General features: G+C 36.4%; 49 protein-coding genes and 11 long non-coding RNA genes across 192 annotated transcripts; 38 read left to right on the forward strand and 22 right to left on the reverse strand.

The window, feature by feature from the left end:
• The first annotated feature begins 1,797 nt into the window (after positions 1–1,797).
• Positions 1,798–5,110, forward strand: LOC100646373 (inositol oxygenase). Its single transcript, XM_003393629.4, has 6 exons — positions 1,798–1,945; positions 2,402–2,585; positions 3,025–3,233; positions 3,374–3,510; positions 3,584–3,814; positions 4,089–5,110. The coding sequence occupies exons 1-6, from the start codon at positions 1,928–1,930 to the stop codon at positions 4,195–4,197; spliced, it is 888 nt and encodes a 295-aa protein (XP_003393677.1). The 5' UTR covers positions 1,798–1,927; the 3' UTR covers positions 4,198–5,110.
• On the reverse strand, positions 3,164–17,491 carry LOC110120228. 2 transcript variants are annotated; one of them, XR_007226854.1, is made up of 5 exons: positions 16,926–17,491; positions 15,593–15,736; positions 15,262–15,363; positions 14,246–14,372; positions 3,164–3,271 (listed from the first exon to the last, which is right to left on the reverse strand). It is a non-coding gene; the product is annotated as an uncharacterized LOC110120228 (long non-coding RNA). The 2 variants fall into 2 exon arrangements; XR_002308876.2 differs by lacking the exon at positions 3,164–3,271 and adding an exon at positions 10,495–12,323.
• LOC100643641 (bone morphogenetic protein 2-A) lies at positions 5,255–20,641 on the forward strand. Its single transcript, XM_003393687.4, has 3 exons — positions 5,255–10,149; positions 15,319–15,439; positions 18,309–20,641. The coding sequence occupies exons 1-3, from the start codon at positions 9,217–9,219 to the stop codon at positions 19,139–19,141; spliced, it is 1,887 nt and encodes a 628-aa protein (XP_003393735.2). The 5' UTR covers positions 5,255–9,216; the 3' UTR covers positions 19,142–20,641.
• LOC100646576 (nucleolar GTP-binding protein 1) lies at positions 20,154–23,909 on the reverse strand. Its single transcript, XM_012317279.3, has 9 exons — positions 23,773–23,909; positions 23,590–23,681; positions 23,228–23,502; positions 22,917–23,154; positions 22,587–22,829; positions 22,262–22,513; positions 21,885–22,163; positions 21,526–21,804; positions 20,154–21,414 (listed from the first exon to the last, which is right to left on the reverse strand). Exons 2-9 carry the CDS (start codon positions 23,635–23,637, stop codon positions 21,115–21,117), a joined length of 1,914 nt encoding a protein of 637 aa, XP_012172669.1. The 5' UTR covers positions 23,638–23,681; positions 23,773–23,909; the 3' UTR covers positions 20,154–21,114.
• A 33-nt stretch (positions 23,910–23,942) lies between these two features.
• On the forward strand, positions 23,943–28,880 carry LOC100646816. Of its 6 annotated transcripts, XM_048413386.1 has the most exons (9): positions 23,943–24,075; positions 25,001–25,099; positions 25,286–25,449; positions 25,897–26,176; positions 26,302–26,442; positions 26,533–26,730; positions 26,820–26,993; positions 27,075–27,603; positions 27,725–28,880. In XM_048413386.1, the coding sequence occupies exons 4-9, from the start codon at positions 25,973–25,975 to the stop codon at positions 28,399–28,401; spliced, it is 1,923 nt and encodes a 640-aa protein (XP_048269343.1). In that variant the 5' UTR covers positions 23,943–24,075; positions 25,001–25,099; positions 25,286–25,449; positions 25,897–25,972; the 3' UTR covers positions 28,402–28,880. The 6 variants fall into 6 exon arrangements, with proteins under 6 accessions (XP_048269343.1, XP_048269346.1, XP_012172632.2 ...); XM_048413389.1 differs by lacking the exon at positions 25,286–25,449; XM_012317254.3 differs by lacking the exon at positions 23,943–24,075 and having other exon boundaries at positions 24,607–25,191.
• LOC100646696 (GPI transamidase component PIG-T) lies at positions 28,707–31,626 on the reverse strand. Of its 3 annotated transcripts, none has more exons than XM_048413402.1 (9): positions 31,492–31,626; positions 30,992–31,227; positions 30,746–30,923; positions 30,421–30,652; positions 30,183–30,350; positions 29,819–30,116; positions 29,592–29,744; positions 29,205–29,451; positions 28,707–29,115 (listed from the first exon to the last, which is right to left on the reverse strand). In XM_048413402.1, the coding sequence occupies exons 2-9, from the start codon at positions 31,167–31,169 to the stop codon at positions 28,860–28,862; spliced, it is 1,710 nt and encodes a 569-aa protein (XP_048269359.1). In that variant the 5' UTR covers positions 31,170–31,227; positions 31,492–31,626; the 3' UTR covers positions 28,707–28,859. The 3 variants fall into 3 exon arrangements, with proteins under 3 accessions (XP_048269359.1, XP_003393679.1, XP_048269363.1); XM_003393631.4 differs by lacking the exon at positions 31,492–31,626 and adding an exon at positions 31,453–31,478; XM_048413406.1 differs by lacking the exon at positions 31,492–31,626 and having other exon boundaries at positions 30,746–30,898; positions 30,992–31,172.
• A 54-nt stretch (positions 31,627–31,680) lies between these two features.
• LOC100646938 (BLOC-1-related complex subunit 6) lies at positions 31,681–33,508 on the forward strand. Of its 2 annotated transcripts, none has more exons than XM_012317177.3 (4): positions 31,681–31,908; positions 32,016–32,540; positions 32,640–32,800; positions 32,890–33,508. In XM_012317177.3, exons 1-4 carry the CDS (start codon positions 31,819–31,821, stop codon positions 32,939–32,941), a joined length of 828 nt encoding a protein of 275 aa, XP_012172567.1. In that variant the 5' UTR covers positions 31,681–31,818; the 3' UTR covers positions 32,942–33,508. The 2 variants fall into 2 exon arrangements, with proteins under 2 accessions (XP_012172567.1, XP_012172576.1); XM_012317186.3 differs by having other exon boundaries at positions 31,768–31,913.
• A 3,618-nt stretch (positions 33,509–37,126) lies between these two features.
• LOC100643754 (PDZ domain-containing RING finger protein 4) lies at positions 37,127–96,868 on the forward strand. Its single transcript, XM_012317376.3, has 6 exons — positions 37,127–37,911; positions 91,437–91,826; positions 92,612–92,782; positions 93,291–93,389; positions 93,838–95,286; positions 95,397–96,868. The coding sequence occupies exons 1-6, from the start codon at positions 37,891–37,893 to the stop codon at positions 95,775–95,777; spliced, it is 2,511 nt and encodes an 836-aa protein (XP_012172766.1). The 5' UTR covers positions 37,127–37,890; the 3' UTR covers positions 95,778–96,868.
• On the reverse strand, positions 96,487–101,737 carry LOC100647055 (importin-9). Of its 10 annotated transcripts, none has more exons than XM_048413322.1 (15): positions 101,670–101,737; positions 101,502–101,564; positions 100,939–101,034; positions 100,488–100,869; positions 100,173–100,406; positions 99,729–100,098; positions 99,408–99,652; positions 99,039–99,300; positions 98,635–98,954; positions 98,343–98,562; positions 97,980–98,251; positions 97,448–97,856; positions 97,075–97,223; positions 96,929–96,995; positions 96,487–96,803 (listed from the first exon to the last, which is right to left on the reverse strand). In XM_048413322.1, exons 4-15 carry the CDS (start codon positions 100,812–100,814, stop codon positions 96,589–96,591), a joined length of 3,090 nt encoding a protein of 1,029 aa, XP_048269279.1. In that variant the 5' UTR covers positions 100,815–100,869; positions 100,939–101,034; positions 101,502–101,564; positions 101,670–101,737; the 3' UTR covers positions 96,487–96,588. The 10 variants fall into 10 exon arrangements, with proteins under 10 accessions (XP_048269279.1, XP_012172759.1, XP_048269293.1 ...); XM_012317369.3 differs by having other exon boundaries at positions 100,488–100,872; XM_048413336.1 differs by having other exon boundaries at positions 101,381–101,564.
• An 82-nt stretch (positions 101,738–101,819) lies between these two features.
• Positions 101,820–102,540, forward strand: LOC110120239. Its single transcript, XR_002308890.2, has 2 exons — positions 101,820–102,257; positions 102,394–102,540. It is a non-coding gene; the product is annotated as an uncharacterized LOC110120239 (long non-coding RNA).
• A 544-nt stretch (positions 102,541–103,084) lies between these two features.
• LOC100647174 (tetratricopeptide repeat protein 39B) lies at positions 103,085–107,972 on the reverse strand. Of its 3 annotated transcripts, XM_012317348.3 has the most exons (14): positions 107,711–107,972; positions 107,260–107,268; positions 107,057–107,177; positions 106,595–106,801; positions 106,437–106,506; positions 106,326–106,354; positions 106,074–106,254; positions 105,867–105,999; positions 105,285–105,417; positions 105,099–105,198; positions 104,966–105,031; positions 104,162–104,883; positions 103,846–104,079; positions 103,085–103,771 (listed from the first exon to the last, which is right to left on the reverse strand). In XM_012317348.3, the coding sequence occupies exons 5-14, from the start codon at positions 106,458–106,460 to the stop codon at positions 103,669–103,671; spliced, it is 1,725 nt and encodes a 574-aa protein (XP_012172738.1). In that variant the 5' UTR covers positions 106,461–106,506; positions 106,595–106,801; positions 107,057–107,177; positions 107,260–107,268; positions 107,711–107,972; the 3' UTR covers positions 103,085–103,668. The 3 variants fall into 3 exon arrangements, with proteins under 3 accessions (XP_012172738.1, XP_012172730.1, XP_048269486.1); XM_012317340.3 differs by lacking the exon at positions 107,260–107,268; XM_048413529.1 differs by lacking the exons at positions 106,595–106,801; positions 107,260–107,268.
• Positions 107,973–108,893: 921 nt separating this feature from the next.
• Positions 108,894–113,077, forward strand: LOC100647408 (TBC1 domain family member 22B). 3 transcript variants are annotated; one of them, XM_012317328.2, is made up of 8 exons: positions 108,894–109,029; positions 109,842–110,015; positions 110,130–110,689; positions 110,763–110,893; positions 110,983–111,237; positions 111,328–111,577; positions 111,670–111,893; positions 111,997–113,077. In XM_012317328.2, exons 2-8 carry the CDS (start codon positions 109,933–109,935, stop codon positions 112,135–112,137), a joined length of 1,644 nt encoding a protein of 547 aa, XP_012172718.1. In that variant the 5' UTR covers positions 108,894–109,029; positions 109,842–109,932; the 3' UTR covers positions 112,138–113,077. The 3 variants fall into 3 exon arrangements, with proteins under 3 accessions (XP_012172718.1, XP_003393685.1, XP_048269491.1); XM_003393637.4 differs by having other exon boundaries at positions 108,979–109,086; XM_048413534.1 differs by lacking the exon at positions 108,894–109,029 and adding an exon at positions 109,103–109,305.
• Positions 112,629–131,204, reverse strand: LOC100647287. Its single transcript, XM_003393636.4, has 23 exons — positions 130,927–131,204; positions 130,437–130,699; positions 130,091–130,135; positions 128,873–130,007; positions 128,103–128,466; positions 127,565–127,874; positions 126,987–127,489; positions 126,564–126,859; positions 125,936–126,443; positions 125,644–125,785; positions 125,401–125,574; positions 124,775–125,320; positions 123,624–124,551; positions 120,029–122,975; positions 119,428–119,777; positions 117,907–119,294; positions 117,600–117,784; positions 117,334–117,488; positions 115,890–117,061; positions 115,597–115,808; positions 114,456–115,484; positions 113,894–114,337; positions 112,629–113,811 (listed from the first exon to the last, which is right to left on the reverse strand). The coding sequence occupies exons 2-23, from the start codon at positions 130,522–130,524 to the stop codon at positions 113,728–113,730; spliced, it is 13,005 nt and encodes a 4,334-aa protein (XP_003393684.2). The 5' UTR covers positions 130,525–130,699; positions 130,927–131,204; the 3' UTR covers positions 112,629–113,727.
• Positions 131,205–132,234: 1,030 nt separating this feature from the next.
• On the forward strand, positions 132,235–135,264 carry LOC100647529 (RING finger protein 11). 2 transcript variants are annotated; one of them, XM_012317393.3, is made up of 3 exons: positions 132,235–132,896; positions 133,209–133,599; positions 133,821–135,264. In XM_012317393.3, the coding sequence occupies exons 1-2, from the start codon at positions 132,765–132,767 to the stop codon at positions 133,560–133,562; spliced, it is 486 nt and encodes a 161-aa protein (XP_012172783.1). In that variant the 5' UTR covers positions 132,235–132,764; the 3' UTR covers positions 133,563–133,599; positions 133,821–135,264. The 2 variants fall into 2 exon arrangements, with proteins under 2 accessions (XP_012172783.1, XP_003393686.1); XM_003393638.4 differs by having other exon boundaries at positions 133,209–135,264.
• A 498-nt stretch (positions 135,265–135,762) lies between these two features.
• On the forward strand, positions 135,763–143,103 carry LOC100648078 (leucine-rich repeats and immunoglobulin-like domains protein 3). Its single transcript, XM_048413430.1, has 14 exons — positions 135,763–136,305; positions 137,431–137,502; positions 137,618–137,761; positions 137,850–137,987; positions 138,084–138,224; positions 138,310–138,597; positions 138,710–138,853; positions 138,935–139,173; positions 139,277–139,423; positions 139,498–139,812; positions 139,896–140,177; positions 140,262–140,537; positions 140,617–140,919; positions 141,020–143,103. Exons 1-14 carry the CDS (start codon positions 136,010–136,012, stop codon positions 141,145–141,147), a joined length of 2,913 nt encoding a protein of 970 aa, XP_048269387.1. The 5' UTR covers positions 135,763–136,009; the 3' UTR covers positions 141,148–143,103.
• Positions 143,104–144,184: 1,081 nt separating this feature from the next.
• LOC100648008 (trehalase) lies at positions 144,185–188,970 on the reverse strand. Of its 17 annotated transcripts, none has more exons than XM_012317483.3 (14): positions 188,762–188,970; positions 188,315–188,400; positions 187,944–188,222; positions 187,719–187,860; positions 187,168–187,617; positions 186,895–187,096; positions 186,043–186,812; positions 185,932–185,979; positions 185,490–185,665; positions 185,200–185,402; positions 184,921–184,968; positions 184,437–184,620; positions 182,658–184,328; positions 158,143–158,749 (listed from the first exon to the last, which is right to left on the reverse strand). In XM_012317483.3, the coding sequence occupies exons 1-13, from the start codon at positions 188,857–188,859 to the stop codon at positions 184,249–184,251; spliced, it is 2,766 nt and encodes a 921-aa protein (XP_012172873.2). In that variant the 5' UTR covers positions 188,860–188,970; the 3' UTR covers positions 158,143–158,749; positions 182,658–184,248. The 17 variants fall into 17 exon arrangements, with proteins under 17 accessions (XP_048269404.1, XP_048269401.1, XP_012172824.1 ...); XM_003393644.4 differs by having other exon boundaries at positions 185,490–185,674; XM_003393643.4 differs by having other exon boundaries at positions 185,490–185,698.
• Positions 147,419–150,671, forward strand: LOC105666601. The gene is made up of 2 exons (XR_001099405.3): positions 147,419–147,559; positions 147,635–150,671. It is a non-coding gene; the product is annotated as an uncharacterized LOC105666601 (long non-coding RNA).
• Positions 163,967–168,591, forward strand: LOC125386601. Of its 2 annotated transcripts, none has more exons than XR_007226934.1 (3): positions 163,967–164,249; positions 164,587–164,811; positions 167,641–168,591. It is a non-coding gene; the product is annotated as an uncharacterized LOC125386601 (long non-coding RNA). The 2 variants fall into 2 exon arrangements; XR_007226933.1 differs by having other exon boundaries at positions 164,062–164,249; positions 164,587–166,679; positions 167,641–167,871.
• LOC125386602 lies at positions 174,944–176,391 on the reverse strand. Its single transcript, XR_007226937.1, has 2 exons — positions 176,200–176,391; positions 174,944–176,132 (listed from the first exon to the last, which is right to left on the reverse strand). It is a non-coding gene; the product is annotated as an uncharacterized LOC125386602 (long non-coding RNA).
• A 123-nt stretch (positions 188,971–189,093) lies between the features above and the next one.
• On the forward strand, positions 189,094–193,125 carry LOC100648388 (polynucleotide 5'-hydroxyl-kinase NOL9). 3 transcript variants are annotated; one of them, XM_003393646.4, is made up of 7 exons: positions 189,094–189,327; positions 189,436–189,659; positions 189,789–191,365; positions 191,446–191,648; positions 192,141–192,191; positions 192,278–192,471; positions 192,558–193,125. In XM_003393646.4, the coding sequence occupies exons 1-7, from the start codon at positions 189,260–189,262 to the stop codon at positions 192,788–192,790; spliced, it is 2,550 nt and encodes an 849-aa protein (XP_003393694.2). In that variant the 5' UTR covers positions 189,094–189,259; the 3' UTR covers positions 192,791–193,125. The 3 variants fall into 3 exon arrangements, with proteins under 3 accessions (XP_003393694.2, XP_012172911.1, XP_012172919.1); XM_012317521.3 differs by having other exon boundaries at positions 189,448–189,659; XM_012317529.3 differs by lacking the exon at positions 189,094–189,327 and having other exon boundaries at positions 189,517–189,728; positions 189,812–191,365.
• LOC100648272 (DNA (cytosine-5)-methyltransferase 3B) lies at positions 192,791–253,338 on the reverse strand. Of its 4 annotated transcripts, XM_020866576.2 has the most exons (19): positions 253,128–253,338; positions 231,095–231,138; positions 199,202–200,435; positions 198,819–198,907; positions 198,330–198,434; positions 198,173–198,254; positions 197,693–197,803; positions 197,463–197,606; positions 197,004–197,095; positions 196,805–196,915; positions 196,479–196,701; positions 195,812–195,939; positions 195,661–195,708; positions 195,098–195,162; positions 194,739–195,010; positions 194,404–194,640; positions 193,867–194,008; positions 193,580–193,794; positions 192,791–193,492 (listed from the first exon to the last, which is right to left on the reverse strand). In XM_020866576.2, the coding sequence occupies exons 2-19, from the start codon at positions 231,134–231,136 to the stop codon at positions 193,266–193,268; spliced, it is 3,567 nt and encodes a 1,188-aa protein (XP_020722235.2). In that variant the 5' UTR covers positions 231,137–231,138; positions 253,128–253,338; the 3' UTR covers positions 192,791–193,265.
• On the forward strand, positions 205,763–258,914 carry LOC100648503 (probable serine/threonine-protein kinase yakA). The gene is made up of 10 exons (XM_003393647.4): positions 205,763–207,172; positions 207,470–207,810; positions 231,348–231,415; positions 233,355–233,572; positions 236,231–236,532; positions 238,158–238,299; positions 241,033–241,102; positions 250,654–250,803; positions 253,723–253,865; positions 253,949–258,914. Exons 2-10 carry the CDS (start codon positions 207,623–207,625, stop codon positions 255,953–255,955), a joined length of 3,288 nt encoding a protein of 1,095 aa, XP_003393695.1. The 5' UTR covers positions 205,763–207,172; positions 207,470–207,622; the 3' UTR covers positions 255,956–258,914.
• Positions 258,915–261,752: 2,838 nt separating this feature from the next.
• Positions 261,753–263,552, forward strand: LOC100648619 (26S proteasome non-ATPase regulatory subunit 6). The gene is made up of 5 exons (XM_012317553.3): positions 261,753–261,983; positions 262,274–262,625; positions 262,689–263,017; positions 263,097–263,265; positions 263,337–263,552. Exons 1-5 carry the CDS (start codon positions 261,839–261,841, stop codon positions 263,509–263,511), a joined length of 1,170 nt encoding a protein of 389 aa, XP_012172943.1. The 5' UTR covers positions 261,753–261,838; the 3' UTR covers positions 263,512–263,552.
• A 107-nt stretch (positions 263,553–263,659) lies between these two features.
• LOC105666607 (transcription elongation factor 1 homolog) lies at positions 263,660–264,602 on the forward strand. 2 transcript variants are annotated; one of them, XM_012317537.3, is made up of 3 exons: positions 263,660–263,940; positions 264,051–264,200; positions 264,276–264,602. In XM_012317537.3, the coding sequence occupies exons 2-3, from the start codon at positions 264,085–264,087 to the stop codon at positions 264,406–264,408; spliced, it is 249 nt and encodes an 82-aa protein (XP_012172927.1). In that variant the 5' UTR covers positions 263,660–263,940; positions 264,051–264,084; the 3' UTR covers positions 264,409–264,602. The 2 variants fall into 2 exon arrangements, with proteins under 2 accessions (XP_012172927.1, XP_012172935.1); XM_012317545.3 differs by having other exon boundaries at positions 264,054–264,200.
• Positions 264,603–264,839: 237 nt separating this feature from the next.
• On the forward strand, positions 264,840–266,895 carry LOC100648966 (PRA1 family protein 3). Its single transcript, XM_003393651.4, has 4 exons — positions 264,840–265,417; positions 265,499–265,716; positions 265,843–265,956; positions 266,671–266,895. Exons 1-4 carry the CDS (start codon positions 265,218–265,220, stop codon positions 266,727–266,729), a joined length of 591 nt encoding a protein of 196 aa, XP_003393699.1. The 5' UTR covers positions 264,840–265,217; the 3' UTR covers positions 266,730–266,895.
• LOC100648735 (UBX domain-containing protein 7) lies at positions 266,670–270,430 on the reverse strand. The gene is made up of 10 exons (XM_012317614.2): positions 269,859–270,430; positions 269,460–269,705; positions 269,098–269,372; positions 268,752–269,018; positions 268,604–268,667; positions 268,358–268,506; positions 268,244–268,289; positions 268,081–268,166; positions 267,830–268,002; positions 266,670–267,757 (listed from the first exon to the last, which is right to left on the reverse strand). Exons 1-9 carry the CDS (start codon positions 269,896–269,898, stop codon positions 267,844–267,846), a joined length of 1,332 nt encoding a protein of 443 aa, XP_012173004.1. The 5' UTR covers positions 269,899–270,430; the 3' UTR covers positions 266,670–267,757; positions 267,830–267,843.
• Positions 270,431–270,625: 195 nt separating this feature from the next.
• Positions 270,626–273,079, forward strand: LOC100648850. Its single transcript, XM_012317607.3, has 6 exons — positions 270,626–271,212; positions 271,295–271,714; positions 271,790–271,988; positions 272,057–272,287; positions 272,360–272,569; positions 272,650–273,079. The coding sequence occupies exons 1-6, from the start codon at positions 271,045–271,047 to the stop codon at positions 272,979–272,981; spliced, it is 1,560 nt and encodes a 519-aa protein (XP_012172997.1). The 5' UTR covers positions 270,626–271,044; the 3' UTR covers positions 272,982–273,079.
• Positions 273,080–273,610: 531 nt separating this feature from the next.
• On the reverse strand, positions 273,611–350,660 carry LOC100644118 (twitchin). Of its 31 annotated transcripts, XM_048414528.1 has the most exons (126): positions 350,272–350,660; positions 345,172–345,693; positions 344,864–344,885; positions 342,538–342,700; positions 342,210–342,351; positions 340,065–340,200; positions 339,227–339,430; positions 338,392–338,693; positions 337,238–337,455; positions 336,667–337,072; positions 335,809–335,981; positions 335,573–335,743; positions 335,390–335,469; positions 335,141–335,306; positions 334,706–334,849; positions 334,272–334,445; positions 333,777–333,821; positions 333,250–333,267; positions 332,446–332,490; positions 332,326–332,361; positions 332,189–332,236; positions 331,971–332,027; positions 331,790–331,837; positions 331,572–331,640; positions 330,871–330,927; positions 330,721–330,777; positions 330,587–330,643; positions 330,445–330,510; positions 330,313–330,369; positions 330,196–330,252; positions 330,044–330,112; positions 329,880–329,936; positions 329,750–329,806; positions 329,491–329,547; positions 329,344–329,400; positions 329,152–329,205; positions 329,016–329,069; positions 328,801–328,899; positions 328,663–328,716; positions 328,260–328,313; positions 328,106–328,162; positions 327,926–327,982; positions 327,738–327,788; positions 327,576–327,614; positions 327,435–327,488; positions 327,279–327,344; positions 327,123–327,179; positions 326,884–326,940; positions 326,695–326,751; positions 326,093–326,137; positions 325,762–325,803; positions 325,447–325,605; positions 324,376–324,561; positions 324,220–324,234; positions 322,598–322,777; positions 320,489–320,533; positions 318,020–318,058; positions 314,519–314,666; positions 313,687–313,923; positions 313,351–313,487; positions 309,195–309,320; positions 308,645–308,789; positions 308,203–308,342; positions 307,960–308,104; positions 307,721–307,862; positions 307,230–307,354; positions 306,796–307,149; positions 306,271–306,477; positions 305,591–305,899; positions 304,524–305,114; positions 303,957–304,262; positions 303,335–303,637; positions 302,952–303,236; positions 302,456–302,767; positions 301,849–302,151; positions 301,478–301,759; positions 300,783–301,082; positions 300,265–300,567; positions 299,569–300,156; positions 299,104–299,406; positions 298,542–298,843; positions 297,614–298,199; positions 297,184–297,458; positions 296,754–297,060; positions 295,721–296,602; positions 295,200–295,499; positions 294,721–295,002; positions 294,288–294,587; positions 293,861–294,163; positions 293,068–293,526; positions 292,744–292,866; positions 291,774–292,661; positions 290,699–291,001; positions 289,736–290,617; positions 289,335–289,590; positions 288,847–289,172; positions 288,346–288,648; positions 287,741–288,125; positions 287,449–287,654; positions 286,879–287,339; positions 286,249–286,783; positions 285,752–285,946; positions 285,155–285,638; positions 284,744–284,996; positions 284,174–284,508; positions 283,968–284,083; positions 283,518–283,802; positions 283,192–283,331; positions 282,776–283,039; positions 281,891–282,507; positions 279,470–281,794; positions 279,236–279,369; positions 278,847–279,054; positions 278,433–278,585; positions 278,099–278,325; positions 277,707–277,997; positions 277,155–277,526; positions 276,631–276,687; positions 275,544–275,707; positions 275,343–275,442; positions 275,111–275,253; positions 274,761–274,917; positions 274,364–274,681; positions 274,141–274,254; positions 273,796–274,032; positions 273,611–273,644 (listed from the first exon to the last, which is right to left on the reverse strand). In XM_048414528.1, exons 2-125 carry the CDS (start codon positions 345,482–345,484, stop codon positions 273,839–273,841), a joined length of 27,750 nt encoding a protein of 9,249 aa, XP_048270485.1. In that variant the 5' UTR covers positions 345,485–345,693; positions 350,272–350,660; the 3' UTR covers positions 273,611–273,644; positions 273,796–273,838. The 31 variants fall into 31 exon arrangements, with proteins under 31 accessions (XP_048270485.1, XP_048270489.1, XP_048270490.1 ...); XM_048414532.1 differs by lacking the exon at positions 331,790–331,837; XM_048414533.1 differs by lacking the exon at positions 326,884–326,940.
• On the forward strand, positions 296,566–313,357 carry LOC105666612. Its single transcript, XR_001099419.2, has 3 exons — positions 296,566–296,663; positions 307,662–310,194; positions 313,110–313,357. It is a non-coding gene; the product is annotated as an uncharacterized LOC105666612 (long non-coding RNA).
• A 64-nt stretch (positions 350,661–350,724) lies between the features above and the next one.
• LOC125387187 lies at positions 350,725–357,180 on the forward strand. Its single transcript, XR_007227754.1, has 3 exons — positions 350,725–350,902; positions 356,523–356,576; positions 356,635–357,180. It is a non-coding gene; the product is annotated as an uncharacterized LOC125387187 (long non-coding RNA).
• A 145-nt stretch (positions 357,181–357,325) lies between these two features.
• On the forward strand, positions 357,326–365,133 carry LOC125387188. Its single transcript, XR_007227755.1, has 3 exons — positions 357,326–358,073; positions 364,811–364,868; positions 364,958–365,133. It is a non-coding gene; the product is annotated as an uncharacterized LOC125387188 (long non-coding RNA).
• Positions 358,898–368,476, reverse strand: LOC100649320 (Na(+)/H(+) exchange regulatory cofactor NHE-RF1). The gene is made up of 2 exons (XM_003393654.4): positions 367,497–368,476; positions 358,898–361,668 (listed from the first exon to the last, which is right to left on the reverse strand). The coding sequence occupies exons 1-2, from the start codon at positions 367,920–367,922 to the stop codon at positions 361,324–361,326; spliced, it is 771 nt and encodes a 256-aa protein (XP_003393702.1). The 5' UTR covers positions 367,923–368,476; the 3' UTR covers positions 358,898–361,323.
• Positions 368,477–370,544: 2,068 nt separating this feature from the next.
• On the forward strand, positions 370,545–377,111 carry LOC100649080 (rab11 family-interacting protein 2). Its single transcript, XM_003393652.4, has 7 exons — positions 370,545–370,851; positions 373,598–373,636; positions 374,590–374,836; positions 374,987–375,365; positions 375,442–375,716; positions 375,795–376,239; positions 376,352–377,111. The coding sequence occupies exons 1-7, from the start codon at positions 370,821–370,823 to the stop codon at positions 376,526–376,528; spliced, it is 1,593 nt and encodes a 530-aa protein (XP_003393700.1). The 5' UTR covers positions 370,545–370,820; the 3' UTR covers positions 376,529–377,111.
• A 235-nt stretch (positions 377,112–377,346) lies between these two features.
• Positions 377,347–380,413, forward strand: LOC100649201 (dnaJ homolog subfamily C member 2). 2 transcript variants are annotated; one of them, XM_003393653.4, is made up of 5 exons: positions 377,347–377,529; positions 377,898–378,167; positions 378,285–378,669; positions 378,750–379,854; positions 379,933–380,413. In XM_003393653.4, the coding sequence occupies exons 1-5, from the start codon at positions 377,478–377,480 to the stop codon at positions 379,981–379,983; spliced, it is 1,863 nt and encodes a 620-aa protein (XP_003393701.1). In that variant the 5' UTR covers positions 377,347–377,477; the 3' UTR covers positions 379,984–380,413. The 2 variants fall into 2 exon arrangements, with proteins under 2 accessions (XP_003393701.1, XP_012173029.1); XM_012317639.2 differs by lacking the exon at positions 377,347–377,529 and having other exon boundaries at positions 378,025–378,206.
• A 772-nt stretch (positions 380,414–381,185) lies between these two features.
• LOC100649439 (muscle calcium channel subunit alpha-1) lies at positions 381,186–439,796 on the reverse strand. Of its 19 annotated transcripts, none has more exons than XM_048414565.1 (44): positions 439,100–439,796; positions 422,663–423,292; positions 421,210–421,315; positions 418,633–418,772; positions 416,610–416,716; positions 416,345–416,497; positions 414,628–414,824; positions 414,440–414,543; positions 412,224–412,387; positions 411,643–411,745; positions 411,360–411,505; positions 411,161–411,234; positions 410,939–411,090; positions 410,722–410,839; positions 410,541–410,633; positions 410,330–410,450; positions 410,051–410,142; positions 406,226–406,398; positions 406,042–406,148; positions 405,820–405,940; positions 405,577–405,706; positions 405,349–405,515; positions 404,938–405,025; positions 404,208–404,315; positions 399,651–399,758; positions 396,041–396,093; positions 395,687–395,833; positions 395,213–395,414; positions 394,480–394,749; positions 394,297–394,380; positions 394,013–394,201; positions 393,611–393,713; positions 393,114–393,268; positions 392,793–393,017; positions 392,512–392,716; positions 392,304–392,437; positions 392,038–392,139; positions 391,856–391,954; positions 391,579–391,697; positions 391,330–391,476; positions 390,251–390,516; positions 389,120–389,626; positions 387,783–387,910; positions 381,186–387,531 (listed from the first exon to the last, which is right to left on the reverse strand). In XM_048414565.1, the coding sequence occupies exons 2-44, from the start codon at positions 422,971–422,973 to the stop codon at positions 387,166–387,168; spliced, it is 6,684 nt and encodes a 2,227-aa protein (XP_048270522.1). In that variant the 5' UTR covers positions 422,974–423,292; positions 439,100–439,796; the 3' UTR covers positions 381,186–387,165. The 19 variants fall into 19 exon arrangements, 18 of the variants coding, with proteins under 18 accessions (XP_048270522.1, XP_048270521.1, XP_048270520.1 ...); XM_048414564.1 differs by having other exon boundaries at positions 390,251–390,519; XM_048414563.1 differs by having other exon boundaries at positions 387,783–387,871; positions 390,251–390,579.
• Positions 439,797–441,455: 1,659 nt separating this feature from the next.
• Positions 441,456–445,325, forward strand: LOC100649563 (RNA-binding protein squid). Its single transcript, XM_012317691.3, has 2 exons — positions 441,456–442,669; positions 442,777–445,325. Exons 1-2 carry the CDS (start codon positions 442,298–442,300, stop codon positions 443,281–443,283), a joined length of 879 nt encoding a protein of 292 aa, XP_012173081.1. The 5' UTR covers positions 441,456–442,297; the 3' UTR covers positions 443,284–445,325.
• Positions 445,326–445,912: 587 nt separating this feature from the next.
• On the forward strand, positions 445,913–453,313 carry LOC100649684 (E3 ubiquitin-protein ligase SIAH1). Of its 3 annotated transcripts, XR_007227753.1 has the most exons (7): positions 445,913–446,464; positions 447,667–448,018; positions 448,113–448,352; positions 448,426–448,618; positions 448,710–448,907; positions 449,842–452,233; positions 453,059–453,313. XR_007227753.1 is itself a non-coding variant. In XM_012317706.3 (6 exons), the coding sequence occupies exons 3-6, from the start codon at positions 447,790–447,792 to the stop codon at positions 448,885–448,887; spliced, it is 840 nt and encodes a 279-aa protein (XP_012173096.1). In that variant the 5' UTR covers positions 445,914–446,464; positions 447,448–447,559; positions 447,667–447,789; the 3' UTR covers positions 448,888–449,626. The 3 variants fall into 3 exon arrangements, 2 of the variants coding, with proteins under 2 accessions (XP_012173096.1, XP_003393704.1); XM_012317706.3 differs by lacking the exons at positions 449,842–452,233; positions 453,059–453,313 and adding an exon at positions 447,448–447,559 and having other exon boundaries at positions 445,914–446,464; positions 448,710–449,626; XM_003393656.4 differs by lacking the exons at positions 449,842–452,233; positions 453,059–453,313 and having other exon boundaries at positions 445,914–446,464; positions 448,710–449,626.
• Positions 452,100–457,409, forward strand: LOC100649799 (transketolase). Of its 2 annotated transcripts, none has more exons than XM_003393658.4 (8): positions 452,100–452,233; positions 454,608–454,753; positions 454,842–455,031; positions 455,158–455,392; positions 455,477–455,620; positions 455,700–455,873; positions 455,958–456,173; positions 456,238–457,409. In XM_003393658.4, exons 1-8 carry the CDS (start codon positions 452,127–452,129, stop codon positions 456,907–456,909), a joined length of 1,884 nt encoding a protein of 627 aa, XP_003393706.1. In that variant the 5' UTR covers positions 452,100–452,126; the 3' UTR covers positions 456,910–457,409. The 2 variants fall into 2 exon arrangements, with proteins under 2 accessions (XP_003393706.1, XP_003393705.1); XM_003393657.3 differs by lacking the exon at positions 452,100–452,233 and adding an exon at positions 453,626–453,797.
• A 325-nt stretch (positions 457,410–457,734) lies between these two features.
• On the forward strand, positions 457,735–516,307 carry LOC100650069 (serine-rich adhesin for platelets). Of its 6 annotated transcripts, none has more exons than XM_048414560.1 (8): positions 457,735–459,071; positions 502,442–502,584; positions 502,797–503,014; positions 503,692–503,918; positions 504,123–504,449; positions 504,558–510,270; positions 510,957–512,467; positions 512,569–512,698. In XM_048414560.1, exons 1-8 carry the CDS (start codon positions 458,970–458,972, stop codon positions 512,569–512,571), a joined length of 8,244 nt encoding a protein of 2,747 aa, XP_048270517.1. In that variant the 5' UTR covers positions 457,735–458,969; the 3' UTR covers positions 512,572–512,698. The 6 variants fall into 6 exon arrangements, with proteins under 6 accessions (XP_048270517.1, XP_012173145.2, XP_012173159.2 ...); XM_012317755.3 differs by adding an exon at positions 497,374–498,004 and having other exon boundaries at positions 457,736–459,071; positions 510,957–516,307; XM_012317769.3 differs by adding an exon at positions 497,374–497,992 and having other exon boundaries at positions 457,736–459,071; positions 510,957–516,307.
• On the forward strand, positions 463,132–464,600 carry LOC125387189. The gene is made up of 2 exons (XR_007227756.1): positions 463,132–464,270; positions 464,347–464,600. It is a non-coding gene; the product is annotated as an uncharacterized LOC125387189 (long non-coding RNA).
• A 1,631-nt stretch (positions 516,308–517,938) lies between the features above and the next one.
• Positions 517,939–519,915, reverse strand: LOC100650190 (cell division cycle protein 123 homolog). Of its 3 annotated transcripts, none has more exons than XM_012317805.2 (8): positions 519,790–519,915; positions 519,518–519,578; positions 519,212–519,431; positions 519,050–519,157; positions 518,767–518,989; positions 518,560–518,682; positions 518,202–518,461; positions 517,939–518,101 (listed from the first exon to the last, which is right to left on the reverse strand). In XM_012317805.2, exons 3-8 carry the CDS (start codon positions 519,416–519,418, stop codon positions 518,039–518,041), a joined length of 984 nt encoding a protein of 327 aa, XP_012173195.1. In that variant the 5' UTR covers positions 519,419–519,431; positions 519,518–519,578; positions 519,790–519,915; the 3' UTR covers positions 517,939–518,038. The 3 variants fall into 3 exon arrangements, with proteins under 3 accessions (XP_012173195.1, XP_012173205.1, XP_048270536.1); XM_012317815.2 differs by having other exon boundaries at positions 519,212–519,446; XM_048414579.1 differs by lacking the exon at positions 519,790–519,915 and adding an exon at positions 519,753–519,771.
• Positions 519,916–520,017: 102 nt separating this feature from the next.
• On the forward strand, positions 520,018–523,198 carry LOC100644240. The gene is made up of 4 exons (XM_003393692.4): positions 520,018–520,291; positions 520,392–520,672; positions 520,762–521,068; positions 521,143–523,198. Exons 1-4 carry the CDS (start codon positions 520,288–520,290, stop codon positions 522,780–522,782), a joined length of 2,232 nt encoding a protein of 743 aa, XP_003393740.2. The 5' UTR covers positions 520,018–520,287; the 3' UTR covers positions 522,783–523,198.
• A 2,071-nt stretch (positions 523,199–525,269) lies between these two features.
• LOC100650312 (probable E3 ubiquitin-protein ligase makorin-1) lies at positions 525,270–531,272 on the reverse strand. 2 transcript variants are annotated; one of them, XM_012317832.3, is made up of 7 exons: positions 530,816–531,272; positions 530,194–530,336; positions 530,049–530,109; positions 529,514–529,838; positions 529,110–529,432; positions 528,896–529,049; positions 525,270–528,800 (listed from the first exon to the last, which is right to left on the reverse strand). In XM_012317832.3, exons 1-7 carry the CDS (start codon positions 530,848–530,850, stop codon positions 528,666–528,668), a joined length of 1,176 nt encoding a protein of 391 aa, XP_012173222.1. In that variant the 5' UTR covers positions 530,851–531,272; the 3' UTR covers positions 525,270–528,665. The 2 variants fall into 2 exon arrangements, with proteins under 2 accessions (XP_012173222.1, XP_003393709.1); XM_003393661.4 differs by having other exon boundaries at positions 525,525–528,800; positions 530,049–530,336; positions 530,816–531,271.
• A 631-nt stretch (positions 531,273–531,903) lies between these two features.
• Positions 531,904–539,721, forward strand: LOC100650430 (zinc finger MYM-type protein 3). Of its 3 annotated transcripts, XM_012317856.3 has the most exons (13): positions 531,904–532,058; positions 532,771–533,132; positions 533,193–534,988; positions 535,073–535,426; positions 535,509–536,344; positions 536,412–536,635; positions 536,711–536,946; positions 537,029–537,215; positions 537,285–537,410; positions 537,481–537,602; positions 537,680–537,827; positions 539,180–539,279; positions 539,370–539,721. In XM_012317856.3, the coding sequence occupies exons 2-13, from the start codon at positions 532,793–532,795 to the stop codon at positions 539,542–539,544; spliced, it is 4,644 nt and encodes a 1,547-aa protein (XP_012173246.2). In that variant the 5' UTR covers positions 531,904–532,058; positions 532,771–532,792; the 3' UTR covers positions 539,545–539,721. The 3 variants fall into 3 exon arrangements, with proteins under 3 accessions (XP_012173246.2, XP_012173237.2, XP_020723359.2); XM_012317847.3 differs by having other exon boundaries at positions 532,771–534,988; XM_020867700.2 differs by having other exon boundaries at positions 532,771–534,988; positions 539,183–539,279.
• A 166-nt stretch (positions 539,722–539,887) lies between these two features.
• Positions 539,888–541,276, reverse strand: LOC100650552 (39S ribosomal protein L19, mitochondrial). The gene is made up of 4 exons (XM_003393663.4): positions 541,071–541,276; positions 540,469–540,910; positions 540,132–540,407; positions 539,888–540,057 (listed from the first exon to the last, which is right to left on the reverse strand). Exons 1-4 carry the CDS (start codon positions 541,135–541,137, stop codon positions 539,928–539,930), a joined length of 915 nt encoding a protein of 304 aa, XP_003393711.1. The 5' UTR covers positions 541,138–541,276; the 3' UTR covers positions 539,888–539,927.
• Positions 541,277–541,330: 54 nt separating this feature from the next.
• On the forward strand, positions 541,331–543,252 carry LOC100644357. Of its 2 annotated transcripts, none has more exons than XM_012317902.2 (3): positions 541,331–541,468; positions 541,739–541,836; positions 541,915–543,252. In XM_012317902.2, the coding sequence occupies exon 3, from the start codon at positions 542,065–542,067 to the stop codon at positions 543,172–543,174; it is 1,110 nt and encodes a 369-aa protein (XP_012173292.1). In that variant the 5' UTR covers positions 541,331–541,468; positions 541,739–541,836; positions 541,915–542,064; the 3' UTR covers positions 543,175–543,252. The 2 variants fall into 2 exon arrangements, with proteins under 2 accessions (XP_012173292.1, XP_003393741.1); XM_003393693.3 differs by lacking the exon at positions 541,331–541,468 and adding an exon at positions 541,480–541,634.
• Positions 543,253–544,039: 787 nt separating this feature from the next.
• On the reverse strand, positions 544,040–548,975 carry LOC100650675 (oxysterol-binding protein-related protein 9). 3 transcript variants are annotated; one of them, XM_012317876.3, is made up of 13 exons: positions 548,823–548,975; positions 548,072–548,287; positions 547,768–547,998; positions 547,581–547,656; positions 547,425–547,514; positions 547,161–547,281; positions 546,985–547,085; positions 545,971–546,000; positions 545,735–545,897; positions 545,381–545,646; positions 544,909–545,303; positions 544,604–544,831; positions 544,040–544,534 (listed from the first exon to the last, which is right to left on the reverse strand). In XM_012317876.3, exons 1-13 carry the CDS (start codon positions 548,973–548,975, stop codon positions 544,442–544,444), a joined length of 2,163 nt encoding a protein of 720 aa, XP_012173266.1. In that variant the 3' UTR covers positions 544,040–544,441. The 3 variants fall into 3 exon arrangements, with proteins under 3 accessions (XP_012173266.1, XP_003393712.1, XP_012173272.1); XM_003393664.4 differs by having other exon boundaries at positions 546,985–547,088; XM_012317882.3 differs by lacking the exons at positions 546,985–547,085; positions 547,161–547,281; positions 547,425–547,514; ... (2 more) ...; positions 548,072–548,287; positions 548,823–548,975 and adding an exon at positions 546,260–546,683.
• LOC125386495 lies at positions 546,390–547,601 on the forward strand. The gene is made up of 2 exons (XR_007226705.1): positions 546,390–546,500; positions 547,186–547,601. It is a non-coding gene; the product is annotated as an uncharacterized LOC125386495 (long non-coding RNA).
• A 336-nt stretch (positions 548,976–549,311) lies between the features above and the next one.
• On the forward strand, positions 549,312–553,152 carry LOC100650801 (protein sarah). Its single transcript, XM_048413094.1, has 6 exons — positions 549,312–549,565; positions 550,347–550,616; positions 550,689–550,878; positions 550,963–551,115; positions 551,850–552,174; positions 552,242–553,152. The coding sequence occupies exons 2-5, from the start codon at positions 550,359–550,361 to the stop codon at positions 551,975–551,977; spliced, it is 729 nt and encodes a 242-aa protein (XP_048269051.1). The 5' UTR covers positions 549,312–549,565; positions 550,347–550,358; the 3' UTR covers positions 551,978–552,174; positions 552,242–553,152.
• Positions 553,153–553,346: 194 nt separating this feature from the next.
• On the reverse strand, positions 553,347–558,503 carry LOC100650915 (cullin-5). 2 transcript variants are annotated; one of them, XM_048413053.1, is made up of 11 exons: positions 558,418–558,503; positions 557,467–557,676; positions 557,210–557,389; positions 557,001–557,142; positions 556,606–556,920; positions 556,058–556,530; positions 555,703–555,966; positions 555,464–555,619; positions 554,909–555,189; positions 554,703–554,826; positions 553,347–554,612 (listed from the first exon to the last, which is right to left on the reverse strand). In XM_048413053.1, exons 1-11 carry the CDS (start codon positions 558,418–558,420, stop codon positions 554,418–554,420), a joined length of 2,343 nt encoding a protein of 780 aa, XP_048269010.1. In that variant the 5' UTR covers positions 558,421–558,503; the 3' UTR covers positions 553,347–554,417. The 2 variants fall into 2 exon arrangements, with proteins under 2 accessions (XP_048269010.1, XP_003393714.2); XM_003393666.4 differs by lacking the exon at positions 558,418–558,503 and adding an exon at positions 558,187–558,344.
• Positions 558,504–559,411: 908 nt separating this feature from the next.
• Positions 559,412–563,659, forward strand: LOC100651030 (ero1-like protein). Of its 6 annotated transcripts, none has more exons than XM_012317929.3 (9): positions 559,412–559,518; positions 560,000–560,261; positions 560,434–560,637; positions 560,744–560,901; positions 560,986–561,171; positions 561,257–561,303; positions 561,387–561,735; positions 561,820–562,113; positions 562,272–563,659. In XM_012317929.3, exons 2-9 carry the CDS (start codon positions 560,136–560,138, stop codon positions 562,321–562,323), a joined length of 1,416 nt encoding a protein of 471 aa, XP_012173319.1. In that variant the 5' UTR covers positions 559,412–559,518; positions 560,000–560,135; the 3' UTR covers positions 562,324–563,659. The 6 variants fall into 6 exon arrangements, with proteins under 6 accessions (XP_012173319.1, XP_012173329.1, XP_003393715.1 ...); XM_012317939.3 differs by having other exon boundaries at positions 559,413–559,518; positions 560,000–560,059; XM_003393667.4 differs by lacking the exon at positions 559,412–559,518 and adding an exon at positions 559,684–559,899.
• Positions 563,660–564,609: 950 nt separating this feature from the next.
• On the forward strand, positions 564,610–567,247 carry LOC105666640 (D-aspartate oxidase). Its single transcript, XM_012317947.3, has 7 exons — positions 564,610–565,576; positions 565,980–566,192; positions 566,267–566,492; positions 566,557–566,624; positions 566,719–566,836; positions 566,914–567,015; positions 567,092–567,247. The coding sequence occupies exons 1-7, from the start codon at positions 565,392–565,394 to the stop codon at positions 567,200–567,202; spliced, it is 1,023 nt and encodes a 340-aa protein (XP_012173337.2). The 5' UTR covers positions 564,610–565,391; the 3' UTR covers positions 567,203–567,247.
• LOC100651151 (tubulin polyglutamylase TTLL13) lies at positions 567,248–572,408 on the forward strand. Of its 8 annotated transcripts, XR_007226729.1 has the most exons (15): positions 567,248–567,639; positions 567,711–568,110; positions 568,172–568,253; positions 568,344–568,634; positions 568,715–568,871; positions 568,939–569,039; positions 569,190–569,318; positions 569,390–569,615; positions 569,719–569,900; positions 569,978–570,209; positions 570,302–570,463; positions 570,538–570,703; positions 570,795–570,883; positions 570,964–571,028; positions 571,090–572,408. XR_007226729.1 is itself a non-coding variant. In XM_048413137.1 (14 exons), exons 2-13 carry the CDS (start codon positions 567,834–567,836, stop codon positions 570,875–570,877), a joined length of 2,088 nt encoding a protein of 695 aa, XP_048269094.1. In that variant the 5' UTR covers positions 567,248–567,639; positions 567,711–567,833; the 3' UTR covers positions 570,878–570,883; positions 570,964–572,408. The 8 variants fall into 8 exon arrangements, 5 of the variants coding, with proteins under 5 accessions (XP_048269094.1, XP_048269091.1, XP_020723416.2 ...); XM_048413137.1 differs by having other exon boundaries at positions 570,964–572,408; XR_007226723.1 differs by having other exon boundaries at positions 567,250–567,639; positions 570,538–570,883.
• Positions 572,409–572,829: 421 nt separating this feature from the next.
• On the reverse strand, positions 572,830–578,842 carry LOC100651275 (protein pygopus). 3 transcript variants are annotated; one of them, XM_012317972.3, is made up of 5 exons: positions 578,525–578,842; positions 577,532–577,764; positions 576,427–577,446; positions 576,198–576,343; positions 572,830–576,119 (listed from the first exon to the last, which is right to left on the reverse strand). In XM_012317972.3, exons 2-5 carry the CDS (start codon positions 577,745–577,747, stop codon positions 575,999–576,001), a joined length of 1,503 nt encoding a protein of 500 aa, XP_012173362.1. In that variant the 5' UTR covers positions 577,748–577,764; positions 578,525–578,842; the 3' UTR covers positions 572,830–575,998. The 3 variants fall into 3 exon arrangements, with proteins under 3 accessions (XP_012173362.1, XP_012173357.1, XP_003393717.1); XM_012317967.3 differs by having other exon boundaries at positions 577,532–577,779; positions 578,525–578,841; XM_003393669.4 differs by having other exon boundaries at positions 577,532–577,829; positions 578,525–578,841.
• Positions 578,843–585,149: 6,307 nt separating this feature from the next.
• LOC100651396 (allergen Tha p 1) lies at positions 585,150–590,923 on the forward strand. Its single transcript, XM_003393670.4, has 3 exons — positions 585,150–585,461; positions 589,835–590,024; positions 590,441–590,923. Exons 1-3 carry the CDS (start codon positions 585,444–585,446, stop codon positions 590,584–590,586), a joined length of 354 nt encoding a protein of 117 aa, XP_003393718.1. The 5' UTR covers positions 585,150–585,443; the 3' UTR covers positions 590,587–590,923.
• Positions 590,924–603,015: 12,092 nt separating this feature from the next.
• LOC100644475 (lachesin) lies at positions 603,016–643,125 on the forward strand. Of its 5 annotated transcripts, none has more exons than XM_048414483.1 (9): positions 603,016–603,036; positions 610,505–610,632; positions 628,074–628,171; positions 636,714–636,960; positions 638,111–638,284; positions 639,605–639,742; positions 640,069–640,204; positions 640,364–640,521; positions 640,892–643,125. In XM_048414483.1, exons 2-9 carry the CDS (start codon positions 610,506–610,508, stop codon positions 641,224–641,226), a joined length of 1,413 nt encoding a protein of 470 aa, XP_048270440.1. In that variant the 5' UTR covers positions 603,016–603,036; position 610,505; the 3' UTR covers positions 641,227–643,125. The 5 variants fall into 5 exon arrangements, with proteins under 5 accessions (XP_048270440.1, XP_048270438.1, XP_012173392.1 ...); XM_048414481.1 differs by lacking the exon at positions 603,016–603,036 and adding an exon at positions 606,952–607,191; XM_012318002.3 differs by lacking the exon at positions 603,016–603,036 and adding an exon at positions 606,954–607,191 and having other exon boundaries at positions 639,614–639,742.
• LOC125387182 lies at positions 615,081–627,225 on the reverse strand. Its single transcript, XR_007227742.1, has 4 exons — positions 626,841–627,225; positions 626,283–626,656; positions 616,582–626,198; positions 615,081–616,504 (listed from the first exon to the last, which is right to left on the reverse strand). It is a non-coding gene; the product is annotated as an uncharacterized LOC125387182 (long non-coding RNA).
• LOC100651632 (protein kish-A) lies at positions 643,120–643,884 on the reverse strand. The gene is made up of 3 exons (XM_012317992.3): positions 643,728–643,884; positions 643,451–643,566; positions 643,120–643,372 (listed from the first exon to the last, which is right to left on the reverse strand). Exons 1-3 carry the CDS (start codon positions 643,728–643,730, stop codon positions 643,267–643,269), a joined length of 225 nt encoding a protein of 74 aa, XP_012173382.1. The 5' UTR covers positions 643,731–643,884; the 3' UTR covers positions 643,120–643,266.
• A 206-nt stretch (positions 643,885–644,090) lies between these two features.
• LOC100651514 (ras GTPase-activating protein 1) lies at positions 644,091–649,334 on the forward strand. 2 transcript variants are annotated; one of them, XM_003393671.4, is made up of 15 exons: positions 644,092–644,494; positions 645,010–645,191; positions 645,301–645,482; positions 645,558–645,955; positions 646,025–646,170; positions 646,236–646,569; positions 646,777–647,120; positions 647,190–647,381; positions 647,447–647,596; positions 647,680–647,728; positions 647,795–648,013; positions 648,117–648,349; positions 648,430–648,571; positions 648,645–648,785; positions 648,877–649,334. In XM_003393671.4, exons 1-15 carry the CDS (start codon positions 644,447–644,449, stop codon positions 648,952–648,954), a joined length of 2,838 nt encoding a protein of 945 aa, XP_003393719.1. In that variant the 5' UTR covers positions 644,092–644,446; the 3' UTR covers positions 648,955–649,334. The 2 variants fall into 2 exon arrangements, with proteins under 2 accessions (XP_020721437.1, XP_003393719.1); XM_020865778.2 differs by lacking the exons at positions 648,645–648,785; positions 648,877–649,334 and having other exon boundaries at positions 644,091–644,494; positions 648,117–648,354.
• Positions 649,335–649,763: 429 nt separating this feature from the next.
• Positions 649,764–653,650, reverse strand: LOC100644593 (ras-like protein 1). Of its 2 annotated transcripts, none has more exons than XM_012318024.3 (5): positions 653,496–653,650; positions 652,602–652,792; positions 652,385–652,528; positions 652,093–652,299; positions 649,764–651,960 (listed from the first exon to the last, which is right to left on the reverse strand). In XM_012318024.3, the coding sequence occupies exons 2-5, from the start codon at positions 652,728–652,730 to the stop codon at positions 651,856–651,858; spliced, it is 585 nt and encodes a 194-aa protein (XP_012173414.1). In that variant the 5' UTR covers positions 652,731–652,792; positions 653,496–653,650; the 3' UTR covers positions 649,764–651,855. The 2 variants fall into 2 exon arrangements, with proteins under 2 accessions (XP_012173414.1, XP_012173420.1); XM_012318030.3 differs by lacking the exon at positions 653,496–653,650 and adding an exon at positions 653,055–653,483.
• Between the last annotated feature and the right edge of the window lie 342,430 nt (positions 653,651–996,080).

Raw genomic sequence — 996,080 nt, forward strand, 5'->3', positions numbered from 1 at the left:
GTCGTTGAACGTTTCTATCGGCTAAATAAGTAAGCCAGTCGTTCTTCCTCGATAATTTGTGATATGAAAATAGCATCGATTTGTTATGCATTTAACACCGATCGCATATAAACTGCCCCGAGGATTTATTTCCTTTTGCGCCAAATCAATCGTCGTCTAATTGAGTTTAATAAATCGAGAACGCGTCGCTTGAACTACGTCCGCAGAAGGCACGTGTGCCGTCGGAACAAACAAAGAATAAAATACCAACAAACACCTGTTTAAAGGTTTCCGTCGCATAACTGTACCAAATGGAATCGTACAAAATGCAATTTTCGTTGAATTTTCTCCAAAAGTCAACAACGTAGTGCGAGAGCAACAACGTTATTACTTGTAATCCTGCTGCGGCTCTCGAACTTTTATATTTCAATTTCGATTTCAACAAATTACAGACTTTCGATATTTTAAGAAAATGTTTAACAGGAAATCACGTATCGGTAACGACTTTCTTCGTATTTTCTTCGAATCTGAGATATTTTCCAATGTTAGAAAAATACGAGTGTATCGAAAATGACTGAAAGTACCTCCTGATAGTTCGTAGACGCACAAATTCGATCGAAAGTAGAAACGCGTACCATGAGATGAATCGTTCAGTACTAATTTGTAATAGAAAAGCGTGAAGCGTCAATTTCCTTTCTTCAATTTCCAGTCAAAAGAATTCAGGGTCTATAACATTACAGGCTAACAGAGTAACCTCTGTTTTTCTCCTCTTCTTCCTCCTCTTCATTCTCTTTCTCTTCCTTCTGGTCCTCCTTCTCATCCTTGTAATTTCAAGAAAGACTTAATCGTTGATGAAATAGACTGTCTTTTCACTAGCCAATAGAAAAATACCGTTACGCGAATCTTTTTCATACCGTCCCTGGTACAGTTTGAAACATCTTTTTCATAATATAAAGAATGCCATTCATGAGCCCGCACGATATCTTTATGCGTCGCTTTTCACGCGATTACGTCCAATTGTATGCTTTGTTAATTATATAACGTTATGGATCGATTCAAATTGCGAAATACATTTTTATTTTCGTCCAAAATAAATAATGCTTCTTTCATAAGAAAACCGTTAATAAAAAGAGAGGGAAAAGTATATCAAAGCAAAATAGTGTAAGAAAATAGCGTCCCTTTGATAAAAAAGACTTGCTTACGGAAGAAAGGAGGGAAGTGAATTAAAAGAAGAAAAGAAAAATGCAAATGTTTGTTTTCATCCAAAATAATATCTCTTTGGTAACAAGAACTCGAACGAAAAAGAGAGAATAATGGGATAAAAGAAATGAAACTATACTTTTATTTTCATCCGAATTAGTATCTTTAGTTTCATCGCGAAACGAGTTCCAGCAAAAAGGGAAAGATACGGGTAAAAGGGGAAGAAGAACGTTAAGAAAAAATGACGACAAAAAATCGGTTGATCCAATGAATCGAATATCAATGGCACCAGAATATTACGTGAGCGAAGTTAAAAACTTTCCAACTTGGAACACTGACGATGAAAGAACAGTAAAAGAAAATATTATTCGCAAGGCATGAAGAGGAGAAGAAGGGAGAGAGAGACAGACAGAAAGATAGGTTGGTACTGTGAACGGTACGGAAGAGATGGATACATTGATTGGACGAAGAGTTCGAAATGGGGAGATCCGTAGAATGCGCTACTGCTAAATTGTTAAATTCCACAAAGTGCTTTTTACTTTGTGGGTTCGTCTGTTTAGAAACATATACGAATGTATTGGATCGAGATAACATTATCGCTTACCGAACATTATGCACGTGACCATACTTTGATGAGACAGAGGTCAAGGGTTGAATTGCCTCAGATTTATAAGTTAACTCGGTCGCATGGGACTAGTTAGTCAGTGTTGCATACTCAATACCAGTTGGAATATAGTCGCATAGACAGATGTCGGCCAAAACGCTCGTAAGTATTAACAGGAGACGATGAATCGAGTAGTAGCGATGATCGTTAGCTTCTTCGATCGAATTTGCCTCGATGATCGATCGTCTTGATCTTTAATCGTCGCCACGGTAATCGAACGCAATTTTCCATTTCTCTTTTTCCGAGACGTCTCCTTTTTTTTGACTTCCGCGTCGTTCGTTGCGGTACAACATTTTTCGGTTGTCGATGTACGGTGTACGGTGCGCAAACCCTACGAAAAAAAAGACGATGTCGATAAACACGAATCACGATCGACTTTCACGAAATTTGGAGGCAAACGTGTCTCTCCTTTGCTCTAAATTTGAATTATGAGTCCTCCGACATCCATCGGAACGTGGACAACGGCCTCGGTGTTTAGTGTTTTTGAAATCACAGGACAAATAGGAAGAAGCGAGGGAAAAAGAAAAAATAATAAGTGTGATTGATATGTGACGACAGACACAGCCGCAAAGGCAAACCATCCTGGATCCTTCGGACAAGTATCGACCAGAGACTGTTTACGCGGGAAAACTGGAGGGCGAGTTCAGAGATTTCTCTGAGGATCCGACCGACCCGGTGAAAGAGCGGGTTCGAAAGACCTACGAAAAGATGCACGCTAATCAAACCGTCGAGTTTGTAAAATGTGAGTAATACATCGTAATGCACATGTATGTACGTGCACTGACGTAAATATCAGGACACCTATTCGTTACGTACAATGGAAAATCCTATACAGTTTTACTTTATCTTATTTTGTTTAGCATTTTAGACTATAAAGTACACGCGATAAACGAATGAAATAATGGATTTATAATAAAATAAACGTAGTAGGTAATTTAATTACTAAGCAAAAGATACTTGTACGTTAACAGGTGTCCTAATATTTATAATCGGTATCGTAAGTGCACCTAAGTTTTGCATTCACGTCGCGTGTTTCCCCATTAAGTTTTCAATTGCGAGCTATTCCGAAATAAATAGCGAGTAGATAACGAACGAGTAATTTTGAATAACGGGAACGAAAAGAAGGGAATAATAATCATCCGGTGAATCGTATTCGTAATCTTACGGCTCTTACATTTCAGCTCGCATGAAAGAATGGCTGCGATTCGACAAGGCCAAGATGACTATAAAGGAATCGTTGATCAAGTTGAACGACTTGGTGGACGAGAGCGATCCGGACACCAGTTTGCCAAATATCGTTCACGCTTTCCAAACTGCAGAATCTATCAGAAAGGAACATCCTGACATGGATTGGTACCACTTGACCGGCTTGATTCACGACTTGGGCAAGGTAACGTATCTTGGAGCTTCTCTAGATTAGAAACCATCCTAAAAAAAAAATGGCAAGAAATTATTTATTTCGTACTTGAGACCGTATTCTTTAAATAAAATACTTCTCTCTTAAGTAAATGCTAAATTCCTCTGATCCAGATAATGGCGTTTTACGGAGAACCACAATGGGCAGTTGTGGGTGACACGTTTCCCGTGGGATGCGCCTGGGCTGATTCTATCGTCTACAGGGCAACTAGCTTCGAAGATAATCCGGACGGTAAAGACGCCCGATACAAGTAAGTATCAAAGAGAACTGGTTCATTCCTCGAAGAAAGATCGTGGTAAAACATTTTTCACGTTTCGCTTCAGCACGAAATACGGTATGTACAAACCAAAGTGCGGCATCGACAAGTTACTGATGTCCTGGGGTCACGACGAATACCTGTACCGTGTCCTGGTGCACAACAAAACCAAACTACCAAACCAAGCTTTAGCTATGATTCGTTATCATTCGTTTTATCCATGGCACGCGGGTGGCGACTACATGCACTTTTGCACCAACGAAGATATGGAGATGCTGAAGTGGATCAACGACTTTAAGCAAGTATCCATATTCAATCACCGCGTTTCTCTTCTTTCTTCAAAAATGACTAAAACTAATGAAAAAAAAAGAAACAAAAAACAAAAGAAATAAGAAGGAAAAAATGGTAGAATATAATATACGCGGAATGTTAATATCAGTTTCTCGAATAATTTAGTGTCTTTGATAAATACGTATCAGGCAACCGTCGATTTTATCGTCTTCCAAAATATATATAAAAAGAAGAAAGATGAACGATACGCTCTGACTAACCGTTTGACTATTACGTTTCAGTAAATACGATCTGTACACCAAGAGCGCCGAAGTCCCGGACATCGAGAAATTGTGGCCCTATTACGAGAAATTGATCGATAAGTACATCCCAGGTGTACTAGAATGGTGAAAATGGAAATCGTAGATTTTAATCGTCCGTGTGCGTAACGCATGGACAAACGATTAATCCGTGACCGATTACCGGTTATCGTTTACCTGCTTCCGACCATCGGGCATCGTGCGATCGACGAGCTTTCCTATCTGCGATAACGATAGTACAATGGATCGGACGATACTGTACTTATCCTTTAGTCGCTAGCTTGATACGCAATCCGTTTCGCTTTTGTCCGTTCCCGACGAAACTCGACTGGAAGAAGGCGCGATGAAAGAGAAGTAGTCGATGTCGAGTCGAGTGAAAGAGAACGAGATCGGTTAAGCAAAGCGGTGAAAGAACGGAGAAAATTGTAGCGTGCAGAAGCGAATGAATAACGGGGAATAACGATGAGCGACGTGTTCGCGTTTCGTTCCTTTTCATCGATTATACGACTCGTGACTTTCAAGTTTCGAATTTCGAAGAAAGTTCGCGGTATAATCGATAGGATCAGGGATCGGCGCGAAAGTAGGACTAATGTTGATTGAATAGAAAATCCAGCGACCGTGAGTTCCGAGAAAAGAGCTGACTAAGACAGGGAAAAAGAGGGAAAAGTTGGGACAAGCTGGAAATTGTCGTATCGACCGGAACAGTCATAAAATTCTTGCGTTTACTACGCTTTTCTTTCCTTTCTTTCGTTTTTCTTTCCTTTTGCTCGATTTCTAGCACGCGCCCTCGTTTTACCCTTAGCTCTCGCCGCGTATATGTTTAGCCATTTCTTTGCATCGATTCGCTCGATCGAGTACCACTCTTTACCATTTCGTATTCCAAAGGAACGCAGAGTCGTCAGCGCGAGGCTCGGTGGTCGATATAATGTAATAATTTATGCATTCTTCGCGACTAGTCTTTGTTTAATATTCGCCGAATAAAGAATTCTTGTTATACAATCATAGAATCTCTCTGTTTGCTTTACGATCTTGGCAGATACTACTATCAGCGATAACGAATTAACCCTTTATGCTCGATACATTTATCGGCCCTTTTACGTCATAGCCTGATACTCTAACACACAATACCCATTGAAGTTTTAAACATTACGCTATTGATTTCTAAATAGAACGTTCGAAATACCGTTCTGAAGAAATTCCAGAGTGAATAACGATACTTTACAAAGCAAAGATTTCGAGTTGAGGGAGAATTCCTTGATGCACCCCGTGCTGCGATGAGCCGTATCCTTAGTGCACGAAAGATAGTATGGGAAGCTCTAGAAACCACGGGTATGCGTGGTAATCGAAAACGCATCGACTTTCGAGAAGACCCATCGTGCACCATCAAACGGTGGTATTCGCTTAACCCGCCCGTTGCGTTCTTTCGTTCCCACGTGGTGCGATTAGCCTTCGCTAACTTGCTGCACTTTTCAAACATTCACATGTTTCCCGCAACTGAACGTCAGATTGAAACGATTCGATTCGAAGATTCGGTCGAAGATTGGACCAGGAGAAGAGGGAGAGACAGAGGGAGAGAAAGGAAGGGAGAGAGAGAGAGAGAGAGAGAGAAAGAGCCGGTTAAAATGAGAGAGATCGTTAAAACGGATTCCTACGTCTTTTACACGCTACGATGACATAGCGGCAAAGAATTTGGTTGATAAAAATCCGGAAGTACGGTTTCGAAGGTTATTCGCGGGACATTCGCTCGTTTGATCTTGGGAACGGTTGGTGTCTCGAGCCGCGTCGTCTCTCAAGTTCGTTGGACGCGAACGGGAAACACCAGTATGGGGCTTCTTTATTTTTAACGCACGATTCATCGGCGCTCTTGTGTCGGCTGAGGATATCCGAGCGGAGGCGGTAACGTTCGTGTTGGTATCGGTGCCAATGCCAATGCCATTGTCGATTCTGATGTCAATATCGATATCAATGACATCAACACCGACGATAATCACGACAGTGATCAAGTACGATAACATCTGGAAGGATTTGTCAATGACGAAGAATGAACAACATTCCAGGCGACTCGTAACGAATAGCGCGTAACGGTGCGGAGAATCGGCGTTATGTAGTTCAGGATTTCCCATCGGCAGAGATTCCTCGAAAATAGCGCGAATCCTTCGTAACTTGCAACGATATGCGTTACAGCGATGGTGCGCGTAGGTTGCCTGTTGTCGAAGGAACTTTGCTCGCGAAATTGGCTTAGTCATCGACGTATTACGGGATATTACGGGGTATTAGCGGGAACAGCCGCAACGACCGGCAACGACCACGACTTTCTAGGCGGACGTGCACGAGGGGCGTGCAGGAAGGACTGGCCGTCCCCGGTATTCGTGAATCATGCTCTACCTTGCAAGTCCGCCGGTCGCCGTTTCCAAGAACAAACAACGCGACGCGATGTGACGCGAGGTAAACCGAAGAGGTAGGAGCATTTAGCGAGTCGCAACGAGGCAAGGCGGGGTAAGACTAAGCAAGCGTACCGCACCATGCGAGGTAGAACGAAGCGAAACACGAAGCGACGTGACGGAGCGAGGCGCGGCATCGTGCGACGCGGTGCGATATGTCGCGTTAAACAGGACAAACTAAATACCATTCTCGTACAAACTATATATGTAGTTACGTATCGCTCGTCCTTTCTCTCCCTCTCCCTTTCTTTATGCAGTGTCTCGTGAAAGTATTTCAACTTATCGTATATCGTGAGTATTGTATGAAATGTTTTAAAATTTCATTTCAGCGTTGTGGCGACATCTGACTATCGCGGTAGCGTTGATAAAGTCGAGGCTGGTCCAATAGGAGTTTGGGAAAGCGTGCGTACATTCGCGTGTAATTTTATCTCTTTTTCTGTTTCTTCTTCGTTCGGCCGCGGAAACTTTCTCTCGCGTTGGATCGTCGATTTGGATCGACGGAGGGCTGAAACGTTGTTCCGAGATCCCTCGGATGACGCGTCGACTGCCACGAAAATGCGACGCGGTCGTTGCGTCGCGGTCACGCGAACTTTTCATTCCACGAAAAAACGTGCGAGCCCGGGGGACACGAACGCGCGCCTCTAGCGCGAATTCGTTTCACCGATCAATCGATTCCCCGAAATCGAGCAGCGTTTAACTCTCCGAAGGGTAGTCTCCCGTACTTTTGAGGTCGCGTGCGTAACCGGTTAGCAGTTGCGTCAATGTTGCGAATCGCAGTTCCGTCTGCAAACCGTTCCCTGCATCGAGATGCGTATTTCGTCGATTGGATGGCTTGAAAAAAGGATATCAACCGTTTCGCGACCGAATATCTCGCGTCACAAAAACGAACAGGCACTCGTCGTTTCAAGGCGACTTTTGACCTCGCGAGCGATTATTCCAATCTCTTGGCTGACCGTCTCTCGATTTCCTCGTTGACGTTGTCCTATTTAACGGTCCTTCCGGTGATAAAGAAGCACGGACTAGGCGCCGCCTTTGCTTCCGTCACACGGACGCATTTGTCGCGTAAAACTTTGATGGTTACCGACAAGAGCCACCACTCGACAGGAATTCCTGTATTCTTCGTATAATCCTGTTCGTCCTAATTCCACGCAATTTGTAGAAACTCCATTCTGGCGAATACATATAGCGTACAGCGTTGATATATTCGCGCGTAACATCGAAACGAGACTCCATGTAAGATACGATCGACAATGTCTGGAAATAAAGTACCTCCGTATCTCTGTTACTTTTAAGCTGTTCTACCCTTTATTCACGCGGTATACCAATTTTTCACTAAAGAAAGATTTCCAACGAATATTTTTTGATTTGTATACCTATGCATGTTCGCATTAGTTTCGAATATGATCGAGTAATCGAGTAATCGTTAGGGTCGCGTCTCTTTACAGCGCTAACGATACCTTAAAACGTTTTACGTGACATGTGCAACGTATACATGAAAGATTTCAACGATAAGAATCGGGAAACTTTGGTGAACCACCGCGTGCCTCATTTTGTCAGATTCGATCGAGGAAAGATCGGTGCTTGGAAACGATAGACGACGAACACGAGACAATGTGGTCAACGGGGGCTACGACGACAGCAAGGATAGCAGCAGCAGCGGTGGTTACGACGTCGAACTGGACGCCGAGAGATTGGAAGCGCGATCAGCCGGCCGGCGCGCCGGCGGGGAGTAGTAAACGGGATATATACGCGAGTGCGTGTTGCCGAGTACGGTATTCGGCAGTCGACGCGCGACGTCCGAACGGAGCGGGTCGTATTTTCTCGTCCCGTTCCGTCTCAATCTGCCGTGTCCAATAAGAAGTTCCTCGTGTCATTCGATATTTAATATTTCCGACGAGTCAACGAAGAAGAGGGAGACAGAGAGCAAAGGGCGCCTAGAATCATTGAAAATCAGTCGACAATCGTAAATGTTCGACCGGCCTGTGTTTTAAGATGACCGCCTCGGCACTGTCTCCTTTACCTTCCTCTCGCTTTCTTCGATCCTTCTCCGCGTTCGGTTCTATTCCGTCCACGTCAACGTCGTCGTCGTCGTTGTCATCGTCGTCGTCGTTGTCATCGTCGTCGTCGTCGTCGTGGTCGTTGTCGCAGTCACCGTTACCGTCGCGTAGGAAGAAGAAACCAAACGAGCGGACGATCCATCGTGGTCGGCATTGTTTGGCATTACGCGTTAAGAGGAGCGGATGAATCGTCGCGTGGCAGAGCAACAGTGGAAGAAAGTGAAAGAATCGAATACGGTTCGAATAGCGGTCGGACACTGTAGAAGTAGTTTTTGGAAATCTCGCAGACCTTTGCGTACTCGTTTCCAAGTCGATCGCCAAACACCGTCTTAACCGATTCGTTGAGATTCGCGCGAGTCTCGGCTGACATGTTGGTCGACGCGTTTAATGGTTGACAAAAGAGTAAAAGTTAAAGGTAAGAAAAGCGACGTAAAGAAGATAATAACGAGATAGAGACGAGAAAGATAGAAAGAAAGAAGGAAAGGAAAAAAGGTGAAAGAAGAGAGGTGTAGGAAATTAGATATAGAATCGGTGCACGATAGCGACGAGGTGCTTCCCAGGGAGGAGGTGCCCCGGTGGATCGTGCTTAAACTCGTGGATCAGGAGCCGGCTATGGGAAAGCTGGCAACGGCTGGTCGACTCGTGACCCGTGACAACGAGCAGCAAGAGGCATCGGTGTGGTTGCTCGAGCGAAGCGGCGCCAGTTCCGGCCGCGCTCTCGTCGCGGTCCCTATCGGCGGGGTCGCAGTCTGTGGCGTGATCGTCCCGCAAGTTGAATCGGAAGCACCGATCCAGGTGACCGGCCGAAACGCGTTTACCGGCACTGCGTCGAGTTGCTTGGAGAACGGTGCTCGAAAGGGGAAGGAGGATCGCCGAACAATAGCCCTGGTTGGAATTTGTCGGACCAGACACCAGGCGCTGATCGACGATCCAGACTCTCGATACTTTGTCGAGACGGCAACCGGCGGCGACGACGGTGCCGGAAGAGATGACGCGGTGGTTCGCCTCGAAGGTTCGTCGTTCGAGTCTTCTCTAGGTCGGAAATCCGGATGGTGGTTCGACGATATCGTCAAGCAGAATACAAAGGAGAAGAGAAGAGACGTCGTTCAGGAATACCGTCCGAGAATTTCCAATGAATGGCGACAAGTGGCGCGTAAAGAATCGTTAAATCGGCGAACGATCGTCGAGGGAAGGAGATGCGAACGATGTCGTCGACGTCGGTGGCTGAACGGAAGCAACGAATCTTCTCGTCTGTTTGGAATAGCGACGACGATCGTGGCGGTTGTGGTGGCAGTAGCGGCGGCGGCGCTTTGCGTGCCGGCCGCGTCGGCCGTGCCGATGCTGCCGCGGGAGAGTCCGCTCTCTCGAACCGGTCCTCGACACGACCTCGACCGCTCGACCGGTCTCGAGGACGTCTACGAGGACGCTTTCCGAGAAGAGGATCGACCGACGACGAGGACCGTTCTCGACGAGACTGAGCTGGATATTATCAGAAGGAGCATCGCGCGAGGTCTTGGCCTCAAGAGGATACCCGACCCTTCCAAGGTGAGTAGTCTTTCGCTTCTCCCTCTTCCCTTTTTCCTCCCTTTCTTAGTTCGCTTTTGCTTCTTTCGTCTCTCGTTCTGTTCCACTCGATATCGATGCGGATACGGAAATGGCCACAGATATGCATATCCATGTCGATGTTTCACGTGACAACGTCACACGTCCGTTAGAACACGTTAGTTACGCGATCCATTTCGAGTTTTGTCGTTTAGGGAGTCAATTTTTGGTCTGTAAAAAATTCACATAGCAACGTAATGTCAACGAGAAAGTTGCTTGAGCGAAGAAAATCGTTACTATTATTATTGTTGTTGTTATTATGAGATTCTATTTATTTAACAGGCGAGATAAGCGAGAAGAGCTCGCGTTTCCTTTTATATATTTTATACCAAACTTTTATACACTAATGGAAATGTATTCCCGTCTATGGTATGAATAATAACAATGATAATAATAAATAGCACGAGAAAAATGGGAAAAGCAGTTGGAAAGTGAAAAGAAAAAGTGAAGGGAAGCCGGAACTCTACGTGGAAATAGAAGAATGCTCGACGTAGAGAAGGCAGAGAGTAGCGATGGTGGCGGTGGCGGTAATGGCGGCAGTCGAGTTTCGCAGAGGGTAACGAACAATGAACGAAAAGGAAGAAAGGACTAAAAAGATAGAGAGGGTACAGAGAAGGGGAACAGATGGCGAGAGAAGGGAATGCAAGAGAAAGGAAAGAAAGGGAACGGAAGGGAATCGAATCGAAAGGAGCAACTCGACGGCGAAAGGGTATTATGTGTATACCGTAGAAATCGCGGGAACGACATGGTGCAAGCGGCAAGTAGTACGTAAACAACGGCGAGTCGAAGACGAGGAACGTGGGTGGTCTGCGTTGCCCCACTTTCGCTACGTATGCACGAGCACGTGCGCATTCCTGCTGGTATGCAGAACCGGCTGTCCACGTGCGTACGACGACAACGCCGCTGCTGCCATGCTCTGTTCTTTTCTACTCTATTCAACTCTTCTTCTCCCCTCGTTCCTCTTCGCCTTTTTTCATTTGGTCCCTCGCTTTCTGCTACTAATGAAGATGCAGCACGTTGCCTATGATGAAACTGCCGGACCTGCCGGGGTCGTTGGACTATCGATACGATCGAGGCAGGTTACATCGCATCGAATCGACTAATTCGTGTCGCGAAAGCAAACGACGTCTCGTTTGGATCAAACGAGTTACACGAATTCGAATTAAGTAATTCGACCAACAAAAATAAGTATAAGTTCGGATATAAAAGCTCCATGGCCGTGGGATGATTTAATTAGAATCGAGATCGATGGAGGTTTAGCACGAGATGCAGAGTGATTTTAGACGCACGCGTTTCCATCTAAATTCGGAGCGTTACGTGAACGTTGGCATCGATCGTTCGGAAATTCCCAAGCGATCCGAGACGATCGGTGAAATCGGAGGAACTTGGACTGAGGATTTCGGTAGGAAAGTGGAAGGAAGGTAGGAACGGCGATTTAGTCGATGACGATGATCGAAAGAGGTCTCGTTCCGGATCTTGAAAAGGACAAGAGCGGGAGAAGAGGTGGCGGGAGCGACATCGCAAAAGAACACCTGTTGTCGCAGCCTCTATAGCCGGTAGGTTCGCCGTTATGCGCGCACGCGATAACGAACGTCGATTCTTGGCCGTCCTCGAAACTCGAGGACATCCTCGACAAGTGTGAGAGAGAGTACGTGTGTCTCGAACGCAAGCACCTACATATATACATACATGTAGGTATGTAGCTCTAATGCCAAAGGGAAGATAGAACCAGTTATCTTTCTGGTTTTCTAGTTTTCAGGTCTTCTGGTTGCGTGCGCGCGCAGACATACATTCTTCTTTTACCTCGTTCGATGATCCGCCGCACTTAACGCGTACCCACCCGTCCATCGTCGACATTTATATCCAGCTTCGTTGGTTTTTAACAAGACGAAAGAGTCGATCCGAGACGAGAAGAGACGAGGAGACGACGATGGGACGACGGGACGACGAGACAAGAACCGGCGGCGTCGAGAACATAGAATATGTCCAATTAACTTTCTTTCGCATTCGTCGCAATCGATTTGCAAGCACTTCGTCGTAGTGATCAGAGATAGTTTGAACACGATTGTAAGCAAACGACGTCGCAGATTACATATTGCGCTGTCCGCTGATCGCTTCTGTAATGTCGCAAATATATAACATTGTATTAGACTTATCCTTCGGTTCTAGTAACGTGAATTTCTATTTTATACTCTTATGATTTCTATGTACACTTTATACTTTTTGTACACTGATGACAGATAATTCGGTATACGAAGGAAACGTTAATTCCGTTTGCAAACGAAAGTAACGAGCTACGAAGCAGAAAAGTGGCGATCGTCTAAATTTATCCAATCGACTCGGATGATTCGCGATTCACAACGATCATTCTACTCGATGAACAATGAAATTGAGCGAACTTAACGATCTGGAAAGATGAAAATCGCAAATAGATATTTGTTTGCTTACCTTCCCGCGACTTTCACCGCGTTAGACCATCTCGACCTCGAGAAAGAATGATACAGCGAGATTCATGGTCGTTATGGTTGATACTGAAGAGAAAGCTATGGGAGAAGAGCGTGATGGCGTTGGCTCGCGATCGAACGTGTTACAAACGCGCACCCGACATCGAACGAAATCGAGTTCGATGAGAAACGTTCGAATCTCAAACACGATGACGCGCATTCCCGCCGCGTGTTTCGTCGAGCCCTCGAGCCTCGAGGCAGAGGGGCGAGGGTTACGCGAAGAATGCGGCCTGACTCGTCCGTCGATACACCTAGACGCGATGTGCGTTGCTTGCGAAAGATCTTTCTTCGAGACGTAGGCGTGGGAGGCAAACGAGCGTACGTGGTTGCGCGAACGTTTCTTCAAGGTCGTCCGCATTCGCTACAACGTCACCTATGCCCTCGTTGCGCGCTTACATACACTTGTTTCCAGATTTCTCTCCCCAAATACGTTATATCTCGTGAACGGATCGCGCAGTCGTTCGGTCATCGCACCGACCACGCGATTACACCCATTCGCTAATATCGAAGTTACGTCGAAGATTCTATTTTCAAAGTGAATCGCTAAAACCAAGAATGACAAAGTTGCGTCGGATACTTCATTTTCTCGGAAACGAACTCTGATTTTCAGTCGTCCTAACTCTATTTGTACTACAAATTTAGGCCCACGGCGTACAGAAGATAAGTTCGGTCGACCTTCTACATCGAAAAAGAACGTTAAGATTCATAATTCATGCAATATCTTACAACGAATCTGGTCCATACCGTTTCTCATAAAGCTTGCATAGGCCTATCTTATTTGCTTACGCCACGGTGTATTTTTCCAAGAAAATAATACAAGACTATCGATGAAAGTGATACGCGACGTGGTTGCGTTTAGATTCTGTTCCTTTTGAATCCCGGCGCACGGTCAACGCTCGTTGGAGCAACATGTACATACGTACATACTATGTATCGGGATCTTTCTACAATTTCGTTCGTGTTCGAAGTTCGCGCAGTCATACCATGTCTACATCTTCTTACCCCTCCTCGCACATCCTCTCTTTACCCCATTCCCTCTCCTCTCCTCTCCTCTCCTCTTTTCCTTACATTCTCCTACCTCTTTGCAAGTAGAAACATCTTCGAGTTTCGTGATAGCCATTGAGCAAGCGTGCGCCAGTCGAGTCTAGCTACAAACCAAGACGAAAGACCAACGAACGCGACATCGATGACCGACACTGACCGACCTTTCGAACCAGTCAAGCGGTTGCACACGAGTCAACTCGCTTGGGGTCGGCAAACGACGTCTCGGTTTCAATCCGCAACGAGCGAAAACGCGTGTCTCAATCGATTTACGATTCGCCACACGAGTCCTTCTGACGGACTAACGATCTTGTGTCGTACATTCCGGTCGACGAGGGTTATCTTTCCCTCGAAGTATGCAACTTCGAAACCTTGGCGAATACTTGACGCACGAATGACGCGACGGACCACCGTCTCGACAAACCGGAACTCGCTCGAATCCACTAACTAGCCGACTTTAAAGAAAACAGCCAGTTAAACGAGTCCATACTTACTCGACGTATTGCGGAGGCGTCCGTGTGTCTCCGTTTCACACGGCTCACGGCTCTGATAGCTCGCTGAGTCATCCTTAACGACACGATCCTTCAGTACTCGTGTCCTCCTTCCTTTCAACCTCACGATCTGTGAAATTCATTTCATTTATTAAACGTCTTTTCACTTATTAATCGTTGCGTTGCGTTATGTTGGTCGACTCGTGCGTTATCCCGCGTACCGCGGCTAGCTAGAGCCGCGCGAACCGGCTAATTTTACCGGAAACGTCTAGCGTGTCTGGACTTTCTCACCATGGAAATTATATACCAACACGAGTGACGGCGAGGGTAAAGTAGCGAGGGACGTGTTTCGAGTGGATCTCGAAAATTGCAACGATGCTCGAGAACGACAAAGGGATTTGAAGAATAGGGAAAAAAGTACAAAGGGGGACCGGCGAGCAACGGCGAAAGAAGGCGAATGACGAGTGACGAGGAAAGAAAGAGGCAAAGCGAAGAAAGGTTGTTGAGCCGCGACGTTGGGAAGATGGCAGACACTATATCAGTGCCTCGCCCGCAAACTAATTATCCCGCTTGAAGATCGATTTCAGTGAAACGTAAAAGCGTACGATTCGGTGAATTTTTCCATAGGTCACCGGAATTTTGCTTTACGTGTCCAACAGAGATTCTATCGCGCTTTTCACGCAATCTCTCCGATATTCAACAACTTCATTTCCCTTTCCAAATTGATTAATGGAAGAACGCTGTCCACAACTCCTTAAACTAATTATGTAACTCTTGCGTGTTAATAAGACCTTTGAGATCCTCATAACCATTTCTCCTATATCCTTATTTTCCAGTAAAACGATATTGTATCAAGTTCTACGTTCTGTTTTCATAGCTTCAAATTTTTGTAGAATTTCCATTCCACGTAATATGACTTTCGCTACGCTTACACATCTTTTTATGCATTTTACGCTAATTTCTTCTATGCTAATAAAATTTTATCCTGCGTATGAAATAAATAAAACCATCATACCTACCACTGTGCGTTCGTTAGCTGGTCAATAAGTCATCCTCACATATTTCCTTTTTTTCAGGCAAACGTCAGTCAAGCCGAATACGAAAGAGCTCACAGAGAGTACCTGATGAGAATGCAGTCGTCATTCGACGAGCGAACTTTTGAAAGCAAGAAGTTTCTACATGTGTTTCCCGCTACAGGTAACCAACGATAATTGATCATGATTGATTGATCGCGTATTGAGACATTCTTCTTCGTTCTCGAATCGCTGATAATTTAGTATCGGTTCAACAGAACCGGCGATCTTTGGAAACGCGAAATATCTTACGATCTTTCTGAAAAAATATACATACCCACGCTATAATTACTACTTGTGTAAACATCGAGCATCCTAGTTTCCGCCAGTTCGGCAACGTCGACGAGATTTTACCAGGCGTATCTGGAATCGATGCGTATCGAACGAACCGCGATTATCGATCTTTCGCATAACCTGTAAACTGAGAAAGATAAGTCAATTTCTTACTTTGATTGTTAATATCATGATAATTTTTCTTATTTACGCATTTTCTGTTTTTTTACATGTCGTTTCACGTTTGTTTAAAATAAATTTAAAAAACGTAAAAGCAAAGTTACTTAATCTTGAAAATTTCATCGTAATTGCGAATAAATAATGTATCATCTGCTTTCCCCTAAATATTTAACTATTTCACTTTCTTCGTCCTTTTTTATTCTGTTACCACTTTAAGATTCGCTATTTTGTTAAATTTCTTATAGCTTGTTTATTTTACAACTACATTGTTGTTTAGATCCTGTAGTGATCAAAATAAACGAACATCTATCGGTACTAAGTTTAGAGGATAGAGCGAATAACGCAACAATTTCCAATTATATCATTTTAAATAGTTTATCCAATGTTTTTTATGCGTGCTACTAATCATTCTCATAGTAAAACAAACCTATTTTTTGATTCATTGGTATTGATCTTTTTTATATTGATGTTATTTGCGATCGTTATAATAATTAATTATAAATTTCAGTAGCTACGTATTTACCGTTTCAGTTTATCGTAGAAATTCAAAATGCAAAGCATGACTGATGTTACTTATGGAATGACACGATATAAAGCGAATGAGTTTACAAATAAAACGCTTCGTTTCGCTTAACGTAATTCCACTTCGGTTTATCTCGATTCGATCAGATTCCATCAACTCGTATCTTCGCTCTATTTTCTCCTTTTCCGTTTTCGCGTTATTCCGCTTGAGAGGCCTCGCCAGAAGCATCTGCGTTATTATGAAAGAGAAATTCCGATCGCCACGGAATGCCGAGTAACGAGTTTCCGAATGCAATAAGAACGAATCGTCGAGAAAGATCAATTTGTCGACGACTCTCACGCGTGACTCTCGACAATCGATTGCAGATCGCCGGTAATTTATACCATACCGACCCTTACTGTTTTTCGTCACGAGCCCAGACTCTAGACTCTAGACGAATGGAGGCGTACCGATTCTACGAAAACTAAGCCAAAAATATCGTAAAATACTATTTATAAAAGATATACCCACAGACTAAAATATTTTAGATAGCAGTGGTGCAAGGTAAGCTATAATTGGTGCGAGTCAAATATTCAGAGAAACCGTTGAATTTCCATTCAGTGACGGAAGCATATAGGCTTGCTCGATTACTTACACAAACTGAAATATCGAAATATCACCAATTCCTGAATTTCACTTCGTTTCCAGTTACTTCACAGTTTGAATTTTCATGATTGATTTCTGTTATTGATATATATTTACCACGATAATCGTGGCGAGACCATTTCTTTAGCAATAAATCGACTCACAGATCTTTTCAAACATTCCAAGAAAAATAGAAACATTACCGAATATATCTCGAATCGTTTGTTATACATATACATAATATGGACTGTTTCGAGACACCGAGTCGAGATAACGTTCGAGTCGAACCGTTGCGCGTTGTATATCGTTGCCGACATACGACGCATACCCAGATAACTTTCTCAATCTGTTTCGTCGTATTTTTACGATTATTCCTGACAGATTTATTTCCTAGGATCCGTAACGCGAGCTTCGTATTACACGATGTTTTACGACTGCTACCGAACGAGCCGATCTAAGTGACGCGACGCTAATCCGTCGGTGTTGTGTTACAAGAATGCCACCGTGTTTTCTCTTACCAAACCCAACATCTATTTTCCAATTGGAGAGATCGAATATAGATCGAATATATCGAAATAATCTAACGAATAAGTTACATCGTAACTATAGGTATCAATTTTCTTCTATGAGATCGTTGCGTACTTCAATATGAAGATGACTGCGTACAATCAATAATATTCTCAATATTGTTTATTACTTATCCACGAAAATTTAAATATGTAAATACGATACAACACAACTTAGAACTTATTATATATTGATAATAATTAAATATTGATGCTAATATTGAATCATCCTATAAGTAATGCAGTTTTTCTGAAAGTGAAGTTCAAAACAAAAGACAAGTTGTTACTATCGGACTTCTATAAAATTGCAAAAGAAAGTGTAATATATCGTGAACGATATTGATTACGCGAAAAGAGATCGAAGATTCGATACGCCCGCGAAGCGAAGAAAAAGCGAACAGGGACTCGTACGTACGTGTACCAACGAATTACCCCGGAATTTAATAATTCCACTAATTAACCGATGAAAATGGAACGGACGAGAGTTGCCGTTCTCGTGATCTCTAGCCGGATACGCGTGAACACGTCCATTCTCATAGGTCATAGGCGGTTCTAACGATATTTTCGCATCCGCTGTCAAATCTCTTAACGTACGTGTGGTTAAGTTGATAATCGCGACGGGAAAATTGAGAAGGTGAAAGATAAAAGACAGGTAGTTGAGAATGCAGAAATCGTGGATTCCATTTAGCGTCGACATACCAACAGGCGAGAGAACGAGGAGGGAATGTAGCGATAAAAGATCGAAGATAATTCAAGGTTTTCACTTACGTAACGTTACGCGTTACGCGTATCAATTGTTCATGTTTATTCGTTCGTGATTGTTACAGCGTATCCTGGAAACGAATCGAGTCGACTAGATGGAACGAGCGAAAAGGAAAAACCCTATCGTCACTGGTTGTTCTTTCCCGTGGAAATTCCTCAGAAGGATCTGGATCAAACGTCGGTAGATCACGCGACGCTGCGACTGCTGCTTCACGGTCCGACGACAGATTACTACACCGAACGTTCCGAGCTGGAGGTGTTATTCTATCTCCGAATTTCGTCATTTCGTCGCTCGAGAAAGTTAATCGGTCGTAGAAAAATTCAGCTGCAGGACTCCCGAAATCCAAGATGGCTCGAACTCGACGTGACTCAGGCCGCTTCCTCGTGGATCGAGACGCCGCTCGAGAACCTAGGAGTCGAACTGGAATTTATGGTAGACAGCGAACCGGTGACACGTACCTTTTCCTTGCCGGTTCTCAACGTGTTCACCACGACGTATTCGGGCAGTGCCAGAGTAAAACGTTCTTCACCCAAAGATGTGATGTCTCTGCACAAAGGTCGTAGGACAAAGTGCAAAGGCGAGAGTAAAAAGTGTTGCAGACACGAGCTTACCGTCATGTTTAAAGACTTGAAAGGTTTCGAATTTATCGTTTACCCGAAAACCTTCGACGCTGGATACTGTAAAGGACGATGCCCGCCTAGATACAATCCAGCTCATCATCACGCCCTTCTGCAAAGTCTGCTGTGGAAGGAAGATAGAAAAAAAGTGCCTAAACCATGCTGCGCGCCGAGTAAGCTCGACGAGTTGATGATCGTTTATTTCGACGAGAACGATGCTACTCAGTTGAAAAACTCGTACTGGAAGAACATTCAAGTACTGGAATGCGCTTGTTCCTAAAAATACTTTGTCCTTTCTTCCCGAATGGACGAATCGGCTAAATGACCGACTGAGCAACAGAGCTAACTAAGGTCATGTTTATAGTGGATGCTTATTCGAACGAACTTGAGTTCTAACGAACGAAACATCTGAAGACTGCAATGCATATAAATATACTCGTAAAAATCTATATACATATTTGATTAGGCGGATGTATCTTCGTCAGAACGTCAGTTTGTTCGAATACCCATCCACTGTAACCACAGTCTAATTCAATCAACTAATTAGTATATGTACATGTGAACGAACAACGAACGAGCGAACGAACAAACGAGTGAATGGGAGCGAACGATAGAATATATATGTATACGTTCGATCGAAACGACACGATGATACGGACCAGTAAATGCTGCGATTGAAAACGTTGGTTACAGAATGACGAAAGGACAAGGGTTTTCATAGTCGCAGACGACTCACCAAAGAATCGTCCGAATACTGTTCGGTTGTGTCACTTTTTCGTCGTTACTCGCGACATACCGAAAACACTTGCTGTTAACGTATCACGCGAAACTTTCCTTTTCCGCTTGACCCCTTGTCCGCTTGGCATATGCATTTGCGAACGTTTCGATCGATAAAAGTTATTCCGTAAAACGAATGACGAAAGATTTAATCGTATCGCTGATAAACGTTCGATTCGGTTCGACTCGAGGCATCATCGAAAGTCCAGGCTCCCGATCCAGGCTTTCGCATTGACTGTGATACTAAAAGATATCTGGCGTTTCTGCTTGTAGTAATCGTATTTCACACTTTCATCCTCTTTTGCCTTATTTCCTCTTCTCTATCTTATTTTCTCGACTATTTTCTATATTCTCTCCTCCTCTTTCTTTTCTTCTTCTCTTTGTTTTTCTATTTTGATATTGAAAAACCATTAAGTGTATAGAGTTATTGACAACGAGAAGAAAGAAATACCGCGACAGTAATGTTTCGTTTATTTGGTTAGTGTCACTATTAAATGAAGTCTTAACCGGAACAATTTAATTGCTTATAATTTATTGTTCGATCAAATATCGAACGATGGAAACTGTTACATCTTTTTACATATTAAAATATTATCGAACGAATCTTTGAAAGATTGTGCATTTTTTTACCAATGAAATTATGTTAACGTTGTACAGAGGATTTGATCGAAACTTGGTAGCATAACCGAAGTTTGTGCACGGCGGAAATCTCGCGAATGCTCCTGCAACTATATATATGTATAACATTTATGGACTATCACCCAGAAGACTCCCCTGTTTCGCCTTCGTTGTAAATGTACAAACGCATAACCGAAATTATAATGCTTCCGCTGCACCTCGATCAAAAGTTTAAATGCGTTCTCATGTCGTGATGCAAACATGTATCGTTCGCTGAGTCAATTTCGATCACGCACCATAATCGTAACCTCGCGTTACATGTATTTGTCTAATCGACTACTATCGATGATGTAAAATAAAATTTTATTCCTTATTTATAACCAAATAATCCATAACTGATCTTGATTGAACAAAATGTTTTATCCAACAACCGGCATAAAGAGTTACTTGATTTTCTAACGCAACAATGATATGAAGCGACAGTAAGCATTGCACAACATGACACATTCGATATAGGTTACACAGGAAGAAATACGAATCTACGAATAAGGCAAACTTTTCAATACCGCAGCATGTAAAAGGTTATCAACATACGACAGTAATAAACTTTCGCTGAATGCGATGTTTCTTACCCTACGTACGAAGCCAAAGGTCGGTTTACTGGCACTAAATTATGCAATCTAAGACAATTCATTCACATTGTTGCACATTATCTTTCAGCGAGTTTAACTAACCTTTTACGGATACTATCGTAATTACGAAGCAACGTCGATTTATTCACGCAATACATGGGAAATGAATCATCGATTCAATGAAAATTTGGAAAAGATTTTCGAAAATAACAATTTCGAAATACCACTATCTCCTGTCTGTTTTTCCAACACCTCGTTTTCCCGAAAACAAATGTTTTGGCATTTTCGTGCCGATGAATCGATCTGCTTCTCCTTTCAATCCCTTCTTCGCGATCTTTTTCTTCAAAGCTTTATGCGCAATGTTCTTTAATTTAGTCTTCATCGTCGAATCCTTTACACCCATTTCGTCGCGAGCAGGTTTTGAACTACTTCGAGCTCTTGATTGAGACTCGGATTGCAGTCGCATACGTTTCCTAGCTGGTTGCGATAGAGACCTTGCACGTCCTCTAGTCTTGGTAAAGTGCGCCTATTGGAATTTAAACAAATAATCATATACGCGAATCTTATACACATTTTGTTCCGTTACATATCGTTATTCTTGGTATTTATTTTGATTATATTTCGATGCGTTACTCACATTTTCTGTGTCTTCCATATCGATACCCAAGTCTTCCATTTGTTCTTTCAATTTCGATACCGATCTGTCTCGAAGTTTCGCCGCTGCTGTGCGCGGCATTACAGGCTTTGTAGAAGCCTTCAGTATTCGGGCTTCGTCTTTCATAATAGCCTTCTTATCTCGAATTTGCTTAGCCATTTGTACAATTTCTTGCATCGTTTCGGACAACTCAGCCACTTTATAATCGTACATTCCCGCCTCTTCGCGAAGCTGCTCCTCTTTTTCCAGGTCATTTAATTTCTACCGTAGAGGATAAAAATAAAGTACTATCCAAGCAAAATGTAATACGCGTATTTAAAATGAATAAATGTTGTACAAACATTAAATATTTCTGGATCGATGTAATCAGCGATATTGTGTCCTTCCCAAATTTCTGGAATAACATCATATTTTTGATCGCCCTCGATGTCATAATTCTTCTTCAAATCAAGTACATAATCGTCTCCCATTTCTTCCTCTATTTCTCGCTCTAATTTTCGTTTTATCTTTAATCCTTCCTTCCTCTTTCTTAAAACGCTCTCAGGAATACAAGGAGCGCGAATTTTATCGTCTCTCGGCACAGGTTGTGCAACGTGTAAACGATTAAGCAGTCCCTCTACCTGCATTCATAAACATTCAAGAACTTGAACCAGTGTTTTAACGCCTTTTACATTACTATAAAGTAACACAAAAGGTGTTTAAAAAGTATTTATCTTACCTTTTTCGTTCTTATCTTCTGATCAACACGGAAAGCTAACAAACGTTCACACGCTTGTATTTTCACGTCCATTACACCAAAATCAGTAATTGTACTCATTTCCAACACTGGGACATCTTTATCCTCTAACGACTTTAAAAGAGCTTGTTTTTCGGGCGAAAGTTCATCCAGACGCAAAATATCCGATTTATTTGCCACAACTGTCAAAGGTTTGTTAGCAAACAGAGGTTTAATCGATTCAAATAGTTTCACCTAGAAGGTAAAACTGTTGAATCATATTTGAATAAAATGTATACTTTGGTTAGCTACGAAACCAATACTTTACCTGCTCGTCTAAACTATGACCACATTGTTCCGATATATCGCAAAAGTAAAGTACAGCTGCTCGTAAATGCGCGAGTGCAGTTATTGCCTGCATTTCTATTACGTTTCTTTCTTCAAGTGGATGATCTAGAATTCCAGGTGTATCAACCACTTGCCATCTTAAATATTTGTAATCCGTATGACCAACGTATAATGACTTTGTTGTAAATGCATATGGTTGAACTTCAACATCAGCGCGAGTTATCTAAATAGAACAATTAACACAGTTCATAATGTTCCCTGTGCATAAAATGCATAAATAATCTGTTAATAGTTATTAAAATTAAATTACCTTGTTAATGAAACTGCTTTTACCAACATTTGGGAAGCCACATATTATTATAGTGCGCGTATAAGGATCTATACTAGGTAATCGGGCTAAATGCTGACGAACTTGCTCTAAATATGCCAGATTTGCTGCTTGCCTCTTCATAATTGTTGCCATACGTCCTAAAGCAGCTTTTTTCAATTGTTTACAACGGTATAGAGAGTCTCCATATTTCATCAAACGGACATAATCCTTGGCTACACTATTTTGACAATATATGTGAATTTCATTGAAAAACAGTGATATTTGAAAAAATACTATTTCAATATACTTACTTATCGATTAAATGTCTCGCTATATTTATTTGACCAAGAGCTAATTTGTAATGATCTTTGTCATAAAGGACGTTCATTAAATCAGCATAAAATGGATGAACATCATTTAGCTTAGGAAATTCCTGTATAATTTGAGATAATCTGTCATGAAAGTTTTGTTGCGTAAACCTCACTTTACGCAAATAAAATGCACGTATCCTCGCAATTTTATAATTTTTGTGTATAACGGTTGGAGTTTTGCGTTGAGTTTTTGATAAAATTATATCAATAAAGTCCTAGACAAAAGGAAATATTTATTAAATGAAATTTGAATTACAATTGAATTAATTACCAAATAGAAAATTAAAAACAAAGTTGCTAACCTTTGCGGTAGGTACAACCGCGATTTTCTTGAAATTGTATAACGCCATTATTGAGTTGTTCTTTCAACTTATCGTTTTATCAAAATCTTACACTTGAAAAGTTTGTAAAAACTGTTTAATGACCAAGTTTAAGAGTAAAATAAATAAAAAATTCACAAAGCGTATACAACCACGTGTACATACCGAAATTTTACATCATTCGTCATATGAACACAACTTTAGTTGCGATATCAGCGCTCTGGCGGCAAACGTAAGAGACTAATGGTACTGTCAGGTACTGGTTACATGTTACATCAAGTTACACCAGAAAGGTTACATTTACACCAAGTATTTGTTAAATCACTAGTTCCTCACTAACATAATCTAAAGATCTGAATGTAAAATTAATATTGAATTTCTTGGTTCTTCTTTGGGCTTGCGTAAAAGATAGTATATAATTTTTCAATTTACTGCGCTCTTTGAAACATACGTGTACATAATGTATAGGTATGAGACTCACTTACATATATATTAAAAACATACTTATTTATATACGTACATCTTAAATATTTAACATAAAATTTATTCAGCTAATAATTTTTATTAAAGAGAAAAGTTGAAAAATACTGTTATTTTCCTTGTATATTATTCGTTAATTTTGTTTAGATATAGAATACTGTACAATTAAATAAATAACATAAATTTTGAATTTACGAATCGTTCGAGTAGCTCATTGAATGATTGTGGAAAAATACTTGACGAGTTTATTATTAACAAATATTTAGAATTAGCTGGAATGACCGTAGCCGAAACCACGGTCACATAAATAGGTCTGAACATTTCTATACCGAAAGCATTGACGAAACTGTCTGCCTTTTGAGTCGAAAAAAGTCAAGGTGGAGGGTAAGAAAAGGTCTCGTTCTGTGTATATGCCACATGTATATACATACATGCATACATACCTACGTGTACATATATAAATTCTATGAATGCTCAGACAGAGACAGAGACACTCCACTCATTTTATCTGTCTTGCAGAACGAAACCTTCTCGTGCCTTCCATCTTGAACATTCACTCAAAAGACGGACGGTTTTCCCTAGCGAAAGTGACTGCCTATATGATCATGACCAGAAACGATAGAGAGGAAGAACAACCACCGATGAATGGGGAATTTCAATAATTTCAAAATTTTCCTAAATCAGTTATCGGTATTTTTGTATTAAGTAAGAAAAAATTGTACATGTTGATGTGGCATTATTAGTAAAAAGAAAAAGCGAAATAACAAGAAAGTAAAATAAAACCTAAAAAGGAATACATCATGTGAGAAGTAAAATAATTTACGAATGATTATTAGCCACCGCGAATTAAGCTGATTCGTTCCGCCATCTTGAATTATACCGTGCTTTATCGTGGCAAAATATTCTGTTCAAGGAGGGAACCACGGAGGGAACTGTCAGTACATGTATACATACATCTGTAAATTCGTAATACGACGCGTGCCTTTCCACTTTCGAACCTCAATCGAACGAGGTACAGACTAGTTTTATAATTCAGATGTCGTTTTTACCACTTACACCACATCTGCCAATTTAAATAGTAAATTAACTTTTACAAAAGTACACGTAGGTTGCACATTTAAATCCGTATTCGTCTTAAGCTTTTTTCAAATTTTAACAAATATTACAAAGATAATGCGAAGATGTATCTTCATTATAGCAGTTTTATCTTAAAATTATTCGATAATCTGGCTATTGTGCAACTTATATATTAGATTGCATACAAACTGTAACTTACAAATCAGTGATTAGGAAGATTTTTAATCGTGTGGAATATCAGTCTGAAAATACGGAGGAAGAAAGATCTTTCGATCGTCTGAAAAGGTATACGATTGCTAGTTGCAAATTTGTATTTTTTGTTTAAAAAACTAATTAATTTTTTATATCTCTTACCATGTATATTGTATTCATTTTGTTCGGTTTTCATTCTAATGATATATTTCATTAAAATCTAACTTTCATCTATATTTGATTATAATTAGATATTAATAAAATATAAACGAGACTGGTTGATTCATGTAATGCTTCATGTCATTTATTTTCTAGTTTTCACAATTTCTAATTGTCAGAAGTACGCATACAAAATTGTTCAGTGCTTTATGTATGAACAAAATTATGAACAGTACATATAAATACATTGATTTGTTTTTTGATTTTGTGAATAGATCTTAATTATAAATAAGAGTGTTTTATGTTTATCACTTTTTTCCATTGCTATTTTAATATACAAAATAACATCTGTAGCCTTCAAGACAATATTTTTGTATGCAGAATAAGCAGAAATGGAAAACAGCTTTATAAAGGAAAATGTACCTTAAGTGAAAATAATGCAAATAGCTTTGAAAACATGAAATACTCAATGTTGCAAGAACAAGAATACGGGGTAGGTTTACCTCAAAATCTGGTGTCCAGTGAAATGAACGAATGTGTGATGGTCGATACAGATCCTATGGAAATAGAAAGCAGTTCTTTGGAGGAAGCTTCTGTGGTATCTAATCTTCCGCTTTTATTTGCCAATGGACATCCAACGTCATTGGAAAAAATTACTGTGGTAAAAATATTACTTTTTATACTTATACATTTAAAATGAATTTTAAGTTATCATGTGGTAATGAAATTTATATTTTGTAGTAAAGTATTAGTAGTGTAGGTATCATAAAAAGTGTTTGATTTTAGACACAATTAGAACGTTTTGTTACATTCATGGTTAAATGCTCCTTGGGTCATGATACTAACGAAGTGATCAGTGAACCAAGGTGGTGGCCAAAAGAAGTTAAATTTTCAAATCCTTTAACAAGACCTAAAAGAGTAAACGATGTAAGTTAATTATCTCAGTAAAAATATAATGATATAATTGTTTCCTCAATGGTAAAGTATTTAACTTTTAAAATGTATATTATATTTTAGAACTGGATGGCCAATTTAAAAAAATTAGTATTCAGATGTTATACATACCATAGAAGTGAATATCTCTTACGTTTTTGCTCATATCTTGCACGGTACTCGCAAGAAGATCTACAATATGTTAATAATTGGGACTCTACAACAAGTTTGTATCACAAAAGTACTGGCAAGCTATTAGTGACATTTCGCAATGAAAATATGGTTTGTTCTTGTATTCACATCTTACTTTGCTTTGTAGAATACTAAAAATTTTATAAAAAATAAATAAAAAAATTTTATTTTAATTACAGAATTATGATAGAACTTGTGAAAGTCCACGGAAGAAGTTGTTATCTTGTAGAGGAGTAATTTCTTCCTATACGAAACAGCAACAGCATTCCGTTATGATGAATCATACACCAACAGGAGATATTTATCTATGTGATAATTGTGATGCGGAATTTATAGGCCTAGAGAAAATGAAGGTACACACATCAAATGTGTGTGTTTATATGAATTCTAATAAAAAATATAAATGAAATTAATAGTAATTTTGTATATTATAGGAACATGAAAGGGTATGTTATGAACAAGAACATAACGGAAGTAATTCTCGATCTACAACTCCGGACTTGTCGATTGTAAAGCCTGAATTAAGGCAAAACCAGTTCTTGGAATATTTTCACTTGTGTTCAGTGAAATCGGAATCAGAAGCGAAAGCGGAATCGAAATCAGTTGAAATTGACAATGATGCTACAGTTAATAATAGCAATAATATCATTAGCCGAACTTCCCGCCGTGTTCGAGGGTTTGTAAATTTTACAAGATGTCCGACTATTCCTTTTTCTTCTCCTGCTGGTATATTATTAGCTAAAAAATCCAAGGCAATGACAGAAGAAACGCAACAAGAAAGGCTAGAAAGAATAGAAAGACACCTCATTGCTCCTGTCTTAAACAGCTCGTCTAAACCAAAGTGGTTGGAAGCGGACGTTGATAACGATAAATGGAGTGTTACATATAAACCAAATCGAGATAAACTGGCATGCGATTATGTGCACCAATATAAATTTGTAAATTCAGTTAAAAAGAAACCAAGTAAGTGCTTAATCTTTGGGGGAGTTTCATAGGGTTTCGTTTTCCTTATTTCTACGTTTTTTAAATGTTATTATAATATGTTTTCTATGATACATATAAGAACTGTTCTTTTCCTTTTTAGTATTGAGCATACAATCACAGTTATTGTATGTTATTTGCCGACCTGTTTTTGTTATTCTAAATCGACTGACCCAGGAACAAATACATGATTTTAAACAAAATCAGCCAAAATATCAATGTCTTATTCAAAATGTTTCTATCGTAAGCAAGAAAATGATAACCCATAATGAAGGAAAAACAAGACCAAACGTTCCTTCAAAACGTAAAGCTCCAAGTGATGAAAGTGACATAAACACGATGAAAGAAAACGTAGAAAAGGTAGTTGGCAATGAAATTATCAATGTAGAATTAATTGATTTTGGAGGTAAAAGTTTTTCTGGCGAAAATAATACGACTACCATTCATTCAATTAAAGAGATCGCATCGTGTATAAGACCGTCGGAAGCGATTGCAGTAATCGATCTATGCTCTTCGGATGAGGAAGAAAATACATGTACTCCTGCATCTTCAAATGAAAATAAAGATTCAATGAGTTGTTTATCTCACAATGTCAAAGATGTAACAGAATCATTCTTAGAAAAATTTTCTTCAACTAAATTTCAGTTAAAACATGAAAAATGCGAGTGGCTATCGGATAATATTTTAAATAACGATGTTGAAAATTATACAGACAAGTACCATAGTACAATGTTAAATACATTTACAAATTTATCCCCAATCCTTAGACCAGCACCATAAAATAATGATTATTTAGTATATAGCATTCATTGTATGCGTGTTACATTTATTACAATATTTATTATTTCACTTTTATATGATTTTAAAATGCGTAAAATAATGTTACATCATAATGTTTTATTATTAGCAGTAAATTGTTAATCATTACAAGAAATTCTCAATTGTAAAATAACAAACTCGGTATTTTCATTAAAGGGGAATGTCAAATAATATTTGCTATATAATAAAAGATAAGCCTACGCATTTTTATATATTATATACTTATAGAGAAAGAGAAGTTAAGGAAAAGATAAATAAAATTGAGATGAATTGTTAATTTTCTTTATGATCAACTTCGTTAATGTACCTCATTGCAAGATGATTGTATTTGTATTTCGTTTCCATTTATATTTTAACAAAAATTTTTATCTTATTTAAAAATGCATACATATTTAAAACCAAATAATAAATTACACTTTTCATTCTTGTTTCTTTTTTGATTTAAAGATCTTTTTCATTAAAGACGATAATAACCTTTCCTTCCAATCCATTTCAACACGTTTCAAAACTAATCTTTTAGTTGAAATGTTATGAAGTGGACCAAATGCTAGGGCAACTGCTGTACAGGCTAAACAAATTACGTTGTACGGCATACTAAAATCAGGCGTCGGTAAACTAATTAGTAAAGATTCAGTTTTTAGCTGTACTAGATAGACATCCCTTGAAGCATTGAAACTGAAAATTCAATTATGCTTTAGCAAAACTTGAGTGTTAAATATTATACATATGTTGTAATATTAATTACTAATGTAGACATTTTTAACCTTGATGTTATGGTACTTCCATCGAATTGTATTGCAGTATAATTTCTTGCAATTGGTAGTAATGTAGTGATTATAGAAGGACCTATGTAAAACCCATGATTTGCATCTGGCGGGTATTCTTGCCACTTAAGAAATGAATAATCCATTTCTATAGAAAATTTAGTTACTGATTGTGGTGGTAAACTTAAAATAAGTTCCAAATAGTAAGGATTTTTTCGTTCCTTGCCTGGTAGATAACGCTGTATCACTATATACAAAATTTCAACAGATTAAGACAACAAAAAAAAAAGCTCATAGAAACAAAAAAGATACAAATAATTACAATGAATATATCACTGCCTATGATGAATACAATGATATATGATATATATGAATACAACTACTTACATGGTATAATATTTTCTGTCCCACAAGTTATTTTGACAGAATGTAAATATACTGGCAAATACCATGGAATACTTTCTAATAAAATAATATTGAGTGTTTGCCAGTAATTATTGTAAATTTTTGTTACTAAACTACCTCTTTCTTGTCCATATCCTGCAGAAAAGAATTTTTATTTTGCTATTTCTCCCCACATATGTACCTACTATAATTTAAGTAGTATTACAAACCAATGACATATCTATTTGCATATAGAATTGGAGGATAATTTAAACCAGCTGTATGAGCAGTATTATATAGAACTTCAATATTAAATATTCCTTTTGAAGAAAGCGATCTAATATCATAAACAGCTATTTCATTTAATTGTCCTCCTCGAAGACTAACAATCTTCGCACTTGGAGGAGGCATTAACTCATAAACTTGATTAGTATTATTATTAGATATGTCAATATATACATTGCTTAATGTAGCAAGAGGGCATGCTCCTCTAATACCCATTCCAAAAAATTTTCTAACTGACCAATTCTGAAGGAAAATTCATATGAGTACTACAAATTTCTTATAACATACAAAATTTTGTTAAAAATTTACCTGTGATACATCGGTTATTGTGTCATATATCAATGAAACAGATTGACGTAACTCTAATGATGTTTTAGTACAGAACATGCTTGAGCATGTAACTCGAAAATGTACTCCAATGGAATGATAGTTTGTGTTGTGAATATAAGCAGAGTTTAATAAGGTTGCCAAGCCTTTCTATTAAAACATCATATATATCAGTATCTGTTACACAAAATAAATAAAAGTCTCTATTTTTTACATATACCTTAGAATTACATGGCAATAATTTTTTAAATGGTGTTAAATTTTCAGTGCAAACTATTTCTTTTGGTAATGATGAATAGCGTAAATAACTAGAATTGATACTGCGATCTAATACCCCTGTAGGAAGGAATGTAAATTCTGGAGACACACTGTTTGCAGGATTAACAAAATTCAAGGAAGCACAAAATAAGCCAGCTAGTGCATTTGTTAAACCTTTCCACTCATCATCAACACTATAACAATAACAAATAATTTTGTTATTAATATCATTCATACAATTTTTAGAGTAATACATTGTGTTTATTAAGTTCAAAGTGATACTCTACTTATTAACATCTTCGTGGAACCATGAATATATTTCAGCACCAGGACCAGCATCATGATAAGGATATCCCCATTTTTGATAATTCCATAATCCTTTGGTTAATGTAAGATGTAATTCATTTACATTGTGACGACTTATAATTTCACCAAGTCCTCTTGGAAATAAATGAGAATGTTGAACTGAAATATTAACTTCTATTTGCATAAAAAAGAATTTTATATTTGGTAACTTATGTCTTGTAACTTACATGTTGTTATGTCTTTTGTGGTTTCCCATAAAGTAGTAAATTGAAAATGTGCATAGACATGACCGCTTGGTAATGGTTTTAACATTAGTTCTTCATGAAAGAAATCATTTTGTGGAAACACGAATTTCATAAGGGTGATAAGAATAAAAAATGATGGTATTTTAAAATGCATCATCATCAAATGATTTTGATATAGTTCAATTTAATATTGCTTTAACTATAAAGCAATTTTATATCTGTTATAACAGAGAAAAATAAAGATTTAGATCAATAAACAATATCTGCCTTTTAGTACGTTGAATAAATCATATTTAATTCACTTATGGGTAAATGTGAAAATGATATAAACATGAGATAATATATTATGGTACATTATACCAAATACTATTAAATCTTTCTTAATTTTCAGTCAATTAATCGGTTAATTGGTTTCAGTCAAATATCGATTGTTCAAAACTTACAAATGACAACAGAGAGCATATAGCTATGAATTAACTAACCTGAAAATTCGTATTTATATCAATATGATATCAACGAATATGTTTTCGTTTAAAGGCGAGTTTTCATTATTACAGAGGATTGAGATAATATACCGTAACTCTAATGAAACGTTTTTGAAACAGTTGTATAATTATTTCTTTACTTAAATTTATTTCTTAAATTTTAAGAGAAATTTGTTTCAGGAGAACTATCGTTTTAGTAGAAACGTCCTTTAAGGATCGATAATTGTGACAGTATTATTCCATTATATCAGTTGTGACGTACGTCAAATAAAAGGGACGTTTGTTTTATTATAAAGGACTGGAAAAATAAATTGTTTCTTAAATATGGAATCAGAGGAAGGGGAAACATATCCGAAACAAGGAACGACAATACGTAGTGAAAAGAATGCAGTTATCGACTACGATGAAGACAGAGTAAGGTTAGAGTTAATGAATCCTGTGTAAAATGCTGTTATTTATATTTGCAAAATGTGATTGATCGAAAAGGGCAATACTAGGGACATTAACTATAATTATTTCAGCTACATGAGATGACAGCATCATATTCGGAAATATCATTCGATTCACAATCATCTCCACCCGTTTCGGAGTTAAGATCGCTGATCGATTCACCAGATATTGATGGAACAAAATTTTTAGATGGTAGCCTAGAGAAAATGAACGGAATTGGTAGACCAGACCAGCTAAATTTAAGGAATAGAGAATCTAGTCCAATAGAGGACGACGATATAGATCCCCCAAGTTATCACAAAGCCATGGGATATTTGCAACTTGAGGGGACAGTAATGCAAGATGGTGATATGGTACTGTTTGTTGCGGAAGATTTAGAAAACAAAATTAAACTGTCAAGTCCTGTAACAAAAAAGGGAGAAACTCCATCCTTTCCGGGTTCTCGCAGTTCTACTCCCTGTTTGTATAGGCAAGCCTTAACACCTCAGGTGCCTCTCCTTGATCATAATGTGTTAAATGAATTAGAGATGGAAGCGAGAAAAGTGGCCACCTCTGTTGATGCACTAACAGAAAATTTGGCAGCCATTTTGCATAGTGTAAATTATCTTTTTCTATTATATTTCTTCTTTTTTGCTTTGTGAAAATTTGTTGTTTCATTAAGTTTTCAAAGGGTTTTGCATCAAAGTTACTTTTAGGCATCTGCACTCACCGTAGGCTGCTTAGAAACATATAGGGATGCTGTTTGTAAAACGTGCGATGCAGTGGATCATAATATTAAATCGATGTATCAGTTAATGGCAAAATGCGAAGAATTATCGAAATCAATGGGACCTGTATATAAGCTAGCAGAACAAATGTGAGTATTAGAGTATCTGTCTTTACATTTGTATTATGTATTCCATTTCTGTAATCATACTAACATTTATCCATTTTCTTAACTTTCAGTAAAGAGATGAAAAGGATGTTGGAGCTATTTGAGAGTGCAATGAATCTGTAATTTATAAATGGAAAAGATTTTAAGCTTTTACTCTAATATGTTTATGCGATTAGAGCTCTTGTCTGTTATAGATCATTTTGGAAGTTGTCTCAATTTCGAAATTGTTTAGTTTGAAAAAACATATATTTGCTGAAATTCAACATTTGTTTCCTTTACACAAATATTATTACGTTGAATATATCGTCACAAATGGAACGCAGGGGTATTTATTTGATACAAATAAAAGGCTAGACAAATATGTTTATTTAATTATGATTTCAAGTGCCAGAGGCGTCTTTGATAACCTCCATTATCTACAATTGATACTTGAGTAACTATGAGAATCAACAACATGGTCCTGACTGCCTGCCAAATTTCTTGTGATTTTCAAATTATCTTGCATCTCATTTTAACCTTGATCAAATGCCGAGGATTCCGAATGACACGATTTCATCGACATTGTATAAATCATAAAAAGACTTAAAATCATATCGTATGATATCCTTTCTTTGAATAAGTGATTTTAGAGAAAATTACTTCTGGGAAGTGAATGATGCGAATGTTTCCTAACAATCTTTTCACTCGATACACTCGTCGAAAAATAAGAAAATAAATTCCCTTGTATCATAATCGTAAAAGATATATAGTTCTTATTTTGAAGAGAAATACTGACTTTCAACAATAATATTTTTCATAATCTTGCATGTGTCATAAAAATATTTATTGCAACGGATTTTATTATCTTAATGTACATAATTTAATTAAATGTTAGCAATGTTAATCAACCCTTTAAAACGTGTATTTTTTAACCTTTAAATATTAATTGATATTTCGAATATGATATGCGCATAGTAGTCTTACAATTATCACATAGTACGAGATCGCAGTGATATAGTATCCGATAATGGTCCGAAAAGTAATATCCAGTGTTTTGCTTTTATGCTTTATACGTATTCAGTGAGCGCTTCTTCTCTTTCAATGTGACGAATAAAATTTACTACCACACGTCGCATTTTATATCTCTTTTATTTCTTAATGGTATATACAATGTAGGGAGGAAGTAATTCGCGTGGATTGCGAGGTTCAGTGGCGATCTATTGTAAATCACAGCTGTAAATAACATTATCAAAAAGCAACAGTGGTAAATACGTCGCGACGCGCGCCTCATTTAACGTATTCGGTCGGTATAATTATTAAAGACAGGATGATTTTAATCCGGCTTGGAAAAAGAGTGGTGATAGCGGACAAACACCTCGTTAATTTATTCTCCTGGCCCGACGCCTATTGAGATCGCGGATAGGTGTGTATGTGTATCACTCTCGTACCACTCTCTACAAACGTGCTCACGCGTTCGCTCTTTTGCACGTTTTGAATTCCCGTCGATGAACACCGATTCCTCCTCCTTCTCCTCCTCCTCTTCCTTTTCCTCTTTCTCAATCCTCTTCCCTATTTCACATTTCCACACGGCCTCAATGAAAGGGAGCACGTTCCTTAGACTATAAACGAAACGCTTGAATTACTAGTATATTTTCGATGTCATTACATGCCGTCGCGTATCAGTCACAGGTATTGCATTGTCGGTTTCCTTTTCTTTCAAAGAAGAAAGGAGACCCAGATCATATATCGTGCATTGATCATTAATATATCTCGATCATTAAAGAAAAAGATATTACATATTTCGTTGCGTCGATCGTATATCGTGATTGCGACGATTTAAAGTTATTTCATTTGTATTTACATCTACATATCTGTATATTAATATAATTTACGTTATATTATATACACAAATAACTTATTTTCATGCTCTCAAGTATTGTTTCGATAGAATTATGTATTCTTTATCGAGAATGCAGTTCGATTTGTTTATCGTGGTTAGGTTGGATATTTTCGTTGACGTTGTATACTATGTATCTAATTGTAAGATTAGATACATAACCAATTATATTTCATCCTTCTTTTGTCTCTTTCTTAAGAAAAAAGAACTAAATGAGAAATTGATATTTGAAAATGTGGCATATCTAAGGAGTGGGTGCGCGAAGTGTGATCGACTCGCAATCAGTCGAGTACGAAATTGAGGAAGGAGAAAAAGAATGAAGAAAAGGAGAAAGGAGAAGAAAGAGGAAGAATAGGGAAGGGTGAACAAGGAAAGCAAAAATGCTTGGCAGATCACAGACAGCCTAATTAAAAGGCTCGCCGTCACGCAGAATTTTCTTTCTTTCGTTTCAACGAGAGCAGCTAACGGTAAAATTTCAGGAAGCCGACATCTCTCCTCCCTTTTGTCCTGTCTTTAACCCTGTCTCGCATACGTATCTATGAACATCCGTTCGTGGTTGCTTGGTAATGAGTCGGAGGTATCTTCTTTCGAAACGTTGTTGCCCTTTCTTACAGAAATGAAGATAAAACTAGACATACGTATTCTACACTCATATGTACGTATGTATATTATATGTATACTAATGCGCAAAAGTATGCACATTGCATACACAATATATAGATTGGAGATGCTTCGATATTTGCCTACATATGCATCGCGCTGTTTGTTTTAACTATTATATCTATGCTGTAACTATCTATGTTGTTCGGCTATTCTTTTTGTTACAGGCTGGTAACCAATTTTTAACAATTCCCTTTCTTCTTGGAAACTAACTTTTCTTTCATGAAAAAGTATTTTTTTCCCTATGTTTTATAGCATTTGCTTTCAATCATATAAATCGGTTTGTTCGTTTACGCAACCACTGTGTTGTTTTCGGGAATGAACTGAACCGAACCATCGTAAAATCCTATTCCGTGAAAGACAAAGTTTAAAGAACCTTCAAGAACTGGCCAATTAAATTGCGATTCGCAAATTAACTTTGGTAATTATGAGTGGGCTTCGAGAGCAGTGCGGTGAGGAAGGGTTGGAGAGTTGGGATTACAAACGAGACGGCGCCGCGGGAACTTGGTAACTTTTCAGTCGCTTTTTATACAACTTTTCTTGTTAAGATCGTGATTATGAATTTTCTATTTGATCACCTCTTCATAAGCTAGCGACGTATTTATTTTGTAGTCTCTTGGCAAGACTACGCGCGAATTTGTGATTGACCAAAAACGTGACAATATTACAGATTAGAGAGGGGAGAATAGAGAGCGCACAGAATTATACCACTGAAGTATATTTATCGTACGAACAGTAAACGAATGAACAAAAATTAATAAAAGTAAAATTAAAAATACGTTATGAGGGATTTTGTTTTTATTTATATTTTTTAAATGGAATGTATTAGCGCGGAAATTTATATTTTTGTGAATGCAAAGATATAGAATCTACTCAAAGATTTGTTGCGTTCATTAAATATCACGAGCAGTATCGTATTTCGAACATTTTACTATTTTTATATCTTCCTTACATTTTGTGCATTTTTGCATTTAAAATTTTTTTTTATAAATGCATAAACACCCATTAAATATAATACGACGATGATTTTGATCACGTAACTTTTATGTATCCACAAGATCGTTTATCGAGGTTCTGTGTTTCCAGTTGCAACTAATCAAAAAGAGTTGCATTGAAAAAATTGAAACGGAAATTGATTAAACAAAAGAAACATTAGTACGAATCGTGATAAGTCGATTGTAAGATTCGATGGAATGGAACGGAAACATAAGAAGAAACACGAAGCACACGATAGGTATCGTTAAAGGGAAGAGCTATCGGTGTCTGTGCATACCTACGCTATCGCAACGGTAGCGTTGCAAACGGTAGTTTTGGATAATCAGCATTTGTGTAACTCTCTTTTGCTCTTTGTGTCATTCGTCCGTTTTCACGAGTCGAGGTATGTATGTATCTCATTCCATTCCATTCCGTTCCGTTCAATCCCGTCGCGTCCGTTTCTCCTGAAACCATTTCTCTCCTTTTCTCTTCACTCCATTTCGCCGCGCTCCGCTCTGCTCCACTCCACTTCACTCCACTCCACTCCACTCCTCTGCACGCCGTTCAACTCCCTCTAACAGTTGCAACCAGTGTGACTATGGTCTCCGACGGCCGGTCGCGGCGGTCGCTCATCCTTTTACCCGTCTCTGTCTAACGCAATGAAAACTATTCTCCTCTCTGCCTCGCACTTTCTTCATCCCTTCTCCGTCGCGATAGTATCCTCGGTCTCTTTTCATCGTACACTCGAGACACGCCTCCCACTCGTGGCGCGCGACTGCCGTTGAATTCAGTCGACGCCAAGCCGGCACGCGTGTTGGCTGAATATTTTTCTTGCGTGTTACAACGTTGCACCGCGCCGTTTGCCTTCTTTTACCTCGCCTCGTCTCGCCGCGTCTCGTCGTACCTCATTTCATCTCGTCTCATCTCGTCTTGTCTCGTCTCGTCTCGTCTTGTCTCGTCTCGTCTCGTCTCGTCTCATCTCGTCTCGTCTCGCCTCGTTTCGCTTCGTCTCGCTTTGCCTTGCCTTGCCTCGCCTCGCCTCGTCGCTTTTCGTTTTTTCTCGCGTCCAGTTGTGAGTTCTCGAGAGTCTGTCTGTCTGTCTGTCTGTCTCTGTCCCTCTTTCTGTCTCTCTCTCTCTCTCACATTCTTTTTTTTTTGTCAACACATAAATGCAAAAGTTGCATTCGATGCAATGCGAGTAATCGTTCCGTTTGCATTTGTGGCGTGGAATCGCGAGGAGGCGTGCTACGACGATGCTAGATCATCGAAGTAAGGACGATCTAGCCGCCTCGTGCCGCGTGTGAGTGCTAACGTCGATATTCCTCGTTGTTTCTAACAAGTGGAAAGAAGTGTCGAGTGGGAGGTTCGCCACCGTAATTGCTTTCGTTCGGTTTCCGTTTGATTCTATCTGATCCTTCTTTCGAGCTCTTCGTTGTTCATCTCCGGTACATCAAACCAAACACATCCTGACCAATCTTGGCTTCAACGTTCGCATCTGCCATCGCTTTTCTTTGTAAAACGTCATTAGCACGCCTCGTCATCAACTCCAGTCCTGTGAAACATGGATTTTGTCATTTTAAAGGTAAGCACAATTTTCTGTGATCCATTTCCTCTATTTTTTGTTGTTTATATGTTCGATTTTAAGATTCGCGGTACAATACACATTTGGCGAGTTTCATAGGGGTGATTTACAACGTTGCGTCCAAAGGACGTATACACACTTAGTTAATTCGAAATTATTACACTGAGGTATACTCCATTCGAGTATGGTTTCAAAAACGGCGCACGTCAGTAAGTAATGGCAAATATGGTACAGCGATTGTTAGCGAATAATAATAATAAACTTTCATAATTGTCGTTGAGGAAAGATGATTTATTGCGAATAAGATAATACAAACTATCGGCTTGAGAAATTGAAAAAGGGGAGATAGAGAAGAGTGGAATTCATAGAATAAGATGATTTAGCATTCGGGAATAAAAGATCAACTCCACGTATTATTTTCTCTTTTATTTTATATTGCGTGCGTGAGTATACTATCGAGTGTGCTTTCATGGATAATTGCTGTTGTCGAGCGACACAGTTATTGAATGTATGTGTATATTTCGAACCTCTCTGTACAGTAACATAGTATACATCGTAGTATCGAATTTTAATGCTTTGGATTATTTTATCGATCGAGTAACATGTTTTTATCGTTGGAAAATTTCCAAACATTTAAAAACTCAAAAATCAGTTACAAAAATTGTAACGCGAGAAAGAATTGTTATTGACAATATTTGGTTGATTTTTTTCTTGTTTGAATCCTATACTAAAGATTTTCGTAAAATATTAAGAGACTATTTTTCGATTGGAACTAAACAGAGATATGAAGAATTCTATGACCTTATCAGAGTTAAGCGAAGACAATCGACGAAGATAACGATAATTTTTATTCCCATATTTTTGATAATGTGGCATTTTACAATTGGCAAGGGTTATGGGAGAGAATACATACCAAGGTGTCTGAAAAGTATTATTACGTAATTGTAGTTTCAGTTATTGTTTTAGTATTAAAAAGAATGTACGTTATGTTATGACGTACAAACACGGAGGAATGTAAGATAAAATAGAAGCACAATTGTTGATCCTCTGACGAAGTGTATCTTTGGTCATACCTGGACGCGCTTACCTTTTATTCTTATCGTATTCGAACTAGTGAAGCAAGTACGCTTTAAATAAACACGACGATAAAGAAATTTCCAAGAAACACAGTGGCCCGAGGTGTGTTTACCAACGTTCGTCGTTTATCGAAGTTGCTAGCCCTGCCGTACATATACGTTTGTATGCGTTCCGTTTAATTTTAGCGCTCACGTTGCGATCTAGGGGATGCTGTATTATTTTTCTTCTTTCTTTCGTTCTTGCGTTCCTCTCTGTTACACGTAATTTCGAATGATCCAAGTTACAAACGTTCTATCGAATCGGTTTTACAGATTCGATAAAACGATAAATACGTCGTTGAACGATGGTTAGATCGTTATCGTTACGAGCGTTGAACATTCTGCCTTATAGCCATAACGCGAAGAACTGAATAAAAGGGCATCTTATTTCTATCGTATCTGATTTCTCATTTCAATTCTACGTCTAAAGATTCTCCGAGAATATCGAGCCTTCTTTTTTACTCGTTAAAGTAAAGACAAGATTGAAATATAAAAATTTAAGAATTGCAACAGAGTTAGCTGCAGGCGTTGCTTTCTGTACTCGATAAAGCGAGAATTGGAGCTCTCACCTTTCCGGATGTATGGATTTGATCGGCGAAGGAAACGGGCGTATCGCGCTTTAATATCGGAACTTAAATTAAATGCATATCGTGCGACACGATGCAACTTCTGCATGCTTCTCTCTCGTCTACCTAGTCGGGAGAATGGACGTATTATCAGACGAGAATAGCCTCTCTGTAAAAGGATGAAAAGGATCACGCTTTGTCTTTCGATTTTGCAAGATATTTTGAAAATTTTACTTTACCCTTCAATGTTATCGGCAATGAAGTATCCTAGACGGGAGCTTCTATTACTTGTAAAAGTTTTACCTTTCGTATGGATCTAACTATATATAGCACTTATTGTTAGAAGGGTTCGATCTTTTCTTTCGCTTGAATGCGTTTGCGAACTTCGTTAATGTTCAAAGTTGTTACGTAAGTGGGTATGAGTGATTGGCGAGGATTCGTGTGTTCGGCACACGAATTTTAGGATAAAATTACTTGCAAAAGTATTCAGGCAGTGATGATTAAGGCGATATAATAACGTATCTGGGTTAAGCGAAGGACGTAGGGAAAAGATCCAACAAGTATATACATTTTCTTAGTAAAAAAAAAAATAGCGTAATTAAAAACAAAAAGAGAAAAGGGGGCGTGGCAGCCGTTTCTACTCTAACATTTTGTTCCAATTTCAATCAAAAAGGAAACGTAGCTTGTTTCAGTCACGTGAATCACTCTTTACAGTTAAATCTTGTTATAGTCGTTGTTAGCATATAGTTAGTAAGTTATTGGACTAAGTACTTCTCGGAGTAACTGTAAGTAATCGGCGTATGGAAAAGGGAAGAGAAATTGTCTCGTTGTGGAACGGTGTCGCGAGACTCGCAAGATTTCCAATTAGTTTGCTAGTAGACGCATGTTATAACGACCCGATTGCGTCGATGAAACGCGTAAAGTGTTCGTTACAGAATAGCGATGAGGAGTGACGAGTAGAGGGGAACGGAGAGTAGAGGATGAAATTGCAAAAATTACTTGACAGCTGGGAACGGTGGAAATATTTTAATTCTTTCCTTCGAACACTCCTCGTACTCCAGATAATTGCCATTTGCGCCAATAAAGTCGGAATCTCGGCAGTTCCTCCTACCTACTCCTCGCGCTCGTCACAGTTGTTTTCTCCCCTTTACCCCTTCTTCTCCCTACCTCTCACCCCCACACTGTTTCTATTCCTCGCTTTCGTTCTTTCATTCGTTTCTTACTCTGTGTACGTGTGCGAGAGCGTGCGTATGGTAACGAACAAGGGACACAAAGGAAGAAAAATTTAATCTTATTAACGGAAGATATTTTCATTATAATGATTTCTTTATTTACTTGAGATGTTGCTAATGTCTGTCTATCCTAATTCAAAATATCCAACGAGGTAATAATTCTTCGAGGTTAGTAATTTCTTAATAATATTTGAAGTTATTTGAGGTTAATTTCGTTCTCCATCGCGATACTTACGATCGATGGTGAACATCGACTACTTTTAGTTTCACATTGATCGAGATATTCAGATAAAAAGCTGTCCAATAGTCGCGTGTATCGAAAAGGGTCGAAACAGAGGACGAAACAACGAACGCCGAATTATCGCTGGCGATCAAGTATTGGCTCGTCGTGGCATTGTTTACAGCATGCATGAAAACATAGTCGTTATTCGATATATCGATACTGCATGCAGTTCGATCGTGCGTGTATTTTTATCGATCTGTTGGACACTGGACACACGTGCGGTGCATGTTGGTACCGTAATAACACCGTTACCACCGTAAGTTCGTCGGGACATTTTAATTAAACGCCCACCAGTATTGGTAACAGTGCTATCGTCGATATAACCAATACAACCACAACCTTCACCACTGGCAACAGCGACAGCAGCAGCTTCCTATCACGATTATTAGTCGCGAAATTTTGAAATTGCCGATGAATATCGAATTGGATACGGAAGTGACGATTTAAAGCGGCACGCTTCCTCGTTGTTTCTCTCCGTTTCCTTTTATTCTGGAATTTTTCCTCTTTCTCTAGCCGCGTCAATCCCATTTCCGGGCATTTTAACATCGACTCGTCGGACAATCGAGCGGTATAGCAAGCACAATCGATATACTGCAATTTTAAAGTTAGAACTTGTTCTATCCATTACATTTTTTCGAAACATTCGAGACGCAGAAGTGTCTTTCATTTTCTTTCCGTAATCTTTGTTCCTTCTTCGTTCGATTAAAAGTATTCAGTCGTTATTTTACAATAGCCTATCGAGGATCTTAAAAAAGTAAAATCTGTTTCTTTTAGCGGGAGACAAATTTCTGTAAATATACCGCGAAGCAGGGACCGGTTCTAAATTTCCAATATATTCACGAACTTTAATTATTGAACGAATTTACATGCTTACTGTATCGTTCTCGCCTACTATACGGCAAAATTATTGGTATGATGCACCTTATCGATCCAGTCGCTTTCGATGCTGTCGCACATGGAACAATCGCTTGACTAAGGTCGACGTTGATTAGATCTCGAAGCGTTAGCGCGATAAAGGGTGAGTGATGCACAGTTAGAACCAAACAGACAGACAGACAGCCAGGCAGACAGACGGATAGGATAGATAGATAAAGGCGGACACAAGCTTCGAAGGACAAAGGGTTGCAGATGACCGAAGAAGTAGCGAAACAGCAGCGAAAATCTGCTACTAGTTGAATACTGTATTTCAGAGTAATCGATAACTAGGTGAGATTTTCTGCACGCATGTCAACGAAGTCTTGTACCATCGTGTACGATCATCGAAGAAAAGCACCGTGAACGTGTCGGAGATAGTAGGAAATGGTGTTTTTATTGGAAAAGTTTGACAAAGGGACGGCGCGACGTATACGCACAAAGTGTCTCGTAACTGGCGATAACGAACAGAAAGAGGATGATTCTACGTGGAAATGTAAATTAAAGACAAAGAACAGAATATTTTCGTACGAATCCAGTCCTGCTTTCGAGAAAACTTCCGTTCGGTATATTTGTTTAGCGTCCTTGGATCTTTTCTTGCGCAATTGAGCTAATGTCTGGAGTGGAATTTTATGAGCCGCGAGTGAAATTACGGATAATAGACGAGCGATAAATATTCTTGTAGCAACTTTGGTAAAAACAATTAAATGAGATTATTCGATTATCCTATTCGGAAAATTGGGAAATTATGAAAGAGGATGCGTAAGCTATGACCTGTAACGGAGGGAATTTAATTCCATAGATATTTAATAGGAAGAGAAGAATCAAGCATCTATTTGGCAGAATATGAAGCGTTTCATATAATTTCTGCCGTGATTATATCCATTCTTGCGAAATTTCCGGTTTCGTTGCATATTCTCCGGTATACAATACGCAAACACGGTAGAGGTGTTAGTTTAACATTAGTTAACATTCGCTCTCGTAAAGTATTTAACATCTCTTTCCTTCGACTTATTAATTAACAAGAGAATTTATGAGAGAAAATTTACATTTGTTACGATTAAAAGATTTGCCGATCGTCCGGGTCTGTATCGTTATCCTTCTAAGTATTTAATGTTTCACCATTTCCTCCGGAAACCTGATGCTTCAAAGATTTACATAGGCTGATCATGCGCGAATATTTTTAATAGGATACGTTTAAAATAAGAAGGCAGATATAAGGAAATATCTTTGAAAGTTTGTACCTAATACGTAATAAAATTAAACCTGTAGTAAGATGCATATTCGTGACATCGAGAATTCGCAGTTAACTTTTTCTAAAACGGAACTTAAGCCGCGTAAGAAAATGTTACTTTACGTTTTTAACTTCCTTCTTTACGATCGCACCGTTCTTTTTTTCCTATTTTTCCTGTTAGTAACATATGTAGGTACATATTAGGTCGTCTGAAAAGTTTCTTTCGTTTTATAAAGAAATAATGGATGCACAACATTTTTCGTTTTATATTATTTTATCGAATTAAGTATGATCCATTTTGTTCTATCGAAATAAAGATCGCAACGTTCGACAGATCAGGTTTCATGTTTGTATAAATATGCATCGTTGTAAAAGACGTGTTTGTAAAAGAAAGACTTTTTCGATAACCTAATACTTAACTACACATGTACCGAGACTCTAGAATCAATCTAGAATCGACGGAAGAACGGTGCAGTGTCGAACGATTTTCGTTCTGCTTCTCGGATTACGTGGATACTCTCCGAAATATGGGCTGCGTGCAGCTGGCAAAACCGAGAGAGTCGAGAGCGTGGAGAGTGAGCCGATATCAGCACTAGAGAAATAGAAGGGAAACTTTTCGACCGAAAGAGTGTATCGTATGTCCATGGATCTGTGTATAAACCTACGTTTACCCCGGGCTCGTCGTTACTTTCCCGCATCTCGGATTTCATCCCATGGAACCGAGTGTGCGTACTTTTCCAACTCACCGTCGTGTTTTCCAATTTCCGAAGGTTAATGTGCGCGCAATATCCACCGTATGCTAATGTTTGCATCGTTGACACCTACCATCAGCTTTCTCCTAGTCATCCTCTCACAATGCGTTATCGACTCTACCGACATTGCCACGTCCCTTCTTTGTGCTTCCCTCTCCACTTCCCCTTTCCCTTTCCTTTTTGCCTCGCTCTCTGTCAGTCGTCGGTGCAGCAGCATATTTGTACATATGTAGTTTACAGCAGACTGCAACCGGATATTTTTGGGGCTGCACCTCCCGTGTCGAAGGTCCATGATTTTTGGGGGGACAGATTGACGGCTCTGCGAGACAACAGGAGGTGTCTTTTAACCTCGCTGCGGTTCTCAAATTTGTATGCTTCAATCGAATTTCTGTTTCGAGTTCTTTGGTTTAGAATGTCACTGTTTAGATGTTTTTCTAGGAAGTCACGACTTCTTTTCGTCCTTCTTCTTCACGTATATATTACACATGGATACTTGGCAATCGATGCCAACAAATTTAGCGGAAACGTAGGTCATCGACAACCATGGTGGCAGGGTTTAATTTCGCCTTCGGTTGAAGTCGAGCTTTATTTCTCCGAGCAGGAGCACTTGACGATACAAAGGATAGAGTACGTAACCTGTTTTGAGTCAAACGACGGACGGTAGTCGAGCGAGTAGTCTAATTTTGAATCTAATAGCGGGAAAAAGTGTGAGTGAGATTACTCATTTATTCGTTTTTACAGGCTAAGACGAGCGAAACGTTGAACTACTCGTTGCGATTCGCTCCGCTCCGATCCTACGTACGATTAATTACTTTTCTCGAGCTTCTCGATCGTTCGACGAGAGACATCATTAACCGGATATCGATCTTGCGAGCAGCAGCGTTCAGTGTTTATCGAAAGTGGATTCGTCGTGGTTGGAGCTCGTTAGCGTGCTAAAACTCGTTTAGTAGCGATAATAATGCGTGTCAAGCAGCGCAAAAAATCGTTGGCGTAAAAAAAAAAAAGAAAAGAATGAAATAGGTGAGAGACGAAGAACGGAGAAAAAAAGAAGAGAGGATCTCGCATGTATTTCCGAGAATCGGCTCTATTCGACTCGGAATCGATCTAACGATCGTTCTTCGTTCACTGGTCTGCTCGTTCGTTCGTTCGTTCGTTCGTTCGCCCGTTCCTCCGACAATTCAGGTATAAATGACGCGTTTAGCAACGAAAAGGACGAATGAAAATGAAGAATAAAAAATGCAAAAGAGAAAATAACTCGATGGTCAGTTTAATCGCGTGGAATAGAACCCGGACTCGGTGTTTCGTATCGTGGTACAATTTTTATTCTTAGCACGTAAAGTTCTATAAGTAAGTTAAAATCCTGTAGCGAAAATTCAATAGAAACCTGTGGTGTTTCGTTAATTTAGAATCAAACAGGGGTAAGAAGCATATACAAAGTTGTATCTGTACGCGTCTCGCTTACTACCAATAAGCTATTTTTAAAAGACTCGTACCATTGAATCTAAGGCCGTGATTATACAAAGAACGTCGAGGGGGTAAACGATAGGCGGAAAAATTGGCATTTCCAGCAGTGGTATTAGCCGTGCCATCACTCGATTTGCCTATTTTGCCTATCACTTGTATCGCCCATTTTGTATAAATCTACGAGTTTGATTTATTTTCTGCCGCTTGTTCCTCTCCGCGTAATCACGACCAAACGGGTCGTCTTCCTTTTCAATTATGTCACATTAAAATTCTCCCGTTTAATCGCAAAGTGACGTAAAAACCAGAAGATCGATAAAAACGTATTTATCGGACTTTTCTTCTGCGATCTTCGGTTTATTGTTCTTTTCTTTTTCTTTACTAGTCTCGTTACGTTCTCGCCGTACCGCGTGCATCGTGTTGTATTTAATAATAAAACCGACGGACTACCTTGCGGCGATAGATCTTTTTTCTTCTTTTTAAGCGCCTCTCCCTTTCTCCCTTTTGTTTTCCTTTTTAACGAAGAATCGAACGATCCGCAGGGAGAAATAGGTCGATTCAATTGCTAAAACGAGACGTCTAGCCGACGGCGAAAGAGCGAACGAGATAACGGACAGAACACGAGCGTTTGCGCGCGCAGATGCATTTATCGTCTTTATTACGAGCGTCGAGAATCACGAGTAAGCGGTTATTCAGTAACTATATTCGAACACGAAATCATTAAATAAAGTGGGCTTAACGAATGCACAAGTGCATAATCGTTGCGCCACCCGCGCTACATTTGCACGCGTTTTCTCGTTTACTTCCCCCGCGTGACAGCCTCGAATCTCGCCAAATTAATTTCGTCGACCGTCTCTGCCTTCCATTATCGCGTATATTCCCACGGAACTAGAGAACGCGCGAGCGAACAAGAGAACCGGCAGAAAGCTATTCCCCGAGCCATTTTCACTCCTCGATTACATCTCACGCATCAACGATCTTTGTTACTCTTTCCGATCGTTCTCTGTCCTCTGTTTCTTCTTTCTTATTCCTAGTTGCCCATTTTTCATCTGCAAGCCTTCGCAATCTGCTGCGATCGATTTGTCGGATCATTTTTTACAGCCTCGCTTCTATCATGTCACGCACGTACAGCCGAAGAATCGTAAAATTTGACGCGGATCGTTTTTCTTACGAACCCTTCGACTTTCTATCCGATCGAATTGTCCTGCAAGCAGACCGCTTCCTCGTCCGTTTTAGTAAAATTGAGGTGTAAACGACTATTCTTTGGAAAATCGTAGAAAATCGCAGATGCCCGAAAAGCAGCTTTTTTGAACGTCGTAAATGAGATTACGAACTCGTGATTGCTCGATGACCGTTTACGCTAAGCGAACACGACCGAGAACCCTTTTGCCCTCGCTCTGTGTTCTTTTGTTCTAAACTTTCCTGAAAGTGTATCGTCGTGCGTTGGAAAAGTTGTATAACTCGCGGGGTTAATCGACTCGACGACCCAGTTCAACGCGTGAGACGAATCAACGTAATGAACGAATCCTCTTTCTTTCTCGAGATGCGCGGTGAAGCATCGTTGAAACTCGTCAGAGATATTAGGAAATGCCGGTTTAATGGCAACCAGGAAACAGGTGTACGTGGAAAGAAGAAACACGCCGAGGAATATGAAGAGGTCGACTAATCGGATCACGGGACGGTGTACGCGACGTTTCGAGTACGCGACGCTGCTCGAAACTTGGAAAGTACTTGGACGCCTGCCTCGAGAGCATAATTTACGTACATAGTTTGCAAATCGCTTTGTAATCGCGTTAACGTTCCGGACCGTGTTTCCACGTATTTCGGCATGACGCCTAAAGCGATCTCCAAAGTACGTATCAAATTTTTAGTATCGGGCAAGGTACAGTCCGACGTATCTCCAGCACTGTGGCTATACATGTTTCCATCAGAGATCAAACGACCCTCGATATTCTTCGAATTCTTCCTCGAGTTCTTTTTCGAGGTCTTCTCCGTGTTCTTCTTCGAGGACGCGGCTTAGACCTCGATTTAAAAGATTTTGCGACTATACTAAACAATGTGCAAATTTCTGACGCTCAAAATGTCTTTCACTCGGTATATCCATTCGCGGGAATTTTAACATGTTGAATGCCACGGGGCTCACCGGTGACTAGCTTGTCGGTAGCACCGTAGGAGCCACAGGTAATCGGCGTGCTAAGATTGGTAGCAATACGTAATTTGAACAAATGTAAATAGTTAAAAATTTTTCATTATTACTGTTGTTATTTCTGTATTTAGAGGTAGGATCATAATAATTATTAGTTTATTCTTTGGATAAATCTATCACACCGTTCTGAGCCGAAAAACCTTTATTGAACTTTCTTACATGGACTAGGGATAAAAACAAAAGATCTTAAACCTATCGACTAAATCTATCGATTGTATCTAGAACTATCTTCTAGTTACTATTTATTGTAACTAGCGCATCTGCATATAGATGGCGAGCGCGAGCTCACATTGTCATTTTCAACAATTACATCGTTCTACAATGTGTGACGAAGTTTAATGTGTGACGCAGTATAAATCATCATGGCACCACGGGCAATCCCTGTAAAACTAGCATGGCTTTCAACGTGTTAAACAAGGAGGGATAATTTTGGGCAGGCGAATAGAGTGGATAGTTGGTTACGAGCTCGAGAAACGCGAAACGACGATGATGCACAGGCATTGTTGGAGGAACCGTAGAAAAAGAAACTAGGCTGAAGTTTGTAGCAGGTGGAAAGAATATAGCAAGGAGAGCGTAGGTTGTAAATGAAAGCTGTAAGAAGGAACCCACGTTAATGAAGCTGCATCCAGGACCGTGCGGGTTTTCTCAAGGCAATTAAAATCTCGTACTGTAGAAATTATTGGCACGTTTATGTTCTCTAATCTTTTATCACGCGTATATGATTTTAAGTCCGTGTCTTGTCCTCTTAAATAACAATTGTCGTATCTGTGAAGATTAACTGGTAGTCGTTAAAGATTAGGTCTCGTATTCTCGAAAGAGGCAGAAAGAAAATTTTAACTGGACGTCGTTCGATCTTGAAAACCCTTGAAAACCCGAAACCCTTGTCCCTCCAAATGGGTTTCCAATTACGTATTAATACCTTTCGCCTGAAACGCGTAAACTTTAGCTGTCCGTGGATTTCGCGTACGATATGTGGATCGTATCGATGTAAAAAGGACAAAAATAAATGTTCTCGAGGCTAAAGAAGGTAAAACTGTATTTTCGATTGATCATTAACGATTAACCGAGTGAAACGATTAAAAGACGACGCGACGACGTAATTTATTCTGCTCGTCGCTGGTAGTTGGCAGATCGAAGATAGGCGTCTGATTGTAAGGTATAGACGAAAGGCTGGATATACTCGCGAGAGCTTGAGCTGTAGCTTTACGCCGACTGTCCGCTGGCGCGTTGAATGTGATGCATTCATAGAGGAAAGGTTCGTGGGTCTGCGGAGGCCAAGCAAGAAAAACGAGAAGATAGCATCGCTGTTTGAAACGGTTTAAAAGCAAGCAAGAAACGACACGTCGCTCTCTACCCTTCTCGCACGCGAGATCGTGTTCGATATGTTTGACGCGTGGCGTGAAATTAATCCAAATTTTCGATCCGTTTCACGCCGTTTGTTCGTCCCTCTGTGTCCAACCGCACCTACCGTTCTCCCTTTTCGCTCGCAATAACGCAACCGATGATCGGTCGAGCGTGTAAAATATTCATCACGATTGCAGATTGATCGTTACAATGGTAAACGCAATTGGTATAATTAAAATAAATTCAAAGCGCGGAATAGCCGACAAATATTTGCTCTTTCTCTTTCTTTGTCTATCTCTTCCTTCTGACGTTTATTTGATAATTCTTTACCGGTTAACAACAGCACGCGATTGCGCTACGCGTCTATCGATCGTCCGGTACGACCGATGGTCGAATCTCGCGAATTATCGTCCTTTTGGCTTTTCGATCGACGCCGAAACGTATTAGCCTTTGATCTCGCCGGTATAATTGGAAGAATAAGATTAAAAGGAAAACGAAGTTGTTGCAGTACGTCCACGTGTACATCGCAGCGCGATTGATGACAGAAAAGTTTTTTCCGTTCCACCTTGGTTAAGGCGTCCTATCTGCCATTTCAGGACAAGAAAAAAAAAAAAATAAAAGAAAAGGAAACCAGACTAACCTCTTGCGTCACTTTCTTCGCGGTACCTTTGTTTCCCTTCGTTCGATGGAAATTAGATATTTTTGTATCTTTATTTTTATATTCGTTAGAAAGAAAAGAACGAGACTTTCCTTTGTACGATTGTTTCGATAAAAACCGCCCATGCTGTGGTGACACGACTCTGGTACGTGTTGTACGCGACTCTTAATCTTTCCAACGAAATGCGTCCAATGAGCGCGTATCGAATAAAATACGCGAGACCGAGCAGTGTTTCGCGGTTTATGCGTTTCGTAGCGGTGGGACGCAACCGCGGTGAGCTGGACTGACGTTGTAAAGCGGTTCGGTGATTTCGGTGAATAGGGAAAGAGGGAAAAACAAGGGGTCAAACTGGCCGAACAGAGGACACAGGGAATACGGGATCTGGTTTGAATTAAACGAATAGCCTGTCGACGCGTTAGCGGACCAAGCGACATTCACAGGGCAATTCGCGCGCAGTCGATTAAAAGGTGCATCCCTTTTTCATTGCACGCGCATGTTACCCCCTAATGTCAACTTAGAATACGAGCTATCGAGCGCTTTTTGTCGCTTTTCGTTTTTATCCCTTTTCCTTTTCCGTCGTATTGCTTTCAAAGTTACGAGGTACGTTGAGCATCGTTCGATCGCAATTATCAGGAAAATAGTTGTCCCGTTTGGTAACGATCGAGTTTAATTTTCCGATGTCCTCTGTTCTGTGCTTCTTAGCGCTTCCGTCTTCCAAGCTCGCTTTCTCTTTATTCTCCGCTGTACTTTGTCCGCTGTTCTCTCATTTATCGACTCGAATCGTCAACGATCCTGTTTGTTGTAACTCCGCAGCTACGAATCACTTTTACAAACGGAAATTTATAATCAAAATCGAGCTACGTACGCTCTGATTAACTCAGCTACGTGGAAACCTGACAGATATTCGTACCATTTGTTACGTCCGGTGACTATGTTCGAGGCGACCACCAGCTGTGCACATAGAATTAAGCGGATCGCAATAATCCTAAGGAACTGTCATAAAACGAGGCTTTTTGATTTGCCGTTAAGACCGTCAATTGGCATGAAACATCTTCGAGTCAAGAGGTTCCTTATAATTATTGCTCCATGAGGTAAAAATTGGGGAAACGTAGGTTTTCCAATGTTTCCCGGGATTCCACCCGCACGCGATCCCCACCCAGCAAGAGTTTTCCTTTGCAACAGCATCGTCACCGGACTTCACTGGTTCATCATCTTTAGAACAGTCAACATCTCTTACCGGGTTTCCTCCCTTCAATCATTCACCTACTTAACGTATACCTTACGCACCAGCGTAACTATCTTTTTTACAAAATTATTGGAAATATATAATATCCTTGAACTGTTAATCAAGTATTTGTAGCGGCACTCGACACCAACTAGTGTCGGATGACGGCAGCGCAGTGGTTAGCGCCTTAGGTTACGGACGTTCGGGACCCGAATTCAAATCCCGGCAACTGTAGTCCGATTTTTCTTCCGCGACATCTAAATGAGAAGAAATGCAGCAGTACCATCTACACCAGCGCCATCTACACCAACAGTAGCACTATCATCACAACTATACAACTATCAAACTACTAACACTACACCTCATATTCTACTCATTAAACCACCTCTATTATCCTAATCGAAATAGATGATCGATCAATTTGTGGCGTCGATTGTAAAATCGTAACAGGAATTTACGACTCCCGTTGACGCGCTTCCCCATGATCGCGAACGGTCGAAAAAACACATTTACTTGCTAGAATATTCTGGATCGTGAGAGTTACGGTTGTACTCGCCCTTTAAAATTTGTCATTTACGTCGCGATAGCCATAAATCACGCGTACTAAGTGCTGTTAAGCGAAACGACGTTAAACGCAAAGTAGCGAGCGAACGAAGATTCGGCTGTGCAGCCGAACGAGACACCGTCATGCGCGTTCGGTGGCCAAAGCGATGGTCGAGTATTCCTAGTACGTAGCTACGAATCTGTTAAAGCGACAATTGCGACGGTATACGCGAAGCGAGGGGTGTTCGGTTTTAGAGTAGGCTGGCGACAACCGGGATAGAGAGGAACCGCCTGGAGAAGAGAACGTTTGACTCTGCGAATGCGTATTATAGGTATACAAATACAGTCTCGGGAGACCAGTTCAAAACATAGCGTATATCCCACTGGCCACGCTATTCTACGCGTACAAAGCGCCCTCAGTGCCGCTTCGTTCAGTCCCATTCCGTTACATTCTCTGTCTCTTGACTAGCTTGCATTTGCATACGCGCGCGAGTCGCTGCCTCTCGTCGCTGTTTCCATTTCCATGCGAAATCGTTGATACATTTGTCATTTTATCGCCAAAGTATATCTGTATAAGTACACAGTCTTCATATGCTTTATCTCGATCCAGTGTCCAGCCCTCCTTTCTTTTTTGTCTCGAGACGTCACACTGCGCTTTGTCTCGTTTCTCGACTTCGTACACGAAACATTTTTCATATCGTTCGATCTTCGCACGTTCTACCATGGGAAGGAAGAATATATCAGGTCGCTCAAAAGTTTCTTTCGTTTTATAAGGAAATAATGGACGTACAACATTTTCCGTTTTATATTATTTTATCGAATTACGTATGATCTATTTTGTTCTATCAAAATAAAAATCACAACGTTCGACAGATTAGGTTTCATGTTTGTATAAAGATGCGATATTGTAAAAGACGTGTCTGTAAAAGAAAGACACTTTTCTGACAACCTAATACATTCGGCTAATTCTTGAACGGTGTTTCGACGTTTTCTTAAAAAGTATTTACCTCGGCTAAACCTAACAGAGGATCGAAAGAACTATACACGGCGTCCGTAGAACCGTAATTTTTTAAAGGCAGCAAGTTGATTACGTCAAGCGTAACAGGATATCAGACGGTCGTTGGCGATTCGAGTCGAGTCGCGTTCGCAGATCGCAAGCTGGACGAAAGAAAAAGGACGACGATGTCTAAACAGAGACGATGGTCTCTCTTGTGTGTTGTCGTGACAAAGGAAAACGCGCGAAAGAATATCGAGGTCGTTCTATTCCCTGTAGAAGGAGCAACCTCTTTTTGTGTAAAGTTGGACAATCGCGACGTTCTGTAGAATATAACGCGACAGCGTGCAAAGATTTCTTTTCCTCGAACGGAAGAAAGACACCTCGGTTAAAAGTAAGAATCTCGGTCGAGTTACTTGGATTGAAAAAATGTATACTCGTAGCGCACTTATGACAGGGCATTTACTCGAAACGTGTATTCGCTGGAACAATTATATATCGCGATTTCTGCTGATTCTTGCAACAGAAACAAAGACGCGTTTTGATATAGACATCGATAACGGATGACGAGCTTTGCCAAGAGACGAAGAGAGGGCAAGTATGGTAGTACAGAGAGAAAGTGGAGCATATTGCAACGATGGTTGCATCCATTGTCCGTCGTAGTCAGGAGAATCAGACCCCTTTTCCTCGTTCTCTCGTCCTCGGTTTCTTGTTGCTTCCTCTCATTGCGATTTCGACTCGCTTTGCACTAGTATCTCAACGTTCCTCGCGCTCCCTCCTTTTCCGTCTCGATCCACGCGTCTCTCGCGTTCTTTTCTCCTTCGCTTTTCCTATTTATCTCTAGTTTGCTCTAGACGTTCTTGTCGCTACCGGCGACTACACCATCGTTCAAAATTCCCGCGCCTGCTTATTTCTCACACGATGTATCTTCATCGTAAAATTGCGGAACAAGTACGAGAGGAAAGAAGCTTCGACAATTTTGAACGCGTAACAGAAGGAGAAACGTTTTGATTTATTTGATTGTTAAAATCGCCAAAACGCTTTCATTTATTCCCTGACCAATTCGAAATGATACCACGAGCGCATGGCGATAAATCGATAGAAATAACAGGCAGTTTCTCGAACAGCGGTGTAAAAATGGTACGAAACGAAGCGGAAGATAAACTGGTAATTCGCTGATAGCAATAAATTCAAAATCTGACGATTTTGTATGGGCTTCGTATATTTGTGAAACATGATGTACATCGACGCCTACACCGAAGAACCGCGTCCCCTAACTTTTAAACACGGATGGCTCGATCTCTCGTTCTCATTTTCGTAGTTGCTTTTCTCCCGTTGACCCATTCGGGCTTTTTTTTCTTCCGCCTTCGAGCGAGAACTTTGCAGCAAAGACACTAGCAGTTTTCAATTACTGTTGCAACTGCGCGCCGGTGGATTTGTACGCAACTGTGTCGCTGAGAATGACCGACAGGCCTACGGCGATGATGAGACGAGAACGAATGGATGGATTCGAAACACGTATTTGGGTTACTGCGAACAACCATCTCCGAAAGCTTCTACGCTGCTTCGAGTCCGCGATATTACTTCGCGATAGTCGAATCGGAAGCTGGACCGGTGCTCCATTTCCGACCTTTCATTCCGTCGAGGAAAAATCGGTTACGTATTTCCTCCCAATGGTATTGGATTCGATGGTTGTGGAATCTTCTTGCTACGTTCGTTTTCATCGAATTCCGATGCTTTTCCTTCGTTCACTTTTCCGAGCGGACGCGTTCCTTACGCTGTTATTTCGCTTCGCCGATTCTCTTCGCGGACCTTTGCATAATTTTTCTGACACGTTCCTGTCACAAATCGTAGATGTGCTCGATATTTGTGAATTTCGCTGTTCGGATTTTGCGCCGATAAAGATTCTACAACTGCTATATACGCTCTTAACTTTGCAATTTGCTTCGAAATTTTCCAATTCGATCTCCATACTCGCATCTCGCTAATGAAATGTCAAAAGTTTCGCACGGTACATTCGTAAGAATTGTCCACGGTGAGCGTTGAAATACTTTCGCGAATGAATGAGCGTACCTTGGCATAAACGCGACGTAATAAACATAGGTCGTAGGCAAATACGGCGCCAGTTAAATACTGTTGAAGGTACAAACATAAATACATGTGGTTTGATCGATCGTGTTTAAGCTGCGTACCTTACGTATTGTCAGATCTTTGCTTTCGCTTGGAATCGCGTCTGGTCACGAACGAACAGAGCTTCGATATCCGGAAATGCAATTAAGAAAGTTTCGTGGCATATTAAAGCCTAATTTTTCCCTTCTACAGGGAAGAGAGGCGCGGTTGGGTATTCTCTGGTTTTATACAGCCGTTGCCGCATTCAACCCTTGTCCACTGGCAATGCACATTGTTCGGGCGATACGAATCCGCGTCTATTGACGTTGCCGTTTGTCGAATGCTCCGCCAGTCTCTTTCCCTCCCTCCCTCTCTCTCTCTCTCTCTCTCTTTTTCTCTCTCTTCCTCTCTGTACGTGTCTTTTTTTCGTTTCTCTTTTATAACGTAACGTTCCTTCCTACCACTTACTCTGTCTCCCTCTTTCTTTCTCTGCTTCTATGCGGCGGGTGAACGCGTAGCCCCGCGCACTGCCAGCACCCTTCCTCACCCTATTCTATTTCTCTGTCTCCTTTTAGCGTCGTAACACGGCAGCAAGCGCGACTTTATTAGAATTTTATTGGATCGCTGTGGCCGCTTTCATTAAGCTGGATGTAGCTAATTGAGTCGAGGCTTTACTTCCGCTACTCTTTCTCTCAGTGTCCCACGAACCACTCCATCTCGTCGACGTAGGTCGATACAAAACTCGTTGTAGCTTACAGCTCGACGAAGCACCGGAACTCGAACGGTTTCTACGAACCGCCGTCGCATCGCGTCGCGTCGCGTCGTCTCGATTCCGCCCCCGTCTATCTATTTCCTTTTTATCCTTCCACCCCGACTCTACCCCAACCCCGTGCCACGCAACACAATCACCCTCCTCTCCGCTCCTTTCTGCCGCTCGCCGTGAAATTTTTTTTTTCGTTTCTTTCGTTTCTTTCGTTCCCTTCATTTCTTTCTTTCCTTTCGCTTCGTTCTCTGTCTCCAGTCTGGACAAGAACGCGGGGGCGCGGGCGTTTAACCTTCGGGAAAGATGAATGCGTCGGATGACTGGCACGAAGCTCGCAAAAGGGCACACCCTTTATGTCGACGATAATCCTCGCGACCGCTCGCGCTCCTTGTTTCGCGCCCCATCTCGTCCCGCGTTGTCTCCACGCATTCACCACCGTTTCCATCCTCTCACCGTCGCGCCTTTCTTACCGAGACCAGTTCCTCTTCCTTCCGCCGAGCAAACTACCACTACCCTACTTCGTTCTGTACCCTCTTCGTCCCAGTGTCTTTCTAATATCCGCGCGGTTTTCCATCGACGCGTAAACTACAAGACGTTCCTGCCTCGCGTTATTCCATTTCCCGCGATTTTCCACCAGACACGCACGTTTCCGTTCGCAAATATCAGAACACGGAACTTACGTATGCGCGTTCGATATCGCGATAAGCGTACGACGCAGTTAAATTTCCGATTCGGCGAACGATCGCCAAACTTTCGTTTATACATTTTTCGTAAAATCAGGGAAGGACGACCATATGCGTTCGCTTGGTCGAAACGCACTGTTAATCCCTTCGCTTCGAGCTTATCACGTTGACTGCCACGCGTGTTTTCACTGAAATCTCCGTCAGGCCACTCGTGCCGCAGTACCAAGCGTTCTCCGCTAGGTACTCGATATTTTAGTAATGCGAGGTAATGGTTTTTAATAAACCATTTTCGTATTACTTTTATAACAATTCAATAGTTTTATTATTTCCACTGGAATATCTTTTCAAATACCTGCGACGATCCTTTGCAAGTAGTCAAATAAGCGCTATCCGAATACGGGTGACGCAGCCCTACCGGAAACTTTGCTGTCACCCGTATTCGGATGGCGCTTATTTGACTACTTGCGAAGGATCGTCGTAGGTATTTGAAAAGGTATTCCATAATTATAAAATTGCTGAATTGTTATAAAAGTAATACGAAAATGGTTTATTAAAAAATTATTTAGAATGTGAAACTTTAAAGCATTCTATACATGACTGAGGTTGGTCAGTACAATTTGGACAATAAGTTGCTGTTTTCTTTAAATTCTTTCGTGCCTTTGTTCGGTCCATTCGACGTCTTTTATTTGCATAATAAAGACAAGACAAGGATTTTTTGAATTTTCAGACAACCCTAATAATTGTCTAAATATTCCAATATTTATATTCTTCCTTGTTGCAATTTCGTAAACCGTCGAAGCGTTTACAACAGAAATTCCCAGAAGGAGTTGAATGCCAAGTTTTCTGTACCATTTGATTCCTTTTCTAATAGTGGCATAAAAAACCATTTGGTCGGAATAATCTATACCACACTATCCTTAGTTATATTCAACAACAGCTACTGGTTTTAATGTTGCGAACAAACGAAACGTGAGATCATTCTTGAGACCACCACACGAGTGACTCGCATTACTAAAATATCGATGGGAGCACCTAGCAGAAAACGCTTGGTATTGCTGCACGCGTGGTCTGACGGAGAATTCTTTGAAAACACGCGTGGCAGTCAACGTGTTAAAGGCGGCGCCCGCGAGATGACCTGTAGGAACAACCGCCGTATATTGGTGGCAACCACGCGACAAATCCTAAGTCCAGCATCTCATATATGCGGCATCCAAATGATGTATATGTAGAAAATTTGTAGAGGATCGGTAGTTAGACTAACGAAAACTTGCTGTTGCAACCCGTCAAATATATCTAAATTAAATAAATAAATAAATAAATATAAATATTGTGACGTTCGTACAAACGTATTCGCTAAGACAGTGTATAATCGCTGATTAGATCGCTGATAGATACTCCGTTAAATCTCGTATAACTGATTCGCTTGCGATCGCGTCCGTTTATTTATACTGATCGGGGGAGAGCCGGAAAATTCAAGTTCGTCTTTGTTGCACGTAGTGGCGACATTGTTTTGTTCGGAGTTTATTTATTTTTATTTTATTTGCGTGTATCGTAACTCCGAGATAAAACAACAACATGATTTGAATTATCCTCTAATTCATGTGCCGCTACATATATACAAGTGCTATCTGTAGTCAATAATATATTTTTTCGTTATCGGCGGAACATTTTCTGTTGATTTTACTGACCTCTTGGACCAATCACTTCTTAAAGTTACTCATTGTTGAAACATCAAAACGTTTCGCGTTATATATTTCAAACATCCAAACGATCGTACACTGTTTCATGCTAAAAAATCTATTAAATCCATTGACAGTGAAACGATATTTCATATACGGTTCTTACAAGAATTATTGTTATTTAAGACTTAGGTATAATAGGTAGGTGTATACAGCAATCACGCGCACTGTGCGTATTTCTGGCGCGCGTTTCCGTTCAGTGACAGTACTTCGGTGGACTGGACTGCCGAAGCGAAAGGGTTAAGGGTCCAAGGACAAAGAAAGTTCTCCGCTCTTGGTGAAGATTCCGTTAGGGGGAGTAAGTATCTTTGATCGTATTACGCATCTTGCTACATCCGATGTTAGTAGGACAGTGCGTGTACCGAGGGTTGGAACATGACGTTCCCCGGTTTGTGTACCATCGATGGTACACGATCGGCAGTAGAATCGGCCACGCGTGCCTCTATCGGCAGAAAGTACATATGTAAGTACGAAGCAGCAGGTCTCCTCCGCGATAAGATCTTCGTACAACGAATCTAACGACTTCCTTGAAAATCGCCCGGCAAATATTAGCTCAGCTATTGTTGCGCTCGAGCATTCTACCGGATAACGGTCGAGTCGATCGCAAACCGATTGCAAGAGGTTTTTCTGACTTTATGAAATTGCGAATCGCATTCGGTGTACCCAGCGTTCTTTCTATTTGCAAATGTAACTGCTTAGAAAGGATCGACATCGATTTCTTTCGTCTCGCGATCTTTTTTACAGGATATAGCTAAGTAGTTGATCGTATTTCTTCTTCTACCTTCTTTCCTGTATGTTATTGTAGCGGCACTCCACAACAAATACCGCTACACGACACTAACTAAGCAACGGACACGGTAGCGAAGTCCCCCCACCCCTCCCAATCCATCCCCTCTCATCCCCTCCCTAATAGGCTAGCGAACTGTCCTGTTTTTGCGTCCAGGCTTTCAGGACATAAATTAAAATATCGTACATAAGCACAGCGCAACAGCGGCTTAAATTTAAGGCACAATAATAATCTTAAAAAAAAAAAAAAAAAAAAAAAATGTAATAATGCATGGCTACGTCGTACCGTCGCGCATCGGTACTTTTACCTGTACCACCCTACAATTAGAATTCAGCGTTTATTCTGGAAAAAAAATCATGTAAAAAAATATGTAAAAAACCTGGAATTAATAAACAAAGATAAAAAAAAACACGGTAGCGAAGGTTTCGAACGGTCGGGAGCCGGGTTCGATTCCCGGCGCCCGTGATCCTATTTTTCTGCCACGCAACAAAATAAAAGGATAATTAGCAGTGCCCCAGCAAGCGGCATCTACAGCCGGCAACTACTACTATCACCGACGACAACATAACGCCACACACACCACATTTCTACATTATCAAAACTTGGGATTTAGCGCGGGATCTATGTAACATAGATAGAGCGTACTAAATTGATCAATGTACGATAATAAAACTAATTTATCAAAGCTTTTAAGGCTTCGTGTAAGCGAATAAAAATTAATCGTACGAGCGAATAAGAATTAATGTACATACGAGTGCCACAGTTTCATCATCTTTGATCTATAGCGACTATTTAATTTGTCGAGTATAGTGTTAGTTTGTATCATGGAGCACGCCCGTATTCTCGTAATCGGGCAACTAGGCTAATTAGAGTGTCGTTGAAAATCTTTTTTATTATCACCGTAGCGGCACATGAGTCAACAGAAGATTTGAATCAGCAGAGAGACTCATACTATTGTGCCTTGGAATTCCAACGTTGTTTTGGTTTGCTAGGTTCAAAGGTAAACGAACTCCAGACAAAATATTATCGTCGTTATTTCTAATCATCAACCGGAGTTACATTTGGACTTTTTATAATAACACCGGTCGATACAAATAGACGAACGTACTCTCCAGAACAAAGTCAGTATAACAGAGTCAGTATAACGAATCATACGGTCGAATAGCGACGATTACGACCGGCATACGCTATCTTTGTATGTTACGTCCGGTGACTACGTTCGAGGCGGCCACCAGCTGCACACATAGAATTAAGCGGACCGCAATAATCCTAAGGGACTGTCATAAAACGAGGCTTTTTGATTTACCGTTAAAACCGTCAATTCACATGAAACATCTTCGAGTCAAAGGGTTCCTTATGGTTATTGCTCCGTCAGATAAAAATTGGGGAAACGTAGGTTTTCCCATGTTTCCCGGGATTCCACCCGCAAGCGACCAGTGGTGGGGCGATCATCACCGAGTAAGAGTTTTCCTTTGCAACAGCATCGTCACCGGACTCCACTCGTTCATCATCTTTAGATCAGTCAACATATCTTTCCCGGGTTTTCACCCTTCAATCATTCGCTTACTTAACTTACACCTTACGCAACAACGTAACTATCTTTTCTACAAAGTTGTTGGAAATATATAACACCTTTGAACTGTTGATCAAGTGTTATACCAATTAAACCACCTCTATTATCCTAATCGAAATATCCTAATCGATTGACAAATCGTAACGGGAATTTACGACTCCCGTTGACGCGCTTCCTAGCGATCGCGTGTCTGCGCGACTGATCGAAAAAACACTGTACTTGTACTGACAATGATTTTAATATCCCTTTGAGTGCCGACTACTCGCGGCGCGCGTCTAGCGCTGACGATCGCTGTGGACGGAATACTTGTTCGTTAGACTGAACTCTGTTGATTGACTATTCAAAGCGCAAATCGTAATAAGTTATAGTAATTCTTTTGCACGAGATTAAATGATTCAAGAGCGTTATTTTTTAGTTATTTTTAATTATTTATTATAAACATTGAAATTTACAGTTAACTAGAATTTGGGTAATAAACTAGAAAACAATAAACTAGAAAACTAAATTTAGTAAATATAACACAAGTTAATAATTTAGTTGTGTGTGAAAAATTCAGTGCTTGAGAAAACTAAAAAAACCAGATGTAGAGTTTTCTTACAAGTGACCACTTCAACAATAACGAGGCACTATTGGCATTTGTTTACTGCCGTAAGGAATGCATTTATATTTATTTCACACAAACGTATTAGTATTACTTCTGCGTAGGTGTTCGGAAAAATTGAAAAACCCATACACGCGTCCTTAGCCCATGCCGGGCACTTACAGAAAGCGTATATATATGTCCTTAGTCCACACCGATAGCTTTCGCCAGACACCTATATGCGCCCACAGCACTCAAAGGGATATACACTGACTATTACAATTTTATCACTCGTCTCTTTAATAAACGAACCAACGCCTCATTACGCATTATACCTCGTTACGTTCGGTTATTTCGGAAACAAAAATTCAGAATGTTCGAAAACATATGGAAATAACGAGCGCGTGTTAACAAGGTCGTAAATCATAAAGAATCCAATTCTGGGAAGAGAAATTATTAACATGTACGGGTTTATAAATGTAATCGATGGATGGAACATGCTATCGGAATTTGCTCTGTCAATTTGACTAGAAACGCGAAAAGTACGGAAACGTTTCAACGATCCTAACTCGATGAACTTTGGTATTGTACGTCGGATAGGAAATCCGAATTCCAAGGAGGATAAAATTGGTGCACGGATACGAGAACGTGATTTCGACCTGTGGTAGTTTGCATTGGAGGAAGAAAGGGACGAGGCTTGAGGGAGCGAAGACGAAGTTGAAAGAAACCGACGAAGAAGATCGTGGTCGTGAACGCGGATGAAACCGATCGTAAATTATTCCGCGCGTTTAGGGGGTTAAGCGACTCGCGTCCCTTTCAGCCACTAGCAGTCTCGTTGCTTTTGGTCGAGAAACCCACCCATTGACCATCCTTTTCCAACCTAGCTCGCGAAGAAATGCGAATGCAAGAGGTAAATGGAGGGTAGAAATCTATGGCGCCATCAGTACGATCCTTCCTTTCCATTTTTACCTATTCCATTTCTCAAATTTTCCGTTTGTCCAGTTATTTCCAGACTGTCGTATACAACCGCGGTAGCTCGCCAAAGTATTAGAAATCTTAAATTTTCGTTCGGGTACCAAAGCGTTTTCCGCTTGGCTATAGACGCGCATACGACGAAAGCGATTGTGGTGGACGGTGTGCGTGTTGTTGGTTAAATCAATAATGAGACGTGTTAATTTAATTAACTATATTTACAGATATTTTAAAATGTAGAATACAAAGTTCTGAAAATGACAACGTGAGTTCGCGTTCGCCATCCATATGCAGAGCGCCAGTTACAATAAATAGTAACTAAAAGATAATTCTAGATACAATCCCTAGTCCATCTAAAAAAGTGCAATAAAGGTTTTTCGGCTCAGAACGGTGTGATAGATTTATCCAACGAATAAAATAATAGCTAATATGATCCTACCTCTGAATACAGAAATAACAACAACAAAGTTAATCGCAAGCGTTGCTTGCTTGATGGTATTCGTTATAAGATTGCGCGATACTGCGGTACTGATACTAATTGTTATGCTGATTCGTTAGATTGATTCGTTATACTTATTGGCACTACTACTGACTGTGTCTGGAGGACATGGTCGTCTATTTATACTGGTCGAGGGGAGGTACCGAAAGGTTTGAACTTGTCGCCGGTTGTAGGTTGCGCGTAGCAGCGGAATTGCTTTGTCCAGAGTTTGTTTGTTACATTATGTGCGTCGTACAGTGTTAATCCTCTGTGACAAAACAACTATGCGTATCGCAACGTCCTAAGACGCATATGCCGCTACACAATGTTACTGCACAGATTGTATATAACAACGTTTCGATGTGGCCAACCAGAACGCTGATTCCCGTGTTGCTAATTTGCTTACGGGGCGTATCTATCCACGTGACGTTGATCAACGTACTCAAAAGTTTGCAACGCGCATCCAGACGTCGTCGCTGGCGACTACGTTACTGGAAACCAACTTTTCTCCCTTTTTCTACCTTTCTCCTTCTGCCCCTTCCAACCTTTCTCTTTTATTCGCGGATCACTGGCACTTAATCGTCGCGCTTGTATCCTTTTCCTCGAGCAATTAGATCCACTGGACCTGTTTGAAAAAAGCGCGTAGTCCAGCGAAAGCTGCGAGGCACGGTAAACGCGTTTTCATGAAAGCGTAACCGGTAGTCGAGGTTGCTTTCATTTAAAACTACTGCTTCAAGACTTTGACTCGGCCGAGAAGTAGTACCTCATTATCCTACATACTGACTCGTTTATGCTTCATGTTTTCAAGCTCGTACTTCAGCTTTTACTCCGAATCTGTCTAACGTTTCTTTCACTCCCTCTCATTCTCTCTGCTCCTTTCCCATTGTCCTTGCTTTCCCCCCTTATCTTCTAATTTGTCTTTACTTTACTTCTCGTAGTAACTCGTGCAAATTCAATTGAAAACGTTTGCGCGGCGTTTCCGCTGTTCAAATAAAAATCTCCCGTTTGGCGATGTTCGATAGTCAACACTGGCGATGTTTGGTCGTGTTTCAGACAATTTTCTGTGTTTAGTTTACTCTTCGAGGTTTGAAAGAACATAGAAAGGGAAGAAAAGGGAAAGAAAGCTAATACAAGTAGGACAAAGGTAGTTATAAAAGAACTGGAACGGTAAGTGGAATCGTTGGAAACGATGGACCCGGGCCAAGATATAACGAAGTCGTGGAACGAGTCAAAGTAATCACGTTGCATGTATCGGAACAATGGGATTATAACAGAGAAATATGGCGATTTAGTGACCCGAAACGAACCCTCAGCCAGAGCTCCACGTACGAAGAAATATTTAGTCCAGTATCCCGGCTTGTTCAGTTATATTCCGGATTCTCAACCCGTGAATCGTAAGCTCTAGGAAGTCTTCAAGTATCTTCCACGCTCTAAAGAATCCTGCTTATTAACACTAGAACTACCACACCAGTCAAATCGACTGGTTTTACAATTGTGTTATATTTTTCTTCCGCAATGATGTAACGACTTTCGCAACGATAACTAAAAGAATAATATAACGAATTTTGTTTTGCTTTTTATGTATTCAAACTGAAAATAGTTTTGTATCAAGGCTACTTATACCAATAGCAGTCAAAACGACTGGTACTTGTCAGAGTGTAAAAGGATCCTGCAATCTGTTTATCGAACCCCAATTAACCAGTTACCTCGTTTCATACAACTTCCCACATGTTTTTCAAATTTTTACCGCGTATCAGTCGATATGACGATATCAGTTATCAGGAAAATTCCGGATCGATCGCTAGATCGCTAGATGCTAACGCTAGAAATACCACAGCAGTCAAAATGACTTATTCTACAATTTTATGTGTGTCAACCCTCGTTTAGGGACGATGGTCCCAGATGGATTAATAATACCAAAAATGTACTACATAACACGGAATTGCTTCTGTAAGAAAGTAATAAATCGATAAATATAAAAATATTTTATTATTACGTATTTTTAAAGACCAGTCATTTTGACTGGTTTTGGTAGAAATAGCTTCGTGTTAACCATCGGTAGTTCTAGGGTTAAAGATTTCTATTTAATCTGTTCAATGTAATACAGCTACGTAGTATCGCTTTCTCGATAATCTAAATTAACCGGCACGTTTCCTGCGAAATCGGTAGATGTTGCGATACTGTTAGGGAAGTGTACGGGTTTAACCGTGAGAGGGTTGATACAGAATACGACGAATTAGGCTGTTCGAAAAGTTTCTTTCGTTTTATAAGGAAATGATATTCTTGTTTTATATTAGTTCATTGAATTATGCACGAACATAATAATAGAAATACAACGAAATGGATGATACCTAATTCAATAAAATAATATAAAACAGGAATTGTTGTTCACCTGTTGTCACCTCATGAAACGAAAGAAACTTTTCGGACAACCTAATACAATCCAAAACGTGGTCGCACAAATCGATGTCAATTCTGAAAGATCACATAAACCGATTACTAAAATTCTGCGGCACACCAACAGTATATTATACTTGGTCCGAGACAGGACATTCGCACTGAACAATTGTCCTTGTCTTTGTTCGACGATCCGTGAGAAAGGAGGTCAGTTCTGTCGACTAATTACTCAGGTGAAAAAGTTCTCGCGGTTGAAAATCGCCGGTCTGAACTATTGGCTTGGCAACTAAGTGATTGTTGATCACAAAATCCGCAATTACTTAATTGCCAACCCAATATAAGATCGTTCGTCGATATCGGCGAGCAAAATCGCTGCCTTTCAAAGTATCGCATTTCGTTGGGGGGGCGAACGTTGCGCGCTGCGAGTTGTTGACGCTTTCCAACGCGCGATCGTGAGTCGCAAACGAGTTGGAAAATGAGAGAAAGGGCGAATCGGGATCGAATCGAAGTTTGCTCGCGGGGCGAACGAGACGAAACGAATCGCAGCAAAACGGGACGGTACGGTACGGAATGGGACGAGTTACTTTTGTCGAGGTTTGCAGGTACGATGGAAGCTTAGCACTCGGTACTTGGTCGTAAAAGCTTTCGCAGACAGTGTCGGGGAGGAGGTCAACCGATCCCGATGCACGTACGCCTAAGTGCTCTGCCGTTGTATGCGTTCGCCATAGCGCGTTTTGTCTCGCCGCGACGCGACGAACATTTTCACGACGCGCGTTGTGCCGCGCCTTGTCACCGCGTTACGTTATACGATTACCGGCAATGAATCTGCAATTTGCAAATTTTACCGAGTTGCAAGAAGAGAAGGAAAACAGCAGCCAAGTTTGTAAGCAACGGAATACTGGTTTTTAGCCGCGAGAGATTCTTTGGAACAAGTTTCGTTCGAGCAGCGAACAACTAACTTTCGGGATTTACGTCGGACGAACGACGCGACTGTCTCCCTTGACGATATTTCTTATTGTCGAAGTACGCGGGCTACATCGCTCTGATTACTTTGCTTGTAGCAGTTTGCATGAATTTTTGTTGTTCGACGCCGTCGAAAGTTCGTGTACGATATGGTTTTGTGGGAGAGCTCGCCTCTGATCGAAACATGATCGCAGGATACGATAGGTTTTACAGCTAGTTAATTATACAGAGAAGCGCGATACGGGCAGAATTAAAATGTTCATTAACATCGAATTGAATTACGCAAAGCGGAAGATACGGTGATTCACGCGGCTGATTTGAATATTTATAGGAACTTGCTGCGAATTTATTAGGAAATTCCGAGAATCCGCATTATAAGATCGTTCACAGCGTGTGTGGGATCGCATAATGCAAAGATATAGTTAATAATTAAATCGCGGATGCTTACGGATTTATGAAAGAACGTTAAGGATGTACGTAATTTACCAGAGTAGTTGTAAAAAAAAAAATATTCAAAGTAGAGTGATTCTTGTAATATTTACGAAGTAAAACAAACCTCGATTTAGTTTCGATCTTTTCAGTTACGTTCGTAGAACAACGAATTTGCAAGAACATCCACGATGTAATAATAATCGCGCGAATATTTAAATCGATCGAGGTAATGATTTTTCAATGTGTCCGATCATTTCTAAAAGGCGTACTCGCGACGAAAAGTAAGAAAAAAGTAGAAATTCGCCTAGTTTCTTCCCGAACCCACCCAACGATCGATCGAATAAATTTCCCAGGTTTTTCGAAGCAACCGCATCATGCGGCTAGGGTCAATGTCGTCATTGATACCGCGTTCACATCTCATCCAATTGTACGTTGTCGCGATCCAATCTCAATTCCAATCTCGATTCGGGAGCTAGTCTCGGGAACTCGCTTTACAGTCCCTATTCGTGATATTTCCTTCCCTCGACCAACCGCTTTTTTCTCCCTTTTTCCCCCTTTTCCCTTCTTCCTTTTTTCCCTCTCGAAGATACACGCGAATCCGGGCGCGGTCCGGGCGTGGGCGCTTTTCTTTTTTCTCTTCCACCTCGGTGTCTTCGTCTTTCTTTTTCCGCTTCTGTCATCTGGAATATCCGCGAGTAATCGACGGTTCTCGCATCGTCCATGCTGTTTACCATGGTCGCAATTCCTCTCCATACTTCGTTTTCGAATTTCGTGATCCTGAAACTTCCCGAAACTCTTTCCAGTTTATCGAAAATGGAAAATAAACTCTGTTTTTTTCCTTTTTTTTTCTTAAAGGAAGAGTAACTTATTCGTCGGATTAACACGTTGACCGTCACTTACGCGTACATCTTGCTGCCGCGATACTTCGAAGTATACTTCGCCATAACGTTTAATCTTGGCAAAATATCACACGATATTCACGTACATCCTTCCGACGATGTTTGTCCAAATTGCTCGCATCGTTGAAAATTGATTAGTCGAGGAACTCGATCTTCTCTCGATCGTTCTAAATGAATTGTAAAACGTCCTTTGGTACGATCATCGCGGACGATCGACGTGTTAACCGATCCGCGTACAAATAAGACCACTAGGCATCAGGTGACGGTAAACGAGCTACGATGACACTCCTCTTCCACCTATACTCTGCCGAATGACATATTCCGATCGACGAACAGCACACACTCGCTTGTTCGGTCACTGCAGCCTTCGATATCGCGCGATGCTTTTTACTTTTCTCGAATCGATGCGACGTCGCGTTGATACCGACGCCACGGTGTATACACCGCGGCGCGCCGCGGCGTTCGCGCACAAAAGAGAAGGAGAAAAAGCGTCTGAGTGCTGTTGATGGCCGATAAGCTGGAAAAAATACCTCGTTAATTCGCACCCTCGATGAAGATGGAGGGGAAGCGATAAATCGACGCAGGCGAAAGATGCTTAGGGAGACGGATAATGTTTCTCAGAGCGTGTTCGTTAATTGCGCCAATGTCGCGGACCGCTGCGTTAATTGCTCGAGAATTATTCGGCGACGTTTGCCCTTCGCCAAGAAGAAGACGCAAGGGAGGTCGCGATCGATAGTTCGGTCGATCTTTCGATCGACGCTTTGCCTCGGGTAGCGAGCTTTTATTCCTGAAATCCGATCGGAACTATGGAAAGGGAAGGTGGAACGCGAGGAAATTAGTTTATCCCCCGATGGCTACCGATCGAATTGTCAGATATATCCGAGGGTTTCGCTTCGTGGAACGGTCCTTTAATCGAATTCTCGATACAAAGACGGGACGTCGATACGTCGTCGCCTCGTGAGTGCAAAGCGATCGATCCGCGAGGCTCTTGCGAAAAGTATGCGATGGCCAGGTTGTAAAATCAATCGACTTTCGGACTACGTATATGAGTTTTAATCGGCGGAATAAAAAATTGCATCTGTCGTGTCGCAGATGGGTCCTTTCGTGATGTATCTTTTACTTAGCTCTGGGACTCTTCTCGCACGGTACTCTTCTTACGCGATTTTTAAACACGCTTTATCGTTTCAACGCGAACGACATATTTCCAGCGTCGTACGCGAGTTCAAAGGGACTTGAGTTTGTTTGTACAAATTTTACGCAAATATTTCTCTCTTTTTCTTAGGAAGAAAGTATACCTCGTCGCGATTCATACAAGACGATCGAACGAAGGACATTTCGCGCGATGAAAATCGATTTTGGAAAAGAAATACTTTTTTGATCTTCCTTTATGTATGGCGTTTTTTCTTTCTTTTTTTTTTTGTCATTATCGAAATGTCATTATCGAATTCGCTTCTATATTTTAAATTACTTTTTCCTATCGTTCGCTTCAGTTTAGCGCAAGTTTTATACTTTGCTGCGAATCGATTTTCTCGCAGTTCTTTTTTTGCTTGGCTTTTTTTTAAACGCTACTCATCGACCGTGTAAAAAGAGTGCCGCGTGTATTTTTAATCTGTAGATTAATCCCACAGAGCATGTACGTGCATTTACGAAACACGCTGTATATCGTGTATACATGTACGCAGTTAACGTGATCGTTGCTAATAGCCGCAAAGTTGACGCGGCTTTCTGATAAATAAATAAATAAATAGATAAATAAATAACAAAGCAACGATGAGAGCTTTGCCCGCGAGTGTTTTCGTTCCGATACAGCGACGCGACAGCAACAGCGGTCTACTAGGCGAGTTCTCTCTCTCTCTTTCGCTCTCTCATTTGCATCTGCATTTGCATCTACATCTGCATCTGCATTTGCATTTGAACGGGAAGGTTTGGATCGTGGAAGCGGTTTCGAAAGTGCGAGGAGATAACGGCGGAAGCGTGGAATCGGTCGTGGCACGCCGCGCTCGCTGAAAGAGTCAGTCTGTAGCTTGGTGGAATGGTGGTTTCGCGCGTACACCTTGAAACGTTCGCGGGTTTCACGATGGTTTAGATCCCTAGAGCGCGATAATATTGTGTGTCGAAGCCAGTATTTGCCGAGGGGACCGTCCGAGCTCGGTCAACCGTGCTCAGAGTTCTCCTCGTGGTCGGTATCACTAGTAAGAACCTTTAGAAACACGGAAACTTGTTTCATTGCTGCCACTCTCTCTCTCTCTCTTTAGGTTGCTCCTCTTTTTCTCGACGCGAGATCATCCTCGCACTCTTCTTTCAGCGAAGTAGAAATTCCACGCTTCGAGTTCCTATCCAATTCGTTCTACGTCTTGCGTTTCTGATTTTCTTGCGATTCGCAGCTACGATCGATCCTGTCGATCTTACTTTTCTCCGATTCGTTCGCCTTTACTCTACTTCCCTTAACGAATCGATCTTACGAAGGAAGCTTGAAATTTTCGAAGAAGAAGAAAACGATTTTTAAAACGAGATCGTGGCATTTACGACTACACACGGTTCGAGATTGGAGAAGATAATTGAGAAATAAACGCATCGTGTTTCTCGCGTAACGTCGATGCTGCGATGACGACGCTGGTGACTTCACTCCGCTGAATAACTGTTTCAAAGTCGTGCAAATCCATCGATGAATACGAAAAGTGATTCGCGATTGATACGCGATACGCCGAATATACCGAAAGAGATGTTTCGCGACCGATTGAACGCGATCGTAAAACGCTAAATGGAATCAAAGTAGAAACTCGATCGACGTTTCATTGGATATCCGGTCGAATAAATAGGCAGCGGCAAAAGCGATGAGGTAAACGTCATTCGGTGATTAAACTGCCTATTGCGAATAGCACCGTATATCGAATTAGATACCATGTTGCAATACGTATCGCTGCGCGTCCATCTATTTCACGGCGTTTACTGTCTCTTTCTAGCGAGGTCGTAAAATGGAACGTCAAGTAAAGTTATCGATCGATCGATGTAGTCGTTGCTATAATAGAGGGAGCTACGGTAGATCGAGGCGTTGGATTCTGGTTGACGAAACCAGTTGCAACGCTGTACACACAGTCGTTAGAAGTAGTTTTATTCGAGAAACGAGCGTGTTTGATGTGTCGAGAGTCGCGGAAGTTACGACGTCTTATATTTTCTATGATTTTTACGATTTACGTAGGACGTAAGTTTGGCAAAATAACGGTCTATTTTTCGACATTGCTCTTTGCGTTACTTGTTCGTTTCTCTGTCCGTTGGTCCAGTGGAACGAAAATTTTCACTGCAGAATTTCCAGCCGATATTCAGCCCCATGATGGAACGATGTATGTTATATCGGGCGTGTTTGGTGTGTCGAGAGTCGCGGAAGAAACATCTTGTATTTTCTATAGTTTTTGTGATTGGTATATACATACATATGACGTAGTTTGGCAAAATAACGGTCAATTTTTCGACTTTGTTCTTTGCGTTTCTACCAAGCGTTATTCGTCCGTTTCCATGTCCACTGATCCAGTGGACTGAAAATTTTCACTGCAGAATTTCCAGCCGATATTCAGCCCCATGATGGAACGATGTATGTTATATCAGGCGCGTTATCCCGATATCGACCAAGGGCCGGTAGCCTACCGCATCACCGCAACGTAATGAACCGCCAGGTATTCGCAATCGGTAGGACCGGTAATTACAGAGCTATTAGACAGGACCTTTGCGGACATCGTCGCGCGCTTCTATCAGCCCTCCATACGAGAATCGAATTCGAATTAATTTACAGAATCCGCTGCAAATCTAGTGAAACGTTCGGCTTTGAAAATTTTTTCTTCATACAAGCTTACATAGGATTAATATAGGCTGATATAGGAAATTTGCGCGTTAACGGCTTTTTAGCGCGTTACATGAAAATGATTCACAGGGGGAAAAGCTCGAATAGCGGTCAGACTGTGTACGAAGAAAATTGAAAACGGCCGTGTACGGACGCATCGTGCGGATACGTTGAATCGGGGCAGGTCAAGCTAGGTCAGCATAGGCATTCTGCGTGAAATTCGCCGAAAATATGAACGACAAAGAGAGAGAGAGAGAGAGAGAGAGAGAGAGAGAGAGGTTGTCTGGGGAGGATAATATAGAGACGTAGGAAGAGACGGTGGCAAAGTCTGAGGATCGATGGGTCGGCCAGATCGCTCCATTATACAAGGATTTGCTCTCGGCGACGTTGATGGGATTTAGGGAGAAGGACCTCGTTCGTCCGGCTGGTAACGCTTTAACTACGACCATGATTACGGAGACCAGATCGTGACGCGAGCTTTGGATCCACGGGGTCTTTCGAAAATCAGCAGATAAGCCGATATGTATATATTATATATTTTTCTTTTCTTTTCTTTGACACGGCCACGAATTTTCAGTTACTTACGATATTCATTCGTAACGCGTCACAGATCTGCAACTATCGAGTCTGTTCTTTTCGATCGTCGGTACGATCGTATCGCTTTTTTACCTTCTAACCGATTGATCGCGACTTCGTTATTGCCGGCTTGTAAACATCGCGAAACGACACTGGGAAATTCACAGATCGAAAGGAACGACGGTGTCGACACTGATCGACGAGACCGAACTACACGGCGGAAACCCTAGCTTGGCAGTGAAATTCTCACATGGCCGATCATTTCGGCTAGCAACGCTCGAATTCCTGCTCGACGTCGTCGTTTACGTGTCGACGATTACCTTCCGCGTTCGCTCGATCGAAATCCTCTCTCAAGCGTGAAAACCGAGGGATTAACGGTTACTGTCGTGGAACAAGTTAAACGGGTGTCGTTTGCCTTTGGACTCTACTCGAACATTCTGGAATTTGTACCGCGCGATTCTTCGCTCCGGACGAGCCGCGTGCGTCGTGGCGATGAGTAATTTCTAAGCGAAACCGAAACTGCCGAAGAAAATTCGATCATTACGTAGAATGTGCTACATCTCGCGGTTTCAATGGTTTCGAAATGTACTTCTGTATTAATTACGAGATATATTTGAAATATATTTTCCTGTATGAAATATAGTTGGAATATATCAACATCGTTAGAAATTTATGGGAAATTTCAAGCTGCAACAACGCACTATAAAAATGTATAAAATATCGATATCGTAGCACTCGATAAAACTGTGAATTTGCATAAATATCTGTTTGCAAGGATCGACAGATATCCGACTGAATCTAAATTCTGACCGACGTTCATTCACGCCGCTATGATTTTCAGCCCGCCACATAATTGTCGAAGGTTGATCGAACGCGCCGTGTCGCGTCGCATTCGAGCAGACGTTCGTCTTCCGAATGCGAGGAAAATGTGGCTTCCGCTTGCTTCCGTGGAAAAACTTTTCTCGGTTGTCGAAGAAGCGGGAAGACTCGGAGAAGGCAAAGAAGGGAAATAATTGCGAGAGAGGGTAGTTTCGACGAGTTCTCGGTCGAGCTAATTCGCAATCTCCCTGCGACAACGCAATGGTAGTATCCTTAGCCCATGGCCCTCGAATCTTTCGTTCTTTCCACCGAATCCAAATTCAAACTTTTCTCCCTTGAGAAAATTATTAGGAAGTCGCTTTCGCGACAAGGTCGGCCGATCTTCGGAAAGTCGCGAGTAGCTCCCCACCGAATAACTCTTTCCACCATTCACGTTCCTTCAACGCTATCTATACGCCGTGAGCCTAAATTCGTGGTACAAGCGAAGTCAGGAAGATCTTATCGCTGGAAACAAGAACGACGAAATTGCTTTGGAAGCTCTGTTTTCGATGGAAACCGAGCTTGTCAACTTGTCAAGATGTTTATCCCATCGATCGAATAAATCCTGTACGTGCCTTCTGGTTGTAAAGAAAACTCAACGTTTCGTTCATTTAGACAGATGGCACAGATGAAAGCCAAGGAACCGTTAACTAATGTTTATCGACACATGTGTTTTTCTCTGTAGAGAAGACGTTCTGACATCTCCCGTTTCTTTGTCTTCCAGCATTATATTAATAACTATTTCGAAAGAGAGATGGCACTTAAATTCTATATCGCGGTATCCTCTCATCGATACGTAGAACGTTTTCCAATAGAAATGTTGAAAATGACAATGTGAGTTCGCGCTCGCCATCTATATGCAGATACGCTAATTACAATAAATAGTAACTAGAAGATAATTCTAGATACAATCGATAGATTTAATCGATAGGTTTAAGATGTTCTTTTGGTTTTATCCCTAGTCCATATAAAAAAGTGTAATAAAAATTTTTCGGCTCAGAACGATGTGATAGATTTATCCAAAGAATAAAATAATAGCTATTGTGATCCCACGTCTGAATGCAGAAATAACAACAAGAAAGTTGAAATCTTTCAATTTTCTACTGACAGCGTGTTTCTTCGATCGTTCGCGAGAAGACGCATTCTCAAGGAAGTACGTCAACGGGAGTCGTAAATTCCCGTTACGATTTTATAATCGACTCCACGGAACTGATCGATCCGCTATTTCGTTTAAGATAATAGAGATAGCTGAATTAATTATAACGCTGAGGTAACAGGTTATAATGTATTCTTTATTCCAACAACAATTGTAGACAATATGATTAAGCTCGTTGCGTCTATACATATGTTAACTAGATATATGTTAATTAGATATATGTTAACTAGATATATGTTAACTAGATGTATGTTAACTAAATATATGTTGACTGAGTTAAAGTAGTGAACCCAGTGCAGAGATGTTGACTAATCTGTAGTCGTAGATCTAGTAAAGTTCGGTGACGATGCTATCACAGAGAAAAACTTTTGCTGGGTGTTGGTCGCCCCACCTCCGGTCGCTTGCGGGTGAAAATCCCGGGAAACATGGGAAAATCCACGTTTCCCCACTTTTTAACCTTAACTTTGGAGCAACAATCATAAGGAACATTTTGACTCGAAGGTGCTTTATATCACTTAACGGTCTTAACGGTCAAATCGAATTGCTTAGTTTTGCGACAGTTCCTTATGATTATTACGATCCAATTAATTATGTTGACGTAGCGAGTGGCAGCCTCGACCTAGGGATAGACATCGGACAAAACACAGCGTTTTTTACGAGCGCTCTTCGATTCTCGATCAAATAGAAGCGAATATTTATTTTATTTTATTTGTTTTCGATAAAATCGTACGAAAATTTTAGTAGGTTTTACAGAATCGTCTGAAAGAAAAAGAGAAAGAAAGAAAAACGACGATTCTTCTGATGAATTCGTGATCGTGATACCACAGGAGCTTCATCGTCGTCGGATATTCGTTAATTATTAAAGACTATTTTCTCTCTCGCCCTTTTGATTTTTTTGTCACCAGGCAGGAGAAAGCGGAAAGCGTAGCGGCAGCAAAGAGGCGACTGAAAAGACGCGACGATTCGAATTAATCCGATTTCGCGTTCACGACTGGAACGAAACGTGGAGAGACGCGTTGTTGCGATTCGCGGCAGTGCTTCGACGCGTGAAATTCGTGTGGCTCGCGCGCCATGATTTCCACTCCCTCACACCTTTGTCCAATTTATTCCTCGCCATATCGAATTAGGATCGCTCAAAGCTTTCCACGCTCGCCACTGTTTTAATGAAATTTATAGCTTTCACGGATTCTAATAGCAGAGATTATTAATCATTCAGCTATTACACGCGCGATACACGGGCTGTCTGCCGAATGTTTCAAGTTTGATGATCTTCCGAACGTATCTTCGTTCTTTAACACTCTTCCGACCGGCAGCCTATTAATCGGTTTTTGTCACCGATGCTTACCGACCGATAGTCTATTAATCGGCTTTTTATTGCCGACAATCTTTCTTATTATTTGAGCAGTAATTTTTTATTAAATACTAAGATACCTTGCTCAGTTGCGTCAATTGCGTTGCTTTGTAAGCTCCTCATAGTTTTATACCAATTTGAAAAACTTACCGTTCGCGATGAACAAAAAGAGTGGTATTGGAGAGTCTAAACCGAAACAGAGCCGGCGTGAGGGAGAATCTGCGCTTGAGCTACCGGTCAGACGTGCGTATGCTGTCGAACCGCTAGCGGTCGGTAAAATGTTAAAATCGCGATGGCTGCGAATCTTTGAACAAACTCGTCGCATCCTTAAAAAGAGAGGCATCGAAAGTTTCGCAAAGATTTCCTATTTCCGTGTAAAATTCTTATACGAAATCGCAGAAACGGGTTTCTAAAAGGTTTTTGACTATCGCGTTCGTATGGGGCACCGCACGTGTCTGACGCGTTTATAGGAAATTCCACGTTCTCGCAATTTTATTTTATTCGCAAAACTCTCTTAATTTAAGCGGCGTGCTGATTTCCGGTTCACTAGGTCCATACCTTTTGCTCTCTTCATGCTGCACCGTGTGGAAATGGAATTGGAACAAGTTTGCGAAGCCCGGCGTATCCGCGCGAGGAAAAAAATAAAATTTCTCGTAGAGAAATTCACTCGTTTGACGTAGAGAGCACGAAAGGTGGCGAACGGCAGACGTCGGATGACGGCAGCGGTACAACGTTCGGTTCGAAGCGTAGATCGATCGGTTAAGTTGGCGCTAATTACGGTTTCGTTGTGCAAAGGTTTCAATGGCGATCGACGAAGAAAGGAAGAAACGAGAAGCTACAAAAGCTACGAGCGGGAAAGAGTTGGCCAAAGACGATGTCGGTACGGAATTTGCGATGCAATGGTGGAATGGCGAGGGTGGGTGAATGCGACCAAACACGGGACAATGGTCGCGAGCCTTTGTCTCCGCCACTTACGCGTCTTCCCCGCTTCTTGGCCAACGACGGTTATCGTCGGACGAATATCGCGTTATATGGAAACCGTGAGGCGCGAGGAGAAATCGATTCCAGTGTTTTCATGCTGAACGTTCCCCGCGAACGAGCAAAGGCTTGGAAAAAAGAAAACGTCGCGTCTCGTGGGTCATAAAGTTGGTCGGTCGACAAAGTTACCGGCTCGCCGAGAGACGAACGCACACCAGTCGCCGTGTTCCAACGGATTAGTCGCTCTCGTTTTTTCAAAATTTAAAATCTAGACAAAGTTTCGCTGCTCATCGTACAGTTAAGGATCACGGCAATCCTCTCTGCATCGTCTCTCCGCAAATAACGAGAACGTATAGGTACGAGACTCTTAAAAGTTACGTACGAGAAGCTCTTTTTCCGATGGTCGGTTTACTCGCGTGCAGATTGCACACGGAGTCCTCTGGACCGATCCGCGCGTTCAGAAACATCCGCTTGCGTCGCTACGTAAAACTGCCACGGAGCTCCTGCTCGCCACAGAACTATCGCATCGTCGGCGTATTCTGAGAAATATTTTACTAACCGCAACATGGTGGAAATCGATATTAGGAAAAACGATCCGCGTATATCTTCGCTTATCTCGATAAAAATAAAATTTAGAATTTTTAATTACAAAACTTCCCTTTCGAAATTTGACAACAGTTACGCTCGCGAGAATTACGTTATCCGGTGAGTATTTCTGTTAGAAAGACAGAGACGTGTTAAAGGAAAACTAAAGACGCCAGAGCATCCTTTTGCTTCGTTTGTATCGCAAGCTGTTTTATCGACCTTTTTAACGTTTGCCTTGCAAACTGCAGCAGATTCTTCGGAACCGCAGAAACGATAAGAGTGTATTCCAAAAACCATACCGAACCCGATGTATTCGTTGCCGATTGAGAGCGGTGCAGTGGCGCGGTCGGACGAAAAGCGCGGACACGCTTCCGGCGTTTCAATGGATTTTCGAAAGGAGCGCGAACAATGGTGGGTAGCGCAAAACGATCGGGACGGCCCCTCTCGTTTCGACGAAATTGGATCGCGTCTGAATACTCGGCCGATAAAAAGCGAATCGCTTGCACACCGGACATTCGAAGAGAAAACAGCAACAAGGGGAGTCGCTGGCATTCGTAAAAAGGATGACTCGCGTCCGTCCAACGATCCTTCCGCTTTTTGTCTGTTTGCCTTCTCATTCTCGCCTCCTTTCTCCTCTCCCTTCCTCTCCTTCTCTCCCCCTTTATCCTCCATCGCTATAGCAGGAAAATTGGCCGGACGCTTTGTCGACGCGTAGTTTCGCCCGGCGTTTGATTCGTTTCCGTTTGCGCTTCTTTCGTACAACGATCTCGCTATCCGACGTGCGCACCTACGCAATCGATCGTAAGTAGACTGGCGAATATTTATCGGATCTTTTCTAAAAGCTCGCATTATTTCAATCGATGCTAACTCAGCGTAGCCTGCTTTTTTTTAACTTTCTACGAATCGCTGGCTTTATCTGTCGGCAATGAAAAAGCCATTGGCAAACGTCGAGAAAGCTAAATTTCCTTCAGCTTGGACGATTATTCGTAACCAGTGGAGGAACAAGTTGACCGATCGGTACTTCGTTGCGCGCACGATTTTCCTGGGTGAAACGATGGGGGAGAAAGGCGAAGGTGACCAAGCGGAGGGAAAAGAAGGGTGGCACAGGGAAAGAAGTAGCGAGAGGGGAAAAAGGGAAGAATCGGTCGCCGCAGGGGACGTAAAGCATAAGCCGTGGATTCTCCCGACTGCTTGCTAAACGAGAATGTTTACGCAAAGTGGCACTAACAACGCTATCATTAAGAAAATCTTGCTCTTCTCCCTTCGAAACAAACTCCGTGCACACGCTTAAGCTTACCACTTTTCTTCCCTGCTTCTTCTCTTCTTTTCCTTCCCTCTCGCGTCACCGTACATGGTTTTAACAGCTGTTTTCACCTCTCGACTGGTATTCGTTTCGCGTTCCTCGAAAAGGCAGCGATGGTGGTTTCGCGAGAAACACGAAACCTTCCTGGCCATGGTATATCGTTCAACTATCCGTGAATCCGTATAGTAATAGATGGAAACGGTACAGCGTAGTTAGCAACTGTTGAAGTAATTACTTCAAGAAAAACTCTACATTTTTATTTATGTATATTCCATTTGCCTGATGGCGCTATTTAAGAGAACGGTTGAAGACATTACTCTAAGATCCTTAATAGATGCACCTTGGTATATTACCAACGAAACAATACATCGCGACCTTAAGATACCTACAGTTAAAGAAGAAATATCCAAATTCAGTAACAGATATAATATAAGACTTGACAACCACCAAAACCCATTAGTTACCCAATTACTTGACACGACGGATCAGATCCGCAGGCTATAGAGACATTACCCTTTAGATTTAAACATTAGATTCAGATAGAATCAAACATACTATAAATACTTATAATCCAAGTTACAATAACACGCCAAAATAATTTACTTATAATTCTCAATGAGAATTGATTGTAAAAATTCTACCAAATAAAAAAAAAAGTTGAAGGCATCAGCGGCGTTCAATTGACGACTAATCCCTATCACCGCGCGCGGTCGGTCGTAGGTGCAGTAAATGACATCCGAATTCTTCATGGAGCTTATCAAAAATTTACTGTTCAAACATCGCATCTTACACTCTTCATAACAGAGGAAAAAGGTAAAAATTATTTATTTAAAAAAAAATTATTTAGATTAAAATGGAAATTAAAAAAGGCAGTCGCAGCATTGCAACACTATGAGAGTTAAGATCTGGCTCAGCATAAACTTATACATTATACTTATACTTATACCTTTATTTCAATATATTTTTCTATTACAAATTCATCCACTCGTTCTTCTATCAGTCAACTTCAATAGAAACTAAAGCTTTAGGAAGAAACATCCGTTGATGCAACCATATCCAGAACGATACACTATCGCCTGTAATTATCTGGACATTTCCAAAGTATCGGGTATACACAAAACGCGTTTGGAACGTTTTCGAGAATGCTTTTGCACGCGGTTTCGTGGTCAATCGGGTCACGCACCTCGTCAGTTGGTTGTTTATGCGCTTGAATTGTAACACTATATCCGACAGAGATAGAAACATTGCTCGAGGAATCGGTGTTTGCGTTCACTCAAACTAATATCAAAGAGAATCTATTGGGTAGTCCGAAAAGTTTCTTTCGTTTTATGAGGAAATAACGGATGCACATTTTCCGTTTTATATCATTTTTGTAATTACGTATGATCCATTTCGTTCTATCAAAATAAAGACCACAACGTTCGACAGATTAGGTTTCATGTTTGTATAAAGATGCATCGTTGTAAAAGACGTGTCTGTAAAAGAAACACTTTTCGGACAACCCAATACATCATGAACGAGACATCTGTTCGTCGTCGATACCGAGCACGAGTCACGTCGAACAGTCTAGGCGATTCTATCGTCGATCGAGTAGCGTTCCTCGTGAGACACTTCGCGCGTGGTCGATCCCTGAGAAATTTGCTCGGCGGAAGGAAACTGCAAAGCGGAACGAACAGGGCTCCATTGGTTTCCTCGAATGGACACCGTCGAACCGTAGGTAGGTGGTTTATCGACCAACTACGCTTCGTTAAATCGCCGTGTCGTCGGAATGAATTTTTCACGCGGAGATTGGCAGAAGTTTCGGCGAGCAATCGGCAGCGGCAATTAGGTGGGTTCGAGCGGTTCGAAGAGCAACAACCGGAGGTTAATGGACTGTGATAGAGGGCTTAATCGCATTTAAGTTCGCGCACAGAATTAGTCGCGCGCACTGGAAACAGCAATCGCGGAAACGCGTTATCGAACTGGTAGACTCGTATCGGATTAGAGGCGTTCGACCTTCAGAGGGTTGTACCGTTGATATCGTCGTTGGCCAACTACCCTTCTATTAGCAGTGATTCGCTTTCACGGCGTGTGGCGCGTGATTTTGGCTACTAGCGATTATATCGGTGTCACGAAGTAGCGGCACGAAGATTATCGCAAAATGGAACAGGAGTTTGAGCAACGTTGCGCAACGTCGAGTAAAAGTAGAAATATGAATTTAAGGAAACGTAAGACAGTTCCACGGCTGCAATAAGACGATTTTATATACGTTATATCGATCGTGCGGAGAAGCCTGGGAAGTAAGACGACCTTAGACATTTAAGCCCTTAGCCGCGGTATAATTCACTCGGAACTAAGCCGAGTAAGTCCCTAAGCTGCGTCGCTTACCTGCTTAAGCGTTTATGAATCATAGCTAAGAGCGAGGTATTAGTCATCCAACGATTCGTCGCCCTGGTTCCTAACTATCCCATCTGTATCTTTTAAAGACACTTAATCGACCGATTCACGCGTGTTATAATAATTGCCTTGGTATAGACAGAAATTTGCTATAGGCAGCAAACGCTCCGTTGCTTTAGGTCCCATAACTGCATTTTCTCAGGTCACAGACTGGCAGAGGCAGAACAAACAGCGACGAACTGCAGCGGCCAATCGTCCAAGACGTAAGATCTTCCGGGAAATTTGAACGACCGCAAATATCAACCCGCTGTATCAACGAAAATCGATTGGATGCGTTTCTGCGAAATCAAATAATCCAGATGCGAAAGTAGTTGTACGTCACATCGCGAAATACATTATGCAGCGTGCTGGTTTTTTTATTTTTGTAAAAACCAGATGCGCAGTAACGGAACGAGGGAAATTAAAATTCCGCTTACGGCCGTTGGTTGGGTGGCGCACTGGCGTGTAAAGCACGGGTCTCGAACAGTATCACGACCTTTTCGTTCTCTCTACAGGCCGACAACGAACCAGAGGAGAGAAAGGGAAGATCGTAAAAACCATCCGATGCAAACTCACTCACCGATAAAAGGCTCGATGTAGCTTTGTCGCGCGAACGTTTCACGCGCGTTTTAACAGTACATTGGATTACACATGGAAAAATACGTACGTACGGCCGTGTAAGCCGCGATGTCTCTCGCGTTCATAACGGATAAAAAATTGACGCGCGTCTACGATTCCCTACATTTCTCTACATCGCACGGTTTATCGCCAATAACGAATCGAATAATCCGCTTTCGAACGCGCGTCCTTTAAAAATCGTTCGCAAGCGAATTCCTCGAGTTACCAGAGAAATTACTCGACTGGTTGTCGACGAGTGACTCTGCGTTACCCTACGCGTTAGCGCAACGCGCGCCACACTTACGCGCGAGAAAACACGTTCGTCTGTATCGAGCCCGAGCGCGTAGAGTCAGGTTTTCGAGACAAAGGAAAACGTAGAAGCGAGAACAGCGGCTGGCGACGTAATCCGGGATGACGTGTTCCGTGACCGGTCGTTAGACTGTCACGTCGCGAGTCTAACGGCTCGCGGGTCGCGGTCCTTTCCTTTCCTCGTCACGGTGTCTGCACGCGGAGCGCGTATACGTTTGGTGGGTTTGGAACGCGCTGGAGAATAGCGTGGAAGACGATAGCGGGTACCGGGACGAGGAAGCGAATCCAGAGAGGGAGAGTACGCGCGCTCCAGACGGAATAAATTAATCGAGAACGAAGAGCTGGCAGACCTCCAGTTAGTCGCGTTTCCGTGGGAGTCGGCGACCGTCTCTGTCCCTCGACCGTGACGCATCGCGGTCACCGGTTGTTTCGAACGAGGCGCACGTTCCTTGGACGCGAACGAAAATACCGAGACGCGACGACCATCGCGATCACGATCGCTGGAAGGTCGGCGAAGCGAAGCGGAGCTCGTCCACGCGTGCCGCCGGCCGTTGCGCAGTGCAGCGACGAGGTCGAGCAACGTCGAACAGACCGGCACGCGCGTTACTCGTCTGCGATCGCGCTCGATTGCTCTCGCACGGATGATCGAGCGGAAAAGCATAGTTATCCGCTCGGAGAAGCTGCGAGACACGGCGAACGAAACCGCGATCGTTGAAACGCGTTCGTCGCTGCAGAAACTCTACAGGGAGTCGCAAAATAAGCGGCGAATATTTAGGGACAGCCAGAAACCAATCGCGCGAGTCTTAACACTGGAATTACCGATAGTTAACACGAAGCTATTTTTACCAAAACCAGTCAAAATGGCTTGTTTTTAAAAATACGTAATAATAAAATATTTTTATATTTATTGATTTATTACTTTCTTACAGAAGCAATTCCGTGTTATGTAGCACATTTTTGGTATTATTAATCCATCTGGGACCATCGTCCCTAAACGAGGGTTGACACACATAAAATTGTAGAATAAGTCATTTTGACTGCTGTGGTATTTCTAGCGTTAGCATCTAGCGATCTAGCGATCGATCCGGAATTTTCCTGATAACTGATATCGTCATATCGACTGATACGCGGTAAAAATTTGAAAAACATGTGGGAAGTTGTATGAAACGAGGAAACTGGTTAATTGGGGTTCGATAAACAGATTGCAGGATCCTTTTACACTCTGACAAGTGCCAGTCGTTTTGACTGCTATTGGTATAAGTAGCCTTGATACAAAACTATTTTCAGTTTGAATACATAAAAAGCAAAATAAAGTTCGTTATATTATTCTTTTAGTTATCGTTGCGAAAGTCGTTACATCATCGCGGAAAAAAATATAACACGAAGTAGGAATTTTAAAATAAAATTGTAAAACCAGACAATTTGACTGGTGTGGTGGTTCTAGTGTTAACCTGCCCGCTTCGTTAAGAAGACTTTGGTGAAGTTCGGTTTTATAATATCGTTATGATACGATCGCGTTATAAAGATCGTATTATAACAACTAAATTGCATATGTTATACGAATTGCCTTTAGCGAAAAGTGGTTTACGCCGATTGACATTTGGACCCTAATATCGAAACGATACTAAAGGTTGACAAAGAAAAGCGTCGTTTGACGCTGTATATAGAAATGCGAATTAATAGGACAGAAAGGAAACATCGGTAAGTGCATAAGTTACGACGCCCGTCTTTGTAAAACTCGCGTACTCGCTTTTGACTCTCACTGTACGCTCGCACGCTCGCGCATCCCTCTTCTTTATAAAGCGTGGTCAGATACGCGATCTTCTCCTTTAAATTATAGGTTTTCCGTTTGATTATGAGCAAAGACCACACGCAGGGAACGCGATCGGTGTGCAAAGGGGACGGCCGAGGTGTCCACTTGGACGACGTAATCCGTTCGTCCTTTGCTCTTCACCTCATTTCGTTCCACCCTTGTCTCGTACGCCTTTCCACCCTAGATCGCGCAGAAGCGGAGAATCGCGAGGGTTGTCTCGCGTCGTGTCCGCTGAGAAGCAACGATGCACGGACCACGTATCGACAGCCTGGGACAGCTGCAGACTTTCTCGATGAATTCGACAAAAAGCGAGTACAAATCACGCGTAGCAGTACGTCGATTCTGTTTCTTATCGTCCAACAGACGGCTGAACTGAAAAAGAGCAACGGTCGATCGTTGGAAGAGTTAAAAAGGAAAGAAAGTGCGAGATACGCCGAGGCAAAGCCAGCAGTGTGCAGTTCCTTAAATCGTCGATCAGCAACGGTATCGGTAGATTTTTGCGCATTTTTCTGCTTTTATGAGAAATCTGCGGATACACGAATCCGCGTAACGTGCAGAGATATATGAAACATTTAAGATGAAACAAATCTCTAGAGTCTGATTCCATTTTTACTCTTTTTTTTTCTTTTTTAGTTATATTCGTAAAAATACGAAATCGCATAAAAATCCGCGTTGCAGCGACGAGACGAGTTTTCGTCCAGAGACGACTGCTTCGAAGTTGCGCGTCCGCGTAACTCCGGCCAGTTCTTTCGCAAACCGAAAAATCCCCTGTGTCGTTTTCGTTTTCTCAACGGGCCGTTTTTAAATACGGAACAGAACGATGGGAAGAAGGATGAGCGAGACGAAGCGAGGCGAGGCGAACCGAGGCGAGACTGGATGAGAGACGAAGGGTCGTTGGACGGTCTCGTCTCGCGCGACGCTTCTCTCGTCTGTCTGTTCTCGGCCTATTCTATCGGCTACGGAACGTCGAACGTCGATTCCCTCGGCGATACCGTCCAAAATACGTGGAATCTCGTTACCGTTTGCCCTGGGGGTTTCTCGGCTCGGCTCCTCCCCGCGTCGATTTTACGATCTGCGGTTATCGCGAGAAAGCGATCGAGAAAATTTGATAACGACAGAAATTCGAAATAGCACCTTCCGGGATAGATCGCTGCTGGATTTTAGACTTTAGTCGCAGGGGATTCGGCGAGAAGATCGTTGGAATCTCCGTGTGACGGCGCAGTGGGAACACCGTTTGTTGATTTTGACAACGAAGTTTGCAGTTGTATCGTACAGTATCGTTTGCACAGCGATCGGCTGACTTTCGGCTTCGATGAACTTGTTCGAACCTCTCGAATGCAAACCCGATTAAAAAATCTCACTTTTCCCCGATATCTTAGCTTCGTTAAGCGATCAGTTAGTTAGCGAACGAGCGAATCACTTGTCTTCGTAAATTTGTTCGTCTTGTCGCGACGATACGAGCAACGGTGGACTTAAAACGCAACGTTTCTTAACGTCGTCGGTTTTCTGTATTTCTCGATATACAAAGTCGATGGATAGACTTTTGAACGGTTTGTACATACGTACAGAAGGTAAGAGCGTCGTCGTAGAAAGGGTAGGATAGGAACGCATCGCAAAAGAGATAGCGATTCGAGGATCGTAAGCAATTAAAATATCTCGCCGAGTTTCTTGTTAAGTTGAAACGATCCGACTGGTTCGAACGAGGCGTTAGTCACCGAAGGAACTTTGAGAGAAGCAAAGATCGGCTGACGAAGGGATAGAAACGAAATAGGTTGGCACGGAACGAGACGAAGCTAGGACGATAACGGTAAAAGCGGTAAAAGTTTAAGGTTCGAAGGAGAACAGGGTGTAGGTAACGAGCCCTTCCGAAGAAGAGGCACTTGGCTCGTCACAGCGGAAAGGGAGCGACTTAAAACGTTTCGCTTGCGTACCGAACTACGCTCTTCTTCTCGCTCGGCACTTGTTATTATTTGCCGAGCAGAAAAGAAAGAGAACGAGGAAAATCAAACCGGCGTTGTCTCCTTCGCACCGAAGCTGTGCTTTTTCCCTCGGCTTGCCTGGCGAGGATATAAGGGATGAGAGGGAAGGTAGATGAAAAGTAGGAGAAAGAGGCAAGGGGAGAAGGAGGAAAAGAGAGAAGAGCGGAAACAGGGGTTTTCCCGTTAATCCGAGTCTAGAGTCGGGTCGGCGTATAGACGAGCGCGAGATCTGCCGACGTTTTCATGGCTCTCGGCCTATGCCAGCACGCATTTTCCCTGTTCGTTCAATTTTCTCACTCGCGTTTCGCTGTGGGCGCGGTTATTTTCGTCGTCCCTCTCTATCCATATCGGTGGCTATCGGCGAAATTATCGACGTCTTTCTCTCCCAAGAATCGACGTATCGAAGTATCGATCGTAAAAGCCCACTGAACTGTTCATCTAGCCGTGTACTAATAAGCGTGTATTACCGTAAAATAAAAAAAGAAAAACCAGAGAAACGAAGAGAAGGGAAGAGGTAAAGTGAACGAGAGGGAGAAAGTAATTACGAGAAACAAGGACAAAAAACGACGGCAGAGAGAAGAAGGATGATACGGGGACTCGAGATCGGGAGGCTCGAGTATCGTGCTTTTACGGTTTTTACTTACGGGGATAAACGCGAAATACGGTTTTTATACGCCGATACACGATTCCGTACAGGTTTGTCAACGTAGAATTAGCCTTGCGTTTTCACAAATCTACCTACGCGTTGCGAACGTCTCGTAAACGCATTCGAAAAACGCGCGCGTTCAGCGATTTTCAATGCGCTGTCCGAGCTACGGGAAACACAGTGGCGATATCAGCGAAGAGAAAAATGTACGCCCTTTTCTGTATCTTCCTCTGTGAGGTCCGATTAGGGGCCGAAATCTCGTGGTCGTAATTACGCCGCTGGTCGAGCACCTTGGCAAGCGTCTATGGAGAACGGCGAAAAACAGCGCAGCCCCTTCTTTTTCTCGTTGATCCGCCGTTGCGTGATTCGGTTCGGACGGTTTCGAGCAACGGAACGAATCGAAACGTTTCCTCGCGCGACGTTGCTCGCTCGGAATTGCGCGCAGACAGGAAATTAAAGAGGGAAGCTCGAGCGAGGAGAGCAAATAGCGATAACGTTGCCTTTACGCGGCAACGATCGATATCGAGGCTTTCCACGTACCAATTAAAAACGCACCCCGCCGCCCACACCGCGGCCGTCCGCTCCAATCGAACTCACAATCGATCGCTGTGATCCGTTCTTGCACCTTTTCATCGCTAGTTGCCAAATATCAGTGACTCTGAAGGAGAGAAATTCAAGTTCGCAACAGTCGCTTCGTAGCTTTGTCGGTTTGTATTTTACGCGAGTACCTCTCGTTGAATGGCCAACCACTTTTATCGACCTTTCTGTTCGACCCAACCTGCTGCTGCACATTCTGCGCCGAAATAGTCTATTTTCGTGAAGTTCCAAGGGTAGAGTTGGTCCGAGCTGGTCATCGACTACTCCTTTTCTTCTCTACGCTTTCGAAGCTCGCGAACAAAGATCGTAGAGAAATTGACGACGCGAGTGTCAGAATCGAGCGCACAGATTTTTATCGCAATATCGAGTCACAGTTTCATCGTTTTAACCGGTAGAGTCGCAGTGATCGCGCTGTTTAGATTTTGCGTCGAAAAGTTCCAGTACGTTCGAACGCTACGGACGGTATTTTGTATTTCATTGTTATGAGGTGGTTGTTATTGGTGAAGGTGTCAACAAGAAATACTCTTGATGTTCAACAAAAAAGGTATATTAAACTATTAACAATCAACAGTCAACGATCAACGATCAAAGAACAACAATTAACAATCAAGAGTTAACAATCACGTATGTCGAATGTGTTTGCTTCGTCATGACGCTAGACCTTTCGCACTTCACAGCTCGCGGCAGAATGAATCTTTTGTTCGAAACCAAGCGGATTCTTTTCTTTGTTGCCCCTCGATATCCCCACTACGCACGCGTTTGTTAGATATCCGCGACAGTTGCTACGTATGCATTCTTCCGAATATTCGGCGAAAGAACCGTAGGGATATCGATGGGGTACATTAGGCATGTCGGCCTCACGCTTTGAAGGTATAGCGCTTTGTGTCGCGAAGCCATAGGAAAGTTCCATGGTCGAGTGTCGCCACACTTATCTTTTCAATAATGTTTATCGGACAAAACTTGAAATATTTATAAACTAATAGTACTCATATATAATAATACAGATGTATTTCATAAAATAACAAATATGAGGAGCGAAATATAAGCGCCGCTTGTTTCTCTTCGCCATCGCGCTGTTCAGCATTTTTCAACCTTGTTTTTTCAAAGCTCCTGAGACTCAAACGGTTAACACTTTACCAACCGATAGCCTATTAATCGGCTTTTTGTTGCCAATACTTACCGACCGATAGTCTGTTAATCGACTTTTTGTCGCCGACAATCTTTCTCATTATTTGAACAGTAATTTGTTATTTAGTACTAAGATACCTTGCTCAGTTGCGTCAGTTGCGTTGCTTCGTAAGCAGCCACAGTTTTATATCAATTTGAAAAACACCGTTCGCGATGAACGAAAAGAATGGTATCGGAAAGTCTAAACCGAAACAGAGTTATTGAATCGCTAGCGGTCAGTAAAGTGTTAAGACTCCGTAGCTTCTGAATAAACCAACAGATGGCCATGAATCTCTGCGCGAAATTAGCCTAAAGATCGCGAGGCACAGTCCCAACGTCGTTTCGTCTGAAAATTTGATTCGCGGTTTAGAGAAGCGGGTGAACGAGACCAAGAAGGAAAGTTGCTTCCACGGCGTATAAATAACGATTCGGAGGATCAAGGGAACCGCGAAGAAACGAAGGGCGAAAATGAAGAACTGTAGGACGGGTGCGAGGATAAGTGTCGCCGAGATAAGGCGGAAACACGATTTTAAATTATCCCTCGTCCGTCTCTGTCCGCGTCCGGTTAGCGGCGTCTGATCGCGATTATCGCGTTTCCTCTGCGAAACCTCCCCTTCATCCTGTTTACGCCAACTCCATCGAATCCATGGAAACGAAACAACTTTTACCGACGCGAAAACGCGAAATCGCGCAAGTTGCAAAGTTCGTTCCGCAACGGCACCGATCAGCGTCACCGCGATTTACGATTTATTTCCGTCTTAACGCGAATTCTTATCGACGTTAAAATCCCGGTAGGTGCGTCGAGATCGACGGACGAAGCTAATTATCTTCGCCTAATTTAGACAGTGTGCTCCTGCGCGTTCCAAACGTACGACTCTGAATACGATTCGCGGAGCCTGCACAAATATTAAGTAATAATAAATATTAAGCTGCGTACGCAACGACGAACGAAATTATCGATACAGAGTGAACTTTCCCCTAAGATATTTGTAGAAATCCGTGGAGATATAGGTAGGATTCTTTGCAAGACGTAACGTTAAGAGACGTGGCGTAGGTTCGCGGTAATCCGTAATTTTCCGAGACGAAAGCGAGTAGACGTAGCTCGTATTTCCCATAAGCGTCAGAGATCCGCGTCTGTACGCGTTCGGTGCAACACAACCACAGAGATTTGCTATCGATGTTAGATGCTTCGCTGCAATACGTGTGCGACATCTTCCGCTACGAAACACGCTTTCAAATGGTTTTCAGCTGTTGCGTTCGCGTGAAACGTACGCGTCCCACGCAAATACACGGAACCTCACCTTAACGTATTTAAGCGTAGCAGCTCGGTTGCTACTTCGTCGGTCGGTGAGTCAGTGACTCGTAGTCGTCCGACGTGCAAGAGCTACAAAAACCTTACCCTCGACGATGTCGATGAACAAGGGTGGGACCGAGTCGACGCGATATCACGAAGAAGGAGAAGGTTCAAATTTACGATTCCTATTAATACTTTGGAAGATTTCGGGGCGATGTTGGCGCGTGCCATGCCGCCACGCCAGCCAAAACGAAACAGAACGCGTAGTCGCTGGTCGGCCGGTTTTGTATATTACGACCGCTTGAAACGAGGAAAACGCGCGATACAGAAAAAGCTTAAATTTAAACGAGTACGAATTTTCCAGTGATTTCGACTACGGTAATTGCGATCGTCTTGAACGTTTGTCGTGGTCGTAGCGGTCGTCGTCGTCGTCGTCGTCGTCGTCACCGTTCGGTAGTCGTCGGTGTTCAAAGCCCGACTACTTCAGACTTCCGTGTTTACGGAACGCCAGCGACAGCTTGACGGCTCCCTTTTTTCTTCCTTGTACGCGATTCCTTCACCCTGCACTTCCCTCACCACCTGCCTCACAATCCGCGCTTTGCCGACAGAAATGCCAGCTTGTTCGCCTCTTCCCGCGCCTTGGTGCTCGCCCCCTGCTTTACCTTCTCTTACGCCCTTACCTTTGCCCTCTGTCGCTTCTCTCTTCTCTCAATCTCCTTTTTTCTCTCCTTCCGTACCTTTGCCGCCTCGTCCCTTTTCGCTTTTCCCATTCCTGTTTCCGATCCCATTCTTTCTCTCTCTCTCTCTCTCCTTTTTCCTTTCCCCGGTTTCCCCCTCGCTTTCGTCATCTCGCTCTAATCACCTCGCGAGCACGAACGATATTTTTTTCGCGCGGGACATATCGCGCGAAATATATTTCGCGAGTTTGAAATACTCGCTCGTTGTTTGCGTGTTAAGAAGTGAGAGAAAGAGAGAAAGGGGAGAAAGTAACGACCAACGGGGAACGCGGCGCATCGTGATAAGTCTGTTTGCGGGACAGCGACGTAGCTCGTTCCAAGAGGGAAGATTTACGCAATTCGCGAACGTTTGCTCTGCGTTTTAGCCGCGCGAAAGCGTTCCTCTTGCTTGGATAGGATTGTTTCCCTGGGGCGCGTGGAAATTCTTGATTTTTCACCGACAAACGTTCCAAAGTATTTGGCCGTTTTTTGCTTTTTTCGCGGATTTCAGGTATTAGAATCGAGCGGAACGCTTTCAACATTCGACGACGAGGTTCGTTCGAACAAGTACGTTGCGAGGTTCTACGATTATTTGAGTTCTGTATCCGAGTGGGCGTCGAGTAAAGTAGGAAGTTTCGAATTACTTTAATATTTTCATAATCTCTCTCTCTCTCTCCCTCTCTCTCTCTCTCTCTTTGTTATGGTTCTTGGCACACATATTCTTTCTTCTCGTCGAATAAAGCTAAAAGAAAATTGCTATTCCGATTCCGCACGCGGGAATAGGAACGTCGATTTCAACGACCGATCGTCTTTCGATTTGGATCGCTTTCGGATAGAATTACCGTGACCAAGACGCGGTTAACGACGCGTCTCTGGTAACGATTCGACGAAACGCAGACGCGTCGATCGTTTCCTCGACGAAGAATAAAAACGGCGGGGGGGGGGCTCTCGAGTGTTCTCCGTAAAACGGTCGAAAGCATCCTTCGGTCGTGACTAATGGAACGAAAGGACGAGCGACTGGGTAGTCGAGTGAACCAACGAACGAACAAGCGAGTAAACTATCGATCGAGAAATTACAAAGACTGACTTCTTGGCGTCGAAACGACTCCGTCCCCCGTCCGTTTTTCCTTTGCTTTTCTCTGGCAATTATTCGCCGATTAGGAGGTATTATTATCCGTGACGACTGCCGCTGTTGCCCTCTACTCCAGAGAAAAATCTATCGTTCGAATCGGTCCGAGGATCCATGTTTTGTATCGATTTTACCGTCAGAGTAGTCTGTAGCTTAACGCGTGTCTTCCGTTTTAACACTTTACCGACCGATAGCTTATTAATCGGCTTTTTGTCGCTGACAATCTTTCTCATTATTTGAGCTGTAATTTGTTATTTGGTATGAAGGTACCTTGCTCAGTTGTGTCAGTTACGTTGCTTCGTAAGCTCCCACAGTTTTATACCAATTTGAAAAACGTACCGTTCGCGATGAACGAGAACAATGGTATTGGAGAGTCTAAAGCGAAACAGAGCCGGTGCCAGGGAGAATCTGCGCCTGAGCTAGCGGTCGGTAAGGTGTTAAGACAAGTTATTGGCAACGATACGTCAAACCGCAACGACTATGACAAACGACGCTGTACCACTATGTCGGAGAAACGAGGAAACTCGCGTTCTCCGGCGAGAATATAGATGGTTTCGTAATCGATGGTACAACCGGGGAGGGGATGATGCTACGTGAGGAAATATAAGGCGGAAAGGAATTATAGAGCAACGAATTACGGACGATTCTTTCGTATGCAGCTCTGTTTGCGAAAAAATGAATCGTTAACGTTGCCTGGTATACGTTGTCTGTGTATATCTCGGCCGAAAGAGCCTGCTTATAGACGGCGACATCGTTGTACAGATACTCGCGATTTGGGACAAGCGAACGAAGAAAAGAACTTGACTTGAACTTAAGAAAAAGAGACAACGGAAACGAAGACGAAATTTCATGAAATAGCGAATAACGAGAAACCGGAGACCTCTTGATTTCGCGTAAAGCCGCTCACTGGGTCACCGCTGAAATCCTCAAGCACCGTGACGGCTCTCGTTGCCAACCGGAAGAGATAAAAACGCGATGAATATCCGTAATTCCGTTAATGAATCGTACAGAAAATTCGTCCTCGAACGTCGTTATAAAGGACCGTGCGCCGTGCTGCACCGTCATCCTCCTCTGTCTCGCATTTAAACGACTCTGAAGAAGCTCTTTCCACTCCACTCTCTCTCCGCTCTCTTGCCAATTGACCTCGTCGCGCCTATTGATATTTGCCAACCGTAAAGACAACCCGGTTCCTCCTCTACCGCGTTACTCTTCTCGATATTCGCGATCAAACGCAGACCCGATTTAGCACGCGGGATAAAGTTAGTTCCAGTTAATATGCAGTTTGCTCGCTTTGTTGCAGGTAAATGGTCAAGATGTATCGAACTCGAGTCACGAAGACGCGGTGCGTTGCTTTCAATCGGCCCAAGAACCGATCATCGTCGAGGTATTGCGACGACAACCGACTCAACAGCAACAACAGCAACAGCAGCAACAGCATAGTCAGCGAATCGGATGGAAGGAACAAGAGAGTCGAAGCACAGAACCGGAGAAAGAATGGGAGAGAACGGCCGAAGGTGGCAATAAACGCGATCAACACGCGATCAACACCTGTCCGAATCTGGTGTCGACCGCGGTACAGACCGACTGGACCGGACTTCTCGAGACCGAGGAAGAAGAACTGCTGCCGGTCGTCGACGAGCAGCCAAACGACAGTTTCGAGGACTTTCTCGCGCACGACATCGATTTCGAGGTACGTTAGGTGGAAATGATACGCGCTATCGGACGACAGCAACTATTCGAACGACATGGAGGTCAATGGACGTTTCTTAAATAATTTTAATTTAACGCGTGTATATCTCCGTTCCCAAGTACGCAGTCACCGTGAACATTCTGACCGATTCTTGTCAACAACGGCCGATCGTTACTAGCGATATTACGAATCGACGAATCTTTCTACTTGTAATTTTACGAGACGAGTAAGAGTCCGTAAATTTTCGAGCAGGTGGTGTACGTATCGATTAACACTTTACCGACCGATAGTCGATAATCGGTCTTTTGTCACCGACGCTTACCGACCGATAGTCTATTAATCGGGTTTTTGTCGACAACAATCTTTCTTATTATTTGAGCAGTAATTTGTTATTTAATACTAATGTACTTTGCTCAGTTGCGTTGCTTCGTAAGCCCCCACAGTTTTATACCAATTTAAAAAACGTACCGTTCGCGATGAACAAAAATAATGGTATTGGAGAGTCTAAAGCGAAACAGAGCTGGCGCTAGGGAGAATCTGCGCCTGTGATGCCGGTCGGACGTGCGTATGCTGTTGAATTGCTGGCGGTCGGTAAAGTGTTAATTTGTTACGACTAATTAAATTTCTCATCGTTCGATTACGGAAATGAAACGTATGTAGAATCGAATAAAGAGAAAAAGAAAAAAAAAGACTGTCGATCGGAGAAGAAGAGTACATGGAAATATTTTTTCTTTTCAACGTTCGAGATTTGATGACGAGAATTTGTAACGAAAGCACAATTACAGGAGGTGACGTTGCGGAAGGCGGGCAGCGCTGAGAAGCTAGGACTCACGGTGTGTTACAGTTCCGGATCCGGCAGCGAAGACGCCGACACCGAGGTCTACATCTCGGAAATAGTTCCTGAAAGTCTGGCAGCGCGCGATGGCCGATTGCGAGAAGGCGACCAAATCTTGAGGGTAAATCGCGAAGACCGCGGACTACGACGAATCGAAGCGGTTGATTCGATTACGGGAGAACCAGCCGGACGAGCTCATCGCGTTTTCTCCTCGCGATTTCCTTCCAATCTGCTACCCTTCTAATCTCGTTAAGCGGATCGTAATCGCGGAACAAAGACTTTGCGCTTCGCTCGAGGGAAATCGGATGGAAGAACGACCCACCGTGTCACGGATTTCTTCCCTCGATTTTCCACGTTTCCGCGAATCCGTCGAGCAACGTCGTTGCGGCAGAAAAATTCTCTTACAGTTCGCGAGGCTGCAGAAGAACCAGGCCACGATCGCGCTGAATACGAAATTTCCGCGAACAACCAAACGAACGAATTCTAATTATTCCGCCGTTCTTCGTCGAAATTTCTTCGTTCTTATACATCGACGAGCAATCAAACTCGTTTCAACAGCGACGAAACTTCGCCACGAAAACACGTTGCGGCCACCGTTTCCGCACCAAACCACGTTACTCGTGTTACAGGTGAACGGAAAGGACGTGGCGAACAAAGAACAAACGGAGAACCTGTTCGCCGAAACGAAAAACGCCGTGACCATTCTCGTCAGTCGATGTCTTTATCAGGTAAGATCTCTTTGTGGGCTACTAAAATACGAGGCTAAGAAAATCAAAGTATGGTAAAGTATGCTACAACGAACGCCTTCAAAACGAACCCAAAGAGACGAACATCGTAACGAGCAATTTTTGCCAGTAAAGTCAAATTGCTGCGTCAGATACGAAAAAATATTCATAGAAGATGCCTTCTTCTTTTCTAACGCGGTTTACGATCGATATAGTTGCAAGTTGAAAGGAACCAACCAGCCTCGTACGTAATTCGTTCTAACGTACTCCACCGGGTAGCCGATCCTTTTATCAGACTTTGATCTTTCGAAAACCGTTTCTTTCCTCTTTTCCTCTCGTAGGAGGACGATTACAAGGAGAGGCGCGTGTACCCTCGGGTGAATAGGGACGATCGTCCTCCGTACTTGCGATACTCGTTACGAATTCATAGATCCCGCTGGTTTCTGTGCAGGGCTCGCCGCTGCTTTCGCCGGACCATCTACCTTCGTACCAGAACAGCCTGATCGAGCAGCTGATTCGGCAACAGCAACAGCAGACGGAGGAACGGACCAAAGGCACGGAAGAGGACGGTTCGACGTTGAGGCCACCGCCGCCACCGCCTCCACCGGTGCCCTGTCACACTCTTGGACACCAAGCAAATAATAACACCCCTTCTTCGAGCTGTTCTTCCCAAACGTCGCAAAAATCTTCCGGTAGAAACGCTGCGTCGCCTGCGCGACACGCGGATCACGATCGCAAACAGTGGATGCAGGAGACGTTGAAGGATTGCTCGAAGAAGATGGAGGGTCTCTGTGTGCGCGGTCAATCGCAAACAGGTTGCGGAGGCGGAGGCGGAGGAGGAGGAACGATCGCGGTTAGGTTGGCAGACGCTTACTCAAATCACGTGTGGAGCGAAACAGAACACATCTACGAGACTATACCGGAGTCTGACAGCGAACCGATCTACTCGTCACCGTATGAACATCACAGACATTGGCATCATGCGAATCATACTTCTAGCGTCGTCGCTACTGCGCAGCCAACCATTACCACCGTCCCTCCGCCACCGACGACCATCGTCTCTACCATCGCGATCGCCATCACGACTACTGCAAATACCACCACGTCGAACACGGTGATTCAATACTCGCAGAACCAAGCGAACCAGAGTGGAAGATGGTACTGTTCGTCGAAGAGCAACAGCTCGGGCGAGGAGAAGGATAGCTCGAGCGCGTACAACACCGGAGAATCCTGCAACAGCAATCCGCTCACGTTAGAATTGCAACGCGGTGAAAGGGATCATCACAAGAGTACATTGGTGCTTTGTCCCCCGAAAGCGTTGGCTGTACAGCAACAACAGCAGCAGCAACAACAGAGGCTCGGTTGCACGTGCCCCGCGTTCACCAACAGACAGACAAGGAGCCAATCGAACAAAAGAGGCTCGAGTTCTCATTATTACAGAGATCGTGCGACGGATCCAACCAACTTGCCCGCGGATACTATGTACACGAACATGGCTAACCTTCAGCAAACGATGCTTCTGCAGCAGCAGCTGTTCAAGCAGGCTCTCGACCGGAGAAACTCGACCATCGGTGGATCTAGAGAGAGCAGCAGCGTTACCGCGGTCGCTGCCGGTGGCACTGCCAAAAAGTCCAGGTCTCATGGTAATTTTCAAGCACCGAATTTGACTCGGTACCAGTTTGTCGGCAGTCAACAGGTGTGCGCGTCCAGTTCCTGGATACCCCCGGAGGACAAAGCGAACGACGTGCAGATGGAGTGGAAAGTGAAGAGGAGAGCGGATGGAACCAGGTACATCGCTCGGAGGCCAGTCAGGAATCGCATTCTGAGAAATAGGGCGATCAAAATATCGGAAGAGAGAGCCGGTCACAGCACGGAAGACGACACCATGTCGGAAGTGAAGGTGACAGCATCGAATTCAGGCCAACCTTTTATCTCTCTTCTCTCTTCCTCTCTTTTCCATAAACACGTACACGCACCGCTGTAATTCTTATCTGTTCGTTCGTATTTTAGGTTGGTAGATACTGGACCAAGGAGGAACGTAAGAGACAGCTGGAACGTGCTCGCGAACGCAAACAGAGACAACAAGAACTTCAGCTGCAGCAACAGCAACAGCAACAACTTCAACAGCAGCAGCAGCAACAGCAACAACAGCTTCAAATGCAGCAGACCAACGAATTGTTGTCGTGCGAGCATGGCGAACACGAGAAGCTTCCGAAGAAACCGTTGAATATCGTGGAACTGAGTCACAAAAAAATGGCTCGTAAAAAGAACACCCTGGACGATTTCACTACCGTTCAGGAGATGTTGGTTCATGGAAACAGAATCGGTAGCGCGGGAGGTCCCGGTACCGGCGGCAAACTGATGGGTCTTCTTTCGGTAACGACCGTTTGAACCGTATGACGCGCGATATCCAAGGAAACGACGAAAAGCAATTTTTTCCTTGTTCCTGCGTGTTTCCTTTTGTCGCGTTATATTTGTCTTGCCACGGATGATCTCGTCACTGTTCGATCGTTTTTCAGGTTCCGTAATTATAATCAAACTTGTAATTACATATTTGATCCACGCGTTATCCTATCACCGCTCCACGAGTTTCCATTCCTCTTTCTTTGCGCGTCGTTTCATTTTCGTGTTATAGGGCTACGAAAACCATGACCGAGCTTTATCTCGTTTTCAATTGGCAGCAACTGAAGCGAGTCGTGTAATGCTCGTGTCGTCGAAGTAGCGTAAATACGAATAAGGTTGTACATATTTTTCGTATAACGATATAATAAATGTATGTAGATTATTTTACACGAGCTGAAACTTTTGCAGACAAAGAAAATAGAACGAGTACGCTTTTGTAGATATGTACAATAAACGTAACGATGGTATGAATAAATCGCGGGTGAAAATCGTGAATCATGGCCCTGCGACCTACTGTGAGAAAAGGATAAAAGGAAAAGAATGTTTGCATCGCTTCGTGCCATCTTTCTTTGCACGCGAGTCGTCGATCAGACGATACGAAACGTCGAGTTGCCACGCGAACAATGTAAAACAGGTAAAATGTGCCGTAACAAAAATATATATAATATATATACGTATATATATACATACACATATATATACGAAGAATCACATATTTTATTACGAAATTCGAAACTCGTCATTATCGACATATGTATCTCTTCATGCGTCTATTTAACCATCTTATTTATCCATCTATCTATTGCATGAACGATGCGTTGATGTTTAAGCCGCTTAAAACCTTTCGTTCCGGAATATTTAGATGCTGAATGTATACCGGAAAACAATGGTGAGTCGAAAAATTTAATAGAAAGTCTTGCAAATATTGACTCAGATTCAAGTGATAGATGGAATCTTGCAGCATATCCGGATCGTCCTCGTCTTCCTCAGTTTTAGGCATATTTCCTCCAAGTACTAATTCATAAAACGATAATTTGTCGTGTGTTAAATAACGAAAATATATTATAATGTTAACGTTAGCGAGAAAGATTAATGAATCAAGATGTGCCGAAAACACCACGGAATCGTACCCCACTTACTTATCATATTTTCGTAGCCCGGATCTAAGTAGTCGTCATCTTCATCGTCCTCGTTGTATGATGAATTCTGCGCGTTAAAGACTGATTAATTCGACCCGCGAAACAAAGATAAAATATCAAAAATATTATTCTTTATTATCACTAACGTCCGTGTCATGACCAGCGGCGACCGCTTCGATGTCGTTCGACAACTCGTTGATTATCAGCTTGAATATTTTCACCAAAACAGTTATAGTGGTCCACTGATAAGGCTGTGATTCGGCTTTACTCCTAGTCCTCACGCCTTCTTCGTTTCCTACGTATTCTCGAATTTTAATTAGTCAGTCGCTCTTTTGGGATAAATATTTTATCGACATCTTGTACTAATTAATGAAATTAATGAATTGAAAATAAACATTCGAAAGGATTAACAAAGAAAAAAACAACAATCAAAATGTTTTCCCTGTGTACGCTCGTAACGCGTTTAATTCGTCCGAACGTTTCCGTTATCAAATTCTCTACGATGCTTCAAATACGAACCTGAGAATATTTGGTCTCCCCTGACTAGGATCTCGTTCAATCGACTATCGTCGTGAGTAACGCCGTACTCCAATATCTTGCAAAGCGCGACCGTTGCTACCTTTCGGTCGTATTTACCGAAAAACAGTTGTTGCCTTGTGACCCATTCGGAGAGCACGAAAGTGAGAGCGCTTTGTCCTGTCGGACCGGGTACGGTTGACAGAAAATTTAGGACAGCGTCAAACTCTGTGTTTATGAGATGAGCGTATACCATGAGCAAACTCTGTACCACAGCCAACGTCTGAGCTCGCTGCATTTTGCTCAATACAGCCTTCAATAACAGATCGAGATTTTCGCCCAATGTGTTTCCCGCTTTCCTAATCAACGTCGTCACCAATCGTCCGACAAAAGTCGCTGTAAACTCGCTCGACTACAAATGCCACGCGCCTCGTTAAAAAATTAATTCGTTTATAATATAGATTATGTGTCGATCATTTGGCGGAATAAATTAACAGAGGCGGATCTAACCGTTGAATCAGGATTGTCAAGTTACCTGCGGGTTCAATAGCTGAGCAATGATCTGCAGTATGTATTGTAAACCCGTTTGACCGTCATTGTCACGATGCACTGTCACCTGCCGAGCCGCGACCGATAGGTAAGCTCGTATCACTTCCCCGCCACTTTGCAACGTTTCGTTGTCTTCCGAATTCAGAATACAGTGGCACGCAGCAGGAAACGCAGTTTCGACTAACGCGCTGCTCAGTGGTTTAGGAGAGTACTGCACCAATACTTGCAAAATATCTAGAGCTACGTTCCGACATCTCTCTATTGTACAAACAATCAGAACGAATAATTACAATTTTCATGTCATGTTACTGCCTGTATCCAAGAATGTCTAATTTTTAATAAGACTTACCGTCTTTTAATTTATCCATAGGCGATACGGCCATCATACTGGTTAACGTTGGTATCAAACGTGTTTGTAATGGTCCTATGCAGTCAGGATTTTGTGTCAGACTTTTGAATATGTCTTGACACAAGTTCAAAATTTCATGATCGCTATAGAACTTCAAAAATGCAGCGATAGTTAAGGGGCAAATCTTATTTTCCACTGAAGCGGTAAATGCTCTGTCCAACTGTAAAAACAAGCAAAACCTGATGAAACGAAGATGGACAAAGGCAAAGAAAGATGATAACTCGAACATTACCGGAACCAACACTTGAAAAGTTTCCATTACTAGTGTAAAAATTTCCATGGATGTTTGATTAGCTAGATTGAAAAGTCCTTGAAATATGTTCGGCAAATGCGATCGTATAATATTGCTGAGAGTACTGTTATTCTCCGCCAGTGAAGCCTTGCAAAACCAGTAAATAGCTTTTACTGCACTGATGCGGATACACGAAGGCTGATTCTCCTGTAAACCATTAACAGTTGCCTCCAGGAAACGTGAACTCATTTCTGGTGGCATTATTTCAGCGTATTTGCCACCAGTACACAAACAACGGCCAAGAAGTAACGGCGGTGAACCTAAAAATTGCCGGCACGACACAAAACGACAAACGAATGAATACCAAAGTAGAAACAATTGTCATTTTATTGAATATCGGATACCTGAATCCTTTAAAGTAGCTAAAACGATCGTATCTAAAAATCTAATAATATCGAATTGAAGTATTCCAGTTTTCTGCCTCTCCACAACGACATCTTTTACATTACTTAAGGCTAAAATAGACGATTCCTGTAATTTCCAACACGTTTCACTGTTTCCGCTTCCATCATTTGCAGTCTGTAATCTACTAGTTGCTTCGATGTGACGCATTACAACCTCGAAAAGTGCATTCACCGCTTTTTCCTCAGAATAATTTACTAAAGTCTGCATTCGAATAAATTAATTACAAAGAAAAGAATTTCAGTTTAAACGTTCTATTATTATCAACAAAATTAACTAATCCAATTGTTCCCTAGAAAACATATATTTACCGTTAAGAGCTCTTGCGCCGAAATACGAACGTTGTAAGTCAGTACGTCGTCTTCCTCCACAAACTGATTGGGGTTAGTTGTCCATAATTCGATTTGTTCGTCGGTTATTTGCATAAAAATTATTAAATAATACATTACTTCTTGCAAGAAACTATCCAAAAGATTTGAGAACCGTTTACGATCTACAATAGAATGAACAAACTCGAATATGGCAATGATCAAATTATTAAAATTAATTATTTCACCTGCAAAAGTCAAAGCGAATTAAAAACAGATTAATCTTCAACAATTACAAATTAAGACTGCAAAAGCAAAGTTCACCATCTGAATCGACTTCCTTCTCGTTTGTATCTCCCTCGCCATTTACAGATCCTTCCTGATAAAGTTTCGCGCTTTGCACTAAAGTTTCCCAAAAGGGCGGTAGCATTTGAGGTAAAAAGGTTGCGACGTATTTAGGTAATCTGGTAACTAGGCAATTTATAGCTTTGATAACATCAGTTTTAAGACCACTATCGCAAGTTGAACCATCAGGCAGTCGTAAACAGTGAACGAATTTTTCACAAAACATGGGTATAACGGGCTGTAAATATCGCCCCGCAAATCCTTTTTCGAACAGTTCCGTAACAGCAACTAATGACGCAATCGTCGTAAAAATTTCAACGGCACGACCACGAATTCTAATAGAATATTGCTAAAGACACAAATAATCATCGCCATTATTATTATTCTTGTCAGAACCAATGCTTGATAAAATAATCAACTTACATTTTCACTTTGAAATATTCTATACATTTCTTGGAGGATTACTGGTCCCACATTAGGCAATTGATTATCAGTAAGGTCTGAAGTAAATTCTGTTAAAACACGCATGGCTCCGTGAACAGCATACTCGTTTTCCCCGCTTAAACAGCTGACAAGTATATCAAACAAACCGGGCCAATTTTCTGGCCAGTCCCAGTGTGCAATCGCTGATATCGCATAAGCTACTGCTGCACGTACCTGAAATAAGTAATGAAATAAAACATTTTTACATGTAATGTGTACAGCGTATATACATATACATAATTATAAATGGATTACCTTACTAATGGATTCACGGAGTCCTATTGGCAGTAATTCTTTGATTTTTTCCTTTGTTGTATACTTTATTTCAGGAGCCCGAAATTTCTCAGCCATGGAAGACCAATGAGTTTCAACATATTGCTTTAACAATATAGAAGCTAACTGTCTAATAGGTAAATGCCCATTTGGATCTATTACAAATTCCGTTAAATGTATACCAAATTCTTCTGTCACTTCTAATGCTTGAATTCTCTGTTCTGCTGCTTGACGAGCCTCTGTATGAGGAGACAAAATACCACTTAAAGTTTCATATAAAGCTTCTCTCAGTGAACCTTGAACGTCCATCGTAATTGTGCTTCTTGTAAAAATTTCTGCTTCCTTATTTTTTATTCCTTAAATGCTTCTTTTTACAATACGATTAGAATCTATTTTTTTAATTTTACATTCAATTTATATGATATTCATTTACCTGAGCACATATCCTTGGTAAATTGTTATTGTTCTATTATTAGTACAAGTGCTTCTTAACATTACCAATCATCTTAATCTCTCAAAAATAGTTTCTCTGCAAATAATAGAATAACTATTATAGATATGACAAAAAGGTAAACGAAATTTCATATGAAGATAAGTAAGAAATCAAATGACAAAAGTAAGTACATTGTTGCTAATTAATAGTTACACAACCTAAAAGAGATCAACGTGTATATAATTTGTGTTAAAGCAAACCACTTGTACCTAATGAAACGAATCACTTTTAAAATACATAAATTTGGAAAGAAATTTAGATGACAAATAATTTACTTTATTTTCCGTATGCTGACTTGCAGACAAAGCCGGCTTAATCGAATGACACAAAAGGTTAAATCATATCTGAGATAATACAAAGATAAAAAATAAATGCTTCTCACTCTTAATATTATGTGAACAAAACGTTTATACGTGTAATTTATTTAATTTGAAATTCCTTTGTAACGGTAAATGCGTATTATTCACAACTTTATAAGTTTCTATAATTGAAATCATACGTACGCGATTGAAGTATAACAGTACAAAACGACATATCGAACATCAATGTATTTGTGCACGCACGTCCTGCAATTCAGAAATTAATTCTTACCAGAATATGTACATATCCAGTGGATATTACGTATACATATACATGATAACTCAACTAAATGGGATCATTTAAATACCTACCTTGTTTATTATTGTATGAAAAAATTTTTCCGAACAAAGTTATACGACTATTGTATAAAATGTCATATATATATATATATATATATATATATATATATATATATATATATATATATATATCCATATGATGGTGGATATAGCTTTCTTCCATGATCATCTTTTTTACGAAATTTCTAAGTTCTCAGTATTTTTTTTAAATAAAATCGTAAATTTATTTTCCGATATGGTTTGTAGAACGTGAAAAATCAAATTTACCCGCCTTAATAACCATATCGTTCTCATTATTTAATTTTCAGATATTTATCTGGTAATATAAGTAAATTATATTCAATTGATAAGTAGCAAAATTAAAAAATTCAAATTTTTCGGCTCCTGGGTAGGGTTTCGTAACTTTCGGGGCTCAAATGAAAATTTAGAATCAAAAAATTATTTAAAATTTGTTTTGTCTAAATATTCCCCCAGTTTCTTAGTAATAAGATGTTATAAATTTAAAAAGTTGTCCAATAACCACCTAGTGGTGAAATAGTGGAACTAATATTTTCATGAAGAAATTGAAAAGTAAAATTTTGTCTGTAGGGCGATTTCCAGGTCAGTTCAGGAATCAAATCAAAGTTTTAACTCTCAGAAATTGTTTCTGTATAATATTATTCAGATTTTTTCCTAATTAATTAATTACATACCATTAATGGGTATCCTGTTTTTGACATAGTGGTGCCATTTGCAGGTGATTCCATGAAACTTAATAAGAAGCAACATTTTTGAATGGTGCTCAACTGTAACTGTATAAATAAAATCAGTAACCATTTTTGAAACAGTGCCACCTTCTGCAAGATTATATTTTCCTGGTACAAAATCAAGATTTTGACGAAAATTTTCTTCGAAAACTCGAAAACTCCAAAACTCCAAATTCGAAAAATTCCCGGAATATGAATGATGCCATTTCCAAGAATTGCTGGAGTCATGCCACTTCCTGATACAAAATTGTAAAACCGACCGAAATATTTCTCGAGGAGCAAAAAATTTCGGGGTTTCGAGAAATTCTTGGAGTTGCATGACATTTACAAAAATCGCTGGAAGTGTGTAATTTTTTCCGTTATCATGTTCTCGTAATCCGAAACTGCAAAACCGACCGAGAAGTTTCTTGTTCGTATGGTAAATTTTTCGCTCCCGGATTTCCTAAAAAATGACATCTCCACGAATTTTCAAAAGTTTCAAATACCTCTTACTCTCTTGAAATCTTATTCTCTTGATACTCAGTAATACTTACCAATATTTTTGGACCCTTTCGTCGTTTTTTGCAATATAATCTGTTATCTGTCAAATTAAAATTATTATATGACAACCAGGAAAAATATGTTAAACAAAATAATGCAAAAGGCAGAATTACAAGTCAATCACTTTTGTAACAAGTCCAATCAGCAATAAATTACTTTTATTTCCATTTCGCCCCCTTCTTATATTCTGTTTGATTTACAATTTATTAAACACTGCAAATACAACATGTGTAATGAAGAACGTATACATATAAACAATAGTGACTTCTATTCCCAACAATTAAACTGTCGCATTATACTATCGATACAAATTCGCTAATATCTTTTACAATTAAAATAACTGAAATTTAAAAAAATCATTCAATCTTTAAATCTTTCTTTAGATCTTTTGAATGAATTATGATATATGCACTAGATACTTAATAAATATCATCGTCAAAGATGGTACTTTTTAATCAATATCATTAAAGATATTCGTTGATATGTAAAAATCAGCAAAAAATATACACGATATAAATATTCTATACATTAGAAAAAAAAACCGATAACATTAGACATGAATTTTAGAAGTTATTAGTTCCAAAATAAGCATTAAAGATCATTAATAACTTATTACATAAAAATAAATCTTTAACAAAAAATTAATAGTGCCCGAATCTGCAATAGTGTGATGCTATTGGTAGTAATGAATTCTTTCTCGCAGAAAACTTATCTTTCAGGTACTATTATACTAAAATATCTTCGGCCTTCTTTCCAGTCAATTTCATTAAATCGGAATGGATCCTAAACTGTAATCTGGATTCCAACAGATATCCAGCGAATGTTTTTCTGCAACGAATAAGAGTTAACAACTGAATAACAAATGTTATGTGAACGTCTAAAATAAATCATATAGAAATTACTTGACGTCCTCTAAATATCCAATAGCGAGTTGAATATTTCCTTGATCTTGTGCCAGCAAAGCTAATTCTACTGTTGCATAAGGAAGTAAATAGGTATCCTCTTTGATCGATTTGTCCAACTCGAGAACGCGTTTTAAACAATTTTCAGCTAACAAAGGATGTTTCATTTGTCGTAAGCAAGCACCCTTTAGAAGCAATAAGAGTGCTTCATTATCCGTGTGATATTCTGTTTTCCTGTAAAATATTTGAAATTTTTGTATGCTACCAGATAAATATTCTAAATCAGATTAGGAATGAAATCGATCGAAAGACTTACGAAGCTTTCGCAAGTTCCTTTTCAGCTTCTTCGATTACTTTAAACATGTTTAGCGTCAAATCTTGTCGTTTGCCTACTATGCGAAACAAATTCCACACATACATAAGTTCAAATATAGGAAGGACCAGGTTTTTTTTTTGAGCAAAGTACCGTTCAGTTTTTTTTACTATAAATTTTTCCATTGGTAATGACTTCCCTGCAATACGTTGTTTATACGTAGACGCTTGCATCATTAAAGTATCTATCATTTGCTTCTCTTCGCTTTGTACTGGTGGTTTCCGCATCATAAGTATCGCAGCTCTTTGATACAAATAAATTGTACGTGACCAATGTGATTCTTTGGCTAAAGCATCTGCAAACGTTGCAGCTTCATCCCATTGCTGCAGTGAACAATGTGCCCACATTAATTCCCAGAAACAAATATGATGAAAGTGAGGCCATAGATCTTGACTTTTCCAAGACTTTGTATACCATTCTAAAGATTTCTCAAAATTTCCTCTCGTTAGTTCTAGTCTGCCTTTAAAAAACAAAAACCATATACCGTTTGGATAAAGACTCAGTTCTTCTTCCAAAACTTTTTCACACCAGTATAGATCACCGTCTGTATGACTCAGAACAAATGATATTATTAAATTGTAAGATAAAAGAAACATCGCGCACAACACGTGCCTTAATCCTCTTCTTTCTCCGTATCCCGCTTCTAATTCCGATAAACCATATTCCTATTGATGAAAATAATATGTTGTCATCATAAGATGGAAAGATTTATACAAAGATTTTTTATAGTAAAAGATATTTTAGTACCTTATCACCCGAAAATCCAATAAACTCTAACAGTTTGATAATTTTCGCTGGTAATAGGGAAATCATCTAAAAAATTCTCAAAAATAGTTATTGCTACTTATTTTGTACAGTAAATATTGTTAATACCACATACCAAATTAAATGCACCAATACCAGTGCGGACACCGCTCTCAAAATGTATTTTATGAGCATTATTTTCCCATTTACGATTATTTAAAATTGATAAACATTCTCTGGAAAAAATAATGTACATAAATAATATACTATTTTTTAATCGACGTAACATCTACATAAATAATTCACACTATGATTCGTTTACTTATATGACAGAAAGCAGGTACGAATTTTCAATCCAGCTTTAACAAAGCTGACCAAAGTCTCGTCCTCCACAAACGTGAGCATCGATTTTAAAAAAAGTGACTCGGCATAACAGAGTTCCGCATGCACTTCCTCTGCAATAGTAATTCGATATCATTCCTTACATGCTTGATGATTTAGTAATATCAGTGCCACAACATGTTATAATATGTGGGTAATTTAATTATTAAAAATGGAAAACTTGTTTGTTAGTAAATAAATTCGTACATCAAAATACTTTGCATTAGATAATGAACTATGACTATTGAATTGTCTAGATTGATATATATATATATAACAAATATAACAAAATGTCCTGACAATATTCCATAATTTTGCTACAAAGAGGAGATTTAAATATCTAAATTAGTACAAGTTACTGGTAGTGAAATGTTATCTGTTAATTTAAAAACCGACTTACATATAAAGTATTACATGCTTTCCAGGAAATTTTGTGTTGACAATGCATTATAGACAAAAATAATATAACTAGCTTGATAAGACATGATGGCACAGATCAATCTGGTATAAGTGTATACATTACCAATTGTATAAGCATCGTAGTTAGTCTTCTTCACCATTTTGCCAATATTTTGTGTTAGTGTAACATGTTTACGTTGTTTCAAGCACACAGTCATGCATTGTTTTACAGCTCCAACCGCCTTTTCAATGCATTTCTAAGCAATACACATTACAATATATTATTGAAAGACATATTTTCCGAATATCACAATTTACTGTGGTTTAATACTTGTTCAGATGTAAGAATAGCCTCGAGGAATGCAAATATACTTGTTCCTAAAGAATGATACATGCTACTGCCTGCCCAGGGCTCCATAATCTTTCTTGCTTCTTCAAAATCATTATTAAAAAAATAGTGTATGGCTTTTTTTGCCTCCATTATTGCTGTATCCAAATCCATAGAAGTAGGCCTTGAAACAAAATATAATTAATTTAAAACATATAATGTACATATATACAGGTATATTAATATAATACTTACTGTGGTAAAGATTCTTGAGCATCTTGAAACTAAAATCGTGGAAATGAAAATTTAAATAAGATACTGCCAATTATCACTAATAATGAAACAATCTTACTTATGCATACATACCTCATCTTCTTCGATGTCTGACATCTTGAATTAATATTTGAATATATTTGATAATATTTGAATTAATATGCTAAAGAGATAAAATATTGTATATTACTATTTAATTTATTGACACTTAATTTATATGTGGGATTTGTATAAAAATAAAATAGTCTCACATTGAATAAATATACAGCATAGAGATCTTATATTTTGTAAGATGATCCTTTTATGCATCAGATATGTTAATTATTAGAGATGAAAGATATATTCCTTAAGACAGATTTCTCAATTGTGCTTTTATCTTTAATTTTAGGTCGTTAGTTCTCTTGTTCCATCATAAAAATTACATTTTGTAATTTGTAAATATAACTATTAAAAATAAACTACAACAAAAAAATAAAAGCAATTTCTTACTATAACATATCCTTACTTTTATAATTTATCTATGTATTGTGATATACAAAATTGATTATGATAATCATACAAATATCAAACAGGTTTATAGATTAACATATATTGATAGAAAAGATATATTGATGATAAGATAAAATATATTTTTCAGAGGAAAATTATCATCTCTTTAAATATCGTATTGATAAAAACGACATAATTTTTAAAGAACAGTGTCAAATATTTACCTTCAATGATATAGATATATACTTTTATCATGGAAATTTCTTGTTATTACATTCCTAGCTTTGCAGAGAAGATGTTTTCTTCAGATATATCCAGGTGGAAGGTGATAGTAGAGTGATAATGCTAGAAATAAAAATTATAGATAGTAAATATACATATAGACAATATATACATGTATATATAGAAACAAAAACCAATTACTTACTGATTCTTTCTGATATGTGCGAATTATATGTAATTTAAATATGTATTTAATTTGAATTTAAAATATTGTAAAGTGAAGAAGATATTATCATATTAAATAAACATAATACATATCGTAATCATAACTGTTATTAAAAGTGTAAAAACCTCAATCGCAACCTTATTACTAGAATTCTTTCTGTTCTATAAAATAAACTGGCAACTACGAGACATGAACCCGGAAGCGATCTAAAGTAGAATGTTACAAAGAAAGTAGTATAACTGAATTACCGCGGTGGTACCGATAGACCTACATCGCTCATATAAATTCACGATGAAATCATGGCAATCGATAAATTGAATACATTACAATTAATCAATGCCTATAAATTAACAAAATCTGATCCTTTTATAATCTATAACTTCTAACAATAATATAAATTACTGTATGTAAACGTTTCAACGTAACTTACCATGAATCCATAAAATGTCAAAACGTAGCAGATTCGATTCACAAGGAAAATAAGGAAACTAATACTTATTTAATAACATTTCTAAGTTAATATAATCAGATTCTAATACGTGTATATGTTACAATGTAAAAAATTATAAGTAGACGTTTTTACATTTTTGTTCAAGATTTGCAAGAATTCTTGTAATACGCCGCTACAAACATAACGGTGTAAAACATACGCGACCGACTGACAGTGCACTGATTATGTTGGTATCGGCCAGATCACATACGATGCAACTGTACACGTGACACTAACTCTACACAGTATAATGGTGCTCAATATGTGTGTGTGTGTGTGTGTATATATACACATCGAAATCACGGTTTTTAAATGGAAGATTTGTTAGGAATTTCTTTCGAGATCATCAACATATAATCAGCACGATGATAATTTTGTTTAATGCTTGTTCTTCATAAAAAATAATCAATTGTATTTTTATAAAGATGACAAATTTAATTATTAAAAATTTCAAGAGTCACTGATAGTCACGTGTAATCTTTTTAGATTTCGAATCTATGAAATTCTGTACCTTAATTATACATTTATATTAATATTTATGTAATCTATCACATATCTAATCCTTCTCAAGGACTAAGAAATAACAACATAAGTATTAGAATGGTATACACAACTTAAAGAAATATTTTCAATTAAAACATTTCTTCTAATTCGTAGGTTCATAGGATAGAAAATAATAAATATTACACCAACATTTTTATGTGACATATTTATTTTATAAGAACATATACAAATGATTCTATATAGATTTTATTTTCAAATGAGATTTTAAAGTTTTATATTTCATTAAACCAAATGTTTAAAGTTTAAGTTATATAAAGAAAATTGATATATGTATTGATGTACACTAAACTTTTCTAAATATTGAAAATCGCTGATTTCCTAGCAGACTGCTTTCTCTACCGCGAAATTTCATTTAGTCGAGAAACTGTTACTGTTTTATATTTATTTATTGTTTGCTATTATTAAAAACCATTTTTCATAACACTATTGTGCTTTATAACATTAATGTTTTTATTTATAAGTTTCGTGTTAGTTTAATTGATATCAAGAGAAGGATATTTTTTCAGACAAGAGGTTTTAAAATTACTAGTACAGTCTTAACAAGTAAAGAATATTGTACTTACGTATATAGTATGTGAAAAGGTGATGTAGTGCAACGAATAGTATTGTACATATGCTGATATACCTATGCAAAATTTAATTTAGCCATTTCTTTGATGGCAGCACCAGCAAAGACGTGTCATACGTCAAAAGCAGTGAGTGTATATGCATCAAACAAAATTTTGTATCATATCCTATTTCTTGTACATTTGGTAAATTTTTAAAAAGTCATTTAATGTTATATAGTTTATAGTGCACTTGTTTTAACATCTTGATTGAAATGTTGAATGCACTAAAACAAGAAATCAAAACTAATTCGCCTTATACGCACAGTGTCCCATACCTTAAACCCTACTTAATGTTAAATGCTTTTTTAGTTTGTTCATTGTTGACGTGACTACGCTATTGCATAAATATTTTTAGATATAATGGTATTATCTCCATTTTTCCTAGTCACTCGCTGCGATCAAAATATTTGTACAGTGTAACCTAACCTGTTCATAATTAAAAATAATATGAAGATTTGATGTTACAGTATTTTTGTTTTTCTATATCTTTTAGAGATAGTTTGTTATTATTACTTATAATTTTTAATATAATTTATATATATACCAAATAAATGTTTTTTTTATCCTATATAAAATAACTGTATATTATTCTTAACTATTGATATATTTATCATAAGATGAACAATAAGTTGGATAAACTTATGTATTAAAATTTATATAATATAAAGCAACATGAGTTAGAAGAAGATGATAATTACATAAGTTCACTAGTGTCTGTTATTTTTGGCACTTGTATATGAAATGATATGATCTTTGTAATTTTATATATTAGTATATATTCAGTATATATTCATAATATATTCAGTATAACGATGATAATAACCCAAAGACTATAATAAGACTGTGTAAGACAGTGTAACAATAATAATAACAAACACTATCATCAAAATTTGTTTCAGTAAACTTTTCTAAGGGAATGAGGACTTTGTACCATTTTTTTAATTATTTTGGAAAGGTGACAGGTGCTAGTTAACATAATTTCTAATAATTATGGAAAATCAGAGTCACCAAGGCGAAGCTTACCAAACGTATCAATCTTTTTGGAAAAAGAATACTCGTGCTGTTCCAGGCAGGTATGTATAATAACATTATGCTTCTAATAATGGTAAAAATAAAGTTATAATTAATCTTTAGTATTGATTATTGAGAATAATATAATTTTTTATATTTTACATGCATGATAAAAGACCAAGTCCCAAACAAGATGGTAAGCTTGGTAAAATAGGTAGTACTACACTGATGTCTGGCAGTTCAGCTAATATAATATCTACAAGTGGTGGAGTTATATCAGGAAGTAGTGGAGGCTCTACATCATTTCAAGATTTTCAAGAGAGTGTAGATGATGCGTGGGATTCGGGAGATGATGAGTTTTGCACAGTCTCAGATGTAAAAATATCAAAACGAGTTAGCCAATCTGCTGCTATCAGTGTCATTAATAGTCATAGGTCAGGAAAAACATGCATAGATTCAGGGACAAATGTAAAATCTACGCATCGCGTTCAAGAAATTATTCCGGAGGAAAAACGGGCGGAAGCTCTCCAAAGACTAGCCGTGCAACCGTTGCATTTGCGAAATGCTAATTTGTCTATACATTCTCAAGTGAATAACAGTCAACATTCCACAGAAGATGTGGGTGTAAAGTACGGTGTTTCCCCGCAACATAAACCAACGCAATTCCCAGGCAGGCCGCAACCGCTAAGACAAACAACCGCGCCTGCTAAATTTTTTGTACCTTCTAAAGAACAAGGTGCTTATGGAACAATTTTTTACATTCATTTATCTTTAATATATCCTTAGTTTTGATTTGTTAATAATTGTAGATGGGGAAAGTAAAGTAGATAAATTTCAGTCCCTTCTGGAAGCTTCTGTATTAAACTTAGACGAACTGAGGCAGTTGTCGTGGTCGGGTGTGCCTGCAAGACTGCGTTCTGTTACATGGAGGTTATTGTCTGTAAGTAATAAAGGTAAACTATGTCATATGTTTTATGCATAATGATAAAATTTCGTAAAAAATTTTTAATTTTGTTTTTTGTCATCCAGGAGTATTTACCAGCTAATTTGGAGCGAAGGCAACACGTATTAGAACGAAAACGATTGGATTATTGGAATTTAGTGAAACAGTATTACGATACTGAAAGAGATGAAGGATTCCAAGATACATATCGTCAAATACACATTGACATTCCAAGAATGTCACCGCTTATTTCGTTGTTTCAACAAACAACAGTGCAATTCATCTTTGAAAGAATACTCTATATTTGGGCGATTCGACATCCCGCCTCTGGTTACGTTCAAGTATGTTTACGCCGTTATTCTACCTTTAATTGTCATCTTCAAATTGTTTTTATTTTCATTTCTTTTCCATGTAATTTTCTTTGTTTTTAGGGAATGAATGATCTAGTGACACCTTTCTTTCTCGTGTTCTTGCAAGAAGCAGTGCCTGTGTCAGCGTGGCAAGATTTAGAAAATTATGATGTTGCATCATTGCAAAAAGAACAACGAGATATTATAGAAGCAGATAGCTTTTGGTGTTTGTCCAAGTTTCTCGATGGTATTCAAGATAATTATATCTTTGCTCAATTAGGCATCCAGCACAAAGTAAATCAGTTGAAGGAACTGATACAAAGAATTGATGGTTTGTAAATCAGTCATTTGGAACATTCTGTTTTTCTTTCTTTCCATTATACCTTGTTTTTGGATAATCACAGATATAATTCATTTCCTTAGTACCTTTGCATCAGCATCTACACCAACATGGCGTGGATTATTTACAGTTTTCTTTCCGATGGATGAATAATCTATTAACAAGAGAAATCCCTTTACATTGTACCATTCGTCTATGGGACACTTATTTAGCAGAATCTGATCGATTTGCTTCGTTTCAACTTTATGTATGCGCCGCGTTTCTTCTTCGTTGGAGACGTCATCTTTTATTGCAGCCTGATTTTCAAGTAAGTTTAGACCATAGCACTAGCGCAAACTATAATTCGATGTAAAGCTTTCTTTCAGTTATTAAGTAAAGAAAGATGGAGATAGTTTATTATTACTGTTTAGGGGCTAATGTTAATGCTACAAAACCTGCCTACTCAAAATTGGACAGATTCAGAAATAGGAATATTAGTAGCAGAAGCATACAAATTAAAATTCACATTCGCAGATGCTCCCAATCACTTGCAAGCTCACGATACCAGGTGACCACTTTGCAATGTGTTTAGATAACGATATGAGAATTGCGGCCACGAACATTGACACAAATGATTTTGTGCTAAAATGATACGCCTGTTTTTATAGTCATCGCTTATATTATATAATATATCGATGACTCTCAGGACCAGTTTAAATTGTTTTCTAATTGATTCAAGTTATTAATTTTAAGTCGCTTTGTTCTGTAGTTCAAAAAGGAAGCTTTGTTTTCGTTATGTTTTTCAAAGACTCAAAGTCTTTACAAATTTTATTACTATATTATATGATATATTTTATTATTATTATTATTATTATTATTATTATTATTATTACCATTACCATTTCTATCATTATTACTAATAATATTGTAGCAATTATTTTTAGAGTTACTGGACGATAATCTATGAACAATAAGTTTGCTCGCCATTTCTCAATTTGTGAAAAATATATTTAGATGCATCCTGAAATACGAAGATGTAATGCGGATTGACCGCCACTCATGGTTCGTGTTACATTTGTATAATATATTTAAAATTATTATATACATCGGTAACAAATAAGCGAAAGATTTTATAAACCAGTTGCAATTATATGATTGCTATTTTACGTAGCGATTACAAGTTTTCTTCTACTCGTATAAATTTTCAGTTTGTGCCCGATTTCATTTAAACAAGTTAGTATATGTAATTTACAATATACAAAACACGTAAAAAGAGTAGCACATGTATTATGATAATATTTATTTCCATTTCTGTCAGTTTTTCTTACTTCAGAATACCTTTAAAAAGAGAACAGGCTATTGTTCGGAATTTAGAATCTCGTGTCAGGAGATTTCGAAGCAAATGTTTGCCATGTTTATGCATTGCCATAATACAAATATTACAGAGAGAGCTTCTATCTTTAAATTATCTGTACGTTATTCTTAGTTATCTATAAACATCTTACAAAATAATTAGAATGTATGATATTTTGTCCTTGGTCAGTGATTCAGTTGACTTTCGAACGAATGACATTGCGTTTATATACACACAAGAGTTTAATAGAACGTAAAAGTATCGAAAGATACTTGCCTGATAATTTGCATGTTGAGAAAGACTAATCGAAAATTGTATAAAAAGGAAAAAGATATAAAAAATGCGTATTTCATAAGATGAATTGTACTCTTAGCATATGGCACGTATTATTATTATTTACTCGATATTGTTATGTTCTTTGTCGATTAAATTTAAAATAGCGTGATGTTTTTTGATTCTTCGATTCCAATTTTTTGATCGAAAACTTGTACACACAAAGCGTGTAGCGTCGTCGATTAATAAACGAGACTGTCTCTTTCTTACTTATGTATCTATATAAATATAATATTCCTTTCAAAGTATCTCGAAGTAAAAGTCGGACTGAATATTACTTTATAAATACATGAAATTATTTACTAAACGTATGGTATCATTATGATATTCTTAAGTTCAGAATACGTCTTGAATACTCATTGTCGAAAGATGTATGGCATATACATTGGTAAAAGTTTTTCGTTCGAGCGAAATTAACAATACCTATAAAATAAGTAAGAAAAAGGAGGGACGTGGGTGCCCATTTAGTGCTTCTTCAGCTGTCATCGATATCGATTTGATCATAATCGATGTTCAGTGACTGTAGAGATGCCAAAGAATCGTTCAGATTAAACGTTTCCTGTAAAAGAAAGAAACCTCATTATATTCTTACGTTAATATAAAAACAGAAATACAGATGGAAATGGCAAGAAGAAACTTACGTAATCAACAGAAACCAGAGTTGGATAGATGCAAGGTATACATTCCATACGTGTGACGCCATTATTATCAGCGGTGCATTCGCAGTTTTGGCAAGGATTAGGTTGCGCCGTTAAAGCTACCCTCTTGGAGAAAACACTGGCGAATTTTTTGATCGAAGTCAGCTTATCGAAACGTAATTTGTTACCGCTAAATATTGTTCCATTAATCTCCAGAGACAAAGGCGTGCAATAACCTAACGCACTTTTTGAAAGTTTCACTTGTCTTCGTAGGTCGATATCACCGATCAACGTTCTGGAATCTTTTTTCGTATACGATTTTGTCGCGTCCAGACCATAGAAGATCTTATTCAGTTTCTCTTTTTCGAATTCGAAATCACCATCCATCAATATGTGAAGCGTAATATCGTGTTCCAATAATACCTCGTGTACCACCGCGTAGTCAAGCTAAGAGAGGAAATTTGTTTAAGAAAATTAAGGAAACCGATTGATTGAACGATTCGAATCGAATTGTAGTTCTGAAAAGCACAAGTGTCATTCAGAAGAATAACGTCGAATCACTTACCGTCTGATTTTCCGGCTCGCAATGCGAGCATGGCATTAAGATGAAAGTTTTTGATACGCCGGTTCTGAACACGAGTTTCGAGGCAAACGCGATTGCCGCGAAAATATCGCCGCTTCCATCGCCGATAGGCACGTGATCGAAGTAATCGACAAATCGCGCCACGTTCTTAGTAAAGATTTGTCCATCGAAGACGACGCTTCTCGGATGATCAAACACTCCGTTCGCTCCAAAGGTAACCAGAGACCAACGATTATCCGTCAGACCTTGATCGTTCAGCTCCTTGTTTAATTGAGTGACTAACTGTTCGATGCTACGATTTTCTTTCACACCGTGGTTACATTCTTTCCCCTCGACGATAAACACTACGTCGGTCGAACATGGTACTCGATCACCTTCTAATTTAATGAACTGGCCTTCCGCAACTTGACTACCGTCTATCATACTGCAACTACTACATACGTCCGGTATTCTGAGATATGTATCATGGAACATACAAATCTGCATATAGGATAACGCCACGGTGCAGGCTTCCGATCTGCTCTCGCTCGCAGTACATATTTTCGAGTATTCTTCCGGCTCTATTACGTGGAAGCAGCTAAGGAATTCGGAACTTTTGTTCACGAACAAATCATTACAGAATTCTATGACCACCGAATCCGCTTTTGATTTTATTCTTGGATCGGAATTATTTGTCGGACACTTATCTTCGGTTTCTTGTTCGACCGACCAACTTTCGGCAAATATCCTCACGTTTTTTGTTACCATACCATTCGATGCGATGGTATCATCCATTGGCTCGTAGTTCATCGTTCCGAGAATACCGGCGGTTTTGCCGTGATACCAACCGGATAATTCTAATGTACACAGATTGAATTTCAAATTGCATTCGAGTCGGAACTGATTTTGCTTGCGCTCCACGGTAACCACGCTTTCTGCCTGATAGACATACGTCGTTCCATTCTCGAGTTCGATCGGAAGCACGAGATTGCTTGCTGTACTCGACGATTGTCCGGAGATGAGCTTAATACTCTGCGCAAAGATAAACGTATCATTAATCGATTGCTATTTTACAAGGGAAAAATATTTGAGCATATCGCTAATTCTTGCTATTGTTCTTATTATTATTGTTATCGTTACTAACATCGTTGAAGAAGTTGAGTTCGAGAGCATCCTTTCCAAGTAACACGATAATCTTGTGCGTAACTCGATTGGATTGTTGCTGATACTCAAGGAGAATGGCAAAGGTGTCATGCACGAAATCGCGTGCTAACAGGTACGTACAAGAACCGATGAACTCTATGTGTCTTCCATCGAAGGTAATAAAGTCTTGCAAACCAACGATCATCGCTTGTGCTGAAATTAGATCGATCGAAGTTAGATCGCCGCGAAACTAACAAAATGAAAGAGACACAAAAGACTGGATCATGTGATTACCTCTGAACGGTGGAAGCCAATTAGACGGATCCATGTACGGCCTGTACCGGTATAAACTCCAGAAAGTCACGTCTGAGGACGCGAAATAGGAACTTGCGTCAGAAATGGCCCTGATTTCAGGTATCTCGTGAAATTCTGGCGTTTGATTGAACGAGTGCCAAGACATGGGAAGCTTTTGCTCCAAACACATCAAGCCCTGTCTAGGATCGAAGATGAATTTCGTTTTGGCTACCCGGTATTTACTTTCAGCCTGGAGAGCTGTCTGACTTATATCGATTAATTTCAAGTGAATTAATCGTATGGCACTTTCTATTTTCGCTTGTATCTCGAAGTAATCGTAAGCATAGCACACCCTATCGTACACTTGTTGCATCTTCTCTAAAGCGTAACGTATAGACGGCAACTTTTGCAATTCCTTTAGCTCGTTCACGATCTCGTCGATGACGTCCTTCAATTCTTTTCCAAATGGTACGAAGGCGAAGTATCTATCTTTCAAGAATTGTATAATCAAACTCGAGTATTTCTGAATGTTGGTGATGATATCGTTGCCCTTGATGTCTCGGTAAAACTTGTCGATATCTTGAGTGAAATTGGAGAAATGATCGAAATAAGGAGAAGAAATGAGGTCGTTTCTTCGATCGTAGAGGAAGTCAAGGAATTCTTTGCTCGTCTTCCAGACCACAGTTTCCAAATAGTGAATGAAACGGATGAACATCGGCTCTATAAACAGTAAAAATCGATTCCATTGCTGCGAGATCGACTGAGAAATCTGTCCCCACAAATTTCCTATGTACTTGATGAACGACACGTGAAGATCTTTCATGAACTTGTCGTATTTTTCGAGCAGCTGATCGATTGTGCTTGCCACTTGAGTAATCATGTCACCCCTTAGAATCGCTGCAGTGATCTCGGGGATTTTGTTTAACGCGCTCTTTATCGTTTCAATGATCCAGAGTAACGAGTTTCTGATCGCTTCCCCAGATTCGCCCATTATTTCCCATATTTCGTTCAGGATATTTGGCAGGGATTCTATGTGACTTCGTAACGATAGCTCATCTATTATATATCCACCGTAAAGAACGATATCTTTAATGTAAAAATCGTTTGCGTTGTAAGAATCGTTTAAATAGTTCTTCAACTCCTCTAGGTCTGTCTGCACTTCCTTCAGATTGCTATAACATAAACAAGCGATGACATGACTATGAATATCGTGGCTATCGTTTGAATAGTCAAATACTAGAAAGATTAAAATCATCGCAGTCTGATTTGTTCGTAATTTTATAATTACAGAACATCTTGTCAAGAATAAGTGTCCGAATACTTCTGAGCGATAATGTACATAAAATAGATTTTGCTATTTTAGTGGTAATTTATACAAATATAAATTTACATAGATATCTGCAGTCTATTGATACTAAACGGTAAAACGATGAAAGTTACTCACTTCCAGTCATCGATAAATTCTCGAAGATCTAATTGAGCGTCATCCCAAACATCCGAAATTACGTTCACGGTTTCGATTTTAATATATTGTTTCCAATAATATATATCGTTGTTTATACCATCGTATGCATCCATTGCCGTATTTTTCAAAAGAGCCTGAAATTAAGAGCACATATATTTATTTTCTTTCTTCGTCTTCTTCGAAAACTCGTCTATTTTGAAGTGAAATTTGAATGAGAAAGGATAGTGTGAGAAATGGTTGCGTACAATAATATCGGCCTTGAGCTCGGGTCTCCAGCGCAGGGTGGAAGTAATCAGTCGGGAATGATTGAGCTTTAAGTAAAAAGAGACGTCTGACACGGTAAAATCTTCCTCGTAAGTTCTCCAAATATCGAACACCGCATTCCGTGCGTCAGGAATTCTACCATACATTCGTAAACTCTCCACAGCATCTGTTAAAGAATTTTTGTTAAATTTGTTAAATTCATTAAGATAAATTCACATTAGAAAGAAGCAAGATTCAAATCTAAATAATTATTGAAACAATATTTTTCTTTCTAGCTCGTGCGCTAACCTGGAGTATAGTTGACCATCATCCACGTCAATTTTTCAGTCGGATCGAGGAAGAAGTAACCAGTAGCATTTAGATTCGGTGTATTTATTATACTACCGTTCAAGACGTATTTGCGGTCAAACGCATAATACCGAGCGTTTAAAAATTTGATCGCATCGTTATACTCTCGCTGGTAAAATATCTCGTTGTGAATGAGATCCAATCGTGCATTTAATTTTCCAGTATCTCGGGTTATGAATCCACGTTTGTAATGTCCGTTGTTCGCCATTCCGAACAACCTGCTATTCTGTTCGTATACGAATCCTTCGGCGCCTAGGTCGAATTTCGTACTTGGATGCTTACCCACTATTTGATAAGAATATTTTTTAGAAGTCGGTGGCTCACTTTCATTTCTAAACGACGCTGAAAACTCTAACCACTTGCTCGGATCGATAGAGTAATTAGCGACGAGAAGAATATTCATGGAGTCTCTGGAATTGCTACGTTTCACTTCGCCTATCAGAGCGGCTTGTTTCAGGAAACTCGGATGAATCAAAGCGAAGGTTGCTCGGTGATGCATGCCAGCTTTATCCTCCGAAGAAAGTTTCGTCCAGTTGAACAATGCTCCTATGGTTCTAGGTTTCGTCGTTTTTTGATCCCAAGCGAGTTTCACCGCAGACCTCAACTCTTCGCTGCTGATCCAGTAAGAGCCGTCGAGGCTGAAATTTCTACGAGGATAAGAGACGTTCAGGACTAAGAATTGATTATCCACTTCCTCGGTAGTTTTGTTCAAAATGTTGATACTGTAAGATGCCCAAACGTCGTCGCCCAAACTGAGCCAGCTGGTTTGCTCGAATTCGCCTGGTAAAACTTGATAATCGGTTTTCAATTGCACAGTCTTGTTCAAATGTATCGCCTTCAAATGGATGTCCTGGCCTGTGTGCGACGTTTTAATCCTAGATTCGCCGACTACGTTGAATGCCGTCTTGTTATCCAATCGGTACAAATTAACTTGTTTAAATTCGACAGTCGGATAGTTGGTCCCTTCGTTTCCTGCGCTGTACTCGAATTGGTTTATGTAAAGAATACCTATCGGCTTATATACGTTCTCAATCGTGATTTGAGTGTGATCTTTCTCGAAGCCAGCTCTCGACTCGCTCTTCGAATTATATTGACCGTGAAGAACTTGCTGACCGTTGTACGTCAGTTTGGAGTAACCGCTGGTCATTTGTGGTCGTTTCTTGTAACCGTAAGTCAAGTGGCCGATGTGACGTGTATTCAGAGGAACTTCAGCGTGCAGAATTCCTTCCAGATCCGAATTCAATTTCTCGCTCCGGTAATTGTAATCTGAATCCACGATCGCGGTGTTTTGTGGCCAGTAAAATTTCACGTATCTCTTGTTTCGTTGCCTGTAACAGTTACCATTCGTTGTACTAACCCAGATGTACCTTCGACGTAACTTAATCGAAAAGAAATATGACCTACTATGTGTAAAGACAAAGGTATAGATCTGTGAACGCATAAATGACGCTATTTACTTACAAAGTAGTGAGAACTGTGAACTGACATCCTAACGACGAGATATTCGCCATAGGTAAGATGGTGTTGATGGTTCCGTTCACGTTCTCCAGACTTTCGAAGGATACATTTGCCGAAGCTAATCGCGTGTTAGCTGGATAATAAATTTCTGCGTCTATGGAGCCTTGCGTAGCGCCGTAATCAAGCAAGAAAACTAACGTTTCTTGTTGCTGAAACTTTGGACTGTATAGCGAGTATTTCAGTTTGAACTCTTCGTCGATGCTTATGTTCAGGAGATTATTCACGGATTGAACTGGTAGCGTTCCCCAGGAGCCGCGAAGATGTCCGTTGATGTCTTTCTCGTCTATGTGTATCTGTGGTAAAACCAAAATGAATTTTTCATTTTACAGACTGTTTTGCTTGCCTTGTATTCGTTAATACGTTTGTAGTCTTGCCGATAGAAAATATTATGTCAGGGCAAAGTTAGTCGATTGGGAACGATGAAGAGATTTGCAACGGGTGTCTAGGTTTTCGACGATAACGTGTATAGGCAACGACAGTAAAAATATTGAAATAAAAGCTAAATATTTAAGAATACAAGATAAAAAAATGTGGGAAGACAAACCGAGCCATCGGAAGCGTAATTAGTTTTCGCACGCAGACAGTTGTATCCGATCACGTAAGTTACGTCCTTGAAGCCTCCGTTGGCGTGATAACTAATAAGAAGACGATGATCATCGTTATCAGGAGGTGGTAGCCTAACGCTAAACACTCCATCGATGTTCTCATGGTTGCGGAATCCAATAGTAGCGTTCGCCGCAAATTTCCATTTTTCACGATCCACGTCCAAATCGAAACCTACGTCAACGTTTTTGAACGCTTTACGAGGATTCTTGAAGAATAGCCGGGTATCGACAAGCCTGTTGTCAAGATCGGTTGGTCCTTCATATCCGATCAAAACCCTTCCGAACATGTCTGCCATATAGATCAACTTCCATTGAAGAATCGCATATCGGGTGTAATCGTTCAGCCAACCATTTGCTCGAATATCACCGCTATCGTTGGACATCAGCATACTTCCGGTAAAAGTGACGATACGAATATCCGGTAACGGTGTTATCGCATGAACATACAGCGTCGTGTTACCGTTCACTTGAACATTCATAAACGTGATAAGTTGCACCTGACTTTCCACGGTCGATATTTTGTCAAAATTTGCAAGCGCTCTCACATCCCAGTTCAAAGGGTTAACGAAATTCACGTCCAACGATCCGTTTATCGGGTGACCAATTAACGCAACGTTTAATCCATACTTCTCCTTCTTCAGTTTCAGAACTAAACTGTCGTTTTGACCGATTTCGGCTTCCTTTGGCTGGATCGTTACCTCGACAGTGTGTAAAGAGCCATTCTGCATCAGCTCGATGGTACCGAAAACAGTAGACACCTTCGAAGTCATGTGATTTCGTAACTCGCCGTTCAATTTGTGTATAAAATCGCTTTCTTTCATCGTGTTGCCGTGAAACTGGAGATGCGGTTTCCCGTTCGAGGCAGGCGTATAGAACTCAGACTCGATCGTGTCACCGCTATAATTGCCCAATAGTTTGTATTGTTGGTCGAGTAGTTTCGCTAAAACTTCTAGATTCGCGGTACCGTTGTTCGTGGTCGTGTTTGGATGATACGAGATATGAACTTTGATGTTCTTTAACGATTCTATCCAAGAGTTGAAGAGAACGAAAGCTTTAATTTCATCCTTCGTCGCGTGCCAGCTCGACATAAGGGAAAGTCCGACAGGTTCGGCAACGTTACAACTTATCTGCGCATACCTTTTCTCCACGGTAAATTCTCGTTTCGCGGTAATAGTAGATTTCGGTATCTTCAGCAATGGTGTATCGACCTTGATAACGATCAACGTGTCCATCAACGATTCTTTCGTTTCCAGAAGTCCGTTCACATCGATGACACTGTCCGGTGCACGAACACTGAACTTAGGCCTGTAAAGGCTGCCAGAGACGCGCAGGCTGCTGTTAATGTTAATGAATTTCAGAGACTCTATCGGAGTTTTTATGTTCAACTCTAGCACTTGCTCTTCGCTTTCTCGATAGGTGTAAATAGCGAGTACTCCGGTTTCGTACCAAGTCACATTTTTTTTAACTTCCACATTTGCCTCCATCCTGTAGATGAGTTTTTCTAGGTCCACGATAAACGCATTCGAGCAAACGATCTCATTGACGGAACCGAACGGAACGACCAAGTTCAATTTGTTCCGCATATTGAAAAGATCCTCCATCCAAAATGTATCGTGCAACAGGATTTTCTTGTCGTCGAAACTGCTTAGAACAGCGGCGACCTTGTAAGTCGGTCCTTCGTTGTCTATATCTAGTTCTCCTACGATAGGTTCGATGATTATAAGACACACTTCGAATTCACCATGCCAATGAAGGCTACTTTGCTCCTCGTAATCCTCGAACTGATCCAGCTCGTCTTTCTCGATGTCATCCTCGTTCTCTGTCAACTCCTTGCTACCGTCGTTCTTCACTTCCCCGATGTTCGTCTGGTTACCCGTGATAATAATCGGTATAGTAATCGGCGCAGGTTTCGGACCGGCTTTAGCTCTGACACCGATCTTCACGTCTGCGTATTTTTTGTCAGACATTCTTATGGTGAATTCCGTATCGATGTCGACAGACTCGTTCTTATCGCGTGCGACGATTAACTTGGCAACGATTCCGTTCTCCTCGAAACCTTCGACAGGCGTGAACAGTACATAACTGTAATGAAAATCAGTAATATTGCGATAATGCCAAATACCCTGGAAGCCAGCGAGTATACGGTTGTAGCCAACACGGAAGTCGGCCTCTCGATTGTTCAACTTAGCGACCAAAAGTAGCCTTTGAAGTATTTCCAATGGCGTCGCGAGTGACAATCGAACGTTGAAGTTGTAAATCGGCGTAATGAACTGACAGAGTATCTCGAAACCGATAACACTAGTTGGAGTGGCCACTTCAGCGACGATGTGTCTATTGCTTTCCGACAGACCGAATCTTCCACGAACCAAAGAAAACTTTTCTAACGGAGTGGTAACGTTGAATTCCACCATGGATTCCTTCAAACGATGAAGATCACCGATCAGTTTGCCAGTATAGGTTTTCACATCCAAATCCAAGTTAGCCGCCCCTAAGAATTTCCAGTTTGGTAATACTTGCAGCTGACATTTCATGTCGCTCACTTTGTAGCGAGTCACCGGCGACTCGAGATGCAGATTACCGGTTAGATTGAAAACGTCATCGGACTTCTTGTCCAAGTGCCAAATACTCCAAGCATTGATCACCTTATCCGGGTGATATTTAACTAGTAAACGAGTGTTCGCGGTTTCCCAACCGATAACCTTATGAGTAACATTGACGGTGGTCGACAAAATGTCATGAATGGAGCTACTTATTCCACAGTTGGCTCTCCATTCTTTAACGTTATCGTGCTCTTCCGTGCTGCCGTCCAATTCCGCCATCAATCGTTGCGAATCCTTCCAGTGAACATTACCGTTCAATTTTATCTTGTTTTGTTCCTGCTCGTACCTGTAACCCAATTCGAACGAACGAATTAATCAAGCCAAATTGACTTATACGTTACTGTATTAGACTTATACAGGGTGGTTGGTAATTGGTGGTACAAGCGGAAAGGGGGTGATTCTACGCGAAAAAAGAAGTCGAAAATATAGAATAAAAATTTTTCGTTCGAGGCTTTGTTTTCGAGAAAATCGACTTAGAAAGTGTTCATAGAAATTTAATTAGAAGAGTAGAAGTATGTGTTCGGCAGAATGGGCAACATTTTCGGCAATTTTTGTAATAATAAACTTTATGATTATTTCATATTATTTCATTATATATTCCTAATTTTCCGTTACGGCAAAAACAAACTTAAACTGCGATAATATCCATCGAGACAACGGTCTACAGTGAGATCCGTTATAATGAGACGTGATAAAGTGCACGCGTACCCAGCGAAAATTCAAAGTCGATTTTCTCTAAAACAAAGCCTCGAACGAAAAATTTGTATTCTATATTTTCGACTTCTTTTTTCGCGTAGAATCACTCCCTTTCCGCTTGTACCACCAGTTACCAACCACCCTGTATATTACTTAAATTAAAGGATACGTTATTCTATCTGTATAGACGTTGTTTCAAGATAATTTAAGGATAACCGAAAGAATTTTCGTTACTTGCCTGACGCCTAAGGCCGTTTTCCTCCAATTTTCAAATGGCATGAGCAACCGAGTATCCAGGCTGATCGATTTTATCAACGGTTTTACGTTATATTCAGTCGCGATGAACAATTTTATCGCTTCTTCTGGATTCCAATCGATCGAAGCATCCACGATGTAATTGTAGTATCCCCGCGCGGTCACGTGGCAGGAACAGGCTAGTAAGCGACCAGGATAGGTCAAAGTGACCATTGTGCTAATATTTCGTTCGGTTAATTGTTCCTCCGCGCTGGAAAGTGCGGGCAATTGAGCCTTTTGACAATCTAATGAGAAAAACAACGCTAGCTTCAACGCAGGATCTCGATTTGCGTCCCATTTCACTTCCGCCCCGAATCTCTTTTCATTTTCCTCGTTCATGCTAATAAACGCTAAATGAACGTCTCGCCATTTGTCCAAGTGTATCTGCATTCGAATCTCTCGTTGCGTGTCAACTTCTGTCATCACCGAATACACGTTTCCTTTGTATCTTCCCTCCACGTACGATATAATGTTTGTCGGTGATGCTACCGTGTGATTTAAGATGAAAGCGTATCTATCCTGATCCAGCTGCTCTACGTGCAGAGCGATTCTAACGTCGCTGTAATTTCGATACACCTTGCAATTCACCAGGAAGTCGTTGACGAAGCTCGGAGATTTCAAAATCAGCTTCAAGCTGTGACTAAATACGGTCGCCACGGATCTGTCCGAGTAAGTGCCACGTGCTGTTATGTTGTGGCCGCTGAACCAAGTTCCAGCAAGATCCAAATCGTACGTTCGCTTCATTCTCTCTTTGATTCGTAGGTTGACCAGCATCGAATTAAAGTTCGGAATTGTCAAGTTTACGCGACTCTCCATGATGAACGCCAAGCCGCGAGGCATTATCAAGTTCACTATTAGGTTAATCTCTTTTCCTAAACACAAAGAAATTGAGATTAGAAGATGAGGTAAGGGTTTTATTCTACGTCAGGAATTGAATTATTATATACGAGGCTGATTCAATATCACAACTGGAAATAGTTGAATTTTGCGTTAGAAGAACATCGGAGGAAGATTTCAGGGACTAGGGATGAGAAAGTTCATTTGACCATTGTTTTCCAGAGCGTTTTTTTCCAACATTGTGCGTTTAATTCTAACCTGGAGCGTATCTTATCAACAAGTCCGTCTTCGATTCTGGTCCCATAGCATAGTGAATAATTCCAACTTTGATGTCCAAGTTCTGAATGGGTTTTGTTATGGCGAACAACGCGTTTACTTTCGTATCTTGATTTTGAAAATACATTTTCGAATAAAAGATGCTCAATAACGCTGTAAGCTTGTGACGATCGTCCTTAAGATGTGGACTCGAATTCACTTCCGCGCGTAACTCCAACTGACCGAGCGCTTGTTTATACGATCCTTTGATCTCCGTGTTCAATTGTGGATATGCGCTAGATTGTAACTTTAAATCGACCGTCTTGTGCGTCACAGGTTTCAACGAACGATTGTAAGCTGACAGCTCGAATATGAGACTTTCCTTCTTGGGCATCTTTTGTATCTGATACTCCAATTGGAAGGCGCTGGTCAAGCTTACGTTTCTTCGAACGATGTATCCCGTGAATTTGCTCCATACCCTTTTCGTTTGGAAAGTCAGGTCTATATCGCACTGAGAAACATTGCTTTTCCAAACGTTTCGGATTTTACCTTTAATAAAATCGAAGCTTTGGTTAAACAAATCGAACTAAACCAAGTAATTGATGATAGGCGAATCGATAGAGTTAAACCTGAAAGAGCCGCAACCCGTTCGTTGTTCACGATTAAATGCATTTGTGGGCTGAACGTGTATCCATAGGGAAACTTTTTGATCGCGTAACCTAAGCTTGCGTCCAAGTGTTTGGTACCATTTATGTCGAAACCAATGTCCACGAATGTCTCGTTTTCCGTGCTTTTGTAGGTACCTGAAAGAAATGAAGTTAATGACGAACGTCGATGAGTCTACTCATAGTTTTGCTAACGTACGAGCTCACCTTCAGCCACCAGAGAATTTCCAGCAGACTTTAATAAAACCGTTACGTTGTGAGTCTTCGTATCGAACGCTACCATTGCGCTTAACTCTCTATTAACCAACGATCCAGGTGTATCGAATGCGACTCTAAAAATATTTCTCTCCTAAAATGAGACAAACGAAAATACTGGATACTAATATACGCTACGTCTCTCATAATTACAAAATCATCGTAAAATCTTTTATTCTTATACAGATGCGAAGCACGTGTAAATTTAGCGGTTTTTATAAAACGAAAATAAAGGAGACGATACCATTGTCTTCTCCCATGTATATTTCAGCAAGTAGTTCTTGGCGGTCGGATCAGCTTTGATCAAAGAGATTTTGAAAAGCGTGGGTCCGTTCAAAATGAAGTAAGGCGCGTTCGGATCTTTCGTTGCGTTGGATAGCTGATAATTAACGCACATCTTTAAACCAATCAATCTATCGAGTGCGGCCCAAGTGCAGCTCGTGTTGCTAATCACATTTTTCGGGATTGGTATCAAAGCCCGATCGTTGCTATTTTGGCCAGCGATTAAAATACCTAGTGGCCTTTCTACTAATTCGGCGCCGTTGCCTCTTGTTAGAAGGATGTCCGTGCCAACGGAAAATACCTCCATTTGTTTATTCGGCAGGCCCAAACTCAATTTGACCGACTGTACTCCTTTTACCTCCAGATGAATTTGAACTGCTCCGGAGGAGTACACGTTCGTTCGTAATTTAGTTCCAGCAGTCTTATAAAAGGCGTCTACGGTCATGCTACCGATCAAGTCGGCGCTCATGCTGTTCACACATATAGATATTAGTTTCATACATCATAATTTGATAATGCCGAAGAAAGAAAAGACAACAAGAGAAATAAAACAAGGAAGATGAGAAAAGAGACGATGCATTTAATTATACCTAGGTGCAATATTACTGATGAGTTCGATCTCTTTCTTAGAAATCCTCTTAGTGTCCAATAACCCTGACATTTTGAAATTGCAAGCCGCTGAGCCAGCAAAATCCAAGCGTACAGGTAGCCCCGATGTCATCGGGGCTACATAAGTGGAATCCAAGAACATTATTGCATTTTCGTAGCGTATCTCCTTTCCAGAAGCAATTTCATTAAACTTCTCCCATGGATTGATACGCGTTAAGGCTTCTCTAATTTCGCGATCGCTGTTATACATAGAATACTTCAAGTCGCTTCCAAAGATCTGCAAACGAAGCGAGAAACCATCGTTTCGTACAACGCGCAAATAGACGAATAACGAACATCGAAATAAAGTTTACAGGAATTCATCGCTATGCGTGATCATTAACTGGTCACGTTCTCTATCTCACCTTATAACTAAAGCTGATTCTGGGTTCGTTGAAATTATTCTCGATAACATTCGGTAGCCTTTTCACGCGTTTCCAATAGTCTTCTTCTTGTTCCGGAGCTGCTCTGAAGTTTCTGAATAAATGTTTGAAGAATCCCGACACTTTCTCGTTACTGTACGGTCCATTAGGACCAAAGAACTTCTCCGCATAATATTCGAAGCCTTCGAGCCTGGTGGTTATTTCAAAAACATTCACAGATTCGCCGAACAGGTCGAAGGTCAAATTGAACGTAGCGGTTCTAGGTATGTACGATTTAGGAGAAAAAATTAAATTTCCTTGGTAATTTCCACCGAAATTATATTCCTCCGAGAAAAAGGATCCGTCGTAGTTTCGTGAGAATTTTCTTCTGTCTTTGTTGAACTTGTCGTCGAGGTCGCGATCCGTCAAAAGACTTTGAACTTCGATTCTGGTCGGCGAGGCGGAATTATAGAGATTGGTCAAGTGGCTCCAAACGAAGGTCCCGACTGTGAACGAAATTTCAGAAAATTAAATCCGATTCTATTTCACGCGAAGATCATAGAAGAGAATTCGACGAGTACCTTGGTTAATTTCTTCCGATTTTAACGTGTGCTTAATTGTTTTAACGACGTTGTAATCGGGGCAACGCATTACTTGCAGATAAGATGCGATACGTAATTCCGTATCCAAGCTAAAGTTCCGGTAGTAGTTGAGGAAGTAGAGATCTCGCGTTTTCTCGCAAGACGGCATTCTACGATGAGCGTCGATACTTGCTACGCGAACCTCCATGGATAAAAATCCTCCTACGTCATCTATGCATTCTTTCAATAGTTTTGATAGCTTCTCGGTTTCCAAGCCCATGTTTCCGATCGCTTTTAACGCCTCTAATGTCTGTAAAAGCAAGGAAGAATTAGGTAAAGCCAATCACTTCGCAGCATCTTTCGAATTTCCGCTCATAGATCAGTCGATCCAAAATTTTTGTTCCAGCTTAAAATTTTTGAACCAGCAAGACACTCGAGAACCAAATTGATTGTTTACAGACTCTAATGTATTCTAGTAATTTTTACAAAGATTAAAGGGTTTAAATAACTCGCCAAAATACCTCGATATTTAACGTACCTCTTTGGTCGTAGAAAGTGAATGCGTTCGAGGTGCACATCCCTTTTCGATCTTTTGCTCGAGGTATGAAAGGAATCGTGTCACCTGTTCGACATTGGTGCAACTTATGTCGTGAGTGGAACAGAAGCCATAAATCGTCGTGGAGTAGCTCAAAATGAACTGAGTCTCTGGAATTTGTTGATGAAAATCGAGAAGGGGTGACAGAGCCCTGATCGTATCTCGATTTGGCCGAGGAACTAAAGCAAACGCGATCACCCACTTTTCGATCGTTGAATGATTGACGTATCGTTTTATTATCAGATCTTTCATTACGTTCAAGGCTGCGTTACTGCCAATGAATGGCAACGAGTCGACAATGTGTTTCCTATGGAATTAATAAAAAATAAATTCGTGTATTCCGAGGAATCGTGGATTATGTGCCGTATTCCTCCAAATGGGATCGGTAACCAATCGAAGTGAAATTTGATATCGTGGAAAGATACGATGGCTTTGAGACACAAGTACAGTCTATTGGAACAAACTAACGTTATAAATTTAAATTCACAGATGTACAATTTTTGACTTAATTCAGCTGTGCTTTCACGTACAGGGAACGATGCCTCGCGTATAGCGATTTGCATCATTCAGACGCACGAATCGTCGAAACTGAGATTTCATATTTCAAGTTCACAGTTTCTCCCCATAATACGTAACAGATTTCATCTCGATCGGTGTCTTTCGGAAGTACAATCTCGCATTCGATCTTTCCTTTTAAATTTAACGCTACTCACTTGCCAGTTTTGCAAATACCGTGGGCTCTGACGAATAATTGCGACAAGGATGAATAATCGAGGAGTCGCGCCGACTGAATGAACGCAGTGAATGTCTCGGGAAATCGTTGCTGCAACTCATCCGTACTCACTCCTAGTCTGCACATTGTCTTCAGCAAATCTCTGGCACTCCTCAACTCGCCGTGAATGGTCCTCGGTGTTTTCGAGTAATCGTACAACAAATTGGTTCTTCTCGCGCGACTGTGTCTGTCCTTTTCATATTTTTCCTGTTCCTCCTCGTCTTCCTCTTGGTCGGCCCCGTAATTGTCGCTTTGTTCGTACTCGTTGCCGTAACTATAATCGTCTTTCAATTCTTTGGTCAATCGAAGGGTAGTCGTCGATTCGGTTCTCGCGCCTGTGCTGCCACTCGACAGCGGCACCAGCACATGAAACTCGTTGCATACGATCTTCTCGTAGACGTTGTGATCAATCGTTAACTCGCAATCGCTTCGGGACTCGAGAAGAGGATGACGAGGACCGTGAGCGCCCGATCGGGGACTCTTGTAAGCGTTTGAACGAATAACAGAGAAATGTTTTGGCCCGTGCATGCAGTTTGATAGATTTTTCGTTTTCTTCACGACCAGACTGGTCTGTCTCGCCTCGTGGAATCGATAACTCGTCTCGCAGATGCCATTCACGTCTAACTCTTCAGCGCGATAATCCACGTCAAGTCTGTGCATGCTGTTTTGCAGCGTAGACAACACGCCTCTCTTCAAGTTCAAGGCCCAGACTGGGTCGCGTTTGTCCGGACATAGCTCGCCTATCCGACCATCGTCGTAGGCGAACTTTAACGCGAAACGTTCCAGGTTCTTCTTGAACTCCGAGCCGGCACGGTCGGGAAATTCTGGATTGTATTTCCGGGGATCGTGACTTAGACTCACGTTGTGGAATTTCAAGCTTCCCTCGCAAGGGTTGTTGAAGCGAATCACCAAATCCGCATCCAATCGTAAGGTGGACTCGTTCGCAAGGAAATCCGATGACGGCGGCATCGAAAACGACGTCGACGATACATTGCCCAGATTGGTGCTCACGTCTACCGAATATCTGTACCAGTATGACACATTCTCTTCGTATTTGAATTTCTTCGTCGCTGTCACTGTAAACATCGATCGACATCAATTATCCGCCTCTTCACTTTCTCTATACGGCTACAAGAGCTTTAAAAATCGTATCAATTACCTTTGCATTTCGCTCGGCCACACGATGTAGGATCTTTGACGAATTCTGTAATGAAAGTTTCGTAATCAAATTAATCCACGCTCCGTTTCGTGATTCTTAGAAATACGTTCTATGCTTTTCACGCTATTGATAACGGTAGCCACCGATACCCGCGAATCGAGTACTCGACGTAAATTCTTGGAAGGAAACGTTAAACAATAAGCGCCACCGATAACCAGCCGACGAAAAAAGATTGACGCGAAACCGATAAACTATCCTATAAATGAATTTCATTCTGTTCAAGCTTGATCTTACGTCGATCGAAAATCGTCAATTGATCTTTCGATTGCTGAAAACTTGGATTTACCTGACTGCGCTGTACCGAGGACGAGACAGATCGCAACGAGAAGAAAAATAGTAGCGCGTCCCCGCGACCGTTCCTTGTTCCAAATCATATTGCTGGTTACGATAACAGGGCTGAATATCTGCTTATTTCATCTATACGCTCGCTCCTTCATCCCCTTGCGTTCCTCATGGATAGACTTCTTGCAGCTTTTAAATTGAACGAGATGACCCGCGGTTTAGCACTAGCGCATTCCTACCGGAACACGATCAGATACTCGAACCCTCCTGCAACATTTCGATCTCGTTACCTCTCTCCTTCTCGTTCTTTCTCTCTCTCTCTCTTTCCCTCCCTCCCTCCCTCCCCCTCTCTTTCTCCTTCTCTCTTTTTCTGACTGGTCCATCGCCTTTTGAACTTTGCTTTTCCCACGAAACGATTTAAAGGATTCGATCGGCGAATAGAGAAATGATAGAGACTTAAGACACTACATGAAAGAATATAATGTAGCTCGTACCGTGTCGAAGATATCCAAAGATTGCGTTAAGAAATCACTGATCGAGGGGAATGATCGCACTAAGAACAGGATTGGGGTGCAAAGCAGGTTGCGGTCGTACACGCTTGATGGGAAGCACGGATACACGATAGATCGGTTAAGTAAGTGCTTCCTGCCCCGACTATGTTCGCTGACCGAATGGCCAACGACATCGAATCAACTACGACACTGCTACTCTTTTCAAGGGGGAGAGGATCAGTATCAAAGGTCTTCTTGCTTTTCGTGCTTATTGGAGGTTACAGGTCATAACTAGATAAGATAACAACAAAAAAGATTATTCTCGGCCACCTAAGATTTTTACATTAAGTTGCAACAATATAGTTCATATTCTCATCACTGACCATACGTACTTATAGCATATTTTCTTTCTATTTCGTTCAGAAACGTTAACGAAGTATCGGTACATCAGTACTGCATCGGTACATTATAACATTTTTGTCTGCTATAATGCGTTAACGATACTTTTCGTTAGGATTACATCGTTGCTTTTCTCTTGTTGTTTTTTAAATTTAACGTGCCCCTTGCTTCGAAATAGATTCGGTTTGATAAACCGTACTTATTTTATAAAATTATCGATCGACGCATCGACGCCGCGCTGTTATCGTCGTTGAAGTCTAACTAAAGATTTCACAATGAAGAGCAAAGAAATCATATTTGCTGAAATGAATGCTTATTTGGTATAGTTTTGAATATTACATATTCCCGCATATCATCGAAAGAAACGAAGATCCACGAATCGTTCAAGATCAATAGGACAAGGTCATAAAGGTCAGAAATACATAATAAAATGCATAGTATGATAAATTCTCGTATAAACATCGAGTGTTTTTGCAACTTCCGCGTTCTTCTTTAAATTGGAGGAATATCGATATAACGTCAATTTACACAGAAAATATCGCGAATAAAGAAACAGTAACAAAAATGAACGAAAATAAATGAACAATATCAATTAAACAGCATTTGTACATATGTATTTGATCTCATGCAATCCATACGCGGGAACATACCACAGTCATTCTATCGATAAATTATTTTTTCAAATTCATTATTCACGTTTACCGATCCATTCTTATTATAATAACCCCATCTTTTGAAAGTATTTTGAAAAATGGGAAACAAATCGAATGGAAAAGCATGTTTATCGACATTTTTCGCAAATTGCTTCGAATCCAAAGATTTAAATTAAAGGCACAATATAAACACGTTATTTCACGATATGTCGGCGTTGGTTTCGAACCAATCGCACGTCAGTTGCCGAGTGTCTTTTGAACGGAACGTAGTAATCTTGTGCAAAGTCTTTGTATCACACGGAATCGTTTTTCGGTGATTGGAGGTTGGAAAATGCGACACGGTTGTAACGACGAATCACAGCGAGGTATTTTCTACGCAGTAAGATGAAAGCGGTGGTGTGTACTAAACGTTTGAAGAACGTCGCGTGGGGGATGTGAAAAGTGTTTTTTTCACAACCTGTGACTAACTGGCCCGTTTTTTTTTTCTCGTCACGTTTCGTTGGATACGTCGGGCGCTCAGCTGTGGTACGGGTATGTGACGGCTGAAGATGTTTTGATAGTAAAGATTCGTACGTGAAATTTTCAACCGAGACACGAAGTGTCATCTGTTCAAAGGCCGAAACGGGCTTTGTTAAGTGTATCGGCGGAAAAACAAGCAATTTATGATGGGGACAAGTTTCGGAATATCCCACGTCGAAGTTATCGCGATCGTTTAATCACGACGTTGGGATTAACGAACCGAACCACGTTGCCCGAGAAACGTAAAGCTAGAGCTGACGTTCCTTCAAAATGGGGAATTGTTTGAAACGAGCTGGAAGTGGCCACCAGGATAATACCACTTTGCTGAGTAACAATACTGATCCTCCTACGTTAACTAGCGGTTCTTTGCAAGAAGGCCTTGGACCTCCAGTACCTAACAATGTAATTTCATTTCTTCCTATATTTCGACCAACCGTGATTCCACTATCCAAATGGTGTTTATTGTCGCATTAATCGTAACTACTGTGTCTCTACTCCATCTCTTTGATTTCATTTGTGTATTTTTAACGATAAAAATATTTTTTGTAAAAATGCTATCAAGATATACGAACGATTATAATAATAATCTACTTTTGTCAAATAAGACGATATCCAGCTAAATTTTCGTTTTTTAAGAAGTTAATAAGATATATCAATGCTAAAAAAATTTGATTAGTATACTCTAATGAAACTTACTAATGCTTGATTCTGTAGGAGGCAGTTACCTTTTCCTATGCACCAGTTTTCACAAGAGAACTTCATCTTCAACAAATTGGCATCGGTGTTAATCTAGGATCAGGTAACGAAGAAGAACAACAAGTTAGAATAGCAAAGCGTATTGGACTTATCCAACACTTGCCTATGAGAGAATATGACGGAGCTAAAAAAGGAGAATGCGTGATATGTATGATGGAGCTTCAAGTGGGAGAGGAAGTGCGTTATTTACCCTGTATGCACACTTATCATGCTGTGTGTATCGACGACTGGTTGTTACGTTCCTTGACTTGTCCATCGTGCATGGAACCAGTAGATGCAGCACTGATTAGTTCGTACCATCCAACCACTTAACACCATGAAGATGGGAAATGGAATAAATAGCTAATCGGTAATCAAACAATATTATTGCTGAACAGAAAAATTGAAAGAAGAACCATTAATTTTATTACCACGTATAATGGCTTCTAATTAGCAAAGGGACCTTTTCTTGTTAATGGTCGATCATATTTGCCATTGTATCCACCATACCTGCTCGTATGCTAAGTAATAATAATACTTGTATTATAAAAAGTTTCAAATGTCTTCTACATAGGTCATTCCCTCTTACAGGGTAATGTTCTACACATGGATCATTGATAAGAAGTAAAGTGTATTTACGATCAGAAAGCAATTGCCATAGTTGTTAATTTTCTGCTAAATCTAAAGAATAGCTTTTCTTTCATATGGCTGCAAAAGATACACTATCTAATGCTCGAATTTATGGAGCAACCGAAGATGTGAGATCTTGTTAAAAATACTTTCAGTTGAAGGAAGAGTAGCATCTACTTGACTTTGGTGATTTGGTCGAGTAGTTATAGCCAATTGTATGCATTGTGAATATCATAAGTAATATTATGTATCACAAAAAATATCGCACTATGTATATTTTCAACCATATTTGCGATGGTTTCATGTTTCCAAATACTAAAAACCTATTTTCGGAATATATCTTGTGGCATATAAAGTTAATCTTATTGTTTCTAAATATAATGCCTCTTATTTCAATGTGACCTGGCCTTAGATTATGAATAATCTTTCTTCTGAAAATAGTACACATTGTAATCGAAGAAATTGTAAAGCAAAGGTATTGGTATTCCGTGTCTCTTATTTATATTCCAAATTATTTCACACAAGGAAACGGGCTGGTTGAATTTTATATTTATATTAGTATCTATCGAGTATCATTTATATGTCCTTTTTATATACGCATAGTTACACTGCATTCAAATTATTTAAAAGTTTAGATTTATTAACCCTAATGGCCTTATCGGCAAAATTTTTATACGACCGTAACGACCATTATACGTATTGTTACGTTGGTGCTTTCGTCATAAGCAGTAGCAACGCAATTATCAAAGTCTCATTCAATGCAGTAATTAAACACGTCTTACTTGAATATTTTTCCGTTGCGTTTTCTTACTGATAGTAACAATAATCGTGTATCGCAGTAGGTATCTACGTATAAGAAACTCATTCTTTATTTTTATAAAAGTATTCATAAAGAATATACAATTTGGGAGATTTTGTTGAATAACATTATAAAATTCAAAATACAATTTCGATTTTAAATGGAGGAACGTAGTTCGTATAACAGTTTAAACTCAATCTATTCCAGTTCGATATAATCGTAACTTAAACAAAAGGCTGCACGATTTAACTTAGATTTCTACGTGGACTTAAAGCCCATAAATAAAATTTTCATAAGAATAAAAAAACTGCAACAGTTATGATGGTTTTCCAACCCATAACGTTAATAGAAATTGAACGAATCGGTCGATTTCATACATAGAATATAAATGTATATATTCTTTTAAGAATACATATACGTACATATAGTATATATACATACGTTTCCTACTTGGACGAAAATATTTTAATGTTTTATGGAAGCTTCATGTGTAATGTTAATGATTTGTTTGGAAGAAAAGTAAGCGATGCTGTGAAATAGTGATTTACTGACAAGATATAAATATTCAGATAGAAATTGAATAATAATAATATAAATATTTAGTAACAGCTGACGATTTTTTCAACAATACCTATCCTTACTTTACATAGATATGCTATTTTGATAATAACTCAGAAATTCATTCTACTAGAATTTTCATATTAGTTAAAATGTAGTGAATAAAACACTAAAATAAATGAACCAAAGATTCAGAATATGTTTATGCTGAAAATAAATAAATTCTTACGTTTCATATATCTTACTATTAAATATTTAAATAGTTTCTAAAAATTTGCTTTGATGGCGCTAGAAGTGTTAAATACATTCTTTCATGAAATGAAAGAGCATAGACTGTCAACAATTTATTTTCATAACATTTGTGGTACCGTTCGCATACAGTAAGAGCTCCATTAATGAAAAACGTAAAAGTAAATTTTCATTCCTACTTCTTGATACATACTCTTAAATCTGCATCTGTATGTATATATGTACATATATACTGTCCGATGCTATTAAACATAGAATATGTTACTAGCTAGGAACTAAAATTCTAGTGATATAAAGGTTGGAACGTTGCAAAGAAGTAGATGAATACACGAAGGAGAAAGAGAGAGAATGGCATCGCGCAATCAGTGAGGGAGTCTCGCATCGGTCCGTGGGCGTCATCATGGTGTGTGGGTTGAAGCGTTTTTGAGAGACAAGTTTGTTTTTAATCGATAGGACGTAGGCATTTTTATTATTACGGTGATGGTTTTACGGGAAATGTCATTATTATTCCGCAAACCGCTATGGAGAAAATCATTGACGCGCGATGTACAATTACGAAATAAATTTTAAGCGGAACGATACAACGGTGCATACGATGTCGAATTCGGAACAAGTTTTTCTTCAACATCGACTTGTGTGGAGATACAAATGGATGGTTGTTACATTGTCGGTGTTACTCATAATTCCATCGAACTTTACAAAAGCCGACAGGATATCATACGATAGTACCAAGGGTAATCAGTGTCCCGTTGAGTGTTCGTGCCTTGGGAATGTAGTGGACTGCAGTAGCTTACAATTGATCGGAGCACCCAGCGGGCTACCACCATGGACAGAGATCTTGTAAGTAAATAATCGCTCGTTATTCTATCAAGAAGAACGTGCATCATCATGACGCCACGCTGTCTTGTCTTTCACGGATTATTTCACTTGATTCGATTCCGAAAATTCACCGAGATGCTATTATGTTCCACCTCTTCATCTTAACGCTGATTGTCATTTAGAAATCATATAAGTTCATTTTTCTTAATTTTATTCTGTTCCAATCGTTATAGCGTCACGTTATAACAATTATCGCCAAAATTTAAACGGAAAACTACATATATCCAGTGTAACATGATCTAACCAGATAAGATAGCATACTATGAATTTCTAACAAAAACGTTAATGTACACAATAATAACATTGACTTCATTAACTAAACGAAAATAAATACTTTTCATGACATTTTGTTAATTTGTTGTTTTTTCAAATATTTTCATTACTCTTATTGTATTTTTATATATCATATTCTTTATATTCTTATGAACTTACGCGTAACATAAATAAATCTAAAAATATAATATATAGTATAATAATATATAGTATAGATATAGTATATGATTCCATTCTTTAATAAGATTCTGTTCAGAATAGTTCATTAAGTAAGGTAAGACAGGCTAGTAATAATAAGAAATAACTAATTTTGTATTTAAGTAGTTATTTTAGTTTAATATTTGTTAAACAATTAATTTATATTAGAGTATTTTAATATTTATCAAAATAGTCTTTATTCTTCAAATTATAAGTTAATCAAAATAGTACAGACAAGACATATGTGTAATTGTATTCCAAACATAGGAAGATGTTACATTGAAAGCAGGTTTTTGTTCCCAAATATGCTGGCAAGGATTTTTAACTATATATGGCAGTATGTACTGACATAAATCGTTTGAGACTACATGGTGTTTAGAGTCAAGGAGATCAAGATCGAAGTGGAAAAATCCTTATCTTACATTGTCTTAAGACCACTTATATTATCTGCTACGTATAATTGTATTTATAGATATTACGCTTGACATTATGAAGAATAAAAGATAATACATACATACATATATATATATTAATTATAAAATATTTTCTATTAGAAGTAAAATAAAAAAAAGTGAAGGAAGAAATTAAAATCAAGATTATTGTTTTCCTTTGTAGAGAGTTAAAAGAGAACAACATAGCTAGCTTGGAGCCTGATGTATTGTTACATTTAACTAAATTAAAGGAATTGTAAGTAACTTTTATAAGTACCTTTAATTTAAAATATTATTTCAATCACAAATATATTTTGAAACACGAATGTTTTATTAATTGCAATTGATATTTTGTTTGATAATTATTTTAGAGACCTTAGCGCCAACAAATTTGGAGACAATTTTACGATCATTCTACCAGAAGATACACATTTGCAAGGGCTTAAAATAAATAAAAATCAATTAACAGAGGTACCAGATATGTTTTTTGTTAAAAACATAACACACCTTGCCTTGTGAGTATATCAACTAGATACTATTGTATAGTGTATACATAAAATTATTATTTTTAACACAGAAGAAAATAATATTCTGTTTTTGTAGGGCTCATAATTCCATTACTGATATAAATGGAACTGCATTACTTACTCTGCAGCTACTTCAAAATTTGGATATGAGTGGAAATAAAATAAGTGTTATTCGGAATGGGTCCTTTCTTGCTCCTAATTGCCTTACACATTTGTATGTATTGGTTACTATTTATTTGTGTAACTTATGATACGTTGTTGTTTCATAACGATAATCACGAAAACTTTTGTATTTTTTATTTTCTTACAGAAATTTGAACATGAATCAAATAAGGATAATTGAAAACGGAAGTTTAGATAATCTAACTTCGTTGGAAGAATTACGTTTGAATAAAAATCACTTGACGCAGCTGAAAGATCTCTTTACGAATTTGAAAAAATTGCGTATATTGTAAGAAATTTTTTCGTATGATCTTTTATCGTTTATTATTACTTGTGTTTAGGATGATGATAAAAGTACGATATTCCTTTTGTAGAGAAATAAATAAAAACGAATTACAAACGATCCAAGGACTTAGTCTAACAGGTTTAAAAAATTTGAAAGAATTACGTTTGAAGAGAAACAAGATTGAAACGTTACATGATGGTGCATTCTGGCCACTCGAAAATTTGACGATCCTGCAACTTGACTTTAACATGTTAACAGTGGTGAGAAAAGGAGGCCTTTTCGGATTAGAGCATTTACAAAAGTTAACGTTGTCGCACAATCGAATAAGCACCATTGAAATACAAGCATGGGATAGATGCAAAGAAATTGTAGAGTTGTTAGTAATATTTTCATCCCGTAATACATATAATATACAATAAGACATTCTGGAATTTATAATGTTAATTAACACACAGTATATTCGATTATAATCGAGAATTTGATTGCAGGGATCTATCGCATAACGAAATGAAGAGCATTGAACGAGACACTTTTGAATTTTTGGAAAAATTAGAAAAGCTCAAACTGGATCACAATCAAATTACCTATATTTCGGATGGTGCATTTGCTTCAACTCCTAATTTGCAGATATTGTACGTATAGTATAGTATAACATAATACACTGTAATGATATAAAACCTTGTGAAACTTTCAATAACTATCCTTTATTAAAGGGAACTAAACTTCAATAAAATTTCGTACATGGTGGAAGATATCAACGGTGCCTTTGATCCACTTGGACAACTATGGAAACTAGGATTGGCGCACAATAGAATAAAGTCGGTAAACAAAAATGCATTTACCGGACTAAGTAGCGTAACTGAACTGGATTTAAGCGGAAACAATGTAACGAGTATTCAGGAAAATGCATTCGTTTCAATGACTAGCCTAACGAAACTGAGAATGAATACAAGTAAGTACGAATGTGAAACGTGTTCTTTTATGATACGATTTAAATCGAAACGAGGTACTCTAAGTATTCGCACGCAATTATCATGTTTTCTTTACATGCACAGGAGCTTTAGTTTGTGACTGTGGGCTGCAATGGTTAAGTATGTGGTTACGTGAGCACAGTTACAGTGACGCGGAAGTTTATTGCGGGTTTCCACATTGGCTACAAGGAATGTCGTTGACTCAGCTTCATCATAAGAATTTTACATGCGGTTGGTATATTAGAATTCATACGTAACTTTACCATAAACTAGTAACTATTAACGAGATTTTGTGTGATATTTAGATGAATATCCAAAGCCAAGGATTATTGAAGAACCTAAAAGTCAAATGGGCATTAAAGGAGATAACGTGACGCTAGTTTGCCGAGCAACGAGTACTGCCAGTGCGCCACTACATTTTACCTGGAAGCATGATAACGTTGAAATGGATGATGTTAATCTGCAAATAAACACCGATTCTGTAGAAAACGGTGTAACACAGGCATCTTCCATTTTACATTTTACTAATGTTACACACGCGAATGCTGGGAAATATCAGTGTATGGTAACTAACACATACGGAACGACATATTCCACAAAAGCAAAAATAAGCATTTTAAGTAAGTTTTCATTTTAAATAAGTTAAGTAAGTTCCTAATATGAAACTGTCAAATGTAAGTATAAAATGTTATCCTCGTTGTAGTTTATCCATCTTTTTCGAAAATTCCGCACGATATACGTGTAATCGCTGGAAGCACTGCTCGACTGGAGTGTTCCGCGGATGGGCATCCATCGCCGCAAATAGCGTGGCAAAAAGATGGTGGTAACGACTTTCCAGCGGCAAGAGAGAGAAGAATGCACATGATGCCTACTGACGATGTACTATTCATCGTCGACGTGAAAACGGCGGATAGTGGCATTTACTCGTGCACTGCGCAAAATCTTGCTGGTTTAATCGTCGCGAATGCTACTCTTACGATACTGGGTAAGTGGCATGTGCTTTTACACAATACAGTTACAATTACTTAATGTAGGCGAAATTATGATATCTAATTTTTTCTTCCGAAAGAAACGCCATCATTCGTAAAACCAATGGAAAACAAAGAAGTGACAATGGGTAGTTCGATCGTATTGGAGTGCATGGCAAGCGGTATGCCCAGACCAAAGTTATCATGGCGTAAGAATGGAAATCCTCTGCAGGCGACCGAGCGACATTTCTTTACAGCTGAAGACCAACTACTGATAATCGTCGACACTAAAATTAGCGACGCTGGCAGTTATGAATGTGAAATGAGCAATTCGTTGGGTAGTGTCGTTGGTGCATCTATCCTTACAGTGAAACCAGGTAAGAGATCTTCAGTGAATTACATCTTTCTTTCAAATTTGGAATAAAATCTAATAAAAAAATATTTTACGTGTTGCAGCTCCGGCATCAACTCCTAATCCGTCGGTAAACGAGGATGATATACTAGGTTTGATAATAATCACCGTTGTATGTTGCGCTGTTGGTACATCGGTAGTATGGGTGGTTATAATCTATCAAACTAGAAGACAGTTGAATGCTGTTGCTCAGACTAGAAATTCACAACCGTCGTCAGCTATAGCAGCTACGGTAGCGGACACGCAAACACATATATATCTGGAAACGAGTTCTCAGCATAGTAAAGACAGTGGTACAGGAGACAGTACCAACCCTAGTAACGATCAGTTACAATTATGTTTACCCGGTACGCACAAATATTTTTGTCACTCGTTCCGTTTCACCTTTCATTTTATTCTCGTCTTCTGTTCCTTTTTATCTTGAAATTTGACTATTTCTATTTGTAGAAGAGATCGTTACATGTTCAGTGAACAATGAGGAAGAAACAAGTGCAGTGGTGAATGTAGGAGCACCGTTGTTACGATACACGAATCATGAACGACAGGTCCTGGAGAACAAAGACTGCGCCGTTTAAAAAACAGAAATTTCAAATATGTTTTCATCGTGATCGGTTCGTCGCAGTCCGTGCATAAACGTTCTTCTTTACCATGTGCAAAAGAACGATTGAAAAATCGCAAGCGATCGAACGTTGTTTCAACCGTTTGATAACAAACTATTTGCTACAGCAAATGTGCAATTCGTCAATCCTCGTGTGTCATGAACATTAATGTCGTGGTGTACGATAGGGGTATAAGCGACAAGGATCCCGATCATTGTCGTATTTATTATAAAAACGTTTGTCAAAAGAACGATACGTAAACTAGAAAGTACTAATGACGTAAAATTTGTAAATATTTAAGAGTAAGGACTCATCGTAATTAGTGTGTAACTGAGTGCCGTCAAGGAAAGGGTAAAATAATAAGAGTATGTTGACACTGGGAATTACCGTAACCCGCAAAAGCCACTTATATCATAAACCAGTCTTTTGTGATAGATATTTATTTTTAGGATTACTTAATTACTATTAGATAATGTTTGTATTTATAGTGCCCCATGACGTCAGTTTGTCTTAAACGAAAAAGAAGAAAAAGAAAAAAAACAGATGAGATGAGAAAGAGAAACGTACATACGTACACAAGTCCACGCACACGTATTTTACATATACAACAAACGCGTTAATTGTGTATACATATATACGTACGAGCGAACGGGTATGCGTGTACAATTGTTACGCACCAAAGTGCTGATATGTAGACACTTCATGATTTGTCTTCCTCTTTATTTTTTATTCATAGCTAATGGTTACGTCGCACCTAGATAAACACTTTGATACAATTTAATCCGATAACGATTGCTCATCACTGATAGATATCAATACCAGTTTTCTAGTATCTGCCTGTGTATTATCATCGCTTAAAGTCAACGATTTTCCTTTAGTATTTAATTTACTAAAATTTATAGCGTCTAAACATGCAAAGAATACTATATTTATTATAGTAATTTCATGAAAGTTCGCAAACGTTGTCACGATTGCGTTTTATCGTCGTTTTGATCGAGGAGAAATTAACAGGAGAAAACACTTTCTTCCTTAGTTTTTCTTCTATCAATAATTTGTTTCTTGTGTATTCGTGCGTTTTAATAGAAAATCTAAACGTAAGATAAGTAGAATTGTAATTAGTTGAGCGATCAAGCGACAAGACGACGGTAGCTGTGTAGAAAAACTCCAGTGGATATTATAGTTTTTGTGAATTTGAAGTTCATTTGTGATATTACCGTGCTGCGCACATGCAATTTAAAATGACCGTGAACATACATGGTATAAGATATCAAACAGGAAAACGTAAATCTTTGGTAAAAGCCGATGCTTGCAAAAATTATGATTGTGATACTTCATCGTTTCGCTATCATGTCGCGGTTAAAAATACATCCTTCATAATCATCTATATTTTTTTAAATCATATAATTCGGGAAAACGAAAGAGAAAAAGAAGGTTAAGCGAATATTGTCATTCTTGGTTGACGCGATACAACGCATTATATCGCGTAGTAACGTATCACGAGCGATAGATGGTTGTTCGGTCTACGATCAAGTTCGTTCATTAGTTCCTTTCCCTTTTCGTCATCAATGACATGCAGCATGCGTCGTTTTTCATTCTACGGAAGATTTTTATGAAATATACAGTTATTTTGTTCTGCGAAAGAGAAGAGAATGAAAATTCAATGTATCGTCGCCGGTGGATTCAGGGATGAGTCGCGAACGATTGCGAATTAAGATTGCGTCCAGCAGGCCAGCAGATCCAGTGGGATCGTGCAAACTTACCACTGACAAGTATTAAACCGTATTTTGCCAATAAACAAGAGAATCTGTCGCGAAAACGTTGATTGACTTGTGCCTGTGTGTGATACACCGAATAAGGTGTCCTCGTTTAATTCAGTATTTTTCCTTGTTGTTACGTGGTATATTATAAACAAATACAAGTAATCTATCAGAATAATGTTATATAATCAGTCAGCAAACAAACTCCCTCATCTTTCCTCTCTATTAACATTTCGTTTCTTTTCTTTTCTCTTGAGCTTTATTTACCAAACGAGCATACTTTGTTAAAATATACAATTGCTGATACATGTACATGTACATTCATAGGAGAAAGAAAGAAAAAAGCAGACGGATTCGGCAATTTTCTTAGAAACATTGAAACGATACGCCAGCGTATCATAACCATATGCTTTTTTTTCCTTTCTTTCTTTTCTTTCTTCCTTTCTTTTTATATTCTTTTTTCCTTTTTCTTTTCTGCTATCAATGAACATATCTGTGCGGGTGTACATATTTTGCGCGGTTGCAGCCATTTCGAATATTCCTGTTTACACTACATCGGTGATCATGAAAACACGCATCACACACATATACAAGTATTCCCACGAGATATTAGTTCTCTAAGGGTTAAAAAATACTAGATTCGCATTCAGATGAATTCAGAATTGATTTTTTATCATCAATCTGATGGCGTTGATGTCAGTCATGAACGATCGATAGGAACGAAACCCCTTCGATGATTTTGTTACGCATTCGCGATTAGAATCGTTCGAAGAAAATAAAAGGACGCGATGTCCGATTCGTTTAAGAATTAAGATCTTAAGAGAAAACATGATAAGTACTTTTTTCTTGATTTTTCGATATTAATATCGTATTAAAACCGGAAAGGAATATTTTAATATAAAATAATTAGAACTGGAAAGAATCTGACAGATATGGATAGCCAGAAGTATGATTGTTAAGATAAAGAAAATTTTAATATGTTCAATACTTTAATGACTTCAAGCAGTGTTTTCCAAACTATGAATAAAATGGAAAAATATATGTTTAGAATAAATATTAAATAAAAGAACAATTTTGATAACGCAAGATTAATTAATAGCGTAGTGAATTTTAAAACTACAGCATGATAGAAAAGAGATGGAAATTACGTCTTATCGTGTTTTTCCTCTATACATAGTTTTCAAACGCGAACGAAAGAAACAAGAAGTTTGAGGCGGGGAAAAGAGAATTAAGATGTAAGAAACATAATACATATATAACGGCACGTGGGTAGTTACTTATTTCCAAGTATCACAATGATCAAAGTATCGTACATATACACAGCGTGTGTCAAAATTGTCGTTCGATTCGTTGTCGCAAGAACTGATCGTTGTTGATACCCAGGTTGCGAATATTTATGCATTTATGGAAAATAAAAGAGAAAAATATATAAAATATTCAGAGTAAAGCACAATTTATAGCATTTAATAATTGAAAGAAATCTATATTTACGTTTCAGTTTGATAAATATTTGTGTAAACATTCGCAATCTGTTGATAACGTTCATTTCATGCGATGGTAAAGTAGAATCGTGCTTTTCTGCGACGCGATTAAACAATAAAAGAAAACGCGTGGGTTATGACGCTTTAAAGGACGAACAATATATAAATAAATAAGAAGAAAATAGTTTAGTTAAGTAAAATACATCGTGTGGTTCCTTTTAAATTGGGAACAGTAACATCTTTGATGGTAAAAAGCCACGATATCTCTTGCGAAAGATCTCTTGAAGTTTGTTGTCGTTAATGGAAGGAATTTACTAACAAATTAGACTGTTCGGGAAATTCGTAATGTGAGTTAAGAAAGATCTAAATTAAAAATTTGTCGTCTTTTTCATCACTAAACTTCGCATAGCTTTTACAGGCTTCTAAAGTATTTTTTATTTCATGTTTGACTTTCGACTAAATTTTGTAAAGATCACAATAAATAATAACGAGGCCGATAGAGACAAACATTCTAAATACGATTCAAAATTTGAATGTGTAACGTTTAACATTGTCCCACTGAAAAAGAGAAATATATTTTATTAATAAATTTTGGATACTTCTTCCTAATTTTCTTTAATATCCAACCAAGAGCAGTATAGTTGTTTAAACATTTCATTATTTGATAGATAGAATTTGTAATAAAAATGCTACGAACTTTTCGAACAATCCAATAAAAGGCGTTGAAAATTGTGATATTCGCAGGAAAAGGAATCGTTCGATTCTTGCCGGTTCCGTTTTATCTGCAAATCGCAAATATAGTTTCTTAATATCCTGCTTGTTAAACATGATGCGCATCCTGACTCGGCGCATCCTGAACGAACCAGGTGATTCGTCTATGTCGTTAAACGGTAACGCGAAAATAACAGATTTATTTCACCGCAAAATATGTACAGGTTTCGAGCGAATTTTCGTCGGTAAGACGGCGCGCGATGGTTTCAGAATAGGCATGCGCGTGCGCGAAACAGTCGCAGCTAACGATCGAGTCCATCCGACCGCGTCGTCATCCTTCGTGATGCGGTAAATTTCCTCATAGGATCAACCGCGATCATTCTTCGTCGGCTCTCGACCGATTTTTCGTTCACTCGCAAACACAAAATTCTCTATCTATCTACCTAACTATCTATCTATCTATATATATATATCTGTATATATATAATATTCGCGTCGCTCACAATAAAACTAACAGTGTCAAAAATCATTAAGACGCGGTGCTCGTTGGTCGATGCTCGTCGGCCGGCGATCGATCGCGATTAGCGGAAGATGCAGATATCGCGGTAACGTTCTTCAGTCTCGAACCAGTCGATTTTCGATTCGTCGGTTGACGCGCTTCGACGACGGTTCGTCAATAACTCGTTCCGTGGCCGTGCAAAATTTTGTTCGTTCGAGCTTTTTGATACGTAAATCTGTCTATAAACAACGATTATAGTAGAAGTTATAGAACAGTTCAAATTGTCTTATGCGTTTGGCCAATTACGTTCCGCGTATCGACGTTCCAAATCGTCGAACAACGAAAACACGTATTACTATTTACAAGAAAAGTTGAGCGAGCATAGAGTTCGGATTAGAAACGACGTCTCTTGTTTCGATTCGGTCGTCACAAACGAACGAGGATAGCTCGATGCATCTTTTACAATTAGACGGATACAAAGCACGAAGACCGGTTCTTGCGAAATCTCGTCGTCGGTAATTGATCGTTCATCTCGTCACCGTTTCCGGATAGCAATGCGCACCTTGCGGCAACTTTGCGCGACTCGTTTATACAAGTCGATAATAACGTTCAAGCGAATTATCCCGGATGGTAAATAGCAATAAGAACACGACTTTCACTAAACGTACAAGCTGCTCTTTATACAAAAATATCCTCAAAGATACGACATTTTTATCTACAGAATCGATTATCTAAACTCACCTATAAACAATGAACGTGGAAGTACGTGCCACAAAGCTTGGTCGCAAAGTTGCACATTCTTCATCCGAGCTTCAACGCACGCACGTTGTTGCTCGTTCCGATCCTTGCACAGCTCTTCACACCATCATTCGTGTTCAATTTTGCGAGTTTCGCTCGTCGCCAGTGTGTTTCGAAATTATAAGGTAATTCGAGAAGGATAAGCGCGTGCTTGCAATGAAGATAACTGTCGTGTAATTAGGCCGAGCGCGTAGTGGAAGGGAAGGGTTAAAGTGGGGGAGCCCACGACGCGAGCGGACACCCGTCGAAGTCGCGGCGAAGCTTGGCGAGCGAGACGCACGGTTTCCAGCGGTTTTTAGTGCCGTGCTGTGTCGCGTTCCAAATCGTTCCGCACTGCCGTCTCTTCTCGAACGTTTTCCTTCGGAGAAGTCGAATTTTCGCGCTTTAGTCTATCAGCGACAGAGTTGTCCTACAAAGAGTCGTTAACGTGTCACCGTGCTACCGTATCACCTTCCCCGCGAATGTAGCGCGCGCGATCCACTTACCGAACTGAAAACCGAGAAAGAGAAAAAGAACTTGAGACGGACGTGATCACGCACGACCAACGTGCGAACTTTTGTTACGAATATCCGACCGTAAAAACGTTCGAGTCGGAAGATTCACCGCGATAGATGCGTGCGCGAATCAACGGCGATGATGTTCGCGTAGTCGAATCGTGCCAGGACGATCTGAAACCGCACACGAATTGTTACCAAGCTTTCTAGCCTTTGGCGAGAAAATCGAAAGCGACGATCTTCGTTGGTTGGTTCACAGTCGATCTTGATCGCGATCAGTCAGTAATCGACGGTTTCTGGTTTCTAGTTGGTGTCCTTTTTGCGTCTGCGCTCCTTTTATCCTATCCCCGGTCTTCTTGTGCTCTCGTTGCGCTTTAAGAGTCTCTTTAAACGAATCGGCTTTCTAAAAGAGCAACGGTCGTCAATCATTGTTCATGTCCTTCAATTCAGTGTAGGCGATCCTCTTTCGATAAACGTTTCCGGTCGGTGAGATCACTTTTCTCTTGTTTGGCATCGTCGATGGTCCAGGAACATAGTAGTGTCGCCTTTTGTAAACCACCATTCTGTAAATGTAGCAAACGATTCGATTAGTCGATTGTCAATCGCGATTCCTAATTCCTATTCCATCGATTTGTATCGTTATGCGAGGTATTTAAGAATCGTCCACCATTTGCTATCGACTTTCACGAGGGAATAGCGTAATATCGTTCTGTAATATTTCAGGAAGAAACGAAGCGCAATTGGCGATATACGTTTTAAAGAGGATACACCATCTTGAAGATCGATTCTGTGAGAACTGGTGTCAAGTGCTTCGATGATGCGTTCCCGTCACGTCCGTATGAACACGTGTACGTACAGTGATGAGAAAAGTATTTGACTCGCAGAAGTATTTAAACGTTTCTCGTAGAAAGTTTTTCTAAATATATTACGCATATACCTACAACATACGAAACTTTTCGAAATTTTATAACGAATCACAAGTATCGTAATCACGGTGATAGAATTTGAAAGCAGTCTAAAAATTTACATAGGAGTTACAAGATATTTACTGTAAGCATATAGTTTGTAAAAATATAATATAATTTAAATACATTAAAAATGATAATAATAATATAGTAGATACGTGGCTGTTTAAATAATAGCTTTAGCGAAACGCATATTTGCAAGAAATATCTCGTAACTTTTTCAAACTCGTTTCAAACTTTATCGATGATCTCGTGTCATGCAAAATCTTTTCCATAACATACATAACATATTCCAACAGTTTCTACGAGTGTTCGAATACTTTCATGAGTCATCGTATGTGAGTGTATGTATGTTAATGTTAGGTCCATGGGATTCACACGACTCTACGCGACCAACGCTTGAAACGTATCCTTGTTCTATCGATAAACGATCAAACGACTAATAAACTTTCTCGTTCGGTGTTCTCAGATCGAACAAATTGTTTTCATTATCCGTTTGCTAATAAAATACAACGATAAATTATGTAGATCGTGTAGAATCGAAGTGTCGCGACGAGAAAATGTTGTTTCGCGTTGGTTTACCGATCGCGGTTACGTCGGCGCGATATAGCGAACGTGTGTTACGTGTCGCGACTTCCGGTGTTCCGTGCGTCGCCATGAAATTGGCGTAACCGTCAGACAGTCAATGTCGATTGTCTCGACAATACGATCGAGTTCTAACATTGTCATTCCACGTTCTCGAAATGAGTCCATTTTATGTGTTTAACGATAACAAAGACAAACAGAGAAAAGAGATAAAAGAGAAATGTTATGCGAGAAATCGTCACGTTCACTTTTATGCGTCGTTTTTCAGCACGATCAACCGGGACAGTGGCGCGAATAAATAGCTGTAGTTGCAAAAATGCGAGTTTATTTAAATGGATATGCGAAATGGATTTGGATTTGTTCAAAGGAATAAATTTTGAGGATCGGAGAGACGATAGACTGCGTCCTCGCTGAAGCAACACCGAGCAGCTTTTTTGTTGCCTGTCGTTGCTGCATGTTCCGAACGGAACTCAACAAATATCGAATCGTAAAATTAATCACTTGGAGTTCTCTTTTTTTATTTCAAAGCGAAAATTGTTTTCAATAAGTTGTTTGCACCCAAATGCTTTGTAAAACAGTTGACAAACTGTACACGCTGAAGGAACGTTTGTTTCTGTTGCAACGCGTTGCTGCGTGTTTCTTACTTTTAGCCTCGGTCTTCGGCATTACGGAAACAGGCAAGAAGCACCAAGCTTCGTCATCAACGACAGAAACGCGAAGGAACATGAAAAAACACCGAGCAACGACCCGTAACTTTTTCATACGGTATGCAACTTGAGTAAGAAGATCCTCGTTGTTCAATCGCTTCAATGAGGACGAAACTTTAGAGGAACAGGTTAGGTAAATTTTCTGATTAATATATACTCTTTATTTAAAAATCAGCACACACGCAGGTAAACCTAGGTAAGAGGAAGCATGCCGATATCGTTGACCGGAAACAATCGAAGACGGTCTCCGTTTACCTTTTTCATACGAGCGACGTTTCTTTTACTCTGTCTCGTTTGTCGTTCCTACTTTGTTTCGTCGTCCTGCAACCATCCCATCCTGCTTTACGGATCGATCAACGACCCGTTAGGACGCGTGGAACGAGCGTATTTACTAATAAACTTTATTTATTCGAACGATTCAACTACTATCACGAAATAGTTAGTCTAATTGTAAGCGTCGAGCGTTACCAGCGAACGCTATACTCTGTTACGTTAACTCGATACCCTTTAAATAAATATATTGAAAACTAAGACGACAAATCCTGACGTATTGCTAATGCAACGTGTCGATACTTAAAAGCGAACTTACACGCTATATTACCCGATACTTGGAGATCCCGTAAATCTAATAGTAGCGATTATTCCAATAAAGAATCATCATTGCTAGCCGCGAAACGTAGAAAAATAAATACTTCTCGAGGAATAGCATGGTTCGGAGATGGGTTGTTGATAAGGCCTCTTTGGTACACGCACGATGTAGCACGGTGGTCGGATTGACTAGACAAGATCTACTACAAGGCGCTACTATCCTCGCTCTCGATTCTTTCACCATAGTATATGCAACAGATGTTTTTCAACATTTGTCTACAACATTTAGACGCGGCGCGCCTAATTCAAAAATTCTTCCCAGAATACTCCGCGTACTTTGCCGGTGCTATACATACTTTACGTAAGCTTTCGTAGCTATACGTGCTTTATATAAGCTCCTCCTCCCACCCTTTCCTACAAGATTTCCTTACACCGTTGTTATTCAAATTCATGCGCGTGGTTCGCTTTTCAGCTGGATACCTTGGTGGCGACGCAAAGCTATACAACTCAATTAATACTGAAAGTTATGGCGAAATCCCTCGTTCGGCTATTCCTCTACGCGAATTAACGTACACGTTAATGCACACGTGGTCTGATCCGCGAGCCAACCGAGTTGAACCGAAAGATCGTTATCGTAGAAGCGCGTCCTCGACCAGCGAAGAGGCGTTACGAAAATCACAGAATATTGCACGCGACACGATGCGGAGACACGGGATGGAATAGAGAAATATGTTGTAGCTTGTCACGATACCGCGCTCGAAAGGAATATCGTCGATAATCTCGAGCGACGTTCGTTTAAGATAATTGCTAAAATTAGCGGCAACAGGGAAACGTTACGTCTTTGGATAAACCGTTTATAACCGTAACAATAGCCAAGATAAGTCTCGGCTTTTCCCTTGAACGTCGAGCTGTTAACGCAAAGGGAAAAAACGATCGATAGCAAACAGGGATAATTGTTGGATCTATGCGTTTACGATCGATTAATACTACTACATAATAACGATAAAAGACGCCTTGATTTCGCAAAGATTCCCCTACAGATCGACAGATAGACGGATAGATGCGAGAGACCGCGCACGTAAGGATATCTGAAACATAAAGCAAAGAGAAGAGACGAGTGACGTATTATTCAGCGATAGAAAGGCCATAGCTAATTCCACACGTGTACCGTGATACGTGTACGAGATACGTGTCTAGGAGAAAAATACCCACGTGATACAATATTTAATTGTAATAGAATGGCTCTGGGTGTCGATTATTTGTTTCTTGGGAAACTAGAGAGAGAAAGAGATATCGATGCGAATGGAATAATTTGTTACGATTTCTAGGTATCCTGAAATTTCTGTTTCGCCGATGTAAACGTGAATCTGATTAATTTTCCACCTTTTTTATTCTTTCCAACGGTGATAAGTATCATCGACACACGTATCCCCGTACGGAATTAAGCTAAGGCTGCAGCTAAAAGACGAGAGGGGAACGAGACTCACCTCACCCGATGAATCCCGCGGCCAACGATATTACGAGGGCGAGAATACCGGTCATCACTTGACCGGCGGTCGAAACGACGACCGCTGGAGGGGCCAAGCTCTGCACTATTACGAAACGATCTTCTGCTGTCAGTCTATCTCCGTACTTGTTCAGCAAGTCCATGATGATCCCGTTGCTCCAACCGAAACCTAGTTGCACCTCGTACTCACCGCCACCTCCGTGACCGCCTGATACCGTGGCGTCATACTGTGAAACGAACATGTCACAGACGGTCTATTCGTTTACAGTTACATAAGTTTACCTAGATCCCATGGAATTTTGCGTTACCTTCTCGAACATGCTGTGCGTCTCGTTGAACGCCTTCCAGTTGCTGCGAACCCATCGTTGGCTGATCTCGTAGGCGAGCCTCTGCGCCCACGGGTCTCCGGTGTTATTCAACGACATGATGACAAAGTATTGCAAGGGCGGCCAGGCATTCGGGTAATCCCATTGTTCACCAGAGTGTTCGAGGGTAGTCGGTATACCGCCCAAATTTAACATTATTTGATTTTTCTCTAGATACTTGAGCACCTTCGCTATGTATTCCTCTCTCTTTGCGATGTCGTAACAATCGGTCCAAAGCGGCAGAACGTTCGTCGGATAAAAATAATCTCTTTTGATGTCGTTCAGTAAGTCGTAGTCGAGCCAAGCACCGACTTCATCGTGCCACAGTACGGCCGTGACCGCTCTTTTCCAGTCCTCCGCTCTTTTCCGGTAATACGCGGCCTTGGTCTCGTTGCCCATCCTTTGATTGTACTGTTCTAGCAGCTGCGCGTTTCGATATATTATCGAATTCAAGTCCACGGGGACAATGTATCTCGTTTTCAAGTTCGTCAGGTTACCTAAACAAGAAGTTCGTAGAGTGGCTGCGTTGCTATTCATCGTGAATGGGACACGGCTACGCTACAGGATACGATACGATACGATACGCTCGACACGGATGTGGCTACGAGAAGTATTTGCATATATCTTGTCTTCCGATGAAAAGTTTTATCGAGCTCCGCGTTTCGTGATTGTAGCATTAATTCTTTGTATTCTAATGAAATTACCCACGTACTACCGAGCGATACGAGAATCTGATACGAAGTAACTAAACACCTCTAACCTCGCTGTTCTCCTCGTCTTCTTTACGCTTATATCCCTTCGGACGTCTTTTTTCCGAGAATCTACCTTCCTTCTCGAAAATTACGCATCATCTCGTTGAAAATACGCGTTGCGATATAATTTGCGTGTTCGATCGCAAAGAGCCGCGCGGAGAACAGCAATGACGCGAGCGAAACAGCGACTACTAATCGTCAACGGGACGAATCTAAGGAATCGTTTTATCTTCGAATTCGCAAACTTGGACTCGCTTTCGAGATAACGCGAGAAAACAATGCGCGACTGCTTTACCTTTGTTCGTGCCGTCTAGTATGAACCATCGACTAGAAAAGTCCCAGCCGGACTCGGCCGCGGTCTTCAATTCCGCGTAATAGTTGTCCTTCTCTTCGTTCGTGCGAAAACTTTGGCTGGTCAGGTAATCCTCTCTGGTCGGTAGAAATGTGCTCGTTAGAACGCGTTACGAGATTCGGTCGCGACGAAGGATCGGCGACGAAAGCGCCGAAGAAGGAAGAGAAGGGCAGAGGTGAGAACGAAGAGGACGAGACAGGACTGCGTAGGGAAAATCGAGAATCCACTCTTCTCCTAGGACATTCTGGTCAACTTACTTACTTGTAGGATTCTGGTCGAGGTCCCGAAGACTCCTCGAAGAATCTGGCTAAAGTGTACTTCACTCCATCCACTTCAACGTCCACCGTCCTATTGGTCATCCAAAATTCAAACTCCTTCTCTAGAAGGTGAAGGTTATCCTCCAGCCATGTGTAGTCGTTGGTCACTTTTAGATACTCTTCGACCATAGGAATCAACATGGGAGGCTGAGATCTCCTAGCGTAGTAGATTCTGCCTCCGTTCGGGATGAAACCGATCTTGTCCACCAGAGAGACGAAATTGGTTAACATTCCTTTGACGGTGGTGTACATCTCCGAAAGCAGCAGCCCTTTCACGATCCAGTACGAGTCCCAGTAGTAGAACTCGCGGAATCGGCCGCCGGGCACGATCACCGGATTCGGCACGTAGATGATGGAATATCGATCCTCGTTGACCCGCACGTCGTCTTTCATCTTTCGTCCCAACATTTTCCAAATTTGGTTCAAATCAGAGGCAAATTTGCGAAGATCGTGATCGTGGATTTTGTTAAGAAACTTCGGTTGGCTGGTCCAGTCCACTGGGTTCCATTCCTCGAACTCGGATCCTTCTTGGTCGAACGTGTTGTTGATGAATTGTTCGATCTGGTTCCTGGTCGGTGTTTGATTCACGCTTTCCATGAATTCGCGAAATAGGAGCAGCGTCTCGTTCGGCGAGAATTTCATCTTCATGTCGACGAACGTCTTCGAGTCCTTGTAGATCGAGGCCATCTGTATCGTATGCAGCAGCTCGCCATGGCAGTAAATATCGCTGCAAGCCACAGAAACGCACGCGTATGTCCCATCAGTACGCTGATTTTCCGATTCATCCACGTTCGATAGAATCAGACGACAAATTCCAGTCGAAACGAGCTAGAATTCGCTAGCTGTGTATCTCGATAACTTTGCGTCTCGTTCCTACCAGCCCTTGCGTCTTGTGGTCCGACGCAGACGAGCGACATTTCTTTCGCCAATTTTACGCGCGTTTCGTCAGTTAGATAACGCGAGAAACAAGTAAACATACTTATGATTGCAAACGACAGTTTTATTGCTTTGTGTTCGCTCTAGGAATATCAACTTAATCGAGCGACGATATTCTGTTCGATGTTATATCGTACGTAGTTATGGCGATTGTAAAAGATAAGATCGTAGCAAAACCATTTACCCGTACTTTTCTAATTGAAATAAATCTTCTCAAGAAATACGCGTCGCTCGTCTACGCCGAATCCGTATCGTAGAAATCTTCAGAGTCTCGCGGATTTCCCCGAACTCGTCGTATTCTTCTCGTTAACGAGGCACCGTCGAACGTCACGAGCAATTTCCGACCACACGAGTCTCAGGATTTGGTCAAGGATTTACCATACTCTTTCATGTAAGCGTAGAACAAAAATTCCCCGCGATATCGACCTCCACACGTGTCACGCAAATATCCGAACGACGAACCGTCTTTCGAACGTTGCATCGTTTGAAACGTACGCGCGGGACAACAAATGGCAATAAAAAGAAAAGTTTACGAGTATTTGCAAGTTATAGAATCTGCACGGAAGCAGCGTCGACCGAATTCATGGAATTTCTTTTCTCCCTTTGTAACGTTAAAAAGTAGACCGAAAAGAAACTAAATCGATGGCGCAAAGTTGTAAATGATACGTCGCGTTAACGCAACGTGATCCCTCGATAGGTCGATATTCGTCGTGACCAATCTTTTTATAGACCAATCAATTAGCCCGGTGGCTCTTATTTTAATGAAGGTCACGTGTAAATAATTCGAAGCTGGAGCGCTTCGTCCAATTTCATTTTGTTTCGTTCAATTTCATCGCCATCGTGATAATCAAATTTTTCTGCGGCCGCGTGTTATAGGAACGCACGATGTATCGCGTCGTGCGAATCGAACTAACCACGTGTGCTTTGGTTATCGCGCATCTCGTCGACAAACGAGAGTCTTTGTAAAACGCGAAACTGTGATCTCGCTACGATAACGTGGCTAATCCATTATCTCGTTCGTAGCTGATATTTACTACCTTTATGATAAGCTATCGTACGCGGCTGAAACGCAACGCCTCGTTCGGATCAATTCGAGTAACTTGAAACCGTTCTATTTACTTGGCGTGAAATATTCTTTCCCAGTTTCTGCTCTCGTCCTCGTTCATCACGTCAATAAAATTCAAGCGCTTGAAGAACGTTATTGCAAAGCTCGTTTTAAAAGACGTTGATACAAACCCGTTGTTTTACTTAGATTCCGCTCGTCTCATTAGAAATCCGCTTTCTAGCTTCAAGCGAGGATGCGGTGATTTCTTGGAAGAAACAGCGATCGCCAAGCTATTGTATAACGTTATTTTCAGTTTCGTACTTGCTAATATTAGTTTTGAAAACCAAGCCGATTTTTCCTTGGCTCTGTCAGCCAGGTCTATTCTTATTCCGTTCAGATTGTAATCAAGCTCGTAATTAACATTTTGCGGATATTCCTGTCCAGAAGCATAGGCATTTAGTCGATTCTAAGTTATAGCAATGACTCGCGAAAGCATTCGAACGTTTATCGTAAACAAATTTTACGTATGCAACTTCGCAACGCTACGTGTAAGACACGCACACGTGTTCGTAAAAACTATGTACGACTCCTCCGATGCTTACTACGAGCGTTACAATGGTTTACTATACGATCATCATGTTACGTGTTACCTGGTGTTTATTTCTTATTTTCTATTAAAAATACCCGACAGAACTGAAAAACACGGGTTTCGCGTAATTCGACTAATCCGAACGAAGAAACGTTCAGCGAAACATCATCAGCCTCGCTAGCCGAGCCGAGCCGAGTAGGGACGAGCGAATGCAAGAGAAATCGCTCGTAAACCTCGCAAATACGGTGCTCGGTTCGTTCGACGTATCGCGCGTTAAGGTCACGTTCATTGTACTTGCGGAACACGCTAATTTAGGCGAGGCACGCGCAGTTTCGTTCGGCCAAGTTCATTGTTAAGGCCGTTTCTCGCTGGCTGCAACTTCACCACGATCTCGTAATTCGCGACGATTCCGCGATTCGCCGAGGAAGCTGAGAAAACGTGCGACGAACGAACCAATTTCGTTGGCATTCTCCTCGACGATGAATCAGCGAGAGTCGTGCGTTCGCAAATAATATCAACTTGCAGACGATCGAGCATCTATTTCCGGTTGATAAGATTAGTACGGCTTGCGAACGAAAGAATCGCGACTAATTTTGTCGAAAGTCACGCGATGAGATCGCGCGTGTCGATCATCGGATCGCCTTTTGCGCGCTGCCACGAGTGACGACAATGCCGGACACGAGAATTCCTCGTTTCAATGGCCGGGACTCGCGAGTCATCCGGTTACGCAACGAGCGCGTGAAATGCTAGCTTCGCGCAGACGATACACGGTGGTCTCGGATGCGCTATTTCGTCGCCAAAATTACAAACATATTTATACCGATGTATTCTGTCCGCGAGAGAAGCAACATCTAAATTTATTAGAGTTGACACCGATGGTACGAGCCAGAGAGAATATACGATCGATCGATTTGTATGCACGTTAAGCCGTATAAAACAAATAAAAGGAATAAAATTACAGATAAAATAAAAGAAAAGCTTCTTTTAGCGCAAATCGTTCGTTCATACTTGGACGGAGTTACGGTGGCGATTGCAGAAAGTATTTTGTCACGCCATCGTATTTCTTAAAATATTTACGTGCTAATCGGTTAGGCCCGGGTATATTAAATTTCGTACTGTGAAAATGAAATGTATAGAACGCGATGAAAAACGCTTCACGATGGTAAATAAGGGTGTGCGCCAATATTGTTTGCAGTCACTGTCCTTATGGTGTATAATATCAAGAAAGATGTCTGCTTAGAAATGAACGATCACCAATTGGTGTCGATCGCGTTTCTCGTTACATCTTGCCAGGCCTCGCAAGGGTACGTTCGGTATTGGCTTCTCGAATAGCAATTTTTAGTCAACCAATAGCTTTTACGGAGTGACGTTAAAAGTAACGTGTATGCCAATACGCGAAAACTAATGGATCAGGCGAACGATGCTATTCGAGAAGCCACAGCGAACGTATCTCTCGAAACCTGGCAAAATGAAAGAAGAAACGCGGTCGACAGGCAATGACTTTGTTCGGCGATGAAAGGCGGCCATTTATCTTTATGCAATAGATAGCACGCATTAACGTCCAGGTACTAATCTAAGCGATTTGTGCAAAAAAGAAATACGTTCGACCATTTTGATTAAACAGCGTTTAGTTCTAACGATAAAGCCTAGCGATGGTGAAGAAGCGGGCGAAAAATTCTTTTGTCGTCGGAGTTTGTTTCGACCAAAGTACGAATTCCTACGCCATAATTTCAGAAATTTGGTAACGTGAAAAATTGCTCGGACGTCCGTTTCTCGGGGGTTTGCGAAGATTAAAAATTTGCTGGAAGTAAAATTTACACGCTCGTGTAAGTCAACGTCGGTGTAAACATTCGTATAAAAAAGTCCGACGCCCATTACTACCAATTATCTTTTTATACATCTTCTCAAGGTTCAAATTACAATAAAGCTTGCGCTCTTTGCACGCACGTAAATAACAAAACGTTCATAACACGCACAAGTATGTAAATAACTGTGCTCGCGAGATATATCTGTATCCGCGTATTTACACAAATATCCGCAGTCTGGTTACGAGACGCGGCAGTTGTAAGAGATTCTTGCTACGAATATCCAGTTTCAAAAGTTTGATTTTGGCCGCGAAAGGACGCTTCTGAGGCCGTTCTGCGCGATACGGTAGATTCGATGGCAAAACAAGACGTTGATTAATCGCGCGTACCAACGGAACCGCGCGAGGAAAACGGGACGAAAGGACGCGTGGCAGGGCACGAGGCGAAAAGAGGAGAGAAAGGTGGAGAAAACGCGACAGCGAAGAGCGGTTCTCGGCTCGAGATACGAGCATCGCGGACACGGCTACCTCGGCGACTTTTACGCGTTAGCTTCTAGATGGTGTACTTACCTCTGACACGGAGGCGGTTTCACGTAGCTTGCCTTCTCTGTGCTAGCATAACACGGAGCAACGACGAGAAGCGCGAGGAACGCAGCACTCAGCAGCATATTCGTCGAACCGCAGCGCGTGCAGCTCCAAGCCATTTTTTTCTCCACCGGTCGACCCTTTCACACAATCCCTCTTCTTTTCTCGGTCGACTGTCTCTTCCTTTTCCTTGTCTCCTTTACTTCCCTTCTTTTAACAAGTTCCTCCTTTGCTTCGAATTCGGAAGATAACGATGCGGCAGTAAGCGCGCCACTCGAACCAACTTTCTTAAATTCTTCGTTCGATCGTCTGTTTACCGCTGCAACATACCCTGTATAGTTTCGACGACCTATACACGGTCTCAGTTCGAAAGCATTCGTTTCTTCGTCCTTCCTATTTTAGTCTCTGCTCCTCCTTCTTCTTCTTAGCTCTGGTTACCACCTGTGCTCTCTGTCCGCTTCTTTCTGTCGCCTCCTTTCACCCTTTCTCTCTCTCTCTCCCCCCTCTCGCACGCTTAAGCTCTGCTTTTTTTGTATTCGCTCTTTTTTTTTTGTAACGCTTTGTTCTATCGTTTCGTTTCTGATACTCGAGTTGTTTGCGAGTACGCTAGCAACGTGGAAAGGTCGAGACGCGAGACGATATTAGAGCTTTTCTTACTTTTTGGAGATCGGTTGTGGTACCGGACCTTCCGTCTGACGCAGTCTGCGGGGCGGTCTCAGCTCCAGGGCCTCATCATCCTCCCTGAAACAGAAAATTCGTGCTTCGATTAATCTTTAACACGCTCACTGTCGCGCTTCGTTTATGCGATTTGCCTGTGGCACGGGACATTTCACTTTTGCTAAATATCGTACTACGATGAAGACCTATTAAGCATCGAATAACACGTTTTCCACTATACGGCGTGTGTTATCTAGTTATTCGCGTTATTTAACACTTTTTAGTCAACGATACTCATCCTACTTTAATCCATCCACTGTTTACTACGAGATATCTCGTACTTTGCGTTGTAGTTGAGTTGAGAATTATTAGAAAGGATGAAAGAAAATTGTATGTAATAATATTTACATAATAATATACAGATTTTGTGAAATTCCATGTATTCTTTAAAAGCTAATCAACGTTCAGAAATTTCCATGCTGTAAAGCTCCATTTACATGAACGAAATTTCGCTTAATACCAATTTATCTGTTTATTAGCCGAGCTCTTATTGTTTTAAAAAATTTCCAAACTCCGGTCGTACGAACGTGTAAATTGTAAGAAACAGAATCATAACTTTGCTTGGCGATTTTATTATTCGCACTTTTTCCGATCACAAAGGAGATAACGTTATGTACAAGAAACTGGAAATCCGAGTAACAAGCCAACTCGTTTTTCCTTGTTAACTCATTGACATGCACATTAACCGCCAGGAAATCTGAATCATCGCGGCCGTCTCTTGTTAATTGCCACAATAAGAAGACTGCTCCATTTCCCAATATTTTGAATAAATAAATGAAAGACCTTATAAATTTATAATCGACTGATATTCATGCAGTAATTATGTAGTGAACTTTCTTTCCCTTCCGATAAATACAATTTAAGTATAGAAACCATCTCCTTGTTCATGCAAATTATCCTATCGTCACTCCCTCTCTCTAAATGAAACCTCACAGAGAACTAAATCTTAAATAAAAAAAATATTACTCTAATTGCGAGCTGTCTGAACCAAAATTTCAATGTACAATTCCACTCTCTCTTATTCGGAATCGACCGAGCCAACGAATAAAAAAATTATTTGAAAATCAAACGGAACCGAGAGGCGGGCGACAAAGCTCGATCACTCACGGAATTTATACAACAGTCGGAGAAATGGCCGCAACGAGAGTCGGCACGAGCAAAGAGGCAAGGGGACAAATCGCGCCATTCTATTCGCGTCTTTGAATAGAAGGCGAAAGAGCTTTTGACGGTATGGCCGCTTAAAAATAACGTGCCGGTTACCAACCATCACTGACGCCTAATCGTAAACGCGTGTTCCTTCCGCTCGTCGGTTGGACCGATGTTGAAGATTCGCCGAGTGGAAGGAGGAGCCCATTATCTCGTCAACGTGTATACCCATCTGGATCGACTCGCATTTTCGCTGGCTTTGCGTCAAAATCGTTTGTCAGGGAGATAAACGACGCTATCGACAAGCGCAAAATCGACCAACGATCTTGCTGGCGATACGCGCGATCGCATTAGGCCGATTAGGGAAATTTCCATGAGAAACGAACAAGCAAGGTCGAATACGCATCGCGAATCGCTTGAAGGATTTATCGCGGCGCCGTTTCACCAGCAATCTCGTTAATTGGAGGCCGTCGGTGAAACGACGAAAGAAACCGCTGCGAAATGTTGCATAAAGAGTGGCGAACGACAGAGTTGGCACGTGTAATCCTCCACAGACAGATGATTTTATTCACCTGTGAAAATTATGTGTATTTAGATGTCTCGTTATCTGAATTTCGACCAATCAGAAATATATGTTAGGCTTTTATCTTTCAAACAAATCGAAGATTTCATTTCTTAAGACACGACGTAATCGAAAATATGCAATAGAATTCTGTTTCTCAATTTATAATAGAGACAAGGTGTATAATCTCGATTGAAAGTTCACGACTTTGAAATAGACGGCGCAGCTGGCGAGAATGAAAAAACAGGTGGGAATTAAAAAAACGAATGACGTTCACGAGCACAATATACCGCGAACACGTCCAAGTCATGACGATTGCAATTACTGTAATCCGAACGAAGACGGTAACGACAATGGTGGCGATAACAGCGACAACTCGATTCGACTGCTTGAAACAGACCAACCGCTAATTACAGCTGGAATATACCTATGTACGTTTAAATTTAAAGCAACACCCATTAAACACAAGGTATTTAGCCGCGATCGCAATAACATTCACGCGTTTACTATCACGCGGACAAAACGTGTATCGACCAACCGTTTCATTTCCACGAATAATATTTTTTTAAACCTGTCTCTCGTTCCAGCTGACTTCCTGACGCAAGTACACGTGGTCATAGTATCGCATCTCGCCATTCCAACGACGATTTCATTTGATTCGCGATTTTCAATTCGATTCTCTAGTCGAGAGAATGGACAGAATCGCCACGAGAACTGATCAGCCGAGTGGATCGTTTACGCGACGCGGACACACGATATCGTAAAACTATACAATTTCGAGCGCAGAAAGGTCATCGCTGCAACGTAATACCTACGCGCCTAACGATTCCTCGATCTCTGTTAACGACACTGCTGTCGTCTGCTTCCTTCCTTACGATGTCTCGATCGATCGTTCGATACTTACGACTCGACGATAGTTTGCTGGCACAAACGCCAAAGTTTTGCTTTTCCGGAATCCTTGGCCAATTTACAACGATAGCTGTTGCAGATCGTTGCTTGAGTCGAGGATATAACGAAAAACAATTTTAATTGACCGCGACTTAACGAGCAGTATGTAGTCACAAGTTGGGAAAGAAGGATTAGTCGAATATAAATAGGCCCGATTTCGAGGAATTTTGGATGATGAAAGGTCGGTGGTGCTCGTGCGGGGAAGGTGCACGGTGTACGGTGCACGATGCACGCTACGCGGCAATAGGTACGGTACGCGACTAAATCGGCCGAGAAGGTACGCGGCTTCTTTATGAGCTCGTGATAGGCCGTGCGCGAGGAATGCCCGAGGAATGCGCAAGGAACGCTACAGCCGAGCCCCCGGTATCGCGGTCCCGATTGGTCCCGATCGGCCCATGTCGCACCACCATCGTCCCGCGCCTCGTCGACATGATCACAGATTCGAATCTACTCTCTTTCCCCTCTGACAACAACTTTTCGTTACTCTCAACGATTCTAGCCACGATTCTAACCTCATCTAACCTCTTATACTCAACCATCTATGTGCTAAATTCGACCGGTCAAGGACGCGACGATGGTAGCTAGAAGCTAGTAGCTACCACATTTGCCAGATGTCGTCCACATATATATCTGGAAACAATATATTTTAATCTAACCTGTTTCTAAGCGTTGTTGTATTTCAGAACGAAAGACATAATTTATGTTTATATTTTGATCTATTGATATTTAACCTAACCTAACATTATCGTATTCGAAAACGAAAGCCAACATTCATTTTCATATTCTAACCTAATCTAACGTTATTGTATTTGAAAATGAAACACAAAATTAATATATACGTTCTAACTTAACTTAACGTTACCGTATTTGAAAACAAAAAAGCATAATGTATATTCATATTCTAATCTGACGTTATGATATTTGAAAACAAAAGCAAGGTTCGCTTGTTATTCGTCGAAAGTGATACAGTAATACTAGGATGTATTTGTTTCAAGGTCTGTCGGTCAAAAAAGAAAAAAGGAAGAATAAAATAGAGAAAAAAGAAAAAAGGTGGCACGTTCGTGTCGCTTTCTTTCGTGGTTTATAATTGCCAGTAAAAAAAGAAACATGGCCGTGAAAGGAACAGTCACACAAGTGAAAGCGAGTTTGAGAGAATAAGCACGAAGTACGGGAAGACTAGTGGGTTGGATAGAGGTGACAAGGTGTGATAGATCTGGTTCAAGTTAAAAGTATCTGATTCGCGTGCGTGCGGCGGCCAGCGATGTTGCGCGTATCTCGTTGCTTATTATTCGCTGTTGGCAGCGAAGTGGGGACAGCAACGCGCACGTTGCTTTCGCGGCGAAAGACTCCTGGTTAAAGGAGTTGACTAAAAGAAGAACGAGGAAGGCAAAGCAAAGGGAGAGAAGAGTGTCAATTGCGCGTAAAAAGTCTTCAAGTTTAATAGCGATACGCGGCGACCGAATGAACGTTGCTCTAACGACAATCATTCTATTGGCTATTTTTAGCTGGAAATAGGTCGGAGTGGAGGGCTCGCGGTTTCGAGAGGGCACAATAACGGTGACAACTATAACAACCAGAAAGAAACGAAAAATAATCTGTAGCGCGCTCTTTAAAATTCTCGTTCAGTCGAATTACAAGGTACGAGAATATGTTTGATGTGAAATACCACAAAGTAGAAGGTCACGATATGACAATAAGTCGTATAATTGTCGATCGTTGTGTAGTATACGAAAAATAACGACAAATTAATTGCCATTCGTGTAATAAAACTGCTATTATTTGATAATTCACGAACGTGCGTTTTATTCAAAGGTTGCGACACAGCTGCACACCTGTACTCTGTAACGCGTTGCGACAATCAACAATGGCCGAATATTCTTCCCTTCCTTTCCTTTCACGATTCGATCTATATGTATGACGATGAACGTGACCCAAACGATCAACGTTCGCGAATATTCGTCCCTGACGAATATTTACACAGAATAAATATGCTAAATAATTCGCGACGATTACGCTGCGAAAGATTAACGAATTTAAAGGTATGTCAAGTAATTATTATCACTGAATTGAACACGTGTCCTTGAATGTCAACGAAAAGCAGAAGAATGCGAGATAACTTTTGTAAATACATAAAAATCAAAATTATTTTACGAATCTGTTGCAAAAATTTGCTCATTGGTAATGATGATTTAAGCTTAAATACTGAAAAAAATAATGTTGATGTTATGCTGATCAAGCCATGTGTCGATTATGCACGAACTGATTAAAAAGGAACGTGTCAACTCACGAAACAAAATTGATCACTTCTATGTATTTTTCTCCTTTTTATCTAGCTAACCGTAATTAACTGAATAAATTTCGTTATGTAAAATTGTTTTTTGAATCGTTTTGTGAAATCGTTGAATTTAAAAAATGTACGCGTGACACGATACGAATTACTCTACGCTTAATTCGGTTACAAGTCCTCCAAACTCTCAAAAGACGAAAAAATCGCTAAGAACGTTGGTGCTCCCATCTTTTGAGGAGATAACGTAACAAAATGTACAAGTCGCTAATAGTGTTGATAGTAGGCAATAGCGGTTGTGGTCGATAATGCGAATGCTAAACATCTGTTGGTAATGTAAAGCTTTTGGTATACGAAACAAAAGGACACGTTTACGCAATAAAAGACGAATGTCTCAATTATGGATCAACGAGCCAAATCCAGTCAGTTCAACTGGTCCAAGCAGCAGCGTATGTTGCGCGTAACGGAATCTGTGTGGCGAGAACAGCGATTCGTTTACTTAAAATTTAAAGTGATCACGGGATACAGCGACGTGGCGTGTGCATCGGCACGTATACCGAAATGTGCGCTGGTCTATGTAACAGGTAAAGCGTGCGTCGAGTCGCGTCTCGCGTCCTATAGCGTCCAGATGAGCGAAGGCCTACGTGATATGTAGATACCATGAGATGATGCAACATCGTTTCAATCTATGTATTCATCATTTTTTCTGCTTTTCCGTAAAACCAAATTAACTCGGTTAAAATCAGAGAATTCACACATTTTCTTCTATCTGTTTAGTCGATGAATATGAAGAAAAATCGCTTTATTCTTTTGAATAATTTCGGATTGAATCTATTTTGAAACATCTAACGTGGAAAAATTTCGTCGTTATTGCGACTCGTTCGCCGATAACGTCTAATCACGATAATTCTGATTTACCAGGGCTGATTTGCAAGGAAGGAACAAAATAATAAAGCGCAATTGCGCGAGCCCTCGATTATTTCATTGCACGTTGACGTCAAGTTATACACCGACCAATCATCGAGCTCGCGCATCGACGAGCCCCCAGTGAAGATCGACGAACACGCGTACAATTTCCTCACGATTTTAATGATCAAGTCTCATGGAAGCTCGATATTTGACCTTCCCTCTTTCAATGACACGCTAGTTAGTCAAATAAAATTCATTGTTTCAAGTATCTTTTTATATTATATCGTTTGCTAATTTGTTGACCGCTTTCGAATCGATCGGTAACTTTCTTTTTGAAGATCGAATTCGTGAATCCATAAGTGGACTGCGGATTCATATTTTCGATGGAAATTCATATTTTTATATATACAAATGAAAAGATGGTATCTAGATAGAGACTTATATTCCATTCCTCATATATTATAAAGATGCAATATATTATATTTTTATACGTATGCGTACATGTAAAATAAAATTAACAACGGCTTATAATATTTATTTATAAAACGAGATATATATCACTAGAAGCATTCTTCGAACGTGCGTCTTATTTAACGATTTCACGAAGAAACTTTATATTAAATTTACGTATACTTTTACAATATTTTATATATTTCTCCGTATTATGCATACTTTCTGTATTTCTATACATTTCGACTTCCTATAAATGTATAAGCATATGTTAGTTTATCGATAACTCGCAAAATCGTTAACTCATCTAATGAAAACAAATGTAATCAATTTGTTTTTCCAATTAAGTTTTTATCATTGTCTATGAGGAGAAAGTTGCATTTAAACAATGATCAAAAAAGACGAGAGTAAGCCGGAATTTAGGCCAGTGACAAAACGAAACGAAGGTACAGCTGCCAACTTTTACTCGAATCTCATCTTCTCGGTCGAGGTTCTCTACTACCTACGCGACTATCCGACATTCGACCCATGACGTTGCAACGTGACGTTCTTCCCGCGCTTCTTGCGTGTTTCATGCAACATTCGAATTATTGCTGTTTCACGGTTTTGAAATTTTGAAGCTTATCGTTCATTTCTCAGGATTTTATAATCTCGAAAGATCATACTAATACTGTTGCGATAAACAGCGGGCTGAAAATCACACCAATATAAGTCATGATTCTGAAAATGTAGATCTAGTCACATATTTCAATTTCGAAAAGAGTCGTTCTTTTTGTTTCATAATTAATTAAATATTATAATCAGAATGCGAATGTTTATGCATTTATAGGAAATTATAATATACAAAAATGTACAAAATAATATAACAGGAGCTTTAAGATGCGTAAATTCATTAAACCAATTTCATATAAACTTCATATAACCGCAGTTCAACAAAAAGGCTCTCCCGTAGTCTACGAAATTAAAGTCTTCTAATTTTCTAACCAGACAATCTCCGTAGTAGCAGGATTACTTGCCAATTTCTTGGTCTTTTTTTAACTTCTACGAAGATTTTTTCCTCAATACTATCGACTATACGAATTGAAGTTGCCGCGACTGAAATTGCATCGTCAGTTAGCACACATCTCATCGTACGAGATTGTACAAAGTCTCCTAGCGCTTCTCATTACGTCACAAGAGTTAAAATAACCTGCTCATTGGTAGTAGACGATCGAACATTCGTCACGACCATGGTATCGCTCAAATAAAACCACCATCGAAACACGCGAGAACAGTAAAACCTGCAGATACTCGATAGTATGACCTTTTGAACTTGGCATCGATACTCCAATCATCGTGATACGTATACATACTTACATATGTGTAAAAGCAATGTATGAATCGAATAGTGCAAGATTGGAATAAGAAAAGTTCGAAGATCTCCAAAAGGATTAGGATATATTTAGATTCTTTGTATAACTACGTCAAATCTTGGGGGAGAATCGTAGTTGTTAATTAAAGATGCAAAAGCACAAATGAAAAGGAAGGAGAAGGTGGAGGAATGAGAATCGCTGAGGATCGAGCCCCCTTGGTTGAACCAATCGCAAGACGCCTCGAAACCAACGCCTACCAATTCGACCAATCGGAGATTAAGACTTCCGAAGGCGCGACCGCGCGTATGTATCCGCTTTCTCTGGTCGTAGAGGGTCACAAACATCGTTGATGATTGACGGAGCAACGCGTGACCGAATTAATTTTACGATCATTCCTATCATTTCGATTTATATTGGTACAATATAAATGCATTCTATCACGTGATGTATGCGCTTGCTTTGGTCAATTAACTCGTCTGCTGTCATAATTGAACACGTTGAAAATGAGAAGCTGTGAATCTTTCCCATACGACAGTTCACAATACTACAATATGAAATCTAATAATACCATTAGGTCGACCCTCTAACTTACTTTGAAATCAATTCTGGCAACTTCTCAATTGTGACATTGCCATACCATTGCCATACTAACATTACTTAAGACAATTTTCATTGAATCATTAAGCGGATATTGTTTGGACGGTCTCGTTAACTTCATCATAAAAAAATTGTAATTTGGAAAGAAAATAGCATTTTAACACGTTCCTATGTTCATCGAAAGAGTATCATTTTTCTTTTTCTTTTCTTGTTTTTGTTTTCTATTATCTATTCGATAAGTTGCAAGACTGCCGAAACATTCCAATGTGATCATGTCAGTAAACACTAGCGTAAAATGCGAAATACCAAATTCAAGGTTATTTTTCCTTCTTATTTTCTGTGCAAAAGTTGTACAACATATACGAGTATGTGCGTGTTAGCACCGATTGGTCTAACAACTATAATCACGTGTAAAATGTTCTTTGTCTGAACACTTGTATATACGTATAAAAATTCGATCTTCTGAACTACACTCAAACTTGCAAAAATTTACGTTCTATTAAAGATAAGAAAAGTACATTATGTAAGACGTTCTAAAAAAAAATTGAATTTCCGTCCAATAGGAATCGAGTTAGCGGTGGCGAACGTCAGAACACGTGTTTCTGAATGATATCGAGAAACAGTCGAAACGCGATAGATCGGTAAAATTGTGTTTTTTTTTTAACAGGAGGCAAACATACCTTTGTCCATACTATCGGCGAACCAGATGGAAGAAAGAGGAAAAATTAGCACGTAACAAACCCACTCACACCCCCGGTTAACCACTCTTAAGATCGGAGCAAACGAATCGCACAATCTTGAAAGCGGAAACACACGCGATATAAATAGCTATCAACGAAATGCTACAGATATTAAACACGCAGTAGATACCGTTGATGACGAAATCAAATTAATCGATTCGTTACAGAAAAAAGTATTCACTATTCACTGTTCCGCGTTGCGTATGTGACTGACCGAGAGTATCCAAGTGAACCTCCACCGTTCAGACTCAGACGCTCTTTCGCTCTCGTCCCCTCTTTCTCCTTTCCTGTCCGTCTCCCTCTTTCAGTCTCTCTCGCTTCATCCCACCCGCTCCTTCTTTCTTTGACGTTCATTCGTTTTATCGCCCTTACTGATTGTCAGTCTTTCTTCCCCCTCTCCTTTTTACATTTGCCAAATCCTCGTTCTCTTGATAAAGAGGTAGGCATGCCCATCATGTGTCTACAGTGTCTCAGAAAAAAGCAATCAAATTTTTTTTCTATAAATTATAATAACAGCATTGCGTAGATTTAAAGAGATGACAGAGTAATGAAGTATATCAAAGGGAAACAAATGAAACATTATCTGGAAGAACTTTCTTTTTTTAATCTTTCCACTTACATTCAAACTCGGTCTATACTCATGGACAACCCGGTATGAACTGGTTTGCATCGATGTGTATGTGTGCATCGTGGCGTCTAGCCAGACATCGAGTTTACGCGAGGATCAGCGAAAACAACCGAAGGCGAACCACGTGTCCACGATGCGAATCATTCACTAATTTTATCTCAACCATAAACGAGCAAAATTTTTGTTTTTATCATTATAGATTTATGTACTAATTCAGTTAATATATTATGGGAAAAAAGTTTATGAAATACTATCGAAATATAGTCATTTCTATCCACATACTGTATATACTGATATTTTTCCATTATGCGAACAGTAATTGCGAGAATGTAATCTATACGAATTTTTTTCTTGTGACCTCTCACCAACTTTTTGCACGATAGATTAGACAGATTCGCCAGAAAGGGAGAATACAAAGTCGTTCTCAATATCATTTAATTTTTCTTTTTTTTTTCGTAATAAGATAATTTTTTAAAGGCTCGCATTCCACCCATAGTTTGATTTTTGCAAATAGATTTTAAACGTACGAGGGCTACCGAATCGATACGAAAGGAACCGAAGATACCACGTGTTGTTTGAACACGTTACCACGGCGTACATTTACAACGCAAGTGTCCTCTCTTTGATCGCGATAATTGATGCTGCATAAAGACACGCCGAATTAATCTGAGTTTTTTAAAGAATGGATTTTGTGTCGATAATTTATCTTATCTTAGTAGTTACACAAATCATATAGTAACTCATTTGAATAACTCAACTCGACAACGATAACGATCGATCCTCTCCCGTTAGAGAAACGCGTGACTCCAAGAATCGATTCACTTAATTGCAATGTTATCTTTGAATTGGCAATAAAATAAATCGTACAAGCAGAATAACGGTATTTGTAAAATCGCACAAACATAAAAAAAGAAAGAAGAATAATAAATATTTACAACAATCCGCCTTTTTACGAATATTTATTTTGATTGAAAAGAACGGTTACTTGTTTTTCGATAGATGATGAAAGATATTATATACATACCGTTCGAAATGACCTCAGACTCTTTTTTGATGCGTCCTTAACCTCGACACTATTTCGTCAAAGAAAAATTCCTTGCAGAAATCGAGGTGCAATAAGCAGAATAAACATTAACTTTGAGTCACTTGAATGATTCTCATCGGCAATGTATTTCGTTCCAAGTTATTTGCACTATGTAATTTTAGATCGTAAACATGTGGTAAGAAAGAATCGCGTGCACGCTAAACATCACACTCTTCCAATACACGTGACTTTTTGCCTATGACAGTGTTGAATATCTCTTGTCAGCAAGCTAATATCGTTAGAGGTTAGGTACCAGTTCTATCTGTTTCACGACTATTCCTAACACGATTGTATGGATTAAATAATCGGCCAAAGGAAACAAACACGAAATAACACATGCACGGTAATGATGTCGCGTTTAAACGAGAGAAAATTGTTATTCGAAGAATTAAAATAACGGAAACGATATGAACACACCACGACGAATCTTATACGGCACTGGTAACGAAAGAGCGTAACCTTCGAGAGATACGAACGCTCCGGCGTCCAATTGCTCACTGACGCACTGGCGTGAATCGGGAGAACTTTTATAGAGTTACCCCTCGTATCGATATGTTTCGCCGGTAAAAATTATGTATCTGCTGCTGTAATCTATTATAGTGGACTCTTTTCTGATATTCCCCTCAACGTTTCATTTTCTAGAATCTATTACTTACATACTGCGTCCCAATCATTTATTAACGAATAATATTAGTGACTTGATAAATTACAAATTATAGGTTCTAGACTTTTCCACAATTTTATAATTTTACGTGAAATGGGATATCCAGATATCTTTGACTTATAAAATTTACTTGTAAAAAATGTCGTCTGTTTTATCATCAAACTTGTTATTATGATGCAAGAGAATTTATTAGTAATAATAACTTGTAACTCGTGACTCGTAGAGTTTCGTTTTAATAGTATTAGTTCAATTATGCAAGAAGTAACTTATAGGTATTCTTTGAGAAATTTTCTCCTTTTTGTTAATTAAAATTAAATTATATATGCCAAGATTAAAGAAAACAGTACAAAAGCTTATTCCATTTATACACAAAATTTGTGGCAATTTGTAGTGGTATTTTATATAAGTTATATTTTATTAAATTATATCATATAACGTGATTAGCGAGCCATCATTTCAAGTCGCCTCCTGTCCCTATAACGCAACAAATCAAAAACATTCAACAATAATAATTTCAATTAACCTCGAATCTCCTAATTGCCATTGTTCAATTGATTTTGTCTGGTGGGCCAAGAAGAATAAATTGGCACATAAAGAACAGTAGACTTAAATGACAGATTTTTAACGTCAGTGATTCTGCGTGACCGTGTAGTCGGCTGATTTTCCTAATGTCACGCGATTACGATTTCGTCACGTGATCTAAATTCGCGCGCATCAAGTAGCCTGTTTTATCGATACATTCGATTTGGTTTACTTATATGTCATTTCATCTTCCATTAACGATCCAGTGAATAATAACAAAATAATGGCGAGTGTTTAACGACGAATGAACGGAATTATTTTCCAACGTTAAATACAATTCGAATGTATGTAAAAGCTGATCGAGAAGGTAATCGTGTCGCGAGTCAAAGCGAGCCGTGATGTGATAGTCGTTGCACAGTTGTACAGCAAATGATTCAAAGTCACTCTATAACTGTTCGTATTTATATTTTTCTGGTAAAGTCATCGAGTCTACACGTGCTTGAAATTATCATGAATGTTTGTAGCAATGTTTTTAGCGGCCGACATGAAATTTTTCCACGATTAAACGATTCGATCAATTGGTCAGGTCAATAAGAGCGGAGGATTACTCGGGTCTCCAAGTACGTTGACACAATGTCCAGAGTTCTTTGCGCATATGTGTTTGTGCGTGTATGCGTGACCATATACATATGTATACCCGTATACGTAATACATACTGAAATGTGATTTACTAGCTCTGGCGTTCAATTAATTTGAATGCCGTAATAAGGCACTTACGTGCATTGAACCTTGGACTACGAGATAAAGTTATTCTCGTAAGTCCACTATCCATCAGCCTTTGGGTAATTAATTTGCCTTGAGGAGTCTGATTGGACGAAATGTATAGAGAATGTATCGGCTCCGGGGGAACGATAAATAGGGAGAAAAAAAAATTACTGAAACGCAAACAAATCTTCGAATATTCGAATTATATAAAACTCGTGAGAACCCAGACACGGAAGATTATCTCGGTCGTTAAATGTTTAACCGTTTTATCCTTGTAGTGAGAAGAGAGAAGAGAGAGGGTACGATCACACGAATCGAACGAGAGATTAGGTTGGTTCGATAAAATACGCGACTAACAAATTTGCACACCTATCAATTACGATTTGTTTTCACAGACGACTTACCGGGTACCGAGTTGATATCGATCGAGTTTATCACCAATTGATCCACGATGACGACGCAGTTGGTAGCCTTGATGGGTGCGCTGCCCGCTGCAACTCAGGCAACGGCGAGCTCCTTGCCAAACCAGCATCACTAGACAATCAAACGAACGACCCTCAGCTTCTTTATCTCAACTTTCCAATCAACTTTGCGCTACACATATAAAATATGCGTACACGTACGCAAGCGCGGTAATGCGAAAAGATAGCAGCTCGGAATCGGAAGATCGTATTACGAAATGAGAAATAATATATCATTTCTTTTTTTGTTTCTATAGATTAAATTATGCAGTGGCATATTAAATCAAAGTATTTCATACGCTGAACAATTATCAAGCAATTTGTGGTTCCATTCGAATTAATTGGGCAAACTCCAACGTAACCTTGTATTAAAATGTTCCATTATTCGATATTTATTCGAGATATTGGTTTTTACTGTGTGGAAAAATTTCTTTGGAAATTTTATTACACAACTTTTTAATTTTTCGTACAATTTTATGTTGATTTGCAATTTTACCGATTAGATATGCTGCCATCAAAATTCAAAATTATAGCGCGAATTTTAAATTTAAGTTTAATATTCACATTATTTCACTATTCAGTTCTTAATGGGTTAAATAACGTATTACACATCATATATGGATATAATGTACATCGTATACAATGTAAGTAATGTCGTCAAACCCTACGTGGTCCCATACCTGACGATTTTTATATACTGTTAGATGATACTCTTTCCATTTTCCGGCGTTCAGAAAATCTAACTATTGTATTCGCCAAAACTCTGAGTTCGTCATTTAGAACTGAAAAAATCAACTCAAGCTCAAGAGCCTCTGCTCCATAAAGTATCCCCTTCCCGACCAACTGAACTTTCACTTAAGACCTAAAACAACCACTCCCTCTCTCACAATAGATTTTTCCACCGAGTTACCGTGACCGTTGCCAACCACCATGAAATCGTTTCCGAATCCGCATATTCGAAAGCACAAATCGACAAATAAAGGTCATCAATGTTTAATTCTTTACTCGTCTCCATCTCCTAACCAATAATTGTTTTCTCCTTTGTTGTTCGCGACAATATATTCTTAGGATTTGTAATCGATACTCTAAAACAATTATCCAATTATTTCTTATCATTTCTTAATTCTATTATTAGTTATTCACACAAATTCTTGCTGGCGCAATTATTATCCATGTTGCAACATGGTTTGCCCGAATCTATAAGAAACAACATATGTATTGTCTGTAAGTCGTCTCAGTTCATTTAGGTTCAAGTTTGTTTAATCACAATCATAGCTATTACCGTAAACGATATAACGCAATTGTTTTTTATGCATCACCGATAAGAAATGCGAAGATACACGAAATATATGTTATGTGGCTCTTGTATGATGCTGGAAACGCATTGTTGTTACTAGCAATACATTTTCACTAAGATATAATAAGTACTGAAGTAACATTTTTGATAAACTTTACAAGCGACAAGTTACATGACTATCCCATCAGCTAATGTGTAACAAAGAAATCTATAACTGAAGCTACAACTCGTAACTTGTCAATCTATTATTATCGAAATTATTAGTCAATAAATTATCGTACGATAGGTTCCTGATGAGATCAGGTAAATGGAGTTCTATTGCATACACGACAGGCTTACGTATTTAAGTTCTACTTGTGAGCTGTTCGAGAGCTCCAGTGAGAGATAGTGAGATTATAATATCTTTAATGCAACGTTGTATAAACAAGTAAAATAATCGGATTATACAATTAATAAATAATTGTTGAATAGTCATACTTGCTTAGAATAGAATTAAGAAAATTTATCAATTATCGATATACGTATCACATAGGTTGTAAGATTCTTAAATAAAATGTAGATGTAAATGTAAACGAAGATGTAATCGCGAGTGACCGAAAGCCAAAAGTCATGAATAAAATAAATATATTAATAATATATATATATATCATGGCACATAGTATGAGAAGTTTACCACAATATTCTCAAACGTATACCATTACAGATGTTGCAAATTAATTTATAAAATTTCCTTTCTTGTAGACGTTCCTCCACTTCTAGCTTTGCTCACACCAGTAACTTTTTCCATTCGTTAATACTGGTCAATCTGAATTTTCTTTCCATTCTTTAACACTAATCAGTCTGAGCTTTGGCTGCTTTGTAGCTACGTACTAATATTTTAAACAAACGATAATAATATTAATATACTCGTTCATTATCGTTTATATAAGACTACGTAGACTGTAGACACTTGATTTTATTAACAGACTGTAATTTACTTGTAAAATTAAAGCGGAAAGATTCGGGACAACCTTGATCTTTATTAAAGTGGCATGATAAATATCTCTAACGAATTAACAAAAATTAGTATTAGTGAATATCAAATATTTTGGAGTAGCTTCGTTGAGTAGCTTTTGTAAAAGAAGCTATTGTTATTCTGAGCACATTTAACAGATAAGTTGTACAAGTTTCCTTAGAATCGATAGCGAGGCTAACAAATATACAATAAGTCTCTCTGTTAATCGGTTTCAATCACGATAGCCACGATTCAGTCACGATAGCTATCAAATTCAAAATGGCTTGTTCAACTTATCTGTTAAGTATTTCATTTTAATGTAGTATTGATAAGATTTTTAAGTAAACAATTTAAATTCCATATAATAGATCTATATCTGTATATTCTACAGAAAGACAGTAAGTATCGCATTTGATTAACAGTTTGCATAAATCAAAACATTTATCACTATAGCAAATTGACGAAAACAATTTTACGATAAAAATATAAGAATTAATAAATTGTAGGATATCGTAATAGAAAAGCAGTTGTTTGTGTCAACGACGATGACTGTACAAATGTGGCGATTATTGTCCATATTGAGAGTTGATTTGCTATCTTGATTCTGTGTCAAGCAAAATGAAAATTTAACCCATTAAGAACCAAGGAGTAAAATGAATGCATAAACTTTACGTAAACCTATATTGCTGAAAAACTTAAATAAATAAATTACATATTACCTAGTTTGTTAAGCTACAAAAAGGGTATATTAAAATAATACACGAGGTTAGAGAGATTCTATGTGTAGGAAAGTAATTAAAACGAGTTCAAGAAAATCGCGTTTACAGTACATTCTGTATATTCAAACTTTACGTTTTCTTACATGTGACAATAAGATGAATAATAAATCAAAATAAGATGAAAATGAGGAGTAACAAAGTTGCGTTGGAGGCTGCAGTTTTTAGAAAATCAAATTTGAAAACTTGTCAAGTATGCGTATGGGAAATGAAAAATAAAGAAAGATGTTAGAAAATGGCCATTTTTTGACTTCCTTGGGTACGACAAATTCTAACAGAACATTTAAGAGCATCTTTCAAGAAACTAATCCACGCGTTACACTTAATCTTCACCTTTTCCACATACTGAACCATCTAGGAAATGATTTTTTCGCAATTCTGCTGGTAAATCAATCGAAGCTTGGAATCGAGCCAGTCCAGAGCATCACAGGATCGTTGTTAAGTTCATCAACTTTGCACCCGCATGCCTGTGCTACAATGTCTTCCAATCCGGTTTTATCTGTGTCAATTAATAGGTAAACAAAGTATTTTTAACTATTCGACTGCCTTATTCCAATGCAATTATTCGGTTCTATTTCAATTTGATATTTTTGATAGTGAATGGAATCGAATGCTAATTGCAATCTGGAATTCAAAGTCCCCGTTTCGAACATCGAAACTGACAGATGCAATGGGGAAAGGTCTTATCTGTTTACGTCTTCAAGCTAGTATCTGAGAGTGACTCTGGCTGATTTTTCGCACTTCATAATTACTTCAAAGTGTTTACATTAATTCTGTTTTTAGACCGAGTGTAATTCGTTGCTGGCATACAAAACATATATATGCGGATACAAAGTCAGCGAGCGTATCGTTCATCATTGTTCTCACGTAGCAACCATCTAGTGATATTACAGCAGAATTTCTGAGATATTACGATGTCGATATGGACGAGAAATTATCCTATAAATGAACAAGAATATGAAGAAAATGAAGATTAAGTGTAACACACGAGTAAGTTTGCCAATTTTTCATCTTCGCACTCATTTTTTTTTTTAACTTTCCCATCGCTTTTCGGATAAATGGTAATAACATGCTTGTTCGTCGAAAGATGCTCTTAAATGTCCTGTAAGAATTTATCGTTCGCAAGGAGATCTAAAAATGGCCATTTTTCAACATCCTTCTTTTCCGTCCCAAGTGTCTGACAGTCGTGGCTGAACGTGTTCAAACTCTATTCGTTGGAAAATGTGACCTTAAACAGAAGAATTTTATTTTACATTACCGGCTTATATTCGCTGGTAGAATATGTAACTTCTTACAGATTGTTTACTCCTGTCTAATTGGAAATTAGCCAAATTCGTGTAGACTTGAATTTCCAAATTTTATTTTCGTTTGTGTGTGCAATTCTGCTGTGTTTCATTTTTGTCTCATTTGGTGTCATAGAATATTTCAATGGTATCACGCAATTGTTTGCTAAACTATTTATTACAGAAAAATATATCTCAAGCAATACGTACTTTGTTTGGAGGAGGATATCTTACGATGACCAATAGATCTGTCAAGGAGTTTAAGACCTCAATTTGTTTTTATAAATTGCATATGTTTTCATTTAGCTAGGTTTATAACCCAGTTCGAGGCGAATTCAAATTTTCTTTTCTTGAGAAATCCAAGATGATTTCGTTCTTCGTAGCACGTCGTCGATACAGTTGTATTGTTATTTCTCTTTACAAACAGATATTTTCCAGAACATTCTCAGTTCCTGTTACAATCTCGTGGAATCGGTATTAAAAATCAATATTATTGTGTCTGGCAGTGCGTGTTTCTTGTATCGGTATCAATTCAGTTTACGATGGCTCATTTCGTTCGGAATCATATTTCAAGTAATTTCATTAAGTATGCAATGAACTATCGTAAATTGATTTGATACCTTTGATTTGAGCCACGGATGGCCCACGCTGAACTTCTCGTTCAGGTCATTTGGATAATTACATATAAGAAGAAACATTATCGCGAAATGTTTCATAATAATATTAATTGGTACATAATTGTCATGTTTAATAGGATTATCATACTGTAAGCCATCGGTAGGTCATGCGGCATGATGATGCGTCTTTGGATCGCACGATGGCGCTGCTGATTTGTTCAAATCCTTTTTCTTTCATTTTATTTGTCATTTATTATTGTTCGGCGAGAGTCTTAAGTCGTAATTCAACTAGGCAGGACATAAGCATAAAATTGTAGCAGCCCATGGCCGTATAGAATGTTCCAGGGTTGAAGCATATATGTTGGCCGCATAGCCCGCGAAACGACTTCCGAAGACAGGACGTCGTAAAAGAACAAATCCTGGCACTTATTAAAATACCTGTGAGCCTTCGAAGAAAAAATTTATTGTTTTATTGCCTACGGGTTTCTTCATCCCCACCTCTGAAGAAAACTTTCTCCTCCGAGCGCCTCGCTACCCTATAAAAAGCGAAACGAGGAAAAGTTCGTGATGGTAGTTGATGGTAGTCGATGGTAGTCACACGGTTAGTCAGTCAGACAGATAGTCACGGTTAGTTGTATCGAGTTTGTATGAATTTTGTATTGAGCCTGTATGGAGGCGCTATCGAGACAGTAGCAGTTTAGTTCAGTAATCATCAGAACTGTATCGTCATCGCTCGAGCTCGACATGCGTCACGATACGATCTAAAAACGACGCGCACTCGACATCGAAATTAACACTGTTGAAGTGAAACATCGGAGTACTATAACACCCAACATGTGCTCCATCTCAAATTGGTTGCCCCGACGTGATCTGAACGAAAGAGGTGAACGTGTTTGGGCCGCATAAACATTCTACCGTAAATCAAGAGTGTTTATAATGGCAAATGGCAACAAGAAAGGGGGCGCAATGAACGCCACGGACAGCGCAGACACAATAAGTCAACTTATTCCGTGTATCTCCACTACGGCCTCAAAGAATAGTGATGTAGTTCGCCATGTTGCAAGCGCAGTTCGAGGTGGCGCGCATCACGAGTGACAAATCGAAATTTACCGCTCACGTCACGAATTTCGGCGATCAATATTTAGATCAAATCGAGGACATAGTGCTAGATCCGCCAGCGACGGAACGATACGAAAAGCTCAAAAGTGAACTCATCAAAAGACTGGCCGATTCGGACGGCACGAGAGTGCAGCTATTGTTCGAAGGTCAAGAAATGGAAGACAGGACACCGTACCAGTTCTACAGGGACCTGAAGAAGCTGGCTGTCCCATCGATCTCCAGACGACTTCGTTCTGACGCTTTGGAAGATCCTTCTTCAGTGAATACGCAACAGGTCCTGGCCAAACAAGTGCAGAAGTCCTGACCACGGTGGCAGACAGGATCCACGCCCCGTACCCGGACAAATAGCAGCGGTCAGCGAGCAATCGAACCGCACCCCAAACACGGTGCATGACCGGGTAAGTCGATTGGAAGCGCAGATTAGCGCGCTGCTCCTCGACAGTCGCCACCGACCAGAATCACGCTCGCGACGTCGCAGATCGCGTTCGAGAAAAAGACTGCAGTAGCCCGGCATATGCAACTACGACAGAACTTTCCGTGATGGCGCGAATAAGTCCCATTTCCCATGTAGCTGGAACCAGGGAAATGCGAACAGCCGTCCGTGAACGCGGCGTACGGCGACGGCTTATGATTTCGCTCGCGCCGAATTTACATTTCGCGGGGTTAATTACCACACCATAATCGTTTAACCGTTCGAACAATGTACGCAGGTGTTCGCGGTGTTGCTGCTCGTCTTTCGAGCATCGTCGTCTGATGGGACAGCCAGCTTCTTCAGGTCCCTGTAGAACTGAGACGGTGTCCTGTCTCCTATTTCTTGACCTTCGAACAACAGCTGCACTCTCGTGCCGTCCGAATCGACCAGTCTTTTGATGAGTTCACTTTTGAGCTTCTCGTATCGTCCCATCGCCTGCGGATCTAGCACTATGTCCTCGATTTGATCTAAATATTGATCGCCGAGGTTCGCGACGTGGGCGGTAAATTTCGATTTGTCACTTGTGATGCGCGCTACCTTGATCTGCGCTTGCAACATGACAAACTACATCGCTATTCTTTGAGGCCGTAGTGGAGGTACGCGGAATAAGTTGACTTATAGTGTCTGCGTTGTCCGTGGTGTTCGTTGCGCGTCCTTCCTCGTTCGCCATTTGCCATTATGAACAGCCATGATTTACGGTAGGATGTTTATGCGGCCCAAACACGTTCACCTCTTTCGTTCAGATCACGTCGGGGTAACCAATTTGAGATGGATCGTAACGTGACAGACATCACACTCCATATAGAAATAAACATTGTTGAAGATAAACACCGCAGTATTTCAATAACACCCAACACATCCTCCACCTTAAAAGTATAAAGCGAATAAAAATTAGATTCGTCTGATTCCAAAATATAAATAAAAAGTTTATATAAATTATCCTCAACGATCAACATGGAATTAAGACGAAGATTTTTCGAGCGATATATCTGGACCGTCATGAAATGCAGTAAGAAGAAAGCAAAGCGTCAACTGAATGTTATATAAACAATGTTCAAAAATTTGCTGGCAAACAAGCAAGAGGATGTACTGTGAGAATAGTAACATTTTGTGACGACTGTCCGAATAAATCTCACTTTTATTTACGTGTATTTTAACGCTAAACATCGTTTTATGCAAGCTTTTTTTATTACGGCTCATTAAAATATTTCGAAAATTGTTGGTAGTATAATTTTTGTTTTGTGCTATTATTTCTTCATGGCTCACTGTCACAGCGAGTTGATTCCTTGCATATAAACGAAGCGTGCGTTAATGACTGCGGCCGGCTCGCAACAGTTGCTACACGCCTTGTGCTCATTAAATGCGGGCATAATGTATGAAAATCGCTTTTAGACTAAACAAAAGTCTATCACCGACCATTGTATCGCTACAGCTGTTAATATCTTTCCTCGCCAGGGTTACCGGAGGGGTTCCTTAAGTGAGGAAAGGTTACCCCTACTTCCACTGCCATACTCAATACAATCAAAAAGATAAACTCGCGTATTGGCCGAAAAGTCACATATACAAATAAGATCTTACTGCTGTAGGCACAGCGGTAGTGGTAGGAAGTTCCTCACTCTCTCTTACACACTTCTTCAAACTTCGTTCAAAATGTCCTGTTCCGCGCTGCAGTTAGTGTTGCGCGTTCTACTCGTTTCTGTGGTTGCTGTGAATGTTTCAAAGTTTTTCTGTTGATTTAATTGTGTTGGTTTAATTGGAATCTTAATTTAATACGCGAGTACATTAATCGAAGGGAAGAAAAACTGTTCCATACAGAACACTAGAATTATTGACATGTTGGCAATTAAAAAAAATTGTTCAGCCGATTTAATAATTTGATACTGTTTAGGATTACACGCGTATGTAGTACACAGTGCGCCGGGTGTAAAATCTACGAACCGTCACTGATTTCATATCTCTTTAATTATATCTTACTCAAATAAATATGTGCATTGTTTTTATAGTGCATATCATATATATTATCCTTTTTTTTCCTCCTACTAATTATTTTTGTAGTTTTATAAATGTCAACTCATATTTTATAAGCATTTCCAATGAATGTAATCACGCGAGTAATCCGTGGTACACGTGACCTCATCAGAGAACGACACTCGTCTATAACGTGACTATGCCGCAGTACTCGATGTGTTAATATTGATTTCAAAAGATCTAGTTAAACTTCGTCTTAGAGCACCACTTGTTTTACGATGGTTTTCGAATAATCTGATAGCAATCGCAGTCGATTTTATTAATTTATTTAAATATCGATATCTCATCCACCTCACCGATTTCGATGATTTTTAGATATGTTGTCGGTGCCACGATACTGAACAACTTTTTCCTTTACATACAGTCGTCACTTAACCTTAGTTTCCGCGATATTTGCAAAAACTCGGTAGCATTATAATCAATTCTAACTATACCCGCCTACTATATATAATATACTATATATAGTATAATATTGTAATCGCAAAAAATAACGACAACAAATGCTAACGCACACGCTGTCATGAATGTACAATTATAGTCAGAATTCACTATAGTACTACCAATAGTTTTTTGTTCCTTACCAGTAGAATATCTGGGAAACTAAGGTCGAACGAGGGTTATATGTATAGGAAAAAGTTGTACAATATCGGTTTCTACACATATTCAAAAACCATCGAAATCAATGAGGTAGTAGTACTTGTAAATAATTTCCTCAAACTGTAATAACGCGCAACTTTTGAACCAATGAATTGCGACACTGAAAGCCGTTGTAAATATTTCGTTTTATTCATCGATTACTATCAGATTATGTAATAAAAAATTAAAAACAAAAGTGGTAGGAAACTTCTGTTTGTAAACAGAAGTAACGATAATGCATATTATTAGTGTGACTTTGAGTTATGTTTACAACCGTATCGATAAAATATTGCGAAGAACGAGATCTTGCTATGTTCAACGAAAGTAGGTTTTGAACAACAGGAAATGACCTTGAAACACCAACACATTTAGGTTAATGAAATTCATCTTGTAGTAGGCTACAAACTTGACTAAATGAAAACATATAGTTCCATTTAAAAAAAAACAAAGATCACCTTAAGATTTCGAACACGCCTCCACCTGGATAAATCTGATAGTCATTACAAGATGTTCCCCACGGAACAAGGTAAGTTTTACTTGAAACATATTTTTCTGTAACAGATAGTTTAGGTTTAGGAAATAATTACGTGCTTTATTTCAAATGGGACACCCTGTATATAGACGTAATAAGCATAAAAAATGAGACATTTTTTAATTTCACATTTAAGTAAAACCAAAATCTGTTTAATTAAAGAAAGACTTTTGTATAGACATCTACTCTTGTTGAATCTCGATTAATTGATACCTTTTCATATCGTACATAGTATCGTAATCTTACTGTGCTTTGAATCGGTCATAAACAGAGTGTAAAGTCCTTAGGCCATATGACATAAAGATGCGTTGCGTATGAAGTCTATTCTGTTATCTTGCCTATGATTACGTATAATGTACAATATATCGACTATTAATTTACAGTATTACTTTTGTTGATTTATGATTATATAACATTTTTGTAAGAGAATATACTTTTTCTTATAATTCGGTGTAAGTGATCATCAAAGCGATTTGACAACTCTTTTTGCAATGATTGAAAAATCACTGTGCTAAATTTACAAAACTATGTAAATAGGTAGTATGAATACTAACCAACTTACTTGATATTTGTTCTCTACGAAACGTTATTTGTTTATGTCTTCACATTATCGTCTAATAATAATTTTGCGTAATACAGTTTCAGAGTTAAATTTCATGCCATTTGAACATGCCAAAAGATACGAATCCTCGTGATGAATCTATTTTAAGTTCGAAGTAATACTGATATATACAGAAGTATTACTGCAGAGGCGGAAGTCTCCCCATATGTTTGTTAATGCTAACTGCTATTTAGGAAATAAACGATTTCATTAACAATACTTAAATAAGACATTACTGGGATAAAATGGAAGGTCTAAAATGGAAAATCCTCAATAATTCTCTTCTTAATTCATATTCGTCTAGTTCACGATAAACGACTAAAAGATTGCATTGCACGTTTTGATTAGCGAACTGTACCGAACACTAAAATAGAAGTATTTAATTAGATTTCCTGTGTATGGATAAGGCAAGATGTATGTTTTAATCTGACAATGTTTCATTTGGAAGTCATACATTTCACTTACCTTGTGAACGTCAAATACACACGATAGCGTCTTGAATATTCCACGCGGTCGAAAGGAAACAATTTCACGTCCCAGTCGGTATTATCGCATATTACAATGAATTTCCCTTTTACTATTGATTCACTGGCTCACGATCGTTTCACAATTTGTATGCTATACGTAAGTTCTATACGTATATACATACACTACGTGTTGAAACACCATAAATTTTAGAAGAAAATTTTTCGAAGAAAAGACACGAGCAATTGACACTGATTAGAAAACAGATATTGAATACGATTAAATCGTTGAAATACACACTCGCCGATATAATTAGCGACGGACACAGAGAACGAACAGTCGATAGACTTTTTCGCGAAGACACATCAAATCAACGAGAAATTTTACAAAACGGTCAGCATCAATCAAGGTACTACTGAATACTGCTGAGTACAGATAATTACACGCATGCGCTCACACTCCTTTGCACTCTATATTCAGCGGGAAGTATGAAATCCATACATCACATCTCGCATTTATAAACGTCGCAACGAATATATAGTATGTATTGTAATTATAAAAGAAATATATTGTATACATTACTGTGAAAATTATATTATCGGTGTCACCTTTCAATTAATAATAATACATACAAATCAGTGATTATAAATGAAAAATTGCGTCACCTTTTAATTAGTGTCGTCTTTCAATTAAAAATTATATATATAAATCAGTGGTTACAAGTGAGAAATTGTGTCATTGATAATGAAACTGATAATAAATGAAGACAGACAGCTGTAATTTATATGTGTATATGTGTGCAATGTTTGTATTCCTTTGACATATGAGCATGCTCAATTACAAGATATTAATAGATATACAAAAAGGATTACATTAGTTTATAAAAATGAAAATGAATCATGCTCTATAATATGTTTAACGTGTGTTCAAATGTATAGATCATAGGTGATAGAATAAATTATTAAATATTATAATATATCAAAGTGAATATAACTTGATATAAACCGAAGATAGAAGTAAGTACAAGACGTAAATGTAACGAAAAGCACATGATCGAGACCAAAAGTTCTAAGTAAATCTATACAGAACACAGTATCGATTATCCCACTGTTTTTCGTTGTCGTGGAGCTATTATGCCATACAAAATTTGTTACTACTATTATATAGCGAATTGAGAAAGATTTAATATACTACAGCCTCTTTACAATTAGATGGACAATGTTGTTCTTTCTTAGTTATAAACGAATAATGCTTTAAAATAAAATTGTACATTTAGGAAAAGCTTCAGCAAGTGTTCGCTACAACATAAATAATCTCTTACTGAAGTAGTCAAGTATCAAAACATACAATATATACATATGTATGTATATATATCTTAAAATTAAATACTGCGATAATAAATATAAATATCTCGTTAAAAAACGATCGTAATTTTAAAAACTAGATTCTTAAGATAGATATACTACCTTAATGATTTCAACATATTTACATAGCAATGTACATCTATTACATATGTAGTTTTTGTACATAAATCGAGAGTGTAATGTGATGTATAGTCCGTTACGTTCATGATTTTTTGCTATTTTTTAACCTAGTGCATCATTTTGTGAAGTTTCAAAATTTTTCCTAAGCGTTGCTTCGCCGTTTTCATTCCTTTCTTTGGTTTTCGTTCTGAAAATTAAGTAAAAATAGTATAACAATAGTATTTTGATAAGACAGAAAAATGATTTTAATAAAATACCAGAAGAAAAAATGTTCTGAAATAAGGAAGTATCTTACCAACTGGAACCGGGGCGGCTAATTTCGCTTTAACATCCTTGAGCCTATTAGGACTCGTTAATATCGAACCGAATCCGATGCTTGTTTTTGCGGTATTTTCCGAAGAGGTGGTCGATGTACCAGTTGCCGAAGTTACAGATGAATTCCTTTGCTTCTTTTTATTATACGTCCGCTTAGTTGTGCTCTATTATGTTATACAAATTAAAGGTAAATCAGTTTCACCTTAAATACCGTTCAACGAAATAGAAAGTAATATAATCAGAAATATAATTTATCAAAGTATATCATAAGTATGTTATAAAAGAAGTATAATTTGCAATCAAATATTCAATAAAATCAATAGTAATATCTGTGTGCCATAGAGTTATATGTATGTATATACATCAAATATATAACATATTACTTTTGCTGATATTATGATATCGTATTCAAGATACATGCAACACATGTTATGAAACGAAGAGTGAAACCGTAATATGCCTACCAATTTCTTCTTGGAGCCCTTATCCATGTTGTTATCCAGATAATCGTCCTATGCGATATGAGTATGCAAGAAAGAAATAATCATGGAAATACAAATGAATGTAAACATAGGATCGCACATAGAATGATAAATGAGTTAATTTGTGTTATAAAGAGGAACCTATATTATCTATTGAGTTAAGAACTTATTTGATTATTAATTAACGTGATAATCAGTATAATAATGAGAATAACAATAACAAAAACATCAACAAAGGGATAAAAGCAAATTTGTACATACCGATTGTTTTGCACGTTTCGCTGCCGCTGCTTCGAGCCCTTTTTCGACAGATGTTTTCTTGACACCTTCTCGAGCTGGACGATTCGTTTTTGGCAAGAGAGGTCCTACTCTGGCTTTTGGATTCCATGCCTCGTCTATCTGACTTTTCGCTTTAGGTTTAAAAATAAAATCTTCATCGTCTGAAGCGTCTAGAGTCGGGTAAACTATATCGAAAATATATATATAATAATGTTAATTATCAATGCAAACGCACTCGCATGAAGAAGTAATCTTTTTATAGTTTCACATACTAAAATCATCGTCCTGGTGAACTTTATCGATATTTTCTATAGACTGATCGTCATCCTCGTTAGTTTGAACTTTCGTAATTTTTGTAGATTTCGATGTACTATTTGACGTAGTTGAATAACATTGTTCACTGAAGGATAGCATCCCGGCAATTGCTTCCCGAGTCGAAGGAGATGCCCTACCAGAACTGGTTGTTTTCAATTTATAAATACTAGGACACCAAAAACGTAAAACATAACAATACTACACTATTAAAAAATAATACACTCACGCGCAAGTGCGCACATTTACATATTCACGCACGCATACATACACTTCTGTTTGTTCTTTTAATAAAAAGAGAAAGAAAAAGAAAAGGAAAGGACAGATGAAATAATAAAGTAATGTTAAACATGCGTTTTCAAATAAATTCCTCAAGCATGCTAACTTTTCATATTATCTTACCCAGTAGGTGGTGGCATAGGTTGACTATATTGCGATATCATTGATGTCCTATAATTACCAAACGTTGTAATACATGAAAATGTTTCAATTTGTTAAACAATTAATACGTACGTTACATCCAATCTTTGAGTCCCGTTTCCTAAGGTATAAGCCGAAGCTTTTAATAATTCTTCGATTCCATTTTTAGGTACATCATTTAAAACGTCAACATCTCCATCGTAATCGCGTTTTAAACGCTTTTGCGTATTAGTTTTGGGTGTTCTCTTTCGTTTTGGCGATTCGTCAATAGTAAATCGACCATAATCGCTTTCATTGCTGCCGTCGTGAAAATCGTATATAGAAGTTTGTTTCCAAGTTAATTCTTTCGAAGTCCCAAGGGGATGGTCAGAATGTAAATTATTATAAGTATTTATGTCATCATGTGTACTCCTAACCACCTCGTTATTGCCGAGCTTAAATCTAATTACGGTTGGACTTTGTTTACCCGGTTTTGACGGTCTTCTATTACTAACAGGGGAAACATTTTTCTCTTCTAATGTTGGACTTTGAGTTTTGGCATAGGGATACATGATGGGTTTCGGTAATGTAAGTTTTAACGGTGGTCTACCGGATGACGGTGACTCCGCGATCGCAGAATTCGCTTTACTCGTCTCTTTTAACGTTGCTTTGAACGGATTATCAGGCATTCTATCGGCAACATCATAATCTACGAAATCTTTATTCAATGGTTTCTTTTTCTTGCGTTTACTCTCTCGCTCTGGTTTCGGGGGATTTAAAGATATTAAGTATCGTTCAGCATGTCGAATTTCCTTACTGAAATCTTTTAACAATTTTTGACTATTTATTGTTTCTGGTATTTGACCTCTACTGGTCATATTATACTAAAATAGAAGCAATTCAGAAATATTAATGAGATACATAAGCTATGATAAAATGATTTTACCATGGAAAAAATGAACTCACGTCCTTATCTGTGTTCCACTGTTTTAGAATACTGAGTAATGCTTTAACACCCTGTAAAAGATACGCTGGACATTTCTTTCCTTCATTGTTTAATTCTTTCAATTCTTTCAGCAATTTCTTTGCTGCAAACCAATTGATTGTCTCAAAACCAGGATATTGAAATTTGGCAGGAGTCTTCATTTTTTTTTCTAATTCGTATATTCTATAAAGTTTGGAGATTAAGTGAAACATCTGAAATGATCTTTAAATCAATGATCACTGTCATGTACTCACTGTAGTTGCATTGGAATGTTAAGGCTATGTACAAAATTTCCACCAAAGACCAAAGAATCAACTGGAGTTAATACAGCATGTATCCAACCTGTTGGAATCATCATAGTTTGGCCTTGTTTTATAACGCATTTGTAACACGCATCAGCTTGATCTCCAAAAAATGTTTCACTCTGCGTTGAGCTGCACATCCAATGTTGATACAGTTGTAAATTAGCAGGGGTAGGCCTGATCAGATAAAACACTTTCTCTCCGCGTAGCACGTGATACCACACAGATGTACCACCAAAATCAATGTGGAAATCTGTGAAACTGTCTTTGACCCCCATTAGGCAATACTTTTGCACTTCGGGGCGTTTTATGTCACTATCCTCAAGCCAATCACGCGGCCAAACAGAATTAACCCAGTCGAGTTTACGCGCGATGTATGGTGCCTCGACCATTGGTGAAAGACTGCAACGTTTATTTGTCAATTTATATATTATATATATATACATATATTTCCTAGAAACATTTAAAGCCAATATGTGGCAAGGCAATTAATATTGGTATACCCAGTGTTTGTAAATTCAAGACTAATCACATTAAGAACCCTTGTTCTGCAAGGGGAATTGTAATATTCAACAAAGTCTCTTAATTTCATTCTGATATTACTTTGTCTTGTAACGTCGATTACATCCATGTCTCGATCTCCACCTGAAAAAAAATCAGTTCTATCTAGCACACACTTTTAATGCATAAGAGTAACATAAATATTCATATATACAAAGAATTAATACCTATGTAACTTTCTACATCATAAACGCTGAAGTTTGGTGGTGGAACGGTCATATCAAGTCCATCCTTCCCATCAATTATAATAGGACTTTCAAAGCCATTAGCTTGTAAATATTGAAGGGTCAATTGCTGTCCTCTAACATGTTTAACAACTTCATCAGCTTTTGGGAAATGTCTGGATTTTAATTCCCTTATAAATACTGGTGTGCCAGTTTGAACTGGTTTTGTATCAGCATCGGGCTCGGTATAATCATGTCTATGCCAATTCAATTTTGTTTTCACTGAAATAGAATCAACATTTGAATAATAAAAGAGCTGTAGATTTTTTTATATAAATAGTACAGTAAGAGAAAATTAATTTCTATGTGCTCACTAAGCGATGGCCCGCACATTGCTTCACAATGTGGACAATGGTATTTGTCAAGATCTATGGACATATATTCTTTTACAGAAACACACCTATAGAGAGAAAAATATAAAAATTATTTTAAATGTTATGGATACATCTTGTTACATGTAGAGGATATTCATAAAATATAAAATCTGGCCGCATAATTTACTTTTGCATCAAAAATTTTCGCGTCATTAGGATAGGTTATGCGAGTATCAACAAAACCTAATTCTTTTGCTGCAAAAGCTGTAACCATTATTTTCAGAAAAGATATCATGAAAAGGAAATCATGAAAGAGTAGCTAAATTATTTAATGGGTTTTGTAGAATAGGTGACGAAACGTGTTTATATTCGTTCCCGGAAAGCATAATTTAATCATAGTGTTTGGAGAGACCGTTGTTTTTAATTATCAATATTTCAAACACTTACCCTCCATGATACCATTCTTTACAAACATCACATTGTATCATAAATTGTTCGAAATCGTAAGAACGGCCACATAAACAATATGTAACTGGTAACTCCATTTTTCGTGAATATTAACGCCCAATACACTTTCGCGATTCTGTATCGTTAACATTGGATGGTAACTATAGTAGCCGTGATGCGTCGCTAAAGAGCCGCCCTGTTATCCTTCTTTGAATGCATACTAAAGGAGCATTTCTATTTTTCGAATGGAGATTTAATGGAAAGGTACTCTAATTGAAAACCGGGTTTACTTTTGTGTGAATATGTATATATATATATAATTATATACATACACTTACAGCACTTATGCGTCATATAGCTTTTCTTTGAATAAATACACAAAACATTTCTGTAAGAAGGAATCATAATATTGGTTTATTTCGAGGTTAATTATCGAAAGTGCGTCATTCTGAGATTTGAATCTTCTTATTTCATAATCAAATTTCATAAAAGATAAAAATGAAATCGTCACAAACAAAGAAGCTAAAAACGAAAATTTTGAAAATTGGTATAAAGCAAACCAAAGCGTGAGTAAATGTCGAACAATTAGAATGCTTCTTAACAATTTTATCTGATATGATTAATGTGTTGGTAAATTTGTTAAAACACGTATTGTATTGATTCAAAAACTTCAGTTTTAAATTTAGGCAATTACCACAATATAAAGCACAAAACAAGCTCGTTCAGGGAAAAAGAAAATCTTTTCTTAAATGTTTAAATATGAATTCTTTGGGCAAAAAGAATAAAAGTGCTCAAAACAGTGTGTTGCCTGAAAATTCATTAAACAGAAAACAAATACTCTTACAATGTAATTTAAAACGTAAAAAGAAAAAGTGCACCAATATAAAAGGAATACAACGTAAGGAATTTATTATTCACAAATTGGGATAAATACTGCACGCTATTTATAGGTTGAAGATAAAATATGGTATAGTATCTTTATTGAAGTAAAGAACATCATTATGGAAACAGGTTGCTTAAATTTCAGATTCTGTGGATCTTTCCTTCCAGAACGATGACTCATTAGGAGTACAGTTAACCAGAGACAGAAATGACCAGCAGTATTGCAACATTTCAGAGCAAAAAACCATAGGTTCACCAGTAATAGTAGAAGCTCTGTCGAATAATCTATCCTTGCTAAGCATACCTGATGTACTTAAACAAAAAGAACAAAAGAAAATGAAGGGCGATGATTTTGACAATAATCCATTACATATGCAAAGTATGAGGAACGAGGCCTGTGTCATTATTGGTGAATCGTTAAATCCAAATGATAGTTTATCTGATGGAGCAAAGGATACTAAAATCGTATCACCATCCAAGAGTAACTGCAAACCACGTAAGGATAAAAAGCAGTTACAAAATAGCAGTTCAAATACTACTCCTAGTAATTCAGCAAAAGCTAAGAGATCTTCTGACATATGCTACACTGGAAGTAGCATCCATAATAATAGAAAATGCGATACATTGGAAACAGTAACTTCAAGTAATAATGATACTGTTCTCATTGATCAGCACTTGGTACGATTTTATTGTCTTAAGAACAAAGTAGTCGCAGTTATGTCGAAAAATACACGATTTTGCTTTACTGGAAAGTTAATTGTACAAGTAGTATATGGGGCTATAGAAGCTTACGGATACGTCATTACCACACAGAACAGTCCAATCGAAATTTATTCACCAAGAGGATATAGTAACGTTTTGATCGAAACGAGTGAAAAATTTTCACAAAATTTGGAATCAAATATATGGGTATCTTTGTCCACAGAAGGCATTGATCAAAACCAAGAGAACAAACTAATTGCAGACATCAAAGAAATACAACCCGGCATGGCAGTTGTTTTGTTATCAAATTTGGAAAACAAATTGACTAGGTTTTTACATGTTTTTTATCCATTTAAGCTATTTCCAGAAATAAGAAATGTACCTTATCATTCTTGGACTAACCCTAAGAGAGCTGAAAGAATATTACAGTCGAATCTTTATATTGATAATTATGCGTGTAAGGAAATAAATATTGATCAACGTATTACGCAAGAAGTTACTGACAAAATGTTGAAACGTTGCCGTGAGAACGAATGGTCTTGCACCTTAATAGCCGGTGGAAAAGACGTCGGGAAATCAACTACAATGCGATGCTTGATAAATACTCTACTACCTGTTTCCAAAATGGTGGTTCTTGTAGATGTTGACCCAGGACAAGCAGAATGCACACCAGCTGAATGTATATCGTACAGTTTAATTACACAGCCCTTATTGGGACCAAACTTTACGCATTTAAAGACTCCGGCTTTTCAATTATATATCGGAGATGTGAACGTGTCAAAATGCATTACACGATACATCGAGGGTATTAAAATGTTGATTAATAAATTGTCAAGTTGCCCAGTTTTGTCACGCCTACCTATCGTTGTAAACACGATGGGTTTTTCACAAGGTATTGGTTGGGATATCATCTTGTTTACGATCAAATTGATTCGACCTTCTTTCGTTGTACAGATTATGTCTGAGAAGCCAAAGAATAACTATATCGAATACTTAAGTAAAGAAGTAATAAATCGACAGGTAATTGTAACTATTTTACCATTCTATACATTTGAATAGTTTTGCAAACAGATACGTCGGAAGAAACGCATTGTTTGTAGCAATTATCCTGGTCGAGTTGGTATACGAATGTTATTGACTGGAGTCGACCATGCGATCACGAATTATTCGTGATACATTCAAATGCAGAACGTAAAGGTACTCCAGGACACGACAATTGGAACATGGAGCCGTATCAAAAACGAGAACTTGTAATGATCTCCTACTTGAGTGAAATTGACCAACAAGACTCTTGGAATTCCGCGTAAGATATATGAATTTAACATATAATATTGTGGTGGATATTAAACGTGTTGCTTTAAATGACGACACGAGTGAATACTTGTGATAGTCAGATATATTTAAAATCGTTCTAAGTACAGAATACAGAGTTAGTATAATACGTCTTAATTGTCGTTCGCTCAATGCTATTCAATATAAGGATACTAAGTAATAAATGTCCTAGAGAGCATGTTCGCTTATTTATCCTGGTCGGGGGAGTACCGGAAAGGTTGAACTCCGGTTGACGGTTGCACGTAGCGGCGATATTGTTTTGCCCAGAGTTTGTTTACTTTTAAATCTCGTACATCGTAACAGTGTCAATATCCCGAAGCAAAACAGCAACACGAGTCACTCTCGATTCGAATCGTCCTATGACTCATGTGCCGCTACAATATCAATATTATTTGATAGTCATTTTAATATATTCACAATTGTTTGATCTATGTTAATGGTGTGAATTCTATTATTTCTTTAGGAGACGCTATGACCCTTTATCGTTCAGCATCAACGAAGCTGTTCCATATGTGTTAGTATCATCTTTCCGCACGCGTCGAGTGAAAGGTATCAAATTATTAAATTACTTTAATATATAGAAAATGTCTTTACTTACAGAACATCTTTTGCATCGTTGTACATTTCAATTCCACGAACGTCAGTACCTCCGTCGCATGCATTAAACGTAGTGAATGGTAATATAGTAGCATTATGTGGAATCGATATGAATAACAATGAATGGCAAAAAGGTGGAAGTATGGCTGGTCCACGTATATTAAACAGATCACCTCTTTGCCAATGTTATGGGTTTGGTAAGCATATCAACGTACATATATTTTTCTCTGTTTGTATTTACTTTATAATTTGAAGTTAATGCGTGACATTGCTTTGTGTGTAGGTATCATCAGAGGAGTTGATATGGAGCGACAAGAGATATTTATAAACACACCATTACCAGTTTCTACAATGCGGTACGTGAATTGTTTGATGGGATGTATACAGGTACCTATTACGCTACTACAAAGTAATCAACACAAGAACGTACCTTATATCGGTGGAAATGATGTTTTACCAATGTCACGAGAACATCGCAGGGGGTATTTCCGTATGAGGTATCAAAACAACGCTTGATACAATAACGATAAATTTTTATAATATATTTTTATGTATATCAAAAAAGGGTTGTATATGTATCATCTATTTGGTTCCATTTTTTAAGAATACGCATTTGTAATATTGTTTTTCTTTTTTCTTCTTTCGTTTCCTTATTTTTTTCATCGTACCAAACAAAAAGAAAAATGTATAAAATGTATGATGTGTGTTTGAGGCGTGTATGAAGTATACATTTCAGAGAGAAAGACAAAGATACAATTTTAATAGAAAAGACAGAAACGGTAGAAAATACTGCGAGGTATTTGTTTTATCTTGATTGTAATAAAATTCAAAATAAATTGGAAAAAACTTGATGAAATGCTTAAAATATTCGCTATATCCTCCTTTTGGACTAGACGAAGCGAGATCTGGTTCACGTTTGATCGTTTTGTCTTTGCTTAAACACTATGTTCGCTATGTTTAAACATTTTCGATTTTTCTAAACGTGTCACGATTAGTTCGTTTCAATCGTATTACACTCGAAAAAAGGACAAAGAGATCTAAAAATGGCAGTTAGTGTTTGAACGCTCCAAGACTTTCCTATTAACCTTTGTCTTTTTGACGCCGATAAATTCTTCACGTCCGTGTAGTGACGCGGGAATCCGAATATCTCTTCGAGTTCGGTTATCCACAAGGAATCACTTTCGTCTTTCATAAGAATTGGTTTCAAAGCCAATTTGCCTACGAATGTAAAGAAATCATTAATAATTAAAACGCGATTAATACGATGAACGGAGAGTAGCATTTTTAAGGATTAAGAATATGTACCTTGTTTTAGCGAGTTTACTTTCGTAGTAACAGTCCGAATCTTTTTAACAAGCGAATAACGTTGACAATGCGGTGTAAGTATATCCTGAACGTCTTGTTCTCGTTGTGTAGACAATGAGTGTATTTCTATCGGTAAATTATGCCAGTATAACCTCAACCTATGCTGAGGAGAAAAATCTGCCGAGTCTATCGTGTCAGGTTCTTGTCCTAAATGTCTGTGACACAACGAGGTTTCAATGTTCTCGATGTAAGAATTCTGTAAAACTTTCAACTCGGTTTCAACTTACCTGTTAATTTCCAACCTATATTCGGTCGGCATCGAAGCGACATTTTCATATAACCAAAACAAATGGCATGCATTGTTGACTTTCTTTAGCAGATCCTTGATACGACAGTACTCGAAGAATAGGATACCAGTTCCTTTTGGATCTGAAGCGAAAAATCCGTGAAAAACAGTAAAACGCTTACGCGTTCTTACGTACACCCTCCTAGTTTACAAGTATTGTATTTTCTGCTCTCCTATGGAGATTAATCCTTATCTCAGATTACCAGAATTCTGTTCGTCTAAGAACAGAATGCAATACGTACTTCCATGACAAAATGTAATAATATTAGGTTGGTAACTAAACGATTGCGGCTTTTGTCATTACCACCTAATTACCACTTAGTTGCCAACCTAATAGTTGAACGAAATTAACGAGTTAACAGCATGGAAGAAAATAATGGCTTTCAAAAACGGGTACTATTAACCATTATTCTAATATGTACTTATAAACGAGGGTGTACATACATATGCTATTGTGTTTAAAAGTAACTAATCGAACCATAGAGGCCGAGTCGCATTGGATTAGCCAAGCTGAGATCATTGCACGGTGATCCACCGATTAATAAATCGATAGGCGCTATTTCTTGAATCTTTTCCTTCGTGATATCTTTTACGTTACCCAAATGAACGATTCGATCACCAAAATGCGCAGCGGTCACCATTAACGCATCCGGGTCGATCTCGCTCGCGTAATACGTGTCCACGGTTAAACCTAACTTGAGAAGTACTAGTAAACCTGAAAACATCTATCTTTAGGAAAAATCGGTAAATTACGACTGGACCAAATGCCAAGCTTCTTGGCAGAGAAAAAAGAGTAGAATCTCAACGCAGCACCTGTACCGAGGCCATCGAATAAGGACAGCACGCGTATCTTTTTCTTCTCCCAATTATGTTTCATTAACTCTTGCGGATTAGATTTGCAATTCGTACGGAACATATTGATTATCTTGTCTTTCCAATTTGCTCGTGGCTTGATGATCGAATCGGAGGACGGTCGAGGCTTATTGTTAGTTGCGCAGAGGAAACACTCCCAAGGATCTTCCTGAAGAACTTGTTCATAGGTCGTTGGGCATAACAGGTGTTTCATGCAGGCAGTACAATACACTCTGAAGAAATAAGAAACAGAGAAAAGCACAATTTATCAATGTTCATACGTTTGGAAATTATACTTGCAAAGACGAAGAAAAGTTCACCTTGGGCAATCCTCTTTGTCGCATATGATCATCATGCCAGAGGCTGCGCACACCGTGCAGTGAAACTGATCAACAACCAATGAATGAATTGGACGATTATTTCGGCTAAGTGAAATATTGTACAGTATATTGACAGTCCCAGGGTCTAACAACCAAAGCTTGTCGGTATATTCTATAGGTATATTAGTGAAGCAAGAAACGTGTAGCTTCTTAGAAATTTCTAAACATTTGTAACTTCCTTTTAGTTAATTTACATGGTATTTATGAAAAGAAATTTGTTCCATATTTCTTTCCAAATTTGTTCCACATTCTTAATTCTATGAATCTCAATTTTATGAATGATAGACTATTATAAATTATGATGATTTATGACCAACTATTTTTTAAAAACATATTCTTCTTGTACCTGCCATTTGTGTAATGGGCATATATAGTGTATCTATTATTCTAATATATTTCTTTTAACTTTTCAAAAACCGATAACCTGCTTTGTTTGCATTTCATAACTAACTTCCGAACCCTGGGACTTTTTATAGCATGTACATCGAAACAGGAATACTTACGCACTTGGCGTCATTGCCGAAAAGGAACATGCAGGGCTTATAGTGATCCTAGAACAGTTCAATTTCCAAGCATGAACAACGATTTGCCTTTGCAAAATTATAGTACGAGGTCTCTGTGACGTTATCGATGCGTTAACTAGCGTTATCTTACCGAGCAACTTTTGCACAAAGATCCCTCGAAGAATGGATGAATTTCCGTCTTACCCTCAGCAACTCGTAGACACTTTAGGCATAACGATTCGAACGCGATGTTTCCGTTCATCGCAGAACGTAAGTCATCTAGATCGAAACAGATACTTATGTTTTACAAGTGATATTTTTCCATAACGTATATGGTGTGCTGAGATTGATAGCGGTGTAAGCGAATCAAGATTTTGAGAATTCAAAGTTTGTCACGTATCTCGACTCTTAACACTTTACTTGACCGCTAGCAGTTCAACAGCATACGCACGTCCGATCAGCAGCTCGGCCGCAGATTCTCCCTGGCGTTGGCTCTGTTTTGGTTTAGACTCTCCAATACCATTCTTTTTGTTCATCGCGAACGGTATCTTTTCCAAATTGGTATAAAACTGTGGGAGCTTACGAAGCAACTGAGCAAGGTACCTTAGTACTAAATAACAAATTACTGCTCAAATAATGAGAAAGATCGTCGACGATAAAAACCGATTAATCGGCTATCGGTCGGTAAAGTTAAAAAATATCGTCCCTTTAATTTCATTAAGAAGATGATATAAGAGAGCTTACACGCTGTCGCTACAAATGTTTCAACGTTTCCGCGTACTCACAGCGCGACATTGTATCCATTCGGCCGAACTTACCACTGTTCTTTATGTCATTCGTCCGGCCATCGTCTACATTTGCATTGTTCTTCAACTCGTTCAATTTCTTGGCTATGCAAGCTGAATATTTATCGTATATTTTGACGGAATCTTCTTTTCTTTGAGCGCACGATCTTTTGGAATCTTCCTTCCTTGCGAAATATTTCAACGCGTCGTTTACAGTCCAGTTCTCGGTTTTGAATCCCAGACGAGAGCAATAATCCTAAAAAAAAAAAGAAAAAAAAAAGAATTGGAAAGTAACGGCTCAAACGGAATTTTGTGGATTACGAAAGACGGTGAAAACGACACAACACGCGGATAAATACCTTGGAGGCTTGGAGAACCCCAAAGAGGTATATGTGCTTTTTCGTATTATTTATGTAGTCGCGCATTTTTTCCATGCCCTTGTCGAATCTCATGAACAACTGATGGTGCACCTGTCGCGCAATAAAAATCGTGTAACAGTCTACGCGTATATTCCGCTCCATTTCGATGGAACGTTTAGTAACGTTCGATAATTTTTACCTCTGAGAGCTGGTAATCACCGTACCACATAATCCACTGGCAACCAAAGCTTGGTTCACGCATGCAACAGTCACGATAATCGATAATCATCGCTGCAACGTAAAGGGAGCGTGTTTGGGAAACGTGCGAAAGGATGTTTAAAACGTGAATTTGTAATATTCGAAAGACGCTTGAAATATTCGAGGAGTCTTGAAATTGTATTTACTCGCGAACAACATTGTCGTTCGTAGTTCTACGCGACGATAGTACGTAACACTTCCCACCGTTAATTTCTCATTGTTCGCGTATTTTTAGTAATATTCGTGTTAACAAAGTGGTCGCATACGTACGAACGACAGTGTACAGGTGGAATTTCATCCTATCGATATTCGTAATAAAGATCGAAACGATTGAAAACTGTAGGAGAGAACGCGTAATCCGCGAGCAGCCTCGTAAAAGAAGGAACTTAAAGCGCATTACCTGGCCACCAATTGTGTCCGGCGATTTTAGCCCACGTTATAATCCCCGGATTCTGTTCTTTCAACGGCAAATGCGTTAAATCTACGTTGCCTCGTTGCAGCGAATCTTTCGCTTTTTCAGCCAACTTTTTCCCTTGACTTTCGCCTATCGAAAGAAATCCAGCAATTGATATTCGCATCGGAGGAGAGACAGAGGAGGAAAATAAAAGAACGAAGAAAGCAACAACATACGTTTTTGGTCTAGCAAGTATTTCTTCGTAATTTTTGCGTTCTTCTCCCTAAGTCCGTTTAATCTCTGTTGTATCTTGTCTGGATATGGGTAGAACTTGATTTCGTCTAACGCTATGTACGAAAAATACGATCAAATTGATGTGACCGTTTTACCGGTTCGTGCGCTAAAGCAATACTCTCCTATTTCTTTCTTTTTTATTTTTTTCTTTTTTTTTGGAGTCGCGACCTCCTGTTATTATTTCGCAATCGTAGTTCAACCGGATGGAATCCGATTACGCGCATAAAAATAAGTCGAAAGTGTAGTACCAAAGTCTGTCATATCGTAGGTTTCGCTATCGTTCTAAAAGGAGCGAGATATGAAAATTTTTGATCGAAAGAAATGCCTTCTTCTCGCGTGCTTTCCGTTTCGTTAGCGCGAAAAATCTATCAGCTAAGAATAATTGGTTGCAGGAGTCGCGACCCACGTATTCGATCACTTACTTTCGATCGCGCATTGTAAATTGTTCTCGATCCAGGTGAAGTAAGGCTTGGTTAAAGTGCCGCCCAATAATCTCCGCAACATCTGAAGCGAAACTCGTATCTAAGTAATAAAATATGAGAGAGAAAAAAATGGGAGAAAAAGATGGAAAAAGAAAACCTGCATAGTTGCGTCGATGACACGCATTCGCGCTTCGTTCGAATTCTGCGTTAGTCGGCTCTTGAGGTTGTACGAGAACGGTTCGATCTGTGTCTTTTCACTCAACTAAAACGAAACGCCGATATGTCAGTTGGCAATTTTGAAAAATCAGTCGCTCGCGGAGAGCGTTACCCCTTAACTGTCCAGTTTCTGACAGTCTCAGACTCGTACGTCTCGTTCGGTCACGTTGCAATTGATACCTTGCGTTTCATCGAACTACACCGGGTTATTCGGCAAGTTCATAACGTTTGTATCCCGGCCACTTACTCGTTACAAGCACATGGAGTAATTGAATATTCGATTAATTTCTCGACAAAGTACAACCAACGAGTCTTTGGTAGGGTTTGACCAAAATTTTCTGGACCGTTAAGGGAGTAAGAAGAACGAAGAGAAAGAGAGAGAAAGAGAGAAAAAAAAAGAAAAAATAAATAAATTGAAAGATATATTCACTAATGATATACGAGCTTCTCCAATCCAGTAAACCCATGATTTGCCTGCTTCGGACAACATTCCTACATGGTCGGCATCGATAATTAACGCTGTAATATCACATAGAAACGTTTACTTAGGACATAGCTGCAACATCGATTGCGTTCGTCTCGTCGCGTCACGTTGCGTCACGTCGCGTCACATCGCGTCACATCGCGTCACGCGCATTCCCGTGATCCTATTCCAGCTTTATACACGCGTTTAAACTTTCGATCGGGTAAGCCGATCGCTAGGTTCCAGTCTGCCGCTAATCGATCGAGTAGCAAACTCGCGAGGTACGAAGTCCGAATACGAGCTTCCGAACGAAAGTACATGTTAGAAAGAAATAGTTTTGAAATTCTCGCCTGGCCACCATCCAGAACAACAGCCCCACACCAGCTTGCCGACGAAAAGATCCTTGCTGATTTTTATCGATCCTCGCGTAACCCTTCTGACCTCGTGATATTCTTCGCCCCACCTGGATCCTTTGTTTCGCAGCTCGTTGTTTCTCGCCGCTTTTTTCACGGGCTTGGTCGTTTCGTTGTTTCGTTCGCCTTCGCTGGACGCTCGACTTTCGGACGAGATTCTTTTCGCCAGAGGAAGCGTATCCGTATCGTCGAAACTCGTCGATTCGACTTGGTCGAACCGTTCAAGGGCAATGTCGCTCCCCGATGGTTGCTCCGACGAATCCTCAGTTTCCATTCGATCGGCCATCGACGCGTTATCTTCGACGCTGTTGTTCGTCGACGAGGTACCCTCGCTGTTACATTCTTCTTTCGAGCAACGACGTGCAACGACGTCCTCGTCGTTGTCGACCAACATTTGCTCCTTCTGCTCGTCGAAGGTGGGCGCTGAGATCTGAAAAGCGTCGAGTTCGTTGGTTTCCAAGATCTCCGTCGTGATCACACAGAGATCGCTTTCCTCCGTGCGATTACAGTCGCGTGAAACGAAGTTAGCCACGTCGTTTTCGTAAGACATCTGCTGATCAGATGCACGTGTCTGCGGAACGTCAATTTGCATGTCGAGGCTGTTTGCCGCGTGATTTGATCCATTCGCCAAATTATCGTTGTCGTCTACGATGGACTCTCGATGGTGGTGTTGTTTTCGAGCCCCGTCAGGAAGAAAATGTTCCGAACTTTCGGACTCTTGGTTCGTTCGTTTCTTCGATCTGTCAAGACCCGCCTTTCGCGACCTCCAAAACTTATCTACGGTGTTGGAGTGGTTCGCGGTGGCCGAATCATCTCCTCTATCTTTGCGTGAGCTCTTCTTTACCGCTTTCCCGATGGACGAGTATTTGGATTTGGATCTAGATGGAAATTTGCACTTTTGTTTCCTCTTGGTGGACGATCTCAAACGAGTACTCTTCGTGGTCTTACTTGCGGCATCGATGCAGTCATTTGCCAAGGGCAACGAGGGCTTTGAAACGGTGGCGTTAGTCTGGACGAGCGATCGTTCATCCGACACCGTGTGGAACGGCGCGTTGTTTCGGGAAACGTCTGATACCAAGCCCAGTTCCATGGCGCATACCATGGACCAAACGCTGTTCCCCGCCCATCGTTGCAACTCATCCTTCCTGGGTAGATTCGTTCGCTCAAAGACCTGTAACACGCGTACAATTCGAACTAGAAAGCGCAACTTTCATCGGGGGTAACAACTGGGAATGTTTTAGTCGCGTTCGATCATCGTTCTCGTGGATTTCCAGGGTCTCCGTTTCGAAATTTCGTTGGAGGATCGCGTGAGATCGATCGCGGCAACGCGTTCCCTCGAAGGACGACGCATTTCGGCTCAGGTATAATAGAAAGCAGGATGGATGGAGCGCGCGAGTCGGCGCCCGAGATTCACGGCGATGGCACGGAGAAGATAGCGCGATGAAACGAGCTGGAAAGATTGAAATCGCGTTTGAAACAGCACCGCGGAGGGTTGGTAACAAAAAAGAAAGAGAGAGAGAGGGGGAGGGGGTGGGTAGGGTAGAGGGTTAGGGAGGGGTATGCGATCCACGTGGCGCCTCGAAAGGCATTTCTCGAGGTCGCGGCATGCTTTGCTGGGGTCGACCTGATGAATGGAAACGTCGGTATTATTGTGTTTACACGCGGGACACACGGGGGCCTCTCTCGCTCTCTCGCCACACTTGGCGTGGAAACATTCATTCATAAAGCGTTCCGCGCGTTCCTCTCACCACCGCTGTCCCTCCTGCCTAGCCCCGTGCGCGCCTCTCACCCCATGTTCTCCTCTCCTCTCCTCTCCGATCCTCTGCTCTCCGCACTCTCTTTCTCTCTTTCTTTCTCTCTCTCTCTCTCTCTCTCTCTCTCTCTCTCTCTCCCTCGTCGTCTCTCTGTGCGCCGCTCCACGCCACCCTCCCGCCGCCATTATCCCCCTCTACGCGAGGGTACACGACCCTCTGTCGAGTGTAGAGGGGTAGTACTAGTGACGTAGCCAGAATTACGACAACGACCTGCTGATTCGCTTATTTTATTGTCCGCCATGTCGTGTCCACTCGCAGTCGGCTCGTTGGAGGCCGCGTTCTCGATTCTTTAACGGGCCTCTCGGCCTCCTTAACCGACATTGTCGCCTACCTCCCACCCTTCCTCCTCTGCCAGTCTATTCGACGACTCCGACTCGAAGTTGAACCCCGAGTTTTCGACTACGATTCTCCGATCGTGGGTTGGATGGCGCGCAAACATTTCACAACGCGAAACTCTACACAGGTCTGTCTCGTAACGCAAACAGACGGCGACTAGAGCGACAATGTGAGAAGCTGGAACTAAAATTGGTTAGCTCGCCAGTGAGAGCGAACAGAAAGCGAACGATTCTCGAGGGAGAGCGAGATAGAATATGGTCGGCTGGGTTCTCGACTCGCGTCGTTCACTGTTCGCCGTTCACCGTGCCGTGACGATTAAGCGTATCGTTAGGTGTTTTCAAAGATACTCGAAGCTTGGGAATCTCGCGCACGCGATCCTGCGTAGCGTTCTTAGCCGCACGGTATCCTCGATGTCGCGTGACTGGATCCGCGTAGCGATCTCACGCGAGAGGTTTTTTCGCTCGGACAGCACGAAACGGCGACTAACGCGCCAAGGATACGATCCCAAGGTTTCTCGACAAATTTTGTTCGACGCGATGGAGAAGGGATTTCGATCGGCACAGCGAACAGCGTGACAGAAAATACAGAGCGGTTCGACGAACCGCTCGTACGCGATCACGGACCAAGAACGATACGGTAACGTTTACGTGCACTCAGCTGATATGAATGGACTAGGAACGCGAGCGAGTGTACGTATTTGTAGATTCGGTCATGACGACTTTCAGTATAAATTGAAACTTCTCGAGGGTGTCTCGTCGGCGGTGGGAGAATGTCAAGGGGCGAAGGACAGAGAGAGAGGCCTCGTACACCGGCAATACCGGACAAAGATGAAAAGAAGCAGCGAAAGAGAGGGGAGAGAGCGAGCGAGCGAGCGAGGGATCGGCTGACTGGCAGAGAAAAAGAGACAGACGGATCAACGAAGGGTACAAAGCCACGAAGCTGGGTCAGTTCCGTTTAGTACGAGGTAGGCTACGATTCCGTTTGGATCGTAGAAGGTGCACACGGATCGAGATCCATGCACCGCGCAATCGTTCGCCCAACCAACTTCCACTCTCTCTATGCGGCCTTCTATCCTTCCACTCTCCATCGAAACCCCTCCGCGTTGCTGTCTACGCTGCGCGTTTCTATCGTTTTCGAATGACTTGCTCCATTCCCACTTGTACTACATTTATATCAAATTTGCATTACTCAGTTCGCCTTGTTTATTTACATCGTATCTACGTTATTACTATCATAACTGTTATATAACTGTACGAAAAGTACTTTTCGCCAAACTAAAGAAAAATCTACAGGACAACGTCTCTATGAACGTCTCGTTTCCAAAAACGGTGGAAAAATGCGGACCAGAGACAGAGCGAGAGAGAGAGAGAGAGAGACAGGGAAGGTTTCATACGGGTAATGCGCAACTCGGTGCAAACTCACGGTAGAGCGGACAGTTTGGTCGATCTGAGATTCGTGTCGATCGCACACGTGCGGCTGGCTCCGTCAGCTGCTTTTTCTCTGTTCGCGATTTTTTCAGGCAAACCGTTTATCTTGGTTGTTGGGTCGGACGCAGAGCATCGCCAAGCGTTTCGTGTTTGCGTGGTGGACGCGACCGGCGAGTAGTAAGCGAGTACAAACAGAGAACCGCGGAGGCGAAAGGAAGAAGGGAAACAGAGGGAAGGAAGGAAGCACGGAAGGAAGGCAAGCAGGCAAGAAGGAAGAAGGGAGGGACGAAAGGAAGGAAGGAAGGAAGGAAGGAAGGAAGGAAGGAAGGAAGAGAATAGAAGGGAGCTGTAAAGAGAAGGAAGAACGAGGAAGAGAGGGCTCCACTCGCCTAGCGCAGCGTGGGCTTTTCTTGTATTCTATTGATTTTTCCGAAAGTTCGCGTGGTGGGAGTCTGGCAGGCAGCGGTGTGCGAGCTCGGCCAGGAGCGTGTTTGCGTGAGCTTCGACGACGGTATCGTCTTTTCCTTCCCTCCTGCTCTCTGCCCCTCTCTTTTACTCTCTCTTCGTCGCTCCTTCTACACGAAGGATGGGTTGATCGCAGCAGGCGTTGCGCTCTCTCTCTGTCTATCGCGCGCGTGAGAGCCTCCTTTCGTTTCCCCAGCGGTAGTTCTCTTTCTGTTTCGAGGATCGGTCTGTACGAGCGTTTCCCGCTTGGTCGCGATCTGCTCGTCTCTCGCTTCATCGAGTGGCGCGCAATGAGTTCCCTCTCGCTCGCTCGGCTTTGCGTGAAATCCACCCTCGACCCCGCTGCTTTCGCTTGGTCGCGCTCGCGCTCACGCTGCGACCTGCTGGTATCTATATACGTACGATTGGCCATCGCACGCGCGCACACACACATGAAGCGGCTACTCGAAACAGGAGCGTGTTAAGGAGTTTGACTTTGACATTATTTTTACCGCGACGATCGACGAAAGAGATGGCGCGCGCCACACGTGCGATATCGGCGCGCGATCGAACTATCGTCGCCTATCGTATCTACCAAGCGAAACGAGCGTTCGTTTCGTTTCCATTCGCAAACCGGTACGATCGTCTGTCTACCTTCTCTCTACTACCTGTTACTACGCGTCTCGTTAAATATTCGTTTGCTTGCCCTCTCTCCAAGAAACAACAGTAAAACTCGATTCTCGCCTCGATGCCAATCGTTTAAACGACGAATCGAGCAACGGTGTTTCGAGTTTGCGCGAAATCACGCGACTTTCGATCGGAGCGTGCGCCACTTGCCCCGAATCGAAAACGGTTCACCATGGATCGGCGTACGAATCGTTGGATCATCTCGCTTCGCATCGTTCGAAGCGATCGAAATGCAAATTTCAGGACGTCTCGAATCGAGACGCGAGCGAACAAATTCGTTGAAAGATATAGGTTCTCGAGGGGCCGAGAGAGACGTCGACACAGGGTTTCTCGGTACAGCCCTGGCATCCCATCCACCTACATCGCGGCAGGGTCACCGCATACACCACTACCGCCATGGCAGTCGGTCGTGCATACGTGTACGCGTACGTGCCCTTATATACGTCGAAGCTATCTCGGTTTCTCCAACGTTCAGTCTCTCTGTCTCGCAGTCAGCCTCTCGGCGATATACGCTGGTTCGCGCGCGCTCTCTCACCCACACGGGTTCGCGTACAGTCGCGCTCGCGCTCGCCTTCCCACTCCGATCTACACCCTCACGGCGGACTCGGTCGAATGGATTGCACGCGTTACACGGACACGCGTGCACCGAGCCGCGTTTCGACGCGTGCATGCAGCTACGGTGAAACGCTGGGAGCGCAAGCCGCGCGCACGGCTCGCCGCCGCCGCCGCCGCCGCGGCCAGGCTCTTGGCCAGCGAGCCAGTTAGACTGGCAGGAAATCGGCCAACCAACGCAACGGCCGGTCGAGCCGCGCGACCTTTCGATCGATAACGCCGATCGATTTTCTCCGCGGAATCTACGAGACTCGCGGTAACTGCGTAGCGGGTCGACGCGTCTCTTTCGAGATTCGAGGTCGCGATTCCTTGAAAACTCGAACGGTTTCGCGCCATCGTCTCTGTTCGATGCGTCTGACGATTTCTTCGAGTTCGAAGGCGAATTCGGAGGTCGCTTTAGCGAGATAGCTGTGGCAGGTCGCGGTCAATTAGCACGACTGGTTCGATGGTACGCGGCAGTTTCGAAAGGCCGTTGCTTTCCGTCGAAAGGAGTCGCGCCCATCGGTGCGTCGAGAAAAGGATACGAGCTGGCGAGTTACTCGTCTCGAAGGATTCGGTTACGACATTCCAGCAATCGCGATGTTGTCGCGTAATTTGTATAATGCCGTTGGTATCGGAACACACGCAGATTCGACCAAATATGTTCTTTCTCTTGGCTACGTCTGTACGATGAAACCGCGAACCGTTGGAAATTCAGTAAGGCAAATAATTGCACCGAGAGCCAAGGATCGATTCCTCTTGACCAATCAAAGTCGCGTGACTCGATTTATCGTCGATCGTCGAATATCGATTAGCGTTGGTTAACGCGGACACGAACGCGAACGCGTCTATTACACCTGACAGAGAGAAACGATCGACAGAGGGGAGAGAGGCGAGAAGAGGACGAGACAAATGTAGAAATTTTACAGATGTTGCTAGCAACGATCGTAATCGTCGTAATCGTATCCGTCGTCGATGGCACAGATATCGCCGTTGATATCGTTACTGGTACCAGCAACGTAGTCGTCGTTGCCGTCTTTGTCGTCTTCGTCGTCGTTGTCGTCGTCGTCGTTGTCGTCGTCTTCGTCGTCGTCGTCTTCATAGTCGTCGTAGTCGTCGTCGTCGTCGTCATTGCCGTCGTCGTCGTCGTCGTCGTCGTCGCCGCCGCCGCCGCCGCCGACGCGGTCGGCGGGAGGCTCTGAAACCGAGCGAGACCGAACGTAGTCGATGGAGGTCGGAAACGCACGAACCTCGCGGCTCGAGCGACCGAACCAGCGACACGGCCAAGCAGTGCGGTGCCGACTCTTGCTGCCGCGGTTTCAACATCCGTGGTGTGCGTGGACGAGTGTTTACGCGACAGTAGACTTCTCGTCGAAACGAATACGGAGCAAGGCGTATACAGCGAAGGATAGAGAAAGGAGACAGAAACGGGATAGAGTCGGACACCGAAGACAAAGGAGAGAAGAGAGACGAAGAGAAGGCGCGTTTGCGGTGGAGTGTCGTATCGTGGAGCAGCGTACCGAGGTTTAGGAGCGGTATACGTCGTTGCGTTATCGAGAGCGAAATAACGCGACGAGTCGTCCGGTTGGCGAGACGACCGAACGAACCATCGACGCTCGTCCAGTGAAACGGAGAAAGAAGCAAGAGAGGGAGAAAAAGAGCGAGCGAGCGAGCGAGAGAGAAAGGCGGAAGACAGGAAAAAAAGAGAAAACATTGTGCCGTCTTTATCGTCCGGGGCGTGGGTGCAGCGAACGCGAATCCCTCGGACGAGACCGCTTTGCCGCGAGCGAACGAGCAAGAGAAGCGAGAGCGAGGAAACGGACGAGGAGTGAAAGAGATGGTGGAGGACGGAACGGATCCGTCGCGAGAATCGAGTCGAGTAGCCTTTTCTTTGGTCGGCGCGTCTTGAGGAGGCCGAGCAACGCAAACCGTGCAGTGGCATTGCAAGCGAAGAAACGAGAGTCGAAGACGACGAGACCGAACGAAAAACGAGAGGAGACGCGAGAGGGACGATCGAGAACCGGCAACGCGGAACAGGAGAAACTCGAAGAGAAGAAAGTTTTCGGCCGAGAGGGATATTCGGCTGGTTGAACCATCGCAGTTGTGGTGGTCACGTGTAGCAGCGTGCGGGTGAAAACCGCGAGAGAGCAGCGTTTCTCGAAAAGGTCTGCAGCCGAAAGTATCGACACAGCTGGACACCGTGGGTCCGGCTAACAACAGCGGTTGGTTTTTGCCTCTCTCTTTCTCGTCCTCGCGACACCTCGGCTTTGGATACATCGAGCCGACATCAACAGCTGCCCGACGGAGGATCGAGGCGCTCCCGAGACCGACCGTCGGATATCCTGGAGGACGATGACGATGGTGGTAAGGAGGATCACGAGCGGTAACCGGAGGACGAGCAGCACGAGAGGACTCGATTGAATCTCGATCGAATCCGCTCGAATACGCGGCAATCGCCGCCGCCATCGCCACCGCCGGATCCGTCGTCGTCCGTCTCGCCTCTTTGCCGGCGACCGTCGTCGGCGACCGACCGGGCTCGCCGTCGGTCCCGTCGTCGCGACGGTACGACAGTTTACGTTCAACGCAGGGTGACACACAGTGCCGTAGTAGTGAGTGTTGGTGCGAGCATATTAGTCACGCGGGATCGCGCGCGTTCTTTCTACTCGCGTTACCCTGCCGACGGCTCGCGTTCTCTCCGCGAAGCCGTCGGGGAGAGCGGTCCTGTCTGTCAGTTTGCTTGCTCGCTTGCTTGCTCGCTTGCTTGCCTGTCTGCCTGTACCTGCCTGCCCGCATACCCGTCCGCCACCCGACTGCCTGCCTACCTGTCTACCTGTCCGTCTATCGACCCTTCCGATCTTTCTCTCGAACCTCGCGATCCCGAGTATCCCGACGTTCTTCCACGCCAGGAAGCGTGCTGCTCTCAAAGACTGGCAAAACCGTCGGCAACCACTATCGGTGATACCGTGCAAGTGGTATCGGATCTCGCAAGGACGTGACTCGTTCGCGGACGGACAAATACGCGGTTATTCGCTCGGAAACGCGGCCGATAACCAGCCAGGATGCAGGTGGCAACGCTATTTAGGGAGAGCGCCACCCTGTTGGGTGCCTCTAGCCTGGATCCCCCGCAGACACATCATCACCAGGCTATGCACCCGCAACAACAACAGCAGCAACAGCAGCAGCAGCAACTTCAACAACATCCTGCCGACCTGCATTTGGCTCATCACATGCAGCACCATTACAAACTGTAAGTTTCCTATATACGCGAAATCTTTCGCTGTCTTTACTTCTGTTACGCTCGCCTATCGTTTTAACCGCGAAACGCTTCAACCACGCGTCTAGAACACTTTCGCATCGAGCTCCGTTGATAATCGGACGCCGTATCCGCGTTGCGACGGTGCCGACACAGCGACACAGATCAGCGTTCCCCGTTTCCACGTGAAATTCCACTTTTTGTCTTCGGAGTAACGCGTATCGCGAGCAACGATAGCGCGAGCAAAAGCGCTACAGGAGCAAACAAGTCGAAAGATGCACGGTCGCCGTCGGAACGTGGATCGCCAACGAGAAGTTGGAGTTGGAGCCGAGACGATCGAAGGATCGTGGCTCGAAAATCTTGGATTCCTTGACAACGACTTGGTCTCTGTCGCACCGTGCGAATCCTTCAATTTCGTCACAGCCTTTCCCACGAACGCGTTATCGCGTTGTCGTCGATAGGAGCGTCTCCTCTCTCTCTCTCCGTCTTTGTCTCTCCGTCTCATGGCCGCGGTTCCACCCTTGGTTCCCGACCTCTCAGGCTTTTTATGAATTTCGTCACGCGCCACGAAGGGACAGGGTAGCATTTGTATTCGTTGCGCAAGGTCCGGTCGTGCCCTCGTTCCTTAAACCGTACAATTTGTTTGAGGTATCTCGTCGTTGAAGTTCCCACCACGGTCCGCGTACCGTGATCGATGTCGCGGCGATAACCGAGTAGAAGGTAACGCGCGAGTCGAGCGAGCGTTTTCCTCGATCGGGGAAAAAAAAAAAAAAAAGAAAAAGAAAAGGAAAAAAGACGAAACGCGTGGCTAAATCCGTCGGTGATCGCATCGTGTGAACATAGTCGCCGATAGTCGTGCGGTTTCTTTTTTCCTTGCGAGGAAGAAGTTTCTTGTAGCGGCTGTGTCCGGCCCGGAAGCGGACACCGATAAACGCGTTTGATGCGGCTTCTGCAGAATCAAACCGAATCGAATCGAACAGGAGCGAAGCGAAACCGCGAGAAGTTTGGACCAGACGCGAGGCCGCCAATAGGTCAAGGCTACTAGATTCTCTGCTTCGACCGGTATCTGCTATCTGTAGCCGTTTCCCGGCAAATTCCTCGCCAACTTTCCTCGCCTCTCCATCGCGCTATTCTTCGATGCGGTCGCGAGTCGCCGATATCCATTTAATCCCTTCGCTTCGTCCGATGCACGAAGACGCGCGTCGCCTCCAACGAAACGACGCGCGAATACGTTTAACGAAACCCATCGAACACCGAATTCTCTGGCAAGCAGCGTGTTTATGAATTTTGATGCTTCTAGAAACAAAACTTTGAGAGTTTGTAGATGTATAAAAACTTTGTAGGTGTGAAACTTTTAGCAATACGCGTGTTTTTTATTATTGCATCGAGTTTATGATAAACGACCAATCGGATCTGCATTCCTTTCGAGTGCCTTCCAAGCGACCAACGGTATAGTATCGAACGCTACTACGTGCAGTGGAAAACAGGACTAGGAACGACGAGGCAGAGGTAAAAGGAATATTCCGTTTGCTTCGCTCACGCAAATACAATCGCGTATCAGTTAACGATTAAGTGACGAATTTCTTTTGTCCTAAATTCCTATTTTCTCGAACATTTCTAAAGAGATAATCCAAATAGAGAAACTTCCTCTAGAAGTTTTATAGAGGACAGTTTGCTTCCGGTCTGTACCTGTATGATTATTTCCATACGTTTCTAGCCCCGCTGTTTCTTTTCCACTCTGCCTAGCTACATACGATCCGATATCAACGGATATTATTAAGATACGGATAATTTCCAAATACCCGTGCGGTGTAAGTATCGGATAGAAACTCGATAAAGAAGCGAGAAGAGCAGCAGGATTTCTCCCGTAAACGTAAATCAACCGATAACCGCAATCTACTAATAGCGTTCATACTACAGCGGAAAACGCGCGTGAGATCAAAGTCCGTGTGTCTAACCCAGTAGAGTCGATCGGACTTGCACTCGTTGCTGCGAGGTTCGCGTAACGTAGATCTGACAGATTATCGTTGTTCGTATCTACGGAGGATCGAAGGGAAGGAACGACGAGGAAATTGCGAGTCGGTGGTGCGAACGCGCGATCGCGGTCGTGGTCGCGGTCGCGGTCTCGGCACAGCAACAATCGAAAGATACGAAGGTAAACGAAGCCACGTGGCCGAAGGACGTGTTTTGGCGTGGATAACGCGAGAAAGATATGGTAAACGATTTCATCGCTGCCACCTACGCTCCTTGGACGCGAGCAACAAGAGTAAAGAGAACGCGAACGCGGTCACGTGTCGCGGATAAATCGTGTTTCACCGATAAAAATCGACCTTATCGATAAGATCGAGCCTCCTTCTTGGATCAGCAGTCTGCCCTCTCTTTCTTCGTTGTCCGCTCACTTCCTTCGACTCGCTGCCGGTCGCTCTCGTCCAAGTTATTCATGTATTCCATAAGTTCGGAATACATGAATGGCCTACGAGAGCCAGGTATCCGAGAATCGGCTTCGACAAAGCCGTATTCTTTGCCACGGTAATTTAACACCGTTTAACGTTTCTCTTAGAAAAAAAGCGTAGCGTTCTCCTCCCCCGAGTGTAACGAACGATTGGAACGTGCCAACCAAGGACGAACTTTACACGGACACGTTCGGTCAAAGCTTGCTCGTGCACCGCGTTCAGGGTAGCGCCGCGATAAAGATACGCGACGAAGGTTGTCGCATTCACGCGTGATCGGAGGTTCGAAGAGTCGGCTGGAGGTGGAGAACGAATAAGGCTGGAATCGTGAACGACGAACAGGAGACGGTCGACGCGTTCTATGTAAATAGCGTAAATACGTGACGCGTGACGAGTCAGAGTTTAAAGTTCTACGGAGAGTTTGACCACTTTGGACTTGGCGTCGCAACTTCGATGACTGTACAACGTCGCTAACAGAGACTTGCCGATCCTCGATTCGCTGTTGCCTCGATTCGGCGTTTGACCAGCGGAACTGTAGTTTGATTCTTTCGCGTATTCTTTCGAGTAGCGTGCATTTTGATTTTGGAATCGGTCGGAACGTCCGCTGTTACAACTCGCAGTCCAGTCTTGGCTAACCCGATCGCTAGCTAGCATCGAGGCTAGCGCAATCATGACAATTATTCTTCGACGGACTAGGATTCTAATTACCTGGGAGCGTTATTACACGAACGACGCAGCAGTCGTGATCGACGCGGCTGATTGTCGCGCGCGTCTGTCGAGAATTCGCGATTTCGGGAAATCGCGATGGAATGGCGAGTACGTCTCGTTCACGGCCGAGTTTCTGATATTCGCGGCACGTAGTCGAAACGCGGAAAAACACTCGGCATGCGTTTTGAAAGAAGAGGAGAGCGTGGCGGCCGATCGGTTAGATCGTTTCCCGCCTAGTGGACCAGAATAAAAGGACAAGCGGAGGAAGAGGAAAGGGGGGAAAAAAGGAACGTAAGGACGAGACGTGCATGACTTTTAGAGTTAACGCGCGTAAATCGCATTCCGAGCGACGCGAAACCCTAACCCCGTGTCTCGACTGGTTCTCCTCTGCTTCCTCGCGCGTCCGTTGCTCCTTTTTTTCTTTTCTTTTTTCTTTTCTTTTTTCTTCCTCGCCTCGCGCTTCTTCTGTTCGTTCTTCTTCCTTCGAGTACGTTCGGTTGGTCCGCGTTACCTTCCTCTCCAGCCCCGTCGTCTCTTCCTTCCCTTCGCGCCGATCATTTTACTCTCCGCTCCTTCGCGCCTTTACACTCTGTCCGTTCTTTCTTTTCTTCTCCGTACGTGTACGCGTTCGGCCGTTCCTCTCTCTCTCCCTCCCTCTTCCTTGTTCCGTCACTCTTCTCCTTTCTCTCGCGTCTCGCACACGGTTATCTCCCTCGCGTTTTTATTTTAGCCCGAAGCAAACGTCGAGGTGGAAACGGCGAGCCGGAGGTAGGAAGGAGGGTAGGAGACGGAAAGGAGAGAAGCGAGTAACGCGGCAAAAGAGGAAGAAAGAGGCGGAGAGGGAATAAACGAGCGAGAGAAGGAAAAGTAGGAAGGTGGATGCGAAAGACGGGAAGGAGGGAAGGAGGTGAGGGAACGGAAGAAGAGACGGCCGAGGAGGACGCGGGGCACAAGGGGACGGGTGGCGGGGGCGGCAGGAGGGAAGGTAGGAGGAGGAAGAGGAGAACGAGGAGGCGGCGGCGGTGGCGGCGGCGGCGGTGGCGGCGGCGGAGGAGGACGAGGAGGAGGAGGAGGATAGAACACAAACGGCCGCACGAAGAGAGCTCGTCGAACGGGCTCTGCTCTCCTCTTCTCCTCCTTCGGTTCTCGCAGGCTATGGTTTCGTAACACGCGTCTTTCCCGCTCTCCGCCTCTCTCCTCTTCCACCGGTTGTTCGTTCGTGCAACGCGTTCCACAACGTTCGTGATACGCGTCTTTTCAAAAGTCGAGGACCCGTTCGAGTGACTCGTTCCGTAGAACGGAAGATAGAACGACGACGACGACAGCGATGTCGCCGCGGTGGCCGGTCCTCCGCTCGAAAAAGCATCGCGTCGTACGATCGATGATAAGGGTAACCGCGTCGCCAAGAAGATCGAGCAAAGACAGACCTCGAGGATCGATTTTGCGTCCGTTTGGGAAGTCGTACGAAACATGTTCGATCGGAGCGTTCGCTTTGCGATAGCTTTGAAAGCGGCGAACACACGGAACGCGAATAGCCGTTGTCTGTTGCAGCAGGTTTTCGGCTATTCGCTGTGACGCGGATGTTCCGACCGTTCGGAGGAAAAACGACTTGTCCGGGATCGGAACGCACCACGCATCGAGTGCCACGCACAACGCATAACGCGCTACGTATCGGTCTCGCTACGCCAAACAGCACCTAAGACACCGACCATACGGATCTCTAGGGAGCTCCGTGATTATTCCGGGCGCAAATTTATTTTTATCAAGCTGTACCGGTCTGTTCTCGCTCGGAGGCCAGCGTTGCCGGATTAGAACTTTTTCTCTCGAGTCCTGCAAAATCGACCAACTTGAGCGATGCACGAGGTCCGTATCGGCGATGGTTGCGAAAAAAGAAAGAAGAAGGAGGAAAAAGAAATATCGTGGGACTCGTTAAAAAAAGACGGGTCGCGGACTCGGTCGACAGGAACATTTCTCGGGGCGATACGTGTCTTTGGTATTTTCGTTCAACGGCAGCAGCGCGTATCGACGAGAAAGCTCGGAGAACAAGAACCGTTCCGTCTCCGTTTTCTTGACACGGTGCGGGCACAACGTAACGAACGAGCGAGAAATTCGAACGATCCGGCGATTTTGTTGGCAACCGAGTTACGCGTTGTACGCGACTTCGCCGCAACCTTGGCATCGTCAACGAAAAGCGCGTAACGACGTGCGTGAATTTTACGAGCAACCTTCGCGAACTCGAGAATCGCAAAAACTCGAGCGGCGATTACGCATTCAATGCTCGAAAGGAAGTGGAATCGAAAGAGAATCCGCGGATTCGCCGACGCTCTATACGTCGAAGCTTCTTCCGTTACATAATTTCGTTAACGCGTTCGGTCGACGGCTTGGAAATCGCGAATCGAATGCCGAACAAATTTTTACAATTTTAAGATTTTAGCAAAATTTTATCGCCATTTCAGTGTCTACGAAATGGTTTTACCGTGTGACGAATCACACGAACAGTACGAAAAGCACGATCGAACCTGCCACGATCCTCGAATTTGTTACGTCTCGGTCGAATTTTCTACATTTTAGAGGAATAATCGGCATGTAAACCGAGACATTCGTAGTTAAACCGCGGATATTTACGTTCCGTTACGATTATACCTAAAATAAAAGCCATTCTCTTATTGCTTTCTCGAAGATAGTCTAATCTTGGATACGACTGATTTCGTCACGAGTTCGTCGATCGAAACGAGAAGTCTCTCTTATCAATAACGATTCTGCCGTGTTCGACTTGGAAAAATGTCTACCCATGAGAAACTAACGATTTGGTGGAAAATGATCGGGAAGGATGCAGCTAGGGTTAATTGCAAGGGTGTCCAAAGAACACGATTCTGGAACACGGAGAATAAAGTAAAGGGATGAAAATTTGCCAGAGCCACGGAATTTTCGGATTTGCGATCCGGTGACCAGCGCGAACACCTTGGTTCTTCCATCGGAGCAGACCGAGACCGCTCGTAAATAGCTGCCGCACTAGAAGCGGTCGTAAGGGTTTCCCTTATCTGCGTCAGCGTTTCTGCTCGCTCGATTACCTACGGTTTCCTTCGCGTACCAACCCGCCGAACAGTTTCTTTTTTTCCTTACTTCTTCTTCTTCTTCTTCTACTTCTACTACTACCAGTACAACTACTACTACTACTACTACTAGTACAACTATTACTGTTACTACTACTACCACTATTTCCCCTTCTTCTCTTCTTTCGATAATCATCCACGCATAGGTGCAGCTCGCTGATGTCGAAGCAGAGAATACGTCGTGCGCGTTCGCCGCGTTTCGGGCTTCTCCGGCTTCTCCACGGTTTTCGCTCTTTCGACCTTTTCGTCTCGACAAAGTCGATGTAAGCAACGCGGGTCGCAACATTTGAGAAATGCTCGTAAACACCGAGAACTCGCAGTGCCTTCACGGTGCCTGACACATCCCTCGTCTCGTCCTTCTTCTTTTCCGTTTTTACATACGATAGCACATCGATTAAAGAAATTACGGTTATGCGCAAACGTATTTCCGCACTCGTGCAAACTCGTTACGAATACGCACGATGATCTCTAAAATATTTTGAAATTTTCATTAACACGGTAAACAGAAAGAAATGGTATAGTAGTTTGAACCGAAGCTATAGAAGATATTTGGCGCAAGTATAAATTTTCTAGAAGAAGTGATAAAGCTGTTTAAACAGCCAATTATATTCATTATATTAATAAGCTTCGATATTCACTGCAACTACTTTTAAGGCCCATTATATACTTTAGATAGCCGTTCATGTCGCATACTAAATTTCTGCTAAATAATACGTTTCCAGTTCAACGTCTCGTATACGTTGGAGGTTCGAAGAAGGAGCGTTTAAAGGATCCGAGTCGCACTGTACCGGTAAACCGTCTTCTTTACGCGTAAACTTGTCAAACTTTCTAACGCGACGAATAATATCCGTGGAAAAGCTCGTCGTCGACACATCGGCCAAACGAAACTCAAACAACTACGGGGATACGTGTAGCTTCGCCGATTATCGTTAGCCAATTTCTCCAAACTGTCCGTTCTCAGCGGATCGCTGTATCCTCGTAATTTCAGGAGAAAATGTTAAAAAGCAAAGAAAAAAAAGCGAAACGTAGGAAAGCGGCATTTTCCAGCGTTAATGAGAAACGTATCGGGCTCCATTTGGCAAGGAACGCGATAACGAGCGTTCGATGAGTCATCCTGCTTATCGAACGCGAAACAAATTGCGAAAAGGTATTTACAACGGAAATGTTTAACCGTTGCATACGTTCGGGTGTACCGTTCGTTCGAGTTATCCTCTGTTTAGACGATCGCCTTATCTGTTAACGCTGCGATACAGCGCACGAAATAAGAAACGTTGGCGATATAAATATGCTCGATGAACCGGTTTCGGTACGGACCGAGCAAGGACATGGCGTGTTTCGGCCACTACGAACGTGGAAAAATGAATTCTTGCTGTACGCTCGCCGCTTTTGAAAATACGATAGCAAAAGAGAAGAGAAGAGAAGAGAAGAGTAGAGAGGTGGAAATCACGCGGAAGACAGTAGCAGACTCGGTCTTATTAAGACCGCAATTAGGCCGTATTACCGAATTACGTTACAATTGAGAATAACGAACATACGCGGTAATAAATTACAACGGTTCGCGTAATCATTACCTCGAAGTTTCGTGTAACAGCGTCCCTATCAGTTTACATTTGACTTTAATTGCATCGCGGTACGACGGCGCTGCTTTTTGGAGTAGATTCGCCTGCCACCGGTCAGAGAGTTATAACGATCTGAATAATTAAACACACTTTTTATAAATTAATACAATAATACAGCACCGGTTTGCCAGATATTACGCAACGTTCGTTTAATTACGCTCGTCACTGAATTTTAAGATTCGTCCCATAACTTTCTTCCTCGCCACTTGTTTCGCCGCGAAACGTAAATTAAACGCATGGCCGTGAAAGCGAAAAAATTTGGAACTTCTCCACCGAGACTCTTTCGTATTCCATCTTCCTCTTCGCGAACGATAGGAACGGAAAAACGCGAAGGACAACGACGATAGAAACAGAGCAACGCGAAAAATACGACAAACCTGCCAAAATTACGACACGCGATCTTCTTTTCTTTGTCCAACGACGAACAATGAGAGAAAGAAAGGCAGTGCGTGGTTAGCGTGTAATGACGCGCGTCGCTTCACGCGATGACACGCATACGCGTACAGCGACACGGGGAAAACGTGCATCGAACGCGCAAATAGCACTTGCATGTACGTTTCGTCTGTACGCACGAAGGTGCGCGAATGCGCACTGCTTGCAACGTGTGTAACGTCTGTCCGTGCCTGTACAAAGGACGATCGCAGCCTGTGTTTCGATTTTATACTATACGAGCCAACATTAAAGAACGGGTCATTTTTTAATCAGACTTGCCGCAAGCCAGCGAGTTCCGTTTTTTCGCCTGTGTGTTCCGCACGCGTTTTAACAGTCCATTGGCTTGTATGGAAAAATACACACGAGCACGCTCGTATCTTCACACCTAAAAAAGTTGAACGTTAACGTTCGAACGAGGTTTGAACGAAGATCGTTGTATAATATGGCGTATTTATAGAAAATACAAAGTACAACTTAACGTCGTATATCCTAAAATCAACGATGAAAATGAAAATTCTGCGAATTTATATTCGCTCACGTATTTTTCCATTATTCCAAGGGTCGTGCGGTTTCGGTTTTATGGTTGATCAAGTTATGGCTAAAACGCGGATCTTGTGAGAAACTCGACTGTACGCAAACTTACGAGATACGTGTAACGTACAAGGACGAACAAAAACAAATCTCTACTTGGAATCTAATGCCTTGGTTGCGTTTCTAAGAACTCGAATAAACATCTACAGTTTATTTATAATGTTACTCTACAAACTCAGCCGAAACTACGTAAAAAATTCATTATCGTTGTATGTTCTCATGACTGATGAAATATTATGTATAATGAATTTTTTAGCCATAATACCAGGCTCTCATGAATAATACCAATGAATCGACACGCGCTATTCCGATCCTCGAACAGCCGATAATTCAACGAACGTTGAATTCGTTCGTTTCTGTTGCGAACGAAACGTGTCCAACCGAGATCGACTTGCCCTCGCTACCTTTGATTCCACGATTATACGAGTTTGTCGTCCAGGAACTGCACGGTTAACGACTTAACGCGTTGATTGCAGAGTCGAAGTGGCGTGGCCGTTCAACGCGACAGAAATTGCTATTTTCTTGACACGTTGAACAACGCCGAAAGAAATACGCGATTACGAAGAACATTAGAATTCGGTGTTCGTCGTCCAGCGTCTTCCTCGATCGCAGGTCGGTTCTTGATCGACGAAAATCGTCGTCAGTCGACGCGAGATCACGCGTACCCTCGATAACGCGTAATGGCGGCATTTACGATTAGCAGAGCCGGTTGTTACGGACGAGTGGGAGCGTAAACGCGCTGCGTTTCTCGTAAATCTATCGTACGTTGAAAGCGCGAAGCGTGCGAACCCGCAAAATCTCGCCGTTGCGTTGGCTGAAAACGATCGACGTCCGATCGCTTGCAATTTTGTTCGCTCGTACGGATTCAGCGGATACAGCGTTTCGACGGACGACGCAGCGTCGGACGCGAATCTCGACGCGGACTCGTCTCCGTTGTTCTCCGCCAGCAACGTTTCCACCGCGCCTATGCGAATTTACGACGCGCTTTTACGACGCGTGCTCGTAAAAAGCTAACGCGAGTGTAATCGTTCGAATCGATTGGAGAAGGTTTGACGAAAGTTTCCAGCTCGCTATCTCTCGTTGCAAGCTCGTAGCAAGCGGGGATTTGGTTGGTGCCGCGTGAGAGCGCTAACAAGAGGCGAAACTTTCCGGAATTCGGCGAGAAACTGGCAAGTTTGAAACACGCGGCTCGCGCGCAACCCCTCTCGCGCCCCTTTAACGAAGAATTTTCGGCTGGTTGTTGACAAGTTTGGGAAAGTCGCCCATGAATATCTTCGACCGGTCGTCGCGTGTGCACGTCCGAGCGAAACTTTGATCGGTAGATACCCCCAGGCATCTTAGCTATGTTCTCTCTGGCCATCCAGCATATCGGACGTACGCGTGGCCTTCGTGTTTACGCGCCCGGGGCATGTCTCGTCTTTTCAGTTCGGCCACCCATCTTCGTTTTTCGCCACGTTACCGCGATCGTCTATCGTCCTCGCGTTTTACTTTCTACGATATATCTCGTGGACAGTGGCGTCCTGATAACAGGTGCGTCGACGGCTAACAGGTATACGAGCGGTATCGATCGATCAATCCGTACAACGACATACAAATTTTCCCTCTTCTCCTTTGCTTCGCGTTGCCCTTATTTTCTCGGTTTTTTTCCGTCAGCGGAGGACGACGTAGCTTGCTCGTGGTTTGTCGGTTGTTTCTTGGACGGAAAGAACGAAAGGCAACGGGAGGGCGCGCGAGAATCGCGAAGCGTGACTGGCGAACTTTTGGCACCGACCACGGTAAATGGTTTACTGTCGGCTATGCGAGAAATTACGAGGCGATACGGGGCAACGGAGGAGGTCGTCTGGGAGGGCGGCGCGCTCCTCTTCGCTCTCGCTTTTCCTTACTCTCGCTTACCCTCTCCGTTTCTCTCTTCTGCTTCCCGCACCCTCCAACGGCCCCACCAGCTGCGCCGCCCTCACCCTCTCGTCCTCGCGTCGCTGTAGCAGTCGCTTCAAAACTCGGTCAAAGTCTCGTCGCCGTGGCGTCTCGCTTTGGGGATTCGAAGGAAGGGTCGTTTCTCTTTCTCTTGATCTCCTTTTTCCCCCGCCCCCCCCGTCTTCGCCCAAACTCGTTCCACGTTTCTTTTCCTTTCGCCAGTTCTCCTCTTTCTTTCTCTATTACTCTGCCTCGTCACCTTCTCTTTCCGTTTCCTTTCTTCCGTTCGCGAGGCGCTGTTTTCTCGCGCGTTCGCACGCGAACGCAAATATCCGCGTTGGCAGAGCCGCGAATCGTAACCAGACGCGGCGCTACCTCTGGCTTCTGCTTTTGGATTTTCGTTCTCTGCTCGGCCGAAAGTTTTCAGGTCATACGGACGACCTCGTTTCTCTCCGCGAAACGTCTTACCGCCCGACCGGAGGAGATTTGGAGCGTGGAAGATTTTCGGGGGAGGAACCGTCGGATCGAGACTGCAAATTTCACCCGGCTGCCGGCTAAACGTTTTCCGAGAACGCCGAGACTCGTTCCAGTCGTTTAAGCTCGCCAATAGCATCGCCGACGTCGCCGTCGACGCCGTTGTCGTTGGCATCGTCGGCGACGAAACTCCCACCGACCGGAGAATTCTCCGTTAATTTAAAGCAGCGGAGAATAAATTTGAAAATCGCGAGCCTGTTCGACGCCACGGTTAACGAAAACCGGTTAATTCGTTAACTTGTAACTGGCACGGTGGTCGTTTCGTCACACGCTTACGGACGTTCGGTAATTTGCAAAAGCTATCGTTAGCCTAACGTACGTACGATGGTTCACGGAAATATTCGAACGTTCCAGGAAACTCTCGACGAATACGTACGTTACGCGCGCGATACGAAACGTTTTGAAATTTCATTAGCACCGTAGCGAGACGCAACGATCGCGATTATATCGGTGAAATTTGAAACGAGTGTGACGATGTACAGGTATGTACAGAAGTTACAACATATTTATTGCGAGCTTCGCGAACATCGCTAACTGCTTGAACAGTGGATCGTTCGTTGTATCGATAAACCGCGATATTTAACGAGAATACAAACGTAAATTGCACGTTCAAGATCGTTGTACGTTATACAACGTACGCGTGTATTTGGAAATTGTTTCGCGATATTTTACCGATACAGCGTAGCGATCTGGCTGTTGGAGTTTTCGCAAACCGGAGACACGCGCTAGAACGATATTTTTCAAACGAGACAGCTCGTTCGATCGCGATTGAGCTATTTTTTTAAACGACCATCCGGCGCTTCGCTCCGGCTGGACTCTGTACCCGACGATCGCGAGGATCGACGTAACGGAAGCGCGAGAAAGAAGAAGAAAAAGCGAAGAAAAAAGGAAGAAAATATTCGCGATCTTGTTGGTCGTTCGTATTTCATTGGCGTTAGACGCGAGAGGGGCGAACGTGCGAGGAAAGCGAAACGAGAGTGGGAGGGAGGTTGGTGCGGCGGGTGGAGATAAAACGAGCCGGCTGGAGGGAAAAAGTTTAAAGCGTCGAATAGAAATTCGATTTATTGACTTTCGAAGTCACTCTCCCTTTTTTTCGCGGAGGTCGAGGCAGGGGGAATCCGATGGAGGTACAGAGGGTTCGAAAAAAGCAACGAAAAGAGTACTATCGGTGAAACGGGTGGCGGTAGGTCAGGATCGCGAGGAACGAGATGGATACAAATCATAAAATTTGATTGGGCCGACCTAGGCCAGGGAATACCAGCTGTGTGTGTATCCGATATATTGACTCACTTGGCGTATTCTCCGCGTATTTTCCACCGGCCGAAGAGGGAGGGAGATGGAACGCGAGAAAAAACGAAAGGCAAGGAAAAAACGTCGAGAGAATCCGCGCGCAAACCCGTCGCGTCCATTCGTTCGTTCGTTTTTTCTTCTCTCGTTCCCAGACCAAGATAGCCTCCGCGAGCGTACATCACGCGAAAACCTTTTAAACCGCGCGGCTGTTTATCGCGACCGAATGACCCAGCGACGCGAACCACCGCCTCTTCTCGTGCCTGTTCCATCGAAATCGTAATGCACGGAAACCGGCGTAAGGGTAACACGATCCGATCTGTAACAGCGCAACGACGTTTCACGAAACGATCGAGATAGAGACACGCGAGAGCTATACGGTTGGACGAGCGAAGGGCAAATTCGTTTCGCAGTTTCTACATAGAACGAGAACGATGGTCTGGACGCGGCATGGAATCGCGAGAGCCGATATCGCGTCGAACAGTTTGCACGCGGAAATTGGAGCGAATAACCCAGACCTTGGACTGGAAAACTCGGAAGCGCCTCTCGCGCGATTGAAAATCGATAGGTCGGTGTTGATCAAAGTTTCGAAATAACGTACGTCGCGGATGGACGACGCGGGTTTTCTCCGCGCGCGGTTCCACGCGTAAGACGAAGCGAAACGGAGCTGGTAGCGAGAACAATACACGATGCGTTTGATCGGCAAGACTTAGGTCTCGGTTTCGGTAGGATGGCTTAGCCAGTCTCGGCGAGGACGGCTCACGCTTCATTTGAATTACATGAAAATCGAGCACGCTTCTCGAGGGGCGGCAACGGAGAATCCTCTCGATCGATCGCGACTATACAGATTCGAGGCAAGATTATCGCGCCTCGACCGCAAGAGTTGTTGCTCCTCGAACGGCTGAGAGGAGGCAACGAGAGTATAGAAGGGAGGGAGGAACAAGAGGACTCGTTCGAGTTCTTTGTCTCGTTTCGAGAGGAAAAGAGAGAAGAGCACGTCCGAAGGCGAACCGAAGAGCCAAACGACGCGGATTATTCTCGACTCGACTCCGACTTGACTCGGCCCGACGACGATCGCGATAGACCGATGGATTAGCTACTAGGCGCGACTAGACGAGGCCGAAGCGAAAATCGATTCGCTGGATGACAGAGAGAGAGAGAGAAAGAGAGAGAGAAGGACTAGTTGACGCGACATGGCCAGGAAAAGGGCGGTTTACCGTATACAGTACGTGGTAGGAAAAAAATCATTCCTATGCTTTTCATTTTTCCGCAAAATCTTCGTCATACGGCCATGAATCGACAGAGAAAGCGCGACTCGCTGTATACGAAAGCTACGGGATAAGATTGGAACGAACCACGTTTTCAATTTTTTTACGGGCAAGCGTAGTTTCCAGATTCGGTAGGTTTTCGATCGCTACAGTGTGATACCAAAATTGTCTTTTCAATTCGGTTTCAGAGACAAACTTTTTTCGTACTCATGAAAATTTTCGAAACATCGTTCGTCACGAACGATGAATACACTCTCTTTGGCTTTCCCTAGAGCTTCGTCCACGTATCAGCTATTTCGAAAAGATCCACGCCTACTTTGACCGTTTTTGTTTTTAAACGCGTCGCGTTAAAATTCTTCCGTTTAATCTGGCAAAGTGACATATTTCTCTGCCGTGATTTTCATGTACACAGCGCGTCGAAGCAGATAATTTATTCCCCTCTCTTTTACTGGAAAGTCGAGCAGCTGTCTCTTTATTGCACTTTCTGTTTCTTTCGTTGGCCGTAAGATCACGGTTGATCATGGTCGATCGTTGATCGATTCCGATCGCGAATCACCATGTCGCGGCCAATTTGTTTCGCAAGGGTAGCGCCGCGTATCGTTCGATCGATCGTCGCTGCTTATTTATTCCGCGTACTCTAATATGCTAAGAGGAAGGGGAAGAAGAAGAAGAAGAAGAAGAAGAAGAAGAGGGAAGGTCGTATCGCGAGGGGAGCCCGGGGAAGTGTTTTAAAAGTGCGCCGGTGTCCTTTAGGGGGTTTCGATGCACGTGCTACGGCTCGAGGATTTTATGAATGGGGACCACACGTGGTTCGAACGCACGTTTCGATACGCGGTCTACCGCTTCTGCGAGCCAGTTAGGGCAGTTAGACGACCAAAGAGAAGAAAAAAGGGGGAATCGAGGCGCAGAGGAGCGAAACAGGACGCGAGAGAAAAAGGATCGGACGTCGAAGGAGCAGGCTCGGCAGAAAAGAGAGAACGTTCCCCGTCGACGTCAGACCGAAGAAGAAACGGTGGAACTCGGTCGTCTACCCTGTAATTTATAACTGGAAACTTGGAACTACGACGCGACCTAAGGCGATACGTCGATTCCACTCAGGGGAATCTCCCTTCTTCGTTTTGCCGAAGGTCGTTCGACCTTCGACCAGAATCGATGTCTGTCCGCCGATCCGCGCTCCTTTCCTTTTTTTCCTTCTATTCTCGCGTTTTCTCTTTTTCGCCTCTCTTCTCTATCTCTCTCTTTCTCTGTCTCCGTCTCTCTGCCTCTTTCCTTCCTTAACCTTCTCCATCTCGGCTGTTGCGTTCTATCGCGCGTTTCATTCGCGCTTTCCAGTCGCCAACTACGAAAGATATGATTCGGCTAACTTTTTCAATCGTATCCAATCAACGATTTCGAGTTGGAAATTCGAATTTCGGTCCGGCTTTCGATCAAAGTAACGACGTTTCCGCGAAACGAATCTGCGATACCAGGGGCACTCGTTCCGGTTGTTCCCGACACGTTCGCGCGAGATTCGCGCGTTACTTTTATCACCCATCCGCCGTTTTCTCGTTTGGTTGGCGATGACGAACCAGAGAGTTCGATATGGTCGAAACGTTGACGCTCCTACGCAAAATAAATATTCATGCGTGGATGTAAAAATCGTTGGTACGCCGGAGGCAGACTGTCGGAAGACGATGGCGCCACCACGGGTTCTCCTCCTTCTCCTCCTCCTCCTCCTCTTTCTTTCTCTCCTCCTTCTTCGACTTTGGAAACGTTGCCGAGCCTGCGGTTTTTCGGATTATTGTTTGCCTCGTAAATTTTTATCGCGCACGCAGGACGCTCCGTTTTTTTTTACGAGAGCCATTACGTCGTTGCCACGTAAGGTTACGCCGGCGATTCTTTTTCCTTCCAGCGTTTCCCTTTTTCTTGCCTGATAATTCGACGAAGGTCTCGAGAGATCGACGCGGTCCGAGAGATATCGCGATCCATGACGCGCGAGATCGTCCGATTCGCGTTACGATCATCGTCGTACGTTTCGAGGCCAAGCTGGTACAATCGTGTCCCTATCCATCCAATTAGAACCGCTACGAATTTTCAGCGTTTCGTTATTTTTCTACCGGAACGTTCTTACGAAAGATTCTTTTACGAAAGTGGTTACATCATTCTCCGAGATGTCTTGTTCCACAGCATCAGTTCTAACCATAACGTAATATCTATTACGATCGATTGGCACTCGCGTACCACCTTCTTGTCTTCTTTTCAACCCTACGCGCTACGTTGACGAACGCGGTTAAGCAAGAAGTTTCTACTCGCGAAATGTCATCGAATCGGATACGTGAAACTTGGCGAGGAAAGCTCGGCGACACGCGTTTCTCACCGGGTTCGCTGATTCTCTTTTCTCTGTCCGATACATCGGTTAGAAAAAAAACTCGCTACACACCGGGGTGTCGTATTTGCGAGGAAATCGGCCGTGAAACGAGTCTGGTAATAAGCAGCTCGGAGAATCTTGGGTAGAGGCAGAGGATTCGGTAGAACGTCCATGCAACGAAGGCGGAGAACCGCAACACCGAACGTAGTTCAGCGCATCGAAGGAAATCGTCGATTCGTTCTCTGGCTGCAACGAGACAGTTTTTCCGGAAGCTGGTTTGATCGCGCGCGAAAAAGGGAAACGAAATGGAGGGAAAGGGGATTCGAAGAACAGTGGAAATGGGTACTCGCGATGGTGCGCGCGCGGACCATCGAGCGAACGAAACGTGGAGCGAGCGAGCGAGCGAGCTGGCGAGCGAGTAAGCGGACGAGAAAGATAGCGAGAAAGAGAGAAGGGCAGGAGGAGAGAGCGAAAGAGCAGTGGTTTTTCGTTATCGACATTTTCCAGGACGCATGAAGGTGTGCGTGAGCGTACGTGCGTGAGCTCCTCTCGTTGCCCCCTTTAACGGTGAGCATGTGCGAGCTGGCGACCGTGTCTGTGCGTAGTGTAGGTGTCTCTGGCGGTGTATGCGCGAAAATTTGTATGGGTATGCGTATACGTGTCAGCGGGCATACGGGCAGTGTATGTGTGTAGAGTTTTCTGGAGGTTTCCCCTAGCAACGAGCAGCAGCACCAGCACCAGCACCAGCCACAGCCCGGCTTAGGGGTAGCTACGAACCCCGCGCGAGACCTCGCCTCTTTCCCTCTTTTCCGCTCCTTTTTTCCATCTTCCCCTTGCTTTTTCCTTTTTCCTCGATTTTTTCCATCGAAGCTCTCGCGTTCGCGTTCGCGTTCGATCGTCTAGTCGATGGATCGAAAGGAAGAGGCTCGGATGACCTTCCTCGGAGAACGCTCGCGCCTACTCCTTTGCTCGAACCGTAAGGAACATTTTCCGATCGTTGTCGCGTTCGTCGCTGTTCGCGGGAAACGGTGTTTCCCATACAGAACAAAGGAGGAAAGACGAAACGACGAGGATGGATCGGTGGTATACGCACCGCCGATCGCCGCAAGGTTGTTTTTTAGCGGTAAGAGCGAGTTCTGTTTCGTTTAACGCTCGTCGTCGGAAGCTGGAAAAGATGCTGCGACTTCAGGAGGGAACGTCGCGTACCTCGATCAAACAATTGTCGAGTAAAAGCACCGACGATGCCGACTTTCGACGGAATCTCCGTTTTCCGCGGATTCGATGAATCGCTCGAGACACCGTTGACACGGTAGCTCGGCTTTCTTCCGAAAGATCAAACGGAAAGTCGTGCTGGAAACTACGATTCCGTGGTTGATCGGCGGACAGGAACGAAACGATGGGCTACGAGAGAACGAAGGAATCTCGTTCGATCGTTCACAATCGTTTCCTTGTAACACGGAAGAACGTTCTCGACCAACGGTTCGAAGCTTTCCCTACGAAAGAGGAGGGAGCGAAGCGAACAGAGACGGAGACGAGAGGAGAGAGAGAGAGAGAGAGCGAATGCGAGAGAGGCGGAGAGGGCTTGAGAGAGGGCGAGGGAGGAGCAGAAGTGGAGAGAGGGATCGGGAGGGCGGGGGGGAGGGAGGGAGGAAGAGAGACGGATAGAATCTCTCCATTCCCTTGCCTGCCTCCCTCGTCTCACCCCCCCTCGTTCACTGCCCTAGTCGTTTCCAGCAAGTACTTCTATGTACCAACCATCTCCTACACGCTACCCTTATATACCTTGTATATTTACCTTAGTGGCATATACGCGTACCTATATGCATGTACATCGGGGCCCGCGATACATAGGTCCGAGCGCCACATAAAAAGTACATAGACCACCAGTAGGTATAGCTCTGGCTGAAAATTATTCCGAGTATTTTCGAATTAGCGTGCAAAAACGAGCAACGTTGCACGGGGGGAAAAAAAAGGCCGACTACGAAACGTAGTTTTCACCGATGTACCGACTCCGCTCGTTCGTTTCTTGAACGCGCTTCAACGACCAAATTCCTCCACGAACCATCTCCGTCTTCTTTCCCTCTCTTTCTTTCTTCTTCCCTTCCTTCCCCTCTTTCGTCTTCGTTTACCATTTTTCTAGTCAAGCTTCACGAGCAAGCCGTGCATATCGAAGCACGGGGCGGCCGCGCGCGTTTTCGCGTTCGCCGATCTCGATTCGCGAATGCCGTCACCGCCTCGGTCCGTGATCGTTCGGCTACGGCACGAGGAACAACACGAGAAACACGCCGCGTTGCCCGTGACTGTACTACGTTTTCCGTCGGCGCCATTCTTTCGCCGCGTTACGTAGACGGTAGATGTAAATACAGGCGACGACGACTGCGATGCGCGCAACCCGACATTCTTTTCTCCTCCGAGAGCCGAGAGTCACCTTTGCAACGCCTACACGCGCGTCTTCGTCTCTCCGTATTGTCTGGACGACGGAGAGACGAGAGTTTAAGGCCGATGATGCCAGCCGGCGGTGGACGACGCGAAAGTGCGAAGATAACGATGGCCGCGCGCTATTAACGAACGGCCAACCGGAACGCAGAACGCAGCTGCAACTTTGCACGCTCGGAGAAACGGCGCAAAGTAATTCCAAGCTTTTTCTTCGCGCCGAGGTAACGGCGCTGCGTGGCGGAGGAAAAAAAAAATTGGAAAGAGACGAGCTTGCTGCCACGGTTCTCCTCAAATGCATCCGAACGATCGTTTGCCAGTGCGCGTTGCACCGTGAATACTCGACGCGTCGCGTCGATAACACTACGAACGAGTACGAGTGCATCCCATGGTCTTCGTACCTACCTACCTACCTACCAACCTACCCACCTACCTACCTACCTACCTACCTACCTACCTACCTACCTACCTACCTACCTAGCTACAGCCCTACGAAGCCACTTTTATCGCAGCTTTCTTTTTCCCTTTCCTTTCAAAGCTTTTCTTCCACTCCTTCTCACTCTCTCTCTCTCTCTCTCTCTCTCTCTCTCTCTCTCTCTCTCTCTTTCTTTCGCTGGCACACGCACACCAAACTATCGTCTCTGCGTGAAAATGAATTTCTAAGGATATCCACGAGAGTAACATGATACACGATCTTTCTTATCGACGTTTGCTCGCCGATTCGAGTTAACCTTGCCAACTTTGCCAACGTTGACTACGGAATATCGATGAAACGGTGATCGTTTTCGGTATATACGAGGTTTGTCGTAACTAGCCAAAAACACGCGGCATGGGTGTTGGCGAGAAAAGAAAGCGAAACGATATCCTTTCGTTCGTTTCGATCGTTACGAGGTCTGTTTGTCATTGAGGAAATGGCATTTCAGGTTGCACAGAGAGGAAAGAACCACGAGGCTACGTTCGCTCATTGCCACGTAATATTATATGATTTTATTTGTAAACGCGAAACTTTCCACTACCGTTATCCTGTTTCGTTGAAAGGTCCTAATGACACGGATAGGAACACGTGTAGCGAAAGACGAGAAATTCGCTTGTGCAAAGTCCGCTTGCTCGACGAGATTTTATAACGTTACCGACCGATCAGATCAACTTGCACTGCTACGCGAACAAAAACCCATAAACAAGGAGAATCGGTGGAACGTTCGTCGGTTCGGCAAAGCGTACGTACACAGCGAGTCGCACGGTGCGTGGAAATGCTCTAATTTCTCCGTATCCTTTAAGTAAAATTATGTTGCGGGTATCTCGAGCGTGAATACACCGATTATATCGCTTGCATCTACTATAAGTAGCTTGACGTACGACGTCTAAAAGTAACTTTGTCGAATCTCGAATAACGACACTCGATAAAATACGTGTGTTTCTTCGAACGTGACGGTCGTGCGTTTCTTTCGCGACGATTACAAAAGCGAGCGTGACGGGCGATTACGCGGCGTTGTGGCAAAAAATAAACTTAGTTCCGGCTTTTCGAGCGTTTTCGTTCGATCGTAAACTCTACCCACTCCAAGATCCATACCCGCTCGAGATACTTTACGTAACTCTTTCGTCCTGACGAGTTTTTCTTTCGCGGCATCGTTCTGTCTTCGACAGTCGTGCAAACGTTTCTCTCCTTGCAACCGTATCGACAGAAAAGTACCGCTTCGCCTCCACGTTCCAGCGATACCGCGACGCGTTTTACGTCCCTACCACGTGACGCGACAGCAAGAGGGTTATGCGGATGGATCGACGTTCGATCGAGTTTCCGGACAACGATTCCAGAAGGTTCCTCTTGCGTCGCAGTCGTATCGACGCTTATCGACGAGAGCTGATTTATCGTCGGCGAAAATTCTGACAAACTGTTTTACCTGCGCTACTTCGTATCGTTCGTTCGTTATTAACAGACTCGACCCTACGTAATAGTCGACCGCACTACAAATCGAACTTGAGAGAGAATTTTCAAGTTTTCATTCAACTAGTATTTACGTCGAGGCGGAAACGTACCGATGATTATGGCATTTAAGTTCGAATTATTACGGATATCGATGTCTCTAACCGCATATTACGTTCTGTTTTACCTACCTACGTACTTAAATAATATACATATGTATACCAAAGTAAAATATGGATAGTAAAACACATTAGCGCTGTGTCTTTTAAAAAGATAACTCAAGTATATTCTATCGATAAGGTCGCGAGTTATAATGCTTCTAATTATTAATCTATCACGAATTTGCATACTTTGCACTAATTTAAATATCGTTGCCACGAGTCCACCAAGATATAACGTACGAACCTACCAATATATATTAAGTTGTTCGAAAAGCGTCTTTCTTTTACAGACACGTCTTTTGCAACGAAGCATCATTATACAAACGTGAAACCTAATCTGTCGAACGTTGTGATCTTTATTTTGATAGAACAAAATTGATCATACGTAATTCGATAAAATAATATAAAACGGAAAATGTCGTGCGTCCATTATTTCCTTATAAAACGTAAGAAACATTTCCGACGACCTGATGGTAGGTGGCGTAAATTCAGATTCTGCAAACCTTCGTTTACGTTATAATTTTGAAGCTGCCGTTGCAAAAGAAATCGAAGCGTTCGTAGCGAATGGATGCCGCGGAAATCTCGCAAATATCAGAAAGCTCAGGCCGGACAACGTACGCGCAAATATTGACTTCGTATTTTGCCCCCTTTGTCAGCAGCTTCGACAAACGTATCGGGGGGTCTATAATTTTCGATTTTAACGGAAACAACGAAGCTGTCCGCATTATGTTGCGCCGTACAAACCGTACAAACCGGATTGTTTGTATTTAGTCTCGAACGTAATATTTGTAACACGGGCCGAGTGCCCATTACGCACGGCATGGTGCGGTGTATCGCGAACGCACGGAACCGCGTATCCGCTAAATGGAAGGCCTTCTCCTCTCTACATGTACATTCGTATCTACTCGAATGCTCGTTGACGTCCGCTGACTTTCTCCGCTTTTCAGATTCTCTTCCACGCGGTAAAACGAATCGATGACTTCAAATTCCAGTTCCACGCCGGTGCTCGTATTTCTGTTTATATTTTTGCCACCTTCGTGCTACGAGTACCACCCTATGAATCTTTTATTCTTCGAGACGTCCCATCGAATACCAAATACCAAATAAACACGACTCGACTACGATTAACGCGTCTACGTGAATTTTCGATTTTACGATCGTTGAATTCATCGATCGAGGAACGACCCGTTTAACGAGTTAACCGATACGCCTTCTATTCGTCATTGACTAGAAATCCGTTTGCCTTACAAAGTCTGAAATCCACGCAGTCTGATGGCTATAAATATTGGCGTAAAGCTGATCGGCGCGTGTTCCATCGCCACGTGGCTGAACAAAGATCGAAAGAGTGAAAGAGCGAGAGCGAGAATGGCGAAATTCTGCGGACGTGAAACTACTTAATCGATCCAACGACACAGCTGATCGTAATGGTTTCACTTGCCGAGAAGTTTGTACAGCCGTTCGGAACACGTAATCTCCGCGACTCTCGCGATTCGAATCTTCCGCAATTGCGGCTCCGGGATACGCGACGATTTCCACTCACGTTCGTAAAGTGCGCGTTTATCAACGAGGGCCGAGAGACGACATCGTACGTTTGTAATTCGCGCAAAATGATTTCGATGTATGGCGTGCACCTTTGGCGTAGCATGATGCTAATAGGACCTCGTAATTAGTCGAAAGCTAGATGGATGGAGATCGAGAAAAGCAGAGAGAAAGAGAAAGAGAAAGAGGACGGGGGAGGAAAGGTAGCGAGGATGATAGGGGAGGAAACGAAAGGGGTAGATAACAGAGAGAACAATCGTAACTGGCGCTTGGTTATACGGAGCATAATCAATTAAATGTGGTGCACGCGGGCTTATGCGGTGTAACGACGCTGCACCGATTACGATTTTCCGCTAATTCTCACCTCTGTTACTTTTCTTTTCCGCGTGCTTTTTCTGCCCCCTAGATATTAACATTACCGGTATTTAATTGCCTTTTAGGAAACGCGCTCGGACCCTTGGGAGAAACACCAAGTTTCTTCGATATAACGTGGCTCGAGAAAATGCTCGAACACTCGTCGACATCTTTTACGAACACATATTACGTTGTACGAAAGTTTCGAAATTTTATTAGCATTGTAACGACACCCAACTGTAGTAACTAAATATTCGTTAGATTAATACGTTTAAGATGGTTAAGCGGTAAATATTTTGTAACTGGCGCGTAATAATTCTGCATAAGCTCGACAGTCGTGGCTCGTTGAAGTTCTAATGAAATTTCAAGATGTTTCGTACGATACACGCGTTACACGCACGACAGTTTTCTATGACGAGCCACTGTACGTGAAAATCTTTGGTCACAGGGAAGGAAAAATCGCGAGAGAATAATCCACGTTGAAAGAGAGATCGCTGGAAGAATTGGATGCCGATTTTTGGCTAAAACGACGTATAAATGCTAAACGCGCGCTCCAGTATTCTTGGACGAATAAAACGAAAAGTGTTTCAAAATAGGTTAAAATTACCTGTTGCTGGTCGGTACACAAAGGCATTTCCTCCAACTTCATTTCTGTAAAGGAAAGAAAAAGGGAAAATAGTTTAACGATTTATAGAGTTTGAGCAAAGACCGCCTAATTTTAAAATGCAATTGCTATCACGAGTTGCGTGGCTATTTTCGTACGAATGATAAAACGTTTTAATATAATTATTATCGATACAGTTTCGTTTGTTAATATAATTGAACGTAACGTAATATAGTTTGGTTGGTCGATTTTGCAGATCGTATCCGTCGCCTGTGCAAAATGGTGGACCGAACGGCACCCCGATGAATTGCGCTGGTTCTCAAGGTAAGAAAAATTCCAACAACAAAGCGAGAAATTGAAATCGAATTGGTACGCGTGTTACTATAGTCGAACAAGAAGAGAATACGCGCGCGTTCCGAAAGTTCACAGGGAAATTGTACATTTTGGAGATTGGAACGGTATTTCGCAATAAAGGAAGAACGTCGCTGATTAATCAGTGCAGCGAAAAATTCGGGAAAACGTTCTACATATTAAATTAGCGTTGTATTAAATTTATTGGCGGAGTTCTCTTTTAAAGATTGGCCCGGCGCGGCGCATCGGATACGCTCGCAACCTCTATAGTGTGCGAACAATTTCCAACTATCAAACGTCGGCGATGTATAAAAGCAACGACTCCGATATTTCAGAGGAAAGTTTCAAGCTACGTTGAAAAAATTACCCCCCTCGTGACAATTCAATATTGCACGATTACGCGGACAAAGGTATAACGAATCAAATATCGTTTTAATTTTGTATATTGTATCTTGCAAATACGACTACGCACACAAGCCGAAACGTAGGTGATTCATGCGTTTGGCATCCCACAAAAACGCCCGCTTAATCGCGTACGTTCATTTTCAGATTCAACATATACCGTTGCTCGTATTTTCAACGGGAATTTCGGCGGAAAAAGATTTTTCGAAAGATAAGCGTAAAATCGTCAAATCACCCGATAAATATCAGCTCGTAACATTTCCTTCGACATTCGCGTTTTTTCCTTTAATTTCCACCTTACTCGATCGAATTGTTCGAGAACGTCGCGTCCTCGTTACGAATTTCCCTCGGATAATGGCACGTTCCAGCGAACGCTGTTCTTAGTCGTACGTTACGCAGGAACAAGAAAAGAGAAACAATAAAAAATTCATTAATAGAACACGTTTCTTCCGCGAGTTCTATCTCGTTCGATGATAACATTTCGTACAGCTCATAGTCTCGTTATCGTTTATCGTGGCGTTTAGAAAGCTTATTCGACAAACGAGATACTCTGCAAGTCCGTGAAAGCTAAAGCTCGAGAAAGCCTAGTCGTAGAGGTATCTTTTTTTAACCGTTGCTCTGAATTTTCGCGATAGCAGCATCGTAAAAACCGAGCGAAATTTTGGGTAAGCGATTCGACGATATCGAGAGTGTAAACGCAGGGTGGAGGTTGAAGAACGCGTAAGAAACTGTTTCAGAAGAATCGAAATTTTATGGAAAGTGTCGACTAGCGGAGATATCGCCGATGATGAACATTTTTTCCCGGGTCCATTGAACGATTACACGCGTCGTTGAGCAACTTTCGGGCGCGTTCTCGGTTTCGAAATCCTCGAATTAATACATCGATCGAACTTACTCTCGTATCGTTCGTATTAAAAAATCTGAACGAAGGTTAACGAGACGCGACCGTGAAACGTACAGACGCCGAGGGAAGGAAACGGTCGCGAAGACTCGTGCGAGGAAGGATACGACGGATTTCGGAGCTGGAGTTTCGAACGGCGTGCAACGACATTTTATTCGAACTGGCGAGATACGGTTCCGCATTTGCGGAAAGTCGAGTCGCGATGTAAAAATATACCTGCAGCGATAAGCTGGTGGAAAAATAACGCCACGTTTTTCCGTCGAGATCGATATTAAAAATATTCCAAAGTAGCGGGAAAACGTAGGAACGAGAAGGACGAGGAAAAAGGCGCTGCGAGAGAATCAAACTCGTTCGAAAAAGGAGCCGAAGCCTCTTCTATTCGCGATGATTCTCGATCTTCCATGTTCTTTCTCGAACACGTTATTTTCTTTCCTATCGGCAAGATAAACGAAAAAAGAGGGAAAAGTGAAGCCACGAGAAACCGCGAAAGATTCGAGTTCGAAGATCGAGGAGGATCGAAAAGTAGACTCGAAATTGCTAAGTTGCTAACGATCAAGGCGAGAAGAGATTGAACCGACGTCGGTGGGTGCGATGTCTTTTTCTGTGCAGGGGTGATGGTAAAGCAGGAAGCGAGGGATGACGGTTACGAGACAAGTCCGGACCTCGAGATGAGGAGCACCGGTGGTGACAGCAGTCAGCAGTACCACACGCCACTGACACCGCACACACCGCACACACCACACACGCCGCACACACCCCTCACGCCGATATCGGCGACAGCGCATCAACCCCAGCAACCTGGCTCGACCGCTTCCACCCTCGGACAGGTGAGTTTTTTCCTATTTCTCTCCAGAGGAAGGTACACCCGCGAAACCTCGTTCGAATCCAGTTTCCACACCTCTTCCCTTTCTATCTTCCTTTCTCTCCTGCCAAGCTTCCTAACAAATCTGTAGCCAACATTCGCTTGTTTCCATTCGACCACCAAGTTTCCATCGAAAATTTCATTCCTACTAATCGCGTGAAACGTGAAAATTATATTTATCGGACGGAAGAGTATTTTTAGCTTTCCAACGAACTACCATCGAGTATACTCGAGAGGATATCTCGCTTAATCGATCGCAGTGCTACGTGAACGTATAATTCCCTGCGATATAAACAATGTTCTTCTAAGCTTTGCAAGTAGTTTCTCGCATTTGCTGGAAAGCTTTGTCGAGTCAATTTTTCGTGTAAGCGCGATATCATGGAATCGAAATTAGACGAAAGAAAGGCGAACAAAGGACGTGAGCGTAAAGAGCAAAGGTGACGTAGCATGAATCGCGCAAACAGATAACATTAAACGATGCGCTGTTAATCGACACCCGTGAGTTTCCGGAAGTGGACGATTGCGCAAGGAAAAGTTCTTAGGTCTGTTTAGAAGTGAATCAACGACCGACAGAGACGCTCGTTGCGAGCGATCGTATCGATCGGATCTAGTGGCCGTTCGATGAAAATTACGAGCAATAAATTAAGACGAGAGCACCGCGACGATCGGCAGATCGGGTTTCCGCGATGATACGCCAAATGGTCGATTCGCGTATCCACGTTAGTTTTACGGCTGGCTTATGCAACGAGGTTTGTCGTTGACACTTCACAACGTGAGTTACGCGAATGGGTCTGGTCCATCACACTTTTCGCAACCTATTTTTTCGGCACAAGGTCGATCCAACTAAACATTTGATACACGTACGTATCCAAGACGAGGTAAAGGTGAGAGAATTTACATATTGGGGAAAAGTTTCGTGGATAAAAAACCTTGTACCGTGAACTGCGTATTGGAATTATTGACACCAGTTTGCGATTCAATTCGTCCCATTGGACATAACGATAGAACAGTGTTTTATCCGAATTGCGCTGCTCGACTTGAATTCTCGCGTTGAACGGCCCTCTTTCGCGCAAGCAATTAATGAAAAATGATAAACGTGCTCGACCGGATGTAAAAGGCTGTTGGTTTCTTATGTATGGTCCACACTGATCACAACTGTTGGCAAATAAACGCAGCAAAACGTTTCTGTTATGTACCGTACGCTGATCAGTTCGTCTGCTCGCGAAAGTGTGCAGGATGTTCGTAAATATCTTAGATTTGGAAGTTTCGCGATGTTTATTAGATAACATATTTATGGTTCCTGGAGTTTCACTGGGTTTCAGTGCATTCTTGATAGATTTTCAGATGGAATTTTAAACCTGTCCCGAGGACATTCAAGCCGAATGTACACGAAACAAAGCGCAGCGAGCTATTAGAAATTCGACCAGAATAAATAGCACGCGAAGAAACGATAATCAGACGACAAACTGTCGGTGAACCGTTGACGAATCATGGCAACCGATTGTCGCCAACTGCTCGTCAACGACGGTATGAACTCGGCGTTAGCCTTCTCGTGGGTATCGCTTAATTTTTAAACGCGAATCGTACATGTCGAGTGCTCTCATGTCGCACCAAGATAACCTAAGATCGAGGCTAAGAAGTCGAAAGATAATCGGTCGCGGCGACCAAGCGGACACTGATAAAAAATATCCCTTGCTTTTGTGCTCTGCACTCAGCACGGTTCGTTCGAAGATTGCAACCAATAGCTATAGATAATCGTGTCACTGTCGCGTCGGCTAGTTATCTCCTCGTGAAATTTACATCGATGATCGATGCGCTCTCGTCCGGTTGCTGCCTTTTCGTAAGAACCGATTCGTTAACCCTAATTTTCTTCGATTTAAGCGGTCGGTATTCCTTTTCTTCTTTCTTTTTTTTAGATTCAAGATTCCTCCTTTTAGCGGAATTATTTCTTGGCTATGTATTATACTAATATATATCTTCTTGTAGTTCTGAATCCTACGTTGCTAATAACATGCAGTACACGCATGGTAGAAAATGAAGAAACCTTTTTTGAATACGATTTGGACGAATAGGAAAACGCGACTGCATAGTGGCAAAAGAATATGTCAAAGACGGTTAATTAGCCTCACATCGGCTATCGGTTCGCAATCGGTTTTAAGCGGTTGAGATCGTCAAAAGCTACTACGAAAACACGTTGAAACGGGAAGGTTCACGGGCATCGAGAAAATGATGAGAACACGAATAAAGACGTGTGGACGGGAATTGACGTGTAGCGAGTAATTACGAACAATAATCTGTTTGACAATTTTGAAACACTATTCCGCGACTAGTACGTGTATATTTTACGATCGTACGTGATCACGATACCGTGTGCGTCCGCTCTCTGCCTGTCGTTCAAACGTTATTTTCCCAACGACGCATAAAAAACCCACTGCAAATTCGCCATCGCTGTTGTCACGATGACAAAAAGTTGTAACAAGTTAGTCGGATGTTGATCGCACGGAATCGGCCTGATTAGTTATGGTCTGTTGATTTTTTTCTAAAGGAACAAGGAGAGCAAGAAAAAGAAAAAAGAGGAAAACGCAGAAAAATTAGTTTTGCTAAAAGAGAATGTGATTCGTAGGTGGCGATCAAGTGCGAGACTCCGGTGGATCCGTACTCGTTCGTCGACGAGGAAATGTCGATGGGCGGCATCAGGACGGCGAGCAGTCCGGTTGGCAATCCGGAAAACATGACGTGTCCAGCTGGAGGCCAAGGAGTCCTCTCTACACCTACGTCGACGCCGCCTGGATCGCTATCCGGACCGCAACATCTTCAGATGAACCTCGGCGTAATGAACGGCACCGTGAATCCCCAGTTGGCGGCGCAACAGCCGAAGAAACGCGGCCGCAAGAGAAAATCCGAGATGATTCTCACCCCCGAAGAGTAAGAACGCATACGAGATTTTCAATATCTTTTTCTCGTTTCCTTAAACGTTTCCTTGCCTTTTTTTTCATTTCTTACAACTATTACTACGAGATCTACAATTTCATAATTACGATCGGGTACAGTTCTTCCGCGATATATTTAATATCGGGACCTTCTTGCCAATTAAAAATTGCAGAGTTCAACTTCTCCTTTATGATTTCATAATTTTACGTCCGATTCGTTGCCGAAGATGTTACGATTAAACAATTTGCGAATATGGATAATTTGATTCGTTCTAAACTGTCATTAATAATAGTAATGATAATAATGATAATGCAATCACAGAAATTTCGTAATATTCTGTTTAAAAGAATTGAAATGTATGGAATAGATGGTAAAGAAGACAGAGTATCTTTTTTTGCTTCTGTAGCACGTTGACTGCCACGCGTGAAATCTCCATCAGGCTACGCGTGTCGCAGTACCCAGCGTTCTCTGCTAGGTACTCCCATCGATATTTTAGTAATGCGAGTAAATAATTTTCTTAATAAACCATTTTCGTATTACTTTTATAACAATTCAATAGTTTTATTATTTCCTTTGGAATATCTTTTCAAATACCTACGACGATCCTTCGAAAGTAGACAAATAAGCGTCACCCGAATACGGGTGACGCGGCCCTACCGGAAACTTTGCTGTCACCCGAATACGGGTGTCGTAGCAGTCAACGTGATAGAAAAGGAGAAATATGGCTTATATTTGTTACGAACTGCTCAACTGTTTAGCGAAGCTAGCGAACAGGAGAAAAATTCACGCGTGAACCGCGTTTAATTCGAAGATAAGGTAACGAGATAATTCGAATCGGTTGTATATTCGCGAAATAATTTTGGCAAGTACACCGCGTGCGATTAGTGTTCGTGGTCGACGGGTACAGTTCATTCTAAATAATAATTTGCGGCGAGGTCAATAGACGTGGATCGATGCGACCAGACTCGATTATAGCTGTTCGCTCCATGCGAACTTTGCTTCCACCGTAAACGAACTTCTTCTACGTAAATAACGCGTTCGCGATCGAAGGAATCGACCGGTCGTGAGCATAGTATTCTTCTCTCCCCTACGAAAGCTCGTTATATTGCCGATAGTTACGATACACCTTAAAAAAATTGTCTCCAATAGCGAGCAAGATTATTTGATTTGTTATAAGAATATTCGTCCCGTTTCTCTCTGATTCGAATTAGAAAAGCTTCAAATCCGATTTTTCGTTACAACCGACTGAGTCGTTGTAATTTTTATACGTGGAATAACATACTATAAACTTATAATTTGTCTACATCTTTGCTGTACTATTGTATTACCGCGTTCATTATAAAAAGAAAAGTCTGTCTCGAAAAGGTTGACCGAGGAAGATGGCTTATTCGCTCGGACTGGCATTTTCTTCTATTTAAAAGTCGTCTATTCTTTCACGCGTCGTTTCATTTCTATTAAGAACGAATCACATCGTAGGTGTTTCCATTCGCGAGCAACTAATCTAACCGAAACGAATTATTTCACTATTTGTCAACTTGGAGTCGCGCAATTATAGAAATTCGTTGATGAAAGACCCATCTAACAGGTTGATACAACGATACGATGTAAATTTGATTTAGGGCGGAGTTAGCCGAGGCGAAGAAACGAGCAAAGACGTACAAGGAGAGAAAGAAGCACGACAGATTCGACGGTATGCCGGAAGAGGAAGTGAGCAAACGCGTTCTTCCCGATCATCTTACCAACAACCTGGACATTATTATAGTAAGTTGACGAATGTTGTTCGTCGCGACAACTATATATATATATATATATGTCGGAGATGAAAGAACACCGGAACCTTCCCTTCGTTATTGAGCCTAGGATCATTGCCATTAGCTTCTCGAGTATCGAATTATCGCGATTACTTGTCAAATTCTATCATAATCATATTTGCACTAGTAAATATCTCCCCTATTGCATAATGATCACGTCAAATGCCAATAGGGATTCGTTTCACGCCCTTACCCTAACTTTAATCTTAACGCCAACCCGACATATATATATTTATACAATAGAAAAAGTTGGACGTGGAAGCGCGATCGAGCACGATGATGCATCGTTAGTTTGGGTCGTATAGTTCCGGAAGGAAGTCGTCGCGCGATCCTGTCCCGTCGTTTTTCGCGAAGGAAGAAGGATTAATCGGATTATCCGTCGGCATAACGGGCGTCTGGTTAGCAGGAAAATCCATCTCGAAGGTAGCGAGACGGTAGGAACAAGTAACGACGACAAATAGCCGTTTGTAGCGCGTTCGTCAGGTGTCGTAATCGCTTTAATGGTCCATACCCAATTCGGTTATCACGCTCGACGTTGGTAACGAGCGCGTTCACCACCTTCCTATCGCGGGCCGTTTCATCGAGCACCGTGTCGATCGAAAATCGTTCTATTTCCAATCGGCAGGACGCGACGCAACGGGACACGCGTTTGCGATATTCCCTCGGTTTGTGAAACTCTCTCGCCACGACCTTGACTCGCGCATCTCGCGAATCGTCCGATATCCGTCTATTTATACGCTGGATCGCGATTCACTCGAATTCCCGATCGTTCGAGGGAACATAAGATTTCTGTAATCGTGTCACGAGAACGACGCAAGGATTCCTGGCGATCGCGCCTCTAAAAGCGAAACAAGCTGGAACGACAGGGTAAGAGAAAGATGTAAAATGTGCAGGAAGGGTGGGGAAGGTAGAGAGAGGGAGAGAGAGAGTCAGTTAGCGGCTGGTTCATATTCATATATTACGCGGAACGAGTAGTCAGCGCGGTCGATCATCCGTCAAACGGTGTAAACGCTTTAACGGGCCGTGGGCAATTCGGTTATTACGGGCGTCGTTGTAATCGAACGCAACGGGACACCGGTGTCGGCCGGCCTTCGTCGAGGCTCTCTACCCCTGGATCCCCGATTCGAAGCCCCCTACCCTCACGGCGGCCTGCCCCTCTGCCTCTCTATGCTCTACCTATCGAATCCCCCGGCCCCCTAACCCAGACCTGCTCCGATCTCATCGACGCGCGTTGTTTTCAATCGGCGACAATTCCACACCCTACCCTGGCTTCCAACCCCCGTCATTTTATCCTCGTTTATCCCGGCCGAAGCGCCATTCGACGCCGACCGACCGGCTAACGCATTGGCGTTAACGCGCTAATGCGATACGTACTTTATGTACGGAGGGAGAGAACTCAACCACCCGTACGCAACAAACGATATAACGCGATTTCGACCAAAAGTTCCACGACCCCTCACGCGATTCACTCTTTCCTCTGTCTGTCTGTCTCTCTCTCTCTCTCTCTCCTCCTTCTCCACTTTTACTCGAACTCTTCTTGATTTTTAATTCTTTTCAAAAAGTAAGAAAAAAACCAACTTTTTCCTGTTCGCTATTTTTTTTATTTTTATTTTTTATTTCTGTCCCTCTCGAGAAAAATAACACGTACTTGGTCGACGCTCGAGGCTTCCATTACTTTGGCCGAGAAAAGTGTAAAAAGTTAGGGTCGGTGTCTATCGTTGGTCAACAACGAACGGAAAGACAACAAGTGTTGTCGCGTATAATAATCGGGACGGATATCGGTGATCAGTGGCTACCGCGATAAAGTCGTTGGCAGAGAATAAACGAAAAGCGGGAAGAAACGCGAGGACGAACGTGTCCAACAGCGTCCCTGTCACGTATCCTTGGACTTTGTCGTTATTAATTGTTCAACCGACGGAGCGAAGAGCGAAGATAATGTGGTTGCGCAACAGGTACTACCACACCTGTCTCTACCGCGTTGCATAATCGCGGCTAAGAACGATGTATGTGAAATCCGTGTACGCGTGTTTCGCGCCGGGAAAGGAATTGACCGTACGAAACAGCGAACGCCAACGTGTTCAGCAGGATCGTTATCTTCCACGTTCGTCACGTTCTCCTCGCGAGAACCTTTCGACCGAGGACGAAAAGTACGCGTGGCCCGGCAACTAGCGGCTAGCCGATGCTACTTTCGCCGCGTTTTCGGCAGAGAAACGATCGATCGATGGTCGGAGCGTCCAAGCTAACGGCGTATAAAGTTTCTCGCTGGCAAGAGAGATTTCGACGCGACGAAAGGCGTGGAGGCGGGAAACACCGAGAAACGAGGACGAGTCGCCTCGAACGACGTCCGCCGAACAAACCTGCCAAGACAATAATTCCATCGTCGGGTACGGAAACTAGTTGGAAATAAGCCTACCGCGTAATGATCTGTGGGAGATTGAAGCAGCGCGCCTTCGTAACGAGTATTTCGAGCGGGAATAAATCGACGAACAGCCGATAAACCTAAATTAAGCGTATTGCCATGATTTCCGCGTGGTTATCGCCGTTCGCGAACCAACGTGAAAGAAGGTTTGCGATCCGCTTACGACCAACAACGAGATCGGTGACCACGATCGCCAGGATCTCCATGCTCCTCGACCCGAGAGTCTATCCGGCTTGAAGTTAATGGGATCGATTTTTGTCACAGATTGGAATCAACCCGGGACTGTTCGCCGCTTACAAGGGCCACCACTACGCCGGACCGGGAAACCATTTCTGTGAGTTGAACTCTCGATCTCTGTCTTCTTACCGTAAAACCTATTGTTCCTTTACTCTCGACAACATTTGCGGAACACACGAGCGTACCGCGTTCCCTGGAGAACGGCAAAAAAAGATGTATCGCGAATGCTTTCTCGATTTTGGTCGCGATTACGCGTAACGTGGCCTTCGTTCTCAACGACGCGGCGTTGCGTCGCGTTAAGAGAAATCGCGCAAGATCCGCGAACGCGATTAACAGTAACGAGAAGCGGCTCGTTGGAACGCAAATTACCCAAGCCGGTTGGCGCGTAATGCTCATCGAAAAACTCGGTCGTTCCCCCTATTTTCCTTGCCTTGATGCGTGCTCGGCGCGATCGACCGAACAACGATCACCGGTTATTTTTAACGCGGCTTCTAACCAAGCGGGGAACGACGACTCTCGACAACGCAAACGCGTAGCCAAGCAACCGTCTTGTCGCTGCTTGATTCGTTGCTTCGCTCGTTTAACGTCTCTGCTCGCCGCCTACGCTTCGCTGATCTCGCTGAGAAGCGGCATCGTCCACAAGTCGCTTTTCTTTTTTTCTCCGTTTTAAACGAAACGGCTATTCCACTAAGCATCCATAGGCTTTCTCGATCCGGTGATCGTTCGACTCGCACCATCGGCCCTTTTAACTCTCGCGCAACCTGGATCAGTCGTTGCCGCCACAGTTTCCAATACTTTGTTTCTCAGCGGTAAACCGAATAACCGATTAACATGGCATTTTACGTCTACGCGACGACGACATTTACACGAAGAATGGAACTTTTTTCGTACAGTCAGAGATACACGCCGTACGTCGCGACTAATCGCGTGACATAGAAAATCGGTGTAAAATTCTCGACTCCTCGAGATTGTCACGTAAAATAACAAAAGAAAAAAAAATAGAAAAAAATAAAAAAAAAGGAACTTTACTTTTTTCTAACAAAGTTCACAATTTTTACTTCCGAGCTCTAGGCGTGACTTTTCAAGACTCTTACAATTTTTTGACTTCCGATCGGATCCTTTGTCACCCCTCAATATCCCCACTATCCATCCGTTTGTCAAGCGTCCGCGATCGCCGCCACGCGCGCCTTCTCCTCGAACATTCGGCGGAACGACCGTTGGGATATCAATGTCTCATTAGGCACTTCGGCGATATACATTGTCGCCGAGTGCCGCCATATCCTTTGTCTCTGATTTTAAAGTGAGCCGATCGTGACAGCGGCCTGGTCTCTGATGTGGATTGACATTACAATGTCGTAAATTGAGGAAAGAGAATCTCGAAAGATGATCGTGCGAGAGCGGTGTGCGATAACAAAATACGTAATTATCAGTTAGAAAGTAACGAACGCGAACCCGCGTAATTCGGTCGTTCGAGGGTTAAAGGCCCTTTATACGGTCCGATTGAAATCGATCTCGAAGGGGAAAAGATCTCTGGAAGTTGATAGCGAGTCTCTCTGGCTGTGTTTTCGCGGCGCGTACTGGAAAGAGCGGCGGAGGGAGGATTCTTGGACGAAACGTAGGCCCGCGCTCGATCGACCTTCAAACGATCTCGCGCGCTCTCCGGCTAAGCTATGTGCCTATTAGACAGCGCGCACGCACGCACGCGTGTCCATTTTACGGCCGTGTATACGCGGTGCTCGTAGTGGCCCCGTACATAGGGTAGAAATACAAAGTACATACATGCATATAACTGTGCACATAGAGGTGCGCGGACGCGCACTCACGTTCTTCCACCACACATAGGTGGTATATACAGGGTGAAGTTAGGTGTACGCTGCTGGATTTTCCAGGGTTTTCCCGGGGTTGCGGTAGAGCAGTGGATCGGGTGGAGGGTGGTGGCGTGCAGGAGGGTGTGGAGGTGGGATACGAAGCGGGTTGAAGCGGACTGCGAAGAGCAGTAAAGGGGTGAGGGAGGATGGTTGTAGTGGAGGGAGGAACTATAATGAGTGGTGCGCGTGAGGGAGAGCAGGATAAAAAGGGGGTGAGAGGAGGAGGTGACTCGGGGAGGGACCGTGAGAGGAGGACGAGGTGGAGGAGAGAAGAAGGAGGCGGAGGAGGCGGAAGCAGGGTAGTACGGGGTAAAAAGGTTGGAAGCTGTGTGGCAAGGTGAGGCGCGGCGAGGTGCGGGACGGGGAGGAGGCGAGGGTTGGATGGCATGGGATGGCATGGAATGGGATGGAATGGGAGGTGGGGGGCGTTTGCCAGCAATGGAGAGCAGAACAGAGAGGGAGGCGTGGGCCGCATGGGGGGATGGGTGGATCGAGAACGACGGGTCAATTTAAGCCCCGAAGGGAGGGAGAAACGGACCGGGCCTAAAGGCAGTAAACCCCGAAAAATTCAGCGCGGTTCAGGCGGTTCGATCGCTCGAAAGCGAACGCGGTCCCAGTGATCGAGGCTCGCGCGCGTCCAACTCGCAGTGCTGTTCCGTTCGCTTTCGTTGCGCCGCGTTGCGCGTGAGAATACGCGTGGCCGCTGCGAAAGTCTCGCGCCGCGAGGTGTTTGTGCCGTAACTGCCGCGCCTGCAACGTCGTCGAAACGCGGCCGCGCGATAATCGACGACGCTCACGCGTTAATTATCGTTGGCGCGCGTCTTTCTCAACCTCCGGAGTGCGACACGCCGCGCGACAAAAGACGCGGACCCCTGTGTGCCTGCCGCCGCGTTCGATCGATCGAGGTACGTTCATCGCTGGCTCGACGCTCCATCGATCTCACACCGGTCTCGATCTCTGCGAATTCACTCGACAATCGGTAAATACCTAGTCACCCGGAACGTTTCGTCTCTCGTTCGGCGAGAAAAGAAGGCCGATCCTTTTCTTTTTGTTTCTTGCGCGTTCCACGTTTCTCACGATATTTGAACGATCGTTCCGGGCTAACGGAAAATAGTGAACTCCTCCTTGACATTTTTTTCTTTATACAGCGACTGCCAAGCGGTGTTACTCCACGATAAAAATCTAATCCGCGCGAGTATTCCGTAATACGTTAGGTGTTTTAGTTTCGTTGATTCCTTCGCGGCACGAGAAAGAACGAGAGAGGGCGTGGAGACGGCGATCCGATCTGGAAAAGTGCACATCCGTGCGACGTTTCCAGCAACACGGGCATTTCGCAAATTGTTCAAACTCCTCGGGTATCCTACAAAAATTGTGCGAAACGATAGTCGATGTACGGGCTCCGTTTTCTCTGAAAATCGTCGCAAGATGCAACGATCGGGGAAACGGTGTTTGCACGCGAAAAAAGTTTAGTCGACGGAACGATGGAGAGACAGGATGACAAGGCGAGAAAGGATGGTCGTGGGATAGAATCGCGCAACCCGATGGGGAATGAGAGTCGGCCGGTCGGTGACCCAATTCGGGCGGCGGGCTTTTTCCAACGGCGCGAAAGTTGAACGTGACCGGGGAAACTTTTCGTGGTCGTGGCAATCGAGTTGTCGCGCCTCTCTCATCCGAGAAGGAGACGACGGTAGCGCGTTCCTTCACCCTCGCGCCTCCTCGGACCTCCGTCGCCGCAATCGCAACTACCCCCGATTCGGCTCGTCCCAACGATCCGTTTCAACTTTGTCGCGCCACTCCGTGACCCGGCGCCGTTTATCGGCTAACCGAGAATCCAACTTTTCATTGTCGCGTCCTACGCCTTCGTATATTTTTCTTCCTTATATCCGAAAGTGCGTTAAACTTTCAACAGATCGAGAATCGGACAAGAGACGTCTCGCGAGCTCACAACAGACTCGCCTATCGTACGTACAACGTACCTTCGTATCTTTCTGCTCGAGAGACAAGAGGCTACCTTTTCTAGGTTTAAGGGTGCGGGAAAGAAAAAAAAAAAGAAAAAAAAGAAGGAAGAACGAATGAGAAAAAGCAATAGCAGAAAAAAGCGTAAAGTGTAAAGTAAATTATCGTCGAACTTGGAGTTGGCTCGATCGACGACGATGACCGATTTTCGTCTTTGCGGTTTCGTCGGTGTTACAAAGTAGAAAGTAAGTCTAGACTCTGACGTTCGTTAACTTGAAAACTAGAGTTCCGACTTCCTGCTCGAGATTACGTCCTACATCCTTTGGTCGTCCAACGTGCTTGAGAATACTCGAGCCAAGTTTTCGTCGGCGAAACTTTTTCTTCGAGGGATTGTCTCGAAAAGATCGCGATCTCCTTCTATCGATCATCGTCGGCCACGAACAGGAAATAATAACCATTGACTGGCAGCCTTGAAGTGGACGTGACCAACGTTGTTTTCATTTACGGCGACTTCAAACGCCTTGCTTTTTTTATTTGCCTTTGTTCCCCTTTGTCGCAAGCTAGACGATCGAATACAAGGTTTTTCGTACATCGATGACAGGAATCTGCGTGCTTGAGTTGCGGAAAAATTTGACGAACTCCGCGCAATTTCTCTCGGCGAGCACCGAGCGCGAAAATATATCAGGAACAGAAGAAAAACGAAAGAGACGAAAGAAGAAGTATGTATTCAGCGTCGAAGAGTATCGTAGCAGTGACCTGCGAAAAGATTGGGGAAGCCGGCTAAATGCGTGAGTGGGACAGGGATGCAAGCTTGACGGTTGTCGATGTTGGTGGAAGTGGGAAAGGAGGTGGCGGAGGTTAGGGTTGGTAGTGGTGGGAACTATAATGAGTGGCGGCTGTGTCGGGCGAAGGGAAGAGGACGAGGATGAGGGCGGTGTGCTCGAGGGTGTGGGTAAGAGTGAGGGTGAGGGTGAGGGTGAAGCGGAGCGAGAATGAGCCAGGAGAGCGTGAGGGTACGAGGCAGAGAGAGAGAGAGAGAGAGAGAAGGAGAGAGAACGAGAGAGAGAGAGAGAGAGAGAGAGACGGAGAAGAGCTCGGATTGGAAAGGGGGCAGGGAGGAGGGATGGAAGAGAGGAGGGGAACAGTGAGGAGGAAGTAAAGAGGGAAAGAGGGAAAGAGAGGGAGGATAGATAGGGTAAAACGAGATGGGCGAAGGGTACAGGTGGTGAGGGGTTGGTTGGCCGGTGAGTGTGGGAAAGCGTGTAGCCTCTGCCTCCTCCCTTTTCCACCCACCGGCCACCCTTCTGCCAGCTTGCTGCTCGGTCCAAAGGGGCGGCAGGAGGGGCCGGAGGGGCAGGAAAAAGGGAACTAGAGCTGGCCGAGGGGGGCGGAGGGCGGGGGGCACCAGGGAAGGGGTTGTCGCACGCCTATCCGCTCGATAGCAGCTTTCAGTCCGTGCACGTTTACTACCCCCTAGAATTTTGTGCCCTATCTTTTCGAGACTCCCTGGTCGAAAAGATTCGTTTCTATTCTTCGTACCCGGTACGCCTTCGCCCGATACAAGATTCGCAAGATTTCACCGCGGCGTCGCGATCGAAACACCCGCTCGATGGATAATTCGCCGATAGACGAAAGGCGCCGAACAGATTTCTCGTCTCCCTGCGACATAGTCGCGATCCAATCGCGCCAAACGTTTTATCGGACGATTCTTTATGGTTCTACGAAAAACGAATAAACGACGAACAAACGTTTCTTTCGTCCGTTTCACGCCTCGAGCGCACCTTCTCGCCAAATCTTCGAAAAACGATACGGATGGAATTCTTACGAGGATGTCGTTAAACGCGTCTATGGTTATACGTGCTTGTTCGCAAATTGTGGCAGTTGGATGGGTCCGCGCACCGAACGACGGAAAAGAGAGCATCGCGGTACACTCGACGCTTTTCCTAGGTCTCCGTGAACGGGTCTTCGTCCTGGAAAACCCTGAAAATTGATTTTCCAGGCGCGGTCTCCCGCGGTACCCACGCACAGGTCTGTTTCTCTCTCTCTCTCTCTCTCTTTCCCCTTTCCCTCGGTTGCATCGATTTTCACCTGACTCTCCTCGCATCCCCTGCAGCGAACTCGAACCAGCCGTTCATTCAGAATCGGAGGAAAAGAACGAAAAATCTGGGTCAACGAAATTTCGAGAACGATAAGCGAACGGATAATGGGACGAATCGACGCTTATCACCGATGAGACGGTTCGATTTTTCGTTTCGTCGATCCGTCGTGTTTCTACCACGAACCTCTATTCTCCGGAGGAAAGAGCCGCTGTACGTTGAATTACAGGAGGCGCGAAACCTGTACTCTAATGGTTTGGTTTCGAGCGGGGTCGAAGTCGGCGACCGACGATACACATCTACAGAAATATGGAAACGCGGGCACGGGCAGAAACGCGACGCCGAAGATCCTGTTGCTTTCGAACGTTTCCGAAAGTCGGGAAAACGAGTTAAGTCGGTCAAACGGGAGAAAACCGAAACTTTTTCGACTTTGAAAGTTTCGAGGACCGAGATAAATTTACGGACGCCTCGGAAATCGGTAAACTCGAGTTTGCCCTCGTTCTAAGATTACGCACGGCAGATTCTTTTCCCACTCTGCCACCTCCGCCACCTTCTTTCTTCCGACCTAGCTAAATAGCATCGCGTGCTTCGAAAACGAAAGGTTCATGCAAAGATTCGATGTCGTTTCGGATGTTCGATACAATCGCGAGTAATATATCCAATGGAAAATGCAAGGGGAAAAAATGATAAAAGTTAAGGTAGGGTAAGGTGAGGCAAGGCAAAGTAAGGTAATGTAAGGTAAGATAAGGTAAAGTAAAGTAAAGTAAGGTAAGGTAAGGTAAGGTAAGGTAAGGTAAGGTAAGGAGAGGTAACGAGCGACGCGGAAAGGTCGAGGCAAGTCAAGTTGGGTTAGGTTAGCGGTGTGAACGAGAGGGAAGGGTCGCATTTCGCTTCGATAAAGTTTGTTCGATCGGTCGTTAGTCCTGTTCGAAGGGACCAACAGGCTTGCCGCGCTTGTCGTTCCTACGAGGCCACGTGTATAAATGCAATGGCCATGGAAAACCGAGCCAAGAGATTTTCTACAGCGAGGAAAACAGTGTTTCTCTCTCTTCTTTTTGTCTACTCGATTCCATCTGCGTTCAGCTTAGGAGAAAGCGAACGAACCAACGAACGGGTTCTGCTCGACGAAAAGCACGCTGCAGCTACGACTACGGTTACGACTCGGCTACACGGCTATGGGCTACGGCAATGGCCACGGCAGACGAGCGTTTAACTTTGTTCCGAAGTTCTCCAAGGTCGTATGGTGCGGCTGTAGGTCGGTGGTGCAAGAGGTGGCGAGACCGGGAGGACAAGAGGGAGAGAATTTCCGAGGCCGCGTCATAAATCTCTATCTGCTGGCTGCTAGGGGTAAACGCTCGCGGGATATACTTCGGCGACGTCTGTAATTTCGCGCCATCAGACCTTTCTCTCGCTTACGCGTCTATTCAAGCTCCCGCCTTCCACTTCTATCATCTCTATTTTCTTTTTTACTCCTCTCTTCCACCCACCCAGTAGTCGCTGTCCCCTTCTTCTTACGCGTATTTCTCGTTTAGTTTCATCGTTTTTCGACAGAATTTTATTACTCGATTCGCACGTTGATTCCCGTGTTTGATAACAAGCATCGTAACATAATTATCAAACTCCTTGTACGCGAGATCACAGAACGAGCGAGTTTCACGCCTACGAGATCGCGATTTCACGAATGTTATCGCAAGTGACGATATATTACGTCGCTGACGCGCGCCAACTGAGGTGTAAATTCATTGTAAAACGAATATAAAAAATACGGTTGACAGTTTCGGATATGTTGTCCTCTCGCGCCATAATTCGGTAAATAATAATAATCGACGAGCTACAAGTTACAGACTTCTTTTCTATCGTTTCGCAGTTCTATATTATAGGGAATAATCAATCGTAAAATTGAATTCATTTTATTATCGAATTTATCGCTATAACAGAAAAGAATTTATTGCTGTTGGTAGCAATAATGGTAGTTCAATTGTGCGAGAGAGCCGAGGCAGCGACGAGGAGATAGAGTTTGAAAATTATACGTTGGGCAAACATTAAGTAATTTCTACTCGAACCCTAGTATCAACAAGAGTAAAAATAGGTATTAAGGGCTGTCTTTCCTTCCTTCTATTTTTACCCTTTTTTTTCCTTTCTCTTCTTCCCTACCTTCCCTTCGCTCTGTTCTTTCCCACCGTTGCTTGCTTCGCTGTTATTCCTTCCCTTCTTTTTTTCTCCTTTCATCCTATCTTTGCCTGCAATTGTTACCAAAAACATCGGTATAGTCCTTTTCGAATTTCCTTTTTTCCTCTCTCTAATTTTTGCTTCGAAACGTAGAGCAACGTGCTTCGAAATGTACGCAGAATTCCGACTCGTTAAATAAATTTGCCGCATTGTACGGAAGAAGGCGATTTATCGCTTATGACTGAACTTTTGAGAGCGATATAAAAAGGGCGGCGCAAGTCTGACCCAGACCTATTTAATCCATTAAATGGTACGCTTTGCAACACCTGCTGCACTGCTACCGCTAGAAACATGGTCCTCGCTAACAACCACCACCGCCACACTACCACTAACAAGTATCATCGGATTATTACGACAACATAGAACATTGCAAATCTGTTGCTGTTAGGCAAAGCGAGGGAGAAAGAAGAATCGAGAAAGTAAAAATGCAAAGATCACGAAAGTAACAAGAGAATAACAACAAAGGGAAAGTAATAGCAATTCTGTGAATATAAAAGCGGATGACGATCGACTGATGACTAGTCATGTTATTTTCTTCCATCAGTTTATATAAGTGCGCGTTATTTTTCGTTATTGTACCATCGTTTCGAAACTTTCGTCGTATCATTTTCACAAAAAGAAGATGGTTCCGACGGAAGGAATTTCTGTACGTGTGAGCCTCAACTTTTCTCTTTGCATTTCGTTCTTTAAGTAATTTTGCCACGACCGAAAATAACGCTGGTCTAATAGTGACATGTCTAAAGAGCAGCGCAGATGAAAAATGATTCCAGACACGTATGCAATTGCATTTGCATGTTTTTCGAATTCACGATTGATCAAAAACAAACATTTTGTCGTTATTAGTATTAAAACTGTTCGATCTGTACCGGCTTCTAAGATCAATCGAGAGTCAAGTGTTTTATAAACGCGATATATCCTACTTACGAAATGATTTTATCGTGAACCGTGACATATAAGTCATTTGGAACTGGTTTTCGTAATACGATACCAAGCCAATATTTTTTCCATGCAACTCGCGCTCGAATCGTACGAACGTCCCGCCAATGATCGTCGTTTGTCATCGTGGCGTTCCCCTCCTTATTTTCATCGTCGAAACTTTCGCACGAAACGATTTCATCTGGCTTTGTTCACGAAATTCGTCGTACGGATGAATAAATTGTTCGAATTAAGACGACGAGAAGCGAACGAACAATTTAACCTTGTACACTATGCGCCGCGTATCGTCGAGGATGCTTTTTATTTCGTTTCGTGCGCGTCGCGGGGCAATTTATCGTCTCGAGTTTACGGAACCCGAGTATGAACTTCCAGACAGTTTGTCGACAATGTTTGACCCAGACCCATTGAAATTCTCCCTTCCTCTACACTGAGCCGCGCAAATGTCGGTCGAACTTAACGACGAAGGTACTCAGCCTGTTTCCCGCGGATCTCACTGAAACAGATCTCGCGAATTTCTCTCTCCATCTTATCTAACCACCGACTGAACCAACTTTTTTTTTCAGGGAAGTGTTTACACTTAAGTGGTCTGACACCCGAACCACTGACAGCAGATGACGACTACAAGCTCCTACGCTTCGGTATCGGTTTCACGAATATGGTAGCTCGTGCCACTAAAGGCAGCGCTGATCTAACGAGGAAGGAAATCAAAGAAGGTCAGTATACGAGACGATAAAGGTATATAAGCGATTCTCCAACGTCCAACGACAACAAAACCTGTGGACCGCTCTTTGTATGTGTGCGTGCACCGCACGTGTAATATAAATTACATATAACTATCGTTTACGAGCATCTATCGACCCAAATTTCCACATTATTGGAAAATGATTATTCGAATAATATATTATTTTATTTGGCTATACATTAGGTGGTGCGCTATCAAAGGATTAATCCTATTACGGTCCTTGATTTCTTAATACGTTGGTCGCCACGTCACCCATACGTATGTGACGGGTATATTTCCGTGGGGGGCCGTCACCTATGTATGGATGACGCTCTTCTTGTTCGAGTTAATTAAATATAGGATATTACACATTATACCGTACTTTTTATTAATTTGTATTCTGGATAAAATATTACATTATGCTATATCGCATGGTATTTGTTAAAACATTCCAAACACATTTGGGGTGATTTTGGGCACTTTGGACGATAGTCGTAGACCGTTATCGCTACTCTCCTCACTTTCAAATATATTTTCACTGTGTTTACTGAATATTTTGAGGATGAAAAAATCACTGATGTACGTCTCACAAGTTTGCTTCTCGACTAAATGAAAGATCTGAGGTATCTGCCATCAGATCCGTCGGAATACTCTAGCTGGAAAGCTTGTGGCTTTCTCCATTTCAGAACTAAATATTTTCTTTACAATGAATCGAAGATTTTAAACAATGAATCGAAGGCAGTAAACAATGAATTCCCGCTTATTGTTCTATTTACTCTGCATACCGGTGAGGTCAGATTTTGGCCCCGCAGGAAACTTAGCCAAACCGACCAACGTGTTAAATAATACATTTGGAAAATGATTATTCGAATGATATATTATTTTATTTGGCTATACACTAGGCGGTGCGCTATCAAATGATTAATCCTATCGGGGTCCTTGATTTCTTTATCTCGATTTCGCTTTAGTCTCGACCAAGAAAAACACCGTTAACGTTTTAAAAGAAAATCGTAGCATCAAGTTGAAATAAGAAATCGTGCCATAGGAAGCGTGTCAATAACGATTCCTCCATGTTTGTCTTAGATAAGAAATTTTCTAACGATGGAAAAGTACGGTTGAAAGTGACTTTGAAGAACACGGTAAGATCGAGTAATCGAAATAATATTCAATTACGTGAATAATATCCAACTTTCGTAATATCGTAAATTATAAATAAATCGCGAATTAAAGATTCACGGAACGCGTATTATACGCAGAAACCTGCAAAATATCCAGAGTATGGTAACCAATAATATTAACTAATGTGTGAAATAAATCTGTGCGCGTACATTCTACCCGTTTCGTTAGTTGTATTTATAAAAACACGAATTTGCATAAACATTTGCATTTTAATTATAAAATACAGCAAAAGCAGGCTTACGAACGTAACGGATGGAAAACTTCGATGTTAGGATATGCACGATGTATATAATGCGTGTACAAATTTTAACCATATTGTACACACATGGGCAGCAAAAACTAGACCGTTTTAGACCGAGACGAACATGTTTGAACGTGGGTTGTTCGAACCAGCCAGACGAGTATCATTTCAGCGTGCATTGCATACACAGCGACTTACACGAGTACATACGTATACCGATTTTTTACGCTGATCAGCATCGAGCGAATTAAATTCGATAGCCGAAATCACGGACCGAGGATACAGAGTTGAACATGTTGTAAATTCGTATCACGGTTTCGTTATTTGCTTCTCCGCTTATCTGAATCGTCGTTAAATTTATTGTCACGCCGACAAGATATACTTACTCGTTTCGATTGTTCCGCGAACATAAGTTTTTACGAAAAATAACACGACCGTTGTTAATTACTGTTCACTGATGTAATATCTCCTTCCGCTCAAAAGTATACAATGAAACGCTTAGCGTAGCTAGCATAGTAGTTATTTTCACTCCTTTATTCTCGTTCCTTTCGTACCAAAAGGTTATCGTCTGTTAACTTTCTACGCGCTGTTTTCTCGAGCGGTTAACAATCGTTCACTTTTTAAGCATTTTACGCGCACAACTTTCGTTAAAACTCTACTCTTCGCAAATGGATACTTGTACAGAAAGTTACACACACGCGTGCGTATGTGTATTGCTAGAGTTCGATACGCTTTTTACGGAAAGTGTTCAAAGGTTTAAACTCGACAAAGAACGTAAAGGAACTAAATAAAGGATTAAGTCGAAACGATATAAACAGATAACTGGAAATACATGGTTGAGCGGGTAAAAATGTAAACGATATCGAATGTTTATCGATAAACGTTGATTTACTTACCGTCTTTGGATACCTGCTAGTGACGAGAAGTCTCACGTGCCACTAGATTCGATTTGCGATTTATCAAATTGTTAGCAAAATCTTGTTCACTTATCTCTAGCCGGTGAATAGCAATCGTTGTTTCTTCGCTGTGTTAAAAAAAATTAACCACGATCGCCACAAAAATCTTCCGATCGACTTGCACTTCGAGCCGGTTCCCTCCGCGATCGTCGCCGCGAGAAGACTGACGGCATGCGGCATCAGTGTTTCCAACCAAAACCGTTGAATTCTCTCGGCCGTAAGACAACGACGCTCCCGCGCGACTAATAGATCGAAAAGTCAAAATTAAGACGGAACTTAATCGATCGAGGACCAAACAATGAAATAGCACGCGAGACTCCCGTAAATGTTATGTAAAGATATAAATGAACCAACTTACATACTGTTTAAAAAAATATATATTGCAACGATGGATAATTTACAGAAACTCCTCTGATTCTTTCGAACGATATACTTGAAATATATTTTCGTATCGTCGTCGAACGATCGAGAATTCTTTCGCCGGTTATATTCTTAATCGACAAAACTTTACAAAGTTGGTGCGTCTTTTTTACAGGCAGTCACATTTTGTTGGAGAAATTACGAAAGTATAAACCGAAGATTGCCGTGTTTAACGGTAAACTGATATACGAGGTATTTTCCGGGAAGAAGGAATTTGGATTCGGTAGACAACCCAACCTGGTGGACGGCACAAATACGGTAAGAAAAGAATTGATTTTGGATCTCTTTCGAATGATAAAAGTAAAAGACTCGCTAATAATCGATAAACTGCTGGATTTCAGTACATGTGGGTGATGCCATCGAGTAGCGCCAGGTGCGCGCAACTTCCACGGGCGGCGGACAAGGTGCCATATTATGCGGCGCTCAAGAAATTTCGCGATTACTTGAACGGCACGATCTCTCATCTGGACGAGTCCGACATAGTGTTCGCGGACTCGAAGCTGAAGAAGAAGGAACAGGAGGCGATCGAGGACAAGAAACCGGCGTATTGCGAGGAGCTTACGAACGAAGGAGAGAGCAGGATCACCGACATGAATGGAACTATCATCAAACAAGATTCAAATTGCCAAATACCTGGCAAGAAGAAAAGAGGCAGGCCAAAGAAGATCAAGAATCCGGAAGATCAACCACCGCCCGATCCCGAGAAATTAGACGCGAACGGGGAAGTGATAAAGAAGCGACGGGGGCGGCCGAAAAAGATTCATCAACAACAAAAGCAACAGGAGCGAGAGATCAGAGAACGAGAACAACAGCAGCAACAACAACAGCAACATCAGGGTATGGGTCATCTAGGAGACGGTTACGGTACCGTGGTACCCAATTGTTTCTCTCCGCCGAAGACGTTCGCGCATATGGCTCCGTACCCTCAACCGATGAACGATTCTGGATACTACGGCCAAGGCATCAACGACAGTCCGTACAGTATAAATGCGAAACAGAGCCCGGTACATTTACAGCACTACAGCCAAAGCCCGAAATCCATGTCGCTCTCGTTTACTCATTCCGATCTATCCTCGGAGATCAACACCGCGATCTCTTCGGAGAACAACTTGGAGCCTTCGCCATTGACATCCCCGAGCGTCGAACACCCAGACTTCGAACCACCTACCAGTATCTCTCAACAAAATATGAACAACGATCATCGTCAGTACAATCCGGCCGGAAATGGCGACAATACGGGCCATCACGGTAGTCCAGGAACGCCGTCTCATCCGAGTTACACCAGCTACATGGGTTACCACGAGCAAACATCCGACCCCCACAATCCCCATCCTCATCAGACCACGCCGACACCGTTGAGTCAAACTACCGACGAACATTCGCATCACTCGCATCCCACTCCTCCGCATACGCATCCCCATACGCCGACACACGCCTCGATGTCGCCTCATCATCCGCACGAACAGTACGCCATGAAAAGGAACACCGGACAGGACGTGGCCTCGAAAAGTCTCAGCGACCTGGAATCTCTAGTCGATCAGATACCGAGCATAGCCGATGGGGGTAGCCAACGTTTGCAACACACGCATCCGGGAATGACCGACGATGGATCTTTGGCGGAAAAAATGGAAGCGCATCATCAGTCTTATTTGTCGGGATTCTCCGGTATGCCTAATGCTGGCATGTCCAATTACAGCCCTCCCTTGGCGCCTACCGGTGCGATCTATCCATCTTCGTTGCACCATTCTCCCAACGACGGTTACGGTTCTCTTTACGGCATGAATGGACGTCAACATCAAGATTCGCAGCAACAACAACAACAGCAACAGCAGCAGCAGCAGCAACAACAGCAGCAGCAGCAGCAGCAGCAGCAACAACAGCATCAACAGCAGCAGCAACAGCAACAACATAGTAAATCTTATACCGTCGAAAATCTAGCGTCTAGCAATTACACGCCGAGCATGAGCCACGGACATCCTGGTAACTCGTATCCGAATATAATTCCCGGACCTCATTATCCCGTGCCGATGGGATCGACGAACGGGTATCTTTTTGGTGGCCTTGAGTCAAGCTTGATGCAACGCACCTACGGGATGAGCGGTATGAGCGGTATGGGAGGAATGCACCCATCCCTCGGTCACATGGCCAATCCTTATTCCTACAATGGTTCGTATTCTAGTTCCTTCGACGCCTATCCGGCGCCGCCAGCAGGGATTCACGCGCCCAGCGCCAATTATCCCGGCGGTTACGCGAGCGTTGGTAGCGCGACGCCAGGTACTTCTACGCCACCGTCTTACCTTCCTTCCCATCACAGACCGTCGGTCGACCTCGCTTACGACGGTGTATGATAATCGATGTAAAGCTATTATTCGACGTACATACGCGCACGCTCACACACACGCTCGCATTCGCCCTCGCGCGCATGCGCGCGCGCGTTTACACAAACACGTATACAAATACACGCACAGACAGACATACAGACGGATAGACATACAAACGGACAACGGACAAACAGACAGACGAACGGACAGACAACTGGCAAACAAGCAGACGATTCGAGCGCTACGTTTATCTTTTCTACGTATTTTTACACGTTTAGGATCCGCCGGAACGATCGTCTCTTTCTGGCGCGACTTGCTACTGCGATTTGCGCGCCCGTTTTTCTTCCTCTTTCTCCTTTCATCGATCTCTCCGAGCTTCTTTACGCTTTCCTCGAACCTCCTGTACCTTTCATCGCGTGTTTTCGTATTCACTCGGAACTCTTCCCTCTCCCGATTTTTCCCCCTTCTTTTCTTTTTCATCCGGCTAGATCAACGATTATGCCGCGAGTAGCAACGGGCGCACGGTTCGAAACCGCGACGGCAACCGCTATGAGAAGGAAAAAGAAAGGGAAAAAGCCGGTTCTCGCACGCGCTACGCAATCAGGCTGTCGAATTATGTAAATGCGTTAATAGGGTTTCGAAAGTGGCGTGCTCGTCCAGATGCTATTTGTCTCTTTTTCGCAGTGATCGCGCATCGATCGTCGATAATGGGAAAAGTCGAACGTTGAAGTTTCGCTTCTTTCCATCGTTTTCTAACGTTATACTGTTACGCTTTCGTTATTGTTGAAGAATATTCCGCTGTTTCGCTTCACTGGCAAACATGTGCGATCTGTTGCTGTTTCAACGAATCGGTATACATTTTTCTCCGAACGTCGCTCGTTAAAACATGCAAAAGTTTTACGTATTTACGCGTGTATTCGTCCTTATTTTATCCTCTTTTTCCGTTCCTTTCGTTGTATGAGAGAAGGTATGCAGTTTGTACGCGTCGAATCGTTTATGTCACGTTATTAACTGTAACCGTTATGTCCACAAGTGAGACTGCTATTCGATAAACGGTAGCGTTCGACCTTCGTGTTGAAGCATTTTTTACGAACCAATGGACGAAATATATCCGAATTAGCGGAATATGTATACACGTTCGCGTTGAAACATTGACCGGTAATCGTAGCGATGCGCTAGTCGCAAAAATGTAATTCGCGAAAAGTCGATCGATACACTACCGAGTAGAAAGTACGACTTTCAATGATATTCCTAAAAGAATTTGGAAATATTTTCTGTTCGCGGTGTAACAAATGCGATGTCGTAGGTATACGACTGCTGCATCCTATACAGCTATGTATATGCGTGCGTTACAGTGTATGATATGTTACATCAAAGCAATAGCGCATACACGCGTGTGCACATGATTAATTGCAAAGTGTATGTGTTTAATGCGAATCTAGTCAATTCGATTCGTTGAATCGTGGCGGTTTATCGCAATCGACCGAGTAATTTTACACGCGGATTAAGTCGGGAAAGAAAACTGACCGATCGATAGAGGTACTGAATTTCGCGCGATTTCCCTTCCGCTCGTACGGACAGAGAAGAGACTCGACTGAATCGCGATCGACGTTAACCGATCACAGGCGAATATTTCACCACGTTGATTGTATTCTCGCGTAATAGCCTACTTTCAACGTGTTATTTTTTATCGCCTGTATTCCAACATGAAATAGTGGAATCTTCTTTTTGGTCATCAAATGACACAAAGAGATGCATTCGTCGTAATTTTTCCCTCTAACTCTTCATTATAATTTCGCAGATACTTTTTAATTTAATCGGCATACACGAAACAGAAATGAAAACGTAAACGGTCGAAAGATCTCGCGGTCTCTTTGTCTGTACGCGTTGGTCGAACGAATCGCGGAAAGTTTGAGCAGTAAAAAAATTAAAAAAAAAAAAAAAAAAAATTAAAAAACGGGAGAGATGGGTCGCGAAAGAAAATCTCTCGATAGTCGATTGGGTAGGCATCCTCGCTTTCGTACCTCGCACTCGCTACAGCCATAGCCATAATCGTTCTCGTTGCAATTTGTTTATCGGTTAATGCATATCGGTTAATCGTTGACTATCGACGTCGCTGTGAAATGTCATAGGTTACCGTGATTTTTATAGTTATCGCGTTATGTTGTCTCTCGTTAATTGTATATTTCATCGCTGCGTTTCGAGTAATCGAGGATTACAGTGTTTTTATCGATACACGATCACAAACAGTCGATGTAGATGTATGCCATAACCGACATCCTCTTTTGTCGCTAATCAATGCTGTAAAATTGCGCATCTGGCATGATTATATGCAAAGAAATAAATATACGCACGCGTACGTGTACACGATCGTACATAAACAAGCGGAAAAGAAAGAAGAAAAAAGGAAGAAAATGAAAAAGAAAAATAAGAAAGAGGATGAAAGAGATATACGTATACGCGTGTACGCGTTCACGTGCCTATACTTATAGAATACACATACAAAGTATAAATATTATATATTGACTATCTACGATAAGCGAGAAACATTTATCGAGTAATCACATAGGATGTGTTGAAACATTTAAAATGATGCACAGGGTATAGATGAGAAAATCGTTGATATAATAACTGATGTCTATATAATGAATGTTTCTTTTGTTCTATCGGCCTCAAGGACACAAAGCGCGTACGATCGACAATTAATCTATGGTAGATGTTTTTCAGAATCCATTCCGATTCAAAGGGGACGGTTTTAGTATAAGTGTCGTCGGTGTTAATCGTTCGTCGATAATGAAACGAAACGAAAAAAAAATGAAGGGAAGAAAAAGATGGAAGCAGGGAAACGGAAATGAACGTATACCGTGCCGAACGGAACGAACCATCGCTACGAATTAATCGATACCTTTCGATTAATCGAATCAATCGATTGTAAATTGATCGCTAAGAATTAAGTATTAAGTATAAATATATTATACAGATTTAAGTGGTTTCGCTGTTGATCGTATCGAATAATAATAATAATAATAATAATAATATTAATAATAATAACTATAACAATAACAACAACAACAACAACAAAATAATAATAATTAATAATTAATAACAATAATAATTAATAATAATAAAACGAGAAAAAAGAAAGAAAATCGAAAGAAAAGAGAGGAAAAAATTTCGAGCGTAAGCGAGTAAGAGAGCTTGGGCCAAAACCGGCCTCCGACATATTTTTTAATCGCTTGGAACCCTCTATTATTCTACCTTTTAAACTTAACGGTGTGAATGTCCAGCCGACCGATCGATCGATCGATCGATCGACCGATCCGTCGATTCGTGGCCGAAAACAGTAATCGACCGCTCGCTCACTCGCTTCTATCTTAAACCACACTTCTCTGTCATAATTCTCATTATCAGCATCGTATCGATCGCTCGGATTATTGAGATGTGTTCTATATCGACCAACAACGTACAAGTACTTGCGGAGTATTTATAGCTGTTCGTACAACGCGGGAAAGAGGGGCAACGTATCTTACGTTATTCTTTGCAATTTTTATTTCGTTCCTCTTTTCCTATATCCTGTCCTCCCCCCCCTTCTCTTCCTTTTTTACGTCACTCGTTGGATCAACGATTTCTCGCCTTAAAATTGATTCGCGATAATCCTCCAGACGCTTCGTTCAAAACTACATCATCCTTCCCTTCGTATCCTTTCTTTTCCTTCGCCTTTAACGCTCGCGTTTCGTCTTTTCTTTTTCGTATTCACCTTTTCTTTATTTTCTTTATCATCGGATCGGGATTACACGAAAAATTAAACTTAAAAACATTTCATTCGGATCCTTTACACGTGCAACGAACTTGCAGATTTTACTTATAACTTTCGAACAAAGCAAACAGAGAAAAATAAAGGAACCGAGAGCTCAGAGAGGACAAGGAAGGGAAAAAAGTAGAATTCGATCGTTCGTTCGATCAACGAATAAGAGTAGAACCAATTCGATATAAATATTCGTTTTCTTTTTCAATTTTTACTGCGAGTTCCAGCTCCTTTTGATTAATCGACAAATTTTCTCCAACGATCGTTGATAACGATTAAATAACATGCTTGGAAATTCGAGTCGCTCGTATTTTCGTGTATGATCGTTTTGCACGAAAAAATGTTCGATCGAACAAAGTAGCGATAATATCGTACCGTGCATGTTGGAATTGAGCAATGGCGAATGCACTGCAAACGCTCATTTAAATGCACACTGTTTTCTCGCTTCGACAAATTCGTAACATCCTTGCTGGTTGTTCGTTTGTTCGTTCTTTCGTCCATTCGTGATGTTCCAGATACACGAAAATTCGGGCTGTTTCTTTCATTCGAAGGAACGAATCGATGTACGCTTAACGATCATAAACGTAGCATAGTTGGATTCGTAATTCTAAATGTTGTGTGTTGCGTTATTTGCCATGAAAGTCGGTCGGTAAACTAAACTGTACTAGAAAGGTGCATCGGTTACCCAACGATTTATTTTTTACCAACCGTGCACACGAATTCGATTGCTGATTCTTCGATCGAATGTGCGATCGTCTCTATTACCAATAAACGATACGTTTTTCTTCAAAACGAGGAATACTCTTTAGAATACACGTCTGTTTCGCCATGCAGCATATTCTCTTTTGAAGAAATAGAACGTCGCATGTATTCGATTATCCACATCGAATATTCAAAATTACAAAGTTCATTATCAAATTTAAAGTACCGATCCTCTATTGGCTGTATGTATGTGTATGTATTGCTGCTTATATACATGTACACACATGCATATACACATGTAAAGCTTAAAGAGTAATTCCAGTTCTTGAAAAAAATTCAGAGAGTTCTCCAGAAAAAATTATCTGGGAACATCTATCAATTCGGACGATTTAACGAATTAAAAGACAAAGATACAGATTTCAAATAAATTCCTTTATTCTATTTAATTCATAGTATAATCGAAATATAGTGGTTCGATCGCGACGTCCCACGATCTGCAATTTTTATTGAAATGTGAAATTCAAAAATAAAATATTTGCTGTCACTTACCGTCACGAATGTGACTTCGAAGTTTGCCAGACTAACGTATAAGATTGATGCTAATTGTTATTTCGTGTTTTCTCGACTCTCTTGATTGCTTTGACTAGCTTTGCGTACACGTACAGAACGTAATTTATGATATCGAATCTTTCCAGTAAAAGGAAATCTTTAACGATCTATTACCGCTTCGTTAGAATCCTGTTTAGCATCCTTTCAACAATCATATTGCAGTCAGTTTCGTTGTTACTGTCCAAACATAATTGTAACGATATTATCGAGAGAATGATCAGTGTCGTGCAAAACCACCATTGGAGAGAAAGAAATACCGAAGTCGTTAGTATGCGTTGAATTGTGTGATATGTGAATGAATGAAATCGCATTATGCAATCCTTCTTGTAAATTTTAAATATAACGAATCCTGTGAAAACATTTTTCTCTTTTTGGACTCACTTTACCTGAGTCATTGGCAGTTTGTGTCAAAAAATAAATTGATTCGTTAAAAGAAAATTGTCCTGTGTTTATTATTTCCAACAGTTCGTATATCTTCAAAACTTAAATGAAGAACAACAAACATTAAAAAAATATACGAACTTTCATTTAGTTAATGTGTTGATTGTTCCTTAAAAATATAATTATTGAATTTATCTAGAAATATTATGAAAAACCCAAAAAATGATATAGTCCAGGAGTAATAAATGATGAATAATCAAACTAAAAGAATTTACCCCGCCATCTATCGAGTAGATGTAGAAATATATGTTTTCGCGTTTGATCTATATATTATTTAGTTCGTGCTTCGTAAAACACAAAGTGTGTTGGATAATTTGTGTTCACCAGTGTCGTAATTATAATTTCAATTTAAAATGCCGTTGGAAAATCTAGACGAAGAGGGTTTAGAAAAGAATCCCAAATTGGAGTTAGCTCAAACTAAATTCTTATTGAGTCTACCAGAACATAAGGATGATCCATTTTTAAAGAACAAACTATTAGATGCCATTAAAGCAGACGGTGAGATAGCATTTTTGCATCTTCAGTTAACAATTTTAGTTTATCTATACAACAAGGAATTTTACTTATAATAAATTAAATATTTGATATTAAAAATATAATTAATACTTTTACGCAAGTTGAAACTAAGAAAACTACCATGACACTTAACATAACCTTTTTATTGCTGACTATTCCTTTTCATAGTATTCTCCTTGATTCAATAATTTCCTTTCTTTTTATTTGAAAATCTCATTTTTTTTTTTTCGTTACTATTCAATAAACTCTCAATTCATTTTTTATTTCATTAGATATGGCTCCATTCTATGAAGAAGTTTGTAAAGATTTGAATTGGCCAGTTGATGATACTCTTTTAACTACAATGAAAGCTAAGAATATGGAACAACTGAAAGAATTAGATGATGCAATTGAAGATGCTGAGAAAAACTTAGGTGAAATGGAAGTCAGAGAAGCCAATCTTAAAAAGTCAGAACATTTATGTAGAATAGGTGATAAGGAAGGTGCTATTTCAGCATTCAGGAAAACTTATGATAAAACTGTATCGTTAGGACATAGACTAGACATAGTATTTCATAATATTAGAATTGGATTATTTTATCTAGATCATGATCATGTTACTAGAAACATAGAGAAAGCTAAAAGGTACGTATGTATTGAAAAATAGGGTGGATGTAACAGAATGTAGGTACCAGTATTTTATTTCAGTTTAATAGAAGAAGGTGGTGATTGGGATAGACGAAATCGCTTAAAAGTATATCAAGGGACATACTGCATAGCAGTACGTGACTTTAAAGAAGCTGCAACTTTCTTTTTGGATACAATTAGCACGTTTACTAGTTACGAACTGATGGATTATAATACATTTGTGAGATACACTGTGTATTTAAGCATGATAAGTTTACCTAGAAATGAACTTAGAGATAAGATTATCAAAGGTTCAGAAATTTTGGAAGTACTTCATAGTAATCCAGATGTAAAAGATTACTTATTTTCTCTATATAATTGCCAATATACTGATTTCTTTAAAAATCTAGGTATTGAGAATTTCCATTTCAGTATTAAATCTTGATAATTTCATATTTTATTTGTTATTATGTATGAATATGGTTTCAGCACACGTCGAGGGTTTGTTGCGTAGAGATTATTTAATTTTCCCACATTATCGGTATTATGTTAGAGAGATGCGCATTCTCGCATACACGCAACTTTTAGAATCTTATAGATCTCTTACACTTCAATACATGGCTGAAGCATTTGGTGTTACAATAGAATACATTGATCAGTAAGCTTGGCAAATTTCATTCTCTGCTAGTATAATGTGCATTTAATTATTATTTCAACTATTTTTTGCAGGGAATTATCGCGTTTTATCGCTGCTGGAAGATTGCATTGTAAAGTTGATCGTGTTGGTGGGATAGTTGAAACTAATAGACCAGATAATAAAAATTGGCAATATCAGGCTATGGTCAAACAAGGAGACTTGCTGCTTAATAGGGTTCAAAAGTTATCGCGTGTTATTAATATTTAATTATATAAAGAATAAATCGAAATATCAAATTTTAAGATTTACTTATTGTCTGGTGTGTTCTTAAAAAAATCTGAAGTTCTTTTTATTACCCACGATTTTAATTTTGTATTAAAGACTTAATATAATTAACAATTTTTACGATAAAAATATATGCGTTGAATGTAATCCCTAGTAAATCCTAGTTGCGATTTTTCCTCCCCTTCTAAATTCTGAATCAGTTCTTTGGAAACATTCCCTATAGTCGTTCTACAATGGTCATAATCCCTACAATCGTTAGGATACCTGCAAGGGTGAAAACCCAGAGAACGATGACGGCTCGATTTCTTTTTAAATATTTAGTTGCTCCTGAACGCTAGTCCAGAGAACATGGAGTTATCATAACACTAATTACAAAACTATATTTGTATTCTAACTTGACAGCGTTTGAAGGTATGTTCTTTCTTTAATAACTTCACAATTAATATTAATTTCCCTATCGAAATATATGTAAATATATCATTTTTATAACGCGTACAAATTTAAGCCCCTGATGTTTTCAGAAGAACGTTATAATAAAATAAATATCTATTGAAAATGGGTCGAAGAAAATCTAAACGAGAAGCGCCACAAAGAAACAAAGCGATCGTACCTATGGATATACAATTCACGTGTCCATTTTGTAATCATGAGAAGTCATGTGAAGTTAAAATGTAAGTTTTAACGCATCGTAAAATCAGATTCTAGTTATGAAGAACATTATTTATTACATTTTATAATGATTTTAGGGACAAATGTCGAAAAATAGCAAGAATTTCATGTCAAATTTGTTTAGAAAATTTTCAAACCAATATTAACATGTTATCAGAACCAATTGATGTGTACAATGATTGGATCGACGCCTGTGATGCTATTAATTAACACCTATCGCACAACATAGAAAAGTTTGATATTCCATTTTAAAAATAATTGACTTGTTGTATAATATATATTTGATATGTATCAACGATCTTTTTTAATCATGAAAGTAATGATTTTAATCAATAAAGTATGAATGATATTATATATATATATACACACAATTAATAAATCTATATAAAATGTTAATTTAAAGATACAACTGTTTTGTAATAAAAAAATTGTAAAAAATATAAATATATTACTAATAAAAATTTAAAAACGTTATTACATGCATGAAATCACATAACTATATTGAACTTTGATTGATTTATATTTTATACCGACGCAGTTACACAAAATTTTATTATTGTTTAATTTATAAATCGATAAAGTAACATTTTGAAACACGCGCTGGATCTGACTTTCTCGAGATAAGAAATGACGTTACTTTTAACTACACAGATACATTGTTCACCGATGTTTACCACTTAGCAGTAGATAAGCAAACGCGCACGTTACGATAATAGCCTTTAAACGAAATTCGAAGCAGTTTATCAATATAGTGCATAAATTCTTTTGCTGAAGTACATGATAATTAATACTTTGCTCCTTTCTTTTACGAAAAGTGAAAATTGCATGTAAAATCGCAACTAATCTAGTTAATTATTTTCGAGTTGCGGTACGAGTATTTCATGAACTTGCATGACGTTCGTTTTGGTCGTCATCGTCCAAAAATACCAAAAGACTTTATCGTATAAAGATCGATTGATGTGCAATCGTAAAAATTAAGCTGCTTAATTTAATATAAAATTGTGTTTGACATCGTTACAATGGATAAAACAGTAACAATAGGTGACGGATGGGAACTGCCACCTCTTCGTAGTTTATATGATTTTCTTTTGGAATCTTCACGTTTCCAATTGCCTAATTTTAGAGATTTCGAAAAATGGGGCAACAGAGTAGCAAATAATCTTGTGTATTATCAAACCAATTATCTTTATATGTCCATTGCTATTTTATTGGTTGTAGCGTAAGTATAATATTGATATTTATAAAATATATATATAATGAAGATTACAAAATTGTTTGATAATGTACATTAATTATTTAGATTGGTACATCCAATGAAGATGATTGTTGGTATATCAACGCTCATGGCAGTATGGGCTGAATGTACTTATTTGTTTAATGAAAAAGAATCATTGCTTAAATTCAAAAGAACCTATCCTCAATTTGGAGTAATTCTTACTATTATTTGTGCAGCTTATGTTCTTTATACTATAAACTCAGTCCTTCTTGTATTATTTGGTATTTTACTCTCATTTTGTGGTAAGTTTTTTTCCATATAAAGAACAGTACCAAGAAAAGTATTTTTCCATTATGGAGCTCTGAAATCAGTTATAAAAATCCAAAAATAATTGATTGATCTGTATTAATATATTGTTAATATTTTAGTGACCTTTATACATGCATCTTTGAGATTAAGAAATGTGAAGAACAAATTTGTTAACAAGATTGAGGGTATGGGACTCAAGCGTACGCCAATGGGAGTTGTCTTAAATTGTTTTGGTATGAAAGAAGAACTCTTTACATAAATTCATAGTCAGATGTTAAAGAGAGATGTACTTTTGTGAATTGATTATGGATATATATAATATATATGTATATATATACATACATATATATGTTTTTGACATTTAAGTTATTCATTGTTACTCTTAGCTTTATTGCTCTTAAGAATAGAAACATTTTCTTCTATATATTCTAATGCTGGGATATAATACAAAATGCAATTTAAGTATTGTTATAGTTGTATAACAATATTGTGGCTAATGCAATATATAATTTCCTTCATAAATTTACTTACATTATAGATATAAATTAATATGTTAACATTTTAAAGTGATTAATGTCAATAATTTACATAGGATATATATGTATGACCTGTGATCTTGTAATACAAAGTTGAATTATTATTTATTAAATCTATATGGTAACCTTACATAATTCTTAAAACCATATATTTCATTTATTTTGTATTTTAACATAGTTATATACATGGTATGTATATTAAATATATTTTTATTCTCAAATATTAGAACCACATTTAACATACAAAGATGACATTATATCACTAATGTTCAATATATGAAAAAAGAAACTATTTTATAATATTTTTATATGACATTAATTATTTTTCTATATTTCATGATCCTATTTTGTATCAACACACCATTTATTGCTACATTTAATTTTCCATTACTTTCTCATTTCATTACGCAGAACATGAGACCGGTATAACTTTACGTACACAAACAACGTATACTCACTCGGTTCATTAGTAATCTGCTTCATACAACAAATTGTAACAACGTTTGGCAGTGAATATGTATCAATAATATTTGGATGCTGCCTAAAGTCACAAAAAAATGCATTTGGACAATTAGGTAAGAACTATATGTTTAAAATGTTTCGTAAATTTGCAAATAAAACTACATTATTAATTTACTTAAATAAGACCTAATTTAACATCCATTTATTTATATATATATGTATCTATCTAAAGTAATAATTGTATTTAAGTATAGCGCTTCTCTGCAACGAACAGATGTAGATCATAAATTATCATAATTATTTAAAATATGGTGAATCATTTCAATATACAACTGACATACATTGTATTGAACATATATATAATTTTTATAGAGTAATATAATTAAATAATTCTATTTTATATAAATCTTACAACATATGTAAAATAAGGATAAAATAAGTACTATTCAATGTATAATTTTTTTATTTAAAAATATAAATAAAACTTTTCGGTTTTTTAAAATTTCTGTATCTTTTATGTGAAGATACATTGACGAGTAGTTTAGAAAATTTTTAACACAAAATGTTCGAGGCTACCTTGGGGAACAAAGGAGTATATGTAAGAATATATCGTAAGAATATATCGTAAGAATATATCGTATAGGAAGCATACTGAACTGTTTTATATAAGAAGAAAAAAAAGGATACAAGTTTCTCAAAATTTATATTGATGTATTCTAATTCTTGTCATTAAAAATGAATGTTATAACTTTGTTATTATTTGTATAAAAGTCAATTAAACTGTTATGATTCATTCTACTGTACATTTCATTGAAAATATTTAACTGAAATGTGACTATTATAACGATAGTAGTAAATGTTTAGGACATTCATTTGATTGTTTAGGACAAATAGGATTATTACAATTACACATAAATGGTAATTGAATATGTCAGTGTCTTTCCATATATATATATTAAGATACGTAACTTTTATCAAACTTATGATGTATTCCGTAATGCAGTAGTTAAAAGGAAATACTTTCGCTATATTTTATCTGTAAAAAACACAACATATTTCGTTACTTTAACATGTTACTTCATTTATTAAAATATATATGCATACTTACCTAACCAAAGATTACTATATCTTTGTTATAAATACTGTATTTGCTGGAAATAAAATCGTATCCGATAAATATATCTGTGGAGAAAGTGCTCCAATATTTGTTTTTGGAAATGGTATTAAATAAGTATGATCGGTTGATGAGTAACCCATACTCTCCATAGTATTTATGAAATCCTAAAAAAATAAGGATTAATGTGTATTTTCATTTATCGTTCCTAAGTACATTATTATTAATAAGTTCATTGTACTTACCTCTATAGTATCTGTAGCAGACATTGATATCGTTTCTTTCTTACCATTTGGCAGTCTTAAACAAAGTCTTATAGCAGATGTACTATCTATATAAACAATATATATATTTTTATTAACCTCTAGAAATCATATGAATAAAAAGTAAAATGCAATAATTTTTTACCAGTTTTCTTGCTCAGAGTGGACTTCAGTTCGTATGATTGTTCGTCCTAGAATAATATATGTGAATTACTCGGAATTATACAATATTAAATTGTATGTGCTAACTTCAATATACCTTTGAACTTTCTGTTTCTTGTTTCTTTTCGTTTAATTCGTCCAATTCATTCATTCTTCTTTTTTTAGTTATGTTTCCAAATGTATCAGCTGACATACTTGTACTTGAACTTTGAATAGTTGTCATATCATTCTTAATATCTATATTACCTGTATAATAATTATGTAAATAAAATACAGATATTGAAGAAATGTCATATATTAGAAATACATTAAATTTTTGCTGTAATTGACAAGTACTACTCACCTGAATCATTTAAATTATCAATAGTGTGCTTAAATGCCTTAACAGTAGTACTACTACTACAATCCTATAAATATATAAATACATGAAGAATCAAAGTATTGAAATTAACTATTTAATTAAAGAATGAAAAATCTTTTTCTACACATACTGATGAATTTGATGTAGAACTTCCTTCCGTTGCTGTGGCAGTACAGTTATTCCATTTTTTAGAATGAATTGAGTTGCTTGATGCACATTCTGGTGACGAGTGAGAACTCAACATATCATTTAATGCAGATATTAAAGTATCTACTGTAATATGATTGTAAGTTTTCATACATTCTCCTGTTCTAGGATCTATTATTGCTAGATAAGGATATTCATATACATCATAAAGATGCACATAACGACTTCCATCACTTGTATTTGATAAAACCTATTTAAATTTGCAATAGTATTAAATGAGTCTTTTTCCTTTGATAAAATTTAAATACAAGTGCTTTATGATAACTTACTTGCCACAAAACAAAATGATCCTTTACAATTCCTTGAATCTGTTGATTGGACCATACATCTCTGTTAAGAATTTGGCAAGAAAATTCTTGAGGATTTTGAACATTTACAAGTAACCAACGGTTTAATGATTTAGCGTGTTCACGAGCTTCCATAAAGGAACCCAGGAAGAGAATACCACATGGCGGTCGAAATAAATCTTCCAATCTTTTTGATTTGCAGTAGGATATTTGTTTAACACCAGCTACTTTTCGAGTCATTTCTTCTTCTTGTCGTTCTATATTAAGTACAAAATGATTATACTATATACGTAGTCACATTATGTATGTATATGTTATCTACTATTTAATAAGATGATATTTACGGGTTTCTACTGCAAAATCTCTAAATCTGTCAAATACATTAGTCGATAATCTTGGAAGGGAACATATTGGACCAGATGGCACTAATACTTCTTGCACAGGTAAAATAGGAGGTCTCACTTCTGGTTCCGGATCAGCCGTACATAATGGTTCAGGTGCTTGACTACCATCAAACATTAAACTTATTGCAGTTTCCACATTTCCATCAGCTAATGACAAATATTGGCGAGCTGTTGCTTCATTCTCCCCTTGAATTAACACAAAATAACTTATTAACGTAAGTTAAACATAAATTAATTTCAAATTAATTATTCACCAATTTTTTAGATAACATGTCTCTGTACAAAACGGGAACAAGTTTCGTAATCTTTGATATGTTATTAGATTGGTATATTACTTACCTGTCACTTCTATAAATTTTTCAATCAATTCTTGATCCATTATGACTCTAGATTACAGAAATGCATCAAATAAAATGCGTAAATATTAACATCATTCGTAGGTTAATACTAATTACACAACATTTCGAATTGTTTTCGAAGGTTTTCTATTTAAATCAGCCATAAATTCAATAGTCTTTTCAATAGTCGTGATCTTTACATACTAACGACGCGAAGCGTATATGAAGTTCTGACTTAATACAAAAAACGGTTGTCTGCACTGCAATTATGCGATTGTGCGATTCAACTCAACATTCAACCAAAAAGTAGGGTTGACGATTCCATTTTAACCACAGAGAAAATGTAAGATAGATCCAGTATCACAATATATTTTTATGTCATATGATTTTAAAACAATATATGTTGTCAGTCATAGCATTATTTCCGTGTGGCTATGTAAGTAATAGGACGTATTACTGATGTTGCATATGTCACACTATTAATGATTGAAATCGAAATTGAGTATGACTATGAAATTAAAGATTTAAAAAGGGATAAACGGAAGCAAAAATTTTGTATAAATTTACAACCCACCCTATCATATCATTTTATAATAGTTTATACATTTTATCAGTTCTACTTGATAGAAAAATAGTCACACTGTAAATAAAATTACTTCCAAATGTTATAATATATATGAACACTAACTTATTATTTATATAATACCAGATAATACATATATTGAGATCTATTTTATATATTACATCTGATTTAGTAAGACATAAAATAAATTCTGCCGTATGTTCACTGATCATTGCTATTTATTTTACATTATCAATATTCTTAAAATCTCTTAAATTTTGTTAAAGCTAAGGAGGTTCATAGTCAACGATTGTGTTCCATGATGAGAAAACGAACATGACACTAACTCAACATTTCAACTTTTGTTTAATATTTGTGATCAAAATTTCAAACAGAACCTTCTAAAGTTAAAGTGAAATACAAATTAAAGCATGTACTCATTTAGTTCGCGGTTTGTATTACTTATAATGACTAATCTGTATTCTAGCCCTCTTGAAGAGTTGTCTATACTCTTTCGAACAACAATTTTTTACAACAATATATTTGAATCGAAACGTTGAAACTGATAACTTCTGAAAACGTATTAAACAAGGGTTTATTAGATAAATAATATCGAAAATATACCATGGAAGAATATTTAACCCTAGTTCTTAATCAAAAAGATATACGAGTGAACAAACAAAAGCTTGCAAATAAAAGCCGCTATTTCGCGTCTCTTTTTTCACACAATTTTAGTGATTCTCATAACCAGGAATATGTTATTAATTATGACATTGCTCAAAGTACTTTACAGGTTATTTTTATGTTTTATATCAACTAACGTAGAAAAATGTTTATGTATTATTGTCGTAATTATTTAATTTTTATGCTTTTAGAATTTTGTTGATTGGGTTCACAATGACAGACGTATAAGTATTCATTATCAACCCATAAAAATTTCTCTGATAAAGTTTATGCAAGATAAACATTTTACAGGGTTATTGAATTTGTTACAGTTGAGCGCATTGTTTATAGTTGATGAATTAACAAATGATATTGTAAATATTATAGCTTTACAATGGTTGTCACCACAGAAAGTAATCAATATATGGTTATTAGCAAAAGAGTTAAACATGAAGGCATTACAAGATATTTGTATGTCTGTCTGTTTAGATAGGTTTGAGGAAATCCCTGTAGATGTGCTTGTCAAATTAGCCGCAGATGATATTGTTCAATTATTAAACAACGTTAATATAAGAGTTTCCTCAGAATCATATTTGGAAAATATAAGGAATAAATGGATAATGCATCACGGGGTAAATGATATTGATCTTCTATCATATTTATTTACATGTGATCTCTATGGTATATATAAAATATTTTAACTATAGAATTCAGATATTGCGCATATCAATCAAGGAAGGCAACTTAAGTTTATAAGGGGAACAGTTATCTATGAAACATTTGAAGATGATACAAAGGTTGGATATTTGTGTACTTGGGATGGTAATGTTTTAAATAAATGTGTACAATTAAAAAGTATTCAACATCCAGATAAATGGTTATTTGGGATGCAAGTTATTAGTAGAGGTATGCTCCTATTAAGTTGCATATTTTATTAAGAAACACATTTCTAATCATTGAAAATATTGCTTTAGGTTTCAATGTGTATACAGTTGGAGGAAACATAGGTTTAGGAGGCACACAATTTAATAATGTTATTTCACGTTATTGTCTTCTATCTAAACAATGGTATTATGAATCAACGTTGCCAGTTCCAAGAAGGCATATGATTGCTGTGTTTCTTGGTAACAAGTTGGTCATAGTTGGTGGTGTGGGAAGGCATAGATTAAAATTGTATTCAGTCAATATTCTTGATATTCACACAGGTTAAAAATTTACATTATGAAATATAGAAAATATTCATGAAAGTTCCAACGTTAATGCGCAAACAATTTCAGGTATTTGGAAAGAAGGCATGCGCGTTCCTGAGAGTTTTACCAATATTCCTCCTCATTGTGTTCTAAATGGAAAATTGTATATGTTGAAATCATCTGTTTATATTTATTATCCAAAAGAAGATTATTGGCAAACTATATCGATACGCGATGATGATGTTATTGAAAGAGTAGATACATTTCTTACATGTGATACAACGCTACTTTTTGAAGGTAAATAATGCATAAAAAGATATTGACGATATTTTTATTTTTATATTTACATTTATAATAACTTTTAATGATTTTTGTAGAAGATGATGATTTAGACGAAATGATTATTACTAGAATCGAGATTACAAAAGACAACACTGTTTGTGAGAGAGGAGAATGTATAAAACGCTCTATAGAGAATAAGGAACTAAGGACGTATGTTGTGGATGTAGAAAGTAATTGTAGGCTTCAGTTAAGATACCTGAAATCCTCTAATATCGGTATAATGATGATAAATAATATCAGTCAACAAAATGATAATCAATATTTGCATTCACACACGGAGGAGAGAGACGAGTTCAAAGACTATATTTTTCCACAATATAGTTGCTTTAATATCATAGATCCCCGTACTTTGTACAATACCGCGTAATTAAAATCTTTTTACTTGAATACGTTGTAAACGACTTTATGAAATCATAAGGGAAGTAGTGAAAGGAAAATAAAAAGTCCGCAACTTTTATATTTGAATCATCTTTTTTATTTATCTGAAATTTTGTAACGGAAGCAGTCTTCAAACATGTATAACACGACAGTGCGTACGATTACATGGAATAAGGATGTACATTTCGGCAGTGTTAAACTCTTTCGTATAGTCATCTAGCAAGATTGGTTATTGTTGTTTTAACGTACGAGGATGCTGGTTATCCTGCTGAGTCTGACTATTGCGAAAGTTTCCTGTTTGTTATTTAACTGCCGTTTGTGTACGATTGTGTACTTAAAATATGCAAATTCGTGTATACAGCAAAGCTCGTATTAGCGTATAGATTGCACGTGCTATCCGTATTGCTTAACACTTTGGATTCTTCTTTCATCATATAATGACATGATTTTTTTTGCGATATGATAAGCACACAAAAAGTAAATGATAATTTACATATAGAATAGCATGAATACAATAGTTTTCCAATTTCTCTTTTATACACGAGCGTTACGTCGCCTATGACCGCGATTATTTTCAAGTCGCACATTTATATAGTTCATTTTTACAGTTTTTTTTTCTCGTATTGTTGTCCTCCCGATAATATTCTAGAAGCTGAAAAGAGACGCATTAAAACAAACAAATAATTAAATTTCGTGAATCGACATGCTATCTTAAAATACATGAGATATGAAGATGAGGGCGAAACTTTGGATGAGGTAAGGGGAAGAATAAAAACTGTATATATACACAGATCTTATCAAACCTTGTCGTTTTGCGTTTTGACACGCGCGAAATCAACGATTTCATTATTCGTTGGTAACGTTCAGGGCGAAAGCAGCATTGGTCTCACCCTTCTTGCCGATCGCGCGAGCAACATACTGACCCACATCGCTGGCTGTACATGCTTTGATACGCAACTCGAACGATTTGTCACCGTCTGAACTGAAGAGGTACCTGCTACTAGATTCTGGGAGCGCTTTTCCGTCTTTCAACCACGTTACTGTATCATTAAGAATAATAATAATGTAATAAATGTAATAAATTTAATAAAATTTGGTAAAATTCTGTGCTTCGAATTCTCACGACTAAAATAAACGTTTTCGCTTACCTTTCAGAGGCGCGGTTTCAGTCTTGCATACGAATGTAACCGATTCGCCTTCGCTTACCGTTGCAGATTGTGGGAATGTCGTGAAGACTGGACTCTTCGGTTCCTCATTTGGAACTGAAAGCAAAATACTTTTGTGAATCATTGTACCAGATTTCATATCGATCGGTTATCGGCGTTTGCTGCAAGCTAATAAAGTAAATTTTTTAAATGAACGTTAACGTACCAAGTACGTTTAATGTGCACGATGAGAAGCTCTCTCCTGCGTCATTGAATGCCTCGCAGGTATAAGTGCCAGAGTCTTCAGGGAAGATTTCGGCAATGTTCAGTTTATAGATATTAGCCTCGCTGCTGTACTGGAAGTCCTTGCTAGGTTTGATTTCCTTGTTGTTGTGAAGCCAGATCACGTCGAATTTCTTCGCGCCGATTATTCGACAGCTTAAGGTCACGGCTTCGCCATCCTTTACGAACATGCTGGTTACGTGATCTACGATCTTTGGAGGCTTGTCATCGGTCTTTTTCTTCGCGGCTGCATTTGCCATGGCTGCAACGAATATGTTCATTTAATCATTCCGCCCTTTTTCCATAGTACGATTTCTAGCTTCACTGATTACTGTACTTACGTTTCACGGTTAATTTGCAGGAGGTAGTTACGGTACCGATGCTATTGCTTGCTTGGCAAGTATATTCACCCTCATCCTCGGGGAATACCTCATTGATAACAAGAGTCGCGACTCCGCCTTTGTACTTCAAGCTCATAATTTCCGACGAACTCAGCGTCTAATGGAGGAGAAAGCTTATTAATTTTTATCCTTATAACAAAATAGAATTGTATTACAAAGTGTGATAGAATTCACATTTATTACTACAAAGCGTTATAGAAGTACTGAACTTTATGAAATTTAAATATCAAAATTCGAGGATCGCGATAAGTTCTCCAGTTTTTTTTATATGTATACATGTAAGTACTTGCCTTGCCATTCTTGGACCAGGTGACTTGTGGTTCTGGATCACCGTCAACGTTTACGTTAAGTTCCAGCTGTTCTCCATCATTGATAGTAAGATCGCTCAATTTTTTCGTGAATTGCGGTGCTCTCATCGAGTCATCCGGAGGATCTTTAAAGACGATATTTAAGCAAAACCAGTTATTAGATAATTCACTTGATCATACAGTTTTTCAGGTGGAAATAACGTAATTAACGTACAGATTAATTCCTTTGTCGTACTTCTAGAACGAGATGGACTACCGGTGCTATCGAGTCCGTATTTCTTGGTATTTCGCTTCTCTGTGCTGGACTCTGTAGCCTAGAGAAATTGTATGTATCAAATACTTATTTTTTTTTATCTATTACCAGTTTATCTATATCTTTTTTTAATCAAATATTTAGTTTCTGTGCTCCTCTTACTTTATAGGAAGATGAACTCGAAGCATTGTATTTATTGGTGGTAGAGCTACTGTAATTATGACCCTGTGTGGTAGTGGAACTGTATCCACTGTATCCACCGGCTTTGTGTACCGTTATGATCGGAGGTGGTGCTGGCTTCAGCGGCTGCTCGATGAATTTTCGATCTACGAAATAATATTTCAGTTTCATACGTTGCTGTTAGATTATATTTTCTCTAGCAAACGCAAAAAAGAAACGAGAAGTGCGACCGTAAAGCCGAACGCCAGGAGCAATAAAGCAGTATCAAAGTCACTTGCAAGAAAAATTAAGCAAGATCGCTGATAATGGCAGTTTCATGGGAGCTGGGGAATTGCAATATAGTTTAGGAATAGCTAACTAGGGGCAAGATAATAAATTTTGTTATTATTTACAAATTATGGGTCACCAAAAGGTTGATCAATCATGTTTTTCTTACAAAGATGTCTCCTAATTTGGCAACGGATAGATAAGAAAAATTATATATCCGATTGACAAGAGTTCAGGTCAACCGCTATATATAAATAATCTGTCTCTTTTGCATCACGTGTGTATCTCATAAGTTAAAGATCTCTCTTCATTTTTTCAAAAACTGCAAATTTGTCCAACGCTCGACAATTTCGTTACTCGTTCAGATATAGAAATTTCCATACGTAGTATGATAGACATACGCTCCTACTTTTTGAGAATATATATATTTTTTTATATTAACCGTATAAGATAATCACTGTCAACGAGAAGATATCGATTTTGTCGCAGACTGACAGAGACTCTAAGGAGAAATCCGCAAAAACCGGAGGGGTAAAGTAGACTCAAAATTTTTTGCTACGCTCTTCAATATTTACATATTAACTATAATAAGCAATAAATTGATTTACTTGCGGTACTTGTTAAAAAAAAAAATTCCTAGAAACATTCCTACTTTTCAAGATATTACAATGATATTAAAGGAATAATGTTGTACAGGGATAATTTGTTTTAAGTAATTGTACAGGGATAAATTGCGTTTTACAATTAATGTACGATTAAGCGGGATTGCAAGCAAGAAGGGGCTATAGTCCAAAAATTGTACCTCCGGAATGTAGGAGGTCGTGCGCTAATTTCAGTTGCTCCTCTGTTTCTCCAGTGCCTACAAATAAATATTTCATCAGTGTTTTACTATAAATACTAGTAAAAGTGTAAGTAGAAATAAGATAATATAGGTATACATTTTGTATCAAGTGAAAAAGAAGCATCTTTTTTAACACGTGTCACCAAGAAAAAACTTTCAATTCATAGTCGATAGTCGTCATACGATGAATGAAAATATTTTGTGGAATATAATGGTACAAAATTAATTATGCAGGGCGGTTTTTTCATCCTGGCTTCCTAAATGTTTTAATTACTCTCATTGATATAAAATATTGTATCAAGACAAAGTTCTGTTGGCCCTGGACAACAAATATTGTGATTTACGATTTTTCCTTAGACATCGCTTTTTTTTTCAAGATTTCAAGCTCAATGTTATTCTTTGAAGATCACTGTATATTTCCGCGTGAATGGAAAATTGGAAATCAGTCATTGGAAATCAGTTCTACGGTGAACGTGTTAAATTACCTTCAACGATGACTACGCAGCTGGTTTCATCTTTTCCATGTTTGTTTGTCGCGATACAACGATATTTGCCGCTGTCTTCCGGTTTGCAGTCGATGATTTCCATCGTGACGACACCGTCCGAGTTCGTCATCGCGTAGTGATGTTTGGAGAGCTCCTCCCTGTCTTTGTACCATTTCACCGTCGGTGGTGGATTACCAGCGAGACAACAAAGGAGTTTGCACGTTTGTCTGACTTGAATGACACGTGGTCGAAGGAGGAAGGTGAAGCTTGGCGCCGATTCAATCGTCTCCAACCAGACATTATAACCGAGCGGTTCTCTCCTTCGGACTGGATGCAATTCTGGTCTGTATTTTGGAATCTCCTTAGGTAGCGCTGAAAATAAAAAACGATGAGTCTTTTAATGTAATTAATCTGGCTAAAGAGAAGGAAAATAGAAACTCGGAGGGATATTTGTAGTTAAGTAAATAAGATTTGCATTAATAAAGTGATATCAAATTGCTCGAATTTGGACAATTTGACTAGTTTAAAGGAGATTTAAGGTTCCATACGTACGTTGCACGTTCAGGAAAACGACCTCTTCTCTGTAGCCGTAATGATTCTCTGCCCTGATCACGTACTCTCCTCTGTCCTCTAGTTTCACTCTGTTGATGATGAACGTGTAATCATCGCCGTGATATCGTTTCATGAATTTCACAGATTGTCTGAGTTCCTGATTGTTGTGGAACCACGTGAGAGTGGGAGAGGCAATTGCGATTACGCGACACGTGAACTTCACGCTCTGCCCTTCGTAGGCAAACGCACTCGTCGGTTTAATGACGAATCTAGGTGCCGCTTGTCGTCGATCTGTATAGAAATTTAAAATGTTACTTGCGCAAATGAAATCTTAGTTTCCTGAAAATAAAATGAATCGAAAATTTCGGAAGCTAAGGAACATCATCCCTTACCGAACGAGGAATCGTAGATCTTGTACTTTTCGATCAACAATTTTCTGAGCGAAGAATATTCGGCTAGCCGACCAATAGGAAGAACGTATTTGTCCCAGTTCTCGTATTTGGCTCGCAGTCTGTCTCTGAAGTTCAGGTATCGACTGGTTGCAATTGGTGTTGTACGGTTGCTGTGATCACCGGTTAACCATGGATGAAGGAGACATTCATGGGCAGTCATACGTTTCCTAAATGCAAACAACATCTCATTAATGCGTAACTCTATATCTACAATGTACGCATTGAATTTGTTGAACGAGCCAATATTATCAACACATTTTAGGCGACAACGTACTCTTTGTTCTTGACGAGCAACCGCCTAATGAAGTCCTTGCCTTCTTCGGAGACGTCGCGGAACGCTTCTTCGTCAAAGTCCCAGTCGCAGGCCTTAACGTTCTTCAGAGTTTCGATGTCGTTGTCTCCGGCAAACGGCGAAAGACCGCTCAATCTGTACAATTAATTTTAATTAGATCAACCAGTTAACTAAGTGATTTGTTAGTAATAGTTAATAGTAGTAACCAATTATGTAGATGCTAGTAATTTTCGTTTTTCAAAATTACTTATTTTAAATTGAACGAAGAAAAACAGAAACCGCACAAGGAGAATAGCGTAACTTGAGTTTTCTTTGATTCATTAATTTTCCTGATTATCTTTGCAGGTTAATCGAAGGGGTTCGTAGACGTATTCGACTCAAATAAACGAAGCTTACAAAACGTAGGCCAGAACACCGCAAGCCCACATGTCCGTGTAGAAACCAACAGGTTCGCGTTCGACGATTTCAGGCGCAGCAAATTCTGCCGTGCCGGTACTGATCTTCACCACTTCGTTAGGATCGAGCTTCGTAGCTAAACCAAAATCGATCAGTTTGACATTGGTGCTGTTGCGTGTCTGGCACATGATGTTTTCAGGTTTGATGTCTGAAAAAGAGGAACAATAGATTTAATTAATTTTCTTCTTCTCCCTTTTTCTTATTTCTAATGTAGGTAGAGTCGAATCGATTGGAGGACCGACAGCTTATGTAATCGAAGTTCATATAGTACGAGTTCATTGATCTTCTCCATTGCTAATGATTTTTCTTCAATTCGTTCGTATAATTACCTAGATGTATAATATTCTTCTCGTGCATATGTTTCACGGCTTCGCAGATCTGTCTCATATAGTTGATAACTTCAGCCTCGGACATGGTGTAACCTTCCGCTGTGATTCTCTCGAAGAGTTCACCACCGGACAAGCTGAACGAAGGAAATGAGATTAGAAATTGAAGCAAAAACAGTTAAGCCTGAACAGCTAAGCTCGAGTTATGATCGTAACAAGATATGCAGGTGTACTTACAACTCGAAGATCAAGACCATCTCGTCATCGTCCTCGAACGCGTCATGAAGATTGATCAACTTGGGATGATGCAGTTGATTCATTATGTCGATTTCCTTCCTGATAAGTTCCTTTTCCATTGCATGAGACACAGGGATAAACTTAGCCGCGAATATGTTTCCAGTAGCTCTCTCGCGACAACGATGGACCACGCCAAACGCGCCAGTTCCAATCTCTTCAAGAATATCGTATCTGTCATACACCGAGATGTGTTTAATTTCAACCGGCTGTGGAACGTATTTGCTATAGATATCGAACACGAATTGGTCGTAATCTCGTGGCTTCTCGTCGCTTCGTCCGCGGATTTTCTTGCCTGTCTCGTCCACCTTGTATTCTTTCTGTTTGTATTCCCTCTTGATCGTTCCCTTTGTTGTGATCAACGGCGTGACTTCACTCGGGTCAGATCTTCCGTAAATGTTCTCAGCGCAAATTCGGAAGTCGTACTGATGTCCAGGACTGAGGCCAGTAACCGCCATAGAGCAGAATCTGGTGTTGCCGACTCTGATCCAGCTGGTCATCGGATGTTCGCGTTTCTCGACAAGGTAATTAGTGATGTTGCTACCACCGTCCCAAACTGGTGGTTTCCAGGTCAGAGCCAACGAGTCGTGACCAATATTGTCCACCTGTGGGAATCTGGGCGGATCCGGTCTGTCGCTGATTTGGATCTTGATGATCGCTGTGTCTTGACCCATGTCGTTCTCAGCAGTGATTCGATAGGGTCCTGAATCGATACGGCTACCGTCTATGATGGTAAGAACAGCGTGTCTTTCCTTCACCTCCACGGTGTAGTGTCCGCCAGATTCGATCGTCTCTCCTTCTCTGACCCAGGTGATCTTTGGTTTCGGATATCCGGTGAATGGAATCTTGATAACCACGTTGACACCTTTGTCGAAGAATGCAGTGTCTCTGAACCTCGGCGGTACGTTCAATTTCGGTGGTGTCTTGATCAGAAGTTCGCCCTTAGTCGATTTGACGCCGCATTTGTTCACAGCGCGGCAGACGTATTCATCTGCGTCCTCTCCAAACACATCGTGGATGATCAGGTTGTGCGTGTCGCCCTCCGAATATATGTTGTATCGAGAGCCACTGACGATCTCGCGAGCTCCCTTGAACCACGTGATCGTGGGTTTCGGGATACCAACGATCTTGCACTGGAAGTGAGCATTGTGGTTCTGCACGCAGCTGACCTTGTGCAAAGGTAGAATCACTTCCGGAGCTTTGGCTGCCTGAGGATCGGTGATCTTCACGGAAGTCGAGGCCTTCGATTCTGGTCCGAGACCAGCAGCGTTTTGAGCGAACACACGGAACTCGTACTGCCTTCCTTCGATCAGGTTGCTGATGTTGATTTGAGTGGGTAGACAAATAACGACGTTCACGCGCTGCCAGGCTTGGCTACCGACTTCGCGCTTGTCGATCCAGTAGCCTTGTATCTTCGAGCCACCGTCCGATTCTGGTTTCTCCCACGAGAGATTTACGAAGTCTCCGCCAACCTCGGTGACCTTTGGCGTTCCTGGAGGGCCAGGAGGATCGAATGGTGCCTTGGCCTTGATAGGATTGGTTCCCTCGAGCGGAGGTCCCATTCCGTTGTCGTTTACGGCCATTACGCGGAACAGATACTCTTGTCCTTCGGTCAGACCCTGTACCATGAAGGAACAATCCTTGCAGAAGGAAGAAACGATGATCCAGTGAGTGTGACTGACGTCGCGACGTTCGACGACGTAGTGAGTGACGCGAAGACCACCGTCGTACTTAGGAGGTCGCCAGGTCAGAGTGCAAGTGTGTTTATCGATATCTGTGACGTCGAGAGGTTCAGTCGGTGGTCCAGGTAGTCCAGTGATGTACACATTGAACGAACCACTGACGCTACCGCTGTCGTTCGAGATCGAAAGATCGTATACTCCAGCATCGTCTTTCTGAATGTCCTTGATGAAGATGATGAGGTACTCGTCGAACACGGTGTACTTGATGTGACTCGTTTCCACCACCTTGCGACCATCTTTCTTCAGAGTAATGTCCATCGGTTGGTCGCCACTGTAGTAGATCTTAATCTTCGTGTTGTCGTTTTCAGCCAGGTACAGGACATCCGGCATGCGCTCGATACGAGGCGGAGAACCGATCTTTAATCGACCTGTAGTCGTAGCCAGACCGAGTGGGTTTGAGATCTGACAGCTGTAGTCGCCGTCGTCTGCGTCTGTGACTTCGGATATCACGAGCCTGTAGATTCCGTCGAACGCCTCCGTGCGGAAACGACCGCCGACCGTGATCTCTCTGCCATTCTTCAGCCACCTAGAATTCATAAAATCCAATTAGATGCAGTGTTCGACATGAAACGAAAAATAGCGTGTCGAATTGAAGAGTAGGAAACGCTTCGAAAAAACAAACCTTGCGGTCGGTTGTGGTTTTCCTGTGGCCTCGCATTCGAGGACCAGAGTTTTGCCGAGCGGTACGTTCGTGCTGATTGGCAGAGTTCTGACGAATTCTGGCTTCTCGCCACCTTCCACCTCGCAGATCTTGACGGGCGTGGTGCAGGAACTTGGATCGGATCTTCCCGCAGCGTTCACCGCGAAGATTCGGAATTCGTAATCTCCCCGTTCGATCAGATGTAGAACAGTATACTCTGTGTCGGTGACGTTGTATTCGTTGCATTTTGCCCAAAGCGCGCTTCCGACTTCGCGTTTCTCGATCACGTAACCGGTGATGCGGCTGCCTCCATCGGAAATCGGAGCTTCCCACTTGAGATCGACGTAGTTCTTGCCAACCTTCACGACCTGTGGTGTGCCTGGTGGTGAAGGCACGTTGAATTTGCTCTTCAGTTTGAACGGTGCTGATGGCGCGCTAGGTTTGCTGAAGCCAGCTGCGTTCTTCGCGCGTATTCTAAACTCGTATTCGTGTCCGCTCAGTAAATTGTAACAAATGTAGGTGGTGTCTTTGACCAGGTAGTCGTTCGCCACTCTCCATGTGGCATCGTCCGCAGGATCGCGGAATTCTATCTTGTAACCCTAAAGAGAAAAAAAGCAATCGATTGATTTTTGTTTTGTTTCGAATATAGAGCGGAATCTCGATCATTCGGTTTCAATGCAATCGAGGAAATTCAGATCTATCGAGATCCACAACTGCTCCGAATGTTTTAGAAAGTGACAAATTAATCGGAGAAACTGTTTCAATTTTTCATACTGTCTTTCGTCAGCTTTTACCGTATGATTTATTCATCATAGCTCATTTTCATCTTAAAAGATCTACAAGTAATGATGTTATTAATATACATACCTGAATACGAGATCCACCATCGGATATTGGTCGGGTCCATACAACGGTCGCGTTCGACGTATCCCAATCGATAACACGTGGTTGTCCAGGAGGTTCGGGTACCGTGAATGGGAATTTCGCGGTAATAGGTTCATCGGCTTGCAATGGTTCTGATATTCCGTACTGGTTCTCCGCACGGACACGGAAGTTGTACGTACGGTTGGGTTCAAGACCGATTACGTCGTAATGAGTGTTTCTTACGAAACTGCTGAGTTTCACCCAATACTGAAATCATTCAACATGGCATTTTAGAATTAATCAGAGGAAAGAAAGGAAATCGTTCGATGTGTAATCTAATAGTTACATAGTTGTACGCGTATAGATAAAATTTCAAAAATTTTTTTAGAGAAAAAGAGGAAGAAAGAGAAGCTACTTACGCCAGCCGGATCCAGTTTTTCAACGACGTAATTTGTAACGGGTGAGCCGCCATCGTCGAACGGAGGTTTCCAGGACAACGTACAAGTTTCAGGAGTGATATCAGAAATATCAAGTGGTCCTTGCGGTGGAGATGGTTTATCTACGAATATAATCAATCGTCAAGTACTTCGATTCTAAAGTTTCTTTTAGCATAACTAAACAATTATAACTGCTTAAAATAATTATAGTTGCAGACGCAATAAAACCATTGGTAGTGACGATGGCTTAATTATTTTGAACAAGGTATTTGCGTGAAAATAAAAGAAACTTTCATGCTGATGCTTACCCACAACGAGAACCTTGCACGAAGCAGAATCAGTGCCAACAGTGTTCGTAAGGTAGATCGTGTACGTTCCAGTATCGGATCTCTTGGCTTTCTTGTTAATGAATTGCGAGGCGACATCCGTTGTATCGAATTTGATTCTTTCGCCTGTAAGGACTTCCTCGCCGTTGATGGACCAGCTTGGTCTTGGTTTTGGATTCGCTGTGTAAGGAACGGTTATCGTGAACGGTTCTCCGGCAATCACCGTCATGTCACGGATGCTGAGGTCGGACGTGATCTTTGGTGGGACTGAAATAAAATCGAGCAAAATCGTAATCACAACAGTTTGATATCACTTAGAGCATCTTTCGTTTTTAATAGCGAGATTATGGATTTTTAACTCTATCTATTCTTAAGTAAAATTACTGATATATAAATAAAATATGCCTAAGAGCAAATGCTTTGAATACTTACATGGTGGTGCACTGGCTCTAATCACGTCAGAGTTGGAACTCCATGGTCCTCGTCCAGCAGCATTCTCTGCCGCGACGCGGAATTCGTAATCGTGATTTTCTATCAGACCAGTTACTCTATAAAATTTCAAACGGTTTAGGTTTCTCAATTTGTTCCTCATAATCGAGTATAATTTCAATCGTTCGAAGACACGAAGCAAGCTTTACCTATAAGTAGTCTCATGAACGAGAGATGGTGTGGCTTTCGTCCATTTGTCTTCGCTCAACAGACGCTTTTCGATGACATAACCAAGGATAGGCGAACCTCCATCGTGACGAGGTTTGGTCCAAGTAATAGTAATGCTATCTTCTGTCGTTTCAACGCCTTTTGGAGTTCCAGGTGCTCCAGGTGGATCGAATGGATGCCTGGCCTTAATCGGATCCATCGTGGTTACAGGATCCGAAGTACCGTATTGATTTTCAGCCATTACGCGGAATTCGTACATGTTTCCGACTGTTAGATTCCTTACTCGACAGAACGGTGTCGTCACATAGCTGCTCACCTGTTATAATAATATAAGAAAGTTAATAAAAAAGGATCTCGAAGAATTTTTTTCAAGGAACCGCATTAAATACCCCATGATTCAGTTAATTCTAATAATTTTCATTTTAATAACTGGTAAATATTTTTGAATCACAAGTAGACAGACGCAGAAAAGCCGATACCAAAAAGTCTTACGATTTCTTTCGAAAGAAATCCTATAGTATACCTGAAAAGCTTTGCTTTAGACTACAAACCTTGGACCACGTGCCCCTCGATTCTCGTCTCTCAACGACGTAGTTGGTGATATCGGCGCCTCCATTGTCTTTCGGCGGGTTCCAGAACAGCGTGAGAGCATCTCCGCCAAATTCATCAGCGTGAAGATTCACAGGTGGATTTGGACGGTCCAGAACCTTAACGTTCACAGTGGCGGTGTCGAAGCCGGAAGAGTTGCGTAACTGTAGACGGTACTGTCCACCATCCGAACGTTTCGCATTCTTTACCACAAGACTGTGGAAGAAATTATACGCGATATTTATCCATGTTACTAATTATCATATGTTGTCTTTTGTCTGTTACAGGCAAGCAACGTTTCAACGATATTCTTCAGAATATGACATTAAGCAGCTAACGAATTTATTACACAATTGAACAGTTAACAAACATACCTAGCATAGTCGTCGCCCAGTTGTTGATGTACACGCGGATCTGTCTCATCCTTGATAACATCGTTAGCAAACCATGTGGCAGTGGGCTTGGGGAAGCCAATGTAAGGCACGTGAATGGAGAAGTCTTCACCAGCGCGAACAGTGATGTCGCGAACTCCTCCGAGGTCCATGACAGGTTTGTTGGGTTGTTCCTCGATAACGATGGGATTACTTGGTCGGCTTGGGTCGCTGTTACCGACGTCGTTCACTGCGATCACTCTGAAGAGGTACTCCTCGCCTTCGGTGAGTTTCGGTACCGTGTACACGTTGGTCGGTATCAGAGCGCCATTAACGTCGTCCCATTCGTCCTGACCTCTCTGCTTCATTTGGACGATGTAGCCTCTGATCTTAGCACCACCGTCGCTACGTGGTGGTCGCCAACTCAACGTTACAGAATCTTTCGTTATCCTGTCAGGTTTCGGTGGCTCGGGAGCATCAGGACGCACTAAAATACATTGGATGATCAGAATATGAGAACAATCGCTTATCTTTCGACCATCTGTCGAAACATCGTGACCGTAGCGGGAAAGAAACGAGTAATCATTTTGTTATACTTACAACGTTGATGTCCAGCAGTAATAGGTTCAGTCGGTTTACTGGGTTTACCAGGTCCAGCTTCATTGACGGCAATAACTCTGAATTCGTATTTAGATCCTTCGTGAAGATCTTGCACCGTGAATGTCGTATTCGGAGTTGGATAGTTGTTGACTTTGAGCCATTCGCCACCCCGTTCTCGTCTTTCCACATAATATCCTGTAGGCAGGAGAATTAATCGGTAAATTTATACATAAATTAATATACATATAGTAATAATTTAACAGAATGTAATTTAATTAGAAAATTACAAATAGGAGGAGCAGATGGAATTTGTCGTGTAATACTAGAACATGATTTTGAAAGCATGACAATGCTCCTAAATGCAAAACTGTAGAAAATATCCAAAATAGTATACTCGTTATGATATTTAACAAATGAAACAGACCTCTATTTTGATCACTTTCTTTGGTTATATTATATATAGTTATATAGAAGAAAAGAAAAGAATGACGTCTCACCGGTAATAGGTTTGCCACCAGTATTGAGCGGTGGATTCCACAAAAGACTACAGCTGTTGGGCGTGTATCCAAGGATTTCGGGTTGACTGGGTGCATCTGGTGGATCGTATGGACTCTTGGCGACGACTGGTTTGCCTTCCAGTGGTTCAGACACACCGTACATATTTTCAGCTCGCACTCTGAACACGTATTTCTTGCCCTCGGTAAGACCTTTGGCGGTGTAGCTTGTTCTCGGGCAGTATCCTGGTGTTTGACGCCAGTTATCGGCTCCATACTCCGATACCTCAACGATGTAGTTGGTGACGTCGGATCCACCATCATCCAGAGGTTTGTTCCAGGATAAGGACACGGACTCCTGCGTGGTGCCAGTGTATTGTAGGGGACCTTGAGGCGGTCCTGGTCTATCGACCACGATAACCTCGATGTCGGCTGAATCTTTTCCATGCTCGTTCGTCGCTGTGACTGTGTAAATACCGCCATCTTCCCGGACCGATTTTTCGACCAACAAATTCGTGCGATCGCTCTTGGTTTCGGTCTGAAAGTTATTAGAAAATTAACGGTTGAGATATTATTGATTTGCATGAGTCGATACTCATACGCAACAGATCTAAAGCTAAACTATTTGCTTACCGATATTCGAAGAGTTTCGAGGAGAGGCTTCGAGTCTTTGGTCCATTCGATAGTGGGAGTTGGCGCTCCGGACAATGGAATGTTAACATTGATGGGTTCTCCGGCACGCACCTTGATCTTGCGTCCAATCAGCGCGTCCAAATTCAATTTCGGTTTCTCTTTCATCGGTTTCGCGATGAATACGGAGGACGTGTCGCTAGGTTTGCCCGAGCCAGCGGCGTTTATAGCAGTTACTCGGTATTCGTATTGATGACCTTCGGTCACATGGTCGTCATAATATTCAGCATATCTCGCTGGCTCTTTGGTCAATTTCAACCAGCGGCCAGTTGCGCGATCGCGCCGTTCCACGTCGTAACCGATGATCTTCGATCCACCGTTGCTGATTGGCGCCAACCATTTGATCTTGATGTGATCTTTGTCCGCGTCGACACATTCTGGCTTTCCAGGTTGTCCAGGCACAACTGAATAGAACACACAATTTGTTAGGGTTTTCCAGTAAATATAGTCGGCAAGTGTAATAATACTTATGAGCCGTAGTATACATATCCGATGATAGAGTAGAGAATTTACCGAATTGGTTCTTGGCGACGATCGAGTGATCTGTAGTCAAAGGATCTGAGCGGCCTTGAAGATTCTCCGCGCATACTCTGAACTCGTAAGTCGTACCTTCCAGCAATCTCGGTACTGTGGCGTGATTATACTTGGGATTGACGTGAGTGACAGCTGGTACCCAGCCACCACCATGGGTCAAGTCACGTTTCTCGATTACGTATCCACTAAAAAGGATCGCAAAAAGCGTTGTATTATTTTACGCTTATCACTTTGTTTCGTCAAATCGTCAATTTAAGACATCGGTACTCACGTGATCTCGCTACCACCGTTATCTTTAGGTGGTTTCCATGACAAGGTAACCGACTGGCTTGTAATTTCTTCGTACTGCAGAGGACCTTCTGGTGGACCAGGTCTGTCGAGAACGATAACTTGGAAGCTACCTTCGTCTATTCCGCTGCTGTTCTTCAACAACAAGTGATACAATCCGGAATCGGATCTTTGAGCGTTAACAGTGTGAACAATGGTGTGATAACCGATCGAGGTAACAGTTGTTCTATCGGTGGTCAGTAGATCGCGACTTCCAACGGTCCAGGTAACCTCCGGAGTTGGTTCACCGACGAAGTCGATGTCGACGTGGAAGATGAGACCAGCCTTGATTCGAATGTCTTGCAAAGGCGTCTTGATCTTTGGAGCCACTAAAATATTGAATTATTTTATTAATAAAATGTTTGAATAGTTCTTTGTAATAATTAGGCTGTGGATGTTTATGCAAATTTATATTTTTACGAGTACATAGAAATTGAATCTAAATAGAGATTTGCTTCATTCTTTACATATGTATTATAAAGAATACTTAATAACAATGCATGATCATCCATAATCGAGAAATAACGAATACAGTAAAAATATACTCACAGTAACGAGGTTTGGCAGTGATGAGATCGCTTGGCTCCGATGGTTCTGATTGTCCAGCAGCGTTAACAGCAATTACACGGAATTCGTATTCTTGTCCTTCCGTTAAGTCAGGCACAGTTGTATTTGTCTGATTTGGTGGAACGTGAACCGCGTTGACCCAATATGGACTACCCTTTTCTTTCTTCTGCACGATGTATTCTGTAATGGGAGAACCACCATCGCTGCTTGGTGCTGGCCATTGCAGATCGACGTGATCTCTGTCCCAATCTGTGATCTGTGGTCTTCCAGGAGCGTCGGGTTCGTCTACAAATACAAAATCGTATTTCTATTAAATCTGTGAACTTCTTGTTAACTTTTAGAGTGTGATTTCTCCTTGTTTTTCTTGTAATTTACATCATTCCGTTTTTTAAGGAATTTACTACTATAATTGATGTTTGATAGGCCATTTTTTATCATACAAATAATTAGAAATCTTTGAATCGTTCATAGTCGAACACTAACCGAACAAATTCTTAGCGATGATGCTCTTTGGTGCTTCGAGAGGATCGGATTCTCCAATGGTGTTGACAGCTTTCACACGGAAGAGATACTCCTTGCGATGCGTCAGTCGCGCTACTTCGTGGCTCAATATCGTGCTCATGCCAGCATCGGACCACGTGCCTCGCGACAGATCCATTTTTTCGATAATATAGTGCAATATGGGGCTGCCACCATCGTCCAACGGATGGCCCCAGGCCAAGTGACAACCTTCCTTGGTGATTTTGCTGATCTCGAGCGGTTTCTGTGGTGGTGATGGTCTGTCGAGAACGGTGACTCTGGCGCTCGAACTGAAACATTTTATTTCGCTTTATTTAACTATACTAAAATAAACAGAAATTCGTTATAGAGATCGTATAAATGGAGTCCTACTACACTTAAGTTCCACTTTGTCATAAAAATTTGAATTTACATAAACACCTACAGTCTAGTTATCATAGATTCGAAATTACCTGAATTTCCCGTGCTCGTTCTCCAAAGTGAGAGCGTAACGGCCAGTGTCAGAGCGAACAGAGAATGGAATCTCAAAGGTGGTTTCGGTATGAGTAGTATACATTTCATGGCGAGAATCGGCCATAATCACTTCTCCGTCCAGGGTCCAAGTGGCCGTAGGTTTAGGCGATGCTTGGATAGGGATGATGTAGCTGATCTTCTGTCCAGCTCGAACAACCAAGTCGCTCAGTGCATGTGGATCGAAGGATGGAGCAACTGTGAGAAAAATGATCACACATATACTCTTTGTTCAAAAGATAAACTTAAGTAAAGTTAAATAAAATTAAATTTGAACGTTGTGTTTAAGTTTGAAAGTACATTTTACACAGAAAAAAGAAGAAGAAAGGAATTCTTTACTTACGGAAACGTGGTTTTGCAACGATAGGGGAAGAAGCTTCGGATGGCTCGCCAGGACCAGCTTTATTAACAGCGATGACCCTAAACTCATATTCTTGTCCTTCAACGAGGTCTGGTACCCTGGCGCTAGTTTTAGTTCCATCGATTTCCAAAGCCTTCTCCCACGTGCCGAAACGAGGTTTCTTTTCGATGATATATCCTGTAATAGGTGAACCACCATCTTTTTTCGGTCGTGTCCATTCCAAGTCGACGTGATCCTTGTCCCAATCAGTGGCAACAGGTGTTCCAGGTTTGTCAGGCTTGTCGTACGGATCTTTCGCAGTAATGGTATCCATACCAGTGAGTGGCAACGATTCACCTTGCTTGTTTACTGCACGCACACGGAATTGATAGTCATGGCCTTCGATCAGGTGATCCACGTGTGCATAAGTCGAGGAAGCTTCCGCTACTGGCACCCATCTCATGTTCTCTGTATCCATCTTCTCCACCTGGTAATATAGAATTTCTGAACCACCATCGTCTTTCGGTGGGCGCCATTTCAGGTCGCAACCATTCTTTGTCACGTTGTCGATCCTTAAAGGACCTTCCGGTGGTGCTGGAATGTCGAGGACGTTCACAGTTAAGGTGGCACTGTCTTTGCCGTTGATGTTCTTCGCTTCCAGAGTGTACACGCCTGCATCGGAACGTTTCGCTTCGATCACACGAACTTTGGTGTTGTAGTCTTCGTTTATGATCTTGATGCGATCGCTCGGCACGAGTATCGTGCCCTTCAGCGACCATTGTTTGGTTGGTGGCGGTTCGCCGATAACAGGAACGTCGAAGTCGTAGAAACCACCGGCTTTCACTTTTACGTCCAGCATGTACTTCCTGTCGATCTTCGGTGCAACTGAAAATGAACATTTTTTTTATCGACATATATACCTTTGATGAGGAGGGAAGGGAAGAAAAGAGATAAAGAGATAATTACGGTTCTTAGGCCGAGCCAAGTGGGATTTAGAAGCGTCAGAGGGTTCACCGGGGCCAGCTTTGTTAACAGCTCTAACGCGGAATTCATAATGCGTGCCCTCCACGAGATCGGGCACTCTTCCACGATTTACGTCACCCTCGACCTCTGCGCATTTCTCCCAGGTAGGACTATATTTGTCTCGTTTCTCTATGATGTAACCAGTAATAGGTGAACCACCATCTTCTTGCGGACGATCCCATTGAAGTTCGACAAAGTCCGAGTCGTAGTCGCTGACGGTCGGAGTGCCAGGTTTTCCCGGCTCGTCTAAAGATAATAATTATGTTTAATAAGAGAAGCGATCTAAGATATAACGAGATTGTAGATTTTTACGTAAATTTATATCCTTATAAAAATAAGTAAAGAAATAACATCTGAATGGAGATTTGTTTTGTAGCGGCACATGAGTCATAGGACGATTCGGATCGAGAGTGACTCGTGTTATTATTTTGCCTCGGGTATTGACACCGTTCCGATGTATGAGATTTAGAAGTAAACAAACTCCGGATAAAACAATATCGCCGCTACGTACAACCGGCAACCGGAGTCGAATTCAAACTTTCCGGCATAAATAGACCAACAAGCTCTCTAGGACATTCATTATTCATTATCCAGTATCCTTATAGCGAGTAGCATTGAGCCTGCTATGATTACGACGTACTATACTAACTCTGTATTTTTATATTCAGAGTGATTTTTAAATATATCTGGCTATCACAAGTATTCACTAGCTTCGTCATTTAAAGCAAAACGTTTGATATTCACCACAGTTTCTCCTATTAAAAATTACGACGAGAATTCTACATTGGATATTTGAGATATTTTTTAATATCATACCCTTTATATACAAAATAATACAAGACTTATTATACTTGAATCTAATCAATTGATATATAAACGGTACGATAAAGACAATGGCGTACAAGTACTTATTGTAGCCACTATGAATGAATTTCTCATGCAGCGACCTAATATTCCTTTACTTCCATTCATGAGATTACGAACCTGTGTAAATTATCGAATGAAAGCTCACACTCACCGAATGGATTCTTCGCTTCGATGCCCTGCATAGCCGTGAGCGGTTCCGATTTGCCTTGCTTATTAACCGCGCGGACTCTGAACTTGTATTTATGACCTGGCGTAAGTCCTTCAACCTGCAACGAGGTCTGCGGTCCATCCGTCTCTCCTGCAGGTACCCAGCGGCCAGTCGCTTCGTCCATCTTTTCCACGACGTATTTGTCGATTGGTTGGCCACCGTCGTCTTCCGGTGGTTTCCACGATAATTTGCATCCTTCCGCGTGCACGTCAGATGCTCTGAGCGGTCCTTGAGGTGGACTCGGTTTGTCCAGAACCGTTACCTTGACAACTGCTTCGTCCATGCCATTTATATTCTCGGCGGTGATAGTGTATCTTCCAGATTCCGCTCTGGTAGCATTTCTGACGCTGAGAGTCGTATTGTAATCCACGTGCTTTACTTTTATACGCTCTGTCGGTCGCACCTCGCGTTTTCCCAACATCCATTTCGTGGTTGGAGGAGGTTCACCCGAAACCTTCACGTCGAAGCTGAAGTTTTGACCAGCTTTGATTCTGACCTCTACCAAATTCGTACGATCGATCTTCGGTGCTAGGTTTCGCGGCTTGGCAATGATCGTTGGCGTCGGATCCGAAGGTTCGCCAGGGCCAGCCTTGTTTACGGCTCGCACGCGGAACTCGTAAGGCTGGCCTTCTATTAAGTCAGGGACTGTGGCTGACGTTTCATCCGCTGGTACTTCTACGGCCTTCTCCCATTCGCCGTATTTGTCTTTCTTCTCGATTATATAGCCAGTAATAGGCGAGCCACCGTCGTTCGCTGGCGGTGTCCATGCGAGATCGACGTGGTCCTTGTCCCAATCGGTAACACGCAGATCGCCTGGTTTATCTGGTTCGTCTAAGAATTTACAATAATAAATGTAATTAAAAATGTCGACGACGAACGACCTCGTTAACGTTGCAAGCAGATAAATACTCACCGAATGGATTCTTAGCTATGATCGTTTGTTCCGCTTCCAGAGGTTTAGACTCTCCCTCGGCATTTACCGCGCTAACTCGGAACAGATATTCTTTGCCCGGTGTCAGTCCGCTTACCTCCAGATCTATTGAAACACAAGAAAGTTTATTCGTTTATCTGACATTACAACGATATTTCTGTATAATATGATTATAATATTAAAAATTGTACGTATAACATCGATCTATGAAATACAAGCTTCTTGGAAGCGACTTTTTAAAAGAATGCCTTTCAATTACATGGTTAAAATTATAAATATATAATCTGAAATAATTATGGGACTTACTAGGTTCGGTAGATCGGCCGCAAGGCACCCAGCATCCAGTCTCTGGGTCCATTTTGTCCACTTGATAGTACTCGATCGGGGTGCCACCATCGTCTTTCGGTCTCTTCCATTTCAACTTGCATCCCTCTTTGTGAACATCCGTTACTTGAAGCGGACCTTCTGGTGGCATTGGTTTGTCCGTGACTGTGACTTGTATGGTGACAGAATCCCTTCCAGAGGAATTGGTGGCTGTGACGCTGTAATCGCCGCTGTCGTCGCGCGACACAGGACGAATGCTGAATTTGGTGCTATAATCGGAATTGTCTATCTGCACTTTCCTATCGGAATGCAGAGGAATAGCTCCGTATCGCCACTCGATGTGTGGTGGAGGCTCGCCGATCACATTAGCATCGAATCTCAGTAACGAACCAGCCGACAGAGTAACATCACGCAGATTGCGCCGATCGATCTTGGGTGCCACTGTCGAAATGAAATTTATATGTAAGCCATCGCTCGATCAAGTGCCAAAAATCGATTTCACTGATGATTATTTATAGAGCATTGGGTGCGTTATCGTTAATGATGTCTATCCGGAAATTATGTATGATATTATATTTGCGACGAGGATACTGCTTCTTTTGTCTCAGGGATACAAGGCGATGGTAAGTTGGATCGTTGCCACGATCATTGAAAGATAGATTCTTCGAAACTCGATACACTTCGTTAAATCGATAACGAGGTAAGGTGAAAACGTAACCTTATTGAAAAATGTAAAGTAACGTTAGCGCATTGAAATTAATAACGAAATACTTACGATAGCGTGGTTTAGCGGTGAACGTCTTGCTGGTATCGCTAGGCTCTGACTGTCCGGCTTTGTTTACAGCTATCACGCGGAACAGATAATCGTTACCCTCGATGAGTCCATGAACGAGACCCTTCGTGGTCGGTACTTCGATTTCCAAAGCCTTTTCCCACATTGTACTGTATTTGTCTTTCTTTTCAATGATGTAGCCGGTAATGGGTGATCCACCATCGCTGATCGGTTCTTTCCATGTAAGCTCAACCTGGTTGGCGGTCCAATCGACTGGTTCCGGCGCACCAGGAGGACTTGGTACAGCTGAAAGAAGTTGTCACTGTTAAATTTCTTGCGGGGCTTCTAAGCTCGTTCGTTCGTTCGTCTGTATCGTTGCAGAATGGAATGATTAATTTACGGGCAATTAGAATCCAATAATTTCACTTACTGAATGGATCTTTCGCTACGATCGAGCTGAATGTTTCCAGTGGTTCCGATTCTCCTTCTTTGTTAAGCGCCTTCACTCTGAACTTGTATTCGTGTCCAGGTGTCAGTCCTTCCACCTTCATTTCCGGTCCTGTCGTCTTGCCGACTGGTAACCAAACACCAGTGTCTGGATCGAATTTCTCCACGAGGTATCCCTCGATGGGTTCTCCACCGTCGTCCTTTGGTTTTTTCCACTTGAGCGTGCATCCTTCTGCGTGAATATCGGACACTTCCAGTGGTCCTTCTGGTTTGGCAGGTTTAGCTGCGAAAGAACCATAGGCGTAAGTAAGTTGCGCAAGTTTATACAAATTTAGATAAATATATTTATTCGAGACGATATTTATCGAAATAACGCTCGACTCTAATTCGAAACAACGAAATAAATGAACACGTACAGACAACGGTGACTTCGACTTCCGCAGTGTCGGATCCATACTGATTGACAGCTGTGATCTTATAAATGCCGCTGTCTTTTCGTTCGGGTTTGTCGTTAAAGAACTTGGTATTGTATGGAACGTTCTGTATCCTGCGGAACGTTGTTTGTTGAATACTCTTGTTGTTGAGAACCCATGTAACATCTGGCGGTGGTTCACCGATGATTTTCACGTCGAAGTGGAATCCTTCGTTCTCGCGTACTGTGATGTCGCGTAAGTTCTTCCTGTCGATCTTAGGTGCAACTGTTGGAAAACAATCGATCAATCGGTACTTCAGTCGAGACGATCGATAATACAGTTTCTTAGGAGTCAAACTGATCTCAATTGTATTTTCTGTTTTTAACCGAGTATGTAATTAGCGTTCAACATTTTATACGGAATTGATCAGTGTAGCTTCTATACAACTCGATCGATTGCATAAAAATTAGAAAAATTCTTACGTCGTCGACTCTTGGCTGTAATCGGTTTGCTGGTTTCGGATGGTTCACCGGGACCAGCAATGTTAACAGCTTTCACGCGGAACTCGTACTCGACACCCTCGTCGAGATTATCGACGCGTCCTTTGCAATCAGGTCCGGTTTCGCAAGCCTTTATCCATCGTGGACTGTCTTTCTCGCGCTTCTCAATTATGTATCCAGTGATTGGAGATCCACCATCGGTTAAGGGTGGAGTCCATCTTAGGTCTATGTGATCCTTGTCCCAATCGGTTGCCTCTGGTCGACCAGGTGGCCCAGGTTCATCTATAAAACAAATGTGGTGATTGGTCTTCAGTGTTTTTTCTTTTTTCAATTTCGAAAATACAACGATGTGCTTTGAAACACTTCGGATTGTTTCGAAACTTAAATTTAAACCATCATTATCGAACGTCGGTAAAGAAAATCGACGTTAAAATAAAAAATACAACGAATTATAAGAAATATATAATTAATATCATAAATCAATAAATGTTTGAAATACTAACCGAAGGGATTCTTGGCTACGATTCCGTGTTCAGTTTCCAAAGGTTCCGATTCGCCTTCAGCATTCACAGCGCTAACTCGGAACTTGTATTCCTGACCAGGTACCAAATTTTCCACTACCATAGTAGGTTCCTTCGTGCGTCCCACTGGAATCCACCTTCCTGTTTCCGTGTCCATTTTCTCGACCACGTAATGATCCAGCGGCGTGCCACCATCATCCAGGGGTGGACTCCATTTCAGTGTGCATCCTTCTTTGTGCACGTCGGATACTTTAAGCGGGCCTTCTGGTTTGCTAGGTTTGTCCAAGACCAAAATCTCGATTGACGCTTCATCTTTTCCAGAGCTGTTCTCTGCTTTCAGCGTCAACGTGCCAGTGTGGGCTCTGCTAGCGGACGATACCAAGAATTTGGTTTTGTAATCTTCCAATTCGATGGTCACCACGCCAGCAGACTCCTGCTTGGCTTTGTTCAAGAACCATGTTTTCGTTGGAGGTGGTTCACCGGTAACTTTCACGTCTAATCGAATGTGAGTGCCAGCTTTGATCGTTAGATCTTTCAAGTTGGTACGATCGATCTTCGGCGCTGCGTAACGATCCTTGGCTACTAGACTGTCGCTTGGTTCACTGGGTTTGCTCTGACCACCTTTGTTCACCGCCTTCACACGGAACTGATACTTCTGTCCTTCAACGAGATCCTCGACTCTACCTTCTGTTTTGTTTCCAGGAACTTCAGCCGCCTTCTGCCATTTGCCGTATTGATCTTTCTTTTCGATGATGTACTTCTCGATCGGCGCACCGCCATCCTTCTTTGGCGCTTTCCACTTGAGGTCTACGTGGTGCTTCGACCAATCCTTTAGATCTGGCTTGCCTGGAGCGTCTGGCTCGGCTACGATAACGCAGTAAGATTATGAAAATTGTACTGAATGGCCAGAGATTTGAAAGAGAAGGTATTGTATATCATGGTAGTATTATATATAATTTAAACAGAAAAGTTTGAGAATCCCCGGTATACCGAAGTTGAAATAACATCTACTTACTGTAAGGGTTCTTGGCAGTGGTTGGAATCGCTGTCTCCAATGGTTCGGATTCACCTTCGGAATTGACAGCCTTCACGCGGAACATGTAGTCTTTGCCTTCGTTGAGGCCGCTGATGTCTGCTTCTGGAGTCTTGCTCGTGCCACAAGGTACCCACCTTCCGGTATCAACGTCCATCCTTTCAATGACATAATGATCGACTGGCTCGCCACCGTCGTCGTCGGGTTTGTCCCATTTCAATTTGCATCCCTCTGCGGTCACGTCTGATACCTCGAGCGGTCCCTTTGGTTTGCCAGGTTTGCTCAATACCTGGAAGGAAAAATAATTTATCGTTTGTTCTTTTCTTTTTACAAGTTCTCTCTCTCTCTCTCTCTCTCTATCTATCTATCTATGTACGCTACTCAAAACTATCAGAGTAGTATCTTAACGTACCTGGAGCTCGACATCGACTTGATCGGTGCCGCTGTCGTTCTTGGCAATAACAGTGTAAGTTCCAGCATCCGATCTTTGTAATTTGCTTATAATGAAAGTGGTGTGATAGTCTTCATTTTCGATCTTAAGACGGTCCATGCTCTTAAGCACAGCGTCCTTGAGCTTCCAAGTAATGACTGGTGGTGGTTCACCTTGTATATCTGCTTCGATTCGTAACATTTGTCCCGTTCGCATAATCTTCTTCTGTAGGTTTTTGCGATCGATACGTGGTGCCACTTTACGCGATGAAAAAGAAAAAGAACTTATCAGTATCAGACAATATATAGGAAATTTGATAGGAAAGAAGAGGCGTGTAATTCTTAAACAGATTCTACGAACTTCCTTGAATGAGTTTAGTTGTAAAACAGTATACTATGACCTATACACTTACAGAATCGCGGTTTAGCCACAACGCTCTTCGAGGTATCGCTGGGTTCACCGGGTCCGGCTCTATTGACAGCAACTACTCTGAACTCATACTCATGGCCTTCCTGGATGCCATCGGTGACCTTGGCAGTAGTGCGATCTCCAAGAACATTAGCAACGTCTATCCATTGCCGTCCTTCTTTATCTCTCATCTGCACGATATATTTCTCAATTGGAGCACCGCCATCGTCTTTCGGTGCTGTCCATTCAAGGTCAACAAAGTCCTTGTCCCAGTTTCTGATTTCTGGACGACCAGGTTTGCCAGGCTCGTCGAACGGATTTTTGGCTATGATAGACTTGTCCGCTTCCAAGTCGTCGGATTCACCTTCGCGATTTACCGCTTTCACACGGAATTTGTATGGCTTGCCTTCCTGGAGTCCGGTTACCGTAACTTCCGGTTCCACGGATTTCGCACAAGGAATCCATTGTCCGGTAAGAGGATCTAACTTCTCGATCTCATAGTATTCGACTGGCACACCGCCATCGTCGTCGGGTTTCTCCCATTTCAATTTGCAACCGTGTTTATTCACGTCGGAGATTTCGAGAGGACCCTGTAACGCAAAAAAAATGGTAATTCTTCACTGGCTAGAAGTCTTATAATTTTTAAAGAATATAATTTATTTGTAGCTTTTCGAAAGAGTGTGATTCTTTAAATTTAGAATTATGCCTTACTATCGAATTCGTGTAGGGTTACAGCTAACTCTAAACAAGGGATTTTCATTGAATGAATTCGAATATTACTTATTACGATTAATTATTGTGATTTCAATAATGTCAGATAGGTATTCGTAGATCTAATAATTTCTACGAAATTGTATTCCAAATTGTTACTTTATACCCTGCTATGCAAATAGGGGATGAAAATGTAGAAATGTTTTCAATAAAATACGTACTTTTGGTTTGCTTGGTTTACCGATGACGATTATTTCGACATCGGCACTGTCCTCGCCTACTTCGTTCTTTGCTTTAATTACGTATTTTCCGGTATGAGCCCTCTTAGTCTTCAGGATGAAGAATTTGCTATTGTAGTCAATGTTGTCGATACGGATCGTATCGTCTGACTTAAGTTCTTTCTCTTTAAAGTACCAAGTTACATTTGGTGGTGGCTCACCGATGATATTCACGTCCAAGGTTACGGTGAGACCAACTTTTACAGTTATCGGTTGCAAATTGGTACGATCGATGAATGGTTTCACTGTAATAGGACAAAACGAAATTTTTGCTATTGCTCGATTAACTTATCGATTAGCAATTCCTGTTCCGTGATGTTTTTTATTATGTTAATTATTATATATATAATTCTATAGATTCTAAGCGATCTTCAGCATTTTTGATATCAGCAAAAATAATGCGCAATGGTAACCATTGTATTTTCCTCAGATAAGTTTAGATTCAAGTGGAATTTTGCTATAAGCATAAAATATTTAATTCGAATAATATTAAGATTATACTCACGCCAACGAGCCTTGGCAGTGTGAGGATTGGTAGCCTCGCTAGGTTCACCAGGACCAGCCTTATTTACTGCTCGAACTCTGAACTGATATTGATTTCCTTCTTCTAGTCGGGTCACTGTTCCTGTACAAACTGGACCATCGACCTCTGCAGCCTTTACAAAGGCGGTACCAAATTTATCTTTCATTTCGATTATGTATCCTGTGATAGGTGCACCGCCGTCTCGAATTGGCGGCTCCCACTTCAGTTTTACCATATTCTCGGCCCAATCGATGATCTCTGGTAGACCAGGTGGAGCAGGTGGATCTGAAGGTTCAAGTTTAAGCGTTGTTACGACGCATCTTTTAGAAAGCTAATTACCTAATTTTAACAATTAAAAACACGATCGAAATCCGGAGAAGAAACAAATATGTTATCCAATCATCGTGAGAAATTAAAATCTAAAATTTTCCAAGTAATTCTTCATACCATAAGGATTTTTAGCGACGATGGGAACATCTGTCTGCAAAGGTTCGGATTCTCCTTCCTCGTTTACAGCCTTGACGCGGAACTCGTATCTCTTTCCAGGTTCCAAACCGGTAAGAGTGATCTCTGTTTTTTCAGGATCAACCATCCCAGCGGATACCCATCGACCTGTAGTTGTATCCATTTTCTCCACCAAGTAATTAGACAGTGGCAAACCACCGTCGTCTCTCGGTTTGTTCCACTTTAATTTGCATCCCTCCTTGTGAATATCTGTCACTTCCAACGGACCTTCTGGTTTTCCAGGCTTATCGAGAATCATAATTTCAACGTCAGCCTCGTCCTGTCCGGAATCGTTCACAGCCTTGATGGTGTATTTGCCACTGAGCTTGCGACTAGTATTGGTCAACTGAATCTTTGTCAGATAATCTTCGTTGTCGATTTTCACGTTGGCTCCGGTTTGCAGCTCTGCACCACCGAAGCTCCAGGTGACGGTTGGTGGTGGTTCACCTTCGATGTCGACTTCCAGTTTCACCGTTTGACCGGCTCTCACTTTGATCGTTTGCAATTTGTCACGGTTGATGTGTGGTTTCACTGAAAATCGAAAATTAAATAGTAATATCTCCGAATCTGTTGCATTGAGCAGATTGCAAATGCAAATATGCAAAATATATTAGCAATATGTTGCTGAAAGATACTCACAGAATCGCGCCTTTGCAACATGTGGCTTGGTTGAGTCGCTTGGTTCGGATGGTCCAGCTTTGTTAACGGCACGCACACGGAATTGATAAACAGAGCCCTTTTTAAGGCCTGTGACGCGCCCCTTTGGTTGCGGTGATTGAGTTACGGTAGCTTCTACCCAATTTGTCGATGGTTTCTCTTTCATTTCTATTATGTAACCCGTAATAGGTGCACCTCCCGTATCTTTTGGTGGTTCCCATTTCAAATCGACACGATCCACGTCCCAATCTTCCAACTCTGGTACACCAGGCTTACTAGATACGTCTAAAAATTGTTCGGATGATCAATTTTTTCCTCATTCGTTTAAAAATACCCTATGAATGTCTACTATGTCAGAATGTTGATGATACTTTGGTTGGTTTGTGTTAACAATGCACACATTTTATTAAAATATAAGAACATACTAATAACAAATTAATGATTAAAGATGATCAATCTACAGCATTGTGTGAAATGTGAAGTATAAAGTATCATCTTACCATAAGGATTCTTTGCAAGGGTCGTGCTATCAGTGACTAGTGGTTCGGATTCGCCTTCTTCGTTAACCGCTTTCACTCGGAATTCATATTCGTGACCTTCTTGAAGGCCTTTAACGTCCATTTCGGTATCTGAAGTGCGTCCAACCGGGACCCATCTTCCGGTGGATTTGTCTAGCTTCTCCACTACATACCCAGTAATAGGTTTACCACCGTCGTCTTCTGGTTTTCCCCATTTCAATTTGCAACCGCTCTTCGTGACATCGGACACTTTCAAAGGACCCTCTGGTTTTCCAGGAGACGCTATTAACATTTATAGTCATGTATATTACGTAGGTATTATCAGGTATTATCATATAAACAGATACTATCATTCCTTAAAGAGAAAGATTATTGCGTTGTAAGTAATATATTAGAGTTTCTGAATGGTGTATTGCTGAATTCTGGTAGCTGGTATTACTTAGCTTCCAGTAATTTACATTATTTTCTACTGATTAATAATTTCAGTTACTTAGTACTGGTGAGCACTGGTGAATTACTAAAACTAATAGCGTGTCCAAATCATTACAGATGAAATACAGTCATTAGTTTTGGATACTTCTTCGGTATATTTTCTGCCAGTTTTCAATAATTTTCTTCTATAAGGAATGCTCCATAAAATTGCATCGTTAAGGATCGGACATCAAAGTTAAACTTACAAAGTATAGTAATTTCGACCTCGGCTTCGTCTTCACCGTGTGCGTTTACAGCCTTGATCTTCCACACTCCAGTATTTTTACGTACGCTATCGGTGATACTAAGTTTTGTGTTGTAATCGACATTGACAATTTCGATATTTTCACCAGTTTTAACTTCTTGGTTTTTGTGGTACCAGGTGATTTCTGGAGGTGGTTCACCGCGAACGTCCACGTCGTATTTGACTGGTTTGCCAGCTCGTACGGTGATAGGCTTCAAGTTTGTACGATCGATTCTTGGTTTCACTATTACAAAAGAAAACGAAGATTCGATGTAAAGTCTGGAAGAATTACATATCATAAAGTATAGTATCAAATAGGAATGGAATACTTACGGGATTTGTGTTTGCATATCTGCATCTTCGAGGCGTCCGATGGCGGAGATGGTCCGGCTTTGTTTACAGCAATAATCCTGAATTGATATTCTCCTCGCTCCTTCAGATCGCCTACCTTGGCCTCCAATTGACTTCCAGGTACCTCCATCGCTTTTTCCCAGTCTGGTTTATAACGATCTTTCTTCTCGATGATGTACTTCTCGATCGGTGCACCACCATCGAAATCCGGAGCAGTCCATTTCAAACTTATGGACTCATTGTCATAGTCGGTTATCTCAGGTGTTCCAGGTTTATGTGGTTCGTCTAGAAATTATCAGTAGAAATTGGTGTGAAAGATTTGGCGATCCATTATACGTTCTGATCGTTCTACTGTTCTTTTACTGTCAGATCTCAAAGATATAGCAAAGAAAATATAAATATCACTGTGTTTTTCATTTTCATCGTTTTCATCATGTTTTGCCAACAAATTTATATTAAAATTTATTACTTTCGTTTCTCCTATATTTCCTCTCTTTCAAAATATAAGAATTTCAAAAATATAATCAAGACATATCGATATAGTACTTGTACTCTGCGTTTTGATATGAATCGCAGCTTTCATGCCTACCATATGGATTTCTGGCGATGATCGGACGTTCGCTCTCAAGTGGTTCGGAATCACCTTCGTCGTTGACAGCTGTAACACGGAATTTGTACTCGCCTCCTGGATTTAATCCAGTCACCTCGAATTCCGTATTCGGTGCATTGCCTGGAACTTTTCCCACTCTGACCCATTTGCCAGTTTTCGTGTCCAATTTTTCGATCTCGTATTCTTTGATCGGGACACCGCCATCGTCTTCTGGTTTTTCCCATTTCACCTTGGCCGAGGTTGCCGTAATGTCCGTCACTTCTAACGGACCCTTCGGTGCTTCTGGCTTGCCTGCGTAACAAAAGCAACTCTATTAATTTTCCTGTGGATACTCAGCTACACATCTACAGATTTTCTTCACGATCTCTTACGTTCTTGCGGAAGTAATCAAGGGCTGAATAAGATAATTAAATAAGAAGTTCTGTCGACTTTTATAATAAACTATAACTGTATTTTAAGAATGATCGGAACTCACCGAGAACCGTAAGTTCGACAGTTTCTTCGTCCGTTCCGTTAGCGTTCTCCACTTTGAGAGTATATTTTCCGGTATCTTTGCGCATCGCGTTTACGATCGTAAAGTCTGTGTGATAATCGACGTTATCGATCTTGATGCGTTCCGTGTTGGTTAGAGGGATGTTATCCCTCCAAATCCATTTAATTTCTGGTGGTGGCTCTCCGATGATGTCCACAGACCATTTGTGCGTACGTCCCGCCTTGATGATTACGGATTTGAAGTTGGTTCTGTCGATTCTTGGTTTAACTAAAATTCGATAATAAAATTTAATGATAAAATTAAGGTAAATTGACCGAAGCGCCGAATACTTATGAACAGCGTTTGTACATCGAAAGCGAACTTACGGTTCTTGTGTTTGCAGAGATGGTTGTCGGTAGGTTCGCTGGGTTCACTCGCGCCTGCTTTATTATGAGCACGAACTCGGAATTGGTAAATCATTTTCTCTTTCAGGCCTTCGACCTTCACTTCCGGAGTGGCGTCAGCGGTTTTCGTTACCTCGACCCAATCCACCGCAAATTTGTCTTTCATCTCAACGGTGTAGTGAGTGATTGGCCTGCCACCGTCGCTCTCAGGCTTCTGCCATTTCAAGGTTACGCTAACGTTGTCATAATCGAAGATTTCTGGTTTACCAGGTTTGCTGGGCTCATCTAACGGAAACCAAGAGTTAAAGTTAAAGAACTGCGAACATTAGAGATCTGAGGCTGTAAAATCATAACGTAAACGAGCTTCCAGGTGTAAACCACGTCCTTATAAAAAGAAAAACGGGGATTGATTCACATGTTGATCAGTCCATTTATGGAAAGCTTGAAGGCGATAAAACAAATACGACAAAAATATACGAAGATCGCAGGAGGAAAAGACGACAACGCATTTTCCATAAAACTGTGATTTACACTCGAGAAAGCTTTGATTATAAAAACTGCGAACATCGTTGACTCCTTGTAAGCTATAAATGATTCTATTTACCATATGGATTCTTGGCAAGAATAGCTTCGTCGACTTCCAGTGGCTCGGATTCACCTTCCTTGTTCACAGCTTTCACGCGGAATTTGTATTTCTTCTTCGGAGTCAAGCCGCCGAAGGTGAAGGAGTAATCGTTTGGTCCGACTTCTCCGGCAGGGATCCATCGTCCAGTGTCCATATCCATCTTTTCCAAAACGTAACCGGTAATATCCGTACCGCCATTGTCTTCCGGCTTTTGCCACTTCACTGTGACGTGATCGGATCGGACTTCTTCCACTTTCAGCGGACCAGTTGGTTTCGACGGTTTGTCTGCAGAAGAGAAAGAAACGATTTGCAGAAGGTTCTCACGATATCGAGTGGTTCGTCGACGAACACATAGGATGGAATAATTTACTATTTTACTTTGTAACTTGCTTAGAAGCATTTCCCAAAGAATCTTAACAATTTATGCGATAGCGAAAAGGATAAGCGAAAAGGATGAGCCATTGAATTTATATTCCGGTTCAGTAAGCAATACAGCCATAAATCGAAAGACATGACAGGGTAAAAAGGAAAGAAACAAAAACTTACCGAGTACAACAACGTCACCGACGCTCTCGCAGGTTCCAGAGCTGTTGGTAAGAACCAGCTTGTATTTGCCTGAATCTGGTCTAGTCGTTTTTCTAACAGTAAGCACCGTGTTCCTTTCGTATTTATCGATCGTGATTCTTTCCGCTGCATCTTGAACAACTTCTTTTTGCCCGAGGAACCAATGGACTTCTGGCTCGGGTTCACCGGCATACTTAATATCGTATTTGATAACTTGTCCTTTCTTTATGATAAGATTGGTCAAACCATCGCCAACGATGTACGGTTTGACAAATCGAGATTTAGCGATAATTGGTTTCGTTGCGTCTGAAGGTGCACCAGGTCCGGCCTTGTTCACGGCTCTGATTCTGAATTCGTATTGGGTGCCTTCTTTCAAACCGTCGATAGTAGCTGCTGTTACGTCTCCTTCGATTTCTTTGCCCTTCTCCCATTCTTTACCGAACTTCTCTTTGTACTCGATTATGTAGCCCGTGATCGGTGCTCCGCCATCGCTTTCTGGTTTCGACCACTTCAAGTCGGCGTGATCTTTGTCCCAGTCCACCACCTCCACGTCCGTCGGTTTACCTGGCTCGTCTGTTAACAAGAATTACCTTTCTCATAATTTTGTCAGGGTCATATCTTTTTGCTTATTTATACTTGAACAATTCTGATTGGAAAATATAGCCATTTCAAGAAATTCTAGTTTAGAAAATGTTTAAAAATTTTAACTTAACGCGTTCACCATGGCGCTGATTTCGAGTAACTGTGCGTTCGCAATACGAACGTATAATTAATTTTATACCAAACATAATTTTATTCCGTGATCAAATCTACGTTGAACGGATTAACCCGTAACTGGTTTGATGATCGTTTCGCCACGTAGACAGAAATATTTAGGAATTTCCAACAGGTGATATCGTGGGTTACACGTACATCAAGTTATACATTTATCGACAATACAACATTTTACGACGTATACTCTCAAAATTACCACAAAGACGATAATTCCTAGCGTTGCATAGATTCCGCTTGTCCAGTTACGGATTTAAAGTGAACTATTTCATACGTACCCCATGGATCTTTCGCGAGTACTGGTTTGGCGAACATCGCGGGTTCGCTGGAGCCAAGTTTGTTCACCGCTCTGATACGGAATTTGTACTCTTTTTTCGCTACAAGGTCTTTGACTTTGTAAACGCATTTCTCGCCAGGCATAACTTCGCCGACACTGTCCCATTGTGCCTTCTTGCTGAGGTCGAGACGTTCGATCACGTATTGCGTGATCGGTGATCCACCGTCGTCTTTCGATGGTTTGAAAGACACCACGCAAGAGTCTTGGAAGATCTCGGTAACGTCAACGTCCGTAGGCGGAGCTGGCACATCTAAACGAGGTTTGAACGATTAAGTTAGTTACAACGAATGGCATGGTTATTGTTCATGGAGAGAGGCAAGTGAAACGGTACACCGAAGTTGAAAGCGAAGATCTGCAAAGTTTTCAGGGAGAAAACGATAGAAGACACTGTAGGAAGTTGAAAAATTAGGTTTGTCTTTTTATACAAATTGGGCAATGAAGAAACAAATAAAAATCAATCTTGTCTAAAATTGAAAATTTGTGTACCATATTCCATTGTTTTAGTGTACAATGAAAAGTGTTTTAGTGGACAGTAAAATAACTTTACAAGAAACGAACAGAACACGTCTGAGCAATAGTACTGGTGTTGGGATGGAAATAATCGATCAAAAGTCGGTTTACCTTGCATGTTAATATTCACATCACGCACTTCCTCTCCTTGGCTGTTACCAATCTTTACTTGATAAATTCCAGATTGGTCGTGAGAAGGTTTCTTAATCTTGAACGTGATCTTGTCTTCACCTACAACTATTTCTACATCCTTCAACGGCAACGGTTTGCCATCTTTCATCAGTTTAGCTTCTACCTGGCTCTGTTTCGTTCCTTCGACTATGGACGAAAATAATAGTTTTAGAAGACGATCTCTTCGATGAATGAACATCGATATATTGACGTATTTACATGATAAGAATTAGCATTTCCTAATCATAGCGAATGAAGATCAAGTAGCTATAAATTATTGCTCACGATCTCGGTTACTTAATTACTTACGAGTCTAATAGTACGATATATCCAAGAATAACTTTTAAGAAGATCGTTAAATTGCTATAATTGCAGATTAAATCGCTATAATTGCTTGGAATGAAAGTATAGGCGTGTGTTCGAAAAGATCAAATCAACTCGTAACAAGAAAAGAACGAAACTTACTCTTGTAAGGAACAACGAACACAAGTGGTTGGCTGCAAGGACCTTCGACCTTATCAGGGATTTCAACGATCGGTTTGCTCTCGCCTTTCTTAACCGTCAGTTTACAGCTGCTCGTTAACTGTCCGCTCTCACATGTAATTTCACCATCATCGCTCATTTCTAGTCTATTGAAGATCAGCTGATGCTTGCCACCACCCAAGTTCTTGATCTCGATCCTCTCACTGGGTTCGATCTTTTGGCCATTAAACAAGAAGATAGCAGGTGCGGTCTGATCTTGAAGTTCCACATCCAGTACCAATTTTTCTCTTTCCACTGCCACCGTGTCCTTCAACTTCTTGTTGAATCGGTTCGCATCTGAGGAGTTTGGTTATTAAATTAACGCAACATCCGATCGATAGATCTTATACAATCTTTCCGGTGCTAGGTCAACTTACAGTTTATAACTATTTCGGCTTCAGTCTTGTCAGCGTTGCTCACGCACGAGTATTGACCGGCATCTGTGACTTTCACATCCTTGATGATGAGCTTCCTCTTTCTGCCCTCTTCCTTGATCTGTACCCTGTACGATATTAATAGTATCTGTATTAAAATTCTACGTTTATGAGAAGCAAAACGACAAAGACTATACGTGTATTTAATTTATGTTAATTCCACAGTTCGATCTTAATGTTGTTAATTAACTAAGGGATAAACGTCCTTGTACTTGCTCTGGGTAAAATTAGTTTTCAATTTTAGCACGTTGTATCTTTCTTGCGAAAAGATCGGAAATTACATAACGTCTACGTTCGCATATATTGTCAGTATAATTTTTTAATCAGTATTTACTGTCAGTATAATAATTGATACGCGGGATATTTGCTCTGCAGCTCAAAGGAATTCGATTTTGAAAGGATCGACGAGATCAAATCTCAAACGACGTCGTTACCTCTTGTCAGGTACAATCTCCTGGTCACCTCTGAACCATTTCACTTCGCCACCAGCGTCGTCCAACTCGCAGACAAGCGTCAACGTTTCCTTTTCTACGATCTGCTGGGACTTGAGCACCTTTACGAACTTATAAGGATACTCTGCATGGAAGAAGGGATATTTTAGAACTTGCAAACATCATCGATCGCCAGAGTTTACAAAATATCTAGGATAACGTTTTCCTAGATTAAAACATACCAACTATAGTTAGAACCGTTTCAGTCTTGTCGGTTTGTTTGTTAATCTTACAAATGTAGTCGCCGCTATCTTCAAGCGTAGCGCTCTTTATGGTTAATCGACAAACGCCATTCATGTCCTTCGACATACTGTACGTATCGCCCTCCTAGAGATATTAATTAATCGTTTTTTTTTTTTTTACGTATTTTGTATTTTCAATTGTACGATGTACGAGAAATGAAATTGTAATCTTAAAAGCTTCACCTCCAACTTCGTTTTTCCTTTGTACCACGAAACTTGGGCGAGGTTGGAGCTAACTGTACATTCCATGTAAACTTCATGCTTAGTGTAACCACTTGTTTTCTTAGCCAGTGGTTTCGTGAATGTGTAAGTTGGGTCTGGTTCTGTGTAACAATAAATCAGTAGCTCGATATATTCTAGCCAAGATGACATATTGTGACTTATAGTCCAAGTATAATCGAATCTATGGTAAATAGAATGTTAATAAAAAAAAGGAGAAAAGAAAGAACGAATAGAAAATATAGAAAGGACAAAGAGCAGGACAACGACTTAACAAATTTAAAAACAAATACAAATTAAAAAAAAAACCAAACTCTGTCCTCTCATTTGGTTTTGGAACAAGTATTGCTACGTATACTACTAGTCCTTGTACACAGTTCGCGAATATCCATCGAATCGTACTAACCTTCAACGTTGAGGAAAGCCGTGCTGGAGATACCTGAAATTTCAATTTTATACTTCCCGGTATCCTCGACCTTGGGATTCATAATAATCAGTTGGTAACAATCTTCCTCGTTCTTGAACTTGTATTTCGACGAAGGGAACAGTTCCTAAATAAGAGAAGCAAATTTCTTTATAAATTTCCGAACAAACCTTTCAATTAATATCTATTTTATTATTTGCCAATTAATTATTTAATAATAATTAGGTGCAAGAGGATCATAGCGGTGCAATATCATTTTTCATAAAACGCTATTATATTGTAAACAATTAGAAGGAACTGATTGTATCCTTTCGAGTCGTGGAAACGTATACCACGGCAGAGAATAAAGTTGCAACTTAATTCGCCAGCAAACTAAAACGACGACGTTCGTAAGAATCAAAGTACGCGTTGAAGTTCAAATTCTTCAAATTTTGATTCAAACCGCTATGATGTTGGAACACCCAATCGATGAACAAATATAACAGACTTATCACTGTCTTAATAAATAGTTAAAAAAGAACGAGAAACTTACGTCCTTTCGGAAGAACCATTTTGGTTTGCAGTTCGGTTTCGAGAAGTTCGCCTCGAAGACCACCTTCTTGTCTTTGCCTTCCTTGGCATATTGGTCCACCAGTGGTTTGAGGAAACTTTCCTGTTTCTGTGAATACGAAAATTCTGTTAGCGAAGGATTCTTCGTTAAGAAATTTCCATCAGATCTAAGAACACCGCCAAGAACGACAACGTTGCTGGGCATACAAGGAAGATGAAGAGTCAAAACGTTAAAAAAAAAGAAGGCGCCACAAACCAACGGATGTCTCGCTAGGCGAGGTAAAAATATGTACAAAATTGCCCCAAAAATAGAGAAAAATTCTCGTCGACGAGGACGAAGCGTTCGAAAGCCGCTGTAGCTGGAAAATTCTAGAAAAAAATAACGGAACAGCACAAAAATAAAATGTCGGCCGTAAAAAGGTTCGATAGAAGATTGTTGTCGAAGATAGTGAGAAGTGACGATGGATGAACGTATATGTAATACATATATATGAGAAAGAAGAATAAAAGTTGTCGAAACAGACCGTGTATAAATTTGATAGATTTGAGGAAGAAGGTGAGAATAGAAGAAACAGACGTAGGAGAAGAGAATGAGAGAGATATCGTAAAAGACAAAGAGAGAAAGACGAGTGGTCTAGTCGTTGAAGAAACGATAAATAAAGAGGAAAATAGTGAATCGCATTCTCATAAGAAAGAGCGAGAAAGAGCGAAAAATATAGAGATAGGGAGGAATAAAAGTGAAAGACATCGATATCACGCTGGTAGATCGTGAAACTGTGTTTCGAGTTTCAAGTTGTCGAGGAATACGATCCAACCTCCGTCTTGGTGAAATGGTGCAGGGTCGGCCAGTCGGGAATTAATTCGGCGAGAGAGGGTCTACGAGATCCACTACTCTATAAAACAACAAAAATCGTCTACGATCACAGTCTGATTTACTACACGGGTATCTTCTTCGTTGAGGCTGATGGCAGGCAAAGTAAAGCGTAAGAAAATCGTGTTTTTAATAGAAATCGAGCTTAGTGGTTTGCTTGTGTGGGTAGTCTTCTCTTTCCAAATAATTTCAGAAAAATAACCAATGAAAATATTAGTCGTATTAATTTCACTAGTTTAGGACCTAGCAAGGACCAACGTTAACGCAACGTTTCATTCGAAATCTTTTCTCGATTAATTTAATCTACGTTAACGAATTATGTCTTTCAACACCGACGTTGTGAAACATATTTTCTAGCCATTAATTCTTGTATCCTCGTTGTTGCTTCTTTCACCCAGGTCTTGTTACGATTTTACCAAGTTCTAAAGAAATCCACCTATTTAGAGAACTATGAAAGATAAACTTTCTTTATATTATGAAAATCTTGGTCGCGATTCTAATTTGTACCAAACCATCTTTTATACCGAAATATAGAGCGATACGTAAATTGTTTTACGTTTCTCGGTAAATTTATCTGGATTTCTTCAGAACTTGGTAAAATTGGAAGATCTTGGTGGCTGAAGCGACGATGACGAAGAAAGCAAATTTGACGCGTTAATCGATACCGACGTGTGGTCCTTAACTGGTCAACGGAAAATCGTTGAAGCCGAGCTCCTCTAGAAAAAAGAAGCGCAGGCCAAAGCAGGTGAACTCAATGGATCGCGAGAATTTCATCGTTGACACAGCAACCCTGAAGCAAAGAAACTGAAAAACGCGACGGAAAATCTCGCGATCGTCTCGGTCGTGAAACGGGACAATTTACATGTTCCTAGCTTCCTTCGTAGTTCACGTAAAAGTAACCTTTTACGGGTGTCACATAAAACTGCTTGTATTTGTTGAAGCTTTGCAGGGTGGAAGTGTAGGCGTTTAGTCTGTCCTTCGAAGCTTTTAACCCTTTGGGGACGTGGTATACGCAATGCCAAATTTTATCAACGCGCGTACAAAGGGTACCACGATTATAACTAAACTACGGATGTTTGCGCAAATTTATATCTTTACAAACGCAATCGGAGAGATGGATCCTACAGACATTCGTTTCACCCACCGAATATCACACAGAGCTACGACGATAACTTGCACAGAAGTAACTTGTCATAGAAACTGTGCGTTCATATTTTAGAAATTCTTCTTTCTTATTTACGTTCCGTGCAATTTCGCGTCTTTGAACTTCCTACAGGTGTATAAACATCCGCGGTCTAATTATAACGGTCGAGCAATGGAAGAAACATGGACGGAAGAGATCGTTGGAAAAGGCATCGCGAGCCCAAGGGATTAAAGTAGAATCGAGCGCCAGGAATGAAGAAAACGTTGCTAAAATCGTTTTCGCGAACCTTCTCTTTGATCACTGTCGCTAGTATCGGCCAGTCGGCGATTAGCTCCTGCAAACTTGGCCTGCGCTGAATGTCGAAGACGTCCTGCATGCCCGGCACACACACACGTTCACGTTAATCCCACTCTTGTACGATCCCGGATATCAAGTAGCGGACCACCCTGACGGTTACTTTCATCAAGCTACTCTTCCAGTCGAATCGTTTAAACAACGAAGCGTTGTAAATTTCACATAAATTTCTTAACCGATCTACGTGAATTCGCCAAAACGAATTCACCAAATTTCGATAAACGCTTCTTAAGTCGCATCAGGGTTTTCCGCGTTAAAACACTTAAAAGACATTTAACATTTAGAGATAATGCTTGCTGCTAGGTTACACACCGTTATTAATAATCGAGCTTCGAGATGCATACCGCGTTAATCATACCTACGAGTGCAATTTTACTCGACAAAGTGCATAATTTCTACTCATGCATTGTGAACGATGATTTTTTATTTGATCGATAAAGAATAAGACTAATTTTTGGTTAATCGACGGTTGGTTAATTAAAATCAATTACTACGTGAATGTGTACGATACGAATCAAATACGTGTATATCGAAATACGAGATTCAAGCGCAGCATTAGCTCTAAACTAGCGTGTGTACGCGTGAATATCACACGGTGCGTGTGCTCTTGTAAATTAGAACGCAACGGTTCTGTCGTCAAAGTGTCGTAAATACAGTTGAGTGTATCGTTTGTTCTTCAGTGTGAGACTTTCGACGCTGTGATAACGTGTAATGTGGATTAGTACGGGGTTTCTGTTTCCACAATTTCTTTCCTTTCTTTTCTTAATCCCTTGAGTCCTCGTTAAAACGATCAAACGGATCTACTTGATCTAAAAGCAAAATTATATCTATTTCTCTAACCATCTCAGTTGTTTATAATTTGTTTAAATTTCTACTCGCGTATGTACATACGAACTAAATACTCAAAGGATTAAGCCTACCTTTTTCTCAAAATATCGTCGACTTACTTAACGCGAAATATATTTCTTCCAACGGTTCCTAAAATTGTAGAAAACAGAATGGTATATTAATGCGTCCAAATTGCGTCTCGTCAAAGTCGGGAAGCTATCTACGAGGGGAATGATGCCTGAAAACCTTGAGCCAGCTCCAGTTAGTTTCACCCTTCTTGTCTAGAGAAATTCGAAGGACCTCCTCACCCTCCGCCAAGATCACTATATCCTCCCCGTCTTGATACCAGCTTCTTCCGTGCATCACGAAGTCGCCCAGCGACTACGAAGACAAACTTGTACAAAGAAGAAAGAGACAAACAAAGAACTTGCTACCACCGATGCTATAACATCGATAGCTTTCGAACGTTCTATCGATGTATATCTGATTTACGGAAATGTTAAGTTGTCGGTCTTTGTCTTTTCACCTACTTACCAAATAAATCGAGCTTGTCGTCGACTTACGCTATTACCACGTTATTCTCTAGTACATGTACGTTAATTCTATCAAATTCTCGACCGAAGTTGTGTCGTTGGTTTCGTATCTCACCTAGCGCTTGAAATTCATTTGTAATTAAACGATAAGCAATTTTTTCTTTCCAGATAGAACAACAGTATAGACGTAGTAGCATACCGAGCTGTTATTGAATGATCGCAAGTAATCGAGAAATGCAACAGACTTACAACGAATGGACATGCATACCAATAAGGACAAGCTCCCTCAAGACATACAAGAAAAAAAAAAAAGAAAAAAAAGAAGAAGATTCAAAGTTTCTGATTCGAAGTATTGAATCACGTGATAAGAACGATCTTCGATCGTAGACGAAAGTAATTGGCTACGCACCTTCTCCAACTTTTTCAAAGCCGGCAAAGGTTTCTCGACTTCCTTTAAGTCTACCTTTTCCTGTTCTTGCTCTTCTCTCGCCCATTTCTGGTACTTTCTCTTTTTCAGCATAGCACGGAAGTCCATACCACTGGCGTCTGCAATAAAACATCGAGGCTCGTCGATCGAAAGATTGAGAACGAAGACAGTAGGTTAAAGATTACGATTAAAAACGATTAAAATTAAAAATTAAGATTACGGAAACTAAGGAGAACATTGGAAATTAAGATCGAGAAGAATCGGAGTAAAAATTGGGAATAGAAGGTTTAATACGTAGAAAGGGAGAAGAGAGCTTACCGGAAACGTAGAGCTGCATCTCGGCAGAGTCCTCGCCATGGATGTTGCTCACGACGACCTTGTATGTGCCCTCGTCGTTGGGCTTCGTCTTCCTCATGCAGAGGGTGATCGTATTGGTCTCTGTGTCCGTAAGGAACTTGAATCGGCCACCTTCGATGATCTCGGTGATACCCTTGTAGAATTTGAAGGTCGGCGCAGGCGTACCTTCCACCCCAACAGTGAGGTACGCCGTCGAATCTGAGAGAAACGTTCATCGTATTCCATCGGTCGAGTTGATTCGACAAGGAAATCAACGGAGACGATTTATCGTTACTTGCGGCTTTTGGCTGCTCTGTTCGATCGGAACATTATCCCAACGCATTGCCAGTAGTGCAATTAGCTTCTTCAGAGGGTCGTATGACGCACCGAAATTTTTGCTTATGACGAAAATAGGAATATATTGGTTTGGCAACTAAGTGATTGCGAATTTTATCAATACCACCTAATGACAAAATCCGCAATCACTTAGTTGCCAAGCCAATAGAAATACAGCAATACCGATACAGCGAAAGGAATGAACGTTAACGCAGAATAAAAATTGTTTGCATAGGAATACAGATACGCTAATATAGGAATGTAGGAATATAGAGATAATGCTCCTATCGAACACGGTATACAACCAGAAGGCTCAAGTAATATTGAGTTGGCAACTAAGTGATCGCGGATTTTGTCAATACCATCTAATGGCAAAATCCGCAATCACTTAGTTGCCAAGCCAATAGTAATCGCAAAAACTCAGGTCACGGAAGCCTTGAAGTTTCAAAGGAGAGAAAGTAGAATGTAGGTAACGTACCTTCGACGGCGGAATATGATTCCTGAACATCGACGATTTGAGGTGGTCCCGCTGGTCCGACATCTCGAAGAGGTGTGCTCGGCTGATTGATCTTATTCTCGAGGTCCGCCACGCTGGGTCTTCTGACGTCCGCACTCGGACGACGACGCTGTATCAATCGATAATCGATGAATCATAAACCATTTACATCGTTCCCTTTGTTTATTTTTCTTTTTTCGCTTTAAAAAGCGTTACAAGCTTTCGGAAAAAGCAAGCAAGCTGAAGAGATCAAGTACGTGACTTTCGTCGCCTTACCTGCGCTTCCTTGATTTACCTGGTCGCGATAACTGCATACGGCAACTCACGAAATTATTAAGTAACTATATTATCTGTCTGTTACACGAAACATTTTGAAAATAACGTTGTAACGAGGTCGATAAAGTTTGAAACATATCTGAAAGTATATACGTGAACGTTTACCGCAGATACGCGTATGTATATTTGGTGTAAAATTACTACGCAGCACGAATCGCCGTCTTAGACGCAAAGTACGTATCGAAGACGACTGCATCGAAATTTAAAATACTTGGCGTTCATATTTGTGCAAATATCGAAACATTTCCGTGAGTCGCTGTAAATATTCGCAACAGATAATACCGTGACTCGGACGAAAGTCACGACTCGTTCGAAGCTCGGTGCTCTCATGCTGTGTGCGTGGTGCTAATTATTAATCATGCATTTTAGTCACACCGTTAACCTACGTAATTAGTAGAAAGCGTTATCGTTAACTGTTATTCACAATATTAGCGCAAGTAAATCGGAGCCGTAAAACGGGGTCAGTTTTATACAGATTCATATCTTTGGAAATTAAACAGTAATTAAACAGTGAAACGGAAATTTGTTTCATCGGCGAAATATCATAATGTATGCATAATGTTCGCGTTTCTATACTTTCACAATTTCTGATGATGAAAAATCTCCGTTAATCGGTCTGCCGTGTACAAAGAATGTGTCTGACCACGTTCGGGTACTCCTGAGGGTTTCACGTACTCGTTAGCTAAAGTAAATTCGAGGATCCTCCAAGAGGCGTTTGCCGATGATTCGAACCGATCTATTCTTTGGATCGATCGATGCAAAAGAATTTCTTTGCTCGAATACCTCGAGCAGAATCCTCGAGTATACGCAGGAGAAGGAAAGATTTTACATATGTACGTTTGTATGCTTTTCCATTCTGGTTCCACAGCTCGTTGTTACAATACGATACAATGAATGGCGAAGAGAACCAGAATGATTTGTGATCAGAATGTACAGGGTACACATAGGATACATATAAATGAAAGGTTTCCGAGTTACGTGGAGAGGATGTTTTGCTTCGTCGATGCCGAATCGATGAGAATTCGGCGCGCAATTTTCACCAGTTGATCAGTCACAAGGTTAAACCTAGCGCTACGAGATTAAGACTCAGTACGAAGAATTTCGTGTCTTAATACGTGAGAAGAGCTTCGCTGCGAAACAATAAGTAAGTACGCATAAAAACTCGGTAGCTATTGTTCGTTGCGTCGATCGACAATACATTTTCCTCATACGCTAATCGTAAAAATTCTCTACGTTTCTTAACGTGTACGTTTTTCTACACGATGACGATGAATGTTTTATAAATTATACCATCGATATGGTATAATCTGAACTATCGATCGATGCGTTTTGCACAACTAGAACCATGTAACGATGATGCGTGCAAATAAAAAATGTGCGCTTTCACTGGGATTATAAGTGTTCGTTAAATCACAGAAGCGTTCAAGCTTCAACTGCGAATCTTTTATTTGCATCGCTGTTTCATTCGAAGGGTACTCGATGCGCAAGTGGAACTTTCGTGACGCTTACGAAATTTCTCGGTCGTCGTCACGCCATCGCTGTTAGATACAATTGCTATACACGAAGGCATGGTTAATAAGACATATATAGGAACACAATCGATGAGATGGAGAAATACAATGGATTGTGACGAAAAACAGAGAGAGCGTGAGCGAGAGAGAGAGAGAGATACACACACAGTTGACAATTTCTAAAATGGACTGAGAAGACGAAAAGGAAGGGGAAAGGAAAAGAAGGAGGAATTACTATCGACACAGTTTTACCACCTTTTTTGTTGTTTAGTTACACTATCGCGATTCCATTACCGCATTCCTCTATGTGGATTATTTACGAAAAGGCACATCGAATAGTACAATATGCACGGGTACGACGATACACATAAAAAATAAAACACATAATATTCGCGATCTGTGTACACTTATCGGATAGGTGAATAAACAAATTAATAAACAAATGAACGTCGTACCTATGGTTATAACAGAATCGATCGCTAACACATAGCATGGTGAGAGCACGGTGAATAATTACATGTATACTACTCTTGTTCGCGAGAGATTAGCATTCGTATCGCAATTTCATAACAAGCAATACTCGGTTTTAACTTATACATATGTATATGAACCGTGCTGCGATCTTCGACTGTCGACTATAATTCGATGTTGCTGTCAGCTCAACGAGTTCTAGGGAAACGTTCGACGTGAAATTATTAAGTTGTCCGAAAAGTGTCTTTCTTTTACAGACGCATCTTTATACAAACATGAAACCTAATCTGTCGAACGTTGTAATCTTTATCTTGATAAATAATTGAGAAAATAAAATGGATCATACGTAATTCGATAGAATTGTGCATCCATTATTTCCTTAGAAAACGAAAGATACTTTTCGGATGATCTAATAGAAGAAGAAACGGCGGACAAGAAGAGGAATTTTCTCGTATTTTGTTAAAGAAAGAGGTTTGAACGTTTGAATCGAAAACCAGCGAAAGAACGCAGCAGGGTTGCGTCTCAAACAGGTCGTAGCAGCATAAAAATCACGGATAAATCGAAGTTTTCAACGTGAAAGGCGAAATCCAGTTGAGCAACGTTGTCCGACTAAACCGTACTTACGCTACTGCGGCTTGTTTGACACCGAACGTCCGATACTACTTTAAACACGAAAAATAGATGCGTAAATTGGTACATAAAAAAAGAAACAAATATATATTGCTATGGATGGAAACATCGACTGAAAGAAATATTTCTTACCACTATCTAATTTCTACGTTCTCAATATACATAGTATTCGCTCGAATTAAGCAAACGTTTATACTACATAGCTGCGGGACGTTTCGACTGCAAATATACCGTGTTTAGTCGACGAGCAAGTACTAGACGGCAAGACAAAATTATCCGTAAAATAAATAAACAAAGATAGGCGCGCGAAATTTATCGTCGACTAGGCACGAGAGGCGCGTTTACTCGCTGAGAAACGTCCGTTGAGCGGTTTTTGCAAAAACTATGTACAGACGCGCATTGCGAACAATTCGGAGCTTTGCGGCACGCATCAAAAATGAAAAAAATAGAGATGAAAAAAAAAAGAAGAAAAAGAAACAGAAATATGTTGGATACAACGCGTTCTGTAATTTGAAATACAGTAATATGAGCTAACCTCTTTCCCCTGTAGTTCACCAGGACGGCCGGATTTATTCTGTACGTGGTGCGTGAAAAATGGAAAAAAAAAAGTAGAAAGTAAAAAACAGAGAAAAATCATTTGGGTGAAAAAGTCAGAAGGGGGCGGGGATTCGAGACGTCTGATAGGGAGATTCTTATCGGAGAAAATAAGACGGATTTACGTCTGATTGCCAGTGTACTCTCTCGAACACGTAGAAACGGGCCTCGATGGTAGAGATAGCGGGGAGTGGACAGCAGCGGCGACAGCTTCAAAAAATTTAACTAAAAAAAAGGGTGGTATAGTCGCAAAATTAATATTATCGGCGTTCCATGGTGGTATGCGGCATTTTCTGCGTGTCCTGCGCCTGGCAATTCAACATTCGGCTTGTGGTTTTATAGCTTGTCGTTGTTAAACTGCTCTTTGATAAATAGTATAGCTGTACTCGAGGGAATCCAATTCAAATCCATCGTGGCTGGGTCAGGTATGAGCGGTTGAAAAAAATAGATTTACAAAAAAAAAAAGATGTATGAAAGTAGTGAGAGCAAAAAAAAATCGAAGTCGTAGAAGTGAGAAACATATAGAGAAAGATCTCGCAGGTAATGCTATTCGGGCAGGTAAGCTTTGTGTTATAGCGAACACAAATCTCACCTTAGCTTCAAGCACCTCGCCGGGACGTAACTTTCCCAACTGCAAAAAATTATAGAGACCATCGTGAGCATTGTGCGTGTACATCGGTTAGTCGCGCGATGTCTTCCGATATCCTTTGTTATCGCATACTGTATCCAAATACGTCGCAGACAAAACGGAGACGGGGAACGTGGGCAAACCTTTGGCAGCGAGATGTCCTTCGAATCGTAAGTTCGAGGTAACAAAATACAAAAACAAAGAGAAAAATACACGACGTCCAAAAACTTAGGGAAAATATCGAGGGGAAAAGAGAATTTAAATGGATGATGATACAAAGAGGTAAAGGTAAACTAGCGACAGACGAATACAAGGTTGCCGAAGTTATTCGACGGATATTCTTCTTTACGACACCTGGCCAATTAATTCACAACACATCGGCGGTGCTAGATTCCGTTTGGTAGAAGTGAGCGGTGTACGTCAGCCAACGCAAGTGCCGTTAAATCAAAGACGGACTTACGCAGTTTCGCATTAAGTAAAGTTCAACGTCTATTTGCCACGACAGTGATTTATCACGCTCTAGAAAGAGACATTGGGGAGTGTGCGGCGATCGAGTTTCTCGCTTGTTCGCAGCCTCGTTGACCGTTATCATCGTCGATGATTCGAACGGCCACGATCCGAGAAAATCGGTCTGAGAATCCGTGGCGTGTCCGCGAGACTCGGCTAGAAATAACGATAAAGCACTGGTTGGATCGCGGACGCGTTTGATTAATCGATGGCAAGTATTAAATGTACAGAGGCATAAATCACAGTCGTCCTTCGTGTCCGGTAAATTGATAGTTTTACCCGACCGTTGGCAGCAAGGTAACAAGTGTCGGGACTGCGTAGAACGCATTCCTACTGCGAGTAAATGACATATAAACGTACGTAGGTAAAGACGAAGTGGTATACGTTCGAAAGTAACCAGGTTTCATGCGTCGTGGATGTTTGTCGCTAGCCTGGGCATTTGTTAACGCCGACGCCTGTCCTTTCCGAACGATGTTTGCCAAAATGTAATCTACGATTCGTAATATACGCGAACGGCAATACGAAAGTTTATACACCAATGATTTAAGATCGTTGAAACGTCCGTTTCGCGCCAGACACGCCTCGGATGATTCTTTCGTTGTTATCCTTGCGACTGTTGTTGTTGCTGTTATGATTATTATCATTGCTATTATTATTATTATTATAATTATTAACATCCTTACGATTAACGATATTAATATTAAAGTAATAATCGTGGAGTGTAGAGTGCTGAGAGATTCGGTTGCAACATATCCGTGCCAGGTGCAGTGGTGCGTTGGTGCAATAGTGCAATTGGTGCATACTTCCACGTCAATAATTATTAATTTATAGAAGAGAGTGGAGCCGAGGTTTTCTCGAATCGATGCGTCTCGATGGAACCTGTGCTCGTACGAACGATCCCGCGCCAAATTTCCAAATCTTCTCGTAGTCGAATTGTTCGAACGTTAACACTCGAGATCTCGAGAGTAAAAGACGCAAGAGAAAGAACGACAATTTTTCGAGCGCGAGATCATTGAAAATGACATATCAAGTAAGTAAAATAAATTGGCGATAGAAGATGAGAAGTGAGCAGGCAAAGTCGAACGAAGAGACCAACGAGTAGAGGAATTGCGCTTTCGGCAGACGCGCTCTTCGTTCAACGTTCCAATAGGTGTGTGTTTGTAAAAGAAGTAACGTGCGAGTAAAAGAACAAGTGAAAGTGAAATAAGTGCATTGGTAGTCGAGTAAGGTTGCAGACGAGGCATTCGCTTTCCCATTTCCAGTGATTTTCCTCACCTTGCGCTCGTCCACCACCTCGCCTGGTCGCAGCTTTCTATTCTCCTATGAATCAAACTCTTCTTTACTAATCTGTATCGTTTCGAAAGTCGCTGTACGTGTACGCGCTTATACGCACGCACATCCATGCACGTGTGCATTACCATCCATAACTATCTGGTCACTTCCCAACTATCGCAAATACATCAAATACGCTTGAAACGAGCCTCAATTTAATTCAAATTTTTCATCTTGTCTCGTGCAACCGTATACTCGCACAGTTAACAGACATCGATGAGAACGATTGTTTGTATTAATTCGAATAAAGATTGGAAAACTTCGCTTCGCTTTAAGCATTTAATTAACGTGCAGAGACGAAGCTAGTTACGCGAAGAGGCAAAGAATTAGCGGCTCGGTTCTTCCATCACGACGATATCGAAGATATGATAAAGATATGAAACATCCGATCAAATTATATCGGGTGTCCAAATACTTATGGACGATAGTTAGAGATAAACGTCTGGTACGACGAGGACGACTTTCATTTTATCCTTCAAAGATTCATTTTGCTTGCATGTGGTTCCTTGATCCGCTTACTTTCCACGCTGCATCGAACACTCGTAGCTAAGATATCTCGCGAAAGACGAGAAGGGTAATATGGTAAGGGGAAAGTGGTTTTTCAGAAGCTGGGCTGTTTGGACGATTCACGAGTAGGATTGCTTTACTAGCTTTGCTGACACTAATATCAACGTACACACCCGACACGTAATTTCGTATCGTCAGACAAACACGTCGGGGGTTCACGTGATTGGACATCTAGCTCTAAGACTATCACGATTGGGATCACTAAATCACTGACGTTGCTACGAAACTGCAAAAAAACTCCAACAATTCTAGGGCTAACCAGCAGTAGCCACTGATCTACCTACGCTTTTATCTAGTTCTGTACACGAGCTAACGTTTTCTATAGTTCAGAATCTTTATGTTTCGTTTTTTTCTGGTTACTCAAACTCTCAATTTTACAAAAAAAAAAAAAAGATACTACGTTTAGCCAACAGTCCAAGGATAAGCGACTTTGTTTCAGTCAAAATTTCGTTCGTTTAATTGGTCGTTCGTACAAATCGAAAGAAAAATTGAGAGCACGAGTAACCTACGAGCGTTCCCCTCGAACGATCAGCCGATTTGCTCCGTTAAAACGTTACTTTTCGTCGCCAGCAGCAACGAAATCGAGCGATCGCATTGCGCGCATTATTCGAATCCTTTGATACGTTAATCTGTCGTCGTTTATGATGTACGTATCACCGATTTTAGACGTTGGACACGCCCAGTCAGTCGCGAATCAAAAATTAGTAATGAGTAATTGGACAAAAATAGGCTCGAACGCGTCTATTTCTGGAAACGTATTAAATATCACGGGCTATTAAGAACATTGCTTGGCAATCTGACAAAAAGACCTTGATTAACGAGTTTTACGATCAAATTCGTTACCGATCCAAAAGCTTCGATCTTTCGTCGTCCAGACGAACACGTATCGGAGCAAATCGCTTTTCGAGGCAGACTGGCTGCGATGGTACCGATTCTAACGGCGATCAAAGCGATCGAATAAGCGAACAATCGAACGGTTGAACGATTGGATGGCCGAATAGTCAAATAGTCTTTTGCCCTTTCGGTTTTCGTTAAGAAAATTGTACCATCGTCTTGTAGTAATCGCGTTTAGATTTAAAATTAGCTTAAGGGGACAACTGGAAGTCGCCCTTTAGTCGCAAAGCAACAGGAGTATGAAATAAATAACAACGATAATGACAAATAGACGAATGGTCAAATGGAACAATAGAAATTTTAATAGTCGCGAAGGCTATCGAAAAACTCCAAAGTGGTCGAATAATCGAACGAGACAGTCAAGAATTTCGTATAGTTGCGAGTTGAGGGTTGTCAAAGAGATGGAAAGATAAGCGAATAGTCAAATAGTGGAATGGTCCGATGCAGAATGAAATTTCACGTAATCGCGAAAGTTAGCAAAGTGGTTGGATGATAGGCTAATCATCGTAAACGATACCATCGCAGCTGTTCACTCGATAGTCCAAAAGCGTAATCGATATACCTCGCGGATAAACACAATCCGTAACATACCTCGTCACTGATAATCAGACTGGGTCTGCGACCCAATTCTTCGGGTGGTATCAAGGATCCCCGTCGACTGGTTGTGCCGCTGCCGGGTATCAGGGAACTCCTTCTGCTTCCAACCGGCGTTACGTCTTTGATAACTTCGATCTTCGGTGCTTCGGGTGCTTTGATCTCTGGCACCTTTGGCTAAGTACGCGAGAAAATCAATTATCAATTCAGATTGCGTCCTATTTCGAATTTGGGAAAGTAAGCGATAGCTGAGGCGAAATCGCGGCCGAACGATACGCATTCGTAGAAGAATCTGTATATATCGGGTAACCGAGAAAGTTTTGGCGTTATTAAACGTTGAAAAAGAAACGCGCAAGCAAAGAAGGTAATTTGTCGGTGAAAATAATTATTCTCGGCTAATGAAGCAAGCCTTATAAATGCCACGTTTATCAAAATTATAGTCTACGGAATTGAAGAACTTTTGCAACGCCGTTTTCACAGTCGGTGTGTTTGCTGAGCGCAAATTTAACAGATAAGCGATCGTCCGAGTGGCTAACGAGACATTTCCCTCCTAGCCTTTGTATTTTCTCAGAGATCACACGTGCGAACACGACAATCTCGCATCGTCTTGTACGAGTAGAATGCTTTCGTGCTTCGCTAATATCGTCTGCAACGTTATTTTTACAACAGCTTCTTCAACTGTCTACGAGCAAAGTAGGTACAACATTTGCAGTAACAGTATGCGGAGAACGTAGCGATTCGCAATGAACGAGAGAAAAAACACCAGAACTTTCTTCGGTTAACGTCTCTCCTAAAGATCCCGAGAAACTGAAACATAGAAACACGTCTGTCGGATTTACCGAAGGATCGAGAACCGATGAAACGTTATCGTCGACGGCTCCTAGAACGCGATCGCGATCACGATCGTGCTGAGATTAAGACTGAATCGAGACTGTCCGGTCTGCCGCGAGAAATCAACGCGAAGAGATACGATCGGGCACAAACGGGTCGCAATAACACCGAAAATAGCGATCGACATTTTCTCCATCCTAATTTTCAAGTCGAAAAATTAGGGATCCGAGGGGGGTGATATACGAGCGGTTATTTGCCAAAATAGTTCCCCCTCTTTCGCGGGTATCCGGATGCAGGGTGGTGGTGGACACGGGACCCATCGGTTGCCAAACGGTCATTTTGTTCGTTCGATTATTAGCGCTAGTATAGAAGCGCGTTGCGTTAATTACGTTTGAGAGAAGATCGAACCAGGATTACCGGGCTATTTGCGTCGGCGATCTTTTATCCGCGGCAAACCACGACCGAGACCACTTGCTAATCCGCCAGCAAGGATTTCGTGTCACCGCATCGTCTACGACCCTGAGCGTAGCCTCCGTTAAACGTCGATTAATATTAGACCAATAGACGAACTCGTGAGGAAAAGGTGCTCGATCGTTTCTCTGAGTTAATCGCTCGCTGATTTGCAACTTTAACTCTGCAATTTGTAATCGAGCTTACGGAATTCCAGGAATCTCGACTGATCGTACTTAGGCGCGACGTTGCAAAAGTCTTGTCATTCCTGACGTAAAGCGAAGCAGCTTGGCAAAATCGTTTTCTTATTCTTGCATTAATAACGAGAAATTACTCACCTTGGAATCGAACTTCTGTCCGCCGCGTGAAAAGAGAATTCATTAGTAGTGGAATAAACGACGTTTGATCTTATCAAATTAATTATCGACACAAAGTAAATATAGTTGATCGGTTTAACGCAACAGAATGAAAAATGAGAGCAACGTTTCTCTTACTTGCGTGGTTGGTCTGTCCAACTTGGTTTTATCTCGGGGCGCGTACTCCCCGAATTCGAATTCTTGCGGCTTCTCCAAAACCGGCCGCTCGTAATCTGGAATCTCCGGAAGCTCGTAATCCTTGTCCTTGCTGGCTTTTCTCACTTTCGTCTTCTTGGCTTCCGTCTTTTCCGTCTTCTCAGTTTTCTGCGCGAATGGTTTCCGATTAATTTCTAGCGTCGACGATTTCGTCGATGAAAATCACTCGGGAAGGCACGATAGGTCTGTTGATTTTCTGATTGTTATCGCTATTCTCGCTACTTTCTCGCTGTTATGATATATTAACTCATGGCTATGAAACCACTGAACATTTAGAAACGAAGGGCGAGTTAACGATGGAGCATGTTGAATTTTAAAATTACTCCTGCGAAGCGAGAAAACGTAAATTATCGTGGTCTTCCCTCGTGATCTTCGTACATTGAAGCCGTTCGATAGAACAAAGAGCGACAGATAGAACATCGATTTCAGCATAGAGAATTCGAGTCGACGAGCAAATGTTTTGTACAGCCAAATAGCCGAGATACCTTGAACATTGTTATTATATTAATAATAATATTCGTGTAGATTGAATTAATCGGTTTGTTAACGATTCGCCGAGCTTTCAAGAATTGAGAAAGTGAGAAAAGAGAGAAGAGAAAGTCTTCGAATTATGCACAGTACCTTATACTTTGTGTCGTTGTTATCAACATCGAAGAAAGAGACCAAGCGTAGAAAGTTGTCGAAAATTGGAGGAAACAGTACCGCAGTAAGAGAAGAGACACATCGAATAATCGAGATTGTGAAATTTTATGAGTGGAATTAATAAGTGGAAAGAATCGTCCAGAGTGCGAAAAAGAATTTTTGAAAGTAACAGCGAAAGTACTTAGAACGATCGTAGATTCGAAGAATAAGTAAACAGCCAGTGTATATACATATTATGTAAATTTGAAATATTATGTAAATGTCAATGCATAGAGAAGAGAGAGAGAGAGAAAGAGAGAGAGAAAAAAGAGTATAGTGTACGTATATTTAGATTCCCATTCACGGGAATACCTTCAACTCAACGATAACGCCATTCTCAGGTTTTTGAGGTAATTTTGGCTCCTTCGAAACCGGTTTAAGTTGAATAGATTGAAAGTTCTCGGCTTTAATTTCGTATTTCGGTGGTTTACGCAGTCCGAATTTCTCCACGTTCGTCTTGGGTTCCAATGGCTGCATTTAACGTATCGTTTATTCCAGACAATTTTCAACCAGAATTTACAAATACCAATCCGAATATAACGAAATTGCCTCGTAAATAAGCACCGCGAAACAGTAAAAGTTCTTCTATCAATTACGAATAATTCACGGGAAAATGAAAATACACACCTTCAGTTCTACTTTGTTCAACGTCTTTGTTTCCTCTTCGATCTGTAATTTAAGAAAGTCAAGAATTATATTAGCGAACGAGAAAGATCAAGGTTTTGAGTTTTTGCTTAATATTTTATAATATTTAATAATATTTAATTATTTTAAATACTATTATTATAATATTATTTTAAATATTTAATTATTTTATAATATTTAATATTTAATATTATAAAATTTGCTTAATTAATGTCTATCGTAAGATGTAAGTAATAATTTTTATATCGTTTTGGTACGATACGAGCTAATGTATCAAGATAACAGATATCTGTATACTTCTATATATATCTACCTTCGTTGTAGGTTTCAGGCTGACTTTTCTGAGCGGTTCCTCTACCTGCGAAAATACAAAATAAAAAGTCATTCGAGGGGAGAACTTCAAGAGATTTTGTCAGCGATAATTTGTAAACAATCATGATTCGATGAATTGTTATATTTCTTGTTACGGTGATATTCGTTCTCAGAGATTGCTGAAAAGAGTATGAATATGTTACTTGGTATGATGATTCGATTTAATCTTTGCTGAAAAGATTAAAAACAAATTGATTAAATTAAATTAAATAAATTTAGTTCGTGAGATGAAAAATTGAATGTAAAGAAGTTACGCGATACACACGCCTGTGCGAATTAACCCTGTAGGTGTTGTAGTTATACGTGTCCGTGTGATGAAAAGTTGATGTGAAGAAAGTTATGCGATGATACACACTTGTGCGAAAAAATGCAATTTGTGCCGTGCAGTAATTAAGAGTGTCGTGTCAGTTCTCGGGCAAATGTGAATTGTGTTGTGGTGCATTCTCTCAGCTCGCGAACAATTCGCCGTCCGTATTATCATACTTTGGCAAATATGTTCGCGATAGTATTACTATAGAAACGCGATAGATTGACTTTGTGTACCTTTGGTAGTTCGGGTTTACCAAGCGTGGTTTTAGGTTTCAGGGCAGGTTCTTCCTTCTAAAAAAATTCAATCACGTGACTATTCGTGTTCGTATAAAAAGGAAAAGTAACGCGTAACAAAATTTGGTATCTAAGCAAAAGAAGAAAAAAAGAAAGTCTCGTATTCAAGCAAAAAACGATCTCATGTACCTTAGCCTCCTCGGGTTTACCAAGTGTGGCCTTAGGTTTCGCAGCAGGTTCCTCCTTCTAAAAAGAGTAAATATGTCAAGGATAGTGTTGGGAAAACTAAGAAAAATTTCTTCTATATAGAAAATGTAGTTTCATGACTATCCGTGTTTGTATAAAGAGAGTGTAACGCGTGAAAAAATTGTGCATCTAAACAAAAAAAAAAAAATTTTCGTATTCAAATAAAAAACGATCTCATGTACCTTAGCCTCCTCGGGTTTACCAAGTGTGGCCTTAGGTTTCGCAGCAGGTTCCTCCTTCTAAAAAGAGTAAGTATGTCAAGGATAGTGTCAGGAATACTTAAAAGAAAAAAAAACTATCTGCGCGAAAGGAGTGACTTTTAACGTGGTGTTGTGTACCTTCGCCTCTTCGGGTTTACCGGCGGGTGTTTTGGGTTTCGTTTGCGTTTCGACGGGTTCCTCTTTCTAAAAGTTAATAATCTCGATAATGGAATCATTAAAAAAAAAAAAAGATGTCGCGATTACGACTAGGCAAAAAGTATGCGATTTGTGTACCTTAGTCTCCTCGGGTTTACCGAGAGTGACCTTTGCTTTGGGTGGCTCTGTTTTCTAAAAATCAATCAATCGTATCGTGTGAGGTATTTGTGAGGCGAACATCGATAAATAGTGTATGTATGTCGTATAGGTTTTATGTACCTTGGGTTCTTCTACTTTGGGTGTGGGTTTGAGTTCCTCCTAAAATTAATGGACGTGAACTTAAAGTATTTGAATATGATTCACTCGATACGTATCGTGTATGATGACGTATATACGATATGTAAAATGTGTGTACGATAAAATTGCGTGTTCATTTTGTACCTTCTTTTCTTCCTTTCCGACGATTTTAGCTTTTGTGACGGCTTCCTGCTTCTAAAAAAGTATAGAAACGATCAGATTTATTCGCTGTTCGTTAGTACACTGGCGTTAATACAAGCAACGGCTAGTACTCGATGTTTTTGATATTTTTCAAGAGTAACGCTTTTTAGTTAGGAAATACATTTATATACCTTCGTCCCGTTGGAAATACTGTCCTTTTCTATAGAATCTAACGTAGGTTCTTCGTCCTGAATAACATTCGCACGAATGAATGAAATATACAACAGATAAAGAATAAAAAATAAACAAATAGAAGAACCGTAACAAACTCGTGAGATATTGTAAACTATTGAGTTCTTTATTCCCTGTACCTTAGACCCCTCTGTTGACTTTGTCGATGACCTACGTCGTGTGAGCGGTACTTTCTTCTAAAATTGCAAACGAAGAAACAAAAATTATAAATATACGTGTCGCGTGCTCGATTAATCAAATTGTTGAAAAATAATAATAAAAAAATGCTGGTACCTTGCTCGCTTCGTCAAGTTTGCGAGAGGTAGATTTTGGTTTCGCTTCCTCTTTCTAAAATGATCAAAATTAATTGCAGTTTCTTCCTATTAAATTATTCGTCGTTGTGGCAGTGATACGTGATATTCATGTAGGTGTACGTGTGTGTGTGTATGTATATGCGCTAACGTTCAAAAATATCCAGACCTTTGCTGATTTTCAACGAGATGTATTTCGGTTACAAAATTACGAATGAATCAGAGTACAATAATTTTATTCTTTTGAATCATCATAGCGTATATTTATTGAACGATAGCGTGCGTGCATGTATAATATATATGCAATGTTGTAATATTTTTAGAAATCTAAATTCTATAGAATTTACATATATATATATATATATGTCGTATATCGTATTATGTACCTTGTCCGTCGTCACTTTTTTACGAGTTGTTTTTAATTTCGGTTTAACTTTCTCCTAAAAGAAAAAAAGAAAAAAAAATGTATGTTTCACTTTAGTTTTCAAGTGTTGAGAGACAGAAGAGTATCGATGCTATTCTACCTCTATATCGTCAATCGATTCGATCGAGGGCGTTTCCGATTTATCTTTCAGTGTATCGGGTTTGTCATTTGTTTCGTTTAAATTTGTTTTCCAAGTGTCCTAAAACATGGTCGATTAATACATATAAAAAAGAACAATAAAATAAAAAAATATATTAAAAGGCAGCTTTTGTATGTTACAATTTCGATCGGATTATTTGTGTAGTGCGTATGTACCTCGGGTATTGTGTGCTGTGTCCGTGATAAATCTATGCTAGTCTTTTCTGGCACCTAAAATATCATTCGTTTATAATTCGTTGATACCGAGCAACAATTTTTCATGATGGAAATTTTAATCAAACGAATCATGTACCTTTCTCCAAATTGATTTAATTTCTGGTTCTTGTGGCCTGTCTGCCCAGATGTCCTACAAATCGTGTATTCGATCATGCGTATATATTCGGGTAAATTTTGAACAGTGTACGTCAAAAATGAGAGAGAAAGAGAAAGGAGAAAACGAAGAAGAGATGAAAGAGAAGAAAAAAGAAAAAAAAAAGAAAACTACCTCTATCTCATTATTTGGCTCTTGTATAGTCGATTTAGATGTAATCTTTGGCATATCCTGTAAATGTGTATACGAAACAAAATAAAATAAAAAGTAGTGAATTAAAAATGTGGTACTGAATATTACAATCTATATGCGCTCGTGTACCTTAACGTTCTTAATGGATTCAATTTCAGAATCATCTGGTCTATCTGGCCAAGCATCCTGAAACGTGCTTATTTGTTAATATCTATACTTTCTCTATGCAATGCAATGTACAGTAAAGCCCCCCGTATTCCAACAGAATTTAGTATCAAATTTCTTTGATTAATTCTGTTACAAATACCATTGTTATACTATGAAGGACAGATACTGTGAAATTTCTGTCTTGGAGGCTCTACTGTATTGTAAAAAAAAAAATAACTACCTCTACTTCGTCATTCGGTTCTTTGAATGGCACATTAAATTTAGGCCGTGACTCATCCTATAACGAAACAAAAGCTGCATCAAAAGAACAGTAATCGTACGCAAGGAAAGAATGAATAGCAACGTTCTACCTCGGTGTTTCTAATTAATTTGCTTTCAGGTATGCTTGGTCGTGGATCGATGGAAACCTAAAATTGTTTTCGTTTAATGTTCACAATCTTTCTCGTTTTTTCCGACGATACGAATGAAAATGTAAAATGTAAAATGTTTAGTCGTATAAAGTATGCTGTTATACCTCGTGTATTGTATCTTTACTAGTACTATGGGTTCGTGGTGCAGACTCGTGTAATGACTTTGGAACATCCTAAAATTGTATCTTTATAAGTAATCACCAATCGACTGAAAGTATTGATTAAAAAAAAAAAATCGAATTTATCCATTCTGTACCTCGTATTTACGAACTGGTAATTCGTCGCGTTCAGTATGCTCTGGTCGTGATTTTTCCTACAAACAATTTTGCACGATAACAGGATATAAAAAAAATTCTGATAAAAAGGTATCTACCTTGACGTTAGATTCCTCAGGAATTTTATATTTAATATAATCTGGCTGTGATCGTTCCTACAAACAATTTTGCACGATAAAAAATATAAAAAAATTCTGTCACGCTTAATGCCGATAAACAAAGATATCTACCTCAATGCTTGGTTTCTCAGGGAATTCGCGTGTGACGAGTGATGAATATTTTACATTTAGCGTGTCCTATAATTGGATTGAAGCGTAATTAATCAGTTCGTTCTATAACACGAAAATTGCAAATTTTTCTGTATTCGCGTACCTCACTTTTTCTAATGGATCTTATTTCCGGCTCTCTTGGCACCGAAGCCCAAATATCCTATAAACACGATTTCTTATGAGCATGTGCGTCTTTCATTGTAATATCAAATCATTTTCTTTTAAATAATCGTTTACCTCGATATCATCGTCAGGCTCGGGCTCGTAATATCTAATACTATCTCTCGGTGCGATCTATAATGTCAGTATGTATATTTTAATTTCCAATAAATTCTATGTTTTACATTCTCGCGAATCTGTACTGTGTATATTTAGTGTTTTGTGTACCTTTACGTGTTGTGTTGGTGTTAGCGTAGGTCTAAACTTCGGGGTCTCTCTATCTGCCTAAAAGTGCAAAATAATAAAAAAAAAAATTAAAAATTGGTAAATCATATTTTTTTGCTGGAAAAGAATTGTTTCATTTGTTTGGCAGATTGTATCGAGGATGTAGTTCAAGGACAGAAATCCTATCAAAAGCTCAACATTGAAATAGAAGTTACCCTTGTTGGATAGCGTGTCAGTGAAATAGACCTATGCCATAAGTAACACGCTGTGAGTCGAAGCTGTCGTTGACAACGACTACTCGGTTTACGTACTACGTTAAGTGAACGCGCCTCGTCTTATGTTTTTTCTAAAAGTTCATGCTACTAATTACTTACAAATTGTAATCAAATATGATACATAACGTATCGTAACGTGTTATACCTTTTTTTTTTATCGAATGCAACGATTACTTAAATACATACACGTCACACAAATATTTGATATTAGGTATTATTAGCCTTCTTGAGTCATTTGCAAGAAGGTCGGACTCACACACGATACTTACTGTTTCTATTCGTGAGACGAAATTCTTTTAAGTTTACACAAAGTAACTCTTTACGGACATTAATTACGACGTTAATAAGAAGAACTGACAAGGGAGTGATTAAAACGAAAGACACGGAAAGAAGGGAACAAAAAGAAGAAAACGAAAACTGATCTTTTACCTTTTCTGTCGTCATCTTCTTTTCAACGATGGAAGAACGCCTGCTTTCTGTCATGACCTCTGCTTCCATCTGTTTGCGCATGAAAAAGAAGGAAAGGATAAATTAATGTAAGAACGAAAGAATTTTAGTTTGTAATAGAATATTAGTTTAGCCGTGATAAGTGGCATTTGCTAATTAGCATTACGTAGTTTAGGTTTAATTATTCTGTACTCGTGTACCTTTTGCATAGACAAGCGACGCGGTATTATGCGGCCGTCTTCGAACATCTGCGTATTAAAAGTAACAAAGTAAATAAAAAATAAATAAGAAAGCTACTGGGTTTCTACAGTTAAGCGATTTAGCATCTACTTATACTGTTCTGTACACTGATTAAAGGGTAAATACAAAATAATGTTTAACCTTTTCTTCTGTTGCTACTAAAGAACTTCTTCGACTTTCTGTTCGTATTTCTTCTACCTGTTAAGAAAATTAGGAAAAAGGATAAATCAGTGTTAGCTTCTTTATGCCTATATAATAATATTTTATATATGAAAAATTCTATGCAAAAAGTTATACATATGTAAACATTCTGTATGAAAAAATTATATAAATTTAATTGATAAACAATTGCTACTCACTCTACTAATAGACTGCTTGCGAGATACCATTTTTTCTGCTTTAAGTTCCTGGAATAAGAAAAACCAAATATTAATAGGAATAAGTACGTGAAGATTTGAATAAGCATAGTAAATTGAAAAGATAGAACCATTCTTACCTCCTTCTTTTCTTCTCCTTTCTTCACAATCTTTTTCTGCAAACACAAATTCGTTTAATTTATTTCTCTATGTTTTGATCTAACAAGTAAATATCTTAAAATTCGTATACAAAATATTACCTTTTCAACTTCCTTCTTTTCTTCGACTTTCTCTTCTGGTTTTTTCTATACAAAAGTAAATCGTTATCAATTCGTTTATCGATTGTTATGAATTGAATAATGCAACATTCCTACCTTTGAAATAATTATACACACGTTCGACGTATATCATACACTCTCACTAATAAGTTTACTCGTATGTCACTAAAATGTACACATGAAAGTCAAATTACACAAAACACAGACATGCATGCGGAAGAATAGAAATAGAGCGAAAGGGAGAAACAGGAAAGTAGGACAAATTACAAGTTATAGCTTTTTTAAGGAAAATTTCAAAGCCCAGCTTCTAAGGTAAGGGTAAAGAAAGTTTGCTGAAAGCTTAAGCATTAGATTATATGCGAATAAAGATGAGATATGTGTTTCATAATGATGAAATGATTTCAGATAATTTTGCTGCAATAGAATAGATCTTAAAGTAACAATAGAAATAACTTGATGCAAATAGGATCAGAAATAATAAAAGCTGAAACATATCAAGGTTTATCAATGAAAGCTGAAAAAGTATGTGAAGCTGAAAAGAAGCAGTTAATATAGTAAAAGCTGAAAAGGAGAGCATTTAATTCGCAAAAAGCTGAAAATAATTTTTGTCGTTAGAGGCATGCCTTTCGTCCCTTTGGATCGATTGGATCGAATCTATAAGCGTACGCATAAAAGCCGCATGTAATAATTGTTCGCAATACTGTTCTTGCAATGCAATCGGAAAGCCGATTCGATAATTCGAGCGCATACTCTGTCCAAATGAAATATTTGACACTCATTCCTCACCTGTAGAACTTCCAGTTTCTGAAACAGACAAATAAACGATCGTGTTTAATATCTTGTCAACGAGATTGTACACAGATATTTCCCAGGCATTTTTGAGTCGCAATTCCTTTTTATTATAACCAAATAACTTTCTTAATAAGATGCCAATCGAGAAATATTTTTAATAAAGTAAATAATAATAATAAATATATTTCAGAATAATTCTAACTTCTACAACATAATTCTAATCCCACAGATTAGGAACCTGGACTGTATAACTTTTGCAATGGTTTTTACATAAACAAGTTTCTCATAACATAAACATATGTATGTAGTTAATACAGGGGAACACAAAGCATTCATACAAATATAACCACTACAAGGAACCATAAAGGGTGCGAGCAAGAGGTAAAATGACGCTGCAGTTTGTATTTCTAGATGTGTACCGTGTAAAGTAAAAAGGTTTTGCTTCAAAAAATTGTCACTTTACGTAAAACATGACTTCCACCTTTGTGTGAAAAATGAAAAAAAAAAAAAATTATTCATACCTTCTTGGGTTTGTCGATACCGTTCTGTCTGTTGTCGGGTATATCCTTGAAAATAATTAAAAAAGAAACATCTTGATCAATCTTTTAAAGTCTTAACAAAAATTCTCCTTAAAGAGTATAGAAGAATATAATTATACCGGGTGGTCTAAGGTTTTCACTTGTCCGCTTTGTATTCTATGAGCATAAATGAAAAACCGACGTTACATAAACATAAATCCTTCGAAGTTTTATTTAAGATAGTAGAAAATGAAATTTACTATTTCACAAAACTTGTTTCGATTACCCTTCGATTTTGATAATCCATGTTTGAATAACGTTACTTTCCTATTTATATTCGTAGAATACATCCACAAAGTTCAAGTGGAAAAACCATGGAACACCTTGTATATCAGACACGTTAGAAAAAAGTTGATACGAAAAAATATCCAATGATTAAAAACATAATCTGAACTGTATGTATATCTGTGTAAATATGTGTAGCGTGTATGTGTGTACCTCTACTTGTGAAATTGTTTCCGAGTCTGGTTCCTCGATAATCGGCTCCGCGGTGCTGGACTCGATTACACTCACCACTTCTTCCTCCTCCTCCTCCTCCTCCTCCTCGTACTCTTCTTCCTCTTCTTCATCGGGAACGGTTTTTTTGTCATCGTACCAGATCGAGCTTTTTACCTTTTGTACCGTAATATCGAGATGCAGTTCAAAAGAGCCGAATTATCGTACAGATTAAATGAAAATGATAATTTGTTATCGATCATCGTTTCTTTTAACTTTATCAAAAGCAACTGTTACTTTGTGTTTACGTGAGTCTGTGTTCTTAGTGTGTAGCAAGGGATAACTGCTAATTACGAGCAAATAGAGGAACGAGCACGTAACAAAAGGAAAAGACAGGTTAAATCGAAAAATAGTGTAATCGTAAGAACATTCGCTACCTTCTCTTCTTTCTTTTCTTCCTTTTTCTCTTCTTTCTTTTCTACCTTCTTTTCCTCTTTCTTTTCTTCCTTCTTCTCTTCTTTCTTTTCGACCTTCTTCTCCTTCTTCTCTTCCTCTTCTTCCTCTTTCTTCTCTTCTTTTTTCTACAATACGTACAAGGAATTGCATGCAACATTCAAGGACATATATATACATATGTTTTCAACCACCGTGAATTGAATATGGAAACGAACGCAATTTACTCGTGGATGGGGAGAGACAATTCGAACGAAGATTTCTGTACGTCTAAACAAATATTGTGCAACAAACTCGCGACATTGCACGTAACTTGAAACATTGGAGACAATTTGTAACAGGGGGAAGAAACAATATCGAGCCATCTTTGATCATCAATTTTCAAACGTTCGACCATCGTCGAATTTCGTGTTTCTTACCTTGACGACCAGTCGCGCCGACGATTCGTCTTGACCGAATTCGTTACTAACAACTACTTTGTATGTTCCCGAGTACGAAGTGGAGGCAGACGTGATTGTCAGTTTCATGTCTGTACCATTGAAAGATATCATAATGTCCTTGGAGGATCTGACTACCGTGGAATCTCTGCAGAAGCGAAAATAGTCCAATAAGTTTAAACGACTGGGCAGAAAGCACGTAGAGGTAACCGTTTAAAATAATTTATTTACCTGTACCACGTAACGGTAACTTTGCGATCCTGTTTCGAGAGGCTGGCGACAAGTTCGATCGATTTACCCTCCTCGATCGTCTAAAATACAACAGATTATTCAGATTTGTCGGTTCCTTTTTAACGATAGGAATACGCTATCTCTGAAGAGAAGTGGCATAGTCGTTTCAATTGTGAAACTCACCGCAGACTTCAAGCCGGATATAATCTTGGGTTTCTCTCCTTCTTCCATAATCTCCGTCACTTCTACAACCTGCGACGTTGCCTCTCCCTTTTCGTTGCGAGCTACTAACTTGTACACACCCTTGTCGGAAACCGATACTTGCTCGATTTCCAACTTGACAGCGAATTCTCCCTGCAGGTGTAAATTTCGTTAGCCTGGCATCTCTGTTATTGTTAAAGCGAAAGCTCGTTACGTACGTCTTTGACTTGCTCGATGTGAACTTTGTGCCTCGTGTCTTCCTTCACGGCCTTCGTTTCTTTGAACCAAGTACAATCTGGCGTGAACTTGGAAAGGACGTGGCACTCTACAATGACCGTCTTCTTCTTCACGATCTTGATAACCTTTGGCTTTTCCTTGATCACAGGTATAACTAAAATCACACGATGGAAACATGTTATCGGTCCCTTGTACTCGAGAAGCGTTTTAACGTCTACGATATTCCTGTGACATCAACTCGATAATTAACCCTTTCGCTTCGGCAGTCAAGTACTGTCATTGAACGGAAACGCGCGACAGAATGCGTGGTTGCTGTATATACGTTTTCCTAGGTCTTAAATAATAATAATTCTTGTAAAAGCCGTATATGAAATACCGTTTCACTGTCAATGGATTTAATAGACTTTTTAGCATGAAATAGTATATGATCGTTTGGATGTTTTAAATATATTACGTGAAACGTTTTGATATTGTTTCAACAATAAGCAACTTTAAGAAGTGATTGATCCAAGAGGTCAATAAAATCAACAGAAAATGTTCTGCCGATGACGAAAGAATATATTATTGACTACAGGTAGCACTTGTATATGCATCATTTGGATGCCGGATATATGGGGTTCTGGACTCCAGGAGAGGCTGCCTATATGCAGCACTCGAAGCGAAAGTGTTAAAGATGGAATTATGGGAAAAAATGTACGAGCTCCTGTTTCAGGAATAATCGCCTCTGTCGCGAAGACTTTTCGCGTTGCGTCTTTAAATTTCCCATAAATGCGTGAAAAATGGCAAATTATCGATGCACACTAGGAGATAACGAAGCTAAGGTATAGGTGAAAACTCACTCTCGACGTTGAGCGTCAGGTTGGCGTTCAATTCGCCAAGATCGTTCTTGATATTACATTTGTACAAGCCCGAGTCTTCTGGGCCAGGATCGTTCAAAGTCAATTTGATATAATAGATATCCTCCTTCTCTTTAACAACGCTGATCGAGATCTTCGAAGACTCCTTCACCACCTTGCCGGCGTGAGTCCACACAATCTCGGGCTTTGGATTTGCCTTTACCTTGCAATCCATGATCACAAGTTTACCCTGGTTTTGCGACTGAATACGCGGTTTCTCCACAAACGTCGGACCATCGCCTTCCGGTTCTGGTTCCGCTTCGATGTTCAAGTTCAAATTGGCGTTGCTTTCGCCGTATTCGTTTTTCACGTGACATCTGTAAGTACCGCCGTCCGGTGCTGAAGGATCCTGCAACAGACATTTAGATTTATCGCCAGTTTCTACTCAGCCTCGAGAATCTTCAGCGGTAGAATGAAGCTCGTTACGTATCCGAATTTACTAAAATAATTGTAACGCTATGAAACGAACAATTGCTAACGTAAGATTACGATAATAAAATTTTCATGATATTACCTTGATCTCCATGATCAATTCGTAAACGTCCTCCTCCACGGTTTTCGTCTTGATCGAAATCTTGGAAGATTCCTTGACGACGTTGGTCCCACGGAACCATGTGACTTCCGGTTTTGGATTCGCCTTGCATTTGCACTTCATCGTGATCAAGGTACCGGTTTCGTTCGGAATGATACGCGGTTTCTCGACGAACGTCGGCGCGAAACCAGGTCCTTCTTCTGCATCTTGGAAAGATCCAGGGTTAAGCACGGTCGCGAGCAGAGTCCACTTCCGACCGCTCAAACGGCAGAAGCGACTCGCTCAGCCGAATCACGATTTTGGTCGAACCAAATGACTTTTTATTCGACGAAAATCGCGATCCAGCTGGTCAGGGAGAGTTCGATTGATTTTAGTGTTAGCGAAACTTGGATGACGTTAATTTTTCTACTATACGCTGTTCCTGCGAATTCTCGAGCTTTCGCGCGAGATTCAGCTCAGGATTCGAAGCGGGTTATAAAGCGACCAGAAAAGGACTCTGTGATTAGTTAGCGATAGCACAACATGCACTTACCTTCCCTTGCAAACAACGAGGAAACATATCGTGTCTGTACTTGTACGCGAATAGCACAGACGTATTCTTCCGATGGTCATTCTTTTTTATTCGATTTTGTTTTATAAGAAAAACGTGCTAGGAAAGGTGGAAGGTCCGAGTTTCACAGGGAACGTCTCGTTTGGCTGTCGACTCAGAACGGTCGAACCGTTTCGCAAAAACGCGGAGTAACGTACAGTCGAACTTGGGTAACTCGAGCATTCGTAGAATGCCCAGAAACAATGCAGAACTCCTGAACACTTTACCCGTTTATCTCGCAAATTGTCTTAAGAATATCAATTATTTTTCCATTTCTTTTCTCTGTAATCCGTACGTAGAAAGGCGAAAGAATCGGAATTAGCCCGAGTTAACTTGCTATAAGACCTTTCTGTAGCTTATTATAGCTTCCTTCTCTCGAATTAATTTCAAATAATAGGAATTTAAATGAAATTAATTCGATGGATCGAGGAAAGGGTTGAAATATTCGAGCTACCGAACTTTGACTGTACTTTCTCGAAAAGTAAAAGTGAAAAGAGCAAGAGCCAACGAGAACCGCGCGGCGTTTGTTGGATCGAGAGGGACTTGCCTTGGAAGTTGAGCGAGATGTTGGCGTTACTCTCGCCAAAGTTGTTAAACGCGTTGCATCGATAATTTCCGCCGTCGGCCTTCGTCGGATTCGATATCTCGAGCGTGAGCAAATACGTGTCCTTTCCGGTTGCCTTGCGTGACATCTTCACGCGTTTGCTGTCGGTGATCGCTTTCTGGCCTTGGTACCACGTTATATCCGGTACCGGATGAGCTTCCAAGATACACTCCATAATCAAAACGTCTCCCTCTTGTCGAATAGTTGGCTTCTTTGGGAAACGCGGTGGTTTACCGTCTGGTATTCTGTGTAAATCCACACGTCAGATACTCGGCTCGATTCTCCGTTACGCGAAGATCGAATCTGCGCCACAGATGTAGTTTGCGCGTTCGTTGTTCGAGTTTCACGGGTCGTCGCGTCGCTAGGAAATTTTTCAAACAAGCTTCCCCCTATCCCCTCCTAGATTTATGACTATTACTTTTATTTGTTACGCCGAGCGAAGAAGAAACGAAAAATTTGTAGCTCTTTTTTCGAAAATTGTAGTTCGAATTCGAAAATTTTCAACTTTCCTCGGTAAACCGCGAAACGTAAGCGGATTTTACACGCAATAACAAAGTTTCCCGATTACCTTTTTCTTTACTGGATTCTGCTTTATACGTTTCTCCGCGTCTTTTATTTTTAACGAAGCGTCGCTGTTCAACGCGTTTAACGCAAGAACCGCGTTCGTGGCACGGCATTACTCTCGACAACAACAGAAAGGAAAAACTCGTAGCTTTTCACGAGTACGTAAATCTAGCGACGCGACGATCATCCGACTCGAAACACGGTCGATGCATACTTTAGCTTGTCACCCCCCTCGAAGTTTAAGTTAATGGTCGCCACACCCTGGCCGTGCTTATTCTTCGCGACGGCTCTGTATTCCCCTGCGTCGCCTTTCGCCACGTTGTCGATCTTTAACCTCGCGAGATGGTACAGCTTCTGATCGAGTTCCAGCGACATGCTGTATCTTCCTCCTTCTTTCACCTCTTCGCTACCGTGATACCTAATTCGTGCCCATCAAACCATCATGTATGCTGAGTGCGTTCGAAGGGTGACGCGATTGGAAGTACGAAAGTTCGGTCGCTAATGACGTTCGACTATCGGTCTCGAGAAATCAGAGACAAAGAGAGAAGGGTAGGGCGAGCGGCATGCTGTGACAGGACTACGATCTAGTGTCTCGATAATTATTCATAGATTTACAGGGCGTAGCTCACCGATTTTAACGACTTTCACGCACGTTATCACGATCAACGTCCCGGGTAATTTCATCGATGCTCGTGAAAATATTTCAGCAGCCATCGGCCAGCTACGTTACGAACGCATTATCCACGATACAACTTTTATATTCCACTTCGTTCCCGTTACATACTCGTGCAAGTAGTTTAACGATTTTCGTTAACGACGAATGCTGAAATACTCAACTGGGTTCTATCGTTGAGAAAGAGAGAGTCGCGTATTGGTGAAATGTGACTTGAGACGTTGATCTTGACGACGTACCTGTCGAATCGTTGAAATTCGTGAAGCTTGCCACATACTATACCGGATGTTAAAAAAAAAAAGTGGCCGATATTTGTAAGATACGATTGTTGTCATGGTCCCGACGTACTTCCGCGCTGTAGACGTGCACGCAATCTTACCACTTGACACTCGGTTTCGGGTCGCCGACTAATCGACATTCGAAGGTGATGGTGTTACCGTCGTCGGATTGCCTTATCACCGGTCGTTCGGTGAAGGTCGGTTTAATACCGTCGTCAGGTACGGGCGCCTCGTCGCCTATGTTCATACAAACGATCTACGTGTCGAGAGATCCCTTTACAATATCATTGCTGTCGCTTAATCCCTTCGCACCCTTATCTGGTTCAGCGACCAGGCAACCAGGCGCACGGTTCGATATTCAACCCGTACTGCTTGATCTGGTTGCGGAAGGTTTAAGCTCTTCGATTCAAGGTCAGAGCTACGTATCGATTCGAAGTTGCGCTACATCTTCTCTACTTATCGCTTTCGTTGGAAACAGCCTGATTCGCCTAGCAAACCGACATCTCCTAACTTAGGTTGCTTTTCATCGTAGTCGTGTTCATTTGTTCGTGAAACACGCGTTACTTTACCCTTTTTCCTGCCACTGTTTTTCTTTCTTTTTTTTTTTTTGTCTTGTCCTGTCCTGTCTGTACGATGGAACGACGTTTGTCTCAACGTCGTAGGAAAGTCTGACTGAACGCGGTCTAGCGTTTCCTTGCCAATGTAATTACGCTCTCTCGGTTATTTACATTCTCTTGTTACTACATAGAAAAGCTCATGTACGTTTACCACTCCATAAACTCTTTGGTAAGTGCGATAATTGGCTAAGCGAGTCAACCCTTACGTTGCGTAATTCGTTTCTTCGACTGCGATATTCTCGAGTGGTGTCGATCTTGGAAAAGGAAAACACAGTCCCTCGATCTTCCATTTTCTATTTTTTATCTCGTCTTTGTACGTTATCGTCGATCTCTACATCGACGAAATAAATTACAATCGCGAATGGATCGAAGTCCGATCGGTCGATGAACGCGTAAACGCGACAGCGTTCGTCCAATGATCGAATATCGCAGCGTAAAGGTTTATGAAACGTGAAATCAAAGTATATATCTACGTTTGTACGGTTACGATTCAAGTCCCTTTTAGTAAAGTCAAATTAGTCGATAATCTCTTAAAACACATCTGAGCGTACGCATGAGTATATGTACGTTATACATAAGTCTAACATCGAATGCTACTGTTTCTATCGCGTAACGAATATTACACGTGAGAAATTCACACGGCAAACGTTGTTCGTGCCGATGAGAAGACTAATGTGTACGTGACTGTAGCAACCTAACGAAGCGTCAGCACGAGGCGATCCGCATCCCATGCACCGATTTTATCTTTCAACAGCGTTGAGACTAGCTACGCGTACTCTTTCTTCTTTCAATTCTGTGTCGAAGATTTGAACCGAATGGAAGATGTCTCTGATCGTTTCGATGATCGTAGACAACGTTGAAACATAAAGATTGCACTAGTTTTCTTATCTATCGGATGCGTGGAATGCTAATCGAAATTAATACGTGATTGAAGCAGCTTTATCGTTACGGATTAATTAGAATTCAATTTGCGATCTATGCTGTCGATCTATGCGGAACTCCCGATAATCCTTTTGCTTTTAGTCTTCTTTTAGATTAAATTGGGCTGTATATCGTCGCTCCGTCGAGCTAACAATCGATACGTGCTCATTGCTCGACCGAGATAAATCATTAAAAAATAAATACCACACGTACGGATGGAGACAGAATATGAGAAGAAAAAAAAAGTGTAAGGTGGGTGAGAAGAAAAAATAAAGAATAAAACAGAGACAAGGTCGAAGGGAGGAGAAAATGTACAGGACAGAAATTCAGAGAACGTGTGAAACGTAGAAACAAGATAGAGGATCACCGATATACACCCCGAATTAGTAGAGACAGAGTAAAGTGAAAAGGTGGGTGACGGTAAACCGGTTTACATTTCTTCTTAAGCGACGGACGCATCGCTGGAATTTCTTCGGATCGTCGATTCGACGAAAGAAACAAAAGGCGGATCGAACTAACGATACCGCGTGTACCGTTAACTACGCTAACTACGAAAAAATGAAAAATAAATTTCTTTATATTTCTTTCGATGACGCGAACGTGACGTCGAGCCGATGTCGCTACGAATCGAACAAATGTAAACCGGTGCCATCGAGTGTTCGAGCACGTGGATAGCGAAAAAGTGAGCTGATTTTCTATTATACTTACTATCGAAGTTTAGGGAAATAGTGGCGTTGGATTCGCCGAGCTCGTTCTTCGCGGTGACCTTATATTTACCAGCATCCTCGACGGTCACGTTTTTGATTTCCAGAGTCGCGAAGTACGAGTGGCCATCTTTATCGACGGTTAGCTGAAACGTTTCGACGGTGTTTGATAAAATACTTGCTGTTAGAAACACAGGGTAATGATTCATTGTTAGAGCCAAGCGATCGTCAACGATCGTCGGAGCGTATCGCTAGTGGAGCGAAACTAATAATTTCTCATACGTCGATCTTGTAGCAAAGTTAGCGATGTACGAAAGGAGCCGGCGACTAACCTTGTGCCTCGGTGAATCTTTAACCAAACTTCCATCGTGAAACCACGTTACTTTTGGCGTGGGATCAGCCGTGATGCGACATTCGAAAAGTAATCGTTTACCGTCGTCTTCTTGTCTGATAGCAGGCTTCTTCGCAAAAGTTGGCGCGATTCCATCGATTTGTCTACAAGAGCGGATGAAAATTTAAAGTGGACGTAAAAGCGTTACTTTCGTTGGTGAAATATCAGACTGCAAACGCAAGTGTAATTTCCACTCTTGTCATCTTTGTTAGGTGAATAAACGTGTTAGTAAGCGCCGCCTGATTATCAGTAGAACAGGTCGGTATTTGGTCGGACGAGCCAAAATTCTCCTACCTATGCAACACGATACTTTCACGAGCAAAAATACTAATCGCTAATGTTGTATCAACGCGTTCTATGTTATACGTAAGAAGATTAGCCACGAGATTCGAGCTTATTTCTCGAAACGTTCACGAAACAGAGAAGTCGTAGACGTTCGTTAAATTTGCCATAAAGTGAAACGTAATCTGGCAGCACCGATGCCACGGCGATATCTTTTGTTTTGTTTAGACGTTGCATATACGAGTCAGAGGTATCGTACTATGGCGCCGTTGTTAGCCAGCAGGAACAGAGCCCCGTAATGGCTCGTTCGAGAGACGCTTCGTCTACCAGAAGCTGGTGTAAAACGCGAGATCAACGAACCCCTTTCATTCAAGCTGCATTTGAATCGGAATTTCCTGCTGAAATATTGCGTCGTTTCCATCCTATTGCGCGCCCTCGTACTCGTTCTAGCGCGTAAAACGGCCAAAGTATAATAAGCATGGTCGATAGTTCGCTACTATGACGTGGTGGAGCGGAGCTCGAATCAATTTGCCGTTACTGCCGCGGCATTTGACGAAAATAAAAAGAATAACGAGGCGAAGCGATCGTTCCAAAGTGTAAAACCAATAAGATGGCGCGATAGGAAAGAACGGTAGCAGAAGGGAGGAACGTCGAAACTAACTTTAGCAAAGAAGTAGGCTGCAGCTGTTTCCTGCGGCTTCCACGCTACGGTCAATTAGCCGATTCGTCTCGCGGATCGTGATTCGTTCTCGTTGCAAATCGGAGGGAAGAATCTCGCGGCGGGACCACTCGGGAAAACGTAGATTTTCGAATCGCAGAAGGATTTAGAAAGGTACGGGCGTCAAAGGCTCGCGTTACTTTTAGAAATTCACGGGAATCACGTCTGTTGAACGGCTCCGAAAATATAACATCTCGCCAAGCGCCTCGTCACGTTCCCGAAGAAGCAACTTTCGACCCAATTTCTACCTGCCTTAGAACGTTCGCCGAGCGAAAAATAATCGTGCAAAAATATTTCCCCGAGCGATGTCAACGCGCTTACGGATAAATATCGGCACGTACGATACAGCGGATCATCGTACAAACGCGGTTTAGAACGTGGAAAGACACGTTTCGATCGACCGCCTCTTCGTTCCTCGACTTCGACTACTTGTCGATCTCTCGGAACCGAATCATCGTATCGGCGAGGAAGCATCGGTTGAAACAATTCGACGTGGCAAGGGTCGTAAATATTTCGAAGCTGCCACGAGCGCGTACATGGATACTTTGTAATAAAAAAAAAAGAGATGTTCAGGCAACGCATCGAAGATAGACAGACGGTCGGCGAACAAATGTCGTCGGTTAAAAGACCGAGAATGAAAATAGAGGAGAGGATCTCGATTCTATTTCCACGTCGACCAGTCAGACTCGTATGCGTGGGCAGAAGAAGAAAACTGAGCGATCGGCCAGCTAGAACAGCCGTAGCTGTCGGTTTCTCTTATCGGACGAGCGCGTGAGCGCACGTGAACGCGTCCAGAAATAGCGAGCATTCCGCGACGATTATTATTAGTTAGCCGCATTTGATGTGCACCTAAACATTGTCGACGAAACCGCTCGTTTCGTTGCAGTTGCTTCCTATCTTGCCCGATATCTTTTATTCCGTGTTTGGTTAGTTCCTTTTATCCGATACAAGCCACGATTCCGACAAACGGTGGGTTATAATGTTAAATGTAGGTTATAATCACTCGCAAGCATTCGTTGGTATTCGTTGAAAGCAAGCAGATCACTCACCCCTCTCTGCTCAGATCTTCCGCCGCTAAAACCATAAAAAAGAAACAGAAAGCGTAGTAAGCGAAGCGTATGGTACGTGAAACGCATAGGAAAGAGAAACACAAGAAGCGTTAGAACAGCGAAATAAAAATGAAAAAGGGAAAGAAAAAATAAAAGACAGAGCCTGGAGAAGCGACAAACGTTCATCATTTCGAAACGCAATCGATCGTCGAACTTACTTCTCTCTAGGCTCGTCGACAGCTGGAAAATAACGAAACTTTATTTCGAATCTTTCGAATTGAATGGAAACGAAGAGAGGAAGCGTTAGGTACACGTGAAACGTAATAAAAGGAGAACGGTATTTCGGTTATAAGGACACGGACAGTCCGAGACCGAAAACGAAGGGGTCAAGAACGTATCTATTAAAAGAACAATCTTTCGAGTAGCGAACGTCGAAGTAGCGTGTAACGCGTTGCGCAACGTGACGCAATTTACGATAGGGAGGAAAAGAAAAAGAAAAAAGTGGCAACGAGAGGCAGGTACTCACGGCTGAAATTCAGGTTGATCGAAGCCGCGACCTCGCCCATCTTGTTCTTGGCCTTGACCTTGTACAGGCCAGCATCGGTCTCTATAACGTCGTCGAGCTCCAGAACGACCAGGAACTTGTTCGTTCCGATGCTCTGCATCCTGAAATTGGTCCTCGCATCTGCGCTGAGTTCCGTCTCGCCTCGATACCACGATATCTCGGGTTTAGGCGCGCTGATCAGCTGACACTCGAAGATCAGCCGGTTCCCATCGTCCTCCTGCCTTAGTTGCGGCTTCTGGGTGAAGCTCGGCGCGAAATCGTCGGCGACCCCCATGGTGTTGGGTCGCCTTCGCCCCTCCTCCCTTTACCGCGAATTTCTCGGGTGGCGCGCCACCCTCTCGTCTTAGAAATCGAGGACTCGCTCGGTTCTTTGCTTGCCGATAAATCTCGTCTATCCGCTTCCAGTCGGTTTAAACGGCGCCGACCCGCGGCACCATCCAACCGTTAGCCTCCTTCCCTCGCTGATGACGATCCTCGTCAAATCTGTCGATCCGAAAGACCGTCTCGATCAGAATTTAGCGATAAATGATTTTCGTATCCGGTATCGTGGAAAGATACTTCGGTTGGGAAAACTGTTGCTTAACGGAATAAGGGAATTCGGTGTTGAAAGGGTTGATAGTCGTTGCTAAATAGACGTTTCGTAAAGCAAAGATTAGCGACCATTAAGTCGAGCGATAGATTAACTTGGACGGCTCGAGATACAAGAACAGCTTTTGATCTCACAGTCACGGGTAATGCGAGCCAAATTATTATATTTCGCGCGTTACATCCAAATTCAAGAAAAGATATATCGCTACTGAGGAATTCAAAATAGATTTTATGTAATTCGAAAAATGTCCTACCACCGCCGATATCTTTCGTCGTTTGTAACTTCCCTTTGAAATTTACGCGTTTCTTCCAACTTGTACATTCTCGGACATTTTCGTGCCCTACTTTGCAGAATTTCAGGCTTTCGGAAATATTCGAAGCGTAGCGTAGGAGCCGGCGGCGGAATTCCGGCGAACGATAAAATCAGACACCAATGGGAAACAACGTTGGGAAGCAATCGGTATTTTCGTGGAATCCGCGACTCCAAACGCGGGTTTTCAGGATTTTCCAACACGTCCAAGGCCGAACAATGACGCAACACCTCTATTATTAATGCGACTCTTGGCTCGAAAATAGGTGAACCAGTTATCTCGGTAATCGGTTATTATGTTTGGCATCTAATAGCGAAAATGCACGCGTTTGATTTACGACTCGTCTGGCGAATCAAAAAATCTTATCTAAACGCCTTCCGAAAAATCTGCATCTCGTGCCATAGAAAATTTCCTCCACGACGACGACGGCGAAAAAAGAATTTACGATTCGCAAAATCATCGATTCCTTCGTATTTAATCGACGCGGATGTAACGTTCCGACCTAACTAATATAACTTCAAAGTACAAAGTAATTTCGTCACGATACGAAGCGTTTACGGTGGCTGCGACAAGTATTGGCACGTCGTTTTATTTATCGTAGCTTCTCGTTAATTAGGTGCGAATAGACGAAACCTCGTGAGCTTTGGTACGCGGAGAAGGCTTCGTTCCCAGGATAAGGATACGCGTAAATACTTCCTGTAACACCGTTGTAAGTACAAGAGATGGGACGCGACAAGTAGCGTAAAAATCCGAGGAAAGAAATGCAAATCGGAACGAATGCACCAAATGTTACAACGTCACGGTAAGACTTGGCAACGAGCCTCGAGACATTCCTGAGATTGCTCGGCTTCGTAACGCTCGTTCTCATTCTGCTCCTTTCCTCCGCTTCGTTTTCATCTTCGCTAACACCGTACTACCGTTTGGCCGTTTAATTCGATGAAACGTAACTTGGCACGTTAGTTTCTTCAAAATCATCTTGGATTAAAATCAAATTGAATCGAAAGAGTGGAAGATACGCGGAGGTGTCTCTGCTTGTAACGTTCTGTTTGCAGCCAGTACTCGAGAAAACCGGGAAAAGGAAAGGAGAGATAAAAACAGGGGGGAAAAATAAAATAAAAAGCAAGCAGTTGAAAAAGATTTACCCAGCGTTCGATTAATAAAGAAAGACGATCTGGGTTAACGACCCCGATTTTCGTTCTACGAAATTGAGATCCGAGCCCGACCTTTCCAAACGGCAAGTTCCTTGCTCTTTGTTCGAGATACACTTTTGACAGGAGAGTTCTACGCGTGCCAAGTGAAGAAGGGAATGACCGAAGATCGAAAGGGACGTTCGAACGCGAACGTCGCGCGTACAGCGATTTCTAAGGTCTTCCCAGCAACTCGGACGAAACTCCTCGTCTCAAATATTCCACGAGTCTGTGCATAGAAAACTGTCTATATTTTTCGATCAAAACGGTTCGTAATAATCGATCAACCGAGTTAACGATCGCGCGTCGATTCGACAGGACGTTTGGCAGTCGCTTAGATCGAAGGTCGTGGTTGGCCGTTTCAAAAATAGGTACACGGATTTTTATGAATGGAAGAGAACGAACGAACCTTGATCGGTATTCGACGTTATTTTCGAGGCAATCGCGTTCGATCGATGTTGGGCGAGCTTTTTCACGAGACAAGCTGAGAGATTTTGGTTGTGGAGGAGCGCGACGATCGATGGACGAACAGGTGTTTAGCGAGTAACGCGATGTCTCAATAGTTTCGTTCGCTAAGACTTGGCATAATTTTATTGTCTCCTCGCGATGTAATATATTCGATGACAGACTGGCCTAATAACAAGTGGCACAATGTAGAGCCGGTTATAAAAAGCATGGAATGAATGAAACATCGTTTAGCAATGGCGAGACAGAAATATCGAACGATGTCGCCGCGTTAGCCGAGAGAAAAAATTAGCCGATGTAATTTTTCTTGCACGCGCCTAACGTCTGCGGTGTTAACGGTGTTACGCGCCACAGAAAAATATCTCTATTCGCTGTAATCTTTGTTCAAAATTTCACCAACGCCATTCGCCACTTTATTCCAGAGAAAAAAATACCCCTTCCACGTAATTTTCGTTTGCGTTTCCAAATATCCGAAACACGGTGTCGTAAAAATGGGAAAAAAGCGTCAAATTTATATTCGAAGAAATATCTGACGCGGTATATCGTTAAAAAGAAAACTATCGTAATCTCAGTTCGCTTTTGAAAATAGCCGAGAAACTGTGCTTAAAATATTATTGGATTCCGATCGATATGTAAATTGAAGAGGAACCGAAAGCGAGGGAGTAGGAAAATTCATCACGAGGAAATGATTCACGTTTCGAATTACAAGCACGGAAAGAGTATTAGATCATCGTGGGGCTAATACCACGGTAAGCTCGGCAAGTGCACTAAATTCGACCTAGAAGTTAAAATTATTGGTCGAGGCATGCGTTTCGTCGCTCTCTTCTTCCGTCTACGCTACTATTTTCCCTGCATCGCTCTTGTCGCAACGTCTATTTCCGTGGACTGAGTCAAATCTATAGCAAGAGAAATCGTACATCGTGGAAATGTTGCTGGTCGCGAAATTCTTTTCTTCTCTCGCGTACGTAGAAACACGAGCCACGAAGATTTAGGAGGCTACAGAGAGTATTTATAGCGCTAATCGTATGGAACGAGCATATCGGAAGGCGCTACTGTACAATTTTTAAATTGTCCGTGAAAGATACGACGAGGCTGAAAGAGTAAATGATATATCGATATTCGACTATGACCAGCGAAGACCAAAACAATGAATTAGTCATCCGTGCTAATTTCAACCAAGCCTGACCATCAACAGGTGTAATTTTCAGGTTGGCTGACCATGAAGTTTATAAATATCGTGGAATTATCAAGCGCGTCGGGCGTACGCGATCGGCCATGAATTTTTGACAAATCGACAAACGTCCATTCGTATTTCTAACATACTTTTAAACCGATCTCTTCTTTACATTCTTCGGATACTTTAGCAGATTTTCTCATCGATCGCGTACTTTGTGTGTTTATATTCGCGCATATACATATATACATATTATATTACTTGTATGTTTATATTCGCGTGTGTGCAAATATTCTACTTGTTTCTTTTTATCATTCGTCTATTGGTTTTCGCTATTATCGTCGATGGTAGCAACGTTGTTCCAGCGAGATAAAAAGGAGAAGATCTTGAAAGAGAAAAGAAAGAGACGAAAGAAGGCAAAAGTGGCGGATAGATTGGCAACGACGATTAAACGAATTTGAAAAAGGTGCGAGAGAAAAGCCGACAAAGTGAGAAAAATATAGTTGGATAGATGGTTGGAACGTCGAACGAGACGACGAACCGTTGCTCCTCGCGTTACGCCCTTCTAAAAATAAGTAGACTTCGAGCCTAGATACCTAGATAGTAGTCTACGAATAGTTTTCGGTGGTCGGACGCGAACAGACTCGTGGCAATTAGTCAGCAAGCCGCTAGACCACCGTTTCGACCACGAACCATCGAAATCTCTTTCGATGCATCGTTATTCGCAACGGTCCGCTTCTGGGCCCACGGCGCCTCGTCTTCTTCTTCTCGGAGCGACACGCGTGTCAAGGTCGCCGTATCGATCATCATCGATTCCAAGATTCTATCTTTGGCGAGCGGAATTTTTCGCCGTTCGAATCTATCGCCGTTTAAGATCGTCGCATAATCGATACCACTCGCGCATTACGTTTCTCGGATTTCCACGGAAATCTTCGAATCTCGATTACGGTTGAGCAAGATTGCACGTAACGCGCACAAGAATCGAAGAAACGTCCAGCTGAAAGAATAGCTTACGCACTGGCGTCCTGATCCAACGATCTCCAAGGGAATACGAACGAGTACAGCACTTGGTGGTGCGGTCGCCAACGAAACGTAACACTTTGAAGCACTGAAGCACCAAAAGCACCCACGAGTCACCATAGACGAAGGTGGAACAGGGTATACGTTGGAAGGGAATTGGGGAAGACGATAAAGGAAGAACGAAAAGGGGATGTTTAACGCGATGGCGAAGGAGGAAAGGGCGCACTGTGTACTTCGTCCATTTTCGCACATTCGTATGCTCGCTCGTATACCCTCTCACGATCAAGGATCCAGTCTGTGAAACGGGAAAACTTACTTGAAGCGAGCGGTGAAATATCCAAATAGTTAGACGAGTAAATACGGTCCGTGGATGGCCGTGCCGACGTTAGAAATCCTCGATTGCAGGCACCTTGGCGGGATTTAACGTGGATCTGTGGCTCGAGTGGGTCGAGCTCGCGGCTCGTCGATCGCGCACTTTGATTCTCGGAAGTCGAAGTGAAATTACGCGTACGAACGTAGAAAAAAGAGAGAGAGAGAGAGAGAAAAAAAAAGAAACGAGTGGGGAAAAAAAGAGAGAAATTTCTTTGATATTCGATCGTCTTTGTCGTGGTCGTCGTCACTGTGTGGTCGTCGCTCCGTTTATAACGTATCCTGTTCGTTTGGCCCTGTCTCTTGTCTCTTCTTTGATACGGAGCGCCTGTCTTGGCCGTCCCAGTCACCGGGGCCCCGCGCGCCAACTAACCACACGAAATATCGCCGTGACACCTCGACGTCGGGTCCAGCGTCTCTGCGTCGGCGCAACTTCCACGATAACCGCTCCTGCCCGATCTCCCCACCCTAAGAACGCCTACGCCGTCGAATTTCGAGGCTCGCTCCTGACACTGAGGCCAGCCGAGTCCTGCGCGATCGCCGACTACCTGACACGCAGGATCCACATCACCCACAAGGTACACACCCCTTTCGCCAACCTCCGCCCAGTTTCCTCTACCAACATCCAGCCCTCCCTCTACCATATCCATGCTTTTCACCATCCACCCTTTTTTCTTGGCACTTACCCTGCTATTGAACTTGAAACCTTGTAATTAGTGGGGGATCGAGGTATTCGCAACCAATGAAGTTGACACTACCGTGCGAAAATAACAGCGGACGCGCTCTTCGTTTTACCTTCGCGTTTTACGACCGTTTCTTCTTCTTGCGATGACTCGAACGAACCAACGTCAAGTTTCGCATCGATCGACCAAGGTTATTCGAATCCGGACTAATCTACGAATCTACGAACGAAAGCGATTTTACGAATACTGGAAACTCGAAAGATTGGCGGTTCGACGGTTTAAAGCAGCTTCGGTTGGAAAGGGAAATGGTCCGAACGTGGCTCGACTCTTCCTTCTCAGGTTTCTTTGTTTCACCGCGGAAAAACGCGGCACGCGTATGCGGAGGATACGAGTGGGATAAAAAAAGAAGATAAATGACCTTATAGCAGGTTAATTGCTGCTGCAACCAAATTAGCCGGATGACGGAACGTCGGAGAAATCAGCGTGCAAGAATTTTACGTCGACGTCCTCGAGTCGAAATTAGACTACGTGTAGCGGTTTAACGATTATTCTTACCCTTAAATATAATCAAAGAATGTATCTCATCGGGACCGATGAATCAAGAAGAGCATATTTAACAGTACGTTCGTTTATAGACAGCACCAAATTAAGCATCTACGTTTCAACGATTCAAAGTCGATAGATATGGATGGCGTGCTGTCCGATACCGCATCGATGCCGAAAAGCTTTCACCATAAAATCGTATTCCCGGACAAAGGTGGAAAGATATCAGCATTGGTAGGAAATAGAACATCGTACGAAGAAGGAGAAGTGGGTCTTGGCCACAGTCCTCGACGAAAATAAGTTTTCCGGCCGCATCGGTACTTTCGACGACTAATCGACCTTTTTTTTTATTTTTTATTTCGCAAACGTCCTCATCGTTGATATAATTTCACGGATAACAGCGTTTGATTCACAAGTCGGTAAATCCGCGAGCGCGCTTTACTCTGCGGAGTATTCCAACTTCTATGAGACATTTTTGGCCAGCTTTCAAAATTTCGATCGAGTACACAGCGATCGATACACGATATCTGCTCGAATTTCCTCCGATTCTCGTCTGACTAATACAGTTTATATTTCCACGCGCTCTCTTCTCGCCGAGCTACCTCGCCAGCCACTTCTGCTAACACTCGCCATATACCTTTTTCTCTTACGTCGATCTTTGCCTTTCGCGTATTAACCATTTTCCATGGAAAGCTAATTAACATTCGGAAACGAAAGTTTCCATCGAAACGTACGCGAGGAAACTCGTGGATCCTCGAAGGGAACGACGTTTTCCTAGAAACGAGAGTTCGCCAGTGGCAAAGTGAAACGACCGTGTCGATGGTCGACAGAGGATCGACGAGGAATTGGCGAGAGAGTGAAAATGAGAAGACGCGTAATGAAAACGAAAGATTTTTTATTCGCACGGAGAAACGTTACAATACGTTCTCGCGTGTGGTTAACAAACAAGATATCGCAAGAGAGATAAAGAGGAAGAGCTCGAAGGAGAAATCTCGCACGCGGTGTCGAGATACGAGTCTCTCTCGGTTCTGGCAAGCCAAGCACTTTTCTAAATATACACGATCACCCCTCACCGCCCAATCTATCTTTGCGTATTAGAATCTATACCTAACGACCTGAACACTCGCGCTTCCATCGTTTCACGTCGCGGATATCCACCAACTTGTTCGAGAACTGGTCGATCTACCTCGAGATTATGACAGCCCAACCGTTACGATTAGCCAACATTTTCCTTCGTTCGGAGCCGTAAATCGATTACGACCGTGCGTACTATGCAAATTAAACAAATAAAATGTCTCTTAAATGCGTGTACTCGTAAATACTCTGCGATACATTATGTCACGAGAGTTGAATTACAGGAGTTTTATATCACAGTTTGCTGCACAACATCTACGCGCCAAAGCGAAATCAAGTAAATTTGATTTACGACGAGCATCTGTTTGCCTTATGCCTTTGTTATAGAAATCTTTGGATTTATCGTTGAGAGAAGGACTCGTGCTTTTTATTCTTCTCGAAATTACTTCGCGTTACCTATGCAAACTGTTCTGTCAGAAGTAGACAAAGATCTATCGTTCTATTCTTTGGAAATGAACCGATCGAGAATCAAACACCGAAACGATATACCAGAGTTGCATAAACGAAACAATCTCGAGGAAATAGAATAGACACGTTAGAAAAATTAGTTAAATAAATTACGATAGAAGAATAACGTCTGTGCTTTGCAAAAAAGAAAAGATAATTTATCAGAGCGCTATAAATATTCCGATTCCTTTGAACCTCGTAAATTTGTATGATTTAGGCGGAAGACGACAATTCATGGAATTCGTTTTTACGATTTCGATGCGAGTTTCACGGTATTCGACGAGTGCTGTTTACTTCCTAAAATGGGAATAACATGGAAATATAGGAATTGGCGGATTGCGGTGGAGTTAACATCGAGAGAATCGTTTCGCGCAGGTTACAGCGAAAGCGACCGTGAAAATTCGACCCGGAATGATAGACGAGAGGTCGTCGATACGGTCGAATCGGATGTTGCTGGGTGATTTACGAGCAAGTATGAGAGCGGTTCTTTGCGGGAAAATAAGCAAATCGGCGGCGCTGCGTAAATTTTGCGTTTTCGCGGAAACGAAAACACCAGAGTGGAAGAAGAAAAATGCCAGAGAATGTTTCAACAGGATGAGCAAGAAGCCTCGCGTGGTTTATTCTACGCTAATAGTACTCGGCTTTCGAAACTGCATCGCGTACTTCTGCTAATTCCGATGAATCGACGCAGCCACGTATCGCGCGGAGAACGCGCGCCTGACGACGTACGTTTTTGCGCCTGTGACGTACCTTTCTCGCAAGTCTGGAGCGCCGTTACATCTTCGGACCTGCCCTTTGCGTTGCCTGGCTAAAAATACCCGGCAAATCATGCACAACCAGCTGCCTTAAATTCCCAATTGTGGAATACGTTACGTTATTTTCGCCACTCGAACCGAGTTGTGCGTTTCGTGGTTTTTAACATTACGCAAGATAGAACACCCGTGACGCTTCCGTTCTCTGTCGACGCGTCACACGGCATTCCAAGTTTTACATATAACCAAGAAAGAGTCGCTTAACGTCATTCGTTCGGTAACGAACGAACGAACCATGCCGCTAAAATTTCTCGCGCGTTATGCTCGAAATATTTTTAGTATGCTTTACTTTTAGCTCGGAATACGAACAAGAAAAAAAAGAAGAAAAACAAAGGTAATCCGCGACTCTTTCGTTAGATTACTCAATTTCCACTCTGTGCTCTTGGAAGCCTTGTTTCTGTCGGATGGTACGTCGTCCTGTCTCTTTGACCCTTTGCGAACTGCAACGACGATAACGCAACGACCAAGAATTCACGATGAATGAATTGAAAATGAATTACTTGGTTACAAGATTTCCTTTTCGATAAGCAGCAATAGCGGTATTTATCTCGAGCAAATACAGACTACGGTCTCTCGACCGACCTAAATACAATATCGCGAGCGATTCGCGCGCAGAACCACGTTTATTTCCCCTCGATGTTTTTACAGTGCCACCACGATGCGTTTGTTATCGTTGCACTGGTGAATGATGGAAATGGATGAAATGGTATAGGTACGTAGGTACTAGAACGTTACTCGTTATACATGTGCACGTATATTTTGACGATAACGATGATAAAAAGAGAAGCAGATTTAGAAAGGGGAGACGCGACAAGATCCGGAGTAGCCACGTATCACTTATTTGTTCGTTTATCAGATTTTCTTGGGAGCGAGTGGACCCGAGTGGGCGAATGGCTCGAGTATATGGAACAGCGAATCTAAACTTAGTCGTTGGTCTGTTCTGGAAATAGATGTTATGAGTGCGAGGACAGGACAAGATACCGGCCCCTATTATGCGTACGACTACGTATCGCGAACGATCCCCTTTCCATCCACCTTACGCTCGCGAATTCCTTTTACAGCAGCAACACTTTCTTCTCCCAACGAGCTTACTTTCCAATCTGGCCGATCGGATGCCTCTTACGTGGTAATTTAGCGAGTAACAGCGTCGGTAAATTGGCAAGTTTGCGCAATGTGTACGCGAATAGAGCGGTCAATGACGATAACTGGTGATTTAGAAAATTTCTTTGATTGCCGGATCGTCGACTTTACCGCGTCTCTCGAATTTGAGAATCTGCAAAAATTCACAGAATACGATATAATGTGAGAAAATATACGAAGTATACGAAGTAAGTTGCTACCAAAGTCCTATCTTGTATTTGGTTGTCCGAAAAGTGTCTTTCTTTTACAGACACGTCTTTTACGACGGCGCATCTTTATACAAAAATGAAACCTAAGCTGTCGAACGTTGTGGTCTTTATTTTGATAGAACAAAAACTTATTTGCGTTATTTCCTTATAAAACGAAAGACACTTTTCGGACGACCTGATAATTATGAATTTCATTCATTACCAAACTTGCTACTGTTGCGCAAACGTATTTATCAATAACATTAGAATATTTATTTAGTAATGGTAACTGACCATTTTGACGCTATTTTTATTACTATGACGCTACGTTGACGCTATATTTATTATTAATTACACACTTTATACGCTATACTAATTTCTAAATTTCTGACATTGTTCAAACCACCTCGCACATACATGTCGGAAGGATTCGTCGACGAAATCGTCCTTTAGTTATAACGTAATGGTAATGTAAAATGGTAACTTGTAAAATTTTGGTTGAATTACGAGAGACTGTCTTGATCAACAATTTTCAGTACGAACAAGGAAATCTCGTTAACATTGTTTGGATTTTAATCTATAAATTTGTAAGAAACACGTGTGTGTATGTGTGTGTTATAGTATTAAACGTTCGTTTCATTCGTTTCATTCCGATTCATAATAATTAAGCACATGGCGCCCAAGTTTATGGCACACGGATCCACTTAGTGTTTACAAATTTTCACGGTATAGCTACGTAGATAGATAGCTAGAGTACAAAAGTGTCGACAAAATGCTCGTCGTATGTATCGGAACGTCTATTTATCGAGCTGATATCTATTTTGGGAAAAATTGCATCTTCGAATAACGCGGTGAAAAGCGATGATATAATTAACAACGGATCGGCAGTCGCAGAGAACATTTCGAAACGTCTTGACTAGACAGCGAACGTTTATACATACGTTTAAGGAAAATTTGCAAATCAAACAGTGTGCGGAATGTACATAGTGGTCGTGCAAAAATATACAAATAATACCGGTAATATTAATATAATATTTAGTAGGAGAAGGAAATCTCTGTTTAGATATCGTTTCTTCAGCCGTGTTCGTAAAAACTTGAGTCTACGTAAATAGTCTGCAGTCTGAAATTGACTGTCGGATATTTCGAATTGCGATTTTTACTATGGGAAAAACTCGCGAAATATTTCGCGGAGAAAATTGCCAAACAGTTCTCGCTGACGTAGAAAGACGTAATCGCGTAAATTATTTACAGGGCAAAACGAAAAAAAAGATGAGATACGAAGAAGAATGCTGAAAAGTCGAGGAGGTGAGAAATCACGATGGAGCGAATTTGAAATTTTTATCGATCCCGTCATTTGTTTCAGCTGCAAGCCTTCAGTCGGCTTCGATAAATAAACTCTTTCTCTTTCAACCTGGAATCAGCCGAAATCGAGTTCCCGAAATTCATCCTTACGTACATATGTAAAAATGATAAACCCGGGGACCAAAACTCTACGATTCTGCATTTCTTGCCCCTCTATTCTTAGACTACTAAACTCCCACGCGGTTATTTAATATCCCAGACACGTACTATTTACCGATGCTTTACACAATTTGACAATTCTATCGTATAACAGGTTCGCAAGACAATGCATACTTAAAATTGTTTTCGAATATAATTTAGTCCGATATATTTTTATCGACTTTCCGCGTTACTTCCGCGTTATTAAAACTTATCTTTCCTCGACTGAATTTAATTTCTTGTAAATAGCCCTTAATCTTAATATCGTACTAGTTAATTGTTTCATTTCGATTTCCTACTATTTAGCGTCGAAATTAAGGTGTATCGGTAGGCAACGATAATAAAAATAATTATAACCATATTAATCGAGGTTACATCGTATAATATTTGTTGCCCCGAGCTTTCTTATTATCGGATGCCGCTTAAATATCGAACGATTCGCATCAATGACTGCGACTTATTGGTAAGGTACAGTAAGATGAAGAAGCCGTCTCGATATCGGGAGTGGACGAGACGATCGGCACGATTCCAAAAAGCAGGCAATCCCCGATAATCTCGAAATAACGAAAACCTCATCCCTTCTCTCGCGCAGCATCGCGACGATATGTCGCGGTTCTTCCTTCTGTCTCCGTCGCGCCAATGCCGTCCCTGTAGTTCCCTCTCCTTTTCACCCATGGCTGCACGAACACCGGTATTTTTGGTCGTGGCGCGACGAAGAAAATGCGATTTCTGTGTGCATACGAATGACCGAGATCGCGAGCCCATACGTCGGAAAGAGAAAGACTATAGACAAGTGGGATCGAAAGGTGCGAGTGTATACACGCGGATTTGAGAAAGAAAAGAAAAGAGAAACGATGGATGAAGAAGGAGAGGAAGAGAGAGAGAGAAAGAGAGAGATAGTAGAGAGACAAGGAGAGCAAACATCATCGTGAAAACGGTTAGCGCCGTCGGCGTAACCTGAGAGCTTTTCGGACCCTGCAACCATATATGTCCGCCTCGCGCACTCTCTCTCACTCGCGCCACGCTCAATCCCGTCGTGCTCTCTCGCTTCCACTTACCACTCAAAGAATCTGCCTTTGCACCCTTCTTCCGCTACTTTTTCATCGTACCACCGATCCAACACGGTGCTGTTAATTTGCCAGTAATTTACTTCCTCTGTTTTTCACGAGCCAACATCTTCAACCACTTTTTCTTTTACTTGACTGACAGTGTTAACTATCGCTGCACGACTGCATCCTTCCGAAAATATGTATGCGGTCTTCTCTACTCCACAACATCGATCATTCATCTCGTACGCATAATGTAAGTTTCACAATGACTTCTTAAAAACACCAAGTACTGAAAAAATGTGCAGGTCAAAATACAAGTCAAAAAGTATAGAGATATATGACAAATTACATATTGGGTCTACAGACGCCATATAAACCCATAGACATTTAGCTTTTTATTCACAAACGACTAATTTTTCTACCATAGAAGTAACTAGAAACTAATGGCATAGTAACAATTATTAAAATAGGTGCATTGATCGATCAGAAGAACGATAGATGGAGGAAAGTATCGATTCTTGAATAAGTTGTACTGTCGATTGAAAAATTTTATAAATAATGCCATAGACGAAATTTAGTATAGATCTGATATGCAATGTATTTTTATAACACAGAATTTGAAGTTTCTAGAGCCAAAACCACATCTTCGGTTAGAATCTTCTTACTACATATTTTCGTGTCACTTCCGACATTACCGACTCGGAACGGAATACGATTATAGTGTCATCGGTGCTAGGAACTAAAATCAAATTTCCGGCAAGTACTTATTTCGAAAATAAAGAATAACATCAACAATAATTTTACTAGATTTTTTTCAATGATACACTACACAGCGATGTCAGTGTTACAGCTCAAAAGGATCGAGAAAATCGAAGTGTTCTGAGACGTAAATTAAGTGTAACAAAAGTTATGGATTAATATGTATCTTTAACTAGCTGTTAACCTATAACTGTTGAACATAGAAGCTTCGACTTGCTTTTCCTTCGATCGTCTTTTTCGATATGTTGATATATGCGAGTTGCTTCGAAGACATAATGTACCGACGATGGGAGGTTGTAAGAAATAAAGCGAGTCATATACGTACAATATTATTTATACAGAGATGTACGTAAATGAATATAATTTGATGAATAACGTACAACTAAGTCTTGTCGTCAAACATAATGCTTACAGTTACGCTTAAAAAATACGTTGGACTTGTGCAATAGTTGTAACAACGTGTGTATTTTACCCTTATTCAGAGCATTTATATACATTTCAAGGAATCGGTGCAATAGTTTGCGTGATAACTAACATTTCAAAATGTCAAGGGATAAAGTTTATCGTTTCAAGTTTCCAGTAAATTATAATTTCATTTTTAATACTAGCAGAAGTATCGCAAACTGCCTCGAACGCGTGATACGTATGTATTATATCGACGGCCAGCGATATTAATTATGCGAAACAAGGCATGAAGACGATTGTTCATTCGTTCTTCCGATCGTTGCACCGACCTTGACGCACGAAGATCTAATATTTACAGAAATGAACATGCTTATGCATCGAACTTTATGTAATATATAAGAATATGTAAGAATTTATACATAGCGTATATTCAGTGCCAGAGCATAAACCGATAGATCACGGTAAGCGAATTAACCTTGAGCGACTCGATCTTCTTGATCGATAATGCGATTGATCGGTTTCTATAGTGCGCGGTGTTATCGATCGTAATTCGCGATCAAATCGACATTTTTAATTCGTTTGACACCGATTACCGATGGTAAACGAAAAATATAACAGAAAATTCGAATTTCAATAGACGAAATTCACAAATAAATGAAATTCCACACAAAAACAAATTATTCTTAGAATTACATTTTCCTTTTCAAAAATTACAACCTTTTGTTTCTTCAACTGAATCATTCCGTTATACATATGTATTTAAAATTTGCATCGTTGAAAATACCGCAAAACAAGAATTCTTTTTTATACATATGTAAAATTTATTTCAAAATAAAAACAGCTTAACGAAATACGAATTATGAATAAAACAAAACAACTATCTTTGTCTGACTTTAAACAGATAAGAGTCCGCGCTGTAATTACAAAAGCGCTTGATCTTATCGAATCTATCGATCTCAAAAATAATAGATGTACAACACGAAATATTGTTATTTCTAAGATATCGTACTTTAGTCGTAAAATAACCATATAGGAATCCTGTTATCGATACTCGCATGACATCATTCGTAGAAAGTGTGACGTCTGATCAATTTATCGATCGATTTATTATCGGGTATTAAATACAATATATCGGCATCCATTATTTGACTTTGATGCGTCGATCGAATTAATTATCGAATCTGAAATTTGTGCGACATAATGCTTCGAAAAATATGACGAAATCGGCAATAAATCGTTTCTTTTCCTTGTAACGCTTCATCAAACAAATAATAAAGTCGTGTGTTTTCGCGTGTTACCGATCGGTATTTATCGTGGCTACAGGAATTACCGCAAAACGGAATGTATGTAGGTACATATAGTGCGAAAAACAAAAGAGCAATAAAAAATAGAACAAAACAACTAGCTTCTAGGTATTCGCGTAAGGTACGAAGCACGACGCAAAAGGATCACAACGGCGATAATTGAAAGTTACACAACAAGTTGTCGTAATATTTAGCAATGTCGAGTTAGAGAGTACCCGAGTTTCCTGCGAATCCTGCGACTCTCTCAACTATATATAGTCGCATACGCTCGTTGAAACTTCCAACAAACGTGGAAATTTGCCCAAGTCTTCCCACTATTGTGTCGCCGCATTTTTGTACATCGTTACATTTCTTAAATTACATAATCCATTCGGGTGTTGGCATATTCCTCGTTGTGTCAAATATCGGTTTCTAGGATCGGAAAAGAAGCTTTCCTTTCTACTTACTACTCGCAAGAACTGGAAGACGCTTTTTACTTCGCAAGCTATACACGTTCCCCTTCGATTACAATAAGAAAACGAACGATACGTTGAATTTGATAAGGAATAATGAAAATTACCGATGACGCGCGCGTTACGCGTCCTACGTCGCGCAACGTTCTACACTTTCTCCCGCGTCGTCGTGAACGTCCTTGGTGCGCGCAATTCTCGCTGTAGTTAGCGGGACAACTGTATATCTAATGTAACAAGAAACTATTTTAGCGTTCAGACTTTTCAGCAATTTAGAAACGTTCAAATGCGTCCTTCGTCCTATCTGTAGCAAACCATCCGAATTTAATGGACTCGCAGGTACAAGCAAATACACACAAAGATACGTATACCCGCACGCGTGTATATGCCCGGTTAGAATTTCAAAAATGTCTATTACCTCGAGCTATTTCTGTCTATACAGTAACTCAGAAAAATATCCGATAGTGTTTTGCGTTCATCCGGATCAGTCAGGACACAAGCATCCTAACTACTAATAGCGAGACAAGAAACAGCACCGCGCAGCATAGCCGACAAGACTATCGAACGAGACGGACAAGAGCAACGGTTATAATTTTTGTACGATGTCAAATTTGTCCTTGAAGCCGATCGATTCTTTCTTCGGATCGTATTTCTTGCGCGCAGCCAGCTGAGCTCTAAGTTCTTTGGCGCTCATCTTCAGGTTCAGGCCCTGTCGTGGCTCGTTACCGGTGACGCTGCCGTTTCCGGTATCGTGCACGTGCGCCATCGTCGTCTCGTTCCTGATGTTCCCGTTCCCGTTCTCTCGGCCAGACTCCTCACGTTCGCTCTCGTTCTCGTTCTCGCTCCTGTTCGAAGTTCTCGTCGCACCTGCCGTCAGTGTGCTGCTCTCGCTGTGCGAAGTGTCGTTCGATCCACTTGACTTATGCGCGTTCTGAAAAGAGACATTTCCTTTTATAATCTCCTCGTCGGTAAGCGTAATATATATTTTTGAACACACACGCGCATTTCTACTTGCATATTAGCTATATGCACGAGGAGGGACAAAGACAAGGAGGAACAAAGAAAAAGCGTGCAAATGGTAGGAGGAACTCGTGTCACGTATCAAGGCCGATCGTTGTCGGCGCGCTACTTTTTTCCGAAATATGCGCTTCGAAGAAGTTGAAAATCGGTCGCTTCGAACGAAATCAACAACGCAAGCCTGAAGAAAATATTTCTCTATTTACCAGTTTGTCTGTTATTCGGAAACTTCTATAATTATTCGACTTTGAATGTTTACGCGAAAACATAATTTGATGAACGCGATCGAAGAAGCGGCATCGAGGCTGACATTCCTGTCACCTGGAAAATATATTGCAATGAGTAGCGGGTTTTGGATATTTTACATATTTCTGTATATCTCTGGTTAAATTTCCCATAAATGCATACAAATTTACGACGCGATAATTATCTAACGATTATGAATTTCAATTAGATCAGCTTTGATGCTTGCAAATATAAACGCGATACGGCTATTTATAAATGAAACGAATTTACATTATTTTTAGTTATTTATCTTCTATAAATAGAGAAATTATCGTTCGAACGAAGAGTCGACACATTCTGCCGGTTAACGCCTGTGACTAAATTTTTCGCATTAAAGAAAATTTACGTTAACGGGGTGCGGTCGAGCGAAACGCTTCAATTTTCCGTTATACAACAGGAAGTGTTTCTCCTTAACGCCCGCCGATAGAAAGTAAGAGCGTGGACGCGGCAATTAATAGACGCGTTACATCGGTCGCAGCATTGTTCTCTTTTCCTGGGTAATGAAGAGATACGTGCGATTCAGACAAGTTTCACACGGGTCAAAAACGATGGACAAATTCGTGGAAGGAACTCATAATGACCTTGGCTCCTGATGCAATATTCCGAACGGTACTTAAAGGAATTCCATCGGCAAAAGGCAAGCGCGATGGAAAACCGGTTCCCAACCACAGGCCGTTTAAATCTCTTCGAAATAATGTTAGTCGGTTTGTCCTGCTGCGGCTCGCTGTTATCGCCGCCGCAATTGAAAAAACTCGCTTCTATCGAAATTTCCTTCGATTACGATTCGAACGATCCTCGAATCTTCATCGCAGAACTTTGCGAATTCTTACTACGCTCTGAATTGTGCTACTTGGGATTTGTTTATAGTAGCCAAGTTACCGGAACTCGAGCGACTTGGTTTAAGCTTCGTTCGAATAAAGTTGAGATTCTTTCAACGATTTCTCTAACTCGAAACAAACAGCACGGTCGCTAGATAATTTCCAACTTACTAACATCAACGTTCTAAACCAATTTGACCTTTCTTGAACTTTATATTTAGTACTAAATCACATGTCAGATTTATAATTATGATTAATATCGTGATTAACATTTATATACCAGCAGATATCCTTTTGAAATCAGGTTATTCAAATTCAAACAGTTTGGATTCACGTAACTTGGCTAATTTAAACGAGACTACAAGCCAAGTTCGTTAGATCGCTTGAATTCGCACGACTCGTGCCTGCCTTCAAGCAAGTCGTTACATTTTCCGACCACTTAATAAGTTCAAGCAACTTCGCTAATCCGAGGACGATCTCAATAAAAACGAGCGTAAAAACTCGAAAGAATATTACGAGTCGCGTGAAGTAAAAAGACAGGCACACGTTTAACAAACAATCTCAACTTGTTTGTCATCCTCGAGTGACTTGAATTCGGATAACCTAACTAATACAAACGAGGGTTTGGTAACGTCGAAGGACTGATCATGATGATGCAACGAACGAAAACGTTCGATATAAACGTGCGAGTCCAATAATGCTATGAATACCTAATACCAGCATAGATCAAGCTGAAGTAACTTTCCATAAAACATCGAGAATCTATGTCGTGGCATTGTTGCGTCGACACCGGCATCCCGCGATTCAATTAATTCCAGCAACCACGAGCTTATATCGTATGCAATCGCGACTAATCGTAACTACGATCTTTATAGCGAACGACTAATTCCTTACGGCGAGTATCCCGTTCGAAGTAACAACGGAAGCGACGTCCTTGTTAAAAGGTGCGCACGCGCGCTTCAAGAACACACAAAATAGTATGTGATTATTATTGGAGAGCAAGAAAGGAAAAAAGGATACGTAGCTAGGATTGAATGACCCGTAGTCGCCAGACTGGAAATTATCGATTCGTCCTGTGTTGTTTAGTTGCGGGTATATTTAATTATTACTGGGAAGAGAAACACTATACGCGACCACTGTCCTGATTCCTTTCGGGAGGGGAATCCCCGTTATCTGTATATGCATTCGGCCTGGCTTTTTGGCACGCTTTCTTTGAAAATCGCTGCACACGGAAACCGAATAAGAGCAAATAACGGACGTTTAAAACTAGTCGTTGCCACGAAAGTATTTCACCGATTTGACCGTCGCGTCGTTACTCCGCTGCATTCTGCCACGTTCGTGAAAATCTTCGAAGATCAGACTCGCACGACAAACGGTTTTCCCTCTCATTCGTATACCGTGCATGCCACACGGTTTGCTCTATTGCGTAATTGAAAATGGTGACAGGAAGTTTGACCAGCAGTCTGCACGGAGGCAATTAATTATTTACTATACGTATGATCAGGCTCGTGACAACGCAATCTTTTAGCTCGTAAATTACGATGGACGATCGATTAAATTGATCGTGGGTCGCGTAAAAGTGTAAAATTAGCATTCGTGGAAACACGTTAATCGATTTGAGTCCCGATATCCTTTTTTTTCCCCGATGCGCATACACCGTATCTCATAACTATGAAAATGGCCTAAGAGTTTCAACTATTGCGCGCCGTACCACGCAATTACGGAATTTAATGGCTTTAAAATTTGCAATTCTTAGAAAAATACGAGAAAGAAACGTGTACTATGCGTGTAATATGCGAAAGTATATAAAATATCGAAAGTATCGTTGCAATTAGTCCGTGGATGCAAACAGATATTTTTACAGATACATTTAGAGAGACGAAACGTATTTAGACATTCGTTTCACCTACTAAATATCATAAAGAGTATTATATTTTAAATTTGTTTGTTTAGATCTTGGAATTCCCTATAAATGCATATACATCTGCAATCCGATTATAATATTTGACAGGTAAGAACAATTCTCAGTGCATAGTTTCAATTTACCAACTATATTCGTGAAAACGTGAATTTAGACAAAAATCCGACTTTTATCGACAGGTTCGATTATCTCGCGTACTTCCGACTTGGTCGTGCCGTGTCTCGTATCTGGTACTCGTAGAAGAAAACTTTATGGTGGTTTTATAGCGTACGAGACAGCATGTGCAGCACGATCGCGGATACGCGTGCGTCTTCGATTACGTAGCTCGGTAGAACGCGAAATTTACGTAATTTTATGCCGCAAAAATGACCGGATATCCGGTGAGTCCTATCGACGGAGGACGAATCTTTCGATCGCGAGATAGTTGCCGCGATCGGATTCGCGGCGCGAGCGTATCGCAACAAGACGATCGAACGCGTGGATCCCATAAAGACGAATTAAGGCCAGTGACGTGCCATTTTGTAAAGGAGCAACTTCCGTCGATTAGCACCGTAGTTGTTACATCCGAGAATGCTGACGGCGATATCGTTCAACGATAGCACCCCGTTTCTGCTCGATAACCGAACAAACATAGTTGAAACATTCGTCCGATAAATCCAATCGGGCGTCTTGGAATTTCTTCGCGAGAACCGATCGTACAATATAACGAGCAAGAAACGAATCTCGTGATACGCTTTCCTACGTGTCTTATCGCTTGGGAACAAAACGAATGAGTCATTCGGTGCTCGTGAACGCTCACCTTCTAGCAGCAGTGAATCAACCGACGGAAACAAGGAAACTGAAGGCGAAACAGGAAAATTGGTTTTTCTAATAATTCCGCGTCTCGAAAGAAGGAGCAGGAATCGTTAGGAAGGAAACGAGATGGAACATGATTCAGAGACCTTGAGAAAAAAAATCCCCGAGTATTTGATTTTGCTTCGAACCAAGCTGAAATTCGCGGACGTGACGCGATGAAATAAATAACGTACAAACGAAACGCTCCATCGCGTGTTAAATTTCAATCCGCTCGTTTACCACTAGGTGTGGCAAAAGTGGATCAACGGATAGATAATTGCGATTCGCTTCATTCGTTCTTTTCCATGATCGAATAGTTTATGTTTTGCGTTTTAATTATGTTTGTAAATATATTATCAATATGCGATCTAATTCTTCTTAACGTTGAAAGAAAATTTCTGACGAAAAATTTCAAGAAAATATCGATAATGTTTTAATCTCTCTTCGTACTTAAGAAATTTGTGAATGATAAATATACGACTGGTATAATATGCGCATATCGAAAATGACTGAAACAACGGGGCGATGTTAAAAATTAGAGAATAAGTTTTATCGAGTGAGAACAGTACAATGGTTGCACGTAGGAGGCATCCCGTGAGCAAGATGAGTTCGTATTCGTTGAGGCTGCGATAATGGTATCAAAATCTAACGTGTTATCGTTCGACGGCGCTTTACTGGAAAGAAACTAGCGAAAACACGAGATACTATATCATGGTAGCCTTTTTTAATGTAAAACATTCACCGTATCGAAACAATATGAACAAGATCATAAACACTTGCGAGCATGTTCATACATATGTATCTGATGCGCTAATTGTACTATGTTATATCGTAACATCTGTTCGCCAAACATTATATTTTTAGCGTAGACAATCTTTTCACGACGTTAGACAAAGTCGATTTTCGAACGAGTTATCAAACGGAAACGATGACTCGATAAACGTATCGACGAATGCTTTTTCCGTATTGACGATATTACCTACACGCGTTACACAAATAATCTCGTGCAATTCGTCGGTATTCGTTTTCCGAGTGTGGAACAAAAAATCGAAATTCCCCGTTTCTACTTATTTGTTCATGCGTTCGCGTATTATACGGCGAGACGACGAGGCAGCGTTCCACGTATGGCGTGTTAACTTTTTCTCTCGCTTCTACTGGCCAACTGTGGTAAACACAGATGTTCAAGACCGCAACCTGGTGAAACACTTATCTCTAAATATGTAATAAAAGAAGACTGTTATTTTGCTGCCTTGAAAAAACAATGATCCTAGTGCATGTCGTTAAGATGTTGATAAGACGAATCACGATCCAGATATTATGCCAAGATTATTTGTAAAATCAAAATCTGTTTTCCTACCAAATTGGATGTTCGCAAAGTGAGAAGCGGGGAACACATCACGCGAAACACGGTTTATTATTTTGACCAAATCGACACGTTCCTGTGACGCACGTCTAAAGATATTATTGTAGAAAAAACAGTACGCTAACTCTTAGCTAAATCGTACCATTACATATTAATCGGCGTTTAATAAAAAAAAAAAAAAGCTCGTACGTTTTTAAATCGTCGAAGAGCGTTTGAAAATTCCTTAAATTACAAGTTTTATCGCGACTTTTACGACGTTGATAATAACAGATAATTCTTTAAAACGTTCTTGAGAAAAATTCACAGAGATGCATAGAAAACGATCGCCTACCTCTTGAAGGTGTGATTCTACGTGAGGGGTCACGACAAATAGCCGAACGACCGATACACGTACCGAAGCAACAGGTGGATCGACCGACTCGCTCGACTCAGTGAAGATTTCGCTGCGTCGGGCAACAGGTAACTTCCAGAAGGTAATTGGAATTTAGAGAAACTGTGTTCGCGAACTAAACTGTACGCACCTCATCTGTGGAGACATTGCTGCCGTTGAGCTCTTCTTGTTCGATACTATTCGGGTTCTTCTCTGGAGTCTTGTTCACCTTGACGTTCGCCATGGTGCCCTTGATAACGATGTTGTTGGCCCTGAAATATTCGTCGGCCTCTTGGTCGACCACCAGAAGTTTTGTCTCATTGGGAAAGGCCTTTATGCGTTCAACAACCTGCTTGTGGGTCTCGTTCGCGATGTTGATCTCGTTAACTTCGATGATTCGATCACCTTGTCGCAAACCAGCAGCCTGACTAGGAGAACCATCGTCCACCTTACCGATAAATTGACCGTTCTTGCCTTTTTCCGCGTGTAGATTGAACCCATAGCCGTCAAAATCATCCCACTTGATGATATGGCAAAGTCGTGCACACGGAATCTTATCACCCTTGAAGGAAGACATGCCTCACCCTCGTAGCGCACTAAACGAAACAAAAAGCGACCGAAACGAGGGGAATCGAAGCCGACTAACAACTAGGCGAGGAAAGAAGACGAGGAAAAGTAACGCGTTACACGGATCGCTACGAGAAAGTTTGCACGCCGTGTCGAACCGCAATCGGTAACAAAATTTTCTGTGCAAGATCGACGATCGAGGCGCGGTCTCACGGCTCGTCCGTACCTCATACGGCGGCTGGTTGACTAGGTGATTGGATAGCTGGCAGGCTCGGCTTCGCCGATTTTCGTCTTCACCTGCCACGAGGCGATTATTCGAACCGACTGGCGGTATGCACTGTCGTGAATCCAAGTGAATCGGTGACCACTAGCGTGGGGGATTTGAAACTTAAAGGTTGGTTTACGCACACACTAGGTCACGTGACCAGTAGCCGCGAACGAATTGACAGCTGGAACCTGGAAATATCAAGAATTTAAGAGCAATCGATCGAAAACGACGCAGTAATCGACATAACCAAGAAGCAATCCGTGCGAGACGCTGTCGCTGACTTCGGCTAAAAACTAAGGTAAGTAAGCGAGAAGGAGAGAGAAAGATCGAAAATCTTAGGAGAAGGGGAACTAGGAGAACGAAGGTGAACGCAACTAGCTGATTGGACTAACGTAGTGGGGCGGCTCGATGATATTGTTACTTGCGTGACAACTAATATAGCACCATCTATCGGTAGATTAACAAAATCCAGATGAATCAACGGGCAAAATGGGAAACATCAAAATTTATCGAATTTTATCTTATTATAACGAATACATATTGTTTCTTCGATTATATTGCTTCAATGAACACGTTTCCTTAAAGAAATGTCACGTTATCAACCATAGTTATTCGTTATAATTGCCACTTTATGAAAAAATATACTGAACACCTGTTGCAAGTACGTTTGATGAATTAAGAGTCGTATTAAGGCATACAATAAATCACAAAATTGAATTATCTTTCTACGATAAAATATAGGTCGATAAAAATATCGTTGATACGATAAAAAATAACAAACAAAGAAATTACTAACGATTAAGAAAGAAAGAATTATGTATTACAACTTTTGGTGTTTGTAGAAGAACCTCTTCATGTCGTAGTTTGTATCCGATATAGCTGTTAGATGACTTTTATTAACCATCAAACTTGTACTGGTATGATTTGAAATTTTATAAACATTCAAGAAACAATTGATTGCATGAAATATTACATTATGACATATACGATATTTGACGCTTGTTTCTGAGTGGAAAAATTTTTGAAACTCAAAATATATACTGTTGTTTGAGAAGTGACGTTGTAGTAAACGGTTTTATAGTTCCAAATACTTGAATGATGTACGTGCATGTTTGGTAAATATTTATACATATGTAATAAAGTAAACGGATCCACATTTTAGTAGTCACAAAAAATATCTTTCTTAATTTTTGCATTTTAGCATTTTAATTGAATCTCAAAGAGATAAAAGTTCGTAACGCGATATGCTTCAGCATGTTATAAACATACATACGTGATGTATACGTGATTCTTTTTAAATTAGAATTTGCACATATAAATTATAAATTGTAAGTTATAGAATCTATTTTTATTTAAATACAATAATGGATGTTCAAAGTCAATGAATAAATCGCTACTATAGTAATTATCAATAGTAAATAACCTACAATGCGTGAACATAATGTAAAGGAACAATCTAATTTCAATTAATTTCAATCCAAGCCTTAATTTCAATCTAACAAATAAAATACATATGTGTATCTTGAATGATGATAAAAGGAGGTAAATCACGCGATAACATAACGGTGACAAATCTGTGATAAAGTGGGCGTGAAGCGATTCCATTTAGAATAAAGAATTCTTCGAATACTTGACGCATTAATTACCCAAATAGGATGTCTTTTCCCAAAATACTTGCTTTATCTTCTGCAAAGGACTTACCTGTATAACTTGAACGTAAAATTATTTTATATTTGTCGATACGCGAACCATCTAATTATTTAAGTATAAAAACATATCAGTTTTGTCAGGATAGTATAAACATCATGACTAGTTAATTAGAAGCACGTATACTGTTTACTTATTCATCGTTACAGCATTGTTACAGTACTGTACATATGTTTGCATATTCAGATGTCTAATTTCTACTTCTGTATCTTCGTATTTTGCCGATGACTAATCGCGATGATTGTACGATGCGTGGACATATATTATTTTTCTGTCCTCTACCAACTCCATACTTTTGTTAAATACACGTATGTTATATATTTTCTTTTAGAATGGAACCTTAGACAAAATAATTTCGCTATCCAACATAGACAAGAAGAATGGAATGGCTTACTCACTGAGAAAATTTATTTATTGTTAAAATTAATAGCTTGTAGCAGGGAAGCATTCATAAAATCTATATCAATTTTGGACAATACTATATTCTTCGCTTTGCTTTGGAGATAATATTCAATATAAATAATTCCTCAAAAAAATTAATTTTCTATTTGTTTTCAAGTTCAACTAGCAATAAGGAATCAGCTATATTTATTATGGTGCAGGGCTATTGAAATGCATCGTACGAGTCTGAAGCACGAGCGTAGTGGATGCGCGAAACTGGATGCGCGATGGTTACCGTAATGGTGCGCGATGCGCGAGGCAGACGTAGCGGTTGTTCGAACAGTAGTCAAGTATAGTTGTCGTTGATACATTGGGACGCGGTTAGTTTGTTGTTGACGTGGTTTGTTTCTGTAACGCCTACGGTTGTGCAAATGAAAACGCGTAATGCCAGTAGCCGGCATTAGGATAGTGATAGATACGTAGATCGGTCTCTCGATAGGAGGAACAACAGATGAATTATCGTAACCGTACGCTGTAACCGAATCGAACAAAATGTGGAGTCCGACGCACGTTCAAGTGACAGGTAAGTGCATACGAACCTGGAAGCAAATTCTTTGACGTAGCGGATAAGAAGGTTATTTGTGCGGCAGGTGGTTCGTATCGAAACAGATGTACCGTAAACCAATTACCGCTTACACGTAGGCTAGGTTACGTAGGTATCCTTCGTCGAATGTAGGCAATCGAAACCTTGCAATCTCGTTAATACGTTCCAGAAATTTATTTACCGGGACTCTACTAGGTGTTTCTCGTGCTGTCATCTACCAATGTATATCTTTATAGTCAACGACGCATGTCTTACTCAAGCGACCTCAATTGTCACGGTATTTTTAAATGGTTAATGCGGATCATGTTGCGACGGTGTAATTTTTCTTGACCAACGTGTGCCATCGCAAACGTTGGCAAAAGCGAATGTCGAAGAAAATTTTCATCGCATTCGAGTGCAGCGTCGCGTAACGCGATAGACAGATTGGGAAGAGACGGTGAAAACTCGAATACTTTAAAAACACGAACGCTGCTCCAATCGAAAAGATAGTAATCTTACATGTGCACTTGCATGGTTTATCACATATATGCACGAACTTGCGCATTCTAGTTCCTTGGTGGATGTAAATATTTTCACTCTAGACTTTAGACGGACGTCTCGTATGAAAATCGTCTACCACGATTTTGCGACGTCTCCGAATCGTGCCAAATTAAGGACGATGTACATATTTAAACCGCGCGCGGCTATCCATGGCTTAAATATACAATGAGTCAACTTCTGAAAACTGGTCGGCTTATTTCGTTTCTTAAAATTCGGCAAATTAGCACGATAAATGCACGTCGATACAACTAATTCGATAAAATATCATTACTGATATTAGACTATATTTTCGACGTGATTTCGTTTGAACATTTAATGAGATTGTTTCTCCTAACAATTTTAACGTATAGAGCATTTATATGCGAGTTGACAAGCATTTAATACTTTCGTTTCGATGCAAAATAGGTAGAGTGTGAAAGCATATGTAGGAGCAGCTGATGATGTTCCCCCTTCTTATTCGTATATTCGAGTCCTCTTTCCAGGATCGTAGTTATGTCCTTAAGTGCCCTTTAGTTTTCTATCCTGACTCCTCATTTTCCTTTATCTAACGTAAGCGACATTTTAAGTTATATTTTCTACTTTATCACAACAGATAATCGCAACTTCTAAAAAATAATTAATGAAGAGCTTTATCTCCTTCATTTACAAAGATAGAAAGATATTTCCAACGGTCAATTTAAGGATTTGCCCTATGTCGTGTGGTGAATCATTGCGGAATTTTTTACTCATAGAAAAAAGAAGTATACCAGCTTAATTAGCTGTGATCTCGAACCGTTAAGAATGTTCCTTTCCGAGTAAACGGTATTTGGCTGCAGCTGTAACGAACGCTTCGCTTCGTCTAATCGAGTCGTGGAAGCATGCAGCGAGAGAGTTGATTTTCCCATCCAATTGGCTTTGTTCGGCGAGAAATCGAGGAAAACGATACATTTTATGCGATTGTAGAAAGAATTCTAGTCATCGAGTGCATTTCATGCATCGTTGTCTCGTGACTAGGGTACAAAGCCAATATTATTATAGCAGGATCGAAGCTGAAATTCTCTCTAAACGTTAATATTTATTTTTGTAAACCATTGCCAGAGTACACCATTATTTAAAATATACAATTATACTGTGAATGTTTATGCACTTGCGGGAAATTTAAAATTGTACAAATGCACAGAGAGCGTGATATGCAAAAGTACATAAAATATGTAAAGCAAAGCGTTTGCATTAATTAGCAGTTTAGTACAGTGCGTAATAACTACGAAAACGGAATCTATGTATAAAAATTCTATACGGAATTTCAATGTAGAAACAAATCCCTAATAGATCGTAATTTAATAAGTTGATATAATATTAAAAAAAAAAAAAAAAAAAAAAAACTAAAACAATAGAATCTGTATAGAAAGTTATTTTTATTCCTAACGCTAGCGGCGCCAAACTTTAAAATATGAACTTTACTTTAGACGTTTCATGTATTTTTATCTTCATCTATAATTTATATCTATGTTTACGTAGAAACAAATTTTTATATAGCTCCCTTTTACTTGCTGTCTCACTTAGCTGTTTTTGCTTACGTACGTACATTAAAATATAGAATTGCATAAAAATTCGAAATTTCCACACGATGCACACAACCAAAAGGAGAAGATATATCAAACGTAAGTTTACGTGCCAGCGTTACGATATACGTATTGAGCGTAGAATTTATTTCTGACGTTATACATATCCTCCATAAAAAGAAGTACGTAGCGCGGGATAGTCAAAAATAGCAGAATAGCAATGCGATAAAAGCAAGATTTCGCGGTAAGAATGCAATAGAATAATGGAACAATAGGGAAGCGATACGTTCACGCTTTTACCGTGATAGGAAGCTATGTTGTGCTCGTCAGTCATGATGCGTTTTTACAAAATGCATATTATCTCAGATATTCTAACGATGGCTCTGTACTCTGGCCAGATGCCATTTCGTTTTATCGCGCATAATAAAATATACGGCTGATTTATCCATAGCTACGCCTCTTTCTCTTTATCGTATTTTCGAGTACAAAAATATTTCCGCGGACAAAAGGCTGTGAAATTTTAGCATTTAGTACGTTTGTTCGAACAGCTGAAACATAATAGGACTTTTTGTCATCAAGGAATAAATCATTCTTTACTTTTCCCTTTTTTCTAGAGTTTAACAAAATGTTTTCTTTGTTTGCAGTTCAAAGAGCGAAGAACTTATTAACCAAAGGAAAACACAGTGAGTATCCTGATTGATCGTTACGACAACAATGGTACAAATTTCAGATATATCGAGTGGCTGTTGCACAAATTGAACAAATATTATTAGTGAAATGTTATAATACAAGTTACGTCGTGAACTTTGAATTATTTTCTTTTTTTTTTTAAGCATTTGAATTTTCTTATTTTATTTGTACAATATCTGTATACAGACAAAATGCACATAACTAGAGTAGAGTATACCCGTATAGATATACAGCGTGTAACTATTGTACAATATTCGTATAGGTGAAGGGTATATGAATATTTTCAATAGCGTTTTCAATTTTTGAGGAGAGATTGCAGGTTTTTAGAAGGTTGTAAATACATAAAGCAAGCGAATATATTTGGTTGCACGATTACAGTTTCTATACTCGAAGGCAAGTAAGGAGGAAGTTCCGGTAATCTGAGATTTCCTGAGTTAAGAGGTTAAGATTATCGAGCCTTTGTACGTTGCTTTATACATATGTTGTGCAGCTTAAACGGTTTTGCATGGTTCGCGAAATTCGATTCGAATATAGCACAGTGACGAAACACCGGTAAAATTTCGTCTTGCATTGTTTTGAAACTAGACACGCTTCAATAAAAAAAAGGTACTGACATCAACGAATTGTTACGTTTCCCTGCGCAATCTGACATATATGACGTAAAAAAACGGCTAAAACGACTACAATTTCAAAGGCATTTAATATTAGGTCATTTCACGAGTAATGTCACGTTCGACGTATTGCGACAAATTAAATATAAATAAAAGAACGATTAGTGCTGTCTGGACAGGAGAAGAGAATATCGCGAATGTAATTTATACGGTCAATAAGTAGACAATAAACGTGGCCTGTGCGACATTTTTAATATTCGTCGCGCGGCTTGTTAATCCTAACCTTGCGGTTAACCGTCTCCACCCACGTTAAATGCTTCGATCTAACAACGCAGAGACCAACGATTGTTTTGTGACGATCGCACTTGGCAAGGAAAAATACCAAACATCTGTGAAGGAGAAAGCTTCGAAGGATGTGGAATGGCACGAAGAATGCGAGCTACTCATACCGGAACAAGGGAACACCGCAGAGATTATCCTTACGGCCCTTCATCGCAACTTCTTGGGTGTCGACGAATTCCTCGGCACTATCAGCATACCTCTCTCCAGTTTCGATGTTTACGAGAGACCAAAGAATAGATGGTACGTTGTTTGGTATTACATAATTATTTTCCATCATTGCATCTTTGATTTATTTATGTTACGGAATAAATGAAACGCTGAGAACGTTGATAAAGTTACACGAGAATTAAAAAGCAAGATTTTGTCTGAAAAGTTTCTAATTATATGCAGGTACACTCTTGGGAGTAAACCAGGCAAGGAAAATACGAAAGAGAGAGGAGAACTTGAAGTGAAGATAGGTTTCATCGTGAAAGCTGGTAGTTTGACCGATTTGAGCCATAAGGAACGTCACAAAAGTTCCCTTGGACAATTATCCACGGCTGCTCATTCGATCGGTGGAAGTTTACTCAGTATAGGCAGCTTCGAGAAGCGTAAAGGTTTAAAAAAATTAGCCAAATCGATCGGGAATCGAGTGAAAGGAAAGAGCAAGCATAATTTGGATAAAGGAGATGACCTGAACGAAAAAGACGAGCGCAAGTTCCGCACTACGAGACAAGAACCTGGAGAAGCTGACCCTGGTGTTATTAGCGAGGACGAGGACGAATTTACGGTAACTATGAATCTATCGATTTGTTGTTATTTAAATTTGTTGTATAATAATTCACAGTTACAACTGTATATTTCAGTTTGACGATTTGTCTCACAAAAGCTCGGCATCGTCTTTAAATGCTCCGGTTGTCGCCAACAGTAACAGTGTAGCTTCGATCGCTTCGAGTAACTCCTCCAGTAACAATTTCGAGGCACATCATGTACCACCAGCGCCAACGAACGCAGCACCCAACAAACCACCACGATTCTCCATGAGCGCTTCCACTACCTCCTTATCCAAAGTGGACAATATCAAAGAAGATGAATGGGGTTTGAAGCTTTATGGCAAACAAGTTAATAATAATGTTAAAAGGTGAATAAAATTGTTCTTACCGTGTGAAATCTCAATCTGAATGGAAACGATTGTATTAATACCCGTTGATATATTTAGATGGGATAGCAAAGCAAGTCCAAAAATTGTGATAGATGAACCAAAGGATGAATATCGCGAATCATCACCCATAAATTCACCTTCTTCGACTTTGAAACGTCAAGAACTTCCAGAGATTCCAAGCCCTGCACCGCGTGAGGTACTGCTAACAAAGAACAAACTTGAAGATAAGTTTGCATCGACTAAAGAAAAGAATGTAAAAGAAGAGAAACTCAAAGAGAAGAAAGAAGATAAATACAGTTGTTGGAGTCCTAAAGATGAAAAGCAATTGAGGAAAGACAAGAAGAAAGAGAAAGAGAATAAATTTAAAGACTTTAATGACGATAATAATTTATCCGGGGAGAGAATTATCATCGGAGGTGAAGACGCGATTAAAACTACAGCGTCGGTAAAGAGCCACTTACCGCATGAAATTCTCTCACAATTTGAAGGGAAATCGAGAGAGGTAAATACGCTGTGGTATTACCATTACTATTATTATAGTAAATCGCCAGTTTTTAAATTATAAAAAAGAGATTAGAATAATATGCTAATAATAATAAATTTTTTCAATACAGGATCTCATCGAATTGACGCTACAGCTGCAGGCGGAAGTAACAGATAAGAAGAAACGTCTAAACGACTTGGAAGATTATATAGATGCGCTACTACTACGAGTAATTGAATGCTCGCCACGCTTACTGCAAAACCCATATCAATCACAGAGACGTTTGTCATCACCTGGTCATCAGTAGATAATTAAATAATCTTCCGTTCTGGTATTTTCAAGTGTTGATGTTGAGATTAATTATGTGTTCGAAATAATTGGTGATAATTGCATACTGCTCGTTCAACCTATTTCGACCATTTCATACATTTAACTGCAGCTACTTTGTAGTTCGCGGGCTTTAATTTATTTTCAACTAACATTTATAATTTTTAATTTGCACGTACTTCGCAATGACATCGCTTCTTAAAATGTATAAACATTTGTTGAATTTTTAATGTTTTCTTATCGTTTCAACAAAAAATGTTTTATTAAAGTTTATATATATTATATATATTTACACATATGTATAGCATGTTTTAAAGCGCGGCGAAAAAGAGCGGTGTTTGTGCCAACCGTTGTAAAATGAGAAAGAAAAATAACAAATACCCCTAGTCTTCCCAACAAAAATGATTGATCCAAAAATGTTATTTCCGTCCAAAGTAAGATCCCAACAAGTATGATTAAAATATTTGTATTTTTGAATATTTACAAGAGTATTTCTTCGTACAATATGTATCATATTTTCACAAATATATTTAAAATAAACATTAAACTATTTCACAATCTAATTACTCGTGTTAAGTTATTTCTAATCTACACGTATATATACATATGTATGTACAATCAAATAACCTTGAATTACGTAACATTTCTCAAAAGTACAATAATTGCATTATATACTAATAGTACAATAATAGTATGTACTATAATAAACATACAGATAGTATAGTTACATAGTCGAATGAATATTTGTACGTGGTCGATGTTTACAGATTGGATAGTCGTTATTTATTCTAACGTACCCGTAGAGCGCCAAATAACGTGGTCGTTTGGTATTGAGATGTCCGTAGTACGATAGTCCGTTTGCTTATGTTTTCATTGGGGTTTCTCTAGTAATTTATTTGTAAAAGTTAATATCCATTTAACGACTAACGATGAGGAACGATATAAATGATGACAATTCAACTAATTTAAACACAGTATCCGGTAAGTTTCAGCAGTTTTGTTAATATTTGCCTTTTGACATGGACCATGTGAGGTTAGATTTCTCGAAATACGATCGTTTCAAGGGGCACATTGAGACCTTGCAGAATTTTAAAGAAATTCCTTCTAATGTTCACACTGTATGCACACCAGTTCTATAGCTTATGAATGATTAGAAATATTTTAGTTGTAACAATGATGCTGTTTGGAATAATTAAATTATGAATATTTTGCTGCCCTTATATATGTACCATGTGATCGAAAAATATAATTTATTTTCACATATAGGTTAAATGAAAAGTCTTTCAACTTTTAAGTTTGAGTAGAGTGAAGAAGTAAGAAGTTTAACAACTGCAAAATATAATTTATAGATTCATCCATGGAAACATGTACAGCAGGTCCCTTAGTCCTATATTCCACCGCACAAGCATGGGCAGCTCAGTTTCATCGCAGCCTTATGCCTGCCAGGATATCTGACGAATCATCCGACGAAGAAGATCTTTCACAGTACCAATTTGAAGATGACTTGGAGTATCTTAGGTCATTGGACCCAAAGGAATGGAAAGATCAAGACCATTATGCGGTGTTAGGCTTGAAAAAGCTTAGACACAAAGCAACCGAAGATATTATAAAAAGGGCTTGTACGTAAAGAAAGTTCAAAGTATACTCTGTAAAGGAATGTAGGTGTTATATCGTTCACTGTCGTGCCTAATACAATGATTAACCCGGTTGAGGAGTATTTGATGTGTGAATTACAGATAAGCAGAAAATTCTCAAACATCATCCTGATAAGCGGAAGGCAATGGGCGAGGAAATCCGGCCAGATGACGATTATTTCACCTGCATAACAAGGGCCTGGGAAATCTTGGGAAACCCTATGAAGCGGCGGAGTTATGACAGCGTGGACCCGTATTTTAGTGACGACTTGCCGGATGAAAAAGACTGTAAAAATAACTTTTACATGCTAATGGGTAAAGCGTTCAAAGACAATGCTAGATGGTCTACAAAGAAGCCGGTACCGCGCCTGGGTGGATCAGATACACCTAGGGATAAAGTAGAAAAATTTTATTCGTTTTGGTATGACTTTGATTCGTGGCGCGAATATTCTTATTTAGATGAGGAAGACAAAGAAAGCGGCCAAGAGTAAGTATACCACGTTTAAATTTTTTCTGTATTTCTTTGCCTTCTAACATATTTATAATCTGATGTAATTATTTTCCTAGTCGAGATATGCGCAAGTGGATCGAGAAAAAGAACAAAGCAACACGAGCGAAACGGAAGAAGGAGGAAATGACACGTATACGTACGCTGGTCGATATGGCTTACAATATAGATCCCAGAATAAAGAAGTTCCAGCAAGAAGATAAGGATAAAAAAACAGCAGCAAAAAAAGCAAAACAGAAAGCTGCAAAAGAGAGACAGCAAGAAGAAGAGAGAATAGCGAGAGACGCGGCAGAAAAGGAAAGATTAGAAAGAGAAAAACGGGAGATTGAAGAAAAAGCAAAATTAGATGCGCTTAAACAAGAAAGAGAAGCACAGAAGAAGGCGCTTCGTAAGGAAAGAAAGGCATTGAGAGATTTTTGTAAAGCCAATAATTATTTTGCTCAAGATTTAGAGGAAATTATTAGACACATGGAAAGTGTTGAAAAAATTTGTGAACTTTTTAAATTGGTTCAATTAGAGGAGGCAATGAAAAAATTACAGAGTGACGGTAGAACTGCTTTTCTAAGTATCATGGAAGAAACTGAGAAGAAAATAGAAGCAGAACGTAGAGCCGGTGTTATCTCTAGTGATATGCGAAATACACCGGAAAAGCAAGTAAAATCTTACACCGCTCCATGGAGTGAAAATGATTTACAGCTTCTTATAAAAGCTGTAAATTTGTTCCCAGCAGGAACGAATCAACGTTGGGAAGTAGTAGCAAATTTTATCAATCAACATAGTACTTCCTCCACTGGTGTTACACGCGATGCAAAGGAAGTTCTTGCGAAGGCTAAAGATTTGCAATCGACTGATTTCAGTAAATCTAGTTTAAAGGAGCAAGCAAATAAGAAAGCTTACGATAATTTTATTGCCGAAAAGAAAACTAAGGAATCGGTTGAGGACCGAATGCCAGCTGTTACTGAACGTCTGGATCATCCTGTTTCTAACGGTGTTAGTTCCGAACAAAAAGATTCTAAGAAAGAGGCACAGCCTTGGACTCCAGCGGAACAAAAACTGCTGGAACAAGCGTTGAAGACTTACCCTACAAGTGTGCCTGATAGATGGGATCAGATAGCAGCATGTATTCCAACTAGGACGAAAAAAGAATGCATGAGGAGGTATAAGGTACGTTTCGAAAAAGATATATTTGCAAATTTATTGTTTTTCTATATTTCTAAATTTCTATATTTCGATTTTTTGCAGGAGCTGGTCGAACTCGTCAAAGCGAAAAAGGCGGCACAAGTCATGAAATAATATTAGTCTGTCTTTAACATGAAAATTGTTTTTAACTTATTAAATTACAAACAAATTCATAATTGAGTTTGGAAGAAGAATGAATGTTAGCTTTTACCGAACGTCGGCTGTTGTATATACTTGTGCCTTGGTTTAATTTGTACATGCACAGTTTGTAATGGTTCTAGGAATTTTCTGCTACTTATACGCAAGAAAGCAATTACTGCACCTAGTGACTACATTAATCGCAATTGTTAACTGCATGAAAAATCGTGGTCCCAAGGTTCGAATTGACGCTCCCGAAAATTAACCTCTTTTTATATAACAATTCTTCTGCAATCGTGCGATCGAAATGTCTTGTAAGTAATGTAAAATATGATACTAGAAAGCAATCGTCGTTTAGGTCGAAGCATACATACTTTATAAATAAAGACGATCGATATTTCGAAAACGCGTGTTTCCTCGATCTCCATTCGAACACAGAACTAGAACATGAGATGTTTGAAATTCTTATATTTTTAATTTGACACATTTTTTGACAACATTAACAACAACAATTGTTTGTGTTAGTTCCTTTCTATGCAGCGAATACTGTCCATGCAGTTCCTTCGTCGTTCTCGCCAGTCTCGTTTACACAATGTCGGAACCACATGCACGTATTTAGCATTCGAATGCGTCTGCGCTCAACATTTCGCTTTACCCAAAACCGGTTTAAAATCTCAGTTAATTATCTTGGAAATCACATTGGACGAAAGGGTCGATTTGTTTCGAGTAAACGAAGCAAAGTATCGAGCGTAGAGGTTCATCGTAGATAAATCTTCGCGTGTTTGAAGAATAGAGAAAAAAAATATGAATACCGTAAAGCGTAAGCCTAATGGCTAAGTGAGTTTCGGATTCTTAACTTGCTTGGTTACGTGCCTTTCGACACTTTCTTCGAAAGAAATGTAAACGCAGAGTGACCGATGATTCTTTACGATCACGGAGACGCTTGTTTCTTCATTTTTACTCATTCATATGACAAATAAGTTGCGTTGTCTAGCTTCTCGCAAACGCAAGTGTCGCATTTCTTTTCCTATAAGTGTCACTGGTGCAAAAAGAAACTTGGATTCCCGTTTCGAGTTGCACCATGTATTTTTTTTCTCCCCTTTCCCTTTTTTCTTTTTCTCTTTTTTTTCTTTTTTCGAAGACACGGACAGTTTTGTAGCGTGCGATAAAAATCAACATGTGTTTCAAAACTATGCTCCGCCTTTGCTTGTAATTTGTATGGTTTTGTTCCGACAGTGAAATGGAAAATCATTTTTTTTTTTTTTAACGATGTCTTTGTTCATCGTGCGCTACAAATCATCGAGGACTGTTTACGGAAATAGGTGTAAAAGAGGAACGTTTCTTGACACGAGTAGGAAGCGGAAGAGGAGCCAAAATGGGAAAAAAAACGGCAGTATTATCGTGTGCGTGTCTGTTGGTTGTGCATCTTAAGGTTCTTGGGTCTTAACTCTGTAAAATTCCTACTGGACTAACGAGAGTCACAAATGCGCAAGTATTAGTTCCTACCCGTTTCTTTTTTTCTTTTTTCAACGAGATACATAGGTTGCCAGATCTGGCATAGGAGCATGTTTCCTCGACTTGAACGTTTGCGAATAGAGCTTCGGAAAATGTAAAAGTTACGATCCTATCGGTTCTGCCATCGGCACATACAAATAATACCGTTACAGAAGATATACTTATGAACTAAGCAACAAAGAGAAATGATCGAATCGAAGATGGTTAAATTTAGCTAGATAGAAGTAGTCACATAAATTTACATGATGTATTTCATTAAATTTTACCTTATTTTTGGTACTGTGAACTCTATCATCGCATTAGTCGTTAAACCACAATTAATCGTATTGTACATATTATTAGTGTATCGCAATGTAACTGTATTATTCGTATAACCGGTTACTGATAGTTCGTAGATCGTCACCTGATTTACAGAATTCCGAATGTTTGCTTCTCAAGATCGTTATTTCTAATAATAATAATCGTTAAATAAGAAAAGCAAGTGAAATTAAGTAGTAATAGGGAATCGATCTGAGAATCGAATGACGTTTGGCGCAATCGAAACATCTAGACACGTTTTCGATATAACTAGCATTGAAAGATTCCACTTAACCGATATAAATTTGAATAAAATTTATAAATCTGAGTTTTGAAGCGTTAAATTTTGAAAATTAAAACAGAGAACTTTGCAAGTTGACATTTAAAGAATGTTGTTACATAACGAATGTAGACAAACAAAACGAGGGAGAAATCACGTCATCCTTCGTTATTGAACATCGATGATCGAAGCGTCTTTGTCAACGTGCGTCGAGTGTGTTTCCTAAAAACTGATGATAAGTTTACGCGAGCATCGTTCGTTACCGTGCCGATATAAGAACGTTTAGTAAAAATAAACGGTGCAAGTAGCGTGTGTGAGTGCCAAAGCTGTGCCACGAGATCGGTAGCACGGGTAAGAACGCGTCGAAGTGCAAGATTCAATTTTTTGGAAAGCTCGATCGATTGTTTATTTTATCTTGGGTTTTTTCTGAATTTGTTATTCGATTTTTCGGTTTATACTAACGAGCTAGGACAGTAAAATACGATTCTAATTACAACCGTTCGATACACGGTTCGTTACACAGATTGGATTTTTCAACAACGAAACGATCGTAAGTAAGTATTTACTTAGGTGTTGGATGACGAGTGATCGTATTTGCGTCGTTAGAAACGCGAATCTTGCGCGTCGATCGTTTTATCCGATCGCTGACCGTTTCGATCATAAAAGATGGTCAATACCGGTTGTGTATGGTGCATGTAAAGTGTTTAGTAGTGGCACGATGAACGAGTAAGTTGGGTTCACTGGGCCGCAAAGGCTAGCGAGACCGAAGAGGAAGGCATTAAAAGGACTGGTTTCCCGCGAGTTTCGCGTCGCTTGCCTCTCGTTCAGTATATAGTGTATAGTATATACATACGTCATACGCTTCAATGATCGTCAGTCTCGTAACATAGAAAACGTTGGTCTTCCTAAACGCGTCTATCAAACACTTAAGCGACAACGGGTTATCGCGCGCCGCTATTAATCCGACATTACGATTTAAAGGTAAGAATTTTTTTTCTTCTACGCATATATTCTACGGATCGGTGTAAACGCCACTTTACAACAGTATAAAAAGATCGCTATAGACAAATACATAATTGTTAAAAAGACGCTGGAAAAAACGAATACGAAAGGTCGACTATATATAACGCGAGTAGCATCCTTAGGACGATTAGTAATATCGTGCGCGACTCATCGTGGTAGATGTCGCTTTGTACGAATATTCGAGATCTTCGATATCCGTTTTTACCGTCTGTTCGATTTTTCTCGATCGGATACACACGGAAATTGCTCTCTTTTATTCCCTCGCTCGAAATTACCGATTCGACTAAGCCGCGCGCGTTATTACACCGACTTGTCTCGGCTCCTCACACACACCACGTACCTATATTATCGTACTCCTAAGAAAATGTCCAAAGACGTGTCCTTCGGTTTGTTTGTTTGTTTGCTTGTTTCATTTTAAATATCGTTTTAGTTTTCTTTGGTTCCCTTGTCGACGAAGGGCTCGCGTCAGCCGCGGCTCTTCGAAGGTATTCTTATGTCTTACTCGAATGCGTACATGAATATACAATACCATTTACTATACATATACGTAAAAAGATCGGCCGTAAATATCGACATCTAATAAACGAACGTAAACGAACGAAAAATATAAGAAGAAACGAGATGGTCTCCGTTTTTCGAATCGGACGAGCGGAAAAGAAACGCAACACGGAGAAATGTAAAGCGCGATAAAGTGGGTAACGCGTTTGCGACGAGTCAAAGGTAGAACGCTTAGAATCGAAATGGTGTCGAGAGGAGTTCCAGAGAACGTGGTTCTGAGAAATATCATCGATGAAGATTATTGTCGAAGTCATTTCAAGGTACACGAGAGATTGAACAACGTTGATCGTTTCGGGCTTCCTCGATGATTCCGATACGTTCTCGACAACCACATCCGCCACGCTTTCTATTTTAACCTTCTCGAGGATGCGTTCAAACGAAAAACGGTGGATTCTGATCGTACTTTTGTCTTCGATTAAAAATCCGTGACATCGCTTCGCACGATCTACGTACCAAGCGTTCACGATGAAGTATTCCAAGTTGTATCACGATCGTTTTCGAATCAAGTTCTCGCGTCGACTCCCGGATCGGACGTACCCGGGCGACGGTCACGCGTCGGTGAACACTTTTGCTACGTTATGGCGTTTTCATAAACAAGTTACACGCACAGTCGATCCGAAATATTGATCGGAAATTGCTCGGCGCGTATAGGATTTTCGATGCGCAAAATGGCGTAATTAGTCGGTGGAATATCCGCAGAACCACGTGTCTATTGGATGTCTTCCACTTTCTTTCCTTTCCTTTTTTGTTTCGTTTACTCGGTTCTAGAGGTCGCGGTTTTCAACGTGTAACTAAATACACGTGCTTTAATCCGTGTAGCTTTTAATACATGGCCGCACACGTATCGAAATATCTTATTTCGCGCGATTATTAACGAAGCACATATTCAAATACATCGATGTCAGCTGTTTAGAGTTTCTTATATCAAAATACGATTACTCGATTATACTTTGCGAACCGAAAATGCTCGTTATTGTAACCAGTAACCTAGAAAACCGTATGCTCGTTTCGCGAATTAATCGCGCAAATGTAATCAAACGTATTATCATACGCATCGATGCTCGAATGAAATAAAATACGACTGTACGTCGAGAGTTACTCGGATCAAAACACGGATATAATAATTACACGTGGGATGCAGACCCAATCTCTTTACTCGGTACCCAATCTTTCCTCCGATCGAATCCGATACTCTCCACGCTCGTCGTCCAAGCGCCTGCCCCTGGCTTCGAATGTCGCGTTTTCGCGAGGAACGCGAGCACACGAAATTTGCCGATAATCGCTTGGCCAACTATCGGACGAAAGATCGACGATCACGCGACACGTCATTACACGACTTCGTGCGTGTAAGGGAACGACTGCCACTCTTCACCGATTCGTTACTCGACCATATCATATACCTAATTAATACGTAAACTATAGCCAACTATGCATACTCCGATAGATCTGCAGAGGCAGCTGTATAATTAGTGGAAACAAAAAACGTTAAATAATCGAGAGGCTCGTGCGATAGAAACGATCCTTATTAATAATTAAAATTTTTTAAATAATAACGCGTTCCAATGGTCGCACGCGTTGCTCCTAATGGATGGGATTGGTATCGTAAAAAAAAAAAACGACTCGCGTGTTGATTTATCGCCGAATGAAAATGAACCGGTTCTGTGGAAGAAAGTTTTGCCACGAGGCTCGTAACTTGGCGATTCGATTACACGCGCTTCGGTTTGTCCGTTCGGGCAGGCCCTCCCTAGCACGCGCACACGCGTCAGTGTGTAGATACGCGCGTGCGTTTACGATGATATACGCGCGCAGCTGGAAATTTCGTTGGGACGTAATTCGTAAAAATTGGAAATTTTAGAGGAGAGGAGCACAGGCTGGAATTGTACGCAAGAATAGTAGACGATACGCGTGAGTTATGGACATTTGGAGATCTGAACGATCGGGGGCAGGGGGATGAGAAGATTACGCGGACGCGAGACGTGACAGCGAGCTGCGAAAACGAAACTCGAGTCTAGCTGCTGCGTTCGAGTCGCGTGCTACCGTAAGTAGAAATATCGGCATCGGTGCGTAAGTGTAAATAGAAGCATCGTTCGATCGTCCGGCGATCGTTCGGCTGTTGCCTGGGGATCGCGCCGTATTTAAAGCAATTTAAAGTTGTTCTTTACGGATCGTGCGCGTACACCGGTTCACCCTCCGACGTACAAACGAATATCGCGGCAGTCGCGTTTATCGGCCATTCATCCTCGCGCATCAATTATTATACCCGCAACGTATATGTACAAGTACGTACGAATAATAATGGTAGTAATAATAGTAATAATAATAATAGTAATAATAATAATAATAATAATAATAATAATAATAATAATAATAGTAATAATAATAATAGCAATAATAATAACAATGACTTTATGTGTATGTACGTGTTTAATGTTTTAACGTGTATGCGTGTGCGTGTGTATGCGTGTGATGTGGCGTGTGCGTGAATGTGTGTGTGCGTGTGTAAAATATATATAACGATATATATGTATGCGTATATACATATATCGTTACAATACCGTAGCATACACACTCGCAACATGTTTTCGTAATTCGCGGTAATAGTACTTTGTCTAAGTTGATAAAAGTCTTCTCTGGTCCGAAAGAAGTTACAGATACTTAGGCACTTGTTATCTCATCTAGTAATCCATCGTACGAAGAGCAATAATGAGTTCAATTATATCCTAAACAACGGTAATCGAAGGAATAAGTGTTTTACGATAAGAACGAGAGCAATAAGGATTTTAATCGTTCGCGTCTCGCTTCGCGCCAGTTCTTTTCTCATCTGTTTCCGCGCCGTCTCGTTTTACCAACGAAGCTCGAAACGCGACACGCTCGCTCGAATCGAGAGGATCGCGCGCTATTCATCGCCAACATCGTCTTCGCTAACGTTCCCAATTGTTCGATTCGCGATCGTGTCGGAAGCCTGGCTATCTCGATGGAAGCGTTCGTTGCCTCCATCCTTCGAGCGTTCTCGCCGCTTTTCGCAGTCAGCGTTCCAGCCCCCATGCTTTTCCTATCGACGCGCGATCGGTCGTTGCTCTCGTTGCTTTATTGCTTGCGTCGGCCGATCCTCTTTCGACCGCGTCGGAAGCCTTCTTGCCACACTTTTTTACCACAGTCACCCGCTACGTCTCTTGACCCGCTTCACGCCGCAAATCCTACAACGGCAGAAACGTGGAACCCTCGTTTCCGCGGCAAAAGCTGCCAAACGAATCGAGGAGATTCGTCGTCTCTGCGACGAACGTATCGATCGACGAAAGGTGGTTCACCGTTTCGTTTCGCTCCTCGTTCCGCTTCTCGTTCCACTTCCAATTCCACCACCTACAGAGGCTTCGAACTGCCTCGTATTTTCGGCGAAACGATAGACGATACCTAGGACGAGAGTGGTTCTCGTTCGACTAGATGAACGAGTTGGGAACACGATCTACGGGATGGTCGTCGCGTCGCTAAGACGGCGGCGGTTGTTGCTGTTGCGTCGACTGGTCGGAAGTGGCGCCCGTTGGCCCTCTGCCTTGATAGTACGATCGATACTGTCGTGGGCCGGACGGTTGTTGCTCCTGCAGCGGCTGGTATCCGATGCCTGTCGCCTGTTGGCTCTGCTGGATCGGCTGATAGGCCGGCGTCCATTGCTGATCTGCGCCCTGTTGCAGCTGATACGACAGCGGTTGTCCACGACGCTCTTGCAGAAGAAGCTGATGCGCCGCCCGGTCCATCTCCTCGCGCGTCATGTCCAGCGCTTCCTGCATCTCTCGCGACGTGTATCTGACAAAGTCCGGGTCGCAGTACTTGCCTAGCCCTTGCTCCACGAGAACCTACGGATAACGAAAGATCTCGTAGCGTCGATTGACGTGTAATCGCCTCGAGTAACGTTACGAAGATTATTTGAGTCATACGATTTTTCGTGTTTTTCCTTATCGCGGTTGAAAAACGCCGTTACGCCGATGGCCAACAACCAACGTACCAAGTATACGGCGAGTTTGATCGTTCTTACGAAAAGTCGAGGATCGAAGCTTTGGCGACTCAAATAATTTTACGTTACTACTGTAACTGGAGTAACGCTTACCCGGCCAACCAAGCTTTCCGCGCTTCCGATGACCTCGAAGTTCGGCTTCCGATCGGCAGGACTGCCGGGTAAGCTGTGGGACAGGCGCTCTGCGCCGATGCTTCCGTTACTCTCACCGGCCCAGGAAACTGACGAACGAGGACAGTCGTCAAGGAATTAAGCTCGCCGCGGTACGCTCTGCCTCTACGATCTCAACAGCGATTCGTGCCATACCGAGCAGTTGCGTGGTTAGTCGCGACAAGCGAATCACATCGCAAACGGTTACACGTTCAAACTGTTTGGCAGAACGCATGCTCCGAGCGAGAATTTCGTCGTGCGATACACGCGCCATACAACGACCGCGTGTATCTTCGTGTCTGTGTGTTGCAGCGTCGCTGGTGTATCTCTGGTGCATCGTTGGTGTATCGTTGGTGCATGGACGGTGCATCGTTGGTGCATGGTTGGTGCATCGTTGGTGTGCAATGATCGGGTAAGGAAGAAAATGCAAACTGTTTGGGTGCAAGTCGGAAACGCGCGTGCGTGCGAGTAGAGGATTACGACCACGTTTCTTTTAACAATTAAATCCGATGGCTGTCGCTGAAGAGCCATATTAGACCAACATCGATACGTTCACACCTATGGTCCCGCTATGGTGGTCTCTAACGCAGCAACTAACGCAGCAACTAACACGACAACGTTCGGTTGTTCACGCGTCCGGATGCTACGTTCGTTCGAATAGACAAGTTTGAAAAAGCGAGGATGGATCTCGTGCAACGAGAGATCCACCAACATTTTCCAGCAACTTTTGCTTATCTTCCTCGAACATCCATCGACGCGTACGCGTACGAACGGCATGCGATTGTCGCCTGATCAACGAGACAGTTCATGCTGCTACGAAGCAATGCGGAGGAGTATCGATGCCGTGCTATCGTCGTTAACCCTTTCGCGCCTACTTTAACGATCCGTCTAACGACTAACTGCACGAAATACAACGCGTAAACGCGTTTACATCCGATTTTCAGAGAAATATTTCCATCGTGCATAGTAAAGAGAAAACGGTTTTTCGCGAGATGGAGAGAAATTCGGTGTGAAAGGGTTAAGCGGACGCACGTCCGACACACGCACAACGAATACGTCGATGCTGATCCGACGTCGTTCATGCATTAACGTAGGTAAAAATGGCAAATGACAAGCACGTTGGCGCCGATCGGAAGCAAAACTCGACAGAGCCGGAGTTTTCTTCCGGATCGAGCGGAAGGCAGCCGGGAAGCTAGCGTATGAGTTTGGAAGGCGGGCAGACAGATGGGAGCCTTGGCGATAGGCGTGTGGATCGCGTGTATTAGTCGAGGATTAGTCACCTCTGCCGTGGTAAGAGGCCCGATGCGATAGACAGGAGACGCAGACGCGGTCGTGTCGCGAGTCGACGTCGGCGAGGAAGCCGGCGACAGCGATCGCCTGGGTCTGGGCGAGCTTGAGGCCGTTGGCGACGCTACGCGCGAATCCGGTACTCGCGGACGTTGTCGAGCTGCTCGACTGTCCACCACCACCGCCGCCGCTGGTCTCGCGTTTCCGGAAACTGGACGGCGCCGATTTAGCGACCGGCGGATCGCGTCGACCCCGAACACGGCACCGAGACGCTACCGTCAACTCCTGCCTCAGCGACCCTCCGCGAAGTTCTCCGACCTTCTCCGAGTTGCTCCAACTAGACCCTCCGGAACCACCGGATCCTCCTGAATCTCCCGAACCTCCCGAACCTCCTGAACCTCCTGAACCTCCTGAATCTCCCGAACCTTCTGAACCTCCTGACCCGCCGGACTCGCTATACTCGCTCGTCGCCGACGAATCTCCGTCCTCGCGATCTATGGCTGTCGTGTGTTCGGACGACACCGTGTTTTTTTTATTATTCCCGCGAACTCTCGATCCCATTGACTCTGAATTTCTACAGGGTTCAAGCGCGTTGTAACGCAACGATCGCCACGATTTCTCGGCCGTTTCTCCTAATTTTACGAGACGATACTTTATATCAATAAACGTACGTGTACGATTGCTCAGATCCGTCTAATAAGTGGAAATCCATCTCTCGTTTCGAATCGGCTGAGAAGCTAGTCTCGATGTTTTTAATACGCGAAGCAGACTTGCGCCAGCGAGATACCACGGCAAACTCTTGAAACTCCTTTAACTTCCATCAGATTTCTCATCCGTTCACAACTCTGACTGAAACTCACGAAACGTAAATCTACCGACTTGCTTCTCTTTTCAACTACCTTGGTCTTATGAGAAACGCCTGAACAATCGTGGCGACTATTACCACTAACACCCTGTTGTACACCATCGTAGTATCATTGTAGTTTCAATCGATCGATGGGAGACGAGATCACTTTTTCATAGAGAAAATAGAGAGAGATAGACAGGAAGGAAGAGAGAGAGAGAGAAGAGAAAGAGAGAAGAGAGAGACAGAGAGACAGAGAGAATGAGAGTGTAAATCGTACCGTGATTACTCCAGACGGCACAATCGACGCAGCAGCCTCTAGTCGCGTAAGACCGTGTCCCGTTGGAGGATGAACCGAGGCTCGGGCTGGTCGTAGCGGTGGACGTGTTCGTGTACGTGGCGATCGACGTCGTTGCACTGGCGGACTTGCCGGATGAGATTTGCACGGAGTGCAGGGTGCCGGTGCTCGGATCAATGGACGGGGGTGGGTTCCTTCGGGGTGGTGGCGTCGGTGGCGTCAGCTGCCGCTCGATTCCGTCCTGAAGACTGCTTCGAGCAGCCGCGACGAGGTCGACGCGCGTTGGACGCACCGCGCGACACGGGCAACACCAAAGAACGGGCAAAAACCACTCTCTTAGTTAGTTACTGGCTTTCGACGTGTCGGCGAACCCTTGTCGCCGCGTCCTCGAGAACCCTTTCATCCAGGCACTCGACGATATCGCAGAGTCGGCGAAATTATTGCACCGTGACGTGTATATATATATATGTATATATATATATGTATACACACATATACATTAATATATAGAGAGAAAATATTGTCGATCAGGCGCGAGAACATGCAGTTGATTGAGCAACGTAACGAAAAGAAAACCGAGCTATCGAGAGAGTCGATCTCTTCGGTACCTGGGCTAACCTGGCCGATTTCTTGTCGATTCTCAGATCCATCGGCGCGCGTGGTCAGACGCCTTACTCGGACACGGTGGAACAAACTCGGCGATAATCGTCGAGGTCCGGTGGTTAGTGGTTACGCATGCAAGCGCGCAAGCGAAAAATGCTATTCGATCAAGTAAAAGCAAACTATCGACTCCCATAACCCTAACGTCTCTTACCATATTCGCTATTCGGATGAAGGTAATTACCGCTACCTGGACCGCTGAAACGTATAATTCACCGATCACTAGGACGATCATGCCGTTTCTTTTCTTCCCAGTTTTCTCTACTTTCGACACGACGCGATCTCTCATGCGGCCCATAAACCAGAAACTCTAACCGCCGATCATTTAGCAACCGATCGCGCGTTCATCGACCATAATCGGCGCCAATCAGGCGCGTTTCTAACGATTCTTATCTACTTACTCGAATACTTTGTAAGGTGTGTGATGATAGGATTGCTGCTGGACGGGATTTCCGAACACGGCCAATGGTCTCAGTGGTATGTTCTCCTCGATACCCGTGAGCTTAGGATCCATTCCCATTTGGTTCATCGCACTGTCGCTCAAACCGCTAAATCACGTTTCGTATGATTTTTAATCGTCGCTTCGACATTCCGTCGCTCTCGTTTATCGTTCGTCACGCATATCGTCCTTTACGTATATCGATACTAACCCTGCTACGTTTGGCACAACTTGGTGAGATCTCGCGGTAATCTGATTCGGCGGGTCGTGTCCGCTTCCTCTCTGAAGCGACGAGTACGGCAGGAAGTCTATGGAGTTTGTCGGGGAAGCCTGCGGATCCAAACGAACCACATTTTAGCGCATCTTCCGTTTCTGCGCCTCTTTTCTCTCCAATTTTTGTAATTCTTCCGACGGAGCAGATTGTGGAAATGGCGCTTTACGTACATATATTTTACTTTTACAACTTGTACAGTCCTCTGGATATTTACCTTAGTCGTGGAGTTCACTTTGAGCGACCTGGCTCGGTTAAAATTATGATGTCCCTTCCTCATACTCGACCAAACGCTGCCGAACAACGAGTGGTTCCTCTGTAAAGCGACAAAGAGTCACGTTAGTTCGTGTTCGCGTTCGAGAAAACGAGATTTACTATCGCGTTTGCGAGCATCGATACCCTGTGCATAGGTTCCGGATTGTCGTCCAGCAGTTCTTCCAAATTTCCGGAAATGGCTCTCTTCAGTTCGGGCCCGGCTTCGTGCAACGTTCTCAGACCAGCCTTTAACGAAACGATAAGGCGATTAGGCTACGATGCCGAACTGACACTGACGTTTATTCTTCTTTTTCAAACGTACAACGTAGAAATTGTACGTTCGCATTTTCGTCGTTACTTTTCGACAATCGTACGTCGCCTAGAGAATATACGTTTGCCATAAATATTACCTGAAGCGTGACGGTGTTGTGACTCTCCTTATTACCGTCCTTCAATTCTTGCTCCTTGCGCTTCTTGAATCTTCTGAAGTAATCCTGGATCAGGAAGGTGGCGTAGAATTTGCCCACGGTCACTTCGTCGTCGCCTAGAAGATTCGCGATCGATCAGTTGATTCTCGACGATACACAGTGGCTAACTAAACTAAAGAGCAGAAAATACCTCCGGGTGGCGGCACCACCTGATCCAGAAGCTTCGGGCTGGTCCTCTTCCAAATTTTCTTGATCACAGCTCTCAATTCGGCGTTAGCGTCGTCGATGTTTCCCTCGGTTTTAATTCGCAACGACGTCCTCACCACGGCGAACAGAGTCGCGTTAAACAGCACCGTACCGTCGCTGTTCAACGGCATATTCATCGAAACCAGCCTCTGAAGAATTTGTTAAGAAAAAGTTTCGTGTAGAAGGACGAAACGATTTAACGCCAAACGATATCGAGACACTAACTTTACACGCGACGCGATGAGGGCAGAGTTTACCGAAACCCAAGGGCGGAGATATCTTTCTGAGGAGAGTGACCACGTCCAGGTGCTTGATACGACCTTTCGCGTCGGGATCGTACTCGGACCACAAACGAATAAACTCGTCCAAATGGTGAGGACCCAGGATCGACCAATCCCTCGTCAGGTAATCGAAATTGTCCATAATTACGGCGACGAATAGATTGATGATCTGCGAAACAACGTTGCTCGTCAATGTCGAAACGAAAAGAAGTACGAGCGACCTGAGATTTCTGCGCGATACCGTAAAACGTTGGATGTTACTTACGAGGAACGAGCATAAAACGTAGAAAGATATAAAGTAGGGAAATGCAATGTCGGATCCACAACCATTGTGATTATTCACTTCGTCGCTGTTTGGGTCGCATTTCACTTTACCGGGCTGCGCCGAACAGTCCAACATGATGTCTTGCCAAGCTTCGCCTGCATCGAGTAAACGTCGATTTAACGCAACGTCGAAACGTTTAACTCTTAACGCTCCAAGTTTGTCTCTCAAATACCATCGATGTGCGATGTTATAAATATTGTAATCAAAATTATATTACTTCTAAGATGAATAAAGATCGTTTTTTAATGACTCTAATACTATTATTTACACGTTATTGTAGCATTTAAAATCTGATACTTAGAAACTTGCAAGTCGATGAGACTCAAGTATGATGAGAATAAGTTGGAGCTGCCGGTCGATATTCACAATTAAAAATCGCAGCGTTAAGGGTTAACAGACTTGTAATTATCCGATTGGAAGTTTCGACGAACACGTACCCGTAGCCGATCGAAACAGGACCAGCACCGCTTGTGGGAACGACTGGAAATTGTTGTTCCGGTCTATCGACGTATCGTCGTCGATCGCGATTTTTCCAAATACCTGAAAAAACGTACGAGCTCTTTCTCTCTAAACGCACGCTGCATTTTCGCCGCTAATCATTCGGGATACGACGGTATACGTCGCCGATTTCGCTTGACTCGATATACGGTGACTGGTGAAAATATTGGAACGCGTACCACGGCGGATTTTTACACGTATCGTGTAGAATGATGATATGATCGCGATAGAAAGTTTCTATAAATTTCGGATTACTTTCGCGATATACGTAAAGCGTATTTACGAGTCTTGGAAATTGGCGCGCTATTCCGAGTAATTGCTTTCACCTGGTCGTGTCTTACCTGCATACCTATCACGGCGTAAATGAAAAATAACATTATAATTAGCAGAGCTACGTATGGCAGAGCTTGGAAAGATTTGATGAACGTCCAGAGAAGCGTTCTGATGCCTTCGCCTCTGCTCAGCAATTTCACTAGCCGCATCACTCGAAACAGCCGGAAGAAGTTGATGGAAATGATAGTGGAGCCAGGCTGAAAGTATAAGATTTTAACGTTGACCGTTTAACTGTCTGATCGGATAAAACTCGGATACTCAGTGCGAGCAAATCTGTTGCCGAACAACGTACATTGACCTCGGAGTAAACGATGTCGATGAAACTTCCAAGAACGATTATGAAGTCGAAAACGTTCCAAGCGTCGCCAAAGTAGTTCTGTAATTAATCGGTTCGCGTTAATCGTACGATTTGTCCGATTGGAGAGCGTCGGAACATCCATTATAATCGCGTTGTTTGTTTCGTTTGACTTTCTACCTTAAATCGAAAGGCCGCCAACTTAAAGATAAACTCCAGGGCAAAGACCGCGGTGAAGATCATGTTAAGAACGTCTAACGCTTCCGTGTAGATTTCCGGTTGTCGATAAAACTTCATCGCTAAGGTCACCGTGTTAATCATGATCAGAGTGAAAATGGTGTACTCGAACGGCTGAGATGTGACGAACCACCACACTTTGTACTGTATTCGATGCTTCGGTATGTATCGTCGCACTGGTTTCGCCTTTAACGCGAACTCGATGCAATTCCGCTATGCAATCACGTGAAAAGTTTCTACATGTATACGACACGTACACGAGATGTACACTCCCTCCCGTTCATAAGTATGCGTTAGGACACCCGATGGTCTGGTGCATCCGATTAATCCGAAAGTACCAGCGTGGCACTGCTTTTAACTTAACTTTAACTTTTAACTTAAACCGCTTTTGCATCGATCGCAGATAAATAACGGATCGATTAAGAGTGTCGTTCTACGTCGTTGTATGTAAATCCCTGGAAATGTTCCAAGATTGTCGGATAGAGACGACACTGGAAACATAGGCCGTGTACGTAGGTGCGAATCGATGAAATTTTGATCGCAACGTGAAACGTACGGGCCCTGTGTAATGGAAACGAGAGAAAAAGTGTCCTGATATTTATGAACGGTGGTGTATACGAGATGTAGGTATACGAGATATCGTGGTTGATAGCCGGTTGGTATTCGGCAAACTTACCTGATTCTTATCGAGCTCGCAGTTTTTGTACTCTTGCTCACCCTCGTTCTGGAAAGTGACAATAACGAAACCAACGAAGATGTTCACCATGAAGAATGCTATGATAATGATGTAAATGATGTAGTACGCGGCCACTATCGGCCGAAAATTATGAATTGGTCCATGATCCTCCTTGTTAGAGTCGATCGACACGTCTAGTAATCTGTTGGGAGAGAAAATGCTAAGCGGTGTGCACCGTGGCTGGTGGCATCGAGCTTGTTCGTTTATCTTTTCTTTCCGTATACCGCTGTTAGCAATGGCGCAACGGACGATTCGATATTGCGAGAATAAAGAAAAATAACCTGTGTGTTCCGCTGGAAATACACTGGTTTCGTCGATTTTGAAATTCGAAAAGGAGCGGAAGGAAGAAAGAGAGGAAAGTATAGAAGAAGTAGTGGTGCGGGTGAACGCGGTAGACGACGCTTGGTTACTTACGACGGCCAGCCTTCGAACGTGGACACGGTGAAAAGCGTAAGCATCGCTTTGGCAACGTCGTCGAAATGGAAACGTTGCTGAACCCAACTTCTCTCCTTCATCACCGGCTTATTGATATCGCCGTTGTCGTATTCCAGGTACGTACCCCTGAAATTATCAACGCCACCGCCAATGTTATTCGTTGTGCCTGTTTCGCTTGACCGATCCGATTTGCGGGAATCGTCGATGTCGCCGTTACTGCGAACGATAAATCGCGGACAAAAGGAAAACCTTCGTTTTACCTCGATGTACGTAGCGACGACACTGAACGATATCCCACGTTTGGGGCTTGTGTTTGTTTGCGAGATAACTTACTGGCATTCGTCCTTCGTCATTTTCGATGCATCGGAACAATAGAAAAATTTGCCCTATACAACATAAAAATTCCATTAATGCGAAGCAGATCGCTGTCAATTAGAGGCTTCGCGCAACCTTTTACAAAACTGTCGAACGTATCGATACTCTTGATATACTTTTACTCGTACGTTCTTTTATCATTTTCAACGCGTTTCCAATGTATCTATGATCGTCACGGAGATCGTGGAAAATCCGACAAATCGGTCATTCTTTCCATCCGATATCACGAGTGTCGATAAAGTGGACATAGCGTATCGTTAATTGGCCATTCTCTGAAGCAAAGTCAATAGTAGCTAGTGATCGAGCAAAGTAAAAGGAAAGAACAAAGAAAAATTAAGAACTGGTAGAATGAAATAAATTAAAAAAAAAAAAAAAAAAGATTAGAAAATTAACAAATATATACATATACATGTATATATACATATGTATATATATACACATGTATGTCATTCCGTTAAGCGTGCACGATAATACGAGTCTATACGTGTGAAATATATACAAAATGTAGGCCGTGGTGCAGGCTGTCTCGTCTGGCCTACGTCGATCGAGCGACGTGGCACGTGCGCGAGTAAAATCGAGAGTCCAGAAAATAGTTGTCGCAGGTTCTTCCGATCAACACGATCGACGATCCGATCGTTTCGATCGTTTTCGACGGAGTATCAGCCGTCGAGCAATTGGGAACAAAGCTCGTCGAAGCATCGCGACGTGTTTAATTATCAATGGGGCAACTGTTGACGTTTCTTCGCAGGAATTTCGTTCGCGAACAGACTTTAACCTGTTAACCAGACAAGACGAGATCGTTCGTCGTTTACGATTCCTGGCCTCTGCTAGACGCAACAACTGCTTCTTTCTTCGTAGATATTTTACTTTTCAACGTTAGAACATTAGAACGTCGACTTTTAACCTCCGCCTAAATATACACCGTACGTAGAAAATTATAATCGGACGTTTGGTAAAAATAAATAAATATACAGGGTGAGTCGATAGGAAGTACGTATTGTTTAAAATAAGTTATCGTATTTAATATCTGTTGTATTTGTCGTGATATCTCTTAGAACGTCAGCGGGACCAAAGCTAGTTAGTTTGGCAGATATTTTCAATTTAGTTTGTCAAGTTCCCACGCAAATTTGACGAGTTAAAGCTAATAAATTATCCGCCAAACTAATGGTTCTTCGGTATAAATAGGACAATGCTCTTTTGCATTATCGTCCGGCCGACGTTGGAAAAACAATAAAACATTGTCGTTTAAAAGAACCTCTAAAAAGCATCTGGAAATCAAACGTGATTAGTTGAAGACGTTTTACTATGAAAACAATAGGAAATAAAATAACGTAAAATAGTAAATTTCGATAGTACCACTTACTGACTCACCCTGTACATAAACTAATGTTTATGTTTCTCCGTCTGAACAAACTAAAATTCGAAAACGTCCATCTTCGAAAATCGTGAAGAATCTACGTGTTTTTGGCAATAGGAAAGACAGGAAGCCCACTTGGACCAGTGGCAGTTGCAGCGTCAACGAGTCGTCCCGTTTTCATCGGAAACAAACGTATTTTGCGTACGTTGGCAGTGACTGGGATCGGCACTCGACACGATTCGTTCATCTTAGCTTTAGCTTTCTCGATTGCTCGATCGTAGAAGCTTTCGGTTAACGAGTTAAAGAATGAAATTTCGATTCGATGAAAGCCCTACGCGCGATAGCTACGATTTCGACTTTCTGGTTGCGTGTTTTCGAAAAGAGCCCTGCTCGAGATCCGCGCGGTTTAATCGCCTAGAACCAGACTCGTTGGTACGACTGTTGCAGCACGACAAATCGTACGTTTCGAAACGACGAAGCTGCGCATTACGATTCGTTCGACTTTCCGGATAAGCCGTGGAAAGAACACCGAGTGCAGCGTGGGTTTCTTGATCGTTCGTTTCGTTGCCCCTTTAAGAGCATCTAATAATTGCATCGTACGAAACGTTTGGGTCAAGGAGTCTCGTTTCCTGATTTCGTGAAACCACGTTCGCCTTCGATGCGAACCACGATCGTTACGATAGAAAACGAGTTCACATGCATTCGTAGGTTTTCGTTGGCCGTTGTCCCGAACGGCAACCACGAGATTTCTAGGTTGGCTGGCGCTACACTTGCTTCTAAGCCGCTTCTACTAACAATCTACGACTATATCTGTGCATCTAGACGGGCTGCTCTGTTTCGAGCTTCGTTATCACGCGACGCGATACTCGTCTACTCGTAAGGTTCGAGCGATAGCGGCGAGTGTCTTCCAAGGCGATAACTAAAGGCGAGAGAAAGGCTGTTTGCAAGTGTGCAACTCGATAACGAACGGAGTTGAAATTTTGTTGGGACGGAGAGCAGTGGAACTTGGCGATGGCGTAGATGGACTAGGCTAGGTTTGACTCGTGGTTCCGGTATATTTGCGCGTTCGATCAGCATGCACTACGATCAAAGCTTCATTCTCACATTTACAGCGAAACTTGCATGCCGATTTGTTAAACGTGTTGTCTATCCGATATGTTCGATAGCTACGTATTCGTTAAAGCGTTCGTTAAGCGACGGTGACGAGTAAGAACGTTACTCTCGGTGGATGTTACAGCCCCGGCTGGTATTCTCGGTGAAGCGTTCGATCGTTTAACAGCGTGTGTTACCGTGCTCGAGGGTGTTATCGTGAACGCAGAGAGCGTGTCTCTGCAAAGGGTAATATTGGCAGCAACGAAGTATCCTCGAATAAGTTGATCGATCACCGTGCCAGTTTCGTGCCCCACCTTACTACGATCCTGTCCAACGTTCCGATAAAGCATTATCGATTCGTAAGGAGGACACCGACTAATGTGCACGAGGAGGAACCGATCCTCTCATCGTGTACGCGATTTGGCCATGGTAGTGGAACGTTGCAAGACGATAGAGTTCCATCGATCTTATTTACGCTCGACGATTGCCTCGTTTGCCGATATTCTCCTTTGTAGAGTCGAAGAAGGATCGAGAAAAAGTAGTCGGATCGAACGAGTTTCGATGGGCCGGTCGGAGTGTGCAGCGCGTCGCGAAATTCGGGGTTCGCCCAGAAGATAAGTTAAATCGTGCGAAAGAAGAGAGACGCGAAATTTTCCACTAAACGGATGGCGATCGGACAGCGGCAATTTCCGCAAACGCGAATGGCACCCCGTATTTCGCGAAGGAAATTTGCATTTCCGTGACGCGTCCAAAACTTCCGGTTGTAACGCGAGGCCGTCCGCGTCGGTGAACAGCCGACGGCCAAATAAATCAAACGGAGAAAAGAAAACAAGAATAACGAAAAGTAAAAAGAGAGAGCTGAAGAAGAAGTAGTAGTAGTAGTAGTAGTAGCAGTAGTAGTAGTAGTAGTAGTAGTAATAATAGTAGTAGTAGTAATCAAAGAGTAGAAGAAGTAAAAGGTAGAAGTAGAGGTAGGAGAAGAAGAAGGAAGCCAAAGACGAAGATGTAGAAGAAGAAGTAGAAGAAGAAAGAGAAACGAGATAGACGTGGTAGAGAGAAGAAGAGAAAAGTTCTCGTTGGCTTAGTATAAACTTTCTAAGTGGTGGTGGTTGGCTTTACCTTAAACAGCTGTACCCCGATAACAGCGAACATGAACTGTAGGAGATAGGTGACCAACATAATGTTGCCGATCGTTTTAATGGCGACAATCACACACTTCACTACGTACTTTATACGTAGTTGGTTGAGGGCAGGCGAGCAGGGCGAACGAGCACAGCGGGGAACACGGGATCGTGAGACAGACAGACAGAAAGAGAAAACAAAGAAAATACAAAGTAGCATTAATCAAGGGTTTGGCTAGTTTCGCTCGTGGAGCTAGGTATCTTAATTACGAGGGGCTTTAGGGCTGGGGCAACGGGAATTTCGCTATTTGCCAACGTATCGTCGTATCATTTCGATCGTTGCACGCTTTTCCTTCCGCGTTTTCTCTTTTTCTTTCAAAAACATTCTTTCTTTCTTTCTTTTTTTTTCTTTTCAATTTCGTTGCTCGCGTTCGTCTTCCCTTAATCTCTCTGCAACGCTTCCCTTTCGTTTTCCTACCCTGTTTTCTCACCACCTCTCGGATCGCGTACGAACGAGCGTGCGTTTCCTATTATATTTTCGCATCGTAGCATCGACTTGCATCGAGACGTCGGTTTCGTCGGCTTTCCCCTTCGCGAATTCGTTTCGTTCTCGCGACACGGCGTTTCTCAACCACCCTCGTTCATCGTCAACGATAGTCCCGTCTTTCAGCCAGTCTTTTCGTCCCCCTTTTCCGTTTTCCTGGCTTTCGTTTCTCCTCTTTTTATACTCTCTCTCTCTCTCTCTCTCTAGTTTCCTGTTTTATCTTTTCCGCTTTTTCTCTTAAAATTTCTCTTTTCGTGAATCGTGAACTAAGCCCTCGCCATCCATCCAACCCACTAGTGCTCGATGTTTTTCCTCGGCAATGCACCTATGGGGCCTCGTACGGGATAACGTATTTTCTCGTCGAATCTAATCTTCGAAAACCTTCGATCGTAATTGTTTCGCTTTCGATCGTCGTCGGCTAGGCAAAACTTTCGTCGCTGTTCGTCGTCGAATTGCTTCGCGGATCTCGATCGCGATCTTCTTCCTTCGGCCGTACGTTGCCGTCATATACGCTGGCGTCAGCGGGTACGCGACTCGACGTTGCGTTCGACCGCGCGCAAAATAAAAGGAAAGTTAAATTGTCTGACGACAGAGTAGATAACGGTACGTATCGTAAAAACTTGTTGTTCCTTCAAGCGCTTAGTTTCTTTGGTCAATGGAAGCGCTGTGTCTGAGATACACGAGCAAACCAAACTACAAGAACGTTCTTCCGTTTCTGACGACAGATCTGTTCGATCGTGAAGAAAAGTAACTGGCATCGCAAACGCGTTATGCGTAACTAACACCTTCTGGGATATTTCATTCGCGATCTACGTTTCACAGTTTCTTTGTAAAAACCTGTCGAGTTTCATCGACCGAAGCAGGACTTTTTCAATTGCTGACCCATGTAATTTTCACCCTCTCGCACTCTTTCCAGGCACCAAGGACACGTTTTTCACTCGCCTTTCGCCTCTCGTTTCGTCGACGGCAACCAACGCAAATCGTCGGAGGCTGGACGATCGAACCAAAGGAAACTGCATCCTTGGAGCTTAAACGATCGCTCGTGAATCGAAGGAAACGGCGAATCAAAGCGTCTCGCGACAACTATCGGATCGTTGACGATGCATCGACGCGTACGAGACGCGTCGAGGCTCGTGCGTGTGATTGTCGATATCGTTGATATCGTGGAGGAGCGCGTAACGACGAGGGATCGATACGCGGCGAAACTACGCTTCCGACTACGTGGTCCGCTTCTGTCTAACGATTCTAACGCTAATTAAACGAAGCAACCAAGGTACACTATGCTACGACTCGTCTAAATTTGCTCGCTAAGCGTTTCCTCCGCTGTCGAACTTTACTTCTGGCGATCGCCACAAACACCAGTTACGTTCTAATCGTAGCGCACGAAAATATTCGAACGCGTGGATAATTCTTTCGGAATATACGCGAAATCTTCCAACTTCGTCGAAATTATCCTCACCGGTATCCCGACGAAACAGCGTGGCGATTATCTCGTTGAAATTCGAAAGCGATCGTGTCGCGAATATGCCCATGTCCGCTTGTTCCTTCGTCTTCTTTTAATTTCGATGGAAGAGATAGAGACGCGACTCGAGGCAATTCTCGCGACACGTGTATTTTCGTAAAACGTTTAGCAACGAGCGTTCGAATATCTCGGCGAGCCAGCGTAGCTAAACGGACTACGAAGAAAATGTAGAATCGATCTCCGTTCGAGTTGATATGATGAAATGTGATCGAGGACGGGACGACAAAAATTCTGCGAGTAGACCGGACAGAGAAATGCCGTGATGCTTCGTTTCGAGGCAATTGCGGAAATCGACGAGACAAAAGGATAACGCGTTGTTCGACTCTCTGCTTTTTCTACGATTCTGTCTGGAATCTCGAGCTCGAGACCGATGCTTGCGAAAAGAGTGGCGGAACACCGAGTCCTTTCCTTCTTTCCCTTTCCTTTCTCTCGTGTTAATATAGCGGCACACCACTGCAACGCTCAGCCGGCACAAGCATGCAATTTTCAAACAATCCTCTACTATCGGTTTTCACCACGCAGCCTGTAAACGTGAATCTCTGAGTGTCGTGTCGTGTCGTATCGTACCGTGTCGTACCGCGTCGTATCGTGTCGGTGTTTCGAAACACGCGTACGATCTGGACCAACCATCGTCGTCGGTAACATCGTCGGTATATCGGATCGATAGATATCCTTCGATTACGCGGTTCACCACTCGATTTACCTGTTTCCCCGCGATATTCTTCCCCGCGGCGTTTTGTCATTGCGTTCGACAACGGTTGTCCGTTTCGTATCCGCGTGTCTTTGATATTTAGTCTTCCAGCTACGGAGTCTCGAACGACCAAGTAAAGGCAAAAATAAAAAAAAAAAGAAGACAAGGGAAGAAAGAGGAAGAGAAACAGAGACAAAGACAGATGTAGAAGAAAGAAAGAGAGGAAAAGAGAGACAAAGAAAGTCGTAGGTGTCCAGACAAAGGAGAAATAAACGAAGATACGAAAGCCAAAGTCGAAAGACCAAAGACCATATAATAGATCTTGCGAAAAGCCGCTTTCTGTAAGATTGTTTCCTCCGAAAAGTGGTGACGTACACGCATACACATATATAGATAGTATGTAGATGTATGTGCGCGACAGCGAACTTCCATCCCGTCTCTATCTACGTTCTTTTTTCTTTCTTTTTTTCTTTTTTCTTTTCTTTTCTTTTTTCTTTTTCAGCTACCATCTCATCTCCCCCCGGTCACTCGTCTATCACGTAAATCGTTCGACACGTAAGTATACGTATAGTACGTATAGATATATTTGTTGCTCGAAACGTAACAAAAGGACAGAAAATGAAAAGAATCGGCCACTTATCGGCCAGCCGTCGATTACGATCGTCTTTCCTATGCTAGCACGATAGTTTAGTCGAAACAGTGTTCCATCAACGATTTCGCGAGAAACGATCTACCATCGATCGTCAGCAACGATCGCGACGCATCGTTCGCATACGCAAAGAAAAATAAAGTCTCGTCGCGCGCTTCGCGTTTTCCATTATTTGCAACGAGTTGCCACATCGTTGTCCCACGAACCACGCGTAACAGAGTGGACGATCGTTCGATGGGCGTAAAACTACGAGAAACGATTTTACTTTCCTGTAAAAGTAATCGCGATACAAGCCAACAGTCTTTTACGCAACGGTAACAGTGTTTCAAGGACAAAGAAAGTGCGACCGTTTACGCGGCAACGTTCGAATCGATGTAAACGCTTGTGGAAAGATCGCGAATGTAAATGAACGGAGTTGGACGCGTTCGTGTAAAAGCGATCATCTCGCTTGAAATGAAATTCGTTTACAAAGAGCGTGAAAGTATCGCGAACAGGGGCAGTCGTTCGATCGTTAGGCTACACGTAATATCGATGGAAAGAAAGAAAAACGTTCGAGGGAAAGAAGAAATCAAGGTAATCCCAGTGAGAGGTTTCGGGGAGAGAGTGTCGAGACAAGAAACCCAATGAACAAGTTACACGCAAAACAGTTCGTTTCACAGGGAAGGTACCCAGAGGTGCATCTGTCGGAAAAAACAACGTTTGCTTCGTGCCCGCGCCTCTCGACGATTATTTCTCCCAGTCTTTCTTCTCCACTGTTTCTTTTCTTTTTTTCTTGTTCTTTCTATTTCGTTTCTTTGACTCTAAACGACGAAACCCAATGAACAGAAAATCGAGAAAACGGCGAATAATCGTCGAGGAAGGCTGTCGGGATGTCGAGCAAAGGCGTACCGAGGTGGTAGACGAATTGGTAGTAGTGAATTTGGTGATGGTGAATTATCTCGGCGTTGCATCAAACGTATGTGAAGTAATGGATGAACGAGAATGACGATAATATATGCATATAATATCGGATCGTAAGAGAGGGCTGAGGGGTCAATGAGAGGGGGTATCGAAGGTTTTGGTTTGTAATATTATGCCACTCTAGTGTACTACGAGAGGTTGGAAGGAATGTCCCAGGACCGTTTAGTGTGCGGGGCCTGGCAATCCTACCTTGAACAGTTGTACGCCAATGACGGCGAACACGAACTGCAGGAGGCTGGTGACGAGGACTATGTTTCCGATAGTCTTTACCGCTACGATGACGCACTGTACTACGTGCTGGGTTCAACATTAATCATAATGTAGATTCGCTCCTTTACAAATGAGATTACGTATGCCGACTAATTTATTACGTCGGATGTCACTCGTTTTTTTTTTTAATCAGTCTTTTTTTTTACTTCTTACTTTGTTTTTTTCTCAGAATCGTTTACGTTTCTTTTTCTTTTTTTTCTTTTCTTTTTTCTTTTTTTCTTTTTTTTTGATACTACTCTCCGAATCGCAATAGGAAACTATGGACGTAGAAGAATGGAAACAAGATAAATTATACATGGACGCAAAGTAAGTTACGTCGGTTCGTTGATCGAATTTATAAATTCGTTGGAAAGAGTTTCCCTTGCAATACGGAAGATTCGAAATGTTTCACCAAAGTATCGGTAAAAGTATGCACTTTGAAAAGCAATCGCGAACAGTCTGATACCGTGCAGACTCGATGGATCGGCTTTGCTAGCTTCGAAAGAACAATTGCTTGAATTTTCACGTAACTCGAATCTAAGGTCGCGACTGAAAGCTACTTTGGTATCAAACGTTATTCGTACGTCTACTTCGGGGCATGTGCTATATCATCCGGGACCGATTTGGCAAGTTCGCTAATTGTTCGTGGATAACGAGCGAAGAAAGATACCTTTAATCCCTTTGCACGATTGATGGCGCGTAGAGGTCTCAACACGCGTAATACACGCAGCACTTTCACCACTGAAAACGCGCCAGAACTGAAACAGAAATGGTCAAATAAACGTCTGGTTTTACAGGCTGTCGTAGAAAGTTGATGGTGAAAAGTGGCGGTCAAACTTCAGGAGCAGACGGTGGTATTGGACGAAAGAATCCAAGATATCGTCCTTTGAAAAACGTGCTCGAAACGTTACGAACAGATATTACGTTTTTCTTCAGAAATTCGTTTCTTCGACGCCAAGTCGATGAAGATAAACGCGACGTAAGAATAAAGCGTGCTCGTGAAATTTGCCGCAGAAAACTTTTTGAAACGTCGAAACGTAAACGTTATTTTACGGACGAAGAAACGTCGTATAGTTCTTACCTGAAAGACATAGAGATGAGAGAAGAGCACACGACCAAAAGGTCGAGCAAATTGAACGCCGACCGGCAGAATGCACCGTCGTGTATAATAAAACCGAACGAGATCATCTTTAAACAGATCTCGATCGTAAATACCGTGGTGAAAAAATAGTCAAAATTCAGTAAAATCTACAACCACGAACAACATGGTTACGGTGGAATTTAAACGAATATTCGTCGGTCGTCTTACCTGATTTCTATAAGAGGACGCGCGTAAAGGATCTTCGGCCGCTAACATGGCCGAAGATATCATGATACATACGAGGATCATGTTGCTGAAGTAACTATGGTTAGACAGCCAGTGGCAAAACACTCGAAATCTGAAACACAAACGACGAAAGTCGTTGCAATAGAGAGATATCGCGACGAACTACAATTTTATGTGTATATAAAAAATATATTTTCGAAGAAACACGGTAAACGTCGTTGGTACCTGTTCGTTTGCGAGAAGAGGAAGAAAGACGAACCGGCTGGAATCGGTTCTGTCTTCGTAGCCATGTTGAATTCGGACATTCTTCGCGGTCTAGCCGATACCTCGTGATCCGCGCCGTCATCTGGATAAATTAAACAGCAGGTAATTGTCATCGACGACGAACAAAGTACAAAGGGTCAATTTCCGAGACGTTTGACAAAGGAAAGAAGAAAGCGTAGATACCGTGCATCTCGTTGTGTTCGACTTCCTCCTCTTCCTCCACTTCCTCGTCGGATTCTATGTTCAATCGCACCTTGGCGTGATTGTTCGTATCGTCGCTTTTCTCCGACCTGAGGACACGTTTATCGAATGAATCTTAAATCGAATTTATCTATCGCTTTGCATACTATACAGGAAGATCGCTTACGTTTCCGTGTCCACGGCTGCCTCGTAATCCTCCATCCTTTCGTTAGGATCGTGCTCGAGGTCGGTTCCACCGCCTTCGTCCTCTGCACCGGTTCCTTCGCCACCGTCGTCACCTTGTTCCCCGCTCACTTCGTCTCTACTCGCCGAGGCACTGTGCTGTTTATTCTTCTCCCCCTGAGAAATCCACCAATTCGTCTGTTACTCGCCATCCGTTTGTCACTAGTTGGATAGGTGAGATCTTTGAGCAAAGATCAGGATTCGTTTTGGAAAATCGTAGGATACCGTGGCGTGTGTCACGTCGATTCGAGATTATTTCACGTTCCGCGCGTGAGATGAGAGATTCGTATTTCAATTATGATCGTTATTACAAAATTGATTAGAAACTGACAGAGTAACGATACAGAATGTTAGAACAGAATAAAATAGAACGTCGAGTATTGACTTGAGAGGGTTTTTATATCAAGGGTTTGGTTCCTACGGAGGGGTTGTCGCTGGATACCGATTACATAGGCATCCTATTACTGCTTAGTTATTGTTTCGATGGCTAAGGTATGTGAGATATGATTATCCTATCGCTGTAATCCCGGGACCACCGTGACACGTGCTTAGCGTGTGGCAGCGACGAACGTCGAACGCCGGCGGAAAAATACGCCGATCGAGAACGGTTAATTAACACGGCAGGAAAATCTAGCGTTCGTTTCGCGCGAGATAGTTTGTCTATTAATAAGCAAAGAGAGACGTTGACTCGACGTCCTATTTAAAGTAGAAGAAACTCGAGCCGTGGATCTCGTCGAATTTCATGAAGCATCGAAGCGGAATCAACCCTCGCCCTCGGGTTAATACTCGAGAGCGATCGATTTTTCATTAGCTTATCGAAAAATCACGAACGATTAAACCTTCTAACGCGAAGCTGTACACGGTAGACGCGATGATACTTCGCCGTGAGGGTTCGTTTGTTCGATAACGAAGACGACACCGATAACTCCCTTTCCTCCACCTTTGCCACCGCATCTCACGCTCGAGTTACTTCGCGCATTTACTTCTAAACCGTTATAGAATTTCGTTATATACGAAATATGGTCAAAAAGGCGGGCGAACGAATAGAAAACGATAGCGAACAATAATGGAGCGAATGTTTCTGGATAACGGTTTTAATTTCGGAGTATCGGTATTCGATCGGGATGACCCCGATTTCGCGTGCGTCCTTTGTACGCGGTACGTAGTTCGCAGCAACAGTTGGAGCAAACGAGGCGTTCGGTTTAAAGGAGATGGCATAGTTCTGGACGATTTAGCGTCGTATTAAAAATCATTTGTACAGCGACGTTCAACCTGCTCATAAAAATATATCGCGGTGGATCTAGCTGCCTCCAAGGTCGCACGGAAATGTCTTATCCGTTAAATCTTTCAGCTCGTAAAACGGTTGACCGAAGATTCGTATCTGCTTGGTAAAAATACCAGCAAATAAATATACGCGAAAATGTACGTTTCGTTAGTCGTGTGCCAATGCGATATCCGTCGTCAGGTAGAAAAATTCTTTTACAGAAAATGGATATTGAATAATAATTACGTTTCGTACGTTGATATTTCTCGGGTTACGCTCTGAAAAGATTCGAATTTCGGACCAAGTGCGATAATTAAATCTCCTTTCACGTTGCCGCGAAATATCTTTGAAAACCATTAATCGGCATTCGGATTTATGCCGCGTGTTAATTGCAAACGTCAAGCAGCAACGAATATCAACAACAATCGTTTTATGGCGCGTAATTAAAAATTTGTTACGGCCAGAAAACTGCGATATTTCTATCGGGAATTTGTGACCGTCCTAGATACGCGGTCGAATGAATTACGGCGCGTCGAATATTCGCAAGGTACGCGCTTTAAGACGCGTAACGGGCAATAAAAAGTCGGTCGAACGGCGTCGAAGCCGGCGTCAACGCCGGCGTCGCGACGCCTTCTGTCGAGGCAGTCGTGATTACCAACGCGTCGGCAAACGAGCCTTCCCACTCGATGCTCTTTGAGAACGATAAAACGGCTGGCATTCTAATTTTCTTCGCCCTTGCAACTATGTAAACGCGACGACCAAACGTTTATTCGCGCGACACCGTGACGCTCGCTTTTTCCAAATGCGTCGAACGTTTCAACGTATTTATCAGTGCTCGTTTAATCCTTGGCATACCGTGGAAGATGATCGACGTCTTTTTACCAAAAAAAAAAAAAAAAATAAAGAAAACAAAACGTCTTTAGAAGATTCCGTGGATCTTTCGTCCTCGTCTCGTAGTTTTTAATTATTTTGCAAAAATGAATTGCAAGTAGTCTTTTTATATGTCCGTTTCTACGTGTCGGAACCAACAACGTGACGCGGAGAAAAGACGTTTGATACAGTTTCAGAGAGAGATATTAGGTTGTCCGAAAAGTGTCTTTCGTTCCATAAGGTGATAATAGATGAACAACAATTTCTGTTTTACATTATCTTAGTGAATTGGGTATGATCCGTTTCGTTGTATTTGTAGCGGAGGCAAAGTTTCTGATCGGGCCGTGTCACCCGTATTCGGGTGACGCTTATTCGACTACTTGCCAAGGATCGTCGTAGGTGTTTGAAAAGACATTCCACAGAAAGTTATAAAAGTAATAGAAAGATGGTTTATTAAGAAAATTATTCAGAACGTAAAACTTTGAAGCATTCTATACAAAGCCGAGGTTGGTCGGGATAATTTGGACAATGAGGTGTTGTTTTCTTTAAATTTTCCCGTCTCTTTGATCGGTCCGTTCGACGTCTTTTATTTACATAACATAGTTTACACGCCCGTCTAATGCTTCTTCCGGAATCATTTTTCCGAATGACGATATTACGCTGACTCCGTCGAAGACAAGGATTTTTCGTATTTTCAGACAACACTAACAAGTTTCCAGCTAATAATTCCCTAAATCTTCTAATAGTCACATCCTTTCTTGTTGCAATTTTATAAACCGTCAAAGCGTTTACAGCAAAAATTCCCAGAAGGAGTTGAATGCCAAGTTTTCGATACTATTTGATTCCTTTTCTAATTGTGGCGGTGTAGCTGCACATGAGCTAGAGGACAATTCCAATCATGTTGTTTTGCCTCGGACTATCAACATCGTTAGGACATACGTAACGTAATAATAAATAAACTCCGTCAAACAAAGACGAATTGAAATTTTCCGGCTCTCCCGCGACCAGTATAAATAAACGAACGCGATCGTAAGGTGACCAGTTTTTCAGTCTCAGTCTCGAGCGATTTTAATAGCGATCAATAACAGTCTTTGGCGAATTAGTTAATTCCCTCTATTTATTAATTATTTTTAAATAATTTTGACGCTTTTAACATCGAGTCATCTCGTCGTTTAAACCGACCAACCATCCTCTACGTACTTCTATCATTATGTTTGTGCATAATTCAATAAACTAATATAAAACAAATTACATTGTGTAAAAATAAATTATTTTATTATTATTATAAGTTTTCGGGCAACCCAATACCTAAATTTTACGAACGTGATAGGATAAAACGGAATATTGAATAGACGATCGTTCGACTCGCTGGATATTGTAAAAGATACTGTTACGTTTGTATTATACGCTAGATACGGGCGTCCTGTGCATTTTTGCACCGCGAGATTTGCCGCAAATGCGTCAAATTCGCAACCTACCTACGAGTTTCGCGATATACCGTTTCGATTTGTATGAAAAAACTCCACGCGATTGCATCGGCGACGGATGACGAGCCAGTCGTTTGAATTTTGACGAAACGATCTCTATGGAAATTTATGGGAGCGCGAGCGTATTTTAAAATTGAGAAAAGCTCACCCCTTCCTCGGCTTCTTTCTCGATGGCAGTTAACGATTCGGCATCCGCAAGGTTGTCGACAGCGATGGCCAAGAAGACGTTCAGTAGGATATCTGCAATTGTCTTGGTCAAGGAACGTTAAACGAGGATAAAAATGTGTTTGTCGCGCGTAATGTCACTGATATTATGTACCCTATGGTCCGTAAATATTGTCGGATGGCGTATCGAATGGAGGACGGAAAATTACGTAATTGGACGAGGCTCGTCGATGTTTGCGTATTTTCACGGTAAAAAGGATACAGTTACCGCATATAAAGAGAATGATGAAATAGAAACAGGCGAGCATGCCAAAGCTTGAAACACCGCCATAGGCTCTAATTCCATCGTACATAACGGCGTTCCAATCTTCGCCGGTTAATATCTATAAATTGTACGACGACGTTCGATAGTCGGATATAATCGATTTAGGTTTCGACGACGCGTTGAAAGCGTTAAAAACGTGCAAGCTTACCTGAAACACGGTTAACAAACTTTGCCAAAAGCTGTCGAAATTGTGACGGGGCTTGTTCTGTAAATCGCTAAAATTGAATTTTCCACCAAACACCTGCGAAAAAATGGAAAATGTTAGAGCTCGTTATCGATCGACGACGGCCGATGGACGTGGAGAGACGAGAAAGAAGGACGAATCGTACCTGCATGCCCAGCAGGGCGAAGATCACGATAAAAAGGAAGAGCAGAAGCAACAAAGACGCGATCGATTGTATGGAGTTTAAAAGGGAAGCCACCAAATTCGACAACGACCTCCAATATCTGTAAAATTCCATCGCGTTCGTTTAAGATAAATGTAAAAATTTGCAGCGTTATTCCTTGTAGGAGGTGGCCGACAGACCTCTCCATCTGTAAACTTACTTTGTCACTTTAAATACCCTGAGCAACCGGACGCAACGGAGAACGGAAACGCCGAGCGGTGGCATCACGTGAGTATTCGTGAGGATCATCTCGGTGATGGAGCCGATCACGACGAAACAATCGAACCGATTGAAGAGCGAGACGAAGTAACCCTGTTCGGATAACAAACGTCTTTATCGAGAGGAATTTTCCTTGAGAAACATCGTTTGCCGTGAAACTTACTTGAAATCCTAAGCTATACATCTTCAGCATCATCTCCATGGAAAACAACGCGATGAAAAACATGTTTGTGATCTCTGCGTAACCGAGAAGCAACGTTATTTTAAATGGAAAAGTAAGGTGCAACGTGAGGGATGATAAATCTGCATATTGGAAAAAATCGAATGTTGGAATATTAAATAGCAACGAGAGGATCGCGTACCTTGAAAGTCATCCAACCAATGAGGTTGATTGTAGTGTTCGGTGGCCAGAACGCCGGTATTCAGGAAAACCAATACTATGATCAACCAGTAGAAAACCTGCGACTTGACTGCTTTTCTGCACGCCCTCCTCATTCTTCTGTTTACTCTGTGAATTTCCATTGCAAATTCGTGCGATCAAAGGCAAGCTAAGTAGCGAGGCTCGCTTTTCCACCTTCCGCCTTCCCCTTTATTATAACTCGCTTCAACGAAATAAAACAAGAAAGCGCGTCTCCACTCTCCTACCTGTCGAAATCCAGCTTTTTCCTTCTCCACAACGATTCTTGTTGAACCCCTTCCTCGTCGCCCTCTAACTGATCCGTGCTTTCCATCTCGTTCTGTTGTTTCGCTGCGAAAGTCGTTTTATTCTTATTATCCGTTTGCTTCGTACGCGAGATAAACATCCCTATACTGTACAAAGGATTAGCGGACAGTAAAGAAAGAAAAACGCGTCAGGTAGATTTTGCAGAAGTTTACGAGTGGTAAAAAGGTGTTTAAATAACATTGTCGTTCCTAAGTAACGGAATATATCGATAGATCTCTAGCAAAATGGTAACAATCAGTCAAATTAACCGTCGATCAACAATTAGACGAACACATTCGAATTTTAACGATTTTGGCGTGGTAAAAATTTTGCAAAGTCGTTCGCGATCTACGTAGTCCTCTGTATCGTTAAACGTAAACCGAAATCTCTTGTATCTTTACGGACACGTTATCGAAGGTGTGAAGGTAACGGAACCGAAACAGAGATTCGTTTAGCTTCTTAAAAATTGTAATCCTGGAGTTTTCCATAGATGAATTTAATAAACCGCTGATAGGTAACTCACTTTTGCCATCCTGCATCTTCGGCTCGTCGGTTTCCGGTTCGATATCCTCGGCCTGGGTGATCCAGTCCAAATAGCCCCTCAGGTCGTCCTCGATCTGCTGCTTCTCTCTGAGTTTGTGGAAGTCGCCTCTCGCTTTTGCTTTCTCTCTCTCCTTGGAGAATTCGCTGCGCCGGGTAAAGGTACGTTGATCGCAACGCGATATCAGAGACGCCGACGAGCGGTGTAATTGAAACGCGCGCGAATGGAACGGAAATCGAGAGTTGCGTGCGAGTTTAGCGTAAATAACAAAAGGAAGGAGAGCAACAGCGAGTTGCTGGTACAAAGCGAGGGGACTTGACTCGCAGTCCCTTGTCCCATGATGCCACACAAGCTGACAATCTTCCAGATTATCCGCTCTATTTTTCTCCCCGGGGCATTCGAGCCGTTTTATCGTTTAAAGCGGAACGACGACGAATTCGCTGTGCACTTTGATAAGACGCGCTTTTACGGCTCGATCGTCTAAGCCACCGCTACGTAACGTAACCATCGGTAGACAACAAAAGGGATGTTTATATTTAAATCTTTCTTAGGAGACTGCGACACTCGGGAGTCGATATATCAACCATATATAGGGTGGTTGGTAACTGGTGGTACAAGCGGAAAGGAGGTGATTCTACGCGAAAAAAAGAAGTCGAAAATATAGAATAAACATTTTTCATTTGAGGCTTTGTTTTCGAGAAAATCGACTTTGAATTTTCGCTCGGTACGCGTACACTTTATCACGTCTCGTTGTAACGGATCTCACTGTAGATCGTTGTCTCGATGGATATTATCGCGGTTTAAGTTTGTTTTTGCCGTAACGGAAAATTAGGAATACATAATGAAATAATATGAAGTAATCATAAAGTTTATTATTACAAAAATTGCTGAAAATGTTGCCCATTCTGTCGAACACATACTTCTGCTCTTCTAATTAAATTTCTATGAACATTTTCTAACGTATTCGATTGTTTTAAAGTATGAAAGGCTACAACAATCTTTTCTTTCAATTGCTCGCAACTTGCGATTTCTTCAGAATAGACAATTGATTTAATATAACTCCATAAATAAAAGTCAAGTATGTGTTCGGCAGAATGGACAACATTTTCAACAATTTTTGTAATAATAAACTTTATGATACTTTTTACTTTATGATGCTTTACTTCATATTATTCCATTATGTATTCCTAATTTTCCGTTACGGCAAAAACAAACTTAAACTGCGATAATATCCATCGAGACAACGATCTACACTGAGATCCGCTATAACGAGACGTGATAAAGTGCACGCGTACCGAGCGAAAATTCAAAGTCGATTTTCTCGAAAACAAAGCCTCAAACGAAAAATTTTTATTCTATATTTCCGACTTCATTTTTCGCGTAGAATCACCCCCTTTCCGCTTGTACCACCAGTTACCAACCACCTTGTATGTATATGTATGTATGTATATATGTATAAGAATAAGCTCTGTTTTACGAACTTCACGTGTGGCGAGGCCGAGTAAGAGTTTCAGAAAATGTCGTAAAACCGAGTGGGGTTTCGAGCCGTAACGTGGAAATTAGATAAAACGAAGATACGTTAACCGTCAATAATTGAAAGGAGAGATAGACACGGCCGGAAATGGAACAATTCCGTTGGTTATTTCGGTAGCGTAAAAGTCGAAAAAGACGTAACTCGAGGCAGCTATAGCGTACGTACGCGCATTGTACGCGTACGAATACGTTGTATTACGAGCCCGAGGAGAAGTAATTTTAGTAGCGAACAATGAATCTGTTATGCGACCAGCCCCTAACGATTGATGTACGTATATTTATACGACTATTTGTCGCGTAGTTTTAAGAGGTAGAAACACGCTTTATAAAAATAAACCGACCGTATCGTATGGCCGTGTTACGTTCGCGTAATTCGAAAGAAGATGGAAATGCGAACAAAATTAGAAAAGAAACGGGACTCTGTCGTAGAAATTGCGTTTCGCGTTTTAAAATATACCTGACGAACAAAATGAAATCGTAATCTTATCGTTAATTAACGTCGCGTTGCCGATCAACCGTTTCGCCAGTCGCTTTAAACCCGTTTCTTTCTATCTACTTGAAGAAAAACCTTGTTTACTTCTCGTTCTTATCTTCCCTCGCGTTACAAGTACTTCTCCGACCAATTGACTCGGCCAACTCAATTTCCCTGGTCGCTTAATACTCACCCGGACAGTACACCGAGAATTAGATTCATCACGAAGAAAGCTCCCAGAATGACCATGGAGATGAAATAGATCCATTGCCACGAGCTTCCCATCGCGTCTTCGATCTAAGCCAGCAAACAGACAGAAAGAAAGCGTGAGATCGAGGATCGTTCGTCAATCGTTTCCACGTTCCACGAAGTCGATCTTACGTTGTAGAGCACGTCGGTCCAGCCCTCGAGCGTAACGCATTGGAAGACCGTCAACATGGCCAAGCCGAAGTTGTCGAAATTCGTAATACCCCAATTTGGACCTTCCCAGAATCGCCTGCTACAGTAGTACTCGGGTCCCACGTTATCGCACTGGAAACCGCCGGACCCACACGGAATTGGGTTGTCCATGATCGCGTCTGTGAATCCATTTCAAGAGGATACTATCTTTCTCTATATTTCAAGAGGATATTTTGCCTTCCAATCTCCCACACCGTATACAACTAAATCGCGATTATACAAATGGAATCCAATTAGAAAGTTGATCTGACTGTCGAATATTTTAACAGCTGATATTTTTTCAACGGTTTATGCGGTTTAATTATTGTTATACATATTACGTTGTGTATTTTGTACTTTTTATACACCGTCGCAAATTTCCCATAAACGAACGAAGATCCGAGAGTGTAACGTTGGGTCAGTTTAGACCCGCGGTGAAGCTAGTCGCGACGCTAGAACGAGACGTTCAAACTGAAAACCTGAAACGACCCTAACGAAACAGGTCGTGCGACAGCTTTGGGACTTTGAAAAGTATCATTCTTTAGTCGACGAAAGACGATGATCGATACAGAGCGATGGTCACGTAAGTGTGCGAATTTCTCACGTTCTGGCGCCCTACGCTGTCGTTACCGGTTCTTGCAACTCGGATCGCCCAGCAAAATTGACTCATACGCTCGTACTATTACGTTACAACGCTTGCAAAAAGTATTTCGATCGTTCTATTCGTTGTAGCATTTGCACTGGTTCGTTAAATGTTCGAAGCTTTTTAATCCCTTTTAACGTTGATTGCTTTACAAAGTGCAGTCTTTCGGTCTTTTCGCTAAACCAGACAAAGTACAGAACGTAGACTTTCGTGGCTAAATTATCGCGCGAAACCAACAGGTGTCCTGATATTTACGAACCGGGGCGTGTTCGATGAAACTTTGAAACGCTGTTTTCTCAAAAAACGAGAGGCGTCTTGGTTTTGCGTGGACTACGGCCCGATACGATCGTACCAGGAACCTGTGCGCGCATCCGGCTCTCGCGTCTGGCCTGTCAGGCAAGTACAGGAATTCGCAGATTCTCGTGAATCAGCTGTTTACCGCGAGATACGCGCGGTCCACGCAGATCGCGTACCACGCGCTAAGAATAATTAGACGTTAGTTGCGCCGCGGCTGAATCATATCTAAAATAGCGCCGGTGCAAACTGTGTTTCGGGGTTAGGACGGGAACTCCCGCACCAACTTTGCCAACTTCACCGCGAAATTTCACGTTTGGAGAAATTCTGTCCGGTCCGAGTCCCTGTCCCCGGATCATCGTCCTTTGCCTTCCACGTAATTTCGGTCTCCTCGAGAAACATTCTCCCGTCGAATCTCGAGGAAATAACACGCCGTTGCGTGATCGTCGATGCCAATCTGTCGCGTATTTGTGATATTTCGCGAAGTTTCGTCTTTCGAGAAATTCCTGCCGGTCTAATTCTATCGGTGGATCGTTTTATTTTTCACGTAATTTCCATCCTTTCGGAAAGATTTTCTCGAACGAGATCGAAGAAAGTCACCGAGTCTCGTATCCATTCGTAGATTTTGCTGCGGTACATCGCGTACGCTGTTACCGATGCAACGAATACCCACCTTCGCGTTACGTCTGTGTCCCAAACGTATCGTAAGCGAACGATACTCACCGGTGACATTGTGCCTGCAGGTTTTGTGCATTTTGCCGGAGAACAGCTCGAGGCCGATGATAGCGTAAATAATGATGACGAATAGAACCAGCAGAGCGATATGGAGAAGGGGTATCATCGCTCTCAAAATAGAGTTTAGGACTACTTGCAGACCTGCACAGATCGACAGAGACATTCGTCACGTCCCGTTTCTTTCGCCGGGCTCGATCAACTGGTATCGAGAAATAATCGGAGTAAAGACGTTTGTTTGACATGAAAATCTTACTTGGTACACCGGAAACCAGCCTGAGAGGTCGTAGCACCCGAAAAGCCCTCAACGCTTTCACATCGAAGCCTTCTTTCATAAGTATCGACAATACCGTGCTCACCATTCTGCAAGGAGACGATGTTAAAGAACATTAAAAATCATCTCGTCTTGCAATACGTTGCTACATATCGAAACGTGCTCCGTCAGAGATAGAAACGGGCCACCGAGTAATTTCAAATGAAATTTCAGACGAAATTATTTTCTCGTATTCGCAACACGAAACTGCGTGACAGAAAGAAAAATGGAATCGACCGTGACGTCTGTGCACATTCTGTTGTGAAGAAACCTACCAACGTCGGTTTACGGCCACGAAATCGGGCGAGCACGAAGCGCATCTTTCTATCGTCTATCGTCGAAAGCGAGAGAATTATTTAGATGGCCATAGTTTTAAATCGTCTATTTTTACCCAAACGAAATATTCACCGTCTCTGGACGAGTATTCCGTACGTTTCGCCGAATTCCCTCAACGGGAAACTTCCATCTCTCTGCTTTGAATCTCGTCTCGTTTCCCCTCGATTATTCCATCGTGGGCGCTCGTCGCTGCAAGATTTCGCGAACGGTTGGTCGACGATAGACGATGCTTGGTAGAGACGAAGACTCCGGTCGAAATTAAAACTATCTTAATTCGCAAAGCGGAGCTGACTCGGTGAAGCAGAGGAGGAATCTCTCTCGTTTCGCCAAGTAAGCAGAACTTATTGAATCAAAGTGGAATGCGCGACAGAGAACAAAGGAAGTCGCGTGCCGATTCAATGTCATCGTGCCCAAGAGACGACGCGAACTCGCGACACGCTTTTGTACGACGACGGAGGATGCAGGGCTAGGACATTCTCGAGAAATAGAACAGGACGGAACAGCGCGATGAAAGTGCAGCCATGGGATTGGCACGTTGATCGGGAAATCTGCGCGCAGTAAAATTTCCGTTATTGGCTCTGGCGATTCCCATAATCGTCGATTTACGAGCTGCGCGTGTTCTCCCTCCGGACCGATAAACTCGCGCAAGATAGCAATCGACTCTGCGAAAATCTGTTTTTCTCGCGAAGGAGATCGTCGTCGACAGCGCGCGATTTTCGATTAATCGATGGGATGGGAAAGTCGCGCGACAGACGAACCGCGTGTTTCGTATTTAACGCGTTACAGGTGCGGACGCGAATGTTTGTTACGCGGTGAAAGATGATAATTAAAATGGAAATGTACACTACCGTACGCTTAACACTAGACTACCAGTCAAATCGACTGGTTTCACAATTTTATTTTAAAATTCCTACTTCGTGTTATATTATTTTTGATGATGTAACGACTTTCGTAACTAACTAAAAGAATAATATAATGAATTTTATTTTGTTTCTTATGTATTCAAACTGAAAATAATTTTGTATCAAGGCTACTTGTACCAATACCAGTGAAAATGACTGGTACTTGTCAGAGCGTAAAAGAGTCCTGCAATCTGTTTATCGGGCCCCAATTAACCAGTTTCCTCGTTTTCTACAACTTGCCATTTGTTTGTGAAATTTTTACCGCGCATCATTCGATATGATGATATCAGTTATCAGGAAAATTGCAGATCGATCGCTAGATGCTAACGCTAGAAATACCACAGCAGTCAAAATGACTGGTTCTACAATTTTATAATATAAGTTAAATAATAATAAGTTATAATAAAAGTTCTATAATTTTATAAATGTGTCAACCCTCGTTTAGCCAAAAATAATACGAAAAATGCACTACATAACATGGAATTGCTTGTGTAAAAAAGTAATAAATCAATAAATATAAAAATATTCTATTATTACGTAGTTTTTAAAGACCAGTCATTTTCGCTGGTTTTGATAGAAATAGCCTCGTGTTAACTATCGGTGGTTCCAGTATTTCATCGACGAGTATGTACGGTGACAAATTAATAACTGGAAACAGCGGTAACGATCGGTAGGTTTTTACGACCGTATATCACCGTGTGCGCAAAATGAAACGCAATTGTACTCACCCTATCACTACTATCGAGAAGTCTAATATGTTCCAGCCGTTTCGAAGATAAGCGCCGGGATGAGCCACGAAGCCGTAAGCGATGATCTTCATGACGCACTCGAGCGTAAAAATCACAAGAAATATATACTCTATTTTTTCCTGAAACACAGCGAAAGAAAGTGCGACATGAGTCGTCGACGGAGCGTCCAAGCTTCCTCGAGCGAAATCGCAGGCGCGTCGATCGAGAACAAATCGCAAAGGCAGCGCTCGTCCATTCGAAGGTAAAGTTCACGCGTTCAAAAGTCAAACGCGCCATATGTTGTTTCTTGTCACACAGGATGAGTCGATGAGAAGTACGCGCTATCCAACGAATTTTCCGAGACATCGAGGTTCTCTCGAAAAGCAACGCGATTCCTTTAAGACGTTTTTCGATGAAATCGAAATAGGTGACGAGTTACTTTAGACAGTACGTACGTCTCGTTGACTCATTTTGCCTACGTACGAGAATCGAAGGTTTCTGGCTGGTTTTACCGTCGCTAGAGAACACAGTCTATCGCTGTTATCTAAAACCGCCAATACTTTTGCATTCGATTAATAGGAGGTATAGGCAAGGTGCAATGTTGGAAGCAATTCCTCAACTTTCGAAAACTCGTTCAGACCAGCTAGCCGCTTTAATCTGTAAACTCGTCGCTATTTTGGCTAACGGGTTCTCGCGACAAGAAATCACGCGTGACACTGAAAATTCATTTAGCAAAGAGTGGAAAACCTTTGATCGTTTCGACACGTCGATCGATAACCGATCAAGTTTGTTCGACGTTTGCCAGAATGTAACTAAAATGTAAACGCTTATACCGCGTGTACATTGTCGATCGAAACTGTCTACAGCAACTTGCGCTACGCTCTTCTTGGCACACATCGGCACGGAGAGGATTCCGTGACGTAAACGTTCCAACAGGAAGGAAAATCGTCGGTGACGAGCTACGACGACGAGCGTCGCGTTCCACGTTCGCCATGAACCCCGGCAAAGGTCAGATCGAAAAGAAAATTTACGGCACGCGATTATCATGTTCCGTGCATCGAAACGCCGTTCTTCGAACTCCGATTACTCGATTTCTATCGAAATTGAAATTGCTAGAATTTAAATATCGACACACTCGATGAATAACGTCGCGATGCTTTGGAAGAAAACGATTTTATCGTATTCTTTCGCCGATGATGTATCTTCCGTCGTTTCTTGGGAGCGTTTTTCGTATTTCGTACATTTTTCTATCGAAGAATGTTTAAGATTCCGAGGCAAAATATTCGTAAAGTTCCTCGTTGGCTGAAACTCGTTACGTTTAACGGTATTTCGTTGCGACGAAAGCAAAGGAAAATTTGTAATTGAAAACGCTATAAAGAACGAGGAATTAAACTCGTAAGAGCGTATAAATTTGTTCAACGTAGAGAAATCGATCGAATCGCGAGCAGTTTTTTCTTATTTTTGTGCTCCGAATGCAGCCTTGAAACGGAACTCGCGCGTCAATGTACGCTCTTTACGTAGCCAAATGCTTTTTGCCAAAGTTTCCGGTCTGACGCGGCGCACAAGCGTTTACCCTACCGGCAGCGGTAAACCCGTGGAAAAAGGCCAACCTTTGATAGAAGGTTTTATACTTCGTCTCGAAGGTTAGGTCTTAGCGTATTATCTAGGAAAACCTTTTATCCATTTTCCGGAACACGGGTTCGCTAGTTTCGATTCTATGGAAGCTCGAATTCACCTCGACCCTCGTACGTAGCTCTTTCCAACTATCTTCGATCGCTTTTCTTTCATCGGCAAATATTTACCGTGACCGCTCCTTATTTTCTTTTTCTCGTCTTCCTTTATCGCGCCCGTCTTAAATAGCGCGCACAACGTTCCATTTAAAAAAAGACAGAGCCCTGCTAATAAGCACGAAACTATTCGCGATTCTAAAATTCAAAAATTCTAAAATTCAAGTCGGCGATTCGTTAAACAGCGAAATTTATCGGCTCGGCCTACGAGTGACTCACAAAACCGTCGTCTTTCCGTTCGACCCGTATACACTGGCCTATATATGAATCATATTTTCCAATAATAGCGAGGAACGATGGGTGCCGATGTTAGCAAGATTGAGCAATTATCGAAGTTTCACCTCGAATAAGTTCCATGCCATCAACCCTATCTCTTGGACGTAGCGTTTATTTATCGATAACCCAGCCGGATCGCGTGGTTCGACGAACGGAGCTTGTTATTCCTATTATCTTCTCTATTATTAGCTTAATCGAAATTCCTTGGTCGGAATTCGTCGTTCGAACGATATTTCTGTTGAACTTCGATCCGGGGTTCTGGCATCGATCAATTCGTTCTCCGTAAAATGTACGAGAATAAGAGACAGGGAAGAGGTCCTGCGAGTTGTTTATCCGAGGTGTTCGACTTCTGGATCGTCAAAGCGCTTAGCACGTGGCGTAAAATTTCTACCAAAGAAGCACAAAAATAGCCGTGCGATGCCTTGCGAGTGTGCTGATCGTATTAAGGAGAGGGGACGGGAAAAGGATTCTCGAAGCAGAGTAAAAAGCGCTAAGAACAAAAGTAGGTACTTACCAAATACTGGTTGGTCAAATTAGAATCGCCAAATGGGTACGGTGTGTAGACTGCCAGGGCGATGCAATTCGCGAAAATCGTCATGAGAATAAGCCACTCGAAAGGTCTGAAAAGTTGCGTCGAGAGATCCGGCTAAGGAAAATGAAAATAATGTGGGTAACGCGGTCGATGGTTCGCCATGCTGGCTCGCTGCTATGCCGCAACTCTCGTTTTACTATTTCCCGGTCTTCGCCAGGTAACTGCAGCGTCGATATTTCTTTTTTCTCCGACATTTTGATGGCTTCTAACCGGAAACGAAGTACGAAAAGCTGTAAAATTTCTCGCCGCGTTCCCACGGTTATACTATCGTTACGAGGGATATCGTAGCGTTTCTCGCGTAAAACTTTCCCTCGTTCGTTTCCTTCGTCTAATCAGTCGCATCGACGAGAGCGAGGAAACGAACATTGCCCTGAATTGATAGAGGCAAACTTCTTTTCACTGCACGTTGTATCGAGCGTACAGACAACACGGCGTATGTATACGTTTTACGTAACAATGGAAAAGCGGGGGTAGGTAGGCTCTGAACAATATACTCTAGAATGGGTTTGTCAACAAGGGTTGACGTTCCCCGGCAAGTTCCCCGGCATACGTTTCCACCCGCCTCCATTGGCCTATTTCGCTCTCGAACAAACACGGTACGTTTGCCGCGACAGGTTAGACGTTACGAGAGGAAAACGAGTGGAAACGAATAAGCAGAGACGAAACTTTGAAAGATAAGGCTGTGTGCAGTTACAACGGTGCGTGCTGCGACCAACTGTCGCGTCGCTCTGACAAGCGGTGAGATACTTTTGCGAGTATCTGGAAAACTAAATTCTCGGAACTCGCCGAAGGAATTGCTCCGAACGTTAACCTTGACAACGCGTATATCAAGGCCGATCTATATGCGAGGAAAACCTATATAAAATTACCGCTGTTACTTCATTTTCGTTACGAAGACATTTAACAGATACAATTTTGATTAAACAGTTCGTTTCGTAAATCGATTTTTATGCTCCAATTTCTCCCTCGCGTTTTTACTAATTTATCGTTTATTTATTCGGACGGAAAGAGAAGAAATAAAAAAAAAGAAAAAATGAAAAGCTAGAAATACATACAAATAGAAAAGGCGCAAGGATATAAAAGACAAGTTCGGACGTAACGTTGTCGTAAAACACGGTCAGGAGCGTATCTGAAAGACGTTAGAGACCGGCCGAAGATTTCCACGCTCGCGCGGCAAGATTCTTAACGCGGAATCGAAACGAGAAACCGTACGCATCGACGAGATCTCTCTCGTATTTTTCCCGAGACCGAGATACATCCTAATATCGGAAAAACCTGACTGAGCCAAAAATAACGGGAAGAACGTAGCCAGGATGAAGCCAGGTCGTGTTCCTGTAACGATAGGAAAAAAGTAAAAGTTCTGTAAAAAGGATACTTCCATTCGATAACGTCGATGCACATTTTGCGCACGGGATTTTTCAGGGGTAAACAAAAGAGAGCCCTGAGTGGTCTGTCGGGTACCGCTTTGCCACCCCTTCGAGCCGGCCTTTTGGTGGCAGATTTGGCGGCACCGGTGCTGGTCCCGTGTGTCTGGCCCGTTTGAGACTGCGCGGTAGCTGGCTGTCCGTCCTGGGCAGTTTGGGAGTTCCGGTGCTGCCCGAGGATGGGGGGGGTCGCGGCAGTCGGCTGGGCCCCCGGCAGCTCAGGGGGGCCCAACCCCGAGCCCCCATCCCCCCCCGCGCTCATCGGTCCCTCCTCCTCGCCTCGATCACCGCCGTGCTTTCTCTTCTTCTTCTTCTTCTGATCCTTCTCCTTCGCTTCCTCTTGCTTCCTCCGCCTCCTCTTCCGCCGCCTCTTCCGCCTCCTCCTCCTCCTCCTCCTCCTCCGCCTCCTCTTCCTGTTATACTCGCGTATGCACGCTTCTCCGGCCCCTGCCTGACCACGCAGACGCCCAAGTAGACGCCTGACGACGCCGATCGACGCGCTCTCTCAGAGACGCCCCACCACCCGCTGCAGCTCGCCGGCATGCTACGGCACTGAGCTCTTTCGAACCTCCCTCCGTGACCTAAACGTTAAACGTAAACCGTTAGTGTCCTTTCTTCTCTCGTATCGCCGCTTTTCACTATACGTGTGCATTATATATATGCACGTGCATATCCAATTGTTTTACTCCAACTTTGTTTCACGTCGCATCGAATATCCGACTTGTTGCGACTGATCCTGACGAGTAGAACCTTCGGAACCGCGTAGTAGTTTCGAGGCGCAGAAACCGATCGTTTCGAAAGACGCGAGTATATCGAGTGCACGTGTGTCGCGTGATTTATTTGCTACGACACATCCGCGTCCTGATTAAATTCTCAGCAGCGCGATTAACGCAGCTGGTATAGCTTTCGATTAGGTTTAATCAACACTGTTACAGCTGGCTCCAAAATCTCTAAACTCTGCACGTAGACCAACGAGATCGATGGATCGACCGGTGGCAGTCTTCGCGCACACACCCAGAGTCGATATATCGACCTGCTGGCGGTAAAAGGATTTTAATAGCGTCAAGAAACACCTTGTCGTCGATACGTACAACGACTAGATATATAGAGTTGCAAAATCCACGCCCTGCAACAGACTGCATATGTTGCGTAGCTTTATCATTTTTCGCGTTTGGGGAAAAGCGCGTAGCTTCGCTGCTACTACCTTTCCATTTCGTTTCTCGAACAGAACTGTTGGCAAATCTGCACGGCGTTCGCGTTCAAAAGCAGCGAACGCTATACGCGATGATCACATCGATGATCGTCTCGTAGGTATGGTCCGTCTGGCATTGGATTGATCGAGATATTCGCGAAAATGGGAAAAAGTGGCGATAGCTGTATAGATTGTTCCTCGAGAGTTCGCAGCGGACGCGATAAATATTTACGAGCGTAAGACGAAGTGTTTCGCTGCTTGTCTCGCGCCTCGTTAACGTTCGAGGCTGTGGATGGGGCGATTTGACGTTGCCAGGCTCTCGCCAACGAGTTATGGGTTGACGGAAAAGGGATCGAGCGTAAAAGCCATTCGTTGTTCTCTTCTTTGTGTACGGGTTCAAGCCTGACATCGGTCTTTCTTCTCCGGTGGAACGAGAATTGCCGTTTTGCGTTAGCATTTCCACGTTACACGGCCGATTCTCTGGAAAACAGCTCCGCTAAAATGGGTTAAATCGTAACAATAGAGAGGAGATTTCTCGCCGCTCGAAAATGAGCTCTCGATCGAGCGACATAATTAATTGCAGGACGAATTGCAAGCAGAAAATATTCGAACGATAAGCTGGAAAAATATTTCGAAATTCACTGCACGAGCCTCGAACGATACGATATATCGTGCGCATTGTACAGAACATTTGCAAGCGATCGTCGTAATTACGTTGATAAAGTTTCGAAAATGGACACGCGAGTTACGAGATATTTAACACGAGCGTGTACTCGCGTACATCGCAAATAACGTTCGAAGAGTCAAGTATTCGCTGTCAATTAATCTAGCGAGATCGTCTTTGGTCTGACGCATCGACTATGCATTTAGGACGCCTATTCCTATTGCGTTACATAAATACCTTTTTCGTCTCTGCAGAATGTACGACGACGACGTCGGTAATGCGAGAAGACGAAAAGTATGAAAATGAAAAGTTTCCTAATTCGCGTTCGAGTAAGTTTATCGGTCGATGGTACTCGATTTCGTCGACTTGACGGATCTTCTCTCGAAACGGTCTACGCAGATGGGATCGGATAGGGACACCGAGCAAATTCGTGTTTCCGATGGCAACGATCGGATAAAAAATGGAACGGTTCGGCGATAAAAGCCATGGGACGAGAAACTATTGAGTTTCGGCAAGTCCGGGAGTCTGGGATTTATAATGGACTCGCGCGCGCTATATTTAGTGAGCCTAAATACTAGAAAGCTGTAGCTACGAGCGAGTTTCTCGTGCGCGTGCTTGTTTCAATCTCGTCGCGTGAACTTGTCTGAAATCGTTTGCCCCGACTGATCCACTGCTCCCTTTAAACTAACGCTACGTACGTACGTTTATAGCCGTTCGTAGTGCCGCCACGACCATGTGCAGCGTATGCCTTACGTGCGTTTAATCGATCGTAAATTTCGAGTCTCGTTATCGATCGATCGCGTCGAAACGTTACGGTAATTTTGAATAATTTTCAACAATTTTAATATCATTCGATATTAATATTTTATTTAACAATAATAGATTTTAATATTATCGTAGCTTACGGGTCGCGAGTTACCGATTACTAATAAGCTGTCTCTCGTAACGAAGACAAGTCCGCTGTCGAGAAAGACGAAACTCTGGAAATAAATTTTACCAATTGCCGATCGTTCTACGCGACGTAAGATTTTTAGAAAGTTGTAAGCTAGAAAATTAGAATGTACGACTCTATAGCGGCGATTCGCGTTAAAATAAATCTTCGTTTGGAAGACGCGAGATCGCGAAACTAATTACGAGAGGACGCGAATGGAAGAACGTTTCTTCCGGAAATCGAATTTTCCTCCTTTCATCGGGATGACTCGACAGTTCCTCTGTAACTACAACGCGCAATTTTCGGTTTTCCATTCGCGTATTCCATTATGCAGGTTCCGCGATCGAACAGGAGCACGATGCACGTATATCGAATATTCGTCCGATCGAGTTTCGCGCTGTATGTAGGTTATCGGATAATTAATGAAAGCAGCGAGTATAACTCGTTCGACCATCGAAAAAGTTGATGTCAACGAATTGTTCGTTCGTTAGGAAGGAACAGCTTAATGAAATTTATCGGATAACGAGTTTGCGAGAAAAGATATTAGCATCTATTCAGAGGCGGTAATTGTCGAGAAATTAAAGAGGCGAGTGATCGGTGGTTCGGAGCGCCTGACGAAACGAACGTTTCTATTAATTGATCACATATGTCTATGGTTTCCCGGCTTTCCATCGAGTTTCTAATAACGCGTTGCACTTTGTAACTACGTTTCGTGAACGTTCGCTCTTTCCAGCCAGACCTTCGTTTCTTCGCGCTTTCCAATGACACGTTTTCGGCTTTCGATCCTACTTTTAACGATGCATTGGCAATTGTGAATCTCACCGTGGTATCCACGAAACGTCGTGTCGGTACAGAGTGCAACGCGCTATTAAAAACACCGATCGAAACCGCGAAAACATCGTCTGATGTTCAACGTGGAACGTTAAAGTCTAAAATTCCCGTCGATCGTTTGCTCGGCGTTAAACGTTTCGCAACGAGAAGATAAGTTCGGTGGGATGCATCCCAAAATACAGCAACGGAAGAAACTTATGTCTTTGCTCTTCTTTGTAGCCTTTCGATCGAATATCGGTCGGCGCTAACAAAGTTTCCTCGTGTCGAACGGATATAAAGACACGCTCGTTCGTAAGATAGTGGCCGACTGGTGCTAACGAGTTAAATTTAGTTCACCACTTTGCTGCCACGGAAGCATCGGGCAAGCTGGGCCGCTTACCCGTTTACCTCCTGGCATGAGCTTCGCTCCGGCCTCCTAGCAATCCCTTTTCGTTCGACAGATTCCAGCCCTTTTCTCTCGGTGAATGTCCCTCTCAAATGGCGCCCTTACTTCCTTGCTTCGACTCGATACGGCCGGATCGTTTTGTCACAGATACAATCAGAAATATATTGTAGGTATAAAAGGTATAAAAGGTAGCGTCGTGAGTTACGCTGCTCTCCCTTGATTAAAAGATATCCTATATAACGCTTTGACGGTCGCTGTCGCGTAAACGTGATTTCGATCTGCTACCTGTAGACAGCCGTTTACGTAACATAGGTTTCTTTTTTTTTTTTTTAATTTAATCGGCACTTACACGCGAGACAGATGATCGATGCATTTGACGGTGTTGTATCAAAGCGAAACGATTTACAGATAGACCGGGAAGAGCGTCGATTTGCGAGCGCAACGATCCGAACGAGTGAAAGCGAATGCTCGCTAAACGTAGATTATAATCGCGATTGCTGTGACTGTATGGCACGATGATCACGGGAAACAAACGAATGCAAAACGAATCGAGATAGTCCGATAATGGATTCGGTAGAATTTTCTGAAAAGACGCGTCGTAATTTTGTACGAAATGTTGATTTACACCGAAATCTACTGCAGTCGAAGCGTCGACGCTGGGACATGGGACCGTCTAACGATGCAATTTATTAAGCGATAGTTATTTTCCAAATTAACGAAAGAAAGAGCTTGCCAGAGTTTCGTCGCTTCGCTCCGTGAATTATATGTATTTATAATTATAAATTATTCGTTAAAAACATCGCGACACCCTAACGTGACGCCATAGAGTCAACCTACGCGCGATAAACAGGGAAGAAATCGATATCACCGTAATAATAGGCGTTATCAACCTTTTCTTTTTCGCGCGAACCTTGCTATATGGGCTACTTAATGGAAATAAGCGTAAAAGTAGGTGCGACGTCGAGGTACTTGGATATTTAATCAGCCTCGTCCGAGGTGATACTTTACGATCAAGACCGGTGCCAATAATCTAGTAATGGAGAATCGATCGTATCGGTTAAGCACCTAGCTTGATTGATGTTTACATTAATGGAGAAACTAATTGCCAACTGGTACTAACAAGGATTCGCGCGGCCGAGCTCATTTGGCTTCCATTAATTACAATTTTATGGGTTAACGATATAGAAATCGATAATCACGAAAGAAGGTAGAAAGCATCGCTCTTAAGAAAAGACACGCTGCCAAGCTTTTGTCGCTAATGTTCTACTTGTTTATTTGCTTATTCATTGGTATTGACACATTGTTCACCGGTTACGAGTTAACTCGTGTCTTCATGGAAAAACGTTGCCGACCGGCCACGAGAAAATTCGCGATGCGCTTTCCTTTCGCAGCAGCGTCGTTTAACTTTAAAGTGGTTCAAAAGATTAGCATTTCTTCTGATAAACTGCACCTTGTTCGATGCGTATAAAATGTACCGTACCTATCTGCCAGAAAATAAAACGAGATACAACAAATTTCTACCGGAAGTAGCTAGGGAATGAATGGATAACCGTGGATTCCAAAAAATGCAGCATTGCACCTGACACTTCTCGAATTTCTGAAACTGCTCCTTATAACGATGCGCCGTTCAGACTTCTCGGACAACTAAGAGGCCACGTGTTAGAAAAAATAGTCACTGGCAGAGGAACGAATCTGACTAGAGCGTGTAGAATATGCTCTTCAAAAGGAAAACGCAACGAAACTAGATATATTTGCGAAAGCTATTGTGTACCATTACACGTAGGTGATTGTTACGCTGTTTATCGTACGGAAAAGAAATATTAAAAGTTTAAATAGGAAATACAATTTATTAAAATTTATTTATATCGTTTTACTTCCACGTGCAATTACGAAATAATAGCCGGTGATATGAGATAAATTCCCAGTAAAATTGCCGCTCAACAATGTGTTAACAGGTTCCGGGTTGGTATTATTGTACATAGACCGGATCGAGAATTCTACGAATGTAATTTGCACAAGTTAATGTTGATGAATGTCGATTCTAAGAACTGGCTGATTCTATTCTAGTTCCTAGAAAGTGGAAAAACAGCTGCTGTTTAACTGCAACAGTTCTATATGTTATCACATACTTATACAGAATGCGTCATTTAAATGGAAATACTTAAATATCTGCGTTATTTATGCTCGCCGATACTAGACACTAGGAATGCTATTCATTTTCTCACGAAATTTTAATCGCTGTTTCTAACCGCGTTATATCAAGGGCCAAACTAATTACTAAATAACTAGAAAATCAGAGAATCAAGAAAACTGCGCTTGTCGTATTTCTACCCTGTGGTCTTCGTATTCTACAGGACACAATGGTACGAGAGAATCGTGCAAAGTATTTAATGCACAAGGCTTCTTAAAATCTTTACAGAATGGGAATACGCATGTATACGTTGTTGCAGCGATACAAGAATTCTGAACGAAAAACGTTTGTCGATGGATTCAACTAATTACAGTCTCTTGAGGAATATATTTTTGGCCCGATAGATGTCGATTTTCCTTGAACAAAAGAGCGATTTTGAAAAAGAACGGGCCGATACGGTCGCTTTATGTTTTCCAAAGTGCCACGTGTGCCATTTCATCGACGTGTTTCGTGCTACGGACGATCGCAGTTTTGGACAGAATGTTTACGTAACTCGTGGAAACGGATTTTGGCAGCAAGGGCTAGAGGGGGAAAAAAATAAGAACATCGTGCATCGTAGAAAATGTGCCGCTGGAAAAATTGGCCTTCTTTGAAAGGAAGATGGGAGGAATGACGCGCGAGGGAAAAACGAGGAAAAAGTTGGAAAGGGTATTTATGGAGGAGGAACAGAAAGGAGACACGGATGAAAAAGGAAAAACACGGAGGAGCATCGATTCCGGTGCAATGCGTCCTACGTGATTCTATTGTCCGTTAACTGGAGCTGAGTTTTCCGGCCTGATATCAATATTTCAGCATCACAAAGTCGTCCCTCGACTTTCGTGAAAGAAGGCCGATTGTTCGTGAAATATGTAACTCCCATTCTGTGTCACTCGTCCCTTTTGTTTCTTCGTCCTCGTCTTCTGCGAACTATTCGAGATATAATACACGATATACCAGTGCAACCAATCTAGAAAGGAGAACGATCGAATCACATTTCATGTCGTCATCAATGAACTCGGTTAGGACGCCAAGTACTCCGAATAGAGAGAGAGAGAGAGAAATACGCTAATTGAGGATCTACTTGAAAAAGGACCTATGGTCAATGGCAAGTAAACAGCGTGGACCTAAATTTGTGACACAAATGAACTGCCCAAATTTACGTGCACGATGTATAGATGCCACGTGTATTCGTTTGATCAAATAGCTAAATTACATATTACGAAATTGTCGTTTATTTCGCTATCGTAATCATCGATCGGAATACGCAGTGTTAGACAACTAAAATTAAAAGGTTCGTCGCAATTTTGTCTTATGGGCACGTTTTCCCAGAAGCTCTTTAATTGGCGGAATATCAATCGTAAGGTATACACGAACACGGTTCGTTTGATTTCTATTAAATCGACCAATTTGCTAATGAGATACGACGGACGCGACTCTGAAACAAACTGGATGGAAATTTATTCGCTCGGCGCGTAATAACGTCATCAAAATACTATTGCCATTTCCATGCAAATTTTTCTCCATATTTCTAACGTTATCGACGCGCGTTTCGTCTGGCGGCCGTAAACAACCCAACTGCCACAAAACTAAAAATCGCACGACTCTGATAGATCGCACCTTACGCGAGTGAAATGAGAATAACGTCGGAAGTACTCAAGATCGAGCATTTGGCTAGCGTATCCCGCTCATCCTGCGATCCGAGCTTCTTCTGAAAATCGTACTCGAGATATTTTTACTCCTAGACACATGTCCGGGCAGCCATCGAGATCGTCGAACTTTTCTTGTCTTTCGTTCGAAATAGCGTTAACTCGAATTTTACGTTCCCTCGATCCATGCTCGAACTTTTGTCCTTTCGCGAGGTCTCGCTGCCGCGATGAAAAGGAAAAAAGAAACAGGGCTTTAAAAATAGTTGACACTTTGGATGACGAACAGCCGAGAACATTCCGGATGATATCCAAACAGCGAATCTGCAGAATTGACGTTTCTACCCTGCAAGAGACACTTGTAATACATCGATGACTCGCCATCTATCTTCCGTTCCTCCGCATCAAGTGGATGATGCCCTTGCGGCTCAGGCGAAACGCTCGATATTCGTGCGCCCAAGTTCGTAGTTAAAATCATAAATCACAGAAGGCAAACACGATATTTGTATTCAAGGATATTTCTTTTAATTTTCTGATTTTAACGCCGGACCGTGATCGGCTAGGAGAATTTCAATACGACGTAATTGAAAACGAGAACAACCTGTTAGATTCGAAGATGCAGATCATTTCGAAATAACAGGAAAACCGGCGAGATTTCACGAACGTCGAAGATACAGCTATTAAGACGAACGATATTTGAATATTAAATCTCATCGGAAGAGAAATTTCGTCTACTAGTTTCGAAACTAGCAAATTGCTCCGCTCGTACTTGGCTCGTGCGTTCCAAAATTGATGAAAATAAGCCGATGGATATCGAAGATACGAAAGCGTACCGTGTTGACTCGGCTTGCGTCGAACGCATTAAAATGTAAAAGCCGAGAAGAAAGAATTTCAAGCGATGCAACTTGAAGGACGCTTGGAATTTCTAATCGGCCGAGTTTAAGAAGTACGTATTATTCGTATTATTCCAACTATAATCTATTCCTTTTAACTCTCGGCCCTTTCATGCCGGAACTCGATATACGATCGCTGTCTCGTTCTCTTCTTTTATTCGCCCTGCCGTTTATTCTCGCGGAGATAGATGGTCGTGTTTTCTTCGACCATCAAAAGCGAATCGTACGTCGAAGCTGTCAAATATTACCGGTCGAAGAGTTTCGAAGTAGGTCCAAAGGATGAAATCGCGTTTATCAGAAGAGAAGGAACAATGTAGATTTCGTATTGAAAGGCACAAATGTTCGTTTACTACGAATATTAGTTGAGCATGAATTTACAGCGCACTTCAGAAACTGCTTCGATTTTGATAGACTCTGAACTGATATTTGCCAGTTTATTCGAATTACCAGGACGTGTATATTTTTCAAAATTCGTATCTTTATAGACACAAGTGGAAAAATTGTCTCATATATCGCTGTTACAACAAGTACCGTCGCTTCCAACGCTCGACGTATTTTTACGCGTTACTCGCGTCTTAACCCTTTGCACTGCGAATTTTATTTCAATTTCGTTCCCAGCGGCTTTTAAGCGTTTTATTCGAAATTTACTTTGACTAAAAAATAAGACAATTTAGATAAATAAAGGAAAAAACGAATTCACTTAAATACCAGTATTGAGATGTGTATAATTTTGTGTGCTAAACTAGATTGGCCACGTAGTAGTGACGCACGTATGTGAATATGAGTGTGTGCAAGTATGTGCGTGCGCGGCGTCTCGAAAAACAAACGAATGTGACTGTTTCGTTGACAGCGTGATATGGAAGATGGTGAGACGAAGAGAGTGCTGAGACGCGTGCAAATGTAAATCGACGAAGATCCTGGAAATCGTTTATTAAATAAATCTAAAACTATTGTAATATGAATTCTAAGTGTAACCTTGGTGTTCCTTTACTTTTATTTCGGCGATTAAGATCCACGATTCTCAACGATCAGTTTTATTCACACTATTGGTGTATTTTGTAACTTTTAAGTGTATGATGTACCTTGAAACAATTTCCAGGTTGCAATGCTGCTTTTCTTTCGCACGTTTTATAAAAAAGGTGGGACTCCAAGCGTAACGTTGGTGTTCCTTTACTTTTATTTCGGCGATTAAGATTCACGATTCTCAACAACCAGTTTTATTCACACTATTGGTGTATTTTGTAACTTTTAAGTGTATCATATACCTTGAAACAACTTCCAGGTTGCAATGCTGCTTCTCTTTCGCACGTTTTACAAAAATAGGTGAGTCTCGACAAAGGAGCTTCTGAGATAAGAACTGATGTCGATTCACACTCGACATAGGGGTGCAAAGGGTTAAAATTGTCCATAAACGGACAAAAATCCGCAATCTGATAATTACTGATCATCGAATTGAATAAAAAATTACGGGAAGGTGAGAATCGTTGTCGTCTATGGATCGGGATTGGATTAGAAGAGATCGATATCGTTAAAGCGAAACTTGGAACGTTTCAACGGTAACAAACTATCCAGACAGAAAAGGAAACGATATTTCCTTGCTGCTGAGGCAATCCGTCGGCGGAAGCGTAGCGAAACGGAAACCCGATGCAATTGCAATTCGAACGTCATCGCGCTAATCCTGCACCGGCAAAGAACGTCGTATCGTTGTATGCCACGGCATTACCCCGAATCTTCTTATCGCCGCTTAGCAGACTGTATCAACGGATTTACGTTTGCAAAAGAAAATCACAAAAGATGGACAATTTTTTATCTTATTTCTCATTGCTGTTACTCTTGCATAATGCGATCCGACCAAATTCTACTACGTTCGTTCTTCTACGTTCGCCTCCCTCTTGTTTATTTCGTTTTTACCGTGCATCAAAGTTTTACGAATCTCGGGATCGAATTTATTCCCCGTCTCTTTTATGTAAAGAAACTTGACGATTGCCTGCAACTTTGCATATACATACGACGTACATGCGAAGGAAAATCTTCCGCCTTGCAGCGATATAACGCGACTTTGATTAATTTATACGACGGTGTTACGTATACAAATGTATTAGACCAACGATATACGACTCCAAAGTGCAACAAACGACGATTAATCTAGACGCGTCGCTGTATAGTAAAAATCGTGCTACTTTTGTCCTGATGCTTCCGCGTTATCGTAAACTTGACGACGCTGAAAGATAGGTAACCATTGTCGAAAGGAATATCGCTTGAATAAATATGGAAAAAGAATATGGTTGATTGAAAGTGACAGAGAATGTCGAAAGAAAGAAACGCGGGAGTAAGCTGCGGATGAAATGGAAACGAAGACGCGTTCCGGTATCTGCGGCGCGTTAATGAAGTTTCTTAACGGCGTGGCGCAACTTTCATTAGGGAAATGACAAAGTAAGGGTGGCGGCGACAGTGACTGGTGGCGTTTCGAAGAAAATCAAAGTCGGTCTCTCTATACCTCGGCCTGTTTAGCTTGCGTGACTCTAGTTCCGACGATACCGAATATCATTAGCCTGAATATCGAGCGAACACGCCCGAACCGAGCTTTTGTTTTTCGTCGCCGGGATCAGACGCTCCTTCGCCGAACTGCACCGTCCTCGTAAAACCGTAGGACGACGTTCTTCCCTCCTGTTCGCTGGCGCCACTCTCCTAATAATGGATCGGAGTATCTTTTCAAGGTTTCTCGTTTTCCTCCGCTTTCCCCATCCACACGACCATCTTCTATTTCTTGTGCCGTGTGTGTACGTTCAAACAGCATTATTTATCTCTATTCCGTTCGCTATTCCTGTTCGCCTCGCAAAACAAGATCCAGATTTATTTATGGTGCGTTAAGCTTCGCCGGCCGTGGAAAACCTTCGCTGTGGAACAACTTGTCACCGGTTCGTATCTAACCTACTAACGCAAACAGAAAAGCAACGAATACTACGAGCGTCATAGCGCGATTCTCCGTGTGTCAAAGTTGACACGATTGACGTTTCAGCGATGTACAATAGCCAGCCGACGAGCTGCCGCGTCTCTGTGAATTATGTTCTAATGGCGCTACTTCGAGGCACACGCGCCACGCTCTATCTCGTACGAAAGCGCCTTGTTTCTCGGTGTCGTGTGCAATTACTAGATGTTTCTCGTGTCTCGCGCGAGATAGGAAAGCGCCGTTGAAGAATTTTCCAGTTTGTTCGACGTACGCTGTCTTTGGTGATAAAAGGATCGGATTCGTGCGAGGATCCTGGCAGCAGCAACATCAAAGCGCGGAGTTTCTCGACGAAATGGCAAACGGTCCACTCGAATCGGCTTCGTTCGCCTCGAACCAAGAGCCGATACCAGGGCAAACGCATCAAGTTCCGGGCACAGGAAAGAAGCTAACTTCGCTGCTGTGATCCGAACCCACGTCGAATCGTTCGAACGAGCAAATTTTATTTTCGTCGAAGGTTGACGATAAGAGACGTTACTGTTAGAGAAGAGAGGAAGAATTTTAGCGAGGAAACGAGGACACCTCGTATTTACAGCGAACATTTTCGAAATCTGAACCGCGGTCTTATCAGCAAGACGAATATCTCTGACGTCTGGCCGATCGATCGAACCGTTCGCGTCAGAATTGAAAGTGGCTCAATTAGAAATTCATCGATGGAGAGATACGCCAGCTATAATGCGCGTAAATACGTAAAACTGCATCTTCGCATCCCATTTGATCCCATCCGTGCTGAACCTTCCTCGATTTCAGCTTGTCAGCCGTTCCTTCTAAGAGTACGGAAGTTTGCATCGAGGAAAGCAAAGTGGATCTACGCTTTAACACGCTCGCTGTTATTTTAATGTTGCGTCGGATCGCAACAACGATTATCGCTTAAGATAGAGACAGTCGCGTGATTGAGAAGAGAACGCAACCCCAGCGGTACATCGGTAGGTGGTTTGGCATTTTAGCATCGTTGTAATTTACTCTCACTGCGTTCGCTTTATGACCAAAACCTTAGGTTTCACGCGACTCATAAGATAAATTACGATCATTCTGCTGGTACGTGTACGTTCCTTTCGTCTACGATTCGTTTCGTTCGAACGACATTTTCAGGATAATCAGTTTGTTGTCCGCGAAGGGAACCTTCTTCCTAGTACGTGACTTCGCGTCCCTGATGATGTAAGTACTTACGTCATTCAGTAGCCTCTAATATTCCGAACTATCAACCCCAGGGAAAGATAAACATGCGCTAACGTTTCCCACAGGATAATATTGTCACGCAAGTTGGCCGACTCGTTACCATGCGTCACGACATCCGCGATAATATCGTTTGGTAAGAGCAGCTCGAAACGACTATTTTATCGAAGCTATTACGACAATAAGTTCCGATGGATGAACGGTGAAGACACGGCTGATTGTTAGCGAGCGAGTTCACAAAAGATATCGTTGGTGAAAGTCGACGAACCTCGGCTCTTTCGAATACGATCGTCCTGATTATTGCGTATTATCTCTGAAACGTGCGTTGAAAGTCATAAAATCATAAAAATACGAATAAACGTCCGTGATCCAATTGCAACGACCCAGTGATTTTTCTAAAAATTATATCGAAACTTATCGTGTCGTTAATCTCGCGAGGATTAAATTTCCTCTGTAAAAACTCGTAAATATCCACGTAGCGGACAATTCGATACATCGATTTCGTTGGATTTGAACGTCGGAAAAAGGAAGAATCGTTGGTCCACGTTGCTTCGAAACGACCGCGAATGACGAACAAATAGATAGAGAGAGAGAGGAGGAGGAGGAATTCATTTCTTAACGCAATGACGTCCGTCTGAGTAATCTACGCTTCAGTAAGGAAGGCAACGTTCCTGGCGGAATGCCTTGGAATGCCGACCGGGAATCCAAGGTGGAACCTCATTATGCATCGACCCGAATTTCCTTGAGATTAGTCCGCGAGTATGAACCGCGGCAAATCGGACCGACCTTAACAACAACTTGCCCGAGAAACTTGGCGTCGTCTTCTCCGACGGACTCGCGGCCCAACGACCCGATCGTTTCAGTCCAACCTCGAAATACGTATGTGACCAGCAACTTTTCTTCCAAACGCAAAGTCACGGGAATCCGAGAAGAAGGAAAATCGATGAGGAGCGACGCGCGCCAGCTGGATTTTCATCGTTCGGAGACGAAATTTCATCGAAATGGAAACGTTTAATTTCTGTTGAACTTCGAACGGATTAACGACATTGGTCGAAGTTACACGCTTGAGAATCGATTATTGTAAATGTCAGTGTGGAAGAGGGTGTGCCGTGGGTCGAGTAATAAAGAAGATAGCTGGCATTTTTACGACACGTGTTTGCAGGCTGTTCGAACGAAACGAGGCTACAAAAGTTCATGGTGGATTACGAAGAAGAAGCTACGCGCAACTGTCTTTCTACGTTTTACGAACATTTCGCATCGGTAGAGATTTCTTCAGCCTGTTAGCAGGCTTATTTTTCCATCGTGCAAGGACTTGCACGATTTTAACCCTCGCGTTAATAGATCGAGGAAACTCGTAGCCAAAGAATTTGGACGATTTCCGTAGCTCGATACTTAGGAAGAAAGATTTATTCTTACTCGTCCGTGGAAGATGGTCGATGAAACGAACGATGCATCGATACGGAAGCTCGTTTTGGTATTTTCTATGAAAACAACTTCGCAGAAAGGTCGTACGGAAGAGATGGCTGACCGGTGATACTCGGGGTGCCGGTACTAAAGAAAAAACACATTGGCCTTTTAGTGGCATTTAGGTATTATCCTTTTTAACTGGAATTAACGATCGAGCTTTTACGACAGTTGCAACACGAAGGCTTTTCTAATTAATAACAGACATTCCACGAAGCGTTCACAAATTTTTTTATCGATTTTCCATTAGCCAGACTATCCGCGCTAACAACTCGTTAACATCGTTCTTGAAAATTGGAGCGATCAAACGTGTAAAAACGCGAGGAAAGGAATCGCGTAACGAAGAGATTAAGAGAATGGTATCCGAAGCTCGTGGGTTCTGTTAAAGGTTAGGCTTTCGCACACCGACTATCCGCTAGAACCGCGTGTTTCTTGTTTGTTTACGAATCAAACGCATCGTCCACGTCCATCGTCCAAACCGAGAAACTTCGATCGGATCCGTATATAAACCCTGCTATATAGTCTATCGCGATAAAGAATAAGCTGCTTCGTCGACACGAAGAAAACACAACGACGATATCGAAACGACACGACTCTTGCAAGAGCACGTGTTTATAGAATCTGAACCGATTCGTTCTCTAGTTACCTGGTTAACTTTAAAGAAGATTCGAGCCACGTACGGGCTTCTATTTTATTGGAAAGAAGAGAGTGATGCACGGTAACGGGGATGAAGAATGGAAACGTAGTCGGGCAGAGACTGAGATGTTGCTGGTTCGAGAGGGAGAATCTCGCGGTCGATCGTTAGAAATTCGACGACTTACCACATTTTTTGAAATAGAGGAAATATCGGTGAAGCGATTGTGTCGCGTATCACGTGAGCCGGGCGTATCCGCTCGTCATATCCGCGTTGACGCACTCGCGGCAACCACGATCCCTCAACGCCAGTCGACTTCTTCCACTCAAATTCTTCCACTCTCTTCGCTTCCTATACTCTGCGCTCTTGTCCTCCTTCCTCGACGACTTCTTCTTCTTCCTCGTCTTCTGCTTCGGAAGCTTTATTCGCTTCTGTTCGCGCTACGCGACAAAGGACCGACCACGACGAAAATGCCGCTTAATACGCGCGCTAACCTTCCATCCAATCGGAAGCCAGCCGCCGTTTTGGTCTCCTGGTCGGTACAGTCGGTCGTAATAGTTGTTTGCACCGAAGCGGGAAAACGAAAAGCGGGCTTTTAAATCGGTTTCCACCTCTTCCGTATTACGTTGCCTGGTACACTGTCGCTACCACTAGGATCGCTAGGATCATCAGCACACGAGTAGCAGCATCACCGTGGCATCACTAGCGGAGAACACCACTACCAGCAGCCGTTTGACACGCACACGTATCTACCAGCGAACGAGCATCGCTACCACCGCTACGGATTTCCACCACTCCTTCTTCTCGCCCTGTGTTTAAACTTATAAATAGATATCTGGGTGCGTTCGATTATATTTATATGTACGCGAATATACGCGTATATACGCGATACATCGGTGTATACGTTTCTCTACACCCTCACGCTTCCACGAACGCAGAATCGTACCAGCGTGTACCTGTTCGCGAGCTGCGCGTATTATTCATGATGCACCTAGTTACGCGTTCGCTCGTTCGTCTCTCTTTCTCTCGCTCCTCCTTCGCCTCGTCTGCAAACCACCACCACCACCACCTCCACCACCTTCTTTTCCTCCGCCTCCACCGCCTCTTCCAACCCCTGCCCTCTCTACCGTTCTAAGAAAGCTTTCCCTAACCCTCGTCGATCGCGTTCACGGCGCACACCGATCGGATGGATCGTCCGGTCTTCTCGAAAGAAACTCGCCAACTATAACCGAGCGAACAGCTCGAGGAACAGACGCAAGAAACGAGATCGGTCGAACCGATTCTTCGACTCGACTCTCGTCTCCTTTGATCGTCACGAATATATCCGACAATGGATCGGAGAACTAGATGGAAAAAAGGCGTCGTCTACGTCGACGACAAATCAATCGAGTACCTTACCTTCTCGCTGCGTGCCGCTCTTCTCTCATACTACGGTTATCGTCCAGCTCGCACCCTGGCCAATCTTCTCGGCGATCTTTCGTGCAAATGGATCAACGCAATTCTGATGGCTCGGTGTCGTATCGTAAACGATACTCCAGGATCCAGACGCTCTTCTCTTCCGGGTTTCTCTTTCTCTCTCTCTCGCTCGCTCTCTCTCTTTCTCTCTCTCTCTCTCTCTCGCCCTCCCTCGGTCTGCTCGCGTTCTCTGCCTAACTTGCCTTCCCTTCTTCAGCTTTCCTCCTGCTCGCACTCGCGAAACATTGGCTTTTCCGTTGCAAGCATGGCCGTACACAAACTCTCGTCAAACCCCACTCGTTCCAGTTCGCCGTAACGCGTAGCCGTGGCCCCTTGTACTCGCGCACTTGCTTCTCGACTAGATCGTTCCGTGACCGTTCTACGACCGGGAGTTGCTCGGGCGTTGATTCGATCGGGGGGAAATTGCACGCAAACGTTAAAAACAATTTTACCAAAAATATTCACCCCCCGACCGGCGACGGGAAACCACCGAGCTTCGGCTTTCTCTAGGGTTTTCGAAAATCCGCTCGATGAAAAACAGCGACGATGACGACAACGACCACGGTGGCGATAGCGACGGCACACGACACGTTCGACTCAACGATATGCTGCCGGTTCGACACCAGCGACGCCTGGCGTCGCGACGCCCCGCTACCCTTCCTCTCTGCCTATGCGTCCCCTCCACCCTTCCGTCAGAACGGCTACGAGCACGGCGTCGAACAGCTCCGCGCTACGTCCCTTCGTCGCCGCTCTTCGGCCACCAGGATCGAGCGAGATCCATCGAAGGACGAACAGAGAAAGCCGAGAATCACAAGGGAACGTACTTGACAAAACCACCGACGAGAAATAAACGCGTTACGAATGGTGAAAGAGGATCCACCTAGCCACTGGATGCGTTTCGATCAGAATCAGCTACGAGAATATAATTATTATGTTTTAATCGATCGTAACAGATATCGGAAGACTACGACGATTCGTGAGCAAATGAATTTATCTCTTTGATATTAAGGTTATAACGTTTAGGCAATAACACGTATAAGTATTCACTTTTAAATGTAAGTGTAGATGTGGTCATCGAGAAGGTAAAAATTTCGTTTTAATCGCAGAAACATTAGCAATTTGTCTTTGTATATGGGTATACGCATCGAATAAATCATATGTTTTCTATTGCGCGATTCGGGTGTCTATTTATACGATCGATTACGGACAAGATTGTTGCTATTTCAACAACATACGACAAAGCGTTAACGCATCCTAGAAAAGGTGATGAACGCAAGAAGTATGGTACAACTGTCGTAATAAATATAATGCCGCAACACGCGTAAGGTAAGCGTAACATAATATGAATGATATTAACCTGTAATTAACAACTAGATTTGGAATAAGTCCTTTTCGAGATAGTCTAGTATAAAGCATACTTAACGAAGAAACGTAGAATTTTACCTGTCGTTAATATTTCATTGCCAAACTATCCCTCTACCTTTTATCTTGGTAATCTTTAGTATTAATATCGATTTTATTGAAACTTACAATGCGAATCGAATTGGAAAGGGAAAATTGGGAGAAATTTGATATTTCATAAAGTCTTCCCGAATTGCTAAATCAAGTGGCGCCATCGAGTGAGTTCATCGGCACTTATTTTTGTTACTGGATCTGCGATAAAACAGTGCAAGAGGAGGAACGTTTTTTCGATATATGTACGTATGGAAATATTAGTAAACACTTTTATTTTCTAATAATTTGAAGCTACATGCTCACCGTTCCGTAGTCAAGTTTTTATATGACAATATTTGTACCTTTTTTATGTACGTACAAATAAGTGTGTTCTATAATTAACAACGAGTCAGTCTACCCGTAGAACCTTATTCTATTCTTAAACTGTTCCGACTGAAGAGAAAAGATAAGCCGGGGTTGCCGAGGGTCTGTGTTTTATTTATACAACCTTCTCTGTCTGACTATATTTATATACGTATATTGAGAAAGCAACGACTTTAAACGGTGCACAAACAAGTAAGAACACCACGTGTTCCTAAATTTTTAAATAAAAATTCGAAATACATAAACTATGTCTTTTAACATTTGCAATAAAAAAATTTCGATTAGGTAATCGAAATCGAAAACAATTCGAGTTAATGCGTTATATATGAACATTTAATGCGTTACTATTTTCATTTTCATTTCTTATTCGTTACATACGTTTGTATGCTGATAAAATTAAAAAGATTACACAAATCTTATACACATTGTTGTTACATGTACCATATAAACGTAAAGATTAAATGAATTACACATCGAATTTAATTAAAATGTGTGCGTTATCGTTATAGTGATTTGAGTTTTACAGCTTCATGGATATGTTAAGCAATTTTTCCTGTGTGCATCGATTATGCATGTTACGATAATTTGCAGCAATTTGCAGTAATAGAATAAATAGTATCATGTAAATTTGATATCATTGACAAAAATCAATTTGACAACCTATATAAATGTTAACCTAACCTGAATCGATCTTTATGCGAAAAATGCAGGGAAAGGTTATTAAAGCACGAACAAAGTTACGATAGAATTTTCGTAATGTCAACTGGAAATATGCAATTTTCAGTTTTCAGCGAATAAAGACCCTGATCTCACGGTTAGGAACAAAGGTGTTCATGTATTGTTCAGGTTCAGCAATGTTCAAGGACTTTCGGTAATCGTCCACTACGTGAATATGAAATCGATTAAAAAATAAATCGAAAATTTAAGCAACAAATAAGTATACTAGCCTGTCAATTTTCCAGCTTGTTGGAAAATTAATTAAAGTTAGTAATGAAACGACCACCGGAAATACACTGGAATTTCCGGCGTTGTCTGTTGGATCTGTCGTTGTGATTGGAGAGATGAATTGCGTCTGAGTAGAAAGAACGAATAGCGTCGTGTTAATAGAGGCTTAGAGGGAATCGGAAACTGTTGCTGACTCTCTTTCTTTCGGTCGTAAGCCGGCACCGGTTCACCATAAGAACCGACTGTGACGCGTGCCAACTGTTCCGAAATTATTCTGGTGCGCAGTACACCGTTGCATTTACTGATCTCATCGGTTCGACCAGCCTACCTTGTATCTTCTGACGTGCTTTTAACGCGGTAAGCTCTAAACAGTACGCGATGGCGGCGGTTGACTGTTACCAGAATCAAGCCCAGACCGAGGGTACCGGCCAACAGACACAACAGCAGTCTCAACAGCAACAGCAACAACAATCACAGTCACAGCAACAACAACCCCAGCAACAACAAGCCACTGCCGGAATTCCAGGGAAAGATGACGAACGCAAACTTTTCGTCGGTGGCCTATCGCGTAATACCACCGACAAAGAATTACGGGATCATTTTAGTAAATTCGGAGAGATAGAAAGCATCTCCGTTAAAATCGACCCCTACACCGGTGTTTCACGAGGTTTTGCGTTTATGGTATTCGCCAATCCCAAGACGATCGACAAACTTCTGGCTTCTGGCGAGCATTACATCAATAAGAGAAAGGTTGGTTATACTGCCGAAATTAAAATCTATTGCCCAAGCTTAAGAACTACTTTCTAATTATTTCTGTATCTTGTTTCTTCAATGAGATTTCCTTTGTTTTGGTGTAGGTGGATCCCAAACGGGTGAGTAAAAAGCCCCAACATGGTAAAATCTTTGTGGGTGGCCTTACTCCTGAAATTACCGATGAAGATATCAAAACATATTTTGGACAATATGGTACAATTGTCGAATTACAAGCACCATTCGATAAGGTAAAAAATCAGAGAAAAGGATTTTGTTTCATAACATTTGACTCGAAAGAAGTAGTGTACAAATTACTTAAAACACCTAAACAAACGATAAATGGTAAAGAAGTGGATGTCAAGAAAGTGAAAGTTAATCCAGACCCAAGGAATCAAGGATTTTGGGGCCCAGGCTATGGTTATGGATATGGCGGAGGCTATGGTTACATTCCTGAATACTGCAATGGCTATCAAGGAGGATATGACGATATGTATGCAAACTATGATTACGCTGGTTATGATGGGTATGACAACATGGGATATGGGGTTCAAGGTAAGCCAAGAGGAAATGGTCAGGGACCACGTCAATTTCAGAGACATCAGCCGTACTAAAAATGGATTTATAAATCCTACATACTCAAAATTTGGTGATAAAGCAAGAATATAGTAAGGAGTAGACCAACTTTGTCTGAATGCAGGCTAAGACTGAGATAGGGAAATTTGGGATAAAAGAGCTTGTAAGTAGAGTCATTGGGAAACTCTTATAGAAGCACCAAATTCCCTGATCTTTGTACATTGGGTCTGTAAAATACTAGATAGCTCTATGTACATTTACTAAAAGAGAGGAAATGAATTTTCAATTGATTTACGATTGGTATAATTTAACGAGTCAAAAGAATCATGTCTTTTTCTATCTATGCACATTTTATCACCTATTATATAAACAAGCTATTCATGAAACTATTAAAATAGATGTCCAAATATTTTTATTAAAACCGAATACTTTATATATGAAGCTGTTTCTCTTACATAGGAACCATACATAAGCTAAAAATTGAAACGATTGATTTACTCCTATTTTCTTGTTATTCATGATTCATAATACTAACATGTATATCTTATAATTTAATACTCTAATTATTCTTTAGCATCTTAAGTTGCATTACTAAAGTATTGTTTATTATATGCTTGGTGTTAATCTTATTATTAGAGAACACAATGCTGTGTTGTTCACGATAGGACTTTATGTTGATAAACAGTTTCAGTTCAGAAAGCATGTGTCAGTTAGAGGTAATTGATAGAAGTAAAACAAAATACCATTCATGGACCAATGGTTCGTACTCCTAATTAAATGTACTTCTTCCTCATAAATTTATAACCTATACGTATTATCTAGTATCATCCATAATTGTTTGTACACTAAAGTAAGTTCTGTAACTTATACGAATCATAAGGTATTGTAAGAAACATACGTATCCTCGTATGTTAATATGTATATACGTGTACACATACATACGTTGTACACGTGTGCGAATTAGCATATAATGCAGTAGGAATTAAGAAAAAGATAAAAATATTTCAAAATGAATATAATTAAAATATGAACGTCCTGGGTAGATACGCGAAGAGTGCGCGAGTGGTAGAAGATGGTTACAAAATATTCTAAAACAATATTTGAAATCACATCAGAAGAGCAATAAATATACCGTACTGTACACAGAATTTTATAATGAGTTATTTAGTATCTTTCTTTCTTTTTTCCCTGTTTTCTTTTTGTTTTTGTTGATATTTTAATGATATTTTAATTGTCATGAGAACTACAGCTCCAGAAGTACCTTTAATACAATTAATGATTTCTGAATGTTGCTACACTCGTGTACTCCTATGTCTCATAAAACTCAAGTATAAATATAACAAAACTGATCATGGCTTGTTATATGAAAAATGTTTTGAAGACCCTGAATCAACAGAATGTTTAAGGCATTGAAACTAGCAGAAACATAACTTTTGTATAATTTAGGCTACTATGACATTTTTTGCATTTGCATCAAACAGTTGTTCCTGTCTGGTGTACAAAGACTGCTCTTCATATCGCAAGAAGACTGTTAATGTGTAAAGTATCATTTGAAATGATACAAATACTAGAGAATTTGACAGCCAATACATCTTGTGATTTTCTGGACTAAAAAAAATGTTTAAAGATGACAAAATAAATACATATAGCAAATGTAAATATGGCATTGTGAGGATTACATTTAGGTACATCGAAATTATATTACACACAAGGCTGATAAGGCTTTAAACATTCAAGTTTTTCTCAGATGTTACAAAAGTAACGACAGTTTGGCTTAAATAAATTTCATAATACACATATACACGGAAAATAAACCGTTTTCTAAAAAAAAAAAAAAGAAAAGAAAATATTTTAAGCCAAGCTAATTGTGCTTTTGGAAAGTGAATCTGTATACTATGTATACCATATTTGCTGCGTGTGGAAAAAATATATATATATATAAAAAAGAGATCAGATTGTGAAATTAAAGCAAATAACACAAATATTTTGTTACTATTGATTACTATTCGCCTGTTTCACCCATGACACAGTGTATATTTTAATTATAACAAAAAATAAAATATTCATTACTTGAAAAGTATTTTGTGATATTCTTCTTTCAATGAAAGCTTATAAATAAATAGAAAAGTACTCTTCTAAGAAAATTTATACAATTATCTTGAAAGTGGTAATTTGATACAAATCCTTTCTCATCCTGACTTCGAATTAATTTTAATAAAAATATGAATTTCAGTTTTGTAGGTTATTATTATAGCTTTATATTACTATAATTAGTATCATCAACATTATTTTCTATATATATATACCCCTATATATTCCTATATAATATATATATATATAGGAAGATTGCATAATCATAATAAATATAAATAAATATATATCTGAAGCAAATAAAATTAATAGTGATACTTAAGATATGAATCATCGATTAATTTGAACAACTTTTCCGATCATTTAATCCTATAGTGCTTTATTTGCAAAAAAAATTAATAAAGGGAAAATATGAAAATATAATGTAACGTAATACAAATGTTAGAAATACTTTGTCACATATGTAGTATTTAATATAAAATATTTCTATAAAAAAGAAAAAATATTGCTATTTATTATTTTTGAAAATGAATGTTACAGCATGAACGAAAGTGTACATTAAAAACGCGGCTTAACACTCGTTAATGGCAGTTGCATGCGTTGCATGGGTGTAAACGGACGGACGTACAGTCGGACAGACAGCTGCAGTGTCATCATCTTGCTCTGTGCGTCTTATTGTACGGAACGAGCTTGAAGTGTCGGAAGTTCGAAAAGGAGCAAGTTGCTACTATGCCTCAGCGAAAACTAACCAAAGTCACGTTACTATTAATGTTGCCTGTTTGGCCAAGAGAATTCGCGATGTAGCCTCTTATACAGTCGATCTCATTGCATTCGCGTTTATTCCTCATCCGATGTACCGAGAAGTATCGGGAGCATTTCGTGCAACATTTTCAAAGCCAAGTCGCATGAAATCTCCTGTTGTTGTTCTCGTAAAAACATTTGTCTATTGTCGTGTCACCCTCTGTCGTTATTCTCGACCTTTTCATCTACGTTCATATCTCCGTTGTCATCATTCTCAAGTGCCTTCTCTTTCCCTCTTTCACACTTTTAACTCACTATTTTCTGATTTCAACCACGCGAAAAGTCAGTGTATGCATCGAGTGACGTACTAATATATTTGTTATTTCGGTAAGTTTAAACATATATTTTCCATAAAATTACAAATTCATATGCTTTATCGTATTTCTTACGTAGAATTTTCCGCGAGAGAATCATCCGCTTTCTTATTTCTTGCGCATTGTTTATTTGTTGATCGCTGATTCGTCGTGACTTGTGATTTGTGACTCTCTTCACAATACTATTCCGCAAAATTTTCCCCTGATTTTCGGATTAAACAATCCACGAACAAGATACCGTTTGAAAATTTCTTAAGTTGCTCGAGAAAAATTTGTCAAGCTTTTTCCTGTGACGGTATACCGAAAAGACAACGATAATTGACGCAAACGCGATAAATGGTCTTGCGATCGATGCAACATAATCCTCGTTATTTATTCTGCTTTATTGATTCATAATTATAAACAGCGTTTCTTTTATAAAAATGTCGATAAGAAGTTTAGTTTTTTTCTTTGAATTAATTGATGCGAACTGTACGTATATAAAACGTATATTGAATTATCTTGTTTTTGCATAAAATTAAGTAGGTAAATGAAAATGTTTTAAAATAAATTGTAAATGCTTCGATTAAATGTATATTCATATAACACGACAATATTATGAATTGTGCATATATGATTCTAGTATTTTTTGATAATAAATTTTATAACATTACTTAAGTAAAAATTTATTGAGTAAAAGTAATAAAAGGATTGCACTGACCAAAATTTTTATTGCATCATTTCAATGTCGAATAAACATCAATATACGTAATGCCTTATAACACATTGTTTTCTTTCTTTTTCTTTTTTTTTTTTAGTTGAAAGGTAGAATATAGTACATCGTATAAGTGATAAAAATATAGAAGCCAGATATACTCCATAAAGTTCATTTTATCCTTACATAACTGTAAATAATGTATTAACTGAATTAATTATAAAGTTCAATAATTAAAATTATCATGAATATCCCACTATGTAGAATGATATATATAACAAAAAATTCATTATTTTTTATAGAGATAAAGTATAATAACACTGACGATAGCCAGATTATACACATTGCAAGATAATTATATATGTGTTAAATATATATTTCAATATATTAAAATAATTTTCACTTTATACGAAGGTATTAGTTTAGAATTTAATGAATATTCGTAATTAATAAAATCATAAAATTTTTGTATTTATAAATATAACACTCTGTAATATCTCTGAAATTCTAATAATTTGCAGATATGAGGTGGATGGCTCATTCCAAAATGCATCGCATTTATTAGACATCTTTAAAATAAATGGATTTTTTTGCCAACTAAAAGGCAAAGTGTTCTTATTTGATACATAGAATAAAAGAAAAAGATGTCCCAATTAAGTATTAGTACTGGGAAGAGAGGGAGGAGTGTTGCAAGCTCCTCCGCATCTACTGTATCATCTCTAAGCAGCTCAACTGACTTAGCAAGCCTATTTGAATGTCCAGTTTGCTTTGATTATGTTCTTCCACCAATCTTACAATGCCAGAGTGGACATCTTGTTTGTAGTAATTGCAGACCAAAACTTAACTGCTGTCCTACCTGTAGAGGTCCATTAGGTATGTAGATAGCAATAAATTGGAACTTATATAAATAAAAGTAGTTTTTAATATTGTTTTGTGAAGAGAAATTCTTTATGAATCTGTAATGCAGGTAATATCCGCAATCTGGCAATGGAAAAAGTGGCAGGTAACGTGATGTTTCCTTGCAAATATTCAACAAGTGGATGCACAGTGTCACTAGTGCATACTGAAAAGGCAGATCATGAAGATGCATGTGAATTCCGTCCATACAGTTGTCCTTGTCCAGGAGCTTCTTGTAAATGGCAAGGATCTCTCGAACAAGTAATGCCACATCTTGTTATGAGTCACAAAAGCATTACAACTCTTCAAGGTAATTTTATCAAATAAGACATGCATTTGTGTTTCCGTTTATTACACAAATGTCTAAATCACTTTCATTACAGGGGAAGACATTGTTTTTTTAGCAACAGATATTAATCTTCCTGGTGCAGTGGATTGGGTAATGATGCAGTCTTGCTTTGGTCATCATTTTATGCTAGTGCTTGAAAAACAAGAAAAGTATGATGGACATCAACAATTTTTTGCAATTGTTCAATTGATTGGTTCAAGAAAACAAGCAGAAAACTTTGCTTACAGGTATATATATATTATAGTGTAGACGGCAGTTAAAATAACGAATGCCAATTGGAACATGTAATGATAACATGTAAATGCTTATGTTCAACAGACTAGAATTGAATGGGCATAAAAGGCGCCTAACATGGGAAGCTATGCCGCGTTCTATTCACGAAGGTGTTTCATCTGCAATTTTAAATTCAGACTGCCTTGTATTCGACACCTCCATCGCGCAATTATTTGCCGATAATGGAAATCTAGGAATTAATGTTACAATTTCTATGGCATGAGGAAAGCTGGAAAAAGCAGTGTAAAATATTTTAAATGTATCAAGTAGTCTTTTGATTGTAATTCAGTCTTTGCACTGAGGATTGCCCGTTATGTACATATAGCATTTTTTACGTTACCACAGATAAATATTAGCAATATGGATGTTAGGATATGTTTGGAATGTGTTGATAAAGCACAGCAATCAAACGCTCAGTTATAGGACCTCTCTTTAGAAGCTTTAAAGTGTACTTGTATGTGATATTAACATTACACATGGAAACAATAAACAATCATTCAGTATACTTATGCTGACTTTAAAGCTTTAGCACTGAGTATAACATCAATTCCAAAATGTACCTGACACCTATTGCACACTGTTATCATGTTCTTTTAGTCACTTCTTACTGAGCCAATTTAAAAAAAAAAACAATTTCTTTAATTTTGATGCTTACCAATTTAATTCTTTATAGAAATAACGTTACATTCTATAAAAAAAAAAAGTAGTTTTCGTCAACAGATCAATAATGATCTGTTGATATACAGCATGGCATTATAAGTAAAAATTGATGGTACATACCTGAAGAAATCCTCTATACGTAATTTTTTACTATGTAGTAATGTGTACTAAGCTGCATCAGTCATTATTTATTTTCATTTAGAAATTTTGCGTGGTCGCATATTTATTATAACCTCATCTTTGTCCATAATTATAGTTAAAAAATAAGTTTATTTTAATAAATTTACTTTCTTTTTAATTAAGACATACATTATAATTATTATCTATACTTGATACTTTGTATTTAACTTTTCATTATTTTTCATAACTTTCATTAAGAAACTACTGTTTGAGACCATACAAGAACTCATATAAAATCAAAAGTTAGTTATAAGTTTGCAAATATACTGCTGAGAATTTATGATTATTAAGATGTGCTCAAAGATATTCAGAAAAAATTGTTATTACTTTATTACAGGAAATCTAACTTACGCTAATACACAGTGCATTGAATTATTTCTTCTGGTGAGCATTACAAAGATTGATAACATTATTCCATCTACTTTAATTTTATGAAGAAAAAGTATTAGAGTATATGTATCAGCAATATATACGGGAACACGAAAGTAGTTGGTATACGATAAACAGGTGCAAAATAATAGAATAAAATTGCGCAATTTCATCCTTTTTTACTGACATAAAAATGAACAAACTTATATAAGGAGAAATTATAATTTCAGGAATACATAGTTCCACTAAATTGGTGCATAGTAGTTTTATAAATAATAAGTGACATTGTAAATAATTTTCAAACTATCGTCCGTATAAATTTTTCGAGTGTCATGTATCAAATTTGAGGAAATTCGATGATGATTATACAGGTAAACAAGGTTGATTAACGTTTGTGCATTAAGAACAAAAGAAATTAAAATTGCATGAACTTGATCCTAATCAAATTTGAGATTCTCAGGTCAAAACCAAAATGTGGAAGACAACCGTTTTTACATCACCATGAATAAACGCATATAAATTGCTTAACATTCCAGATATAGGTGAAAAGTTATTGTAAATAGAACAAATTTGACATGTGTGATAAAATTATTAATTGGTAATTAAATTAACATGTAAACATGCATATGTATGAAGTTCAAAGTTGAATATGGGAACCAACTGCATGTTATGCATATGTATAAGTATATATAAATATATAAGCATGACACACACACACACATGATATATAACTATATAAAAGTGTATTTATATATATGTATATATATGCGCATATAAAACTTATACAATTACTTTTAAGTTTACATAAGTGTATTGCAAAATGAAATACTTAATTTTGATGGTTTTAAAGTTTCTGCAGTTTTGGCGGTTACTAAAAAAAAAAGACATTCGAATGTAACATTCACGTTAATTGTTATACTATCAGACGGTATCAGATTACCTCCCTCCCCTATAGTCGTAATGCATCAATGGAACCGCATATTTTGCACATTTAGATGTAATTAAAAATATCTGTTGGAGAACTATTATATTAAAAAGCTTGATGATAGAACTAGAACAGAACTGACCGGATAAAATATTACTGAAAAACAAAGTACGCTAGTAATTAAATACGATCTTAAATACGGTCAATAACGATCGTTCCGAGTATTAAAGTGCGAATTTCGTTAAAAGAATGATATATGTATCATTAAGATGTATATACATATAATTTAATGATATTATTTAGATATTTATATATAGATATAAATCTAAAATTCATCACAATGTAAGGTTTAATTGTTCGTTATAGCAATTTATTCTTACAGATAACGAAGGTATTATACATATTTGTACCAATACAATCACTAAAAATAGTTAATTCACTCCTTAATTGCATATGTTTTCGAAATGTTGTAAAAATAAGTTAAATTCTTAAATAACATATTCGCTATAAATATTAAGCATTAATTAATATTGAAATTTTTATAATGACTTAGTAATTTTCATTACGATGTGAAAAAAGAAACAATGTGTTGAAAGTAATGTTACATTAAGGATTAAATTATATGTAGACATTGTAGACTTATATATTATATTATAATCTGTAATTTGGTTCTACATACAACATAAACTTTTATGGACGACGATTTTTTTATAATATAACGATAAAATTTCTATATATTCCCCTAATTTTAATTGGATAATTTATTCTCAGTTACGTATAAGATTATAAATGAATACTTCGATATTGGTAGTATTAAATATGATTAAATATAATACTACAGATCCTGTTCCTAAACGTCGAATAAATTTGTTATTACATTAATATTGTATGTGAAAGTTTGTCAAGGTACCTCTTCCATATTTGTATTATATATAAGTTACGCAATTTACCGCGTATACGTTAAATTATTTGAGAAAACAAGACCTCAAAATAATTATGTCAAAATGCTCTTTAAAATTTATAAGTAGCACAAAAAATTATTAACAATACACGCATTCTAATCTTTTTTTATAATAAAAAAAAAAAATGATGACTGTTATACGTACTATCAAAATCGATACAGTGCCATCTAGGAACAATACGAGAATATGCTTGGAATAAATCGCGCTCGAATCCAGGGTTTGAATTCTTCTCTATATTCAAGCTAGATCGTGCTTGCGCGAATTCTACTTGTTGCTCGGAAACACGTTTCGTGGTCAGCATTTATCCGAAGTTTTCTTAAAAGATTATTACAGTTTTAAAAAGCCGTTACATCGTACACGAAGAAAATGGCAAACTATCACAAACCAGAATCGAAAACCATTCTAGAATTGAAAGATATTGCGACAAAGTTGAGAATTCATTCGATCAATGCCACACAAGCCAGTAAATCCGGGTATGTGTGATATCCTATGTTATAATAGCAGTATCATTAATTAACTGTTCATTGTATAAATTTCTTGTAAATCAACGTAGATCGATGCACCCTTACTAATTTTCGATCATCTTTATATTTAAATTCTAATAAAGTTTGAACACTTGTAAAATCACGCGCGAAGATTATCTCAATGAAAACGACATGAAAGGAGAATGTTTGCTTTAGAATCAATTATGTTATACAATACATGCAGTTTTTTTCTATTTGATATTTGATACTTAATTAATATTCGATATTTTCTATTATTTTTACGTGGTATGATCTTAATTGTTTTGTTACATGTCCCATTCTTCCAAGTTATCATATTTAATGTTATATCACTTTTTTACATTTTCTTACATTATGTTTCATGGATCAAGGTAGTTTTATTATTGCTCTTCATGTTTATGCATAGAGTTTATATCTATACGATAATAAAAGACTACATTTAAAAATTTTTATGAACTTTCACTTTTAATGATTATTGATCAAAGTGGGATAAAATATTGGAAAATTTTTCCAGAAAAATCTAATTTTGGATAAATAAATTTTTCAGTATATTTTTTCTTGAAAAAAAAAAGGAATCTGTAGATACCTAAAACCTATCGTATTAGAATTATCCAAGTTTCGTGTTAATCATAAATTATACCTTTATACAATTAACAATAACAATACTTTGAAGAATGGTCGGGAATTGTCGCATCATTGCACTTTATATCTTGTAAAAAAATGTTCAAACTTTTTAGAAGGACAGTTATAAAAATAGACAGGAAATCATACCATGTTTTCTTATGACTTATGCAGAGCAGTCGCATAGTCAACACGTGCACAATACCAAAATGCACGCTATGAAGTAGTTACGTAATAAACATACGATAGTGTTGAAGAATCAAGAGCATATAGAATATTGAAAGAGCTGGACATACCATATAAAATTGTGTACCCTCAAATATGATAAAAACGATTGCTACATAGTTTAAGAATTTGATTATTAGTCTATTATTCATCTTTTCACGATACCTGTAACTTTTATAATAAAGTTCATGGAATTATCAAAAATTTCCTACAGTATATTATTATTTTAATTAACAATTATCAATTAATCGCGATTAAATTTTTAAAAAATTTATTTAAAATTTTAAAAAAGTTATTAATTAGTATTTTTGAAATTTTCTAAGGAAACGATGCTGATAAAACATGGTTATTATAAACCAGATATTCTTGCTATCGGTATGGTAGTTGTAGCTATAGTATGAGTTCCAAAAGAGTTCGTATCCATGAAACGTGAACGTGCCGATTTTGAAATCTACGATAGCCGGTCTGGAAGAAAGTAGGGAGCGCGCAGTTACTCGCGAGTTGCGAATTATTGTGTTCCATGTCCCTTAGTCAGTCCCTCAGTTGCTATCGAACGTTCGGTGGGAAACGACTTCCGAAATTCTCTATAATTTAAAATGGTGCGTGATACGAACATGGAAAAACTCCAAGACCTTGCAACCAGGCTTCGTATTCAATGTATTCAAGCAACTGAGGCATCAAAAAGCGGGTATGATACGAGTGAAATGTTAATCCAAAGTTTTTACTATCGCTTTGGCGAAATCGAAATACATACCATATCTTTCTCGTATCATATTTATTTTAAAACCTCTCTGTCGTCGATAGATTGTATTATCAACACGCTGATCTTTCTTCTTGGCATGTTCAACAATTTTCCTTGAAATTTTTCAGGAAATCAGAACTTTGCAATAATTAGTAACTTATTACGTTAAAATTAAATAATTATAAATTAAAGCATCCTTGTAGGTATTTCTTAATGTTTTATTGCATTTAAATATGTTCGCTATCAACACGAAGTCAGCGATTGATAATGCTTTAACATTTATAACATAATTGCAGATAAAATTAAAATATGAAGAACACAAGAACACATAATGTATAGAAAACAATACATTTGATTCATAATTTATTTAAGATTTTTATATTTTTCCTACTATGTAGTTTACGTTATTTAATCAAAGTAATTTAAAGAAGTAAATTTTGCTGATAAATTAATTTTAGTATAAAAAAGTATAATAAAAGAAAGAGAAATTTATTCTTTGCAATGCAGTTAATGATTAGTGCCTTTTTTGCATATAAATCGTATTACATAACTATGTTTTTAATGATCATTCCGATATTCAATGATCGTATGATCAAGATTGATATCCTGTATGACCTTTGAAGATAACAGTTTATGATTACGAAACTTGCAATTACACGTTCTGATAATCTTTGGAAACTCGATGTATTCAAATTATTTTTCATTAATACCATTATGAAAATTTTCTAATTTTGTATATTTTTTTACTTTACATAGACATCCAACATCATGTTCTTCTATGGCAGAGATTATGTCCGTTTTATTCTTTCACACGATGCGTTACAAAGTATCGGCACCGCGTGATCCAAACAGTGACAGGTTTATACTGAGCAAAGGTCATGCAGCACCTATCCTTTATGCAGGTAAATATCTGAAATTTATGCGCATTAATATATCCTTATGAAGTTGCGTCAAATTCCGAGGTAACTAATAATATTTATATGGTTACAGCATGGGCCGAAGCAGGACTTTTCCCAGCAAATGAATTATTAAATTTAAGAAAAATTGATAGTGACTTGGAAGGACATCCTACTCCAAGACTAAACTTTGTTGATGTGGGAACTGGTTCTTTGGGACAGGGCCTTTCAGTTTCTGCTGGAATGGCCTACGTAGGAAAAAATTTTGACAAAGCAAATTATCGGTATGTTGATATTGAAATAATTACCCTTTATTGTTTGTTTTAAATTGTTTTACATAAAGCAATGTTGTACTTATGTTTTCAATGTATGATAATAATTATATGAATTATTTATTAATGTTTATGTAGCGTATACTGTTTGATTGGTGATGGAGAAGCAGCTGAAGGATCAATATGGGAAGCACTTCACTTTGCTTCTTACTATAAGTTGGACAATCTTTGTGCTATTTTTGATATTAACCGTCTGGGTCAAAGTGAACCAACATCTCTTCAACATAATATGGAAGTCTATCGCAAAAGACTTGAAGCTTTTGGTTTCAATGCATTGGTAGTTGATGGTCATGATGTAGAAGAGTTGGCCAAGGTTTGTTAGGAAAAATACATGCTCACGTATAAATAAATATTATTTATGAATACAAGAAATTTAAAATAATATTTTATTTATCAGGCCTTCCATGAAGCACAAAATACAAAAGGGCGACCTACTGCCATTCTAGCAAAGACGTTTAAGGGCAAATATTTCCCTAATATTGAAGATCAAGAAAATTGGCACGGAAAGCCACTTGGCAACAAAGCAAATGAAGTCATTCAAGTAAGGATTGCATTTCCTGCATAATAAAAATAATTTTACATTTTTTACATTTAGAGATTAATAAAATGTTCAATTGCAGCATTTGACTGGAATGTTGAAAAATCCTGGTCCTTTAGGATTGCATCCTCAAAAACCATTAGTCAACGATGTTCCAGCCGTAGATCTTAGTAATATTAAATTAGCATCGCCACCGAATTACAAGTTAGGAGAACAAGTTGCTACCAGATTGGCTTATGGTACTGCTTTAGCTAAGGTTTGTATCCTTTTCCTTCAGTTAGGCGAGTATAATGCATTTTGTTGTTTTGTTTGTGTGTTATTGTTATATTTTTTGATTTAGCTGGCAAAGAACAATCCTCGCGTCGTTGCTCTGGATGGAGATACAAAGAACTCTACGTACGCAGAGAAAATCAAGACAATTGACCCAACTAGATTTATCGAAGGGTTTATTGCTGAGCAGAATATTGTAGGAGTAGCAATTGGTGCAGCATGCAGAGACAGAACAGTCGCATTTGTATCTGCGTTTGCTACTTTCTTCACTCGTGCCTTTGATCAGGTAAAGTATGAAAATGTGAATAGAAAAAAACGAATATACTTTTGATATACTTTTGATTTTGCAGATTCGAATGGGTGCTATTTCACAAACGAATGTCAATTTTGTTGGTTCTCATTGCGGTGTTTCGATCGGAGAGGATGGCCCTTCGCAAATGGGTCTGGAAGATATAGCTATGTTCCGTACAATTCCTGGTTCTACCGTCTTTTACCCAGCCGATGCTGTTTCTACGGAGCGTGCCATTGAATTAGCAGCTAATACAAAGGGTATTTGTTTCGTACGCACATCTCGTCCTGCCACGGCAGTTATATATGAAAACGAAGAACCTTTTGCTATTGGCAAGGGCAAAGTGGTTAAATCTTCTCCAAAAGATCAAGTTCTCGTGGTTGGAGCTGGTGTAACTTTGTACGAAGCACTTAAAGCTGCTGATGAATTATCTAAAGTAGGAGTAAATGTTCGAGTGATCGATCCATTTACAATTAAACCACTTGATGGTCAATTGATTGTAAAGAACGCCAAAGAAGTTGGAGGTAGAATCGTTACTGTTGAAGATCATTATGCGGAAGGTGGCCTAGGGGAAGCAGTTCTTTCGGCGGTTGCTCTGGAAAAAAATGTTGTAGTTAAAAAGCTAGCTGTTACTGAAGTACCACGTTCTGGCCCTCCAAATGTGTTGTTGGATAAATATGGAATTAATGCAAGCAAAATTGTTGTTGCGGTTCAAGAAATATTGAAATTGTAATCGCAGTGATTATATAAAGGTACTGGTATCGTTTTGATGTTAAAAAAATTACACAAAATCAACTGCCATATCGAAATGTACGCAAAGCTACATAATATTTTGAAAAATACGTATATGAGAAAAACAGTGCATTCCGTTTGTAAGCATTTACCGTACGTTTAAAACGTCGAAAATTTTGTTTTTGTTATTATATTAGAGAAGATGATAGAAAAAGATTGTTCTTCTTTGTATATATATATACGTTTCAAAAGAAAGATATTAGACTTGAAAATTGTATCAAATTTTGATACTGAAGAAATATAATTTTATATGAAAGTTTGATACGTATACTGTTTATAGATTAATACTATTTTGGAATTACCATTCTACACATAAGTAAATAGGTATATCTGCAACAAGAATTTTTTATTAACTTTATCGATACCTACTACCTCAGACGCACAATTTTTTGATGTTAAATGTTATATTAAATACAAATAAAAGTTTTATGAGGACGTAAATATCTTATTTCTATTATTGAATACAGTAATATATACCTATATGTATAGACGACTAACAAAGAATAGACACATCATTACATGAATAAAGAAGACAGTTTAAAAAATTGCGCGCAAATTACGATAGAAGGAAGTTTCAGCTCCAAGAAATTGGAAGAGAAAAGATTCGGAGGTAGGAAAATCCCTAGACGATGAAATCAGTTCAGTAAGAATGGGATTGTGATTGGTCGAGAAATTGTATAAAGGTTATGGTGAGAGACGAATAAAGAGAAAGATAACAAACGAGAAGAGACAGCAGCGCCACAATTCCCTGTTAAACAAGAAACGTCAACCATTCCCCGTTCTTCGGTTCGGTGTCTGGATTGCCGTTCGCTATCCAAATATCCAGGCTAGTACGGTCAAGTTGTATATGTGTATGTGCGCGCAGGTGTCTCCCTCGCTCTTGATTCTCGTTGTTGGGTTATACGTAGTAGAGTATTGCGTGTACATAGGTGAACGGTGGCACGTGTATGCATGTGTTGGAGGTATACACGCGTGTGCGTTTCCCGTTCCGCGATTCGCGTATCCCGAAAAGATGGCCGCCATGAAAGCGTACGGTTGTGATGTTGACGTCGTTCACAGCAAGGCCGCGTCACGTCCTCGAAAAGCGTGAAAAGAAGGTGATTATTCGAATGCTTCCACGACTCTCATGGTGCTCTCTAACGAGAACGCGGTATAGCGAGAAAGTAGTTGATAATTCGAAACGCGAGTGCGGTGTTCGTAGGATCCCTCTCGCAGTGTTCGACGAAAACGACGAACAGAAGAGAGGAGAAAGAAGAGAGGGAGGACGAGCGAGGAACGTGCCCTGTAAGGGGTTGAAAGGAATCTTATGTGACAGAGAGAGGAGTGGACGAATAGCCTGTCGAAGAGCGGAGGTAAGAAGAAAGGAAAGAAGAAAAATAGGAAAGCGCGTGGAGAATACAACAGGGTGATACACGGAAGTTAGTGATAGCTAGAGAATCGCGGGTGGTTTATGGTGTCGCGAGTGAAACAAATGCGTGCGCGTCGTACGCGAACAAGCCTCTCTCTTGCCAACGATATCCCGGTCAACCTGTTTTTCGCATTTCCTTTGGGCTGCCTTTTACGTGTGACTCGAAACATTGTGTCAACGAGGGACGGCCATATTAATCCGTAGCCCCCGCCGTCACACACATATTCCAACAATCTTAACTCCTTGAGGTGGTCCCTCTAGTTTTACGATATTCGCTACATTTTTGGTGCGTATCCTATGTTGCGACCAATCTTCTCTTAACCGTGTCGTGTCGTGTCGTACCGTGCTGTGCTGTTCCGTGTAGTGTCGTGTCGTGTCGTGTTGTATCGTATCGTATCGTGTCGTGCCTTGCCTTCTAGCACCGTACCGTACCGTACGTATCGTGTCGTGATTCCTCGACTACTTGGATATACGCGTGAGATAATGTTCAGATTTTCGCCGGATGACGGTGCGTGCACCTAGTGCATGGACGGTGGTACTAGTGCGTACAAGGAATATAAACGACCGCCACTACGTGAGTTCTATGCCACCCGATGTTCATGTATCGTTCCGAAACAACTCAACGGTTCTCCACCACTGTGTCTATCCAGTTTACCAGCAGTACCACCCTTCCTAAATTCTCTACTATCCGCAGAGTAAGTAAATCAAATACATTTTCCTATGTATCTTTATGTTTTTATTTCTTTATTTACCTTGAATAACATACAATGGGAGAGAGGAAGGGTATACCTTGTATAAGCCAAGATTATACAAGTCAGAAAAAGATAGTGGTAATCATTTTGACTCATAGCACTCATTGTGGTTAACGTATGAAGGATCATTATATGTATTTCAAGCCAGTATTTTATAAAACAACCTGTTTCAAAGTTTACGCATAGAAGATACCTGTTAGTAATACATGCATTTAACGATGATCAGACGATAAGTTTTTCCTTAAACCAATGTGAATCTTGAATAAAGTATTTTGATCTTAATTACTTTTTGAATGCTGTTTTGCTAGTTTATATATGTTATTGTTCTGTCGGATACAGATTTATGTTACATGTGCTATGTTATAAAGAATGATTTATTGGATTAAATAGATTAAAGCAATATTTAGATTCTCTTTCAAAATTATAGACAAGTCGTCTGAGAAATTAAGTCTTGTCATAATAATCAAAGATATTGTTTTGCTTCAAAGACAGTGTAACGTCTTAACTACTTTATTATCTTTACAATGGTACATAATAAACTACTTTATCTGTTGTTTTGCTTGGTAATATGTTAAACAAGTGTTGTTATTCAAGATGATAAAACAATGGGAGGAAGCAACAGACAACATAACCTCATCTTGAAGTGACAGGAAAACAAGGTGTCTGACTTAAGCGAATGTGATAATGTTACAAACATTTAATTTAAGAATAGTAATGTTAATTATCATCCACGAAGTTATCAATACCTGTTATTGTTAACTTTAGTTTTTCTAGAATGTATGTTTATATACAAATACAAATAGTTCTGTACATTTTATTAAATATTACTAGAATGAAATGGTAAATACAAAAACATAGAAACGAATGTACAAAAGTATGTATATAACAAACATGAAAATAAGTTTAAAACAATATTTTCAAAAAAAGATAAAAAGATAAAATGGCGAATTACTCTCGCTTCCTCGTTGTGACAAATGCGAGCTAGGTCGAAAGAGAAATAATAGCATAGGAGAATCAATTGATCACGTTTGTCATGTAAGTAATTTTTAAGCTAAAAAGACAGTTTCGTGGTGATTAATCATTCCCCTCGTAGCAGCTCGGCCTATTTAATAGCGTGTTCCAGTGGCCTGTCGCTCGGCCTTTTTTTATACCGGTTTCAAAGGCGGTCGAGTGTACTTGGTATTTCGTAGCAATGTGTCGTTACGATGATACCGTGCGAGATTTTTGTCAGTATCTTTTTTTTTTCTTTTTTTCTTTCTTGAAAACACACACGAATATATGTATATCGTTTCGCAGTTTACTATTCGCGATTGCAAGTTTTTGTCACATTCAGTATCATTAGTATAGTGTGGTTCGTGGTCTTACGCTTAAAAATTGCTCTCGACTAAAAGTCTGACTATTCGAGTCAGTCAGGTAGCAGGAAAATAGATGATCGTTTTTGAAGTACATGCTCGTACCGGCGTACGACAGACAGGATTATTAAGGCACTTAAGCTCAGACTACTAACTTGTAACTTGTAGTTTGCATAAATGAATAAATGTAACTGACAAGTAAAAAGTTTCTCCTAGCTTGAGAAAAGCGTTTTAGTGGATTTGATTTTTCGCGAAACATCTCTTCTGTTTGGGAAACTTCAGTATTTTACGACGAATTTCTCCTGCTTTAGAAGATTCTGTCACTCGCGAAGAATTTTTTCGTATTACAGAAGATTTTATCTTTTGCAAAGAATGTTTTCTCTTTCGAAGAGTTTGCTTTTTCGAGAATCAGGTTTTTTCAGTTTGATTGAGTAAACTGCTTATAAAAAAAAAAAAAAAAAGAAAGTGGATTAACGTTTTGAAGAGGTCTATTGCTGGATTTCTAGCAGTTGGAAGTAACAGCTCGTGCTCGCTGTAATTTATTTGCTTTTTATTTATCGGCCTGCTGTTCATTGTTTTACAGCAACATCGATTCACTTGTACCGATATTTATTTTCATTTCTCGTTTCGCTGGTCCATTACACTCTGGACGTAGTTTACAGTTCCTATAACGAAAGCACATAATTTACTTTTCTTTCAACGAGTGTATATCGTTTGATCGTTGAAATTTCGTCGGAATTCGAACTAGATATCGGTCGGCAACATAAACGCGTACATAGTTACCGGCAAATAGCTACAGGTGAATTCGTAATTAGCCTCGTTCTCTTTTCACGTTGAATAGTACTAGTTGAACTATGACAGTTGTACAATATCGAGCGAACCGGTTGAACGTTACAGGTTACGAACTCGATCGTTTCCAATTTTTATCTTATCTTCGTGTTTTGATTTTTACCACGCGATAAAGCACGAGTACTCGTTGAACATTGCTTTTGTTTCACGTCGATTAGCGAGAATGGTTTATGATTAACGCGTTATCGTATATTAATTCCTTTTGAGCCAAAATTTACTCTCCATAATACTATCCTATTTTTTTTAGTTAAAAGTCAATAATGATAGGTCGAATTATCTACCATTGCATAACTAGAGAAAATTGAAGTTTCGTTATTTTCTTCCGCCAGTTTTGTCTTCCTTCGTTCGTTTAGTAGAAAAGTAACGTCGATTTTTGATCGTGCACTAATCGTAAGACAAACAGTTTCAAGTTGTTCGTATTTCGGTTAGTTTGCGATGAAACTGCGCTTGTTTTGAAACTCACTTCTTTTACGCTATTTTTTAAAATCAGAAGTTTCCAAACAGTTTTCCTTTCCCTGAGAAACACTTTCGAAATTGCATCGACTACATTACGCTTACGAGATACACGCACATTATGAATATCTTGAAGAACGAGAAAATGTTAGATGGGACGCTTTAACCAAGGAGGGCAGAGTTTCATCGTGCCGGAGCGAAACGTTACAGCGAATCATTTAGGATTCATTTCACACAAATTGAAGCTGTTTGCACGAGTGTAAAGTTGCAAGGTCGTAAGCATAAAGTTATTAAAGGGGTTAGTTCGATCTAATCGTTTAAACATAGCAGTCACTAATTGCCCGGTCCAGGTAAATAAATAGAAGGAAAAAAGAAATAGAGAAGGAAGTGAGAAAAGATGGTGGACTCGGTAAATTTTATTCGGTGCATAGCTTGTTTTTCTTCTCCGCGCGAAAGAACGACAACGTCTCGCGTTCTCCTCGCCACTTTCCGCGGGTGAAGTCCCCCTTGGAGAGTTCTCAGGCGTAGCTTCGCAACAATACGAACTACGTAAGATTCGTCTTACAAGCGCTTGCACTTACACTCGAAACGTATCAAGGACGACGGAACTCTCTCGCGTTTTCCGTAGCTCCGTACCCAGGTGTCGAATCGGTTCGAAAATAGTTCGATTCTCTCCCGTCGATTGGAGCTTGGTAAATTAGAGAAGATTCATAACAAAAACGACCTTCGTTCGCGCTTGTATTCGTTTCAGAAGAGCTGGCGCGTTTGTGTTTCTTCGGAATTAAGTAAAATGCGCGAGGATAAAATAGTTTCCTGTTTATACCTTCTGCAACGCATCTGCAAAGAGTAAGCTACGCTAAAGTACGTTATATCGTATAATAACAGACAAAGGGCAACGAGGTCATTGCATTTTCATGGCAGCGCCGTTCTTTTTCTAACGGCCAAGGGATCGTATCGTACGTATCGTATTGTGGCCAGAAATTGACCGAGGGTCTCGAAGTATTCCGAGGAAGCGTAGTTTTGATCGTACGAAGCGAACGAAATACGGTGCTCGTTAAAGCGTATATTTCTTATATGATGTCACGGCAATTGAAATATGCTTCTCTAGCCACGTTCTAAAAGCCTATATATAGATTTTATGAAATGTCAGCGGTTTGTTAAAGATAAATATGGAACTCGAGGAACGCAGATATATTCTTCGCTTTGGTCTAAATTTAGCCAAATGTGCAAATATTTCTTTATTTCCACCGTGACTTTATATAAAATATCAACATTGTCATCGAATCGCGCCAGATGTCCGAATACTTACGAGCCACGGTGTAAATCATTTTTCTCGCGTATTCCATAATTTCACCGGGTCACTTCGCGATTCCGATATATCGAATTATTGGAAGGATCGATATTCACTCGAATCGAACGAAAGTCTACAACGTTGTTCAAAATTCTATCGAGCCAACGTATTACCGGACTTTTCCAAGTTTTCCGAAGTATGTGGAGTAACGTATTAGCGAAGCGGTTGCGTGATGCGCGTGTCCGGTACACAACTGAGTTTAGATCGCGTCCGAGAACACGTACGTGAATCGTTTGGGGTCGGTGCATTAATTAATGGCACAGAGGCAGAGGCCCGTTATCTCGTCCGAGTGACGATGTTCCCGTCGGTTGAATCACGAATCCGTTTATCTCGGCGCCGCGACAAATTTCCTGCGTTAAAAGCGTCGTGGAATCGCCAGCTTTTCGGTAAGAGTTGCACATCCTGACTGGAAGAGCAGAGACTCGCGTGACGCGACACAGTTCCTCGCTTCCGGGCTGTACTCTGCGAGTTTTACGCGAAATAACGAGACTTCCTCGGCAAGTTTATTACTCGGCCGCGCTCTGTCTTTCGTATTCGCCGATTTTACTGCCGCCCATAGTTACAATGTTCTATCTGCCATCTCGAAACATCCGAGAGAACTGAAATTTTATCGTTTTCTTTCCGCCATCCTTGTTTTCTTTCGCGCGATTCGAAATTCTACTCGGTCATTATTTTATGAGACAGAGATATCGCAATGGTATTTGCTACGGCACGATAATATTAAAACGAAGTTCGCACGAAGTAAAGTTCCCGTCGTAATAGGTTCCGAGAGTTAAGAAAAATACGTGGGAAGAAGGAACTCGGCGTGCCATTTTAGCGAATTGGCTCGTAAATATAATATAGCGCGCATCTACCGTATAACCGGAGACTTTGTTGACTTTGAAACGCGCTCTCTCGAAGAACGGTGTCTCGGGTTAAAATAAAAATAAACTCGCAATAGAGGAGACGATTTTTTCGAGCCGAGTCCGGATCGTACGTAGAAACGCGAAGGAATTACGACAAATAATATCGTCGGTTTGGCGAAGCCAAAGCTATCGAACTCGGGAACGAGGAGGGCAGGCAGGGAACGGGAAAATATTCTCATTCGATTTCCATGATTTTCGTTTCGCGTAAGATCAACGTGCATCCGAGCTTTCGGTAAGTGGCTTTAAATCAGATTAGTCCAGTTGCCCGATGTAATTCCCTTCGATTTCGATTACTTTGCTCGATTCAGATTATCTGGATAAAGTGGAACGAACGTTTACCGATGTTGGGGAAACGCGTCGGCTGTAAGACTGACGGCGACGACGCCGACTCTATACGCTGCACTATGGTTACGCGAAAGACGAAATGAAAATACGTCTGTCGTTCGCATGACCGCCAAGCAGACTGCACGTGACGCATCCGAGCTGTGCTGCGCCGTAGTAGTGTGCTTTCTAGGGAGGCTGCAACTCTTAGACGCCGGTCGCCTCCCTTTGCTTCCTTCCTCTCTGACCCAATGTTTGTTCTGCGTTCTTTCCAACTGCTATGTATTTAAAACCACTTTTTACGCAGAGAATTATACGAAGAAATTCCTGTTGTTCTCCAACTCGATTATTTATTCCTCCCTTTCTCGCAGTTATTTATTCTTCTTTTGTTCGTAAAACTCCTTTCACAAGTGTCAGAGAGTATTTACGAAAACAGATTAGCATCATACGTATGTCACGAAATATACTTTTTTCTCCGTAGTTAAAATAGCTTGTCTAATATACTTTTCCATTGTTCAAGGTACGTTAAAATATTCGAAGTACTCGCGTCTTTTCTCTTTCTTCTTTTTTTTTTTTTTTTGTCTTTCAAGTAAAAACGTATTGTACAAGCTGTTACGAAACAATCTCTACGTAGTTGAATTTAAAGTCGAACCAAGCGAAACAAAAACTTCGGTTTTTCTCAGTTCCGATGGCTACTCCGATTGGCTATGAAAAATATCGCCGCGTTGTTGTACTTGTTGCAGTATCTACAGATCGTCAATTAGGTTGAAATATATCAAATTTCGTGTCGTTTAGCAGATACTCTTGTACGATTACAAAAATTTGATATCGCGGAAATGAAATATATAGAACCTCGAGAAAAACGCTTCATTGGAAAATAAGAGCGCGTACCGATAATTTTCCCGGCTATCGCAACCGCAATCTCATTTATCCGGGAAATGTCGTAATGGCGATTTCGTCACTCGACGAGATTCGAGCACTCTGCATCGTCTGATAGCGACATTGTAACTTTCGTTTTCCTTTTTTTCTCTCTCCTTTCTCGATATCGCCGGTTTCTTTCTACGCTTTTCTTTCAAAAGTATGCATCGGACTGGGATACGTGCCAATTGGAACTTGTAACGATGGGGGAGGGAAAGGGGAAAACAAAAGTGGAAAGACCGATGGAACAGAAAAAGACGAAACAAGAATCGAAGTATCGATGAAAAGAAACTCATCCAAGACTGTGTCGGCCTGACGCTTATCGTTACAGGACTTTCGTACGAATTTCACGCGCTTCCCTTTTTGTTACAAATGGGATTACGCGAGAGTACGAAGCGTTAATAGAGCGACGGTAGTTTGAATCAACGACCAACGCTGATGGAGATACTTGGTTGCCTCGGTTCGCGTTCGAAACAGAGTTAATTCGGGGTAATAATCGTAACGATCGAAATAGCTGGAACCCGACGAAGAAATAGTAAATGGCAAACGATAAAAGTCTCTTAGGGTCTACTTTTAAATAACTATCCTTTGACGTCTCAAGTTTGCCAACTGTTCACGCGTTGATTGCCACGATGGTTATCGGTGATGCGTGTTTTACTACAATTTTTAGAGCAATTAAGATAGAACGAATGTTATGGACTAGAAAATTGTCAACGATGCGAGGGACTCGATCAAGCGAATGAGTCGGAGATAGGCGCGCAAATGCGATAGAATATTTTGCAACAAATTAAATGTTATGGCGTGGCATACGCCGATCTATCGCGGTTCTCGGGGCAAAATGTACAAAATTCGCGTGGCAATCGGTTGATCAAGTTTCAAGCTTCTAAACGGGTGTTTTACGGATCGATGATTCGTCGATCGAACCATGTAATTAGAGTGTCTGCAACGCTATAGGCGCGTACCCATCGGTAAACACGTTCACGAACGGTATTTATGAACGGTGTTCGCAAGACGTTCCTAAACATTTTACGACCATTCTACGATTTTCCAGCGACCTGTAACGAACTCGTGAACGGTTCTTGAAAGCTACATAAATATTCTATGTGGCTCTTTATATACCGTGTTCATAAAAGCTTTAGTATAGACGCTCTTGAGAACTAGGTACATTTCACGAACAGTGTGCAAACAGATGTCAAACAGGCTACGAATTATTCACGAACAGTAAGTGTTTGTCATCTGTTTGCGTGCTGTTCGCGAACATGTTCGTCAAATACAGTTCCCTGAAATGTCTATACCAAAGCTCTTGCGAACACGGTTAAATATTTTTGTAGGTATCGAGAACAGTTCGGGAATCTGCGTTGTTGCACCCGAACACCTGTTCGTGAGAGCCTGTTGAAAGTTGCCATTTTCGGCGGATGAGCGGGTTTTTTTTTTAGCACCGCGAAGCCTACCTGTTCAATGATAAAAATTCATTTGAACTTAGTGTTTGTTTTTCTTTCTTTTCTTTTTTTTCTTTTTTTTTTTGACGTTTGTTTTACAAAAGATTTTCGCTAATCCATGGTCCGTGACTCGTGGAATTTCGCCAATAATGCTAATCTAATCACGCAAGATGGCTCCGATCGTTCGAATGTATCGTATTACAAAAACACGATTGCTGATGCGCAACGATTATTCGGAAGACGTGTGCCGTTCGGATATCGTTGCTCGAACGGACGGTTAGAAAAATTGTCGAGGGCAGAAGAAGGGAAGACGCGAGAATGAAAGAGAAACATTGGTGGAGGAAGAAATCGATGATACGATTGTTTTAGAGAGAATGGAACGAGCTGCTTTGTTCGACCACCGTGTTCACGAGCGACGTAGAAATTTCTTGGCTCGTCCATGATGGATCTCGCGTTCGATGCGATAACGAATCGTATTTTTCAAGGGGAAGAGCATTGCGGAGAAATTGCTTCCAAAATTTTTCAACCGCTGCTCGTTACCTTGAAACGAGTCACGCAACGTGGATAAGTCAGCCTCGACCTTGTAATAACGTATGCATAAGAGCCGCTGGCTATTATCGTGGCTTAATTGTTCGCAGAGATAATTAAAACCGGCGGATGAAATTTTTCTAAGAATCGGATGGATCGCTAAATCCTGAACGCTGTTGGCGACTACCGTGTTTCCCACAGGCGTGGCGGTTAACGAGAAACGTGCTCCGATTTATTCCAGAGGAAAGGTTAAAAGCAACAGCGAGCGCAAGTAAAAGTAGTACAGCGGAGCTTTGCATATTGGAGGCAATAGGGAGACAAAAAATTCTGGATAATGGAATTTTCCGGATTAACCGGTTAACTGCGCTCGACGTGTATACACGTCAATCCGAAACTTTATTTCGGTGCGATTGACGCGTGTACTCGTTGTGTGAAATAAAAAATTGCCATTTACTATAAAAACTCGAGAATTTTTAGTAAAAAGTAATATAAATGACATTTATACTTGCGGTAAGTCTGTTATGTATTTTATAAAAATATGTTTGGTTATTCGGTTATTCTCTTTGGCTCGTATACCGGCTATTCCCCGAATTGTTTTGTGTTTTATACCAGCTTATATAACTTTGTACCAGCTATACCATCAGAAGCAAAAAACGTAGTCCGTAAGGAGTCAGGTTACTGGTGCTCGTCCTGCGAAATGCCACTTTGCGTGGTGCTTTGCTTTGAGAAGTATCACAGTGAAATCAACCGAATTTTTTACGTCTTTTTTCTTTAATTTTTATCGTTTACCAGTTTTATTATTTCCTTGGAATTTTTAAGTTTTGTAATAACAAAATCTTTTTCAATGACGAATCGTTAATTTTTTATCGAATAAAAATGTAATTTTTCCTCTTTTTGCTTTACTTTTTTCGTAAAACTTATATAATAGGAGCATTTGCCCTGTATTATACGCGTATACTCGTCGTTGCTTGATTTCATCTGCGCATCCCGTAAAGGATTCTTCAAACTAAATTCCGCACTTAATAGGTTAATGAACAATAGTCCTTAAATGGTTAAAATTGTGTTGAAGAAATCCGCTAAAGTTGGTACTGTGGTATTGAAACATTTCGTTAAATTCGTCGTACGTGTGGCGTGTAATGCTCGAATGGTTTCTTTTTCACCGTTGAATTATATCTTAGCATGAATAACTCCGCGGAACTGTGTCGATTTTGTGTCTAAAATTTCCTTTTAAATTCCTCGAATGCTTCAGCGTAGAAAGGCATATCCTTTCGTTCTCCCTTTCAATCTGTGTAAGAGTGTATCAACGAAATTTTTGTCGTGGAAGGGACGAGGTAGTTCGCTAACGGAAAATCGATGAAACGATGATTCACAGATCTTGGAAATAATTATGAAACGCGTAATCGAGACAGGTAGTACCATGTTGTTTGAAATAATACTTCAGATGATATAATTTCAAATGCTCTCGGATTTGATTAAAATGTAACTAGTGGAAATTAGAATACGAGAAGCGTAACTACGATGCATTTCGAAAAGAGGGAAAAATGCAAATCGGTGAATAAAAAGTTTTCGTGAATTCATAAGGTACATAGCGTGAAATATGTAAGTTAACCGAGGGCGGTAGAAAAGGATGCACATTTCGAGTAGCTATTATATGCCGCGGAAGAGGATAGTCGGACAGATAGTAATCGATGGATCCCACTTACGATATCGAAGTTAAATAACCGATGCACCTTCCAACCGTAGGAAGGCAGAGATAAAGCGGTCTCTGGAGATCGTGTAGTAGTTAGCCACGGATTAAAAACCACTGTCAAGACTTTGTTGAATAAAGGTCAGCTTAAAAATAAAGCTGTAAATGTAGGAAGAACTCGACCTAATTTCGTTACCATTGGAATTTTTCTATGGGAATTGAAGTCCTTTCGACTCGAAAGAGACAGAGGGAACCGCTGTACCATTCCAAGCAGCTCCGGTCTATTCATATTCTTTCTCTTTCACCATAACCAAATTTTCTCTAACGATCGTTGTCATCCTTCGTCTCGGCCGATAACCTGGAAACGACTTTCGTATAATTCGTAGATCGTTTCCTTACGGAACAAGGTTCTATTTAAATTTACCGACCGTCTATAAAAATCCAAGCTATGAATAATGGTTTCTTTTTAGTAAAAGACTCCTACATATTTATTTGGCTTGTTATTAAAGACTCGTTTTCAAGCTTCGTCTTTTATTTAGTTCTGTAATTTTAGCTTCTATCAGGGAAATTAAAATCAGGGAGATACGATACATTAGGGGTAACTTTTATTTCTAATTTGTCAGATGACAAATTACTTCTACTCCTACTAGTTTCAGAACTATAAAGCTTTAATATCGCGTATATTGAACCTTTGAAAATCAACTTGCTCGTTGTAATATAATTTTACAATAAAAATACATCTTGCCAAAATTAAACAAATGTCCACGAAGCTTCCGAATGGTAACATATTTGTTAGATCGTTACGAAAGACTAAAGATACATGCAGTTTATTGAATTATCGACTCTCAACGACATCATCGTACATTGTTCGATAAAAGACCGAGTCAGAGTTGAAAAGAAATAAAATTACAGACTTCTCCGTCCAACATCGGTTCTCGTTTCGCAGAGGGTAGAATCTATCTTATCCTCCACGGGATCGAAAATATCTTTCGGAACGAATCGATGGCCGTAATCCGATTAGCAATTTTGAAAACGCGGTTCTCTCCAAGTACGCCATTCGAAGCTACGTACATTCTCGTCACGGGAAAAGTATCGATGCGAACGTAACGCGAACGTGACACGAGTCGAAATAGTTTGAGACGAGCGCGTTTAAGCCAACCAATGGGGAGTTACAGATGAAATTCGTGTCAAATAAATCATATTACATTTCTGGTATAATTAAACTGTCCTGTCGGAGCAACGCTCCCCGCGTTTTCATGTTTCTGCCGTGAATATTCTAATTACGTATCTCTGCGCGTAACACGCGCCTGTTTGTTGCGGTTGGTTCGCATCGAACAACGTTTCTCGTTTTCTGGTCTCGTCGAAATTTTCTTCTTCCGTTGAATCCGCGATGAAAACTCACCTAAACCTACCGTTGTATTCGCATTTATGCGAGCCAGTCGTATTTTTAGACGCGATTTTTCAAACATTCTCGTATCGTCCGCGAGATGCGTGTTTCCAACAAACGCCTCGCAACTTCTCTTTCCGTATACATTTCCGGATTTCTGTCTCAAACTTTTTAGCCACGTAATCGCGATAATCGCGTCCATTTACAGCGTAATTGTACGCCTCGTATCAGACCCAGTTAACATTAGAACTACCGATAGTTAACACGAAGCTATTTCTACTAAAGCCAGTGAAAATGACTGGTCTTTAAAAAATACGTAATAATAGAATATTTTTATATTTATTGATTTATTACTTTCTTACAGAAGCAATTCCGTGTTATGTAGTATATTTTTCGTATTATTAATCCATCTGCGACCATTATCTCTAAACGAGGGTTGGCACATTTATAAAATTGTAGAGCCCAGTCATTTTGACTGGTGTGGTATTTCTAGCGATCTAGCGATCGATCCGGAATTTTCTTGATGTCTGATATCATCATGTCGAATGATACGTAGTAAAAATTTGAAAAACGTGTAGCAAGTTATAGAAAACGAGGAAATTGGTTAATTGGGGTTCGATAAACAGATTGCACGACCCTTTTACACTTTGACAAGTTCCAGCCGTTTTGACTGCTGTTGTTATAAGTAGCCTAGATACAAAATTATTTTAAGTTTGAATACATAAAAAACAAAACAAAATTCAATAGATTATTCTTTTAGTTATCGTTGCAAAAGTCATTACATCATTGTGGAAAAAAATATAACATGAAGTAGGAATTTTAAAATAAAATTGTGAAACCAATCAATTTAACTGGTGTGGTAGTTCGCTTGTGGCTAGAGCGCGGATTTTCGTGTATATGTAGGAAACTCGAAGAAATAGGAAACGCGCAAAAATACCTGAAATTTCGGAAATATTAGGTCATCCGTTCGTATTCGTCACGTTCATTGTACTTCTTCCCATTTTTCAAGTGCATTGGTCCCTTATCGCCGTATGTTTATAAATCGAGACATGAAATGTATACACAACAGTCGGTACGAACTTATGGGATGACCTAATATATGTGGTATCATGGAAAAGGACCTAGGAAGAGTGTCTAGTTAACCATAAACAATGTCGCGACAGCCGAGACGTCGTCGGGTCCATCAATGTGTCGTCGGTCCTTCAAGTGAATAGTTTCGTAGAAAAGGCCTACGTAACCCTGGCCACGGGCCTTCGCGGAACACATGCGTGGTGGGGCTAAGAAAAGACAAAGGGATGCTAGCTCAGGGGGTATTAGTTAGTTGGGAAATCGTAGAGTGTGAGTGGAGGAGCCGGAGAGTGTGAATCGGGAAGTTGAGAGCCGAGTATGATAATAAGACGTACGACAGTATTGTAATCAGTTCGTTGTATCGAATATTACTTGTTAAACCAAAACATCATTACTTGTCCTTACTCTAAGACCCATTAAGATACTACATATATAGCGCTCTCTATGATACGTAGTAGGTAAAACAATTTTTCACCTACGTTCCATTTCTTTAAGCCTACTTATCGAGATACGAGTATAGCTGCGTATGAGCTAGAGGATAATTCGAATCATGTTACTTTTTTGCCTCGTAGTATTAATATCGTTAGGATACACGCAATGTAATAATAAATAAACTCCAGGTAAAACAACGTCGCCGCTACGTACAATCATCAAGCAAACTCGAATTCAAATTTTCCAGCTGTCCCCCGACCAGTATAAATAAACGGACGTGATCGTAAGGTGATCAGTTTATCAGTGAGTCGTGCGAATCAATAAGAGTATCTATCAGTTATCAACGAGTTAATCTCGAACGATCTTACTGACAATTTATACACTGTCTTTAGCGAATCCATTTGTACGAGCGTCTTAGCGAATATTGTCTGTACTTATTTATTTATTATTTTTAAAATACACTTGACGATTTCAGCTATCTCGTCATTTAAACACACTATCAACTATCCTGCACACGAGTTTGCATAGATAGCACAGTGCGTGTATCTCGCACAGTCAGAAACTTTGGTATTTTTAGTTAGCCGACTGTTAGTATTATTGCGTTCGATCGAATACTTATTACCAGAGCTAGTTCGTACGTATATGCTTGGTTCTAGGCAATAACAGCGTTCAGAAACAAGAAACAAGTTTGTTCGATGAGTAAAACCACAGGATCGAGGCAACTCTTTCTCTCTTTTATACGTTCAAGATATCGAACATCGATATTCGTCCTTTCTCTCTCTCTCTCTCTCTCTCTCTCTCTCTCTCTCTCTCTCTCTTTCCAAATAACAAATTCGATCCTGAATGGCTCTCAATGCGGCTCCATTAAAATACCGATAATAGCGAGATTCGCTGCCCTTTGAAATCAAAGCGAACCACGGCTTCTGGTGAATTCAACGCAACCGTTCCTCGTTGTCTATATTATTTCAGGCATTTAGTATCGCACAATAACAGCGTGCACCTTGTTAATCGTCGAGGAAGTTCCAGCGGGTTTCGCGGACTAAGCTCCGTCAATTATTTCGCGGTTTCACGAGATACTAGGCGCACGTCGATTCGAGAAAATATTGCTGGCACTTCGATTTGCCGATACATCGAAAATCCCTGTTGCTATACCGATCAATTTTCGCCTGATAATGACTTTAACCATCTGCGAGCGACTCCTGATTCCTGCAAGGTCCAGGACATTTTTTATACGAAACGAAATTACAAATTGATCCTCCAGTTGCATACTAGCTCGTCTTCCACCGGTAATTTCAAGCAATTTTTCGCGTTGCTCGTATCTTTTGCTCGAATGTTGCTCCGTTCGACAGGATTAGGGCGAAACACGTAGCGATGAATAAATACGTTGGACGATATTCTAGGAACTTGGAAAATTATCGAAGAATTGTCTGGAATTTTTTAAAACACAGACGTAGAAACACCGCGTGGATTTAAATGACCCAGTATGCAAACGACCTCAGTGAAAATAAGATTGCAGACGGAGGGTTAAAGATTTAAATACCAGGGATAAAGAAAAACATGTACACAGCGTTTTATGCAAATTTTATTCCCGGTAATCGAACATCGAATATATTAGAGTTTAATTTAAACGTAAGTTAATTTTTATATGCTTTGAAAGTGTGATACGTTTCGAAAGAATGTTCAACGTGTAAGCTTACCGAGATTACTTCCTCCTGCGGATTATCTGTCTGAGCACGCTATACGATTCTTCTCTTTTTGTCCTTTTTCGCACAACGTGTACGTCTCATCTAGCCTTTGTGGTTCAAAGAAACGGAAGACGGTGGAACAAACTGCTCATGGCGTTTCTCATTTGCCGGCCGGTTGTAACAGCGGTATTCGTCCACAAAGGACCAGCAGTCTTTCAATAAATGCAATTTAAATATTGCTGCCTCGTTATTGCTCGAAACCCGTCAATTAGCGAGGACAACTGTGCGCCCACTGACACGGCAAACGGAATGAAAATGTGTCCATTAAACGATCGATGCGGTATTTCTTAAACGCATCGCAGAACGTAGTTACATCTGCTCGTTCCACGTAATACGATTTTACGTCACCGACGTAATATGGGGCACAACACTGGCGTTCCGCGTCTTCGTGTTTCCTAAGCTCTTAAAAGGGAGAGACTAGACTTGTAAAAGGGACACGCGTAAGCGCATAGGGAGGGCAGGGCAGGCGTAAGCTCGTAATCTCGATAGCGATCTAATCCCTAAACCGCAGCAGGCAAGAAGAAAGAGCACTGACGACACGTAGCAAATATAAACGAGGAATCGTGCACACACGAACTCGACCTGATGTCTCTCACGTGCTGCCGTCTTCCGCGATTCTCGCGTGACCACAGCGTGTCTCGATTCGCCATTGCACTTGAAAGATCGCGATGTCACGATCGCGACTCGACTCAGCCGACCCACGGTACAAAAAACGAAAACAAACAGAATACGATAATGGTTGAATCGAATAGGTGAACAAAAAAGAAGTAAAAAAGAGAAGCAGAAAAATGTTATGAAGCGAATTTTAAAGCGAAAAGGCCAACGACGACGGATCTCGAGAAACACGGTTCGACGAATTTGATGAAGCTCGTGTGACAGAACGCGACCAGTCGTCGTTCGAACGTTGCTAGCTGGAAAAATAACGGTCGGATGCGCGAGAAAGGTAATTAGAAGTGGTGGCTCGAGCGGCGTCGATCAAATCGATTCGATGATTTTTGTCCCGACGCGATAGAAAGCAACGCGGTGCATATGTTCGACAGTCGAGCACGATGACGCCATGTGTTTCCAGCTGGATTACGACCAGGGAGGGTTCGATAGACGCAGCAAATTCTAGGGGCGCTATGTAGGGTGCACGAAATGTTTTGGGTCTGTGGGCTTTCGTGCGTCGAGTCGGTCGAGGGTGGCCGACACACAGCCATTCTACTACCTTCCTCGTTCGGAATCAACTTATGCCTAGCGATGGCTTCGACACGCCTCGAATCCCATTTAACGTTCAAACGAACTTTTCGCTCGTCTCGAATTTCCTATGAATTTATATTCGTATACAGCTGTTCGTACAAGCATTCGACAACTCGACATAAAATATTTTCACGTGTACGTTACGCGTGTTATGTAAAATACTTCCAATACTTCCGTCAGTAACGTGATAAGACAAGGATTACGTAGGTAAAATTTGAAGATAATCAGAGAACGCATATGATATATGGTCTTGGACAAAATAATAATATTTGTATGTGTAATTTCTCGAAAACGACGTAGGATTTCTAAGTGCAACAAATACAAAGTAAATGTCACTGCAACGACGAATTTTCTCCAACAATTTTCAATGATATTGGAATGTAGGCAGCGCGTGGGCCGTCAAATAACCGATACGTTTTCTCCTTTAAAAGATATTTCTACCACTTTAGCTGGCGCTTCATTATCACGCTGGGAAATTGCGTTCGAAACCAATTAATTTTGCCAAATGAAACATTTTTCCATTTTCCACAGTTTCAGAGCTATAGCTCGCCCCGATAGAAATACTCTGCATACAACGTAGCAGTAGCGGCATGAATGATGGTTCCTGAATCACAATGTCTCACAGAGACGCATTGTATTCGAACAATATCATACAACTAGAATAACAAGTAGAATAACGAGCGGCAGATTATCCTATTTTAGCTTGAAATATTCCTTACGAAAAGAAAAGGTCCGATTAAAAGGTCAATGCCTTTGGTTGCCCGTTTTGTTTGGCGGTCAGGTCCTTGGTCGTTCGACTGACAGCGAACCGGTGATAAACGGTTAAATTGCAGGTAGACGAGCCAGAAGGAGAGAAGGGGACATTTTGTAGCGGGTTTCCGTGAAAGGTACGGGAATAAGCGTGGCTGCATCGAACGTCGAATGGTTGTATCGGTGGAGAATGAACGGCCAACAAGGAAATTGCGTGGATATGTCGCCGAGTGTTATAACGGTTCCCTGACTACGAAAAAGCAACGAGACGATACGCATGATTAACGTCCTGTCTACGTCTTAACTATTCTAATTGCTATTTATTATAGCGAAAATGTTCATGTCACGAATGCTTTCGACGCGTTAAAATACACATTGTTAAAATGTACCGTAATTTATTCGTTCTCGATCTTGTTAAGAGAAAACAAGTAAATATATATATATATATATATATGTAGCTGCACATGAGCTACATATTCGAATCATGTTGTTGTCTTGCCTCGGAGTATCAATATCGTTAGGATACACATAATGTAATAATAAATAAATTCCGGGTAAAACAATGTCGCCGCTACGTACAACCATCAAGCAAACTCGAATTCAAATTTTCCGGCTTTCCCCCGACCAGTATAAATAAACGAACGCGACCGTAAGAGTTTCAGTTATCAGTCAGTTGTGCGAATCAATTTGGGTTATCAGGGATTATATTAACGATTATACACTGTGTTTAGCTAATCCGTTAGCGTCTTAACATTATCTGTATTTATTTATTTATTAATTATTTTAAAATATACCTGACGGTTTTCAACAACGAGTTATCTCCTTGTTCAAACAACAAATCACACAACCATCCTCTACATATATATATATAAATGTAATATTAGAAAAATTATGGGCTGTGCTGGGCGTCGCATAAAACAGTGAGTCTACATGGAAGAATAAATGACGTATCCTGTATTTGAAGAGTGTATGTAGATTTTCGTGTCTGATTGTATATACTACATTGAATCATTATAATTACAACTGAGAACATTAACGTTGTTTATACACTTGTTTCCTTTCGACGAGTAAAAGCTATATGTATATATATATATCCCTCACGGAAAGCTGTGGCCGTCGATGTAAGTACACGGTGCGATGACAATGTTTTCGAACACACTGTGTATCGTGGTGGTGTTGTGAAAGTGGCGCAATACGTGCATTAAATAGTAGGCAGATGTGTATTTGGTTGACGTGTGATCGAGACTAGGATAAAAACGGAACAAAGTTTAATTACACTTTAAGACGGATCGATATCGCGCGTGTTATTCTTTCGCTGCTACCTCGCCATCCCAACCGTATTAAATATTTCACTCCGTGGCACATTTTATCTTTCCTCGTAGCGCGAAACGCGTTCTCTGGCCGTTCTGGCGCGCGTTTTACTTCCTCCCCGTTTTAACTCGTTTCGTTAAATTGCATGTGAAATTCGTTCGAGCGTTTCCCACCATCGGCCCTGTTTATCCTTCGAGTAAAGCCATTTACTCGACGTTCTTGCAATGTTGCCGCAACATTCGTAGAAAACTCGAATCTACGAAATGGTGGCTCCTTCTGTCTGATTTTAGTATGTTCCTTTATCCACGATTTCAACAGACTGTTCGTTGCGTTCGTTCGTCGTCAGAGGCGCACCGGTTCGACGTCCAACTTTGCAATCGAGTCGAGATCCGCGATTAATCACGAAACCAACTATTTCGTTGTTACTTATCGCGTCGGTAACATAGCCCTATACGAAAATGTTTCGATAAAACACGTGCCTTCAGTGAAACGCCATGAATCATCTATTACAGTTTCACGCGGGTCTACCGTGCATTGTTAATATCGAAGCATTAATTTTTTTTTTATGTAGCTTTTAACGTCGCATCAATCGCGCCTATGTGGTTATTAGCGACGACGATGCGACCAGAGAGAGATTTACTAGTTAGATTTCGCTAAATAACGATATATTTTCTGGAAAGGGGAAAACTCTTGAAACTTGATTTTTATCACAGAGATATTGGCCCGATACGATAGCCGCTCTGAGGCAAAGTTTCGCAAACAACATTTGTTGCGAAAGTAATCGTATTTAGAACAATTTAACAGGATATGCTTGACGATAATTTCACACGTCGCAGATTAGATTTTCAGATATGTATGTGCGAGTCTGACACGACCAATTCTAAGTCTGTTCGATACAACTTAATGTCGACGATCTTGATGGCGTTTCCGGTAAATAGATCCTCGTTAAAAAAGAAGCCTTCTTCGTTGATGTCGACTGTATTACGATGCCGTGGAGTTTTTTTTACACGCGTCGTTCCGGCTCGGGTTTCCAGGGATTTTGCTCTGATCGTAAGCGAAGTGGACGATGATAGAATTCATTTACATTCCATTGGAGAATTTTTAGCCGTACGACATATCGTTGTCGGAATCAAACAACCAATCTGAAGGAGCTTCGTTTGAACGTTGTGTACAGGTTCACGGATCAGAGTTTCGCAATGTTCTTTCTCCAGTTTCCTTTTGAGCCGATGTAATCTGTTTTTTATGCTCCTATCTATCAATAGAGGATATACAGTTTTGATCATATCTGTTAATGCTTTGATATCAGCAGTGTATTCCTTGGCGATGGCAACTGGGTTTTCTATACCAAACGTGTTTTCCAGGAAACTCTGAAATTGGTTATAGCTCAATACGAAATTGTTCTCCGCTTTGTCGAACGCCTGTTTAGCTAGTTTCACCGTGTCGTCGATTTTTCCTATTGTCCTGTTTAACGACTGACTGCGTTTAGGTTTCTTATTAGCGTCGTCGTTGGTAAGTTTTCTACTTTTAGCGGTGATACGATGCTCGGTATTACAACATGTTTGATCTCTGTCGTTAATATTTTCCACGGCGGACAGAGACGGTGTCCGAGATAATTCCGATAGGCATCTTTTGTAACTAAAATTCTTTAACTTCGCTTTGATACTTTTTAGAACTAATTTCTACGAGACTGTTTACGACAGTGTTTTTCGTACAAGTATCATCGTCGTCGTTAATACCGTTGTTTTTCGTGTCACTATCGATAACCTTGGTGACTGAAGCATCGTCGTTCGATCGTATCGTATTACCGACGATAGTTTTTGTAGATTTGTCGTTGATATAGCATCGTTTGGTTACGTGGTCTTGCCTTTTGCGAAGAGAACCAATAACTTTCTCGATAGATAAAAAAATGCGGTAGCGTATATCGTCGTGATAGATTACAAAGGATTCAGGAATTTTTGCCACGTCGCTTGCATCGATGTAAATTTTCCTCCTGAAGCTTAGAACATGACCGAATCCAGGCTTTCGAATGGCCGCTCTGAGGTAGCTGAGCTTCGACGTGGCTTTAACCCTTTGAGTGCTGTGGGCGCATATAGGTGTCTGGCGAAAGCTATCGGTGTAGCTAAGGACATATATATGCGTGTTCTGTAAGTGCCCGGCATAGACTAAGGATGCATGTATGGGTTTTTCAATTTTTCCGAACACCTACGCAGAAGTAATACTATTACGTTTGTGTGAAATAAATATAAATGCATTCCTTACGGCAGTAAACAAATGCCAATAGTGCCTCGTTATTGTTGAAGTAGTCACCACTTATAAGAAAACTCTACATCTGATTTTTTTAGTTTTCTCAAGCACTGAATTTTTCACACACAACTAAATTATTAACTTGTGTTCTATTTACTAAATTTAGTTTTCTAGTTTATTACCCAAATTCTAGTTAATTGTAAATTTCAATGTTTATAATAAATAATTAAAAATAATTAAAAAATTTCTTCAATCATTTAATATCCCGCAAAAGAATTGCTATAACTTATAACGATTTGTGCTTTGAATAGTCAATCAACAGAGTTCAGTCTAACGAAAAAGTATTCCGTCCACAGCGAACGTCAGCGCTAGACGCGCACCGTCCGTACGGACGGCATAGGCCGCGAGTATCCAGCACTCAAAGGGTTAATATCACTGACCGCTAGGAATTTCTCGATGTACTCGTTAGGGATAGACGGTGATACGCCGGAGAAGATAATTCTTTTCGACGAAGAAATTAAAGGTCTTATCCCAACGATGGTATCCTTGACAACGATCGTCGAGTGTTTGCAGAGAAGTTGAAAAGCGGATTGCCTACTGTCCAGATACACGCATACACGATCGTTCGATATACGAGAAACGAAACGAATAGCAGATTAGTTAGAAAGCTTCGCAATGGCACACGCGTAATCGGTTATAGATGTTCCTTCGATGCTATCGGCGATAATTGCTACTTCTTTGCTGGGGTAGACTCGATGCATGGTTGCAGAGGCGTAGGTTAACGCAGGTGTAGACGGCGGCTGAGCGATCGTTTGGTTCCGAACCTGCTGTACTCGGCAGACCTCGGATAGCTTCTTACGAATTAGAGTCGTGTTTACGATGGTTGAGACCTTAACGTGACGCAAACGTAAAAACAGAGATACGACGGCTAGTAACCATCTGAAATATTAATAATCGTCGTTGAAAATTTGTTGATATCGCTCCGACGAATATCGTAGTTTGTTATGAAGGAAAATTCTTTTTATTCCAAAGTCCCTGACGATGCGTATTTACTGAGAGAAATTTCAGTTATGCGCGGAGGCCAATAATGTTTCGTCTATTTGCAAAGTTATTATACATCACGTGGCTGGCAACCTCAACGCCGACATCAATGTCAACGTCGCGGTTGATTTCTTGCTCGTGCAGCACGTGCGTATAATAACACGACCGCGATATCAACGAACCATGCATGTCACACAGCGAAAAATGGTACGCGAGAACTGCTCCTAAACGAATACCAGATCAAAGTGCACGTGGTAGCGATACATGAAACGTGCACCGGGTTACGCTCGAGCTACGTGAGAATGGAATCTTCGGACTTAATTACCTGTTCGTCGATGTTGAAGCCTTTCCAGATAACGTTTCGCAGCGGTAATGTAAGCGCAGACAGAATTAGCAACAGTTAGTAGAGTTACTTGACACGTAAAATAACAATTCTCTATCTGGATTCCGTTTTTTCCAATTATCTTCGTGAAAATATACATTTGCATAGATATATTCGCTGCCTATTAATAACACTGGCGTTGAATAACAGTCAGATACGAAAGTATACTTCGACGTTAACGTTAGACGACAGATTACGCGGTTTCATGGAACTTAGAAGTCGATACATGTATCGTAATGTGTCTCGATGTATTGTAGTACGTATGTATGTGAATCCTTTAAGATCTAGTTTCGTCTAGGTGAAGCGACTTATTCCGCGAGATAACGAGCAGGTCTGTACAAATTGGCGGAATTACGTAAATCAGCTCTTGCGATTCGCCTGATCTTAAATTAGAGGTCTTCCAAAGTAAACTACGCGAAATCTGTTCAAGTTCGTAAGATATCAAGCGCGAAACGTCGTTTATTTTCGTCGCTTAGTTTAATCATGATGAATAATAGTCCGGTCAAATTAGACATAAAAATAGTGATCAAATAACAAAAATTCCGACAGAGGTAAATTTTGGTAGGGACCTTGGGTACACCATTAGAAACAAAGTGCCAAAAGTCCCCATTGATTCCATGGGTGCTAAATAAGTTATTCAAGGTCAAAGTCAAAACTTTCGGATTTTTTTAATCTTTTTTGAAAACGATAAGTTTTATCGAAAATATAGCCCAGACAAAAATTGTAGATCATAAAATTATCTACAAAAATGTTCCAAAAATATTTTTTTCCTAAGAATCACCATTCCTAAGATATCGTCATTCTAAAAGTTGAAGGAGTTACATTTTACATGATATGCACACAAATACCACATCAAACCAACAACAATTTTTTGCTAACATTCATAATAAATTTCGTTTCATTTCCATGTTAAGTGACAAGCTGACCACTGAAAATATTGCAGTTAAACAAGCTCAAAATGACGCTGATGTCCTCATAATTGAAACAGCAATTGAACAACTCAATGCAACAAATACAACTGTTGTGGTTGGTGAAGATGTTGATTTGTTAGTACTACTTACTGCACGGACTCCAATTGATAAAATTATTTACTTTCTAAAACCTGGAAAGACTCGATAGCAAACAGAGATATACTCTTCAAAAAGTTTATCTGCTTATCCAAAATGCCAAAACCATATTTTATTTTCACATGCGATAACCGGCTGCGATACTACATCAGCTATGTTCAGAAGGGGCTAAACATCAGTATTAAAATTATTTGAAAAAGAGGATTTAATTGATTGCGCTAAAGTATTTGAAGAAATTGACTCTTCTCCTCAAACGATAATCACAAAAGGAATTCGCTTTCTCCTTGCTGTTTATGGAGCTCCAAAGAAAATTGATTGTATAGACAAGTATAGATGTTTAACTTTTGTAAAAAATACACGGAACAAGAAACAAGTACAGCTATCTTGTCTTCCTCCAACATCGGCTCCTGCTCATCAACACTTGTATCGATCATTCTATCAAGTTCAGGCATGACTAGGCAATCAACTAAACCCGGAAGACTGGGGTTGGAAATTAACAGACAATATTTTGGAACCGATTCAAACTGCTCCGGAAAATTCCTAAACACTATTTTGCAACTGTAAAAAAGGTTGTAGTGCTAAATGTGGTTGTGGAAGATTAGGGTTGTCTTGTTCACCAGCGTGTACTAATTGCCAAGGCCAGTGTTGCTCGAATGTTCAATCGAATCCTATAGACGAAGATTCGTGTGATATCGATGAAAAGAAAGCTGATTCATCTTCAGTTAAACAATTTATGGACATCCAGCAAGAAGAAGAGAAGGAAGAAGAAATCAAAGAAGACATGACTGTTGAAGTCGAATTTGAAGAGTATGAATCAGATTAAAATATTAACATAAATTAGAACTACAGTTTAAAATAATCACCTATATCAATATCAATCTCACTATTCATCATGCAGTAAATACAGTATTTTCCCATAAAACCCCGTCATAACAGATCGTGGAATAGACTTACCTGGGAAACCACGTTAAAAAGAAAGCGCCAAGTACACTACCTCATAGGTGGTGTGGAAATGTGTACATATCATGTAAATGTAATTGCTTCAACTTTTAGAATGGCGATATCTTAGGAATGGTGATTCTTAGGAAAAAAAAAGTATGAGGAACATTTTTGTAGATAATTTTATGATCTACAATTTTTGTCTGGGCTATATTTTCGATAAAACTTACCGTTTTCAAGAAAGATTAAAAAATTCCGAAAATTTTGACTTTGACCTTGAATAACTTTTTTAGCACCCATGGAATCAATGGGGACTTTTGGCACTTTGTTTCTAATGGTGTACCCAAGGTCTCTACCAAAATTTACCTCTGTCGGAATTTTTGTTATTTGAAATGTCTATTTTGACCGGACTATTATGTTCGGAATTAGGCTACTTCGTTGTACGAATAACCAACCAAATGCGTAATTAGAACTCGCTTCTCTACAATTTTCTGCGAAACTTTATCTAACTAAAGGCACAACACAAGTAGACAGTTTGTTTGTTTTTTTTTATCAAGTTTATAAAGAAGAATTAAAGTAGCTTAAAAGATATGGTTCTCGTGTCGAAGAGGGACGTTAACGGTCAAGGTGTGAAACTTATCTCGTTGAAGATTACGCGACCGATTGATTGGCTAAATGTGCGCAGGTCATCCAGGAATATACTTCCGTCGTTCACGTTTTTATAATAACCCTTGTTCCTAACATGCGGTTACTCGATCGCCCATAGGTTCTCGCTCACAGAAGCTGTGTACGATTAAAGGGGATGCACCGTGCCTTTTGATGGCCAACTTCGTCAAGTTGGAAACCGAACGAGTTCGTAATTAAGTTCCACGATGAAAGAAAATCATTCTGTTGGAACTGGAAAATAGTACAATTTTATTATTTCTCATTGTCGTCTTCTTTCGAGCCATAGAATCTCTTCCTTGCACCAAGTGTATCATAGTTTTACCACGAATTACGTGCCACTATGTATTCTCGCATTAAATATCCTATAGTTTCTATGTACATTATCGTACATACGTTGTCAGATTTATTTGAAATTTTATTAGCGTTATTTATTTATTGTACATAGTCCTCGGTTATCGGCTTACGGCGGACTTCCGGCTGTACATTTTCCGTTTAGGAATTTTACTAATATAATCGTGATACGATAGTCTCGTTACACTTGCGGAAGATATATATAAGCAAAGAAAACTACATATGTATATCGGATGATATCTTAAGCGTGGCCGATATATAGAAGCGTGATGCGACGTCGTCGATGAAATTGAAACCCGACAACAAACAGCAAAGGTTTCGAGAAGAGTATCAAGGAGGTGGAGAAACCAGTCTCGGTTACTCCGAAGAGTTCTGCACCTTTGATTAAAGCGCATCGTAATATCGCGTAAAGAGACGTATAGAAAGAACCGTAATTAACATTAATAAAAATTGTCCACGCGGTGTTCGGGAAATTTCGAAAAGTTACGTAGATTATTATTTATCGAAAGTTTACTCTTGACACCGATTTCGACGATTTTTTAATACGTCGCAAAACTCGATTCCAAACGACTTTCACAAAAGTGTCGGAGTCTCTTAGCTTCCCAGATATCCCCCCCCCCTAAAAAAAATAAAAAATAAAAAAGTAAAAAAAAAAAACATAAAATTGCAGAGTGTAAACTTTTAAATTATTACCGTTTTGCACGACACACGAGTAACGTATTCAGAAAAATTGTACACGATAACCGTTGAAATATTTTTGCAAGCTATACTGTTAACTATACGTCTGAAATAACTTCCAACGTCAGTTCGAAGAATTAATTCGATAAGAGGAGTCAAAGTACTTGATAGTAGGTAGACGTGACGATAACCAAATGGAAGCGTGTTTAAGCCGGTCGAATAACATTTCGGATTTAGGTGTATGCAATGTCGCTCGTCTTCAGGATTTATCCTTGTTCTTCGCTGTTGATGGTTCATTTGCATGATAAAACGGGGAACGATGTAACACTCGAGGGCTCTATAAGCTAACGCAAGCTCGAATCTTCTCGATGCACCTCGATGATTGTAACTGTGGTTTAATTCTTCTTACGGTATTTGCATATGCTCGTAATAATGTTTCTTTCCTGCCGTCCCGGCTCGTTGTTTCTTCACTGAGCGGCCAAGAAGCTTGCTCGTTCGAAGGGTCGAGAAGGTGAGATTAACGCGACTCGCGTTACCTCGACCTTCCGCTTCATCGAATCGATTCGTCTTCTATAATACGTGCGTTCCCTTCGTCGAATTCAACCGAGAATACTGCAAGCAAAAAGACTAATCGATTAACAATTTTTTGTTCCCTGAAACATGGTTGATCGCCTCGATTTATAAACAAAATGGGTTCGATAAGGGACCGTGCTAGTTTGCATAGTTAGAATTTAGGCGAGAACTTATGGCCAAAGAGATTAAGCAGTTTAAAAGTTTGTATTCGCTTAAACGTAGTTGATAATTATCGCGATTCGTAAACAAAAATTTGATACAGCGTTCGTCCTAGTTTCCCAGATCGAATATAAACGAGAATCTTAGAAGCAAAGAAATTAATTAGTTGGAAAGTTCTGTGTTCTTTTAAACGCAGTAATTATTCCAATTTGTAAAGAACATGGATTGAAGCGGGTTCTAGATTTTCTATAAGCGAACATTCTATGAGCAAAATTTGATTGATTAATTAAATTCAGTCTGTTGAAACGCTGAAACGTTCGATACGGCAAATACACGCGTAACTCCACAATCAAACAGAGCAGCAGTTTTGGTAGCGTGAAATTAATTATCGATTTGGCTATTGAACGAAGCCGGTCCAACTAATTATTGAATTTTTTTACTTCTTTATTATATCGTTCAAAATGATTGGATACACGGCCACTTGTTAGCGAGCCGAAACGAAGCCGAATCGAAATAAGATCTTCGAGTTTCTCTTAATTATTCTCCGGCAAGTTTTTTCGAGTGGTAGCGCGACGCTGCAGCGCTGGTATCGTGGAGTTTCTCGGCCAGGATTCAAGTTTCTCGACGGAATGGAAATCTAATTCCGCATCCGGGCTCTTCGCTTAAGGAAGACAGCGAAAGAACATCGACGCGGCTTCTTCGAGGAATTAGAAACGAAGCGACCGGCTCGATGGAACAACTATCGATCTCTTCTGCCGTTAAATTTTATATCTAAACAGCGAGAAGAGAAACGGGGATGATCCGGTGACCGATGAAACGACGTTCTCGAAATACGTTCTAACACGAGGCAAGAAGAACAAAGGCCTCTCACGGGGACGTCTTCTTCGCGGGTCTCATGGGAGAAATTGAAATTTTCCCGCATTATATTCCTAGCTTGGAATTTAATTAAATCTCCTTTAAGCGACCACGAATTGTGTTTTACCGAAATGAAAACGTAATTTAGACTTTTGTCCATGTCGAAGAGGACGAACACCGAGACATTTTGTTCTTTGAAAGCTTTCGGCTTTCGCAACGATGGTTTTGTTTTTTCCTCGAGCGATAAAACACGCGATACGAGATTTTTCGTTCCATCTGGTTCTCCGTATCTAAGCGTCCTAGAAAAATATTTTGTTCTCGGTTCATTTTCACGTGTAAAATAATCTCTTGTCGATCGTTGGCGCCTTAATCGAGTACACGAAAACGATAGCAAGTTTTTGATCACGCTATCACGCGATCGAAAGTACTGAGAATTCTCTTGGAGCAATTGATCGTAAACAAACGATAAACCACGTAATTATAAATAAAGAAAAGCTTCTGACCTTCGTGCCGCTATTCCAAATTGCTTGTAACATTATTGGCAAATTCAATCGGCAAAAGGAATAACACGATTTTAGTGTCGTAAATTGTTTGGCATAATTGGAGAATAATTTGATCGTCGCGCATCCGTTTTCAAAATATCGTTTGCCCCAATTAGCGGAATCTGCCAACGTGAAATTTATAAAATTCAACAGAAAACGTACGTCGCTTGGAGCAACGAAAATTTCATCGAAATTGCCACCGTTGACTGTCCTTCGCTTTTCAAAGGGACAACTATTGTCCGGGCTTTCTATGGTGTTTCTTGTCTACTATTCATCCGGTCCTGCCATTACGATATCTGTATATCCTGCCTCGGGTTTCGTTTTGTCTCCGAATATCCCCAATGCAAACGTTTTCCAACGTGATATTTAACGACACAATGTCTCCACTTTTAACCCCGCACGCATTTCGCATCTCTCTTGTCTTTTCTTTTCTTTTCTTTTTATTTCCTTGCTTAACGCTTTATACCGTTCCACGGCCTTGTCGCCTAACGCGCTGCGTTTATTCATCGAGTATTCCCATCTCGAAGAAATGATTCACGCCACAACTTGGGATACGCGGTGTTAAGATCATCTGTACTTGATTTTTTAGCAAGTTTTCATCGATTTACACGAATTATTGAAAAGTGGAACTGTAGCCGCTTCAGTCGAGAAGCTAAAAGAAACCGATCGCTACTCGATTCTTAGAAAAAGTATCTTTCGTGCTGGTAGTCTCGTTTATCTTAAAGAGATAATAACAAGCGCAAATGATAGTAAATTTTAAGGTAAATTTTCAAGAATAATTTTTCTAACGCTATCGTTGTTGCCTAGTTCGTAGTTTCCCAGTAGATTATCGTATGCCTTGAATGACCTCAATTGCTCCTGACTGTACTTTGACGTAAGATAAAAACGTAAGCGCGAACTGTGACTAGCTGGATTTCGAATTCAACATTTCGTTTTCAATAGAATCTACGGGACGTCCGTTGTTAAAAGTTCCGAGATAAAACAGCTCTGTATTTTATTACGCTGTCGTTTATTCTAAGCCGTAGGTCCTTTGAGTTAGCCGAGTACGAGTTTGGAATCCTTAGAAGCTGCGACACTCTTTTTCTTTTTTTTTCCCCCAAGTTCTTACTCGATGGACATCAAGAGATTTCACGGAACTGTAAGGTTGATTCAAAAGTTAGGAAAAGGCAGGACGCCAAGTTCGGCGTACACTTTCAAACGAGGGAAGAAAAAACACAAGAGTAGGCGGTGCTGCGAGCTGTCGAATAACGCGTTTAGTCTCCACGAGCCTGGGAAGCTTATTACCAACCGCAATCGCCTAATCTTGTATAAGTGGAAAGAAGAAGTACTCGTGGTACTTGGGGGTTAAACGCACACTTGGTTAGGATTTTTCGCGCGACTACCAGAAACTTCTTTCTCGAAGTTTACCTTTTTCTCAGTCGGATTAACACCTTGATGACGCACGTGCGCGTGCAAAGACGAAAACTGCGTTTTGTCACGGATGACTCAATGCTGATTCAAGTTTCTTTAGCTCTTTCGAGGCGGACTCTTTTGAGAATCAACGCCATAGCACGCGCTATGACTCACTTAAGTTTATGATCAAAGTATAAATTTTAATTAGGTCTAATGTTTCAAACGGAATACGTAGCTCCGTTATCAACGAGATTCTATATGGTAAAATAAATCTCGGTAGTGTAAGAAAAATTATAATAATTTAATCTTCTTTCTGTAATAATTCTTTCGAGTTGTATCGTACCAATACATTAGTCTCGTAACAGTTGCGATTCAATGTTTCGTTGCTTTTCGTGTCTGTTTCTTGCGATCCTACGTCGAACCGAATTCAACATTCCGTTTCGTTCGACTCTGCTCATTTTTTACGTGTAAAAGACAGGTTTCGTTGGCGTTACGCGTTAACCGGTTTAACTGAGTTCATCGTGTATACGCGTCGATCGAAAACTTTATTTCGATGTGGTCGACGCGTATACCCGTCGTGTGAAATAAAAAATTGTCATTTACTATAGAAGCTCAAAATTTTAGTAAAAAATAATATGCATGGCATTTGGTGGTACGTTCCCTTTATACTTGCAGTAAATCTATTATGTTTTTTGTTTTTAAAAAAAATTTTGATTATTTGATTATTCTCTTTGTACAACGTATCGCTTTTTCTGAATTGAATCGATTATTTTCCCCAATGTATACCCATTTGCGTATTTTACCGCGTATATTGCCTATTCCCCGAATTGTTTCCCGCACTTTACTGCGTATTGTTCCGACGTTTCGTCTACTTCACTGTATTATTTTTTGGCAATTTAAAAATGTTTAATAACAATACCTCTTTCAACGACGAATCGTTAATTTTTTATCCAATGAAAATGTAATTCTTCCTCTTTTTGCTTTGCTTTTTTCGTAAAATTTATAATTACGATCATTTGCCCTGCGTTCCATTTGTATACTCGTCGTTGCTTGATTTTAATTACGCATCCCGTAAAGGACTTTTCAGACTAAAGTTCCCAGTTAACAGGTTAAAAATATTCGTAGAACTAACGCGTTCGCTGCAATATTTTACATCTAAGGGCTGTGTTTAGACACTTGCGTCTAACTTGCTTTTTGTTTTTCTCTCGTTGTTCGATTCGCAAGGTAAACAAAAACCGTGTTTCGCAGTGATGTCTCGGAAAGATTAAAGATTTCGGCTGTAGCTTAGCGACAGGATCGCACGTAACGGGACGTGTTTGAATTCTGTGAAAAATGGGTTAGCGTAGCCGCGGGCGTCAGAGGTTCGCTTGAAAGAAGACTCGGCGTAAAGGGAGAACGTTTGGTCCGCTGGCAAAGCTTCTTCGTTTTACACGATATCAGACATTAGTTCGGCCGTGAAAAAGTAGTATCGTCCATTGCATATCGCGTGCGGCACGTGAGACGTCACAGCGGTTGACCGGCTAACATCCGAGAACTTAGATTTCTGCGAACATTCGCAATTTCCGTCCATCTTCTACGAATTATCCAACAAAGTTGGCGTCGCGTTGCGTCCACGTGCTTCGCAATTTTTTTCTCTTGCGAACGTTTCGCGAACACGATAAAAAGCGGATTTACTTACACAAAGTGAGCTGAAAAGAAAATTTTGATCTTGAAGATATGCCACGTTCCGTATGTTTGCTAGAAATCGAGCAATATTTTCATGCGAATCAAATAGAAATCAAAGAAATTTACATAATCACGGCGTAATTTCTCTGCTAAAATAACGGGGAAATAATAGAAAAGGAGGTATGAGAACATCGTTTCTTCGTAGATCCAATCCAACCACAAGTATCGGAGCACCTGTTCGTTAAAAAACTCCAAGAAATTTTATTTCAGCCGATGTCGTACGTTATAAGGCGCGTATGATACGCGTGAAATAAGAAATAAGTAGAAAATAAATATACTAAAACGCATCCGATTTGAGTGTCCCAGGACACGTGTCCTGATATTTACGATCGGCGGTGCACGTTTCCTTCGATCGCAATCTTTTACGCAATCGCATTCTCAAACTGTCACGAGAAAACACAAAGGAAACCCGTTCTTGGCAAATTGCGGTTATCGACGAATACCAGGAGGAAAAAACTCGTTAATGAAAATTAAAGTAATCGTACGGCTGATTCTATATCGATGCATCACCTGTTACGTGGCAACAGGTGGTCTTTTGTCGAAATGAAAAAAAGGGGCACAGTTTTTTTTAACGCTTTTTCATTCGGTCGTGAAACGCAGCCCATGAAATTTAGGACGCTCCTTTCTGCCTTCGAAATTTTCACGACTGTCGGTCGTCACAATTCCAGTTCGTTGGATTTGTTGGAACGTCTGGACGCTCGGGTTTCTAGAAAATTGTCCTTCGGAAAGGAGCTTATACGTAAGTTTCGAACGATCGTGAGACGATTGTGGGAAAATCTCGCATTTGTATATCTTCCCTTTAGATCTGCTCGTCTACACAATGTATATCTTCTTGCGTAACACGATTTTCGTAGATTTTGAGCCGGCCTTGCGGACGCAATCGTATCGAGATCTCCTTCGTGCAGAAATTCTCCAGTCAAACGACACGCAACATCCAGTAACGGGACAAAAGCACAGATTCGACTGAATTTTACTTAACGAGACGTGTAACATCCATTGTTTTCTGTAGATTATCGCCACGATTATCTTTCGATTACCTTCGTATCATTTTCGTGGCAAGAGGCTGGTTTCGATTTACAAAAGCGTTGTACGTGTACCGTTCGACTTCAAACGATCTGCTTATGCCTCTTTCACTTAAAATAACTTTATAGCAAAAAGCGGTAATAGTCTAGTGGTGCCATGTATTTATACCTCCTTCTTTTCTCTCTTTCTTTTTTTTTCTTTTACGTTCAATGCGGCACACAAAATCGAAGGGAGAGCCTGGTGTGTGAAGTCGATTTTCTCATAACGCGCGTCCATTTATCCAGCCGCCAGCAGCAAAAAGTAGGAAATCCCGATGACGAGTTTCGCGTGTTTCACGCTGACTGTGTTCAATTTATATAACATAATTGTCGAAACACAGATTTCGCCGTGTTTCGCATGCAACAACCAAAACTCGTTTACACGAGTTTGGTGTTTCATAAATATGGAACATCGTCTTTATAAAATGGTGCTATCGCGAATTGATTTTCTTCGTTCGGAACTATCGTCCTTAGTACGATCAAGACACTGAAATTACACTGCCACAAATTCGCTAGAAAGAATAGAAACGATATCAACTCGCAATCGCCTCGGAGATTCGTATCTAACTCGTTACGTCGTTTTTTCCTGCGAGTCGTTTCGAAACGCGAGGCGAATTTTCGATCGACGAAAAGTTGTTCGACGAGTCGGCAGATCCGCGGCGATATAATGGCCACGTTTTATGAGAGTAACGTGCCGGCCAATAGCCAGCCGTGCTACAGAAATACGTCTATTTGCGTGCTCGGTCACGCGAGAATTTGCGCGCTACGCAAAATGCAAAACGGCGCCTAACTGCGTCGCGAACGCTGCTGGCCAAATCTGAGTCGAGACACAGCCGAACCACTGGTACTTTGCGTGGAATCGTCTGGACGATAGTCAAGCAGCGTATCGTTAATTTCCCCATGGAGAAGCAACGAATTTCAAAGGTATTTTCCTTCGGAAGATGCCATTAAGTACAGTTGCCATGCAAATGACAAGGCGTTTTCCTTTTTCTTCCTTGCCTTGTCTCTCTTTTACCTCGCGACAACGTAGGAAAATGAATTCCGCTAAATAGAAAGGACGGCTGAGCGGAAGTTATTGCTTACCCGGAACGTGCAACGATTTAAGTAAGCTGTCTACGATATCGGAAATGAAATCAGCCGGTCAGTCGGTTGACGTTGTAGACGTTTCAAGCATAATGAAAATTCTATTTTGCCTGTTAACGAGCATCGATATTTGGACGCTTCCAGATCCTTGCGAATATATAAAATGTACAGTTGTTCACGGCGGTACTCGTACGTCTACCATAGGAAGGTTTTATGAATATATTACGTGTATTACGTGGAACTTAAAATTTTATTGTTGAGACCAGTCTCGCAATGTATAGAGAAGTTACGAGACATTTACTGCGGATATACGTATATCTGGTAAAAAAAAAAAAAAGAAAAAAAGAATATTATATAGCACGAATAGTCGTCATGAACATTACCTGGATATCGAGACTTATTAAATCTAATTGATAATTATGGATAATTGTGAATAATAGTGAGATTCCAGCGTTTCTAGCCGCGTTCGCAGAAAGTTTATAAAAAGTCCACATAGTATCAACGGTGTATTACGCATAAACATAGAACTCGAGCGACGCAGAATAGACATGTTGCCTGTTGCAAATGAAACGTTGCAAAGCAATTCGACGTAAATTATATGGAAAAGCAAGGAACGAAATTAACAGTAGATAAACGTTGCTCTACCACCACGTTGAAAATATAGGAAAGATATCAATCTTTTGATCGAATTGCAGCAGGTGCCTAAAGACATACTTCAGCACGCAAACGTATATCGAAGTTTCGCTGTATCTCAGCTTGGCAAAATTGGACAGGTTTTCGAGTTGTAGTTAACGCGAGCGTGGAACAAAGTTGCGTACGGAAGAAAGCGACGAGCAGAGGGTAACTCGCGATCCACGCAAACCCAAAGAGGGATGATTTGCGTGCTCGGTCACGTGAGAAGTAACGCGTAGCACGGAATAAAGCTCTGTACAATGTAGACGCGGTAGAATCGCGCAATCGATAGATAACTCGTAGTCTGGGCTGGGCTCTAGTTTGGTCGGGAGACGTTGAAGGCAGAATAATAGCTATTCGTCACGAAGCGGTGCAAGCCTCCGAGAGAAACGCCAGCTCGGATTAATCTTATGCAAAACATCGGAAAGAGAGAATCTATCGAATCGTGCAATTTCCACCGCGTTTTCCTTTTTTCCCATTTTTGTCCTGTGGCTTCGTTACCGTTTATCTGACCACAGAGTCGATCGTCGCGAGTTACGCATTTCACCGATCCATTGATTCTAATCCTTGGAGATCCTGTATCAAGCTCGAACCCGCGTTATTTCGCTCAATTTTTTACAATTCTCTACTTGCGAGATACGTTGTACCGTATTACGCATCGACGCGTTAGCACGTTGACTGCCGCGCGTGTTTTCAATGAAATCCTTCAGGCATTTGTGGTATAGATTATTCTGACCAAATGATTTCTTATGCCACTGTAGAGGATGCTTGGTCGCGAGGTTTAAATGACGAAATAACTCGCTGTTGAAACCATCAAATGTATTTAAAAATATTTGATAAATTCGCTAAATAATAGATTTAATAGATTCGCTAAAGATTGTGTATAGATCGCTAATTAGATAGCTCGAGACTGAGACTGATAAACTGGTCACCTTACTATCGCGTTCGTTTATATATCCTGGTCGCGGGAGAGGCGGAAAATTTCAATTCGTCTTTGTTTGATGGAGTTTATTGATTATTACATTACGTATGTCCTAACGATGCTGATACTCCGAGGCAAAACAACAATACGATTCGAACTGTTCTCTAGCTCATGTGCCGCTACACCGCCACTATTAGAAAAGGAATCAAATAGTATCGAAAACTTGGCATTCAACTCCTTCTGAGAATTTTTGTTGTAAACGCTTTGACGGTTTACAAAATCGCAACAAGGAAGGATGTAACTATTAGAAGATTTAGAAAATTATTAGCTGGAAACTTGTTAGTGTTGTCTGAAAATACAAAAAATCCTTGTCTTCGACGGAGTCAGCGTAATATCGTCATTCGAGAAAATGATTCCGGAAGAAGCATTAGACGCGCATGTAAACTATGTTATGCAAACAAAAGACGTCGAACGGACCGATCAAAGACACGAGAGAATTTAAAGAAAACAACAACTCATTGTGCAAATTGTCCCGACCAACCTCAACTTTGTATAGAATGCTTTAAAGTTTTACTTTTTAAGTAATTTTCTTAATAAACCATTTTCGTATTACTTTTATAACAATTCAATAGTTTCATTACTTCCTGTGGAATATCTTTTCAAATACTTACGACGATCCTTCGCAAGTACTCGAATAAGCGTTACCCGAATACGGGTGACACGGCCCGATCAGAAACTTTTCTGTCACCCGAATATGGGTGACGCGACAATCAACATGTTAGGAATACGTGAATGTATTGGGTTGGTAACTAGGTGACTGCGGGTTTTGTCAGTACCACCTAATGACAAAATCCGCAATCACTTAGTTGCCAAACCAATAGACACGATATCGGCTACAGAGACGTACAGATGCATTGAAATTTTAAACAGCTTGTTACGTAAATAGGCGGAACTCGATTTGTCTAAAAACTGGACCCTCTGACGTAGTTAGGTTAGTCTTGACCTACCGACTTCATTTCTGTCGGGAATTTAAGCTCCCGATGTATAATAAAACCGAGCAATACGAATGACGACTGTTATCCCTTCGTTTTCTTCTTCTCCCTCTTTCAAATTGACAATTTGGAGGAGCTTTCCTTCGACGGAACGTCGTTTGATTGGTCCCGAATCGATAGGATATTGGTAAATATTTTTCTCCTTTTGGAAGACGAAATGTTTTACGACTGTTGCAATACGAAATTGCGAAGGTAGGAAAAAGGAGCTGTTATATGTACTTTTCGAATAAAAGACCAACTTTCCGAGCGAGAGAATCGATCTCGTTCGGTTGGTATCGAGATTTTTTCCCCGTAGACGTCTTTTTCGTTCCACGAACGACACAAAACACATCGTACACACGGTGAGTGCCACATTGCGTCATTTCGTTTCTTTCGGAGAGGAAAAACGACATATAATTTTATATGATCGCATTTATACCACGAACTGTTTCTCACTAAGATACTAGGCAGTAACACGAACAGCTTAATCATAATTTCTTTGTCGGTTCGATGCATATTCAATTACCTGAGTCATCGAACTGTTTTTGCAGAGCCGCGTTTCGTATACTCCGCATATTGCAACACATATTTTTAATCGTCGTTAGATTTGTCGACAAGAATTAATCGTTGTGCATACGATAGCGAGCGAGCGAGCATAGAGAGAGGAGAGGAGGGAGGCTTCCTCTACACAAGATTTAACGTAGTTTTCTCATTAAACTGTAATCCATACGAATCAACATGATCCGTAATTGTCGTGCGAAATAAAAATTCCAACGTCATTCTACATCTGTAGGTAAATTCAAGAAGAAATGTATTTCTTGAATCTTACAGACATATAACGGAAACGAAACTCTTCGATTAGTTGAATTTACGAACGAGCATTTTTCCTTGTACACATCTGCCGCTGTATGTACACGCAATAAATAAATATTTATGTTGCTCGTCGCCCACCACTGGAGAACAAAGGAGGCAAGAGGGAAATGGTGAATATAGAAGGGGTGAGAGGAAAACAGAGTGTACGAAGAGAAAGGGAAAGGAACAGGAAGGACGGGATAAAGGTAAAAGCGTGGGCGGAAGCGTAGAAGGTGGAAAGGAAGGAAGCAGAAACAGAGGGGAAGGGAAAGGGGACGAAAAGGACGGAAAACAAACGACGAGAGGGCGGGAAAACGGGAGGCGAAAGAGAAGAGGACGAACTAAAGAAGAAAGGAAATAAAGGGACGAGAAACGAAAGGTGGGGAAGGAAAGGAAGCCAGCCCCATTATCTACTACGCGTGGCTGGAAAGTTGGCTAGCAGGATGACACGCGGGGCTAAGAGACGTATTTTGCTGGCTCTTCGTTCGACTTGTAAATGCGAACATTTCGCCCTCTAACGAAAATATGTGTGCCTTATTTTTGAGACTGTGTCAGGCAAGCTGCTAGTATTACGCTATAAAGCGATCCGACCTGAAATCCTAGCCAACTTCCCAGCCACGAATGGTATACGTGCGTACGTACTTGTTGGAAACGATGTATGGTTGTTCTCGATATTATACTTGGCCATAGATAAGGCAGGGAAATGTTTCGAGATCGATGGAAAATCCATAACGATGATTCTAACAATAATATTTAATCGATAAACGCTTGGACGAATCGTGCAATTTGATTTTAACATAGCAGTAGCGATGGTCGTTAAACTATTTCAGCTACGATACATATCCGTGGATTCTGCAAGGAAATAAGACGTAGTTACTTTCGATCGTTAGTTTGCTATTAATTCGTACGCGTTAATTCGCGTACTTATCGTTGGCAAGCTTTAAGTATCGGTTAATACGAAACGAACCAGTGCTCACGTACTCATTGCGTATGCGTCACGTCGTGCATCTGGGAAAAAGTCTCGATGGGACGATGTTTGGAAATTCACGAGGTAGCCAAAGTCGAGATAAAATTCATGAATTCTGATCTTCGGCTCGATACATCGACGTACGAGCGACAGTGCCAGCGGAGCGCCGTAAAAAAAAATGTTACAGCTTCGACCGACAACTTGACGATATTCTGTGGAACGGCGATATCCATTTCGCTAGTGTTGGCAAAAATAACGATGGGAAAGGAATTTTTCGCTTTCCAAAGTGGCCGAGAACCGGCTGTCAGCGTAGACGACGGAATACGATGAAAAAGAATCGCGATAACAAAGAGGCGCGGGTCAATCTGCATGCCCGGGGGAACAGTTTTCATCGGTGGGAAGCAATTAGAAAAGTCCTCGAATAAATCCGAGCTTTTAAAACGCGTCTCGTGCGCGGTCGTGTTTCCTCGTCGTGAAAAAAAAAAGAAACGGTGGAAATGGCTGGATGGGGCCAAAGAGACGATCTCGGGCAATCGGACAGCTAGGACTTTAGTATCGGAAGTCAACGAACAGAAAGAAACGCGCCTCGTTGTGTTTAACCCTCTTTAGACTCGAACTCTCGAAATACTATCGTTGCATACACCGTCGCTCTAATTGCATGTCATTTCAACTGGAAAGGAATTTGCAAGCTTAAAACTTTAAAACCCACGATATTTCATAATGAATATATTTTTCCGATACGTTTTTATCAACTTGGAAGCTATCAAGAAACAATTTGTCAAGCAGTAAACTGCTCTATTTCGATAATCCATCCTCGCTCAGATATTTGAAAATTCACTCTCTATAAAACAAGAAGAAAATAGATGCGATTTATTATATTGTCTCTGAAATAATATCGATATCGATACCAAGTACCGCAAATCGGATGCTTTCCGCTATATTTGTCTTCCTGTGGTTCCTTTCGTAAATTTGTTATTTCGTTCGAATCGGTTCAGGTAAATGTGACGAGTAGTAGGTGTCCTGATACTTACACGCAGCAATGCGAATACCTTCGTTCGCGTGTTTCGTCAAACCACCTGAAGCCTGTCTACCTATTCAGCTTGCGCTAAATCAGCAAAAGAATCGCGTTTTAGTCGCGGTACCACTTGACTCGAGGTGTTGATAATCAACAACGAAGCGAATCGCGTGACACAGCTAACCCGAGATTGCTTTAACCACGTTGAACGTACGAACTAGTCGAACGTTTGAGAGGGCTGCTTTCTCGCGCACGAGTGGAAACGATTCGATTGTAGTTGTTTTGAATTGCAGATGGTAGTGGTACAGCAGGCGCTGGAATTCGGTTGGTAGTGGCGCGTCCCGACTGTGGAGACCACCTGGTGAGAGGAGCAAGAGAAAACCCGGGATAGCCGGGTGAAGCGAGAAAGAAAAGGAGGCGGAGGTGGTGGCGGTGGAGGAGGAGGAGGAGGATAGAGGAACAACTTTACGGAGGGGACTGACAGTGACCAAACGAAAGAAAGAGAGGAAGAAAGTAGGCAGCGGGAAGGGGAAGGGAAAAGGAGAAGAAAGAGATAGAAGGCTCGGTCTCGTGGAAGGACATCGTCCACGGATCTTCCGGTAATTCAGGATATCGAACCTTGAAGCTGCGAAGGTCGCTGATGTCCGCTACGAGCCCTGCCCCTACCCCTGCCAGCTCAGCGTCATCCTCAGCTCAGAGCGGAGGAAGAAGGTCTTCGCTGCCATCGACGCGGAGGAAAATCCGGTCGCTCGTTAGCCTAGGCCTTGATCGAAGAAGAAGGGATATCTTTTACCAGTGTCTCGACGACCACCACGCGTTCTCTCGACCGAAACTTCAGTATCGCTGCTGCTGTATCGCCGATCAGCACGACCACCCCTCTGAATGTCTTCGCACATCCAAAAGTCGTGCGTGGTGAGGACACAGGTCCATTTTCGGTCCTTCTTTCGCAGATAAAGAGAGAACGAAAGAGAGAGAAAGAGGGTTCGTCTCACGACAAACCAGCCTACACTGTCCTAGCTTCGTTTTCTTTTCACTTTCATCAATGGTTCGTACCATCTCTCGAACCTTTGTCTTTCGTATCGTAAACTCGACCTCTATTCGTATTAACACTAGAACTACCGGTAATTAACACGAAGCTATTTTCTACCAAAACCAGTGAAAATGACTGGTCTTTAAAAAATACGTAATAATAGAATATTTTTATATTTATTGATTTATTACTTTCTTAAACAAGCAATTACATCTTATGTAGTACATTTTTGGTATTATTAATCCATCTGGGACCATAATCCCTAAACGAGGGTCGACACATTTATAAAATTGTAGAACCAGTCGTTTTGATTGGTGTGGTATTTCCAGTGTTATCATCTGGCGATCTAGCGATCGATCCGGAGTTTTCCTGATAACTGATATCATCATATCGAATGATACGCAGTAAAAATTTGAAAAACGTGTGGGAAGTTATACAAAACGAGGAAACTGGTTAATTGGGGTTCGATAAACAGATTGCAGGACCCTTTTACACTTTGACAAGCACCAGTCGTTTTGACTGCTGTTGGTATAAGTAACCTAGATACAAAATTATTTTAAGTTTGAATACATAAAAAACAAAATAAAATTCATTAGATTATTCTTTTAGTTATCGTTGCGAATGTCATTGCATCATCGTGGAAAAAGAAATATAACATGAAGTAGAAATTTTAAAATAAAATTGCAAAACCAGCCAATTTAACTGGTATGGTAGTTCTAGTGTTAAACTCTATCGCGTTGATCAATTACCGTGCAACAACGTTGATCTCGTGAGAACGTTGTAATACGCGTAGCTAGGATAGTTGGCGTAGATTAGGAACGGAATGTATCTATCAAACGTGCGATCGAATAGCCGCTTGTCCGACCAGATTTATCAAAGCACGGACAATTAGACTGGATCTGCTGTTCGTTTAATTTTAAAGGCGCTTACGCTCTCGTTGCGCTATACCCGTAGTTGACCTCTTATACCTAGGTTTTCCAGAGCTGTGAATTTACCGGAAGTACCTAAGTCTCGAGTTCAATGTCCAACGACGTGTAAAGTGGTAGAAGAGCGTAAAATATACGACAATAATATTTGATAGCGATATCCTCTGTGTTTTACCGAAGTTTTACGATTTCGAAACACTTGCATTACGTCGATGTATCTTCTTAAACGCGATAGAAGCAATTGCCATGACTTTTCCTTGTTATTTAACGTGTTTCGCTGGTCGAATAATCGATCAAATAAGAAGAAGCGGGAAACGGTGACAAGGACTCGAATAAACATTCGAATCGAGAAACGCGGCGGCGAAGCTGCATGTTCGCTGGAATTCGATTTGATACCAGGAGGAAGTTGATAGAATTTCGCGAAAGCCTAACGGGCTATATAAAATCACGTTATTGAAAAGCTGCGATGTAAAAGTTAATATCGGAAATACTTCGCCTGCTACTATATCCGAGCCTCGTTTTTCGTTCTGCCAGTTTCCGTTACAGGGTCACGGCAATACGTTATTACATCGTAAGACAGAAACTAGAAAACTGCAACGATCGAAACAATAGGAATTAATCGATCATCGATCCCTTTTCCACTTTGTGAACAGAGAAAAGCTACGGTTTCCCTTTTCAATCGCGCATTATAGCCCATTAAGGACCGAAGCAACAGAGAAGCAATACGTGAACGCAATATCGTTGCGAGATGTAAAGTAATTCAAAATATCTTTTGTATCGAGGTATAAAAAATGTACCGGTATAGTTACGTACTTTATTGGAAAACATTACGCGAATCAGAAACACAGAAGTGATTTTCAAGATTTATAAAAAGTACGTAGAAATGCTATGATTCTTTTTTCCTTTTTACATTTCGTGTAAGATCGTAAGAGACGTAAATGGAAGATGAAAGAAACGTTCAACGTATCCTTGGACTTTGCTTTCACGATCACAGTGCTAAAAGACAGAATCCGGTAATACGAAATACCTGAAAAGAAGGAATTGTAAATGAAATGTTACGTTAACGCTGAGATTTGTCCTTAATGGGTAAAAAGGAGGATTCAGAAAGGAGAGCAAGATTTTCGCAACAGATACGCGCGATCTTACGAAACGAACGAATTTTCCAATTTTCCTGGGGAAACGCGAGTAGGAAAATTTTATCGGTGAGAGGTGTAAAATTGGGGGTGAGTTACCGTAGAACGAGAACTGGAATAAGTAAAGAAACGAATCGGGGATGAAACGAGGGGTATCTGCATCGCGAAGTTGCTCGTGAACGGGGCACAGAAGTTGCAAATGGGGAAAGTTACGCGAAAGTAAGATCAGGAAGTTGCCCGTAAGAACCGATGGTTGAGCTCGCAAGGTATGCCTTCGAAATTAACTCCTTTCCAATTGGAAGTTTTCCTCCCGGGTTCGAAGAATTTTTCCAGCGACTTCCTTTATCTGTGAAAATTCTGTCGGTTGTTTGCTTGATACCGTTAATGCTTTTCCTTTTTATCAGCGCTTTTCCTCCTTTTCCCGTTTGCTTTTAGAATGTAATTGATTTTGCAAAGAAATAAAAACATCTCGAGCCAAGGTCGCTTGAAAAGTTACCTTGTATTTTAGCGTTGCAGATTTAAATACCGAATTAAATGGCTGAACAGTTGACGCTTTATTTTAATCAGGTAATTTTTGTTGTTATTATGCTTTTTCTTTTTTATTATTTTTTTTTTTTATGCTAATGCTTCACGGCAACCATAGGATACGTAGTTAGGGAAGAATCTGTGAGAAAGTAAAAACTGTGCATATTTTCTACCAGTATCTTGTAAGCGTTTCCATGAAATAGTAAATTTTCATTCGAACGGAGATTCGATCTTCTATACTGTCGAGTCTCCGATATTTATTGCGCATTGAAAACATCCGTTCGACCTATATACAAAAATCGTTTCTCATGCATCCACAAAAATACTTTTTTTCATTCGTTTGTTAACGAACAAAATTGAATTTTAACGAACGCGCTCGTAGCTGAACGCGACGTTTTCCCTGCTTTCTTTTTCTCCGTTATAACTATGGATCGCCCTTTAACGCGTAACTCATTTCGCGTTCAATTTCTTAAATCGCTTTTGTATTTGATTTCGTTCGATGGCATTATTAGTCGTGTAGGCACGAGCGTTGCTTCGGCACTTCGCGATCGTTGTCCTCTGGATCAATCAAAAAGAGGATTTCATCGGCCAGTTTTCAGATACAGCGGAAAATTCATTCCGGTTGCCCAATATTTGCGGTTTAATAGGAGGATATCGTTTCCGTCTTGTTTTCGCACGTGGTTCTCGGCCACTGGTCCTGCTACCTGCTGAAAACTACAACCCTACCGCTTTTCCAGCGATTAAATACCTTCCTCGGTAATTAATAATTATACTCTGGATTACCAGTCGGCCGTTCTTCAACGTCCTATGCTTAAACTTTTAGAATCGTAACGGAAATCTAACAAATGTGAAGTTATTTAACGCATTGGTTTGCATCGGTGCGATCGTTTAAGGAATGCTGACGCAACTATTGAATTCTAAATTTTTTCGTCATTTTAGTATTTCGGTATTTCTCGACGAGATAACTTTGACAGACAAATAGAACAGTGGACAAAACGTGTTGAAGCAAACATTATTCAAGCGAAGGCATTTCTGATGAACAGAAGTATGCAACGCGATGCAATGTGTTAAACAACGGAACGTTTTCGTCGGGAAAATTGGACATTCTGACGGCGAATTCTTGGGTCAGAGAAGGACGCTATTTCGAATCCTCGAAAGTGACGAGCTCGGTTAAAGTTAATGAATTATCATCGGCAAATTTCGCAGTTAAATATTTCGCTGGTCCTTTGTAACTAACATTATCTACAGGAAAGCTTTCTTTCTTCTAGGCAATGATAAATAGTAGTAATAAATTTATAATTGTGAAATATGATATAAAATTACAATTATTAAATATATAAATCGCATAATAGTAAATAATTTTATTGGACGAAAACGAAAACCTGGCTGTGTATCCGTTCCTGAAAACGATGCATCGCGCGTTCTCTATCTTACATCTTCCTTTGCCCCCTTTTCCTTTTCAATCTCCTGTCGAAAATACCCAGCAGTTCGATTTTCAAATTGGAAATACGATGTTCTATATTTTCATCGCGATGATATCGTTTTAGGTGGCGCGGATAATCAGTTGTCGAAAACGATCGGTTAGAAGTAGATGTACAAATTGCACGATGCAGAAACAAACGATTAAGACTCGGACAGCGGTTCAAAGAGTCGATTAGTCGAACCATTTCCCCTCTTTCTTCTGGAAAAGTCTATGAACGGGAGGTTTTACTTACGTTTAATCGATGGCTGATTTACCGGGTTGCAGGGGCTTGAAGCGACATTGAGTGACAGCAAAAAGAAGTACGGCGACAAGGTGAATGCACTTCTGTCCGCCTGGGAGCATGTCACCAATTTCATTCCTGGGGCAACGCCAGAGGCCACCCAGTCTCTCATAGAATGGGCTCACAAGTGAGTATTTCCACCACCGATAAAACTGTGTTTCCCCTTTTCATCATCGAAATTCAAGAGTTTCTAATGAAAATGATCTTTACCTGTGCTTGTGTTCCTCTAAGAGGTCAAAGATGCGGGTGGCCTTCCACCTCGTTAATTTCTCTTCGATGAATTTCACTCTTTGTTAAACACGGTTTAATTGGTCGTATCACGCGTCTTTATCGTTGTAGACACACGTTGAAATTGGTACTGCGCGGGGAGTGGCCGAAGTTGTCACCCGCGACGAAGACGCACCTCAGTGTAACGTTACAGAGGTGCGCGTCACACCTGGTGCAACACCCCGCTGCACCCAGGTGCACTGCCCTGATAGCTCTGGTGCACAATCCATGGACTCATCCCGCTCTCGACAGCATACTTAACGGCCAACCGGATTCCGAACATGAAGAGGGTAGGTCGCGCATCTACTTCTTTTCTTCTTTCTCTTTACGCAACCTGGGTTTTATATTCGTCGTTATACAAGTCATACAAGTTGTAGCCAAGAAGATCATACGGCCCGGAATAATAAATAACACGAGGATCAAATATAATGATAAAATCAAATTTCGTTGGTTTCCTTTTTGGAAAATCAAGTTTGAAAATTGCAGCTTATAATACAAACGATCCTTATCCGTGTTTGTATATTTTTAGGAAAACGAAAGAATACCCTGGCGCTTTCAATTCTTATGTAAAGAACACTTTCAGATTATATTTTGTCCAAATGAAACGTTAAACGAACAAATTTCATCCTATTGGGTTGGAAACTAAATGATTGCGGATTTTGTCATTAAGTGATATTGAGTTGCCAATCCAATACATTTTCGACTGAGTTTGTTTTGTAGGATAACGTCCTGTCGATCGTGTAGCCATGCGTAGCCCGGCACTAGGCAAATTCAAAGTTGATTTTCACGAAAACAAAACGTCGAACGAAATTCGGTTATCGTTGATGTTCGCCTTACTTCGAGTCATAAAATCTTGGCAATGTCAGTTGCACCGCGAATATAGGACTCGTGACGTTGATGCAAAGTTCGTCCGTAACTTATGAAAGATGTAACAACGATCTAACGATAGATTATTCTCGATTTACAGAGTTCTGTTGTTCGGAGAAAGGTGAACTGCTGACAATGAGGCTGAAAATACTTTGCGAGGACCGCTGCGAGGACATAGCGGTAAAACTCGCCGCTGCATGCGTACGTTCTCTACGACGGAGCGATCGGTTGCGCTCACTCTCGGATTCTCATCACGTTCATTACATGATCGACGTCTATATCGTCCTCTTGTATAAATTGAAACGCACGCAAGATATATTCGCTCAAGTGAGTATCGTTTGGGAGGAAAGGTCGATCCTTGGTCCGTTTTCGTGGTTACACGAATGTATGTTTGGTTGCGTCGAGAACACGCACAAAATATTTTGGACCCCGAACCGTTCCGCAGGTTTTCGAACGGCCACGTGTACTCAGATTAATTTGCCGATATTACAAAAGCATGCATAGAGTGGTAAGGAAAGGCTTTCTTTTCAGCTAAAATTAATGGACCTCAGCGACGGATTGGAATTGGTCCAACGTCTCAGTGGTGAAAGACCGACAAAGTATGGAACTGCACGCGTTTGGAGAAATTCGATAAAAGCTGCCGAATTGGTTGCACAATATCTCGTTACAGCTGGTATGGTACGCCCTGTGCCGGAAACAGGCGCAAACGTTTTGGAACAAATTCTAAACTCCTGGGCATTGTTGCATTCGAAATTAAAAGACGTAGCACCTACGTTGCCGGGGATGATAAGGAAGTTAATCGAACCCGCTGAGAGTGCTCAGCACATTTATATCTTTTGCGCGGTACTTGTTAAGCATGTGAGTATATCTAGGTTCTTGTTATCGTCATTCTCCAAATTATTTAATTCCGACAAAGTTCGAGAAACAATTGAAAACTCTTTTCGTTTGTTTTTCTTTTAATTACAGTTTGGCGATAGCATAAAGCCCGTGGTAATCGAATTGTATATCAGGGCGTTGACCACGGATATGAACGAATTGGAGAGTCAAAAAACAAAATCCGATACGGAGAAGGTTCGCGAGACTGCAAAGCGTCTGAGCACGCAATTCCTCAAGTTAGCCGATGTCGTTGGTAGCAATATCGGTATTGCCCGAGAATGCGTGTTGACAGCATTTTCTCTGCATCCTACCAGGGCTTGTTACGATAGGATCAAGGAAATCGCTGTTGCTTGCGGAAAAACGAAAGAGGATGGAACCTCCGGTGATAACGTCACCGGCAATGAGAAACTAAACCACATCCTTGAGAATAATCATTCTAACATAGGATTAAAAAAGATCGATAGCAATGCCGGAGAAAAGAACGGAACAAAAGTGACGAATACGGATTCGTCTTCGTCTTTATGCAATTCTTCGTTATTTCCAGTGTCGCCGTCGTTGTCCAGTTCGATCACGGGTATAACAACACCAACGAAAAAGAATATCGACTTCCAAAACGGACAAGTAACCAAGAACTTTGAGCGAACGGATCAACTATTAAAGAGCCTTTTAACTCTGAAAAAGGGAGATACGACGAACTCGGCAAGCGACAGGTGTCCTTTGCATCCAAAGAGGGATTCATTATCCAATGGTCCACTCGGAGAGCTTTGCTTCAATTGCGGAGAATTTATTGGGAACGATATCTCGAAGAGTAAGACTCCAGAATCGAACAATACGAACTCTAGAAATGTGGAAAGAACGCTCGATGCTTTAATTCTGATCAAAGGCGACGCTGTCACGGGTTCTGCGAATTACGACGAAAAATCCGTGCCAAATCAAGTGCTAGACGCGGAAAAACTCGGTCTGTCGCCACAGCTTTGCGACGACTTGGCCGTGGTTTTGAGCAGTCCTCGTTACCACATGCTTAGCTGGGTTTTGGATTGGAAGGAGCTGAAAAGTCTGTGCGAGAGATACTTGGAGAATGCCGAGGAAATGAGAAATACCAACAAGGAGCTGAAATACCTCAATATCGATTATTCGCAGTTTAAAGATTGGCCCTCGGAAGATGATACCAAGGATATCTTTTTTGGAATTGAAAAGGGATACGAGCAATGGGTGGATTTACCTTCGGATGGCTCGGAACAGTTTGGTAGCTTCCAGCCTGCTGGTAACTTCAAGAGGTCGTCGACGAGAAGAAGCCTCGATGACGCTACCACTACCGATTCGGATAGCGGAAGTGTATTACGAGTAAGGAGAACAGGGAGACAGAGAAAACTTCATAGATTAGAATCTTCCGAAAGCGACTATGACAGCACGGAACGTAAACCGAAACATTTTAGGAATAGGATCAGTTCGATCTCTGATACTGACAGTAATACGCAAGACAGTCAAACAGACAGCTTTGGCAGCGATGGATGCCGACTGGAGGTAAAGAAAAAGTCGAATAAATCGTCCAATAAGGAGTCGAATAAGAAACGTTCAAAAACTTCAAAATTAACTGTTGATTCCGTCTCGCATTTTCATATGCTTGTTAATGAAAACGTTCGACATACAAACACGAACGAAGACGCGAGCGGTTCCGACGTAAGTGGCAACGATATTATAACTTTATTTTCTGCCGATATGGATGAAAACAAACGTGAAACAATAAAAGGTTCGACGTACACAGCAACCGCGCCATTAATACTTACAGAGAGAAGAAGCGACCCAGCGGTACTTAAATCTTTGAGGATGTTCAGGCCGCAAAATTCGAAGAAATCTGCGAGGATTTCTCAGATACTGCACAAGAATCTTCTAAATAAGAGTAAAGACAATAATAACTTAGAGAATAATACGAACAGTATAACGAAATTTGCTCCGATGCTCAGCACGCTCAACCTGAACCCGAAGATTGTATTAACCAGAGCAGACGAGATCGACAACAGACTGATACGATCGAAAAAGCAGCAACGATTGAGTAGCGGTGATATTACGAGCGAACTGATGAACATTCAGAAGAATATGCCATTCTCTCCGAACAAAAACGCATTATCCCCGTATCAGAAACAAAAAGGAAATGGAGCAGCCATCACTGGTAAAACTGACTTATCTCCTACCGGTGGACGGGACTTAAATTCTAAATCGAATTTGGGCAAAAGAAAGTTTGATATTCTTGCGAAGGTTGTCAGGGATTCGGATATCTTGGCAAAAAATGTACCGGGTCTAAATTCATTGGATATGATGGTACCGCCAAGAATGCGACCCACCGTAAACGTCGTACAACTTTCAAGAAACATTCCACAGAGTCCGAATTCGGGCTCTATCAACAGCGGAAATACTCCCCCGCGGCCAAACAGAACTCCGAGCGTGGCTGGAAACATTCAATTACCCGGTACACCCTCTTCCGGGGGGCACGATAGTGGTGTTGGCATGAGTCCGGCCGGTCAAACCCCTCCTCCGAGATCGTCGATTCTTCCCGATGTCGGTGAAGAAACGAATCAACTACCCGATAGTTCACCAACCTCTTCTACGACCACGAACGTTTCCGGTCAACTCGAGCCTGACTCGAGTCCTAGAACGGTGCCTATTCGGCGAAATCAACAGAGTCAGTCGCCCAAGAAATCTCCGTCTCCTTGTTCCACGGTCACAACTACCACGACGACGAGCTCGGTAGTCGCCTCGACGACCATCGCATCGGAGCAGCTACAAATCGTTTGTAAACCAGACGGTACATACCAGTTGGCCTCTATAAATCCGAACGTAGTGTCTAATCAGAGGAATGTCCTCAATCTGCAGAACATCGACGATGGAAACGTTGGTAATTTTTCGCGGCAAAACCAAAGAGCCGAAAACGCAAACGCGAACAGGAGTACGTACGAGAGATTAACGTCTGCAAAAGTGACGGCGCAGTCTGGACAAAACACCGGTTTGCCCAAATTTCAGCAAGCTTTCGGCAAAACTATATATACGCTTTCCACGGACACGTCGACGGGCGGCGTAACCGGCGCCTCATCGGAAACGCACGTACAGACGGCATCCCCGCAGAAGACGGCAAACCTATCGAAAGCAGTACAAACATCAGTACCTAATGCACAACAAACGAACGCGTCTACAGGCATAAACGTACAGTCCATTGCAAACATTCCAAATACGTTACAATTATCCACTAGCAGGCAAATCTTGAATATCGTCCAAAGCTCTGGAAATAACGCAAACGTAGCGTCTAGTCCGAATACGAATCAAACGTTGACGCAGCTAGTACAAAGCGTTCAGAATGCTTCGCCGGGTGTTATATACACGCACAAAATTCCTGTTACTATATCCACTACAAATCCGAGTCAACTGAACATTATACCGACTATATCGCATTCGAATTCGATACCACCTGGAAGAACACCGGTGGTCAAGTTGAACATTATTCGTGCTCCTTTGAGGCAACCAAACATTACCGGAGCTATTCAAGCAGTTTTGGCCACGCCAAGATTACAACAGCAACAGCAGCAGCAGCAGCAACAACAACAGCAGCAGCAACAACAACAACAGCCACCACCACAGCAACAACAACCAACAGTTAGGACAGACAGTTTACTTGGTTCTCCTATAGAGGTACCGAATCAAGTTAGCTCAACCACTTTAGAGCAATTGAGAGAATTCGAAAGCGTCCTGGAGCAAGTGAAAGAGAGGAGTACGATTCAACCACAGTCTCATCAAACGATATCCACCGCAGCCACTACCACCGTACAAACGCAAACTACTACGCAACAAACGCAAGCTACCAAACCACAGCAAGTTTCTGTGAGCGCTCTCACTCAACAGCTTTTGATGCCGACGCAGCAAACCACCAACAACGATTTTGCGAACAACGGCAACACAGTAAATTTTCAACAGGACGTTTTCTCTCAGAAAGTTTCTCTAACTTACGTAAATCAAAACGCAGGCTCCGTTGCCACGAAAACCCCAAATTCGACTCCGGTCGTTGTTGTGACCAGCTACTGTCAACCGGCGGCTTCGCCCGCTCTCAGTGTTACTTCGCAAAGTTCTTCCAGTCCGTGCGTCACCCCGGCTCCGACGCCTGCACCATCCGCTGGGAAAACGCCTCCCACTCCACCTTCGTCGAAAACGGTGAAAAAAACGGCGCCCAAGACGGTGAAAACCAGCGCGACGAACACGTCGAAGGCTTCACCAATACCGAAGCCGCAACAAAAGCCACAGGAAGACGAACAGACCGCTCAAAGAATCTACGCTATATTAGACGAGTATGCAGAGCAATTACGAAATTCTCCTGATCTGAACAATAAACCCGCTCCGAGGAGAAGATCAAATCCACCAACGAATCCGAGTCAATCTTCGAAGAGGAAAAAGTCGAATGCGAGCAAAACGAAACCTGGTGGTCAACAGAGTTCGGAACTTAGCCCGAGTACAGACGATCTCGGAAGAACAATGGGCAGCGAGGATTCTTCGAGCGGCGTTGTTCACGTGCAAGACAGTCCTGCTGGTTTCTCCGCTCCGGAGGAACCATCCAGTAACGTTGGAAACGTGACGGATGCAACTGCCGAAATTAGAAACCTGACGAACGATTCGAACGACAGTGTGGAATTAAACGTTAAAAGACGAAATCTGATTTTCGCGGAACCTGGTTCCGGGCAGTCGAGGGCGGTGATCGTTCAGGAAGCTGTGCAGACTGGTTCCGTGAGCGTCAGCGAAGCTCTAGCTTCGGTAACGGGAAAGATGGGAAGCACAGCTGTCTTGGTCCCTGGACCTAATTACATATTACCGATGAATCTAGTGAAAGGTCAGCAATTCACGATAGTATCCAGCGGATCGAAACTTCTTGCAACGGTGCCCGCGACCGTACGAGCTACTGGAAACACCGGTGTATCGAATACTCTCGTACTTCAATCCTTTTTGAATCAAGCAGGGAAAATAATTTCGCAACCGGGGCAAGTCAAACAAGTTAAAATACCAACGTTGCAGACTCTGTCAAGCAATCAGACTCTGACCACGACGCAAAACGTTCAGGGTGCGTCGGTGGTTATTCCTCATAGTGGAAATCATGCTCAATTTACGAGCGACGTAAGTACAGAGAAGAGTAACATCATCGGTGACTTGACTATGACAAAATCCGACACTGTGACTGGAGGAGTTACCGTTGAATCCGCGACGAACACGATCGTCGTGAACAAGAGCAATTCTACGATCGGTCTGATACAGCGTAACTTGAACGAGCCGTCAGAAAATCAACCGATATGCGGCGTGATCACCAGCAACCCTAATTTAACTCTTCAAGGCGCCAGACTGTTCAACTCCTCTATACACAAACTGACGACGCCGGCGCTTAAGTCTGACAACGTAGTGTGTATAACACCAACAGCTACGATCGCCCATAGTCCAGAAAAGAAGTCACCGCAAGAAAGTCAAATGCATAACGACAAACCTGTCTCCATTCAAACGAGTGCAACGATTGCTCTCGCTTTTGCCACTCAGTCCGATGTTTCCTTGTTGAACGACGCTCAACAACATCAGCAACAGCAACAACAACAACAAAAGGATATGAAGGAAATATCGACGGAAATAATCCCTGGTGCCAAGATCATCTCCCCGAAGACAGTCAAGAGAAAAATCGACGACGCAATGGGTATGTCGGAGAACGTTCCGAAAACCTTGATCACTTCCAACTCTGTCGTTTGTTCGAGCAATGCCACACCGTTACAGAGTAACGAAAAGATTGGTTAGTGTCTTTTCCAAAATTGGTACGATAATTGGACAAATTTTCTAATCTTTACAAACTTTTATCGCTCAAATGGTATTTAAAACACTTCCGCCAGACATCATATACATGTTTGATGCAAGAATTCCAATGCTATTACAGTATCGTGAAAAGATTCGTCGATTTCTTTGGTAATCTTCTTAAGTATTTGATTGCTACGTAAATTCAACAGGCCAGTCTATCTCTATATCCATTTACAACGTTCATTCATAGTGGCTACGAAAACTATTTGTGTATTACAAATTAACAGGCTTAACACTCAGTACTTGTAATTACAAAAATTTGATATCATGAAAACGAAACATAGAATCTAATAAAGAAGCACTTCATTGGAAAATAATGATACGTATAAATATGGTTTGTAGCCACTGTATGTGATGTTGCGTTATGCCTCTTTTGCAAAAATTTATCAATTTATCGTTAAAAATAGGATACGTTGTTGCATTTTTACTGCGTCTAAACGTCGCAAAGAGAGTAGAAAAATACGCGTTTAAAAAGAGATTTTGATAGCATGAGATTGGTCGATTGAAACTGGTACCCTGTAAAAGTGTAATGAGGTAACGATGTAAGAAGAGGCATACAGGATTTATACAGTGTAGTGGTAAGTAAGAAGAGCTTAAATAACGTGCCAACGTATCTGTTCACAGACTCTATGTCCACGATAACGGTTGCGAGTAAACAGTCTGGTGGAATCGACCACGCGACGCAGTTCCTGGTAACTGGTGGACCAAGTAGTTCGGATAGTCAAGAATCTGCTGTTCAGCAGTCTGCCGATGGTATCGAGGTATCGTGCAAGATCGGAAACGGCTTACTATATGGAAACGCGCGATTGCAAGAAGCTTGGGAACCAGAGGGTAAAGTGTCGCCCGATACACCTTGGCGATACGTTCCTACGTCAGCGAATTCTTTAAATATCGAACCTTTGAATTCAAGATACTCAGATAATTCAGAGAACGTTCAAAGCGTTCTGCAGATCATCAATAAAGGTCAAGGTATCGAGATGGCGAGTGGACAAATCTATCAAACGAACACGAAAAAGTACTTTATGAATCATACGTTAGAACCATTCCAGCAATACTCGAATAAGAGCAACATGATGAAAACGCCGTTAAATCCTAGATTAGATCGAGAATTGTTACAACAAAAGATGGAGAGGAAAGCAGCCGCGATAGAACGCGAGATGAAGCTACAGAAAAGTTTATCGGAGGAGTGCGAAGACTTGGGCGTGGATGAACCGAGCACCAGTGACTTGTTCCCAGAGGCAGATTTGTTGTTCGATACGAATCATTCGCCATCTTTCGATCATTCTTCTCAGGACGCATCCTGCAGTCAACCGCTGGGTATGAAATCTTACGGTGGTTCCTACTTTCGTTCATTAGATTCGTCAAGCGGTAGCAGAGACGCCAGTCCCGTTGCCGATTTTAAGCTGAACGAACGTAGAAAAAGTAGCAGCCAGCGAACCAGATCCGCGAAAGATTCTTTGAAGAAATTGAAAAGAGACAAGATAGATGATCTACATTTAGAAAATCCGTCGAAACACTTGCGGCTAACCTTGGATAATTTAAGTCAGGACGAAGCATCGAATAGTAATTCTGATATTTCGAGATTATCGCCGACGAATCTGGGATCGTTGGAAAACGATTCGTTGAAGGATACGGGTCGGACAAAAATGATGTCAAGAAATGGTTCGAAGGAAGGTTCGCCAAGTAGCGTATCGAGCATTCCATCAAACATGAAATTGGATATCGACTTGGATTCGGAATCGCTACCCCCAAGCATCAATGTAAATAATACCTCGGCAGCAAGCTCGGGGGACGAAAGCTTAACCTTGCTGAGCGGTAACACCGCCGATGTCACGATACCTTCACCACTCTCGCCGATCGCTGGTCCCATGCTATCGACGCACAAGTATACCTATACCAATAAGAAGCGAATTCCGTCGAAGGTGACGAGGATGGATTACCTTTCTTGGGAGAGTCCAATGTCCGAGAGAATGAGATCGAGCAGCGACGAAGAGGATTCTAGTATAAGCGAGTCGATCAGCAGTCAACCAGAAGACAACGCTCTGAGCAACGGACTCGAGGATAGTGTACAAAGTCTCAAATCTCTGTCGAACGAGCGACGCTGCAATTATCTAAAAAAAAAGGATAAGTTACAGGTGAATTCAAGAGTAGTATTGAATCGAGCGGATCATAAAAGTAGTCTGTCGAAACGTACCAAGCTGAACGAGTCGATTCAAGATTCGGTCATGGTTTCCAGTGATAAGGCCTCTGAGGCCTCGGACGACGAAACGAGCAATATCGCTTTGGTCGAGCCGGGCTGTCGAGCCAGACGATCCAGTTTACGTGGACACGTTAAGAAGGGATGTGCCTGTTGCAACGGATCGCCGGAAAGACCCAAAAAGAAATCGGTCAAGCCCGAACATTCGAAATTAAAGAAGCGACTGCCCTCGAAACAGGCTGGAAAGAAAAGGTAGTCCTAGCGTTCGAACGCTCGACGGAGCATCGCGTGTTCAATCCTAATAGTGTATGCTCATGCCTGGCGACACATGTCCAGTGACAAAGGAGCTTCCAAATGTATGGGCGTCGTACTCGTACTTCTCGCTACGAGAACGACACAAAACCTATAACTGACAGCCGGAAAGCGCATCGAAGGGAAACCAAATCGCGTATATAATTCGCTCGGATCGGATGATGAGGTACACAAACTACAAATTTGTATATAATATATTAGCGAATACGGGAGTTGTTAGAGACAAACTTTTATCATACACCGATAACTCGGAGTGCGTCAGTTCTCGATACAGCGTAAACACTGATCCCGTTTCATCTATGAGAGAGCAAAGAAAGGAGCATAGAAAGAGCGAAAGAGGGAGAGAGAGATAACGAGCGAACAGTTTATTAGCGATTCTCGAGGTATAGGGCATCCTCTTACCACTAAATGTTATTATGATAACTAGATGTAAGATGCAAATTATAATGAATGGCAGACTTAAAGTAAATCATTAAGGATATTAGAGACGCAATCTAGTCAAAAGATAAAGAAATTCGTTGCGAGAAGTAGGCGTGAATGCGCGAAATAGTGTGAGCGCGAAAAAAAAAGCGTAAATGAAAAAATAGCGGAGGATAACACGAGTAAGAGGAGAGAGAGCGAGAGAGTGAGCGAGAGAGAGAGAGAGAGAGAGAGAGAGAAATAAGCGTATCCGACTGTCGATAGATCCCTCGCAGACTAAAGAATTTATAATTAAAAGCCTGAATTTATAACTCTGTCTACTGTATCTATCATGACGATACTATTCCACGTTCTTCTACATGGTGTGGTCAGACTGAATAGACGAATTAATCTATAGATCTCGGTAAATTAATGTAGTAAAACATGCATTTTGAACTTTTTGCCTTTCCGCGTAATGCTTCTCGATAACTTAGAACCTTCACTTTATAATCGAGATGATTCTTGTAAATTGTAGTGTCATACCTTTGTGCAAGGGAATAGTGACGAAATGGTTAAATGGATGAGTAATAATAAAAAAAGAAAAAAACCAAATAAAGGTAAACGTATTTAAAAGAAGATATCGAGAAGGAGAGATGATAGAGAAAAGAGACGAGAAAATATATATAACTAAGGAGAGTAACCTTGTGTGTCGTACAGGCCGACCATACCTTGTCACGGTGCATGTAAAAAGTACCCAAAACACTGTACATTACGTAGATAATTCATTAAAAGTATAGTATTATATCGCTGCACTTTAGTACAAAATCGCTTCACCTTGTTTCAGAATGACAAGTTTATATCATCTTTCGGTGTGCTGTCGTGACGCGTGAATGCCTGCAACATATTATAAAACTATAAGCAAAGATAACACTTGTAAAGGTTGTGTAATTAAGCTACGAAACACTGATTAATTTCCGTACGTTTCTTTCGCGCCTTCCTCATAGTGTGATTGGAGGTTTGTCCGCGTAAAGGCTAATAAAACTCGTTAATCGAGGCGTTTAATGTATTATCTCTGGCGCATAAACTAAGAGTTAAGGATGTTGAAAAGTAATGTTCCTGTGAATAGTCTCCTTTCGTGATACGAACCAAAGTGATTCCGTTTAGAAGCAAAAGATGGAAGAAAATAAATGATAAACAGAAATAACCTTAAAGAAGAAAGAAAAAGATAAAATGAGAGAGAAATGAAGTACGAGATATAAGCGTATTAAATTTATTATCTTTCTTATAATCTCATGTAAATTGTTATATTAGTTGCTTCGATCGTAAGATAAAGTATCTTCTTCGTTTTTCCATTCTGTCAACGATTAGTAAAACTCTACCTCGTGCACGCGTCGATCATTTTTCATAATTCTCATCATGTTTTTAAGCAATTTCTATACACTTCGCCCGCTGTAACTTGAACGATTTTAAATAATATCTTTCACTTTGAATCGCATGAATAAGTGGGTGGAGGTGGAGGTGAGGGTAATATAGACAATCTGTAATTGCTGCTCCTAACATTTAAATTATTTTTATCGGAAAATAATTTATGTTTAAACAATGTCGTATCATTAACAATAACAGAATGCGTACAAAATCCAGGTCTAAAGCCCGATGTTTTAGCCATTAACGATATGTTTCATTAGACGCTCTATGAATTCAACCGCTTCTCTGAGTTTACTTGTCTATCTTATTCCATTTTAATCGTCCAACACCTTCTTGTAAATAATGTACATTTCATACTTTCCAAATCCCTTTTCAATCGTTCAACGAATAATCCCACAACAAATTTCAGCGTAATCCGACGAGTTTTCAGCGGGGCGAGCCAAGGAAAAAAAATGTCAAGTTAATGTTATCGTGTAAACGTAAGCTCTTATCTTCCTATAAAGCTAAAGCGATGTAAGAAAAGGAAAGACACGAAGGAAAGGAATGGAAATGAAATTACGGAAAGAATCGGACGTACGGACAACAAATAGACACGGACAGATGGAGACGTTGAGAAGATGCATCTTTGTGAGTATGTGTAAATTTTGGAAAAACGTCACACCAAAATAATACGTATTTTTCGATGGGAAGGAAGAAAAACATATTACATGTAGCTTATACGTTAAAGCAAAACAAGCGAGAAACAGACAGAATGAATGTGCATGTACGTATGAGTGAATGAATGGAAGAGAAAAAACGAGGAAGAAAATACGATTGTCAGTGATAGCCTGGCCTTTTTCGCCACCTTTAGTCGTACCAATCGCATTTATAATAGAGGGGTAACTGTAGTCTTCGTAAAAAGAACTCATGAATGGACTTAAATAAAAAAACAAAAAAACGAAAAACTAGAAGAAACACTTAAGGATAAGCAAAGTTTTCCAGAGCCGAGAGCTTTTCAGGTACTTAAAAAAAGAAGGAAAAAAAAGAAGAAGGAAGGACAAAAAAGCAAACGAACAGGAAGGAAGAAAGAGGAGGTATAGTAAAAAAGACAGGAGAGAAGAAACTAAATGTAGAAAGAAACAAAACCGCTTTACACTGGCCGTTAAGTGATTAACTTAAGAGTTTTTGTATCGTACGTTTATTAAGACTACTGTTTTTTCTCACTCGAACCACCCCTTACTACCAGTATTCGAAAGGACGATGTTTGCCGCGTCACTTTGATATCTGTAAACAGCAACGTGAGAAAATAATGTAGGGAAAAGAGGAGAAGCATTATAAAAAAAAAAAAAAAAAAAAAAAAATAAGGAAAAAATAAATAAGTAACCGATAATTCTAGAGAGTGGAAATGGAGAAATTGGCGAAAGAGCGAAAAAGGGAGAGAGGCAGAGAGAATACGTATAAACGAAACGGCCGTGCACTGCAAAACGTACATTGATTAAAATACGTATTGTCGTTTAGCACAAATCAGTTGAAAATCGAGAGATTAAGTAATTACAAAAATGATGAACGAAACCGATGAGAGACGGGAAGCCAGATAAACCGAGGACGAAGTTGTTAAAAAAAAAAACGAGAAAAATCAGAAAAAAAAAACGAAAAAAGAAAAGTAATAGACACCAGTACAGTCATGTCCGAAATATAAAATAAAAAAAAAAAGAAAAAGGAAGAGAATAAAAGAAAGAGAAACGTGTAAGATCGGCTTCTCTGTATATACGTTTAAAAGAATGCAGTAAAGGAAAAGCACGAATGAAGGGAACATTTCTTTTCTAGACATTACCATTATACATATGTACTGTAATTATATAAAACATTAATAATACATATTTTCGAGATACACGATCAGTCGGAAAAAGTTTGTTCGGTGAAGGCTACGGTTCGATCTAACGCATCATTATATTTAACGTAGAATCGATATTTACATGTGAATACACTTGCACCAGCATTTATATGTAAATATTTGACTAGCGTTAAGTGAACAAATTCATGCATAAACTTGCAATCTTCGTAGTTCTCTCCATGCGATACATATTATTCCTTTGTGACTTCGATAAATGCTAAAGGCCTCGTTATTTTCACACATTTTGACAAACGCATGTTTCGGACTGAAAATATTGAATTTATATTTTTAAGATCGTTCTACTTAATAAACGCGTACAAAAAAAGCAGCGGTGCACTACAACGCTAACAATTGAAACTGAAAGGTCTTTATAGAAAATTACGTGATCTCATGCAGTATTTTGTAGGTACTTCTGATTTTGCTGTTCGCTTAATTTATTAAAACAGAAAATTTATTTTCATATTACCGGCACATCTCTTTGCGACATTGATATTGCTAAGTCATTAATGTTTTATGAACGGGTTTGCATAGAGTTTCATAGCAATGTTTCTTGTTTTTAAAAGTGACTGAATTACGTATGATTGAGAGTCTGGTCGTAAAGAGGTGAAAGAGTAAATTATTAAATTTATAAATATTGGAACACTTGAATAGTCGTCATATACGTCTGAACAGACAACCAAATTATGACTATACTAATGAATACGAACCCTTACAAATTAAAATTTGAATTGATTCTACGTATATATTATATACATCTATTAAAATTCTATTTTTGATATATTTTATATTTATTTAACTAAACTGTTAATATTGGAAATCAAATTTCTCTTCAAATTTATTTTTTTCTTTTCTTCCTTTTAATAGTTGCAAAATAATAAATGTAAAGTGAACAAAAATTATATCGAATTACCAACAATTAAATATCTGAATATCTGAATGATAACAATCCTGAAGAACATCGCACATAGGTGAAACATTAAAAATAAAAAACAAAAAAAAGGAATTAATTACATTTACAGTTGCTAAAAGTTACCATCAAATATTTTTCATGTTCAAATGTATCAAGAAATGTAAAATCAGAAAAAAATGAGTAAGGATCAATCAATATAATTGCTCGATCTTGTTGACTTTTGTCAGGTAATAATGAGAAAAGAACGAAAAATACTCCGTGGATATGACTGTACAGCGTATTAACTTGTCCGGAGGTACATATATCGAGAATCCTTTTTCAAATCGAAGTATTAAGGATTGCATATTGTACATAAACAAGACATATTTTCTATATAAAGGACGTCGCTCGGTAAGGCCGATGGCTCGAAAAATATTGCAATATTACGATAATTCTTTTAAGCGGTAGGATAGCCTTTAATCGTTTTATGTAATGTAATGATAGAAGAGGGTCTGGCAGAATAAAAGTGAAAGTTCTGTATTTAAAAATGTTTTTAAGTGTACAATTATTCATTTGTTATTAGCTTTTTCGTTTTCCTTTTTTCAAACACATCAATCATGCTCTAAACTATTGGAATTTGCGCTTTCGTAGTCTTTCCTTTGACTTTCCACCTCCTTAAGTAAAAGATATTAAGTTAATATATATATATATATCTTTTTAAATATAACTGCTTCGTATATATGTTACTACTAATTTGAGAAATCATACACTTACTCGTTGAATAATATCTAGCAACGTGGAACTTTCGTTAGATTGAAAAAATTCATTTATTTCCTGTGGAATACAAAAATGATTTGGAGCTTTCGGTTGAATACCAATTTCCTCACCAATAAACCTAAATTCTGGAATACTTTCTTCTAGATTCTGTAATTCTTCATATGTAAAAAGAGTTCCTTTGGTAACAGATTCATCCAAAGGGCCAAAGTCAACTATTTTTACTTTCTCTTTTTTATACCGTATAACATCAAATGAATCTATATTATGGTATATTACATATTAAAAGATATAGACTTTAAATATTAGGATTAAGAAGTAGACTTTAATTTAGCAAAAATATTCCACAAATACTCACAATTATTCAGTGGAAACCTGTTTTTAATACGTTCCATAAATAAGCTTTTTATATCTGTCTGAATATTATATTTTTCCGATTCATTGTAACTATGATATTGTGATATATCCCGTTGACTAATTGCTGAAAGAAATTAAAGCAATAATCTTTGATAAATATATAATTATGTAACATAAAACATAAATATGCTAAATTGAAATTTGTTACCTATAAGTTCATTTTGTATTACAAAGCATCGAAATTCTGTACAAGGATTAATATCCTTCCATTGCTTTAAGATAAGAGAAGATTTTATAGGAGTTTCATGATTTATATAATTTTTTGTATTATTCAAATCTTTGGCAATTCTATCTGAACTTTTTAGTAACAAGTATACTTCTTCCAATGTCTTGCATTTCAGAGTTTTAGTTGGTGCAACCCAAGTCGCATCCTGAAAATATTTTTCAGTTAAATTAAATATTTTCCTGTAGAAACCAAAATTTTTACATACCAGAGGTGAACTCCAATTACTTTTTATGAAAACTGCACCATATTCGTTTATGACATCTTGAATTTGTTGACTGAATTGTGGAAATGTTGGTTGAACCTCGAGTGAATGCTGAAACAAAATAATTTCTGATTGCTTCTTTTTATGTACACATTTTAAACCTACCTCATCATTTACTACTGGAGATCCATCCATCCATTCTGTATTCTGCAATGTGGAATCGGTTGCCTCAACAGGTAAAACAAATGCATCGTGTTCCAAGTACTTAAGTACTTCATCAGGAATGTGAATAATTGTAGCTCTCAAAGAGTCTTTAGAAAATAGAGGGTACCATGATGTAAAAGAGCATTCAGGTTTTAAACTATTGACCATGTTAAGCCTATACCTAATTGATCAAGAGCTTTTACTGACAAATCAACCAAAAATTTTTAATTTAAACTTTTTAATGAACGCATTGTACTTGCTACTTACTTAACTTTAGAATTTATCGAGTTATTCTGTAACTCAGTTTTGTACAAAAATAATGTAAATTCTGAAATTTAGTAAACGTCAAATATTATTAATGAATGAAAATGAATTCCAATCAAACGAATGTGTTTAATCTAGTTTAATTATAAATATATGATATAATTGGAACTATTATTTTAAAGTAACAAAAACAATGTAGCCAAAAAACAAGTTTATATGAATTGTAATAAATATTTACGAAAATTTTTATAACTAAAAATAAAATTCAACTACACCAGATCACTATGTAGATTGTAGACGATATAGAGTATAAAAGATGGCAACTATACAAAGGCAATAAGCGTCGATTTCTTGGGTCATATTTTTCGTTCCCGTACTAAAGATATATGCTTTTGTGTTCAATTAGTGGAAATATTTTTATTTGTTATAGGATTTTCTATAAATACCAATAAAACAAGCTTCAGTATTAGTTATTATGACGTAATAGTACAAATATGTAATCTTGATTAATAGCTAACCTACTGTCACTAGTTTCTATTATTGTGTTTTATAGAACTTATAACGTAAGGCAGTTTAGAGATGATGAAAATTAGGTTTTCAAAGAAAAATTTGTCAAGTAATGCAAACAAAGAAAAGGTCAGATGTTACAACATACATGACTCACTAAATGTGTCAACATTGATATTTCCTGTCGCATCTCATACAACTCAGTTATATAAACATTCCAAATAAAATACCTGTAGTAGAGAATATCAATATATTTTGCTAATAATATGGGTAAGCAATATGAAATAGAATTATTATAAATCACTTTGTTGCATTATTTAATAAGAGGGTGAATTATGTTTGCAAATTATAACTGAATTTTTATTCAAAGTGATGGCAGGGAACGAAAGCACACCTGGATCTTTGGCAGAAGATTCATTATCCACAAGATTACAATGGCTTCGTCAACGTAGGGAAGCATTGCAAGAGAAGCTAGCTCAAAAAAATAATGAACTTAAAAATCTATGTGTAGAGGAAGCAGAATTAACTGGTGTTTTGCCACCAGAAATTCCATTAGAACCAGGAGAGAGCCCACCGGCATTCCGTAAAAGAGTTGGAACAGCATTTACATATCCACAAAATTTAATTAATAAATTGAAAACAAATGAAGTTGTATGTTTTTAAGAAATTTTAAGAGATTAATTCATTAAGTTCAAGATTTCAAAGTAGAACTCAAGTGATTTATTGTGTTTTCTCTATAGGAGGAATCTGCTTTAGAATTAGAACGACAAGTTCAAATTGGTATAGTAGAAGCTGCTTTAGGAATTGTAAATGATCCTACAGAAAGCAAAGCAGTACGCCGTAAGCATAGACTTGTTTACCAACAAAGCCAACGCAGGCTACAAGAATTAGAGGCACGTTTAAATTTCCTAAGACAAAGTCGTAATAAAACTCATCATTCAACTCCAACACAATTCCAACATCCTAGTATTTGTAATGCCCAACCACATTTACATGCAAATGTAAAACATAGAACAAAAAAACCTCGACCACCATTAGATGGCACAGGTACAGTAACTTTTTATTCTGATATGAAAATGATTAAACCTACTTAACTTTGTTTTAAATATACTTTTTCATAGTAAATGATGTAAATTCAAAAACTACAAGAGGATTGCTTCAAGAAGGTGGTATAAGCTTAAGTCCGTTAGGATCAGAAGAGAAGTGTAGCACTTATCCTAATCATGGATATGATGATCAGTCAATAATTCCTAGCACTTGTAATCACAATCACATTGGTACTTATTGCCCTACAATTTCTGATCAGCGACAAGGTATCAAAATAATAGAACATGATCATAACGATAATCAAAATGTTTATATATTATCCGATCAATGTCGCACGCGAACGTATTCTCACGGTAGTGGTAGTTCGCGTAATCAAAATCACTATCAAGATAGTGAACGAATGTACCGACCACTGCCAAATACATATGCCGAAGACGAACGTCAAATAAGATACCGCCAATTTCAACCAGAACAAGTGCATAATCATCAACAATATTCTGACTATAAGCATTTAGATAATGACGTCCAGCGAAGATCCGGACAGGAATATTATGAAAGAGACTTTCGTACATTACATTATACGCATATACCTGAGTTTCCAATATATCATAAAAATTCACAACCACAACCCGTACTAAGACGAGACCGCGATAGCAATACAAATAAAAATTTGCGATATACAGATTCACCAAGCGAGTCACAATTACCATCAGGCTATTGGATGCGATATGAAGACGAAATTGTTTGGTGCACAGATGATCAACTTGCTTCAGATAGATTTGGTAGTTTAGATCGAAGGAAACGCAATGCCGTCCAACATACGAGTAGTATTGGAACCGACATGCAACCACGATATCGCACAGTATCCGTAGGTTGCAATAAAAGTCCTTCTTATATTGCATCTCATCAAAATGCTTCTGTTCATTTACTTCCATTATCTGAACAGCCGTCAACTAACAATAAAATGTTACTACGTACGCAATCTTTAGGAAGCGTCGAAAAATGGCATTCGAATCATTTACATGAACTGCATGATGGTAAGGATACAACGGATAATATTAGTAGAAAAGGAAGAGAAAAAGAATGGTATGAAACCTCTTTGGATTCAGGTACAAGTCCGGGATCAGATGTTAATTTAATATCTTCCCATAAAAATATCCACTATCAGTCTACTCTTCCTGTTTGCTCTAAATCATCTACTAATAGTAATGGCGAAGATGGGAAAAGTAATTATATTCCTTCTGTAAATCATCGTAAAAGTGATATACTAACGATTGAAACTGATCAACATTTACAACCATTATCATCTCGTTACGAGCCAACACGAAAAAAGGTACTTGAAATTCCAGCCGAATCGAAATCACCTCAAGAAACAAATGAAGAAACAATTATGTTAGGATCTTCTCAGAATTGTACAATTGTACAAGCTGGAAAATATCAACCATACAGAGAAGTTACAAAACCTTTTGAAATGTCTGATTTTTACAAATATTCCACCAAGTTTCGTAAAAGGAACGAAATTAATGGACAGAATATTTCAAGTGAAACACAAAATGATTCTCGAGGGTCGCACTATGTCGGAACAACCGATCTTGGAGAATCTGAATCTTCGAATACGATTCACAATGGATCAATTGCTGGTTCAGTTCAAAAAAGAATTTATCAGCCTGTTCAAAGAATGACGTGTCAACCTTATCTCACATCATTAAGATAACTTTTGATTATAGATAAAGTAGGAATAATCTAACAGAATGATGTGAAAAAGACAAGATAGGCTGGACCTGTCTAAACAAATATTCAAAACTCACTTTCAATTTGTAACAGATTTAGGAATGGTATACCGATTGCAGTGATTTTTGCCTTAATATCTCATTACAATTTGATAAATCTTATAACCTTCTGCATTACGATACTGCCAATCGACTGCATTAAAATTAATATGGAGACCTGGAAAGTGCCTTATTTTAACAAAAAATTGCTGTTGAAATTGTACGAAATTTTACGATTACATTATTTGTAATATTAACATACATAAGATCTTTTGAGATTTTTGAACATCATATATATATCTAAGTACAATTGATAACCATCGCGTTTAAAAATAACCGATATTTTTCATTTAAGAAAATGGCAGAACATGCCAAAAGTGATCATATTTTGTTAAGCCGACTGCCTAGATTTCTAATGTAAGATATAAATAAATTTTTTTCGTAATTAATTTTTTTAAATATTTACTATATAGTATATAGTATATAGTAGCAAAAGGTACATTTAAAGTAATGTAAAAAACTAAAAAATACATTTAGACAGCATAGAAAAGTATAAGACTATCACAATGATACATTTGAGATTAAAGCATATAAACTAAGTAATATTAATAAGGAATGATTTTCATTTATTTCATTATAACATATATATGTCGGGTTGGCGTTAAGATTAGAGTTAGGATTAAGGGCGTGAAACGAATCCCTATTGGCATTAGATGTGATCATTATGCAATAGAGGAGATATCTACTAGTGCAAATATGATTATGATAGAATTTGACAAGTAATCGCGATAATTAGATACTCGAGAAGCTAATGACAATGATCCTAGACTCAATAACGAATCCGCGGTCAACGGGATGACGAACTCTACTCTTCTTTAGTGTCTAAGTTGTACTCAATGTTAATGCATGGAGCAATCACTACGTATGTGAGGGTTACTTGAATCGTCGTTGAGATCGTACGGGAGAGTAGTTCTCCATCACGGTAATGCTGTCGAGGAAAACTATGATGGGTGTGTCTAAGGGCACGAGGTCATAGGATTCGTGAAGAAAAGTCTTCGTTCGGAAAGTGAGGGAAATTGACGTTACTGTTAATTGGTCAATTTCCGTGTTGGTGGTTAGAGAAGGATGTTAGCCGTCCTTGGGGAAAGTTGCCAGTGGGAAGCGTTCGTGGAAGGATAGATTTCTCTTATCTTCCCGTAGTTGGGACACAGGCTATTTGTCTATTTGAAACACTTTGTATAATTGAAACTTAATATTCGTAACGGGTCCTCGGCCTGCTAAACATATACTCTGAAGATGCGTCAACATCTGGCAATCATTTTACCCGAAGGACAAAGTCTGCGTGTGGCGAGCCACGAGACAGAAATCGTTGAAACGTTTACCGTCGTGCTCCGTCCCAAGTATTTCTTTTAAGGAGAGCTATAGAGTTACTTCATACCTTTGTTAGACAAAAAGTTCATCCCTTGACCGCGGCTACGTTCGGCGACTGGTTGTCGCCTCGAGCCCGAGCTCACTATCATAAATCTCAAATAAGTACAGTCGGATCGAATGACAACAGTTTCTTAATACGGCTACGGTGGAATCTAGATTACAGTACTAAGGGGTCTTCCCAAAGTTCCAAAGAGAAGGTTCCGGTGTTCTTTCATCTCCGACATATATATATATATATATATATAAGAATATTTCTTTTAATAAATATTTGTACAACAACAATAGGAAAACATAGAAAATGTTAGATTTCATTGCTTTGAGCTTATTCAATTTCAACACTTAGCCAACCGAATAGGGAGATCTCACCCCTCTGTAAAGTATATCGATGCGTGACTGAACGGGATCTCCCTTTTTGACTTTTGCAACGCGTTTTCTTTCTTTTTGTTATTATCAGTTATTGTTTACCTGGAATTGTACCCAATTAATCACGCCAGTTTTTCTGCTTTTATAAAGTACAGAATATAATAAAATACACCAATTTAGTGGTATTAAAATTAATTAAAAAGTTACACTATCAGTTATGACTAAATAAAGTTATAATCGAATGATACTACACTGTAAAAAAATATTAAAATGCATTATGAATTTTTAATTTTAATTTCACGTTCAAGTTGTGTTATTTATCTTCAATCACCTTTAATATTTTTAATTTTACTTATATTTTTTTATGCTTTTAATATATACTTTTAATTTGATGTTTTGCATATACAATATATGAAATCGTTAAATAAAATCATTACCGCAAAATATAATTGACCACTTAAATAATTTTTAGGTTTCTTTATTTTTTAAGTAGTTAATATTAGTCCTCGATACTTGGAAAAATCCGCAATGAGAAACGAAAAGCTCGTTGTGACGCACGCGGTTGGCTAAGTGTTAAAAACCAAGATTCAAATGATGTAAATACTTTGATGCTTTTATATTTATTGAAACAAAACATGTAAACGTAATGAAACTATATTTAGTTCCATAATATATTTCTAGTATGTATACATTTTACTTAATTATATTATCTTCAGTTTCATATTGAACAACTCGAGTGTATGCGTAGTATGTACTCAAATTAATATTTAAGTTATATAAATGTTACAAACTCACAGAAATAAATAATTCGCACACTTCATTTAGTTTCCACTATTCACTAAATATATTGTCTAAAATAAAGGTATATTTGTTAAAAATAAATAAATGATTGATTGTCTTAACTTTATCTTTAATGCTGTTTAATGTTTCCTCTATTACAAAAAGCAAATGTTACATTTTTTTATAATAAAATTATATTTTGTTTACAAAACGGTAATATTCTTTCTATGAAAAATATCTGTAAATAAAAAATATCCCTAAATTTGAGAATTTTAGTTTTTATTGTGTATAGATCTATCGTAAAAACTAACATTTCAAATTAAGTTTACAATTTACGTATAAATCTCTAAGGCTGCAATTTATGCTACTTATATGCTTGAATAAACTATCAGATGTTAAATATTATTAAAAAAGCATTCTCGCGTAATATTTTTTTACGTAATTATTGCAAGAACTTTAGAGGTATTTATTATCCTATTCATAATTCATATATTCAATAACTTGAAAACTGCGGCACGTATTAATTTTTTAACTACTACATTCAATTTTTTTATGTAAGAAGTAATAAAAATTATTGTAGAGGTGTTTTGTTGTACTTTAGCAATATGAATAACATTAAACAACGTGATGATCTTCAGAACAAGAGACTAATAACGCCTTGTTTTACAATAAGAAACTCGTTTATCATAAAATCGTATTAATTTGGAAAAAGATCAAAATTTATAAAAGGCATACATCAATAAATTAGATACAATGAAAATTTGTATTGTATCTTCCAATGTGTTTACATTCAATAACTTAAAAAAAGGATATAATATTATTTCCCTATATGATGTATATTTTTTCGTAGAACCAGGTAGAACAAGCCATATACATTAAAACGAATAAAATAGTTATACAAAGGAACGAAAATTAAATTTTGAATTGTGTAATGATTAAAATCTTATCTAGTAAATTCGTAGATATGGTAAGAAATAAAAGTAAATGTAAATTACATCTAAAATATAATACCGATTAAGTAACTTGATCTTAAAAGTTTATGTTTTATAATATCACACAAACTATACAAAAATTCTACTTCCATACTTTCGTGTAGTGCAATTGCAAATACACATATACATGAACGACGTATTATTATCCCGTTTACAATTGCACTTCATAAAAAAAATTAAATATTGAACTTACAATTAGACCCATTGGCACTCTATATGTCCCTTTTTTACACAACACTATAAGAGACATATATTATTGAGAAGAAAAACACATTAGAATCTACAAGCGGTTACACCCAGTGTTGACAAATAGTAGTATTGTTATTCTTATTGTTAACGCATGCACATCAATTGTTGAATATTCACCAATTAAAATGAAGAAGAGATAGAGAATAATGAAAAATAAGACAAAAATATAAGGCAACTGGTTTCTATATAAAAAACAATATACAAAACGTTCCGTTTATTTTTATAAGAAGCGTTAGCAATAACAATAAACTTTTAATTACAACAATTCACTATAAAATTAACAATGTAGAAATTCTATAGAAAATATAAGCAACTTGCATATTTTATCACGAAAAGATTGAGAAAACTTCGAATAATATTAGTTCATATTAACGAATCGAATAATTATCTTATTCTTTAAAGGCAACACTGAGGACAGATGGTTTTGATGAAGAAAAGTGCATCCTATAACTATATGTAATAATAGCTGGAATTTATATGCGCAAAATATCTCGAGACAATTCGATTACCTAATGCTTATACAGAAGCAATTCTTTAAACAGATTAAAAGATCATTTTTATAAAATAGTTCTATCAAAAAAAAGATTGATACCATATTCTTTGGCTTTCATTTCTGTTTATAAAGCTCTAATTGCTTTCATTCATTAGTATCCTTTTAAATGATTATTAATGTTTAAAAATTTAATTTTTTGAAAAGCGTCTAAATATACTAAACAATAAAATACAAAGATAAAATAAAGATTCCAAATAGACAGCTTTAAATTCAATTGTCGTTTATAAAATAATTTTTATTTGTTATTTTTTTTAAATCTGGAATTCGTGCATACTTGCTAAAAATGGTTTCCTTTTATTATATTTAGCAGTACACACATTCAACCGAATTTTCATACTATCGCCCAGACATACACTTATTACATGGAACACTCGATTTGCGCAATTTATCACGGTCTTAAAACTATGAATTAGAAATTAACACTATACAGTTCACGATAATTTAAGGAAATTTGTTAAATGTTTGCAAAGCCATAACAGGAGGTAGGAAGAAACTTATTAATTGAATGTTCAATATGAATAATCATTAATCAAATAGAGAGTACTAATATTAATCTTTATAATCTATAGATTATTTATATAGTTTACCATCTCTTTAATTTATATAAACCAAAATTTCATATTCTATAAATTGCTTATTCCTCAAATTGGATGACAAATAAATGTAACCAAGTCCACATTTTTTGGCAGAATAAGTACCCAACCAAAATTAAAAATAATTCTAAACTACTAAAGATATGTTATACAAAAAGTAAGTTTGTATGTTTTTATTTTATTGAACTTGTCTTTAAGCAAACATTAAGTTTCGAGCCAAGGGTTAATAATGAGAATATAATAATATTTACGAAAACAATTTCATTTAAAATCTTGGACAATTTTGCTTAAAAAAGTAAGGAAAATTGATTTCTTAATAAAAACGTTTTTAAATGTATAAACTTATTTTTGCATATATGTATATTTACCTCTTTACGTAAAAAAGGACTTTATTCAAATTAAAAAGAAATTAAAAAGAATAAAAACAAAACCTGTTATTTTCAAACTGCCAAACGATTATTCTATTAATGTGTATTCTATATAAATCGAATTAATTTGGACCACTGATGTAATAGACTTGATGCATATTTCTTATGATTGAGTACTAATTGTAACAATATTGGTCAAGGTACACAAACAGAAGCGATTACAAAGTGGCTATGTAACATTTAAAAACTTGCCATTGTACATGCGACTGCAACCTCCTCGTTATTATTGACTTGATATTATTTACATACTTCACGCCTAAATATCATCAAGCTAAGCACGCAAATTTTTTATTAACGTAGCTGAGATATTTTTAAATCATAACCATTTAAACAATTCATAAACTACTTGTCTATTCAGCCATTGAAACCACATACAAGTGGTGGATGAAATAGATGGTACAGTTAACAGCAACAGTAGCAGATTACTGAATTAATACAACTACTCAGCCTGAAATTCAAATTCAGACCAATCAGACTCTTCTGAGCCTGAAAAAAGGGAAATAATATCTTCAATGTCTACATCATATATCCAACGGTTATCCCTCTCTTCAAAAAAGTCCCACAAAATTATTTGCTGTAAAAAATTGTGGTTATTTGTACATTTTTGACAATAATGTTAGTAATTGAAAATCTAAACAATATTATAACAAAACAAAAATTTTAACTTACACGCAAAATATCGACATCTGTATCTGCATTGCGTCGACGAATAGGAGGGCCAACATCTGTTTTAGTGCCATCAGGAAGTGCATGTAGGTAAAAACACTTATTGCCAAATGGACATTTTCCTTGTCCTTTATTGAAGTACTTACAATCTTTAGTGCTATAATATATAAACGATTTAATGTAATTAAAAATTATAGTAGCGCATGTTTTATCCTACCTTAACGCACATTTGTAGTCCGTTATTAGTTTTTCTTTTTCTTCTTTATTATCTACCCAGTACATACTTGGGCATACAAAATCTGAAGTAGCACGGCATTCTGGGCATGCTCTAATAATTTTATTGTCAAACTGTTTAGCTTGTCTCCATTTCCTAATACAACTTAGACAAAAACAGTGATTGCAATTTGGTAAAATGCCAAATCTCTGTTCTCCAGATGCTTTTTCCATTATAACTTCAAAGCAAACACCGCAAGATTTTTCTCTGCTACGTTGAATAGCAAATGAAAGCTCCATGTCCACTTCATGTTGTTTGACACATGCCTAAAATATTAATATTAATAATGAAAAATTTTATATAGTTGAAATATACTATTTAAATTATGTAATATTACATGTAATTACATTTGTATGTTTCTTTCTAAGTTCTTCGTTGTACGGATGAAGTGCAGCACGATTACACAATTCACAAATATCTCCATGTAGGTATGTACAATCACGTTTTTTGCAAATTCCAGTTGCTTCTGCATATGGACATAAAGGTTCTGAAGATGGACTGGATGCTTGATCAGATGAATTTACAGCTTGAGCATAAGATATTGACATTGAAGAATTTGTAGATGTTCCCGAGGTTGTAGAAGCTTCAATTGTAAAAGATGATCTAGCCACATGTGAAGGTACGAATTCTGGTGCTTTTACCCATTCTTCAGCATTACGAATATTGTCTTTACTGGAAATATATAAACACATTTTAGCATATTATATTTTCTATTACCCTAATATTATACATATATATGTGTGCATGTGCATATATATACATATTTATACATATATTATATATCAGATATTTTTATATACCATATTACAACGTATTACGTGAAATGCAAATGTTATTACGATTTAAATCTTGCCGAAATAAGATCATCTGACAACAACATACGCAATCTTTATTGTTGTCGAAGTTGAAATATTTGAGGTGTGTTGACCAGCTGATGAATTTTCTACCGAATTTGCATTTACCACATTATTATCAACACTTTCAATAGTATGACGAAAATAGCACTGATTTCCAAATTTACAGATACCATGTTTAAAAAAGCGACAAATATTGTTCACAGGTGGAACAGAAGAAGATATTATTGTTTCATTAGTTTCATCATTCCAAGCTCCTTCAGTATGACGGTATCTACAATTATTTCCTTCACGGCACATCCCATTTTTGAAGTATCTACAACAAAAAATCAAAACATCATATTAGCCTTAACATCATTTTGACATCAACAAATTTCACACATAACGCAAGTGTCTATTATTTATATTTCATACCGATTATTTCAATAAAATTTCAAAATATAATTTGATGACATGTAAATGCTCACTTATGCAATATATATATAACATGTGTTTTAGTTTTTATGCAATTTTAATCTACTTTTACTTAAATAAAAATAAATAATACATAAATGAAGATTTTGTAACATAATCTGCTAGACTAATAATTTTTTGATACAGTTTCAAATACAATTACTTTTGGTTAGTAAAAAAAAAAAGAAAACAGACGCAAAAATTTAAAAAATATTGATATTTTCACAGCTTAATATGTTGGCGCACTATATTCTGGTATGTGCAGAGGTTGGTTTCGATACTTGAGTATTTTTATATTGTTATTAAAATTCATTAGGAAGTAATTACGGGACAATTTCTTACCGGCAAACAACGCTCTGTGTCCAACTGTCGGCCATTTTCCAAAGATTCCACTTTAACAATAATCGACAACGCGTCCTGGAAGGATCGCGTACGACTTTTTTAACGATGGCGATATGAAGAACAACAGAGATTCGTCTCGATAATCGTGCACTTTACACTGCACGATATCTTATGCTACATCACCAATTTTATTTAACAAGTGTATTTTCACAAGTCCTTCGAAAATTCTAAAAAAAAAACACCTCTTACACATCAATTTTCTTTTTCATTCTGTTCTGTTACTTTGTTTTTTCTTTTTTGACGTCGTTCGAAGTTTAATTTTTACTAAAATTTTACTATTGTATATGTGTACTATCCGCTTTTAGGCACTATTGGACAAATATTTAATGTGTACTGAAACTCATTGACTTTACGCGTGATAGCACACATATACGTCACGGACTAAACTAACAACAGGCAAATTCACATTTAACCGTTATACACAAGTCAGATTGTCAACATGTCAAGTGTTCAAAAACAACTTGTAGAATTAATAAATTCAATATGTACGTTTCTTTTTTTTATCCTTAAGGAATACAAACAAAAACATACAATTATAGAATGTTCAGTTAAAATCAAGTCTAGAAATAATTTTATATTTAAATAATTTTATATCTCATTTAATATTATATGCTGTTTGATGCTTTTTTTTAAATTATATTATATAATTTAATAATTAATTCAGTCGTTATTTATTTTAGAAAAAATGTATTCATTCTTTAAATATTTATTAGTGTTTACTTAATTAAAATCAATATACTTGCATTTTTGGCTATTATTAATATTCTATTAACAAAATGTAATGTTATAAGTATATTGGTTTCTTCATAAAAACAAAGATATTTTCAAAAAGTGTATATACATAGAAAATTTTTTAACGAACATTAATTTGTAATCCATTTGTAAAATATACATATATCAATTGTATCTTAACCATACTAATTATAGTAATATTTGATTCTAAGTTTATTTTAAAATATTTTCTTGCGATATTCAAAAGAAATGAGAATCAAAACAATATGATAACGCAATTCTGAGAACGAAGCTTTATTTAGTTTGATCGAAATAAAATTACAATCATATGTTGGTAGTGTACACTATACACGGATTACCGCCACGGTTGTTGTGGTTCGACAATGAATACGGATTTATATTTTTAACTCAAAATTGAGGCGATAGTGCTATTTAACATTGAGATAAAAAGGTGAAACTTATTTTTTAATATTTAAAAATCTGAAAGTGCTACATGTTTTTAAATAGAATGTCACAATTTCAATCAATATAAGATTTTGAATTGTACACAATATTTTAGTTTGAAGTATCAAATTGGAATCGTTATTTGCTCCTTTATCCGGAAAATGTTATAATTAATTGTTATGAAACATAAGTATGATTTTCCTTATCTATTTTTATTTATGTTTTGCCTCTACTGACAGACTTGATATAATCTCAAATATAAAATACAACATGGCGAAGTAAAGCTACTTTTTAGAATAACCTCAATTTTTCATAACCACAATTGTTTATTATGTTTGCAGAAAGAAATGCAATATCAATTATTTTTTAAAACTGTTTCATTGTCTCTTCTTATTATGTAGTACTTCTTTTCTCAGTGTAATTACTTTATTGTATCTATTAATTTATGCTTGTAATATTCCCTCTATTTATATTTGTTTATATAATTTGAAACGAACTTATTTATGTATTTATGTTAAATGAATAAGACATTTAATACATAATACTTTCTCATTTATAGTTATTTTTCTTTCCCTTTCTCTATAAACTTTTTCTTTTTTTTTTTTATTATTTTAGAACAATTTTTTGAGGATCTAAATATATTTCCATTTTTCTTTCTATGACATCATTTTATATATAATTTGTAATAATGTAAGTAATAAAATTATTACTTTGTATAGCTAATCATATAAATAAATACACATGGATTCTAATATTGGTATGGAGTTATCAACTAATCAAACTCAAAAGGATTCAGACACAGAAAATGAAACAAAAAGTAAAGATATGAACGAATCTAATAAAAGAACAGATATTACTATAAATGAAGAACAGAGATTAGTAATCTCGAAAGAAGATGAAAATTTTGTTGATCAAAATGAAGGCAATAATAAGATTAAAAAAAAAAAAATAAATATGGTAGATGAAATAGAAAAAAATTTATCTGATGAAAATTCAAAAAGTATTCAATTATCAACCACTATATCATGTCAAGAGAATTTGTCAACTACTAAGTCATGTCAACAAAATATTTCTGGAGAAGGTAACTTAATAGCAAAGGAATTATCTTTACAAGAAAGTAATACAAGTACTGTGGTTACAGATTGTAATGACACACAATCATTGACTTTACATGAAAGTACTACAAAAAATATTTCACAGGAAAAAGGTTCAATAGAATTAATGATATCCAATACTATTGACAAAGATGACATAGATAAATTATCAGATAATATCAATGTAGTAGAATGTACAAAATCTAAAAAAAGTTTAAGAGATATATCAGAAGAAGTGGAAAATGTCAATATAGATGGTTCATGTGATTTGCACTTAGCAGAAAAAGAAATTGTTGAAAATGTTTTAGAAGATTCTCAAATAAACAAACAATTTGCAGTTAATGAAAAAAATAATTCAGATAATAAAAAGACTGACTCAATGGAGACATCAGAGAGTAATGATAGAAATGTGACAGAAAAAAACATTATAGAACCAGAAAATACTGAATTTGTGCAGTTTTCTCAAGAGAAACATGGAGATGCACAAATTGAAAGTCAATCTATGGATGCTGAAGATCCTTTTGGTGGAGATAGTCTTACAACAGAAAATATTGAATCTATGGATACTGACGACCTTACTGAAACTAATATAGGATTTTCTAAATTGTGCAACCAAACTAATAATTTACCAGCTATTGTAAATAATGAAGAAAGCAGTTTTAGTAATAATAAAAACAAAAAGGATGACAATAATGGAGCAAATAAAGATAGTTCCATTGATATTTTACGTTCTCCAAATGTTACATTGGACTTACAAGATACTAGTAAAAATGGTAATGAAAATTCAGTTCAATCAGAATGCAATGAAAATCTACATATAAATTCCACTGAAAAGTGTGATAATCAAACAAAGAAATCTGTCGATGAAATAACACCAATGGATACTGAAGAAGAACAATCTAATGTTTTACCAGGACAAGATGATGAATTATGTATTATCCCAGATAGTATGAAAGTCATAATTCCTGAGCAAACAGAAAAATCAAACTCTAGTAATAAAGAATCAATACATAAAGATAACCATAAACAAAATGAAATTAAGCAAACATGTGAAAATTCCGGACCAAATAATGATGAAAACAAAGACTTACATCAAAGCCTGAAGGAACAAAATACCATAAATGAATCTATTGTAACAGATGCAAAAAATATCAGGACAGAAACAGATTCAAGTAATAAAATCACAGATATTACTACAGATGTTATTAACATTGATGAAGAGTCAAAAAATTCCGAAATTGAAGAAATCACAACTAAAGAAATTTGTAAACAATGCAACGAAGAAAAATCGTGTAAAATTAAAGTAAAAATTGGTTTTGATACTTACAATGTATGTTCGAAAACCTGTAAAGCATTATTCAAAGTTGCTAATAATAAAGCGATGGATATACCAAGTGATGGAGTTAATTCTAAGAGAGAGAAACGTTGTGCAAACTGTTTGCTAATTGTTGAACCTAACGATGAACGTAATCTTTCTTGGGAAACAATGGAGTTCTGTAATGAGGAGTGTCTAGGCAAATTTCAAACAAAATATGGAAGTTATTGCAGAAATTGCAATGGTTCAGTACAAGCAGTAAGTTTAGGAAAATATTGTGTACGATTTGGTTATGATGTTAGACAATTTTGTTGTTCCACATGTTTGGAAGAATTCAAAAAGGGCCTAAAAGTATGCAGTTATTGTCAAAAAGATATAAGCTCTAGTGCAGAAGGTTTTCTTGCACCAGTTGGTGATAAAGGACAATTTAAGGATTTCTGTACTCAAGATTGTATGGAAAAATATTCAAAAATGAGCTCTGTTGAACCTCCAAACATAGAAAAAAAATGCTGCAGCGTTTGCCAAGAAGTAAGTAGTCATTTTCTTGTATTTGTATTTTCAATACGAATTCAATAGAAACTTTCTAAATTAAACCTTTATTCTTTACAACAGGAAAAAATTGTTCATTGTGAGGTTCAAATAGATAGATCTGATCCAGTAGCTATATGTAGTGAACCATGTTTTGCAGCATTCAAATTTGTGAAAAAGGTTGATCCTGACCAGTGTTCTACCTGCAAAAAATTTTTTGAGTTACCTAACAAAAAAAGTTCTGTTGTGTTTTATGAGAATGAAGCTCATACGTTTTGTTCTAAAACTTGTTTAAATGTATTTATTATTACCAATAGGAAAATTGTTCCTTGTAATTGGTGCAAAGTAAAAAAATATAATTTTGACATGATTAAAAAGGAACTAAAAACGTGTCAAGTAATGATGATGTGCAGTTTAAATTGCTTAACATTATATCAGGTATAAAATGGTTACATATTTTTTTTTACTTCAAATAGTACTACATGTAGGACTGATGTTACTTAATTTTAATTGTATATAGGTTTCTATCAATGCAGTTTCAGCAAAACGAATAAACTGTGACTTTTGTAAAGAATTTTCACAAGCACAATATCATTTAACAATGTCAGATGCAACGATACGAAATTTTTGTTCTTATCATTGTGTAATGAATTTTCAAGCTCAGTATACTAAATCTCCGATTACGATACCGACTGGCGATGATCCTGTACCTACTGGCATGCCCAAAAGAACGTTACCTCAAAGAAACACAAATTCCAATAATCAAAAAGTTAATGATATACAAAACAAAAAGAATATGCCTGTAATTTCTTCCGTGACAAGTTTAGCCACAATTGGAAATGGTCAATCCAGTCCAACAACTCAACAAAACAGTGTAAATAACATGTTAGTACCTTCAGTTGCTATCAGCCAAAATCAAACACAGCAAGTAATTTATAAACAACATATTATAACAAGACCACCAAGTCCAGTCCAAATTCACAATAAAACAACTCAGTGTAAACCTGTGATGCACACAAAAGGAGTTTCAGTACGTCCACATCCTTGTACAAAAGCTTCACAGACGGATGGGATTCATCAAGCAGTTGTACCGATACCAGTTCCAATTTATGTTCCATTTCCAATGCATATGTATACTATGCCTTTTCCAGTTCCATTACCTTTTCCATTACCAATTCCTGTTCCTATCTTTATACCTACAACAAGAAATAGTGCTAAAGGAATATTTAAAGAAATCAAAAGAATACAGGAAAAAATACCAGCAGATCCTTTTGAAGCTGAACTTCTTATGATGGCAGAGATGGTTGCGACAGAGAAAAAAGCTAATGAGACTGATTCGGATTCTACAGATGATAGGTAACTTTACTATCAGTAGTTGTTATTAAAATATTTTTTCTGTTTTTCTCCTCTACTGTTTTTACAGAGATGAAGATACTGGCGACCGTGATCATTCACATAGTGGAGTTTTCAGTCCAGAAGGTGTTGATTCTAGTAATACATTTGGTGATGACATGTTACAAATGGCTTTGAAAATGGCAACTGGAGAATTGGATGAGCCAGCTGTTGACTTAGAAGCTGCTTTAACTCCAAATACTATTACTGCTACACAAGCACCAACACAATCTGACACAACTATAGAAAATGATGGTAATGGGAGTGTGCGATATATATATAAGTAGATGAAAATAATAATTAATAATGAAACGATTATTTAATATTCAGTTCAATCGGAACGGCTTATTGTTCCCTCTCGGGGAAGAAAACGAATGGTTCCATATAAACCACGATCTACGCCAAATAAACGAGGAAGGCGCGTATCTGGCACAAATGATATGCCTTTGATGCCACCCCCGGAACCTCAACCTCCACCTCAACCGAGAATAATAGAACCCATAGAAAAACCAGATGCTAATATGGCTCTCAAATATACCTTTGGAGTAAATGCTTGGAGACAATGGGTAATTTAGATATATCGTATTTTCGATTTAAATTTCGATTGAAAATATGGATATTAAAAATTAAAAATTTTTTAAAATATAGGTAGTTACAAAAAATGCTGAATTAGAAAAACAAAGTACACCAATTAGAAAAATGAAATTATTTAAAACAGATCTTTTGCAACTCACAGCTGACGAATTAAATTATTCATTATGCCTTTTTGTGAAAGAAGTTAAAAAACCAAATGGAGCAGAATATGCTCCTGATACAATATATTATCTCTGTTTAGGTAACTAAGTTCATCACATATATTAATTGAAAGAAGTTTATAATTATTTATAATTATTTTATATTACAGGAATTCAACAGTATTTATTTGAAAATAATAGAATAGACAATATTTTCACAGATTCATATTACGAAAGATTTACTGATTGTTTAAATGAAGTTGCAAAGAAATTTTCTGTTCTTTATAATGATGCACGTAAGTTAACTTTTGCTTTTCATATCTATGTAAAAAATTATACTGTAAATAAAATACCAATTTTTCGTAGAATATATTGTAACAAGAGTTGAAGAAGAACATTTATGGGAATGTAAGCAATTAGGTGCTCATTCTCCTCATGTCCTTTTAAATACTCTAATGTTCTTTAACACTAAACATTTTAATCTTGTAGTACGTATAAATTATTTTGATTTATTATATAAATACTAACATTTGTTTTAAAATACTTAAAATTTAATATCATTTAGACAGTAGAAGAACATATGCAATTATCATTTTCTCACATCATGAAACATTGGAAACGTAATCCAGCTGCACAACTTACTACAGGAGCAGGAAAAGTTCCAGGTTCCAGAAACGTTCTTCTTCGTTTCTATCCACCACAATCAGCATTGGGTGAGTATCAAACAATTTATATATTGAGTCTCTCGGAAAGTTCGTTTCGATTTTTAAGGAAGATTTAAACACAGTACATTTAAATTTCAATATACATTTATTGAATTATATAGGTGCTAGTTTGTTCCACAACCTTTCTCCATCTTTCATGCAACTTGAATATTCCATCCTCTCAGAACCTTCCAGATTTTTCGGTGAAAAAATTTTCAATATGATTTTTTATGTTGACCAAAGAAGTAAAATTTTTGCCATTAAGGGAATTTTGTAATGACCTAAATAGGTGAAAATCTGAGGGTGCAATATCTGATGAATATGGTGGGTGGGGTAGCACACCCCAACCAAGCTCCAACAGCTTTTGTCGAGTAGTTAGATATACATGAGGCCGCGTATTGTCCCGATGAAACACGACGCCCTTCTGATTTGCTAGTTCTGAACGTGTTGCTTCAATTGCTGTCTTTAACTCGTCTAATTGCGAGCAACACTTTTCCGAATTTATCGTCTGGTTGCATCGTTTGGTAGAAGGTCATAATACAAGATTCCCTTCCAGTCCCATCAGATACAGAGCATGACCTTTTCGAATGAAGACTGGCTTTTGGGGTGGCTAAAGGTGATTCATTCCGCTTTCCCCGAAATCTTTTCCGTTCAACATCGTTATAAATAATCCATTTTTCATCCCCTGTTACTACTTACTTCAAAAATGGTGTCTCCTCATTGCGTTTATAGAGCGAATTGCAAATGGAAATGCGATCCATTAGATTTCTTTCCGTTAAATCGTGAGGAATCCATACATCAAAACGGTTTATATAGTCAAGCTTTACAGAATGCTCGTAGATGGTGGACCTTGATATTTTTAACATTTTTGCTAATTCACGTATCGTATAGCGTGCATTATTCTCGATTAGTGTTTTGACCTGATCTTTATCAGTGGTGGCCTACCCGGGCATTCTTGATCTTCAAGGTTGAAATCACCAGCTTTAAACCTAGCAAACCACTTCCGCACAGTTCTGTCAGCTATAGCACCATCACCATAGACAGCGCATATCTTGTTTGCTGTTTGTGTAGCATTTTTACCTTTTCGGTAGAAGAAAAGCATCAAATGCCTACAATGCACTTTGTTTCCTTCCATATTTAAGAGCGTTAAAACTAACAAAAATTAATGTATCCGAACCAAACTTTTTTCTGAAGATGTTTGAAACATTACCTTTTAGAATATGTACACATGTCATTAGTTTTCAATCATCCTAATATATTCAGACATATCCTAATACCACCTATCGAAAATCGGCACGAACTTTCCGGACATTCCAATAGTTAAAAAGTAATAACACTTTAAGGTCTTAACCTTTTCTCAGAAGGTAATTCACGTAAAAAGAAAGTATATGAGCAACAGGAAAATGAAGAAAATCCATTAAGATGTCCAGTCAAATTATATGAGTTTTACTTGTCTAAATGGTACGTCTATTTATTTATTTCCTTTTTTCATAAATAAACATTATAAATAAAAAAAATAATAGTTATGTTAATTCTATACTGTTGTTTTAGTCCAGAAAGTGTTAAGACTCGGAACGATGTATTCTATTTATTGCCAGAAAGAAGTTGTGTACCGGACAGTCCAGTATGGTATTCAACATCTCCATTGGCTAAGGAACATCTCATAAAAATGTTATATCGCATTAAAATGGTTAAAGAAATCAATGTGGCATTATTAACTAGTTAATTTCACGTTTGCATATTTATCTTTAATATCATGAATACCATGATATGCAAAAAAGTAATTGTTCCCTTATACGTCAGATAAGATTGTTCAAAGAATGTGTAGTCATTGAAATTTTTATAATTTCTATTGTATATTTTTCACTTCCTAATAAAACAGAAGAATGTATTATTAACGAAATTTTGTAGAACTCTCAGTATGAAACATATCCAAATGAAGTTGTTATTTCAAAAATGGGCAATATGTATGTTTATAAATTATATATGATCTATATTTTTACAAATAATTAGGATCTATGTAAGAAAAGTATGTACATTACACCTCTTTTTAATATACAGATAACACATAATTGGGAAACAATTTTTATTAATAATTTTATGAAATATTTATGAAGTTGGTTTACTTCTTTGTAACATATGTTTGCGTTTTAATATAATCTTCTGTATTTCTAAGTGACGAAGTTCTGTATGTACATCTGAAAATATTTCATTTTGTTCCTCTTCTGGAATGGTCTCCCTGAAACAAAATATATTTGAATACATTTTCTTTAAAATAGTAAACATTATTTTAGTGATAATATTCAATTTTACCTGTAGGTTTTCATCAAATCATATTTCTCCCATGGTTTAGCGAGAGCTGCTGCCTTTTTTCGACGTCTTTCATTAACAACTATATCTTTAATTCCTTTTAAATCTTTACGTTCCCACTTCTCTGACCAAGGTAATGGCTTAAGAGGGACTTTAATATCATTTAATGGGACAGATTGTGAAACTGTTGTTTCTATTTCCATATCAAAAGGAAATGTACTATATTCTAATGGTGCATCTCTGAGGTAAAGTAATTCATCATCTAATCTTCTTTCTAACCTGCAAATAAAAGGAACTTTTTATTCCAAGTTCTAATTACATTTCATTAATAAATACTTACTTCAAACAATCAATTTTCTGAATAGCAGGATCATATAAATCATAACGTACTTCCACACCTTCCCCATTAACAACATTTCTTAAAAGAAATGAACTTCTTAGACCACAGCCTTCTCTTAATATACATATACCAACAAATCTATTTAGTTTTTCAACTGCATGTGGTTCTGAATAAGTTACTGCTAATATGGAACCAACATAAAATTCAGGAATACTTAATACTGATCTTCTTCTCAACATATCCATACGTTCTAATTTTTCTCTTACACTCTGACGATATAATGGATTAGGATCTGGTAAAAATTCAGGATATATAAATCTGTAATTTGTAAATGATTCAGATTTGGTTGATTCATTATTAATTTCAGTTTGGGAATCATTATCGTCATCTACTCTATCATCTTTTGGTTGTGCCAAGGTTGAGAGAGCTTTAGGTCCTTTACCTAAAAATGATAATATATAGTAATATCTATATGTACTAACTTAAATATAAATTATTTAGAAATATTTCAAATGTGTGTTATTCGTTAATTATTAGTACAGTATATTTTTCATGATATGTAAAGCAATATACACATATAAAAATATGATAACAGAAAATACCTAACAATTTTATACAAGTTAATTTTTCCCATGTTTTTTGACACAATAATCTTGAGGAAATACTCATACTTGTTGATACTAATCTTAATTTGTTGTCACTTTTAATTTACACCGTTCACACGAGCTGTGTGAGGTTATGTTTTGGTTAATATTTTTTCCAATAGGTAACACTACTGTCGTAAAATAAATTAAGATGGAGGATTAATTTCTGAATTTTTGTGATTGTGTCTTTCAAATTAGACTCTCAGCCTTCTTTTTATATTATTTTTAACCTACGAGATGCGTGCATAAGGACTTATAGATTCTATTCAACAAATCGAAGCATTAACTGGAATAATATCTATTTTCTTACATGAGATAAGATCCAATTTACAATAAGCGATATTTGGAAAGACAAGGTACGTATACAATGATTTTCAAAAAGCACGTGGTATACCAGACAAAAAAATTACAATTACATTATGAATTGTAATTGTTTACTTATTCGCGTGGAATATTTAAAAATATTAAGATTTAAAATAATTAGACTCAAACTAAAACCATAGTAGACATAAAATGTTTTTGGTAAATTCTATTTATTTTGTAATAAATTTTGATATTTTTATTTATTATAATATCCCATTTAATTTTATGATATTTCACTAATTTATAAAAATCTATTCTTTTAGGTATATTAATAAGCTACAGAATTAAATTTAGTATATATTAAGACATTGGATTCAGAAGATTTACTTATCTTGTGTATCAAAAAGGAACCACTTTGAAGGTAAACCTATTAGAATTTTGTTACATCCCTTAGATAAATTGTACAGTAGGACAAATCAAGTTTAAAATCTATTTTTAGGTTTAACAAAATATAATTAAAATATAAGAAAAGAGAATTCATATACATTGAGTCATATATATTGGATTGAAGTTGAACCAGTGCGAAGGAGAAATTATTCACATTTTTATCTAATTGAAAAACTACAATTTAATTTTTTAAATTTTCAATATGATAGAATCTATAACATTAGAACTACGACCTAGGCTTCAAATATGCAATGTTTTTATTCATTTAAATAAAAAAGTAAATTCAACAGGAGTTGCAATAAAACTTTCAAAAGAAAGTATAAAGATAACTATAGAAAATAATACAATAATATTTTTAACAAAATTTGTAAAGTTAATACCAGATTCATTATCAACATTAGATATTACAAACAATTGGATTTGTTTCCGTGTACAAACAATGTCTGATCCTGTATTTGGATCTTTTAAAACACAAATAATTACCAATCCAACATCCAATGTTGATTCTTTGAAAGATTCTTTTAAAACTATTGAGTTATTTAATACTGGTAAATGTCATATAATGTGTGCTTCTTGCAAAAACATTCTTTCTAAAGACATGTATATTAAAAGGATTTTACCTGTACCAGATATGAATTATGATTCAAGCGAATGGTTTTGTTGTAAACATAATCATAGTAATACTATGCATAATTTGATTCCATCAGAGTCTGATATTTTTTATGGGTCACTTTTCTTCATCATTCACACAAGTTTATTTAATCACAACTTAAAAATAGATGAAAATATTGCGATTTGTAACAGATGTTTACAATATTTAGGAAAAATTCTTACAGATAATTCACTTAAATTATGGAGTTGTGCTGTGGATTACAACTTATTAAGTAACTCACAAAGTAAGACTGCAACAGACCCCTTTAATGATTTTTTACTTGCTATTAAAACATCAATGACTGGTGTGTTTGGTGAAGAAATAATTTTGCAATGCTTTGTAGGAAAAGAAATTCACTCTCTCATTTTAAAACCAATGAATTGGCACTTAAATTTAATGATTGAGCCTAAGGAAATGTCAGACGATAATATTGTAACTTTGCAAAGAATGTCAGTTGTCAAAGTATTATATAAATATGAAACAAGCAAAAATATTATTGATTCTGTAAATAAGTCGTATTGTGAAGTTAGTTTTTTAGTAATAAGAGCAGGTTTGGAACATTTGTTAACATCAACAAAACGATTTCCACAGCTTCATAGAACTGCAGCTGATTATTATATTGGACATATATGCCTAGAAAATTTTACAGACAATACTTAATAATAAAAAATATCTTTTTTGTTTTTTAAATATATCAAATTTTGAATTTTTCATAAATAAATGATGTTTCTTAATAAATGATTTCTAATTTACTTTTAAACCTTTTAATGAAATTAAAAATTTCATAATTTTGATTTATATTAAGAGTGTGTATTATTTTGATGCATGAATAAAGTTTTATTTTATCAAAAATTTACATATATTTATTCATATATTACATGTTATATTGAATAGGAATATTTTACAATGCGCTATCTATAGTTAATAAAATTTGAATGATTATAAATCACGATTTTACTGAATATAAATATCTAAGCACTGTAACATAACTAAATGAAATTAATCTCATGGAGATACTCAATACTCTATGGATAATTTAAAAACAATTAAAACATGTGGAAAATCTTATACATAACAAGTTATGAAGGAGATTTATATATATTTACATTATGTATGATTAATGCTCTGTATGTGTATGTGTGTGTGTTCCATGGAAATTAAGAACAAACAGTTATGTACATAAATATAATGTACATCATATATATGCATATTATTTTTACAATCACGAGTACAGTTGTCCATTTTTTAAATTTATTAATTAAATCATTTTGGATACTATCTGGAAGTAATTATTTAAAAATATCCAAAGTTCAATAACATACATAATTATTACGGAATGAAAAAAATTCGTGTAATTTAATTTCATTAATGTTTCATTAATGCTATATTATGGAAACAGCTAAAACATATTAGAGAAGCATGCTTTATGCATTAGGTCTATTACTACATTTTTATTTGTATTGTGTTATGCTAAAACTGTATTGCAATTCTTCTTAATAGAAACGATAAATCATCATCAGAAATATTGTTTTTATAGCTGTATATATTTTTTTAACAGTACATAAGCTTGTATGTCGATGTCAACATATAATATATAGCACAATACTATGTAAACTTGTTTCCTTTAAAGCAGTAACTATTTCTGTGATAATATATTATAAAAAATAATTTGCTTGCTATCAAAATACATATGTACCTTTCAATGAAATCTTAATATTGTATAGTATTTAAATATTTGCTATTGTACTTAATCAGGTTTATATAAAAAAAACAAAATGTTAAGGAAGGAATTTATAATACCTTTCAGTTTTGTTCTTCTGCATAGCACAGAGTCATTAGATTTAAAATTAGTAAACATATTATTAATCATATGTGTTAGGCCTTAAATTTCTAGTACTGTGCAATATCTAAAACTGCAGCAAATTATTTATGTTGTAGCACTTTGATTGGAGCAAGAATGTAATCTGTCTGCAAGTGGTTTTACATAGACCCAACTACCATCTTTAGTTTCTTTGAACAACTATTGGAAGATAAGACTTTATATAATCATTTGAAATAAAAAGTACGTAATTTTGAAAGAAAAATATACCTTAGTTTGCCAATTAATATTGTTTTCTTTTCTATTACGTGCTTCATCTCGTTGTTTTTGTTCAATTGCACATTTAGCAGCTGTTGCCTTTTCCATGTCGTTAATCCTTAATCCAACAGTTACATCTCGCCAAACTTTTCGTGATTCGTGTTCTTCTTGTTCACACACTGGCTTCACTAATTTTCTTTGAGTGTAAAGTTCTTTAACGTCCGCAAAAATTTCAGTTCTCTATAAAAATTGAATTTATGAATGAAAAAAAAATAAAATGAGAAATTGGTATCTTTTATAATATCTTGTGTACATACTCCATCAGCCCACTTTGCTTCCATGGCACCACTCCATTCTCCGTTTATAACAACGAATGGTTTCTTATCTCCTGGTTGTGTAATTTGACATGTAATTCGATTACGCTTACCGCCATAAAAAGGTTTTGTCAAAAATTCTACAGCAGCATGGTAACCAGTTTGCGTACAATGGATAGTTGCAGTCCCCCCTAACTCTATCCATGGTACAGTGAGAATAGATCTACCATAACCATTTGGGAAAGTCAATACATATTCTTCTCCATGTTGTAATACATTTACCCAACCCTTTCCAACATTATGTACTCCTATACTCAGTCCAAGGAATTTGCTTTTTGTCCATACATGTGCACCAAAACTAATTTTTTTCGCATAATGTTCAGCATAAAATGCACTTACTATAATACGAATCATACTTATTCATCTAGAAAAATATTTTTAAAAGATTTTAATAAATAAATATAAGTGAACTTACTGGGAGGATGATGAGAAACTTGTTCAGCAATAAATGAAAGCTGATTTTCTTTGCACCAAGGTACAGGACCTCCAACAACTAGTTTCGTATCATTAGAACTATCTATAGCATCATTAGGAATATCCCAATGACATCTAAAAATTTCACCTAATATTGGATTATATGGTTTCTTAGCTACCCCTGATTTACGACCTGCATGGAAACTGCATAAATACCAACGAACTACTTGAACCATTCTATCTTTAGGAGTAGACATATCTGCTATGCTAAAATATGAAATACTATAGTGTATAAAAAGCTTCAACAAATAATTTTGAAAAATATTACTAATATTATTTATTTCATAGAATATACCTTACAAACTGATTTGGATGAGTAAAATAGTCTGCATACATTTCAAGAAGCGACCTGCGCTCCAAAATGAATGTAGGTAATGCTACTTTTGTTAAATCCATACCAATTTTTACTTGAGATAGGAGATGAGTCACTACGGATCCATGGGATTCCATGGAATCCACTAAAAAGTATCATAAAGATAAGGATTTAATCTTATTTAAATAATTTACATTATTAATATAATAGTTACTAACTTTCTGTTTCACTTTCCTCTTCATAAAGGGCTGTAACATGTAACAAAAGCTTACAACAATAATTTATAAACAATAATGTATAGTGATTTAAAAAATGAGAAAAAAAGTAATTTCTTTTTTTAATATAATTCGTTTTAATATTTCTCCTAAGTCAATAATAGTTGTAATATGTATACCAATTTAAAACTTTAAACTCAAAAAATACAACCTATAAGAACAGAAATTTTCACATAAATATAAAAAGATTTCTTTTTTTATGTATATATTTTACTATAATTTAAAAACGTACTATTTGAAGCTGCACCCAGCATATTGTATTTTTATAAAATGTCAGTTAAAATCCATTCCTAAATACGATCATTATATGATATTGACTATACGCAATATAAACGTCTTTTTCTGAGAAACAAAATTTTCCAAGAGGGGAAAACTATTCGAAGTTGATTAAATTCATTTTTCTGTAATTGTGTCATACTAAAAAATATTCACACTTGATTTTAACTATAAATTTGATAATGCTTTACTACAAGGTTCGGATGACACGACAATTCACGTGTATAATAATTGTAGTTGTGGGTTAAGTCGACTGATATCGAACCTCTATTATCGATAACGAGTGCAATTTATTATGGATTTTTAATGTTTATATAATTTTTTTTTTATTTAAAATTTGAATGTGCTTTATGCTGTGTTTTATTTGTTACTCTAAATTTGTAATATAGATATATTTGCTATAAATAATTAACAATAATCATAACATATTTTAATATCTTTATCATTCTTTTAATTTGATTAAGTATTTATATATTGACTTTATTTGAATTTCTTTCTTAATTTTAAACATATACACACTAAAATTATATATAAATATATATATAATAAAAAACTGAAAACAAATAAAATACAGTTATATCCTAAGAAGAAAGAAATGTGTACAACAAATTGATTTTATATTTGTTAAACAATATATGAAACATATAAACTTTTAAGCACTTAACATAGATTAATACTTACCATCGTAATCAACAGAGCCGTCACCTTTTATAGGTGGCAATGGATTTTGCTTCCGATTTTCGTTCGATATATCCACATGTGAACGTTCACTATCTCGTCTTCTACTGAATTACAAAATATATCACATATTTCTTAAATTTTATATTAAAGATTCACGAACCCTGATAAATACTTACATACTGATATGATTTTGCATTGCAGGAGGTGATATTTCGTCTGCTGCATCATAATAATCTTCGTCTTCATCCGAAGATGAATAAGAGAATTGGGGTACAGGGAGATCCCTATCCACAACAGCTTTACAAGTAAAAATCAATGAAAATATGTATTTTAATCCGTTTGTCTACTTGATTGATAATTTTATTTTTAGGAATACTATAACTTAATAATTTGACATTTATTTTTAATTTAGTACACATAAATAAGAAAAAATAAATTACCATTTGGCAATGTAGGTACCCTTAGTTCTACACATTCGGAACCTAATTCAATACCAGTCTGTACAGTTGCTTCTGGTTCTCTAACAGCAACTAAAATTTATTATATTGCATGTCTTTCATTATAGGTGTATTTTATACTCACATTTAAATACATACCATGAGATAATGAAGACGAAACATGTATTGAATCAGTGGGTCCCCTATATACTCCATTTACAGGTATTGCTGTATTCTAAAAGTATAGAATTTTTACTACACACAAACTATACCTAATTCTATTAAATGTATAAAATTTAATTATAAAGATTCATTATGGTGTCTTATATTTATAATGAATATTTACCTTTGCAATTTGTAATTGAACAATTGTATGTTTAACTGAATTGAGCATTGCATTGGCTTGGGTTAAAATTGCTGTATATTTTTGTTGCTTTTCTTCATCTTCTGTAGCAACAGATCTTTGTTTTGTTTCAATTAATTTTATTTGATCAATCAACAATTGAAGGTAAGCATCTGCTTCAGCTACTTTACGATCAAAGTCTTGCTTGGGAGGAGATTTTTTAGGATCCCATCTCTAGAGTAATTTAAATTTTACTTAAGCATTAAACTAAATGTAGTTTTTGTTCTTAATATCTAAGTAACCATACAGCATGTGAATGACGTAATATAGTGTCTTCTAAAGCACGAATCCAACGTTCTCGTTCCTCTGCATTTCTTGTTTGAAAATGAAATGTTTTTGAATCATCTTTGTATGATGATGTAGTAATTGTAAATGTGCTATCGTCCTCATCATCGATACCTATAATAGCACCTCTTAAACGTACACATCCTCTACGTGCCCCTCTCATCATTTTTTCTTTACTCTGCAATATAATTAAGGTATAACATAACAATTTATCATATTCAAAATATAATATTTATAGTAATTGTAAAGAAAATATCATTAATATTTGCAATTTAAATGTATATTTGTTTAAAAACTAGATATTGAAAAAAGCAATAATAAAATTTTCATGTAATATCAATTAACTATTGATAATTAAATTATAATTGATATAATATGATAAAATTTACATACCCATAATAATTCTTTTTGAATATGATTTAACTTTACCATATAAAATTGGTAAGTACTTTTGAAATTAAATGTAATTTTGTAATTAGATATTTAAAGATCAGCTGACTATGACAGATGTGTAAAATATTTAAAGAGATACAAATAATGTTTTAAAGCAACTAATAAATAAATTCAAAGATTACTGATGCATACAGAAATTTATATTAAATTATAATTTTGAATTGAACATTGCATAAATGTTTAAAAAGAAAATGGGGTGTAACCTATTAATGAACAAGAGAACAGTAAATGTAACAATTACAATATTTAAAAATTCTTACCGTATAATACGATAGAAGACCAGCATTATCATCTAAAACAAACCAACGATATTGCCATCCATTAACAACATTTGTCCATTTACTAAGTGAACCTTCCATCGTCGACATTGTTATTTGTTGCTCGCTGTTATTTATGAGTGTATGTGTATGCATAAGCAAGCATATAATTGTGTATATATATATATATATATATATATATATATATATATATATATTACATTTACCTATGTGTGTCCTGTATGAACGCATAGAGAGGTAACTCGATAAGAAAACTAGTATAAGACGAATTTCCAAATATCTTCATCATATCTAAAACAATTTACATGGTATCTAAAAAATATAATTTCTAAACTCACTGTGAATTTACAAAATTGAATGTTCTAAATAATACAAATATCTATTTTTACTTGACATGCGCAGTCAATGAAACAAGTTTTTCTTCGATAACAGATGATTCTACTGCAAAAGCTTGTCTATACTGATATGCTTATCTTTCTAGTTACTTATAGTCTACGATTATAAAAGATTACATTACGATAATAATAAAATAACGAATGCAACATGTAACATCGAAAGTTGTATAAATGAGTAATAATAACGTTAATACAATGAAGGATTTTATATATATATGAATGTATGAATGTATACATAAATAAATAAGTAAATGAAATAAACAATTTTCTCTCGATCTGAATAAATATTAAGAAGGCACACATTCGATTTAACTGCTTAAGAAAAAACATGTAAGTATTATTTGTTCTCAGTCAGCTGATTAATTACTTTACCTTTGACATATTATGTCTCTGCATATTATTTATTATTTATTATTATTTATTATACATAGTCCTCGCTTAATATGCTTATTTATTTTAGCATGATAATACGTAATATTACCTTGCAACTAACAATTACAATTAATTGTAAATAAATTCGTTGTTCGTAATCATTTTGCAATATATATTTCTATTATTCATAGTTTATGAATTATTTACCCCAAGAGTGATTCGTAACATAATGTTTATTTTAAAAAATATGCAATATCTGATTAACTTATTTAAAAAATTATACGTTATACTATGATAATTTGATTAACGTTGTAGATACTTACTTGATAAATAAATTACAGCATTATTAAAGTTTTGGTAATATATTAAAAGTCATTAACTGAACATATAAGATCATTTATAATAAAAGAATATTGCTTTTTTGTAAATTAAAATATAAAAATGAATGAGAGCTATATATTGAAAATATTTAAAATATTTGCTCAGTAGACATGCAAAATATTTATAAGAAAATACATTTTTTTTAGTTAATCTCTATATTATAGATACAATTTATATATATATATATATATATAAATTATAATAAAGTAATAAGTATAATAAAAAAATAAATATATAAATTATAATATATAAATTATAATAAAATAATTAATAAAGATATATATATATATATCTTTATTATATCTTTATGTTAATGTGTAAATTCAAATAAATTACAATTTAGTACTTCTATATGCAGCATAGAACAGATATGGAGAAGAAACATGGCTCTAATATAGTGGAAGAGGAAGAATTAGAAGAATCTGAAAATATAATTATAAATGAAGTTGATGGATTACCAAATTTACATCCTAATTATCAACAATTGGAGTTAGAATTTGATGTAGAAAAAAATCGTTCTGATACAAATACAAGGACTATTGAAGATTTAGTACATGATGAAGATTTACCAACATCAGTTATTGTAACTAATGTAGATCCCAGAGTTTTTAAAGATGATGAATTAAAGGTGACAAAAATATATAGTAAAATTGAATGTAATAAATTCAATATCTAATAAGCATATGTTTTATTTCTGTAGCAAGAAATACAGAATCTCTTCAAACAGTTTGGGGAAGATGCTACATTTCAATATTTTAGATCATTTAGAAGAATGAGAGTGAATTATAGTTCTCCAAGTGCAGCAGCAAATGCCAGAATACAATTACACCAAGCTCATTTTGGTGAGACAGATATCAACTGTTATTTTGCACAACCTGTTACTCCAATAGGTTTGTAAATTTATTTTTTAATGAACATTATGTTATAAGAATTAATGAAAATTTTATCAACTTTAAAAATAATATATATTTCAGATGTAGAAGATCAACACCTTCACCCACCAGCATTAACAAAACAGTTCCTAATTTCACCACCTGCTTCACCACCTATTGGATGGCAGCCTAGAGAGGAAGGCGAACCTTTAGTTAATCATGACTTATTGGCAGCTATAGCAAATTTATCTGCAGGTTCTGTCATTTAAGGAGTTTATAGCATGTTTTTCTATGTCTATTAAGTACGAAAATCTCCGATAACTGCCAGAAATTCGGGACGCTGGTGTTGCAAATGATTCTATTCCTTGAAACTGAAATCTTAGCTGTACCGAACATAGAAAAGGACAACGCAAGTGAAAGAGGAAGAGGAACTGAGAGCCGAAGCGATCGGCAAACATTAAAGACTCGCGATAAGCTGAAACCTTTAATTAAAAAATCAAAATTTTTTATTTTTGATTTGTGATCAATGAAGCTTTTACTAACATATTAGGATGACACCAAACACGATATAATTTGGAGCATATTTTCATACTTAATGATAATTAAATAAGTGATAATAAACACCAATAAGTAAATATAATTCAAATTTTATCGTGTTCCGTTTCATTTTAATCAGAAAATTCCCACAAATACGTTTGTAAAAGATTAATTTAAAAAAACGTTAAAAATAAAAAAGTTTCATTTTTGAATTATTACCTAAATACGTGCATTGTCTCACCGATATCTAGGATTGAATCATGTGAGACTAATCAACCCTTCGCGGGTCGCTAAGCTTTCCAGTGCATTGAGGGAAACCTCCCCCTAGTAGTAGGGATGACGAAGATGCAATTATCGAGAGATTCTATTTTGGCAGTTATCTGAGGTTTCCTATACATGTATATATTATGTACACATGTATGTATATATCAATCATACAAATAATTTTACAGGAGGCAGTCATGAATTACATCCTGGTGGTTCAGGACAACCTGGCATAGTTGTACATGTTTGTGAAACAACAAATCCTATGAAAAATGTTCCACGTATTCAACATACACGTTGTCCAGAACATTCATAAACAGCTCTATTAGAAATATTGTCCACTCATTTGACAATGAATTATTTATCCATCCAAGAAGCAATTAGTGGCATTACAAACAATGATATTCAACACTCAAAAATTTATATTGCAATATTGCAAAATTAATACTTTAATTTGAGATCACAAATTCACAAGAAATAATCTGTAAATGTGTTTTGCTCAGAGTAATATATGTAAGTATTTAAAAAGATAATAAATAGATAAAAAATATTTTATTAAAAGTTATGTTTTCGTTTACAGATAAATAATATTTTATGCTGACATTACAAATAAATAAAAATACGTGATATAATGAAATAATTTAAAAAAGTCATCGAATATTAAATAACGTACAAATAAACTATTAGAAAATCTATATAATATTTCGGAATAACTTTACACCAATTCTTATCCTCTTTTAATTTAAAATCACAATTTAAAATATTAGATGCTTACTTACAATTATAAAAATTAATATTAAAATATTAAGGGTAAACGATATTGAAATTAGCGATATTAACGTTTCACTCGAAGTATCGATGTTACAAATACTTTTAAAGGAAGTATATAAAATTTATGATCTTAGAAAAGGCAATTAGAATTAAATTCTTGATCTGTTAATTATCTCAGAATTTCAAGCAAGATTTACTCAAGAAATATGATTTGTTACAAAGTGGGTGTGTGTGTGATAAGTTTGAGTAACATTGATATTTAATGTACATATATGTGATTATAAGAATGTACCATGCAACATATGAAAAGTGGTATCAATGATACTGTTTTCTGTCATATTTTAATTAATCAATATTAAAATTTAGAAGTGTGTGAATGATTTTTTTTCATTAAAAAAAAATAAATCTTTAGGAAGAATGTATATTTTATTAATTAAATTTGTAGGATATATATACTTAATAAAATTATAAGTAGTGTTATCATTTCAGGAATTCTTTGCAATAACAAATTAATATGTTATTCAAAATGTATTAGTGCTACATGTTTTTTTTTTGTAACAATAATATTTATGCATCTGTATATGTAAATGTATATAGTGTTCCCACTTGCATAAAATATATTTCATATTGATGTAAGATTTAAAGTAATATAGAATTGTTGAAAATTTATAAATATGTTATAGCAAATTACTTTTGTGTGAATAAATATGTTACTCAAAACCTGTTTTTTATGTCTGAATCTTACAAAGATAAAATAAAGAAAATGTCTTTTTATGATCTATTTGCTCAATTATTTAATTTAAATTATATTAGATACTCTAGCTTAATTTTAAAAGATATTGTTTTATTCATGAAAATTTGTGCATTTTAAAATAATACTTTATAGGAAAAATGTAATAAGATACATCGAAAAATATAAAAAATCCTTTTTAATTTCGAAATTGTTCACTTTTACACTTGTCAATCGCATATTGAAATAATATAAAAGCTTTATACACATAAATGTTAATAGTAATGCGTGTGTTGAGTAAAGATCTTATCGTTCACAATACAGTTATGTAAAATTTCTTTAGTACAGGGATTATACAACGTCTTATTATTAAAATATAAAAGAATTAAAATTTTATAACCTTACATTTATATATAACGGTATAGGCCATTTTTTTATATTCTCCCTTTGTATGAATTTTTTCATTTTACATTTTTTCAATCAAAAATTATTAATATTATTTCGGTTAAAAGAAACATAATGTAGTTCATAAAAACAGAATACAAAAAATATTGTATACAAAAAGTTCTGTAATTTCTGTACTTTCTACAATTCAAATAAATCAATGAAAAACAATCATATTTGGAAAATATGTACACTTGCAGTAAATAAACATATCCATGTATTTACGTTTAGATATGTGTTAAAATGTATAATGTACATATCGTGAACATCGTCCTTGAAAATTAAATACATCTGTGATGAGTTTATAGTATTCATGAATATTTTAAACAATTTACTTTATTTTTATATAAAACAGAAGATATAAAATATATTTATGAAATTGTGATTACGTCAAAAGTAAAAGACAACATAATGACATATAACGAAATAAAAATTTTTGATCTTGTACATTTTTTCCCTTGATGTTTTCAAGTTTTGAAAGAAAGAAGAGAAGAAAGAGAAAGAAAAAATTAATCAATTTTCTAGTCCGAGTTTTTGAAATATTATAATAATTACCTGTTTAGTAATGCATATTTTCATGGTCGAAGGCGATATCATATTTAATCATAATTTATAAACGATATGACTCTGTATGATGGTACTAACTTTTCATTTAAAAGATGTGTTTTTTGTGAACATGCTACAAACAACGTTAACATCTTTCAATTACATTGGGATTTTTGAGCATACAATCTGATAAACAAGAACTGAATTTTTATAAAAATATAATATTAATCATAAGAACAGTATTATACGTATGTATAATCCCGACCTATGCCATATACACAAAGGTGTTAATGTCATCGTCGTGTCTACGTATATATTTATGCTCAATAAGCCACTCAATTTGTTCTTTTATCATCTTTTTACTTGGCAGAAACATGTTCTTTAATATATCAACTAATTCGGTTTGTAACTGAGCATTACTGATTTTTTTACGCATCTTTAAAATCTTGATGATTGCTTCCTGTTAAAAGATATACGTAAAAGATATATGTATCATTAATTTTACTTAGAGGAAGGTAAAAAGACAAAGTTAGTTGAATAGAAAGTGTACCTGAACTCTTAGTATTCTAAGTTGTACAATGGATTGGTTGTCTTCTTCTTTACTTCGTTCAGTTGATAATTGAAGTCTTCCTATTAAATTAATTTTACCTCGTTTTTGCAGTTTACCATTTTTCCTAAGTATTAAAAAGAAGAATTAATTATATATATTTTGAGTAAATTAAATTATTGTGTGATTTTTCAAAAAGTATTACTAACACTATAGCGAATTCTTGATTCACCCAAAATCGTGTATCATTTGCAAAATCTTTGGGACTATGCGCATGTGGTTCAACTAGAAGAAGTTGACGTTTGAGTTTTGGAAAGGCACACAAAGACCATAAAGTTCGTCTGAGTTCCGGATCAGGAAGTTCTGTTGCCAATCGCAAATTTTCATATGATATCTTTTCAAACGGCCGCTGATTCCAAGCAAATAAAACTGCCATTTGAAATGTTGTTACATCCACATCAAAGCGTCCCACTTGGTTAGAAAATGTTATCTGGAACACCATCCAAATTGGTTGCAAGGTGAAGCTGAAAATTAGAACCGAGATATTGAATTTTTTGAAAAATTTTACTCTATACCCATGTTTACTGCTTCAGAAAAATTTATGTTATTCTGCTTTAATAAACATATACATAGTTTCTGATCGAAACTGTATTAACACTTTTATGATTATGGCCAAAAAATTTCCTTTTTAAATCATAACAATACTTAAAAAGATGTAAGATCTCTTTCTAATATTTTTTTTTACAAGACATTTTCTTTCTTACCGTGCCATTAGACATATGATGGTACCACTGTAATTTTCTTCCACTGTGTTTTTTTTTATAAAATTCTTCCACTTCAGGAATATAATCTTCTAGTTGCAGTGGTAAACTTACGGTGACACGTTCACTACCTCTAGCCCAAGCACCTGCATTTAATATCTATAACAAATTATATTAATGCCTTTTAATATATGTTCCACAATACACAAATCAAGATATTATTATAACATCTTGGACCATACCTTAATGTTAATACTATCTGCAATAGCAGCTCTACATTGCTCTTTAAATTGTTGATTTAGATCTTGTGACACTTTAATGTCTTGAAACATTCGTGCTAATTTATTAACGTAATCAGCAGGCATTCCGACTTCACGAAGCCATTCTACCATATTTTCCTCTTTCTCAGAATCAGCGGATGTATCTAATATTAAACGCCTTGTTAAATGAGCTTTATGATAGCGCATAAATACATCCTTATTTTGAACATATTTTAGCACTAATAACTAAAATAAAACCAATATAAGATAAGTATGAGATAAAATGATTTTAGATATTAAAAATATAATAGTAATATATATAAGTTAAGGTGCATACTACATCTTTTAGTTTGCTTTCAATTTCATCAGAAGTTAATTTTTTACTGAGTGGTGTTTTCCTAAGTAACATATCACAGTAATTAGCTAGAAGTTCTGGACACTTTGATTCTGGCTGTCCATTATTATTGTTGTTGGGTTTATTATTTAAAATCGTTGTACCAATACCAGAACACTGACGTGCAGGTAATTCTAATCTGAATACCGTCGCATCATTTACGACAAGTTTGTAAGCTTTATCTCGAGCAGTTAGAAATCGAGGATCATCATCAAATGCTTCTTTAACAAGAATTGAAAACCGACGAAAAAGATCTAATAATCTTTCAACGTATTTTTCAGAATCTTGAGTAATAACATCCACAGCTGCCATCATATCAGCTAAACCTGCACTTGCTATATGTTCTTCTAAATTTCTTAACATTGGACCAACTCCTTCAGGAACTCTATCCATTAGTTTTAGCATTAACCTAAGTTCTACAATTGTAATTCATTTTATACCATTACAAAAATGCTATTATAAAAATATAATTCAAATCACATTATACTCACTATCTGTTTGACGATGCTGAATCATTCGCGGACATTCTGCTAATATGGCTGGCTTAAAAGTTGCTACTAATACACGTACGCAACAATCAGTTAAAAGTTGTACACTAGCACTGTTTGGTTCTAGGTATTTTTGGGCACGAAGTTCTTCTTCTTGTAACTTTGCATCAGCATAACGCATATAATTTTCTACACCATGTAATGATAGCTGTTCAGGTGCTTTAACCCAGTAGAATGCTTCTGTTGCTTCTATATATGCTGCTTCAAAATTCTCTCTATAGATTTGAAGCTTATCAATTGCATTTGAACATAAATTTACTGTAACATAATTTAACACAACTTTAAATTTATAAGATGTATAAGCAGATAATTTATATAAACAAAAATTTGTTATATACCATAAGATTCTCTAACACCAATAACGAGTTGTGAATCAAAGGCTTCACCATTTCTTTCAGCACGAACAAGTCTCATAGCTGAATCTTGAAGTTTTTGTTTTATTTCTCCAAATATACTTTGATTCCAACTATCCAACATTAGCTATAATGAACAAAAAAATGTATATTATGGAATTATATTATCGTAAAATTAAAAAAATGAACTTTACTTTTCTAACAATATCATCAGGTTGACTTTTTTTTTGAACACTGGATGGTGCCTTTCCAGCAAGAGATGTTTCTAATTGTCTAAATGGTGTTGGCAAATAATTACATTGTGCAAAAAATTTTCTCCATTCAACTATATATGCTTTCAATAAAGCTTGCTCTTCTTGGTGTGCTAAAACTCTCTAGAAAATGCATAAAACAGTAATATTTTTCTGTTGATAAAAATATTTTTTTTGTATTTATAAATTATAATATGTACCTGCTGAGCTTGTTTTATAAAATCCATTATGTTTGCTTTGAGCGCATCTAATAATTTAAGAGCACCTTTGTCATTCCATACACATACTGCATGAACTAAGAAGAATAAATCTTGCCATTCTGCTTGAGTAACAGGTTCTTGTTTGAGTAATTTCAAAATAGTTGGTCTCATACATGGCCATTTATCTTCAAATATAAACTGATTTTTATCCTAAACACAATTTAGTAGAAAATTAACTTTAATTTTATGTTTACATACTAAACTCTCATTATTAACACGAATATTATCTTAATCATTGTGCATTATTTTTTTATCAAACATAAAAATTAAAATATATGTACAATACCATCTGTGAAAATATTTTTATTAACTAATGATTTATAGTTCTACTGTATAATGAAAAAACTAGTATATAATTGTTGAGAAATAACAATATCTAAGTTAATCATTAGTATACTGAGATAACAGTAACATTGTATGAATATTTTTAAATATTTTTAATATACAATTTTATAGATATTTATATATACGTTAAAGTTCAAAACGTTCTTTGACAATTCAAACATTGTATAGGTTATAAAGATTTATATTATATTATCGAAAATAAAACAATAAAACAAAAATCTTATAAATTTAAGAAGTTTGAAATATCATTCTCAGATTTATTCCTCAGTGTAAATTGATTTTAAATACAAATATTATTATTCAATGACAACTAACCATCGGCACCTTCGCATAAAGTTTTGACATGTCCTATACCGCAATGAGTCTACGCCAATGAGTACAAACAATAGGTATTACAGTGAACAGTACTGATTAATTATAATAAGGATTGTTTTAAACGTCAATTTATACTTTAATAGATGTTTATTTTAACATTAAAATAGATTTTACATTTATTTATCGCGATATATCATATATATTTAAAAAAGATGATACATATATACATACCATTTTTTTCTAAGGAAGAAACGTAATATAACATAATACATACATGTAGTGTACTGTAATGTAACACTATAATGAGAGACTCTAATAAATGTAAAATAGTATAAAACATATATATATATATATATATATATACACATACAGGTAAATAGATCACATGTAGGAATGTTAAATAGGTTAAGGAGAAAATAAGAGGAATGTAAGATGTAGAAGATAAATGTAAAACCAAGTTCATTTCTTCTTATATATAAAAAGTTCACATTAATTTTTGTATACAATACAAAATAATGTCTTTTATATGTGTTTCCTTATTATTTAAAACGCTGTTTTTTAAACATTGTGTAAGAACTTCGCAGTTTTTGTACTTTTAGTATTAGAAAATTTCGAATAAAAGACAAATATTTTCTTAATGTATAGCTTTTATTGCACTGATTGCAATGTATGTATATTAAAGTGATGTAATAATAAAACAGTATATATATAAATGCGCAAATTTGTATAAAACATTATTCAGAAATTAAGTTTTCTAAACGAAAATAATATATATAGACGAAAAGTAGCGTTATTTAAATGCTGCACAAAATTTAAAAAAGTAATTTTGCATCTACGTACAATAAAATTATATTTTACATTAGAAATGTATTTCAAATTTATATTGAACTATTGATATTCTTTTATATTATATTTCTTAAACTTAATTTCAAAATTAAGAACATTTTACCTCGTATTTGGATAATTTATGATGCCAAGTTATTTATTATGACATCTGAATTATGTGAAATAAAAAATGTACATTTTAAAGGAATAATTTTATATTATATTATATTAAATCCATTTTGTTATTTGATAGATAATAGACGTAAATATTTAAAACGGCTAATTTTTAAGATAATGTTAAAGAAAAGTCAATATTTTTCTCGGCTCTTAATGACTCATTATATCATTCTAACACTCTATTTTTTACATTTAAAGTGAGTAACAAATGTTATAAGTACACGTGGAATTAAACTTGGATATGGTTAGCTAAAAAGAGGGGAGTAAACATCTATTATTTATATATATTTATAGAAATGAAGTTGTGTTAACGTTTTTCCGGGTATAGATGTGAGTTGAACATTTTGAAATCATAATCATTATTATTATATAAATAATGGTAAATTAAAAATCTGCAAACATCATAATTTAAATATATTACTATAAGATTTATTTGCTACATACTAATATTCCACATTCTTTATTAGAAATTTTAGATTTAAAATTATGACATAATATTTAATAAATAGTTAAATATGTATTACAATAATTAAACTAAAAAGTTAGTAAGAAAAATACATGTCTGTGGCAGCGTGATTGTAGTCACGTCACGTTAAGATTACAGGTCGTCTGCTACAGATGAGATAAAACATTCCAGATGTGTGAAATACCGTTACATTTTAGCTTGACTTAAATATGTAATAAAATAAAAAATATAACATTTGTATAAATGTAGGTGGATTTGTGTATATTTAATAGAGGAACATTTAATGGAACAACATTAATCAATAAGCAATACAATGAAAGCATCAATAAAGTTTATTTTTGACAGGGTAATTTACGTTTCTGGTGGCACGTAGTCTAGTCGGTGTTATAAAAGGAGGAAACCTCGGTTAGTACCGCGGTGACGTACGATAACTATTATCAATTAGAAAACGTGATTGATAGGTATACCAGTGAATTTAATTATGAAGTGCGAAACCAGTGAAAATATGTTCGGCATATTAATATTATTTGTGATGTTTTTACCTTCTATTGTACATTCCAATTATTTTGGAACGAACAATGAAAAGAATGATCAATGCTTTTGTAAGGTACTATTCTCGTTGTTTTCTCGTTATTCAACTTTTTTCATAAAAAGTAAACATAACCTACAATCAAATCTGTCAACTTTAACATATGTGAATATATGTTATTTTATATTATCTCTAATTTAATATCTTTTTCATAACTTTAAGTTATTAAATTATGTTTATAAAAATTTAGTTGAAGGGATCAATCGATGACTGCAGTTGTAATGTGGATACAGTGGATTACTTTAATAACATGAAAATTTATCCAAGAGTTCAGAGTCTTCTAGTCAGAGATTATTTTCGCTTTTATAAAGTAAATTTAAAACAAGAATGCCCTTTTTGGGCTGATGATAGTAAATGTGCTATAAGATACTGTCATGTACAACCTTGTCAGGAAGTAAGTATTTAATATGGTAGTTTGATCTATATGCAAAGATATTACAATATCATTTTATACAAATTGTTGAAATTTATATATATTATATATATTTTTATACTTGTAGGAAGACATTCCAGATGGTTTAAAAGGAGATATGTTAAAGAACAGTCATTTTAATGAAAGTCCTGCGGATAAATATAAAGCTTCAACACAATATGATGATTGCTTACATAGGACTAAAGATCATAATAAAGAACTGGGCTATTTAAACACAACAATTAGGTAAAGAAAAATATTTCTAGCACATTCATAAGTAGAATTATTTATAAACAAGATTTCAAATTCATTTTGATATATTTTGTTTAGTTCAGAGAACTACAAAGATTTTGAATTATGGAAACAATATGATGATGCTCAAGATAATTTTTGTGTGAAGGAGTCTAGTCCTGGAGAATATGTGGACCTTTTGCTAAATCCTGAAAGATATACAGGTTATAAAGGACAGAGTGCACATAGGATATGGCGCAGTATTTATAAGGAAAATTGTTTTAGGTAAAAATATAAGTTAATTATAAAAAATGAAATAGATATTAAGAATTGCTGCATTTTATATTTATATATGTATACTTAATTTCAGACCTGAAAATTCACCACATAATTTTATTCAATCTTCAAAAATAAATGGTGAATAGTTTTAATTCAATAGTATACTAATAATATATTTCAAAGTATACATTGATTTTATTATGATATATTATAATTTGCAGGGATGTGTCTGGAAAAAAGGGTATTCTACCGTGTTATATCAGGGCTTCATACTAGTATTAATATTCATTTGTGTTCAAAATACTTGTTGTCACCAAAAGACAATTTAGAGATAGTGCCTGGTGGCCGATGGGGCCCTAATTTGCAAGAGTTTCAAAAAAGATTTTCACCAGAGGAAACAGGAGGTGAAGGTCCAAATTGGTTAAAAAATTTATATTTTACTTATCTGCTTGAATTAAGAGCTTTGGCAAAAGCTGCACCATATTTGGAAAGAGAAGAATATTACACTGGTAACAAAGCACAAGATAAAGACACCCGTTTGGCAATGAATGATATTTTAAATGTTGTTAAGTAGGTATTAGTTTTAACTAATCAATTATATTAATTTATAACTAATGAATTGATGCTTATAGATTTAACATTAATGTGTTTTAGATCATTTCCTGATCATTTTAATGAAAGTGTTATGTTTACTGGTGGAGCTGAGGCTCAGTTATTGAAGGAACAATTTAGACAACATTTTAGGAATATATCTCGTATTATGGACTGTGTAGGGTGTGATAAGTGTAAACTTTGGGGAAAACTTCAAACGCATGGTTTGGGCACAGCATTAAAAATTCTATTCTCAGGAAAATTCGACAGATGGGAATCAACATTAAATAATTTTAATAGAAAGAAATTCTTCTTAGAAAGAAGCGAAATTGTTGCACTTATAAACGCTATTGGAAGGTAAGCAGAATAATTACGCTTTTTATATATATTCTTATTTTTATCATCGTTATATTAAGCTTTTATATGTAAATGTCATCTCTTAAGGTATTTTGCAGATTATATAAAGAGAGAAATTATTACCAGAAAATATAATTAATTATTTTGTAATTTTGCAGATTATCAGAAAGTATCTTCGAGTTGGATAAATTTAGACAAATGATGAGATAGCAGAATACAGATTAATAATCAGATGATTAAGTTACTTTGGTAAAATACATCACACAAATCTTTATATTTATATAACCTTTGATTATTTAGATTTATACATTTAATTATATAGTAACTTTATAAAATAACTGATTTTTGTATCAGTTATAAATTATTTAAATTTTTTTTATTTATACTTAAAATGTGGTATAAAATCGCAATAAAAATGATTACATTTAACGCGTAATCTTTTTTATATCTTTTATTTATAATAAGAATTAGTTTAATATTGACAAGAAAAAGAAGAACTATTATTGAATAAATATAATGTTGATTGAATTATAAAAAAAAGTATCAAATTTCATATGATTGCACTTTGTTATTTTATTGCGATTTTAATGATAACTTAACTCTGTCTGTGATAAATATTTCTTCTATAGAAAAGATTCTTGTACCAGTTTTGAAACAGCATATAGCATATTCAGTTTTGAAAGAACTTTCATTTATCGAATTCATAAAATGTTCAAATTTTTTTACTGATATATACACAAGTATATCAAACTTTAAAAATTATAGCTTGTCTTTTTACATCTACTTTTATTTTAATAAAAATTGTTATCAATGTAACCACTAGTATATTATTCTATTTATAAAGATAATGTTGGTTAGTAAGGTTCTACAGGCAAATAGACTGTAACGTTTGAGGTTCAATAAGATATTATAAAAGTCGTCCAAGATAAATCAATTTTGTATAATATTGTGTACATTTTTTGAAAAATGTTTTTATAACGAAGGCGACAGAAGGTTTCACATTATTTTCCGACAAATTTACATACAAAGAGAAAACACCAGTGTATTATATTTCTATATACTAATTCATAATAGTTTATAAAATATTTAATATTATTGTATATAGGCGTAAATTTAATTTATTGTCGCTAAATTATACTATTTGCGGATTATAAAATAACGAGTTAAAAGCGTATTAAGTTATGGATTACAAAAATGTATTAAATGATAAACTTTTCATTACATTTATTTACAATGAAATAATTTATCTAAATAGGTCGTATATTATACGAAAAATTTAAAATTCTATTATGAATTCCGTACATGAAAACTATAACATGAATTTGATTATAGTGTGGAAGAATGTATATTTTATATACAGATATGAATTAGTGTGGCGTGTCTAATTTTTACGGATTTATTTATAATCTAAAGTAGCAAAATTATTATGTAACCTGCTTATTTTTAAGAAAATATAACACGTTTCATTTCAGTAGAAGATTTGATACATGCGATTATAAAAGGTAACGAAGTTTCGAATATAATATGAATTACAATACCATCAATATTTTATGCATTGTAAATTATTTATATCCTTCCTCTTAACGAATATCATTCCTGCGTGTATGGTTAATGAGTAAGGCCTTTTTTTCGATTTCTTATCATTAGCTTTTAACCATATACATATTTTTTAATTTTCTTTTAATAAATCATTTTCTAATTATTAGCAAGCATTTTATAATTTCTTATTCCGTTTTATTTTAACTACAAGGCGAATATCCGAGTGAATAGTGGTACGTAGAGTACGGTGTAATATCAACGTACCGAGTCGATAATCTTCTCGGATAACAGACGCTTAGGTGTCCGTTATCCGAACCCATTGAACCGCGAAAACAGTCGAGGAAGATCGTTGACCACCCTGGCGACGATCTCGAGGAACGATTCAGGTGTTTTATGATAATTCATATTCTAATATTTGAGCATATTCGATCGAGTATTCTTATTATCGTCGCTTTTCTGTTGGAACCAGCAATGTTTATAGAATCGAGTATTTTCGAATAAATTTATAAAGACACGTTTCTTGTCATAACCCAATATCTATAATAATTTAACAATTAATTTAATAATTATCGGACTTGAAAGTGAAATTTTATCTATCAGCTCGCGTACTCGACAAATTTTCAAATTTGATTTACCAAGATCGCAGCCTTATTCTTAATTTTCGTCTTATTTTCAGCCATAGAATTTTCTTCACTTCAACTGTACCACGAATATACGCTTTCGGTGTATCGTAGATCCTAAGAGACTCGCACAATCGTAAGCTTGAAGAATATGTTGTCGATTAATTTCTCGAGTAAGGTATATAGACGCGAGTAAAATAACTTTCTTTTTTCAAGACACCAAGAACATTACCGTCTATCCTGTCATTTTATTCTTTATCGCATTTCCGGGCCGTATTATGTCTATGGTATTCGTATGCGATGTAAACAAATACTCCATATCGTGAATTGTCATCAGGCACCTCGGTCAGCCGTCTTGTGGGAGGCAGATACGTGTGCAGGGCTCAGTCGATGGATCGTACGTCAAAACGACCGCTTCAAAATATTTCCTTTTGATTAGCGCTACACGATCCTTCTAGGATCGCTTCGGGGTTACTTCGTTGAGCTTGCGACCTGCGATGGATCTCGAGCACGAAAATGTCATATCCGTAAAAACGAAATCGTGTGTCGTGCTATCGGTAAGCAGAGTATAAGACCTTTGAGATGCGAAATTTAAAGTATTATGCTCCGTTTATCGTTGGTGCGCCACGAAACGAGCATCGCTTGGACCTCGACATGGTAATTTTTTCACAACAGTTTCCGCGCGCTGACTTCCGCGATTCCCATATTCTAGCATAATATTGTCGGGCTGTGAAGTGGCATTATGCTAGGAATATGTGGTATCGTAAGTTCATCGTAATCTTCTATCCAAAAGAAATTAAGATAAATCACTGTTCGTTCTTGAAGACTTTATAGCTTAAAAATTAAGCAGTAGTTGGACGTTCTTCAACATCGAGGAATCGTAGTGTTCTTAATTTCTATAGCTAATCAGTCAATTTGTTTCTATCTTATCTTTGCCCGATGCAATTCGAAGAGCAGCCGTTATTTATGTACTGTAATTTACGAATACAAAATGACGAGGTTATCGTTCGAGTCGTGCAATTTTTTTTTTTTTAAACATCTTTGACGAATGCTGTTACGAGAAGCATTAGTTACGTTTGGAGATTTGTCGTGAAATTACATATCGGATTTGCGTTTGAAATGCGCGTGGCAGTGGTGGGCGCCGGTGTGATCGGCACGACAAGTGCGTTCGCGGTGAAAAGCAGTTTTCCACAGTTCGAGGTGCAGATATTTTCGGATAAATTTTCACCAGCTACTACCGGCGACGGAAGTGCCGGTTTATGGAGTCCTTATCTTCTCGGAAACACTCCTTATGACAAAATATCGTAAGTATTTAGTATTTTCAGCTATTGAGAGCTGTCTCTAGCTGGAAAAGTAAACTATGTACGTAACTCGAATGCATTATGTTAAAATTCATTGTGACGAAATCAAAGAAAAAGGATAGGTGAAGTTTGATCCTCGGTGAAACAGCGAAGGTTGACTTATGCAAATATTTTATGCTTATTTAATCATTTATGGTTACGCTTACTCTCCAAGTTACATTTTATTTTTATTTTTTAATTCAGTTATCACGTAGAGGTAAACAGCCTTTTTTAATTGACTGTGTTCACTTAATCGCTATAATATAAAACAAAGCGTTCAACGATCGTGACAGCAATGATCCAGCCTCCGCTGACGAGGGTTAAGCGCAATTTATATTCGCCTTATAACTGCGCTATACGTTAACAGACAATGGAGTGAAATCACGTATCGATGGTTGGAAAACTTTTGGAAAGCGGGCTTGGCTTCTGAAATAGGACTCTCCTTGATACCGATATACCGCGTTACCAGTAATCCCGATGGTTTCTCCGATTTAGCCTGGACGAAAGTGGTGTACGGTGCGTACGAACTAAATGCCAGTGAATTGGAGAAACTAAACGCAGAGTGGAATGCCAATTATAAGTACGGTATTAATGGTATTCACTTGCAATATTTAATTTCGTGTCATTGTAATTAATTCGTGTCACGAATTATAGACACGGATGGATGTTCCTGACATATACGTGCGAGCCAGTTAAATTGTTGCCTTGGTTAATGAAACGATTCCTCCAAATAGGCGGAAAACTACGAAACAGGAAAATTCACACGTTCAACGAACTAATCGACGATGGATACGATTTAATAATAAACTGTAGCGGCCTCGGTGCATATAAACTCGTGGGTGATAACGCCGTTAAGTCTATCAGAGGTCAAGTTGCTAGGGTTGGTAGTTTTAGAGATTGATATACCACAGTATGAGATTTCTTTACGCATTGTATCGTTTAAGGTGACGGCATCCTGGGTAATGCACGGGTTATTGGTAGACGACGACGATGGGAATTACATAATACCGAAGTAACGAATTAAATCGAAGATATATTTCTAAGCGTTAATCGTACGGCGATTTTGCATTTATTTATTTATAATGTTGAAATTCTTTTTTCGAAAGCATCGACAGCGTAGTGTTGGGTGGTACGCACCAAGAGAACGATTTCGACTGCACACCACGAAAAGAAGACTCAGAATTCATTTATAACGGATGTGTGCGCATTTTACCTGCTCTGAAAGTATAGCTTTCTTCAAATTTTTAACTAAATCGAACACGTCGTAATGACAATTAATTATTAATCGTCTTTCTTCGAAGGGAGCTGAAATAACGAAGGAGTGGGTTGGTTTGAGACCTGGAAGGTACCAAGTTCGTATTGAAGCTGAGGTTTGCAGGTCTTCTCAAGGCAGACAAGTTACGGTATCGAAAACAAAGCTGGATGAACGTGAAACGTATAAATTTTTCGATCAATTGAAACTGATGTGAACCTTTGCAGGTAATACACAATTACGGACACGGAGGGAGTGGCGTGACGTTATGCTGGGGTTGTGCTTTGGACGTCGTGAACATCGTAGAGAATATGACGAGTTTGAAATCAAATCTGTAAAGTCTTAGATAAGCGAAAGATAATAAAAGATCTTTTTTCAAAGAATATGCTACGTTTGTTACGTTAGACAAGCCTGCGCGTGCTCGTGATAATCCTACGGCTGACAACGCTGTTTCATACATATGTAGCAAGTTTTCGTGATCCCTTTTGTGACTGCACGAACTTTGTAAAGCAATGTTGCGCCGTAATTAAAGTAACGAAAAGTTTCTCAAGCAAAGGTTTAACACGAGCTGCACCGCAGTAACCGTCGATTAACCCGCATTGTCGCATGCATTTTGCTTGAAAAGTCTTGCACCGTTTAAATTGAAATTAGGATACGAGGCTGCCTTCTTGCCTCGAGAAATGGAAAAACAATTGAGGCGAGGTGCGATGCGTGAAACGAGACGATCTATTTTGGAAAGGGCGTTTCTGTAAATAGCATCGAATTTCGGTTTCTTGTACGTCAATAAATTGATCACAGTCGAATACCTTTTTCACCGAGGATATTATTAGTTTCTCGTTTGTCTAGGTGATCGGTCCCGCGTACGGAATAAAATTGACGGATCGAAGTATAATGCAGGTCTGGCTCGACATATGATCAAATTAAAGCCATGCGACGACAGTTCGTTTAGAATAATGCGATACGCCGGTCATGAACCTCATCGAACGCAGCAACAAACGTCCTTTGATGGTGGAGCGCGAGATCGAAGCCGGTGATACGAAGAAGAGTTACCCGATAAACAACGAGATCACCAGTGAATCTGATTCCAGTGCCGAAGTGCGATCATGTAAAACAGTGTATAGAAACCGGTGCAAGAAACTCGTGGTATCTGATACTTCGTTTAACGTTCTTCCATCTACCGATTCGATTAAAAATGATCGGGAACCGATTACTTCTAAATGTTTCGCTGATAAAAAGGACGACAAAGGTATTTGTTCCTAAGCTTGCGCGTCGTCTAAACAGTTCCATTTATGCATACGATATTGCAGCAGATTTGTCGTTCGTGGAGACCGACGTTGAGTCGCGAAAGGAAGGAACTTCGATCAAGGCGAAGAAAAAGAAAAAACGGAGGTACAGTAGTTTGTTATCAAAGAGATCGAAGATATCATTCTTCGCTTTCCTCTTTGTTTTTTCGTATTTGTTAGATATCTACGATTACAGATACTTGACAATATGCACGAGTAATTGCAAATACGACGCGGTGAGACGAGTGGCGGCTCGTTTCGGGATGAAAGAAGTTACCGAGGATAGCAGCTGGAACCTTTACTGGACAGACTTGAGCGTGAGCGTGGAACGAGCGAAAGATATGAAAAGATATCAGAAGGTCAATCATTTTCCAGGAATGACAGAAATCTGTAGAAAAGATTTGCTTGCTCGTAACTTGAATCGTATGCTGAGGCTTTTTCCAAAGGACTACAATTTCTTCCCCAAGACATGGTGTTTTCCCGCAGAGTAAGAACGTTCTGTCCTTTATCGTAGTAATTGATAGTATCATTAAAAGATTTACGCTATCTGTCGATCGAAACGTCTAGCCACGGAGAGGCAATAGCCTATGCTAAATTGAGACGTTCCAAAACTTTCATCATCAAGCCCGACACAGGCTGTCAAGGGCGCGGCATTTATTTGACAAAAAACTTAAAAGATGTTAAACCCAGCGAGCGAATGATCTGCCAGGTTTACGTGGCTAGGGTATGCATTTTCAACTTTAATCGTTCGTTTCTACTCTTCTTTTGGTGAAGATCATTCGTGTCTGTAGCCCTTCCTGGTGGACGGCTACAAATTCGATCTTCGTATCTACGCGTTGCTCACCTCGTGCGATCCCCTTAGGATTTACGTCTACAACGACGGTCTTGCGAGGTATATAGTCACCGTTTTGCTTTTAATTAACCCCTGACCTTTGCGACCGTATGAAACTCAAGCTGTGCTGACGGTCCACAGCAGACGTACGATCGTAAAGAGTGCAATGACTAAATTCGACTTATTTATTCTTTACGTGCCGCGTTTCAGGTTCGCCACGAGCAGATACAAGGAACCAACCGGTCACAATACGTCCAACGTGTTTATGCACCTAACGAATTACGCTGTTAATAAGCACAGCCGAATGTACGTAATCGACGATGAAATTGGTAGCAAAAGGTTGGTGGTATGTCTTGTAAGCGTCGATTCGTCCAACCCCCTTCGGAATGACGAGAATCTTTCGTATGCAGGAAAATATCCACTCTGAACAAGTGGTTTAAGATGAAAGACGTCGACGTGGATGAACTATGGCGTAAGATCGATGAGATTATTATAAAAACGATTTTGGCAGCACATCCTGTTCTGAAGCACAGTTATCACACGTGTTTTCCAACGCACGATAAGACCTACGCGTGTTTCGAGTTACTGGGCTTTGATGTGTTACTCGATTGGAAGTTGAAACCATATCTTTTAGAGGTAACGATCCAGGTCTCGATTTTAATAACGTAGCAAAACTTACACACATAGGCGCTTATGCACATACACGCTTTTTGTGCTCATGGGAAAAAATATACTTCAGGTAAATCACTCGCCGAGTTTTCATACGGACGCACAAATCGATAAGGATGTGAAGGAAGGTCTGCTGATGAGTACGTTCGAAATGTTAAATTTACAGCAATGCGACAAGAAGAAAATTATTGAAGAAGATAGAAAGCGAGTTAGGGATAGATTGCTTCAGGGAATAAACACAAAGGACGGCAGGTAAATTAGCGGAAATGTTCTCGTACCATAACTTGTTCCTGGGTGAAGGGATAATTCGGATCGTGAATTCGGTGCAGTACGAATGATTCGACGGTCGGCACAACGAAGCTTGACAAACCGGAGGAAGACCTGCGGAAGCAATTTAAATGGGAGGACGAGCATATGGGCAATTTCCGCAGAATCTATCCATGTTGCGACAGTGAAAGGTATGAGCCATTCTTTAAACAAAGCAGCATTTCCGTGTATCAAGATACCGCGGCATCTAGAGCTCGGGAAGAAGCATCAAGGATTCAAAAGGAGGAAAACGAGGTGTTTCATCAGTTTACGTAAAAGTATATTTAACGAACAGCTCGATTCTTGCTCGTACGAAAAGCGCTCATAAAAGCGAATTTTATTGATAGATGAAGATAAAGGAACAAGAAAGCAAGAAGATTTCTGGCAAATGGAGCGATTCGAAATTGCATTCAGAGAGTCCAAACGTAACGCAGAAGTCAACAACGACACACGATCAGGATAGGAACAAGTGTGCGAATGTGTCGAGAAGGAATTCTTCCCATTCGAATGTCGGTTTTTCAAAATAACTAAGTGTTGTAAAGCATTGAATTTTAACGAAATAATTTTCCAAACGTATGTATAGACAAAGAAGCAGGCAATTTCGGCTACTAATACTTCACACTCGTTCGAGCCAGAGATCATTTGCGAGTCTGAGGAAAGAGAACGCGTTACGGCATTGGCTCAACGAGATTTCCTGATCAAGAGTTACGGAATGTTGGAGCAAATCTATATGGCAATGAAAAAAAACGGTACGTTGCGAGCTATCGACGAGAAGAAGTACGGATTGTATGGAAAACTCGGGTATGCGGATAGTACGAGCAAGAGCGCGTCTATTTGTAGGCACAAGTGTCATCTTCATCAGCATTCTGGAATGGAAACTAGATACGAATCGTGGACGAGTCAGTCGCCACAATTTTGCCTGAAAGCAAGTAAAGTAGATAATGTTCCATGAAATTAATTAGTTATTATTTGTAAGTTTATATAAATATGTTTTGTTTGTTTTCCATAGGGTAAAGTGCCGGATAATAATTTTCTATTTACGAGTTTAAAAGATAAGAAATTATTGTGTGCGAGGTGAGGTATACGTTTGAGTGTCATGAGTACAAAGTACAAAAGCAGTTTCTTCGAATTACAGATTTCAAAGTAATTTGTAACGAGGTGCCGGTTTATATTCGACCGAGGATACCGGAGAAATTTTGGATGGATAATCTAAATTCGAACGATCAAAGCTGTCGAATAACGAAGGCCCACGTGGCCCGTACCTTATCGAATATCGTGCGCCTTCATACACTTGAAAAACGTGGAGAGTTCAACTCGTCGAAATTGTAACAAGTATACGTCGCGATTCATGAATTCAAAAACACAATGAGATTAGATATAAATTTGAAAACGTTTGTATTTTACAATTACTTTTTTAATCAATCTCTAACGAGTGATTTGTTAATATCAAACTGTATACTTCATGTTAAAGGAAAAAGATTCCCCATATTTAAAAATAATAAGTCCAAAGACTATAATACGTTAAACTATGAAAATAAATTGTTAATTTGAATCACTTCAAAAAGAGAGATTATTGTAAACTTTAACTATGTTTCGATTAACGGATGGCGTTTCGCAAGATATATACAAGAATAATTTAAAAATCAACATATATGGATTTGTTATTTAAAGTGACATATAAATATGTACACACACACGCGCGCGCACATACACACATACACACACACAATGATTGAACATATACACGCTTCGGTAATCGAAATTTTCATCGCACATCTTGATTGTGTATCCTAATAATGACATACGTATATACATGTAACGTGCCTGCAATATGTATAATAATGTTTATCGTTGATGCGACATACATACACGCTATACACACATGTATCTGTGATGTATGCATATATGTATGTCAGCATTCACATGATAAAAAATAATCTATGAACAATTTTGGCGTGTATACCTTTCGATCATAATAACACGTAGACATTTCTTTTTCTATTAATGTGAGACATTGTTGTCAATTTGTATGCCTTGCATTGTTTCTTTTTTTAATTTCTTCCGTTTTCAATAGTTTTTTTTTTATCAATGGAACGACAGCTTTCAATTAAAAATGAACGATCGATTCGTCGCGACACGTTTCTTGAACGCTTATTCAAAATACAGGAGCGTTAAGATTAATAATGAATGAAAATTCAATTATCAATACTAGATATTGATCTTGTACAAAGTAATAATACAATAGTCATAATAATAGTACTTAATTGATAATAGTCCAGAATAACAGTAATAATAATAATAATAATAAGGTGCTGCATTCAAATCGCGTGTTCAAACGCTCAGGTTTTTCTTAAAACTCAAATAATAATTGAGTTCTTAATTTAGACGTAAAGTGATTGTCTAGGGAAGGAATAGAAACCATTACCTTCCCTCTATCCTCGTTACATGCATCTCGGCAAAAATAAAAAATGAACCGGTAAACGCATATAACGCATTCTTGTCTCGATTTAACACGATACAGAAGATATTTACAAATCTGATACAATAAATTGATAAGTATAGTCATTATACGCGTATTTTATATCGCTTTGTTACTATCGCTTACCTTCGAAAGAGTGTAAATGACCTATATACATAAATGAATACATACAAATTCGATAAAATTTTACAAATGTTTAAAGAACAACGAAAGAGTCGAATATTTGGATATTTATCTAATATCGTATTACATAAGCGGTGCCTATTTTCGTGAAATCGTTGATCTATAAATCGTCACGCTTTGAATGTTACGAGAACGTCTTGGTTTTGATGGTAAGATAAAAGGCTGAAAAACAACGAGGTGACAGAATTTGAAGGTAGTATAATGAGACAAACATTCAGACACATAAGAAATGCATTTGCTTCGAACAAATTGTACAGGGATTAAGCTACTGTTAAACATAAGTTAAAGAACTTTTTCTTCCCATTTAGACATAAGGTTTCGTTCTTAGGCGTGCGTCATGTTCAGTGATCGCATAACGGTTTCGTTCGCAAACGATACAACTTACGTAAATTACCTCTGAAAAATAGAGCAGCTACTAGTAGTTACTTAAATTACGATTCATTCGTTTGTACTAGAAAACCATTATCTTTGATCCTTCAAATACCTAGCATCGTTCTCGATTGCATGCCCCCTCCCCCTCTCAACTGTCACGTCAAGTAATATTTCTCTTCTCGTTATATGCTTAATCCCCTGCATTCCCATATATAATTTTTCGTAATAGAGAAAAAAAAGCTACGTCAACGCGCGAGATCTTCAGCGTGCCCCCCCTTGCCCCTCGTTCCGTCATAACATGACAAAATATAGGATGAAGATATGTGAAGATGGTATTCTATTCGTTGTAATACTAATATGAGCATTATGTAGTTATAGGATCCTGTGTACATTACTCATGTATAATATTTGTTAAAAAGGATTACAATAAAACAAGCTTAAAGCGTGAATTATACGGAGAGAAACTCGAGAGTTAAAGTTTAGAAGAATAACTAGTTAACTCTGCCATGTATTAGAGATACTAGTTAATCTGAAATACTCTAGAAATCTTCAGTCAGTCCTCCGTATAACGCAGGCATCAAGTAGTAAAATGATAACTGGCTATATTTATATATATATATATGTATAAATATATATATTTATTTATATAAATATATATAGTTATATATATATATTTATATATATATTTATTTATATATATATATGAAATATATAACATATATATTTATTTATATATATATATAAATAAAACTATACAATCCGTGGACTTGTTAATTTTACATTAGTTGCCGACGGAATTCAGTTATTCCTTTCCTTTTGCATTACATTAATCATTCACGTCGATAATATATTCAGTTCTTTTTCAATATACTATTATATTAGTACTGACACCAAATGTCTGTGGCAGATATAACAATAAACCTTAACTTGACGAAGAAGAGCGTGAATGTAATATATGTATGCGTGTTCATATGTGTGCACAAATTTATTACTGCAACTAAATACGAGACTTCATTCGATATATATACGAAGTATCTTGAGTTTAATTCATATTTGTACGAATTTTCTCTTAAGTTACGGCAATTATTGCATCAAGAAAAGACGGATTTGCAGAAAACATAAATGCATCACATATTTTTGACATCATGCTTATCGTTATAATCCAATGGTATTGATGTTTCCACATTTTACTCCGTAAGGTTCATTTACACGGTAATCATTCCTGCATTCCCTGAACACCAAAGTTTCTTATGAATCTGAGTCTTTATGTTTCTGCTTAAATGAACATACGTGATTTGTTCATCGCATGATCTCATATATAATACAGAAAGACCCTGCAAATTATCCATCAAACGAATTCGTGCTGTTTCTTTGTCAAGGTATATGAAGAATCATACAGGTAAGAAATTCATCATTGATACGTGCCAAATTAAACCCCAGCATAAACCATGGCAAGAAACAATACATGATCTTTGATGGAAAAAAAGGAGTTCGATTTTTCAAGTCTCCTTTCTCATTACGTAAACCATTGATTGATCTTTGTAAACAGATAGAAATATTCTTTATACATGCTGTGTTAAAACTTCTCATTAGTGTTGGTTCTATTTACATTTTGAATATATTCTAAACTATAACACTAAAGTAGCTCGAAAATATATAACTGACCATGGTTTATACCAAAATATTTGAAATATAAAAATACAAGAACCGCAGCACTTTTATTTGTAACATTTGGGAGCAAAAAACGGCGTTTGAGAATAATATATGTTTGAAAGTATTAGCAATACTTATTCTTTACGTAGCACACCAATGTCAAACGCGTTTTTTGGAAACCTAAAATAATTCGGTAATATTTCAATTGTACGAACGGGTTTATAGAAATTTTTTGTTGTTCTGGTACTTGAAGATAGACATGAACATTTATAATCGCGTTATGAGAACAATTTACATCGCTTAAAATTCATATTACTCTGTTCTTAAATAGTTGCTAAATGTGCATTTGTAATATCTCTTTTTTTTTAAATAGCATATTAATCCTTAATTAACGTAACGAGCCTGATGATAAATGACAATGACATAACTAGAAATAATTGATGAAGTAATACACGTTGTTAATTATTTTTGAATATCAATTATAATTTAGCAGGAACGTTCACCCAAAGCTAAATAAAGTAAACAGAATATATGTATTTGTTTCATTTGCTACTAATATGCAGTTCCAGCAATTTTCGCTGTTTATCACATATATATACGTACATATCTTTCTATTTCATGTATATAGAGTTGCGTATCACGCAAATGGGTGGTACTATATACATTTTATGATTAGAGATAGAGAAAATATTTTACAAGACAAAATTAGATGGTGTTATGCATAATCATTGAGGCACAAAATACGTAAAAGTATTGTAGCAATATAGAACAGATAGCAATATTTAATTTTGTTCTCTGAAAAATTGTTCTATCTCTACTTGTTTTAAAGAAATGGCTTCGTTTACTTGCATGATGCATCTTGTATAATTATTCTTTAATTTTGTATCAAATGCAATTAAAAATAACAGATCAAACGAAGTTTACCGATGACTGTACAGTTTTTAATACCTATAAATCTTTTTAAAATTTTTATGCTTTCTGGACTCCGATTTCATTTATACTTTACAGTATGTTGATTGAAAACGGGTCAGCGATATCAAAAGTTAAAAGATAAATTACTTTGTAAACAGACTTGTCGTAAACAGACTTAAAAATTAATATAACTTTTGAACATATGTCGTTTTTGCCATCTCATTCACCAATACGACTCATAGCAATACCCTAATATTTCAACAAGTTAAAGCTAAGATATTAACAAACAGCGCATGTTTATATTATATGCACGATTTTGCTCGTGCATCAGTGTATGTTGTATGTGTTTATGTGTGTGCAATTACACGCGCACGTGTGCGTGTACAAGGTGTAAACGCTAACAAAGAGTCACTCGTGTGTCGCATATACGACGAGTCAAGAAGTGTTATGGTTTAAATTTAACCAAAGGTATATTTTTCGATTGCAAACACTTATCACACACCCATTCGGCATAAACTTCTGCCGTTAATAATTGATAGGCAGTTTCCGATAATCCTGTACATCCCCTGAAACAAATTGTTGCATGTTAAGTATATGTTTTTTATATGATAATATATAAAGAAAGAACATAATTTTTTACGTACCTGTGAAACCAAAAATTACAACCGGACTCACAAAGGATCGCTTGATCGTTATCATGCACTTCTTTGTGACATACTCCACAAGGATAAATAGGTGGAGCATTAGGATTTTGTGGATTAAACACCATTGGCTGATCTGGAGGATATATCTGTAATATTAGAATGATATACATTTAGATGCCATCGTAAATTTATGACGCAATTGTACGATGATATTGATAAATTAATTTACCTTTCCTGCAGAAACTGGCATTGGTTTTGGTCCCATCCCCGGTGGGCCTTGAAAACCATGAGGTGGCATGGAACCTCCCATGTTAATAGGATGGCCCATTGGTGGACCTCCGCCTATATTACTAGACATTGTACCCATTGGACCAGCTATGTGACTCATTTGATTATGATGATTAATACTCATATTAGTCATGTTATTCATTGGTGGCCCACCCATATTCATATTATTTATTTGATTTGGGCCACTCATATTCATATTATTGGATACCATTGAACTCATGGTAGTCATGGGTCCATTCATGGGCCTTCCTAAGTTATTAAGATTATTTCCCATATGATTCGGATGTGGTTGAGATCCGTTATGTCCAAGTGGACTGTTTACACTGTTCATAGATGGCCCATTCAGTGGACTATTGGGTGGTATATGGCTATTAATATTGTTCATATTCATTGGTCCATTAGGCATATGATTTGATCCCCCCATGGTATTCATAGGAGATCCCAGTGGACCACCCATAGGACTTCCCATACTGTGTCCCATGTTATTCATTGGACTACCCATTGGGCCACTGTTCATATTATTCATTGGACTACCCATAGGTGGGCCGCTAAGTTGAGAATTACCCATGTGACTCATATTCATATGATTGTTCATGGTATTCATTGGACCAGGTGGCATGCTGGGGCCCATATTATTCATCGGGCTCATACCACCTATCGGTGCATGATTCATAGGAGACATTGCTCCCATGTGATTCATGTGATTTGTCATGGGTGAATTTCCCATTGGACTCATACTACCCATATTGTGAGGCATCATAGGGCTCATTCCACCTATAGAAGTTAAAGGGCTCATGCCTCTCATAGGTGGTCCACTTATATGATGTGGGTGATGGGGATGCATATGAGGCGGTCCACCATGCATCATTGGCGTTTGCGTGGTTTGTGGTGGTGTATCATCAAAAGGGTTACTCGCTACTATTGTGTCTCCATAGCCAGTTAAAGGTGGAGGTAGTAAATCCTGAAAATATTTTTAGGGTATAATAAAATGATGAACTATAACGATTATTAATGGTATGCTGATCAGTTATATCGTAAAAAGTTACCTGTACTATTGGAGGTTGTTGCGGAGATGGTTGAGCAACATTTGCATTTGTACGTCGTTTCTTTTTTGGATTGGCACCAGACGGTGGCGGTGGTGGAGGATGAGGGTGAGCAGAAGATTCAGGATGTGGGCCACTAGGACCCATATTCACACCCATACCCATACCCCCCAAAGGCATCCTTGCAAAGGGTGGCATGCCTGCAATATTGTGGCTCATCTCCCTCGTTGGCTTGCCTTATTTTAACATGCCTTATCAGCACCACAATAGATTTTGATGATAAGTCTTTACTACTGCTCCACTAGTATTTTTAATTAAAGAAATACTATGTTTTATTTTATGTTCTACAATTATAACAAGTACACTTAGAATATATATTGTTTATGTCAAGAACACTTAGTTTCTCAATTCATGAAAGATCAAAACTTGTACAATTGTTAATTGAGATAAATTATAAAGTAAATTATAAAATAAATACTTATGTGTGACATTAGTTGAATATAATATAAATCTGACTCAAATTTCAACATCTACATCCATTATATTGTAATTTAATTCAATGGATAATTTTATGTAATTTAATAGTTCTTGTAATTTAACGAGTATAGTATGCACACATTTCTTGAAGGTATATTTATAATCTTACATTCTTAAGTGTATACATTCAGGTAAATACATGTATAATTGCAAGTTGCTATACTTTGTATATTGATATAAATACAGAATATTTCAATATGTTTTGTTTAAATAACCATCATTCGAATAAAAATAATACACGACATTGAACGACAACACGTTTAAAGCGATAAAAGTAATGTAAAAAAAGTAGACAATCTTTTAAAAAGAAAACAAAATAAAATCCGCCGATGCCAGTTTCTCAGGCCAACCTAACCTACACATTTTTCTAAATCATTTAGTACGTTTAGCAATACGTAAGAGATGTGCGGTCGAAAATAAATGGCAGTTGTAAAGAATAAAAATAATTCGCATATTTACCAACGCATTATTTTCGGCAAGATATCGTTGTATACATGGCTTTCCCGTTTTTTCGGCAGGGACTAACACCATTGAATTATGTCGTGCGCCTAGCTAGCTTTAACGGCTGAATCCGCGCAGTTACTCGTTTTTAATGGTTCCTCTTCACCAGTCACATATTTTACGTTAGCACGAATATGTTTCACATTCACGAACATGCAGAAGGAGTACGGTAAACACTGGCGAGATGTCAGAAGTATATGGAGCAAGGAAGCGCACGCCAATGTTTCAGGTCGCCATTGTCGCGTTACGCGTGTCCCTGTGGTTGTATTGTTCGCGTAAGAATATTGCACAGTGTATTCTGCAGATGGCGGTACTAGCTGCATTCCTGAAACATCAAGACAATCAACATATTAAGGCAGCTTCGTATTATCGCGAAGCTTTCTTTTAATCTATCTAAGAAACTGTATTGGTTATTAACACTGGTGAATACTAGTTGCGTGGATCCAATGCGCGAATGTTTCTTTCGAAATCATTCAGCATTCAATCATATTGAAGATGTTTTTAACTAAAGAAAATTTATTTTCCAAGAAATATGAAATCTACAAAAATGAATCGTTCGGTCGTAATTTGTCGTACTGAGTACACGCACGTTATATGATAGAATGAATAGGATGAATATGAAGAAAAAGCTTCTGTGATTAACTTTTGAGCGAAACGTTTACAGTTCAAGGCAGAAGTTTGAGAACAGAAGGAAGTTCCTTCAAGATGGAGCAGTTTAGTATAAAACATACGTTACTTTGACGACGCTATTACCTGTGCTTGAAATTCTCCTTCTCTCCTTCTCCCTTTCTCTCTCTCTTTCTCTCTCTCTCTCTCTCCCTTTCTCACACGGTAGTTTCACGCGTTATATCTTCCATTCGCATTAGGATCCAGGAGTTGTCCCTGTAACCTCAGAGTAGGGCCTGTACACGTCACTTTAATTATTTGAGTTACATTAGCAAGTTAGTGGGGTTTAACAACTGGAAAATGGGTTTCGCGCATATCTACCGCGGACAGTTGCTTCGTAGTTACTCGTAATATAGTTCACAAAACTGCAATAAAAATATCTTATCTTTCTTGAATTTTATTTCGGTAAGAATTCATATGGACAAACTGGATGAACCGCGTCATGATTAACACGGAGAACGGTAAATCACTGTCAACTAAGTAAAAGTGAAACTCAAGTATCATTTAGAACTGAGAGTTTCTCTTTGTACTCTAACATATTCCCGCGTATTGTTCATGAACATTAAGCAGGATATATATATATATGTATATGTGACTCTTGACAAAAAGAAGCGTAAGTCTTTATCGATGTCTTAAGTAGGGTGCCGTTAACACATTAATGATTTATTATAATGATATACATACCAGTAACAGTATAATCTTATAATATTAAAAAATATATTCGTTTTATTATTTTTTATAATATTATAATATTAATAGCTTATTATATGTTTATAATTGTTTAACCATTTAAGATTTATCTCGAGCCAAGAACGGTGTTATTTATTAGAAGTGATCGGAGGAATATCGATCATGAGTCCAGGACAAGAAGGATCATGACAGTTCTCGTGAGAAAAATGCAGAGAAAACGTTGAAAGAAGAATGGTAGGATTACAAAGCAAAAGAAAATAGAAAATACAAAAGAAAAGGGAAAGGACGAAGGACAAAGGATCGAAGATCAGATGGTCGCGAGATGTGGCAATCGAAGAACAATGTAAATGGATTCCACAAATAGCGGCATTCCCCAAACAAATACGGCATGCCAATCAATCTGCCGTGCGCAGACGCGTGTGCTGAATAAGTACGAGCGATTATATTTTCGCGAATTATAGAGAACCGCAGTTACCGATGAACATTTCATCAAAAGAACGCATCGAAACGTCTTAGTCGTGATCAGACCTTTCAATGTTTTGCTCGCATGTTCGTGCTCGACCTCTATTGCGATTCACCTCTACCTCATTGTGAAGTACTTACAGCACCATTCGTAAATACTCCAATAGCATGATCGATTTGTAGTAACAGCGTGCAATTTTTCTTACGTCCTTTATGGAATCGTTATACTGCAAGTTTAAATTATCCTTTAAAAAACATAGTAACAATACATTTTATTACTTTTTATTATATAAATCAATGTCAATAGCGGCTATAAAGAATAAGAGAATGCATTTTTGTAATTAAAATTATACTTGTAATAGCATTTGTAATTTTACATGCATTTTAACAAGAATAAGCAGATGTGCAGATACTTTTGAACACTACTATACTAGAATACTATACACATCGTTTTCCTTGGAATGTTCATGATCGTAAACTTCGTCACGCGTCGCGTAATGCATGAAAACATCCTAATAGAAATCATCCTTGACCCAATGCTCCCTTACTCGTTGAGACCCAATTTTATTATTATCGTTGAAGATTTACATCGTATGTTTCTCACCTCGCGTCAGCAAGATGATTTGAATCGGTGATACGAGTTGTTCAGATCCGTATCAATTTTAGAATCTATCGTATATTTCAAGGAATAAACGGAATCCATTGGTTGATCGGCGAAGTGCATCGAATACAAAGATCGGTATCGAACAGATATTTCGACGGAGCAATTTTTGTCCATCGCGTTAGAGGTCCGGCAATAAAGTGGGAGCGCGATCGAGCGAAATTACGGTGGCGATTGTTCAAACTGACAGGTACAAGGCGAGCATTGCGGCTTGATGCGGGGCCGATTTTTACGCGTCATCGTTCCGTGTCAGTGTCCATACTGTCCATCGTCCGCGTTCGATTGCGTTTCTGAAAGCATAGTAAAATATATTTTCCACGTGTGATTTCGTTCAATGTCGCTACTGAAAGCTGCAAAGAATCAAAATTGCTTGCACCGTGATCGTAACCAGTTTATACTCAATGTTAATTCGTTTTTCGTCACTTGTAACTTGTAACAATTATACGCTTGTTTTCTCCAGATGAACGACTATAAATAAGCGAGTTGCTTCCAGGAAACCAGCGTTCTGTCGCTTATTCAGCGTCACAGAGATTCAGACTTTTCCTACTTTCTCTCGCAGGCCAGCAGTTAGTGTATATGTGCGTGTTCGACGGACTGTGACGCGTTCCAGCATACTTTCATCTTGGGATTTCTACTTTGGCAATGTTTGATATTGCATCAAAAACGTCCAATCAAAGCATCCAGTTGAGAGACGAGGCTGACGTAGTTCTACGTTTGACACCAACTGCTGTTCTCCACGGTTCCTGAAGCCACTCGCGTGCACGCGAATTTTTTAAATAACAGTTGGAACCGAGACAGACGGAAAATGAAAGAACGTTTTACTTTAGTAATAATTTTAAAAAATAGTATATTAGAGTATATTTATATTTAAAAAATAGTATATTTTTAAAAATAGTATATTTTTAAAAATAGTATATTTTTAAAAATAGTATATTTTTAAAAATAGTATATTTTTAAAAAATAGTATATTTTGTTTTTAATATTTAATGTATGCTATATATACATACATATTTGTCATAAATGCATACATAAATATCTGCAGTCTAGTTATGATATATAAATATAAAGAAAAAATCGTATAAAATATGAAACAAAACTTTGATAATACCGCTGGCGAATTCGCGTCTACTATGATCGTAGCTTTATTCTATCAACGGCGCTCGCTCCGTTTCGATGAACTGATCAGTGACCGGGGACATATAGCATCAGAAAATTTTCACGCGCCATCGCCAACCGACCTAGATATGTGCTCGATTTTAAGCTCCAGGCCTCGTGAAATTTATTAAACACGCTTGCATTATCGACTTTCTTTATTCTCGTCGCTTAATAATAATTGGAAAATTAGGAGGTTGCCTGGAAAGTAAGGGTTTTCACGCAACATTTGAGCTTGGCGACGCGGCACGTAGAGCGGTCGGACACGTTGATATTCCTGCTTATCCGCTCGAAACGAAGCGAATTCCACGCACACGCCACACTACCGTAATTTCACCTGTAACAACGACCACGAAGAGAACGACGCGCGACATTACGTCGTCGTTTCCTGCCTCGGCCACGCACAGGCCACGGTGACACGAGAGAAAGTGAACAAACAGCGAACCGCTTAAAGTTCCCGCGATGCAAACGAAATCAACGTAATTCCAGTGGAGTTGAAGGAGAAAAGAACGACCGTAAAACGAAATTTATATTCATAGCCGTTCACTTGAACTTTTTCATCGCCTTCTGCGTATACTCTATCGCGTCTTTTGTCGCGTTTACGTAGGAAAAATATAACAGCTATTCTTAGCGTCTGCGCGTTATTTATTTAATGGTATGATTCGTTTCAATTTGTTTCTCGACTGATCGCGATCTAATTTCCCTTACGAAATTCGAGCAACTTGCAAATATGAGTCAGAAGCGAAATCGCTTATAATTTTTCGATACTGGTCGCTTGGTATTCCACGGTCATAAGACGAATTATGAAAAAAGATAAGCTCGTTGCGATGCAAATTTATTGCACGATGATATCGATAGATAATTCAGGAACCAACAGAACTTTTGTATCTATCTAATAATTCTCTGCGTGCGATTCGCGGTTGATCAATCAGATGGCAGATTTATTTGTCAGTTAAGGATACATGGTTTGCCGAAATTGGCGAATACGCGCGTCCTACCGAAGTGACAGGACTGCTGAATTTCGTCGTGAATTTCGGTTAGCGTTAGGTGGTGCGTGACATCCGGAAACTTGGTACTTAACGTACGATGTCCAGCCGTTTCGGATTGCTGAATCGTTCTCACGTTTCGAACAGACTCCCGCAGAGATGTTTCGCGCGATTCGCGTTATCTTCTCCTCTTGAAACGCGTTAGTTTCGTTTTTCTTTTCGGTGAGCGAAACGGGAACCGAAAGACTAACAGATCCATTATGATTTTAAATTGTCTAGCGCGGAACGGCGAGATAAATTTGCCGCGGAACGAAATCAGCCAACGAGGAATCACGATACGTGACTCTCAGGACAATGAGCCATATCAATCCTTCGTCTCTCTATTCTCCTTCGGCTGGTCGCACGGCGAATTCGTTTCGTTCGACCGATGGAATCGAATCGCCTCGAAAACGATCCGCCTATTCAAACGGCACTCGACAACGAATCACCGAAAAGAGGAAAAAGAAGGGACGAGGCCAATGACAGAGAGGTGACTCGCAGGGATGAAAAAAGAAAAGGAGAAGAAGAAATAAAAATAGGGAAGAAAAAAGGGACGCGAGAGAGCGTGGGAGGATCGGGTGGGAGCGACGCGCGTCGACCAGAAATTCCCTCGACGCCGCAAAAGCTTCGAACCTCGATACGTCGTTCGATCGAAAGTAGATCGACGAATGAATCCTGCCCGTGTAATCTTTATCGATACAAGGCACAATCTCCCCTCCCGGTCGCTGCGTTTCGTATCGCCCTGGATCGTTTCGTATCGCTTCGTATCGCTTCGTTTCGATAACGCGTCGGACTTTCGTTGATCCGCGTTCTCTTCGTTCAGCGCCAGTTTCTCGTTACGCTCTCCTTCTCCCTCCGACCGTCTACCTTCGGTGAACAGCTTAATCGTATTTTACGGCAGATCAGCCTGCTATTCTCTTTACTCCATTTTTTTCACACCAATTCGCCGACTGTTATCATCGTGGACAGGCGCGCACACACGCGTACGATCGCGGTGCGCGGCGACGCGCCGGCTCGATCGTCCGTTAAATCCGCGGCTTTATCGGAATTTCTCTTTTCTCCTGTCGTTCGCGACTTCGTTCTCCCGATTTTACTAGAAAAACGAAGGTTCGATCGTTTCAAGAGTACACCGGGCCCGATCTCCGGCCGGTAAACAGCGTAAACGTTATCCAACTTGCATCGTTTGGAAATCAGAAATAAGCATGGTCCGCCGGAAATTATCGACGTCGCGGTGATCGAAGCCTTCCTCCTGGAAGAAGTAAACGAGTGAGGACACTGAAAGAATATTTAGTTACAGCGCTGATGCAACCGGTTTTAACGAGCGGCATGATCGATATGGGTTTTCCTCGACGAGGATACCTCGGGTAATTAATAGCGGAGATGAAAATAAAAATATACGACCTGGGAGAACAGACGGTTACGCGGGTCGTCGCCTATGCAAGTTTCTAGATTAAACTAAATCCATAAATCTGCACGGATGATCTAGGTCGGTCGTGGTGCAACGCTGGTAGACGTTGTTGGAAACATTGCGCGTGAAAGATGACGAATACTATAGGGAAGGCGTCAAGTTTAAAGAAAGCAAGCACGTGGGAATTTGGGTTTTTCCACGAGATAGGAAGGCGCGTGAACGCGAAGAAGGTCGAGAAACAGGTTAAACGTTTGGGAAGAAAGCGTCGGAAAGCGGACACGTAGAGACGCGAGTAAAGTGGCGCGCGGAGTGACGCGATTCGAACGGCCGAGCAAAGAAAGCGCAGCGGCTCGGAAGAAGTTTAACGAGCAAAGTGCAAGAGCGAGAACGAAGGGGAGAAAAGTGCAACTTGTACGGCGCACACTCACGCACGTCTCAGCTTCCCCTACTTCGTAACCGTCTGGTACACAGAGAGGTGTCCGGAGACGGAGAACTACCGGTATATATCATCACGTCGTCGGCCGCTACACACACTTTCGTATTTATCGGGAGAAGAAGGGGAGGAAAGGCTACGGACGGTACATTCGGGCCAGTGCGTTCCGAGATTTCGTGGTGAAAGGACATCGTAAGCCAAGTGGCCGATCGTAAGCCTTTATTCTCGGTTTTATTTCCTTTCTCTAGCTTACACCGAACAGCCGCCGGTTGCGCACACGGCTCCTCTTCGTTTCTTCGATCTAGCGTTTATCTTCGCGTCACGTGATTCGAAAAGGAGCGCGATATCAGGAAATCTATCGCGCACCAACGAGTCCCGACATGGCTTCGACAATCAAGGTGAGTGAGTGACGAACGTGCAACAGGTAGATACACGCGCACCCTATGTACACGTACGCCCGGTGATTTAAAGTTTCGCAGTATCCGGAGGGGCTCTCTCTGTTTCCCGCTGTCTTTCTCTCCCTATTCCCGTCGTCACGGGATCCGCTCCATGCTCCCATAGGGGTGGTTGCCTCTGTACGCGACTGGCGAACTCGATATCGTCACCGATCGTGCCTTTCTCTATCTTGAATATTTAGAAGACGAGACGGGCTATCGCTGTTTTCGAAGTCACGTACCTCTAACTTTTCCCGATCAAGCCTACGTACGGAGAATACCGATCGCGCTCTGCCTAAATGGTCCATTACCGCGGTAATCCCTCTTGCCAGAATCTCGCTTTATCGGTTACGATTGCACGTTGTTTCGCATCGATATTTTATATCGGTCACGTAAGTTTGCTTTCTCGTATCGAACTTCTGTTTTGCTTTTTTAAACAGCTCTATTGCTATTCTCGCCGAAACGAACAAACGTTATCCGAGACAAAGCAGTCGCAACGACCGTCGCGTTAGATAGATTTCCGTGATGCGAATCGAAAGTGCCACTGCACACGCGTATCGTGATACAGAAAGCAGTTTTCTAGAGCGCAGAACCGTGTGCCGTTTGGATTAACGTATATACGCGTTTCGCGGGACGATAAGAGCTCTCGGAAAAAATTCGCGACTGGCTCTGACGGAGCCGAACAGTGGAAATCCTTGCGATATTAAAGAGCCAATAAACGTCAAGAGGCAACGAGTTTCCAGTTATTTCGTCGGAAAGAGGATATCGGCTAAGTGCGCGCGCGTATTCATTCGTTTCTTTCGCGATATATTTCCATGCAATCTGAAAACAGCTGTAACGTGTTTATTTCCTCCGATTGAAAAAGAAGCGAACGAAAAATCGAGCAAGATGATAAACGACGAACATATCGATCCTGATATTTTCTTGGTCCGTCAATCGGGAAAAACATGATTAAGTTCCGGCACGTAGCTCAGCTTCGCAGCGATCCAATCGAAATCCATTTATCGAAGGCGTCGCAACGTTATAACTTATGCGTGTGGCAATCGTACGTTCACGAACAATGGCATGGAAACGGCAACTGCACGGAATAACAAACCGACGGAAAGGGTTCCTTCGTCGTTTAGTTCTACTTAAAACTCGATCGTCCTAACTAAATCGTATTGCGCGTTGTTCGAAAGCTTGGAAGAGAATTGAGAAATTCCATTACACCCGTTGCGTGTGTTCGCGAGGAATTCCCGTTCAATAGTGGAGGATGGCACCCGTTAATTCGCTACAATTCGATATTTACACTGGCCGGCATTCTCCTCCGTACGGCGAATTACGATTCATTCGGCGCATCGTCGATATCGAACGGCAGTCACAGAGTCGTGTAATCGTTGTCCATCGGATGCCAGTCGACAACTAGGCGATTGTAAATTAATTTAATAACTGAAACAGCACGGCATTTCGGCCAGTCGTATATGAACAATAAATTATTATTTATCGTGCACGGGGTTTGCAAAGTCGCGTGCTCGCGCGCTTCCGTACACCGATAACTACGACGGAATATTACGGCTACAAATGGCACGAGTTTTCCAGGCATCCCCCGTTTAAGCGGTGAATTATCATTCATAGACTGTGACGACAATTAACGGGCCATACGTAGGATCTACATGGAATGCATGGACGAGAGGAATCGTCAGCATCGTCTAGCTCGGACGTAATAACCCACAACGTTATGGTTACTATCGTTACAGCCGACGTGACAGCAATAAAATCTATATCACACCCATTTGCCATTTAGAGCGGCCAATAATTCTTATAATCCACATCGATTTGCGGAAGTAAGCGGTTTGCGTGCACGTACCAGAGCCGGCATCCAATCCACAAATCATCCCTGACCATGTATATACAGCGACGTGGTGATTTACCGAACCGTCGCGATTATTAGCACGCCTATAGGAAAATCGAAACTCACCGCTGATCCTGTTCAAGTATTCAGCCGATTATAGCGGATAGGGGAAACCAATGAAAAGTCACGAAGTTGGCCGATCGAGCCTTAAGATTTAACTTTTGGCAAGTTGTCGACTGTTCGTTATCACCAATGATATCGCTGAATATTTTATTTTATAGCGATAAAGGGAGAAGACTGAAAGGCGTCTTACCTCTACGCGATAATCAAATTCACCTAATCCCGTTGTGCGTTTCTTAAATTCTTGCGTCTGAATCTCACTCTCGTTTAAACGAATAAACTAACGTTTTAATGAAATTTCTAGCAAAGCAATTGGAACGAAGAATCGTGTACGTTGGTAACGATTATTTCGTTATTTCCTTAATCTTGCCTCTGCAGCGAGAAATTTCCCAACGATGGAAAACTAGGAAAGGCAAAGTGGTTAATATAGTTTGATAGAATTAATACAAAGCGTAAATGTAATTTAGAAGGAAATAAATGCGAAATACTTGCGCGAGTCGGGATTGATTCAAAAAGGAAATATACACAGGTCTATGAGCGATTACCGTTGAAGATGTACAAATGGAAGAAAAATCGTGCGATTCACGTCAATTTTGAAATCTATTCTCGAAATTCGCTAGTAATTTAGGATAAGAGGTGGGAGAGGGTAATTGGAAAAAGTAGAAAACGACACCGAAGAGGGAAACAAAAAGGAAAGAAGAGAAGGACCGCGTGTTCTGGATTGTGATGCGAGTTGTTTAAAAACGAGGTTGATCGTCAAGGGAGGTGCATGCAGTCGAGAGGTACAGCGCGACGAAAATAAAATCGAACTTTGAAATATTCGTCACGGCCGGTGTCAAAAGAATGAAAAAAAGAGAAGGTGTGTCGGGCATAGGATGCCGAATATACTGCCAAAGTATATTCATCTGTCAAGCAGCTGCGATCTAATCGGAAATATTTTTTACGTTTCTCTTCCTCTTTCACCGACTAGCTCCATACTTTTCACATGGACAAGCAATCGGACGATTCGGCAGCAAAGCTAACAATAAGATCGTTTCTAAAAAAGATTGCGCAAATATGACGCATGGCATGCACTCGGAACGATCGAATCGTTTATGGTGTCTATGGTGACTATTTCGGAGAACTTTACATACGCATACGTATATCTGTTACCGCTGAAGAATATCGGAGAAGTTGCTTATTTTTGGCAGAATGCAATCTATAATATAATTTAGAAGTTTGTTAATAAGTGTAAGAATTATTATTTTACCATTACGATACGATAACATTTGTTTTAAATAACCGATAGTTTGAAATAAATAAAATATGATATAAATAAGTCAGGGTACAATTCTTCGACGAAATTTATAACAAACTATGTTGGAAAGATTAATTACCCTCGGACTATTTACGTAGTCTACAAAATACCGGATCACAAAGCTTTATCTTCGTTCCAGTTCTTACTTCGTTCCTGTTTTAAATGGGACCGTACAGTCTCAGAGGATAGACTGGTCCTGTGGCGAGAGATTAATGAATTACCTACTTCTTTGACCACTTCGTCTACTATTTTATTTCTTTCGCAAGAAAGAATCCGGATTACGGTGAGAACAATTTTCCTCTCTGTTCTTCCGCGCGAAGGCAAACTCACGTGCTACGTGGACGAAGCAAATAGTATTATCGTTCGAGTCGATATCGTTACCGAACACACCGTTCGCTTGAAAACGGCGAACGAAGGCGAACGAAGTAATTTAAAAGGCAACTCGTTAGTCAGTCGCCGTACACAATGTGGAGATGCAACGAAACACGGAAGCGTGTTGATAGGAGCCGGGGTGAGTCGGCAGACCAACGGAAGCAAACAAACGAAAGTCGTAGGTACGCGCATGCCTTCGTTACTCACGGTGGTTACTGCTTGTTTAGCTATGTTAGCTTTGGCGTGCTTCGCCAGGGCAGCGTATAGTCGTAGTCTGCAGCTAGCCTTTCCTTATCCCCTTTCGCTATTCCACCGTAGGTATACTCGTGTGTTCCGACCTTTACCGCGGTAACATCCGCCAATTCGCTTCGTCCTCGTTGGCTCGATCTATCCGTTACCTATCCTTTTATTATATTCCAGTTCAATTTCCTGCTTTCAACGAGTCATGGGAACTTTGGATTCCTCTCTTTCGTTCCGCGACGCGACTCGATGTGTACCAATTAAATAAACGACATCGATCGATCTAGAAACTTGGAATTGTATCATTATCTCGTCGTATCGGATAGGCGCCACTCAATCTCGTTAACCGTGAATTTCCTTAATTGCTTCGTGCCCAGATGTGCGGAAAGTGCCTCGACCTTTTAAAGATAGTTCCCGTAACGTCTATTTACTTAGAGCCCCGTGTGCACCACTTAACTATCTCCAACTATGTTTCAGCTGCTGCTGGTCGCCTGCGCCTTCCTCGTTTACGCTGTTATGGCAGAATCGGAAGAAGGACAGACTGCAAGATCTCGAGTCTCCGACGAGCAACTAAATATGGCCCTGAGCGACCAACGTTACTTGAGGAGACAACTCAAGTGCGCGTTGGGCGAAGCTCCTTGTGATCCTGTAGGAAGACGTTTGAAAAGTACGTGTTCGTTGGGCGTATATATCCATCGGGCGAAGGGGCGGCAGGCACGCACGACTCATGACGTCTTGTCTCTTGCGTAATCAAGGTTTCGCGATTGTCCGGAACGAAACATGGTGCGGAATTTTCAATAGATCGCGTGGATTAAAAAAAAAAAAAAAAGAAAGATGTCGCGAGTAGTGGGGAGGGATCGCGGTGATAGGTATTTTCTTCGATTCAATGGATACGTTAATGTTGAGCGGAATTAAATCCATTTTATAGGAAAGTTCACGTTGTTCCGAACGGCGAGTCATCGAATTGCTTAGGTTGGATTTATATCCGTATTTCGAGAGCCGTGTGTTTCCTCGGAGACTTTGCCGATAAATTTCTATAAAGTTACCAGCAGAATTCGATTTAACCCAGGCGTTGTTATCCAGGTTTAGCACCACTGGTTTTGAGAGGCTCCTGCCCGCAATGTAGCCCCGAGGAAACACGACAGATCAAGAAGGTCCTTTCACACATTCAACGGACCTATCCAAAGGAGTGGTCGAAGATAGTGCAGCAATATGCCGGAGTTTCGTAAGACGTTGGGATAATGGAAGCAGCTGAAGGGAAAACTGGGATGGTGGATACGTCGATAAAAAAAGAAAAGATAAAGTACGGAAAGCAGGAAAGCGGCGATCTGCCTACAATAGCCGTTTAAACCATCGTTCAATTGTTTTATTCCGTACGTTAGAGAAAGGTACGATCGTATTCACACCGAGTTCTTACAGCACGCGTTATATCCAACACCTGTTCATCTTCCTTAATGAACACGTTTACTATCGTTGATCGTTAACATAGCGTTACACACATAAGGAGTATTTTATACACACCGAGACAATCGTATTATATACCGCAATAAAGTTTGTTTTCCAAAATACAGAATAGAATCGCTTTTCCACGAAGACACGTTTTCGCTCGGTTCGAGTTCGCAAGCGAGCAATATGTATTACTGGCTATGGAACGAATTTACGCTGTTCAGCGATCGAGACTAGTTCGCGTAGCGAAGAGTCACGAATCGAGAGCGGTATATAAAAATGAAAAGAGCGAAGAAAAGTGCAAGAGGGAATGATCGTCTACGATTATGACGTTAGAAACGGGGACAGTAATAATAGCGGATGCAAGTAGCGGGAAAGTAATAAGCCGGATTCATATTTTATATTTTATTCCGGCGTCTCGCCTGGTTTCAATTTCGCTGTATTACAATAGATAGCTTTATTCCCGTAAACTATACGAGAAACTCTATACAGGCGGCGTTTTATAACGTCTGAATTTCTCGTTGAAACGTTTCCACGAATATTTCTCGTCGCCGGTTTTCCTACTTAAACGCCGCATCACGAGCCGACGCTACGCGCAGTTTCACTTTCTATCAACCAACCACGAAAGTTCGTTACTCAACGATCGCAATGTATTCTTCGTGGCATGTTGCGTGGTTTGCATACGGTATTGGAAATATTTGAACGACGCAAGACGATGCAAGGCGACGGCATCGCGAGCCAACGATTTCCAATTAGGTCGTATAACCGTGGAAACGTAATTACCCGATATCGTAAACATAGCGTAAACATTTATCCCGTTTTATCGAGAAATAACGACAATCAACAAGTTGATAATTACTTGGAATATAATTAACGATATATTCCGGATCGAGCAATTTACAGCAACTTCGAACTGTATCGCGATTCTGGCCTTAATTTATCTCCATTTCCATCCCTGCTAAATCCCTCCTTTCGTATTTTCTCTTTGTGCCGCTTCGTTTTCATTTAATTCGGATGTTGACGATATTACGAGTCTGACGGAGTTCGATCATCGACAAATCAAATTAATTCGATTTCTCGTCTGTGCGTTCTTCGTCGATTAGATTTGCGGATAAATGCGGAACGTCTGGAATTTTCTGCTGTCCGTAATTCTATGTTATCGTGGACTTGGCGTTTCTGTTCGTTGAAACCCGTGTTGCAGACCGTGTCGCCGATTTCCAGCAGGATCGATTCACTGGTCGAATCAACGCGTGGTTGACCGATGTAAGCCAATTAGCCAGATGTCTAACATCGTTTGCGCGTTGTACCATGCGTCGTATATAGAATGTTATTTCCTTACGCGTTTACGATGGTCTGACGCTAGGGTAATAGGAAATAGCTGAACGGAATCCGATGCACGTCTATAACGTCTACAACGTTCGTAACATAATCGAGCAACCGCGATACGCTTTTTCAACAAAGATCGAAACGTCGTATCCCGATCTGCAACGTTTCGGACGTTGAACAAGTCCGCGATTTTCTTTCTTTTCTTTTTACCGAAGGCAAATTATGGGTTGCGCGGATCCGCGCCGATTGCGATATCGACTACAAATCGATGTTTCTCTCTTCGACTATTCGCATAGGAATTACCGTCAATAATATTGATTTTTGCGAAGTTTATAATTCGTTTCACGGGAAAGCTAATTTTTCTTCGAACGAGAGTCGTTAATTCTTCGCCGTTCTTCCGAGTACACTCGTTTGGGCAACGTTTTGTTGCGCTAACAAGCGGTTGTTTTGTAATTATCGAGAGAAATAGGCGGAGGGTAAAAAGAATTAGCGGGCTGGAAGGCGCGTAAAGTGGAAGCTCGTAAACGACAGGATCGAGATCGCACGATGTACATTTTGGCAAGCGTTTGTTCTTCTTGATTGATGCGCGATGATACACTTTCATCGGGGAAATACAAATATTGAATCTCGTCGGAGGGAGCCGAGAATCAATGTTTGTTTTCTCGGTACCTCATAGACGACAGGGAACGTATAGATCATATATACATGTATATTTGCGCATTCCTCTTCAAATTTATCGCTCATTCGCCAGTCGACTCTACCTACCAGCAGCTTAAATATTATAGTTCGATGGTGGAGCAAAGGGTAAGTAAATGTATATAAGAGTTCACGCGTCAACGTACACTCCATATCGAAAAACGAAAGAATCGTACCTCGTTTCGAGGTACGGGAACGAGGTGTGCGAAACTGTCGTTTAAAATCAGAAGAAAGAAAAAGAAATAAAAAAAAAGAAGACGGCGAAATAAGCACGTAATGATACGAAGAAGGCGTACCGGCGTTACCATAATAAAACGATAGAAGCCTCGTCCGTAGTATAATTTTACATGCATGTTCTGTGACGTTGCGGAATATTTGTACACGACGTGTACGCTTATCTTTCTCTCGTAACAATAAAAGAATAGAGTGGAGTAGAAAGAGTGGCAGGATCGCGCAGCTGTTTGCGGTCGTTCGATCGCGACTCTCGTGCCCTATTATAATTCGTTATACGATCGCGGTGAAACGACCTACTCTGAGCTGCACTCGTTCCTTCCGCTAGATCCACGGTGTCGTTAAAATGTTGCACGAGGATCGCGACCGAACTCCCTGATTTTATTCGATACGCGGCTCATCAGCTTAAGGGATCAACGTTCCACGACTCTATCGACCATCCGAGACCATGAGAGGCCGACTCGTTTCAGTCGATGGAAAACAGATAAAAAAGCACCGTTAAGTTGCTATATATACGTACTTTGGTATATACGATTGAACGACGATATAGGAAACGCGAAAGAAGGAGGCGTGGGAGACAGAATGGAAGATGAGAAAAGAGAAAAGAGGAGGGGCAGAACGGAGAACGATAGAGAAGAGTAGGCCACGGGAAGAAGTTTCCAAGGGAAGTTTTCAACGAGAGGGAGACGTTATGGGACAAGAGTCCGGTGCGACTGATTTGTTCGGTTGGCGCGGCGTTGGCATTTTCGCACGTACCGAATGCCGGTGCATACACGACTACGCTTTCCTCCATATTTATGTACACGCGAAGAGAAACAAGTTTCCGGCTCGCTCGTTGACGCTGCTGGCGGAGGAAAATTTTCCGCGATAAAAGCACCCGTTTATTTGTACGTGTATCGGCTCGATCGCATCCTGCAGCGCGGACGCGATACGCATCGTTTGGAGAAATATTGTAACTTTCACCGACCACGGCGTGAGCCATCGCAACGCAAACAAGGTAGCGTTTGCGGCGGAATAAGTAAATCGATAACACGGTGAATCAAGCACCGATTCGTAATGTTAGTTGGCTATTTACGCAATACGCGGTGGTACGATAAAGCGCCAGTTTGGTTCGATTCGATTTGGTTAAGGCCGGCCGTCGGAAAGTATCGAACGTATTTAAATTTGGTGCGCGCGAACGCCGACTGGAATATCGAAGAGTATTCGTTACTGGAGTATCGAGCGGGCTGCTATCGCGAATCAAAGTAGTATTCATCTGGTAATCGACGTCAGTGTCAATCATGCCATGCATATGCAACCCTCTTATCGCGATTCTGCTACGGTTCATTAACAAACAACGAATTCGCTCGTGTTACCGTTAACGTTATGCAGCGTGCGTTTGTTAACGCGCGAGTGGGACGGCGTGCAAAACTAAAGGAATTAAAAGCGGAATTGAATGAAGAGAGATGCTCGGCCGTGGAAGATAGCATTCGAAGTGGTTGATAGAAAGGGAGTGTTCGCCGATTAGAGGCACATGGTTCGATAGAGATCGATGGAAATTACGACAGAGGAAAAGAAGGGAAAACTAGGAACGGAATTAAAGGATAGAATGCTAACGAGATTCAGGCGCACGAGATATCCTCGTGCGTCCAATACGCTTCCGGCAACTCTTGCCGCTCACAATGCCTCAATACAGACGCACCGATGACCCGAGCACTCGCTACACATGTAAACGCATTTTGTCGCAGAGGGACAAACGCGAACGTGATCCTTCGGTGTGTATAGGTCGTTCCAAAACCTGAAACGACCATCGACGTTAACGATACGTCGCCGATCCACCAGCAACGATAATTTACACGGAGGAACCACGATACAAAATGTTGGAAAAATCTAATATCCGAAGTGTTCTCGCGTTTTGAAGATATTTTTGCCCCGAGGAACGTGTTGCACGATCGAACAAAAACAAGCAATCACGGCCTTTATCGTGAAACGCGTTACCTTCGGAGCGAGCATTTTCCAAGCTTTTGTTCGTCCATGTCTTGTTTTAGAACACGTTGATGCATTTTTGAGCCAGCCTGTATTACAAACCCCGATTATGCGGCTCGTTTCGACACGTGGTGAGGGGACTACGCGATAGAGCCAAAGAGAATACGATCGAGAGAGAAAGGGAAAAGGAAAAAGGGAAGGCAGAGATAACAGAGAAAGGAAGACAGATAGGAGAGGAAGGTAGCGGCTCGAAAAGGCTTAATGAAAGTTGCCTGTTGCTCGTACAAATCGTCGTGTCAACGGAGAAAATCTCCATTCCCCACTCTTTGCTTCGACCTATAGCCGGCGAACGAGTGGCCTTTCACGTGATAGTCGCTCGTAAGGCCGGATCAATTCCGTCCCATACTACTCGTTCTACTCGACTCGCTCCTAATTACGAGGTATTTTCGTCGCGGTGGATTTCCGAAGCTTTCCCATTCACTTCAACTAGCGGTTAATTCGATAATTAGAAGAGCGCACTAAACGTCTAATCTGTCGTAAGGTGAATCGGCGGCCGATTAAAATTGCCGCTCATCGATGAGATCGCGATCGTACATGTAACGTAAAGAAAATCCATTGTTTTAACTATCGTCAAAGAGATAAACGTTAAATCTTGCGCGGGATTACGTGTTTCGCAGGACCGGTTGATATTCTTCGATGGCGAGTTCGCGGCTTCGGACCGACTTTGCGTCGTATTACTGGTGACGTGACTGTGGTATAAGCTGGTCCCTGGTGAACGCGGCAGCTTTGCTACAAGTTTCCATCGGAGACAACGGGAAACTTTGTGGACTTTCCGAGATAATTGTGTAACCTCTTTGTACGCGTCACCAGCGAATCCATTTTGTAGCGTCAATATTCGCTTTCGATGTTGGTACGTGTTCAAATTTTTTCGCCCTAATTAAACCACCCGGGACTGTCAACGTTCGAAACGATTACGTTCTTCGTTACGCTCTATATTCGAACGTTATCTTGAAAACGAGCCTTTAAATTGGAATTTTGAAATCTTAATTTCGATCTGAATCATGAACGTGAAACGCGTACGAACGAATTTATAAACGACCCTCTTGTATTTTTTAACGTTACAAACAATAGTTAAAACTTTAATAGCCCGTAAAGATAATAGCAAAGGTTACGACTAGCATACTTTCTGTAATAACGTCTCCTTTTGATGGTTACGTTAAAGTCACGCTAATGGACGCGGTTGAAGAGGATTAAGCATGGGAAACGTAATTCGTCCGTGCCAATGGTGACGTACGGGCGAATCTTTCGCGACCGCTGATTTTCGATAACGACCGCCATCGTCTGATGGACTTCCGGAAGCGTGTCACATCTCTCAATAACGCAGTAAACACAAAGACATTCCTGTCCGTTCTACGCGTCGTTTATGTATACATAACACATTCTTCGGTGCTAAGCGTGGTTATGCGCGCGGACCAATTCCATCCCTCTTGCTTCCGCTGCGAATGCAAACGGAGAGAGACACTCGGTGGTACACGTTCGGGTTCTATGTGTATGCACGCCAGGAATTCGCCGCGGGAGAGAAAGAGAGGATCCGAGCGAGAAGCTATAGCGCGAGGGGGAGGACGGGGAGGAAACCAAAAGGGGAGGAAACAGAGGAAGAAAGAGCGAGAAAGCGAGAACGAGGGACAGCTGGACCGACGCTAGGACGCGCAGGACGAGGAGAAACGAGGAGAGCGATCGAGACGAATAGAGACGGGTTTGATTCGAGACGAGAAGAGAGACGAGGACGCAAAGACGAGGAGGCGGAGAGCCGCGAACAGAGGGTGGAAGAGAAAGGAAGATAAAGAGGAGGAAGAAACGATTGAGAATGAACGAGAGAGCGTGAGACGGAGAGGACACGAAGGGGAGAGCGAACGAGGAAGAAAAAGAGACGCGAAGGAGGAGAATGGATAGGGACGGAGAGATTGGTATATGTATATGGCAGATACATAGCACGGCTTGCGGAGGGCACAAGTTAGTGTCTATATACGCGAGAGATCGATAGAGGACAGAATCCCGGGACATCCCCAGCGATCCTGTTCTCTTATTCTTGCAAGAAGCATCCTCGGGTAGCCTACGTCGTGCCTCCGTTGCATGTCCTCGCTTTGCATTAATGCGAGACTGGTAAGCGAGCAGAGGGTTGGCAAGGGGGTGTGCTGGCTGGCCAAGAGGCGTCTCGGGCAACGAGCGGCAAAGGAACGAGCATTATCCGGCATACATTACGCGCTCGTCGAACGTACTCCAACTTTCTTTCTTGGTCCCACGACTCTCGGTAGCCACTGGTGAAATTACCACGGGGGCGGACTCGATTTCTCGGGGCTAACGGCGAAATCGTGTTCGAAGGTGGCACCCGCGCGCGCTTTACGCTTTCTATCGCCGAGCTGAGCGCAAATAATGATTTCTTTCGGACGAGATCACGGTTCAGATCTCGTGTCGCGTATACGTTAACGTGCGTGGAAACGGTTTATCGCTCGATCGTTACCTCGATACGCTCGATCCTGTCGGCGGGGCGTCATCGCGGATTCGCGCCTAAAGTTTCCCGATCCAGTAGTTTTATTCGTAGAGAGCGCGCGGCAATCTTGTTTCGTCGAAAGGCGTATCTTTTAATTTAGCGAGGAGACAGGTTGGCTGGCGAGGGAGGGAAATTTCGAGCAACGAGTCACCATTATCGTCGCCTATGCTTCCCCGAGGCGAGATTTCCGCGCAAGATGCGCGCCATCCTGATTGCATTACACCGTATTAGATTATGCCATACGGTAGTCTTCGAAATGTCAAAATGTAATTACAAGAGGCGCAGATAACAGCGAACTTGGCCGAATACAGCTGGAAACGTGCGTGCGTTGATACAACTATCGCGTTATTAGATCGGTAAAACTGGCCTCCTGCTGGCGTCTTCGGTGAATTATCAACCGAATTGTAATTATCGAGAAGTACGAGCTGCGTCGTCACGTATCAGTCGCGACGTATCGCGCTTTGGGAACATTCGTCCCTCATCTTCGGAGAGTTCGAGTAACGAGGTTACAAGGATCGAGAGATAGGAGGAAGCAGAGGAGGTCGGAGGTTCCTTCCTTGCTTCTGTCGAAAGGATCATATTACTCGACGCGACGCGACGTGGCGAGGGATCTCCTACTGTGTAATTTTCTCGGCCTTGATATTCACGGCTAATAATTGTCGTGGCAATTCCATTGTTAGATCTTCCTGTATATATATATATTATATACTATATAGAGAGTGATCCTTGGTACCGCTGCCAAATTTCCAAATGTACCTCGCGTTACCTCGAAATTCCTCTCTACCACTAACTGAGACATTCCTTGATGCATCACAACCGCGACACAATAATAACCAAACGTATATACGCGTAATAGCGTAAATGGATACCAGATACTGCTTGCTACTAATACGCGGTATATAGATCTTACTATGGATGTTAGCTCGTCCAATAAGTTCTTACCGCTTATCAGTTATTTCTATTTCTTCAATTTCTTTAAACGCTTGATATTCGCTACTTTAAATAAGTTCTGTAGCGATAAACTTCTCGCTTCGTTCGACGGATCACGATTTCCGTTATTAAAACGAAGCGCGGAACATGACCGATGTTTAGAATCAAAGCGATTCTGCGATACGATTGCGAAAATCTGTTCGATCTAAGCCCATTAGAGACTGATATCGCGTTAGAGAATCAGGTCGACGAACGAGATCGTATTATTTCTCGGGTACGTAAGAGCGAAGCTGGCGAGACGCGATATCGTTGTAAGAAGTTCCATATGGACGCGAGTATAGCGTAAACGATAGACCCAGAAACCATTTCTTCCAATCGAATATCCGAGAAGAAACCATTCCATCGAGCCTTGAAATAACAGCTACGTTCGCAGTTGCTTAGAACCGTATAAAGTCGCTTTTACGCTCTTCAACGGCATCCATTGTGTTGGTCCTGTGTAACGTCGAGCTGCATCGCAGAATTTCTAGGAATTCCACACTGACTTCATGCATTTTTATGCGCTCCGATCGGTGTAATTGTCCCCCACCCTGTTGGCCGTGCAAGCAAGCGTATCGTGGTTCGTTCGTTCGCTCGTAACGACTAAGCGACCAGACAAAATGGAAATTCACGGTTTTCAAATAATCGTAGGTTCACGCGTCGGAGATCGAATACTTTATCGGTGGACGTGTCGTTCGATCAATGATGCGGCTATGTGTTACATGTACCGGTCACCGATACGAGACACTGTCGGAGGAAAGACACGCGAACGAAACGTGTAGTCGCTCGACCAAGTAGCTTGACCAATTTCGTAAATGGCAGCGATTCATGCGTCCAGTCTTAAGTGGCTCTTTTCTTTAATTTTTTCTCTGTCGCGGTAATGGCGCGTCCGTACGACTCGGTGCTTTCTTGCGACGACCATTCAACGGCATTTAAGGGAACTGGCAGCAATAGCCCGGTCGTAATAAACTGTAACCCGGGCGCAAATATCATTAAGTGCCACCTTTAGCATCTTACACCTTTATATAGCATCCCATAGGCATTCTGTCGGCTTTCGTTTTATTTTAAAAGTCAATGCCCTGTCGCGAGCGTTTCCTCTTCCACGTAACCGTTTTATATGATTTCGCCTCGATCAGCGAGACTTTTAATTCAATCTCTATTCCAAGTACATACAACGATGAAGAAAGCGTACGAACGATATTACAAAATTGTCTGAAACGTCTTGGTGACAGATTCGAGCACGGACACGGATGGACGGCTTGATGAAAATCGGAATTCTAAAAATGTGTTCGGCTGTTCGCGGGAAAACAATACGAGATTCCATTAGGCTGTCTGTGGAAGGTCCGATTTTCCATTTTCCACGGTGACACGAACATGCTCGGATGACACTCGGAATATCCTGGTGTATTCTCTTTAGACCGTTGCCACGTCGGTTTCCAAGTTATACTTGCAAACTCATTGCACAGGGCGTCGTCGTGCTCCTCGACGTTGGCGTCGGCGTCGGCGTCACCGTTGGATTCGGCGTCGGAGTCAACGTCGCAGTCGGCGTCGACGTAGTCGTTTCTGCTGTTCTACACTGCAGGCGATGTTAATCTACGGAGCTTTGGCTGCGCGCAAGTGAATTTCATAGATTGTACCCGAGGACGATTGCTACGACGCCGGTACATACAATAAAGTTACCCGTTGCAATTACAGGCCGAAACTTTCCTCAGAAACCGAACCTGCTTATTGGAAGACTAACGTAGTTAGCTCTATTCACGGGCGGCTGTTAAGCCACGATAACTACGTTATTACGTGCTAGGAAATGTGAAAGTACGCAGCGCGCGCAAGCGAGACTATACGCGCGAGTCGAATGTATCGCAGGCAGGCGAGAGAGCTGGCAACCTGTCGTTAATATACGTGATTGAAATTTTTAATTAACAAGGACGAAAATTATTTCGCAGCGAAACACGTCGTAAGCACAGCGAGGCGTCGAAGGATTTCACTTTACGATTGGGAACGCGTCGCGTGATCGCATATCGCGGCATCGCATCGCGCGAAGGAAAACAACGACGCGCGACAACTCCGTGGTCCCGCTGGGCCGGCATGAAACGACGCTCGCCTAAAGGATTTCTCGTCTCTCGTTCTCGTATCGAAAGAAATTTTCGTGTACCAATAACCTTGATAGGTATCGGAGAAAAAGCGGAACAACCGGCTGGCTGCCTGGCTGTCAGGTTGGTTGGTTGGTTGGTTGGTTGGTTGGCTGGCTGGCTGGCTGGTTGGTTGGCTGGTTGGATGGTGCTAAGAGCAGCTCGAAACAGATCGGCGGCGCGGCGTTACGGGTCTTCGAATATTAATCCAGTGCCGTTGGAATGCATTATTCTCTTTTTATCCCTGGTACCGCGTTGTGCGTTATTTTTATTTTTAATAAACGTGACCGCCAGAGATTTGCTCACGAGCTATGATGCGGAGAGACATTTTCTTGATTAAAATCATCGATCTCGCTGGGATTACGAACACGTACTTCCGGAAATGAACGCGCGCGTATCCAGTATGCGCGAGTCTAAACGCGTCCTACACGCGTATTTACCTACATTAATTAGCCTTGCGTATCGATTCGAATTGGATAGTCGAGTCATGCGACCGTACGAAAGATTCATTACGTGGTTCTTACGCGGTTGGCGCGAAGCTTTGCGCGCATTCTTCGCTGTAAAGGCAGCTGGTTTCGCGTCCGAGAACAATTAGAGTCGGCGGATTAATGGCAGATTATTTCGCAAGACGAGGCGAGGATAAAAGATTTTAATTGTTCGGGTTACATACGGATCGGTTGGTTCGCTTGTAGGAAACAGCAAGAACAAAGCGATTGCGGCGCGCGCTTTGAGGTGAAACGCGCGAGTCGCGAGCATTCATTAAAAACGATGAAAACGGTCGATTTACCGTTCGCTTGTTTTTAGTACTTCTTTTGGCTGAGCCAAAGAAGAACACCTTTGCGGTCCGGTTTAATATTAATGCGAACGAAATTGAAATACTAATTAGTATTCAGTTGGGGAAGGTGCTTTCCGCGGTCGAGTTTCACCAAGTGACGGTCTCTTAAAACGAGACAGGGCACCGCGCCGTTGCAATGGGAAGGGTGAGAGCGCGAGGGCAAGTTTCGTGTCTGTCGTGTCTGAGGAAACTCAACACTCGCGGGAAATTACTCGTAAAATGGCTGGAGGGAAACGCGAGAATGTTCGTACGTTTTACGACTTCCGAGGATTCATCCGACAATGTCCGTAAACACGTCAGATCGCCTTCTATCGGTCTTAGTTCAACGTGTAATCTGAAACGCGGCAAGACGTACGACGACGTGTGTATCGTTCTAAACGGGACGAAGAGAAGTTGACGCGCGGTGTCGCATATGTTTACGCGCGCATCTATTCACCCTACGGTTTTTCTCTCGGTTTACCCAAAAATTTCCATCTTTGTTCTACGCGTTTTACACGCTCGCTGTTTGTCGAGCGTTTCGTCGCGTTTACGGTAACCTCAAGCCGCTTAAACTCCGCTTAGCACCCCTGCGGTTGCGCCGAATCGTTTCGGACTCGTTGGCCCGAAAGTGTCTGATCGTTGGTCCTGATCGCTGATAAATAACGTTCCGTGTACTTTGTTACAGTTTGTCTGCGAGAGCGCTACTTTTCTTTCGTCTCGTCGCCGTTCCAATCGAATATCGAGCTCGACATTTCAAAGAAACTACGAAACCGATCGACTAACTCGCAACCACCCCTGTAGATGAGCAACGCGCCATTTAACAGACAACCTATATACCGCTGTATATTCCGCACGCGCACACGTGAATCGAGCGTAGGCGTACAGACTGACACGCGTACGCGTAGTGGACAGCGTGACACGTGTGGTGGCAAAGATAAGCCGGTGAAAATACGCGCAGTCACGTATTTTATGAAATGTACGTAAACGTTTGTCTTCTGTGTGCGCGGTTGGTATACACGCGCACACGCGAACATTACTATGAAAGTTTTAGCGGCATTAGTGCGTCGCGCGTACGATAAACGAATTTTCCGGCGAGATACACCGAAGAAACGGATGAACGATGCTCGACCCACCGGATGCTTCGTACGATAACCTACGTCTGTTTAGACAGGTTGGCACCGTGGACAGTCGCGACGTCTTAAAATTTGAAAGCGACTGGTCGCGTTGTTACCCTTCCGATTTATATACAAACGTAACTGGTCTGTTTTTTCGAAGCCGCGTTCCTCTTCTCGCGTAACAACGAGCGAGTTAAACGCCACGACAGATTACGACGAGATGCTTTTTCGACGATAATCGCATTAACCGTTGGGTTTTACGCTCACGCGAGGATGCGTCGAACGCGGGGCTTTTTTTATACCAATGCTGGGTACAAAGGACGTTCTACATGGAAGGGAAAAGAAAATTCGAAGCTTCGTCGAACGTTATTGGCTCGTCTCTTCAAGTGGCGAGCTTAACAATGAAGCGACGTTAAAGTTTGCAGATAGCTGGCCATAAGGTAAAACGATATCTATTACACCACAAATAGTTTCTGCCACTAAGTTTTAACTAGCTCTATACTTTCCGATATATACTATTACTTTATCACTGTTCGAGCATTTCTATCGACCGTTATTCCCCAAGTTCTGCCGGGGCTGCTACTCCGATATAATTTGAACTCGGATATAATGCAGCCTCCGATATATTATCGACGATTACGAGCATTAAGCTCCGAGCTTTTAGATCGCGTCGGTTTTCCGAATCATTTCTCCGACGTTGAAAATGAAAAAAAAGAGAAAAAAGAAAACGAAGGAAAAGACAAAGGAGAGAAGAAAGGAGAAGAATACGAGACGGAACGCAAGGTAATTCGAAAAAGGATAATAATAATCGAATGGAAACGTTTCTCCAGCGATTTTATTATCAACGATGAGAATTGAAAAGCATCTGAACGAGTGGAACGTCTGCATAGGACCGGCAAGCGTGTCGCGAGATTATTTAGCGCACGACTAACGTAGAATATTGCCGAGTACGAAACGAGCTGGACTAATGACGCGCCTCAAAACGGCCGAAACATAACGTGATCTTTTTGCAAACATTAACATCGACAATCCGTTAACGCGGCGGGTGGACCGGGGACACCGGTCTTCTAAAATGGATGGCATCCAGATGTAAATTCTCCCCTGATGCATTGCGCCAAAGCATAATTCGATTTAGCCGAAATCCAAAACGGCTATTACATCTCGAAAATCCGTGTAGCTGTACGAGTGCCGATGGAACGCGTGTCATTTCGCTAATTGTACCTAGTGGTTACTGTAAATTATTTAATTGGACAAATCTCATTTTACCGGTCGAACCGTGCGTGCGTGAATCCTGCTGATTCCTATGCTTTTTTCCCGCCACTCCTATTAACAACCGGTTTATGGTATAATTACACGATTGCGTTAAGTTCGTCGAACGCGGCAGCTTGTAGAATCGACCTAGAAAGCCGGCTTATGAGCTCTCTCGTTTCCGGACGTTCCTTGATTATAAAAAGAACGAACGAGCTATTTCAAACGAGCCAGGAATTTATTTTATTTACGATATCGCATGCTACCGCACCTCTAAAAGTTTGCTCGATTTGCATCCTGTATCGCTTTTCCCTCCGACCTACGTATATACAAGGTGTTCTATTTCCATCGTTTTAAAACACGAATCTATTAAGTTCTCGCTTCCGATCCTTTACCCGTATTTATGCTTACGATTTGTTCAACCGTACAGTAATTCGTGTATTTAAGCGTACAACCTTTTCGTCTATCATTTTACAAGCAGCAAAGTGGAGAGACGAAATCGGAACACCTCGCGTGTCCAAAGTTGAGAACGATCGAATTTCGTAACCGATAACCCGTAGGTCGAAATACGTTGTGCTTCCTCGATAATCGTTGAAAGTTAACGCGTATTTGGTGTCCGCGCGTGTATCGCCGTAAAATCGAACGGCGGATCGGTATCCCAACACCTTAAGGTGTATTCGTCGTTGCAAACTGGCAGCTGATCTGCAAACATTAGATCGATCGACTAAAGACGTTGCTGTGTCGATTATTCTAACGATTATTAAGACAAAGATGTAGCAGCTGGTATACATAGCCAGGCAAAATAAAAGAGTAAAAGATAACAGAGCCACGACACGCGCCACAGTGTCCACTTTCGAGTCAAAAGTAATCTTTAGAACCCTATTGCTTAATATAATATTATAATTTTATATTTAGATGCTCGTACAGTGTATAAGTCGTAAAATAGGATCGCTAACGACTCGTTAATTAGATCGCTGATAATTCGTTGATAACTGGTTGATAACTGTTCGACAACCGACTGCAACTCCTTTAATAACTATTTATACCATTTACCATTAAGCATATTATAATTTTTACCCTAAATTTTCGATCGAGACATTTCACACTCTAATGAAGACACGCGAGATATGTTGGCCATAGCGTCGCATAAGCGACATTGCGACGCAGGATATTTCGTCCGTAGTGTTGCTCAATCGGCGTTGTGGTAGCGAGATATTTCGTTCATGGTGTCGCATAAACGATGTACGTATCTCGAAGTAGCGAGGTATCCCGTTTGTGGTCACGAAACGATTAAATATCGTACATCGATGGAATCGCATTTCGAATTTTAATACACCGTCGATCAGTTCTTCAACAGGTAGTTAAAATGTACGATTTGTCGATTGTCTAAGAAGACGATAAATACGCGGCTGACTTTTGCGCGTTAGTTGAATATTCCTTTGTTCCTATAAATCGGTTGGAGCGTCCACGTAGATACCAATGACAGTGTATACGTACACTATGCATACACGTGATTGCTGGTTTCCGCGAACGTGACAATTTCTGTTCGTGGACGCGTTGTTAATGGCTTATTTGCCTGCGATAAACGTATCAATAGAATAAGAAGGTGTCGCGGTAGTCTCGACGTGTGCAGGAATTTTTCATAGGTCTAGCGACGTCGAGACGTCGGTAGGACGGTTTTTCCGCTTTCTGGAGCCCTCTAAGTTCTAAACCCTTTTCATTTATCTTCGCCTAGCGCAGCTTAAGCAGCAATTTTGTTGCGCCCTTTGCATGTAGTTGTTTCAGCTGCTCCGAGCAATCCCCTTAATGTATACTTTTTCTCACTGTCATAATTGAAGACCTGGAGGGTGGGGTCGAGCACTTTCCACGAATGTTCTTCGCTCGTAAATTTTCCACTCACGGGAGAACGCTCGACGAGAGGCCACGTGGCCATCGAATCCAACGGTACATCGTGCATCGAATTCAACCAGCTTTCGTAACGAAGCAGATCTCTTGTTCCTCGGAGATACTTCGTATCATGAACGACATTCTGTTACAGCGCGTTACGCTCGAACGCGATTTGCTCTTTCACGGTTCTCCAGACACGGTTTGTCGATTATACAGCACGGTTTACTATTTCCACGATTTTTAAAAACCAGATTGTTTACCTTGGCGTAGAACATCCGGTGATTGGCAAATATGATGTTTGCCGCTCCTCGGAACGTATTCGGTCATGCAAGGTGTAGCGTTACAAACGAAACGGAAAAACCGACGGTGAACGCTTATTTTTCTACTAATATTTGCTGGCCATTAACGGAATCCTGGCTTATACAAAATAAAAACAAAATAAATGTTATTTCGTACAAAATAAATGTTATTTCATAAGTTGGGGACGTGGAAAGTCAACTTCGCTCGGTCCACTGGAAAAATTCTACCCCAAGAGTTTTTGGTTATACGTTCGGTTCTCGATTGGAGAGGGGGTTGGTAATCGAGATCAGGGGAATCTTTCGAAATACGATTTCGGAAGAACGTATCGAAAGCGGAAGTGGGCGCAGGCGCGAACAATATAGTGTCGGTTGCTTCGATCCCGAGGCTCCTCCTCCCCATTACGGTTTTTTTCGCTCTTTGACATCGCGATCAACGTTTAGACTCTTTTCTCCCTTACGGGTTGTCGAACGATCGAACGTCAGAAAGCGCGAAGCTTCGTGGACCGCGGAACGCTTTTCGACCAACGAGCGGCAAACTCGTGCCGCGATACCGTTTCAGTCTCGAACGATTTCTTCCAAAAATCCCGCTTTTCTCTCTCGCCCTTTATTTTCCCATGGACCACGCTGGCCGTGCACTCACGCTCTACCTCCGCTTCCCGTTCTTCCCTCTTCGACGACGACGTTCCGCGTGCATCAAAGCTACATAATAAATTGAATATTATATCCAAGGGTGGTGCGTGGTGTGGCGTGGACGGAGCGAGCGAAAGAAGGAGGAAGAGGCCGAGGAAAGAAAGAGCGAAAAGGGGGAAAGAGGAAAGTGGAAAGAGGGAAGAGGGAAGAGGAAAGACAGGAGGTCCTGGACCTGCGCTATGCGAGGCAAGCGTTCCGTGACGGAGCGTTCCGACGCTCGACTCGCTCGACGGCTAGCTCGACGCTGTCAGTACACGCGTCTCGACGCCCGGGGATGCGTCCCTTGCCAGAAGCATAGCGTGACGCTTGGTTCAAAGGTTCGAGCTCGATCGGACGAACGCGTTTTACCTTTTCTCGTACACCAGTTAACAAGAAGTGTGTCGTATCGAAAAGAAAACAGATACATATCGATCATCCATCTATGACGCGCCGCGTACATTTACGAATATAATGCTACATCTTTCCCACGAGGTAATGTCACAACGGCGACGTACATAAGTTTGGAACCAATTGGTTGACCAAGTTGCACGGGTATCGTTAAGCGCGTACGGATCGGTTGGGCCAATAAGGACGAACAAAAGTAGAACGCGAAACGCGAGTGTCCATCGATCGTCAGGATCGTTCGATAGATCACCATACGAGGCATTCGATTCGCAAATTCCCAGAGGATTTAGCAGCGTTCGGCTGGTGGTTACCAACGATCACATAGCGTTACGAGCGGTGATTTTCCGCCGGGGCCATACATCAACGTGATATTTTCCAACGGAATTCCCTGGTGAATTCCAAGTGAATTATAAGGATCATAGGTACGCGTGGACGGGCTTCTAGCTGGCCAGAATCGAACGGACGTCGATTAATTTTGCGATAACAATTTGCGAATATAACGGGACGATAATCCGAGCTGGGAAATTCAATTTTCGATATCGGAGAAAAAACTAACGACTACCGTCGATTCCGCGATGTATACCCGAAACGATCGGAAATCGTTGCCGCTCGGCCGATCAACGACGATCGACGGCCACGGGATCCCTCCTAGAGACGAGTAAAAACAACCGGCGATATTCGCATATGACGCGTTTTTATCGAACCGGTCACCGTAGATGGTCATAGCTAATGGCCTTGTCGTTGACTTTGATAAATTCGTCACCCGAAGGAGATTCATTACGCGGTAATATTGGACGAGTATGAATTTTAATATTGTCCCGAACCTACTCTTACGTCCGAGCGTTCAATTTGTTTAGCCGCCAAGAATTCGTCTCATTCGTCCGAGCAATTGTTACGTAGAAGCCGAAATTACGTTTCGATATTTACTTGAAGCATGTTTCATGGTCTTTTCGCGAGTAAGATTAATCGATTGGATATGTGCGCGCGAAAGCCAACTTGCCGTAACGATCTCTCGTTACAACGGTAACCGTTCGTCTTCGATGGAACGTCTGTTCGAAGGGAATGGTATAACGATCGTGAGACCCGAAACCCCAAGGACACGTTAATTTCGCGTCTAATCGGTTAATCCTGGATGAAGTAGGTACGATCGTAATCGTCGGTCGGGCAAGACAGAGGCGAAGTCTTTCGCAAAAACGGATACTCACTGCTTTCAACGGCATCCTAGATAATTAATCTGTTTCTCCGCAGAATAGTCTCGTATTTGCATAGTTACGCGTATGCAAATGATATATGTACCTTTCTGCCATTCTGTTCCAAAATTATTCTTCGGATTGCAAAGCGACGAGAGTAAACGGTCGAGTGGAGTCGAGTCGATGCGATTCAACGATCGCGATCGCGCGAATAAATCTTCCCGAAAGCGTATAATCGCGTACACGGTGAAACTGTGTCGACGGTCGACAGGATTTCACCGGGAAGACAGGTGGAGAAAGGAGGAAGGGAAAGAAATTAAATCCGCGCGACATTCGTTGAGATACGTTCTCGCAAGGAAAGGGAAACGTTCGTGGAATAAAATTTCCGGTCGTCCGACAACTTTTGCAGGAAAGTACGCGCGCCTCGGTCCTTTCCGTGAATCCGTGATTAAGAAACGATCGGTCTCGGCGCCGATCGATCGCGATAATACGCGTCCTTCTCTTTGATACGAGTAATTAACGATCAACGAGGATCCTCGATCCTCGATAAAGCTCGGTAATAAAAATTACAAGTTCGCATTTTCCTTGATTATACGATCGTACTTGCAGCAAGAGAACGGAGCAAAGTCGTTCGAGTTGCTTGGCCGTACGAAATTTAAGCCGCGCTTAACGCCGTTTCACCGTAATGAAGACAAAACGAGGATTCCCAATTTTTCGGGATTACTAAATTGCTAAAGAAAGACATCCCCCGGGGAACTCACGCGCGTGGGATAGCCATCGTCGAATCGAGATCAACTTATTTCCAGTACAATGCCAAGCGAGCCATTAAGGTTTTTCCCTTTCTTCGTATTCTTCGTGCGAGCAAGCGCTCGCAAAGACATTTCCGACCATTTCGCCGACGAGGCTTTTAAATCGATCATAACGTTTGCACGATTCTTTTCTCAACGGACTATGTTTGCGGACAAACAGCTCATCATGGTAAACACACGGAAGACGCTCGGAAATGGAATTTTGCTTCGAAAAGTGAAATCTCTTTCGCCCGGATCCTTGTATTATCAATCTGTTCGAAGAAGCTTTTAACGACGACGAAAATCGAATTTTCTTCTGCTTCGTGTACCTTCGTACAATCGTTTGATTCTATCAAGTGACTAGCTGGAATCGACGCTTGGAAATTAGTATCTCGCGGGTAAATACAACGATAGCCCGGCGTGCTTATCTCGTCCAATTAAAAATTGTTTTTCGCCGAATTAAAATCGTTTCTCCAATCGTCCATCGTACACGGTTCGGCCTTCTACGCGACGTTTGTTAATTCGCCGTCTCGTTGGTTGCGCATAAATATAGACGTGGATTCTCGCGATATACCGCGACTAGAATTTTCCTTTGCCGCATATATCCCCGAGGATGGAGAACGAAGGTCTCTGGTTGATTTTCATCGAACCGGCGGATCTTTCGCCCGGCTCGCTGAAAGCATCGATCACGCGTCAACGAGATAAAACAAAGAACGTATAATCTGACATCGGTTCGAACGAAAAAGATACGACAGGCTGTGTCGATGTGTAAAGGTGCGGGCGTGCGAGAGTCGTTGTTTACCGTGGAAAGAAACAAGAACCGTATCGCGGTAGAATAGGTGGGCCGCCGGTGGTACACACGACAGAAAAGGAGAAACTTTTCATTTAGTCCTGCCGTAAATAAGAAGGGGCGGTTGTGCCGTTCGCGCTCATACCATGTGTATACGAATTTTTCGTCGGACGGTGGTAAATTCTACTCGCACGCCGGCTGAAATCTGTGCTCGTAAATGGTCGAAATAGTTATTTACGGGATAGCGTAGAAAAGATAATTGCGTCCTGCCTTGGACAGAGAAGAAATCGAGGATGTACGAGTAATACCCTGATACCGTTTCCCCGATTTCTTCTCCGCCAAATGTGCATTACGTGAAATTGCGCGAACTTGCAGCTCGTACCATCGCCTGACAAATGTATCGATTGAAAAATGGGAAGAATGAAAGGAATAATAAAAAAAGAAAAGAAAAATAAACAGGAGGCCGGTGTACGAAGAAAGAAACAAGTAGTAAAAGGAGTTTGGGGTAAAGAACGGGGCAATGGGTACGAGCTAGGCGAAACAGAGAAAGCAGAGATCGGAGAGAGGGAAAGATAGATAGAGAGAAAGATAGTCATTATTATTGTTCAGGTTTCTTTTTCTTCCACTTTCAGAATGAGGGTGGCACGGCTATTACTGTGCTACGTACTTCTCGAAGACTACAGTACCAATCTCGGCGGGGCTGCAATTACTAGCGACGCCGCGCGCCAGGACGCCTCTGCGACGAATCCTACGCTACCAGGTATATATATGCTCGTTCCCATATATCGAAAAGCATTGTTTTCTTTTTCGAACGCGTGCCACCGACTGACAGAAAACCGACAGAAAGCCGACAGAAAACCGACAGAGAACCGAACGAATCTTGGCGTTGATGCCGCGGATATAGCTCGGTGCACGCGACGCGACGTCTTCAACGCGGCTCACTTTCGTTCCCGACGTTACGAGTAATTACGAGGCCGGAAACGAATCAACTTTCGCCTCTGCGTGGTTACGCAGTGACCGTAATCGTCGTGACGATTAAGCTCGAGAACGTCCTTGAAAACTTTTTCATCTCGATTTCCTGCTCCGTGGAGCGGCACAGCGTTTACGCCGTACGGAGTGCGAAATTAATTTTGCACCCCTAACGGATCGAAACGAATTACAACTATTACGGGAGGTAACAACGAGCGAAACTGTACAAACGATTTCGCGGCTCTGGCTCGCGTGTACATCGGTGATAACTAACTTGGACCAAATTCCCAAAGCCGATGACTCTGTTGCCCGACCGCGTATTATTCCCGAGAGTCTCGTCGTTTCCACGACGCCTCTCTGATCCGCTCCAATATTTTTTTTTCTCTTTCTTCCTGTTCTTTTTTTGTCCTTGTTTCCTTTGTCTCCTCTTTTTCCCCTTTCCCTTCTCTCCTTCTCTTTTTTCGAATTCAGGACGGTGACAGAGGTGCTCGAACTCGTCGAACTACGCACGTCAAAGGGTTTAATTACTGCGGTGACTTCGCGTGGACAGTGCCCAGTTCGAATCACCTAATCGCGGTTTTCATCGGTAGCTTCAGTGTCGTTCTATCGCATTCATCCTGTGCCGCGCAGCTTTTATTTCCGTGCACGAAAAGACGCATCAGGATTTTTGCCATGGAAAACCCGGTTAGGTGCATCGTTATCAGCCACGCTGGTTCTCGGTTCGTATTTTACATGGCTAATCGTCGACTATATACACAAATATATTCGCAAACGCGGAAATGAACGCGTATTTTTGGCAAATGTGTCTCTTCTTCCGCCGGGATATAGCGCTGTAACAGTTTTACTTCTATCGTTAGATAGCACAGAGAACAGTCGATCTATAGAGCTCCAAAGCGGAGAAATCAAAATATACGTCGTGAAATCTTGTTACCAAGAACGAATGAATTCGCGAGAAATAACATCAAAGAATAGATGAATTCCCAATGGAAGAATGACTCGTTCCCCGCTGTGCAGATTTCGTGGATTCGACGTCCGGAAACATCTGTATTAGTAGCTTCGCGATGATGGCCGTCGATGGTTATCCTATCTTTTGTTTCTCGGAAATCGTTTGTTTGCGACGAAGATTATACAGAGTGTAGCAATCTTTCTAAACGAGTCTTCAGGATATTTTATGGATATGAATAAAAACGAACGTTACACGAACGTAAGTTTGTTTAAAGCTCTATTAACTCTCGCCTGGCGGAAACTTGCCCGTCGTTGTTACGAGTCTCGAATGTTTTACAGCTAAGAGTCCAACAAAAAGAATCTTTTCCTCCGTGTGGTACTAAAATTCGCTTGAAACTTGAAATTATTTATATCGTTTGATATTTGAATAATAATTCGTTAATGAAGTTTGAAAAGTAATAAACGTGAAATACCGGCATGTGCCACGACCGATTCAGCTTCCATCGTTTGAACGTTAAATGATTTCAATAAAAATAGAAAATATGAATCACATCATGACTTGTAGTTACTATATTATTTAAAAAAATAGAATAGATTTCATAGATTTTTAATCGACGTAACCAATTAACTTCGTTAACTGTCACTCTTTCATTTCGGCTCTATCTCAAAATTCCTATCGATGCAAAACTGACAATGATAAATAATTCGCTTTACTACTCTGCGAGTTTAATTTCGATCCTTTATCCTTTATCTCGATAAACCAATCAACCGTTTTATCGATTCAATATGACCATTAATATTTATTAGAATTGTTCATAAACAAAAGTTCGACGATGTAAGTACTTAAACTCGGACTATATCGGACTATACATATTATTCTCTCCGTGTTTGTGTATTTTTATTGTTATTTTCAATGAAAGCTTTAACTCTGGAATTTCAATAGCTCAGATTGTAACACAACATGTAAAATTTATTCGTTTCGATGCAAAACGACAGACTTTGAAAATTCGTCTTAAAATATACGTGAAATATGTTATCTTCTTATCGTTGTTACGAGTTGCATATTTGACATAAAGGTAAAAAAGGACAGTTAATAATCGAACCAGACGAGAGATCCTATCGATGGTACTACGAATTAACGCGTTTTAAATAAATGGTAAATAAATGGTAAATAAATGGTAAATAAATGATAAATAGTTTAGAAGACATTAGAGGACATAAATTGTCACCTCGCTGATATTTGTTATAAAACAAATAAAAAATGGTACCTATTGGTATCTATGGGAACTGAAGGATCAAACGACCTATCTTCATGTAACGTACTACGAATTAACGCGTTTTAAATAAATGGTAAATAAATGGTAAATAAATGGTAAATAGTTTAGAAGACATTAGAGGACATAAATTGTCACCTCGCTGATATTTGTTATAAAACAAATAAAAAATGGCACCTATTGGTATCTATGGGAACTGAAGGATCAAACGACCTATCTTCATGTAACGTACTACGAATTAACGCGTTTTAAATAAATGGTAAATAAATGGTAAATAAATGGTAAATAGTTTAGAAGACATTAGAGGACATAAATTGTCACCTCGCTGATATTTGTTATAAAACAAATAAAAAATGGCACCTATTGGTATCTATGGAAACTGAAGGATCAAACGACCTATCTTCATGTAACGTACTACGAATTAACGCGTTTTAAATAAATGGTAAATAAATGGTAAATAAATGGTAAATAGCTTAGAAGACATTAGAGGACATAAATTGTCACCTCGCTGATATTTGTTATAAAACAAATAAAAAATGGCACCTATTGGTATCTATGGAAACTGAAGGATTAAACGACCTATCTTCATGTAACGTTTGTTCGTTGTTTATGCTCGTAAAACATCCTGACAAAGTTTGACCAGAAAAAACTACAACTGTACCCTGTATATAACTACTATATATTTTGCATACACGTATACCGTGTGCATTATATATACAGAATGTTCGCGATATATCGGCGTAGAGTTTTTCTCGAAAACGGCTTTCGAAAAAACATGACAGGGGGAAAATTTTTAATGTCCTTTATCGCGAATATGATAGCGTACGGGAACTTTTTATATCTGCAGTATTGACCTTGAGGGTCACAATACGCTGCGCGTTTGAATTATTCTCGATGCAGGTTTTTGTACGATATAAACAAATTTATAGCATTCCATTTAGAAAAACTAAAGTTCATCATCAACGTTCACCGAATAACATGGCACAATACATATGAAAAATTCGCGTACGCTGCCACGTTCGCCATAAAAAGCATTAAAATCACTGTCATTTTTTCCTAAAAACTTGCCATTTTCGAGAAAAACGCTGGTCAACTATACCGCCAATGTTACGCGTATTTCTGTACATGTTTTGCCCGTTGGCAAATCGCTTTTGATCGAATAATGTTCGTTCAACGACTCGATGATTTCCAATTACGTGGCACGATTGATTCCCTTCTTTGGAGAGCTTGGAACGCTCGACAGTGCCAGGGATACCTTAAGTTTAATTTAAAGTTTGCCTAAGTTTAATTTAAAGCTTTAACTATATCGCGTTCATCGTGCTTAAGACAAAGTTGTGCCGGCGCGAGAACCATCGGCATTCGATGCGTCGAGAGAAAGCAGTTAACGCGTTTTAATTTTATCGCAAGCCGCATCGAGCTTTGTTAGTTCTCACTGTGGCAAGCCACCAATCGTCCCAAATCTATTTGCGACGTTAACAATGCGACGTTTCGTTGATTACTCATTAGGGAGGGAACAGGGTGTAACAGCACGAGATCAGATAAGGGGTTACCGCAGTGGTTAGCGATTATACATAGCCATGATGGAACTAGGTAACGCCTTACCGGAGGCCTGCACGCCGTTACACGAGCATAATGTCCTTCGAGAGCTGCTAAGTTGGCCGTGGTATGTCGCTTAAACGGATAGATAACGGGAAAGCGAGGTGACTGATAACGGTCGACGACGGGCCAAGAATAAACAAAAGGATATGATTATCACGGAATGCAAAAAGAGAAGATCCGAAAGCTGTTCGACGAACGATCAAAGCCACCTGTTCGTAATTAACGCTGCGACTACCAAGGCGACGTTTAAACCATAAATTTTCTATCAAATTGATGAAAACGAGGTAATATACATACTAAGGTTCGTAAGTATGGCTGAATACTTTATCCAATTTGTAACAACGGTACGCGAATGTTGGTAAAATGTATAAAGAAGGTCCGAGACTGAAGATCAAAAGCGATACTTACACAATCTTCTCTTGTAAAACTGATGTAGAATCAACAGATAATATGATATAATTATTTCCTTTAACGATTTGGCGAGGCTATATTAAAATACGTTTATGGTTAAGGTAAAATTACCTGCTACTACACGCGCGTTGTTTGTAATTAACGGGAGGAGGATGTTGTATAAAAAGCTATAGAATAAACAACAAAATATGTTGCAGGCAAAAGTAATACAATCGCGCTATTGAATTATAATTACCACTAAAAATATTAACATTAGTCGAACAAAACCTCTTATCTTTTAACTATAGTAAAAGTTTGATCTTGGCAGAAAAGTACGGCCGTCGAGCTGTCATTGTGCGTTTCGCTTTTCGTTTATTATGTCCACAATGACGTCAAACAGCAAAGTGCTGCTAAGGAGTCAAATAGGCCGTTTGGAAAAATAAATCGCCGAAAAATTGTTCGTAACTGAATTTGAGGAATTAGGCCGTAAATCGTTTAACTCGAACCAAATATTCTCTATCGATAGAATCGAGTGATATTACGTGTATTTGTTCGACATTTAGTACGTTAAAGCGATCGAAATACGCGTATTTGTCTATTCGTGTTTCAAATATTTGCGTAGATTTTGCAAAGCGTCGACCATTTATCAGAGATAAATATAAAACTTGGGCGATAATATGGAAATATGGAAGATGTCTGGTATTAAATTCAGCAACGTCGAATCCAGTTACAGCAAGAGCTAAAGAACTAACGGCAGAGACACGTTGATCGAATTAAATCAGATTTCCAAACACTTATGCACAGTGGCGTAATAGCGAACGAGGCCGTACGTATATAATGCAAAATAAACTTTTATGCATATATTTCGCAAGAAATTATTCAAATTCCCATAAGCGTACTGTGGTAAATCTAATCTGAAACTTGCGTGAAAAATTATAAATTTCCACTGCTACGACAGTTTCGACGTTAACCATGAAGGCTGCTTACGTAATTGAAATTGATAACGCGATACAGCGAGAGAGAATAAGACGCGATAAGAAAGAAGATTCATCGGTGAATACAAAGAAGGTCTGACTAACTCTCGGGGATCTTCCGCAAGATCTACCCAGAGTGTGCAAAACGGTTGTCGAGTTCCCTTTCGTTGGCACGAAACTGCCCGAGTTTCGTGTCCCGGAGCCGCCTCGCGTTGGGCTCATTGACGCGCGAGACCATCGAAAATAGCGGAAAACGACAAAGTTTGTTCCCAAGGCTGGCGCGTAAAGCGACGAAGGCTCGCTGGAAGAAGAAAAGGAGGGGCGGTCGCGAACGACGACGACGACGACGACGACGACGACGACAACGATGGTGGTGAATGTCCCTGAAGTTGAAGTAGCTCCACTCGGCTTGCCTCGACTACCCCACTAGCTCTTTTCTCTCTCTGGCCGGGCCCGCGCCGGTTACTTCACCAAGTTTTTCCTTTGAGGATGAAAGATATTAATTAAACTGTCACAGACACGGTAGCAGAGAGCTTCTAACTTTATTTCGCCACTTACAAGTTTACCGCTTAAGCGGTTGCCGCGCGTGCGCGCTCCTTCGCTGCCGATCTTATCCCGCAAGCATCAGAATGCCACGGACCTGGTTATGAATGCGAAGTGACCCCCAGGGCGCAGCGTGCAACGCGTGACTAACGCGTTCATTTCCCTGACATAGTGCCGCTTCCTCCTTCGCTCGTCTGGCCTCGGCTAGATCCGAAACGATTCGACTCGGTTTCCCGTTAGATACTTTTACCCTCCAACAGAATCGATCACCGCCGCGGTAGGATCGTTCCGACGATTTGTCAAATTGTCCATCGAAACCGAACGACCATTTCACCAGCGTGATCGTAATGGAATCGATGTCGAAGTTCGCGTAAGAACAATGGGACGGCGAGGTAAAAACGGTATCTACGAAAGCTCGAAACCGACGTAGGTCCTTTTTTCCGGGTCGAACCGCTCGTTTCCGAAGACCCACAGGTTCCTTGGTAAATTCCTGACAAATGAATCGATCGGGGACACCAAGCTCTCGGGGTTCCAGCATATCTGGCGGTCGCTTTGAAAAATATCGTTCCGTCGAGTCATCCTAATGATATTTATTATCAGCAACTAAGTTGATTCGCGAGAAAGCGCGCAGGCAGGCTTTAACTTGTTCGCGATGTATATCGACACGAGTAAACGCTTTTCCAGCAGTTCCCGAGACCCGCTGCGAAAACTTAAACTCGCTTCTTCGGAAAGATAAATTGTAAGAGGTTAACCGATTAATAAAGCTCTCCGTTAATCCATCGGAACGTCGCTCCTCTGAAATTTCACGGTTCTATCGTCGCCACCGTCTACAACCTCTCTTCTCCAACTTGTCGTAACTCCGCTACAAAGTCAAGTTCGCCGTTTCCAAGAATCGGCTACTTCACTGACGAGGTACGCTGGTTATTAAAAAATATTCGGTTGGAGCAACGAACGAACGATTGATCGAGTCGGAGGTCACCGGTCAATCGTTCTTTCTCGATTATCGTCGATGACGATGGGCCGCTTATCTCGCTCGAAACTCCTAATTAAACCGTCAAAGTATAAGCAACGCGCTCTCGTCCCCATACCTGACGCCGCCTAATATCGCAAACATCCGCGTGGTTTGCGTTAGGATGGCGCCTAGGAGGTGGAGGTTACAACGCCCGGAGAAACGCGCTGCAAGAGCACGAGATTGACGTTAATTACCAGCCGGTAATGCAGACGCACGTGACCACGCGCGCCAGGTATGCGCACAGTGGGAGTCACGATACGCGTGAGCCTTCATCGAGGAAAGGATAGTTTGGCAGACAAGGTTCCGACGCTTGGCTCGCATATTAGATGTAATCTGCTCGCGCTTCGAGCTTTAAGGACACGTGCCGCTACGGTCATACGTGCGGCACGCAGGCTCGTATCAGAGGACGAAGAAGGCGTGAATGGAATAATCGTGCTACGCGTACGATGACGCGTGTGAAATGCACGCTATTCCGGTGAACATGCGGGAGTAAAGGGGCCAAAGTTTTAAACGCAATTTCGTGTTTGCGCGTGAACGCTGCGGCTGATCTTACTCGGTGTACCGCGTTCGTTGCTAAAATAGTTTCGAAAGTTGGCGCAACAACCTGGAAACCTTAAGCGCGTCCTAACGTAACACGCGCGAGTTCCGCTTCTTTTGTTTTCTCAACGGCTTCTTCGTTCGACTTGGTTAATTGCAAATTGCACGGCTCCCGCGGTTATTTTTCGAAGCGACCCGAACGTCCGAAAACTTGAGGACAACTTAGTCGGAAGTGGAATACGCCGAAATTAGATTTTCGGATGAGCGCCCTCGCGAAGGCTGCCTGTTCCCACACCTTCCACTTCGTTCAACCACCCCCTAGGCATCATTCTTCGCTCCACCCCATTTTCGTTCCATTGAAAACGATTCAACGGCTCGGAACGCGCTAATATTTCCGTGGTTCCGATCCCTGGTAAAACCGGTCGCGATATTTCAATCTGCTAAAGTTGAATCACGTTTGTCGTGCCACGTACGTACGTACATTATATATATGTATATATATATATAACATATATATACGGTATTTAGTTGCAAATTTCCCTGGCTCGACTTTAATAAACCTTTTTTCCGCTGGCAAGGATGGAGAGCATCTAGCTGCGACATATTAAGGGAGCGTGACGCGAATCGCGAGCGCATAATGCGCGTCCCCAGCTGCTCTGGTTCGCGCCTGTGAGCGCGCGTGCAAGCTTAAAGTATGTGCACGTATACGAGGCGCGAGTGGTCGGGCGGCTGAGTGGATGTGCAGCGTGCAGTTAGGAAACCTTCGTGTTCCGCATGTGCGATCTTACTAATTTCCGGGATCGAAACTTGTCCTAGAAGGAGGAAGGGTTGCGAAAGGTGGTGGAGGGTAGTTGGTTGGCAGCCGCGGTGAGGCGGACAGGTCCCAGGGACATGGGCGCGAATTCGATTAATTAAAGTACGAATTCGCGCCGCTTCGTGGAAATGGAATTATCGCGGCGTAGTCGGTGACGACAGAGGCGACGGTGGTGGCGGCGGCGACTCCACGCCATCGACGTTTCTACGCGACCGAGAGGGTCGAACGGAGCTTCCCGGTTCGTTCTGTCGCACGCCTCGGCCCACTACCTCCTACTCTTACGGTCGAGATGAGAGCAAGTCCGCCGGCAGGGCGGCAATTCCAGAGAGGGAAAGGGACAGCTGGGTGCAGGTGGGTGCCGGTGGGTGTCGGTGGGTGCCGGTGGGTGCCGGTGGGTGCCGGTGGGTGCCGCGCGGTGTAACAGCTTGCGACTTTGAACGCGTTGAAGCGAGAGCAGGGAAGGGGGTTATATATTTACGGTGCTCCATCGCGGAGAAAAGTTTCGGCAAGGATTCGAGCCGTGAGAATTTAAAGTCCCTGGAATCTGGGTAAAAGAGCGACCAACTTTTCCTTCGACTTCCACTGGCGTTTCGATAATCCGCTTTGGTATCGTTCCGTTTGGTCCGCCGAGAATACCCGAAACCGTTCGGTCGGGCGTTCACCGCGTCCCGGCAACGCTCCGTCAGGATTGATCAAATATTTATTAAGTGGCCGTCGAGTTTGCGTCGTTTACGTCCTTTTTTTGCTGCGGTGACTTTAACGCCTTTTTACCCTCCTGATAAATGCCTCGCACCTACCCATTATCCCATCCACCAGCCGCCTCGATATTTACGTGGCATACTCCTTGCATAATAATCGTTAGGAAAATAAGACGAAGAGCGTAATCGTTGAGGTTGTTACAAGGCATGTATATGCAGATTAACGCGAGATGATGAAAAAGTTGAAAGACATCTTCGTTGTTTTTCGTTGGCCGATATTTTGCTTGCATTGGCGACAAATTTTAACGATTTCCACTAGCTGAGAGCTGACGTAACATTCGAAGCGCTATACGAAGCCGCGAATGAACTCGTTCGGCTGAATCTCGTGCGCTCTCCTTCTAAACTCGACTGTTATTTTAGTAATCGGCTTTAGTTTTGCCTGTTACGATCCAACGCACAATGAAGTTTCAGAGAAGCGTTTCTTGCACAACGAAATTCATCGATTGGTTAAGTTGGTCGGAATTCGAGCTCAGCTGCAACATCTAGACACGGAGGAGTAGGGCGATCGTTCGATAGCGCGGAATTGTCTACGAGTACGCGGATAAAATTAAACGAAAGGCCAGCCGGTGAAGATTACAACGGTGGTTACAAAGCACGGGAAAAATTACTGCGATTAAGATACGCAAAGGAAATTTACGACGTAGCGAAGCCGGAGCGTAGCTGCGCAACACGTAAAATCTGAGATTAACATCGACGTTGAAGGTAGAGAACTAATTTCCGTTCTCTTTGAAATTTTGTACAATTCCAGAGGCGCCGCTTGGTTTTCCGCATACGTCGTCAGCGAAATACGGTTTTGGTTCCTGTTCGCGATAACCTCCGGTGCAACGGAACGCGAGTTCAGTGGATCAAGAGCAATCTCGGATCTCGTGACTACGCGCGATGCAAAGAGGCATCCTTAATGTATTTCTACGCCGCGGTGCTTTAATCCGCGATTTGCGGTCCACTTAGTTTCTGCAACCCAATTGTTTCAAGCCGCGCGATCTCTCGAATCGTCTCCGTTCGAGCGGCGCTTCAACCTTTAGGCTGGCTTATGCCGGCGGCAACGCATCACACACGCGGACAGACGACAGAGAAAACTCGTGTCATACAACTTATATACCTTCTTTTCCCTTCCACGACAAGGACAGCTACGATGATAAAAATCTTTTTGCATCTGCATAATATCATAATAACTATGTAAATCAGAGCGACGAACCAGTCCACAAACACAATTGGGCATTCGTATGCTAACTTTCCATCCCCCGTTTCCCACCTCCTGGCCTCCATTTCACTTTGCTAGGTACTATATATATACATGTATATATATATAGATGTATGTATGTAGCTGGTTACCTAACTCCGATAACGAGTTCAGTGCTCGAGAAAGAAAAAAAAGAACCGTTCCAGCATCCACTTTTTAACTATTATTCACGCGTATAACAAATCTTTTGTCGGAAAAACTTTCTTCCCGAATGAGTCGCGTCACTCGCGTACGAGAGACTGGCCTTCTCCTTTCTACAGGTGAGATCCAAGTTGGCGATAATCGAAGACAACTCGCGAAAGTTGGACAGCCAGTTGGTCGTGGCGAGAACGAGAAACAATGAAAGCATTCCTTAAGATTTTTATTTGGCTGTTGGACTCTACCGGCATAGGACGTGCATTACGAACGAAACGATTGGAATAAAAGAAACGGCGACGATTCGCGTTTGAACGAGTACGTGGAGCCGTAGAGAGCGCAACTCGCGCGTCTAATGAATTTAATAAGCATCGTAAACGCGTTGCAACGAGGTCGATTGCGACTTTAAACGGGCGGTACGCAGATGGTGCCCCACCTTTCGCGAGCCGATGCCGCATTTATTAATCGTAATGGTTATATAATTGCGCCTTGTGTATCCATCGTCGCGGTAATAGCTTTTATTATTCGTTGGCTCGCACTGATCCATTTTACACGTCGATTCCTACTTTTCGTGATATTAACGCATCAAATATTATCTATCGCGTGGCACGCTGAATTTATATTGTATCACGGGAAATGTAATTAAATTGATCGAATTACATCGCGAATCGTGATTAAAAATTGTATTATGAAAGCGGCCGACTGGTCGAACTGATGCGCGATTAATTAAAACGGCAGTCGAGTACGAGATTGATTTTCTATAGATGTAATACGTAATCTTTTACTCGACCGGAATACATCAACGACCATCCACGTTGTCGCCGTGTTTTACTTTTCTCGATCTATGTAACTAGCTCAAACATTAATACCGTCCCTTTAATAAATGAATGGTCCTGCCATTTCGTTCCCTTCTCTTTTTCTCTCTTGCTCATTCTTCGGATACCCCCTCGTCTCGATTTCTTTTTTTTTCATCTTTTACTTCGGACGGAAGGAGAACGACGACAGTGACACGACAATTCTCAGATTTGCTCGTCAAATATGCCGGAGGATTTAATAAATGCAGCGTCTCGCTAAAGTTTCGCGATGAAACTTAAATATCCCTGAAATGCGAGCTAGAGCAAGGGGAGGCCGCGACCGTGCCGCGAAATTCCTATACTTGGCTCTTCTCTTTTTTCTTCTTTCACTATCTTTTTTTTTCTTTCTTTTTTTTCACAAATTAATGCTTTCGCCGGGATAAAAATTTGCCGAGCTCTGCCTCGAGAAAAAGGAACAGAGAGATGTTTGCTCTTTTGGAAGCGAAGTTGCCTTCCCTTGAAAGTCAAGCTTCCTTCTGTACTCCCTCTTATATTCAAAGTTCGCTGTTCTATCGTAATAACATGGAACTTTGTTAAACTCTCGTTTGAGGAAAATCTTCCTTGCCGTGGATCCTCAACGTTAATGGCCGATTCAATCTACTCTTACCGATTTCACGCGAAATACATCGATTTTGCAACTTTTCGTTATCATTGGGATCCCGCGCTTGGAAAATGAAGCATTATTGGCATCGATAAGGACCGATCGAGGCAGAAATTCCAAACAGTTTCCAACTTTTGGATCTTCTTCCATTGGAAGCGACCGTGTCTCCGATAAGATGACAGGAAAATACAATATTCATTTTCGAAGGTCGCGTAACTCCCGATAGCGGGACGTTACCGCGATATCGCGTGGAAACGTAAAGTATCGACGTACGATGTTCGTGAAGGTTTTTGTACGGGAGCCGGAGCCTTTCGCGGCGAAAGGAAAAAGAAAGACACGGGCCTGCGCTTCTTCGTTTAAGCGTTGCTCATATTTTCGTTCCGGCGGTGTCGACCATTTCTCAGACTGTCTTTCCACCGGAGAACGATTACGGTGTATCTTCCGGCAAAGGTAGCAAGCTCCGGCTCGAAATAAGAGAGTAATTTGTCGAAGGTGGAAAACGTATCGTGATACGCTCGGTGATATGTATTTTTATGATAGGTGCGAGAGACGCGTCGACGAGAAATACGTCGAAGGAACATCTGTACGGTTCCACGATTCTTTATTCACGGTAAGCGATGCGAGGGCACCGACGACACGTAAAAACATTCTTCTTTCGGCCGCGTCGATTCGTCGTGACGGGCACCATGGCGGGCACAAAGCTCCACAGGCCATGGTATCGTCGAGTGCCGTTACCAATTGCAGTCCAATGTTCGTCGACCAAGTCCCTAAGATCTCTGAAATACGTCGAGCGATATTTTATCCTGTCGCTGCCGATGCTCCCCATCCCCACGCGCTACGCGATAGATCCGATTCGACCTTAAAGCTCATTCTCTTCTATTTCGCTACTCCTTCGTCGCTTCCATTTCCAAGTATCATAGAAAAATTTCCAAATTTACGACGGCACGAGAAAACTGCTTCATGGATATTATTGTCGGACGGGAAATCCGCCTTTTTTTTCCTCTCGACATCTCTTTTCCATTCTTTCTTTATTTGCGAATATCCGCCTATCGATCCTGTCGTGTTTACTCCCGACGTTGTACTTGTGCTCGACAAAATATAAAAATAACGACCGTATCGATGGTATATAAACGTTAAAATCAAACGGAGCGGAGCGCTTCGCCTCGTTCCGCCCTCATTAATTTTATTTCGTTGCGTCCATTCGTTTCCGCGATACGAGATCGCCGATTCCACGCACTCCAAGGTACTTAGCGATTGAAATCGGAAAACATTTTTGACATCGATGAGCCGGAGGAAGATTGGCTCCGTAACGTATCGCGCGTACACTGCCAACGGCAGATCCGAATATGCATTTACCAAGTATTCGTATCGCCGTCGCCTCTAATTATCCTCCTATTGGCGCGTGTATTGAAATCGCAAAGTGGAATTCCATTCGCGACAGCTGGACCATGCTATCGCGGCTATTCGGCGGTAGCTTCACTCGATAAGATGCTACGGTAATCTGTACAGCGGCAGAGATTGAATTATTTTTCTGCCAGAATAATTTTGCCATAAAATAAAAGCGGCGGCAGCGAAACTGGCGTGGGTGAAGTCGCTGTAGACGCACCCACGCCACCGACTCCGAATACGACTCCAGTTCCGACTCCAGCTCCGACTCCAGTTCTGACTGCGACTCCCACTTCGAAGCTATCCGCTCTCCCCGCGCCGCTCCATTCTCTTTCCTCCGTTTTCTCCCGGTTCCTTGGAACCCCCTTTTTCTTCCTTTTCCTTTCAGCCTCGCAGCTCACCGGTCGCCCGTTCACCGTTCGTCGTTCGCTGTTCGCATGGCCACTCAGCTCCGTTGCCTCCGCTATTTTCCTCCACGTTTCCTTATATTACATTCTAGATACGGCTGCGAAGACTACGCTGCAACTTGAAAATTCCTTCCCTCTCCTGTTTCTGTCAGTGAATATCTTATCATAATAGCTACCGAGCTGTTTTCTTAGGTCCGCCGGGCCCAAACTCTTTCCCCTATCGTGCCCGCACTGCCAGTTGCTTACTGCCACCCCCGTTCGTTCGACCCTTGCTCTTCGAGTAGCAAAAACCTCGCAAAGCTACAGCGTTCTCTCTCCAACTTTCATAAGCAGTTACGACCCCGTATCTTCGAGTATCGCGCACACGTCCACACACAGCTGCAGCGCAGCGTTTTTCCGTTCGATGCACACGATGCACATCGGTCGAATGCAACGCTGGAGCGTCTTCCGGTCTCATCGGGCAGACTGGTCCACGGGTACGCGTACCTTTCATGCCATTTCCAAACTTTGACTCGTTGGGTACGCGATATCGCGCCATGTGGCCACCGTCCGATAGCACCGCCACCGCTTCATTTTCACCGAACCGTTCGGCTCGTTCTCCGTATCGAAGAAGCTTTTTCTTTTTTCCTCTGCCTCCCCTTCCCTTGCCCCTTCCCATCCGCTTTAGCTCGTTTCCAGCTTCGGATTATTCCAACTTTTTTAAAACGGCGCCAGAAAAGTTTGCCCGGGTAGAGCGCGCGCAGACACATCGTGAGATTCCTGCGATCTACTCTCGATTCAGTTTAGATAATTTTATACCGAATTTTTAATTTTAGCATCTATTCTATCGAATTGTAGGAGCCATGATTGGTATACACGCAAGAAATTTGATGAATCGGAATAATCGTTAAAAAATTATTAGATGGATCAGCAACGTTAACAACTGGTCTTAAATCTCAGAGTATCGGAAACTCGTATCCGCGATCCGATCCAGAAATAACGAGTAAATGTAGAAACAAGAAACAGCATATTTTGTTCATTGTCGATGTGAAACTAGCCGGCTGGAAACTTGTAACGTTAAGATCATTTCTTATCTTGGTGAACAAGAAGAACCGCGGCACCGAGGTCTGCAGAATAAAGGAGTTGCAGCACTGGGTCGTGCAATTTTCTTTGCTACGAAAACTTCGTCGGACGATAATACAACGAGAGCAGGTGCAACGTCGTGATGCAGCATTTTCATGACATGCTCACCAAACACGTAATTACTTATCTGGTAATTATTCTATATTAGCGAAACCAATTAAAGTGTACATAATCCGCTACTTTAATAAGGTTCGCGGATCGCAACAATTTATTTGTTTTTTGTCAGAACTACCAATTTGAGTTATGTAGGAAGCATTCTCGTTATTTCTGAACCAGATCATGCATATTAAAGTGATAATTGCATAATGTTATAACGATAACCTCGTTGAATATAATTAAATTTCTTTCTCGTATATTCGACGGGTCTCTGTTTCAGCCAATCTCGATATTCGTATCATTGATTTTCTTTCTTTCTCTATTGTTTGTTATTTAATTTCACGAATCAGATGCAAGTTTTAGCCAGATCTGCTTACCTAATCTCGTTGCTAAACGCTTTAAACGAGTTTCAGCCACGGTAGACTGTGGGGTTGACGAACGATTGATAAGCCGTTAGTTTTCTTTAACGCGAGCAGACAGTTCCTGCTCTACGTTGTACGTTTTGGAATGTTATTTCGTATTTGCGAATAATTTATACCCTACCTTTACGAAAGAAAATTTTTTCCAATGGTACTTATCGTTGTACGTATCGTATCTCCAAAAAAAGCATGTTTTTCGGGAAAGGATTTTTAATTTTCGGATTGAAAACTTGCTACTATATTCTTTACATCTAGAAAGATGAGTAGAAGAAGGTAAAACAACGGTGACGTATTACTGTGTTTTAATGAACGAATTTTCTGATCGCTTTGGTTACCTTTTACATCAAAATGTGGTAATTGGAAAGGGAGATGTTATAAACGCAAGCATATCGTTTCTGCCTTTTTGAGTCCCGGAATCTCTTCTTTCGTATTTTATAAAATCATAATTATTTTGTTTCCATGGAACAGTGCGTTGTCTTTCATCAAGAGACGCCGCAAGTTTCTACTTCCCTGTGCTATTTTGAAGATAATTTATTCCGACACAGAACCATTCCATAGATTCCCCTTAACGTATAACAAAAGTTAGATTATGAGAAACTATGAAACTTCGATTAATATGACTGTAGAAATGGACGAAGTATTTAATTATACAGACAGAACTTGAACGTGACAGACTTGCAATTATTATTCATAAAAGTGTTCGCACATCCTATAAAACAAATTCTCATTTACTATATTTATTTATCAAAGCACAAAGTAACGCATGCTAATTATCTTTTATGGCAAAACGTGATATTATATGAAAACATTTAAACAGGTAAGAAGCAAAACATATTGCGTTCATACAGTGTTGCCATATCCAATTACAAATTACGTTAACATTTTTTACTTACAATTTTACGCTATATAAAATATTTTTGACCGATTGTCTGTCAACGGTCTGCTCTTCGGAAACAACGAAAGAATCTCTCTCTCTCTCTCTCTCTCTCTCACTCACTTTCTCACTTTCGACTAACGTGAAAGGAATACACAACGCTAACAAAAGCGATAGAGTCCTCGTCTTTCCATCCTAATCTTTAAAATATCGATACAGCATCTCGATTGGCGTATCTGTAAACAAGAGCGAGTATACGCGTGTTGCTGATCTCCGCGATATAGCCAAATACCAAATTAATGTATCGAGTAATATGATCGATACGGGATCGTTGTAACGTCTCAATCTTTGCTTCAATGGCGACTAGTCCAACGGGTGAGGTATGCTTGGTTGGCAGCCCTGACTAAGGCTTAGGGACCTTATCTTTTCACGTTTCCGTCAATTCGCTCGTTCGGCATACTATTCAGCGCATTTTTCACAGCGAAACGTCGGTGTCCTTTTCATCGGTGATAAACGTTCGTTCCCGAGGAATGTTTACGGGGGAAAATTCTCTCTCTCTCCCTCTCTCTCTCCTTTCTCGATCCATCGGCTTAACATAATGCACACCAGCCCGGCGTATCATCTTTGGCCATTAGCCAGTGACAGTGCATCCGTTGACAGGAAATTGAAACTATGCTTCACCAGCGACTGTTCGATATTATATGCGCCAACAAGCTGTTAATCGCTGTCATTGCGCCATCACGTACGCTTTAACGAGGGCTACGAATCACTGCTATCGAATCCGCACCCGTTGTAAACGATGTGAAATATGTTTCCAGCTACACGAAATATACGCACCTTTCTATTTTACCGGGCTGTCGCGATTTTTCCATACCTTCCCTATAAATTCGTCGCTGTTTTTCCTCGATAGAGGATACATTCGAGTAAAACACTCACGGGACACAGAGAGAGGGAGAGAGAAACTAATTCTAAACGCAGTTTCGTTACAAATTTCGTTACAAAAGACTCGTTGTGGCGAACGTCGCGTATGCGACGGGTAGAAGCGTTGCGTGTAACGAGACCGCCTTTGACCGAAATTAGAACGAGAAGCACGCGAAACGCGAGAACAACGAACGAAACGATATGACAGTCGGAAGTTGGAAACGGCTAGTTTCGTTCGTTGCAGGTATCGGCATCGTCGGTACGTTTGATAATAACCAAACGATATCATACGTTATACGAAGATGAAACGCAGGATACTGGTTTTTTGCAGATCTGCCGAGTTTTGTGCAGCCGATCGGTAATGTGACAGCGGCTATTGGTAAAGAAGCCGTTCTACCGTGCACGATCCGGAAACTAGGAAATCACAAGGTAAGGGATTTGACGAAGGTTTTATGGGAGGAAAAAAGGAGGGATGGGAGGAGTTGGCGTGGCTGTGGAACGTTAATTAGCCAGGTCAGGAGCGTAAGAATAAACGGGTTCGTAGGTTCACGAGTCGGCGAGCTCGAGTTGTTCACGGGTCACGAGGCGATAAAGGAATTGGAGATTTTCGGTAATCTCGTCGCAACAAATGGGTCGCGTGGATGCTCGTGGCAGATGTCAGTGGCTCGCGTCTTTTTGCCATTTCTCGTCCCACCACTGTTTCGTTATTCACCACCTACACCATCGCCACCTCTCCTACTCTCTAGCTCCTTCTTCCAGAATAACTTTGCAACAGTTTTCCGCGTGGAAAAGGTCGCGCCTCGCTCATTCGCCAGGTGGAGATAAACCGAAACTTCGTCATCCGGTCGTATAGGGTTCGTCCAACGCGCAACAAAGCCCCGCGGAACTTCTCGCCAGGTACACAATTCATTAAGCTTGGCACTGGCTAACGAGACGAAATTAAGCGGCGTTCTGTCGCAAGTGATTAACTCTTTGCGTGGTCAATGTACGTGTATTCGTATTTCAGCTTCTTTCGCCGTGGTATTTCAATTTCATGCGAATTAACGACAATGTGGCCGGTAACTGTGCGCGGCCACCGACGCTTCCTGTGACAGATTAAACTTTAATCGACGCAAAATTTGAAATACCGTTAAACCTCGAAGCGGCGAGTGGTTCGTTTCGACCGGTTCTCGTTGCTCGCGCTAGTCTCGTACCCCTTCTACCCTTCTGTACTCGGCCGCGTTTATATTAATACCGGCTGTTCCTTTATCTTACGGTAAGGAATATTCCGATTGTCGGTTAGAGAAAAACGGTACTAGCCGGAAAGAAGGGCGCTCGTGGAAAGTTTTCGGTGTTTCGATGTGGGCGGCTGCCGTCGCTTTACGCTTTTTGCACAGCAACAACGCAAAATATCGGAGAAATTTTCGAAAGTTTATTCGTCGACGAGACTGGTGCCGGCGTCGGCGCCTAAAGCAAGTCTACCGATAAAAACTACGGAAAACAGTTAAAACAACGGTACCGCGATGAAATTAATATTCAACGGTTGGTACGGAAAGCGTCGTGAAAATTTCAAGCCGATTTGTCAACGGGAATGGGCGAATTTCGCGGCGAATCGCCGAAGGAGGGAAATTGCCACGAATACAACGTGGATCGTACACTTTCATCGCAAACGTTTAAACGGGGAATTTGCGGCACGGCGCCGATTCTGCTGGTTGCCCGGGGCTGTTTCGCCAACGAACGCAAAATAAGACGGCGTTTCATCCCGCGGCCCGAAAGCAAGCTATTAATCGACCACGAAGTTTTAGTCAGTTTATATCAACGAGATGAAAAACGTCGACAAACGGCGCCCCGCGACCAACCTCGAAATATCATTGCACGGAACGTCCGATAACTTTTCTAACCCGATTTGTTTTCGACGTATTCGATACACGTTCATCGGTATTCGATGTTACATAATCGAATTTCTGGCAGTGACGCGCGCACGAATGTTTGCATCAGTCGGAACATCGAGCTCCGTTTCGCCATCGAATCCTTTTTACTTCTCCGCTCTCTGTGACAAACGTCGCTCGAACGACCCAGTAATTAGAAACTAAAGTCGAGTAACGACGATGTTTTGTGCCCCGGTGGCCGTTTCGCTCTTAGAGTGCAGATTTTCCCAGCAAACTCTCAACGTACGATCGAACACGCGTTAAAATCCGTTTTTGCCCGCACGTAGTATGAGCCGCATCGCGTTGTGTTGCGTCGCGTTTCTGTTATTTTACATTATTTTCAGACGGTACGCTTTTAACGTGTTCGTTCCACCTACGTGGTACGTTCGTACAACGTCGCGGACACCAACGCACCAGTACACCAACTACCGAATAATACTCGACAACCGCAGATTTGTATTCACGCGAATCCATTCTGCGAAACTACCGTCCTGGAACCGTAGTCGCGTTACCCTTCGACGAAACGACCCTGTACCATTTGGCCCTTAACCCAGCCCGATCGGTGCTTTGCAACCAGCAGATCCACCCGCCAAGTAATATCGATTCTATTCTATACGCGACTTATTTGCCTCCACCTGTTTCACACCGCGTTGTGGTTAATTTTTCGATGGTCGGCCACCATATTTTGAAATTAGAAGCAACGATTCGCTAAATAAGTTTAGGTACGCGGTGGTGATCGAGCCGGAAACCACGGATCCCAACGTACTCCGATGAACCGCGTAAATGAATTCGTTTCGCAAACGACTCTGTTCCGCTCACGATTTTTACCAACATTTACTTTGGCTGTCGTCCACTACGCGCCCATCACGAGCGTTTCCTTTTGCCTGTGCCGCGGCGTCGCTTCGTCAGCGACGCGAAATAAAATAATTAAAGGAATTTCTCTTCATTGTTTCGTTGAACGCGAAAATTCTAATTTGTGAAACACGGTGTCGACGACGACGCGTTATTGAAAACACGACGGATAAACAAGCGCGTCGATGAGATGAAAAGCATTGTTCGTTCAGAGGGAAAAAGAAGATGACGGAACAAGGTCGCTGTAGATTGTTAAAAGGCTGGCGAACGTTATATGCGAAAGAAAATTTTCACATATTTTCATTTTTAGAGGCAACGGTCGACCGACTTGTCCCGGAAACGTATTCTTCTCATGCAAATACACGGGCACATTGTGTCGCTGAGTTTTCACGCACGCGTTAACTCGCGAAATATCGCCGTACGTCGGCAGGCAAATAAACAAACTTGCGGGATCGGAGAACAATCTTCTCGCAAAGAGTTGCATGCATCGCGACTTTGCCGAGGCGACACAAAAGCCCGCACGTAGTCGCAGTTACCTCGAAGAAATCCAATTCGCAGGAATGCTGGCAAGTTTGCCCGAGCAACGCGTCGCCTCTGATCAAAACTTCACACGCGGCGCGCCGTTGCACGCCTTCCCTTGTAACGCGTTTCCCGCGGAATTCCTTTGATCCATTGTTGTGCTAACACGCGCGAATTTAAGGCGCCCCTATTTTCCCAAGAACGTTCCCTCTTTCTATTTCTTTCATGCTGCAGCTTCCTCCTGCTAAACCCCAGTTAACCGTTCATGAATATATAACGCGGATTTGCCGTGGGCCACGCTTTCCAGGATTCGCGAGAGAATTTTCTTGCAGCTTCGAGTCGAAAACCAAGCAGGTTCGGAAGAAAAAAGAAAAGTCGACCGATCAATCCGTTAAACGAAATGGACGACTGGTTTCGTCGCGAGCAGAATAACAGGGGTGGAGGGGGTGAATCGAAATTTGCCGCGGGGAAAACGTTTATTTCTAATTTGTATTCCGTAACACGCGGTGAAATAAAAGGAGAACGTAACGAATGAAATCGATAAAGGCTGGTTCGCCAGCTGGTCGGCAAGTTGTTCTTCTATTTACTTCGTGCGGAGTTCCTCGCCCCGTGTTTTCTTATCCCTGTCGCGCTAGTTGCAGTCGATTTTTCTAAAGTCCCGCTCTGTCTGGAAGAGGAAGGAGCCTCGAGACGAGTCCGAAAGCTTTTAGTTTTACGCGACACTGTTTCGGCCAAGTAAAACGAGGCGAATCGGCGAGACGCAACCAGCCAAACCTTTCTTTCCCTCTTTATTCCGGCTTTCTCAAAGCTGGATCAAGGAAAAAAAATGGAAGGGGATGTTCCCTCTGAAGACGGAGGCAACGTCGCGCGAGGATACCGATCGTCGAACGCAGTCGTTTACACCACCACCACCATCACAACCGACGAATTTGAAACGCGTGTGCGCGACTTCAAAGCGATTCTCTTCTACTCTGCCAGTGGGAAAGACGTCTGACGAAAGTAGAAGATTTATGGCTTCTGAAACTTCATCGGACATATTTGGATAGAGTTTCTCGCGTCGTGAATTCATAAAGGAGAGCGAAACATCTTTCTACGACCGTCTTTTGTCGACCAACAAATATTATGCAGCTTCTAACGCGAGATATAGTACCTGTATAAATGAGAATCGTCCGTGGCACAAGGAAATGGTAAGATGGTAAGCCGATTGTGGCTGCCGCCTATATATATTCGGCAGTTCGTCCAAGTTGCTATAAATTGAACACGTTCGGATCGGGACTCGCTGGACATTTCCTGTTTGCCGGATTTTTCGCAAGCGGGCAGTACGGCCAGAGAAGGGAAAAGCGAAGGAAACGACTGTGACGTCTACGAGCGAGGATGAAAACAAAGAAAGAAAAAAGAAAAAAAGAAAAGAAAAAAGACGAGGAAGATCGAAGGTCGAGGCATTTCGTCGACGTGATTGTAATCGGAATCGTTCTTATTCCCTTATTTATAGGCGACAAAATCCTCTCGCCGTCTATAACGTTTGCGCATAAAAAGCTCGTAAAAAGGGAAAAAATACGACAGGCCGGTGGAGGTTCCCGGGGGAAATAGAATTGGTCGTGGCGCAACGAGAATCGAAAAGTGACCGATCGCGTGGAGATTCTCGGCATCAATAAAAAATAAAGTTATCGTCTCTAGACGTTTGGCGCGGAAAGATTTTCAATTCAGCTGGCGATTTCATCGAAACGGTTATCGCGCATGTTCCTCACGTTCGATTGACGCATCGTACGAGCCGTGTAATGATTCGAGTTTCAAGCAACGCAAACTGACAATGACGGGCGAAAAATAAATTAGCATTTAAAATGCAGAAAGCGACGGCTGGTTTCGACGCAACGACTAATACGCGTACACGTTTAACGCGCCACGCCACAACCGATCGTTCAACGCGCACTCGTTTCAACGTTGATTCAATTTCCGCGATGGAACGCGAAATGACGATTCCGATGACGATCGATCTTCCGGCGGAACGAGCGACGGAACGTTTGCCGCTCGAATAAAATAAATTACCATAGGAAAAGCCGCGAGAAGAATCGTGCGATTCGGTGAAGCTTGGTGGGCTGGTCGAGGATCTCGCTGGAAAGATGCTGCAAGTTTAATTGCCGTCGCGTCGGTTGACTCGTCGTCGTTTTGTACGAATCGGTCTTTCACGTTATGAAAGAACCGCGAGAACGATCGACTCGGTTCCGTTTCATTCACGGATACGGAACTTTCACTTCCATAGGTCTGTCCTTTTATATCGTTGGATCTATCTCCGGATAATTCCGGGCCAAAGTAGATTCCTCCTCGGTGCTCGTTTTCTCTCCCCCCTCTCTTTTTTCTTTTTCATTTAATTACGTTCCACCGTCGCGGCACGTTTTCGATTGCTCGCAATTAGATCGTCGCGAGATCTCGACGCGTATCGGTTGCCTATGGATCAACGAACCGCGCGAACGCGATTTCCTTCTCGCTTTCTGCGCCGCGTATTTCTCGAATGGCCAGACAAAATATATCTACTTTAGATCGATTTCGTGGTAGGATTAATTGCGCTATAGGTTTTCACGGCCGATTTGCCCCGCAACTCGCCGTATATCTTAGTCGCGCGAAACGCGAGTGTGCGGAGCGATACGACTCGACGCGACTCGATGGATCGTCGAACCGGTGCAGCGGTCGGTCGTCTCTCGTTTATCCAATCGTTTCGTGTGGATTCACTTACACCTTACTTGCCATCCATGACGTTCCATTTCTGATTAACACCGAAGTCTCGTCGACGGCGCGACGACTTTGGCAACTCCGTTTCTCCCTTTCCCTTCCTCTAGCCGTCGGTTTGCCGAAGCCTCTTCCTCCGCAGCCTGGTTCCCATCAAGCATCGATGAACCGGAGTATTTTCGGGTATGGAGTCGCTGCCAGACCGATCGAGGGTGTAGGAAGCAGAATGAAGAGAGGCAGAGAGTACAGGGGGTTGCTGTTGAGGGAATGCAGTCGGGTGGGGGCAACGGCGGTGAGAGAGACGATGGGTGTGAGTTGGCCGGAGTGGTGTTTCCCCGGGGTAAGCACGAGCATATACTTGCCCGGGGCTTATTCAGACAAATCGGTGATTGCTGCGGAGGCGAGCGAAAGGGTAGCTCGCCACACCACTAGCATCGCTACTACCACCAGAGTTGCCGGCGGAACCGCACGCCACCTTGCTGGTGCAACGAAGACAGGGGTTTTAGCCCGAAATTCGCGATGGAGCCGAAAAGAGAACGAGAAAGATGAACGGATATAGATAGGCAGAGCGGTAGAGGGCGGGAGAACGGACCGAGTTTTGGGAGACGGACGGAGAAGAGTATATATCTATATATATATCTATATATACATACATACATATATATACATATATATATATATACATACATACAGAGAGAGAAAGAGAGAGAGAGGAAGATGTAGACGGAACGAGATCGTCGAGGTTAGAACGAAGAAGCATCGGAGGGAAGGAGAGCGAAGAATGATTGTTTCCATGATTACAATGGAACGGAAGAGGAAAAGGGACGGAGGTTGGCCTAGGAAAAGGGTATGGGGAGCAATCTCTTAGCGCTAACGTAGATTCGTGGCCCAGGGTCTCTGGAAATATTACACCGGAGGGGTACGAGAGTCCCGGCCGTACCCACCGGGGAATTTCGTAACTCCAAGGATAATGTGTGTCAGCTCCGTCGAACCAGTTCCGCAATTTTCCAAAGAAATCTCGCGGTTTGTTTGCCGACAGGGCAAAACGCAAAGGGCAAAGGGAGAAACGCGTACGGCCTACCAGCAGGCCCGTACGTCTCCGCGGATGCAATTTGAACACAGAGAAGACGATCTTCGATGATCGCGCGCGGCGTATTACGCGAAACAAAGGGATGATCGTGGCTGGTGGTGGATCGCGTACGGAGATCGGGCAACTTTTCGTCGGATAAGAAGTCGCGTTTCCTCGTGGGATGGTCGAACGTTATCCTGAATTAACGAATCAAGCGAATCGTTATCTTTGTCGTGGAGATAGCGATTCTGCCGGCGACGTAATAGTTTCCGTTCTCGTTCTGCGCGGGACAAATTGTTGTTCCCCAGTGACAAAGTACTTAAGACGTTATCGATTGTCCTCGGAGAAGGAAGGAATTCAAACTTTTGCCCCGTTCGTCCCCGTCTATTCTTTTCTCGTCCGAAACGGTCAAAAGCACGACGATAGGTTATCTTCGTTCGCAGATTATCTCCGACAAAGACCACGTTCGATTCTACCGGTTACATTCCACGAAAGATGTTTCGAGGAACGCTGTGCCGAGCTATCCTAATTAGACTCGCAATTGCCGCTGAAAGCAGCGACGATAGTCCGGCTCGTGCGGCTCCTCTCGATCACCCGTTCGTTTTCCCATGTATCTTCTTCCCTTCCTTCGAGCTGAATAATTTCGAGGAACCGATCTTGTTATCTGCTACGAGAGGATATCGACCATCGAAGGTATCGTATCGCGATCGTACATCCAGATGAGGTGTATAAGGCCAGAGGCGGAGGAAGGCGAAGAACGCAAGTGGAATTCCGCGAAATTGGCGCGCACGCCTTCCAGGGTAAACGCATTAGCTGATTCGTAGATTGAACGAGCTAGTCGGGTTAGTCGGTTCCTCGAGCAAGGTACACGGTCGGATCGCGCGCGTACGAATGGTCGGTGTCGCATGACATCGTGTAACCCGACGCATACGGGCGCATAGGTAGACATACGGGATGTGCACGACAGTCACTTCGGATTAATTACCAAGTGCAGCGTTATAGATAACGCGTAGGAGATGCGGGAGTGGGCCGCGGGGCAAAGGGGTGCGCGATACGACGTTAAATTGAACCTTTCGTCAGGTTGATTCCCGCGGTGCCAATGGCACACCGGGTCGAGCTCGCCTAAAAGCAATTACCGCTACCGGCCATACGTGCGAACACGTATCGGTCGTGGATATACGTCGGTGCACATAAACACACGGCAAGACAGCAGGCTGCTACGCGCGATATAATATTGACTCGAGCTGTCCTCTATTCCGCGGTTGATCGCTGCCTGACTCTGTCGCGTTCCCACGTCGCTGCTTTCCGATCCTTGCCGCCAGATGTTAATCTCCTTCGTTATCCTGACGCGGTAATCTCGACGGAGATTCACGTTTTTCCTTAAAAAAAAAAGAAAAAAAAAAAACGTGATCCCGTCAAAAGAAGAACGACTCCTGCGTCTGTCAGCGATTCAGTGGCGCGTGTGCCGTCGGATAAACGATTTTTGAATCGGCTCGGCAATTGTTTACGTCGTTGGATGCCCACCAGTCTGTTTATCCGCTTTGTCGTCGCTTATTTAACCATTCCTGCCTACCCCTTCTACGTTTTACGTATTTGAATAGAAACGTCGATATAATTAACTACATTTACGTTGGGGGTCGTGCAAGTGTACGTTTATCCGGGATGCGGAATATTATACGCACATATACGTACAGATCCGTTGGTGGTAATATCGAAGCAATTAGGATGGTAGGAAGGGATAGCGGATTATCTTGGTCGCGCGGTCCAACGTTTCGCGAATGTATAGACTCGTTCCGAAACGGGCTTTCCATTCGACTTTTGATTTAAAGGCACATCCGCAGATGGATGGGGTTGCGAGAGGATCCGCTTTTCATAAAAAATTGTGTGTTCGCTGTCTCAGGTGGGATGGATTCGTGTGGAGGATAAAACGATATTGTCGATGGGTCAACGAACGGTGACTCACTCGCCCCGATTTCTCGTCACGTTGGAGAACGCAAAGTCGAAGAATCAAAGCCAATCGAGAGACGAGGAGGAAGCCACTTCGCGGCTTCATATTCGCCAGCTTCGGGAAGCTGACCGAGGCTGCTACATGTGCCAACTGAATACGAAGCCCATGTTGAGCCAGCTGGGATGCGTGGATGTCCTAGGTATGCCTAATTGCGCGTTATACCGCATTCCTACGGCTAGATACAGTTGGGTGTTTGCGGTCGGTCGCAGAGACGTCACGTACGCACGCACCGGTTTCGATTAGCCTACCTCGAGAAGGGGTGGAAAATATGCGCGCCTCGCCGCTAGAATACGTTTCAATGGGACCCCGACACAGAACACGGGCCGTAACGTTACGTTGCTGCTCACCCGCCTTCTATTCGTTCCACCCGCTAACCCTCCCTTCCCATTACTATTTCCCTCTACTTCCTCCCCCGTACGCCATACATGCGAGCGCGTATATTACCAAGCGTCGTCCGCGTCTGGCAGACGCGTGTACGGTACTACGTGTAAGCGCGTACGCTCGCGGTACGCTGTATCGTGCGTATACGTGGACACCGAGGGAGAAAGAGAATTCATGGAGAGTGTGCGTGTTTGCCTCGGCATTCAACTCGAAAGAGCGATCGGCCCGAATGGAATGAAATTCCTTTGTGGCCAAACACAGGAAAGGTCCCGTTTCCTTTTTTCTCGCCCTACCTCGACCAAACCTCGGCCCTATCTCGCGCTGAATCTCCTCCAGCCGAAGCTTGCCTGCCACCCGCCCGTCCGCCCGCTCGCTCGCTCGCTCTGCTCCGCTCGACGTACAGAATATTTGTCCAAGCTGAACGCGTGTAATTGAAATGGCCCCGTGCTCCTTCAAAAGAAACGAGATTTCATTGCGAAAATGTTCCTTCTCTGTTACCCAGGGATAGATGGTATTTAATTTTCCTCGGGAGCGAAGCGTTTTAACCTGATTTTGCCCAGTCAGACCCGCCGACAGACGAGTCGGTCCAATTTCCATGTCGGCTTTAGTACCGTCCCGTTACATCGTGCTCGATCTTTACGGCGGTCCGTAATTTCTACCGGTGCCACCCTCCACATTTCCACGCGCGTCTCTGCAAATACGCGACTCGCAAACCCCATCGTTACGACTATGCACCTCAAAACTTCGACTTCGCTTCGATTCAATCTTCGATTTATGCTCCCCTTTGGAAACGCCTTGGAAATTTCAATCGACGCGATCTTACTCTCGAATTCTCTCGTTTAGCGGCTTTCTAATTACCAACCGCAGCCGATCTACAATGCCACGCGAATCCAATTTTGTTCTTTCAGTACCGCCGGATATACTTAGCACCGGCACATCGGAGGGCGAGGTCTCCGTTCTAGAGGGTGAGAACGCCACCCTCTCTTGCAAGGCCTCCGGAAGACCGACACCTCGTGTGCTCTGGCGACGCGAGAAAAGTGGTTTCATACTTATGAGGGGTCTTCACGATCCGCTGATACCAGGTAAGATATTACATTTTTATCTCGACTCGAGCACCCTCGCCACCGTCGTTCCCGATGACAAATAACCTTCGATTCTCTTCTTCGTTTTATTAATTCTTCGCTGCCCGAAACGTCCGCCGTGCGCTTCTCGAATATCGCTCTTTAAATATTGGCCATTCTCGAGCCACCGTTCTTTCCGAAAAATTCGAAGCTTCAAAGAAATTCGAGAATACGACGAAGTAACAAAGACGATCGTTTAACCAGCATGACGGTAATTAAAATTTCGATCGCAGATTTCGACGACTAATTATCCAAGGTGTCTACGCGACTCGATTCGCCATCACGATCCGCTTAGCGGAACATGAAGACATCGTAAATTCGCAAACCTACGTGATGCCGATCGAAAGCAATTACGGTGGAACACGTCTCATCGAATGGAGATTAGTCTGTTCGGAACGACTTTCGATATATTTCCGTATACGTGCCTGTGCTCGTCGATTCTCCGAGTATCGTAGAATTTGGCGGTTTCACGCCTCCCTCGCTGTCGACGGTCGCGGTGAATACACCGGATGCCAAATGGTTCGCGTCGGACGCATTTTTCGCTCGGACGCGCGGCAAATTCGTTGATCGGTCGAGAGATATTAATGGGAACAAATTCTCGAGCGGTGTTGATAAATCGATACGCGATATTTTGAGTACGATCGACGCGACACCGCCTGCGACGAAAATATTCGTAGACCGAGCGATAGGTGGGTCACGCAAGCTGCATCTCGTTAGGAAACTGACGCGCTTTATCGGAATAGCGAAACGGCGCGTTTGCTCGATAATAATCTAATCCGGCGCGGTTCATTGATTTCGAAAGCGTTGAAAACGTATACGCGTAATTAAACGATAATACGATGTACGTATTATAACGTCGTAACCGATAAACGATTAGAAAGTTTCTCGGCGATTTTGCCGTAATTTGCCCAGGAATTTTACGATAGGACTTTCGCGGTTCGGCCCTATCGATCATGAAATTCGCGACAGTAGTTGGCGAATAGTTGTCGACTATGTTTCAAGTTACCACGCCTTCGTTCGATACGAACGTCATACGGCACGGGGTACAGGTTGCGTTTTACGATACCCCGTCCTTCCTTAAATCGTTCGTACCGCTGCTCGTTAACGAATAATCGTGTAAACGATTTTCGAACGCGAGATTTAGCGTTGTAGTAGGCAGTGGTCTGGTTGTTTTAACGCGAACGACGTATTTCGCGTGTAATTTGGTATGCGTGCGAACGCTGGCACGCGGCCAGCGATATGTATACGAGAGCTTTCAACGAGATATTCATACGACGTGAGATTTTATAGTGGACAACCAGTCCGGTGAGAAGCTGGAATTAACCAGGGTAGACAGGAGGCAAATGGGAGCTTATCTTTGTATAGCCAAAAACGAAGTGCCCCCGGCAGTCAGCAAGAGAGTCTATCTAAGGGTAAACTGTGAGTATATGCTTTCAAATTCCGGCTAATCGATTATACTTTAGCGAGTATCGTTGGCCCGCGCTTTGGTAAACGATTATACTCTGCTTCTTTCGATTTATTCGACCAACGACATAAACGATATTTCTTGTCGCTGGAAAATTCAACCACGTTTCGCCGAGCTAACCGTCTTTCTGGCCGCGCGATCTTTATGGCACTTGAAACTCGATAAAATCAACGTGGTTATAGATTTCTGCGCGACTCGATAATTCGTTTCTTTATTCGTTTGCGTAGGTTGGCAAACTTGTTACGTATTAATCGACTTTTATCATCCGTTGGAATTTCAGTTCCACCTAGCGCCAAGGTTCCCAATCAATTACTGAGTTCCCCTTTGGATACGGACGTATCGTTGATCTGTTTGATCGAGGCATATCCAAAGACGATTAACTTGTGGACTAGAAAGGAGCAAGTTATTATGAGCGGGTATGTATGTACACACGTCGAGCTGTCGATCGTTCGTGTTTCTTTTTCATTAACGCGCCTCGCGTTATCCCTCCGAGCTCGTCTAGATATCGTACGATCGCAAAACGAAATCGATTGTATGCGCTCACCGGATAGTAAAGTTAAGCAACGTGTCAACAGTGGTAGATACGAGATCGACGAAAGGGGACATCCGGACGAGGAATGGAAGACAACGAGCGAGCTGAAGATAAGACGTTTAGAGAAAACGGATTTAGGAGAGTACACGTGTTCAGCGTCCTCAAGCATGGGGAAAGCCGAGGCTACCCTTAGAGTGTACGGTGAGTCGACATATGCGATCGAACGTGTCATTTTTCCACGCTCGATGTTCCCTAGATTTCGCCTTCCATTCCAGTTATATACGCGTACATTTTCTTTGACATCCGTCACTCGCTGTTTCTCGTCCCAGCCAATGTTTGCGTTCCTGCGTTCGCCCGTACCAGTCACGGACAACACCGATTTCGTCGGCCACGATTTGTCTTTGTCGACCGTAAGATCGTTCACGCTGGCCGACGAGGTAGTTGAACCGGTGGCTGATTTTCCTCGTAAAAAATTGATACAAAGCTCGGTCTTACACGGTATTTTCTTAGATTAACGAAGTCGGATTCTTCCGCCTGTTTTCGCTATACAATCCAGGGGAATTGTTTTCAGAAATTGAACGAGCAACTCCACCCACCCGGACTACCTTGGCAAACTCGAACAAATCGAGCAATCGAGGGAAATCAAAGTTCGCTCAGGTCACGACGATAAATCGAATTTTTCATCAGATGAGCACACCGGCGATGCAGAAGAGTACCGCGAAAATCGTTTACAGCAAGCACATGACGACCTCGACGACGGTGGATCCACGAGCGCCTTTCATCAAAGACAAAAAGTTGTTTAAGAATCGCGACACCCCGAACGTGAGAAATTGTGCCAACGCGAAGAAACTCAGCGGTACGCGGATTTACGCGGTCTGCTTGTTGTTCTTCCTGACCCTACGGTAAACGTTCGCAACGAACGTATACGCGGCGAAAGCTCTGTTAATGGATTGAGCGAGCGAAAAGCTACTGCAAATTGTTTGCTCGCGGTTCACGCGTGATGGCGCGCAAGGGAAACGAACGAACGAATCGGAAATCTTGCGGCTAGATAAACACCGTGACTTGACCACGATATCTCCGAACAAACGATAGAGAGAAGAAATCGTGACTCCCAAGTATTAATCGAACAGAAGCAAGTTCTTATTGCGTTTGAAACGAGCACGAATTGCTAGTAAATAGACGATACAGCGAACAAATCGATCTCTCTCTTGTCGCGGACAAACACCGCGGTGAATACTGTTGCGAATTTTAAAAGATAAATGCTTACGAATGTATTTTTTATGACCCTTTTATCCGTTTTGGAATGCGGGGAAAAGAGTAAAGTCGTGAGCAAAGTGTGTTCTTTAGTTGAACTAAATGTAACATTGTCGAGTATTTTTTTAACAACGAACGAAGCAAAAGGAATACAAGGTTTCCCATTGGAATTATTATTTCCGATTTGTGGAGTTATTAGGAGTAACGATGTAATTTTTATAACGTTAGCGTCGAAAGCCTTACACATGCAGGGTGTCTATCTCAAGTGGGCCACCAGTGTCATTCACGAGATCATCGTTCGACAAAATACGACTAAAAATTGATACTTTCAATCGATTACCCACACTTCGAAATTATTTCAACAATGGCATTGGCGATCCAATTAAAATGAACATCCCTTATGATATCTTTACGCCGTAATAATTATTATCAACGATTAATTGTATCTCCACGTTCTGCGAGATTCGCAGTTTGTCGTGAATCACCGCTCCTTAATCAACTATTCGATTATACTCGAACACAGACAAATAATTAGCATACTAATTTGTACGTAAGGGGTAATAAGATAATATCTTTATTTATCGGTACGATAACAGAGTGAACTGAGATCGTAAGTGGCATCTTAACGAACGTTAAACACGTCATATCTAAGATTCATATCCGTAGGGCGTATAGTACCGTACTATATATTTTAGAAAGATACTAGACCTTACTTTTCTTATTTTACGTATTTTTTTAATTACCCGTAGGCAAGTAACGTACCTCATATGCCAACGATTAAACAAGACCACAATTATAAATATAATCGATGTGGTTAACTGCGAGGAATCAACTGACGCGATCATCGAATACATTTCTGAACGTTCTATCTTATCTATCGGATAACGATTATACGTTGTATTATTTAGCGTCCCTTCGTTTTCTTTTCTTTTCTTTCCTTTGCTTTTTTTTTGTGCAAACGTGTATATAAGCGAACAACGCAGTCTCTCTTTAGCGTAACAATCGTTTGCGATAATATCGAAGAAATATTTTTCTTTCAAGGAATCGACAATAATCGTTCCTAATAATTTGTATGTGCTTTGCATCATTTTTTAAATGTTCCTCGCAAAACTGCAAATCATATGTTACTCTGTAATTACAATCTGTGTACGAAATGGTGCGACTAGAAAGGCTCGATGTTCTTTAGCACATAAAATTTTCAAACCGAGAGCGTCGGAGCTTTCTTCTGGTACTATTACTGTCATGAATGTCTTCTATTACAGAGTACAAATTTTAGTCATGATGCGTGGTTTATTGTCATTGAAATAGTAGCATATCCGCGAAATAAACAGAACGACACACGTGTTAAATATATCTATTTAACAAATATTGTATATCGTAAAACACTGCTCAATATAACGACTCTACAATAACTATAATAAAAGAATGTTGTTGTTTATAGAAAAAAAAAAATATATTATGAAAATATGATGAGAAAATGTGCTCAAATTGGATAATTATATAGCTTTGGAGAAACCAACATGTTGACAAATAAAACATACCGTGCAAGTAGCCAAAATATTAATTATTTCCTTTTATTTTAGGTTAAACTTAAGCTTATTTACATTAAAATCCATTATATCTGTAATTAGTGTAAAATTATACGCAATTGATTGAAATATTTTTTGATAGTTTGTAATCCATATGTAAATATTAAGACCAAAATAAGATATTGAAAGCCATAAAAAGGCAGCCCACTGCCACGTATGGACTTTTTCTCTCACCAATCCTGGCACACTTCCAAAGAGTACCCTGAAAACTAATTATTACACGTTAGTATTAATGCATATATATTCAATATACATAATATTTTTTAAAGTTGACAAAATATACATACCCAACTTTTCCTAATCGACTGTCCAATAAACTGGGTACGATAGATCTAACGTAAGTACAGGTACATATCAATAGCAAAATAACTGTCAGTAAACTCTGGAAATTAAATAGGGCAGACTGCATGTCCAACCCCGTAAATAAACTTTAGAAAAAATTGCTCGATTTAGAGAACTCTGTATAAGTATCAAAGAGGTTATGACAAAAGTCACCGGTTTATAGTCATGTATTCGACTATTCACAATATATACATTTTATATTTTACGAATCCACGATCTTACCATTACGATTTATGAACGATGATAAATTGTTACATAAAATTGTTATACGAAGTCACTTTCCATACGAATGACATTTACTTTAACTACTGACTAAATGCAAACCAAAACTACGATCAAAACTACAATACAAAAATTGCTATGATAAAAGGCGAATACGCAACAAACGAAAAAGATTCAAGAAGGAACTAGTAGCTGTTTGGTGAACAAATGTTTAAAAATCTACCAAAATTTATTCTAAATTAAATTGTCTTCATGTTACGATTTACAGAAAAATTGACATTTATTACGAGAATAGTGTTATATTTAATATAATACGAACAATTGTTATTATCAAGACATTGGCTATCTATATCAGCGTATTGTCAATGGTATATTATTTATAAAAGTGCTTTTAAGAGATTCGTATCGTGTCCAATATATAAAGTTATCACCCAATTAGACGATAAACGGATAACTGTAAAAACATGTTGCCGGTATTTAAAAATATTTAAAAACTTCATACGGTAAAAAGTACTCGCTGCATATCTCTATATTCCGCGATCAACGCGTGCAGTAGTAAAATGGCTGCCGAGAAACGTCAATACATTTTATATCAATAACAGCTTACTTTTGTAAATAATCGTGGTAAGGAGGATCGCAATAAAACGGATGCCGTTCAATTAATGCTATTAGTTTCTTTTTCATAATCGTGTGTATGAAGGAGTGCATGTGAACCGAAAATGGCAGAATTTGTGCGAGGAGGTCCAAGCGTGTCCAACAGTGCTAAGGTACTTACGGGTATTATTCATCATAGATTATTCATTCGTCATCGTATTATCGCTGAAAATACCAATAGTTAAATAAGAAGAAATAAATTGTAATTATATGTTTGAAAATCTGTAATAGCTTGCAGAATATTGTAAGTTTTCATAGATTAATGATTATTTTTTAAATTTTTCGACGGAAAGGTGCTTACGGTATTATTTATAGACAATGTTTTCGATAAGTATCTGCACGTATTAAAGGAAGATATAAAAACCCATGGATATGGGGGGAATTATAAGTAAATATTTACACATGATATTTATGCCTTGTTGACAGAAATATATGCTATGTTTAGAGTAGTATGATGTATAATGTGACACTATAATAGAAACAAAGATATTGTCGTACTATTAAGCTATGATTACTATGAAAAATAATTATCAAATATTCTTATTATAGAATTGATAAAAGGAAAGAAATGCTTATAAGTTTTTGCATGAAATATTTAATATTTATTTATATATAATTATGTTTTTAGATGGATCATAATAGCAAAGGAGGTTCTCCTAGCACTGGTAGCGAAGATGGTGGACAAAATGAATCAATGAATGCAGAAAATGAATTTGATCCTTTTCTTGAAAATATACCAGATGATATTCAAGACACTGAAGAGCCTGATAGTGCTAATGCAACACTATTAACAGCTCCACCAGAGAATCAGTAAGATTTAATATCAATAAAAGATTTTAATTTCTAATGAAAACATTGTTTTTTAGAATAAAAAAGTTTTTTCAAAGAATAGAAAATTTAATAGACGAATAATTTGCAGATGGTATCATGGTAGATTAGATAGATTTACTGCAGAAGAAAGACTGTGGGATGCAAGTAAAATGGGTAGTTATTTAGTACGTGAAAGCGATAGGAAGCCTGGAAGTTATGTATTGTCCTATCTGGGCAGAACTGGCATTAATCATTTTAGAATTACAGCTGTGTGTGGAGATTATTATATTGGTATGGTAAACATGTAAATGAAATGAATAATTATAATTGTAACTGATTTGTAAAATAATATGTATCTTGTTATAGGAGGCAGACAGTTCAATAGCTTGTCAGACCTTGTTGCATATTATACTCATTGCTCTGATCTTCTAAAGAGAGAAAGACTTATACATCCTACTCCACCTCCTGAACCAGTGAACGATAAGAAACGAATAGTTGCAATACTGCCATATACAAAAATGCCCGACACAGATGAGTTAAGCTTCCAGAAGGGTGACATATTTTTTGTGCATAATGATATGGGAGATGGTTGGTTATGGGTTACTGCGCATAGAACTGGTGAACAAGGCTTGATTTTTCGCGAATTAGTGGAGGATTTAGATGACTCCATTGATCCTAATACTGTATTTTCCTGGTTTCATCCTAATGTCACTAAAAGTGAAGCTGTTGACATGTTGGTGAAGGCAGGACCTGGTAGTTTCTTGGTAAGTTATATAGCTTCTTATAAATATTTAATGTTTAAAAATAATAATTCTTTATTTCACGCTATTCAGGTCAGGCCTTCAGACAATAGCCCTGGTGATTATTCCCTCTTCTTTCATATAAACAATCAAATTCAAAGATTTAGAATTGAAAAGAAAGGTGTACGTTATCTTATGGGTGGTAGAACTTTTGAATGTCTTGATGCTGTTATAAACAGGTATGTTTGTTATAAATCTTTAAGATTTTGAAATTCTTAGATTATTACGAAAATGTTGTTTCTAGATATCGGAAAGAACAAATAGTTGAAGGTCACACTTTAGTTCAAGCAATGGTGACTGAGCCTGATGGTAGTGTAAGAGTCAACAGAGAGGTGCAACATGCGGAAAAAATATATGCAACTCTCAGAGAATGTCGTGAACAATCTGGAGCAAAGAAAAATAAAGGGATAAAAATGCAAGGATATCTAGAAAAAAAATCAGAGAAGAATAAAAAGTGGAAAGCATTGTATTTTGTACTTTTAGTAGATGCAACTGATACTCATTTGTATTTATATGACAATCCAAAAAGAACCAAACCTAAAGGTCTTATCGACTTAAGCTGTGCTTATTTATACCAGGTAGATCGAGTTTTATAATTAAAATAAACTTCATTTTTCTACATGATCATGTCAGTTTTCAGACTGTCTTATCTTTGGAATATATATGTTCCATGTATGTAATTGTACTAACATTAACAGCAAATCACCTTAAAAATTATATATTATGTAAGAGTTATAATAACTAAATTGTTGTTAAAGTTCTTTTCTGAGATGTAGTTTTTTTAGGTTCATGAAAGCGTCTTTGATAGACCTCATTGCTTTCAATTAGTCGAACGTGCTTTACCATGTTTGGCCACGATAACATATTTGGCTGCTCCAAATTCAGAGAATGCTTTAGACTGGATTAATGCCTTGAAACCATTATGTGTATCACAACTTACTCGTGCTCCAAAGGTTGCTCGTCTTCGTGAATTGCGTTCATTACATTTGCATATTTTAGACGCTCATAGACTTCCATATAAGCTAGTACCGAATCCATTCATCATAGTGGCTCTAAATAATGTAAAAGTCGCCCGCACAAAAGTTAAGACTGGATCACATCCAATTTGGGATGAAGAATTCATTTTAGAGTACGTATATGATCTGCCCTTTTAGATATTTATATGTTTGAATGACATTTACCATAAATTATTCTACAGGGATGTACCACCGGATGTTATGTCATTTTCTTTAACACTGTACAATAAAGGAAAACGCAGCAAAGATACGGAAGTTGCAGAATTGACAGTTGAATTGGCGAGCTTGACGAATGGGGAAGAAATGGACGAATGGTATCCGTTGTCAGGACTTACCCCGATTGGTGAATGGGGTGTACTTCGTCTACGAATAAGGTAGAAATATAATCAAAATATTTATCAATTGTTTGTGTACGTTTTATGTATTTGTTACATTGCAGGTATCGACACGATTTAGCGATGCCTCCTGAGGAATATAGTCCATTACAACAGCTATTATTGGATCCAGAATTGCATGTTGTTAGGGCATTAGCAGATGTGTGTCACTTGGATAGAGTACCATTGGCAAATAGTTTACTTAGAATATTTAGGTATAAACAAAAATGTATAACATATTAAATATTTTGCTTCTCATTTAATGGGTAACATTATAATTTAAAATGTATGTCTTTAGGCATGAAAGAAAAGAAGCAGACCTCCTGAGATCATTAAACCAAGCAGAAGTATGTTCATCTATATTTACACTTCTAAAGAAAAAGTGTCTTTCTTATTAAAGGTGTTTTATTTAGGTGGACAAAGAAGATGAAACGCCAACACTTTTTAGAGCTGCTAGCCTTACGACTACTTTAATGGATTTATATATGAAATCTGTGTGCACTTCTTTTTTGAAAGCCGCGCTACGCGACACCATAGTAAAATTGATCGAAAGTAAACAGAGCTGTGAATTAAATCCAACAAAAATGGATTCTCCTGAGGATGCTTGCAGTAATGCCGAATTTTTACTACAGGTATATATATGTATATATAAATAAATATAATTTAATACAATATTACAATATAAATATAAATTATTCCAAGTGATTGTGAAATTTGCAATCAATATTATTTTAGGTTTTAGATGAAGTGACGTTAAGCATTTTTACAAGTCCTGATGCATGTCCAAGGACCTTGAGATATATTTGTGGATGTTTGCAAAGAGCAGTTGTTGCCAAATGGCCACATGAAAGACTAGTCAGAACGCGAGTAGTCAGTGGATTTATATTTTTACGTCTACTTTGCCCTGCCATATTGAATCCTAGGTCATTTAATTTAATAGCTGAACCACCACCTCCAGCTGCTGCAAGGTAGGGTAGGTCTATATTAAACGTAAGAAATTTTACAACTGAATAAATTGCTCTTTAATTCTCATTAAATAATTTTGCAGATCACTTGTGATGGTTGCAAAATGTTTACAAAATCTGGCTAATTTGGTAGAATTTGGTGGAAAAGAACCATACATGGAGGTAGTTAATCCGTTTATTCTTAAAAACAAAGAGAGAATGGTCGTTTTCTTGGATCAGTTATCTGTAAGTATGCATTTAAATGTTGCATAATATATAAGTAAATATGAATTTAAAATAATTTGAGTTTATATTGTAGAATGTAACCGAAAAACCAGAATCTGAAGGTGCAGATCCAAGAAATAGGAGTTGCGTTTCAGATACAGCAAGAGATTTGGCAACCTTGCATCATATTTGTGTTTCTCATTTAAAAGAACTTCAAGTTTTATCGAAAACCCAGGTGTGTTTTATGATTTATATGTTTAGACGCTTTAGACACTTACGATCATATCAATATTCATTTGTAAATGAACAATGCTTCCTTTTTCCAGCCAACAATAAAGCAATTAGTGACCGTGACTGAAATGTTAAGCAAACATAAACAAAAATACATGGAAATGATACGGTAGTGCTAAAGCCATCCGCCATGAATAATGCCAAACGTAACAAAACAATTCATAAGATTTGTCGACAGATACATGGTAGTATTTAATAATTACTCATAAGTGGTTTAAGTAAACGTACAGACTGATGTGCCATATATATATATGTATACATACACACATCCAAACACACGTTCATTCATACATATACATGTATATGTATATATATATATATTACTGTATACACACAAGCCTATATTTACCATTTCGTATGTAATTAGAAGATAGCTTTTACGTATAGTAAACAGTACCATGACAGTGATATAGTTACATACAAAATCATATAGGCGTATAACGATTTTATATTTACTTAGGTGCTCGAAAATAAATGCAAATTAAACCAAAAATATTGTGTTCTACATAGTTTCCCAATTTCTTAAAATAAATACTATCTTGATAAATTTTCTAATAATTAATGGTAATTGAAGCAGGTTAAGAAACTATATTTCTTATACGTATAAATGATTTTTTATTAATTTTAATTATTTTATAAACTAATTATTACATTTGTATCGTTGCAATATTTTTACCATGCCATTAAATGACGAATATCGTGTTAAATTTAAGACCCTAATCAGTTAATATAAAAATTCTTAGAAAATCTGTTAACAAAAATATATATTAAATATCAAGTTAAAAAACTAAGATGTATATCCACAATGACATTGACACATTAAAATGTGTTTTAACATTCGATTAATGTATAAATGGTGGTATTATGTTACGATTATGAAGTATATATTTTTGAATAAGGCTATTTTAAATAATGGGTGAAATATATCGAACCATTATAAATTTATTTTCTGCCCTATCTTTAAACGTGAATATCATACCGAATCCGTGAACATTGGAGTTCAATCATACTCTTTTACGTTTACGTTCCTATCCACCGATATATGCGGTCTATTGAATTAGTACACTTTAGTGTATGTATTAAATAAGAAAGAAACATTGCTTTTTATAATTTGTACTTATTGTGTATACTTATATGATATTTTTTTCATTGGACAATATGTTTTGAATAAAAGAATAAAAAAAATATTAAACAGTGTTATGCGTTTAATGTTTCCCAATACGCGTGAGCATCAAAGTTGACACTAAACATGCTACATATGATAAAGACGCATGAATTTTGATTTAGAAATTTAATTTTTCAATATTAGTACCATTTGATTTGAATAACATTATTCGATATATATACACATCGTAAGAATAAAATTGATCAAACAACGATTTGTCGATTGCTCTTTCAATGTTATAAAACCAAACAGCATAGATGACTTATAATAATTAATATTTAATGACAATCATTCAAGATAGAATGAATATAAAGAACACGTTTTATACAAAGTTTTATTATGAATTTGAACTACATAATAACACCTATGCTGTGCAATTTTATATATCTTCGACATTTGAAAAAGCTAGTATTACAAATTTGCGCGTTTACATACATATAAGAATATTTGCAAATTGTACTATTTAAATCATTCAGCAAAGTATTTAACCCTTGATTGTTCAAAATTCAGTTAGACCCGAGACACGATCGTACAAGTATGATCTTAAATATCCCATTAAATATTTCGATATAGATTTTATAGAAAAAATGGATCCTTTATGTTATACATTTATGTCTCGTTGAAATGTGATGGCATTATTGTCTGAACAAATATTAAAGTTTATGATTACAATAAAAGTTTACAATTGATATTTATAATGCCTTAAAATTATACGTTTCTCGTAATACAATCGTGACTAAGATAACATGAAAATGATAAGATGAAGAGATAAAAAGATGTGGCAAAATGCGATATCTCATTACTATTACATACAGGTGATAATAGACATTCAAATATCAATGGAAACTTTCACTCTGGTTTGCAATATAATCCCTAAAAAAAATTATAGTTTTTATAAGTTTTTTTTTATTATACATGGAAACAACAATGATCGATAAAAATGACGCTTATATTTATACAATAATCAGAATAACTTCATATCTACCAATCATTCCCTACTGCAAACGTATAAAAACATTGCTATAGAAATTAACAACTTATCCTGTTAGTTTCTACAGATATAAGAAGTCTCAAGTATACGTTTTTAATTGCACTAAAAAAAAAAAAAAAAAAAAAAACGCCAACTATGTACTATTAAAATAGCAAATAGGCGTTTTTGTAAAAATTGCATACTTAATTACAGTAATATCTAACTAGCATGGCATGCTTAAAATTACTTCATCACAGCACAAAATGAGTTATCCACGTTTTAGTTTTTTGAGTTTTATGGCTTGTATCTTTCTGTTTAGGAAAATGTAATCTTTTATTATGCACACTAAAATGAAAAAATACACAATAAAAACATATTTAATTAATAAGTTAAAAAATTATGAACTATCTAAATAAAATATATAAAATGGAATTTGTTAAATTTAATGAATGACATATTTTTTCCATCCACAATACTAATAGAATTCTTTGATTAGATAATACTTTTTCCATGTCTAATATAATGAAAGAAGTGGATGGCCTAGAAAATATTTTTTTGATACTGACTATTCTACGCAATCAAGGGTTAAAATTTTTCTGCTAATGGAATATTAAGAGTTATATGGCAGACTGTTGAACAAATAATGTATTTTATGAAATTTATCTTCAAGAGTAAAAATGTATGTGATATAATACAATACTATTATATATTTTGTTCTTTATCCCTCCCAATGTATAGAAAAAATTGTGCTTGTAATTTATTACAATATTCTATAGAGGAAGCTGCAAAAATGTGCGTAAAGTGAACATAATCTAATGTTTTTTGCGTTCTATTTCCATATTAACGTACCAAATGAGAGAATTAACATTATTCAGTGATTTAAAGCAAACAGCACCGATGTTTCCTACGGCTTGAGTTACCTGTCTTCATCCGTTTCTTTTTTTCTTTACCTCTATGTTCTTTATCTTTCCGTATTTCTCTCACCTATAATTTATTAGTAACAACCCAATAAAAACATAGATATAGTATAAATTTTTGTTTGCTGTATTTATCATAAATAATGTTTCTTTCTATTTTGCTTGTAAAATGTGTAATTAATCATATAACATTACTTACCAAGGTATAAAAAGCATCATCTACTCCCATTCTAGTCTTAGCTGAAGTTTCAACAAAAGGCACACCATACTGACGGGCAACTTCTCTTGCTTGTGTCATATTTACTGCCCAAGATTGCTGAAGATCACATTTATTCCCTACCAGCACCATTGGTACTTCTTCTGCATCTTTAACTCTTTTTATTTGTTCCCTATATGTTCCTATATCCTATAACATTAAACATACGCAAGCATTTTTTCATAATTTTCACAAAAAAAAAACATAACAATTTTAAGAAAGCAGATCAACATACTTCAAAACTTTTAGCAGAATTTACAGCAAAGACTAATAAAAATCCTTCTCCAGTCCTCATATACTGGTCTCTCATTGCACTGTATTCTTCTTGACCAGCTGTATCTAATATGTCTAAAAGGCATGTCTCTCCATCTATAACTACCTGTAGGTTACAAAATATTTTATACAAATATATTCTCAGATAACTATTTCCATTGCTTATAATAAAAACTTACTTGTTTCCTATAAGAGTCTTCTATAGTAGGATCATATTCGTCTACAAAATGATTTTGTATTAGTTGGATTGTAAGCGCAGATTTGCCAACACCTCCAGCTCCCACAACTACAAGCTTATACTCTGTCATTATGTAATTTCTATTCCAATGAAGGTTGAAGCTTTTAACTTAAAGCTGCAATCTCTTTTCCTCTACAAAATAAAAGTTTGCTTTTAAATCAACCGCATAATGAGTGCAAAACAAAGTGCATAGCCAATTAAACAAACGAAATACTAAATGTGGGGTTAACAAGATTAATTTTTAGCAGAAGATGCAAACTACTTCTTCCAACAAACATAAAAGAAAAGTTCGTATATTTTCAGGAATTTCGCGCGGTGATTCTTTGTTGAGTCATTCATCAGCATCGTTTTGATAGATTAATTCTCTGACTAGATCGTTACGAGTAATACGTACTTTGTGAGCAATAATTTTGTGCCAAGTTTGTATGCACTCTAGCACGATCGTTCCTTAAATCATCTATATTTCTAATTCGCCGATCAATATCGTAAGTTCGAGTGTAATGCACTTAACTTAAGTGACTTAGTAATTTAAAAACAGAATGAGTGTGTCAAACAAGCACACCCATAACAATATCATAGACATGTGAGTGGATGTGTAACTGATGACCAAACACAATTGTAATACATTCTACACACACACTGGATGCATTTTTTCGAATGCAATTTAATTAGAAGAGAGAGTGTTTAACAATTTTTGCTTTAAATTCTTCGAATTATTGATGCTTAACGGGAGGTGTGTTTTCAAGTAAACATCGGATAAACGAATAATATTATCGATGTGAAAATGAACATTGTTCAAGTATAAAATCTCTTCCGTTTTCAATCATACCCTTACCAAAGTTTAAAAATTCATTTCAGGAACATGCACCGGCTTAAAACCACTCTTTTCCAACTTTGACTATTACGAATTAGTCACTGGAGAAACCATCTGGAAAGAAGCATCAGTGATGCCAATATATAAAGATATAATGTCATATCTGTAGGGTGTGGATTAAGGGATAATCAAACTTTTATTATATCGAGAAAGATAAAGAGTTCAATCATTCTCATTAGATTCTAGTTTTTGTTACGAATTTGCTATCAAATGTAAAATTTGCATTCAACGAACTGGATTTTGAGAAAGGAAGTACAATCGGCTTCCTTACAAAGGAGACTCGATAGAAAAATTAAAGTTTCTCCTTCGTCCAATCAAAAAACAGCTGTAGACTTGCGATTCTGCCTTGTGCGTCCTCTATTTAGTCGTTTCGAAAAGCAGGGTAGATGAATTTATTGAAAAGTTTTAATAGTTCCAAACACGAAACCTGAATCGAAATGTTTTAGTGATCTTATTCTTTTCGGAGTGTCTTAAATTAGTTTAGTCAAATGCCGCGTAATAATTGGTTTTATGATGCTTGTAACTGTTAGTTGCAAATATAGTTTTATAATGGATCATTTGAATTTTAGAAGTCGCTGTTGTTGCGCTTGATTTGTGAAAGTAAAACGTGTAAATGATAATGATCAGTTGATCATTATCAACCTGTATCATTATGGTAATTTGTAAAAATTGTGCATCAAAAATGGATAAGATATTATGTATTGTGACAATTTTACAGTGTAACTGAGAACTGAAGGAAAGAAACATATGCTACTTACCGTTCGAAGGTAACCTTAAAGATAAAGTACAGAAATTTTTAATTCAAATTCAAATTTTCGAATTCAAATCCAAATTTATATTCCACTATTGAAAAATCTTGTTTTAAATTTTCACAATTTTGTATTGTTATATTATTTAACATTGTATTATATTATATATACATATTATATAGATAATATAGCCACAGTTGTATAATATTATTATAATATTTGTTGGAACACTTGACTTTTCCAAATAATCGTTTATTCGTGTACGTCTTATGTCGAGCAAGAAATAAAACACTACAAATTTCTTACGGCTATTTGATTCGAGGTTGCCATATTTTGTTAATCGAACAAGTTTTCATGGCGTACAATATTTCGAATTTGCGCGCTGCTTCAATCAAACGAGAAACCATTCTGTTCCAACCAATAGGAAAGCAGCTAGGCGACGCTACGGCGCGAGACACCACCTTGCTGTCGAAAATCGAGACGTCAAGAAGTATCACGCTTTTTGAAATCATTTTTACTGCGAAATACCTGATAGTATTCTCCGTGCAATTCTATCTTTGTTTAGTATTAGGTTTGTTTCATTATCACGTATTTATTTAATCATTTGTTAAATACTATTATAAAGAAACTGTATAATTCCTATCATACATTTTTGTGTTTGGATTTCGTCCGTCTTTTATTTGATATTCAGTACTATTAATAGTTTGTACTATTATGAGTTTTATGAGACAGAATTTTAGTTCAGTTATTGATTTATTTTAATACAATTAGTTTTAATTTTATATATTTATTTTAAATGTTTGGTTTTCTTTTGTACAGATCATTGATTACAATAATGGCTTCGAAAGAATGGGGGTTTGCAGTGTATACATTACGAACGATGAACAGTTCATTTGATCATTTTGAATACAGATTTGACAACGTTTGATTTATTACAACAAAGGCAGATGTAAGTACGCATTTATATTAGTCTTTTATTGGACCATAAGCAACAAGTACATACTTAAAGAATACACAATATATATGCTATACATACATAAATTATTCGTATACATATAGTCTATATGTAATACAATTAAATTTATATTTTATAATTTAATTATTTTATAAATTAATTATAATTATTTCAAATTTTAATAAAGCTTGGTCAGATCACTAAGGTGAAAATAAAAACGATTACATAAATTACTCTATTAGGTCGAATATACCTATTAGGTACACTATCTGTGTAACTTTGTTTTAATCTATTTTTATAATCATTTTTACTATGATCTTTTATGATTATTTACATATGTAAATTCAATTTATATACAATAATTTACGTCTTTAAATTTAAATTTAATCTTAAATAATTACGTACGCAATTTAAATAATATTATCTGCAGCACTTTAAAATTTTATTCTCAATTATAACTTCAGTGGTTGGATTAAATATATTACACCCATTGCATTCGCTTAAAACACTTTACATGAAATCCTATAAAATACCAGTACTAACGAAGTACAGGAATAATAATAATAATTCGTTGTTCCATATCGTACCTTATTCGAAGTGCAAGTAAAATAGATTTTCCGTGATCTATACTTATCTCCTAAGGATATGGAAGGAACTATCAGTCGATAACTTAGTTCCCACTTTACGTTATACCTGGATAAATATCTTTTATCTTTTTTACCGCAATATGGTGTTAACACGATGGTTAACTAAATGTAATAGCTTTTGACTGTGTTAATATTTGTATTCGAAAATTATATTTCAGAAGTTTAGTGTACGCAAATATTCTATTAAATTATCTCGTATATCTTTGGAAATTCTATCAAAGAAAAACTAACATAGCAGTATTATTACGTGTTAATAAAGCGAAGCTTTCCTCGAATTCCTGGGTTGGAGGTAATAAACTTTAACACGGAACGTAATAGCGTAAATGTTCTGGTTGAAACATTTTGTGTCACCATTATTCGAGATATTTCGCCGTTAAATGAGCCACTCGGTAAGTTCATATACGCGTAAAACGTGCATCATACCATTGTCCAAAACGGTCCTATTTCGCGTTCATTTCCGCGAGACTTGACTCTTGCACGTTTCCTTAATCTTTGTTACAACGTCGATAATGGTACGTTTAACACGAACTTTTTCAAGTGCATAAACTCGTATCAGATATTCTATATCTATACGTATGTATGAATTTACGATATATTAGAGGACTTGGGAGGATATCTCGAAGATTAAAAATAACAAAATTGTATTTATAATCTGTTATATTCACCGTTGTAACAAAGCGATTTTTGTTTCCCCTATGTTATTTAATCAATTTCATTTAATTTAATTAAAAATCTCGAATCTTTTCCGGAAAATCAGTTAACCGAGTCGTATGTTCGAAAATTATAACTGCGGGAATATTATAAATTAATAACAAATTTGTTAGGAACGAACGTTATCCCGTTCTATCTTTTTTAAAAACATTGTATATTACGCGTGGAAAAATTATTTATATTTCACAGTTTTCTCGTATTTCGAAATTTAACGAAATCCGATAGCATATTCTCGTGTCATTGTTTTATCTTTCATCGTTTCAACGTTATTTGATAAATCGGAACTGCATAACGAATGTTATCACGCATTTGCTTTTAATGAAAAACTACACATTTAATATGCTATATACATTGGTTTTATCGTTACGTAGGATTCCGTTGGTTACAACTTGTGCAATATTGTTAATGAGTTTTACGTCTGCATCGCGTAGTTTAATTAAGCGGTGATCAAATATCATGGTTCCTTGCATCGCGGCTATCAATTAGCTAACGTCGAAATACGAAGATCGAATTTACAAATGGACGGTTGAACGCGAATCCTCGACGCGTGGTTCTGCAATTTCGTTTTAATATCAAACGATAGCCATTAATAGTTGATTCGCAAACGACGATCGTCATCTATCGTCAGACGATAATCGTGGCATCACTTTCTTGGAAAGATGGTAGACACCGTGGCCTAGATGGGCAAGGATCAAAGGCGTGCAAGTTATTCGAGGCTTTATTGCGGAAAAGCTCGGTAATTTTACGAGTTTTCTAGTGAGGCGAATTAAGATTTGCATAACGTCGGTGCGCCGCTCGGACCTAAGTGTCGAGAAATGCAAATGTAGCCTCGTGCTTAGAACTTTCCTCTCCCTCTGTTTCACCGTACCGTCTTTTCGGCCCTGTTTCCCTAGCCGTTAGAAGCGACGACGAAATCGTAAAGGATGTGGAGAAGACGAAGTACGAGAGGCGAAAATAGGAGCCACTATAACATTGTGCGAACGTAGGATCCTGGATCCTACACCTTCTTCTGGCAAATTTTCAACCAAAATTTCACCAGACGATGCTTGGTCCCGATAGAACGAAAGAACCTTCTTCCTTCTGCTTACATCTCTGCTGTTATTCTTTTACAATTTTCATCGAATTTCCGTTCTTTTCGGTTTGTGCGCGAACGATGGAAAATTGGAACGAGATTCGATCCTTTCCACGATTCTGTACAATCTTAATATCGTCGTTTGTGGACTACTTTGCGGAGGATCGAGGCTCGTCCCTTTTTGCTTTCACGGGGAAATTACGGTAATGGAGCGTGCGAATCATCGCGTTGGTTCGCGCGCGTTTCCAACGATATCGATACCTTTCGCAACCGTTAGCGTAAACTGGTCGCGTTGCAACGTATTCATGCGCGGCTCAGGTGCACCTGATTACGTTAATAATGAACGCAATTGGTGCTCACCTGCGTGACTCGTCGAACGCGCGTTTAATCTGTTTACCGAAGCTCGTTGCTGCTATCGCGTAGTCTCGCGTTTGGCCGGCAAAATTGCCGATGTTGGCCCGCTGCTGATTTCAGCAGCTGGATAATATCACCGCTAGATTCGAAGATAGTCTTCACACTAGAATTAAATGGCAATTTGTCCGTCATAGTACACCAATACACACGTGTACCTACGTATAATAAAATTTTTAGAATCGACAGATGAAAAGAATAGATTAGAGAAAAATTAGGGGTAAATTAGGAAGAGGTTAGGGAGAAATTAGAGTTTCTGTAGGTTGTTGATAATTATCGCGTGTTTAACCATAGGGCAGAGATTTGATCGGAAAAGACGGGTCACGCAATGCGGTAACGTTTTTCCGAGGCACGTAGCGAACTCGGTGTACAGCGGAAGGCGGAAAAAAGGAAGAAAGAAATAAAATAGAGGAAGTAGAGGGCTGGTGTTGGGAGAGTAAGAGTGGAGCGTATTTACGGTATATTTTCGTATCGCCTACGGGCTGGTCAAACGTCAATTCAGCCCCGGTTCAACGTATTCCCGGCACGCCGCAGAATCAGTGGGTCGTGTATTTTCCGCGAGAAATCTCGTGTCCGGATAAAGTTGGTTATCGCGCGACCCGACGAATACAACGGATCGGATATTCTTTCGTTTCTCTCTATTCTCAACGTTCCAACCTTCGCAAATCTTTGCTTTTCGTCCATGTGTAGCTATCTTTCATTTCGATCAGCATCTTTCTTCGTGTATCGATTAAATTTCGAGTGATCGTGTTCGTCGCTAATAACGAAAGATCGTGACTACAAGAACGTTTCGCTTGCTAGTTCGGGCCGCGTGAAATGCAGCGTAAACAATAAATTCAAATTTTATTGAATTATACGGTATACCGAGGAAGATCGTTTAAAGTACAAGCAAATGCTTTCACGATCGAATTCGGTGCGTGGTTTCTACCAGGACTCCTCGTTCTTGTTTGCGCATAATAAATATTTATAAAGGGGAACACGGACAGAGAGACGGATTTTGAGACGAAGGAGAATACTAGCTGGTTTTTCAATCGGTTGCTCCGTAAATTACTCTAATTTTCCTTTCCAACGTTGCCCGTGGATTCTCGATCGCTGTTGCGCGAGAAGTTGTCTTTGCAAGGAATCGTATTCGTTCACTCGCAATTTGGTAGAGGAAACCATTCTGGGGTATCATTTGACACTCGTTGATGCGTAATTAAGCTGTTTAACCGGGATACAAAGCGCAAAGGAAACGCGATTTCGGTTTAATTTCGAAGGATAATCGGGAGTAGTAGCGGAGGAAAATTGGCTGGAATCGGAGTGTCGAGTGTCGGAATACGAGACCATCGAAACGCAAGATCGTTATGTCGCTATTCCTTCGTAAGACCGCTAGTAAACAGCGATACATCTGTTTAACATCGATACGTTGGCCGTGTAAATTGCAATCTCACGAGATTTGCCGAACGAGTAGGTTCGATGATAAGCTAGTTATGCGACGATCGAGGAGGTCTCGTTAAACGGGATAACGAATTTTCTAGCCCAAAATTGCTGATAATTTGGAATTAATCGGGAACGGCGTACATTAAGAGTTCATTTGGATGTAGGTTTTTCAAGGACATAATAATCATCGACATCGATTTCGCGTGTTTGTTCCGCGATGGAGAATATATTACAGCATTGGGAACATTTTCATTAAGCGAAACACGGGACTCGTAGAGGAGCGTGCAAATATTTTTATTTCGGTTCTCGTTGATGCACTCTGAAAAGAGCGTATTTTATTCACGCGCTGCATGACGTAGATACGTTCGATACGTGCCACGATGAAATTTTACTTCCGTCAACTGTGCGTATATTTCGTAGAACTCTCTTTTGAAATTCGTTGGAAATTTGTATAGCAACACGTGGATGCATGCAAAAAACAGCGTACGTATGCACTCGGGCACGCACTATTGTATCTGTCGTTGCCAACTTTTACAAGGGTTCGATTCGCTTTGTTCTCGGAGTATATTTCGAATCCATTGAGAAACGTCGTGTTCCGACATCGTAATCGCTGAATTTCCATGAAACTTTCGTCGAACGCGATTGTTCCATTTCCCCTGCATCTGCATTGTTCCTTGCCCGCCGATGTTACATCCGCATGTTCCACGCAAATATACGTCCCCGTAAAAACAAGCATCCGTGCTGGTACTTCGTTTACCCGTGGATCGTAGATAAACTTTAACGACCTATTATCGCGAATCTTCTGTGTTAAGGTTGTTAATCAAACCGAATTCCAGCGAAGAGGCAAGACGCTCTCTATCTCGTAATGGTTTCGCCGTGGCCATTATCGTAATTGAAACGAACTTCCCTCGAAATTCAACGCCTGCCACCGAGATTTACAGGTTTTTCGTTGCTCTCGCGTGCACAGTTAGCGTTACGGTGATTTGCTTTTAGCTTGTACACCGGTGTCGTCCGCAGCTTAAAGTTGAAGCGATACTGTTTAATCGTGGATACCTGTGATACATTGAAGCGGATGAGACGCAATGCAGGACTTAAAAAGATCCCCGTTGCCAGCAGGCAAGACAATGGCTCCGAAAACGTTTAATACCGGCGCGTCCGTATGCCTTCGGTGCGCCGTATGATTTATCGTTCCCCAAGATGCGCAAGAATATAATGCTAGTGATTTATCGTTCCATTATTCGGTCTCCCGGTTCTGGCCTTGCGTTTACGACAAAGTGGCGAACGCTTTAGTTTCGTGTCACTCGTAAATCCCTAAAGAGAGCCGATTTTCTGCCAAACGTATCTCACCATCGAGGTAAACCTCGTTTACCTAAAAAACCAGGCACGATCGAGGCATATCTTGTTTCATTCGGTGCGTCGAACCTAATAGACCAAATGTCTACCTACGTTACTCATCCCTTTATACCTACATATATCTATATACATACACACATATATATATGTACGTATATATCTTTGTCTTACTTTTTCCTACTGGAGCTGCAAATGTTCTCGGACGACTCCAAGTTGCGCACGAAGCGTAATTGCGTTCTCTCATGGCGAATCTTACTTGTTCCTTTTGCGCGTGGCCTTGCCCTTCCTCCAAATAGGCTGCTTCGGTACAATTATGGGAGGAGTTGGTCCGAGTTCTGGCAGAGGAATGTAATTTCGCGGCGCCTTAAATTCAATTTCGAGAGTGTTCTTTAGGTTGTCGTTTGGCATAATGTGCCTTATAGCCTTCAACGAAAGTATCTCTTCCTCGGGCTTTTTCGCTGGTGGATTCTGATCCGGTATCACGTGCACTTTCGTACAACCTGGCTTGCATTTTTCACCTGTGCAACACACGCTCTACTATCCAACACGTATCCGTACGCGCGTACCTCTGAATAGATATTGGACGAAATAAAGGAAGAAAAGGACAAAGGACAGCCGCAGTGTACCTTCGGAATCCGCGCAATTAAAGTCGAAGCTCGATTTGTCTTGTTGCTGCTGTGTACCTTCGGGTTCAAATTTCCCTCTGTTTTTCGGTATTTTCACGGATATGAAGTTGTTGTCGATTTCGTGCGCCACTTCGTCGTATGGTGGTTCCGCGTACGGTAGAGGACACGATGGATGAAGGCATCGCGGACAGACGCATCGGTTATCCGTCATGTTATTTTCGATTTATCGATTATTTTTCGGCGTCGTGCTCGAACGCGCCGCGCCTTTTGCCTTCTATAATCTCGAGGTTTGTTCGTCGGTCGCCATTCTGCCCAGACGACTGAAGCAAGTTGCGATCGGTAATTGAGATACGTACACATACATGTTCATTTCACGTCAATGAACGTTCGTTATTCGTTTCGCGTTGACGTTCGATTATTAAGTTCGGCAATTGAAATTTCCGATCGATCGAAAATTGCGAAAGAAAAGCGATGAAATTCTCCAGTTGGACTTTGACTTTTCGAGTTTAGAATTCTAATTGGGAAATTAATCGTTAAACAGAGGGCGAAATCGCTCGTTGCTGCAAATGACTTCCTGTCTTTCGGCGCGAATTACCAACTCGTATAATATTTCCGGCGAGACTGGCAACGTGATCGAAGCGAATATGTTGCGTGAAGGCTAATCGAGATAGAAGACCGTATCGATCGATCTCAAACGTACGGAATCAGTCCGGCGTGCAGCCAAATTACGTGCCACGCTAGCTTTCGACGTACTAATCTGCGCGAATGTACTACTGTATAATGCTCGTTTCAAAGCAGGCTGTATCCTTTTTGCGATAATTTCCCGTGCACAGCTTTCGCGGTCAACTTGCAATGTATATAAAGTATTAATTAAATTAGCTTTACTGGAATATCTCTAAAGCTTCTCCATATTAAGAGGCGTGTTTAATTAAAATTTATATCATAGAATATAGTTGGTATTTTTTTTTTTTTTTAGTTGGTTTTGGGTCGCGTCCACCCACCTCGCGACAAAACTAATTTTTAATCGCGCTACCTTTCCACGGACTTAAAGAACGAACGATATCTGTTAGTGAAATCCATTTTGTTATACTTTTTACCGTGCGATCAAAGTTCGGGGCACCGACTACAATCGAATTATCGGTTTTTAAATGAAATTCTTCGCGAGGGTCTCGCCACTCTTCTCGGAAACTTTTCAAGCTAACGCAATTTCTCGTATAATTGGCCGATTAATTTGATGAATTAAACGGTCTGCTTGGAGTTCGTTTAAGTCGTTACACCGAGTACGCGTATAATCGCTTCAGCTCCACTACCTTCTCTCTCTTTTTCTTTCGTCTCGTCCTTTTTTTCTTGTGTCTGAAGCGACGCGTTTATTCCAACGACACGCCACTCCAAAGTATCGCGACTGTTAGTTTGCGCGTCTACCCTTTCAACTCATTAACATAAGAACGTCTACTCGGGAAAATTGCATGCAATTTTCTTTAGGAACATGCTTCGCGATTCTGGTAACGCCGGGTTTTCACTTTGTCCTTTAAACTACATTCTGCCATAACATGTAATGTACGGGCAAGGAATTCAGCTGGCACGCGAACCCCGAGGCGGGCAAACAACACGGTCCGCTTAATATTTTTCATTCCCTACTGCTGAAAATAGAAGACGCGACTCGGAGATAAGGGCAAAGAAAGTAGGGAAAGCAGCATGTAGATGAGCAAGAACTGTTACTATATCTGAAGAGGGGATTGGGAAGTTTAAACGAGACAAGGGTCGACGGGACAGGATCGTTGCTTTTCTCTGGAAAATTTCCTCTGGACACGAAGGCTGCAATGTCGGGAAAGCTCTTCGAACGCTGGCGGTTTCATTGTTTCCCGTTCGTGGCTCTTTTCTTTCCCGATTCCTCGCGAAGTGTTTACGTCATCGTGTTGAGTGCACGGATTCATATTTTACAGGCAAATATACAAGAATTACTTTCGTTCAACGACCTAACGCGTCGTGTTTTTCGATACCAGGACCTTCCTTCGTCGATTTTTCACCCAAACACCCAACATCTCGTTTCTTTCTCTTGCATTTCGTCGTAAAAAAAAAAGAAGAGTATGAAAGCTTCCGTTTCTTCTATCAGTTCTCGATAAATATGATTGATTTCACGATTTTATATTTTCTTTCGATTCGCATTAATATTTTCCCTGGAACGGTCACTCGATTAACTAGTTTAAACGAAAGTTTCGCCAATACGTAACGAACGATCTTTATCGGTTCTCGTATCGGGCATTTTAATCTTGAGTTTAAAGTGGTTTCTAGAAAGAGAGACTCGAAGTAAAAGAGATTCGAAAATTCCATCAATCTCGTCGCGTCGGCCGACCGATATTTGATGCGCTCTATCATGGAGATATACCGCGCACAAGGCCGATGATATGCTAATGCCATGCGCCCCTTTCATAACGACGGCAAGTCGTGTTTTACTTTCATGAACTTCTTCGAGCTGTTAATAGTTCCCACAAAAAAAAAAAAAAAAAAAAGGAGGAGAAGAAAGAATCGACCACGTTCTTGCAATGGCCGACTCGTCTTTTTCTACGTTTAATTTCAGTTAACGCTTAATTTCGCTTATATATATGTAGAATCTTTACTACAATTAGTTTATTTAAAATGAATTAAACAGATGTTGGTTAAACAGGAAACGATGGTTATTTAACGTGAACTAAATACAACAACGTACTATAATTAAGACAACTAAATAATTAATTTGCAACTCTCGTTACCACGATTCCAACGCTCTCTCTCTCTCTCTCTCTCTCTCACGCGGTCCACACTCTCTCGACAACGGAATTCACACTCTTTGACTTCTCGATTCACACTCTCTGACTTTTCAACTAACACTGACCATTAATTCGCCTTTCTCCCTTAGCATCCCTTTGTCTTTTCTCTTAGCCCACCACGCGTGGGCCTTTTCCGCGTAACTATTCGATCGAAGGATCCACGATACATTGTTGGGCCTGTCGGCACTTGGGTTTTCTCGCGACATTGTTTATGGTTCGCCCGGTATCTCTTAGATTTTTCGTCCACGATACTACATATATGTATAAATCACGAGTATAATTATCGGCCATTTTTATATTCGTGTAAGTTTACAAATTTCTACTACTTTTTGTCTTTTCTAATTTATTCCCGAAATAATCATTTTGTGGCAACTTCAAATTTGCGTAATGTAATCCTCGGATGACACAGGATACATAGAACAGTGTGTGAAACGTGTACAAAAATTACCATCTCTCGAAAGTTCACTTGAAATTTCTGAAAAAATGTTAGAATATAAAGTAGTCTGAAACAAGAAAAGTTTTTATCGCGCGCATATAATGAAATTTACTTTGTATAGTCAAATATCGTATCTCCGAGAATTGGAATCGTTTCGTACTACCACGGAAATTTTCAAGGTAACAGTATTTATAAATTCTTGACAGGTTCCAAGCCACTGTAAGTGCTACTGTAAAGTATCGTCAGATCAAAGACGGTTGAGCGTCGGAAAGTTAAAATACGTCGCGGATAAGTTTTTTCGCTGCCGGAATAGCGTAAGGAAAATTGATTTCTCGAATGTTCGACAGGGTCAGAGGATTGTTGGCGAATATTCGTACATGGAAAAAGAAAAGGTTTTAATCAAAGGCTGCCAGATTAAAATTAATTTCAGCTTTCTATTCGACAACGTTTTTAGAAAGTATGACATTTTTGCGCCAACTCGCAACTTTGTTCGTTTTAATTTCTCGCGGCTTATTCATTTCGAGTATTTGAGTTTGTCAAAACATAAGCGAGCTTTATTTAACAGGGCTGTGGTTCTCCGGGGTATAATGTCATTGTACATCGACGTAGCTATCCATTCTACCGGCTAACGAGGTGGCCGTAATATCGTTGCGAGAGTTGGCAAGCACTAAACAATTTTAATGAGATATCCGAAAGAGAAGAAAGTTACCAGTCTAATTTCGTCGGGCCTTGCTAATTTCGCGTCAACTTTTTCACCAGCCGCCCAATTAACGTTATTTCACCCGCGTCAAAATAATTCGTTTCACCGTTACGCTGTAACTTAGTATCGGGAAATCCGGCCAAGTTGTCTGTACCAGGCATTTTCCAGGAACGCGGAGAAAAATGCCAACTTGGGTTAGAATCGACGTTAACCCTGTTACCGTAGGTTAAATAGCAACCTACACTCGATGCTGCTTATTCCATTTGGCTAATAACTCGAAGGCTAATGTTTCAAGTTGAACGCGTAACGGTTCGATGGCTTACGTACATTGGACGGTTCGCACTCTGAAATCATCGAATGATGTATCGTGGGATTAATGGGTAATCAGAATATCGATGCTGCATAATGTTGAGTAACATATCGCGGAGTAATGTATCGGCCGCGATCTACCTATTAGGATGATGCACGTGAAATATCGTTTTCTCAAATAGGACTTTAATCACGTACAAGGTAGAACCGTACGATTCGAAAGAATATCTTTTGCTAATTCTTTATTTTCTTATTCACAAGGGACGCTATTTATTCGATGATGGAATCGCATAAATCTTTTCATATCGTTCGAAAGGATGGATTACTAGGGTGGCAAAAATATCTAAAAAGATGTTATCGATTAGATTGGTTTCGGAGCTAGGTCTGTTTTTGTGAAAATCAGCGAGCGCCAGATGCGAGTTATCGTTACACTGTCTACTAAAATATTTGTAAAATCGAAAGAAATGTAACGGAAAGTAATTGTATCGTATTTCTACATCTGGCAACAATAATTTATGTAATAAGAGAAATTGTGTACACGCGTAGACAGAAGAAGATTAGCTGAATAGGCGAAATATGTCAAAATTTCATGTAGGTATTTCAAATTTGATTTCCGGATAAAGGAAATACAGCGTATAGCAGAGGAAATGGAGGAAGGATAGACCATCGACGATCGTTATATCATCGCTCGCATAGATTAACGTAAATGCGATCCAGATTATCGTACTGGCTGGCGTCAATAAAATCTCAATTTCAACTGTCGTTATGCGAGCATGCGCGCGATTGGTATTTGGACAATTTGCCTTTGCCAAACTTCAATTCCATTGCGTCGTAATGGCCGAGATAAATAAATTAACGGAGAACAAATAATAAGTAATAAAAGGGAGGATGTACCGTGAGTAACGTGCACGATAATCGATTCATAAATCTCGATATAGTTTAATGCCAAGCATTGTTTACAATCGATAATAATGTGGTATAATCGTGTTGTAAACGCGTCACTCTTTATAATCGTATTATCGATTCTATCGCTTTAATTGCGGTGATCTTTGTTCCGTTGATTACTTCGATATGCATGTTTATTATCGTAAATCGAAATAACGCCTCACTCGTCCTTATTTCCTACAGCAAATATTTAACGCAGCCAAAATCCCATCAATTAAATTATGTTTTTCCACAGTAGCTTAATCCATTAAGTGAATTTTCAGTTTTTATTTAGCACGTAATCGTATTTCCGAAGTGTCACGTGGCTGCATGTTTTTCTAACGATTCGCTTGTTTCGTGCTATTATTATTATTACATTTTCAGTTATTCGGTCAATTTATTTAACGATACTTTATAATGCGCATTTATGGCAAAAGGTCGCTGCACGCTATATTCAAATGGTTTATATAACACGCAATTTTATTGAATTTTCCAGAAATTTGAAATATTCGTTTTTTTTTTAATTGGACATATCTGCCGGCCAAAAGATTTGCTAATTTTATTATTAATTCGAAATTGGTTCTAAACAGTATAGTCATAATAGCTTTTAACGAATCGTTTGTTCTTCTTATATTTACAAAGCAAATAAAAACTTCATAATAATTCAAATATTTGGCTAGAAAATACACTCGGTGTCGGATCTGTTACGCACCTTTTCTCTGGCAAGCTTCTCAATTGTAAACTCAGTCTTCGTTCTGTACAATAAACGTATAAACGCAAATAAACGTACACGAAACCTCGAAAATCCCACAATGCGATCGTTCTATTTAATATTCATTTCTACAATATTGATAGATGGAAACCAATCTTCTCCTATAGTATTACGCGCATAAACAGACAATTGAGGATCAATCTTGAAACAACTATATCCGTTTACATACAGCAAGATTTCCTTTAAAATTGCAGCGATGCTGCGGTTAAGCAATCCGCTTAAGGGTTAATTATCATTTATAGCAATCGATAATAATTCCACGATTCGACAGATTCATCTGGTTTGGACGAAAGTTGGACACTTGAAAAATACACTCGTCCTGGTATTATTACCGACGTTTGTCACTCCCGTCGTTCATTTATGGATCGAAGTTATTGTGGCTGGCTTACCGCAAACGAGATTGCGTTTGAAATATGTTTGCCGACCAATCGAATCAATTTAATTAAGAACCTAATACATTATCGCCGTCTATCGTCGATTTCGTGGCGCAGCATCGTTTATAGAAATTTCAGGGCATCGATCAGTCGACCACGCTCGTCTACCTCCTACGTTTGATTTCCAAATCTATATTATCAATAGACGTTTTAGTTGAAATTGACGTTTAATGACGCCTCAAGGTACATACTACGAGGAAATTGCTTGTAAACGAAACGCCTTTACGTTCGCTGTCGGTTTATGTCGCTTACTTAAGCGGACGATATCGAAGATTTAAGCAGGTTTAAGCATATTCCGGCTCGAAGAACGCACTTTTTATCCGTTCGTTCAATTCAACCATCCAATAAGTGTCATGCAGTATCGATTATTTTAATATTACGTAGTATCGATTTTAGCAACCATATATTAGATTGTCCGAAAAGTTTCTTTCGTTTCATAAGGCGAGGATAGATGAACAAAATTTCTGTTTCATATTATTTTATTGAATTAAATATGATCCATTTCGTTTTATTTCTATTATTATATTCGTGCATAATTCAATAAACTAGCATAAAACAAAAAACATTGTGCGTCTGTTATTTCCTTATAGAACGAAAGGAACATTTCAGACAACCTAATAGTAGATCATCTACTTTAACATGGTTCTCGTATATGTTCTCGATCGGTGCATAGATTTTTGGAAATATTTGTTTCGCGCAGTTTCTATTCTATTTGCGATATTTCGAGTTGCAAGGCAAGCTGGAATAGTTCTCTGCGTAATGTAAATTACAAGCGAGTTATCGGGTTGCCAGATAAAACGGTCCATTCTGTACATTTACGATAGGTGGTACAAGCTATGCAGAGTTATTTTAATTTCCGGTTGGTCAGTGTCTCGGAAAAGCGAGTTGGTGATAGAGCATTATCGTCGAACCGCTTTTCTACCCTAGCGAAAGTTTCCACGAGTGTGCAGGTTTACAAATGAATTCGTTGGCGTTTCAGTCGATAGCGCGGATGAATCTCGAGTTCGATGAATAGCAACTTTGACGACTTGGCGACGGTATTTAACGTAATATCGTTATTGGCTGCTAGGCGAGTTCCAGTTTAATTGAAATATTCCTCGGAGCTTAAGAAATTACTTCCTTGTAATTGTTCGATACGGACTGTTCGTTAAAATGGGACCAAGGCTCGCTTCTCTAGACAGGCTACATTTATATCGATCGAGCCGTTAGGAATGTTTTTTTAATCGCTCGATTCAATAAAAGCGAAACCGAAATCGAGCGGAAAATCAAGAGAGCCGGACGAAATTAAAAGTTGTTTCCTATCTGGAGAACACGACCGTATCTCCGTATTCTACTACGGTTCTCTTCTCTCGAAAGGGGATTCACAGGGATTCGCGAACATACACAGGAACGAAATTATTCTCCGCGAAAGCTCGGCAAAAGCAGAGACGGTTGCCAGACACGTGCCGGTATCAAACCACTTTTACCATTTCCTTCTTTAACGATCCTCGTTTTTTCTCGTTTCATTGCATCATCATTTTCTACAGTAAGATACTGCTATCTTTGCTTCTAGTTTTCAAATAACGCACGGGTTATATCTAATAACGCGATATCGTGATAGACATTTCTTTCTAAGCATTGATAGGACTCGTTTTTTGACTCGTTGTAGATCGATTAAGTTCAATAGTCAAGAAACGAAGAATAGCTAAACCGAATGATTTGCAAACATTTTGTCAATGCTTTCGAAGGAATCCCAATCGCCAAGAATTTTCCAGAATTCGTTTCACTTTCAGGAATTCTGTCGATACATCTTCTTAAGCGATAGGAGTCTCGCCTCGCGTTTCGTTTTCGCTTCGAACACAAGAATTGAAAAGGTTTTTTCGACGCGTAGACAGCAGAAACTGAAGAGGGATGAAATTAGCAAGCGTCAAGGTCCGGGGTTTTTGGTTGGCTGACGTTTCGGCTGACTGGGTTGTCAGTAACGCACAGGCGAGGCAAGAGACGGCGAGAAGAGACGAGGAAGGAATAGAGCAGAGAAGAAGAGAAGAGAGAGAAGGAGAGAGAGCGAGTGGAGTTGTGCAAGGGAAAGGAAGGGAAGAGAATGGAAGGGAAGAGAAAGGGTGGAAAGGAGGAAGGTCGGCGGGGAGGTCAGCGCGTGACAAATGAGGCTGTTTGTCTGAACCTCGTACACACGGATAACGAGCCCCCTCAGAGGTCTCCATAGGTCCTCTTTGCCCGTCGAGTCTCGAGCTGCATCTCTTGGTATTTCGTCGCGCCTTCCCCCTCGGCTAGTCGAGAAAATTGCGTACTTTAAACACACCTGGCTGCCTCTGATTCTCGAGAATGTCGTTGCATCTAATTGATGCAGTAATTAGCGATGAGACGGACGGTTTCGCAATCAGGAACAGCGGCAGGAAACTGGGCTGCCGCGTATCGCATCGATGAAACGCGAGGCCAAACACGATTCCGGAAAGAAATTCGCTGACGGTCGATGCTGGTGTAGCTGGCTGGTCGTGTTTTCGGGATCGGTAAAGTGTACGTGAAACCCAGCCGAACCATCAACTACACGAACGTGTCTAGCATCGAGGAAGCTCCGTTAATTAGCAGTTGTTTCGCCGGTAGATCCTCCTCTAATTACCTATTATGTGGTCGTCTGATCGAACCGGTGACTTAGTCGCGCGTCAACGCTATCTCGCGACCCTTAATTAGCCTATCGATAAACGGAATCGGGATAAGGCAGCTACTCAGTTGCGGCTCCGTCCTTCGCGTCAACGTTATGAAAAGTTGCGGAACCAGTTAGACGCGGAAAATGAGCTGTCAGTCGGACGCCGCAGTATGCTTCGCGGCTGTCGATTAATTTCTCCTTTCGCCAATCATCGTGAAAATTCTTCCTCCGTCCTGTCAAACTGAACTTGTTTTCGATCGACGTAAAATTCGCGGGTCACAGAAACCGAAGGCGCAATATGCCCGTACCTTCCAACTTTCTCAAAGTTTCGCGTTTAAGTCTCTCACTCTCGATGTTCATCCTAACATTTAAATATTCGAAGTACGTGTATCCGAGTATGTCTGTAAAAACTATGGCGACTAAAATTGCCACGATCGCGTACGAATTTTTATACGAAATAAACGATGATCGAACATCGAGAGGACAGAATCGCTGACAACAAAAATCACACAGTGGTGGTCGACAGCATCGAATTTTAAGATTATCCTACGGACTGCAGAGGCATTTAAACGAGTAGCTTTCCGGAGCTTCGTGTCGTTCCCCGTTTTAGAACATCCACTGACTTCCACTGACATTTTAGCGAAATGTGAAAAACGGTGCAGATGTGGGATGAATGGACGACGAAGGAAGCTAATGGCGGTCGGTCGGTCGAACGATAGATACGAGTCACGAACGATCTGTCGTCGGGAAATTGAATGTGCATACTGCGGCCGATTCGATTCTCTTCGATCCTTAAATTCCACGTCCTTTTCCCTCCTGCCATTTGCCGACAAATTTTAATAATAGTGCGCTTTTATCTAAGAACCGGACTCGGAGAAGCGGACTAAAACAATGGACCGACTAGGAAAACGATGCTCGAAAGGAACTTGACGATAATCCGGGAATAAATTCAAGCGGTTCGCGATCTTCTTGGCTTCAGGGTAATTTATTGCCCAGACTCCGATTCGCGGGCTGCACGCCGCAATTTTCTCGACCATCGTAGTACTAGTTTTACCCGGTGTTCGCTAATATCTCTTTCCCTTGCTCTCCTCTCGTTAGAAATTCGTCTCAGTTGATTTACACGCGACCAATTCTCGTCAAACCATGCTGAATTTCATCGTTGATACCGCACATGAATCATCACCGGGCTTACCTCATTACTATCGCCAAATGTCGAACACAGCGCACAGCTCGTCAGCCTTTGAACTTCATTGCGATAATTATTTTCCGAATATCGGATGGTGACATGATATTAATTACGTTATAAATTACCGCCGCTGATATAAAATACATAATGCGCGTATTGTCGCGGGGGTTAGGATCAGGCTCGCGGTGGACGCGCCGCGTATAGTAGCCTATTTGAATTGCAGATAGAAACGAGGCTGGTATCGGTGAAATTAGCGTCAAATCTATCGGCATTAATAAAGTGCAAATAGACCAACTCCGAGGCCGTTAGGTCATCGTTGTGTGCTCTCGTCCGATGTAACGCGTCGATTAATTAACCGCTGGCTGTTATTTCATCCAAAAAGGAAAACAAATTATCGATGATTCGTAAACGTGGATTTTTTCCGAAAGTGAAACGATCCGATCGTATCACGTGGCAATTGTTCTCCGCCAGTGCGCGTTCCTTTATTCGATCCATAAAATACGAACGAATGTGACGAGAAGGTAAATCGATCGAAAAAAAAGAAAAATAGGAGAGGAATTAGGAAGGTAACGATATAAGCAATAATCGATATCGGTGAAGGATAAAAATGGTAGTGATCGTAACATATGGTGCGATATCGTAACGGTGGTGGCAGAAAGGAAATTCGAGATCGTAACTGGATCGGGTCCTTTTTTTTTACTTTCGCGTCCCTTTGTCTTTCCCAGCCGAGATAGATAAGAAGATGAACTCTGATAACGATATCTGGGACTTACGATTACGATACTTTGAGTGACTGTATCTCGTTGGTTGTTCGATCTCTCGCAAACCCCGGAGTTCGGTATCCAATTCTGCCCGATTCTCCTCGTACATTTTCTTCTCTTCATTTAATTTTCACGAGCACTCGAACCGCCGTGATTTAAAGCAGCACGAGGCGGATCGATATTTACTCTGGGTTCGATTAACGTTGCTTCGTAAAATTTTTATGTCTCATTGAGAAGCTAAAGTAAGAAGGTACAGTGGCAAATGTTTCACGACTCTTTGTAGGAAAAATCCACTTTTCCTTCGTTTATCACATTTTGACTAGATTCTCGGGTGCGCGTATCACGCGTATAGACACTGGGATATGCAAATTGGATCGCAGTGTCTCAGTTCGAACTGCATATGCAGACGGTGGATATTGGAAGAAAAGGTAGTGCGGCGGCGTAGTTGGTTGGGAAAACGAGCAAAGTTCCGTAAGAAACGAATTTTCTCTTGTACCCTTTAAAACGTTTCTCTTCGATATCTCGAACTGTCGTTCCAATAACCGCGAGAATACGCTGAGTAACGATTTTGGTGCAACGTCTAAACAGCACCGGTGGATTAGTTTCCTTTTCCTCGAGGAAAAATTTGCATCGTCGATCAAAGGATATTCCCGTGAACGTTGCGAAAGGTGCGAGCCATCATAGAGAATTCATAAATATAACGGTCGCGTCGATAGGGAGTTGGCTCGAAATGGATGAACCCGAAGACAGTGTGTGCCCTAAAGGACGAGGGACATCGTATTATGGTGGCCGATCGAAACCAATAAATCACTCGGTGGTCGGTCCCCGATGACGTTCGCCATCGATCATTCGCAATTCGCAAGAAGGGATCGTTGACCCACCACGAAGGGGCGTACCAGACCTAGACTGATCGATATTCGACCATTAAGTAGAGACACTTAATTAAGATCAATAAGGCTTTTGATACGACATTAACGTTATATGACGCTTCGCTTTGACACACCGACAGTGCACAATCGTAGGACACGTTGCGCGATCCAATCGTGTTTGCTTTAACGAGTTTCCGCCTGACCAACAACGACCATCGATTTGGATTACCTTATCGTCCAACTATCCAATGACTTTATTTCAATTCGCGTTACTAAACGTGTCCCGTATGGAGATACGTGCAGCGAACGAACGTAACATTTGACAAGCCATGCTTGAAACTCATTCGCGTTAGTTGCACGCGTATCCCGTAGAGCTTTTAATGTTTCACGCGCAAGTTACTTTTATATGACTCTCGTCTGCCGGTGAAAATACGTTTACACAGGTACGTAGAGTGATATGCGTGTGTGTGCGCGCGTGTGTGTAGGATTTCCGGAAGGGAGACATTACTTTGAAGAAGTAAGACGTCAAGCCGATATTCTTGAAATAATGCGCAGACGGTGCGCTAGTTTATCTTGATATTCGTGGCGTTTTCTCGATACATAAAATAGTAGCGACTACTTATGGCCACGGTAGGCGGGCATTTCGAATGTATTCGCTTTGGATGATAAATCTCGAATAAACAAAGTTACGTTTCGCTGTAAGTATTTTCGACAAATGCGACGGAAACGTAGTTGGCGTGAAATTCTCGTAGGATAATTTAAGCTCTTCAAAGGAGCGTGTTTGCTAAGGTACTTTCGGTCGAGGACATTAATCACACAGAGGCATTAATCATTACAACTTAAGCCACTTATCGACGTATCCGAGAGAAATTACATGGATCTCTGGACGAGTTATATTCAAGTTTATCCGCGACAGATGGAACGACAAATTGTTCGCTCGACAGAGATTAAATTTTATTTCAATGTGTTTTCGATTTTTCGTTGAAACTAACACATTCGTAAATCCAGGTCACTGATTCGTTGCTTTGATTTTTGCACCAGTTAACGGGCTACGATCTCGCCGGGCCGTGGATTTCACGGCGAAACGAAATAACGCCGAACGGTAAACGGTGATGCATTAAAACATGATCTTCGGATTTAATGTTCCACCATGAGCTAACGATACCGAGTAAAAGCTAATAGATACTAACGAACTACCGGTCCGGGTTAATCGATACGTTTACGTTACCGCAGCTACTAGCTCGTTCGTATATTTTCTCTAGGAAGTGTCTGCTATCCTCCGTCGTATTTCAAATCACCTTCGACTGGTATCGCGTAGCGTGATCTAACGAAACAGTTCTTGCATTCACAACGGTGAATATGGAGAGGGTCGTTAAACGGTAGGATCGTTGTAAGTCTGCGAAAAAAGGTTCTTATCTCGAACGTGCCGCAACTGTAACTCATCCCCGAAACGAGAATATTATCTCAAGTATAAATTCGAGAAACGCGGCAATTTCATTGATTTATCGAGCTACAGTCGAGATGGGTTGCTCGAGGGGTGGAGAAGAAGGTAGAAGAACGCGTGCCGGACAGCCACATCTCTGAACTTTATTTATTCGCGGTGAATCGAGGCTAGCCACGGGCTCGTTACAACGGCACATTACCCAAATTGCGGGCATTTCATAGGGCCATTTGCTGGCAACCCCTTTCGCCACCGAGCCACGGAATTTATAGCGTTCTTGCATGAGATCACTCGCGAACATAATCCTTACTTCCTAAGACGAATGTTTCTTCCTGAAAGTGTGTTTCTCGTGCACGTTTCCCATTCCCCTTTGCTCTCTCGTTCCGTCGTTTCGCTCGTGCTTTACTCGGTTTTCCGCTCGCTCGATCGTCCTATCCTTTTGCCGTGTTTGCAAATCATTTGTGCGTCGTTACGGTCGTGGATCCGCAACCGGGCAATCGGCCAGAAACTCCAAGTTTCGGCAGCCATGGTTTTTGCCCTATGATCCTGTTGAAACAGACTGCCAGCCACGCAACGCGTTTAGGTATTTGTTCTACGCCCGAACGAATGAAAGGGGTTGTTTTCCTTTTCCAGGGAAAATATCGACTACATAGTCAGACTGTCGATCAGGTGGCGAAGTCGAGTCGAAAGAGTCGTTGATCCGCGAATGTTTACCGATCGGATTAAAAGAGCAGGCATCGGTCGGATGATCATCGCGGCCGGAACCATCGAAACCGGCGCTTGTGTCGCAAGTATCGACGCGGCGATTTAAGCGACGTCCAAACTATGGAGACGTACGGGCGTGACCTATATGAACGCACCGGTGCAACTAAAGTTACGGCCATGGAAATAAATCCGGTTTAGTCCCACGGGAAGAGACAGATTTATTTCCAGAAAAACATTGCAACATTCGCGGTCGGCGGAACCTCTTTCCTTCGCGCGTTCGTGGTAAAGGTATTACGAGAGGGTGGGACGCGAATCACGCCCTTATTTTCACTAACAGATAGCGTCGACTAGTTCTTATCGACGACGGACGAAGCGAGCACCGATATCCGAAGAGAAACGTTTCTCTCTGCGTTTTATGCATACGTACGTATAAATTCGATCTTCTCTTCTCTCAAATTCAGGGCAATACTTGTCTTTGTTTGAAACGCATGAAAGATAGCCTTTGTGAGTAGCGAATCATGGAATCACCGCGAATCGAAGTGTCGTTTGCTTTGTCGAGGTCGCTTTGAAGACTTCTTGTGGAAATCTCTTCGATACAGTCCCCCTGTGAACTTTTTTTTGCATCGCGAGTACAGAAACATTGGAGATGCTCCAGCTAACTTGCCTCTAGAGATCGCTTAAAGGGACGAGGAGCGCACTCGATATCCCTCGACTTATTCGTTTGCGTTTCTTTGGGACCGTATGAAGACGTAAAGGTAGCGACACTTCCGAGATAGTTGCAGGCGGTATACGCGTATTCGACAGGAAACGCGATTGTTCCGCGATAATCGTTGTCTCGAAATCTTCCTTTACATTGGCTGGAATAACGAATCTACGAGGTGAAATCCTACGTGATCTTGGGATGACGCCGGCAAACCTCATAGATACACAAAGCAAATACATATGTACAGGGTTATATCTGAGGAGGAGAGGCCGCGAGGCGTAAGAGGGCGAGGCACGGAGAAACGGAAGGAGGTGCGGCTATGTAGACACGATTATCCAGCCACTGGTTATAGGGAGAGCTAACAAGAGCAATGGTATGGGAAGTTTGGTAAGCGCGAGCTTTCCTCTGACGCTGCTTTACCGGACGATCTCCGCTCGGTTCGGCTCGGTTCAGCTCGGTCCGAGCAGGCTACGTGTGATTGAAGTTCATCCGGTGAGTGAAGGAAGTCCGCGAAAGCGGAGGCGGAAGGAGGCGGAATCCTCCACCATCTTAAGCCATCCACAGTCCATGCTCGAAGATAAATCCCTCGACGTGCTACTCCTGCTAACTAACTGGATTGCTCAAAATAGCGCGCTTAGTTAGGAGAAGGGTGTTCGTTGCTCTCCGGTTATCCTCGCGTACTCCTCTATTCGTTCCTCCATTTTTGCTAAAATGCTCCCACGGCGATACCCAAAGGTTTAGCAACTGTACCGAAGCGAGACTGTCTTACCTCGTAGCGCAACCGGGCAATTCATTTTCGTTGGATAGTCCGTCGAGCTTGACGAGTCGGACGCACATATTTTATCGTTCTGGCCCGACGTTCCGCCGCCACGAGGGTGTAATTAATTATTTCAATCTCGTTGAATGGGAATTTTCCTTGGGACTGAAAGAGGAAAAGTGAAGGAGCTACAAGTTTTACAGGATACGCCTTGCGAAGATACTTTCAGACGATTGCTCTCTGTTTAACCGTGGGAGAAGTTAAGTGGTAAGGCTAGGCGACCTCTCCAGGAAACATCGAAGCAAATTTGCCGTTCTAAAAGCCCAACCGGTAATTACGTCATACCATCTCGCCATAGCAATCTCTTCGAACAACAAAATGCTTTTGGGACGAAGCGCCCTGTCTCGCTGGGCTTTCGCATTCTGGCCAAAGTAACATTACGTCTCATGAAATATCCAATGTTCGTGTTTAACTCTTTGATACTGGTCGGTCTTCTAACGATAACCGGTACGTTGTTAGAAGCAACGATCGTCACGTATAGGCGTGGAAACGCACGTTAACCGGTTGATAAAGCAAACGAGCGAACGACCAACTATCCGACTAGCCGTTTCGGCTGGTTGTTTTATTTTTAATCCGCCGTTCCGTGACAAGCGAAAACGCTCGTAAAAATGTAAATTTTAACGGGCGATTAAGTTCGCGTGGCTACGATTAACGCGATGAACGTCGCCACGTGAATTTATTCCCTCGTAATTGCGATTTATTTTCACGTGGGGACGGCTTTCGTGTTCTTCGCTTTGAGCATCGAGTCGGTTCTCGATTGGAGCACGTGCGACCACTGGAAAGAATTACGAACACTTATGCGATGGTACGATTTAACGTTAAACTGGCAATTAGTTGAAGAAGTCGTTCTTAAACCATCGGTAACTTTACAAGAGAGTTGCCGGCTAGCCGGGTTAGTATAATACGCGTTGTTTAATGGATCGTTTAATCGGATATCGGAACTTGCGACTTTGAGAACTTCTGTCTGTCAGAAAATTTGCTATTGCAATTTCCAAAGCAGCTGCATCTTTACGCGCGTCGATGTCGATGTTTTCGTTTCTCGTCTATAACCTTCTCCAAGAATATTTCCCAGCGTGCCAAGAATTCCTACACGAGCGACCGATCTCTGAGAAGTTTGCAAGGTGCGCTGACTAGTCGAACCGAATTGCGTTAAATCTAGCGGATATTTTTATTCAGATGTCTGATCCTTCGGCAACTCGTAGGATGACGGATTATCTACTGGATAATTATATCCAGGAATTTGTAATTTTTCATACACGTTTCAAGAGGATACAGCCTGATTTGTATGTAATCATCTCTGTTACTATTCGAGTTTGTTGGACATTCCTTGTAGTTTGTCATTTTGAATGGTTTTCACAATTCACGTCGTTTTATTCGTCCGACGTGAAAAAGTCAAAGATAATTCTGAGACTGATTTTCTTCTAACAATGGTTACGGTAGTATAATGTACTACGATCTATAATTCACTCAAAGAAGAAAATAGATTAAGCATAATTTTAAAGATGAGATATGTAGTTCCATTTATTATAGAACCCTATATCTGAATAGATTCCGGCGTCAGAAAAATTATAACAATTTAGTAGTCTTTCTAAAAGTTATCTTTGATATATTATGCCATTAGTTCTCGAAAGAGTTAAATCGAGTCGCACGTGCTTCTCGTTTCTCCTCGTACCGCAAGAATCTCGCGAATAAAACGTATGGAACCGAAAATCCGAAACTATCTGGTCGTATTTAAACGCAAGACAAGCGTGAAACAAACAGCGTGAAACGATGACTCACCGATTAAAGAGGAACAACGAACGTTTAAACCGCGGAAGGTTCATCCGTGGCGCCATCGTAAAAGCAAAGTCGTTGCTACGTTTTACGGTGGGATGTCTGTTTTTACATACGGCGTGCTTTCGCGTTTCTCATCCACAGTGTCGATATAGTTCGTTGCGATCGTATGAGCCACCCGGCCAAAGGTAAACCGAGCCGAATCGAGTCGAATGCACGACTTTTATAGATATTCCGAGCGTATATTTCTCGGTTATGGTCGGTTACGATTTCGTCGTGCATGTAAACTATCTGGTAAATCAGTGAACGCACCGCGTAACGTGCTGCACAGACGGAGATTTCTCCGTCGAAACGTTATTGTTTCGTTGAAAGCCGTAAAATCGCACAGACATTGTCGCCACTGTAGGTAGATGCGACGTCGTAGACACGAACGGGTTGCTGTCAGCGTTTAATTATTCTGTTCGGTTAAAGCACGCTGTTCATCTCCAGTTGCGATGGTTGCGCAAGATTCGGACGGTCTACCGGGTTCTGCGTCCATACGCTGTGACCTCCCGCAACGTAATTATTTACGCAGAGCGCGCAATGTGTCGCGACCTACGTGTAATTCCCTTGGCCATTTTTCTGCTCTCTTTCGGGGCAGTGCGCGCGACACAGACGACGCGTCGAGTCGCACCAGGGAGGATTGCTCCGCCGGGAGGGTTCCGCTGACCACATATGCAAATGTAAGCTGAGTTAAGCGCGTTTTAATTATATGCAGCTGTGGAAAGGCGCACGACCCAATGGTACTGACACACTCATGGGCCAAAGCGAGCTGCGTGTCGCTCCGCCGGTGTTAATTGCTTTAAGATTTATCACCGATACTATCTTGCACGTGTCGCCAGTCAGCCTATTGTTCGACTATACCACACCTATAGCAAATACTACACGATAGAACGTCCATCTTGTTTGCCAATTCGATCGTATCGAGAAACATCGAAAATAAAATTCCTAATTGGAAGTTGACGTTAGAGAATACGCTAGGAGGGACAAGAGTTAGCGAAATCTTGGACACAACGGAACGGACAAAGTTTTAATAAGACACCGGTAGTTTTCAAATATACAGTCAGAGAGAGAGTTTCAAGCCATCGAGCAGAATTCTAACGATATACCGGAACACAAAGTTACGATCAAACAATCAGAGTTGCAACCAACAATCAGAAAGTTTCGATGGAATCGCAGAATATAGTTTCGATAAACTATCTAACATCCGTTGACTACAATACTCATTATATTTTCATGCTTCGAATTCTTTGAAATTGGGTGGTTTCTCGAAGGACCTAGAGATTTTTAGACGTCATCCTGCGATGTTCAGCAACGATAGTCGAACCTAACGTAACGTAGAAATCCAGCCGTATCGACTTCTCTCATTTCTGAAAGGAAATTAAATACATTTTGTGAAATGCGAGAAAACGCTTGAATTCAGAAATCGAGCGAAGAACGGGCACTGCCTTCAGGGACGTTATCATGTGCTGCGCAATATATTTAGTAAAAAGTCCATTTCTTTTCGTCGAACTAGGACACAGAGCTCGACCAATTTAATCGCGTAATTTAATTACCAAACTGGTAAAAGTTACTCCTATTGCTGCTTTCGATTACCTTCCTCGATAGAAATAAAACTCATCAAACTTGACTTTAATGAAGATCGTCTTTCGAAAGTCGATATGTATCAGACGTAATGTCTGTTGTTCAGAAAATGGCATTTAAGTCGGCACGGGGATAGGAACAGCGTTCAATTCGCTTACTCAGCGTCGCATGATTCTACACAACTTGTAACTTCAAAACTAATGATATTTTCGACTCACGTTTATCAGAATTGTTTTGTTTCTTTTAATAAATACTACACGCTCTTGAAATTTGATCTCAATTTTTTGAAATACTCTCTACGGTGATAATTATTTGTAGATACGAAACTTTCGGCCAGTACAAAGTACGCGTTACAAAGTAACTGGGTATCCTTAAATTTTATCTTTATCCGACTTCCATCTCCTTTTATTTACTTCATCCGGCGGTTTATTTTTCTTTCGTTGTTCTTGTTGTTTCACCTGGTTGTTTGTCTGTCGTCAAGCGACACGACGGCGATTCCACTTTCCTCCGCTTCCTATTTCATTTTAACATCGCCGGGGGAAAAATTATACGATTCTTTTGCTCATTTCTCACCATCGTTCCATGGTTACAGACGGTAGCGTGGCGTTGCTTTGCTTCTCTGTATTTCACATTGTAACCATGTCTCGCCGTCTTTTCACCTGTTCTCACTGACAAAACACGTCATAGCTGGGATCTACGCGACTATCGTCGCAAACGTGGCTAAGCTAGCGTTCGTTGCATGTATGCATAATTTTACTCCATTTTCGTGTAAACAGGAAAACTTTCCCCCGAGGAATCTTTGAGAACACGGAGCTGCTCCGGTTTCCCAGCTCCTGTATAACCGTGTAAAGGTGCTTTATTACTCACGAAAGTCTCGCGAACAAGCGCGGATATAATGGATAATAATGGATATTTCGCGTTGAGCTCGGTAACGGTCAAACGTTGCTTTGTTTGAGTTTACGACCCAACGTAGGAAACAGAAGCGTGCATCCTTCAGCTTCCAACAGCAACAGTGAAATCGATCAAAATACCACTTGAAGGAAATCTCTTTCATCGCTATACAATTTCGTCGTTAGCGTCCAGTTAGGTAGAATTCGCACGAGCATGTAAACGACCAACGTTATGTTTGCAGTCGTAAGAGCGTTGATTTGTTCTCTGTAATTTTCTTACATCGCTACATTACATCGTTTTTCTTAGTTAAAATGTCTTATCTGTTGTTTCGAAACATCCCAGAGAACTGAAGTTTTATTGTTTCCCTATGCAGTCTTTACATTTCTTCGTTCTATCCTAGGTAAGGGAGAATTAAACAGGAGAATTTTAATATGAAATAGCTGAAAATGAAAACAACCTGTTAGGATCAAAGATTTAACCCCTTAACCTACAACTATGGGCATAGCCCGTAGTACGGTGATCGGACCAAATGTAAATATTACGGGCATAGCCTGTAGTAGATGATCGGACCGAACGTAAATACTACGGGAATAGTACGCCCGTAGTACGTACCACACAAGTCGTGCGAATGGCCCAAAATTCTTAAACGTAAATCGTAGGTTAAGGGGTTAAGTTTACATTCTAAGAAAAAAAGAATCATCACCCTGATCAACTTTAATTTTTCTAATCCTAGCATTTCTCGATCGCCTGTGTTGCATGGATGTAAAATTCTATATACGCAGCTGTAGCTGGTCCTACACAATGCAACGTAGCTCTACGTAAGACTTATTGTCGTGTTTACGCATTTGGTGCATTTCTGTTATTTATTTGTTGCTTTTTTCTCTCAGCACTGCTCGACATGTTCGAGTTGATCTCAGTTTTTCCTCGCGAAAAACGCTTTACACGGTTGTATGTGTGAAGCACGCGTATATCCTCGTTGGTCGAAAAGCACACGCGAGAAAACGTTTCCGCGGCAAATCTTGGAAATCGATGTCCAGACTCACGTGCCCCGGAAACCTAGCAGCGCACTGTGCGTCGTCGGATAAATTCCCCGGCACGTTCTCGATGTTTCTCTTTAAAAATGTTCAAGATCACGCAAATAAACGTAAAACTGGTATATTGGCCGTGCCCTGTCACGACCTTATTATACTTTTAATAAATTTTCTCCCGTGTTCTTTCGGTCGAGTGTATAACGCTTTTAGCAGCGCGTGAACGGCCTTTTCACTCAGCGTCCATTTTTTGACTTTCAGATGAGCGCGGCCCATGAATATTTTCCGTGGAACTACGTTATTGAACGCGTACAGCTTTCGCTGTCCGCGCATAAACTCCTCCAATGATTTGCCGCTGGTGAAAAAAAAAAAAAAAAAAAGGGAGAAAGAGCAATGGCAAAGATGGAATCACGTGTACGCCGACACCGGTGAGTCGATTTTTAATTTAACGCGTTTCTTCTGCCAATTGTAAATTTCGGTATCGATAATTCATCGACGAAACGGTATTTTCGATAGGAATAATTTCAGTGAATTTGTTACGGGGAAACGTCGTGCATTCGAATTCGATCGTCGGACACTTTGCACCATCTGACGATAATCGACGCTGATAATATGAGAGATAAAACGGGCGGCTTGAAAAGTACAAACAGACAATGTCGATTCTCTTGAATTTCTATAGAAGCTGATACAAATGTGGCTGTTTTCATTCGTTTGTGGTTGAACCGCGAACGAACGAAGAGCTACAAGTGGAGTATCGATATGGAGAAAGTTGCTCCGAAAGGCTGCGTATTCGAAGCTCGTTTTCGTAGAGAGTTTATTAGACGCGTAAAAAACGAGCGAACGGTAAGGAAAAGCCGGACAATTACGGAAATTTTAGTGTCGCAATAAAATCGCGCGCCGTTAACGGTAAAACTCTCTGGCGTCGCGTTCGCTTTCGAAACCACCGGAGCACAGCAAAGATAAACGCGGAAAGTTTCCGCGTAATGTTCAATGGGAACTTTACTACCGGCTGGATACTTTTCTTCGCGCTGTTCGTTCGTTCGTTGCCGGGTGTTTAATGTGCTCGGCTCCAAAGGTTAGGAGAGTAGGTTGTCGGTTGCTCTCGGTTCTCGGAACAATATATCTTATCGATTATACGGCTTGCGCATACGGAGAAGCGTTAATGAACCGCTGCAACCACCCTTTTGCAAATGGAACCATATATTATCAATGACTCGTCGAGGCGGTGGTTGCGGTCGAATAATCCAAACCGCGCCGATTGATCAGGTCGCATTGCAATACCGTGGTTACTGCATCAACCTTGTAAAGTATCGCGAGCAGCACGACAACTATGTGGCACTAGCGGGTGACTTTTCCTGACTGAAAACTTCCGGGAATGCACGCGTCTTGGGTCAAAAGTCGTTTATGCGTACGTACAAACCAGTCGAGAGCAAGCTCAAGTTCGTACAAGTGGAGTTGATGTAGGGCAAGTTGATCGATTCTCTTCGCTGTCTATGATCTTTCGTTCGTACGATGAAAGTTCATATTCGGATAAGACAGAAAGTTCATTCGGTCGGGTATCGATTCTAATCACGTGCGAATAATATCTTAGGCGTAGAATACGTTCTGAAAGGTCGTGTCTAATGTTTGAAAGAATGAAAAATCAACAGAGCGCCCTATTGTTATTAATTTCCATCGAGACTTTTCTCGACAAAGCCACTCTGAAACTGTCCCGAAGACGAATAACATCGTCACTCCTTTCGTAAGAGTAATGCACAGCCTCCATCGCTCCTTCCGACTCCTTGCTAGTATCTTGACACGGAATTCTCGAGGTGAAACTACCCTGTAACCTCGATTCCACCGTTTCCTCCTCTCGGCTGCTCCATCTGACCGTCTCCGCTTCCAGCTTCGTATTTCATTCGTCGACCTCGACGCGTCTCGGTGTGTGTAAACGCGTTCTAGTACGCGTCTGCGGTCATAATTCGGTTTAAGAGGATCTCTCGGGTAGCGACAAAAGGAGGCCGATGAGCTGAGCGGAGTAACCAAAATCTCGAACATGGCGCCTTCGGAGGTCGCCGCTCGTTTCGACGTTCGAGCGGCCGAAAGAAGCGAAGAAAAAGATAATTGTATTTTATGAATTCAAGATAAGCCGAAAACTGTTTTCAACTTGAACCTCGATGAGGGCCGCTGGTAGAAAGGGAGAAGGAGAGAAAAAGTCGAGGAGGTCGCGGAAGCGATGGTCGAGAGGAATGTACGAAGAAGGGGTGTCCCGCATAACATCAACATAATTTTCAAGAGCCGCGAGAGGTCGCATTTCCATAATGGGATGCATCGAAAGCTGGGAGCTTGGCTGGTTTGCTTCCATTCTACCCTTTCTCCATCGTTCCTTGGTTATACCGCCTACACCTATCTACCTTTGCCCCCCTTCCCTACCTTTTCTCTTCCTCCCTTTCTCGTTTCCTGCGATTCTCCGTTTCTCTTTATCGCCATAATCCGCTTTCAACCCTGCATCTGGGAGCAAAACGCCGAAAAAGGGTTGCTGGAGCAACGGCCGACACCGCAAAATGCTATCCATGCGATTCCTCGTGTTTCGCATGTGATGGATGAGACTCGTCTCTATTCTATCTTTGTGCGTTCTTCGTTCTTGCTTTGTCTTCCTCTTTTCCCCGACTTTGTTCGTCGAGTTTTCGTTTCGAAATGTGCGGCAGTCGGACAGCCAGCCAGTCAACAAGATTCCGTGGCTTTTCTTGGTCCAATGACTCAACGGCTCGCGTTTAGCTCGCCTTTCGGCGACCGCTGGTCGAAATTAAGTTCCATGCAAAAATTGCTCGATCGGTGTCGATACGAACGATATGAATGTGCCATATGGTGGTGCGCTTTACAGATGTCCGTTCGCTGCCGGTCGGACCAGGTAAAGTCTAGTCCAGTTGCCGCGTCAGCGCGACCACCGTTTTTATGTGCAGATTAAATTTATTTCGCGCGTACGTTTATTACTCTCGACGTTTGCACGCCCGGAATTTTACCGCTCTGTTTGTTTTTCTCATTTTAATTCGCTAGTAATTGCCAGAAAAAAGACAGAGAGAGCGAGAGAGAAAGAGAATCGAATTTCATCTTGATAGCCTGTAGTAGATACATCAATGTCAAAGTGGACGGGTACTCGATCGAAGAGCCTGTCGCCTCTCTGTAGCTTGCATTAAACTAAGTTCCGTCTACATAGACTACTAACTACTTCCAGACAAGAATGACGAGCTTGAACTTTGACAGTGATAACTAGCTTTCTGAAACAATGTCCGAGATAAGCGAATACATAGCGTGATTTGCGATAGCGTTGGGCAACGTTGAATTTCACCACGCACGAAGTATTATACTTGCTAAGTTCGAAACAAGGTTACAGGAACGAAAGAACTTTTGCAGAAGATTTTCGCTCTGTGGTTATCGCATTGGCATTCCGCGTTAACCCTGTTACGTTCTGTCCGTTATTCTTCGCCGTATCGTATCTCTGTATCGTTAGAAAATTTCTTTAATTTTAGGAAAATAAGAAAGAATCGTTAGCGATATCCGTTATTCATCGTTTCGACTCTTCGCTAAAAATTGTCTTCTTTACCTGCAAGCTGTTTGCGGATTAAAAACAAAGGTGAGAGTAAAATACAATACGTATACATAGAGAATACAAGGCGGAGTTAAACGCGCGCGTACGTATATTACTGACGCGTAGTACCGGTGGTCTGGTTTGTGTCGTCACATTTCACTGCCACGCGAGGCTCGCGCACAACCGTTTACGCGCGTAACGATTAACTTTGCAAATGGCTGAACCGGTATACGGATGGCCGAATGCGAGCACTCGTTTATCTTTCGAAACTGCAAGTACGGTTGTTCGGAATCAGCGACGATCTCTCTTCGGGAGGCTGAAAAACCGATTGGTTTTTTCAAAGCAAACAAAAACTTTTTCTCTGTACGAAGTACGAGCAGAGAAATTCGTGGAATTTTCATTGAAGAAATTGTATGCGTGCCGGTATAAAAGTATTAGAATTTGTGAGAATGAAACAACTGGTAAAGGTAAATTTACACATTCGGATCTTGGATGTTCAGGGCGGATGATTTATCCGCAGTGAATGAGAAAAATGAAAGCCAAAATATCGGTTCAATGGGTGAATTCGTTTTACTAGCTTTCAAAGCATCGGTGATCGAAACATCGAGTATCGGTATCGAGTTAATATATTTATTTCTCGTAGAAAGATATCCTGAACGCTTGTTTACTCGTTAGCAGATCAGTTTCACTCCGCTACGAATGAATCGTCTTTTCAGTTTATCAATAGTACAGTCTCGTTCTATCTTATTCGTTGATCGTTTTGAACGTTCACTTTGGATATAAACCGGAACGATCAGATGAGTTATCTACTTTATCGATAAATAGTTTGCCATGCAAATGCAATACGTGAAATCTAAATTCGTTTTAAGAGAGCATCGCAGGGCAAACGCGATTCGTGGTGGCTAGCGAGAGATCAGCGACGATCATGAAAGGGATCGTGTGTTTGCGCTCTCGATTACGAAAGGGTCATGGAAAACGATCGATTGATAAATCTCTTTCGATTCGCGGTTAGTGTTCCAACGACTGGGATCCATTGTAGAGGTATCCCTTTAAAGGGGATCGCATAGAGGTAACAGAGCCAATTGCCGAGATCGTATACGACTGCGGTCTCGATATCACGTACACCATTGAAATCGGACCTACCTATTGTAGTCTTTCAAACGATGGAATCATCATTTTAGAAGACGAACAGGTTTCCCTTATACCTGCTGTTTTGGCTGTGATATCCGACACGATAAGGACGCGAGTACCGCGACGGGGAGAAGAAAAGGCACGACATGCAAATATATGGAGAGAGACGCGTTTGTGCGAATGGAACGTTCGATTTGATCGAAGCTTTTACCACGATCATGGTAAATCCAAGAATGTACACTCCGTTCGTTTAGGTAAGACAAGAAAGACGAATTTTCTTTCGGCTTAAATGGCGAACAGTCCCGTCGAATAAACCAAAGACGGCAACGACAAGGACGATCCTTGAAATGCTCGATCATCGAATGGAGTCTCAGGAGAGCCATAATAACGATTAAGTTCTATCGAGGTTCAATTACTCTGTTTCACGTCAAAATCTGTCGAACACAGTTGATGCTACGTTGACTGGAAAATATTAGTCCTGCGATTACTCTGGTATTCGCTTTAAACGAGATTGCGACTCATTATTCTTGTACAAACAAGAGACCGGGAGAACCGGAGCAAAAGGGGATAGGGAGACAGAGAGAGGCAGGCGAATGGAAGAGGACGATGAGCATCGAAGCTTTACCAACGTAGCCGCGCGTACTCTGAGGAATTTTAGAGAGGCGGAATATATATAGGGTGTAGCCGAAGCAAGAACGACGATGGAAGGACGGTGAATTCTCGCGGCGCAAAAGTAACTGGAAGTTTTAAAAGGAATTTTCTTGGCTCGGGGAACCGCGTGTTTTCGAGAGGAGAAAGGAACTTATCCTTACGTATGCGAGAAAGGTGGAAGACAGAAGGGGAAAACTCATTTTGCGCGCACGTATGTTCGTTCGACGGCTGATGGTGCTCGATCTCAGAGACATTGGAGAGTCTTCTCCGCTTTCTACGTCGAACCGCAGCCGAGCAAATAAACTGTCGCACTTAAAAGCCTTTAGAGAACGGGTTGACCCAGCAAGGGACTTACAGTTTGCCCAAGGCGACAGATAGGACGAAGATGAAAGAGAACTGAAGTAATTACGTTCGGGTCGTGGTGAGACTTTAATCTTCGATCCTGCGACAGCGAACCGAAGGTGTTTCGACAAGAAAAAATTGGCCAGAGGAATCGAGAGTTTGGCATCCTGCGCATTTCCCTTCTCACGCTTTCGTCCTTTGTTCGTCGCACTTGCATCCTCCATTTCCTCGCTTTGAATTTTGACAACTTTTACGCAGAAAATCTTAACCTTCGTTTGCTATTTCTTCCACTGTCTCGGTTTCGTCGACTCACCACGCATCACTGCACTCGCATATTTTTCCTCGCAATGAGCACGGATCCATTCTTTCCGTTTCTTATTCATGACCCCTGTCGACCCGAGGCGAACATACTCCATAGGCGGTGTAATACGTTGCGTTTGCGTGCATCCGAGAGAACAATATTCCTGTTCAGTTTCGAAGGACGACTGAAAAAGTAAGCTGGCAATCAGGAAATAAAGAGAGAGAGAGAGAGAGGAAAGGAGAAGAAGAAGAGATACGTCGGTTTTTGTCGCGTCATCGTAAGACAGGAAAATTTCAACGGTATTAAATGGAAGGAAATTCTGGAAAAAGAAGTCGGCAGCTTGGAAGAGGACGATACAGCGGAATGTTCGTTTTTTGCGTAGCGCGCTTTGCGTGGCGAATGCTTGGAGTTCTTTTAAACTATCGGTCTGCTGAGAATCGTCGAAGGTATTCGCAGTTGGACCGCCTAAGAACGTGGAATAGAGGGATTCGTTTGCTCGATCGGTTCGTTTAATCCCGCAGAAGGGAATTTCTCGCGGCGGAGCGTTGCGCTGCTGTGTTCGAACGGTTTCGACGATCGGTCTGGAAACTCGGGGAAATTCCGACGTGTGTAGGTGTAGAAGTTGTTAGCCGAACGTATCGCGCTTTCACGAACAGTCGCAAATGCAGTCGAGGGACCGTAAAAGCGAACTGGTAGCGTGGACAATAGCGTAACGGGGTTCGATTCGCTTCAAAGCAATTAGTTCCGTGCACGTGCACGTATATTAATAACGAATGGTGACTGGATTTGTTAACCTGTTGGGAACGCGCGCGATAACACGAGCAACCGGGAAAGCACGAGATTACACGGTCTGTTCCGTACTCAGAGACTCGAAAGGGTTTGCGCGGGCATGAAAATTAGTCGTGGCTTCTTGGTCAATTTACGGGCTAAGATAGCATGTCGAAGTTAGCCAAGTTTATGACTTACCGGAGGATTCACGAGCCTGCCTATGATAACGTTCGCTGTAGCGCTTCGGTGCTCCAGCATGACCGAGAAGCCGAGCACGACGAGTAGGAGGTGAGGTGCTTAGGTAGCCGGCTTCATTAACAGCCGCGGATATTATCAAATAATAACTCGAGTCTCGTCATAGAAACGCATCCGTTGCCCCTAAGGGCTAGAGTCGTTAAAATCGATGCCACTTTTGGCTAAGATTCTCGATAAAGTTCCGTCAAGTACGCATATACGAATAAAACGTCAAGTACTTTCCCTTTGTTCTCTAAAATTGTAAGGTTAATACTACTCGACGTGTGTTCGTAATCGTAATGATCTTTTCTTGAAAATACGTTTAGCTATATCGACTAGATGAAACGCTCTTGTGAAATTACCTCGACCAGGTTGATTCACGCTGGAACAGGATTTCGATCGCTGCGCTAGATTATCTACCGAAGCAAGAAAATCAGAGGAAGAACGTACAACGGACGTTTTTACGTAACAGCGAGTCTCGATCCTCGGGGCGGTCGACGTACACGAGGAGATATGAAATTAACATGTAGCCCGGTGGGAACGGGCGTGTTTTTTCGCTGTTCGATAGATCGATGAAACGGATCGCTTTGACGCGTGAATATTTGTCCGAACATTGGACAAACGTATGTTCATAAATTGATATTTTGTCAACATCATCGGCTATTTTTATTTTATTGATGTTTCGAAAGATGAGCAGAACGGGAAATTTTCATCGCGGCAGAATCCTCGATGAGACGAGGTCGAGATGCTCGCGCCACGAGGCAAAGGATCGCTAAGCTCGTTTAATACTCAACGCTGAACAGGTTCAGAGTAGGCTCGGCGAAACGTGAAAACGTTCCCTAAAGTCGTCTTCCGTCGAGTCACGAATACGCTCGTTTGCATAGCTCGGAAACATCGAGAAAAAGGCCGGCAAAGAGGCAAGAAAAGAGGATGAAAATAGAGAACGAACTGGATGGATAGGGAGCAGAGGGGAGGAGGGTAGAAGGCCACTCGCAAGATTTGCCAAGATTTACGTGCTCGGAATTTCTCGCATGAATGCTTCGAGTGTAAGAAATTCCTCGTGCCTTCGAACGAGCTGCGACGACACTGGAAACCCTCTTTCGTGCCGGGTCGCATGGTGTCGAATCGTATCGCGTCGTATCGCGTCGTATCGCGTCAAGTCGTTTCATCCTCGCGATCTCACACTCACTCCGTGTATCGCGCGTACTGTTTGACGCGGATCGGTAACTGCCTGCTCTGTACTTGTGTCCGGAAGCTATTTCGTACAATGGCGCAACGAAACACAGAATCCCTGAAAGCATCGAGAAATACGATTTTACGTTGTTCTCCTTTTCAATGCAACGACCAAACCAATGCAACGATCAGTTCGCGATATCAGTCGATTTACAATCTGAATCGCGCAAACATTGTCTTCTTCGCATGATTTACATTTGAATGCGGGAACTGTTATCTAACCGCGTCTAAAAATACGTAAAATTTAAAATTTTTGTTACACGTAATTACAAAATGAAAAGGGTTCGATGCTTTTTACGACAATGTTAACGTAGCTTTTCGTATTACTTTATAATCGAAGATCACAGATGAAAAATATGATAAGTCTCATTCCTTGTCTTTTCTTTTCCCCTTTTTTATGTAGAAGCATAGTTCTAAGATTCAACTTATAATTCGTCAGGATGGCGTATTTTCTTGTAATCTCGGCACCCTTTCCTTCAACAGAGAAGTGCGATGGCAAACCATAAAATTAGCTGATATTGAGCGATAATGGTTCAAGTAGAACGGTGTTCGACGTCTGGAATTAGCAAGATCGTTAGCCTAAATATGCTCTCGCAACCCGATCAATTTATACAGACTGACCCAGGATCGAGACGCAACACTCCTCGTGCTTAGCTTTAATTTATTCTCGTCGTACATATTCCTGGACGTTTCTCTACGACGAAACGAAGACTCGTATTAAGTTCATATAGCGTATCCATTCCGATAATTTTCGTCGAACGTGTGTATTGTTGTTCGTGAGTGAGTAATTATCGCGGGACAAAGTACTCCCTGGCGAGGAGCGAATCAAATCGACGCGGCGACGTGGGCATAGCCGAGGGCAGTTATTCGAGCATGGCGTACCATTAGTTGCGAAGTAACTTGGCGCACGTAATAAGGATCGGTTAATTGCGAGGGTAATCTCTTCTGCTTGTCGTTATCTGCTGGCCGTTATGCATTGCTCGCTAGAAGGGAAACGATAAGTTTTCAAGCGAACTCGGCTAGCTATAGTTATCGGTCAGTGCGCGATATTCGGTTTGTATCGCAGGGCAAGGTGCGCGTTTCCCCCGAGTTCCGTGCAATTTCCCTCGATCGTCGATGAGTTAGCACCGCCGATTTCCTCGATCGTTCGAACGACCCTTCTAATCGTCATACTCTGTCAATGACCTTGTGCAACGAGAACGGCCAATAATGGAATAATTGCTGTAAATCCATTCGTAATTGGATAATATCCGATGGTATGGACTAGAATCTATCGTTTGGGCGATAATTGTTGGATGGACGATGAAACAATGGATGGGAAGCGGAGAGGGGATAAAATATCTTCGTTATTCGAGATATTTGCTAGAAATTGGTAAACAATGTCGGATCGCGCTCGTTGCTTCGTGTATCCGTCCATACGTACGGGAATCTTCGAGGCAAATGGTGGTTGGGACGAATTTGAGAAGACGATGTTGCATTACCGTGAGCTTACGATGAAAACGTTTATCGATTACACCTATTTATCGATACAATTGCGCTAAGATTTCTCGAAAAGGTTTTATACGTTGTTCTTGTTTAACAAGGAGCAAAAAAAAAAAAAGGAAAAGAGACAAGTTCGCGGAATACACGATTCTTTGGATAGCTAACCTTCTTGCTTCAACGTGGGCTAGATAAATAGGTTTTAATTTGAAGCTCATGGCTGAAGTTAAATTAAACCACACCGCGGAACGTTTCTTCTTCTTTTTTTTTCTTTGTAATATCATTTCGTTGTCACGGATAAACTTTCCAGGCTCAATTTATAGTTAAGGTAATGTGAAATGTCAGAGGAAATGTCGACACTTGGCAGGTTCATTTTTGTCTCCATATTAGAAGCCTAATATATTCTCGTTACGTTTCCGACCCCTTTGTAACGTCTCCCCTGTTAACTAACTTTGGTTTAATGCGTTAGCCGGCAAACGTTTCCGACAAATTGAGTTCGTCGTCGGAGCGCCAATGAGTTTCGAGCTACCGACGATTAAGTGGCACGACGCGACGGGACGAGTCAAGGCTGAAGTTAAACCCCTCGTTTCTGACGTAGAAACACGAATTGCTTGTGTTCGCCGGTTGCTCGATAATCGTCGAAATCTAGGAAATGACGTGGTTGCTGCAAACAAATCGTTTGAAGCTGGAAAGTTACCTCAGAGAATTATATCAAACTTTTGCTGCGTAAATTTAACTTTCATTGGCAACCGAATACACAAGTACCCGTTCCCGCTTTTCCTCCGTCAATTTTGTATGTTTTTCTTGTTACGTAATTGTGATTTTATATTTTTAAAATAGAATTGTTTGGTACGAATCGTTTTTTACTGTACCTGCAGGATTATAGAAGTGGAAAACTGAAAGTTTCGGGAAAATGTAAGTATGCTTTTTCGATCATAACGTTAGAAACAAAAATATCATCCTTTTGCTCGAAATGCATTAGGTGTTCAGATATTTGTACACGAAAATGTATGCCATTTAGTGGTGAAAATTTTTGTTTCACTGAACGAATATGTTAAATGCGACAAAAAAAAAAAAAAAAAAAAAAAAAAAAGGAAGCGTATCATTCGAACGGAGAAGATACCCAGGTGTCCATCGGAGGCTCTCGTCGACTGTAAAATGAAAATTCAAGCATGACGTGAAAACAGCAAACCGCATGTCAACGAAATAAAACAAAAAGAAAGACGAAGAGTATTTCGATTCGATTAATATTCCATTTTGAAACGCGATTTGAATTAATATTCGTTCCGTGCAGATGGATGTGATCTTCGCCGCGGGCTTGTCACGTTCCTCGTCGAATCGCTCTTCGTTTTATTTGACGAAATTGAGGAACGAGCGAACGAACAATTTAAAGAAAAAAGAAAAAAATGCGAAAAATCAAAAAAAAATTGATAAAAATTTTGCAGCGTGTAATAAAAGTTGGAGCGAGACGTGCGAGCAGAAATGGCAGTTCGTTGGCTGCGCCCTAACGATCTATCAACGGCTAATTCGTCTCGCTTTGATTTTTTTCCCAGCTTGTTACGCACGGCCCATCGGTTGTTGATCGTAGATGAAATTTTTTCCCGGAATCGTAGCAGGCTATAATTTTAATCGGCCACTACATACATCGATATTCCTCTGCGAAAGAGAGAACGAATTTTCCGATTCAATTAATATTCTGTTCTGCGGTGCGATTTGAATTAAATTCACTTGGACGTTCGCCGATGTGGTCTTCGATCTCGAGTCGTCACGTTCACTGTGAATCGCTTCTCGTTACTCCGCACCCCTCTCTCCGATAGTTAGAGGGCGATAAATTAGAATTGTAAAGGTTCCCATGCCTCGATAAATCGCGCAAGTATAGACATTACGGGAAGAGCAGCCATTAAAATTACATGGCAATCGATCGTATTGATCGTCACGTAATAAAAACGCAATATATAAACGCAGTGTCTTCTTTCTTTCTTCCGTATGCTTCAGTCTTTTCACTTGGACCACCCGAGTCGCTCGAACGCGTTTAAGCGCATGTTTTTCGGCGCGAAGCGGCCACACATGGTCGATCGATATCGATAATTGTTACCAGGAATCTTCTCCTTATTATTAAATCATAGCTTCGAGGATATATATCAGCAAGGATCCTAACGAAATAGAACTTCGTTTATACGAACATGTTAATGGCCAACCTCAGATATATGAACTCATAGTTGATTTTATTATCTTCTCTTCTATTATCCGAATTACGGACCTATGTCGTTTCAGTTAAAGTCATACAAACGCATATCCTTATAACGAATAAGTAGTCGTGAATTTGTATTGGAAATAAATTGCATGGAACCAACTTCCCACAAACTGTTGCAAATGTATCGTATTAAAAGCAAGCTTATGAAATTCTAAGTATAAACTGTTCGTAAGTGGCTGACGTTATTAACCCTATCGGTGCTAAGATGTCTGTCAATATAAATTTATTACACGTTGTTTACTTATCACGGTAAAACGTTTGTTCCTAAACTGAATAATCTTTCGCGTTTCATGTAAAATATATCAATCGTCAAACTATTTATTCACCGTTTATATCGATCGTTATTGCCGAGGTTGAGGTTGATTGATTGAAGAACGAGTGGATGAATTTGTAATAGAAAAGTATATTGAAATAATTAAAGGCATAAGTATAATGTATAAGTACAAGTTTATGCTGATTCAGATCCTTAGTCTCTTAGTGTTACTAGACAATGGAATGACAGGGAGCACGTTCATATGTTTATAGCAAAAGGACATTATCAAAGAAGTTAACTTTATAGCTTTAGGTAGAGGCTACAAGGAACATAAATAGAAATCTTTTTATTAGTTCCTTTGTTCCTAGACCTTGCAACCCAAAACATTATGTATATTCAAGGGTATTTCCTTTACTTATTTAGAATATTTCTACGTAATAGCAGACTCCAGCTCACGGATATACATAAATAAAGATGTAGAGTTTTTCTTGAAGTAATTACTTCAACAGTTATAAACGCTAAAATATTAGATTATATATATTTTATATTCAAACAACTAATAATTATTTTGACCATCGTAGGTAATTGTCGATCGAAAAAACTCCGATAAAACAACCAATAGCGAAAACAAGATAGCATTGGATGCTATTTATGGATTCACAGCGTACATTAAATAGACGTCCACACGCACAGTAAAGTAAATAGGCTCAGAACGCATGATAAGTAATTTTTCGGTACTCGTACATGGGTTTCTAGCACTGAAAGACGACGTAACTTCATCTTCACGATAAATCCGACTGCAACGGACAAGTTAATCGAGGAGCAAGCGCGAAGCGACGTTTTGTCTGACGTTTCATCGAGCGATTCCGCGATGGTCGATGAACGAGATTCTGTATCTTGGTGTCGACGCGTATACGAGAATCTCGGTCGAATGGAGGCAGATCAGAGTAGGGATCGGTCATCCGTCGTTAGTTCACGACGTGTGAACTGTAAATTGTGGCGATGTAGCCGTTCGAGAGCGGCATTCCGCTCGAGTTCCTAATGCAAACGTAATCTAACTAAGGTCAGCGCGCGCTGCTTTGTAAGCCGTCGGTCGTTCGGAATTAATGGCGAGCCCGCGTGATCCGTCGTCCTTTAGGCATTGTGTTACGAACCCTCTCGTCCGTGTTTCGTTTACTCTCGTATCCCACAGAGTGGAAGAAAATGAAATTTCGCCTGCATCGCGTGCTAAAGACTGGCGCTTGCGCGTTTCCATGGAATCAGTTTTACGAGATTTATAGGAAATTTGCTCCGCTCGATTCGTCGTTAAACGTTTTGCAAGCAATGTGACTCGATTTGGTAGCATGCAGTCGAATATCAATCGATTCCAACCGGCGAATCGCGATTCTAGCGCAGTTCCTCTTCTGGATCGTCACCCCTAGATTCGCCACGATTCCATGGATGCGGTGTGCAAATTGTCGGTACCGCGAATATTCTGACAAGATATCTAATCGAATCAAAGACGTTCCGATGTTCGTTTTATGTAACTTCATAGTGCAACGACAAGATTGGAATTAAACGTATTACCACGTATGACTGTACGCATGACAGAAATATTACACATACGGGATATAACAAGACGTAAAGCTTAAAGAAAGTCATGTCGATTTAGGGCGCCGATATCGATAACTATGAAACAAGCAACTGCTAAGCCATTTAATACTTTGACTGTCACGTGGGTCATATATGACCGGCCACGGTTTCTCCTGTGACGCCACGGTGGTCATTGGTGACCGAAGCGCTTGAACTTCTTACAATTGTAAAAATTGTATGAAAATTGACAGTTAGGGCATTTTGAGTATAATCGATAAACAGAAGATACTTTGAAATAAAAAGTGATTAAACATTTTTATTAGAACATCAATAAAAAGAAAATGAGAACAAATCTTGCATCTAACGGTGCACTGTGTTTGCATCCATATCTTTGAGGGGTAGTTTACGAATATTATTATAAACACAGCTTAGAAAATAATCGTAAATGCTGCTTTATAATCATATAATTGAAGTTAGAAGCGTGAACATACCTTACTATTATATATAGAATGAGCAAATATCGTTTACTAATATCTTCTACACGTTTCAACAATATATTCTGCACGTTTTGCTTATGACGAAATAACGAACGCGAATGGTTTGTTGAAATAAACGAAGCCTTGTTATAATATGTCGCTATCAGCTGTTACCAAGGCGCCACCGTGGTCACCCGTGAGCACCAATAAGATAAACGGTCCATTGGGGAAGAATGTTGTCTTACATCGTCAATTTATTATTATTTTGCCATTATATGCTTTGAATAACAAAAATACTCCCGTGGCGTCCTGAGCGAAACATGTGATTTCGGCGCGGCAGTGAAAGTGTCAATTGCCAACAGTTTCACTGATTTAAGCGAAGCTCGAGCTGCCTTCAATCGTAGAAACCTGAAAGAATATTTCGATTCGAGTAAATGACAATCTAGTACACGACCTGCAAGTTGCTCAAATTTTAATTGCTTGAATTCAGCCAATTTGACTAATCTGAGCAAAGCTCTATATTCGATAATATATCGTAAGCCTAAAAAATGGAGAAGAAAGGATGGCTCGTTACAGTTTGCGCAGAAATCGTAAGCTGTAAACCGTGCAAATAGACACACAGAATTATCCTAAGCTTTATTTGCTTACGTCTGCCGCTTGTTTTCTCCGCTTCTCGTGACGTCTCCCCTCATGGTAGCTTCAACGACGTTTATCTCGACGACCGTAAAACCGTTGAAACGGTGGCACGGTTGTTTATAAAAAAAAATGTTTATCAGGCAAGGACAAAGGTCTGTTCTCGTGGCTCGCAACGTCGCTTTAATGTTCGGTCGGATTCACTGCCTCGTATCTCGTTAAGTAGTTCGAATTCGACTGATTCACGGCAGATTTCTCGACTGTGAAATTCCGGGCAACATTGAAACATACTAGAATGCTGGGAGCAGTGCGGTAAGATGCCTCTCGACTTTGCGGTTTCGCGTTGCAGAGAAACGCGGGTTCTGCCATTACATCCGGCATGGAATTACCGTAAGCTGGTCGGTGATGTTTATAACTGTTACGGATTTAAGCCGGCGTTATATCCGACATCCTGAAGGGTTTCGAAGTTCCACGAGATAGCCGTATATCTTTTGACCGTATCAGGAGTTTATACCGCGATAGTGGTACTATCCTTTTCAATTTTAATACGCGATCGTGCGACGTTTTAGGAAGAAAATTAACGAATAGCTTCCAGCGTGTTTTATTCTTCACACATGATATGTAATACAAATTTCAATCGCTATGCAGCAAACTCGTGAACGCGAACATTTAGGACGCCAACCGTGTCGTTGGAAAATGCGTGTATAATTTCTGGTTGTCGAGAATGAACCAGATTAGATTACCGATGACTGGAAAAATTATTTTCTATCATTCTGGAAAGTCTTTATGCCATTTGTCAGAGCAAAATTATATCTTTCATATGATATCGTATTATGTTTCTGCTAGCGACAAACGCCCTAATAGTTGCTGTTGTAAACGACAGTTCTATCTCCGACAGTCAATACAGTTGCTGTGAATTCAAAATTTTGAAAGAGAAAAATCCGCGTTACAATCGCATTGTTTAAAATGGCGATCTATACACGCCTGGATACGTAAATCGAATGCCACGCGAGGTTCCCTTTATTTAATTTTTTCGCAAATCGCACGGTGACTTTGAAAGTTGGCGAGTTAGCAAATATACGCGGGGCTTTGTTCCAGTGGCAAATCGTTTCGATCATACAGGCGCGTTAAAAAATCCAACGATCGTGCGAAGCGACAGAAGTTAACGAAACGTAATGTTGGCTCTGAAAATTCCATATCACTCGAGTCAAACCGATTTAAATATCAGTTGATCCACAACTACTGTAAACGTGAACGCGAGCCAATCCACCGCGAGCCGATATATTTTGGATATTTTCGACTTGCCAACGTTCACGCTGTCGCTCCCTTTCCACGATTGTTACCGATTTCCAGCGAATGAAAAGTTTCGTCCCGTTTCCGGATTCCGTTCACGTTGCTTCCAACTAAATCGAACCTCTAATCGAACAGCAAAATCTCGAACCGCCTCCTCGAAGTTTCACCTTCTATTTTACCTACCACGTCTCTGTAGTTTCCTTTTCACCAGAACTTACCAAGGTTTAAATTCGCTCGAAAGTCGTCATATACCGCCTCGAGATCGTTCGTGTTTCGCTAAAGTTCCTTTCAAGAATATCGATCATCGTTAGCCATTGCGTTGGTATTATCCGAATAAATTCGATACGCCACTTTTCACTATAAATCTCTTACAAACTTACAAACTTTAGCTCGTCGACTGGATAGGGCGAGTTACTTCGTCATTTCGATAATAATAATAATCTTGTTTATTTAGAAATCTATCTTTTTATGGATAGTTTCTTACCCTCCATCGTGCTGTCAGTAGTTCAAGGTGATTCGTCTCCTACTGCCAGGATTTTCGTTTCTCTTTTGCACCGTCATTTGTTTCGACACTCGCCGCCGTTGATTCGATAGTCGACCCGCTACAATTGTTATATTACGACGACGTAAATTATTCGACGGTTGTACGGCGAAGTTGGCACGAAGGGGCCAATTAAAACTTCCGTATTATTATTCGCTAGATTATTTCTACTTTAAGAAGAGGATTACCTTTCTCGACCGACCAAATGCTTTCGATTAATCCTCTGCGGACAAACTTCGATCGTAGGAGAAAGTTAGTTGGCAAAAAGTTAACGAGGTATTAACTCTCGACGAAATCCCGCTGCCCCAGATAGGTCTATTTCTTTCCTCGACTTCTCGGTTTGCTCGACGTTCGCGTTGCTCGAAACTTGTTTGAGAAATAGTCGGTCGTACGATCGGACGTTCGATATCGAAACAGAAAGCGAACGTATTTCTCCAGATGCGTTAAATCGCGTCGCGTTTCACGCGGCCTGGCATGGCGCGAGAAAATTCGATCGCGTTGAAGGCAAGTAGGTTTCGACTACGGCATAATATATCGTTTCCGGCGATTCTTGTTCATTTTCAAACGCAATCTGCTAATGGAAGCCACGAAAAAAAGTTAATTCCGGCTGTGTATCGAACGAATGCGAAAGGTACGTTCGCGAAGCTGGAATTCGTTACGCGCGATTCTTGTAGCGTAGCCACAAACTTTTACGAGCTACATACGCACCGGTTAGCTCGGAAATCTTCTTTTTTTTTTTTTTTCTTTGTTTTAGTCGCGCGCAGGAAACTGGCACACGTTTTTCATTAGCATAAAAGCGTTCGCGTGGATGGAGCGCGGTGTAGATAGGTGTAGCGATTAAATCACACCGTCGACGCTTATTTCGACGTTGTTCGTCTTTCGACCAGAGAAAGGTATTCAATTAGAATGCGAGCAAGGATTTTCAGGTGAGACTTACTCGACTTGAAATACAATCGGCTAATGGAAAAGAAGCGAGTAGATCGGCGGCGGGGATTGGTGGCGCGAGGTAACGAAAATAGAATTGGAAGCGGGTCGAAAGGCGGCATTTTCTTCCTGCTCGTTTCTTCTCCTTCGACAAAGCTTCGGGTATATATACCCACTTACCGGCGTTGTGTTGTCGGACTAAAAACGAATGGCTGGATTTTCGAAGATTCCAAAGGCGGACGAGTACGGCGTTGCCTCGTTTAAACCATCTTTCTCTCTCCTTCACCTCGTTCCTTCCTCGCTTGGATTAAATTCTACCTGGCTCGAAGCACTTGGCGATAAAGTGCGATCGTTTTTTCTTCGATCGACCGCCGCGATTATCGTACAGTTTCGCAACGCCGTCTTCTCCCTTTAAGAGCGGTCGGTCTGTTTGTTGGGATCGGCTCGGCTGACCGGTCGACGAAATTGTAATTGCAATTCTTTCGGTAAACTGTAACGAGCAAGCGAAGTAGAAATGCTACAGGGTAGATTTGCATAGAAGATACCGATCCGACTTTGCGATACGATTTTATAGAAACTATTACAGTTACAAAAGTGGCGATCTGACTTTATCGAAATCGCAACGCTAGAAGAGAGAAAACGCTAAAATTATTTTTTTTCTCGGGTAACTCCGATCGGGTAAGATCCGAGAAAGATGTGTTTGTACATACAGGTCGGAATTAACGATTTAAAATTATATAAATTATATTACACATATAGAAAAAACGAATAGTTCAGAAAATTAATAGAAAGAAACGATTATATGATAACTTGTTATTTTTGCCATGCAAGATTTATATCGTCATAGACAAAAATGGGCTTGATCGGAATAATGCGTAACGAATCGTTTGAATCTAATTTTGCAATTTGTTCCTACAGCACTGGAATCGTACGAAACAAGCAGCAATCAACGTTTTTCCTTCACACGGGTTTCGCGTTCCGTGTTCCGTGTTTCTCGGTGATGGAGGACCTCGCGTAAACAACCGTAAAGGACACGCTGGCGCCGCGCGTATACACGATAGGCAATCAGAAAGCCGAATTTAGGCCTGGATTTGCCTAGTTTCAGAAGCTTAAACGAGGTTTACCGAATCCAGTTGGCTTACACAAGTTAGAAACGATCTCGTCTTAGACGTATCATGGATTTCATCGCGACAGTTTCTCACAGTTTCAAACGTATCTTTCGCCTGCTAAACGCTGCTCGATAACGCTACACGTTATTCGAATACTTAGCGTGAATATTGCGAAACCTCGTGGCATGCACTTACGAGTGTAACGCGAGTATAGCAGACTGCACGAACTGCTACCAAGAATACTTGATGCATTTCGAGAAAACCATATACAACTACGAGGCACGTTAAACTGAGAAAGTCCCAAGCGGTTAACTAGCAACTAAATAATTTAAATTGCGAAACCAACGAGCAGAATTGAGCACTTAGCAGCGCATTTTGCGTTCTCCGCATCTTCGACTATTGTATGGCATAATCGCGCCAATTGCGCTTCCTGTATTCGGTGAATAGCACGCGCGCCGGTTATAGATTAACTCCGAGGCTGATGCTAGTGCTTCGACGCACGCGAACTAGTTACGCGAATACGCTCATGCACGTTTATGAAAATTTCCGTGCGGTTGGATTTTTCGCTGCTACGAACTGCGTTCGAACAATGGGGTGGATGAAACGCGATAGCCCGCAGAGACGAGGCGACATCGATCCTCGATGATAACGTAGCGTTCGATCCGGTGTGTCAAGGCACGCTGATGCTGGCGAGGGATAGAGGAAGAGAGAAAATGTAACGCGTGACGTACGTACGATGGTGAAACACGGAAAAGGTACGAGATAGGGATGCGTTGTCGTGCTGTGGCGGAGCTTGCTCATTTGGGACGAGGACAGCGTTGCTGTGTGGTAGGCAGAGCGAGAACGAGAACGCTACATCGACGAATCTTTTTCGTATTCAAAAGCGTTTCTCTGTCCTGTCCGTAGTCGCTATTTCTATCCCAGAGAGACGCTTAAACTCGATTCAAGAGACAGTTCCAAAATTGATTTACAAGGTGGTAGAAGGCTCGCGCTAATGTATAAAATATCAGCCGGGTCTGTCTGGACGGATGCGGATATGTCGTGGCCCTTGCCACACTTTATAGGATTCGGATAAACTCATGAGCGCAAGCTGTACGCCGTTAGCCAACCGATACGAAATTACCGATCGAATCGATTTGTTGGTCGATCCTGCGGTGTTTCGCTCCGAATCATCGTAAAAGTAAATAATACGAACGGTTCGAATCGAATTTGCTTACATTAGCAGGCCTATTGTTGTCTGTAATTGCGATAGGAGCCGGTCCTCGCACCGGTACGACCATAGTTAGACGATCAGACGATCAGACGATCGCCTCCAGTATATGTCGGTTTATTACGCAGCTACCGAATGCATAATGTCGGCATATAATCGACGTGATGTTCCTCTATGCCGGCCACGTACATCTGTTGGAACAGGGAAATACCGTGTCCGCATGCAAAGACTCGGAACTCGGTACCGTTCCTGGTAATTCATCGCCCATTTGCTTACTAATACATCTTTCAAACTCCTATTCGTCTTTCAAAAGACTATTGGTATTTCCCCAAACACGAAGCAAATTATTTTCTCGTTGACAAAACTTAGTTGGTCATACGTGTTTTCGTTATGTAGCCGAATCAGTTCAGCACCGATTGCAAGATTTATTATACGCTGTTTGTTCATTATGAATACCATTCTTGATATACCAAAATATACCAATTTTAATCGAAATTATTTTAAAATCAAAATGCAAGATAAATCATTTATTTATCATTATATATTATCTATTATCGATTACTAGTAGCTTAGATCGCGCGTTCAAAATATCTCAGACGATATTTAGGGAAACGATTACGTAGCTTCGATATTAATTGCCTGCAGTAATTTTGCATAAAATAGCATCCCTTGACTCGTTAATAAAGCAATACGTGAAGTCACGGTAGCATCGATATTAGACGCTATAAACGCTTTATCGTCTTAACCAAGTTTCTCCTCCTACGAAATTCATAAATCATGTTTGTTAAGAATTCTTCTCTTATAATTCTCCTATACATAATTCTAAATAATAAATCGTAATAAATCCTATATGAATCTCGTGTATAGTTGGAAAAGTGGGAAAAGGTATAAAATGCTCGTACTAATTGTTTACCTCGTTCGCTTTCACCGTTTCGCTACTATTCGCATGGAATTTCGTTGTTTTCGACGGGATGCAGAGAAAGCTGACACTTTCGCGCGTCGGTACTGTGTCACGTGCAAAAATCACTGACTCGTTTTGCGAGCGTAGCCGCAGTCACGTTCGCGTACATGTTGCCTCGTTTTGCATTTTGATCCATTCGCCAACGATGCTAGTCCTCTCAGTTTTTTTTCCCAGACTAGTTGGATCAAGTTGAGTCGAGCCGCGTAGTTACGAATCCACGCGAACCTGCGTTACATAGCAACTCGGTTGTGTACGGAAGACTTGGCTATACGAGCTGGAACTATGGTCATCCTGTTTTCGTAACGACATTATCGTGCACCTTGTTCGGTCTTTCTCGACTCAGCCACGGACAATAATAGCCTTGTGCCGTGAACGAAGAAACACCGCGTCTCGTTTATTGGCTCATTACTGTTTCAAGAATCGTTTACGTTATACGATTGAAATTGTTGAGACGCAAGGTTATATCGTCAAAATCTTTTGATGTTGCAGCAACGATCGCTCGAGACTGTTACATTACAATAGATAGTTGTTCATTGCCAGTTCTTTATCACTCGTTATTCAAATAGATTCCCACCATCATGATGTTATCTGGCTTAGCATGACCAAAGCAACCGCCGAAAATGTAACAAATTTGGAAAACGTTCGTACAGCATCGACGATCGTGGAATAAATTAGGGCGGCAAGATGGCACGGTCGTTCTAATTTCTCAACGTCGCGTCGGGTAGGTCGCTAGGTTTCCTCTCGTTTCCTCTGGCGAGTGTCGCTGTACGTGATCTTCCCTCTGCGGACGTTGGTTCCGGAAGTTGCCACAAAAGCCCGACGAACGTACATTGCCAAGTCGTGACGAAACGCAAGGGGAAAAAGAGTTGCCAGGAAATACGTGTTCTTGGACCGCTTGTCTTCTAACCGTCCCTATCGAGCTTTCGACGTTAAACACTCTGCCGGTGAATCGAAAGTTGGAGGGCTTTCGAACAACTATCGTCGATTTGCGTTCGTTAAAGGTGCGAAAGGATCGAGCGGCAGGGATGGTGATTTTTCCGTGGTAGAAAATGGGTTTCGGGCTACAATGAAAGCAGGAAAGTAGTCGAAGGGGAAAAAGGAAACCGCGGAGCCCGCGGCAGTGCGCGGGTAACCTGGCGCGGACAGTTGGACGAATTGCGAGTGTGTTGCGGTACGGTGCTGCTGGATATCACGGTCGAAAGGTCAGTCGGTGATAAACGAGGTCGTTTGTCTACGCCCCGGATGTAAGAAAATGAAGTTTCCTTCCCGTAAGCATCGCGGTGCTTTGTTTCACCGGACATGAGCTTTATCCCCGGTAAATTACCCCGACTGGAAACGTGCGTAGAGGTAAAGTGGTTACAGCGACCCGTACGCCGCCCCGTGTGATTTATCCGACATCGTTAAACTCGATAGCAGGCCATCGGACGAAATTGATATCGGCCTCGTAAACCGCGTACAACCGCGATTTCGCCGCGATCTCGCCGCGATCTCACCGTCAGTTCCGCTCCATCTTCGTATCGTTGCAATTTACGTTGTTTCGATCGCATCCATTGCGAGGTTGATCGATCGACGTCGAATTCCAACGAATCACGAAACACGAGATTCTTGCTGGTAGAATCTGTTAACGACGATATATTTTCAACTCTTCCTTCGCATGGTCGCCACCGTGTTTCTCCCATACTCTCTACGCTATACTTCACTTTGCGTACAAAAAGAATCGAATAAAAATGTAACCTCAAGGATCGAAGGAACGAACAGAACCACAGCGAGGACGTCGTCTAACAATAGCTGGTGGCTTCGAGTCACGTAGTTGTCGAGTATCAAGAGTGCGATTGTTTGGAACGAGACAATTTGGGGACGACAAACGACCCATTCTTGCGTTGCCTTAAAAAAGGGAATATTGTTCCTAGAACGTACTTATTGTGGAATAGGAAAAGAAATGGCACCTTCTGGCAAGAGAACTGCGAGGAACTGCTAGTCGCTTAATTCGCAACTTACAAAACGAATGCGTATTCGAATAATTCGGTCGAGTAGTGCTTCGTATTTTGTCATAAAGATTGTTAACAATTACGCGAATAACGATGCAACCATACCGCCACGTATCGCGAGTCGATAATATTCCAGATTACTTTGTGACATTGTTACGAGCTGATAAATTTGCCCTTTTTCTTCCGATTACAACGATTTGGTAATTTTGTTTTACTATTCGAAGTGACGATCGAATGCTTGGTCACATGATATCAACATATTCCCAACGAATCGATAGAGAAATGAGAATGCTACGTTTTTTAGAGAGAACGAAGAACCAGCGCGATTCGTTAGTCGATGGTTGGTTTCTGGCACTGGACGAAAAAGAGAAGCAGTTTGAGTATGCAAAAGCGAGAAATTATGTAAAGCAGTGGCAGGATTTGACGCGACTAGTCGTATAGAAGCAAACTGGGGTGGTTAGCATGGTGGCGGCAGGAAGGACGGTGCAGACGGAAAGTGAAGAACAGCTAGAGAGTGGTTAAAGAGAAAGAGAGAGAGAGAGAGAGAGAGAGAGAGAGAGAGGGAGGGAGAGAGAGGAAGGCCAGCGTCGGAGGATTGTTTTTGCACGGCGGCTTATTCGGCGCGAAACTCTGACGCCACCTTCGTCGCGAGAGCCTTGAATTATCGAGCCACGAACCAGGATTCCGAGGTTGAAACACGTTAAATCTTAAGCTCGCTTAATTCCAGTCGCAGACGCGGAAGCGTTCCGATTCTGACCCGACTGCCGACGCCGGACTATGTAAATTCTTGCCCGAAAATTTTCCTCCACCGATAGCTCGTTCCGCTACGCGAAATGAAATTCCAATTTACGGACATACGAATACTTGTCTCGCGATTAAGTCTTGCGTCGGCATTCCACTTTTTCTTTAATAATCGCTCAGCCAAGAGATAGAACATCGCGCATCTGTTTTGTGTTTCCATTTTCTTACGCGTTTACGTCGATCTCTGTCAATGAACAAATCGCTTGAACAATACATATTTACGATGCGTACAATATCTAATTAATAATAGGATCAAAGTAACGAAGAATCATATACGTTAACAAGGAATTCTTACTTAGATTTTATGATAAAGGTAGAAAGGTCGTTAGGAGTGCAACGACGTATCATAAAATCGAAACTTTCGAACACAAATTCCAAATGGCTTATAACCGTTATTCTTTAGAAAGACAAATTTTCTTTTAGATATGCAACAAATTCTGTTTTGACGAGAATTTTTTTAATAACAGTTTTACAGTTAACTTTTACACGATCTAATTTGATTTAATATGGTTGATAGGTCACCTTTTATGACAAAGATAGAAAGAAGCGTGGCATGAAACGCGCGTCGCCCGAATAATTAAAAACAATACTATACGTAAATCATAGTTTCAAATGATTTTGTAGGTTTAAATGAATTCTTTAAAATCCTAGAAAAGCGGCTGTGTGGTATTTCTGTACTTGAGTTTCTTAAACGAAGTCAAATTCCAGTTGAGCAGAATCTTTACGACGTGACACTTTTCCGAAACAATTAATCGGTTGATGAGATCTTGACGAGAATTGATCATTGGAGCATTAATCGCGTTACCGCATTGCAATACGTAAGTTGAAGCAGTTTATTTCGGAACCCGGCTACACAGAAAAAGGAACGTAGGCATTGCCAGTAGCAGAATCCGGTTCGACCATTTGTAATTTTCCGCTCAATGTAGCATAAGCTTCCTGGCATGATTCAGAGCACTTTTAGTTATTTGCCGAAGCCCGCCAAGAGATGTTTCATTTCGTAGCGAAAGGAAAGTTCCGTGAACGGTTGAAAGCGATATCGAGGAGGCGGACAAAGAAACTCGGAGGAAAATTATAATTCACCCCCTTCGATTTCTTCCTACGTAATTCTTTTATCGAAACTTTTCTTAATATAATTCTATCTAACTGTACCTATTGCAATCCGACATTGGAATCTTACATTATTTTCTTTTTTTTTTTTTAATTTTGTTTCCTTCGGTGTCGTTGTAACCATAGTTCCATTTATCATCGTTAGGAGCGCAACGATGTATCATAAAATCGAAGCTTTCAAACACAAATTCCAAATGGCTTATAACCGTTATTCTTTAGAAAGACAAATTTTTTTTTTTTTTTAGATATGCAACAAATTCGGTTTTGACGAGAATTTTTTTAATAAGTTTATTTAACGCAGTTTATATAACGCGCTCTTTTTAGCGCAATCTAATTTTTACAGATAACTTTTACACGATCTAATTTGATTTAATGTGGTTGAAACGTCGCTTTTCTAAAAATGTTCATTTGAATTCAAGTCTTTCCACTCAGAACTCTTGGATATTTTCCCTGGAATTTAATTACCAGCTGTCGGTTGCCTTCCCTACTTTATTCTCTATTTGTGGAGAAATTGTACAAAATTAAAATGTACTCTGTTCGGAATAAAACGGTAACATTGAGTTTCAGGAATTCCTGGCAATAGATTGAATTACGCAAAATTCCCCTCAATTCCATTTTCAGTAAATCTCTCGATCTCTCATTTCGTTTTCCAACTTAATATTTATACGTTTAATATAAGAAATCGACGAAGCTTTTCTTACGGTTCTCTTAACGATGCTTGCATAATATAAATTCGTTAAATTTCACTGGTTAACGATCAAATAAAAAATTTGATAAAGATCCTGATACTCTTCGTATCCAAACGCTTTATCGTTTGTACTTAGAGTTTTCCCATCTGGAACCGATGCTCGTATCGCGAAGGAACGCGTGGTTGCGAACCGCAACTCTAAACGAAGCTCTTGATTTCGTGCTTCAAAAAGTTTTTCAAATTACCTGGTTCTCGCAAACTTTGTCTTCCAATCGACTTTAAAACGTTATTATCTCGTTTTCACCGACGACACCGCCGCATGTTTCGACGTTTCGATATAGAAAATTCACGAAGGATCGAGCCGTATCGTAATCTTGATCATTCCGATTCGGAATCAAATATAATCGGAGACAAAATCGGAGCGTAGTTTGCTCGAACGGAACGTTATGGTAAAACGTAACTCGTCGGAACTCGTGGTCGTTCCGTTTGCATTTCAAAATTTTTCAATCCTCCGGACGCGAAACTCGTTTTGGGTCCATCAACGTGATCGCGCTACCGATCGCGAATAGAAAACGGGATCGGTTGTTTACCGTGTAATTTGCATTGTAAAAGGAAAAGCGGTCAGACGATTTCTCATGAAAACGTCCCATACGAACAACGAAAGGTCGTCGGTGGCACACCATGCCCTCCCGATCCTGCATAATTCAGGTCTCTGTCCCTCGGCCGGTCTTCTCTTTCCCTGGTCTGTTTTCCGTGCCTGCCGCGATCTGCAGCCTGGCAGATAAACTCGAGCCAGTATTTTATTGGCTAGTTGACTCACGCCGTTGAAAGTAATTTATGTTTTGAATATGCTAAAACTCCTCTCATAAATATGAAACAAGCGTCACGGTTAGCCTCCGCGAAGATAACGAATTTTACAAACGGTCTCGTCTCCAATAATACCGTTTTTTTCTTCGACTTCGTTTCGTTTCTTCTTTCATGGTTCTATCGCCGTTGCACAGTCGTTCGCGCTCGTCCGATGATATAAATTTCGCCGGTGGATCGAGCGGCGATTATTCATGCTCCGATCGATCACGCGTTCGTCGTGAATTCTGCAACGCTTGGTGGGGTCTCGAACTCCGAATAGCTGTGGTACTTGTGTTTCCGTTAATTTTGAGAATAAGTAAAGTAGAGAGGGACGAGAAAGAGGTAACGAAACGAGGCGACGATTCATCGGTGCGTAGATGGAGAAAACGAAGAAAGATGAATGGCCGTAGTTGGGTTCGCAGGCCGAGGTAATAATTTTTGCTTAGGATCAATGCTCTCTCCGATTTGCGACGTCGGGATACAATCGATGACGAATGCAGGATACGGGTAATCGGATTAAATAAATTGATGGATGGAGTCTGCGGTGGTTTCTAAATCCCAACGGTACGCCTCTGTGATGTACGTTGTAAAATAAATCCGCGAGACGGATTACATTGTGTGCTGCGGTGCCGCGTTACGCGGCACCCGCGGTCTTCCGGTTTGCGTTAATTCTTGGCCGGATCCTGTTTACGAACATCTCCCTGCGATGCTTCCGGTTCTATCTATCGTAATTCGATGTAAACGCCATTTAGAAACTTCTCTTTTCACAGTCGGTTTCTCGCAAAATGTTCGTGTGGTATACGTACAAATGACTGATCAATGAAGAAAATTGCCTATTTCGTTGATCAATTTCAAGAAAAACGTTACGTTGTGTTAGTGACGTTGCCGCTGTCACGTAAAATTAATGATAAAAAGGAGTAGTTGAGCAGTAACTTAACTTGACTGTGCTTTTACAATTTTGTAGGCTTTTATTCACGAAAATGACTAAGTATAATATTACAATGAGGTAGCGAAGTTATAATAATTGTTCAAATCACGGCCAAGACTGTACACAAGACTAGTGTCGTGGACGAATGCTTGCAGTTTTTATATGTTTCGTTTGTAGGTGCTTGTAGGTGTAGGGGCAAGGAGAGGATCCTGATTGCCCTACCTAATGAGGAAAATGTAATGTTGGGCCATGTGCAAAGGTCAGGTCAAAGCCTAACGGTTCACTGTCAGGTGCAGTAGTATGGAATGACGTGAATTTGTATATGGTCGTTGTCGCACTATAACGTTCGCGTCTTGATAACGCATTCGTTTAAAAAATGACTTAATTTAGAAAACCATGACAAACTGGCGCCAAAAGTTGTGCCCTGTGTAAATTTCCCCACAATATAAATACACGTAGTTGCTGCAAGGATGCAACGTAAAATTGACACAATTGCAAAAATAACACGTACGGGATATGTGCAACGTATCTAAATCGCTGAGATTGTTTCGAGTTACGCCATGTGTGTGTTGTAGTACTACATATAACATAGCAAAAGAATTTTGATCGCGATCGGCTCATGTACGTTTTGATGATAAATAAAATTTGAAAAACCAAGGTTTCGCAATTTCGTACTTTATGTTTGCGGTCTACTAAATCAAAGGTAGGCGCAGCTGGCCGTTACGCGCATGTGTCGTTGACGAAGTCAAAACTTTACAAAATTTGTAAATTACCGTTCGTTCGATTTTGTCTCTCGGTGGGCAATTGACACGAATACGGCGGACTAATCTGTCACAGAAAAATTTATAGGGAAACAGAAGCACGTTAAAATGCATCGATATAAACGCGTCTTATAGAAAATTGTTTTCATCAGAACAAACTTGTCGCCACGAAGATGTTACCATCTAAACCTTATGGATAAATTTCTAAAATGTTATCGTTTAACCGGTGCGCTTCATCGAACAAGCAAATCTGCGTTGTCAGGGGAACGTAACTCTGGTGTAATAAGCCCGTATAATATTCGGAATAAACGCCACCGCGTATTTCGCCCGTTTTCATTGCTCCATAAAACACCACTAGGTTGTAAGTGCAGTTGCACCGCTAACACGATGCATCCCCACGATAGAACACGTATTATTTCGTTGCGTGGGAAAAGAATTTATCCGCAGCCTAGCATACGCTGTAACATTTCCTGTGACGTATCGTGGAACAATGAAAAGCGTGAACAAAGAAAATTATGAAACAAATAACTACGTCGATGAGTTTGTTGTTTAATTTATCAGTTGCTCGGTTTATCGCGCGAAACGATAAGAAAAGACGATCGAATAATTCCTGTTGGAAATATTTCTAACGCGACATATTACAAAAGACGAAATAAAAAATGAAGAACAGAAAGAGAGAAATAAAAGATTGAAGGTATCAAGGGATAATCCATTAGATGTTTTTTACGATCGCGCTGGATGTCGAATCGATTCATCACGCGTGTCCAATGGAATATCGGTGCACATGTTATTCCATACAATACTTGCTGCGTGTTCATCAGAGCGCAGTGAAAAGCCGAGGTAACTATAGGTTTATACGCCTTACACGAATATCCATCATTGGTCTTTTTTAATATATCCGTCGGATGTTCGACGGGTCTACATATCGTTGTTCGTGATACGAATTCCGCACCTGTGTAACGACCCTCGCTGGTTGACCGCGACTATGCAGTCCGTGATAATCCGACGTCCTCCGCAACATTGTTTTCCACTGTATACATTTACCATTATACGAAATGTTCAAAGCGGACTATAACCCGAAAAGAGATGAATCTGCGTGGAAAGATAAGCCGATTTTGCTACCAAACTCTATTTCCAAATAAATTGACGTTGAAGCTTGAACAAATCGTAATAAAACGAATCTTGTTCGTTTTTGTCTTTTTCCATAGAATGGATACCCTTCGTTTCTGCTTTTTAATCTTTTCTAACGCATCAACGACGCATTGGACGACGAAGGTTATCTTCGTAGGAAGATTTAACTCGTCGGATTAGAAAATTTCTTTTTTCTCAGCGGAAATGCGCTGTCTCTACAAAGTTGTACGTATAATCCTGCAGACGAGTAGCCGGCAATGTTTTTCGTAAGACGGTTACGAAGATCTACGAACGTTGTAAATCTTCGTCCATTTTAGCCTCTCGACTTTCTTTTCCACGCTTGTACATTGTTACCGAGAAGAAACGGCGTGTTGATAAGATTGCGAGACTGGCGAAAGTTCTTGCAGTTGGCAAAATTCGCCTGTTCGTCCAGTGTCCTGGCGTTTGCCATTCTCGATGTTTGCGGTATTTCCGCATCTGCCTTGAATTATTTTCGACAACGGATGCTGCTGGCCGTCCTTTTTATAATTTCCTCACGCACCCCATGCTTGTGTCACGTAGGAGACGCAAGAAATCACGAAATTGACAGATCACCGATGATCTCCTCGCGTCGCAGTTCGAACGTTTCACAAATAAGGTAGAGTTGAACTTTAAATATAGTAGCAAAATTTATTGTACGAAGCCAACAGAGTGACGGTTCAGAGTGTTAGACTGTCGAGAGCTGATTTTAGGAAAAGCTACTTTTTACGAAAAGCTTCTTTCGTTTTATAAGGAAATAGTGGATACACAACATTTTCCGTTTTATATTATTTTATCCAATTACGTATGATCCATTTTGTTCTATCAAGATAAAGATTACAACGTCCGACAGATTAGGTTTCATGTTTGTATAAAAATGCGTTGTTGTAAAAGACGGGTCTGTAAAAGAAGGGTCTGTAAAAGAAAGACACTTTTCGGACAACCTAATACTCTGGGTTTGGCTCCTATGGAGAAGGTGTCGTCAGAGGTGTCACCAGGGCCCAGGTCAGAGATGACCATGCTGTTACTGTTTTCTGACACTGGAACAATCTCTACGTTGTTGCTTTGATGGCCTGCGGGATGTTCGTTAGATCCCCTTGGTTTTTATGACTCTGTGCCATTTGCTTCGTTGTTACATCTCGTATCTTGATACGATTCTAAGTGCTTTAGTCGGTTTAATTCATCGTGAAACTGAATTTTCCGTTACGTGACTGGATTGCACGTCACGGGCGTACACGTCGATACAATAATAAGCGTTCGAGAACTATTGAAAGTATTTCTTACCGTTGGCATCTCTTCTCCAAGTTATGCAAACTTGTGGGTTTCCAGCACGTAATCCTCTCGTATGAAATCCTTCGTTTTATCTCACTTTACTAAATAATTACGCGGTATAACTTACTTCTATTCCGTGCGAGTAAACTACCAGTCACAAGTATTTGAATAGCTAATGCAATTTAATCGGGCGATTTATATTTTTGCTACATTTTCCAAGTTATAATAAACGGACGGCTCTGTGCTGTTAATACCAGAACTGCGAACAAATGTCCTGCCAAGTTCAAACTAAAACAAGAAGCATTTCCGTGCATCGCTGCAACTTCGTGTTTATCTATAATGAATGGTTGACGCTTCGCAAAATCTATGTACATAAACCAGAATGTAGCTACAAACATTGAACAGACGTAATTTTAGAACGGTTAAAGTCATTGAACTCAGATATTTGCGCGGGATCAATTTTCAGCTAACTTCAGATAAACATATGTCGAGTTCTCGCTGGGGTTAGGGTCATGTAACGAATCTTTATTTGGATTAGCCATTGTTATCATATAATATAAATCGATATTTACTGGTACAAATATGAATAGTGACGATTAGATACTCGAGATGCTAATGACAATGATCTTAGGTCCAATAACGAACCCACGGTCGACGGGATAGCAAATGCGCTTTCTTTCAAAGTTTAAGTCGAACTGAACTTACTGGTCCACAATTCAAGTGTAATTCAACTTACTTGTCCACAGTACAAGTAGAACTCAACTAACTCTGTCAGTCCAAGTGGAACTGCATTTATATACTCTTCTCTGTAGCTCTCTGTATCCCTCGGGTCAACTACATTTTTAAGGAGAGCTGTACAACTACTCCATACCTCTGTTAGGTAAAAACGTCCATCCCGTGACCGTGGCTACGTTTAGCGACCAGTTGTGTCACTTCGAGCCCAAGCCTATTGTCATAATTCTTGGGCACACATAATCGGATTAAATCATAAACAACTACTTCTAAGTTTTATAATTTATGTACAGTCATAATAAAAAGTCTAGACTAAAGTATTGGGGATCTTCTCAAAAATTCCAAAAAAGGCTCCGATGTTCTTTCATCTCTGACATATATATGTCATGACAAGAGAAAAGTATATAAAAGTATATAAGTTCCACTTAGATTGAGATTCAGTCCGATAAGTTCTACTTGTACAGTGGACAAGTACGTTGAGTCACAGCAGAATCATGGATCAAATCGCATTCGTCATCCCGTTGACCGTGGATTCGTTATCGAACCTAAATTCATAGTCATCGACATCTCAATTATTCAATCGCCGCTATTACTTGTTAAACTCTGTAATAATCACATTTGTATCAATAAATATCATTTATAGTACATAACAGCGATGGCCAATTTACGTGAAGATTCGTTATACGCCCCTAACTCCGATTATAACCCGACATATATATAGGTATATTTCGTTTGTATAAAACCTCCTATTTAGTAGGCGCGTACGATTACTTGAGATGAAATCGGAGGTGAAAATTAAAGTTGTCTCGATTTATACGACATATAGCTGCGCAAACCACACATTAACAAAATCAGTTTACAAATTATAAATTGTAAAGCTTTGATAAAGGTACAAAATGATAGAAGATAATTCGATAGAGAATTGTTTTGACGAATGTCGTATAAGGCGATTATTTTAACGGAATATTTTCTCGAGAGCCTATCCGCCGCGTTTATACGTGGGTTATCTAGAATCCATTCTGATAGCGAACGTTTCCCCTGGACCATAGCTTAATAATAATCGAAGAGCGTACGATTTCGGACGTACGAGTCGCTCGATGAAATAAACAAAATCGTTCTTTATTCGACTACAGCTTAATTCGTACGGTTTAATTATCCGGCATAGATCGTACGTTGTTGAAATATCGTCGTTTCGCCGTGAGCGATTTTCATTTCGTGTTAATCACAAGCTCGACCAGTCTTTGCTTTAGTTGAATCGTTATTCAGGGGAATCGATAAACGTCGGTTATTGAGCGACGAGCAATTTCGCTTAGCAAACCAACAAGTGAATCCGCGAACGATGAAATAGAAGTCTGAGTAGATTGATTTTTCCCTGGAGCGTAGTCGGACGAATCGGCTGAATCATTTTTACATTCAAGACGGTTTCATCGATGCGAGAAACTATCGATTCTTATTCGAAATATACCGAGATGAAATTAAACAAGCCGTATGCGTGTACGTATATGAGTTCGAACAATACAACGTGTACGTGGAGAGATTCTTACGGTTGTTGTACGACGTATCAGAATAAGCCATCTGGTGAAAATATATAGAGTGGCGTATTACGCTAGAATATCCTTTTTCCCGGCGAATCTGTCTTTGCCACGACGACCGTGTAGTACAATGGCAAACGCGACGTCACTGCGACGTCAGGTGCACTCTCTGGATTTTATCTGTTTTTCAGATCACCTATTGTTCTTTCTTTGTCTGATCATAAGGAAAGAAGAAAGATAAAAAGATATTAAATTCGATGTAAAGCACGGACGAGTTCTGTTTTCGACGTGAAATTAGCCCAAATAAACCGGTTCACAGAACGAAGTAAATCGTACTCGTTAGCGGTAAATGGTTTAACGTAACAAATTCGTGTAATGCAACCTCGGCTGTGATTTTATTAGAAAATGATACTATTTTAATGACCGTGCGTGGTTAAATGCAAATCAATGGAATAGGTTCGGTAATAAACACAGCTCGTTTCAAATTTGCTTCGTTACTTTGATGTTTGGAGAGCGACCGAACGAAGAGCGATTTCGGGCAGAATTTTATTGACAAACTCGAACCGGATGAATGCCGGTTGCGGCAAGTCGACGTGAAACGATTTCGCGTATTGTAAAAATGTATATACCACGCTTGTGATTACTTTGTGCATTCATTTATTAACTTGAATGGGCTATTCTTCGGCGTTGATGGGTTTACGGATACGCTTGTAGCGGATGAAAGATTAAAAACGAAAGCCCGGTTCGTGAAACGATTTCATCGTACCGCCAGTACAGCGTATAAAATTCAACCAAGCTTATTGCGATCGTTTGAACGGTTGAATAGGCTTTTCAGTCATTCGTACGCAATCCGTAATTGAGTTCGTACATTTCAACGAAGAATATGTAGATACGTTGGATATACGCGGTATAGGTCGTATCGAATACGGTTCTGATTAATTTTAGGACCGGCCCTCTGTCTATCAGTTTTCACACCACGGCACCTACAACTCCCATCGTCTCCTCTAGGTATAGATCCGCTAAATATTTGGTTTAGGAACCGGTGACGGTTTCGACGAAGGCAACCTGTACATTTATCGATTCCCGCTCGGCGCCTGGATGTCAACTCAGATTAATTGATCAACCGGGCAAAGAGGAGGGCCACGCCGTTTGCTAGAGACGTTGTTAAGGTCTTCTAAATTCGACCTCGTCTCCTAACCACCTTCTCTCCCTCTCTCTCTCTCTCTCTTTCACTCTCTCTCTCCCTCTCTCTCTCTCTCTGTCCTTCATCCCTTCGGACCTCGACGTCGTTGACCGAACGTCGTTCACCGACGAGAACGCTGCAACATTGTAGCAACTTCCGGCGAATTTGCACATTGCCAGGACGGTTCGGTCGGTGAATAGCAGTTTGCGAACATCGCAACGCGGAGATTCGCGACTGTCGAGCTAATGTATTGGATTTTCTCGGTGCGCTTGGAAATCGAAAGCATTTCTCGCTCTCGAAAAGCAGAAAGTAATTAACTTTGATAGATGTCACGAACTGAGAGGCTGACGTGTGAAGCAGGACATGCATCTTGTATCCAATCTACCTGGCGCACTCCTCAGGGATCGTGTAATATATATTGCAGAATTTAATTAAAGCTGTCGTACCTGTGCGCCTTGGTTAACTGGCATCAACGTCAGTTTTAGGCATTAATCGGATGTCGCGAGTGCATTAGAACGTATCGGTAGACCGATTAATTTATGGATGAAAGAAACGGAAAATTGCCGGATAGGGAATCGATTTTGATTCTAATATCGCGATAGCAGCACTTGTTTCTAACGTTAATAGGGGGGTTGTCTCTCTAACGTTGATGTCCTCCCATTCTTTGTGTCTTTCGTTTAAAAGTGGACGCCTAGAGACAAAGAGTTTGTATTTTAACAAGTTCGAAAATCCTAACAAATTTGATTTTTCGTTACTTGAGAAATGAAAAATCAAACATTTCCACGGAGAACGTCATCGTTGCGCACCAATTGCAAATCGTAATTTGCAATGTGTTTAACGTTTCGTACTCTTGCAACGTACAGAGTAAATTATTCGTCGAATCGGTGAAAATGTGTGAAAAAATTGACTTTGGGCAGGATCTTTGAGATTGAAATCCTTTTATTGCATCGTATAGTACTCGTCACGAGAAACAAAAGTGGCGAAAGAACAGTAAGAGATGTGTCGTTAGTTCTTAAACTGATTTTATTTATTATATTGCGACGATATATTCCAAATAGAAAACAATATCATGACTCTGCCTCCTCTCTCGAAATCATGATAGATACTTTTTTCACACCTTGTACACACACATAATCGAGTAACAAGTATCGTTCCGTGGAAACTGTTTACCAATGCAAATTGTCAAGTTCGACGACAAGGATTCGGTCTTTTGTCTTGGCCAGCTCTTTCGCAATATCTTTTATCGTTTTCCAGATACTCGACGAGAAAGAAAATTTTAAATGTTGTTAAAGGCGTGATTTCTCTCTTTGAAGCTCACCACAGCATGGAGAAAAAGATAAGATTGCGCAAACTATCTCGCTTGTACACAAAGTTTACCAGTTTCTAAAATTTTCCGGTTACATAACTTTTCTTGACAGTTATCAAATTTCGTCTCAAACCAACCTCTACTTTTCACTAAAAATTTTATTGCGGTAACTTTTTCCTTTTTCTCTTCTCCGTTGCCGCTCGGTAGATAATTTAATTCTCAGTTTCGAACCTCTACCCTTTCATCGCGATATTTTGGCTTACCTCGGCTAAGCGAATGGTCGCAAACATCTTGTTTAGTTTTTTTCAGAATATTCGACGCGTTAAACAAATTCTCCTCGCAGAAATATTTTAGCGATATCCCATCAACGAAAGCATTTTCGATCGAAAGTTGTTGGAATTCCACGAGCGACACTTTCGAGACCTCCCTCTTCCGTTTGTTCCATTTTCTCGATAATTCGCTGGTATCGCGAAGTAGTTGACGCCGATGGTTTTCTTCGTCCCTATTTTCCCTTTTTATCGTCGCAAATCGACGAACATTTGTCCTTTTTTAATCGCGTTTTATCACGGTAATACACACAGATAGCTGATAATCGCGAGCTAGCTAACGTGTATCGACGGTCAATTTTCAAGCAATGCAGCTCTCGTCGAAGAATAATATTTATCGGCGGATATTGAATCACGGCCGACACATACATTCCGCATTAATGCACGGTGCCCGGTGAAAATATTTCGACGATGTAATCGGATTGCCTGATAAATTGCACCGACAGATCCGTTTCGAGTTGGTGCTTCCAAGGTATTATTTACTTTCGCACAACGACTCCTACAACCATTTATTAAATCCTTGTTTCTGTATCGCGTAGCACTCGAATTCGTTGTATCGTAAACACTCGTTTTGGTTACCATTCTGTAATTGACTTTGCGATTAAGGCTGTATCGTTAGAAAATAATAATAAGCAAAAGAAACACAGCGGAATAACAACGATAATAATAATAATAATAATAATAATAATAATAATAATAATAATAATAATATCAATTCAGTTCACGATTACACGTAGAGGAGATGATATCGCTATTTTCCGAAAGAAGATACGTAATGCACATCGACGTGCTTTAGATAAAAAAAAAAAAAGAGAAGCGCAACGGTCGCTCTTGTTTTTCGCGTTCCATTTTCGTCTCGGTGGTAACGAACCCTTAACGGAGTATTCCACGGGATTCGGGCAATAGATGGGCTGGTGTTGCTGGCACGATAAAAGTAATGCCCAAACGCGTTGTAAACAGCGCGTAAATGAAAAAGATACGAGACGGTAGTTGGATAGTTAGAGGAGCCTCTTACTTTGCTCTCTGTTCCAACCTCGGTGCCGCGTAAACTCCCATAAACTCATAAAGTTTTCCTCGTACGTCTCGCTCTCTCCGTTTCTCCTATCTGTCGGTGGTCTGCTTCGTTTCTTTTCGCTCGTCCGCTTATCCTCGTGCTCTTGCTCTTGCTCTTCGTCAAGCCGCTTTCATCTATCCCGTTCCCTCGTTTATACGGCAGTTTGGTTTGGCTCGTAGCAAGGGGCAGTTTGTTCGACTAGAAATAAAGGTTGCGAGGCAAAAGGATAGTCGCAGAATGCAGCAACGACTACTGGCCTCGTCTGTCAGCTTGATCGGCATCGAAAAGCCTCGTTCGCTCGTTTATCGATGAAATGCACGCGTAAATACCACGATCGGCAATCGTGGCACGACACAGCGGTGGAAATATTCTTGAAATATCAGTCGTACGAAACAGAGGGCCGCTAGAGAATAGAAATTGCTGGGAAAAGGGGGCATTAAATTGGAAGCCAATAAATCGGACGGTCGTGTTCGAAGTGGAAAAATCCAGCAGCTAGGTCGGAAGCTCGTTAATTCGGAATGCCGTTGTTCGACGGTGAGCACGAAGAAGGAAGAAAACGCAGCCTGGCTACGTTCGACCTAATGAAAAAGTTAATTGGCTTGTGTTCGCTAAATGGCCGATCGCGTCGCGATATCCAACTATTACGTTGCATCGTTTTGCAGGTATCTGGTAAAGCTTCTTCGTAATCGAGTACATCGAGGTCGATTATGTCGAAAGAGCCTGTTCTGTTCGTCGACGTTCGACGATGAAGAAGTCTTGCGCCATCATCCACTGCGATCAATTTGCCTGACCTACTTTGAAAGTCAGTCGGTTCGAAGATCTATTCGAACGTATTTACCAAACGCCGTTCGAATTGATCGCTTCAAGACGAAATATTTCGGAAAATGTACGAAGCACAGAGCCGGAGCGATCTCTTTGCTTGGCTAGCGTCAGCGATAAAGATTAATCGTAGCTAGTAGCGTTTTTAAACGACGCGACGTTAAACCTCCGCTCTTGATACCGTCCTCCAAATTATCGACGCAATTTCGTGGCGGACGAGAGAGATTCATAAAAATATACGAGCCCTATTTGCGATACCATTCTCTGATTAAGCTCGTTAATTCGGCAGCGGTTTGAGGATTTTGCCTGGCACGGAAAGTTCTGGCAAAAGTCAGAGAGTCGGGGATGCTATGGAGGACCACGTTCACCAGAATGGGAACGAAAACGTTAATTGAGCCACGATGCTTGCCAGACGAGAGATGAGGAAAGGATGAGCATAGCGTGGCGAATTAAGTTCGCGTGTAATTCTGTCGATTGTTTTGAATCCAGTTGATGGACCGTTTTTTTTATTTTTAGATCGTCTATTCTTCTATTTCTCATTGACGCGTACTGTAAACGTGTGCATTCTATCAGTTCTCTCTCTTTCTCTCTCTTTGTTCTCTCGCGAAACGTGATTTCAATCCGTTTACTCGTGTTACGATTCGCACGCAAAGTAGATCTGTCGTGTTCGAAGGATGTCCAGGGAAAGCTGGAGCTTCGAGCGACTAGTAACTGTTTTCTGATCAATTTCGAGACGCGCTGTTCAGCATAGAAATGGGTAACAGTATGCATTGTTAGACCTCGATGGTATTCACATTCTATAGTGCACCACGGTTCGTCGTGAGGCTCTTTGTCCGGCGACAAAAACCACGATTGGAAATCGAAATCGAGAGGGCTATCAGCAAAACGGAAAAGAGCGAAGCAGCCAAGTAGCGAGAACGTCACGAGGTAATATCCGCCAACTAACGGGAAAATATAACAGTGTATAGCGATCGGTCATCGATGTCTTTCAAAGAGAAGCGACTTCTCCCTCGTAACGCTCGCAATTTTTGATCTACGATTTGTGATTTTCGTCTCGTTTATTTTTCCCTTTCATCCGATGGTGTCATTCGATCCACGAGTTTCTTTCTCTATCAAGTCAATCGTCGCCACGCCCTGTTTCCTTCTCAACGCGATTATTACAGGTGTTACAAATATTCGAGATCTAGCGATCGTCGAACATTTCGAACGATTTGCCTCGCTCTTTCAACTGAAGTTGTTTTACCGGTTTATCGCTATGCAAAGATATCAATTTGAACGTAAAAATCGTCGATAGTAGGTTGGCTTTTAAATCAACTCCGACGTCGTCGAAAAAAAGGGACGAATTTTTTTGCCGCGTACTTTTAGCGCGCAATCGCAAACAATGCTTTGTTTCGAATATCCGGTGCTTGGCCTTTTTTGTTATTGAGTGTACTTACATACGCGGCCAGCGAGCGCCGCATGCTGAACGATAGAAATGGAATAAGAGAATTTTTCTGTTTGACGAGCGCAACGATCGGAAATCGATGTGGAGGGATAGTACGCCGATATCGCAGAAAGTATATAGTAACGTTATATAGTATAACGTTATATGGTACATCGTTATGTAGTATAACGTTATAACGCATTACGTTATATAGTATAACGACATATAATATAATGTTATAAAGTATTACGTTATACAGTATAACGTTATATGGTATATCGTTATAACGTATTACGTTATATAGTATAACGTTATAACGCATTACGTTATATAGTATAACGTTATATAGTATAATGTTATGACGTATTACGTTATATAGTATATCGTTATAACGTATTACGTTATATAGTATAACGTTATATAGTATATCGTTATAACGCATTACGTTATATAGTATATCGTTATAACGCATTACGTAATATAGTATAACGTTATATGGTATATCGGAATAACCTATTACGTTACATTGTATATCGTTATAACGTGTTACGTTATATAGTATAACGTTATAACGCATTACGTTATATAGTATAACGTTATAAGGCATTACGTTATATAGTATAACGTTATATAGTATATCGTTATAACGCATTACGTTATATGGTATAACGTATAGTATACGTATAGTATATCGTTATAACGTATTACGTTATATTGTATATCGTTATAACGTGTTACGTTATATAATATAACGTTATAACGCAATACGTTATATAGTATAACGTTATATAGTGTAACGTTATAGCGAATTACGTTATATAGTATAGCGTTATATGGTATATCGTTATGACGTATTACGTTATATACTATAACGATATAACGCATTACGTTATATAGGATAGCGTTATATGGTATATCGTTATAACGTATTACGTTATATAGTATAACGATATAACGCATTACGTAATATAGTATAACGGTATATGCTATATCGTTATAACGTATTACGTTATATGGTATAACGTTATGTGGTATATCGTTATAACGTATTACGTTATATAGTATAACGTCATAGCGTATTACGTTATATAGTACAACGTTATAACGCATTACGTTATATAGTATAACGTTATAACGCATTACGTTATATAGTATAACGTTATATGGTATATCGTTATAACGTATTACGTTATATTGTATATCGTTATAACGTGTTACGTTATATAGTATAACGTTATAACGCATTACGTTATATAGTACAACGTTATATAGTGTATCGTTATAACGCATTACGTTATATAGTATAACGTTATAACGTGTTACGTTCTATAGTGTAACGTTAAATAGTATATCGTTATAACGCATTACGTTATATAGTATAACGTTATATGGTATATCGTTATAACGTATTACGTTATATTGTATATCGTTATAACGTGTTACGTTATATAGTATAACGTTATAACGCATTACGTTATATAGTACAACGTTATATGGTGTATCGTTATAACGTATTACGTTATATAGTATAACGTTATAACGCATTACGTTATATAGTATAGCGTTATATGGTATATCGTTATAACGTATTACGTTATATTGTATATCGTTATAACGTGTTACGTTATATAGTATAACGTTATAACGCGTTACGTTATATAGTACAACGTTATATGGTGTATCGTTATAACGTATTGCGTTATATAGTATAACGTTATAACGCATTACGTTATATAGTATAACGTTATATAGTATAACGTTATAGAGCATTACGTTATATAGTATAGCGTTATATGGTATATCGTTATAACGCATTACGTTATATAGTATAACGTTATAAGGCATTACGTTATATAGTATAACGTTATATAGTATATCGTTGTAACGCATTACGTTATATAGTATAACGATATATGGTATATCGTTATAACGTATTACGTTATATTGTATATCGTTATAACGTGTTACGTTATATAGTATAACGTTATAACGCATTACGTTATGTAGTATAACGTTATATAGTATAATGTTATGACGTATTACGTTATATTGTATATCGTTATAACGTATTACGTTATACAGTATAACGATATGTGGTATATCGTTATAACGTATTACGTTATATAGTATAACGTTACAGCGTATTACGTCATATAGTACAACGTTATAACGCATTACGTTATATACTATAACGTTATATGCTATATCGTTATAACGTATTACGTTATATAGTATAACGTTATAACGCATTACGTTATGTAGTATAACGTTATATAGTATAATGTTATGACGTATTACGTTATATTGTATATCGTTATAACGTATTACGTTATACGGTATAACGATATGTGGTATATCGTTATAACGTATTACGTTATATAGTATAACGTTACAGCGTATTACGTTATATAGTACAACGTTATAACGCATTACGTTATATACTATAACGTTATATGGTGTATCGTTATAACGTATAACGTTATATAGTATAACGTCATAGCGCATTACGTTATATAGTATAACGTTATATGGTATATCGTTATAACGTATTACGTTATATTGTATATCGTTATAACGTGTTACGTTATATAGTATAACGTTATAACGCATTACGTTATATAGTATAACGTTATATGGTGTATCGTTATAACGTATAACGTTATATAGTATAACGTCATAGCGCATTACGTTATATAGTATAGCGTTATATGGTATATCGTTATAACGTTTTACGTTATATAGTATAACGTTATAACGCATTACGTTATATAGTATAACGTTATATAGTATATCGTTATAACGCATTACGTTATATAGTATAACGTAATATGGTATATCGTTATAACGTATTACGTTATATAGTATAACGTTATAACGCATTACGTTATATAGTATAACGTTATATATTATATCCTTATAACGCATTACGTTATATAGTATAACGTTATATGGTATATCGTAATAACGTATTACGTTATATAGTATAACGATATAACGCATTACGTTATATAGTATAACGTTATATGCTATATCGTTATAACGTATTACGTTATATAGTATAACGTTGTGTGGTATATCGTTATAACGTATTACGATATATAGTATAACGTTATAACGCATTACGTTATATAGTATAACGTTATAACGCATTACGTTATATAGTATAACGTTATATGGTATATCGTTATAACGTATTACGTTATATTGTATAACGTTATAACGTGTTACGTTATATAGTATAACGTTATAACGCATTACGTTATATAGTGTAACGTTAAATAGTATATCGTTATAACGCATTACGTTATATATTATAACGTTATATGGTATATCGTTAAAACGTATTACGTTATATTGTATATCGTTATAACGTGTTACGTTATATAGTATAACGTTATAACGCATTACGTTATATAGAATAACGTTATATAATATAACGTTATAACGCATTACGGTAAATAGTATAACGTTATATAGTATAATGTTATAACGTATTTCGTTATATTGTATATCGCTATAACGTATTACGTTATACAGTATAACGTTATAACGCATTACGTTATATAGTATAACGTTATATAGTATATCGTTATAACGCATTACCTTATATAGTATAAAATTATATGGTATATCGTTATATCGTATTACGTTATATAGTATAACGATATAACGCATAACGTTATATAGTATAACGTTATATGGTATATCGTTATAACGTACTACGTTATATAGTATAACGTTATAGCGTATTACGATATATAGTATAACGTTATAACGCATTGCGTGATATAGTATAACGTTATATGGTATATCGTTATAACGTATTACGTTATATTGTATATCGTTATATAGTATATCGTTATAACGCATTACCTTATATAGTATAACGTTATATGGGGTATCGCTATAACGCATTACGTTATATAGTATAACGTTATATGGTATATCGTTATAACGTATTACGTTATATTGTATATCGTTATAACGTGTTACGTTATATAGTATAACGTTAAAACGCATTACGTTATATAGTATAACGTTATATGGTGTATCGTTATAACGTATAACGTTATATAGTATAACGTCATAGCGCATTACGTTATATAGTATAGCGTTATATGGTATATCGTTATAACATATTACGTTATATTGTATAACGATATAACGCATTACGTTATATACTATAACGTTATATGCTATATCGTTATAACGTATTACGTTATATAGTATAACGTTATGTGGTATATCGTTATAACGTATTACGTTATATAGTATAACGTCATAGCGTATTACGTTATATAGTATAACGTTATAACGCATTACGTTATATAGTATAACGTTATAACGCATTACGGTAAAAAGTATAACGTTATATCGTATAATGTTATAACGTATTTCGTTATATTGTATATCGTTATAACGTATTACGTTATACAGTATAACGTTATAACGCATTACGTTATATAGTATAACGTTATATAGTATATCGTTATAACGCATTACGTTATATGGTATATCGTTATAACGTATTACGTTATATTGTATATCGTTATAACGTGTTACGTTATATAGTATAACGTTATAACGCATTACGTTATATAGCATAACGTTATATGGTGTATCGTTATAACGTATAACGTTATATAGTATAACGTCATAGCGCATTACGTTATATAGTATAGCGTTATATGGTATATCGTTATAACGTTTTACGTTATACTGTATATCGTTATAACGTGTTACGTTATATAGTATAACGTTATAACGCATTACGTTATATAGTATAACGTTATATGGTGTATCGTTATAACGTATAACGTTATATAGTATAACGTCATAGCGCATTACGTTATATAGTATAGCGTTATATGGTATATCGTTATAACGTTTTACGTTATATAGTATAACGTTATAACGCATTACGTTATATAGTATAACGTTATATAATATATCGTTATAACGCATTACGTTATATAGTATAACGTTATATGGTATATCGTTATAACGTATTACGTTATATAGTATAACGTTATAACGCATTACGTTATATAGTATAACGTTATATATTACATCCTTATAACGCATTACGTTATATAGTATAACGTTATATGGTATATCGTTATAACGTATTACGTTATATAGTATAACGTTGTGTGGTATATCGTTATAACGTATTACGTTATATAGTATAGCGTTATAGCGTATTACGTTATATAGTATAGCGTTATAGCGTATTACGTTATATAGTATAACGTTATATGGTGTATCGTTATAACGTATTACGTTATATAGTATAACGTCATTGCGCATTACGTTATATAGTATAGCGTTATATGGTATATCGTTATAACGTTTTACGTTATATTGTATATCGTTATAACGCATTACGTTATATAGTATAACGTTATATGGTGTATCGTTATAACGTATAACGTTATATAGTATAACGTCATAGCGCATTACGTTATATAGTATAGCGTTATATGGTATATCGTTATAACGTTTTACGTTATATAGTATAACGTTATAACGCATTACGTTATATAGTATAACGTTATATGCTATATCGCTATAACGTATTACGTTATATAGTATTACGATATGTGGTATATCGTTATAACGTATTACGTTATATAGTATAACGTTATAGCGTATTACGTTATATAGTATAACGTTATAACGCATTACGTTGTATAGTATAACGTTATATCGTGTATCGTTATAACGTATTACGTTATATAGTATAACGTTATAACGCATTACCTTATATAGTATAAAGTTATATGGTATATCGTTATAACGTATTACGTTATATAGTATAACGATATAACGTGTTACGTTATATAGTATTACGTTATAACGCATTACGTTATATAGTATAACGTTATAACGCATTACATTATATAGTATAACGTTATAACGCATTACGTTATATAGTATAACGTTATAACGCATTACGTTATATAGTATAGCGTTATATGTTATATCGTTATAACGTATTACGTTATATAGTATAACGTTATAGCGTATTACGTCATATAGTATAACGTTATAACGCATCACGTTATATAGTATAACGTTATAACGCATTACGTTATGTAGTACAACGTTATATGGTGTAACGTTATAACGTATTGCGTTTTATAGTATAACGTTATAACGCATTACGTTATATAGTATATCGTTATAACGCATTACGTTATATAGTATAACGTTATATGGTATATCGTTATAACGTATTACGTTATATTGTATAACGTCATAGCGTACTACGTTATATAGTATAACGTTATAACGCATTACGTTATGTAGTATAACGTTATATAGTATAATGTTATGACGTATCACGTTATATTGTATATCGTTATAACGTAATACGTTATATAGTATAACGTTATAGCGTATTACGTTATATAGTATAACGTTATAACGCATTACGTTATATAGTATAACGTTATAACGCATTACGTTATATAGTACAACGTTATATGGTGTATCGTTATAACGTATAACGTTATATAGTATAACGTCATAGCGCATTACGTTATATAGTATAGCGTTATATGGTATATCGTTATAACGTTTTACGTTATATAGTATAACGTTATAACGCATTACGTTATATAGTATAACGTTATATGCTATATCGTTATAACGTATTACGTTATATAGTATTACGATATGTGGTATATCGTTATAACGTATTACGTTATATAGTATAACGTTATAGCGTATTACGTTATATAGTATAACGTTATAACGCATTACGTTGTATAGTATAACGTTATATCGTGTATCGTTATAACGTATTACGTTATATAGTATAACGTTATAACGCATTACCTTATATAGTATAAAGTTATATGGTATATCGTTATAACGTATTACGTTATATAGTATAACGATATAACGTGTTACGTTATATAGTATTACGTTATAACGCATTACGTTATATAGTATAACGTTATAACGCATTACATTATATAGTATAACGTTATAACGCATTACGTTATATAGTATAACGTTATAACGCATTACGTTATATAGTATAGCGTTATATGTTATATCGTTATAACGTATTACGTTATATAGTATAACGTTATAGCGTATTACGTCATATAGTATAACGTTATAACGCATCACGTTATATAGTATAACGTTATAACGCATTACGTTATGTAGTACAACGTTATATGGTGTAACGTTATAACGTATTGCGTTTTATAGTATAACGTTATAACGCATTACGTTATATAGTATATCGTTATAACGCATTACGTTATATAGTATAACGTTATATGGTATATCGTTATAACGTATTACGTTATATTGTATAACGTCATAGCGTACTACGTTATATAGTATAACGTTATAACGCATTACGTTATGTAGTATAACGTTATATAGTATAATGTTATGACGTATCACGTTATATTGTATATCGTTATAACGTAATACGTTATATAGTATAACGTTATAGCGTATTACGTTATATAGTATAACGTTATAACGCATTACGTTATATAGTACAACGTTATATGGTGTAACGTTATAACGTATTGCGTTTTACAGTATAACGTTATAACGCATTACGTTATATAGTATAACGTTATATAGTATATCGTTATAACGCATTACGTTATATAGTATAACGTTATATGGTATATCGTTATAACGTATTACGTTATATTGTATAACGTCATAGCGTACTACGTTATATAGTATAACGTTATAACGCATTACGTTATGTAGTATAACGTTATATAGTATAATGTTATAACGTATCACGTTATATTGTATATCGTTATAACGTAATACGTTATACAGTATAACGTTATAACGCATTACGTTATATAGTATAACGTTATATAGTATATCGTTATAACGCATTACCTTATATAGTATAAAGTTATATGGTATATCGTTATAACGTATTACGTTATATAGTATAACGATATAACGTGTTACGTTACATAGTATTACGTTATAACGCATTACGTTATATAGTATAACGTTATAACGCATTACGTTATATAGTATAGCGTTATATGTTATATCGTTATAACGTATTACGTTATATAGTATAACGATATAACGCATTACGTTGTATAGTATAACGTTATATGCTATATCGTTATAACGTATTACGTTATATAGTATAACGTTATGTGGTATATCGTCATAACGTATTGCGTTATATGGTATAACGTCATAGCGTATTACGTTATATAGTATAACGTTATAACGCATTACGATATGTAGTATAACGTTATATAGTATAATGTTATAACGTATCACGTTATATTGTATATCGTTATAACGTATTACGTTATACAGTATAACGTTATAACGCATTACGTTATATAGTATAACGTTATATAGTATATCGTTATAACGCATTACCTTATATAGTATAAAGTTATATGGTATATCGTTATAACGTTTTACGTTATATTGTATATCGTTATAACGCATTACGTTATATAGTATAACGTTATATGGTGTATCGTTATAACGTATAACGTTATATAGTATAACGTCATATCGCATTACGTTATATAGTATAGCGTTATATGGTATATCGTTATAACGTTTTACGTTATATAGTATAACGTTATAACGCATTACGTTATGTAGTATAACGTTATATGCTATATCGTTATAACGTATTACGTTATATAGTATAACGATATGTGGTATATCGTTATAACGTATTACGTTTTATAGTATAACGTTATAGCGTATAACGTTATATAGTATAACGTTATAACGCATAACGTTATATAGTATAACGTTATATCGTATATCGTTATAACGTATTACGTTATACAGTATAACGTTATAACGCATTACCTTATATAGTATAAAGTTATATGGTATATCGTTATAACGTATTACGTTATATAGTATAACGATATAACGTGTTACGTTATATAGTATTACGTTATAACGCATTACGTTATATAGTATAACGTTATAACGCATTACGTTATATAGTATAACGTTATAACGCATTACGTTATATAGTATAACGTTATAACGCATTACGTTATATAGTATAGCGTTATATGTTATATCGTTATAACGTATTACGTTATATAGTATAACGTTATAGCGTATTACGTTATATAGTATAACGTTATAACGCATTACGTTATATAGTATAACGTTATAACGCATTACGCTATATAGTACAACGTTATATGTTGTAACGTTATAACGTATTGCGTTTTATAGTATAACGTTATAACGCATTACGTTATATAGTATAACGTTATATAGTATATCGTTATAACGCATTACGTTATATAGTATAACGTTATATGGTATATCGTTATAACGTATTACGTTATATTGTATAACGTCATAGCGTACTACGTTATATAGTATAACGTTATAACGCATTACGTTATGTAGTATGACGTTATATAGTATAATGTTATAACGTATCACGTTATATTGTATATCGTTATAACGTAATACGTTATACAGTATAAGGTTATAACGCATTACGTTATATAGTATAACGTTATATAGTATATCGTTATAACGCATTACCTTATATAGTATAAAGTTATATGGTATATCGTTATAACGTATTACGTTATATAGTATAACGATATAACGTGTTACGTTATATAGTATTACGTTATAACGCATTACGTTATATAGTATAACGTTATAACGCATTACGTTATATAGTATAACGTTATAACGCATTACGTTATATAGTATAACGTTATAACGCATTACGTTATATAGTATGACGTTATAACGCATTACGCTATATAGTACAACGTTATATGGTATATCGTTATAACGTATTACGTTACATAGTATAACGTTATGTGGTATATCGTTATAACGTATTACGTTATATAGTATAACGTTATAGCGTATTACGTTATATAGTATAACGTTATAACGCATTACGTTATATAGTATAACGTTATAACGCATTACGTTATATAGTACAACGTTATATGTTGTAACGTTATAACGTATTGCGTTTTATAGTATAACGTTATAACGCATTACGTTATGTAGTATGACGTTATATAGTATAATGTTATAACGTATCACGTTATATTGTATATCGTTATAACGTAATACGTTATACAGTATAAGGTTATAACGCATTACGTTATATAGTATAACGTTATATAGTATATCGTTATAACGCATTACCTTATATAGTATAAAGTTATATGGTATATCGTTATAACGTATTACGTTATATAGTATAACGATATAACGTGTTACGTTATATAGTATTACGTTATAACGCATTACGTTATATAGTATAACGTTATAACGCATTACGTTATATAGTATAACGTTATAACGCATTACGTTATATAGTATGACGTTATATCGCATTACGTTATGTAGTATGACGTTATATAGTATAATGTTATAACGTATCACGTTATATTGTATATCGTTATAACGTAATACGTTATACAGTATAAGGTTATAACGCATTACGTTATATAGTATAACGTTATATAGTATATCGTTATAACGCATTACCTTATATAGTATAAAGTTATATGGTATATCGTTATAACGTATTACGTTATATAGTATAACGATATAACGTGTTACGTTATATAGTATTACGTTATAACGCATTACGTTATATAGTATAACGTTATAACGCATTACGTTATATAGTATAACGTTATAACGCATTACGTTATATAGTATAACGTTATAACGCATTACGTTATATAGTATGACGTTATATCGCATTACGTTACATAGTATAACGTTATATGGTATATCGTTATAACGTATTACGTTACATAGTATAACGTTATGTGGTATATCGTTATAACGTATTACGTTGTATAGTATAACGTTATAGCGTATTACGTTATATAGTATAACGTTATAACGCATTACGTTATATAGTATAACGTTATAACGCATTACGTTATATAGTACAACGTTATATGTTTTAACGTTATAACGTATTGCGTTTTATAGTATAACGTTATAACGCATTACGTTATATAGTATAACGTTATATAGTATATCGTTAAAACGCATTACGTTATATAGTATAACGTTATATGGTATATCGTTATAACGTATTACGTTATATTGTATAACGTCATAGCGTACTACGTTATATAGTATAACGTTATAACGCATTACGTTATGTAGTATAACGTTATATAGTATAATGTTATAACGTATCACGTTATATTGTATATCGTTATAACGTATTACGTTTTATAGTATAACGTTATAGCGTATAACGTTATATAGTATAACGTTATAACGCATAACGTTATATAGTATAACGTTATATCGTATATCGTTATAACGTATTACGTTATACAGTATAACGTTATAACGCATTACCTTATATAGTATAAAGTTATATGGTATATCGTTATAACGTATTACGTTATATAGTATAACGATATAACGTGTTACGTTATATAGTATTACGTTATAACGCATTACGTTATATAGTATAACGTTATAACGCATTACGTTATATAGTATAACGTTATAACGCATTACGTTATATAGTATAACGTTATAACGCATTACGTTATATAGTATAGCGTTATATGTTATATCGTTATAACGTATTACGTTATATAGTATAACGTTATAGCGTATTACGTTATATAGTATAACGTTATAACGCATTACGTTATATAGTATAACGTTATAACGCATTACGCTATATAGTACAACGTTATATGTTGTAACGTTATAACGTATTGCGTTTTATAGTATAACGTTATAACGCATTACGTTATATAGTATAACGTTATATAGTATATCGTTATAACGCATTACGTTATATAGTATAACGTTATATGGTATATCGTTATAACGTATTACGTTATATTGTATAACGTCATAGCGTACTACGTTATATAGTATAACGTTATAACGCATTACGTTATGTAGTATGACGTTATATAGTATAATGTTATAATGTATCACGTTATATTGTATATCGTTATAACGTAATACGTTATACAGTATAAGGTTATAACGCATTACGTTATATAGTATAACGTTATATAGTATATCGTTATAACGCATTACCTTATATAGTATAAAGTTATATGGTATATCGTTATAACGTATTACGTTATATAGTATAACGATATAACGTGTTACGTTATATAGTATTACGTTATAACGCATTACGTTATATAGTATAACGTTATAACGCATTACGTTATATAGTATAACGTTATAACGCATTACGTTATATAGTATAACGTTATAACGCATTACGTTATATAGTATGACGTTATAACGCATTACGCTATATAGTACAACGTTATATGGTATATCGTTATAACGTATTACGTTACATAGTATAACGTTATGTGGTATATCGTTATAACGTATTACGTTATATAGTATAACGTTATAGCGTATTACGTTATATAGTATAACGTTATAACGCATTACGTTATATAGTATAACGTTATAACGCATTACGTTATATAGTACAACGTTATATGTTGTAACGTTATAACGTATTGCGTTTTATAGTATAACGTTATAACGCATTACGTTATGTAGTATGACGTTATATAGTATAATGTTATAACGTATCACGTTATATTGTATATCGTTATAACGTAATACGTTATACAGTATAAGGTTATAACGCATTACGTTATATAGTATAACGTTATATAGTATATCGTTATAACGCATTACCTTATATAGTATAAAGTTATATGGTATATCGTTATAACGTATTACGTTATATAGTATAACGATATAACGTGTTACGTTATATAGTATTACGTTATAACGCATTACGTTATATAGTATAACGTTATAACGCATTACGTTATATAGTATAACGTTATAACGCATTACGTTATATAGTATGACGTTATATCGCATTACGTTATGTAGTATGACGTTATATAGTATAATGTTATAACGTATCACGTTATATTGTATATCGTTATAACGTAATACGTTATACAGTATAAGGTTATAACGCATTACGTTATATAGTATAACGTTATATAGTATATCGTTATAACGCATTACCTTATATAGTATAAAGTTATATGGTATATCGTTATAACGTATTACGTTATATAGTATAACGATATAACGTGTTACGTTATATAGTATTACGTTATAACGCATTACGTTATATAGTATAACGTTATAACGCATTACGTTATATAGTATAACGTTATAACGCATTACGTTATATAGTATAACGTTATAACGCATTACGTTATATAGTATGACGTTATATCGCATTACGTTACATAGTATAACGTTATATGGTATATCGTTATAACGTATTACGTTACATAGTATAACGTTATGTGGTATATCGTTATAACGTATTACGTTATATAGTATAACGTTATAGCGTATTACGTTATATAGTATAACGTTATAACGCATTACGTTATATAGTATAACGTTATAACGCATTACGTTATATAGTACAACGTTATATGTTTTAACGTTATAACGTATTGCGTTTTATAGTATAACGTTATAACGCATTACGTTATATAGTATAACGTTATATAGTATATCGTTATAACGCATTACGTTATATAGTATAACGTTATATGGTATATCGTTATAACGTATTACGTTATATTGTATAACGTCATAGCGTACTACGTTATATAGTATAACGTTATAACGCATTACGTTATGTAGTATAACGTTATATAGTATATCGTTATAACGCATTACCTTATATAGTATAAAGTTATATGGTATATCGTTATAACGTATTACGTTATATAGTATAACGATATAACGCATTACGTTATATAGTATAACGTTATATGCTATATCGTTATAACGTATTACGTTATATAGTATAACGTTATAGCGTATTACGATATATAGTATAACGTTATAACGCATTACGTTATATAGTATAACGCTATATAGTATATCGTTATAACGCAGTACGTTATATAGTATAACGTTATATGGTATATCGTTATAACGTATAACGTTATATAGTATAACGTTATAGCGTATTAAGATATATAGTATAACGTTATAACGCATTACGTTATATAGTATAACGTTATATAGTATATCGTTATAACGTATTACGTTATACAGTATAACGTTATAACGCATTACGTTATATAGTATAACGTTATATAGTATATCGTTATAACGCATTACCTTATATAGTATAAAGTTATATGGTATATCGTTATAACGTATTACGTTATATAGTATAACGATATAACGCATTACGTTATATAGTATAACGTTATATGCTATATCGTTATAACGTATTACGTTATATAGTATAACGTTATGTGGTATATCGTTATAACGTATTACGTTATATGGTATAACGTCATAGCGTATTACGTTATATAGTATAACGTTATAACGCATTACGATATGTAGTATAACGTTATATAGTATAATGTTATAACGTATCACGTTATATTGTATATCGTTATAACGTATTACGTTATACAGTATAACGTTATAACGCATTACGTTATATAGTATAACGTTATATAGTATATCGTTATAACGCATTACCTTATATAGTATAAAGTTATATGGTATATCGTTATAACGTATTACGTTATATAGTATAACGATATAACGCATTACGTTATATAGTATAACGTTATATGGTATATCGTTATAACGTATAACGTTATATAGTATAACGTCATATCGCATTACGTTATATAGTATAGCGTTATATGGTATATCGTTATAACGTTTTACGTTATATAGTATAACGTTATAACGCATTACGTTATGTAGTATAACGTTATATGCTATATCGTTATAACGTATTACGTTATATAGTATAACGATATGTGGTATATCGTTATAACGTATTACGTTTTATAGTATAACGTTATAGCGTATAACGTTATATAGTATAACGTTATAACGCATAACGTTATATAGTATAACGTTATATCGTATATCGTTATAACGTATTACGTTATACAGTATAACGTTATAACGCATTACCTTATATAGTATAAAGTTATATGGTATATCGTTATAACGTATTACGTTATATAGTATAACGATATAACGTGTTACGTTATATAGTATTACGTTATAACGCATTACGTTATATAGTATAACGTTATAACGCATTACGTTATATAGTATAACGTTATAACGCATTACGTTATATAGTATAACGTTATAACGCATTACGTTATATAGTATAGCGTTATATGTTATATCGTTATAACGTATTACGTTATATAGTATAACGATATAACGCATTACGTTGTATAGTATAACGTTATATGCTATATCGTTATAACGTATTACGTTATATAGTATAACGTTATGTGGTATATCGTCATAACGTATTGCGTTATATGGTATAACGTCATAGCGTATTACGTTATATAGTATAACGTTATAACGCATTACGATATGTAGTATAACGTTATATAGTATAATGTTATAACGTATCACGTTATATTGTATATCGTTATAACGTATTACGTTATACAGTATAACGTTATAACGCATTACGTTATATAGTATAACGTTATATAGTATATCGTTATAACGCATTACCTTATATAGTATAAAGTTATATGGTATATCGTTATAACGTTTTACGTTATATTGTATATCGTTATAACGCATTACGTTATATAGTATAACGTTATATGGTGTATCGTTATAACGTATAACGTTATATAGTATAACGTCATATCGCATTACGTTATATAGTATAGCGTTATATGGTATATCGTTATAACGTTTTACGTTATATAGTATAACGTTATAACGCATTACGTTATGTAGTATAACGTTATATGCTATATCGTTATAACGTATTACGTTATATAGTATAACGATATGTGGTATATCGTTATAACGTATTACGTTTTATAGTATAACGTTATAGCGTATAACGTTATATAGTATAACGTTATAACGCATAACGTTATATAGTATAACGTTATATCGTATATCGTTATAACGTATTACGTTATACAGTATAACGTTATAACGCATTACCTTATATAGTATAAAGTTATATGGTATATCGTTATAACGTATTACGTTATATAGTATAACGATATAACGTGTTACGTTATATAGTATTACGTTATAACGCATTACGTTATATAGTATAACGTTATAACGCATTACGTTATATAGTATAACGTTATAACGCATTACGTTATATAGTATAACGTTATAACGCATTACGTTATATAGTATAGCGTTATATGTTATATCGTTATAACGTATTACGTTATATAGTATAACGTTATAGCGTATTACGTTATATAGTATAACGTTATAACGCATTACGTTATATAGTATAACGTTATAACGCATTACGCTATATAGTACAACGTTATATGTTGTAACGTTATAACGTATTGCGTTTTATAGTATAACGTTATAACGCATTACGTTATATAGTATAACGTTATATAGTATATCGTTATAACGCATTACGTTATATAGTATAACGTTATATGGTATATCGTTATAACGTATTACGTTATATTGTAAAACGTCATAGCGTACTACGTTATATAGTATAACGTTATAACGCATTACGTTATGTAGTATGACGTTATATAGTATAATGTTATAACGTATCACGTTATATTGTATATCGTTATAACGTAATACGTTATACAGTATAAGGTTATAACGCATTACGTTATATAGTATAACGTTATATAGTATATCGTTATAACGCATTACCTTATATAGTATAAAGTTATATGGTATATCGTTATAACGTATTACGTTATATAGTATAACGATATAACGTGTTACGTTATATAGTATTACGTTATAACGCATTACGTTATATAGTATAACGTTATAACGCATTACGTTATATAGTATAACGTTATAACGCATTACGTTATATAGTATGACGTTATAACGCATTACGCTATATAGTACAACGTTATATGGTATATCGTTATAACGTATTACGTTACATAGTATAACGTTATGTGGTATATCGTTATAACGTATTACGTTATATAGTATAACGTTATAGCGTATTACGTTATATTGTATAACGTTATAACGCATTACGTTATATAGTATAACGTTATAACGCATTACGTTATATAGTACAACGTTATATGTTGTAACGTTATAACGTATTGCGTTTTATAGTATAACGTTATAACGCATTACGTTATGTAGTATGACGTTATATAGTATAATGTTATAACGTATCACGTTATATTGTATATCGTTATAACGTAATACGTTATACAGTATAAGGTTATAACGCATTACGTTATATAGTATAACGTTATATAGTATATCGTTATAACGCATGACCTTATATAGTATAAAGTTATATGGTATATCGTTATAACGTATTACGTTATATAGTATAACGATATAACGTGTTACGTTATATAGTATTACGTTATAACGCATTACGATATATAGTATAACGTTATAACGCATTACGTTATATAGTATAACGTTATAACGCATTACGTTATATAGTATAACGTTATAACGCATTACGTTATATAGTATGACGTTATATCGCATTACGTTATGTAGTATGACGTTATATAGTATAATGTTATAACGTATCACGTTATATTGTATATCGTTATAACGTAATACGTTATACAGTATAAGGTTATAACGCATTACGTTATATAGTATAACGTTATATAGTATATCGTTATAACGCATTACCTTATATAGTATAAAGTTATATGGTATATCGTTATAACGTATTACGTTATATAGTATAACGATATAACGTGTTACGTTATATAGTATTACGTTATAACGCATTACGTTATATAGTATAACGTTATAACGCATTACGTTATATAGTATAACGTTATAACGCATTACGTTATATAGTATAACGTTATAACGCATTACGTTATATAGTATGACGTTATATCGCATTACGTTACATAGTATAACGTTATATGGTATATCGTTATAACGTATTACGTTACATAGTATAACGTTATGTGGTATATCGTTATAACGTATTACGTTATATAGTATAACGTTATAGCGTATTACGTTATATAGTATAACGTTATAACGCATTACGTTATATAGTATAACGTTATAACGCATTACGTTATATAGTACAACGTTATATGTTGTAACGTTATAACGTATTGCGTTTTATAGTATAACGTTATAACGCATTACGTTATATAGTATAACGTTATATAGTATATCGTTATAACGCATTACGTTATATAGTATAACGTTATATGGTATATCGTTATAACGTATTACGTTATATTGTATAACGTCATAGCGTACTACGTTATATAGTATAACGTTATAACGCATTACGTTATGTAGTATAACGTTATATAGTATAATGTTATAACGTATCACGTTATATTGTATATCGTTATAACGTAATACGTTATACAGTATAACGTTATAACGCATTACGTTATATAGTATAACGTTATATAGTATATCGTTATAACGCATTACCTTATATAGTATAAAGTTATATGGTATATCGTTATAACGTATTACGTTATATAGTATAACGATATAACGTGTTACGTTATATAGTATTACGTTATAACGCATTACGTTATATAGTATAACGTTATAACGCATTACGTTATATAGTATAACGTTATAACGCATTACGTTATATAGTATAACGTTATAACGCATTACGTTGTATAGTATAGCGTTATATGGTATATCGTTATAACGTATTACGTTATATAGTATAACGATATGTGTTATATCGTTATAACGTATTACGTTATATTGTATATCGTTATAACGTATTACGTTATATAGTATAACGATATGTGGTATATCGTTATAACGTATTACGTTATATAGTATAACGTTATAGGCTATATCGTTATAACGTATTACGTTATATAGTATAAGGATATGTGGTATATGGTTATAACGTATTACGTTATATAGTATAACGTTATAGCGTTTTACGATATAATATTTATTACGATATATAGTATAACGTTATAACGCATTACGTTATATAGTATAACGCTATATAGTATATCGTTATAACGCAGTACGTTATATAGTATAACGTTATATGGTATATCGTTATAACGTATTACGTTATATAGTATAACGTTATAGCGTATTACGATATATAGTATAACGTTATAACGTATTACGTTATATAGTATAACGATATGTGGTATATCGTTATAACGTATTACGTTATATAGTATAACGTTATAGCGTATTACGTTATATAGTATAACGTTATAACGCATTACGTTATATAGTATAACGTTATAGGCTATATCGTTATAACGTATTACGTTATATAGTATAAGGATATGTGGTATATCGTTATAACGTATTACGTTATATAGTATAACGTTATAACGTATTACGTTATACAGTATAACGTTATAACGCATTACGTTATATAGTATAACGTTATATGCTATATCGTTATAACGTATTACGTTATATAGTATAACGATATGTGGTATATCGTTATAACGTATTACGTTATATAGTATAACGTTATAACGCATTACGTTATATAGTATAACGCTATATAGTATATCGTTATAACGCAGTACGTTATATAGTATAACGTTATATGGTATATCGTTATAACGCAGTACGTTATATAGTATAACGTTATAGCGTATTAAGATATATAGTATAACGTTATAACGCATTACGTTATATAGTATAACGTTATATGCTATATCGTTATAACGTATTACGTTATATAGTATAACGATATGTGGTATATCGTTATAACGTATTACGTTATATAGTATAACGTTATAGCGTATTACGATATATAGTATAACGTTATAACGCATTACGTTATATAGTATAACGCTATATAGTATATCGTTATAACGCAGTACGTTATATAGTATAACGTTATATGGTATATCGTTATAACGTATAACGTTATATAGTATAACGTTATAGCGTATTAAGATATATAGTATAACGTTATAACGCATTACGTTATATAGTATAACGTTATATAGTATATCGTTATAACGTATTACGTTATACAGTATAACGTTATAACGCATTACGTTATATAGTATAACGTTATATAGTATATCGTTATAACGCATTACCTTATATAGTATAAAGTTATATGGTATATCGTTATAACGTATTACGTTATATAGTATAACGATATAACGCATTACGTTATATAGTATAACGTTATATGCTATATCGTTATAACGTATTACGTTATATAGTATAACGTTATGTGGTATATCGTTATAACGTATTACGTTATATGGTATAACGTCATAGCGTATTACGTTATATAGTATAACGTTATAACGCATTACGATATGTAGTATAACGTTATATAGTATAATGTTATAACGTATCACGTTATATTGTATATCGTTATAACGTATTACGTTATACAGTATAACGTTATAACGCATTACGTTATATAGTATAACGTTATATAGTATATCGTTATAACGCATTACCTTATATAGTATAAAGTTATATGGTATATCGTTATAACGTATTACGTTATATAGTATAACGATATAACGCATTACGTTATATAGTATAACGTTATATGGTATATCGTTATAACTTAGTACGTTATATAGTATAACGTTATAGCGTATTACGATATATAGTATAACGTTATAACGCATTACGTTATATAGTATAACGCTACATAGTATATCGTTATAACGCAGTACGTTATATAGTATAACGATATGTGGTATATCGTTATAACGTATTACGTTATATAGTATAACGTTATAACGCATTACGTTATATAGTATAACGTTATAACGCATTACGTTATATAGTATAGCGTTATATGGTATATCGTTATAACGTATTACGTTATATAGTATATCGTTATAACGCATTACGTTATATAGTATAACGTTATATGGTACAACGTTATAACGTATTACGTTATATAGTATAACGATATGTGGTATATCGTTATAACGTATTACGTTATATTGTATATCGTTATAACGTATTTCGTTATACAGTATAACGTTATAACGCATTACGTTATATAGTATAACGTTATATGCTATATCGTTATAACGTATTACGTTATATAGTATAACGATATGTGATATATAGTTATAACGTATTACGTTATATAGTATAACGTTATAGCGTATTACGATATATAGTATAACGTTATAACGCATTACGTTATATAGTATAACACTATATAGTATATCGTTATAACGCAGTACGTTATATAGTATAACGTTATATGGTATATCGTTATAACGTATTACGTTATATAGTATAACGTTATAGCGTATTAAGATATATAGTATAACGTTATAACGCATTACGTTATATAGTATAACGTTATATAGTATATCGTTATAACGTATTACGTTATACAGTATAACGTTATAACGCATTACGTTATATAGTATAACGTTATATAGTATATCGTTATAACGCATTACCTTATATAGTATAAAGTTATATGGTATATCGTTATAACGTATTACGTTATATAGTATAACGATATAACGCATTACGTTATATAGTATAACGTTATATGCTATATCGTTATAACGTATTACGTTATATAGTATAACGTTATAGCGTATTACGATATATAGTATAACGTTATAACGCATTACGTTATATAGTATAACGCTATATAGTATATCGTTATAACGTATTACGTTATATAGTATAAATGTATAACGCATTACGTTATATAGTATAACGTTATATGCTATATCGTTATAACGTATTACGTTATATAGTATAACGTTATGTGGTATATCGTTATAACGTATTACGTTATATGGTATAACGTCATAGCGTATTACGTTATATAGTATAACGTTATAACGCATTACGATATGTAGTATAACGTTATATAGTATAATGTTATAACGTATCACGTTATATTGTATATCGTTATAACGTATTACGTTATACAGTATAACGTTATAACGCATTACGTTATATAGTATAACGTTATAGCGTATTACGTTATATAGTATAACGTTATAACGCATTACGTTATATAGTATAACGTTATAACGCATTACGTTATATAGTACAACGTTATATGGTATATCGTTATAACGTATTACGTTACATAGTATAACGTTATGTGGTATATCGTTATAACGTATTACGTTACATAGTATAACGTTATGTGGTATATCGTTATAACGTATTACGTTATATAGTATAACGTTATAACACATTACGTTATATAGTATAACGTTATAACGCATTACGTTATGTAGTATAACGTTATATAGTATAATGTTATAACGTATCACGTTATATTGTATATCGTTATAACGTAATACGTTATACAGTATAACGTTATAACGCATTACGTTATATAGTATAACGTTATATAATATATCGTTATAACGTATTACGTTATATAGTATAACGTTATAGCGTATTACGTTATATAGTATATCGTTATAACGCATTACGTTATATAGTATAATGTTATATGGTATATCGTTATAACGTATTACGTTATATAGTATAACGTTATAACGCATTACGTTATGTAGTATAACGTTATAGCGTATTACGTTATACAGTATAACGTTATAACGCATTACGTTATATAGTATAACGTTATATAATATATCGTTATAACGTATTACGTTATATAGTATAACGTTATAGCGTATTACGTTATATAGTATATCGTTATAACGTATTACGTTATATAGTATAACGTTATAGCGTATTACGTTATATAGTATATCGTTATAACGCATTACGTTATATAGTATAACGTTATATGGTATATCGTTATAACGTATTACGTTATATAGTATAACGATATGTGGTATATCGTTATAACGTATTACGTTATATTGTATATCGTTATAACGTATTACGTTATACAGTATAACGTTATAACGCATTACGTTATATAGTATAACGTTATATGCTATATCGTTATAACGTATTACGTTATATAGTATAACGTTATAGCGTATTACGTTATATAGTATATCGTTATAACGCATTACGTTATATAGTATAATGTTATATGGTATATCGTTATAACGTATTACGTTATATAGTATAACGTTATAGCGTATTACGATATATAGTATAACGTTATAACGCATTACGTTATATAGTATAACGTTATATAGTATATCGTTATAACGTATTACGTTATATAGTATAACGTTATAGCGTATTACGTTATATAGTATATCGTTATAACGCATTACGTTATATAGTATAACGTTATATGGTATATCGTTATAACGTATTACGTTATATAGTATAACGATATGTGGTATATCGTTATAACGTATTACGTTATATTGTATATCGTTATAACGTATTACGTTATACAGTATAACGTTATAACGCATTACGTTATATAGTATAACGTTATATGCTATATCGTTATAACGTATTACGTTATATAGTATAACGATATGTGATATATCGTTATAACGTATTACGTTATATAGTATAACGTTATAGCGTATTACGATATATAGTATAACGTTATAACGCATTACGTTATATAGTATAACACTATATAGTATATCGTTATAACGCAGTACGTTATATAGTATAACGTTATATGGTATATCGTTATAACGTATTACGTTATATAGTATAACGTTATAGCGTATTAAGATATATAGTATAACGTTATAACGCATTACGTTATATAGTATAACGTTATATAGTATATCGTTATAACGTATTACGTTATACAGTATAACGCTATAACGCATTACGTTATATAGTATAACGTTATATAGTATATCGTTATAACGCATTACCTTATATAGTATAAAGTTGTATGGTATATCGTTATAACGTATTACGTTATATAGTATAACGATATAACGCATTACGTTATATAGTATAACGTTATATGCTATATCGTTATAACGTATTACGTTATATAGTATAACGTTATAGCGTATTACGATATATAGTATAACGTTATAACGCATTACGTTATATAGTATAACGCTATATAGTATATCGTTATAACGTATTACGTTATATAGTATAACGATATAACGCATTACGTTATATAGTATAACGTTATATGCTATATCGTTATAACGTATTACGTTATATAGTATAACGTTATGTGGTATATCGTTATAACGTATTACGTTATATGGTATAACGTCATAGCGTATTACGTTATATAGTATAACGTTATAACGCATTACGATATGTAGTATAACGTTATATAGTATAATGTTATAACGTATCACGTTATATTGTATATCGTTATAACGTATTACGTTATACAGTATAACGTTATAACGCATTACGTTATATAGTATAACGTTATATAGTATATCGTTATAACGCATTACCTTATATAGTATAAAGTTATATGGTATATCGTTATAACGTATTACGTTATATAGTATAACGATATAACGCATTACGTTATATAGTATAACGTTATATGGTATATCGTTATAACGTATTACGTTATATAGTATAACGTTATAGCGTATTACGATATATAGTATAACGTTATAACGCATTACGTTATATAGTATAACGCTACATAGTATATCGTTATAACGCAGTACGTTATATAATATAACGTTATATGGTATATCGTTATAACGTATTACGTTATATAGTATAACGTCATAGCGTATTACGTTATATAGTATAACGTTATAACGCATTACGATATGTAGTATAACGTTATATAGTATAATGTTATAACGTATCACGTTATATTGTATATCGTTATAACGTATTACGTTATACAGTATAACGTTATAACGCATTACGTTATATAGTATAACGTTATATAGTATATCGTTATAACGCATTACCTTATATAGTATAAAGTTATATGGTATATCGTTATAACGTATTACGTTATATAGTATAACGATATAACGCATTACGTTATATAGTATAACGTTATATGGTATATCGTTATAACGTATTACGTTATATAGTATAACGTTATAGCGTATTACGATATATAGTATAACGTTATAACGCATTACGTTATATAGTATAACGCTACATAGTATATCGTTATAACGCAGTACGTTATATAATATAACGTTATATGGTATATCGTTATAACGTATTACGTTATATAGTATAACGTTATAGCGTATTACGATATATAGTATAACGTTATAACGCATTACGTTATATAGTATAACGTTATATAGTATATCGTTATAACGTATTACGCTATATAGTATAACGTTATAGCGTATTACGTTATATAGTATATCGTTATAACGCATTACGTTATATAGTATAACGTTATATGGTATATCGTTATAACGTATTACGTTATATAGTATAACGTTATATGGTATATCGTTATAACGTATTACGTTATATAGTATAACGTTATAGCGTATTACGTTATACAGTATAACGTTATAACGCATTACGTTATATAGTATAACGTTATATAGTATAATGTTATAACGTATCACGTTATATTGTATATCGTTATAACGTATTACGTTATACAGTATAACGTTATAACGTATTACGTTATATAGTATAACGTTATAGCGTATTACGATATATAGTATAACGTTATAACGCATTACGTTATATAGTATAACGCTATATAGTATATCGTTATAACGTATTACGTTATATAGTATAAATATATAACGCATTACGTTATATAGTATAACGTTATATGCTATATCGTTATAACGTATTACGTTATATAGTATAACGTTATGTGGTATATCGTTATAACGTATTACGTTATATGGTATAACGTCATAGCGTATTACGTTATATAGTATAACGTTATAACGCATTACGATATGTAGTATAACGTTATATAGTATAATGTTATAACGTATCACGTTATATTGTATATCGTTATAACGTATTACGTTATACAGTATAACGTTATAACGCATTACGTTATATAGTATAACGTTATAGCGTATTACGTTATATAGTATAACGTTATAACGCATTACGTTATATAGTATAACGTTATAACGCATTACGTTATATAGTACAACGTTATATGGTATATCGTTATAACGTATTACGTTACATAGTATAACGTTATGTGGTATATCGTTATAACGTATTACGTTACATAGTATAACGTTATGTGGTATATCGTTATAACGTATTACGTTATATAGTATAACGTTATAACGCATTACGTTATATAGTATAACGTTATAACGCATTACGTTATGTAGTATAACGTTATATAGTATAATGTTATAACGTATCACGTTATATTGTATATCGTTATAACGTAATACGTTATACAGTATAACGTTATAACGCATTACCTTATATAGTATAAAGTTATATGGTATATCGTTATAACGTATTACGTTATATAGTATAACGTTATAGCGTATTACGATATATAGTATAACGTTATAACGCATTACGTTATATAGTATAACACTATATAGTATATCGTTATAACGCAGTACGTTATATAGTATAACGTTATATGGTATATCGTTATAACGTATTACGTTATATAGTATAACGTTATAGCGTATTAAGATATATAGTATAACGTTATAACGCATTACGTTATATAGTATAACGTTATATAGTATATCGTTATAACGTATTACGTTATACAGTATAACGTTATAACGCATTACGTTATATAGTATAACGTTATATAGTATAACGTTATAACGCATTACCTTATATAGTATAAAGTTATATGGTATATCGTTATAACGTATTACGTTATATAGTATAACGTTATAGCGTATTACGATATATAGTATAACGTTATAACGCATTACGTTATATAGTATAACACTATATAGTATATCGTTATAACGCAGTACGTTATATAGTATAACGTTATATGGTATATCGTTATAACGTATTACGTTATATAGTATAACGTTATAGCGTATTAAGATATATAGTATAACGTTATAACGCATTACGTTATATAGTATAACGTTATATAGTATATCGTTATAACGTATTACGTTATACAGTATAACGTTATAACGCATTACGTTATATAGTATAACGTTATATAGTATATCGTTATAACGCATTACCTTATATAGTATAAAGTTATATGGTATATCGTTATAACGTATTACGTTATATAGTATAACGATATAACGCATTACGTTATATAGTATAACGTTATATGCTATATCGTTATAACGTATTACGTTATATAGTATAACGTTATAGCGTATTACGATATATAGTATAACGTTATAACGCATTACGTTATATAGTATAACGCTATATAGTATATCGTTATAACGTATTACGTTATATAGTATAACGATATAACGCATTACGTTATATAGTATAACGTTATATGCTATATCGTTGTAACGTATTACGTTATATAGTATAACGTTATGTGGTATATCGTTATAACGTATTACGTTATATGGTATAACGTCATAGCGTATTACGTTATATAGTATAACGTTATAACGCATTACGATATGTAGTATAACGTTATATAGTATAATGTTATAACGTATCACGTTATATTGTATATCGTTATAACGTATTACGTTATACAGTATAACGTTATAACGCATTACGTTATATAGTATAACGTTATATAGTATATCGTTATAACGCATTACCTTATATAGTATAAAGTTATATGGTATATCGTTATAACGTATTACGTTATATAGTATAACGATATAACGCATTACGTTATATAGTATAACGTTATATGGTATATCGTTATAACGTATTACGTTATATAGTATAACGTTATAGCGTATTACGATATATAGTATAACGTTATAACGCATTACGTTATATAGTATAACGCTACATAGTATATCGTTATAACGCAGTACGTTATATAATATAACGTTATATGGTATATCGTTATAACGTATTACGTTATATAGTATAACGTTATAGCGTATTACGATATATAGTATAACGTTATAACGCATTACGTTATATAGTATAACGTTATATAGTATATCGTTATAACGTATTACGCTATATAGTATAACGTTATAGCGTATTACGTTATATAGTATATCGTTATAACGCATTACGTTATATAGTATAACGTTATATGGTATATCGTTATAACGTATTACGTTATATAGTATAACGTTATATGGTATATCGTTATAACGTATTACGTTATATAGTATAACGTTATAGCGTATTACGTTATACAGTATAACGTTATAACGCATTACGTTATATAGTTTAACGTTATATGCTATATCGTTATAACGTATTACGTTATATAGTATAACGATATGTGGTATATCGTTATAACGTATTACGTTATATGGTATAACGTCATAGCGTATTACGTTATATAGTATAACGTTATAACGCATTACGATATGTAGTATAACGTTATATAGTATAATGTTATAACGTATCACGTTATATTGTATATCGTTATAACGTATTACGTTATACAGTATAACGTTATAACGCATTACGTTATATAGTATAACGTTATATAGTATATCGTTATAACGCATTACCTTATATAGTATAAAGTTATATGGTATATCGTTATAACGTATTACGTTATATAGTATAACGATATAACGCATTACGTTATATAGTATAACGTTATATGGTATATCGTTATAACGTATTACGTTATATAGTATAACGTTATAGCGTATTACGATATATAGTATAACGTTATAACGCATTACGTTATATAGTATAACGCTACATAGTATATCGTTATAACGCAGTACGTTATATAATATAACGTTATATGGTATATCGTTATAACGTATTACGTTATATAGTATAACGTTATAGCGTATTACGATATATAGTATAACGTTATAACGCATTACGTTATATAGTATAACGTTATATAGTATATCGTTATAACGTATTACGCTATATAGTATAACGTTATAGCGTATTACGTTATATAGTATATCGTTATAACGCATTACGTTATATAGTATAACGTTATATGGTATATCGTTATAACGTATTACGTTATATAGTATAACGTTATATGGTATATCGTTATAACGTATTACGTTATATAGTATAACGTTATAGCGTATTACGTTATACAGTATAACGTTATAACGCATTACGTTATATAGTTTAACGTTATATGCTATATCGTTATAACGTATTACGTTATATAGTATAACGATATGTGGTATATCGTTATAACGTATTACGTTATATAGTATAACGTCATAGCGTATTACGTTATATAGTATAACGTTATAACGCATTACGATATGTAGTATAACGTTATATAGTATAATGTTATAACGTATCACGTTATATTGTATATCGTTATAACGTATTACGTTATACAGTATAACGTTATAACGCATTACGTTATATAGTATAACGTTATAGCGTATTACGTTATATAGTATAACGTTATATGGTATATCGTTATAACGTAATACGTTATATTGTATATCGCTATAACGTGTTACGTTATATAGTATAACGTTATAACGCATTACGTTATATAGTATAAGTTTATATGTTGTAACGTTATAACGTATTGCGTTTTATAGTATAACGTTATAACGCATTACGTTATATAGTATAACGTTATATAGTATATCGTTATAACGCATTACGTTATATAGTATAACGTTATATGGTATATCGTTATAACGTATTACGTTATATTGTATAACGTCATAGCGTACTACGTTATATAGTATAACGTTATAACGCATTACGTTATGTAGCATAACGTTATATAGTATAATGTAATAACGTATCACGTTATATTGTATATCGTTATAACGTATTACGTTATACAGTATAACGTTATAACGCATTACGTTATATAGTATAACGTTATAGCGTATTACGTTATATAGTATAACGTTATATGGTATATCGTTATAACGTAATACGTTATATTGTATATCGCTATAACGTGTTACGTTATATAGTATAACGTTATAGCGTATTACGTTATATAGTATAACGTTATATGGTATATCGTTATAACGTAATACGTTATATTGTATATCGCTATAACGTGTTACGTTATATAGTATAACGTTATAGCGTATTACGTTATATAGTATAACGTTATATGGTATATCGTTATAACGTAATACGTTATATTGTATATCGCTATAACGTGTTACGTTATATAGTATAACGTTATAACGCATTACGTTATATAGTATAAGTTTATATGTTGTAACGTTATAACGTATTGCGTTTTATAGTATAACGTTATAACGCATTACGTTATATAGTATAACGTTATATAGTATATCGTTATAACGCATTACGTTATATAGTATAACGTTATATGGTATATCGTTATAACGTATTACGTTATATTGTATAACGTCATAGCGTACTACGTTATATAGTATAACGTTATAACGCATTACGTTATGTAGCATAACGTTATATAGTATAATGTAATAACGTATCACGTTATATTGTATATCGTTATAACGTATTACGTTATACAGTATAACGTTATAACGCATTACGTTATATAGTATAACGTTATAGCGTATTACGTTATATAGTATAACGTTATATGGTATATCGTTATAACGTAATACGTTATATTGTATATCGCTATAACGTGTTACGTTATATAGTATAACGTTATAGCGTATTACGTTATATAGTATAACGTTATATGGTATATCGTTATAACGTAATACGTTATATTGTATATCGCTATAACGTGTTACGTTATATAGTATAACGTTATAACGCATTACGTTATATAGTATAAGTTTATATGTTGTAACGTTATAACGTATTGCGTTTTATAGTATAACGTTATAACGCATTACGTTATATAGTATAACGTTATATAGTATATCGTTATAACGCATTACGTTATATAGTATAACGTTATATGGTATATCGTTATAACGTATTACGTTATATTGTATAACGTCATAGCGTACTACGTTATATAGTATAACGTTATAACGCATTACGTTATGTAGCATAACGTTATATAGTATAATGTAATAACGTATCACGTTATATTGTATATCGTTATAACGTATTACGTTATACAGTATAACGTTATAACGCATTACGTTATATAGTATAACGTTATAGCGTATTACGTTATATAGTATAACGTTATATGGTATATCGTTATAACGTAATACGTTATATTGTATATCGCTATAACGTGTTACGTTATATAGTATAACGTTATAACGCATTACGTTATATAGTATAACGTCATAGCGTATTACGTTATATAGTATAACGTTATAACGCATTACGATATGTAGTATAACGTTATATAGTATAATGTTATAACGTATCACGTTATATTGTATATCGTTATAACGTATTACGTTATACAGTATAACGTTATAACGCATTACGTTATATGGTATATCGTTATAACGTATTACGTTATATAGTATAACGTTATATGGTATATCGTTATAACGTATTACGTTATATAGTATAACGTTATAGCGTATTACGTTATACAGTATAACGTTATAACGCATTACGTTATATAGTTTAACGTTATATGCTATATCGTTATAACGTATTACGTTATATAGTATAACGATATGTGGTATATCGTTATAACGTATTACGTTATATAGTATAACGTCATAGCGTATTACGTTATATAGTATAACGTTATAACGCATTACGATATGTAGTATAACGTTATATAGTATAATGTTATAACGTATCACGTTATATTGTATATCGTTATAACGTATTACGTTATACAGTATAACGTTATAACGCATTACGTTATATAGTATAACGTTATAACGCATTACGTTATATAGTATAACGTTATAACGCATTACGTTATATGGTATGACGTTATATCGCATTACGTTACATAGTATAACGTTATATGGTATATCGTTATAACGTATTACGTTACATAGTATAACGTTATGTGGTATATCGTTATAACGTATTACGTTATATAGTATAACGTTATAGCGTATTACGTTATATAGTATAACGTTATAGCGTATTACGTTATATAGTATAACGTTATATGGTATATCGTTATAACGTAATACGTTATATTGTATATCGCTATAACGTGTTACGTTATATAGTATAACGTTATAACGCATTACGTTATATAGTATAAGTTTATATGTTGTAACGTTATAACGTATGGCGTTTTATAGTATAACGTTATAACGCATTACGTTATATAGTATAACGTTATATAGTATATCGTTATAACGCATTACGTTATATAGTATAACGTTATATGGTATATCGTTATAACGTATTACGTTATATTGTATAACGTCATAGCGTACTACGTTATATAGTATAACGTTATAACGCATTACGTTATGTAGCATAACGTTATATAGTATAATGTAATAACGTATCACGTTATATTGTATATCGTTATAACGTATTACGTTATACAGTATAACGTTATAACGCATTACGTTATATAGTATAACGTTATAGCGTATTACGTTATATAGTATAACGTTATATGGTATATCGTTATAACGTAATACGTTATATTGTATATCGCTATAACGTGTTACGTTATATAGTATAACGTTATAACGCATTACGTTATATAGTATAAGTTTATATGTTGTAACGTTATAACGTATTGCGTTTTATAGTATAACGTTATATCGCATTACCTTATATAGTATAAAGTTATATGGTATATCGTTATAACGTATTACGTTATATAGTATAACGATATAACGTGTTACGTTATATAGTATTACGTTATAACGCATTACGTTATATAGTATAACGTTATAACGCATTACGTTATATAGTATAACGTTATAACGCATTACGTTATATGGTATGACGTTATATCGCATTACGTTACATAGTATAACGTTATATGGTATATCGTTATAACGTATTACGTTACATAGTATAACGTTATGTGGTATATCGTTATAACGTATTACGTTATATAGTATAACGTTATAGCGTATTACGTTATATAGTATAACGTTATAACGCATTACGTTATATAGTATTACGTTATAACGCATTACGTTATATAGTACAACGTTATATGGTATATCGTTATAACGTATTACGTTACATAGTATAACGTTATGCGGTATATCGTTATAACGTATTACGTTATATAGTATAACGTTATAACGCATTACGTTATATAGTATAACGTTATAACGCATTACGTTATATAGTACAACGTTATATGTTGTAACGTTATAACGTATTGCGTTTTATAGTATAACGTTATAACGCATTACGTTATATAGTATAACGTTATATAGTATATCGTTATAACGCATTACGTTAGATAGTATAACGTTATATGGTATATCGTTATAACGTATTACGTTATATTGTATAACGTCATAGCGTACTACGTTATATAGTATAACGTTATAACGCATTACGTTATGTAGCATAACGTTATATAGTATAATGTAATAACGTATCACGTTATATTGTATATCGTTATAACGTAATACGTTATACAGTATAACGTTATAACGCATTACGTTATATAGTATAACGTTATATAGTATATCGTTATAACGCATTACCGTATATAGTATAAAGTTTTATGGTATATCGTTATAACGTATTACGTTATATAGTATAACGATATAACGTGTTACGTTATATAGTATTACGTTATAACGCATTACGTTATATAGTATGACGTTATAACGCATTACGTTATATAGTATAACGTTATAACGCATTACGTTATATAGTATGACGTTATATCGCATTACGTTACATAGTATAACGTTATATGGTATATCGTTATAACGTATTACGTTACATAGTATAACGTTATGTGGTATATCGTTATAACGTATTACGTTATATAGTATAACGTTATAGCGTATTAAGATATATAGTATAACGTTATAACGCATTACGTTATATAGTATAACGTTATATAGTATATCGTTATAACGTATTACGTTATACAGTATAACGTTATAACGCATTACGTTATATAGTATAACGTTATATAGTATATCGTTATAACGCATTACCTTATATAGTATAAAGTTATATGGTATATCGTTATAACGTATTACGTTATATAGTATAACGATATAACGCATTACGTTATATAGTATAACGTTATATGCTATATCGTTATAACGTATTACGTTATATAGTATAACGATATGTGATATATCGTTATAACGTATTACGTTATATAGTATAACGTTATAGCGTATTACGATATATAGTATAACGTTATAACGCATTACGTTATATAGTATAACACTATATAGTATATCGTTATAACGCAGTACGTTATATAGTATAACGTTATATGGTATATCGTTATAACGTATTACGTTATATAGTATAACGTTATAGCGTATTAAGATATATAGTATAACGTTATAACGCATTACGTTATATAGTATAACGTTATATAGTATATCGTTATAACGTATTACGTTATACAGTATAACGTTATAACGCATTACGTTATATAGTATAACGTTATATAGTATATCGTTATAACGCATTACCTTATATAGTATAAAGTTATATGGTATATCGTTATAACGTATTACGTTATATAGTATAACGATATAACGCATTACGTTATATAGTATAACGTTATATGCTATATCGTTATAACGTATTACGTTATATAGTATAACGTTATAGCGTATTACGATATATAGTATAACGTTATAACGCATTACGTTATATAGTATAACGCTATATAGTATATCGTTATAACGTATTACGTTATATAGTATAACGATATAACGCATTACGTTATATAGTATAACGTTATATGCTATATCGTTATAACGTATTACGTTATATAGTATAACGTTATGTGGTATATCGTTATAACGTATTACGTTATATGGTATAACGTCATAGCGTATTACGTTATATAGTATAACGTTATAACGCATTACGTTATATAGTATAACGTTATATGCTATATCGTTATAACGTATTACGTTATATAGTATAACGATATGTGATATATCGTTATAACGTATTACGTTATATAGTATAACGTTATAGCGTATTACGATATATAGTATAACGTTATAACGCATTACGTTATATAGTATAACACTATATAGTATATCGTTATAACGCAGTACGTTATATAGTATAACGTTATATGGTATATCGTTATAACGTATTACGTTGTATAGTATAACGTTATATAGTATATCGTTATAACGCATTACCTTATATAGTATAAAGTTATATGGTATATCGTTATAACGTATTACGTTATATAGTATAACGATATAACGCATTACGTTATATAGTATAACGTTATATGCTATATCGTTATAACGTATTACGTTATATAGTATAACGTTATAGCGTATTACGATATATAGTATAACGTTATAACGCATTACGTTATATAGTATAACGTTATATGGTATATCGTTATAACGTATTACGTTATATAGTATAACGTTATAGCGTATTAAGATATATAGTATAACGTTATAACGCATTACGTTATATAGTATAACGTTATATAGTATATCGTTATAACGTATTACGTTATACAGTATAACGTTATAACGCATTACGTTATATAGTATAACGTTATATAGTATATCGTTATAACGCATTACCTTATATAGTATAAAGTTATATGGTATATCGTTATAACGTATTACGTTATATAGTATAACGATATAACGCATTACGTTATATAGTATAACGTTATATGCTATATCGTTATAACGTATTACGTTATATAGTATAACGTTATAGCGTATTACGATATATAGTATAACGTTATAACGCATTACGTTATATAGTATAACGCTATATAGTATATCGTTATAACGTATTACGTTATATAGTATAACGATATAACGCATTACGTTATATAGTATAACGTTATATGCTATATCGTTATAACGTATTACGTTATATAGTATAACGTTATGTGGTATATCGTTATAACGTATTACGTTATATGGTATAACGTCATAGCGTATTACGTTATATAGTATAACGTTATAACGCATTACGTTATATAGTATAACGTTATATGCTATATCGTTATAACGTATTACGTTATATAGTATAACGATATGTGATATATCGTTATAACGTATTACGTTATATAGTATAACGTTATAGCGTATTACGATATATAGTATAACGTTATAACGCATTACGTTATATAGTATAACACTATATAGTATATCGTTATAACGCAGTACGTTATATAGTATAACGTTATATGGTATATCGTTATAACGTATTACGTTGTATAGTATAACGTTATAGCGTATTAAGATATATAGTATAACGTTATAACGCATTACGTTATATAGTATAACGTTATATAGTATATCGTTATAACGTATTACGTTATACAGCATAACGTTATAACGCATTACGTTATATAGTATAACGTTATATAGTATATCGTTATAACGCATTACCTTATATAGTATAAAGTTATATGGTATATCGTTATAACGTATTACGTTATATAGTATAACGATATAACGCATTACGTTATATAGTATAACGTTATATGCTATATCGTTATAACGTATTACGTTATATAGTATAACGTTATAGCGTATTACGATATATAGTATAACGTTATAACGCATTACGTTATATAGTATAACGCTATATAGTATATCGTTATAACGTATTACGTTATATAGTATAACGATATAACGCATTACGTTATATAGTATAACGTTATATGCTATATCGTTATAACGTATTACGTTATATAGTATAACGTTATGTGGTATATCGTTATAACGTATTACGTTATATGGTATAACGTCATAGCGTATTACGTTATATAGTATAACGTTATAACGCATTATGATATGTAGTATAACGTTATATAGTATATCGTTATAACGCATTACCTTATATAGTATAAAGTTATATGGTATATCGTTATAACGTATTACGTTATATAGTATAACGATATAACGCATTACGTTATATAGTATAACGTTATATGGTATATCGTTATAACGTATTACGTTATATAGTATAACGTTATAACGCATTACGTTATATAGTATAACGTTATATAGTATATCGTTATAACGCATTACCTTATATAGTATAAAGTTATATGGTATATCGTTATAACGTATTACGTTATATAGTATAACGTTATAACGCATTACGTTATATAGTATAACGTTATATAGTATATCGTTATAACGTATTACGTTATACAGCATAACGTTATAACGCATTACGTTATATAGTATAACGTTATATAGTATATCGTTATAACGCATTACCTTATATAGTATAAAGTTATATGGTATATCGTTATAACGTATTACGTTATATAGTATAACTATATAACGCATTACGTTATATAGTATAACGTTATATGCTATATCGTTATAACGTATTACGTTATATAGTATAACGTTATAGCGTATTACGATATATAGTATAACGTTATAACGCATTACGTTATATAGTATAACGCTATATAGTATATCGTTATAACGTATTACGTTATATAGTATAACGATATAACGCATTACGTTATATAGTATAACGTTATATGCTATATCGTTATAACGTATTACGTTATATAGTATAACGTTATGTGGTATATCGTTATAACGTATCACGTTATATTGTATATCGTTATAACGTATTACGTTATACAGTATAACGTTATAACGCATTACGTTATATAGTATAACGTTATATAGTATATCGTTATAACGCATTACCTTATATAGTATAAAGCTATATGGTATATCGTTATAACGTATTACGTTATATAGTATAACGATATAACGCATTACGTTATATAGTATAACGTTATATGGTATATCGTTATAACGTATTACGTTATATAGTATAACGTTATAGCGTATTACGATATATAGTATAACGTTATAACGCATTACGTTATATAGTATAACGCTACATAGTATATCGTTATAACGCAGTACGTTATATAATATAACGTTATATGGTATATCGTTATAACGTATTACGTTATATAGTATAACGTTATAGCGTATTACGATATATAGTATAACGTTATAACGCATTACGTTATATAGTATAACGTTATATAGTATATCGTTATAACGTATTGCGCTATATAGTATAACGTTATAGCGTATTACGTTATATAGTATATCGTTATAACGCATTACGTTATATAGTATAACGTTATATGGTATATCGTTATAACGTATTACGTTATATAGTATAACGTTATATGGTATATCGTTATAACGTATTACGTTATATAGTATAACGTTATAGCGTATTACGTTATACAGTATAACGTTATAACGCATTACGTTATATAGTATAACGTTATATGCTATATCGTTATAACGTATTACGTTATATAGTATAACGATATGTGGTATATCGTTATAACGTATTACGTTATATAGTATAACGTCATAGCGTATTACGTTATATAGTATAACGTTATAACGCATTACGATATGTAGTATAACGTTATATAGTATAATGTTATAACGTATCACGTTATATTGTATATCGTTATAACGTATTACGTTATACAGTATAACGTTATAACGCATTACGTTATATAGTATAACGTTATAGCGTATTACGTTATATAGTATAACGTTATATGGTATATCGTTATAACGTAATACGTTATATTGTATATCGCTATAACGTGTTACGTTATATAGTATAACGTTATAACGCATTACGTTATATAGTATAAGTTTATATGTTGTAACGTTATAACGTATTGCGTTTTATAGTATAACGTTATAACGCATTTCGTTATATAGTATGACGTTATATAGTATATCGTTATAACGCATTACGTTATATAGTATAACGTTATATGGTATATCGTTATAACGTATTGCGCTATATAGTATAACGTTATAGCGTATTACGTTATATAGTATATCGTTATAACGCATTACGTTATATAGTATAACGTTATATGGTATATCGTTATAACGTATTACGTTATATAGTATAACGTTATATGGTATATCGTTATAACGTATTACGTTATATAGTATAACGTTATAGCGTATTACGTTATACAGTATAACGTTATAACGCATTACGTTATATAGTATAACGTTATATGCTATATCGTTATAACGTATTACGTTATATAGTATAACGATATGTGGTATATCGTTATAACGTATTACGTTATATTGTATAACGTCATAGCGTACTACGTTATATAGTATAACGTTATAACGCATTACGTTATGTAGCATAACGTTATATAGTATAATGTAATAACGTATCACGTTATATTGTATATCGTTATAACGTATTACGTTATACAGTATAACGTTATAACGCATTACGTTATATAGTATAACGTTATAGCGTATTACGTTATATAGTATAACGTTATATGGTATATCGTTATAACGTAATACGTTATATTGTATATCGCTATAACGTGTTACGTTATATAGTATAACGTTATAACGCATTACGTTATATAGTATAAGTTTATATGTTGTAACGTTATAACGTATTGCGTTTTATAGTATAACGTTATATCGCATTACCTTATATAGTATAAAGTTATATGGTATATCGTTATAACGTATTACGTTATATAGTATAACGATATAACGTGTTACGTTATATAGTATTACGTTATAACGCATTACGTTATATAGTATAACGTTATAACGCATTACGTTATATAGTATAACGTTATAACGCATTACGTTATATAGTATGACGTTATATCGCATTACGTTACATAGTATAACGTTATATGGTATATCGTTATAACGTATTACGTTACATAGTATAACGTTATGTGGTATATCGTTATAACGTATTACGTTATATAGTATAACGTTATAGCGTATTACGTTATATAGTATAACGTTATAACGCATTACGTTATATAGTATAACGTTATAACGCATTACGTTATATAGTACAACGTTATATGGTATATCGTTATAACGTATTACGTTACATAGTATAACGTTATGTGGTATATCGTTATAACGTATTACGTTATATAGTATAACGTTATAACGCATTACGTTATATAGTATAACGTTATAACGCATTACGTTATATAGTACAACGTTATATGTTGTAACGTTATAACGTATTGCGTTTTATAGTATAAAGTTATAACGCATTACGTTATATAGTATAACGTTATATAGTATATCGTTATAACGCATTACGTTATATAGTATAACGTTATATGGTATATCGTTATAACGTATTACGTTATATTGTATAACGTCATAGCGTACTACGTTATATAGTATAACGTTATAACGCATTACGTTATGTAGCATAACGTTATATAGTATAATGTAATAACGTATCACGTTATATTGTATATCGTTATAACGTAATACGTTATACAGTATAACGTTATAACGCATTACGTTATATAGTATAACGTTATATAGTATATCGTTATAACGCATTACCTTATATAGTATAAAGTTATATGGTATATCGTTATAACGTATTACGTTATATAGTATAACGATATAACGTGTTACGTTATATAGTATTACGTTATAACGCATTACGTTATATAGTATAACGTTATAACGCATTACGTTATATAGTATAACGTTATAACGCATTACGTTATATAGTATGACGTTATATCGCATTACGTTACATAGTATAACGTTATATGGTATATCGTTCTAACGTATTACGTTACATAGTATAACGTTATGTGGTATATCGTTATAACGTATTACGTTATATAGTATAACGTTATAGCGTATTACGTTATATAGTATAACGTTATAGCGCATTACGTTATATAGTATAACGTTATAACGCATTACGTTATATAGTACAACGTTATATGGTATATCGTTATAACGTATTACGTTACATAGTATAACGTTATGTGGTATATCGTTATAACGTATTACGTTATATAGTATAACGTTATAACGCATTACGTTATATAGTATAACGTTATAACGCATTACGTTATATAGTACAACGTTATATGTTGTAACGTTATAACGTATTGCGTTTTAGAGTATAACGTTATAACGCATTACGTTATATAGTATAACGTTATATAGTATATCGTTATAGCGCATTACGTTATATAGTATAACGTTATATGGTATATCGTTATAACGTATTACGTTATATTGTATAACGTCATAGCGTACTACGTTATATAGTATAACGTTATAACGCATTACGTTATGTAGTATAACGTTATATAGTATAATGTTATAACGTATCACGTTATATTGTATATCGTTATAACGTAATACGTTATACAGTATAACGTTATAACGCATTACGTTATATAGTATAACGATATGTGGTATATCGTTATAACGTATTACGTTATATAGTATAACGCTATAGCGTATTACGATATATAGTATAACGTTATAACGTATTACGTTATATAGTATAACGCTATATAGTATATCGTTATAACGCATTACCTTATATAGTATAAAGTTATATGGTATATCGTTATAACGTATTACGTTATATAGTATAACGATATAACGCATTACGTTATATAGTATAACGTTATATGCTATATCGTTATAACGTATTACGTTATATAGTATAACGTTATAGCGTATTACGATATATAGTATAACGTTATAACGCATTACGTTATATAGTATAACGCTATATAGTATGTCGTTATAACGTATTACGTTATATAGTACAACGATATAACGCATTACGTTATATAGTATAACGTTATATGTTATATCGTTATAACGTATTACGTTATATAGTATAACGTTATGTGGTATATCGTTATAACGTATTACGTTATATGGTATAACGTCATAGCGTATTACGTTATATAGTATAACGTTATAACGCATTACGATATGTAGTATAACGTTATATAGTATAATGTTATAACGTATCACGTTATATTGTATATCGTTATAACGTATTACGTTATACAGTATAACGTTATAACGCATTACGTTATATAGTATAACCTTAGATAGTATATCGTAATAACGCATTACCTTATATAGTATAAAGTTATATGGTATATCGTTATAACGTATTACGTTATATAGTATAACGATATAACGCATTACGTTATATAGTATAACGTTATATGGTATATCGTTATAACGTATTACGTTATATAGTATAACGTTATAGCATATTACGATATATAGTATAACGTTATAACGCATTACGTTATATAGTATAACGCTACATAGTATATCGTTATAACGCAGTACGTTATATAGTATAACGTTATATGGTATATCGTTATAACGTATTACGTTATATAGTATAACGTTATAGCGTATTACGATATATAGTATAACGTTATAACGCATTACGTTATATAGTATAACGTTATATAGCATATCGTTATAACGTATTACGCTATATAGTATAACGTTATAGCGTATTACGTTATATAGTATATCGTTATAACGCATTACGTTATATAGTATAACGTTATATGGTATATCGTTATAACGTATTACGTTATGTAGTATAACGATATGTGGTATAGCGTTATAACGTATTACGTTATATTGTATATCGATATAACGTATTACGTTATACAGTATAACGTTCTAACGCATTACGTTATATAGTATAACGTTATATGCTATATCGTTATAACGTATTACGTTATATAGTATAACGTTATAACGCATTACGATATGTAGTATAACGTTATATAGTATAATGTTATAACGTATCACGTTATATTGTATATCGTTATAACGTATTACGTTATACAGTATAACGTTATAACGCATTACGTTATATAGTATAACCTTAGATAGTATATCGTAATAACGCATTACCTTATATAGTATAAAGTTATATGGTATATCGTTATAACGTATTACGTTATATAGTATAACGATATAACGCATTACGTTATATAGTATAACGTTATATGGTATATCGTTATAACGTATTACGTTATATAGTATAACGTTATAGCATATTACGATATATAGTATAACGTTATAACGCATTACGTTATATAGTATAACGCTACATAGTATATCGTTATAACGCAGTACGTTATATAGTATAACGTTATATGGTATATCGTTATAACGTATTACGTTATATAGTATAACGTTATAGCGTATTACGATATATAGTATAACGTTATAACGCATTACGTTATATAGTATAACGTTATATAGCATATCGTTATAACGTATTACGCTATATAGTATAACGTTATAGCGTATTACGTTATATAGTATATCGTTATAACGCATTACGTTATATAGTATAACGTTATATGGTATATCGTTATAACGTATTACGTTATGTAGTATAACGATATGTGGTATAGCGTTATAACGTATTACGTTATATTGTATATCGATATAACGTATTACGTTATACAGTATAACGTTCTAACGCATTACGTTATATAGTATAACGTTATATGCTATATCGTTATAACGTATTACGTTATATAGTATAACGTTATAACGCATTACGATATGTAGTATAACGTTATATAGTATAATGTCATAACGTATCACGTTATATTGTATATCGTTATAACGTATTACGTTATAGAGTATAACGTTATAACGCATTACGTTATATAGTATAACGTTATAGCGTATTACGTTATATAGTATAACGTTATATAGTATATCGTTATAACGCATTACCTTATATAGTATAAAGTTATATGGTATATCGTTATAACGTATTACGTTATATAGTATAACGTTATGTGGTATATCGTTATAATGTATTACGTTATATGGTATAACGTCATAGCGTGTTACGTTATATAGTATAACGTTATAACGCATTACGATATGTAGTATAACGTTATATAGTATAATGTTATAACGTATCACGTTATATTGTATATCGTTATAACGTATTACGTTATACAGTATAACGTTATAACGCATTACGTTATATAGTATAACGTTATATAGTATATCGTTATAACGCATTACCTTATATAGTATAAAGTTATATGGTATATCGTTATAACGTATTACGTTATATAGTATATCGATATAACGCATTACGTTATATAGTATAACGTTATATGGTATATCGTTATAACGTATTACGTTATATAGTATAACGTTATAGCGTATTACGATATATAGTATAACGTTATAACGCATTACGTTATATAGTATAACGTTATATAGTATATCGTTATAACGTATTACGCTATATAGTATAACGTTATAACGTATTACGTAATATAGTATAACGTTATAGCGTATTACGATATATAGTATAACGTTATATAGTATATCGTTATAACGCATTACCTTATATAGTATAAAGTTATATGGTATATCGTTATAACGTATTACGTTATATAGTATATCGATATAACGCATTACGTTATATAGTATAACGTTATATGGTATATCGTTATAACGTATTACATTATATAGTATAACGTTATAGCGTATTACGATATATAGTATAACGTTATAACGCATTACGTTATATAGTATAACTCTACATAGTATATCGTTATAACGCAGTACGTTATATAGTATAACGTTATATGGTATATCGTTATAACGTATTACGTTATATAGTATAACGTTATAGCGTATTACGTTATATAGTATAACGTTATATAGTATATCGTTATAACGCATTACCTTATATAGTATAAAGTTATATGGTATATCGTTATAACGTATTACGTTATATAGTATAACGTTATATAGTATATCGTTATAATGTATTACGTTATATAGTATAACGTCATAGCGTATTACGTTATATAGTATAACGTTATAACGCATTACGATATGTAGTATAACGTTATATAGTATAATGTTATAACGTATCACGTTATATTGTATATCGTTATAACGTATTACGTTATACAGTATAACGTTATAACGCATTACGTTATATAGTATAACGTTATAGCGTATTACGTTATATAGTATAACGTTATATGGTGTATCGTTATAACGTATAACGTTATATAGTATAACGCCATAGCGCATTACGTTATATAGTATAGCGTTATATGGTATATCGTTATAACGTTTTACGTTATATAGTATAACGTTATAACGCATTACGTTATATAGTATAACGTTATATGCTATATCGTTATAACGTATTACGTTATATAGTATAACGATATGTGGTATATCGTTATAACGTATTACGTTATATAGTATAACGTTATGTGGTATACCGTTATAACGTATTACGTTATATAGTATAACGTTATAGCGTATTACGTTATATAGTATAACGTTATAACGCATTACGTTATATAGTATGACGTTATATCGCATTACGTTACATAGTATAACGTTATATAATATATCGTTGTAACGTATTACGTTATATAGTATAACGTTATAGCGTATTACGTTATATAGTATAACGTTATAACGCATTACGTTATATAGTATAACGTTATATAATATATCGTTGTAACGTATTACGTTATATAGTATAACGTTATAGCGTATTACGTTATATAGTATATCGTTATAACGCATTACGTTATATAGTATAACGTTATATGGTATATCGTTATAACGTATTACGTTATATTGTGTATCGTTATATAGTATATCGTTATAACGCATTACGTTATATTATATAACGTTTCAACGCATTACGTTATATAGTATAACGTTATGTGGTATATCGTTATAACGTATTACGTTATATAGTATAACGTCATAGCGTATTACGTTATATAGTATAACGTTATAACGCATTACGTTATATAGTATAACGCTATATAGTATATCGTTATAACGCAGTACGTTATATAGTATAACGTTATATGGTATATCGTTATAACGTATTACGTTATATAGTATAACGTTATAGCGTATTACGATATATAGTATAACGTTATAACGCATTACGTTGTATAGTATAACGTTATATAGTATATCATTATAACGTATTACGTTATATAGTATAACGTTATAGCGTATTACGTTATATAGTATATCGTTATATAGTATATCGTTATAATGTATTACGTTATATAGTATAACGTCATAGCGTATTACGTTATATAGTATAACGTTATAACGCATTACGATATGTAGTATAACGTTATATAGTATAATGTTATAACGTATCACGTTATATTGTATATCGTTATAACGTATTACGTTATACAGTATAACGTTATAACGCATTACGTTATATAGTATAACGTTATAGCGTATTACGTTATATAGTATAACGTTATATGGTGTATCGTTATAACGTATAACGTTATATAGTATAACGCCATAGCGCATTACGTTATATAGTATAGCGTTATATGGTATATCGTTATAACGTTTTACGTTATATAGTATAACGTTATAACGCATTACGTTATATAGTATAACGTTATATGCTATATCGTTATAACGTATTACGTTATATAGTATAACGATATGTGGTATATCGTTATAACGTATTACGTTATATAGTATAACGTTATGTGGTATACCGTTATAACGTATTACGTTATATAGTATAACGTTATAGCGTATTACGTTATATAGTATAACGTTATAACGCATTACGTTATATAGTATGACGTTATATCGCATTACGTTACATAGTATAACGTTATATAATATATCGTTGTAACGTATTACGTTATATAGTATAACGTTATAGCGTATTACGTTATATAGTATAACGTTATAACGCATTACGTTATATAGTATAACGTTATATAATATATCGTTGTAACGTATTACGTTATATAGTATAACGTTATAGCGTATTACGTTATATAGTATATCGTTATAACGCATTACGTTATATAGTATAACGTTATATGGTATATCGTTATAACGTATTACGTTATATTGTGTATCGTTATATAGTATATCGTTATAACGCATTACGTTATATTATATAACGTTTCAACGCATTACGTTATATAGTATAACGTTATGTGGTATATCGTTATAACGTATTACGTTATATAGTATAACGTCATAGCGTATTACGTTATATAGTATAACGTTATAACGCATTACGTTATATAGTATAACGCTATATAGTATATCGTTATAACGCAGTACGTTATATAGTATAACGTTATATGGTATATCGTTATAACGTATTACGTTATATAGTATAACGTTATAGCGTATTACGATATATAGTATAACGTTATAACGCATTACGTTGTATAGTATAACGTTATATAGTATATCATTATAACGTATTACGTTATATAGTATAACGTTATAGCGTATTACGTTATATAGTATATCGTTATAACGCATTACGTTATATAGTATAACGTTATATGGTATATCGTTATAACGTATTACGTTATATAGTATAGCGATATGTGGTATATCGTTATAACGTATTACGTTATATTGTATATCGTTATAACGTATTACGTTATACAGTATAACGTTATAACGCATTACGTTATATAGTATAACGTTATATGCTATATCGTTATAACGTATTACGTTATATAGTATAACGTTATAGCGTATTACGATATATAGTATAACGTTATAACGCATTACGTTGTATAGTATAACGTTATATAGTATATCGTTATAACGTATTACGTTATATAGTATAACGTTATAGCGTATTACGTTATATAGTACAACGTTATAACGCATTACGTTATATAGTATAACGTTATAGGCTATATCGTTATAACGTATTACGTTATATAGTATAACGTTATAGCGTATTACGTTTTATAGTATAACGTTATATGGTGTATCGTTATGACGTATAACGTTATATAGTATAACGTCATAGCGCATTACGTTATATAGTATAACGTTATATGGTGTATCGTTATAACGTATAACGTTATATAGTATAACGTTATGTGGTATACCGTTATAACGTATTACGTTATATAGTATAACGTTATAGCGTATTACGTTATATAGTATAACGTTATAACGCATTACGATATATAGTATGACGTTATATCGCATTACGTTACATAGTATAACGTTATATGGTATATCGTTATAACGTATTACGTTATATAGTATAACATTATAGCGTATTACGATATATAGTATAACGTTATAACGCATTACGTTATATAGTATAACGTTATATAATATATCGTTGTAACGTATTACGTTATATAGTATAACGTTACAGCGTATTACGTTATATAGTATATCGTTATAACGCATTACGTTATATAGTATAACGTTATATGGTATATCGTTATAACGTATTACGTTATATTGTGTATCGTTATATAGTATATCGTTATAACGCATTACCTGATATAGTATAACGTTATGTGGTATATCGTTATAACGTATTACGTTATATAGTATAACGTTATATCGTATATCGTTATAACGTATTACGTTATATTATATAACGTTTTAACGCATTACGTTATATAGTATAACGTTATGTGGTATATCGTTATAACGTATTACGTTATATAGTATAACGTTATAGCGTATTACGTTATATAGTATAACGTTATAACGCATTACGTTATATAGTATAACGTTATATAGTATATCGTTATAACGTATTACGTTATATAGTATAACGTTATAGCGTATTACGTTATATAGTATAACGTTATATGGTGTATCGTTATAACGTATAACGTTATATAGTATAACGTCATAGCGCATTACGTTATATAGTATAGCGTTATATGGTATATCGTTATAACGTTTTACGTTATATAGTATAACGTTATAACGCATTACGTTATATAGTATAACGTTATATGCTATATCGTTATAACGTATTACGTTATATAGTATAACGATATGTGGTATATCGTTATAACGTATTACGTTATATAGTATAACGTTATGTGGTATATCGTTATAACGTATTACGTTATATAGTATAACATTATAGCGTATTACGTTATATAGTATAACGTTATAACGCATTACGTTATATAGTATGACGTTATATCGCATTACGTTACATAGTATAACGTTATATGGTATATCGTTATAACGTATTACGTTATATAGTATAACGTTATGTGGTATATCGTTATAACGTATTACGTTATATAGTATAACGTTATAGCGTATTACGTTATATAGTATAACGTTTTAACGCATTACGTTATATAGTATAACGTTATAACGCATTACGTTATATAGTACAACGTTATAACGCATTACGTTATATAGTGTAACGTTATAACGCATTACGTTATATAGTATAACGTTATATGCTATATCGTTATAACGTATTACGTTATATAGTATAACGTTATGTGGTATATCGTTATAACGTATTACGTTATATGGTATAACGTCATAGCGTATTAAGTTATATAGTATAACGTTATAACGCATTACGATATGTAGTATAACGTTATATAGTATAATGTTATAACGTATCACGTTATATTGTATATCGTTATAACGTATTACGTTATACAGTATAACGTTATAACGCATTACGTTATATAGTATAACGTTATATAGTATATCGTTATAACGCATTACCTTATATAGTATAAAGTTATATGGTATATCGTTATAACGAATTACGTTATATAGTATAACGATATAACGCATTACGTTATATAGTATAACGTTATATGGTATATCGTTATAACGTATTACGTTATATTGTGTATCGTTATATAGTATATCGTTATAACGCATTATCTTATATAGTATAACGTTATATAATATATCGTTGTAACGTATTAAGTTATATAGTATAACGTTATAGCGTATTACGTTATATAGTATATCGTTATAACGCATTACGTTATATAGTATAACGTTATATGGTATATCGTTATAACGCATTACGTTATATTATATAACGTTTTAACGCATTACGTTATATAGTATAACGTTATGTGGTATATCGTTATAACGTATTACGTTATATAGTATAACGTCATAGCGTATTACGTTATATAGTATAACGTTATAACGCATTACGTTATATAGTATAACGCTATATAGTATATCGTTATAACGCAGTACGTTATATAGTATAACGTTATATGGTATATCGTTATAACGTATTACGTTATATAGTATAACGTTATAGCGTATTACGATATATAGTATAACGTTATAACGCATTACGTTGTATAGTATAACGTTATATAGTATATCATTATAACGTATTACGTTATATAGTATAACGTTATAGCGTATTACGTTATATAGTATATCGTTATAACGCATTACGTTATATAGTATAACGTTATATGGTATATCGTTATAACGTATTACGTTATATAGTATAGCGATATGTGGTATATCGTTATAACGTATTACGTTATATTGTATATCGTTATAACGTATTACGTTATACAGTATAACGTTATAACGCATTACGTTATATAGTACAACGTTATAACGCATTACGTTATATAGTATAACGTTATAGGCTATATCGTTATAACGTATTACGTTATATAGTATAACGTTATAGCGTATTACGTTTTATAGTATAACGTTATATGGTGTATCGTTATGACGTATAACGTTATATAGTATAACGTCATAGCGCATTACGTTATATAGTATAACGTTATATGGTGTATCGTTATAACGTATAACGTTATATAGTATAACGTTATGTGGTATACCGTTATAACGTATTACGTTATATAGTATAACGTTATAGCGTATTACGTTATATAGTATAACGTTATAACGCATTACGATATATAGTATGACGTTATATCGCATTACGTTACATAGTATAACGTTATATGGTATATCGTTATAACGTATTACGTTATATAGTATAACATTATAGCGTATTACGATATATAGTATAACGTTATAACGCATTACGTTATATAGTATAACGTTATATAATATATCGTTGTAACGTATTACGTTATATAGTATAACGTTACAGCGTATTACGTTATATAGTATATCGTTATAACGCATTACGTTGTATAGTATAACGTTATATGGTATATCGTTATAACGTATTACGTTATATTGTGTATCGTTATATAGTATATCGTTATAACGCATTACCTGATATAGTATAACGTTATGTGGTATATCGTTATAACGTATTACGTTATATAGTATAACGTTATATCGTATATCGTTATAACGTATTACGTTATATTATATAACGTTTTAACGCATTACGTTATATAGTATAACGTTATGTGGTATATCGTTATAACGTATTACGTTATATAGTATAACGTTATAGCGTATTACGTTATATAGTATAACGTTATAACGCATTACGTTATATAGTATAACGTTATATAGTATATCGTTATAACGTATTACGTTATATAGTATAACGTTATAGCGTATTACGTTATATAGTATAACGTTATATGGTGTATCGTTATAACGTATAACGTTATATAGTATAACGTCATAGCGCATTACGTTATATAGTATAGCGTTATATGGTATATCGTTATAACGTTTTACGTTATATAGTATAACGTTATAACGCATTACGTTATATAGTATAACGTTATATGCTATATCGTTATAACGTATTACGTTATATAGTATAACGATATGTGGTATATCGTTATAACGTATTACGTTATATAGTATAACGTTATGTGGTATATCGTTATAACGTATTACGTTATATAGTATAACATTATAGCGTATTACGTTATATAGTATAACGTTATAACGCATTACGTTATATAGTATGACGTTATATCGCATTACGTTACATAGTATAACGTTATATGGTATATCGTTATAACGTATTACGTTATATAGTATAACGTTATGTGGTATATCGTTATAACGTATTACGTTATATAGTATAACGTTATAGCGTATTACGTTATATAGTATAACGTTTTAACGCATTACGTTATATAGTATAACGTTATAACGCATTACGTTATATAGTACAACGTTATAACGCATTACGTTATATAGTGTAACGTTATAACGCATTACGTTATATAGTATAACGTTATATGCTATATCGTTATAACGTATTACGTTATATAGTATAACGTTATGTGGTATATCGTTATAACGTATTACGTTATATGGTATAACGTCATAGCGTATTAAGTTATATAGTATAACGTTATAACGCATTACGATATGTAGTATAACGTTATATAGTATAATGTTATAACGTATCACGTTATATTGTATATCGTTATAACGTATTACGTTATACAGTATAACGTTATAACGCATTACGTTATATAGTATAACGTTATATAGTATATCGTTATAACGCATTACCTTATATAGTATAAAGTTATATGGTATATCGTTATAACGAATTACGTTATATAGTATAACGATATAACGCATTACGTTATATAGTATAACGTTATATGGTATATCGTTATAACGTATTACGTTATATTGTGTATCGTTATATAGTATATCGTTATAACGCATTATCTTATATAGTATAACGTTATATAATATATCGTTGTAACGTATTAAGTTATATAGTATAACGTTATAGCGTATTACGTTATATAGTATATCGTTATAACGCATTACGTTATATAGTATAACGTTATATGGTATGTCGTTATAACGTATTACGTTATATTGTGTATCGTTATATAGTATATCGTTATAACGCATTATCTTATATAGTATAACGTTATGTGGTATATCGTTATAACGTATTACGTTATATAGTATAACGTTATAGCGTATTACGTTATATAGTATAACGTTATAACGCATTACGTTATATAGTATAACGTTATAACGCATTACGTTATATAGTACAACGTTATATGGTGTAACGTTATAACCTATTGCGTTTTATAGTATAACGTTATAACGCATTACGTTATATAGTATAACGTTATATGGTATATCGTTATAACGTATTACGTTATATTGTATAACGTCATAGCGTACTACGTTATATAGTATAACGTTATAACGCATTACGTTATGTAGTATAACGTTATATAGTATAATGTTATAACGTATCACGTTATATTGTATATCGTTATAACGTAATACGTTATACAGTATAACGTTATAACGCATTACGTTATGTAGTATAACGTTATATAGTATATCGTTATAACGCATTACGTTATATAGTATAGCGTTATATGTTATATCGTTATGACGTATTACGTTATATTGTATATCGTTATAACGTATTACGTTATATAGTATAACGTTATATGCTATATCGTTATAACGTATTACGTTATATAGTATAACGGTATGTGGTATATCGTTATAACGTATTACGTTATATGGTATAACGTCATAGCGTATTACGTTATATAGTATAACGTTATAACGCATTACGATATGTAGTATAACGTTATATAGTATAATGTTATAACGTATCACGTTATATTGTATATCGTTATAACGTATTACGTTATACAGTATAACGTTATAACGCATTACGTTATATAGTATAACGTTATAACGCATTACGTTATATAGTATAACGTTATATAGTATATCGTTATAACGCATTACCTTATATAGTATAAAGTTATATGGTATATCGTTATAACGTATTACGTTATATAGTATAACGATATAACGCATTACGTTATATAGTATCACGTTATATTGTATACCGTTATAACGTATTACGTTATACAGTATAACGTTATAACGCATTACGTTATATAGTATAACGTTATATAGTATATCGTTATAACGCATTACCTTATATAGTATAAAGTTATATGGTATATCGTTATAACGTATTACGGTATATAGTATAACGTTATAGCGTATTACGTTATATAGTATATCGTTATAACGCATTACGTTACATAGTATAACGTTATATGGTATATCGTTATAACGTATTACGTTATATTGTGTATCGTTTTATAGTATATCGTTATAACGCATTACCTTATATAGTATAACGTTATGTGGTATATCGTTATAACGTATTTCGTTATATAGTATAACGTTATAGCGTATTACGATATATAGTATAACGTTATAGCGTATTACGTTATATAGTATATCGTTATAACGCATTACGTTATATAGTATAACGTTATATGGTATATCGTTATAACGTATTACGTTATAATGTGTGTCGTTATATAGTATATCGTTATAACGCATTACCTTATATAGTATAACGTTATGTGGTATATCGTTATAACGTATTACGTTATATAGTATAAGGTTATAGCGTATTACGATATATAGTATAACGTTATAACGCATTACGTTATATAGTATAGCGTTATATGGTATATCGTTATAACGTATAACGTTATATAGTATAACGTTATAACGCATTACGTTATATAGTACAACGTTATATGGTGTATCGTTATAACGTATTGCGTTATATAGTATAACGTTATAACGCATTACGTTATATAGTATAACGTTATATAGTATATCGTTATAACGCATTACCTTATATAGTATAAAGTTATATGGTATATCGTTATAACGTATTACGTTATATAGTATAACGATATAACGCATTACGTTATATAGTATCACGTTATATTGTATACCGTTATAACGTATTACGTTATACAGTATAACGTTATAACGCATTACGTTATATAGTATAACGTTATATAGTATATCGTTATAACGCATTACCTTATATAGTATAAAGTTATATGGTATATCGTTATAACGTATTACGGTATATAGTATAACGTTATAGCGTATTACGTTATATAGTATATCGTTATAACGCATTACGTTACATAGTATAACGTTATATGGTATATCGTTATAACGTATTACGTTATATTGTGTATCGTTTTATAGTATATCGTTATAACGCATTACCTTATATAGTATAACGTTATGTGGTATATCGTTATAACGTATTTCGTTATATAGTATAACGTTATAGCGTATTACGATATATAGTATAACGTTATAGCGTATTACGTTATATAGTATATCGTTATAACGCATTACGTTATATAGTATAACGTTATATGGTATATCGTTATAACGTATTACGTTATAATGTGTGTCGTTATATAGTATATCGTTATAACGCATTACCTTATATAGTATAACGTTATGTGGTATATCGTTATAACGTATTACGTTATATAGTATAAGGTTATAGCGTATTACGATATATAGTATAACGTTATAACGCATTACGTTATATAGTATAGCGTTATATGGTATATCGTTATAACGTATAACGTTATATAGTATAACGTTATAACGCATTACGTTATATAGTACAACGTTATATGGTGTATCGTTATAACGTATTGCGTTATATAGTATAACGTTATAACGCATTACGTTATATAGTATAACGTTATAACGCATTACGTTATATAGTATAACGTTATATGGTATATCGTTATAACGTAATACGTTATATTGTATATCGCTATAACGTGTTACGTTATATAGTATAACGTTATATAGTATAATGTTATGACGTATTACGTTATATTGCATATCGTTATAACGTGTTACGTTATATAGTATAACGTTATAACGCATTACGTTATATAGTATAACGTTATAACGCATTACGTTATATAGTATAACGTTATATAGTGTAACGTTATAGTGCATTACGTTATATAGTATAGCGTTATATGGTATATCGTTATGACGTATTACGTTATATTGTATATCGTTATAACGTATTACGTTATACAGTATAACGTTATAACGCATTACGTTATATAGTATATCGTTATAACGCATTACGTTATATAGTATAACGTTATAACGCATTACGTTATATAGTATAACGTTATATAGTATAATGTTATGACGTATTACGTTATATTGCATATCGTTATAACGTATTACGTTATACAGTATAACGTTATAACGCATTACGTTATATAGTATATCGTTATAACGCATTACGTTATATAGTATAACGTTATAACGCATCACGTTATATAGTATAACGTTATATAGTATAATGTTATGACGTATTACGTTACATTGCATATCGTTATAACGTATTACGTTATACAGTATAACGTTATAACGCATTACGTTATATAGTATATCGTTATAACGCATTACGTTATATAGTATAACGTTATAACGCATTACGTTATATAGTATAACGTTATATAGTATAATGCTATGACGTATTACGTTATATGGTATATCGTTATAACGCATTACGTTATATAGTATAACGTTATAACGCATTACGTTATATAGTATAACGTTATATAGTATAATGTTATGACGTATTACGTTATATTGCATATCGTTATAACGTGTTACGTTATATAGTATAACGTTATAACGCATTACGTTATATAGTATAACGTTATAACGCATTACGTTATATAGTATAACGTTATATAGTGTAACGTTATAGCGCATTACGTTATATAGTATAGCGTTATATGGTATATCGTTATGACGTATTACGTTATATCGTATAACGATATAACGCATTATGTTATGTAGTATAGCGTTTAATGGTATATCGTTATAACGTATTACGTTATATAGTATAACGATATAACGCATTAAGATATATAGTATAACGTTATATGCTATACCGTTATAACGTATTACGTAATATGGTATAACGTTAAGTGGTATATCGTTATAACGTATTACGTTATATAGTATAACGTTATAACGCATTACGTTATATAGTATAACGTTATATAGTATATCGTTATAACGCATTACCTTATATAGTATAAAATTATATGATATGTCGTTATAACGTATTACGTTATATAGTATAACGATATAACGCATTAAGTTATATAGTATAACGTTATATGCTATATCGTTATAACGTATTACGTTATATGATATAACGTTAAGTGGTATATCGTTATAACGTATTACGTTATATAGTATAACGTTATAACGCATTACGTTATATAGTATAACGTTATATAGTATATCGTTATAACGCATTACCTTATACAGTATAAAATTATATGGTATATCGTTATAACGTATTGCGTTATATAGTATATCGTTATAACGTATTACGTTATATAGTATAACGTCATGTGGTATATCGTTATAACGTATTACGTTATATAGTATAACGTTATAGCGTATTACGTTATATAGTATAACGTTATAACGCATTACGTTATATAGTATGACGTTATATCGCATTACGTTACATAGTATAACGTTATATGGTATATCGTTATAACGTATTACGTTATATAGTATAACGTTATGTGGTATATCGTTATAACGTATTACGTTATATAGTATAACGTTATAGCGTATTACGTTATATAGTATAACGTTATAACGCATTACGTTATATAGTATGACGTTATATCGCATTACGTTACATAGTATAACGTTATATGGTATATCGTTATAACGTATTACGTTATATAGTATAACGTTATGTGGTATATCGTTATAACGTATTACGTTATATAGTATAACGTTATAGCGTATTACGATATATAGTATAACGTTATAACGCATTACGTTATATAGTATAACGTTATAACGCATTACGTTATATAGTACAACGTTATAACGCTTTACGTTATATAGTATAACGTTATAACGCATTACGTTATATAGTATAGCGTTATATGTTATATCGTTCTAACGTATTACGTTATATAGTATAACGATATAACGCATTACGTTATATAGTATAACGTTATATGCTATATCGTTATAACGTATTACGTTATATAGTATAACGTTATGTGGTATATCGTTATAACGTATTACGTTATATAGTATAACGTTATAGCGTATTACGATATATAGTATAACGTTATAACGCATTACGTTATATAGTATAACGTTATAACGCATTACGTTATATAGTACAACGTTATAACGCTTTACGTTATATAGTATAACGTTATAACGTATCACGTTATATTGTATATCGTTATAACGTATTACGTTATACAGTATAACGTTATAACGCATTACGTTATATAGTATAGCGTTATATGGTATATCGTTATAACGTATAACGTTATATAGTATAACGTTATAACGCATTACGTTATATAGTACAACGTTATATGGTGTATCGTTATAACGTGTTGCGTTATATAGTATAACGTTATAACGCATTACGTTATGTAGTATAACGTTATAACGCATTACGTTATATAGTATAACGTTATATGGTATATCGTTATAACGTAATACGTTATATTGTATATCGCTATAACGTGTTACGTTATATAGTATAACGTTATAACGCATTACGTTATATAGTATAACGTTATATAGTATAATGTTATGACGTATTACGTTATATTGTATATCGTTATAACGTATTACGTTATACAGTATAACGTTATAACGCATTACGTTATATAGTATATCGTTATAACGCATTACGTTATATAGTATAACGTTATAACGCATTACGTTATATAGTATAACATTATATAGTATAATGTTATGACGTATTACGTTATATTGCATATCGTTATAACGTGTTACGTTATATAGTATAACGTTATAACGCATTACGTTATATAGTATAACGTTATAACGCATTACGTTATATAGTATAACGTTATATAGTGTAACGTTATAGCGCATTACGTTATATAGTATAGCGTTATATGGTATATCGTTATAACGTATTACGTTATACAGTATAACGTTATAACGCATTACGTTATATAGTATATCGTTATAACGCATTACGTTATATAGTATAACGTTATAACGCATTACGTTATGTAGTATAACGTTATATAGTATAATGTTATGACGTATTACGTTATATTGCATATCGTTATAACGTGTTACGTTATATAGTATAACGTTATAACGCATTACGTTATATAGTATAACGTTATATAGTGTAACGTTATAGCGCATTACGTTATATAGTATAGCGTTATATGGTATATCGTTATGACGTATTACGTTATATCGTATAACGATATAACGCATTATGTTATGTAGTATAGCGTTTAATGGTATATCGTTATAACGTATTACGTTACATAGTATAACGATATAACGCATTAAGTTATATAGTATAACGTTATATGCTATATCGTTATAACGTATTGCGTTATATAGTATAACGTTATAACGCATTACGTTATATAGTATAACGTTATAACGCATTACGTTATATAGTATAACGTTATATGGTATATCGTTATAACGTAATACGTTATATTGTATATCGCTATAACGTGTTACGTTATATAGTATAACGTTATATAGTATAATGTTATGACGTATTACGTTATATTGCATATCGTTATAACGTGTTACGTTATATAGTATAACGTTATAACGCATTACGTTATATAGTATAACGTTATAACGCATTACGTTATATAGTATAACGTTATATAGTGTAACGTTATAGTGCATTACGTTATATAGTATAGCGTTATATGGTATATCGTTATGACGTATTACGTTATATTGTATATCGTTATAACGTATTACGTTATACAGTATAACGTTATAACGCATTACGTTATATAGTATATCGTTATAACGCATTACGTTATATAGTATAACGTTATAACGCATTACGTTATATAGTATAACGTTATATAGTATAATGTTATGACGTATTACGTTATATTGCATATCGTTATAACGTATTACGTTATACAGTATAACGTTATAACGCATTACGTTATATAGTATATCGTTATAACGCATTACGTTATATAGTATAACGTTATAACGCATCACGTTATATAGTATAACGTTATATAGTATAATGTTATGACGTATTACGTTACATTGCATATCGTTATAACGTATTACGTTATACAGTATAACGTTATAACGCATTACGTTATATAGTATATCGTTATAACGCATTACGTTATATAGTATAACGTTATAACGCATTACGTTATATAGTATAACGTTATATAGTATAATGCTATGACGTATTACGTTATATGGTATATCGTTATAACGCATTACGTTATATAGTATAACGTTATAACGCATTACGTTATATAGTATAACGTTATATAGTATAATGTTATGACGTATTACGTTATATTGCATATCGTTATAACGTGTTACGTTATATAGTATAACGTTATAACGCATTACGTTATATAGTATAACGTTATAACGCATTACGTTATATAGTATAACGTTATATAGTGTAACGTTATAGCGCATTACGTTATATAGTATAGCGTTATATGGTATATCGTTATGACGTATTACGTTATATCGTATAACGATATAACGCATTATGTTATGTAGTATAGCGTTTAATGGTATATCGTTATAACGTATTACGTTATATAGTATAACGATATAACGCATTAAGATATATAGTATAACGTTATATGCTATACCGTTATAACGTATTACGTAATATGGTATAACGTTAAGTGGTATATCGTTATAACGTATTACGTTATATAGTATAACGTTATAACGCATTACGTTATATAGTATAACGTTATATAGTATATCGTTATAACGCATTACCTTATATAGTATAAAATTATATGGTATGTCGTTATAACGTATTACGTTATATAGTATAACGATATAACGCATTAAGTTATATAGTATAACGTTATATGCTATATCGTTATAACGTATTACGTTATATGATATAACGTTAAGTGGTATATCGTTATAACGTATTACGTTATATAGTATAACGTTATAACGCATTACGTTATATAGTATAACGTTATATAGTATATCGTCATAACGCATTACCTTATACAGTATAAAATTATATGGTATATCGTTATAACGTATTGCGTTATATAGTATATCGTTATAACGTATTACGTTATATAGTATAACGTTATGTGGTATATCGTTATAACGTATTACGTTATATAGTATAACGTTATAGCGTATTACGTTATATAGTATAACGTTATAACGCATTACGTTATATAGTATGACGTTATATCGCATTACGTTACATAGTATAACGTTATATGGTATATCGTTATAACGTATTACGTTATATAGTATAACGTTATGTGGTATATCGTTATAACGTATTACGTTATATAGTATAACGTTATAGCGTATTACGTTATATAGTATAACGTTATAACGCATTACGTTATATAGTATGACGTTATATCGCATTACGTTACATAGTATAACGTTATATGGTATATCGTTATAACGTATTACGTTATATAGTATAACGTTATGTGGTATATCGTTATAACGTATTACGTTATATAGTATAACGTTATAGCGTATTACGATATATAGTATAACGTTATAACGCATTACGTTATATAGTATAACGTTATAACGCATTACGTTATATAGTACAACGTTATAACGCTTTACGTTATATAGTATAACGTTATAACGCATTACGTTATATAGTATAGCGTTATATGTTATATCGTTATAACGTATTACGTTATATAGTATAACGATATAACGCATTACGTTATATAGTATAACGTTATATGCTATATCGTTATAACGTATTACGTTATATAGTATAACGTTATGTGGTATATCGTTATAACGTATTACGTTATATAGTATAACGTTATAGCGTATTACGATATATAGTATAACGTTATAACGCATTACGTTATATAGTATAACGTTATAACGCATTACGTTATATAGTACAACGTTATAACGCTTTACGTTATATAGTATAACGTTATAACGTATCACGTTATATTGTATATCGTTATAACGTATTACGTTATACAGTATAACGTTATAACGCATTACGTTATATAGTATAGCGTTATATGGTATATCGTTATAACGTATAACGTTATATAGTATAACGTTATAACGCATTACGTTATATAGTACAACGTTATATGGTGTATCGTTATAACGTGTTGCGTTATATAGTATAACGTTATAACGCATTACGTTATGTAGTATAACGTTATAACGCATTACGTTATATAGTATAACGTTATATGGTATATCGTTATAACGTAATACGTTATATTGTATATCGCTATAACGTGTTACGTTATATAGTATAACGTTATAACGCATTACGTTATATAGTATAACGTTATATAGTATAATGTTATGACGTATTACGTTATATTGTATATCGTTATAACGTATTACGTTATACAGTATAACGTTATAACGCATTACGTTATATAGTATATCGTTATAACGCATTACGTTATATAGTATAACGTTATAACGCATTACGTTATATAGTATAACATTATATAGTATAATGTTATGACGTATTACGTTATATTGCATATCGTTATAACGTGTTACGTTATATAGTATAACGTTATAACGCATTACGTTATATAGTTTAACGTTATAACGCATTACGTTATATAGTATAACGTTATATAGTGTAACGTTATAGCGCATTACGTTATATAGTATAGCGTTATATGGTATATCGTTATAACGTATTACGTTATACAGTATAACGTTATAACGCATTACGTTATATAGTATATCGTTATAACGCATTACGTTATATAGTATAACGTTATAACGCATTACGTTATGTAGTATAACGTTATATAGTATAATGTTATGACGTATTACGTTATATTGCATATCGTTATAACGTGTTACGTTATATAGTATAACGTTATAACGCATTACGTTATATAGTATAACGTTATATAGTGTAACGTTATAGCGCATTACGTTATATAGTATAGCGTTATATGGTATATCGTTATGACGTATTACGTTATATCGTATAACGATATAACGCATTATGTTATGTAGTATAGCGTTTAATGGTATATCGTTATAACGTATTACGTTACATAGTATAACGATATAACGCATTAAGTTATATAGTATAACGTTATATGCTATATCGTTATAACGTATTACGTTATATGGTATAACGTTAAGTGGTATATCGTTATAACGTATTACGTTATATAGTATAACGTTATAACGCATTACGTTATATAGTATAACGTTATAACGCATTACGTTATATAGTACAACGTTATAACGCATTACGTTATACAGTATAACTTTACGTGGTATATCGTTATAACGTATTACGTTATATAGTATAACGTTATATCGTATATCGTTATAACGTATTACGTTATATTATATAACGCTATAACGCATTACGTTATATAGTATAACGTTATGTGGTATATCGATATAACGTATTACGTTATATAGCATAACGTTATAGCGTATTACGTTATATAGTATAACGTTATAACGTATTACGTTATATAGTATAACGTTATAACGTATTACGTTATATAGTATAACGTTATATCGTATTACGTTATATAGTATAACGTTATGTGGTATATCGTTATAACGTATTACGTTATACAGTATAACGTTATAGCGTATTACGTTATATAGTATAACGTTATAACGCATTACGTTATATAGTATAACGTTATATAGTGTATCGTTATAACGTATTACGTTATATAGTATAACGTGATAACGCATTACGTTATATAGTATAACGTTATAACGCATTACGTTATATAGTATAACGTTATATATTATATCCGTAAAACGCTTTACGTCATACAGTATAACGTTATATGGTATATCGTTATAACGTATTACGTTATATAGTATAACGTTATAGCGTATTACGTTATATAGTATAACGTTATATAGTGTAACGTTATAGCGCATTACGTTATATAGTATAGCGTTATATGGTATATCGTTATGACGTATTACGTTATATAGTATAACGATATAACGCATTACGTTATGTAGTATAGCGTTTAATGGTATATCGTTATAACGTATTACGTTATATAGTATAACGATATAAAGAATTAAGATATATAGTATAACGTTATATGCTATATCGTTATAACGTATTACGTTATATAGTATAAGGTTATAACGCATTACGTTATATAGTATAACGTTATATAGTATATAGTTATAACGCATTACGTTATATAGTATAACGTTATATGGTATATCGTTATAACGTAATTCGTTATATTGTATATCGCTATAACGTGTTACGTTATATAGTATAACGTTATAACGCATTACGTTATATAGTATACCGTTATATAGTATAATGTTATGACGTATTACGTTATATTGTATATCGTTATAACGTATTACGTTATACAGTATAACGTTATAACGCATTACGTTACATAGTATAACGTTATATAGTATATCGTTATAACGCATAACCTTATATAGTATAAAGTTATATGGTGTATCGTTAGAACGTTTTACGTTATATAGTATAACGTTATAACGCACTACGTTATATAGTATAACGTTATATAGTATATCGTTATAACGCATTACGTTATATAGTATAACGTTATATGGTATATCGTTATAACGTATTACGTTATATAGTATAACGTTATATGGTATATCGTTATAACGTAATACGTTATATTGTATATCGCTATAACGTGTTACGTTATACAGTATAACGTTATAACGCATTACGTTATATAGTATAACGTTATATAGTATGACGTTATCACGCATTACGTTATATAGTATAACGTTATATGGTGTATCGTTAGAACGTATTACGTTATATAGTATAACGTTATAACGCATTACGTTATATAGTATAACGTTATATATTATATCCTTATAACGTATTACGTTATATAGTATAACGTTATATGGTATATCGTTATAACGCATTACGTTATATAGTATAACGTTATGTGGTATATCGATATAACGTATTACGTTATATAGTATAACGTTACAGCGTATTACGTTATATAGTATAGCGTTATAACGCATTACGTTATATAGTATAGCGTTATATGGTATATCGTTATAACGTATAACGTTATATAGTATAACGTTATAACGCATTACGTTACATAGTATAACGTTATATAGTGTAACGTTATAACGCATTACGTTATATAGTATAGCGTTATATAGTGTATCGTTATAACGTATTACGTTATATAGTATAACGTTATAACGTATTACGTTATATAGTATAACGTTATAACGTATTACGTTATATAGGATAACGTTATATAGTATAATGTTATGACGTATTACGTTATATTGCATATCGTTATAACGTGTTACGTTATATAGTATAACGTTATAACGCATTACGTTATATAGTATAACGTTATAACGCATTACGTTATATAGTATAACGTTATATAGTGTAACGTTATAGCGCATTACGTTATATAGTATAGCGTTATATGGTATATCGTTATAACGTATTACGTTATATAGAATAACGTTATAACGCATTACGTTACATAGTATAACGTTATACATTATATCCTTAAAACGCTTTACGTCATATAGTATAGCGTTATATGCTATATCGTTATAACGTATAACGTTATATAGTATAACGTTATAACGCATTACGTTACATAGTATAACGTTATATAGTGTAACGTTATAACGCATTACGTTATATAGTATAGCGTTATATAGTGTATCGTTATAACGTATTACGTTATATAGTATAACGTTATAACGTATTACGTTATATAGTATAACGTTATAACGTATTACGTTATATAGTATAACGTTATAACGCATTACGTTATATAGTATAACGTTACAGCGTATTACGTTATACAGTATAACGTTATAACGCATTACGTTATATAGTATATCGTTATAACGCATTATGTTATATAGTATAACGTTATAACGCATTACGTTATGTAGTATAACGTTATATAGTATAATGTTATGACGTATTACGTTATATTGCATATCGTTATAACGTGTTACGTTATATAGTATAACGTTATAACGCATTACGTTATATAGTATAACGTTATATAGTGTAACGTTATAGCGCATTACGTTATATAGTATAGCGTTATATGGTATATCGTTATGACGTATTACGTTATATCGTATAACGATATAACGCATTATGTTATGTAGTATAGCGTTTAATGGTATATCGTTATAACGTATTACGTTATATAGTATAACGATATAACGCATTAAGTTATATAGTATAACGTTATATGCTATATCGTTATAACGTATTACGTTATATGGTATAACGTTAAGTGGTATATCGTTATAACGTATTACGTTATATAGTATAACGTTATAACGCATTACGTTATATAGTATAACGTTATAACGCATTACGTTATATAGTACAACGTTATAACGCATTACGTTATACAGTATAACTTTACGTGGTATATCGTTATAACGTATTACGTTATATAGTATAACGTTATATCGTATATCGTTATAACGTATTACGTTATATTATATAACGCTATAACGCATTACGTTATATAGTATAACGTTATGTGGTATATCGATATAACGTATTACGTTATATAGCATAACGTTATAGCGTATTACGTTATATAGTATAACGTTATAACGTATTACGTTATATAGTATAACGTTATAACGTATTACGTTATATAGTATAACGTTATATCGTATTACGTTATATAGTATAACGTTATGTGGTATATCGTTATAACGTATTACGTTATACAGTATAACGTTATAGCGTATTACGTTATATAGTATAACGTTATAACGCATTACGTTATATAGTATAACGTTATATAGTATGACGTTATCACGCATTACGTTATATAGTATAACGTTATATGGTGTATCGTTAGAACGTATTACGTTATATAGTATAACGTTATAACGCATTACGTTATATAGTATAACGTTATATATTATATCCTTATAACGTATTACGTTATATAGTATAACGTTATATGGTATATCGTTATAACGCATTACGTTATATAGTATAACGTTATGTGGTATATCGATATAACGTATTACGTTATATAGTATAACGTTACAGCGTATTACGTTATATAGTATAGCGTTATAACGCATTACGTTATATAGTATAGCGTTATATGGTATATCGTTATAACGTATAACGTTATATAGTATAACGTTATAACGCATTACGTTACATAGTATAACGTTATATAGTGTAACGTTATAACGCATTACGTTATATAGTATAGCGTTATATAGTGTATCGTTATAACGTATTACGTTATATAGTATAACGTTATAACGTATTACGTTATATAGTATAACGTTATAACGTATTACGTTATATAGGATAACGTTATATAGTATAATGTTATGACGTATTACGTTATATTGCATATCGTTATAACGTGTTACGTTATATAGTATAACGTTATAACGCATTACGTTATATAGTATAACGTTATAACGCATTACGTTATATAGTATAACGTTATATAGTGTAACGTTATAGCGCATTACGTTATATAGTATAGCGTTATATGGTATATCGTTATAACGTATTACGTTATATAGAATAACGTTATAACGCATTACGTTACATAGTATAACGTTATACATTATATCCTTAAAACGCTTTACGTCATATAGTATAGCGTTATATGCTATATCGTTATAACGTATAACGTTATATAGTATAACGTTATAACGCATTACGTTACATAGTATAACGTTATATAGTGTAACGTTATAACGCATTACGTTATATAGTATAGCGTTATATAGTGTATCGTTATAACGTATTACGTTATATAGTATAACGTTATAACGTATTACGTTATATAGTATAACGTTATAACGTATTACGTTATATAGTATAACGTTATAACGCATTACGTTATATAGTATAACGTTACAGCGTATTACGTTATACAGTATAACGTTATAACGCATTACGTTATATAGTATATCGTTATAACGCATTATGTTATATAGTATAACGTTATAACGCATTACGTTATGTAGTATAACGTTATATAGTATAATGTTATGACGTATTACGTTATATTGCATATCGTTATAACGTGTTACGTTATATAGTATAACGTTATAACGCATTACGTTATATAGTATAACGTTATATAGTGTAACGTTATAGCGCATTACGTTATATAGTATAGCGTTATATGGTATATCGTTATGACGTATTACGTTATATCGTATAACGATATAACGCATTATGTTATGTAGTATAGCGTTTAATGGTATATCGTTATAACGTATTACGTTATATAGTATAACGATATAACGCATTAAGTTATATAGTATAACGTTATATGCTATATCGTTATAACGTATTACGTTATATGGTATAACGTTAAGTGGTATATCGTTATAACGTATTACGTTATATAGTATAACGTTATAACGCATTACGTTATATAGTATAACGTTATAACGCATTACGTTATATAGTACAACGTTATAACGCATTACGTTATACAGTATAACTTTACGTGGTATATCGTTATAACGTATTACGTTATATAGTATAACGTTATATCGTATATCGTTATAACGTATTACGTTATATTATATAACGCTATAACGCATTACGTTATATAGTATAACGTTATGTGGTATATCGATATAACGTATTACGTTATATAGCATAACGTTATAGCGTATTACGTTATATAGTATAACGTTATAACGTATTACGTTATATAGTATAACGTTATAACGTATTACGTTATATAGTATAACGTTATATCGTATTACGTTATATAGTATAACGTTATGTGGTATATCGTTATAACGTATTACGTTATACAGTATAACGTTATAGCGTATTACGTTATATAGTATAACGTTATAACGCATTACGTTATATAGTATAACGTTATATAGTGTATCGTTATAACGTATTACGTTATATAGTATAACGTTATAACGCATTACGTTATATAGTATAACGTTATAACGCATTACGTTATATAGTATAACGTTATATATTATATCCGTAAAACGCTTTACGTCATACAGTATAACGTTATATGGTATATCGTTATAACGTATTACGTTATATAGTATAACGTTATAGCGTATTACGTTATATAGTATAACGTTATATAGTGTAACGTTATAGCGCATTACGTTATATAGTATAGCGTTATATGGTATATCGTTATGACGTATTACGTTATATAGTATAACGATATAACGCATTACGTTATGTAGTATAGCGTTTAATGGTATATCGTTATAACGTATTACGTTATATAGTATAACGATATAAAGAATTAAGATATATAGTATAACGTTATATGCTATATCGTTATAACGTATTACGTTATATAGTATAAGGTTATAACGCATTACGTTATATAGTATAACGTTATATAGTATATAGTTATAACGCATTACGTTATATAGTATAACGTTATATGGTATATCGTTATAACGTAATACGTTATATTGTATATCGCTATAACGTGTTACGTTATATAGTATAACGTTATAACGCATTACGTTATATAGTATACCGTTATATAGTATAATGTTATGACGTATTACGTTATATTGTATATCGTTATAACGTATTACGTTATACAGTATAACGTTATAACGCATTACGTTACATAGTATAACGTTATATAGTATATCGTTATAACGCATAACCTTATATAGTATAAAGTTATATGGTGTATCGTTAGAACGTTTTACGTTATATAGTATAACGTTATAACGCACTACGTTATATAGTATAACGTTATATAGTATATCGTTATAACGCATTACGTTATATAGTATAACGTTATATGGTATATCGTTATAACGTATTACGTTATATAGTATAACGTTATATGGTATATCGTTATAACGTAATACGTTATATTGTATATCGCTATAACGTGTTACGTTATACAGTATAACGTTATAACGCATTACGTTATATAGTATAACGTTATATAGTATGACGTTATCACGCATTACGTTATATAGTATAACGTTATATGGTGTATCGTTAGAACGTATTACGTTATATAGTATAACGTTATAACGCATTACGTTATATAGTATAACGTTATATATTATATCCTTATAACGTATTACGTTATATAGTATAACGTTATAGCGTATTACGTTATATAGTATAACGTTATATGGTGTATCGTTATGACGTATAACGTTATATAGTATAACGTCATAGCGCATTACGTTATATAGTATAACGTTATATGGTGTATCGTTATAACGTATAACGTTATATAGTATAACGTTATGTGGTATACCGTTATAACGTATTACGTTATATAGTATAACGTTATAGCGTATTACGTTATATAGTATAACGTTATAACGCATTACGATATATAGTATGACGTTATATCGCATTACGTTACATAGTATAACGTTATATGGTATATCGTTATAACGTATTACGTTATATAGTATAACATTATAGCGTATTACGATATATAGTATAACGTTATGACGCATTACGTTATATAGTATAACGTTATATAATATATCGTTGTAACGTATTACGTTATATAGTATAACGTTATGTGGTATATCGTTATAACGTATTACGTTATATAGTATAACGTTATGTGGTATACCGTTATAACGTATTACGTTATATAGTATAACATTATAGCGTATTACGATATATAGTATAACGTTATAACGCATTACGTTATATAGTATAACGTTATATAATATATCGTTGTAACGTATTACGTTATATAGTATAACGTTACAGCGTATTACGTTATATAGTATATCGTTATAACGCATTACGTTATATAGTATAACGTTATATGGTATATCGTTATAACGTATTACGTTATATTGTGTATCGTTATATAGTATATCGTTATAACGCATTACCTGATATAGTATAACGTTATGTGGTATTTCGTTATAACGTATTACGTTATATAGTATAACGTTATATCGTATATCGTTATAACGTATTACGTTATATTATATAACGTTTTAACGCATTACGTTATATAGTATAACGTTATGTGGTATATCGTTATAACGTATTACGTTATATAGTATAACGTTATAGCGTATTACGTTATATAGTATAACGTTATAACGCATTACGTTATATAGTATAACGTTATATAGTATATCGTTATAACGTATTACGTTATATAGTATAACGTTATAGCGTATTACGTTATATAGTATAACGTTATATGGTGTATCGTTATAACGTATAACGTTATATAGTATAACGTCATAGCGCATTACGTTATATAGTATAGCGTTATATGGTATATCGTTATAACGTTTTACGTTATATTGTATATCGTTATAACGTTTTACGTTATATAGTATAACGTTATAACGCATTACGTTATATAGTATAACGTTATATGCTATATCTTTATAACGTATTACGTTATATAGTATAACGATATGTGGTATATCGTTATAACGTATTACGTTATATAGTATAACGTTATGTGGTATATCGTTATAACGTATTACGTTATATAGTATAACGTTATAGCGTATTACGTTATATAGTATAACGTTATAACGCATTACGTTATATAGTATAACGTTATATAATATATCGTTGTAACGTATTACGTTATATAGTATAACGTTATGTGGTATATCGTTATAACGTATTACGTTATATAGTATTACGTTATATAGTATAACGTTATAGCGTAGTACGTTATATAGTATAACGTTATAACGCATTACGTTATATAGTATAACGTTATAACGCATTACGTTATATAGTACAACGTTATAACGCATTACGTTATATAGTGTAACGTTATAACGCATTACGTTATATAGTATAACGTTATATGCTATATCGTTATAACGTATTACGTTATATAGTATAACGTTATGTGGTATATCGTTATAACGTATTACGTTATATAGTATAACGTTATAGCGTATTACGTTATATAGTATAACGTTATAACGGATTACGTTATATAGTATAACGTTATAACGCATTACGTTATATAGTACAACGTTATATAGTATATCGTTATAACGCATTACGTTATATAGTATAACGTTATATGGTATATCGTTATAACGTATTACGTTATATTGTATAACGTCATAGCGTACTACGTTATATAGTATAACGTTATAACGCATTACGTTATATAGTATAACGTTATATGCTATATCGTTATAACGTAATACGTTATATAGTATAACGATATGTGGTATATCGTTATAACGTATTACGTTATATAGTATAACGTTATGTGGTATATCGTTGTAACGTATTAAGTTATATAGTATAACGTTATAGCGTATTACGTTATATAGTATATCGTTATAACGCATTACGTTATATAGTATAACGTTATATGGTATGTCGTTATAACGTATTACGTTATATTGTGTATCGTTATATAGTATATCGTTATAACGCATTATCTTATATAGTATAACGTTATGTGGTATATCGTTATAACGTATTACGTTATATAGTATAACGTTATAGCGTATTACGTTATATAGTATAACGTTATAACGGATTACGTTATATAGTATAACGTTATAACGCATTACGTTATATAGTACAACGTTATATGGTGTAACGTTATAACCTATTGCGTTTTATAGTATAACGTTATAACGCATTACGTTATATAGTATAACGTTATATAGTATATCGTTATAACGCATTACGTTATATAGTATAACGTTATATGGTATATCGTTATAACGTATTACGTTATATTGTATAACGTCATAGCGTACTACGTTATATAGTATAACGTTATAACGCATTACGTTATATAGTATAACGTTATAACGCATTACGTTATATAGTATAACGTTATAACGCATTACGTTATATAGTATAGCGTTATATGTTATATCGTTATAACGTATTACGTTATATAGTATAACGATATAACGCATTACGTTATATAGTATAACGTTATATGCTATATCGTTATAACGTATTACGTTATATAGTATAACGTTATGTGGTATATCGTTATAACGTATTACGTTATATGGTATAACGTCATAGCGTATTACGTTATATAGTATAACGTTATAACGCATTACGATATGTAGTATAACGTTATATAGTATAATGTTATAACGTATCACGTTATATTGTATATCGTTATAACGTATTACGTTATACAGTATAACGTTATAACGCATTACGTTATATAGTATAACGTTATAACGCATTACGTTATATAGTATAACGTTATATAGTATATCGTTATAACGCATTACCTTATATAGTATAAAGTTATATGGTATATCGTTATAACGTATTACGTTATATAGTATAACGATATAACGCATTACGTTATATAGTATCACGTTATATTGTATATCGTTATAACGTATTACGTTATATAGTATAACGTTATAACGCATTACGTTATATAGTATAACGTTATATAGTATAATGTTATGACGTATTACGTTATATTGCATATCGTTATAACGTTTTACGTTATATAGTATAACGTTATAACGCACTACGTTATATAGTATAACGTTATATAGTATATCGTTATAACGCATTACGTTATATAGTATAACTTTATATAGTATATCGTTATAACGCATTACGTTATATAGTATAACGTTATATAGTATAATGTTATGACGTATTACGTTATATTGCATATCGTTATAACGTATTACGTTATACAGTATAACGTTATAACGCATTACGTTATATAGTATATCGTTATAACGCATTACGTTATATAGTATAACGTTATAACGCATCACGTTATATAGTATAACGTTATATAGTATAATGTTATGACGTATTACGTTACATTGCATATCGTTATAACGTATTACGTTATACAGTATAACGTTATAACGCATTACGTTATATAGTATATCGTTATAACGCATTACGTTATATAGTATAACGTTATAACGCATTACGTTATATAGTATAACGTTATATAGTATAACGTTATAACGCATTACGTTATATAGTATAACGTTATATAGTATAATGTTATGACGTATTACGTTATATTGCATATCGTTATAACGTGTTACGTTATATAGTATAACGTTATAACGCATTACGTTATATAGTATAACGTTATAACGCATTACGTTATATAGTATAACGTTATATAGTGTAACGTTATAGCGCATTACGTTATATAGTATAGCGTTATATGGTATATCGTTATGACGTATTACGTTATATCGTATAACGATATAACGCATTATGTTATGTAGTATAGCGTTTAATGGTATATCGTTATAACGTATTACGTTACATAGTATAACGATATAACGCATTAAGATATATAGTATAACGTTATATGCTATACCGTTATAACGTATTACGTAATATGGTATAACGTTAAGTGGTATATCGTTATAACGTATTACGTTATATAGTATAACGTTATAACGCATTACGTTATATAGTATAACGTTATATAGTATATCGTTATAACGCATTACCTTATATAGTATAAAATTATATGGTATATCGTTATAACGTATTACGTTATATAGTATAACGATATAACGCATTAAGTTATATAGTATAACGTTATATGCTATATCGTTATAACGTATTACGTTATATGGTATAACGTTAAGTGGTATATCGTTATAACGTATTACGTTATATAGCATAACGTTATAACGCATTACGTTATATAGTATAACGTTATATAGTATATCGTTATAACGCATTACCTTATACAGTATAAAATTATATGGTATATCGTTATAACGTATTGCGTTATATAGTATATCGTTATAACGTATTACGTTATATAGTATAACGTTATGTGGTATATCGTTATAACGTATTACGTTATATAGTATAACGTTATAGCGTATTACGTTATATAGTATAACGTTATAACGCATTACGTTGTATAGTATGACGTTATATCGCATTACGTTACATAGTATAACGTTATATGGTATATCGTTATAACGTATTACGTTATATAGTATAACGTTATGTGGTATATCGTTATAACGTATTACGTTATATAGTATAACGTTATAGCGTATTACGTTATATAGTATAACGTTATAACGCATTACGTTATATAGTATGACGTTATATCGCATTACGTTACATAGTATAACGTTATATGGTATATCGTTATAACGTATTACGTTATATAGTATAACGTTATGTGGTATATCGTTATAACGTATTACGTTATATAGTATAACGTTATAGCGTATTACGATATATAGTATAACGTTATAACGCATTACGTTATATAGTATAACGTTATAACGCATTACGTTATATAGTACAACGTTATAACGCTTTACGTTATACAGTATAACGTTATAACGCATTACGTTATATAGTATAGCGTTATATGTTATATCGTTATAACGTATTACGTTATATAGAATAACGATATAACGCATTACGTTATATAGTATAACGTTATATAGTATATCGTTATAACGCATTACCTTATACAGTATAAAATTATATGGTATATCGTTATAACGTATTGCGTTATATAGTATATCGTTATAACGTATTACGTTATATAGTATAACGTTATGTGGTATATCGTTATAACGTATTACGTTATATAGTATAACGTTATAGCGTATTACGTTATATAGTATAACGTTATAACGCATTACGTTGTATAGTATGACGTTATATCGCATTACGTTACATAGTATAACGTTATATGGTATATCGTTATAACGTATTACGTTATATAGTATAACGTTATGTGGTATATCGTTATAACGTATTACGTTATATAGTATAACGTTATAGCGTATTACGTTATATAGTATAACGTTATAACGCATTACGTTATATAGTATGACGTTATATCGCATTACGTTACATAGTATAACGTTATATGGTATATCGTTATAACGTATTACGTTATATAGTATAACGTTATGTGGTATATCGTTATAACGTATTACGTTATATAGTATAACGTTATAGCGTATTACGATATATAGTATAACGTTATAACGCATTACGTTATATAGTATAACGTTATAACGCATTACGTTATATAGTACAACGTTATAACGCTTTACGTTATACAGTATAACGTTATAACGCATTACGTTATATAGTATAGCGTTATATGTTATATCGTTATAACGTATTACGTTATATAGAATAACGATATAACGCATTACGTTATATAGTATAACGTTATATGCCTTATCGTTATAACGTATTACGTTATATAGTATAACGTTATGTGGTATATCGTTATAACGTATTACGTTATATGGTATAACGTCATAGCGTAATACGTTATATAGTATAACGTTATAACGCATTACGATATGTAGTATAACGTTATATAGTATAATGTTATAACGTATCACGTTATATTGTATATCGTTATAACGTATTACGTTATACAGTATAACGTTATAACGCATTACGTTATATAGTATAGCGTTATATGGTATATCGTTATAATGTATAACGTTATATAGTATAACGTTATAACGCATTACGTTATATAGTACAACGTTACATGGTGTATCGTTATAACGTGTTGCGTTATATAGTATAACGTTATAACGCATTACGTTATGTAGTATAACGTTATAACGCATTACGTTATATAGTATAACGTTATATGGTATATCGTTATAACGTAATACGTTATATTGTATATCGCTATAACGTGTTACGTTATATAGTATAACGTTATAACGCATTACGTTATATAGTATAACGTTATATAGTATAATGTTATGACGTATTACGTTATATTGTATATCGTTATAACGTATTACGTTATACGGTATAACGTTATAACGCATTACGTTATATAGTATATCGTTATAACGCATTACGTTATATAGTATAACGTTATAACGCATTACGTTATATAGTATAACGTTATATAGTATAATGTTATGACGTATTACGTTATATTGCATATCGTTATAACGTGTTACGTTATATAGTATAACGTTATAACGCATTACGTTATATAGTATAACGTTATAACGCATTACGTTATATAGTATAACGTTATATAGTGTAACGTTATAGCGCATTACGTTATATAGTATAGCGTTATATGGTATATCGTTATAACGTATTACGTTATACAGTATAACGTTATAACGCATTACGTTATATAGTATATCGTTATAACGCATTACGTTATATAGTATAACGTTATAACGCATTACGTTATGTAGTATAACGTTATATAGTATAATGTTATGACGTATTACGTTATATTGCATATCGTTATAACGTGTTACGTTATATAGTATAACGTTATAACGCATTACGTTATATAGTATAACGTTATATAGTGTAACGTTATAGCGCATTACGTTATATAGTATAGCGTTATATGGTATATCGTTATGACGTATTACGTTATATCGTATAACGATATAACGCATTATGTTATGTAGTATAGCGTTTAATGGTATATCGTTATAACGTATTACGTTATATAGTATAACGATATAACGCATTAAGATATATAGTATAACGTTATATGCTATATCGTTATAACGTATTACGTAATATGGTATAACGTTAAGTGGTATATCGTTATAACGTATTACGTTATATAGTATAACGTTATAACGCATTACGTTATATAGTATAACGTTATATAGTATATCGTTATAACGCATTACCTTATATAGCATAAAATTATATGGTATATCGTTATAACGTATTACGTTATATAGTATAACGATATAACGCATTAAGTTATATAGTATAACGTTATATGCTATATCGTTATAACGTATTACGTTATATGGTATAACGTTAAGTGGTATATCGTTATAACGTATTACGTTATATAGTATAACGTTATAACGCATTACGTTATATAGTATAACGTTATAACGCATTACGTTATATAGTACAACGTTATAAAGCATTACGTTATACAGTATAACTTTACGTGGTATATCGTTATAACGTATTACGTTATATAGTATAACGTTATATGGTATATCGTTATAACGTATTACGTTATATTATATAACGCTATAACGCATTACGTTATATAGTATAACGTTATGTGGTATATCGATATAACGTATTACGTTATATAGCATAACGTTATAGCGTATTACGTTATATAGTATAACGTTATAACGTATTACGTTATATAGTATAACGTTATAACGTATTACGTTATATAGTATAACGTTATATCGTATTACGTTATATAGTATAACGTTATGTGGTATATCGTTATAACGTATTACGTTATACAGTATAACGTTATAGCGTATTACGTTATATAGTATAACGCTATAACGCATTACGTTATATAGTATAACGTTATATAGTGTATCGTTATAACGTATTACGTTATATAGTATAACGTTATAACGCATTACGTTATATAGTATAACGTTATAACGCATTACGTTATATAGTATAACGTTATATGTTATATCCGTAAAACGCTTTACGTCATACAGTATAACGTTATATGGTATATCGTTATAACGTATTACGTTATATAGTATAACGTTATAGCGTATTACGTTATATAGTATAACGTTATATAGTGTAACGTTATAGCGCATTACGTTATATAGTATAGCGTTATATGGTATATCGTTATGACGTATTACGTTATATAGTATAACGATATAACGCATTACGTTATGTAGTATAGCGTTTAATGGTATATCGTTATAACGTATTACGTTATATAGTATAACGATATAAAGAATTAAGATATATAGTATAACGTTATATGCTATATCGTTATAACGTATTACGTTATATAGTATAAGGTTATAACGCATTACGTTATATAGTATAACGTTATATAGTATATAGTTATAACGCATTACGTTATATAGTATAACGTTATATGGTATATCGTTATAACGTAATACGTTATGTTGTATATCGCTATAACGTGTTACGTTATATAGTATAACGTTATAACGCATTACGTTATATAGTATACCGTTATATAGTATAATGTTATGACGTATTACGTTATATTGTATATCGTTATAACGTATTACGTTATACAGTATAACGTTATAACGCATTACGTTACATAGTATAACGTTATATAGTATATCGTTATAACGCATAACCTTATATAGTATAAAGTTATATGGTGTATCGTTAGAACGTTTTACGTTATATAGTATAACGTTATAACGCACTACGTTATATAGTATAACGTTATATAGTATATCGTTATAACGCATTACGTTATATAGTATAACGTTATATGGTATATCGTTATAACGTATTACGTTATATAGTATAACGTTATATGGTATATCGTTATAACGTAATACGTTATATTGTATATCGCTATAACGTGTTACGTTATACAGTATAACGTTATAACGCATTACGTTATATAGTATAACGTTATATAGTATGACGTTATCAGGCATTACGTTATATAGTATAACGTTATATGGTGTATCGTTAGAACGTATTACGTTATATAGTATAACGTTATAACGCATTACGTTATATAGTATAACGTTATATATTATATCCTTATAACGTATTACGTTATATAGTATAACGTTATATGGTATATCGTTATAACGCATTACGTTATATAGTATAACGTTATGTGGTATATCGATATAACGTATTACGTTATATAGTATAACGTTACAGCGTATTACGTTATATAGTATAGCGTTATATGGTATATCGTTATAACGTATAACGTTATATAGTATAACGTTATAACGCATTACGTTACATAGTATAACGTTATATAGTGTAACGTTATAACGCATTACGTTATATAGTATAGCGTTATATAGTGTATCGTTATAACGTATTACGTTATATAGTATAACGTTATAACGTATTACGTTATATAGTATAACGTTATAACGTATTACGTTATATAGGATAACGTTATAACGCATTACGTTATATAGTATAACGTTGTATGGTATATCGCTATAACGTATTACGTTATATAGAATAACGTTATAACGCATTACGTTACATAGTATAACGTTATATATTATATCCTTAAAACGCTTTACGTCATATAGTATAGCGTTATATGCTATATCGTTATAACGTATAACGTTATATAGTATAACGTTATAACGCATTACGTTACATAGTATAACGTTATATAGTGTAACGTTATAACGCATTACGTTATATAGTATAGCGTTATATAGTGTATCGTTATAACGTATTACGTTATATAGTATAACGTTATAACGTATTACGTTATATAGTATAACGTTATAACGTATTACGTTATATAGTATAACGTTATAACGCATTACGTTATATAGTATAACGTTGTATGGTATATCGCTATAACGTATTACGTTATATAGAATAACGTTATAACGCATTACGTTATATAGTATAACGTTATATACTATATCGTTACAACGTATTACGTTATATAGTATAACGTTATAACGCATTACGTTATATAGTATAACGTTATAACGGATTACGTTATATAGTATAACGTTATAACGCATTACGTTATATTGTATAACGTTATATAGTGTATCGTTATAACGTATTACGTTATATAGTATATCGTTATAACGCATTACGTTATATAGTATAGCTTTATATACTATATCGTTACAACGTATTACGTTATATAGTATAACGTTATAACGCATTACGTTATATAGTATAACGTTATATGGTATATCGTTATAACGTATTTCGTTATGTAGTATAACGTTATAACGCATTACGTTATATAGTATAGCGTTATATAGTGTATCGTTATAACGTATTACGTTATATAGTATAACGTTATAACGTATTACGTTATATAGTATAACGTTATAACGTATTACGTTATATAGTATAACGATATAACGCATTACGTTATATGGTATAACGTTGTATGGTATATCGCTATAACGTATTACGTTATATAGAATAACGTTATAACGCATTACGTTACATAGTATAACGTTATATATTATATCCTTAAAACGCTTTACGTCATATAGTATAACGTTATATGGTATATCGTTATAACGTATTACGTTATATAGCATAACGTTATAGCGTATTACGTTATATAGTATAACGTTATAACGTATTACGTTATATAGTATATCGTTATAACGTATTACGTTATATAGTATAACGTTATATCGTATTACGTTATATAGTATAACGTTATGTGGTATATCGTTATAACGTATTACGTTTTATAGTATAACGTTATATAGTGTATCGTTATAACGTATTACGTTATATAGTATAACGTTATAACGCATTACGTTATATAGTATAACGTTATATACTATATCGTTACAACGTATTACGTTATATAGTATAAAGTTATAACGCATTACGTTATACAGTATAACGTTATAACGCATTACGTTATATAGTATAACGTTATATAGTGTATCGTTATAACGTATTACGTTATATAGTATAACGTTATAACGTATTACTTTATATAGTATAACGTTATAACGCATTACGTTATATAGTATAACGTTGTATGGTATATCGTTATAACGTATTACGTTATATAGAATAACGTTATAACGCATTACGTTACATAGTATATCGTTATATATTATATCCTTAAAACGCTTTACGTCATACAGTATAACGTTATATGGTATATCGTTATAACGTATTACGTTATATAGTATAACGTTATAGCGTATTACGTTATATAGTATAACGTTATATGGTGTATCGTTATAACGTATAACGTTATATGGAATAACGTCATAGCGCATTACGTTATATAGTATAGCGCTATATGGTATATCGTTATAACGTATTGCGCTATATTGTATATCGTTATATAGTATATCGTTATAACGCATTAACTTATATAGTATAACGTTATATAGTATCTCGTTATAACGCATTACGTTATATAGTATAACGTTATATGGTATATCGTTATAACGTATTACGTTATATAGTATAACGATATAACGCATTACGTTATATAGTATAACGTTATGTGGTATATCGTTATATCGTATTAAGTTATATAGTTTAACGTTATAGCGTATTACGTTATATAGTATAACGTTATAACGCATTACGTTATATAGTATAACGTTATATCGTATATCGTTTTAACGTATTACGTTATATAGTATAACGTTATAACGCATTACGTTATACAGTATAACTTTACGTGGTATATCGTTATAACGTATTACGTTATATAGTATAACGTTATATCGTATATCGTTATAACGTATTACGTTATATTATATAACGTTATAACGCATTACGTTATATAGTATAACGTTATGTGGTATATCGATATAACATATTACGTTATATAGCATAACGTTATAGCGTATTACGTTATATAGTATAACGTTATAACGTATTACGTTATATAGTATAACGTTATAACGTATTACGTTATATAGTATAACGTTATATCGTATTACGTTATATAGTATAACGTTATGTGGTATATCGTTATAACGTATTACGTTATACAGTATAACGTTATAGCGTATTACGTTATACAGTATAACGTTATAACGCATTACGTTATATAGTATAACGTTATATAGTGTATCGTTATATAGTACAACGTTATATAGTGTATCGTTATAACGTATTACGTTATATAGTATAACGTTATAACGCATTACGTTATATAGTATAACGTTATAACGCATTACGTTATATAGTATAACGTTATATAGTGTATCGTTATAACGTATTACGTTATATAGTATAACGTTATAACGTATTACTTTATATAGTATAACGTTATAACGCATTACGTTATATAGTATAACGTTGTATGGTATATCGTTATAACGTATTACGTTATATAGTATAACGATATAACGCATTACGTTATATAGTATAACGTTATGTGGTATATCGTTATATCGTATTACGTTATATAGTTTAACGTTATAGCGTATTACGTTATATAGTATAACGTTATAACGCATTACGTTATATAGTATAACGTTATATCGTATATCGTTTTAACGTATTGCGTTATATAGTATAACGTTATAACGCATTACGTTATACAGTATAACTTTACGTGGTATATCGTTATAACGTATTACGTTATATAGTATAACGTTATATCGTATATCGTTATAACGTATTACGTTATATTATATAACGTTATAACGCATTACGTTATGTAGTATAGCGTTTAATGGTATATCGTTATAACGTATTACGTTATATAGTATAACGATATAACGCATTAAGATATATAGTATAACGTTATATGCTATATCGTTATAACGTATTACGTTATATAGTATAAGGTTATAACGCATTACGTTATATAGTATAACGTTATATAGTATATAGTTATAACGCATTACGTTATATAGTATAACGTTATATGGTATATCGTTATAACGTAATACGTTATATTGTATATCGCTATAACGTGTTACGTTATATAGTATAACGTTATAACGCATTACGTTATATAGTATAACGTTATATAGTATAATGTTATGACGTATTACGTTATATTGTATATCGTTATAACGTATTACGTTATACAGTATAACGTTATAACGCATTACGTTACATAGTATAACGTTATATAGTATATCGTTATAACGCATAACCTTATATAGTATAAAGTTATATGGTGTATCGTTAGAACGTTTTACGTTATATAGTATAACGTTATAACGCACTACGTTATATAGTATAACGTTATATAGTATATCGTTATAACGCATTACGTTATATAGTATAACGTTATATGGTATATCGTTATAACGTATTACGTTATATAGTATAACGTTATATGGTATATCGTTATAACGTAATACGTTATATTGTATATCGCTATAACGTGTTACGTTATACAGTATAACGTTATAACGCATTACGTTATATAGTATAACGTTATATAGTATGACGTTATCACGCATTACGTTATATAGTATAACGTTATATGGTGTATCGTTAGAACGTATTACGTTATATAGTATAACGTTATAACGCATTACGTTACATAGTGTAACGTTATATAGTGTAACGTTATAACGCATTACGTTATATAGTATAGCGTTATATAGTGTATCGTTATAACGTATTACGTTATATAGTATAACGTTATAACGTATTACGTTATATAGTATAACGTTATAACGTATTACGTTATATAGTATAACGTTATATGGTATATCGTTATAACGTATAACGTTATATAGTATAACGTTATAACGCATTACGTTACATAGTATAACGTTATATAGTGTAACGTTATAACGCATTACGTTATATAGTATAACGTTATAACGTATTACGTTATATAGTATAACGTTATAACGTATTACGTTATATAGTATAACGTTATAACGTATTACGTTATATAGTATAACGTTATGTGGTATATCGATATAACGTATTACGTTATATAGTATAACGTTACAGCGTATTACGTTATATAGTATAACGTTATAACGCATTACGTTATATAGTATAGCGTTATATGGTATATCGTTATAACGTATAACGTTATATAGTATAACGTTATAACGCATTACGTTACATAGTATAACGTTATATAGTGTAACGTTATAACGCATTACGTTATATAGTATAGCGTTATATAGTGTATCGTTATAACGTATTACGTTATATAGTATAACGTTATAACGTATTACGTTATATAGTATAACGTTATAACGTATTACGTTATATAGTATAACGTTATAACGTATTACGTTATATAGGATAACTTTATAACGCATTACGTTATATAGTATAACGTTGTATGGTATATCGCTATAACGTATTACTTTATATAGAATAACGTTATAACGCATTACGTTACATAGTATAACGTTATATATTATATCCTTAAAACGCTTTACGTCATATAGTATAGCGTTATATGGTATATCGTTATAACGTATAACGTTATATAGTATAACGTTATAACGCATTACGTTACATAGTATAACGTTATATAGTATGACGTTATCACGCATTACGTTATATAGTATAGCGTTATATAGTGTATCGTTATAACGTATTACGTTATATAGTATAACGTTATAACGTATTACGTTATATAGTATAACGTTATAACGTATTACGTTATATAGTATAACGTTATAACGCATTATGTTATATAGTATAACGTTGTATGGTATATCGCTATAACGTATTACGTTATATAGAATAACGTTATAACGCATTACGTTATATAGTATAACGTTATATACTATATCGTTACAACGTATTACGTTATATAGTATAACGTTATAACGCATTACGTTATATAGTATAACGTTATATGGTATATCGTTATAACGTATTTCGTTATGTAGTATAACGTTATAACGCATTACGTTATATAGTATAACGTTATATAGTATATCGTTATAACGCATTACGTTATACAGTATAACGTTATATGGAATATCGTTATAACGTATTACGTTATATAGTATAACGTTATATAGTATAATGTTATAACGTATTACGTTATATTCTATATCGTTATAACGTATTACGTTATATAGTATAACGTTATAACGCATTACGTTATATAGTATAACGTTATATAGTATACCGTTATAACGCATTACGTTATATAGTATAACGTTACATGGTATATCGTTATAAAGTATTCCGTTATACAGTATAACGTTATAACGCATTACGTTATATAGTATAACGTTATATGGCATATCGTTATAACGTATTACGTTATATAGCATAACGATATAACGCATTACGTTATATGGTATAACGTTGTATGGTATATCGCTATAACGTATTACGTTATATAGAATAACGTTATAACGCATTACGTTACATAGTATAACGTTATATATTATATCCCTAAAACGCTTTACGTCATATAGTATAACGTTATATGGTATATCGTTATAACGTATTACGTTATATAGCATAACGTTATAGCGTATTACGTTATATAGTATAACGTTATAACGTATTACGTTATATAGTATATCGTTATAACGTATTACGTTATATAGTATAACGTTATATCGTATTACGTTATATAGTATAACGTTATGTGGTATATCGTTATAACGTATTACGTTATATAGTATAACGTTATATAGTGTATCGTTATAACGTATTACGTTATATAGTATAACGTTATAACGCATTACGTTATATAGTATAACGTTATATACTATATCGTTACAACGTATTACGTTATGTAGTATAACGTTATAACGCATTACGTTATATAGTATAACGTTATAACGCATTACGTTATATAGTATAACGTTATATAGTGTATCGTTATAACGTATTACGTTATATAGTATAACGTTATAACGTATTACTTTATATAGTATAACGTTATAACGCATTACGTTATATAGTATAACGTTGTATGGTATATCGTTATAACGTATTACGTTATATAGAATAACGTTATAACGCATTACGTTACATAGTATAACGTTATATATTATATCCTTAAAACGCTTTACGTCATACAGTATAACGTTATATGGTATATCGTTATAACGTATTACGTTATATAGTATAACGTTATAGCGTATTACGTTATATAGTATAACGTTATATGGTGTATCGTTATAATGTATAACGTTATATGGAATAACGTCATAGCGCATTACGTTATATAGTATAGCGCTATATGGTATATCGTTATAACGTATTACGCTATATTGTATATCGTTATATAGTATATCGTTATAACGCATTAACTTATATAGTATAACGTTATATAGTATCTCGTTATAACGCATTACGTTATATAGTATAACGTTATATGGTATATCGTTATAACGTATTACGTTATATAGTATAACGATATAACGCATTACGTTATATAGTATAACGTTATGTGGTATATCGTTATATCGTATTAAGTTACATAGTTTAACGTTATAGCGTATTACGTTATATAGTATAACGTTATAACGCATTACGTTATATAGTATAACGTTATATCGTATATCGTTTTAACGTATTACGTTATATAGTATAACGTTATAACGCATTACGTTATACAGTATAAATTTACGTGGTATATCGTTATAACGTATTACGTTATATAGTATAACGTTATATCGTATATCGTTATAACGTATTACGTTATATTATATAACGTTATAACGCATTACGTTATATAGTATAACGTTATGTGGTATATCGATATAACATATTACGTTATATAGCATAACGTTATAGCGTATTACGTTATATAGTATAACGTTATAACGTATTACGTTATATAGTATAACGTTATAACGTATTACGTTATATAGTATAACGTTATAGCGTATTACGTTATATAGTATAACGTTATATGGTGTATCGTTATAACGTATAACGTTATATGGAATAACGTCATAGCGCATTACGTTATATAGTATAGCGCTATATGGTATATCGTTATAACGTATTACGCTATATTGTATATCGTTATATAGTATATCGTTATAACGCATTAACTTATATAGTATAACGTTATATAGTATCTCGTTATAACGCATTACGTTATATAGTATAACGTTATATGGTATATCGTTATAACGTATTACGTTATATAGTATAACGATATAACGCATTACGTTATATAGTATAACGTTATGTGGTATATCGTTATAACGTATTACGTTATACAGTATAACGTTATAGCGTATTACGTTATATAGTATAACGTTATAACGCATTACGTTATATAGTATAACGTTATATAGTGTATCGTTATAACGTATTACGTTATATAGTATAACGTTATAACGCATTACGTTATATAGTATAACATTATAACGCATTACGTTATATAGTATAACGTTATATAGTGTATCGTTATAACGTATTACGTTATATAGTATAACGTTATAACGTATTACTTTATATAGTATAACGTTATAACGCATTACGTTATATAGTATAACGTTGTATGGTATAACGTTATAACGTATTACGTTATATAGTATAACGTTATAACGTATTACGTTATATAGTATAACGTTATAGCGTATTACGTTATATAGTATAACGTTATATGGTGTATCGTTATAACGTATAACGTTATATGGAATAACGTCATAGCGCATTACGTTATATAGTATAGCGCTATATGGTATATCGTTATAACGTATTACGCTATATTGTATATCGTTATATAGTATATCGTTATAACGCATTAACTTATATAGTATAACGTTATATAGTATCTCGTTATAACGCATTACGTTATATAGTATAACGTTATATGGTATATCGTTATAACGTATTACGTTATATAGTATAACGATATAACGCATTACGTTATATAGTATAACGTTATGTGGTATATCGTTATAACGTATTACGTTATACAGTATAACGTTATAGCGTATTACGTTATATAGTATAACGTTATAACGCATTACGTTATATAGTATAACGTTATATAGTGTATCGTTATAACGTATTACGTTATATAGTATAACGTTATAACGCATTACGTTATATAGTATAACATTATAACGCATTACGTTATATAGTATAACGTTATATAGTGTATCGTTATAACGTATTACGTTATATAGTATAACGTTATAACGTATTACTTTATATAGTATAACGTTATAACGCATTACGTTATATAGTATAACGTTGTATGGTATATCGTTATAACGTATTACGTTATATAGTATAACGATATAACGCATTACGTTATATAGTATAACGTTATGTGGTATATCGTTATATCGTATTACGTTATATAGTTTAACGTTATAGCGTATTACGTTATATAGTATAACGTTATAACGCATTACGTTATATAGTATAACGTTATATCGTATATCGTTTTAACGTATTACGTTATATAGTATAACGTTATAACGCATTACGTTATACAGTATAACTTTACGTGGTATATCGTTATAACGTATTACGTTATATAGCATAACGTTATATCGTATATGGTTATAACGTATTACGTTATATTATATAACGTTATAACGCATTACGTTATATAGTATAACGTTGTATGGTATATCGTTATAACGTATTACGTTATATAGAATAACGTTATAACGCATTACGTTACATAGTATAACGTTATATATTATATCCTTAAAACGCTTTACGTCATACAGTATAACGTTATATGGTATATCGCTATAACGTATTACGTTATATAGTATAACGTTATAGCGTATTACGTTATATAGTATAACGTTATATGGTGTATCGTTATAACGTATAACGTTATATGGAATAACGTCATAGCGCATTACGTTATATAGTATAGCGCTATATGGTATATCGTTATAACGTATTACGCTATATTGTATATCGTTATATAGTATATCGTTATAACGCATTACCTTATATAGTATAACGTTATATAGTATCTCGTTATAACGCATTACGTTATATAGTATAACGTTATATGGTATATCGTTATAACCTATTACGTTATATAGTATAACGATATAACGCATTACGTTATATAGTATAACGTTATGTGGTATATCGTTATATCGTATTACGTTATATAGTTTAACGTTATAGCGTATTACGTTATATAGTATAACGTTATAACGCATTACGTTATATAGTATAACGTTATATCGTATATCGTTTTAACGTATTACGTTATATAGTATAACGTTATAACGCATTACGTTATACAGTATAACTTTACGTGGTATATCGTTATAACGTATTACGCTATATTGTATATCGTTATATAGTATATCGTTATAACGCATTACCTTATATAGTATAACGTTATATAGTATCTCGTTATAATGCATTACGTTATATAGTATAACGTTATGTGGTATATCGATATAACGTATTACGTTATATAGTATAACGTTACAGCGTATTACGTTATATAGTATAACGTTATAACGCATTACGTTATATTATATAACGTTATAACGCATTACGTTATATAGTATAACGTTATGTGGTATATCGATATAACGTATTACGTTATATAGTATAACGGTACAGCGTATTACGTTATATAGTATAACGTTATATCGTATATCGTTATAACGTATTACGTTATATTATATAACGTTATAACGCATTACGTTATATAGTATAACGTTATGTGGTATATCGATATAACGTATTACGTTATATAGTATAACGGTACAGCGTATTACGTTATATAGTATAACGTTATAACGCATTACGTTATATAGTATAGCGTTATATGGTATATCGTTATAACGTATTCCGTTATATAGTATAACGTTATATAGTGTATCGTTATAACGTATTACGTTATATAGTATAACGTTATATAGTGTATCGTTATAACGTATAACGTTATATGGTGTATCGTTATAACGTATAACGTTATATGGAATAACGTAATAGCGCATTACGTTATATAGTATAGCGCTATATGGTATATCGTTATAACGTATTACGCTATATTGTATATCGTTATATAGTATATCGTTATAACGCATTAACTTATATAGTATAACGTTATATAGTATCTCGTTATAACGCATTACGTTATATAGTATAACGTTATATGGTATATCGTTATAACGTATTACGTTATATAGTATAACGATATAACGCATTACGTTATATAGTATAACGTTATGTGGTATATCGTTATAACGTATTACGTTATATAGTATATCGTTATATCGTATATCGTTATAACGTATTACGTTATATTATATAACGTTATAACGCATTACGTTATATAGTATAACGTTATGTCGTATATCGATATAACATATTACGTTATATAGCATAACGTTATAGCGTATTACGTTATATAGTATAACGTTATAACGTATTACGTTATATAGTATAACGTTATAACGTATTACGTTATATAGTATAACGTTATATCGTATTACGTTATATAGTATAACGTTATGTGGTATATCGTTATAACGTATTACGTTATACAGTATAACGTTATAGCGTATTACGTTATACAGTATAACGTTATAACGCATTACGTTATATAGTATAACGTTATATAGTGTATCGTTATATAGTATAACGTTATATAGTGTATCGTTATAACGTATTACGTTATATAGTATAACGTTATAACGCATTACGTTATATAGTATAACGTTATAACGCATTACGTTATATAGTATAACGTTATATAGTGTATCGTTATAACGTATTACGTTATATAGTATAACGTTATAACGTATTACTTTATATAGTATAACGTTATAACGCATTACGTTATATAGTATAACGTTGTATGGTATATCGTTATAACGTATTACGTTATATAGTATAACGATATAACGCATTACGTTATATAGTATAACGTTATGTGGTATATCGTTATATCGTATTACGTTATATAGTTTAACGTTATAGCGTATTACGTTATATAGTATAACGTTATAACGCATTACGTTATATAGTATAACGTTATATCGTATATCGTTTTAACGTATTACGTTATATAGTATAACGTTATAACGCATTACGTTATACAGTATAACTTTACGTGGTATATCGTTATAACGTATTACGTTATATAGTATAACGTTATACCGTATATCGTTATAACGTATTACGTTATATTATATAACGTTATAACGCATTACGTTATGTAGTATAGCGTTTAATGGTATATCGTTATAACGTATTACGTTATATAGTATAACGTTATAACGCACTACGTTATATAGTATAACGTTATATAGTATATCGTTATAACGCATTACGTTATATAGTATAACGTTATATGGTATATCGTTATAACGTATTACGTTATATAGTATAACGTTATATGGTATATCGTTATAACGTAATACGTTATATTGTATATCGCTATAACGTGTTACGTTATACAGTATAACGTTATAACGTATTACGTTATATAGGATAACGTTATAACGCATTACGTTATATAGTATAACGTTGTATGGTATATCGCTATAACGTATTACGTTATATAGAATAACGTTATAACGCATTACGTTACATAGTATAACGTTATATATTATATCCTTAAAACGCTTTACGTCATACAGTATAACGTTATATGGTATATCGTTATAACGTATTACGTTATATAGTATAACGTTATAGCGTATTACGTTATATAGTATAACGTTATATGGTGTATCGTTATAACGTATAACGTTATATGGAATAACGTCATAGCGCATTACGTTATATAGTATAGCGCTATATGGTATATCGTTATAACGTATTACGCTATATTGTATATCGTTATATAGTATATCGTTATAACGCATTACGTTATATAGTATAACGTTATGTGGTATATCGATATAACGTATTACGTTATATAGTATAACGTTACAGCGTATTACGTTATATAGTATAACGTTATAACGCGTTACGTTATATAGTATAGCGTTATATGGTATATCGTTATAACGTATAACGTTATATAGTATAACGTTATAACGCATTACGTTACATAGTATAACGTTATATAGTGTAACGTTATAACGCATTACGTTATATAGTATAGCGTTATATAGTGTATCGTTATAACGTATCACGTTATATAGTATAACGTTATAACGTATTACGTTATATAGTATAACGCTATAACGTATTACGTTATATAGGATAACGTTATAACGCATTACGTTATATAGTATAACGTTGTATGGTATATCGCTATAACGTATTACGTTATATAGAATAACGTTATAACGCATTACGTTACATAGTATAACGTTATATATTATATCCTTAAAACGCTTTACGTCATACAGTATAACGTTATATGGTGTATCGTTAGAACGTATTACGTTATATAGTATAACGTTATAACGCATTACCTTATATAGTATAGCGTTATATATTATATCCTTATAACGTATTACGTTATATAGTATAACGTTATATGGTATATCGTTATAACGCATTACGTTATATAGTATAACGTTATGTGGTATATCGATATAACGTATTACGTTATATAGTATAACGTTACAGCGTATTACGTTATATAGTATAACGTTATAACGCATTACGTTATATAGTATAACGTTGTATGGTATATCGCTATAACGTATTACGTTATATAGAATAACGTTATAACGCATTACGTTACATAGTATAACGTTATATATTATATCCTTAAAACGCTTTACGTCATATAGTATAGCGTTATATGGTATATCGTTATAACGTATAACGTCATATAGTATAACGTTATAACGCATTACGTTACATAGTATAACGTTATACAGTGTAACGTTATAACGCATTACGTTATATAGTATAGCGTTATATAGTGTATCGTTATAACGTATTACGTTATATAGTATAACGTTATAACGTATTACGTTATATAGTATAACGTTATAACGTATTACGTTATATAGTATAACGTTATAACGCATTATGTTATATAGTATAACGTTGTATGGTATATCGCTATAACGTATTACGTTATATAGAATAACGTTATAACGCATTACGTTACATAGTATAACGTTATACAGTGTAACGTTATAACGCATTACGTTATATAGTATAGCGTTATATAGTGTATCGTTATAACGTATTACGTTATATAGTATAACGTTATAACGTATTACGTTATATAGTATAACGTTATAACGTATTACGTTATATAGTATAACGTTATAACGCATTATGTTATATAGTATAACGTTGTATGGTATATCGCTATAACGTATTACGTTATATAGAATAACGTTATAACGCATTACGTTATATAGTATAGCGTTATATGGTATATCGTTATAACGTATAACGTTATATAGTATAACGTTATAACGCATTACGTTACATAGTATAACGTTATATAGTGTAACGTTATAACGCATTACGTTATATAGTATAGCGTTATATAGTGTATCGTTATAGCGTATCACGTTATATAGTATAACGTTATAACGTATTACGTTATATAGTATAACGTTATAACGTATTACGTTATATAGGATAACGTTATAACGCATTACGTTATATAGTATAACGTTGTATGGTATATCGCTATAACGTATTACGTTATATAGTATAACGTTATAACGCATTACGTTACATAGTATAACGTTATATATTATATCCTTAAAACGCTTTACGTCATATAGTATAGCGTTATATGGTATATCGTTATAACGTATAACGTCATATAGTATAACGTTATAACGCATTACGTTACATAGTATAACGTTATACAGTGTAACGTTATAACGCATTACGTTATATAGTATAGCGCTATATGGTATATCGTTATAACGTATTACGCTATATTGTATATCGTTATATAGTATATCGTTATAACGCATTACCTTATATAGTATAACGTTATATAGGATCTCGTTATAACGCATTACGTTATATAGTATAACGTTATATGGTATATCGTTATAACGTATTACGTTATATAGTATAACGATATAACGCATTACGTTATATAGTATAACGTTATGTGGTATATCGTTATATCGTATTACGTTATATAGTTTAAGGTTATAGCGTATTACGTTATATAGTATAACGTTATAACGCATTACGTTATATAGTATAACGTTATATCGTATATCGTTTTAACGTATTACGTTATATAGTATAACGTTATAACGCATTACGTTATACAGTATAACTTTACGTGGTATATCGTTATAACGTATTACGTTATATAGTATAACGTTATATCGTATATCGTTATAACGTATTACGTTATATTATATAACGTTATAACGCATTACGTTATATAGTATAACGTTATGTGGTATATCGATATAACGTATTACGTTATATAGTATAACGCTACAGCGTATTACGTTATATAGTATAACGTTATAACGTATTACTTTATATAGTATAACGTTATAACGCATTACGTTATATAGTATAACGTTGTATGGTATATCGTTATAACGTATTACGTTATATTATATAACGTTATAACGCATTACGTTATATAGTATAACGTTATGTGGTATATCGATATAACGCATTACGTTATATAGTATAACGTTATATAGTGTATCGTTATAACGTATTACGTTATATAGTATAACGTTATAACGTATTACTTTATATAGTATAACGTTATAACGCATTACGTTATATAGTATAACGTTGTATGGTATATCGTTATAACGTATTCGTTATATAGAATAACGTTATAACGCATTACGTTACATAGTATAACGTTATATATTATATCCTTAAAACGCTTTACGTCATACAGTATAACGTTATATGGTATATCGTTATAACGTATTACGATATATAGTATAACGTTATAGCGTATTACGTTATGTAGTATAACGTTATATGGTGTATCGTTATAACGTATAACGTTATATGGAATAACGTCATAGCGCATTACGTTATATAGTATAGCGCTATATGGTATATCGTTATAACGTATTACGCTATATTGTATATCGTTATATAGTATATCGTTATAACGCATTACCTTATATAGTATAACGTTATATAGTATCTCGTTATAACGCATTACGTTATATAGTATAGCGTTATATAGTGTATCGTTATAACGTATCACGTTATATAGTATAACGTTATAACGTATTACGTTATATAGTATAACGTTATAACGTATTACGTTATATAGTATCTCGTTATAACGCATTACGTTATATAGTATAGCGTTATATAGTGTATCGTTAGAACGTATTACGTTATATAGTATAACGTTATAACGCATTACCTTATATAGTATAACGTTATATATTATATCCTTATAACGTATTACGTTATATAGTATAACGTTATATGGTATATCGTTATAACGCATTACGTTATATAGTATAACGTTATGTGGTATATCGATATAACGTATTACGTTATATAGTATAACGTTACAGCGTATTACGTTATATAGTATAACGTTATAACGCATTACGTTATATAGTATAGCGTTATATGGTATATCGTTATAACGTATAACGTTATATAGTATAACGTTATAACGCATTACGTTACATAGTATAACGTTATATAGTGTAACGTTATAACGCATTACGTTATATAGTATAGCGTTATATAGTGTATCGTTATAACGTATCACGTTATATAGTATAACGTTATAACGTATTACGTTATATAGTATAACGTTATAACGTATTACGTTATATAGGATAACGTTATAACGCATTACGTTATATAGTATAACGTTGTATGGTATATCGCTATAACGTATTACGTTATATAGAATAACGTTATAACGCATTACGTTACATAGTATAACGTTATATATTATATCCTTAAAACGCTTTACGTCATATAGTATAGCGTTATATGGTATATCGTTATAACGTATAACGTCATATAGTATAACGTTATAACGCATTACGTTACATAGTATAACGTTATACAGTGTAACGTTATAACGCATTACGTTATATAGTATAGCGTTATATAGTGTATCGTTATAACGTATTACGTTATATAGTATAACGTTATAACGTATTACGTTATATAGTATAACGTTATAACGTATTACGTTATATAGTATAACGTTATAACGCATTATGTTATATAGTATAACGTTGTATGGTATATCGCTATAACGTATTACGTTATATAGAATAACGTTATAACGCATTACGTTATATAGTATAACGTTATATACTATATCGTTACAACGTATTACGTTATATAGTATAACGTTATAACGCATTACGTTATATAGTATAACGTTATATGGTATATCGTTATAACGTATTTCGTTATGTAGTATAACGTTATAACGCATTACGTTATATAGTATAACGTTATATAGTATATCGTTATAACGCATTACGTTATACAGTATAACGTTATATGGAATATCGTTATAACGTATTACGTTATATAGTATACCGTTATAACGCATTACGTTATATAGTATAACGTTACATGGTATATCGTTATAAAGTATTACGTTATACAGTATAACGTTATAACGCATTACGTTATATAGTATAACGTTATATGGCATATCGTTATAACGTATTACGTTATATAGCATAACGATATAACGCATTACGTTATATGGTATAACGTTGTATGGTATATCGCTATAACGTATTACGTTATATAGAATAACGTTATAACGCATTACGTTACATAGTATAACGTTATATATTATATCCTTAAAACGCTTTACGTCATATAGTATAACGTTATATGGTATATCGTTATAACGTATTACGTTATATAGCATAACGTTATAGCGTATTACGTTATATAGTATAACGTTATAACGTATTACGTTATATAGTATATCGTTATAACGTATTACGTTATATAGTATAACGTTATATCGTATTACGTTATATAGTATAACGTTATGTGGTATATCGTTATAACGTATTACGTTATATAGTATAACGTTATATAGTGTATCGTTATAACGTATTACGTTATATAGTATAACGTTATAACGCATTACGTTATATAGTATAACGTTATATACTATATCGTTACAACGTATTACGTTATGTAGTATAACGTTATAACGCATTACGTTATATAGTATAACGTTATAACGCATTACGTTATACAGTATAACGTTATATGGAATATCGTTATAACGCATTACGTTATATAGTATAACGTTATGTGGTATATCGTTATATCGTATTAAGTTATATAGTTTAACGTTATAGCGTATTACGTTATATAGTATAACGTTATAACGCATTACGTTATATAGTATAACGTTATATCGTATATCGTTTTAAAGTATTACGTTATATAGTATAACGTTATAACGCATTACGTTATACAGTATAACTTTACGTGGTATATCGTTATAACGTATTACGTTATATAGTATAACGTTATATCGTATATCGTTATAACGTATTACGTTATATTATATAACGTTATAACGCATTACGTTATATAGTATAACGTTATGTGGTATATCGATATAACATATTACGTTATATAGCATAACGTTATAGCGTATTACGTTATATAGTATAACGTTATAACGTATTACGTTATATAGTATAACGTTATAACGTATTACGTTATATAGTATAACGTTATATCGTATTACGTTATATAGTATAACGTTATGTGGTATATCGTTATAACGTATTACGTTATACAGTATAACGTTATAGCGTATTACGTTATATAGTATAACGTTATAACGCATTACGTTATATAGTATAACGTTATATAGTGTATCGTTATAACGTATTACGTTATATAGTATAACGTTATAACGCATTACGTTATATAGTATAACGTTATAACGCATTACGTTATATAGTATAACGTTATATAGTGTATCGTTATAACGTATTACGTTATATAGTATAACGTTATAACGTATTACGTTATATAGTATAACGTTATAACGTATTACTTTATATAGTATAACGTTATAACGCATTACGTTATATAGTATAACGTTGTATGGTATATCGTTATAACGTATTCGTTATATAGAATAACGTTATAACGCAATACGTTACATAGTATAACGTTATATATTATATCCTTAAAACGCTTTACGTCATACAGTATAACGTTATATGGTATATCGTTATAACGTATTACGATATATAGTATAACGTTATAGCGTATTACGTTATGTAGTATAACGTTATATGGTGTATCGTTATAACGTATAACGTTATATGGAATAACGTCATTGCGCATTACGTTATATAGTATAGCGCTATATGGTATATCGTTATAACGTATTACGCTATATTGTATATCGTTATATAGTATATCGTTATAACGCATTACCTTATATAGTATAACGTTATATAGTATCTCGTTATAACGCATTACGTTATATAGTATAACGTTATATGGTATATCGTTATAACGTATTACGTTATATAGTATAACGATATAACGCATTACGTTATATAGTATAACGTTATGTGGTATATCGTTATATCGTATTACGTTATATAGTTTAACGTTATAGCGTATTACGTTATATAGTATAACGTTATAACGCATTACGTTATATAGTATAACGTTATATCGTATATCGTTTTAACGTATTACGTTATATAGTATAACGTTATAACGCATTACGTTATACAGTATAACATTACGTGGTATATCGTTATAACGTATTACGTTATATAGTATAACGTTATATCGTATATCGTTATAACGTATTACGTTATATTATATAACGTTATAACGCATTACGTTATATAGTATAACGTTATGTGGTATATCGATATAACGTATTACGTTATATAGTATAACGGTACAGCGTATTACGTTATATAGTATAACGTTATAACGCATTACGTTATATAGTATAGCGTTATATGGTATATCGTTATAACGTATTCCGTTATATAGTATAACGTTATATAGTGTATCGTTATATAGTGTATCGTTATAACGTATTACGTTATACAGTATAACTTTACGTGGTATATCGTTATAACGTATTACGTTATATAGTATAACGTTATATCGTATATCGTTATAACGTATTACGTTATATTATATAACGTTATAACGCATTACGTTATATAGTATAACGTTATGTGGTATATCGATATAACGTATTACGTTATATAGTATAACGGTACAGCGTATTACGTTATATAGTATAACGTTATAACGCATTACGTTATATAGTATAGCGTTATATGGTATATCGTTATAACGTATTCCGTTATATAGTATAACGTTATATAGTGTATCGTTATATAGTGTATCGTTATAACGTATTACGTTATATAGTATAACGTTATATAGTGTATCGTTATAACGTATTACGTTATATAGTATAACGTTATAACGCATTACGTTATATAGTATAACGTTATATACTATATCGTTACAACGTATTACGTTATATAGTATAACGTTATAACGCATTACGTTATATAGTATAACGTTATAACGCATTACGTTATATAGTATAACGTTATATAGTGTATCGTTATAACGTATTACGTTATATAGTATAACGTTATAACGTATTACTTTATATAGTATAACGTTATAACGCATTACGTTATATAGTATAACGTTGTATGGTATATCGTTATAACGTATTACGTTATATAGAATAACGTTATAACGCATTACGTTACATAGTATAACGTTATATATTATATCCTTAAAACGCTTTATGTCATACAGTATAACGTTATATGGTATATCGTTATAACGTATTACGTTATATAGTATAACGTTATAGCGTATTACGTTATATAGTATAACGTTATATGGTGTATCGTTATAACGTATAACGTTATATGGAATAACGTCATAGCGCATTACGTTATATAGTATAGCGCTATATGGTATATCGTTATAACGTATTACGCTATATTGTATATCGTTATATAGTATATCGTTATAACGCATTAACTTATATAGTATAACGTTATATAGTATCTCGTTATAACGCATTACGTTATATAGTATAACGTTATATGGTATATCGTTATAACGTATTACGTTATATAGTATAACGTTATATGGTGTATCGTTATAACGTATAACGTTATATGGAATAACGTCATAGCGCATTACGTTATATAGTATAGCGCTATATGGTATATCGTTATAACGTATTACGCTATATTGTATATCGTTATATAGTATATCGTTATAACGCATTAACTTATATAGTATAACGTTATATAGTATCTCGTTATAACGCATTACGTTATATAGTATAACGTTATATCGTATATCGTTTTAACGTATTACGTTATATAGTATAACGTTATAACGCATTACGTTATACAGTATAACTTTACGTGGTATATCGTTATAACGTATTACGTTATATAGTATAACGTTATATCGTATATCGTTATAACGTATTACGTTATATTATATAACGTTATAACGCATTACGTTATATAGTATAACGTTATGTGGTATATCGATATAACATATTACGTTATATAGCATAACGTTATAACGTATTACGTTATATAGTATAACGTTATATCGTATTACGTTATATAGTATAACGTTATGTGGTATATCGTTATAACGTATTACGTTATACAGTATAACGTTATAGCGTATTACGTTATACAGTATAACGTTATAACGCATTACGTTATATAGTATAACGTTATATAGTGTATCGTTATATAGTATAACGTTATATAGTGTATCGTTATAACGTATTACGTTATATAGTATAACGTTATAACGCATTACGTTATATAGTATAACGTTATAACGCATTACGTTATATAGTATAACGTTATATAGTGTATCGTTATAACGTATTACGTTATATAGTATAACGTTATAACGTATTACTTTATATAGTATAACGTTATAACGCATTACGTTATATAGTATAACGTTGTATGGTATATCGTTATAACGTATTACGTTATATAGTATAACGATATAACGCATTACGTTATATAGTATAACGTTATGTGGTATATCGTTATATCGTATTACGTTATATAGTTTAACGTTATAGCGTATTACGTTATATAGTATAACGTTATAACGCATTACGTTATATAGTATAACGTTATATCGTATATCGTTTTAACGTATTACGTTATATAGTATAACGTTATAACGCATTACGTTATACAGTATAACTTTACGTGGTATATCGTTATAACGTATTACGTTATATAGTATAACGTTATATCGTATATCGTTATAACGTATTACGTTATATTATATAACGTTATAACGCATTACGTTATGTAGTATAGCGTTTAATGGTATATCGTTATAACGTATTACGTTATATAGTATAACGATATAACGCATTAAGATATATAGTATAACGTTATATGCTATATCGTTATATCGTATTACGTTATATAGTATAAGGTTATAACGCATTACGTTATATAGTATAACGTTATATAGTATATAGTTATAACGCATTACGTTATATAGTATAACGTTATATGGTATATCGTTATAACGTAATACGTTATATTGTATATCGCTATAACGTGTTACGTTATATTGTATAACGTTATAACGCATTACGTTATATAGTATAACGTTATATAGTATAATGTTATGACGTATTACGTTATATTGTATATCGTTATAACGTATTACGTTATACAGTATAACGTTATAACGCATTACGTTACATAGTATAACGTTATATAGTATATCGTTATAACGCATAACCTTATATAGTATAAAGTTATATGGTGTATCGTTAGAACGTTTTACGTTATATAGTATAACGTTATAACGCACTACGTTATATAGTATAACGTTATATAGTATATCGTTATAACGCATTACGTTATATAGTATAACGTTATATGGTATATCGTTATAACGTATTACGTTATATAGTATAACGTTATATGGTATATCGTTATAACGTAATACGTTATATTGTATATCGCTATAACGTGTTACGTTATACAGTATAACGTTATAACGTATTACGTTATATAGGATAACGTTATAACGCATTACGTTATATAGTATAACGTTGTATGGTATATCGCTATAACGTATTACGTTATATAGAATAACGTTATAACGCATTACGTTATATAGTATAACGTTATATCGTATATCGTTTTAAAGTATTACGTTATATAGTATAACGTTATAACGCATTACGTTATACAGTATAACTTTACGTGGTATATCGTTATAACGTATTACGTTATATAGTATAACGTTATATCGTATATCGTTATAACGTATTACGTTATATTATATAACGTTATAACGCATTACGTTATATAGTATAACGTTATGTGGTATATCGATATAACATATTACGTTATATAGCATAACGTTATAGCGTATTACGTTATATAGTATAACGTTATAACGTATTACGTTATATAGTATAACGTTATAACGTATTACGTTATATAGTATAACGTTATATCGTATTACGTTATATAGTATAACGTTATGTGGTATATCGTTATAACGTATTACGTTATACAGTATAACGTTATAGCGTATTACGTTATATAGTATAACGTTATAACGCATTACGTTATATAGTATAACGTTATATAGTGTATCGTTATAACGTATTACGTTATATAGTATAACGTTATAACGCATTACGTTATATAGTATAACGTTATAACGCATTACGTTATATAGTATAACGTTATATAGTGTATCGTTATAACGTATTACGTTATATAGTATAACGTTATAACGTATTACGTTATATAGTATAACGTTATAACGTATTACTTTATATAGTATAACGTTATAACGCATTACGTTATATAGTATAACGTTGTATGGTATATCGTTATAACGTATTCGTTATATAGAATAACGTTATAACGCAATACGTTACATAGTATAACGTTATATATTATATCCTTAAAACGCTTTACGTCATACAGTATAACGTTATATGGTATATCGTTATAACGTATTACGATATATAGTATAACGTTATAGCGTATTACGTTATGTAGTATAACGTTATATGGTGTATCGTTATAACGTATAACGTTATATGGAATAACGTCATAGCGCATTACGTTATATAGTATAGCGCTATATGGTATATCGTTATAACGTATTACGCTATATTGTATATCGTTATATAGTATATCGTTATAACGCATTACCTTATATAGTATAACGTTATATAGTATCTCGTTATAACGCATTACGTTATATAGTATAACGTTATATGGTATATCGTTATAACGTATTACGTTATATAGTATAACGATATAACGCATTACGTTATATAGTATAACGTTATGTGGTATATCGTTATATCGTATTACGTTATATAGTTTAACGTTATAGCGTATTACGTTATATAGTATAACGTTATAACGCATTACGTTATATAGTATAACGTTATATCGTATATCGTTTTAACGTATTACGTTATATAGTATAACGTTATAACGCATTACGTTATACAGTATAACATTACGTGGTATATCGTTATAACGTATTACGTTATATAGTATAACGTTATATCGTATATCGTTATAACGTATTACGTTATATTATATAACGTTATAACGCATTACGTTATATAGTATAACGTTATGTGGTATATCGATATAACGCATTACGTTACATAGTATAACGTTATATATTATATCCTTAAAACGCTTTACGTCATACAGTATAACGTTATATGGTATATCGTTATAACGTATTACGTTATATAGTATAACGTTATAGCGTATTACGTTATATAGTATAACGTTATATGGTGTATCGTTAGAACGTATTACGTTATATAGTATAACGTTATAACGCATTACCTTATATAGTATAACGTTATATATTATATCCTTATAACGTATTACGTTATATAGTATAACGTTATATGGTATATCGTTATAACGCATTACGTTATATAGTATAACGTTATGTGGTATATCGATATAACGTATTACGTTATATAGTATAACGTTACAGCGTATTACGTTATATAGTATAACGTTATAACGCATTACGTTATATAGTATAGCGTTATATGGTATATCGTTATAACGTATAACGTTATATAGTATAACGTTATAACGCATTACGTTACATAGTATAACGTTATATAGTGTAACGTTATAACGCATTACGTTATATAGTATAGCGTTATATAGTGTATCGTTATAACGTATCACGTTATATAGTATAACGTTATAACGTATTACGTTATATAGTATAACGTTATAACGTATTACGTTATATAGGATAACGTTATAACGCATTACGTTATATAGTATAACGTTGTATGGTATATCGCTATAACGTATTACGTTATATAGAATAACGTTATAACGCATTACGTTACATAGTATAACGTTATATATTATATCCTTAAAACGCTTTACGTCATATAGTATAGCGTTATATGGTATATCGTTATAACGTATAACGTCATATAGTATAACGTTATAACGCATTACGTTACATAGTATAACGTTATACAGTGTAACGTTATAACGCATTACGTTATATAGTATAGCGTTATATAGTGTATCGTTATAACGTATTACGTTATATAGTATAACGTTATAACGTATTACGTTATATAGTATAACGTTATAACGTATTACGTTATATAGTATAACGTTATAACGCATTATGTTATATAGTATAACGTTGTATGGTATATCGCTATAACGTATTACGTTATATAGAATAACGTTATAACGCATTACGTTATATAGTATAACGTTATATACTATATCGTTACAACGTATTGCGTTATATAGTATAACGTTATAACGCATTACGTTATATAGTATAACGTTATATGGTATATCGTTATAACGTATTTCGTTATGTAGTATAACGTTATAACGCATTACGTTATATAGTATAACGTTATATAGTATATCGTTATAACGCATTACGTTATACAGTATAACGTTATATGGAATATCGTTATAACGTATTACGTTATATAGTATACCGTTATAACGCATTACGTTATATAGTATAACGTTACATGGTATATCGTTATAAAGTATTACGTTATACAGTATAACGTTATAACGCATTACGTTATATAGTATAACGTTATATGGCATATCGTTATAACGTATTACGTTATATAGCATAACGATATAACGCATTACGTTATATGGTATAACGTTGTATGGTATATCGCTATAACGTATTACGTTATATAGAATAACGTTATAACGCATTACGTTACATAGTATAACGTTATATATTATATCCTTAAAACGCTTTACGTCATATAGTATAACGTTATATGGTATATCGTTATAACGTATTACGTTATATAGCATAACGTTATAGCGTATTACGTTATATAGTATAACGTTATAACGTATTACGTTATATAGTATATCGTTATAACGTATTACGTTATATAGTATAACGTTATATCGTATTACGTTATATAGTATAACGTTATGTGGTATATCGTTATAACGTATTACGTTATATAGTATAACGTTATATAGTGTATCGTTATAACGTATTACGTTATATAGTATAACGTTATAACGCATTACGTTATATAGTATAACGTTATATACTATATCGTTACAACGTATTACGTTATGTAGTATAACGTTATAACGCATTACGTTATATAGTATAACGTTATAACGCATTACGTTATACAGTATAACGTTATATGGAATATCGTTATAACGCATTACGTTATATAGTATAACGTTATGTGGTATATCGTTATATCGTATTAAGTTATATAGTTTAACGTTATAGCGTATTACGTTATATAGTATAACGTTATAACGCATTACGTTATATAGTATAACGTTATATCGTATATCGTTTTAAAGTATTACGTTATATAGTATAACGTTATAACGCATTACGTTATACAGTATAACTTTACGTGGTATATCGTTATAACGTATTACGTTATATAGTATAACGTTATATCGTATATCGTTATAACGTATTACGTTATATTATATAACGTTATAACGCATTACGTTATATAGTATAACGTTATGTGGTATATCGATATAACATATTACGTTATATAGCATAACGTTATAGCGTATTACGTTATATAGTATAACGTTATAACGTATTACGTTATATAGTATAACGTTATAACGTATTACGTTATATAGTATAACGTTATATCGTATTACGTTATATAGTATAACGTTATGTGGTATATCGTTATAACGTATTACGTTATACAGTATAACGTTATAGCGTATTGCGTTATATAGTATAACGTTATAACGCATTACGTTATATAGTATAACGTTATATAGTGTATCGTTATAACGTATTACGTTATATAGTATAACGTTATAACGCATTACGTTATATAGTATAACGTTATATAGTGTATCGTTATAACGTATTACGTTATATAGTATAACGTTATAACGTATTACGTTATATAGTATAACGTTATAACGTATTACTTTATATAGTATAACGTTATAACGCATTACGTTATATAGTATAACGTTGTATGGTATATCGTTATAACGTATTCGTTATATAGAATAACGTTATAACGCAATACGTTACATAGTATAACGTTATATATTATATCCTTAAAACGCTTTACGTCATACAGTATAACGTTATATGGTATATCGTTATAACGTATTACGATATATAGTATAACGTTATAGCGTATTACGTTATGTAGTATAACGTTATATGGTGTATCGTTATAACGTATAACGTTATATGGAATAACGTCATAGCGCATTACGTTATATAGTATAGCGCTATATGGTATATCGTTATAACGTATTACGCTATATTGTATATCGTTATATAGTATATCGTTATAACGCATTACCTTATATAGTATAACGTTATATAGTATCTCGTTATAACGCATTACGTTATATAGTATAACGTTATATGGTATATCGTTATAACGTATTACGTTATATAGTATAACGATATAACGCATTACGTTATATAGTATAACGTTATGTGGTATATCGTTATATCGTATTACGTTATATAGTTTAACGTTATAGCGTATTACGTTATATAGTATAACGTTATAACGCATTACGTTATATAGTATAACGTTATATCGTATATCGTTTTAACGTATTACGTTATATAGTATAACGTTATAACGCATTACGTTATACAGTATAACATTACGTGGTATATCGTTATAACGTATTACGTTATATAGTATAACGTTATATCGTATATCGTTATAACGTATTACGTTATATTATATAACGTTATAACGCATTACGTTATATAGTATAACGTTATGTGGTATATCGATATAACGTATTAAGTTATATAGTATAACGGTACAGCGTATTACGTTATATAGTATAACGTTATAACGCATTACGTTATATAGTATAGCGTTATATGGTATATCGTTATAACGTATTCCGTTATATAGTATAACGTTATATAGTGTATCGTTATATAGTGTATCGTTATAACGTATTACGTTATACAGTATAACTTTACGTGGTATATCGTTATAACGTATTACGTTATATAGTATAACGTTATATCGTATATCGTTATAACGTATTACGTTATATTATATAACGTTATAACGCATTACGTTATATAGTATAACGTTATGTGGTATATCGATATAACGTATTACGTTATATAGTATAACGGTACAGCGTATTACGTTATATAGTATAACGTTATAACGCATTACGTTATATAGTATAGCGTTATATGGTATATCGTTATAACGTATTCCGTTATATAGTATAACGTTATATAGTGTATCGTTATATAGTGTATCGTTATAACGTATTACGTTATATAGTATAACGTTATATAGTGTATCGTTATAACGTATTACGTTATATAGTATAACGTTATAACGCATTACGTTATATAGTATAACGTTATATACTATATCGTTACAACGTATTACGTTATATAGTATAACGTTATAACGCATTACGTTATATAGTATAACGTTATAACGCATTACGTTATATAGTATAACGTTATAACGCATTACGTTATATAGTATAACGTTATATAGTGTATCGTTATAACGTATTACGTTATATAGTATAACGTTATAACGTATTACTTTATATAGTATAACGTTATAACGCATTACGTTATATAGTATAACGTTGTATGGTATATCGTTATAACGTATTACGTTATATAGAATAACGTTATAACGCATTACGTTACATAGTATAACGATATATATTATATCCTTAAAACGCTTTATGTCATACAGTATAACGTTATATGGTATATCGTTATAACGTATTACGTTATATAGTATAACGTTATAGCGTATTACGTTATATAGTATAACGTTATATGGTGTATCGTTATAACGTATAACGTTATATGGAATAACGTCATAGCGCATTACGTTATATAGTATAGCGCTATATGGTATATCGTTATAACGTATTACGCTATATTGTATATCGTTATATAGTATATCGTTATAACGCATTAACTTATATAGTATAACGTTATATAGTATCTCGTTATAACGCATTACGTTATATAGTATAACGTTATATGGTATATCGTTATAACGTATTACGTTATATAGTATAACGATATAACGCATTACGTTATATAGTATAACGTTATGTGGTATATCGTTATATCGTATTAAGTTATATAGTTTAACGTTATAGCGTATTACGTTATATAGTATAACGTTATAACGCATTACGTTATATAGTATAACGTTATATCGTATATCGTTTTAACGTATTACGTTATATAGTATAACGTTATAACGCATTACGTTATACAGTATAACTTTACGTGGTATATCGTTATAACGTATTACGTTATATAGTATAACGTTATATCGTATATCGTTATAACGTATTACGTTATATTATATAACGTTATAACGCATTACGTTATATAGTATAACGTTATGTGGTATATCGATATAACATATTACGTTATATAGCATAACGTTATAGCGTATTACGTTATATATTATAACGTTATAACGTATTACGTTATATAGTATAACGTTATAACGTATTACGTTATATAGTATAACGTTATATCGTATTACGTTATATAGTATAACGTTATGTGGTATATCGTTATAACGTATTACGTTATACAGTATAACGTTATAGCGTATTACGTTATACAGTATAACGTTATAACGCATTACGTTATATAGTATAACGTTATATAGTGTATCGTTATAACGTATTACGTTATATAGTATAACGTTATAACGCATTACGTTATATAGTATAACGTTATAACGCATTACGTTATATAGTATAACGTTATATAGTGTATCGTTATAACGTATTACGTTATATAGTATAACGTTATAACGTATTACTTTATATAGTATAACGTTATAACGCATTACGTTATATAGTATAACGTTGTATGGTATATCGTTATAACGTATTACGTTATATAGTATAACGATATAACGCATTACGTTATATAGTATAACGTTATGTGGTATATCGTTATATCGTATTACGTTATATAGTTTAACGTTATAGCGTATTACGTTATATAGTATAACGTTATAACGCATTACGTTATATAGTATAACGTTATATCGTATATCGTTTTAACGTATTACGTTATATAGTATAACGTTATAACGCATTACGTTATACAGTATAACTTTACGTGGTATATCGTTATAACGTATTACGTTATATAGTATAACGTTATATCGTATATCGTTATAACGTATTACGTTATATTATATAACGTTATAACGCATTACGTTATGTAGTATAGCGTTTAATGGTATATCGTTATAACGTATTACGTTATATAGTATAACGATATAACGCATTAAGATATATAGTATAACGTTATATGCTATATCGTTATATCGTATTACGTTATATAGTATAAGGTTATAACGCATTACGTTATATAGTATAACGTTATATAGTATATAGTTATAACGCATTACGTTATATAGTATAACGTTATATGGTATATCGTTATAACGTATTACGTTATATAGTATAACGTTATATGGTATATCGTTATAACGTAATACGTTATATTGTATATCGCTATAACGTGTTACGTTATACAGTATAACGTTATAACGTATTACGTTATATAGGATAACGTTATAACGCATTACGTTATATAGTATAACGTTGTATGGTATATCGCTATAACGTATTACGTTATATAGAATAACGTTATAACGCATTACGTTACATAGTATAACGTTATATATTATATCCTTAAAACGCTTTACGTCATACAGTATAACGTTATATGGTATATCGTTATAACGTATTACGTTATATAGTATAACGTTATAGCGTATTACGTTATATAGTATAACGTTATATGGTGTATCGTTATAACGTATAACGTTATATGGAATAACGTCATAGCGCATTACGTTATATAGTATAGCGCTATATGGTATATCGTTATAACGTATTACGCTATATTGTATATCGTTATATAGTATATCGTTATAACGCATTACGTTATATAGTATAACGTTATGTGGTATATCGATATAACGTATTACGTTATATAGTATAACGTTACAGCGTATTACGTTATATAGTATAACGTTATAACGCATTACGTTATATAGTATAGCGTTATATGGTATATCGTTATAACGTATAACGTTATATAGTATAACGTTATAACGCATTACGTTACATAGTATAACGTTATATAGTGTAACGTTATAACGCATTACGTTATATAGTATAGCGTTATATAGTGTATCGTTATAACGTATCACGTTATATAGTATAACGTTATAACGTATTACGTTATATAGTATAACGTTATAACGTATTACGTTATATAGGATAACGTTATAACGCATTACGTTATATAGTATAACGTTGTATGGTATATCGCTATAACGTATTACGTTATATAGAATAACGTTATAACGCATTACGTTACATAGTATAACGTTATATATTATATCCTTAAAACGCTTTACGTCATACAGTATAACGTTATATGGTATATCGTTATAACGTATTACGTTATATAGTATGACGTTATAGCGTATTACGTTATATAGTATAACGTTATATGGTGTATCGTTAGAACGTATTACGTTATATAGTATAACGTTATAACGCATTACCTTATATAGTATAACGTTATATATTATATCCTTATAACGTATTACGCTATATTGTATATCGTTATATAGTATATCGTTATAACGCATTACGTTATATAGTATAACGTTATGTGGTATATCGATATAACGTATTACGTTATATAGTATAACGTTACAGCGTATTACGTTATATAGTATAACGTTATAACGCATTACGTTATATAGTATAGCGTTATATGGTATATCGTTATAACGTATAACGTTATATAGTATAACGTTATAACGCATTACGTTACATAGTATAACGTTATATAGTGTAACGTTATAACGCATTACGTTATATAGTATAGCGTTATATAGTGTATCGTTATAACGTATCACGTTATATAGTATAACGTTATAACGTATTACGTTATATAGTATAACGTTATAACGTATTACGTTATATAGGATAACGTTATAACGCATTACGTTATATAGTATAACGTTGTATGGTATATCGCTATAACGTATTACGTTATATAGAATAACGTTATAACGCATTACGTTACATAGTATAACGTTATATATTATATCCTTAAAACGCTTTACGTCATACAGTATAACGTTATATGGTATATCGTTATAACGTATTACGTTATATAGTATAACGTTATAACGCATTACGTTATATAGTATAACGTTATAACGCATTACGTTATATAGTATAACGTTATATAGTGTATCGTTATAACGTATTACGTTATATAGTATAACGTTATAACGTATTACTTTATATAGTATAACGTTATAACGCATTACGTTATATAGTATAACGTTGTATGGTATATCGTTATAACGTATTACGTTATATAGTATAACGATATAACGCATTACGTTATATAGTATAACGTTATGTGGTATATCGTTATATCGTATTACGTTATATAGTTTAACGTTATAGCGTATTACGTTATATAGTATAACGTTATAACGCATTACGTTATATAGTATAACGTTATATCGTATATCGTTTTAACGTATTACGTTATATAGTATAACGTTATAACGCATTACGTTATACAGTATAACTTTACGTGGTATATCGTTATAACGTATTACGTTATATAGTATAACGTTATATCGTATATCGTTATAACGTATTACGTTATATTATATAACGTTATAACGCATTACGTTATGTAGTATAGCGTTTAATGGTATATCGTTATAACGTATTACGTTATATAGTATAACGATATAACGCATTAAGATATATAGTATAACGTTATATGCTATATCGTTATATCGTATTACGTTATATAGTATAAGGTTATAACGCATTACGTTATATAGTATAACGTTATATAGTATATAGTTATAACGCATTACGTTATATAGTATAACGTTATATGGTATATCGTTATAACGTAATACGTTATATTGTATATCCCTATAACGTGTTACGTTATATTGTATAACGTTATAACGCATTACGTTATATAGTATAACGTTATATAGTATAATGTTATGACGTATTACGTTATATTGTATATCGTTATAACGTATTACGTTATACAGTATAACGTTATAACGCATTACGTTACATAGTATAACGTTATATAGTATATCGTTATAACGCATAACCTTATATAGTATAAAGTTATATGGTGTATCGTTAGAACGTTTTACGTTATATAGTATAACGTTATAACGCACTACGTTATATAGTATAACGTTATATAGTATATCGTTATAACGCATTACGTTATATAGTATAACGTTATATGGTATATCGTTATAACGTATTACGTTATATAGTATAACGTTATATGGTATATCGTTATAACGTAATACGTTATATTGTATATCGCTATAACGTGTTACGTTATACAGTATAACGTTATAACGTATTACGTTATATAGGATAACGTTATAACGCATTACGTTATATAGTATAACGTTGTATGGTATATCGCTATAACGTATTACGTTATATAGAATAACGTTATAACGCATTACGTTACATAGTATAACGTTATATATTATATCCTTAAAACGCTTTACGTCATACAGTATAACGTTATATGGTATATCGTTATAACGTATTACGTTATATAGTATAACGTTATAGCGTATTACGTTATATAGTATAACGTTATATGGTGTATCGTTATAACGTATAACGTTATATGGAATAACGTCATAGCGCATTACGTTATATAGTATAGCGCTATATGGTATATCGTTATAACGTATTACGCTATATTGTATATCGTTATATAGTATATCGTTATAACGCATTACGTTATATAGTATAACGTTATGTGGTATATCGATATAACGTATTACGTTATATAGTATAACGTTACAGCGTATTACGTTATATAGTATAACGTTATAACGCATTACGTTATATAGTATAGCGTTATATGGTATATCGTTATAACGTATAACGTTATATAGTATAACGTTATAACGCATTACGTTACATAGTATAACGTTATATAGTGTAACGTTATAACGCATTACGTTATATAGTATAGCGTTATATAGTGTATCGTTATAACGTATCACGTTATATAGTATAACGTTATAACGTATTACGTTATATAGTATAACGTTATAACGTATTACGTTATATAGGATAACGTTATAACGCATTACGTTATATAGTATAACGTTGTATGGTATATCGCTATAACGTATTACGTTATATAGAATAACGTTATAACGCATTACGTTACATAGTATAACGTTATATATTATATCCTTAAAACGCTTTACGTCATACAGTATAACGTTATATGGTATATCGTTATAACGTATTACGTTATATAGTATGACGTTATAGCGTATTACGTTATATAGTATAACGTTATATGGTGTATCGTTAGAACGTATTACGTTATATAGTATAACGTTATAACGCATTACCTTATATAGTATAACGTTATATATTATATCCTTATAACGTATTACGCTATATTGTATATCGTTATATAGTATATCGTTATAACGCATTACGTTATATAGTATAACGTTATGTGGTATATCGATATAACGTATTACGTTATATAGTATAACGTTACAGCGTATTACGTTATATAGTATAACGTTATAACGCATTACGTTATATAGTATAGCGTTATATGGTATATCGTTATAACGTATAACGTTATATAGTATAACGTTATAACGCATTACGTTACATAGTATAACGTTATATAGTGTAACGTTATAACGCATTACGTTATATAGTATAGCGTTATATAGTGTATCGTTATAACGTATCACGTTATATAGTATAACGTTATAACGTATTACGTTATATAGTATAACGTTATAACGTATTACGTTATATAGGATAACGTTATAACGCATTACGTTATATAGTATAACGTTGTATGGTATATCGCTATAACGTATTACGTTATATAGAATAACGTTATAACGCATTACGTTACATAGTATAACGTTATATATTATATCCTTAAAACGCTTTACGTCATACAGTATAACGTTATATGGTATATCGTTATAACGTATTACGTTATATAGTATGACGTTATAGCGTATTACGTTATATAGTATAACGTTATATGGTGTATCGTTAGAACGTATTACGTTATATAGTATAACGTTATAACGCATTACCTTATATAGTATAACGTTATATATTATATCCTTATAACGTATTACGTTATATAGTATAACGTTATATGGTATATCGTTATAACGCATTACGTTATATAGTATAACGTTATGTGGTATATCGATATAACGTATTACGTTATATAGTATAACGTTACAGCGTATTACGTTATATAGTATAACGTTATAACGCATTACGTTATATAGTATAGCGTTATATGGTATATCGTTATAACGTATAACGTTATATAGTATAACGTTATAACGCATTACGTTACATAGTATAACGTTATATAGTGTAACGTTATAACGCATTACGTTATATAGTATAGCGTTATATAGTGTATCGTTATAACGTATCACGTTATATAGTATAACGTTATAACGTATTACGTTATATAGTATAACGTTATAACGTATTACGTTATATAGTATAACGTTATAACGCATTACGTTATATATTTATAACGTTGTATGGTATATCGCTATAACGTATTACGTTATATAGAATAACGTTATAACGCATTACGTTACATAGTATAACGTTATATATTATATCCTTAAAACGCTTTACGTCATATAGTATAGCGTTATATGGTATATCGTTATAACGTATAACGTCATATAGTATAACGTTATAACGCATTACGATACATAGTATAACGTTATACAGTGTAACGTTATAACGCATTACGTTATATAGTATAGCGTTATATAGTGTATCGTTATAACGTATTACGTTATATAGTATAACGTTATAACGTATTACGTTATATAGTATAACGTTATAACGTATTACGTTATATAGTATAACGTTATAACGCATTATGTTATATAGTATAACGTTGTATGGTATATCGCTATAACGTATTACGTTATATAGAATAACGTTATAACGCATTACGTTATATAGTATAACGTTATATACTATATCGTTACAACGTATTACGTTATATAGTATAACGTTATAACGCATTACGTTATATAGTATAACGTTATATGGTATATCGTTATAACGTATTTCGTTATGTAGTATAACGTTATAACGCATTACGTCATATAGTATAACGTTATATAGTATATTGTTATAACGCATTACGTTATACAGTATAACGTTATATGGAATATCGTTATAACGTATTACGTTATATAGTATAACGTTATATAGTATAATGTTATAACGTATTACGTTATATTCTATATCGTTATAACGTATTACGTTATATAGTATAACGTTATAACGCATTACGTTATATAGTATAACGTTATATACTATATCGTTACAACGTATTACGTTATGTAGTATAACGTTATAACGCATTACGTTATATAGTATAACGTTATAACGCATTACGTTATATAGTATAACGTTATATAGTGTATCGTTATAACGTATTACGTTATATAGTATAACGTTATAACGTATTACTTTATATAGTATAACGTTATAACGCATTACGTTATATAGTATAACGTTGTATGGTATATCGTTATAACGTATTACGTTATATAGAATAACGTTATAACGCATTACGTTACATAGTATAACGTTATATATTATATCCTTAAAACGCTTTACGTCATACAGTATAACGTTATATGGTATATCGTTATAACGTATTACGTTATATAGTATAACGTTATAGCGTATTACGTTATATAGTATAACGTTATATGGTGTGTCGTTATAACGTATAACGTTATATGGAATAACGTCATAGCGCATTACGTTATATAGTATAGCGCTATATGGTATATCGTTATAACGTATTACGCTATATTGTATATCGTTATATAGTATATCGTTATAACGCATTACCTTATATAGTATAACGTTATATAGTATCTCGTTATAACGCATTACGGTATATAGTATAACGTTATATGGTATATCGTTATAACGTATTACGTTATATAGTATAACGATATAACGCATTACGTTATATAGTATAACGTTATGTGGTATATCGTTATATCGTATTACGTTATATAGTTTAACGTTATAGCGTATTACGTTATATAGTATAACGTTATAACGCATTACGTTATATAGTATAACGTTATATCGTATATCGTTTTAACGTATTACGTTATATAGTATAACGTCATAACGCATTACGTTATACAGTATAACTTTACGTGGTATATCGTTATAACGTATTACGTTATATAGTATAACGTTATATCGTATATCGTTATAACGTATTACGTTATATTATATAACGTTATAACGCATTACGTTATATAGTATAACGTTATGTGGTATATCGATATAACGTATTACGTTATATAGTATAACGTTACAGCGTATTACGTTATATAGTATAACGTTATAACGCATTACGTTATATAGTATAACGTTATAACGCATTACGTTATATAGTATAACGTTATATAGTGTATCGTTATAACGTATTACGTTATATAGTATAACGTTATAACGTATTACTTTATATAGTATAACGTTATAACGCATTACGTTAAATAGTATAACGTTGTATGGTATATCGTTATAACGTATTCGTTATATAGAATAACGTTATAACGCATTACGTTATATAGTATAACGTTATATCGTATATCGTTTTAACGTATTACGTTATATAGTATAACGTTATAACGCATTACGTTATACAGTATAACTTTACGTGGTATATCGTTATAACGTATTACGTTATATAGTATAACGTTATATCGTATATCGTTATAACGTAGTACGTTATATTATATAACGTTATAACGCATTACGTTATATAGTATAACGTTATGTGGTATATCGATATAACGTATTACGTTATATAGTATAACGTTACAGCGTATTACGTTATATAGTATAACGTTATAACGCATTACGTTATATAGTATAGCGTTATATGGTATATCGTTATAACGTATTCCGTTATATAGTATAACGTTATATAGTGTATCGTTATATAGTGTATCGTTATAACGTATTACGTTATATAGTATAACGTTATAACGTATTACGTTATATAGTATAACGTTATAACGCATTACGTTATATAGTATAACGTTGTATGGTATATCGCTATAACGTATTACGTTATATAGAATAACGTTATAACGCATTACGTTACATAGTATAACGTTATATATTATATCCTTAAAACGCTTTACGTCATGTAGTATAACGTTATATGGTATATCGTTATAACGTATTACGTTATATAGCATAACGTTATAGCGTATTACGTTATATAGTATAACGTTGTAACGTATTACGTTATATAGTATAACGTTATGTGGTATATCGTTATAACGTATTACGTTATACAGTATAACGTTATAGCGTATTACGTTATATAGTATAACGTTATAACGCATTACGTTATATAGTATAACGTTATATAGTGTATCGTTATAACGTATTACGTTATATAGTATAACGTTATAACGCATTACGTTATATAGTATAACGTTATATACTATATCGTTACAACGTATTACGTTATATAGTATAACGTTATAACGCATTACGTTATATAGTATAACGTTATAACGCATTACGTTATATAGTATAACGTTATATAGTGTATCGTTATAACGTATTACGTTATATAGTATATCGTTATAACGCATTACGTTATATAGTATAACGTTATATACTATATCGTTACAACGTATTACGTTATATAGTATAACGTTAAAACGCATTACGTTATATAGTATAACGTTATATGGTATATCGTTATAACGTATTACGTTATGTAGTATAACGTTATAACGCATTACGTTATATAGTATAACGTTATATGGTATATCGTTATAACGCATTACGTTATACAGTATAACGTTATATGGAATATCGTTATAACGTATTACGTTATATAGTATAACGTTATAACGTATTACTTTATATAGTATAACGTTATAACACATTACGTTATATAGTATAACGTTGTATGGTATATCGTTATAACGTATTACGTTATATAGTATAACGATATAACGCATTACGTTATATAGTATAACGTTATGTGGTATATCGTTATATCGTATTACGTTATATAGTTTAACGTTATAGCGTATTACGTTATATAGTATAACGTTATAACGCATTACGTTATATAGTATAACGTTATATCGTATATCGTTTTAACGTATTACGTTATATAGTATAACGTTATAACGCATTACGTTATACAGTATAACTTTACGTGGTATATCGTTATAACGTATTACGTTATATAGTATAACGTTATATCGTATATGGTTATAACGTATTACGTTATATTATATAACGTTATAACGCATTACGTTATATAGTATAACGTTGTATGGTATATCGTTATAACGTATTACGTTATATAGAATAACGTTATAACGCATTACGTTACATAGTATAACGTTATATATTATATCCTTAAAACGCTTTACGTCATACAGTATAACGTTATATGGTATATCGTTATAACGTATTACGTTATATAGTATAACGTTATAGCGTATTACGTTATATAGTATAACGTTATATGGTGTATCGTTATAACGTATAACGTTATATGGAATAACGTCATAGCGCATTACGTTATATAGTATAGCGCTATATGGTATATCGTTATAACGTATTACGCTATATTGTATATCGTTATATAGTATATCGTTATAACGCATTACCTTATATAGTATAACGTTATATAGTATCTCGTTATAACGCATTACGTTATATAGTATAACGTTATATGGTATATCGTTATAACGTATTACGTTATATAGTATAACGATATAACGCATTACGTTATATAGTATAACGTTATGTGGTATATCGTTATATCGTATTACGTTATATAGTTTAACGTTATAGCGTATTACGTTATATAGTATAACGTTATAACGCATTACGTTATATAGTATAACGTTATATCGTATATCGTTTTAACGTATTACGTTATATAGTATAACGTTATAACGCATTACGTTATACAGTATAACTTTACGTGGTATATCGTTATAACGTATTACGTTATATAGTATAACGTTATATCGTATATCGTTATAACGTATTACGTTATATTATATAACGTTATAACGCATTACGTTATATAGTATAACGTTATGTGGTATATCGATATAACGTATTACGTTATATAGTATAACGTTACAGCGTATTACGTTATATAGTATAACGTTATAACGCATTACGTTATATAGTATAACGTTATATCGTATATCGTTTTAACGTATTACGTTATATAGTATAACGTTATAACGCATTACGTTATATAGTATAACGTTATATACTATATCGTTACAACGTATTACGTTATATAGTATAACGTTAAAACGCATTACGTTATATAGTATAACGTTATATGGTATATCGTTATAACGTATTACGTTATGTAGTATAACGTTATAACACATTACGTTATATAGTATAACGTTGTATGGTATATCGTTATAACGTATTACGTTATATAGTATAACGATATAACGCATTACGTTATATAGTATAACGTTATGTGGTATATCGTTATATCGTATTACGTTATATAGTTTAACCTTATAGCGTATTACGTTATATAGTATAACGTTATAACGCATTACGTTATATAGTATAACGTTATATCGTATATCGTTTTAACGTATTACGTTATATAGTATAACGTTATAACGCATTACGTTATACAGTATAACTTTACGTGGTATATCGTTATAACGTATTACGTTATATAGTATAACGTTATATCGTATATGGTTATAACGTATTACGTTATATTATATAACGTTATAACGCATTACGTTATATAGTATAACGTTGTATGGTATATCGTTATAACGTATTACGTTATATAGGATAACGTTATAACGCATTACGTTACATAGTATAACGTTATATATTATATCCTTAAAACGCTTTACGTCATACGGTATAACGTTATATGGTATATCGTTATAACGTATTACGTTATATAGCATAACGTTATAGCGTATTACGTTATATAGTATAACGTTATAACGTATTACGTTATATAGTATAACGTTATGTGGTATATCGTTATAACGTATTACGTTATACAGTATAACGTTATAGCGTATTACGTTATATAGTATAACGTTATAACGCATTACGTTATATAGTATAACGTTATATAGTGTATCGTTATAACGTATTACGTTATATAGTATAACGTTATAACGCATTACGTTATATAGTATAACGTTATATACTATATCGTTACAACGTATTACGTTATATAGTATAACGTTATAACGCATTACGTTATATAGTATAACGTTATAACGCATTACGTTATATAGTATAACGTTATATAGTGTATCGTTATAACGTATTACGTTATATAGTATATCGTTATAACGCATTACGTTATATAGTATAACGTTATATACTATATCGTTACAACGTATTACGTTATATAGTATAACGTTAAAACGCATTACGTTATATAGTATAACGTTATATGGTATATCGTTATAACGTATTACGTTATGTAGTATAACGTTATAACGCATTACGTTATATAGTATAACGTTATATAGTATATCGTTATAACGCATTACGTTATACAGTATAACGTTATATGGAATATCGTTATAACGTATTACGTTATATAGTATAACGTTATATAGTATAATGTTATAACGTATTACGTTATATTCTATATCGTTATAACGTATTACGTTATATAGTATAACGTTATAACGCATTACGTTATATAGTATAACGTTATATAGTATATCGTTATAACGCATTACGTTATACAGTATAACGTTACATGGTATATCGTTATAAAGTATTACGTTATACAGTATAACGTTATAACGCATTACGTTTTATAGTATAACGTTATATGGCATATCGTTATAACGTATTACGTTATATAGCATAACGTTATAACGTATTACATTATATAGTATAACGTTGTATGGTATATCGTTATAACGTATTACGTTATATAGTATAAAGTTATATGGCATATCGTTATAACGTATTACGTTATATTATATAACGTTATAACGCATTACGTTATATAGTATAACGTTATGTGGTATATCGATATAACGTATTACGTTATATAGTATAACGTTACAGCGTATTACGTTATATAGTATAACGTTATAACGCATTACGTTATATAGTATAGCGTTATATGGTATTTCGTTATAACGTATAACGTTATATAGTATAACGTTATAACGCATTACGTTACATAGTATAAGGTTATATAGTGTAACGTTATAACGCATTACGTTATATAGTATAACGTTATATAGTGTATCGTTATAACGTATTACGTTATATAGTATAACATTATAACGTATTACGTTATATAGTATAACGATATAACGCATTACGTTATATGGTATAACGTTGTATGGTATATCGCTATAACGTATTACGTTATATAGAATAACGTTATAACGCATTACGTTACATAGTATAACGTTATATATTATATCCTTAAAACGCTTTACGTCATATAGTATAACGTTATATGGTATATCGTTATAACGTATTACGTTATATAGCATAACGTTATAGCGTATTACGTTATATAGTATAACGTTATAACGTATTACGTTATATAGTATAACGTTATAACGTATTACGTTATATAGTATAACGTTATAACGTATTACGTTATATAGTATAACGTTATAACGTATTACGTTATATAGTATAACGTTATATCGTATTACGTTATATAGTATAACGTTATGTGGTATATCGTTATAACGTATAACATTATACAGTATAACGTTATAGCGTATTACGTTATATAGTATAACGTTATAACGCATTACGTTATATAGTATAACGTTATATATTATATCCTTAAAACGCTTTACGTCATATAGTATAACGTTATATGGTATATCGTTATAACGTATTACGTTATATAGCATAACGTTATAGCGTATTACGTTATATAGTATAACGTTATAACGTATTACGTTATATAGTATAACGTTATAACGCATTACGTTACATAGTATAACGTTATATATTATATCCTTAAAACGCTTTACGTCATATAGTATAAAGTTATATGGCATATCGTTATAACGTATTACGTTATATTATATAACGTTATAACGCATTACGTTATATAGTATAACGTTATGTGGTATATCGATATAACGTATTACGTTATATAGTATAACGTTACAGCGTATTACGTTATATAGTATAACGTTATAACGCATTACGTTATATAGTATAGCGTTATATGGTATATCGTTATAACGTATAACGTTATATAGTATAACGTTATAACGCATTACGTTACATAGTATAAGGTTATATAGTGTAACGTTATAACGCATTAGGTTATATAGTATAACGTTATATAGTGTATCGTTATAACGTATTACGTTATATAGTATAACATTATAACGTATTACGTTATATAGTATAACGATATAACGCATTACGTTATATGGTATAACGTTGTATGGTATATCGCTATAACGTATTACGTTATATAGAATAACGTTATAACGCATTACGTTACATAGTATAACGTTATATATTATATCCTTAAAACGCTTTACGTCATATAGTATAACGTTATATGGTATATCGTTATAACGTATTACGTTATATAGCATAACGTTATAGCGTATTACGTTATATAGTATAACGTTATAACGTATTACGTTATATAGTATAACGTTATAACGTATTACGTTATATAGTATAACGTTATAACGTATTACGTTATATAGTATAACGTTATATCGTATTACGTTATATAGTATAACGTTATGTGGTATATCGTTATAACGTATAACGTTATACAGTATAACGTTATAGCGTATTACTTTATATAGTATAACGTTATAACGCATTACGTTATATAGTATAACGTTATATATTATATCCTTAAAACGCTTTACGTCATATAGTATAACGTTATATGGTATATCGTTATAACGTATTACGTTATATAGCATAACGTTATAGCGTATTACGTTATATAGTATAACGTTATAACGTATTACGTTATATAGTATAACGTTATAACGCATTACGTTACATAGTATAACGTTATATATTATATCCTTAAAACGCTTTACGTCATATAGTATAACGTTATATGGTATATCGTTATAACGTATTACGTTATATAGCATAACGTTATAGCGTATTACGTTATATAGCATAACGTTATAACGCATTACGTTATATAGTATAGCGTTATATGGTATATCGTTATAACGTATAACGTTATATAGTATAACGTTATAACGCATTACGTTACATAGTATAAGGTTATATAGTGTAACGTTATAACGCATTACGTTATATAGTATAACGTTATATAGTGTATCGTTATAACGTATTACGTTATATAGTATAACATTATAACGTATTACGTTATATAGTATAACGATATAACGCATTACGTTATATGGTATAACGTTGTATGGTATATCGCTATAACGTATTACGGTATATAGAATAACGTTATAACGCATTACGTTACATAGTATAACGTTATATATTATATCCTTAAAACGCTTTACGTCATATAGTATAACGTTATATGGTATATCGTTATAACGTATTACGTTATATAGCATAACGTTATAGCGTATTACGTTATATAGTATAACGTTATAACGTATTACGTTATATAGTATAACGTTATAACGTATTACGTTATATAGTATAACGTTATAACGTATTACGTTATATAGTATAACGTTATATCGTATTACGTTATATAGTATAACGTTATGTGGTATATCGATATAACGTATAACGTTATACAGTATAACGTTATAGCGTATTACGTTATATAGTATAACGTTATAACGCATTACGTTATATAGTATAACGTTATATATTATATCCTTAAAACGCTTTACGTCATATAGTATAACGTTATATGGTATATCGAAATAACGTATTACGTTATATAGCATAACGTTATAGCGTATTACGTTATATAGTATAACGTTATAACGTATTACGTTATATAGTATAACGTTATAACGCATTACGTTACATAGTATAACGTTATATATTATATCCTTAAAACGCTTTACGTCATATAGTATAACGTTATATGGTATATCGTTATAACGTATTACGTTATATAGCATAACGTTATAGCGTATTACGTTATATAGTATAACGTTATAACGTATTACGTTATATAGTATAACGTTATAACGCATTACGTTATATAGTATAACGTTATGTGGTATATCGATATAACGTATTACGTTATATAGTATAACGTTACAGCGTATTACGTTATATAGTATAACGTTATAACGCATTACGTTATATAGTATAGCGTTATATGGTATATCGTTATAACGTATAACGTTATATAGTATAACGTTATAACGCATTACGTTACATAGTATAAGGTTATATAGTGTAACGTTATAACGCATTACGTTATATAGTATAACGTTATATAGTGTATCGTTATAACGTATTACGTTATATAGTATAACATTATAACGTATTACGTTATATAGTATAACGAAATAACGCATTACGTTATATGGTATAACGTTGTATGGTATATCGCTATAACGTATTACGTTATATAGAATAACGTTATAACGCATTACGTTACATAGTATAACGTTATATATTATATCCTTAAAACGCTTTACGTCATATAGTATAACGTTATATGGTATATCGTTATAACGTATTACGTTATATAGCATAACGTTATAGCGTATTACGTTATATAGTATAACGTTATAACGTATTACGTTATATAGCATAACGTTATAACGTATTACGTTATATAGTATAACGTTATAACGTATTACCTTATATAGTATAACGTTATAACGCATTACGTTATATAGTATAACGTTATGTGGTATATCGATATAACGTATTACGTTATATAGTATAACGTTACAGCGTATTACGTTATATAGTATAACGTTATAACGCATTACGTTATATAGTATAGCGTTATATGGTATATCGTTATAACGTATAACGTTATATAGTATAACGTTATAACGCATTACGTTACATAGTATAAGGTTATATAGTGTAACGTTATAACGCATTACGTTATATAGTATAACGTTATATAGTGTATCGTTATAACGTATTACGTTATATAGTATAACGTTATATCGTATTACGTTATATAGTATAACGTTATGTGGTATATCGTTATAACGTATAACGTTATACAGTATAACGTTATAGCGTATTACGTTATATAGTATAACGTTATAACGCATTACGTTATATAGTATAACGTTATATATTATATCCTTAAAACGCTTTACGTCATATAGTATAACGTTATATGGTATATCGTTATAACGTATTACGTTATATAGCATAACGTTATAGCGTATTACGTTATATAGTATAACGTTATAACGTATTACGTTATATAGTATAACGTTATAACGCATTACGTTACATAGTATAACGTTATATATTATATCCTTAAAACGCTTTACGTCATATAGTATAACGGTATATGGTATATCGTTATAACGTATTACGTTATATAGCATAACGTTATAGCGTATTACGTTATATAGCATAACGTTATAACGCATTACGTTATATAGTATAACGTTATATGGTATATCGTTATAACGTATTACGTTATGTAGTATAACGTTATAACACATTACGTTATATAGTATAACGTTGTATGGTATATCGTTATAACGTATTACGTTATATAGTATAACGATATAACGCATTACGTTATATAGTATAACGTTATGTGGTATATCGTTATATCGTATTACGTTATATAGTTTAACCTTATAGCGTATTACGTTATATAGTATAACGTTATAACGCATTACGTTATATAGTATAACGTTATATCGTATATCGTTTTAACGTATTACGTTATATAGTATAACGTTATAACGCATTACGTTATACAGTATAACATTACGTGGTATATCGTTATGACGTATTACGTTATATAGTATAACGTTATATCGTATATGGTTATAACGTATTACGTTATATTATATAACGTTATAACGCATTACGTTATATAGTATAACGTTGTATGGTATATCGTTATAACGTATTACGTTATATAGAATAACGTTATAACGCATTACGTTACATAGTATAACGTTATATATTATATCCTTAAAACGCTTTACGTCATACGGTATAACGTTATATGGTATATCGTTATAACGTATTACGTTATATAGCATAACGTTATAGCGTATTACGTTATATAGTATAACGTTATAACGTATTACGTTATATAGTATAACGTTATGTGGTATATCGTTATAACGTATTACGTTATACAGTATAACGTTATAGCGTATTACGTTATATAGTATAACGTTATAACGCATTACGTTATATAGTATAACGTTATATAGTGTATCGTTATAACGTATTACGTTATATAGTATAACGTTATAACGCATTACGTTATATAGTATAACGTTATATACTATATCGTTACAACGTATTACGTTATATAGTATAACGTTATAACGCATTACGTTATATAGTATAACGTTATAACGCATTACGTTATATAGTATAACGTTATATAGTGTATCGTTATAACGTATTACGTTATATAGTATATCGTTATAACGCATTACGTTATATAGTATAACGTTATATACTATATCGTTACAACGTATTACGTTATATAGTATAACGTTAAAACGCATTACGTTATATAGTATAACGTTATATGGTATATCGTTATAACGTATTACGTTATGTAGTATAACATTATAACGCATTACGTTATATAGTATAACGTTATATAGTATATCGTTATAACGCATTACGTTATACAGTATAACGTTATATGGAATATCGTTATAACGTATTACGTTATATAGTATAACGTTATATAGTATAATGTTATAACGTATTACGTTATATTCTATATCGTTATAACGTATTACGTTATATAGTATAACGTTATAACGCATTACGTTATATAGTATAACGTTATATAGTATATCGTTATAACGCATTACGTTATACAGTATAACGTTACATGGTATATCGTTATAAAGTATTACGTTATACAGTATAACGTTATAACGCATTACGTTTTATAGTATAACGTTATATGGCATATCGTTATAACGTATTACGTTATATAGCATAACGTTATAACGTATTACATTATATAGTATAACGTTGTATGGTATATCGTTATAACGTATTACGTTATATAGTATAAAGTTATATGGCATATCGTTATAACGTATTACGTTATATTATATAACGTTATAACGCATTACGTTATATAGTATAACGTTATGTGGTATATCGATATAACGTATTACGTTATATAGTATAACGTTACAGCGTATTACGTTATATAGTATAACGTTATAACGCATTACGTTATATAGTATAGCGTTATATGGTATTTCGTTATAACGTATAACGTTATATAGTATAACGTTATAACGCATTACGTTACATAGTATAAGGTTATATAGTGTAACGTTATAACGCATTACGTTATATAGTATAACGTTATATAGTGTATCGTTATAACGTATTACGTTATATAGTATAACATTATAACGTATTACGTTATATAGTATAACGATATAACGCATTACGTTATATGGTATAACGTTGTATGGTATATCGCTATAACGTATTACGTTATATAGAATAACGTTATAACGCATTACGTTACATAGTATAACGTTATATATTATATCCTTAAAACGCTTTACGTCATATAGTATAACGTTATATGGTATATCGTTATAACGTATTACGTTATATAGCATAACGTTATAGCGTATTACGTTATATAGTATAACGTTATAACGTATTACGTTATATAGTATAACGTTATAACGTATTACGTTATATAGTATAACGTTATAACGTATTACGTTATATAGTATAACGTTATAACGTATTACGTTATATAGTATAACGTTATATCGTATTACGTTATATAGTATAACGTTATGTGGTATATCGTTATAACGTATAACATTATACAGTATAACGTTATAGCGTATTACGTTATATAGTATAACGTTATAACGCATTACGTTATATAGTATAACGTTATATATTATATCCTTAAAACGCTTTACGTCATATAGTATAACGTTATATGGTATATCGTTATAACGTATTACGTTATATAGCATAACGTTATAGCGTATTACGTTATATAGTATAACGTTATAACGTATTACGTTATATAGTATAACGTTATAACGCATTACGTTACATAGTATAACGTTATATATTATATCCTTAAAACGCTTTACGTCATATAGTATAAAGTTATATGGCAAATCGTTATAACGTATTACGTTATATTATATAACGTTATAACGCATTACGTTATATAGTATAACGTTATGTGGTATATCGATATAACGTATTACGTTATATAGTATAACGTTACAGCGTATTACGTTATATAGTATAACGTTATAACGCATTACGTTATATAGTATAGCGTTATATGGTATATCGTTATAACGTATAACGTTATATAGTATAACGTTATAACGCATTACGTTACATAGTATAAGGTTATATAGTGTAACGTTATAACGCATTAGGTTATATAGTATAACGTTATATAGTGTATCGTTATAACGTATTACGTTATATAGTATAACATTATAACGTATTACGTTATATAGTATAACGATATAACGCATTACGTTATATGGTATAACGTTGTATGGTATATCGCTATAACGTATTACGTTATATAGAATAACGTTATAACGCATTACGTTACATAGTATAACGTTATATATTATATCCTTAAAACGCTTTACGTCATATAGTATAACGTTATATGGTATATCGTTATAACGTATTACGTTATATAGCATAACGTTATAGCGTATTACGTTATATAGTATAACGTTATAACGTATTACGTTATATAGTATAACGTTATAACGTATTACGTTATATAGTATAACGTTATAACGTATTACGTTATATAGTATAACGTTATATCGTATTACGTTATATAGTATAACGTTATGTGGTATATCGTTATAACGTATAACGTTATACAGTATAACGTTATAGCGTATTACGTTATATAGTATAACGTTATAACGCATTACGTTATATAGTATAACGTTATATATTATATCCTTAAAACGCTTTACGTCATATAGTATAACGTTATATGGTATATCGTTATAACGTATTACGTTATATAGCATAACGTTATAGCGTATTACGTTATATAGTATAACGTTATAACGTATTACGTTATATAGTATAACGTTATAACGCATTACGTTACATAGTATAACGTTATATATTATATCCTTAAAACGCTTTACGTCATATAGTATAACGTTATATGGTATATCGTTATAACGTATTACGTTATATAGCATAACGTTATAGCGTATTACGTTATATAGCATAACGTTATAACGCATTACGTTATATAGTATAACGTTATAACGTATTACGTTATATAGTATAACGTTATAACGTATTACGTTATATAGTATAGCGTTATATGGTATTTCGTTATAACGTATAACGTTATATAGTATAACGTTATAACGCATTACGTTACATAGTATAAGGTTATATAGTGTAACGTTATAACGCATTACGTTATATAGTATAACGTTATATAGTGTATCGTTATAACGTATTACGTTATATAGTATAACATTATAACGTATTACGTTATATAGTATAACGATATAACGCATTACGTTATATGGTATAACGTTGTATGGTATATCGCTATAACGTATTACGTTATATAGAATAACGTTATAACGCATTACGTTACATAGTATAACGTTATATATTATATCCTTAAAACGCTTTACGTCATATAGTATAACGTTATATGGTATATCGTTATAACGTATTACGTTATATAGCATAACGTTATAGCGTATTACGTTATATAGTATAACGTTATAACGTATTACGTTATATAGTATAACGTTATAACGTATTACGTTATATAGTATAACGTTATAACGTATTACGTTATATAGTATAACGTTATAACGTATTACGTTATATAGTATAACGTTATATCGTATTACGTTATATAGTATAACGTTATGTGGTATATCGTTATAACGTATAACATTATACAGTATAACGTTATAGCGTATTACGTTATATAGTATAACGTTATAACGCATTACGTTATATAGTATAACGTTATATATTATATCCTTAAAACGCTTTACGTCATATAGTATAACGTTATATGGTATATCGTTATAACGTATTACGTTATATAGCATAACGTTATAGCGTATTACGTTATATAGTATAACGTTATAACGTATTACGTTATATAGTATAACGTTATAACGCATTACGTTACATAGTATAACGTTATATATTATATCCTTAAAACGCTTTACGTCATATAGTATAAAGTTATATGGCATATCGTTATAACGTATTACGTTATATTATATAACGTTATAACGCATTACGTTATATAGTATAACGTTATGTGGTATATCGATATAACGTATTACGTTATATAGTATAACGTTACAGCGTATTACGTTATATAGTATAACGTTATAACGCATTACGTTATATAGTATAGCGTTATATGGTATATCGTTATAACGTATAACGTTATATAGTATAACGTTATAACGCATTACGTTACATAGTATAAGGTTATATAGTGTAACGTTATAACGCATTAGGTTATATAGTATAACGTTATATAGTGTATCGTTATAACGTATTACGTTATATAGTATAACATTATAACGTATTACGTTATATAGTATAACGATATAACGCATTACGTTATATGGTATAACGTTGTATGGTATATCGCTATAACGTATTACGTTATATAGAATAACGTTATAACGCATTACGTTACATAGTATAACGTTATATATTATATCCTTAAAACGCTTTACGTCATATAGTATAACGTTATATGGTATATCGTTATAACGTATTACGTTATATAGCATAACGTTATAGCGTAATACGTTATATAGTATAACGTTATAACGTATTACGTTATATAGTATAACGTTATAACGTATTACGTTATATAGTATAACGTTATATCGTATTACGTTATATAGTATAACGTTATGTGGTATATCGTTATAACGTATAACGTTATACAGTATAACGTTATAGCGTATTACGTTATATAGTATAACGTTATAACGCATTACGTTATATAGTATAACGTTATATATTATATCCTTAAAACGCTTTACGTCATATAGTATAACGTTATATGGTATATCGTTATAACGTATTACGTTATATAGCATAACGTTATAGCGTATTACGTTATATAGTATAACGTTATAACGTATTACGTTATATAGTATAACGTTATAACGCATTACGTTACATAGTATAACGTTATATATTATATCCTTAAAACGCTTTACGTCATATAGTATAACGTTATATGGTATATCGTTATAACGTATTACGTTATATAGCATAACGTTATAGCGTATTACGTTATATAGCATAACGTTATAACGCATTACGTTATATAGTATAGCGTTATATGGTATATCGTTATAACGTATAACGTTACATAGTATAACGTTATAACGCATTACGTTACATAGTATAAGGTTATATAGTGTAACGTTATAACGCATTACGTTATATAGTATAACGTTATATAGTGTATCGTTATAACGTATTACGTTATATAGTATAACATTATAACGTATTACGTTATATAGTATAACGATATAACGCATTACGTTATATGGTATAACGTTGTATGGTATATCGCTATAACGTATTACGGTATATAGAATAACGTTATAACGCATTACGTTACATAGTATAACGTTATATATTATATCCTTAAAACGCTTTACGTCATATAGTATAACGTTATATGGTATATCGTTATAACGTATTACGTTATATAGCATAACGTTATAGCGTATTACGTTATATAGTATAACGTTATAACGTATTACGTTATATAGTATAACGTTATAACGTATTACGTTATATAGTATAACGTTATAACGTATTACGTTATATAGTATAACGTTATATCGTATTACGTTATATAGTATAACGTTATGTGGTATATCGATATAACGTATAACGTTATACAGTATAACGTTATAGCGTATTACGTTATATAGTATAACGTTATAACGCATTACGTTATATAGTATAACGTTATATATTATATCCTTAAAACGCTTTACGTCATATAGTATAACGTTATATGGTATATCGAAATAACGTATTACGTTATATAGCATAACGTTATAGCGTATTACGTTATATAGTATAACGTTATAACGTATTACGTTATATAGTATAACGTTATAACGCATTACGTTACATAGTATAACGTTATATATTATATCCTTAAAACGCTTTACGTCATATAGTATAACGTTATATGGTATATCGTTATAACGTATTACGTTATATAGCATAACGTTATAGCGTATTACGTTATATAGTATAACGTTATAACGTATTACGTTATATAGTATAACGTTATAACGCATTACGTTATATAGTATAACGTTATGTGGTATATCGATATAACGTATTACGTTATATAGTATAACGTTACAGCGTATTACGTTATATAGTATAACGTTATAACGCATTACGTTATATAGTATAGCGTTATATGGTATATCGTTATAACGTATAACGTTATATAGTATAACGTTATAACGCACTACGTTACATAGTATAAGGTTATATAGTGTAACGTTATAACGCATTACGTTATATAGTATAACGTTATATAGTGTATCGTTATAACGTATTACGTTATATAGTATAACATTATAACGTATTACGTTATATAGTATAACGATATAACGCATTACGTTATATGGTATAACGTTGTATGGTATATCGCTATAACGTATTACGTTATATAGAATAACGTTATAACGCATTACGTTACATAGTATAACGTTATATATTATATCCTTAAAACGCTTTACGTCATATAGTATAACGTTATATGGTATATCGTTATAACGTATTACGTTATATAGCATAACGTTATAGCGTATTACGTTATATAGTATAACGTTATAACGTATTACGTTATATAGTATAACGTTATAACGCATTACGTTACATAGTATAACGTTATATATTATATCCTTAAAACGCTTTACGTCATATAGTATAACGTTATATGGTATATCGTTATAACGTATTACGTTATATAGCATAACGTTATAGCGTATTACGTTATATAGTATAACGTTATAACGTATTACGTTATATAGTATAACGTTATAACGCATTACGTTATATAGTATAACGTTATAACGCATTACGTTATATAGTATAACGTTATATAGTGTATCGTTATAACGTATTGCGTTATATAGTATAACGTTATATACTATATCGTTACAACGTATTACGTTATATAGTATAACGTTATAACGCATTACGTTATATAGTATAACGTTATATGGTATATGGTTATAACGTATTACGTTATATAGTATAACGTTATAACGCATTACGTTATATAGTATAACGTTATATAGTATATCGTTATAACGCATTACGTTATATAGTATAACGTTATAACGCATTACGTTATATAGTATAACGTTATATAGTGTATCGTTATAACGTATTACGTTATATAGTATATCGTTATAACGCATTACGTTATATAGTATAACGTTATATACTATATCGTTACAACGTATTACGTTATATAGTATAACGTTAAAACGCATTACGTTATATAGTATAACGTTATATGGTATATCGTTATAACGTATTACGTTATGTAGTATAACGTTATAACGCATTACGTTATATAGTATAACGTTATATAGTATATCGTTATAACGCATTACGTTATACAGTATAACGTTATATGGAATATCGTTATAACGTATTACGTTATATAGTATAACGTTATATAGTATAATGTTATAACGTATTACGTTATACAGTATAACGTTATAACGCATAACGTTTTATAGTATAACGTTATATGGCATATCGTTATAACGTATTACGTTATATAGCATAACGTTATAACGTATTACATTATATAGTATAACGTTGTATGGTATATCGTTATAACGTATTACGTTATATAGTATAAAGTTATATGGCATATCGTTATAACGTATTACGTTATATTATATAACGTTATAACGCATTACGTTATATAGTATAACGTTATGTGGTATATCGATATAACGTATTACGTTATATAGTATAACGTTACAGCGTATTACGTTATATAGTATAACGTTATAACGCATTACGTTATATAGTATAGCGTTATATGGTATATCGTTATAACGTATAACGTTATATAGTATAACGTTATAACGCATTACGTTACATAGTATAAGGTTATATAGTGTAACGTTATAACGCATTACGTTATATAGTATAACGTTATATAGTGTATCGTTATAACGTATTACGTTATATAGTATAACATTATAACGTATTACGTTATATAGTATAACGATATAACGCATTACGTTATATGGTATAACGTTGTATGGTATATCGCTATAACGTATTACGTTATATAGAATAACGTTATAACGCATTACGTTACATAGTATAACGTTATATATTATATCCTTAAAACGCTTTACGTCATATAGTATAACGTTATATGGTATATCGTTATAACGTATTACGTTATATAGCATAACGTTATAGCGTATTACGTTATATAGTATAACGTTATAACGTATTACGTTATATAGTATAACGTTATAACGTATTACGTTATATAGTATAACGTTATAACGTATTACGTTATATAGTATAACGTTATATCGTATTACGTTATATAGTATAACGTTATGTGGTATATCGTTATAACGTATAACCTTATACAGTATAACGTTATAGCGTATTACGTTATATAGTATAACGTTATAACGCATTACGTTATATAGTATAACGTTATATATTATATCCTTAAAACGCTTTACGTCATATAGTATAACGTTATATGGTATATCGTTATAACGTATTACGTTATATAGCATAACGTTATAACGTATTACGTTATATAGTATAACGTTATAACGTATTACGTTATATAGTATAACGTTATAACGCATTACGTTACATAGTATAACGTTATATATTATATCCTTAAAACGCTTTACGTCATATAGTATAACGTTATATGGTATATCGTTATAACGTATTACGTTATATAGCATAACGTTATAGCGTATTACGTTATATAGCATAACGTTATAACGTATTACATTATATAGTATAACGTTGTATGGTATATCGTTATAACGTATTACGTTATATAGTATAAAGTTATATGGCATATCGTTATAACGTATTACGTTATATTATATAACGTTATAACGCATTACGTTATATAGTATAACGTTATGTGGTATATCGATATAACGTATTACGTTATATAGTATAACGTTACAGCGTATTACGTTATATAGTATAACGTTATAACGCATTACGTTATATAGTATAGCGTTATATGGTATATCGTTATAACGTATAACGTTATATAGTATAACGTTATAACGCATTACGTTACATAGTATAAGGTTATATAGTGTAACGTTATAACGCATTACGTTATATAGTATAACGTTATATAGTGTATCGTTATAACGTATTACGTTATATAGTATAACATTATAACGTATTACGTTATATAGTATAACGATATAACGCATTACGTTATATGGTATAACGTTGTATGGTATATCGCTATAACGTATTACGTTATATAGAATAACGTTATAACGCATTACGTTACATAGTATAACGTTATATATTATATCCTTAAAACGCTTTACGTCATATAGTATAACGTTATATGGTATATCGTTATAACGTATTACGTTATATAGCATAACGTTATAGCGTATTACGTTATATAGTATAACGTTATAACGTAATACGTTATATAGTATAACGTTATAACGTATTACGTTATATAGTATAACGTTATAACGTATTACGTTATGTAGTATAACGTTATATCGTATTACGTTATATAGTATAACGTTATGTGGTATATCGTTATAACGTATAACGTTATACAGTATAACGTTATAGCGTATTACGTTATATAGTATAACGTTATAACGCATTACGTTATATAGTATAACGTTATATATTATATCCTTAAAACGCTTTACGTCATATAGTATAACGTTATATGGTATATCGTTATAACGTATTACGTTATATAGCATAACGTTATAGCGTATTACGTTATATAGTATAACGTTATAACGTATTACGTTATATAGTATAACGTTATAACGCATTACGTTACATAGTATAACGTTATATATTATATCCTTAAAACGCTTTACGTCATATAGTATAAAGTTATATGGCATATCGTTATAACGTATTACGTTATATTATATAACGTTATAACGCATTACGTTATATAGTATAACGTTATGTGGTATATCGATATAACGTATTACGTTATATAGTATAACGTTACAGCGTATTACGTTATATAGTATAACGTTATAACGCATTACGTTATATAGTATAGCGTTATATGGTATATCGTTATAACGTATAACGTTATATAGTATAACGTTATAACGCATTACGTTACATAGTATAAGGTTATATAGTGTAACGTTATAACGCATTAGGTTATATAGTATAACGTTATATAGTGTATCGTTATAACGTATTACGTTATATAGTATAACATTATAACGTATTACGTTATATAGTATAACGATATAACGCATTACGTTATATGGTATAACGTTGTATGGTATATCGCTATAACGTATTACGTTATATAGAATAACGTTATAACGCATTACGTTACATAGTATAACGTTATATATTATATCCTTAAAACGCTTTATGTCATATAGTATAACGTTATATGGTATATCGTTATAACGTATTACGTTATATAGCATAACGTTATAGCGTATTACGTTATATAGTATAACGTTATAACGTATTACGTTATATAGTATAACGTTATAACGTATTACGTTATATAGTATAACGTTATAACGTATTACGTTATATAGTATAACGTTATATCGTATTACGTTATATAGTATAACGTTATGTGGTATATCGTTATAACGTATAATGTTATACAGTATAACGTTATAGCGTATTACGTTATATAGTATAACGTTATAACGCATTACGTTATATAGTATAACGTTATATATTATATCCTTAAAACGCTTTACGTCATATAGTATAACGTTATATGGTATATCGTTATAACGTATTACGTTATATAGCATAACGTTATAGCGTATTACGTTATATAGTATAACGTTATAACGTATTACGTTATATAGTATAACGTTATAACGCATTACGTTACATAGTATAACGTTATATATTATATCCTTAAAACGCTTTACGTCATATAGTACAACGTTATATGGTATATCGTTATAACGTATTACGTTATATAGCATAACGTTATAGCGTATTACGTTATATAGCATAACGTTATAACGCATTACGTTATATAGTATAGCGTTATATGGTATATCGTTATAATGTATAACGTTATATAGTATAACGTTATAACGCATTACGTTACATAGTATAAGGTTATATAGTGTAACGTTATAACGCATTACGTTATATAGTATAACGTTATATAGTGTATCGTTATAACGTATTACGTTATATAGTATAACATTATAACGTATTACGTTATATAGTATAACGATATAACGCATTACGTTACATTGTATAACGTTATATATTATATCCTTAAAACGCGTTACGTCATATAGTATAACGTTATATGGTATATCGTTATAACGTATTACGTTATATAGCATAACGTTATAGCGTATTACGTTATATAGTATAACGTTATAACGTATTACGTTATATAGTATAACGTTATAACGTATTACGTTATATAGTATAACGTTATAACGTATTACGTTATATAGTATAACGTTATATCGTATTACGTTATATAGTATAACGTTATGTGGTATATCGATATAACGTATAACGTTATACAGTATAACGTTATAGCGTATTACGTTATATAGTATAACGTTATAACGCATTACGTTATATAGTATAACGTTATATATTATATCCTTAAAACGCTTTACGTCATATAGTATAACGTTATATGGTATATCGAAATAACGTATTACGTTATATAGCATAACGTTATAGCGTATTACGTTATATAGTATAACGTTATAACGTATTACGTTATATAGTATAACGTTATAACGCATTACGTTACATAGTATAACGTTATATATTATATCCTTAAAACGCTTTACGTCATATAGTATAACGTTATATGGTATATCGTTATAACGTATTACGTTATATAGCATAACGTTATAGCGTATTACGTTATATAGTATAACGTTATAACGTATTACGTTATATAGTATAACGTTATAACGCATTACGTTATATAGTATAACGTTATAACGCATTACGTTATATAGTATAACGTTATATAGTGTATCGTTATAACGTATTGCGTTATATAGTATAACGTTATATACTATATCGTTACAACGTATTACGTTATATAGTATAACGTTATAACGCATTACGTTATATAGTATAACGTTATATGGTATATGGTTATAACGTATTACGTTATATAGTATAACGTTATAACGCATTACGTTATATAGTATAACGTTATATAGTATATCGTTATAACGCATTACGTTATATAGTATAACGTTATAACGCATTACGTTATATAGTATAACGTTATATAGTGTATCGTTATAACGTATTACGTTATATAGTATATCGTTATAACGCATTACGTTATATAGTATAACGTTATATACTATATCGTTACAACGTATTACGTTATATAGTATAACGTTAAAACGCATTACGTTATATAGTATAACGTTATATGGTATATCGTTATAACGTATTACGTTATGTAGTATAACGTTATAACGCATTACGTTATATAGTATAACGTTATATAGTATATCGTTATAACGCATTACGTTATACAGTATAACGTTATATGGAATATCGTTATAACGTATTACGTTATATAGTATAACGTTATATAGTATAATGTTATAACGTATTACGTTATACAGTATAACGTTATAACGCATAACGTTTTATAGTATAACGTTATATGGCATATCGTTATAACGTATTACGTTATATAGCATAACGTTATAACGTATTACATTATATAGTATAACGTTGTATGGTATATCGTTATAACGTATTACGTTATATAGTATAAAGTTATATGGCATATCGTTATAACGTATTACGTTATATTATATAACGTTATAACGCATTACGTTATATAGTATAACGTTATGTGGTATATCGATATAACGTATTACGTTATATAGTATAACGTTACAGCGTATTACGTTATATAGTATAACGTTATAACGCATTACGTTATATAGTATAGCGTTATATGGTATATCGTTATAACGTATAACGTTATATAGTATAACGTTATAACGCATTACGTTACATAGTATAAGGTTATATAGTGTAACGTTATAACGCATTACGTTATATAGTATAACGTTATATAGTGTATCGTTATAACGTATTACGTTATATAGTATAACATTATAACGTATTACGTTATATAGTATAACGATATAACGCATTACGTTATATGGTATAACGTTGTATGGTATATCGCTATAACGTATTACGTTATATAGAATAACGTTATAACGCATTACGTTACATAGTATAACGTTATATATTATATCCTTAAAACGCTTTACGTCATATAGTATAACGTTATATGGTATATCGTTATAACGTATTACGTTATATAGCATAACGTTATAGCGTATTACGTTATATAGTATAACGTTATAACGTATTACGTTATATAGTATAACGTTATAACGTATTACGTTATATAGTATAACGTTATAACGTATTACGTTATATAGTATAACGTTATATCGTATTACGTTATATAGTATAACGTTATGTGGTATATCGTTATAACGTATAACATTATACAGTATAACGTTATAGCGTATTACGTTATATAGTATAACGTTATAACGCATTACGTTATATAGTATAACGTTATATATTATATCCTTAAAACGCTTTACGTCATATAGTATAACGTTATATGGTATATCGTTATAACGTATTACGTTATATAGCATAACGTTATAACGTATTACGTTATATAGTATAACGTTATAACGTATTACGTTATATAGTATAACGTTATAACGCATTACGTTACATAGTATAACGTTATATATTATATCCTTAAAACGCTTTACGTCATATAGTATAACGTTATATGGTATATCGTTATAACGTATTACGTTATATAGCATAACGTTATAGCGTATTACGTTATATAGCATAACGTTATAACGTATTACGTTATATAGTATAACGTTATAACGCATTACGTTATATAGTATAACGTTATATATTATATCCTTAAAACGCTTTACGTCATATAGTATAACGTTATATGGTATATCGAAATAACGTATTACGTTATACAGCATAACGTTATAGCGTATTACGTTATATAGTATAACGTTATAACGTATTACGTTATATAGTATAACGTTATAACGCATTACGTTACATAGTATAACGTTATATATTATATCCTTAAAACGCTTTACGTCATATAGTATAACGTTATATGGTATATCGTTATAACGTATTACGTTATATAGCATAACGTTATAGCGTATTACGTTATATAGTATAACGTTATAACGTATTACGTTATATAGTATAACGTTATATACTATATCGGTACAACGTATTACGTTATATAGTATAACGTTATAACGCATTACGTTATATAGTATAACGTTATAACGCATTACGTTATATAGTATAACGTTATATAGTGTATCGTTATAACGTATTGCGTTATATAGTATAACGTTATATACTATATCGTTACAACGTATTACGTTATATAGTATAACGTTATAACGCATTACGTTATATAGTATAACGTTATATGGTATATCGTTATAACGTATTACGTTATATAGTATAACGTTATAACGCATTACGTTATATAGTATAACGTTATATACTATATCGTTACAACGTATTACGTTATATAGTATAACGTTATAACGCATTACGTTATATAGTATAACGTTATAACGCATTACGTTATATAGTATAACGTTATATAGTGTATCGTTATAACGTATTACGTTATATAGTATATCGTTATAACGCATTACGTTATATAGTATAACGTTATATACTATATCGTTACAACGTATTACGTTATATAGTATAACGTTAAAACGCATTACGTTATATAGTATAACGTTATATGGTATATCGTTATAACGTATTACGTTATGTAGTACAACGTTATAACGCATTACGTTATATAGTATAACGTTATATAGTATATCGTTATAACGCATTACGTTATACAGTATAACGTTATATGGAATATCGTTATAACGTATTACGTTATATAGTATAACGTTATATAGTATAATGTTATAACGTATTACGTTATATTCTATATCGTTATAACGTATTACGTTATATAGTATAACGTTATAACGCATTACGTTATATAGTATAACGTTATATAGTATATCGTTATAACGCATTACGTTATACAGTATAACGTTACATGGTATATCGTTATAAAGTATTACGTTATACAGTATAACGTTATAACGCATTACGTTTTATAGTATAACGTTATATGGCATATCGTTATAACGTATTACGATATATAGCATAACGTTATAGCGTATTACGTTATATAGTATAACGTTATAACGTATTACGTTATATAGTATAACGTTATAACGCATTACGTTACATAGTATAACGTTATATATTATATCCTTAAAACGCTTTACGTCATATAGTATAACGTTATATGGTATATCGTTATAACGTGTTACGTTATATAGCATAACGTTATAGCGTATTACGTTATATAGCATAACGTTATAACGTATTACATTATATAGTATAACGTTGTATGGTATATCGTTATAACGTATTACGTTATATAGTATAAAGATATATGGCATATCGTTATAACGTATTACGTTATATTATATAACGTTATAACGCATTACGTTATATAGTATAACGTTATGTGGTATATCGATATAACGTATTACGTTATATAGTATAACGTTACAGCGTATTACGTTATATAGTATAACGTTATAACGCATTACGTTATATAGTATAGCGTTATATGGTATATCGTTATAACGTATAACGTTATATAGTATAACGTTATAACGCATTACGTTACATAGTATAAGGTTATATAGTGTAACGTTATAACGCATTACGTTATATAGTATAACGTTATATAGTGTATCGTTATAACGTATTACGTTATATAGTATAACATTATAACGTATTACGTTATATAGTATAACGATATAACGCATTACGTTATATGGTATAACGTTGTATGGTATATCGCTATAACGTATTACGTTATATAGAATAACGTTATAACGCATTACGTTACATAGTATAACGTTATATATTATATCCTTAAAACGCTTTACGTCATATAGTATAACGTTATATGGTATATCGTTATAACGTATTACGTTATATAGCATAACGTTATAGCGTATTACGTTATATAGTATAACGTTATAACGTATTACGTTATATAGTATAACGTTATAACGTATTACGTTATATAGTATAACGTTATAACGTATTACGTTATATAGTATAACGTTATATCGTATTACGTTATATAGTATAACGTTATGTGGTATATCGTTATAACGTATAACGTTATACAGTATAACGTTATAGCGTATTACGTTATATAGTATAACGTTATAACGCATTACGTTATATAGTATAACGTTATATATTATATCCTTAAAACGCTTTACGTCATATAGTATAACGTTATATGGTATATCGTTATAACGTATTACGTTATATAGCATAACGTTATAGCGTATTACGTTATATAGTATAACGTTATAACGTATTACGTTATATAGTATAACGTTATAACGCATTACGTTACATAGTATAACGTTATATATTATATCCTTAAAACGCTTTACGTCATATAGTATAACGTTATATGGTATATCGTTATAACGTATTACGTTATATAGCATAACGTTATAGCGTATTACGTTATATAGTATAACGTTATAACGTATTACGTTATATAGTATAACGTTATAACGCATTACGTTATATAGTATAACGTTATAACGCATTACGTTATATAGTATAACGTTATATAGTGTATCGTTATAACGTATTGCGTTATATAGTATAACGTTATATACTATATCGTTACAACGTATTACGTTATATAGTATAACGTTATAACGCATTACGTTATATAGTATAACGTTATATGGTATAAGGTTATAACGTATTACGTTATATAGTATAACGTTATAACGCATTACGTTATATAGTATAACGTTATATAGTATATCGTTATAACGCATTACGTTATACAGCATAACGTTATATGGAATATCGTTATAACGTATTACGTCATATAGTATAACGTTATATGGTATATCGTTATAACGTATTACGTTATATAGCATCACGTTATAGCGTATTACGTTATATAGTATAACGTTATAACGTATTACGTTATATAGTATAACGTTATAACGTATTACGTTATATAGTATAACGTTATATCGTATTACGTTATATAGTATAACGTTATGTGGTATGTCGTTATAACGTATAACGTTATACAGTATAACGTTATAGCGTATTACGTTATATAGTATAACGTTATAACGCATTACGTTATATAGTATAACGTTATATAGTGTATCGTTATAACGTATTACGTTATATAGTATAACGTTATAACGCATTACGTTATATAGTATAACGTTATATACTATATCGGTACAACGTATTACGTTATATAGTATAACGTTATAACGCATTACGTTATATAGTATAACGTTATAACGCATTACGTTATATAGTATAACGTTATATAGTGTATCGTTATAACGTATTGCGTTATATAGTATAACGTTATATACTATATCGTTACAACGTATTACGTTATATAGTATAACGTTATAACGCATTACGTTATATAGTATAACGTTATATGGTATATCGTTATAACGTATTACGTTATATAGTATAACGTTATAACGCATTACGTTATATAGTATAACGTTATATAGTATATCGTTATAACGCATTACGTTATACAGCATAACGTTATATGGAATATCGTTATAACGTATTACGTCATATAGTATAACGTTATATGGTATATCGTTATAACGTATTACGTTATATAGCATCACGTTATAGCGTATTACGTTATATAGTATAACGTTATAACGTATTACGTTATATAGTATAACGTTATGTGGTATATCGTTATAACGTATTACGTTATACAGTATAACGTTATAGCGTATTACGTTATATAGTATAACGTTATAACGCATTACGTTATATAGTATAACGTTATATAGTGTATCGTTATAACGTATTACGTTATATAGTATAACGTTATAACGCATTACGTTATATAGTATAACGTTATATACTATATCGTTACAACGTATTACGTTATATAGTATAACGTTATAACGCATTACGTTATATAGTATAACGTTATATGGCATATCGTTATAACGTAATACGTTATATAGCATAACGTTATAACGTATTACATTATATAGTATAACGTTGTATGGTATATCGTTATAACGTATTACGTTATATAGTATAACGTTATGTGGCATTTCGTTATAACGTATTACGTTATATAGTATAACGATATAACGCATTACGTTATATAGTATAATGTTATATGGTATATCGTTATAACGTATTACGTTATATAGTATAACGTTATGTGGTATATCGTTATAACGTATTACGTTATACAGTATAACGTTATAACGCATTACGTTATATAGTATAACGTTATATAGTATAACGTTATAACGCATTACGTTATATAGTATAACGTTATAGCGTGTTATGATATATAGTAAAACGTTATAACGCATTACGTTATATAGTACAACGTTATATGGTGTATCGTTATAACGTATTGCGTTATATAGTATAACGTTATAACGCATTACCTTATATAGTATAACGTTATATAGTATATCGTTATAACGCATTACGTAACATAGTATAACGTTATATAGTGTAACGTTATAACGCATTACGTTATATAGTATAACGTTATATAGTGTATCGTTATAACGTATTACGTTATATAGTATAACGTTATAACGCATTACGTTATGTATTATAACGTTATATAGTATAATGTTATGACGTCTTACGTTATATTGTATATCGTTATAACGTATTACGTTATATAGTATAATGTCATAACGTATTACGTTATATTGTATATTGTTATAAAGTATTACGTTATACAGTATAACGTTATAACGCATTACGTTATATAGTATAACGTTATATAGTATATCGTTATAACGCATTACGTTATGTAGTATAACGTTATATGGTATATCGTTATAACGTATCACGTTATATTGTATATCGTTATAACGTGTTACGTTATATAGTATAACGTTATAACGCATTACGTTATATAGTATAACGTTATATAGTATATCGTTATAACGCATTACATTATATAGTATAACGTTATGTGGTATATCGTTATAACGTATTACGTTATATAGTATAACATTATAACGCATTACGTTACATAGTATAACGTTATATAGTATATCGTTATAACGCATTACGTTACATAGTATAACGTTATATAGTGTAACGTTACAACGCATTACGTTATATAGTATAACGTTATATAGTGTATCGTTATAACGTATTACGTTATATAGTATAACGTTATAACGTATTACATTATATAGTATAACGTTATAACGCATTACGTTATATAGTATAACGTTGTATGGTATATCGTTATAACGTATTACGTTATATAGAATAACGTTATAACGCATTACGTTATATAGTATAACGTTATATAGTATATCGTTATAACGCATTACGTTATGTAGTATAACGTTGTATGGTATATCGTTATAACGTATTACGTTATATAGAATAACGTTATAACGCATTACGTTACATAGTATAACGTTATATATTATATTCTTAAAACGCTTTACGTCATACAGTATAACGTTATATGGTATATCGTTATAACGTATTACGTTATAGCGTATTACGTTATATAGTATAACGTTATATGGTGTATCGTTATAACGTATAACGTTATAAGGAATAACGTCATAGCGCATTACGTTATATAGTATAGCGCTATATGGTATATCGTTATAACGTATTACGCTATATTGTATATCGTTATATAGTATATCGTTATAACGCATTACCTTATATAGTATAACGTTATATAGTATCTCGTTATAACGCATTACGTTATATAGTATAACGTTATATGGTATATCGTTATAACGTATTACGTTATATAGTATAACGTTATAACGCATTACGTTATATAGTATAACGTTATATACTATATCGTTACAACGTATTACGTTATATAGTATAACGTTATAACGCATTACGTTATATAGTATAACGTTATAACGCATTACGTTATATAGTATAACGTTATATAGTGTATCGTTATAACGTATTACGTTATATAGTATATCGTTATAACGCATTACGTTATATAGTATAACGTTATATACTATATCGTTACAACGTATTACGTTATATAGTATAACGTTAAAACGCATTACGTTATATAGTATAACGTTATATGGTATATCGTTATAACGTATTACGTTATGTAGTATAACGTTATAACGCATTACGTTATATAGTATAACGTTATATAGTATATCGTTATAACGCATTACGTTATACAGTATAACGTTATATGGAATATCGTTATAACGTATTACGTTATATAGTATAACGTTATATAGTATAATGTTATAACGTATTACGTTATATTCTATATCGTTATAACGTATTACGTTATATAGTATAACGTTATAACGCATTACGTTATATAGTATAACGTTATATAGTATATCGTTATAACGCATTACGTTATACAGTATAACGTTACATGGTATATCGTTATAAAGTATTACGTTATACAGTATAACGTTATAACGCATTACGTTTTATAGTATAACGTTATATGGCATATCGTTATAACGTATTACGATATATAGCATAACGTTATAGCGTATTACGTTATATAGTATAACGTTATAACGTATTACGTTATATAGTATAACGTTATAACGCATTACGTTACATAGTATAACGTTATATATTATATCCTTAAAACGCTTTACGTCATATAGTATAACGTTATATGGTATATCGTTATAACGTATTACGTTATATAGCATAACGTTATAGCGTATTACGTTATATAGCATAACGTTATAACGTATTACATTATATAGTATAACGTTGTATGGTATATCGTTATAACGTATTACGTTATATAGTATAAAGATATATGGCATATCGTTATAACGTATTACGTTATATTATATAACGTTATAACGCATTACGTTATATAGTATAACGTTATGTGGTATATCGATATAACGTATTACGTTATATAGTATAACGTTACAGCGTATTACGTTATATAGTATAACGTTATAACGCATTACGTTATATAGTATAGCGTTATATGGTATATCGTTATAACGTATAACGTTATATAGTATAACGTTATAACGCATTACGTTACATAGTATAAGGTTATATAGTGTAACGTTATAACGCATTACGTTATATAGTATAACGTTATATAGTGTATCGTTATAACGTATTACGTTATATAGTATAACATTATAACGTATTACGTTATATAGTATAACGATATAACGCATTACGTTATATGGTATAACGTTGTATGGTATATCGCTATAACGTATTACGTTATATAGAATAACGTTATAACGCATTACGTTACATAGTATAACGTTATATATTATATCCTTAAAACGCTTTACGTCATATAGTATAACGTTATATGGTATATCGTTATAACGTATTACGTTATATAGCATAACGTTATAGCGTATTACGTTATATAGTATAACGTTATAACGTATTACGTTATATAGTATAACGTTATAACGTATTACGTTATATAGTATAACGTTATAACGTATTACGTTATATAGTATAACGTTATATCGTATTACGTTATATAGTATAACGTTATGTGGTATATCGTTATAACGTATAACGTTATACAGTATAACGTTATAGCGTATTACGTTATATAGTATAACGTTATAACGCATTACGTTATATAGTATAACGTTATATATTATATCCTTAAAACGCTTTACGTCATATAGTATAACGTTATATGGTATATCGTTATAACGTATTACGTTATATAGCATAACGTTATAGCGTATTACGTTATATAGTATAACGTTATAACGTATTACGTTATATAGTATAACGTTATAACGCATTACGTTACATAGTATAACGTTATATATTATATCCTTAAAACGCTTTACGTCATATATTATAACGTTATATGGTATATCGTTATAACGTATTACGTTATATAGCATAACGTTATAGCGTATTACGTTATATAGTATAACGTTATAACGTATTACGTTATATAGTATAACGTTATAACGCATTACGTTATATAGTATAACGTTATAACGCATTACGTTATATAGTATAACGTTATATAGTGTATCGTTATAACGTATTGCGTTATATAGTATAACGTTATATACTATATCGTTACAACGTATTACGTTATATAGTATAACGTTATAACGCATTACGTTATATAGTATAACGTTATATGGTATAAGGTTATAACGTATTACGTTATATAGTATAACGTTATAACGCATTACGTTATATAGTATAACGTTATATAGTATATCGTTATAACGCATTACGTTATACAGCATAACGTTATATGGAATATCGTTATAACGTATTACGTCATATAGTATAACGTTATATGGTATATCGTTATAACGTATTACGTTATATAGCATCACGTTATAGCGTATTACGTTATATAGTATAACGTTATAACGTATTACGTTATATAGTATAACGTTATAACGTATTACGTTATATAGTATAACGTTATATCGTATTACGTTATATAGTATAACGTTATGTGGTATATCGTTATAACGTATAACGTTATACAGTATAACGCTATAGCGTATTACGTTATATAGTATAACGTTATAACGCATTACGTTATATAGTATAACGTTATATAGTGTATCGTTATAACGTATTACGTTATATAGTATAACGTTATAACGCATTACGTTATATAGTATAACGTTATATACTATATCGGTACAACGTATTACGTTATATAGTATAACGTTATAACGCATTACGTTATATAGTATAACGTTATAACGCATTACGTTATATAGTATAACGTTATATAGTGTATCGTTATAACGTATTGCGTTATATAGTATAACGTTATATACTATATCGTTACAACGTATTACGTTATATAGTATAACGTTATAACGCATTACGTTATATAGTATAACGTTATATGGTATATCGTTATAACGTATTACGTTATATAGTATAACGTTATAACGCATTACGTTATATAGTATAACGTTATATAGTATATCGTTATAACGCATTACGTTATACAGCATAACGTTATATGGAATATCGTTATAACGTATTACGTCATATAGTATAACGTTATATGGTATATCGTTATAACGTATTACGTTATATAGCATCACGTTATAGCGTATTACGTTATATAGTATAACGTTATAACGTATTACGTTATATAGTATAACGTTATGTGGTATATCGTTATAACGTATTACGTTATACAGTATAACGTTATAGCGTATTACGTTATATAGTATAACGTTATAACGCATTACGTTATATAGTATAACGTTATATAGTGTATCGTTATAACGTATTACGTTATATAGTATAACGTTATAACGCATTACGTTATATAGTATAACGTTATATACTATATCGTTACAACGTATTACGTTATATAGTATAACGTTATAACGCATTACGTTATATAGTATAACGTTATATGGCATATCGTTATAACGTATTACGTTATATAGCATAACGTTATAACGTATTACATTATATAGTATAACGTTGTATGGTATATCGTTATAACGTATTACGTTATATAGTATAACGTTATGTGGCATTTCGTTATAACGTATTACGTTATATAGTATAACGATATAACGCATTACGTTATATAGTATAATGTTATATGGTATATCGTTATAACGTATTACGTTATATAGTATAACGTTATGTGGTATATCGTTATAACGTATTACGTTATACAGTATAACGTTATAACGCATTACGTTATATAGTATAACGTTATATAGTATAACGTTATAACGCATTACGTTATATAGTATAACGTTATAGCGTGTTATGATATATAGTAAAACGTTATAACGCATTACGTTATATAGTACAACGTTATATGGTGTATCGTTATAACGTATTGCGTTATATAGTATAACGTTATAACGCATTACCTTATATAGTATAACGTTATATAGTATATCGTTATAACGCATTACGTAACATAGTATAACGTTATATAGTGTAACGTTATAACGCATTACGTTATATAGTATAACGTTATATAGTGTATCGTTATAACGTATTACGTTATATAGTATAACGTTATAACGCATTACGTTATGTATTATAACGTTATATAGTATAATGTTATGACGTCTTACGTTATATTGTATATCGTTATAACGTATTACGTTATATAGTATAATGTCATAACGTATTACGTTATATTGTATATTGTTATAAAGTATTACGTTATACAGTATAACGTTATAACGCATTACGTTATATAGTATAACGTTATATAGTATATCGTTATAACGCATTACGTTATGTAGTATAACGTTATATGGTATATCGTTATAACGTATCACGTTATATTGTATATCGTTATAACGTGTTACGTTATATAGTATAACGTTATAACGCATTACGTTATATAGTATAACGTTATATAGTATATCGTTATAACGCATTACATTATATAGTATAACGTTATGTGGTATATCGTTATAACGTATTACGTTATATAGTATAACGTTATATGGAATATCGTTATAACGTATTACGTCATATAGTATAACGTTATATGGTATATCGTTATAACGTATTACGTTATATAGCATCACGTTATAGCGTATTACGTTATATAGTATAACGTTATAACGTATTACGTTATATAGTATAACGTTATAACGTATTACGTTATATAGTATAACGTTATATCGTATTACGTTATATAGTATAACGTTATGTGGTATATCGTTATAACGTATAACGTTATACAGTATAACGTTATAGCGTATTACGTTATATAGTATAACGTTATAACGCATTACGTTATATAGTATAACGTTATATAGTGTATCGTTATAACGTATTACGTTATATAGTATAACGTTATAACGCATTACGTTATATAGTATAACGTTATATACTATATCGGTACAACGTATTACGTTATATAGTATAACGTTATAACGCATTACGTTATATAGTATAACGTTATAACGCATTACGTTATATAGTATAACGTTATATAGTGTATCGTTATAACGTATTGCGTTATATAGTATAACGTTATATACTATATCGTTACAACGTATTACGTTATATAGTATAACGTTATAACGCATTACGTTATATAGTATAACGTTATATGGTATATCGCTATAACGTATTACGTTATATAGTATAACGTTATAACGCATTACGTTATATAGTATAACGTTATATAGTATATCGTTATAACGCATTACGTTATACAGCATAACGTTATATGGAATATCGTTATAACGTATTACGTCATATAGTATAACGTTATATGGTATATCGTTATAACGTATTACGTTATATAGCATCACGTTATAGCGTATTACGTTATATAGTATAACGTTATAACGTATTACGTTATATAGTATAACGTTATGTGGTATATCGTTATAACGTATTACGTTATACAGTATAACGTTATAGCGTATTACGTTATATAGTATAACGTTATAACGCATTACGTTATATAGTATAACGTTATATAGTGTATCGTTATAGCGTATTACGTTATATAGTATAACGTTATAACGCATTACGTTATATAGTATAACGTTATATAGTGTATCGTTATAACGTATTACGTTATATAGTATAACGTTATAACGCATTACGTTATATAGTATAACGTTATATACTATATCGTTACAACGTATTACGTTATATAGTATAACGTTATAACGCATTACGTTATATAGTATAACGTTATATGGCATATCGTTATAACGTATTACGTTATATAGCATAACGTTATAACGTATTACATTATATAGTATAACGTTGTATGGTATATCGTTATAACGTATTACGTTATATAGTATAACGTTATGTGGCATTTCGTTATAACGTATTACGTTATATAGTATAACGATATAACGCATTACGTTATATAGTATAATGTTATATGGTATATCGTTATAACGTATTACGTTATATAGTATAACGTTATGTGGTATATCGTTATAACGTATTACGTTATACAGTATAACGTTATAACGCATTACGTTATATAGTATAACGTTATATAGTATAACGTTATAACGCATTACGTTATATAGTATAACGTTATAGCGTGTTATGATATATAGTAAAACGTTATAACGCATTACGTTATATAGTACAACGTTATATGGTGTATCGTTATAACGTATTGCGTTATATAGTATAACGTTATAACGCATTACCTTATATAGTATAACGTTATATAGTATATCGTTATAACGCATTACGTAACATAGTATAACGTTATATAGTGTAACGTTATAACGCATTACGTTATATAGTATAACGTTATATAGTGTATCGTTATAACGTATTACGTTATATAGTATAACGTTATAACGCATTACGTTATGTATTATAACGTTATATAGTATAATGTTATGACGTCTTACGTTATATTGTATATCGTTATAACGTATTACGTTATATAGTATAATGTCATAACGTATTACGTTATATTGTATATTGTTATAAAGTATTACGTTATACAGTATAACGTTATAACGCATTACGTTATATAGTATAACGTTATATAGTATATCGTTATAACGCATTACGTTATGTAGTATAACGTTATATGGTATATCGTTATAACGTATCACGTTATATTGTATATCGTTATAACGTGTTACGTTATATAGTATAACGTTATAACGCATTACGTTATATAGTATAACGTTATATAGTATATCGTTATAACGCATTACATTATATAGTATAACGTTATGTGGTATATCGTTATAACGTATTACGTTATATAGTATAACGTTATATGGAATATCGTTATAACGTATTACGTCATATAGTATAACGTTATATGGTATATCGTTATAACGTATTACGTTATATAGCATCACGTTATAGCGTATTACGTTATATAGTATAACGTTATAACGTATTACGTTATATAGTATAACGTTATAACGTATTACGTTATATAGTATAACGTTATATCGTATTACGTTATATAGTATAACGTTATGTGGTATATCGTTATAACGTATAACGTTATACAGTATAACGTTATAGCGTATTACGTTATATAGTATAACGTTATAACGCATTACGTTATATAGTATAACGTTATATAGTGTATCGTTATAACGTATTACGTTATATAGTATAACGTTATAACGCATTACGTTATATAGTATAACGTTATATACTATATCGGTACAACGTATTACGTTATATAGTATAACGTTATAACGCATTACGTTATATAGTATAACGTTATAACGCATTACGTTATATAGTATAACGTTATATAGTGTATCGTTATAACGTATTGCGTTATATAGTATAACGTTATATACTATATCGTTACAACGTATTACGTTATATAGTATAACGTTATAACGCATTACGTTATATAGTATAACGTTATATGGTATATCGCTATAACGTATTACGTTATATAGTATAACGTTATAACGCATTACGTTATATAGTATAACGTTATATAGTATATCGTTATAACGCATTACGTTATACAGCATAACGTTATATGGAATATCGTTATAACGTATTACGTCATATAGTATAACGTTATATGGTATATCGTTATAACGTATTACGTTATATAGCATCACGTTATAGCGTATTACGTTATATAGTATAACGTTATAACGTATTACGTTATATAGTATAACGTTATGTGGTATATCGTTATAACGTATTACGTTATACAGTATAACGTTATAGCGTATTACGTTATATAGTATAACGTTATAACGCATTACGTTATATAGTATAACGTTATATAGTGTATCGTTATAACGTATTACGTTATATAGTATAACGTTATAACGCATTACGTTATATAGTATAACGTTATATACTATATCGTTACAACGTATTACGTTATATAGTATAACGTTATAACGCATTACGTTATATAGTATAACGTTATATGGCATATCGTTATAACGTATTACGTTATATAGCATAACGTTATAACGTATTACATTATATAGTATAACGTTGTATGGTATATCGTTATAACGTATTACGTTATATAGTATAACGTTATGTGGCATTTCGTTATAACGTATTACGTTATATAGTATAACGATATAACGCATTACGTTATATAGTATAATGTTATATGGTATATCGTTATAACGTATTACGTTATATAGTATAACGTTATGTGGTATATCGTTATAACGTATTACGTTATACAGTATAACGTTATAACGCATTACGTTATATAGTATAACGTTATATAGTATAACGTTATAACGCATTACGTTATATAGTATAACGTTATAGCGTGTTATGATATATAGTAAAACGTTATAACGCATTACGTTATATAGTACAACGTTATATGGTGTATCGTTATAACGTATTGCGTTATATAGTATAACGTTATAACGCATTACCTTATATAGTATAACGTTATATAGTATATCGTTATAACGCATTACGTAACATAGTATAACGTTATATAGTGTAACGTTATAACGCATTACGTTATATAGTATAACGTTATATAGTGTATCGTTATAACGTATTACGTTATATAGTATAACGTTATAACGTATTACGTTATGTATTATAACGTTATATAGTATAATGTTATGACGTCTTACGTTATATTGTATATCGTTATAACGTATTACGTTATATAGTATAATGTCATAACGTATTACGTTATATTGTATATTGTTATAAAGTATTACGTTATACAGTATAACGTTATAACGCATTACGTTATATAGTATAACGTTATATAGTATATCGTTATAACGCATTACGTTATGTAGTATAACGTTATATGGTATATCGTTATAACGTATCACGTTATATTGTATATCGTTATAACGTGTTACGTTATATAGTATAACGTTATAACGCATTACGTTATATAGTATAACGTTATATAGTATATCGTTATAACGCATTACATTATATAGTATAACGTTATGTGGTATATCGTTATAACGTATTACGTTATATAGTATAACATTATAACGCATTACGTTACATAGTATAACGTTATATAGTATATCGTTATAACGCATTACGTTACATAGTATAACGTTATATAGTGTAACGTTACAACGCATTACGTTATATAGTATAACGTTATATAGTGTATCGTTATAACGTATTACGTTATATAGTATAACGTTATAACGTATTACATTATATAGTATAACGTTATAACGCATTACGTTATATAGTATAACGTTGTATGGTATATCGTTATAACGTATTACGTTATATAGAATAACGTTATAACGCATTACGTTATATAGTATAACGTTATATAGTATATCGTTATAACGCATTACGTTATGTAGTATAACGTTGTATGGTATATCGTTATAACGTATTACGTTATATAGAATAACGTTATAACGCATTACGTTACATAGTATAACGTTATATATTATATTCTTAAAACGCTTTACGTCATACAGTATAACGTTATATGGTATATCGTTATAACGTATTACGTTATAGCGTATTACGTTATATAGTATAACGTTATATGGTGTATCGTTATAACGTATAACGTTATAAGGAATAACGTCATAGCGCATTACGTTATATAGTATAGCGCTATATGGTATATCGTTATAACGTATTACGCTATATTGTATATCGTTATATAGTATATCGTTATAACGCATTACCTTATATAGTATAACGTTATATAGTATCTCGTTATAACGCATTACGTTATATAGTATAACGTTATATGGTATATCGTTATAACGTATTACGTTATATAGTATAACGTTATAACGCATTACGTTATATAGTATAACGTTATATATTGATATCGTTATAACGTATTACGATATAGTATAACGTTATGTGGTATATCGTTATATCGTATTACGTTATATAGTTTAACGTTATAGCGTATTACGATATATAGTAAAACGTTATAACGCATTACGTTATATAGTACAACGTTATATGGTGTATCGTTATAACGTATTGCGTTATATAGTATAACGTTATAACGCATTACGTTATATAGTATAACGTTATATAGTATATCGTTATAACGTATTACGTTATATAGTATAACGTTATATAGTATATCGTTATAACGCATTTCGTTATATAGTATAACGTTGTATGGTATATCGTCATAACGTACTACGTTATATTGTATATCCTTATAACGTATTACGTTATATAGTATAATGTCATAACGTATTACGTTATATTGTATATTGTTATAAAGTATTACGTTATACAGTATAACGTTATAACGCATTACGTTATATAGTATAACGTTATATCGTATATCGTTTTAACGTATTACGTTATATAGTATAACGTTATAACGCATAACGTTATACAGTATAACTTTATGTGGTATATCGTTATAACGTATTACGTTATATAGTATAACGTTATATCGTATATCGCTATAACGTATTACGTTATATTATATAACGTTATAACGCATTACGTTATATAGTATAACGTTATGTGGTATATCGATATAACGTATTACGTTATATAGTATAACGTTACAGCGTATTACGTTATATAGTATAACATTATAACGCATTACGTTATATAGTATAGCGTTATATGGTATATCGTTATAACGTATAACGTTATATAGTATAACGTTATAACGCATTACGTTACATAGTATAACGTTATATAGTGTAACGTTATAACGCATTACGTTATATAGTATAACGTTATATAGTGTATCGTTATAACGTATTACGTTATATAGTATAACGTTATAACGTATTACGTTATATAGTATAACGATATAACGCATTACGTTATATGGTATAACGTTGTATGGTATATCGCTATAACGTATTACGTTATATAGTATAACGTTGTATGGTATATCGTTATAACGTATTACGTTATATAGTATAACGTTATGTGGCATTTCGTTATAACGTATTACGTTATATAGTATAACGATATAACGCTTTACGTTATATAGTATCATGTTATATGGTATATCGTTATAACGTATTACGTTATATAGTATAACGTTATGTGGTATATCGTTATAACGTATTACGTTATACGGTATAACGTTATAACGCATTACGTTATATAGTATAACGTTATATAGTATATCGTTATAACGCATTACGTTATATAGTATAACGTTATAGCGTGTTACGATATATAGTAAAACGTTATAACGCATTCCGTTATATAGTACAACGTTATATGGTGTAACGTTATAACGTAATGCGTTATATAGTATAACGTTATAATGCATTACGTTATAAAGTATAACGTTATAACGCATTACGTTATATAGTATAACGTTATATGGTATATCGTCATAACGTATTACGTTATATTGTATATCGTTATAACGTGTTACGTTATATAGTATAACGTTATAACGCATTACGTTATGTAGTATAACGTTATATAGTATAATGTTATGATGTCTTACGTTATATTGTATATCGTTATAACGTATTACGTTATATAGTATAATGTCATAACGTATTACGTTATATTGTATATTGTTATAAAGTATTACGTTATACAGTATAACGTTATAACGCATTACGTTATATAGTATAACGTTATATAGTATATCGTTATAACGCATTACGTTATGTAGTATAACGTTATATGGTATATCGTTATAACGTATCACGTTATATTGTATATCGTTATAACGTGTTACGTTATATAGTATAACGTTATAACGCATTACGTTATATAGTATAACGTTATATAGTATATCGTTATAACGCATTACATTATATAGTATAACGTTATGTGGTATATCGTTATAACGTATTACGTTATATAGTATAACGTTATAACGCATTACGTTACATAGTATAACGTTATATAGTATATCGTTATAACGCATTACGTTACATAGTATAACGTTATATAGTGTAACGTTATAACGCATTACGTTATATAGTATAACGTTATATAGTGTATCGTTATAACGTATTACGTTATATAGTCTAACGTTATAACGTATTACTTTATATAGTATAACGTTATAACGCATTACGTTATATAGTATAACGTTGTATGGTATATCGTTATAACGTATTACGTTATATAGAATAACGTTATAACGCATTACGTTACATAGTATAACGTTATATATTATATCCTTAAAACGCTTTACGTCATACAGTATAACGTTATATGGTATATCGTTATAACGTATTACGTTATAGCGTATTACGTTATAAAGTATAACGTTATATGGTGTATCGTTATAACGTATAACGTTATATGGAATAACGTCATAGCGCATTACGTTATATAGTATAACGTTATATGGTATATCGTTATAACGTATTACGTTATATAGTATAACGATATAACGCATTACGTCATATAGTATAACGTTATATGGTATATCGTTATAACGTATTACGTTATATAGTATAACGTTATAGCGTATTACGTTATATAGTATAACGTTATAGCGTATTACGTTATATAGTATAACGTTATAACGTATTACGTTATATAGTATAACGTTATGTGGTATATCGTTATAACGTATTACGTTATACAGTATAACGTTATAGCGTATTACGTTATATAGTATAACGTTATAACGCATTACGTTATATAGTATAATGTTATATAGTGTATTGTTATAACGTATTACGTTAAATAGTATAACGTTATAACGCATTACGTTATATAGTATAACGTTATATACTATATCGTTACAACGTATTACGTTATATAGTATAACGTTATAACGCATTACGTTATATAGTATAACGTTGTAATGTATATCGTTATAACGTATTACGTTATATAGAATAACGTTATAACGCATTACGTTATATAGTATAACGTTATATAGTATATCGTTATAACGCATTACGTTATACAGTATAACGTTATATGGAATATCGTTATAACGTATTACGTTATATAGTATAACGTTATAACGGATTACGTTATATAGTATAACGTTATATGGCATATCGTTATAACGTATTACGTTATATAGCATAACGTTATAACGTATTACATTATATAGTATAACGTTGTATGGTATATCGTTATAACGTATTACGTTATATAGTATAAAGTTATATGGCATATCGTTATAACGTATTACGTTATATAGTATAACGTTACAGCGTATTACGTTATATAGTATAACATTATAACGCATTACGTTATATAGTATAGCGTTATATGGTATATCGTTATAACGTATAACGTTATATAGTATAACGTTATAACGCATTACGTTACATAGTATAACGTTATATAGTGTAACGTTATAACGCATTACGTTATATAGTATAACGTTATATAGTGTATCGTTATAACGTATTACGTTATATAGTATAACGTTATAACGTATTACGTTATATAGTATAACGATATAACGCATTACGTTATATGGTATAACGTTGTATGGTATATCGCTATAACGTATTACGTTATATAGAATAACGTTATAACGCATTACGTTACATAGTATAACGTTATATATTATATCCTTAAAACGCTTTACGTCATATAGTATAACGTTATATGGTATATCGTTATAACGTATAACGTTATACAGCATAACGTTATAGCGTATTACGTTATATACTATAACGTTATAACGTATTACGTCATATAGTATAACGTTATAACGTATTACGTTATATAGTATAACGTTATGTGTTGTATCGTTATAACGTATTACGTTATACAGTATAACGTTATAGCGTATTACGTTATATAGTATAGCGTTATAACGCATTACGTTATATAGTATAACGTTATATAGTGTATCGTTATAACGTATTATGTTATATAGTATAACGTTATAACGCATTACGTTATATAGTATAACGTTATATACTATATCGTTACAACGTATTACGTTATATAGTATAACGTTATAACGCATTACGTTATATAGTATAACGTTATAACGCATTACGTTATATAGTATAACGTTATAACGCATTACGTTATATAGTATAACGTTATAACGCATTACGTTATATAGTATAACGTTATATAGTGTATCGTTATAACGTATTACGTTATATAGTATAACGTTATATACTATATCGTTACAACGTATTACGTTATATAGTATAACGTTATAACGCATTACGTTATATAGTATAAAGTTATATGGCATATCGTTATAACGTATTACGTTATATAGTATAACGATATAACGCATTACGTTATATAGTATAATGTTATAACGCATTACGTTATATAGTATAACGTTATATAGTGTATCGTTATAACGCATTACGTTATATAGTATAACGTTATATACTATATCGTTACAACGTATTACGTTATATAGTATAACGTTATAACGCATTACGTTATATAGTATAACGTTGTAATGTATATCGTTATAACGTATTACGTTATATAGAATAACGTTATAACGCATTACGTTATATAGTATAACGTTATATAGTGTATCGTTATAACGTATTACGTTATATAGTATAACGTTATATGGTATACCGTTATAACGTATTACGTTATATATTATAACGTTATAACGCATTACGTTATATAGTATAACGTTATATAGTATATCGTTATAACGCATTACGTTATACAGTATAACGTTATATGGAATATCGTTATAACGTATTACGTTATATAGTATAACATTATAACGTATTACGTTATATAGTATAACGATATAACGCATTACGTTATATGGTATAACGTTGTATGGTATATCGCTATAACGTATTACGTTATATAGAATAACGTTATAACGCATTACGTTACATAGTATAACGTTATATATTATATCCTTAAAACGCTTTACGTCATATAGTATAACGTTATATGGTATATCGTTATAACGTATTACGTTATATAGCATAACGTTATAGCGTATTACGTTATATAGTATAACGTTATAACGTATTACGTTATATAGTATAACGTTATAACGTATTACGTTATATAGTATAACGTTATAACGTATTACGTTATATAGTATAACGTTATATCGTATTACGTTATACAGTATAACGTTATGTGGTATATCGTTATAACGTATAACGTTATACAGTATAACGTTATAGCGTATTACGTTATATAGTATAACGTTATAACGCATTACGTTATATAGTATAACGTTATATATTATATCCTTAAAACGCTTTACGTCATATAGTATAACGTTATATGGTATATCGTTATAACGTATTACGTTATATAGCATAACGTTATAGCGTATTACGTTATATAGTATAACGTTATAACGTATTACGTTATATAGTATAACGTTATAACGCATTACGTTACATAGTATAACGTTATATATTATATCCTTAAAACGCTTTACGTCATATATTATAACGTTATATGGTATATCGTTATAACGTATTACGTTATATAGCATAACGTTATAGCGTATTACGTTATATAGTATAACGTTATAACGTATTACGTTATATAGTATAACGTTATAACGCATTACGTTATATAGTATAACGTTATAACGCATTACGTTATATAGTATAACGTTATATAGTGTATCGTTATAACGTATTGCGTTATATAGTATAACGTTATATACTATATCGTTACAACGTATTACGTTATATAGTATAACGTTATAACGCATTACGTTATATAGTATAACGTTATATGGTATAAGGTTATAACGTATTACGTTATATAGTATAACGTTATAACGCATTACGTTATATAGTATAACGTTATATAGTATATCGTTATAACGCATTACGTTATACAGCATAACGTTATATGGAATATCGTTATAACGTATTACGTCATATAGTATAACGTTATATGGTATATCGTTATAACGTATTACGTTATATAGCATCACGTTATAGCGTATTACGTTATATAGTATAACGTTATAACGTATTACGTTATATAGTATAACGTTATAACGTATTACGTTATATAGTATAACGTTATATCGTATTACGTTATATAGTATAACGTTATGTGGTATATCGTTATAACGTATAACGTTATACAGTATAACGTTATAGCGTATTACGTTATATAGTATAACGTTATAACGCATTACGTTATATAGTATAACGTTATATAGTGTATCGTTATAACGTATTACGTTATATAGTATAACGTTATAACGCATTACGTTATATAGTATAACGTTATATACTATATCGGTACAACGTATTACGTTATATAGTATAACGTTATAACGCATTACGTTATATAGTATAACGTTATAACGCATTACGTTATATAGTATAACGTTATATAGTGTATCGTTATAACGTATTGCGTTATATAGTATAACGTTATATACTATATCGTTACAACGTATTACGTTATATAGTATAACGTTATAACGCATTACGTTATATAGTATAACGTTATATGGTATATCGTTATAACGTATTACGTTATATAGTATAACGTTATAACGCATTACGTTATATAGTATAACGTTATATAGTATATCGTTATAACGCATTACGTTATACAGCATAACGTTATATGGAATATCGTTATAACGTATTACGTCATATAGTATAACGTTATATGGTATATCGTTATAACGTATTACGTTATATAGCATCACGTTATAGCGTATTACGTTATATAGTATAACGTTATAACGTATTACGTTATATAGTATAACGTTATGTGGTATATCGTTATAACGTATTACGTTATACAGTATAACGTTATAGCGTATTACGTTATATAGTATAACGTTATAACGCATTACGTTATATAGTATAACGTTATATAGTGTATCGTTATAACGTATTACGTTATATAGTATAACGTTATAACGCATTACGTTATATAGTATAACGTTATATACTATATCGTTACAACGTATTACGTTATATAGTATAACGTTATAACGCATTACGTTATATAGTATAACGTTATATGGCATATCGTTATAACGTATTACGTTATATAGCATAACGTTATAACGTATTACATTATATAGTATAACGTTGTATGGTATATCGTTATAACGTATTACGTTATATAGTATAACGTTATGTGGCATTTCGTTATAACGTATTACGTTATATAGTATAACGATATAACGCATTACGTTATATAGTATAATGTTATATGGTATATCGTTATAACGTATTACGTTATATAGTATAACGTTATGTGGTATATCGTTATAACGTATTACGTTATACAGTATAACGTTATAACGCATTACGTTATATAGTATAACGTTATATAGTATAACGTTATAACGCATTACGTTATATAGTATAACGTTATAGCGTGTTATGATATATAGTAAAACGTTATAACGCATTACGTTATATAGTACAACGTTATATGGTGTATCGTTATAACGTATTGCGTTATATAGTATAACGTTATAACGCATTACCTTATATAGTATAACGTTATATAGTATATCGTTATAACGCATTACGTAACATAGTATAACGTTATATAGTGTAACGTTATAACGCATTACGTTATATAGTATAACGTTATATAGTGTATCGTTATAACGTATTACGTTATATAGTATAACGTTATAACGCATTACGTTATGTATTATAACGTTATATAGTATAATGTTATGACGTCTTACGTTATATTGTATATCGTTATAACGTATTACGTTATATAGTATAATGTCATAACGTATTACGTTATATTGTATATTGTTATAAAGTATTACGTTATACAGTATAACGTTATAACGCATTACGTTATATAGTATAACGTTATATAGTATATCGTTATAACGCATTACGTTATGTAGTATAACGTTATATGGTATATCGTTATAACGTATCACGTTATATTGTATATCGTTATAACGTGTTACGTTATATAGTATAACGTTATAACGCATTACGTTATATAGTATAACGTTATATAGTATATCGTTATAACGCATTACATTATATAGTATAACGTTATGTGGTATATCGTTATAACGTATTACGTTATATAGTATAACATTATAACGCATTACGTTACATAGTATAACGTTATATAGTATATCGTTATAACGCATTACGTTACATAGTATAACGTTATATAGTGTAACGTTACAACGCATTACGTTATATAGTATAACGTTATATAGTGTATCGTTATAACGTATTACGTTATATAGTATAACGTTATAACGTATTACATTATATAGTATAACGTTATAACGCATTACGTTATATAGTATAACGTTGTATGGTATATCGTTATAACGTATTACGTTATATAGAATAACGTTATAACGCATTACGTTATATAGTATAACGTTATATAGTATATCGTTATAACGCATTACGTTATGTAGTATAACGTTGTATGGTATATCGTTATAACGTATTACGTTATAGCGTATTACGTTATATAGTATAACGTTATATGGTGTATCGTTATAACGTATAACGTTATAAGGAATAACGTCATAGCGCATTACGTTATATAGTATAGCGCTATATGGTATATCGTTATAACGTATTACGCTATATTGTATATCGTTATATAGTATATCGTTATAACGCATTACCTTATATAGTATAACGTTATATAGTATCTCGTTATAACGCATTACGTTATATAGTATAACGTTATATGGTATATCGTTATAACGTATTACGTTATATAGTATAACGTTATAACGCATTACGTTATATAGTATAACGTTATATATTGATATCGTTATAACGTATTACGATATAGTATAACGTTATGTGGTATATCGTTATATCGTATTACGTTATATAGTTTAACGTTATAGCGTATTACGATATATAGTAAAACGTTATAACGCATTACGTTATATAGTACAACGTTATATGGTGTATCGTTATAACGTATTGCGTTATATAGTATAACGTTATAACGCATTACGTTATATAGTATAACGTTATATAGTATATCGTTATAACGTATTACGTTATATAGTATAACGTTATATAGTATATCGTTATAACGCATTTCGTTATATAGTATAACGTTGTATGGTATATCGTCATAACGTACTACGTTATATTGTATATCCTTATAACGTATTACGTTATATAGTATAATGTCATAACGTATTACGTTATATTGTATATTGTTATAAAGTATTACGTTATACAGTATAACGTTATAACGCATTACGTTATATAGTATAACGTTATATCGTATATCGTTTTAACGTATTACGTTATATAGTATAACGTTATAACGCATAACGTTATACAGTATAACTTTATGTGGTATATCGTTATAACGTATTACGTTATATAGTATAACGTTATATCGTATATCGCTATAACGTATTACGTTATATTATATAACGTTATAACGCATTACGTTATATAGTATAACGTTATGTGGTATATCGATATAACGTATTACGTTATATAGTATAACGTTACAGCGTATTACGTTATATAGTATAACATTATAACGCATTACGTTATATAGTATAGCGTTATATGGTATATCGTTATAACGTATAACGTTATATAGTATAACGTTATAACGCATTACGTTACATAGTATAACGTTATATAGTGTAACGTTATAACGCATTACGTTATATAGTATAACGTTATATAGTGTATCGTTATAACGTATTACGTTATATAGTATAACGTTATAACGTATTACGTTATATAGTATAACGATATAACGCATTACGTTATATGGTATAACGTTGTATGGTATATCGCTATAACGTATTACGTTATATAGTATAACGTTGTATGGTATATCGTTATAACGTATTACGTTATATAGTATAACGTTATGTGGCATTTCGTTATAACGTATTACGTTATATAGTATAACGATATAACGCATTACGTTATATAGTATCATGTTATATGGTATATCGTTATAACGTATTACGTTATATAGTATAACGTTATGTGGTATATCGTTATAACGTATTACGTTATACGGTATAACGTTATAACGCATTACGTTATATAGTATAACGTTATATAGTATATCGTTATAACGCATTACGTTATATAGTATAACGTTATAGCGTGTTACGATATATAGTAAAACGTTATAACGCATTCCGTTATATAGTACAACGTTATATGGTGTAACGTTATAACGTAATGCGTTATATAGTATAACGTTATAATGCATTACGTTATAAAGTATAACGTTATAACGCATTACGTTATATAGTATAACGTTATATGGTATATCGTCATAACGTATTACGTTATATTGTATATCGTTATAACGTGTTACGTTATATAGTATAACGTTATAACGCATTACGTTATGTAGTATAACGTTATATAGTATAATGTTATGATGTCTTACGTTATATTGTATATCGTTATAACGTATTACGTTATATAGTATAATGTCATAACGTATTACGTTATATTGTATATTGTTATAAAGTATTACGTTATACAGTATAACGTTATAACGCATTACGTTATATAGTATAACGTTATATAGTATATCGTTATAACGCATTACGTTATGTAGTATAACGTTATATGGTATATCGTTATAACGTATCACGTTATATTGTATATCGTTATAACGTGTTACGTTATATAGTATAACGTTATAACGCATTACGTTATATAGTATAACGTTATATAGTATATCGTTATAACGCATTACATTATATAGTATAACGTTATGTGGTATATCGTTATAACGTATTACGTTATATAGTATAACGTTATAACGCATTACGTTACATAGTATAACGTTATATAGTATATCGTTATAACGCATTACGTTACATAGTATAACGTTATATAGTGTAACGTTATAACGCATTACGTTATATAGTATAACGTTATATAGTGTATCGTTATAACGTATTACGTTATATAGTCTAACGTTATAACGTATTACTTTATATAGTATAACGTTATAACGCATTACGTTATATAGTATAACGTTGTATGGTATATCGTTATAACGTATTACGTTATATAGAATAACGTTATAACGCATTACGTTACATAGTATAACGTTATATATTATATCCTTAAAACGCTTTACGTCATACAGTATAACGTTATATGGTATATCGTTATAACGTATTACGTTATAGCGTATTACGTTATAAAGTATAACGTTATATGGTGTATCGTTATAACGTATAACGTTATATGGAATAACGTCATAGCGCATTACGTTATATAGTATAACGTTATATGGTATATCGTTATAACGTATTACGTTATATAGTATAACGATATAACGCATTACGTCATATAGTATAACGTTATATGGTATATCGTTATAACGTATTACGTTATATAGTATAACGTTATAGCGTATTACGTTATATAGTATAACGTTATAGCGTATTACGTTATATAGTATAACGTTATAACGTATTACGTTATATAGTATAACGTTATGTGGTATATCGTTATAACGTATTACGTTATACAGTATAACGTTATAGCGTATTACGTTATATAGTATAACGTTATAACGCATTACGTTATATAGTATAATGTTATATAGTGTATTGTTATAACGTATTACGTTAAATAGTATAACGTTATAACGCATTACGTTATATAGTATAACGTTATATACTATATCGTTACAACGTATTACGTTATATAGTATAACGTTATAACGCATTACGTTATATAGTATAACGTTGTAATGTATATCGTTATAACGTATTACGTTATATAGAATAACGTTATAACGCATTACGTTATATAGTATAACGTTATATAGTATATCGTTATAACGCATTACGTTATACAGTATAACGTTATATGGAATATCGTTATAACGTATTACGTTATATAGTATAACGTTATAACGGATTACGTTATATAGTATAACGTTATATGGCATATCGTTATAACGTATTACGTTATATAGCATAACGTTATAACGTATTACATTATATAGTATAACGTTGTATGGTATATCGTTATAACGTATTACGTTATATAGTATAAAGTTATATGGCATATCGTTATAACGTATTACGTTATATAGTATAACGTTACAGCGTATTACGTTATATAGTATAACATTATAACGCATTACGTTATATAGTATAGCGTTATATGGTATATCGTTATAACGTATAACGTTATATAGTATAACGTTATAACGCATTACGTTACATAGTATAACGTTATATAGTGTAACGTTATAACGCATTACGTTATATAGTATAACGTTATATAGTGTATCGTTATAACGTATTACGTTATATAGTATAACGTTATAACGTATTACGTTATATAGTATAACGATATAACGCATTACGTTATATGGTATAACGTTGTATGGTATATCGCTATAACGTATTACGTTATATAGAATAACGTTATAACGCATTACGTTACATAGTATAACGTTATATATTATATCCTTAAAACGCTTTACGTCATATAGTATAACGTTATATGGTATATCGTTATAACGTATTACGTTATATAGCATAACGTTATAGCGTATTACGTTATATACTATAACGTTATAACGTATTACGTCATATAGTATAACGTTATAACGTATTACGTTATATAGTATAACGTTATGTGTTGTATCGTTATAACGTATTACGTTATACAGTATAACGTTATAGCGTATTACGTTATATAGTATAACGTTATAACGCATTACGTTATATAGTATAACGTTATATAGTGTATCGTTATAACGTATTATGTTATATAGTATAACGTTATAACGCATTACGTTATATAGTATAACGTTATATACTATATCGTTACAACGTATTACGTTATATAGTATAACGTTATAACGCATTACGTTATATAGTATAACGTTATAACGCATTACGTTATATAGTATAACGTTATAACGCATTACGTTATATAGTATAACGTTATAACGCATTACGTTATATAGATTAACGTTATATAGTGTATCGTTTTAACGTATTACGTTATATAGTATAACGTTATATACTATATCGTTACAACGTATTACGTTATATAGTATAACGTTATAACGCATTACGTTATATAGTATAAAGTTATATGGCATATCGTTATAACGTATTACGTTATATAGTATAACGATATAACGCATTACGTTATATAGTATAATGTTATAACGCATTACGTTATATAGTATAACGTTATATAGTGTATCGTTATAACGCATTACGTTATATAGTATAACGTTATATACTATATCGTTACAACGTATTACGTTATATAGTATAACGTTATAACGCATTACGTTATATAGTATAACGTTGTAATGTATATCGTTATAACGTATTACGTTATATAGAATAACGTTATAACGCATTACGTTATATAGTATAACGTTATATAGTGTATCGTTATAACGTATTACGTTATATAGTATAACGTTATATGGTATACCGTTATAACGTATTACGTTATATATTATAACGTTATAACGCATTACGTTATATAGTATAACGTTATATAGTATATCGTTATAACGCATTACGTTATACAGTATAACGTTATATGGAATATCGTTATAACGTATTACGTTATATAGTATATCTATATAACGCATTTGGATACATAGTATAACGTTATATGGTATATCGCTATAACGTGTTACGTTGTATAGTATAACGTAATAGCGTATTACGTTATATAGTATAACGTTATATATTATAATGTTATAACGTATTACGTTATATTCTATATCGTTATAACGTATTACGTTATATAGTATAACGTTATAACGTATTACATTATATAGTATAACGTTGTACGGTATATCGTTATAACGTATTACATTATATAGTATAAAGTTATATGGCATATAGTTATAACGTATTACGTTATATAGTATAACGATATAACGCATTACGTTATATAGTATAGCGTTATATGGTATATCGTTATACCGCATTACCTTATATAGTATAACGTTATATAGTACCTCGTTATAACGCATTACGTTATATAGTATAACGTTATATGGTATATCGTTATAACGTATTACGTTATATAGTATAACGTTATAACGCATTACGTTATATAGTATAACGTTATATATTATATCCTTATAACGTATTACGTTATATAGTATAACGTTATATGGTATATCGTTATAACGTATTACGTTATATAGTATAACGATATAACGCATTACGTTATATAGTATAACGTTATATGCTATATCGTTATAACGTATTACGTTATATAGTATAACGTTATGTGGTATATCGTTATATCGTATTACGTTATATAGTATAACGTTATAACGCATTACGTTATATAGTATAACGTTATGTGGTATATCGTTATAACGTATTACGTTATATAGTATAACGTTATAACGCATTACGTTACATAGTATAACGTTATATAGTGTAACGTTATAACGCATTACGTTATATATTATAACGTTATATAGTGTATCGCTATAACGTATTACGTTATATAGTATAACGTTATAACGCATTACGTTACATAGTATAACGTTATATAGTGTAACGTTATAACGCATTACGTTATATAGTATAACGTTATATAGTGTATCGTTATAACGTATTACATTATATAGTATAACGTTATAACGTATTACGTTATATAGTATAACGTTATAACGCATTACGTTATATAGTATAACGTTGTATGGTATATCGCTATAACGTATTACGTTATATAGATTAACGTTATAACGCATTACGTTACATAGTATAACGTTATATATTATATCCTTAAAACGCTTTACGTCATATAGTATAACGTTATATGGTATATCGTTATAACGTATTACGTTATATAGCATAACGTTATAAGGTATTACGTTATATTATATAACGTTATAACGCATTACGTTATATAGTATAACGTTATAACGCATTACGTTATATAGTATAACGTTATGTGGTATATCGTTATAACGTATTACGTTATATAGTATAACGTTATAACGCATTACGTTATATAGTATAACGTTATATACTATATCGTTACAACGTATTACGTTATATAGTATAACGTTAGAACGCATTACGTTATATAGTATAACGTTATAACGCATTACGTTATATAGTATAACGTTATATGGTGTATCGTTATAATGTATTACGTTATATAGTATAACGTTATAACGTATTACGTTATATAGTGTAACGTTATATAGTATATCGTTATAACGCATTACATTATATAGTATAACGTTATGTGGTATATCGTTATAACGTATTACGTTATATAGTATAACGTTATAACGCATTACGTTACATAGTATAACGTTATATAGTATATCGTTATAACGCATTACGTTACATAGTATAACGTTATATAGTGTAACGTTATAACGCATTACGTTATATAGTATAACGTTATATAGTGTATCGTTATAACGTACTACGTTATATAGTATAACGTTATAACGTATTACTTTATATAGTATAACGTTATAAGGCATTACGTTATATAGTGTAACGTTGTATGGTATATCGTTATAATGTATTACGTTATATAGAATAACGTTATAACGCATTACGTTACATAGTATAACGTTATATATTATATCCTTAAAACGCTTTACGTCATACAGTATAACGTGATATGGTATATCGTTATAACGTATTACGTTATATAGTATAACGTTATAGCGTATTACGTTATATTCTATATCGTTATAACGTATTACGTTATATAGTATAACGTTATAACGCATTACGTTATATAGTATAACGTTATAACGCATTACGTTATATAGTATAACGTAGTATGGTATATCGTTATAACGTATTACGTTATATAGTATAACGTTATAACGCATTACGTTATATAGTGTAACGTTATATAGTATATCGTTATAACGCATTACGTTATACAATATAACGTTATATGGAATATCGTTATAACGTATTACGTTATATAGTATAACGTTATATAGTATAATGTTATAACGTATTACGTTATATTCTATATCGTTATAACGTATTACGTTATATAGTATAACGTTATAACGCATTACGTTATATAGAATAACGTTATATAGTATATCGTTATAACGCATTGCGTTATATAGTATAACGTTACATGGTATATCGTTATAAAGTATTACGTTATACAGTATAACGTTATAACGCATTACGTTATATAGTATAACGTTATATGGCATATCGTTATAACGTATTACGTTATATAGCATAACGTTATAACGTATTACATTATATAGTATAACGTTGTATGGTATATCGTTATAACGTATTACGTTATATAGTATAAAGTTATATGGCATATCGTTATAACGTATTACGTTATATAGTATAACGATATAACGCATTACGTTATATAGTATAACGTTATATGGTATATCGTTGTAACGTATTACGTTATATAGTATAACGTTATGTGGCATATCGTTATAACGTATTACGTTATATAGTATAACGATATAACGCATTACGTTATATAGTATAATGTTATATGGTATATCGTTATAACGTATTGCGTTATATAGTATAACGTTATGTGGTATATCGTTATAACGTATTACGTTATACAGTATAACGTTATAGCGTATTACGTTATATAGTATAACGTTATAACGCATTACGTTATATAGTATAACGTTATAACGCATTACGTTATATAGTATAACGTTATATAGTGTATCGTTATAACGTATTACTTTATATAGTATAACGTTATATACTATATCGTTACAACGTATTACGATATATAGTATAACGTTATAACGCATTACGTTATATACTATAACGTTATAACGCATTACGTTATATAGTATAACGTTATATAGTGTATCGTTATAACGTATTACGTTATATAGTATAACGTTATAACGCATTACGTTATATAGTATAACGTTATATACTATATCGTTACAACGTATTACGTTATATAGTATAACGTTATAACGCATTACGTTATATAGTATAACGTTATATGGTACATCGTTATAACGTATTACGTTATATAGTATAACGTTATAACGCATTACGTTATATAGTATAACGTTATATATTATATCCTTATAACGTATTACGTTATATAGTATAACGTTATATGGTATATCGTTATAACGTATTACGTTATATAGTATAACGATATAACGCATTACGTTATATAGTATAACGTTATATGCTATATCGTTATAACGTATTGCGTTATATAGTATAACGTTATGTGGTATATCGTTATATCGTATTACGTTATATAGTTTAACGTTATAGCGTATTACGTAATATAGTATAACGTTATAACGCATTACGTTATATAGTATAACGTTATATCGTATATCGTTTTAACGTATTACGTTATATAGTATAACGTTATAACGCATTACGTTATACAGTATAACTTTATGTGGTATATCGTTATAACGTATTACGTTACATAGTATAACGTTATATCGTATATCGTTATAACGTATTACGTTATACTATATAACGTTATAACGCATTACGTTATATAGTATAACGTTATGTGGTATATCGATATAACGTATTACGTTATATAGTATAACGTTATAACGCATTACGTTACATAGTATAACGTTATATAGTGTAACGTTATAACGCATTACGTTATGTAGTATAACGTTATATAGTATAACGTTATATAGTGTATCGTTATAACGTATTACGTTATATAGTATAACGTTATAACGTATTACGTTATATAGTATAACGTTATAACGCATTACGTTATATAGTATAACGTTGTATGGTATATCGCTATAACGTATTACGTTATATAGAATAACGTTATAACGCATTACGTTACATAGTATAACGTTATATATTATATCCTTAAAACGCTTTACGTCATATAGTATAACGTTATATAGTATAACGTTATAACGTATTACGTTATATAGTATAACGTTATATAGTATAATGTTATAACGTATTACGTTATATTCTATATCGTTATAACGTATTACGTTATATAGTATAACGTTATAACGCATTACGTTATATAGTATAACGTTATAACGCATTACGTTATATAGTATAACGTTATATAGTGTATCGTTATAACGTATTACGTTATATAGTATAACGTTATAACGCATTACGTTATATAGTATAACGTTATATACTATATCGTTACAACATATTACGTTATATAGTATAATGTTATAACGTATTACGTTATATTCTATATCGTTATAACGTATTACGTTATATAGTATAACGGTATAACGCATTACGTTATATAGTATAACGTTATAACGCATTACGTTATATAGTATAACGTAGTATGGTATATCGTTATAACGTATTACGTTATATAGTATAACGTTATAACGCATTACGTTATATAGTGTAACGTTATATAGTATATCGTTATAACGCATTACGTTATACAATATAACGTTATATGGAATATCGTTATAACGTATTACGTTATATAGTATAACGTTATATAGTATAATGTTATAACGTATTACGTTATATTCTATATCGTTATAACGTATTACGTTATATAGTATAACGTTATAACGCATTACGTTATATAGAATAACGTTATATAGTATATCGTTATAACGCATTGCGTTATATAGTATAACGTTACATGGTATATCGTTATAAAGTATTACGTTATACAGTATAACGTTATAACGCATTACGTTATATAGTATAACGTTATATGGCATATCGTTATAACGTATTACGTTATATAGCATAACGCTATAACGTATTACATTATATAGTATAACGTTGTATGGTATATCGTTATAACGTATTACGTTATATAGTATAAAGTTATATGGCATATCGTTATAACGTATTACGTTATATAGTATAACGATATAACGCATTACGTTATATAGTAAAACGTTATATGGTATATCGTTGTAACGTATTACGTTATATAGTATAACGTTATGTGGCATATCGTTATAACGTATTACGTTATATAGTATAACGATATAACGCATTACGTTATATAGTATAATGTTATATGGTATATCGTTATAACGTATTGCGTTATATAGTATAACGTTATGTGGTATATCGTTATAACGTATTACGTTATACAGTATAACGTTATAGCGTATTACGTTATATAGTATAACGTTATAACGCATTACGTTATATAGTATAACGTTATATAGTGTATCGTTATAACGTATTACTTTATATAGTATAACGTTATATACTATATCGTTACAACGTATTACGATATATAGTATAACGTTATAACGCATTACGTTATATACTATAACGTTATAACGCATTACGTTATATAGTATAACGTTATATAGTGTATCGTTATAACGTATTACGTTATATAGTATAACGTTATAACGCATTACGTTATATAGTATAACGTTATATACTATATCGTTACAACGTATTACGTTATATAGTATAACGTTATAACGCATTACGTTATATAGTATAACGTTATATGGTATATCGTTATAACGTATTACGTTATATAGTATAACGTTATAACGCATTACGTTATATAGTATAACGTTATATAGTATATCGTTATAACGCATTACGTTATACAGTATAAAGTTATATGGAATATCGTTATAACGTATTACGTTATATAGTATAACGTTATATAGTATAATGTTATAACGTATTACGTTATATTCTATATCGTTATAACGTATTACGTTATATAGTATAACGTTATAACGCATTACGTTATATAGTGTAACGTTGTATGGTATATCGTTATAACGTATTACGTTATGTAGAATAACGTTATAACGCATTACGTTACATAGTATAACGTTATATATTATATCCTTAAAACGCTTTACGTCATACAGTATAACGTTATATGGCATATCGTTATAACGTATTACGTTATATAGTATAACGTTATAGCGTATTACGTTATATAGTATAACGTTATAACGCATTACGTTATATAGTATAACGTTATATAGTGTATCGTTATAACGTATTACTTTATATAGTATAACGTTATATACTATATCGTTACAACGTATTACGATATATAGTATAACGTTATAACGCATTACGTTATATAGTATAACGTTATAACGCATTACGTTATATAGTATAACGTTATATAGTGTATCGTTATAACGTATTACGTTATATAGTATAACGTTATAACGCATTACGTTATATAGTATAACGTTATATGGTATATCGTTATAACGTATTACGTTATATAGTATAACGATATAACGCATTACGTTATATAGTATAACGTTATATGGTATATCGTTATAACGTATTACGTTATATAGTATAACGTTATGTGGCATATCGTTATAACGTATTACGTTATATAGTATAACGATATAACGCATTACGTTATATAGTATAATGTTATATGGTATATCGTTATAACGTATTACGTTATATAGTATAACGTTATAACGCATTACGTTATATAGTATAACGTTATATACTATATCGTTACAACGTATTACGTTATATAGTATAACGTTATAACGCATTACGTTATATAGTATAACGTTATATGGTATATCGTTATAACGTATTACGTTATATAGTATAACGTTATAACGCATTACGTTATATAGTATAACGTTATATAGTATATCGTTATAACGCATTACGTTATACAGTATAAAGTTATATGGAATATTGTTATAACGTATTACGTTATATAGTATAACGTTATATAGTATAATGTTATAACGTATTACGTTATATTCTATATCGTTATAACGTATTACGTTATATAGTATAACGTTATAACGCATTACGTTATATAGTGTAACGTTGTATGGTATATCGTTATAACGTATTACGTTATGTAGAATAACGTTATAACGCATTACGTTACATAGTATAACGTTATATATTATATCCTTAAAACGCTTTACGTCATACATTATAACGTTATATGGTATATCGTTATAACGTATTACGTTATATAGTATAACGTTATAGCGTATTACGTTATATAGTATAACGTTATAACGCATTACGTTATATAGTATAACGTTATATAGTGTATCGTTATAACGTATTACTTTATATAGTATAACGTTATATACTATATCGTTACAACGTATTACGATATATAGTATAACGTTATAACGCATTACGTTATATAGTATAACGTTATAACGCATTACGTTATATAGTATAACGTTATATGGTATATCGTTATAACGTATTACGTTATATAGTATAACGATATAACGCATTACGTTATATAGTATAACGTTATATGGTATATCGTTATAACGTATTACGTTATATAGTATAACGTTATGTGGCATATCGTTATAACGTATTACGTTATATAGTATAACGTTATAACGCATTACGTTATATAGTATAACGTTATATAGTATATCGTTATAACGCATTACGTTATACAGTATAAAGTTATATGGAATATCGTTATAACGTATTACGTTATATAGTATAACGTTATATAGTATAATGTTATAACGTATTACGTTATATTCTATATCGTTATAACGTATTACGTTATATAGTATAACGTTATAACGCATTACGTTATATAGTGTAACGTTGTATGGTATATCGTTATAACGTATTACGTTATGTAGAATAACGTTATAACGCATTACGTTACATAGTATAACGTTATATATTATATCCTTAAAACGCTTTACGTCATACAGTATAACGTTATATGGTATATCGTTATAACGTATTACGTTATATAGTATAACGTTATAGCGTATTACGTTATATAGTATAACGTTATAACGCATTACGTTATATAGTATAACGTTATATAGTGTATCGTTATAACGTATTACTTTATATAGTATAACGTTATATACTATATCGTTACAACGTATTACGATATATAGTATAACGTTATAACGCATTACGTTATATAGTATAACGTTATAACGCATTACGTTATATAGTATAACGTTATATAGTGTATCGTTATAACGTATTACGTTATATAGTATAACGTTATAACGCATTACGTTATATAGTATAACGTTATATAGTGTATCGTTATAACGTATTACTTTATATAGTATAACGTTATATACTATATCGTTACAACGTATTACGATATATAGTATAACGTTATAACGCATTACGTTATATAGTATAACGTTATAACGCATTACGTTATATAGTATAACGTTATATAGTATCTCGTTATAACGCATTACGTTATATAGTATAACGTTGTATGGTATATCGCTATAACGTATTACGTTATATAGAATAACGTTATAACGCATTACGTTACATAGTATAACGTTATATATTATATCCTTAAAACGCTTTACGTCATATAGTATAACGTTATACTATATAACGTTATAACGTATTACGTTATATAGTATAACGTTATAACGCATTACGTTATATAGTATAACGTTGTATGGTATATCGCTATAACGTATTACGTTATATAGAATAACGTTATAACGCATTACGTTACATAGTATAACGTTATATATTATATCCTTAAAACGCTTTACGTCATATAATATAACGTTATATGGTATATCGTTATAACGTATTACGTTATATAGTATAACGTTATAGCGTATTACGTTATATAGTATAATGTTATATACTATATCGTTACAACGTATTACGTTATATAGTATAACGTTATAACGCATTACGTTATATAGCATAACGTTATATAGTATATCGTTATAACGCATTACGTTATACAGTATAACGTTATATGGAATATCGTTATAACGTATTACGTTATATAGTATAACGTTATATAGTATAATGTTATAACGTATTACGTTATATTCTATATCGTTATAACGTATTACGTTATATAGTATAACGTTATAACGCATTACGTTATATAGTATAACGTTATAACGCATTACGTTATATAGTATAACGTTATATAGTGTATCGTTATAACGTATTACGTTATATAGTATAACGTTATAACGCATTACGTTATATAGTATAACGTTATATGGTATATCGTTATAACGTATTACGTTATATAGTATAACGATATAACGCATTACGTTATATAGTATAACGTTATATGGTATATCGTTATAACGTATTACGTTATATAGTATAACGTTATGTGGCATATCGTTATAACGTATTACGTTATATAGTATAACGATATAACGCATTACGTTATATAGTATAATGTTATATGGTATATCGTTATAACGTATTACGTTATATAGTATAACGTTATAACGCATTACGTTATATAGTATAACGTTATATACTATATCGTTACAACGTATTACGTTATATAGTATAACGTTATAACGCATTACGTTATATAGTATAACGTTATATGGTATATCGTTATAACGTATTACGTTATATAGTATAACGTTATAACGCATTACGTTATATAGTATAACGTTATATAGTATATCGTTATAACGCATTACGTTATACAGTATAAAGTTATATGGAATATTGTTATAACGTATTACGTTATATAGTATAACGTTATATAGTATAATGTTATAACGTATTACGTTATATTCTATATCGTTATAACGTATTACGTTATATAGTATAACGTTATAACGCATTACGTTATATAGTGTAACGTTGTATGGTATATCGTTATAACGTATTACGTTATGTAGAATAACGTTATAACGCATTACGTTACATAGTATAACGTTATATATTATATCCTTAAAACGCTTTACGTCATACATTATAACGTTATATGGTATATCGTTATAACGTATTACGTTATATAGTATAACGTTATAGCGTATTACGTTATATAGTATAACGTTATAACGCATTACGTTATATAGTATAACGTTATATAGTGTATCGTTATAACGTATTACTTTATATAGTATAACGTTATATACTATATCGTTACAACGTATTACGATATATAGTATAACGTTATAACGCATTACGTTATATAGTATAACGTTATAACGCATTACGTTATATAGTATAACGTTATATGGTATATCGTTATAACGTATTACGTTATATAGTATAACGATATAACGCATTACGATATATAGTATAACGTTATATGGTATATCGTTATAACGTATTACGTTATATAGTATAACGTTATGTGGCATATCGTTATAACGTATTACGTTATATAGTATAACGTTATAACGCATTACGTTATATAGTATAACGTTATATAGTATATCGTTATAACGCATTACGTTATACAGTATAAAGTTATATGGAATATCGTTATAACGTATTACGTTATATAGTATAACGTTATATAGTATAATGTTATAACGTATTACGTTATATTCTATATCGTTATAACGTATTACGTTATATAGTATAACGTTATAACGCATTACGTTATATAGTGTAACGTTGTATGGTATATCGTTATAACGTATTACGTTATGTAGAATAACGTTATAACGCATTACGTTACATAGTATAACGTTATATATTATATCCTTAAAACGCTTTACGTCATACAGTATAACGTTATATGGTATATCGTTATAACGTATTACGTTATATAGTATAACGTTATAGCGTATTACGTTATATAGTATAACGTTATAACGCATTACGTTATATAGTATAACGTTATATAGTGTATCGTTATAACGTATTACTTTATATAGTATAACGTTATATACTATATCGTTACAACGTATTACGATATATAGTATAACGTTATAACGCATTACGTTATATAGTATAACGTTATAACGCATTACGTTATATAGTATAACGTTATATAGTGTATCGTTATAACGTATTACGTTATATAGTATAACGTTATAACGCATTACGTTATATAGTATAACGTTATATAGTGTATCGTTATAACGTATTACTTTATATAGTATTACGTTATATACTATATCGTTACAACGTATTACGATATATAGTATAACGTTATAACGCATTACGTTATATAGTATAACGTTATAACGCATTACGTTATATAGTATAACGTTATATAGTATCTCGTTATAACGCATTACGTTATATAGTATAACGTTGTATGGTATATCGCTATAACGTATTACGTTATATAGAATAACGTTATAACGCATTACGTTACATAGTATAACGTTATATATTATATCCTTAAAACGCTTTACGTCATATAGTATAACGTTATATAGTATAACGTTATAACGTATTACGTTATATAGTATAACGTTATAACGCATTACGTTATATAGTATAACGTTGTATGGTATATCGCTATAACGTATTACGTTATATAGAATAACGTTATAACGCATTACGTTACATAGTATAACGTTATATATTATATCCTTAAAACGCTTTACGTCATATAATATAACGTTATATGGTATATCGTTATAACGTATTACGTTATATAGTATAACGTTATAGCGTATTACGTTATATAGTATAATGTTATATACTATATCGTTACAACGTATTACGTTATATAGTATAACGTTATAACGCATTACGTTATATAGCATAACGTTATATAGTATATCGTTATAACGCATTACGTTATACAGTATAACGTTATATGGAATATCGTTATAACGTATTACGTTATATAGTATAACGTTATATAGTATAATGTTATAACGTATTACGTTATATTCTATATCGTTATAACGTATTACGTTATATAGTATAACGTTATAACGCATTACGTTATATAGTATAACGTTATAACGCATTACGTTATATAGTATAACGTTATATAGTGTATCGTTATAACGTATTACGTTATATAGTATAACGTTATAACGCATTACGTTATATAGTATAACGTTATATACTATATCGTTACAACGTATTACGTTATATAGTATAATGTTATAACGTATTACGTTATATTCTATATCGTTATAACGTATTACGTTATATAGTATAACGTTATAACGCATTACGTTATATAGTATAACGTTATAACGCATTACGTTATATAGTATAACGTAGTATGGTATATCGTTATAACGTATTACGTTATATAGTATAACGTTATAACGCATTACGTTATATAGTGTAACGTTATATAGTATATCGTTATAACGCATTACGTTATACAATATAACGTTATATGGAATATCGTTATAACGTATTACGTGATATAGTATAACGTTATATAGTATAATGTTATAACGTATTACGTTATATTCTATATCGTTATAACGTATTACGTTATATAGTATAACGTTATAACGCATTACGTTATATAGAATAACGTTATATAGTATATCGTTATAACGCATTGCGTTATATAGTATAACGTTACATGGTATATCGTTATAAAGTATTACGTTATACAGTATAACGTTATAACGCATTACGTTATATAGTATAACGTTATATGGCATATCGTTATAACGTATTACGTTATATAGCATAACGTTATAACGTATTACATTATATAGTATAACGTTGTATGGTATATCGTTATAACGTATTACGTTATATAGTATAAAGTTATATGGCATATCGTTATAACGTATTACGTTATATAGTATAACGATATAATTCATTACGTTATATAGTATAACGTTATATGGTATATCGTTGTAACGTATTACGTTATATAGTATAAAGTTATATGGCATATCGTTATAACGTATTACGTTATATAGTATAACGATATAATTCATTACGTTATATAGTATAACGTTATGTGGTATATCGTTATAACGTATTACGTTATACAGTATAACGTTATAGCGTATTACGTTATATAGTATAACGTTATAACGCATTACGTTATATAGTATAACGTTATATAGTGTATCGTTATAACGTATTACTTTATATAGTATAACGTTATATACTATATCGTTACAACGTATTACGATATATAGTATAACGTTATAACGCATTACGTTATATACTATAACGTTATAACGCATTACGTTATATAGTATAACGTTATATAGTGTATCGTTATAACGTATTACGTTATATAGTATAACGTTATAACGCATTACGTTATATAGTATAACGTTATATACTATATCGTTACAACGTATTACGTTATATAGTATAACGTTATAACGCATTACGTTATATAGTATAACGTTATATGGTATATCGTTATAACGTATTACGTTATATAGTATAACGTTATAACGCATTACGTTATATAGTATAACGTTATATAGTATATCGTTATAACGCATTACGTTATACAGTATAAAGTTATATGGAATATCGTTATAACGTATTACGTTATATAGTATAACGTTATATAGTATAATGTTATAACGTATTACGTTATATTCTATATCGTTATAACGTATTACGTTATATAGTATAACGTTATAACGCATTACGTTATATAGTGTAACGTTGTATGGTATATCGTTATAACGTATTACGTTATGTAGAATAACGTTATAACGCATTACGTTACATAGTATAACGTTATATATTATATCCTTAAAACGCTTTACGTCATACAGTATAACGTTATATGGTATATCGTTATAACGTATTACGTTATATAGTATAACGTTATAGCGTATTACGTTATATAGTATAACGTTATAACGCATTACGTTATATAGTATAACGTTATATAGTGTATCGTTATAACGTATTACTTTATATAGTATAACGTTATATACTATATCGTTACAACGTATTACGATATATAGTATAACGTTATAACGCATTACGTTATATAGTATAACGTTATAACGCATTACGTTATATAGTATAACGTTATATAGTGTATCGTTATAACGTATTACGTTATATAGTATAACGTTATAACGCATTACGTTATATAGTATAACGTTATATGGTATATCGTTATAACGTATTACGTTATATAGTATAACGATATAACGCATTACGTTATATAGTATAACGTTATATGGTATATCGTTATAACGTATTACGTTATATAGTATAACGTTATGTGGCATATCGTTATAACGTATTACGTTATATAGTATAACGATATAACGCATTACGTTATATAGTATAATGTTATATGGTATATCGTTATAACGTATTACGTTATATAGTATAACGTTATAACGCATTACGTTATATAGTATAACGTTATATACTATATCGTTACAACGTATTACGTTATATAGTATAACGTTATAACGCATTACGTTATATAGTATAACGTTATATGGTATATCGTTATAACGTATTACGTTATATAGTATAACGTTATAACGCATTACGTTATATAGTATAACGTTATATAGTATATCGTTATAACGCATTACGTTATACAGTATAAAGTTATATGGAATATCGTTATAACGTATTACGTTATATAGTATAACGTTATATAGTATAATGTTATAACGTATTACGTTATATTCTATATCGTTATAACGTATTACGTTATATAGTATAACGTTATAACGCATTACGTTATATAGTGTAACGTTGTATGGTATATCGTTATAACGTATTACGTTATGTAGAATAACGTTATAACGCATTACGTTACATAGTATAACGTTATATATTATATCCTTAAATCGCTTTACGTCATACATTATAACGTTATATGGTATATCGTTATAACGTATTACGTTATATAGTATAACGTTATAGCGTATTACGTTATATAGTATAACGTTATAACGCATTACGTTATATAGTATAACGTTATATAGTGTATCGTTATAAGGTATTACTTTATATAGTATAACGTTATATACTATATCGTTACAACGTATTACGATATATAGTATAACGTTATAACGCATTACGTTATATAGTATAACGTTATAACGCATTACGTTATATAGTATAACGATATATAGTGTATCGTTATAACGTATTACGTTATATAGTATAACGTTATAACGCATTACGTTATATAGTATAACGTTATATGGTATATCGTTATAACGTATTACGTTATATAGTATAACGATATAACGCATTACGTTATATAGTATAACGTTATATGGTATATCGTTATAACGTATTACGTTATATAGTATAACGTTATGTGGCATATCGTTATAACGTATTACGTTATATAGTATAACGTTATAACGCATTACGTTATATAGTATAACGTTATATAGTATATCGTTATAACGCATTACGTTATACAGTATAAAGTTATATGGAATATCGTTATAACGTATTACGTTATATAGTATAACGTTATATAGTATAATGTTATAACGTATTACGTTATATTCTATATCGTTATAACGTATTACGTTATATAGTATAACGTTATAACGCATTACGTTATATAGTGTAACGTTGTATGGTATATCGTTATAACGTATTACGTTATGTAGAATAACGTTATAACGCATTACGTTACATAGTATAACGTTATATATTATATCCTTAAAACGCTTTACGTCATACAGTATAACGTTATATGGTATATCGTTATAACGTATTACGTTATATAGTATAACGTTATAGCGTATTACGTTATATAGTATAACGTTATAACGCATTACGTTATATAGTATAACGTTATATAGTGTATCGTTATAACGTATTACTTTATATAGTATAACGTTATATACTATATCGTTACAACGTATTACGATATATAGTATAACGTTATAACGCATTACGTTATATAGTATAACGTTATATGGTATATCGTTATAACGTATTACGTTATATAGTATAACGTTATGTGGCATATCGTTATATAGTATAACGTTATATGGTATATCGTTATAACGTATTACGTTATATAGTATAACGTTATGTGGCATATCGTTATAACGTATTACGTTATATAGTATAACGATATAACGCATTACGTTATATAGTATAATGTTATATGGTATATCGTTATAACGTATTACGTTATATAGTATAACGTTATGTGGTATATCGTTATAACGTATTACGTTATACAGTATAACGTTATAACGTATTACTTTATATAGTATAACGTTATAACGCATTACGTTATATAGTGTAACGTTGTATGGTATATCGTTATAACGTATTACGTTATGTAGAATAACGTTATAACGCATTACGTTACATAGTATAACGTTATATATTATATCCATAAACGCTTTACGTCATACAGTATAACGTTATATGGTATATCGTTATAACGTATTACGTTATATAGTATAACGTTATAGCGTATTACGTTATATAGTATAACGTTATAACGTATTACGTTATATAGTATAACGTTAGGTGGTATATCGTTATAACGTATTACGTTATATAGTATAACGTTATAACGCATTACGTTACATAGTATAACGTTATATAGTGTAACGTTATAACGCATTACGTTATATAGTATAACGTTATATAGTGTATCGTTATAACGTGTTACGTTATATAGTATAACGTTACAGCGTATTACGTTATATAGTATAACGTTATAACGCATTACGTTATATAGTATAGCGTTATATGGTATATCGTTATAACGTATTACGTTATATAGTATAACGTTATAACGCATTACGTTATATAGTATAACGTTATATACTATATCGTTACAACGTATTACGTTATATAGTATAACGTTATAACGCATTACGTTATATAGTATAACGTTATATACTATATCGTTACAACGTATTACGTTATATAGTATAACGATAGAACGCATTACGTTATATAGTATAACGTTATAACGCATTACGTTATATAGTATAACGTTATATGGTGTATCGTTATAATGTATTACGTTATATAGTATAACGTTATAACGCATTACGTTATATAGTATAACGTTCTATAGTATATCGTTATAACGCATTACATTATATAGTTTAAGGTTATGTGGTATATCGTTATAACGTATTACGTTATATAGTATAACGTTATAACGCATTACGTTACATAGTATAACGTTATATAGTATATCGTTATAACGCATTACGTTACATAGTATAACGTTATATAGTGTAACGTTATAACGCATTACGTTATATAGTATAACGTTATATAGTGTATCGTTATAACGTATTACGTTATATAGTATAACGTTATAACGTATTACTTTATATAGTATAACGTTATAACGCATTACGTTATATAGTGTAACGTTGTATGGTATATCGTTATAACGTATTACGTTATATAGAATAACGATATAACGCATTACGTTACATAGTATAACGTTATATATTATATCCTTAAAACGCTTTACGTCATACAGTATAACGTTATATGGTATATCGTTATAACGTATTACGTTATATAGTATAACGTTATATGGTATATCGTTATAACGCATTACGTTACATAGTATAACGTTATATAGTGTAACGTTATAACGCATTACGTTATATAGTATAACGTTATATAGTGTATCGTTATAACGTATTACGTTATATAGTATAACGATATAACGCATTACGTTATATAGTATAACGTTATATGCTATATCGTTATAACGTATTACTTTATATAGTATAACGTTATATACTATATCGTTACAACGTATTACGATATATAGTATAACGTTATAACGCATTACGTTATATACTATAACGTTATAACGCATTACGTTATATAGTATAACGTTATATAGTGTATCGTTATAACGTATTACGTTATATAGTATAACGTTATAACGCATTACGTTATATAGTATAACGTTATATACTATATCGTTACAACGTATTACGTTATATAGTATAACGTTATAACGCATTACGTTATATAGTATAACGTTATATGGTATATCGTTATAACGTATTACGTTATATAGTATAACGTTATAACGCATTACGTTATATAGTATAACGTTATATATTATATCCTTATAACGTATTACGTTATATAGTATAACGTTATATGGTATATCGTTATAACGTATTACGTTATATAGTATAACGATATAACGCATTACGTTATATAGTATAACGTTATATGCTATATCGTTATAACGTATTGCGTTATATAGTATAACGTTATGTGGTATATCGTTATATCGTATTACGTTATATAGTTTAACGTTATAGCGTATTACGTAATATAGTATAACGTTATAACGCATTACGTTATATAGTATAACGTTATATCGTATATCGTTTTAACGTATTACGTTATATAGTATAACGTTATAACGCATTACGTTATACAGTATAACTTTATGTGGTATATCGTTATAACGTATTACGTTATATAGTATAACGTTATATCGTATATCGTTATAACGTATTACTTTATACTATATAACGTTATAACGCATTACGTTATATAGTATAACGTTATGTGGTATATCGATATAACGTATTACGTTATATAGTATAACGTTATAACGCATTACGTTACATAGTATAACGTTATATAGTGTAACGTTATAACGCATTACGTTATGTAGTATAACGTTATATAGTATAACGTTATATAGTGTATCGTTATAACGTATTACGTTATATAGTATAACGTTATAACGTATTACGTTATATAGTATAACGTTATAACGCATTACGTTATATAGTATAACGTTGTATGGTATATCGCTATAACGTATTACGTTATATAGAATAACGTTATAACGCATTACGTTACATAGTATAACGTTATATATTATATCCTTAAAACGCTTTACGTCATATAGTATAACGTTATATAGTATAATGTTATAACGTATTACGTTATATTCTATATCGTTATAACGTATTACGTTATATAGTATAACGTTATAACGCATTACGTTATATAGTATAACGTTATAACGCATTACGTTATATAGTATAACGTTATATAGTGTATCGTTATAACGTATTACGTTATATAGTATAACGTTATAACGCATTACGTTATATAGTATAACGTTATATACTATATCGTTACAACGTATTACGTTATATAGTATAATGTTATAACGTATTACGTTATATTCTATATCGTTATAACGTATTACGTTATATAGTATAACGTTATAACGCATTACGTTATATAGTATAACGTTATAACGCATTACGTTATATAGTATAACGTAGTATGGTATATCGTTATAACGTATTACGTTATATAGTATAACGTTATAACGCATTACGTTATATAGTGTAACGTTATATGGTATATCGTTGTAACGTATTACGTTATATAGTATAACGTTATGTGGCATATCGTTATAACGTATTACGTTATACAGTATAACGTTATAGCGTATTACGTTATATAGTATAACGTTATAACGCATTACGTTATATAGTATAACGTTATATAGTGTATCGTTATAACGTATTACGTTATATAGTATAACGTTATAACGCATTACGTTATATAGTATAACGTAGTATGGTATATCGTTATAACGTATTACGTTATATAGTATAACGTTATAACGCATTACGTTATATAGTATAACGTAGTATGGTATATCGTTATAACGTATTACGTTATATAGTATAACGTTATAACGCATTACGTTATATAGTATAACGTTGTATGGTATATCGTTATAACGTATTACGTTATATAGTATAAAGTTATATGGCATATCGTTATAACGTATTACGTTATATAGTATAACGATATAACGCATTACGTTATATAGTATAACGTTATATGGTATATCGTTGTAACGTATTACGTTATATAGTATAACGTTATGTGGCATATCGTTATAACGTATTACGTTATATAGTATAACGATATAACGCATTACGTTATATAGTATAACGTTATATGGTATATCGTTGTAACGTATTACGTTATATAGTATAACGTTATGTGGCATATCGTTATAACGTATTACGTTATATAGTATAACGATATAACGCATTACGTTATATAGTATAATGTTATATGGTATATCGTTATAACGTATTGCGTTATATAGTATAACGTTATGTGGTATATCGTTATAACGTATTACGTTATACAGTATAACGTTATAGCGTATTACGTTATATAGTATAACGTTATAACGCATTACGTTATATAGTATAACGTTATATAGTGTATCGTTATAACGTATTACTTTATATAGTATAACGTTATATACTATATCGTTACAACGTATTACGTTATATAGTATAACGTTATAACGCATTACGTTATATAGTATAACGTTATATATTATATCCTTAAAACGCTTTACGTCATACAGTATAACGTTATATGGTATATCGTTATAACGTATTACGTTATATAGTATAACGTTATAGCGTATTACGTTATATAGTATAACGTTATAACGCATTACGTTATATAGTATAACGTTATATAGTGTATCGTTATAACGTATTACTTTATATAGTATAACGTTATATACTATATCGTTACAACGTATTACGATATATAGTATAACGTTATAACGCATTACGTTATATAGTATAACGTTATAACGCATTACGTTATATAGTATAACGTTATATAGTGTATCGTTATAACGTATTACGTTATATAGTATAACGTTATAACGCATTACGTTATATAGTATAACGTTATATAGTGTATCGTTATAACGTATTACTTTATATAGTATAACGTTATATACTATATCGTTACAACGTATTACGATATATAGTATAACGTTATAACGCATTACGTTATATAGTATAACGTTATAACGCATTACGTTATATAGTATAACGTTATATAGTATCTCGTTATCACGCATTACGTTATATAGTATAACGTTGTATGGTATATCGCTATAACGTATTACGTTATATAGAATAACGTTATAACGCATTACGTTACATAGTATAACGTTATATATTATATCCTTAAAACGCTTTACGTCATATAGTATAACGTTATATAGTATAACGTTATAACGTATTACGTTATATAGTATAACGTTATAACGCATTACGTTATATAGTATAACGTTGTATGGTATATCGCTATAACGTATTACGTTATATAGAATAACGTTATAACGCATTACGTTACATAGTATAACGTTATATATTATATCCTTAAAACGCTTTACGTCATATAATATAACGTTATATGGTATATCGTTATAACGTATTACGTTATATAGTATAACGTTATAGCGTATTACGTTATATAGTATAATGTTATATACTATATCGTTACAACGTATTACGTTATATAGTATAACGTTATAACGCATTACGTTATATAGCATAACGTTATATAGTATATCGTTATAACGCATTACGTTATACAGTATAACGTTATATGGAATATCGTTATAACGTATTACGTTATATAGTATAACGTTATATAGTATAATGTTATAACGTATTACGTTATATTCTATATCGTTATAACGTATTACGTTATATAGTATAACGTTATAACGCATTACGTTATATAGTATAACGTTATAACGCATTACGTTATATAGTATAACGTTATATAGTATATCGTTATAACGTATTACGTTATATAGTATAACGTTATAACGCATTACGTTATATAGTATAACGTTATATACTATATCGTTACAACGTATTACGTTATATAGTATAATGTTATAACGTATTACGTTATATTCTATATCGTTATAACGTATTACGTTATATAGTATAACGTTATAACGCATTACGTTATATAGTATAACGTTATAACGCATTACGTTATATAGTATAACGTAGTATGGTATATCGTTATAACGTATTACGTTATATAGTATAACGTTATAACGCATTACGTTATATAGTGTAACGTTATATAGTATATCGTTATAACGCATTACGTTATACAATATAACGTTATATGGAATATCGTTATAACGTATTACGTTATATAGTATAACGTTATATAGTATAATGTTATAACGTATTACGTTATATTCTATATCGTTATAACGTATTACGTTATATAGTATAACGTTATAACGCATTACGTTATATAGAATAACGTTATATAGTATATCGTTATAACGCATTGCGTTATATAGTATAACGTTACATGGTATATCGTTATAAAGTATTACGTTATACAGTATAACGTTATAACGCATTACGTTATATAGTATAACGTTATATGGCATATCGTTATAACGTATTACGTTATATAGCATAACGTTATAACGTATTACATTATATAGTATAACGTTGTATGGTATATCGTTATAACGTATTACGTTATATAGTATAAAGTTATATGGCATATCGTTATAACGTATTACGTTATATAGTATAACGATATAAATCATTACGTTATATAGTATAACGTTATATGGTATATCGTTGTAACGTATTACGTTATATAGTATAACGTTATGTGGCATATCGTTATAACGTATTACGTTATATAGTATAACGATATAACGCATTACGTGATATAGTATAATGTTATATGGTATATCGTTATAACGTATTGCGTTATATAGTATAACGTTATGTGGTATATCGTTATAACGTATTACGTTATACAGTATAACGTTATAGCGTATTACGTTATATAGTATAACGTTATAACGCATTACGTTATATAGTATAACGTTATATAGTGTATCGTTATAACGTATTACTTTATATAGTATAACGTTATATACTATATCGTTACAACGTATTACGATATATAGTATAACGTTATAACGCATTACGTTATATACTATAACGTTATAACGCATTACGTTATATAGTATAACGTTATATAGTGTATCGTTATAACGTATTACGTTATATAGTATAACGTTATAACGCATTACGTTATATAGTATAACGTTATATACTATATCGTTACAACGTATTACGTTATATAGTATAACGTTATAACGCATTACGTTATATAGTATAACGTTATATGGTATATCGTTATAACGTATTACGTTATATAGTATAACGTTATAACGCATTACGTTATATAGTATAACGTTATATAGTATATCGTTATAACGCATTACGTTATACAGTATAAAGTTATATGGAATATCGTTATAACGTATTACGTTATATAGTATAACGTTATATAGTATAATGTTATAACGTATTACGTTATATTCTATATCGTTATAACGTATTACGTTATATAGTATAACGTTATAACGCATTACGTTATATAGTGTAACGTTGTATGGTATATCGTTATAACGTATTACGTTATGTAGAATAACGTTATAACGCATTACGTTACATAGTATAACGTTATATATTATATCCTTAAAACGCTTTACGTCATACAGTATAACGTTATATGGTATATCGTTATAACGTATTACGTTATATAGTATAACGTTATAGCGTATTACGTTATATAGTATAACGTTATAACGCATTACGTTATATAGTATAACGTTATATAGTGTATCGTTATAACGTATTACTTTATATAGTATAACGTTATATACTATATCGTTACAACGTATTACGATATATAGTATAACGTTATAACGCATTACGTTATATAGTATAACGTTATAACGCATTACGTTATATAGTATAACGTTATATAGTGTATCGTTATAACGTATTACGTTATATAGTATAACGTTATAACGCATTACGTTATATAGTATAACGTTATATGGTATATCGTTATAACGTATTACGTTATATAGTATAACGATATAACGCATTACGTTATATAGTATAACGTTATATGGTATATCGTTATAACGTATTACGTTATATAGTATAACGTTATGTGGCATATCGTTATAACGTATTACGTTATATAGTATAACGTTATAACGCATTACGTTATATAGTATAACGTTATATACTATATCGTTACAACGTATTACGTTATATAGTATAACGTTATAACGCATTACGTTATATAGTATAACGTTATATGGTATATCGTTATAACGTATTACGTTATATAGTATAACGTTATAACGCATTACGTTATATAGTATAACGTTATATAGTATAACGTTATAACGCATTACGTTATATAGTATAACGTTATATGGTATATCGTTATAACGTATTACGTTATATAGTATAACGTTATAACGCATTACGTTATATAGTGTAACGTTGTATGGTATATCGTTATAACGTATTACGTTATGTAGAATAACGTTATAACGCATTACGTTACATAGTATAACGTTATATATTATATCCTTAAATCGCTTTACGTCATACATTATAACGTTATATGGTATATCGTTATAACGTATTACGTTATATAGTATAACGTTATAACGCATTACGTTATATAGTATAACGTTATATAGTGTATCGTTATAACGTATTACTTTATATAGTATAACGTTATATACTATATCGTTACAACGTATTACGATATATAGTATAACGTTATAACGCATTACGTTATATAGTATAACGTTATATGGTATATCGTTATAACGTATTACGTTATATAGTATAACGTTATGTGGCATATCGTTATATAGTATAACGTTATATGGTATATCGTTATAACGTATTACGTTATATAGTATAACGTTATGTGGCATATCGTTATAACGTATTACGTTATATAGTATAACGATATAACGCATTACGTTATATAGTATAATGTTATATGGTATATCGTTATAACGTATTACGTTATATAGTATAACGTTATGTGGTATATCGTTATAACGTATTACGTTATACAGTATAACGTTATAACGTATTACTTTATATAGTATAACGTTATAACGCATTACGTTATATAGTGTAACGTTGTATGGTATATCGTTATAACGTATTACGTTATGTAGAATAACGTTATAACGCATTACGTTACATAGTATAACGTTATATATTATATCCTTAAAACGCTTTACGTCATACAGTATAACGTTATATGGTATATCCTTATAACGTATTACGTTATATAGTATAACGTTATAGCGTATTACGTTATATAGTATAACGTTATAGCGTATTACGTTATATAGTATAACGTTATGTGGTATATCGTTATAACGTATTACGTTATATAGTATAACGTTATAACGCATTACGTTACATAGTATAACGTTATATAGTGTAACGTTATAACGCATTACGTTATATAGTATAACGTTATATAGTGTATCGTTATAACGTGTTACGTTATATAGTATAACGTTACAGCGTATTACGTTATATAGTATAACGTTATAACGCATTACGTTATATAGTATAGCGTTATATGGTATATCGTTATAACGTATTACGTTATATAGTATAACGTTATAACGCATTACGTTATATAGTATAACGTTATATACTATATCGTTACAACGTATTACGTTATATAGTATAACGATAGAACGCATTACGTTATATAGTATAACGTTATAACGCATTACGTTATATAGTATAACGTTATATGGTGTATCGTTATAATGTATTACGTTATATAGTATAACGTTATAACGCATTACGTTATATAGTATAACGTTATATAGTATATCGTTATAACGCATTACATTATATAGTTTAAGGTTATGTGGTATATCGTTATAACGTATTACGTTATATAGTATAACGTTATAACGCATTACGTTACATAGTATAACGTTATATAGTATATCGTTATAACGCATTACGTTACATAGTATAACGTTATATAGTGTAACGTTATAACGCATTACGTTATATAGTATAACGTTATATAGTGTATCGTTATAACGTATTACGTTATATAGTATAACGTTATATAGTATATCGTTATAACGCATTACATTATATAGTTTAAGGTTATGTGGTATATCGTTATAACGTATTACGTTATATAGTATAACGTTATAACGCATTACGTTACATAGTATAACGTTATATAGTATATCGTTATAACGCATTACGTTACATAGTATAACGTTATATAGTGTAACGTTATAACGCATTACGTTATATAGTATAACGTTATATAGTGTATCGTTATAACGTATTACGTTATATAGTATAACGATATAACGCATTACGTTATATAGTATAACGTTATATGCTATATCGTTATAACGTATTACTTTATATAGTATAACGTTATATACTATATCGTTACAACGTATTACGATATATAGTATAACGTTATAACGCATTACGTTATATACTATAACGTTATAACGCATTACGTTATATAGTATAACGTTATATAGTGTATCGTTATAACGTATTACGTTATATAGTATAACGTTATAACGCATTACGTTATATAGTATAACGTTATATACTATATCGTTACAACGTATTACGTTATATAGTATAACGTTATAACGCATTACGTTATATAGTATAACGTTATATGGTATATCGTTATAACGTATTACGTTATATAGTATAACGTTATAACGCATTACGTTATATAGTATAACGTTATATATTATATCCTTATAACGTATTACGTTATATAGTATAACGTTATATGGTATATCGTTATAACGTATTACGTTATATAGTATAACGATATAACGCATTACGTTATATAGTATAACGTTATATGCTATATCGTTATAACGTATTGCGTTATATAGTATAACGTTATGTGGTATATCGTTATATCGTATTACGTTATATAGTTTAACGTTATAGCGTATTACGTAATATAGTATAACGTTATAACGCATTACGTTATATAGTATAACGTTATATCGTATATCGTTTTAACGTATTACGTTATATAGTATAACGTTATAACGCATTACGTTATACAGTATAACTTTATGTGGTATATCGTTATAACGTATTACGTTATATAGTATAACGTTATATCGTATATCGTTATAACGTATTACGTTATACTATATAACGTTATAACGCATTACGTTATATAGTATAACGTTATGTGGTATATCGATATAACGTATTACGTTATATAGTATAACGTTATAACGCATTACGTTACATAGTATAACGTTATATAGTGTAACGTTATAACGCATTACGTTATGTAGTATAACGTTATATAGTATAACGTTATATAGTGTATCGTTATAACGTATTACGTTATATAGTATAACGTTATAACGTATTACGTTATATAGTATAACGTTATAACGTATTACGTTATATAGTATAACGTTATAACGCATTACGTTATATAGTATAACGTTGTATGGTATATCGCTATAACGTATTACGTTATATAGAATAACGTTATAACGCATTACGTTACATAGTATAACGTTATATATTATATCCTTAAAACGCTTTACGTCATATAGTATAACGTTATATAGTATAACGTTATAACGTATTACGTTATATAGTATAACGTTATATAGTATAATGTTATAACGTATTACGTTATATTCTATATCGTTATAACGTATTACGTTATATAGTATAACGTTATAACGCATTACGTTATATAGTATAACGTTATAACGCATTACGTTATATAGTATAACGTTATATAGTGTATCGTTATAACGTATTACGTTATATAGTATAACGTTATAACGCATTACGTTATATAGTATAACGTTATATACTATATCGTTACAACGTATTACGTTATATAGTATAATGTTATAACGTATTACGTTATATTCTATATCGTTATAACGTATTACGTTATATAGTATAACGTTATAACGCATTACGTTATATAGTATAACGTTATAACGCATTACGTTATATAGTATAACGTTATATAGTGTATCGTTATAACGTATTACGTTATATAGTATAACGTTATAACGCATTACGTTATATAGTATAACGTTATATACTATATCGTTACAACGTATTACGTTATATAGTATAATGTTATAACGTATTACGTTATATTCTATATCGTTATAACGTATTACGTTATATAGTATAACGTAATAACGCATTACGTTATATAGTATAACGTTATAACGCATTACGTTATATAGTATAACGTAGTATGGTATATCGTTATAACGTATTACGTTATATAGTATAACGTTATAACGCATTACGTTATATAGTATAACGTAGTATGGTATATCGTTATAACGTATTACGTTATATAGTATAACGTTATAACGCATTACGTTATATAGTATAACGTTGTATGGTATATCGTTATAACGTATTACGTTATATAGTATAAAGTTATATGGCATATCGTTATAACGTATTACGTTATATAGTATAACGATATAACGCATTACGTTATATAGTATAACGTTATATGGTATATCGTTGTAACGTATTACGTTATATAGTATAACGTTATGTGGCATATCGTTATAACGTATTACGTTATATAGTATAACGATATAACGCATTACGTTATATAGTATAATGTTATATGGTATATCGTTATAACGCATTACGTTATATAGTATAACGTTATATGGTATATCGTTATAACGTATTACGTTATATAGTATAACGTTATAACGCATTACGTTATATAGTATAACGTTATATAGTATATCGTTATAACGCATTACGTTATACAGTATAAAGTTATATGGAATATCGTTATAACGTATTACGTTATATAGTATAACGTTATATAGTATAATTTTATAACGTATTACGTTATATTCTATATCGTTATAACGTATTACGTTATATAGTATAACGTTATAACGCATTACGTTATATAGTATAACGTTATATAGTATATCGTTATAACGCATTACGTTATACAGTATAAAGTTATATGGAATATCGTTATAACGTATTACGTTATATAGTATAACGTTATATAGTATAATTTTATAACGTATTACGTTATATTCTATATCGTTATAACGTATTACGTTATATAGTATAACGTTATAGCGTATTACGTTATATAGTATAACGTTATAACGCATTACGTTATATAGTATAGCGTTATATGGTATATCGTTATAACGTATTACGTTATATAGTATAACGTTATAACGCATTACGTTATATAGTATAACGTTATATACTATATCGTTACAACGTATTACGTTATATAGTATAACGATAGAACGCATTACGTTATATAGTGTAACGTTATAACGCATTACGTTATATAGTATAACGTTATATGGTGTATCGTTATAATGTATTACGTTATATAGTATAACGTTATAACGCATTACGTTATATAGTATAACGTTATATAGTATATCGTTATAACGCATTACATTATATAGTTTAAGGTTATGTGGTATATCGTTATAACGTATTACGTTATATAGTATAACGTTATAACGCATTACGTTACATAGTATAACGTTATATAGTATATGGTTATAACGCATTACGTTACATAGTATAACGTTATATAGTGTAACGTTATAACGCATTACGTTATATAGTATAACGTTATATAGTGTATCGTTATAACGTATTACGTTATATAGTATAACGTTATAACGTATTACTTTATATAGTATAACGTTATAACGCATTACGTTATATAGTGTAACGTTGTATGGTATATCGTTATAACGTATTACGTTATATAGAATAACGATATAACGCATTACGTTACATAGTATAACGTTATATATTATATCCTTAAAACGCTTTACGTCATACAGTATAACGTTATATGGTATATCGTTATAACGTATTACGTTATATAGTATAACGTTATAGCGTATTACGTTATATAGTATAACGTTATAACGCATTACGTTATATAGTATAGCGTTATATGGTATATCGTTATAACGTATTACGTTATATAGTATAACGTTATAACGCATTACGTTATATAGTATAACGTTATATACTATATCGTTACAACGTATTACGTTATATAGTATAACGATAGAACGCATTACGTTATATAGTATAACGTTATAACGCATTACGTTATATAGTATAACGTTATATGGTGTATCGTTATAATGTATTACGTTATATAGTATAACGTTATAACGCATTACGTTATATAGTATAACGTTATATAGTATATCGTTATAACGCATTACATTATATAGTTTAAGGTTATGTGGTATATCGTTATAACGTATTACGTTATATAGTATAACGTTATAACGCATTACGTTACATAGTATAACGTTATATAGTATATCGTTATAACGCATGACGTTACATAGTATAACGTTATATAGTGTAACGTTATAACGCATTACGTTATATAGTATAACGTTATATAGTGTATCGTTATAACGTATTACGTTATATAGTATAACGTTATAACGTATTACTTTATATAGTATAACGTTATAACGCATTACGTTATATAGTGTAACGTTGTATGGTATATCGTTATAACGTATTACGTTATATAGAATAACGATATAACGCATTACGTTACATAGTATAACGTTATATATTATATCCTTAAAACGCTTTACGTCATACAGTATAACGTTATATGGTATATCGTTATAACGTATTACGTTATATAGTATAACGTTATATGGTATATCGTTATAACGCATTACGTTACATAGTATAACGTTATATAGTGTAACGTTATAACGCATTACGTTATATAGTATAACGTTATATAGTGTATCGTTATAACGTATTACGTTATATAGTATAACGATATAACGCATTACGTTATATAGTATAACGTTATATGCTATATCGTTATAACGTATTACTTTATATAGTATAACGTTATATACTATATCGTTACAACGTATTACGATATATAGTATAACGTTATAACGCATTACGTTATATACTATAACGTTATAACGCATTACGTTATATAGTATAACGTTATATAGTGTATCGTTATAACGTATTACGTTATATAGTATAACGTTATAACGCATTACGTTATATAGTATAACGTTATATACTATATCGTTACAACGTATTACGTTATATAGTATAACGTTATAACGCATTACGTTATATAGTATAACGTTATATGGTATATCGTTATAACGTATTACGTTATATAGTATAACGTTATAACGCATTACGTTATATAGTATAACGTTATATATTATATCCTTATAACGTATTACGTTATATAGTATAACGTTATATGGTATATCGTTATAACGTATTACGTTATATAGTATAACGTTATATCGTATATCGTTATAACGTATTACGTTATACTATATAACGTTATAACGCATTACGTTATATAGTATAACGTTATGTGGTATATCGATATAACGTATTACGTTATATAGTATAACGTTATAACGCATTACGTTACATAGTATAACGTTATATAGTGTAACGTTATAACGCATTACGTTATGTAGTATAACGTTATATAGTATAACGTTATATAGTGTATCGTTATAACGTATTACGTTATATAGTATAACGTTATAACGTATTACGTTATATAGTATAACGTTATAACGCATTACGTTATATAGTATAACGTTGTATGGTATATCGCTATAACGTATTACGTTATATAGAATAACGTTATAACGCATTACGTTATATAGTATAACGTTATATATTATATCCTTAAAACGCTTTACGTCATATAGTATAACGTTATATAGTATAACGTTATAACGTATTACGTTATATAGTATAACGTTATATAGTATAATGTTATAACGTATTACGTTATATTCTATATCGTTATAACGTATTACGTTATATAGTATAACGTTATAACGCATTACGTTATATAGTATAACGTTATATAGTGTATCGTTATAACGTATTACGTTATATAGTATAACGTTATAACGCATTACGTTATATAGTATAACGTTATATACTATATCGTTACAACGTATTACGTTATATAGTATAATGTTATAACGTATTACGTTATATTCTATATCGTTATAACGTATTACGTTATATAGTATAACGTTATAACGCATTACGTTATATAGTATAACGTAGTATGGTATATCGTTATAACGTATTACGTTATATAGTATAACGTTATAACGCATTACGTTATATAGTATAACGTAGTATGGTATATCGTTATAACGTATTACGTTATATAGTATAACGTTATAACGCATTACGTTATATAGTATAACGTTGTATGGTATATCGTTATAACGTATTACGTTATATAGTATAAAGTTATATGGCATATCGTTATAACGTATTACGTTATATAGTATAACGATATAACGCATTACGTTACATAGTATAACGTTATATGGTATATCGTTGTAACGTATTACGTTATATAGTATAACGTTATGTGGCATATCGTTATAACGTATTACGTTATATAGTATAACGATATAACGCATTACGTTATATAGTATAACGTTATATGGTATATCGTTGTAACGTATTACGTTATATAGTATAACGTTATGTGGCATATCGTTATAACGTATTACGTTATATAGTATAACGATATAACGCATTACGTTATATAGTATAATGTTATATGGTATATCGTTATAACGTATTGCGTTATATAGTATAACGTTATGTGGTATATCGTTATAACGTATTACGTTATACAGTATAACGTTATAGCGTATTACGTTATATAGTATAACGTTATAACGCATTACGTTATATAGTATAACGTTATATAGTGTATCGTTATAACGTATTACTTTATATAGTATAACGTTATATACTATATCGTTACAACGTATTACGTTATATAGTATAACGTTATAACGCATTACGTTATATAGTATAACGTTATATATTATATCCTTAAAACGCTTTACGTCATACAGTATAACGTTATATGGTATATCGTTATAACGTATTACGTTATATAGTATAACGTTATAGCGTATTACGTTATATAGTATAACGTTATAACGCATTACGTTATATAGTATAACGTTATATAGTGTATCGTTATAACGTATTACTTTATATAGTATAACGTTATATACTATATCGTTACAACGTATTACGATATATAGTATAACGTTATAACGCATTACGTTATATAGTATAACGTTATAACGCATTACGTTATATAGTATAACGTTATATAGTGTATCGTTATAACGTATTACGTTATATAGTATAACGTTATAACGCATTACGTTATATAGTATAACGTTATATAGTGTATCGTTATAACGTATTACTTTATATAGTATAACGTTATATACTATATCGTTACAACATATAACGATATATAGTATAACGTTATAACGCATTACGTTATATAGTATAACGTTATAACGCATTACGTTATATAGTATAACGTTATATAGTATCTCGTTATAACGCATTACGTTATATAGTATAACGTTGTATGGTATATCGCTATAACGTATTACGTTATATAGAATAACGTTATAACGCATTACGTTACATAGTATAACGTTATATATTATATCCTTAAAACGCTTTACGTCATATAGTATAACGTTATATAGTATAACGTTATAACGTATTACGTTATATAGTATAACGTTATAACGCATTACGTTATATAGTATAACGTTGTATGGTATATCGCTATAACGTATTACGTTATATAGAATAACGTTATAACGCATTACGTTACATAGTATAACGTTATATATTATATCCTTAAAACGCTTTACGTCATATAATATAACGTTATATGGTATATCGTTATAACGTATTACGTTATATAGTATAACGTTATAGCGTATTACGTTATATAGTATAATGTTATATACTATATCGTTACAACGTATTACGTTATATAGTATAACGTTATAACGCATTACGTTATATAGCATAACGTTATATAGTATATCGTTATAACGCATTACGTTATACAGTATAACGTTATATGGAATATCGTTATAACGTATTACGTTATATAGTATAACGTTATATAGTATAATGTTATAACGTATTACGTTATATTCTATATCGTTATAACGTATTACGTTATATAGTATAACGTTATAACGCATTACGTTATATAGTATAACGTTATAACGCATTACGTTATATAGTATAACGTTATATAGTGTATCGTTATAACGTATTACGTTATATAGTATAACGTTATAACGCATTACGTTATATAGTATAACGTTATATACTATATCGTTACAACGTATTACGTTATATAGTATAATGTTATAACGTATTACGTTATATTCTATATCGTTATAACGTATTACGTTATATAGTATAACGTTATAACGCATTACGTTATATAGTATAACGTTATAACGCATTACGTTATATAGTATAACGTAGTATGGTATATCGTTATAACGTATTACGTTATATAGTATAACGTTATAACGCATTACGTTATATAGTGTAACGTTATATAGTATATCGTTATAACGCATTACGTTATACAATATAACGTTATATGGAATATCGTTATAACGTATTACGTTATATAGTATAACGTTATATAGTATAATGTTATAACGTATTACGTTATATTCTATATCGTTATAACGTATTACGTTATATAGTATAACGTTATAACGCATTACGTTATATAGAATAACGTTATATAGTATATCGTTATAACGCATTGCGTTATATAGTATAACGTTACATGGTATATCGTTATAAAGTATTACGTTATACAGTATAACGTTATAACGCATTACGTTATATAGTATAACGTTATATGGCATATCGTTATAACGTATTACGTTATATAGCATAACGTTATAACGTATTACATTATATAGTATAACGTTGTATGGTATATCGTTATAACGTATTACGTTATATAGTATAAAGTTATATGGCATATCGTTATAACGTATTACGTTATATAGTATAACGATATAATTCATTACGTTATATAGTATAACGTTATATGGTATATCGTTGTAACGTATTACGTTATATAGTATAACGTTATGTGGCATATCGTTATAACGTATTACGTTATATAGTATAACGATATAACGCATTACGTGATATAGTATAATGTTATATGGTATATCGTTATAACGTATTGCGTTATATAGTATAACGTTATGTGGTATATCGTTATAACGTATTACGTTATACAGTATAACGTTATAGCGTATTACGTTATATAGTATAACGTTATAACGCATTACGTTATATAGTATAACGTTATATAGTGTATCGTTATAACGTATTACTTTATATAGTATAACGTTATATACTATATCGTTACAACGTATTACGATATATAGTATAACGTTATAACGCATTACGTTATATACTATAACGTTATAACGCATTACGTTATATAGTATAACGTTATATAGTGTATCGTTATAACGTATTACGTTATATAGTATAACGTTATAACGCATTACGTTATATAGTATAACGTTATATACTATATCGTTACAACGTATTACGTTATATAGTATAACGTTATAACGCATTACGTTATATAGTATAACGTTATATGGTATATCGTTATAACGTATTACGTTATATAGTATAACGATATAACGCATTACGTTATATAGTATAATGTTATATGGTATATCGTTATAACGTATTGCGTTATATAGTATAACGTTATGTGGTATATCGTTATAACGTATTACGTTATACAGTATAACGTTATAGCGTATTACGTTATATAGTATAACGTTATAACGCATTACGTTATATAGTATAACGTTATATAGTGTATCGTTATAACGTATTACTTTATATAGTATAACGTTATATACTATATCGTTACAACGTATTACGTTATATAGTATAACGTTATAACGCATTACGTTATATAGTATAACGTTATATATTATATCCTTAAAACGCTTTACGTCATACAGTATAACGTTATATGGTATATCGTTATAACGTATTACGTTATATAGTATAACGTTATAGCGTATTACGTTATATAGTATAACGTTATAACGCATTACGTTATATAGTATAACGTTATATAGTGTATCGTTATAACGTATTACTTTATATAGTATAACGTTATATACTATATCGTTACAACGTATTACGATATATAGTATAACGTTATAACGCATTACGTTATATAGTATAACGTTATAACGCATTACGTTATATAGTATAACGTTATATAGTGTATCGTTATAACGTATTACGTTATATAGTATAACGTTATAACGCATTACGTTATATAGTATAACGTTATATAGTGTATCGTTATAACGTATTACTTTATATAGTATAACGTTATATACTATATCGTTACAACATATAACGATATATAGTATAACGTTATAACGCATTACGTTATATAGTATAACGTTATAACGCATTACGTTATATAGTATAACGTTATATAGTATCTCGTTATAACGCATTACGTTATATAGTATAACGTTGTATGGTATATCGCTATAACGTATTACGTTATATAGAATAACGTTATAACGCATTACGTTACATAGTATAACGTTATATATTATATCCTTAAAACGCTTTACGTCATATAGTATAACGTTATATAGTATAACGTTATAACGTATTACGTTATATAGTATAACGTTATAACGCATTACGTTATATAGTATAACGTTGTATGGTATATCGCTATAACGTATTACGTTATATAGAATAACGTTATAACGCATTACGTTACATAGTATAACGTTATATATTATATCCTTAAAACGCTTTACGTCATATAATATCACGTTATATGGTATATCGTTATAACGTATTACGTTATATAGTATAACGTTATAGCGTATTACGTTATATAGTATAATGTTATATACTATATCGTTACAACGTATTACGTTATATAGTATAACGTTATAACGCATTACGTTATATAGCATAACGTTATATAGTATATCGTTATAACGCATTACGTTATACAGTATAACGTTATATGGAATATCGTTATAACGTATTACGTTATATAGTATAACGTTATATAGTATAATGTTATAACGTATTACGTTATATTCTATATCGTTATAACGTATTACGTTATATAGTATAACGTTATAACGCATTACGTTATATAGTATAACGTTATAACGCATTACGTTATATAGTATAACGTTATATAGTGTATCGTTATAACGTATTACGTTATATAGTATAACGTTATAACGCATTACGTTATATAGTATAATGTTATATACTATATCGTTACAACGTATTACGTTATATAGTATAACGTTATAACGCATTACGTTATATAGCATAACGTTATATAGTATAACGTTATAACGCATTACGTTATATAGTATAACGTTATATAGTGTATCGTTATAACGTATTACGTTATATAGTATAACGTTATAACGCATTACGTTATATAGTATAACGTTATATACTATATCGTTACAACGTATTACGTTATATAGTATAACGTTATAACGCATTACGTTATATAGTATAACGTTATAACGCATTACGTTATATAGTATAACGTAGTATGGTATATCGTTATAACGTATTACGTTATATAGTATAACGTTATAACGCATTACGTTATATAGTGTAACGTTATATAGTATATCGTTATAACGCATTACGTTATACAATATAACGTTATATGGAATATCGTTATAACGTATTACGTTATATAGTATAACGTTATATAGTATAATGTTATAACGTATTACGTTATATTCTATATCGTTATAACGTATTACGTTATATAGTATAACGTTATAACGCATTACGTTATATAGAATAACGTTATATAGTATATCGTTATAACGCATTGCGTTATATAGTATAACGTTACATGGTATATCGTTATAAAGTATTACGTTATACAGTATAACGTTATAACGCATTACGTTATATAGTATAACGTTATATGGCATATCGTTATAACGTATTACGTTATATAGCATAACGTTATAACGTATTACATTATATAGTATAACGTTGTATGGTATATCGTTATAACGTATTACGTTATATAGTATAAAGTTATATGGCATATCGTTATAACGTATTACGTTATATAGTATAACGATATAATTCATTACGTTATATAGTATAACGTTATATGGTATATCGTTGTAACGTATTACGTTATATAGTATAACGTTATGTGGCATATCGTTATAACGTATTACGTTATATAGTATAACGATATAACGCATTACGTGATATAGTATAATGTTATATGGTATATCGTTATAACGTATTGCGTTATATAGTATAACGTTATGTGGTATATCGTTATAACGTATTACGTTATACAGTATAACGTTATAGCGTATTACGTTATATAGTATAACGTTATAACGCATTACGTTATATAGTATAACGTTATATAGTGTATCGTTATAACGTATTACTTTATATAGTATAACGTTATATACTATATCGTTACAACGTATTACGATATATAGTATAACGTTATAACGCATTACGTTATATACTATAACGTTATAACGCATTACGTTATATAGTATAACGTTATATAGTGTATCGTTATAACGTATTACGTTATATAGTATAACGTTATAACGCATTACGTTATATAGTATAACGTTATATACTATATCGTTACAACGTATTACGTTATATAGTATAACGTTATAACGCATTACGTTATATAGTATAACGTTATATGGTATATCGTTATAACGTATTACGTTATATAGTATAACGTTATAACGCATTACGTTATATAGTATAACGTTATATAGTATATCGTTATAACGCATTACGTTATACAGTATAAAGTTATATGGAATATCGTTATAACGTATTACGTTATATAGTATAACGTTATATAGTATAATGTTATAACGTATTACGTTATATTCTATATCGTTATAACGTATTACGTTATATAGTATAACGTTATAACGCATTACGTTATATAGTGTAACGTTGTATGGTATATCGTTATAACGTATTACGTTATGTAGAATAACGTTATAACGCATTACGTTACATAGGATAACGTTATATATTATATCCTTAAAACGCTTTACGTCATACAGTATAACGTTATATGGTATATCGTTATAACGTATTACGTTATATAGTATAACGTTATAGCGTATTACGTTATATAGTATAACGTTATAACGCATTACGTTATATAGTATAACGTCATATAGTGTATCGTTATAACGTATTACGTTATATAGTATAACGTTATAACGCATTACGTTATATAGTATAACGTTATATGGTATATCGTTATAACGTATTACGTTATATAGTATAACGTTATAACGCATTACGTTATATAGTATAACGTTATATAGTATATCGTTATAACGCATTACGTTATACAGTATAAAGTTATATGGAATATCGTTATAACGTATTACGTTATATAGTATAACGTTATATGGTATATCGTTATAACGTATTACGTTATATTCTATATCGTTATAACGTATTACGTTATATAGTATAACGTTATAACGCATTACGTTATATAGTGTAACGTTGTATGGTATATCGTTATAACGTATTACGTTATGTAGAATAACGTTATAACGCATTACGTTACATAGTATAACGTTATATATTATATCCTTAAATCGCTTTACGTCATACATTATAACGTTATATGGTATATCGTTATAACGTATTACGTTATATAGTATAACGTTATAACGCATTACGTTATATAGTATAACGTTATATGGTATATCGTTATAACGTATTACGTTATATAGTATAACGATATAACGCATTACGTTATATAGTATAACGTTATATGGTATATCGTTATAACGTATTACGTTATATAGTATAACGTTATGTGGCATATCGTTATAACGTATTACGTTATATAGTATAACGATATAACGCATTACGTTATATAGTATAATGTTATATGGTATATCGTTATAACGTATTACGTTATATAGTATAACGTTATAACGCATTACGTTATATAGTATAACGTTATATACTATATCGTTACAACGTATTACGTTATATAGTATAACGTTATAACGCATTACGTTATATAGTATAACGTTATATGGTATATCGTTATAACATATTACGTTATATAGTATAACGTTATAACGCATTACGTTATATAGTATAACGTTATATAGTATATCGTTATAACGCATTACGTTATACAGTATAAAGTTATATGGAATATCGTTATAACGTATTACGTTATATAGTATAACGTTATATAGTATAATGTTATAACGTATTACGTTATATTCTATATCGTTATAACGTATTACGTTATATAGTATAACGTTATAACGCATTACGTTATATAGTGTAACGTTGTATGGTATATCGTTATAACGTATTACGTTATGTAGAATAACGTTATAACGCATTACGTTACATAGTATAACGTTATATATTATATCCTTAAATCGCTTTACGTCATACATTATAACGTTATATGGTATATCGTTATAACGTATTACGTTATATAGTATAACGTTATAGCGTATTACGTTATATAGTATAACGTTATAACGCATTACGTTATATAGTATAACGTTATATAGTGTATCGTTATAAGGTATTACTTTATATAGTATAACGTTATATACTATATCGTTACAACGTATTACGATATATAGTATAACGTTATAACGCATTACGTTATATAGTATAACGTTATAACGCATTACGTTATATAGTATAACGATATATAGTGTATCGTTATAACGTATTACGTTATATAGTATAACGTTATAACGCATTACGTTATATAGTATAACGTTATATGGTATATCGTTATAACGTATTACGTTATATAGTATAACGATATAACGCATTACGTTATATAGTATAACGTTATATGGTATATCGTTATAACGTATTACGTTATATAGTATAACGTTATGTGGCATATCGTTATAACGTATTACGTTATATAGTATAACGTTATAACGCATTACGTTATATAGTATAACGTTATATAGTATATCGTTATAACGCATTACGTTATACAGTATAAAGTTATATGGAATATCGTTATAACGTATTACGTTATATAGTATAACGTTATATAGTATAATGTTATAACGTATTACGTTATATTCTATATCGTTATAACGTATTACGTTATATAGTATAACGTTATAACGCATTACGTTATATAGTGTAACGTTGTATGGTATATCGTTATAACGTATTACGTTATGTAGAATAACGTTATAACGCATTACGTTACATAGTATAACGTTATATATTATATCCTTAAAACGCTTTACGTCATACAGTATAACGTTATATGGTATATCGTTATAACGTATTACGTTATATAGTATAACGTTATAGCGTATTACGTTATATAGTATAACGTTATAACGCATTACGTTATATAGTATAACGTTATATAGTGTATCGTTATAACGTATTACTTTATATAGTATAACGTTATATACTATATCGTTACAACGTATTACGATATATAGTATAACGTTATAACGCATTACGTTATATAGTATAACGTTATATGGTATATCGTTATAACGCATTACGTTATATAGTATAACGTTATGTGGCATATCGTTATATAGTATAACGTTATATGGTATATCGTTATAACGTATTACGTTATATAGTATAACGTTATGTGGCATATCGTTATAACGTATTACGTTATATAGTATAACGATATAACGCATTACGTTATATAGTATAATGTTATATGGTATATCGTTATAACGTATTACGTTATATAGTATAACGTTATGTGGTATATCGTTATAACGTATTACGTTATACAGTATAACGTTATAACGTATTACTTTATATAGTATAACGTTATAACGCATTACGTTATATAGTGTAACGTTGTATGGTATATCGTTATAACGTATTACGTTATGTAGAATAACGTTATAACGCATTACGTTACATAGTATAACGTTATATATTATATCCTTAAAACGCTTTACGTCATACAGTATAACGTTATATGGTATATCGTTATAACGTATTACGTTATATAGTATAACGTTATAGCGTATTACGTTATATAGTATAACGTTATAACGTATTACGTTATATAGTATAACGTTATGTGGTATATCGTTATAACGTATTACGTTATATAGTATAACGTTATAACGCATTACGTTACATAGTATAACGTTATATAGTGTAACGTTATAACGCATTACGTTATATAGTATAACGTTATATAGTGTATCGTTATAACGTGTTACGTTATATAGTATAACGTTACAGCGTATTACGTTATATAGTATAACGTTATAACGCATTACGTTATATAGTATAGCGTTATATGGTATATCGTTATAACGTATTACGTTATATAGTATAACGTTATAACGCATTACGTTATATAGTATAACGTTATATACTATATCGTTACAACGTATTACGTTATATAGTATAACGATAGAACGCATTACGTTATATAGTATAACGTTATAACGCATTACGTTATATAGTATAACGTTATATGGTGTATCGTTATAATGTATTACGTTATATAGTATAACGTTATAACGCATTACGTTATATAGTATAACGTTATATAGTATATCGTTATAACGCATTACATTATATAGTTTAAGGTTATGTGGTATATCGTTATAACGTATTACGTTATATAGTATAACGTTATAACGCATTACGTTACATAGTATAACGTTATATAGTATATCGTTATAACGCATTACGTTACATAGTATAACGTTATATAGTGTAACGTTATAACGCATTACGTTATATAGTATAACGTTATATAGTGTATCGTTATAACGTATTACGTTATATAGTATAACGTTATAACGTATTACTTTATATAGTATAACGTTATAACGCATTACGTTATATAGTGTAACGTTGTATGGTATATCGTTATAACGTATTACGTTATATAGAATAACGATATAACGCATTACGTTACATAGTATAACGTTATATATTATATCCTTAAAACGCTTTACGTCATACAGTATAACGTTATATGGTATATCGTTATAACGTATTACGTTATATAGTATAACGTTATATGGTATATCGTTATAACGCATTACGTTACATAGTATAACGTTATATAGTGTAACGTTATAACGCATTACGTTATATAGTATAACGTTATATAGTGTATCGTTATAACGTATTACGTTATATAGTATAACGATATAACGCATTACGTTATATAGTATAACGTTATATGCTATATCGTTATAACGTATTACTTTATATAGTATAACGTTATATACTATATCGTTACAACGTATTACGATATATAGTATAACGTTATAACGCATTACGTTATATACTATAACGTTATAACGCATTACGTTATATAGTATAACGTTATATAGTGTATCGTTATAACGTATTACGTTATATAGTATAACGTTATAGCGTATTACGTTATATAGTATAACGTTATAACGCATTACGTTACATAGTATAACGTTATATAGTGTAACGTTATAACGCATTACGTTATATAGTATAACGTTATATAGTGTATCGTTATAACGTATTACGTTATATAGTATAACGATATAACGCATTACGTTATATAGTATAACGTTATATGCTATATCGTTATAACGTATTACTTTATATAGTATAACGTTATATAGTGTATCGTTATAACGTGTTACGTTATATAGTATAACGTTACAGCGTATTACGTTATATAGTATAACGTTATAACGCATTACGTTATATAGTATAGCGTTATATGGTATATCGTTATAACGTATTACGTTATATAGTATAACGTTATAACGCATTACGTTATATAGTATAACGTTATACACTATATCGTTACAACGTATTACGTTATATAGTATAACGATAGAACGCATTACGTTATATAGTATAACGTTATAACGCATTACGTTATATAGTATAACGTTATATGGTGTATCGTTATAATGTATTACGTTATATAGTATAACGTTATAACGCATTACGTTATATAGTATAACGTTATATAGTATATCGTTATAACGCATTACATTATATAGTTTAAGGTTATGTGGTATATCGTTATAACGTATTACGTTATATAGTATAACGTTATAACGCATTACGTTACATAGTATAACGTTATATAGTATATCGTTATAACGCATTACGTTACATAGTGTAACGTTATATAGTGTGACGTTATAACGCATTACGTTATATAGTATAACGTTATATAGTGTATCGTTATAACGTATTACGTTATATAGTATAACGTTATAACGTATTACTTTATATAGTATAACGTTATAACGCATTACGTTATATAGTGTAACGTTGTATGGTATATCGTTATAACGTATTACGTTATATAGAATAACGATATAACGCATTACGTTACATAGTATAACGTTATATATTATATCCTTAAAACGCTTTACGTCATACAGTATAACGTTATATGGTATATCGTTATAACGTATTACGTTATATAGTATAACGTTATATGGTATATCGTTATAACGCATTACGTTACATAGTATAACGTTATATAGTGTAACGTTATAACGCATTACGTTATATAGTATAACGTTATATAGTGTATCGTTATAACGTATTACGTTATATAGTATAACGATATAACGCATTACGTTATATAGTATAACGTTATATGCTATATCGTTATAACGTATTACTTTATATAGTATAACGTTATATACTATATCGTTACAACGTATTACGATATATAGTATAACGTTATAACGCATTACGTTATATACTATAACGTTATAACGCATTACGTTATATAGTATAACGTTATATAGTGTATCGTTATAACGTATTACGTTATATAGTATAACGTTATAACGCATTACGTTATATAGTATAACGTTATATACTATATCGTTACAACGTATTACGTTATATAGTATAACGTTATAACGCATTACGTTATATAGTATAACGTTATATGGTATATCGTTATAACGTATTACGTTATATAGTATAACGTTATAACGCATTACGTTATATAGTATAACGTTATATATTATATCCTTATAACGTATTACGTTATATAGTATAACGTTATATGGTATATCGTTATAACGTATTACGTTATATAGTATAACGATATAACGCATTACGTTATATAGTATAACGTTATATGCTATATCGTTATAACGTATTGCGTTATATAGTATAACGTTATGTGGTATATCGTTATATCGTATTACGTTATATAGTTTAACGTTATAGCGTATTACGTAATATAGTATAACGTTATAACGCATTACTTTATATAGTATAACGTTATATCGTATATCGTTTTAACGTATTACGTTATATAGTATAACGTTATAACGCATTACGTTATACAGTATAACTTTATGTGGTATATCGTTATAACGTATTACGTTATATAGTATAACGTTATATCGTATATCGTTATAACGTATTACGTTATACTATATAACGTTATAACGCATTACGTTATATAGTATAACGTTATGTGGTATATCGATATAACGTATTACGTTATATAGTATAACGTTATAACGCATTACGTTACATAGTATAACGTTATATAGTGTAACGTTATAACGCATTACGTTATGTAGTATAACGTTATATAGTATAACGTTATATAGTGTATCGTTATAACGTATTACGTTATATAGTATAACGTTATAACGTATTACGTTATATAGTATAACGTTATAACGCATTACGTTATATAGTATAACGTTGTATGGTATATCGCTATAACGTATTACGTTATATAGAATAACGTTATAACGCATTACGTTACATAGTATAACGTTATATATTATATCCTTAAAACGCTTTACGTCATATAGTATAACGTTATATAGTATAACGTTATAACGTATTACGTTATATAGTATAACGTTATATAGTATAATGTTATAACGTATTACGTTATATTCTATATCGTTATAACGTATTACGTTATATAGTATAACGTTATAACGCATTACGTTATATAGTATAACGTTATAACGCATTACGTTATATAGTATAACGTTATATAGTGTATCGTTATAACGTATTACGTTATATAGTATAACGTTATAACGCATTACGTTATATAGTATAACGTTATATACTATATCGTTACAACGTATTACGTTATATAGTATAATGTTATAACGTATTACGTTATATTCTATATCGTTATAACGTATTACGTTATATAGTATAACGTTATAACGCATTACGTTATATAGTATAACGTTATAACGCATTACGTTATATAGTATAACGTTATATAGTGTATCGTTATAACGTATTACGTTATATAGTATAACGTTATAACGCATTACGTTATATAGTATAACGTTATATACTATATCGTTACAACGTATTACGTTATATAGTATAATGTTATAACGTTTTACGTTATATTCTATATCGTTATAACGTATTACGTTATATAGTATAACGTTATAACGCATTACGTTATATAGTATAACGTTATAACGCATTACGTTATATAGTATAACGTAGTATGGTATATCGTTATAACGTATTACGTTATATAGTATAACGTTATAACGCATTACGTTATATAGTATAACGTAGTATGGTATATCGTTATAACGTATTACGTTATATAGTATAACGTTATAACGCATTACGTTATATAGTATAACGTTGTATGGTATATCGTTATAACGTATTACGTTATATAGTATAAAGTTATATGGCATATCGTTATAACGTATTACGTTATATAGTATAACGATATAACGCATTACGTTATATAGTATAACGTTATATGGTATATCGTTGTAACGTATTACGTTATATAGTATAACGTTATGTGGCATATCGTTATAACGTATTACGTTATATAGTATAACGATATAACGCATTACGTTATATAGTATAATGTTATATGGTACATCGTTATAACGTATTGCGTTATATAGTATAACGTTATAACGCATTACGTTATATAGTATAACGTTATATAGTGTATCGTTATAACGTATTACTTTATATAGTATAACGTTATATACTATATCGTTACAACGTATTACGATATATAGTATAACGTTATAACGCATTACGTTATATACTATAACGTTATAACGCATTACGTTATATAGTATAACGTTATATAGTGTATCGTTATAACGTATTACGTTATATAGTATAACGTTATAACGCATTACGTTATATAGTATAACGTTATATACTATATCGTTACAACGTATTACGTTATATAGTATAACGTTATAACGCATTACGTTATATAGTATAACGTTATATGGTATATCGTTATAACGTATTACGTTATATAGTATAACGTTATAACGCATTACGTTATATAGTATAACGTTATATAGTATATCGTTATAACGCATTACGTTATACAGTATAAAGTTATATGGAATATCGTTATAACGTATTACGTTATATAGTATAACGTTATATAGTATAATGTTATAACGTATTACGTTATATTCTATATCGTTATAACGTATTACGTTATATAGTATAACGTTATAACGCATTACGTTATATAGTGTAACGTTGTATGGTATATCGTTATAACGTATTACGTTATGTAGAATAACGTTATAACGCATTACGTTACATAGTATAACGTTATATATTATATCCGTAAAACGCTTTACGTCATACAGTATAACGTTATATGGCATATCGTTATAACGTATTACGTTATATAGTATAACGTTATAGCGTATTACGTTATATAGTATAACGTTATAACGCATTACGTTATATAGTATAACGTTATATAGTGTATCGTTATAACGTATTACTTTATATAGTATAACGTTATATACTATATCGTTACAACGTATTACGATATATAGTATAACGTTATAACGCATTACGTTATATAGTATAACGTTATAACGCATTACGTTATATAGTATAACGTTATATAGTGTATCGTTATAACGTATTACGTTATATAGTATAACGTTATAACGCATTACGTTATATAGTATAACGTTATATGGTATATCGTTATAACGTATTACGTTATATAGTATAACGATATAACGCATTACGTTATATAGTATAACGTTATATGGTATATCGTTATAACGTATTACGTTATATAGTATAACGTTATGTGGCATATCGTTATAACGTATTACGTTATATAGTATAACGATATAACGCATTACGTTATATAGTATAATGTTATATGGTATATCGTTATAACGTATTACGTTATATAGTATAACGTTATAACGCATTACGTTATATAGTATAACGTTATATACTATATCGTTACAACGTATTACGTTATATAGTATAACGTTATAACGCATTACGTTATATAGTATAACGTTATATGGTATATCGTTATAACGTATTACGTTATATAGTATAACGTTATAGCGTATTACGTTATATAGTATAACGTTATAACGCATTACGTTATATAGTATAACGTTATATAGTGTATCGTTATAACGTATTACTTTATATAGTATAACGTTATATACTATATCGTTACAACGTATTACGATATATAGTATAACGTTATAACGCATTACGTTATATAGTATAACGTTATAACGCATTACGTTATATAGTATAACGTTATATGGTATATCGTTATAACGTATTACGTTATATAGTATAACGATATAACGCATTACGTTATATAGTATAACGTTATATGGTATATCGTTATAACGTATTACGTTATATAGTATAACGTTATGTGGCATATCGTTATAACGTATTACGTTATATAGTATAACGTTATAACGCATTACGTTATATAGTATAACGTTATATAGTATATCGTTATAACGCATTACGTTATACAGTATAAAGTTATATGGAATATCGTTATAACGTATTACGTTATATAGTATAACGTTATATAGTATAATGTTATAACGTATTACGTTATATTCTATATCGTTATAACGTATTACGTTATATAGTATAACGTTATAACGCATTACGTTATATAGTGTAACGTTGTATGGTATATCGTTATAACGTATTACGTTATGTAGAATAACGTTATAACGCATTACGTTACATAGTATAACGTTATATATTATATCCTTAAAACGCTTTACGTCATACAGTATAACGTTATATGGTATATCGTTATAACGTATTACGTTATATAGTATAACGTTATAGCGTATTACGTTATATAGTATAACGTTATAACGCATTACGTTATATAGTATAACGATATATAGTGTATCGTTATAACGTATTACTTTATATAGTATAACGTTATATACTATATCGTTACAACGTATTACGATATATAGTATAACGTTATAACGCATTACGTTATATAGTATAACGTTATAACGCATTACGTTATATAGTATAACGTTATATAGTGTATCGTTATAACGTATTACGTTATATAGTATAACGTTATAACGCATTACGTTATATAGTATAACGTTATATAGTGTATCGTTATAACGTATTACTTTATATAGTATAACGTTATATACTATATCGTTACAACGTATTACGATATATAGTATAACGTTATAACGCATTACGTTATATAGTATAACGTTATAACGCATTACGTTATATAGTATAACGTTATATAGTATCTCGTTATAACGCATTACGTTATATAGTATAACGTTGTATGGTATATCGCTATAACGTATTACGTTATATAGAATAACGTTATAACGCATTACGTTACATAGTATAACGTTATATATTATATCCTTAAAACGCTTTACGTCATATAGTATAACGTTATATAGTATAACGTTATAACGTATTACGTTATATAGTATAACGTTATAACGCATTACGTTATATAGTATAACGTTGTATGGTATATCGCTATAACGTATTACGTTATATAGAATAACGTTATAACGCATTACGTTACATAGTATAACGTTATATATTATATCCTTAAAACGCTTTACGTCATATAATATAACGTTATATGGTATATCGTTATAACGTATTACGTTATATAGTATAACGTTATAGCGTATTACGTTATATAGTATAATGTTATATACTATATCGTTACAACGTATTACGTTATATAGTATAACGTTATAACGCATTACGTTATATAGCATAACGTTATATAGTATATCGTTATAACGCATTACGTTATACAGTATAACGTTATATGGAATATCGTTATAACGTATTACGTTATATAGTATAACGTTATATAGTATAATGTTATAACGTATTACGTTATATTCTATATCGTTATAACGTATTACGTTATATAGTATAACGTTATAACGCATTACGTTATATAGTATAACGTTATAACGCATTACGTTATATAGTATAACGTTATATAGTGTATCGTTATAACGTATTACGTTATATAGTATAACGTTATAACGCATTACGTTATATAGTATAACGTTATATACTATATCGTTACAACGTATTACGTTATATAGTATAATGTTATAACGTATTACGTTATATTCTATATCGTTATAACGCATTACGTTATATAGTATAACGTTATAACGCATTACGTTATATAGAATAACGTTATATAGTATATCGTTATAACGCATTGCGTTATATAGTATAACGTTACATGGTATATCGTTATAAAGTATTACGTTATACAGTATAACGTTATAACGCATTACGTTATATAGTATAACGTTATATGGCATATCGTTATAACGTATTACGTTATATAGCATAACGTTATAACGTATTACATTATATGGTATAACGTTGTATGGTATATCGTTATAACGTATTACGTTATATAGTATAAAGTTATATGGCATATCGTTATAACGTATTACGTTATATAGTATAACGATATAATTCATTACGTTATATAGTATAACGTTATATGGTATATCGTTGTAACGTATTACGTTATATAGTATAACGTTATGTGGCATATCGTTATAACGTATTACGTTATATAGTATAACGATATAACGCATTACGTTATATAGTATAATGTTATATGGTATATCGTTATAACGTATTGCGTTATATAGTATAACGTTATGTGGTATATCGTTATAACGTATTACGTTATACAGTATAACGTTATAGCGTATTACGTTATATAGTATAACGTTATAACGCATTACGTTATATAGTATAACGTTATATAGTGTATCGTTATAACGTATTACTTTATATAGTATAACGTTATATACTATATCGTTACAACGTATTACGATATATAGTATAACGTTATAACGCATTACGTTATATACTATAACGTTATAACGCATTACGTTATATAGTATAACGTTATATAGTGTATCGTTATAACGTATTACGTTATATAGTATAACGTTATAACGCATTACGTTATATAGTATAACGTTATATACTATATCGTTACAACGTATTACGTTATATAGTATAACGTTATAACGCATTACGTTATATAGTATAACGTTATATGGTATATCGTTATAACGTATTACGTTATATAGTATAACGTTATAACGCATTACGTTATATAGTATAACGTTATATAGTATATCGTTATAACGCATTACGTTATACAGTATAAAGTTATATGGAATATCGTTATAACGTATTACGTTATATAGTATAACGTTATATAGTATAATGTTATAACGTATTACGTTATATTCTATATCGTTATAACGTATTACGTTATATAGTATAACGTTATAACGCATTACGTTATATAGTGTAACGTTGTATGGTATATCGTTATAACGTATTACGTTATGTAGAATAACGTTATAACGCATTACGTTACATAGTATAACGTTATATATTATATCCTTAAAACGCTTTACGTCATACAGTATAACGTTATATGGTATATCGTTATAACGTATTACGTTATATAGTATAACGTTATAGCGTATTACGTTATATAGTATAACGTTATAGCGTATTACGTTATATAGTATAACGTTATAACGCATTACGTTATATAGTATAACGTTATATAGTGTATCGTTATAACGTATTACTTTATATAGTATAACGTTATATACTATATCGTAACAACGTATTACGATATATAGTATAACGTTATAACGCATTACGTTATATAGTATAACGTTATAACGCATTACGTTATATAGTATAACGTTATATAGTGTATCGTTATAACGTATTACGTTATATAGTATAACGTTATAACGCATTACGTTATATAGTATAACGTTATATGGTATATCGTTATAACGTATTACGTTATATAGTATAACGTTACAGCGTATAACGTTATATAGTATAACGTTATAACGCATTACGTTATATAGTATAGCATTATATGGTATATCGTTATAACGTATTACGTTATATAGTATAACGTTATAACGCATTACGTTACATAGTATAACGTTATATAGTGTAACGTTATAACGCATTACGTTATATAGTATAACGTTATATAGTGTATCGTTATAACGTGTTACGTTATATAGTATAACGTTACAGCGTATTACGTTATATAGTATAACGTTATAACGCATTACGTTATATAGTATAGCGTTATATGGTATATCGTTATAACGTATTACGTTATATAGTATAACGTTATAACGCATTACGTTATATAGTATAACGTTATATACTATATCGTTACAACGTATTACGTTATATAGTATAACGATAGAACGCATTACGTTATATAGTATAACGTTATAACGCATTACGTTATATAGTGTAACGTTGTATGGTATATCGTTATAACGTATTACGTTATATAGAATAACGTTATAACGCATTACGTTACATAGTATAACGTTATATAGTGTAACGTTATAACGCATTACGTTATATAGTATAACGTTATATAGTGTATCGTTATAATGTATTACGTTATATAGTATAACGTTATAACGTATTACGTTATATAGTATAACGTTATAACGCATTACGTTATATAGTATAACGTTGTATGGTATATCGCTATAGCGTATTACGTTATATAGAATAACGTTATAACGCATTACGTTACATAGCATAACGTTATATATTATATCCTTAAAACGCTTTACGTCATATAGTATAACGTTATATGGTATATCGTTATAACGTATTACGTTATATAGTATAACGTTATAACGCATTACGTTATATAGTATAACGTTATATATTATATCCTTATAACGTATTACGTTATATAGTATAACGTTATGTGGTATATCGTTATATCGTATTACGTTATATAGTTTAACGTTATAGCGTATTACGTTATATAGTATAACGTTATAACGCATTACGTTATATAGCATAACGTTATATATTATATCCTTAAAACGCTTTACGTCATATAGTATAACGTTATATCGTATATCGTTTTAACGTATTACGTTATATAGTATAACGTTATAACGCATTACGTTATACAGTATAACTTTATGTGGTATATCGTTATAACGTATTACGTTATATAGTATAACGTTATATCGTATATCGTTATAACGTATTACGTTATATTATATAACGTCATAACGCATTACGTTATATAGTATAACGTTATGTGGTATATCGATATAACGTATTACGTTATATAGTATAACGTTACAGCGTATTACGTTATATAGTATAACGTTATAACGCATTACGTTATATAGTATAGCATTATATGGTATATCGTTATAACGTATTACGTTATATAGTATAACGTTATAACGCATTACGTTACATAGTATAACGTTATATAGTGTAACGTTATAACGCATTACGTTATATAGTATAACGTTATATAGTGTATCGTTATAACGTGTTACGTTATATAGTATAACGTTACAGCGTATTACGTTATATAGTATAACGTTATAACGCATTACGTTATATAGTATAGCGTTATATGGTATATCGTTATAACGTATTACGTTATATAGTATAACGTTATAACGCATTACGTTATATAGTATAACGTTATATACTATATCGTTACAACGTATTACGTTATATAGTATAACGATAGAACGCATTTCGTTATATAGTATAACGTTATAACGCATTACGTTATATAGTGTAACGTTGTATGGTATATCGTTATAGCGTATTACGTTATATAGTATAACGTTATAACGCATTACGTTATAAAGTATAGCATTATATGGTATATCGTTATAACGTATTACGTTATATAGTATAACGTTATAACGCATTACGTTATATAGTATAACGTTATATACTATATCGTTATAACGTATTACGTTATATAGTATAACGTTATAACGCATTACGTTATATAGTATAACGTTATATACTATATCGTTACAACGTATTACGTTATATAGTATAACGTTATAACGCATTACGTTATATAGTATAACGTTATATAGTATAATGTTATAACGTATTACGTTATATTCTATATCGTTATAACGTATTACGTTATATAGTATAACGTTATAACGCATTACGTTATATAGTATAACGTTATGTAGTATATCGTTATAACGCATTACGTTATATAGTATAACGTTACATGGTATATCGTTATAAAGTATTACGTTATACAGTATAACGTTATAACGCATTACGTTATATAGTATAACGTTATATAGTGTATCGTTATAACGTATTACGTTATATAGTATAACGTTATAACGCATTACGTTATATAGTATAACGTTATATACTATATCGTTACAACGTATTACGTTATATAGTATAACGTTATAACGCATTACGTTATATAGTATAACGTTATAACGCATTACGTTATATAGTATAACGTTATAACGCATTACGTTATATAGTATAACGTTATATAGTGTATCGTTATAACGTATTACGTTATATAGTATAACGTTATAACGCATTACGTTATATAGTATAACGTTATATACTATATCGTTACAACGTATTACGTTATATAGTATAATGTTATAACGCATTACGTTATATAGTATAACGTAATATGGTATATCGTTATAACGTATTACGTTATATAGTATAACGTTATAACGCATTACGTTATATAGTATAACGTTATAACGCATTACGTTATATAGTATAACGTTATAACGCATTACGTTATATAGTATAACGTTATATAGTGTATCGTTATAACGTATTACGTTATATAGTATAACGTTATAACGCATTACGTTATATAGTATAACGTTATATACTATATCGTTACAACGTATTACGTTATATAGTATAATGTTATAACGCATTACGTTATATAGTATAACGTAATATGGTATATCGTTATAACGTATTACGTTATATAGTATAACGTTATAACGCATTACGTTATATAGTATAACGTTATATAGTATATCGTTATAACGCATTACGTTATACAGTATAACGTTATATGGAATATCGTTATAACGTATTACGTTATATAGTATAACGTTATATAGTATAATGTTATAACGTATTACGTTATATTCTATATCGTTATAACGTATTACGTTATATAGTATAACGTTATAACGCATTACGTTATATAGTATAACGTTATATAGTATATAGTTATAACGCATTACGTTATATAGTGTAACGTTACATGGTATATCGTTATAAAGTATTACGTTATACAGTATAACGTTATAACTCATTACGTTATATAGTATAACGTTATATGGCATATCGTTATAACGTATTACGTTATATAGCATAACGTTATAACGTATTACATTATATAGTATAACGTTGTATGGTATATCGTTATAACGTATTACGTTATATAGTATAAAGTTATATGGCATATCGTTATAACGTATTACGTTATATAGTATAACGATATAACGCATTACGTTATATAGTATAACGTTATATGGTATATCGTTATAACGTATTACGTTATATAGTATAACGTTATGTGGCATATCGTTATAACGTATTACGTTATATAGTATAACGATATAACGCATTACGTTATATAGTATAATGTTATATGGTATATCGTTATAACGTATTACGTTATATAGTATAACGTTATATGGTATAATGTTATAACGTATTACGTTATATTCTATATCGTTATAACGTATTACATTATATAGTATAACGTTATAACGCATTACGTTATATAGTATAACGTTATATAGTATATCGTTATAACGCATTACGTTATATAGTATAACGTTACATGGTATATCGTTATAAAGTATTACGTTATACAGTATAACGTAATAACGCATTACGTTATATAGTATAAAGTTATATGGCATATCGTTATAACGTATTACGTTATATAGTATAACGATATAACGCATTACGTTATATAGTATAACGTTATATGGTATATCGTTATAACGTATTACGTTATATAGTATAACGTTATGTGGTATATCGTTATAACGTATTACGTTATACAGTATAACGTTATAACGCATTACGTTATATAGTATAACGTTATAGAGTATAACGTTATAACGCATTACGTTATATAGTATAACGTTATAGCGTATTACGATATATAGTAAAACGTTATAACGCATTACGTTATATAGTACAACGTTATATGGTGTATCGTTATAACGTATTGCGTTATATAGTATAACGTTATAACGCATTACGTTATATAGTATAACGTTATATAGTATATCGTTATAACGCATTACGTTATATAGTATAACGTTATATGGTATATCGTCATAACGTATTACGTTATATTGTATATCGTTATATCGTGTTACGTTATATAGTATAACGTTATAACGCATTACGTTATGTAGTATAACGTTATATAGTATAATGTTATGACGTCTTACGTTATATTGTATATCGTTATAACGTATTACGTTATATAGTATAATGTCATAACGTATTACGTTATATTGTATATTGTTATAAAGTACTACGTTATACAGTATAACGTTATAACGCATTACGTTATATAGTATAACGTTATATAGTATATCGTTATAACGCATTACGTTATGTAGTATAACGTTATATGGTATATCGTTATAACGTATCACGTTATATTGTATATCGTTATAACGTATTACGTTATATAGTATAACGTTATAACGCATTACGTTAGACAGTATAACTTTATGTGGTATATCGTTATAACGTATTACGTTATATAGTATAACGTTATATCGTATATCGTTATAACGTATTACGTTATATTATATAACGTTATAACGCATTACGTTATATAGTATAACGTTATGTGGTATATCGATATAACGTATTACGTTATATAGTATAACGATATAACGCATTACGTTATATAGTATAATGTTATATGGTATATCGTTATAACGTATTACGTTATATAGTATAACGTTATGTGGTATATCGTTATAACGTATTACGTTATACAGTATAACGTTATAACGTATTACTTTATATAGTATAACGTTATAACGCATTACGTTATATAGTGTAACGTTGTATGGTATATCGTTATAACGTATTACGTTATGTAGAATAACGTTATAACGCATTACGTTACATAGTATAACGTTATATATTATATCCTTAAAACGCTTTACGTCATACAGTATAACGTTATATGGTATATCGTTATAACGTATTACGTTATATAGTATAACGTTATAGCGTATTACGTTATATAGTATAACGTTATAACGTATTACGTTATATAGTATAACGTTATGTGGTATATCGTTATAACGTATTACGTTATATAGTATAACGTTATAACGCATTACGTTACATAGTATAACGTTATATAGTGTAACGTTATAACGCATTACGTTATATAGTATAACGTTATATAGTGTATCGTTATAACGTGTTACGTTATATAGTATAACGTTACAGCGTATTACGTTATATAGTATAACGTTATAACGCATTACGTTATATAGTATAGCGTTATATGGTATATCGATATAACGTATTACGTTATATAGTATAACGTTATAACGCATTACGTTATATAGTATAACGTTATATACTATATCGTTACAACGTATTACGTTATATGGTATAACGATAGAACGCATTACGTTATATAGTATAACGTTATATAGTATATCGTTATAACGCATTACATTATATAGTTTAAGGTTATGTGGTATATCGTTATAACGTATTACGTTATATAGTATAACGTTATAACGCATTACGTTACATAGTATAACGTTATATAGTATATCGTTATAACGCATTACGTTACATAGTATAACGTTATATAGTGTAACGTTATAACGCATTACGTTATATAGTATAACGTTATATAGTGTATCGTTATAACGTATTACGTTATATAGTATAACGTTATAACGTATTACTTTATATAGTATAACGTTATAACGCATTACGTTATATAGTGTAACGTTGTATGGTATATCGTTATAACGTATTACGTTATATAGAATAACGTTATAACGCATTACGTTACATAGTATAACGTTATATATTATATCCTTAAAACGCTTTACGTCATACAGTATAACGTTATATGGTATATCGTTATAACGTATTACGTTATATAGTATAACGTTATAGCGTATTACGTTATATAGTATAACGTTATAACGTATTACGTTATATAGTATAACGTTATGTGGTATATCGTTATAACGTATTACGTTATATAGTATAACGTTATAACGCATTACGTTACATAGTATAACGTTATATAGTGTAACGTTATAACGCATTACGTTATATAGTATAACGTTATATAGTGTATCGTTATAACGTGTTACGTTATATAGTATAACGTTACAGCGTATTACGTTATATAGTATAACGTTATAACGCATTACGTTATATAGTATAGCGTTATATGGTATATCGTTATAACGTATTACGTTATATAGTATAACGTTATAACGCATTACGTTATATAGTATAACGTTATATACTATATCGTTACAACGTATTACGTTATATAGTATAACGATAGAACGCATTACGTTATATAGTATAACGTTATAACGCATTACGTTATATAGTGTAACGTTGTATGGTATATCGTTATAACGTATTACGTTATATAGAATAACGTTATAACGCATTACGTTACATAGTATAACGTTATATAGTGTAACGTTATAACGCATTACGTTATATAGTATAACGTTATATAGTGTATCGTTATAACGTATTACGTTATATAGTATAACGTTATAACGTATTACGTTATATAGTATAACGTTATAACGCATTACGTTATATAGTATAACGTTGTATGGTATATCGCTATAGCGTATTACGTTATATAGAATAACGTTATAACGCATTACGTTACATAGCATAACGTTATATATTATATCCTTAAAACGCTTTACGTCATATAGTATAACGTTATATGGTATATCGTTATAACGTATTACGTTATATAGTATAACGATTTAGCGTATTACTTTATATAGTATAACGTTATAACGTATTACGTTATATAGTATAACGTTATATACTATATCGTTATAACGTATTACGTTATATAGTATAACGTTATAACGCATTACGTTATATAGCATAACGTTATATACTATATCGTTACAACGTATTACGTTATATAGTATAACGTTATAACGCATTACGTTATAAAGTATAGCATTATATGGTATATCGTTATAACGTATTACGTTATATAGTATAACGTTATAACGCATTACGTTATATAGTATAACGTTATATACTATATCGTTATAACGTATTACGTTATATAGTATAACGTTATATATTATATCCTTAAAACGCTTTACGTCATACAGTATAACTTTATATGGTATATCGTTATAACGTATTACGTTATATAGTATAACGTTATAGCGTATTACGTTATATAGTATAACGTTATAACGTATTACGTTATATAGTATAACGTTATGTGGTATATCGTTATAACGTATTACGTTATATAGTATAACGTTATAACGCATTACGTTACATAGTATAACGTTATATAGTGTAACGTTATAACGCATTACGTTATATAGTATAACGTTATATAGTGTATCGTTATAACGTGTTACGTTATGTAGTATAACGTTACAGCGTATTACGTTATATAGTATAACGTTATAACGCATTACGTTATATAGTATAGCGTTATATGGTATATCGTTATAACGTATTACGTTATATAGTATAACGTTATAACGCATTACGTTATATAGTATAACGTTATATACTATATCGTTACAACGTATTACGTTATATAGTATAACGATAGAACGCATTACGTTATATAGTATAACGTTATAACGCATTACGTTATATAGTGTAACGTTGTATGGTATATCGTTATAACGTATTACGTTATATAGAATAACGTTATAACGCATTACGTTACATAGTATAACGTTATATAGTGTAACGTTATAACGCATTACGTTATATAGTATAACGTTATATAGTGTATCGTTATAACGTATTACGTTATATAGTATAACGTTATAACGTATTACGTTATATAGTATAACGTTATAACGCATTACGTTATATAGTATAACGTTGTATGGTATATCGCTATAGCGTATTACGTTATATAGAATAACGTTATAACGCATTACGTTACATAGCATAACGTTATATATTATATCCTTAAAACGCTTTACGTCATATAGTATAACGTTATATGGTATATCGTTATAACGTATTACGTTATATAGTATAACGATTTAGCGTATTACTTTATATAGTATAACGTTATAACGTATTACGTTATATAGTATAACGTTATATACTATATCGTTATAACGTATTACGTTATATAGTATAACGTTATAACGCATTACGTTATATAGCATAACGTTATATACTATATCGTTACAACGTATTACGTTATATAGTATAACGTTATAACGCATTACGTTATAAAGTATAGCATTATATGGTATATCGTTATAACGTATTACGTTATATAGTATAACGTTATAACGCATTACGTTATATAGTATAACGTTATATACTATATCGTTACAACGTATTACGTTATATAGTATAACGTTATAACGCATTACGTTATATAGTATAACGTTATATAGTATAATGTTATAACGTATTACGTTATATTCTATATCGTTATAACGTATTACGTTATATAGTATAACGTTATAACGCATTACGTTATATAGTATAACGTTATGTAGTATATCGTTATAACGCATTACGTTATATAGTATAACGTTACATGGTATATCGTTATAAAGTATTACGTTATACAGTATAACGTTATAACGCATTACGTTATATAGTATAACGTTATATAGTGTATCGTTATAACGTATTACGTTATATAGTATAACGTTATAACGCATTACGTTATATAGTATAACGTTATATACTATATCGTTACAACGTATTACGTTATATAGTATAACGTTATAACGCATTACGTTATATAGTATAACGTTATAACGCATTACGTTATATAGTATAACGTTATAACGCATTACGTTATATAGTATAACGTTATATAGTGTATCGTTATAACGTATTACGTTATATAGTATAACGTTATAACGCATTACGTTATATAGTATAACGTTATATACTATATCGTTACAACGTATTACGTTATATAGTATAATGTTATAACGCATTACGTTATATAGTATAACGTAATATGGTATATCGTTATAACGTATTACGTTATATAGTATAACGTTATAACGCATTACGTTATATAGTATAACGTTATATAGTATATCGTTATAACGCATTGCGTTATACAGTATAACGTTATATGGAATATCGTTATAACGTATTACGTTATATAGTATAACGTTATATAGTATAATGTTATAACGTATTACGTTATATTCTATATCGTTATAACGTATTACATTATATAGTATAACGTTATAACGCATTACGTTATATAGTATAACGTTATATAGTATATCGTTATAACGCATTACGTTATATAGTATAACGTTACATGGTATATCGTTATAAAGTATTACGTTATACAGTATAACGTAATAACGCATTACGTTATATAGTATAAAGTTATATGGCATATCGTTATAACGTATTACGTTATATAGTATAACGATATAACGCATTACGTTATATAGTATAACGTTATATGGTATATCGTTATAACGTATTACGTTATATAGTATAACGTTATGTGGCATATCGTTATAACGTATTACGTTATATAGTATAACGATATAACGCATTACGTTATAAAGTATAATGTTATATGGTATATCGTTATAACGTATTACGTTATATAGTATAACGTTATGTGGTATATCGTTATAACGTATTACGTTATACAGTATAACGTTATAACGCATTACGTTATATAGTATAACGTTATAGAGTATAACGTTATAACGCATTACGTTATATAGTATAACGTTATAGAGTATAACGTTATAACGCATTACGTTATATAGTATAACGTTATAGCGTATTACGATATATAGTAAAACGTTATAACGCATTACGTTATATAGTACAACGTTATATGGTGTATCGTTATAACGTATTGCGTTATATAGTATAACGTTATAACGCATTACGTTATATAGTATAACGTTATATAGTATATCGTTATAACGCATTACGTTATATAGTATAACGTTATATGGTATATCGTCATAACGTATTACGTTATATTGTATATCGTTATATCGTGTTACGTTATATAGTATAACGTTATAACGCATTACGTTATGTAGTATAACGTTATATAGTATAATGTTATGACGTCTTACGTTATATTGTATATCGTTATAACGTATTACGTTATATAGTATAATGTCATAACGTATTACGTTATATTGTATATTGTTATAAAGTACTACGTTATACAGTATAACGTTATAACGCATTACGTTATATAGTATAACGTTATATAGTATATCGTTATAACGCATTACGTTATGTAGTATAACGTTATATGGTATATCGTTATAACGTATCACGTTATATTGTATATCGTTATAACGTATTACGTTATATAGTATAACGTTATAACGCATTACGTTAGACAGTATAACTTTATGTGGTATATCGTTATAACGTATTACGTTATATAGTATAACGTTATATCGTATATCGTTATAACGTATTACGTTATATTATATAACGTTATAACGCATTACGTTATATAGTATAACGTTATGTGGTATATCGATATAACGTATTACGTTATATAGTATAACGATATAACGCATTACGTTATATAGTATAATGTTATATGGTATATCGTTATAACGTATTACGTTATATAGTATAACGTTATGTGGTATATCGTTATAACGTATTACGTTATACAGTATAACGTTATAACGTATTACTTTATATAGTATAACGTTATAACGCATTACGTTATATAGTGTAACGTTGTATGGTATATCGTTATAACGTATTACGTTATGTAGAATAACGTTATAACGCATTACGTTACATAGTATAACGTTATATATTATATCCTTAAAACGCTTTACGTCATACAGTATAACGTTATATGGTATATCGTTATAACGTATTACGTTATATAGTATAACGTTATAGCGTATTACGTTATATAGTATAACGTTATAACGTATTACGTTATATAGTATAACGTTATGTGGTATATCGTTATAACGTATTACGTTATATAGTATAACGTTATAACGCATTACGTTACATAGTATAACGTTATATAGTGTAACGTTATAACGCATTACGTTATATAGTATAACGTTATATAGTGTATCGTTATAACGTGTTACGTTATATAGTATAACGTTACAGCGTATTACGTTATATAGTATAACGTTATAACGCATTACGTTATATAGTATAGCGTTATATGGTATATCGATATAACGTATTACGTTATATAGTATAACGTTATAACGCATTACGTTATATAGTATAACGTTATATACTATATCGTTACAACGTATTACGTTATATGGTATAACGATAGAACGCATTACGTTATATAGTATAACGTTATATAGTATATCGTTATAACGCATTACATTATATAGTTTAAGGTTATGTGGTATATCGTTATAACGTATTACGTTATATAGTATAACGTTATAACGCATTACGTTACATAGTATAACGTTATATAGTATATCGTTATAACGCATTACGTTACATAGTATAACGTTATATAGTGTAACGTTATAACGCATTACGTTATATAGTATAACGTTATATAGTGTATCGTTATAACGTATTACGTTATATAGTATAACGTTATAACGTATTACTTTATATAGTATAACGTTATAACGCATTACGTTATATAGTGTAACGTTGTATGGTATATCGTTATAACGTATTACGTTATATAGAATAACGTTATAACGCATTACGTTACATAGTATAACGTTATATATTATATCCTTAAAACGCTTTACGTCATACAGTATAACGTTATATGGTATATCGTTATAACGTATTACGTTATATAGTATAACGTTATAGCGTATTACGTTATATAGTATAACGTTATAACGTATTACGTTATATAGTATAACGTTATGTGGTATATCGTTATAACGTATTACGTTATATAGTATAACGTTATAACGCATTACGTTACATAGTATAACGTTATATAGTGTAACGTTATAACGCATTACGTTATATAGTATAACGTTATATAGTGTATCGTTATAACGTGTTACGTTATATAGTATAACGTTACAGCGTATTACGTTATATAGTATAACGTTATAACGCATTACGTTATATAGTATAGCGTTATATGGTATATCGTTATAACGTATTACGTTATATAGTATAACGTTATAACGCATTACGTTATATAGTATAACGTTATATACTATATCGTTACAACGTATTACGTTATATAGTATAACGATAGAACGCATTACGTTATATAGTATAACGTTATAACGCATTACGTTATATAGTGTAACGTTGTATGGTATGTCGTTATAACGTATTACGTTATATAGAATAACGTTATAACGCATTACGTTACATAGTATAACGTTATATAGTGTAACGTTATAACGCATTACGTTATATAGTATAACGTTATATAGTGTATCGTTATAACGTATTACGTTATATAGTATAACGTTATAACGCATTACGTTATATAGTATAACGTTATAACGCATTACGTTATATAGTATAACGTTGTATGGTATATCGCTATAGCGTATTACGTTATATAGAATAACGTTATAACGCATTACGTTACATAGCATAACGTTATATATTATATCCTTAAAACGCTTTACGTCATATAGTATAACGTTATATGGTATATCGTTATAACGTATTACGTTATATAGTATAACGATTTAGCGTATTACTTTATATAGTATAACGTTATAACGTATTACGTTATATAGTATAACGTTATATACTATATCGTTATAACGTATTACGTTATATAGTATAACGTTATAACGCATTACGTTATATAGTATAACGTTATATACTATATCGTTACAACGTATTACGTTATATAGTATAACGTTATAACGCATTACGTTATAAAGTATAGCATTATATGGTATATCGTTATAACGTATTACGTTATATAGTATAACGTTATAACGCATTACGTTATATAGTATAACGTTATATACTATATCGTTATAACGTATTACGTTATATAGTATAACGTTATAACGCATTACGTTATATAGTATAACGTTATATACTATATCGTTACAACGTATTACGTTATATAGTATAACGTTATAACGCATTACGTTATATAGTATAACGTTATATAGTATAATGTTATAACGTATTACGTTATATTCTATATCGTTATAACGTATTACGTTATATAGTATAACGTTATAACGCATTACGTTATATAGTATAACGTTATGTAGTATATCGTTATAACGCATTACGTTATATAGTATAACGTTACATGGTATATCGTTATAAAGTATTACGTTATACAGTATAACGTTATAACGCATTACGTTATATAGTATAACGTTATATAGTGTATCGTTATAACGTATTACGTTATATAGTATAACGTTATAACGCATTACGTTATATAGTATAACGTTATATACTATATCGTTACAACGTATTACGTTATATAGTATAACGTTATAACGCATTACGTTATATAGTATAACGTTATAACGCATTACGTTATATAGTATAACGTTATAACGCATTACGTTATATAGTATAACGTTATATAGTGTATCGTTATAACGTATTACGTTATATAGTATAACGTTATAACGCATTACGTTATATAGTATAACGTTATATACTATATCGTTACAACGTATTACGTTATATAGTATAATGTTATAACGCATTACGTTATATAGTATAACGTAATATGGTATATCGTTATAACGTATTACGTTATATAGTATAACGTTATAACGCATTACGTTATATAGTATAACGTTATATAGTATATCGTTATAACGCATTACGTTATACAGTATAACGTTATATGGAATATCGTTATAACGTATTACGTTATATAGTATAACGTTATATAGTATAATGTTATAACGTATTACGTTATATTCTATATCGTTATAACGTATTACGTTATATAGTATAACGTTATAACGCATTACGTTATATAGTATAACGTTATATAGTATATAGTTATAACGCATTACGTTATATAGTGTAACGTTACATGGTATATCGTTATAAAGTATTACGTTATACAGTATAACGTTATAACTCATTACGTTATATAGTATAACGTTATATGGCATATCGTTATAACGTATTACGTTATATAGCATAACGTTATAACGTATTACATTATATAGTATAACGTTGTATGGTATATCGTTATAACGTATTACGTTATATAGTATAAAGTTATATGGCATATCGTTATAACGTATTACGTTATATAGTATAACGATATAACGCATTACGTTATATAGTATAACGTTATATGGTATATCGTTATAACGTATTACGTTATATAGTATAACGTTATGTGGCATATCGTTATAACGTATTACGTTATATAGTATAACGATATAACGCATTACGTTATATAGTATAATGTTATATGGTATATCGTTATAACGTATTACGTTATATAGTATAACGTTATATAGTATAATGTTATAACGTATTACGTTATATTCTATATCGTTATAACGTATTACATTATATAGTATAACGTTATAACGCATTACGTTATATAGTATAACGTTATATAGTATATCGTTATAACGCATTACGTTATATAGTATAACGTTACATGGTATATCGTTATAAAGTATTACGTTATACAGTATAACGTAATAACGCATTACGTTATATAGTATAAAGTTATATGGCATATCGTTATAACGTATTACGTTATATAGTATAACGATATAACGCATTACGTTATATAGTATAACGTTATATGGTATATCGTTATAACGTATTACGTTATATAGTATAACGTTATGTGGCATATCGTTATAACGTATTACGTTATATAGTATAACGATATAACGCATTACGTTATAAAGTATAATGTTATATGGTATATCGTTATAACGTATTACGTTATATAGTATAACGTTATGTGGTATATCGTTATAACGTATTACGTTATACAGTATAACGTTATAACGCATTACGTTATATAGTATAACGTTATAGAGTATAACGTTATAACGCATTACGTTATATAGTATAACGTTATAGCGTATTACGATATATAGTAAAACGTTATAACGCATTACGTTATATAGTACAACGTTATATGGTGTATCGTTATAACGTATTGCGTTATATAGTATAACGTTATAACGCATTACGTTATATAGTATAACGTTATATAGTATATCGTTATAACGCATTACGTTATATAGTATAACGTTATATGGTATATCGTCATAACGTATTACGTTATATTGTATATCGTTATATCGTGTTACGTTATATAGTATAACGTTATAACGCATTACGTTATGTAGTATAACGTTATATAGTATAATGTTATGACGTCTTACGTTATATTGTATATCGTTATAACGTATTACGTTATATAGTATAATGTCATAACGTATTACGTTATATTGTATATTGTTATAAAGTACTACGTTATACAGTATAACGTTATAACGCATTACGTTATATAGTATAACGTTATATAGTATATCGTTATAACGCATTACGTTATGTAGTATAACGTTATATGGTATATCGTTATAACGTATCACGTTATATTGTATATCGTTATAACGTATTACGTTATATAGTATAACGTTATAACGCATTACGTTAGACAGTATAACTTTATGTGGTATATCGTTATAACGTATTACGTTATATAGTATAACGTTATATCGTATATCGTTATAACGTATTACGTTATATTATATAACGTTATAACGCATTATGTTATATAGTATAACGTTATGTGGTATATCGATATAACGTATTACGTTATATAGTATAACGATATAACGCATTACGTTATATAGTATAATGTTATATGGTATATCGTTATAACGTATTACGTTATATAGTATAACGTTATGTGGTATATCGTTATAACGTATTACGTTATACAGTATAACGTTATAACGTATTACTTTATATAGTATAACGTTATAACGCATTACGTTATATAGTGTAACGTTGTATGGTATATCGTTATAACGTATTACGTTATGTAGAATAACGTTATAACGCATTACGTTACATAGTATAACGTTATATATTATATCCTTAAAACGCTTTACGTCATACAGTATAACGTTATATGGTATATCGTTATAACGTATTACGTTATATAGTATAACGTTATAGCGTATTACGTTATATAGTATAACGTTATAACGTATTACGTTATATAGTATAACGTTATGTGGTATATCGTTATAACGTATTACGTTATATAGTATAACGTTATAACGCATTACGTTACATAGTATAACGTTATATAGTGTAACGTTATAACGCATTACGTTATATAGTATAACGTTATATAGTGTATCGTTATAACGTGTTACGTTATATAGTATAACGTTACAGCGTATTACGTTATATAGTATAACGTTATAACGCATTACGTTATATAGTATAGCGTTATATGGTATATCGTTATAACGTATTACGTTGTATAGTATAACGTTATAACGCATTACGTTATATAGTATAACGTTATATACTATATCGTTACAACGTATTACGTTATATGGTATAACGATAGAACGCATTACGTTATATAGTATAACGTTATAACGCATTACGTTATATAGTATAACGTTATATGGTGTATCGTTATAATGTATTACGTTATATAGTATAACGTTATAACGCATTACGTTATATAGTATAACGTTATATAGTATATCGTTATAACGCATTACATTATATAGTTTAAGGTTATGTGGTATATCGTTATAACGTATTACGTTATATAGTATAACGTTATAACGCATTACGTTACATAGTATAACGTTATATAGTATATCGTTATAACGCATTACGTTACATAGTATAACGTTATATAGTGTAACGTTATAACGCATTACGTTATATAGTATAACGTTATATAGTGTATCGTTATAACGTATTACGTTATATAGTATAACGTTATAACGTATTACTTTATATAGTATAACGTTATAACGCATTACGTTATATAGTGTAACGTTGTATGGTATATCGTTATAACTTATTACGTTATATAGAATAACGTTATAACGCATTACGTTACATAGTATAACGTTATATATTATATCCTTAAAACGCTTTACGTCATACAGTATAACGTTATATGGTATATCGTTATAACGTATTACGTTATATAGTATAACGTTATAGCGTATTACGTTATATAGTATAACGTTATAACGTATTACGTTATATAGTATAACGTTATGTGGTATATCGTTATAACGTATTACGTTATATAGTATAACGTTATAACGCATTACGTTACATAGTATAACGTTATATAGTGTAACGTTATAACGCATTACGTTATATAGTATAACGTTATATAGTGTATCGTTATAACGTGTTACGTTATATAGTATAACGTTACAGCGTATTACGTTATATAGTATAACGTTATAACGCATTACGTTATATAGTATAGCGTTATATGGTATATCGTTATAACGTATTACGTTATATAGTATAACGTTATAACGCATTACGTTATATAGTATAACGTTATATACTATATCGTTACAACGTATTACGTTATATAGTATAACGATAGAACGCATTACGTTATATAGTATAACGTTATAACGCATTACGTTATATAGTATAACGTTATATGGTGTATCGTTATAATGTATTACGTTATATAGTATAACGTTATAACGCATTACGTTATATAGTATAACGTTATATAGTATATCGTTATAACGCATTACATTATATAGTTTAAGGTTATGTGGTATATCGTTATAACGTATTACGTTATATAGTATAACGTTATAACGCATTACGTTACATAGTGTAACGTTATATAGTATATTGTTATAACGCATTACGTTACATAGTATAACGTTATATAGTGTAACGTTATAACGCATTACGTTATATAGTATAACGTTATATAGTGTATCGTTATAACGTATTACGTTATATAGTATAACGTTATAACGTATTACTTTATATAGTATAACGTTATAACGCATTACGTTATATAGTGTAACGTTGTATGGTATATCGTTATAACGTATTACGTTATATAGAATAACGTTATAACGCATTACGTTACATAGTATAACGTTATATATTATATCCTTAAAACGCTTTACGTCATACAGTATAACGTTATATGGTATATCGTTATAACGTATTACGTTATATAGTATAACGTTATAGCGTATTACGTTATATAGTATAACGTTATATGGTGTATCGTTATAACGTATAACGTTATATGGAATAACGTCATAGCGCATTACGTTATATAGTATAGCGCTATATGGTGTATCGTTATAACGTATTACGCTATATTGTATATCGTTATATAGTATATCGTTATAACGCATTACCTTATATAGTATAACGTTATATAGTATCTCGTTATAACGCATTACGTTATATAGTATAACGTTATATGGTATATCGTTATAACGTATTACGTTATATAGTATAACGTTATAACGCATTACGTTATATAGTATAACGTTATATATTATATCCTTATAACGTATTACGTTATATAGTATAACGTTATGTGGTATATCGTTATATCGTATTACGTTATATAGTTTAACGTTATAGCGTATTACGTTATATAGTATAACGTTATAACGCATTACGTTATATAGTATAACGTTATATCGTATATCGTTTTAACGTATTACGTTATATAGTATAACGTTATAACGCATTACGTTATACAGTATAACTTTATGTGGTATATCGTTATAACGTATTACGTTATATAGTATAACGTTATATCGTATATCGTTATAACGTATTACGTTATATTATATAACGTCATAACGCATTACGTTATATAGTATAACGTTATGTGGTATATCGATATAACGTATTACGTTATATAGTATAACGTTACAGCGTATTACGTTATATAGTATAACGTTATAACGCATTACGTTATATAGTATAGCATTATATGGTATATCGTTATAACGTATTACGTTATATAGTATAACGTTATAACGCATTACGTTACATAGTATAACGTTATATAGTGTAACGTTATAACGCATTACGTTATATAGTATAACGTTATATAGTGTATCGTTATAACGTATTACGTTATATAGTATAACGTTATAACGTATTACGTTATATAGTATAACGTTATAACGCATTACGTTATATAGTATAACGTTGTATGGTATATCGCTATAACGTATTACGTTATATAGAATAACGTTATAACGCATTACGTTACATAGTATAACGTTATATATTATATCCTTAAAACGCTTTACGTCATATAGTATAACGTTATAACGCATTACGTTATATAGTATAACGTTATATGGTGTATCGTTATAATGTATTACGTTATATAGTATAACGTTATAACGCATTACGTTATATAGTATAACGTTATATAGTATATCGTTATAACGCATTACATTATATAGTTTAAGGTTATGTGGTATATCGTTATAACGTATTACGTTATATAGTATAACGTTATAACGTATTACTTTATATAGTATAACGTTATAACGCATTACGTTATATAGTATAGCGTTATATGGTATATCGTTATAACGTATTACGTTATATAGTATAACGTTATAACGCATTACGTTATATAGTATAACGTTATATACTATATCGTTACAACGTATTACGTTATATAGTATAACGATAGAACGCATTACGTTATATAGTATAACGTTATAACGCATTACGTTATATAGTATAACGTTATATGGTGTATCGTTATAATGTATTACGTTATATAGTATAACGTTATAACGCATTACGTTATATAGTATAACGTTATATAGTATATCGTTATAACGCATTACATTATATAGTTTAAGGTTATGTGGTATATCGTTATAACGTATTACGTTATATAGTATAACGTTATAACGCATTACGTTACATAGTGTAACGTTATATAGTATATCGTTATAACGCATTACGTTACATAGTATAACGTTATATAGTGTAACGTTATAACGCATTACGTTATATAGTATAACGTTATATAGTGTATCGTTATAACGTATTACGTTATATAGTATAACGTTATAACGTATTACTTTATATAGTATAACGTTATAACGCATTACGTTATATAGTGTAACGTTGTATGGTATATCGTTATAACGTATTACGTTATATAGAATAACGTTATAACGCATTACGTTACATAGTATAACGTTATATATTATATCCTTAAAACGCTTTACGTCATACAGTATAACGTTATATGGTATATCGTTATAACGTATTACGTTATATAGTATAACGTTATAGCGTATTACGTTATATAGTATAACGTTATATGGTGTATCGTTATAACGTATAACGTTATATGGAATAACGTCATAGCGCATTACGTTATATAGTATAGCGCTATATGGTGTATCGTTATAACGTATTACGCTATATTGTATATCGTTATATAGTATATCGTTATAACGCATTACCTTATATAGTATAACGTTATATAGTATCTCGTTATAACGCATTACGTTATATAGTATAACGTTATATGGTATATCGTTATAACGTATTACGTTATATAGTATAACGTTATAACGCATTACGTTATATAGTATAACGTTATATATTATATCCTTATAACGTATTACGTTATATAGTATAACGTTATGTGGTATATCGTTATATCGTATTACGTTATATAGTTTAACGTTATAGCGTATTACGTTATATAGTATAACGTTATAACGCATTACGTTATATAGTATAACGTTATATCGTATATCGTTTTAACGTATTACGTTATATAGTATAACGTTATGTGGTATATCGTTATATCGTATTACGTTATATAGTTTAACGTTATAGCGTATTACGTTATATAGTATAACGTTATAACGCATTACGTTATATAGTATAACGTTATATCGTATATCGTTTTAACGTATTACGTTATATAGTATAACGTTATAACGCATTACGTTATACAGTATAACTTTATGTGGTATATCGTTATAACGTATTACGTTATATAGTATAACGTTATATCGTATATCGTTATAACGTATTACGTTATATTATATAACGTCATAACGCATTACGTTATATAGTATAACGTTATGTGGTATATCGATATAACGTATTACGTTATATAGTATAACGTTACAGCGTATTACGTTATATAGTATAACGTTATAACGCATTACGTTATACAGTATAACTTTATGTGGTATATCGTTATAACGTATTACGTTATATAGTATAACGTTATATCGTATATCGTTATAACGTATTACGTTATATTATATAACGTCATAACGCATTACGTTATATAGTATAACGTTATGTGGTATATCGATATAACGTATTACGTTATATAGTATAACGTTACAGCGTATTACGTTATATAGTATAACGGTATAACGCATTACGTTATATAGTATAGCATTATATGGTATATCGTTATAACGTATTACGTTATATAGTATAACGTTATAACGCATTACGTTACATAGTATAACGTTATATAGTGTAACGTTATAACGCATTACGTTATATAGTATAACGTTATATAGTGTATCGTTATAACGTATTACGTTATATAGTATAACGTTATAACGTATTACGTTATATAGTATAACGTTATAACGCATTACGTTATATAGTATAACGTTGTATGGTATATCGCTATAACGTATTACGTTATATAGAATAACGTTATAACGCATTACGTTACATAGTATAACGTTATATATTATATCCTTAAAACGCTTTACGTCATATAGTATAACGTTATATGGTATATCGTTATAACGTATTACGTTATATAGTATAACGATTTAGCGTATTACTTTATATAGTATAACGTTATAACGTATTACGTTATATAGTATAACGTTATGTGGTATATCGTTATAACGTATTACGTTATACAGTATAACGTTATAGCGTATTACGTTATATAGTATAACGTTATAACGCATTACGTTATAAAGTATAGCATTATATGGTATATCGTTATAACGTATTACGTTATATAGTATAACGTTATAACGCATTACGTTATATAGTATAACGTTATATACTATATCGTTATAACGTATTACGTTATATAGTATAACGTTATAACGCATTACGTTATATATTATAACGTTATATACTATATCGTTACAACGTATTACGTTATATAGTATAACGTTATAACGCATTACGTTATATAGTATAACGTTATGTAGTATAATGTTATAACGTATTACGTTATATTCTATATCGTTATAACGTATTACGTTATATAGTATAACGTTATAACGCATTACGTTATATAGTATAACGTTATGTAGTATATCGTTATAACGCATTACGTTATATAGTATAACGTTACATGGTATATCGTTATAAAGTATTACGTTATACAGTATAACGTTATAACGCATTACGTTATATAGTATAACGTTATATAGTGTATCGTTATAACGTATTACGTTATATAGTATAACGTTATAACGCATTACGTTATATAGTATAACGTTATATACTATATCGTTACAACGTATTACGTTATATAGTATAACGTTATAACGCATTACGTTATATAGTATAACGTTATAACGCATTACGTTATATAGTATAACGTTATAACGCATTACGTTATATAGTATAACGTTATATAGTGTATCGTTATAACGTATTACGTTATATAGTATAACGTTATAACGCATTACGTTATATAGTATAACGTTATATACTATATCGTTACAACGTATTACGTTATATAGTATAATGTTATAACGTATTACGTTATATTCTATATCGTTATAACGTATTACGTTATATAGTATAACGTTATAACGCATTACGTTATATAGTATAACGTTATATAGTATATAGTTATAACGCATTACGTTATATAGTGTAACGTTACATGGTATATCGTTATAAAGTATTACGTTATACAGTATAACGTTATAACGCATTACGTTATATAGTATAACGTTATATGGCATATCGTTATAACGTATTACGTTATATAGCATAACGTTATAACGTATTACATTATATAGTATAACGTTGTATGGTATATCGTTATAACGTAATACGTTATATAGTATAAAGTTATATGGCATATCGTTATAACGTATTACGTTATATAGTATAACGATATAACGCATTACGTTATATAGTATAACGTTATATGGTATATCGTTATAACGTATTACGTTATATAGTATAACGTTATGTGGCATATCGTTATAACGTATTACGTTATATAGTATAACGATATAACGCATTACGTTATATAGTATAATGTGTATGGTATATCGTTATAACGTATTACGTTATATAGTATAACGTTATGTGGTATATCGCTATAACGTATTACGTTATACAGTATAACGTTATAGCGTATTACGTTATATAGTATAACGTTATAACGCATTACGTTATATAGTATAACGTTATATAGTGTATCGTTATAACGTATTACGTTATATAGTATAACGTTATATACTATATCGTTACAACGTATTACGATATATAGTATAACGTTATAACGCATTACGTTATATAGTATAACGTTATATGGTATATCGTTATAACGCATTACGTTATACAGTATAAAGTTATATGGAATATCGTTATAACGTATTACGTTATATAGTATAACGTTATATAGTATAATGTTATAACGTATTACGTTATATTCTATATCGTTATAACGTATTACATTATATAGTATAACGTTATAACGCATTACGTTATATAGTATAACGTTATATAGTATATCGTTATAACGCATTACGTTATATAGTATAACGTTACATGGTATATCGTTATAAAGTATTACGTTATACAGTATAACGTAATAACGCATTACGTTATATAGTATAAAGTTATATGGCATATCGTTATAACGTATTACGTTATATAGTATAACGATATAACGCATTACGTTATATAGTATAACGTTATATGGTATATCGTTATAACGTATTACGTTATATAGTATAACGTTATGTGGCATATCGTTATAACGTATTACGTTATATAGTATAACGATATAACGCATTACGTTATAAAGTATCATGTTATATGGTATATCGTTATAACGTATTACGTTATATAGTATAACGTTATGTGGTATATCGTTATAACGTATTACGTTATACAGTATAACGTTATAACGCATTACGTTATATAGTATAACGTTATAGAGTATAACGTTATAACGCATTACGTTATATAGTATAACGTTATAGCGTATTACGATATATAGTAAAACGTTATAACGCATTACGTTATATAGTACAACGTTATATGGTGTATCGTTATAACGTATTGCGTTATATAGTATAACGTTATAACGCATTACGTTATATAGTATAACGTTATATAGTATATCGTTATAACGCATTACGTTATATAGTATAACGTTATATGGTATATCGTCATAACGTATTACGTTATATTGTATATCGTTATATCGTGTTACGTTATATAGTATAACGTTATAACGCATTACGTTATGTAGTATAACGTTATATAGTATAATGTTATGACGTCTTACGTTATATTGTATATCGTTATAACGTATTACGTTACATAGTATAATGTCATAACGTATTACGTTATATTGTATATTGTTATAAAGTACTGCGTTATACAGTATAACGTTATAACGCATTACGTTATATAGTATAACGTTATATAGTATATCGTTATAACGCATTACGTTATGTAGTATAACGTTATATGGTATATCGTTATAACGTATCACGTTATATTGTATATCGTTATAACGTATTACGTTATATAGTATAACGTTATAACGCATTACGTTATACAGTATAACTTTATGTGGTATATCGTTATAACGTATTACGTTATATAGTATAACGTTATATCGTATATCGTTATAACGTATTACGTTATATTATATAACGTTATAACGCATTACGTTATATAGTATAACGTTATGTGGTATATCGATATAACGTATTACGTTATATAGTATAACGTTACAGCGTATTACGTTATATAGTATAACGTTATATAGTGTATCGTTATAACGTATTACGTTATACAGTATAACGTTATAACGTATTACGTTATATAGTATATCGTTATAACGTATTACGTTATATAGTATAACGTTATAACGCATTACGTTACATAGTATAACGTTATACAGTGTAACGTTATAACGCATTACGTTATATAGTATAACGTTATATAGTGTATCGTTATAACGTATTACGTTATATAGTATAACGTTATAACGTATTACGTCATACAGTATAACGTTATATGGTATATCGTTATAACGTATTACGTTATATAGTATAACGTTATAGCGTATTACGTTATATAGTATAACGTTATATGGTGTATCGTTATAACGTATAACGTTATATGGAATAACGTCATAGCGCATTACGTTATATAGTATAGCGCTATATGGTGTATCGTTATAACGTATTACGCTATATTGTATATCGTTATATAGTATATCGTTATAACGCATTACCTTATATAGTATAACGTTATATAGTATCTCGTTATAACGCATTACGTTATATAGTATAACGTTATATGGTATATCGTTATAACGTATAACGTTATATATTATATCCTTATAACGTATTACGTTATATAGTATAACGTTATGTGGTATATCGTTATATCGTATTACGTTATATAGTTTAACGTTATAGCGTATTACGTTATATAGTATAACGTTATAACGCATTACGTTATATAGTATAACGTTATATCGTATATCGTTTTAACGTATTACGTTATATAGTATAACGTTATAACGCATTACGTTATACAGTATAACTTTATGTGGTATATCGTTATAACGTATTACGTTATATAGTATAACGTTATATCGTATATCGTTATAACGTATTACGTTATATTATATAACGTCATAACGCATTACGTTATATAGTATAACGTTATGTGGTATATCGATATAACGTATTACGTTATATAGTATAACGTTACAGCGTATTACGTTATATAGTATAACGTTATAACGCATTACGTTATATAGTATAGCATTATATGGTATATCGTTATAACGTATTACGTTATATAGTATAACGTTATAACGCATTACGTTACATAGTATAACGTTATATAGTGTAACGTTATAACGCATTACGTTATATAGTATAACGTTATATAGTGTATCGTTATAACGTATTACGTTATATAGTATAACGTTATAACGTATTACGTTATATAGTATAACGTTATAACGCATTACGTTATATAGTATAACGTTGTATGGTATATCGCTATAGCGTATTACGTTATATAGAATAACGTTATAACGCATTACGTTACATAGCATAACGTTATATATTATATCCTTAAAACGCTTTACGTCATATAGTATAACGTTATATGGTATATCGTTATAACGTATTACGTTATATAGTATAGCGATTTAGCGTATTACTTTATATAGTATAACGTTATAACGTATTACGTTATATAGTATAACGTTATGTGGTATATCGTTATAACGTATTACGTTATACAGTATAACGTTATAGCGTATTACGTTATATAGTATAACGTTATAACGCATTACGTTATAAAGTATAGCATTATATGGTATATCGTTATAACGTATTACGTTATATAGTATAACGTTATAACGCATTACGTTATATAGTATAACGTTATATACTATATCGTTATAACGTATTACGTTATATAGTATAACGTTATAACGCATTACGTTATATAGTATAACGTTATATACTATATCGTTACAACGTATTACGTTATATAGTATAACGTTATAACGCATTACGTTATATAGTATAACGTTATATAGTATAATGTTATAACGTATTACGTTATATTCTATATCGTTATAACGTATTACGTTATATAGTATAACGTTATAACGCATTACGTTATATAGTATAACGTTATAACGCATTACGTTATATAGTATAACGTTATATACTATATCGTTACAACGTATTACGTTATATAGTATAACGTTATAACGCATTACGTTATATAGTATAACGTTATATAGTGTATCGTTATAACGTATTACGTTATATAGTATAACGTTATAACGCATTACGTTATATAGTATAACGTTATATAGTGTATCGTTATAACGTATTACGTTATATAGTATAACGTTATAACGCATTACGTTATATAGTATAACGTTATATACTATATCGTTACAACGTATTACGTTATATAGTATAACGTTATAACGCATTACGTTATATAGTATAACGTTATAACGCATTACGTTATATAGTATAACGTTATAACGCATTACGTTATATAGTATAACGTTATATAGTGTATCGTTATAACGTATTACGTTATATAGTATAACGTTATAACGCATTACGTTATATAGTATAACGTTATATACTATATCGTTACAACGTATTACGTTATATAGTATAATGTTATAACGCATTACGTTATATAGTATAACGTAATATGGTATATCGTTATAACGTATTACGTTATATAGTATAACGTTATAACGCATTACGTTATATAGTATAACGTTATATAGTATATAGTTATAACGCATTACGTTATATAGTGTAACGTTACATGGTATATCGTTATAAAGTATTACGTTATACAGTATAACGTTATAACTCATTACGTTATATAGTATAACGTTATATGGCATATCGTTATAACGTATTACGTTATATAGCATAACGTTATAACGTATTACATTATATAGTATAACGTTGTATGGTATATCGTTATAACATATTACGTTATATAGTATAAAGTTATATGGCATATCGTTATAACGTATTACGTTATATAGTATAACGATATAACGCATTACGTTATATAGTATAACGTTATATGGTATATCGTTATAACGTATTACGTTATATAGTATAACGTTATGTGGCATATCGTTATAACGTATTACGTTATATAGTATAACGATATAACGCATTACGTTATATAGTATAATGTTATATGGTATATCGTTATAACGTATTACGTTATATAGTATAACGTTATGTGGTATATCGTTATAACGTATTACGTTATACAGTATAACGTTATAGCGTATTACGTTATATAGTATAACGTTATAACGCATTACGTTATATAGTATAACGTTATATAGTGTATCGTTATAACGTATTACGTTATATAGTATAACGTTATATACTATATCGTTACAACGTATTACGATATATAGTATAACGTTATAACGCATTACGTTTTATAGTATAACGTTATAAAGCATTACGTTATATAGTATAACGTTATATAGTGTATCGTTATAACGTATTACGTTATATAGTATAACGTTATAACGCATTACGTTATATAGTATAACGTTATATACTATATCGTTACAACGTATTACGTTATATAGTATAACGTTATAACGCATTACGTTACATACTATAACGTTATATGGTATATCGTTATAACGTATTACGTTATATAGTATAACGTTATAACGCATTACGTTATATAGTATAACGTTATATGGTATATCGTTATAACGCATTACGTTATACAGTATAAAGTTATATGGAATATCGTTATAACGTATTACGTTATATAGTATAACGTTATATAGTATAATGTTATAACGTATTACGTTATATTCTATATCGTTATAACGTATTACATTATATAGTATAACGTTATAACGCATTACGTTATATAGTATAACGTTATATAGTATATCGTTATAACGCATTACGCTATATAGTATAACGTTACATGGTATATCGTTATAAAGTATTACGTTATACAGTATAACGTAATAACGCATTACGTTATATAGTATAAAGTTATATGGCATATCGTTATAACGTATTACGTTATATAGTATAACGATATAACGCATTACGTTATATAGTATAACGTTATATGGTATATCGTTATAACGTATTACGTTATATAGTATAACGATTTAGCGTATTACTTTATATAGTATAACGTTATAACGTATTACGTTATATAGTATAACGTTATGTGGTATATCGTTATAACGTATTACGTTATACAGTATAACGTTATAGCGTATTACGTTATATAGTATAACGTTATATACTATATCGTTACAACGTATTACGTTATATAGTATAACGTTATAACGCATTACGTTATATAGTATAACGTTATATAGTATAATGTTATAACGTATTACGTTATATTCTATATCGTTATAACGTATTACGTTATATAGTATAACGTTATAACGCATTACGTTATATAGTATAACGTTATGTAGTATATCGTTATAACGCATTACGTTATATAGTATAACGTTACATGGTATATCGTTATAAAGTATTACGTTATATACTATATCGTTACAACGTATTACGTTATATAGTATAACGTTATAACGCATTACGTTATATAGTATAACGTTATAACGCATTACGTTATATAGTATAACGTTATAACGCATTACGTTATATAGTATAACGTTATATAGTGTATCGTTATAACGTATTACGTTATATAGTATAACGTTATAACGCATTACGTTATATAGTATAACGTTATATACTATATCGTTACAACGTATTACGTTATATAGTATAATGTTATAACGCATTACGTTATATAGTATAACGTAATATGGTATATCGTTATAACGTATTACGTTATATAGTATAACGTTATAACGCATTACGTTATATAGTATAACGTTATATAGTATATCGTTATAACGCATTACGTTATACAGTATAACGTTATATGGAATATCGTTATAACGTATTACGTTATATAGTATAACGTTATATAGTATAACGTTATATAGTATAATGTTATAACGTATTACGTTATATTCTATATCGTTATAACGTATTACGTTATATAGTATAACGTTATAACGCATTACGTTATATAGTATAACGTTATATAGTATATAGTTATAACGCATTACGTTATATAGTGTAAAGTTACATGGTATATCGTTATAAAGTATTACGTTATACAGTATAACGTTATAACTCATTACGTTATATAGTATAACGTTATATGGCATATCGTTATAACGTATTACGTTATATAGCATAACGTTATAACGTATTACATTATATAGTATAACGTTGTATGGTATATCGTTATAACGTATTACGTTATATAGTATAAAGTTATATGGCATATCGTTATAACGTATTACGTTATATAGTATAACGATATAACGCATTACGTTATATAGTATAACGTTATATGGTATATCGTTATAACGTATTACGTTATATAGTATAACGTTATGTGGCATATCGTTATAACTTATTACGTTATATAGTATAACGATATAACGCATTACGTTATATAGTATAATGTTATATGGTATATCGTTATAACGTATTACGTTATATAGTATAACGTTATGTGGTATATCGTTATAACGTATTACGTTATACAGTATAACGTTATAGCGTATTACGTTATATAGTATAACGTTATAACGCATTACGTTATATAGTATAACGTTATATAGTGTATCGTTATAACGTATTACGTTATATAGTATAACGTAATATACTATATCGTTACAACGTATTACGATATATAGTATAACGTTATAACGCATTACGTTTTATAGTATAACGTTATAAAGCATTACGTTATATAGTATAACGTTATATAGTGTATCGTTATAACGTATTACGTTATATAGTATAACGTTATAACGCATTACGTTATATAGTATAACGTTATATACTATATCGTTACAACGTATTACGTTATATAGTATAACGTTATAACGCATTACGTTACATAGTATAACGTTATATGGTATATCGTTATAACGTATTACGTTATATAGTATAACGTTATGTGGCATATCGTTATAACGTATTACGTTATATAGTATAACGATATAACGCATTACGTTATAAAGTATAATGTTATATGGTATATCGTTATAACGTATTACGTTATATAGTATAACGTTATGTGGTATATCGTTATAACGTATTACGTTGTACAGTATAACGTTATAACGCATTACGTTATATAGTATAACGTTATAGAGTATAACGTTATAACGCATTACGTTATATAGTATAACGTTATAGCGTATTACGATATATAGTAAAACGTTATAACGCATTACGTTATATAGTACAACGTTATATGGTGTATCGTTATAACGTATTGCGTTATATAGTATAACGTTATAACGCATTACGTTATATAGTATAACGTTATATAGTATATCGTTATAACGCATTACGTTATATAGTATAACGTTATATGGTATATCGTCATAACGTATTACGTTATATTGTATATCGTTATATCGTGTTACGTTATATAGTATAACGTTATAACGCATTACGTTATGTAGTATAACGTTATATAGTATAATGTTATGACGTCTTACGTTATATTGTATATCGTTATAACGTATTACGTTATATAGTATAATGTCATAACGTATTACGTTATATTGTATATTGTTATAAAGTACTACGTTATACAGTATAACGTTATAACGCATTACGTTATATAGTATAACGTTATATAGTATATCGTTATAACGCATTACGTTATGTAGTATAACGATATAACGCATTACGTTATATAGTATAATGTTATATGGTATATCGTTATAACGTATTACGTTATATAGTATAACGTTATGTGGTATATCGTTATAACGTATTACGTTATACAGTATAACGTTATAACGTATTACTTTATATAGTATAACGTTATAACGCATTACGTTATATAGTGTAACGTTGTATGGTATATCGTTATAACGTATTACGTTATGTAGAATAACGTTATAACGCATTACGTTACATAGTATAACGTTATATATTATATCCTTAAAACGCTTTACGTCATACAGTATAACGTTATATGGTATATCGTTATAACGTATTACGTTATATAGTATAACGTTATAGCGTATTACGTTATATAGTATAACGTTATAACGTATTACGTTATATAGTATAACGTTATGTGGTATATCGTTATAACGTATTACGTTATATAGTATAACGTTATAACGCATTACGTTACATAGTATAACGTTATATAGTGTAACGTTATAACGCATTACGTTATATAGTATAACGTTATATAGTGTATCGTTATAACGTGTTACGTTATATAGTATAACGTTACAGCGTATTACGTTATATAGTATAACGTTATAACGCATTACGTTATATAGTATAGCGTTATAACGCATTACGTTATATAGTATAACGTTATATACTATATCGTTACAACGTATTACGTTATATGGTATAACGATAGAACGCATTACGTTATATAGTATAACGTTATAACGCATTACGTTATATAGTATAACGTTATATGGTGTATCGTTATAATGTATTACGTTATATAGTATAACGTTATAACGCATTACGTTATATAGTATAACGTTATATAGTATATCGTTATAACGCATTACATTATATAGTTTAAGGTTATGTGGTATATCGTTATAACGTATTACGTTATATAGTATAACGTTATATAGTATATAGTTATAACGCATTACGTTATATAGTGTAAAGTTACATGGTATATCGTTATAAAGTATTACGTTATACAGTATAACGTTATAACTCATTACGTTATATAGTATAACGTTATATGGCATATCGTTATAACGTATTACGTTATATAGCATAACGTTATAACGTATTACATTATATAGTATAACGTTGTATGGTATATCGTTATAACGTATTACGTTATATAGTATAAAGTTATATGGCATATCGTTATAACGCATTACGTTATATAGTATAACGTTATATGGTATATCGTTATAACGTATTACGTTATATAGTATAACGTTATGTGGCATATCGTTATAACTTATTACGTTATATAGTATAACGATATAACGCATTACGTTATATAGTATAATGTTATATGGTATATCGTTATAACGTATTACGTTATATAGTATAACGTTATGTGGTATATCGTTATAACGTATTACGTTATACAGTATAACGTTATAGCGTATTACGTTATATAGTATAACGTTATAACGCATTACGTTATATAGTATAACGTTATATAGTGTATCGTTATAACGTATTACGTTATATAGTATAACGTTATATACTATATCGTTACAACGTATTACGATATATAGTATAACGTTATAACGCATTACGTTTTATAGTATAACGTTATAAAGCATTACGTTATATAGTATAACGTTATATAGTGTATCGTTATAACGTATTACGTTATATAGTATAACGTTATAACGCATTACGTTATATAGTATAACGTTATATACTATATCGTTACAACGTATTACGTTATATAGTATAACGTTATAACGCATTACGTTACATAGTATAACGTTATATGGTATATCGTTATAACGTATTACGTTATATAGTATAACGTTATAACGCATTACATTATATAGTATAACGTTATAACGCATTACGTTATATAGTATAACGTTATATAGTATATCGTTATAACGCATTACGCTATATAGTATAACGTTACATGGTATATCGTTATAAAGTATTACGTTATACAGTATAACGTAATAACGCATTACGTTATATAGTATAAAGTTATATGGCATATCGTTATAACGTATTACGTTATATAGTATAACGATATAACGCATTACGTTATATAGTATAACGTTATATGGTATATCGTTATAACGTATTACGTTATATAGTATAACGTTATGTGGCATATCGTTATAACGTATTACGTTATATAGTATAACGATATAACGCATTACGTTATAAAGTATAATGTTATATGGTATATCGTTATAACGTATTACGTTATATAGTATAACGTTATGTGGTATATCGTTATAACGTATTACGTTGTACAGTATAACGTTATAACGCATTACGTTATATAGTATAACGTTATAGAGTATAACGTTATAACGCATTACGTTATATAGTATAACGTTATAGCGTATTACGATATATAGTAAAACGTTATAACGCATTACGTTATATAGTACAACGTTATATGGTGTATCGTTATAACGTATTGCGTTATATAGTATAACGTTATAACGCATTACGTTATATAGTATAACGTTATATAGTATATCGTTATAACGCATTACGTTATATAGTATAACGTTATATGGTATATCGTCATAACGTATTACGTTATATTGTATATCGTTATATCGTGTTACGTTATATAGTATAACGTTATAACGCATTACGTTATGTAGTATAACGTTATATAGTATAATGTTATGACGTCTTACGTTATATTGTATATCGTTATAACGTATTACGTTATATAGTATAATGTCATAACGTATTACGTTATATTGTATATTGTTATAAAGTACTACGTTATACAGTATAACGTTATAACGCATTACGTTATATAGTATAACGTTATATAGTATATCGTTATAACGCATTACGTTATGTAGTATAACGTTATATGGTATATCGTTATAACGTATCACGTTATATTGTATATCGTTATAACGTATTACGTTATATAGTATAACGTTATAACGCATTACGTTAGACAGTATAACTTTATGTGGTATATCGTTATAACGTATTACGTTATATAGTATAACGTTATATCGTATATCGTTATAACGTATTACGTTATATTATATAACGTTATAACGCATTACGTTATATAGTATAACGTTATGTGGTATATCGATATAACGTATTACGTTATATAGTATAACGATATAACGCATTACGTTATATAGTATAATGTTATATGGTATATCGTTATAACGTATTACGTTATATAGTATAACGTTATGTGGTATATCGTTATAACGTATTACGTTATACAGTATAACGTTATAACGTATTACTTTATATAGTATAACGTTATAACGCATTACGTTATATAGTGTAACGTTGTATGGTATATCGTTATAACGTATTACGTTATATAGAATAACGTTATGTGGTATATCGTTATAACGTATTACGTTATATAGTATAACGTTATAACGCATTACGTTACATAGTATAACGTTATATAGTGTAACGTTATAACGCATTACGTTATATAGTATAACGTTATATAGTGTATCGTTATAACGTGTTACGTTATATAGTATAACGTTACAGCGTATTACGTTATATAGTATAACGTTATAACGCATTACGTTATATAGTATAGCGTTATAACGCATTACGTTATATAGTATAACGTTATATACTATATCGTTACAACGTATTACGTTATATAGTATAACGTTATAGCGTATTACGTTATATAGTATAACGTTATAACGTATTACGTTATATAGTATAACGTTATGTGGTATATCGTTATAACGTATTACGTTATATAGTATAACGTTATAACGCATTACGTTACATAGTATAACGTTATATAGTGTAACGTTATAACGCATTACGTTATATAGTATAACGTTATATAGTGTATCGTTATAACGTGTTACGTTATATAGTATAACGTTACAGCGTATTACGTTATATAGTATAACGTTATAACGCATTACGTTATATAGTATAGCGTTATAACGCATTACGTTATATAGTATAACGTTATATACTATATCGTTACAACGTATTACGTTATATGGTATAACGATAGAACGCATTACGTTATATAGTATAACGTTATAACGCATTACGTTATATAGTATAACGTTATATGGTGTATCGTTATAATGTATTACGTTATATAGTATAACGTTATAACGCATTACGTTATATAGTATAACGTTATATAGTATATCGTTATAACGCATTACATTATATAGTTTAAGGTTATGTGGTATATCGTTATAACGTATTACGTTATATAGTATAACGTTATAACGCATTACGTTACATAGTATAACGTTATATAGTATATCGTTATAACGCATTACGTTACATAGTATAACGTTATATAGTGTAACGTTATAACGCATTACGTTATATAGTATAACGTTATATAGTGTATCGTTATAACGTATTACGTTATATAGTATAACGTTATAACGTATTACTTTATATAGTATAACGTTATAACGCATTACGTTATATAGTGTAACGTTGTATGGTATATCGTTATAACGTATTACGTTATATAGAATAACGTTATAACGCATTACGTTACATAGTATAACGTTATATATTATATCCTTAAAACGCTTTACGTCATACAGTATAACGTTATATGGTATATCGTTATAACGTATTACGTTATATAGTATAACGTTATAGCGTATTACGTTATATAGTATAACGTTATAACGTATTACGTTATATAGTATAACGTTATAACGCATTACGTTATATAGTATAGCGTTATAACGCATTACGTTATATAGTATAACGTTATATACTATATCGTTACAACGTATTACGTTATATGGTGTAACGATAGAACGCATTACGTTATATAGTATAACGTTATAACGCATTACGTTATATAGTATAACGTTATATGGTGTATCGTTATAACGTATTACGTTATATAGTATAACGTTATAACGCATTACGTTATATAGTATAACGTTATATATTATATCCTTAAAACGCATTACATTATATAGTTTAAGGTTATGTGGTATATCGTTATAACGTATTACGTTATATAGTATAACGTTATAACGCATTACGTTACATAGTGTAACGTTATATAGTATATCGTTATAACGCATTACGTTACATAGTATAACGTTATATAGTGTAACGTTATAACGCATTACGTTATATAGTATAACGTTATATAGTGTATCGTTATAACGTATTACGTTATATAGTATAACGTTATAACGTATTACTTTATATAGTATAACGTTATAACGCATTACGTTATATAGTGTAACGTTGTATGGTATATCGTTATAACGTATTACGTTATATAGAATAACGTTATAACGCATTACGTTACATAGTATAACGTTATATATTATATCCTTAAAACGCTTTACGTCATACAGTATAACGTTATATGGTATATCGTTATAACGTATTACGTTATATAGTATAACGTTATAGCGTATTACGTTATATAGTATAACGTTATATGGTGTATCGTTATAACGTATAACGTTATATGGAATAACGTCATAGCGCATTACGTTATATAGTATAGCGCTATATGGTGTATCGTTATAACGTATTACGCTATATTGTATATCGTTATATAGTATATCGTTATAACGCATTACCTTATATAGTATAACGTTATATAGTATCTCGTTATAACGCATTACGTTATATAGTATAACGTTATATGGTATATCGTTATAACGTATTACATTATATAGTATAACGTTATAACGCATTACGTTATATAGTATAACGTTATATATTATATCCTTATAACGTATTACGTTATATAGTATAACGTTATGTGGTATATCGTTATATCGTATTACGTTATATAGTTTAACGTTATAACGCATTACGTTATATAGTATAACATTATATCGTATATCGTTTTAACGTATTACGTTATATAGTATAACGTTATAACGCATTACGTTATACAGTATAACTTTATGTGGTATATCGTTATAACGTATTACGTTATATAGTATAACGTTATATCGTATATCGTTATAACGTATTACGTTATATTATATAACGTCATAACGCATTACGTTATATAGTATAACGTTATGTGGTATATCGATATAACGTACTACGTTATATAGTATAACGTTACAGCGTATTACGTTATATAGTATAACGTTATAACGCATTACGTTATATAGTATAGCATTATATGGTATATCGTTATAACGTATTACGTTATATAGTATAACGTTATAACGCATTACGTTACATAGTATAACGTTATATAGTGTAACGTTATAACGCATTACGTTATATAGTATAACGTTATATAGTGTATCGTTATAACGTATTACGTTATATAGTATAACGTTATAACGTATTACGTTATATAGTATAACGTTATAACGCATTACGTTATATAGTATAACGTTGTATGGTATATCGCTATAACGTATTGCGTTATATAGAATAACGTTATAACGCATTACGTTACATAGTATAACGTTATATATTATATCCTTAAAACGCTTTACGTCATATAGTATAACGTTATATGGTATATCGTTATAACGTATTACGTTATATAGTATAACGATTTAGCGTATTACTTTATATAGTATAACGTTATAACGTATTACGTTATATAGTATAACGTTATGTGATATATCGTTATAACGTATTACGTTATACAGTATAACGTTATAGCGTATTACGTTATATAGTATAACGTTATAACGCATTACGTTATAAAGTATAGCATTATATGGTATATCGTTATAACGTATTACGTTATATAGTATAACGTTATAACGCATTACGTTATATAGTATAACGTTATATCCTATATCGTTATAACGTATTACGTTATATAGTATAACGTTATAACGCATTACGTTATATAGTATAACGTTATATACTATATCGTTACAACGTATTACGTTATATAGTATAACGTTATAACGCATTACGTTATATAGTATAACGTTATATAGTATAATGTTCTAACGTATTACGTTATATTCTATATCGTTATAACGTATTACGTTATATAGTATAACGTTATAACGCATTACGTTATATAGTATAACGTTATGTAGTATATCGTTATAACGCATTACGTTATATAGTATAACGTTACATGGTATATCGTTATAAAGTATTACGTTATACAGTATAACGTTATAACGCATTACGTTATATAGTATAACGTTATATAGTGTATCGTTATAACGTATTACGTTATATAGTATAACGTTATAACGCATTACGTTATATAGTATAACGTTATATACTATATCGTTACAACGTATTACGTTATATAGTATAACGTTATAACGCATTACGTTATATAGTATAACGTTATAACGCATTACGTTATATAGTATAACGTTATAACGCATTACGTTATATAGTATAACGTTCTATAGTGTATCGTTATAACGTATTACGTTATATAGTATAACGTTATAACGCATTACGTTATATAGTATAACGTTATATACTATATCGTTACAACGTATTACGTTATATAGTATAATGTTATAACGCATTACGTTATATAGTATAACGTAATATGGTATATCGTTATAACGTATTACGTTATATAGTATAACGTTATAACGCATTACGTTATATAGTATAACGTTATATAGTATATCGTTATAACGCATTACGTTATACAGTATAACGTTATATGGAATATCGTTATAACGTATTACGTTACTTAGTATAACGTTATATAGTATAATGTTATAACGTATTACGTTATATTCTATATCGTTATAACGTATTACGTTATATAGTATAACGTTATAACGCATTACGTTATATAGTATAACGTTATATAGTATATAGTTATAACGCATTACGTTATATAGTGTAACGTTACATGGTATATCGTTATAAAGTATTACGTTATACAGTATAACGTTATAACGCATTACGTTATATAGTATAACGTTATATGGCATATCGTTATAACGTATTACGTTATATAGCATAACGTTATAACGTATTACATTATATAGTATAACGTTGTATGGTATATCGTTATAACGTATTACGTTATATAGTATAAAGTTATATGGCATATCGTTATAACGTATTACGTTATATAGTATAACGATATAACGCATTACGTTATATAGTATAACGTTATATGGTATATCGTTATAACGTATTACGTTATATAGTATAACGTTATGTGGCATATCGTTATAACGTATTACGTTATATAGTATAACGACATAACGCATTACGTTATATAGTATAATGTTATATGGTATATCGTTATAACGTATTACGTTATATAGTATAACGTTATATACTATATCGTTACAACGTATTACGATATATAGTATAACGTTATAACGCATTACGTTATATAGTATAACGTTATAAAGCATTACGTTATATAGTATAACGTTATATAGTGTATCGTTATAACGTATTACGTTATATAGTATAACGTTATAACGCATTACGTTATATAGTATAACGTTATATACTATATCGTTACAACGTATTACGTTATATAGTATAACGTTATAACGCATTACGTTACATAGTATAACGTTATATGGTATATCGTTATAACGTATTACGTTATATAGTATAACGATATAACGCATTACGTTATATAGTATAACGTTATATGGTATATCGTTATAACGTATTACGTTATATAGTATAACGTTATGTGGCATATCGTTATAACGTATTACGTTATATAGTATAACGATATAACGCATTACGTTATAAAGTATAATGTTATATGGTATATCGTTATAACGTATTACGTTATATAGTATAACGTTATGTGGTATATCGTTATAACGTATTACGTTATACAGTATAACGTTATAACGCATTACGTTATATAGTATAACGTTATAGAGTATAACGTTATAACGCATTACGTTATATAGTATAACGTTATAGAGTATAACGTTATAACGCATTACGTTATATAGTATAACGTTATAGCGTATTACGATATATAGTAAAACGTTATAACGCATTACGTTATATAGTACAACGTTATATGGTGTATCGTTATAACGTATTGCGTTATATAGTATAACGTTATAACGCATTACGTTATATAGTATAACGTTATATAGTATATCGTTATAACGCATTACGTTATATAGTATAACGTTATATGGTATATCGTCATAACGTATTACGTTATATTGTATATCGTTATATCGTGTTACGTTATATAGTATAACGTTATAACGCATTACGTTATGTAGTATAACGTTATATAGTATAATGTTATGACGTCTTACGTTATATTGTATATCGTTATAACGTATTACGTTACATAGTATAATGTCATAACGTATTACGTTATATTGTATATTGTTATAAAGTACTACGTTATACAGTATAACGTTATAACGCATTACGTTATATAGTATAACGTTATATAGTATATCGTTATAACGCATTACGTTATGTAGTATAACGTTATATGGTATATCGTTATAACGTATCACGTTATATTGTATATCGTTATAACGTATTACGTTATATAGTATAACGTTATAACGCATTACGTTATACAGTATAACTTTATGTGGTATATCGTTATAACGTATTACGTTATATAGTATAACGTTATATCGTATATCGTTATAACGTATTACGTTATATTATATAACGTTATAACGCATTACGTTATATAGTATAACGTTATGTGGTATATCGATATAACGTATTACGTTATATAGTATAACGACATAACGCATTACGTTATATAGTATAATGTCATATGGTATATCGTTATAACGTATTACGTTATATAGTATAACGTTATATACTATATCGTTACAACGTATTACGATATATAGTATAACGTTATAACGCATTACGTTATATAGTATAACGTTATAAAGCATTACGTTATATAGTATAACGTTATATAGTGTATCGTTATAACGTATTACGTTATATAGTATAACGTTATAACGCATTACGTTATATAGTATAACGTTATATACTATATCGTTACAACGTATTACGTTATATAGTATAACCTTATAACGCATTACGTTACATAGTATAACGTTATATGGTATATCGTTATAACGTATTACGTTATATAGTATAACGATATAACGCATTACGTTATATAGTATAACGTTATATGGTATATCGTTATAACGTATTACGTTATATAGTATAACGTTATGTGGCATATCGTTATAACGTATTACGTTATATAGTATAACGATATAACGCATTACGTTATAAAGTATAATGTTATATGGTATATCGTTATAACGTATTACGTTATATAGTATAACGTTATGTGGTATATCGTTATAACGTATTACGTTATACAGTATAACGTTATAACGCATTACGTTATATAGTATAACGTTATAGAGTATAACGTTATAACGCATTACGTTATATAGTATAACGTTATAGCGTATTACGATATATAGTAAAACCTTATAACGCATTACGTTATATAGTACAACGTTATATGGTGTATCGTTATAACGTATTGCGTTATATAGTATAACGTTATAACGCATTACGTTATATAGTATAACGTTATATAGTATATCGTTATAACGCATTACGTTATATAGTATAACGTTATATGGTATATCGTCATAACGTATTACGTTATATTGTATATCGTTATATCGTGTTACGTTATATAGTATAACGTTATAACGCATTACGTTATGTAGTATAACGTTATATAGTATAATGTTATGACGTCTTACGTTATATTGTATATCGTTATAACGTATTACGTTACATAGCATAATGTCATAACGTATTACGTTATATTGTATATTGTTATAAAGTACTACGTTATACAGTATAACGTTATAACGCATTACGTTATATAGTATAACGTTATATAGTATATCGTTATAACGCATTACGTTATGTAGTATAACGTTATATGGTATATCGTTATAACGTATCACGTTATATTGTATATCGTTATAACGTATTACGTTATATAGTATAACGTTATAACGCATTACGTTATACAGTATAACTTTATGTGGTATATCGTTATAACGTATTACGTTATATAGTATAACGTTATATCGTATATCGTTATAACGTATTACGTTATATTATATAACGTTATAACGCATTACGTTATATAGTATAACGTTATGTGGTATATCGATATAACGTATTACGTTATATAGTATAACGTTACAGCGTATTACGTTATATAGTATAACGTTATATAGTGTATCGTTATAACGTATTACGTTATACAGTATAACGTTATAACGTATTACGTTATATAGTATATCGTTATAACGTATTACGTTATATAGTATAACGTTATAACGCATTACGTTACATAGTATAACGTTATACAGTGTAACGTTATAACGCATTACGTTATATAGTATAACGTTATATAGTGTATCGTTATAACGTATTACGTTATATAGTATAACGTTATAACGTATTACGTTATATAGTATAACGTTATAACGCATTACGTTATATAGTATAACGTTGTATGGTATATCGCTATAACGTATTACGTTATATAGAATAACGTTATAACGCATTACGTTACATAGTATAACGTTATATATTATATCCTTAAAACGCTTTACGTCATATAGTATAACGTTATATGGTATATCGTTATAACGTATTACGTTATATAGTATAACGTTATAGCGTATTACGTTATATAGTATAACGTTATAACGTATTACGTTATATAGTATAACGTTATGTGGTATATCGTTATAACGTATTACGTTATACAGTATAACGTTATAGCGTATTACGTTATATAGTATAACGTTATAACGCATTACGTTATATAGTATAACGTTATATAGTGTATCGTTATAACGTATTACGTTATATAGTATAACGTTATAACGCATTACGTTATATAGTATAACGTTATATGGTGTATCGTTATAACGTATTGCGTTATATAGTATAAAGTTATAAGGCATTACGTTATATAGTATAACGTTATATAGTATATCGATATAACGCATTACGTTATGTAGTATAACGTTATGTGGTATATCGTTATAACGTATTACGTTATATAGTATAACGTTATATAGTGTATCGTTATAACGTATTACGTTATATAGTATAACGTTATAACGCATTACGTTATATAGTATAACGTTATATACTATATCGTTACAACGTATTACGTTATATAGTATAACGTTATAACGCATTACGTTATATAGTATAACGTTATAACGCATTACGTTATATAGTATAACGTTATATAGTGTATCGTTATAACGTATTACGTTATATAGTATAACGTTATAACGTATTACTTTATATAGTATAACGTTATAACGCATTACGTTATATAGTATAACGTTGTATGGTATATCGTTATAACGTATTACGTTATATAGAATAACGTTATAACGCATTACGTTACATAGTATAACGTTATATATTATATCCTTAAAACGCTTTACGTCATACAGTATAACGTTATATGGTATATCGTTATAACGTATTACGTTATATAGTATAACGTTATAGCGCATCACGTTATATAGTATAACGTTATATGGTGTATCGTTATAACGTATAACGTTATATGGAATAACGTCATAGCGCATTACGTTATATAGTATAGCGCTATATGGTATATCGTTATAACGTATTACGCTATATTGTATATCGTTATATAGTATATCGTTATAACGCATTAACTTATATAGTATAACGTTATATAGTATCTCGTTATAACGCATTACGTTATATAGTATAACGTTATATGGTATATCGTTATAACGTATTACGTTATATAGTATAACGATATAACGCATTACGTTATATAGTATAACGTTATGTGGTATATCGTTATATCGTATTAAGTTATATAGTTTAACGTTATAGCGTATTACGTTATATAGTATAACGTTATAACGCATTACGTTATATAGTATAACGTTATATGGTGTATCGTTAGAACGTATTACGTTATATAGTATAACGTTATAACGCATTACGTTATATAGTATAACGTTATATATTATATCCTTATAACGTATTACGTTATATAGTATAACGTTATATGATATATCGTTATAACGTATTACGTTATATAGTATAACGTTATATCGTATATCGTTATAACGTATTACGTTATATTATATAACGTTATAACGCATTACGTTATATAGTATAACGTTATGTGGTATATCGATATAACATATTACGTTATATAGCATAACGTTATAGCGTATTACGTTATATAGTATAACGTTATAACGTATTACGTTATATAGTATAACGTTATAACGTATTACGTTATATAGTATAACGTTATATCGTATTACGTTATATAGTATAACGTTATGTGGTATATCGTTATAACGTATTACGTTATACAGTATAACGTTATAGCGTATTACGTTATATAGTATAACGTTATAACGCATTACGTTATATAGTATAACGTTATATAGTGTATCGTTATAACGTATTACGTTATATAGTATAACGTTATAACGCATTACGTTATATAGTATAACGTTATAACGCATTACGTTATATAGTATAACGTTATATAGTGTATCGTTATAACGTATTACGTTATATAGTATAACGTTATAACGTATTACTTTATATAGTATAACGTTATAACGCATTACGTTATATAGTATAACGTTGTATGGTATATCGTTATAACGTATTACGTTATATAGTATAACGATATAACGCATTACGTTATATAGTATAACGTTATGTGGTATATCGTTATATCGTATTACGTTATATAGTTTAACGTTATAGCGTATTACGTTATATAGTATAACGTTATAACGCATTACGTTATATAGTATAACGTTATATAGTGTATCGTTATAACGTATTACGTTATATAGTATAACGTTATAACGTATTACTTTATATAGTATAACGTTATAACGCATTACGTTATATAGTATAACGTTGTATGGTATATCGTTATAACGTATTACGTTATATAGTATAACGATATAACGCATTACGTTATATAGTATAACGTTATGTGGTATATCGTTATATCGTATTACGTTATATAGTTTAACGTTATAGCGTATTACGTTATATAGTATAACGTTATAACGCATTACGTTATATAGTATAACGTTATATCGTATATCGTTTTAACGTATTACGTTATATAGTATAACGTTATAACGCATTACGTTATACAGTATAACTTTACGTGGTATATCGTTATAACGTATTACGTTATATAGTATAACGTTATATCGTATATCGTTATAACGTATTACGTTATATTATATAACGTTATAACGCATTACGTTATATAGTATAACGTTGTATGGTATATCGTTATAACGTATTACGTTATATAGAATAACGTTATAACGCATTACGTTACATAGTATAACGTTATATATTATATCCTTAAAACGCTTTACGTCATACAGTATAACGTTATATGGTATATCGTTATAACGTATTACGTTATATAGTATAACGTTATAGCGTATTACGTTATATAGTATAACGTTATATGGTGTATCGTTATAACGTATAACGTTATATGGAATAACGTCATAGCGCATTACGTTATATAGCATAGCGCTATATGGTATATCGTTATAACGTATTACGCTATATTGTATATCGTTATATAGTATATCGTTATAACGCATTACGTTATATAGTATAACGATATAACGCATTACGTTATATAGTATAACGTTATGTGGTATATCGATATAACGTATTACGTTATATAGTATAACGTTACAGCGTATTACGTTATATAGTATAACGTTATAACGCATTACGTTATATAGTATAACGTTATAACGCATTACGTTATATAGTATAACGTTATATGGTATATCGTTATAACGTATTACGTTATATAGTATATCGTTATAACGCATTACGTTATGTAGTATAACGTTATATGGTATATCGTTATAACGTATCACGTTATATTGTATATCGTTATAACGTGTTACGTTATATAGTATAACGTTATAACGCATTACGTTATATAGTATAACGTTATATAGTATATCGTTATAACGCATTACATTATATAGTATAACGTTATGTGGTATATCGTTATAACGTATTACGTTATATAGTATAACCTTATAACGCATAACGTTATATAGTATAACGTTATATGGTGTATCGTTAAAACGTATAACGTTATATGGTATAACGTCATAGCGCATTACGTTATATAGTATAGCGCTATATGGTATATCGTTATAACGTTTTACGTTATATTGTATATCGTTATAACGTGTTACGTTATATAGTATAACGTTATAACGCATTACGTTATATAGTATAACGTTATATATTATATCCTTATAACGTATTACGTTATATAGTATAACGATATAACGCATTACGTTATATAGTATAACGTTATGTGGTATATCGTTATAACGTATTACGTTATATAGTTTAACGTTATAGCGTATTACGTTATATAGTATAACGTTATAACGTATTACGTTATATAGTATAACGTTATATCGTATATCGTTATAACGTATTACGTTATATTATATAACGTTATAACGCATTACGTTATATAGTACAACGTTATGTGGTATATCGATATAACGTATTACGTTATATAGTATAACGTTATAACGCATTACGTTATATAGTATAACGTTATATACTATATCGTTGCAACGTATTACGTTATATAGTATAACGTTATAACGCATTACGTTATATAGTATAACGTTATAACGCATTACGTTATATAGTATAACGTTATAACGCATTACGTTATATTGTATAACGTTATATAGTGTATCGTTATAACGTATTACGTTATATAGTATATCGTTATAACGCATTACGTTATATAGTATAGCGTTATATACTATGTCGTTACAACGTATTACGTTATATAGTATAACGTTATAACGCATTACGTTATATAGTATAACGTTATGTACTATATCGTTACAACGTATTACGTTATATAGTATAACGTTATAACGCATTACGTTATATAGTATAACGTTATAACGCATTACGTTATATAGTATAACGTTATATAGTGTATCGTTATAACGTATTACGTTATATAGTATAACGTTATAACGTATTACTTTATATAGTATAACGTTATAACGCATTACGTTATATAGTATAACGTTGTATGGTATATCGTTATAACGTATTACGTTATATAGAATAACGTTATAACGCATTACGTTACATAGTATAACGTTATATATTATATCCTTAAAACGCTTTACGTCATACAGTATAACGTTATATGGTATATCGTTATAACGTATTACGTTATATAGTATAACGTTATAGCGCATCACGTTATATAGTATAACGTTATATGGTGTATCGTTATAACGTATAACGTTATATGGAATAACGTCATAGCGCATTACGTTATATAGTATAGCGCTATATGGTATATCGTTATAACGTATTACGCTATATTGTATATCGTTATATAGTATATCGTTATAACGCATTAACTTATATAGTATAACGTTATATAGTATCTAGTTATAACGCATTACGTTATATAGTATAACGTTATATGGTATATCGTTATAACGTATTACGTTATATAGTATAACGATATAACGCATTACGTTATATAGTATAACGTTATGTGGTATATCGTTATATCGTATTAAGTTATATAGTTTAACGTTATAGCGTATTACGTTATATAGTATAACGTTATAACGCATTACGTTATATAGTATAACGTTATATGGTGTATCGTTAGAACGTATTACGTTATATAGTATAACGTTATAACGCATTACGTTATATAGTATAACGTTATATATTATATCCTTATAACGTATTACGTTATATAGTATAACGTTATATGATATATCGTTATAACGTATTACGTTATATAGTATAACGTTATATCGTATATCGTTATAACGTATTACGTTATATTATATAACGTTATAACGCATTACGTTATATAGTATAACGTTATGTGGTATATCGATATAACATATTACGTTATATAGCATAACGTTATAGCGTATTACGTTATATAGTATAACGTTATAACGTATTACGTTATATAGTATAACGTTATAACGTATTACGTTATATAGTATAACGTTATATCGTATTACGTTATATAGTATAACGTTATGTGGTATATCGTTATAACGTATTACGTTATACAGTATAACGTTATAGCGTATTACGTTATATAGTATAACGTTATAACGCATTACGTTATATAGTATAACGTTATATAGTGTATCGTTATAACGTATTACGTTATATAGTATAACGTTATAACGCATTACGTTATATAGTATAACGTTATAACGCATTACGTTATATAGTATAACGTTATATAGTGTATCGTTATAACGTATTACGTTATATAGTATAACGTTATAACGTATTACTTTATATAGTGTAACGTTATAACGCATTACGTTATATAGTATAACGTTGTATGGTATATCGTTATAACGTATTACGTTATATAGTATAACGATATAACGCATTACGTTATATAGTATAACGTTATGTGGTATATCGTTATATCGTATTACGTTATATAGTTTAACGTTATAGCGTATTACGTTATATAGTATAACGTTATAACGCATTACGTTATATAGTATAACGTTATATAGTGTATCGTTATAACGTATTACGTTATATAGTATAACGTTATAACGTATTACTTTATATAGTATAACGTTATAACGCATTACGTTATATAGTATAACGTTGTATGGTATATCGTTATAACGTATTACGTTATATAGTATAACGATATAACGCATTACGTTATATAGTATAACGTTATGTGGTATATCGTTATATCGTATTACGTTATATAGTTTAACGTTATAGCGTATTACGTTATATAGTATAACGTTATAACGCATTACGTTATATAGTATAACGTTATATCGTATATCGTTTTAACGTATTACGTTATATAGTATAACGTTATAACGCATTACGTTATACAGTATAACTTTACGTGGTATATCGTTATAACGTATTACGTTATATAGTATAACGTTATATCGTATATCGTTATAACGTATTACGTTATATTATATAACGTTATAACGCATTACGTTATATAGTATAACGTTGTATGGTATATCGTTATAACGTATTACGTTATATAGAATAACGTTATAACGCATTACGTTACATAGTATAACGTTATATATTATATCCTTAAAACGCTTTACGTCATACAGTATAACGTTATATGGTATATCGTTATAACGTATTACGTTATATAGTATAACGTTATAGCGTATTACGTTATATAGTATAACGTTATATGGTGTATCGTTATAACGTATAACGTTATATGGAATAACGTCATAGCGCATTACGTTATATAGCATAGCGCTATATGGTATATCGTTATAACGTATTACGCTATATTGTATATCGTTATATAGTATATCGTTATAACGCATTACGTTATATAGTATAACGATATAACGCATTACGTTATATAGTATAACGTTATGTGGTATATCGATATAACGTATTACGTTATATAGTATAACGTTACAGCGTATTACGTTATATAGTATAACGTTATAACGCATTACGTTATATAGTATAACGTTATAACGCATTACGTTATATAGTATAACGTTATATGGTATATCGTTATAACGTATTACGTTATATAGTATATCGTTATAACGCATTACGTTATGTAGTATAACGTTATATGGTATATCGTTATAACGTATCACGTTATATTGTATATCGTTATAACGTGTTACGTTATATAGTATAACGTTATAACGCATTACGTTATATAGTATAACGTTATATAGTATATCGTTATAACGCATTACATTATATAGTATAACGTTATGTGGTATATCGTTATAACGTATTACGTTATATAGTATAACCTTATAACGCATAACGTTATATAGTATAACGTTATATGGTGTATCGTTATAACGTATAACGTTATATGGTATAACGTCATAGCGCATTACGTTATATAGTATAGCGCTATATGGTATATCGTTATAACGTTTTACGTTATATTGTATATCGTTATAACGTGTTACGTTATATAGTATAACGTTATAACGCATTACGTTATACAGTATAACGTTATATATTATATCCTTATAACGTATTACGTTATATAGTATAACGATATAACGCATTACGTTATATAGTATAACGTTATATGCTATATCGTTATAACGTATTACGTTATATAGTATAACGTTATGTGGTATATCGTTATAACGTATTACGTTATATAGTTTAACGTTATAGCGTATTACGTTATATAGTATAACGTTATAACGTATTACGTTATATAGTATAACGTTATATCGTATATCGTTATAACGTATTACGTTATATTATATAACGTTATAACGCATTACGTTATATAGTACAACGTTATGTGGTATATCGATATAACGTATTACGTTATATAGTATAACGTTATAACGCATTACGTTATATAGTATAACGTTATATACTATATCGTTGCAACGTATTACGTTATATAGTATAACGTTATAACGCATTACGTTATATAGTATAACGTTATAACGCATTACGTTATATAGTATAACGTTATAACGCATTACGTTATATTGTATAACGTTATATAGTGTATCGTTATAACGTATTACGTTATATAGTATATCGTTATAACGCATTACGTTATATAGTATAGCGTTATATACTATATCGTTACAACGTATTACGTTATATAGTATAACGTTATAACGCATTACGTTATATAGTATAACGTTATATGGTATATCGTTATAACGTATTTCGTTATGTAGTATAACGTTATAACGCATTACGTTATATAGTATAACGTTATATAGTATATCGTTATAACGCATTACGTTATACAGTATAACGTTATATGGAATATCGTTATAACGTATTACGTTATATAGTATAACGTTATAACGCATTACGTTATATAGTATAACGTTATATGGTATATCGTTATAACGTATTTCGTTATGTAGTATAACGTTATAACGCATTACGTTATATAGTATAACGTTATATAGTATACCGTTATAACGCATTACGTTATATAGTATAACGTTACATGGTATATCGTTATAAAGTATTACGTTATACAGTATAACGTTATAACGCATTACGTTATATAGTATAACGTTATATAGTATACCGTTATAACGTATTACGTTATATAGTATAACGTTATAACGTATTACGTTATATAGTATAACGTTATATCGTATTACGTTATATAGTATAACGTTATATCGTATTACGTTATATAGTATAACGTTATGTGGTATATCGTTATAACGTATTACGTTATACAGTATAACGTTATAACGCATTACGTTATATAGTATAACGTTGTATGGTATATCGTTATAACGTATTACGTTATATAGTATAACGATATAACGCATTACGTTATATAGTATAACGTTATGTGGTATATCGTTATATCGTATTAC

This window comes from Bombus terrestris, chromosome 2, assembly GCF_910591885.1.
Source record: "Bombus terrestris chromosome 2, iyBomTerr1.2, whole genome shotgun sequence".
In the NCBI taxonomy this organism is placed as follows: Eukaryota; Metazoa; Arthropoda; class Insecta; order Hymenoptera; family Apidae; genus Bombus; species Bombus terrestris.

Bases quoted from the DNA above. Each gene is read 5' to 3' on its own strand.
- LOC100646373 (XM_003393629.4), top strand. The intron at 3,234-3,373 runs GTAACGTATCTT...CCTCTGATCCAG, and splicing joins TGATTCACGACTTGGGCAAG to ATAATGGCGTTTTACGGAGA. The intron at 3,815-4,088 runs GCAAGTATCCAT...ATTACGTTTCAG, and splicing joins AAGTGGATCAACGACTTTAA to TAAATACGATCTGTACACCA.
- LOC100643641 (XM_003393687.4), top strand. From the start codon at position 9,217: ATGGGAAAGCTGGCAACGGCTGGTCGACTCGTGACCCGTGACAACGAG. The intron at 10,150-15,318 runs GTGAGTAGTCTT...CCTTTTTTTCAG, and splicing joins GGATACCCGACCCTTCCAAG to GCAAACGTCAGTCAAGCCGA. The intron at 15,440-18,308 runs GTAACCAACGAT...TGATTGTTACAG, and splicing joins ACATGTGTTTCCCGCTACAG to CGTATCCTGGAAACGAATCG.
- LOC100646576 (XM_012317279.3), bottom strand. From the start codon at position 23,637: ATGGCGTTATACAATTTCAAGAAAATCGCGGTTGTACCTACCGCAAAG. The intron at 22,830-22,916 runs GTAATTTAATTT...TGTTCTATTTAG, and splicing joins AAAGCAGTTTCATTAACAAG to ATAACTCGCGCTGATGTTGA. The intron at 22,514-22,586 runs GTAAAGTATTGG...TTTACCTTCTAG, and splicing joins GTCATAGTTTAGACGAGCAG to GTGAAACTATTTGAATCGAT.
- LOC100646816 (XM_012317242.2), top strand. The intron at 26,443-26,532 runs GTAAGTTAATTA...ATTATATTTTAG, and splicing joins GACCTAAAAGAGTAAACGAT to AACTGGATGGCCAATTTAAA. The intron at 26,731-26,819 runs GTTTGTTCTTGT...TTTTAATTACAG, and splicing joins CATTTCGCAATGAAAATATG to AATTATGATAGAACTTGTGA.
- LOC100646696 (XM_048413402.1), bottom strand. From the start codon at position 31,169: ATGATGATGCATTTTAAAATACCATCATTTTTTATTCTTATCACCCTT. The intron at 30,653-30,745 runs GTAGAGTATCAC...TTATTGTTATAG, and splicing joins TTCCACGAAGATGTTAATAA to TGTTGATGATGAGTGGAAAG. The intron at 29,745-29,818 runs GTTTGTAATACT...TCTTTTCTGCAG, and splicing joins TGCAAATAGATATGTCATTG to GATATGGACAAGAAAGAGGT.
- LOC100646938 (XM_012317177.3), top strand. From the start codon at position 31,819: ATGGAATCAGAGGAAGGGGAAACATATCCGAAACAAGGAACGACAATA. The intron at 31,909-32,015 runs GTAAGGTTAGAG...TAATTATTTCAG, and splicing joins TCGACTACGATGAAGACAGA to CTACATGAGATGACAGCATC. The intron at 32,541-32,639 runs GTAAATTATCTT...AGTTACTTTTAG, and splicing joins TGGCAGCCATTTTGCATAGT to GCATCTGCACTCACCGTAGG.
- LOC100643754 (XM_012317376.3), top strand. From the start codon at position 37,891: ATGGATTTTGTCATTTTAAAG. The intron at 92,783-93,290 runs GTAAATCGCGAA...CTCGTGTTACAG, and splicing joins AAGGCGACCAAATCTTGAGG to GTGAACGGAAAGGACGTGGC. The intron at 93,390-93,837 runs GTAAGATCTCTT...GTTTCTGTGCAG, and splicing joins TCAGTCGATGTCTTTATCAG to GGCTCGCCGCTGCTTTCGCC.
- LOC100647055 (XM_048413322.1), bottom strand. From the start codon at position 100,814: ATGGACGTTCAAGGTTCACTGAGAGAAGCTTTATATGAAACTTTAAGT. The intron at 99,653-99,728 runs GTGAACTTTGCT...TGACTTTTGCAG, and splicing joins GAAGGAAGTCGATTCAGATG to GTGAAATAATTAATTTTAAT. The intron at 97,224-97,447 runs GTTCGTATTTGA...GAGAATACGTAG, and splicing joins GGGAGACCAAATATTCTCAG to GAAACGAAGAAGGCGTGAGG.
- LOC100647174 (XM_048413529.1), bottom strand. From the start codon at position 106,460: ATGTCAGACATCGAAGAAGATGAG. The intron at 105,418-105,866 runs GTAATGTATACA...TTACTATTGCAG, and splicing joins CTACGATGCTTATACAATTG to AGGAAGTGCATGCGGAACTC. The intron at 105,199-105,284 runs GTAAACGAATCA...TATTTTTTCCAG, and splicing joins ACCTGCTTTCTGTCATATAA to AGAATGTTTATCAATTTTAA.
- LOC100647408 (XM_012317328.2), top strand. From the start codon at position 109,933: ATGGAAAATCAGAGTCACCAAGGCGAAGCTTACCAAACGTATCAATCT. The intron at 110,016-110,129 runs GTATGTATAATA...GCATGATAAAAG, and splicing joins ACTCGTGCTGTTCCAGGCAG to ACCAAGTCCCAAACAAGATG. The intron at 110,894-110,982 runs GTAAGTAATAAA...TTTGTCATCCAG, and splicing joins TTACATGGAGGTTATTGTCT to GAGTATTTACCAGCTAATTT.
- LOC100647287 (XM_003393636.4), bottom strand. From the start codon at position 130,524: ATGATTTGGAACAAGGAACGGTCGCGGGGACGCGCTACTATTTTTCTT. The intron at 119,295-119,427 runs GTAAGTAAATAG...TAACTGTTACAG, and splicing joins TTCACAGTTCTCACTACTTT to GCAACGAAACAAGAGATACG. The intron at 115,809-115,889 runs GTAATCACATGA...ATCTAATTTCAG, and splicing joins TTGGCTTCCACCGTTCAGAG to CACAAGCGATGATCGTTGGT.
- LOC100647529 (XM_003393638.4), top strand. From the start codon at position 132,765: ATGGGGAATTGTTTGAAACGAGCTGGAAGTGGCCACCAGGATAATACC. The intron at 132,897-133,208 runs GTAATTTCATTT...TTGATTCTGTAG, and splicing joins GACCTCCAGTACCTAACAAT to GAGGCAGTTACCTTTTCCTA.
- LOC100648078 (XM_048413430.1), top strand. From the start codon at position 136,010: ATGTACAATTACGAAATAAATTTTAAGCGGAACGATACAACGGTGCAT. The intron at 137,988-138,083 runs GTATGTATTGGT...ATTTTCTTACAG, and splicing joins CCTAATTGCCTTACACATTT to AAATTTGAACATGAATCAAA. The intron at 138,854-138,934 runs GTACGTATAGTA...CCTTTATTAAAG, and splicing joins ACTCCTAATTTGCAGATATT to GGAACTAAACTTCAATAAAA.
- LOC100648008 (XM_003393643.4), bottom strand. From the start codon at position 188,859: ATGGAGTTACCAGTTACATATTGTTTATGTGGCCGTTCTTACGATTTC. The intron at 185,699-185,931 runs GTAAGATAATAT...TTGGTGTCCTAG, and splicing joins CCTATGCCACCACCTACTGG to TATTTATAAATTGAAAACAA. The intron at 185,403-185,489 runs GTATGTGAAACT...TTTTCGATATAG, and splicing joins TCACCAGGACGATGATTTTA to TTTACCCGACTCTAGACGCT.
- LOC100648388 (XM_003393646.4), top strand. From the start codon at position 189,260: ATGAAATCGTCACAAACAAAGAAGCTAAAAACGAAAATTTTGAAAATT. The intron at 189,328-189,435 runs GTGAGTAAATGT...CAAAAACTTCAG, and splicing joins GGTATAAAGCAAACCAAAGC to TTTTAAATTTAGGCAATTAC. The intron at 192,472-192,557 runs GTAAGCATATCA...CTTTGTGTGTAG, and splicing joins TTGCCAATGTTATGGGTTTG to GTATCATCAGAGGAGTTGAT.
- LOC100648503 (XM_003393647.4), top strand. From the start codon at position 207,623: ATGCAGGTGGCAACGCTATTTAGGGAGAGCGCCACCCTGTTGGGTGCC. The intron at 207,811-231,347 runs GTAAGTTTCCTA...TCGATTTTGCAG, and splicing joins ATGCAGCACCATTACAAACT to ATCGTATCCGTCGCCTGTGC. The intron at 236,533-238,157 runs GTAAGAACGCAT...AATTTGATTTAG, and splicing joins ATGATTCTCACCCCCGAAGA to GGCGGAGTTAGCCGAGGCGA.
- LOC100648272 (XM_020866576.2), bottom strand. From the start codon at position 231,136: ATGAAGTTGGAGGAAATGCCTTTGTGTACCGACCAGCAACAG. The intron at 198,435-198,818 runs GTGAATATATCT...GTTTCGTTTTAG, and splicing joins GAGAAGCTCGTATATCATTA to TTGAGTGAAAAGACACAGAT. The intron at 194,009-194,403 runs GTTCGATTAGTT...TTTTCGCTTCAG, and splicing joins AATGCGACTCGGCCTCTATG to ATCCAAAAGGAACTGGTATC.
- LOC100648619 (XM_012317553.3), top strand. From the start codon at position 261,839: ATGCCGTTGGAAAATCTAGACGAAGAGGGTTTAGAAAAGAATCCCAAA. The intron at 262,626-262,688 runs GTACGTATGTAT...ATTTTATTTCAG, and splicing joins AACATAGAGAAAGCTAAAAG to TTTAATAGAAGAAGGTGGTG. The intron at 263,018-263,096 runs GTATTGAGAATT...ATATGGTTTCAG, and splicing joins TGATTTCTTTAAAAATCTAG to CACACGTCGAGGGTTTGTTG.
- LOC105666607 (XM_012317537.3), top strand. From the start codon at position 264,085: ATGGGTCGAAGAAAATCTAAACGAGAAGCGCCACAAAGAAACAAAGCG. The intron at 264,201-264,275 runs GTAAGTTTTAAC...TAATGATTTTAG, and splicing joins AAGTCATGTGAAGTTAAAAT to GGACAAATGTCGAAAAATAG.
- LOC100648966 (XM_003393651.4), top strand. From the start codon at position 265,218: ATGGATAAAACAGTAACAATAGGTGACGGATGGGAACTGCCACCTCTT. The intron at 265,717-265,842 runs GTAAGTTTTTTT...TTAATATTTTAG, and splicing joins TATTTTACTCTCATTTTGTG to TGACCTTTATACATGCATCT. The intron at 265,957-266,670 runs GTATGAAAGAAG...TTCATTACGCAG, and splicing joins AGTTGTCTTAAATTGTTTTG to AACATGAGACCGGTATAACT.
- LOC100648735 (XM_012317614.2), bottom strand. From the start codon at position 269,898: ATGGATCAAGAATTGATTGAAAAATTTATAGAAGTGACAG. The intron at 269,706-269,858 runs GTAAGTAATATA...TGTTAATTCAAG, and splicing joins AAAATTTATAGAAGTGACAG to GGGAGAATGAAGCAACAGCT. The intron at 268,668-268,751 runs GTATGTGTAGAA...ATATATTTATAG, and splicing joins GTTCTACATCAAATTCATCA to GATTGTAGTAGTAGTACTAC.
- LOC100648850 (XM_012317607.3), top strand. From the start codon at position 271,045: ATGGAAGAATATTTAACCCTAGTTCTTAATCAAAAAGATATACGAGTG. The intron at 271,213-271,294 runs GTTATTTTTATG...TTATGCTTTTAG, and splicing joins TTGCTCAAAGTACTTTACAG to AATTTTGTTGATTGGGTTCA. The intron at 271,989-272,056 runs GTATGCTCCTAT...ATATTGCTTTAG, and splicing joins GATGCAAGTTATTAGTAGAG to GTTTCAATGTGTATACAGTT.
- LOC100644118 (XM_048414528.1), bottom strand. From the start codon at position 345,484: ATGGGGGTCGCCGACGATTTCGCGCCGAGCTTCACCCAGAAGCCGCAA. The intron at 326,138-326,694 runs GTACACAAAGTC...GTATTTTCGCAG, and splicing joins GTAAACCCGAACTACCAAAG to GTAGAGGAACCGCTCAGAAA. The intron at 300,157-300,264 runs GTGAGTATCTTT...TTCGATTTTCAG, and splicing joins TGTTGCAAAGGCGCGATTCT to TGAAACCACACATCAACCGT.
- LOC100649320 (XM_003393654.4), bottom strand. From the start codon at position 367,922: ATGTCTTCCTTCAAGGGTGATAAGATTCCGTGTGCACGACTTTGCCAT. The intron at 361,669-367,496 runs GTGCGTACAGTT...GTCTCTTTTCAG, and splicing joins GCAATGTCTCCACAGATGAG to AACGCGCATAAGTCAAGTGG.
- LOC100649080 (XM_003393652.4), top strand. From the start codon at position 370,821: ATGTGGAGTCCGACGCACGTTCAAGTGACAG. The intron at 375,366-375,441 runs GTAACTATGAAT...TGTATATTTCAG, and splicing joins AGGACGAGGACGAATTTACG to TTTGACGATTTGTCTCACAA. The intron at 375,717-375,794 runs GTGAATAAAATT...TGATATATTTAG, and splicing joins GTTAATAATAATGTTAAAAG to ATGGGATAGCAAAGCAAGTC.
- LOC100649201 (XM_003393653.4), top strand. From the start codon at position 377,478: ATGAGGAACGATATAAATGATGACAATTCAACTAATTTAAACACAGTA. The intron at 378,670-378,749 runs GTAAGTATACCA...TTATTTTCCTAG, and splicing joins GACAAAGAAAGCGGCCAAGA to TCGAGATATGCGCAAGTGGA. The intron at 379,855-379,932 runs GTACGTTTCGAA...GATTTTTTGCAG, and splicing joins AATGCATGAGGAGGTATAAG to GAGCTGGTCGAACTCGTCAA.
- LOC100649439 (XM_048414561.1), bottom strand. From the start codon at position 422,973: ATGAGCGCGGGGGGGGATGGGGGCTCGGGGTTGGGCCCCCCTGAGCTG. The intron at 394,381-394,479 runs GTAGAAAGTCAA...GATTAATTACAG, and splicing joins TGGCGGCCTTTCGATTTAAG to AACTACTTTGGCGACGCTTG. The intron at 392,438-392,511 runs GTATTTTCTGCT...CGAATCTTCTAG, and splicing joins GGTGGTGCCGCCACCCGGAG to GCGACGACGAAGTGACCGTG.
- LOC100649563 (XM_012317691.3), top strand. From the start codon at position 442,298: ATGGCGGCGGTTGACTGTTACCAGAATCAAGCCCAGACCGAGGGTACC. The intron at 442,670-442,776 runs GTTGGTTATACT...GTTTTGGTGTAG, and splicing joins ATTACATCAATAAGAGAAAG to GTGGATCCCAAACGGGTGAG.
- LOC100649684 (XM_012317706.3), top strand. From the start codon at position 447,790: ATGTCCCAATTAAGTATTAGTACTGGGAAGAGAGGGAGGAGTGTTGCA. The intron at 448,019-448,112 runs GTATGTAGATAG...TCTGTAATGCAG, and splicing joins TACCTGTAGAGGTCCATTAG to GTAATATCCGCAATCTGGCA. The intron at 448,353-448,425 runs GTAATTTTATCA...CTTTCATTACAG, and splicing joins AAGCATTACAACTCTTCAAG to GGGAAGACATTGTTTTTTTA.
- LOC100649799 (XM_003393658.4), top strand. From the start codon at position 452,127: ATGGCAAACTATCACAAACCAGAATCGAAAACCATTCTAGAATTGAAA. The intron at 452,234-454,607 runs GTATGTGTGATA...TACTTTACATAG, and splicing joins ACACAAGCCAGTAAATCCGG to ACATCCAACATCATGTTCTT. The intron at 455,032-455,157 runs GTATGTTGATAT...ATGTTTATGTAG, and splicing joins TTTGACAAAGCAAATTATCG to CGTATACTGTTTGATTGGTG.
- LOC100650069 (XM_012317753.3), top strand. From the start codon at position 458,970: ATGTTCATGTATCGTTCCGAAACAACTCAACGGTTCTCCACCACTGTG. The intron at 459,072-502,441 runs GTAAGTAAATCA...ACCGGGTTGCAG, and splicing joins AATTCTCTACTATCCGCAGA to GGGCTTGAAGCGACATTGAG. The intron at 503,919-504,122 runs GTGAGTATCGTT...CTTTCTTTTCAG, and splicing joins CGCAAGATATATTCGCTCAA to CTAAAATTAATGGACCTCAG.
- LOC100650190 (XM_012317805.2), bottom strand. From the start codon at position 519,418: ATGGTCAATAGTTTAAAACCTGAATGCTCTTTTACATCATGGTACCCT. The intron at 518,990-519,049 runs GTATGTAAAAAT...AAATATTTTCAG, and splicing joins GTAATTGGAGTTCACCTCTG to GATGCGACTTGGGTTGCACC. The intron at 518,683-518,766 runs GTAACAAATTTC...AATTTCTTTCAG, and splicing joins AATACAAAATGAACTTATAG to CAATTAGTCAACGGGATATA.
- LOC100644240 (XM_003393692.4), top strand. The intron at 520,673-520,761 runs GTATGTTTTTAA...TTTTCTCTATAG, and splicing joins AATTGAAAACAAATGAAGTT to GAGGAATCTGCTTTAGAATT. The intron at 521,069-521,142 runs GTACAGTAACTT...ACTTTTTCATAG, and splicing joins ACCACCATTAGATGGCACAG to TAAATGATGTAAATTCAAAA.
- LOC100650312 (XM_003393661.4), bottom strand. From the start codon at position 530,850: ATGGCCGACAGTTGGACACAGAGCGTTGTTTGCCG. The intron at 530,337-530,815 runs GTAAGAAATTGT...TTTTTGTTGTAG, and splicing joins ACACAGAGCGTTGTTTGCCG to ATACTTCAAAAATGGGATGT. The intron at 529,839-530,048 runs GTATGTTGTTGT...ATATATTTCCAG, and splicing joins TCGACAACAATAAAGATTGC to TAAAGACAATATTCGTAATG.
- LOC100650430 (XM_012317847.3), top strand. From the start codon at position 532,793: ATGGATTCTAATATTGGTATGGAGTTATCAACTAATCAAACTCAAAAG. The intron at 536,636-536,710 runs GTAATGGGAGTG...TTTAATATTCAG, and splicing joins CACAACTATAGAAAATGATG to TTCAATCGGAACGGCTTATT. The intron at 537,216-537,284 runs GTAACTAAGTTC...TTTATATTACAG, and splicing joins AATATATTATCTCTGTTTAG to GAATTCAACAGTATTTATTT.
- LOC100650552 (XM_003393663.4), bottom strand. From the start codon at position 541,137: ATGAGTATTTCCTCAAGATTATTGTGTCAAAAAACATGGGAAAAATTA. The intron at 540,911-541,070 runs GTATTTTCTGTT...TATCATTTTTAG, and splicing joins AACTTGTATAAAATTGTTAG to GTAAAGGACCTAAAGCTCTC. The intron at 540,058-540,131 runs GTAAAATTGAAT...ATTTTGTTTCAG, and splicing joins GATTTGATGAAAACCTACAG to GGAGACCATTCCAGAAGAGG.
- LOC100644357 (XM_012317902.2), top strand. From the start codon at position 542,065: ATGATAGAATCTATAACATTAGAACTACGACCTAGGCTTCAAATATGC.
- LOC100650675 (XM_003393664.4), bottom strand. From the start codon at position 548,975: ATGCATACACATACACTCATAAATAACAGCGAGCAACAAATAACAATG. The intron at 548,288-548,822 runs GTAAGAATTTTT...ATTATATTGCAG, and splicing joins GTCTTCTATCGTATTATACG to AGTAAAGAAAAAATGATGAG. The intron at 547,282-547,424 runs GTAATTTATTTT...TTACTTGTAAAG, and splicing joins GGTACCTACATTGCCAAATG to CTGTTGTGGATAGGGATCTC.
- LOC100650801 (XM_048413094.1), top strand. From the start codon at position 550,359: ATGGAGAAGAAACATGGCTCTAATATAGTGGAAGAGGAAGAATTAGAA. The intron at 550,617-550,688 runs GTGACAAAAATA...TTATTTCTGTAG, and splicing joins TTAAAGATGATGAATTAAAG to CAAGAAATACAGAATCTCTT. The intron at 550,879-550,962 runs GTTTGTAAATTT...TATATATTTCAG, and splicing joins ACAACCTGTTACTCCAATAG to ATGTAGAAGATCAACACCTT.
- LOC100650915 (XM_003393666.4), bottom strand. From the start codon at position 558,216: ATGTCAAAACTTTATGCGAAGGTGCCGATG. The intron at 555,190-555,463 runs GTAAGAAAGAAA...ATGGTGTTCCAG, and splicing joins ATCATATGTCTAATGGCACG to ATAACATTTTCTAACCAAGT. The intron at 554,827-554,908 runs GTTAGTAATACT...TTTAATACTTAG, and splicing joins AATCAAGAATTCGCTATAGT to GAAAAATGGTAAACTGCAAA.
- LOC100651030 (XM_012317929.3), top strand. From the start codon at position 560,136: ATGAAGTGCGAAACCAGTGAAAATATGTTCGGCATATTAATATTATTT. The intron at 560,902-560,985 runs GTAAAGAAAAAT...TATTTTGTTTAG, and splicing joins TATTTAAACACAACAATTAG to TTCAGAGAACTACAAAGATT. The intron at 562,114-562,271 runs GTAAGCAGAATA...GTAATTTTGCAG, and splicing joins CTTATAAACGCTATTGGAAG to ATTATCAGAAAGTATCTTCG.
- LOC105666640 (XM_012317947.3), top strand. From the start codon at position 565,392: ATGCGCGTGGCAGTGGTGGGCGCCGGTGTGATCGGCACGACAAGTGCG. The intron at 565,577-565,979 runs GTAAGTATTTAG...ATACGTTAACAG, and splicing joins ACTCCTTATGACAAAATATC to ACAATGGAGTGAAATCACGT. The intron at 567,016-567,091 runs GTATCGAAAACA...GAACCTTTGCAG, and splicing joins CTCAAGGCAGACAAGTTACG to GTAATACACAATTACGGACA.
- LOC100651151 (XM_048413103.1), top strand. From the start codon at position 567,834: ATGAACCTCATCGAACGCAGCAACAAACGTCCTTTGATGGTGGAGCGC. The intron at 568,111-568,171 runs GTATTTGTTCCT...ACGATATTGCAG, and splicing joins TGATAAAAAGGACGACAAAG to CAGATTTGTCGTTCGTGGAG. The intron at 568,872-568,938 runs GTATGCATTTTC...TCGTGTCTGTAG, and splicing joins GCCAGGTTTACGTGGCTAGG to CCCTTCCTGGTGGACGGCTA.
- LOC100651275 (XM_012317972.3), bottom strand. From the start codon at position 577,747: ATGAGCCACAATATTGCAGGCATGCCACCCTTTGCAAGGATGCCTTTG. The intron at 576,344-576,426 runs GTAAATTAATTT...CTAATATTACAG, and splicing joins TGCCAGTTTCTGCAGGAAAG to ATATATCCTCCAGATCAGCC. The intron at 576,120-576,197 runs GTACGTAAAAAA...AATTTGTTTCAG, and splicing joins TGTAATTTTTGGTTTCACAG to GGGATGTACAGGATTATCGG.
- LOC100651396 (XM_003393670.4), top strand. The intron at 590,025-590,440 runs GTACGTGTTCGT...GTTGTTATCCAG, and splicing joins TGTAGGAAGACGTTTGAAAA to GTTTAGCACCACTGGTTTTG.
- LOC100644475 (XM_048414483.1), top strand. From the start codon at position 610,506: ATGAGGGTGGCACGGCTATTACTGTGCTACGTACTTCTCGAAGACTAC. The intron at 639,743-640,068 runs GTGAGTATATGC...TTGGAATTTCAG, and splicing joins AGTCTATCTAAGGGTAAACT to TTCCACCTAGCGCCAAGGTT. The intron at 640,205-640,363 runs GTATGTATGTAC...ACGTGTCAACAG, and splicing joins GAGCAAGTTATTATGAGCGG to TGGTAGATACGAGATCGACG.
- LOC100651632 (XM_012317992.3), bottom strand. The intron at 643,373-643,450 runs GTATGTATATTT...TGTAATAATTAG, and splicing joins AGTCGATTAGGAAAAGTTGG to TTTTCAGGGTACTCTTTGGA.
- LOC100651514 (XM_003393671.4), top strand. From the start codon at position 644,447: ATGGCAGAATTTGTGCGAGGAGGTCCAAGCGTGTCCAACAGTGCTAAG. The intron at 645,192-645,300 runs GTAAGATTTAAT...AATAATTTGCAG, and splicing joins ACAGCTCCACCAGAGAATCA to ATGGTATCATGGTAGATTAG. The intron at 645,956-646,024 runs GTAAGTTATATA...CACGCTATTCAG, and splicing joins CAGGACCTGGTAGTTTCTTG to GTCAGGCCTTCAGACAATAG.
- LOC100644593 (XM_012318024.3), bottom strand. From the start codon at position 652,730: ATGACAGAGTATAAGCTTGTAGTTGTGGGAGCTGGAGGTGTTGGCAAA. The intron at 652,529-652,601 runs GTAAGTTTTTAT...TGTAACCTACAG, and splicing joins AAGACTCTTATAGGAAACAA to GTAGTTATAGATGGAGAGAC. The intron at 651,961-652,092 runs GTAAGTAATGTT...AATAAATTATAG, and splicing joins ATGATGCTTTTTATACCTTG to GTGAGAGAAATACGGAAAGA.